This window comes from Hypanus sabinus, chromosome 11, assembly GCF_030144855.1.
Source record: "Hypanus sabinus isolate sHypSab1 chromosome 11, sHypSab1.hap1, whole genome shotgun sequence".
In the NCBI taxonomy this organism is placed as follows: Eukaryota; Metazoa; Chordata; class Chondrichthyes; order Myliobatiformes; family Dasyatidae; genus Hypanus; species Hypanus sabinus.
Window position 1 is genome coordinate 24,360,182 of NC_082716.1, and position 1,153,433 is coordinate 25,513,614.

At 40.5% G+C, this 1,153,433-nt stretch overlaps 1 protein-coding gene and 1 pseudogene across 3 annotated transcripts; both read right to left on the minus strand.

The window, feature by feature from the left end:
• Positions 1-80,000: 80,000 nt before the first annotated feature.
• Positions 80,001-969,454, minus strand: LOC132401544 (dihydropyrimidine dehydrogenase [NADP(+)]-like). 3 transcript variants are annotated; one of them, XM_059983565.1, is made up of 23 exons: positions 969,321-969,454; positions 835,722-835,832; positions 755,344-755,426; positions 626,280-626,367; positions 622,226-622,387; positions 595,875-596,071; positions 575,829-575,910; positions 573,316-573,403; positions 551,217-551,324; positions 545,866-546,035; positions 530,469-530,679; positions 490,980-491,164; positions 471,426-471,641; positions 332,887-333,051; positions 290,853-290,921; positions 280,363-280,446; positions 260,312-260,432; positions 259,889-260,008; positions 230,337-230,479; positions 194,225-194,404; positions 134,213-134,353; positions 128,060-128,200; positions 80,001-81,536 (listed from the first exon to the last, which is right to left on the minus strand). In XM_059983565.1, the coding sequence occupies exons 1-23, from the start codon at positions 969,357-969,359 to the stop codon at positions 81,378-81,380; spliced, it is 3,063 nt and encodes a 1,020-aa protein (XP_059839548.1). In that variant the 5' UTR covers positions 969,360-969,454; the 3' UTR covers positions 80,001-81,377. The 3 variants fall into 3 exon arrangements, with proteins under 3 accessions (XP_059839548.1, XP_059839547.1, XP_059839549.1); XM_059983564.1 differs by having other exon boundaries at positions 134,213-134,356; XM_059983566.1 differs by lacking the exons at positions 80,001-81,536; positions 128,060-128,200; positions 134,213-134,353; ... (7 more) ...; positions 471,426-471,641; positions 490,980-491,164 and adding an exon at positions 519,504-519,630.
• Positions 909,526-925,047, minus strand: LOC132401642 (eukaryotic translation initiation factor 4E transporter-like; annotated as a pseudogene).
• Positions 969,455-1,153,433: the final 183,979 nt, after the last annotated feature.

The window sequence follows — 1,153,433 nt, forward strand, 5'->3', positions numbered from 1 at the left end:
GGTAATCTCCAAGGATGTACTCATACAGACTTGCCACATGCTGCAAAACTGATGCTGCAGTACCATATCTAATTGGGTGGCTTCCCTTTGTTCTGTAGCAGATGCAACAAACCCAGTCATTAAAAGCTGCATGAGGCCGTGTGAAGCAGCATTGAATGCAGGTCCATCGTTTTCACTCTGAATAAGACAGTTGCAGTTTCCATGCAAGCCTCTGTGCAAAGAAGGAGATACATCCTGTATCCCTTTTGTCTCCCACCCTATTCCACTTTCAAATTTCACCTGGGATTGCAGAGACATCTACCAACATAAGCTTAATGATCTTCATCCTCAGGCACCTGCTTCCAGCCCTCATCAGTCATCTGAAGTAGAACTTAACTGCTGCACATATAAATGGACAGCCTCAATCTGAAACACTGACTACCCATTTCCCTCCATAGATGCTACTTGACCCGTTGAGTTTCACCTGCTTTTTGTGTGTTGCTCCCGATTCCGGCATCTCCAGTGTCTCCTGCTGGCCATTTATGCCCAGTGAGACCACATGCTGATCACACATCTAGACAAACCGCTGGAGTATGCAAAGTATGGTTGTGGCAGGATCACGTGTTTTTATATTCCCTTCTTTGCTACCATATTGCTCAATAGACAAAACCAGACCAGAGGGAGTTCTTGTCTATCTGAAAGAAGACAGGTGCAAGGTAAAATAATGGTGTGGGAGGACTGGCAAATCAAAGACATGTCCTTATGTTACCTACAATGTTTAGCTCAGAAGAAATCATGGAATGCAGGCAGCATAGGTGGAACATTAAATGTGAATATCCGATCATCTTCAATCGTTTCTGTGTCAATACACATACTATGGGGGCTGCTGCAGTAACAACACTGAGCCAATGAACACATCTATTACAGTGAGCACTATTTATACAAACCAACTCCTGCTGTTTCAGCAGGCATCCTGTACCTAGGGTGGAGAAACTCTCTGTGGTTGAAAATCGAGGAGTGTGTGTGATAACGTGGGTGAGAATTGATTATTTGCATGTGTTTGCAGGTGTGTTAATGCATCTAAGTATTGAGTAGGAGACAGAAATGACAAATAATATTGTTGCATAATTTTTAGGATTCATTACATGGAAGAATGTAAAATTAATGCTGCAGTTATTGAAAGACATGATTTAATTAGGTCTTCACTGATCTTGACTACTCGTGGAAACTATTAAATATTTGGAGCATTACATCTACAATTCCCATTGTTTATGCCAGGCATTAACTGTAAGAATGACTCCCTCTCACTGGCACCTTATTAATAAGTTAAAACTTTGTGGGACCCTTGCGGAGACTACCTTTCACCTCCTTTCATTCTCATCAGTTCCCTGGGCTGTGATTGAAAGTCAGGGTATTCTGTCAGACTTTCACCAGCACTCTCCAAGCCTTGGACTGATTGCCTCCAATGATTGTAGGAAAAGATCCCACCACCTCTGTCAGATGGTGACATGGCTTCAGTCAGTACCAGATATCTTTTAATTAGTAGATGAAAACCATTTTGCTTATTAAAAAGAGATTCTGTTGAACTTTTCCCTAACTCTTGTGTTCCCAGGTTTTAAACTTGCCCGATTCTATCTTATCAGCACGTTGCCTGCAGATCCACTTCGGCTGCTTGTAAATTAAAGCATCATTCTCCTTCTGTGGATATGAATTATCGAGTGCTATTTATCAATCAGGCATTCCATATATTTTAAATGTTTCCTTTCTATAAGACAATAAAACGTAGGAGAAGAATTAGGCCATTTGACCCATCTTGGCTGCTCCTCCATTTCACCATGGCTGATTTATTATCCCTTTCAACCCCATTTTCCTGTCTTCTCCCCATACCCTTTGACAACCTGAATAATCAAGAACCTGTCAACCTTTGCTTCAAATATACCCACTGATTTGTCCTCCACAACCGTCTGTGACAATGAATTCCACAGATTCACCACCCTTAGACTAAAGAAATTCCTCCTCGTCTCTTTTCAAAACAGATGTCCTTCTATTCTGAGGCTGTGCCCTTTGGTCCTAGATTCCCCCATTACAGGAAACCTCCTCTCCGCATCTACATTCTAATAACTACTGAAAATATATTGTATTGGAAACTTGCAAGAAGGTCTATGCGGAATGAAGTTTCAGCCATTGCAAAATTTGAACTTTATTGTAATGATGCTCCATTAGTTTGTATCAGAAGAAAGAGTGGACCTTATTCTTCTGATGGTGAGCATTTACGAATATACAGTGTTAAATAGAACTAATAATATGGTACTTGCTTCTTCTTTATAGCCAATGTATTTCTGGAAGAGAATGTGCCATCTCATAAAATAGAAATTGCAATTAAAATTAATCAGTTTAATTACATAGAAATCAACCACTTGATTTTTATGGATGAGGCAAGTGGTGATGAAAAGCAGGTTGCAGACCAATGTTATCACTGGCATAATATAATTACAGTCATTTCAATCAGGTTGATGACTTGTAACAACTCCTGAGATGCATCACACAGTTTAACATTGCCAAGAATACCTATATGCAGGTGCTTGGAAGGACGCAACAGGATGTGATTTAGTAGCAGTTCTGGCCCTCTGTTAGTTGAAGGAAAAATACATCTTTAAAAGGCTTTAATTGGACTGTGACCTGCCTGTGACCAATGTGTCTGCTTGCCTCTGACTCCTACACATGTGAATTGAAATATAGAAGTTGAGGTGAGCTAGAGAGCGGATACTGGTGCATTGGGTCTTCTGTTCTTTTACTGAGCTCAATACTGACTGGCTGGTGTAAGATTGTAAAATCGAATGAATGAAAAAAGCCAACTTTAGGTAAGTGTTTTACTTAATTTCTTAAGTGAGTTCTAGGATTTTATAGTAATGCTAGTTAATTTTTTATTAGATAATATGTTATGAAGTATTTAAAACTTTTATACTGTCTTTAGACATATACAAAATAACTTAGAGGCCTTGGATAGCAGTCAGCTGCCACCATGGCAGTCAGAAGTTGGGTTTCAGGGTTTCACACCAGAGGCCTAGACATTACATAGGACGTGCTTCACTTTGTGGGATTGTGGGAAGTTCTCCTACAAGGAAGAATGAGGAATCGGTTTGGCCAGTCTTTCAGGTCCAGATGGGGTTTTGCTAATAAGAAAAACAGTTTCCATCTACTAATTAAAGAACTGATTCTAACACCGTGGAGAAAACGCTTTCTGAGGCCTTGGAGGGACTAGCATCCTACCATGAAGAACACCTACACACAAACCCGACAAAGGCAAAAGTGAGCGCACAAAACTACATCCTGAATAAGCTCACTAACACAAAATGGGGAGCAAGCTCGAAAACATTGCGAACCAATGCTCTTGCTCTTTGCTGTTCCACTGCCGAATACGCCTGCCCTGCATGGGAAAGATCTACTCATGCTAAGAAGATGGATGCCGTGCTGAATGCAAACTGTTGACTTATCACAGGTTGCTTAAAACCAACAAACACCAACAGCCTATATATCCTGGCTGGTATCGCTCCCCCGATATAAGAAGAATGGCAGCCAGCAAGAAAGAACGACTCTGTCAAACATCAGATGAGAGGCACCCTCTGCTTGGTCATACACCTACACCCAGCCGCCTAAAGTCAAGCAAGAGCTTCATGGACAGTGTTGTTCCATTACAATCGACCCCACCTGAAGACTGCGTTATCTTTGAGACCGTCTCACCAGTCTCAAACAACCCCAATGATGGAAACTCCACCGGATGAAGGTCTTCCCCCAGGAGCTAATTGCAAATGGACAACCTGGAAGTGCCTTAGGACTGGTGTAGGTCATTCAAAGGTATCACTTAGAAAAAAAGGGATACACAACCAGCCCGACAACTTGTGAATGTGGAACTGAGCCACAAACTATGCAACATCTCCTGCAATGCCCATCGCTAGAGGAACCCTGTACTGTTGCAGATCTTGCCGAATTCAATGACAAGGTGCAAAAATGTATCCAGTTCTGGCTGGGCCATGTATAGACTGTCCGTGGACACGATAAGAAGAAGATTGGCCACCAAGTTTAGGCAATGGGCCAGTTTGGACATGTTTCGGCCCAATGAATTAAACAGCTAGTACTGTACACCTTCAACTGTTACACCTCTACCTGCTTAGAGTTATAATCAGTGAAATTGATTTCCACACTTCCACAAGCACTTAAGTTGGGAAGGGTGTACCCAGAAAATTAAAAACAAATGCTTTTGGAGAGGCTCATTAAAAATATGATATTGTCATATAGTCCTATGCTTAATGCATTTAATACCTGATGGCAGCTCCTTGGTAAAGCCCCGGATGAAAAAAAACTAGACTTCTTAATTACAGTTCTTGCTCCAAGACCATCTTTGCTCAAATTCTAAGTACTCCTTTGAACAATAAAGCACTGTGTAAGTCTAATCTCCATAGCTATATACAGTATGAGCCCAGGACTTTTGCACCATACAGTATTTTTACATTGCAACATGGTATTTATGACAACCATTATCATTACAAGTGCTAGCTTTACGGAAGATAATATGGTACTCGTACCGAATTTGATCCGAATAACAATCTGCATTCTTTGATTAAAAATTGAAAATGATAGAAGCTGTCAGTAGGCCAGACAGCTTCACGGTTGAAAGAGGGTGCAATCTGAACTGTAAAGGAGTTATTACTTATGGTGAACAGGCAGAAACGGGGAGTTGAGACCCACGTTGGATCTTATTGAATACAGAACAGAGTTGTGAGTCTATGTGGCTCACTCCTGTCCCTATTTCATGAGCTCTTATGATTATATGAAATGTCTTTTTTGAACTTTAGTTGTCCGTAGTCTCACCACAGATGTATCTTTCTAACGCTGATCTTCTATCATTTCAGGTTTCCAGCATCTGTTGCTTTGGTTTCACTGCTGCTAGTCTTCCAAAAATTCTCATTTTGAGGAAGTTCTGCTCTTCTCTCCAATGGGAATTTGGTTTGTCCCTCTTACCTTGTTCACCGCATTTGGCATTTGAGTCTAGTCTCCTGTCACCCTGCCATTTTTGGGGCGGTGGCACAGTAGTGTAGTAATTAATGTAATGCTGTTACATCACCAGCATCACCACCCCAAGTTCAATCTTGGGGTCCCACCACTGTCTATAACGAGCTTGTACATTTTCCCCATGACCATGTAGGTTTCTTCCTAGTGCTCTGGTTTCCTCCCACCTCCTGAAAGTGTACAGGTTAGGAGTAGTGAGTTGCAGTCCAACTATATGGTGTCAGAAGCGTGGGGAGATTTGCTGGCTGTCCAGTACAATCCTCGCTGATTTGATTTGACACAAACAACACATTTCACTGTATGTTTCGATGAACCTGTGACAAGTGAAGTTAAACACTTTTGCATACCTTGTGCTATTTTGTTTCATTTCATGATCTCACGTACATCTTGCTTAAGAGGTTGTTATGTTCACAATCTTCCTCACCTGCTCAGAGTCTACTTTCAGCTTTATTTGAATCCTAACAGGACTATAAAATTCTAATTGATATTTAGAGGTGTGCAAAAAGTGTTGTCCAACTCTGCATCCTTCAATTACTGAACTGGAATAGTGAAGGGTAGCAACGTTTAATTGGTATAAAATCCACACTGATTCATCCTTGGAAACCATCTGCACAAATGGCTATCAAATCCACTGAAACATTGCCATCAACTAGTAAGTCTTAGTTCATTGATATTCATCATTGATTCTGGCGCAGTAATCATAACGGCCAATGTGCGCTTAGTTTTTGTTTGTAGGCTCACTCGTCTGAAACCAAAACTCTGATCTGCGAGATAAAAAAAAATCCCTCAAGTGGGAAACAGAGGAAAAGCTGCTCACAATAACCTGCTGCAATACTTCGAACGCTGCTCTCTGTTTAATTATTAAGCACACACATCAGGAAGCAGTGACTGAAGGCCCTTCTCCTTCCTAGACTACAGCACTGTCAGACAAGAATGTATACCATTATTTATTTATGTGCGAAGATTGCTCTGGTTTACATTTTAAAACAAGTCAAGAGATTTTTTTTTAAAAAAAACACAGAGAAGTATTTGGTGCCACCGGAAAACTGAAGTTCCATGCACAGCAAATGATGTACAGACAACCTTTGCTATTTTGCCAGCTGTCATGTCATCTCTTCTGCACAAACCCAGCAATCGAAGCTGCTTTTCTCGAAATAGATTAAGGCTCCATTGCCTTCTCACTGTCTATGGAACAGCTGGGCTGCTGGCAATTGGCCAGTACCCATTAAGGATTATAAACGAGACCAGCTACGCATTTTAGAGAGCCGAGGTATTGTATACCTGTGCATATTGGTATTAACTTAGCATCCCTTTTAGCTGCACACACAATATTCTGGAGGAACTCAGCAAGTCAGGCACCAGCTATGGTGAGGAATAAACATATGATGTTTCAATCCAAGACCCTTCATCAGGTTCTTAGTCTGAAACGTTGACTGGTGATACCCCTCCATAGATGGTGCCTGACTTGCTGACTTCCTCCAGCATTTTGCATACATTGCTCAAAATTTCCAGCATCTGCAGAATCTCCAGTTTATGACCCCTGTCAGTTGATCTTCATTTAGCTTCTGATGACAAATAAGAAAGCATTTTCAGATTCTCATTGGTGTCTGTTCCACCGCCCTCCTCCCCCAAATATGACCACAAGATCATAAGAAATAGGAGCAAATTAGGCCATTCAGCCCACCAAATCCGCTTTGCCATTCCATCACGGCTGATTGTGGACCAAGAGAAGGAAACCAGAGGTCCATGAGCCAGTAGTCATTGAAGGATCAGAGGTGAAGAGGGTCAGTATCTTTAAATTCCTGAGTATTACTCACTCAGAGGGCTTGTCCTATACGTGTCATATATATATAATTGTGAAGAAAACACAACAGCACCTTTACTTCTTCGGGCGTCTTTGGAAGCTCGGCATGTCATCAAAACTTCAGCAAAATTCTATAGATGTGTGGTGGATAGTGTGCTGATTTGCTGAATTACAGCCTGGTATAGGAGCATCAATGCCTTTGAGCAGAAAATCCTACAAAAAGTACATCATGCTTAAACCCTCCCAATCATTGAGCACATCTACATGAAACGTTGTCTTACAGAAGTATAATCCATTATCAAAGATCCTCACCATCCAGGCTATGCTCTTTCTTTGCTGCTGCCATCAGATAGAAGGTACAAGTACCTCAGGACTCACACCACCAGGTTCAAGAACAGTTATATGCCTCAACCATCAGCCTCTTGACCAAAAGGGGATAACTGCACTCATTTAAGGACTCTGTTATATTGTTATTTCATGCTCATTATTTACTGCTATTTATTTATATCTGCTTTTGCACAGTTTGATTACAGTTCATGATGTTCACAGTTTACAGTTACTGTTCTATAGAAAAATAAAAACGATCTCAGGCTTGTATATGGTGACATGGTGTACTCCAATAATATATTTTTACTTTGACTTTGATTTATATTATCCTGCCTTCTCTCCGTAACCTTTGATGCCCTTATTAATCAAGAACCTATCAAACTCCATGACTTGGACTCCACAACTGTCTGTGGCAATGAATTCCACAGGTTCAGCACCCTCCAGCTAAAGATCCCATAAAGCCATCACAGTGCTTAAAGGTGAAAACAGGTAGTTCTTGAAATGTAGAGTCTTACTTTAAAAATATTAAACCTATTAAATTTAAGGTTATCATCTTGATTCATTTGGCAACACTCTCATCTGAGTCAGAATTAGGGTTCAAGTCCCACGCTAAAAATGGCAGCACCAGTATCGGGGCTGACAGTGCAGTGCTGAGGGAGTGCTGCAATTTTAGTCATCACCCCTTTATATAAGATTTGAACTCTGACCATATCTATTGTCTCCCTTAGCACTAAGAAGCATAGGAATTGATCTGGGGATCCAGACCATTTTTTAATCACTCTGAGTATCACAGGAGCCTATTAGATGATCAGCCTCACATTGCTGTTTGTGGGAGCTTTCTGTACACAAATCAGCTGCTATGCAACGGACATTGACTACACTTGAAAAGGTAATTAATTAATTGCAAAGACACTATGGCAGTGTAAATCTTGAATCTTATGTCATACTTCCTGCACTCCCCAAAGTGAGCCATTACAGTAAATTATTTATTTCTCGCAATTATAAAGATTAGCAAAGTTCATTCTCATTTTTTTTTTGCCAGTAATCCACTTATTGAATGGGCTGCGACAATTAATGAACACAAAGCGTTTATTGTAAATGTTCTGCATAACTGAGCAGTGCATAAATGGTGATGTCATTTCACATTTCACACTCCAGCTGTTTCCTACCACTCTGCACATTCAGGTTGGCACAAAGGTTACGGGCTTAAAAGGCAAAGCTCATCAGATTCAATCCTGTGACCTAACCATCATAATCAAAGGTCACCTAACCGCAGTCACGAGAGCTATAAGCATCATACCGACTTGTTATTTTTTTGACTTTCTAGGAAGACAAATATTCTACCAAATGCAATGAAAGAATGAGTGGCATGGTTAAGATCTAAAACAATAAAATGATTAATTGGGTAATTGGTGAAACTGGGTGCTGGAGATCTCACAATGGGTTTAACCCACCCCCATTCATTGCGTTAAAGGCAGCACATTAAACTGGTGCTGCCTGCTGTTTTAAATGATTGCTACTTGTAGTCAGCGGTCCTTCCCTACTCACTGATACACGAGGCAGCAGGAGGCTGATGGCAGTAGTGGTTACTGTGAATTAAAGGCATCCTGCTCCTCTTAAAGTCCAGGTGCATTCTGGCTGTGAGAAGTAGCAGGAGTCTTTGAATAGTAATCTAGGATGATCTGTGGAAAGCAGAGTAGGTAAGAGAGAGAGTAATGAGGATTATTGAAATTAAACTGAAGGTGTATCTGCAATGCTTAAAGTGACTCTATAGGTAAGTTTTTCAACTTACCTGTAAGTAATTTTTTAACTAGTTAATTAAAAATTAATTTGTTATTTAATTTAATTTTAAAATTTATTTTTTTACTTGTTTAATTTCAACTTATGTATATATTTATACTGTAATTTATAGTATTTTTAATGTATTGCCCTGTACTACTGCTGCAAAACAACAAATCCCATGACATAGCCATGATGAAATAGCAGAGCAGACTCGATGGGCCAAATGGCCTAATTCTGCTCCTATATCTTATGGTCTAATATGTAGTAACATTAAACCTGATTCCATTCAGATCTATACTCAACAGATAGAGGGGAAAAGAAACGAGATGACAATGGTGAGACCTTTGTGCCAACCACTTGGTGTGATTTCACACATCAAGATTCAAGGGTCAACGTAATTTGTCATATGCATTTACACGGAGTAAAATTTGCTTTAGCATGTAAGTTCGACATACAACAATAAAAACATTCAAAACAAAACAATTAATAATTATATAAAAACAAAGTTAGAAGTATGGAATGGAAAAATATGCATAAATTCATAAACACCAGCATGTATTTACAATATAAACAACATAATAAAAAGTGGTTTAATGTGTTTACTATGTAGTGCAGAAACTGGCATAATAGATAGAGGTGATGGGGGTCAACTAGAATGATTGGTCAGGTTTACTGCCTGAGGGAAGAAGCTTGAAAAGTGGTGTGAAGCTTTTGTTTTAGTAGCCCTATAGAGTGTTCCAAAAGGGAGATTTTGGAAAATACAGTTTGCTGTTTGGATAGTGAACAGAGAACACAGAACATGAACAAGCTATTTGGCCCAGCAAGTGTGCATCGACCATGAAGCCAAACTAAGTAATCCCATCTTGATGTGTGTAGTCATATCCCTGTCAAAGTGTCTCTTAAACATTGCTATCACATCTGCTTCCACCACTGCCTCTGGTGGTACATTCTGAAATCCACTAAACTCGATGTGAAATGCTTGCCTCGGTCATCTCCTTTGAACTCCTTCTCTTCCTCCTTAAACTTATGCCATTTATGCCATCAAGTATTTGATGTTTTCGTTTGGGTAAAAAGATTCTGACTGTCTGCACTATCTATGTCTCTCATAATTTAACATATTTGTCTCAGGTTGCCCTTCAGCCTCTGATGCTCCAGAGAAAACAATCCAAATTTGGCAAACTCCTCCATATAGGGAATACAGGAAACATCCTGAGGAACCTCTTCTACACCCCTTCCAAAGCTTCCAAATCTTTCCTATAATATGATGTCCAGAACTGCATGTAAAACTCCAACTATGGTCTAACCAAAGATTTATACAACTGCAACATGATTTGCTAAATTTTATATTTAATGCCCAACTGATAAAGGCAAGCATGAAATATACGTTCTTTATAACCCCTATTGCTTCTTTGTGGGAGATATGGATTTGCATCCTCAGGATCTGTCTATGAATGGCCCTGCTATTTATGAATACTTTCCTCTTGCATTTGACTTCCCAAAATGTAACACCACATATTTGTTTAGAGTAAGCTCCATCTCCCATTTCCCTGTCTAAATTTCCACCTGAGCTACATCCTGTTGCATTCTGTGATAGCCTCGCTCATTATCCACTCCTCCAATTTTCATGTCACCTGTATACTTACTAATTAATTGGTCTACTGACTTTTTCATCCAAATCTTAATAGATATTACAAACAACGGAGCTCCCAGCACTGATCATTGCAAAAAAAAAAATCACCAGTTACAGATCTCCAATCAGAAATTAGTAATACACACAAAATGCTGGAGGCACTCAGCAAGCCAGGTGGCATCTATGGAAAAGAGTAAACAGATGACATTTCGGCTGAAACCCTTCATCAGGATTGGAAAAAAGAGGAAGAGGTACAAGGTGATAGGTGATATGTGAAACCAGGGGGAGCTTCCCCGGGTGACTTAGAGTGCTGGGAAGTTAATTGGTGAAGAAAATAGTGCTGGAGAAGGGGAAATCTGTTAGGAGAGGACAGAAGGCCATGGAAGAAAGGGATGGTGGAGGAGCAACAGAGGGAGGTGATGGGCAAGTAAAGAGATAAGGTGAGAGAGAGAAATGAGAATAGGGAATGGTGAAGGAGATGGGTGGGGGGGGGTGGAATTAGCAGAAATTTGAGAAATTGATGTTCATGGTTGTAGGCTACCAAGACGGAACATAAGATATTGCTCCTCCAATCTGAGTGCGGCCTCATTGTGGCAGTAAGGTAGAATGAGAAGTAGAATTGAAATGGGTGACTGTTGGAAGATCCTACTTTTTTGGCGGATGGAGTGTACGTGCTCCACAAAGCACTCTCCCAATCTACGTTGGATGTCACCAATATATAGCAGGCCACACCTGGAGCACCAAAATCAGTAGGTAATCCCAACAGACTTATTCTGAGTCTGAATGAATGACCCATTCATTTCTATCCTCTGTTTTCTATGACCAAGACAATTTATGATGTTTCCCAAATTGCCATGAATCCCATGAGACATAAACCTCTGGACCAGTCTACCATGAGATTCTTTGTCAAATGCTTTACAGAAATATACTTAACAACATCCATTGCCCTATACACTCACAACTGTATGCCAGATTCTGCTCTACCTCTGTCTACAATTTTGCAGATGTGGGTCATATCTCAAAAATGAGTACAAGAAGTAGATAACTTAGTAATATAGTGTCATAAGAACGACTTTTCCCTCGTTGTGAGCAGAACAAAAGATCTGATCATAAATTTCAGGAAGTAGGCTGGGGTACGTGCTCCTGTTTATAATAGTGGTGCTGTGGTCAAAAGGTTTGAAAGCTTCAAACCTCCTCAGAGTAAACATTATCTATAGCCTGACCTTCTACCATGAAGTGCCATGGCCAAGAAATTTCACCAGCACCTCTACTTCTTCAAGAGGCAAAAGAAGCTTGACATGTCTCCATTAACTCTCACCAATTTGGATGGATGCACTATAGAAAGCATCCTCTTTGGATGTGTCAAAGGTTAAAAGTTCTAAGTAAATTTTATTATCAATACACATAAATGTCACCATATACAACCTTGAGGTTCATTTTCTTATGGACATTCTCATAAATCTTCAAAATAGTAACTATAACAGGAAGCATCAACCAGGGTGCAAAAGGCAACAAATGGTACAAATGCAAAAATAAGTAAATAGCAATAAATAATGAGAACATGATGTGTTGAGATATGGTCCTTAAGAGTAAGATCCAATGATGTAAGGATCACTAGCCTGTAATGTTCTGGATTAAAGCTGTTATCCTCCTTAAATACAATGAAACTGGCTATTCTTAAGTCTTCTTGGACCTTGCCTGTTATTAAGGAGGATACAAAGATCTTTGTCAAGCCTTTGTCTTGCTTTCTTCAGTATTCTTTAAGTTTTTCAAGATGCTCAACTTAATATCAACATTCTCTAGAATATCTACATACCCCTTCCTTATCTCACCATTACCCATTTCCTTCTCCTTAGAGAATATTGATGCAAGATAGTCATTTAGGGCCTCATCTAAATGTTCAAAGTTCAAAGTAAATTTATTTTCAAAGTACATATATGTCACCATATATAACCCTGAGATTCATTTTATTGCAAGCATACTCAATAAAAGGTTGGTTTGCAGGTGCAAATGCAAAAAGAAATAAATAATAATAATAATAATAAATAAGCAATCAATATCGAGAACCTGAGATGAAGAGTCCTTGAGTGTGAATCCATAACTTATGGGAACATTTCTAAAATGGAGTAAGTGAAGTTGAGTGAAGTTATCCCTTTTGGTTCAATAGCCAGATGGTTGAAGGGTAATAACTGTTTCCTGAACCTGGTGGTATGAGTCCTGAAGCTTCTGTGCCTTATTCCTGATGGCAGCAGTGAGAAGAGAGCACGACCAAGATAGTGGGGGTCCCTGATAATGGATGCTGTTTTCCTGTGACAAAACTTCGTATAGATGTTCTCAATGGTGAGGAGGGCTTTACTCGTGATGGAGTGGGTTGTATCCACTACTTTATGTAAGATTTTCCATTCAAGGGCATTGGTATTTCCATAACAGGCTGTGATGCAGCCAGTCAACATACTCTCCATTACACAAATATAGAAGTTTCATGCTGAATCTTTGCAAACTCCAAAGGAAGTAGAGGCAATACCATGCTTTCTTCATAATTGCACTTACATGCTGGGCCCAGGAGAGGTCCTCTGAAATAATAATAGCAAGGAATTTAAAGTTGCTGACCTTCTCCACCTTCAATCCTCCAATGAGGACTGGCTCATGGACCTCTGATTTCCTCCTCCTGAAGTCAGTAATCAGCATTTTGGTCTTGCTGACAATGAGTAAGAGGTTGTTGTTATGTCACCACTCAACCAGATTTTCAATCTGCCTCCTATACGTTGACTCATCACCACCTTTGCTTCAGCTAACAAAGGTGGTGTCATCAGCAAATTTAAAGATGGTGTTGGAGCTGTGCTTAGCAATGCAGTCATAAATGTAAAATGAGTAGAGCAGGGTCTAAGTACACAGCCTTGTGGTGCACCTGTGCTACTGGAGATTGTGGAGGAGATGTTGCTGATCTGAACTGACTGGCATCTGCAAGAAAGGAAATCAAAGATATAATTGCACAATGAGGTACTGAGGCCAAGTTCTATTTCCTCCGGCTTCACATATGAATTCTGACCTTTGCCCTTGAGTGCGCCTACCCATTCTTTAGCAACCCTTCTATGCTTAATGTGTAAAATGCATTGGGATTCTTCTTAATCCTACTCACCAAGGACATTTCATGGCTCCTTTTACCCATCCTAATTCCTGGTTTATGTACATTTCTATTTCCTTTATATTTCTAAAGGGCCTTTCTCGACATCAGCTTTCTAAGCCTTATGCATGTTTCCTTTTCCTTTTTGTCCAAACTGAACAATATCTCCAAGGAAATGCTTTGTCAAGATGAGTGAATAAGTATATCCCACCAAGCAGACCAGCAGTTTCCTTCATTACTCAATCTACCACACTTCCACCACCCAACAATGGATATTGCATTTGATTCACAGGCTTTACCTGACTCCAAAACATTTAGCATCATTTTTGGTTTTATCATATCTCACAAACTGGCACCTCATCAACCATGATGTCTGTATTATGCAGAAATTGTGTAGGATTTTTAAAATTTGTAGCAGAAGGTGACACGTATCTTATTCTGCTGTGGGGACTCAGATGAGGATTATAATGGGCTTGGCTACAAGAGAAGATGATTTGATGGACATAATGAATTGTGTCAAAGCAGGATCTATGTCATGATGCACGGGGGAGTCCAGGACCTAATTGGCCCTGGGGTTCACACAGAGTTTTCAGTCAATATTATGCATCATTGCATATAAGAAACACAGTCTCTTGTTCCTTGCGTGAGAGATCCTATTACAGCAAAATCAGCTTTTATCAAAATCACACTGGTACCCTGGAGGCTCAGGCTTCTGTCACTGTGACTCCAGATATCACTGTTCAAAGGAGCTTCCAGTGTATCACAACAGTCCATTCATCTTTCCTGCTAGAGATGAGTGGGATTGCTGAAGGCCTGCTCTAGGAAGATTGCGGTGCCCCCGGGAGTATAAACTTGCTTTTTCTCAATCTCAAATTGACAGTGTTCCTGTTGTAAACTCTGCCATTCCACCAGTCCTCATTAATGCCTGTCAGTCATTCCAGGAAGAATTACTGTGACAAATGATCAGATGGAAAATTATCTAGTGCTTTCCCAGAATACATGACGAACAAACTCTTCTCAGGCTTCTAGCCGGGTACAGGTGTCGATTTTAACCAAGATTTCAATGGCAAACTTTGCCATCTTCATCAGCGATGATGCCTGGGCATGTCTAGTCCAGTGGTATTTATACCCCTGTCATCCATCCCTCCTGATTGGTTAGTCCTCATCTGCTGAAGAATTTACTTTGATTTACCATAAAAGAATTTTGTTGCCAATCACTATGAGAGACTATGCTCTGTTAGGGAACAGAAATAAAGACACAGTTAACCCTTTTATTACATGATCACAGGGAATTGTTGTCTTACCACCCTGATAATGTCAAGATACAACTTAGATTTATACAGTATATTTTGGGCAATAACCAATAGCTAAACATACTTGGTCAGCAACTTCCAAAGCACTTGTTGAAGCCAATCCTATGGCCATTGCATATGCGAAGTTCTGCTTCTGCTGATTTCTCTGGCTAATCCAAACAGACACACCTCTGTGCTCCTTGATGTGGGTTTCCACCATACATCCTGTCTGACTGAAGTTCGCTGCTCCTCATTCGGAGGGAATCCTGTAAGCACCATGCATTTGCAATGGCCATAGGATTGACTTTGATGACACAAAGCTACAGGGCCACGTCAATAGCTTTAGAAACCACCTGGTGAAGAGTATGTTTGCCAGAGGATCATATGTTGTAGCATGAAGCCAGAGTTTCTAGATGCATCAGTGTTCTGGAATGTCCACCCCACCAATAATGTCATAGCCAGTGGGGAAGCACCTTGTATGAGAATTGGGAAGGGCACAACCACATGCAATACAGTGATTGGTTAACTTTGTACACATGATTGTTGAACAGGAATGCACTGCCAATTAGCCATGCTCCTGTTATTAGCCTATCCCTGTGAAGTTTTAATTATTCAGTCATTCCTTTTTGAAAGTTGCTACTACTTTCATCATCCTTTTAGGCAGTGCACACAAGCCATCGAACAAAAATAAGAATGATTCTCAATTCTCCCTCAGGTATAAACCTGTTTGGTCAGCTTCCCACCACATCGGCCTATGGATACGCTTCCTCTGCTACAAATTTTACCAAGTGAGTGTGAGCAAGGCCTCCGTCAGTCACGGTCAACCATGGATGTTGTGTCCTAGCTGTCTGGATACACATGCCTGGCCAGTACGATATAGGGAGCAAGCTCACCCTCTCCATGTATCTGATGAACCAAATGGATGGCAGAGACTGATACAGTTTGGTACCAGCTGCGTCGTAGGTGTTGTCTGCCAGCATTGAACACAATGTTGGACAGCCTTGGGGCTCCACCTCCAGATTTTTCTCCTGAACCCTTCCCCTTGAGTAGGTATAGCTGCAAGGCAGTGGAGGTTTGAGAGAAGAGCTTTCCTTCTCCTAGATTAGTTGCCAACCACAGCTGACGAGCCCCATTTGCCCAAATTGACTGGTTTTAAGGTGCCTGTAACATGCCTTTGCCCTTTCTCCTGTCAGTCGAAATAGTTCCACTGGGTTTATTAGCTAAGCCACATGTAAAGGCCAGGAGATGAACATGGTTGTCAGAGGCAATTTGACTCGAATGCCATTGGAAGCATTCCTGCACTGTTTGTAAGGAGTATCACACACAAAATGCTGGTGGAGCACAGCAGGCCAGGCAGCATCTATAGGAGAAGCACTGTCGACATTTCGGGCCGAGACCCTTCGTCAGGAGTATGTATGTTTTCCCTGTGACCACACAGTTTTCCTCCAGGTGCTCTGATTTCCTCACACATTCCTCCCACAATTGTTAGGTCAATTGGTCATTGCAAAATTGTCCTGTGATTAAGCTAGGGTTAAAATGGGGGATTTCTGGGCAGTGTGTCTCGAAGGGCTGGAAGAACCTAATCCACACTATATGTCAATAAATAAATTTCAGAGGTCATGAGAGCTTGTCCCCATTAACACCTTTCATCAATAAGACAAAAAAAAAAGAAAATTATACAATAAAAATGCTTAGATATTGGAATCTAAAACTGGAGTTGGTTTATTATTGTCACACGTACTGAGATATAGTGAAAAGCTTGACTTGCATACTGTTCCTACAGATCAAATCACTGCACAGTGCATTAAGGCAGCAGAAGATAAAATAATAACAAAATGCAGAATAAGGTGTAACAGCTACAGAGCAAGTGCACTGCAGGTAAACAATAAAGTGCGAGATCATAGTGAGGTAGATTGGTAGGCCAAGAGCCCACCCTATCAAACAAGAGGTCCATTCAAGAGCCTGATAACAGCAGGATAAAAGCTGTCCTTTAGCCTGCTGGTATCGCAATACATTGACTGTTGAATCTTGATCTTGTTTACTCATTTACAGGACAAGGGTATTGCTATCAAGGCTAGTATTTATTGTCCATTCCTAAATTCCCTTGAGAACATTTTGGTGAGCCACATCCTTTAGCTGCTGCGGACCTTTTACTGAAGGGGCTCCCACACTGCTATTGGGTAGGGAATAGCAGGAGTTGGGCTTAGCTTTGTATTTTGTAGATGAATTTTGTAGCTACAGAGAGGGCATTTAGAGTGTGGATTGAGAGCCAGCCAAGTGACCTTCTTTGTCTTGGTTGATGTAACTAAAATCACTATAGACCTCATGATTATTTGTGTAGGATGTGTTAAGTGAGTCATAATTTTATGGGAAACCTACAATCGGGTTTATTATCAATGACCATTGTCATTGGGTCAAACCTGATGGGCCAAATGGAATAATTATGCTCCTATGAGTTATGGACTAATGAGTCAGCAACATTATAGTTTTGCAGCAGTGGTGCAGTGAAATGATATAAAATTACTATGCCTTATAAAAGGAAATGGAAGAATGAGGCAGTGTTCATGGATTTCATGGACCATTTAGAAATCGATGACAGGGGAAGGAGCTGTTCCTGAGTCATTGAGCATGATTCTTCAGGCTTCTGTACCCCTCCATGAGGTAGCACTGAGAAGAGGGCATGTCCCAGATGGTGTTGTTCCTGTGTGATGGATATTGTTTCTTGAGGCCCTGCCCTGAAGTTGTCCTGAATAGTGAGAAGGATTGTGATTGTGAGGGAGCTAGTTAAGCCTTCACAGCCTCTTGCAATCCTTTGGTTTGGAGCTTCCATTCTCGGCTATGTTGCAACCAGTCAGAATGACTTCCACTATGCATCTCTAGAATCTTGTAAGTGAAGTACAAAATCTCCTCAAACTCTTAAAGAATTAAAGCCGCTGGTGTGCTTTCCTTTTGATGGTATCATTGTTTTGAGACAAGGATGGATCCTCTGAGATATCAATGCCCAGGAAAATGAAGCTGCTCACCATTTTCACCACTGATCCCTCAGTGAGGAATAGTTTGTTTCCTCCCGACTTCCCCTTCCTGAAGTCCACAGTCTACTCCATGGTCTTACCGACTCTGAGTGCAAGGGTGTTGTTGTGACACCTATCAACAGCAATGAAGTCATGGGTGATTTACAGACAGTGTTCAAACTGCACTAAGCCACAAGTCATGACAGTAGACAGAGTAAAGCACTGGCTAACCTTTTGAATACTGTAATGTTCACCTGTCACCTATATGAGCCCTTCTTTCTGTCCTTTCAGTTTCATCCTGCTGTTCTCTTCAACAATATGCTACATGTCACCATGGTTACATTAATTTAAGATAGGCAGATGGATATTTTTGTATTTTAATTCCATATTGGAAATTGAGACCTGTTTTGCATTACTGTGTATCCAATTAAAAATAAAACTAATTTGTTGATTCAATCCAGGTTGAAACTAAATTGCCACTTATATAATAGGACAAAATAAACCAACATTTTGAGAAAGATTGGCAAACAGTAGTTCATGTCTAATCTCTCTTCTCTAGCCTGAATATCAATGCAAATATAATTTCAGACTTCCCTGCAATGATTTGCTGCAACTGAAAGGCTTCAAGGCATGAATCTTTGGAATAAATATTGAAGCTTTTAGATAAATGTTAGCAGCAAATCAAATACAGATATAAGCTTTCTGGAAGAAGATCTTAGAGTATAGATATCATTACAAGAGGAGAGGGGATTTTACCCAGTAAACAAGCTCAATGTGTTATCACAAATTACTCAGGATCAAGCTTCAAGTTGGAATCAAATTGATAAAGACAACAGTGAAAAACCATTTTTCCATCCTTATCTCTGTATGTTCCTTTAATATTTTCTAGCTATTTTGTTTACTTCTATCCAGATGCCTCTGTTTTTCATTCAATAACCCTGCTTGTATTATAAAGAATCTAACAGAAGATAATTGACTAAACACATTAACCCTATGTTTTATATTTTCAGTTTGGTTTCAAATTTCCAACATCTGCAGGGTTTTGTTTTTGGTTAAAAAGAATCAATATTTTAATCTATTTAGTCTTGTATCTGTCTTTTAGTACTCATGGTTGATATTAATATCTCCTGTCACAATTCATCCTGGAAGGATCCTACCCATAAACCATCAAGTTAGTTTCCGCCTGTATGCTGCTATTGTACAGGGCAGCATTTTTTGCTGTTTCTGTAACCATTTTTTTTGACCAGTTAGTGTTGTTAGCCCGGAGCTGAACCCCTGGACCTGGAACATCAGTGGGACACACTTAGTCAAGCCTCTGCCCTTTGGCCTGTTTGGTGTGGGTGACACTACCAAGAGCCAAAGCACAAGACACTGACTCCAGCCAATGTAGATCTCTGGGTCATTGAGGCATGCAAGCCTGAAATCCCTATGACGAGGTTGTGGTCCTCTTGGAGGCCATAACAGAAAGTTTGGCACTGATGGTTTACACCTTCCAGGAGGACCACAACCTTGTCGTAGGGTTTGGAGGGCTGTGTGCCTCAGTGGGCCTATTTTTTAGAGCACCCCCACCACTTTAAAAAATACTCTTGATATTTTAAAGTTATTATCTGAGCTTTCCACTCAAAGAATTTGACCTTATTATGTCTTGATGTCACTGTGATTGTGTAATAAATATTTCTAACATTATATCTAACATTTTCCTTTGTTTCAAATTCTCCCTCCTTTTTTCCCTTCTATTTCAACTTCCACACTATTCAGGTGTGTTCACCTTTTCTCTTTTCACTAAGCTTTCCTCATCCTTCCACACAGCAGAACAGCGACCACAGGACATCTTCAATGTATTGGTGGATTCAATAGGTTTCCTCAACTGTCATGCTGGTAAATCCATTCACCACCTTGTCAAGGTATACTCTCATTTATTATATACACAGAACATCATATTTATGCTTTGGCTCTTGGTAGAGTCACCCATGCCAAACAGATTAAAGGGTAGAGGCCAGACTAAGAGTGGTCCCTCAGTCTACCAGGCTCAGGGCTAACAACCCTGGCTGGTAAAACAAAACTGTTATAGAAACAGCAATGAAGAATCCTTCTACATCTGTGTGTGATGGTGTTCCTGAATCTTCACTTGGGACTTGCAGAAGAAAGAAGAAGAATCAGTTTTATTAGCTCCGGGTGTCATGAAATTTGTTCACTTAGCAGCAGCAGTTTAATGCAATACATAATATAGAAGAAAAAAAAGTTAGAGTAAATAAATAAGTAAATGAAACATGGTATATGTATATTGAATAGATAAATTCACAGGCTCATTGTCCATTTGAGAGTCGGATGGCAGAGTGGAAGAAGCTGTTCCTGAACTGCTGAGTGACAGTAGTGAAAACTGAGAAGTTACTGGCATGATGAAGGAAGTCCTGAGATGGAGGAATTTCATGGCTGCTCTAACCTCCAACGGCGTAATGAGCAGTAGGTGGAACAGCAAAGGAAAGGCCCTTCGGCCCACAGTGTCTGAGCTGACCACAATGTCAGGAAGTTCGCATGTTACTTTACATATTCCATATCCCTCTATGCTCTGTCTGTTCTTGTGCTGTCTAAACATCTCTTAAACATTGCCATCATATCCACCTATCCTGGCAGCATGTTCCATGCTCTGTGTAAAAATAAGTACCTCACAAATCTCCTTTAAAATTTAACCTTAACACTATGCCCTCCAGTGTTTCACATAGACTGACCGTCCACATTTTCTATCCCTCATAGTTTTCAGGAGTCCAGTCAACATGGTAGCATAGCAGTTAGCACTTCACTTTACAGTGCCAACGATCACCAATTGGGATTTAATTCCTAAAACTGTCTGTAAAGAGTTTGTATGTCATCCCTGTGGCCCGTGTGGGTTTCCTCTGGATGCTCTAGTTTCCTCCCACATTCCAAAATTATTATGATTGGGGTTAGTAAGATGTGAGCACGTTGTGTTGGTGCTGGAAACACGGGGACACTTGTGTGCTGCCCCAGCAAATCCTCGGTCATTGATGCAGATGTATCTCACTGTATGTCTCAATGTACATGTGACAAAGAAAGCTAATCTTTTCTAGACTTTCTTCAGGCCGCCCCCTCAGCTCCAGGGAAAATAATCCAAGTATGCCCATTCTCTCCTTATAGCTGAAACATGGCATTCAGGCAACATCCTGGTGAACCTCTTCTACGGTCTCCCAAAATCCTCCATAACCCTTTCTATAGTTTGGCAACAAGTTCGTTATTGTTGGGATAGGTAAATCAGTATGACTAGGATGAGGACAAAATAACCAGTATCAATGAACATCAGTAGAATATAAGAATATATTTCCCGTGAATATAAATTCTGGTTATCACAGGAGAAGCTAGTGAGCTTCAGCCAAATTATAAGCAGCAATGCATGGGTTGAGCAGTTTAAATAGAGGAGGATGTCTCCTTGCCAAAAAATACAAGGCATTAATGATCCAGTTGAAGTTTTTGACAATTCATGCTAACTCACAGTTATCTTACCATTTATCAAGGCGGAATTTAAATTGACAGTCTTCGGGTTGTTAGTTCTGTAACATAACTGTGGCAAGTTGTGACATTGTGACGAAATGTCATGTTTTAGCACCATCTTAAGATGATGATTTTTGCACAGGGGTAGTTAAGAATGAATCCAGGATTACTATGACAGTGTCTAACTGTATTATGGCTTTCATAAAACAAAACTGACCCAAATCTTCATTCCAATCATGTTTCTGCTTTCCCTTTCTCTTATGATGCCTCAGGGAAACTAATCCTATATATCCTATCTTCCTGATAGTTAACGGACCATAAGATGTAGGAGCAGAATTAAGTCGTTTGGCCCATTGAATTTGCTCTGCCATTACATCACGGGTAATCCAATTTGCTCTCAGTCCCAATCTTCCACGTCCTTCCTGTATCCCCTCATGCCCTGACTAATCAAGAATTTATCAATCTCTGCCTTAAAAATACCCAATTACTTGGCCTCTACAGCCACCTGTGGCAATGAATTCCACAGATTCACCACTCACTGGCTAAAGAAATTCCTCTTCATCACTGTTCTAACTGGACGTCTCTCTATTCTGTGGCTGTGTCCTCTGGTCTTAGATTCCCCTGTGGAACACCACTAGTCACCAGCAGCCAACCAGAAAAGGCTCCCATTATTCCCACTCTGTGCCTCCTGCCAATCAGCCAGTTTTATATCCATGCTAGTATCCTTCCTGTAATAGAATGGCACTTAACTTGTTAAGCAGCCTCAGGTGTAGCACTAGTCAAAGGCCTTCGGAAAATCCAGATACACAACATCCACTGATTCTCCTTTGTCTATCCTGCTTGTTATTTCTTCAAAGAATTCCAACAGGTTTGCCAGGCAAGATTTTTCCTTAAGAAACCATGCTGACTCCAAGTACCCCAAAGCCACATCCTTAACAATCAACTCCAACGTCTTCCCAACCACTGAGGTGAGACTCACTGACCTGTAATTTCCTTTCTTCTGTCGCTCTCTCTTTTCTTGAAGAGTGGAATGACATTTACAATATTCCAGTTCTCCAGGACCATGTCAGAATCCATCGATTCCAGAAAGATCATTGCTAATGCTTCCACAATTTCTTCGGCCAACCTGTATCAGAATGCAGGGGTGCAGACCATCTGGTCCAGGTGACTTATCTACCTTCAGACCTTTCAGTTTCTCAAATATCTTCTCCCTAGTAATGGCAACTTCACTCACTTCTGCCCTTTGACACTCTTGAACCTCTGGCATACTGCTAGTCTCTTTTACAGTGAAGACTGATGCAAAATGCTTATCAGTTCATCAGCCATTTCCCTGTCCAACATTTCTATCTCTCCAGTATAATTTCCCAGTTGACCAGTATCTACTTTTGTCTCTCTTTTACTCGTTATATATCTGAAGAAACTTTTGGTGTTCTTTAGCCAACTTACCTTCATATTCCATCTTTTCCTTCTTCAGGACTTCTTTAGTTCTCTTCCCCTGGTTTTTAAAAGCTTCCAAATACTCTAACTCCCCACTAATGTTTTGCTCTATTATATGCTCTCTTTCGCTTTTATGTTGGCTTTGACTTCTCTTGCCAGCCATAGTTGTGTCATATTGTCTTTACATTACCTCTTCTACTTTGGGATGTATCAATCCTATGCCTATGTATATTAGGAAAGAAGGTACTGGAGCCTTAGGCCCCATGCCACCAGTCATTATCATTCAACTGTCAATGTAGTTTTTCATTAATTCCATTGTATTTCTTTGTATCTTCTGTGAATGCTGGCAAGAAAATGAATTTCATAGTATATGGTAATGTATACACTCTTTGATACTAAATTTACTTTGAACTTTATACTTGGACTATGTTACTTAACTCAATTATATTGTTACCAACTCTCAAACTGTGCCAATTAATAAGCTATTTGCTCTCTGTTTATTTTCCCTCTTTGGATGTGAAGAGAAAAGCCTTGTGGCAGAAATGTGCAACCTGTTGTATTAACTTCCCACCTGCCATGTGATAGAAAAGCAGTAAACTGGATGAATTGGTTTAAATTACAACAATATTCGCATCTAATAACATTTTACTTCATATGATTATCGCACAGAACCTGACAAAGTGTAACAAAGCCATATGGCCTACTTTTCTCTTAAGCTCACCAAATTCATCATTTTAAAACTTCTTCCATATTTGCTGTTTGAAGTCAGTATTAAATTTGGCTCATACACCCCTTCAGATGGCACATTCTAGATCTTAATAACTCACTGCATGAAAAACAATCTTCTCATCTCACCTCTTGTTCTCTCACTAACAGCCTTAATTTTGCACCCAGTAATTATTTGGTCATGAAGTTATACAGCAGGGAATCAGACACTTCAACTCTTCAGGTCTGTACCAAATACCAAGCACCCATCTGCACCCATTTTGTTTTATTACTCCAATTCCAATTAACTGCTTCCAGGTTTTACCACTCATCTGTACTTGAGAGGCAATGACCTATGAACCAGCACTTCTTTGAGAGGTGGAATCTAGAGATCACAAGGAGAGAATGAAAACTCCATCACCAGATGAATCCAGATCATTGGAGCTGTGAGACAATCAGTTCTAAAGCTGCGTCAATGTGCTATTACCATTTGAAACATTTTCTTTTTAATTATTCTAACAAAATCCTACATGGTTTTGAACACCACCTCTGCTTAACATTAGCTGCTCTCTCAAAGAATGCCAGTATTTCTAATCTCCCCAGGCAGTAAGCCTTGCTGCTCTGCAATGGTTTTAGTAAATCTTTCCTCCAATTTTTTGATAAATGATTCATAAACTTTGGCATAGTTTTCTGGCAATTTTAACTAAATGCCCTTTGTTTATGAAACTAAAGAATCCTTGTGGCATTCCTAAGCAAGAGCTTGCATTGTTATTCAACACGTTTGAACGTCTTGGAATCTGTTTCATTTGCTTACGGGGCTGGGTGAAATTGTAGAGGTAGGAAGGGGTAAGGCAAAGGAAGAATATGAAAACAAGTATGTAAATTCTAATTGTCAGACTGATTGCCAATGTGGATTCAATGGACTCAGCAGAAGTGAATGAACATGATTGATGCAAGTCAGGATATGTGCATCAAAGGTTTGGATGAACCTGTTTATGGGATTAGCTAGATTGGATGTGAGCCACCCCTCAACAATCAGGTGCTTGAACCAGAGGGGATAGCTTCACTCATCCTGTTACTGGAAAGTTCCCACAACCTGTAGACTCACTTTCAAAGACTTTTCATCTCATGATCTTGATATTTACTGCTTATTTATTCATTATTATTTTTTCTCTTTTGTATTTGCACATTTTATTGTTCTTGCAGATTGGTTGTTTGTCCATCCTGTGTTGGGTGCAGTTGTTCATTGATTCTATTGTGCTTCTTGGATTTACTGTGTATGCCCACAAGAAAACAAAGCTCAGAGCTGTATGTAGTAACATATATGTACAGTACTTCAATAATAAATTTACTTTGAACTTTGGAGCCATAAGCTACTGGAGGAGGGTTTCATTAGGAGGTGAACTGAACTGGTTAGAAGGAAGATGACTCGAGACGGAAGTCATCACCTCTATTGATTACCTTCCAAAATGCACTAATTTCTACCTTTGTGAATAAAAATGTATTTTACCAGTCTGTTCATGGCATCCTTCTTGTTTCCAAGTTTTATAACATGAAAAATTTGAAATGCTATCCCATCTGACCATTTCCAGATAATGATAATATATCATGTAGACAATAGTCCTGATATCAAACGCTGACAGCGCGCCAGCGAGTGTTTGTAAAACAGCATTTAACCAGCACTCTCTGTGGTGTACAGTTCTATTTCTTGTAGCACAATAACTCCCCTTAGTACTACTTATTGACTGATTACTTACCTATGCACATTGATTTGTTGCTCTCTCTCTGCAAAGTGAATATATAAGTTAACTTCACTTCTGAGTGCTTGCCTTTATTTATTTCATATGTAGTTGTACAGGCACAACAGATTGGTGATGAGCATGAACCTGAATGTCAGCTAATATCACTAACTGCACTGGCAGTTATGAGATGACAGAATTTGGAGGGAGAGAGGGAGACAGCGAGAGGAAAAAGGGAACTAGTACAGAGAAAGCAGTCATGTACTCTAGCACAAGGGTACGTGAGAGGCAGTGCACAGTACACAGTAATGGATGCACAACTAGCAAAGCTGAAGTGAAAATAATGTCACGATAGCCTGAGTCAGGAAAGCTAACAAATCTGATTGTACTAATGAGGACTGGGAATCCTATATGGAGATGGTTGATCTTTATTGTAATGCCAGCGACATGGATGAGGAAAAGAATGTCTCCATACTTCTTAGTTTAGAGGGTGCTGAAATGTACGGTCTTTTATGCAACTTAGGAACTCCTGAAAAGCCAGCAAGCAAGATATTTGACAAAATTGTTGAAATTTTACAAAATTAATTGAGCCCAAAGCCTCTACTAATAGCTGAGAGATTTGGAATTCACAGAAGGATCCAGAAGGATGAAAGCATTTCGGAATACATTGCAGAATTGGACTAACTTTCCCAATACTGTGACTGTAGAGAAGGACTTTCTGACACATTACGAGGCAAGCTTATATGTGGCATGCATAGTCAAAGCACTCAAAAGTGGCTACTGTCAGAAAGAGACCTAACATTAAAATGGGCATTGGCCATTGCAATATCAATGGAGACAGCAGCAAAAGATGGACCAGGACTACAGAAAAATAGTTTAGAATGTGAGATGCACAAAATGTCCCTGAATGGTGCAAAAAGTCCAAAATATTATTGATGTGTGGCAAATCCTCCCTTGATGCAAGTGATTGGTTCAAAGAAAATGTTTGCAGACTGTGTCACAGATAAGACCACATAGAGAGAGTGTGCAAGTCTGACTAAAAGCACAACAAAAGAGAAAAATAGTGAAAAGTTTCAAACACAAAACTAAACAGATGCATAAAGTGACTGAATGTGAAACTTAATTAGACAACACAGAATCTGACAAAGGTGAGCTGTCATGCCTAGAAATGCACAGCTTTACTGAGGCAGATCGCAAATCCATATGGATCACAACAGATGCGTCAGGTGTAAATCTGAAAATGGAGCTGGATACAGGGCCAGCTTTGTCTGTTATTTCAAAGACTGATTATAACAAACTGTTCTCCAAGTTACCATTAGAAAGTAACTCGGTGATGCTAAATATCTACAAAGATGAAAAGTGTTTCCTAAAGACAAACTGAAAGTGAATGTGATGTACAAGGGCAAACCACAGCAGTTAGAGATTTATGTGTTGAAAAGTGAAGAAGCGGCATACTTCAGGTGTGAATGGTTGAGAAAAATCCAATCAGACTGGCACACAATCAAAGCTCTCAATGTGTCATCAACAGGCAACTGCAGCCCAAATGGTAGTACTAACCAGAGGTTGTCACAGCAGCTTAATGCTAATGAGATGGTGTTTGAGGAGGGCATTGGTAAACTCAAAGGCATGAATGCCAGAATTGAACTGGATGAAACAGGAATGCCAAGGTTCTATGAACTGCGTCCAATGCCTCATGCACTATGTCCTAAAGTGGATGCTGAACTGCAGAACTTGGAGGCATCTGGCATTCTCTCCAAGGTTTAGTGGAGTAATTGGGACATGTCCATTGCCCTAGTGATCAGGAAAGGGACGGCCGAAGCTCTTTGCACATCCGAGGAGTTTGAAGTGAGCATCAACCTTGTGCTGTGTACTGTGCACTATCCCCTGCTGCAAAAAAGAAGACACTTCTGTGTCTTTGGCAGGTGGGGAGAGGTCTTCAAAGATTGACTTGTCACAAGCCTATCTGCAAATGGAGAATGAGGTGTCAAGCAAGAAGTTCCTCACAATCAGCACTCACAAGGGACTGTTCCAGCATAATCATTTTGTCTTTGGCATCATACCAGCTCCAGCAATTTGGCAACGAGCAATGGACTGGATGCTACAAGATATCCCAGGAACTCCATGTTACTTTGATGACATCATTGTGACTGGCAAGAAGATGAAGAGCACCTCCAGAACCTTGGTAATCTATTTACCAGGCTGAGTGAGTATGGTCTGCACCTGAAGAGAAACAAATGTGACTTTTTCAAGAATGAGATCTCATATGTGGACATGTCATTGACAAGCATGGCTTACGTAAATCACAAGAGAAAACTGAAGCAGTGCTACAGGCATCCAAACTGAAAAATGTATCACAACTCAGGTCATCCTTGAGTTTTGTAAACTTCTACTACAGGTTTCTCCCAAATCTTGCTGTATCTATTAAATACCCTGTTGCAGACAGCAGCAAAGTGGGAATGGTCAGAAAGTTGTGAAAGAGCATTCAAGGAAACAAAGACTAATAACATCATATGAACTGCTCACCCATTATGACTCATTTATATCCATCAGACTGAAGTGCAATGCACCCCCTTATAACATTGTTGCCATTTTGTCACACACTATGAATGATGGAACTGAACAGCCAATTGCATTTCCTTCAAGATCACTGACAAGTGCAGAACACAACTACGCACAGATTGACTGAGAGACCCTTAGTCTACTATGGAAAGTATAGAAGTTCCACCGCTACCTCTAAGGACAAGAAATTACTATAATGACAGACCACCAACCCCTTGTGTCCATTTTCAATCCCAGGAAGGGAATCGCAGTGATAGACAATAGACAATAGATGCAGAAGTAGACCATTCGGCCCTTAAAGCCTGCACCGCCATTTTGAGATCATGGCTATCAATACCCAGTTCCTGCCTTGTCCCCATATCCCTTGATTCCACTATCCATAAGATACCTATCTAGCTCCTTCTTGAAAGCATCCAGAGAATTGGCCTCCACTACGTTCCGAGGCAGTGCATTCCAGACCCCCACAATTCTCTGGGAGAAGAAGTTTTTCCTTAACTCTGTCCTAAATGACCTAGCCCTTTTTCTCAAACCATGCCCTCTGGTACTGGACTCTCCCAGCATCTGGAACATATTTCCTGCCTCTATCTTGTCCAATCCCTTAATAATCTTATATATTTCAATCAGATCCCCTCTCAATCTCCTTAATTCCAGCGTGTACAAGACAAGTCTCTCTAACCTCTCTGCGTAAGACAGTCCAGACATCCCAGGAATTAACCTCGTGAATCTACGCCGCACTTCCTCTACAGCCAGGATGTCCTTTCTTAACCCTGGAGACCAAAACTGTACACAGTACTCCAGGTGTGGTCTCACCAGAGCCCTGTACAAATGCAAAAGGATTTCCTTGCTCTTGTACTCAATTCCCTTTGTAATAAAGGCCAACATTCCATTAGCCTTCTTCACTGCCTGCAGCACTTGCTCATTCACCTTCAGTGACTGATGAACAAGGACTCCTAGATCTCTTTGTATTTCTCCCTTACCTAACTCTACACCGTTCAGATAATAATCTGCCTTCCTGTTCTTATTCTCAAAGTGGATAACCTCACACTTATTCACATTAAGCATCATCTGCCCACTCACCCAGCCTATCCAAGTCACCCTGAATTCTCCTAACATCCTCATCACATGTCACACTGTCACCCAGCTTAGTATCATCAGCAAATTTGCTGATGTTATTTTCAATGCCTTCATCCAAATCGTTGATGTAAATTGTAAACAGCTGTGGTCCCAATACCGAGCCCTGTGGCACCCCACTAGTCACCACCTGCCATTCCGAGAAACACCCATTCACTGCTACCCTTTGCTTTCTATCTGCCAACCAGTTTTCTATCCATGTCAATGTCTTCCCCCCGATGCCCTGAGCTTTGATTTTACCCACCAATCTCCTATGTGGGACCTTATTAACTGATGTCTGCTACCCAGTTGCAACATTGGGCACTTGTCCTACAAGCCCACCCCTACGACATAGAGTTTAATGGTACCAAACAACACAGCAATGCTGATGGCTTGTTATTTCTTCCACTGTTGACAACTGAAGAAGAAAAGTCTTCAATCTGTGACCCAGCTGAAGTGCTCCACACATCATTGGTGGAACAGCTGCCAGTAACAAATTCTGAAATACGAAGAGAGACAAAGACTGGCCTGACATTGTCAAAAGTCTATGTCATCACCATGTAAGGATGGGCAACTCGTGGTAATCCTATATTTCCAGAGTTCTCAGTGAGATGAGACCAATTGTCTGCATACCCTGATTTGTAGATCTAGTGTTGTGGTTCCCTCTACACAGCAGAGTGTTAGAGAATCTGCATGAAAGACACTGGTACAGTCAAGATGAAGAGTCTCACCTGGAGCTATGTGCAGTGGACAGGAATAGATAGACAGATTGAAGACTTAACCAAAAGCTGTTACAAAATGTTTCAAACACAAGGTTCAAAATGTGCCCCCACAGACACCTTTATGTCATGGCAAAGAGTACATATTGACTTTGCTGGGCCATTCATGAACTCCATGTCTCTGATTGCTGTGGATGCTCATTTGAAGTGGCCTGAGGTCATACCAATTAACTCAACCACATCAGAGATTTGGTTGTCAACCACATCAGAGCAGAGGACTATCTTCTGCTCTGAGGACTATCTTCTCCAGAAACAGCTTACAAAAACAAATTACGGGTGATAAAGGACCACAATACACATAAGAAGATTGCAAACAATTCATGAAGAAAAATGGCATAAAACATTGCAAATCAGCTTCTCACCACTCAGCAATGAATGGGTTAGCTGAAAACTTAGTCTAAACTTTCGAGCAGTTCATTAACACCATGGAAAAGGAGGACATTTCTCGTCAGCACAAGGTGGACATCTTACCTTTTGTGTATTGGAATCCTGTTCATGTGACAACATATCAGCACCTGCAATGCTGTTCATGAGCAGGAATCTGAGGTCTTGCATAGACGTCCTGAAACCAGACCTATGGAAGAAGTGCAGAATAAAGAGTTCAGCCAGTTGACAAGTAAATCATCAAGGAGCTTCGAAGTTGGATCTAATGTGTGAGTACTGAGAAGACAAGCGGACACCTGGCAGGATAGCTACAAGAAATGGACCACTGATGGCACTGATCTAAATCTATTGATTATAATATATCTTCTTCTTAAGCCTACCTCACATATTGGAGCATATCCTCTGTCCTGTGTCGATAGAAGTTTGATTGACCCTGTGGCTTCTACTTTCACACATGACTGCATACGTCTTCTAGTTGAAAATCCTTCATCTCCCAGGGCTGAGATCTTTGAGGTACACAGTGGACGCTGGAGATCATACAAGGGGACATCATGTGGACCAGATACTAGATGCCCAGCCAAATAACACACCTGGGTTGTCTGCATCCAACAAGACAGACTCATTGCACTCACTGGACTTACCTCTCAGTGATGATCATGTCACGAACAGAAACGTGACACCTCCAACAGAGAAATTTGTCTTTGACAGGACACCTGCCAAACCTAATGCCAACCCACAGGTCCAGAGGCGCTACCCTGAAAGAAACAGAGCACCACCCAAGAGACTGACTCTTTAGTATAGTGAAGTTAGTTATGGACTGTTATTTGAAAATATATCAAGCAAACACTTTTGATTTGAAAGCATGTTTATTTGAACATAGTCTGCTAAAGGGAAGTTGAATGTTTTGTTACATATATGGTTTTGTAGCGGTGTGCTACACACAACGCTAAAATAATGACACGGAGTTGGTAAACTGCAATTAAAGATGATTTTATTCGAACTTCACAGCCTTGCTTTAAAGCCTCCCTCATCCTGCCCTCCCCGGGCACAGATGCTGTAAGGGACATGTACTCACAAACCCCCCCAGGCTTTTTCCCTTTGTTGGTGAAGCAGACCTGGTGCCCTTTTGGGACTGGCCTTTGTGCCAGCACGCTGGCTATTTGTGAGCCAGTTCGAGTGTGCTAGGAAGTGAGTCGCCACATAACCCTCCCACCCCCCAGAACCGGCGATACACCCCCCAATGTCCACAGTCTGGGCCGGACCCTGTTTGGGAGGTCTGCCTCTGCACCACAGTGCCGGAAACTCGACCAGTTGCGCCAGGTCCACATGGGCCAGTTTGAGTCGGTCCACTGTGAAAACCTCTCTCCCCCCAACGTCCAGCACAAACTTGGACCCATTGTTCTGGAGCACCATAAATGGCCCCTCATAGGGCCGTTGCAGTGGTGGCTGATGCCCGCCCCTTCGTACAAACACAAACTTACAGTTCTGCAGGTCTTTGGGTACACAGGTCGGGTTCTGCCCATGCTGCAAAGTGGGTATGGGGGCCAGGTCACTGAGCCTCTCGCGTAGTCTGCCCAGGACTGCTGTGGGTTCTTCCTCTTGCCCCCTTGGGGCTGGTATGAATTCCCCGGGGATGACCAGAGGTGCACCGTACACCAACTTGGCCAACGAGGCGTGCAGATCATCTTTGGGCGCTGTGCGGATGCTGAGTAGGACCCAGGGAAGCTCGTCCGCCCAGTTGGCTCCTCACAGGCGGGCCATGAGAGCCGACTTTAGGTGACGGCGGAAACGCTCCACTGGTCCGTTCGACTGTGGGTGGTAGGCAGTGGTGTGGTGCAGCTGTGTCCCCAAAAGGCTGGCCATAGCTGACCACAGGCTGGAGGTGAACCGGGCGCCTCTGTCAGAGGTAATGTGGGCCGGTACACCAAAGCGGGACACCCAGGTGGTGATCAGTGCCCGGGCACAAGATTCGGAGGTGGTGTCGGTGAGCGGGATCGCCTCTGGCCATCTTGTGTACCGGTCCAAAATAGTCAGGAGGTGCCGCGCTCCGTGCGACACTGGCAGGGGGCCCACGATATCCACATGAATGTGGTCGAAACGCTGGTGGGTGGGGTGGAACTGCTGCGGCAGAGCTTTGGTGTGCCGCTGCACCTTGGCCGTCTGGCAGTGCATGCACGTTCTGGCCCATGCACTGACCTGCTTGCGGAGTCCATGCCAAACAAACCTGCTGGAGTCCATCCGGATGCTTGTCCAGATGGAGGGATGTGCCAAGTTATGAATGGAGTCGAAAACACGTCGCCACCAAGGTGCTGGGACGACAGTACGGGGCTGGCCAGTGGTGACGTCACAGAGTAGGGTCCTCTCACCTGGGCCTACGGGGAGGTCCTGGAGCTGCAAACTGGAGACTGCGGTTCTGTAACTCGGGATCTCCTCGTCTGCCTGCTGCGCCTCTGCCAGCACCTCAAAGTCTACCCTTTGGGAAAGGGCATGAACGTTAGGGCGAGAGAGCGCGTCCGCCACGACATTGTCCTTACCCGAGACGTGCCAGACATCCGTTGTGTATTCAGAGATGTAGGACAGATGGTGCTGCTGGCAGGACGACCAGGGATCGGACACCTTCGTGAACGCAAAGGTATGCGGTTTGTGGTCCGTGAACGTGGTGAAGGGCCTACCTTCTAAGAAGTACCTGAAATGCCGGATTGCCAGGTATAGCGCCAACAGTTCCCGGTCGAAAGCACTGTATTTGAGCTCGGGTGGCCGCAGGTGTTTGCTGAAAAATGCCAGGGGCTGCCAGCGACCCGCGATGAGTTGCTCCAGCACCCCACCGACTGCTGTGTTAGATGCATCCACTGTGAGGGCGGTAGGGACGTCCATTCTAGGGTGCACTAGCATCGCGACGTTTGCCAAGGCTTCCTTTGTTTGAATGAAAGCGGCGGCGGACTCCTCATCCCAGGTAATGTCCTTGCTCAGACCTGACATCAGGGTGAACAGGGGGCGCATGATTCGGGCAGCTGAAGGGAGGAAGCGGTGGTAGAAATTGACCATACTTACGAATTCCTGAAGGCCTTTGATCGTGGTGGGTCAGGGGAAATGGCGGACCGCATCTACCTTGGTGGGCAGAGGGGATGCCCTGTCTTTAGTAATCCTGTGGCCCAGGAAGTCAATGGTGTTGAGCCCAAACTGACATTTGGCCGGGTTGATTGTTAGACCGTACTCACTCAGTCGGGTATAGAGTTGATGGAGGTGGGACAGATGCTCCTGATGACTGCTGCTGGCTATGAGGATGTCGTCCAAATTGATGAATGCCAAGTCCAGGTCGCTTCCCACCGCGTCCATTAACCGCTGGAACGTCTGTGCGGCATTCTTCAGGCCGAACGGCATGCAGAGGAACTCGAAAAGGCCGAACGGGGTGATGAGAGCCGTTTTGGGGATGTCGTCCGGATGCATCGGGTTTTGATGGTATCCTCGGACGAGATCTACCTTGGAGAAGATCCGTGCGCCGTGCAGGTTCGCTGCAAAGTCCTGAATGTGCGGCACATGGTAGCGGTCCAGTGTGGTAGCCCCGTTCAACCTACGGTAGTCGCCGCACGGTCTCCAGCCTCCTGTCACTTTTGGCACCATGTGCAGGGGGGAGGCCCATGGGCTGTCGGACCGCCGGATGATCCCCAATTCCTCCATCCTCTTGAACTCCTCCTTTGCCAGTCGAAGCTTGTCTGGGGGAAGCCGCTGAGCACGGGCATGGAGGGGTGGTCCCTGGGTCAGGAGGTGGTGCTGTATGTCATGTTGGGACATGGCTGCCGTGAACTGCGGTGCCAGAACCGATGGGAAATCTGCCAGGACCCCGGTGAAGTCGTTGCCGGACAGCGTGATGGAGTCGAGGTGAGGGGCTGGCAACTGGGCTGCACCCAAGGAGAAAGTCTGAAAGGTCTCGACGTGGGCCAGTCTCTTCCTGGGCAGGTGACCAGTAGGTTGTGAGCCCGCAAAAAATCAGCACCCAGAAGCGGTTGGGCTACGGCAGTCAGTGTGAAGTCCCACGTTAACCGGCTGGAGCCAAACTGTAGCTGCACCTGACAGGTGCCATAGGTCCTTACTGTGCTGCCGTTCACGGCCCTCAGGGGGGGACCCGGTGCCCTGTTGCGGGTGTTGTAACTCGTTGGAGGTAAGACACTAATCTCAGCACCGGTGTCGACCAGAAAACGGCATCCTGACCGCTTGTCCCACACATACAGGAGGCTATCCCAATGGCCAGCTGCCGTAGCCATCAGCAGCGGCTGGCCCTGGCGTTTCCCGGGAACTGGCAGGGCGGGCGACAACGGCGGGCTTCTGCGCCCCACCGCTGGTGGTAGAAACACCATTGTTCATTGGTCTCCTCACCCCTGCCTCTGGGGTTAGCGGGCTCTGTGGCCGGGCCTGGTGATCTGTGCGATGGACACCCCACTCACCTTCTTGGCATTCCACAGCAAGTCCGCCTGGGCTGCCACCTTCCGGGGGTCACTGAAGTCCGCGTCGGACAGCAGCAGGCGTATGTCCTCGGGCAGCTGCTCCAGGAATGCCTGCTCAAACATGAGGCAGGGTGTGTGTCCGTCGGCCAGAGACAACATCTCATTCATTAAAGCTGATGCAGGTCTGTCCCCCAAGCCATCCAGGTGCAGAAAACGGGCAGCCCGCTCGTGCCGTGTGAGTCCAAAAGTCCTTATGAGGCTTTGAATTCCGTGTACTTGCCGTCCGCTGGGGGAGACTGTACAAACTCCGCAACCTGGGCCGCTGTGTCCTGGTTGAGAGAGCTCACCATGTAGTAGTAACGTGTGTCCTCTGAGGTTACCTGCCGAACGTGGAATTGGGCTTCTGCTTGCTGGAACCATAGGTGAGGTCGCAGCGCCCAGAAGCTTGGCAGTTTCAATGAAACCGCATGAACAGATGCGGCGTTGGTCATCTCCGGTCCAAAAATCATTTGGACCGTCGGGGTCACCAATTGTAGCGGTGTGCTACACGCAGCACTAAAATAACAACACGGAGTCGATAAACTGCAGTTAAAAAAGATTTTATTCGAACTTCACGGCCTTGCTTTAAAGCCTCCCTCATCCCGCCCTCCCCGGGCGCGGATGCTGTAAGGGACACGTACTCACAAACCCCCCTCCCCCCCAGGCTTTTTCCCTTTGTTGGTGAAGCAGACCTGGCGCCCTTTTGGGACTGGCCTTTGTGCCGGCGCGCTGGCTATTTGTGAGCCGGTTCGAGTGTGCTAGGAAGTGGATCGCCAGAGTTTCATGTTACATTAATCTAAAGAGGGAGGAAGTGTAGTGTGCAGATCTATTTCTTTTAGCACAATGACTCCCCTTAATGCTAATTATTGACTAATAACTTACCCATGTGCTTTGATTTGTTGCTCTCTGCAAAGCGAGTATACAAGTTAACTTCATTTCCGAGCGCGTGCCTTTATTTATTTGATATGTAGTTGTACAGACACAACACTGTCTATTTCCCATCTTTAAACAAATTTCCATTGTAGATTTACATGTCCCCTTGTATCCCACAGAGTTTAAAATTACTGATGTGCCTTAAAACATATTGTATCAAACACTTCAGAAAATCCACACAACCATCATCAACTGCACTACAGTCATTAAATCATTCAGTTAATTCCGCATGGATTTCAGCCAAGTTAGTCAGTTAAGAACTCAGTCAAGCCTTGTGTTCAACAAACCTGCATCAGCTGTCACTTCTTAAGACATTTCTTTATTTGCATTATTTCTGTCCTTTTTGTGAATTGTCAGCAGACATTTGCAATGGAGTCTCAGCCAAAACATAGACTGGCCATTTCCCTCCATAGATGCTACCTGACCTGCTGAATTTTGTGTTTTTCTCCAGATTCCAGCATCTGCTATCTCTCCCGTCTCCAGTGCGCTGAGAGATTATTGTTGGTGATTCCACTTTCTTCAAACTTTCTTCACCCAGCAAGCCATGATGGCAATTACCTGAATCCATTAATTGTAGTATATCTTCTTCTTCAGCCTGTCACCCACATTGGAGTGTGTCCTCTGTCCTGGGCCGATAGAAGGTTAATTGACCCTGAGGCACCTGCTCTCACACACAACTTCATATGCCTTCCAGGCAAAGATCCTTTGTCTCCCAAGGTTGAGGTAACTTCTATTGGCGTTTCTGTAGCTCTGGGTATTTAGGGGATGGAGCTGCAAGCCCCATAGCCAACCCTCCTCCTTTTGCAGCTGGAATTGGGACTGTCCATGGTACAGTTATTGATTATTGAAAATGACTGACTTTTAAATTAGCAAGGACTTGGGAAAACAAAGTTGTCCATTTAGTCTCCTTTAATGAATGCATATAAAAACTCTATGATATATAGACTACTGAGAGTTGAAAACATTCCAAAATTCCTTGAACATGCGTAGATGCTCAGCAATAATAACCTTTTGGCTATTATCCTGTATTTAGTTAAAGATTGCTGTAAGAAGAGTTCAAGATCTTCCTTCCTATTGTTGTAACATTTCTTAATATGTGCTTGTTAAAGGAAGAACTTTAGCAGGAATGTTCAGCTCCAAACTCATAGCAACATCATTTCAGAGATGGTTTACATTTTTGCATAGTTTTGGGGAATTGATAGGCATGGTCACTAATGCTATCGCTAACTTGACACCCACAGCAACTCATTCTTGTGTTGTCATAATGGCAGCCATGACTCACAAAGGGCATTCTTAATTTGAATTTCACACTAGTATTGATCAAGCTCCCTTGTACAATTTTCATGATCTTTCCCCTCCTTTGCCCTTAATGCTAATTTTCCTACTCTGTAACAGTGAAGCATAAACTACAAATTAGAACTTGCAGTTCTAAGACTCCATGTATTAGAAACATTTTTACATTTATGTTGAATTTTCATTGGAAATTTATACACGTAATCCTGTATGTCAGTAGTCTATACATCAGAACACAAAGAGAGCATTCCCTTTTCTTTATAACACAAATATCAGTTGCTCATTATTTATCCTTATTACTGGCTTCCTAAGCAGCACTCTTGTTTCTGTGCACTTTCATATTTTTGTTATAATGGATTGTAGAGTATCCTGTATACATTGCACAAAATAACAAGGCAGTTGGGGCTGAATTCCAGATGTGTGTGATGTCAGTTATTGGTTTTGGGATTTGAATGTGTGCTCATTACTATGCCACTCATGAACATATTGGACCCAAACCATCATGCAGTCTTACGCACATCGGTAATTCACTTCCAGCCATCTGCTCTTCCATGTAACTTTCTGATTACATCTTACCTACGTATATGTGTTTTAGTTTGCTACAAATGCAAACGGGATAATAGATCCCACTTCCCATAAGACGATTAGACCATAAGACACAGGAGCCAAATTAGGCCATTTGGCCCCTCAATTCTGATCATGGCTGATTTACTTTTCCCTCTCAGACGGATTCTCCTGCCTTCTTCCATAACCTTTGACACTCTGACTAATCAAGAACCTATCAACCTCCCTTTTAAATATACCCAGTGACCTGGACTCCACATGTCTTTTAGAGCAGCTTGTGGTTGAGCCTATGAAGGGAAAGGTAATTCTGGATTGGGTGTTGTGCAATGAACTAGATTTGATTAGAGAGCTGAAGGTAAAAGAACTCTTGGGAGACCCTGATCAATATATGATAGAAATCCACCTTGCAGTTTGGGAGGGAGAACATAATGTCAGGTGTATCAGTATTACAGTGGAATAAAGGGACATGAGAGAGAAACTAGTGAAAGTTGATTAAAAGGGGACTCTTGCAGGAATGATTGCCTAACAGCAATGGCTGAAGTTTCTGAGGTAATTGGGAAGGCACAGGATGGATACACCCCAAAGAAGAAAAAGTTTTCTAAAGGGAGGATGAGGCAACCGTGGCTGACACGGGTAGTCAAACAGCATAAAAGCAAAAGAAGTGGGATAGTAAAAATACTGGAAAGTTAGAGGCCAATACAAGGAAATCTGCAGATGCTGGAAATTCAAGCAACACACACAAAATGCTGGTGGAACGCAGCAGGCCAAGCAGCATCTATAAGGAGAAGCACTGTCGACGACCCTTCAGGCTACGACCCTTCATCAGGACTAACTGAAAGAAGAGATAATAAGAGATCTGAAAGTGGCAGGGGGAGGGGGAGATCTGAAATGATAGGGAAAGACAGGAGGAGGAGGGATGAAGCTAAGAGCTGGGAAGTTGATTGGCAAAAGGGACACACAGCTGGAGAAGGGAAAGGATCATGGGATGGGAGACCTAAGGAGAAAGAAAGGGGAGGGGAGCACCAGAGGGAGATGGAGAGCAGGCAAGGAGAGATTGTGAGAGGGACAGAGAGAGAAAAAAGAAAAAAGGGAAAAAAACAATAAACAAACAAACAAACAAATAAATAAATAAATAAATAAATCAGGGATGGGATAAGAAGGGGAGGAGGGGCAATAACAGAACAGAGAAATCAATGCTCATGCCATCAGGTTGGAGGCTACCCAGACGGTATGTACGGTGTTGTTCCTCCAACCTGAGTTTGGCTTCATCTTGACAGTAGAGGAGGCCATGGATAGACATATCAGAATGGGAATGGGACGTGGAATTAAAATGTGTGGCCACTGGGAGATACTGCTTTCTCTGGTGGACAGAGCGTAGGTGTTCAACGACATGGTCTCCCAGTCTGCATCGGGTCTCACCAATATTTAAAGGGCCACACCGGGAGCACTGGACGCAGTACACCACACCAGCCAACTCACAGGTGAAGTGTCGCCTCACCCGGAAAGACTGTCTGGGGTGTAGCACTTATTACACTTACGAGGATAAGTGCCAGGAGGAAGATCTGTGGGAAGGGATCGGGGATCAACTGAAGACAACTCAAAAGCAATAAAGAGTGAAAAAATAAAACAAGAAGGTAAACTAGCCAAATATATCAAAGAGGATACCAGAAGTTTTTTCAGAAATATAAAGAGTAAAAGATAAGTGAGAGTGCATATTGGACCATTGGAGGACAAAAAAAACGGCATACAACCTTAGTATTTTGAGTCAGTCATTGGTATGGAAGACACTGGAAACATGCAAGAAATTGAAGACAGAAGGATTTGTAGTTGTCATTACTAAGGTGCTTGCGAAGCTGAAAAGTCTGAAGGTAGATGTCACATAGAATGGATAGACTACACCTCAGGGTTCTGAAAGAGGTACAGTAGTTAAAGAGATTGTGGAGACATTAATAATGATCTTTCAAGAATCACTAGATTCTGGAATGGTTCTGGAAGAATGGAAAATTGCAAATTTCACCCCACTCTTTAAGGAAGGAGGGAGTCAGAAGAAAGGAAATTATAGACCAGTTAGCCTGACATCAGTGGTTTGGAAGGTGTTGGAGCCATTACGAAGGTTGAGGTTTCTGGGTACTTTCAGGCACATGATAAAGCAAGCCTAAGTCAACATAGTTTCCTTCAGGGGAAATCTTGCCTGCAAGTCTGTTAGAATTCTTCAAGGAAATAACAGGCAGAATTGACAAAGGAGAGTCACTGGATGTTGTTTACCTGGATTGTCAGAAGGACTTTAACAAGGTGTCACAAATGAGGCTGCTTAACAAGATAAGAGCCCATGATATTACAGGAAAGATACTAACATGGGTAGAATATTGGTTAATTGGCAGGAGGCAAAGAGTCGGAATAAAGGGGGTCTACTGTAGTTGGCTGCTGGTGACAAGAGGTGTTCCACAGTGGTTGGTATTGGGACCGCATCTTTTAATATTTCATGACAATGATTTGGATAGTGGAATCGATGGCTTTGTGGCCAGCTTTGCAGATGATACAAAGAAAGATGATGGGGCAGGTAGTGTTGAGGAAGCAAGGAATCTGGAGAAGGACTTGGACAGTTTACAAACATTGGCAAAAAAATGGCAGTTGGAATATAATGTAAGGAAGTATATGGTCATTCACTTTGGTAGAAGGAATAAAGGCATAGACTATTTTCTAACAGGGAGAATATTCAATAATCAGGAGTGTAAAGGGACTTGGGGTGCTAGTGTAGGACTCTCTAAAGGCTAAGTCACTTTTAAGGAAGGCAAATGCACCAATAGCCTTCTTTTCATATGGACTATAATGTGATGTGATACTGAGGCTTTATAAGTAATTGGTCAGACTGCACTTAGAGTATTGTGAACATTTTTGGACCCCTTATCTGAGAAAAGATGTGCTAGCATTGGAGAGGGTCCAGAGGAAGTTCATGCGAATGATTTCAGGAATGAAAGTGTTAATGTATGAGGAGGTAAAGGACTGAAGAAGAAGGAATCTTATAGGAGAGGAGAGTGGACCATTGGAGAAAGGGAAGGAGGGGCACTAGATGGATAGGTGAAGAGAAGAGAAGGGTAAAAGGGCAGCTGGAATGGTGAACACAAAAAGAAAGAATGGGGATGGGTAGAAATGACCAGAACTTAGAGAAGTCAATATTCATGCTATCAGGTTGGAGGCTAGCCAGATGGAAAATGAAATGTTGCTTCACCAACCTGAGTTTGTCCTCACCGCAGCAGTAGAGGGATCCATTGACCAACATATTGAAATGGGAATGGGAATTTGATTTAAAATTGGTGGCAGCCACAAAATTCTGCCTTTCTTGATAGATGGAGCAAAGGTACTCGATGAAATGGTTCCACTCTTCCCCACCCATCCACCTTGCTCCTTACCTGCTTTCCGCTATCACCTGACACCTTGTATTCCTTCCCCTCCCTCCACCTACTTCTTTATTACTCTCCATAGATGTTGACTGACCAACTCGTTTACAAAAAAAATCCTACAAACACCAAAGAAATAATCTAACAATACATGCTACTTCTCTTGCCATTTTCAACAGAAACTCCAACATTCTCCATGTTCTGAAGACCACAGCCAATTGGCTGTCTCTTTCTGTACAATCAAAGATCTCCTGAAAGCCTTTTGCATTGACTACCTCGTGGCCCTCCTGATGTTTGCTCCCTGCTTCATCACCTGTTCTGTGAAATGATGACTGGATTGCACTGAGTGAGACCTACTGCCCCCACATACTGTTCAGGTTCTCTACTGAACTGGTTTGGAACCAGAAGGCCAGAATTCTGAGCTTCACACAACTGAACTGGGTCATATGACAAGGTTAAAGCAAGACCTTCCCACGTAACAGCGGAGGAAACCTTCTGACAGATGGTGAAGCTTTTTAATGCTTTGATATTCACTGATATTCGGAAGCATTTAGACTATTAAAGATGAAATAAAACATCAATTATGTAGTTATAATGTAAAAATGATATAAAGCCATATAAACACACTTTAATATAATTAAAATATTATTGCTAACACAAGAGATTAACACACACCTTTTTTTCTATGTTTTCCTCTACCCAGCTGTAAAGCTCCTTTGAAGTGACTAATACCGTGCAGAATCTATACTCCATCCACCAGAACAAGTGGGATCTCCCAGTGACCACCCATTCCACTTCCCATTCCCATTCCAATATGCCCATCCATGGCCTCCTCTACTGTCGGGATAAGGCCACACTTGGGTTGGAGGAACAACATCTTAGGTAGCCTCCAACGTGATGGCATGAACATTAACGTCTCAAACCTCCAGTAATGCCTCCCCCCCTTCACCATTCCCATCCCCTTGTCCCTCTCTCATGTTATCTCCTTGCCCACCCATTGGCTTCCTCTGGTGTTCTTCCCCCCCCCCCCCTTTTTTTTTCCTTCAGTGGCCTCCATCTCTTTCACCAACCAACTTCCTAGTTCTTTGCTTCATCCGTCTCCCTCCCAGCTTCACTTGTCGCATGGCATTTCTCTACCCCTCCCCCCAACCTTTCAAATCTACTCCTCACCCTTTTTTGTCCAGTCCTGCCAAAGTGTTTCTTTTTTTCCACAGATGCTGTCTGGCCTGCTGAGATTCTCCAGCATTTTGTGTGTGTTGCCAGGATCAGTCAGTACACCTCTCTGCTGTCTCATTGCCCAAGGGATCAATCCTCTCTGTGTGGAGTTTAAATGTTCCTTATGTGTGTGTGTGTGGGATTTCATTGAGTGCTCTAGTGTACTCCTACATCCCAAAGTTTTTTTTAATAGGTTAATTGGCTATTTTAGAATCAAGAAGAGAGAATGGGTGTGTGAGACAGAGACGGGCAGCCTGGGAACATAGCAGTTATTAAAAGGCTAGTACAGCACCAGCCACCCGGCTTCAGTTCTGCTGATGTCTGTAAGAAGTTTATACGTTCCCCCTGAAACTGTGTGAGTTTCCTACCGGCTCATTGGATCATAAGGCCTGTTACTGTACTGTGTCTCTAAATCATGGATTCCCAACCTTTTTTATGCCATGGACCCCAGGTTGGTAAACCTTACCCTAAATGAATAAATAAATATGAAATAAATAAATTGCAGTACTACTGGGAATTAAGGGGAGCTGGAATTGGACAAATGGGATAGTCTCCTGGGAGCTGGCATCGATCCAATAGGCCAAGTAGCCTCCTTCTGGAGAGTTATATGAGTTGGAAAGTGTCAGTACATCATGTCCTACCAAGCAGAAAAATATAATAAAATTAGCAGCTAGTAGATTAATAAATTTGGGATTTATACACTTGGACGTGCACATACTGAAGTTCTGTAACTGCCTGCATTTACTTTGATGAGAATTACGAGCAAGATTGGGTCAACGTGATATACCTGGCTTTGTTGGATGTCCTAGCTGAGTTGTCGAAATTGACAGTTCTTTTATCCTTTCACTGAGCAGCAGTCTTAAAATTCCTTTCCTGCAACAGAGCTGACAAAAACCCTCTCAACGAAACTGAGCTGCAAGTCAACAAGCTGTATTTTTCCTGACTGTGCGCACTGTCTCAGCAAAACCAAAGCACAAGTCAGCAACTGTAGCGCTATTGGTTATGTTCCCTGTCATAGGTTGACTGCCTGTCTTTCTGTACCAGAGCACAGTGTGATGTGAGAAATTGGACTTAATATGAACATATCCCAAATAATAAATGAGGTAGATCTAAAAAGACCAACAAAGCTTTTGCTATTTTTTTACAAAGTCCATGAGATCATAAGACACAAGAAGAATTAGACCCATCGAGTCTGCTCCACCATTCCATCATGGCTGGTCCCGGATCCCACTCAACCCCATACACCTGTCTTCTTGCCATATCCTCTGATGCCCTGACTGATCAAGAAACTATCAACTTCCACCTTAAATATACCCACAGACTAGGCCTTCACCACAGCCTGTAGTAGAGATTCCACAGATTCACCACTCTCTGGCTAAAAGTATTCCTCCTTTCCTCTGTTCTAAAAGGTTGCAACTCAATTTTGAGTCTGTGCCCTCTAGTTCTGCATATCCCCATCATAGGAAAAGTTCTCCCCACATACATCTTATCTTGTCATTTCAACATTCAGTAGGTTTCAATGAGATCCCCCACATTCTTCTAAATTCCAGTGAGTACAGGCCCAAAGCTGCCAAACACGTCTCATATTTTAACCCCTTCATTCCCAGAATCATCCTCGTGAACCTCTTCTGGACTCTCTCCAATGATAACACACCTTTTTGAGATATGCTGCCCAAAACTGTTGACAGTACTCCAAGTGTGGCCTGATTATCCTCTTGCAAAGGCTCAGTATCACCTCCTTGTTTTTATATCCTATTCCCCTTGAAATAAATGCCAACATTACATTTGCCTTCTTTACCACAGACTCAAACTGTAAATTAACCTTCTGGGAGTCTTGCACGAGGACTCCTCTGCACCACTGATGTTTGAACCTTCTCCCCATTTAGCTAATAGTCTACACTATTGTTCCTTTTACCAAAATGCATTGACATACAGTTCCCAACATTGTATTCCATCTGCCACGTTTTTGCCCATTCTCCCGATCGGTCTAAGTCCTGCTGCAATCACATTGCTTTCTCAGTACTACCTGCCCTTCCACCTATCTTTGTATCATCCACAAACTTTGCCACAAAGCCATCAATTCCTTCATCCAAATTGATTAATGGACTCTGCCTAATTTTAAACTTCTTTTATCTACTTGTATCATGGCTAGTATCAATACATATTTAATATTATGTCATGTAGTTAATGGTATGTGGAGTACATTGGCAAGGCCAGCCTTTATTGCCCTTTCCTAATTCCCCAGCAAAGATGGAGCTGTGCTGCTTGCTTGAGCCAAAGTAGTCCACATGGTGAAGGGCCTCCTATAGTACAGTTAGGGGAGAATAGATAGGGGTATACAAAATTATGAGGGGAAGAGAGAGGGTAAATGCAAGCAGGCTTTTCACTGAGGTTGGGTGAGACTAGAACTAGAGATCAAAGCTGAAATATTTAAGGGGAACATGGCGGGGGACTTCTTCACTCCAGAGTGTGCAGAGAGTTTGGAACGAGCTGTCAGCGGAAGTGGTGAATACAGATTCGATTTCAACATTTAAGAGGAGTTTGGATTTGCATACGTTTGGGAGGGTTAGGGAGGTCTATGGTCTGGGTACAGGTCAATGGGACAAGGTAGAATAATAGTTCAGATTAAATGGGCAGAAGGGTCTGTTTTTGTGCTGTGATGCTCCATTACTCTTTGACTCCAAAAGCCCTAAATGGTAAGAGGTGGCCATAAGGTATGAAGGTGTATTTCCATGTAAGGATCATGTACAATCTGGAGGGGAATTAGCAGTTTGTGGAATTTGAATGATAATGTATTTTATCGTTTTTCTATTTTACAAAAGTGAAACACCAATGCCTTTTGATGTAATTACACTATTAAAATATTAATATGCTAGCCATTTCTTTCTGTGTATTTCATTTTAGGAAATAAGCTCTAATGGCATGTTTGGGGAAAGTAGCTGGGAGGAGTTAAAGTCTCTTGATGCAAGGAAGCTATTGTAATATCTGTTGATTTAGTATCTTTGTGAGGCTGTCATTTCAAATTGGCTATGCATCAGCTTCTTTGCACTATCCAGCTGTGTGGCTCCTGTCAACCTATTCCTCAAGAGGCACCGTTACTATTGAGATGTATAAATTGAATTCAACAATAAAATTCATCAAATACAAGGAAATAACAAATTGGGGCAAAGCTTAATTCATCTCAATCTTTAAAGGAATACAGGTGGGTAGATTCTTTTTTAATCAGAATCAGAATGTTTAATATCACTGGCATATGTCATGAAATATGTTGATTTGTGGCAGTAATGCATTGCCATACATAATTAAAAATTAAATTACAATTATATGCATATAAATTAAATAGGTAGTTGAAAAAGAAAGCAAATAAAGAAAAGAAAGTGAGGTAGTGTACAGGTGTTCATTATCCATTCAGAAATCTGATAGTGGTGGGGAAGGAGATGATCCTAATACGTTGAGTGTGTACCTTCAGGCTCCTGTACCTCCTCCTTGATGGTAGCCAATGAGAAGAGGTCATGTCTTGGGAGATTGGTGTCCTTAATGTTGGATGCTGCCTTTTTGAGGCATTGTATTTTGAAGGTGTCATCAATAATGGGGAGGCTACTGCCCATGATGGTGCTAGCTGAGTTTGGAATTTTCCTCTTCTCTTACCAATCCTGTGCAGTGGTCCCTCCATACCAGATAGTGATGCAACCTGTAAGAATGTTCTCCACCATATATCTGTAGAATTTTGAAAGAGTCTTTGGTGGCATACCAAATCTCTTCAAACTCCTAATGAAATATAACTGCTGTTGTACTTTCTTTCTAATTGCATCAATGTGATGAGCCCAGGATAGATCTTCAGAGATATTGACACTCAAGAAATTGAAATTGCTCACCCTTTCCACTGTTGAACCCTTGATGAGCACTGATGAACCCTTAACTCCCCTTCCTGAAGTCCACAAACAATTCTTCAAAATGTACAATCAAACAAAGTCAAAATGAAAAGGGCAAAATAAGGGCCTCACATCAAGAAAGAGACCTGAATGAGGTACTCAAATTTATGAGGGACATTCAAAGTGTAAAGGATGAGAAATAGTTTTAGGCTTTAGAGGAGATCAGACAAAGTACTGTTTTTCACAGAGAATGATTGCAATAAGGAATGCTCTGCCTAAGTGAATAGCTGAAGCAGGTCAAAGAATCAAAGAAATACTTTCTTGCTGAAGCTATGATAGGGCATAAAGTAAGGGAAATACATAAGATCCCAGATTGGAGGTCTGGATGTGGTTACAGAAATAGGGGATGAGATGTGATGAAGGGAGTTAAACACCATGATAAGAATTTTAAGGGCATTGATGAACAGGAAGCTAATGTAGCTCAGTATCTTCAAGGATAATGGTAACATGTGCTTTATAACTTACCATACGGGCAGCAGAGTTTGGACGTACATTAATAGGGTGGAGTCAATAATGTGTGAGGGTTCTTCACCAGGCAATGAGCCAAGGCTAGAGTAAAAGGCACTGATACTACAGAAAAAACAATTGACTTCCTCTTTATAAAGGAGAGGAAGTTATAATTTATAAAACATACCAGAGTTTCAGACTATTGATTTTATAGAGGGCAGCCAATGTTCCCTACTGGATTACTGCCCAGGGAGTGCAGAATAAAGTACATGTCATTTAGTGCTGGCAACTTGCCAAATCTATTGCATGGGTGTTTCCTGTGAAAATACTTTGGGCCTCCAACGATAGGAAATGTATTGCTTTCTCATGAGTGTCAGGAGGTACAGGCACAATGCATGGCACATAATTATAATGAGACTGCAGAATAATATTATTTGTGCTAGAAGTATTGGTATTCATCAAGCTTAATCTTGCTGAGCTCCTTCTCCTTTTCAAAAGATTATGTGACACAAATATCCTAAAACAGGTTAAATCAAAGGAAAGCTTACACTTACTTCTGATCAGAGTGTTCTTCATACCCAATGAGGTCAGGCAGCATCAATGGAGAGGAATAAACAGTCAAAATATCAACAGTTTTTTCCTCTCTATAGATGCTGCCTGACCTGCTGAGTTCCTCCAACATATTGTGTGTGTTGCTCTTGATTTCCAACATCTCCAGAATCTCTTGCGTTTATACCCAATGAAGTACTTTGGGAAATGTGGTATTCAATTTGCATGCAGCAAGATCCTTCCAATAACATTTTATTTATTTATTTAGAACTACCACATGGAATAGGCCCTTCTGGCATTTTGAACCTCACTGCCTAGCAACCCCCAATTTAACCACATGAATTTACAATGACCAATTAACCCACCCACCAGTATACCCTTGAACAGTATGAGGAAACCAGAGCACCCGGAGGAAACCCACATGGTCACAGGGAGAACATAAAGGCTCCTTACGGACAGCGATGGGAAATTAAACTGAGTTGCTGGTACTGTAAAGTGTTGCACTAACCACTATGCTACCGTGCAGTGGTTTGCACAATGTGTGAGATCATCTTAGCCAAAATTATTTTAGCAATTTAATCGAAGGAGGAACACTAGCCAAAGCGTGTGGGAAGAAAGGGTCTGACTGATCTTGAAATAAGTTAAAAGGTCAGCCTAACATTGTAGGCTGAATGGCCTATACTACACTGTACTGTTCGATGTTTTATATTCCGAACCACTCCTGCCCTTCAGCGAAATGGTGCATGACGTCTTTGAACATCCATGGACCATCTGTTTTAATATCTGATCTGAAGGACAACAGTCTTCTCCAGTATTGCGCTGGAACACTCACCTATTGAGAGTGGGATTTGGTCTCAAATCTTTCATACTCGGAAAGGAGAGGAGTAACATCTACCTCAATGAGTGAGGATTAACCAATCAGATGCTGCATTAAGCTGTCATTACCATACAGGTACTACTTGTGGGAACTGGGCCGCTTCTCCTGAAGAGGCTTTTGGCACAGATTGTGATTTTAGGATGGAGTGGATGACTAATATCTGCCATTAAAAAGAAAACCTTGAAGCAATTTGAACAATCTCATAACACCATGAGAAAAAGAAACAGGAGCAGGTCTTTGGAACCTGCTCTGCAGTTCAATAAGATCATGGTTGATCTGTCCCTCGTCCACCCTGCTTGCCAATAATGATATCCATTAATTCTCTCAGTTTCTCAATCATAGCCATGAATGTACTTCAAGTCTGGACACCCAATACAAAGAGGAGATAACTCCAAGGGTGTACATCTCCCCAAAGCCTTATTCATGCATCCATAGGTGATCTTCCTTAACTGTAGATTTTCCAGATGGAACAAATAACATCTGGATATCTACACTGTCAAACTCATTCAGAATGTAATATGCTTCAGTGAGAATACTTTTCATTTATTAACTCCAGTAAGTATATACCAAACTCGTAGGATAAACTCCTCATCTCAGTGAGCTATCAAGTGAATCCATGCTGGATTAACTCCAATGCAAGTCTATCTTTTCTTCAGTCCAAAGACCAAATCTCCACACAGTCATTTTTCACCAAATCTCTCTAACTGTTTGACTTCTTTAGTTCAATATTCCAAACAATATGTAATTCATGAAGCCCTAGCCTAAGGCAAACACATCTCTACAATTAAGGTCACCTAATGCTTGTAATTATTATGAAAAGAAAGTAGTAATAATTGGGCAAAGTACTTTCTGCCTTAATCAATATTATTTGTTTACTTGCCTGATGAACTTTGAATGTGAAAGGTTTGGCCTTTAATTATTGATGTTCTAGTATTAACGAAAGAATCAGAAGATAAAACAATCCCAGGGTTGTATGTGATGACTCGTATGTATTGTGATAATAAATTTTACTTTGAACTTTAATTTTTTTTGCCACAAAGCAGTGCAATCCTGCATGCCTTTAAGCATTTCTTCTGCCATTGTAATATCCAAAGATTGTTTGTCCAATGCTTCGCTATATTTTCTAGTGATGTCACAGGTAGGTAGAGTGGTGAAGAAGTTTCAACATTCCAAGTACAGTTATTATCAAAGTATGTATAATATATACAAGTTTGAGATTCGACTCTTTACAAGTAGCCACAAAACAAAGAAACCCAATAAAGCCCACTTAAAAAAGGAAGACCATCAAACAACCATTGTGCAGAAAAAAAAAACAAATCGTGCAAACAATAAGAGTAAGCAAATAATATTCAGAACAGAAATTCACAATAGTATGTCCACAGCTAACCCAGCATCCTGTTATTTTGGTATGCTGGCTTTCATCAGTGAGTGTGTTGAGTTTAGGAGTAGGGGTGTTATGTTGCAGTTGTACAACATGTTAGTGAGGCTGCGCCTAGAGTATTGTATAGAGTTTCAGCTACTCCATTGTGGGAAGACGTCAGTAAGCTGGTAATGCTGCATAGAAAACTTAAGCGAATGTTGCCAGGATCCAAGGACATGAAGAGAGGTGGGACAGGCCGAGAGTTTATTCCTTAGAGCATGGAAGACTGAGAGGGAAACTTACAAAGGTATACAAAATCCCAAGGAACATAAATAGGGATAGGGAGACAGGTAAAGGAAAGGTTCAGAGGGAAATGTGCCAATTTGGGCCAATGGGTCAAAGCATTGGTGAAATGGGCCAAAGGGTCTGGGTCCAATCAGTATTATTTTACGACTCGATGATGCAGCTGCTGAAATTAAGGGTGGGCTATAAAAGCTTCCTGTTAATGCAGCAAACTCAGAAAGGTTTCTTTAATGCTGACCGGAATTTATTCCTATTTAACACTGTGACTTCAAGGCAGTGATTGTGGGCTAGGGTGGGTGGTGTTTCAGGGGAAATTATGGCAAATTGCAGGGTCAGTTATGGCAAGAGGAAATCAGAAAAGATGATAAAGGACATAGATCAAAAGGATAGCCAGAGACATTCTTTTAGTAGAAATAGCTAATATGAGGGGGCATAATTTTAAGGTGATTGGAGGAAAGTATAGGGGTATGTTGGAGTAAGTTCTTTATACTGAGAGTGGTGAGTGAATGGAATGCCCTGACAGGTGCAATGGTAGAGGCAGATACATTAGGGACATTTAAGAAACTCTTATATAGGCATATGGATCCTAGAAAAATGGACAGCTATGTAGGATGGAAGAATTTGATTAATCTTAGAGTTGGTGAAATGGTTGGCAGAACATTGTGGGCTGTAGGACCTGTACTGTGTCCTATATGGAAGGTTTGGTGAATCACTGGGAGGGAGGCATATTTGCTTGAGGGACTCAAGGAAGTTTCTTTCTTCCCCTGGATTCCATGTAATAACTCCACTAGAATAAACCTCCCCACCACTGTTCACTTTTGAGACACGCCGAAGGGCTGCTAAGTTTCTGTTTTAGACTTTTGGGATATTAACATCCCAATCTCACAGGTTTAACGTTACCTCCATTAAATCTGAATCTCTGTAGATATCTTACTTGTTTAGAGATACAGCACAGTAACAGGCCCTTCTGGCCCAACAAGCCCGTGCCACTAAATTACACCCATGTGACCAAGTAAGACTGGATCGGCTAGGCTTATACTCACTGGAATTTAGAAGATTGAGGGGGGATCTTATTGAAACGTATAAAATTCTAAAGGGATTGGACAGGCTAGATGCAGAAAGATTGTTTCCAATGTTGGGGGAAGTCCAGAACGAGGGGGTCACAGTTTAAGGATAATGGGGAAGCCTTTTAGGACCGAGATGAGGAAAAACTTCTTCACACAGGGAATGGTGAATCTGTGGAATTCTCTGCCACAGGAAACAGTCGAGGCCGGTTCATTGGCTATATTTAAGAGGAAGTTAGATATGGCCCTTGTGGCTAAAGGGATCAAGGGGTATGGAGAGAAAGCAGGTACAGGGTTCTGAGTTGGATGATCAGCCATGATCATACTAAATGGCGGTGCAGGCTCGAAGGGCTGAATGGCCTACTCTTGCACCTATTTTCTATGTTTCTAACCTACTGACCTGATCATCTTTAGAACATGGGAGGAAACCAGAGCACCCCAAGGAAACATACAGGGTCATGGGGTGAACATACAAGTTCCTTTCAGACAGAGGTGGGCATTGAACCCGGGTCACTGGTGCTCTAATGTCGTTATGGTAACTGGTTTGCTACTGTACCATTGCCAAAGCTACTCAGCATTTTTAGCATTGCTTTTTTACATATACTGTCTCCACCACAGCAACAGGTCAACAGGCACGCTTTTGGGAAGAAAACTGAGATAGCTTTAAATAATTTGGGCTCAAAGGGATTGTATCAGTGTGAAGTTGTCGGCAGAAGCTATAATTTGGTGACCCTTCTGAATTATAAACGCAGGGAAATAATTGCTCAATTGCCCTTGAAAATGTCTGCTGGAGCATTGTGTACTCTATGGGTCACACTCAAGGTTTGTCACTGAACAAAAATAAAAGAGAATGGAGGGTATTGATTTAAATAGAGGAGCAGAGAGAAGCCAGGTAACTACAGGCCAGTGAGCCTTATGTCAGTTTTAGGCAAATTAATTGAGAAAATCCTAACAGATTTGTTCATCATGGGCACAACCTTCCCCACCATCAAAGGGTTGAAGCCTCAGAAAGGCATCATCCATCACTATCTCAGACATGCCTTCTTCTCATTACTACCATCAGGGAGGAGCTACGGGAGCCCGTAGAACCACTCTGTACAATTTAGGAACAGCTTCTCCCTCTCCATTATCAGATCTCGGAACAGTCTGCAAACCCATGAACACTACATTATTCCTCCTTTTTAAAAAAAATGTTTATTTATTTTTGTAATTTATAGATTTTAATGTCTTTGCTTTGTACTAGAACCACAAATAATCAAATTTCACATCATAAATCAGATAATAAATCTGATTCTGATTCTGATTTTGATTCTGATTCTAGATAGGATTTATAAACTAATAGAAAGACAGGGGCTGATCAGGGATATTCAGCATGGTGGAAATCCTGATTCACTAACTTTATTGAGTTTTTAGGGGGTAACTAGGAAGATTGATAATGGCATAAGTTTAAGGGGAAAGGAATGATTTTAAAAGGAGTTTGAGGAGAAATGTTTCACACAGAGAGAGCCTGATTATCTGGAACTTGCTTCCAGAGGAGTTGGTGGAACCCTATTAAGAAAAGCTGGACAGGCATTTAAATAATCAAGGCTCTGGCAGATAGAGACAAATAGCTTGAGTGCAGATGAGCAAAAAGGCCAGCTTGCGCATGTTGGGCCAAAGGGCCTGCTTCACTATTGTACAAATCTGACTCTATGAATCTACAATACTCGGCATTTATTCAGACTTTTTGCCCCAGGTCCTTCACTTCTATGTTCTGTAACTCCCCCAGCTCTTTGGGCTCTCCACATAGGTTACTATTCTGATATTCCAGAGGACCAAATTTGTCCCTTGCAATACTTTTGCTCTTAACATATCTGCAGAATCCCTTAGGGTTCTCCTTCACCTTGTCTGCTAGGGAAACCTCATGCCTTCTTTTAGCCCACCTGATTTCTTCCTTAACTGTTCTCTTGCATTTCTAATACTCCTTACGTACCTCAGTAACCAGGGCCTCAATCTCTTGAAAACCAAGGTTCTCTTACATATAATGAATACTGAATTATGTTAACAAAGGATGCTTAATCAAGCAATTTATTTACAATATTACTGAAATATTAAATACACAACATTTACATTCATGGAAAGCCAAAGAGAGGGCATATTTTAGAGCAAAGATTAGTGGGAAGTTAAAGGATTGGGAGGCTTTTAAATACCAACAGAAGGCAATTTAAAAGGTCATTAAGAAGGTAAAGATGGAACACAAAAGTAAGCTAGCCAATAATATTAAAGAGGATACCAAAAGTTTCTTCAGATACATAAAGTGTAAAACAGAGGTGAGAGTGGATATTGGACTGACCACTGGAAACAATGCTGAAGAGTTAGTACTGGAGAGCAAGGAATTGGTGGATGAACTGAATAAGCATTTTGCATCAGTCTTCACTGTGGAAGACACTAGCCGTATGGTGAATGTTCCAGGTGTCAGGGATCATGAAGTCTGTGAAGTTACCATCTCTAGGGAGAAGGTTCCTGGGAAGCTGAAAGGTCTGAAACAGATGGTGTACAACTAGGGGTCTGAAAGAGGTGGCTGAAGATATTGTGGGGGCATTAGTAATAATCTTTCAGGAATCACTAGGTTCTGGAATGGTTCTGGAAAATTGCAAATATCACTCCACTCTTCAAGAAGGGAGAGTGGTAACAGAAGAAAAGAAATCATAGGTCAGTTAGTCTGATGTCAGTGGTTGGAAGGATGTTGGAATCCATTGTTAACGATGATGTTTTGGGGTACTTGGAGGCACATGATAAAAAAGGCCATAGTCAGCATGGTTTCCTCAAAGGAAAATCTTGCCTAACAAATTTGTTGGAATACTACATTTCTATGTTTCTAAGTAACAAGCAAGACAGATAAAGGAGAATTGGTTGATGCTTTGTATTTCGTTCCAAACACGAGGCTGCTTAACAAGCTACCAGCCCATAGTATTTTACAGGGAAGATACTAGCATAGATAGAGCAGTGGCCAACTGACAGGAGATAAAGAGTGGGAATAAAGGGAGCCTTTTCTGGTTGGCTGCCGGTGACTCATGGTGTTCCACAGCTGTTTGTGTTGGGACAGATTCTTTTACATTACATGTCAATGATTTGGCTGATGGAATTGATGGCTTTGTTACAAAGTTTGCAGATGATACAAAGATAGGAGGAGGAGCAGGTATTTTTGAGAAAATAGAGAGGCTATAGGAGAACATGGACAGACTGGGAAAATGGGAAAGAAGTGGCAGATAGAATACAGTATCAGGAAGTGTATGATTAAGCAATTTGGCTGAAGAAATGAGAGAGTTAACTATTTTCTACATGGAGAGAAAATATTGAAAAACTGAGGTGCAAAGGGATTTGGGAGTGTTTGTGCAGGATTCCCTAAAGGTTCATTTGCATACTGAGTCAGTGGTGAAGAAGTCAAATGCAAGGTTAGCACTCATTTCATGAGGACTAGAATATAAAAGCAAGAATGTAATGTTGAGACTTCATAAAGCACTGGTGAGGCCTCACTTGGAGTATTATGAGCAGTTTTGGGCCCCTTATCTTAGGAAGGATGTGCTGAAATTGGAGAGGGTTCAAAGGAGGTTCACAAAAATTGTTCCAGGTTTGAATGACTCGTCATGTGGAGAGCGTTTGATGCCGCTGGGCCTGTATTCCTTGGAATTCGGAAGAATGAGGGGTGAACTCTTTGAAACCTTTCAAAAGGTGAAAGGCCTTGATAGAGTGGATGTAGAGAAGATGTTTCATGTGGTGAGAGGGTCTAAGACCAGACAACACAGCCACAGAATGGAGGGGAGTCCTTTTAGAACAGAGAGGAGGAAGCATTTCTTGAGCAAGAGAGTGATGAATCTGTGGAATTCGTTTCTACAGGCAGCTGTGGAGGCCAAGTCTTTCTGTATATGCAGGACACTTCATTATTTGATCATCCATATGCCTATCTAAGAATTTCTTAAATGCCCCTAACGTATCTCCCTGTACTGCCACCCCTGGTTTTTATTTCTTCCCCATTTTGATGTTTCGTCTGAACCACTTAACCATGCGTTTTATGTATTGGGGTGCTGCTATGATTGACTGAATAGACAGGCACATTCGTTTTCTCCAAACGTTTGTATTAAGCTCTCTCAGCAAGAAATGATGACATTCAGTTAGCTTTCAGAATTACTTACTGCAGTTGCACATTAGCCTCTTGTGAACCCTGCACCTGGACACCCAACTCTTTCGTATCTCAGAACTCTGCAATCTTTCACTATTTAATAACGATTTTTCAACCTTTTCTGCAATTGTGGACAACTTCACATTTTCCTACAATCTACTCTTTACTTACTTACTTAACATATCTACACCTCCTTATTGCTGGAATGAATATTTCACTTGTATCCGGAATGGGAAATTCACAACCAATGAGAAGCAAATAGAGGCATAGAGTCAGAGAAAAATACTGCATAGAAAACATGCCCTTCAGCCCATCTAGTCCATGCTGAACTGCTTATTCCCATTGACCTGCCCCAGGAGCCTACCCCTAGCATCCACGCACCTATCCAAACTTCAGTTAAATGTTGAAATTGAGCTCGCATGCATCACTTGCACTTGCAGCTCTTTTCACCCTCTCATGACCCTCTGAGTGAAGAAGTCTCCCCTTAAACTTCTCACCTGTCACCCTTAACTCATTTCTTCCCCATTTTGATGTTTGGTCTGAACCCTTTGACCATACCTGTATGACTGTAATGTATTGGGTTGCTGCTATGATTGGCTGATTAGATATTTGCATTAACAAGAAAGTGTATAGGTGTACCTAGTAAAATGGCCACTGAGTGTATACTTCAGATTTCTTAATATTTTTCTCTGGTTTAGACAGAACTGGTGTTTGTATAAATGCATTACTTTATACAAGTTGTTCTGCCTCCGAGTCAAGCTTCACAATTCACCAATCTTCATTTCACTTCTATTTTCTCTGTTGTATGACCTAACATTTTTTTAAGGAACATCCCGATGTTTTGAAAAGGTGAAACACTGTTAAGCACTCTGTGGATTGTAACTAAAATATTGCCTTCCCTAGCCTCACTCATTCTCCATCAATAGTGAGTATTGAGTTGACAAGTTCAATCACCCCTGTGATTAATGTGCACGTTGCTCCCTGCACTTTAGTCACTGCCTCTTTGTATGTGGCATGTCAGTGGAAATGTATAGCGGGGAACAATATTAAAATATGAAAGCTACTGAACAGCATTGAATTTAATTTTATCATCTGTCTCCTGATGCCTTTCTTATATATGAGCTTTCCCTGTATTGCAAGAAAATCCAGTTTATAAACCGTGGCAGACTATAAATAGGAAGCTTACTGTAAAGAACTATCCTTCAGGAGCAGAAAGCAAGTGAAAATGTAGCTAAGCCTCTTAACCATAAATGCTGTACTCAGGGGACATGTAGAGACTACAAATATTGGGAAGATTAAGAAGCAAAATGGCAGTGAGTGACTTTGAAAGTCAATGCTTCTGATAGATATTTTAATAAGTATCTGCTATTGGAGCAAATGCTACAGTGCAACTTTTTGTCTCACCATTTTGTCTGGTCACACCGACTCATGTACGTGGTCTGCTCTGAAGTCCTTGAAATGGCCACAGAGGGAGTTCTCACTCTCTCTGCCACCACTATTCGCAAAGCAGCTCAGGCTGAACATGCTGAGCTTCAGTCAGCAATATGAATTGGAACCTACTTTTTAACCACATGGTGTCATTAGAGTCCTTGCATTTTCAGTACAATCGTCATGGAAATATGGAATCCAACGTTACCTGGATTTAAGGAGAAAATTGGGAATGTTTAGAATGCTCCTTAAAAATTCCAGTAGGAGGGGAGTGAAGGATGAAGATTTTCCCTGTTAAGATGCACAGTATGTGTCTAGGAGACCTTGCCTCCAACCTGTGAGATTCCACCCATTCCTTGTTGTGGATTTGGCTGGGGGTGGGCATATAGTTTCTGCACCCCCTCCCCTTTCAGTATTTGGAAGCTACCACTCTGTTTGTGACTCCCTGATCTATGCTTTCATCCCTTGCAATGTGAACAAAACAAAAGAGATGGATGTTGACTTCAGGAGAGCACGGAGCGACCACTCGCTGCTGAACATTGACGGTTTCTCCGTTGAGATCGTTAAGCGCACCAAATTTCTTGGTGTTCACCTGGCGGTGAATCTCACCTGGTCCCTCAATACCAGCTCCATAGCCAAGAAAGCCCAACAGCGTCTCTACTTTCTGCAAAGGCTGAGAAAAGTCCATCTCCTACCCCCCATCCTCACCACATCCTACAGAGGATGTATCGAGAGCATCCTGAGCAGCTGTATCGCTACCTGGTTCGGGAATTGCACCATCTCGGATCGCAAGACCCTGCAGTGGATAGTGAGGTCAGCTGAGAAGACCGTCAGGGTATTTCTTCCCGCTATTACAGACATTTACATCACACACTGCACCCATAAAGCTAACAGCATTGTGAAGGACTCCACACACCCCTCACTCTTCTCCCTTCTGCCATCTGGCAAAAGGTACCGAAGCATTCGGACTCTCATGACCAGACTGTGCAACAGTTTCTTCCCCCAAGCTATCAGACTCTTCAATACTCAGAGTCTAGACTGACATTGTAGCGTCTACTATGCCTATTGTCTTGTTTATTAATCACTGTACTGCTCTGTACTGTTTTGTGCACTTAATGTAGCCCTATGCAGGTCTGTAGTCTAATCCAGTTTTTATGTTGTTTTACGTAGTCTAGTGTAGCCTTGTGCTGTCTCACATAGTCTAGTGTAGTTTTGTGTTGTTTCATGTAGCATGTAGAATATTGTTTCATTTTTACTGTGTACTGTACCAACAGTTTATGGCTGAAATGACAATAAAAGCAACTTGAACTTGAACTTGCATGGACTAGATGGGCCAAGAAGCCTGTTTCTGTGCTATAATGTACTGTGACTCTCTTGCAATGTTCACTTCCCTTTTAATAATCAAAAATAAAAAGAACGGGAGATGTTGATATTTTGAAATAAAAACTGAAAAGACTGTAAATATTCAGCAGGTCAGGCTGCATCTGTGAAAGATGAAAGAGTTAGCATTTCAGGTTGAAGACCATTTCCCTGAAAGTAGGGTCTTTGACCTGAAATATTAATTCTATTTTTTCTACTTGATCTACTGAATATATCCAGTGTTTTCTTTAAATTTCAGATTTACAGGATCTGCAAATCTTTGTCTCTACACAGCATGCTAACCTTTGTAAGCTGCTGTGTATATTCATTTTCACTAATATGGAAGCTGAAATCGATAGAATTAGACATTTGTCCTAAATGGATCCAGTTTTTAGGTTTCCACAGAGACTCGATTTGTGGATCTCAGCATATTTGGTAGAACCTTCAGTGTTCATTTTTAAACATTGCAGGTCTTATTCATTTGGAAGATGCATGTTGTATTATGGTTAATATTGTAATGAGATTAAGATAATACTGCCCTCCAATGGCATCCACTAATAGGCTTTAATAATTAAGCAAATTAAGAGCATTTTATGATCACCAGAAAAGCAGTATTACTGAGAATTTATCCCCGGCCAGTCACATTAAGCAACTATATAGAAAGTTTGTAAATTATTCCATGTTTCTGAAACAAAACTGAATTTTAGAAATATGAAAACTAGGGAGGAACCTCCAAGTATGTTAGTTTTGGAAAATTTGAAAAGGAATGTATAATATGGATTATGGAAAGAAGCATGGAAGGGATTATGAGATTAACACCAAACACTGCTATAACTACACTCTGTGGCCACCTTATTAGGTACAGCTGTACACCAGCTCATTAACGGAAATATCTGATCAACCAATAATGTGGCATAAACTCAATGCATAAAAGCATGCAGTCAAGGTCAAGTTGTTCTTCAAAACAAATATCAGAATGGAGAAAAAATATGATTGACCTAAGTGACTTTGACCATGCAATGATTGTTGGTGCCAGATGGGGTGGGTTGAGTATCTGCAGGTCCCTTGGGATTTTCTTGCACAACAGTTTCTAGAGTTTACAGAAAATGCTGCAAAAAGAAAAAAAAAATCTAGTGGCAGTAGTTCTGTGGGCAAAAAAGCCTTGTTAATCAGGGAGGTCAGAGGTGAATGGCCAGACTAACTCAAGCTGACAGGAAGGCAACAGTAACTCAAACAAACACGTGTTTCAACAATGGTGTGTAGAAGAGCATCACTGAATGCAGAATACATCAAACCTTGAAGTGGATGGGCCCTAGCAGCAGACCATAGACATAGACTCAGTGGCCACTTCATTAGGTACAGGACATACCAAATAAGTGGATGCTGAGTGTATATTGGGGGGGGGGAGAGAGAGAGAGAGAGAGAGAGAGAGAGAGAGAGAGAGAGAGAGAGAGAGAGAGAGAGAGAGAGAGAGAATATATTAAGACAGATTTGTATTTTTAGCAAACCCTTCATGGTCATGTATAAGACATTTCAGAGTATTTTATAGATAGTTAGGAGGAACCACAGTGTCATGGTTAAGTTACGCGTCATTATATTCAGAGTTTAGTTTAATGATCCAGAGACACAAGTTGATATCCCATAACTACAGGTGGGAACTTTAAATTTGGTTAATTATATTATCTGGAACTTTAAAAAACTACTAGTTTCAATATTGGTACTGTAAAAATTTAAAGCCAAACTCTAGGGTGCTGGAAATCCATAAGATGTAAGATGCTGGAAATACTCAGGAGGTAACAGCAGGTAGGAGAACAGAGTTTGATGTTTCTGGTCAGAATTTAAAATAAATTTAGGAATTAAACATAAGACCATGACATAGGAGGAGAATTAGGTCAATAGGCCCATAGAGTCTGCTCCACCATTCAATCATGGCTGATCCTTTTTTCCCCTCCTCAACCTCATTCCCTGGCGATCTCCCAGTAAACTTTGATGCAATGTCCAAACAACAGCTTATCAGTCTCTGCCTTAAATACACCCAATGACCTGGCCGCCACAGCTGCATGTGGTAACAAATTCCACAATGTCCATCACCCTCTGGCTAAAGAAATTTCTCCGCATCTCTAATTTAAATGGATGCCCCCTCTATCCTGAGGCTGTGCCTTCTTGTCCTATACCACCCCCCACCATGGGAACCATCCTTTCCTCATCTACTCTGTCTCGGCTTTTAGGCTTTGCAACGTTCAAAAGGTTATAATGAGATGCCCCCTCATACTTCTAAATTCCAGCAAGTACAGACCCAGAACTGTCAATCATTCCTCATATGATAACCCTTTCATTTCCGGAATCATCCTTGTGAATCTCCGCTGAATCCTGTCCAATGCCAGCCCATCTTTTCTTAGGTGAAGAGCCAAAAACTGACCACTATATTCAAGATGAGGACTCAGCAGTGCCTTATAAAGCCTCAGCTCTTCTATTCTAGACCATTTGAAACGAATGCTAACATTGCATTTGCCTTCCTCACCACAAATCTCAACCTGCAGGTTAGCCTTTAGTGTGTTCTGCACAAGGACTCCCAAGTTCCTTGTTCTTAGATTTTTGGATTTTCTTCCTGTTTATAAAATAGTCTAACCATTTATTTCTACTACCAAAGTGCATGACCATGTGTAACATGCTGTAAGTTTTCACTGCTAAGGCTATTGTAATGGCTTCTATGTAATGTTCCACTGTTAAGGTGATGATTTCTCTGGAGCAGCAATGTTTGGGTTATGGCTGGAGATAATGGGGCTTTGGAATGCAGGGATTAGCCAATGAGGAAATGTTCTTTCTTATGTGTCTAGAAGCCGGGTTTCTTATGGTCTTTTGTCAGGGAGCGATGGAGAGAGAGGATGCAAATGGAGAGAGTCAGAAGACCACCAGACGGCATTGACTGAGGAGCAAGGGTCTGAGGGCTGGCTCAGAGGCCTCAGAGGTCAACGGGAGCGAATGAATGAACAATGAGCTCCAATGATGCGCAATAGACCTTTTCCTTAAAATGGGCCCTTTTACTTTTTATTTTCTTTACTAACCTTCTATCCAGATTAAGATTTATAAAGTTCAATCATTTAATCGCATATTGTGTATGGTTTGATATTTGTAACCAGGCAACACATCACGCAGCATCCACACAAATGAGAATTCTCAGTTTGACGGGGCCAGAAGTTGTTTTCCCCTAGAAGAACACATGCTGGCCGAGCCTAAGGGTTACACATGCATTTTCCAATTATGTATTTCATTTGTCACTTTCTTGCCCATTCTCCTGATCTGTCTAAATTCTTCTGCAACCTACCTATTTCCTCAGCACTACCTGCCCCTCCACCAATCTTCATATCATCTGCAAACTTGGCAACAAGACCGTCTATTCCATTATCCAAATCATTGATATAAATGATGGAATAGATGGCTTTGTTGCTAAGTGCTTCTAAATGATAATACCTCAAAAAATTGATAAAATCTTAAGAGAAACAAGTAACTGTACATTTTCCCTAGGTTGGCTTTTTGAAGTCAATAGATTTCATAAGATCTATTATCAAATAGAAGTATTTTTTGTTAGATAAAACAGTGTTTAGTTATCGTTGTTCTTCATTTACCTTCATGAAGAACTTCAAGAGACATCTGCAAATTTGGCAACAAAGCCTTCTACTCCATCATCTAAATCATTGATATACAGCATAAAAAGAAGCAGCCCCAATGCTGAATCCTGTGGAACACCACTAGTCGCTGTCAGCCAACCAGAAAATATTCCATTTATCCCGAGTCGCTGCCTCTTACCAATCAGCCAATGCTCTAACCATGCTAGTAACTTTCCTGTAAAACCATAGGCTCTTAACTGGGTAAACAGCCTCACGTGGCACCTTGTCAAAGGCCTTCTGAAGTCCAAATATACAATGTCCACTACATTCCCTTCATCTCCTGAAAGAGTTCCAATAGGTTTATCAGGCAAGTTTTTCCCTTAAGGAAACCACGCTGACTTTGTCCCATCTTGTCATGTGTCATCAAGTACTCCGTAACTTCATCATTAACAATTGACTCCAACATCTTCCCAACCACTGAGGACAGGCTAACTGGTCTATAGTTTCCTTTCTGTTGCCTTCCTCCTTTCTTAAAGAGAGGAGTGACATTTGAAATTTTCCAGTCCTCCAGATCCATGTCAGAGTCCAATGATTCTTGAAAAGATCATTACCAATGCCTCCACAATCTCTATCTCTACCTTTTTCAGAGCCCTAAGGTGCAGTTCATCTGGTCTGGGTGACTTACGTACCTTTTGGTCTTTCAGCTTTTTGAGCACCTTCTCCTTTGTAATAGTAGCTGCCCTTCAACACCTGGAACACTGCGAGTGTCTTCCACAGTGAAGACAGATGCAAAATACTCTTCTGCCATCTCCTTGTCCCCATTATTATGTCCCCAGTCTCATTTTCTGGCAGTCCAATATCCATGCTCATCTCTTTTATTTGTTATATTCTTGAGAAGGCTTTTTCTTTCCACTTTGATATTGTTTGCAAGCTTGCTTTCATCTTTCATCCTTTCCCTCTTAATGATTCTTTAAATGGCTTTCTGTAGGTTTTTAAAAGCTTCTCAATCCTCTATTGTCCTGCTAATTTTTGCTTTGTTGTATGTTCTCTCTTTTGTTTTTATATTAGCTTTGACTTTCCTTGTCAGCCATGGTTGTACTACTTTGCCATTTGTGTGTTTCTTTGTTCTTGGAATACATCTATCTTGCACCTTCCTCATTTCTCCCAGAAACCCAAGCCATTGCTGTTCTGCTGTCATCCCTGCCAGCATCTCCCTCCAAGTTACCTTGGCCAACTCCTCTCTCATACCACTGTAATTCCCTTTACTGGATTCAGATATTGCAACATCAGACTCTACTTTCTCCTTAACAGATGTCCAGTTAAACTCAATCATGTTGTGATCATTGCCTCCCCAAGGGTTCCTTTACCTTAAGCTGTAGTCCACATCCCAGCTACTGTTTGGAGACCTATATATAATTGCCATCAGAGTCCTTTTACTCTTGCCGTTTCTTAACTTAACCCCCAAGGATTCAATATTTTTTGATCCTATGTCACATCTTTCTAAAGATTTGATGCCATTTTTTAACAGAAGAGCCACACCACCCCTTCTACCTACCTTCCTATAATACATACCCTTGGACATTCGGCTCCTAACTATAATCGTCCTTCAGCCATTATTCAGTGATGACTTCAAAATCATACCTGACAATTTGTAAAATAGCAAGAAGATCCACCTAATTTCTTATACTCCGTGCATTGAGAAATAACACTTTGAGTACTGTATTTGCTACCCTTTTTGATTCTGCATCCCTAATGCACTGATACTCACCCTGTTGGCTGCAGCTTTATCCTATGATCTGCCTGCCCTTCCTGACAGTCTGACTGCATGCTATTTTGTTTTTCTTTTATCATCTGTCATACCCTGAATCCCTTCACTCCAGTTCCCGCCACCCTGCCAGGTTAGATTTAACATTCCTCGACAGCTCTAACAAACCTATCCACAAGAATTTTGGTCTCCCTCTTGTTGAGGTGCAACATGCCCCTTTTGCACAGGCAATACCTCCCCCAGAAGAGATCCCAATGATCCAAGAAATTGCTGCCCCGCCCTCCTGCACCAGCTTCTCAGCTACACATTTATCTGTTTCCACCCTCATTAGCATGTGACACAGGTAGCGATCCAGAAATTATTATCCTGGAGGTCCTCCTTCTCAGCTTTCTGCCTAGCTCTCTAATTTCTTTCTTCAGGACCTCCTTGCATTTCCTTCCTATGTCATTGGTACCAATGTGTACCAAGTTATCTGTCTGCTCACACTCCTTCTTCAAAGTACTGTGGGCTTGTTCCGATATATCCCTGATGCTGGCACTTAGGAGGCAACATACATAGAAACATAGAAAATAGGTGCAGGAGTAGGCCATTCGGCGCTTCCAGCCTGCACCACCATTCAGTATGATCATGGCTGATCATCCAACTCAGAACCCTGTACCTGCTTTCTCTCCATACCCCCGATCCCTTTAGCCACAAGGGCCATATCTAGCTTTCTCTTAAATATAGCAATGAACCGGCCTCAACTGTTTCCTGCGGCAGAGAATTCCACAGATTTGCCACTCTCCATTCAGGTACCCTGTTCACATCCACAGAATCTCCTGTCTGTTCTTCTGATGACTGTGTGGCCTATCACCACCGCTCCTCTCTTCTCCCTCTTTCCCTTCTGCACCACAGACCCATGCTCATTGCCAGCAGCCTGGTCTCTGTGACATTCCCCTGTGAGGTCATTCCTCACAACAGCATCCAAACCAGTATACTCGTTATTGAGGGGAATGGCCACAGGAGTGCTCTGTGCTAACTGATAATTCTCCTTCCTATCTCTTCTCCTGACAGTCACTCAGTCTCCTGCAACGTTGGGGTGACTACTTCCCTGTAACTCTGATCAATGATCTCCTCGCTCTCCCGAACAAGCCGAAGCTCATCCAGCTGCTGCTCTAGATCCCTAACAGAGTCTTCAAGGAGCTGCAGCTCTATGCACATTATGCAGAGACTCAGGATCTCCCAGGACTCCAACATCCGACATGAAGAACACACAACGGTCATTTAAGCTACACGAAGTATGCCTGACACAGAAAGGAAGAAGGGAAACTTACCCAGAGCGATCGCCTCTTCCGAGCTGCAGCCTGACACTCCCACTCTCACAACTGGCCCACTCCTGCTTGTCCGCTCTGTACTTTTATTTACTCGTCTCTATGCTGCTCCTGCTGACCTGTGAGAAACCTCCTTTCTGTGCGCTACTCCCACCACTGATTGGGCCACCAGAATGGCATGTGTTTAGATGCAGAGAAAAGAGGAGTGGGGTTGGAAATAGGAGGAATTTTTGGAGATGTTGGATATCACGAGCTTGCTTACTGCCTATTACACTGCTGGCATTTAGGGTAGAAATGAAGGTCCTCCATCTCTGGCAGTGTTCAATGCTGAACTGCACTAATTCCCTCTGCCAGCACATGATGCATATCCCTCTATTTCCTGCAAATCGTGTCAGCCAAAAAGCTTCATCAATACTTCTTTTGCATCAGCTTCCAATACCACTCCTGGCGATGCATTCCAGGCACTAACCACTCCGTGAAAATCACTTGCCCGGCACATGCCTTTTAAACTATCCCCCTCTCACCTTAAAGCTCTTCTCTCTACTATTCACCATTTTTATCCTGAGAAAAAGATTCTGACCCGTCTACCCAACCTGTGCCTCATATAAATTTATAAACTTCTATTAGAAGTTTGCCCAATTTCTCCTCTGTCAAGAACCCCGAGCAACCCATCTTACAAATTTGAAAAAAATTGTCCTTCTAACCTCAGATTTCCAGTCTTCAAAAATTGTAAGGATGTACTGCGTATGTTAATCAAAATAGCTTCTTTGTTTGTTAAAAGTAAAACTGCTTCTTTGTTATGCTAACTGGCGAGAGAGTGTTGTCTGGCAGAGCATTCTCAAATCTTCTCAAGGTCTGTTTAGGTTTAGAATTGCTGATAACAGAGAATGTATTCATTTGTTAACCAATGGGGTTGGATGTTATTTTTTTCTTGTGGGTCTGGGAGCAGGGTTTTCGCGGTCTTTTGGGGAGTCGGGGAAGAAGACTCCGAAGAAGGTGGGCATGTGACGCACTGCTCGGTGGTCCCAGGTGCGAGGTCGTGGAGGTCGGAGGAGAGCGAAGGGTGGTCGAACGGTTGGATGGTTGAGCTCCAACGATGTGCACTAAATTGACTAAACTCTGATAAGTTTTGGCGCCTTCTTTTTTTTCCTTCATATATACTGTATCATTAGTACTCAATTAGTTCTAGTAAAATTCTTAAGTTATATTCTATAACTGTATCTGGTGTGAGTTTGATATTGTGCAGTCAATGCTGCATTAACTTGTTTTCCACAGCATCTGCATATACGGGAGGCGGTGTTGGCGAGTGGCTGGAATTTCCCCCTAGACATATACCAGCCTGTCGCATAAACGTTACAAGAATAAAAATGAATAATGGGGTACAGATAAATTGGAACATCTGACAAGCACCTCAGTTACCTGTTGGTACTAAATTCATAGGATTTCTTGTTACGGAGTTATGTAAAATCCTAATTCCCTGCATTGATATTCCTGCGATACTGAAATATTCAGTTCATAATATTTAATCATGGCACCCTGCTGTTTGCAATTGTCTTCTATGATGTCTGCCTCTGGCTATAAAATTGTTAAAAACACCCACAAAAGTTCCAACTGTTTACATTATATGAAACAACACAAATCAGTGTGTGTTTTGGAAGAAGAACACATTTCAGAATTAATGTAACTTTAATAATCATTTAAAATTCTCTTTTTCAGCTTTAATGTCAACTGCATTTTACTGAGATTTTGGTTAATGTAATATTCTGGGCACAGTTTTATTTGGTATTATTTTTCACACGTCTTCTGATTTCTCTCACTGCTTCTGATGTCCACATCCAATTTATGATGACATAATGATAGCATTAATTCAATCATGAATGGTCCCAAGCCTGGCTGTGAAAGGAGAAGTGTTAGGCATGGGGCTAGCAACCCCAACCCACTAATAAAAAGCAAGATCAAGAGCTAATAGAACACCTCATCCCTGAGAGAGGAAGTATCTTGAAAGATGGGCTACAGTGGGAACAATTTGAAAAGACTGGCCCAGGACAGAGGACTCTGGGGGTTTGCTGTCAGTGGCCTGTGCTCCATTAGTGGTGATAGGCTAAGAAGAAGAAGGTGAAAGTATGAAAACTGGAAGTACAGTATAATTATATGGTTCAAAGCAGCTATTCCTTGGAGTGAAGTGGGATAACTTGATTGTAAGACTATGCTGGAAGTGTATATTCATTGAGTTTCGCAAAAGTAGACTCTACTGTTGTTGATAAAAACTCAGATGACAGTGAGGAAGTACAAGGGAATGAGACAGATCAGCTTTGTGAGCAATGTCATGACAACTACTTCACACTCATTGCGAGCCCAAGGAGACCAAGGACTTCAGCAAGGGGAAATCAGGAAAACACACACTAATAACTCATCTTCTTCTACCTTAGGCCATGAACTTATCAATCACCCATCTGTAGACACTTTCTGGAGGTCCAAGACCTGTATGCTCCACAACCGCTGGACTAAGTGTGTAAATGTAGGAGGGGACTACGTTGAAAAATAAATGTGCTAGGTTTTCTAAAATTGACTCCTTCTACCTTAGGCCATGAACTTATCAATTACCCCTCATACCATACCCTTTAAACTCCTAATGAAGTTGTGTCTCTGGCATACCTTCTTCACAATTGCATTAAAATATTGCACCCAGGGCAGATTATTAGAATTGTTGATATCCAGGAACTTAAAACTTCTCATTCTGGGGGGGACTTTGGGGTTCTAACATTTAACTGTCATTCATTCTTTGTGGCACTCCTTTGTTTTTCGTGGATGTTTGCAAGGAAGAAGCATTCCAGGATGTATATTGTATACATTTCTCTGACATTAAATGTACCTTTGAAACCTTTGAAATACATAAGCAATAAATATTGAGAACATGAAGTGAAGAGTCCTTGGAAATGAGTAGGTTGTGGGAAAAGTTCAATGATGGGGTGTGAAGTTCAGTGAAGTTATCCCATCTGATTTAAGAGTTTAATAATTGAGGGGTAATAACTGTTTCTGAATCTAGTGGTGTAGGTCCTGAGACTCCTGTACCTTCTTTCTGATAGCAGCAGCAAGTAGAGAGCATGTCCTAGGTGGGGGGGAGTTACTGATGATGGATGCTGCTTTTCTGTGATAGCGCTCTGGTATAGATGTGCCCAAAGGTGGAGAAGGCTTTACCAATGATGAACTGGGCTGTATCCACTTCTTTCTGTGGGATAGTCCTGTCAAGGGCATTGGTGCTTCCAAACTAGGCTGTATTAAAAAGAGTCAATGTACTCTCCACCATGCATCTATAAAAGTTTGTCAAAGTTTTAGATGTCGTTCCTATTCTTCGCAAACTTCTAAGGAATTAAAGGTGCTGTCATGCTTTCTTCGCTGGGCCTGAGACAAATCCCCTGAAATAATAATGCTGCGCAACTCTCCAGTTCTGATCCTCTGTTGAGGACTGGCTCATGGACCTCTGGTTTCTTCCTCCTGAAGTCAATAATCAGCTCCTTGATCTTGCTGATATTGAGTAAGAGGTTGTTGTTATGGTACCTTGCTAATGTCTAACAGACAAAATCCATTCACTGCCCACTCATCATCTACCTTTTTGGATACCTCTTCAAAAAACTAAAATGTTTGTCAAACACAAAGCACAAAGCCATACTGGGCCATTCTTCCTAATCAGACTCTGTCCATCCACATGCTGGTAGATCCCGTCCATCAGAATCTCCTCCAGTAACCTCCCCACTACTGATGTCAGGATGGCTGGCCTTAGTTCCCTTTTAAAACAATGGAACAACATTAGACACCTTCCAATCTTTGGGAACTTCACCAGTGGCTAACAATGAAGCAAATACCTCTGTGAGAGCCTCCATAATTTCTCCTCTACTCTTCTTCAAACTCTGTTTCCCACAATGCATTACTCTCTGACTATGACTCTAACCTGAATCCTTGTCCCCTGCATCAGCTCCTCGGCAACAAATTCATTTAGCTTACCTTTCCATTCTGACCTTACCAACACATGGCACCTGGAGTAATCAGGAGATCACTACCCTTGCTTCTTAACTTCTCACCATTGTAATCTTCAGGGTGGCCGTGAGGTTCTCTGATCTCCCACATCTTGTAGGAGGAGCATTCCACTACCATATCTGCTAACATTGGATCATGTGCTAAAGATCAACAACAAAATAAAGCTTTATTTGTTTTTACCTTTGTTTCCTCAGTGAAGCATTTTAAGGATCAGATCTCACACCCAACAGCTGGGCCACTTGAGCCCCTACAGCCAAAGCCCCACTGCTACACTAGCCCACTGTCACAATGGCCACTCTACCTGACCTTTCTACTGGCTGATCTTAATTAGCTCATTGTACAATCAACTGTTAATTAACAATCAGCAAATATGTCTCTTTTTAGAGTCCAGCAAAGTGTATTCACCTCTTCCCCCTGAGCATCAGACCTAATTACAGGGACAAGCCCAATTACTGCTGCTTGCCCTTGAAAGAATATTCCCCTCAACAGTATCCACAGAGGTTTGTCTGTTAGTGAGGGGAATGGCCACAGGAAAACCCTTTTAGAGTCCAGCTGGTGAAACTCACAAGCAAGTCCCAAGACCGACCTCTTTTAAACTCCACTGCTCTCACATCCAAGTCCCAAGACATAGAGTCATAGAGACACTGTGCACTACTAGAAAAAGGCCCTCTGGCCCATCTAGTCCGTGTCAAACTATAATTCTGCCTAGTCCCATCAACCTGGATCCAGACCATAGCCCCCTATATTCCTCCCATCCATGTACATATCCAAATTTCTCTTAAATGTTAGCATCAACCCCACATCCACCACATCTACAGGCAGCTCATTCCACACTCTCACCACCCTCTAAGTGAAGGAATTCCCCCTCAGGTTCCCCTTAAACATTTCTCCTTTCACCCTTAGCCCATGACCTCTAGTTGTCATCTCACCCAGCCTCAGAGGGAAAAGCCTGCTTGCACTTACCCTATCTATACCCCTCAGAATTTTGTATGCCTCTACCAAATCTCCCATTACTCTCCTGCACTCTAGGGAAAAAAGTTCCTGGAGTCCTGTAAAGTGAAACTTCGAGCAGTGTAAAATAAAACTTTTGTCACGATTTATTCGGTTGCTTTTAGAGTCTTTGAATGTGCAATTCTTATTCTGTTTTCATAGAGAACATGACCTAACTTATTTTTCATGCATCTTCATCCATCTTGAGTAAAATCAGTTGAAGATACTTTTCCTGTTGTCTATATATTCAGCCAGGATGAAAAGCTTTGTTTGAAATTCAAATGAAACTATGAAAAATGCAAAGGCAGATTGGCAAGTTAGTACACAATAATATCTATATGAAAAAATGTAGATAGGTGGAATAATGCATTCTGCAGCACGCCAACATATGCCAAAGGGCCACCTTTGAAGATTGTGATATAATTGCATACTAAAAAGTATTACATAATCAGAACTGCGAAGCAGCTGCCTGGGATAATGGGTGGTTTGTTCAATTACTAATGTGTTACTGATAAATCATCATCTGAATCAGAATCAGGTGTGAAATTTGTTGTTTTGAAGCAGCAGTACAGTGCAAAGATGTAAATTAATATAAATTAAAAAATCAATAAATAGTACAATAGATGAGGTAGTGTTCTTGGACCATTCAGAAATTTGAATAGAGAAGGAAAGAAGCTGTGGGTTTTCAGGCTTCTGTACTTCCTCCCTAATGGTAGTAATGAGAAGAGGGCATGTCCTGGATGGTGACAGTCCATAATGATGGATGTCACCTTATTGATGTGCCTCTTGAAGCTAGTGGGTTGGGAGCTTAATGTTCATCACAAAGCTGGCAAATCTATGACCTTCTACAACCTCCTGCAGTCCTGTGAAATTGGAGCGTCCATACTACTGGCTGTAATGTAACCTAACAGTACTACTGTGCAATTGGATCCTCTATTTCCTCATTTACAGAGCCCAGCCAGTTCAGATTGGCAAGGACATCTCCTTCACAATCTCCAACAGCACAGGTGTACCACAAGGCTGTGTGCTTACCCCCCTGCTCTGCTCACTCTATACATGACTATTAGGCAAAGCACAGCTCTAATGCCATATTTAAGTTTGCTGATGACACTATTGTTGTTGATGAATCAAGGGTGTTGACAAATCAATGTGTAGGAGAGAGATTTGAAAATTTGGCTGAATTATGCCACAGGAACAACCTTTCACTTGGTGCCAGTAAGACAAAGGTGCTGACTAATGACCTGAAGAGGAGGAAACGGAAGGTCCATGAACCAGTCCTGATTGGGGGAATCAGAGAAGGAGAATGCCATAAACTTTAAATTCCTTGGTGTTATCATTTCAGGATCTGTCCTGAATCCAGCATGGAAGTGCAATTACAAAGGCAGCACCGTAGCATCTCTGCTTCCTTAATAGTTCATGAAGGTTTGGCATGTCATCTTAAACTCTGACAAACTTTGAAAGATGTGTGGTGAAGAGTACATTGACTGGTTGCATCACAGCCAGATCTGGAAACATCAATGCCCTTGAACAGAAAATCCTACAGTATGACCCAGTCCATCACGGATCGAGCACTCCTCAATATTAGACAATAGACAATAGGTGCAGAAGTAGACCATTCGGCCCCTCGAGTCTGCACCGCCATTCTGAGATCATGGCTGATCATTCACTATCAATACCCAGTCCCTGCCTTGTCCCCATATCCCTTGATTCCCCTATCCATCAGCTATCTATCCAGCTCCTTCTTGAAAGCATCCAGAGAATTGGCCTCCACCGTCTTCCAAGGCAGTGCATTCCACACCTCCACAACTCTCTGGGAGAAGAAGCTCTTCCTCAACTCTGTTTTAAATAACTGACCTCTTATTCTCAATCCATGCCCTCTGGTACTGGACTCTCCCAACATCTGGAACATATTTCCTGCCTCAATCCTATCAAATCCTTTAATTATGTTTCAATCAGATCCCCTCTCAATCTCCTCAAATCCAGCGTGTACAAGCCCAATCTCTCCAATCTCTCTGCGAAAGACAGCCCTGCCATTCCAGGAATCAACCTAGTGAATCTACGCTACACTTCCTCAATTGCCAGAATGTCCTTCCTTAAACCTGGAGACCAAAACTGTACACAATATTCCAGGTGTGGTCTCACCAGGGCCCTGTACAAATGCAAAAGAACATCCTTGCTCTTGTACTCAATTCCCCTTGTAACAAATGCAAAAGAACATCCTTGCTCTTGTACTCAATTCCCCTTGTAACAAAGGCCCTCTTCACTGCCTGTTGCACTTGCTCATTCACCTTCATTGACTGGTGAACTAGGACTCCTAGGTCTCTATTATTCAGACAATACTCTGCCCTCTTGTTCCTGCTTCCAAAGTGGATAACCACATTTATTCACATTGAATGACATCTGCCAAGTATCTGCCCACTCACCCAGCCTATCCAAGTCTCCCTGTATTCTCCTAACGTCCTCTTCGCATGTCACACTGCCACCCAGTTTAGTATCGTCAGCAAACTTGCTGATATAGTTTTCAATGCCCTCATGAATATTGAGCCAATCTACATGGCACGCAGTCGTGGGAAATCAGTATCTATAATCAAGGACCTGCATTATCTAAGCCATGCCCTTTTCTCGCTGCTGTCTTCTGAAAGAAGGTACAGGAGCCTCAGGTTCAGGAACAGTTATTACCTCTCAACCGTCAGGCTCTTGAGTCATATCGGATAACTTTATTCACACCATCACTGAACTCTTCCCACCATCTATGGGCTCACTTTTAAGATCTCTTCATCTCATGTTCTTGATATTTATTTCTTATTTCTTCTTCTTATTATTATTATCATTTCTTTTATTCTTTCTTTTTATATTTGCACAGTTTGTCATATTTTGCACCTGAGTTGTTCAACCTTCTTATTGGCTGTAGTCCTTCATTGATTCTATTGTGTTTCTTGTACTTACTGTGATTTCCCAGAAGCAAATGGCAAATGAATCTCAGGGTTGTATATGTACTTTGATAAGAAATTTACTTTGAACATGCATCAGAAAAGGAAATGGTCACCTTTAAGGTGCTCCTCTTAGGAATTTCCACTTCTAGTCCTGAAGAAATAAGTGGAGAAAATTGTGAACTGGAACCCACTCCAAGGAAGAATCCTGGTGATAGGCGAATGGAAAAGCAAGCTGATGTTATGGGGATGCAATAGGGTTTAAATCGATATATATAAATAAGCATCATTTGAAAGTTCACATTACATAATACTGTGTAAATAGAATCAGAGTACAGGATTTAACTAGCAAGAACTTTGTTTTTGGAATTATCCCAAAAAAATGTATTTACGCCAAGAATAATTTGGAACAATGTAGGCAAAAGAACAGCAATTATTTTAAAATCAATTGGTGATGTTATAGTGGGATAAATTAAGAAAGGCAGAGAGTGACCTCCTTCATCCCCAATTATCACTCTGTCTTGAGAATTGAAGACTTTGACACATGTAGCCCATCTTTAAATCAAAACTCACAAGAGCCAGTTCTTAAATCTGTAGTTGCACGAGCATTGAACAGAACATTTGGTAACACTGGCACTTGATGGTCCATGCTGAAATGTTTCATTAACCTTTACAGTCTGATCTCTGAAATCCATTGATGCCGCCATCGCACTTGCAATTTGTTGCAGCATTGATTATCCATGTTAGAACTAGTGAATAAAGAAGCACTTAACGAAAAAGGTAAGTAATTCAAGTGACAGTGTATGTGGTTTGCGATTAATTGGGCAATTTTCGGTGTTCTCCAGGTTTATTTTGAAAATTCAGCAAAGATTTAGAATGTAGGACATAGAATAGGCCATTCGGCCCACAATGTTGTGCCAAACCAGCTAAAAAGCAAACCAACAACATCCAAACACTAACCCCTCCTACCTGTACTACGTCTGTACCCCTCCACCTTGCTTACATCCATGTGCCTATCCAAACATCTTTATAAACCTCTACTGTATTAGCCTCTACCAGGCAGTACATTCCTGGCATCCATCACTCTCCGAGAAAAGTATTTACCTCACATCCCCCTTGAACCTTCCCCCTCTCACTTCCAATGCATGCCTTCTGGTATCAGACATTTACCTAAAAGATGCCTTCTATCAATTCCATTAATCATTAAAGGTGGGCTTCAGTGCTATTCCTTTCAAGATTGAAGGGTATTTTTAATTAGGAAATGTTGCTTATTGTAATAGGTGAGATTACTTCTGTTTAAAAAGTTGGGTGGTGATAAAAGTAGTAACTGATGGTAGGTGACAGATTCTTCAGAAGTGGGCTGCAGTCATGCACTTGTTAGTGCAGTGGTTACGTTGTTGGACTAGGATCTAATATTCTGGGCACTTGACTAAGTGGCACAAATTAGGTAGATGGGGAGGTTAAATTCATACAATTAAATAAATATAGAATTATTTTTTAAAAAGCCTTTTCTATTTTTTAAAAAGCATTACTATTACTATCACTATGGAAATGATAGATTGTCATAAAATTCTGGCTTACTAATGTCCTTTAGGAAGTAATTTGACTATACTTATTGAGTCATAACTATACAGTGAGCAGTTTTGGGCTACTTATCCAAGAAAGGATGTGCTGACACTGGAGAAGCTTCAAAGGAGGTTTATAAAAATGATTCCCAGATTGAGCAGCTTGTCATATGAAGAGCATTTGAAGGCTCTATGCCTGTATTCACCAGAATTTTGAAGAATGAGGGGTGACCTATTGAAACCTATTGAATGTTGAAAGGTCTTGATAGAGTGGATGTGAAGAGGATGTTCCCTATGGTGGGAGAGGACATAGCCTCAGAATAGAGGGGTGTCCTTTTAGAACAGAAATGAGGAGGAATTTCTTTAGCCAGAGAGTGGTGAATCTGTGGAATTTGTTGCCACAGGTGGATAATGAGGTCAAGTATTCATGTTCATTTAAGGCAGAGGTTGACAGATTCTTGATAGGTCATGAAGGGATACGGTGAGAAGGCAGAAGATTAGGGTTGAGAGGGAAAATTAATCAGCCATGATGAAATGGCACAGCAGACCTGATGGGTCAAGTAGCCTAAATCTGGTCTTTTAGCTTGTGGTCTTATTTCAGGGAGTATCAGGATAGACAATAAATGTTGGGGTTACATTTTTAACTATGAATGAATAAAAATATGCCAAATTTTTAAGTTTTTCCATAATACAGTATCTAGCTGATGTTTTCTCCTTATTAAACTTTAAAAGATAAAAAATTGAAGAATTGTGTTTATTTGGTGCCTTATTTTAATCCAAGAAGGTGGAGGGGTCAAACGCTGACTAAATGTTTCAGAATTAGGGAGCTATATCATAGGATAAGATGTCAGATATACTGTATAGGATTAGGTTCTGCAGGAATTTTTGCTGTGGATCTTGACCATCTCTGCTCCAGAGGGCTCTATACATAATGCGGAGATCAATAAGTTTTGGAATTCAGGGGAACAAAGGGATATCAAATTAGCCATGATTTTAAATGGTGAGCACTTCCATAAGGACTTATGGCCTATCCCTCCTCCTGTTTCTTACAGTCAACAAGTCTTTAAATCACTTCTCAAAACATGGCATTTATTTTATTTCTGCAGGTAGTGAGTAATTGAGTAAAGACAGCATACAAACAGGTCCTTTGGCCCAAACGAGATACCCGGCTAAGCTTGTCTGTGCTTGGCCTATACTTCAAGGACCTGTTCAATGTGTTTTTCAAGTGTTGTTATTTTGCCATCCTCGACTACTGGCAGCTCATTCAATATTGCATTTATAGTATATTGGAAAGCAGGCAAATTTGATGGGGTTATTTACATCCTGCAAGAACTTGCAACCATTTAGTCAGAAAGGCCATTTGTGACTGGTGACGTGCCACAGGGATTGGTGTTGTTTGTTGTCCATATTGATGACTTGGATAAAAATGTAGTTGGCTGTCAATGACACCAAAACTTTGGCACATTATCTCAGATTACAACAGGGTCCAGATCAATTGGGAAAGTTTGCCAAGTAACATCAGGTGAAATTTAACTCGGACAACTAAAAAATGTTGTATTTTGGGAAGTTAAACAGGCAGAATTACATATTAAATGACAAGCCACTGGAGAACGCTGTGGCCAGAGAGAATTTGGCTGTGAATACTTAGTTCCACAGGTAGACAGTGTGGTGAAACATGTGTTTGCCAACATTGTCTTCATCAGCCAGGACAATGGGTACCAGAGCTGGGACATCAAGTTAAATCTGTAGAAAACATTGGTGAAACCGCATTTGGAAGTATTGCGTGCGGTTCCAGACTACAAGAAGGATTATATTAAAAGTCAAAGCTGAGTTTATTGTCATGTGTACAAGTATGAAAGTAAGAATGAGACACTGGTTCTGATAGAGCAAAGCTGCTGTACAGAGAGCACATTGTGTTTTGAAGCTGCCAAAGTTCAGCAGATTCAGCAAGAGAATACCAGGTGAGAGAAGCCCAAAAAAATTCTGTTACGGATAACCAAAGTTAGATCAGAGGTGGAGAGTCAGTAACTTTAAATTCCTGGGCGTCAGTATCTCAGAGGACCTGTCCAGGACCCATCATATAAATGTAATTCTGAAGAAAGCGACAGCTCCTCTACTTCCTCAGGAGTTTGTAGAGGTTTGTCATGTCATCAAAAACCTTAGCAAACTATAGATGTGTGGTGGAAAGTGTGTTGGCTGGCTGCATTACAGCCTGGTATGGGAACACAAATGCCTTTGAGTGGAAAATCCTACAGAAGGTAGTGGATTTGGCTCAGTATATCACAGGTAAACCCTCCACCTCCCCCCCCCCCCCAACCATTGAACACATCTACATGAAACATTGCTGTAGAAAAGCAGCATCTATCATCAAATATACTCACCACCCAGACCATGCTCTTTTCTCACTGCTGCCATCAGGTAGAAGGTACAGGAGCTTCAGGACTCAACCCACCAGGTTCAAGAACGGTTATTACCCCTCAACCATCAGGCTCTTGAACTACACTCATCTAAGGATCTGTTATATTGTTATTTCATACTTGCTATTTACTGCTATTTATTTACATCTGCATTTGCAAAGTTTGTTTATAGTTACTGTTCTATTGAGAAATTGAGAGGGAATCTGATTGAAACGTGTAAGATTATTGAGGGATTGGACAAGATAGAGGCAGGAAATATGTTCTAGATGCTGGGAGAGTCCAGTAGCAGAGGGCATGGTTTGAGAATAAGGGGTAGGTCATTTAGGACAGAGTTAAGGAAAAACTTCTTCTCCCAGAGAGTTGTGGGGGTCTGGAATGCACTGCCTCGGAAGGCAGTGGAAGCCAATTCTCTGGATGCTTTGAAGAAGGAGCTAGATAGGTACCTTATGGATAGGGGAATCAAGGGATATGGGGACAAGGCAGGAACCGGGTATTGATAGTAGATGATTAGCCATGATCTCAAAATGGCAGTGCAGGCTCGAAGGGCCGAATGGTCTACTTCTGCACCTATTGTCTATTGTCTATAGATTTGCTAAGTATGCCCGTAGAAAAAGAATCTCAGGGTTGTATGTAGTGACATGTATGTACTCTGATAATAAATTTTACTTTGAACTTTGAAGTCTTCCCGCACCTATGCAGTTTACTGTCAATCTAGCTGATAATTGGAAAAGCTTCAAATAGTGATTCACTATATATTCAGCGGCGAGCAGAGTTGGCAGGGTGGAGGGAAAATTGAAAGCATCTATCTTTCTACACGTAAATGACAAAGGTGCTTTGGACATCTACAATAGCTTTCAAATTGATGAGACAGGCTTTAAATTGGACACATTGATGACAAAATTTGAGGAGTATTTTGTCCCAAGTAAAAACAACGTGTATGAAAGATATAGATTCCTTTCTTTGGACCAAGAACAAAGTGTTAGGTTTCACCAATATTTGGCCGAGTTCCACACACTGAGTAAGTCCTGTGAGTTTGGAGACTTGAGAGACAAACTAGTTAAAAGACAAAATAGTTTGTTCCAGTGAGAAGATCTAATGCTAGAAAAGGCTGTGAATATGTGTAGAGCAGAAGAAAGCACACAAGCACAAGCGAAAGAGCTGCACAGGGCAAGAACAACCGTGCACGTTGTGAAAACAGAGAGGTAGAGCACAAAGAGGGCTTCCAAAGCAACGGCATATCAAAGAGGTAGGATCAAGCAGTAAACGCACCAAATGTGGAGGTACGCACATCCCAAAGAAATATCCTGCTTATGAAAAGTCCTGCAATAATTGTGGGAAGAAAAATTATTTTGCAAAGTGCTGCAAGAGAAAGGTGCAGATGGTTGCTGAGGAAATGGAGGAAGTTTTTGTAGATTCTCTATAGACTGGTAAAACAGAATGAATTGTTCCAGAGACTGTGAATGAGACAGTAATTCCATTCAAGCTTAACACCAGAGCCCAGGAGAATCCGTTGTCTATGGATGATTACAAGATTCACAAAGTTTACCCAGTGAAGTGAAAAGTGACGGGCTGTACTAGAGAGAATGTTCCGGTAAAACAGGGCCCTCTAGTGACTTCCAAGCACAAGGGAAAGCACCTAAAGACAAAATACTGATTGTAGAAAAGCGAGTACAGCCAATATTAGGTCTGAGTGCAGGCAAAAGGCTCAACCTGGTGGAAGGAGTTTGGGTAGTGACTTCACAGACCAAAGGTGACCAGTCAAAACTCAATAAAGAGTATGCAGATGTCTTTGAGGTGCTCAGATGCTTACCTGATGTAACTCATGAAACTCTTAACAGCATCCATGAGAGATCCAGAAAGGTTATTGCAAGAGAAGCACAGCTCCACTTTCCATAGCCATCTGTACCAACTACACCAGCATGAGAGTCAGGATGCTGGTCCTGAACAGAGTGATCATGAAGAAGAAGTCGCCAGTCGTGTCTCCACATCATGCAGCTGAGGTTCAGAATCTGTCTCCCATCAACTTTCATTTAGAGATTGGAAATCAAAAAAGATCTCCATGATCCTCTCTGAAGTTGAAGAGAAAAAAATGAAAAGGAAGATGGGAAGACACACGGACCCAAAGGTCAGGACAACAGTACCATTTCAACACAAACCAGCAGGAAGGGTTGTTATCTATGATACACAGCCAACAGAAGGAACTACGTGAATTGAGACAGACTCAGTTGCAACTTGTGCAAAGTCTCACTGATCACATGAATGTAGTTCAGGGCTCCATTATAAGGCAGTGGATTGAATTATGGCCTCACAACAAGAACAAAAACAGAGATGAACATATAGGATGTTGGCACAAGGATGTGAAAAAAATGGGCATGTCAATCAGAGTACTCAAAAGGACACTCACTGGTATTAACGCAGCAAGCGAATGTAAGACATCTGTGGAAATAGCAATCCAAAAAGAATCATTAAGCTACCATAGAGATGGATTGAGAGTGGCAGAGTGAATAGGGGATAGTATTTGCTCATTACAATTGAAATTAATGTAAATATCTGTATAACAAAGCATTATTGTGTCTTGCAAGTTTATTTTTATGAGGGCATACTATTATGTTTGTTTTCCTTAAAGAGGGGAGATGTGTTATTATGTCTGTTCATAATAAAGAACATCAGTTCCTAGTGTGCAATGCAGACGGTTCACCCAGTACTGGGAGTGATGTTGGTGAACTGGGCACAGCTACACTCTTGGCGGGCTGAAGGTCCTGAATAAAATTTGGTCGAGCTGAAGCCGTTCTGTAAATAAAATTGCTCTAGCATTTTTACCCACACAAGTTTGTCTTTGTTACAGAACAAATATAACTGTTGTCAAAGTTCTGGTAAACTGTATTGATTAAGACTGTAAACACAAGAGATTCGGCAGATGCTGGAAATCCAAAGCGATACACACACAAAATTCTGGAGGAGTTCAGCAAATCGGGTAGCATCTATTGAAATGAATAAACAGTCGACATTCAGGCTGAGACCCTTCTTCAGGGCTAAATAAGGATAAGGTTGTGTCAGTTGGTTCAAGAACCAAATGGTTGAAGGGAAGTAGCTGTTCTTGAACTTGATGGTATGGGACTCCAGGTTTCTATACCTCTTGCCTGATGGTAGTTCTGAGAAGATGCTGAGAAGGTAGAGAAAATATTGATAAGGATGTTACTGGGACTAGAAAGTTTGAGTTGTAAGAAAAGACTGGATAGACTAGGACATTTATCCCTGGAGCATAGAAGGCTGCGGAGTGAGGTATATAAGATCACAAGGGACGTAGTGAGGTGAATAGTCTCAGTCATTAGTCCAGCATGGGGTAGTGTAAAACCAGTGGGATAGAATTAAAGTGAGCCTGGAAAGGTTTAAAGGGGACCCGGGGGGCATTTTTCATACAGCAGATGGTAGGTATGTGGAATGAGCTGCCAAAGTGTTATTGGCAGGTATAATCATGTTTAAAAGATATTTAAACAGGTACAGAGAGGGGAATGGTTCAGAGGGACATTCCTCAAACTCTAGCATATGGGACTAGCTCAGGTATGGAACCCAGTCAACTTGGAAAAATTTCACTGAAGAGCCCATTTCTGATATCTAAATCTAAGGCTTTGGGACATTAATTGCAATTCTTTATTTTGGGGTCTTTAACCTCAGAGCAGATCACTGTTTAATGAAAAGAATGTTCAGAAGGCCACACAGAATTTATTTTACAGACGCTTTATACTATTGTATGACAAAAAAGTTAATACAAATCTGGGTAAGCATTGATTTATTTATTAAACAGATTATTTGTAACTTCCCAGGAAAATCAATTAATACTAAAAAATTAGCATTATAATCTAAATCATTATTCCTTGATTAATGGTTTCAATTCCACAATTCACTTAATCCTGATTTCAATTGCAAAACCAACTTCACATTAATAATTTTTTAAAGAAGCACAATATTATACTATGTTTGACTACATTGCAATGAGATATTTAGAACATTTGTAAAGCTCTGAAGTAGCAATACACAATGTCTCTTACAGTGTGCATCATACAAAAATATGTCGAAGGATATCAGTTAATAAGATACAGAAAATAGTAATGATATTGCAAAGTATCTGTTTTGTGATCTGCGTAAATATTTCACTCAATTTAAATTATTTATATTTATAATTATTAGTCAGCAAAATAACGGAAAGTTAGTGTGATAGGATCAACATTAAAATCAAAGAAACAGAAGTGAACAGCTAAATGAAATAAAAATAATCACACAGTGTACTTTGTAACGGTTGAGGTGTAGATTAATCATAGGTTAAATTACAAAACTACAGAATAATTTGCTTATAAACTTATCCATTATTAAACATTATTTCCATTATACTTACATTTAATGATTTGGAAGCTAAGATATATATCAGATTAAAATAAAACTTCACTTTTCTCACACAGTTTTATCATTCTCTTTTTCCAGTAATTGGTCTCATGATAGCGTTACAAAAATGTGGGATCTGAATCAAATTATGTGAATTAATGACATTGGCAGAAAACAGCCGTTTCTATGGATCTTGGTGAGTTAAATGGCAACTGTAGTTTCCACGAGGGTGCTCAAGGCAGACATTATCAATATAATAGAATATTACTGAAGAAAAATATATCACATTGAGAGGTGAGTGTAGATTTTAGCTATTTAATAGATTGCGGATGTCTCTGTCTTCTACATAAGAATGTTTATTAATGAAATAACTTTCTAATAAACTAATAGTCTACTCATTTCAGCTTTTCTGCTGTCAGTAGACATAAGAAACTGTTAATGTAGTGAAAGCATTCTAATAGCAATTAATAATTCCAATATAAGCTCTGAGCATGTAGATTGTATCCCATTGTCATTGTGTATTATATGGTTGACCTCAATTATATAGCTTTCTGCTTAGTAAAGCGCAATTTTGTTTATAATGTGGACACTTTCCTTCCAATAATTTTAACTCATTGGAAAGCGCAAGTCTACTGAACTAGGTTTAGTAAGATAAAATCAATACTTTAGGAATAACAGTGATCTGTCATGTTATAACACGTGAATGACTAAATCAATACTTATAAGAACATATGGATATTAAGTCATATTTCCTGCTGGACCATGTAAATTCAACAAACTTGTTAGACTGCGAGAGGAATGCCTCTATTAGGTTCATAAGCGGTTAACCGGGGTATCATTTTAATGCAATCAATGATAGGACAGACACTGTAGCAAAGAGTGCAACCTGTGCAGTTTTCATTTACTCGAGGAAGGTGCGTCTTGGGATCGAAGGTTATGGCCTACAGAGAATTAAACAAAAAACAGAGATCAGAAACAAAGACACAGCAAAACATATGACAATCAAATTATGTAAAAAAAGATGCCTTAGAGCTGTATTTAGATGAAACAATGGCAACATCTATTAAATATATAAAGAACATTTATCTAGAATGTGAATTGCTGGTGTATTTTCAATTGTCAGTGATGAACTGTAGATGGATTAAAATGGCATGCATAAGAAACACTGCATACTGGCACACATCACTTTTTCATTTGGATTCTTGATGTATGACCTTGCTCTCATCTTCAAAATTAGCATTCATTCATTAGTTAGTTTTCTGGCTGCCAGCTTCAATCTATGAAATTACTTTCAACCAATTGGGCGCTGAACTATAAATAGAGACAAGCTTGTTTCAAACATCCAACAATGTCACTCACTGGCTAGTCTTAATCTTGCACAAACCTATATTGGGCGACAATTGATGTTAGCTGTGATATTGCTCAGTCTGATTATATTTGAAGAAATTAAAATATTTCTCAGCAATAATAATGTAGAAATTATTAAAGCGTCATTTGTTCTAATGTTTTAAAACTCTTTGGATAATCATGGAGAGATGGAGACAAATTTTTATTTATTTTTGTTTTCTTATTTGGGTCCTTCTGGCCCAGTGAGTCTGTGGCACTCAATTACATTCATATGAAATTAATCTACGTCTTGGAATGTGGGGGGAAACCAGAGCACCCAAATGAAGCCCACAATGTCACAAGGAGAAAGTACAAACTCCTTATAGACAGTGGTGGGAATTGAACCTGTGTCGCTGCCACTGTAATAGCATTATGCTAAACGCCATTCTACTGTGCTGCACCACTATACAACATGTTATAACATTTTAAAACATGCTATATTATAGCATAATATAATGCTGTAGTTGAATCTGTAATGAATTAAGTCTGCAAATTGTTTTCACAGAACATGGGAGATTTCAACTTTAGGCTGATTTGTGCAAATTTAACTTTGTGATAATTATTTTCAATTTACAAATATTGCCCTATATATCAGGGTTACTTAGAGTTGTTCCACTGCTTGATGGTGGAGTTCTTCAGTTCTGGGAAATGAGCATGCAAAACAGATTCCTTTTTCCCTCTCCCCAAACTATTATTCTGCTGAATGTTAGACTTATGAAATCTTCGTTATCCAAGAAGCTCAGAGACCTTGGCCTTCACCATGCCTTGTGCAGCTGGATCCTGAATTTCCTGCTAGATCACCGTCAGGTGGTAAGTGTGGGCTCCCTCACCTCCACCCCTCTGACTCTCAAAACAAGTGCCCCTCAGGGCTGAGTACTAAGTCCCCTCCTTTACTCTCTGTATACCCATGACTGTATTGCCACCCACAGCTCCAATCTGCTAATTAAATTTGCTAATGATGCTACACTGATTGGCCCAATCTCAAATAATAACGAGGTAATCTACACAGAAGAAGTCATCAGTGGTGTCAAGGAAATAACCTCTCACAAAAACAAAGGAGCTGGTTGTGGACTACAGGAGGAATGGAGACAGGCTAGCCCAGGCATGGGCAAACTACGGCCCGGGGGCCATATGTGGCCCGTTAAGCTTTTTAATCCGGCCCGCAGAACTTGATGAAATTATATTAATAAACCTTGTTAACGTTTTTTCCCCACAATTCTGGCGTTTTCCCAATAGATGACGCACTGTATATACATTGACCTTTGTTGAGGTGCAGCGTATTATTCCACATTTGCGCTTTACTCTTTGTTCGGCTCGACCTATTTGTGTGAACAGGCGTTCAGCGTCATGAACATCAACAAAGCCAGCCACAGATCCAAGTTAACTGACCAACACCTCAGATCCATCCTGAGAATCGCCACAACAAAACTAAATCCAGACTTTGATGCGCTGGCTAAAAAGGGAGACCAACAACACTGTTCCCACTGAAATTAAAAATAAGTTTCTTCGTTGTGTTATGTAAAAAATGCATTTGAAAATATTTTTTTCAATAAGCCTTACATCTTACATGTCATTTCTGTTAAGTGATGGACATGAGTAGTGCGCAGGTGCACGTACGTTCTCAAAATAAAATATGCACTCCAGATCAAATAACGCGCTCCACATACTGGCGCGCTCTCACTGTTCTGTCATTGTGCTGGTCGTTGTTGAGTTTTGGCACAGGGGACAATTGAATAAGAAGGAGCAGGACAAGTAGACCTGCATCTCCTACCGTTTTTGAAATAAACACAGAATTTTCAGTGCTTTAAAATAATAACTGTTACTATTAAAAAAAGCTGTATTTTATTCATTTAATTTTCAGTGTTTTAAAAGTTATTTCAATAAATAGCTAAATACCATGGGACTTCAAAGACAGATATTTTGTTGTAATGCATTTGTTCATTTTCAATTGAAATTAAAGCACATGTTTTCTACATATCCCATGATATTTTATTTTCTCTTATGAGGTGTATTACAAAAACAATCCGTCCATCTGCTCCTGGTCCAGCCCCCCTGTCAAATTTTAGAACCCTTTGTGGCCCACAAGTCAAAAAGTTTGCCCACCCCTGGGCTAGCCCCTATTGACATAATTGGGTCTGGAGTTGAGAGAGTGAACAGCTTTAAGTTCCTCATCATACACATCACCGAGGATCTCATGAGATATGTACATACCGGCTGTGTTGTGAAAAAAGCACAACAGCACCTCTTTCACCTCAGATGGTTGAAGAAGTTTGGTATGGGTCCCCAAATCCTAAGGACTTTCTACAGGGGCACAAATGAGAGCATCCTGACTGGCTGCATCACTGCCTGGTATGGGAACTGTACTTCCCTCAATTGCAGGACTCTGCAAAGAGTGGTGCAGACAGCCTAGTGCATCTGAACTTCCAACTATTCAGGACAATTAACAAGACAGGTGTGTAAAAAGGGCCTGAAGGATCACTGGGGACCCGAGTCACCCTAATGACAAACTGTTCCAGCTGCTACCATCCAGGAAATGGTATTGCAGCATAAAAGCCAGGACCAACAGGTTCTGGGACAATTTCTTCCATCAGGCCATCAGACCGATTAATTCACGCTGATACAATTGTATTTCTGAGCTATATTGTCTGTCCTGTTGTATATACTAATTATTATAAATGACTGTAACTTGCATATTGCACATTTAGATGGAGATGCAATGTAAAGATTTTACTCCTCGTGTATGTGAAGGACATAAGTAACAAAGTCAATTCAATTCAGATCAAAATACTTCTGCCTTTCTCATTTCCTTCAGCAAATCATTTTGTGAGTGTGCATTTATAATAAAATGTCATGACTGATTATAAGAGTTAAATGTGATTCCTCCTTGGTATATGCTAAAACAAAATGGAAATACGTGGAAATTTGTTGGATCTGTATTTCCCTCTGGCATTCACCCAGAGAGTGGTGGGTGCGTGGAATACGCTGTCAGCGATGGTGGTAGAGGTGGATACAATAAGGTCTTTTAAGAGACTGTTAGATAGGGATATGGGGCTTAGAAAAATAGAGGGCTATACGCTAGGGAAATTCTAGGCTGTTTCTAGAGTAGGTTAAATGGTCGGCACAACATTATGGGCCAAAGGGCCTGTAATGTGCTGTAGTTTTCTATGTTTCTATGATTATGTAAGGGAAAATGGTGTTAGCTTGGAGAGGGATTGTTTTGAAAAAGTTAAGAGTTCAAGTCTACAGCTTTGAGGGTAGATAATTATGAATATAGGTCCACAATCCCTTATCCAAAGTTCTTGGGGCCAGTTGCATTTCAGAATTCAGAATTTTTCATATTTCAGAATCTCTCTTTATTGGTTCCAGGACCCCTTGCAGATACCAAAAAAACATGTGTGCTCAAGTCCCTTATTTAACCTGTCTCAGTGTGGGTGGACTTTAGGACCCGGCGGAGCTCCAGATGCACATCCTCCCGTATACTTTAAATCATCCCTCGATTACTTATGATACCTAAATAGTTGTTATACTGTATTGTTTAGGGAATAATGACAAGAAAAATATTTTATTTCTAACAAAAACATTCAATAAAACATAAAAATATACAGCTTCAATTGAACTCAATCAATAAGTCACATGGTAAATGACTTATTGGAATAAATGTAGAACGTCACTGTCACTATAAAACTTCAGTAACTCATCTTTCTGTTTCTTTAAATCATATACAGTTGTAGTACCCACACCATATTCTTCAGTAAGATGCCACACAGACACACCACAATCAAGCTTCTGCAATAACTCCACTTTCTGTGTTATTGATAATGATAGATGCTTCCTTCTCTTTTTCTCATTGTTACCCATAGGGGTATCTGCAGCTTTTTTTGACATTTTCACAGTGAAACTAAACACAAAGTCAACAGTGAACACAAAATATCAGTGAGCAGCAAATGCACGTGTAACCAGTACGAGAGCTGAGCAACAGCTGACGTCTAGAGGCCTCAGCTAGTGCTGCCACCTCACACCTGAGTGACGTCAGCTGTTGGTGAAAAAAACTTCGGCTTTCGGAATTTCGGGTAAGGGATTGTGGACCTGTATATGTTTGTTTAGGGAAGGTGAGGTCATGGTGCAGTTGCTGGTGCCAACTGGTGCCTTATACATGACTGAAGATTGTTTAATGTTATTTCCAGTACACAGGTGTAAAGGAAAATGACATAATTGTTACTCTGGACCCATTGCAGCACAAAAAAGCCCAGCAAGTTCAAGAACGCAATAATAAAAAAAACACAGTAAGTATAAATGCATCATATAGTTGGTATACATAGATTGACCGAATGTCCATAAAGAGACATTAGACACAGGAGTGTATGTACATAAAGAGACTCTAACTTTATTATTGAAAAGTACTGAAGTAAGAGTCATTTTTGAGGTTTGAAAGGTACAAAAAGGGGTAATTACTTTGTGCAAAAGGGGAATCTTCTCATAGGCTTGGTCACAACTAGTGCCAGCACTAAGCATTGGAAATGGAAACAAGGACAATAGAGAGAGAAGGCTGTGTGAAAGTTCGATGGATCTGTGATTCCCTCTGGCATTCTACAAATCAGCTCATTTAGCAGATGATAAATATCAGTTTGTTTTCCATACTGCTACTTCATCAACCATTTGTTTTCCTTCTTGTATCGCATCTAACTGTAATAAAGTTAATTCTTGTGGTTTAACACGGGTATAGTAATCCCCTTGTTTGTGAGTAGGTATGCAAATGCAATTTGCTGAATTGGAAAAGAATGCAGAACAAATTTTAAAATAATTTCATACTCTGATGTCAATATTGTATTTGCTGTTGAATCCAACAAATTGAAATCAACATCTGTATTAACCTCCCACCATTTTCAAACACACTTGCCTTCTCTGGCGTGGCGAAGGCTGAGGGGAGATCTGTTAGAGGTTTATAAGATTATGAGCAGTAAGATTTGGTGGATAGTGGGTGCCTGTTTCCCAGGGTTGATATGTCTAATACAAGGGGGCATGCATTGAAGCTGTGGAGGGGTAGGTTCAAAGCAGATGTGAGGGGTAAGTTTTGCACTCAGACTGTTGGATGCCGGGAATGCGCTGCCTAGTATGGTGGTAGAGGCAAATTACATTAGAGGCTTTTAAGAGACATTTAGATTGGCACATGAACGTAAGGAAGATGGACATTGTGTAGGGAGGAGGGATTAGTGCTAGAGTGATTCTGATTTGCTTTTTAGGTAGTTCAGCACAATACTGTGGGCAGAATGGCCTGTTTCTGTGATGCACTGTTATAAGCTCTACTACCGAGCTACACTTCCACTTGCAATCATTCCAACAAAAAGCTCAGCAGGGAACATGTTTAACAGCTGAGTAAGCAAAATATTGTTGGAAAAGCCCAGAAAACATGATTAAAATACTTGGCTGTCAGGTAAGCAACCTTACTGGAAAACAGAATATTAAATTGCCTATATTACAAGGAAATGTTGAGCTAATCAATTTTTGGAGTAGTTCAGATGAAAATCTATGTGGGTTTCACTTTTATCCAAAGGCTACATGAATACAATCCAGCAAAGTTGGAAATACTCAGTAAGTAGCTGTGGAGAGAGTACCAGTGTTAATGTCCAAAATTATTGACCTTCGGATACGCAACCAAAACTCCAAAATATGATTTGCTGTGGCTTTTCCTAAGTGTGAACTGATATAAAGTCACCTCGCACAGCGGCACAGAACTGGCAATGGTGAATTGAGCTTCTTCCTGCCCAGTTTTCTTTTCCATTAAAGTTAATGAAATAGAACATATGGGAGAATACAAAGTGGGCTGCCAGTGCTATGCTATGCGAGACGAGTTTCCATTCTGCTTCTTACATCTGAAAAGATATAACTGAAAACCGCTTTATAACTGAAGATTAAAGCCAAATTTATTTAACCACTAAAAATCATGCAAATTTAGTACCCAGAGTGAATTATAACAAAGACTAACTGTAACAAGCCCCAAGCTGAAGTAAATGTGAAAGATCTACTGGAGTGACACAATAGATGTCAAACTCCATGCCTGCTGCTCCACACTGCTTTGTAGCCCCTATGTTCCTTTGCATGCTTCAATTTTCTACTATTGTCAACTGGCAGGGTATTGACAAATTACTTCATGTGAACTGTTGTCAGCCAACAATAGGGTGTATGCTTTTGAACTCATGAGGTGTCAGTTAGATGACAAAAGCTAGACAAATCCTGAAATATTTGAAACGTGTTGGGTGGGAGGGGGTAGAAATATCAAGATTAACTATTATGTGTGATTGATTTTAAAACTAATCTCTGAAACTAGTTCTTTTGAAATCCTAGCGTGTATGAAATCAGGTCCAGGGGATTTTTAGCTCTTGATCCCAGAAAAATTCTCTAATTTTTTTTAATATTAATTACTTAAGAACTTTAATCTCATTAGACTCTGGCTCCCTACAACTTCCAGTAAAATATTAGTGTTAGCTAGTGTGACAGATACACATACACACACTAAACTTTTAACATGTGTATCATTTTCTTGTTTATCATTATAAAGTTCCAATATTAAAGTTCAAAGTACATTTATTATCAAGGTATGTAAATATTATACACCCTTGGGATTTGTTTCCTAACAGGCAGCCACGAAACAAAGAAACCCAAAATAACCATTAAAAAAGGAAAACTGTCTAACACCCAATGTGCAGAGATGAAAAAGCAAATCAGAATCAGGTTTATTATCACCGGCATGTGACATGAAATTTGTAAACTTAGCAGCAGCAGTTCAATGCAAGACATTATCTAGAGGGGGAGAAAAAACAAAATAAATAAATAATAATAATAATAAATCTATTACAGTATACAGAATAGATTAAAAATAGTGCAAAAAACAGAAATAGTATATATTAAAAAAGTGAGGTAGTGTCCAAGGGTTCAATGTCCATTTAGGAATTGTACGGCAGAGAGGAAGAAGCTGTTCCTGAATCGCTGAGTGTGTGCCTTCAGGCTTCTGTACCTCCTACCTGATGGTAACAGTGAGAAAAGGGCATGCCCTGGGTGCTGGAGGTCCTTAATAATGGACACTGCCTTTCTGAGACATCGGTCCTTGAAGATGTTCTGGGTATTGTGTAGGCTAGTACCCAAGATGGAGCCGACTAAATTTGTAACCCTCTGCAGCTTCTTTCAGTCCTGTGCAGTAGTACCCCCCCCACCCCCATACTAGACAGTGACACAGCCTGTCAGAATACTCTCCACGGTACAACTATAGAAGTTTTTGAGTGTATTTGTTGACATACCAAATCTCTTCAAACTCCTAATTAAGTATAACCGCTGTCTTGCCTTCTTTATAACTGCATTAATATGTTGGGACCAGGTTAGATCCTCAGAGATCTTGACACTCAGAACTTGAAACTGCTCACTCTCTCCACTTCTGATCCCTCTATGAGGATTGGTATGTATTCCTTGTCTTACCCTTCCTGAAGTCCACGATCAGCTCTTTCCTCTTACTGACATTGTGTGCAAGGTTGTTGCTGTGGCACCACTCCACTAGTTGGCATATCTCACTCCTGTATGCCCTCTTGTCTCCACCTGAGATTCTACCAACAATGGTTGTATCGACAGCAAATACAGAGAGTAGAGCAGGGGGCTAGGCACCAGTGTTGATTGTCATTGAGGAGAAGATGTTATCACCATTCCGCACAGATTGTGGTCTTCCGATTAGGGAGTCGAGGATCCAACTGCAGAGGGAGGTACAGAGGCCCAGGTTCTGCAACATCCCAATCAGGTTTGTGGGAATGATGGTCTTATTATAGTCGATGAACAGCATCCTGACGTAGGTGTTTGTATTGTCCGGGTAGTCTAAAGCTGTGTGAAGAGCCATTGAGATTGCATCTGCCATTGACCTATTGTGGCGATAGGCAAATTGCAATGGGTATAGGTCCTTGCTGAGGCAGGTGCTCATTCTAGTTATGACCAACCTCTCAAAGCATTTCATCACTGTAGATGTAAGTGCTAGTAGGTGATAGTCATTAAGGCAGCCCACATTATTCTTCTTAGGCACTGGAGTAATTGTTGCCTTTTTGAAGCAAGTGGGAACTTCCACCCGTAGCAGTGAAAGGTTGAAATTGTCCTTGAATACTCCTGTCAGTTGGTTGGGATAAGTTTTCAGAGCCTTGCCAGGTAATCCGTCAGGGCCTTCTGCCTTGCAAGGTTTCACTCTCTTTAAAAACAGCCTAACATCGGCCTCTGAGACAGAGATCACAGGGTCATCAGGTGCAGCAGGGATTTTAACAGCTGTAGTTGTGTTCTCCCTTTCAAAGCGGGTATAGAAGGCATTGAGTTCATCTGGTAGTGAAGTATCGCTGCTGTTCATGCTATTGGGTTTCGCTTTGTAGGAAGTAATGTCTTGTAAACCCTGTCAGAGTTGTCGTGCATCCAATGTCACCTCCAACCTCATTTGAAATTGTCTCTTAGCCCTTGAAATAGCCCTCCGCAAATCACACCTGGTTTTCTGGTACAGGCCTGGGTCACCAGACTTGAATGCCACAGATCTAGCCTTCAGCAGATGACGTATCTCCTGGTTCATCCATGGATTTTGGTTCGGGAATGTACTGTAAATCATCCACACAGGTTTTAATGATGTCAGTAACAACTGCAGCATACTCATCCAGGTTCGAAGATGAATCCCTGAATACAGTCCAGTCCACCGATTCAAAGCAGTCCTGTAAATGCTCCTGCGCTTCCCTTGTCCAAACCTTCTTGGTCCTCACTGCTGGTGCTGCAGTCTTCAGTCTCTGCCTATACTCAGGGAGTAGAAGTACAGCCAGGTGATCAGACTTCCTGAAGTGAGGGCGTGGAATAGCACGGTAAGCATTCTTGATTATGGTGTAGCAATGGTCCAGTGTGTTGTTTCCTCTAGTATTGCAAGTGATCTGTTGATGGTTACTGCTTAGTGATTTCTCCAGATTGGCCTGGTTAAAATCTCCCAAAATGATGATGAAGACATTAGGATGTGCTGTTTCATGCATGTTGATCTCATTGCTCAGATCATCTAAAGCCTGATTGACATTGGCCTGAGGTGGAATGGATACTGCTACCAAAATGAGCATGGAAAACACTTGTGGTAGGTAAAAATGACGACACCTCACTGCTAAATATTCCAGGTCTGGTACACTGATATATTTGTGCACCAAGAAGGGTTGATCATGAGGCAAACTCCTCCACCTCTGCTTTTGAGGGACTGATACAAACAATAAACGCAAGCAACAGCGTTCTGAACTGGTCCACAAAGAGAGTTGTCCCCAAGCCTTTGGTTCAACGCAGAGCAGATCATCCAGCTGAGCTGGCCTATCCCTCACCTCCAGTTCCGACACCCTGGCCCGGTGCCTACATTGTCATCTAAGTATCAGGTTCAGTTGTTCTGATCCATTCTAGGGCTTGGACCCCGCCACCTCAATTCCGTTTGACCTGGCATTTAAATCGTCATCCAAATATCTGTCCAAAGAGACATGCATTTTTTTTTCTAATTGTCAATTCAAATGCTCTTGCAATTATTTGTTTTCCTTTGATTTTCCCCTAACCTTTATATTTTTGCTCTGCTAACATTTAAAGTTTTTTTTTTGGAAACATATACTATCTGTAACGGTTAGCTTCTCCGATCTTGGCAACTTACTTGCTAATATTTTGTCACTGTGCTGTTGATCACAATCACTATCAATGTCTCCTCGCATTGTGACAAATCATTTGCAAGTAAATTGCCAAGATTGGAGAACTGATCAAACCAAACGTCAACTGCCCAAGCTACAAATGTTCTGAATTATTTCCAGCCATAAGACATAGGAGCAGAATTACCCATTCAGCCCATCGCGTCTGCTCCACCTTTCCATGGCTGATCCCAGATCCCACTCAATCCCATACACCTGCTTTCTCACCATATCCTTTGATGCCCTGACTGATCAGGAAACAATCAACTTCCACTTTAAATATACAGACGGGCTTGGCCTCCATGGTAATCTGTGACAGAGCATTCCACAGACTTACTACTCTCTGGCTAAAAAAATCTTCATTATCCCTTTTCTAAAGGGTTACCCCTTAATTTTGAGGCTGTGTCCTCTAGTTCTGGGTGCCCCCATCATTGGAAACATCCTCTCCTCATCCACCCTATCTAGTCATTTCAACATTCAGTAGGTTTCAATGAGATTTGCACCCCCCACCCCCCCGGTATTCCTCTAAATTTCAATGAGTACAGGCCCAAAGCTGCCAAACACTCCTTATATGTTAACCCCTTTATTGCCAGAATCATCCTTGTGAACCTGCTCTGGACTCTATCCTTAACCTGTCTAGTCATTCCCTAACAAAAAAAAGTATTCTTAGATCTTTAGAAGCACTGGTCTAAAGCCAAGTATCCTGCGGCAAGTTATTCACTTCCAGACACCCAAATAATGTTCCACCATTTACAAGGCACAGTCAAGAATGTGATACACTTGCTCCTTCAAACAGCTTCACCAGGTCAAAGTATCTACTTTGATTGGCTCTCCATGCTTGAAATATCCTTTTTCTCCAACACCAGTCCACAGTGGTTGCATGTGTAATCGCCACAAAGATCATTAAAGCTACTTGCTCCGACCACTGCAACAACACCTCCTGAACCCATGATTTCCGATATCAAGAAGGACAACAGCTTCAGATGCAGGGGAAAACCACCACCTTCAAATTCCCCTCCTAGCTCCACACTGTCCTGACTTGTGATTGGGTCACCATGTCATCATGTAATTCATCGTTGCTGGTTCAATGGTAGTGTAGTGGTGAGCACAGTGCAAATGACACAGGTTCAATTCCTGCTGTTGACTGTAAGGAGTTTCTACATTCTCCCCATGTCCTCATGGGCTTTACTCCAGGTGCTCCAGTTTCCTCCCACATTCCAAAGATGAATTGGTTGGCAGGTTAACTGGGTCATTGTAAATTGTCCTTTGATTAAGCCTGGGTTAAATCAGGGGTTGCTGGGCGGTGAGGCCTGAAGGGCTGGCAGGGTCTACTCCATGTTGTTTCTCAATAAATAAGTAAATAAAAATACTAAAACTCCCCCAAACAGCATAGCGGAGTATTTCTAGCTTTGTTGTATTCAATTAAGTAGCTTAGGATGAAAGTGAAACCCACATATATTTTCATTCCAAATACCTTTTACTAGAAGGTGGCTTAGGTTTAAAAAAGTGACTAACTATCACCTTCTCAAGGATCGTTAGCAATGGGCAATAATTACTGCTTTGCCACTAATGCCCTGTAATTGAAAATGAATGGGAAAAGAGAAAATCAGAGAGTAATTATTACACAAGTGTCAAACACTGAGACATTCTCCAAGCTGACAAGAGTACTGAGAATGATTTGCAGTATCTTTCATAATATTACTCCTTTTTCTGTCCATACTTAATATAATCATAGAATCATAATGCTTAACAGTAAGCCCTCAGGCCAAACAAGTTCATGCCAACAATCAGTCACCAATCCTACCTAATTCTATATTTGTCTTCCCATATTCCCATCCTCCCCTTTGATCCTGCTTTTCATTCTAAACCAGGAGTAACTTACAGTAGGCAATTAAGTAACTGATATGTCTTTTGGATATGAGAGGAACCCGGAACTTGGATAACTGTAGAAGGTTCAGTCCAAGTCAGCATGGATTTATGAAGGGAAGATCATGCTTGACTAATCTTCTGGAGCTTTTTGAGGATGTAAGTATGAAAATGGACAAGGGAGAGCCAGTGGATGTAGTATACCTGGACTTCCAGAAAGCTTTTGATAAAGTCACACATAGGAGATTAGTGGGTAAAATTAGGGCACATGGTATTGGGGGCAGAGTACTGACATGGAATGAAAATTGGCTGGCTGACAGAAACAAAGAGTAGTGATTAACGGGTCCCTTTCGGAATGGCAGGCTGTGACCAGTGGGGTACCACAAGGTTCGGTGCTGGGACCGCAGCTGTTTACAATATACATTAAAGGTTTAGATGAAGGGATTAAAAGTAACATTCGCAAATTTGCTGATGACACAAAGCTGGGTGGCAGTGTGAAATGTCAGGAGGATGTTTTGAGAATGCAGGGTGACTTGGACAGGTTGGGTGAGTGGGCAAATGTATGGCAGATGCAGTTTAATATGGATAAATGTGAGGTTATCCACTTTGGTGGCAAGAACAGGAAGGCAGATTACTATCTAAATGGAGCCAAGTTAGGAAAAGGGGAAGTACAACGAGATCTAGGTGTTCTTGTGCATCAGTCAATGAAAGCAAGCATGCAGGTACAGCAGGCAGTGAAGAAAGTTAATGGCATGCTGGCTTTTAAACAAGAGGAATTAAGTTTAGGTCCTTCTGCAGCTGTACAGCGTAGGTTCACAAGGTTAATTCCCGGAATGGCAGGACTGTCATATGTCGAAAGATTGGAGCGACTGGGCTTGTATACACTGGAATTTAGAAGGATGAGAGGGGATCTGATTGAAACATATAAGATTATTAAGGGAATGGACATGCTGGAGGCAGGAAGCATGTTCCCGCTGATGGGTGAGTCCAGAACTAGAGGCCACAGTTTAAGAATAAGGGGTAGGCCATTTAGAACGGAGATGCGGAAAAACTTTTTCACCCAGAGAGTGGTGGATATGTGGAATGCTGTGCCCCAGAAGGCAGTGGAGGCCAAGTCTCTGGATGCATTCAAGAGAGAGCTAGATAGAGCTCTTATAGATAGCGGGGTCAAGGGATATGGGGAGAGGGCAGGAACGGGGTACTGATTGTGTATGATCAGCCATGATCACAGTGAATGGTGGTGCTGGCTAGAAGGGCCGAATGGCCTACTCCTACACCTACTGTCTATTGTCTATTGGAACAGCTGATGGAATGCCATGTGAAAAACAAGCCAAGGGAGGAAGTTAATAAGCCGGCAGCATCCGTGGAGGGAAATAGACTCTTGATATTTGGGTCAAGACCATTCAACTGGACTTGAAGAGTAGGGAGGAGATGACTAGTATAAAGAGGTCAAGAAAAGGGGAGTGAAAAGAGCTGGGACCATTAGGTAGATCCAGGTGAGGAGTGGTTGATTGGCAGATAGAGTCAGGTGGAGAAGAATCAGGGAGTCTTGGTAGCGCAGAGATTAGTACAATGCTTAACTGTACCAGCCACCAGGGTTCAATTCCCATTGCCACCTGTAAGGAATTTGTATGTCCTCCTCGCATGGGTTTCCTCTGGGTGCTCTGGTTTCCTGTCACAGCCCAAAGACATAGGGTTTGGTAGGTTGAATGGTCATTGTAAATTGTCCCGTGCTTAGGCTGGGATTAAATCAGGGTTTGCTGGGCAGCATGGCTCGAAGGACTGGAGGGGCTTATTCTGCATTGTATCTCAATAAATAAATAGGTACAATAACAAAGAAGAGAAAATCTCCAGGTGCTGGAAATCCAAGCAACACATAGAAATGCTGGAGGAATTCAGCAGGCCAGACAGCATCTACGGATAAGAATACTGTCGACATTTTGGGCTGAGACTCTTCGAAAAAAAAGGTAAGGAGTAGATTTAAAAGGCGGAGGAGGGAGAGAGAAACACAAGGCAATACAAGGAACTGGGAGGCGGAGGGATGAAGTAAAGAGCTGGGAAGTTGATTGGTGAAAGTGATACAGGGCTGGAGATGGGGGAGTCTGATAGGAGAGGACAGAAGTCCATGGAAGAAAGAAAAGAGGGGAGGAGCACCAGAGGGAGGTGATGGGCAGGTAAGGAGATAAGGTGAGAGAGGAAAAGGGGGATGGGGAATGATGAAGCGGGGGGTATTACCAGAAGTTTGGGAAATTGATGATCATGCCGTCAGATTGGAGGCTACCCAGACAGAATACGAGGTGTTGTTCCTCCAACCTGAGTGTGACCTCATCGCCACAGTGGAGGAGGCCATGGATTGACATATTGGAATGATAATGGAAAGTGGAACTAAAATGGGTGACCACTGGGAGATCTGGCTTCTTCCGGCAGATGGAGCGTAGGTGCTCAGCAAAGCAGTCTCCCAATCTATGTTGGGTCTCACCGAGAATAAATACAATAGACAGGATGGTGCAACAGCTGGGATCACAGAGAGAATGTGCAAACTCCACATAGGAGGCATCAGAGGTCAGGATTAATCTTAGGTCATTGAAAATATGAGGCAGCAGCCTTATTAGCTTCACCACTATTTTCTAAGTTCTGTTGATATTATACAAACTCCATGTACTGGAGAGACATGAATCTCAGAGTTGTATATGGTGACATATATGTACTTTAATAATAAATTTACTTTGAACTTTGAACCTGGCAATGCTCAGTTTCGGTTACCCTTCAGTGTAACAATGGTAAATTTTGAAGGAGGGAAACTGGTGCTTTTCTCTCTCTTCTCAATCCAAGAACAGCAAGTATTGTACACCTTCTGCCCAAGAGAAGTCTTTATGACTAGGCCTCCTGACAATGGAGCAAATCCAAAAACTTGTGAGGATGAATCTTTTAATCAGTAAACCTGCCCTTGATTCAAAGTTTCAGTATTACTGTCTCTGATTTCACGTGCTCCTTTTGTGGACTCCCCTGAACACTGTCCTGATGCATTAATGGTTCCACCACCAGCATTTATGACAGAGTTACAGTGATGTTAACAATGATTTTGGAAAATTGGGGCAGCAGAGTTGTGCAATTGGTAGAGCTGCCATCTCACAGTTCCAGAGACCCAGCCTCACCAGTTTTGTCTCCCCCTGATATTCCACTTTCCTTCTGCGTCCCAAAGATTTGCAGATTGATTGGCTATTGTAAATTATCCCTGGTGGAAGAATCTGAAGTAGCAGGAGAATAAAATTAGATTGATGAAATTAGTGTAAATGGGTGCTTGATGGTCCAGATAGACTTGAGAGCAGAGGGTCTGTTTACAGCCAGAATAACCCAGCTACACTTTTCCTTAATGTTGTGCTGAACATGAATTCCTCAGTCATTTACAGAGAATAGAGGGTTTCCAGAATTGTTTTCGAGTGTCAGTTCTTCCTTTATATCCTTCTTTATTTTTAGGGAAGTGGTCATTAAGGAGTTAAAAAGAAATAGCAGCAGAGAAATATAAAAAATAAGACAAGACAAGAAGTAGGATTCACAAAAGAACAGTCGTTAATGGCACTTAGTCATCTTCTACTGATATGCTGAGCACTTTGAGTCTTATTTTTTGCACTTCTGGACACTTCAGGTATGTTGTTCTGGTCTGAAAACAATGTTATTTACTCAGTTAATGCTCTTGGTTTTCCTTTCTCATTCCTTTCTTAAGCCCTCCAAATCCATTCTGCTGCTGTTGAGCTAACTCTGTGATTTACGCTCCTTCACAATTCTACCTGTGCCGGTCTGACTGGGTAAAGGCGTCAGCCTTCTCCATTGTACTGCTTCACTTGAACCAAAACGGTAATGGAAAATCCTGCTTTAATTATCAATAAATAATCTCAAAGGAAATGAAACACTTCATGGAAATTAAACATGCAATGCTCAGTTGACAAAATTAATTCATTCAAATAGCAAACCCTGATTTATTCTGCTCTTACATCTTATGGTCTTATTTTACTTCATTACACTGGATTGTACACAATATATTAATATTTGAAAGATGATATTTGGAAAATCCAATACTTTAGCAAATATGTTGGATTTTCATTTGTTGTTCTTTGATAAACAACAACCTACATTTATAAGGTGCCATTGATGTGTTAGCATAGTGGTTAGCACAACGCCGTACAAAACCAGTGACCCAGGTTCAATTCCCACTGCTGCCCGTAAGCAGTTTGTACATTCTCCTTGTGACGGTGTGGGTTTTCTCCGGGCATCCGGTTACCTCTCACAGTGCAAAGATGTACCGGTTGGTAGGTTAATTGGTCATTACAAACTGTCCCGTGATTAGTCGGGGGTTGCTGGGTGGTGTGGCTCCAACAGGCGGAAGGGCCTATTCCGTGCTGTATTTCAATAAAAAATAAAAAAAACATCCAGGGAAAGTTCAAGAACAGAACAATATCAGCTAGTTGAGTGTTGTCACAGTAACAATCTTACACTCATTGTCAGTAAGACCAAAGAGCTGATTGTGGACTTCAGAAAGGGTAAGGTGAGGGATCACAACAATTCTCACAGAGGGATCAGAAGTGGAGAGTGAGCCATTTCAAGTTTCCGGCTATCAAGATCTCTGAGGACTTTATTTGGTCTCAACATATTGCTGTAGCTATAAAGAAGGCAAGACAGTGACTATATTTCACTAAGAGTTTGAGGAGACTTGGTTTGTCACCTAAAACACTTGAAAGTTTCTACAGAGTACCATGGAGAGCATTCTAACTGGTTGCACCACTGCCTGGTATGGGATGGGGGTGACTGCATAGGATTGTACTAAGCTGCAGACTGTTGTATAATTAGTCAGATCCATCATGGGTACTAGCCTGTGTAATATCCAGAACATCTTAAAGGATCGGCGCCTCAGAAAGGCGGCGTCCATCATTAAGGACCCCCGTCACCCAGCACATCCACTCTTCTCATTGTTACCGTCAGGTAGGAGCTACAGAAGCCTGAAGGCACACACTCAGTGATTCAGGAACAGCTTCTTCCCCTCTGCCATCTGATTTATAAATGGACATTGAACCCATAAACACTACCCTCACTATTTTTTTTTATTATTTCTGTTTTTGCACTAGTTATTTAATTTTACTATTTTATAATTCAGTTTTTTAAATTTCATTATGTATTGCTCTGTACTGCTGCTGCAAAGTTACCAAATTTCAGTACATACGCTGGAGATACTAAACCTGATTCTGATATACTGTATACTGATGAGAAAGGAAACGGCAAGGTTCCAGGGAGGTACGATGGATTAATAGGATTGGTCTTGCAGAGAACTGATGTGAACATAGTGAGTTAAATAACTTGCTCCTGTGCTGTATAGTTCTGGGTCTTGACCTCATAAAGTATCTTGTTATAACCTTACACCTTATCATCCACCTGCACTGCACATTCTCTCTACTGTTACACCCTGGTCATTATCAATACTCTTCAGAGATTGTCTGCTTGGCATCAGTGGTCACATATCCAGGACTTGTGATAAGCACCAACTGCTCACATGGCTTCACTTGACCCTTTTCTGGGAGGCGGGTGTAAGCAGGTGCTACACCTTTCCCAAGAGTGACCTGCAGGCTAGCGGAGGGAAGGAGCACCTCACACCTCCTTTGGTAGAAATGTACCTCCGCCACCATCCGACTGCTAGTAGAGCAGTTAAAACAGCCGACCAGAGGTTACAGATACATCTGAATGGCTCACCAGCTGAAGGAAGTGCTGGAGGTATGGAAATTTGAACACAAGAATGGAGCTCTCATCAGCCAGTGTAGATGAGCAAACATTGGGATGAACTATAAAGGAAGGTTGGTGCATGTCAAGTTCTAATCACAAATTTTCCAATGTCTTGAAGCTTATGAAGGTTAGGAATGTAGAATGGAGGTCACAAATATATCCAATATTTGGATAAATATATATATCAGCTGTAGATTGGGCAGCTCTCTCACAGCTCCAGTGGGTGGGTTCGATCCTGACATCTGGAGCTGTTAGTGTGGAGTCTGTACATTCTTTCTGTCAATGTGTGCATTTTCTCCAGATGTTCTGCTTCTTCACCTCCCCCACCCCCACATCCTAAAGACAAGCTATGGTAAATTGGCCTGTTATATTTGGATGATATGGTTTGTTCAGAAGTGTATGAGTGCTTGGGGAATGGGGTGGCAGGGTGAAGATACACCTCTACCAAAAGAGGTGTAAGGCACTCCTTCCCTCCACTAGCCTGCAGGTCACCGTTGGGCAAGGTGTAGCACCTGCTTACCCCTGTGATCAGTGTCATGTGAAGCCATGGGAGCAGGTGGTGGGTGACTGTATGAACAGATGGTTCTTATCACAAGTCTTGGCTATGTAACCACTGACAGATAATCTCTGAAGAGTACAGATAACTGCTCAAAAGAAGGCAATAGCAAACCACCTCTGTAGAAAAAACTGCCAAGAAAAATCGTGGTCATGGAAAGACCATGATAGCCCATGTCATGTAACATGACACCTAACGAACGAGCTTGGGGAATAAATGAGAACCAGCACTGACTCATTCAGCTGAGTGATCTCTTGCTGTGAAATATGAAACACAAGTGCATTCAAGTAGCCAGTGAGTATGTGGGTGTGTGGGAATGAGGAACGGGGCTTGCTTGGCTGTTTTTGTTTTGATGTTATTGCTCTGTTGTCATTGTTGCTGCTCATTTTGTTCCATGAACATGATGGGCATGCTCTGTTGGTGCCAGAATGTATGATGACACTTGTAGGCTTCCCCATCACATCTTTAGGTTGTGCTGGTTGTTCATGCAAACAACACATTTCACTATATATCTTGGTGTAACCATAACCATATAACAATCACAGCACGGAAACAGGCCATTTCGGCCCTCCTAGTCCGTGCCGAACTCTTAATCTCACCTAGTCCCACCTACCTGCACTCAGCCAATAACCCTCCACTCCTTTCCTGTCTATATACCTATCCAATTTTACCTTAAATGACACAACTGAACTGGCCTCTACTACTTCTACAGGAAGCTCATTCCACTCAAGTATCACTCTCTGAGTAAAGAAATACCCCCTCATGTTTCCCTTAAACTTCTGCCCCCTAACTCTCAAATCTTGGTGTACATGTTATAAATAAACAAATCTGAAGCTGTGAGGCATCAAAGGCCTCAACAACACATCTAGCAACAGAGAAGCTGTAGGTAGAGGTGAACAGGCTGGAGTTCAGCAACAATGAAGGGCCAGAATGATTTCAGTAGCCAGAGCACTGGATAGCAAAGAATAAAGGGAGACACTGAGTGGTAGAGACAAGAAGCAAACAAAATTTGTGCTGTATTGGAATCCAATTGAACCACATGTACTAGATACAGTGAAAAGCTAATATTGCATACAGTTCATATAGATCAATCCATTACACAGTGCGTTAAGGTAGCACAAGGTAAAACAATAAGAGTGCAAAATAAAGTGTAACAGCAACAGAGAAAGTGCAGTGCAGGTAAACAATAAGATGTATGTTCCTAATGAGGCAGACTGTGGTGTCAATTCCATTTTATTGTATTAGGGAACCAATTAATAATATTATAACGGTGGATAGAAGCTGTCCTGAAGCCAGAAATAACAATCAATACTGTATGTTAGTTGCTAACATAATCAATCAGTCATTCTTTATTCTCCCTCTCCTGTTGAGCTGAAGATACAAAAGCATAAACCACCAGAAAGGACGATGTCTATTCCCACTGTTATCAGACTCTTGAATGGACATCTCATACACTGCAACAGGGTTTCTCAAACAGGTTCCATGGATCCCTAGGGTTCTGCAAGAGGTCATGATTAAAATAATTTGAACTTCGCAGGATGTGTCTTGCTAGCACTTGCGTGGTGGCTGTGATCCAGCAGCCCTGTTAACAACCTCGTTGAGTTCTCTCAGTCCAGTATGGCTGTGTGCAGTCGGACCATGTTTATTTGGATAAGCCCATTCTCAGTTTTTGCTGTGAGATAGGGGAGGCTGATGATAATTGGTGAGCACTGTGTTGTACAGAGGGAAGGACAGTAAGCTGATGAGGAGCATATAAAATAATGTTTTAGACTATATTTTAATTCATTTTGCTTTGGCTTATGGTTTTTAGTAACTTTACTATTCAACATTATCAATAAATTTTCATGCTGTAAATAGCATTGATTAAAATAAATTTACAATCTTTAGTTAAATTAAATCTACTGAGCCTACCTTTAAAGAAGTTAAATCCCATTTTGGTTTAAGCCAGTTATTTAAAAGAAATTTATGATGTTAGCCTTATGAGTTTTTAAAATATATGAAAGGGAAAGAAAGAGATTAATTTCAAGAAAGTAGAGCTAAGCTTATCTACCATTTTTTTCAAGAAAGATTGGCTAAAAATTCATTATCTACTCATAAGAACACTGACAATTATTTTTAGACTATTATATCTACAACTTACTGATCATGCTAGCATACCACGAGCTGTAGAAAAAATAATTTTTACACAGGGGTTCCCCGAGACCTGAATATTATTTCAAGGGTTCCTCCAGGGCAAAGAGGTTGAGAAAGGCTGTAGTCTGATATGAACTCTGGATCTCCCAAACTAGCTCATCTGGGTCTCTGAACTTTATTGCTATTCAGCTACAGTGGCTGCTGTACTTGCTCTGCAACTACAACATTATATTCTTCATGTTGTTTTCTTTTCACTACCTCAATGAAATTTCATACGGTGTGATCTGTATGGATAGGACACAAAACAAAACCGTTTGAGTCTTGGCAGATGTGACAATAATAAAGCAAACTCCAATACCAAGTGATGGGCTCAGGTCTGCTGGAGCAGCCCAGCTGGACATGAGCTCCCAAAAGGAAGCAGATGGACAGTTCCATGACAAAATGCTGGAGGAACGGAACTCAGAAGGTCTGATCTGATGAAGGGCCTCAGCCTGAAACATCCTCTCGATTGATGCTGCCTGAACCTGCTGAGTACTTCCAGGATTTTATATATGTTATTCTGGATTTCCAGCATCTTCAGAATCACTTGTGTTTAGAATCTGCATAGTACTTTCCATTTAACTCAGATACCATCTCAAAGAAGAGAGAGAAAGAATGCTAACCAAATAAAGAAAGATGTAGGTTAAATGTCAAAAACTTAGAGATATTATTCTTATAAATCTGAGAAAGATCTTTCGTGGGTACTTCTTGGGTATAGCAAACTGATTGTTAAATCCATATAAATAATTGATGATGCACAACTTCTGTTGCCCCTGCCCAGCACATCTGGCAGTAGACCACAACTGTTCCGGCTATCAACATTTCATTAAATCGTTCCACAAAGTAAAAATAAGCCTCAGTAAATACACCATAAGCAATGAAGCCCAGACTCTCAGGCAAAAATGACTTCTTCAAAGTCTTGTGAAGGGTAAAGGATAAAAGTTATTAACACTTTCATGACTGTAGAGAAATATTATTTTTCAATCCATTAAAGTCACATTGGTAGAATAGAATCAGTAGCCTGTGCTTGCTGGTGTGTAAATGAACCTCTGCCTTTCCCAATCTCATGCTGAAGTGAGCAAACATTGAAAACTCTGTTCCTTGCCTACACTGATGTGGAAACAGGGTCAATGATATATCTGTCACTGCATAATGAACTCATTTTTTTTTCTTTATTTTCCTCCTAGTTTCATTTGATTTTTTAATTCTTTTTTTTTTACTTTTTATTTTTCTTATTTTTCCCTAAAGATTAGCTTTAATAAATATTAGACTTATTTGTTTGCAATTACTTTGAATTACTGAAACATACAATGAAATGTGCCGTTTTGCATCAACGACCAACACAGTCCGAAGATTGGGCTGGGAACAGCCCGTAGTGTCGCCATGCTTGCATCCCACAACTTACTAACCCAAACCCATACATCTTTTGGAATATGAGAGGAAACTACTGCTAAGTTTGTACATTCTCTCAATCAACTGGAGGAAACCGACACGGTAGGTAAAGGGAAGGAAAAGTTGAATGTAATGGAATTTACAAAAGTAAAACCGGATTTATCAATTATCTGAGGAAGTTCCCGTCCCATCTGAGTAAGGTAGATGCACTGCTCAGACAGCTGATCATGAAGGATATGGAATGCTATTGGTTGGATGCTCATGAAGAAATGTTCAAACAAATCAGGAACTCAGCAAATGCAGAGTCTTCACTTTGATTACACTTATGATAAGAAGGGGCTGACATCCTAGCTAGTTGGATCCTAGAGCAATGATCTATGGGTTAGCCAATTAAACACACAAGCTGGACAAATGCCACACAAGCTGAGATGGTGTTACTTGCTCCAATCTTGTACTGGCAAAGTTTAATCAAATAGATGTGGGAGAATGGTATTCTTGAACAGCTTTCACAAGCCACTTGTGATCATTTAACCTGCGTTGCGATTGCAAAAAATGCCTGTGAGGAAACAAATATACAGTGGAAATATTCAGTTCTCTCCTGTCAAAGGTGATCACGAGGCCAACATGTTGAATCCAGCCTTCAATCTGATGGCATGAACATCAATTTCTCGATCTTCTAGCAATTGATACCACTTCCCCCATCTCTCTTTTTCCATTCCCCATTCTAGTTACCATCTCACTCCTTCTCTTCTCTTCATCTTCCCATCACATCCCTCTGCTTTCCCCCTTCCTTCACTTTGTCCCATAGTCCTATTAGAATCATTCTTCTTCAGCCCTTGACCTCTTTCCACATCACCTACCAGCTCCTTTGAGAGACTATTAGATAGGCACATCAATGAAAGAAAAAAAATGGACGGTAGTGTTGGATTGATCTTAGAGTAGATTAGGTTGGTACAATATTGTGGGCCAATATTGTGTTGAATTAAGCTAATCTCAAAGACATGAGCGGTGTCTTAGATTTGTACATCAGTATGGCAAGATGCATTTCCATCTTACACTGTTGATCCAGGAGAATGAGGTTGTCAGTCAAAAAGAGACAATAGAACTTCTGATATCAGTAAATCAATTCCCTGTTTGAGCACTTAAGGCAGACGTTGATGAAGGGATACAGGGAGAAGGCTGAGAATTGGAGCTGATAGGAAATTTGTATCAGCCATAATGAAATGGTGGAGCAGGCTCGATGGGTCAAATGGCCCAATTCTACTCTTATATCTTATGTTCCTATGGTCATTCTAGACCTCTATAGTATTCCAGTCAAGGAACGATGAGAGAATTTTTTTTGGTAGCAACGTGAGAACTCAACTCCCAGTAACAGAAATGCAGTTAAAAGAAAGCACAAAATCTAAGACGACAAAAGTCATGGAGCTGTGGCCTAACAATTCCAACAATCTTGGTTCAATCCTAATCTCATGCTGTTTGTGTGGAGTCTATATGTACACCCTGTGATTGCATATGCTTCTGCTGGGTACTCCAGTTTCCTCCCACTTCGCAAAGACATGGGAGACAAAGATAAAAAAAAGCTAGCTTTATTTGTCACCCATTCATTGAAGTGTCACATCATAGTGAAAAGCATAGTTTGTATCAATGAACAACGCAGTCCGAGATGTGCAGGGGCAGCCACAAATGTTGCCACACTTCCATTGCCAACAGAGCATACCCACAACTTCCTAACTCCAATTCATATGTGTAGGGGGAAAATGGGCTTTGTGTAAATGGGTGAAGACACAATGGCCAAAGGGTGAAAGTTGTACGATTGCATGTCTCAGTGACAGGCTCACTGTTATAATAGAGATACAAAATACCTCCTAGTCTTTAGGCAGAGGCTGGAGCATTCATTGCCACAGATTTCCATGGAGGCCAAGTCATCGGGTATATTTAAAGTGGAGGATGATAGGTTCTTGAATGGTAAGAGCATCAAAAGTTATAGCGAGAAGGCAGCAGAATAGGGTTGAGATAACAAGTAATTCATGATGCAATGGTGGAACAGAACTGATGGGCTGAATGGCCTACTTCTGTTCTTATGCTATTATGGTACTAAGGATTAGAAATATAATGAACGTGAAGTTTGCATCAGATATGGTAGGAGAAAGTGGTGGCTCAATACCTGCTTATCTGAGATTGTATAAATTCAGGAGAGCATTCAATATCAGAAGAGCCAGCGCCAGCTCAGGAAGTCCAACAAAGTGGCTTGTTTATGGAAGCAGATGCAGAGATACTAGACAATGAACTGATAACCCTGCACAGTGAGAAGCCCATAGCTCAACAACAGGCTCACGGAATACCTTAGCAATTGGGACGAAAATCTGGGATTGTTGACTGTGAACACACCAGTAATATGAACAAATCTGTGTGAAGATAAGACAGACTGGAGATATATTATAGGCTACTTTTCTTGATTTTTCATCATTATAGGAGGGAGGGAAGATATTTGGGACGTGTGACATTGGTTACCACTTTAAGAATTGTGCTTTGCAGCATTTTTCAGTGCAGAACTGCCAGTGTCTGTGGAGAAAACTACAGCATAAAGAATTATGTCTTGATACCAAACTTTGATTTAATTAAGTACCCCGCTGTAAGTTTGAATTACTATTTTCCAGTAGCTCAGAGAGAGCGAGAGATAGATAACATTACAGACAGATAAAATTTTTGTGTTAAATGTACTAGCTATCAAGGTTAAAGCTTTTGTAAACAAAAGAAATCTGAACACACTTGTAAAATGGTTTGCTTTAAAAGGGATCATTTTGTAGAGTGTGAAGATTCTTTTGCACTTGATTGAGTGAACAAAAAGAATGCCATTAAGCCAGCTCCATAAATATAACAATACTTTTAAACTGATGCAATTTTTATAGAAATTAGTTGCTTTGGAATCAATACAATTTGTACATCACGATTTATCATGTACCAGACACACTGCTTAGTATATTTCTGAACTAGATTGACTATATCTTCAAACAATAAAATTAATTGGCCATATGTCTTGTGTTAAACCAGCAAATAGAAATGGAGGGGGATAAAAATAATGGAAATGCCCAAGGTCTCAACTTTATACCACAGTTACTATATATTAATAATAAATATGTTGGGGTATTTTTGCCCTTACAAAGATTCTTCTGGTAAATAATTTTTTATTTGGCTTACAGCCAGCTATAAAACTATATCTGGATGTCAAGATGAGTATTTGTAGCTGGTGTGACGTGAGAGAAAATGAAAGAAAACTTGTACCATACATGCAATGGCATTGCTACCAATTGTTTCCCACAATCATACAACAGAAGCACCGAATATGTTTTTAATAGGAAATGTCTTTTTGATAACAAGAGTCTCACTTGTTAGCCAAATGCCAGAATTCTTAATTCTCCAGGTCAAAATGAGTTTTCACTGGCTTTGTGCGTTCATGGTTATTAGACGATGTAAGTATCACAGCTGTTGTATTAGAGTGAAGATCCTTTCACTGGAAACTGCAGATATAGCCAAAATAGATAACCTGTAACAGTTCTATAGATTCAAGGTTGGACCTTCTGAAAATACAGGCTTCAAATCATATGTTAAGATGACATTAATGTGATTTTTATCTGAGATTCCCTCATGCATGAACTTCAATTAAAACTACATAAAGGAGGTTTTTCTCCCCCCTCCCAACTCTAAATTGGGGCAGAGCAATTCTGATGCTTTGGCTTCTATATAGAGTAAAGGGCAGATTTCTGATTCACAAATTCGAACAGGTTAGTATTATTCACTGCTGTCCTGATTTAGAAATACTTGACATTGTTCTGGATCATCTGGTTCCAAGTAATGAGAAACATACTGCCAAGACACTGTGAATTCAGCGATTTCATTAGCAGATTCTTAGCTTGGTGGAAGATGAAACACTTTGTTTTAAATTATTTATTTAACTGCTTGAGAATGTTAATCATAATCACAAGAAAATAAGAAAACACTGAAGGTTCACAATAGCTGTGGCTCATTTTAAAATACCATCACCACAGCCTTGGGCATTCAAACCACAGACCATAGACAGTAGGTGCAGGAGTAGGCCATTTGGCCCTTCTAGCCAGCACCACCATTCACTGTGATCATGGCTGATCATACACAATCAGTACCCCGTTCCTGCCCTCTCCCCATATCCCTTGACCCTGCTATCTATGAACTCTATCTAACTCTCTCTTGAATGCATCCAGAGACTTGGCCTCCACTGCCTTCTGGGGCAGAGCACTCCACATATCCACCACTCTCTGGGTGAAAAAGTTTTTCTGCATCTCTGTTCTAAATGACCTACCCCTTATTCTTAAACTGTGGCCTCTGGTTCTGGACTCACCCATCAGCGGGAACGTGCTTCCTACCTCCAGAGTGTCCAATCCCTTAATAATCTTATATGTTTCAATCAGATCCCCTCGCATCCTTCTAAATTCCAGTGTATACAAGCCCAGTCGCTCCAATCTTTCAACATATGACAGTCCCGCCATTTCGGGAATTAACCTTGTGAACCTACGCTGCACTCCCTCAATAGCAAGAATGTCCTTCCTCAAATTTGGAGACCAAAACTGCAAACAATACTACAGATGAGTTCTTACCAGGGCCCTGTACAGCTGCAGAAGGACCTCTTTACTCCTATACTCAATTCCTCTTGTCATAAAGGCCAGCATGCCATTAGCTTTCTTCACTGTCTGCTGTACCTGCATGCTTGCTTTCATTGACTGATGTACAAGAACACCTAGATCTCGTTGTACTTCCCCTTTTCCTAACTTGGCTCCATTTAGATTGTAATCTGCCTTCCTGTTCTTGCCACCAAAGTGGATAATCTCACATTTATCCACATTAAACTGCATCTGCCATACATTTGCCCACTCACCTAGCCTGTCCAAGTCACCCTGCATTCTCATAACATCCTCCTGACATTTCACACTGCCACCCAGCTTTGTGTCATCGGCAAATTTGTTTATGCTACTTTTAATCCCTTCATCTAAATAATTAATGTATATTGTAAACAGCTGCGGTCCCAGCACCAAACCTTGTGGTACCCCCACTGGTCACAGCCTGCCATTCTGAAAGGGACCCGTTAATCACTACTCTTTGTTTCCTGTCAGCCAGCCAATTTTCAATCCATGTCAGTACTCTGTCCCCAATACCATGTGCCTTAAGTTTGCCCACTAATCTCCTATGTGTGACTTTATCAAAAGCTTTCTGGAAGTCCAGGTACACTACATCCACTGGCTCTCCCTTGTCCATTTTCATAGTTACATCCTCAAAAAACTTCAGAAGATTAGTCAAGCATGATTTTCCCTTCATAAATCCAAATGCTATCCAAATGTGTCGTAATTTCCTCTTTTATAATTGACTTCAGCATCTTTCCCACTACTGACGTCAGACTAACCGGTCTATAATTCCCTGTTTTCTCTCTCCCTCCTTTCTTGAAAAGTGGGACAACATTAGCCACCTTCCAATCTGCAGGAACTGATCCTGAATCTATAGAACATTGGAAAATGATTACCAATGCATCCACAATTTCTAGAGCCACCTCCTTAAGTACCTTGGGATGCAGACCATCAGGTCCCGGCGACTTATCAGCCTTCAGACCCAACAGTCTATCCAACTCAGTTTCTTGCTTAATATAAATTTCATTCAGTTCATCCATTACCCTAGTTCCTTTGGCCACTATTACATCTGGGAGATTGTTTGTGTCTTTGCTAGTGAAGACAGATCCAAAGTACCTGTTCAACTCATCTGCCATTTCCTTGTTCCCCATAATAAATTCACCTGTTTCTGTCTTCAATGGCCCAATTTTGGTCTTAACTATTTTTTTGCTTTTCCAATACCTAAAGAAGCTTTTACTATCCTCCTTTATATTCTTGGCTAGTTTACCTGCGTACCTCATTTTTTCTCTGTGTATTGCCTTTTTAGTTATCTTCTGTTACTCTTTAAAAGCTTCCCAGTCCTCCAGCTTCCTGCTCATCTTTGCTATCTTATACTTCTTCCCTTTTATTTTTATACTGCCCTTTACTTCCGTCATCAGCCACGGCTCACCCTTACTCCCCTTAGGATCTTTTTTCCTCTTTGGAATGAACCAATCCTGCACCTTCTGCATTATTTCCAGATATACATGCCATTGTTGTTCTACTGTCTTCCCTGCTAGGGTATTGTTCCATTGAACTTTGGCAAGCTCCTCCCTCAGAGCTCCACAGGTCCCTTTGTTCAACTGTAATACTGACACTTCTGATTTTCCCTTCTCCTTCTCAAATTGTAGGTTAAAACATATCATATTATGGTCACTACCTCCTAATGGCTCCTTTACCATGAGGTCCCTGATCAATAGACAATAGACAATAGACAATAGGTGCAGAAGTAGACCATTCGGCCCCTCGAGTCTGCACCGCCATTCTGAGATCATGGCTGATCATTCACTATCAATACCCAGTCCCTGCCTTGTCCCCATATCCCTTGATTCCCCTATCCATCAGCTATCTATCCAGCTCCTTCTTGAAAGCATCCAGAGAATTGGCCTCCACCGTCTTCCAAGGCAGTGCATTCCACACCTCCACAACTCTCTGGGAGAAGAAGCTCTTCCTCAACTCTGTTTTAAATAACTGACCTCTTATTCTCAATCCATGCCCTCTGGTACTGGACTCTCCCAACATCTGGAACATATTTCCTGCCTCAATCCTATCAAATCCTTTAATTATCTTAAACATTTCAATCAGATTCCCTCTCAATCTCCTCAATTCCAGCGTGTACAAGCCCAATCTCTCCAATCTCTCTGCATAAGACAGCCCTGCCATCCCAGGAATCAACCTAGTGAATCTACGCTGCACTTCCTCAATTGCCAGAATGTCCTTCCTTAAACCTGGAGACCAAAACTGTACACAATATTCCAGGTGTGGTCTCACCAGGGCCCTGTACAAATGCAAAAGAACATCCTTGCTCTTGTATTCAATTCCCCTTGTAACAAAGGCCAACATTCCATTTGCCCTCTTCACTGCCTGTTGCACTTGCTCATTCACCTTCATTGACTGGTGAACTAGGACTCCTAGGTCTCTTTGCATTTCTCCCTTACCTAACTCGACACCGTTCAGACAATACTCTGCCCTCTTGTTCCAGCTTCCAAAGTGGATAACTTCACATTTATTCACATTGAATGACATCTGCCAAGTATCTGCCCACTCACTCAGCCTATCCAAGTCTCCCTGTATTCTCCTAACGTCCTCTTCGCATGTCACACTGCCACCCAGTTTAGTATCGTCAGCAAACTTGCTGATATAGTTTTCAATGCCCTCATCTAAATCATTGACATAAATCGTAAAGAGCTGTGGTCCCAATACAGAGCCCTCTGGTACCCCACTAGTCACCTCCAGCCCAAGAAATAGTGGATGCATTTGTGATAATTTTTCGAAACTCTTTAAATTTTGGATTAGTTCCTGAGGATTGGAGGGTGGCTAATGTAACCTCATTTTTTAAAAAAAGAGGGAGAGAGAAACTGGGGAATTATAGACCAGTTAGTCTGACATCGGTGGTGGGGAAAATGCTAGAGTCGGTTATCAAAGATGTGATAACAGCACAATTGGAAAGAGGTGAAATCATCGGACAAAGTCAGCATGGATTTATGGAAGGAAAATCATGTCTGACGAATCTTATAGAATTTTTTGAAGATATAACTAGTCGAGTGGATAGGGGAGAGCCAATGGACGTGGTATATTTAGATTTTCAAAAGGCATTTGACAAGGTCCCACACAGGAGATTAGTGTGCAAACTTAAAGCACAAGGTATTGAAGGTATGGTATTGATGTGGATTCACGTTTTTTTCTTTTTACTTCTTTGTTCATTATTGTTCTGGGTTTGAGAGTTTATATATTTTTATTATTACATATCTGAATGTCTATTTAAACTATTAATTATGTACTCTCAAACATTTTGTATTCATGTTTCATTTATGTTTGTTTAAAACTAATAAAAAAATTTAAAAAGAAAGAAGAGAATTGGTTGGCAGACAGGAAGCAAAGAGTGGGAGTAAATGGGACCTTTTCAGAATGGCAGGCAGTGACTAGTGGGGTACCGCAAGGCTCAGTGCTGGGACCCCAGTTGTTTACATTATATATTAATGATTTAGATGAGGGAATTAAATGCAGCATCTCCAAGTTTGCAGTTGACACGAAGCTGGGTGGCGATGTTAGCTGTGAGGAGGATGCTAAGAGGATGCAGGGTGACTTGGATAGGTTAGGTGAGTGGGCAAATTCATGGCAGATGCAATTTAATGTGGATAAATGTGAGGTTATCCACTTTGGTTGTAAGAACAGGAAAACAGATTATTATCTGAATGGTGTCCGATTAGGAAAAGGGGAGGTGCAACGAGACCTGGGTGTCATTGTACACCAGTCATTGAAGGTGGGCATGCAGGTACAGCAGGCAGTGAAAAAGGCAAATGGTATGTTGGTATTCATAGCTAAAGGATTTGAGTACAGGAGCAGGGAGGTTCTACTGCAGTTGTACAAGGCCTTGGTGAGACCACATCTAGAATATTGTGTGCAGTTTTGGTCCCCTAATCTGAGGAAAGACATTCTTGCCATAGCGGGAGTACAAAGAAGGTTCACCAGATTGATTCCTGGGATGGCATATGAAGAAAGACTGGATCGACTAGGCTTATACTCACTAGAATTTAGAAGATTGAGGGGGGACCTTATTGAAACGTATAAAATTCTAAAGGGATTGGCCAGGCTAGATGCAGGAAGATTGTTTCCGATGTTGGGAAGTCCAGAACAAGGGGTCACAGCTTAAAGATAAAGGGGAAGCCTTTTAGGACCGAGATGAGGAAAAACTTCTTCACACAGGGAATGGTGAATCTGTGGAATTTTCTGCCACAGGTAACAGTTGAGGCCGGTTCATTGGCTATATTTAAGAGGAAGTTAGATATGGCCCTTGTGGCTAAAGGGATCAAGGGGTATGGAGAGAAAGCAGGTACAGGGTTCTGAGTTGGATGATCAGCCATGATCATACTGAATGGCGGTGCAGGCTCAAAGGGATGAATGGCATCTCCTGCACCTATTTTCTATGCTTCTATGTGTTTCTAATGTCTCCCCTAAACTTCCCTCCCTTAATTCTGTACATAAGCCCTTTGGTGTTTGCTATTGCTGCCCTTGGAAACAGGTACTGACTATCCACCCGATCTATGCCTCTCACAATCTTGTAGACCTCTATCAAGTCCCCTCTCATTCTTCTACGCTCCAAAGAGAAAAGTCCCAGCTCTGCTAACCTTGCTTCATATGACCTGTTCTCCAAACCAGGCAACATCCTGGTAAATTTCCTCTGCACCCTCTCCATAGACCTAAAGATTTGGATGGCAAAATCTAAACCAAACCACAGAATGTGGTGTGGAAGATATGCAGCGCTGTCAAAGGAGTTACCATTTGAAACAGATATTAATGAGGCACTTCTCCTTTCTCTGATAGGTTTAAAAATCATTTAAGAGGTATTTCAATGTAGTGTGGAGGAATTATAAACACAAGAGATTCTGGAAATCCAGAGTAACACACACAATATGCAGGAGAAACTCAGCAGGTCAGGCAACATCTCAGGGGAGGAATGAAGAGAAGATGTTACAGCTAAGACCCTTCACTAGGATTTCAAGTCATAAGTCCCGATGAAGGGACTTGGCCCAAAATGTTGGCTGACTTTCTCCAGCATGAGGGGTGGAGGAATTGCCCTTTTGTTATGTATTGTAACTCCAAAAGATAAAATTAATTGGAAGAAAAACAAGGGAGCCTGAGAGATGCGTGTAAACTTCATTTTTACTTTAAGTGAGGTGCTCACTTATGACGTGGCGTGAAATGTATGCCATTTACATACTTTGTATATATATAACCCATACTGAATTATGTAATTAAAAAAAGAATGCTTGATCAAACAATATATTTATAATATTACTGAAATATTACTCAAATATTAAATACACATCATGGAATTTACTCTTGTGGGATGTCTTTCCTGACAAAGGGGATCACTGTGCTTGGAGACTTGTGGATGTAAAACAATCTCTGGTTCTGCAGCCTGTGGTGGTTGTAGAAATTGACTCTGGGACTCCCAGAAGTAGTTACGACAGCACCAGACATGACATCCTGAATAGTGCTTGCCAAGATGCCAAGATACTTGATCTGCTAATCTATCTCAGGCCGTCAGACAAAGCTTTGAGCCAATGTTTTAATTTTGGCCATGCTGGATAACCAGCATGTAGCTCCTCCAACACACCAGCTCTCAGTTTGGATGGTACAATGACTCTCAATCCCCAGATAAGGCAATCTCCATCAAGAACAAGTTCCATCATTAGTTGTCCTCTTGAGCTTGATCTTGTAGTCCTGTACTCCAAAAAACAAGAGCCCTTCTCTGCATTTGTGCTGCTGCTGCTATCAGAGGAACACCCGTCTGTAGATTGAAAATGCAAACCAGTGGTTGATGATCAGTCAAGAGGGTAAACCCTCTCCAATAGAAGTATTGGTTGAAATGTTCAACACCTCAAACCAGACTCAATCTGTCAATCTGTATATAATTTGTCTCTACAGCAGAAAGGTAAAGTGATGCAAAGACTATGGGGTGTTCACTTCCATCACTCATAACATTTGACATGACTGCACTTATACCATGAGAGGCATCACAGGCAAGCTTTAGTAGATGATGTGGATCAGAATGTGTGAGTAAACTGTCCGACATCACTATTTCCTTTGTGTTTTGGAAAGCCACCTCACACTGCTTTGTCCATTGCCAGTTCTTCCCAATCTGCAGTAATGAGTTCACGGGGTGGAGCACAGTAGCCCGGTTTGGCAGGAAATTGTTATAGTAACTGACAAATCCTAAAAAGCACCACCACTGTGACATATCTTGGCCTTGGCACATCCACCTTGCCTTGAATGTTCTCAGTGTACTTAACAATCTGTGCATCAGTGGTGTACCCACAGTAAATGATATTTGGTTTGAAGAATTCATGCTCCTCACATTGAGCTCTGAGCTCATAATCTTAGAACCTTTTCAACACTGTCCTGAGATTTTTCCTAGTCATCCTCACTGGCAAAATGAAGTCATCCAGCTAACACTGAGGACCTGGGCAGTCTTGCAGCACCTGGTCCTTTGCTTTCGGCTACAGTGAGGGTGTTAACAGGTTTGATATGGCCCAGATGCGGAGTGAGAGACACTGAAGTAGATCGATAGTTCACAAGCGTTAATGTGAACAGTGTTAAAGGGATAATAAACAATAAACGCTAGGCCAAATAGGCCCATTAACTGGAACTCTCAAATGGGAAACGAAGCCTAAACTGCAGCTCAAAAGAAAACCTAAACATTAAATGAATACCGCCAGTCTTCAACGTTAGTTGACTCAGAAGGCCAATTTCTCAGGGAAGGCCAAAAGCAATCAGGCAGCGAAGCATTGCTGTGCTCTGTCCAAGTCTCGACAAGCACTACGACGACAAGCATGGGGTCATCATCAAATAATAGTTAGCTGACACGTACAAATTCACAAGCACAATTGCCCTATCTACTGCGCTGCCAAATCCCTGGTTGTGACAGAAGGTGCTGATGCTACCCTATAAATTTGCATATTATAGTGATGAAACCCTTTGTGAGTATTTATGGTGAGAAACACTTCTGACTTTTCTTCCATCTCCATCTGTGGATAAGCCACAGTTAAGTCCACTTTGTTGAAGTGTTTCCTTCTGGAAAGGTTTGCAAAGACCTTTCCAGAAATCCTCTATATTGGGCAGAGGATTTACTTTCAGCACTGAGTTGATGGTGACCTTAGAATCTTAAAATAACCAAAGATCTTGATAGGCTCATTTATCTCAGCAGTTGGGACCCCCTGCATTGCTCATCGGCTCCACTCAACCTTAGAAAGAATTCCTTCAGCCTCTGTGTGATCTCATCGGCTACTTTGTCACAGTATAATGAACCAGACAGCCTTTGTAAAACTTAGGTGTGGCATTTTGACAGACAGACATACTTTATTGATCCCGAGGGAAATTGGGTTTTGTTACAGTCGCACCAACCAAGAATAGTGTAGAAATATAGCAATATAAAACCATAAATAATTAAATAATAATAAGTAAATTATGCCGTGGAAATAAGTCCAGGACCAGCCTATTGGCTCAGGGTGTCTGACACTCTGAGGGAGGAGTTGTAAAGTTTGATGGCCACAGGCAGGAATGACTTCCTATGACGCTCAGTGTTATATCTCGGTGGAATGAGTCTCTGGCTGAACGTACTCCTGTGCCTAACCAGTACATTATGGAGTGGATGGGAGACATTGTCCAAGATGGCATGCAACCTGGACAGCATCCTCTTTTCAGACACCACTGTCAGAGAGTCCAGTTTCACCCCCACAAGAGCACTGGCCTTACAAATGAGTTTATTGATTCTGTTGGTGTCTGCTACCTTCAGCCTGCTGCCCCAGCACACATCAGCAAACATGATAGCCCTGGCCACCACAGACTCGTAGAACATCCTCAGCATTTCTCGGCAGATGGTAAAGGACCTCAGTCTCCTCAGGAAATAGAGAAGGCTCTGACCCTTCTTGTAGACAGCCTCAGTGTTGTTTGACCAGTCCAGTTTATTGTCAATTTGTATCCCCAGGTACTTGTAATCGTCCACCATGTCCACACTGACCCGATGGATGGAAACAGGAGTCACTGGTGCCTTAGCCCTCCTCAGGTCCACCACCAGCTCCTAAGTCTTTTCATTTAACACTATCTTACCCTTGATATGTCTGAGTTTTCCAATGCCATCCTTAAACACTGCTGCGGCAATATCTAGTACCTTTCTGAATTTGTTACTAGTTGACTCTATTGCAGGGGATGTGGCATACAAATGATGGATGGGTCTGCAGTCAAGCTGGTATTTGTCTCATCCAATCATGCCCCCACAACACTATACCTCCAGTTTTTACCACATACAATCTCAATGTAGCTTGTTGGTTGTTGTATTTCACTGTTACAAATGTAGTTCTCCCAGGAAACTTTTCTCCAGAATAAGTTCTAAGTTGGATATCTGCAGGCTTCAGCTCAGTACCTTTGAAATGCTGTTCAAATTCATTTTGTGGAATAAATGAAACAGCTAAGCCAATGTCCAATTTCATTTTAATTAATTTGCGTTCACTTCTGGTGAAAGCCATATTGTTTGTCTCTTGTCAGTTTTCACATTGTAAATCTCAAGGCTAATCAGTCCTATGTCACTCTTATCATTATCAGATATTTTATCGGTAGCATGCAGGTTAGTGCTCTTTTTGAAACGGAAATTTACTTTTTATCTTCTTCTCTTCCCAGTGCAGTTCATTTAATTTTGTCTACCCGACATTCACCTTGGATGTGCCCTACATCCAAAAGTTTCACCTTGCAGTCTGCATTGGTCTGTGTATGTGAACCCCGGCTAAAATGGTAAATTAACTTGATTGCCAGGCTGGTTTCTGTTTAGATGTTGCAATTTTGTTCACATTCACTTTCTTTCCTGACTGCAACTCAATTACATCTCTGTCTGCTGTTTCTATTCATACAGTGATTTCAACTGCTCTTTTAAATGTAAGTTGTGCTTCAGTTTGGAGCCATTTTTGAATGCTTTCTTGTAAGTTTCCATAAACGGAACAATCTCGTGGTGCATTACTAATCCCACCACTGAACTGACAATGCTCAGACAACTTCTTCATTTCAGCCACGTATGCTGAAATGGACTCTCCTTCCATTTGATTCCATTTATGAAACCTAAAGCATTATGCAGTCAACAATGGTTTTGGCTCCAAATGTTCCTGCATTACTTTCACCAATGTCAGCACAGCTCATGTTGCCTGGTTTGGTTAGAGCAGTTAAACCTCTAAGAGAACTGCACCTAGCACACTGAGCAACGTTCGCAATCGCTTTCATTGGCTATTTCATTTGCTTCAAGCTGCTGCTTAATTTGCTCTGTATACAGTATCTGTTCAGTAATCAAATATATCTGTCTTTCTGATGCAGACAGCCATTACTACTTTATTTATTTATTATTATTATCATCACTCATGACTCACTGTCCATTCCTGTGCTGTTCCAAAGGAAAAAAAAAACTTGAACGTCTTGCTGCGCTTCAACTGGGGTTCATTTTAAAACCTCCTCATCACCTATGCTACGTTTTCTAACTCCAAAGCATAAAACCAGTTGAAAGAAAAGCAAGGGAGCCTGGGAGAGGGGTGTAAACTTAATTTTTTACTTCAAGTGAGGTGCTTATTCATGCCACTGTGCAGTGATCATGTTTGCCATTCACATGCTTCTTACCCATAAGTAAACAAGAAAGAATGTTTATTCAAAAAATATATTTATAATATTACTCAAATATTTCTGAAATATTAAATATGTAACAGCGACTATCTGGTATTTTGTTCCATGATATAGACAATTAAGCTGCCTGTCTTTATCTCACTGACTTTCCTGGGAGTTTGCTGTGTGCAAATTGGCTGGCATGTTTCTAACGTTGGACAATAGCTACACTGCTATTTATCTGGCCAAAAACACTTCGAATCTTCTGGAAGGAGGTGTCAAAGGAACAATACAAATGCATCCTTTCTTTCTCTCTCTCTTAATAATTCCACCTCCACCAAAATTGCTCTCTTTCATTTCAGGCAGCCTTCTTCAGGCAAGAGCATGAAGCAGCTTGACCTGCTGCTGCCAGTAATGTCAATTATGGTTTAGCTGCAGGTGCAAGTAACCCTTTCTTTGATCTCCATTCCTCCTTGTCATTGAGCACTTGAAGATGAAAGTAAGATTAATCCCTTGGTTTCCAGGACAGTATGATTTCAGGCCTTAGCAGAGACTGATATTCAGCTGATAACATAATGAATTATGCTGCCAAGCTAGTAATTTATTGGATTTTTAACTCACCCCTTTTAACAGTTATTATAGGACTGGTTCATTCCACAGTTAATGTGAATTATTTGCAAACAGGCCTACAATTCGAATTTAATAAAAATTGACTTTAAAAATTACAACCACATAATTCCCAAAAAGATTAAATAAAGAATGTTTGTTGCACCTCCTGTGTGTACAAAATTCAAGAAACTTGCTCTGTTTTTTTAAAAGAAAATATCAAGTTATTTCTATATAATTTCAACAGTGAGGGCCAAGTAACCTATCTCCATTCATGGTTCACACCTCTCTCTCAAATAAGTAATTTTAAATCTTGTCTAGTTATGGGTTTTCAGAACTTTTCTGACCTTACAGATTTCAGTGCTAATCAGTTTCTTACTTTTGATCTTGAACTCAAAGGGAGTCCTAATTCTTTGTCCAACTCTCTTGGAATTAAGTTCTGCTGCAGCAGATTCAGCAGAAGCGCAACTTCATGATCCATATGATCTACTTGTCACCAATTTCAACCAAACGTCTTTACACTCTGCAAATTTCCCTTCCCATTTGCATAAGCTCAAATTAAGTGGTGAGGGACAGAATGTACAGCCTGTTCCTTTAGAACAGAGATGTGGAGAAATTTCTTTAGCCAAAGTTCAAAGTAAATTTTATTATCAGAGTACATATATATCGCCATATACAACCCTGAGATTTAATTTCCCATGGGCATACTCAGCAATTTTCCTGCAGACATACTCAGGGTGGTGATTCTGTGGAATCCATTGCCACAGATGGCTGTGGAGGCCAAGTCTTGGGTATATTTAAAGCAGAGATTGATAGGTTCATGATTAGTAAGAAGGCAGGAAAATGGGGTTGAGAGGGATAGTAAATCAGTTATGATAGAATAGTGGAGCAGTCTTGATGGGCCAAATGGCCCAATTCTGCTCCTAGATCTTGTAGCCTTGTGGATATTAAACCTCTAAGTTCCTCCTGCAGACTGTCACTGCTACCACACAACTTTCCTGTTCAAAAGTATCAGAGTTTGTCCACGTATACTGATACAAAAAAAAGGTTGAATACTGCTTTTACGTACATTGCAGCTTTTGCTTTTTGACTCATTCTAATTAATACACTCAGAGAACATCAACACAAATTATACAATCAGGTCTGATTAAAAACCTTGCTTTTAGCACCAACTATTTTGGTAAATTAAGTTGCAATTCATAAGTATAATTGAAGTCAGCAGCTGCAGTTGATCTGGCTTTATAACAATTCAGAAAGTACATTAGCATTGGTACTAATCTACATTTCCTTCATATGAAATACTATAGAATAAATGCAATCTGGAACTCTCATGAGATAACTACTGTACATAACGAAGTGTTGGGGCCCGTACTTAAAACTAACATGCAGAGAGGTTTAATAATGAATGTTACAGCACTATAGGGCCATTTTTCCACAAAAGACTCAAAGCTGAATTTTAATTGTAATTGGTTAAAGCAAAACATAGTTATTAACTCAAGTATGAAGCCTATGTTTTTCTTTTATTTGTACTCTCCATGCAACTCTTTCTACTACCGTAGTTTGTACTGAAATTAAAAGTTGCTTCTATTTTTTTTTAAAACGTCCTTAAGTCAGACAGATAGCAATATTATGGTAGCTACTTATTGTCAGCTAGACTGTTACTATAGCAACAGAGTCTGATTCTTCTGAAGCGAAGACCACAACGCACACATAAAAATTAAAAACGGGAATTTAAATTATGAAAAGCAGATTGGTTTGAAAGAGAATTAAATTTTTTTGTTTATTATGATTCCTGTGAAAATGTTAAAAAAAATGGCCAAAGATGTGTGTTTCTAGCGTATCCCTGAGAAGAAAATGTCTGTAGAGTTGTGGAGGCTACAGAAAAGAAATGATCAGCAGGGAGAGGTTGAACAGTTGGAATAGGTTGTCAGAACGAGTTCTCACAGTCACATCACTGGAATCACTGAAGCACCACTATGCTGTCTCAGTCTTGCCAGATCTGATTGGAAATATTCCCGGAGGTCACATTATCTCTCACCTTCCTTATCATATAGCACTCTTCATCTCTACTCTAAAACTTCATAATCTAAAAGGTCTAAGAGCTGGGAGAAAATAATAAAAAAACATATCACACAATATCTGTTTACTGGCATACTTGTTTCTCTTCAAAGCACAATAATTCCTGGTGGAAAGAAGACAGTACAAGAGGGTGAGCATCTATGTACTGAAGTGGACATGATTCAATATTGTAACAACAAATCCATAGAAAGCACTAGAAGTTGTTAGCAAAATGATAGATTGACGTAGCTTTGAGTACTGTAGAAGTTACTGCACGAGTCTTCAAGAGCTTTTACAATTGATCCAGGCAGAATTTCAAATCCTACCAAGGCAGCTAGGGATTTGAAATTCAAATACATCTCTATCATAAAACTATGGGATTGTCACAAATATAAAATCAGAATTACCAATGCCTCAGTCTTACTTCAATGTCACTACAAAACAACCAATATAATTGTCTAATCTCAAACAAGAGGAAATCTGCTGATGTTGGAAATCCAAGCAACCCATGCAAAATACTGGAGGAACTCTGCAGGTCAGGCAGCAGCTATGGAAAAGAGTACAGTCGACGTTTCAGGCCAAGACCCTTCATCAGGAGTGGAGAAAAGAGAAGTCAGAGTGAAAAGGCAGAGGGATGGGAGAGGGTAGTAGAGATATCAGGTTGAAGGTGATAGATTAACACAGAGAGGGGGAGGGGTGAGGTAAAGAGCTGGGAAGTTGATTGGTGAAGGAGATACGGGGTTGAAGAAGGGGGAATCTGATGGGAGAGGACAGGAGGACAAGGAAGAAAGGGAAGGGGGAGGAGCACCAGAGGGAGGTGATGGGAAGATAAGGGGATAAGGTAAACAAGGGAAATGGGAATGGTGAAGGTGGGGGGGGGGGGGGGGAGTCATCATGTTCAAGAAATCGATGTTCTCATCATCAGGTTGGAGGCTACTCAGGCGGAATATAAGATGTTGCTCCTCCAACCTGAGTGTGGCGTCATCACGACAGTAGAGGAGGCCATGGACTAACATGTTGGAATAGGAATGGGAAGTAGAATTAAAATAGGTGGCCACTGGGAGACCCCGCTTTTTCTGGTGGCAGAGCATAGGTAATCAGTGAAGTGGCCTCCCAATCACCTTGCCAGGGATAGGGTTCCTTTTGCCCTCACCTACCACCCCACCAACCTTCACATCCAGCACTTAATTCTCCATACCTTCCGCCATCTCCAACGGGATCCCACCACCAAGCACATCTTTCCCTCCCTCCAATTTCTGCTTTCCGCAGGGATCGCTCCCGACCTGACTCCCTTGTCCAATTGTCCCTCCCCACTGAATTCCCTCCTGGCACTTATCAAGAGCTACACCTGTCCCTACACCTTCTCCCTCACTTTCATTCAGGGCCCCAAACAGTCCTTCCAAGTGAGGTGACATATCACCTGTGAGTCTGTTTGGGTCACTAATGTATCTGATGCTCACAGTGTGGTCTCCTGTACATCGGTAAGACACGATGTAGATTGGGAGACTGCTTTGCTGAGCACCTAAGCTCTGTCCATCAGAAAAAGGGGTATCTCAGTGCCCACTCTTTTAATTCTACTTCCCATTCCCATTCCAACATGTCCATCCATGGCCTCATCTATTGCAGCAATGAGGCCACACTCAGTTTGGAGGAGCAACAATGTCTAGGTATCTTCCAACCTGATGGTATGCACATTGATTTCTTGAACTTCCGGTAGTGCCCCGCACCGTCTTTCCTTCACCATTCCCCATTCCCATTTCCCTCTCACACCTTATCTCCTTACCTGCCTATCACTTCCATCTGGTGTTCTTTCCTCTTCCCTATCTTCCATGGCCTTCTGTCTGCTCCTATCAGATCTTCCCTTCTCCAGCCCTGTATTTCTTTCACCAATCAACTTCCCAGCTCTTACTTCATCCCTCCCCTCCCCCTCCCCTGGCTTCACCTGTCACCTGTCTTCCTCCCCTCCCTCCACCTTTTCACTTTGACTTCTCATCTTTTTCCTTCTAGTCCTGTTTAATGGTCTTGGCCCAAAATGTTGACTGCTTACTCTTTTCTATAGATGCTCCTGGCCTGCTGAGTTCCTCCAGCATTTTGCGTGTGCCATAATGTAATTGTCTCTTAACAGTCCGCAGAATTGTCTGAGCAAGTCACTCGGTTCTGGATTCAATTAGGGATGACATTAAAATGACAACAATATTTCAGTCCTATACAGGGATAAATAAAAATAATATAATACCACAGACCATAAGATATAGAAGCAGAATTAGGCCATTTGGCCCATCAAATGTGCTTCACCATTTCATCATGGCTGATGCATTTTCCTTCTCAGCCCTGACCAATAAAGACTTGGCTGAATAGCTGCCTGTGACAATGAATTCCGCAGATTCACCACACCCTGGCTAAAGAAATTCTTCCTCATCTCTGTTCTAAAAGGACATCCTTCTATTTTGAGGCTGTGTCCTCTGGTCCTAGACCGGGGGTCGGCAACTTCAGTGGCTCTTTCAGTGGTAAAGGTTGCTGACCCCTGTCCTAGACCCTTCCACCATAGGAAACATCTTCGCCACATCCACTCTATTAAGGCTTTTCAACATTCAATATGTTTCAATTAGGTCACCCCCTCATTCTTCTGAATTGCAATGAATACTGGCCCAAGGGCATCAAATGCTCTTCATATGACAAGCTGTTCAATAGTGTAATCATTTTTATGAAACTCCTTTGAACCCTCTCCAGTATCAGCTCAACCTTACTAAGATAAGGGGTCCAAAACTGCTCATAATACTCCAAACGAGGCCTCAATATTCTTAACTTTAGAAGATGTACAATTAACAAGCAGGCCTAATTATGCAATTGTATGCCAGAGGTCATTTCTCCACCGGAGCAGGTAGGCCTGAGAAACAATCAACACTGGCTTTCATTTAGTGATTAAGAAGTTGCATCTTACTGAATGGCATCCACAGACAATTTGCCAATGAGGTAAAAGGGACTATAGATCTGCTGTAATGTCAGCAGTAATGTATCACTACCTGATTCCAAAAATACAGCAAACATTTTCAAAGAGATTTATCCCTCTGGTCTCATCTTACAGCAATATTCTTATGCATACAACTTTAAGCCAGATGTGGGCTAAGTGATTTTGAGCCCAACAAAACCACAAATGGCCTCATTCAAGGTAAACAACTTCCAGGAAGCTTAGAACATGGCAAAGGTCACTTAATAACAATGCATACAGCATAATGCTTCTCCTAAGAATGACATCAGGTTGCCTCAGCAACACCCGCACTGAGGTTACGTCAAATACATTTCCAATATTTGGTCCCATGGGGGCTAACTTCCTGAATTAGAATCATGTTCTCTATTAATTGAAAATCACAGAATTGCGGATGCTGGAAATCCGAAATAAAAATATCAAAAAACTTGGAAACCCTCAGCAGGTCAGACAGCATCAGTGAAAAGAGAATTATAGCTAACATTTCAGGTCAAAAACTTCTCACCAGTTCTGGGAAGGAGAGAAAACATGGGCAATTTTCTCATTTTCCTGTTCTATTGAAGGGTTCAACATGAAGTGTTATCTTAATTTTCCTTTCCACAAATGCTGCCTACACTGCCAAGTACTTCCAGTGCTTTCTGTTCTTCTCCTGTTCTCCATCTTATCCAGCTGAAAGCAGAAACATTATGATCCAATTTCACCCTGATAGCAAATCCAACAATTAATTAATTAATCATAATTAATCATAACAGAACTGTAAGTGAGTAGGGAATAATGCACTAAATCTGCTGAAGTATTTTGGAATGTATTCTGATTGAAACAAGTTGGCTGGCTGGCTGTCCATAGCTCCTCAAACTTTTCAGGTGAACTGATACAGAATATAGATTATCGAAATACAGATATTAGAAGAATGAGAGGGGATCTCTTTGAAACTTATCAAATGTTGAAAGTCCTAGGGACAATGGACGTGAACAGGATGTTTCCTGTAGTGAGGGAGTCTAGGACCAGAGGAACAGCCCCAGATCAGGAAGATGTCCCTTTAGAAGAGATGAAAAGGAATGTCTTTAGCCAGAAGGTGGTTCTTCTTATCGTGTCCACAGACAATCTATACATGGCCAGACTGGATACACTTTGCGTCTTGTTTTTTGGCAAGATCTGCAACAGTACAGGGTTCCTCTAGTGATGGACGTTGCAGGAGATGTTGCATAGTTTGTGGCTCAGTTCCACATTCACAAGTTGTCGGGCTGGTTGTATATCCCCATTTGCTTAGTGACACCAGAAGGTGGTGAATCTGTGGAATTCATATAACCATATAACAATTACAGCATGGAAACAGGCCATCTCAGCCCTTCTAGTCCGTGCCGAACGCTTACTCTCACCTAGTCCCACCTACCTGCACTCAGCCCATAACCCTCCATTCCTTTCCTATCCATATACCTAGCCAATTTTACTTTAAATGACAATATTGAACCTGCCTCTACCACTTCTACTGGAAGCTCGTTCCACACTTTAGTCTCTGAGTAAAGAAATTCCCCCTCGTGTTACCCCTTAACTTTTGCACCCCTAACTCTCAACTCATGTCCTTTAGTTTGAATCTCCCCTACTCTCAATGGAAAAAGCCTATCAACGTCAACTCTAACTATCCCCCTCATAATTTTAAATACCTCTATCAAGTCCCCGCTCAACCATCTATGCTCCAAAAAATAAAGACCTAACTTTTCAACCTTTCTCTTTAACTTAGGTGCTGAAACCCAGGTAACATTCTAGTAAATCTCCTCTGTACTCTATTTTGCTGACATCTTTCCTATAATTTGGTGACCAGAACTGTACACAATACTCCAAATTTGGCCTTATATGGTATATGGAGGAATTTAAGGTGGGGGGTTATATGGGAGGCAGGGTTTGAAGGTCAGCACAACATTGTTGGCCGACGGTCCTGTAATGTGCTGTACTATTCTATGTTCTATGTTACCAATACGTTCCCAAAAGCTTTCTTCACCACCCTATCCACATGAGATTCCACCTTCAGGGAACTATGCACCATTATTCCTAGCTCACTCTGTTCTACTGGCCTCAGATAGCTATGGAGGCCAAGTCATTGTTCATATTTTAAGAAAAGGCTGGTAGTTTCTTGATCAGGAAGGACGTCACAGATTACGGGGAGAAGACAGGAGATGGGAGTTGAGAGGGATAATAAGTCAGCCATGTTGGAATGGCAGAGCAGTCTCAATGGGTAAAATAACCTAATGCTGCTCCTATGTCTTATGGTCTAATATACCCTGTATGTGACAGATTCAACAATTTCCTAATTGGATCTAACCTGCTCTGAAACATTGTATCCAAGCAAATAATAATCAAAATAGTAATAGACCCCATTAATAAATTGATCACAATACTCCATTCTTAAAAATAGTAAAAAACAGCTGAGCTGGTACACAATTGGAAAAGTTTCAGGAGATCTGGAGTTAACGTGGAGGCTGTATTACCTTCCATCAACCGTAGGGAAGGAGAGCTTACAGACAAAAATCCACAGAGAGGATATAACTGGAGTGCAACTCTGACCTTCTCTTAGCACTCTGAAGCAGCCCAGTTAAAGGAAAGCCAGTTAATCTACACCATGCAAGAAACCGTAGGGAGGCCACAGTTGTGGCTTGTGCCCTTCTCATCAGGGTTTGGGGTTTAAAATCTTTCTTAACAATAGGTCTTTCCTACCTCTTTGAAGGTCGTGTTTAGAGGTGATGGGCAGTTGTGTCTGTGTGCCGCTCAAAGGAACTGCATGTTAACAAGATGCTTAGTAAGGTGTCGACAATAATATGCCAGCTAAGGGATCCACCTCAGGACAAGGCATAAATGCCTCCCAAAAAAGCTCTTTAATGTTTTCCTTAAGCTACTTAAGGTTGGGAAAAGACCCTTCACCACTCTGCGAAGTGCCAACTTGACCTGTAGAAAAACTGAGTAAACTGAGAGATTAATGTATATGCTGGAATGTGTTTTAAGACAGGGAGAAACTTCCAGAAGAGTCTTTCTCCTTCCCTCTTGCTCAATGCTGCTGCAGTCTATGGGTCTTGAGCACGGCTTAATCGATGTGGTTTGTGGTTTGGACTCTACACCTCACATAATGATGTGTTTCTGGTTGCCCCTTATGTACTGTTTTGTATAACTACACTCGGGGCAGACTAGTGCAGATGGTGAGAGATGCGCTGCTTCCGGGGTGAACTAAATGGGATATTCCCGGACTCTTGTGATGTCTTTATGATTCGGTGGTTTGCATTCTGTGTTTTCTGCTTTTTTTTTGCTGTTTGCACAATTTGTTTATTTTACGTGGGGGGGGGGGGGTCTGATGTTTTTCTTTAAATGGGTTCCATAGTTTTCTTTGTATCGTGGCTGCACATGGAAAGACGCAACTCAAGGTTGTATATTGCATACGTACTTTTATAATAGATATACTCTGAATCATTGAAGAACATAGTTTGAAGTAAGATCAGTTACTTGAGTAGTCGGAGAGCATAGGAGAGTTGTACCATAGAGTCACATAGGAGGGAAACAGACCATTCTTCCCATTAAATCTGTGTCAACCATCAAGCACAGCTCCAAGCAAAATCTATTTTATTCTCTACATATCCCTGTACCTCTCCTATTACATATATTAATTACTGTGGCAAATCCATCAATCTTTATGCCTTTTGGAAGCAGGAAGAAACAACATTATCCCGTGACACTGTACTTCCCAATCTGTAGATCTCTGGAACAAAGGGACTGTGATTTTTCCCATTAAATTATAAACAAGATGCTAAGTAAGTATTCCATAAAGAATCATACTCAGTGGCTACTTTGTCAGGTACACCTGTTTGCTATCGCAAATATCTAACATAGCAGCATCTCAATCCGTAAAGATATGCAAGCACAGTCAAGTGGTTCAGTTGTTGTTCCGACCAAACAGCAGAATAGAGAACAAATGTGATCTACATGACTTTGACTGTGGAATGGTTGTTGGTGCCACACAGGGTGGTTTGAATATCTCAGATCTCCTGGGATTTTCACGCGTAGCAGTCCCTAGAATTTACAGAGAATGGAGCCAAAAAAAACCCCAGAAAATAAAGTGAGCGGCAGTTTTGTGGGTGCAAATGAGGAGAAGGGCGAAATGAGTTCAAGCACGGTGACAGTAACTGAAATAACCATGCATTTCAACAGTGGTGTGCAGAAGAGCATCTCTGATCGCACAACATGTCAAACCTTGAAGTGGGTGGGCTACAGCAGCAGAAGATCACAAGCATGCAAGAGGCACCTAATAAAGTGACCAGTGAATATACATCCATTTTTTTCCATTTTGAATCCATCACTAAATTAGTTCAATGTTGTTCTAAAATAGACACTGAAAGAGTTAGCTCAATGATTCAATCCTTCAATTCTTCCAGTAGAAGTTCTAGATTTAAGAGTTTATATTTTAAATGAGTAATTCACATCCATTTATTCATTTTCAGGATTCCCAATATGAATTGATTTACTGTGGAGTGTATCGCCTTCAGCCTGGTTGGACATGGGAAACAGCAGCCCGCTGAAGATTTGCTTATAACAGATATACACAAGGATTTCAATTTGTACATCTAAATGCCTCATAAATCAGAAGTGATAATACACATTGTGCTCATTACTAATGTCTCCTTACCTGATAACCAGAGTCATTACAAGTCAGGTAGCATTTGCCACAGTTAATGCACATCTCCTCATCAATCAATGCTACCACAGGGTCCTTGTTATTCAGCACTCTATAGGCTCCAATATATGACAGACTTCTGCCAATTACTTCCTAGACAAGAGCATGAAAAATAACCAATATAAATTGGAAAAGCAAAAATGCATAAAAATCTTCAAACAACACGTAAATTTTGATATAGTGATACAATGCAGTTCAATTATCTATGACTTGAAAGACAAGTAATACTTCACTCTTTAAATTATTTAAATAAAAGTACACTTTATTAGATACACCTGCACACCTGCTCATTAATGCAAACGTCTAATCAGCCAAACATGTTGCAGCAACTCAATGCACAAAAACAAGTAGACATGGTCAAGGGATTCAGTTGTTGTTCAGACCAAGCCTATGAAAGAAATGTGATCTAAGTGACGTTGACTGTGGAATGATTGTTGGTGCCAGATGAGGTGATTTGAGTATCTCAGTAACTGCTGATCTCCAGGGATTTTCATGCACACGAGTCTCTAGAATTTACACAGAATGGGGTGAAAAACAAAACAAAAATCCACTGAGCAGCAGTTCTGTGGGTGAAAATGCCTTGTTAATGAGAGAGGTCAGAGGAGAATGGCCAGTCTAGCTCAAGCTGACAGGAAGGCGACAGTAATTCAAATAATCATGTGTTACAACAGTGCTCTGCAGAAAAGCATCTCTGAATGCACAACACATCGAACTTTGAAGTGGATGGGCTACAGCAGCAGCAGGCCACACTGGATCCTACTGCTGTGGCCATTTTATTAGGTAAACTCCTGAACTCAATGAAGTGGTCAATAAGTGTATTTTATCTCTGTTTTTAACAAAGCACAAGCAAATATATCTACAAACAAGAGAAAATCTGCAGATGCTGGAAATCTGAGCACCACATACAAAATGTTGGAGGAACTCAGCAGGCTAGGCAGCATCTGTGGAAAAGAGTACAGTCGATGTTTCAGCCCGAAACACTGACTGTACTCTTTTCCATAGATGCTGCCTGGCCTGCTGAGTTTCTCCAGCACTTTGTGTGTGAAGCAACTATATCTAATCTTGTTTCTTAAGTGTAATTCATTAGGCAGGTCCTTGACTTAATAAAACTTGCCCCAACATCACCTTTCTTCCCCAACCCCCTGCTTCCTAATTCCTTTCAGTTTTTAACCTTAATGCTTTTGTTTTAATCTCAGGCTTATTTTGAAGAGTATCCCATTAGCACACTGAATAATATTCACTCTCCTTCATTATGGAGGACAGTAAGTCAATTTTACACGATTGTCTCCGTATCCTTGGAGGATGCAGGCGTGGCTAATCAGTAGAAGCCCCGAAGGAATCACCAGTGATGGTCATAAATTAGAACCTCTGCTGACAACTGTGAAAGGCCACTTTTAAAAATATCTTCCAGCTATATCTTATCCCTGTTTTATGATGCACATTATGCAGTTGTTAAAAAGATACACAGTCTTGAAAAGAACTTTACAGTGGCCATAAAACTGTATAAAGTTGCAATGCACATTGTTTTGTATTTGTGAATGCTCTCTAAGTGCAGTGATATTTGATCCAAGGCACCTGGATTACAGAGAAGCATCTGCTGTCTATATTAGAGTTGTATCTAACTGACTTGTTCTGACAAATCCATGCTTGAATCGACTATCATTTTAGAGAGCAATTATAACCCTTGGTATATTGACCCTATCTAATAAGATTCAAGATTGTTCAATGTCATTTCCTATGAATGTAAAGGAGAATACATAAGTGTAAAATTGAATGAGATAATTGTCACCCCAGATCTGGTGCAGCATGAAAAATAGAGAAAAGATAAAAAATAAAATAATAATAAATAACACCACAAATACATAAGATAGCTTATATACATAGATTGATTGTATGTCCAGAAAGTAATGCTAGGCTGTACTTAAGGTGACTGACAGGAAATAATAAAGTAGTGGTGGAGTTAGTGAGTGGAGGTGTTGTTCAGCCTTACTGCTTAGGGAAAGTAACTGTTTTTGACTCAACGCACACAAAGTGCTGGAGACACTCACTAGGCCAGGCAGCATCTATGGAAAAGAGGAAATAGTCGACATCTCGGCCCAAAGTGTTGACTGTTTATTTTTTCCACAGATGCTGCCTGGCCTGCTGAGCTCCTCCAGCATTTTGTGTGTGTTGCTTTGATTCCCAGCAAATGTAGATTTTCTCGGGTTTTTGAGTCAGGTAGACTTGACATGGGTGCTGAGTAGATTCCTCCCTGATGAGAGTGGGACAAACAGTGCTCGAGGAGGGATTCTGCCATTTGTGTGATTTGTTCTTTTTTTTTGCATGTTGGGGGTCTTTCTTTGTAGGAATCCATGGTTTTCTTTGTTTTGTCGTCGTCTGTGGGAAGACAAATCCCAGGGTTGTATACTGCTTATGTACTTTGATAATAAATGTACTTTGAACCTTTGAATCTTTTAATCTTTGCCTGGGATCTTTCATGATGTTACTGGTCCTTTTTTGGCACCTTCTTGTATGTATATCCTTGATGGCAGGTAGGCTGGTGCCAGTGACACATTGAGCAGCCTTGCCTACCTGTTGTAGAGCCTTCCAGTCTGCCTCAGTACAGCTTCCATGCCAAACAGTGATGCAGCTTGTCAGGATGTGCTCTACTACAGGTCTAGAGAATGACATGAGTATGGACGTGTAAAGTCCAGCTCTCTTCAGGCTCCTCAGAAAGTAGAGATGTTGGTGAGCTTTCCTGTGGATGTGCTCTGGGACCATGAGAGGTTGCGTGTGATGACTGACTCATTCAATTCACCTGTCCTGTGTCTGGAACAGCAAGACGACAGAACAATGCATCTGACATCCTCTTCTGCTGGATGACAATGTGCACAGTCTAATGTCGTCTGTTACCAGCCCCATCCTCTCTAAACTCATCCTCACCGCCATTTGAACAATTTTTTTTCTATCTATTTGTTCTTGCAGTCTACTGCGATATTCCGCAACTCTTTGTCTTTCAAGGTTGCTGCTTCCTAAACTTGTGTCAATCTTTCTAGTAGTTCTGCTCGGCAACACGATTCCACCCTGCCATAGCACAAAGGCATATGTAACATTGTGGGCCAAAGGGCCTGTACTGTGCTGTCTGTCCTAAGGGCTCAAATGCAACCATGGTAGCATGACAGTTTGTTTTCTCATTGTCCCCATACCTGCTGCATCTTTGCAGGAGAAATCATCTAGAGGCCCTTTGAACTTATTCCAACTTTCATAAGATCTTAGACTTGGCATCAGATTCCTGCAGTTCCTATGACCTTCAGCTTCCTAATCTTCAACATCTGATGATCTAATTTCATCAATTCTAATAATTCATGACTACCCAAGAGAGAAAGTTCTTCCTGACTTTCTAGCTAAATGGCCAACCCTTTACTCCAAGTTCACAAGAGATTAGGTGGAGCTTTTTACTTGCTGAGGCCATGAAATCAGCCACGAGGAATATTATGAAACTGAATCTGTTTTATTCTGAAACTGTGTCCCTCAATTTTTGGTTCTCTCACTAGGGGGAATAACACCCTCTCTGTGTCCACCCTGCCAAGTACACTCAGGACTTCAACTTTCTCAGTGAGTTCACCTCTTTTTCTTCTAAACTGCTGTTGCTGCGTGAGTGTATTCACCGGTGACGTGAGGCAGACTCTATTGAAACAAAATAACACAAATAAACTGACAGCCTTTCGAGTCACAAGAGAGGGAGACGGAGGGAGAACCCCCCCCCCCCCCCCAGAATCCCTCAAACACTGCAATGGGCAAGAACACAACTTCCTTATCTGCTGCAAATAAGGCAACTAGTTTATTCCTAGTGGAAACCAAGCACAACTCCAAATCATCTCTTCATGTATCCCCCTTGATTGATTTCATGGCCTCAGCAAGAAAGAAGCTCCACCTAAACTCTTGAGAACTTGGAATAAAGAAGATAATAGCCAAAATTCCTACTCCAGTTCTCCTGCCAATGCATTTGTAATGCATGTGAGTGTAGGGCAGGGGCTCCCAACTATCTTATGCCCTGGAGCCTTACCATTAACTGAGAGCTAACTGGGGTTGGGAACCCCTGGTGTAGGATAAAGAACAGGGTGAAAAAACGGACTGTTATTGACTGCCAAGCCTGACCCTGTTGATCACCGTCTATCTGCACATTCGAAGAACATCCCCTTCATCTGAACAAACTGATGCAATTGTACACTGCCATTATAGAGAGCATCCTGTCTGGTTTGGTGCAGCATCTTCTCACAATACACAAAAACTACAACAAACCGTCATTGGCTGCAGTCAACCATCACTGCAGAACTTACGACCAGGACAAAGAAGCAGGCAGGAAAAATCACTGCAGACGCTACCCATGCTGCAAACTGCCTTGTCTGAAAGCTCCCTTCAGGAAAGCATTATAGAGCTATTCAAACAAAAACTCCACACCACCTTAAATGTTCCTTTCCCCAGTTAATCTGATTGACCATTCTAGTTAGTTCCCCCCACTTCCCTTTATCTATTACCCCTTTCAATGCACTGCAATGTGACCATGTAAACCACTTTTTATAATGCTGTTTACATTGTAAATACATGCTGATATTTATGCACATTTTATTCCATATCTGCTCTTACAACTTTATTTTTATCTAATTCTTTATTCTTTTTTTTAAAACTTTTTTTATTGCATTTTTAAATGGTTACAAAGTATGAAAAAACAATGTATATAACCCATACCCCCTCCCCTTAACCCCTCCCCCCTAACTGCCCTATAGAAAAAAAAAGAAAGAAAGAAAGAAAGAATGCCTGGTTGTTATAATCCAATATTATTTTTACTAGGTGATATTGAAGGGATAAAACCGAAACTCAAACTAAATAAGTATCAGAAAGAATTTATAAAAATTGCACTGGCAGTAGCCAAAAAAGCTATTGCAGTTACTTGGAAATCGGATACACATTTAAGTATAGATTCTTGGAAGAAAGAAATCTATGGTTGTATTCCATTAGAAAAAATTACTTATAATTTAAGAGATAAATATGAAACATTTTTGAAAATTTGGAGCCCTTATTTACAAAAGACAGGATTAAATATATAGATGCTCTGAAGATGAAACAATTGGTTATTAGGGGAAAGAAATAAATATACATATTAAAGTTATTACGAATTCCATGGAGCATGTGGAGATCTTCCAACTAATTCTTTATTCTGAGAAAGTGATAGATGTTGTTTTTATTGGATGTTGCTCCAACAGCCCACAGAAGATTTTAATACAGTGCATGTAAAAGTAAATAACAAATAAAATTGATCCTGATCCTGATGTTCGACCAAGACACCAGAAGTCTCCCTTAAGAGCAGCCATAAGGCTGTAGAGGTCCGTGCCTACTGGAATACCTTCTTCCCTTCCTGCTTTGGCTGAGCTGAGATGCAAAACCAATTGAGAGTTTCCTCTCTTTTCATGCTGCATTCTTCACTGCAATTTTGTCTGCCCTCCCCGAATCCCACACACTCTCTTCCTCTTCTCAATCCACCAGCTTAGTGCCTGCTCCACCCCAAATTAGTGGGAACACCAGGATTTCGGTAAAGAATGCTGATTGGCATGGGAACATTTTGTGCCTTGTCCTCCTCAATTGTGGAAAAGCTTTGCTTAGTACAACACACACACACAAAATGTGTGGCTTAAGATTTCAAACATCTGCAGAATCTGAGCCACCTAAATTTGTAGCAATATTGGCAATTATACATCTTCAGCCACTTGACTCCATATTCTGATACACTTTGAAACTCACCCACCTGATTCCCCTCTTTTAAAGTCCTTTTTAACATTCATCTTGTGGCTATTCCATTAAACCTCAAATCTTTTTCCCACCTCAGTTTTCTTCTGAATCATTCTGGAGTGCCTTTCTTAATTAGAAGGCCTCTGTTACTTCTGTTGAACTACCTGTCTCAGCAATAACAAAACAATAACAATTATATAGATGGGATGGGAATGAAGGGCTATGGTCCATGTGCTGATCGATGGGACTAAGCAGAATAACAGTTCAGCATGGACTAGGTGGCTGAAGAGCCTATTTCTACGCTGTAGTGCTTGATAACTTTATGACTCTATTCATTACCTGGACCCTTGGAATGGGTTTTTTGATCGCGAATGAGTCTGCACCACTCTCCTGCACCACTTCATTCAATTCTGTCTGCTTGAGCTTTTCTTCAGCTATAATTTTCTTACGCTGTTCCAGGTAAGGGCCAAAGTTGGGCAACTGCTGAAACAAAGCATTTGGAAGAAAAACATAATAGAATTAGAGTATTTTCTATAACTTTCCATGTACATTTTGTCTTGACAAGTGAGTGCATAATATTAAACGTATAGATTAATAGGAATTCTAAAGAACATATTTTAATTTCCTATTGTACATATAAAAGTACCAACATAGTATAAACATAAGAGATTCTGTAAATGCTGGAAATTCAGAAGAACACTCAACAGGTCAGGCAGCATCTATGGAGAGGAATAAACAGTCCATGCTTTTAGTAGAGACCCTTCATTAAGACTAGAAACGAAGGGGGAAGATGCTAGAATAGAAGGTATTATTAAGGTACAATATAAAGGTAGATATGCTAGTGTAAGTTTCATTCCTGGTTAAGGCTGAGCTTGGAACTCTAAATAAACAATTTTTTCCTAAGATGATATTGAACAGATACTACAACTAACTGTGTAATGTAGAGAAATGTAATTGTCTAATATGATGTAGAGATGGACCTCAGATAAATTGATACACAGTTACTAACTCTACCAAACTTAATTCTTTTACATGATTGCAGTGTTCTGCTACTTCTCTTTGCCTTACCCAGTCAAATTTTACAAAACTGTCCATTATTCTTTGAATACACTTCTGATGTGGGAAGCTTCTGAGAAGGCTCTCCATAAACATTTCTTGAGATCTTTAAAATCCTAATGAGATGGTTAAATTTTTATTCATTTTTCTGAATATGGGTATCACCAGCCACACCGATCAATATAAGAACATAAGAAATAGGAGCAGGAGTAGACCATCTGGTCAGTCAAGCCTGTCCTGCCATTCAGTGATATCACAGCTGATCTGAACATGGACTCATCTCCACCTACCAACCTTTTCTCCACAACCCTTAATTCCCCAACTATGCAAAAATCTGATAAATATATTTAAATATCTGCTATGGTGAGCCACTGTTTTAGTGCTGGAGCTGCACTGGTTAAATTTTCTTTATTTATGCAGAGATAAAGCACAGTACAAGGCCCTTCCAGCCCAATGAGCCACACAACCTAGCAACCCTAGCCCAATCACAGGACAATTTACAATGACCAATTAATCTACCAACCAGTTTGCCCTTGGAACATGGGAGAAAACCGGAGCAATCCGGGGCAGCCCATGCACTTACGTACAAACGTTCTACAGAATGCGTCGGAACTGCACTCTGAACTCTGGAATGCCATGAACTGTAACACCATTGCACCAATCACTATGCTATCCTGGTGCCCCTTGTAGGTGTTGCCGCTGAAGAGTCACTTTCAAGGACTCTACAACCCACCTTTACAGTATTGTTTTTTTAAATTTACTTTTTTGTATGTGTAAATGAAGACAGACTGTCTTCTGTAAGGGTTCGTCAGTGTTTGTGTGTAGTTTTTCATTGATTCTATTGTATTTCTTTGTGTTGACTCTATTGTTCTACTGTGAATGCCTGCAAGAAAATGAAACTCATGTGCGTATTTAATAATAAATTGACTTCGAACTTGGAATTTTGAGAGAGAATTCCAGGATTTAGAACCAGCAGAGATGAAAGACTGGTGATATATTTTTAAACCAGGATGATGTGCAGCTTAGAAGATGGGTGATGTACAATGTGTTGCAATCTATGAGGCTCGCCTTTGTCCTCAAGATTCTTGAGAATTGTTGGAACTGCACCCATCCAGATAAATGGAGAGTGTTCCACAGATTTTTAGATAAAATCTACTTCCTTTGCTTGTCAATTCAATAGCACAGAGGCAAAAAGGGCAAAATTCATCTTAGGTCATGAGGAGTTAAATCATCAGATGCTAGTTGGGCTTGCCTCCATAAAAATAGTTCCACTATGATGTGCGTATTGCCAGACCTGTGATCTTGGGCCTGCCTATCTTTCTCTCTTTGCCAGCTATTTTATAACTCTTAATAAACAAACATTATAAGCATAAACAAATATGGTTGCCTGGTTGCTTTCAAAACTCAACACATGCAAACATTCAAATTAAGATAAATAAAATTCTCTCTACTTTAATCTATTAAATAATCAGATTGGTCAAGTTTCTGTAATCTGTATTCTTTGCACTTTTAACATAAAATTCAGACTATAAAAGCCAAATTAGGGGTATGCAACATGCTAGAGATAGATTTAGGATTTTACACACATGCTCCTGTAAACCTGTAACAAAAGCAAAAAAATTTGGAAATCTCAACAGCTGTTGACGCACATGTGCAGAGAGAAACTCTGCTTTGCTCCCCATATACTTTGTCTGTCCTGTTGATCATTTTCAGTGCATTCAGTTTTTATGATTATTAATGCTGCAAGTCTGACTCACTGATTTCTTGGCAGACAGCAGACATGGAAGGCGGAAAAGCTGCATAGCCACGATCTAGTGAGGACCCGGCCTCAAGCTGCGGTGCCGTCTGTTTACAGCCATCCAGGACAGAAGCATCAGAGTTGGTGCGCTCCACCAGAGAGCTGGGGGGCATTGTGGCATGGTGGCTGAGCTGGAGTTGGTGCTGCATCCAAGTGCTCACCCAGCAGAAGACAAGGCATATTGTGTTCTACGGCAACATTCATGGAGTCAGGGTCTTGGAGTATATTTCTATGTGATTGCATTTTATTGATATCTTACATGTGACTGTTGTCTTTTATGCACTACATGTGCCTTGTGCTGTGTATTACTGTTGGGACTGTGTTTTACACCTTGGCCCCAGAGTAACACTTTGTTTGGCTGTATTCATAAGTATTTGTGCATGGTTGAATGACAATTAAACAAATTTGAATGTGGCCAAGCAAAAGTCAGAGACATAAAAGACTGCAGATGCTGGAATCTGAAGCAACATGCAAAGCACTGGAAGAACTCAGTGGCTCAGGCAGTATCTGTGGAGGGAAATGAACAGTTGACATTTCACATTGAGACCAGCCAGGTGAAGGATCTTGACCTGCAGCAGATGACCCACTAAGTTCCTCTAGCACTTAATCTGTTGCTCCAGCCAAGGTCTGAACTATTTGTGCCCAGTGTGGTTGTCAACTTCACCCAAAATGTCACCTAGAATCAAAAATCAACAAATCATTTGAGGTCCAAGACCAGAAACATCCCTTTTTGTAGAGCAATAAGAAGAGTTGTGCATTAGAACACATGTATGCCTAATAGAGGCACATTAAACAGCCTAAGTATAATTGGAATTCAAGAAATGTGTTTATTCTAAAGCCACGCACAGGGCTTTAGCAGAACTTTTATTACTGCCAACAGTTTTTTTTCCCCCCAACAGAGCAATTTTGGTTGCTGCCCACTGAGACAAAAAGGTTTGGGAATTAGAAAATTATGCACATCACACAACTCTTTTTTTCCTCTTGTTGTTCACTTAGAGTGATCAAAGCAGTTTTTGTGACAGATGCACACATTCAGACAGCATAAGTTATTTTAGCCATGCCTTTCCCTTGGGGAACATCACTAATGTATGTGGTCCCAATAGAAGTGCTAAATCCACCCCGTCTGCAGATAATGGGCACTTTCAGTTGCAACCTCTCTCCATCTTCTGAAAGGTATTAGGCTTTAGTTAGAGGCTGACAACATAATGAATCATCTGATGCACCAGAGCAGTCCTGAATTAGGAAAGCTTTTACAATAGTCACAGGACAAAAAAAAACCCTCTCTATTATAATTGATTTGCAATCAGCTCTTAGATAATTGAAATGCTCATAAGTTAAAATATCATACTGTTGCAACATTAAAGAACTATAATATGACTGCCAAGGACAGTACAAGTCAAAGGCTATGATATTAATCATACATTTCAATTTTTCAAAATTATTTGCACACTTAGTTCAAGATGCAAAAAGCTTTTCTTTTCCAGAATGGATACAACTAGTTGTCAGCAAAATTAGGGGATCCGTTTAAAAACTCCTATTCCAACAGAGTACAGAAAAACAGTACAAAACTTCAAAGCATTTTCACTTTCTATCTGTTCACTGTTAGATACCGTTTTTGAATACTAATTACAATAATACTATTAATATAATGACAACAATAAACCTGTGTCTTTTCTATCACTTAAGAACTAACTCTTTAAACAGAGTTATGGAACCAAAAAACCTAGCTATTCAAAATTGTGCTAGACTGTATCATGGTAAGATCACATTTGATGAGCTAAGTGACATTTACTCACACCTGATTTTAATATTCTTAATTACATTAATATTTTTAGCTTTGGGGAGTCAAAGCATATCATAAATAATTATAAATAGTAGCTGCAATAAACCCCCCACCCCCAACAACACACACAGAAGGGTCTCCAAACCCAGGAAGCCCACCTCCGGACCTCTGACCTCCATGCCATGGTCCCAGACACACCAACCTCAGGGCTCCAACCTCTGGACTCACCATCTTCTGGTGTTCAGCGTCATGATTCACTGATCACCGACCTCAGGACCTGCCAAATGATCTTGACCCACTAATTCTGGAACCCCCACTGACCTCAACCCTCATTCTTAGGTGCCCCCGAGGTCTCGAACGTCCATCTCAGCCTGCAACCTCGTAGTCAGAGAATTCAACCTCTGACTTGAATTCTGACCTTCAGTTCCTTCCTCTTACGCTTTGTTTGCCACCCCTGAGTTTTCACTTCCCTCATCCCTGCCCCAAACCTTACCAGACCCCTAACTTCCCCAGTCAGTGCAATATAACAATTCTTTCCACCAGCTCTCATTTGCAATGACATGCATTGCTTGCAGAACTTAATGAAGCTGGAGTCGCGTCATCAATGGCTCCGCTTAGTCATTCAGAGTGGCACACCAGAATCATGTTTAAGATCTTCGAGCCAGACACTGCAAAAATCATTGACGAGATGGATTTCTTACTGAAGTCAAAGATGTACCATGCTGCTTGGCTTTGGACCATATTGCTCCTTACAGCATGGGCCTGGACGCACTATTCTTTGGAAGCTGACACCAATTATGCAGAGGTGATTCAGTGTGGTGCACTGCAACTCGGCACCTCTCCAGTGGAAGAGGGTATAGCATGTATAAAATGGCTCCAGCAACCAGAGGCCACCACCTTCACACAATACTAAAAACAGAATTGTCAGGTTGCTTAATACTGTTGCAATACATGATGCTTCACAAGAGTAACCCTCCAAAGTGACTAGGACTAACAACTTAATTCTCCTAGTTTATCCCTAATTAAAAATCCCTAATTAAAGAAACAGGTAATCCAGTCATTACTGTGCTGCTCTGTATGCTAATTGACTGCTGGAAGACTGTCTGCCCCCAGCCCCTGGGCTAATCTCTTGGCCACTGCCACAGTGTCCGCAGCACCTGTGCAAGGAGCAGCCCCTTGCTCTCAAGGGGGTTGTTCGGCTTCAGCTGGATCTTGAACCTCTGCGCTGGTACCGCCATTAGAGTTTTCCGTCGGTCACCGTCTGTGATACTTACATTCTTTGGGCTAAGAGATTAGCCTGGGGCCCGAGTGCCCTCCCATCAGGCAGAAGATACAACAGCTTGAGAACATGTACCACCAGGCTCAAGGACAACTTCCATCCTGTACTTATAAGACTTTTTTTAAAAGATATCTTTTACAGTAAGGTGAGTTCTTCATCTCTCCCTCTACCTCATTCTACCTCCCTTCTACTTCATTCATCTACCTTTGTTGCACTTCCTTTGTAACTCTAACTCTGTATTCTGCATTCTGGTTATTTTCATTTGTTATAACTTGAAACACTTATGTATGGAATGATCAGTCTGGATTGCATGCAAACCAAAAGATTTTCACTGTATTTGGGTAGATGTGACAATAATAGACTAATTGATGCTGAGATGCATCCAAATATGTGCTGGGACACATCATCAGTGATACAATCCAGGGTCATCGGGTGTTCTGGGCCTTTCAACAACAGACACCCTTACCCAGGTGACCCAACCAGGATTGATCAGGCCCCGGCCTGTACTCCAGCAGTACTGGAGCTACCTGGAGTCTTGCTCAGAAATGCTCTGTGATGGTTCTGATGGCTCATTGCACCCCCATAATGCCAAGGAGAAAGCAAGTTCTACAGAGCCAGCAAAACGTCTACACCCCACCTCTATAGGCTCAGATCTTGCCCTTCACCTTGCCTCTGGCAGTGTTCTACCAGCTCCAGGTACGTGGCCTTATCCTCGATCACCTCATCAATCTGATCTTCCCCAGGCACCGCCAGCTCTACCATCACCACCTGATAATTAGTATTCAAAGACGTGGAAATAGTTTAAATTAAATTAATTTTAAAAGATTTAAATTAAAAATTAATCAATCAATAAAATTGAGAAAAATATAAATTTGAACAATATAAAAATTAATTTTAATAATTACATCAGCTACTTTTTAATAAACTATGGTAATCCTCTTCAAACACAGGAGGCTGCCATTTGTACCAACCTTTAGAAAGTACTTCCTGTTTATAAAGCGCATCAGAATTCTCTAAGGTCATGAAAGGTTTTTCTTTAAAGCTACATACGTAGTGCCAACATTACAGCAAATCAGAGTGCAAGTAACTGGATAATCCCCACCTCATCAAGATTGGTGAGTTGTCTTCTTTATCTTCTTCTAGTTAAGTTTAATGGCGGCTGGCAGACCAACGTAAGGTGCATTACTGCCATCTACTGAGCTGGAGACTGGACCAAACACACAGGAAGTGCACCCACTTTAATCCCCACCCAAAAGAACAACTAAAATAATATCAAAAACTCTAATGCTTTCCTGAAAGTCAAATATGCACATATATATTACAAAGGCAGTGATATTCGAACAAACTTTCCATCTTAAATTGTGTCTCACACAAAGATCTCAACTTAGCAATTAGAAGTTTCCTTTGCACCTAATAGTATCTGCATTCAAACAAAATATGCTGCATCTTTTCTTGACAAGTACCCTCCCTAATAATGCCTGTATCATGCATATTAGTTCTAAACAATGAATTATTCTGCCTATTATGTCCAATATGTAATCGTGTAAGGAAAACTTCGTTCCTGCTGTTATACCCATCTCCCAGTTGAGTTCTCACCATCCTCTGAATTTTACATAAATGCTGTACTTTCTTTTCCTTGGGAAAAGAACTTTGTTGTCACTGTAATCAAATGAACTTTATAATAATGGCTTTCACCTCCTTTTATTCAAAGCCACTGTCCTTGATTTTTAGTGATTGCTCGGCTAGAATATCTGCCATTTCCCAACAAGGACAGGGATCCATAAGAAGCTGAGATATACGCCTTAACCCTGCAGCTTCAACAGATGTTGTCCCGTCTTTAGAAGAATGTCTGGCCTACAATTTAAAGTACCTGTTTTAATAGATGACAAAACCAAATATGATCAGAGCATTGAAGTACATAATCAGGATGTACATTTTCAATTTCCAAGGCTAAAGTGATAGCAACATCTCAGGTGTGAATACTGATACTTTATCTGATAATCTTTTCTTCATAATCACCTGAAACTTTGGTGCATAAACAGAAACTACTGAATAACTTGCCAATGGATCTTTTGAACCAACTGTATAGATATGTAAGAAACCACAATATCTGCCTTGGATGTATTGCTAAACTACTTTTACCACTGATATATAATCAATCTTCATCATGATCTTTTTTTGAAGGCTTAAATCAACCACATGCAAAGGGAAAAAAATACGGAGTGACAGAAAGGGTTTCATTGGGACTATTTTCCATATTAAACAACCCCAAGATTTTGTACCCGTTCATTTCCCATCCACCCAAAACTAAAATCTTATGAATGAAACGCTTCAAACACTAGTAATGTTGCCAATTTTGGATGACCAACTTTCTGTCCTCTTACATTAACCATTAAACCATAACCAACAGTAACATGTAGAGATATAACTCAACCATTTCTACCAGTAATGCCAAAACTGGGGATGATTTAATAGCGCCACAACATCATTTCAATATTGGACCTTGAACTTTACCTGGAGGCGTTAAGCATAAGCAACACATCTATAATCAAAGACAGATCTGATTAAAGTGCAGCAGTAAGTGCAATACTATTAAAGCTCAGGGCGTTCTGGGGTTTGAAGTTCAAATCCAGCACTGTTTAGTAAGGAGTCTCTCTACATCTTTCCTGTGGAATGTATGGGCTACCTCTGGGTCCTCTGGTTTCCTCCTACAGTCCAAAGATGTACCAGATAGGTAATTGGTCATTGTTGTCCCACGAATACAGTGCCTATTAAAAGTATTCACCACCCCCTTGGAAATTTTTTATGTTTTATTGCTTCACAACATTGAATCACAGTGGATTTAATTTGTCTAACCTGAAACTTTGATTGTACTTTTTTCCATAGATGCTGCTGAGCCCTACTGAGCTCCTCCAGTATTTTGTGTATGTTGCTTGGATTTCCAGTATCTGCAGACTTTCTCTTGTTTGTAATTAACGGAGTTGATTTTATACACATAGGTTGTATGTTTGAATCCCTCACTCACTTCAGGTTACTAAAGAAATTATTTTCCTTTTATTTAAGAAGTTGCTATTAATTTTTGTTCCCTTCCATTTTTAGACTTTGTTTATGAAGCAAACTAATTTTTATTTTTGCATTGGGGCATACGGCTGCTATCTACAATGCATTGATTGTTCCTGTGTTTTTTTCCAATAAATAATGCAAGATCTGTTTTGACAAATACTAAATAAATTAAACAGAAAAGCTTATACTGAAAATGTTTCAAAATCTCGAAACACTTGAAGAGTTTGAGTTCTTTCATCCTTTTATTCTGTCAAAGACAGATCCACAGTTATTTGAAGGTTAAATATCCAGGAAGAAGTTAGGAAATATATTAACAGAGTATTTGAATTAAAGACAGTCACAGTATGGGATAATGAAGTCTTTCTCTTCAGCCTCTCATGAGGAAAAACTCTACAAACAACAATGATTAATGGGGCAGTTAATTGGCACTAATTGTTATTAGGTTCAGTTGCTTGGCTACTCCTGGAAATGACTCTACTTTTAATCGTTACCATAGTAATGGAACTTCTGAATGTAGCTTTACTGTTGACTTTGGTAGCCTTGTGCCTGGCAAAGTTGCTTTGTAGGTTTATAATGCAGCCATTCTTGCATGCCATTTTTATTTTGCATTTCTTTGATCTTTATAGCTATCAATTAATGGTATAAATAATCCATGTGAAATACTGTCAGTTCATTGGGGACGAGCAAAGTTAATTTGTTTTGATCATGTAAAGGGTGCAACCGATGCCTTGATTAGGATATACTGAAGAAATTTTATGCCCCTTCTCTACTGCCATGGAGTCGCAGAGAGAAAGAAGGAAACAGACCCTTCAGCCCATTGCTTGGCACTTAGCTTCCATTTATACTAATCCTATATTAATCCCATTTTTGGTTCTCTCCCAATTCCCATTCTCTCTCCCTCTCTCTCTTTCTCCCTCCCTCCATTCCCCCTACCCCTCACTCTCTGTCTGCAGTTTTGAAATAGTTAGAGTTATCATTTGATTGGAAATGGATGAAATGGGTGAATCCAGAAAGTTTGTGTCGGGATTAATAATTTATAATTGGAAATTACATTCAGTATATCCAGCCCAGTGATTAAAAAAAATGTCTTCCTTCTTTCCTCTGTTTGGATCTTTCTGTGAGTTTTCTATTTTTTTTTCTCATTATGACCTGTAGTCTTTCATTTGACTCAGCAGTAATGAATTTCTCATGAGAAGTCTTGTAAAAAGATCCAGTGAAACATTTTAGATGGTTGAGTGATGTCACTGTGATTGTGGACTTTAGGAAGAAGTCTAGAGAACACACACCACTCTTCTTTGAGTATTCAGTGGAGCAAAGAGTGAGCAACTTCAATTTGCTGGGTGCTAACATCTCAGAGGATCTATCCTGGGCTCAATGCCTTGATGCAATTACAATAAAGCATACCAGCAGCTCTACTTCATTAGGATTTTGATGCCATTTGGTATATCATCAAAGACTCATGATCATTTCTGCAAATATACAGTGGAGAGCTTTCTAACTGGTTGCATCACAGTCTGATATGAAGGCTCCAATGCACAGGATCACAAGAGGCTGCAGAGGGCTCTCAACTTAGTCAGCTCTATCATGGGCACAACCCTCACTGTTATCAAGAACATCCACAAGAGGCATTCCTTAGAAACGATCCCCATCATCCTGGATATGCCCTCTTTATATGAGGCTGAATTCCGGTCATCTTCCTACAGGAAAGGTATCAATAAGTTTGAAACATGGCAGGGAAAATTCACAAGGATGTTGCGGGGATTTCATTCTTTGGGCTTTTTTTCTTCTGTTTTGTTGATGTCTATGAAGAGTATGGATTTCAGGCTGTATACTGTATACATTCTTTGATATTAAATTGAACCATTGAACTTGAGGACCTGAGTTATAGGAAAAGGTTGAATATGATAGGACATTATTTCCCAGAGCAAAGGAGCATGAGTGAAGATCTTATAGAGGTATGTAAAATTATGAGGGTTATAGATAGGGTAAATAATACAGGCTTTATCTCCTGAAGCTGGGTGAGATGGGAACTAGGTTTATGGTGCAAGGTGAACTATTTAAGGAGAATATTTGAGGTGGAATTTCTACACTCAGAGTGTGGTGTGCGTGTGGAATGAGCTGCAGGTTCATTTGCAACAGTTGAGATAAATCTGGATAGGTACAGAGAAGTAAGGAATTCGGAGGGCTGTGATCCAAGTGTGGGTAGATGGAACTAGGCAGAAAAATAGGCTAGCATGCAGTAGATGGGCAAAGAACCTGCTTCTGTGCTGTAGCACTCGATGTTTTGTGACCATTGACGAGGAGGCCACTGAGCCTGCAGACTCACACAGTGTTTTAAGAGTAGCTTCGTCCCCTCCACCATAAAATTCATGAATAGTCCGTGAATCCATGAACACTAAATCGTTAGTTTTCTTTTGCATTATTTATTTAGTTTTGTAATTTATGGTAATTTTTATGTCTTGTACTGCACTGCTTCATGAAACAGCAAGTTTCACAATATTTGTCAGTGATAAACCTAATTCTGAATTTGAATTTGATTCTGAGTCTGTCCTCTTCCTCTGCATTCATCCTCCAAGCTGTACATTTCTATTCCCTTTTCTTCCCAAGACTGTCTGTCTCTTAGTCTAGATTGTATCATTGTGAGGTTCAGCCTGTCTCCTGCTTTCAGATGTTAGTACCACAGTGGGCACATAAATTTCAGCCAAGAAACTCAAAATATATTGCTTATGCCAGACTGAAAGCCCCTGAAAAACATTCATTCTTAGATAAGTAGAAGTATGAAAAAAATGTTAAGTCTTCATGATGTGATGTAACATGATTTTACACATCAAAGAATACCACCAACGGGTGAGTAATTTTTCTCTGTTAAATTTTCAGTTTAATCATACTCAGATTGATAAAACTTCAACTGTGCTTCTATAAATGGTCATATTTGTGACACGAGATCAGTCCACCATTCAATTCAATTTCATACTTGTTATGTTGATGCACTTATCTTGTGTGATAAGACCATGTCGCCAAAATCCATTCCATCGCTATAGTTGTTTAACGGGCTGCAGACAGAACATATTTCCTTTCCTGGGAAACCAGACTTGGGCTGTAAAAGTGGCTGTTACAGCTTTGCCCAGACCCCATCAGCAATGTTTATAAAAAGTCAGGGTGTCAGAATAACTCCACCATGGGTGGGCCCAGGCCTAGCTGGGAATGGAGGAGGGTTGGGCATGGGGTTAGCAACCCCATCCCGTAAACACTTATAGCTACAGAGACACCAATAGAAGCTCCACAAATCTCATCCCTGGGAGAAGAAATATCTTTGATGATAGTCTACATCCGAGGACAACATAAAAGTCTGGCCCAGGACAGAGGACTCTGCGACAAACTGCTATCAGTAGCCTATCCCCCCGTAGTGGGGATGGGCATAAGAAGTATGGTATCAAAATCGAAAGGTTCACTGAAATTAACATTACGAGTTTATTAGTTCAAAAATAGCTGAAAAAATTACAGAAAAAGTTGCAGTCCAGCATTACCGATAGCAAAGAAAAAAAAATCAGCAATTTGTGAAAGGAAATGATTTTCAAATGAATTTGTTGCTGTGCAACTTTCTTCTTCATAAGCATAAGAAATTATATATCATTTTCCCCAAAGATTATAAAAGCAATTGCTGAAAGCATGCCTCTGTTATGAAAGGATCGAGTTGGAGCTATTCAGGGCTGGCTTTGAATGACGTGATCTATGATTCTGTCTTACCATTGAAACTGCATGACCAAGGATCGGAACAATTGACTCCCTATAGGTATTAAATTGTTTCCAGATTTCTCAATTCTTATATTATGTTTCTTGTTCTTAAGATGGTGGTGCATTCAAATGCAGCAGCAGCCTCTCGGGGGCCAACCAAATGTGTTTTTGTCTTTTTTAAATGTCTTTTTTATGGTCACAAGGCAATGATGGACATTAAGAACTTCAGGTATTGCCGATCTACCCCATCAGTGAGCTGCTTGTTGGTGGGGGAACAGAACTTGGTGCAGACTATGTTACTGCCTGCTACAGCAAGGCATTGGAGTTGGTATGCAGTCTAACAGTGAGTGATTGTCTTGGATGTTTCTCTTGCAATCGCAAGACCCCATTGGACACTGGTAATGTAAAATGCTGCAAGTCTGTTTCCCTCATATACTGCGGGGTACTGTGTGGCCTTGGTTGTAGTGAGGGCTAGGCCTAAGCCGCGTATTTGCCTGTTGCAGCAGTCAGGATAGGGGACTCCAGAAGTGGTGTAGCGCAGTAATCATGCTGCCCCCTCCCATTAGTGCTGCCCTCCAGTGTTCGACTGGTGGAATGACAAGCTGGATTGTGTGTGTGCATGTGTACGTTCGTCTCTGCACTCCTAAGAACCACTTATCTTGCCAATAACACCCATGCAAGATATGTCACTCACAGAATTGGGATATCTATTTTTTTGTATGACTGTATGTTAATCACTATCTCACATGTACTATAGGTGCCTTGTGCAGTGTATGACCATTGGTACTTGTTTGCACCTTGGAGGAACGCCGATTTGTTTGGCAATATTCATGGGTATTCATGTATGTGTGGTTAAGTGATAATTAAATTTGAATTTGTTTCATTTTACTTTTTTTCATAAATTCTTTCTTAAGCCATTCACCCTCTCTGCCTGTTTAATTATCTTCTGTATTGAGTTGAATTCACCCACATCTCTCTCTCTGCTGTTTGTGCTTTTTGTTCTATCCTTCAGTTTCATGGTTAATGAGACCAACTATAAAGATTAGCTTTATTTGTCACTTGTACATCGAAACATAGAGTGAACTGCACCAGCTGTATCAAACAAGTCAGCGAGCACTGTGTAGAGCAGCTTGGAAGTGTTTCCATGTTTCTAGCGCCAGCACGCATTCCCAAAACTCTCAAACCCAAACCATACACCTTTGGCACGTGGAGGGAAACTGGAGCACCCAGAGGAACATATCAACTCCTTACAGACTGCACCAGAAATCGAACCTTGATCTCATAGCTGGCACTGTCATAATGTTACACTTACCACTCGATGACAGTGCTGCACCCAATCTTTCCATCTGTGGATCGAGTATTCCCAAGGTCCCAATTTTAACACCATAATGTTACATTTCCAGATAATTCTCACATGAGAATTAAAGACCATAACTTTCAAAAAACTTCATTCTCATCTGGAATTGGTCTAGGGATAGTGGCATGTCCTTTGTATGAGATATGGGAACTCTGGTCTCCTTGTTAACTAGATCTGCATGAAGTGTATTGAGTTGCAGCTCCTTAAAGATTGTGTTAAGGAACTGAAGCTGCAGCTTGATGAACTTTGGCTCATACAAGACAATGAGGAGGTGATAGATAGGAACTATAGGGAGGTAGCCATCCCTAAGATGCAAAAAGAAGATAGCTGGGTGACTGTCAGGAGAGGGAAAGGGAATAGGAAGCCAGTGAAGAGTACCCCTTGGCAGTTTGCTTGAAATATAATACCACTTTGGACATTTTTGGTTGGGAGGAAAAGAACTAAAATGGTGAATCTGCAATGACCGGGTCTCTGGCACTGAGTCTGGCTCTGCGACTCAGAATGGGGAAGAGAGGAGTACAGTAGTGATAGGGGATTCCACAGACAGAGGAGCAGACTGAAGGTTCTGTGGATGTGAAGGAGATACTCGGATGTTAGATTGTCTCCCAGATGCCAAGGTCAGGGATGACTTGGATTGGATCCACAGTGCTCTAAGGAGGGAGAATGCACAGCCAGAAGTGGGCGGTACATACTGGTACCAATGATTTAGGTAGGAAAAGAGATGACGTCCTGAAAAGAGATAAAGGGACTTAGGTAGAAAGCTGAAAAGCAGGACCTCAAAGTAGTAATCTGGATTGCTGCCTGTGCCAAGTGCCCATGAGGGTAAGAATAGGATGATTTGGCTGATGAATGTGTGGTTGGGGAATTATTGCAGGGGCCAGGGTTTAGGATTTTTGGATCATTAGGATTTCTCTGGGAAATGTATGACCTATACAACAAGGACTGATTGCACCTGAAATCAAAGGGCATTACTATCCCTGGAGGGAGGTTTGCTGGAGCTTTTGGAAATGGAGTGGAAATGGAGTGATAGAACTGAGAATGTGGCAGTTCGTATACAAGTACATGCAGTGTGTAGTGAGACTGTAGGGATGGGACAAAATTACATTCAGTGGGATGAGGTGAAGTGTAATATGAAAAGGGTGATGAGAAAAGGACTGAAGGTATTCTATTTGAATGCACACAGAATAGGGAATAAGCAGATGATCCTGTAGCACAGTTAGAGATTGGCAGGTATGACGCGCGGGCATCACTGAGTCAAGGCTGAATAACGATCATAGTTAGAAACTTAACATCCAAGGATATTAATTGTATTGAAAGGATTGGCAGGTAGGCAGAGGAGGGTGGGGTGGCTCTGTCAATAAAAAAATAATATCAAATCTTAGAAAGAGTTGACATAGGATCAGAGGATGTAGAATCATTGCAGTTAAGATGCTTCAAGGATGAAAAGAATCTGATGGGAGTTATGTACAGGGCTCCGAACAGTTGCCAGGATGTGGGCTACAAACTACACAGGAGATATATAAGCTATGTAAAAAGGGGGACGTTATGATAGTCATGGGGATTTCAACATGCCGGTAAATTGGGAAAATCAAGTTGGTACTGGATCTCAAGAGACGGAATTTATAGAAAGCCTAGCTGGTGTCTTTTTAGAACAGCTTGTATTTGAGCTCACTATAGAAATTCCTTATTGGATGTTGTGTAATGAACTGTATTTGATTAGGGAGCTTAAGGTAAAGGAACCCTGAGGAGAGGTGAGCATAATATGATAGAATTCCCTAGATTCACCTGCTTCACTACCAGATAAACACAATGCTTTCTATTCCCCACTTTGGAAAGAGAATATAACTACAACTGTGAAGATCCCTGCTGCACCCAGTGACCCTGTGATCTCTGTCTTGAAGACCGATGTTATGCTGTCTTTAAAGAGAGTGAACCCCTGCAAGGCGGAAAACCCTGACAAAATACCTGGTAAGACTGAAAACTTGTGCCAAACATCTGGCGGGAGTATTCAAGGACAATTTCAACCTCTCACTGCTATGGGTGGAAGTTCCCACTTGCTTTAAAAAGGCAACAATTATAAGTGCCAATGTTGCAACCATGTTAGTAACCTTCCTGTAATACCATGGGCTCTTAACTTGGTAAGCAGCCTTATGTGTGGCACGTTGTCAAAGGCTTCTGAAAGTTCAAATACACAACATCCACTACATCCCCTTTATCTGTCCTACTTTTAATCTCCTCAAAGAATTCCAACAGGTTCGTCAGGCAGGGTTTTCCCTGAAGGAAACCATGGTGACTTTGTACTATCTTGTCCTGTGTCACCAAGCACTCCATCACCTCATCCTTAACAATTGACTCCAACATCTTCCCAACCACTGAGGTCAAGCTAAATGATCTATTATTTCATTTATGCTGCCTTCCTCCTTTCTTATAGAGTGGAGTGACATATGCAATCTTCCAGTCCTCTAGCACCATGCCAGAGTCCGAGGATTTTTGAAAGATCATTTCTAATGCCACCACAGTCTCTAACATTACCTCTTTCAGAACCCAAGGGTGCATTTCATCTGGTCTGGGTGACTGATGCACCTTTAGCTCTTCTAGCTTTCTGAGCACCTTCTCTCTTGTAATAGTAACTGCACCTACCTCTCTTCCTTCAAACACTACAACATCAGGCACACTGCTAATGCCTTCATGAAGACTGATGCAAAATACTCATTTAGTTCATCTGCTATCTCCTTGTCGCCTGTTAGTATTTCTCCTGCCTCATTTTCTGGTGGTCCTATGTCCACTCTCATTTCTCTTTTATTTTTAACATACTTGAAAACACCTTTACTATCCACTTTTTAGTTGCTCTCTGTAGGTTTTTAAAAACTTCCCAATTCTCTATCTTTCCACTAATTTTTGCTTATTTGTTTGCCCTTCCTTTTGCTTTTACAATAGCTTTGACGTCCCTTGTCAGCTATGGTTGTACTATTTTAACATTTTTGGAATACATATGTCCTGCACCTTCCTCATTTTTCCCAGAAATGCCCACCATTGCTACTCTGCTGACATCCTTGCCAACAGCTCCTTCTAATTTACTTTGGCCAGCTCCTCTCTCATACCACTGTAATTTCCCTTACTCCACTGAAATACTGCTACATCAGACTTTACTTTCTCCCTATTAAATTTCAAGTTGAAGTCAACCATGTTGTAATCACTGGTTCCTAAGGGTTCTTTTACCTTAAGCTCTCTTAATTGCCTCTGGTTCATTACATAACACCCAATCAGGTACAGCTGATCCCCTAGTAGGCTCAACAACAAGCTGCTCTAAACATCCATCTCCTAGGAATTCATCAGAGTTAACTTTTCTGTTGGAAGAACATCTCCAGCATCTTTCATGATGGAGGACCTCAACGTTGCCCTTCAAGCAATATCAACCTTCGGGTTTGGGTCCTTTGTATCCTTACACTGTGCCTCTTTTTAACAGGTTGCATTGGTAAATAAGCCTTCTTTGACTTCTTATAAGATGAGTAGGCTGACTGTCTAAAAATGATGGGAGCAGGATGCACCTCAGTGCAGTTTAATGATAGGAATATATATCATCTTCTTCAGGTTTTGATCAAATTTAGCAGTGATTTTACTTGGCAGGTAAAAATCACTGAACATCCTCACCATCCAGAACCTACCCTTAATATCTAATGCATGGGGCAGAGGTCAGAGTGTGTTCAGTTTCTTTGGTTCAAATTTTGTGACAGGGAACTATCAAGGCTGGCAAAATGTTTGAAACGAAGAACCTCAATTGTGCAGCTGATTTCTCACATGCAAATACTGAACCTAAAGCATCAATCTTTGAAAGGTACAAAAAAAAGTCTTATTTTTTTATTTTAGACTGTATCCTTGGTTCCAAATGCTTACAACATTCTTCTTCAGCATTTAGTATTCAAAACTCATAGCCTCATAATTATGTTGAAGTAAATGGATAGAAAGAATAACCTGGAAATTATTGTTGCTGTCACAATGAACATCTGTAGTTCCAGTTGGTTAAGCAGCCTGTCCTTTAAGTAACTCCTTAAAACATAATTTGATGCTCCAGCATTTGAACACTTGCCTAATATGTAGTATTGCAGCTCAGAATCAGATTGTTTCTGCTGCTATACCTGGAGATTGTTTTGAGATGGTTAGAGGTACGACATGTTTGCAAAAGACTACAAGAATATTATATTAAATTAGAGAGTTTGTGGCTTTTTGATGCATGCTGCCTATTTACTATTCGATGAAAATAGCTTTTATATTGCTGGTGACACACAATTGGGTTCCCAGATTAATTACTGCTGACTTAATAGATTTTTAACATATTTCTCCCCCAACAATTTAGGTTTGTAGCAGAGGTTTCACTTGGCTTAAATGAAAAGAGCGAGTTACTCTGCAGCTGTAGAACGTTACATACTTTGGGTGCTGATTTACATGCTCCACAAGCGCTGCAATTTTTTTTCTGACATTGGGCACATGTGACCAGTGATGTGCCAAGGTTGGTCCCCTTTTGTCTGCCATATATACCAATGATTTGGATAAGAACGTAGGTGGATCGTGGATGACACTGAAACGGATAGTGCAGTGGGCAGTGAAGGTGATTGTCCAAGATTACAACAGGATCTAGATCAACTGTGAAAATGTGTAAGGGAATGGCAGATGAAATTTGACTCAGAAAAGTGCAAAATGTTGCATTTTTGGAAGTTAAACCAGGGCAGGATTTACATAGTAAATGAAAGGGCCTCAGGGACGTTGTAGAACAGAGAGACCAAAGGGTACATGCTCACAGTTCCCGGAAAGCGTAACATGTGTTGACGAAATGGTAGGAAGAGAACACACTTGCCTTTATCAGTTGGGACATGGAGTACAAGAGTTGGGACATACTATGCAGTTCTGGGTCCACTTTCTAAGAAAGAATGTGCGGACGTTGGAGAAGATTTGAAGGAGGATCACGAAAATGATTCTAGGATTGAAAGGCTTAACATATGAGGAGCATGCGATGGCTCTGGATTTGTCCTTGCTGGAATTTAGAAGAATGAGGGGGGATCTCATTGAAACCCATTGATTGTTGAAGGACTTAGATAGGGTGGATGTGGAGAGAATGTTTTCTATAGTGGGGGAGTCTAGGAACAGAGGGCAGTGCCTCAGAGTAGAGGGACGTCCGTTTAGAATTAGAGATGTGAAGGAAGTTCTTGAGCAAGAGGGAGGTTAATCTACAGAATTTGTTGCCGTAGGCTGTGGAGGCCAGGTCATTGAGTGCATTTAATGTGGAGGCTGATAGATTTTTGATAAGTCAAGGTGTGTAAGGCAGGAGAATGAGGTTGAGGAAGAACTGGATCAGCTCAGATCAAATACCAGAGTGGACTCGAAGGGCCAAAAGGCCTAATTCTGCTCCAATGCCTTGTGGTCTTGTGGTTACAGCTGTACAAGACATTGGTGAGACTGCCTCTGGAATATTCTGATTGCCACACTATAAGGAAGGTGTGATTCAGCCAAAGCAGTGCAGAAAGCAAGCCTGTTGCTGAGATTGTAAGGCTCGAGTTATAAGGAAAGACTGGATAAGTTGTAACTGTTTCTTTGCAGCAAAAGAGGTTGAAGGATGACCTTTTAGAGAGCTATAAAATTATGAAGATGGTAATTATAAAATTGTGGGATGATGCAGATGGAGACATTATTTTTCTTAGGTTAGGGGTGTCCAACACTGGTGTGCAAAGGTGTAAGAGGAGAGGGGAAAATTAAAGGAGTAAGTTTTTTGCAGAGAATATTGGATTTATAGAACAAAGTGCCAGTGAACTTACAGAGACAGGTACAATTACAATGTTTACATGGACTGGAAAATTTTAAAGGGATGTAAGTCCAAAGCAGGCAAATGAGATGAGCTCAGGAAGGCACCTTGGTTGGCATGGATACCACTTAGCCTCTGAGGATAGTCCAAAACACCAGGATGTTTATTTTTCAGAGATATTTGAACCTGTTCCTTTGCTGCAGCACAGAAAGCTGTTTTTAGAGTAAATTTGCAACCTACGTGAGCATGCAGACACTGAAGTCTAAGTGGTGGGGTCTTTACTGCAGAGAGGTTGCATCACAATGCTGAAGATGCAAATTATCTGAGCCATTGTAGCACAATGTTTCAGTACATTTAATAGTTTTTCGTTAGTGTACTCTCCCACTTACTTTTTTTTATTATGTATATTAGTCCCTAGTCCCACAATTGCCACTCCAGCTATAAATTTGCATAATGGGCATTTTTAAAACATTTCCAGAATTGAAATTAAATATTCCAAGCACTTTGCTAATATTAACTAGATTGTGAATAATATTTCAATTAGTTCCTTTTTATATTCCCAACATTTCTAGGTTACAGAATATTACCTATTACCAGCATGTTACCACTGCTTGGAGAGTAGGCTTTGAACTAAAATGACAGAACCACTCGTGGAGAGGGAAAATAGAAAACAGGATGACACAACGTGGGAACAGGCCTCCTGGCCTATGAAGTTTGTGCTGACCATAAAGCCTAATTAAACTAATGCCATCTGCCTGAACATGTTCGACATACCTCCTTCCATTTACCGTTTGTTCAGCTGCCCATCTAAATTTTCTTAAATCGAGCTATGCAGATATGAGTTCAGTGGGGCAGGAACAAGCTGAAACAATGGGTCTACCTGAATGGGTCCTCGACTCTGTTTTATCCCCCCTATTATAGTCCCTTCCTAACTACATCCATAACACTTCACACACTCTGGACCTTCTCAATGATTTCAGGTTCCCTTGCCGCCATCATCTTACTTTTACTATGGATGTCCAGTCCCTATACACCTCCACTCCCCACCAGGAAGGCCTCAAATCTCTCCATTTTTTGCTGGACATCAGACCTAACCAGTTCCCCTCACCACCACTCTCCTCCATCTAGTGGAATATGCCTTCACTCTAGATAATTTCTCCTTTGGCTCCTCCCACTGTCTTCAATCAAAAGATGTGGCCATGGGCAGTTGCATGGGCTCCAGCTATACCTATGTTTGGTGGCTATGTGGAACAGTCTATGTTCTAAGCCTACACTGGTGACCGTCCTGCACTTTTCCTATGCTACATCAGCGACTGCATTCATGCTGTTTCCTGAACCCATGCTGAACTTGTCGACTTCATCCACTTTGCCCTCAAATTTGCCTGGTCCATTTCCGACACCTCCCTCCCCTTTCTCGATCTCACTATCTCTATCTCCAGAGACTGCTTATCCACTGAAGTCTACTATAAACACACGAACTCTCACAGCTACCTGGACTATACCTTGTCCCACCCTGCTACTAGTAACAATGCCATTCCCTTCTCTCAATTCCTCTGTCTCTGCCGCATCTGCATTCAGGATGAGGGTTTTTATTCTAGATTGAAAGAGATGTCTTTCTTTTTCAAAATATGGAGCTGCCCTTCCTCCACCATCAATGTTGCCCTCAACCACATCTCTTCCATTTCACGCATGTCTGCTCTTACCCCATCCTCCCACCACCCTACCAGGGATAGGATTCCTCTTGTCCTCACCCACCACCACATCAGCCTCCTCGTCCAGCACGTAATACTTCAAAACTTCTGCCATCTCTAATGGAATCCCACCAACAAGCACATCTTTCCCTCCCCCACTTTCTGCTTTCCGCAGGGATCGCACCCTATGCAACTCCCTTCTCCATTCATCCCTCCCCAATGATCTCTCTCCTAGCATTTATCCTTGCAAGCAGAACAAGTGCTACACTTGCCCCTACACCTCCTCCCTCACTACCATTCAGGGGCCTAAACAGTTCTTCCAGGTGAGGTGACATTTCACCTGTGAGACTGTTGGGCTCATATACTCTGTGCGGTTCTCCCAGAGTTTGGGTAGCCTCTAACATGGTATCTCGATTTTCTGGTAATGCACCCCCCTTCTCCATTTCCTTTTCCCTTTTCCCTTTCTCATCTTATCTCCTTGGCTACCCATTGCCTCCCTCTTGCGCTCCTCTCCCCTTTTCTTTCTTCCATGGCCTTCTGCATCTTTCACCAATTTACTTCCCAGCTCTTTACTTCATCCCCTCCCCGTTCTGGTTTCACCTATCACCTTGTGTTTCTCTCTCCCCTCCCCCCCAACCTTTAAATCTATACCTCAGCTTTTTTTCTCCAGTCCTGCTGAAGGGTTTCAGACTGAAATGTCAACTGTACTTTTTTCCATAGATGCTGTCTGGCCTGCTGAGTTCCTCCACCTTTCTGTGTGTGTTGCTCTGGTATCAGGTTCATCAGCCTATAATTTCCTGTGTTATTCTTAGATGTTTTATATATAAGACAATAAGCTACAGGAGCAGGATCAGGCCATTTGGCCCATCGAGTCTGTTCTGCCACTTTATCATGGCTGATCTATTTTTCCTCTCAGCCCCAATTTGCTGCCTTCTCCCCATATCCCTTCATGCCCTGACTAATCAAGAATCTGTCAACCTCTGCTTTAAATGTGCCCAATGACTTGGCCTCCACAGCTTGAATTCTACAAATATCTCTGCTAGAGCCCTGCAATTTCTGCACAAGCTTCCCACAGGATCTGTGGATTTATCCAACCTAATTTGCCTTAAAAAAGCAAACACCTCTTCCTCTGTAATCTCTATAGGGCCCATGACGTCACTGCACATTGCTTTACATTTTTAGACTCATGTCCATCTCCCAAGTAAACACAGGTACAAAAAGTCTATTTAAGATCTCCCCCAACTCTTTTGGATCCACACATAGATTACAACTCTGATCTTCCAGGGGCTCTTATAATCTTTTTGTTCTTAATACTGTACTGTTTATCTGTAGAAGCCCTTCTGATTTCCTTCTTAAGTGTTCTATTGCATTTCTTGTACTTGTCAATTACCTTTTTTGTTCCTGCCTGCCTATACCTGCTATGAAACCCAGAAATCCCCAAACCTGTTATCCTTGCTCTTTAATCAGACAGGAACTTAGAAACACTGTACTCTCAAGGTTTCACTTTTGAAAGCCTTCCACTTACCAAATACATCTTTGCCAGAAAACATCCTGTCTCAGTCCTCTCTTGCCTGGTCCTTTCTGATACCATCAAAATTGGCCCATCTCCGATTTAGAAACTCAACCTGAGGGCCAGACCTATCCTTTTCCATAGTTACCTTAAAATTAATGGCATTATTACCACCATAACACCGTAAGACATAGGAGCAGAATTAGGCCATTCAGCCCATCGAGTCTGTTCTGCCATTCCATCATGATTCAACCTCATGCACTTGTCTTCTCGCCGCATCCTTTGGTGCCTTGACCAATTAGGAAATTATCATCTTCCGCCTTAAATACCCATGGACTTGGTCTCCACTGCAGTCTGTGGCAGCGCATTCCACAGATTCCTTACGCTATGGTGAAAAAAATCCCTCCTTACTTCTGTTCTAAAAATTCACCCTTCAATTTTGAGGCTGTGCCTTCTAGTTTTGGATACCCCCACCATAGAATACATCTTCTCCACATCCACCCTATCTAGTCCTTTCAACATTTGGTAGGTATCAATGAGATCTCCCCGCATTCTTCAAAGTTCCAATCAGTACAGGCTCAAAGCTGCCAAACACTCCTCCTATGTTAACCATTTAACTCTGGGAATCATCCTCGTAAACCTCCTCTGGACTCTTTCCTATGACAACACATCCTTTCTGAGATATGGGGCTCAAAACTTTTGACAATACTCCAAGTGTGGCCTCACTAGTGCCTTACAAAGGCTCAGTGTTATCTCCTTGCTTTTATATTCTATCCCACTTGGAATAAATGCCAACATTGCATTTGCCTTCTTTAACACAGACTCAACCTGTAAATTAACCTTCTGGGATCTTGCAAGAGGACCCATAAGTCCCTCTGCACCTGTGATTTTTAATCTTCTCCCCAGTTAGATAATAACCTGCACTATTGTTCCTCTTAATAAAATGTATTTTCATTTCTCAACACTGTATTCCATCTGCCACTTTTTGCCCGTTCTTCCAATTGTCTAAGTCCTGTCGCAATTGCATTGCTTCCTCAGCACTACTTACCCCTCCACCTATCTTAGTATCATCTGCAAACTTTGTCACAGAGCCATCAATTTTATTATGCAAATCATTGACAAACAATGTGAAAAGTAACGGTCCCAATACTGGCCATTGAGGAACACCACTAGTCACTGGCAGCCAACCAGAAAAGGCTCCTTTATTCCCATTCACTGCCTCCTGCCTGTCAGCCATTTCGCTATCCATGCCAGTATCTTTTTTGTATGCCATAGGATTTTATCTTGTTAAGCAGCCTCATGTGTGGCACTTTCTCAAATGCCTTCTGAAAATCCAAGTAAATGACATCCACTGCCTCTCTTTTGTCTACCCTTCTTGTTATTTCCTTGAAGAACTCTAACAGATTTGTCAGGCAAGATTTCCCTTCACAGAATTGCAGGTTGACTCTGGATAAGAATTCGTATGGTGCATCGGCCTTCATCATTCGTGGAATTGAATTTAGGAGCCGAGAGGTTATTTTGCAGATATATATGACCCTGGTCAGACCCCACTTGGACTTCTGTGCTCAGTTCTGGTCGCCTCACTACAGGAAGGATGTGGAAACCATAGAAACGGTGCAGAGGAGATTTACAAGAATGTTGCCTGGATTGGGTAGCATGCCTTATGAGAATAGGTTGAGTGAACCTGGCCTTTTCTCCTTGGAGTGGTGGGAGGATGAGGGGTGACCTAATAGAGGTGTATAAGATGATGAGAGGCATTGATCATGTGGATAGTCAGAGGCTTTTTCCCAGGGCTGAAATGGTTGCCACAAGAGGACACAGGTTTAAGGTTCTGGGGAGTAGGTACAGAGGAGATGGAAGAGGTAAGTTCTTTACTCAGAGAGTGCCGGCAACAGTGGTGGAGGCAGTTACGATAGGGACTTTTAAGAGACTTTTGGATAGGTCTCTTGGATAGGACTTTTAGAGAGCTACGGGTAAGCCTAGCAATTTCTAAGGTAGGGACATGTTCGACACAACATTGTGGGCCAAAGGGCCTGTATTGTGCTGTAGGTTTTCTGTATTTCTATGTAGAAACCATGCCAACTTTGACTTACTCATCATTAGTCTCCTAATCCTCCAAAACTTCATCCTTAGTAATAGACTCCAACACTTTGCCAGCCACTGAGGTCAGACTAACTGGTCCATAATTTCCTTTCTTTTGCCTTTCCCCCTTCTTAAGGAGTGAAGTGACATTTACAATCTTCCAGTCCTCTGGGACCATGCCAGAATCAAGTGAATCTTGAAAAATCATGAATCATTTGTTATCACTTCAGCAATCTCTCTAGACTCTGGGATGTAGTCCATTTGGTCCAGGCAACTTATCATTTTTAAAACCTTTGGCCTAGTACTTTTTCCATTGATAAACTAGATACAAATGTTAGTACAAATGTCTGTCACCTGCCCTGTTTCATTCCCTAATAGGAGATCTAGTATCACAATCTCTCCATCTGGGACTTCCAGGTACTGATGAAGAGAACTTTCCTGAACACATTAGGCAAACTCTTTCTCATCTATCCCTTTCACAGTATTGGAGTCCCAGTCAATACGTGGAAAGTTAAAATCACCTACTATAATAATCTTATGTTTATTGCAACTGTCTGCAATCTCTTTACAAACTTGCTCCTCTAATTCCTATGAACCATTGGGTGGTCTATAACATAATCCCGTTAATGTCGTCATATACTTTTTATTCCTTAGTTCTCCCCATGAAGCTTCACTCGCTGAGCTCCAGTCTGTCCTGACTGAGCACGGCAGTGACATTTTCCCTGACTAGTAATGTCAGCCCTCCTGTTAATCTCCCCCACTCTATGATGTTGAAAACAACAGAAAGCTGGAACATTGAGCCGCCAGTCCTGCCCCTCCTGCAACTAAATATCACTAATGGCTCCAATCTCAATTCTATGTACTGATCCATGCCTCAAGCTTATCTGCCTTTCTTACAATATTCCTTACATTGAAATGTATGCAGTTCAGAACATTAGTTCCACCATGCTTGAACTTTTGATCGCTTACTTTGTATGTAGGCTTAACACATCTTTTTACACAACTATTCCACTATCTGTTCCAGCACTCTGGTTCCAATCCCCCTGCAACTCTTGTCTAAATATCCCCATGCAGGACGAGCAAAACTTCCTGCCTGGATATTACTCCCCCTCTGGTTCAGGTGCAAATTATCCCATCTGTACAGGTTCACCTTCCCTAGAAGAGGGCACACTGATCCAAAGATATGAAGCTCTCCCTCATGCATTGTCCATAGCCATGTGTTAAACTGCATGATCTTCCAATTTTTGGCAAACAAGCACGTGGCATGGGTAGCAATCCTGAGATCACAACCCTGGAGGTCCTGTCCTTAACTTACCACTTAACTCTCTGACCTCATCACCCGTTACCCATGTCCCTCCTATATGGACCATGACCTCCAGCTACTCACCCACCCACTTGAGAATGATACAGACTTGATCCAAGGTGTCCCTGACACTGGCGTCCGGGAGGCCAAGTCAAGTCAAGTCACTTCTATTGTCATTTCGACCATGACTACTGGTACAGTACATAATAAAAACGAGACGACGTTTTTTCAGGACCATGGCGTTACGTGACACAGTACAAAACCTAGACTGAACTACGTAAAAAACAATACAGAAAAAAACTACACTAGACTACAGACCTACCCAGGACTGTGCACAAAAAGTTGCAGGAATTACAATAAATAATAAACAGGACAATAGGGCAAGGTGTCAGTCCAGGCTCTGGACATTGAGGAGTCTGATTGCTTGGGGGAAGAAACTGTTACATAGTCTGGTTGTGAGAGTCCAAATGCTTCGGTGCCTTTTTCCAGATGGCAAGAGGGTGGGGTCCTTCATAATGCTGTTTGCTTTGCAGATGCAGCATGTAGTGTAAAGGTCCGTAATGGCGGGAAGAGAGACCCCGATGATCTTCTCAGCTGACCTCACTATCTGCACAGGATCTTGCGATCCAAGATGGTGCAATTTCCGAACCAGGCTGTGATACAGCTGCTCAGGATACTCTCAGTACAACCCCTGTAGAATGTGATGAGGATGGGGGGGGGGGAGATGGACTTTCCTCAGCCTTCGCAGAAAGTAGAGACGCTGCTGGGCTTTCTTTGCTATGGAGCTGGTGTTGAGGGACCAGGTGAGATTCTCCGCCAGGTGAACACCAAGAGATTTGGTGCTCTTTACGATCTCTACCGAGGAGCTGTTGATGTTCAGTGGGGAGTGGTCACTCCGTGCCCTCCTGAAGTCACCAACCATCTCTTTAGTTTTGTTCACATTCAGAGACAGGTTGTTGGTTCTGCACCAGTCCATTAGCCGCTGCACCTCCTCTCTGTAAGCTGACTCGTCGTTGTTGCTGCTGAGACCCACCACGGTCGTGTCATTCGGCGAACTTGATGACGTGGTTTGAGCTGTGTGTTGCAGCACGATCGTGGGTCAGCAGAGTGAACAGCAGTGGACTGAGCACACAGCCCTGGGGGGCCCCCGTGCTCAGTGTGATGGTGTTGGAGATGCTGCTCCCGATGGCAGCACGCTATCTGGGAATCTTGCCCTTGTCCATAGAACCTCCTTTCTGTTCCCCTGACCAAAAAATCCCCTATCACTGCAGCTCACTCTTCTCCCCCTTCCTTTCTGAGCCACAGAGCCAGAAGCAGTGCCAGAGACCTAACCACAGAGGCTGGGTTAACCGTATCCAAAGCAGCATACGTGTTGTTGAGGGCAGCAGGCACAGGGGTACTCTGCACTGGCTCTCTATTCCTATTTCCCTTCCTGACAGTCACCTTTGTCTTGCACCTTGTGTGTAACTCCCCACTGTATATCTTGTCTATCAGCCCCTCAGCTTCCCAAATGATCCAGAGCTCACCCAATTCCAGCTCTGACTCCTTAGCACGGTCTCTTCTCTTCTTGCAGGTAAAGTCATCAGGGACACTGGTGATCTCGCTGCCTTCCCGCACCCCACTGCACTTGTTGTGGGGATGCCTCACTGCAGCGGGCCCTGGAAGGCTGTTGAAGGTAGAGGGTAAAATGAATGCAGCAAAATACAGGGAAATCCTGATGCAGTCTGCAAGGGAGCTGCAACTTGGAAGATTAATTTTCCAGTAAGACAATGACCCCAAGGATAAAGCCAAAGCTACACTGGTATGGCTTAAAAACAACAAAGTTCATGTCCTGGTGTGGTCCAGACCAGAATCCAATTGAGAATTTGAGGCTGGACTTGAAAAGGGCTGTTCACTCACAATCTCCATGCAATCTGACAGAGCTTGAGCAGCTTTGTGAAGAAAAATTGGGGAAAAATTGCAGTGTCCAGATGGGCAAAGCTGATAGAGACCTATCCACACAGACTCAAGTCTGTAATTGCTGCCAAAGATTTATTTACTAAATCCTGACTTAAAGGGGGAGAATACTGATGCAATCAATTAGTTTGTTTTATATTTGTAATTAATTTAGACAACTTTGTAGAGATCTGTCTTCACTTTTAAGAGTATTTAAAATAATAAGAGTATTTTTCTACTCAAAAAAAGCTACATTAAATCCACTGTGATTCAATGTTGTAAAACAATAAAACATGAAAGCTTCCAATGGTGAATACTTTTTATAGGCACTATACTTTTCCTTCTCACTAGGGTCAAATGTAGCCCACTCTTAAAATCTTTTAGCTTTATCCATATGTATTTCTATACATAGGAAGGGTATTTTTTCTTGGTTAGCTATGTGCAACATTTGCAAGCCTTTATTGCATGAGTATGCTTTAAATATGAGAGTAATAAATAACCTGATGATAAAATAAAAAGGCTCCACGGACGGTGATTTGAAGAAGCACATAGTTCTGGGGCATTTCTTTTCATTGCCCTACTCTCTCTGCTATTTTAGTTTGGCCTCAAAGTGCAAAGTTTTCCAATGGAATTATAAACACAAGAGATTCTACAGATGCTTGAAATCTTGAGCAACACACACAAAATGCTGCAGGAACTCAGGAATAAATAGTCAAAGTTTTGAATTGAGGCCCTTCATTGGGTTTAGAGAGGAAAGGGGTTCTGGGTTTTATTCCTCTTCTTTCTAGTCTTGATGAAGCGTCTTGGCTCAGAACATCGACTATTTATTCCTCTCCAAAGGTGTTGTCTGACTTGTTGAGTTCCTCCAGCATTTTGTGGGTGTTTCCCAATAGAAATATTGGCTGATTCTACAGACTCACATCTAAAATTGCGGCTGTAAGGCTACTGGTTGGATGGATAGATCACTGTGAAGAAGTTCAAAAGTACAAAGTAAATTTAGTATCAAAGTACGTATACTTCATACAACCTTGAGATTTGTCTCCTTACAGGAAGCCACAAAAGAAAGAAACCCAATAGAACTCATTAAAACAAAAGAAGACCATTAAATACCTGCTGTGCAGAAAGAAAAAAAACAAGTTGTGCAAATAAAATAGCATCCAGAACTTCACTTTATATCAAAGTGTACACTATAGAGTAGAGCTAACGTCAGTGATCAGCAGATACTGCAAGCTAACTTTTTGAATTAATTCCTCTTCAATAAGGTAAGAGAAATATGCTAATTCAACAACTTGTCACGTTGGCTATATTGAATTTTCTAGTGGATGACCTGGCATTCAAATAGAAGGGCAACATGAGCCCTTTAGCATGTCATTGCCTAACATGAAATTCCAGGGCTAGATCCAGTTGGGTATACAGCTTCAGATATCATATGATACTTTTTCAGCTGGATGTACAAGATCACAGTTAAAGAGTGAACTTTTTATTTCTTGTGAACTGGAGTCTAGGAACCCTTCAACCAACAATAATGAAACCGATGATCATGTCATTACCATACTGTTGCTTGTGAGAGCTCACTAGATGCAAATTTAATTCTTCATTTCCTACACTGAATAAGCTTCACAAAGTACTTTATTGGCTGTAACTTGACTTTCGATATCTTAAGTACCTAAAAGTTAATATAGGAATGCAAGTTTTTCCTTATTTTAAACATGAGAAAGTCTGCAGATGCTGTAAATCCAAAGCAATACACAAAGTGCTGGAAGGGCTCAGGACAGTCAAAGTTCTGGGCCGCGACTCTTCATCAGGACTGAAAAGGAAGGGGCAAGATGCCAGAATAAAAAGGTGGGGCAGGGAAGGAGGCTAGCTAGAAGGTGAAAGGTGAAGTTGGTTGGGTGGGAAATGTCAAAAGCTGGAGAAAAAGGAATCTGATAGGACAAGAGTGTAAACCATAGGAGTGAGGGAAGGAGGAGTGGATCCAGGAGGAAGTGATAGGTAGATGAGAAGAGGTAAGAGGCCACAGAAGATGAAGCGAGGGGGAGGGAAACATTTTTTGCTGGAAGGAGAAATCGATATTCATGCAGTCAGTTTGGAGGTCACCCAGATAGAATATAAGGTGTTGCTTCTCCACCCTGAGGGTGGCCTTATCATGGCACACGATGGAATGGAGTTACTCAAAGAAGCAGTCCCCAGATTTCTTTACTTTAAATTTGTGTGCTGTTTTATAAGCTCTAATATGAGTGGTTTAATTTGTATTCTGACTTGATGAATCATAATATAAATAAGATTGCTTGTGTTTTTATATAAAAATTCTACAACTAGATGAGTGGTTTAATTTGTATTCTGACTTGATGAATCATAATATAAATACGATTGCTTGTGTTTTTATATAAAAATTCTACAACTAGAATATCTTTTCAAGAGGGAAATATTTTAAGATAACCCTTTTCAGAGTTGTGGTAGCAGCTTGTATCACTTAGCTAAATAGTAAGATAATCTGTTTTCCTTTATGTTGTTCTGTACATGCCATTACATATCCTATATGTAATGGATGTACTTCATTATGTACTTTGATGAAAGGGAAAAAAAATCAGGTATGTACCTTTTTTTTTTGCAAATGATATTTAATATCCCAAAAGTACTGTTCTGGGTTGTTAGGGATTTTTCATTGAAATCAGATACAGTTCTTATCATCCTAGCTAATTTGAAATGCTTCTATGTGCTTACTGATTGGCTTACTGTATTGAGAAACTGCAACCTCACAGGAACATGCAAGAATTACAGGCAAATTACTGACTATTGTGCTTAATAAGAGGGAGCACAATAGAATGTAATTTGATACTAAAATTGAAATATTATTGCACAAGATGGGTCCAGGGCAGAAAATTGCAAGAAGATAATTGAACTTTGGAAACATAATCAAAATATGGCAGTAGCTGCAAAGACAGACAGAATATTAGAGTGGAAAAGTTGGTGCACAAACAATCAGACTAAGAAAGAGGCAGATGGCTTAGAAAGCACAGATAAGATGTCACGTTAGGTCCAGCCATGCTCACCACACTTAGGAGTGAATATAAAAGCAGTGGAAAGAATTTAGATAAGAGGAAATGTGGTTCCATGTTTTGGATCATTGAGCTGTGAAGGGAGCCTAGAAAAGATAGATTGTCTCCCATTGCAGGAAAGTAATGGGCCACATACTCAGCAAGAATCCTTAATGGCACAATTGAAGCTGATTCAGAAAGAGCATGAAACTGGTGGGAAGGTCATTATTATTGTCACACTAGACTAAAAACACAGATAAATTAAAAACTAGATCTTAAAGGAAGTCACCAGTTGAGACATTAAAACGTTACAACAAAGTTAAGTTAGACGTACTTGTAAGCACATTTGTGGAAATAAAAATAGAGCGGGAATGATTTTTAAGTTGTACTCAAAGATGGGACAAAAGGTTAGCTGCTATTCCCATTTTAATCAGTTAACAGAGCAGAGAAAAATGGTCACACTGTGAGGTGGAAGGGGCATTTTGAATAGACCTATTGCCTCTCTCACCTTAACTCCTTACCAGCCCATCACCTCCCTCTGGTGCTCCTTCCCCTTCCTTGAAACCATTCGAATGTTGCAAGGCCTAATCTAGATGTGGAAAGGATGTTTCCCATGGTGGGGGGAGTCTAGGACAAGATGGCAGAGCCTCAGGATTGAGAGACCTCCATTTAAATCAGAAATGCAGAGAAATTTCTTTAGCCAGAGGGAATTGAATTTGTGGAATTTATTACCACGGGCAGCTGTGGAGGACAGGTCATTGGGTATATTCAAGGCAGAGCTTGATAAGTTCTTGATTGGACATGGCATCAAAGGCTGCAGGGAGAAGGCTGGGGAGTGAGGCTGAGGAGGTAATAGATGGAGGAGGTAAAGGGCTAAAGAGGAAGGAATCTAATATGGGAAGACAGGGTAACATGGAAGAAATGGAAGACGGGCAAGCAGAGGGAGGTGATAGCTGGATGAGAAGAAGAGAAGGGGTGAGAGGATAACCTGAATGGGGAATGGAAAAAGTGATAAATGGGAGAGGGCAATAATTACTGGAAGTTAGTGAAATTGATGTTCATGCCATCAAGTTGGTGGCTACTCGGACAGAAAATGAGAAGTAGCTTTGACAGCTGGTAAGCCCTGGATTTACTAGTTGTAAAATTTTGTCTCCTATCTTGAAAACCACAATTGAATAGCAATTGTTCTGTTCTGTGTCACCAAACCTAAACTGCTATGGTCTTGAACTCAACCAAATTTATGAAAATATTGTAAAATAGTGTTGTGATGCAAGATGGTGTCAGCAACCAATGGCGACATTTTGCAGACAGCTTACAAAATTACTAGATACTCGAGTAGATATGCTGTACCTCTCAACTGTGTTCACTGCAGTCTGCAGCTTGTCATTTTCCTTTAAGGGATGTTCTTTTGAACCGACTGAATGATCTGGCACTTTTGTGAGGATCTGGAGGATTTTGTGAACTATAATCTAGAAAGTGCATGTGGCCATCGCTGAGTGTGGGGGCTGCAATGAGGCCTGATGGTGGAAGATGAACCTGTGGTTGGCTCCATTACAATGCGCCAATTAAAGCAATGAGCGAGAATAAAATCACTGAGGATGAGAGTGGAAAATGAACATCTGTTTAGTGGTGTCTGCCTGCATTTGGCCAGTATTCCTCTCTTCTTGCTTCTAATGTCGGGAGGGAGGTGCAGAGCTTTAGGTCCCACACTGCCAATTTCAGGAGCATCTGTTGCCTTGCAGACATTGGGCTCCTGTACGGGCTCCTGGGATCGGCAACTGTGGACTCACTTTTGGAGACTCTGCAGTTCACGTTCCGTTTGTTTTTGCCTGTTTTTTTTGCTGTTTGCACGATTTGATCAAAGCATCAAGCCCCAGGGCAAGGGACAAACCAGTGTTCAGCTCACAAGTCCGCAAGGGTTACTCACTTCAGTACTGAACTGACTCTGTAGCTGTGGACTACAACCGTTGGCACTCACCTCAGCAAAGTACTGGCTCTGTGTCTGTGGACTCATTTTTGGGGACCCTGCAGTTAATCTTTGTGTGTTATTTATTTACGTTTTTATTGCTTGCACCATTTGTTCTTTTTTCACACATTGGGTGTTTGTGGGTTTCCTTAATGGGTTCTGTTGTGTTTCTTTGTTTTGTGGCTGCCTGCAAGAAGATGGATCTCAAGGTTGAATACAGTGTACATACTTTGATAATAAATCTACTCAGAACTTTGATAACCATGAATGATAATTTGCAATCCATCAATATAGCTAAATAGAAAATGCTCTTCACCCACTTGATCTTTTAACTGAGAAGGCTATCAAAGTGATGGTTTTGGAAGAACGCACAAGTTATTTTTTAACTCACATATTTTTTAACATGTCACACTTACGAAACAAGCTGTAACATAAAGTCATGTGCCCATGGAGCAATATCAATTGCATTTGATTGGAAGTTCCAGATATTCTTTTACTTAAGATCATAAATATAAAATATAAAAGGTCCGTTAGGTCACATTTAAAGCTACCTTATCATTCTGATTGGGATAGTTTCCTCTTTTCTAATTTCCATAGTTAAATGCCAGTTGGAAAGAGTATCTGACATCTCAAGATTCACTATTGTTAGAATCAGAACCAGGTTTATTATCACCGGCAGGTGTTGTGAAATTTGTTAACATAGCAGCAGCAGTTCAATGCAATTCATAATATAGAAGAATAAATAAATGAATTAGTAAACCAATTACAGTATATGTACATTCAATAGATTGAAAATTACGCAAAAACATAAATAATAAATATTAAAAAAAGTGAAATAGAGTTCTCAGGTTCAATGTCCATTTAGGAATCAGATGGCAGAGGGGAAGAAGCTGTTCCTGAATCACTGAGTGTGCACCTTCAGGCTTCTGTATCTCCTACCTGATGGTAACAGTGAGAAAAGGGCATGCCCTGGGTGCTGGGCGTCCTTAATAATGAACGCTGCCTTTCTGAAACACCGCTCCCTGAACTTGGGTACTTTGTAGGCTAGTATCCAAGATGGAGCTGACAAAACTCATGACACTCTGCAGCTTCTTTCGGTCCTGTGCGGTAACCCCTCCATGCCAGATAGTGAAGCATCCTGTCAAAATGCTCTCCACGGTACATCTATAGAATTTTTTGAGTGTTTTTGTTGACATGCCAAATCTCTTCGAAATCTATGAAGTATAGCCGCTGACTTGCCTTCTTTATGAGTACATCAATATGTTGGGACCAGGTTAGATCCTCAGAGATCTTGACACCCAGGAGCTTGAAGTCGCTCACTCTCTCCACTTCTGATCCATCTGTGAGGATTGATATGTGTTCCTTCATCTTACCCTTCCTGAAGTCCACAATCACCTCTTTCATCTTACTGATGTTGAATACAAGGTTGTAGCTGCGACACCATTCCACTAGTTGGCATATCTCACTCCTATATGCCCTCTTGTCTCCACCTGAGATTCTACCAACAATGGCTGTATCATCTGCAAATTTATAGATAGTATTTGAGCTATGGCTAACCACATGGTCATGGGAATATTGAGCGTAGAGCAGTGGGCTAAGCACACAACCCTGATATGCATCAGTGTTGATCATCAGCAAGGAGGGGATATGTTATCACCAATCCACACAGATTGTGGTCTTCTGGTTAGGAAGTCGAGGATCCATTTACAGAGGGAGGTACAGAAGCCCAAGTTCTGTATCTTATCAATCAGGATTGTGGGAATGATGGTGTTAAATGCTGAGCTTTAGTTGATGAACAGCATCCTGACATTGGTGTTTGTATTGCCCGGGTGGTCTAAGGCCTTGTGAAGAGCTATTAAGATTGTGTCTGCCGTTGATGTATTGTGCAATTTCATGCAATTTCACCGTTTAATGCAATTTCATTGCACAAGTGTAAAGGAGAATGAAGAATTGTTAGAGCAGATCCAATGCAGCAGAAAGAAAAACTTACAATGAGATAATCAGAATCAGAATCAGGTTTAATATCACAGACATATGTTGTGAAATTTGTGAACTTCCCGGCAGTAGTACAATGCAATAAAAAAATTAAAAACGGAATTACAGTATTTTAAGTTAAAGTAAGTAGTCCAAAAAGAGAAATCAAAAAAAGTAGTGAGGTAGTGTTCCTGGGTTCATTGTCCATTTAGAAATCCAGTAGCAGAGGGAAAGAAGCTGTTCCTGAGTTACTCAGTGTCTGCCTCCAGGCTCTGTACTTCCTTCTTGATGGTAACAATGAGAAGAGAGTATGCCCTAGGTGGTGGCGGTCCTTAATCATGGATGCCACCTTCATGAGGCACTGTCTCTTGAAGATGTCTTGGATACTATGGAGGATAGTACACGCGATGGAGCTGACTAATTTTCCATCTTTCTGCAACTTACTTTGATCTTGTGCAGTAGCCTCCCCCCCCACACACACACACACACCCCATACCAAACAGTATAAGTTTTCGAGTGTTTTAGGTGACAAACCAAATCTCCTTAAACTCCTGACGAAATATAGCCACTGTCTCGCCTTCTTTATAGCTGCATCAATATGTTGGGACCAGGTTAGATCCTCAGAGATCTTGACATCCAGGAAATTGAAACTGCTCAGTCTCTCCACTTCTGATTCCTCTGTGAGGATTGGTTTGTGTTCTCTCGTCTTAGTTTGTCTGAGTGTCCACAATCATCTCTTTGACCTTACTAATAGTGAGTACAAATTTGTTGGTATGACAATTAGCTGGTTTATCTCACTCCTGTACGCCCTCTCATCATGATCTGAGATTCTGCCAACAATGGTTGTATTAACAGTAAATTTATAGATGCCTTTTGAGCTATGCCTAGCCACACAGTCACGGGTGTAGAGAGAGTACATTGGGCTAAGCACACATCCCTGTGGGGTGCCAGTGTTGTTTGTCAGCAAGGTGGAGATGTTATTTCCGATACGCACAGATTGTGGTCTTCTGGTTAGGGAGTTGAGGATCCAGTTGCAGAGAGAGGTACAGAGGCCCAGAATGCAATAATAAGAAACATAATAAATACAAATACATAAGATAGCTCATATACATAGATTGATGGTATGTACATAATGTGGTCTAGGTACAGGAGTGTCTGTACATAAGTTGACCGACAGGAAATGATAAGGTAGTGGTAGTGGGTGTTTACGTTCATCAGCCTTACTGCCTGGGGTAAGTGACTGTTTTTGAGTCTGGTGGCCCTGGTGTAGATGTAAATATAGTCTCCCCCGCAATGGGAGTGGGACAAGCAGTTCACGAGCAGGGTGGGTGCGATTCTGCATGACATTGCTGGCCTTTTCCCGGCGCCTTGCTGTATATATGTCCTTGATGGTGGGTAGGCTGGTGCCAGTGAGGCAACGGGCAGTTTTGACCACCATTGCAGAGCCTTCCTTTCCGCCTCAATGCAGTTTCTGTAGCAGGCAGTGATGCAGCACGTTAGAATGCTCTCTTCTGTGCATCTGTAGAAAGTCTGAGTTATGATGTATATCGACCAGTTTCCTTCAGCCTCCTTAGAAAGTAGGGGCATCGGTAAGTTTTTTCTGACTGTGTAGGAAGTGTTATGGGACTGTGATTTCCCTCTCATTTTTGGGATTGTTTAGTGGAAATGTTTGATAGACTTGCAATAACAATGATAATGTCCCTAATGTCTTGCAACAGCAAGGAAATCATATCCTAAGTATTTACAGTCGTTCAGCCATCCCTTAATGAACTATAGGTTCAATGTAAGCCTTTGAGAAAGAGGAGGGTTTGCCTTTTCATTTTTTAATGAAATATAGTAGTTCATGTTTGTACACTCTCCCCATGACTGCGTTAGTTCACTCTGCGTGTTCTGATTTCCTCCCATAGTCCAAAGATGTACTGGTTGGTAGGCTAATTGGCCATTGTAAATTGTCTCATGATTAGACTAGGGTCACGTTGTGTGTTGCTGGACGGTGCTTCTCAAAGGACCAGAAGGGCCTAGTCTGTGCTGAATGTCAATAAGTAAAAATAAATTAATACATTCTGGAGGTAAATAAAATAATCAGAATCAAAATCAGGTTTTTATTACTGACATATATCATGAAACTTACTGTTTTGTGACAGCAGTATGGTGTAAAACATTAAAATTACCATAAGTTTCGCTGAAAATAAATAAATATATATTATAATATTGCAAATAAATAAAAGGGGAACAGGATTGTAGTCTTTGTGTGTTCATGGACTATTCAGAAATCTGGTGGCAGAGGGGAAAAAGTCATTCCCAAATAGCTGAGCATGCGTCTTCACGCTCTCATACCTCCACTCTATTGGTAGTAATGAGAAGTGGGTATGTCCTGGATGGCGAGGTTCCTTAACGATGGATGCTAACTTCTTAAGGTACAGCTTTTTGAAGATGTCCTCAATGGTGGGCAGTGTCGTGCCAGTGATGAGCTGGCGAGTCTACAACCTCTGCAGCTTCTTTCAATCCTGCGCATTAGTTTCTCCATACCAGGGCATGATACAACCAGTCAGGATGCTTTTCACTGTCTATCTGTAGAAACTTACAAGTCTTTGGTGACATACTGAATCAGCTTAAGTTCCTAATGAAGTATAATGAAGCACGCTTTCTTCATGATGGCATCTATATGTTGGGTTCCAGAGAGATCACCTGAGGTGTTGATATCCAGGAACCTGAAGTTGCTCACCACTTCTACCACTGGCATCTCAATGAGGACTGGTGTATGTTCTCCTGATTTCCCCTTCCTAATTCCTTGATCTTGCTCTGTTGAGTGCAAGAATGTTGTGGCACCACTCAACCAGCCAATCTCTTTCACTTCTGTACACCTGCTCATCGCTATCTGCCACCAACAGCATGTCTTTGCAATTTGCAGATGGCATTTAAGCTGTGCCTAGTCACACAGTTATGAATATAGAGGCAGTATAGCAGTTGGCTAATTGTTCAGCCTTGAGATCACTTGTGTTGATTGTCAGCAAGGAGGAGATGTTATTACTGATCCACAATGACTATGGTGTGAACGTCAACAATCCAGTTGCAGGGTGAGGTACAGAGGCCCAGGTTTTGAAGCTTGTTGATTAGTCGTAAAGGTTCAATGCTGTTGAATGCCAAGCTATAACTGATTATCAGCAGCTTGGCATATGTATCAGTGTGTTTTAAAGCTAAGTGGACAGCCAGTGAGATTGTGTCCACTATAGACCTGTTGTGGCAATCTGCAAATGACAGCAGATCCAGGATCCTGCACAGGCAGGAGTTAATTCTCGCCATGTCTAACTTTCCAAAGCACTCTCATGACTGTAGATGTGAGTGCTAATCTACTTAAATGTAAAATATAGTGCTTGGAAGAAATTTAGATTTTGTTCCAAGCTATGATGCTACTTTTAAACAAAGTGATATGATTCTTTAAAAGATAAATATTTAACCATCAGTGATTGAACGTAATAAAGTGTGGAAATGCCACATGAGAGGCAGCAGCGCTAGAACTGTTATGGAAAGTATTGACCATATTGTAAAGAATGGAAAAGCATGGAACGGTTTATTTTGATAATTAATATTTTTATAGTAAATAAAGTTTACTTCGTTAAAAAATATATTTCACATTTCTGAGTACAAATGTCCTAGATAATTTTTGAAGTGCAGTTACATGATATTTCATGATGAAAATATTGTAATTAATGCTGGAAATGTTCAGCAAGACAAGTGGGGGAGAAGAGAACAGATGTCACCTGACCTGGTGAGTATTGTCCTAGATATTTGATTTTACCTTAGACATCCAACATCTGCAGAAATTTACTTATCAATAGCGCAATTAAGAGATGAAAATATCAGGAAAACCATAGTTTTAGAATGAAAAAAAGCAAATCATGGAATCATCAGCAACTTATAATAAATCTGCACAGATATTATCTTGCATATATCATTTGATAACTGAGCCTAGGACATAGAAATGCTTCCGTGTGAATATGAATCAGTAATTATGAGAACAAAGCATTCAAATAATTTCTTCATATACTTTTCTATATATCACACTCAACCAATGATGTTAGTGTTTGTTAACCATAGTGGGTATTACATATGACTGATTATGGTAGAAATTAATTCAAACTAAAATGATAATGGCATTCCTCTCTCATTTAATTTTGCTACTTATTACATTTTGAACTTATTTTTCTTACATCCCTTTGCCTATGATCATTCCCAAAAAATAAGAAAATGATTTGCAGAAGCTGGAAATCAACAATAAAAACTGCAGATGTTGTATGTACACGACAGTTTCTGCTGTATCTCTGGGAAAAGAAAGAGGTAATGCTTTATGTTGAAACTTTCTTGTCAGAACTGGGAAGGAAAGAAAAATAATTCAGGGAGGCTGAAAGAGAGGTTAACTCTGAAATGGTGAAAGTGGTATAAACTGGAAACGAGGTTATCCTGTCAGTAAGTGAATGGGAGTGAGAACACACACAAAATTCTGGAGGAATTCAGTATGTCAGGCAGCATCTGCAGGGAGAAATAAACTAAATATGTCTTGGGCCGGGGCCCTTTATCAGGACTGGAAAGGAAAAGGGACAGAAGACAGAAAAAGATGGGGGGGGGGGAAGGGAAAGGAGTACAAGCCAGAAGATGATAGGTGAGACAAGGTGAGGGTGAAGGAGGGTGGGGGAGGGTGGATGACATAAGAAGTGGGGGGGGGGGCGGGATAGGTGGAAAAGGTAAACAGCTGAAGAAGAAGAAGAAATCTGATAGGAGAGGACTGTGGATTATGAGAGAAAGGGAAGGAGGAGGAGCACCAGAGGAAGATGCTGGGCAGGTGAGGATAAGGGGTAAAAGGAGAGCTAAAATGAGGAATGGAGAAAGACAGAAGAGAAGGGGGAAGTTAGAGAAATTGATATTCATATATGGAATATGAGGTGTTGCTTCTCCAACCTGTGTGAGGCCTCATTATGGCAGTAAAGGAGGCCATGGATTGACATGTCCAAATGGGAATGGGAAATTTAATCGAAATGGGTGGTCTCTAGTGGATGGAGTGAAGGTGATGAAGAAAATAGTTCCCCAACCTACACTGAGTAGAGTAGAGTAATCTACCCAATCTACACATCTCACCGATGTAGAGCAAGCTGCACTGGGAGCACTGGATACTGCATCAGCCCTCAACAGACTTACATGGATTAGAACAAAACATAGACAAAAGAGGTGCTGCACAATGCAAAACTGAAATTAATGCCCACCAGATCGAGGTGAACAGTCCTCCATTTCCACAGGAAAGGAAATAAAATGGGGAAAATACAAACTGAGCCGCTATCACAGATGGAAGACAAACGGAGACAGAAATCAAGTTACCTGAAGTGGTAGAATTTGTTATTGAGTCTAAAGGGGTCAACATGCCCGGACTGAAGATGATTGCTGTCTCTGAGGCCTGATAAGTCCTCATTTGCAACAGTGCAGAGCCCCCATGGTCACCAGGGTTTCAGCCTATCATGAATGTTCATCCTCCCCCACCCTCCCTGTAGTTCTGACAAAGCGTCTTTGACCTGAAATGTTAATCTCCCCCCCTCCTGTTGAGTGTTTCTAGCATTTTCTGTTTTAATTCATTCCTATTATCAGATTTTTAAAAATATTTTATATGTATATTATGTTGGAAGACATGGTTATATGTAACAAGCTATAAAAGACAGTCAGTCCCCTGAGGGTTACGACTGAAATCTCTCAGATGTGAAGCGATTTAGATGTGATTCACGCTGGGGATATGTAGTATCAGTCGCTATCACTAGTTTCCCTGTTTCCCCTTCTAATAGTTAGTAGAAGATGATAGTAATCTGCATGAAAAAGCTTCGATATAATGCTTGAGAAACAAAGTGTGCATGGTTAATTAGGGAAGACAACAAACTACCAGCTTTAAAATGCCACCCTGACACTGTAATTTATCCATTCAGAATGTATTGTGATATTCCATAATTAAATTTGAAAACCTAAATACATCATTTTGCTCAGCTGTTATTAATTCAACAGGGAGAGCCTGTGTTTCTTTATGTTTGTTTAGCCAACCAGTGCCTCAAAGTGTATCTTAGTAAACAGAATACATAATCCTAAAGTATTAGTACAAAGGATTCCAGGCCTATGGTCAACAAGAAATGTGTTTAAAGATTGCTGTGCAGCTGTAATGCAGGGAAGGAACTCACTTAGCCTCATTAATCCAAGGCTGCCTCAGACCTGTCTCATGTTCTGCATGACAGCGGATTTATGTTGCATAATAATTCATTCTGAGTTCCTTTAGAGGCATGCGAACTGCTGAACTGTGGCTACTTTAATGAGAGCCACTGGTGATGTGCATAATCTGTCAGGCAGGTGGCCGACTTAAGAAGAACAGGCCCCAGCTGGATAAATGCAGAGGGTTGCCACATTTAGAAATCTGTCAAAGTTGCTCCATGAAAGGGCAATATTACAAGTGCTGGAAAATGTACCTGTCAACTAGATGTTTCAGTAATCATTGCACCTGAGGAAGCGAAAACTTAAGCTCTATATGAAAAAAATCCTCTAAAAAATGCAACGAGCACAATTATTGAATTAAAAGCAGAATGCTGAGTAAGACAGACAGGAACTGTGGAGAACGTAACAGATTTGAAGAACCATTGACCTAGACTGAAAATTCAAGTATTTCAATTTTTATGTTAACCCACAAATATTCTGCTTCTGCATAACTGTTGAACATAACTTCCAGCTGCTGTTTACCAGGGATGTTAATGAGGTGGCCGTGATACTACCGGAACTCAAAAAATAAAACCTCAAACTCTTAATCTGGGGGCACTTATTAGACTGTTAATTATCAGAGACTATTATATATAAAAATCAGTTCATTAGAAAACTGATAGTGACAGGAAAGCCTGATAGTTAACGTAATTCTTGTACAAATCTGAAGAACAGGAAATCAGATAACTTGAAACTAGTGATAGGAAATATAACAGAATATTTTCTCAAAGATGTAACAAAATAGTAATTCGAGTCAAAAATAAGATTAAAAATTTATTTGAAAATGTCATGCATGATCAACCCATATGAAGCTTTTGAAGAAATGATTGAAAGCTCAAATTAGATAATGTAATAGAAGCAATGTATTATACCTTGGCCAAAAGTACGAGTTCATGGAGTTGGGAGGTGGGATGGGGAATGGATAGCAAGCTGGCTACAATGCAGAAACAGTGAATGGGGGTTAACTCAGATCTTGAAAGGTGGACTACCTTATCCATAATGAGATACACACAATATACTGGAAGAACTCAACAGGCCAGGCAGCATCAATGGAAAGGAGCAAACAGTCGACATTTCGGGCCGACTGGATCTCCGGGCTGTGGATCTCCAGCATTGGCAGGTTTTCTTCTGTTCTTAATGATATACTGTATGCTGGTTCAGAATTTAGACAAATAATTTGGACTTGGGAATCAGCGGAAGATTTTTAAAATTTCCAGTTGACAATGATGAAGGCATACAATTTCATACAAAGAAAGAATGCTGGCAAACTAATTATTTGTGTGAATTCCCAAAATGACACGAAACATTGTCTGTTTACTCTCTTTCCATAGATGCTGCCTGGAATGATTGTGCAAATTAGTTTTGGTATAGGTCAGTGTGAGGTGCCAATTTCTAACAAACGATAAATAGCTTGTTGACTGAAATGGAATAGTATGGATGAAGAAAGGGAATTTCTAGTCCCTTTCGAGAGCCTGGTGAATTGATGACCCCTGAGTTTGAACCTGGAGTTCTTGGTTCTGTTATCGACTAGCCTGGGGTCAACATTTAAGACTGAAGCCTGAACATAGATTGAAGTCTGGAGGTCAAAAGCTGGAGACCGGAGGCGTGTCCTGTGGTTAGAGGATTTCTGCTTTTGTGGATGGGAGTGAAGGGGCTTGTTTTGCTGTTGCTATTTTTGTTACTTATGTTCTGTGTTGATCTGCCAAGTGACACAGCAGGTTGTCCCCAGTAAGTCGCGACACACATGGATGCCCCCAGCAAATCCTGAGGCTGTGTTGGCTGATGACGCTGAAGATGTACTGCACTGTATGTTTTGATGTAAATGTGATAAATAAATGAATCTGAATCTCATGATCCTGATAGGTGCATCTCTAAAATAGTGCTGCAGATTTTTAAAGTCATTAAAAATTGTGTAATTGTTCATATTCAGAGCAATAGAACTGAAAAGTTATGAGTTCTGACTTATGAAGAATCTTAGTTAGCCCACATATGGAATAATAAATACAGTCATAGTCATAGAGTCAATGAGTCATAGCTTGTCCTTGACAAACTTGCCAGCCTGAGCTTGTCCCACTTGCCTGTGATTTGGCTCATATTCTTCTAAGTCTTTCCTAAACAGTTTTGGTTGGCATATTATAAAAAGATTGTAGAAGCATTGGAAAATATTCAAAAGTACATATTAGAATGATTTTAAAACTGAGCTTATAATCTTCAGAAAATGCTAGAAGGATTTCAAACGTAGAATATTGAGATATTTAAGACTATACACGCTCATCGATTCAAGAACAGCTTCTTCCCCTCTGCGTACCAAATCCTAATTGGACGTTGAAGTCTTGGACACTACCTCACTTTTTTTTAATATATAGCATTTCTGTTTTTTGCACGATTTTTAATCTATTCAATATACGTATACTGTATAAAGTATACTGAATAAGATTTACTTATTTACGTATTATTATTACTTTTCTTCTATATTATGTAGTGCACTGAACTGCTGCTGCTATGTTGACAAATTTCACGTCACATGCCAGTGATAACAAAACTGATTCTGATACAGATTGAAAAGAAGCTGAAGTCCGATGTATCAGTGTAACTATAATCTTTATGAGTATAAGAGGTGGGATGTTATATTACAGCTGTACTGAACATTGGTGAGGTGAAACTTGGAGTGCTGTGTACAGTTCTGGTTCTACACTATGGGAAGAACCTGCTAGTATTATACAGAGCGCAGAAGGAGTTCACCAGGATGTTGCTTAGAATGAAGGCCTGTAGTTATAAGGAGGCATTGATAGGTTGGGTTATTCTCACTGAAACATAGGTTGCTTCAGGGTGACCTTATAAAGTTTGTTAGAAAGATTAGGTTGGGTAAGTAGGTAATCAGAGCATTTATTTTCCTGTGGTGGGGGAGTCTGAAACTATGGGGTGTAGGCTTAAGATGAGATGAGCAAAATTTAAAGGAGGTCTCAGGGGAAAGTTTTCAACACAGAGGGTAGTGGTCATATGGACATGCTGTCAGTGGAACACTTAAAATGTTTAAAAGGCACTTTGATAATTACTTGGATAGAAAAAAGGATATGGACCTAATGTGAGTAGTGTTGATAGATAACATGGCCAGCATGGATGAGATGGGATAAAGGCCCACTTCTGTGCTTTTCAACTCCATATCTCTCTATATTGAAATAACTTCAATAGATATGAAAAAAATATTTTTACATTGGTTAACATTAAAATTGGGGACCATAGCCATGAAATTCATCAATAAGTCTTGGCTGGCACCAGACCAGGAATGGATTCTCAATATTCCTGGATTTCAGTGCTTTAAAAGGGATAGTGAGGGGGGCAAAAGGGAAGGAGGGGTGGCATTACTGGTCAGGGATATTATTACAGCTACAGAAAGGGTGAGTAATGTAGCAGGATCCTCTTTTGAGTCAGTGCAAAAATAAGGTGCAAAAATAACAGGGTTGTTATCATGGGTGACTAACTTCCCTAATCATGATTGGCATCTGATTAGTTCCAATGGTTTAGATGGGGCAGAGTTTGTTAGTGTGTCCAGGACAGATTCCTGTCACAGTATGTTGACAAGCCGACTGGGGGAGTGCCATATTAGATCTAGTATTAGTTAATCAACCAATCAGGTCACAGATCTCTCAGTGGGTGAGCATCTGGGTGACAGTGACCATCGCTCTCTGGCCTTTAGCATTATCATGGAAAAGGATAGAATCAGAGAGGCCAGGAAAAATTTTAATTGGGGAAGGGCAAATTATGAGGCTATAAGGCTAGAACTTGTGGGTGCGAATGGGGATGATGTTTCTTCAGGGAAATGTACTATGAACATGTGGTTGATGTTTAGGGATTTCTTGCAGGATGTTAGGGATAAATTTGTCCCAGTGAGGAAGATAAAGAATGGTAGGGTGAAGGAACTATGGGTGACAAGTGATGTGGAAAATCTAGTCAGGTGGAAGAAGGCAGCATACATGAGGTTGAGGAAGCAAAGATCAGATGGATCAATTGAGGAATATAGGGTAGCAAGAAAGGAGCTTAAGAAGGGGCTGAGGAGAGCAAGAAGGGGGCATGAGAACAGGTTGAGAGCATGAGAACATGAGAATAAGGGGCATTAAGTATTTAAAATTAAGAGGGGGATAGATAGAGTTGATGTGGATAGGCTTTTTCCAGTGAGAGTAGGGGAGATTCAAACAAGAGGACATGAGTTGAGAGTTATGGGGCAAAAATTTAGGGGTATCATGAGGGGGAACTTCTTTACTCAGAGAGTGGTAGCTGTGTGGAACGAGCTTCCAGTAGAAGTGGTAGAGGCAGGTTCGATACTATCATTTTTAAAAAATGGATAGGTATATGGACAGGAAAGGAATGGAGGGTTATGGGCTGAGTGCAGGTCAGTGGGAAGGGCAGGTAGAAGGGCCGAGATGGCCTGGTTCCATGCTGTAATTGTTATATGGTTATATGAGAAGGCCTTGGCGAGTAGGGTAAAGGAAAACCCCAAGGCCTTCTTCAATTATGTGAAGAACAAAAGGATGACAAGAGTGAAGATTGGACCAATTAGAGATAAAGGAGGGAAGATGTGCCTGGATGCCGTGGAAGTGAGCGAGGTCCTCAATGAATACCTCTTTGGTATTCACCAATGAGAGGAAACTTGATGATGGTGAGGACAATATGAGTGAGGTTGATGTTCTGGAGCATGTTGATATTAAGGGAGAGGAGGTGTTGGAATTGTTAAAATACATTAGGACAGATAAGTCACGGGGGCCTGATGGACTATTCCCCAGGCTGCTCCACGAGGCAAGGGAAGAGATTGCTGAGGCTCTGGCTAGGATCTTTATGTCCTCGTGGTCCATGGGAATGGTACCGGAAGATTGGAGGAAGGCAAATGTTGTCCCCCTGTTCAAAAAAGGTAGTAGGGATAGTCCAGGTAATTATAGACCAGTGAACCTTACTCTGTGGGGGGAAAGCTGTTGGAAAAGATTCTTAGAGATAGGATCTATGGGCATTTAGAGAATCATGGTCTGATCAGAGACAGTCAGCATGGCTTTGTGAAGGGCAGATCATGTCTGACAAGCCTGATAGAGTTCTTTGAGGAGGTGACCAGGCATATAGATGAGGGTAGTGCAGTGGATGTGATCTACATGGATTTTAATAAGGCATGGGATCCAAGGATGTTTGGCCAGGTGGATTCAGAATTGGCTTGACTGAAGAACGCAGAGGGTTGTGGTGGAGGGAGTACATTTGGATTGGAGGGTGGTGACTAGTGGTGTCCCATAAGGATCGGTTCTGGGATCTCTACTTTTTGTGATTTTTATTAATGACCTGGATGCGGGGGTAGAAGGGTGGGTTGGCAAATTTGCAGATGCCACAAAGTTTGATGGTGTTGTGGATAGTGTAAAGGATTATTGAAGATTGCAGGGAGACAGTGATAGGATGCAGAAGTGGGCTGCGAAGTGGCAGATGGAGTTCAACCCAGAGAAGTGTGAGGTGGTAAACTTTGGAAGGATAAACTCCAAGGCAGAGTACAAAGTAAATGGCAGGATGCTTGGTAGTGTGGAGGAGCAGAGGGATCTGGGGGTACATTTCCACAGATCCCTGAAAGTTACCTCACAGATAGATGGGATAGTTAAGAAAGCTTATGGGGTGTTAGCTTTCATAAGTCGATGGATAGAGTTTAAGAGTCGCAAGATAATGATGCAGCTCTATAGAACTCTGGTTAGGTCACACTTGGAGTATTGTGTCCAGTTTTGGTCGCCTTACAATAGGAAGGATGTGGAAACATTGGAAATGATATGGAGGAGATTTAGCAGGATATAACCTGGTTTAGAATGTATGCATTATGATCAGAGATTAATGGAGCTAGGGCTTTACTCTTTGGAGAGAAGGAAGATGAGAGGAGACATGATGGAGGTATACAAGATATTAAGGGGAATAGACAGAGTGGACAGCCAGCGCCTCTTCCCCAGGGCACCAATTCTCAATACAAGAGGACGTGGCTTTAAGGTAAGGGGAGGGAAGTTCAAGGAGGTTATTAGAGGAAGGTTTTTTACTCAGAGAGTGGTTGGTGTGTGGAATGCACTGCCTGAGTTAGTGGTGAAGGCAGGTACACTAGTGAAATTTAAGAGACTACTAGACAGGCATATGGAGGAATTTAAGGTGGGGGGTTATATGGGAGGCAGGGTTTAAGGGTCGGCACAACATTGTGGGCTGAAGGGCCTGTACTGTGATGTACTATTCTATGTTCCATGTCCTATGTAAGTCCAGTAAAGAATTCACGAGAAGCCTCTTTGGCCATAGAAAAATAGGATATGAAACACTTCAGTATTGTTTTATATTCTGAAGAAGGTTCTTCAAAAGTTGAATTCTGAAGAAGGGTTTTCAATCGTAATCATTAACTTGTTTTACCTCCCACAGATGCAGATTGACCTGCATTTCCAGTATTTTCTGTTTTTATTATTGATTTCCAGCATCTGCACTTTAAAAAAAATCAATACTGTATTAAGGTACGTCATCCTTCCACTCACATTAACTGTTTGAGGGCAATCAATGCCTCACGTTATTCCTGATTGTAGAAGACAGTATAAGTGAATAGAATTACCAATCATTTTAAGGAAATTACAATCACATGACCCTAGATCTTGAGAATTAAGAAAGAAATTAAGAGAAGCAAAAGCAAGCAGGTGAAATTTTATGAGAGGATGAAAAGTCAAATTGAGCTATGAAAAAAAATGTGTGTAGTTCTCAGCGTATTTTGAAATTCTTAAATGTGCTATGTTGGACTCAAAACACAACAACATAATTCAACACTGCTTGATCAAAAGATGATCAAATTTCTCAAATTTCCGTTCCGGGCTATTTTCTTTTGTAAACGGAAATTTATGAAAAGAAGGCAAGCTTTAGCTATAATGGGTCCTACAGACAATAGCTCACCTTCCCTAACTTACCAGATTCTGAATTGAAATATATTACCCATACTAATTATTTGAAGACTGCTGCTCGCTCTGTAATTGTTTAAATTAACTACCTAAGGAGCAGACACAATGGGCCAAATGGCCTAATTCTTCTCCTAATGGTCTGCTGGTCCTTCCAATAAAGGAAAAAGAGGTAAAGCTGAGTATGTCCAAGAAGTAGAACAAAATTTGATTTTTTATTGGTAATGGGTAATGCTCCTACTGTTACTTTGATGACAAGTCATTTGTAGTTACATTTCAGCTCCACAGACCAACAACAACAAAATTGAAGTTAATATTTGAATTATGCAGACCAATCGTGTGCATTATACGGAATAACATTTGTGTGCATTGAATGTCATGAAAGTATTTTACTCATATGAACCTATTCTCAGTGTTAAAGTGAACCAATATTTATTATGCCAGAAATGCAAGTTTAAAGAAGAACCCCCCGCAAGAAGACTCAAGCAAAGGGATAAAATTACCAGAAATGCACAATAAGTTACTCATTACCTGTAAAAGTGAAACACAGATTGATACTTTACAGAAGTTAGGAACTGTTGGATGAAAATCGTCTACCATTTGTTGAATTTGTCCATTTCATTGGTCACACAAAACAATGTTAACAGAATTACAGTGTAATTATTTATTTAGTGATACTGGGCAGAGTAGGCGCTTCTGGGCCTTCGAGCCGTGCTGCCCCAGCAACCCCTGACAACCCTGATTTAATGCTCACCTAATCATGGGACAATTTACAATGACCATGTACCTATGCGGTACATCCTTAAGCTGTGGGAGGAAATTGGAGCACCCAGGGAAAACCCACGCATTCTATGGGGAGGATGTACAGAGTCTCCTTACAGATTGAGCCAGAATTGAACTCCTTACGTCCACAGCCCAAACTGTAATAGAGTTGTGCTAGTCTCTACACTATCGTGACTAATTGCCGTTGTCAAAAAAGGAATTGAGGCATTGATCGTGTTGCCACAAGAGGACACAGGTTTAAGGTGCTGAGGAGTAGGTACAGAGGAGATGTCAGGGGTAAGTTTTTTACTCAGAGAGCAGTGAGTGCATGGAATGGGCTGCCGGCAACGGTGGTGGAGGCGGATACAAATAGGGTCTTTTAAGAGACTTTTGGATAGGTACATGGAGCTTAGAAAAATAGAGGGCTATAGATAAGCCTAGTAATTTCTAAGGTAGGGACATGTTCGGCACAACTTTGTGGGCCAAAGGGCCTGTATTGTGCTGTAGGTTTTCTATATTTCTATGTTTCAATCTCTAACAAAGCAATTTATAATAAATCCAGGCAGAAGCCTCATAAGAGGAACATTTTGAGAACCACAGGTGTAACATCTGAAGTGAAACCCTTCTTTAAACTTGCTGTGTTTACCCAATATTAATTTCTCTTCTGCAATTAAATACTAAATAAAGGTACTGTATATTGGACCAGTGATACCTTCCATACGGATGGCCTAGACGCAGCAGAATGGAATTCAGTTTTCAGATCAGCTCAGTTGTTTCAATCCTCATGTGCATGACAATGTCTACTTTGGATGGATACATCAGAGTCAAGAAAATGAACACCAAAAATGGACAAGGCATAGGAGGAGACACAAGACACTGCCGATGCTGGAATCTGGACTGTAACCTTGCCTTTTGGATTATATCTCTGGGCTGGTACATTGATAAATAAACATCCTTAATCCCTTCAGAAATGCTCCATGATTAAGTCAGACTGTGGTTGATTTGCCCCCATTTTACTGACCTTACCTTCTTATCCTCTCATACCTTCACTCTGACCTTCAAGAAAATTGTTTTCTTCAGTCTTCACAACATTAGTTAATCCCTCAAAGGTGATGCTGCTAAATTCAACAGTCTAGATTGCTGATCTTGGGCAATACACACAAAATGCTCCAGGAACCTATCAGGTCAGGGAGCATCTATGGAGTGGAATAAAGAGATGACATTTCAAGCTAAAGGACCTCTCTTTTCTCCCCTCCTTTGTAGATTCCTCTATCTTCAGAGACAGATTATCTACTGACATCTTTTACTAGTCTCCGAATTGCTGAATTAGCTATGGGGCGTCTCAACAAGGGAAAAGGGGCAACCAGGAAATAAATGGATTAAGTAAGCTGATGGTGCAACAGACACTTTTTGCTTATCATCCACATAAATTAGTCTGCGAGGGGAAAAGATGCAATTTGAAGGAGAGAAACTAAGCTTGTTTCTATCCTCCCCCTTGTGTGTCCTCTGTGGTTGGTGGGGTGCAGATACGTCTCTATCAAAGGAGGTATAAGGTGCTCTTTTCTTTCTGCAGGTCACCCTTGGGCATGGTGTAGCACTAGCCCCTCATTCAGGATCAGGTGAAGCCATGGGAACAGGAGGTGGAATGTCGTATGAGCAGCTGGTGCATATCACAGGTCTTGGTTGTGCGACTTCAGACGCCAGGCAGGCAAACTCTACAGAGTATTGGTAATGGCTGGGGCCACATGTCTTGTACAGTCACTGTCCAGAATAAGCCAATGGCAAGCTACTTCTGTAGAAAACTTTACCAAGAACAATCATGATCACCTACGTCATACGACATGGCACCTAATGAAGATGACGTGTGTCCCTCTTGCTCTATGCAGATTCTTAGGCAATGTCTCTATTGTATTTTCATTGAAGGATTAGGGAATTTGATCTTCAAGTGTGATTTTGTTCTGTCACCAACTAAATGCATAATTTGAAAAACTAGTGTGCTGTCTAGGCAGATTTTATGAACTCATGCATAGTTTATTGGGTGGCTAAGTATTTTTCTTATGAAAAGGTGATGGGGATATTCAAGGGCAAACCGTGTAATGTGATTACCTCTGATAGCTTATGAATGAATACTGGTAGACAATAGTCAAGCATTCACATCAGCATTATTCTAGGTTCTTTTCTATGTGTTTATACACTTACAGCATTTAATGGGCTACCAGTAGTACCAATTTATTATCAAGAAGTATGGATGTGTCAGTTTATTCTTCCCACAAGCTCAGTGTAATTCATTGCGCTAGGTCCCACTGGAGACTGTTTGCTCCCCGCATTCGCTTCTCATGGGATGTCTGCAATCACATTTTCTTGCCTACCTTCTGCAAGACAGTATGGGCTACAATCAGTGACTGGGCTGCAGTGACAGATACTAAAACCATGCACATACATTGCCCTGTCATCTGTCTCACAGCTCAGGCAGACAGAAACATCTTATACCATCTCTAAATGGTCCTCATATAGGTTTAGAAACAATTGGAAGATATTAAGAGATTTAAATAATTAAGAACTTTTAAAAGGAGATAATTCAAAGTAATTTTGAATCTCATTTAACGTATACAAATTATTGAATAAAAGCTTGTTAAATAAATACTTAACTTTTAGTGAAGGCTGACAAAATCATTGAAATGAGTAGGGCTTCTCTGATTAGTCCAGTCATAGTTGCCATAGAATTAGGTAGCAAATCCAGCATCTGCACATTTTCTTGTGTTTTAGTGTATTTATTTACATACTGAGATACCGCGCAGAATAGGCCGTTCTGGCCCTTCGAGCCATGCCACCCAGCAACCCCGAATTAACCTTGGCCTAATCACAGGATGGTTTACAATGAGCAATTAACCTTCTAACGGGGACATCTTTGGACCATGTGAGGAAACTGGAGCACCCAGAAGACACCCACATGGTCACGGGGAGAACATCCAAACTCCTTACAGGCAGCAGGGGAAATTGAACCTGGCCCCCTACTGGAATACAAATCTGCTTCTTAACTCACGGGTGAATAGGCCATCACAAAATCATGGAACATGATGACACGCACAGTGCAGCTGCCCAGTGCCACTTAACGGGATTGTAGGCTGGACATCAGCATAATTCAGTCCATCATGTATAATAGTTTCACAGATTAAATTATTAAATTGGTTTATTACTGAGATACAGTGGATAATTTGTCTTGTATATCATCCATACAGATCATTTCATTACAACAGTTCACTGAGGTAGTATAAGATAAGAGAGATAGCAGTACAGGAAAGGATAAGGTGCAAAGTCATTTTGAGGTACATTGTGAGGTCCATCTAACAGAAATAGACTTGTAGTAAGACTTCATAACAGTGGGATAGATGCTGTCCTTGAGCCTAGTGGTGCATGCTCTATATATGTGTGGGTATGAATTTATACATAGAATACCTCATAAAACTTGCATATGATAGTGCCTTCTTGGTAATCACATAATGAAAATAAAGCCAACATGACAAACATGCCTCCATTTAGTATCTGAAGTTGTCATGGGAAAACGACAGGCAAAGTTTGTTTCTGATATTAGAGCACTCAGAAAGGTGTTGTGCTCTAAACGGAGACAAGTTTATTGAGGCAATACTGAATATCAGGGCAGAAGCCGGAAGTGTATCAGTGTGTGCAGGGATGGGAATAAACATTTGACGTTTGTGGAAGGAGCCGGAGGTTTGGGTGAGGGTACAGAAGAGATTTACCAGGGTGTTGCCTGGATCAGCGAGTATTAGTTATAAGAGGTTGTACAAACTCGAACTGTTTTGTTTGGAGTGTCAGAGGCTGAGGGGACGATGCAACAGAAGAATATAAAATCATATACTTATAGACTATGAGGCTGCAGGACATAGAAGAAGAAACAGGCCATTTGGCTCATCGAATCTGCTCCAGCATGCCATCATGGCTGATTTATTAGCCCTCTATTTATTATTTAGCCTTATTTATTTATTAGCCCTCTTAATCTCATTGTCCAGGCTTCTCCCCATAACCTTTAATACCCTTACTAATCAAGAACCCATGAACAGACAGACAGACGTACTTTATTGATCCCGAGGGAAATTGGGTTTCGTTACAGTCGCACCAACCAAGAATAGTGTAGAAATATAGCAAAATAAAACCAGAAATAATTAAATAATAATAAGTAAATTATGCCAAGTGGAAATAAGTCCAGGACCAGCCTACTGGCTCAAAGTGTCTGACACTCTGAGGGAGGAGCTGTAAAGTTTGATGGCCACAGGCAGGAATGACTTCTTATGACACTCAGTGTTGCACCTCGGTGGAATGAGTCTCTGGCTGAATGTACTCCTGTGCCTAACCAGTACATTATGGAGTGGATGGGAGACATTGTCCAAGATGGCATGCAACTTGGACAGTATCCTCTTTTCAGACACCACCATCAGAGAGTCCAGTTCCACCCCCACAACATCACTGGCCTTGCGAATGAGTTTGTTTATTCTGTTGGTATCTGCTACCCTCAGCCTGCTGCCCCAGCACACAACAGCAAACATGATAGCACTGGCCACCACAGACTCGTAGAATATCCTCAGCATCGTCTGGCAGATGTTAAAGGACCTCAATCTCCTCGGGAAATAGAGATGGCTCTGACCCTTCCTGTAGACAGCCTCAGTGTTCTTTGACCAGTCCAGTTTATTGTCAATTCATATCCCCAGGTACTTGTAATCGTCCACCATGTCCACATTGACCCTTTGGATGGAAACAGGGGTCACCGGTGCCTTAGACCTCCTCAGGTCCACCACCAGCTCCTAAGTCTTTTTCACTCCGCTATAGAGTAGATTTTCAGAGCTTTTTTCCAAGGATGGGAATATCAAATATGAGAAGGCATTAAGGCAAGGGGCAAAACGTTTAAAGGAGATTTATGAGGTAAGTATTTCACACAGTGGTAGAGATCGGCACGTGCTGATGGAGAAGCGGTGGAAGCCAATATATGAGTAATTTTTAATAAGTGTTTAGACACATGAACAGGTAGAGAATAGAGGGGTATAGGCCATGTGCAAAGCAGATGTTCAGTTTAAATTGGCATCATAGTCAGCACAGACATTATGGGCCAAAGGACCTACTCTGTTCTGTACTGAATCTGAATCAGATGCAGATTTAATATCACTGGCATTAGTCATGAAATGTGTTCTTCTGCGGCGGCAGTACAGTGCAATACACTAAAATACTGTAAGTTACAACAAGAAATATACATATTAAAAAAATAAGTTAAATAACTAGTGCAAAAAGAGAGCAAATAAAGTGAGGTACAGTACTTAGTGCAAAAAAAAACTGTCCAATCAGAAATCTGACGGCGGAAGGGAAGAAGCTGTTCATAAACTATTCAGCTCATAAACACTTTATGGAAATTCTGTAATTAAAATCAAGGCTACTCAACACAAGAGCCAAGAAATTCTTTCACATGGTGCAGTGTTTTGGATTCAGGTACTTGTAGAAAGACTTCAAGATTCTGGGTCTTCTGTGCATATTTTTTGCTCTTGTAGGAAGGTGCCTGGATGTGCACAGTGGATACCCACACACATGCTTGAAACATATGCATGCCTTTGGCACCCACACCCCAACTTAGCTTCAAAGGTGTCAGGGTCTACTAGTCTGAACTGTCAAGGTCTCTCCATGTACAGCAGTCAAATCTGCATGCCTTACTCTGGTAAACAATGGTGACTGTGGTTCTTGTCACCACAGTAAAAGAACGACGGGGTTGTATTCAAGAGAGTACAGAGGAGATTCATTAGCAGGTTAACTAGAATGGAGGACTAGATTGGATGGACAAGACATCTTCCTTGGAGAAATGGAAGTTGAGGGGTACCTGATACAAATATATAAGATTGTAAGAGGGATTGATAAGGTAAATAGTCAATATCTTTCTTCCTGTGGCAGCTGTATCAAAAACAAGACTTCATAGTTTTAAAGTGAGAGGAAGGAGATTTAAAAGGTGTTTGAGATTAAAACTCAAGAATGTATGAGGAGTCTTTGATGTCTCTGTGTTTGTACTTGCTGCAGTTTAGTGGGGATATCAATGAAACTTATAAAACATTGAAAGGCCTAGATAGAGTGGACATGGAGAGAATGTTTCCTACAGTGGGGGAGACTAGAGCCAGAGGACACAGCCTTGAAATAGAAGGATATTCCTCTAGAACAGAGGTGAGAAGGAATTTCTTTAGTGAGAGGCTGGTGAGTCTGTGGAATTCATTGCCACAAACTGCTGTAGAGGCCAAGTCATTGGGTGCATTTAAAGCAGAGGTTGCCAGGTTCTTTATAAGTCGGGGCTTCATGGTTACAGGAAGAAGACAGCAGAATGGGGATTAGACGGAACATAAGTCAGCCTTTATGGAATAGTGGAACAGACTCAATAGGCCAAATGGTCCAACTCTGCTTCTATGTCTTATGGGCTCATATCTAGAAACATGCTGCCAGAAGGAACATAGAAAACCTACAGCACAATACAGGTCCTTTGGCCCACAAAGTTGTGCTGAACATGTCCCTACCTTAGAAATTACTAGGCTTACCCATAGCCCTCTTTTTTACTAAGCTCCATGCACCTTTCTAAAAGTCTCTTAAAAGAGCCTATCGTATCCGCCTCTACCACCATTGCCGGCAGCCCATTCCACGCACTCACCACTCTCTCTTATCCCTGACACCTCCTCTGTACCTACTCCCCAGCACATTAAACCTGTGTCCTCTTGTGGTAACCATTTCAGCCCTGGGAAAAAGCCTCTGACTATCCACACAATCAATGCGTCTCATCATCTTCCGTCGCTCCAATGAGAAAAGGCCAGGTTCACTCAACCTATTCTCATAAGGCATGCTCCCCAATCCAGGCAACATCCTTGTAAATCTCCTCTACACCCTTTCTATGGCTTCCACATCCTTCCTGTAGTGAGGCGACCAGAACTGAGCACAGTACTCCAAGTGGGGTCTGACCAGGGTCCTATATAGAAGTAATGGAACCAGACACAATGACTATATTTAAAAGGCACTTAGATAAACACTTAAATGCAGGTAAATGGACTAGATTAGATCGACAAAAAGGTAGGCATAGATATAGTACAGTGGGCGGAAGGGCCCATCCTGTGCTGCTGGACTCTATGACTTGTTTTTAGGTGGATTAGCAAATTGTGAGAAGAGCAGAAAGAACCTGATAGGTTCTAGGTGTAAATAGGCTAAGCAAGGGGGCAAAAAAAATTGCCAAGTAGGCTATAACATAGGAGATTATCCACTTTGGATTCAAGAATGAAACTGCATTTTACTACTTAAAGGATTGAAAGTTTAACATTTTGCAGCACGAAGGTGCTAGTACAAGAAAAAAAGTGGTTAGAGTACAACTTCAGAAGGTAATTAGGAATGAATGTTCACAGTATGTCAGCTTTTACTGCAAGCAATATAAAAATAAAATTGTATACGAGTGTTCATTTTTTTTTGAGGAATGATATATTTACATTGGAGGCAGTGCAGAAAATGTTCATCAATTGGTTCTTGGACTGAAGGAGGTAGTGAAGAAAGACTGAAGAAATTGCACTGAAACTTAATTGAATATAGAGGAATGAGAGTAACTGTACTGAAATATAGAAGGTTCTAAAGATGTCAAGCAGTGAATACTGTTTAATACTGAGAGGAACTATCTCCTAATAAGGAACCTTAGAACTAGGCAGGGAGGCGTAGTTTCAGAATAAGTGGGTGCCTGTTTCAGGTGGAGGCGAGGATGAATTTCATCACTCAGAGGGTAATGAATATTTGAAATTTTCTTGGACCCTTTGGGAGCTGTGTAGTTGGAGATATTGAATATATTGACAAGCAACTTACAGAATAGCAGAGAGAGTAGGGAAGTGGTGTTGAGATAAGGATTGAACTACCTTGATCTCCTGAATGATGGACGGGCACAATGGGCTGATTGGCCTTCTTGAGCTCCTTTGTCTTACTTGCTTCTAAAGGACTTTTAAATGACTATGTCTTTGTGTGGGTGAAAGGGAGGAGTGGGGCTTGTCTGGCTGTGGTAATTTTATTGTTAGTTGTGTTCTGTGCTGTTCTGCAAAGCATTATAGTCATGCTATATTGATGCCAGAATGAGTGGAGACACTTGCAAGCTGACTGTAGCACACACTTTGGTGTGCAGGTTGCTAATACAAATGATGCATTTCACTGTATGTTTCAATGTACATGTGCTAAATGAAATTGAATCCTGACCTTGAATCTCGAATCTTCTACTTTACCATCCCTAAACCAACAAATGTTGCAGGTCAACTTGCTACATCCCATCATCAAAGCTGAAGCCAATCACGAACCATTGCCCAGCAGATTATGACTACCCCTTGCTTCCCTAATGTCCTGGCCTGACCCAGCTCTTCCTCCCCAACCAACAGCACCTTCTCTATTCTACTGCAACCTGGCTCTTCAGCATCATCCTCCTCCTCCGCCTAGGTTCAGTGACCAGCCAGATTTCTTCCGTTGGTCGCACAATGGTAGAGACATTGGTAGAAAAATCTACACCAAGGATTGTGCAAGATTGTTTTTAATGCGCATGCATGTTTAGAATATTGCTGAAAATTCAGATTTAGATTTATTTTTCACATCTACATCAAACGTACAGAGAAAAGGATTGTTTCCATTAACAACCAGCAGACTTAGGGATCCAGGCGTTGTCCCACTGTGCAAAACAAGCTTAAAGCTCTTTATAAGAGACAACACAGAGTCAAGACCGATAACCTTTGATCTTGATGCCATATTCTATGAAGATTATGGATAATAGTTGCATGTGGTCTGTTTAAAAGTTGTAAATTACCATTTTCCACTGAAGTTCCTGGGTTTGTAAACTATAAAACATGCTTGGTTCTGTGTGAAAACCGCATTTATTAACATTTTACAACAGATTTCTTGCTCCACAATTACTACAACGTAATCTCTGTGGGCTGTACTTTGAAATCACTCATTTAAGGCTCTGCCAACAAAATCCAGTATACTTCTCCAGTTGTGTACAGACAGAATGTTCCCTCCGCACTCATCCGTTGGCTGAAGCCATTTGTTGAAACATTCAATTGTGATGTTTCAAGCAAGTGCCAGAAGAATCATTCCGAGGCATTAATTGCATGAAATCTCTGGAGTAACATTAGTGAGTTACTCACAAAAGGTTTCTGGAAGAATTAGACAAGACAGGCCAATGACTACACATTCATGCTCACACTCTTCATCTGTGCAACATCTGCAACAAATGGCCATCTTTAGTATTATAATAAAAGTAGCTAGTGAAATGAGCAAATGCAATTACCGGAAATAATTCAGTTGCAATTTTCTTTCTGTTTATAGGTAAACCTTCCATTACTGAGAAAGTCACCCACTTTATTGTGTTTTCATGCCTGGTCAGTTTCAGAGACTGCTTTGTATACTTTTAAATTAGGCAAAATGATGATCAAATCATGTCTGTATTTGTAATAACTTTCATAAAATATAAATAAATATAAATAATGAAAATAATTAATTATGAATGAGTGGAAATATGACAGAAGTTTGAAAGGCTGAATTTGTAAAATTGTTGTATTTTATGGCAAGGTTTCTCTTGGCATCACTAAAATGGCATAAATTTGATTCCCAGGCTTGGAGTGTGGCTGCTGGAAATCCGAAGCTGGGCTAAGATTGAGCTACACTAAAGACCACTGAATCTGTATTCCAATTATCGAATTATAGACCATTTGAATATGTTTTCATTAAACCTATCATGGAGATGAATGCAGTCCAATTACCCTTAAAGACAAATGCAATATCCTCAGCACAGCTTAATGGGTTTTGTCACAGAATCATTTAATTCTTCATGCCAGGGCTAGCTTCATACTACCACTGCCAACTCTGAGGCTGTCGTGTTTTATGGCACATAATTGGCAACCTAGAAGTAATTAGGTTCAATCCCATCACAGCAAGCTGAGGGGCAAAATTCAACACATGTGGTCACTTTCTAGGTTTGCTCTTCCAGCTCAAATCATCTTAAGTACCAAAGATCTTACCAGTACTATGAGCAATATTTTGCAATAATTACATTTCCATATGAATATTCTTTTTCCATTCTATTAACAGAGTTTGTTTTAAATGGATGGAATGCCCTGTAAGATAGGAAGTTAACTTACTACACTTAGGTAACCCACACAAAAAAAAAATGCTGGAGGAGCTCGGCAGGTCTAACAGCATTGATAAGATGAATAAACAGATGATATTTCAGACCATGACCCTTCATCAGGACTGGAAAGGAAAGGGGAAGGAGCCAAAAGAGGACGCTGGCAGGAGGGGAAGGAATACATGCCGGCAGGTGATAGATGAAGCCAGGAAAGGAGTAAGGTAGGTGGGTGATATGAAGTGAGAAGCTGGGAGATGATATGCAGAAAAGACAAGGGGCTGAAGAAGGAATCTGATAGGAGAGGCGAGTGGACCATGAGAGAAAGGAAGGAAGAAGAGCATCAGAAGGAGGTGATAGGCAGATGAGGTGAAGAGAGGGGAACTTTCTACTTTTTCATTTCCAAGCATTCATGATATTTTATTTAAGACTCCATTGACAAGCATTTTTGGCCGACATGTTAAATTACTTTCTGCTTATTCACAAACCTGTTAATGTGTCAAAAACCATATTGAATAGAATTGAAAATTAGTAAGTTAGTATTCTTTGTAATTGTTTAAGACAATAAACATTGAAGAAACCAAATATGAAGGCTTAAATTATACTATGAAACTATGAGCATGGAAATCTAATAATGAGGGGAATTTTAATGAAACCCACATGCAACTTCAGTTCACATATGTGTGGATGTGAACTATCTGGGAGGTTAGAACACGACCACCATCTTGATCATGGCAGTTGTGGTGACTCCCATTACAATAAATTTCCAATCTACCACAGATCTATCTACGGAAATATGATGATGATTTGCAGTATATAGAAGCAAAGGGAGAGATGAAAGAAGTTAAGAATTCATACCTTTCCAAATATACCAGAGATTTTAGCGACCGGCTTTCCTTTCTGATGAGTCATTGTTGGAGGACTCTGCCCATCCCACTTTTGTAGTTCCTCAATGCTTTTCAAATACAGCAGTGCTTTCAATCCTGTGCAATAGTCATCAATTAAGGTATAGTCCTGGTTCTGAACTGCACTGCATACCTGTAATCACAGAGGTTATTTTAGTTTAACAACATACTGGAAGCTTTTTGTCTGCAAAATACATTAATAAAAAATCATTTAACTGTTTGGCAAAAGATCTTTAATAAAGGTACAGGATGCAGAACCAATTCCTTGCTTGGATTAAAAGATCCTGCAGATCTCATGAAATGATTGCCTCTTCAAATGTGTTCAGTGCATCTATTATACTCTAAATGCAGCTTTATGGAATGATGTTCTGACTTGCTTTAAATGCAATCATTATCATCATACAACTCACTGCAATAAACTGGGGTGTCATAGAAACGCAGGAAAAAATAGAAGATTGGATTAAAAGAAACTGCACTGTCCATTTAACCTATTCAAAAACGTAATAGCTTTGATTTACACTCACTTAACTAATTCTTTCTTAATCTTTCGATATTATCTGCCCACATTAACTCCCTAGGCACCCGCAGTGTGAAATAGTTATATTACAATGTTCATACATCTTTCTTCCCATAAATATGAGCCAAATTCTCCTTGCTAGGAGAATTTGATCAAACCTTGAGTAAGCTATTCTTTTTAACATTTGTTATTATTTGAACCATCTCTCCCTTGAGTCTCCTCTCCAAAATAAACAATCTCAGGCTTTTCAAACCTGTTTTGAAGCCAATCTACAGAAAATAGCATTATTTGCAATGCTCTGCATTGCCTGTAGAGCCAGAATATATTCACTCTATAAAAGTGACCAGCACTTCATGTAGTTCTTAAGGTGCAACTGTATCAATGCTTATTTGGCTCATTATAATCTGCTGGGATTTGCTTGGCAACACACCCCAAACCTTTTCTTACTTCTGATTTAGAATATGCTATTGATTCTTTTGGACCAGCCGTATCCTTCATGTACTTATTTTAAACCTTTGAGTCATTTGGTTTGTACTCCCATTGTTTATTTTTCTTTCTTAGTCTCTTTGTCCATATTATATGCTTTTTCCATTTGATCCCGTCTAGATACCCTCTATCTTGGTGTGTTTCTCTTTTATTCTTTGACTTCCTGTTTACTTTTCCCAAAATTGATGCAATCTGCAAATGTACTAGATGTCTACCCAATTTTTCAGCTCCAAATTTTTATGCATCGTGCATACAACATTTTGTTAACTTGCTTTATTAATGCTTAGCCATTCACATCTGCTTCTACTTTCTCCAACTTTGCTCATGCTCAACCCGCTGTCTGGATTTCCTGCCCTGTGCAATTATTGTTTGAATGGCTCAGCCTCGCTGGGTGCTGGGCATCATGGTCCATTGGCAACAGAATTTGTCAATATGTTTTCCATATTTTTCTAATTTACTTTCAAAAATTGATTATGCATTAGCTCATTTCCAAACATCTGGTATTTACATTTCTAATATTTCCTAAAGATAGAGTTCGAAGTTCAGAAGTTCAAAGTAAATTTATTGTGAAAGTACATATATGTCACCATACACAACCCTGAGATACATTTTCTTCCAGGCATACCCAATAGATCTATAATAGGTTAATAACCATAGTAGAGTCAATGAAAGACTGGGCATTAAACTAGTGTGCAAAAGACAACAAATTGTGCAAATACAAAAAGAAAAAAAGTCATAATAAATAAATAAGCAACAAATATCAAGGACATGAGATGAAGATGAAGAATTCTTGGAAGTGAGTCCATAGGTTGTGGGAACATTTCAGTGATGGGGTAAGTGAAGTTATTCCCTCTGTTTCAAGAGCCTGATGGTTGAGGGGTAATAACTGATCCTGAAACTGGTGGTGAACGTCCTGGGGTTCCTGTATCTTCTCCCTGATGGCAGCAGCGAGGACAGAGTTTGGCCTGGATGGTGGGGATGTCTGATGATGCATATTGCTTTCTGCATCAGTACTCCTTGTAGATGTGCTCAAAAGTGTGGAGGGCTTTATCCATGATGGACTGGGTCATATCCACTATTTCTTGTAGACTTTTCTGTATAAGGTGTTTCCATATCAGGCTGTGATGCAAGTCTCCACCACACACTTGTAGAAGTTTGTCACAGGCTCAGGGGTAAGCAAATTCCCTGATCACTTTTACACTATCAAGGGATGAAACCAAGGGACTTTTTTTCTTACCTTGCTTTATGCAAAATTGCTATTTCTTATGGATGCATTTTCTTTTCTATTCTGTACTCTTTTTTGAGACATGCAGTTTCGGTAGTATAAGAGTTGCCATGAACATAGCAGAGAATTAATTTTGTTCATTTCCAACCATTGGTCACTTTTGTTATTACATCTCCTGGAATGAACAATTCCTTTTTTATTCACATGGACTTGACATTGTGCTTAATATTTTCTACTTTGTATCTGCAAAGTCACCACTGATACTTTCTTAGTAACTGCAGATGTGCCATTTTAATTTCTATGAGTTTGCCTATCTCAACTTAGTAGTTCAACAAGGTGACCATGTGCACCACATTCTAGTTGCACCCATGGAGCCCTCAGCCTTTATATCACAACTTGAAGTCAACTAAATTTGACGTCAGTCATTATACTGCATGATGTGTATGGAGTTTGGAAAGATATAGGTACAAGTTTATTGGAGTTAAAGTGCTGAATATTCTTTTCGTAAAGAATCCAGGAAAGATGATTCAAATCCCATGCTAGATATTAGAATTGAGGAATTAGGGAATTCTTTAAGAACAGTATGTGCAAAAGCAAAATATTCAGTGAGACACAAGAAAGACTGGATGTTGTTAATCTAGAGCAACACACAAAATAATGGAGGAACTCAGTGGTAGGGCAGCATCCATGGAGAAAAATGGACAGTCAAACTTTTGGTCCAAGACCTTTTATCAGAATTCTTCAGAAATATTCTCAGTGATATAACTTTGGGAATCTCTCTCCTGAAACATTCATTTCCAGGATTTTCTTGATGCAAATAGAGCTTCCATTTCTTGAGACCTAGTGAACATAATACATAACCTAAGGATGAGTAACCAATACTCAAAGTGATAGATGATGTATATTGTTACATGCACTGTGGTACACTATGAAATGTACCTCAGACTTTTCTGTCTCATCAACATACTCAGGTAACCACGTCACAAACATTGTTGCCACAATATCACACAGGGGATATAGGGAGAAGGCAGGAACAGGGTACTGATTGTGAATGATCAGCCATGATCACATTGAATGGCCATGCTGGCTCGAAGGGCCGAAGGGCCTACTCCTGCACCTATTGTCTATTGTCTATTGCCCACTGGAGATCAGAATTAATTGTATCACAGGCTTAGAAATTTGTGCCTAGTTTCATCATGACCCTAAATAAACCAAACTGATATTTTGTATCCTGTATTCATTACTGTTTGTACAGTGCTAACTGTATCCAATGCGCAACTATTTAGAAGAAATGTTCTCATTCAAATAGAAATAAATGTAATTACAGTACAGCACAGAACATTTAAGGGAGGATAAGTAATTTTCTGAAACAAATTTAAAAATGCACCTTGTAAAGAATGGATTGAATAAAAACGGAAAATTCCAGGCCTCCAGGCGCGGTACCAAACTCCCCAACTTTAGTTAGATCACTCTTCCCTTCTGCTTCTTTCTTGCTGAACTAATAAGTTGAATCACAGGCAAACTCATGGAAATGAAAATGGCACATCTGCTTCAGAAGTGGCTATTTCAGGATGCTATCATTTGGCAGATTTTGTTTATTCTATTCATATGGTCTGGCCTGTTCCGCAGTCTCACCATTAACAGCAAACTGTGTGGACAAAGAAGTATAATGTGCTTCTTATTGCCACAATTAAGCTACTTGGACTCAGCCTGACAGAAATATTCCCTATACCCTCCTCCATCTTCTCTCCTAAAAACATATAAGAGATTCATAGGCACACGGATGGAAGGAAAATGGTGGGTGATGTGAGAGAGAAGGATGAGGTTGATACTACAAGCAATAATAATGCATAATTAAGTGTTACAGCTACAGAGAAGGTGAACTGCAGGTGAAGAATAAGCTACAAAATCATAATGAGGTAGGTTGTGAGGTCAAGAGAACAGCTTATCGTACTCGTTCATTCATTATGTGTCTTGTCATATGATGTGGGCAGTTACGGTCCCACGACCATGATTGTTCATGACAATTTTTTTTTACAGAAGTGGTTTGCCTTTGCCATCCTCTGGGCAGTGTCTTTACAAGATGGGTGACCACAGCCATGATCAATACTATGCTAGATGCTTCACTAAGGTAGTGAGAGGAATGGACAGTGTCCATAGAGGGGAGGCTGGTTTCCACTTTATCCTTCAACTTTGGAACTAAATGGCAGAGTTTTGTGTAACTGTGGATTATAACAAGCCCCAGCTTCAAATTTCCTCGGATAAATAGCAAATGGAAAGCTCCTCACTAGATTTTATGTCCATCAATGTGATCAAGGATATTTTTTCCCCTGCTTCTGTATGTCCCTGTCTGTAAGAAAGAAACTTTTAAGATGGTGTAAAGCCTTTGTTTTAATAGCCAGAATGGAGTTTTTGGAAAAGATCATTTGCTGGGTAGGCAGTGTCCACAATTATTTTTCCTACCTACTTCTTTGTCCTGGTCACATACAGTACAAGTGAAATAGACATAAAAAATTAATAATGTCCTCATTCAAATAAGTGGGGTCACTTATTCTCTGACAGATTTAATTTGGCACAAAATCCACAGTATATTTCCCTGCTAAATGTGGGGCAAACTCAGAAAGCTTCTGACCCACTACGGATGTCCATGAGATATGAAGTGATGATACACAACCAGCAAATCGCTGGCACCTGATGAAGGGTCGTGTCCTGAGATGTCAACTGTTTATTCATTTCTATTGGTGGCACCTGCTGAGTTCCTTTAGCATTTTGTGTGTGTTAATTACTGGCAGAGTTTGGAAAGTAAGTTTGGGACGTCTATGTTCACACAGGAGCACCAAACCTTTAATTTATTTCATCCCGAGATACAGTATGAAACAGGCCACACAGCCCTCAGCAACCCACCTTAGCCTAATCAGGGGACAATCTAAAATGACCAATTAACTTATCAACCAGCAGGCCTTTGGACTGTGGAGGAAACCAGCACACCAAGAGGAAACCCCCGTGCTCATGGGAAAGACGTGCAAACTCCTTATAGACAGTGCCAGGATTGAACTCTGAACTCTGACACCCTGAGGTGTAATAGCATCAGACGAAATCCCATCTTGATAAATGCTCGCAGACCCCAATGGAAGAGCCAGCAAAAGCCAGCAAAATCGGAGCCATTATGGACAAAGGTATTCCTCTTGTACTCAAATGTGTGATACATTTGACATGGAAGAACAGAAGCAGGAGCAGCAGTCACATGCTGTTTTGACATTCTGATGTCTCTGATTACATTTCGGCATTAATTAAATCAAACACTCTTCATCAAAAATTGATTTATTTGCATCTTTAGCCTGTTGTTTGCATCTAAGAGCACTGCATATATGTGGAAAGCAAAAATAGTTTGCATTGTGTATGCTTTTCATCCCCTAGATCACAGAGCTGAAGTAAAAATGGAAAATGCTGAAGATGCTCAACAGGTCAGGCCACATCTGTGGGACGAGAAGCAGAGTGAATGTTTCAGATCAAAATCCCTTCCATAGAAAGGGGAAGGAGATGAAAGAATCTCGTCAAGCAGCAGGGAGGGTGGAGGAAGTGAGGCTGTCTCCGACAATGTAAGAAGGGGGCAACTCAGGGTTTGATGTGGGAATGGGAGCAGTTTGAGTGTGAGGACATTAACAAAAGTACATGGAAACAAGAATGTGAGAGTTGTGAAATGCAAAGCAGGAAGCCATGTTGGCCCTCTGCTAGATGGAAATAAGAACAATAGTTTAAAAAAAACAAAGAGGCAGAGCCAATAACTCAAATGGACAACTGATGTGGGTCCACAAATCAAATTATATTGAAGACACAGGATGTACTGTGGATGCTGGAAAGCTAGGGCAATACACACAATGTGCTGGAGGAGCTCAGTAGGACAGGTAGTACCAAACAATGGGAATCAATGAAAGGCTGAGACTCTTCATCAAGATTGGAAAGGAAGGGGGAAGAAGTCAGTAGTCAGAAATAAGCAAATTATATTAAAATTCATGATTGAATTCAGAATGCTACAGTTATTCAAAACATTGGTTGGCAGCATTTGGACTATTGTGTGCAGTTGCAGTCATCATACTAAAGGAAAGATGATAATATGCTAGGATGATGCAGAAACGATGCACAAACATTTTGTGTGGATTGGAGGACGTGGGTTCTCAATAAGTATGTTGGCCAGAAAGAATGACAGTCTACAAATCAGTGAATTCAAATGAATCAAAGACAGTGGAAGCAGACAGACTAATTGTCTTTGTTCTTGCCGCATGTTTGGGGATGAAGGCTGCCATTTTGTGAAGAAACTTTTTGTCAACTTGACATGCTGGGCTTGATCAATGTTTTAAAGAAGACACAATGATACTTCAGGTAATCTGTTGGACTGGAGATAATTTCCACATAAGAAGTTATTTATGAGATGTTCTTTGGTTGGCTATAATATGCAGTTTGTGAATGTTGGGGTTGGTGTCTGCCTGGAGTGATTCAAGCTCATTGCTGATTGAGAACAAACAGCCATAAATTATCCACTGTCACTTGATGAGAAGAGGGCAATAAATGGATGCTGGATTGGAGCAGAGCCGAAAACAAGGTGCTGAAGGACAGACACATGGCCTGTGGCCAATGACACTGGAATACAATATTTGAATTGATAAGGAATGAATATCAGAGTGGATGCTTTGTGTGTGCTGGTAGCAGTAACTTCGAAGAATAACCATTGCAGATATAAGCGTGAACAACCGTGTGAAAGACGTAGTGAGTGAATCGGGGCAACGAGGAACACCTGGCCAATGTAAACTCCTTTGCCCAGGTAACAACTTTACTATTCTTTGACTATTCAGGAGAGTCAGGGATACTTAACAGGAGTGCACACAAGGTATATAGTGTATGAATTCATGTACTAGTTAGATTAAACAATAAAAGTATTTGTCAGTAAATATATATCTCTCTGTGCTTCACTAATCATCATTATAAAAATTATTTTCTTTTACAACAAGTAGGATCTGGATCTTGAGCAAAGGACTCTGAGAGGTGACATGATGGAAGTATCGGAGGCATAGAAAGGGTAGGTATCAAAGTCTTTCCCATGTTAGGGCTGTTAAAAACTAAAACATATGGTGTGAGGGAGGAGATTTAAAATGAGCCAGAGGGGTTTATTTTTCAACACAATGAGTAACTGAAAAGATCATCAGATATAGGAGCAGAATTAAGCCACGGGGCCTATCCAATCATTTCTGCCATTTAATCATGGCTGATCCAATTTTCCTCTCAGCCCCATGCTCCTGGTTCTCCCTATATCCCTTCATGCCCTAACCAATCAACCTGTGCTTTAAATATACATAATGATTTGGCCTCCACAGCTGCATGTGGCAAGGAATTCTACAGATTCAACACTCTCTGGCTAAAGAAATTCATCTTTATTTCTGTTCTAAAATGACTCCCCTCTATTCTGAGGCTGTCCTTTGGTCTTAGACTCTCCCACTATAGGAAATATCCTCTCCACATCTACTCTATCAAGGCCTTTCACCATTCAATAGGTTTCAATGAGGTCACCCTCATTTTTTAAAATTCTAGTGAATACAGGCCAAAAGCCATCAAATGCTCTTCATTTGACAAGCCATTCAATTCTGGAATCATTTCTGCGAAACTCTTTTGAGAGCTCTGCAGTTACAGCACATTCTTTTGAAGATAATGAGCCCAAATCTACTCATAATACTCCAAGTGAGGCATCTCCAGTGCTTTATAAAGTTCCAACATTACATCCTGTCTTTTATATTGTAGTTCTCTTGAAATTAATGGTAACATTGTATTTGGATTCCTCACCAGACTCAAACTGAAAATTAACCTTTAGGGAATCCTGCACATGTACTCCCTAGACCCCTTGTGTCTCAGATTTTTGTAATTTCTTTCTATTTAGAGAATGGTCAACCCTTTAATTTCTTCTACCAAAGTGTGTGACCATACACTTTGCAACACTGCATTCCACCTGCCACTTCTTTGCCCATTCTCCTAATCTGTCTAAATCCTTCTGTAGCCTTTCTACTTCCTCAAAACTACCTACCCCTCCACCTATCTTCATTTCATCTGCAAACTTTGCAATAAAGCCATCAATTCTGCCATCCAAATCATTGACATATAATGTAAAAAGAATCGGTCCCAACACAGACCCCTGTGGAACACCACTAGTCATTGGCAGCCAGTCAGAAAAGACTTTCTTTATTCCTGCTCTTTGCCTCCTGCCAATCCGCCACTGCTTTATCCATGCTAGAATCTTTCCTGTAATACCATGGGCTTGTAGCTTGTTAACTAGCCTCATGTGTAGCACTTTGTTAAAGGCCTTCCAAAAATCCAAGTACACAACATCAGCCAACTCTACTTTGTCTATCCTGCTTATTACTTCTTCAAAGAATTCCAACAGATTTGTTGGCAAGTTTTCCCCTTGAGGAAACCATGCCAACTACTGCCTATTTTATCATGTGCCTCCAAGTACCTTGAGACCTCATCCTTAATAATTGACTTCAACATCTTCCCAACCACTGAGGTCAGACTAACTGGCCTAGTTTCCTTTTTCCTGACTCTCTCCTTTCTTGAACAGTGGAGTGACATATGCAATTTTCCAGTCTTTCTGAACTATTGCAGAATTTAGTGAATCTTGAAAGATCATTACTAATGTTTCCACAATATCTTCAGCCACCTTTTTCAGAACTCTGGAGTGTACACAATCTGGTCCCAGTGACTTATATAACTTCAGCCCTTTCAGTTTCCCAAGTACGCTCTCTCCAGTTATGGTAACTTCACACACGTCATGATCCCAGATATCTGGATCTTCCACCATACTGCTAGTGTCTTCCACAGTAAAGACTGGTGCAAAATACTTGTTCAGTTCATCCACTATTTCATTGTCCCTCATTACTCTCTCCAGCTGCATTTTCTAGTGGTCTGATATCCACTCTCACTTCTCTTTTACACTTTATGTATCTGAAGAAACCTTTTGTATCCTCTTTTCTATTATTGGCTAGCTTACTTTCATATTCCATCTTTTCCTTCTTAATTACTTTTTTAGTTGCCTTCTGTTGATCTTTAAAGGTTCCCAATCCTCTCACTTCCCACTAATTTTTGCTGTATTATATATTCTCTCTTTGGCTTTTAAATTGGCTTTGATTTCTCTTGATAGCTACAGTTATGTCACCTTTCCTTTAGAATACTTCTTCCTCTTTGGGATGTATATATCCTGTGCCTTCCAAATTGCTTCCATAGATTCCAGCCTTTGCTGCTCTGCCATCATCCCTGTCAGTGTTCTTTTCTGGCCAGCTCCTCTTTCATGCCTCTGTAATTCCCTTTCACTCCATTGTAATTCTGATACATCTGACTTTAGCTTCTCCTTCTCAAATTTCAGGATGAATCCAATCATACTATGATCACTTTTACGTTAAGCTCTGTAAATCAATTCTGGTTCATTGCACAGCACCTAATCCAGAATAGCTGATGCTGTATTGGGCTCAACCACAAGCTGCTCCTAAAAGCCATCCTGTAGGCGCTCTAGAAATTTCCCCTACTGTAATCCAGCACCAACCTGATTTTCCCAATTTACCTGCATATTGAAGTCCTCCATGACTATTGTAACATCACCCTTTTGGTATGCATCTTTTAACTCCCAAGGCTATTTTTAGGCCACATCCGTACTACTATTTGGGGTTCTATATAGAACCCTATAAGGGTCTTTTTACCCTTGCAATTCCTTAGCTCTATCTACAATGATTCAACACCTTACAACCCTATGTCACCTCTTTCTAATGATTTGATATAAATTTTTACCAACAGAGCAATGCCACCCCCTCGACTTTCCTGCCTATCCTTTCGATACAATGTAAATCTTTGGACATTAAGCTACCAGCTATCATCTTTCAGCCATGATTCTGTGATGCCTCATGCCTCCTAATCTGCAACTGTGCTGCAAATTCATCTACCTTATTCAGTATAAAGTCGGCCCTCCTTATCCGCGGATTTTGCACGCACGGATTCAACCAACCACTGATTGGGAAAACCCGGAAGTTCTCTCTCCAGCACTCGTTGTTTGAGCATGTACAGACTATTTTTTCTTGTCATTATTCCCTAAACAATACAGTATAACAACTATTTACATAGCATTTACATTGTATTAGGTAGTATAAGTAATCTGAAATGACTTAAATGTACAGGCAGTCCCCGGGTTATGAATGAGTTCCATTCCTGAGTCTGTCTTTAAGTCAGATTTGAAGTCGGAAAAGGTACATCCGGTATTATTTAGTGTCAGTTAGTCAAACATTTTTCTTAGTATATAGTACATATTTTACCTTCCTATGCATATAAAACACTTAAGAAACATTCGTATTTCAATAATTAAACCACTGTGTTGCTTAGTAATAATTGTAGCTTTCATCGGGGCAGGGCCTTTCACATGCTCCATTAAAATTGTTCCGATCGTTGACCGACTGTAGCCTAACGCTTTTCCAATGACCGACGGTGTTTCACCTCTTTCCGATCACTTTATTACTTCCACTTTATTTTCAATTGTGATCGTGATTATTTTTGTGAACAGAAACACTGCGGATTCAGAGCTGCGACGCCAGGTCATAACGTCCACCGCACTGAGACAGGTTAAATAATGACTGGGGTTCCGCTGGGTCCTAAAGGCCACCGCACTGAGACAGGTTAAATAAGGCACTTGAGCATCCACGTTTTTTGGTATCCGCGGGGGGTCTTGGAACCAATTCCCCGCGGATAAGGAGGGCCGACTGTACTGCACACTTCCAGATACAACACCTTCAGTCCTGTATTCACTATTTTCAACTTTGTCCATATTTTACATTACAACTTGCCCTATTGACTGCAATTTTGCCCTCTGTTTGTAAACCAGCTACCTCATCTTCAGCACTATTATCAGCCTTATGTACAATTCTTCTTGCATTGAAATATATGCAGCACAGGGCACCGGTTGTACCATGCTCAACCTTTTGATCCTAATTCTGTCTGAAGTTTTATCAAAATCTGCCTACACAACCTCTACACTAATTGTTCTGGCACTCTGGTTCCCATCCCTCTGGAAATCTAGTTTAAACAGCACCATGCAGCATTAACAAACTTTCCCAATAGAATATTAGTCCCTTCCAATTCAGCTGCAAAGCATCTCTTCTGTACAGGACCCACCTTCCCGAGAAGAGAGCCCAATGATCCAAAAATCTTATGGCCTCCTTCCTACACCAACTCCTTAGCCATGTGGAAACTATATAATCTTCCTATTCCTGGCTTCACTAGCACATGGCACTAGTATCAATCCTGAGATAACAACCCAGGAGGCTCTGCCCTTTAAATTAGCACCTAACTCCTTGAACTCCCCATGTAGAACCTCATCACTCATCCTATACATGTCATTGGTACCTACATGGACAATTACTTCTGCCTGTTCACCTCCCATTTAAGATTGCTGAAGACTCGATCTGAGATAATCTGGACCCTGGCACCCAGGAGGCAACACACCATCCGGAAATCTTTTTCTCACCCACAGAACCTCCTGTCTATTCCCCTAACTAACAAATCCCCTTTCGCCACAGCATGCCTCTTCTCCCCTCTTCCCTTCTGAGTAACAGAGGCCAGAGTGCCAGAGATCAGACCACTGTGACATTTTCTGTTAGGTCATCCACCCTGATATTATCCAAAGTGATATATTTGTTGTTGAGGGGGATGGCCACAGGGTACTCTGCATTGGCTCCTTAACCTCTGTCCCCTTCCTGGCTGTCACCCAGTTTCCTATGTTTTGCACCTTGGGTGTAACTACCTCTCTATATGTCCTATCTATCACCCCTTCAGAAAGGCATGATATCCGAAATGAGGTGATGAAAATGAGAACAGTAACAGCACTTCCAGAGTCACAAAGTCATAGAAAAGTTCAGCAGAGAAACAGGTCAATTGGCCCATCTAGTCTGTGCTGAACCCTTTAAACTTACTACCAGGACCATTGCTCTCTACACCCATGTATCTATCAAAACTTCTCTTAAATGTTGAAATGAAGCTTGTTTGGCCAAAATCATGACAAATTCACTTGCGCTGGCAGCTCATTCCACGCTCTAATGACCCTCTGACTGAAGAAGTTTTCCTTCATGTTCCCCTTAAACCTTTTGACATTCACCGTTAACCCATGACCTATAATTGTTGTCACAAACAACCTCAGTGGGAAAAAGCCTACTTGAACTTACTTTATCTAAATCCCTCATAATTTTGTACAGCTCTATCAAATCTCCTCCCAATCTTTTATGTTCCAAAGGTTAAAGCCTTAACCTAATCAATCTTTCTTTATAACACGGATTCTCTAATCCCAGCAACATCCTTGTAAATTTTCTCTGTAATCTTTCAACCTTATTTACATCTTTCCCATAAGTGGGTGACTAAATCTGCACACAGTACTCCAAATTAGCCCTCACCAATGTCTCATACAACTTCAACATAATATTCCATCCCCTGTCCTCAATACTTTGATTTATGAAGGCTAATGAGACAAAAGCACTCTTTCCAACCCTATCTGCCTGTGATGCCATTTCCAATGAATTATGGACCTGTATTCCTAGATCTTTTCGTTCTCTTGCGCTCCTCAGTGCCCTACCCTGGTTCTGTAAGGCCTAACCCGGTTGATCCTACCAGAGTGCAAGATTTCACACTTATCTGCATTAAATTCCATCTGTCATTTCTTAGCTTGTTTTTCCAGCTCGTGTAGATTCTACTGAAAGCTACAATAGTTTTCTTCATTATCCACTACACCTCCAACCTTGCTGTCATCTGCAAATTTACTGATTCAGTTAACCACATGATCACCCAGATCACTGATACAGTTGGCAAACAACAATGGACCCAGCACCAATCCCTGCACAATCCTTGTCACAAGCCTCCTGTCAGAGAGTCAACTATCTACTACCACTCTCTAGCTTCTCTCACAAAGGCAATATCTAATCCATTTTAGTGCCCTATCTTGAAAGTCGAGCAACTGAACCTTCTGGACCAACCTCCCATGCGGGACCTTTGCAAATGCTTTGCTGAAGGCCATGTACATAACAGCCACAGCATTGTCTTCCTCAACTTTCTTTGAAATGTCCTCAAAAGACATCTATCCAAAATGTCAAAGGTAGTTTAACAACATTTACTGAGCATGATCTAAAGGGATTAGGAGCTACTGTAAGCAAGTGGCAATAGAATGAATAAGACTGAGGACTGGCATTGATGCAATGTGCTGAAAGGCCTGTTTCTATACGGTACATCTCCATGACTCTAAGGCTGCCACAGGCCCAGACAAGGAACAGAACAAGGTGCTGTTCCACATGCTTGCAGTAGAACTTATTATAACAGTCTAGGAGACAGCAGACTGATAGGAGAGTTAAAAATGATAATTTTAAACTTTATCCTTTAAAAATAAACGTATGTATTGAAGTGGTCTGTGGCTAGTACAATTATTGGATTTGATGGGCTGAATAGTCTCTTTCTGAGCTGTTACAGTCCTGTGCATTGTTTCCCACTGGAAGTATCATGTGTGTCATTATTCTATATTATATTTACAACATAGAACTGTACAGCACAGTACATGCCATTCTATGTATGATGCTGTGCTGAATTTTTACCATATTCTGAAAGCAATCTAACACTCCCCTTCTACATAGCCATCCATTTGCCTAGCTAAGAGTTTCTCAAATTCCACTAATGTATCTGCCTCAACCACCACCCCAGCAGGGTGTTCAATGTCCCCATCATTCTCCATTGAAAGAGCTTACCTTTGACATCTCACTAAATTTCTGGGGAAACAATTTGTTAGAAATATACACTCAGTGGCCACTTTATTAGGTAAACATGCAGACCAGCCAGTTAATGCAAATATCTAATCAGCCAATCATATGTCGGCAACCCAATGCATAAAAGCATGCAGACATGGTCAAGAGGTTCAGTTGGTGTTCAGACCAAACATCAGAATGGGGAGGAGGTGACTTTGAATGTGGAATGATGGTTGGTGCCAGATGGGGTGGTTTGAGCATCTCAAAAATTGCCAATTTCCAGGGATTTTCAGGCACAACACTTCCTAGAATTTACAGAGAATGGTGTGAAAATTTTTAAAAAAACTTCTAGTGAGCATTAGTTCTGTGAGTGAAAACACCTTTTTAATGCGAGAAGCCAGAGGAGATGGCCAGACTGGTTCAAGCTGACAGGAAGGTGACAGCAACTCAAATAACCACACGTTACAACAGTGGTATGCAGAAGAGCATCTCTGAATGCACAACATGTCAAACCTTGAAGTGGATGGGCTACAGCAGCAGTAGACCATGGACATACACAGAATGTCTAATAATTAGGTATAGGAGGTACCTTTTAAAGTGGCCATTGCTCGTTTGCCAAACAAAGAGGCCACTGAGTGCATTTTAAAGTCTGTGCTTTGCCAGCTAGTGGAGTGGTGCCACAGCAACAACTTGGCACTCAACGTCAGGAAGATGAAAGACCTGATTGTGGACTTCAGGAAGGGTAACACGAAGGAACACATACCAATCCTCATAGAGGGATCAGAGGTGGAGAGAGTGAGCAGCTTCAAGTTCCTGGGTGTCAAGATCTCTGAGGATCTAACCTGGTCCCAACATATTGATATAGTTATAAAGAAGGCAAGACAGTGGCTATACTTTATTAGGAGTTTGAAGCGATTTAGCATGTCAAAAAATACACTCAAAAACTTCTATAGTTGTACCGTAGAAAGCATTCTGACAGGCTGCATCACTGTCTGGTATGGGGGGGGGGGGGGGGGCGCGGTTACTACTGCACAGGACTGAAAGAAGCTGCAGAAGGTTGTAAATTGAGTCAGCTCCATTTTGGGCACTAGCCAACAAAGTACCCAGGACATCTTTAGGAAGTGGTGTCTCAGAAAGGCAGCGTCCATTATTAAGGACCTCTGGTACCTAGGGCATGCCCTTTTCTCGTTGTTACCATCAGGCAGGAGGTACAGAAGCCTGAAGACACACATTCAGTGATTCAGGAACAGCCTCTGCCATCTGATTCCTAAACGGACACTGAACCTTTGGACATTCTTATTAATATACAGTATTTCTGTTTTTGCTTGTTTTTTTAATCTATTCAATATATGTAATTGATTTACTTGTCTATTTATTATCATCATGTTTTAGTTTATTTATTATTATTATTTTTCTCTCTGCTTAGATTATGTACTGCATTGAACTGCTGCTGCTAAGTTAACAGATTTCACGTCACATGCCGGTGATAATAAACCTGATTCTGATTCTGATCCATGGTGAGGAATCGTTTCTAAGATATAAGCATGATTTTACAGAAAGAGAATCTTATCTAGAATAATAAAAAAGAGAATGCAACCTGATTGTGTAAGTATAGTATTTAGATTCTTCAAGGAAATCAGAATCTGCAAAATACCGGCACAGAGGCGTTTACCACGATGCCTAACAACACAACACTTTTTTTACAATAGTGTTGCTGAAGGGGAGTTTTATTTGCAGTATTTGTTTTGTGATCATCAAATATTGTGCTAATTACTTATATGCAAACCTCGTGGATCTCCTATATCCAGTCTATCTGAATTGTACATCGGATAACGTTGAAACACTCTTGCATATTGTTAACTAAACACTAGATGGCTCCCAGATGAGGTAAATGCACTCAAAGCTCTGTCTTGCACAGCTTTTGTTAAACTTTGATGGAATATTTATCAGTTTAGAAATAACAGTAGCTAATTATTGCCACATTCACTGAGGTATTTATTTGCATGCAAGAGCTCCCTGCACTCACCAAACACTACAAAGAATCAATTACAATAAGTCACAGAGAAGGATATTCATAATCAAGCCTGTACTGATCTTAATTTTCCAACAATACGCAGTCAGCTTTCTGATATCAGTGCTCAAGGCATCTTACTCATGAGCTTGGAAAATTGGTCTTTGCTTTGCTTCAGAACGACCCTGATTGCCCCCCAGGCCAGTTTACAGTCTCTTCCCACCCAGGCCATGAGACTATTCTACTCCCTGCCATCACCCAGGACTCATCGTGTATTAAAAGCCAGAGAACAGTGAACCTGTGGAATTTGTTGTCACAAGCGGCTGTGGAGGCCAAATCATTGGGTATATTTAAGGCAGAGGTTGATGGATTCTTGATTAGTCAAGGCATGAAGAGATATGGGGAGAAAATGGGGCTGAGAGGGAAATGGATCAGCCATGATGAAATTGCAGAGCAGACACGAAGGGCCAAATGGCCTAACTCTGCTCTAATAAGTAAATATCTAATGGTCTTATGGTCTTATATAGTTTACTTTAAGACCTCTGTTTGAAATGCATCTTACTCTAAATATCAATCTTCTGGAATATATGTTATTACTTGTTAATTTATTAGTGGTAATATTACTTAATGTGTTTTGTGTGAGTTATATGTACTGTGTTGTGGTCTTTGGTCCAACAGAAAGTTGGCTTATTTTAGCAGTATATATTCAAAATAAACGAAGTTTAAATTAGTAAACTGGTATATTATTGTGACAAGTACCAAGATACCGTGAAAGACTTGTCTGGCAAACCATTGTTAAAGATCAATTCATGAAACAGTTGATTGAGGTAGTACAATAGCAATAGAATGAGAACAATTATAATACAAATAATGAGTGTATCCTCAGAGAGCAGTTTGCAACGAATCACCACACTCTGGCCCCATCGTCAATCGGATCTGGGAATCATTGAGAAACTGCTGAAAGCACAAATGGCTTTGTGGCTGAGCGCAAAGGAATGGTTTGAAGAATGAAAAGTCTGACGCCAATGTAACAAAGCTGAGAACGAGTATGGTTTCAATGTTGACAGGCAGGGTGGATTTTCAGAAGGTAGTGCGGATCTTTTACCACCACATCATGCAGATTTATTCCGCGCCAGATTCGCAGCTTCAAAAGTTGGCTTCATTAAAAAGTTTGTCTTAGATGCAGATAGGGGGCATGCGAGCAAATAGGTTCAAATCCTTGACGCAGAAAAAGATGTCCAATCCTTGATGACACGAGAGTGATGGGGATGTTTGGAAGTGTGAGAGGGTGTATCCTCAAACACAGAGTGTTTTGGCTGGGGGTGAATAGTATACATGGTGAACTAATGGGGATAGGATAGCTGGAGGGCTGTGTGTGTGTGTCTATTGCTCTGAATGCTACATCACTGGCTGTTCAGGAAAGGTATTTACATTCTCCTGAAAGTGAATCCCACCAACATCCAGATACAAATAAGGTTTAAACTGAGACCATCATCGTATCAAGTTTCTTAAGTGCGATGATAATTCACCTCTGTAAATTCCAGAAGAATATATTTTGAATGAAAAGTGCACTGGGCTTTCAGACTCTTAAAAATTGATCATGTTGGCAACCTCAAGCTATCCATTTCCTGTGAGTTAAAACCCAGCCTCACCTCTCACTTCTTCCTGTCATAGCAGCAGCCCAGTACATATTTTACATGTAAATAGCTTTGACCAGCAAACATTAATCTTGCAAGGTGTGCCCTGAAACAGCAATGCCTCCAGAATCTCTATTATAATTGATTCCTACAGTAAAGGAACATAACCCTGGGCTCTTGGGGACTGCAAGTTGTGTATAGCCCATTGGTTATACTGTTAAGTGTGATTTCATGTCATATGAGGACAGGTTGAGCGAACTAGGGCTCTGTGGAGCAAAGGAGGATGTGAGGTGACTTGATAGTGGTGTCCAAGATGACAAGGCACAGATTGAGTGCAGAGTCAGACACTTTCTCCCAGGAAGGAGATGGCTAATATGAGGGTGCATAGTTTTAAGGAGATTGGAAGAAAGCATAGGGGGAACGTTAGAGACAAGTTTTTAAAGTTTTTATACAGAGGACGGAGGAGGCAGGTATTTTAAGAGTATTTAAGAAACTCTTCAGTAGGTACGAGGATGATAGAAACATGGGGGGTTATGTAGGAAGGAAGGGTTAGGTTGATCTCAGAGTAGGTTAAATGGTTGCCACAGCATCATGGGATGAAGGGCCTGTACTATGCTCTAATGTTCCATCTTCTATGTTCTTAACAGGCAATCAATAATTGGGGAAAAGAGATAGGAAGAAGACCGTCCGATCTGAAACAAATGCTGCAGAAGGCTGTTTACAGGGGTTTAGCTGGGAAATATGCGAGTGGGACAGTGGGGAGGAATGGGCAGTGGCAAATTAACTTCACAGTTCCCAGCCTGAATAGATGTCAGCCCCAGTGAGCTGGGAGGGCTTTTAGAAGCAGCCACAAGACCTAACAGTATTCCTGCAGTTAATTCAGCAAGTGAGGACAGTTCTGTGGGTTGAACTCAGCCTTGGGCTGCTAATTCTTTTCTCCCAGGATTAATCTAAAATCATTATCCAACTACATTGTGGCTTGATGGGACAACAAGCCCGAGATTGCAAGAAACTGCAGAGAGTTGTACACACAACTAAGCACATCATGGAAACCCGCGTGAATACTCCAAGTATGGTCTTAACAATGCTTTATAAAGCCTCAGCATTGCTTTTATATTCTAGTTCTCTGGAAATGAGTGCCATCATCCCTCTCTTATAAGACTAGTGAATGGACTTGTATGATGACTCCAGACCTCACCATCTACCTTGTTATGGCCTCACACCTTATTGTTTACCTGCACTACACTTCATCTGTAATGTACTAATCTGTACTCTGTATGAATGTCTTACATTCTACTACCTTAATGCATCTATTTACCTTTTTAAGTAGGTAAATTGGTATATTATTGTCACATGCTTTGACACACACTGAAAACTTGTCTTGCATACCATCCATACTGATCGATTCATACAACAGCTCACTGAGATAGTACAAGGGAAATTAGCTTTAGAATGAGAACAATTATAATTGAGGCAATGAGTAGATTTGCAGAGAGCAGTTTGCAATGAATCATCACGCTCTGGTCCCACCGTCAATTGGATTTGAGAATCGTTGCGAAATTGCTGAGAACACGAATGACTTTGTGGCTGAGATCAAACTAATGGTTTGAAGAATAAAAAGTCTGATGCAAATCAAAATCAGAATCAGGTTTAATATCACCAGCATATGTCCTGCAATTTGTTAACTTTGTGGCAGCAGTAAAATGAAATACATAGTAATATCAAAAAATAAATGTTTAAGTAAATTAATTACAGTAAGTATATTGATGTATATTAAATATTTAAATTAAAAACAGTGCAAAAAGAGTAAAATAATAAAAGTGAGCTAGTGTTCATGGGTTCAATCTCCATTTAGGAATCGAATGGTAGAGGATAAGAAACTGTTCCTGAATCATTGAGTGTATTCTTTCAGGCTTCTGTACTTCCTTCTTGACGGTAGCAATGAGAAGAGGGCATGTCCTGGGTGATGGCGGTCCTTAATAATGGACACTGCCTTCCTGAGGCATCGTTCCTTGAAGAGATACCCAAGATGAAGCTGACTAATTTTCTGTAGTTTCTTGCAGTGCCCCCAACCCCATTTCAAACAGTGACGCAGCCTGTCAGAATGTTCTCCACGGTACATCTGTAGAAGCCTTAGTGTGTCTTAGGTGACAAACCAAATCTCCTCAAACTCCTAATAAAATATAGCTGCTGTTTTGCCTTCTTTATAGCTGCATCAATATGTATTTAACCTCATTACACAGTGACCAATACAGCACACAAACCAAGTTTTTCACTGTACCTTGGTACATTTGACGATATTAGACCAATTTACCGTTGGACCGTTCCTAGCAGAATTTGGCTGATGATGAAGAGATTTGATGTGGTTAATGATGGAGGTGTGAAGGGGTTGGTTTTGCTCAAGTGGCCAAGGCAAACACTCCTGATTCTGCTGCTCTAAAACATAGGGCTGTGGGGTTTCTCTGTGAGTAGGCTGTGCCCAGAATCGAACCTCAAGTTCAGTTAAATCAATATCTTCCTGCTTCATTGTTATAGAGAGATACATATAAAAATATCAGTTTACTTTCCTGAAGCATGTTGGCTGCTGAACCCTTGTCCTCATCTCAGTGTCACTTTAAAGGCAGTGGATTGAATATGGCATTCTCAATATACAGTAAACTCCCTAGGACAAAACCCCCACACACTCCAAACCTTACAAGCCCCTAAACACTGATTTTGAAGTATTTGGGCCCAAGTCCATTATCAGTGCGCAAGGTCAAACTCTCAGTGGCCACTGTATTAGGGACCTTCTTAGCTAATAAAGTGGCCTCAGAGTATATGTACATGGTCTTCTGCTGCTGTAGCCCATCCACTTCCAGGGTCAATGTGCTGTGCTTTCAGAGATGCTCTTCTGCACTCCATTTCCTGTAAACTCTAGACACTGTTGTACATGAAAATCCCAGGAGATTACAATTTCTGAGATACTCAAACCACCCTGTCTGGCACCAATTATTCCACAGTCAAAGTCGCTTAGATTACATTTCTTCCCCATTCTGGTGTTTGGTCTGAATGACATCTGAATGGCTTGACCATGTCCTTTTAGGCACTGAACTGCTGCCACATGATTGGCTCATTAGGTATTTGCATTAACGAGCAGGTGCAGAAGTGTACCTAATAAAGTGGCCACTGGGTGTAGGTTTGCCAACTGGATGCTTCACACGACAAGTATCTTCCTGTCATTAGCTTCATTTCATTCACACACAGTTACATTCAGACATATTTTAACAATATCTTGGCAAGCTACCTCAGCTGGATGGGATCTCTCCTGACACCTTTGTAGGACCACCTGCCTTTCCTACCTCTCCGTAACGCAGGTGCGGGTTTCACAAGGAAGGTAGCACATCATGGCGTGGTGCATCAAATGCACGGCGTGGCGCAGGCAGCGGGATGGATCCAGTGCCTGGGGACATTCAGACTCAGAGCTTGAAATTGGAGCAACAGATGAAACACAAGGAAGCAAAAGCAAATGGAGGTGGCAGCTGGGAACAGTAACAGGCCTGTGCATTCGTTAGTCATCTGACTCTGCGATTCGGTCTACCCTCAGAAAGGAACACCGGATGAGTAAAACCATAACTTCTCAGAATTTAATAAGCACCCTAGAGTTTTGTGAGCTCTGTGTGTTTGCAGCAATGTGCAGCAAATGATTCAAATATTACACACCTTGGAGCAACTTCTATAGCATCTGTATGAGCTACGGTGCTGTATAGACATGACGGGCTTTTAAAAAACAGTACTTATTGTGGAATTGTGGAAATTAGCCATGCAGCAATATGATAGCTGCTGGATAACACTTACTCTATAAATTACATGGTCAGAGAGAGAAAAAATTGGTCAGGACAATACCTGCTTTCATTCATGGAATGGCTTACAGCACCTGAGAGGGAAGATAGCCTCTAAGTTTTATATCCTACCAGTTCTATGGGAGTACTGCACTGGTGAAAGAGGCTGTATTTCCTGTTCAAATTTCTGGAATGGGACTTTAAGCCACCACTTCCTGGCTTTCGGGCAGGAATGTGACCCACTGAGGCATGGGTGACCACACATTGCTCCCACAAGTACAGCAGCCATTGATTCTGTGAAGCCTAAACAAACGCTTCACAGGTTTAATGTGCTTAGTTTTGTTTTTGTGGGCTGACACAACACATGCAACAAAAGAATGGAAGGTTTTGCTGTTCAATAGAACGAATTTAACAGGAAAAGCTTGTTTGATCTCCTGCACACTATTTATGACATCCCGTGCTATTGCAAATGGTGTCATCCTATAAAACCCTGTAATTGTACATCCAGCTGATGCAACCTATCCCTCAGGAACATAATGTTCCAGCTGTCATTTGCTTAATGTGTCTTTCAACTGTATATAGCCTGATCCTGTATATGCTCCCTGTGGTGAGCTGGGAGTATTGTGTTTCATTAATGCAATGGTAATCTTTGGATTCACTTCTGCCAAAGGCTTCTGCACCTCAGCAAGGATCAGAGGAGACGCATCAACAATGCCTTCCTTAGAAAAGCAGAGTTGCCAAAGGCAGGCATTGTCTTAGAGGCCCAGGCGAGTGTACTTATAGTGTCACACATTTATTTAGTACAGCAGCAGGCTCTTCGGCCCATCACATCTGAACTAGACACCCCCTGTTAAAGCATGTCCAAAAATAATAATGCCAACATTATAATTCTCTGCGCCGTGGTTTTTTTAAATTGGAGACTGCAGAGATATTTAACTCAGGAATTAAAAATTGCAGGGGGCATTTGCAGGGTAAACTCGTTCAATATTACTTTATTGGCATTGGCATGCACACACAGGGTATAAATGACATGAAAAATAGCATTTTGCAATAGTATACAAACAGCACAAACATAAATTAACATAAATTTAAATTACCATATATTATATATAATTTATGCTAGCAAAAATAAGCAATATAGTGTCACTCGTGCAAGTTGAGAGGGACAAAAATATATAGTCCAAGGTAGAGTTAGGATTAACAGAAAACAGAGAGGTCACAAACCAGGGACCATGGATTTAATTGGTAGTGGACTGGAGAAAAACTACTTCAGTTAATGGGTTGTGATGGGGAGGGAGAGGTATCGTTGGAACTCATTGTCTGAGGTTGAAGCCTGCACCCCACCCCACCCCCATATTTGAAAGGAATCTTGTTCAATACTTAACTTGTTGGGACTGAGAGCTGAGGAGACCCAGGCAACTGTGGCTGCTGGAATGACCTGGGAGGCTAGATTAATGTTTTGTTGATTTTTGTCTAGCATAGATAAAATGGGCAGATTAGCCTCCATCTGTAATTTCTAGGACTCTATGAGAAGATGCAACTGAGGCCTTGCTTGCCTACGTTAAAATAAAAACTTCTTCAACTTGTGGAACATGATTGGTACCCCCAAATGACTTCTAAAGCAAATTAAATCTTACCACCAATGGTGAAAATTCTGGTTCAGTGAATACACACTCATTTTCCATCATGCCAGCAACACCAGGAGGCAGAGTGTGTCAAGAAAAAAAACACGAGGTCCAACATGAAGCCTAATTAGCATCATTTTCAACGCTTCAGTCAGTTTAGTGCTGGTTAGTGGTGCAGCTAATAAATTCAATCAATGACACAAACTGCAGATTCGATGGATGGGCATCTCTGTTCAGTGTTACCACTGTTCTGACCCCCAACCTTTCTTACTAGCAGCAGGGTCTGGCAACTTTTACCGGAGGAAGTTAGAGCTTTTGTTTTACATGTTTAGCTTATGTTCCTGTATTGACGGTAAGTGGAAGGGATCTGGGTTGAAGAATGTGATGGGACTGGGAGCACATTTCCGTCCAAATAGTCTGCGAGTATGTAGGTACTTCAGGATACTCTTAAGGGATAATAGGCCTTGTGTGAAAAGTCCCTAATCATGACTGAAGTATCTGATTCTGGTCATTGTGGAAGTCTTGTGAATTTTATGTCCAGATATAAACATATAAGAATGATATTACCTAAAATTCCAGTCTTTCCATAATTTTAGGACTTTTTTTTTAGCCAAAATAATACATTTCATCTTCTAAAAACAATATTTTTTTAAATTTGCATTGACATAAAATGTGGAATAGGCCCTTTCAGCCCTTTGAGCCATGCTCCTCAGTAACCCCCAATTTAATCCCAGCCTAATCACGGAACAATTTATAATGAGCAATTAACCTACGGACTGGTACATCTTTGGACTGTGGGAGGAAACCGGAGCACCTGGAGGAAACCCACGTGCTCACTCATATGAACTCCTTACAAGCAGCTATGGGAATTGAACCCTGGTCTCCGGAACTGTAAAGCGCAATGCTAACTACTGAGCTACCGTGCTGCTGACACATCCCTCCCAGTTACCAATTTTGCTTGCTATAATAAATATTATTCCACATCTTGGTGTATGCATTTGTAATTACACATTTTCTTTATACAAAAATACTTTGAACCCACATTTCTAAATATCATACACAAAATGCTGGAGGAACTCAGCAGGCCAGGCAGCATCTATGGAAAAAGTACCGCTGAAGGGTCTTGGCCCGAAATGTTAACTGTACATTTTTCCATAGATGCTGCTTGGCCTGCTGAGTTCCTCCAACATTTTGTGTGTGTTGCTTATTGCCAGCATCTGCAGGTTTTCTCTTTTTTCTAAATATCATGCCTATTGTACTCAAATACAGTTTACTATAGGCATTGGACACAATAAAAGCTTTCAGAGAGAACATTCATAATTTACAAATGCTTTTCATCTGGTTGTATTTAATATAGATTATTAAATGTTGTTCATTCAATGAATATGTTTTTTTTCATTGGTTAGATTCCATTATTTTGTATTTTCTCTCTTTTTGAGCAGATCTGACAATAACATTATCTTCTTATTTTTGTGTAATAAATTGGTTAAGCAATCTATGTTGACCTTAGCAGGTAAGACTGCATGCGCTCAAATTGCTGAAGCACAGAAACATCAAAGGTGGGCTTCCTCACAACACATTTAGTACTAATGTAACTGGATATCAAAATGAATCAAAGTGAGAATTTCTTAGTAGTTTTCTGGCAATCCTAACATCAGTCCCTTTCATCTGTTCTACAACTGTGGCACTGCATTAATTGGAACTCCTTTTAAGGCGTTCACTGCTTTTACATGCTTGAATCTCAAAGGAATTTTTTACTGTTATAAAATTCAAGCATTTATCGAAATAGTAACTTGCTTGTCCTACAATTGATTAGGGTGTATTTAGTTTCCTAAAATAGGAAGGCTTTGGTTGGTTGGAAGTTAAAAAATTTGGAAGTTCCACTTACCATACCTTCGCCTAATTCATCGTTTCCAAATTTAAAGGTCATAAAACATGCAGCAAATCTGTCACTAGGGGATGGATCAACTGGAGGTTATTTCTGGAGACCATATTTCTCCATTTTAAGCTGATTTCTGTTTTTTGCTTCAGTGCGCTGATTTCTTTGGCCAAGGGGAACATGGAAAATGTGGGTAAGAGACAAGAGACCAACAGATCATGAAGTGGGAATATATTTCATCCTGCCAGACAAAGTACTCCATAACCTCCACTTACTGTTTTTTATTTATATTTGCATTTGCACAATTTGTCGTTCATTGATCCTGTTTACAGTTACTCTTCTCTAGATTTGCTAAGTATGGCCATGGGAAAAGGAACCTCAGGGTTTAATGTCGTGACATGTATGTACTCTGACAATAAATTTTACTTTGAACTTCTACATTACTCTGCAATGCAGTCTCTCAACCCTCCCAGTTTCCATGTAAGCCCAATTTGGCATTAACCTGTGCAAGGATTGTTCTTTAGAATACTCGGTGAAACAAGTTGAAACAAGTTCAAACAAGTTCCAGTGTTAACAGGCATAGTCAAGTTGGCAGCTACTGGCAGTTCCATAGGGTACCAGGGAATCTCAGGAAAAGAAAGGCATACAAGTTCTATGTGACAACTTCAAACTGTGGCTCAGCTGGGTGATATATAAAACACGCATTTTAATTATGACTTTGACTATCTATTCTACACTGCTGTGCTTGTAGATAAGTAGAATTTGACCACTTTATTCACCAGATCCTTAAAAAAATCAACTCTTGAAAACAGATGCAAGAAATATAACAAAAGGATCAGGTGTTACAAGTGGAAGCATTCAGCATGAAATAAAGTTGTTAGCATGCTGGCCCTTTCATTACTGTGCTTGGAGGGTGTTTATGTGATGCAATAAGTTGCACAGTCATTGAGTTGTACACAGAGCTAAAGACTTCAGCCCAATACATCCATGCCGACCTTTCTGTCCATCTATACTAACCCCATTTGCCCAGAATAGGGCCTTTGGTGTCTTGCCTATATAAATACCTCTTGAGTGTCCTGAATGAATCTGATTCCACCAGTAGGTCCCCAATCACAGTCTGTGTAGATAACTTTCCCCTCAAATACCCTTCAAAACTCCTTCCTTTCATCTTAACCCTAAACTCTCCTGTTTTCAATACCCCCTACCATGAGATAAAATTTCTGAGCAACACTCTTTCTCATATGACTTTCTAAACTTTTCTCAGTTCACCCCTCAGCTTCCTTCATTCCAGGGTAAGCAATCACAGGCCGTATTGTTTTGCAACTCCAATACATAAAACTAATTCCAAAAGGCAAACAAGAGAGCCAAGAGATGCGAGTCTTAGTTGGTGTTTTACTTTAAGCAACGTGTGCACATACCATCCAGTCAGGATGATGCCTGCGTACAATGCTCCTTTAGTTGACATCTTCTGGATAGATCATGAAATCATATATTTTACTTCTTTTATGTTTGTTTTGGTCTAGAATGTGATTCTGGAACTGTTGAAGCCTGTCATTTGCAATTCAGAGATTGTTTGGGTGTTTCAGCACTCTGCTGTCCCCAAGAGGATTCTGGGAGGCAGAGGCAGCATGCACGAGCCTCGTGGCAAGAAGGCTGCAAGCCGATGTTTAACTCCATTTTGCTGATTAAGGCTTCCATTGTTCACCAATTAAAGTGATGAGAGAGATTGAAACATTGAGGTGAATGCAGAAGGGGAGTACCGGTTGCCTGCCTGTGGATCTCTGCTACCAGAGAGGGAAGACTGCCTTTTGATCGCTGGTAAGAATGCTCTGCTGCCAGACAGGGGAGACTGTCTTTTGATCGCTGGTGGGGTCGCTCTGCTTCAGCAGCGGGAAAGGCTTGCCGCTGTGCCCCAAGAATGTTACCCAAGTTTTCTGCATTTTGGATATGGACTTGGACTTTAGACCTTTATCAGTCTTATAGCTTTTTTTATATTCTGTGTACTTCGTCCAATCTTTCTTGCTTTTTTTATGTGCATGGGAGGGGAATTGGGGAGGGGGGAGGGTCGATGTGCCTGTTCCATTTTTGTTCATTTTTTTGTGCGTGGGGGGGAGGGATTTGAGGGGTTGATGATTGTGCTGCTGTTCTTTTCTTTCTTGGTTTTGTGACTATCTGGAGAAAAAGGATTTCAGAGCTGTATACTTTGATAATAAATGAACCTTTCAATCACGTGGCAGCATCATAACATATGCAATTCATGTGTCCTTACATATAACCTGCAATGCATTATGTAAACAACAAAGAATGATTAATCAAACAATCATCATCATTATGTGCTGTGTTATATAATGAGGGGGATAATGGCTTTCCATCTGTCTTTGATCTGGGAAGTTCTAATAATCTCTTCAAAACTTTTGCTTGTCCATCCCTTTGATGTAACTCAAGAATGTCACATACAGTCAACTGTGACTTTGTCTTCCATTGATTTTTCTCAACAATTATTGGTGGCATCCGTCGGTCTCGAGAGACCATGGATCTGCGCCTGGAATTTCCAGGGAGCAGGCCTGGGCAGGGTTGTATGGGAGACCGGCAGTTGCCCAAGCTGCAGGCCTTCCCCTCTTCATGCCACCGATGTCCAAGGGAAGGGCACTAGGACCCATGTAGCTTGGCACCGATGACATCGCAGAGCAATGTGGTGTTAAGTGCCTTGCTCAAGGACACAAACACGCTGCCTCAGCTGAGGCTCGAACCAGTGACCTTCAGGTTACTAGTCTGATGCCTTGCCCACTAGGCCACGCGCCAACACTATATATATATCCCAACAATATATTTATATTACTCAAATATTAAATATACAACACAGCCTAATCAACCCCACCCATATCTAAAGTCTTCCAGTCCTCTGTCTATCCTGGACAACCACTGCACAACCACATCCTTCCTGTTGGGAGTACAAGGACTCCCAACCTGGGGTCCATGGACCCCTTGCTTAATGGTAGTGGTCCATGACAAGAGAAACTGCTATAACATTGCTAAAGCATTACAACTGGAACTGTATATGATAATCTAAGCATGGTCTAACTGGAGTTTTGCAAAGTTGAAATGTAACATTCCCATTTGAAGCTCCTGGCCTAAACGTGTGGTTTCTGTGCACTGACCTATGAAAGCAAATATATCACATGTCTTCTTCACTTCCCTAGTTACGTGTGTGGCCACTTCCAGGGGCCCGAAAGGGTTTTGACGGACACTGCTTTAAAACCCTTATACTTATGCAAATCACTGCTTTGAAACTATTGCTTTGAACGTGTCTGACCTTTGGTAGGAAAATAAGTGAAGAGTTGTTTCTAAAATTTTAGTTTCATGAATATTAATGAATTAATTAATTTACACAAATTGTTTTTAAATGAAGATTTTTAAAAAATTTTAAATGTTTTTTTAAAGTGTTTTTAAATGTCTCTGATGATGAGAACCATTTAGAAACACTGAAAAGGTTACTGGCTTCATGAACTGCCGGAAGGTTGCTAGGGCAGTCTGTGTGTGGCGGAATACTATCTGTTGCAATTAGCCTGGTTGTGGTTCCTGAAAGTTGTTATAGCTGGAATTGCGGGGTTGCAGGTGGGTGGTGGTGCTGAGGATAAACTCCTGCTACCTAGTAAATGCCAATGCCGTGTGTCTCAAACAGCCTTTGACAACCAAGTCCAGCTCCTGACCTTCACGTGTGGCTCAGCTACTAAGCCTGGCAGAACCATTTCTACTGACTGGAGAAGGTGCAAAGGCAGGTTATTGGCGCCTTAAAACCAGCTGCTTCAGGCAGATAAGGCTCGCCAAACGTGGTTAGCAGCTCATCCAGGAGAAGGAAATCTCTCAAATCTCCAGTGCTTTACGGCTGTACCCACTCATAGGGAAGGCTTCGGAAGTAAATTGTGAGACAAAATACACAGCTAGTGTCCCTAAGGCAGTCCTACATTGAGTTCAATGCCGACTGACAACTCCTGGGACACCGCTGGTGGCAAAATATATCGGTCTCTGGCATTCCTTTGAGATCAGGAGAGGCTAAGCCTGCTGTATGGGCAACAGCTTGCTCTCTATATCGTACTGTTCTGGCTTGCTTATCATGTAAACAGCTGGACTGAAACATTCATGGTCGACCCCCACCAAAGGAGGGCCTCAGCCAGGTTGAGGCCATGGTCATAGAGGAAAGATACTAGCATAGACAAAGCAGTGGCTGATTGGCAGCAGGCAAGAGTGGAAATAAAGGGTGCCTTTTCTGGTTGGCTGCCCATGACTAGTGGTGTTCCATAGGAGTCCGTGTTGGGACTGACTCTGATTACATTATATGCCAATGATTTGCATGATAAAATTGATGTCTTTGATGCCAAGTTCGCAGGTGATATGAAGTGGAAGGGCAGGTCGTTCTGAGGAAGTAGAGGTTAGAAAAGAACTTAGTTTAAGAGGTGGAATACAGTGTTGGGAAGTGTATGGTCATGCACTTTGGTGGAAGAAATAAAAGGGTTGACTATTTTCTAAATGGAGAGAAATTTAAAAAAATCTGAGATGCAAGGGGACTTGAGAGTCCTTGTGCAGGATACCTGAAGGTTAATTTGCAGATTGAGTCTGAGATGAGGAAGGCAAAGGCGATGTTAGCACTCATTTCGAGAGAACTGGAATAAAAAAAAACAAGGATGTAATATTGAGGCTTTATAAGGCAGTGGTGAGGCCTCACTTGGAGGATTGGGAGCAGTTTTGGGCCTCTTTTCTGAGAAGGATGTGTTGTTCAAAGGAGGTTCACGGAAATGATTCCAGGATTGAATGGCTTGTCACATGAAGAACATTTGATGGCTCGAGGCCTGTATTCACTGGCATGCAGAAGAATGACGGGGTTATCTAATTGAAACCTTTTGAATGGTGAAAGTCCTTAATAGAATGGATGTGAAGAGAGAGTAGGACCTGAAAACACAGCCTTAGTAGGATACCCATAGAAGGGCATCCTTTTAGAATGGAATTTCTTTAGCCAGTGAGTGCTGAATCTATGAAATTCATTGCCACAGGCAGTTGTGGAGGCCAAGTCTTTATGTATATTTATTCAGAGATTTTTTTTTAGATTCTTGATTGCTCAGGGCACAAAGGGATACAGGGAGAAGGTAGAAGATTGGGGCTGGGAGGGAAATGGTTCAGCTGTGATGAAATGGCAGAACTGACTCAAAGGGCCAAATGGCTGAATTCTGCTGTTGTATCTTATTGTCTTATGGTTGCTACTCATGAATGAATGATTTAATGAATGGTTGCAGCAGGAGGACTGCCAGTGCATTAGGAGCTGCATACCCAAAAAAGACAAATGCAACAGTAGGCACCTGGAGAAAGGCAAGGCCATTGAGTGGTCAAATACCGCAAAGGGCCAAAACTCCAAGTTGTTTTTTTAGATTCGTATCACATGTCCCATCCTGAGTCACATCTCCATAAATATTACAGCCAATGAAATAGCTTTAAAAATATTTTCTGCACAAATAATTGCAGTCATAATAATATTTTAAACAAATTGTGCATCAATAATTTTCAATTTCTTGCCTATTTAATTTTGACTGCTTTGCATTTTATATTTTATTTAGAAAAGAATACATGAAAAATTTTGGTAATATTAAAATGTTAGATATTATACCTAGAGATACAGATTGGAACAGGCCCTTCGGCCCCACTAAGATATGTTGCCCAGTAGCCCATCAATTTAACCCGAAACTAATCAAAGGATAACTTACAATGAACAATGAACCTACTAACTGCTACGTCTTTGGACTGTGGGGAGAAAGGAACAGCGCACCCGGGAGAAACCCACGTGCACATGGGAAGAACGTACAAACTTTCCTACAGACGAAACCGGAATTGAACTCCAAACTGAGCGCCTACAGCTGTGATAGCAGCATGCTAACTGCTATGCTAGTATGTTAATTGTGACCTTAAATAAAACAAGTAGGTTAATATCTTAGGAGAAATATCAAAATCAACAAACAGCTTTTTGTCTTATTAGCTCACTACACAGTGCAGTAAATATCCCAATAGTGTATTCTACTCTAAAACACGCCTGCAAGACATCTTCTTCTTTGATGTTGCAATTTTAATTGAAATATGATAAACAAAATGAAACAACCAATGATCATGTTCTCAGCTATTAAGGCAACAAACTGATAATCTCCAAGGGAAAAATAAAAGGGCATTTTGAAAATTTGTAGAGTGGAAAGATGGGATAAACACAGAGAAGCATTAAAGAGAGATGACGAGAGAAGTTAGTGGAGGAGAATAAGAAAGATAAGATGTTAGTTTGTATTTTATAGTCAGTGTACAGCACGAGCTTCAATGCTATGAGATAAAGTAAAGTTTGATTAAAACATTTGTTAATCAACAAGTGTTATTTTTAATCCATGGTTCAATCGTGGGAAATTCAAAGCAAGTACCTAACATGCATATAAAAATCAACAGTGCACCATTTTTAAAAGCCATGTCTCTTTTCTTTAAAAGCCAGCTCCTGAAAATTAATGCAATGTCTATGCATCACAGACATTGTCTGGAAATGGGAACAATCACTAGGATAAACATGCAAATAAGAAACCATCTGAAAGAAAATGGATATGCTGGACCCTCCAGCAATGATAAGGTTGTGCTCCCTTTCAGTAACCCAGTTGCAAGTGCTAATCCTCCAGTCAAAGGCTGCTTCAGTAGTTGCAGCCTACAGCATTTGTGGGTTTCATCTCTGCATGCCCTTTGTCACCACTGTGTATATCCAGCATAAAAAATGTTGTTGTTTGCTGTATAATTTTTGACTTCAGGTCTTTGCTTTTCCAAGTCAACTACTGATCCAATCAAAAAGAGTAGGTTTGTGTAAACAGGACGCAGAAACAAAATAAACTGTGGAACACTGCCTCTGGACTTGGCTTTTCTGAGAAAGATTTTGTTTTCTGATACTGCTTGAAACACACAGCACTCCCAACTTACCACCTTAAGAAAGCATGTTTTAGCTGTGCTTCTCAGCTGTTCACTCCTCCTCGAAGCATCCAAACCACGTAGCAAGAATTTATAACAGATCGCATTATCAATCATCAGCATGCATTTAAACAGAACACCTTGTGAGGGAAGCAACCTGAGTTAGTATTTATTGTCTGTACTTCCAGTCTAGACTGCACACCAAACTCCACATCTAGGGCATAATCAAGGACTCAGCACTACCAGGAAAACAAAGTGAAAGAAAATCTAAACATACGCAAAAGAATATTATTCAAATGAATGAAAAATTAGTTCAGTTATTTAAAAATAAATGTGAACATTAATTTTATTGTTTATTCCATTGACGTATGCTGATGTGTAGCATTCAAAGTCCTGTATTCCTGCCAATGGAGTGGCGAGATTTTGGTTATAGATCACTCCATGGTTTCAATTAATGGCACACCTTTACAACACCACATTTTTTCTGATGATAATTGGAATAATGTCAATTATGTCTTCACCTGGTTAATTTTTTTTGTCATGTCTTTAGAATACTCACTTTTGTAAGTCTTACAAAAGCTTTGGACTTTTTATTTAGACTTGTGTTGAGTTCTTCATGCTCACCACCTGCATAATTCCTACAGTTATACTTCCTTTATGTAGCTGTGTAGGTCTAATTGAGTTTGAAGTCTTCACTGCTGCAGCTCTTGTTATGGTCTGGTCCAGAGCTCGCATTCCGGGTCTCGATCCAGTCCGTGGACTCCAGACTCCGGGTCTTGTAGCCGTCCCTCCTTTCGCCCTTGAGCCCAGTTAGTCACACCTGTGGATTTTGTGGCTTGCTGGGGCTCAAGGAGGCGACCCTGATGCCCATCGGCTGGCGGTGTATATAGGGGGCTCTGGGATTGTTAAAGATGAGTTCTTTGAGTAAGTCTGGCAGTCGCCCTGGACCTAGTTCCCTTCCTATCCCTTGCTTCTGTCGGGCAAGCCTGGCTGGACTGCTGTTGCCTGGTGGGGGTCTCTGCCCCTACCTATCCCTGGCTGCTGATGGGTTGTGCCCTGCAACCTACCCAGGTGCCCCTTGACCTGCTCAGGCCCCCGTGTTCCTGCCTGGGAGGTCCGGGCCCTGCCTAGGAGTTATACGGCCTGCCCAGAGGTCTCTGCCCCTACCTATCCCTCGCTGCTGACGGGTTGTGCCCTGCGACCTGTTCAGGCCTGTTTTCCTGCCTGGGAGGTCCGGGCCCTGCCCAGGAGTTATGCAGCCCGCCTAGTGAACTCTGGGATCCTGCCTTGCCTGAACTCTAAGACTTTCCTGGAACCCCAGGATCACCTTGAACGTCACATCCCTCACGCACACCACGGTCAACACATCTTGTCTATCGTTTAGTTGTTCCCGTCCTGCCCCTAGTACTTCAGTGCCTGTGTCCTGCACTTGGGTCTGGCCTCCTGTCCCCTATGACAGCTCTCTCACCTGGCAATGATTAGGTTTTAGATGTTGGGTCCTGAGACATTGCTTTCACTCCATATATAACCATATAACAATTACAGCATGAAACAGGCCATCTCGGCCCTTCTAGTCCGTGCCAAACACATGCTCTCACCTAGTCCCACCGACCTGCACTCAGCCCATAACCCTCCATTCCTTTTCTGCCCTGAAATACTGTAAGAACCTCCAAAATGTCTTTGATGATCAGACAGTCAAGATTTATTTAGATAATGCACAAAAAGTAATGCCAAACAAAGTAGAAAGTAATAAATGAATAAAGTAAAATAAAAAGGTGAAATCACTTTCCTTTTCCATCAAGGTTGATGACCCTATTCGTATAAAGTCTTGTTGCCTATGCCAGGTAATGTTGGCATAAAGACGTGAGGCCAAGTGTGAATTGCCCCTCCAGCCCCTCAGCTCAAGATGTCTGTGTTTCAGCACTGGAATCAATGTGGAGTCCAGTAGCAGAGTAACTTCCTACTTTGTCTGACTTTTGAAACGTACAATGGTGTAATATGCTGACAAGTTGTCCCAGAAATGGTTTAAGTTCAAGGTTTTAAAATTTAACCAAAATGAATTTCATTCATTCTCCAAGAGAACCACAACATTTGTCCTGGTTTGGGGGCACGTGTGCCTCAATGACCTGGAGAGCTGCATTGGCTGGAGTCAGGGCTTTATGCTTTAGCTCTTGGTAGGGACAGAATAAGAGTGGTCCACCAGTCCTCCAGGTTCAGGGGTTCAGCTCTGGACCAACAACCTTGAATGGTCAAACAAAATTGCTATGGAAACTACAATGAAGAATCCTTCCACATCTGAGTGCAATGGTATTCCTGAATCTCAACCAGGAACTTGCATGACTGACGGTAGTGAAAACCGAGAAGCTCCTGGCATGATGAAGGAAGTTCTGAACACCGCCAGAGATGGAAGACCTTCATTGGTGCCCTAGCTGCCAGCAGCATAACAGGCAATGTTTCAAACTTTATTCATGATAAAAGTACTTACAAGAATAAACTGTGCAATGTCTTTTTGTTCCTACATTCATAGAAAATGTGTTAAGTAGTGTTCAATTATATTTCTTATAACCAATTACTCCATTGCCACTCATGTGTCATAGGCACACATGTATACTCCAGATATTATTGTCATGAAAATTAGCTTTTTACAGCAGCAGCACAATATATTACAAACACAATAAGCATAAAGTTATCCACTGAACTAGTGTCCACAGATAGGCATGTTTCAAAGCACTGGCATGAAAAGTTGAAACTATATATTAAATCTGAAACATGGAAAAATAATTGTGCATTTCATAAATGTTGAAAAAATTATTAGAACATTGCATAATTACGGACCTGGAAGGCCATTGAGGTTCCATTGTGTCATCTATCTAGTGTCATGTGGAGAAGTCTATCTCCACCGAAATAGTTAGAACAAAGCAACATAGATAGATTTTGATCAGGACAATCTTACCTATAAGGGCTCTCTGACGCAGCCACTCATTCAATCAGTCTAAATCTACTGTCCTTTTCACACAGCTTTGTTAAATCTTTTCCAACAAATACAACTCAGTTTTGCATTTTAACTACAACCCTGTTTCCATTTCTCTTTCAGGTGGTGCATCTGAGATCACACTAACTCGCTGTGTAACATCAGAGTTTCCTCACATTACCATTCATCGGGCAGGTGGGGCAGCTCATCTGGGTCCTCCAGGCACCTGGGTTCAGCTCAGGGCTAATAGCCTTGACCGGTTGCGGCTATACCCACTCATGGGGAAGGCTATACCCACTCATGGGAGTAAATCCTAAGGAAAAATCCAGAACTGGAGTCCCTAAGACAGTCCTACATTGAGTTCAACTCTGACTGGCCATACGTGTAATGCCGCTGGTGGTTAACTGTATCAGTCTTTGCCAATCCTTTGGATTCTTCAGCTGCATGGAGACAGGGAGCCTGCTGCAGGGGCAACAGCTTGTTCTCCATATCATAGTGCCCTAGCTTGCATATCACAGCCGGGGGGCAACATCCATGTCGACCCCAACCAACAGAGGGCCTCAAGTATTACCTTTGCCAATTGACCCTGTGTTCTTAAGTTATTTTTTTGTCTTTCACACAAGCAATTGGTACCTTTTACATATGATGTGTAAGTACTTAATGGCAAACTTAACTCTCCATCTGTCATGGTGCCTCTGATATCACACAGTTGCTTATTAATTTCCTTTGAAGACCATTGTTCCCATCAAACCAGCCTCCATATATGTAAACCTTATACCTGCTTTTATATTTGTACCTCAGGAACAATGAGCCCAGAGACTCAAATTTATTTAGTATAAAGAGATTCAAAGCAGAAAATCTGCAACAGAAGTATAATACTTTTGTATATAAAGGGTTAAGTAGTTATGAACAATAAATAGCCACATGCAATCTTTTTAATCCTGTTCTGCTTCCAGTCTCCCAAAAGACATAATTTAATAGTATTGTACTATTCACTGTGGTTACAGAGACACCTCCTGCAATAGTATTAAGATTTAAAAAGCTGACAATGGTCCTTGCAGATTGTTTGAATGTATAGCAGTAATCACAGAGATCTGCACAACTCTACTGGTTAAATAAAATTTACCTGCAACAGAGAAGCACCACAATGTAGAAACTGTAGTCCTGCCTCAGCTGAATCGATCCCTCCAGCCGCTAGAATTGGAAACCCTGGTATTGCCTGGCCGATGCTAGATACTGCTTTTAAAGCTACTGGCCTCACTGCAGTCCCTAGAAAGTAAGACCGTAGATTATTAACATGGACCGTGTGGTAGAACAGTCATGTTTTGATTTTCAATGCAATGCTGCTCCATTAAATTTAAAATGATATACTTAAAGATATTCACAGAAAATGTATGGATTCATTCAGGAAAGGATGAAATGAAAGTGCATATGTCTCCAAAACAAATCTTTGGTTTACAAATGTAGCAAATCCTTTATGCATTTTGCATGACATTTTGAAGGGTCTTGAAATTCGTATAAAGGATGAAAATAAATTGAAAGTTGCAATCATAATACTCAAAGAAATACTCCCACTTCACTTAATAAAAAATGCATGTCAAAATGTAAGTTGCTATTTGAGTACAATAGTACAATATAGACTTTAGAATTCTGCTTCTTACAGGTAATTACTGAATGGAATTTCAAATTTCATAGCATCTTGAAAAATGTGATGATAATTTAACTCAAAAGAAAGGTGTAGAATGCTACATAGAGCTTGGCGAACAAATAACATTAAAAAAATGTCAAAATTCATCTGCATCAGTAATATGCTTCTCAGAATTAATTAATATAATCTGATTATACAGGACAATTGTTCTGTTAATTTTTACACTAGCTATTTTTTCAGTTGTGTTATAATGTTATCTTATTAACTACTGCAATGCAGAAGTGTTTTTGTCTTCGCTGATCGATCGATGTCCAATATGAGAACAGCCTAATAGTGTAAAAGCTTCTCCGTAAAGTGGATGTGTATTTTGCCAAACCTACTTCTTGAAGCAAATGAAAGCCCAACAGAGACATGAAAACCTGCAGATGCTGGAAATCCAAGGAGCACACACAAAATGCTGGAGGAACTCAGCAGGCCAGAGAGCAACTATGGAAAAGAGTAAACAGTTGGTGTTTCGGGCTGAGACCCCTCCCTGTCCTTGATGCTGTCATTCTTTAACATAAGCTCAGATCATCCAGTAACCTTAATATTTCTGAGCACTGGTTCTGCTCCACCACCGTAACATCACTAGAAGTGCAGGTGAAATACCGGTTCCAGCACACCTCTGGAAAAGTGACAGCCGCAGGCTGAAAACAGCTTTGGGAAAATCAACAGGTCAGGCAGCATCTATGGAAAAGAACAAGCAGTCAACATTTCAGGCCAAGACACTTCTTCAGGACTGAGAAGGAAGGGGGAAGATGCCAGATCAAAAAGGTCGGGGGAGAGGAAAGAGGCTAACCTGATGGCAATTGAGACCTGTCATAAATTGGCAGACCACTTTATCGAGCCCCTCCACACTATCCACCACAAGCAGAACTTCACACTGGCCAAACATTTTAATTCCGGTTCCCATTCCCATTCCGACATGTCGGTCTCCTCCTGTGCCAAGATGATGCCAATCTCAGTGTGGAGGAGCAACACCTTATATTCTGACTGGGTACACTCCAACCCGATGGCATGAATATCTATTTCTCCTTCCAGCAAACCAATTGTCCCCCTTCCTCCATTCCTCATTCTGACATTTTGTTTATTCTCAACTGCCTATCATCTCCCTCTGGGTCTCCTCCTCCTTCCCCTTCTCCTATGGTCCACTCTCTTCTCCTATCAGATTCTTTTTTCTCTAGCCCTTGACCTTTCCCACAATCTTGGCTTCACCCATCACCTTCAAGCCAGCTTCCTTCCCCTCTCCCCATTTTTTTATTCTGGCATCTTCCCCCTTTCTTTTCAGTCATAAGAAGGGTTTCGGCCCAGAACATCGACTGTTTATTCCTTTCCATAGATGCTAACCAACCTGCTGAGTTCCTCCAATGTTTTGCATGTCCTGCTTTGGATTTCCAACATCTGCAGACTTTAAATCAGTCTTACTACCTCATATAAACATATTTAATCACCTTATATTTCTCAAGTATCTCAAACTGTAACATAGAAACAGAGATTTTTGAAGCATATAAACAGTGTAAATTTATAATGTATATTCTAGCCTATTTTTGGATCTTGGTATGTTCAATATTTGCAAACAACATGCCTGTAAATTGTAATGCTAAACATCTAAATGGTAGTGAAAGGAGATGGTCTTCTTTCCTCCAAATTATTACGTTTGGCAACTCCAGGAACTAATCAGAAAAAAACACCTCTGAGCCAGGGATAACTCATCTCTACTCTTAGTTTTGTCTTTACTTTTAATGAGACGTGCGCATATGAAGAGGTGATGTAATGACATGTGACATTCACGCACTTTGTACATACAACTCATAATGACTTATATAAACAAAAAACAATGCTTAATCAAACAATATATCTACATTATTCAAATATTACTTAAATATTAAATACACAACACTTCCCTGCTTAGCTATTATCTCCAACTCAACATAGGAAGCATCTCAACTATTTACACAGTATATTACTTAATACAACAACTGTACAGGCATTCATGGCATAGTAAATTTTAAATAGTCCCATTCAGGGCCTTAGATTTAATCACTGTGGTGGATTTCTTAAACTTGTGGGATAACATTTTTCCTGACAAGGTGGGGAAGGGGAGTCATTGCTTGACATGTGAGACTTGTGGTGATGAAACAATCTCAGGTTCTGCGGCCTCTTCTGTGGTGGTTGTAGGAGTTGACTTTGGGACTGTAGAAGATGGTTCTGACAGCTCTGAACGTCGTTCTTCTCCAACAGTTGACTCTGCTCTCCTCAAGTGATTGATGTGTCATCTCCAGATGACATCAGATGCAATCTGCACCATGTAGGAGAGTGGTGCAGTTCTGTCCTTAATCTTTCTGAGTACCCACTTTGATCAGCTCTGTAGTCCCTTGCTACGACTGCTTGTCCAGAAGTGAAACAACAAACCTCCTTGTTTGAGGAGCTCTAAATTTGTCTCGGCTGTTTGCCTTGCCTATTCCTTCTGAGGTTGTTTTTGAGGAGATCCAAGCGTCAGCGCAAGGGACAACCCAGGAACAGCATAGCTGGTGAGTTGTTGACGGTGGAGTGTGCTGCATTATGATATAAAAGGAGGAAACTGGCGAGCTCCTGATTCAGTGTTAGTGTAATGCGTTCTGCTGTCATTGCTTGTAGTGCATTCTTTAGATCTGGGCAAACCTTTCTACCAAGCCATTTGTAGCTGTGTGGTACAGTGCAGATGTAATATGCCTTATTCCGTTCATTTTCAGGAATGACTGAAATTGTTCTGCAACAAACTGTGGTCCATTGTCACTGACTAAGCATTCTGGAGCTCCATCCTTGAGAAGAGTCTTCTCAACAGATCAGCAGTGTGCAAGGCTGTATGGAGGCTATTGAAACACTTCAGGCCACTTTGTAGCTGCATCCACTATTCTACCAAGAACTTTGTTCCCACGAGTAGTCCAGAATAATCCACATGATGCCAGGGCAGTGAAGGGATGGAGAGTTGCTGCCCCTGGCATCCTTTTAACTATCCCAGGCCACCAGATAAAACGTTGAGCCAACATTTACATCTTGATCACGCCTAGATGACCAGCATGTAGCTCCTCCAGCACCTTAACTCTCTGCTTGGATGATACTAAACTCCTCAATCCCCACATATGCAATTTGGCACTGGTAAAAATAGGGGAGCTGGAGATTCTGCTCCACATTCCAGCCATTTTAGGTGGCCATGTAGACCTGAGACATTATGGGGTCTTTTCTGGTTTCTCTTTGGATCACCTTTGATGTAATAGGGAGAATTTTGATTTGCATTACAGAGAATACATCAAAAGGAGTGTCCTTTTTTTGTAAATTTCTCAGGTATTTCCTTTTCCAAGGGTAAACTGTACAAACCATCAGGTAGAAACAAGCTGGATGAACTCAGCAGGTCGGGCAGCATCCGTTGAAATGAGCAGCCAACGTTTCAGGCTGAGACCCTTCGTCGGGACTTTGTGTTCACAAACCATCAGCACTTCCATGATTAGTTATACTCTTGAATTCAATCTTGTAATTGTGTACTTCAAGAAACAGAGCCCATCTCTGCATTCATACTGCTGCTGTTCGTGGAACACTCTTCTGTGGATTGAAAATGGACACCAGAGGTTGATGACCAGTAATGAGGGTAAACTCTCTCCCATACATGTATTGGTTGAAACATTTTACACCTCAAACCAGACTCAAGGCCCCTCTGTCAGTCTGTGCATAATTTTTCTCTGCAGCTGTAAGGGAACATGAAGCAAAGGCTGTGGGGCATTCCCTTCTGTCACTCACGTGACATGACTGCACCTCTACTGTAAAGCGAGATGTCACAGGCAAGCTTCACTGGATGATGAGAATCATAATATGTAAGTACAGTGTCTGACGTCACCACTTCCTGTACCTTTTGGAAAGCCACCTCACATTGCTTTGTCCATTGCCACTTCTCTTGATCTGTGGTTGAAAATTAGTTGGTATATTTTTTTCCACTGGAATAGAATTGCTTTAATTGAATAATTCCTTTGCTCCCATCAGTTTCCATGAGTCCCTCTGTGTGCTGCATATACAACACCACACCCACTATAGACAATAGGTCAATACTCAGATATTACAGCATGTCACCCTAACTGGAAATGTTGCAGGAGAAACAATGAGAACGCTTAGAGGAGGATGAATTATTTATGTGAAATTTATTTCTGTTGCTAACATCCTGAGATGTTGGTCAATAGAGACTGTTGGCGAGGCGGAAGCAACTGGACTGTATCCACGTCATGGCTCAGCTTCTGTATCTTCTTGTCCTTTTCCCTAGCTCACATTCAGCAAATCATTTACTGGGAGTTTTCGCCCTACTGTTCCCTCCAGTGGAAAGGCAAGGCTGGGGTGAGATGAGCTCTCCTGGCAACCCAACACACAAGCACTTGCCCTTTTGCTTTCAAGCCTGAATTCAGAGACATCGATCCCACTGATTTTAGAAAATACATCAGAATACAGCATTAAGTAGAAAAGTCACACCTCATGCAGTGTTCCTGTGGGGCACTGTCTGGAATATTAGTTCACATTAGTGGGAACTCTCAAGCAGCTGTATTTCAATTGTAACATCCCTGCAGCATCACTATTTAAGAAAGGGAGGTTGGCAGATACCTGGAAAAGGCCCTAATCGGGGCTGTTATCTCCTTCCAAGTTGAAGCTGAACAGCTTGGCAACACCTCTCTCACATACTAAATCAGCCCTGCCCCTTACTTGCTCCACTCCCACAGCTTCCTGACAAACATACCTGCTGTCATCTCTCATCCTTTACGCCAGGCTCAAGTGACTGGACCCATGGTCCAGTCTCTAGGCTCACCTGCTGAAGGCCAAGCCCTGGTCTGTCACAGCAGAAATCAAGAACAAGGCCCTGGTCTGCAGGACGAGCCTTTATGGGCTTTTGACTGCTTTTCCTCCCCTTCACTCATACCCAACTTATGTAAGATCTAAGCCTAGATTCACGGCATTTTCATTGGGCCCCTTTCCAACTTGTAAAGCGTACAAACAGTAAGGACTAGAGCCTTGGTCCTGAAATCTGCTGTGGCAGGCTTTGGACCTGAGACAATGGATGATGCACTGTGCAACAGCCCTTTAGCAGTCATCAAAGATCAAAGCAAATTTCTTATCCAGTGCTTTTCAAGAACGTGATAAAATGAGAAGAGGAAAAAAGCTATCACTACATGGGGAAATGCTGACATATGGGGTGCAATGCCACTTCTAATGAAATGCTGTAACTGATTGTCTTCCTCTGTAATTAATAACTCACTGGTAATATTGTTGTATTGCTTACTTTGACACATACAGCTACTGACTAGTGTGCAAAATCTGTTTTTGTTAACAGTGATAATAGCTGTCAATATTCTGCTTAGGCATTCCTCAGAATTGAAGTTGTTTGAGGTGATGGGTTCCTTCCAGGCGATCTCGATGGATGCGATTAAATATTCCTGTTCCCGCCTGATACAGCTGAGAATCACAACTGCTTCCATGGTCTGTACAGTTAATAAAGATGTCTTAACCCATCTTAGAACAATCGATCGCTGCTTAAAACTGACGGAAACAATGTTGATTGTGACCATGCTTCTCGTTGGACTCCTCAGAGGAAACGTGGCTGCTGATCAGGGATGCAGGTGCCTTTCAGAAAATGGGATTTTTGACTCCCAGTACCGATGATCTTGTTTGGCAAATGTACAGTCTCTAGTAAATAGAATCAAAGATCTGAGCTAGGGTGGTGTATCAGAGGGATATTGGGACTGCCCGTGTTTTATGGAATCCAGGTTAACCCCTTCCATACCACAGTGATTCAGATTGACGGGTTTGCTACATACCATCAGGATAAAACTTCCGAGTTTCTCAGATGCAGAGGTGGAGGTGTCTGCCTCATGATCAACTCCTCTTGGTGCACAAATGTATTCATGCTGTCCCAATTCTGCTCACCAGATCTGAGATATCTTGCAATTATGTGCTGTCTATTTTACCTGCCGCGGGAGATTTCAGCAAACATTTTGGTAGCGGTGTACATTCCACCTCAGGCCAAAGTCATACAGGCTCTGGATGAACTGAACAATAGGATCAACATGCACAGATCAACACACCCTGAAGCCTCCACCGTCATTTTGGGGGATTTTAACCAGATCAGCTTGAAAAAGTCACTGAATAATTATCATCAACAAATCACTTATCCCAAAGGAAACAATACACTTTTACATCACCATCAAGAATGCCTGAGACTGAAGACTGCAGCACCAGTAGTGAGGACTGGTGACCCAGATCGGTACAAGAAAACCAGGTACCGTATGACTCAAAGCGGGCTATTTCAAAAGCGAAGAAACAATTCCAAAACAAGGCTGCAGGTGATATTCAGGCACACGTCAACTCTAGCAGGGTTTGCAGGACATTACTTGCTACAAAGCAAAACCCAATAGCATGAATGGCAACGATGCTTCACTACCAGATGTGTTCAATGCATTCTACGCCTGCTTTGAAAGGGAGAATATATGTATGTAGTAGGCCTCCGTTAGTCTCGATAGACCATGGATTTGCGCCTTGGAAAGTTTCCAGGGCGCAAGCCTGGGCAGGGCTGTATGGAAGACTGGCAGTCACCCAAGCTGCAAGTCTACCCTCTCTATGCCACCAATGTTGTCCAAGGGAAGGGGATTAGGACCCATACAGCTTTGCACCAATGTCGTCACAGAGCAATGTTTGGTTAAGTGCCTTGCTCAAGGACACACACGCAGCCTCAGCCAAGGCTCAAACTAGTGACCAGATCACTAGATGAACTTGGCCACGTGCCAACACAAAAGGGAGAATATAACTTCAACTATGAAGATCCCTGCTGCACCCAGTGACTCTGTGACCACTGTCTCGGAGGCTGATGTTCGGCTGAATTTCAGGAGGGTGAACCCAATGGACTACCTAGTAAGGCTCTAAAAACTTGTGCCAACCAACTGGCCAGAGCATTCAAGAGTATTTTCAACCTTTCACTCCTAAGGTCGGAAGTTCCCACCAGTTTCAGAAAGGTGACAATTTTGTGCTTAAGAAGAGTACTGTGAGCTGCCTTAATGAGTATCATCCACTGGCACTCACATCTACGGTGACAAAATGTTTTGAGAGTTTGGCCGTGGTTAGAACGTACTCCTGCCTCAGCAGCACCTGGACCACTGCAGTCTGACAATCACCACAATAGGTCTTTGGCAGATGCAATCTCAGTGGCTCTTTGCACGTCCTTAGATCACCTGGACAATATTAACACCTAGGTCAGGATGCTGTTTGTTAAATATAACTCTGTTTAACACCATCATATCCACAGTCCTGATAGATAACCTATAGGACCTGGGCGTCTGTACCTCCCTCTGTAGTTGTATCCTCAACTTCCTAACTGGAAGATCACAATCTGTGGGCACTGGTAATAATATCTCTTCTTCACTGGTGATCAACACCCGAGAACCTCAGGGGTGTGTGCTTAGCCCACTGCTCTACTCCCTCTATACCCATGACTGTGTGGCTAGGCACAACTCAAATGCTATCTATAAGTTTGTTGATGATACAACCATTGTTGGCAGAATCTCAGATGGAGATGAAACGGCATACAGGAGCAGGATATACCAGCTACTTGAGTGGCATTGCAGCAACAACCTTGCACTCAATGTTGATAAGATAAAAGATATGATTGTGGACTCCAGGAAGGGCAAGGCAAGGGAACACAAACCAATCCTCATAGAGGGAGCAGAAGTGGAGCATGTGAACAGTTTCAAGTTCCTGCGTGTCAAGATCTCTGAGGATCTAACCTGGTCCCAACATATTGGTGCAGTTATAAAGAAGGCCAGAAGGCCAGAGAGCAGCTATGTTTCATTATGAGTTTGATGAGATTTGGTTTGTCATCGAAAACTTCTTTAGGTGTACCATGAAGAGCATTCTGGCAGTCTGCATCACTGTCTGGTATTGGTGGAGTGGGGGCGGGGGTGGGTTGCTACTGCACGGGACCAAAAGAAGCTACAGAAAGTTGTAAGATTAGTCAGCTCCATCTTGGGTACTAGCCTCTGTAGTATTCAAGTTATCTTCAAGGAGTGGTGCTTCAGAAAGATGGCATCCATTTTTAAGGACCCCCGTCACCCAGGACATGCCTTCTTCTCATTGTTATCATCAGAAAGAAGGGATAGAAGCCTGAACACCCACACTCAGTGATTCAGGAACAGCATCTTCCCCGATTTCTAAATGGACATTGAACCTATGAACACTACATTAGCTCACTTTTTAAAAATGCATTATTTCTGCTTTGCACCATTTTAATTTATTTAATATTCACAAAACACACACACACATATATTTACTGCAATTGATTTACTTATTTTTTTTATATTATTATGTATGATGTTGCAATGCTGCTGCTAAGTTAACCAATTTCACGACACATGCCGGTGATAATAAACCTGATTCCATCACTTATGCAGAGTTCCTGTGTGCTACGAACTCAAGGATCTCAATACCAACTCAGAACCCTACATCTCCAGATTCCCAGGAGTGCAACTGATATGCCTAGTGCCTGACGTGCACATTTTCACTGCATCCAAGTCTGAATGCAAACTGCAACATTGATTGAACACTGAAAAAGGCAGGAGCACAGGGGTACAGCTAGTGGAGCTGTAGTCTCACAGCTCCAACAACCTGGTTCGGTCCTGGCCTCCAGTGCAGTCTCTGTGGATTTTCTCCACAACCATGTTGATTCCTGATAGTTGTTCCGGTTTTATCCTGCATCCCGATAAGGTGCAGATTTGCAGGTTACTCATCCACTGTGAACTTCTCCTGGTGGGTAGGTGAGTGGCAGACTTGTCGGATGTGGGGAAATGAGTTGGAGTGGGATTAGTGCAAAATTGGTTGCCTGATGGTTGACATATACTCAGACGGCAGCACAGTAGCGTAACACTATCATGGTGCCAGCTATAAGATGGGGGCTCGATCCTCCTCACTCTCCGTAAGCAGTTTGCTCATTCTCACTGTGAGTGCGATGGTTTCTTCTGGGTGCTCTGATTTCCTTTCATATTCTAAAAGGCGTACAGTCAGGGTTAATGAGTTATGGACGTGCTACGTTGACACGGGAAATACGGCGACACTTGCAGGCTGCGCCTGTCGACTCGATTTTACGCAAACAACACATGTTTCGATGCACGTGTGACAAATAAAGCCCATTTTTAAAGGGCCAGTCCCTGTGCTGTATTCCTCCATGATTATAACAGGTTAGGCAGCACAGAGATGTCCATTTTTGTCAATGATATCATGACCAGTATCATTTTACAATTTTCAACTGAGTTGCAACCTCATCACTGCGGTTTGTAGTATGTACTGTACCTCCAAGGTGTATTCTGCAAACTCACCTTGACTGGTCATGCCGCATCTCAGATGGCATGGGACCTGGTTGATGCAGATGGCATGGAACCTGGGGGCCTCCACACACTGTTTCCCATGCCCTGCATTTTCCCTTGCCTCCATTTTGTCATTAATGTAAGCTGTGACTGCTACGGTAAACACTTCCTTTAAAATCTGATATGTTTCTCTCAGATTAGTTTGGCACAGGCATGATAGCTGGCAGCCTCTTCCCTTGAGACTTGCACAGGTCCTAGATTGGCATGATTCACGATGTAAACCCCATCAACTTCTGCATCCCTTTACCAGTCAACAATTCAGTATCTCCTTACAGGATGTGGAAACCATAGAAAGGCTGCAGAGGAGTTTTACGAGGATGTTGCCTGGATTGGGGAGCATGCCTTATGAGAATAGGTTGAATGAACTCAGTCTTCTCTCCTTGGAGTGAAGGAGGATGAGAGGTGACCTGATAGAGGTGTATAAGATGATGAGAGGCATTGATCGTGTGGATAATCAGAGGCTTTTTCCCAGGGCTGAAATGGTTGCCATATGAGGACACAAGTTTAAGGTGCTGGGGAGTAGGTACAGAGGAGATGTCAGGGGTAAGTATCTTACTCAGAGGGTGGTGAGTGCATAAAATGGGCTGCTGGCAACTGTGGTGGAGGCGGATACGATAGGGTCTTTTAAGAGATCTTTTTAAGAGGTCTTTTTAGATAGGTACATGAAGCTTAGTAAAATAGAGGGTTATAGGTAAGCCTAGTAATTTCTGAGATAGGGACATGTTTGGCATAACTTTATGGGCCCAAGGGCCTGTATTGTGCTGTAGGTTTTCTATGTTTCTATTTCTAATTTTGCTTCAACTAAGCTCTGAATATTGTACATTTAGCTAGGCAGCAAGCAGAAATTTCCTCCAGTCTGTAGTCAACCTCACCATCAAGGGAAAATAAAAATTAACGTGGATTGATGCATAGATCAGCCTTCTAATTTATCTCCTTTTACTCCATGGCAGAAGGGTAAACTGGTTGAGGTATTAACTCTAGAAATCAAGTCAAGAACCTCTCATAACCCCTGCGAGCAGCTAAAATCAAATGTTCATTATGACAGGATTTTAATCTTGGTTGAAATAACTCGATTGCTATTCTGCTGTCAAAAAATCTCTTTAAGATGACAGAGCAGACAAAGCAGTGCTGAGAAACTAATGATGGGGCAATGGAATGACCTGCTTCAAGGAGCACCAAAGAGATTAAAATCTGTGCATTCTGCAGGACGGATTCCAATCTGGTGATTCTACAGGCAACCAATAGATGGCTTCAAAGAGCTGCATTTAAACCAACACTGGAGAGAAACTGTCTTCTAACACCTTACCTTTGTAGAAAGTCTTTCATATTTATCGTCAACGTCTCTGAAGGTTTTTAAAAAAATCTTTATTATAAGATACAGCACAGTAACAGAACCTTCCAGCCCGACAAGCTTATGATTGCCGATTATACCTGTGACCAATTAACCTCCTAACCAGTACCTCTTACGAATGCGGGAAGAAAACGGAGCACCTGGAAGAAACTCGCATGGTCACAGGAAGAAAGTGCAAACTCCTTGTAGAAAGAGGCGGAATTGATCCCAGGTTGCTAACTGCTACACTACCGTGTTTTGTATAAATCTCTCAATTGCTGGGAATGCTAGAAGGTGAACATTCAGTCTATTACAACACTAGTTCATCCTCACACTTTTCTGGTGTTAAGTCTGTTCTCTTTAATGGTTCTAGTAGAGTCAGATACAATGTTGCCTTAAATGTGAACACTCTGCACACTTGTCTAGGCATCTTTCCAATAATCAATGTTAAGGTTTAGTTTTTGTTTTGAGAGATTGCTTTTATTTTAACTAATCATTTAACCTGCCTTGCTAGTGTCACTTTCTCCCTATAACCAGGATAAGCCTTAACAATTTCAGGTGCGGGCAGATTAAAACAAAAGCAATCTCCTTTAAGTGTTTAATGAAGAAACATTTGGGCTAGGATCTTTGGGCTATCTTGTTGCGGTGTAGGCTGACTTAATTGTGAGAACATTATGGTCTGAGTCAGAATCAGGTTTAATACCACTGGCAAATGTCGTGTAATTTCTTAACAGCAGCAGCAGTTCCATGCAATACCAGATAATACAGAAAAAAATAACTACAGTAAATATATATATATGTTTGTTAAATAGTTACATTAAAAATAGTGCAAAAACAGAAATAATAAAAAAGTGAGGTAGTGTTCATGGGTTCAATGTCCATTCAGAAATTGGATGGCCGAGGGGAAGAAGCTGTTCCTGAATCACTGAGTGTGTGCCTTCAGGCTTCTGTACTTCCTTCCTGATGGTAATGGTGAGAAAAGGGCATGACTTGGGAGATGGGGGTCCTTAATGTTGGATGCCATATATCTAGAAACATAGAAAACCTACAGCACAATACAGGCCCTTCGGTCCACAAAACTCTGCTGAACATGTCCTTACCTTAGAAATTACCTAGGGTTACCCATAGCCCTCCATTTTTCTAAGCTCTATGTACCTATCCAGTAGTCTCTTAAAAGACCCTATCGTATCCGCCTCCACCACCGTTGCCGGCAGCCCATCCCATGCACTCACCACTCTCTGTATAAAAAACTTACCGACATCTCCTCTGTACCTACTTCCAAGCACCTGAGGCATCACTCCTTGAAGATGTCTATGTGGCCATTGCATTTAAATATTGTTAATTATCTATATATGAGGCAAAATAATTTTCATTGTTCTAGCTGCCACGATCGAGTGATGTGAGACATTTCTAAGCTTATCGCTCTCACCATCTTTAGTCAGTCACCTCACGGTTGTGGAGGAGTGGTGAGGAGCCTGTTTCAGAAAGGCTGGCCCAAATGGGTGTGGTCACTAGCACAGTTTGTATCAATGCTAACTCTGAAGGAGGGAAGAGGGGAATAAATCTAGAAGGATGAATGGCATTAGAAAACCCATATAACAACAGCACGTCTAGTAGAACAGATGCAACAGATAAAAAATGATGGAGGGACCCAGCAGGCCAGGCAGCATCTATGGGAAGGAGTAAACAGTTGACATTTCGGGCCGAGACCCTTCATCAGGACTCACTCCATCCAGGTTCCACCTTGACTCTGGTACCGTCTGCATGAGTTTACACATTCTCTCCAGATCATGTGGGTTCCCTGCTCCAGCCCAAAGATATGCAGGTTGGTAGGTAGATGGGTCTCTGTAAATTGTCCTTCGTGTTTAGATATCATATATGGTAAAATCGTGGGGGAGATTAAAAATGAAATTAATGTAGAGTTGCTGTAAATGGATGGCTAATAGTCGGCATTAACTTGGAAGGCTGAAAGCCTTCTTTTATGCTCTCTCTGACTCTCATGGAAATATAACCAGAATAACCATGCCATCTTGACATGGTGCCTCGGTGTCTATTCTAATCAAAAGCAAGTCTCTTCTGAACAATTCCTAAAGGTTCCTTGAATGATTATCAGTTGCTGCCAACTGTAGAGTGTCACCCGGAAAGGCAGGCAGAGTGTGTAAAACAATGGTCGGGGGTGAAAACATTAATGAGAAATGATCAACGGTGCTTGTAAAGCAATGAAGGAAAATTATCTCAACTTTAATTTTGCACGCCGTGAATCACATCGCTACACTGTTCCTTGAAGAAACAAGTCAAATAATTAAATCCAAACCCTTGTCCTACACTCCTGTAGCCAGCCTTCAAATAATATACTGAGAGTCCAACCAAATGACAAGTAAGTGGAGAGGGCAATAAAAAGTCAAATGAAAGGCACTTATTCTTGTGCTGTGTAGTGTGTGAATGGTGGCTGCTTTAGTTGGTTCACTGAATGCTCTTGGTGCATGTGCGTTGCTTCAGATGTGTGACACTTAACTTACCACTCTTTCTATGTGATTCCCTAGTGAGAGGAGTGAGTATATTGGCTGCCTGCAGGACTTAAATGGCGGTCTGCTGGGAATCCTCTGGCTGTGCTCTGTGTGCGATTTAGCTACAACCAGGTCTCTGCTGACTGATTGCTCCTGCTGCTTTTGAGAGCCCTTCTCTCTGGCCTGACGTGCCAGATGTTTTTCCGGCTGAAAGGGCAACAGTTTCTTAATCTGTGTGTCAGGTGAATCTTTACAACTCCAAGGCTGTGAAGCGGTTTCAGCGTACTACAAAATGTGCAGTCCTATAGCAATTCTACTGTCTTCGAAGAAATTTCAGGTGCCTGATCACTCAGCTGCAACACTCTGCTGATAAAAGGGATTAATTTTATTCCTTTAATAGGTGACACAAAGTGGGAGAGAAAGCTTGTATTTTAATCTGGAGGTAGCAAAATTAATAACTAGTGGAACTTTTACAGTAAAAAAAATCATAATGCCTCAGTGTAGCATAATGGTATAAAAAATTAAGAACGCTTAAAAAAGCTGCTAGGACATCCAGTGATCTTCCCTGATAGTCACGGGCAATGCTGACGTTCAAGATTCAAGATTTTCATTCATTCTACATGAATATGAAGGAGAATAAAATGATTGTTACTCCTGATCCAATGCAGCATAATAAAAACACAGTATGATTTAAAAAAAAAACAAACCACAAAAAATATCAATATAAAACACAGCGTACAATGAAAGGGGTTGGGTCTTCCGTTGGAGTGACAGAGGCTGTGAAGGAAAAAAATCGGGTCTTAGAAATGGCTTTCTCGCCATAAAGGGATTTGCACAGGGGCCTATAAAATTGCAAACTGAGGCCTTACTGGACAGAAACCAGAGCACATGAACAAACACAGCGTTACAAGGAATTAGAACCAGTTACATTATATTTTGATGCTTGACAGGAAAGCATGAGTGATTATTAGAGTAGCAGGTCGCATGGAATAGGATGGGGATTGTTAACTTGCAAGAAGGAGCCCTCACAATCGACAGTAAATGGAGTTGAAAGCTTAAATCAGTATCAAATAAAGCACCAAAGTTAGTGTTTGATTTGATCATGTGGTTCAATCTGAGGGGAACTAGTAAGTGCTTCCGATCCATCGCTAGGGAAAAGACGTGACACAGAAGGTAAGAGCTTTCTCAATATTAAGTGGGAGAATTTTCCTCAGACAAAGAGCTGGACAGAGGATGTGAGGATTTAAATTTAAAGTTGAATATATTATCGTATGCACAGGTGCAACGAGAAACTTAATTTTCAGTAGTGTCACAGGTACATAGTATCATATAGGCAACATTAACATGAAAAATATAAATGGAACATAAATTATGCACAATATTTTACAAGAACACACAAATAGAACTAAAATGTCCATTTTAGTGCAAAATATTCACAGTATTCATAGGCATAATTATGACCCAGAGTCTACTACTGCCATAGTCATTGAGTGCTTTCAGGAAGTACCTTCATAGATACTGAAGTGAACGTTATTTGTTATCTAGCAAATAAAAGTGGCGAAACGAAACTGACCAAACAGCTACAAGAGGCCAGTTCAAGATTCAAGATTGTTTAACATCATTTTCAGTACACAAGTGCAAAGGGGAATGAAATAATTGTTACTCTGGATCCAATGCAACAGGAAAAAAATACAATTACTTAAAGAATGCAATAATAAAAAACACAATAAATATAAATACATAAGATAGCTTATATACGTAGATTGATAGTATGCACATAAGGTGATGCTTGGCGAAGGAGTGTCTGTACATAAGGTGACTGACAGAAAATAATAAAGTAGTGGTGGTAGGGATGTTAAGGGGTGTATTATGGGGTGGAGAAGTTGATCAGTTTTACTGCTTGGGGGAAGTAACTGCTTTTGTCTGGTGATCTTAGTGTGGATGATATAACACCTCCCTCTGCAACTGGATCCTACACTTCCTGACTGGGAGACCTCAGTCAGTCCGGATCGGGAGCAGCATCTCCAACACCATCACGTTGAGCATGGGTTCCCCCAGGGCTGTGTGCTCAGTCCACTGCTGTTCACTCTGCTGACCCACAACTGTGCTGCAACACACAGCTCGAACCACGTCATCAAGTTCGCCGATGACAAGACCGTGGTGGGTCTCATCAGCAACAACGACGAGTTAGCTTACAGAGAGGAGGTGCAAAGGCTAGTGACTGGTGCAGAACCAACAACCTGTCTCTGAATGTGAACAAAACAAAAGAGATGGTTGTTGACTTCAGGAGGCATGGAGCGACCACTCCCCACTGAACATCAACAGCTCCTCGGTAGAGATCGTTAAGAGCACCAAATTTCTTGGTGTTCACCTGGCGGAGAATCTCACCTGGTCCCTCAACACCAGCTCCATAGCAAAGAAAGCCCAGCAGCGTCTCTACTTTCTGCGAAGGCTGAGGAAAGTCCATCTCCCACCCCCCTCCATCCTCATCACATTCTACAGGGGTTGTACTGAGAGTATCCTGAGCAGCTGTATCACAGGTTCGGAAATTGCACCATCTTGGATCGCAAGATCCTGTGCAGATAGTGAGGTCAGCTGAGAAGATCATCGGGGTCTCTCTTCCCGCCATTACGGACCTTTACACTACATGCTGCATCTGCAAATCAAACAGCATTATGAAGGACCCCACCCTCTTGCCATCTGGAAAAAGGCACCGAAGCATTTGGGCTCTCATGACCAGAATATGTAACAGTTTCTTCCCCCAAGCTATCAGACTCCTCAATACCCAGAGCCTGGACTAACATCTTGCCCTATTGTCCTGTTTATTATTTATTGTAATGCCTGCACTGTTTTTGTGCACTTTGCGCAGTCCTGTGTAGGTCTGTAGTCTAGTGTAGCTTTCTGTGTTGTTTTTTTTACATAGTTCAGTCTAGTTTTTGTACTGTGTCACGTAACACCATGGTCCTGAAAAACATTGTCTCATTTTTACTATGTACTGTACCAGCAGTTATGGTTGAAATGACAATAAAAGTGACTTGACTTGACTTGATTGGAGTGGGACAAACAGTCCATGAACAGGGGTGAGGGGGGTGGAATCCTTTCTGGTACTGCTGGCCTTTTCCAGATACCTTTTTGTACACAGTATGTCCTTGATGGAAGGTAGGCTGGTGCCGGAGATGCACTGGGCAGTTTAGACTACCAGCTGTGGGACCTTCCTGTCCACTGCACTGCAGTTCCAGTACCACACCGTGTGTGTAGCAGTGGTGTAGCACTGTGCATCTGTAAAAAGTCATGATTATTGATGTACATAGTCAAGCCCCCTTCAGCTTCCTCAGAGCTTTCTTGATTGTGTAGAATGTGTTTTGGGACTATTGGAGGTTGTGTAGGGTGTGCACTCCCAGGAGTTTGAAACTGCTTGCTACTGATGTTCAAATTTCAAAGTTCATTTCTTATCAAAATATGTATGCATTATACAACCTTGGGATTCATCTTCTTACAGACAGTCACAAAACAATAAAACCCAAAAGAACCCATTAAGACAAAAGACCAATATACACCCAATATTCAGAGAGAAAAAAAATCATATAAAAAATAAAAGTAAGCAAATAGCAGCTAGAATGAAAGTGAGTCCTCAGATACGAAACCCAGAGCAGGTCTTTTGCCTCAGGCTCAGTGCATGCACAGTGGAGTAAATTTTGCCGTGCCCGCAGACCCACCACCTTGACCTCAGTGCAGTGCAGAGCAGAGTAGATGTTGTGGAGTGGCAAGCAGAGCCTTCCCAACCCTCACCTCCGGTTCCACCACCCTGCCTTTTCAAATCTTCTGGCCCAGCGTTTAAATTGTCCAAACATTGGGTTGTTCCTTGCACTAAGAGCCAGGCCCTGTAACATCAATACGCTCTGGTGAGGACCCGGCCCATAACCAACCCTTCCAACTCAGTCTAATGCAGGCATGGGCAAACTACGGCCCGCGGGCCATATGCGGCCCGTTAAGCTTTTTAATCCGGCCCGCAGAACTTGATGAAATTATATTAATAAACCTTGTTAACGTTTTTTCCCCACAATTCTGGCATTTTCCCAATAGATGACACACTCTATATACATTTGTGGCGACCCATTTCCTGGCACATCCAAACCGGCTCACAATTAGCCAGCGTTCCAGCTAAGGGAGATAGCCTGCGGGGATTTGCGAGTACAGAGCTTTGGAGCCTCTGCGCCACAGGGGGCAGGTTGAGGGAGGCTTAAAAGTGAGGCTGGGGATTTCGAATAAAGTTTTTTTCTTCGACTGCAGTTACCGACTCCGTGTCGTAATTTTAGCGCTGCATGTAGCACACCGCTACACATTGACCTTTGTTGAGGTGTAGTGTATTACTCCACATTTGCGCTTTACTCTTTGTTCGGCTCGACCTATTTGTGTGAACAGGCGTTCAGCGTCATGAACATCAACAAAGCCAGCCACAGATCCAAGTTAACTGACCAACACCTCAGATCCATCCTGAGAATCGCCACAACAAAACTAAATCCAGACTTTGATGCTCTGGCTAAAAAGGGAGACCAACAACACTGTTCCCACTGAAATTAAAAATAAGTTTCTTCATTGTGTTATGTAAAAAATGCATTTGAAAATATTTTTTTCAATAAGCCTTACATGTTACATGTCATTTCTGTTAAGTGATGGACATGAGTAGTGCGCAGGTGCACGTACGTTCTCAAAATAAAAAATGCGCTCCAGATCAAATAACGCGCTCTGCATACTGGCACGCTGTCACTGTTCTGTCTTTGTGCTGGTTGTTGTTGAGTTTTGGCACAGGGGACAATTGAATAAGAAGGAGCAGGACAAGTAGACCTGCATCTCCTACCGTTTTTGAAATAAAGACAGCCAGGAGGAGAGTGATGATGATAATATCTTGAAGGATAACAGAATTTTCAGTGCTGTAAAATAATAACTGTTACTATTAAAAAAAGCTGTATTTTATTCATTTAATTTTCAGTGTTTTAAAAGTCATTTCAATAAATAGCTAAATACCATGGGACTTCAAAGACAGATATTTTGTTGTAATGCATTTGTTCATTTTCAATTGAAATTAAAGCACATGTTTTCTACATATCCCATGATATTTTATTTTCTCTTATGAAGTGTATTACCAAAACACTCCGTCCATCTGCTCCTGGTCCGGCCCCGCTGTCAAATTTTAGAACCCTTTGTGGCCCACAAGTCAAAAAGTTTGCCCACCCCTGGTCTAATGCTTACATCGGTCAAACCTCGCTCTCCATTTAGGTTGACGAGCCTCAAATCTGCCTCTCCTCTGCTCCACTCACCCGAATTTGCCTTAACTTTGTCTCGCACCCGCGTGCTTCGAACCGTAACATTGTCTCTGCTTCCATTCTGGTGCTGGATTACATTGACTTAACTTGACGTAAAATATGCACGTTTTTAATTGTCCATGCAACTCATGACTCTTAAACTCACATTTTGCTAATCTTTATTATACTAATCAGTTTTTGAATGTTAAGATTCTTCACATCAGCAGCACACACGAGTAATTAGAGTGTTAGCAGTTTCAATTGATGGTAAGCTCCTTTTGATCAGGCCTATTTGTTTGTTTCCCCAATGTATCAAAGATGGTACTAAGTACCTGACTATTTAAAAGGAAGGGTATCAAAGCCTCCTAAGATTAAACAGATCAGGTGGAAGTTTCGGAAGAAGGTGAAGTGCTGCATGGCAAGGTTTGCGTAACACTACTACCACCCCAGCGACCCCGGTTCAATTCTGCTGCAGTCTGTAAAGAGTCTGAGGCTCTCCCACATCTCCAGGTGCTCCGGTTTCCTCCCACATTTTAAAGTCATGCGGCTTGGTAGGTTTAATTGGTCTTGTGGGCATAATTGGGTGGTGTGGGCTTATGGGCCAGAGTGTCTGGTGCTATGCTGCGTCTCGAAATGAAAAAAAATATAAAGAAGTAAAGTGAGAGTTCACAGCTTCCTCAAAAAAGGAACAGATGGGTGTTTTTTTAACCCTGAACAGTGAAAGCTGAGGTATGAGTTAATAAATTTGTAGGGCTATCGAAATTTTGGTTGGGTCTACCTGGAGATGATTCCACATGTGGAGTTAATTCAAAATTAGGATTCATGAATAGAAGATGGTCATCCATAAATCCAATGGTGAATCGGGATAAGTTACTCCTCTTGGTGGCTAAATGTGGAATTCACTGTAGAGGTCACGTGCTGAGTGTCTAATCACTCATTCGTTCCTCAGGGAAGTTCTGAGACAAGAGCCAATGACCGCCCTAGCAGGGTGTCACGTGCTGAGAGTGTGGAAGTTTCCAGGCATATGGTCTGGGTCGTAGCAGAAAGCAGGAGAAGCAGCCACTACTCCTGTGGGCTGTGGATGCAGCTTCTACTCAGAGTGGGAATGGCTTCCGGCTGGCTAGCTGAGTTCAATGTGTGAAATGAGACAAGGAAGTCTCACATCTCAGTTCAGACTACTCCCTCCCTGCACATTTTGGTAGGTCAAATATGATGGCAGAATATAGCATTAATGGCAAGACTCTTGGCAGTGTGGAGGATCAGAGGGACCTTGGGGTCCATTGGATGCTCAAAACTGCTACACAGCTTGACTCGGTGGTTAAGAAGGCATATGGTGCATTGGCCTTCATTAATCATGGGATTGAGTTTAAGAGCGGAGAGGAATGTTGCAGCTATATAGGATCCTGGTCAGACCCCACCTGGAGTACTGTGCTCAGTTCTGTACGCCTCACTATAGGAAGGATGTGGATACCATAGAAAGGGTGCAGAGGAGATTTACAAGTGTATTGCCTGCATTGGGGAGCATGCCTTATGAGAATAGGTTGAGTGAACTCGGTCTTTTCTCCTTGGTGTGACAGAGGATGAGAAGTGAACTAACAGAGGTGTACAAGATAATAAGAGGTATTGATCGTGTGGATAGTCAAAGGCTTTTTCCCAGGGCTGAAATGGCTAGCATGAGAGGTCACAGTTTTAAGGTGCTTGGAAGTAGGTACAGAGGAGATGTCTGGGGTAAGTTTTTTATGCAGAGAGTGGAGAGTGCATGGAATGGGCTGCCAGTGGCAGCGGTGAAGGTGGAAACGATAGGGACTTTTACGAGACTCCTGGATGGATACATGGAGCTTAGAAAATTAGATGGCTATGGGTAAATCATAGGACATGTTCGGCACAGTTTTGTGGGCTGAAGGGCCTGTCTATATTTTCTATGTTTCTACATGGAGTGGTAGAGGAATCCACAGTACACTAATTATCAATGTATGAATGCGGTATATGATGTAAGATCCATCTTTCTTCAAGATGAATTCGGGACTGTATACTGCATACACACTTTGATAATAATCTACATAAGTCCATAATGGAGAAAATGGGTGAGATGGAGTAAACTGAACATGTGAGGCAGAAATATCACAGGCTAATCAGAGCAAATAACATATTTCTTCACAGTGTAATCTTGGTAATTACTGTGAATGAAAATGGTAAATCTTGGTCTTGGAGCATCTATCAAGTTGCATCACTGCATTTCACAGAAACTGCACTGCAGCAGCCAGGAAGGCTTGAAACAGGTGGTAAAACTGCCCAACACATCACCGGCACCAGTTAATCCACCATAAAGGACATATATACAGAGAGATGCTTGGCAAAAGGCCAGTAATATCATGAAGGATCCCACCCAACCTGCTCATGGTCTGTTTCTCCCACTCCCGTCAGGCAGAAGGCTACTCAGCATCCATATTAGGACCACCAGACTCAAAAACGGTTACTTTCCCCAAGCAGTGAGGCTAATCAACACCTCCATCCAGTAACCAACCCCTCCACATCCCCACACTGCTACTTTATCATTATGTACAGACGCTCCTGTGCCTAGTGTCGTTTAATGTACAACATGTAATCAGTGTATATAAGCTATCTTTTGTATTTATATGTATTGTGCTTTTTATTAATTTTGTTTTTTTTTATCTTAGAGGATTTTTATATGCTGTATTGGATTTGTAGTGGGAGAGTCTGGGGTATCCAGGGAGGGTTGCACCTCTTTGAGGCTTTGATGGCTTTGCAACTAAGTTTGCAGACAATATGAAGATGAGTAGAGGGGCAGGTAGTGTTGAGGAAGCAGGGAGCATGCTGACGGACTTAGACAGATTAGGAGAATGGGTAAAGAAGTGGCAGATGGAATATAGTGCAGGGAAGTTTATGGTCATGCACGTTGGTAGTAAAAAATAGAAGAATAGACTATTTTCTAAATGGAGAGAAAATTCAAAAATCAGAGATGCAAAGGCACTTGTGAGATCTTGTACAGGATTCCTTAAAGGTTAACTTGCAGGTCGAGTTGAGGCAAACACAATTTTAGCATTCTCTTCCAGACGACGAGAATATAAGAGCAAGGATGTGATGCTGAGGTTTCATAAGGCATTGGTCAGATCACACTTGGAGTATTATGAGCAGTTCTGAGCCTCTTATCTAAAAAATGATGTGCTGGTATTGGGGAGGTTCCAGAGGTGGCTCACAAGAATGATATGGGAATGAAAGGGTTAATGTATGAAGAGCATTTGATGGCCCTAGGCCTCTTCTCACAGGAGTTTAGAAGAGTAAGCGGGCAATCTCATTGAAAACTATCAGATATTAAAAGGCCTAGATAGAGTGGGTGTGGAGAGGATCTTTCCTATTGTGGATGAGTCTAAGACCAGAGAGAACAGCATCAGAATAGAGGGATGTCCATTGAAAACAGAGATGAGGAGGAATTTCTTCAGCCAGAAGGTGGTGAATCTGTGGAAATTATTGCCATGGATGGCTGTGGAGGCCACGTTTAAAATGGATGATGATAGGTTCTTGATACATCATGGCTTCAAAGGAGAAGGCAGAAGAATGGGGTTGAAGGGATAATAAGTCAGCCATGATGGAATGGTGCAGCAGACTCAAAGGACTGAATGGCCTAATTCCGCTCCTATGTCTTATGGTCTCTGATGAAAGGGCTGTTGTGTCCATTCTGGGGCAGCTCACTCACAATTGGTCCCCACTGGACACTCAGCTCTCACTTGTGGCTCTAAATAGCTGTTTGCATGCGACAGGGCCCCCACTCTGGTTTGCCACGATGACAGGGAGGGCAGCCAAAGGGGCCTCATATCCTGGTGACATAGGGACATGCCTTTCCTAGCATGCAAAGTCAATTCCGGCGGAACAGACAGATCAGAACAGAATAGCAAAATCGAATGGCCAAGGAGGTGGTTCTGCAACACTTTCTGGAGAGTGAAGGGCATGAAGGGGCACCGAAGAAATCATGGTCATCCACTGCTATCAAGGAAGACCCCAGTTGTGACAACTATTCATACCACTGGATCCAGACATCTGTGGTCAAGAGAGTGGAGCTGCTCCAATAAAAAAGGCTTTACCACTTTAAAACTCTCCCGCACGAGTTTCTTGTCGTCATTGGATATGATCGACAGCCAACAATCGGATCACAGTAACAATTGATTCATGCCCTTTTACACTTCTTTACTGGAAATGACACTAAGCATTGTTGAAATCTTGAATCTTGGAGTGCCCCAGAGTCACTGACTGTTTTAGAACCGGGTCTATTCTATGTGAGATGTTCTCACATAGGGTTGTTTCTTTTCCCCATAGTATCCTTGAGCTATAGAGGAAAAGTCACTGGCTAGAATTGCTGCTTTAAATAACAATCCAATATGTGTAGTTATTCACTTTATTAATGGAGAAGTTTTGGCAATTGTAATGAGATTCACATGTAAAGGTTTTGTTCATTAGTTCTTTCTTGATTGAGATGATTATTGGTTAGCATTTACTCGGTGTGGAAGTTACTCTGTTTAAATCAGCCTCAGCCTGACTGTTGTCTAGTTATGTCATTTGCTGAAGAGTTACAATTTGAATTTAACATTTATGCAACCATCAGCATACCACTCCGTTTCTAACATCATGACCTCCTCCGTTGATATCCTCAGATTAGGAAGATTGACCTCCTAAGAATACCCATCACCCAGGACATGATCTCTTCTCATTACTACCATCAGTGAGGAGGTATAGATGTTTGCAGACACACCCTTAGCATTTTAGAAACGACTTCTTCCCCTCTGCCATTAGATTTCTGAATGCACAATGAACCACTCCAGGAACACTACCTCATTATTTTCCTCTCCTTTACCACTTCTTATTTAATATACTGTATATCTCATTGTAATTCTTAATATTTTTATGTATTGCACCGTGCTGCTGCGGCAAAACAAGAAATTTCATAACATATATAAGCAATAACAAACCTGATTCTTCTTCTTCTTCTTCTTCTTCTGATTCTCCACGATGTAGCAATTTTCTTTTGAGTGAGACATGACATTAGTTTTACTTGGGCACCATGATGTCACACTCATCCAAAATATCATGATATCATGACAGTCATTCTCACCTTGTTTCTGAAATTCAACTGTTTAGATCAGATTGGACCAACACTTTAAAATCTGTAAGTACTTAATCTTGCTAAAACTCGAAAAGGACACAAGGTTATTGGTGAGTAAATCCAATACCTCACATATGGAAACCTGTTCTGGGAGCTTATTTACAGCTTCGATGCCATACCCCTAATGCAGCATACTGAAACAGGAGGAAGAATTTCTCCTTTGGAAAATAACACTGGTGACAAGTGAGTAAAGCTCTATCTTCTCTGAAATACAATAAGTAACTTTTGCATTATTGCGGGGAAATGGTACTTCCAATCTTTACAGTCATAAAGGAAATATAAAACAAAGATTAATAGCTGTATTGTCTAATTATAAAACTACATCTTGAAATTCTAGTCTCATATGACATTCATTGTAAAATTCCCCATGGTGATCAAATGTACTGGTCTCTCGTGGGCTGTTTGGACACCAAGACTAGACTGAAATTTAAATAGTGGTGATGTATCCTTCTTCCTGGCTATACAGAATTGTGGCAGTATCGCAGTTTCATTTGGAAGGGATGACTGTTAAAGACATTCTGATCAAAATAATCTACAGTCAAGTTGCAACAACTGGCTTGTAGTCTCATCTTTAGCTTAACTATTTAGAATGGTCTTCATCCTAATCTTCTCACAACAAGCAGATTTACATGGCTTTAATATGTATCCATGTTTCATTCTTTCATGTAAATTTCTTTCTTGGCTCCCTTGAATGAAATGGGTCCAGTTGATGGATAGTATCTTCAATTCTAAAAAACCTAAATTGTTGGTTCTCAGCTGTAAGTATCTGTGTGTTAATTAATGGGTGTAATAAGAAGCAGATGTGTCTCTTATTATACCCATGGGATCAGAAGTGGGAAGAGTGAGCAGTTTTAAGTTCCTGGGCGTCAATATCTCTGAGGATTTAACCTGAACCCAACATATTGACGCAGCTACAAAGAAAGTTTGGCAGTAGCTATATTTCATTAGGAGTTTGAGGAGATTTGATGTGTCACCAAATCACTTGCAAATTTCTACAGATGTACCTTGCAGAGCATTCTAACTGGCTGCACCACTGTCTGGTGTTGGGTTGGGAAAAGCTACTGCACAGGATCGAAATTAACTGCAGAGAGTTGTAAACTCAGTCAGCTCCATCATGGGCGTGAGTTTCCATAGTATCCAGGACATCTTCAAGGACCGATCTCTCAAAAAGGAGGCATCCATCATCAAGGACCCCACCACCCAGGTCATGTCTTGTTCTCATTGCTACCATCAGGCAGGAGGTACAGAAGTGCAAAGGCACACACTCAACGATTCAGGGACAGCTTCTTCCCCCTCTACTGTCTGTTTTCAGAATGGACGTTGAACCCATGAACACTACCTCTCTAATTTTTTTATTTCTATTTTTGCACTACTCATCTAATTTAACTAAATAACATATATAAACACTTACTGTGTCACATTTTTTCTATTCTTATATTTTGCATTGTATTGCTGCTAAAAGGTCAAAATATTTCACAACATACAATATACTGGTGATATTAAACCTGATTCTGATTCTGACCATATCTAGTCAATTGCATCACAATTGAGTATGTATTCTTCAACACCAGCTTTCGAACATTTTTTTCAGACATTCAATAAAAAGCCTATATTTTAAATTCTCAGTCATTAACTGTAGGTCCACTTATCATCTAAGCCTCCAAACACTTTCCCTAATCTCCTTCCTCATTCCTGAACAATGTACGGATTGTGATCTTCACAGCTAAAGCTGAAGACTTCATAAAGGCTTGATAATAATACCCTAAGGCAAACCAGGCTAAAGGAATCAGCTGTTTCCACTTTATTTCTTCTTCAAAAAAACTGAATGTGCAATGCAAAAGGTCACCTGTAATTTTTCTTCAACAGGAAATAAAAGTGATAAAGACTGAAAATCATTTTGTCTATGAAATTAATCCACACACATTCTCTGCCAAAGGTGTTGATAAATCCTTAATATAGACAGACATTGTTACCGAACCATATTGTCCTTCGTACCAAACTCAAAGGAAAATTACACTTGGGTTTCAATTTAATGCTGTAAGATAACCACTTCATGCTTGGGTTGTAACAGGAATTTAAAGGCATTAAGTCGGCTCGTTCTATTTTGCTTGCTAGAGCATGGTCATCAATGGACCGCATCACGTGAGCTCGCGTTTCTGCTCTGCACTAGTCTCCTGCTGCCCTGCAGGTCTGGCTGACCCTGGGGATTTGCTGCTGCAGCCATCTTGTGGTCCACAAGTGGTGTCTAGGCTTCAGATGGTGGAATCGCAGGTTCCGCCTTCTGAGTGTCCCGAAGGCTCTTTCGAGTGCTTCTGCATTCAGGTGCCACTTTATTAGGTACACCTGCTTGTTATTACAAGTATTCAGTTAAGCAATCACTCAGTGCATAAAAACATGCATACATGATCAAGAGGTTCAGTTGTTATTCAGACCAAACATCAGAATGGGGAAGAAATGTGATCTAAGTGACTTTGACCTTAGAATGATTGTTGGTGCTAGATGGGGTGATTAGAGTATCTCAGAAACTGCTTTTTCATGTGCAACAGATGCTAGGGTTTACAGGAAATGGTGAAAAACAAAAGTCATCTCTCAAAAGTCTATTCTCTGAGTAAAAATGTCTTGTTAATGAGAGGGGTCAGACTGGTTCAAGCTGATAGGAAGGTGACAGTAACTCAAAGAGCTACACAATGCAACAGTGGTGTGCAGAAGAGCATCTCTGAATGCACAACACATGGAACCTTGAAGTGGATGGGCTACAGGACCAGAACATCCACACATCCACTCAGTGGCCACTTTATTAGCTACAGGAGGTACCTAATAAAGTGGCTAGTGAATGTATACAACTCTGAGAATTACAGAATTATTGAAACAGTTGAAATAGATCTTAAAATATGGAAAACAACATTAAAGATATTTGGCTGCTGTAAATTAATTAAAAGCGCTAATATTGATTAAGATTAAAAAAACCAAACCACTCACTTTTTCCATCCAGATCAATGACTCCTTTCAGATGAATGAATCCACATCTTCCTTATGAATCCAACAGTGTGCAGATCAAATGCAATGGCATCTGATCTCCAGTCTGTTCTGTACCTCCCCGCTGCAAATTGCAGGCTTGGAGGTCAGGGCATACTGACCTGTGTGCAGCAGCTTGCCAGTAGTCGGTCTTTCAGCTGGATATTTAACTTCCAATGTGCATGATACAAATTTACCAAAGCTAACTTTAATACCAGCTGAACTAATTCTCAAAGACTAGATTTTTAAAAAAGAGTTTAAATTTTTTCTATTCCACTAACTCTGGTTGTTTATTTTCCCGTTCTGTAAACACCATACAATTCAAATATAACTCTTTTTAAAACCGTCAGCAGTTCTTAGATGTGCTTTGAATTTAAACGCTACAAAGAACAGTTAGCAGATAGAGATAGTAAAGAATTACATTCTAGTCACACCCACTTTTCCTAATTTTCCTTTCTCTGTTTTGTCTCCTTTCCTGTTCCCTGAGGACTGGAGTGATTGATAGCCTAATCCAATCATTGTATTACACCAGCCTCAGTTGGAATGTTTCCTTATCATTAACAGTTACCCTATGGTTAAATTCACAGCTCACTGCTTGATGCAGCCCCTGAGATTTAAAGGTCTGGCCTTTAGAAAATATTTAAAATAAAATTGAAAACTTGACAATACCAAGATCTTCATACTTTCCTATGTCATTTAAAAAAAATTAATTTGATGTAAAGTACACAGGTCCTATGTAAGTCCATAATGCGACCAGCTATGTTAACAGCTCACTGAAACTTAAGAAACAACTAGCTGGGATAGTAAAATAAATATATTTGACTTGGTTTATGTGTTGACTAAGAGTAATATTTATTCTAAAAGAGGAAAGCAGACAATATGGCTCCAATGCACTGATTTAAATCACTGCTCGTCTGAAGCAGTCAGAGAGAGCAGAGGTGCCCTGAATGCAGCTTAAGCTCCCAAAGACAAAAAATATGCATCTCTTAAACTTCCATTCTGTAAAAATGTCAACCTGTGGTTGTGTGGTACTTCAAAACATGCACTTGGCATTTTATGCTGTCTACTCTACCTTCATCTGTAAACATGAGCATTTAACATTTGTGTAGGGCAAGTAACTACAAACTTGTTATCTATTATCATCCTTTTATCCTCATTATCTACTTTCAGTTATTGGGCTGCGGAGGTGGGCAAGCAATAAACTTTGTCAAATAACTAAATTAACCTTTTCACAATTTAATTTCCGTTAGCTAATTTTACAATAAGAGCCAATACTTCGTTTCTAATACCAGTCCAAGAAGGAGGGTGATCAATATGGTTTGGTTCAGTTTCTGCATGACTTAATCTGAAATGCAACTTGACAACCTCCTATCAAGAACAAAAATTCGATCATTGGAAGATACTCAAGGCAGACAAATGAGAAAGAGGAGATGCAAAATGAATTCATGAGCTATGAATCTGAAATAAATAGGCACTCTTTTAAAAATAACGAAATGACTACTAACTTACAGCTTTGACAAGTTGACTGTTCTAAGAAGTTGGAAAACACTTTGAAGTACTTTCTCATTCAGAAGTAGTTTTCTATCAAAATTATTTTGTCTATTTAAAAAAACTCTAGGTATTCCCACATTTGAATTTACCCAAATGAACAGACTTTATTCCTTTATCTAAATATAAATGATTAAAAAAGTGCACTAGAAGCAATTACAATTTGGTGTAAAGTGTTCACATTAAAATTGCAAAGCAGTGCAGACTGCATTAGAACATAGAACATAGAATAGTACAGTACATTACAGGCCCTTCGGCCCACAATGTTGTGCCAACCCTCAAACCCTGCCTCCCCTATAATCCTCCACCTTAAATTCCTCCATATACCTGTCTAGTAGTCTCTTAAACTTCACTATTGATATGAATAAGTTGAAGTTCGTGGTTTCTATTCAAAAATGAGTGTTAACTAAATCTTGAAAAGAGAAACTGTGCTAATATAAGTTACTACAAAGGGCTTCAAGGTACTTCTTTCATTTATCCATTAACTTCTCCCCACCCACTTTACTGAAGCATTGTGCCAATAAAAGAAATTGCTATTGGAAGTGTTTGCAGACTTGTCCATCTGTCAATATGATTAGTTATGTTGACCAGCAGAAAGCGAGGTGCCTTGAAAGGGAATTGATATTAGAAGTTGTCACCGTTTTGTCTATAGTCTCAGAGGAAACACTGCACAGTGGTGAAGGCAATGCTTACCAGACAGGCCGCCATATGTGGTTCGCTTGTCTCTACCAACGGCAGGCACAGGTGTGCCATCTGCAAGTAGCCCTATCAGCCCAGAGACTGTGTTGATTGCTGTAATACCATCTGCACCACCTGTGAGAAAATACAACAGTTATTTAAATTCCAATCCACAGAAAAATATCTTTTGATTTTGATTTCAATGTAATAGCTAGAGAATAGTTGGCATGAGTCATTTCAAAGTTAGTGACACAGGGACTATTATCAAACAAAAGGGATGTGTTTTTAATTGATGTACGTAAGCTATTTGAAAATTAATGTAACAGGAAGGACAATCAAAATCAATTATTTAAAGAAGTAATTCTCAAGAACTAAAGAGTTATTCTCAAGTAGAATTTTAATCTTTTTTATATTCAGTTCCCACTGCCATTTTCTTACCTTCCTGAGCTGCCATCGCTATGTTTACAATGTCGGCGACGTTCGGGGTCAGCTTGGCAAAGAACGGTATCTTAACAGCTTGCCGTACCCAGCGGCAGATGTTTTGCACCAGCTTTGGATCCTGTTCAAATGGGTCAGTTACAGAACTAGATGAGAAACTAATCTGATAAAGCTGTGCAGAGAGACAGGCAGAGCTTCATGCTGCCAGTCTGACTGCACTGTGTGTGACATTGAAGGGACTGCAACCCTCTCATTACTTGATCCTCAGATCACAGCAATAAACAGCAGAGCAGTAATAATATCATCTAACACAATTGCATTTTTCTTGTCTACTAAATAAGCCAAATGAATCAGCCTCCATTATAGCATAATAGCATTACTTGACTAATACTGATCGAGAAAGGTGATTACAATGAATTATCCATTAAGGTATTGAAACTACTGTTATTAATAAATTCCCTTTCTTACGAATAAAGAAAACTTAATTGCTGATACTAAATCATTTTTTTCCACTTTCTCATTACTGCTCCCCTGCTTTTTTGAAAGATTAGTTTCACTTTTTTTTTAACAATTCATTACCCTTTAAACATTCACTCAAGTTAGATTAATTACACATAGAGTGTGGCCAGTCTGTGCCGCTGTGGGTTGGAGGTGATTGGCAGTTAAGTAGGTTTCTGGGTGGCTGGAGCAATGCTCAGTCAAAATTGCCTCTGTTGTCTTTTAGCAGTGTGATGATAGAGGCATTGTGGTTAATTTATTAGACTCGTGATCCACAGTCTGGACTAAAATTTCAGATATGTGAGAGGTAACATAAACACAAGGGATTCTGCTGGAAATTCAGAGTAACATAAAATATCGAAGGAACTCAGCAGGCCAGGCAGCAGCTATGGAGAGGAATGAACAGTTGACATTTTGGGCAGAACTGGAGAGGTAGTGGCATGCAAGTAGAGCCACTGCCTTCAGCTACAGAAAAGTAGGTTCAGTTGTGGCCTTGGGTGCTGGCTGTGCTGGCCCATTCTCTCTAAGACCATGTGGGTTTCCTCCATTTCCTCCTGTTTCTTCCCACTTCCCAAAGCCATGTGGGTCATTAAGTTAATTGGCCACTAGCATGTAGGGGAGCGGCAGAATCTGGGGGAGCTGATCAGAGTGTGGGGGGAAATATAAAAATGGGTTTAATGTACGATTAGTGTAAAGATGAGCAATGAAAGATTAGCTTTATTTGTCACACTTACATTGAAACATACAAAGAAATGCATTGATGCTTAATATCACCAAAACCAAGGAGATGATCTTAGACGGTCTCAGCCTGAGCACACACCCCTCAGCATCAGCGGCTCCACAGTGGAGAGAGTGGAAAACATCAAGTTCCTTGGGGTGCAGATCTCGGACAATCTCACCTGGTCCAGGAACACCACTGGGATTGTGTAATGAGCCCAGCAGAGTTTGCACTTTCTGAGGAAGCTTAAACAAGCATCACTCCCCACTAACATCTTAACTACATTCTACAGAGGCGTGGTTGAAAGGGTGCTGACCTTTTGCATCACAACCTGGTCCTCCAGCTGCAGTGCTGCCGACAAAAAAGCCTTGCAGAGGGTGGTTATGGGAGCAGAGAAGGTTATTGGGGTCTCCCTACCTTCTGTTGTTATGTCCATAGCCCCCTCCTTTGTGAGAATTGCCAGATCACTGTTGGGTTGGGTCAAGGACCCCAGGAAATGAGAGAGGGATGTGCAGAATGTCTCGTTTCCCCAGCGATGTAAAGCTACGGGACATGGCCATTGTCTCTTGGAGACCAATTTGTGGATTGAGATACTATGCTACGTGAACGCCCTCAGGCAAAGTGGGCTGGTTGAGGGAGAGACTGCATCACCCCCAACCTGATTGACATCTACGACCCTGCGAGTCAGGATAAAAGAGGGTCTGCAGGAACAGCCCCTCAGACGCACCAGAAGAAACGTTAAGCGACCACGTAACAGCAGGAAGTCATCTGAAGGAGGCCATGTGCGTTCAGTTCCGTTGCTGGGACTGGTGGCTGGAACCACGGAAAACGGCTTTTAGCTAACAACGGGGAAACCCACTCCCCTGACTCAACGGATTGGCATCATAAAAGACCTGGGCAAGTTTTAAACCTCCACTCTCTTAAACCCAAAACGCTGCAGCGTGAACGAACTAACAGTGACTGTTATCTTTCCATCGGACAATACATTATCCCCTAGACAACGATAGAGCTATTTCTTATTGATTATTATTATACCCGCGCTTTAGATTTAGTATTGACGACATATATTATCTGTATGTTTGCACTAATCTTATTTTTGTGCCCCTTTATCAATAAATACTTTTAAAAATAGTACCATCAGACTTCAACGGACCTCTCTATCTTTGCTGGTAAGTGACCTAGTTACGGGGTTTCATAACACTGTCCAAGACCTCTTTCAGGGTCGATGCCTCCAGAAGACAAGGTACATCTTTAAAGATCCCTCACACCCTCTCCATGAACTGTTTGTTCTTCTGCCATCAGGCAAACATTACAGGAGCATCAGAACAAAAACCACAAGGTTACTAAACAGCTTCCTCCCACAGGCAGTCAGACTGCTAAATAGCTGCTAGACCTGACTCTGCTTTGGACACTTTTAACTTGCACTGGACACTTATAACTTGTTTTTAACTGACATGTGGCTGTTGTGTTTTACTATTTATTGTGTTTTACTATGTTTATTATTTAGTGTTGCGTTTGTTACGTTATGATTGCACTGCTCCTGGGAAACGCTGTCTCATTCTGCCCTGCAGAGCTGATGTACAGTTAGAATGACAATAAAGTTTTTGAATCTTGAATCTTGAATCGTTTGCATCAAATCAAATCAGTGAGGATTGGGTCAGGCAGCCATGCTTCCAGAGCCAACATAGTATGCCCACAACTTTTAACACTAATTCGTACATCTTTGGAACGTGAGAGGAAACGGGAATACCTGGAGGAAACCCATGTAGTCCCAGGGAGAATATTGCCTTACAGACAATAGTGGGAGTTGAACCCCGATTCTACAGTTGCCACTGTAAAGCACTGTGCTTACCTCTCTGCTATTCTGCCATCTCTAGTTAAGTAAATGGGTTATTGAAGGTCAGTGTGGAGTCAGTGGGCTGAATGGCCTGCTTCCTTACTACACTCTATGACAGCTGGGGAGCTGAAATTTGGTTGATTTAACCTATCTGCTGTATAAGTGCCAGTGACAATGACCACAAAATTGATGGATCGGCATGAAAATTTGCTCGTGTCACTGCTGTCTTCAGTCTAGGCAGTCTGCTGCCTTTATCTGGCTTGATCTGTGCGAGACTCTTGACTGCCCACTGAAATAACTAATGATGTCAATCATTCAATACAAGAGAAATATCATGCGATAGCTTGAGTACAAGCCAGCAATGTTCTCAACCATAAATGAGTAACATAAAACACAGGTAGCCCATGACTCAATTGATTGACGATACGGCTTGAGCAGCTAAATGATCGGTGGTTCCAATACACATCATGAAATAGTCATCAGGAGCAGAGATGTGCAAACTGATTTCTCAACCAGTTAGGCTCTACAAACACAGAACAAAATGACTCTGAACTTGAGGTCCTATGAAGGGTCACAACTGAAACAGGGTAGGACTTTTACCAATGGTGCCGGAGTAAGATTGCCATACTGAGCAGCAGGACTCTGAAACAACTCCCTCATTGAGACTGAGTGGCTCTGATACTGGCTAAACTGTTGAGGTGGGTGCAGAAGGCTCACAATTGGGAGAGTGCAGGTTTATTTTTTTGTACTTATAGATACAGCTTGGTAGCAAGCCCGTCCAGTCGAAAGAGCCCACGTCACCCAATTACACCCATGTGACCAATCAACCTGCTAACCTGTACGTCTTTGAAATGCAGAAAGAACCGGAGCAGCCAAAGGAATCTCACATGGTCGCGGTGAGAATGTAGAAGCTCTGTACAGACAGCAGCAGGAATTGAACCTGGGTGGTTGGCACTATAATAACACAAAGCCAACCACTAACCCCAGTGCTAACTGCCGCCCCACAATAATGTTTAATGGAAAATGCGAGCAGTTTTCAGTTTCCCACTGAGGTTTTTTGAACGCATCTCAAAACCAAGACTTCTTCCACCAAAAAGGATAAGGGCAGCAGGTATAACAGGAGGTGCGGGTGCCAGCTTCAGCAATCTACATTCAGCCTGACTTGGGTGCTGTCCAAATGAAGTCTGCATGTTCTCCCCAATGGACTCATGGGTTTCTCTGGGTGTTCCTGTTTCCTCCCACATCCTAAACATGCACAGCTTTGTAGATGATGGTCGCAGTCAATTAACCTCACTATTGATAGGTGATGGGGGATCAGGGTAGAGTTGATTGGCACATGAGAGAGAAAGAGTTATAGGGCAGGGAAGGTGACTGATGGTTCTGCTCAGAGAGCGATCATTGAATCAAAGGGCCACTGCCTCCTATATATTAGAATATTAGAAAGGTGGATGGGAACAGGTTTCCCTCCAAGCTATGAACAAATGTGCATTGGATATATCATATATTACTGTCCTTCATCAGTACATCTAAATGCTGAAGCACCCCACCGGCTTCACTGTGGAAATATCTCATCAGAAGGCTTTAATGATTTTAGGTGACAGCTCACAATTGAATTCTTGAGGGCAAGTAAGTACTGGCCTTATAAACAAGTAGTCAAAAGAAAACTGCAGAATGAAATCTGGAACAAGTATTAGGTCCTTGATTTGCAGAAAGAATAAACTTTGGTCCTGTGTTAGATTGGTGCCCTTGACGATCATATCACGTCATGACCAATATGGCTTACTGCACAATGCACGTGCATATTTGATGCAATGAACCATATTGGGTCATTTCACAGAACACTGCACAATTAACCTTCCAATGAAGATGTTTGCTGTTCACTTGTGAGATAAACTGCCCTCATCCCCAAGGCAGGAATTTTGTTCCTTTCAAAGTTACTGAGATTTTTAATAAACTTATGATTAATACACCAGGAACAGAGTAGTTCAAATTTCACAACATACAGTATGTCAGTTATAATAAAGCGTTATTCTCTTTCTAAGGCTGCAAAGCCTATTGAGTGTGCTCTGCTCTTAGACAGTAGCTGACATGTAGCTTGATTCCATTAATCTGCCTTAGGCTATTTCTCAAAGCTATCACCAATAAAAACCTATCAATCTCAGTTTTGAAAATTTAAATTTTCCAGCAACCCCGATCCTATCTATGAAAACTTGCTTTCTTAGCAACACGCACAAATGCTGGAGGAACTCAGCAAGTCAGGCAGCATCTTTGGAAATGAATTAACAGTGAAAGCTGCACAAGGTTGTAAAGTTACTCAGCTCTGTCATGGGCACTAATCTCCTTAGTATCCAGGACATCATCAAGGAGCGGTGCCTCAAAAAAGTAGTGTTCAACATTAAGGAGCCCCATCAACCAGAACATGCCTTGTTTTCATTGCTACCATCAGAAAGGAGGTACAGAAACCTGAAGAGGCACACACTCAATTATTCAGGAACAGCTGCTTCCCCTCTGGCATCCAATTTCTGAATGGACTTTGAATCTATATCATTACCTTTTTCATTTCCTTTTTTAGCACTACTTACTTAATTTAACTATCATATATACGTAAGGTAATTCAATTTTTTTTCTCCATTATTATGTATTGCATTGTAATGCTGCCACAAAGATAACAAATTTCATGACATTTGCTGGTGATATTAAACCTGATTTTGATTCTGAATTTCCCTCATCCTTTCCAGGCCTGATGAAGGGTCTCAGCTCAAAACGTCAAGTATTAATTCAATTCCAAAGACGCTGCCCGGCCTCCTGAGTTCCTCCAACATTTTGGGTGTGTTAATTTGGATTTCCAGCATCTGCAAACCTTCTCCTGATCATGACTTGCTTCCTTATTTGATTTGTAAAGAGCCTGGCTCTGACTTTAACATTATGCTTTCTTAAACTAGATCCACCCTCCAGAGGGAATAATTTCTTTGTATATAAACTTTTTAATCACTTAAACATTCTAAACATCTCAACATATTACCCTTATAAACATCAGGGGAAAACATGACGAGTTTATTCATCCTTTACTTCTAGTGTAGCTTTGTATGCCTTATCCTTTTCAAGGTGAGTGCATCTTTCCATGCATCCAGTGCCTAAGATTAAATTAGTCTCTCAAGTAATGTTTGATACATGCTGCATTGTAACCTCTTCTGATAAAGATCAACACAATTTTCGCCCTTGCGATTGCTTTGTGTAGCCAAGAGATAACTTTTAGAGATTGGAATACATGGACATTAATCCTCTTGGTTTTCTGTGGCTGATATTCAAATTTGACTTTCCTAGATCTAAAGTGTACAGTATAATCTCACTTTCTCACATTGAGCATCACCGGCTATTTTTGTCCTACTCTTATCCTTCTCTAGGTCTCCCTTTATCCAGATGCATGACAGACCTTAAAAAGCATAAGACAAAGGAACAGAATTAGGCCATTTGGCTCATCAAGTCTGCTCCACCATTACATCATGGCTGATTTATCATCCCTCTCAACCCCATTCTCCTGCCTTCTCCCTGTAAACTTTGACACCTTGACTAATGAAGAACCTGTCAGTCTCACCTTTAAATATACCCTTTGACATCTATATGTGGCAATGAATTCCATAGATTCACCACCCTCTGGCTAAAAAAATCTTCCTCATCTCTGTTCTAAAGGATTCTGAGGCAGTGCCCTTTGGTCCCAGTCTCATCCACTATAGAAAACAACCTTTCCACGTTAACTCTTACTAGACCTTTTGTAGCATAGTGCTTTGCAGTGGCAGTAATCTGGTTCAGTTCCCACTACTGTCTGGAAGGAGTTTGTATGCTATTCCCTTGACTGTTGGATGTGGAAGCTATGGAGAAGGTGCCGAGATTTATCAGGATGTTGCCTGGTTTGGAGAACAAGTCATATGTAGCAAGGTTAGCAGAGCTGGGCCTTTCCCTTTGGAGCGTAGAAGAGTGAAAGGTGAATTGATAGAGGTCTACAAGATTATGAGAGGCATAGATAGGGTGGATAGTCAGTACCTGTTTCCCAGGGCACCAACAGCAAACACCAGAGGGCATACGTACAAAATTAAGGGAGGGAAGCTTAGGGGAGACATCGGGGTTAAGTATTTTACACAGAGGGTTGTGAGTGCCTGGAATGACTTGCCAGGGATGGTGGTGGAGGCTAAAACATTAGGGGTATTTAAGAGCCTCTTGGACAGGCACATGGATGAAAGAAAAATGGAGGGTTATGTGGTAGTGTGGGTTTAGTACTTTTTTTTAAGGATTATATGGGTCGGCACAACATGGAGGGTTGAAGGGCCTGAACTGTGCTGTAGTGTTCTATGGTTCTATGGACTGCGTGGGTTTTCTCTGGGTGCTCTGGTTTCCTACCACATTCCAAAGATATACAGGTTAGTAGTGTAAAGGGGGTTTCTTCTTTTTTCTTTGTTACTGTTGGGAAAGAGTTTCTTTGTTTTGTTAAAAGCAGGAATGTTTCTTTGTTGCGAGAGAGTGCTGGAAGCTCCAAGCGGGGGTCCGAGGCCGGGAGGTACTCCGAGGAGGGGGGATGAAGCTAGATGTGCTTGGTTGACCACTCGGAGGGTCCTGAGCTGTGAGTCGAGGAGTTTGGAGGGTCCTGAGCTGCGAGTCGAGGAGTTCGGAGGGGATCGAATGGTGGCCAGAAGACTTCAGAAATTGAGCTCCAACGGCTGTGCACGAAGTGGTTTGGACTTTGATAAGTTTGGCGCCTTTTCTTTATTTTTCTCTTCATACTGTATCATTATTAATCACTTAGTTATAGTAACCTTTATAAATTGTACTCATTTAATCGCATATGGTTTACTGTCTGTTTTTGGGCGAGGCGGGGACATCACACAACATCCACACCAGCTGATTACCCAGTTTGGCGGGGCCGAAGGCTGCTCCCCCTAGACGAGAACGAGTGTGAGCGAGCCTGAGGTGACCCAGGGGGTTACAGTAGGTTAATTGGTGGCATGGGTGTAATTGGCTCGTTGGCTTAGAAGGGCCTGTTACCAAGCTGTATCTCTAAATTAAATAAGTAAATAGGTCTCATTGTAACATCTTCTTTCTTACTGTCTCCTGTTGAATGGCATCTGACAAAAGGGCTACACATTTCAGTAATGTTTTAACTCAGATATTAAAAGGACAAGTGAAGCTCCCGGTATAGATCCCCTGGATAGCATCATGCATGCCAGCAGATGGACAGTTACCACTTCTGTTTGTGCTCGCTTTATCACAGGAGCAATCACTGTTCCTTCTAGGCTGAGCGGGTGTGCAGCCATGCAATTACTGGAATGCTCCTGTGCATATAGCCTTTGCTGATACACAGATGGAAGTTTCTTTTATATAATATTAAAATGAAATGCTAGGCAGTTTTCAGGCTGTATAAAAATGTATGGCTCAGACTATGTGGATAGGTCTCTACCAGCTTTGCACATCTGATCGCAGCAATTTTCCCCCATTCTTCTTTACAAAAGTGCTCAAGCTCTGTTAAGTTGCATGGAGATTGTGAGTGGACAGCCATTTTCAAGTCCAGCCACAAATTCTCAATTGGATTGAGGTCTGGACTCTAATTTGATCACTCCATAAGAGCATAAGATATAGGAGCAGAAGTAGGCCATTTGGCCCATCGAGTCTGCTCCACCATTCGGTCGTGGGCTGATCCAATTCTTCCAGTCTTCTTCACTCCCCTGTCTTCTTCCCATACCCTTTGAAGCCCTGGCTAATTGAGAACCTATCTATCTCTGCCTTAAATGCACCCATTGACTTGGCCTCCACAGCCACTTGTGGCAACAAATTCCACAGATTTACCACCCTCTGACTAAAGTAATTTCTCCGCATCTCAATTCTAAAAGGACATCCTTCAATCCTGCCTTCTTGTCCTAGAATCCCCTACCATGGGAAATAACTTTGCCATATCTAATCTGGACTCCAGGACATTAACTTTGTTGCTTTTAAGCCATTCCTGTGTAGCTTTGGCTTTATGCTTGGGGTCATTGACTAGCTGGAAAACAAATATTCTCCCAAGTTGTAGTTGTCTTGCAGGCTGCATCGTTTTCCTCTAGAATTCCCCTGTATTTTTCTGCATTCATTTTACCCTCTACAAGCCTTACAGGGCCTGTTGCAGTGAAGCATCCCCCCAGCATGATGCAATCACCACCATACTTATGGTAGGGATGGAACGTTTTTGATGATGTGTGGTGTTTGTCTTATGCCAAACATAGCATCTAGTCTGATGGCCAAAAAGCTCAATTTTGGTTTCATTAGGCCATAGAATCTTCTTCCAGCTGATTTCAGAGTATCCCACATTTCTTCTGGCAAACTCTAGCCAAGATTTCATGTGAGGCTTTTTCAACAGTAGCTTTCTCTTTGCCACTCTCCCATAAAACTACAGCTGGTAAAACACCCTGGCAACAGTTGCTGTGTGTGCAATCTCTCTCATCTCTGCCACTGAAGCTTATAACTCTCCCAGAGCTGTCAAAGGTCTCTTGGTGGCCTCCCTCTCTAGTTCCCTTCTTGCACAGTCACTCAGATTTTGAAGACGGCCTGCTCTAGGCAGATTTACAGCTGTGCCATATTCTTTGTATTTTTTAATGATTGATTGAATTAACTGTACTCTAAAGGATATTCAGTGACCTGGAGATGTTCTTGTATCCATCTAATGAAGCAACTGTTCCATATTAGCTACCTTGTACACTTTGGAAACTTCACCAGTGGCTAACAATGGAGAAAATATCTCCACAAGGCACACTGCAATTTCCTCTCTAGCCTCCCACAATGTTCAAGGCTGCACTGAGTCAAGTATCTTACAAATGACCACTTACAGATGAATTGTTGCTTGAATTAGAGACCCAATAAATCTATCCAGTCTCAATCTACATTTGTTATAGATTTTCTCACCAGCCCTTTGAACCTCCCAGTGGAATAGTCCCAAAATTATGCCTGGTGTATTGATCTTGGCTGAAAACATGAAAGATTTTAATCCCAGCAGTTTCTACCCTAGTGGCCACATTATGTCACACCTCCTGAACCTAATAATGTGGCCACTGAAGGTGTGTTTGAGGTCCTTTGCTACTGTAGCCCACCCAATTCAAGGGTCAATGTGTTGTGCGTTCAGAGATGCTCTTTTGCCCACCACTGTTACAACACGTGGTTACTGCCGTCTTCCTGTCAGCCATTCTCCTCTAACCTCTCTTATTAACAAGGGATTTTCATCCACAGAACTGCCACTCACTGGATGTCCTTTTGTTTTTCACACCATTCTTTGTAAACTTTTGAGACTATTGCATGTGAAAATCCCAGGAGATCAGTAGTTTCTGAGATACTCAAACCATGTCTAAATGGTTTTATGTACTGAACTGCTGCCACGATTGGCTGATTAGATTAGATACTTGTACCTAATACAATGGCCACTGTGTATATAAATATTGTTAGGTCAGACAAACAATAAAAACATTAAAAAAATCTTGCTGCCCTGCATTATAAATTTTGCAATAGTATTCCCTGAATTTATACAGGCAGTAGTGAACATGTAGATGAGTTTGCTCATGTATTAAAAAGCATACCTTTACTCGCGAGCACACTTTATAATAATAGTTAAAGCAAATATTTTAATTCCCATTAGATTTGGATCAGAAAATGTAACATTGTTTTCTAAATGATGCAGAACTATTTTATCCATCCTGAACCATATTCCCTTCCCCCATCCTGCTGTTAGCTTTTATTCAAAGTGGCATGACTTCAGTTTGTCAACGTACATGAGCAGAATGCAAATTGAAACCATTTTATCTAACAACACTTCAAGGCATTATTGAACCATATGCATGATGCTACCCAATGTGTACAAGATGAAACTGCAGCATTCATTTTGAACAATGTATTTCCAAAAGTACCAGAAGTGAATTGGACTGTCTTTTGCATAAGGATTAGGAATGAAAGGGGTTAGTTCAATTATATATAAGAGATATAAACACATTGTATGCTCGTGTAAAAATATGCATTAGTTTGGACGTATATTGATTTATGATGTACTTACAACCTTTGAAGGAGTTATTCCTTGTACATGCAATAAAATAGCTTGAAGTTTCAAAGATACTATGTCAAATCAACTCATGAGGAGTTCAGTAGTTAAATGATTGCTTTATGTTGAATACAGTGGGTAATAATAACAAAAGATTCATTTTGTAAGAGGTAAAATATGGTCGTTTCATTTTCTTTTTATTAAGAAGTGCACAATGCCCTCAATTAGAATAATTATTCTGCATGTATTTTTAAAATAATTTTATCAGTTCTGGATTAAGTAAAATATATCCATCTATGAAAACAACCATAATTACTAAACTAGGATGAATAAGTGTTACTTTAAATATAGATTAATTCAGATGAAATGGTATTGTTTTGAACATTTTGGCAACTAGTTTTCAAAGTATGTAATTTTTCTAAATCCTTTCTTAGCTATAACATTGTCTGATATAATGCTAGTAATTTATTAATTGCATAATCTAACAATTGCAGTAGTGAATGGTACCAGAATAACACTTCTGTCCAAATGTATTTATGCATTTGAAATTACTCTTTGTGGAAGACATATTCCAATTTGCCATTTTGAATTAAATTTTAATTTGTGCATCGTACACTTCCATTATTCTAAAGATGTATATTCTTAGGGAAAATCTGACTACATATATATTAAAATGTAGATTACGGAGATCCATATGAAATTACAATTTCACACATAATGGTTATAAATGAAGCACACAGAGGATCAGTCATACAAAATTATAATGAACCAAACAGCTGGTACTGAAAGATGCTTCCAAAAGCTGGTTTACTAATATATTAGCTGTTTGACAGAACTTAAACCCAAAGACAATTCTTCTTACAATTTTCCATCACTAAACCATCCAGTAGTTTTTTTTTAATTGAGCTGATCTGGCTGTCGTCAATTAAGTCAGTAATTAGGAACTGTCAAGAGGCACCAAGGATTTTACCATATTTATATATTATAATAATATTTACAATTAGATAGGGTCTTTCATGTTGAAACATCTTAAAGCTGCTTTGCACAATGTACTGCTTCTCTATTAAAGTGCACCGATCACTGCTGTGCTGACAAATCAAACTAGGAACAGTCTACAAGCACAACAGGATGTTTTTAAATGCTCCTCAATCAAATGCACATACTGCATGAATAATATAATCTCACCAAAGATATTAGATCTCTGCTGCCATTATAAATATTAATTAACCCTTAGAACTCCATGGAGAACATTACTCACTTAGCTTGTACTTGATAAGGAAATCTCTGCTGAATTACTATCTCGCCAATAGCATCTGGAAGCTGGCTCACTTCCAGTGGAAAATTTGGTTTATAAAGAGCTGCTCTAAACTAAATGGTGCGGTGGGATATTCCCTTTGTTGACCTTTTCCCAACTTTACTTGCAAACTATTGCCCTACCTGCAACAATTTTTACCCCTACAAAGACTTTAGAACATGCTGCTTACCTATTTTTCTGATTGGAAAGATATTTACCATACCATAATAAGATTTCCTGGCAGTTTGCTGTTACAAAAATACTAATACGTTCTTCTTAATCTGTCTACAACCTTTATCTTGGATGGCCATGAGGCCAGGATACATCGAAATAGAAGCAGGTCCTTCAGCCCACCAAGACTGCTCTACCACTCAAAATCATGGCTAATCCAACTTTCACCGTGTCTTCTTTCCTATCTTCTCCCCAATACCCTTTGATTCCTTATTTGTTTAAAAACATATTTATCTCAGGTTTTAACTATGAGCTTACACTGCCTTCGTCTCCAGGAATTCCAAGAACTTGCAACCCATTGAGAAGAAAATTTCTCATCCTCTAATTCTTAATTGAACTGTTTATTCCAAAACAATGTCCCCTGGATCTGGCCTATCTCATGAGGCAAAGTATCTTCCCAGAACTTAATCTATTAACAACCACCCACATTCCTAGAAACTTTCTTGTTTCAATAAGATTTTCTCTTAGGTCTTTTAAGCTCAAGCGAATCCATACTCAGCCTCTTCAAACTTTCCTCATAAAGCAGTTCTTCCATACAGTCTGATTGTTCTAATAAACTTCTCTAAACAGCCTCCAATGATAATACATAATGGGACCACAACCATGCTTAGCACTCTGGATGTGGTCTCAATAGCGACTTATGCAATATAGAAAGACTTCTTGACTATATTAGTCCAACTCCTGTGATATAAAACCCAACATTCCATTGGACATCCTGATTACCAGCTGTAGCATTGTGCTAGCTCTGTGTTAAAATAGGAGGACCTTCACATCCATTTGAACTGCATTACTTTTTGAATTTTTCCCTTTTAAAATAATAGTCTGCTTCATTGTTCATTCTTTCAAAGCTACCTCTTCTGTCATCTTTCCTGTGACACCACATTTGAATGTTTCCTTTGAGGTTTCCTACTATATCATTGTGACAAAAGTCCGAGCACACTCTTCTTCCTCTGCTCAGATTGCAGTCCACAAACCATCAGTACCAGGAGATCTCTTAGCGTTTAGTTCCATTAGTTGTTCAGTACTAATGCTCAGATGACATTGAATGTCTCCATGTGTGCATTATGAGATGTTCAGAGTGCTTTATGCCATAAACCCTGATGCAAAATACTTCATAAACTGCTGCATCTCATCTCCCATAAGTATTTCCTCAGCCTACTTGATGAAAGGACTTATATTCACTTTGACACTTCTCTTCCTGTTCATATTCTTAAAGACCTTTCCATCAGTTTTGATGTTTATTCTGATTTACACTCCAGATATTTTCATTACTTATTCTTTCTTTTATTCTTATTGCATATTTAGGGCAGTGGGGATACCAGACATGAGAGTGGAATGCTCCTCTTGTGGGTTGTGGGAAGGCAGGGGGACCTCCAGTGTCCCTGATTACTACACCAATAGGAAGTGCATCCAGCTGCAGCTTGATTCAGAACTTGTTAAGGAATTGGAGCAAGAACTAGATAAACTCTGGATCTTTCAGGAGGCTGAGGGTTTGACAGACAGAACATACAGGGAGGTAGTAATACTCAAGGTGTGAGACACAGGCAACTGGGTAACTGTCAGGAGGAGAAAGCGGATAGGTAGCCCTTGTAGAGTACCCCAGTGGCCATGTCCCTCAAAAACATTAATGTATACCACAGCAGTCAGGTATCTGGCACTGAGTCTGTCACATAGGCTCAGAAAGGAATGGGGGTGGGGGGGAACGGAAAAGAGGCTAATTGTGGTGATGGGGGTTCAGTAGTTAGGGGAACTGAAAGGAGATTCTGTGAATGAGAACGAGATTCTTTTATAGTTTGTTGCCTCCCAGGTGCCAGGGTCAGAACATCTTGGATTGAGTCCACGGTAATCGTAATTGGGAGGGTGAGCAGAAAGAGGTTGTGGTCCACATCATTACCACGTGTAGGAGTGTCGAGATTCTGCAAACTGAGTGCAGAGAGTTAGGTGCTAAATTAACGGATAGGACCTCCAGGGTTTTGCCACATGCTCATTAGCCTGAAATAGGAAGATCACACAATTAACACATGGCTAAAGAGATAGGGCCGATGTGGGGAGGGCAGGGCTTCAGATATTTGGATCATTGGGCACTCTTCTAAGGGAAGATGGGACTTGTTTAGAAGGAATGGTTTACATCAGAACTGGAGGGAACTAATATTCTAGCAAGCACGCGGAAATCTGCAGATGCTGGAAATTCAAAGAACACACACAAAATGCTGGTGGAACACAGCAGGCCAGGCAGCATCTATAGGGAGAAGCACTGTCGACGTTTTGCGCCGAAACCCTTCGTCAGGACTAACTGAAAGGAGAGATACTAAGTTAGTCCTGACGAAGGGTCTCGGCCCGAAACGTCGACAGTGCTTCTCCCTATAGATGCTGCCTGGCCTGCTGTGTTCCACCAGCATTTTGTGTGTGTTGCTTTAATATTCTAGCAGGAATGTTTGCTAGTGCAGCATAGTGGGTACTTAAACTAGAGTTGCAGTGGGATGCGGACTAGAGCATTAGAATAGATAGTGGAATGGCTGTGGAGTGAAATGTTGTTAAGCCTACATAGAAAGTCAGGAATCAAAAAGTCGAGCTTGGTGGGACTAATGTTCTGAGTACAATATATTTCAATCCAAGGAGTATTGTAGGAAAGGTGGATGAGCTAAGGACATAGATCAGCATGTGGAATTATGACATTGTAGCTGTTACTGAGACTTAATTGCAAGAAGGTCAGGTCTGACAGCATGATGTTCTGGGGTCCAGTTGTTTTACATGTGACAGTCGGGAAAGATGAAGAGGGAGGGGTGGCATTACGAGTCAGAGTCTTGGGCAGTGCCCAGACTGGAGAGCTTGTCTACTGAGAAATAAGAAGGTATGACCACATTAATGGGACTATATTATAGACCACCCTACAGTCCGCGGGATTTAGAGGGGCAAAATGTAAAGAGACAACAGACTGTTGCAAGAAACACAAGGTTGTTATAGTAGGTGAATTTAACTTTCCACATACTGACTGTTACTCCCATACTTTGAAAGGGCTGGATGGGAAAGAGTTTGTCAAAAGTGTTCAATCAGAACATACAAGTCTGAAGGCCAACTCAAGAGAGTGTGGTGCTATTAGGGAATGAGACAGGGCAGGTGACAGACGTTTGTCTAAGGGAACACTAAGCATCTAGTGATCATAATGCCAATAATTTCAAGGTAGTTATGGAAAAGGATATCTGATCCTTAAGTTGAACCTCCCTTGAGGTTCTAAATTGGAGAAAGGCCAATTTTGATGATATCAGAAAGGATCTGGCAAGTGTGGATTGGGACAGCTATGGTCCGGGTGCAGGTCAATGGGACTAGGCAGATTAATGGTTCAGCATGGACTAGTGGGCTGAAGGGTCTGTTTCTGTGCTGTAGTATTCTATGACTCTAGGACTCCATCTCCTCCTTCTTGATTTGTTTGTTTTTCTTGCTGGAATTTGAATTTATTCTAATTTTTGGGCTCTTTACTATCTCTTGCCCCTTACATAATTTCTACCATGTTGTGCCTTACAGTACAATATACAAAGAAGCTTAATGTCCTGGTAAATCCCATTCTAACTGATCCCTTTGGAAACCTATGGAGCTAGCCTCAAAGTCCTTTTTCTCAGTTACATGAGAACACATGGATGTTTGTGAAGAAAAAGAATTTCAGGATGTATATTGTATATATTTCTCTGACATTAAATGTACCTATTAAACCTATGGAACACTATCTAAAAACATTAAGTTACTGTGATACCCACATCATTGTGAAAACCACTGCTCTTGATTTATCCACCAACTGTAACATATTTCATTAATTTTCTTAAATTTAGTATTGATCCTAAAATCTCTGATCTCTTGTGCTTTGAATATCTCCACCAATGGCAGCCATACCTTCAGTGGCCTGGCCTTTAATTTCCTGAATTACTTTTACCTCTTTATCTTCCACTCCTTTTCTAAGTATATAGGTGCAAGTTGTTATCGTGACTTGGGTAGGAGTCCAGCCGGGAACAGAGGGATTAAACATCCACTTGATGAACCAGTTGTAATGATGGTATAGGAAGTGAGTATCTGTCCAGTTTTGGAGGCATCTGTCCAATAATTTGCTCTTGCATGAAAGTTCCCCTCAATGAATTTTGAGATGGTCATTAGATATAGATATTGGTCACATTGCTGCTCTGAGGCAGATGCTGATGAATAGTAATGGGTTTGCACTTCAGTTACATATGCCAGCATTTTACAATCATTCAGTATTTTCATCAGTGAATATAATAATTACAAGTAACCTGATGGCAAACGGCCAATGTCCTTGACTCCAAGCATTTCCAATTGTAGAGAGGAAGGTGGTATGCAATCTGCCCGAGGTGTCAAGCACATCTCAAAGTGATTATTCAACATAACACCACTGATAGTCAATAACTTGTTGGGAAACGATGATGAAAGAGAAGTATTCTTAAACGGTTCCCTTCCTGAAGTGTCCTATCATAATCACCTTTGCACAGGCCCTCAGGATCTCCACAATGTACAATTCAACAGTTCTTGATTACATTTCTGCTGATGTTTAGACCCTGGTTATCAGTGATGTTGCAAGTTGTGCCAAAGTGACTCAGATGAACTATCATCAGCTTTGTTCAGTTAGGTTAGTTTTTTTTCTGAATCAGAGCATAGAAATTCTGATTTGTGCCATCACTGGCCAGCTGAACCCACTGTAATGATTTAGGTTCAGTGGGCTCTATGAGAGTTCTGCCTGAAGACCATTGATCCTTAGCTAATGAGGCCTGGACTCAAAACAAACACTGTGTTGTCCAAAGCATTGGATAGTCAGTGGCACACTCTGGCAAGCACAATGCCAAGTCAACCCCAGTACTCCTCGGAGCCAGCAACAGTGAGCGCGCTTAACGTATGGAAAATTATACATGAAGCACTAAAGGTAGCTATTTGTCAGATTTGCAAAAGACATTTAAAGATTCAGTAAAAAAGAATCCAAATGTCATGATTCAACATTATAATTCAAGAGAACTCAGCAAAGATGTTAATGAAATTGATGAATATAGAGTTGAACTATTGGGGAAAAAATGATGGGATGGGATGATGAACAGAGGAGTGGAAATAACCAGTTACTACTTTCAGATTACTGGTACATTTGTTATTCAACTAAATGCATCCAGGTAAGGTTGAAAACTGTAATAAATGGGCATAATTATTATAAACACTGCAATTATACTAAATACTTGTCTGCAAATTCAACACTGGTGACAAAGGTGGTTTCCAGTTGGAAAATTGACATAATTTACAAAATTAAATATTATACCTTCACCAATCTTCACACATGCTTTTTTTTTCTGAATTCTGAGAAATGGAACGTGGTTTAACATGACAGATGCTTGCACATCTATATTTTACTGAATCCTCAATGGTGTTCGGACCACATTATAATAACGAAGGAGATAGAAAATTGCTGGTAAAACTTAGAAAAGTTTTCCCTTGCATTAGAAAAACACAAAATCACTCCTTGATTCATGGGCTTATTTAGGCCTGAATTAATGTTAGGATGAGCTTACTTAGGAACTATCTGGAGCACATTCATTAGTCAATGGCATGCATTAGTGCCATTGTGCACAGTAGCTATAGACATGAGCTAAAGTTCAGGGGAAGTGGCAGTCCTGGTTTACAGGAGGTTGTGATAATCCTCTTTGTCCCAGCTGAGTGGCCAACTCGAATTGCGTATTTAGAACAATTCAGAGAATTGTTGAGGATTCCTCTCCTCCAATATAGTGCAGTAATGCTGAGCAGGATGGAAACAGACTGTTCAATCGAATATCTCCATGCCAACCTAGATTCATTCCAAGCTAGTTCCATTTGCCTACATTTGGGTCATATACATCTGAAGTTTTTTCTATCCATGTCTACATCTTCTTTTAAACATTGGACAGTACTATGCAAAAGTCTTAGGCAGTCTAGATTTTTAATGCAGTTTTAGATGATAATGCCTCCACAGAGCTCTGAAATCAACATCATCGGGGCTGCCTGGGATTACTTGGAGAGAAGGAGCAAGTGAGACAGCCAAAGGCTGCAGAAGAACTGTGGCAAATTCTCCAAGATGCTTGGAATAAACTACCAGCTGATTTTTGTATAAAACCACACAACAGTGTTCTTGAAATAATTAACGCCATTTTAAAGGCAAAGAGTAGTCCCACCAAATATTGCTTAGATTTCTTTTTACTGTTTAGAATCATAAAAAAGTACAGTACAGAAACACGCCCTTCAGCCCACCTAGTCCATACTGAACCATTTAAACTGCTTACTCTCATCAAACTTCACCAGGACCATAGTCATCCATGTACCTATCCAAACTTCTCTTAAATATTGAAATCAAGCTTGACGTGCACCACTCACACTGGTAACTTGTTCTGCACTCTCATAAGCCTCTCGGTGAAGAAGTTTTATACTCATATTCCCCTTAAACTTTTCACCTTTTACCTTTCACCTCAACCCATGACCTCTAGTTGCAGTCTCACCCAACCTCAGTGGAAAGAGCCTGCTTATATTTACCCTAACTATACCCCTCATAATTTTGAATACCACTATCAAACCTCCCTTCAATCTCTTTATAGTATTTTTTTTATTTTTAAGGAACTTTTCATTTCATTATTTTGAAAGCATCGTTGCCTTTCAGCTTTTATTTAAATGGGCCCAAGACTTTTGCACAGTGAAGATTTAGTGTGCCAAAATCCTTCTCCACACCATCTATCCATATTGCTGCTCACAGGGAACTATGTACTTGTTTGGTATCTCAGATCTACAATACTTTCCAGGGCCCTATCAGTTACTGTGTATGTCCTGTCCTGGTGTAACTGACCAGAATGCAACACTTTGCTTTTATCCATTATAAATTCCATTTGCCATCCCTTGGCCCATTTCCCCAGTTCATCTAGATCCTGTTATACTCTTTTACAGGGTGGCATGGTAGTGTAGTGGTTAGCACAATGCTTTACAGTACCAGTGACTTAGATTATGGTAATTCTCCCCATGACCCCCGTGTGGGTTTCCTCCAGGTGCTCCGGTTTTTTCCCACAGTCCAAAGACCTACCAGTTAGAAGGTTATTCTAACTGGGCATTATTGGGCATTATACATAGTCCCATGATTAGGCTAGGATTAAATTGGGGGATTGCGGGCAGTGTGGCTTGAGGGGCAGGAAAGGCCTACTCTGCGTTACATCTCAACAAATTATTAAAAATAACCTTCTTCATACATCAGTTGGCCATAAAGGATGCAGTCAGAGGTGCTGTCTCATCACACCACTAGAGGTGCAGCAGCAAAACTTGTAATACTGTGTTTGGTTTCAGGCCACATTCAAGAAACCACACTGCTATTCTAGCAAGGGTTTGCAGTCCAGTCGAGAAAGGTTTTAATGAATAAGCAAGGTTAATATTTTACCTGTCCACAGGCTAGGCCCATTCCTCTTTCTCCCATGCCATGTGGGCAAGACAAGTTTAATTCTAAAGCATCTGCACCGGAATCCTAGGAAGAAAGAAAAGTTTAAGTTTGCTGGAAAATTAAAATCTCAAACACAAAATATTCTACATATTCTGAAAATATTCTGACAAAGTGCTGGAGGAACTTAGCAGGTCAGGGAGATCTATAAACAGGAATAACCATTCAATATTTCAGGCCAAGACCCTTCATCAGGACTGGAAAGGAAGGGAGAAGTCAGAATAAGAGAGTGGGATGAGGGGAAGGAGTACGAGTTGGCAGATGATAGGTAAGGCCAGTTGAGAGAGGATGGGGGATGAACTAAGAAGCTAGGAGGTGATAGTTGGAAGAGGTAAAGGGCTGATAAAGAAGTCTGATAGGAGTGGGTCATGGGAGGACGAGAGGGAGGAAGGGCACCAGAGGGAGGTGATGAGCAACTGAGGAGAAGAGAAGGAGTAATGTTTAGTGTTTAAGATTAAGAAAATAAAACAAATAACTTCTTGGTACCAAATTTGATTGTCATATTTCTTAGAAAATAGATAAATTAAAAGTAGATCATATTTAAAAATTAGTCGACAATGTTATTTTTTTTGAATAATACCAGAAATTGCAATGATCCTAAAATGGCTTAGGAAGCTTTCAATAATAAATATTACACTTTTGAAATCCAATGACTTTGTTTAACAATCTGCTTTCATGTACAAAGATGAATGAGTTAATTTCCAAAATAATGTTTATTGAAGTAATGGAGAAGGCTGTTCCTCACACACTGTTTGGATCATGGCATAAATGGGAAATAATCTAGCAGAGGCTACAAAGTTCACTAGCTGAAATTTGAGGGAACATTTGCAGGAAGTCACAGCATTTTGTGTTTTGTTGCCCTTTGATGTTGAAGGGACTTAGTTTTCCCTAGATATTGCAAGCAAATACAGCGTTGGCACAGGGAAGGTACAGTTGTATTGAAATGGAAATGGTACAGGTGCGAAATTGGGTCTATCTGATGGTGAGAGAGCCAGCATGATGGGATAACTTACTTGGCCAATTGCTTTCAGACTTCTCCACCACACAGAAGGTAGAAGCAATAAAAGGCCATTCTGCCCCATGTGATTTCTCCACCACTCCATAGGATCTTTTACCTCAGTGTTACTTTCTTGTACTAAGCTTGGACTCTTTGACTTGGTAACATTTAAAACCCTACAATCTCCAATCATCTCCTACCTCATCTGTGTACCTAGCAAGAGGTCCAGCATTTACTTTCATCATCTCTCATTACAGCCTTCGATTCTTCCCTGGTTATACTATTGCCCTAATACACTCAATAAAATACTTTGAGATTTTCCATAATCTTATCCATCTGTGATAATTCTTGACCCTTCTATGTCCTTGCAATTTCTTTTTTAGGTAAGTGCCCTCCCTCAGACTTTCTATACTTATGTAGCTACATATTTTCTATACTTGTGAAAGGCCTTACAGGTTTTTGTATCTTTCATATGCCACTCTATGTCCCTCACTCTTGATATCCATTCACATCTGATATTCCTTGGACTTGCTGTCCTTACGTTTTACCTTCTCAGGTACATGTTAGCCCAGAACCCTGATTATTTCACTTTTGAACGATTCCTACTCATCAGATGTAGAGCTCTCTGCAACTAATTGTCTTCATGTGGGGAGATCAGATCTCACCAGGGCCCTGTACAGATGGAATAAGAAGTCTCCATGCTAAAACTTGAATTCTGCTCCAATAAAGACCAATGTATCAGCTGAATTTCCAATCACTTAGTCTCCACTATTACAAACGTTCCTTTTGATCATTGTATTTATCTCCCTGTTCCACAATCTAAAATATATTTAAATATCTGACTGTTCCCCATTTTGATGAAAGGTTATCAATTTGCAGCTTTAACCCCGCTTCTCTTTAAACAGATGCAGCTTGACCTGCTGAAAATTGTAAAATTCGTCAGCTCATCTTGGGTACGCCTCCATAGTATCCAAGACATCTTCAGAGTGGTGCCTCAGAAAAGCCAACGTCCATTATTAAGGATTCCCATCACCCAGGACATGCCCTCTTCTCATTGCTACCATTAGGAAGGAGGTACAGAAGCCTGAAGGCACACACAGAGAGATTCAGGAATAGCTTCTTCCACTCTGCCATATGATTCCTAACTGGACATTGAGCCCATGAACACAACCCCACTTTTTAATATATATTATTTGTTTTTGTACTATTAACTGTTCAATATACATATATATACTTACTGTAATTGATTTACTTATTTCTTTATTCATTTTTCTACATTGTCGTGTATTGCATTGTACTGCTGCTGTTAAGTTAACAAATTTCATGACACATTTCATTAAGAAGGATGATGTGCTGAAGCTTTTGGAAAGCATCAAGTTGCATAAGTCAGTGGGACCTGACGTGATGTACCCCAGGCTACTATGGGAGGTGAGTGAGGATATTGCTGAGCCTCTGCCAATGATCTTTCCATTATCAATGGGGACAGGAGATTTTCTGGAGGATTGGAAGGATGCAGATGTTGTTCCTTATTCAAGAAAGTGAGCAAAGATAGCCCAGGAAATTATAGACCAATGCATCTTACTTCAGTGTTTGGTAAGTTGATGGAGAAGACCCTGAAAAGCAGGATTTATGAACATTTGTTGAGGTATAATATGATTAGGGATAGTCAGCACAGCTTTGTCAAGGGCAGGTTGTGCTTTACGAGCCTGATTGAATTTTTTGAGGATGTGACAATAAACATTGATGAAGGTAGAGCAGTAGATGTAGTGTATATGGATTTTAACAAGGCATTTGATAAGGTACCCCATGACTTATTGAGAAAGTAAGGAGGCACGGGATCCAAGGGGACATTGCTTTGTGGATCCAGAATTGGCTTGCATGCAGAAGGTAAATGTGTTTGTAGAATGGTCATAGTCTTCATGGAGTTTGGTGACCAGTGGTGTGCCTCAGGGATCTGTTCTTGGATCCTTTCTCTTCGTGATTTTTAAGAATGATCTGGATGACGAAGTGGAGGGATGGGTTAGTAAATTTGCTGATGACACAAAGGTTGGGGATGTTGTGGATAGTGTGGAGGGCTGTCAGAGATTACTGCGGGACATTGATAGGATGCAAATCTGGGCTGAGAAGTGGCAGATAGAGTTCAAGCCAGTTAAGTGTGAGGTGGTTCAATTTGGTAGGTTAAATATGATGACAGAATATAGTATTAATGGTAAGACTCTTGGCAGTGTGGACGATCAGAGGGATCTTGGGGTCCGAGTCCATAGGACACTCAAAGCAGCTGCACAGGTTGACTCTGTGTTTATGAAGGCGTATGGTGTATTGACCTTCATCAACCATGGGATTGAGTTTAAGAACCGAGCAGTAATGCTGCAGCTATATACGACCCTGGTCAGACCCCACTTGGACTACTGTGCTCAGTTCTGGTCACCTCACTACAGGAAGGATGTAGAAACTATAGAAAGGGTGGAGAGGAGATTTACAAGGATTTTGCCTGGATTGGGGAGTATGTCTTATGAGAACAGGTTGAGTGAATTCGACCTTTTCTCCTTGGAGTGATGGAGGATGAGAAGTGACCTGATGGAGGTGTATAAAATGATGAGAGGCATTGATCATGTGGATAGTCAGAGGCTTTTTCCCAGGGCTGAAATGGCTAATACTAGAAGGCTAATACTAGTTTTAAGGTGCTTGGAAGTAGGTACAGAGTAGATGTCAGGCGTAAGTTTTTTAATGCAGAGAGTGGAGAGTGCGTGGAATGTGCTGCCGGCAACAGTGGTGGAGGTGGAAACGACAGGGTCTTTTAAGAGACTCCTGGACAGGTATATGGAGCTTAGAAAAATAGAGGGTATGGGTAACCCTAGGTAATTCCTAAAGTAAATATTTGGCATAGCATTGTGGGCCGAAGTACCTGTATTGTGCTGTAGGTTTTCTGTTTCTATATTTCTATGCCAGTGATGATAAAACTTGATTCTGATTCAGAATGTTTCCTGACATTGCTATGTTTATTTCTCTTAAACTTCTTTCCTCCACAGAGAAAAATCTCAGCCTCTCTGTCTAAGCAAAACTGAATCACTTCTGCAGAAATTCTATAGCCCGGTGACTAGATCAGGACTCAATACTTCTTGTGCGGCCTATTAGTTTTATAAGAATTTGTTTGTAGGGGATCAATTACCACAGTCTTAGGAGTGAGAGCTCCTCACATCAATGCCATTGTTAACCATTTCATTGATAGTGTGTTATATCCTGTGATGGACGGCACTGTAGTGCATACAGGCCTACCCATCACAGGAAAAGCCCCCTCCACCATTGAGCACATCTACAAGGAACACTGCCGCAAGAAAGCAGCATCCATCGTCAAGGACACCCACCTTCCCACTGCTGCCATTGGGTAGAAGGTACAGGAAGCTTAAGTCACATACCACCAGGTTCAGGAACAGTTATTACCCTTCAACCATTAGGCTCCTAAACCAGCATGGATATCTTCGCTCATCTCATCACTGAAGTGACGGCTGAGCACAACCTATGGGCTCACTGTCAATGACTGAAACAACTCCTGTTCTCAGTAATATTTATTTATTTATTTATTTATTGTATTTGCACAGCTTGTGTTTAGCCCATTGGTTGCTTGTTAGTGTTTGTGCGTAGATTTTCACTGATTCTATTGTATTTCTTTCTTCTACTGTGAATGCCTGCAAGAAAACATATCTCAGGATAGCGTGGTGACTTATCAGTATTATTGAGGAGATGATGATGGACTTATAACACTGATTGATGTACAGCATACTCTTTGGGCATTTTCCTGATATTCATGGTAGAGCACTAACCAATGTTGCAAGGGGCATAATTATGATAGATTGATATTGCATGTGAAAAACAGGCACTTGCAAATTAAGTTCTACACCAATATGTTGGAACTCTTAATTCTGAACTAAAGCATTAAACGTATCTTATTCCTTCAAAAACCTGCTCCTGTCAGTTATGATTCCACTCGATCCATTGCTGAAGTGAAAAAATAATAATAAGCACTGTGAATCAAATCGACAGGAAAGGAAGAAGCTCCTTGATAAAGCCATTCATCATTGTTGGCATTTAAACAGTGAAGCTTGAGTTAAGCCAGAATTCAGTGGCAGATTTCATGGTCAATCAGGCCAAAATCGGTTTAAAATGAATCTGGAGCTTAATATCAGAAAACCAATTACTAATAGCATTTAATTTAATTTCCCTTCAATAAGCTCTCTTAACCTGGGATTTTGTAGTAAAGACTGCAGTGTTCACACAAAAAAAAAAGACTAGCAATTTCAGGAACATCACTATGAGTATATACAGTCTGTGTTACAAGGAAATGCAGTTGTCAATAGCTGTAACTACAGAGAGATAAAGTTGATATTGTAGGATACTGAAATGCTACGAGCCTACATGCATTATGCTTCAAAGCAGGTGTGAGGTGTTAGGAACTGAAAGCGACGGTGAGGATATAAATCTTTCCAAGTCTAACTCAGTGAAGGTTTAGATTTACTTTTAATGGCCTCATCTGGAAGTCATGCAGACTGACTGGCTCGATCACTCATCAGATGAGGAACGTTCTTGACAAAGACAAATGTAGAGCTGGGCGAGTCAGGGGAGAAAGGGGGGCATTGTAAAGCTGTGAAGCTATGGTTGAGGACTGGTCTGTGATTTGGGCAAAGGGTGACACAGTTAGGGTGATCACAGAGCAGAAGTGTTGGGTTGTGAGGTGATAGTGCAGAGACACAGTGGATGGAGATATGAAGGTGGAAGGTACAGGATTTATACTAAATTTAGTTAGACCTGAAGGAAATAGTTCTCTGTCCAATAATACAACCTTAAAATGAAGGCTCACATCTTTCTTAATGACTGCTTAATGCTCAACTACTTTTGGGAGTTAAAATTACCCCTCATATTTCAGACTCAGTTGAAGCTCTTTATAAGACTTTTACCGTCATGAGTAATGTGGTAACAAGAAACAAAATATAGGAAATCAATCACTAACTCTGTCTCGCTAATGTGATCAAATGCACATCACAGGAGGACAATGAAATTCACTTTAGTTTTATTCCACTTCTATTATAAATGAAATCTTTTTGGCTGACTTCCCTTAATTTCTCCCTCCAGTTTAAAACTGAGCAATTTTTTTGGAAAGGCATATCAGACTGGTTATGTGAGGTGGGATGGAGCAAGGGCTTGCTGTTGTGAAATTCTTTTAACTTATAAGGCCTAAGACTTTGTGTCCAATTCAGCAATCCTGTACAGGGAAGTGGTGAAATGGAGATGCCAGGATGGCATGGAAGTTGGGCTGCTACCCCTCAAGTCCACAGTCTCAGGTTCGAACCCAGCCTTCAGTGTTCCCTGTGTCAACTATGCATCTTCTTTCTCTGATTGTTCAGGTTTCCTCCAGGTGCTCTTGATTCCTTCCTCATTTCAAACACACTGGTGGTGAACTGGAGTTTGTAAACCGTCATGAGGTGCAAACTAATGGCAAAGTGAATCAAGGGGAAGTTAATATAGACAGGAGAGAGAATGTGTTGGAGAAAAATAGGCAAATAGGAGAGGGGGAATGGGATTATACTCTGGACATTGGCTTGGACACATGGACCAAATAGCTTCCATTTACATCCTTATGCGTTTGATTTAAGACGTCAATCAGAGGAGGTGAATTTGTGACATCCCCCCCCCCCACCCCCGGATCTGATCAGAACCTGGAGAACAGAGCTTGTATTCAGGTGTGTGAGGTTCAAGATTAGGATCATAGTCAGTTCCAGCTCTGATGTTCGTAGTCCAAGGTATACTCACAGTGAGGTCTGTGCTTGTTGGCTAAAGGCTAACGCTTTGCAGGTTTCTTTCAGATATACCTAGAACAAGCCTCAGATTCATCAGCAGGAAGTTTCTGCAAGAGTTGTCTGCACTGTGCGGGGTATTTATATTCAAATGTAGTATGTGTGGGACATCACTGGATGCCACCTGGATCATCCACCTAACTCACTGTGAACCTTGAAACAATTCCTCAAAAAGTAAGCTTAAATGTTTATCTCATAAAGCCTGTAAATATTGTACCAAATGCTAGGTGTATAAACCTAACTCCCTTTTAAGGGGAGTGGAGGAAATTTCAGGGGAGATGTCAAAGGTAGGGATTTTTACTCAGAGAATGCTACGTGCCTGGAACACACTGCTGCTTATGGTGGTAGAGGCTGATACAATGCAGTTAATTTAGAGACTCTTGGATAGGCACATGGATGAAAGAAAAACGGAGGGTCATGGGACATGTAGGAGGGAAGGGTTAAATTGATTTTGGAGTGGCTTAAAAGGTTGGCACATCATGGGCCAAAGGACCTGTACTGTGCTGTACTATTCTCTGTTCTATGTTCTACATTCCAAAAACATTCTCCTCAATCCAGACATATGATCTCACTAATCTCATCTCAGTCAGTGAAAAAAAATCTCTTTTATTCTTTGCCACACCCATATGCACCCTATTTCCTTCTGCAAAGTCCCATAGAATAAGCTTCTACCCCAAGAAAACCTGTCTCACTCTTCTATTTTAGCTGCCACATATGTGCACGTGCCTTTCTCTATATTTGTATTCATTAAAACTCCTACTCTCATCCTGAAGCAGCAGAGAGTTGGGAAGATGGGGTGGTATCATTCCCCCTAGTAAATTTTCCCATAATCCCTGCCCTAATTCCGAACAATACAGGTTTACAAGTTTATTACGCGTGCCCTGTCAGATCTGTTTGGATCACATCGGGTCCCCTTTGATGTTGCTATAAAATTGTCTGAATATTCACATAAATGATTTAACTGCAACAGTAATCCAGCATAACTGGGCAGATAGGAATTGGAATTGGTATATTATTGTCACAGGTACTGATGTACAGTGAAGTGCTTGTCTGGCATACTGTTCATACAGATAAAATCATTACACAGTATATTGAGGTAGTACAAGCTAAAACAAGAACAAAATGTAGAATAAAGTGTAACAGCTACAGAGAAAGTGCAGTCCAGGTAATCAAAAAAGTGCAAGAACACAACAATAGTCAATAGTCTATTTTACCATACTAGTGTCATGGTGTGTGCTGACGATGTCAGAACCTGGATGCTGAGGATAGACAGAGTCCAATGTAGCAACGGTGATCAGTGTAAACCAGGAACAAACCTCGGACACCCTGAAAGGTTCTGAGAAATCTGGAGGGCCATGGGAAATCTGGGTGACCTTGAGAACCTCGACAACCTTAAGGACTGGAAGTCTTCGAACGGGAGGAAGCCTTGAGGCTTGGCAAAAGCTTTGAACGTAGACTTGAGAAGCTTGGAATGTGGACTTGGAACGTGAGACTTGAGAAGCTCGGTACGTAGACAAGGAAAGTTCAGAGCGTGGATGCAAAACATGGATTTGAAAAACTCAGAATGTAGCCTAGAGACAGTCCGAACATTGACTCAGAATGTGGGCTTTAGAAACTCAGAATGGAGACTACGAACTCTCTGAATGTAAACTCAGAACATGGACTTAAGAATAGATGACATTCTCACATAAAGCCAGCCAATGACAAAACGCTGCTGTTAAATTTTCCAGAGGTCCGTTATTGGCAGACTCTTTCTGATATGATGCCAGACCTCAGGTGCAGAGCATAGACAAACTCCAATGTAGAAACTCCAATGAAAGTGACCAGAGTTTATTCATAATAATTCAAACAGAACATCAGTGGCTTGGCCAAATGACACCGTGAGACATAACATTCTCAAAACTAGGACCCTGAAATTAGCGCTGATTGGGGCTCCGCTTAAATAATACAAGTAACAGGGAATTCCTGAGCCTAACAAAATAAACTTAACAAGTTTAAACAGAAAGCTCCAGGTGTCCATATTACAAAGAGCGAGAAAAACACAAGCAAATCTAAATGATTAAAGACACTCGCTAAACAACAATTAACCAATTCAGTTGCATTAAAAACCTCAGAGCCCAATGCTCTTCAGCTCCCCACACAGGCCTGGAGGCTTGTTACAAATAGTTTTATAACATTACGATAGAAGCTGTCCTTGAGCTGAGTGTTAAATAATTTCAGGCTTCCGCCTAATGGGAGAGGAGAGAAGGGAGAACATCAGGCGTTTTGATTATGATTATGCTGGTTGCTTTATCGAGGTAGTAAGAAATATAGATAGTGTTGACAGAGGGAGGCTGTTCTCCCTGACATGCTGAACTGTGTTGCAACCATCTGCAGTTTCATGGACGGAGCAATTGCCCTACCACTCCATGATGTATCCAGATAGGATGCTGTATCTATAAAAATTGGTAATGGTCAACAGGAACATGCCAAATTACTTCAGCCTCCTGAGGAAGTCAAAGCATTGGTGAGCTTTCTTGTCTATGGTTGCACTAAGTTAGGCTGTTGGTGATGTTCATTCTTAGGATGTTGAACCATCCAAATTTCAGCACCATTAATGTAGACAGGAGCATGCAAACTGCCTCCTTCCCGAAGTCAATGACAACTTCTTTTGTTTTGTAGATATTCCGTGAAATGTTATCATGACATCATATAATTAACCTCTCTGTCTTCCATTTATCCAAAGGCATGGGTTCAAATCCCTTGATGGGAATTTTAATTCGGTTAATTAAATCAATCTGGCCTTAAAGGCTGGTTTCAATACCAGTGACCACGTTTTATCAACTTGTCATAAAGTCTCAATGGTTTATTAATGTCCTTTAGGGAAGGAAATCAGGAAATGACTTCAGGGCAGAATGAGGTCATTCAGCTGGTTGAGTCTGTACTGGTTCTATGCAGGAATGTATTTATAAATCTGCCATCAATATCTTGTCTGGTCTATGTATGACGTCTTCCTTAACTCTTCAATTTTATTCATCTCTGAGATACCCAAGAACAAAATTTAAAAACCAGTTGAATTGCTAATTCATTATCAATACAAAGTTGGATCACTTAAATTAATTTCACCGTAAGAGTGGAATTGAAATTTGTTGCAATTTAAAATATTTGTTAAGGAAATTAAGCCAAATTTCTTTACCTAATGTCAATATTTGTAAATTTAGTCACACACCAGTGTGGCTGACTCGATTAAACGACCGGCTCACTTTTTCCAAGTTACTGTAAAAAATGTTATACAGGTTCTGTGCCTTTCAAGAAAAAGACCTGCTACATTTAAAGTCAACTGTGGTGAGTAAATGCCATTCTTGCCAATACTATCCACATGCTGACACTGAATTAATTGCCTGTCCCATCCTACCAATCAGCAACAGTTTAAATCAAAACTCCCTTTATTCGATGAAGCATTTTTAAAAAACTGAAAATGCATCTTACAGCAAAACTTCGAACATGTTGTCACTCTATCTACATTTAATATAATGTCCCTAAACAAAACACAAGGCAAAACTTAACATTTAAAATCAGTTCTAGTGTCACAAAGGCAAACAATCTACCTCTGCCATTTTTGCAAGCTCTGTCCAATCATTCTTGTTGTAAGTGCACATAAGGCTGGCAATGATGATCTGTTAGGAGATAAATGATACAGCAGTTTTAAGAATATTATTCAAGAAAAAGGTTACTTTATAACAGAATTATTACATATCTATTAGATCTTTACAGGATGCTTTTAATGAATAAATGAATATTTTAGTATGAAGCAATATTAAATGTTTTTAATGCAAAATAATATCTCACAAATAACATTACTATGGTCACATTAAAAACAAAATTATGCATTGTGCTGACATACAGTCTGAAATTTGATCTATTGTTGCCCAGGGCACATGTATGAACAAAATTATATTATGTACAAACACATCTCTTGCCACAAATGCAAGATGTTTCTATAATGCAAGCTCTTTTACAAAACAAAGCTACAGATCTTATTGCATTTCCTCTTGCTGTGGTTAACAGGCCAATTCTTTGCTCATAAGATCATGCTTTTCTAATATTGGGAAAAGGGAAGTGATCAACTTTGGTGCCCACCACTGTTATCACCTCTTTCCCTTGCAGCTCTTAGAAAATGAATCATAAAGCTTATGCCACCTTTGGCCATTGAGTTGAATCCTGGACCTCATTTTTGTGTTGTCAATAAAACTATTTCCTCCTCCTGCAGGTTTGGCCATTTCCCCCTCATTAACTCACCTGCAGCTGGAAGTTTCATCCATGCCTTTCCTTACTTCAAAATCTGATCATTCTACACAACAAAAACCTATGGTCACCCAAACTGCTGCCTATGTCCCAAAGTGTATCGAACCTCATTTACCCAGCACTGTGATCTGGTTGTTACCTACACCATCTTTCAGTTAAGCAGCACCTCAGATTTAAATTCCTTCTTATTATTTTGAAATCCTTTCAATATCTTCCATTCCCTTAACCTTTCAAAATGTTCATGTGTCTCCAAACCTGGCATCATTGAATCTGATTTCTCCACTATAAATGGTTGTATCTTTTGCTGTAAAGATCCCGAGCACTGGAAATTCTTCTCCAGTGTCCTTGCTTGTGAGGCATCAGTTGGTCAGGGTCAACTATGGATTTTGCACTTTGGCTGTCTGGAAATCTAGGCCAGGGCAGTACAATATGGAGAGCAAACTGTTGCCCATGTAGTATGCTCCCCCTCTCCATGTATCTGATGAACCCAAAGGAACTTAGAGACTGATAAAGTTTGACAGCAGCAGCATCGCAGGAGTTGCCAGTCAGTGTTGAACTAAACATAGATCAACTGTCTTAGGGACTGCTCCAGACTTTTCCTGCAAGATTTTACTCCTGAAGCCTTCCCCATGAGTGGGTATAGCCGTAAGGCAGTGGGGGTTTGAAAACGGAGTTTTCATTCTCCTAGATGAGCTGCCAACCACAGATGATGAACCTCATCTGCCCTTATTCATGAAAGTTCTAAAACAAAATATTGAATATTGAACAGCTGAAATAAAAATAAGAAATACTCATCAGCTGAAGCAACAAGCGTGGAGAGAGAAATAGAATTAATATTTCATGGATATCAACCTTCAACTGAAACTAGTCAATAAGTCAGGTATGAAAAAGAGTAGGTAGAAGGGAAAACCACATTACCTATCCTCTTTTAAATATTTAATTTTTTGACCAAACTTTTGTTTATCTTCCCTTTGTATTGCCTTATGTGACTTCATTTTTGTATCTTGTTTGGGTTGGTATTGTAGTTAAAAGCACACAAATTAAATACTGTTTTGAAGAAGTAAGATATTCACTTCAATAATATATGGCTGACAGTTAAACAGGTGTATGAAATTTATATTATTGCCACCTACAGTTAAAGAACCATAATTACTTTACAGGATCTCTTCATGTAGAAAGTAGCACATAACTAATTAAAAGCAGTATATATACTTTTGACACTAAGATAAATGCTATCTCTAAAACTTCTAGTATACACAGTTAAATTATTAAGTGTGCAATCCTGGCTGATCTATTATTTACTATTGTGTGAGAAGAAAAGTTCCCTTCATTATCATACAATTACAATTTATAGAAATGCTAATTTACTTCAGTACTTTATCTGATAATTACATTTGCCTGAGGTTTTATTTCAGCTTTTTTTTAATGGAAGTGTAAAGAAGAGGGTATGCAAAGTAGTTTCTATGGGTACACCAGTCATAGATCTTCAAGGGTAGTTCTGTTGGATGAATATCCACAGAATTGGTCACCTAGCATTAAAAGGTGACATGTGGAAAGACTATGGCCTGAGAGCTAGAACTGTTTTATTTGTAGATGGTGTCTGGTTTTCCACAGAGAAATCTAGGGATAGACCCATGGAGATCTTACCACTGGTGACCCAAGGCATGAACAAATCAGGGAGGAAAGTTCAAGGAGCTTTTTGAGCTTAAGCAGTTTATTAGGGTGAACTAGGAGTCAGCATAAGTTGTTTTTTTCTGCACTTAAGTGCAATTTTCATCTACACATGTGATTTACTATTCCTGTATATTCTGAAAATCACTCCACAGAACAACTGTCTTCTGCCAAACCATCCAAGGAAACTGCGTGATAATTCTGAATCGGAAGATGACCACATCCCTGTCCTGATGGTAAAATGGCTGCTCCCTCCTACCCTGAGGGCTATGTCTCGGTGAGCATAGCAGCCTAACTCAAAGGACATGTGCAAGTGCAAATTGGGCTCTATTTGACACACAGGAACTTAATTACCAACGTAAGGTTGTGCTGGGTCAGGAATGCATCATTTGCAGACTAAACAGTATCTCCTGTGGCAGTCCATCTAAAGATAAGCTCAACAAACAAACTTACAGTTTTTCCTGTGTAGTTGATAACTTAGAAATATTAGGAATGGACATTCAGTCCCCAGAGCAAGTTCCATAACTCAATATGATCTTATCTACTCTGCAGTCTAATTCCATATACCAAACTTTTTTCCCATATCTCCAATTCCTTTCAGTGACAAAAACTACCAATCTCAGATTTAAAGTTAAGAATTGTCACTTAGAGAAACAAATTGCTATATTTTGCTAATTTCCTTATTTCAGTCCTGAACATCTTAAATTTTAGACGATGTCACCGAATCCTACATCAGTAACCAGTGGTTGTAATTTCTTTATATCTGCCCTTTAACTTCCCTCAATCTTCCCTTAAATATCATCAAACATTAACTTCTAAATTACAGGTGACGAGACTATGGTGTCTATAGCATCATCTGGTAATTTAAACTTTAGACGTCCAGATCTCATTCTAGTTCAATTTTACTCCTCTTAGTACTAATATATCACGAAAAAGGTGCGGTGTTCAAAACCGTACACACAATGTGAGTACTACTGATGATAATTGCAGTGCTCTGGGATTAGTTATGTTTGGCAGAGGTTAGAAATGGGCATTCTTAGTATTGATCTTTAATACACAAAATGCAGAGGATACTGACTATTTGGGACACATTGGGACAAAATGTATAAAAAAAAGACTGACTACCATTTAACTGAGGAACAAGCTATGTATTTAAATAAAATACAGAACACATTAGACCAACCAATAATACTACAGTACTACAAAACTGTGTATTCGTTCCTAATAGTTATCAATAGAGGAATTCATCTTGTGTGCTGCTGTGTTCTTTTGATTGACTGTAAATGAATCAATTCAGCAGGCACCTAGTGTAGATAATGGACAGCCTTCATACAATACTTCTTCTTCCTCCTCTTAAGCCCCCCCCCCCCCCCACCAACAGGGCATAGGCCACTGACAGCAATTTACCAGAATAATCTGACCTGGGCCCCAAATTGTCCCAATATGTGGCCCAGGTCAGATTATTCTTCAAAGAGAGCGAGTATCTTCAAAGATACTTCCTCTCCCAGGGATGAGGTCTTTGGAGCTTCTGCAGCAGTGGATTGTTACGGGATGGGGTTTCCAATTGCCAGCACATCCAACCCTCCTCCTTTCGCAGCTGGACTGAGGACCCTCCGTGGCAGAGTTAGAATATTGTAGTGACCACAACAATTAGACTTCCCCAAAGTATTTTCTTATTCCCAGAGGTGCATTGGCCCTATATCATTCCTCAGTGTCCCCTGCCATTAGGCTGCAGTGTGGAAGGTGCAAGTTAAGCAGAGCTAAACTGAATGCCCCCTCTTTTGATATTCAATTCAGTTAAGCTCCTATCTTGGTCTATATCTTCTATCCTTAACAAACATTACAGTCTACAGTATGGCTAAATATAAAACATTAAATCACAATCCCTATTACTTGCCTCAGTGGTATTCATTTGTAAGGATTTCTGATTCTATCTCTTAGTTAGAATACAACGAAAAAGCAAGCTCAAGCGCAAAACTATCGTTGATGCTTTTGTAGATCTTTATGTATTTGTTAACTGAAAATAGAGAGAGTACAGAGGAGATTTACTAGAATGTTACCTGGGTTTCAGCACCTAAGTTACAGAGAAAGGTTGAACAAGTTAGGTCTTTATTCTTTGGAGCGTAGAAGGTTGAGGAGAGACTTGATAGAGGTATTTAAAATTATGAGGGGGATAGATAGAGTTGACGTGGATAGGCTTTTCCAGTGAGAGTAGTGGAGATTCAAATAAAAGGACATGAGTTGAGAATTAAGGGGCAAAAGTTTAGGGGTAACACGAGGGGGAACTTCTTTACTCAGAGAGTGGTAGCGGTGTGGAACGAGCTTCCAGTAGAAGTGGTAGAGGCAGGTTCAATTTTGTCATTAAAAAAAAAAAATTGGATAGGTATATGGACAGGAAAAGGATGGAGGGTTATGGGCTGAGTGCAGGTAAGTGGGACTAGGTGAGAGTAAGTATTCAGCACGGACTAGAAGGGCCAAGATGGCCTGTTTCCATGCTATAATTGTTATATGTGACATGGTTATATCTTTGATGTGTTAAAGATCAAACATACATCTCCTCCAGGCATTCCAAAATCCAATGAAGCATTTCTTAAAGGTGGTCGCGATTGGAATATGTACAAGTAATGCAGTGAATAATTTGTGCTCAAAGTGCTCCCATAGTCAGCAGAGCATTTTTTTAAGGGATGCTGGTTGAAAGTTAAGTAGAGTCATTAGAGCAGTACAGCGCAGAAACAGGCCCTTCAGCCCATCTAGTCCATGCCAAACTGCCAATCTCTCTAGTCCAATTGACACGCACCTGGATCATAGTCTTCCATACCCCTCCCATCCACATACTCACCAAACTTCTCTTAAATGTTATAATCAAATCTGTATACACCACTTCTATTGGAGATCATTCCACACTCCACCCAGTGAGTGAAGAATTTTCCCATTTCCTGTTAAATATTTCACCTTTCACCCTTAACCTACAACCTCTAGTTTTAGTCTTACCCAACATCAATGGAAAAAGCCCATTTGCATTTACCTTGTCTATGTATAGTCTCATATGTTCCAGGGAATAAAATCCTAATCTCTTCAACCTTTCCCGATAACTCCTGTCCTCAAATCCTGACAAAATGCTTATAAAGTTTCACTGTACTCTTTCAGTGTTTTTGATATTATTTCTGTAGGTAGGTATGAGAACTGCGCACAATACTGCAAATTTTCCCTTACCAATGTCTTCTACAACTTCAACATAACATCTCAACTCCCAATCTATCAAATGTGGATAGGTGTTTTTTTGCTGTCCATTGGCGAGGGCAGCAACAGACTTGGATCAATATCCCTTCCTCAGCTGAGTGTAACTGAGAATGCAGCATTCCCTTGGTGCTGTGCCAAGCTGGAACATAGGTACTCCAGCCCCTGAAGCAGAACTTGAAGACACATATCAGTGGCACAGAGGTTAGATCATAGAGCCATTGCTATAACTTAGTTTAAAGCCATTATTTTGCCTTCAATTCCTCATTCCAGAAATAAACTCCGAGACTCTGTAAAGCATTGTTATGGTAAATGTGCCCTTAGGATATATTTCCATGTATTATAATAGTACAGCACAATGATGAATGTGGAAATTAGTCTTTAGTCAATAGCACCAAGCTGTTCAATTCAGAGGTATAATGGTGGTGATACTTCTATGGAACCAGAAATCACGAAGAATTCCCATCCTACTGCGAAGAATGTGCTAATCTACTCTTCTGACTTCAATTGTTTTTTTATGGTGACAGAAACCCTATGCTCACATCCCAGCGACCAAAAATTAATTGCATTCATTCTCTTCAAATCAATGTGCCAGTAAGTTCACACTTCTATGGGGATTTTGGGTATTGCACTAAATTACACACTGTATTCACTTCATATTGAACTATGTCACCATATCAGAGGCAGAATGTTCTGTACTCTAAAATGATTACTGTACTTGAATTTGACATGGTAAATCTAACAAGTCTATTCTCAGCAACTTCCCAGAATCTAGTTATACTTTTCCTAAATTGAAAACAGTGATCATAAATGAGAACTATATATTGATCTTTGCATCATCAATGGGGACGGGAGAGGTTCTGGAGGATTGGAGGGTTGCAGATGTTGATCCCTTATTCAAGAAAGGGAGTAGAGATAGCCCAGGAATTTATAGACCGGTGAGTCTTACTTCAGTGGTTGATAAGTTGATGGAAAAGATCCTGAGAGGCAGGATTTATGAACATTTGGAGAGGTATAATATGATTAGGATTAGTCAGCATGTCAAAGGCAGGTCGTGCCTTACAATCCTGATTGCATTTTTTGAGGATGTGACTAAACACATTGATGAAGGTGGAGTAGTAGATGTAGTGAATATGGATTTTAGCAAGGCATTTGATAAGGTACCCCATGACTTATTGAGAAAGTAAGGAGGCACGGGATCCAAGGGGACATTGCTTTGTGGATCCAGAATTGGCTTGCATGCAGAAGGTAAATGTGTTTGTAGAATGGTCATAGTCTTCATGGAGTTCAGTGACCAGTGGGGTGCCTCAGGGATCTGTTCTTGGATCGTTTCTCTTCGTGATTTTTAAGAATGATCTGGATGACGAAGTGGAGGGATGGGTTAGTAAATTTGCTGATGACACAAAGGTTGGGGATGTTGTGGATAGTGTGGAGGGCTGTCAGAGATTACTGCGGGACATTGATAGAATGCAAAACTGGGCTGTGGCGTATAGAGTTCAACCCAGATAAGTGTGAGGTGTTTTATTTTGGTACATCAAATATGGTGGCAGAATATAGTATGAACAGTAAGACTCTTGGCAATATGGAGGATCAGAGGGATTTTGGGGTCCGAGTCCATAGGACACTCAAAGCTGCTACGCAGGTTGGCTCTGTGGTGAAGAAGGCATACGGTGCATTGGCCTTCATCAACTGTGGGACTGAGTTTAAGAGCTGAGAGGTAATGTTGCAGCTATATAGGGCCCTGGTCAGACCCCACTTGGAGTACTGTGCTCAGTTCTGGTCACCTCACTACAGGAAGGATGTGGATACCATGGAAAGGGTGCTGAGGAGATTTACAAAGATACTGCTAGGATTAGAGAGCATGCCTTATGAGAATAGGTTGAGTGAACTCGGCCTTTTCTCCTTGGAGTGACGGACCATGAGAGGTGTACAAGATAATGAGAGGGATTGATTGTTTGGATAGTCAGAGGCTTTTTCCCACAGTTTTAAGGTCTTTGGAAGTGGGTACAGAGGAGATGTTAGGGGTAAGTTTTTTTACGCAGAGAGTGTGGAGGTGGATACTGTTACGTACCCCGTAACTGGGTCACTTACCAGCAAAGATAGAGAGGTCCGTTGAAGTCTGATGGTACTATTTTGAACAGTATTTATTGATAAAAATACACAAAAATAATATCAATGCAATCATACAGATAATATACGTCATCAATACTAAATCTAAAAGCGTGGGTATAATAAGAATCAAGAAGAAGTAGCTCTATAGTTGTCTAGGGGATAATGTATTGTTCGATGGAAATATAAAAGTCACTTTAGTTCGTTCAAGCTGTAGGATGCAGCCTTTTTGGTTGGAGAGAAAGACAGATGTTTAACTTGCCCATTCCTTTTATGATGTCACTCTTTTGAGACGTTGGGAGTTGGTTTCCCCATTGTTAGCTAAAAGCTGTTTTTCCGTGGTAAGGGCACCAGTTCCGGGGCAAATGGAACCGAACGCACGTGGCCTCCCCACCGGCTTCCGCTATTGCGGGATCGCTAGCGTTTCTTCTGGTGCATCTGAGGGGCTGTTCCCACAGACCCTCTTTTATCCTGACTCACAGGGTCTCAGATGTCAATTAGGTTGGGGGTGATGCAATCCCTCCCTCAACCAGCCCACTTTGCCTGAGGGCTTCCACGTAGCACAGTATTGCAATACACAAGTTCGTCTTCAAGAGACAATGGCCGTTTCCCGTAGCTTTATATCGCCAGGGGAAACAAGACATTCCGCACATCTCTCTCTCATTTCCTGGGTCTCCTGACCCAAATCAATAGTGATCTTGCAATTCTCACAAAGGAGGGGGCTACCCCGCACCCTTCGGCCCCTCAGAGCTGTGGTACATTCATAACAATACGATAGGGTCTTTTAAGAGACTCCTGGATAGGTACAAGGAGTTTAGAAAAATAGAGGGCACTAGGTAATTTCTAAAGTAAGTACATATTCAGCATAGCATTGTGGGCCAAAGAGCCTGTATTGTGCTGCAGGTTTTCTACCTTTTTATGTTTCTATGTATATGATGGTTTAATGTTCTTTAGTTCATAAGAAGCAAAAGTGATAGAGGAGCAAGTTCAAATAGTCATAATATTGGATTAGCATATGAATGCAGATACAAATCTTCAAGGATTATCATCTAAGAGGAAGTGGATGGGTGGGTTAGGAGCATTTGGAGAAACATAGGTTACGTCCACACTAGAGCGGATAATTTTGAAAACGCCTGTTTTGCGTAAAAACGACAGGCGTCCACACAAAGTGTTTTTGAAAATACCTCTGTCCACATTAAAACAGGTATTTGCGTGAATCTCCTACTGGGCATGTGCAAGACACATCTACAGAAACAAGCGACATGTTTGGTGTCGAATCTCGGTGTGAAAGTGTACATTTGTGCAGTTACAGACTAGAAAAACTTAAAGAAATTGCCAAACAATGGACAGCTGTTGGCTCTAATGAAGGAGGACTTCAAACTAAAAAAAAACAAATACTGGAGCGTATGGAGGCAACTGACAGGGAGTTCATGGACAGTATGACCCGACTGACGACGGACATTGAAAAACTAACCAACTCTGTTGCATTAATAAAGCACCTTGTTAAATGTATAAAACATGTCTGCATCAGTGTTATCTTGCATTTCCATACAATGTTACATTAGGCTGTTACACATCTATTGTCAGAGAAGTACTTGCATAATTAGGTAAACTACCTTCATACAAGCAAGGACAGAAAACAGGGCAAAGTGAGTATATCAGTAAGAAATCGGTCAAAGTATTTGGTGAGTACATTCCTAACTCTTCTGGCTTCAGTACCGTTGCCGTCTGTTCTGAAATTGTTAGGTTGTGTGGGGGTTGCATTCAAGAAAACAATGAAATGTCACGCTGCTGCCACCATCTGTTCTGGCACGTCATGTAAGCGTTTTTAAAAAGCTCTGGTTACCCCGTCCACACTAATCTGCCCAATCGGCGTTTTCAAATTTACACACTCTGGAGGGCATTTTATTAGGGATAAATTTATTAGTCTGATTAGGGATAGTCAGAATGGCTTTCTGAGGTATAGGCCATATCTCACATAGAATCGAAGAGGAGGGACATTATGCTTTTGGTTAATAGAGCAGAGGTATTTGACAAAGTGATCCCCCGATTTTCGATGAGGAGGCTGCATCAGGAACACCAGATACAATCCCAACAGATTCACAAGTGAAGTGTTGTCCAACCTGGAAGGACTGTTTGTGTCATAATGTTGGGAACGGACTCAAATGTAAGACACAGATACCGAACTGCCAGGAACAGGACTAGGCGTGAGAAGGAAGCAAGGAAAGTGGGGAAGAAAGGATGCTGGACATGACACAGGCCCTAGACGAGACAAGGATTCCGGGCCTGGGCTAGGACTTGACAAGGATAGCAGAACCAAGGCATGGAACTGGGAACTAGGAGCCTGGGCTTGGACTCTGAGCCAGAGACTGGAGAAGGACCCAGAACCTGGGTCTTGACTTGGGCTCGGGCTCCAGAACTAGGCAAGGAGATGCAACAGGACTGGACGTGAGACTTCTGGACAAGACAAGGGAACCCCAGCACAGGACGAGGGAACCCCAGCACCGGCTTGGGCAAGGTACTCCTGGGCTGGGCGAAGCACATGGACAAGATGAGAAAATAAAGCCGTGGCTCAGATGGGACAAGGTGCTAGGATGTGGCTAGGACCGGACGAGACCCCAAAACCTTGACTTGGTTGTAGCAGAGACAGGAACGCAGAGCCTTGGTCAAGGAAGAGACAGGAACATGGAACACAGAGCCGAGACCCCCCCCCCCTTGGGTACAGGACGTAGGGCCGGGACTCATTACACAGAACATAGAGCCGGGACCCCTCCTTGGGGACAGGATGTAGGGCCGGGACTCATTACACAGAACGCAGAGCCGGGACCCCTCCTTTGGTACAGGACGTAGGGCTGGGAGTCATTACACAAAACACAGAGCCAGGACCCCTCCTTGGGGACAGGACGTAGGGCCGGGACTCATTACACAGAATGCAGAATATGACGAGACGGTTCCCAACACAAGATAGTGGCAGACAGCCGGACTTACCTAGCGAAGGCGTGGAAACAGACAATTCCCAACACTAGGTAGCGGCAAATGGACTGACCTACCAAGCGAAGGCAAGGACACAAAGATGGTACCCAACACTAGGTAGCGGCAGACAGCCAGACCTACCTAGCGAAGGCATGGACACAGAGAGATTTCAAAACAATGAAAGACAGTTCCTTAATTTGTTACGGTGGTTGAACTTGACAGCAGAGAAGGTGAAGCAAGGCGAGGCAAGGCTCCAGGCGGAAGGTGAAGGGATACAGACAGGGGGTTTGGACAGGAACAATCCAGCAGCCAGAGGCTGAATCCTGACGTTATTTATGAAGGCAGCCTAAACGAGAATCAGCTGCCTCAACAGAAACTGGGGAAATCTGGGAAACCTGGAATAAGGAACATGGACCGGACCATGAACCGGAATGCGGATTTCATGGACCGGACCATGACAGTTTGGGGCTCTGAATGAAGGTGAATGGGTAGGCGTAGCACTTTGGCTGTTTGCAGGATTAAGTGCCAGGAGGGAGATTAGTGGGGAGGGATGAATGGACAAGGGAGTCATGGAAGAAGTGATCCCTACAGAAGGCGGAGAGTGGAGAGGAGAGGTAGGTAAAAACGTATTTTGTGGTAGGATCCCTTTGAAGATGGCGAAAATTGCAGAATAGAATGTGGTGGGGTAGGTGTTGACAAGAGGAACTCTATGTCTGTTAAGGAAGTGGGAAGATGTGGAGAGTGCAGATGTCCAGGAAGTGGAGGAGATGCAGATGAAGGCAGATCAGTGATAGAGGAAATGAAACCCCTTTCTTTGAAGAAGGAGGACATCACTGAAGTCCTAGAAAGTAAGGCCTCATCCTGTCAACAGATGTGGTGGAAATGAAGGAACTAATAAAGGGAATGTCATTTTTACAGGAGACAGTATGGGAAGAGGTATAGTCAAGATAGCATGGGAATCAGTAGGTTTATAAAAGATGTGATAGACAGTTTGTCTCCAGAGATGGAGGCAGAGAGATTGAGAAAGGGGTGGGAAGTGTCAGAAATGGACTGAGCGAATTTAAGGGCAGGGTGGAAGTTGAAGAGAAAGTTGTTGAAATTGACATTGTCAGCACGGTGCATGAAGCAGCACCAATGTTGTCAGCAATGTAGCAAATGAAGATTTGGGGAGCATTACCAGGGAAGGCTGGGAACATAGTCTATTCTACGTAGCCAACAAAAAGGATGACATAGCTGGGGCCCATGCAGGTAGCTATGTCTACACCTTAAGTCTGGAGAAATTGTTGAGGGCGAGGATCAGACCTGCCAGATGGAGGAGGCTGGCTGTGGAGGTGAACCGGTTGATTCTTTTGTTGGGAAAGAAGTAGAGTGTTTTAAAATATTCTTGATGGGGGATAGAAGTGTGAAGTGACTTTGGAAGGTCAAATATGAAGGCAAAATACAGTGTTAATGGCTTGATTCTTAGCATTGTTGTGGATCTGAGGAATCTTGGTGTCCACATCCATTGTTGTCATGCGAGTTGATAGGGTGGTTAAAAAGGAAAATGGTGTGTTGGCCTTCCTTAGTCAGGGGATCAAGTTCAAGAGCTGTGAGGTAATTTTGCAGCTCAATAAAATTCTGGTTAGACCACACTTGGAATATTGAGTTCAGTTCTGGTCAATTTATTTTAGGAAGGATGTGAAAGTTTCAGAGAGGCGGCAAAGAAGATTTACCAGGATACTGCCTAGATTAGAGAGCGTGTCTTATGAGGATAGATTGAGTGAGCTGGGGCTTTTTGCTTCGGACTGAAAGAGGATGAGTGGTGACTTGATAGAGGTATACAAAGTGATCATAGGCATTGATCCAGTGAGCAGCCAGAGATACTTTTCCCAGGGTGGAAATGGCTAATATGAGGGGGCATAATTTTAAGGTGATTGGAGTAAAGTATAGGAGGGATGTCAGAGGTAGTTTTTTAACACAAAGACTCAAAGGTGCTAGAGCAGTATGGGGTACATTAGCGGTGTAACCTTTAAATCAGCACAAGGGAAAAAGAAAAAGTGGAGGTCTATGTGGGAGGGAACAGTTAGATTGACCTTAGAGTAGGCTAAAAGACTGGCACAACATTGTAGGCTGAAATGCTTGTATTGTGCTGTACTGTTCTACGTTCTATATTCTAAGATAACACTGGTCTGAAATTTCCCCCCACTCCTGCAAATTGACTATGCAATCCAAAAGTAAATATACCAGACAAAGCTGCAAATGTATCAGAACAATTTTGTTTTGGTGATGCTCCTCACTTGTTCACTTCCCAAGCATTGCAAATAAGTCTTTGTAGATTAGGGGTAAAATATCACATGTTTACAAGAAAACTATCTCCTTCTCACCCTTTAGAAAGTATTGGAGTGCATCTGAAATAAGAATGGTGTAGTTTTTCAGGCTCCCTCACCTGAAACTCACTGAGGACTGACTTGCTGCTGCAACTTCAGTTTGTGGATTATTCCAGAGAACTGTTTAGTAGGTGCTGGGAATTCCACTTCAGTAGAAATTGAGATAGACAGTCTGCCTGAGCAAAATTCAAAGTTCGTAGTTCAAAGACATACCGGTTGGTTGTTTAATTGGTCATTGTAAATTGTCCTGTGATTAGAGTCGGACTAAATCAGGGGGTTGCTGGGGAGCATGGCTCAAAGGAACAGAAGGACCTATTCTGCATTGTTTCTCAATAAATAAATTTATTATCAAATTACCTACATGTCACTATATACTGCTCCGAGATTCATTTGCTTGCAGGCTTTCACAAATACACAAAGAAATACCATAGAATCATTGAAAAACTACACAGAAACAAAAACTGACAAGCAATCAATGTGCAAAAACAAAATCAAAACAAACAAATAAATAATGCCGAGAACATGAGTTGTAAAGTCCTTGAAAGTGAGTCCATACATTGTGTTCAGTGATCAGTTCAGAGCTGAGGTGAGTGAAATTACCCACGCTGGTTCTGGAGACTGATGGCTGAAGGGTAATCACTGTTCCTCATCCAAGTGGTGTGGGACCTATGGCTCCTGTTCCTTATTACCGATGGTGATTGCAAGAAGAGGGCATGAACAAGAGATTCTGCAAATGCTGGAAATCCAAGCAACACACACAAAATGCTGGAGGAACTCAGCAGGCCAGGCAGCATCTATGGAAAAAAGTATAGTTGACGTTTCGGGCTGAAACCCTTCGGCAGGACTGGAGAGAAAAAATAAAAGCTGGGGAGTAGATTTAAAAGGTGGGGGGAGGGGAGAGAGAAACATCAGGTGATCGGTGAAACCTGGAGGGGGAGGGATGAAATAAAGCGCTGGGAAGTTGATTGGTGAGATGAGGTGAGAGGGGGAAAAAGGGATGGGAAATGGAGAAGAAAGGGGAAGGGTTGGGGAGCATTATCACAAGTTTGAGAAACCAATGTTTGTGCCATCAGGTTGGAGGCTACCCAAATGGAATACAAGGCATTGTTCCCCCAACCTAAGTATGGCTTCATCCCGACAGTAGAGGAGGCCTCGGATGGACATACAGGAATGGGAATGGGAAGTGGAATTAAAATGGGGGGTCATTGGGAGATAGATCTCAGTTGTTCTGGTGGACCGAGCGTAGATGCTCAGTGAAGTGGTCTCCCAATCAAGAAGAGAGCACGGTCTGGATGGTGGGGGTTCTTGATGTGGATGCTGCTCCTTGTAGATGAACTCAATGGTGGGGAGGGCTTTTCCTGTGATAGACTGGGCGGTGTCTGCCACTGTTTGTTAGCTTTTCCATTCCTGGACATAGGTGTTTCCATACCAGTCAGGATACATCCCACTGTGCACCTATACAAGCTTGTCAAAGTTTGTTAGGGGGAATACTTATAAATTGAATTCAATGTTCATAAGCCATACCCTGCACATTCTGGAGAGGAAGTTCATCTCCATTGAATTTGTATTGATAGCAGACTGTGATGATGCGGTCTACCGTTTGATTAAATTTATTCACTTCAGAGACTTGCTTTTTAACTTTTCAGTCTGACAGTCATAACTTTGAATACTAAACATATTGCTGTGAAGTTCATTTAGCACTTAACTATGGCAGTGCTTTATTGATCTTGTTGAAACTCAGGATAGAATGTTGTCATTAGAAATCAATATAAGTCATGTCTCTGCTAGCTCACCTAAGTGCTGATTAAATATTGCTGGCAGTGATGATCACAACAGTGTTAATACAGGAAATTCATTGTGGCTTTAATTTTACAAGAAGCTCTGATAATTAATTCCACTGCCTCACCCAGTGGGGTTAACAGCAGAGGTCACAGGAACTTTTTGTTTATTTGAAACTAGACAACGGGGTGACCCACTGGGGCACCCTCTGAGAGAAGGGTAGTGCAGCCTGATGTGACCAGAATGAACATTAAATTTTCCTGAATGCTATTGGTATCGCTTTGCTTTGGAAATTGAAGAAGAAAAACCAGTTTATTGAAGAAAGACGCGTAGCAAGGCAAATATAGCTCCTCCTCGTTTAACGAAGGACACTTCGGATGGCAACATTTCTGGTTGTTCTGCCACCCTTGTTCCTCTTGTTGTCATTCCAGAGACGTGCAGTCCTTTCATGCGCCAACTCTTCTGCTGTTTATTCTTTGTCTCTGATCTTGGCGACGTGCATTTCTCAGCTCCTTTGTCTCTTCCGCTCTCCTCCTCCTGTGCCTGTTGTTGTCATTCTGGAGATGTGCATACCTCTCCTCCTCTGTCTCTTCTCTCATCTTTTTAGTCCTGACTCTTTGATCCTGGAGTCGTCTGGCCCTGGCCTCATCTGATTCTTGTTCTCTCCCTCTACTTGCCGCTTTCCGACGACATTTGGCATCATCTTTGACCATAATGTCCCTCTTCTCTTTCTACGTGGCATAATTAGGCTGACAATTTTTTTTTACCCTAATGCTGGATAGAAGATATGAAACACTAATACCAAAGGAAGCTGATTATTCTTGATGATGTGGTTGGTGTTCTCCTAAATGGACGTGATATAGTCAGTGCTGCCCTCTGACTACAGCAAAGGGTTTTATGGGTGTCTCGAAGTACGTCATTATGGGTTACGGGATGTTATGTCATGCCTACATTTAGAGAAGATCCGATGTTCAGTTTTTGAATCTAGTCAAGACTTTGTTACATTGCGGGGACCATTTTTGAGTTATTTTCAAAACCTTTGATTTGTTGTAAAAGTACAGATGGTGGCTAATAATATATTTTATTATATTTATTATATTTTATATATTGAATTATATTTCATTATATAGGGTTATTTTCCCTTTTTACGTGCTTTTTCTATATTATTATATATTCTATATTATATTATATTTTATTATGTAGGGTTTATTCCTCTTTCTTCTTCCTTTTCCTAACAGCTCTGACTTTGGTAGCGGGTTTAGATTTTTTTCTATATAACAATATTATTATATTTCAATATTATGATTTAATTTAATTTTTATGGATACAGGGTTTTGTGATTGTAACTGTATTTTTAAAACAATGTATTTGGTACTTTTTTTAACATAATATACACCTTCTTGTACTCTGTATTCCTTTATGCAGAAACTAATAAAAATATTGAAAGAGAAGTACGTTATTATAATAAGATTTAATGATCCCTTATTGATGGATGGCAGTTGGATCTGTCCCAATCCCGCACATGCTGATGGTGATACATGACCGCTCGAAATAGAGCTGCCCTGCGCTTTTGCTCTGGTTGGTGTCGCTGCTGAGGCTGGCTGTGCACATGCCTCTTGGTGCCATGTCCCAATTTCCACGATGGCGGTTCAGCTCTCAGGTGAAAACAGGGCAGTTGATTTTGGTGAATGAACAATTTTATATGAATATTTAATCTGAACTTTGCCTGCATTTTGTAAGTTAGCGCATTTTAAGTTGATTTAGCCAAAATCAGCGCCGCTGTAACGCACCGTTTGCGCTAATTGGAGGTCACAAACAGACTGACGGAGCATGAGAGTTTTAGTAGTATCTAGATAGGATCTAGTGTTTTCCAGAATATATACAAATAAACTCTTTCCAGGCTTTCAGCTGGGTGGAAGCCCGAGAGAATTTATTTGTCGTATATTTGTCTGAGGACGTATATTATTCGTCCTATTCGTCAGGAAGGCACTAGATCCTTTTTCACTTACTTCTACAGGGAGGAAGTTCACCGCAATATTCGTCACTTTGAATCATTGCGTTAAGAGAAGACAAAGATTCTTTGTTCTTTAGCCTTCCTTCTGAGATGCCGGGACAAGTTTCTATTCATTTAATTATTCATTTTTTTTATTGAGATACAGTGCAGAATAGGCCCTTCTGGTCTTTCGAACTGTGCTGCCTGGAAACCCCTGATTTAACCCTGTCCTAATTATGGAACAATTTACAATGACTGGTATGATTTTGGACTGTGGGAGGAAACCAGACCACCTGGAGGAATCCTACGCGGTCATGGGGAGAACTTACAAACTCCTTACAGGCAGCAGAGGGTAATTGAACCTGGGTCACCTGCACCATAAAGTCACTGCACTACCATCCCGCCCTTTGGTGTGGTAGAAGGAATAGTGTGAGTCCCACTTGGAAACTCCGCATCCTTACCTCCAAATAAAAACTTTTTGTTGGAATAGCATGAAATTATAGTCCTCAAGGCAGAAATCATTTAATTCCTCTGTTCAAACAGCCATGGAAAAATCGAGTGATTCATGATAAAGGAAATGTGATGGGAGTCAAAAGAAATTGACATTAACCTATTAGATTTCATAGTTCATATAAATAACACAGGTAGGTTGAGAGACTGGGTTCTGTGATTGACATAGGTCAAAGAAGTATTGTTTGTGGTCCAATTTCAGTTTCAAAGCAATATATTACTCGAGGTGAGGGAAGGTTATTTCTGCCTAGAAAGCTTTGCTGTGAGGATTTAACAAAGTACACATACTACCATTATTTTCCACAAAACCATTGGATAATGTCACTCTATCAATTACTTCTTTGTAGGAAGGATTTTCTGAAAACATCAAAGCAAAACCATACTGGTGTGTTTTTAATAGGTTTTAAGAATGTAAGTGTGAAAGCACTCATCTTTGACAGCGATAAGCAAATCCTGCTGCATTAATTATTAGATGCAGAAATTAAACCTTCCACTATTGTAGATTTGCCACGTACACTGACATTGTGCATAAACAAAGGTTGTCCCAATTCTTACTGAAATTCTTCACAGTTTGTTAAATGTCAAGGTTTATTTCTGTATGGAAGAGAAGATAACCACCAACAGTTGCAAACAACTCAAGGGAATGGTGTATTGTTGGACGGGAACTTCATAAATATTTGAAGTTTTAGGAACCTCAGAAGTGGAGGTAACGCATCAATGATCCAGATTGAAAACCTATGCAAAAAAAAAATCTTGGAAAATGCTAACAACTCATTTTCAAAAATTCATGACTATGCCCAAGAGAGGGAAAATTATTGAGCTGGGAAGAACCTATTGTATACTGCTTCTGTCATTATCTGTACATAGTGCAAAATACACATTTCAGAATGTGCAAATGTTTTGGCTCTCAGTTTTAATTTAAATACATTCAGTAAAAAATAGTTGAAGGTCCAAATTTCTGAAATTAAAAAAAAATCTCTTCCCCTATTCTGAATTTTCAAGTAAAGTAAAACTAATTTAGTTAAAAGAGGAATGTGTGTTCCATATCCTTTGAAGCACATACCTTGGAATCGGCAGTCATGGCCTAGATCAGGCATCCTCAACCTGTGGTCCATGGACCTCTTGTTTAATGGTACTGGTCCATGCAGTAAAAAAGGTTGGAGACCCTTAGTTGAGATTAAATAGTATTTAAATTACTAGACTCATTACCAGACACATGAAATATTAATCTAGAAATATGAGTTTGAATCCTAACAAATCAGCTGGGGCACTTATAAACCTTAAGATAGTAACAAAATTAGGACATTTCAGCCATAAGATCATACCTTAAAACATGGGAGCAGTATTAGGCCATTTGGCCCATCGAGTCTGCTGCACCATTCAATCATTGCTGATCCTTTTTCCTCCACTCAGCCCCACTCCCAGCCTTCTCCCCATAACTGCTCATGCTATGGCCAGTCAAGAACCTGTCAATTTCTGTCTTAAAAACACCCAATGACCTGGCCTCCATAGCTGCCTGTGGTAACAAATTCCACAGATTCACTACCCTCTGGCCAAATACATGTCTCTGCATTTTGTTTTAAATGGACACCCTTCTATCCTGAGGCTGTGCCCTCTTGTTCTAGACTCCTCCTGTGGTGATATCACATGCCACGTGTAAGAATGTGATTGGACGGAGCTATGAGCATGCACAGAACTAACAGAATGATCTAGAAGCATGGCAGTGTTAAAAGTGGTTGCTGTTTGCTGTTAAGTAAAAGTTCTAGTTTTAATTCTTTCGGAATATGGTTTGTTCTTAGTAACCCACGCTAAGTACAAAGAACACAACATGTTATCAGAAGTTGGTCTGGAAGATTAGTTCGTTTCGCTAACACGGGAGAAGCAAAGATAATTGAAAAAAAAGCACAAACTTTTTTGTTGCTTGCTAACAGATTAAAGAATGGAAGTTTTGCAATTCCCATCGACACTTCAGCTGACTGGAAACATTGCTGAAAACTGGAAAAGATTTAAACAGCGTTTTGAAATTTATTTATCGGTGATTGGAGCAGAAAATAAAACGGAAAAATCGAAAGCTGCCATTCTACTGCACATGATTGGGGATGACACAGTTGAGGTATATAACCATTTTACTTTTGAGAATGGAGATAATTTGAATCTAAAAGCAATAATCGACAAGTTTGAAGCATTTTGTATACTGAAGCGCAATGTGACGTATGAACGGTACAAATTCTTTACATGCAAGCAGAAAGCTGGTCAAATGATTGATCAATTTGTTACAGAATTGAGAAACCACAGTAAAACATGCGAGTTTGCAGAGCTGACAGACTCTGTCATTAAGAACAGAATTGCTTGGTGCATTCTGGATAACGCTCTGAGAGAAAGACTCTTAAGAGAACCAGATGTGAATTTGGAAAAAAATCATGTCTGCAAGCTTCAGAGACCGTGATGTCGCAGGCTACAGGGCTTTTTTATGGAGAATGGTGGTGTAGACGCTTTAATATGCAAACATATTAGAAAGATAATGAAGCAACAACAAGAGCAACAGAGAGCATGACGTCATCTGAAAGAAAAAAAACTTTGTGATAGCTCTGGGCAGCAACATCAGCCAAAAAAGTGTCTAGCGTATGGTAAAATGTGCAACGACTGTGGTAAAAATAATAATTTTTCACATTATTGCAGAAGTAGAAAGGAAATAAAACATGTAAATGCCATGCTTGAAAATGAACGTGAAGAGTTTTATATTGATGTGCTTTGTGAAAATAAACAAAGTAAGAATGACTGGACTATGCCACTACAAGTGAACCAATACATTATTCTATTTAAATTGGATACTGGAGCACAAGTAAATGTCCTTGCAGAATTTGAGTTCAATGCATTAAAGCCAAGACCAAAGTTACATCAGACAAATATAACAGTGACTGGGTATTCAGGTGCAGACATTCCAGTTAAAGGAACATGAGTGACAAATGTATCACACAAAAATATGGTGCACATGCTTTCATTTGTAGTCATGCCTAAGAATGTACAATCAATATTGGGTTTATCTGCCTGTGAGAAACTGAATGTGGTGAAAAGAGTCTTAGTCCTGGATAGTGACGCAGAGTCAGAATACAGAATACAATGATGAAAGAGCAAGAGAGAACAGAATTTGATTCCAACGTGGCAAAAGTAAAAGGAGTCATAAAGAAAAATCCCAGACCCATCCTTTTGTTACCAGCATCTGAAAAAGCATTGACACATAAACCAAACTTGCCGTACAGTACAATACAGGTTTCCCCCGCAACCTGAAGGTAGAGCGTTCCTATGAAACCGTTTGTAAGCCGAAATGTCATAAAGCAAAGAAGCAATTACCATTAATTTATATGGGAAAAATTTTTGAACGTTCCCAGACCCAAAATAATAACCTACCAAATCTTACCAAATAACACATAAAACCTGTATTAATACAAACATATAGTAAAAGCAGGAATGATATGATGAATATACAGCCTAAAAAAAGTAGAAATATTGTATGTAAGGTGTAGTTTCACTTAACAGAATCGGGAAGAAAGCAAGTGAAAATGGATTTGGAGAAATAAGATCGGCACGTACACACATATGCACACAACTGCCCGCACAAGGCTTCACAGAGTCTTTCTCTGGGTAAACACACGTATAAAGAGAGTGTCTTTTTTTTGTAAAAGTGAAAATCCTCTTTGGTCAGCAAAAACAGGTACTACTGTAGGTCTTTCATAACAGCGAGCTGTCGTAAAGTGAACATTCGAAAAACAGGGGCCACCTGTACTGATCTGAAGCCAAAGAGTGACAAGAATTAGGATCCAATTGAAGAAGTGAAAGCACAAGTGAAGGAATTGAAATGTTTTATTGAAATGATGAAGTCTCAGCATAAAAATAGATTAGTTAATGAATGAATTGTGATTTCTTCTCAAAGACCTCAGGAAAGAGCCAACTTCAGAGTTTCCATTAACTGATGCAGACCAGACAAAACATGAAAATAACAATGAAACATAAGAACTGTGTGAACCACTTAGAAGATCTACTCAGGTTCGTAAACCCCCCCCCCCCGAGAGACTGATAGCGACGTGTTAAATTATGCATTTGTTTTGATTAATGTTGCTAATTGTTTTTCTTTTTAAGGAAAGGAAGATGTGATAATACCACATATCAAATGTAAGAACGTGATTGGACGAAGCTATGAGCATGTGCAGAACTGACAGAATGATCTAGGAGCATGGCGGTGTTAAACGTAGTTGCTGTTTGCTGTTAAATAGAAGTTCTTGTTTTAATTCTTGCAGAAGATGGTTTGCTCTTAGTAACCCATGGTACGTACAATGAACACAATAGCTCCAACATGGGAAACATACTTTCCACATCTACTTTGTCTAGGCCCTTCAACATTCAAAAGGTTTCAATGAGTACAGAATTCCAGTGAGTACAAGCCCAGCGCAATCAAACGTTCCTCATATGATAATCCATTCATTCCTGGAATCATCTTTGTATCCCTCCACTGAACCCCTTCCAATGTGAGCACATCTTTTCTTAGGTAAGGAGCACAAAAATGTTCACAATGTTCAAGTTGACGCCTCACCAGTGCCTTATAAAACTTCAGCATCCCATCCCTGCTCTTATCTTCCAGACCTCTTGAAATGAATACTAACATTGCATTTGCCTTCCCAGCACTTACTTAACCTTCAAGTTAAACTTTAGGGTGTTCTACAGAAAGACTCCTAAGTCCCTTTGCATATCAGATTTTTGGAATTTCTCCCCATTTAGAAAATAGTTTGCACATTTATTTCTTCCACCAAAATGCATGACCATGCATTTTCCAACATTGTAGTACATTTGCTACTTTCTTGCCCATTCTCCTAATTTGTCTAAGCCCTTCTGCAGCCTCCCCGTTTCTTTTACACTACCTGCCCCTCTACCAATCTTCATATCTTTTGCAAAACTGGCACCAAATCCATCTATCCCAATATCTAAATTGTTGATGTACAGTGAAAAAAGTAGTGGCCCCAACACTAACCCCTCCAGAACACTACCAATCACTGGCAGCCAACCAGAAAAGGATCCTTTTATTCTCACTCACTGCCTCTTACCAATCAGTCAATGCTCTAACTGTGCTGGTATCTTTCCTTTAATATCATAGGCTCTTAATTTGATAAGCAGCCTCATGTGTGGCACTTTATCAAGGCCTTCAAAAAATCCAAATATACAACATCCACTGCACCCCCTTTATGTATTCCACTTTTAATCTCCTCAAATAAATCCGACAGGTTCATTAGGTAAGATTTCCCCTTAAGGAAACCATGCTGACTTTGTCCTATCTTGTACTGTGTTACCAAGTACTCTATAAACTGATCCTTAATAGTTGACTCCAACATCTTCTGAACCACCGAGGTCAGGCTAACTGGTCTAGAATTTCCCTTCTGCTGCTTCCATCCTTTCTTAAAGAGCGGAGTGACATTTGCAATATTCCAGACTCAAGGAACCATGTTAGAATCCAATGATTCTTGAAAGATCATTACTAATGCTTCCACAATCTCTACCGCTACTTCTTTCAGTTCATCTTTTCTGGGAGACTTATGCACCTTTAGGCCTTTCAGGTTGCTGAGCACTTTCTCCCTTGAAATAGTAACTGCACTCACGTCTCTTCCCACCTGGCACACTATTAGTGTCTTTCACAGTGAAGACTGATGCAAAATACTCATTTAGTTCATGCTTGTCACCTGTTATTATTTCTCCAGCCTCATTTTCTAGTGGTTTTTATATCCACTCTCATCTATCTTTTCCTTTTTATATACTTGAAAAAGCTTTTTCTATCCATTTTGAAACCACACACACAAAATGCTGGTGGAACACAGCAGCATAATGATGCTGCCTGGCCTGCTGTGTTCCATCAGCATTTTGTGTTGTTTGAATTTCCATCATCTGCAGATTTCCTCGTGTTTGCTCTATCCACTTTGATATTGTTTGCTAGCTTGCTTTCATATTTCATCTTTCCTGTCCTAATGATTCTTTTGGTTGCTTTCTGTAAGGTTTTAAAAGTTTTAATGTTTTTGGAACACATCTATCCTGCACCTTCCTTATTTTTTCCAGAAACTCAAGCCATTGCTGCTCTGTTGTCATCCCTGCCAGCATCTCCTTCCAATTTAATTTGGCCAACTGCTCTCTCATACCACTGTAATTTCCTTTACTCCACTGAAATACAGCTACTCCTTTACTTTCTCCCTATCAGATTTCAGATTGAACTCAGTCATATTGTGCTTACTGCCTCCTAAGCGTTCCTTTACCTTAAGTTCCCTGATCACCACTGGTTCACTACATAACACCCAGCCCAGTATAGCTGATCCCCTAGAATGCTCAATAGCAAGCTGCTTGAAAAAGCCATCTCATAGGCATTCAACAAATTCACTCTGTTGAGATCCATTAACTGCCTAATTTTCCAAATCTACCTGCTTTTTAATATCTCCCATGACTATCATAATATTGCCCTTTTGACACGACTTTTCTATTTCCTGTTGTAATCTGTAGTCCACATCCCAGCATCTGTTTGAAGGCCTGTATATAACTGCCATCAGAGTCCTTTTACCCTTGCAGTTTCTTAAATCAACCCACAAGGATTCAATATCTTCCGATCCTATGTCACATCTTTCTAATGATCCATGCATAGATTCTGCTCCAACATTCCATCATGGCTGATTTATTATCCCTCTCAACCCCATTCTCCTGCTTTCTCCCCATAACCTTTGATACCCTTACTAATTAAGTAGCCATTAACCTCTGCTTTAAACATACTGAATGACTTGGCCTCCACAGCCACCTGTGGCAATGAATTCCCCAGATTCAGCACAGCCTTGTTAAAGGAATTCCTCCTCATCTCTGTTCTAAAGGGATGTCCTTCCATTCTGAGGCTGTGCCTTCTGATCCTAGACTCCTCCACTTTAGGAAACATACTCTCTACATCCTTTTAATATTCGATTGGTTTTATACTCAAACTTCAATGAAAAGTTAGTCTGGGCAATGATGACTGGAATTTTAAAAGAAATATCAGATTCACATATCTCACTGAGAGATGGAAATTTGGTTAGTAGTCTGGTTTACATATGATCCCTCGACCAACATCAAAGGTTGCTACTGAAATGGTTTACCGATTTCAAAACTGATTTGACATAGATCCAGCAGCTCTCAAAATAAAAAAGACCAGCAGATAAAGAACTGAATGAGGCTTAACAGAATCAGGCATTCAAAATCCTTTTCTTAGCTTATGAGATGAAACATACTTCCATCTTCAGGGTCAGAACAAGACCAAGCTGCTGTATTTATGAAGATGCAAGTGTCAAAATAGATGGAAATCAGTAAGGCTAATAGTAGCTTAAAATTGAGAACACAAGGGTATAACGAAATATCCAGTAAATACAGGTTATATTCAACGGGTCAGGTAAAATCTGTCAAAGAAACATTATTGACATTTCACATCAATGCCCTTCCATCAGAAGTGACACAGGTGTGCCTGATCTACAGAATGCTTCTATTATTCCTTGTTTTTTATTTCAGGTTTGCATCATCTGCAGATTTTTGACTTTCAATACTTTACAAGTCAGCATGGTGCACAAGGCCACGTCTACTCTGTAGAAAAGACAAATCGGGTTATTGCTTATGCCATCTATTGCAGTAATGCTCGAGGCTGGGATACTAGCATTAATCTAAGTGGCTACATATGTCGATGGTTCCGGACCTAATCGTCAGAGAATACATAAATTATGAAAACATTTTTTATGTTTCATTGAATTGGTGCGCTTAATTATTCACCCTCATCCTAAACATATCACTGCTCAAGCTTCTCCAGTTCTGAAGTGTTTTTCACAGAGGTCGATCTAAGCCTCTTCAATTCTTTAGCTCCTTCAGTTGAGCAGTGGGCATTTCCATCGCCCTATTAGTTCCTTAAATTTCCTCTGCATCACTGCTCATCATTGAGTCTTGCAGAAATGAAATGTGCTAACTTTGGCAGTTAATATGTACTCTGAGTAATTTTTTTATAGGTAGCTTGGTAACAGGCCCTTCTGGCCCAATGAACACGCACTGCACAATTACACCCAAGTGACCATTTAACTTACTAACCTGTACACTTTTGGAACATGGATGGAAATCCATGCGGCCACAGGGAGAACGTACAAACTCCTTACAGAAAGCAGTAGGAACTGAACCCAGATACTGGTGCTCCAAAGCTTTATGTTAACCACTGCACTACCATACCGCCTCTTTTTAAGTCACAATTTTCAAAATACTTTGGTTGTAAAGCTGTACATTCACCAAAAATCTTCATAAATATTGATTTCCTCCTAACATTCTAATTCAGAATTACTGTGCAAATTGCAGCAATAATCTCAAAAGACTACAAAAGGCACTGGGCATGCATGTTGATAAAATTCTCATTTAACCATCACTGTGAAAACAAACAGCCTATTAAACATGGTTGTGCATTAAAGGACTAAAGAGCAGCTTTCAAAAAGCCTAAGGAACGTGCACTTTCCTGCATTAAAAAAATAAGAAAATGCATTTAAAGTTTTCTATGCTGTGTATGTTCATGTGTGTCTGAACTAGACAAAGGGAACAAAGAAATGCATGCGATTTCAGATTATGCCGTTGGGCACCATTTTATGTTTGCATTGCCCATGTCAAAACCAGTAAAACAATAACATGGAATATGTTACTCCAACTCACCCTTCTGCTCTCAACCTTGCTCCCACTCAAACTTACTCAGCCTCCCCCCCTCACCTACCAGCAACTCCTTTCCATAGAATGGAAAATACTGTTATTGAGAGAGTTAACAGCTGTAAATTCTGTTATGTCTCTGAAAAGCATAGGAATTATCTTGTTATCAATTTAATAACAGAAGCATGAAGTAAGTGATGCCATCCACCGACACCAGTAGCGCTGGGTCTCTTTGGGAATTCTCTTGTGCAGCAACTGTCAATCTAGGTAGATATGAACATATTAAACATTAAGGACAATGTACAAGGCCCATAAATCTATTCTTTCTGTGCCACTGGAATAGTAGATTCCATGAAACGATAAAGACAATCAATGCGGAATGGCTGACAGCCATGACCTATAAGGCTTCCTATTATAAGATTTTCTTTTTATGAATAATTTTGAAAAGTATTAATCCCTGACCTTCAATTCTGTGTGGCTTGCATTTAAATAAAGGTTGAGAATCTTTTTGTGTGAACTTCCAAAGATAATATAGATTAAATAGAAGAAATGCGTGTGATTACTGCAAATTACCACTTTTAAATCTGCAGTGTGTCACAAAAAAAATGTGTTTAACAAAACCTAGATTGTTGGTTAGATCAATTTTAATAAACTGAAGATAAGCTATGAGTACTTCAAACATTAACCGGTCAGTGAAGGTGACAGAGTTTCTGATCTAATTAGATTTGCTATGCCAAAGATGCAAATAGTCGTCATCGTCTCATTCTTCCTCCTCATCAACATCAAATCCCAGCCATATAATTTTATTCCAACATCACATTAAGCGATCTGGGAAATAAGTCACATTGTCAACAATATCCATTGCTCAGAGGCTTTTGGTGATTTTGCATTGGAACACATCAGCTAACAAAACTTTTATTTGCATTAACACCAATCAGTTTTCGCCATCAATAGAAGATGTGTCCTCATATGTATTGTTAGCATTTATTACAGCAGAATAATTCTATAAATCACTGCAAGTTCAATGTGAGATGAAAATAATGAACTACATTACAAAATATAGTGTTTTTTTTAATAAACACTTCTCAGTTGTCTGTAAAACAGAAGCATGTACTGACAAACAGAAACGGACTAATATAGTCACTCCTGTGGTGAAATTATGTTGAGAATTGTGAGTAGCTTAGTTGAAAACAATTAGGCAAGTGATCATGCATAATATTGCATAGCAAGAAAAAAGTCAAAATTCAAATTATCGTTGTTGTTAAAAAGCAGTATTTTATTGGTATCATTACAGAAGAAGTTGCATCAGCGATGATGAAGGGAAAGAAATAAAGCAAGTGGCTTGTAAGGAAAATTAATGAAACTATACACATGTGTAGAGACTGAAGCTGCTGCTCTAAATGCACTCCAGGGACAGAACAGGAGACTGAATGTCATGTTTTTGTTTGATGTATTTAAACCAGTCTGCTACCAAAAGTGGCTAATAGGAATGTCTGTTTGAAAACAGGAAACTTTTCAGTTTTATTTTAAACAGACATTACATTTGACGGTTGTGTACCCAAACACTTTCATCAGGAAGGGTAAGGAAATTAACAGCTGAATTGTTTTTGATTTTAGGCTTTGGAGATTCTTTCATTGACTGAGGAATTAAAAACTTCATTTGCAACCAAATGCAGAGTCCCTTTGGTCTTTATAGTCATAACTTTTTAGCACCTTTAATAAAATAAATCAAATCTACTGGCAGAAATCACTTCTAACAAAAAGGACAATTATAGGTATGAAGTGATTTACATTTCTGAACATGATATCTGCTAATAATCTTTCAGAGGAAATCAAGTACCAGGTTGGATTACACTGGGTGAGGCTTGAAGAGAAGGCAACAACACCATTGTTTTATTAGATTATGGCGAGGTGTTATATGAAGAAAATTTTGATCTCGTAGCAAGCAGACACAAAGAACTAAAAAAGGAAGATATTCATAAATTCAGAAGAAAATTCAATATTTTTAACCTAGTAAGTAATAGATATTATTACTACAAAATACCTGCATTTACGGGGAAGCTAAATAAATGTGGGGGAGAAAGAATCGGTAGGTCATGTGAAGTATCATTGGAAAAAGGGCACGAGGGCAGCACGATGGCATAGTTATTAGCACAATGCTTTGCAGTACCAGTGACCTGGGTTCAGTTCTCTCCATTGCCTGCAAGGAGTTTGTGCGTTCTCCAAGTGACTGTGTGGGTTTGCTCTAGGTGTTCCAGCTTGCTCCCGTGGTTCAAAGGTGTAGCAGTTAGTAGGGTAACTGGTCATTGTAAATTGCCCTTTGATTAGGATAGGCTTAAATCAGGGGTTGCCGGGCAGTACAGCTCGAGGGGCTGAAAGGGCCGGCTCTGTGCTGTATTTTAATAAATAAATTAAAGGTGGAGCACGTAGTTAGGTATAAATGTTGACATCAGCTGGACATAATAGCTTCCTGAATGGTTGACCTTCTGCGTAACTCTGCATTAAAAATTCATCTTTTCAGTTATTACATTTGCTGGAATATTAAACTTACAAAACTCTCACCAGCTATCAGTGGGTCAATGAGTCATTGGGTACCAGGTTAAACTCATCAACCTCTCAGTAATTCTAGTTGGAAAAACTCCTACTGTAGGAACATAGGAAGTACAGTATTTTCAGGACTCCATTATGAAACAGAAGTAGAGACTCACTTTTTGAGCTAGAAATAATCTTGTTGAGCCACATACAAGAGGCAGTTCTTTTCTTGGTAAATATGTAGTTATTGCCTTAATTGTACAAACAGGGCACAAAAGTCAACTGCTCTGCCTCATTTAGTAAAAGTGTGAAAGATTTTCTAATAGCCAGAGAGATGAACCCACAACACAGAGATGTGAGTTCAAATGTAGAGTTTAAATTCATTAAAGAAAAAAAACAATGCTAACCACAAGACTGTCCGTTTTTTGTGAAGGCCCAGTTGGTTCATAAATGAACATTAGGGAAGGAAATCTATTGTTTTTAACTAGTCTGGTCCAGAAATGAATCCAGACAAATCAATGTGATGGACTGTTAAACACCCTCTAAAATGGCTTAGTACACCACTTAGTGTTGTCTTTCCGACTGCAGCATTGATGCCTTGGTACACAATGTTCCTGCCTGCAAATCACAAAGGAGATTGCTCCCTGTACAGAAAGATAGGGGCTCCAGATTAGTGCTTGTTTTCTTTCCTTCCTCCTTCCTCTTCCAGCGGTCTGCTCTGCTATGTGTGCCTCTCCTCATTTCCCCAACCATACAGTATTCTACAAGTACACTTGCTGCAGCTGGGAGGAACGGGCTCACCTCTAAACTTTAAAATCAGGACAAATCTTTCAGCGCACACCACACCCTTTCCTATTCCCCTGCATTATCATTGTGTGCCGTGTCATATAACTACAACCATTATCAACACTCTTCAGAGATTGTCTGCCTGGCATCAGTGGTCACATAACCAGGACTTGTGATATGCATCAGTTACTCATACGACCATCCACCACTTGATCCCATGGTCATAACCCTGATCGGGGGGGCTGAGCAGGTGTTACACTTTGCCCAAGGGTAACTGCAGGCTAACATAGGAAAAGAGTGCCTTACACATCTTTTGGTAGAGACATATCTCTACCCTACCGGCCACTATTGAAAAAACACTTGCAAAATGATGACGCAAGAGTCTGCAGAAGCTGGAGGAACTTAGAATCTAGATGAAGGGTCTCCACCCAAAATAAGTGTCCATTTCCCTCCATAGATCCTGCCTGAACCACTATTTCCTCCACAGCTTTGAAAGTTGTTGCAGAATTCCATGAAAAGTTGACTCTGAATTCCTCTCCGTAGATGCTGCCGGACCTGTTGAGTACCTCCAGCATTTTGTGTGTTTCGGACACTTTGCATAACTTATTTACGTTGCTGTTTCCTTAAGCTCCCACTACCTACTAAATGCTTCTAACGGCGTCCACCTCAAATGGCCTCTGACAACCATGTCCAGCTCCTGTCCTTCATGCGGGGCTTCGCTACTCAGCTCAGCAGAACCACTTTTATTAACAGTAGAAGGGGCAAAGGTGCAAAGGATTACTAGTGCCTTAAAACCAGTCGCTTCCAGCAGATGTGGCTTGAGAGCCGCGGTTGGCAGCTCATCTAGGAGAAGGGAAACTCTGATCTCAAACCTCCACCGCTCATGGGGAAGGCTTCAGGAGTAAATCCTGATGGAAAACACAGAGCTACAGATCCTGAGGCAGTCCTACATTGAGTTCAACGACGACAGGCGTATCAGTCTCTTCTGTTCCTTTGGGTTCATCGGATGTGTGGAGAGAGGGAGCTTGCTATGTGGGCAACAGCTTGCTCTCCAAATTGTACTGCCCTGGCTTGTGTATCTAAACAGTGAGGATACAATGCCTATGGTCAACCCTGATCAGTGGAGACACAGGAGCAGAATTAGGCCATTCAGTCCATTGAGTCTGTTCTGCTCTTCCATCATGCCTGATCTCGGATCCCACTCAACCCCATACACCTTCCTTCTCACCATATCCTTTTATACCCTGACCAATCAGGAAACGATCAAATTTCACCTTATTAGGCCCATGGAATTGCCACTGCAGTCTGTGGCAAAGCATTCCACAGATTCACTACTATCTGGCTAAAAGGTCTATCTGTTCTAAAAGGTCATCCCTCAGTTCTGAGGCTGTACCCTCTAGTTCTGGACACCCCCTTTATTGGACACATTGTCTCCACATCCATCTTATCTTGTCCTTTCAACATTTGGTTGGTTTCAATTAGGTCCCCTGAATTATTCTAAATTCCAATGAGTACAGACCCAAAGCTGCCAAACGTTTCTCATATGTTAACCCCATTCATTCCCAGAATCATCCTCGTAAACCTCCGCTGGACTCTCTCCAATGAAAACACACCCTTTCTGAGATATGGAGCCCAAAACTGTTGTCAAATCTTCAAGTGCAGCCTAACTAGCTTCTTATAAAACCCCAGCATTATCTCCTTGCTTATATTCCCCTTGAAATAAATCCTGACTTTGCATTTGCCCTTTTTACCACAGACTCAATCTGTATATTAACCTTCTAGGAGTCTTGCATGAAGACTCCTAAGTCCCTTTGTACCTCTAATGTTTGAATTGTCTCCCCCATTTACATAATATTTTGCACTATTGTTCCTTTTACCAAAATGCATTACTGTATCATATATTTCTCAACACTGTATTCCATCTAACACACACAAAATGCTGGTGGAACGCAGCAGGCCAGGCAGCATCTATAAGGAGAAGCATTGTCGACTTTGTGGGCTGAGACCCTTCATCAGGATTAACTGAAAGGAAAGATAGTAAAGATAGTAAGTAAAGTAGGAGGGGGAGGGAAAATGCAAAATGATAGGAGAAGACCAGAGGGGGTGGGGTGAAGCTGAGAGCCAGAAAGGTGATTGGCAAAAGGGATACAGAGCTGGAGAAGGGAAAGGATCATGGGACAGGAGGCCTAGGGAGAAAGAAAGGGGGAGGGGAGCACCAGAGGGAGATGGAGAACAGGCAGAGTGATGGGCAGAAAGAGAGAAAAAAAAGGAGTGGGGGGGGAAAACTAAATATATCAGGGATGGGGTAAGAAGGGGAGGAGGGGCATTAACGGAAGTTAGAGAAGTCAATGTTCATGCCATCAGGTTGGAGGCTACCCAGCCGGTATATATGGTGTTGTTCCTCCAACCTGAGTGTGTCTTCATCTTGACAGCAGAGGAGGCCATGGATAGACATATCAGAATGGGAATGGGACGCCACTTTTCTGCCACTTCTTCCAATTTGTCAGAGACCTGCAGCAATCACCTGCCCCGCAAGAATATTGGTCTCCCTCGGATTTAAGTGCAACTGGTTCTTTTTGTATAGGTCACACTTGCCCCAGAGGAGGTCCCAATTATCCAGAAATCTGGATCCTTGCCTCCTGCTCCAATTCCTCAGCCATGTATTTATCTATCACCTCATTCTTTTCCTATCCTCACTGTCACGTGGCACAGGTAGCAATCCCGGGATAACTGCCCTTGAGGTCCTGCTTCTCATCGTCCTTCCTAACTCCCTATATTCTGTTTTCAGAACCTCCTCGCTTACGTTGTTGGTAGCAATTTGTACCACAACTTCTGGCTGCTCACCCTCCATTTTCATGACTGTGGACACAATCAGAAACACCGCGGACCCGGGCACCCGGGAGGCAACTACCATCCTTTGTTTTCTCGCATTCACTGAATAGCCTTTCTATTCCCTTAACTATAGAGTTCCCTATTACTCCCCCCATCCCCTTCTGTTCCCTACCCTTCTGAGACACAGGGCCAGGCTCTGTACCAGAGGCCGCTGTTGCTTACCCCAGGTAGGTCATCTAAAATGGAGTACTCACTGTTGAAGGGGACAGCTGCTGGTGTGCTCTCCACTATCTGGCTTTCTCTCTTCCCTCTCCTGACTTAATACCTTTACACTATTCTATTGCACTCTGCTGCTGCTGCTGCAAAACAACAAATCTCACGACACACGTCAGTGATAATAAACCTGATTCTGTGTTCCTGATTTACGCAGAACAGTTTAAAATTAGTGTAATCACTTAATAGCCTCTGCCTGGTGATTCTACAGCCTCCTCTGCTCCATGGAAACAAACTCACTCTCTTCAGACTCTCTTTAGCCATCATGCTCCAATGTTGGCAGCAATAGTTTACCACCCACTCCCGAACAATCACATCCCTCTGTTTCTGTGGTGAGCAGAAGTGCTTATTGTACTCCAGAGGGGCCTAACTGATGTTTTATAAAGCTGTAACAATGACAACCCAGCTCTCATTGTCTATATCATGGCCACTGAAGGCAATCATCCTATTTATTACCACCTTATCTATTTGCTCTGCCACTTACAGTGTCTATGGAGCCCTGGGCCCTTCTATTCATCAACACTCCTTAAAGCCCAATCATTTAGTGTGTGTGTCCTACTTTTCTTTGCACCTCAAGGTGCATCACTTCGCAGTCCAAAAATTGGGGAATGGAAACAGGGTTGAGAGAACAAAAAAGTGAAACAAAGCCTATTTTTATTTTGTCTTCAGAAAATCAATTCTGAGGATTTTTTTCCCAGTATTGATTGTTTTCTCTGAGCAGACCCCACACTCTGAAAATGTAATTTTTCATGCTCTGGATTTGTCTGTAATTATCACTTATTTCACCATTGAAAACTCACTTACTCCTGGATGGGAAACATCAATCCTCACCTTCTCACTTACTAATAGGCACAATTCCAAGGTTCACATTGGTGAGATTATATCAGTCCAAAATTAGAGTAATAAGATCAAAATTATGTATGCTTCAAATTTTCATTGAAGTATATCATCTTGGCATGGTACTAATTTAGGGGCAGTTATCAGTCTGAGGATCAAATGCCTTCCAAGAGCATGAATTGGCAAGTGCACGTCTGATGCAGTTTCCAGGCAGACTGCTCATGGCAAGTGCAATTGGGAAACTCTTGCAGAAGGAAAAATAAGCAAGAGTGGCAGGTTCACTGCGAGAGGAATACTTATCAGCTTGAGAGGAGTGAAGGAGCAACTATTTCTGGCACTCATTGCATTTGATTGCCAGCCTGAGAATGGGGAAGGATTTGAAATGGAAGAGAATGGTTAAAAAAAAAAATCACACAAGCTTCTGTTTGTCTTCAGCTTCCATTCCCTTACAGGGAGCACTCTCCATTTCAGTCGAAAGTGAACACTCCACTCTGTTCACTGTCAGAACAAGACAACAGGGAATACAACACACCACTGCCACTGGTGTCATACCAACACTGCGCTTGTTACTTTCCAATACTTTGATGAGTTCTGATGAGGTGTTGTTTTTTGTGATGAGATAGTTTCATGGTGGTTGGTGCTGGAGATGGGGGGGGGGAGAGGGTAAGAGAGGGGAGTTGAAGAAATGAGTTGCTATGAGAGTTTTCACTGACTTGCACCTTTAAAAACCCATGATTTATCTTTCCATAAGATATTAAGATATCAGAACAGAATCAAGCCATTTAGTCCTTCGAGTCTGCTCCATCATTTCATAATGGCTGATTCAATTTTCCTTTCAGCCCCAATCTTCTCCCTTCCCCCCGTATCCATTCATGTCTCGACCAATCAAAAATCTATCAATCTCAGCCTGAAATATACAGAAAGACTTGGCCTCCACAGCTGCTTGTAACAAAGAATTCCTGATTCACCCCTCTCTGGCTAAAGAAATTCCTCCTCATCTCCATTCTAAAAGGACGCCCCTCTATTCTGAGGCTGTGTTCTCTGGTCTTAGACTCTCCCAGCAGAGGAAACATCATCTCCACATCCACTCTGTCAAGGCCTTTCACCATTTGATAGGTTTCAAAGAGATCACCCCTCATTCTTCTGAATTCTAGTGAATACGGGCCCTGAGCCATCAACCGCTCTTCATATGACAAGCCATTAAATCCTGTAATCATTTTCCTGAACTTACTTTGAAGTCTCTCCAGTTTCAGCACATCCTTTCTAAGAAAAGGTGCTCAAAACTACTCAAAATACTCCGAGTGAGAAGTCACCAGTGCTTTTTAAAGTCTCAACATTACATCCTTGTTTTTATATTCTAGTCCTCTTGAAATGAATGCTAACATCACATTTGCCTTCCTCACCACAGATTCAACCTGCAAATTAACCTTGAGGGAATCCTTCACAAGAACTCTGAAGTCCCCTTGCACCTCAGTTTTTTTTTGTATTTTCTCTCTATTTAGAAAATAATCAACCCTTTTATCTCTTCCACCAAAGTGCATGACCATACACTTCCCAACACTGTATTCCATCTACCTCTTCTTTGATCATTCTCCTAATCTAAGTCCTACTATAGCCTCTCTACTTCCACAAAACTACCTGCCCCTTCACCAATCTTCATGTCTTCTCCAAACTTTGCAACAAAGCCATCAATTTCATTATCCAAATCATTGACATATAACACAAAAAGAATCGGTCCCATCACAGATCCCTGAGAAACACAACTGACTGAATGGTTAATCATTATGAATAGACGTTTGGGTTTCACTCTTGTGCCTTTTGATCACAAAGACATGTCTCTCTTCTGTTGTATAACATCACAGGAAATTCCTCAAATCTAATAAGACCTCCAACAAGAGAGTTGAATGAACAGTTGTCATGAGCAGGTCAGGGTCACAGATACAAAGTGATGGCCAAAGCTGTAGGTAGGCAGTGAGGAAACATTTTTCTCACACTTAATGGCTATGATATACAGCTCATCATGTAGGGAAGGGAAGCATGGTAGTGTTGTGGTTAGCATAATGCTATTATAGCACCAGCAAACACTGACTGGGATCAAATGCAGCAGCTGCATGCAAGAATTTTGCACGTTCTCCCCATGACTTTTCTTCCAGGTTTTTTCCAGGTGCTTCAGTTTCCTCCCATACTCCAAACATGTACGGTTAAGATTAGTAAGTTGTTGGCACTGGAAATGTGGCAGCACTTGAGGGTTGCCCAGCACTACTTTCTTAATTTGATTTGACACTAACGATGCATCGCCATGTTTTGGTGTACAGTGCTGTATAAAAGTATTAGGCACAAATATATAGCTAGGCCTGAGACAGTTGCAAAGTACTGCAGTAATTTTAAGTATTACACTGTACTGCTGCAAAAACCCCCCACACATTTCATGAACGACATGACTGATGATAAAACTGATTGCGATTTGGGTCTCTAGTGTGGACTTAGAGTGGGAAGGGGGCAGGGAGAGGGGAATCGTGTTTGAGAAATGGGGAAGGGAGTGGGGAGGGAGCAGGAGGCAGTAAAGAGACATTCTGGAATAATCAAAAAACAAATGTTTGGAATCAAATGACCTTGACTGGTGTCTCAGGGTTGGGAGCATCTGCACATAAGCCACCATCAACCCCAACAATCCTGTTCTACACCCCTCCCATGATATTCATCCTCATGATTTGCAACATCTTTTGCAAAGAAATGGAGGGATGGGTTAGTAAATTTGCTGATGACACAAAGGTTGGGGGTGTTCTGGATAGTGTGGAGGGCTGTCAGCATTTACAACAGGACATTGATAGGATGCAAAACTGGGCTGAGAAGTGGCAGATGGAGTTCAAACCAGATAAGTGTGAGGTGGTTCATTTTTGTAGGTCAAATACGATGACAGGATATAGTATTAATGGTCAGACTCTTGGCAGTGTGGAGGATCAGAGGGAACTTGGGGTCCGAGTCCATAGGATGCTCAAAGCTGTTCTGCAGGTTGACTCTGTGATTGAGAAATTGTGGGATTGAGTTTAGGAGCTAAGAGGTTATGTTGCAGCCACATAGAACCCTGGTCAATCCCCACTTGGAGTACTGTGCTCAGTTCTGGTCGCCTCACTATAGGAAGGATGTGGAAACCATAGAAAGGGTGCAGAGGAGATTGTTGCCTTGATTGGTGAACATGCCTTATGAGAATAGGTTGAGTGAACTCGGCCTTTTTTCTGTGGAGAGACAGAGGATGAGAGGAGACCTGATAAGAGGTGTACAAGATGATAAGGGGCATTGATCATGTAGATAGCCAGAGGCTTTTTTCCAGGGCTAAAATGGCTAGCACCAGAGGGCACAGTTTTAAGGTGCTTGGAAGCAGGTACAGAGGAGAAGTCAGGTGTAAGTTTTTTACGCAGAGAGTGGTGAGTGCGTGGAATGGGCTGCTGGTGACAGTGGTGGAGGCGGATATGATAGGGTCTTTTAAGAGACTCCTAGACAGGTACCTGGAGCTCAGAAAAATAGAGGGCTATGGGTAACCCTAGGTAATTTCTAAGGTAAGGACATGTTCACACAGCTGTGTGGGCCAAAGGGCCTGTATTGTGCTGTAGGTTTTCTATGTTTCTAAACTTTCCCTATAACTCAGGGCCTCAGGTCCCAGCAACATCTTTGCAAATTTTCTCTGCACTGTTTGTCTTAATTACATTCTTCCTGTAGGTAGGTGACCAAATCTGGACACGATACTCCAAATCAGATCTCACCTAGATAAACATCCCAACTTCTGTACTCAATTCATTGATTTATGATGACTGATGTGCTAAAAACTTTCTTACAACCCTATCTACCTATGATGCCACTTTCAAAGAATTATGAATTTTTATTACCAGATCCCTTTGTTCTATCACGTTCCTCAGTGCCCTATAAGATCTGCCTTTGATATTCTAAATCCCATTGACTGTTGGGTGGTTTATAATATAACCCCATGAATGTGTTGATACTTATTCCTCAGTTCTACTCATAAAACCTCACTAGACAGGCTGTCCAGTCTGTCCTGATGAAGCACTGCTGTGACTTTTTAAATCTTCTATCTCATTGCCTGTAAGAAACAACTTCAAGACTAGCTTTGGATATGCATAGTAGAAAAGAAGTAGTCGGGTTTCAGGGACCATGTGGCGGAATGAGGCAGACAGTCCAATCCATGTCATTTTCCTGCCCATTATTTGTTATATAGGAAGGGCAACAGTAACATTTATAAATGAGTAATGTGAGATTGTTCTGTGATGGCAGCACGTTCAGTATCAATGGAGAAACAGATTCAGGGACGTGCACTGTGAGCACCTAAGTAACATTTTGGTATGTCTAAAGCTGATTCAGTAAAACAGCTAAACTGAACCTGCTTTAGACAGATAGAAAGATTAGTGGGTATGAAGCTGTTATGCAAATAATGTTAGACTCAACAGAAAAGGCAGCTTTGATTGTTTCTGTACTGCATCTGCTGTTGTAAAACAACTCCTTAACTGGACTGCCTGCAAAACTTTACAATTCATATTTAATTTCTTTATTACTACCAGCAAAATGGCTCTGCTATTGATTATTCACCGGTCTTATGAGTATACAAATACTGAAACGCTCCGTAGTCTGAGATAACAAACGACATGCAGCTGGTAATGCAAGCTGGCTGGTGATGCTTCAAGCAGGCGGCATCCTTTCAAGGTCCCCCCCCACCACCCCCCCACTGCCCAGGACCTGTCCTCTTCTCATTGCTACCACAGTTACAGGAGCTTGAAAGCACACAGTTAACATCTTAGGAACAGCTTCTTCCTCTCTAGCATCAGATTTCTCAATCATCCAAGAGCTCATGAACACTACCTCTGTGCTTGGAGCAAACAGTTTTTTTTTTAATAGCATCAAATGTATATATTTGTGTTCAAAAAGCAGTGATTTTTGTCACTGACAGTTGGCAAGAACTAAGCAGTAAGACAATTCAGAACTGTTTTCCTCACTGCAGTTTTTAGTCTTCAGGCTTGGAGAATCCAGGAGTGAAAATGAAACCATTTCACTAATTCAACAAGTTATTTACTATGAAGAATTTGAAGGTATCGACAATGTGTCTGCAATCATCTTGTTCACTTACAGTCCATCAAAAGAACAAAGCAGCTGACACTGTATGAATTCCTCTGTCAATAACAATTAGGAACTAATACACAATTTTACAGTACTGTAGTAATGTTCTACTTTGCTCTGTATTTCATTCAAATACACAATTTATTATTCAATTAAACGGTAGCTTGTCTTTTTTTATACCTTGTAAACTATTTCCGTGAAACTTCAATTAACTGGGGCAGCTGTTTATTTGGGCCAAAATGTACTGATGTTCATGTGTCCCAATTAACCAAACTCCACTGTATTTCTTTTTGCAACTTACAGTATAATTTCACTTTACTGTTGACACAACACTGCAGGTTTCACAATGGATGTCAGTGATAGTTGGTCCTGATTCTGTTACATTGCTCCAGAAAGCAAGAGACCTTAAATGATGGTGCAATGAAATCCCAAACACTCCAATGAAGGCTTGCCTCGGAACAGGAGAAATCGGAAAACCGTCAACCTACTAGTAATCACCTGCTAGTCACAGACATAGAGCATACAACAATATAGCAAAATACAAGCATCTTTGGTCCACAATGCTGTCCCAACCTTCTAACATTCCTCTCACATAGCCCTCTATTTCTTTCATCCATGCTCCAATCTAAGAGTCTCTAAATTCTCCCCTGGCAGAGAAAAGCACTGTATTTTAAAGTTGTCCATTAGATCTTAGTTTGGGGGACTTTCCCAGTCTGTAATGTCCTTTCTTGGTTATTCTTGGGATTCTTCTATGGCCCCTATATATTCTGAGGCTTGTGAAGGAATCCAGTGCAAGTGTCTTTGACAGGTTCTTTGGACAAACACTATTCTGAGCTGGTTATAAATTGGGACAAGTTGAAAAAAGCTCCAATTTAGCTACATCTCTTGAGTCAATTCTTTTTTGCACAATTCTTCAAACAGGCCAGGCAACATCTATAGGGAGAAGCGCTGACGGCGACAGCACTCTTCCCTATAGATGCTGCCTGGTTTGCTGTGTTCCACCAGCATTTTGTGTTTGAAGAATTGTGCGCAGCTCCTGGTAGGATGGACCTGACAAAGGGTCTCGGCCCGAAACGTCAACAGCGCTTCTCCCTATAGATGCTGCCTGGCATGCTGTGTTCCACCAGCATTTTGTGTAAGTTGTTTGAATTTCCAGCATCTGCAGATTTCCTCATGTTTACAATTCTTCAAATGCGACCTCACCAATAACTTACATAATTTCCAAAAATTCAACAGATTTCAGTGAGATTCCCCTCTTTCTTCTAAGCTCCAGTGAATATAGGCCTTGAGCATCAAACTTTCTTCATATATTAACTCTTTTATACCTGAGATTTTTGTCATGAACTTCCTCTGGAGCTTTTCTAATGCCAGCACACCCTACCATAGCCAAGATGCACGAACAGCTCATATTACCAGTTTGACACCAGATCAACTGAAGCTGAGAGGGAGCAGCTATGTCCCCTGAGACACTCACCAAGTTTTGTAAATGTACCACAGAAAGCACCCAATCTGGATGCATCATGACTTCATATGGCAACTGCTCTGTCCAAGACTGCAAGAAACTAGAGAGAGTTATGTACACAGCTCAACACATCGCAGAAAACAGCCTCCCCTCCATGGACTCCACCTGCAAATCTCACTGCCTCAGAGAAGCAACAACAGTTGTCAAAGATCCCACTGAGCCTGAACATTCTCCTTTCTGCACCCTTCCCTCATACAGAAGGTAAAACAAAAACACATGAAAGCGTGCACCACCAAGCTCAAAGACAGTTACTATCACATTATTAAGTAATAAGCCTAATTCCTGGTACAATAAGATGGACTCTTCACATCACAGTCTATCTCATTATGGCCTTGCACTAATTGCCTGCCTGCACTGCACTTTCTTTGTAACTGTAATACTTAATTCTACATTCTGTTATTGTTTTCCCATCTACTACCTCAGTGCACTGTTGTGATGAAATGACATGCAAAACAAAGCTTTTCACAGTACCTCAATATAAGTGACAATCATAAATCAATTTACCAATACAAACTGCACTATTCTGCTACCACACCTTCATTTTTTCACCTAGTTAATTCAAATACAAACTTCTCAGAATAAATGGCTACCAGACGCTGCTGGTTATAATCCTGGTAGACCTACTTTTGCATATTCTTCTCAGCAGGCTAGATTTGCAGCTCCATTGATTGAAATCCTATGTTAAAACATACACTCACTGGCCACTTTGTTAGGTACAACTGCAAGGCCAAGATAGAGTGGATATTAAGAGGATGGTTCCAATAGTGAAGTAGTCTAGGACCAGAGGACACAGCTTCAGAAAACAAGGATGTCCCTTTAGGACACAGATGAGGAGGAATTTCTTTAGCTAGAGGGTGGCAATCGGGGGAATTCTGTGGAGGCCAATTCATTGGATATATTTGAAGAGGAGGTTGATAGGTTTTTGATTAGTAAGGGTGTCAAAGGTTACAGGGAGAAGGCAGGAGAATGCGGTTGAGAGGGATAAAAAAACCCAGCCATGATGGAATGGTGGAACATATGTGATGGGCTGAAAGGCTTAATTCTGCTCTTATGTCTCATAGTCTTAAAGTCCAATCCTGACTGTTGAGGTGAAGTTTCTATGACTCCTCCCACATCCCAAACCGCATACTGGTAGGTTCATTGGCCATTGTATATTGCCTTTAGCATGTGGATTTTTAGTAGAATTTGAGGAGGTTAGCAGCAACATTGGGGGAATATATTGGTTTAAGTTGCGATTAGAAAGAAATTTGGTGATGTCAGCATAGATCTGGTGGGCTAAGTTTTTGTGCTGCTTCTCTCTATGACTCTTATTTAAAAACCAATGAACTGTTTCATTGTTTTGCTTTCATTTTGACTGAGCAGTAACCTCCATGAGTAAGTAATAAATCATAAAGTTTTCATTCTCTATTTGTAGGCAGTTACTAAACTGCCTGTCATAAATTATATTAATTGCTTTATTAAATATTATGGCTGTATTCTGAAAATCAGGAGACCTTGAACGCGTTTCTCACTCCCTACTTCATAGTGCAAGTACACAAAGCACCGAGAGAACCAAAGATTATCTAGATGTGAAGAACTTTAAGATTATTTCTGCATTGAAAGTCAAGATGATAATTTGTAAATTATGTGGCATGATACAGTAGCAGAGGGGGAAGCACAGCAGTGCAGGGGGTGGAATGGTAGTGCAGTGATTAGTGTACCGCTTTGCAGTACCAGCAGTTAAGACTGGGGCACAATTCCCACTGCTGTCTATAATAAAATTTTATGTTTTCCCCGTGATCATGTGGGTTTTCTCGTACAGTCCAAAGATGCAAAGGTTAAGACTAGTAAGTAGGGGAATGCTATAGCGATGATGGAAGTATGGCAACACTTGTGGGATTCCCCCAAGTGCATCCTCTAGCTCTGTTGGCTGTTGACACAAAATGAGAGATTTCACTGTACACAGTGCTTCAATGTTTTGATGAATGTGTAACAAATAAAGCTAATCCTTATTCTGCCCTTTCTGTAACAAAATAGAACTTTAGTTCCGTAAATGTAAGAACAACTTGACAAGGCAAATTCGAAATGGTTATGGTACTCACATTATTTGGAAAATCAGCCTTTAATTCTGTGATGCTCTTGCACCAGTATGCACATGTTTTCTCACTGATGAGTTCTATGTTTAGGAAAGAACTCTGTCCAGGGCCATAGATTGGGCCAGAAGTCATTCCACGTATAATTCTTGGAGAAACATTGGTCACAATATCCTGTTAAATAAAAATGTACAGGTCAGTAAGATATCCATGCCAAGTAAGGTATGACTTTTTGTGTCCCTCATTTTCTCTTGGCTTGCTCCAGGTTCCCTTGATTTAAGATGTGTTTAATTTCTAACTTCCTTGTTCAAATGGATGGCCACTTTACCCAAGACGTCAAGTCTGCGCTCTCTCCATATGCTGACTATCTCAAGCATTTATTTTTATCTCAGTTTTCCGACATCTGCAGGAAACTTCACGCACTGCCACACAAGTCTCGAGAGTGGGACTTGAGCCTAATAACCTCTGACTGAAAGAGGCAAGAGCACTACCAGCTGACAATGCAATGGAAATTGTCCACGCTCAGAAGCCTCTGGCTCTTCCTAAGGGAGCTGGTATATTCACCTTAGTGCTATAGGTGCGTAACACTAGACATTGAACTTCAGCCTAATTTGTGCCTGTTCACAACAACTTTATAGTGGACATCAGCCTAATTTGTGCCTGTTCACAACAACTTTATAGTGGACATCTACCAGAATGGCTATGAATAAATATCATATGGTGCCACAGCTAGATCAAGTAAAATTTAAAAAAACTATTTAATCTATTATGCTGTATTTAATTTAATTATTAATAAAATCTCACAACTGCCAGATATAATAGAAGTATGATTTTAGATTTGTAAACTCTAGTAAAATAAACACCCTGTAATGCATTTAAACCTTTAAGTTTATATTTAGACAGTCTTTACATTGAAAATTAATTTCCTTACAAAGATTTTTTTTTCCAAATTTCAGCTCTTCCAAAGATTGCACATGTTGTAACTAGGTTTCATTTAATACGATATTGCTATTATGCAGAAAGTTATAAAGTGTACAATAAAATCATGAAGAAAAGTTCAAACATTCACAATTACTTAAAGGAGCTGCAGGCATTCAGAGATGAAAATGATGTTGAACCTGTTTTCGATGCATAAACCAAAACGTAATTACACGTCTCCCGGTATGCTAATGCTGTGCACATAGTTCACAGGTTGGACACTGTAATGCTCACCTCAACATTGTTATTTGACAGTTAAAGGACCAAATAGCAAATAAAATTACGACTTCAGGTTTAAATTGGCCTCAACATTAACCTTAATTGGTAAACCATAGCACAAAGATAATTTGGTAGTAAGATTGATGAAAATCTTGAGAATTAAAATATTATGAAGAGGATTGGTTAACATATTTAAGGTTAGCATTGGGATCGTAATGAAATGCTCACAAGCCTCTGTTACGTACCCCGTAACTGGGTTAACGGACCAGCAGAAATGGAAGGATACGTTGGAGTCTGGTGGTACTGTAACTAAAGGTGTTTATTAGTAAACTAAGCAATGCAGTATCAAAAATTTAAATATACATATAAAACAGGTTAGCAATAATAAAGACAGAAGTGTTGGAATAATAATCAATAATAAGAAACAAGCTCTATCAAGGTCTAGGGGTAAATGAATTGTCATAGAAGAATATAAAGTTCAGTTCAGTTCGTTCATGCTGAGGTAGTTGGTTGTTGTGTTGCAATTGTTGGAGAGAGAGAGAGAGAGAGAGAGAGAGAGAGCGCAAGAGATTTGGCAGTTGCAGCAGGCAAACCGTCTGTTGTCTTCTTGTTCCGTTGTACCGTTGTGGTCATTCAGTTATGACCCCTCTGTTCTCAGCTAGACCATTCTTCCAAGGTGAGCTCGTCAACTCCGGCGTGAGTGGACACACACCACCGGCCCTGCTGTCACACTGTGAGCTTTGTGACCGATCTCCTGATTCGGTCCTCTAAGCCCCCAACTTCCTGTGGGTGCACATCACTCGGTCAGTGTCCACTGGTGTGTCTGAGGGGTGTCTCTCCAGACCCATCTTTTATCCCCACTGACGGGGTATCAGCCATCCATCAACTCCACATGTCTATGTCCATCAAACTAGGCCACCCCTGCTGTCTCCTCAGGAATGTTAACGAGCAAAGAAGGGTCCTTGCAGCAAAAGGTAAATAATCAGTGAAGAGCCAAAGTACATAAATCAACTCTCTCTCTACCTCTCTACCTCTGTTCATCTCTCTCTCTCATTAGCAGCATAGTTCTCGGGGGAGGGGGTTAACTCTGGACCCCATTTTCCATCAGGTCTGTCCAGCACTCATAACACCTCTTATACTTGCAAAGATATAAAAAATACATCTTGTGCATCAAAATTACATCACTGGTATTCCCCAGATTATTTGGGAGAACTGCAGAATGGATCGGATGAATTTGCCAGTAGTTGTGGAGTATTGACATCTTCTCCTGAGTGGGAACAAGCCAGTTCCATGTGCCTTCTTTCTTCGCCCCACATTCCAGCCTGAGCCACAACAATTGGAAGCTGGAACAAGCCAAGCAGAACTGGGAATGTTAGGCAGACATCCTTGCTCGTTCACTGAGGAAGTGAAGCTGCATGACTGCTGTTCCTGTCACACCTGCAGCTGTTTCTGTGACATCCTCCTGCACATTGTTTAAGCTCATTTCCAACTTCCAAACAGTTCAGGTTGTGACCATTTCTCAGGTACAGAACCCACAAAATTCTGAAGGAGCTCTGCAGGTCAGGTAGCATCTATGGAGAGGAATAAACAGTCAATATTTCAGGCTGAGGCCCTTCATCAGACCTGACGTAGAATCTCAGCCCAAAAAAGTTAATTGTTTATTTCACTCCATAGATGCTGACTGACTTGCTGAGTTCATCCAGAATCTTGCTTGTATTGCTTAAGATTTCCAGCATCTCCATAATCTCTAGTGCTTATAACCTGAGGACTGCCCGTATGCTCAATGTGTGACCACCATCATTCTATGTCATAAGTTATTTGTACTTTGAAATCCTTATTTTGAACATTCGCTTCAAGGTTATTAAGATAGTTAACAGATACCAAACAAAATTTTGCAGTCAGCTGATAAAGAGTGAGGCTTACTGTTCAACTCTCTGTCAATTTGCCAACAATGTTCTTGCTGAGCAAGAGAATGCAGACTTTCACTTATCCAGTATTTGATGAAGCACAATGCTCTACTGCAGTCTGCGAGCAAGTTGAAAGAAAACGTGGTTCTTCAGCAAACTAGACAGAAGAATCATTACTGCAAAGGAGAATGTGAATCAGGGAGCGTAAGTTAAATGTAAATCATATCCAGGCAATTGAATAAAACCGTTTTAAGAGTCAAGTCGTACATTGCAGAAATAGGTCCTCAGTCCCTTCATATCCATTCCACCTTCTGTGTGAAAAAAAATCTACCCCAGATTCCCTCTAAATCTCCTACATCTCACCTTAAACATATGTCTTCTTTCTTAGACCACGGGAAAAAGATTTTTACCACCCCCAAACCTAATGCCCTTGTACAGCAGCTCCCACCTCCCCCCCACCAACTATCTTACTTTCCTCCAGGGAAAAAAAAATCATAGCTTTTCACACATTTTCTCTTTATAATCATAATGTACCAATCCGGGAATAGCCTGGTGAATCTCCTCGGTACCCACTCCAGCACAATCACACTTTTCCTCCTGCATGATGACTAGAACGGTACACAGTACTCCAGGTATAGCATAACTAACGCTCTATAGAGCTGTAACATAATCTCCCAGCTCTTACGTTCTATGTCAGGGCCACTGAAGGCATGCATTCTTCCATACCCAATCCATTTGTGCTGTTACTTTCAAAGGTCTATGGACTTCTACCTCTCGGTCTCTCTGTTCATCAACACTCACTAGAGCCCTACCATTTACTGTGTACATGCTGCCCTTCTTTGATTCCTCAAATTGCATCACATTGTATTCAAAAGATTAGGAAATAAACATGGCATGGAGAGAAAAAAGTAAGTCAAAACTTGTTTGAGTTTTTCTTTAGAAAATCAATTTTGGGGATCTTTTCCCCCGCATTGATTTTCTTCCTGAGCAAAGAAGGCTCCACACTCAGAAAGTTAATTTTCACAGTCTGTATTTGCTAGTAATTAATATTTATTGAGCATTTACTTCTGGGTGGAGTGCTTCTGGTGCTCCCCTTTGGAATGAGTGTGTGTGTAGGCCTCCGTTAGTCACGATAGACCACGGATTTGCGCCTTGGAAAGTTTCCAGGGTGCAAGCCTAGGCAAGGTTTTTTTTTATGGAAGACTGGCAGTCACCCAAGCTGCCAGTCTCCCCTCTCTACGCCACCAATGTTGTGCAAGGGAAGGGCATTAGGACCCATACAGCTTGGCACCTGTGTCGTCACAGAGCAATGTGTGGTTAAGTGCCTTGCTCAAGGATACACACGCAGCCTCAGCCAAGGCTCAAACTAGTGACCTTCAGATCACTAGACGAATGCCTTAGCCACTTGGCCACGCGCCAATGAGTAATCGGAATCAGAAGCTGGTGGCATATGTCGTGATCTTTTTGTTCTGAGGCTACAGTATATTGCAATATATAATAATAAAAACTGTAAATTTCAATAAGTATATATCAAAAAATAATGGGTAGTGCAAAAAGAGAAGTTAAGAATACTGAGGTAGTGTTCATGGGTTGATTGTCCATTCAGAAATCTGATGGTGGAGGGCAAGAATTTGTGCCTGAAATGTTAAATACGTGCCTTTAGGTTCCCGTGTCTCCTCCTTGATGCTAGCGTTGAGAAGAGGGCATGACCTGGGTGATCTGGATCCTTAATGATGGATGCTGCCTTTCTGAGGCATTGTCTTTTGAAGGTGCCTTGATGATGGCGAGACTGGTGCCCATGATGGAGGTGGAAGAATTTACAATGTTCTGCAACTTTTTCTCATCTTGTGCAGTGGCTCCTCCATACCAGATGGTGGTGCAACCAGCTGGAGTTCCCTCCACAGTACATCTGTTAAAGCTTCATGTTGTCTTGCACATATTCTGTTTGTGAGGAAATGTAACCCTGTATGCAGTGAAGGATCAGGGTATAGCTGAGAACTTCATTTCTATGCTTTAATTGAACATGGACATTCTCAACAACAGACATAAAATGCTAGACCAACTCAAAAGGCCTGCTGAGTTGCTCTAGCATTTTGTGTGTATAGTTCGGATTTTCAGCATCTGCAGAGTTTCTTGTTTGTGGATGCGCATTCTCAAACTTGTGACCATATTTTTGCATTATACCAGAGCTGGAATTCATTTAAAAAAAATTATTTTAAAAAAGGTGGCTTCAAGATAACATCAGCAAACAGAATGGTGTCATCCTTCAGACAGTTCATGAAACTAATTCTTTAACTTCTTCTTCAAGTATGACTCTCCTTCAAACTGCATGTGATTAGAATCTGTGATTTACATTTTGATGGTGTTTTAGTGCTGATTGAATGACCTGGCGTTGTGCTGTCTCTAAGAGAGTTTGGTGAGGTTTGGAGTGGAGGGTGCGGTCTGGTAGTCCGGAAGCCTGCAGACAGGACATGTACGCATGATTGACTCCATTGCTCTCTCCAATTGAGGTGTTGAGCAAGGTTGAAGTCAATGAAAATGAAGGATGGGTGGGTGTTCAGCATGGTCCTCCTCTCCCTCTTGCCAGCTGCTGTCGGAGGAAAGTGCAGGATCCACACTACAAGGATTGACTGGCAAGGCTTGTGGCTGTGGATTTGTTTCGGGAGACTTTGAGGTTTATGGTACAATTGGCTCTGGATACTGGTCACTTATTTTTTTGCTGTTTTTGAGCAGCTTGATTGGGGCAATCAATGCGGTCTTGGGCACAGAACAGAAAGCACAGAACATTGAGGCTCAGGAACAGGCCATTCAGCCCACAATGTTGTGCCAACCAGCTAAAAAGCAAATCAAAAATATCCAGACACTAATCTTTCCTACCTACACAATGTCCCTCCATCTTCCTCGTATCCATGTGCCAAATCTTAAAAGCCTCTAATGTATATGCCTCTACCACCATACCATGCAATTCATTCCAAGCATACCCGATTCTCTGAGTAAAAAACTTACACCTCACATTCCCCTTGAACCTACACCCTCTCACCTTCAATACAGGTCCTCTGGTATTAGACATTTCAGTCCTGGGAAACAGATTCTCCCTGTTTACTCTGTCTAAACCTCTCATAATCTTATAAACCTCTATCAGATCTCTCGGCCTCTGGTGCTCCAGCGAAAACAGCCCAAATTTATCCAGCCTCTCATGATAGCACACGCCCTCTAAACCAGGCAGTATCCTGATAAACCTCTTCTGCACCCTCCTCAAAGCCTCAACATCCTTCCTATAGTGGGGCGACCAGAACTATACGCAGTACTCCAGATGTGGCCTAACCAGAGTTTTATGAGTTTGCAACATAACCTCTTGACTTTTGAACTCAATGCCTCTGGGTGTCAAGCGGTATGGGTGAAGGCAGGGGAGTAGGGCTGACTGGAAGAATTGGATCAGCTCATGATTGAATGGCAGAACAGACTCAATAGGCCGAATGACCTACTTCTGCTCCTATATCTTATGGACTAATAAAAGCAAGCAGTCCATAAGCCTTCTTAACCACCTTATCAACCCCTATAGCCACTTTTAAGGAACTATGAACTTGTATCCCAAGATCTCTCTGCTTAGCATTAGCAACACTGTTAAGGATCTTCCTTTTAACAGAGTACTGTATCCTTGCCTCTTCCCTACCAAGGTGCAACACCTCATATTTATCTGTGTTTAACTCCATCTGCCATTTCTCAGCCCATATCTTCAACTGATCTATATCATGCTATATTCTTTGCCAGTCTTCCACACTATCCACAACTCCACCAATCTTGCTATCCCACAAATTTACTAACCCACCCATCTACGTTTTCATCCAGATCATGACAAGCAGCAGAAGTCTCAGCACAGATCCTTGCAGAATGCCTCTAATTACAGACCTCCAGCTTAAATAAGTCTCATCACCCACTACCCTCTGTGTTCTACACACAAGCCAGTTCTGAATTCAAACAGACAATTCATCACAGATCCCATGCAGCTTAATCTTCTGGATTAGCCTCCCATGAGGGACTTCACTAAAATCCATGTAGATAACACCCACTGCCCTACCCTCATCAATCTCTCTCTTCAACTTGTCAAAAAACTCAGTCAAGTTGGTAAGACATGACTTGCCTCACACAAAGCCATGCTGACTCCCTTAATTAGGCCATGGGTTTCTCCAGCAATTTCGCTATAACTGGCCTGTGACTCACCAATCTACAGTTACCAGGGTTTTCCTTTGTTCCCTTCTTAAATGGAGGTACAACATCAGCCACCCGCCAATCCTCTGGGACCTTATCTGCGCCTAGAGAGGACACAAAGATACTGGTCAAGGCCCCAATAATCTCGTCCTTTGCCTTCTTCAATAACCTGGGGTAAATCCCATCGAGCCTTGGGGACTTATCCAGCTTAATACTCATTAGGAAGCACAACATTTATTCCTCTTTGACCCCTAAATGCCCTAACACATTTAAACACTCAGCACTGATCTCCAGGTCCCCCATATAATTTTCCTTGGTCATTACTGAAGCAAAGTACTCATTAAGTACCTCACTCACATTCTCCGCATCCAACCAAACGTTCTCTGTGGCCTGCAGTTAGCTAGTATTGAACTAAACTGAATTCTCCTGGACTCTGGGTTTGATGTTGATATTTAATACATTGTTTGCCTGGTTTTTGCAGCTTGTGCAATTTGCTCATTTCTTGCATTGGGTGTTTGATGTTTTTCTCTGAATGAGTTCCATCGTGTTTCATAAGAACATAAGACTATAAGAAATAGGAGCAAGAGTAGGCTATCTGGTGCATCAAGCCTGCTTCGCCATTCACTAAGATCATGGCTGATCTGACCATGGATTCACCTCCACTTACCTGCATTTCCCCCAGAACCCTTAATCCCCCTACTATGCAAAAATTTATCCAACCATGACTTAAATATACTTACTGAGGTAGCCTCCACTGCTTCATTGGGCAGAGAATTCCACTGATTCTCCACTCTTAGGAATCAAGGAGGAGGTAATGTTGGGCTTCCTAATGAGCATTAAGGTGGATAAGTCCACAGGGCCTGACGGGATTTACCCCAAGTTATTTAAGGAGAAAAAGGACAAGATTAATGGGGCCTTGACCAGTATCTTTGCGTCCTCCTCATCTTCATCCTAAATTTACTCCCTCTCATCCTACTCTCACTTACCAGTGGAAACACCTTTCCTGCCTCTTTCTTAACTATCCATTTCATAATTTTATATGTTTCTATAAGATCTCTTCTCATTGTTCTGAATTCCAGCAAGTACAGTCCCAGATGGCTCAATCTCTCCTCATAGTCTAACCCCCTCATCTCTGGAATCCACCTAGTGAACCTCCTCTGCACTGCCTCCAAAAACAATGTATCGTTCTTTAATTAAGGAGACCAGAACGGCACACAGTATTCCATATGTGGCCTCACCAGTACCCTGTATAGTTACAGCATAACCTCCCTGCTCTTAAAATTAATCCCTCTAGCAATGAAGGCTAATATTTCATTTGCCTTCTTGATAGCCTCTGCACCTGCAAACCAACCTTTTGTGATTCATGCACAAGCACTCCCAGGTCCTTCTGCACAGTCCTTCTTTGTCCCATGGCTGCTTTGCAGATGAATCTTAGAGTTCTATTCTGTATACATATTTTGACAATAAGTGTATTTTGAACCTTCGAATTTTTAACAGTTAAAATCATGGCATTTATTTTGAGCTTTATCAATTGAATTTTAAGGACCTCACAACATCATGGCTTGGGAGCAATACATTCTGGACTGGGTTTGACTGTTGAGTGGGATCCAGAATGCTCAAGAAGAAATCATCTTGTCCAGAGCATTACTGTTATTGTTATTTTGGATGCCAATGTTTCTTCAAGGCCTAACTCACTGTACAGTGGAGAACCATGTGCTGTAAGGATGCCACTTTCTCCAGAGGCCTCTCTTGATTCTCCACCCTCCACAAACAAAAATAAACTTAGGTTTCACATGCACGGTAATTAATAATAGAAATACATTTCCATCTCAGTTCCTGAACATGAAATCCACATTTAGTGATGTTTACCGACAGATCTAAATCCTGCTAAGCCTGATTACAACAATGGATGCTGTTTGCTTCCTGATCGTTTGACTGCAACACTTAGTGGGTTAAAGTCATGTTGCGTAATATTTTGGACAATATGTTTCAATTTTCATATGAAAACATTCATTAAAATGGACAATATAGGAAATAAAAACAAAATGTTAAAGAGATACTCAACAAGTCAAGCAGCATTCATGGAGAGAAAAACAAACAATACTTTTAGTTAATTATCCTACATCAGAAAGATCAAAACTCAGTTAGAGTCATAGTACACTACACCACTGAAACAGGCCATTCTGTCCATCTAGCCCATGCCAAGCTATTATTCTGCCTCGTCCAACGGATCTATAGCTGGACCATATAACTCTATATTAACCCCCGTTCGTAAACCATATACCTATCCAACTTTCTCCAAAGAAATGAGAGTGAGGATGAAAATCAACAACAAGTACAAAGCAGTGGAAGAGTTCTGATACATCCTTTCTTTGTACAACACCACGATGTTCCTTTACACTGAATTAATCGGTAGCAGAAAATGATAATTAGATGTGGAACTGTGGAAAAAATCCTGAGGATGGTTGAGGTTATCAATCATTTTGAAAACCTGCTTGGAAATAATTTTAAGGTCATAATTTTTTTTAGCAATGAACAACCTAACCCTTAATTGACTGTGTGCTGGTTTTTTTCTCAATTCAGGCACTTGCTTTGCTACACAGGCACTCCTTTTATGCTGCACCCCACAATGCCAGCCTAGTACATCACAAAGAAACAATACGCCAAAAATCTCAAATAAAACCAGAAATATCTGCAAAAAAAGGAGGAAGAAAGAGTATAAACCTGGAGACCCAAATCCCATGCTTCCAGCTGCTGAATCTTTCAGCTTCTTTTCCATTTTGTCTCCCTTGCACTATCCCTCCTGGTTGTATCATCTGAGGCCTCCTCTTGCCGAGTGTACTGTCAATTACTGTTGTTAATTTTATTCTGGGCCTGCTATTCAATGAATTCTTATAGAGATAATGGTGTCCAGAGAGATATTTATATCAGGGAATGAGTGGAAAAAGGATGATCAGATGCATTGATGCACTGTTGCTAAGGATACCACTTTAATCCAAGGAATTTATCTTGCTAATGAACTCACTATCAATGTCCTTGTAAAGAACAGTCTTCGGATTACTAATACCACATCTGGTTGAGATCTATATTTCTTAGCTAAATTTTATAAAGCACAGTATGTAACCATGATGCAAGGCTTGCTTGGGAGCACTCTGCTGTGATAGATGTCAGGGAAATGAAACCTTGCCTTTTGTACTCCTGTAGTTGCCTCAATGAGCACCATCATAAGTACATGGGAATCACTGTACAATGTTTCACTAGTGTTCAGCTGTGGAAATGAACTTGTTAACCATGAAATAGATTCCTGTCTTTCCAGAATAGACTGGATAACCTCCTGATGAATTCACTGCGGCAATTCTGACCAAATTTTACACTTGAACACTACATTAACTGTAATGGTTACAGACCAGTTAAACCATAAGATATCGGAGCAGAATTAGGCCATTTGGCTGATCCAATTTTCCTCTCATCTCCAATCTCCTGCCTTCTCCCCGTTAACTAATCAAGAATCTATCAACCTCGGCCTTAAATATACATCTGCAGCTGCATATGGGAAAGAATTCCACCAATTCACTACCAGAGGGCATGTATTGAAATTCCTCCTCATCTCTGTTCTAAAAGAACGCCCCTCTATGCTGAAGCTCTGTCTTCTGGTCTTAGACACTCCCACCATGGGAAACATCTGGCCTTTCACCATTTAGGTCAATTAGGTCGCCCCCATTATTTCAAATTCTAGTGAATACAGGCCCAGAGCCATCAAAAGCTTTTCATATGATAAACTATTCAATCTTGGAATCATTTTCATGAGCCTCCTTTGAACCCTCTCCAGTTTCAGCACATCCTTTCTAAGATAAAGGACTAAAAACTGTTCACCATACTGCTAGTGTTATAGACAGTGAAGACTGATGCAAAATACTTATTCAGTTTGTCTGCCATTTCCTTATCCCCCAATAATTACTCTCCAGCATTGTTTTCCAGGAATCCGATATCCACTTTTGCCTCTTTGTTACTCTTTATGCATCTGAAGAAACTTTTGATATCCTGTTTAGCATTATTGGCTAGCGTACCTTTGTATCCCATCTTTTCCTTCTTTAATGACTTCCATAGTTGCATTCTGGTGGTTTTTAAAAGCTTCCCAATCCTCTAAGTTCCTACTAATTTTTGTTCTCTTATATACCCTCTCTTGGGCTTTTATGTTGGCTTTGACTTCTCTTCTTAATTACAGTTGTATCACCTTACCTTTAGAATACTTCTTCCTCTTTGAGATGTATATATCCTGTGCCATCCTGATTGCTTCAAGAAACTCCAGCCATTGTTGCTTTGCTGTCATCCCTACCACTGTTCTTTTCCAATCAGTTCTAGCCAACTCTTCTCTCATGCCTCTGTAATTTCTTTTAATCCACTGTAATACTGATGCATCCGACTTTAGCTTCTTCTCAAACATCTGGATGGATTTGATTACATTATGATCACCTCCCCTAACAGTTCTTTTACCTTAAGCACTCTAATCAATTCTGGTTCATTGCACAATACCCACTACAGAATAGCTGATCCCCTAGTGGCCTCAACCACAAGCTGCTCTCAAAAGCCATCTTGGAATCTAGCAACAATCATGATTTTCCAAAACTACCTTCATATTGAAGTCCTCCATGGCTATTGTAACATTGCTCTTTTGGCATGCATTTTCTACCTCCCATTGTAATTTGTAGGCCCCATTCTTACTACTGTTTTGGGGTCTGTATACAACTCCCATCAGGGCTATTTTACCCTTGCAGTTCCTTAGCCCTATCCACAATGATTCAACACCTTCCGATCCTATGTCGCCTCTTTCTAATGAGTTGATTTCATCTTTTACCAACAGAGCAACACCACCCTCTTTGCCTCCCTGTCTGTCCTTTTTATACAATGTGACATCAAGATCCCAGCTATAATCTTCTTTCAGCCATGATTCAGTGGTGCCCACATCACACATGTCAATTTGCAACTGTGCTGCAAGTTGATCTACCTTATTCTGTATACTGTGTACGTTCAAATATAACACCTTCAGTCCTGTATTCACCTTTTCGATTTTGTCTACCCTTTACGTTGCAACTCATCCTGTTGACTGCAATATTGTCCTACCAACAGCCCCTCCTGACTACATATTGCCTCTGACTAGTTACCTCATCTTTAGCACTATTCTCCACTTTTCTTACATTACTTCTTGCATTGAAATATACACATCCCAGGACACTAGTAACACAATACTCAATCTGTTGATTCCTGACTTTGAGATCTTACCAGCTTCTGCCTCCACAACCTCTGTGTCACTCTGCTTCTCACCTCCTGCAACTCCAGCTTAAACCCCACTGTGCAGAATTAACAAACATTCCCTCTAGGATATTAGTCCCCCTCCAATTCAGATGCAAACTAGTTCAACAATTAGAGACTGCAATTCCTTTTTGCCTCAGTTATAAGAACAGGCATAGAGTTGCAATCAAGCACAGAATTTGGCCCATAACATCCACATGGGACATTACAACATGCTATTTCCCATTTCCAGTACCTGATTTTATTTGGGATTCTATGCTAGCTATGAATATGGCCGTCAGCATAATATTATTGTAACACCATCTGTAAGATCGGGGTTCAAATGCCGCCACTGTTTGTTTGTAAGGAGTTCGTACATTCTCCTAGTGATGCCATGATTTCCTCCAGGTGCTCTGGCTCCCTTCCAGATTCCAAAGAGGTTTAATTAGGGTTAGTGAGATGTGGGTCTGCTATGCGTGTGCTGGAAGTTGGCAATGCTTGTGGGCAGCTCAGAGCAATCCTCACTGATTTGACATATTTTTCATGTGCACGTGACCAATACAAATGATCTGTATCTTTGTTTTCTTGCTGGTGCAGTGGAGACCTATTAGAAGTTTATAAAAGAAGCATAAATAAAGGCCTTTGCCTCTGGTTGAAATCCGTTTGAAACTTCAACATGTTTATTATTTGAAGGCATGTAATGGGAATGGGAAGGACTTTTTTCACACAGAGGCTGGTAAGTGCCTGGAATGAGCTGCAAGAGGTGGTAATAGAGGCAGATACAACAGAGGTGATTCAGAGGATCTTAGCTTGGCACCTGAACCTGTAGAGAATGGAGCGATAAGGACCACATGCAGACAGAAGAGATTAGACGTCATTGGCTTTAATAGTTCAGCACAACCTCATGGACTGAAGGGACTGTTCCTGTGCTCTACTGTTCTACATTCTATGCTCCTTGTCTTCCTTAAAAAAGGGGATCTTCTCACTCTTACTTATTGCCCAGCAGCATCTCTACTTTCTGCTGAGGAAAGTCCATCTCCCACCCCCATCCTCATCACATTCTACAGGGGTTGTATTGAGAGCATCCTGAGCAGCTGCATCACTGCCTGGTTCGGAAATTGTACCATCTCGGATTGCAAGACCCTGCAGCGGATAGTGAGGTCAGCTGAGAAGATCATCGGGGTCTCTCTTCCCGCCATCACGGACATTTACACTACACACTGCATCTGCAAAGGAAACAGCATTAAGAAGGACTCCATGCACCCCTCATACAATCTCTTCTCCCTCCTGCCATCTGGGAAAAGGCTCCAAAGCATTCAGGCCCTCATGACCAGACTATGTAACAGTTTCTTCCCCCAAGCTATCAGACTCTTCAATACCCAAAGCCTGGACTGACACCTTGCCCTATTGTTCTGTTTATTATTTATTGTAATGCCTGCACTGTTTTTGTGCACTTTATGCAATCCAGTGTAGGTCGGTGTGTAGTCTAGTGTAGCTTTCTCTGTGTTGTTTTATTACGTAGTTCAGTCTAGTTTTTGTACTGTGTCATGCAACACCATGGTCCTGAAAAACATTGTCTCATTTTTACTATGTACTGTACCAGCAGTTATGATCAAAATGATAATAAAAGTGACTTGACTTGACTTGAAAAGCATTCAGTTGTTTTCATGATGCTGCAAGGATTCCGTGATTAAGAATAGCTAGTGATTCTTGTGCACACTTTAACAAACATTGACAAATTATTTAGCTGGATGTTTGTGTTACCGGAAGTAGCTGAAGGTACTACTTCTTACCCAGTCCCTCATAATATTTAATGAACAATTGGGCTTATTATGGACTTGGTAGGAGGGAGGGCTTTGGAGCTGGAGAGAGTAAGCATATTGATCAACAAGGAAAGATTGAATTCCCATTGGAAAGACTTTGCTGCTTTACAAGACTGCCAACCAACTAGAGTATCTACTTCTAGTACCTTGAAGCACAGTTCTATGCCTGTTCACCCTATCAATGCAAACAAATATAGCAAGATCCTGACTACATAGGTTGATTCAAGTAATGTACAATATTCAGGCCACTGAAAGTGCCAGATGAGCAGTTTGGTAAACAGCTCTGGGCTGGTAAATGGGTTTGGTCATGAAGAGCTCTACACAATTTTTTTTTGTCTATTGGATGTATATATCAATCGCAAGACAGTAGTGCAGAGCACTGCCTTGACATTTGATGCCCTTGGATAATTCTCATCTTTCTGCCATCTGGGGGTTAATTGACTATAAAACAAAGGAAGACAGGAGAGTTGGTGGTGTTGTGGATAGTGTAAGAGGTTAGAATAGGTCATTGATAGATTGCCGAGCTAGACTGAGAAGAGGCAGGTGGACTTCAATCTGGAAAAGAGTGAAGTGATACACTTTGGAAGGTTGGACTTGAAAGAAGACTATATGGCTAATGGTAAAATCCTTAGCTGTGTGGAGGAACAGATGGATTTTAGGGCTTATGTCCATAGATCTCACAAAGTTGCTGCACAAGTTGATAGAGTGGTTAAGAAGGCATGTGTTGTGTTGCCCTTGATTAGCCAAGGGATTCAATTCAAGACCTGTGAGTTAATGTTGCAGTTCTATAAAACTCTGGTAAGACCACACTTGGAGTATTATATTCAGCTCTGATCACCTCATTATAGGAAGGATGTGGAAATTTTAGACAGGATGCAGAAGAGATTTACCAGGATGCTGTCTAGATTAGAGAGTATGTCTTATGAGGAAAGGCTGAGTGAGCTAAGGCTTTCCTCTTTGGGGCAGAGGATGAGAGGAGTCTTGACTGGTGTGTTTCAGATGATAAATTGCAATAATATTGTTGAGAGTCTGCAACTTTTTCCTATGCTGCTATTGGCTGATGTGAGAGGCATAATTCTAAGGGGTTTAAAGAAAAGTATAGGGGGGATGGCAGAGATTGTTTTTTTACACAGAGATTGGTAGGTACATGAAATGTGCTGCTGGGAGCAGTGGTAGAGATATTAAATATTAGAGATATTTTAGAGATTTTAGACTGGCACATGGATGAAAGAAAAATGGTGGACTATGCAATAGGAAACCATTAGATCAGAGTATGCTAAAATATTGGCACAACATCATGGGCCTATACTAGAAGGGCCTGTACTATGCTGTACTGTTCTGTTCTATGAAATGACATCCAAAGCAAATAGGTTCCCTTAAAAACATCAACTGTCAAAAGTATTGCTATGACAACATCATACTCCTTCCTCCCTTACCCAAGTAGCACTTGGTTTTTGGACCCATTGCCATAATCTTCAAAAAATAATTCTCAATGTTCATAGGATTTCCAATTTTATATTTGTGCATATCCGAAAATAAATGTGAAAGGAAAAACAAGGCCCAAAGATCAGACTCAAAAATGCTTAAATGAACTTACAGACAATAACATTCAAGAGGAATGCAGTGAATTTGAATTCATGTTCTCACTAATACTGCATTGATTTTTAAAGAAGCATTTAGAGTATATGAGCTACCAGCATGTAATTATACTGCTGAATCAGCAAAGACAGACTCTGGTAAACTACAAATCAATTGCATGTTGGCTAATTAAGGAAATGCAAAAGGAAGACTTTAGACTATGAGAGATGTCATATTTTGTTTTTAAATATTTAATATTAGCAAACAAGTGCAAAGCCAAGTTATTGTGAGAACTATCAATCAGCGACTTGCAGTTGTTATTAAACCATACTTTGGAGCACAAATTTGACAAATACACTAAACACTGGGAATTGTGTGGTAAATGCCCAACTGGGTCTTCAGGAATGAAAAGGGCTGGTTCAGGCCAGACCAGGCCTACTGTCTGAAGTCACATCCCATAGTTCCTATGTGCTAAACCTATGTTCTGGGTAAAGACGTCGCCACTTACTGGTTTGAGTGACAACTCACTGCTGGCAGAGGAAACAAAGAAAATAACTAAATACTTTGTTATTTACACTTCTCTGGTAAGTGCTCACTGCAAACAGTGGCCCATGGCTTTCCTGTCAATGTTATGTAAACGCCTGTACAAACTGACATTTTTGTGGCGTGGCTGGAGTCTTCCTGGGACAGGTCTTTTGCAGCATATCAGGCCTGGAGTTGCTGGAGTGGGGTTGGAAATAATTCGATGTGGCGGAGCCAAAGCAAGGCAAGGAAAGATCCGAAGGCTGCTCAAATTAAGAACCGAGCTGAATTGGTACAGGCCTTATTGAGGTGACAGAGCCCAAGCCCAAGGGCGAGGAACGACCTGAGGATTGAATGATTTAAGTGCCGGGCCAGATTGAAATGGTCGGGGTCAGAGGTGAGAGACGGGCCGGTTTGGCTCGCTGCTCCGTGGGGTTTGCTCAACTCAATGCTGGACTGAGGCATTCTGAATCGGGTTCTGTGACTTCAGAATCAGCACAATTGTTAATTTTCTCTCTGCACGTCAGGTGTTTGACAGTCTTTTTTTGTTTTTAATGCGTGTCTTTGTTTCATGGCTGTCTGTAAGGAGATGAATCTCAAGGTTGTACAAAGTATACAAACTCAGATAATAAATGTACTTCAAAATTTGAACTATGCTCGCATCATTTCCTTAGGTTAAACATACTGGTCTATTTTACCGGCACTCTTCATTCCCAAGGTCCAAAATGTAAATGGATCATTCATAGTTGAGGGCAGCAGTCTTGTCCTCAACAGCAGGCAAAGCAGAGTATGTGGCTCTAACAGCTGTGAAAGCTTTTTAATTTAAGAAAAATACTCTGATATTCAGAGATATTTATGACAAATGTGAAATTATATTAGAATTATTAAATAATAACATAAATAAAAAGGTAGAATTATACAAAAACAGAATAATTTAATTTTTTTAAAGATGTTAAGTATATCTTGATTTGTCACATGTACATCAAAACAGACATTAAATGCATCATTCGTGTCAATGATCCAAACTGTTTGAGGACGTGCTAGGGGCAGCCTGCGAGTGTCGTCATGCTTCTGATGCCCATATAGTATGCCCACAAGTTACTGACCCTAACACATACGCCGTTAGAATGTGGGAGGAAATTGGAGCACCAGGAGGAAATCCACATGGTCACGGGGAGAAATACAGGGGAATAAAACTGCGATTGCTGACCGCTAGTGCTGTAAAGCATTGTGCGAACTGTACACCAATGCGCATTGCCTCCTTAAAAAGAAACGTGCACAGGGTTCGATTGCGGGAACCTTAACAAGACCAAGTGCTGTGTTGGACTGCGTGTGTATTACAGCCCAGCTAGGCGGACTGATTTCAACAAACCATAGCGCATGCATCTAAGCCTAGCACCAGGACTAGCCTGAATGAACCGAGACCAGGCGCCAGCTATCTGCTGATAATGATAAAACACAATTATAATTATATTGAGGCAAAAGGTTACACGTCTGAACATGTGCATTTTCAGTAACAAAAACAATCCGGCCTGGAGTCTGGAAATATACTGAAAAACTATGAGTGGTTATGCTTTCAATTTTTCCTAAAATATACTTTGTTCATGAAACTGAAATGATGCATCCCTGTATAGTCAAAAAGCTGCATTTCACACAGTGGATTGCAGATCAATTAGGTTAATACTACACATGGTACTCCAGAGTGCCTAGGTCCACTTATTGAGTTATTGCTTGACATTTAACATTTTCTGATACACACAGCCAAAGAATTTTATATTGCTTCTTGACCTTTGGTATGCACTGCTGGGAGAGCTCTGAACTGTGGCTTATTCCCATAAGCCTTCACAGTGGCTACAGCAAATTTTGCATGTGGTGCTGAATTGTGCAATGGAGAGCTCCTTGTATTGGAAGGCCAGTAAATCTTGGGCAGATCTGTGCAGCATTTTCATTATGTTGATGGGATTTCAGCAGCATTTCCTGCTGCCTCACAATGCTGCTCTGGGAACGTACATTATAAAGTGATGTGTGATGAACCATAATAAGAGAAAGTGTCTAGACTTTCTTTGAAAAACAACATTCCAGAAAGAGACAGGGAATGGACTCTTCCCTGCTGCAGCAACTTCAGGGGCAGGTGCTCAATGGGTGTGCATTTACTAAACCTTACTTTGGGTTCATCTGTATGTCCCAAAACTGCCAAGTAACATTGACAATTTCTATAGGAAAGGATATTTTTTTTTTCCTGAACAGATTGCCAAAATGCAATCTTGAAGAATTATGCACAGAGCATTGTGATTGGCTTGTGGTTGATGGTAGTGGGCCGCATCTCAAATGAGTTAGAGCACAGGAAGGAGATAGGGGGCTTAGTGATATGGTGTCATTACAATAGTATTTCCCTCAATGCCAACAAGAGAGCTGCTCATGAAAAGGGTGGCAGTGCATGTGCTCCTGCCTAATTCGGCAGTGTTGAGTTGAGAGCTTCAAGTTCCTAGGTCTGTCCTGCTCCAACCACGATTATGGCATGACGAAGAAAACTCATCAACAACTGTACTTCCTCAGAAGGCTAAAGAAATTTGACAAGTCCCCAATGTCTCTTACCAGTTTTTAATCGATGCACTAAAAAGACATTGTGTCTGGAAGCGTTATGGCATGGTATGGCAATTGCTCTACTTGGACCCACTAGAAACTGAAGATAGTTGTGGGCACAGTGCAGCACCTCAGAGGAAACAGCCTTTAGTCTATGGACTCTGTCCATATTTCTTGCTGCCGCAGTAAAAAAGCCAGTATAATCAAATATCCCCCCCACCCTGAAAGTTCTCTCTTTTCTCCTGTCCCAAATGGCAGAAGATACAAAAGCCTGAAAGCACATAGCACCATGCTCAAGGACAGCTTCTATTAAACTGCTAGTAGACTCTTGAATTCTTGCTACAATCATGCACTTTATTCTTTACCCTCACGACAGTTTTGCAGTCATTTTTACATATTATTCTGCATTTTTAAAAAAAACCTATAATAACTTGATCTGTATGAACAGAATGCAAGACAAGCTTTTCACTGTATAATAGTAAACCAATACCAATATTATCGAAGAGGAAATGCAGTGTGGTTCAATAAAATGAAAATTCATTGAAATACCCATTTTTTGTAAGACCAGGAACAGATGAAACCTCATCCATTGATACTATTGTTTACTTTGAATACATACAGGACATCCTCAATGTGTGATGCCTCAAAAAGATGACATCCATCATTAAAGCCCCCATCACCCAGGTCATGCCTTGTTCACATTGCTACCATCAGGAAGAAGGTACAGAAGGCATACACTGAATGTTTCAGGAACAGCTTCTTCCCCTTTGCCATCTGATTTCTGAATGGACATTGAACCCATGAACACAACCTCACTTGTTTATTTCTATTTTTGCTCTATTTATAAATTTATATATATAGCCAGCTGGTGGCGTAGTGGTATCAGCGCCGGACTTCGAAGCGAAGGCTCCTGAGTTCAAATCCAGTTGGCTCCAAAACCCTGGAGAGGGATGGGCTCTGCCAGGTTTCAGATGCCCAAGACATGCCGTATGATGAGTAATCACCAAAAAGATCGGTGGAAAAAGCTTGTCACGATGGTGCCCCGACAACTCCACCAGGAGTTATGGGCGTGCACATGCACACACACACACACACACATATATATTACTAATACTTTAAATAATACATACATGAAATATTAAATATATATTTATTGTAAATCACAATTTTTACTGCTATTGTGTATTGTATAGTACTGCTACCGCAAACACCACAAATTCCACAAAGTATGCTGGTGATATTAAAACTGATTCTCATTCTGATTCTTGATGCATGAAGGCAGCTAGAAGAACAATGATGGAATTGGATAGATTTCTTCAGAAATTGTCCCACCCCTACCTGGATAATACACACACAATGCTGGAGGGACTGAGCAGGCCAGGCAGCAAGATCATGATGCTGCCTGCACTGCTGAGTTCCTCCAGCGTTTTGTGTGTATTACTTTGATTTCCAGCATCTGCAGGTTTTCTCTTGTTTGTGATTCCTTTACCTGGATAATTGTACTTGTGACATTGTGGACCGTTTTATCCATCACATAAACTGGAAGATGGCTCAAGTAATAATTGTTATGGGCCATACACAGCAACACTGAAGACCTGGCAATTTTTATCAGATTGTTATCTGCAAACCAGACACACCACTCGACCTGTAGTTTTATTACATGGACATGTTATGTTATTGCAGTGCCATGTTGATATATATTGTTTTGGAAAACACTGTTGGTACTTTGTCTTTAAGTACAACGCAATAATTCTGTGTATGTCTAGAATCTTGGGGGCAGCAATAAAGAAAACACTATACTCAGCAGCCAGAATATATATTAATCACAAATACAAGTGCTAATAGAGTCAGAATTTACAACTTTGTTACACTGGGCATGTTTGACAGAAAAAATACTGTATCTACGTATGGTAAGTAGAAAGTGGCATAGTTGGAAATGTGTCTCCCAATCATCTTTACCATTTGGAAATGGCTTCATTGACATAAAGAAATTTTCCAAAATGTTGTTCCTGAATTGGCTTTTTAACACTACAGTAAGACTGAAGGGACGATAATGGGGATGGAGAAGCTGTCCAGTGAGGATACTGCTGTTGATGTCACTGACTAGAAAAGGCTTGAGAGACAACTGGACAGAGATTTTATGTTTTCACATACTGAAGCTTGCTACTAATTAGATTATACAAGGAGTCATTTATTAAAATACTTAATCAATGTTGCTTGTTAACTTTTGCTTAAAAAAAACATTGCTTCCAATCAACTGCATTAACCCAGTGTTTCTTTTCTGATGAGACAAACCTGAACCGAACTCTTTTACTATTTACCAATTAACCATAATTTACATATTTTAATTAAGAATCAAGCAATATAAAACAATTAGGGTAATCAGTGTGCTAACTGGATTGCATAACATTTAGACAGTTTTCCAGGGAGATAGGAAAAAAACCTTAATTAGTGCTAATTAGTACTGATTTGCATATGTTTGATAAAGCATATAGTTGCCATAATATAGGATTATTTATCTTTGTATCTGCCATTTTATAGGATGAAATAATTTTCACACTCGATTTGCATGTTAAGTGGCTTAAAGAATGTGTTGAAGCCACATTAATTTATTTGCAAACCCTCATATTTACAAGTCAAATTTTATCAACAAAAGAAAAACAGACCCATAGATAAACACAGTGACTGAAAAGTAGTCTGAAATCTATTAAAAGTTCATTAACTTTCATCTATTTTCAAAACATCACATGATCTGTAGACACGAAACCTTACATAAAATTATTTTTTAACATGAATATAAAATCATTTAGCTGCCAATACCATTGTAATATTTTCCTGTAAATTATAGTCTATCCTCAGACAACTTGCATCACCATATTCATTACTGACCTAATTTATCTCATACAAAATATCAGGCTTTCTAAGATATGTTTAGAAGTATTCATAACAGAGAGCCACTCTGAGTATCCATTAGAACCATAACTTTGAACAACTGAAATGGCAAAATAACCTTTGCAATATGCAAATGGTGGAAATGTCATTTCAACCAAAGAAAATTTATAGAAAAGAATGATATGCATTTTCTGATAATGAAAATAATGAAGTATTTGAATTGTAATTTGAATTATCTGACATGTGTTAAATAGTAATTAATGCTTCCCGTGATTTTTTCTAAATCTCACTTCGACCTCTTGCAGCAGCAGAACATATTTGCACATAGGTTTATAGACTTGTACAGCACAGAAACAGGGGCTACAGCCCATTATGCCCTTGCTGATATATTTTCCAACCATATTAATTCTATTTACCCACTGTAGGTCCTTTTATGCCACCACATCTGTTCAAGTGCTTACTTAAATATAATGACTGTGTCTGATTCCATAATGCCTTCTCGAACAGACTTTGAAATATAAGTACTTTCTGCAGAAAGAAAACTTTTCCTCCTAGACTCCTTTAAAATTCCTTCCTCTCACCATAAAGCAATGCCCTCCTGTTTTTGATATCCTTACCAAAGGGGGAAAAAAATCTGACTATCTTCTCTATGTCTCATAATTATATACACCTCTATCATTTTGTAGACCTTTTAAAAATAGTAATAATGTTTAAATCTGTGAATATTACACTGAAGGACTGATTTGTGAAGGTTACTCTGGAAAAATTTGGATAACAGCATATTCTGTGGAGGAGTAGGGAACCTCTAACAGCAACTTTTGTACTTCCATTGTTTGCATTCCTGAATCTGCAGTCCCAGAGTGAAATAATAGTAGGCAGAGGTAGGTTCCACTGAATTCAGTTTATGATGATTTGATATGAAACTTTAACTTACTAGGCAAACAGTATTTAATTATACTTACTTACAAAGAAACAGAGTATGTTTTCACTGATGCTCAAACAGTTCAATCGAGTTAAAAACAAACCACGGTTATCAAAGAAAACTATTATTAATCTTTCAGTGGATTATATCATACAATGAAACCAATATGAATTATGAACAGCTGTAAAATCCTGCAGACTATAACATATTCTGTTTAATGTGCAAGAAACAATGAGATATTTATAAACTTGTTGCCTGGAGTGTGCATTTAGTTTGTATTTTTTTACAATTCTGTTAGCTAAGGATTGGCTAAAACATTGCAGCACTTTGCAGAACTTCAACCACAAATCCGATCCGGATCAAATTGATTTTCTATGATCCACTGCCCAACTTTTGACTGTTTGAGCCGGATTGTGACCGCACACAAGCTCACCCCCTACACCATCCCCACCCCAGATCTAGCTGATCACCATTGCAGGTTTGATGAACAGCACCAGGTACATGTCTTTGAGAAGTTCCTTAGTATTGACTACATTCGCAAAACATGTACAAAGCATCCGACTGCAATGTACTAAAATAACTAAGGTGGGCATTTTGAAAGACTTTTTAAATTTAATTTCAATTACGTAAATCTGGTTACATACACTTGGTTACTGATTAAAATGCTTATGTTTTAGGCCATAAGACTATCTGATACAGGAGCAGAATTAGGCCATTTGGCCCATTGAGTCTGCTCTGCCATTTCATCAAGGCTGATCCAATTTTCCTTTCAGCTGATCTCCTGCCTTCCTCCTAGATCCCTTCATGCCCTGCCCAATCAAGAATCTATCAACCTCTGCCTTCATTATACATAAAGACTTGACTTTCACAGCTGCTTGTGGCAAAGAATTCCACAGACTTGCCACTCTCTGGCTAAAGAAATTCCCCCTAATCGCCATTCTAAAATGACACCCCTCTATTCTGAGGCTGTGACTAAGACTCTTGCACCATAGTAAACATCCTCTCCACACCCACTCTATCACCATTCAATAGGCCTCATGAAGTCACCCCTTATATTCTGTGATATGCCTGATTTAAGATAGGAAACTGCACCAGGATATCATTCTTAAATATACAAAGGAATATTTTAAAATCATTAGGAAGCATTTAAAAAATCTAAAGCACTACCCTATTTCCCTGAATCACAGTAATCACTACGTTGTCATACCACTTCAAGGATTTTACAGTATCAACGTATAATTCATATGAAGTGAAATGCTGGAGGTACTTCAGGAGAAAACTGTGAATATAAATTTATTTTAGAAACCTTTCCCATACAGATTAGAATCAGAATCAGGTTTAATATCACTGATATATATCAAGAAATTTGTTATCTTGTGGCGGCAATACATGAAACTAATTTACAATAAGTAATATACATATATAAAAATTCAAATAAATAAGTAGTGCTAAAAGAGAGCAAAACGAGTGTACATGGATTGGTTCATTGTCCATTTGGAGGAGAAGAAGCTGTTCCTGTGCAAGTTGAGTGCATGTCTTCAGGTTCCTGTACCTCTGCTTTGATGGTAGTACAGTAATAAGAAGAGGGCATGTCCTGGTGAGGAGAGCCCTTAATGATGGATGCCGCTCTTTCGAGCCATCAACTACAATCACTGATTGCAGGGCAAAGTAGATACTGTCAGACCCTTGGAACAGTACGCTGACATAGTGATTTACTTAGAGGGTGAGCATTCAGAGGTCAGAACTGTTTACAGCATACATGAGTTGAAATCCCATTAGCAGAGCTGGGAATAAAAATTCAAGTAATTAACTAGGCCAGGAATTATATCTACCATGAACCTATAGAATGGTTGCTTAATAACATCTCTGATTCACTAATGTTCTTCAAGAAGGGAAATCTGCCAGTCCTACTCCTCTAATGTCATGACTTCAAAGTACTCAAAATGCTTGATGATTACCTACACAATTTACAATACACAGTAAATAATATTCACCTGTGCCATCTATATCCAATGATGATCAAACAAAAATGTTAAGTTTTTGAATAACTTAAGACATAGAAACCAAATTAGGCAATTCAATCAATCAAATCTGTTCTTCCATTACATCATGGCTGATTTATTATCCCTCTCAAAACCATTCTCCTGCTTTCTTTCCATAACCATTGACATTCTCACTGATCATGAACCTATCAATCTCCACTTTAAATATACCCTTTGCTTGGCCTCCACAACCATCTGAGGCAATGAATTCCACAGATTCACCACCCTTTGGCAAAAACAAAAATTCTCCTCTTCTCTGCTCTAAAGGGATGGACCTCTATTTGAGTATGTGGTTTCTGGTCCTAGACTCCCCCACTATGGGAAACATCCTCTCTATGTCCACTCTATCTAAGCCTTTGAATATTCGGTAGGTTTAAATAAGGTGCCACACCTACCCCCCATCATTCTTCTAAACTCTAGTACAGACCCAGAGCTAGCGAGGGTTCCTTCACATTAATGCTTTAAGTCCTAGAATCATTCTTATGAACTTCCTCTGTTCTCTCTCCAATGCCTGCACAACTTTTCTTAGTTAAAGACCCAAAACTACACACAATATTCCAAGTGTGGTCTGACTAATAAAGTCTCAGCATTACATCCTTCCTTTTATATTCCAGTCCTTTCAAAATGAATGTTAATATTGCATTTTCCTTCCTAATCACCAACTCAACCTGAAAATTAACATTAAGAGAATTCTGCACAAGGACTCCCAAAAATCTTTGCACCTGTTTTCTGAATATACTCCCCATTTAGAAAACAGTCTACACCATTATTCCTTTTACCAAAGTGAATGACCATACATTTCCCTACACTGTGTGCCAACTACCACTTCATTGCCAATTCTTCTAATATGAGTCCACTGCAGATCCCTGCTTTCTCAACACTGCCTGCCCTCTACCTATCTTTGTATCATCTGCAAACTTGACCACAAACATTGACATATAACGTAAAAAGTAGTCCCAACACCAAAGCCTGTGGAACACTACTTGTCACTAACAGGCAACCAGAAAAGTCTTCCTTTATTCCTACTCTTTGCTGCTTGCCAGTCAACCGATCTTCTATCTAGTATCTTTCCTGTAATACCATGGACACTTACCTTGTAAATCAGCCTTGTGTGTGGCACTTTGTCAAAGGCTTTCTGAAAATCTAAGTAAACAACATTCACTGACTCTCCTTTGTCTATCCTACTGTTTGGTCAAATAATTCTAGCAGATTTTTCAGGCAATATTTCTCTTTAAGGAAACCATGTTGACTTTGGACTATTTTATCAAGTGCTTCCGAGTACCCAGAAATCTCATCTTGATATTGGACTCCAACATCTTCACAAACCACTGAAGTCAGGCTAACTGGCCTATAATTTTGAGTCCTTTGCCTCCCTCCCTTCTTGAAGAGCAGAGTAACATTTGCAGTTTTCCATTCCTCCAAACCATTCCAGAATCTAGTGTTTCTTGAAAAATCACTACTAATATCCCTTCAGCTATCTATTTCAGAATGTTAAGGTATGGTCCTTCAGGTCCAGATGGCTCATCTACCTTCAGACCTTCCAGTTTCCCAACTATCTTCTCCTTTGCAATAGCACCTACGCTCACTTCTGTCCCCTCACACGCTCAAATTTCTGGCATACTGGTGGTGTCTTCCACAGTGAAGGATGATACAAAATAATTCTTGCATTTGTCCATCATATTTGCAGAATTCTTAATATATGTGTTAATTTTTTAAAATATATTTTGAAGAAACAACCGCTAGTACATTGAGAGGCAACTCAAATGACAGTATGAATTCAGGAAGAAATATACTAGACAAAGTGAGCTGCCGGTACTGGTCTATCCATGATTATCCATTTACAGTCAGAAACATGATGGAGCAGAACAAAGTAACTACATACTTAATACATCAGCTAGAGCTATTTCTTAATTTCAAATTATTTCTCATCCCATCCTCCCATCACCACAACAGGGACTGTGTTCCCCTTGTCTTCACCTACCACCCCACCAGCCTCCGGATCAAGCATATTATCCTCTGCAACTTCCGCCACCTTCAACAGGACCCCACCACTAAGCACATCTTTCCCTTTCTACCCCCCTCTGCTTTTTGTAAGGATCGTTCCCTTCGCAACCGCCTGGTCCACACATCCCTCCCCACAGATCTCCCACAAGGTACTTATCCCTGCAAGCGTAAGTGCTACACCTGTCCCTACACCTCCTCTCTTAACACCATTCAGGGCCCCAAACAGTCCTTCCAGGTGAGGCAACACTTCACTTGTGAGTCTATTGCATCCGGTGCTCCTGGTGCAGCCTCCTTTACATCGGCGAGACCCGACGCAGATTGGGAGACCGCTTCGTCGAGCACCTCCGCTCCGGCCACCACAACAGACAGGATCTCCCGGTTGCCACCCACTTCAACTCTGCTTCACATTCCCATTCAGATATGTCCATACATGGCCTCCTCTACTGCCATGCTGAGGCCAAACTCAGGTTGGAGGAGCAACACCTCATATACCGTCTGGGTACTCTCCAGCCCCTTGGTATGAACATCGAATTCTCCAACTTCTGGTAATTCCCTCCCTCTCCCTTCCCCCATCTCACATTCACTCTGCTTCCTCTTCTAGCTGCCTATCACCTCTCTCATGATTCTGCCTTCTTCTACTACCCATAGTGCTTTCCCCTTACATTCCTTCTTCACCTGCCTTTCCCCTCCCTGCTTCCCCTCCTCCCACTTTCTTTATAGAGCCCCTGCCCCTTCCTTCTTCAGTCCTGACGAAGGGTCTCAGCCCGAAACGTTGACTGCTTCTTTCAACAGATGCTGCCCGACCTGCTGAGTTCATCCAGCTTGTTTGTACGTGTTCTGAGTTCCAAAACTAGCAAGTTTAGTACCTAATTGATCACTTAATTATCAGTAGAAGTAATGTCCATTGTCTGGAAGTTTCAGATTTCATATTCACTTGTGGATTTACTCCTAGCCCACTATTAACTAGCCCATATGCAGCAGAAGGTTGTACTGGTCAGTGAAGGGACAGCAATCATTTTAACGTGGATCATGCCTCTCGAGTGTATGCTATATTGACCTGTTGCTTCTTTTAATCCACACCCTATAGATAATCGAGCATCTGAATGCCCAACAACAGGAGCAGAATTGGGCCATTCAGCACATCATGGTTGATTATTCATCCTTCTCAACACCACTGTCCTGCCTTTTCCCTGTAAATTGACACCCTTATTAATTAAGGCCCTATCAACCCTCACTTTAAATATACCCAATAACTTCGGAGAATGCTTTGTCAAATAGCAGAATAGCATTCAGGCTCTCACGACCAGACTGTGTAACAGTTTCTTCCCCCAAGCCATCGGACTCCTCAATACTCAGACTCTAGACTGACATCTACATCATTTATTGTTATATTGTAATTTGTCCTCTACTATGCCTATTGTCTTGTTTATTAATTATTGTACAGCCCTGCACTGTTTTGTGCAATTAATGTAGTCCTGTGCAGGTCTGTAGTTTAGTGTAGTTTTTATGTTGTTTTACGTAGTCTAGTGTAGCCTTGTGCTGTCTCACATAGTCTAGTGTAGTTTTGTGTTGTTTCATGTAGAATCAGGGTCCTGGAAGAACGTTGTTTCCTTCTTACTGTGTACTGTACCAGCAGTCTATGGTCGAAATTACAATAAACTTCACTTGATTTGACTTGACTTGATATAAATCCAGGTCCCAAATGGGAAGCAGCTTAAAATCCACTGTGGCTGCCAGATATTACTAAGACTTCAAAAATACAAGAGTGAAAAGTGGTGGGATCTATGAGGATGATATTTGGCTGCTCCTTTCAGTACTATTTCTGGGCCAGCAAGATCAGTGATCTTTACATATAACTCACCACCAGATCCTTCAAGGAGACCTCTACCATCCTGATCACAGGGTTCTTGCCCACCTCCCCACTCAAACCTTTTTCTATCAACCTCGGTTTTATGCCTTTCCCCTTCCTCTGCTTTTGACTCTCTCAGACTTCCTGGTGCCGGGAAGAAACCAAAGCATTGGAAATTGTACTTACAACTACTGTTATTAGTTTACCTCTCACTCAGTTCTCAGTGTCCATTTTTATGGGCTCTTTGTAAATAAAAAACATTCATGAGATCCTTCTGTCAAAATTGGCAGGACCTCTGTGTCCCCAGTCCTACCAGTTCTTCTTCCATTTGTGCCCTTGCCTTTACAATTATGGGATGATAGCAGAATCAGAATCAGGTTTACTATCACCGACACACTGTATGCTGTGAAATTTGTTAACTTTGCAGCAGCAGCACAATGCAATACATAATATACAGAAAAACTGTATTATACTAAATAGTTAAATTAAGTAAGTTGTGCAAAAAAAGAAATAAAGAAGTAGTGAGGTTGTGTTCATGGGTTCAATGTCCATTCAGAAATCGGTTGGCAGCGGGGGTGAAGAAGCTGCTCCTGAAATGTTGAATGTGTGCGTTTGGGCTCCTTCTTGATGGCAGCAATGAAAACAAGACATGACCTCCATGACAGGAATCCTTAATGAGGGATGCTGTTTTACTGAGGCATCACTCCTTGAATGTGTCCTGGATACCATGGAGGCTAGTGCCCATGATGGAGATAACTAAGTTTACAACTCTTCGCAGCTTATTCCGAACCGGTGCAGTAGTCCTCACTCCCAGTTAGAATGCTGTCTATTGTACATCTGCAGAAATTTCTGTGTGTCTTTGGTGATATACAGTACCAAATTTCCTCAAACTGCCTATGAAATACAGCTGCTGTTGTGCCTTCTTTCTAGCTGTACTGATATATTGGGTCCAGGGTAGATCCTCAGAGATATTGACACCCAGAAACTTGAAATTGTTCGCTCTTTCCACTTCTGATCTCTCCATGAGGAATGGTGTGTGCTTCCTTGACATACCTTTCTGAAGTCCACAATCAGAACCTTGCTTCTTTGCAATCTCAGAGCACCACCATTGGAAGACTAGCGTGTGATAAGACTTCTTTCCCTTTTTGACCTTTCATTCTTATAAATTGTACTTCATGGCTGATCTCGTCGCAATTTTCTTCACTCTAAGCTATACATGACTTGGATTTTGGTACCCTCACGTTGTAAAGTCTGTAGATCAACATCGCTCACTATATAAATTGACAGGGAATCAATTGGTCGAGGCCAGGTAAAAAACACTTTCAAAAGGAAGCCAACAAGAGAGGCCATGAAATCGGTTTTCAGAAACACAGCTCCCAATCTAAAACAGTAATGGTAAAAAGTTGTCAGACTTGATTCATGCAGATATAACAGTGTGTCAACCACAACTGCCTCTGGAAAATTCATTTCAAATCAGAGCTACCCAACAGCAAAACACATTTTGGAATCACTTGTGTGCTGTTAAATTAAATTTCTACTGCTTTTTTTTTGTATCTTTATTCACTGTTGTTTATCTGACTGTGTCCAAGAGAGTTCGTGGTGTGCAGGCAATGTGAACATTCCAATATGAATGAACAAAACGCATTCGTTCAACTCAAACTCTGATTTTTCTTTCTCCTGCTAGGTGACATTATGGCTTCCACATGACAAAAGCCTTGTCAATATGACAGGTATTAGAAACGGAGAACTTTGCAGACAAAACTCCAGCAAGTATTCTAGATGCTGGCTGGTGCTTTTAATGCCTTGACTTTACCAAAACAGGCATTAAAAAAGATAGTCCCACAGCAGTCCAGGAAACGCAAACGACAGAAATGGACAAAGCACTGAAATGAAAATCCTCGTATTTCTGGTAACGTTGCTAGCATTTGTGTACAAGGAACGCAGCATGGGGACAGGCCCTTTTGTCACACATGTTGCACCAGTCTGATTAGCCTTGTAATTAAATGCTTAACTAAAATGGTCCTTCCTGCCTATACAATATTCACGTCCCTCCCTTCCATTCTCTGCAAATGTATGTGGCTAACGAAGAACCTTTTAATGCCTTGATCATATTTGCCTCCAATGCATTCCAGGCACCCACCATTCTCCATGTAGAAACCTTGCCCCATGCCTTAATCCCTCACCTTAAATGCATTCCCTCTAACTTTAGACATTTCATAGAACATTATAGCACAGTACAGGCCTTTTGGTACATGATGCTGTGCTGACTTTTAAACCGATTCTGATATCAATATAACCCTTCCCCTCCTACATAGCCCTCCATTTCTCTATCATCTATGTGCCTATCTAAGAGCTTCATAAACACCACTAATGTATCAGGCTCTACCCTGGCAGAGTGTTCCGTGCACTCCAGCCTTTGTGTGAAAAAAAACTTACCTCTGAGATTTTGACTTTGGAAATAAAGATACTGGCTGTCTACTCTGTCTACTCAGCTCTTAATCTCATCAACTTCTATCAGGTTTCCAGTCACCCTCTGCTGTTCCAGAGAATACAACCTAAGATTGTCCAACCTCTCCTTATCACACATACTCACTAATTCAAGCAGCCTTCTGGTCAATCCCTTCTGCACCCTCTCCAGAACATACATATCCTTCCCATAATGGGGCAATTGAAATTTAAATGAAATACTCAGCTGCCTAACCAGATTTATAAAGCCGCAATGTGACTTCATAACTCTTAAACTAATGCCTCAATAATAAAGGCAAACATGTTATCACTTGCATTATCAACTGCTACCTTTAGACCCAAGACATAGGAGGTGTACGTGGTTATAACATGAATCTCAAAAACTTCTGAAAGAGTCAGTAAATACTGAACCACATTGATGGATGGCAAAGCCCTGAGTCAACTACTGGGAAACTGGGGATCTGCTCATGCAAAGTTTCATCACATTGGCTGAGCCCTTCTTTGGATATACACAGAGTGGCCACATTATTAGGTACAACTGCTCGTTAATGTAGATATCGAATCAGCCAATCACGTGGCACCAACTAAACGCATAAACTCTTAAAGAAACGGTCAAGCGATTAAATTGTTGTTTAAATCAAACATCCGAAAGGAGAAGAAATGTGATCTAAGTGACTTTGACTATAGAATGTTCGTTGGTGTCAGATGGGGTGCTTGTGTATCTGAGAAACTGCTCATCTCCTGGGATTTTCATGCACAAGTCTTTAGAATTTACAAAGAATGGTGCAGAAAACAAAAGAACTCTACTAAGTGGCAGTTCTGTGGGTGAAAAATGCCTGGTTAATGAGAGAGATCTGTGGAAAATGGCTAGACTGACAAAAAGCTCACAAAAAGGTGAACATAACTCAATTAACCACCCATTACAATAGTGGTGTGCTGAAGAGTATCTCTGAATGCATAACACATGCAACTCTGAAGTGGAAACAATGGAAAGCCATGAATTTCGCTGGTCTGGGAGGTACCAAATAAAGTGGCCACTGACTGTAATGCTGACAGGGAAATGTGGGGTCAGACTAAATGAACTGAATCTGCAACAAGTTCTTTAAGACTAACAATTCACAATATAAATGCCTTGGTTCACTAATATCTTTCAGAGGAAGGAGTCAGTCATTCATATCTTATGGCCTGCACGTAACTCCAGACCCACCAGGGTAGTTGACTTTTAACTGTCCCCTCAATTAACCTTGCAAACCTCCTACTTCAAACACACTTTGAATAAATAAAAAGTGCCAGATTTCCACAATATTGACACAGTGTGAAGGGATAAAAACCCATTGCAGAGACTGGAATTTGCAGCAAGGTAAAGGTTAGGCAATGTCTAGGTAAGGATAGTTTACTGATAATGTGCAGTCAACCCCAGGCAAGAAAAGTCTTTGAAAATCATAGCTTGCCGCAGCAGGGGACTGGAGCTATTTGGTATACTGAGAGAAGATGAGAATATTACAAACACAAGAAAGTCTGTAGATGTTGGAAATTCAAAGCAACATATACAAAATGCTGGAGGAACTCAGCAGGTCAGGCAGGATCTATGCAAAAGAGTAAATAGTCGATGTTTCAGGCTGAGTCCCTTCAGAAGAGTCTTGGCCTGAAACATCAGCTGTTCACTTTTTTTCCATAGATGCTGCCTGAACTGCTGAGTTCCTCCAGCATTTTGAGTGCATTGCTTGAGATAAGGATGTAATCAGGGGATATAAGGCACATATTAATATTGCTTTAATCGCTGAAATAGAGTCGAACATCAGCTTGCGCCTCCCACAGCCTCCTCACACGAGGCTCGCTGCTTCCCGGAATCCTCTCAAAGCACTGGATCACCCAAAAGATCTCCAAACTGCAAATGACAGGTTCCAACAGTTCCAGAATCGCATTCAAGACAAAAAACAGACGTAAGAGATAAAAAAAGTGAAATAAATAGTTTTGTGGCTTATCCAGAAGATGTCGACCGTGGGAGCGTTGACCAATTGACCAGAGTCAATTAGTCAATTCTACATAAAATATTTTGTACATATTTCAGAACAATTTGGTTACATGGGCCATGCTGTCCTCTTTGTGCACAAGTAAACAAAATGTGATTGAGGAATAAGTGCAAGTTTTCAAAGTCCAATTGATCTGCAACAACATGAAGCATTACATTCTGGGTGACGCTCTAGTGTGGACAGTTACCTGAATGAGTGCTATATGTCAGTGAAATTGTCACTTTATGTATGAGTCATTAAAACCTCTCGGACAAAGTTGTAAAAGATCTCAAGGCACCAATTTGAAAAGGAGGAAGGAAGTTATTATCATTGGCCAGAATCTCTCTCATCCATCAATACTAACGCCAACAGGAGAAAATCTGCAGATGCTGAAAATCTGAGCAACACTTGCACACACAAAATGCTGGAGAAACTCAGCAGGCCAGGCAGTATCTGGGAAAAGAGTATAGCCGAAACCCTTCAGCAATTTTAGGAACAGCTTCATCCTCTCCGCCATCAGATCTCTGAACGGTCCATGAACCCATGAACACTATATTACTATTTTGCTCTCTTTTTGTACTATTTGTTCATTTTTTACACATTATAATTGTCATATATAGTTATTATCGCTGGCCAGAATGTCTCTCTCATCCATCAATACTAACACTCTGGTTTATCTGGTTATAGTCATTGTGTTTGTGAGAGATTGCAATGTGCAAGTTGACGGCCACCTTTTTTAAGATACAAAATATTTTAGAATGGCCAAAAAGTGCTGCCAGAAAACAATTAGGTTGCACAACAAAATGTTAGTGATAATAAACATGAATCTGAAAGGTTGAGCTGCATGACAGACTATTCTCCACATGGTACTGCTGAGACTTGCACACAGTTTGCGCCTCCACATTTAAGGAAGGTTACATTTGCTACAAAGGTAATGCAGAAGACATTCATCAGGTTTGTTTCTGCAATGAAGTTGTTGTAATGAGAATAGGTAGAGCAAGATGAGCCTATACTCATTGGAATTTAGAAAAGTTATCTTAAAAGTATTTGAGAGAGACTTACAGGATGGATGCTATAAAGATCATTTATATCCTGAGGGAGTAGAATTGGACAAACTAGCTTTCATTGAGAAAGCTAGAGTACTGCAGATGGGCTGAATGGTTTGTCTTTTTTATGCTGTTACATATTGTAGTTCTATAACATCAATCATCTTTCACATCACCAGTGAAAGTGACATTCATCAAACTCCAAGCAGACAAGCCATGCACATTGTTCAGCCAACCATGGGCTAAATAATTCCTCAATTCAATAGGACTTTAGCTTAAATCATAATAAATAGGCTCATGTTTGTTTTCTTTATGTACTTTCATACATGACAATTTTCTGCTGAAAGAGTTGACTCTTTACTGAAATAAAATTCTATCTGTGAAGCCCTTCGCCAATATTTCTGTGCAAGAAAAACTATTAGACCATAAGCATGAGCATTAAAAAAAAAAATTGGCTCTGGCATGTGGATTGCTGGTAGGTCAACATTTATTGTCTTTTCCAAATTGTCCCTCAATTGAGCTGTCTGGGACATTCCAGGCACTAGTTAACAGTAAAGCACACTGCAGAGGGTCTGGTGTCATAGCCAGAAAGTATCTTTTCTCCTTGGGTATCAATTGGGTTTTACAACAAATGTACACACCATAATTGATATAAGATTTATATTCCAAATTAATACAAATGCCTGATTTTATATCTACTGTGAAAGGATTGAAAGACATGTCTCCAGACCAATAATCCAGATCTTTGGACAATCGTGGAATTATCAAACAAGTGTACAACAGACTTATGAAAATGCGATCAGGACTCGAGTGAGTGAGTAATGGAGAGAGATTAATCAGGTTGGGTCTTCATTCCTTGAAGCACAAAAGAATGAGCAGAGATCATATAGAGGTTTTTAAAACCAGGAGTAGCATAGATAAGATCAATCTGCACTATTTTATTTATGGGACTGTGGAATTAAGATCTAGAGGGCGTAGGTATAAGATGTGAGGGGAGAGATTTAATACGAATCTGAGGGGCAGTTATTTCCCCCAGAGGGCGATCAGCATATGGAATGAGATACCAGAGGAAGTTACTGAGGCAGGATCAGTATATTGATCCTTATCATTATGTGCCATGTTGTGTGTTGAGGCCAATCATGGTCTCATGAACATGATTCTTCTTGGCAAGTTTTTCTACAGTAGTGATTTGCCATTGTCTTCTCCTGGGCAGTGTCTTTACCAGACGGGTGACTCCGGCCATTATCAATGCTCTTCAGAGGTTGTCTGCCTGGCATCAATGATTGCATAATCAGGATTTATGACATACACCAGCTGCTCATACACCATCCTCTACCTGTTCCCATGGCTTTACATGACCCTGATCGGGGGGTGAGAATTCGAAGCAGGTACTACACTTTGCCCAAAGGTGACCTACAAACTAGCAGAGGGAAGGAGTGCCTTATAGTTCAGTTCCTTTGTCAGAGACATATCTCCACAGTAGTAGTCATTACAGTACATTAACAACAGTTAAAATAAACTTAGATAGGAAATAGTTGGAAAGATTATGCACCAAATTCAGGCAAATGGAACTCACTTAGATGGGAATCCTGGCTGGTGTGAACCAGTATGCCAAGGGACCTGTTTCAATGCTGTATAACTCCATGCCTGTTCTGGTTTCTTGTGGTGTGATCTGTTCAGTATCATTACCTGCTCTTTTCCCCCTAGCTCTGTGAATTACTTTCATTAAGCACCAATTCCCTTTGAAAAAAAAACTTTGTTTCCACACTTACTGCAGGCAAGTTACCCAACAATTTGGCCAACATACGCATGAGTGAGTTCTGAAAAGTGACTTTGCCTAAGACCCCGTAACACCTGAACTCTTGCAGTCCTCACACGTACGCTTGCTGCAGGTTGTAATTAGCCTCCAGAAACCTGGCCATCTTTTCCATCGTTAGCCCAGCAGCTCCAAGACTTATAGTAATGAATCTACCGTTAGCCCAGTCGCAGACCACTGAATCATATCCTTGGTGTCTTTCTTATTCAATTGTTGACTGCATGGAGTTGCTTTATTTAGCAAATAGTAAACAGGGTTACTGGGCCATACTGGATAAGACAGTTGTGGTGAACTACGTATACCTGTCTGAACACGCCCCCTACTGACTGCTCCTGTGGCTCCTCCCACAACAGTGAAGCTACATTTAGTGGCCACTTTATTAGGTACAAGTACCGTGGTTACTGAGTGCATTTCTGTATGTTTGTGGTCTTTTGCTGCTGTAGCCTATCCACTTGAAGGTTTGACATGTTGTGCATTCAGAGAAGCTATTCGGCATGCCACTGTTGTAACGTGTGGCTATTTGGCCTTCCTGCCAGCCCCAACCAGTCTGGCCATTCTCCTCTGATCTCTCTCATTAACAAGGCATTTTCACCCACAGAACTGCTGCTCACTCGATATATTATGCTTTCTGTGCCATTCTATTTAAACTCTAGAGTCTTGTGTACATGAAATTCCTAGGACATCAGCAGTTTCTGAGATACTTGACCCACCCTGTCTGGCACCAACAAGCGTTCCATGGTCAAAGTCACTTAGATCAAATTTCTTCCCCATTCTGATGTTTGGTCTGAACAGCAGCTGAACCTCTTGACCTTGTCTGTATGCTTTTATGCATCAAGTTGCTACCATATGATTGGCTGATTATATGGAGTATTTGCATTAATGAGCAGGTATGGAGGTGTACCTAATAAAGTAGTTACAAAGTGTATATCACATGCTTAGTAATGCCCCATGAGTAACTGAATGCCAAAGAAAAAATATTTTCCTCTTCTAGCTTCTGTAACAATTATTGACTCTTCCTCCAGGCTCATCATGCATCCGCTGAGGACATTTTGCTGAAGCAGGAAAGGTTTCATCTGTTTATGTTCAGGTGCTATGTATCAAATCAGCTGTGTGGGTCAGTTACTCAGGCATCACCAACATCTCATTTATCAACACCACTTCTAAACTAGGCAGAAAGTTTACAAGAAGGGGGTTTGAATGGCAGATGCTCTTAGGTAAGATATTAATCTAAACACTTCACTTGCCAACTACATGTGTGATCATTTTAATGAAAGACATCTCATTTTGCACAGATGACAGAAAGTGTCACAGACAATTGAATTTATGTTGTGCTTTTAACATGGTAAAACATCCAGAGGCACTTCATACAGGCACAAGGCACACTCAATGTAAAGCAACAAAAAAGCAAAGATTCTGAGAACTTACCAGAAGCTGAGTCAAAGAGGTCAGTTTGCAGGAGAGTGTTAAAAGAGAAGTGAAAAAGCTTTTGGAGGAAATTGCAGCCGTTATAATGTGGATGGTGTGAAAGAGGATGCAGGAAGTGAAGTGGGGAAGAGAGGGGATTGGAGAGGGGTTGTATGTAGGAGGGTGAAGGAAGCTACAAGGATGGTTAGGAACAAATTCATAAAGAGATTTCAAAGAACTTCAATTTTTCACTAAAAATTGGGAACAAATGAAAATGGAGTATGTTTGTACAAGATCCAGGTGAGGAAGTTTTGGTCAACACAGTTTAATAAATGTTCATGGCAGGTAACAGGCTGCAAGAACATTGAAGTAAATAAGTGTGTAAATAAACTTTGAAGTAAACTCTGAAGCAAATAAAACAAAGACTCGAGCAGCACTTTTAGTAGTATTATAAGCTATGTAGGTTTGGATGGCTTTGTTAGGGAAAGACAATATTACAGCAGTGGGAGAGAATGTCAGAGATGGAATTACAAATTAGAAAGATATGAGGTTATACAATTCTGTGTATGTAAAAGTCAAGCATAATATTTGTTAAGTGCTGAGAGATTGGATAATGCTAATGTTCAAAGTTTGTACACAAGGAATTGAGTCTGGATTATAAGAATATTTGAATACAAGAGTATGGAGGTCTTTTGCAGTTTTTCCAAGGCCTTGGTGAGACTGCACCAGGAATGTTTATTAAAATAGCAATGTATACAAAATATTTACAAGAGTAAGAACAATTCAAAATCCAATTTTCTGTTTAGGTTCCAAATCTCAAATGAAAACCAAATTACTTTTTAGTCAGAATCAGTGAGATTCATTTGAATAACCTTTATCACTCCAATTTTTCTAACTAATTAAATATAGTGTTATTTCCTATTTAAAGGTTTACAGACTAACATTTGCCTTTGTATTTATCCCTAGTTAGTTAGAATACTATTTGAATTCCTATTTTTGAGTATTATGGTTAACTTCAGTTTCAGTTCAGGTCAGCATGTCCACAAATTCAAATTCAACACCCATAAAAACAAGCTTAACTTCTTTCATGACAAATCTCAAAGTAAATCACATACAACCTATTAAAGTAAATCACATACAACATATTAAAGTCTGCAATATAATCAGTTCTTCTAGAAATCAAATTCAGATGATTCAAATGAGAGATAAACATACATCCAACTATATTAAATCCTCTACGTCTTGTAACATTTCGTTCCTGTGCTGGTTCTTCGAACTTGAGTAGCTAGGCATCCTGTTTCTTGGCTTGTTGGATGAAATAGTGGATCATCCGCAGAAAGTCTATTCACAATATTAACACAATAAAAAAAAACTGACCAAATCCCTTGGTATGATTTAACGCAACTAATTCCAGGTTACATGGTAGAGATCCTGATATAGTCTCCTATATAGTCGTAGCTTCAATAAATCTTTTATTGATATCATCCCTCCTTCAGGGAGTAGAGTAGAACTACTCACTACTAATTCCACTTTTAATAGTTTATATCTTTTGCTAGTTTCAATAGTTTGCTGCATCTCTGTAACTTGTCCATGCCTGCATCAGCCACGCGTCGTTCTTGCATTGCTATTTTTTCAAGTTCTCTTTTTTTGTAAATTGAGTAATCTTGCTTTCATCCCTCCACAGGTGGAGTTTTCTAACATTACATCTTGGGGTTTAATTAACTTGGGTTACAGTTACAAGTTGCAACTTGCTGGCACTCTTTCAGGCATCTTGAAAGTAAGTAATAGCTTACTGTAAGCTATCTGATAAAGTTCATATAAATCCTTCCTACCTCTGCCCCTTGCAAAAATTCCCTGATTAAATTCTGTTCTCATTCCCTGACTATATCTGAAACCCTTTATTGGAATCCAGTGTGTAGTTACCTCCTGCTTATTCGATATTCAATTTATAACCACCTACAACTCCCCACCTTCTGTCCCTGAGAATCTCTCTATTAGATTTACCTGTAATGCACCCCTGATTGTCTTAGTCTACATACAAATATCACAAACTCTTGATTAAATGCCTGTCTGTTAATCACTCCTGGCCATCAGTATACAATATATAACCCCACATCTTTCAATTTGATTCCAGTTTGTTTCTAACTTCTGCATATCTGTCATTCTGCACCTACACTGCCCAACTCCCTAGCAGATTTCATTATTTGGTGTTATATTATCTGTGTCACAATGTCTGGATATTAGGTCAGGAAGCCCTTTTCTGGACATGATACTGTGGACTTGGCTAGCCTTTAGTAACTGTGTTGATTTTCCACAGCAAGTGGACATTGAAAATTGATATATCATTTACTATGACCTTTCAATATCAGAGACAACAGCAATATTTCATCAATCATTCATGGGGAGCAAGTCAGACAATTTTGCTAATACTTCATTAATTATGAAAAAATAATTTTTAATTATAAAAGTGTTAAAATTTTAAAATTAACATTTTAAAATTAATGTTTTAAATTTATTAAAATTAAATTTACTTTGGAAAAAATGTTAGCAACACAAACAAATGCTGGAAGAACTCATCAGTCCAGGCAGCATCTATGGAAAAGGGTACAGTTGACACTTGAATTTGACGGTAAGACTCTTGGCAGTGTGGAGGCTCTGAGAGATCTTGGGGTCCGTGTCCATAGGACACTCAAAGCTGCTACGCTGGTTGACAGTGTTGTTAAGAAGGAGTATGGTGTGTTGGCATTCATCAACCATAGGACTGAGTTTGAGAGTCATGAGGTAATGTTACATCTATATAAGACTTTGGTCAGACTCCACTTGGAGTACTGTGTTCAGTCCCGATCACCTCACGACAGGAAGGATGTGGATACTATAGAGAGAGAGCAGAGGAGATTTACAAGAATGTTGCCTGGATTGGAGGGCAGACCTTATAAAAATAGGTTGAGTGAACTTGTCCTTTTCTCCTTGGAGTGACGGAGGATGAGAGGTGACCTGATAGAGGTGTGTAATATGATGAAGGGCATTGATCATGTGGATAGTCAGAGTCATTTTCCCAGGGCTGAAATGGCTAACACGAGGGGGCGTAGTTTTAAAGTGCTTGGAAATAAGCACCGAGGGGCTGTCAGGGGTACATTTCTCACACAGAGAATGGTGGGTATGTGGAATGCACTGCCAGTGGTGGTGGTGGAAGTGGATACAATAAGGTCTTTTAAGATCCTCTTATATAGGTACATGGAGCTTAGAAAAATAGAGGGCTATGCGCTAGGAAAATTCTGGGCAGTTTCTAGAGTAGGTTATATGGTTGGCACAACATTGTGGGCTGAAGGGCCTGTAATGTGCTGTAGATTTCTATGTTCTATGTTCTATTTCGGGCCGATACCCTTCATCCAGACATGATGAAGGGTCTCGACCTGAAACATTGACTGTACTCATTTTCATAGATGCTGCCTGGTGTGCTGAGTTCCTCCAGCATTTTGTGCATATCGCTGGGATTTCCAGCATATGCAGATTCTTTTCCTGCTTGTGATTGGAAAAAATGTTAGATAGCATAATTAAGCCACTGTCCTAAGCAAAACCTCCACATTATTTGCAAGTGCATCAAAAATGCTGGTTAAAAAAAAATGTTGGCTTTTTTGTATTTTGTGTTCATTTATTTATTTTTTACGCATCATTTCCAGAAGAGTAAATTTTACTCTATACCTCAGATTTGCAAATTCCGTAGGGGTGAATTTCCACAAACCAAGAAGCCATAATGAGAGGTTCGTCTATAATGTCTAAATTTTGGTCTCTTTCCCTGAGAACGCATGTGCATGCCATAGGAACACAAGAAAGACAAACTCAAGAAGCACAAGATGGCAAGCCAGTCCTAAAGCTAGGTGCTATTCATTCCTCATCTCCTCTCACATGCTGGTTCCATTTGGCCCTTAATTCCCTGACTTTTCAAAAAAAAAAATCTGCCTTCTTGTTGAATACTTCCAGTAGTTCAGCCTCACTAGGAGAAAATTCCAAAGATGCATCATTTACTTTGTGTAAAAATATCTATGAAACTCAGTTTTAAATGGTGACCCTATCTTGTGACCCTGTCGCCTCAGCCAACTCTCTCTCACTCATAGAAACATCAACACTACCATATCGTCTTATGCTTCACTAAGATCACCCTCACTTTTCTCATTTCCAAATCAAAATGCAGTCTAATTGATAGGACGTGGATAACCCTCTCATTCCAACCATTCTTCTACAGTACTCCCAATTTAGTATATTTTCTTATACATAAATATATCAAAATCAGTTAAATATTATTTCATTCTCTTATAAAATATAAAGGGGGAATAATGTTTGACTCTGATAGAAATGGCAGATTTGATGCATGGACAGTAAGACAGTGTTGAGACTGTGTTCTCTAGAGTTTAGAAGAATGCGTAAAGAACTTATCAAAACATATACATATCTTAAAGGATCAACACACACAAACTGCTGGAATAACTCAGCATGTCAGGCCGCATCTATGGAAATATATAAACAGTCAAGTGTTTGTTTTGGGCTGAGACTGTTCTTCAGAACTGGAAATGAAGGGGGAAGATACCAGAATAAAAAGGTGGGGCGGGGGTAGGAAGGAGAATTAGCTAGAAGGTGACAGGAGGAGCTAGGTGGGTGGGAAAGGTAAAAGACTGGAGAAGAAATCTGACTGGAGAGGAGAGTGTACTATGGGAGAAATGGTAGAAGGATGGACACCGTGGGAGGTGATAGGCTGGTGAGGAGAAGAGGTAAGAGGCCAGAGTGGGAAATAGAAGAAGAGGGAATGGAGAAGGAAAAAATTACCGGAAAGAAAAACTGATGTTCATGCCCTCAGTTTGGAAGCTACCTACACAGAATATGAGGTGTTACTTCTCTATCTTGAGAGTGGCCTCACTGTACCAAAAGAGGAGGCTGATGGGTTGACATGTTGGAACAGAAATGGGACTTGGAATTAAAATGGTTGACCACTGGGAAATTGTACTTTTGGTGAATGGAATGGAGGTGCTCGATAAAGTGATCCCCCAACTTACGTTGGGTCTCAACAATGTAGAGGAGACTGCATTGGGAACAGTGGATATAAAAGAGAGCTCCAACAGATTTTCAAGTGAAGTGTTTCCTCACTTGGAAGGACTGAATGGAGTGAATGGGCAGGTGTGTCATTTCTGTTGCTTGCATGGATATGTGTCAGGAGATAGATTAGTGGGAAGGGACAAATGGATAAGGGATCCATGGAGGGAGCAATCCCTGTGGAAAGCGGAGAGCGGGGAGTGGGTAAAAGTATATTTGGTGGCAGGATCCCATTGAACATGGCGGGAGTGATGGAGAATGATGTAATAGGTCCAGAGGCTCATGGGTGCTAGCTGAAGATAAGAAGAACTCTATTGCTGTTAAGGTGTCGTGAAGATGGTGTTGAGTGCAGGCGTTCAGGAAATGGAGGACATGTGGGTAAGGGCAGCACCAAGAGAAAAGGAAAAGAAATACTGTTCTTTGAAAAAGGAGGACATTTCTGATGTCCTGGAAAGGAAAACCTCATCCTGGGAACTGATGAGGCAGAGAGAATGGAACTGAGAAAAGGGAACATCATTTTAGAGGACACCATAGGGGAGAAGAAGTATAGCCAAGATAGCCAATAGGAATCGATAGGTTCATAAAAGGTGTGGGTAAACAGTTTGTCTCCAGAGAGGGAGACAAAGAGATTGAGAAAGGGGAGAAGTGGGTCAAAAATGGACTGAGTGAGTTTAAAGGCAGGGCAGAAGATGGAGACAAAGCTGATGAAATTGATGAGCTCAGATGGGCGTATGAAGCAGCTAAACAGCATCAATGTTGTTTTAAAGGCCTTGACAGACCAAAAGGAAGATGTCTCCCCTGGCCGAGGAATACAGGACCTGAGTGGACAGTTTAAAAGTAGTGGCCTGTTTCGGACTAATCTGAGCAGAAATTTCTTCCAGCAGTGGATGGTGCACCAGCAAGCTGCAGATGTTGATTCAAAACCAAAAATCGACAGATTCCTTCACAATATTGGAATCAAGGGATTGTGCTGGAAAATGGCATTGAGGTAGATCTTCCATGTTCTTTATGATACAAAACAAGTGTGAATGTTAGGATGATCCAACCCTGTTGCAACTTAATTTTTCAGTTGCAGGCAAGGTAGAGATGAGAGACTGCTACATTACGTAATTTAAGGCAAGTAGACTTGGGAACTGAAATGTTACAGAAACATTGGGTAGGTTGGGGTAGGGGATTAGTGTGTTTAAGTAGTATCAACTAGGTAGAAGTAGGGGAAAACAGTATTGGGGTTAAGTCAGGTGTCATCAGCAGACAGTGGTGAAGAAGGAGCTTGTTGAGGGAGGGATGCTTGAGTAGACTTTGAGTTGAGATTCCCATAGATGTTATAATGCAAGGCTATGACGACTCTTTCAATTGGAATTTGTTGCATTGTCCACCAATTAGCTTTAACTTTCTGATACTTGTGTCAGAAGACAATAATGCAATATGGACAGTCAATCATTTTGGAATACTAGTGTAGGCAATGTGGGAGACACTTCACTGTGTTATACTGTATGAGGATTTGAAAGTATTTTTCATCTTACTTGTAGGGCTTGTACCAACAAAATCATAACTACCTTTAGAAATTTTGACATGGCATAGATGGCTGAATAGCCTGTTTCTCTGCTGCAGTTCTCTATGACTTATTGTGGTGTGACATACTTTGTTTCTTCCCATCAACAGTACTTCTGCAGATATTTAAAAAACTTAATATGATTAAGAATAATTAAAGGCTCCACTGGGTTTATTGCAAACTATTAAGTAGCTTTTCTGAATTAAAATTTAATTCTCAGTTAGAAGCACATTATGATGCTTTACTGTTATTGTGGCTTTCTCATGCGTTTACAAGAATTAGATCCTGATGAAACAGCATAAGGTAACAGATATGAGTTGAGGTTGAGCAGGAGTGGGTTTGTGGAGGCCAGGAGGAAATATGTGTCCCATCAGCCATTTAATGGTTGTTGGAATCTCTGGATGCACTGCAAAAAAAAGAGTTCCACCAAGACTTTCGCAAAGTTTCAATAACTAATACGGTGGGGAAGCCCTGAAACTCGCAGTTGGTATCACTGGAAGCACTATCAGTAGTAATAAAATATCTGTCTGAATGGAAAAGTACTTTCATAAATGGTAAATACCATCATCTTCAACTGTAACTTAACAATAAAGAAAATTCTAACAGCCTTTTTATAACTTACACCATTTGTTTTCCCTGGCTAGCATCTCTTACACCCTTCCTGGATCTGACCAATCATTTCTGGTGAACAGTGTGCCTAGGGTCAGCTGCAGTCCAGTGGACCAATGCGTACGATGTCAGTGTATATATTAAACATTGGGGAAAGTCAGTACTCAGTATAGTATCGAGCATTTCAATTACACTGTGAATAGAGTCAGAATGAAATGCAAAGAGGAACAACGTGTGATAGAAAGTTAATGTTAAATTAAGTTTTTTTTCTATTCATTTTAATATCCTTTTGTTTCCTTTTCAATTCCCAATTTCAACTTGGAAAATAATCAACCTGCTTAAAACTAAATACAAAAATGTAAAATGATTGCCTTTTAATTACCATGAGCAAATCATTTAGTGATGTTAATTCTTACTGATAACTTAATAAATTGATGAAACTTCTCTTGAAATTTCATATATTTCATTTTGACAATTACACAGGTGTAAAGATGTGTGGTAGCAATGATATATTGGTTGCCTTTTTTAACTTGCAGATGTTTAATACCACATACTGTATATACCTTGATGTAAATACTTTATTTCTGCCATTTATCTCATATTTATCATAGGTAAGCTGTTACAAAATCTGAATTACAAATTTGACCTATTGTGTGAGTGTTCATTATGTTTTCAGCTCAGAAATGCTGCAGGTTCAAGTGGATTTTTATACAATAACATGGTCTCTATTCTGCCCAATAAAAGTTATCAGCCTTGACCTCTTTACAGCAATCCTAGCTGCCTTGTATGATACGTTTCCAATTCTCACATCGGGTACCTTGCAGCTTTTTGGTGTGAAATTGCCAATTTCATGTCATTTAGTGCTTTGGGCTTATGCCAATTGGAAGCTAGAACACATACTGTCCGAACACATTTCAGACCACGATTATTACAGCCAGCAGGGACAGGTAATGTCATTCTCATCTAGATTCAAGCATAAATCACAAAAATACAGAGCTTCTGTCTAATCAGTCATTTCAATTTATTTACTGTACAGTCTGGACAATTATTCCTGTTAAATTAAATAGACTTAGCTTAGTGAATCCTGAAGGCAGATGAACAATAAGAAGGGAACATTTTAATAGCAACGTGCATTTATACTTGTGTGGTATTGTTGGTACCATCAATATGACCCTGAGGGATCATGACAGAGTGGATATAGAGAGAATGTTTTCTCCTGTGGGAGAATCTGGAGCCCAAGGGTCAGTGCTTAAAAATAAAGTGTCACAAATTTAAAGCAGAGATGTTTTCTCCCAGAGGGTCACAATTCTTTGGAACTCTCTTCCTCAAAGAACAGTAGAAACAGAATCTTTGAAAATGTTTAAGACAGAGGCATATTGATTTTTGAAATGCTAGAAAGTGAAGGGCTGACAAAAAGGCCAGACTGAGGTTACGGTCAAATCAACCAGGATGTTATCAAATGGCACAGCAGGCTTGAGGGAATGAATGGCCTATTCTTGCTCTTAATTCCTCTGTTTGTCTGGTGCCTTTAATGTAGCTGATGTCTCAAGGTGACATGGGCAATTATAAAACAAAATTGGAAAACTAACCACATATTGCGTTGTCAGTTCAAAAAGATAAATTTTAAAGATTATCTTAAAGATGAGAAGAGAAATGGATATGTTTGTAAAAAAATTATATTCTAGAATGGAAAGGGCGCTGAGATCTCTGAACATGGAGAGATAAGATAACTGGCCATGAGAAATCTGTAAACAAAGATGAAATTTTTATAATCAAGGCACTTCCAGATCAAGAACATGATCAGTAAACAGAAAGGGTATCAGGAGACAGAGCAGTACATTCTGGAGATTGAGGTCAGTTTATGGAAAGCCACCCAGCAGAGAATTAGTTGTCAGAGCAAAAGCAGAGATGAGAGGTTCAGTGGCAGATGAAATGAGGAAAGAAGAGAGTTGGACAATGCAGCCCAGGTGGAAATAGGTCATCTTCATTGGGTCATTATCTTATGGATCTGTGCTAGTCATCTGCACAAACTATACTAATTCCTTAATGGTACACTTTCAATTTTGCTAATAATACAGATCTGAGTAGCATTCTCTCATCTAATACAGATACAAGTATTGATATACAAGACACAGATAGCAAGTCCAAGTGACTTCCTTCCTGTGATCTCCACATGTTAGGTGGGAACATTATGTATGCAGAGGTTCTCATGTTTTACCAAAGAGACTTCAGTGCAAGGCTTAGGTTAGTTAGCAGACAGTATAATATGGCAGAACCTGAGTCTGTTCATTTTAGTACACTGAATGGAACAAACAATATTGCTGGATGTGAAGAAACAGATGTATATGCATTCCAAAGTATCTTGGTAGCCTTGTAAACAAATTACAAAATTCAGATACAGCGAGCAAATAAAGAGATAAATAGGAAATGATGTAACACACACAAAATGCTGGTGGAACGCAGCAGGCCGGGCAGCATCTATAGGGTCTTGGCCTGAAACATCTACTGTACTTCTTCCTATAGATGCTGCCTGGCCTGCTGCGTTCCACCAGTATTTTGTGTGTGTTGCTTGAATTTCCAACATCTGCGGATTTCCTCGTGTTTGGGGAATGGTGTATTCTATTTTAAAATGAAGGAACAATTATAGAAGAGGGAAGTCTCGCTAATACTGTACAGGAAGTCTGTGAGATTGGAGGTGGTGCACTCACCAAATTCCTGTTCAATATTAGGGATATATGCAGAAGATGTTTTATTAGAATATGTGAGATGTGGAGGGGAGGTCAACAAACAAAAAGCAGAAATTGGATTGTTTAAATAAGTGCCAAAGTGAATGCTCCAAGACTTTTCTCTAACTTGATAGTATAGACAAGAGTAATACTGTATCATATATTAAATATTTTACCCCTAGGATTCAGCTAAATTCTCTTGTGAATCATTAGATTACAAGAAGGGAAGAGGATGAAAGGTGACTTGATAGACATGTACAAGATGATAAAAGGATTAATTTGAGTGAATAGCCAGAGACTTTTTCCCAGGGTGGAAGGCACACCACTCAATGATTCTGGAACAGCTTCTTCTCTTCTGCTGTCCGATTCCTGAATGGACATTTAACCCATGAAAGCTACTTCACTATATACTTACAGTAATACACTGTTTTTCCTTTATTATTATGTATTATGCTCTGTAAAGTCAACAAATTTCACAACAAGTGCCAGTGATTTTAAATCTGATTCTGAATACCAGGGGCAGAATTTTAAGGTGATGGGTGGAAAGTTTAGGAGGGATGTCAGAGGTAAGTCCTTTACACAGATGGTGGGGAGTGCATGGAATGCTCTGCCAGGCGTTCAGGAAGTTACCTCAGGGGCATTTCAGAAACTCTTAGACTGGCACATGGATGGTAGAAAAAAAATGGAAGGTAGGAGGGAAGGGTTAAATTTATCTTAGAGTAGGTTAAAAGGTCGTCATAACTCTGGGCTGAAGGGTGAGTACTGTGCTGCAATATTCTATGTTCTAACAAGACTTGAATTGCTAAATCCTGCATGCAATTATTTGCCTCTAGAATACCAAGCTTGTGAATGGCCTGAGTCAGGCAACTGGTGAAACCATCTCCATGGAATGGAATGATTTGTGGAGAATGCAAACAATGATACTGTTCCTCCCATTAATTAACTAAACAAAGTTTATCAATACTTATTTGGAGGACTTTCAATTCAAATGCAGGTTCCCAGCCTTTTTCATGCCATAGACCAAAACTATTAAGCATGGACCACAGGTTGGAAACCCTTAGGTAGATGATGATTTTACTGGGTTGAGTTGCATAAAATTGGAAGCAAGCATAATCAATCCTACCAAGCCAGACAGCTAAGGTGAGATTACACAGAAGGACATCATAATCAAGTTGGCAAAGACTGGGGACATTGGAAAATATGAGGTTTAACTTTTAGTGGTCATTATTGAACATAATGTGATTTGTGACTTTGATGGGGGCTATTTCAGGGCTGTGAAGTGGGTGGAAACACAGTTGCACAAATTCAGAAGGTACTGTGGGAGATTTGGGAGTAATTTGCCAAAGATGAAATGTTCAGGGACATTGGACAGGAAGCAGACGATAAAGGTGGAAAAAGGGATCTTAACATTAAGAGAACGATCACAGCATGTACATTAAAATTGTGATCTTGGTCATCAAGAAAAATGTTCTAATGATGATATCTTTCTAACTAAACAAGTGAAGGAAACTGAGAAAATAATTCACGTAGAAAAATTGTCCGAAATGATATTTCACATTGTATAAACATCACTTCAAATAATTGATCTAGCAGTATTATAACAGTTGACAATTGGTAATCAAAAGGTGAAATGAACATATTGTTTTTAAAATATCCAATTTTATACGTCTCGACACCAAATCTTACAGAACTCTATTATATTCTGCAACAATTTCCACTCCTGCCAGGTTTTTATTAATACAAAGCATCAAGTCTTACAGTGATGAAATCAGGTTGAATATACTCAATCAAATGTCTTGTGAACCACCTAGTTACTCAATAAATAGGAATTTGTTTTTCACAGTTTGGACTGAGAGGACAATAAATAATTTGATTAAAAAATCATATAAAAAGCTCTTCAGATTGACTGATACTTCTTTTGACATGAGGGGAAGTATTGTTCTGCATTTGCATAATGTTAATTTACTTTTTGCTTAACCAAAACAGATAAGATAGTTGGTAACAAGAGTGGTTATGTCACAACATAACGTTAAGCTCATTCTGAAAGTATCTTTTTGCTCATTGTAAAACATCACAACAAGCTGGAGAGTGAATAGTGATAACACCAGCATTTTGAGTTCCATAAAGCTGTAAGATTATTTGTTGCCAGCAGTAAATCTCTATGTCATATAATTATAGTAAATTAGAGAGAACCAGGCATTAATTATTATAAATAGATGCAACAGAAAAAAATCAGAGCTCTACTGATAGTACACATCAACATGCATTAGCACTTCAAGTGTCGTGTGCAGAGTTAAAATGTTAAATACAATGCTGATAAAAAAACTTGAAGTATTTTTATTGCAACAATTATCCTGGGGTTATAACTTTAAACATAGGTATATGCAGTTTGGTCTTGCAACCTCCTATGAATAAGTTTGACAAAATTATCAACATATAAGCCTCATTAGCGGTACCCTACTAGCAGATGCTAACTATCAATTATTTAAGATAATCCAATAGCCAGCCAGAACTCATTCTCTTCAGCAACCTGACTCAAATCTTGTGATAATGCCTCATTCTCAAATATTTTCACTTAAAATATTGGCTAGTGTATTCTGAGTTTCAAGATTCAAGGTTGTTTAATGGCATTACCTCGACACAAGTGTAAAGGAGAACAAAATAACTGTAACTCCCGATCTGATGCAGCACCCAAAAAAACACAATAAATCACAATAAATATAACTTAACATAGTTGATATACATAGATTGATTGTACGTCCATAAAGTGATGCTAGGCTATACATAAGGTAATTTAGAGGAAAGAATAAAGTAGTGGTGGAGATAGTAGGTGGAGGTGTTCATCAACCTTACTGCTTGGGGAAAGGAACTGTTTCTGAGTCAAGAAATTTCACCAATGCCTACAATTATCCTAGATTTTGTTAGTCCTGACGAAGGGTCTCGGCCCGAAACATCAACAGTGCTTCTTCCTATAGATGCTGCCTGGCCTGCTGTGTTCCACCAGCACTTTGTGTGTGTTGTTTGAATTTCCAGCATCTGCAGATTTCCTCATGTTTTGTTTTGAATTATGACTTTCCTAAACTTGCTTAACTCACTATTAAAATGGATCTAAATTATATCTATAATTAGTTCCTTATATGTTAAAAAAAACTAAATTATTTATTCATTCTTTAAAGTTATCTTATGTCCTATAGACTGATAACAGCACTAAAGACATAGGCAGCATGTTAAAATGGAAAAAAAGAAACATGAGTGATAAAAAATTTTTAAGGCTTTTCTTTTTAGAATGCCATCACCTCCTAGGCCATGCAGCAGCAACGCTAGGACAACCAATCTCCAAAACATTTGAATTGAATTGACTTTATTTCTTACATCCTTCACATACATGAGGAGTAAAAATCTTTAAGTTACGTCTCCATCTAAATGTGCAATCATAGTAATTTATAATAAATAGAACAGTCAATGTAATATAGAGTACATTCAAATCAGCATGAGTTCATCAGCCTGATGGCCTGGTGGAAGAAGCTGTCCTGGAGCCTGTTGGTCTTGGCTTTTATGCTGTGGTACTGTTTCCCGGATGGCAGCAGCTAGAATAGATTGTGGTTGGGATGACTGGTGTCCCCAAAGATCCTACAGGCCCTTTTTAGACACCTGTCCTTGTAAATGTCCTGAATCTCGGGAAGTTCACAACTACGGATGCGCTGGGCTGTCCGCACCACTCTCTGCAGAGTCCTGTGATTAAGGGAGGTACAGTTCCCATACCAGGCAGTGCCGCAGCCAGTCAGGATGCTCTCAATTGTGCCCCTGTAGAAAGTTCTTAGGACTTGGGGCCCATACCAAACTTCCTCAATCATCTGAGGTGAAAGAGGCGCTGTTATCTCTTTTTCACCACACAGCTAGGGTGTACAGACCACGTGAGCTCCTCAGTTCCAATGATGTCAATGGGGTTAGCCCATCTCCATTCCTCCTCTAATCCACAACCAGCTTCTTTGTTTTTGTGATATTGAGGGAGACGTTATTTTCTTGACATTTTGTTTCCCAAAGCCACCTGACTGACCAAATGCCACCACCACTACATAAACATCACCTAGCATCACTTTATATACCTACAATCACTCTATGTATCTGACAGTTACTTGTATATTGTGTTTTATAGCATTGCTTTTATATTTACATTTATTGCTTTTTTATTCTGTTCCTTATTCTTATTGTGCTTTTATGCTGCATCAGATCCAGGGACAATCATTTTGTTCTCCTTTCCACTTGTGTACTTAAAAATGACCAAAAAAAAATCTTGAATTTTGAATCTTCCTTCCCATACATTCATAAATGTATATACATACAGCACCCTCATGTGGCCACACTCCCTTTTTAACTATGAGGCTAAAGAAAAGCACAATTAATTGATTTGATGTTTGCACGTACAGTACATAGGACAGAAAGAAGAGTGTAACTTTGAAAGTAATCTATAGAGTTAGGAATAGTTGTATGCTCTTTTTTATTGGGGAAAAATGCTAGCTTTGGTCACAAATTAATACCATGAACCAACCAAATAAGTTTTAATAAATACCCATTGTGATTAAGAGCATCACTTGATTAATGTACACAGGAAAAATGATATGTAGAGACTAAAGAATGTACAGTAAGTAATAATATGGAGAGACTCAATATGAAACAAAAACCTTTCTGATTAGGATTTGTGAAGACTGTAAAGATTGAGGAGATCTACACTTATATTCTTATCCTAATCCAAATAATAACTCTGATTTTCAGTTGGCTCATAGAGTCATATATTTACAGAAGAGTACACCATCAGCCCAACTTATTATGCTGCCTAGCCCCTTTGATTATAGCCCTCCTACCCTTCTCACCCATGTACCTAACCAAATTTCACTTAAATGGTGAAATAAAACCTGCATCCACCACTGCGCTGACAGCCTGTTCCACACTCTTACCACCTTCTGGGTGAAGAAGTTTTCCTTTATATTCCCCTTAAACATTCCACCTTTCATCTTTAACCAAAGATGACTAGTTCAGGTCTTACCAAACCTTAGTGGAAAAAGCCTACTTGCATTTACCGTTTCTATACCCCTCCTGACCTGACCTATTCACGCTGACTGGTTCAACCTTTCCCTATAACTCAGGTCATCAAGTCCTGGCAACATCCCCTGTAAATTTTCTCTGCATTCTCTCAATCTTAATAACATCTTTTTTCCTGTAGGTAGGTGACCAAGGCTGGACACAACATGCCACATTAGGTCTCACCACCAACTTCAACATAACATCTCAACTCCTGTACATAATACATTGACTGATGAAGGTCAATGTGCCAAAACCTTTCTTTACAACCCTATCACAGTGTCACAGTGTGACTTTTGCAAAGGTTGTGGGACTACTGACATGATTTTTGCTGCGCGATAACTTCAGGAGGAGTGTCAGGAGCAGAATCACGAACTCTACACAACCTTTACTGACCTCTTGAAAGCCTTCGACACTGTCTGCTGACAAAGCCTGTAGAGGGTCATGTCAAAGTTCGCTGCCCCGCCAAATTCATTCAGATGGTATGCCAATTCCATGATGGCATGATGGCCAGTGTGCTGGACGGCAGAGAATCCTCTGAGGCATTCCCAGTCACCAATGGTGTCAAACAGGGCTGTGTGCTCGCACCCACACTGTTCAGCATGATGTTTACTGCCATGCTGAATGATGCCTTCCAGGACAGTGATGCTGGGAGCAGCCTCAAGTACAGAGTGGATGGGAAGCTCTTCAACTTGAGGAGACTTCAAGCGATTACGAAAGGGTAGGAGACTGTTCTGAGAGACTTTCTTTTTGCCGATGACTGCGCCCTGGACACTGGCTCAGAGCCAGAGATGCATGATGCAGAAATTCTCCAAGGCTTGTGACAACTTTGGTCTCACCATGAACATCAAAAAGACCGAAGTCATGCACCAGCCTGCTCCTCGTGCACCGTACACAGAACCAAAGATCACAATCAGAAGATAGAAACTACCGACCGTGGACCAGTTTACTTACCTTGGTAACACCCTCTCCCGAGCAGTGACTGTTGATACAGAAGTTACCTGCACAATAACAAAGGCAAGTTCTGCTTTCGGAAGACTGCGCTCCACTGTATGGGAACGTTGAGGCATCAGCCCAGCAACACAACTGAAGGTCTACAGAGCCGGGCTACTCACTACCCTCCTGTATGCCTGTGAAACGTGGACTGTGTATCCAAGGCATGCAAGACAGCTCAACCATTTCCACATGACTTGTCTTTACAGAATATTCGGCATCAGATGGCAAGACCGAGTACCAGACACTGATGTTCCTCCAGAGCAAGTCTACCATCAGTTCACACACTGCTGATGAGAGCACAGACCCAGTGGGCAGATCATGTCATCCGCATGCTAGACGAGCGCATACCCAAGGAGCTCCTTTATGGGGAACTTTCTGCTTGCATGGCGGGCAGAAGAAAAAGGCACACTAAAGGCCTCCCTGAAGTCGCTTGACATGGACACGACCACCTGGGAAACGCTGGCTCAAAACTGCCCTACCTGGCGCGGCCTCATCCACAAGGGCTGTCAAGCTCACGAAGCAAGGCGCACTGCTGAAGCACAACATAAGCATGGGCTGCGCAAGTCCAGAGCCACCAGTGCAACAGCTGCAGTGCCTACACATGCCTGAATTGGCCTGACCAGTCATCTTTGGACACACAGCATCCAGTCTCAAAGTGACTAATGGTGTCGAGGTCTTCATCGATGGACGAATCAATCTAGCTCTGATGTCACTTTCAAAGAATTATGGACCTGCATTTCCAGATCCGACCGCACTCCTCAGTGCCTTACCACTCACCATCTAAGTCCTACCACGGTTGGTTCTCCCAAAGTACAACTCCTTACACTCGTCTGCAATAAATTTCATATTTCTCTGAGCATAATTAGTACAGAACAACTCATTACGGTGGAGATATTGCATGAGGTTTTTATTGGCTACAACTGTTGTAATTTTTGTCCTGACTGGCAGGAATGATCATACAGACCTTTGTCTATACTGATTGACTCCCATGGATAGTTATTTCCTATTTAAGGGAGAATAAGTGGCTGAAAGAGATGGAGATTCAAGATTCAACATTGTTTTAATGTCATCTCCAGTACACAAATGCAACATAGAATGAATAGTTCTTACTCTGAATCTGATGTACCACAAAAAGACACAATAAGGTATGGAATACAATAAATATAAATAGTTTATATAAATAGATTAATTGCATGTTCATTAAGTGATGCAAGGCTCTGGAGTATTTGTACGTAAGGTAACTGACAGGAAATGATATGGTAGTGATGGTTGGGGTTGTGGAGGACTGGCTTAGTGAGTGTTGTGTTGATCAAATTTACCGCTTGAGGAAAGCAACTGCTTTTGTCTGGTCGTACTAGTGAGGATATTCCCGATGGGACTGGGACAAACAGTCCATGAGCTAGGTGGATGTGATCCTTCATGATGTCACTGGCTCCTTTCTGTACATATATCCATAATGGCAGGTAGGCTGGTGCCAGTGATGCATCGGGCAGTTTTGATGGTCCATTGTAGAGCCTTCCTGGTCGCCGCAGAGCAGTTTCTGTGCCAGGCAGTGATGCAGCTTGTCGGGATACTCTCCGTTGCACATCTGGAGAATGACCTGAGTATAGATGTGCATAGTCCATCTCCCTTCAGCCTCCTCAGAAAGTTGAAGCATCAGTGAGCTTCCCTGATGGTGCAAAATGTGTGTTCGGGACTATGAGATGTGCATTCTCAGGAGGTTGAAACTGCTCACGGTGCCTGCTGCTGTGCCAAAGAGGGGTGTGGGTGGTGGAAGTATTCCTGAAGTCTTATTGATAGAGGAAGAGGTTACGTGTCTCCACCTCCTCTCTGTAGGCCTTCTCACTGTTGTTGGTGATGACAGCTACCACTGTCGTGCAACGCAATAATGGGATTACTCAGATGCTTGGCTGTGTACAACAATGGTCCCAGCACACAACCTGGGGGACACCTGGGTTGAGGATGATGGGGAGGGAGTAGCAGTTTTGCATCCTAACCATCTGAGGTCTCTTGGTTAGGAATTCCAACACCCAGTTGCACAGTGGGGTATTTAGACCGAGGCATAGAAGTTTGTTCACCAGGGTCATGAAGAAGGAAGAATAGCTAAGTCTTTGCATCAGCTTTGAATCCAGTACAACTGTTCAACGGTTATTCCAGGAAAAATGTTTTGAAGCGGATAATTAACTTTCCTGACCAATTCTCATTGAGCAAGCTGTACTGTTAAGGGTTGTGAAGGGTTTAATCAATATGTGACACCTGATCTTAGCGGACTTTGTTGATTAAGATATTCAAAGACATCACATCTTCACTGACTATCTTACTCAACAAGGGTGACAACTGGACTTGATTTCAGAATAAATTAAACATACAAAATTATACAGCTTAGTTTCCAAAGTGTTTGATACCTAATTCATGTTCAGGAAAGAAGACCACCATATTGAGACCTGATGTGGAAATGTTCAATAGTTTTTAGCTGCTTATATCTGCACCAACACAAGCTATCCTTATTACAGACTCTGAGAAGGTCCAACAACCATTTCGATTTGAAATGTTCCCTGCAGTATTAAATTTATTTCACTTGGCTGGAATCCAAGAAGTGGGATGGACCTATCATATAGCTTGGCAGAAAATACCATGTTTGTTTTTACAGGTACATTATTACAATTACACTTGAATATACTTAATTGGCAACGTAGCACTTTGCAACATCATAAGATAATAGAAGAATGCTAATTATTTACTCTTCTCAAGAAATCAATGGCTAATTGGCTGATGACTAAGCAGGCAAATATTATTGATATTCAGTCTTTAGCCTATTTGGAAATGAAATATCGTTATAATAGGTGGACAGCAAAATAGTTGGACATTATTAAAAAACTATAGACAAGCCGCAATGATCTAAATGATTTGTTGTTTGTTGCAATTAACATCCTAAGTTACTAGTAATAGGATAGTGCAATTTGTGTTAATTAACTAATGATTTCAATATTGTTTGACTTCAAGGTAGAGTGATCTATGTAATGGGTGATGACTATTGGATTGAAAACTAGCTTTCTTAAAGTACTTGTATTTATGTTGTAAAGAAATTCAAAAAAAAATTAATAGTTTTTAAATTAGCTATTATCTTATTGGCCATTTGAAGCAATGGAATTAAGACACAGGCAGTCAATTTACTAACTCTATCTAAACACAATACCAAATAGAGGCAATCATTTGTGTCAGAGCAAGCATCTAAATAAATGGGTTAGCAGAGAAAGGAATCTGCCAGGGATAGAGGTCACATAATGCTGCACAGACAAAGATAAATAAGTTATATGCAGCAAAATGTGAATACAATGGATTTTAGGTGGTTTCACAACACATTGAAAATTCAACCAGACGTTTCTTGGCTGCCCAAGAGCATCAAATTACATCATTTTCTGTGCTACTCACATGTTGGAGTGCTGTGAGGTTAGCTTTGGCACAATCATGGACACTCTCAAGACCGCAAAGTCTTCAAGGCACAGCACTGCACTCAGAGCTCACTGGGCCCAAAGTAAGCTTTTACTCTGTTTCCCCATTGTCTTTTGGAACCAACTCACAAACCTTCCTTTCACTTGAAGTAACAATTTCTGATCCTTCAAAATTCCCCTGTACATTGTATTAAAACGATTGCTACTGTTGATAAACCTCTGCCTGTTACACTATTTCTTCCTCATTCCTGCCTTAATCGGACCTTAGAAATGTCAAATATCTCTTTCAGAACTTAGTGATGACACAGTTTAGGGGTGCACTAAGATTTCAAGGCCTTTGACTTTTTGAATTGAACTGTGGCTAATCTTAAACTTATGTTAAATACACTCCTGCAGGTCTGCAGTTGAAAAGGGCACAGGCTGGAAACAGATCTATAACATAGTGCAATTTTATCCGTAATCCCTTCGACATTGCTCCTCCCTTCAATTCTCTTTGAAAGCAATAACAATATTTTATTTGTTCACTTGCATATAATGTGGATATCACCGGCAATACTTTTTTATCCACAAGGAATAGTGAGGTATTTACTGGAAAGCTTCTGGTAAGGGTACACCCACACTGATACTAGTTGGAGAAAACCAAGTTGCAGACCCATTAATGAAGAACTGGCAGTTTATTTTTAATCAGGAACAGCAGGCAGCCTGGGGATGCAGTACCTGCCACCATTTGTCTTTTTTGATGACACTATTCCTGGTCAGATAGCCTACTTCTGCTCCCATTTCTTATGTTCAATCATTTGTCAAAATCATCATGAAGCCTATACACAGTAGTCTAGCAGTTAGCACAACCTTTTATAGTGCCAGCGATCACAGACTGGGGTTTTATTCCTGCTACTGGCCATAAAAGGTTTACATGTTCTCCCCGAGACTGTGTGAGTTTCCTCTGGGTGCTCCTGTTTCTTCTGACATTCCATAGACGTATGGCTAGGATTAGCGTTAGTATTAGTGAGCTGTTGGTACCAGAAGCATGCCGAAACTTGTGAGCTACCTCCAGCACAGTCTTTGGACTGTGACAACTAATTATACTGTATGTTTCGATATATTTGACAAATAAAACTAACCTTTATCTTCCTCACAACTTATGTTTCCATCTTTTTACACTGGACAACAAAGATTTTGCTTCTTGAGTACTTTCGAGTGTATCTTATGGATTTGGGGCTGGTGATCATGAAAATCACCACAAAATTTCCCTATCAGGCACTTTAAATCACCTATTTAAAAAATAATTCAATTCATTATTTAAGTCCGAAGAACTGATGCCAAGATTAAAGAAGGCATTTTTTATTGGTCCACAAATCAGACAGGTCATTGATGACAGGCAATTCGAAGAACTTCTAGAACATAGAAAATTGCATGAAAGATATTCAAGGATGTTGTTGTAAATTTTCTTGGCAACTACAGAGCACCAAACTATGTGCAGCTGGCTGACAACATACTTCAAGCATACAAAACCATTAAGTGCAACATGTCACAAAAGATTCATTTTTTTGTATTCCCATTTAGACTTCCCTGCAAATCTTGGCACTGTCAGTAATGAGCATGGTGAAAGGTTTTATCAGGACATTGTGGTTATGGAGAAAAGGTGTCTGGGCAACTGGAATCCATCAATGCTGGCTGATCATTGTTGGCCATTTAAGTGAGTAGCTTTAGACAATGAGTATAAATGCAAATCGTCAACAAAACAATTTTAGCTTAGTTGAACAATTGCAAAGCATTAGCACCGTTATGCAATTAAACACATTGTATTCAACAAAATTCAATCTCTTGTTTCTCCAATTCCTATGTGATACACATAGTCTGAAGTTATATTTGAGTTCAGCTTCAAGCAGTCTATCTAAATGAAAAAAAATTCTGAGGAAGCCACACTTCCAGTGCTATCAGTACACTTAGAACTTTTACAAATTGTTGCCGCATCCAAGTAATTGATAATCATGATTCGTGAATAGCTAGAATCCAAACATTAATTTCAGAATTAAGCTGCTCATCAGCCTAGCTGTAAGTGCTGTCTATGTTTACAGTATATGGGCATTGAGTTCTTTACATTGACGAACCGTAAATAGTTTTCCACATTGTTTAATAATCAACAGATTTCCATGCTTTTGTCATTCTGAAACAGCAAAAGATGGTTGAGCTCAGGAAACCACCAGCAGTACAGAGGTAGCAGGATAGGAAAAGTACATGATGACAATGTAAGACTATAAGATGTAAGAGCAGAATTAGGCCACCTGACCCATTGAGTCTGCTCCACCATTCCATCATGGCTGATTTATTATTCCTCTCAACCCCATTCTCCTGCTTTTTTACGGTAACTTTTGACATCCTGACTAATTGAGAACCTATCATTCTCCGCTTCACCAACTTCTGGCTAAAGAATTTTTTCATCATTTCAACTAAGGTGTCCATCCCTCAATTCTAAGGCTGTGCCCCGTGGCCCTAGACTTCCCCACTAAAGGAAACGTCCTCTCTACATCCACTCTATATAGGCCTTTCAATATTCGATAAGTTTCAATGTGATCTTCCCTTATTCATCTGAACTCCAGCGAGTACAGGTCCAGAGCCATCAAACACACCTCATATGTTAACCCTTTTTTTCTGGGATCATTCTCATGAACCTCCTCTGAACCATCTCCAATGGCAACACATTCTTTCATGGATATGGGGCCTCAAATTGAATTTTCTCCTCATTTAGAAAATCATCCATCCCTATATTCCTTCTGCAAAAGTGCATGACCATACATTTCCCTACACTATATTCCTTCTGCCACTTCTTTGCCCATTCCTCAAATCTGTTTAAGTCTTTCTGCAAAAACGTTGCTTCTTCAACATTACCGGTCCTCCACCTATCTTTGTATCATCCACAGACTTGGCCAAAAAGCCATCAATTCTTTCACTCAAATCACTGACATATAACATGAAAATAAAAGGTCCCAGTACAGGCATGGCAGCCAACCAGAAAAGGCTCCCTTTATTCCTATCTTTTGGCTCTTGCCAGTCAGCCAGTCTTCTACCCATCCTAGTATCTTTCTTGTTATACCATGGGCTCCTATCTTGTTAAGCAGCCTCATGTACAGCACCATGTCAAAAAGCCTTCTAAAAATCCAAATAAGCAACATCCACTGACTCCTCTTTGTTTATCCTGCCTGTTTTTTCCTCAAAGAATTCCAGAAGATTTGTCAGGCAATATTTCCCCTTTAGACTTTGTCCTATTTTATCCTATGCCTCCAAGTTCCCCAAAACCTCATCCTTAAGAAACGTGTCCAACATTTTTTCAACCACTGAAGGCAAGCTAACTGGCCTATAATTTCCTTTCAACTGCCTGCATCCCTCCTTTCTAAAAGAGTGGAGTGACATTTGCAATTTTCCAGTCATCAACAACTATCCCAGAATCTTGTGATTCTTGAAAAATTATTACTAATGTCTCCACAATCTCTTCAGTTCCCTCTTTCAGAATACTAGGGTGTCATCCATCTGGTCCAGTTGACTTATCTATCTTCAGACTTTTCAGCTTCCCAAGCATCTTCTTCTTAGCAACGGAAATGACACTCACTTCTGCCCCTACCCCTGACACACTCTCGTTTCTTATTCAGTTCATCTGCCATTTCGTTATCCCTCATTATTACCTCTGTAGCGTCATTTCCCAGTGGTCCAATATCTACTCTCATCTTTCTTTTACTCGTTGTATATCTGTGAAAACTTTTTGTATACTTTTATATTACTGGCTAGCATAATTTCATATTTCATCTTTTCTTTCCTTTTGCCTTTATCATTGCCTTCTCTTGGTTTTTAAAAGCTTCCCAATCCTCTTCTTCCCCACTAATTTTTGATATAATATGTCCTCTCTTTATGCTGTCTTTGACATCCCTCATCACCCATGGTTGTCTCATCCTCCCTTTAGAATACTTCTTCAGATTTGGGACGTATATTTCCTGCAACTTCTGAATTTCTGTCAGAAACACCAACATTGCTGTTCTGCCATCATCCCTGCTAGTATCCTCTTCTAATCAACCTTGGCCAGCTCCTCCCTCGTGCCTCTGTAATTCCCTCTGCTCCACTATAATACTGATACATACAATTTTAGCTACTCCTTCTCAAATTGCAGGGTGAATTCTATCATATTATGATCATTGCATCCTAAGGATCCCTTTACCTTAAGCTTAATCAAATCTGGGTCATTACATAACACACAACCCAGAACTGTCATTGCCCTGGTAGATTCAGCCACAAGCTGCTCTAAAAAGCCATTTAGTAGGCATTCTTCTAATTCCCTCTCTTGAGATCCAGCGCCAACCTGATTTTTCCAATCTACCTGCATGTTGAAATCCTCCATGATTATGGCTACATTGACTTTTTACATGCCTTTTCTATTTCCCATTGTAATTTGTATCTCACATCCTGACTACTGTTTAGAGGCCTGTATATAATTCACATCAGGTTATTTTGACTCTTGCTATTTTTTAACTCTACCCACAAGGATTCTACATTTTCCAGTCCTATGTCACCTCTTTCTAAGGATTTGCTTTCATTTTTTCTACCAAAGTCAAAGTATATTTATTATCAACGTATGTATACTTTATACCGTTTTTGAGATTTGTCTTCTTACAGGCAGTTACAAAACAAAGAAATCCAAAAGAATTCATTAAAAGACTGTCAAACACCAAATGTGCAGAGAAAAAATAAAAAAATTGTGCAGACAATAAAAAGTAATTCTTTCCTCATAGTTTCACTACACGCAGCATCATGTTGTAAACCAAATGTCCCATTCTCAGCCCTTTCTGTTCCTATCCCCTCCTGTCAAATTAGTCTAAACCCTTCTTAACAGCTCGACCTAACCTACACACAAGGATATTGGTCCCCTTGGGATACAGGTGTAACCCACCCTATTTGTAAAGGTCATACTTTCCCCAGAAGGTATCCCAATGATCCAGAAATCTGAAACCCTGCTCCCCGCACCAATTCTGCAGCCATGCATTCATCTGCCAAATCATCCCGTTCTTACCCTCTCTAGTGCATGGCACAGGCAACAATCATTACTACCCTGGAGGTCCTGGGTTTCAGTGTTCTGCTTAAATCTTTATATTCTGCATTCAGGATCTCGTCCCATTTCCTACCTCTGTTGTTGGTACCTGTAATGTGGAGAGCAGGTTTAGGATCCAATAAGCTAAACAGAAGAGACAGATTTAAAATGGGTACATTAACTATTTATTTGAAAATTAACAGTTAATGTACCTATTAAACTGGTGTGTTTAAAGGGCACTAAGTCAGGCACCTAGCTAAACAAGTGTTCGTATAAACTATCCAAACCCACAATATTGGACATTCAGTTACCCTTTAATTGAATCTCCCTAAATTATAAAACCAAAGGATTAAGGATTCTACAAATGGATATTTAATTAAACAAACGCAGGGGCCCATCTATGTCTTCAGTGCTCTTTTGCAATGGTCCTTCAGCACTGGTCTTGACTTCAGCCTGAAGCAGACCCCGTGGATGGCAGGAAAGAGGGCAATCCTTTAGCACGTGCTACTCTCACACCCACGTGGTGCCCAGAATCGGAAATAGGTGCCACGACGCGCAAGCCACCCAACGGGAAAGAGTGGCTGCAACTTTTAAACTGGCCACTCATTGACCGACATGGCAGAGGCAGCATTTGATCGGTGAATGAGCCACATTCCCTCACAACAGAACCAATACGTATTCCAATTTCCTGCTGCTCACCCTCCCCTTTTAGAATGCCCTGGACATGATCCAAGACATCCCTGACCTTGGCACCTGGGAGGCAACCTACCATCTAGGTGGGTCTCTTTTTCGTTCGCAGAATCTGCTTTCTGCTCCACTAATGATGGAATCCCCTATCACTACCGCACTCTTCTTCTTCCTCCCGCCCACCTTCCCTTCTGAGCCACAGATCCTGATTCAGTGTCAGAGACCCAGTCGTTCCACTTGACCCTGGTAGGTCACCCCCCCCCCCCCCCCCACAACAGTTTCCAAAGCAGTATACTTTTTACTGAGGGAATCGGCCACAAAGGTATTTTGCACTGGCTGCCTATTTCTTCTTTCTCTCCTGACAGTTACTGCCTCCTGTAACTTAGGGGTGCCTACCTTCCTGTACCTCCTATCTATCACCTCCTCTGTTTCCCATAGGAGCTGAAAGACATCAAGGTGCAGCTCCAGTTCCTTCAGGAGCTGGAGCTCAAAGCACTTTGTGCACATGTAGTTATCCCACATCTCACACAGAAGAGAATTACCCCTGGAGCTATTCTCCACACACTAGCTATGTACTAATAGAGGGGGAAAAAACTTACTAGAAACCTTATCACTTACTTACCTGGAACCTCCGCCTGCGCTTGCTCAAGCCTGTTGAGCCAAAGCTGCACCACTCTAACACTATCCCACTCCAACAATGGCTGCTCTGCTTACACCTCCTTTCTTTTTATCAGCCCTGTGCTGATTGCAGCATGCTGAAAAAGAGCACTTAAAACTTGTGCTGCATCAACAACGAATGACCTCTCATACTGATTGCAGTCTACTGAGAAACATCTGAGTACTTTTTAAACCATGAACTGGGGATGGTAAGAAGTCAATGATTAAATAACTGCAGCCTTAATTGGATGTTAGAACATTGAACAGTATAGTATGGTTCAGGCCCTCCTGCCATGGTGCTGTCCTGACAATCTAACCCTTCTTCCTTACATTACCCTCCATTTCATTATACCTGCAACATTGAGTTGTTGGGTTTTAGTTGTCTTGATTTCTGCCTTAGCAGACATTGATATGATCGCTATTATAGTGTAGATAGCATCATGGGAGTAAAACACTTCGAGGATTTTGGTTTTCTTTCTTCATTATCACTCATCAGTGATGGTTATCACTGCAGGGCCAGATTTACTGGCTTTCCATCGTTGAGACTGCCTAAAATTTATGCTTGTGGGGAACTTCTTCAGAACTATAATGGCACCACAAATATTATTAATGAACAAGTGCCGAGAATGAGGAAATATAGTGACAGATGCACTCAGTTCACTGTCAGCCTGTCAAGACCTTTCCTTATTGTAGGAGGTAGCTTTAATAGGTTGAGCACATGGTGTACACTTCAAGCATTATGTGAAGTATAGATTGCAATGTAAATTTAGAGTTTTGGAAAAATAGCTCTTTACAAGGTGAGAAACCATTGTGGGATCAAGTGTTGAGACCCCATTGCAACATGTGTAAACCCTGAGATTCCCTATTGGCAGAGCAAGTGCCTATCCCCTGTAGGTTTCTAGTTAGTGATAGTGTGGAAGGGTGAGGCTGCTGTGAGGTAAAGGAATGGGTGATAGTTGTTCTCTTTAAATCAGAAGGGGCATGGTGAGGCTTCCTAATGATGAAGACAGTAGTTATCCACCTTTATTGTGGCACAATGACAAATTAATACTCCAAGTCCCTGCAGCAAGAACTTCATTGAATTAAAATTAAAATTTTAATTGTGTTCTGATGATTCAAACGTTTTAATTTTAATAAGCTTAAAGTAGTTAATATTATTAGTTTTGGAATGGCAGATTTTTATAAACATTTTAAGTTTTTGACAGCTGTGACAGCTGGTAAGATGGAGATTGTGACTTGGCCAGCTGTCAAAGAATTCCAAAGGTAGTGGTTGCTATTTACTTATAGAGTATCTTCTCATTTTGAGATACAGCCTGGTAACTGGCTATACCAATTGCACCCATGTGATCGATTAATCAACTAACTTGTACGTCGTTGGAATGTGGGATGAAAACGGAGCACCTGGAGGAAACCCATTTGGTCGCAGGGAGAACATACAAACTCCTTACAGATAGTAACACGAGTGAATCTGCAGATGCTGGAAATAAATAAATAAATACACAAAATGCTGGCAGAACTCAGCAGGCCAGACGGCATCTCCTGATGAAGGGTTTCGGCCCGAAACGTCATCACTACCTCCTCCCATAGATACTGTCTGGCCTGCTGAGTTCTGCCAGCATTTTGTGTTTTTATTCCTTACAGACAGTGCTGGTTTGCACTCTGCAAGCCTTACTGGTCAACTTAGACTCCAGTTTACAAGCCATGTTTATGCTGGAAGATCCACTTCAGCAACGTTTGGTCCTGGAGGATGGGGAGAGGAGATTCCAGGTAGCATGCTCTTCTGGGGGAATTCCGGTACATGGAAACAGGCAAGAGGCTCAAAACAATCCTGAAAACATGGTTGATGCAACACTCACCACGCTCACTTGTAGCAGGATGGAAACAAAGGAAATAAAATATAAGGTATACTACCAAATACGCACAATTCACGTCTGAGTTGGTCAAGTTACACTTCATGTTGAAATGTAAATGATGAAGGGTCTTGTCCCAAAACATTGACTTTTCCATAAACTTTTCCATAACTCTTTTCCATAGATACTGTCTAGCTTGCAGAATTCCTCCAGTATCTGGTGTGTATTGCTTGGATTTCCAGCATCTGCAGGTTTTTTCTTGTTTGCGATTACACTTCAAGTACTGGATCCAGTTTTAATCACTGAATAACAAGAGACTGCCATTATGGTTTGTAACTCTAAAATATTAAACTAATTCAAAGGAAAACAGAGATGGAGAGTTGGGAGATAAGACATGTACTTTTTTTTACTTAAAGTGAGGCGTGCTCATATCACATGGTGGCATCATGACGTATGCAACGCATATTTTTACGTATAACCAAAATTAAGGAAAATAAACAAAGAATGCTTAATCAAACAATATATTTACAAGATTGCTCAAATATGACAGAAATATTAAATACAAAACAGGGAATTGCAAAGAAGCCGGTATATTGAACCAAAGCACTGGTCTGTACACTCTGTGGTAATTTAATTAGGCACACCTGTATACCTGCTTATTAATGCAAATATCAATCAGCCAATCATGTGGCAGCAACTCAATGAATAAAAGCATGTGGTCATGGTCCAGAAATTCAGTTTTGTTCAGACCAACCATCAGAATGGGGAAGAACTGTGATCTAAGAGTCTTTGACCATGGGAATGATTGTTGGTGCCAGATGGGGCAGATTGAGAATCTCAGAAACTGCTGATCTTTTGTAATTTTTACACACAACAGTCTCTAGAGTTTACAGGGAGTGGTGTGGTATGAAAAATGACAAGCATCCGGTGAGCAGCAGTTCTATGAGTAAAAGTGCTTTGTTAATGATAGATCACGGAGAATGGCCAGACTGGATCAGGCTGAGAAGAAGGTGACCATAACTCAAAATAACATGCATTGCAACTATGGTATTCAGAAGAACACACAGCAGCTCTACCCCTGAGCTGGATGAGCTACAGCAGCAGACTACCACACTTGGGTTGCAAAGTGTACCTAACAAAGTGGCCACTCAATGTATAGAAAGCTTAGTCCCTTCAGGCTTGAAAATGATTAGAAAAAAAGAGAAACCTTTGAGACATGACATTGAATTCCACTGCAGCCCAGTGGAATTTAAATTCCAGTAATTAACTCTGGAATGACAAACTAGGAATTGCAGTGATGAATTGCCATTAGAAATAAAATCTAGTTGGTTCACTGATGTCAGTTTTGGTTGGAAGTCTAATGTCCTTAACCAGTGTGAGTCTGTGACCCCGTCCAACCAACACTGACTCTTGACTGCCTCCTTGATTTATTTTCTTAAAGTAGCGTTTCCCCACCTTTTTCGTGCCATGGATCAATACCATTAAGCAAAGGGTCTGTGGACCCCAGGTTGGAAACCCCTGCCTTAAAGGATAGACAATAAATACTGGTGCTACCAGAGACAGCTATACTCTGTGAATGAACAAATAAGTGCAAAACAAAATTATCTTTTAAGTTAATCCATAGTCGTACAATAAAGACACGCTAGCAAAGGGCAAATTCTTTAATGTTGTCAAAAACATTTCACGTAGGAATTCGGTACCTGGAATGGTAGATCAAAAATCTGTTATCTTTGGGAGTATTGGTTTCTATTAAGGGAAGGACTGTGTTCTCCATTTTCTGTCATATTGTGATTTCTACCATATGATAACTATGTTAATAGCACTTTAATGCCGTGCTTTCCACAATTGGACAATCAGCTCTCCAGCAGCATCGGAGCTTTCGAGCTCCCCTGGCCCTACCACACCAGACAGCTTGTCTGACATGTAGCTTAATGCTCAGAGCAGAAATTTCTTTGCACTGAAGAGTAGGAGGAGTAAATCTTCTGTCCATTTCACAAGCACCAGTTCCTGGCCATTGATTCCAACTCTCTGTCAGCCAAAGGCTAAACCAGACTGTTTGCAAGCTGAGTGTCATATTTGTTCCCAAGTTGAGTTATCATTGTTGTCGCTGAGACTACCTACTCACATCTTTGTTAGCTGTTGATTTACTCCCCCATCACTATAATCACACACTGCTATGTCCAATCTCCCTCTTCTCAGACATTGACCATAAGACCTTCCACAGTCTTGCATACTCATTGACGAAACCTTCAGCTATGCCTTGTTATCCCTCTGTTAACTGATTCCAGCCAGACTCTGTCATTGTGCTCACTGTAAATCCACACCAGTCAAAGCTTTACTTCCCTCTATAGATGCCACATGACCTGCAGAGTTCCTCATGCATTTTGTGTATTGCATCTGCATTCCTTGTGTTTTCCTTGGGTGTATTTAATGTGTAAGTTACACACACAAAATGCTGGTGGAATGCAGCAGGCCAGGCAGCACCTATAGGGAGAACTGTTGTCGACGTTTTGGGCCGAGACCCTTTGTCAGGACTCAGGACCTCAGGACGGGTCCTGACAAAGGGTCTCGGCCTGAAACATTGACAGCGCTTCTCCCTATAGATACTGCCTGGCCTGCTGCGTTCCACCAGCATTTTGTGTGTGTTGCTTGAATTTCCAGCATCTGCAGATTTCCTTGTGCTTGCCTGTTAATGTGTAAGTTGATAGGTTCTAGATTAGAAAGGGCATAAAAGGTTCTGGTGAGATGGGAGGAGAATGGGGTTGGAAGGGAAACTAAATCAGCCATAATCAAATGGTAGAGCAGCCTTGATGATCAAAATGCTCCAATGTCTTATAGTCTTACGGTTCCCAGTGAAAGCTATTTGCCCACATTCTAACTGACATTCACGTCATGGCCACACACTCTGATTTACATGGACACTCATTAAAGCAGTGCCTTGATTTTAAAATTCTCACCCTTGTTTTCAAATACTTCCATTGCCATTAGCCATAGCACCTTAGTTTCTTCCGTTCGTACAAGTCTTGAGGGTTATTTTTACTGTTCCAGTTCTGACCTTCTAATCAACACATAATTAATTAATTAATTGATTGATTGATTATTCACAGCCATGCTTTTAGCTGCCTTGAGCTCTGAGATTTTTCCCTAAAATTTTGTGCCTCTTTACATTTCCTCTGTTCATTAAAATGCTCCTTACAACATACCTATTTGACTAGACCAGAACAACACACACAAAATGCTCAGCAGGTCAGGCAGCATCTATGGAAAGGAAAAAATAGTCAATGATTCAGGCCAAGACTCTTCATCAGAGCTGGCAAGGAAGGGAGATGAAGCAAGACTAAGAAGGTGGGGGACGGGAAGGAGTACAAGCTGGCAGAAGATACGTGAAACCAGGTGAGGGGAAAGCTGGGTGGACAGGTGGGGGAGGGTGGGAATGAAGAAAGAAGCTAAGAGATGATTAGTGGAAGACATAAAGGGCTGAAGAAGAAAAAATATGATAGGAGAGGAGAGTGGACTATGTCTTTGAACAAATATGTACATTGAGCTTGGGTCGTAAATTTTGTTTGATGATGCTCCTGTGGAATTCTGTGCAACGTGTTCCTACCTTTCAACCTCTACACTGGTCACATGAACTTTCAATGTTCTTTTTTTTTAACATGAATGTAATAATCAAAAAGTTTTGAGTGAATGTACAAGCAAGATAGATTCAGATTTTCACATAAAGAACATTCAACTCTCTAAGATTGTTCTCAAATGTAATATTCTAACATTACAATGTTTCTGTTTTGACAAACTGAAATCTCATTATACTTTGTTACTGTTGGTGTGCTGAATTTGGTGATGGTGTACAGAGAATCATGAAAGGACATATTTGTTATATTGATCATTGGCTCCAAACCCACAGTCCAGCTATTGATCAAAATACGATATAACTCAATCACTATTACCTAGATAGCAAATGGCTCAAGATAGCATGGTTTTATGGGGTATCTGGGATATACAAGAATTTCTTTATATCAAATTACTTTTTGAAATCTCCTCCCAACAGTCTGACAAAATTCATTTGAAATACTGCTTCAATATTCAAAAAAATCAATAATTTAAACCACAGGTTGAAATTTTTTACTGCGTACACTACAGACTCTTATTTTTTTTTCCCAAAATGAAAATGCTAATGACACCAAGGGGAAAAGCCAAAGCCTGAAGACATGCTTCATGTTGAGTACTAAGCGGCTGGCAATTGAGTTTTTAATCTCACTCTTAATCATGTGTGACAAGATATTTCCTACAAACCTGCAGACATAATATCAATGATTCTAAGGAAAACTCTAATTAAAAGTCTTGAAGTAATCCAAAAGAAGAATGGCAGCTAGAATTAAGAATGGATAATTTCTAAATTATCACTACACTGACATTTAACTTTTATTGAAAAGTGAAGACCTTCAATTGAGAATGTAGTTCAGTTATGTTCACAGGGGCCTTCTTCAACTGGTAGAAAATCAAATCTTAAGTAAAAATCACATGAAAGAAGCAATTATTTTTAGTTCCCTTTTATAGCTATCACAATGCTAATACTTACTTATAACCAGCTGCACAACTAACATTATTTGTAATTTTTTCATCTGCTTGGGTCTAGAAATTGTACATAATCATTTAACTATACATTTTAAAATATATTTTGATGACAGTAATATTGTAAATATGTTTATCAATGAATTCTTGGGCAAATATTTCATTTTTATTTCTGTTCCAATTTTGGCATGAAATCAAAAACTTTGACAAACTTCTATAGATGTGTAGTGGAGAGTATATCGACTGGCTGCATCACAGCTTGGTATGGAAACACCAATGTCCTTGAATGGAAAATCCTACAAAAAGCCCAGTCCATTATGGGTAAAGCCTTCCTAATGATTGAGCACATCTACACGGAGCGCTGTCGTAGGAAAGCAGCATCCACCATCAGGAACCCTGCACTCTCTTCTCACTGCTGCTATCAGGAAGAAAATACAGGAGCCTCAGGACTCACACCACCAGATTCAGGAACAGCTACTAACCCTCACATCAGGTTCCTCAATCAGTGAGGATCACTTCAATCAATATCACTTGCTCCATCACTGAACTGCTCCCATACCCTATGGACTCACTTTCAAGGACCCTTCATCTCATGTACTCGATATTTATTGCTAACTTATTTATTATTATTGCATTTCATTGGCTTTGTATCTGTACTCAGTCCAATGACAATAAAGTTGAATCTAATCTAATCTAATTATTGTTACTTCTTCCATTTTGTATTTGCATAGTTTGTCACCTTTTGCACACTGGTTTCCCACCATCTTGGTGCAGAGTTTCTTTGATTCTGTTCTGGTTATTGGATTAATTGAGTATGCCCATAAGAAAACGAATCTCAGTGATGTATATATAGAGACATTTATGTACTTTGATAATAAATTTACTTTGAACTTTGGAATTGACTGTTGTTGATGCCAATTGCCTTTAATAAATCTTTACTTTTTTGTATTGTTCAATGATTTATTAAGTATATTTAATGTATACTTTCTCTTCCAACCTTCACCGAACACCTATACCTCATTCCTGGTAACTGCATTACTTTTCAAGATGCATTGTTATTGCTTAACTGCTTCATCTTCAATACTCATTTAGAGCAGTTAAACAGATTCAAACGTACCTGATGTTCAGTGGAGCTTATATTACCGTAACAAGGAGAGATTAAGTAACTCCACTCAGACAAATCTAAAGATGATCCTCATAATACCAGGAGGTTAAGGATAACTGTACGTTCCTATATAACAAAAATATGTGTCTTCTTTGCTGGGACGGTTTTGCAACAGGCTAAAAGAATCTTATTCTCTCCTTTTGAGAAGCTCACAGTTTCGCAATAAATGAGAACGAGATGGTAGTGTAACAGTTAGTGCAAAGCCTTAAAGTACCAGTGATCCCCAATTGTTGTTCTGTATCCAGCACTGGATGAATGGAGTTTGTACGTTCTTCCTGTGACCTCATGGGCTTCCTCCAGGTGCTCTGGCTTCCAAAGAAGTACAGGTTAAGGTTAGTAAGCTGTCGGCATGATATGCTGGCACCAGAAACTCGTGGTTTGCCCTCGGCACATTCATGATGCAAACGGAGCATGAATGCATGTTGGGTTGGGACTACAACTAGAGGTCATGGGTTCAGTGTGAAAGCTGAAAAGTTTAAGGGGAACATGAGGAGAAACCTCTTCACTCTGAGGGTTGTGAGAGAGTGAAATGCACTGCCAGCACAAATGGTGCATGTGAGCTTAATTTCAGTGCTTCAGAGAAGTTTGGATAGGTACATGGATGATAGGGTATGGAGAGTTCTGGTCCCAATGCAGGTTGATGGGAGTAGACAGTTTAAATGGTTCAGCATGGACTAAATGGGCTAAAGGGCCTGCTTCTGTGCTGTGATTTTCTATGACTCTATGACATATCTCAAGGTGTATTTTGATGTACATGTCTCAAATTAAGTTAATTTTAAAATTTTTCTTTCCTTTCTGCAGTTTCTCCCCTACTAACATTACTAACTTACTACCTTGTGGTCAATTGCACTCATTGTATGATCACTGCATTGCTAAGGTATTTTAAAACCTGGAGATGGTTTATATTTATCTGTGAGCCACACCCACTCTGATTCAAATTGCAATTCAGCACAGAATGCAGTTTTGGTTTTTACCCCACCCCTTACAACTAGAACATCCAGTAGACTGTCTTGATAAAGCAGAGCAGTTACTGGGCGCTGTTCCTCGGATACCAGCCTTAGTTTAGTGGTAGATCTCATCTCTGAATAAGTATACATGTTGATAGATCAGTGAATTACAAAGGCGAGGTTGGCATTGTCAAAATGATGAGCCTATCAGAGGCTTCACAGATGATAGATAATATCTTTGAGGGGGTTTTCCCTCTACTTTTATCTATAAACTGTTACGCCTGTGCCCAACTCTGAGGGGCTGAAGGGTTCCAAAGTAGCCCCTTCCTTTTTGAGAATCGCAAGATCACTATTACATCAGGTCAGGAGACCCAGGAAATGAGAGAGAGACGTTTGGAATGTCCTGGCCCCTCAGCGATACAAAGCGACGGGAAACGGCCATTGTCTCTTGGAGACAGAATTGTGTATTGAGTACTGTACTTCGTGGAAGCCCTCAGGCAACATGGGCTGGTTGGGGGATGGCATCTTCCCCAACCTGATTGACATCTGAGACCCTGTGAGTAAGGATAAAAGAGGATCTGGGGAACAACCCCTTTAGACGCACCAGGAGAAATGCTAGAAGTCCAGTGACAGCGTTTAATAGCGACAGCTAGTGGAGGGCCCACGTGTGTCCTTTCCCGTTGCCCTGGGATTGAAGCCCTACCATGGAAGGCGGCGTAGCTAAGGAAGAGATCACCACCTGCGACATTTCGAAGGATCGACATCATAAAAAGGGAAAACGGGCAAGTTCTAAAAACATCGTCTCTCTCTCCAACCAAAAGCTGCAGCCTGAATGAACTAAAGTGACTTATATATTCCATCAGACAATACATTATCCCCAGACAATGATAGAGCATATTTCTTATTGATTATTATTATACCCACGCTTTTAGATTTAGTATTGACGACGTATATTATCTGTATGTTTGCAATGATATTATTTTTGTGTATTTTTATTAATAAATACTGTTAAAAATAGTGCCATCAGATTTCAACGGACCTCTCTATCTTTGCTGGTAAGTGACCCAGTTACGGGGTACATAACAAAACTAACAACACTGAACAGATCAACACACACAACATGCTGGAGCAGTCAACGTTTCAGGCCGGGAACCTTCTCCAGGACCCGATGAAGGTTCTCAGATTGAAATGTCGATGACTTATTCTTTTCCATAGATTCTGCCTGACCTGCTGAGTTCCTCCAGCACTTTCAGTGTGTTGCTTTGGACTTCCAGCATCTGCATATTTTCTTGTCTTTATAACACAAAACAGATCATCTTTCTGTCACTGATAACCATATGAAGTTACTGCATAAAATTGGCTGCTGAGATGCTAATTACAATTCTACCAATTTGTATCAATATAATAATAAATTTACTTGGAACTTTTGAACACTTACCTACACTTCAAAAGAATTTCAGGATTTGCTGGGATCATGCTAAGCTACTGTGAGGTCTTCCTTCATTCTAACTTAGGCAAGATTCATCTTCTTCGGCTCTTAAGAGAAACTTTACATCAGGAGGTTACATTTCAGCTTGTACAAATAATAAATCAGTGAAGCAGTCTGGATAGCCCAGGGAGCCAGCCTTGGCCACAGGCAGTGAAGTTCACCATCACAGAAACATAGAAACATAAAAAACATACAAAGCTGTGCCAAACATGTCCCTATCTCAGAACTAGCTAGGCTTTACCCATAGCCCTCAATTCTTCTAAGCTCCATGTAGCCATCCAGGAGTCTCTTAAAAGACCCTATCATCCTGGATTTGGTCAACTCAGGCTCCTGTCAGAATCCTTTGGAAACTACTTGCAATTTCAAAATATAGTGTTACGTACCCCGTAACTGGGTGTCTGATCAGCAGAGAAAGAACCCGTTGGAGTCTGGTGGTACCAAACTAAAGGTGTTTATTAGTAAACTACACAATACAATATCAAAAATGCAAATATACATATAAAACAAGTTAGCAGTAATAAACCTAAAAGTGTAGGAATAATAATAATCAATAATAAGCTCTATCGATGTCTAGGGGTAAATGAATTGTCATAGGAAATTATAGATATCAGTTCATAAATGCTGAAGTGGTTATGGTTGTTGTATTGAAATTGTTGCAGAGAGAGACCGAGCGAGATGGACTTCTGTGGTGGACTCATCACTCTGGCATGAGTGGACACACACACAAGTCCCCACCGGCCCTGCTGTAACGCTGTGAGCTTTACTGACCAATCTCCCGGTTCGGTCTCCGAAGCCCCCACCTTTCTATGGGTTCCCAACATTCTGTCAGTGTCCACTAGTGCGTCTGAAGGGTGTCTCGCCAGACCTGTCTTTTTAACCCCACTCACGGGGTCTCAGCTATCCATCAACTCTGATTGACCGTGCCCATCAAATCAGGCCACTCCTGTTATCTCCTGAGGAATGTTAACGAGCAATGTAACATCCTTATAGTGGAAGGTAAACAGTCCAGGAAGAGTCAAAATACAGTAAATCAACAGTCTCTCTCCCCCTCTTATCTGTAGCAAATGTTCTTGCCTGGGCTTTATCTCTCTCTCTCTCTCTCTCTCTCTCTCTCTCTCTCTCTCTCTCAATAGCAGCATAACAATAGCAATAGTTCGTAGTTCTCAGGAGGGGGCGGGGAATGGTTAACTCTGCACCCCATTGTCCATCAGGTCTGTTCATCACTCATGTACAATGTCCTGGGTATGTTACTCAAAATGGCCTCTTTGGTTTGTTACAAGTAGGAATGTTTCTTTGTCGGATAAGTGTTTCTCTAGCCGTTGTTTCACTTTAGAATGGCTGATATGGTAATTGTATTCATTTGTTAATCAATGGGGAATGTCATTGTGTCTTGTGATGCTGGGAACTTGGGGGAGGGGTTTTCGCGGGTTTTTTTGGGGAGAGGCCGAGGAAGACACTGAAGAAGGTGGACATGTGCTGGACTGCTCATAAGACCACCGGGGTGGTCCCAGGTGCGACGGCCAGATGGGTCGATTGGTTCGTTGATTGAGCTCCAACGAGTGCACTAAACAGACTGAACTTTGATAAGTGGCACCTTTTGTTTTTTTTCCTTGTGTATATATATTGTATTGCTTACTACTCTTTTTTAATTTTAGTAAACTCTTTAAAGTGTATTTCATAACGGTATTTGTTGTGGATTTGATACTGTTGACGGGCTCGAGGCGTAAACTCGATTCTCACAGCACCTGCGTGTACGGGAGGTGGGGTTGGTGTGTGGCTGGATCTCCTTTTCCCCTAGACATATACCAGCCTGTTGGGTAAGGGTTACACTCATAACACCCCCAATCTTCTGGAGATTTTCACCAGGGTGAAAATTAACTAATAAAACATATTACTGAATTACAGAAGTTAACAAAATACAGAAGTGGTCTTAACTACAAGAGTAATACAGATACACTTTCAAATTAACATCTAGATAAACAAGCAGCAATTACATTGTCACTCTCCTTTATATATTGTATTTTAATATCGAATTCCTGTAACTACAGACTCCAACTTAATAACCTCCTATTTTTATTTTTCATGTTAACCAAGAATACCAAAGGGTTGTGTACAAAGGGTTGTGATCAGTATAAACAGTTAATGGTCTCTGTGCTGCACAAATGTAGACCTCAAAATGCTGAATTGCCAAGATAAGTGCCAACAACTCTTTCTCCACAGTGGAGTAATTTCTCTGATGCACATTGAACTTTCGAGAGAAATACGCCACTGGGTGTTCCACTCCATCCCCTGCTTTCTGCAATAGGACTGCCCCTGCAGTCTCATCACTTGCATCAGTCACCAGGGAGAAAGGTTTCAAGAGATCAGGTGCTTTTAACACAGGGTGGTGGCACAATATGGTTTTCAACTTCTCAAAAGCTTCCTGACAAGGACTGCTCCACTCAAACTTTTCTTCCTTCTGTAGGAGCTTTGTAAGTGGGAGGGCAATATCCGCAAAGTTCTTACAAAATTTTTGATAGTACCCCACCATGCCCAAAAACCTTCTCAATGCCCTCTTATTTGTTGGGACAGGAACCTCGGAAATAGCATGTACTTTGGCCTGCACAAGAGCCAATTGCCTCTGTCCTACCACATACCCCAGGTACATGATCGTGGCATGGCAAAACTCATTCTTTGCGAGGTTCACTTTGAGGTGGGCTGCAGACATTCATTTAAACAGTTTCTCTCCAGCTTCAATGTGCTCATCTCAAGTGTCACTCCAAACTACTACATCGTCAATGTAAACCTTTGTGTTTGTTAACCCTTTAATCACAGCGTCAATCATTCTCTGAAATGTCCCTGAAGCGTTTTTCATTCCAAATGGCAATACACTGTAGTCATAAAACCCTGATGGTGTGACAAAGGCTGAAATTTCTCGAGCCCTGTCAGACAAAGGAACACACCAGTATCCCTTTAGCAGGTCAATTTTAGTGATGTATCTCGCTTTACCCACTTTATCAATACAGTTATCCACCCTGGGAATAGGGTAAGCATCTGTTTGTGTGATGGCATTCACCCTTCTGTAATCTGTACAGAACCTTATACTACTGTCCGGCTTCGGTACAACCATGCATGGAGATGCCCATGCAGAGGAAGATTCACGAATAATACCAGCAGCTAGCATATGCTCAATTTCTTTTTCCACTAGCTTGCTCTTTTCCAAATTCATCCGATAAGGGGATTGTTTAATCGGCTGGGCTGAGGTAACAATAACATCATGCTCTGTTACTTGGCACCTCCTAGGAACATCTGGGCATAAATCTGCATGCCGGTTAATCAGCTGTGACTGACTTTATCAGCAAAGTTGGCCAAAATAACAGAGTTCTCTAGTCTGGTGGGTACTATGCTTATCTTTTCAAAACGCTCAGGCCCCTCCTTATCAATCCTTTCTGCCTCATCAGTCTTCGCGACAGCACCGACCACCGTGGGGGTCGCGTCATGATAACCTTTGAGCATGTTAACATGTATCAACTGGCTTGGCTTTCGTCTATCAAGTGTTTCAATCACATAATTCAGAGAGTCTATTTTCTTAATCACTTTGTACGGCCCTTGAAACCTCGCCTGTAGGGGGTTGGTAACTACAGGGAACAGGACCAAAACCTTATCGCCCACTTGAAATTCTTGCTCTAGGGCTCGTTTTTGGAGTCTTTAAGATTTTGCTTCGCAAACTCGCAAGCTTTATGGAGCCTTTCATGGAACCTCAAAACATAGTCAATCACATTGACTTGCACATTCGGACTAGACCATTTTTCTTTGACTAAGGTTAAAGGTCCTCTGGGCCTGTGACCAAAAATGAGCTTGAATGGACTGAACCCCAGAGATTCCTGAACCGTGTCCCTCACTGCAAATAACAGAAGTGGTAATGCATCATCCCAGTCATGAGTGTTTTCCTTACAGTAAGTTTTAATCATAGTCTTTAAAGTTGCGTGGAATCTTTCCAATACTCGTTGAGATTCTGGGTGGTATGCAGAGGCTAGAATTTGTTTAACTCCCATCCATGCCAACATTTGCTGAAATGCACGGGACGTGAAGGCACTCCCCTGATCTGACTGTAACTCTCTAGGTAACCCTACTGTGGTGAAAAATTTAATGAGGGCCTTTACCACCGCAGGAGTCCTAATGTTCCCCAGGGGCACAGCCTCTGGGAATCAAGTAGCAGCACACATCATGGTCATGACATACTGCCACCCGCTCGCAGTTCTAGGCAAAGGACGCACAAAATCCACGATGATTTGGGAAAAAGGATCCCCAAAGGCGGGTATCGGTCCGAGAGGTGCCTTAGGGAGAACCTGATTTGGCTTTCCTACCACCTGACAAGTATGGCACGTTTTACATTAGTCAACTATATCCTTCCTCATATTTGGCCAATAAAAATCTTTCATAACCCTATCTACTGTCTTCTTTACTCCCAGTGTCCACCTAGAGGTTCATTGTGAGCCAAGTTCAAAATTTCATCCCAATTATCCTTTGGAACTACCATCTGGTGTACCACCAGCCAGTCCTCATTGACTGGCACCATGGTCGGCCTCCACTTCCTCATTAACACTACCTCCTTCAGATAGTATCCCCCTGGTTCCTTATCAATCTCTATTTCAGAAAGAGCTGATTCTTTTAATGCCACAAGCTCCTCATCACAACTCTGTTCCTTTATAAAATCCCTTCTTGCTAATGGTAGATCTACCTCCTCTCCTTTACTCTCCTTAACCCCACTATCCTTTTCCTTCTCCTCTGGTAACCCCTTTTCATACAAGGTCAGCAAAAATGTCTCCGCTAAATCAACCCTGGACTCATTTAAACTGTCTCCTTTCTCAGCCGCCTTTCTAGACATGCTGCAAGTGATTGCGCATGCGGGATAAATCTTGGAATCTATGGGTGGGTCCTCAGCACTTACAGGCTAACTTATTAATTTCACTGCTGAATACATGTCACCACCTGCCAGATCGTTACCAAGTAGGACGTCCACGCCGTCCATTGGTAGTTTCGACCGCACCCCTATTTCGACTGGTCCAGATACCAGGTCACATTTCAGAAACATCCTGTGCAAAGGTACAGCCTCGGTCCCTTTTCCGATACCTCTTAACACAACCTCCCCAGTCTCAGTCTCAGGACCAAAGTCTAACACCTTCCTTAGAATCAGTGACTGATCAGCCCCAGTATCTCTCCAGATCCACACTGGAACTGGGGTTTCTCCTCCCTTCACAGACACCGTCCCTTCCGAGATAAACTTCTCACGCCCCTCTTGTGCTCTATCTACCTTTGCCTTCCCCATCAATCTGTTGACCGTCTCAATGCAACCAGTCGGGACTGCCGTTTTCCCTTTTCCTGTCTCCTTCTTCGGAGCAAAGCACTTAGATGCTATATGACCAGCTTTCCCACAATTATAACATGTAAAGTTGGGAACCTTCCTGCCAGCCTGTTTTCCCTCCTCACCTTTTCCATCAGCTCCCGGCTTATTCTCTGCCTTAGCTGGTGGGCTTTCTCTACCATCCCTACTGCCTTTCTGGTAGCTCTTATTTAGGGAAAACTTTGTTTTGTGGGTTAAGGCATACTCGTCTGCTAATTTGGCAGTCGCAGACAGAGTCACTGTCTCCTTCTCATCCAAGTACATCTTCATCCTCTCAGGGATACAACCTTTAAGCTGCTCCATCAGTATTAACTGTAATAGTTTATCATAATCTCCAACGACCCCTTTTGAGGCGCACCAACACTCACAATACATTTGCATCTCACGGGCAAACTCTAAATACATGTGGTTCCATGGCTTTCTCAAGTTCCAGAACGTCTGCCGGTATGCCTCTGGCACCAACTCGTAACTCCTCAATACAGCCCTTTTTACTTAGACTCATCCATAGACAATGCCGAATATACTTGTTGAGCCTTCCCCCTAAGTACGCTCTGTAACAGAACAGTCCATTTCCCCTTAGGACAGTTCTGATTCACAGCCACTTTCTCAAAATGAAGGAAAAACTTATCAACATCCATCTCCTCAAATGGAGGTACTAACTAGATCTCCTGACCAATCTTGAACCCCTCATTTGGGTTTGCAACCCGGTCTCTTCCCTGCGATGCCTTTAACCTCTCCATTTCCAGTGCAAACTGCCTCACTTTCTCTCTGTCCTCCCTTTGCCTATCAGCTTCTTCTCTCTGCCTTGCAGCTTCTATTTCCTTTATCTGGAGTATTTGGAGCTCATGCTCCCTTTCCTCCTTCTCCGCAACCAACCTTAATCTTTCTATCTGTATCTGAAGCTCACCCTCGACTGGTTTTTTCTCAGGGAACAGGTCCATACATCCGACGTGAACACTTGGATACGTAATGCACAGCTATTGCTCTCCATATATCCAACTTGATCATCGAGGATTTCACCGCCGAGAGATTTAATCGTTTTGTAACACTCACCAATTCCGCCTTCTTGGCATTCTCTAATGCCCTGAAGTCGGGTCTTTTAAAAATTTGTCAATTTCCATCTCTTCTGGATACCCATCTGGATATCCACACAACCAGATCAGATAAGGGACTTTTATCCCGATTCACTGGCCCCCCAATTTGGTATTCAAGTCCCGGATGAGCCCCCAATTTGTCACATACCCCGTAACTGGGCATCTGGTCAGCAGAGAAAGAAGAATCTGTTGGAATCTGGTGGTACTAAACTAAAGGTGTTTATTAATAAACTATACAATACAATATCAAAAATGCAAATATACATACAAAACAAGTTAGCAGTAATAAACTTAAAAGTGTAGGAATAATAATAATCAATAATAAACAAGCTCTATCGATGTCTAGGGGTAAAAGAATTGTCATAGGAAAGTATAGAGATCAGTTCATAAATGCTGAGGTGGTTATGGTTGTTGTATTGAAATTGTTGCAGAGAGAGAGCGAGCGAGATGTACCAGCAACAGCTGCGGCAGGCAAACCTTTTGTGGCTTTCTGAATTCGTCGTATCTTTGTGGTCATTCAGTTATGGCCTCTCTGTTCTTCAGCTAGACCGTTCTTCTGTGGTGGACTTATCACTCTGGCATGAGTGGACACACACACAAGTCCCCACCGGCCCTGCTGTAACACTGTGAGCTTTACTGACCGATCTCCTGGTTTGGTCTCCGAAGCCCCCACCTTTCTGTGGGTTCCCAACACTCAGTCAGTGTCTACTGGTGCATCTGAAGGACGTCTGTCCAGACCTGTCTTTTTAACCCCACTCACGGGGTCTCAGCTATCCAACAACTCTGAATGACCCTGTTCATCAAATCAGGCCACTCCTGCTATCTCCTGAGGAATGTGAATGAGCAAAGTAAAATCCTTGTAGTGGAAGGTAAATAATCCAGGAAGAGTGAAAATACAGTAAATCAACAGTCTCTCTCCCCCTCTTATCTGTAGCAAATGTTCTTGCCTGGGCTTTATCTGTCTCTCTCAATAGCAGCATAACAACAGCAATAGTTCGTAGTTCTCAGGAGGGGGGGGGGAAATGGTTAACTCTGCACCCCATTGTCCATCAGGTCTGTTCATCACTCATAACAATAGAAACACAGAAAACCTACAGCACAATACAGGCCCTTCAGCTCACGATGCTGTTCCGAACATCCGAACATATCCTTATCTTAGAAATGACCTACGGTTACCCATAGCCCTCTATTTTTCTAAGCTCCATGTACCTATCCAGGAGTCTCTTAAAAGACCCTATTGCATCCGCCTCCACCACCGTCGCTGGCAGTTCATTCCAAGCACTCACCACTCTGCGTAAAAAAAAACTTACCCCTGACATCTCCTCTGTACCTACTTCCTTAAAATATAGATGCACTGGATGAATACACACAAAATGCTGGAGGATACCATGGATACCAATCACTGCAGTCCATTTCCGATCAATGCCAAAACATTGGCGAGTAAGTCAGGGTATTCTCACAAGCAGTCATCTCTCTATCAGCACCCAAGCACTGTGTGTTTGTTATCAAGAAATGTGGCACGTCTATGGCACATGCTACTTCACAGGAAATTAATTCATTGCTTTCCCAGGGAGATATTCCGACAATTACTTCTTCACGAATGGCAGTTGGGAATAACAAGGGGTGTAATGTTGCTTGAGAAGTGTCTCATTTTCAAAAACCTTCTGCCTTGATGAATAGCCCTGTACAAAAGAACCTTTTAAAGAATGCCTTTCCTTCTCCATGCATAGATCCTTCTCAATCAACCCGAATAAACTGAGCCTTATGCTGAATAGCCTGTATTGATTGCCCATCAAAATACCCGGTGTCTGAAACTGTCAATTCACACTTTTGCCCAGTCTAGCTATTCTGATGTATTCATATATTAGGTATGCAGGAGAGCCATAAACAGGATTTCAAAATTGTTCCATGCGTTCATAAATTAGATCGACATAATTTATGGTTATGTAGAGGGTTGTAGACATAGTCAGCACCATCATTGTCCCAACCTTCCCCACCACTGAGGATAACTTCAAAAGGCTATGCCTCAAGAAGGTAGTATCCTTTGTTAAGGACCTTCACTATCTGCACATGACCTCTTATCATTACTATCATCAGGGAGGAGATATAGGAGCCTGAGGACACACTCTTAACGTTTTAAGACCAGCATTCCCCCTTTGCCATTAGATTTCTGAATGGTCCATGAATCTATAAACACTACTTTGCTTTTTCTCTTTCGCGCTGCTTGTCATTTAAAGGTCTAAAGGTTAGCTTTATTGGTCACTTGTAAAAGGCAATAAAGGAAAGATACTGGCATGGATAGAGAAGTGGCAGGAGACAGTGAATGGGAATAAAGGGGGCGTTTTCTGGTTAGCTGCCAGTGAGTAGTGATGCTCCTCAGGGGTCAGTTTTGGGACCACTGCTTTTCACACTGTTTATCAGTGGTTGAGATAATGGAATTGATGGCTTGGTGGCAAAGTTTGCGGATGATACAAAGTTAGGTGGAGGAATGGGTAGTGCTGAGGAAGCAATCCAATTGCAGCAGGACTTAGGCAAATTGGAAGAATTGGCAAAAAAAAGTGGCAGATGGACCAGTGTTGGGAAATGTGTGATAAAGCATTTTGGCAAAAGGAACAATAGTGCCGACTATTAGCTAAATGGGGAGAAGGTTCAAACATCAGAGGTGCAGAGGAACTTAGGAGTCCTTGTGCATCACTCCTAGAGTGTTAATCTATAGGTTGATTCTGTGCTAAAGAAGGCAAATGCAATGTTGGCATTTATTTCAAGGGGAATAAAATATTAAAGAAAAGGAGATAATGCTGAGCTTTTATAAGACACTAGTCAGGCCGCACTTTAAGTACTGTCAACAGTTTTGGGCCCCATATCTCAGAAAGGACATTTTGTCAATGGAGAGAGTCCTGAGGATGCTCACGAGGATTATTCTGGGAATGAAGGGGTTAACTTATGAGGAACATTTGGTAGCTTTGAGCCTGCACTCACTGGAATTTAGAAGAATGCACGGGGACCTCTTTGAAACCTACCAAATGTTGAAAAGACTAGATAAAGTGGATGTGAAGAGAATGTTTCTTTCCTGTGGTGGAGATATCTAGAACTGGAAGTATCCAGAACTAGGGGGCACAGCCTCAAAGTAAAGGTTGATCCTTTAGAACAGAGGGAAGGCGAAATTTCTTTTAGCCGGAGAGTAGTAAATCTTTGGAATGCTCTGTCACAGACCATTGTGGGGGCCAAGACCATGGGTATATTTAAAGCCAAAATGACAGTTTCCTGTTTGGTCAGGGCATTAAAAGTGATGGCGAGAATGCAGGTGTACGGAGTTGAATGGGATCTGGGAACAGTCATGGTGGAGAACACTCGATGGGCTGAATGGCCTAATTCTGCTTCTATGTCTTATGGCTGTGTTGACCAGGAAATGTGGTAGCATACAAGCACAACAAAGTAACTAAAGCCTAATTTATTATCAGCAAGCAGAAAGCACAAATAAGTTACAACAATTTCCACATATGTGTCAGTGCTTATACTCCACTTGATTGTTGCTGGCTTCAAGGGAACCTCCAAATTTCAACTCATAAAACCACCCTGGGTCTGCTCTAGGCACCGATCGGTCGCAATTCCTCGGTCTAGGTGAAATCCCAAGAACTGAGCAAAAGGTGCCCCAATAAATAGGAGTTAAATCCATAAGCACAGTGAGCCGCACAGAGACAGACAAACTCTTTGGTCTTTTGTTCCCATGCCACGAGCTCAGCACAATTTCTGTAGAAGGTCCCCAAGCATTGAGAGGTGTGCAAAGATGGATAAACTCCATGGTCCTTTGTTTTCATGCCACTGATGCCTTGAGGCCAAGAAAGAATCCAGTCGCTATCAGCAAACATCTAGCAAACCTACAGTGCTTAACTTGTACAGACACCTTAAATGCTGCAGGCTCACAGAGTTAAGGTGTCACTTGGTATTGTTCAGACTTTCATCTAACATTTTTATAAAATTTACTACACCATAACACGCTTGTACATTGTAACATCCAGTGAAATGCATCATTTCAGTCTGCTGAAGATGTGCTGGGTGCAGTCGGTAATTGTCATGTGCTTCCAGCACAGACATAGCGTGCCCTCAACTTACCAACCTTTACTAACCTGTACGTCTTTGGAATGCAGGAGGGAACTGGAGCACCCAGAGGAAGCCTGCGTAGTTACAGGGAGAATGACGGGAATTGGACCCCATCCGCTGGCGCTGTAAAGTGCTGCCTTAGCCTCTACACTACCCTGCCGCCCACTATCTAACCATCTACAGTTCAAAGTAATTTTTAATATCAACGTACACATATGTCACCATATACAACCCCAAGTTTCCTTTTCTTGTGAGCACACTCATTAAATCTACAAAACAATAAACATAACAGAATCAATGAAGACTGCCCAACTGCGTAAATACGAAAGGAAGAAATAATAATAATTGTAATAAATATCACAATCATGTGATAAAGATGTGTCTATTGGCTCTGGGAACATTTCAATGATTGGGCAAGTGAAAATGAGTGAAGTTACCCCCTTTGGTTCAAGAGCCTGGTGGTTGAGGGGCAGTAACCATTCCTAAACCTGATGGTGTGAGTCTTAAGGCTCTTGTACCTTCTTCCTGATGGCAGCAGAAAAAGGGAACATGTCCTCGTTGGTGGGGGTCCCTGATGATGGACGCTGTTTTCCTGTGACAACATTACATATAGTCGTGTTCAATGGTTTGGAGGGCTTTACCCATGATGGACTGGGGCATATCCATCCCTTTTTGTAGGGCATTGATATTTCTACCAGGCTGTGATGCAGCCAGTCAATATACTCTCCACCACACTTCTGTAGAAGTTTGTCAAAGTTTTAGATGTTATGCCGAATCTCTGCAAGGTCCCAAGGAAGTAGAGGTGCTGCCAAGCCTTCTTTGTGATTGCACTTAGGTGCTGAGCCCAGGAAAGGTCCTCCAACATCAGTGCATTGAGGAATTTAAGGTTGATAATCCGCTGATTTCAGTTTCACTCTCCTGATTCCATCCTAATACAGTATATTTCCTCATGGACCTCTGGTTTCCTTTTGCAGTCAATAGTCAGTTTCTTGGTCTAGTAGACATCTATCTATCTAGAGTAAAACATAAAATGCTGGAGGAACTCAGGTCAGGCAACATCTATCGACAGGAATAACAGTTGAGGTTTCAGTTGAGAACCTTCTTCATGATATCTATTTATGTATTCATCTTTATATTGTGACATAATAATTTTTACCCACGAATACAATGAACTGCTAAGTGAGGCTTTGGGCCTACTCCAGGGTTCGGACTTGAGGACTCAATTTTGGTTCGGAATGTTGTTCGCTTCATTTTGTGGTTTTTTTTCTGTGTCTTGGACTCTGAGTGTTGGTATTATTTTTTTCTTTAATTGGGTTCTTTTGGGATTCTTGGTTTGTGTTTACCTGTGAGCAAGCAAATCTCAAGGTTGCACAATTTATACATTCTTTGATATTAAATGTACTTCAATCATTTTTATGTACAGTGAACACAAAACAACTAATTTTGTGTTGAAAGCGTGCAATACTAAACCTGATTCTGATTAAATTGTCAGGGATGGATACAATGGTTAAGTCAGTACATAATTAAAAATTATCTTTCTGAACCCAGTACCTTTATTCTTTTGTGCTTGTTCTCACAATACTGTTATGTACAGTGGCTATTGGTGGAATAAAGAGTTGTTCATTTCCTCTGCCTGGAGTTCCTCTCTATAATCCAGAGAAAATATGCTGTATTAGGATGGAATCAGGAGAGTGAAACTGAAATTCTTAACAAGGGTTAATACTGCAGAGGAAGACACAGTAACTCCAAAGCAAAATCACCTTCTAACAAGGAAGGATAATGTGAAACTAAGTATTAATAGGAAAATGGGATTGATACAATGATGTCCAGAATTCAGAGGCTTCAGAGAGTATTTGATCATTGAGTGTCTTTGTTAAACTGTTCAGTCAATGCACCTAAAAGTGGTAAAAAGATTGTCCATATTAACACATGTTGAAGTGGCCAGAAAGGCAATAAACAGCAGTTGAAACTGACTAAATCTCCATATTATGAACAATGCAGACCCTAATTTTGCAATGAAATGGGAATGTTACACCCATGTGACCAATTAGCCCACCTACCTGTATATCTTTGGAATGTGGGAGGAAACTGAAGCACCCAGAGGAAACATAGAAGATCACAAACTTCTCACAGGCAGTGGTGAGAATTAAACCTAGGATGCTGATGCTATAAGAGTGTAATACTAACCACAATGCTACCAGGCTGCCTAACCATTAACCTCTTCTGCAATCACTTCCATTGACTTTCAATGGATCTAAGTGCATGTTTCTGACACTCAACTACTTGGAGTTATGAAGATTGCAATCATCCTCGCTGTAATCAGCTAACTCCATGATCGCTTACTGATGTGAAGCAAGCTTCCTTCTGAAAGACTTCTGCTCAGATGGGGAAATGGCATTTGGGGATGTGGGAAGTGGCTGGTGGTCTGGAGAATTAAAGATGGGCTGCCATTTAATGCTGCAGGCTTTTTTGAAGAGCACTTTATTCTTGATTTCTTGAACAAGTAAATTGCTTCCAGAAATACCAGGCTGAATTCCAAACCCACAATCTGGCTATCCATACTCAGGTTTAAAAATCTCTTTCATGACATTAAATGTTAAAAGTATAAAAGGAACCTATCATACCATGTTAGCAAGGACCACCGACCTCTAATACTTCAAACCAAGCAAACCAAGAACAGTACAATGAATAAAATCGAGAAATGGAACACAGAGAAGTACATTTTCAAGAAATGTCAAATATTGCAGAGAAAATTGTAGAGATTGTAGAAGATCAATGCAAGTACTTCCTAGCAGGGTTATCATATGAATTTAAATTATATTCTATTACCTCAATTTAATTATTGTAATTTACTTTGGAAAAGAGCCAGCCAGTCTATTAAAATCATTACCTTGATTGCATAACCAAGTTGAAAAAAGAGGTACATCATTGTCTTGTTACTAAAAAAATTAGCTTGAAAGGCACATTTTGATTTTTAGTTGAGAATTTGAATTTACAACCACCTTCTTACTTTGGTGATCATGTTTTAATGAAGCTTATGTACTTGTAATCTTACATATGTTAAATACTCCCATATTAAATGAGATTAAAGGTTTTAAAAGTATGAAGAAATTAGGAGCCTGTCATTCACCTCATGCTTGTAATAACGTGAAGTTGTGAAGCTAGGATTTTCCAAAACAGTCCTTTTATCTACATTGTTAATTTATTTATTCAGAGAATTTGATGATTTCTATCACATATCCTCATTGCTACTTAGACATTATTTGAATCCTCATGAACTTAACCCTAAAAATTATTTTTCCTCTAACATTTATAAAATTCCTTGTTCATCTTTGTGATTAACTCTGCTTTAATAGTTATTTATGACAATGTATTTTATAATTCAATGAGTATGAATGGAAAATTTCTTCTCAGCAGTTTCTGTGTGTATAAGCATTTTTCACTATTAACTCAAGATCTTCATGTATATAATGAATCTAATCTTGCTCTTTTTTCTGTTTTTAATTAGTAGATGTAAAATTGATGATTCATCTGATGCCAGTAAAGTGCAAATGAAACCATTAGATTGGTAGTGCCTTACTGGTTCTTTAATATTCTCCAGGACAGGAAATGTAAATTCCTCTTCTGATCTTACATAAAAGTTGAGTCCCACACCAAATAGCTTGACTCTTAAATGAAATGGTCTGGCAACCCATTTCATTGAAGTAAATTGCTAGTTAAAAGAAAAGTTAAACTAAGGATACCAGAGAGCTCTGACAAAGGCATCACTTCAATCAAAAAATACATCCAGTTAACCGTCTGCCCACATCTCGAAAACCAGCATAACTTTTGGGAAGGGAATTCCAGTCTACTGATCAGAAATAGTTATTGAACAATGGGCTGATAATGGATCAACATTCTAACCTTAATATGGCTTTGAAGCCATGCTGGATGTTAAACACTGATCAATTTGATGGTAGTAACAGAATGTTTTTTTTGCTTGTTGACATGCATCAGCAGCATTCATATCTATTGCCCAGCTTCAGTCATCTTTGAAAAGCGGCTGTTAAACCTAAAGTTTGTGTGACAAAAGTTCACCTACACCAATTGTTTGCTGCACCAAGCTACAACAAAGGGAGGCAATATTTAATCAAAAAGGATGACACATGACTGACATGGACAAATTAAAAGCAACAACGATAATCCTGTGTTGACTTATTCTTCTGAATATAGATTAAAGATGTAAGTCAACAAATTCACTTAAATTCCAAATACCAAAGGGCACATCTTCCATGTCGATATTCAAAACTCATCCCAACATATATATTAAAAACTATTATTATTTCCGTCCATTGCCTGCATTTGTTATGCAAGTTATCTGAGCTTTATTATCAATTGTGCTCCTGCTCTCAACCATGCAGAGAATTTCTGTGAAGTCAGGAGATCAATAAAGTCGGGATTTACTGAACATATTTCAAAAAGTTATCATATGTTTCCTGCGGTATCAAATCTCCCTCACAGCTCTGTTGTACTTGTACAGGCATCAGAATGTATTGAGAAGAGGAGGAAGTTAGCTGTTAGGATAGGAAACAGTAAAGTTCAGGTGAAGAAAGCTGGGGAAACTAAACCTTGGCAATATGATTTTCATAGAACATAGAACACTACAGCACAATACAGGCCCTTTAGTCCACAATGTAGTGTCAACCTTTTAACATATTCTAAAACCAATCCTTCTCTGCGACATAACCCTCTATTTTTCTATCATCCGTGCCTATCTAAAACTTTGTTAAATGCCCCAATGTACTTGTCTCAACCACCAACAGTGATAGTGCATTCCATCTACTCATCACTCACTGTGTGAAGAAATTACCTGTCACATACTCTCTACACTTTCTTCCATTCACCTTCGAGTTATGACCCTTGTATTAGCCATTTCTGCTCTGGGAGAAAAAAAAAACTCTGGCTTTCCATTCTTTTGATGCCTCTTATCATCTTATACACCTCTATCATGTCACCTTTCATCATCCTTCAGTCGAAAAAAACCCCTAACTTGCTTAATCTATTTTCACAAGACATGGGCTCTAATTTAGGCAGCGTACAGGTAAATCTCCTCTCCACCCTCTTGAAAGATTCAGCTATAATGAGCTGACCAGAATAGTCCAGCTATGATCTAACCAGGATTTTATGGAGCTGCAACTTAAACCTCATGGCTCTTGAATACGATCCTCTGACTAATGAAGCCCAACACACCATAGTCTTCTTAACCATGCTATCATCTTGTGTGGCAACTTTGAAGGATCTATGGATAACGAAGTGAGTAATTTTGCTCAGGCAGTAGTCATATATATTTTGGTATCCAAAAACGTTTCCATTCAGTATTCTTACTGCAGCGCAATGACAGGAGAGCCACCGCTTCACAACACCAGAGGCCTGAATGCAATCCTAACTCCAATACTGTCTGTTTGGAATTCTGCAGTCCCCCCTAAGTTTCTCTGGGTGCTCTGCTTTCCTTCCACACCCCAAATACATATGGATTGATAAGTTATTTGGCAACTGTGAATTGTCCCTAATGTGGTGGGATTAATGTAGGATTAATGTAAATAGATGATTGATGGTCAGAGAAGACTTGGTTGGCTGAAGGACCTCTTTCTGTGCTGTATCTCTCCATGACTCTATGTATGTTGTTATTGTGATTATGTTCTTTTCTAACCACCCTTTTAAAAGTAATTATCATTGGAATTTGCACATCGATCAGTGATACACCTCAGAAAATGGACCTAGATTCAAAGTACATTTATTACCAAAGTATGTATAAATTATACATTCTTGAGCTTTGTCTGCTTACAGGCAGCCATAAAGCAAGAAACCTGAATGAGCCCAATTAAAAGAAAGACGAACACCCAATGCGTAGAGAAAGAGAAAAAAACACACACAGATCATGTAAACAATAAAAGCGAGCACCAGCATTCCAAATCAAATTGAGTCCATAGATCCAAATCCCCAGAGATACTGGAGCAGCCCCAAAACCACTGTCTCAGTTCATCATATTGGCAGGGAAAAACACTGCGAAGCTTGCAGACAGGAAGCACAGTAGCACGGGCAGTCTCATAGCCCTAGCACCGCGGAGAGAGGAGTATCCTGGAAGAGCGAGAAAAGAGGCCGGAACGTCGCCTCTAGTCCCAACATCCTGCCTTTCTAGTGTATCTGGGCCAGTGTTTAAATTACCCAAGCACCAGACAGCAGCTATAGTGAAATCAGCCTGTGTTAAACTTTTTGACCAACTATAAGAAAATAAGATATAGACAGGAGAAGTCATTCAGTTCTTCATACCTGTTTCAATATTCAGTATGATCTTAGCTGATATTTTGCATTAGAGACACTTTCCTACACAAACTTTATTGAAGCAACACACACAAAATGCTGGTGGAAGACAGCCGGCTAGGCAGCATCTATAAGGAGAAGCGCTGTTGACGTGTCAGGCTGAGACCCTTCGTCAGGACTGAAACGTCGACAGTGCTTCTCCTTATAGATGCTGCCTGGCCTGCTATGTTCCACCAGCATTTTGTGTGTGTTGTTTGAATTTCCAGCATCTGTCGATTTCCTCGTGTTTGCTCAAATTTTATTGAAGTTCTCTTGTAGCAAAAGTAAGCATCTTTACACGATGATGAAGATGTTTGACAAACTGACATTGAGTATCAGAGTTGGGACTTCATATAACAGGTGTACAAGATGTTAGTGAGATTGTGTGCAGTGCAGGTGGCCCAATAACATGAAAGATGTCCTTAAGCTGGATAGGGTTTATATAATATTTACAAAGGTAGGGCTTGAATTATTAGGAAACACTGCTCTTTTCTCCTCAGGAGCGAAGTAGGCTGAGGAATACCATATAGAGTTTTATAAAATCGTGAGGGGCATGGTTAATGGCTTCAGTCTTTTTCCTCATGATAGGGAAATCTAAAACTAGACGGCATAGGCTTAAGGAGAGAGTGGAAAGAATTAAAAGGACCTAAGGGGCAATTTTTTCTTGCAGTAATGGGTGAGTATATGGAACAAGTTGGTCCTGGTACCAGCAGGAAGAATTACAATATCCAAATGTCATTGCGAAGGTTTAGGGAGATATTAGCCAAACCCAGGTAAAGGAAACTAGCTAAGGAAGGCAATTTGGTCAGCATGGGCAAGATGGGCTGAAAGGCCTCTTTCTGTGATATATAACTATTAGGTTCTAATTAAACTCAACAATTAGAATATTTGGGAGAAAAATCAGTGGCCAAGATCCATACTAAACACAACAAATATATTTCTATTTCAAGTTCTGCTTTACTAAAAAGGCAATACAGTAAAAAAATAGTTTTATATAGATAAAATTTATGTTATTTTGTTCTTCATTTTACATCTAACTTTCTAAAAACTGTAATCTAAAAGGGGGCAAATAATACTTTCAGTTCACAGATGACAAATAGTTTCCGCGAATAATAAACTGTAGATAATTTAAGAACATCATTCAATCTGTTAAAATAGCATCCACTAGAATTAGAAATTTATTGAACCACTTAAATAAATGGGCCTTGGGAAATATGTTGCATTATTTTTCAAATCCATGAGAGAGTTTCCCAACAATATTAATTCCACAAAATTTTTTTCTCCTCGGTTCTTGAGCTTAACAATCAAACTTATTCTTCAAAGTTTGGGTCAAGCTTAATGTCCTGAACAGCATGTCCAATATTTGTACCATAAAATTCCAGACTGCATCTAATTCTAAGATAAAATTTTAATTTGTAGTTAGATGCACTCTTTTGCATTCATTATTTGGTTGTCTGTCAACTGAGTTTCAATTATCAATAGTAAAGCTATATGAAGTAACTATCAAAAAGTGTTCTGATAACAATGTGCACCTCACTCACTATCTGACTGTCAATGTGGTTTAAATTAGTTCGACACTGAAATTATTCCATGAACTATGGACTCACTTTGAAGGACTCTACAAATCAAGTTCTTAATATTTATTCCTTATTTCTTTATTTTTATTATTTTGTTTTTCTTCTTTTTTGTATTTGCACAGTCTGTTGTCCTTTACACATTGGTTGTTTGTCGATACTTACGTGCAGTTTTTAAATTGATTTTATTGTGCTGTTCTTTGTATTTACAGTGAGTGCTCACAAGAAACTGAAATAAATCTCGGGGTGGTATATGGTGACAAGTGCAGTATATTCTTTGATGAAAAATTTACTTTGAACTTTGAAATAGGTGCTGGTGTTGGGCTTTTTCAGTGATGCCGTTTACATGGTTCTGCATTTTAGGTTAAGATATATCTCAGCACACACAATATGTGAGGCATTTGATGTGAAATAATATAAATAATAGTGTACTAAAGTAGCTTTGTTAAAGACAATTTCACAATTGTAAGTTTAATAGTTTGAAACTCGTAAATAATTACTGCACAGTGAGGAACTCTTACAGGACTCAGTCTCAAGCACGCAGGTTAAAAATTCTGTCTAATGGTACATATGCTTTAGATTTTGCAGGACAGATTTGAGCTCTAATTATGTGCTAATGGGAGTTGGCACATCCAAATAATGGGAAATTGTACCACAACCTTCCATGAGCATATGTGAGCTGGTGAGTACACAGTGATAGCTATTGACACTCAATATCCATGGGACTGTGGAATATTTAAACATGAAAATGCACTTTGGAAATTTCATGGTGGCGATTGGAGGATCAGTTCATAATAAGCTGAAGAATGCCTAATCAAGTAAATGAATGATCAAGGATACTCCCCAACATCAAGAATATCTTTGAAACGTGCTGCCTCAAAAAGGCAGCACCAACATTAAGGACCCCCATCACCCAGGACATGTTCTCTTCTCTCCACTGTCATCAGACACAGGAGCCTGAAGATACACTCTCAACATTTTAGAAATAACAAATCACAAACGCGAGAACATCCGCAGATGCTGTAAATCCGAAGTGACACACACAAAAAGCTGGTGGAACTCAGCAGGTCAGGCAGCATTTATGGAAATGAATAAACAGTCAATGATTTGGGCCAAGACCCTTCTTCAGATTCTTCAGCTCTGGGCAAAAGATTTCTGAATGGACAATAAACCAACCCATGCACACTACCTCACTATTTCAGCTCTCTCTTTGCACTACTTACTTTATTTATATATATATATTCAATTAATGTTATCCAGTCTCATCCATTTATGGTTTGTTCCGGTAGCCAGATGGTTCCGGTTCCCAACCATTCGTGCATACCTTGTTACTCTAGCCAACGTCCCAGCTGGCACAACTCTTCTTGTTCTTGTCACTCTCATCTGGGGGTTCTTGTGGACAGAAGATCAAGATAAGAGCCATTGACACATTCGTCTCATCAGTCAACAGATACCCAGCCACAATAGTGTGCTGGCCATTGAACGAACTGGAAGCCCCTGACATTAAGACCTAGAAACTACTAACAATACATGGAGGGTTCCATCCAAAGTCCAACGTCAAATGACTGTACACCCACTGGAAAAAAAGAGGATGGAGACTTGGAAGTGTCAAGGCCGCTGTCCTGGAAGAAATGCGAAACATACATGAATATGTCAGGAAGATGGCCCCCAAGGATGATCTGCTAGCAGAGTACCTCAGACAGCTATGGAAATGGAAGTGGTTGAAGCAGAATCAGAAGACCAGCATCCATGGCAGGACAGGCCATTGTACGGGATGTGTCATCGCCAGATATCAGAGGTGGCTGACAAAAGAAAGTCTTACAAAAGGCTGGAAATGGCAGGGCTGAGGGAAAGCACAGAGTCACTGCTCATGGCTGCATAAGAACAGGTTCTGAGCACAAGAGTAGCAGAAGGAGGGGTCACACCAGACAAGAGTCAAGATGCAGAATGTGCAAGGAATTTGCTGAGACCATCCCACACATAGTAGCAGGGTGCAAGATGCAGGCAGGAATAGCGTACACTGAACAGCACAACCATGTTGCAGGAATTGTGTATAGGAACATCTGCGCTGAGTAAGGACTGGACACTCCCAAGTCCAAATGGGATACACTTGAGAAAGTAGTGGATAATGACTGAGCTAAGATCCTGTGGGACTTCCAAATACAGACTGATAAGCAGGTACGTGCCAACCAGCCATACATAGTAATACTGAACAAGGAACAGAAGGAAGCAATAGTCATAGATGTGGCAATCCTGAATGACAGTAACATCAGGAAGAAAGAATATGCAAAGCAGGAGAAATACCAGGGCTTGAAAGAGCAGATAGAAAGGATGTGGAACATTAAAGCCAGAGTAATCCTGGTGATGATAGGAGCACTTGAAGCTGTGACACCAGGACTGGGAGAGTGGCTCCAACAAATCCCGGGACAGCATCCGAGATCTTGTTCCAGGAGAGTGCACTACTAGGAATGACAAGGACACTGCACCGAGCCCTCAAGCTCCCAAGCTCCCAGGCTCTGTTAGAGGACCTGAGATTGGCGGAAAATTACACACAGGCACCACCCATAAGGGGTGAGGAAAAAATATGTAGTATAGTGACGATTTTTCATACGACTGGACCAAGAGTTTTGAGGTTGGGGGAGTGGAACTGCCAAGTGCAATAGCCTTTTCACTATAAAACTCCTCCTGCACAGTTTATGTCATCATTGGAAACAAAGGACAACCACACACATAAATATATCTTCTTATTGTATTTCATAGTTTTTCATGTGTTGCACTGTACCGCTGCAGCAGAACAATAAATTTCACAACACGCAGTATGCCAGTATCTTAAGCCTAATTCTGCTTCAGATTCTGATAAGGTCTTCATCTGATATAATATTAGTGTTCCTACAATCAAGAAATAAATGTAAAAGGTCATCAGTCTCCAAAATTGGAGGAAGCCTTTATTCTATTAAATCACTGGGATCCCAATGTTTCCTCTGTGTATCTTACTTCAGTGTTATAGCATGGTGTCTACTCCCACTTCCAATCCACCACATCAAGGAAAAGCAAAACTCAAGCTTTCCCACTACTTAAAGAAAAGGCTGATGTTTGAACTATGGCTTTAAGAGCTCCTGATACAGCAAGAGTGTATCCTTTAAAGTTCAAAGTTGTCTTCAGTTGTGCCGAGATGAGGCACCCTCAAGGTGAAGGAGCAACACCTTATATTCTGTCTGGGTAACCTCCAACTTGACAGCATGAATATTGATTTCTCCTTCTGGTTATTAAAATAAATCCTCTCTGTCCCCTCTTCTTGTATTCCCCCCTCTGGCCTCTTAATTCTTCTCACCAAACTATCACCTACCCGAGTCGCCTCCTCCTTCCCTTTCTCCTATGGTCCAGTCTCCTCTCCGATCAGATTCCTCCCTCTTCAGCCTTTCACCTTTTCCACCCACCTGGCTTTGGCTATCACCTTTTAGCTATCCTCCTCCTACCCACACCTTTTTATTCAGGCTTCTTCCCCCTTCCTTTTCAGTCCTGAAGAAGCATCTCGACCCGAAGAGTTGACTGCTTTCATTGACGCTGCCTGGCCTACTGAGTTCCTCCAGCATTTTGTGTGTGTTGCAAAATACCATGTGTTGTTTCAGTTCACCTACCTACAGGAAAGATATCAACAAAAAGAGAAATTTTACAAAGCCATTGCTGTGCCTTGAACCAGAGTTACAGGAAAAAGATGAAAAGGTTCAGACTTTATTCACTGAAGTACAGCAGATCTAACTAAGGTATGCAAATTATGAAGTGTATAGATAGGGTGAATACGTGCAGGCATTTTCCCCTCAGCCTAGGTGAGACTAGAAGTAGAGATCATAGGTTGAGGGCAAAAGGTGAAATATTTAAGAGGAATCCAAAGTAAAACTTCTTCATTTGGAGAGTGACTTGAGTGCAGAATGAAATGCCAGCAGAAGTGTCTGATGTGGGTACAATTGTAATATTTAGGAGAAATTTGGATAGTTACATAGCTGGGAGGGATTTGGAGGGATATGGTCTGAATGCAGGGAGATGAGACTAAGCAGAAATCAGGTCAGCATGGACAAGATGAGCTGAAGAGGCTGCTTTGATGCTCTAGTACTCTGACTCTATGATTATGCAAGAAAGTGGTGCAAGTACCCAGTAAATTTTAGTCTGCCTTTCTAAGTGCAATGGAATTTTTGTGTCCTTATCTTTCATCAAGGATATGGAAGGGTAATGCATTTTTATGACTGAACAATGCATGGCAATACGTCGAAGCAAAATTACATAGCATATTGAAATTAACTGCATTACCAATATGGTGATCATGCATGACTGGGGAAAATATGGTGTTTCTTTATCTAATGAATAAAAAGATGTTGCGTTTTTCTTCAAAGCATTAATATTGTTCTTAAAATCTGAAAAAAAAAGACTTGTCTTATGCCATTTTCAGCCACAGGGAGATGCTTTATTCTGGTACCATGCATCACAGCGTACATATGCACTCAGTGGCCACTTTATTTTGTATACTTGTACACCTGCTTGTTAATGCAAATACTTAATCAGCCAATGACATGGCAGCAACTCAGTACATAAAAGCATGCAAACAAGAGCACGACATTCAGTCGTTCAGACCAAACATCAGAATGGGGAAGAAATATGTTCTATGTGACTGTGGAATGATTGTTGGTGCCAGACGTGGTGGCTTGAGTGTATGAAGATCTCCTGGGATTATCATGCACAACAGTATGTAGAGTTTACAGAGGATGGTGTGAAAAACAAAAAAAAGACTGCGAGCAGCCATTCTGTGGGAAAGCTGCTGAGGGAGAGGTCAGATCGGTTCAAGTGACTAAAGTCAACAATAAGAAGAGCATCTCTGAATGCACAACACCTTGAAACCTGAAGTGGACAGCAGACTGTGAAGTTGCACTCGGTGGCCACTTTATTAGGTACAGCAGGTAAGTATTAAAGTGGCCACTGCATGTATATTTGTTAAAGTTATTACCTTGCAAAAGATGCAATTATGTATTTCCTAAAAGTAAATATTTGATTTTTAAATATTTACCATCTTGTGCGTGTAAATTTATAAAATACTTCCTATGATTAAAAACATAGAAACTTTACTCTGACAACAACAGCAAGCAAGTTTTGATTATTTTCAAATTTATTATTGAAATCTTTTCAGAAAACCTCACTGCGAATTACAATTTTACCCTAATTTTCAAGCCCAAAAAAGAAAAGCTAGCATTACTTTTCAATTAATGGGCATGCTTACAGAATTATAAGCTATGTATGTGAACTTACTAATGGTGCCTTTTGGCTTCCTGATTCACAGCCATGCATTCCATTAAAATGGCTATTCAGTAATGGAATGGTACAGCTGTCTGATTTTGAGGAAAAATTTCTTGTCGCTCAAGAACACAGATTAGTTTCCCATATCCAAAATAAGCTCAACTGCACATGACAACTCTTTGTTTGAACTACATCCTGATTCTGTCAAAAAAAACGCCTCAATGTTAACTCGAGCTATGTTTTCTGCCAGTCTTTTCTTGTGTGCCAATTACATAAGGCACTTCTCAGGCATTAGACAGAAATTCCACAAGGCTGGTGTGCTAGCATACCCTAATTAACCATCAGCTTAATTAGACAATTTACTGTGTAATTAGCAGGCAATTAGTCAGCACCTCTCAGTTCTTATTGACTGCTGTGACAGCCATGCACATTCCAACACTAAACAGTCAAATTGTGTTGCTTGCAGACCAGAACATTTCTGTGACATGTCATAATGTTTCACCCTTATTGGAGTTTACAACACAGCAATGTGTTCTGCTGATTTTCTTTACTCGGATTCAGTTCTTTCAGGGATGATGCATCACAAGGATGCTTGGCTGCATGAGCCAAAAAACGTAAATTGAAAATAAAAAGAGTAGTGAAACTAAGGTGCAAGCCAAAACATCGGGAGGATCGGATCTTACAACAAGGCTCTGCTGAACAAAGATGATGATAAAATGAAAGGAGGACTCTGTGGGGAATATACTAAAAAGATACATTCTGCTCTGCTGTTACAGAAGAAGCTCTAAATCTCCCACATATAACAACAAGTAACATGATTAAGGACCACTCCCAAATTCAGCCAGTCTCTCTCCTGCTGGGTAGAAGATACAAATGCTTAGCAGTACAAACACTGGCAGGGATGACGGCAGAGCAGCAATGGCTGGAATTTCTGGAAGCAGTTTGGAAGGACAGGATATATACATCCCAAAGTCAAAGAAGTATTATAAAGGAAAGATGACAAGATCATGGTGAACAAGAGAGGTCAAAGCCAACATAAAAGCCAAGGAGAGGGTATATAATTGAATAACAATTAGTGTAAAGTTAGATGATTGGGAAGCTTTTTAAAACCAACAGAACACAACTAAAAAATGTCAGGTGAATCAGGTTGGTCAAGGAAGTCTTGAGGAGGACTTCATTGAACACATCCCTGTTTGCTTTCTTGAGCAGCATGTTAGTGAACCGACAAGGGAAAATGCTATCTTAGATCTAGTCCTGTGCAATGAGACAGGTAAGATTAATGATCTTGTAGTCAGGGATCTTCTTGGAAAGAGTGATCACAGTATGATTGAATTTTGCATTCGGATGGAGATAGTTAGATCTAAAACTAGTGTATTATGCTTGAACAAGGGAGACTACAACAGTATGAAGGAGGTATTGGCTAATGTGGATTGGGAACACAGGCTATTTGGTAGGACTGTCGAGGAACAGTGGAATACTTTCAAAGAGATTTTTCACAGTGCTCAACAAAAGTATATTCCAGTCAAAAGTAAGGACAGTAAGTGTGAGGTGAGCCAGCCTTGGATAATTAAGGAAATAAGAGATAGTATCAAATTAAAAGCTCATGTACAAAGTCGCAAAGAGTAGTGGGAGACTGGAGGATTGGGAAATCTTTAAAAGGCAACAAAGAACAACTAAACAAGAAATAAGGAAAGGGAAGATAGAGTATGAAAGTAAGTTAGCACAAAATATAATAATAACACAGTATAAGTTTTTATAAATATATAAAGTGGAAGAGTGTGGCTAAAGTCAACTTAGGTCCCTTGGAAGACGATAAGGGGAAATTGATATTGGGTGACAAGGAAATGGCGGAGGCATTGAACGACTATTTTGTGTCAGTTTTCACGGTGGAGGACATATCTAATATGCCAAAAAATGATGTTGTGGATGAAATGGGAGGTGAGGACCTCAATAAAATCACTGTCACTAAAGAGATAGTGATGAGCAAACTTGAGGGCCTGAAGGTAGATAAGTCCCCTGGTCCTGATAGGATGTATCCCAGGGTACTAAGTCAATTGGTGGAGGTTATAGTAAATGTGTTGGTAATCATTTACCAAAGTTCTCTAGTCCCTGAGCAGGTCCTGGTGGATTGGAATACAACAAACGTCACGCCGCTTTTTAAAAAAGGGTGTAGGCAAAAGACGGGCAACTATAGGCTGGTTAACTTAACATCTGTAGTCGGGAAAATGCTTGAAGCTGTCATTAAGGAAGAAATAGCGAAACATTTAGAAAGGAGTGGTTCCATTAGACAGATGCAGCATGGATTCAGAAAGGGCAGGTCCTGTTTGACAAACTTACTGGAGTTCTTTGAGGACATAATGAGTGCAGTGGATAGAGGGGAACAGGTGAATATTGTATACTTGGATTTCCAGAAGGCGTTCGATTAGGTGCCGCACAAGAGACTTCTACATAAGATACGGATGCATGGAGTCGGAGGAAGTGTATCAGCATGGATAGTGGATTGGCTAACTAATGGAAGGCAGAGAGTTGGTATAAATGGGTGTTTCTCCGATTGACACTCTGTGGTGAGTGGGATGCCACCGGGGTTGGTGCTGGGCTCGCTGCTGTTTACCATTTACATGGATGATTTGGAAGAGGGGACTGAGTGTAGCGTAGCAAAATTTGTTGATGACACTAAACTGAGTGGAAAAGCAAATTGTACAGAGGATGTGGAGAGTCTGCAGAGGGATATAGATAGGTTAAGTGATTGGGCCAAGGTCTGGCAGATGGAATACAACATTGGTAAATGCAAGATCATCCACTTTGGAAGGAATAATAGAAGAGCAATTATTTAAATGGTATACTGCAGCATGCTGTTGTGCAGAGGGACTTGGGAGTACTTGTGCATGAATCGCAAAAAGTTGGCTTGCAGGTATAACAGGTTATTAAGAAGGTAAATGGAATGTTGGCCTTCATTGCTAGAGAGATTGAATTCAAGAGCAGGGAGGTTATGCTGCAACTATACAGGGTACTGGTGAGGCCGCACCTGGAGAACTGTGTGCAGTTCTGGTCTCCATACTTGGCTTTGGAGACAGTGCAGAGGAGGTTCACCAGGTTGATTCCAGAGATGAAGGGGTTAACCTATGAGGAGAGATTGAGTTGCCTGGGACTATACTCTTCAGAATTCAGAAGAATGAGAGGGGATCTTATAGAAACATACACAATTTTGAAAGGTAGAAGTAGGAAAGTTGTTTCTAGGTGAGACTAGAACTAGGGGGCATTGCCTCAAGATTCAGGGGAGAAAATTTAGGACAGAGATGAGGAGAAACAGTTTTTCCCAGAGAGTGGTGATTCTGTGAAATTCTCTGCCCAGGGAAGCAGTTGAGGCTTCTTCACTAAATATATTTAAGATAAAGTTAGATAGATTTTTACACAGCAGGGAAGTTAAGGGTTATGGGGGAAAGGCAGGTAGATGAAGCTGAGTTTATGGACAGATCAGCTATGATCTTATTGAATGGTGGGGCAGCCTCAATAGGACACTCCTGCTCCCATTTCTTATGTTCTTATGTCATTAAGAAGATAAAGATGGAATACAAAAGAAAGCTAGACAATTAATATTAAAGATGATAGCAAAAGTTTCTTCCAATGGATAGAATGTTAAAGAGAGGCAACAGTGGATATTGCACAACTGGAAAACTATGCTGGAGAGGTAGTAATGGGGGGCTACGAAGTATCGGATGAACTGAATAAGTTTTGTGCATCAGCCTTGACTGTGGAAGTCACTAGAAGTATAGTGGAACTTCCAGGTGTCAGGAGGCATGAAGTGTGTGAAATTACTAGAGACAAAATTGTTGGAAAACTGAAAGGTAAAGTAAATAAGTCACTTGGACCAGATGGTGTACACCCCAGGGTTCTAAAGAATATGGCTGAAGAGATCATGGAAGCATTAGTAATGATCTTTCAAGAATCACTAGATCTTAGAATGGTTCCGGAAGACTGGAACATTGCAAATGTCACTCCACTATTCAAGAGGGGAAAATGGCAAGAGAAAGGAAATTATAGGCCTGTTAGTCTGGCCTCAGTGGTTGGGAAGACGATGGAGCCAATTATTAAGGATGTGGTTTCGGGATACTTGGAGGCACATGATAAAATAGGCCGTAGTCAGCATGGTTTCCTCAAGGGAAAATGTTGCCTCACAATTCTGTTGGAATTCTTTAAAGAAACAAGCAGGATAGGCAAAGGAAAATTGGTTGATGTTGTGTACTTGGATTTTCAGAAGGCTTTTGAAACACAAAGCTGCTTAATAAACTCCAAGACCATGGTATTACAGGGAAGATCCTACCATAGATAAAGCCGTGGATGATTGGCAGGAGCCAAAGTGAGCCTTTTCTGTGTTGGGACTGATTCTTTTTACAAACATAATAGGTCAATGATTTGAAAGATGGATTTCATGGCTTTGTTGCAAAGTTTGCAGATGATATGGAGATAGGTGGGGGGCATGTAGGTTTGAGGAAGTAGAGAGGCTACAGAAGGACTAAGACAGATTAGGATAATGGGCAAAGAAATGGCAGATGCGATATAGTGTTGGGAATTGTGTGGTCATGCATTTTGATGGAAGAAATCAAAGGGTTGACTATTTTCGAAATGGAAAGAAAATACAAAAAAAAACTTGGGGTGCTAAGGGACTTGGGAATCCTTGTACAGAATTCCATAAAGGTTAATTTGTAGTTTGAGTCTGTGGTGAGAAAGGCAAATGCAATGTTAGTACTCATTTTAAGGGGACTAGAATATAAAAGCAATGATGTAATATTGAGACTTTATAAAGCACTGGAAAAGGCCTCACTTGGAGTATTGTGAGCAGGTTTGGCCCCTTAACTTAGACAGGATGTGCTGAAACTGGAGAGGATTATGAAGAGTTTTTGATGGCCTGTAATTATCGGGATTCAGAAGAATGAGGGGTGACCTCATTGAAACCTATCGAATGGTAAAAGGCCTTGATAGAGTGGATGTGGAAAAAATGTTTCCTATGGTGGGAGAGTCTCAGACCAGAGGACAAAGCATCAGAATAGAGAAGAGTCCTTTCAACCTTTTTAGAATGAACATGAGGAAGAATTTCTTTTGTCAGAGTGGTGCATCTGTGGAATTCATTGCCATAGCAGCTGCGAAGTCCAAGTCTTTATGTATATTTAAGGCAGAGGGTGATAGATTCTTGATTTGTCAGGGCATGAAGGGATACAGAAGACAGGAGACTGGGGTTGAGAGGAAAATTGGATCAGTCATGATAAAATGGTGGAGCAGATCCAATGGACCAAATGGCCTAATTCTGCTCCTATATCTTATGGTCAAACCACCAGATTCAAGGACAGCCTCTATGCATTGCTATCAGATTCCTGATACATTTAAGAAACATTTAATACACTTAAGTAAAAGATTGGGTAAGTACATGGGTGGGAGGGACATGGAGGGCAATTGTCCAGGTGCACGTAGATGGTATTAGGTAGTGTAAATATTCAGCATGTACTAGATAAGTTGAAGAGACGACTTCTGTTCTACGCTGCTATATGGCAATGACTATGACTATAAAAGTATTATGCCTTTCAGGCCAATAAGTTGAATTTCAACTGTGATGGTCATATAAAAATTAATTTATTTGAATTCTTTAACTGTCCCACTGCAGACTACTTCTCACAGGGCAGTCAACAGTGGGACCTACTGCTTGATCAGAACTGTGAGTCAGGGCTGGGTGCGGGCAGAAAACCAGATCATGGATATTCTGGTCCTTCCCTTGTTATTCTAAAGTTATATTGTTGATACTCTTGCCTAGATAACCTATATACTACTCTCCATAAACACTGCCTGATCTACCAGCATTTCTAGCAATCCCTTCTGTTACAGATTTATCAGCAACCACTGTGTCCTGCATTTTACTGTTACAGCATCCTCTTCCCTCATTCCCTAAGAGCCCCCATTTAACCATGAATGGTACAGCTTCAAAAGTATCTACTAAGAGTAGCACATTGACACTCTGTCTCCATCCCATCACAGACGTTCCCTGTTCTCTTCCCCCATCTCTGCACCTTCAAAATACAATTCTTTTCCTCACTTTTCTATTTATGAAGTGCATCGACTGAACTCGTTTATCCTCCTGAATATTCTCTTTGACTTTGTTTTCTATTTAAAATGTATATAAAATGATTATAGAATTAAGGATGGTTTTAAATATTATGTAAGTTATGATATATTTAGTCTAGGTAATAATTTGATAATAGATGCATTTCCAATGCTTGCTCTTTCCAATATGGGTTTCTAATCAAGTTAATATATTTTAAAATGGCATAATAGCTCTACTAATTTCAAAGCCTTTAGAAATATGAACCATCTAGTGCTTTGCTCCCTTTTTGAATGTTTATATTCATTTCAGGATTTTTTTTCTCATTGTAGCAAAGATATCGATATTGGATTGTCAGGTGAATGCAATTTTCCTGTGAAATCCAAATTAGTTGAAGGAAGCAAGAAAAATCCAACAACCCAGAAACTGTAGTTAAATTTTTTTCACACACTTCAGTCAGTTTACTTAATAACTGACAGTTAGAAATTCTAGACATAAACATATGCAATCCTACGCTGCTTCTGTAGGATCGATACTGCCATACACCTCCCCCCTCTCCGTGTTGGGTGATTCAAGTTCTTGATCTTGCTGGAGGCAATCTGCATAATGTTGACAGACACCCACACCATCTTGTGTTCACCTACTGTGTGGGAACAGGGAAGAGGAATGGAGCACTGGATAGCTGCTTGCCTGGCAGAAGAGTTAAAAAAAAACTGGCTGCTAATCAGCTCTTCTTCTCTGGAAGGTCACTGTTGCTGGGATTATTTATCTTCTGAATGCAAGAGCTGTGAACTTGACCTGGAACATGTTACATGTACAAGTTACCTGAAGGCTAGAAATATAGGCTAAGGGATAGAAAGAGATTTCTGGGATGTGCAGAATACTCTTGTCATCAGAGACGCATCCAAGGGGAGTGGGATTAGGGTTTGATGACTAATGGTCAAAGTGACTTTAGTGTGGACAAGGAATTAAGATGCCTGCCAAGGTGCTGCAGCTAAAGAGCAAAGGCACATCACGCTGGATGCCTCCACTGGGATGTAAGAAAGACATTAGTCTGACAGCTTTATGATTCAGGTCATTATAAAAGTCATTTTTTGAAGGAAGGACTTGGGTTTATATCAACACTACAACATCTAAGCAAGGGGTCCCCAACCTGGGGCCCAGGAGCTCCTTGCTTAATAGTATTGGTCCATGCCATGAAAAATGGTTAGGGTCACTTGATCGAGACCTATATTGCTTTTTAAATTACACTCATTGCAATCTGAAGCATGTAGTTTTCCTTTAAGTATGTTAAATTCCTTTATGAAACTCAGATTTCAGTCTTCTGAAGGACTCAGTGGACTTAACTCTCAAGCAGGTATGACAGCTTTAAGCGTACATACATAATTACCACGGCTGGAAGCGAGGCAGGAAGGGCTGGGGAACTCCAAACCAGGCTGAAAAACAGAGGAATAAGAACCCCTTCACCCAGCATCTTATTAGCAAATGTGCAGATGCTAGAAAACAAAATTGAGGACCTGAGGGCAAGATTGCTATATCAGAAGGAAATGAGAGATTGTTGTGTTATATATAACACAATCAAGACATGGCTTACTCCCAGCTTGCCAGATATGGTGATCAATCCTGAAGGCTTCTCAATTCTGAACCAAACTGCTGATTAGAAAAAGGCAAAAGGTACAGGTGTGTGTTTCATGATAAACTCTCAGTGGTGGTTTTGTTGAACTTGTGTTCCCTGGACCTTGAACACCTAATGGTTAAATGCCATCCATTCTATTTACCTAGGGAGTTCTCCTCCATTATCCTGACCAAAGTTTACATAAAACCAGTGGCCAATTAAAATCTGAGATACTGCATGATGTATACTCTGCACGAGAAACAGTCCATCCCAATGCATTTCAAATCAAAGTCAGAAACTTCCTCCAGGCCAGTTTGTAAAAATCCCTGCCCAACTATCATTAGCATATAACCTATATTACCAAATGTACTAGACCACTTTACTAGACCACAAGTAAAGGAATGCTTACCATTCCATGTCCAGACTGCATTTCAGGAAATCTGATCACTTGCCTCTCCTTCTGCTTGCATACAAGCAGATGCTAAAGAGCAAAACTCCAGAGATCAGGACAACAAAGAGGTAGTTGTAGGAAGCAGTGGAGCAGCTTTCAGGATTGTTTCAAGTTAGTGGACTGGGCCATATTGAATGTTTCATCTGTGGATCTGAATGATTACACCATGGTTGCATTAAAACAGTTGTAGACAAGTGTGCCCCCACAAAATCATTCAGTATTCCCCAAGAAGCAGCTCAGGATGAACCACGAGATCCACAATCTGCTGAGGGCCAGGTCAGAAGCATTCAAGTCTGGTGACAAGAAAGTTACAAGTGGTCCAAGTACGATCTTTGGAAAGCCATCCCTTGGGCAAACTTGCAGTTCTGGACTAAGCTTGAAAAAATGAAGCATGCTCGACAGTTGTGGCAGGGCTTGTATGTTATCACCTCTTACAGAGTAAAATTAAGCAACATGGGCAACAGCAGGGCTTCACTTCCAGATGAACTCAATGCCTTCTGTGCTTGCTTTAACCATCAAAACATGGAGGAATCATCTCAAAATCTCACAGCCCATGATGAGCTTGTGATCTCAGTCTCTGAGGCTGACGAGAGCAGGCTTCAGGAGGGTGAACCCATGAAAAGCACGCAGCCCAGATGGGGAACCTGGCCAAGTAATAAATACCTGTGCTGATCAGCCAGCTGCAGTGTTCACTGAGATCTTTAACCTCTCACTTTGGTAGACTGAGGGGCCCACCTACCTCAAACAGACTTCACTTATACCGGTGCCTAAGAAGAATATGGTAACCTGCCTCAATGATGACAAAGTGTTCTGAGAGGTTGGTGATGCAACATAACAAATGCTGCCTGAGAAGCGACTTGCATTTGCTCCTATTTGCCTACTAGAGCTGCAGACCTCCACCAGATTCCATCTCAATGGCTTTTCACTGAACCTTGAAACATCTGGACAACAAAGCTGCATACATCAGGATACTCTTTATCAACTACAACTCAACATTCAATACTATCAACTAATCAATAAACTTCAAGACCTTAGCCTCAATAACTCCTTGTGCAATGGGATCCTTGATTTCCTCACTTGTAGACCCCAGTCAGTTTGGAGTGGCAACAATATTTCCCCCATAATCTCCATCAACACAGGTGCACCACAAGGCTGTGTGCTTATCTCCTTGGTCTACTCAGTTCACACTTATGACTGTGTGGCTAAGCACAACTCCAGTGCCATATTGAAGTTTGCTGATAACGCCAATGTCATAGGCCAAATCAATGGTGGTGATGAATTAGCATATAGAAGGGAGATTGAAAATCTAGCTGCGTGGTGCCACAGCAACATCCTCTTACTTAATGCCAACAAGACCAAGGAGTTGATTATTGACTTTAGGAGGAGAAAGTCAATGAGCCAGTCCTCATCGGGGATCAGAGGTGGAGCGATCCCTCGATGTTATCATTTTGGAGGACCTTCCCTGAGCCCGACTTGTAAGTGCAGTTACAAAGAAAGCATAGCAGTGCCTCTAAAGAGTTTGTGAAGATTTGGCATGACCTCTAAAAATATGCCAAAACTTCTATAGATGTGCAGTGGAGAGTATATTGACTGGCTGTCTCATATCCTGGTTTGGAAAAACCAATGCCCTTGATCATAGAATCCTACAAAAAAGTAGTGGAAATGGTGCAGTTCTTCACAGGTAAAGCCCTCCCCAACATTAGGCAAATCTACATAAAGCACTGTCATCCATCATCAGGGACCCCTACCACCTGTGTCATGCTCTCTGTTCGCTGTTGTTATCAGGACGAAGATACAGGAGCCTGTGAACTTACAGCACCAGGTTCAAGAGCAGTTGTTACTCCTCAACCATCAGGCTCTTGAACCAAAAGGGATAACTTCACTCAACTTCTCTTGCCCTATCACTGAAATGTTCCCACAACCTATGGCTCACTTTAAAGGCCTCTTCATCTCATGTTCTTCATGCCTATTGATTATTTAATTATTTATTATTATTTCTTTAATTTTGCATTTGCACTGCTTGTTGTCTTTTGCACACTGGTTAAACACTCAAATTGGTGCAACCCTTCATCGATTCTTCTCTGGATTTATTGTGTAGAAAATCATAGAGTCATAGAGAAGTACAACACAGAAGCAGGCCCTTCAGCCCATCTAGTCCATGCTGAAACCATTTAAACTGCCATCGACCTGCACCAGGGCAATAGCCCTCCATATTTTCTCACTACTCCTATACCTATCCAAATTTCTCTACCAGAAAGTAAATCTCAGAGTTGTATATGATGACATATGTAAATGTCTTTTGATAATAAACTTACTTTGAACTTTTTAATGTTGTCTGCCATTCAATTTGCAACAAGCAGAGCACAATCACAGCACCAGCAGTAACCATGAAGTGCTCCATTTTGTAAGAGAAGGCTCAGGGCAAGTTTGGCAATTACTACAGACAGCCAAGAAGGATGGATTCAAAAACCTCATTGAGCTAACACTTTTGTTCCACCCTCAAGATAGGGCTCCAAAAGGCTGTAAAGAGATGATTTCTTGCTTTGACGAATGGGAGCAGTCGGTGGTTTTCTTTGGGACAAGGTGTCCTGTGGGCACCCCTTCAGAAGCAATGAGACCTCATTGCCTACAGAATAGGGCAATCTGGAGCAGGAAAATAGCACATCAGTTGGTCAGGAAACACACTTCCAGATCATAGACACAATGGACTCTGCTGATGCTAGGAATCTTGAGCATCAGACTCAAAATGCTGCAAGAAGACAGCAAGCCAGGCAGCATCTATGGAGGGGAATAAACTATTGATGTTTCCGGCTGACACTCTTAATCAGGACTCATTGACTTGCTGAGTTTTGTGTGTGTTGTTCCAAGTCATAGTCAGCTTTCCAATTTCTCTGTAATTAATCACTATTGTTGCTCCCTCAGCTCTGAGAGCTGCATATTACTAGGTCAAGTGAATAAGTAGCTCATATGAAAATATAAATCTACAATATCTTGTGAAATGCTGTGACATACAGTAATCATATGCATGGTATAATAAAACGTCACTCAAAATATATCTGCACACCTTGATTCCAGAAAAAGATCAACCTAAAAATACACAGCTGAACAGATAAAACAAATACAGTAGATGCTTCACAATTTCAAACTCGTCAATTAGAAAGACGTGACGGTGACCGGAAGCCCTGAGCAGTAAGATATTCCTCTCTCCTTCTCTCTGTGCAGTATATAATGCCTTTAGTGTCCATTGTAATACTTACTTACTGCCCGTTATGCCACAGGCATTTAGAGCTGCAGTGAAGGTCCTCCATCTCTGTCTGCTCCTGGCCATTCAGATGCAGAAGTATTCCTCATTGCTGTTTCCGTAACAATCTTGCTTTACCAATCAGGGTTGTCAGCCATTGTCTGAACCCCTGAACCTGGAGGACTGGTGGACCACTCCTAGTCCGGCCTCTAACCTATGACCTGTTTTGCACAAGTGACCCTACCAAGAGCCAAAGTGTAAAGCCCTGACTTTAGCCAAAATCGTTCTCCACGTCATCAAGGCATGCAAGCCTCCAAAATACGATAGGCCTGTGGTCCTCTTGGATGTCTGTTCTTTACTGGATTAAAATATTTCCATACAAGCTAGTGCTCCTTCATTGTAGGATCATCAACATTATCATGTTTCTGTCCAGATCAACATTATTATAACTTGACCCACATTCATTCTGGTACAATGTAAAGTTCCGGTTGGCAATACTGCTTTTCATCACCCTAGGTTACATTTATTTAAGCTCATTAATAAGACTATGTGCGGGTGCCAACAGACAAAATCCACTTTTCTCTCCATTCCTTTCAAAGAAATGTCAGAATTAACTTTGTTAAAATGACAGAAATGTACACACTCCACAGGTATTGTGCATAAGTTTAATACAATGGCATATCAATGCGTAATGATGGCTATAGGTGCAAGATGCCTAATCAGGACATGTAACTGGAGGAATTGTTAGTTCCTGATTGAAGTCCCAGCCGGAAACATCAACTGTTTATTCCCCTTCATAGTTGTTGCATGACATGATGAGTTCCTCAGCATTTTGTGTATGTTGCTTTTAATTCCCGTAAGACCATAAGACATAGGAACAAAATTGGGCCATTCAGCCCATTGAATCAGGTCTACCATTCCATCATGACTGATTTATTGTCTCTCAACCCCATCTCCTGCCTTCTTCCCATAACCTTTGACACCCTGACTAATCAAGAACCTATCAACCTCCACTCTGAATATACCCAATGACTTGGTCTCCACAGATATATGCGGCAATCAATTCCACAGATTCACCTCCCTCTGTGCTCATCTATTCTGTAACGTATGTACTGTACATAAGAGAGAATTTTGGTAAGGACTAGCAAAAATGTTCAGGGGAAGAACTTAACTGAATAAATACAATGATGTAACTTCAAGTGTGCGTGCAGTCTGTAATAACGAGGCTTCGGATAAGTCCAATAATATGGAAATGTCATTAGAAAGGCCTCAAACTAGTTCAGTAGTCAGAGGAAGCAGATATTAAATTAAGCAGGTACAACATGTATTCTGCTGTACCCAAGAAGGGAAAAATTTACAAAAAGTAGTGAATACAGCCCAGTCCATCACAAGAGACACCCTTCCCACTAATGAGCACAACTACAATGAAGGCTGCCACAGTAAAGCAGCATCTTTCAAGGAGCCTCACCTTCCGGGCCATGTTCTTATCTCACTGCTGCCACTGGGGGTGACGTGCAGGAGTGTTAGCTTCTGCACCACTAGGTTCAGGAACCATCAGGGTCAACAGCCTATGGATTCACTTTCAAGGACTCTACAACTCATGTTTTCAGTATTGTTTATTAGTTTATTTTTATTCTCTCAGCTCAGCCGCTAAAACCTAATGTATGGGCAATAGCCAAGCATGCTCATTTCTCAATTGCTAGGAACTTTCAGACTATTCTAGTGGCACTTAGTATTACAGCTTTCTGCAGATTTACAGAGATACACTTTTGTTGTGTAGCCCTAATTGTTTAATGCCTTTGGGATGATACCAGTTGTAGATGTTACTGTCGGAACAATGTACACCCTGTTCAGATTCCAAAGTTCTTCAATTTCCCTTTTTAATTCAGTGTATTTCTGGTATTCTTCACTTACTGGTTTCTGTAAGTTGTGTGTGTTTGGAATGGCTATATCTATTAAGTAAGTTGTTCTTTCTTGTTTATCTTGTATTATGTCATTATTGATTGTCCTATCTCTAATAATACATTGGTCATAATCTAATTTGTGGGATTCTGACTCAAAACCAGATTAGTCTTGTATTTATAGTAAGGTATGACTTTTTTATGAGGTTGTACTTTAAATATTATTATTATTATTATCATGATTTTTTATTTGCATAGCTTGTCTTTTTTCACATTGATTGTTTGGCAGTCTTTGTAATTCAATTTCTTTGTTCTATTGTGAATGCTTGCATGAACATGGATCTCAGGGTAGCATATGGTGACATATACGTACCTCGATAATAAAGTTACTTTGAACTTCAAACAACAATTTCAGAATCAGAATCAGGATCAGGTTTAATCCAATGATAATAAATACAATAAATTGCAATTAAATATATATTTAGAAAAATAAATTAATAGTGCATAAAGAGAGGAAAAAATACTGAGGCAGTGTTCATGGATTCATTGCCTACTCAGAAATATGATGGCCGAGTAGAAGAAGCTGTTGCTGAAACATTGAATGTGTGTCTTCAGGCTCTGTACCTTCTTGATGGTAGCAATGAGAAGAGTGCATATCCTATGTGATGGTGGTCTAGGATGATGGATGGCACCATTTTGAGGCATCGCCTTTTGAAGTTGTTCAGGGTGCTGGGGAGGCTAGTGCCGATGATGGAGCTGGCTGAGTTTTCCACTTTTTGCAGCTTTTTCCAATCCTGTGCAGTAGCCCCACCTTACAAGATGGGGATGCAACCATTAGAATGCTCTCCATGGTATGTCTGTAGAAATTTGCCAGTGCTTTTGGTGACAAGCTAATTCTTCTCAAACTCCTAATGAAATATAGGTTCTGTCACACCTTCTGTGTAACTGCATCAATATATTGGACTTAGGATAAATCCTTTGAGATGTTGACACCCAGGAACTTGAAACTGCTCCCCCTTTCCACTGCTGAACCCTCAACTTCCCCTTCCTGAAATGTACCATCAATTCCTTGGTCTTACTGACATTGCGTGCAAGGTTATTGCGGCAACATCACTCAACAAACTCACCTATCTTGCTCTAGTGCACTTCCTCATCACCATCTGAAATTCTGCCTACAATAGTTGTATCATTGGCAAACTTATAGATGCCATTTGAGCTAAGCCTCGCTACATAATCAAGCGGGTAGAGAGAGTAGAGCAGCTGGCTAAGCATGCGTCCTTGAGGTGTGTCAGAACTGATTGTCAGTGAGAAAGAGAAGTTAATTTTGATCTGCACAAGGTGTAGTCTCCCAGTGAGCATTTTGTTGTGCATGGTATCACCAGTATTTAAACTGGCTATGTTGGATGTGTGAGCCTTCTGATTTACGCATAAATGGCATGGTACTCCATATATAACCATATAACAATCACAGCACGGAAACAGGCCATCTCGGCCCTCCTAGTCCATGGCGAACTCTTAATCTCACCTAGTCCCACCTACCCGCACTCAGCCCATAACCCTCCACTCCTTTCCTGTCCATATACCTATCCAATTTTACCTTAAATGACACAACTGAACTGGCCTCTACTACTTCTACAGGAAGCTCATTCCACACAGCTATCACTCTCTGAGTAAAGAAATACCCCCTCATGTTTCCCTTAAACTTCTGCTCCCTAACTCTCAAATCATGTCCTCTCGTTTGAATCTCCCCTACTCTCAATGGAAACAGCCTATTCACGTCAACTCAATCTATCCCTCTCAAAATTTTAAATACCTCGATCAAATCCCCCCTCAACCTTCTATGCTCCAATGAATAGAGACCTAACTTGTTCAATTTTTCTCTGTAACTTAAGTGCTGAAACCCAGGTAACATCCTAGTAAATCGTCTCTGCACTCTCTCTAATTTATTGATATCTTTCCTATAATTCGGTGACCAGAACTGTACACAATATTCTAAATTTGGTCTTACCAATGCCTTGTACAATTTCAACATTACATCCCAACTTCTGTATTCAATGCTCTGATTCATAAAGGCCAGCGTTCCAAAAGCCTTCTTCACCACCCTATCTACATGAGACTCCACCTTCAGGGAACTATGCACTGTTATTCCTAGATCTCTCTGTTCCACTGCATTCCTCAATGCCCTACCATTTACCCTGTATGTTCTATTTGGATTATTCCTGCCAAAATCTTCTCAGCATTAAACTCCATCTGCCAACATTCAGCCCATTCTTCTAACCGGCATAAATCTCCCTGCAAGCTTTGAAAACCAAGCTCATTATCCACAACACCTCCTACCTTAGTATCATTGGCATACTTACTAATCCAATTTACCACCCCATCATCCAGATCATTTATGTATATTACAAACAACATTGGGCCCAAAACAGATCCCTGAGGCACCCCGCTAGTCACCGGCCTCCATCCCGATAAACAATTATCCACCACTACTCTCTGGCATCTCCCATCTAGCCACTGTTGAATCCATTTTATTACTCCAGCATTAATACCTAATGACTGAACCTTCTTAACTAACCTTCCATGTGGAACTTTGTCAAAGGCTTTGCTGATGTCCATATAGACTACATCCACTGCCTTACCCTCGTCAACATTCCTCGTAAATTCTTCAAAAAATTCGATAAGGTTTGTCAAAACCCTCCTGATGAAGGGTTTCGGCCCGAAATGTCGTCACTACCTCTTCCCATAGATTCTGTGTGGCCTGCTGAGTTCTGCCAGCACTTTGTGTTTTTATGAAAATCATTTGAGTTTACTTAAGACAAATCTTGTGGAGAGAATAGAAAAGAAGCATTTGAGACAGAAACAAAATAATAATTGAAGTCATGAAGAGAAATATATTAACAATATGAAAGAAAGTGTGTGTTAATAGCACCCAATATTCAGAAAAGGGATTCTGGAGTGATGGTTGAAGTCTGCACAACATTCTTGTGTAAAAACTGAAATACAATCAGAACTCTATACACATAAATCACTTAATTCCTTTGGGAGTTATACAATCAAGATTGCATTCCAAGAGTTGATCCAGTGGACTGTGGAGAGTTCTACTCAATTGCATCAAGAAGTGACACCTTCCTCATGTGAAGTGGACACAATGTCCATTAAGTAGGTCAAGAAGATTCAGAGAACTTTTTAAGAGATTAAGTCTCTAAATAGGGTAAATAGATGAATAATGATTTATTTTCAATAGTTGAAAAAGGATTTCATTTTCTACAAAGAAGAACATGTATATTTGTAGCTCAATGAGAGAAAGTGTCTTTTCACCACTCATTATATTCCTGGCATTAACTTCCATTAGAGAAAGAATAAACTTGTGCAATGAAGGGTCCAGATATCTTGGTCCCCTATCCCCCAATCTCAGGGTTGGGCATTAAGGTGACGAGGGCTCAGCCAGCCCCCATAATGCTGAGGCCTCGCCCTCCAAGAATACCCTTCAGTTCCTGGCACGAAGGATGGGGCTGGCATCACATTTCCATTCACAGGGAAACCAAGTGACATGAAATAACACTAAACTATAGATTAAATAAATAAATTACTAAAATAATGTGAAATGAAATTATCTTCCTTTCCTCAAACTCTAGGCTGAGCATCCAGGTATCTTGTGACATCAGAATAGCAGATTGCACATTGGAATGCTGGGAATCCCCCGATTATACGTTTTGCCTTTGGATTCACATGGATATCCAGAAATGGAGAATGACAGCTCATCCTGACGTACTTACTACAGCTTACTTAAGTCCAGTTTGTACTAACCTGGGAGAGCTAGATGCCACAGTTCCTTTGGAATCATCAATTGCAGTCGGCTCAGGAAACCCAAGAATTCGGCTGCTATGTAGGATACCACATAAATATAACTGCAGCATTAAATCATTAAAGCTGAAAGCTGGGATGACTGACTTATCCTGCAGGATTCAGGTTATAGGCATGTGGCACGGTATCTGAGCTGAACCTAAACAAATGCCTGTGATAATAAACAATGACTGAAAGTCTAGACACTCTATCCTTGTGATACAATGCCTTATATAAAACAGGCTATAATACTCACTCAGTGCTGCTCTGTTAAACATTCACCCTTCTTTCATTTAACCATGGTTAGGGTCTTGAATTCATCTTTCGTATTTATTCTACGCCATTGCCATACTTGCATTCTTAGTGACTGCACTTTAGCAGACATTCAGCAGTCCATATTTTCAGAAGGCTAACTTCCATGGACATATTTTGGCGAAGATGCAAGCCTCCGAATATAAATCAAAATTGAGCAATTCTCCTCAATTTTTAGGTATCAGCAGTTAGTTTTTTTGTTGAATATGAGGAAGATTTGGCCGAAGGTATCTTTAACATTTAAATCCTGGGCATTCAGTTGAAATAATATTGTTTCTGAGATCTAAACCAATTAATATAGCAATGGTCAAATTACTGGTACAAAGCAATTCCTTCAGTTTTTTTTTTGCTATTTGACAGCCTGCTTAGTATATCCCCAAGAAGCCCTTTCACAACTCATACACCTTTTACATAGAGCACAAATAATGAAAGTTTAATAACATTTCTGTTTATTGAGATACCAGCTGGCATTTCAATGCAAGATGTCCATGTATAATCAGTAACAGTATATTAGGCTCTCCACCCATTCAGTCTCTCTTATACAAATGTCACAAATTTATCAAAAAGAACTGAGAAACATGTACTAAATTCTGAAAAAAGCAAAGTTCACGCGAACATATTTGAGCCAGAAATGACTGCTGCATTCAGCTGTCAATCTACTTACACGACTAGGGAGTAACCATGTCTGTAGGATAGGATAATAAAATTTCAAGCAGATGTTCAGTCAGAGCTTTGATTCTCATTTAAGTCCCCTGGTAAGCATTTCATTTTTTCTTTGCATGCAAGCAAGGCAAATCACACTTCATCAAAAGCATATTCTGAAATGTTACTAATTCATATTGTAGTACGTAGATGAAGAAACAAGCTTTGTCATATAAAAATGATCAAAATTTAAATGCCAAAGCATTATGGCTTGCAGATGCTTGATGTTCTCAATTTGCCCAACATTAGACAGAAACCAGAGGACTGCAGATAATTTCAACCAGCTTCTTAGCTAGTTTGTGGTCATGCTTGGCATCTAGACTGATAGTCTATGTCATATTACGTTGTTAAATTGGAATTTAATATACTTTCAGCTAAGTATTCAAAGAACTATACAGTAACAATTGCCAGATTCTATCGAACATGGCTACAGAAAAAGTACGAGCTGGGCATAATTTGCTTGAACTTACTTCCCATTTCAGATTAATATGAAGAAAGTCTTTCAGCCTATTTAATTTTAACATCCACAAGAACTAATCATAATATTTCACCATGGCAGCATCAAACTACACTCAATGACTTCTTTTTAAGGTACATCTGTACATTAATGCAAGTATCTAATCAGCCAATCATGTGACAGCAATTCAATACATAAAGGCACACAGACATGGTCAAGAGGTTCAGTTGTTGTTCAGTCCAAACTTCAGAGTGGCTAATAAATACGATCTAAGTGACTGACTGTAGAATGATTGCCGGTGATATTTGAGTTGTTTGAGTATCTCAGAAATTGTTGATCCGCTGGGATTTTCACACACAGTAGCCTCTAGAGTTTAACAGAATGGTGTGAAAGCAAAAAAAAAAGACATCCAGTGAGCAGCTGTTGTGTGTGTGAAAGTACTTTCTTAATGAGACAGGTCAGAGGAGAATGGCCAGACAGAAAGATGCCAATAAGCACGCATTACAACAGTGGTGTGCAGAACAGCATATGTGACAGAACAATACGTTGAAACTTGAAGTGGATGGACTACAGCAGCAGAAGGCCACAAACATACACTCAGTGGCCACTTTATGAGGTACAGACGGTCCCTAATAAAGTGGCCGCTAACTTTAGCTCTCACATTAATATAGTATGCCCCATTCAGAATACGGAGTGTTACTGATAATTAATTACAGATTTGCCTTCAAACCATCAAATTCTTTTCCATTGACGATCCCTCAGGATCGAGACTGATTTACTTTCATCCGGATTTTGTGTGTTTTTAGGTGGATAATGAAGATAACGTGTGAACTACAGACTCCTCCTCAAATAGTGTGGGAGGCTGCTGGCAGGTTGGGTGGATGAGTGATCTATGGGAGGTCTTCCCCTTCTGCGACGTATACAGGGTTTGTGTGTGCTCTGGAAGCATGGCCTGCAGGTTACAAGCCATCGCAGATGTTCATTCTTCACTTTGAATAGCAATAGTACTGAGATTCCCAGGAGTCAGTGGGAAGTTGATTTTCTTTAAAGAGGCTTTCAGCATATCTCTTAATCTCTTTGTCAGTCCGCTTGGTATTCTCTTCCCATGACAGAGCCTGGACTAAAGTTTGTTCTTCAGGAATCTGTTACCAGGCATGTCAATGATAATAGCCTACCCAATGTACTGACTGAGTTTAACTATAGGACCTGTATGGGAATCTTTGACCTGGGAGAGGACAGTGATGTTGTCCACTAAAGAATCTGGAAGTTTTATGGGGCCAGTGGTGGTGGTATTTTCCCAGTCATTTAAGCGTGCATCTGCACACATCCACTTTGCACGTGTTTAACTTGCTACTTTGTAGTATCTGCAGAATATCTTTATTACATGCAAGTCCACTAAAGCTGAACAAAGATACGGTGAGCACAAAGAAATGTTAGAATTGCAACACTTAAATAATAATCAGCTTTTAGAGCTTGTGTTCTTTTAGAACTGGTGCTTATCACTGTGTACTGATTTCAACCAAGGCAACACACACAAAATGCTGGAGGAACTCAGCAGGCTAAGTAACGTCTATGGAAAACAGTCGATGTTTCGGGCCGAAACTCACCATCTGCAGACTTTCTCATGTAACAGATATCAGTTATGCATTATGATAACTGGTCTGGTGGTATTAGCAACAAATAATCTGCTGGAAGAACCTAGTAGGTACAGGAGGGTCACAACCCAAAGCGTCAACAATTATTTTCCTCTTACAGATGCTACTTGACCTGTTGAGTTCCTCTTGTATATTGTTGATTTCACACTTCAATGTCTGCACTCCTGTACGTATCTATTGTCACGTTACTGTTTTATTACTGTTAAATTTGTGGGGTTGGGAGAGGGGTTTTGAAAAATAATTGTACATTGAATAGTTTCATGCCTGCGTGTTCACAAATATATAGAATATTGCATTATAACCCTTTACTTGTTAAGCCTTGGTGGAAGGTAATTTAATATTAAGATGAACTTTTTAAATTAATATTGAACAAGAAAGTAACTTGGCAATAGGAAATATTACGAATATTTGAAAATTACAATAAAAAAAACTGCATTTGAAATATCTAAGCAACATAGCAGAAACTGAGCAGGCCAGGTATCTATGGAAAAGAGGACAGTCGACGTTTCAGACCGAGACGCTTCATCAAGACTGGAGAAAAAAAGTTGAGGAGAGGAGAGGATAGAAGGCCGTGGAAGAAAGAAAAGGGGGAGGTGCAACAGAGGGAGGAAATGGGCAAGTAAGGAGATAAGGAGAGAGAGAGGGAAATGGGATTGGGGAATGATGAAGTTTGGGGGGGGGGGGGTAATCACTGAAATTCAAGAAATTGATGATAATGGCATCAGGTTGCTGCTCCAGTCTGAGTGTGGCCTCATCGTGACAGTAGAGGGGACCATGAACTGACATGTTGGAATAGAAATGGGAGGGGGGAATTAAAATGCTGGATTACAGAGGATTCCGCTTTTTCTGTTGCACGGAGCATGGGTACTCAGTGAAGCGGTCTCCCAATCTATGTCGGGTCTCACCAATATATGGGGGCCACACTGGGAGTACCAGGTACAGTAGATGACTCCAGTAGACTCGCAGGTGAAGTTTCGCAAAACCTGGAAGGACTATTTGAGGCCCTGAATTGTATTGACAGAGGAGGTGTAGGGACAGGTGTAGCATTTGTTCCGGTTGCAAGGATAAGTGCCAGGAGGGATATCAGTGGGGAGGGACAAATGGACAAGGGAGTCACATAGGGAGTGATCCCTGAGGAATGTAGGAAGTGGGAGGGAGTGAAAGATGTGCTTGGTGGTGGGATCTCGTTGGGGATGGTGGAAGTTACAAAGAATTATGTGCTAGGCACGGAAGTTTGGGCTATAGGTGAGGACAAGAGGAACCTATCTTTGGTGGGATAACGGGATGATGGGGTGACGGGGTGAGGGCAGACGTGCGTGAAATGGAAGAGATGTGATTGAGGGCAATGTTGATGGCGGAGGAAGGGAAACCCCTTTCTTTGAAGAAGGAGGACATCTCCTAAGGTCTGGAATGAAAAGCATCCATGTATTTATCTATTTAAAATAACCTATAGTCTCACATTCAAGGACTCAACAACGCATGTTCTCAGAAGTACTTACTTATTTAACTATTTACTTATTTTTTTTAATCTGCATAGGTTGCTTTCCTTTGCACATTTATGATTTGTCAGTCTTTGTTGTATATATTTTCATTGAATCTATTATATTACTTAGTTATACCGTGAATGCCTGCAAAATGAATCTGGTTAGTATATGGTGACATATAAGTAGACCATAAGTCACAGGAGCAAAATTAGGCCATTTGGCCCATTGAGTCTGCTCCACCAATCATGCTGATTTTTTTTCTCTCTCCATAGTCCTACTCCCCAGCCTTCTCCCCGTAACCTTCAATGCTGTGCCCAATCAAGAACCTAACAATCTCTGCTTAAATACACCCAACGACCTAGCCTCCACAGCTCCCTGTGGTAACAAATTCCACAAATTCACAAATCTCTGGCTGAAGAAATTTCTCTGCATTTCTGTTTTAAATGGACATCCCTCTATCATGAGGTTTGCCCATTTGTCCTAGACCCCTCACCATGACAAACATCCTTCGCACATCTACTCTGTCTAGACCTTTCAACATTCGAAAGGTTTCAGTAAGATATCCGCTCATTCTTCTAAATTCCAGTGAGTACAGGCCCAGAGCCATCAAACATTCCTCATACGTTAACCTTTTCATACCGGAGTCATCCTTGTGAATCTCCTCTGAACCCTCTCCAATGCCAGCACATCTTTTCTTAGATAAGGAGCTCAAAACTGTTCACGATACTCAAGCTGAGCACTCACCAGTGCTTTTTAAAGCCTCAGCATCACATACCTGCTCTTATATTCTGGACGTCTTGAAATGAATGCTAACATTGCATTGGCCTTCCTCACTACTGACTCAACCTGCAAGTTAACCTTCAGGGTGCTCTGCACCAGAAGACTCCCAAGACCCTTTGCATCTCAGATTTTTGGATTTTCACCCCATGTAGAAAATAGTCTGCATATTTATTTCTACTACCAAAGTGCATGACCATGCATTATCCAACATTGTATTTCATTTGCCAATCTCTAGCCCATTCTCCTAATCTAAGTTCTTCTGCAGCCTACTTGTTTCCCCAACACTACCAGCCCCTCCACCAATCTTTGTAGTATCTACAAACTTGGCTCAAAGCCATCTATTCCGTCATCTAAATCATTGACATACAGAATAAAAAGAAGTGGTCCCAACACCAACCCCTGAAAACACCACTAGTCACTGGCAGCCAACCAGAAAAGGATCCTTTCATTTTCCCCTCGCTGCCTCCTACCAATCAGCCAATGCTCCTCCCATGTTAGTAACTTTGCTGTAATACCATGGGCACTTAACTTGACAAGCAGCTTCATGTGTGAAACCTTGCAAAAGGCCGCCTCATAGAATTCCAATAGGTTAATCAGGCAAGATTTTCCCTTAAGGAAACCATGCTGAATTTGTTCTATCTTGTCCTGTGTCACCATGTACTCCATCACCTCATCCTTAACAACTGACTCCAACATCTTTCCAACCACTGAGCTCAGGCTAACTCAATAATTTCCTTTCTGCTGCCTCCCTCCTTTCTTAAAGAATGGAGTGACATTTTCAATTTTCCAGTTCTCCAGTACCATGCCAGGGTCCAGTGATTCTTGAAAGATCATTACTCATGACTCCACAATCTCTATCGCTACCTCTTTCAGAACCCTAGGGTGCAGTTCATCTGGTCTGTGTGACTTTTATGCCTTCTGGTCTTTCAGCTTTTTCAGCACCTTCTCCCATGTAATAGTAACTGCATTCACTTCTCTTTGCCGACTCCCTTCAACACCTGGCACACTGCTAGAGGCTTCCACTGTGAAAACTGATGCAAAATACTCATTTATTTCATCTGCCACCTCCTTGTCCTCCATTACTATTTCTCCGGCCTCATTTTCTTGTGGTTCTATATCCACTCACATCACTCTTTTATTTTTTATACACTTAAAAGATTTTTCTATCCACCTTGATATTGTTTGCCAGCTTGCTTTCATATTTCATCTTTTCCTTCCTAATGAATTTTCTAGTTGCTTTCTGTAGGTTTTTAAAAGCTTCCCAAATCTCTATGTTCCTGCTATTCTTTTTGCTTTGTTATTTGTCCTCTCTCTGGCTTTTACATCAGTCTTGACTTCACTTGTCAGCCATGATTATAATATTTTGTCATTTGAGTATTTCTTTGTTTTTGGCATATATCTATCATGCACCTTTGTCATTTTTCCCAGAAACTCAAGCTACTGCTGCTCTGTTGTCATCCCTGCCAGCATCTCCTTCCAATTTACTTTGGCCAACTCCGCTCTCATACCACTGTCATTTCCTTTATACCACTGGAATACTGTTATGTCAGGTTTACTTTCGCCCTATCAAATTTCAAGTTAACTCAATCATACTGGCTCCTCAGGGTTCCTTTACCTTAAGCTCCCTAATTGCCTCTGGTTCATTACATAACTCCCAATCCAGTATAGCTGCTCCCCTACTTAGGCTCCAGAGCAAAGGCTCCATAAACTGCTCTAAAGCCATCTTGTAGGCATTCAACAAATTCACTCTCTTGAGATCCATTACCAACCTGATTTTCCCAATCTGCCTGTATATTAAAATCTCCCATGACTATCATAACATTGTCCTTATGACATGCTTTTTCTATTTCTCATTCTAATGTGTAGTCCACATCCCAGCTTATGTTTGGGGGCCTGTATATAACTGCCATCAGGATCCTGTTACCCTTGCAGTTACCCTCAGTTTACCTTTTATCCCTCTGATACAATGTGTAACCTTGAACATTCAGCTCCCAACAATAACCATCCTTCAGCCATGATTCAGTGATGGCCACAAAATCATACCCGGCAATCTGTAAAAGTGCAACAAGATCATCCACTTTATTTATTATACTCCATGCATTGAGATATAACACTCTGAGTACTCTATTTGCTACCCTTTTTGATTGCATCCCTAATGCACTGATACTCACCCTGCTGGCTGCAATTTTCTCCTATCATCTGCCAGCCTTTCTTGGCAGTCTGACTGAATGCTATCTTTGCTTTATTAACATCCATTCCACCCTGATTCATTTTATTCCAGTTCCCATCACTCTGCCAGATTAGTTTAAACCCTCCCCAACAGCTCTAACAAACTTACCCAAATATTGGTCTCTCTCAGGTTCAGGTGCAACATGTCCCTTTTGTATAGGTCATACCTCTCCAGAAGTGATCCCAGTGATCCAAGTACTTTGATAATAAATTTACTTTCAGCTTTGAGTTTTTGAACTTCAATTTTTAGAAATGCTGACTTAACAACATCCTTCAGGAGAGTGAACCCATGGAAAACATTGGTCCAGACCCGTACTTGGCCAAGTACCTAAAACCTGTGTTGATCAGCTGGGTGGATATGTTCACTGATATCTTTAACCTCTCTCTTCTGCAGTCTGAGACACCCATTTGATTCAAGCAGGCTTCAATTATACCAGAGCTGATGAAGAATTGGTTAACCTGTCTTAACTGGTTATTGTCCAGTAGCACAGTGAAGAAGTGCTTTAAGAGGTTGTTGATAAAAGGCTTCAATTCTGCGAAGCAACTTGGATCCACTCCAATTTGCCTACCTTCGCAACAGGCCAACAGCAGAAATCATTTCAATGGCTCTTTGCTCAACTCTGGAACATCTGAACAGCGAGGATGCATCCATCCAGACGATCTTCATCAAATACAGCTTGCCAGCCATTCAATACTATCACCCCTAAAAATCCAACCAATAAGATTCAAGACCTTGGCCTCAATATTACTTTCTGAAACTGGATCCTCAATTTCCTCAGTTGCACACCCCCATTAGGATTGACAACAGTATCTCCTCTACAATCTCCACCAGCGGAAGTGCACCAGAAGGCTGTTTGCTTAGCCACTGCTCTATTTGCTTTATACTTTTGACTGTGAGGCTAAGCACAGCTCCAAAGCCATACTCAGGTTTACTGATGACACTGCTGTTGGCTGAATCAACTATGATGTAGTACCATTGACACATCGACTTTTTACAAAATCTCTTCACCAACTCACAATATTTAGTTAATACTCCCCAAACTCACCACCTCAGCCCATATAATAACATATAAGGAGTGTACTAGGAGAACTATGGAAACCCCAGCACATATAATTGCCCTTTCAAGGTGCATATAATCATGATTTGGAAATGTTTTATCATCAATTATCATTACTGGGCCCATGTTCTTAAATATCACACAAAAACATTGTGTGTATTCATACAGCACAAACTCATTAGCTCAAAAAACTGTTTACCATTTTCTTCTCATGGTTAATGTGCAATGACACCTTGTCACTGCTCCGAATTCTAGTCCCTATCCAGTACCATCATGGTTCTTCTCAGCAATTAGCTGCTGCTAAACCAAACTGTTTTGGGTTTTACTGCCATAGTTAACCCTAATCTCATATCTTCACGAACTCTTGAATCACTATTGTCATCTTTGTCACATCATCTCCACTGCTTCAATTCATCGGCCAATGAAATAATCACCCACATCTTTGGTACTTCATAATCCCAATGCCTGTTTACCCAGCAGTCTTGTGTACTCTTCCAGCTGCCTTGGAAAAGCAGACGGCATAATCAAAGAACCTTACTATCCCAGTCGTTCCTTCTTCTACCATGTTCCATCAGCCAGAAAATACAGAAGGTTGAAAACACACACCACCAGTCTCAAGGATGGATTCTAACTCATTGTTCGAAGACCTCATGTACAATAAAGGTGAACTCTTGATCTCTCATTCTACCTCAACACGTCTCTTGGACCTTATTTGTCTACCTGCACTGTACTTCCTCTGTTACACCATCTTCTGCATTCTGTTCTTTGTCTTTATACATCCTTGATGAACTTATATTTGGAATGAGCTGTCTGAAGGCATGTGTTTCAATATGTCTCAGTACATGTGACAAGACTGAACCAATTACCAAACAGTAAACAAGCTGTAATACAATGACTTCTAACTAAAGAGGCTTTCAAATTCTTGTTTTTAATTTTTTTCCAAGGCCTTCAAATCATCAGACATAATTAGAATATCTGCTTTTGCAATTTTGGCCTCTTGAGCATCACAAGTTTTATTGATCCACCAAGGATTTAAACTTAAAAAAAATCCCTTATGTATCTCTGTGGCTACCTTTAATTTTTAAGACATAATTTATTACTTCACCGTCTATATAGCTTGGTTTGATGGAACGGAGATTAGATATTCAATTTGCTGTAAATCTGGTAGGGGAAGTTAGGAAGCGTGCCAGGAACAGATATAATGATGCTCAAAGGGACAAATAATGAAGGAAGGGAGTGCAGAACTCCCAGGATCCCAATGATTGTGCACCTCCTTACACTATATTCCATCTGCCACTTCTTTGCCTATTCTCCTAATCTGTCTAAATCCCTCTGCAGACTCTGCTTCCTCAACACTCCATCTATCTTTGAATCATCTGCAAACTTGGCCTCAATGCCATCAAAAGTGGCATGGTAGTGTAGCGGTTAGCACAATGCTTTACAACACATGCGATCTGGGTTCAATTCCCGCTGCTGCCTGTAAGGAGTTTATATGTTCTCCCCATGACCACGTGTGTTTCTGCCAGGTGCTCTGGTTACCTCCCACATTCCAAAGATGTACTGGTTAGTCACTTAATTGGTCATTGTAAATTGTCCCATGATTAGGCCAGGATTAAATTGAGAGATTGTTGGGTGACGCAGCTCAAAGGGCCAGAAGGGCCTACACTGTACTGTATCTCAAAAAAAATAAGTAAAAAGCATTGACATATAACATGAGAAGAAGCAGTCCCAACACTGACCCCTGCAGCACACCATTATTCACTGGCAACCAACCACAAAGGGCCCCCTTTTATCTTGCTCTTTGCCTGCTATCAGTCAGCCAGCCTTCCATCCATGCTAGTATCTTTCTTGTAATTGTAATTGTCTCTTACCTTGCTAAGTAACCTCATGTGCTGCACCTTGTCAAAGCCCTTCTGAAAATTCAAATAACGAACATCCACTGACTCTCCTTTGTCTATCCTACCTGTGATTTCCTCAAAGATTCCAACAGATTTGTCAGGCAAGATTTCCCCTTTAGAAATACATGCTGATTCTCACCTAATTTAACATGTGCCTCCAAGTATCCTGAAATTTCATCTTTAGTAATAGACTTCAACATCTTTCCAACCACTGAAGTCAGGACAACTGGCCTATAACTTATTTCCTTCTGCCTCCTTCTATCTGTAAAGAGTGGAGTGACATTGGCAATTTTCCATTCCTCAGGAAACATTCCAAAATCTGGTGTTTATTTAAACATCACTACGAACACCTCTTTAGATACCCCTGAGATATGGTCCATTTGGTCTTATCACAGTGTGACAAGACTTTTCAGCTTCCCAAGGACCTTCTCTTTAGTAATTGTAACAACACTCACTTCTGTCCCTGACACTGTCATATTTTTGGCAATCTGCTAATGACTTCCATAGTGAAGACTGGCGCAAAATGTTCATTATGTTCATCTGACATCCTTGTACCCTGTCCCTACTTTTCTATCATCATTTTCCAGTGGTCTGATAGCCACTCTCATCTCTTTTACTCTTTATATAGCTGAAAAAATACTCTTTTTGTATGCTTTCATATTCTTGGCTAGCTTACTTCCATGTTTCATGTTTTCTCTCTCTATGACTTTTTTAGTTGACTTCAGTTAACTTTTAAAAGTTTCCCAATTCTTAGCATTCACACTAATTTCTGCAATATTATATGCCCTCTCTTTTGCTTTTATGAGTAATATCTGATTTTTTGGAAAAAAATGTGTGGCAACAGAAGTAATACAATTGGCGAGGAATGCTGACAGCCATACACCAATGGGAACATTGATTGGCCAGGCACAGTAGAAATTATTACCTCCACTTGGAATGATGGCTACTGAATTCTCCAGGGTCAGCTTTTAACAGGTAGAGTTCCCTGGACTGTATATATCTATGGGATTACCAGGTCTGGTACAATTGGATTTAACACAAGTTATTTCTCAAAGTGTGGTGACAAGGTGCCCACAGAGCATTACAGCATATTACCCTATTCCACTACAAAATGCTGTGTCTCACAATCTCCTTTTATTTGTCTATATTGTTCCACCTTCGAGATCACAAAATCTACATAAAATCAACTGGGATGTCAAAGGACACGATTATAAGTAAAAATAACACCAACAATCAAAAACTGACAAATTTTTCCAGGAATACTTAAAATTTTCAGCTTCTTTAAATAGAAGAGGCTTCATTGTCCAATGTAAACAATTAAAAATCAGAGGACATACTGATGGGTTTCCATGGGATCATACTGCAGAGGGGGAAATTGGCACAATGTCCTTCCGCTAAATCTGTGAAAGAGCAAATCCAATTGGCCCTCCCTCCTCCCTCCCACCACCCCCTACTATTTGGCCTTTCTCATTCAATCTACAGCTAGCTCCTTTTCTTTCTACATTAGATTCTCCTTTGTAAATCATTATTGAATGTCCAACATCCTTGGAAACTTCATTCTGTTTTAAAAACACATTCCAGATGAATAGAGGTTGGAATGAAAATAGGAAACCTAACAACGGAATGAGTGGTCTAAAACTTCAGTGTGGCATTAGACCAGTTACTACACAAATACTGTATGTGCTTTGCTGGTAAGAAGCAGCATTTGAAGGGTGGAATTCAGATGCACTATGGAAACAGACCCTGAGGTTATTCAGTATGCTCTGCTGCGACACAGGGGAGCAGGTACGTTTCTTCAAGGGCTGAGCTTCCTTACATTTCGCTATAAGCTCCCTAGGTGGTCTACCAAAGGCTTTGTTCAGCTTCAGCAAGAGGGATTTCAACTAAACAATTTTGCAATAATCCAAGTCATTCTGCTTGCTGCGATTAGTCCTCCCTCGTACAATCCAGACACAGTGATTTTTCAGTTCCTCGACATCCCTTTCAGCTCCCATCTCAGAGAAATTTAATCTCATCCATGGTGTACGTGCCTCCTATTTTCACTTCCTGGACATTGTACTCTGAATGCTACTTGTCAGTGCAGGGTGCAAACTGTAGCAAATTTACCTTGAAATACTTGGCTGTGCCCTTGGAATGTAAAGCCACCCTTAGCCTAATGTTGTACATGAATATAATTACTTTGTACTGAGACTGAGACACAACATCAAGGTTGCAAAAAGTAACGACTATGATTGATGCAGGCCCAGCACTGGTTACAAACCTGAAGTTACTTTTGATCCTGACTACATACAGTGGGCCCTCCATATCCCCGGGTTCCTCAGTTTCAAATTCAACCAACAGCGGATCGGGAAAACCTGGAAGTTTGGCATTGTTTGCCTCGTGTCTCGTTCGTTCACTACTTGTGTTGTGAGCAGGAGGAAGGAGTTTAAGGCTTGTAAGGGATGGCTGGCTAGCTATGTAAAGCGCAAAAGCCTCAAGAAATTAATGATCACGGGAGAATCGGGATCGGCTGATGCCGAGGCGGCATCAGCATTCCCAGAAGAGCTATGATGGTTGTCTCTGTACTGAACATGTACGGACTTTTTTTCTTGTCATTATTCCCTAAAAATACAGCATACAACTATTTACATAGCATTTACATTGTATTAGGTTATCGTAAATAATCTAGAGATGATTTAAAGTATACGGGAGAATGTGCACAGGTTATTTGCAAATACTATGCCATTTCATATAAGAGACTTGAGCATCCACGTGTTTTGGTATCTGCAGGGTGTCCCGGAACTAATTCCCAGTGGACAAGGAGGGCTGACTGTATTCACATCATAACCAGGAGCCTGCATAAGAAATTCCATTAACTCCTTTCCTGATCAGTAGTTATCCACAGGTTATCTTTTTTCTACACATCTCCTCTCTTAATATAAAATAATTTCGGTTGATTTCAAGTTGATTTCCAGTTCAAGTTCATTGTCATTCAACCGTATGCATGTACGTCACCAAACGAAACAACATTCCTCCCGACCAAGTTGCACAACACAGTACATATAACTCAGACACTGCAAACAAAGTAATATTACTACAAGTAATTTAACAAATAATAAAATATATTCCAGAAGATTGACATTTAGCAAAAGGAGCATTTACAAGTTTAAAAGTAAAAGTCTAACAATACTGGCGCTTCAGACGTGATGAGACCTGGGTGCTGGCAGGAGTTCAGTGCTCTTGCTGCCTGTGGGAAGATGCAGTTTCCCATCCTAACAGTTCTTGTTCTAATGCAATGGTACCTCCTACCCGATGGTAGGAAGTCAAAGAGATTATGGGTCAGCTGGGAGGAATCTTTGACAATCCTAAGGGCCCTGTGTATGTAGAATTCCTGATAAATATCTTGGATGGGTGGAAGAGAGACCCTGACGATCCTCCCAGCAGTCATCACAATCCTTTATACTCATCCACTTCTTAAGCTCCGCTAATTAATTGTCCTAAATCCTTTTGAAAAATGGCATTTTCCATTACTTAATTGGCTGAAAGAAAGATAGCCGGGTTTCCAGCTGGTAAATTTTAGCATTGCGCCTGCCCTAAATGAGGCAGAAGCAATTGGGATTGGCTCCCTTCCAGAACAATAAACAGACAGTCACTGTGAGAGCCAGCCAGGTGAACTGGTAGACAAGACAATCTGCAGTAGACGGAATAAAAAGGATAACCTTCACAAATTCAGAACAAGTAAAGGGCAATATATTCATCAACACTAGAAAGTTTTCAAAGCAAGATTTAAGAGATATACTTTAAATTTCCTTTTCATTGTTTTTTTTATATTGACAAGGCAATCTTCTGAAATGGTAGCAGAAAGTGGAATTCAGGTTTAAAATTTGAATACTTTAGTAAGTCAAAGCCCTAAATATCTCAAAACCAATGATTTTGCCATAGTAATGGGGTTATGACTGACTGCAAGGGGCAAGAATTGACACCCATATTGGTAAATTTGCACCTCCAATGCATTTGTCCCTTCAACATAAGTCCAGCTGAAAGGTCTCAGCCTGAAATTTTAGTTGTTTATTCCTCTCTATAAAAGCTGCCAGGACTGCTGAGCTCCCCCAGCATTTTCTGTGTGTTGCTCTGGAGTTTATCCCCTTGATGTCCTCTAACATCAAATATTCCAGGAGATGTTAATGCCTCACTCATTTCAAATGCTGCCTTCATCTCATTTCTGGACTTTGCCTCTTCAGTCTGTTTTTGATTCAAAGCTGTGACATGAGCAGGAGCTGGCCAAAACCCAAATCAATCATCGATGATCAGGTTGTTGGAGAAGTAGAGTCATGTGCAAGCACAGTCCATAAAACCATCTGCCACTTTGGTGATGATTGTGATGTGTCTAGATCGGTCAATGAATTAGCTACATTAGTTATGAACTGGACATACCTGGACAGTTTTCCACACTTCAATACACAAGAGACTGAACATGCTGGAATATGGAGCAACACTAAATCTGCTCATAGAGATCAGCAGATCAAACAGAAACGGTGGGAGGAAATGTGTTCACTGTTCTATCGAGCAGCGTGGGCATATTATGTTGGCACCAGAATGTGCGGAAACACTTGCGGGCTGCCCTCAGCAAATCGTTAGATTGTGTTGATTGTTGACACAAATGATGCCATTTCACTGTATGCTTCAATGAACATGTGGTAAATAAATGAATCTGAATGTTTTGGGCCTGAAAAATGCGAAGTTTTGGCCAGAAAATCAGCCAAACATGGATAATTTTTTCTTAATACCAATGCTGTTCAACCTGCCAGAGTTCTTCCAGCAGATTGTGTTTTGCTCAATTTTCTACACTGTCATATTGATGTGCGCACTGTGACTGTATTGGAAGAGTTTGGTTAGATATGCCACTCGTTCTTCTGCCTCATAGCTGGGGAATAACCTGTGATACACCCAGTGCTCAAATTTATTTCTTGATATTATACCTCTATGAATTGAATTATCTGAAGACTGGCTTCTGTGTTGACCATCAACATCCATTTACTCTAATCCTACATGAATCCCCTGTTTTAACTTATCCACATTCTTAACAGTTCCCACCGGATTCTACCGCTCATCTATGCACTAGGGGTAAATTACGGCAGCCAATTAACTAATAAGCCACCACATCTTTGGGATGTGGGAGAAAACTAAGGCACCCTGCGGAAACCTAGGTGGTCACACCAAAAATTTGTAAATTCCATGTGGATAGTGACTGAAGTTGGAATTGAATTGTACTCTCTGACAGTGTGAAGAAGTGGCTCTGCTAGCTGCATCTGTGTGCTTCCTTTAGCCTTTGACTGAACAAGGTAGGCAATGCTTTCACCAATTACTTAGCCCTCGGATGCTGGGGTGGGGCTATCCTTGCAGTTTGTGGACCAACATTCATGGCCTAATATTTATTTATTTTATAAGATACAGTGCGGAATAGGCCCTTTGAGCTGTGGCACCCAGCAATCCCCGATTTAATCCTGGCCTAACTACAGGACAGTTTACAATGACCAATTAATTAACCTTCCAACTGGTGCTTCTTTGGACAATGGGAGACAACCGGAGCATCTGGAGGAAACCCACACGGTCACGGGGAAAACGCACAAATTCCTTGTAGGCAGTGACAGGAATTGAACCAGGGTCACCGGTACTCTAAAGCATTGTGCTCACCACTATGTTACCATGTGGCAGGACTGTGGAGCTTTGACCTGTGGCTTGTGAGAGTGCATAGCTCTATCTTTCTGGTACTATATTTTTGCCGTTTAGTAAGGTTGTCACTTTGTGTTGTAATTTGACCTGGCATGCTCTTCTATACCAGGGTTGATAAATTGGGCTTGATGGTAAGGGTGGAATGAGCCTTGAATAGGGCCATGAGGTTTCAGATTGTGTTGGTACACATTTCACCTCCTGCTGTTGTTCCACTTTGCTTCATGGGTGCACAGTTTTGAACTCTCCTATATCTACATATCTCCAGTCAAATGTCCCCTATATCTATTCCATCACAAACATAGAGGCAAATCTATGGTGTGAAGACAGAACTTAGTCTCCGTGTGGACCAGTATGGTGACCACTATTACCATGAGATCATGGACTGATACATCTGTTACAGGATGACTGCCGAGGATGGGGTCAAGTAGGTTTAACCCTTAGATTATTTCACATGCTGTCTGCCTCAGACTTTGCCTGGCTGTTATGTCCTTTGGGACTTGAGCTGCTAATTCTGTGACAGTGCTTCTTAGTCATTCTTGCTTATGGGTACATCATTCCCTCACTTGAAGTACATTCTGTGCCCATGTTACTTTCAGTATTTTGGGGACAGGGCATTCTGTGGGGGTTGGGGATGGAAGATGCAAATAGTAGGTAAGGGACGGCTGGGATTAGAAGTTGGAAAGACATTTGGATGGGCAGTCTAAAGGAAATGGAGATGGATTGTCAAAAGGAACTGGGATAATGGTTGTCAGAGAAAACTAGCTTCTAGAAGCAGAGCTAAGGGTTGATGCTGGGGAGTTAAGAGGGTTTCAAAGGTAAATTGGTGTCCAATGGTTGTAAGAACATATTGATATGTGAAAGGCTGGAGTCAACCTTCCAATGAATTACTAGATTGGGTAGATGGAGGGGATTCTCCATTCAAAGGATTGGATGTATATGGGGGGATTGCTGGGGTTAGCTGGATTATCTATAGAGGGAGCTTGGCAGTCACAGCAATGTGGACAATTGCAGGGCAGCCTGAGGAAGAGCCATCATGATGGATAAAGTATCTTACTCCAGTGAAACTCACCTGATGCTCCACAGGCTCCATAAATTTGCTCCTCAAATATCAACCATTGACCTGAAGATGCTGCTTCTCCATCTATCACTTGTAAAACACCAAAATTTACCAGGGTTAATCTGGATGCTTTTGCTTCATTGCCTCCAGTAATTAGATGTCTATTTTATTTCTTGGTGACCAGAAACAGATGTAATATGCAGTTTAAAATGTAAAGAACAGATGTGGTCTGACCAGAGTATTATAAGGGTTGATCATTAGTTCCTCCCTCATATACATTAGCCTGCATGACATTTAGCTACAGCATTTTATGACATTAGATTTCAATTGCTTTTATTACGTCTACAGATATATTTAGTCCAACTCATTCTTTAATTCCTATGCTAGCCATCCTAAATTCTGTCTGGCTTGGCATCATCTGGTTTGGAGTCCTGATAAAGGGTCTCAGCCCAAAATGTCAATGGTTTACTCTTCTCCAGAGATGCTGCCTGATCTGCTGAGTTACTTCAGCATTTTGTGTGTGTTGCTTAGATGCCCAGCATTAGCAGAATCTTGTGTTTGTGGTACCTCTGCACTTTTGATTTGGTTGTATGAACAGAAATTATCAATACAAGTTTGAACCACTACTGAAATCTGAGGCATACCCTGCAGCACTGAAACATTGGGCATGGGTCATTCAGTTTTCAAGCATTTCATTCTAACTTTCAGGTCATTTGTTCCTACTATGTACATTCAATCTATTTACCCATAACTTAACTAGCTTCAAGAGGGCTGGGACATTAATCTGTTGGAGTTAAATTGAAATATTTGAATAAACCTAGAATCCCACCTGGTGTTATCCCTCAGTGAATGGAATCTACTGTCCTCACCAAGTATGGCCTTACGTGACTCCAGACCCACTGATGTGATTGGCTCTCATCTGTCCCCTCAGGTCAGGGACAATTAATGATGAGCAGTAATTGATAGCAATGTCCAGATTTAATGTACAAATGACATTAAACTTGTTGATAAACCACCGAACAGGAACTGATTGACCCCAGCCTCGAAAGATTTAACTTTTGGGACAAAAAGTCTACGCTTCCACTCCTTTATGAGTGTCACATAGAGCCGTTGACTCACAGCTCTTACGACCCTGGTTCATTATTGACCGCCAGAGTTGTCTATGTGGAGTTTGCTCTATTTCTTGTGACTGCATGAGTTTGCCAAAGTCCCCTACTTTCCTCCTAAAATATAAAGTGTTAATTATCTACTGTTAGTTCTTCTTAATATGTAGGTGAGTGATAACATCAGGGAGAGGTTGATGGATATATGGGATGAGCAAAATAGGATTAAAGTATGTTTAGTGCAAATGGGAGTTCTGTGGTCAGCATGGAGTCAATGGGTTGAAGGATCTCTTTCCAAGCTGTATTACTCCGTGACACTGTCTGTGCACGAAACACTTCTTGATTTCTCTTCAAAGCAGATTTCTCTTCAATATTTTAATTTTAAAATATTGCTCTTTTGTTTTTCATTCTTCCTAAGCGGAGTTAATTTCTCTGTACTTAACCCTCTAAATACTTCTAAGAGTTTGGAACTTGTGTGAAATATGTCAGACTGCAATGGACACTGTTTCAACTTTGCCAAGGTGAAATTACATTGAAGTATCTATACAAGTAAATCCAAATAAGCCTGAACATAAAACCAATCATGAATCAGCGTAATCAAGTACTGTGAAGAAGGATTGCCAGGAAATGAGCTATTCTTCATCTGTTAAACTAATTGAACTATGGTGGAGCAGGGCACATCAAATGACTGATTTAATACTCTTGGTCTTACTTTTAAATTGGCGTCACTCGGTTGGCCACTGCTGTCTACAATTAACTAATTACTGCAGCAGGGGCAAACACACCTGTGTGGCTTCAATTAACTGCTGCTGGTCACAGGCCATACGTATCAAGGTCAAATCAACTGAATGAACTTAAAATAATTTAAACCTAACCTAAAGTGATTGTTGAAGTAGGAGCATTAACAGACCCAGACCAGGCTTTCATCCACAGCTGGTTAGGTTATTAATAGTTATGTGTCGTACAGGACCAGGATTTGGGTACAATACGATAAACACATATATTCAATACCAATGAGCAGACAATTGCCATCCAGGAAGAACTCCAGATGAACATGTTGGATCAGCAAGTAGTTATGTTGTTTTTCTTGTATTTTATTTGTAGTTTAACTTGGCTATGCTTGTATAATCACTTATATGTATGTGATTGTTCAGTGAATTTTCCAGCACTTACAGCATTGTTGCTTTTGTATTTTTCTCAAGGTTTCTTAGTTTTCTTCAGCAGATGTCACACCACGTGAATCTGGCTATTTTATAAGTTATGTGTTATCATTGGAATTTCATTATCTCTAGTCTTTGAGTCTGAGATGACCATGACTGCTTTCTCCTTTATCATCTTTTTGTTCTCTTGGCTCTTTTTTAATTGCTCTTTTTTCTTGTAACACTTAATAAAATGGTTGTAAGCAATACATTTTATATCTCTTTCTTGACTTCCACAGAACCTTTGGCTCTCAAGTGCATCATGACCCAACAACGGGTGTATGCTGAAATATCCCTCTGAAGGTGTTGCCAGAAGTGGACAGTCAAGTTCCTTCAGTAGTTTGCCTTTTGATGCAGATTACGATATCTGTGTCTCCACTTGCCATTCTGACACAAAGGCAATGACCATAGTCAGTTTATGAACACAGACTGCTTTGACAAAAGTAAGTTGTTGAATAAGTATACCAGATTACTGAATATTCCTGCACAGAGTGGTTAGGGGCACCACTCTATAATTGAACCTAATTGCCGCTCTTTATTTAGCTCTCATATATAGAGAAACTGTAGCTTTATGGCCATGACGTGCCAGAGTCAAGGATAGAAAAGGGATATTTATGCAAGTGACTCAATTCCAGGTATCAGCATATATCTGGAGTGTTCTGCCCATGGGAGCCACTCTTGGCTCGCTAGATTTGTGATCTTTCGAAACTGTTTCCTGTGACCTTTGCCACATCTTCCAGTTTTCCGCTTACTGCTCTCTGGCTATATTCCTACTCAAGAGTTCATCTACTTTTCCTGTAGTTCATAGGAGCAGGAAGAACAGGCACAGGCAACTGCCCGCGTTGTAAAGTTCAGCTACGACTGTTAATGCACAGAACTATTTGTAGTGCCTAAACTTTGCAATATGAGCAGATGCTTCTTCCTGCCAGAAGACTTTCCTGGCAATTTGTTCCTAGAAGCACCTGGCTACAGCCATGGAGTATCTCCACACGAAAAATCAGCCCCTTGTGCATAGCATTCTATGCCTGTTTGACCAAATCATCCTGAAGGTCGTAGAGTACTCCCTCAGTCTCTCTCAACACTTCTGCATCTACTCACTGAGTAACAATATTTCACTATTGCTGGAAGAGTGGTGTTTTTATCTAGGTATGTCTTCTGAAGGGTTGAAAATAAAGATTGCAGCTGCTGAGCTAACTGCTGACAGCCATGAAAGCTTGCAACAGACCGATAGAGAAATCCTCTTAGATACTAAATTTCTAGGAATTGTGTTTAAAGTTGATTTGAAATGACCTATTTTTTTTTTAAGATTTCCTATTGCTTGTCTTTTAGTAAATAAACATACAGGATATGCATAATAGAGTATCTCAGTTAGAACTCGGCTGAAAAGCTGGTGCAGGGAGCAAGGATTCATGTTCTTAGACCTCTTTTGGTGTAGAAACAACCTTTATAAAAGGAATGGATTGCAACTGAACCAGAGGGGACCAACATTCTTGCAGGGAAATATGCTATTACTATATGAGAAGGTTTAAACTAGATTGGCAGATGTGTGGGACTCTAAACAGGAGCAAGTTATGGAATAAATAGTAGCTAACAAGAACAGTTCTAGTCATCAGGATAGACAGGGACACAGTAAAGGCAGGGAACGTAATACCCAACAAAGGAACATTTTGAGACTTTATAAAGTACTGGTGAGTATTGTGAGTCATAGGTGGAGTATTGTAAGCAGTTCTGGGCCCCTTATCTTAGAAGGATGTGCTGAAAGGAGGTTTATGAAAATGAATCCATGATCAATGGCTTGTCATATGAACAGTGATGAATAGCTCTGACCTGTATTCGCTAGAATTCACAAGAATGAGGGGTGACCTCACTGAAACCTATCGAATGGTGAAAGGCTTTGATAAAGCGGACATGGAGAGGATGTCTGCTATGATGGGAAAGTCTAAGACCAGATCACACAGCCTCAGAATAGAGGGTGTCCTTTTAGAACGGAGATGAGAAGAAATTTCTTTAACTAGAGTTTGGTGAATCTGTGGAATTTTTGCTACAGGAAGTGTGGTGGCCAAGTCTTTATGTATATTTAAGGCAGAAGTTGATAGATTCTTGATTGGGCAGGGCATGAAGGGATACAGGAAGAAGACAGGAGATGAAGCGTGAGATAAAAATTGGATCATCCATGATGAAATGGCAGAGCAGACTTGGTGGGCCTAATGGCCTAATTCTGCTCCTATATCTTATGGTTTTATTGATTTCAATATACAGTAGAAGGTTTAACAGGTAAGGAAGACAAAATTAAAGCATGAATTGGCTCTGAGGACTGCAGTGTTATAGGAATAATGAAAACATGGCTGATGGTACGGAATAACTGGCAGCTCAATATTTCAGGAGACAGATCATGAGGAGGAGGAGGTGCAGCCCTTTTGATAAGGGAGGACATAATAACAGTACTTAGGGGTGACCTTCTTCAGGGATCATCCAGTGAGGCCATATGGGTGAACATAAGAGATAATGCAGATGATAGAAATCCGAGTAACACACAGAAATTTCTGGAGAAACTCAGCAGGTCAGGCTGAGTTCCTCTCCTCTATGGAAAAGAATAAATGTTTTGGGTGTAGACCCTTCATTAGAAATGTGGATAGAATTTAGAAACAAGAAGGAGAGGGTCACTCTAGTGGGGTTGTATTATAGGCACAATAGTCAGTAGGAACTTAACAAGTTTATAGAGAAATTGCTCATAGTTGTCAGAATAATAGGGTGGTATTAGTGAGACATTTTAAAATCCCTATTATTGACTAGGCCATCCAGAGTGTTAACGGATCGGACAGAGTGGAATTGGTGAAATATGTCCAGGAAAATTTCCTGTATACAGGTGGCCCTGCTCAAGGGTGCAATGAGGGATTCCTCTAAGGAATGAGATCGTTCCTATAGCTAAAGTAGAGTCCAGGTGCACTTTGGCTCAAGTAACAATAATTTTTGGTAGTGATGTAGAAGGTTGGACAGATCCGCAGGTGAGGGTCCTAAACTGGAGCAGGGCTAATGCATCCAGTTGTGATAGTCTCTACTGTGCAAAGATGTCCGTCAAAGTTGTTGGTGACATGCTAAATCTATGAGAAGTAGAAGTGCTGTCACGACTTCTCTATGAGGACACTTATGTGCTGGTCTCAGGTCAGGTCTTCTGAGATGTTAATGCCAAGGGATTTAAAGCTATTGACCCTCTCCATCTTCGCTCCCCTCATGGGATTCGTTAGAGCTGAGACCAGTTAAACCCTAACTCAACGTAAATATGCACTTAAACTGTGAATTATTATTTCAATTCTGAAAAAGAACATGGAAAGTTTTTATTGAAATTCAAGCTGGTAACATCATTCATCTTCACATGATATAAACGGGAAATTCCATTTTGAAATACCAGTCCTATCATAAATGGTAACACTGGACAACAAAGATTTTGCTTCCTGAATACCTTTAGCTGTATCTTATGAATTTTAGGCTACTGATCATGAAAATTACCATGAAATTTCCCGATCATGCACCATTTTTTAAATAAACTTATGTTTATTATTTCAATTCATAATTCAAGTCAATTAAAATGTTGCCTACAATGTAAGCAGGAAAGTTTCCTATCTTATCCAGGTATATTTGGGCATGCTTAGGTGGTATGGCTGCTGCATGGCAGGACAGGTTTTATTAATAATTATTGGGTTCAGCACTGCAAGGATTTGCTATTTGAGACAAATGCTTCCCAGAATAACTGATGCCAAGATTAAGGAAAGCATTTTTGTCGGTCCATAAATCAAACAGGGCATCAATGACAAACAATTTGAAGAATTTCTAGTGGGACCGGAGAAAATCACACGGAAGGCATTCAAGGAAGTTGCTGAAATTTTTCTCAGCATCTACAGAGCACCAAACTACATGCAGCTGGTTGAAAGCATGCTTCAAGCATATAAAACCATGAAATGCAACGTGTCGCTAAAGATTCATTTTCTGCATTCTCATTTAGACTTCTTCCATGCAAATCTTGGTCCTGTTGGTGAAGAACATGGTGAAAGTTTTCACCAGGACATTGTGATCATGGAGAAAAGACACCAGGGCAACTGGAATCCATCAAAGCTGGCGAATTATTGTCAGACACTTAAGTGAGAAGCCTCAGACACTGAGTACAAATGAAAATCATTAACAAAATATTTTTAACTTAGTTGAACTATTGCACAGCATCAGCACCATTATGCAATTAAACACATTATATTCAATAAAAGTTAATTTGTTGTTTCTCCAAATTCCTACGTGATACAAGTAATCTGAAATTATATTTGTGTTCATCTTCAAGCAGTCTATCATAAACAAAAAAAAAATTCTGAGTAAGCAACACTTCTGAAAAAATATGTTGTCCAGTGTAATAAAGTGCCTATTGTCCCAGAGTGTTGAATATTTGTTACTACTGCATGAGCAAATTACAAGCTGCTCATTTATTTTTTTATGTGTTCTTACCTTATCTAGAGAAAATGTTTTAGTCAGCGCAAAGGCCCAGCCTGCCTCAAATGCTCTTCGAATCATTGCAGAGTTAGTTGTTGGAGCGGCACTGGCTAAGCCAAAAGGATTCATGAACTTCAACCCAACTAGTTCAACGCTAATGTCCACGAGGTCAATAGGGGTGTAGAAAAGAGGTAGTTCTGGCTCTCCAGTCACCAGGCAACCATGTAATGACTGTAAATCAAAAATCAAAATAATCAAGATTAAATTACAAAGAGCATATTATTAAACAGCTTCACAAAATCTGTCCTTGAATTATGTTAAACAATTGTTTACAATACAATTCCTTACCATCTCCAAAAAAACATAAACAGATAACAGCAGTCTAGACTAAATAATACATGTTTTTTTTTTACTCTTGAAAGAGAGCTGACATTTATGCAAATTGTCTTTTTTCAACTAGCCAAAGATATGTTATAATATGTCTTCACAGGTGCGGTATTCCATTTATGTTTGGCAATTTCCAATTTATATTCTCTAGACTGGATGTAACCGCATCAACTTGTGTTATGCTAACATTTAAATATTCATTAATCCATCATCTAATGCACAGACCTAAGCGACACTGGCAGTTCCAATTTCAAACTACTCAAACAACCAAAGCAAGAGCATTACTCTATCAATGTACCAGACATACACTTACAGTACTGTTAATATATGTGTTTAAAGTTGTGAAATTTATCAACAGTTTGTTTCAATTACAAACAATCTAAAACAGAAGAAGCTGATATCTCTACATGCAAGTCCAAAGACAGATGAATTGTTTAATCTATCCAGAATTGAGCTGATCAAATATTGCAGATTGTTAGGCTCCTGTTAATTATGAAGGACTCAGTTAAAAATTTGTCAGAAATGCTGAACAAAATATTAAAGTAATTTCATGTCCCCATCCAGTACTGTGCAAGCCCCCTCTCCATGTTCGTCTATTCCTTTTAATAATACAAATATCTCATATTTGTATATTTAACATAAATATCTCATCAGATTGTCAAGTGGCAGCAATCCAATGCAAAAAAAAAAATACACTCAAGGCCAAGAAGTTCAGTTGTTGTTCAGTCCACATTTCAGAATGGGGAAGAAACATGATCTAACTGACTTTCCAGATGGGTTAGTTGAGTATATCAGAAACATGCTGATCTCCTGGCACAACAGTGTCTGGAATTTAGAGGATGGTGTGAAAAGCAAAATCAAATGAGCAACAGTTCTGTATGCCCTTTATGAAAAATCTAACGTCCCTACTAAATATTTATCCCTTAGTATTTCCATGAAATGAGACCATAAGATACAAGGGCAGAATTAGGCCATTTAGCGCATCAAGTCCACTCCGCCATTTTCATCATGGCTGATCTATTTCCCTCTCACCCCAATCTCCTGTCTGATTCCCTGACTAATCAAAAATCTATCAATGCCTTGGCCTCCACAGCAGCCCGTGGTAATGAATTCCACAGATTCACTACTCTCTGGATAAAGAAATTCCTCCTCATCTCCATTCTAAATGGACACCCTTCTATTCTGAGGCTGTGTCCCCTGGTCTTAGACTCCCGCACCAGAGGAAACATATGACATAATTGTCATCTGAAAAAAATCAAAGGCAAAAGCACTGTATTTCTTCAGGTAAGGCTGCTTCATTTGTTTTTAATTCAATTGCTTAGGTTTAGCACACTGGGCTTGCTACACATTTCCTCTGACTTATAGAGTTGTTTCTGTTGCTGTTCCCCATGATTGTCCAATTGTAATTATACAGCTGCCTATTGTTATGCTGCTGCCTGGTGATTTTGCAATGACAACCACTCACATCCTCCCACCCAGACCATCCAATTCCCGCACTTCACCCCACCCACACACAGTGCTGTTGTTCCAATTACAGCCACCTCAGCGAAGCCAATTGGCATTGCCACTTCTCTGCATGGCCGCCAATCAACCTCTCAAAAGCTCTGAATTTAATTTTCCCAAGTGAATCCCCAATCTTTATAATCCCCCAGAGAAGCATCTCTCTTTAATTAATTAATTTCCCCAGAGAAAACCCATCTTCAATTAGTTTCCCCAGGATAACTTCTTGTCATTAATTAATTTGTTGACTGAAGCTTGGATCTTTATTTAATTACATACCTAATATGTAAACACCATTTCAATTCATTAACCCCACTACTCTAGATATTTTGAACATCCTCCCTGGGATAGGGATGACCTGACTTACGGAAATCCAACTTTATGCAAATTGTCCAGTACATTTTAAAACATCTTTCAAGATTTTACTATTAACAAAATATTTAATAGTCCTCATTCATGTTTCTATAGTACATATATTCCATTAGTTTAATTACAAATAGTGTTAGGGTGATTATTCAATGAAAAGAAAGAATTATAGCAAGTGCACATAGAACAATAACATACGTGGTGCTGCAGAGAACAGACATCTCTGACTTATGGAAAAATCAGCTCAAGGACATCTCTCAGGAATGGAACTTTTACGTGACCTGGGTGGGGACTGCTGGTATTTTTTGGTGTAATACCACTTTCTATTTATGAACTGCAAATATTCACTTCAGATTTTTTTTTTACTTTTCCATTTCTATTTTCTTTGATGCCGTGGTACTTCTCCAGCTCTCTCCATGTCCTGTCCTTTCCTTATCTTCCGTCCTGGCAGTCTTTTCTCCTCTTCTACATTCTATTTATTCAAGATTCCTGCATTTGCTCCATGATTACCTGAGTTCTAGAGTCTGTATTTATTTCAGCTTTCTGGCATTGCTCTGACATTCTCTGCTGATCTCTCTAATGTTGCTCTAATGCTGTCTAGAGGCCTTTCTTTACTCTTCATCCTTTAGCCACCTCTCTGTTATATATATTTCTCCACTGACATTTTAGCACCAATACATCACAGCAAATTTGTAATACATGTAAATGCATATGGCAAATAAAGCTGACCCTTCATCTTTGAATCTTGAAATAATATAGAATTGTTTCACTGTATATCCACACAACCCACATCCCTCTCCACAATCCCCATCTTGCCCTCCCTGCACATTCAATGTTTTAGGAACAGCTTCTTCTCCTTTGCCATCAGAGTTTTGAATGGTCCGTGATCCCATAAAAACTGCTTTTTTTACTTGCCTTTTGCACTATTTATTTTGTAACTTATAGTTATTATTATGTCTTGTGCTGTACTGCAGCCATAAAACAGCAAATTTCATGACATATGTCAGTGATAATAAACCTAATTCTGATTCTGCCTGCATATTTTCCTGTTGCCATATTCCAGGCCACTACCTTTATATTATACTTTTCCTTAAACTGCTTTGCCCTGAAGTCTACACAGTTTTTGACCCTTGTCTTCATTGATCCATAAAGTCAAAACTATAAAATTTAATTGATAGAGAGGCAAGGCCAAAAGGTAGACAGGGAGGGCAAAAAGAAGATATATTGATAAAGCAACTTTTAAACTTAAGCCACAAGGATAAAAAATATGGTAACCTGGGAAACATTCTATAGGCAAAAGGAAAGGGAAAGACAGAGATAAAAATGTCATGAGAAATGCTCAATATTTCCACATACGAATTTCAAGTTGGAGTCTGAGTCACATGACCCAGAGGCTGCTGCATGCTGTCCAAGATTCCAGTCTAAGCTACTCATTTCAAATGCATTTGGCCCACATCCTTCAAACCTTTTCTAGCCAATTACCTTTTGAAGGTTGTTAATGTACTTGCCTCAACCACTTCGTCTGGCAGTGCATTCCCTATACTGACCACTCTCAGGGTGTAAAAAAGTACCCCTTAGTTTCCTATGAAATCTCTCCTCTCTTACCTTAAACCGATGCCTGCCAGTTTTTTCTTTATAGTAAATTATATTAGTAATATAATAAAAATATTAATAGTAATAAAAGTAAATTAATAATGCAATAATCATGATAGAAATGCAAAATGCAAAAAAATTGCAGATACAATTAATATGAAATAACAATAGAAAATACAGATGGAGAGACTCAGTAAGTCAGGCAGAATCTGTGAACAGAGAAGCAAAAGATATTTCAGTTCAATGACCTTTCAACATAACAAATTCTGAAAGAAAATGGGGAAATTGAAGCATTCGTTAGACACAGAAGATTGGGAAAATTGTTATTTGTCGAGAAGAGGAGAAAATGAATGGAGAGAAGGGGCGCCATGATCAGAGGTTACTTTCCAGTCATTGAAGTGTTACCTTCGTCCTCCACACACACTGCCTGACCTGCTGAGTAATTTCAGCATCTGCTCTTTCTATTTGAACTTCTAACCTTACTTCACCATATATACACTTGACGTATCTTTCAATTGACAGCCACATACACACACATCAGCCCTGCTATACCAGTGAGTCCGGGTCAATGAGAGTGATATTGGGATGAATCGGAAATGGTATGAACCAGGGAGTCCATTTCCTTTAATTATTACATTGATGTATCCAATGAGGTGAAACATATTGGCCCCCAGATCAGTAAAAATTGGTGTAGAAGAACGGCCAATTTGAAGAACTAAAGATATATATTTTTTAAAAAGACACATAAGTGCTGAAAGCTGACTAGGAGAGTTCTGGAGGAATTGTGAAGTATGCAATGCAAGAGGTTTTATTCTATCCATTACTGAATCCCAAGGTGATTCACTAGACCAATAACACAACCTCCCTTTTCAAAGCACAGTATGAGAGCCCAGGAGAAAGTTGCTAGTGGATTAGAATTCCTGGAAGACAGAAATAGATAAAGGAGTTTTAGGAATCTATAAATTTTAAGTGAGAACAGAAAGAATATTGAAGTTAATGAAACTTACAACATGGGAGGGAAGTACAACTGGAGATCGAGACTCTCACATGCAGTTAGCACAAGCAATTAATGTCAGAATTATCCTTCAGTGCAGTAATCAATGGATTGTATGGCTTGTAACGAATATAAGGAAGGCAAAGACTCTGCAGGCAAAGGGTGGAACTATTAGGGCAGGTGTTTTTCATGACTGTCTTACTAGCAATAAGCTGAGAGATCTGTCTAATTGTTAAAGTAAGTTTATATTTAGTAAAGGGAAATATGCCAGAAAAGCAATTAGTAGGAATGCATTCTCACATGAAAAGGTGTTCAACAAAATTTCTGAACGTCACTCTAAATCCCATAAAGCAAAGACTGCATTAAGAGGGACTAAATATTTTAAAGAGCCTGGTCAGATTCTGACTTGTGGCCAAAAGAATAATTACTGATTATTTCTCAACAGGGATAGAGAAAAGAGAATTAGAATTAGTATAGATAAAGTGGTGAAAAAGGCACATGAAATGCTTTTCTTCATTGGCCACAACAGGGAGTACCTGAGTGGGGACATCATATTTCCCTTGCACAGGCTAGGACGAAGGGCTTGGTTCCCTGCTGTATTACTCTGTGACTATTTCCAGCTTCTGCAACACTTCACTATTTTCTCTTCACAGGTAGTAAGCAATGGTGTGGTTAGGGAGAAAGCTACAGACTGTCGTTGGGCTGCTCCTAGGGATCGCAGAGGTGTTGGTGGCCTGATCAACTCCCTTAATGTCCTCTTCACTTGCAACAGCCATTTATTCTGTTCACTATCCAGAGAACAGTGGCATAATTTCTAATCTCTAATCTCCAATCTCCTGCACTCAGATTGACATACTCAGCATATTGCTCTCTCCAATTTCAAAAAAAAAAGAAACAACAATGCTGGAAATACAAAATAAAAATAGGGTGAACTGGAACAAATGTTTCCAATATATGGTAATCAACAAAAACCCTCTTTTTTCTTGATCTCTCACACACACCACTCCCACCCGCATACTTGCAATATTTTCTAGTCTTCTTACTCTGTTGCCACTCACATTGATCCCTAATCTCCCAATCCTCCACAGCAGATCTGAAGTCAGATATCCCATGTCTCCCTGTTTCTCTCTCTCCTCTTTCACTCTTAATTCTATCTTCTCATTCCTATTACTTCTTAAAATTCAATCTACTTTGACAACTGCATTGAAATTAAAAACTTCCTGTGTTCAACCATAACTACATCACTATATATTGCATGCGCTCTCAGAAGTTTAGGGCACAAGCATTAACATTTCCCAGTGTCCCAAAATATAAGCAAGGTAATTATTTCAAAATTTAACTTTATGTGGGGAAATTTTATTCTGAAAATCTTCAGCAACTTATTTTCACCCATCCTTTTCCTTGCATTCTTTCTCTTTTTTATCTCAGACCAGTACGACTCAGCCTCTCTTTCTCTATTGGGTTTATAGAACCCAATAGAGAGAAAAAAAACTAGCTATCAGATTTCTTGCCCTCTCTTTCATTAATAACATAGCCTATCCTGAAAAAGGAAGTGTCAGTATGAACTTCACCTCAGTAAAAAGTTTGACATTTGTGAATTTTTGAAAAAAAAAACTTCTGAGCAGAAACTATTAGAAACCAAAGAAGAAATATATCTTGTTAAGCTGATTGACAGAACGGTTGAATTCTGGGAAATGAGGTTATCCGTGCAAGCTGAGACTGCAATCCAAATTCAGCTCACAGCATTTCAGCTCAAGGGAAAAATATCAACTCTCGATCCATCTGCCAAGATACTGGACTCCCACAATTCTATTAAAACAGTTTCCTTCTTCCTTCTAACTCAGCAACTGTTAAAAAAATTGGACATTTCTCAATGTTATTTAATTTCTTTTCGCAATGGATTGACCTTTGTATCTGCTAAATCCTTCATTAAAGTTTTAATGTGACACCCTTGGCATTTCTAAAGGTTTGTTTGTTGTCTGATTCAGTACAGTATTTTCAATTACATGCTTATTACATTCAAGAGAATGCATTGAAACTTGCGCTTTCACTTTACTGTGAAACTCCCGCCCTTGCTTCTACTAAAACTAGTGAGGGAGGAGAAATGTAAAGTAACATTTTAGTATAGAATTGCACATATGTTCATAGCAATTAAGGAATGGAATATCTAAAACTGGCAGCTATAACGAATGCATAGTTCTAGACTGCTATGCAACAACACCTCACAAAGAATGGTGACTCTTTGGAATGGGCTGTCCAGGCAGATGAGCGAGGCTCATAATGTCATTAAATTCAAAATGGTTTTAAACTAGATTTTGTCAGCAGATTAGATGCACCATATAACTAGTGAATTCTGAGTAGTGTTTTATGCTCTATCCTTGTAGATTTTTCCAGTCTTGCATGGGCAACATTCTCGTAAAGGAATCTTACACTATCAGATAGTACTGAAGATACAGTGGCAAAGATGCATGAAATAATTAATATAATTTCACAATTACTTAACTTGACATGACTATAATATTGTTACAGTCTGTTGCATTAGAGTGTAAAATTATTATTTTTCTAGTAATTTAACTTTTACTATGTTTGCTCGTATCTTTATATATATGCAATTGCTCAGTGAATTGTTTAGTAATTGTAGTATAGCTGATAGTGCATTTTCTAGTTGCTTCTTAGTTTACTGTCACTTTAATCCGGCTATTTCATAGGTAATTTGTTAGCACAGCGGCATTGTTATCTTTCTAGTCTGAGTTAGCTTTTACTAAAGATCAGCCACGATTTTGTTGTTCTTTGTCCTTTTTCTTTGTTCATTTTTTTTTTGCTCTTATAACACCTAATAAATGCCCATAAACAATAAATTTTGTACCTCATTCTTGACTTCTGAAGCACCTTTGGATCACAAAATTACTCAAATCCAGCAACTTGCACAGGTGCTACCTCATCTACTGATTATTTCACACATTTTTTATTTCTATTTTTTATTTTTGGGAGCTGAAGTTTTCTGCTCCCTTTTTCACTTACATTTTGTATTCTGGTACTCAAACAATCCAAGGGCAAGTTCAGGAAAACAAATTAAATGCTTAATAGTATTTACATAAACAAATGATATTCCTCTTTCCATCCTCACCTAAATAATTATGGGGAATTCAGTTATCAGGAAGCAGTTCATTTGAACGGAATAAACATTTTTCAATTTACTGAAAAGTGCTTTAAAGACTTTTCAGTGATTCCTATCCTCTATCATTTTCCATTACTGAGAAAGCAAAATGATCTGTAATCTCTCGCTGCCACTCTGAACAAGAGATCATTTACTCCGGAAATAAATTCTTAGCTTCCCTTCTAATAGATAAAGGTAGTCTTAATTTAATAATTAATGGGCAAATAAACTCAATTATGCTTAAGATGGCACAGCCTATTTTCCAAGCATGCAAAAAATGCTGAAGAAAACCTAAACAGGATTTCAAAAATTAGACGAGAAAATCTACATTTGCAGGGAATCCAAGCAAAACACACAAAATGCTGGTGGAACTCAGCAAGCCAGGCAGCATCTATGGAAAAAAGTAAATCTGAAGAGTCCTGGCCTAAAATGTCGACTTTACTCTTTTCCATAGATGCTGCCTGGCCTTCTGTGCATTTTGTGTGTGTTGCTTTTAAAATTTAGACAAAAGTTGTCTTTAATATATTAGTAAACCTGAAATAAGTAGACTACTTCATTAGTAGAACAAGTCATGCATATTTGGATGCATGCATTAGATTTGTAGCAAATATCCTAAGTGCCATTTTTGGTACTTCCTGCGAAATTCCTGAGGAAGTTTTAAAAAGCAAGGTATAATAACCAAAATTTAACTTTTCTTTTTTCTTGTGGAAACTATAGACAGGGTGCACAGGAGATTTCAAGGATGTTGCCTGGATTGGGGAGCATGCTTTACCAGAACAGGTTGAGTGAACCTGACCTTTTCTCCTTGGAACAATGAAGGATTGGAGACGACCTGATAGAGGTGTATAGGATGATGAGAAGCATTGATCATGTGGATAGTCTGAGGCATTTTCCAGGGCTGGAATGGCTAACACGAGTGGGCACAGTTTTAAGGTACTTGGGGATGTACAGAGGGGATGTCAAGGGTAGGTTTTTTTTACGCAGAGAGTGACGAGTGTGTGGAATGGACTGCTGGCGACTGTGGTGGAGCTGAATACAATAGGGTCTTTTAAGAGACTCCTGGACAGGTACATGGAGCTTAGAAAAATAGAGGGCTATGGGTAACCCATGGTAATTTCTAAAGTAAGTACATGTTTGGGACAGCATTGTGGGCCGAAGGGCCTGTATTGTGCTGTAGGTTTTCTAAGTTTCTGAATAGGGAGCTATGCATCCCATCAAATCTATGACAGTTTACAGAGCAATCCTAATATACCCATTCCTTGTCTTCTCTACACAAGAGATTCTGCAGATGCTGGAAATCCAGATTAACACACACAAAATGCTGAAGAAACTAAGCAGGTCAGGCAGCATCTATGAAGTTGACATTTTGGGCCATAACTGTTCATTATGTCCTAATTAAGAGTCTCGGCTCAAAACATCGACTCCTTATTCCTTTCCATTGATGCTGCCTAACCTGCTGATTTCCTCCAGCATTTTGTATGTGTTAATCTGTCAGCTATTCTCTCTGACATACCCGTTAATTCTATACCCACCTACACTAAGGGCAATTTGCTGTACCCAATTAACCTACCAACCAGCACATCTTTTGGATGTAGGATGAAACCAGAACATGCAGGAGGAACCCATATGGTCTCTGGAAGAACATGCAACCCACACAGGTACCAGGAAAGATCAGGACTGCTGGAGCTGTGAGATGGCAGCTCTCTGCTGTATTACTATGCCAGCTTTAGCATAACGACCACCAGGATCTGTTCACTAGGCTAAAAATTCAAGAGAAAGGAACTAGCATTCATCTGTACAGGGAGAGGGAACCAAGTGATTGTGATAATTTGTGTATGTTTCACAAGTCTTAAGAGAGCAGGGAGGTGGCATGGGACACTAGTACCATCTGGAGCTTCAGACACACTGAAGACTGATGTGCATGATTATGAGAGCAGAACAAATAGTAATGGAATCAAAGACTTTTCCAACAGCCATCAAGTCTGAGAGCGCAGAGCAAAAGAGAACAATTGTCATTGTCAGCAAAGAAAAAAGAACTCCAGTATAAGATAATTAAAAAGGTAAAAAACTAGATTATGCCCTTCAAAAAGGTTCAGAAGGTTGTCATAGCCGGGGGTGGTAGTGGGGATAAGCTGCCATTACTTATAAAGTGATCAGATGGCTTCTGTCTCTAACAGCCTCTGACAACCAAGTTTAACTCTTGGCCTTCACATGTGGCTTAGCTACTAGGCCCGGTGGAACTGTTTCTACTGACAAGAGATGGGGCAAAGGCAGACAACTGGTGCCTCAAAACCAGTTGCTTCAAGCAGGAGGGGCTCATCAGCCTTGGATGGCAGCCCGCCTAGCAGAAGGAAAACCCTGATTTTAAACCTTCGTTGCCTTACAACCATACCCACCTACGGGAAAGGCTTCGGGAGTAAACCCCGAGGAAGAAATCCGGAGCTGGGGTGCCTAAGGCAGTTTGATGTCACTCTGGCAGCCTATGCAACGACACTGGTGCCAAGCTGTATCGGCGCTTGCCCTTCCCTTGGACTACATCAGTGACGTGGAAAGGGGGAACGCGCTGCGTGGGCAACAGCTGATTCTTCATACCTTCCTGCCCAGGCTTGTGTCCTAGAGAGGACACAGTCCACTAGAGGCTCAAACCGTGATCCCCTGGGATTGACAGCTGCCTACTATTACTCAAAAAGAGTCATTGTAGGCAGCCGTGTTCTGATCTTGTCTGTGTTCTCTTGATTTTCCCATAATTCTTGAATCTCTAGTAGTCCAAACATGTGTCTACCTCTATCTTGAATATAGGCCATGATTCTGCCTTCACAGGTCTCTATGGCAGAGAAATCCAAAGGATTTATGGCCTCCTAAAAGAAGAAGTTCTTCCTCATGTCCGTACTCTAAAACTCTCATTCCAGACAGCTTCTATGAGGGAAACCACTTCCCAGCCAAGAACATTCAGAATCTTACACAATTCAATGGGAATAATGGGTGGAGGCAGCAAACCAAAGGCTATGATAGTCTGAGCAAAGGATAGTAAAGATGCCTATTAATGCCTCCAAAGAAGAAAAAAATATCTTATCTGCAGTTTCTACAAAAGTTGTTTCAGTCAGTTGAAATAAATCTTCAGAAACCGTAGGTGTTTAGGTTGCTTCTCAAGCATCCCCTTTTTTCACTTTTCAGTTCTCATGGATATTGTATCCCATGTGTCCAAGGTCACTTGCACCCCATCTTTTCTCAGAATTAACAGTCATTAAACTTGCTATTAAATTTATGATTGAATTCCATGTACTTCTATTTCCCTCTGTAACTTTCTAACTTCTAGCAAACTGTCTCACAAAAGTCTAAAGATTACACACTTGAAGTCCTCAATTGATCCCAAACCTGTTGTTTTGAATGGAACAACTTCCAGATTTTTGCTTCACTATAATAAAGTTGCATATGGTAAAATATGGTTCTGAAAGGCAATATGCTTCTAAATCTCCTCTGAGAAGATGAGAATACTGTGGGTAGGCTAGCACTTGAGAATTAGGTATTTCATAGCATAGGAAAGCTCAGAGAAGAGATTATTTAAAATTACAGATATATATGGCCCCCCAAAGCAAGCACTTGGCTCAAACAAGCTTTTAAGATCTAACTGAGCCTCTCCATATTTCCCTTTTCAAATTAACCAGCATTGTTCAGTGTTCCCTTCCCCCTCCTTTACTAATCCAGCCTCTAAAATGCATCCATGTCATTTGTTTCACTCATTCCCTGTGGGAGTGAGAGGCACATTCCCACCATTATAAAGAGGTAACAAAGTATCTCCTGAATTCTCCATTCAATTTATTGGTAACTGTCTTGTACTACTGGCCTCTCGAAATGCTCTTTATCAACACATTACATAATCTGGAAGACCTCTATTAGGTCACCCCACCGCCTGAAATTCTCAAGAGAAATGAGATCCGTATATCCTTTCTTGACATCTCTACCCCTATAATTCTCCTTTAATCCTTGTAGATGTTTTTCTGCACTTGTTTCAGTCCTTCCATCGTCTTTACACACCAACCTCAGTATTTGACTCTTATGGTGCAGAGAATGGTTTTAAGATTCTGTATATAAATTATCACTTTTCCAGGGAGCTGTTTATTCATAACAGCAAGATACCAAGTTAACTCCTCTCCTTTAACACAGTAAAGGGCTATTTAATTTTAGAGAACAAACGCTGTGCGATTGCCTATTTTTAAGCACTGCCATATTTAAAACATACAATTGACATCATCTCCTTCCCTGGTGGCAAAAAAAGAGAAAATCTAGAGTATTTTCCAAGCATGGGCACACACAACAGATTGTTCCTCCTTCGATTCAAGTGAACCTGCAGGATAAAACTCTACAAAATGTTGGAACCTTCTCCCAGGCCTAGGCACTGCACCCTGCTACCTTTCTTGGCTGATTGTTTCTGAGGCGCCAGCTGGAGATCTTTTTGATTGATGAGACACGCTGTGAGGTTATCTGCAAAACATGGCTCCACCGGTTACAACGCTCTCCAATGCCCAACCCTACAGAGCTGGCTGTGTGTCAGTCCATGGCAACACAACTGAGCAGAGAGCCTTCATTCAGTAACAACATGAGCGCTTGTAGTTGGATAGCAAGCTCAAATCAGAACTTGGCCAGATTTGTATCTTTGTACCCTTAGGCTAATGGAATACACTGTAGTGCCAGTTCAGCTGAGGTCAGGCATCAGCTCATACTGTTAGGTCAATATTTTCCATCTAAAAAAATGCTTGTGAATTTATATTATGATCACAACAAACTGAAATGCATCTTAAAAACAAAAGTGATAATTTCTTTCTTTCACTGTTTCCAAAGCTTTTTTGGCTATCTACCAGTTTCCATATAAGAGGCTGGCAGGTGCCTTTCTGTTAAGATCCTGGTATTATGTTTAAAATGAGGGAAATCCTTGTAGTTAGTGACTAAATTCCACCTGCCGCCTTTCCTCAGAGCACAACTAAACAAGTGAATATGGGCATTAATCCAATCATTTTAGACTAGATCCAAACTTTGACTGAATACCAGTAATTACATACTGTAACAATGAATGGCTTAGAGTATTTAAGACCATAAGATATAGGAACAGAATTAGGTAATTTGGCCCATCAAATCTGCTCTTCTAATTCATCTTGGTTGATCCATATTTCCTCTCAGCCTCAATCTCCTGCCTTCTCCTCATATCCCTTCATTCCTGACCAATCAAGAATCTAAACCTTTTTAGTTTGTCCCAATATATTAACTGAAGCTTTATTCAACAAGATGTCTTAAAGTTCATATACTGCACTTGTAATCATCCATCATTAGCATCAAATTGGAAATACTGTTTCTAGTATATTGCAGAGCGAACACCAAAGGGGGCCATGTTTTGGATGTGATCCTACATGATGGGCAGAGCAGCATGGTAGTGTAGCAGTTAGCGCAGTTCTTTACGGTGCCAGCTGTAAGATCGAGGTTTTATTCCTGACTCCATCATCAGTTGTCACCCCCTCAACTGTCTTGCATCTGAATTTGAATTCCGCAGAAGTCCCTCCAAGTCCGGTTTCCATAACCCCTTAAAACAATTGTACTGTGAAGAGAGTCCTTGATGAGGATGGCTTGGACCTAAATGCTGGAGTATCTGAAGCAAGGATTGAGACACAGTGTCAAAGTGAACCGAGAACTGAGCGTAAAACAAACACAAAGAAGAAATTACTAGTAGGCTTACCATTGAGCAACAAACCCCAGTTCAAATGTTCCTTAAATACACAATTCCTGGCACCCAAAACACAATTACCGATTAGTGGGACTACCCTGAACCCTTAAAGGGGCTGCACCAGATATCCATACTCAAGGGAGCTAGAACATCTAAATCCCAGAAGCAGGCACAGTCGGGAGTGTCTTGTAACATCATCATTACTGCTCTGTCACAACTTGTCCTTTGCTTTTCTCCCATTCCAAGACATCGAAGTGGCAGCACTTAAAAAAAAAACAAGGTTCTTCGAGCTTGCCATCTGAATAGGAAGATGCAGTATTCTGATATACTTTAAATATTTTCTTGAGCAGTGACTGAGATCATATGATATTGTTTTCCATGTTTACCTCAGGGTCAGCTTCAAGGAAGTTCAAATTAGAAGAGGCTTGCAGATTTAGACAGTGGTAATGTTTTGATTTGGCATTTTACACTTAAACAATGTAAAATATTGTAGTACACATAATACACGAGTACCTATGAAGGTAAAGATAAAATCTATATATGAAACACACATAAATAACAAAATAAAGTGCATTAATATTAAATATTATAAGGTATGAATAGATTAACCGGTAATACTTCGAATATGATGCGACATATAAAGTACTCAACAGTACAATGCTGTTGAAGAGGGAATTCCATGATTTACACTCAGTGACAGTAAAGGACTGGTCATATCTTTTCATGCCAGCTGGTGCTGCAGTGGCATCCACACCGGACTTCAAGGTGAGTGGTTCCAGCTTTGAATCTGGTCAGCCCCCTGCACACTCTCCATCCATGCTGGGTTGAGCATTGAACGAGCAACTTGGCTTCAGAGAAAAAAAGTCAGATAAAAACACTAGAAAAAGGCAAGGTTGCTGCCTGATGCTGCATAAGGCGCAGAAAGGAACAACAACAACATGTATTTCCACGTTAGCTTCAGATATTAGGCTTGCAGCTACACATCTGTATATTTTTTATCCTAAAGGCCTTTTACAAAAATCCGTGCCAGGGGCCAAGATTTCACTAACAGGACTGCCCATACCACCTTCTGGCCTCTCCTTCCCTTCCTGCTCATCTTTCTCCTTTGGCTCAAAGTCCAAATGTCTTAATTGCCTAGAACTGTGCAAAGTACAGGATATCAAAACCATCTAGGGGCTTGTCTCAGATCAGCATAGGCAGCCGAAGTGTACATCCTTCATGCTGGTGACTTGCTTAAAACAACATCGAGAACTTAAGCAGCATTCATCGTATAGTCATGTGCCTCACTTCTGACTATTTCATAGAGGTGTCATCAAAATCAAGATCAGGATTCAAGTTATTCATTATGTTTACATCAAAGCAAACAGTGAAATGCATCATTTACATTCTCAACCAACATACCTGAGGGTACTCTGATGGCAGCCTGGAAGTGTCACCACACATTCTGGTGCCAACATGGCATGCCCAAAATGCTTGTCTGATCAACTATCTACTTTAAGAATAAAGATGGGCTGACTGCTACCTGCTTACTTTGCTCCCCTGTGTGAGGAATTAATTGCAGCTGCACGCCAGTTGATAGAATGGAAGGAATATTTTGGGAGATTTATCCATACCCTCTGAGTGGCATTACAGCAGGCGAAGTTCACATAACTGCCAGCATTAGCAAAGAATCTGACATTGGTTTGTTGCATTTATATGCTGCTCACTATGGGAGCCTGCAAATGCCTTCAGTAAAACCCTGGAAGGACACCGGTCACAGTGGCAATGACTTTGACAACTGCTGGTAAAGTGCAGAAACTAGTGTAGGTTGCACCCTTATTTCCCTAAGGACCTCCAGTGTATTCCTTCTTACTTGCCTATCAGTTCCTAATTTAATTCCTTTTGCCTCTTTACCCATACAAAGGGTAATACAATGTTGTCAATTAAGCTACCAGGACATCTTTGGGTGGGATGGATATTCACTATCCAGGGTCGAGGGGCATTTTTTGCCAAGCTCAGCTTTCTAATGCTGCAGCTGACACTTCTACATAAGAATGTAAGAACGAAAGAAATAGGAGCAGTAGTCGACCATTTGGTTTGTCGAGCCTGCTCTGCCATTCAATAAGATTATGGCTGATCTGGCCATGGACTCATCTCCACCTACCTGCCTTTTCCCCATTATGCTTCATTCCCCTAAAGATTCTTCTAGAGGAAAAAGGGTTGCTTTTGAGTAAGTTAAACTTTCAACCAATATTCTTTGTTCAGCTTCTTGTTGTAAACAGGAGCCAATTTTCAATTCTTAACGTAAATGGCAAGCAAATATCAGTCTGAAGTTAAAAGGACAGTTTGCCAAACAAAAGGCACTGCCTACAGAGCACTGTTTACTAGCTCACAGCATGCGGCCGACCGCTCAAGAGATGTAGTGTAAGACAATGGGTTATGTTAATTGCCCTCTATCAAACCAGACAACACTAACTAAGTTATTTAGCACGATGAAATTTGCAGACCAGACTGATACTATTACTTAGCACATCAAATAGTTGATATATCAGGTGGTGGCATCCGTTAGTCTCGCAAGACCATGGATCTGTGCCTGGAGGGTTTTCAGGGCACAGGCTTGGGCAGGGTTGTATGGAAGACCAGCAGTTGCCCTTGCAGCAAGTCTGCCCTCTCCACACCACCGATGCTATCCAAGGGAAGGGCAAGGGCCAATATACCTTGACACCAGTGAAGTCGCAGGAGTTGCCAGAGCAAGGTTGAAGGCAACGTTAGACTGCCTTAGGACTCCAGCTCCGGATTTGTCCTCAGGGTTTACTCCTTTCCCATGACTGGGTTTGGCCACAAGTCAGCGGAGGTTTGAAATCAGAGTTCCTCTCTTAGATGGACTGCCTTCCCAGGCTGACAAGCTCCATCTACCTGAATTGATATATCAATAGCTGGGGGATTTGTGTACTCAGAGGGCTGGCCTTTACTGCATTAATACTGGGCATTTGGGATTCTTTCTGCAGAAACTTATAGACTAAAATGTGAAAAAGTATCTGAAAAAGATCACATGCATTTGGTCACCAAGTAGCAATATACAGTATAAACAAACGTAAGAGAGAATTCAGGCTTCTTAGGAATGGTTAAGGGACAAAAAGAAAAATGGACTCCATCCCTCTGCCTTCAATTCCTACGACTGATTCATCTGCAATTCATAGGCATGTCTTTTTAAGTTATTGGAATTGTACCTGTGTTTTAGAAATTTTTTGGAATATGAGATAGACATTTTCTGTATCTTTATCTAAATTTAAACATGTATCACTAAGAATAAATAAACTGTGTTAGACTACGGTGTGAGTAGGAATGATCTCCTCCTTGATATGAAGAGGGGAAATCCACTGCTCAATAGTGAGCATTGGCAGCTATACCTACTGTGGAGGGTAAACAGGGAAGTGATCTAGCCTTTGAAGAGTAGGTGGCTACAGTATAACCTCTTTTTAATGAATATACCCATAGCTATCTATATTGGATAGAATGTAAGATCTTTGTTTGAGTTCAGAACTTTGCAGACAGCAAACCCAATCCCATTGCATATGATAGGCAAGAAAACTGGAACACTTAATGGTTATGATATGAGAAGCTGCACAAGCAAACTCACGTGGACATCCTCTCACACACAGAAATACATGTAAATGCTCATTATTTACTGGAAAATTTCCCAATCATGCCTTCAGCCATCTCAAGCAACACTGTCATTTGATGTTACTTCCACTAGGAAATTCCCAGGGGATGTCAAAAAACCATAACCCATAAGCCAAGTCATCAAAACCCCTGATACACCATGTTGAATGTTGCATAGAAACACAAGTAAATAAGAACAATAAGACCCTCCACACTGCCTGACTCTTCAATATGATCATGACTGATCTGGTCTAGGCCTCATATCTTCTTCCTTGCAAGTATCCCATAGCTATCAATTCTCTGCTCATTCAAAGAAATTCCTCTTTAAATACCTTCAGTATTTAAAGCTTCCAACTTGCCTCTTACAAGGAGACTGGGTCATGAAACATGAAGCCCAACGTACAAGCATAAATTTGAAAGGTACTTGACTGGAAATGACTTCCCAGTTCATAGTAAAATTTGCTATCAAAGTGCATATACTGTGTTACCATATACTACTTTGAGATTCAGCCATTTACAGATATAAATAGAAATACAATAGAATTTTATGAAAAACTACACATGTTTAAACAAAGACTGATAAACAGAACTGTGCAAATAACATTAATACTGAGACCATAAGTTACAAAGTGTCCTTGAAATTAAGCCTGAGTGTCACAGAATCAAGTCGTAATAGTGGTGACTGGTTATCTCATGCCTGTTCAGAAGGCTGAGAGTCTAAACTGTTCCTGAACCTGAACCCAGTGCTACTGTACCTCCTACCTAATGGTATAGCAAGAAGAGGGCATGAACTGGATGGCGGAGGTCTTTGATGAAGGATGCTGCTTTCTCTTGACTGTGCTCAATGGTGAGCAGCTACTTGCTCATGATGCACTGGATGTAGTCACCTCTTTCTGTAACTTACTCACACTCAAATCTTTGCACTGACTCACACTAAAATTCCCCCATAGTTTTGGAGTTTTATCAGTTCCAAAGATTATATACAACAAATCATCTGAATAGCTTGTAATCGGGGTACACCTATCACTTGCTCATAATCAGCCTAGCACCCATTCACTTCATTCTCTACATCAGAAGGTATTGACTTATTGAAACTCAAGATTTAAGATGGTTCATTATCATTCTTCAGTACACGAGTGTAAAGGAGAGCAAAATGACTGTTACTCTGGATCTGACGCAGCACAAAAAACTCTTTAGAGAAGTTTCTGGGCAAAATGTAATGAGAAAATAATTTAGAAATGGTCAATTAAGTGGAAAACAAGAAAGGAAATGGGGAAAAGACACCTCTGACTAGTATAGCAGAAGCAAGTTAAAAAAAAGGATTGAAAAAGGAAGCCATTTGTAACTGCATAAGGAGAGTAATCTAGAAAGGAAGAAGGCCTATAGAGATGGAGCCTCTAACTCTGTCTCTGCTGATATTACTGTGAGAATGTTCTCTAATTCAGGTAAGCATGTACAAAGAATAATCTTCCGGTAACATGGAGGCACAATGATCACAGCGGTTTCAACGGGGCCGACCAAAGGTGTTATTCTCTTTTTAAATGTATTTTTGTACGATCACAGAACCCTGGTGGATGTTAAGAATTGGAAGTACTGCAGGTCTATCCCATCAGCAATTTGCTCGTGGGCAGAGGAACTGAAGATCGTGCTGCTGCCTGCTCAGAGAGGCATCACAGGAGTCAATGCACAAAGGCAGTGTGCAGTCTAATGGCAAGTGATCATCTTAGCCAACTTTTTTTGTTCTTAAAAGACCCTGCTGGACATTGTTAATGTGCAATGGTGCAAGTCCGATTCACTGATTTATTAGCAGATGGCAGGGGAGCACCTTGGCCCTGAACTAAGGCTGTTTTGTTTGGCGGTATTTATAGGTGTTCAGGTATGGTTGTATGACAATTAAACTTGAACAAAAGATCAATGAGTGTGTCATAGTACAGAAACTAAATCAGTTTAGCAAATAACACCTTATTCTATCAGTAGCATGGGCTCATTCACTTGAACATTTCAATTTTGGCCTACAATGCTGTTTTATGTTTCACATGGCTGAAGTGTCGCAAAAACAAATGTACTTTAGCACATTTAATAAAAATAACTGTGCATGAGAGAGCGGCATCCAATCCCAAGTAAAGGATAATGTACTACGTTGACAGAATCCATGCAATGAATAACAAATCCTATAATAAATGATGTCTAGCGTGTGTCCAGTCAAATCCTACTCACCTGTAAATATTTGTGAATGTGCCATGACGCCTGCTTTCCATCATTCACAGACTCTACAGTGGTGTTAGCCAAACCCATGACATCTCCACCTGCAAAGACCCAGGGCTCACTTGTCTGCATGGTCTCTGCATCAACATCTAAGTAGCCCCATCTGTTAAGCTTGATATTTGCCATGGCTGCTTTCACTGTAATAATGGAAATTAGAAAGAAGCTTAGTGATCTCGAAATTCATGCTCAACACAGATCAAAACCAGAATTACTTGTCTTTTTAGTATAAAGGCTTAACCTGATGTGTGAAATTATTAGCGAGGCTGACGACAAGTATTCAACTTTGTAAAAATATAGTCAAGAAAAAAATCCATTCCACAGCAGAGTGCCAAATGAATATAAAATAACTTCCTCAAGCTGGCAGAACCACAGTTCAATTTAATAAAAAATGCGTTGCTTGAGTGGAACATCACCAATAAGCTATTTCAAAAAATATCTGATAACATTAGAATTCAAATTGTAGCCTTTGAATATTATCATTCGAATTTTACTTAAGGGTATAATTTTGCCTTTCTGATGAAGGACAAACATTCCTCTCTCTCTCTCTAGACTGGACGGTAATCTCTATTGCCTTCCACTCAATCACAGGTCACCCTAATCCACCTTGCTTACACCATGAATCTTACTTAATTTTTTCCACTGCCTGTTTTTAATCCAATATTCCTTGGGCAGGACAATTATAAAACCTGATATAAAATGGCATGCAGAACGATGTTTTTAAGTCTGTTCCAGGGAGTGGGTAGCACCCGAACGGCAGCATTCATTTTGTTTTCACTCTTGTTCAGATGTCATATGAAAGGCACAAGGTAATATCACATTGTATTTGTGCAAATTTTTAAACCTAGAATGAAAATTGGCTCATTGATGTAGAGTTGCATAAATGGGTCTTTTATCAGGTTGGAAGGATCTAACTCATGGAGTGCCCATGAGATCCGTTCTTGCCCCTCAGTTATTTACAATTTCATATGATGACTTGGAGAAAAGGGCAGATGTAAAGTATTCAGTCTTGTCAGTGACATGAAAGTAGTTGAGAGGGCATGGTACTAAGGGGATATTGAGACTATTCCACTAGATGTAGAACGTTTGAGACAATGGGCAAGAAAAAACTTGTCAAAAGTTATTTAATGTGGGAGAGTGTGAAGTTATACACTTCACTAAGAGGAATCTAAAGTCAGACTATTATCTAAACGGAGAAAGATTGCAATTGAATGAAGTACAGAAAGAGTTAGGTGTACTTGTGCACAAATTACAACATATTACTAGTGGTTAGGATGGCAAATGGCATATTGGCCTTTATTGAAAGAGGGTTGCATTTGAGAAAGAGGAAATATTGTTAAAAATGTGCAGAGTAGTGGTGAGGCCTTACTTTCTGTGCTGTGCACAATTTTAGTCCCTTTATTTAAGAAAGGATAGACTGGCATTGGTGAAATTCCAGACAGCATTCAGTAGTCTCATTTCTGGGATAAGAAGGATGTCTTCTCACAGATGGATAAAAAATTATACAGTATCTATATTCTTTGGAGTTCATAAATAAAAAGGTGTGATCAAGATCCTTAGGGGACATGACTAAGTAGATGTCGAGATGTTTCAATTAGTAGGAAAATCTCATAAGATACAGTTACAACATTTGGGAGGTTAAAATTGAGTTCTATAGAAACTTCTTACAGGAAGAAGAAATAAATTATTGAAAGATTAAAAAATTGAAGAAATGACACAGAAGAAGAGTTGATGGTTGGTGCAGATTGGCCTTAATCATACTATATCGTGGGATAGGCTCGCTGGATCAAGTAGTCTATTTTTTCCATTCTTTTATATTGCTATTTTCTCAAGCAAACCACTTCTAAAACAAATCATTGTTTTCTCATCAAATCTCATGGTGGTATATAGTACTTATGCCTCTGGTCATTTCATGCCAATCAGGGTTTAATTGTAGACTGGTGGACTATAGGTAAGTCAACATGGAAATGACCATGTAACTATATATGTAGAGGCATCAAAAGACTCACTAAGATAGTGGGTAGGTGAAACTTTTTCTGTTTTGGTTCTCTCTGTTCTAAGATTGTCTATACATTTGTATAATATTTATGCACATTTTTATTCAATGAGAGAAAAAACAAATGGGAGATATTAGTACTCAGCCAGTCAAATTTTATTGTGCTGAGCGGAATGTAAAGTTAAAATTTGAGATCTATCAGAACTTAAACATCTGGATTAGACAAAGCATCATCAACTTAGAATGTTAACCACATATTACATAGAAAGAGTCTGGCAGACAGCATGTTTTTTATTTCAGATTTCTAATGTCTTTGGAGTTTTGTGAAATGATCTTATTGTCTAAATAAATGATATTTTACTAAAAATACATCAAGGAGCTAGTTGAGTACAACAATACATAAGGGTAATTCTAGTTCCATTATCCAAATACGTTTGTGGGGATTGTTAGCGCAGGACTTTGATCTTAGCTTTCCAGTCAAGGATCAATACCAATATATATGAACTGCAGAAATTCACTGGCAATAGTTACAGATGATTAACACTACAATAGTTAGTTTACATAAGATATGGTTCACTGCACTATTTCCAACAATAGGGCCTGGGAGAATAAAAAGCAGATTGTGTGTCCAAAGCATCATCATAGTAAAATATGAGATAGTAAAAGCATGTTTGACAAGAAAATAGCAAATGTAATGTGATGACAGCAACTGGATATAGTGAAAATGTAAGAATTCAAGGCTAAAGTGTAGTTTAGTACCAGGCTTAGTTTTAAATCAACTACAAATCTAAACTGAATCCAAAAATTGCTGGAATTGCTCAATGGATCATGCAGAATCTATAGAGAGTGAGAAAGAGATGGTTTTAATGTTTAAAGTCAATGATCTTTTGCTAAACTCCTGCTGAGTGTTTTCAGGATTTTTTGTTTATATTGCACATTTCCAGCAACCGTGTTGCTTTGCCTTTTATCTTTGATCTAACTTTGCGTCATTTAACCCAAGGTACCTCATAAATAATTGACAATGGATTCTGTTCTTAATTTAAAATTACATTGCATGTGGTAAGAAAAATAAACATTGTTAATCAATAAATTCATAACTGCATTATGTGGAATCAAACTTTTTCATTAAGATGCCAAGTAAAAATCATATTAGTCCACAATTTCTGTCTCTTGTTTCAATTTTACAACAATAGATGATGAAACAATGCATCTTTATAGGGTAATCCAGACCTGCAGTCGAAATGGAGTAATTGATAACATAAACAGCTGCCAAATTTAACTACCACTGTCTCATTCCTTTATTGTGTCTGTTGCCATCATGGCACAGTTCTCTTCTAAAAGAGCACATTCTCTAAATGAATTCAGGATATTAAATGTGTGGAATTATAAAACATTATCAATCATAGTGTCAATCAATCAATTTGCTGTAATTTAATTGATGCCCCTTAATATCAGACACATAGTCAAGATAACCTTTTAAATTGTTTAAAAATCTTAAAATGGTACTTTACTAACATTTATGGTTTAGTCATGATAATGGATGTTGATTGAATATAAATCATTAAAATATTAATTGACAATTTTATTTTGAATTCTGTATTTGCAGAGAATCAGTGGCCTTTTTATAAGTAATAGCAAGGATGAATGGGATTTTGTTCTCATATAAACAATTAAACAGCATTAAACATGAATAAATTAAGATCAAGTTCAAGTTTATTGTCATTCAGCTATATTGATTAATTGATTGATTGAGATACAGTGCAGAACAGGCCCTTCTGGTCCTATGAGCCACGCTGTCCAGCAATCCCCCAATTTAACCCTAGCCTAATCACGAGACTATTCACAATGATCAATTATCCTACCAACAGGTACATCTTCGGACTGTGAGAGGAAACAGGAGCACCAGGAGGAAACCCACCTTGTCACAGGGATAATATATAAACTCTTTTTATATGTACTGTACTGTTGTGTGAACTACTATGCTACCATGCCATATGCATGTATACCACCAAACAAAATAATGTCCTTCCAGACCAAGGCACACAATACAGCACATATAACTCACACACAACACACAAATATTACCACAAATAAATTAACAAATAATAAAATATATTCCAAGTATTTACCATACCGGTATCATAGAGGTTAAAAAACCTAATTTTCCAAATGCTCAAGTGCAATCAAATAATGATGAAAAAGCTACAGGAATTTAAATTCAATAAATGAAGGCATAAATCTATTGTAAAAAGGTTACAGTAAATGTACAGAAGCCTTTGGCTAGATAACAACTGCTGTGCTATGTACGTTTTTAAGTTCTCCATTACAGTAAGAACATGAGGTCTGTAGAGACCTTACAGTATAGATTCATTAAAATATCAGAAAATGGTTCTAGGAGACGTTTCAGATAGTGGATGTTTCCACGGTAACAGAGAAGGCTAAGTGGAGACTTAATGGTGATTTTTCAAATGACGAAGGTTTCCGATGGACTGAAAGGGGAAGACTATTTCCTTTGGTGCTCATCTATTATATACTGTCATTAAGAGGCACACAATACAGTTCAGAAGAATTTTCTTAAAAGGGCTTTTAAAGCATGAAGTGCTTCATTGTAAGAGATAGAAAGCATTGAATCATTTAAGGAGAACATGGTTAAAAAATACCGAGTAAGAGAAAGATAAAGAATACCGCATGACGCGACATGTTTAGATTGCTCCAGCAAAGAATGGGCAAAACCTTAGATGGACGAATTACTTCCCTCTGTTGTGTTATGTCAAATGGATGCATAGCATAGTGAGGGGAGCTGAAATGTGCATAGCATGCTTTCATCTTTCTGGCATCTATGACAAGCACATTTTCCAGTGTCAAGCATTTCCCAAACTAAAACTCAATGTTATTTGCTTTAGTGCATACTTGCTGACTGCCCATTACGCTGCTGGCATTGAGGGCAGCAATGAAGGCCCTCCCATCACTGAAGGTGTTCGCGGCTTCCTTCATCATGTCAGTAGCTTCCTCGGTTTTCATTACTGTCAGTCATGCAAGACCTGAGTGCAGACTCAGGAATACCTTCACTCGCAGATGGAGAAGGATTCTTCATTGCTGCTTCTGTAACAGCTTTGTTTAAGCTGTAAAGATTGTTAGCCCTGAGCTGAACCACCAAACCTGGAAGACTTGTGGACCACTCATAGTATATTCTCTACCCTTTGACCTCTTTGGCATGGGTGACCCTTCTGAGCACCAAAGCATAATGCTTCTGCTTCAGTCAATATACGTAGCTTTCTGGATCATTGAGCCATACAAGTCTCCAAACCATAGCAAGGTCCTGGTCCTCTTGAAGGTTTTTGATGCATGAACATTCTTTTTCTTATTCTTTACAAGGTTACTAAAACATTATCATTATTTAACTATTTGCTTATGTAATGCCTGGCTCATATCTTTACTGTCATGTTGTATGTATTTCACTTTGGCAGTTCTGTAAGAGTAGTCTGTTCTGTTTTCCTGCTTGTTTGGGTTATTGTTGAAGATGAGAGATGAGGAGAAATGTGCGCCATCCAATTAGGACGGTCGGATTAAGGGGAGGTTTCTCTGGTGAGAGACACTAAGGTTGGGCTTGGAGCTTTTGTTTGAGAGGAGATGAAAAGAGAAGAGGCTGGGAAGAACCGGTCAGAGCATACTATCTGGTGGGAGACTCATTTATTCAAAATGGATTGCGAGCAACTTTCAGAAGGTGGTGTGTGCTTTCACATTGACCGAGGGCCCAGAGTGTGAGTGACCGTAAAGTTCAAGATGAGCGCCAACTTCTGCACAGTTGACTGTTTAATGAGAATGGGCCCATTTCTTTTGTTTTTCTTTACTAACCCTTTAGCTAAGATTCATAAATATAATTCCTTCAATCATATGCAGCGTACTGTCTGTTATTTTGTGGCATTAGTTTCTAACAGGGTAGCAAATCATACAGCATCCACACAAACCGGGGTTTAGGGTGGGATCGAGCGTGCCTCAATCCAACGAGTTTGGCCGGGCCAAAGGTTGTCTTCCCTAGACCTACGTAGCCAAGGAAACCGGGGTGTTTCACTTAATACTGCAACACTAAAATAATGTATCTGCATAGTAATGTATAGCTTTTACAAGTACCTCTTAAATCCAGTCCTTTAGGATTAAAGAACAACCTGAAATAAATCACTATTCCAGAGACAGAACAGCCTACAAAAAGTATAGGACCCAGTCCATCATGGGTACAGCTCTCCCCACTACTGCGTACATCTACAAGGAGGGCTGTTGGAGGAAAGCAGCATCCATTATCAAGGGCTACCACCATCCAGGCCAATCTTTCTTCTCACTGCTGCCATTCAGGAGGTACAGGAGCCTCAGGATGCACAACATCAGGTTCCAGAACAATTCTCTTCCCTCGTCCATCAGGCTCTTGAACCAAAGGGAATAACTTCACTCAGCTTGACTAACCCCAACACTGAACATGGACTTACTTTCAAGAACTCTACAATTCATGTTCTCAATATTTATTGTTCACTTATTTATTATTATTAGTTTGATTTTCTTTTACTTTTTTTTGTAGTTGCACAGTTTGTTGTCTTTTGCAACTGGTTGTTTGTCCCTAGATATTGAGTGTGGTTTTTCATTGATGCTACAGCTTCTTTGTAGCTACTGCAAATGCCTGCATGAAAATGTATATGCTTTGATAATAAATTTTCTTTGAACTGTGAATGGGAGTTAATTAACAGTAAATGCAGAAACATGTAAAAACATGTAAAAGAAAACACGTAAGCAAGAAAATCCAGCTGCAGAGGACATTGGAGTTCAGGAATAAACTGACTGAACTGACTAGTGGGGGGGGGGGCGGTGTGGAGAGCAGAAAGTGATACTAGGGTTCTGACTGGCTGCATTTTGGTTCAGAGATGGACGACATTGTGAACTGGGATAAAGTCAGAGGGCCGGTCAGATCAGACAGTGTGGTGGAAGATTTATAGACAATAGGTGCAGGAGTAGGCCATTTGGCCCTTTGAGCCAGCACCACCATTCAATGTGATCATGGCTGATCATCCACAATCAGTACCCCGTTCCTGCCTTCTCCCCATAACCCTTGACTTCGCTATCTTTAAGAGCTCTATCTAACTCTTCCTTGAAAGAATTCAGAGAATTGGTCTCCACTGCCTTCTGAGGCAGAGCATTCCACAGATCCAGAACTCTCTGGGTGAAAAAGTGTTTGTTGGTATGCTGTTAACCAGTGGGGTCAATGAGTAAAGTCATGGAAGCAGTTTGCTGAAGGAAACACTTTTGCTCTTAAATAGTCCTCAACCAGTGCTGGAAGGGTATTTATCTTCTGCATTTGTCCCTCCTGACCAAAGATGCCGAGCCTAATTAGAACACTTAAGCATCCAGCCCACTCTGTGGTGTGAGCTAACTGATCAGTCTCCAATCACACTCTGTAAATGAACACAGTATGAACAGGAGGTGTCAGATTTCCTGTTTTAAATTTAAGAGTAAGATTATTAGTATCTAAATATCTAGACGTACTATACATATTAAGTAGGAACAGCTAATATAACCATTTTATTTTTGTGCAAAACATGTTGTATAGAAATAAAGTGAGGAACAAATGATCTTGGAATTTATTTAGTCAGATAAATACATGATCAACATTTTCAGCACATAGGCCTGAAACACTTCATCCAGTGGGGCATAATATCTTTAACATGGCTTGAATAGATTTTTTCTAAGATAATCAAATGGTTCACAGTTGGTCAGATAGTTAGTATTTCATGAGTTCATAATGTAATCCACTACAAACTTTGTTCAGATTGAAAAAGGATCTTGTGCTTTCCTGGCATTTCTGATGAATAAACTCTCCTCAGGCTTCCAGCTGGGTACAGGTATCGTCTATAACCGATGTTTCAATGATAAACTCTGAGGGCTGAGTCTGCTATCGAAACGTTCGTTATAATTGATACCTGTACCTGGCTGAAGGCTTGAGAAGAGTTGATTCGTTTGCTCAAATTATCGACAAAGTTATTTCAAGAAAACATAACTTCCGTTGCACTTCTCACAAGATTAATATTTTTGTACACCAGAAATAAGGAAATCCTACCATAAAAGATACTTTAACCAATGTTTAGTCCAAAATGCTGCTCTGCTTATTAGCTTGCTTAATTAACGATTTCACACCCAACTCTAAACACGTAAGCACATGATCTAGCTCTGTAGCTCAGAACAGGACTGAGAAATAAGTGTACTGCTATTGATGACAACTTTCAGGTATGAAACTCAAAGAGGTGGCCGCTATTTATCTCCCAACCTGCATCACACGGAATATTTGCCCACTGTTGCTCTATGACTAAGTTACCTTCTGCAATTCTAACATAAAGACTGAAAATTCAAAAGTACTTCATTAGGTGCAGAACTCTAGGAATGTACATTATCTTTCAGTATCTTTATACACCTTACTGACGTGATTACTTAGTCATTTGTAGTGAATATGAAATGACATTAACTACCTCAGGGGTTGCATTAGAGGTGCTAAAGATATAGGCCTGGATATTGCAGTCAGAGATGAAGAGTTGGCATTCCCTTCCTAGTATCCAAGGCATCTTCAGGGAGTGGTGCTTTAGCAAGGTGGCGTCCGTTACTACGGATCCCCACCACACAGTACATGTCCTCTTCACACTGTCACCTTTGGGAAGGAGATACATAAGCCTGAAGGCACACACATAGCAATTCAGGAACAGCTTTTTCCCCTCTGCCATCTGATATCTAAATGGACACTGAACCTACAAACACGACCTCACTACTTTTTGATTTCCATTATTTTTGCACTGCTTATTTTAACTTAATTATTTAATAGACATATGTATACTTAATGTAACTCAGTTTTTTTCTGTCTATTTATTTATCACATATTGCATTGTAATGCTGCAATATAGTTAACAAATTTCACAACATATGCCGGTGATATTGAAACTGATCAACACAAACAAAATGCTGGAGGAACTCAGCAGGCCAGGCAGCATCTACAGAAAAGACCGTAGTTGACATTTCAGGCTGAGACCCTTCAGCAGAACTGACTCTGATTCTGATTCCCTCTGACCTCAAAGAACATTTTGCTTAAAGAACTAGTCATCACTGTAACTAGGAGTGCAACACTCCTGTTAATAGTATATGTCAATCCTCATTCAGCTCTGGGTACCCGTTGATAGCTGAACAACTGCTCACTTTCAGCATAAAGAGGCAAACTAGGAAGCAAAGAACTGAGTTTTTAACAGCATGTAGCAGAGCAAAAAATAAAGAGTAAAATTTCATAGTGACACATTTAAAAAACAGTAACCTTCTTTGAAATAATTGTCTGAATGAACGACAACTCACACAAACATAAATTATTTCAGGGATTGAGAGGTGGCGAATCAATAATTAAGGCTGGTATGGCATTATGCAGCCACATATGTTGCGAAAAATCTTAATATTCCTGAGATAGTTTTTTCCTCTCTTGATAGTAAGAATGATTGATCTCACTGACTCCTTAAGATTAAACTAGCGAAGGGTTCAAGCAGCAAACCTTGTGGAGGAGTGGCAACTCACAGACAATAACTTCTATTTACTTTTCCTTGTTTCACTGTGCATGTGTGTACTCCAGAAGCTGCTGTCAGTTTCACTCCATAATGACTGCCGATGCTGACAGTCTCATCATCACTACAACCTCAAAATCTGTGACGCTGTAACTACAGACACATAAGTGAGAAACGGTGTCTGCTCCAAACAAAAAGACGGACATGCGACTGGAATAATGTCATCACAAGGAAGGAGAGCCTGAGATCAGCAGGAGACCAGCAGCAGAAAAGGAAGAAAAAAGGTGCACAATGAAATAAAGTTTGATGATTTATGCCTAGCACAAGAAAATATAGAACAATAGGACATTGGCCATTATTACAGAATAATATCTAATTCCAAACATGGTTCAGGGATCAATATACACCCAGTAGCTACTTAATTAGGTATAAAGTACTTGTATATTTGCCTGTTAATGCAAATATCTAATTAGCCAATCATATGGCAGCAACTCAAAGCATTAAGTCATGTAATATGGTCAAAGAGGTTCAGTTGTTGTTCAGACCAAACATCAGAATGGGGAAGAAATGTGATTTAAGTGACTTTGACTGGGGAATAATTGTTGGTGCCAGATGGGGTGGCTTGAGTGTCTCAAAAATTGCTGATCTCCTGGGATACACATCAGTCTCTAGAGCTTACAGAGAATAGTGAGAAAAACAAAACAAAACAAATCCAGTCAGGGCAGTTCTGTGGGCAAATACACTTTGTTAATGAAAGAAGTCAGAAGAAAATAGCCAGGCTTGGTCAAGCTGACAGGAAGGTAACAGTAACTCAAATAGCCACATGTTACGACAGTGGTGTGCAGAAGAGCATCTCTGAATGCTTAATATGCCAAATATTAAAGCGGATGGGCTACAACAGCAGAAAAGCACAAACATACACTCAGAGGCCACATTATTAGGTACCTCCACTGAGTATAGAACTTATTTTTCTATGGATATCAATATAGCTAAATCTTTAAAATGTGTAAAAATGATTAACCTACGCTCTCAGCACAGTTTCAAGAGAGCTCACGAGGGGGCTCTCGACAGTCAACCATATGATTTTTTTTCTGTCTTACAGTGTTTGGAACAAATGAAGTAACACGAGTGCCAGTGTTTAATTTGTCAGATCTTGCCTCTGGCTCTTAATTTTGTAAGCTCCATGTGAACTTCCATATTTCAGATTTATTATGTTTTTAGCTTGGTCTCAAATGTCACCTGGCCAACTTGCAACACACGTGACAAAGGCCTTGCAAAACCATTTCAGTTAAATTATTCCTTTGTTGCTTTTTAATGCATTAGCTCTGGCGTACTGGAAACAAAGGACTTTAGCAATGGAATTCAGAATAAATGAATAAAAATATCAAAAAGCAAATTCTAAGTATTCTTGATAATCATTTCCTGGTTAATTGCTTTGACTGTAATCCCCAAGGACAATTCTTATTTTTTCCCCCCATCATTATTTTGTTCAGATGTTTCAAACAGCAAAACACACAACGACAATTACAATACATTTATTTTTAATTAGTATGTGACTTTTTTTTCTGAATGCAGCTTTATATTGTAATCCGACATGTAATTATTTTAACAATGCCTCGTGGAGCTATGCGCTGAATTAAGTATCAGCATTAATAAAGTTAATAATATTTGGTACAGTTGATCTTATTTATTTTGTTAAACCTCTCTTACATCTGCTCTCTCATATTTTCTTTCCTCCACAACCTCCACACAGTATTCATGTGTGTAATTTTCACAGATTATGGAAAGCAGACAAGTGTTGTCCTTGCAATGTCAGATATTTCAAGAAATCCCAGGGCATAAATGTAACTGGCTGCCACCGACTATTTGTCTGAAATGGGGTGAAGTGAACAGATATTCATGAGGGCACTACAAACAAACAGTGAACATCCACCTGAAGTATACACTGCAAGTGGATCATGGCATTGATCCCCACTTAATTTTGAGTCGACAATGGCACTGTTATTTTACAGATTAATACTTTTGCTAATATTTAGCCTTCTGTGAATATGACACACTTAGTAATTGGAAGAAAATTAGTCTGTACTCTTTAAAGAGATCATCCATGTTACCAGTTGGATGATAGCCAATTTCATCAGAATGTTTCTCTCATTCTGGAAATAATTGCTAAAGTTCTTTCAAGCTATTTGCAGTCAGTGACATGGCCATCACAGAAGAGATCTCGGGATTTTAAAACTCCTGCACAACCCAGTTGAGTGCAGGTGTGTTTATCTGTTAATAGATGCTCATCTTACAATGCAGTGTGAGTGGGTGAACGAGTGGGGGTCATGCAAGGATAGACCAGCTGCTGGATAGGGAAGGAAAGGGAAAACTGTCTCTCTAGAGGAGCAAATTTCAACCTGGCATGCACAAGAATGAATTCTTTTACCTCATCCTCAGTGAGAAGCAATGCCAAAGCTTCAATGAGGATTATCTTCATTGAAATGTTCCACTTGAAGAAGGAACTACTGCAACCTCAGAACAGGCTGAAGATCCCTTGTCAGTTGGTGCAAAGCCGAATGCAGCAATGAGCTTGTACATATCTGCCTCCTACTGGAGTGCAGCTGGAGATATTTTAAGATCCTGAAGATCTCTTTGTTGATCCATATAAGGAAAGTCACAGAGACTTATGTTCTCTGTCTCTTGTCACAAACAGAAATCAGAGGAAAGTGACTGTGCTTTTACTGCAGGCATATCTGAGCTCAGGGCACTGATATGGACTTGCAGATCACAATTCTACAACGTCCTTGTGTCTGAAGCAAAAGAATGCCGATGGAATCACAGAACAGAATCATACAATTGTTACTCCATCCAGCCCACCTACACCAGAAAAAAGAAAGTACTTCTGACTTTGCAATTCTTCTTTGTTATTCCTCGTAGGCAGCAGTTCCCAACCTTGTGTCCATGGATCCCTTCATCAATGGTATTGGTCTAGAGCATAAAGAAGGCTGCTCTGGAGTATTAGTATAGACCTTTGTAGTTGCTTCTGGACTGTGCTAGAGCCTAGCGTTTCTTTAAAGGTGGAAATGCTATTTGCCAACCATGACATTAATTGAAAAATGCACAATATATCTGAGCTTCAAGAAGATCATTATTATTGAAATCTAATCACTCAACAACTAGATGTTTTGTGACTACAGTATTGCCAGCAAAAATCACAGATCAATCCTGGCATGCTGCCTGTTATCACAATACCAATATAAAGATGTCCATCTTAGCTTCGGCTTGTCATTAAGATGGATGTGGAGAACATGTTTCCAATAGTGGGGAAGGCTAGGACAGAGGGCACAGCCTCAGAATACATAAGCATCCCTTTAGACAAGAATGGTTGACTGTCTGGTGTGACATGCAAAAAAAAAAAATCTCTTTAGAACAGAAAGGACGTTCATGTAGTTGAGAAATCTGTGGAATTCATTGTCATAGATGGGCATGGAGGCCACGTTATTGGGAATATTTAAAGCAGAGGGTGATAGGTTCTTGTTTAGTAAGGACTCCAAAGTTTATGGGGAGGAGGCAGGAGAATAAGGCTGAGAGGGATAATAAATCAGCTATGATGGAACAGCAGAGTGACTTGTTGACTGAATGACCTAATACTTCTCCTATGTCTAATGGTCTTGGGAAACCAAACCTGTTCTCTTGGGATACAAGAACAGTTATCTGATGAGTCAATTGCACTTGAAGCAAGCCAAGTGATCTAGCTTTCTCTCTTGGATCCATATTACCATAATCCAATAAATTATGGTGGAACAATATTTCTTCTGCTTGCACTATCCTGGAAACTGTGGCACTTCTTGAAGAGTGGGTTAAGAGTTTGGTCATTTTCTCAACTTACAACTGGTCACAAGAATATTAAAGAAATACAGGGACAGCTGTAGGCCACCTTTCAATATAATCATGGCTCATTTATTCTGGCCTCAACTACTCTTTTGTGCCAGTTCCCCATTAGCCATCTTCATCTTCTGTACGGGAAAATTGCAAGTCTCTGAACTCAATATCAAATATAATAATTTTAGAATACTTGCTTTCACTGCTTGTTTCAGAGCTGGCCAGTCTGGCTGTCATTCATCCATCTGTCATACTGATCCACTAGCACAACCTAACCTGGTGGCCATTTCCAGCAGCTTTGAATTTCACCAGCTTTCAGATACTCCTTTGTTTGTAAATGTTATCTCCTTCTAACTATTGCCATTAAGGTATTAACTGCTTGCCACTGTGTACAGTTTATCACCAAATCAACGTTAACCTCATCCTATCAGATTATCCCTTTGTACTGTCCATCCTTCTCCCCATCCTCTTTGCAACTGAAAAACTAAACTTGCTTTCTCACTTGCATAGTTCTGAGGAAGGATCTTTGACTTGAAAGGTTAACTCTGTCTTTCTACTGGCTATCTGTCCTCTACTCTTTCAGCTCAGATAAAGGATCTTGACTGAGATGTTGACTGTCCACTTCCCTCCACAGACGCTCGCTAACCTTTCAAGTTTCTCCATAATTTTCATGCACAACTTCTGTTCAACTCTGCCTGTAGCCCACAAATAAAGACACAAGAGGCTGCAGGTGCTGGAATCTGGAGCAGAAACCAAGTTGTTGGAAGAGTCAGAAGATCAGGCAGCATTTGTAGGGAGAGATGCACAAACAAAGGAGGTCTTCTCCCTTGTATTAGAGTAAGGGAGATAGCCAGTGAAAGAAGTGAGAAGGAGTGGGCCAGTGTAACCCACAAATACCTAGCTTCTCACTTAGACTGCATAGAGTGACATGATTATGACTGCTGGTTGTGACTGCAAAAACAAGTGCTCCTGCGCTGGCACCATAAGAGTTTTCCTTTATTTTCTTCACTGCCTAGCCAAACTGCTGAAACACAAAATATTACAACGAGCAGAGGGGAAAATTAAGAGGGGTATGCTTACACCTATAATCATGGAGCTATAGAGAAGTACAGCACAAAAACAGGCCTTTTGGCCCACCTAGTTCATGCTGAGCCATTTAAACTACCTACTCTCATTGACTTGCACTGGGATCATAGTCCTCTATATCCCTATTATCCATGTGTTTATCCAAACTTCTCTGAAACATTGAAATAAAACTCACAAGCACCACTTGCCCTGGCAGCTTGTTTCACACTCTCACAACCCCCTATGTGTAGAAGTTTCCTCTCATGTTCTCACCTTACACCCTTAACCCATGACTTCTAGTTGTACTCTCACCCAACATCAGTGAAAAAAAGCTGGCATGCATTTACCCTATATAAACATCTCAAAATTTTGTATACCTCTTTCAAATCTCCTCTCAATCTTCTACACTCCAAGGAATGAAGTCCGAACCTTTTCAGTCCTTCCATACAGCTCAGGCCCTCCAGATCTGGCAATGTCCTTGTAAATTTTCTCTGTAGTCTTTCATCCTTATTTTAACTTTTCTGCAGGTAGGTGGCCAATATTACACAAATCCAAATTAGGCATCAAATAACATCCCATCTCCTGTACTTAATGCTTTGATTTATGAAGGCCAGTGTGTCAAAAGCTTTCTTTACGACCCTACCAACCTGAGACGCAATTTTCAATGAATTAAGGATGTATATTCCCAGATCCATTTCTTCTACAGCACTTCTCAGTGCCCTACTGAAGTGCAACACTACACAGTTATGAGTATTAAACTCCATCTGCCATTTTTCAGCCCACTTTCCCAGCTGGTATAGATCCTACTGCAAGCTTCAATAGTCTTTCTTGCTGTCCATTGCACCCTTGGTCTTGGTGTCATCACGAATTTGCTAGCCCAGTTAACCACCTTATCATCCACCTTATCCATTGATATAGATGTCAAGCACCAATCCTTGCGGCACTCCACTAGTCACAGGTGTCCAGTCAGAGAGACAATCATCTACTACAACTCTCTGGCTTCTTGCACAAAGGAAATGTCTAATCCAATTTACTACCTCATCTTGAATGTCAAGCAAATGATCCTTCTTGACCAACTTCTCATGTGGGACCTTGTCAAATGCCTTACTGGAGTCCGTATTGACAACATCCACTGCCTTGCCTTCATCAACTTTCCTGCTAATTTCCACAAAAAACACTATAAGACTGGTAACACATGACCTACTACACATGAAACCATGCTGACTACCCTTAATCAGTCCATGTCTATCCAAATACTCATATATCCAGTCTCTCAGAATGCCTTCCAATAACTTTCCCTCTACTGATGTCAAGGTCACTGGCCTATAATTTCCTGGTTTAGTTTTAGAGCATTTCTTAAAGAGTGAAGCAACACTGTCTATTCTCCAAACCTGTGACTAAGGATGATTTAAACATCTCTGCAATGGCCCCAGCAATTTCTGCACTTGCCTTCCATAGGATCTGAAGAAACACCTTGTCAGGCCCGGGGATTTATCCACCCTAATTAGCCTCAAGGCAAGAAATACCTCCTCCTCTATAAGCTGTACAGGGTCCATGAAGTCAATGCCATTTTGCCTCACTTCTAAAGACTCTGTGTTCATCTCCTGAGTAAATACCGATGCAAAAAAATGCATTTAAGATCTCCTAAATCTCTTTTGGCTCCATGCACGGATTACCATTCAGAACTCTGAGAAGTCCAATTTTGTCCCTTGCAATCTGCTTGTTCTTAACATATCTGTACAATCCTTTAGAATTATCTTATCTGCTAAGGCAACCCCATGCTTTCTTAAATGTTCTCTTGCATTTATTATACTCCATAAGCACCTCATTTGCACCTATCGACATTACCTGCAATAGCCCTCCTTTTGTTTCTTAACCAGTGCCTCAATATCTCTTAAAAATCAAGGTTTCCTACATCTGTTATCTTTTCCTTTTATTCTGACAGGCACATACAAGATTTGTACTCTTAGAAATTCACTTTAGAAGGCCTCCCACTTACCAAATATACCTTTCCCAGAAAATAAGCTGTTCCAATCCACACTTGCCAGATCCTTTCTAATACCATCAAATTTGGCCTTTCTCCAATTTAGAATTTCATCCCATGGACCAGACCTATCTTTTTGCATATTTACTTTGAAACCAATGGTCTTATGACCTCAAGATGCAAAGTGTTCACCTACACAAAAGTGTTACATGCCCTGTCTCATTCATAGAAACATAGAAAATAGGTGCAGGAGTAGGCTATTTGACCCTTTGAGCCTGCACTGCCATTCAGTATGATCATGGCTGATCAATCATCCAACTCAGAACCCTGTACCTGCTTTCTCTCCATACTCCCGATCCCTTTAGCCACAAGGGCCATATCTAACTTCCTCTTAAATATAGCCAATGAACCGGCCTCAACTGTTTCCTATGGCAGAAAATTCCACAGATTCACCACTCTCTGTGTGAAGAAGTTTTTCCTCATCTCGGTCCTAAAAGGCTTCCCCTTTATCTTTAAGCTGTGACCCCTCGTTCTGGACTTCCCCAACATCGGAAACAATCTTCCTGCATTTAGCCTGTCCAATCCATTTAGAATTTTATATGTTTCAATAAGATCCCCCCTCAATCTTCTAAATTCCAGTGAGTATAAGCCTAGTTGATCCAGTCTTTCTTCATATGAAAGTCCTAGCATACCAGGAATCAATCTGTTGAACCTTCTCCGTACTCCCTCTATGGCAAGAATGTCTTTCCTCAGATTAGGGGACCAAAACTGCACACAATATTCTAGGTGCAGTCTCACCAAGGCCTTGTACAACTGCAGTAGAACCTCCCAGCTCCTGTATTCAAATCCTTTTGCTATGAATGCCAACATACCATTTGCCTTTTTCACCGCCTGCTGTACCTGCATGCCCACCTTCAATGACTGGTGTACAATGACACCCAGGTCTTGTTGCATCTCCCCTTTTCCTAATCGGCCACCGTTCAGATAATAATCTGTTTTCCTGTTCTTGCAACCAAAGTGGATAGCCTCACATTTATCCACATTAAATTGCATCTGCCATGAATTTGCCCACTCACCTAACCTATCCAAGCATCCTCTTAGCATCCTCCTCACAGCTAAAACCGCAGCCCAGCGCCGTGTCATCCGCAAACTTGGAGATGCTGCATTTAATTCCCTCATCTAAATCATTAATATATCTTGTAAACAACTGGGGTCCCAGCACTGAGCCTTGTGGTACCCCACTAGTCACTGCCTGCCGTTCTGAAAAGGTCCCGTTTACTCCTACTCTTTGCTTCCTGTCTGCCAACCAATTCTCTATCCACATCAATACCATACCCCCAATACCATATGCTTTAAATTTGCACACTAATCTCCTTTGTGGGACCTTGTCAAAAGCCTTTTGAAAATCTAAATATACCACATCCACTGGCTCTCCCCTATCCACTCTACTAGTTACATCTTCAAAAACGTCTATAAGATTCATCAGACATGATTTTCCTTTCACAAATCAATGCTGACTTTGTCCATGAATTTCACCTCTTTCCAAATGCTCTGTTATCACATCTTTGATAAACGACTCTAGCATTTTCCCCACCACCGATGTCAGACTAACCGGTCTATAATTCCCCGGTTTCTCTCTCCCTCCTTTTTTAAAAAGTGAGGTTACATTAGCTACCCTCCAATCCTCAGGAACAAATCAAGAATCTAAGGAGTTTTGAAAAATTATCACTAATGCATCCACTATTTCTTGGGCTATTTCCTTAAGCCCTCTGGGATGCAGACCATATGGCCCTGGGGATTTATCTGCCTTTAATCCCTTCAATTTACCGAACACCACTTCCCTACTAACATGTATTTTCCTCAGTTCCTCCATCTCACTAGACAGTCGGTCCCTTACTATTTCTGGAAGATTATTTATGTCCTCATTAGTGAAGACAGAACCAAAGTAGTTATTCAATTGGTCTGCCATGTCTTTGTTCCCTATGATCAATTCACCTGTTTCTGACTGTAAAGGACCTACATTTGTCTTGAACAATCTTTTTCTTTTCATGTATCTATAAAAGCTTTTACAGTCAGTTTTTATGTTCCCTGCCAGCTTTCTCTCATAATTTTTTTTCCCTTTCCTAATTAAGCCCTTTGTCGTCCTCTGCTGGTCTCTGAATTTCTCCCAGTCCTCAGGTGTGCTGCTTTTTTTTTGCTAATTTATATGTTTCTTCTTTGGACTTGATACTATCCCTAATTTCTCTTGACAGCCATGGCTGCACTACCTTCCCTGGTTTATTCTTTTGCCAAACTGGAAATTGTTGTAGTTCATTGATGCGATCTTTAAATGCTTGCCATTGCATATCCACCATCAACCCTTGAAGTATCATTTGCCAATCTATCTTAGCTAATTCACGTCTCATACCTTCAAAGTTATTCTTTTTTAAGTTCAGAATCTTTGTTTCTGAATTAACTATGTCACTCTCCATCTTAATGAAGAATTCCACCATATTATGGTCACTCTTACCCAAGGGGCCTCGCATGACAAGATTGCTAACTAACCCTTCCTCATTGCTCAATACCCAATCTAGAATGGCCTGCTCTCTAGTTGGTTCCTCGACATGTTGGTTCAGAAAACCATCCCGCATACATTCCAAGAAATCCTCTTCCTCAGCACCCTTACCAATTTGGTTCACCCAATCTATATGTAGATTGAAGTCACCCATTATAACTACTGTTCCTTTATTGCACACATTTCTAATTTCCTGTTTAATGCCATCCCCAACCTCACTACTACTGTTAGGTGGCCTGTACACAACTCCCACCAGCATTTTCTGCCCCTTAGTGTTATGCAGCTCTACCCATATCGATTCCACATCCTCCAAGCTAATGTCCTTCCTTTCTATTACGTTAACCTCCTCTCTAACCAGCAATGCTACCCCACCTCCTTTTCTTTCCTGTCTATCCCTCCTGAATATTGAATATCCCTGGATGTTGAGTTCCCATCCTTGGTTACCCTGGAGCCATGTCTCTGTGATCCCAACTATATCATATTCATTAATAACTATCTGCACATTCAATTCATCCACCTTGTTACGAATGCTCCTCGCATTGACACACAAAACCTTCAGGCTTCTTTTTTCAACACTCTTAGCCCTTAGACAATTATGTTGAAAAGTGGCTCTTTTTGCTTTTTGCCCTGGATTTGCCTGCCTGCCACTTTTACTTTTCACTTTATTACTTTTTGCTTCTACCCTCATTTTACACCCCCTCTGTCTCTCTGCACTTGTTCCCATCCAACTGCCACATGAGTTTAAAGCCTCCTGAACAGCAGAAGCAAATGTTCCCCCTAGGACCTTGGTTCCAGTCCAGCCCAGGTGCAGACCGTCCTGTTTATCCCGGTCCCACCTCCCCCAGAACTGGTTCCAATGCCCCAGAAATTTGAATCCCTCCCCTTTGCACCATTTTTCAAGCCACGTATTCATCTGAAATATCCTCCTATTTCTACTCTGACTAGCACATAGCACTGGTAGTAATCCAGAGATTATTACCTTTGTGGTCCTACTTTTTAGTTTATCTCCTAACTCCCTAAATTCACCTTGTAGGACCTCATCCCATTTTTTACCTGTATCGTTGGTACCTATGTGCACCACAACCACTGGCTGTTCACCCTCCCATTCCAGAATGTCCTGCAGCCGCTCAGAGACATCCTTGACCCTTGCACCAGGGAGGCAACATACCATCCTGGAGTCTTGTTTGCAGCTGCAGAAACACCTATCTATTCCCCTTACAACCGAATCCCCTATCACTATAGCTCTCCCACTCCTTTTCCTTCCCTCCTATGCCGCAGAGCCACCCATGGTGCAATGAACTTGGCTGCTGCTGCCTTCCCCTGATGAGACATCTCCCCCAACAGTATATAGCAGTATATAGGAGGGAGATGACCTCAGGGGACTCCTGCACTACCTGCCTACTGCTACGCTGTCTAGTGGCCACCCCTTCCCTTTCTGCCTGTGTAGCCTTTACCTCCGGTGTGTCCAACTCACTGAACGTGCTATTCACGACTTTCTCAGCATCGCGGATGCTCCAGTATGAATCCAATCGCGGCTCCAGGCGCTCAATGCAGTCTGCCAGAATCTGCAGCTGGAAACACTTCCTACACACATAGTCGTCAGGGACACTGGAAGTATCCCTAATTTCCCACATGCTGCAGGATGAACAAACCACGGGGCCGATCTCAGCTGCCATGACCTACCCAATACTTGCCTCAACTTTTGAAACTTTCTCCTTTGAAAGAAACTTACCCGGCCTTGCCTCACTTGGAGTGAAGCTCATCCTGAGCCTCTTCTCGTCGAAGCCTCTCATGTCAAAGCCTCAAATCTCCACTCCTTCACTGCTCCTTCACTGGCCCATCCACTCACTGGCTGCTTTCCCTAATAGCAGATCAAGTATCACACACTCTCTCGTTGGAACTTCTATGTACTGATTAAGAAAACTTTTCTGAACACATTTGACAAACTCTATCTCATCTAGTCCTTCTAAAGTATGGGAGTGTGAGTCAATATGTGGAAACTTAAAATCACCTACTATAACAACCTAAGTTTCTTGCAACAATCTGTGATCCCTATACAAATTTCTTCCTCTGAATCCCTCAGATCATTGGGTGGTCTGTAATAAGGTTATACCTTTCTTATTGCTGAGTTCCACATGTCAATAAAAATGTAGATTGATGGGAAAAAGAGATGTGCAAATAATCATGGAATGTACATATATAGTCACCTTCAATGGTTCTATCCACTTCTGACCTTCTTGATGACAGCCAGCATTCTCTCCTCCAGGGAGTTAGGATATGCAGGCACATTCATCCCTCTAGTTATCTGTTGCTACCCTTGTTTGTGTGCTAATTAGTCCTGCAAGAGTTCCAAGTTCAACATAAATTCATTATCGATGCACATATATCACCATCATCTGAAATTCATTTTCTTGCATGCATTCACAGTAAATACAAAGAAACACAAGCAAGTCAATGAAAGTATGCATACAGCAAAGATGAACAAGTGACCAATATGTGAAAAACAACAAACTGTGCAAAAACAAAAAAGAAAAAAAGATTAATAATAAATAAGTAAGCAATAAATATTGGAAGCAAATCCATAGTTTGTGAGATCTGTGTTGGGATGAGTGAAGTTGAATGATGTAATTCTCTCTAGATCAAGAGTCTGATGTGTGAAGGGTAATAACTGTTTCTGAACCTGGTTGTGTGGGTCCTGAGGCTCCTGTACCTCCTTTCTGATGGTAGCCCCAGCGAGAAGACAGCATGGCCTGGATGATGGTTGTCCTTGATGATAGATTCTGCTTTCCTGTGACAAGTTTAACTTGACATGTCAAATCTTCACAAACTTCCAAGAGAGAAGGACGTTAGTCAGTGAGTGCCACGTTAAGAAGATATGGCCATCATGGGTGTACAAACATGAAGAGTGGATGCTAAGTGGCCACGTCAATCAATACACATGTATATCTGCTTGTTAAATGTGGCAGCAACTCAATGCATAAAAGCATGCAGACATGGTCAAGAGGTTCAGATGTTGTTCAGACCAAATATCAAAATGGGGAAGAAATGTGATCAAAGTGACTTTGACCGTAGAATAGTTCTTGGTGCCAGATCTCAGAAACCACTGGTCTCCTGGGATTTTCACACACAAAAGTCTTTAACCTACAGAAAATGGTGCAGAAACCAAAAAAAAAACAATTAGTGAGCAACAGTTCAGTAGGTTAAAATGTTTTCTTAGTGAAAGAAGTCAGAAGAAAATAGATTGGTTCAAGCTGACAGGAAGGTGACAGTAACTCATATAAACTCATTAGAAAAGCAATGTGCAGAGGAGCATCTCTTGATGCACCACATTTCGAACCTTGAATTGGATGGGCTACAGCAACAGAAGGTCAATGGGCTGAGTTTTCTGGGAGAATACAATATTGAACAGTGTCTGAAATATGATACAATATTTGAATATGCATTCACTGACCACAATCATTTGTGAAAGGTCATTTAACACCACATGTTTTTGTACCTTAGGGCTTGACTTTTGGCATAGAATGCTTTGGCTTTTTGCTCCTGGTGTGTCTGGGTGTGCGTCTGAGGAACATCTGGCTCGATGAGGAATCATCAACTGCCCTCCTCTAATAGCTCCGTCACCAAGGCCTGTAGTACAAAGACCTTGCAGCTCACCCTGTCCCATACTCTGCCATTATCTACCGCATCTCAAGTCATTTTCATTAGAATCCTCACCACAGGAACTGTAACAATTTAAAAACATGCCTTGCACTTTTGCACATTTTTTAAGAAATCTAAAGCACCTTTAACTGGCCACTCACATTTCAGTCCCCCTGCTAATTTGTCTAGCCAACAACAGCATAATTGGTGTTCACCAAATGCTACAATCATACAAATGAGTAGGCTGCATGATCTTGATACGCTGCCTGCATTATAGTTTACAGGAGATAGTTCTTTTTGAATTTTCAAGATTCAAGATGGCTTATTGTCATTCTTCATATACTAGTGGAAAGGAGAATGAAATGATTGAAACTCTGATGCAGCATAAAAAATATAATAACATAAGAACACAATAAATATACATGCAATGTTATAAAACTCAATGTACAATTAACTATTAAGTGTGGCCATATAAACACAAGATCAGCTTATATACATACCAGGGGTGATTGATAGGTTTGTGGCCTAAGGTAGAAGGAGTCGATTTTAGAACACCTAGCACATTTATTTTTCAACATAGTCCCCTCCTACATTTACAGATTTAGTCCAGTGGTCATGGCGCATGCGGATCTTGGACCTCCAGAAAGTGTCCACAGAAGGGGTGATTGATAAGTTTGTGGCCTAAAGTAGAAGGGGATGAGTTATACAGCTCTCGTTACATGCACATGCAGTTCAACTCTGAGTGATTATGCATAAAGTTTGAAGTTAATAACTCATCTCCTTCTACCTTAGGCCACAAACTTATCAATCACCCCTGCTGTGGACACTTTCTGGAGGTCCAAGATCCGCATGCGCCATGACCACTGGACTAAATCTGTAAATGTAGGAGGGGGCTATGTTGAAAAATAAATGTGCTAGGTGTTCTAAAATCGACTCCTTCTACCCAAGGCCACGAACTTATCAATCACACCCTGTTAACTGGTTGTATGTATATAGAGTGATACTAGGTGTAGATATTTCTGAACATTAGGTGACCCTGACAGGAAATGATTTGTTGACAAAGAGACTCTTAGCAAGAGGAACTCTTCTAGGTAGCTGCAGGGCTTAAGAAACCTGGGATGGTGGGGTAGGTTAATTGGTAGAGTTGTTGATCAGCCTGACAGATTGGGGGAAGTAACTGTTTTGAGTCTAGTGGCCCTGACATGGATGCTATGTAGCCTCTTCCTAGATGGGAGTGGGACAAACAGTCCATATGGATCATGACTTTGCTGGCCTTTTCCCTCTGTGTACTGCAATTCCTCACTCTCTTTGGTTCTTTCTCCCAAATGATTTGACAATGCACTGTATGAAGGATTATATTGGTAATGTTTTAGAAATGGAAGGAGGAAGTTACATATGAGAATGGGAATCGAAGAAAAGGAACACAGTTCTTGCACTACTTCTTTGCAACTGGCATCAACTCCTTGCAGAATGGGTCACCAAAATATAAGGCCTGTTTCTCATCTCATCGCTCTATACTCCTTGATTTTAATATAAAATAGGAATTCTTCTTTCTAAGTGAATGGAGAACTTAGGAGATACTGTACAAACATTATGAACTTGGCTATGAATAGTCATATTAGATGTAGGAGAGGGCCATTCAGCCCCTTGAACATGTTTCAGTTTCCAACAAGCTCAGCTCCTCATTTCAGTCTAGAATTTACTGGAATCTAGTTTAGATTTACTAGAATGTTACCTGGGTTTCAGTACCTAAGTAAGGTTGAACAAGTTAGGTCTTTATTCTTTGGAGCGTAAAAGGTTGAGAGGGGACTTGATAGATGTATTTAAAATTATGGGGGGGATAGATAGAGTTGATGTGGATAGGCTTTTTCCATTGAGAGTAGGGGATATTCAAACAAGAGGACATGAGTTGAGAGTTAAGGGGCAAAAGTTTAAGAGTAACATGAGGGGGAATATCTTTACTCAGAGAGTGGTAGCTGTGTGGAACGAGCTTCCAGTAGAAGTGGTAGAGGCAGGTTCGGTATTGTCATTTAAAGTAAAATTGGATAGGTATATGGACAGGAAAGGAATGGAGGGTTATGGGCTGAGTGCGGGTCAGTGGGACTAGGTGAGAGTAAGCGTTCGGCACGGACTAGAAGGGCCGAGATGGCCTGTTTCCGTGCTGTAATTGTTATATGGTTATATGGTTATAGAATTAGATTGGAACAATTTACTCAAGATTCAAGTTCTAAGATTGTTTATTATGATTCTTCAGTGCACGTGTGTAAAGAGTGTCACTCCAGATCTAATGCAGCATAAAAAAACACAATAAGCATAAAGAACTCAATAAAAAATATCCCTTTGCAAGTCTGCAACAAAAGCCTTACAATGAGGCCACTTCTAAAGATAGTTTAGGGGAATGGGCAAAGAAGTGGCAAATGAAATACAATGTTGGAAAGTGTATGATCGTACACTTTGGTTGAAGAAATAAATGGGCAGACTATTATTTAGATAGGGAGGGAATTCAAAATGCAGAGAATCAAAGGGACTTGGGAGTCCTTGTGCAAGATACCCTAAAGGTTAACCTCCAGGTTGAGTCAGTTGTGAAGAAGGCGAATGCAATGTTGGTATTCATTTCTAGAGGTATACAATATAAGCGCAGGGATGTGATGTTTAGGCTCTGTAAGGCACTCGTGAGACCACACTTGAAGTATTGTGTGCAGTTTTGGGCTCCTTATTTTAGAAAGGATATACAGAGATTGGAGAGGGTTCAGAGAAGATTCACGAGAATGATTCCAGGAATGAAAGGGTTACTGTATGAGGAACATCTGGCAGCTCTTGTGCTGTATTCCCTGGAATTCAGGAGAATGAGGGAAGATCTCATAGAAACATTTTGAATGTTAAAAGACCTGAACAGATTAGATATGGCAAAGTAATTTCCCATGGTAGGGGATTCTAGGACAAGAAGGCATGACTTCAGGATTGAAGGACGTCCTTTTGGAAATGAGATGTGGAGAGATTACTTTAGTCAGAGGGTGGTAAATTTGTGGAATTTGTTGCCACAAGCGGCTGTGGAGGCCAAGTCATTGGGCGCATTTAAGGCAGAGATAGATAGGTTCTCGATTAGCCAGGGCAACAGAGTGTATGGGGTGAAGACAGGGGAGTGGGAATGATTCGAAGAATTGGATCAACCCATGACTGAATGGTGGAGCAGACTTGATGGGCCGAATGGTTTACTTCTGCTCCTATATCTTATTTGTGAGAGTAAGCGTTCGGCACTAACTAGAAGGGCCAAGATGGCCTGTTTCCGTGCTGTAATTGTTATATGGTTATGGTCTTATGGTCTTATTATATACTACTTTGGCCTAAAAGGCTAACATGGTTAAGGAACTGATGGGAAAAAAAGATTGAAACACAACAGGGGTTATTTATTTAGTTCAAATAAGTTGTACTGAAATGTCCCTACACATAAAAAATGTATAACCTTCTACAGCCTATCAACAGAAGTTGGAAAATTCATAAGAAATATGTAAACTGCTATTTGCCACATGAGTAGAACAAGGATAGTTTTACTGATAAAAGTCAAGTATATAGCTTTAACTCGTGAAAGGTACATATTAAAACCCCCTCCCTTCAGATTTTATACTGTACATTACTCTGAAAAAGGTATCCTAGATAATCAACATTCACCACTTTAAAAGTCACTTTCTCCAACACTGTGCATTAAGGTTGGGGTGCTGTGGATAGTCTGGAGAGCTGTCAGAGGTTACAGCGGGACATTGATAGGATTCACAACTGGGCTGAGAAGTGTCAGATGGAGTTCAACCCAAATAAGTCTGAAGTGGTTCATTTTGGTTGGTCAAATTTGAAGTCAGAATATAGTATTAATGGCAAGACTCTTGGCAGTGTGGAGGATCAGAGGAATCTTGGGGTCCGTGTCCATAGGACGCTCAAAGCTGCTGCATAGGTTGACACTGTTGTTAAGAAGGCATACAGTGTATTGGCCTTCATCAATCATGGGATTGAGTTTAAGAGCCGAGAGGTCATGTTGCAGCTATATAGGATCCTGGTCAGACCCCATTTGGAGTACTGTGCTATGTTCTGCTTGCCTCACTGCAGGAAGGATGTGGAAACCATAGAAAGGCAGAGGAGATTTACAAGGATATTGCCTGGATTGGGGAGCATTTCTTATGAGAATAGGTTGAATGAACTTGGTGTATTCCCCTTGGAACAACAGAAGATGAGAGGTGACCTGATAGAGGTGTAAAAGATGAATAGAGGCATTGATAGTGTGGATAGTCAGAGGCTCTTTCCCAGGGCTGAAATGGCTAACATGAGAAGGCACGGTTTTAAGGTGCTTGAAAGTAGGTACAGAGGAGATGTCAGGGATAAGTTTTTTTTTAATGCAGAGAGTGGTGAGTGCATGGAATGGGCTGCCAGTGCCTTTTAAGAGACTCTTGGATAGGTACATGGAGCTTAGAAATATGGAGGGTGATGTGGCAGGGAAATTCAAGGCAGATCCTAGAATAGGTTACATGACTGGCACAACATTGTGGGCCGAAGGGCCTGTAATCTGCTGTAGATTTCTATTTTCTATGTTGTAAGTATGAAGTATCTAGAAAATACATCAGAGTTAATTTATAAATCCTCGTTGACAAGTCCTCTCCAAGTTACTACTTGTGCCATCAAGAAGGATAAGAATATTAAGATTGTGGGAATTTCAGTATCAGCAGATTCCCCCTCAAATATCACATCTTCTTGGTTTGGAAATATATCACTGGTAGCGTTCTTCACAGTAGGAGGTAGAGTGGTAGTTGAGGATTGTTACTCAGATTGGTATGCCACAGGGATTAGTGTTGGGTCCATTTATGGTATATTAATTATTTGGGTGCAAACGTTGGCGTATGTTTGCAGATGACACTGTGGGGGCACTGCAACATCTACTCAGCTTTGTGCTGAACTGAGGGTGAGACTGTGGCCTGCTCCAGGCTTTGTGTCTATGGACTTAATTTTGTTCCGAATGCTATTCACTTACATTCATTGTTTGCATGATCTGTTTATTTTTCTCTCTGCACATTGGGTGTTTAACACTCGTTTTTATGAGTTCTTTTGGGGGTTTCTTTGTTTTATGGCTGCCTGTAAGGAGACGAATCTCAATATACAACGTATACATGCTTTGACCATAATGTACTGTGAACTTTGAAACCAAAACTGGTGGTGTGGTGGATGACAAAGAGGCTGGTCTGAGGTTACAATGGGATCCATCTGTGATGGTTGATAAAGGGATAGCAGAGTAATTTAACTCAGAAAGTGTGCTTTAGGAAGTTAAATCAGGGTAAATCCTATACATTGAATGGCAGGGCCCTGAATTAGGGGTATAAATGCATAACTCCCTGAAAGTGACAACATAGTTTGGTGAAGAAGACATTAATTATTGGCCTTACAGTCAGATACGAATAAAAAGAATCACTTTCTCATTTCATTATATATTAAATAATGTTCTTTTATTTGCATTATGTTCTCCTTCAGCATTTTAAATATCTATCTCCCTTTATCATTTTTTCTCTAATAAAACATTCCGTTCTGAAAGTACCTCTGGAATTATCCTCATTGTTCTTTGAATGCTCTCCAGCATATAAATGTCCTTTTGAAAGCAGAATAATAAAATTGCACAGTGTTCCAAATATGGTTTGACTAATAATCTACTCAAGGTCTGAGTAACTTGAGTAGTCACTTTTATTGAATGGTCTGTATTCACAGGCATATCACTTTGCTTCTCCACTCTTATTAATGAGAAACCTTTCATTATGTTCAAGTTTATTGTGTCCTTTGGCAATGGGTCATTTCTTAAGTCAAGCAACTTAATTTCTGCATCTCTCCTTGAAGTACTACCAATCTTTCTCACACGTATCATTTTTCCACACCGCAAAATGCTGGATCAAAATTTTACAATGCTGAAATAAAGAATATATTTATTATTTTCTGATCTCATTTCTACTCACTGCGTTGCCACTTAGGTTTTTCCATTTATCAAGAAACATTTATTTTGGAACCACCATGTTATTATTAGAGAAAAAGAGAGCCACTTAACATACCTCTATATACAACAACATTTAACAAGCAAGGGTCTGGTTCTCTTTGGTGTCTATTGAAGCATTTAGCAAATAAACCAAATTGAGTAATTGTCAAATTATGAAACCAAACAATTATTTCTTTTCAAAATTACTAAATATCCTTTCTTCCTGAAGTTTTTTTTTAATTTGGAGCTGCAGCACAGTAACAGGGCCTTCCGACTGAACAAGCCCACACCTTCCAATTACACCCATGTGACCAATTAACCTGGATGCTTTTGGAATGTGAGAGGAAACCAGGGCACCTGCAGGAAATCCAGGTGGTCACGGGGAGAACATGAACTCTCCTTACAGACATTGGTGAGAATTGCATATGGTTCCCTGATGTTGTAATAACATTATGCTAACTGCTACATTACCATGCTGCCCAGGAGTAAAGTACCCAGTACTTTTGACACTGCAAAATGTTAAGCAGGAAAAATTATGTTCTGATCCCTGTGAGGCTGGTATTCAATACCGAAGGTTGGAATGTTAACCTCAGATTTCTGAACCAGAATCCATTCATGAAGGGCAAAGCCCCACCAATGCCATTAGCAACCATGATCAACAGAAGAGCCAAGAAGCAGCATCAAGCCAAGAGACCTGACATAACTGCAGAATTAAATAAGAACCTAAACAAGAAAAATACTTCCATGGGAGGCAAACTAATTACTAAATTGTAATACAATATTTACAAACAGAAGAAGGTTAGCCCTTTAAAAATGAATGGAATAAATGTCATATTATTATATAAGTAGTGAAAGTGGGATCAGGTAACCACAAATATTTGTTCTAAAAATCATAACTGAGGAAGTGCTGAAATCAGAATCAGAAGAGGACGAGAGAAATAGCATAAGTACCAGTTGCAGAAAGGGAATTGATAACTTTGCATATCAATGCTGCATGTGTGATGCAAAGCATGATCAAGTAGGTTTATCAGGAATATGTACACATATCTCATGTAATCGGAAATTCCAGAATGGGCCACCTTATTGAAACTGCTCTCCAGCAAATCGGTGGTTGGTGTATTTCATCTAAAACCTTTAAATACCTTAATTATTGTTTACAGCACATGATACTTTGATTCCTGGGTGCCATTGGACATCGGGACCAGTACCAGCCAACATCAAATATCCAAAATCATACTTTAGTGAAAAATCTACATGTAATGTAATTCCAAAACAAACACCCCAAACTTCCAGATCAGAGGGCATAGAGAAATACTGAAAAGAACTGACAGTATTCTATTTTGCTCAAGGATCTGATATTGTTTAGAAGTTCCTTTGTCCTTTCTATTGGAATTGGAATAGTTAGTTACTTATTTACTTATTGAGGTGCAATGTGGAATTCTGGCTCTCCTGGCCCTTCAAGCTGCCCCCCCCAGCAAACCTCCGATTTAATCCTAGCCTACCATGGGACAATGTACAATGAGTAATTAACCTACAAACCAGCACATCTTTGGACTGGGGGAGGAAATTAATATTACTTGCTCTCTTGACTTCTGCACTCTCTCAGGAGCATTATTACAAGTTTAGGGCATTGACTTACAGATAGTCTCTTAACTACAGTAACTTTGGTATTCTGATAAGCAATTGGAGTATCCATCATTTAAATACTGCATATCCAACATCTAGTTATCTAAAAGTGTAACCCACAAGTGTAACAACAGTACCCTCTTGTGATCTGAACTGGATATTCATGTCTTTCATTCACGTGTGTCTCTCATCCTTTCAAAGCAGACCAAGAGAAGATGAGGTAAGACTCAGCTAGGTGATGATTATTGAATCCATTTGTTCACTGCTAATGGACACATGTTGTAAGTCAGTATCAGATACATTTTCCTCAATAATAACAAAGATAATTTGAACAGTACAAAATAACAAACACCTGCTTCCCCACATCAGCAGGGTGTCTTGTTTAAGTAAAATAACTCCATACTCTTTTGCATTTAAAATGTTTGATTGTGACTTTCAGCTTTCTGTTTTATAATCCTGTGTTAAACCTCACTTTTAATGCCCATCAGTCAGGAAAATAGGAACCAAGGAAGAGGAGTGAGCCGTTCTGTCTCTTGGGCCCCTCTGAGAATAAGTTTTGTATCTTTGAGTACAAACTCAGAATCACAATTGAGTTTAGTATCAATGGCATATACCAGTACCTTAAAATTTGTTACCTTAGTGGCACCAGTGCAATGCAATACATGATAATAAAGAATGAAAATTATAAGTAAGTAAATCAATTACAGTAAGTATATGTACTTATATTAAATAGTTAAATTAAAATAGAGCAAGGACAGAAATAATGGAAACAAAAGTGAGATAACGTTCATGGGTTCAATGTCCATTTAGGTATCAGAAGGCAAAGGGGAAGAAGGTTTTTATATTGCTGACAAACATCATGAAATTTGTTGACTTTGCAGCAGCAGTATAATGCAATAAGTAACAATAAAGAAAAACATCAATCACAGTATATATATATAAAATGGTTAAATAAAATAAGTAGTGAAAAAATAGAAATAAAAAATTAGTCAGGTAGTAGTTCATGGGTTCAATGTGCATTTATAAATGGATGGCAGAGGGGAAGAAGCTGTCCCTTTCTGATGGTAGCAATGAGAACAAGGCCTGCCCTGGGTGATAAAGGTCCTTATTGATGGACACTGTCTTTTTCAGACATCACTCCTTGAAGATGTCTTGGATATTACAAAGACTATGCTCATGAAGGATAATCAAATTCAGTTCTAACATTTTAAATCTAACTTCAACAGCTCTTTACTAAAGAATTCCAGATTTCTATTATTCTCTGCATGAAAAGTTGCTTCCTGATGACGTCCCTGAATGAGGCAGTGATAATTTTGTCAATAATGTCTCCTTATAGTCTCACCACAGAAAATGACTTCCCTAAATGTCCTCTGCTCAGTTCTTTTATTTATTGGGAGATGGGCTAGATATTGTAGAACCTAATTAAGAGCTTGTCTAAGGCAGGTCATGAGACTATTAAGTATCCTAGGTAATAGTGTAGTGCAGACTGTTGGTCATGTAGAGGTCGAGGAATCCGTAAGTTTATCAAAACAGGAAACAGAAAGATCAGAAAGGTGTCTGATGGCTGAAGGCTGAAGTAGGTATCCTGAATCCAGAAGTCCTTGTCCTTTTATAAGAATTGAGATTCCTGCTCCCTTGAAAGCAAGATTTCATTTAAATGGTGGTTAAATATATAGCTCAGTTTCAGTGCCATAGATAACTACATCATAGAAACAGGTCCTTCATTCCATCTAGTCTGTGCCAAAACATTTAAGCTAGAAATATAGAAAACCTACACGCAACACAGGCCCTTTGGTCCACAAAGTTGTGCCAAAAATTTCCCTATCTTAGAAATTACTAGGCTTACCTATAGCCCTCTATTTTCCTAAGCTCCATGTACCTATCCAAAAGTCTCTTAAAAGACCCTATCATATCCACCTCCCCCACCATTCCCGGTAGCATTCCACGCACTCACCACTCTCTGAGTAAAAAAACTTCCCCTGACATCTCCTCTGTACCTACTCCCCAGCACCTTAAACTTGTGTCCCCTTTTGGCAATCATTTCAGCCCGAGGAAAAAGCCTCTGACTATCCACACGATCAATGCCTCTCATCATCTTATACACCTCTATCAGGTCACCTCTCATCCTCCGTCACTCCAAGGAGAAAAGGCCGAGTTCACTCAACCTGTTTTCATAAGGCATGCTCCACAATCCAGGCAACATCCTTGTAAATCTCCTCTGCACTCTTTCTATGGTTTCCACATCCTTCCTGTAGTGAGGCAACCAGAACTGAGCACAGTATTCCAAGTGGGGTCTGGTCAGGGTCCTATATAGCTGCAATATTACCTCTCGGCTCTTAAACTCAAACCCATGATTGATGAAGGCCAATGCACCATATGCCTTCTTAACCAGAGAGTCAACCTGTGCAACTGCTTTGAGCCTCCTATCGACTCGGACCCCAAGATCACTCTGGTCCTCCACACTGCCAAGATTCTTACCTTTAATACTATATTCTGCCTAGTTCCATTGACCTGCAGCCAGACCATAGTCTCCATAACACTCTCATCCATTTACCAATCCAAAGCTCTCTTAAACATTGAAATTGAAATCACATCACTTGAGCTGGCCGCTGACGGCCTGAAGATAAGGTCTTAGCTTTCCATTCTATCTCAAAATCTTATGAATCTCTATTAAGTGGTCTATAAAAACATCTTAAAATCATAGTGAATAATTAGAAGTAATAATATAAAGCAAAATTAGAAAACAACTTGGAGATACAAGAGGCTCAAGCAACAGAAAATTAGCAGATGCCGGAAATCCAAGTATCAGACACAAAATTATACTTGGAGGAACGCAGCAGGTCAGACAGCATCTATGGGAAAAAGTACGGTCAATGTTTTGGGCTGGGTAGCGTCTGTGGAAAAGAGTACAGTCGTTGTTTCAGGCTGGGCAGCATCTATGGAAAAGAGTACAGTCGTTGTTTCAGGCTGGGCAGCATCTATGGAATAGAGTACAGTTGACATTTTTGGCCAGGCAGCATCAATGGAAAAGAGCACAGTTGACGTTTTGGGCCAGGTAGCATCTATGCAAAAGAGTACAGTTGATTTTTCGGGCCGAGACTCCTGACTGCTGAAGGGTCTTGGCCTGAAATGTCGACTGTACTCTTTTCCATAGATGCTGTCCAGCCTGAAACGACGACTGTACTCTTTCCCATAGCTGCTGCCTGACCTGCTGAGTTCCTCCAGCATTGTGTGTGTGTTGCTTGGAGATACAAGAGACTATCAGTTTTTGGAATCTGAAACAAAAAAGGATCATCTGTAAAGGGATATTCAATGTTTCAGCTCAAGATCCAGCACCAGGCTCTGCAGATGCTGCTAATTTGCTAAAAAAAACACTTGATGTTTTACAGTGTCAAATTACATGCACACACTAGACAATCTGTACGCAGAGCTGAGAGACCAGATCTGAAATGCAAATAAGGACCAGTTCTAACATGGGATCTTTCGCTTAAAATGTTGTTTCTTTTCCTATAGATGCAGCTTGACTTGATGAGTATTTCAAGTGTTTTTCATTTTTTGTTTCAGATGCAGCCAGGCTGGACGCATTTGATGGTGTTTCTGTAGAAAGTTGTAGGGGCAGGGAGCCTTGACTGACTTGCATAGAGTTAAGCTGTAGATCAGATAAGGGCACAATAGTTGGAGACAAGGTAGCCAACAGATGCCTATGGAAGTGTCAGCAAAAGGCAAGCATGTTCTGTCTGATTGTATTAATAATGCTAGAGGTCTGTCTTCCTTTGCAGCCAATGTAAAGTGGCTGGAATGAACTAGACATCTTCAAGATCAACTGCGCAATGTCGCCTATTTCCAGTAATCAGAACACAGAACAGTACAGCACAGTATAGGCTCTTCAGCCCACAATGTTGTGCAGACATTTTAACCAACACCACTATCAATCTAACCCTTCTCTCCTCTGCAGCCCTCCATTTTTCTTTCATCTATGTGCCAAAGAGCCTCATTGTTCAAACTCCATTCCCAGGAAGCAGTGTACATGGAAGTACAGTTAAAATTTCTTTTTAGTGAACCCAGCTGTTCACCAGAGTTTGGGAATAGGCTGATTTCCCTCCTTTGAAAGTCTGAGGTGACATTCATATTGCCAAGGAGGAGGTACTCACACCCTTGGAGCGCATAAGATGAATAAGTCTCCAGGATCTGGCAGAGTACATCCTTAGACTTCTTGGGAGGCTAGGGAGGAAATAATACAGACCTTTGCAGAGAAATTTGCTTCTTAGTTGGTCAGTTGTGAAGTTCCTGAAGACTGGAAGGGAAGTAAGGGATAAACCAGAGAACCATAGGCTAGTCCTGAACTTCTGGTATCAGCAGCAGAAAAGTTACTGGGGAAGGTTCTGAGGGACAGGATCTACCAGTATTGGGATAGACAGAGGTGATTAGGAGAATTCGGCATAGCTTTGCTCATGAAAGGTGTGTTTGACAAGCATTTTAAAGTTTTGATGAAGAGGTAACCAAAAAGATAGATGTAGATGTTGTTGATTTGGAGAGTAGAAAGGCCATTGTCAAAAGTTCTCATTGGCGGCTGGTCTATACAGTTAGATCCCATGATGTCCAGGGAGTGCCAGTTAGGTACATTCAAATTGACATGGAGATAGGAAACTGAGGATGGTGGTTGAAGGTTGCATTTTTATCAGAATGGAAGCTGGTGACTTGTGGTGTGCCTCAGGTATTGGTGTGGAGATGCCTGTTATTCATATAAATTATTTGGATCTGAATACACAAAGCTTGATCAGTAACTTTGTGGATGACACTAAGTATTGTTGATAGTAGATTGATTCTAGATTACAAAGGGATCTTGAACATTTAGGGAAGTGGGCTGAGGGAAGAAAAATAGATTTCAATACAGGTATGTGTCAGGTAAGTGTTAAGTTAAACCAGCATAAATCTTAAACTATTAACGGTAGGGATTAGGGAATGTATTGGATTAGAATTTCCTTGGACTACCAGTAAATAATTCATTGATAGTGACAATTTTTCACCTGTGTAAGTCTTTAGTATCAATGAGGTCTTCCTTAATGGTATCTTAGGAAACAGTCTGTTGTAGACAGCCTTTGAAATTATAAAAAGTTGACCCTGTGTCCAGTTCCATTTACAGTTTTACACCAGACACATCTATTGTGATCCATACAATGTAACTATCTGCTTCAGTTATACTATGCAATTCTAGGCATGACAGTTCACCCCTGTCAGACTCTATGCAGTCCAATTCTGTTTTACATTCAGTAACTTTATGCATTTGCTTAGTTTTGTGTTTTTTTTTAACTTTTTTTTATTAAGTTTTCAGATGATTACAGAAAGAAAAAAAAATACCCTTCCCCCCCCCTCCCCCCAACATCCCTATAGAGAAAAGAAAGAAAGAAAGAGTGCCTGGATATTGGAAGATCCCCACATGCTCCACGGAGTTCGTAATAACTTTAGTATATATATTTATTTCTCTCCCCAAATAACCAATTATTTTATCTTCAGAGCACCTATATATTTAATCCTGTCTTTTGTAAATAAGGGCGCCAAATTTTCAAAAATGTTTCGTATTTATCTCTTAAATTATAAGTAATTTTTTCAAATGAAATACAGCTGGAAATTTCATTCTTCCAACGATCTATACTTAAATATGCATCCGATTTCCAAGTAACTGCAATAGCCTTTTTGGCTACTGCCAGTGCAATTTTTATAAATTCTTTCTGATATTTATTCAATTTGGGTTTCGATTTTATCCCTTCAATTTCGCCTAATAAAAATAATATTGGATTATGTGGAAGTTTTGTGTTTGAGACTTTTCACTCCTTGCACATTCTCTGTATGTGACCTTGTCTGTCACACTTCCTGCAGACATTTTTTTGAACCAACGGTCATTTGCATCTTGAAAGGATTTGCCACATCGATAACATCTTTGGCTTCTTGCACCCTTCAGGGATTTTTTGTGCTCTTCACATTCTAACCTCCTTTTCTGCAGTTCTGCTGCATCCTTTGCTGCAGTCTCTAATGATGTTGCAATGGTCAATGCCTGTTCTAAGGTTAGTTCTCCTTCTGCCACCAGCCTCGTCTGAGTGCTTTGGCTACACATGCCACATACAAGCCCGTTTCTTAATGCATCAGAAAGTCCATCTCTAAAGTCACAGTACTAGGAAAGTTCTGCAGTTCTGTGATGTATTCAGAAATGCTTTCATCTTTTGACTGGTTCCTTTTGCAAAATCTAAATCTCTCAGCTATGCCAGTAGATTAGTTATCAATTGATTTTGTAAAATTGTAAACATTTTGTTGAATGTCTTGCTGGCTGGCTTTTCAGGGGTTACTAGATTGCTTAAGAGACTGCATGTTCTTGAGCCCATTAGGCTAAGAAGAGCAGGGGCTTTATTTTGCTCCTCCATGTTGTTGCATTACAATATAGTTCAACCCTCTCAATATGCAACTCCCAGCTGTCATCAACGCTATCAAATTTGATAACTTTCCCGACTGAAGCCATCGCCTCGTTATTTTCACTTTAAATACCACGCGGAATCCTCCGTTACTCATGTGTTTGTTGGTGTCTGTGACGGCCTTCCCTGTACTAATCAACTCTCACTGTTCCGTCCTGTAATCATGCCGTAACTGTCAGTGTAGTTCATGACATTTTCTGACATTCCAGTTGATACTCATTACCAATTTGTTGTGTCTGTGCAGAACTACGTATACATTAAATAAAAGCACAGACAGGGAGATGGGTTTAACATTGCAGCAAGCGAGAGACTGAACAATGTGGATGGGTAGACAACATATCAATGCATCATGCTAAGGGAGGGGTGTCATTGCTCTAAAAGAAATAGATCCATACAATAGTTGAGGCTGGTAAAGTAATATCTGTTATAAAGCATTTTGATAGCTATATGAACAGGCAAGATTTAGGAGCTGAATGCAGAAAATTGGGGCTAGCTGGGTGGGCCCCTTAGTCAGCATGGACTTGTTGAGCCAAAGTGCTTGTATCCATGTTGCATTGCTCCATGGTGGCTCTAAGATTCACTTCCTTTGCATTCTACTGGTGCAGGCATTCGTGCACTGATGTCAGGAGTAATGCGCCAACAGCAGAAATTAAATATTCAAATGAGATAGCCTGGTACAATCATTTATGTACAGCTATGTACAATGCTTAAGGTGTAGTAGTCCCTGTGTTGTAACTAAAGTATAGCCACCACGGTACAATGACTGCATGGCAATCAATCTCATGCATTTAGTAGCTTTCTTCTTTGATCTTAATCTGTCTACTGAGGATTCATTACAACAGACAATAGAGAGGTTTTGGGGCTCAGTGGATGAAACAGGCAATAGCAAATGAAGGGGAAAAAATACTTGGGCTTCAATTCCACCAGCTACACAAGACACTTTGAAGTAACAATTATCTGTGTGTGGTATTCTGATAACATTTAAAGCAGATAAAAATATTAACATTCTTATCAATACAAACTGCCATAACTAATTATGCATCCACGTAATGTGTGTTCAGTTTGCACTTGTTTAAACAGCAGAGATGCTCATTAGCTTTAGTATATCTGTAATGCTTCAATAAATAGTTTAATGGCTGTAATGTTTAACCAGTTTCTGAAGTCTCTGTAATTCTAGCTTTATCAGCTCATTACTGTTTTTTTTTTGACAGTGTACAGATGATTTGGATGCAATTTGATTCCTTTTATCATCTTAAACTCCCAAGATGTCATGATTTACTTCTATGATTAGGGACTACTGAAAAATAAATGGCATAAGCTCAACAATAGAGGGTTAATAGTCATTCTTTAAGAGCCATCATTGTACGTACTTTTACATATCATGATTTTTGGCACAGTTGTTCAATTTAGATTGTTATTACACTTAAGTATGACATTATCATGGATTTTTTTTATTGCCAGTCATCCAATCAGCGATTGGACACATTTTTTTAAAATCAACGTAACATCACCCATTAGACGAAGCCTGGCAAATAAAGATAGAAGAGCTACAGTAAAACAAGATTGCGAACAGCAGTTCACGTGGGAATGTTGCTTGATCATTCAGAAGGTCATTAGGGAAAACTCAAAAACCAATGCTAAGCACTTTCTCATTAATTCCTCCACACTACACGTTAGAACTCATTTTTGTAAGTTATAAATTTGATTCTAAAGGTTTTACTAATTTTTACTTATCTTAATCTATGGTGAAAGGAACAGTATAAAAGGACCTGTTTGTTCAAATGAAGGGCTTCCACAATTAGTTCAACTGAGATCATTTGACCCGCCACTGCAATGTAATATTGCAAGAAATTTGGACTATTTTTCTACAAGTGGAAAGAAATGAACAGCGTGAGAGACTGTATTGGTGCCTGCACAGCTGAGAACTCAAAAATTGCATGATGTTAATGACAGCTGTGTGTTTTCTGTGAGGTTATAAAAATCTGCAGTTGCTGCTTAAGTTTCACTAATCAATTAAAAAGCATAATCACTTAAGAAAATTCTGCTTTACCAAAAACAAAATAGACAATAAAACAATGCTCGGCAGATAGCTCATTAACAGAGTAGTTCTGAGGCTACTCTCAGTTTCACAGTTTCATCACATTCTTTCATTAGCTGAATAATTCTGCATCTCAAATTACTTTGAGGCTATTGTAGAAATCCTGAACTTGGAGGCATTTATCAATAATAATTACTTAGTACTCAGTTCCCAATCAGTACAACAAAAACATGGTAGAATTAAGAATTTCACCTAAAAATATATTGGGGTTATTAGATTTAAGAATTAGGAGATGGTTTGCCTCATGTAAGTTGATATCTAACTTAAGTGTATTGATGAAAGTTCATTGGCCTGAAATATTAATTCTTGTTTTTCTCTCTCTCCAAAATGCTATTTAACCTACTGAGCAATTCCAGCGATTTAAGTTTTAGTTTGGTCCTGGTTAAGTTGTTTTCAATAAATAAATTCAAAGATGGGAATCGAGGTAGTTATGAAGAATCTACAATGAGAATGACAAGGAGAGTTATATTGCTGTCAGTCACTCAAACCAACAGAGAAAACAAAAATACTTCACAATTAATTTTCAAATATTTCTAAACTTGTAACGTAATTTTAGATAAACTACAGTGGTTCATAATTGCTTACCTGAAGGATTGGAGAGGATGGAGCCAAAAGCACTGATGACAACACTTGCTTTTAAGCGAATAACTTGTTCCTCATCTTCAACCCAATCGCCAGCATCATTTTGCTCTGTATGAACAAACTCAATTGCAAAAATGCGCTGACCTTTCAGAATAATTCTTCTTGGAGACATGTAAGGCAAAAACTCGCATTTCTCATGCTTTGCTAGTTCCACCTAATAGGTAAACACAGGAGAGTAAAACAACACTAATAAGCACTGGGCAACGATGACCTTCATTATAATATTAGTGAGAGATGCATTATAAATTCTGAATGTTGATGCATTTACAGAAATGTCTCCATCTGACCATCAATCCTAACGTTGTATCTGATTTTCTGAACCATAAGGAGCAGAATTAAGCCATGCAGCCCATTAAGTCTGCTCTGCCTTTCTATCACAACTGATTTACTGCCCTTCTCAACCCCACTTTTCTGCCTTCTATCCATAACCTTCGACACCCTTACTAATCAAGAACCCATCAACCTCAGATTTAAATATACCCTCTGACTTGCCCTCCACAGCCATCTGTGTCAATAAATTCTGCAGATTTACCACCCTCTAGCTAAAGAAATTCCTCCTTGTCTCTGTTCTAAAGGGATGTCCTTGTATTCTGAGGCTACACCCTGTGATCCAAGATTCCCCCACTAGAGGAAACATCCTCTTCATAGCCTCTTCATTCTTCTTCATTCTTCATCCTCTTCATTCTTCTTTTTTTTTTTAAACTGATTGCGGCAAAGAGGCTAGACTGCGCAGGCACGTGACTAGCGCACCAAAGGTTTAAAAAGACCGCCATATACAGCAGCCATCATCATAGCGGCCATCATCGGAGTGGACTGAGGCAGAGTGGGTCGGCTTTGGCTCAATCAGCTTCGACGAGAACAGGCAGAGGCGAGGTTTGAACGGGGCACAACTGCGCAAGCGCGTGAAAGTCGGCCCGTGAGGCAGCGGGAGAATTTAAAAAGCGAGCAGAGGCTGAGGACGAGCTTCACTCCAGGTGAGGTAAGGCCGGGTAAGCTCCTTCAATTAATCTAATTAGATTAGCAGTAGGTAATGGAGGCAGCAGTTAGGGCAGTTGAGTGCTCCGTTTGCAGTATCTGGGAAGTCAGGGCGAGGACCGTCCCTGATGACTACACCTGCAAAAGGTGCATCCAGCTGCAGCTCCTGACAAACCATGTTAGGGAACTGGAGCTGGAGCTGGATGAACTTCGGATCATTCGGGAGGCAGAGGCCGAAATAGACAGGAGGTAGTCAACCCTAGGAGTCAGGAGACAGGTAGTTAGGTGACTGTCAGGAGAGGGAAGGGGAATAGACAGAGAGAGCAGAGCACTCCTGTGGCCGTTCCCATCAACAATATGTATACAGTTTTGGATACTGTTGGTGGGGACGACCTACCAGGGACAAGATGCAGTGGTTGTGTCTCTGGCACCGAGACTGGACCCTCAGCTCAGAAGGGAAGGAGGGAAAAGAGGAGAGCAGTAGTAATAGGGGATTCAATAGGGGGACAGATAGGAGGTTCTGTGGAAGAGATCAAGAATCTTGGATGGTCTGTTGCCTCCCTGGTGCCAGGGTCCGAGATATCTTGGATTGAGTTCTCAGTATTCTCAAGAGGGAGGGTGAGCAGCCAGATGTCGTGGTCCATGTAGGGACCAATGACGTGGGTAGGAAGAGTGAGGAGGTCCTGAAAGGTGGTTTAGGGAGCTAGGTGCCAAGTTAAAGGACAGGACCTTCAGGATAGCAATCTCAGGATTGCTACCAGTGCCACGTGCAGGTGGGTTTAGAAGTAATAAGATAGTACAGATCAACACGTGGCTGAAGACATGGTGCAGGATGGGGGGCTTCAGATTTATAGATAATTGGGCAGCTTTCCAGGGAAGGCAGGTCCTGTTCCCGTGGGACGGTTTACATCTGAACTGGAGGGGGACAAATATTCTTGCAGGTAGGTTTGCTAGAGAGGCTCCAGTGGATTTAAACTAGGTATGAGGGGGGAGGGGAACCAGAGTGCAAGAACAGAACAGATGTATGAGAGAAGGAAAAAAAAGACAGTAAAGTTCTTTATACTGTTAGAGATAAACAGAAAGGAAGAGATGGAGAATTTCTTAAATGCATTTATTTTAATGCTAGGAGCATTGTAAGAAAGGTGGATGAGCTTAGAGCATGGATTGATACCTGGAAATATGATGTTGTAGCTATTAGTGAAACATGGTTGCAGGAGGGATGTGATTGGCAACTAAATATTCCTGGATTTCGTTGCTTCAGGTGTGATAGAATCGGAGGGACAAGAGGGGAGGTGTTGCATTGCTTGTCAGAGAAAATATTACAGCAGTGCTCTAGGGAGGCTATTTGGGTGGAATTGAGGAATGGGAAAGGTGTAGTAACACTTACAGGGGTGTATTATAGACCACCTAATGGGGAGTGAGAATTGGAGGAGCAAGTTTGCAAGGAGATAGCAGATATTTGTAGCAAGCACAGGGTTGTGATTGTGGGAGATTTTAATTTTCCACACATAGACTGGGAAGCCCATACTGTAAAAGGGATGGATGGTTTGGAGTTTGTAAAATGTGTGCAGGATAGTTTTTTTACTTAGAGGTACCAACTTGAGAAGGGGCAGTGTTGGATCTTCTTTTAGGGAATGAAATAGGTCAGGTGACGGATACATGTGTTGGGGAGCACTTCGGGTCCAGTGATCACAAATGCTATTAGTTTCAATATAATTATGGAGAAGGATAGGACTGGGCCCAGGATTGAGATTTTTGATTGGAGAAAGGCTAACTTTGAGGCGATGCAAAAGGATGTAGAAGGAGTGGATTGGGACAATTTGTTTTAATGGAAGGATGTAATAGAGAAATGGCAGTCATTTAAAGGTGAAATTTTGTGGGTACAGAATCTTTATGTTCCTGTTAGGTTGAAAGGAAAGGTTAAAAGTTTGAGAGAGCCATGGTTTTCAAGGGATATTGGAAACTTGGTTAGGAAAAAGAGAGATATCTACAATAAATATAGGCAGCATGGAGTAAATGAGGTGCTCGAGGAATATAAAGAATATAAGAAGAACGTTAAGAAAGATATTAGAAAAGCTAAAAGAAGATACGAGGTTGCTTTGGCAAGTAAGGTGAAAATAAATCCAAAGGGTTTCTACAGTTATATTAATAGCAAAAAGGTATTGAGGAATAAAATTAGTCCCTTAGGGAATCAGAGTGGACAGCTGTGTGTGGAGCCGAAAGAGATGGGGGAGATTTTGAACAATTTCTTTTCTTCGGTATTCACTAAGAAGAAGGATATTGAATTGTGTAAGGTAAGGGAAACAAGTAGAGAAGTTATGGAAACTATGATGATTAAAGAGGAGGGAGTACTGGTGCTTTTAAGGACTATAAAAGTGGATAAATCTCCAGGTCCTGACAAGATATTCCCTAGGACCTTGAGAGAAGTTAGTGTGGAAAAGCAGGGGCTCTGACAGAAATATTTCAAATGTCATTGGAAACAGGGATGGTGCAGGAGGATTGGCATATTGCTTACATGGTTCCATTGTTTAACAATGGTTCTAAGAGTAAACCTAGCAATTATAGGCCTGTCAGTTTGACGTCCATGGTGGGTAAATTAATGGAAAGTATTCTTAGAGATAGCATACATAATTATCTGGATAGATAGGGTCTGATTAGGAACAGTCAACAAGGATTTGTGCATGGAAGGTCATGTTTGACAAATCTTATTGAATTTTTTGAAGAAGTTACTAGGAAAGTTGATGAGGGTAAAGCAGTGGATGTTGTCTATATGGACTTCAGTAAGGCCTTTGACAAGGTTCCACACGGAAGGTTAGTTAGGAAGGTTCAATTGTTAGGTATTAATATTGAAGTAGTAAAATGGGTTCAACAGTGGCTGGATGGGAGATGCCAGAGAGTAGTGGTGGATAACTGTTCGTCAGGTTGGAGTCCGGTGACTAGAGGTGTGCCTCAGGGATCTGTACTGGGTCCAATGGTGTTCGTCATATACAGTAATGATCTGGATGATGGGGTGGTAAATTGGATTAGTAAGTATGCAGATGATACTAAGGTAGGTGACGTTGTGGATAATGAAGTAGGTTTTCAAAGTTTGCAGAGAGATTTAGGCCAGTTAGAAGAGCGGGCTGAGCGATGGCAGATGGAGTTTAATGCTGATAAGTGTGAGGTGCTCTATTTTGGTAGGAATTAACCAAATAGGACATACATGGTAAATGGTAGGGCATTGAAGAATGCAGTAGAACAGAGTGATCTAGGAATAATGGTGCAGAGTGGAATCTGAAGGTGGAATCTCATGTGGATAGGGTGGTGAAGAAAGCTTTTGGTATACTAGCCTTTATAAATCAGAGCATTGAGTATAGGAGTTGGGATGTAATGTTAAAATTGTACAAGGCATTGGTAAGGCTGAATTTGGAGTATTGTGTATAGATCTGGTCACCGAATTATAGGACAGATGTCAACAAAATAGGGAGAGTACAGAGAAGATTTACTAGAATGTTACCTGGGTTTCAGCACCTAAGTTACAGGAAAAGATTGAACAAGTTAGGCCTTTATTCTTTGGAGCGTAGAATGCTGAGGAGGGGACTTGATAGAGGTATTTAAAATTATGAGGGGGATAGATAGAGTTGATAGGCTTTTTCCATTGAGAGTCGGGGAGATTCAAACAAGAGTACATGAGTTGGGAGTTAAGGGGCAAAAGTTTAAGGGTAACATGAGGGGGAATTTCTTTACTCAGAGAGTGGTAGCTGTGTGGAATGAGCTTCCAGCAGAAGTTGTTAGAGGCAGGTTCGGTATTGTAATTTAAAGTAAAATTGGATAGGTATATGGATAGGAAAGGAATGGAAGGTTATGGGTTGAGTGCGGGTCAGTGGGATTAGGTGAGCGTAAGCGTTTGGCATGGACTGGAAGGGCCGAGATGGCCTGTTGTCATGCTGTAATTGTTATATGGTTATATAGCCACATGATCTAGGCCTTTCAATGGTAACATAGGCTATTTACAGAAAATATTCTTACAAGTAATAAAATGCCAACATGATTGCAACTCATCATGAAAAACTTCCAAGTTCCCCCTCTAGTGTTTGCAAATGTCACTCCATCCGAAACCCACTCCCTTTAAAGCAAACAGGCGATTGCTAAACAAGATAAACAAATGTTCACTAAACGTGATTTTGTTAGATAGCAGATTGTATTTTCAAACTGCACATTCTTTTACTTCTGCTTATGCTTAGGGGGTTTGCTTAAAATTATATTTATTCTCCCTCAACGTGAATATGATCTTTTTCACTGAGAAAACAATCAGTAGTTACCTTCACACGATTTACTTGCACTGTTACTGTCAAGATAAAATATCCAACAGCACATTCCAACATCATATCTTGGATATTTTCATGAATCCTTGAGACCCAAAGTTTGTGGTAGGCCTTTGTGGTGAAATTTAATGGCGCTGAAGACCAACTTGCTCTGGCTCTGAAACCTGCCATGGAGACCTTGGCAATAATGGTTCCCATTGTTGGTTATTATGACTTCTGGAAGTATGGGAAACCAACCAAAACTGGTATACTGAAGCTGTAACGTTCCCAAAGGTCAATGCCAACTCTTATTGCCAAGGCTAACTAATCAGGCCACCTATTAGAGACCAAGAGGTTCTGCAGATTCTGGAAATCCAGTGCAATACACACAAAATACTGGAGGAACTCAGCAGACGAGGCAGCAGTAATAGTGAGGAATAATTAGTCCATGTTTTCATGAAGACTGGAAAGGAAGGGGAAGAAACCAGAACAAGAAGGTGGACAGAGGGGACTTCTATAGATGTGTAGTGGAGAGTATACTGAATGGTTGCATCACAGCCTGTTATGGAAACATCAATGTCCTTGAATGGAAAATCCCACAAAAAGTAGTGGATACCATCACAGGTAAAACTCTCCCCACCACTGAGCACATCTACATAAAGCATTCTCTATTGTATCTAGTGTCCCGATGTGGACTCCTCTATATTGGTAAGACCCATCATAAATTGGGGAACCACTTTGTCGAGCACCTTTGCTCCATCTGCCAAAAATGGAACTTCCCAATGACCAAAATTTTAATTCTGATTCCCATTCCCGTTCTGACATGTTGGTCCATGAGATCACTCTGAGGATGGAGATGCAAAACCTTATATTTTGTCTGGGTAGCCTCCAACCAGATGGTATGAAAATCAGTTTCGGCTTCCTGTAAAAAAAAATCTCTCACCCTAGCTTCTATTCTCCACTCCAGCCTCTTAGCTCTTCACATCTATCACAACCCCCTGGTGCCACTCCTCTTCCTCTTTGCCTAATGGTCCACTCTCTTCTCATATCAGATTCTTTCCTACCCACCTGGCTTCACCTATCACCTTCTAGCTATCCTCATTACCCTCCCGCCACCTTATATTCTGGTGTCCTACCCCTACCTTTCCCACTGTGAAGAAGGCTCTTGACCCAAAACACTGACTGCTTATGCATTTCCATGGATGCTGCCTGACCTGCTGAGTTCCTCCAGCATTTTATGTGTGTTGACTTGGGTTTCATTGTATTGTCAAGGGGCTAATTTTATTTGAAGTAACATTCAACAATAGGATTAGGAAGACAGACACAAATTGCAAAACTTTGGTGAATGCCTACTACATTAAAACATAAAGTTTAATATTGCTAACCAGTTGCTGAAGAAATTGTATCTCATTTTGCCTCTGATCAGTTCTTCATTGGTTTTGTTGAATGAATGTTTATACATTAAAAGTCACTCATCCTTAAGAGCAATAATTATTGAATTATGTTCATATAAGTGCTGATTTAACAAAATATACACCACATTAGATTCTATTTAGTTCACATTCCCATTCAAATTGCTATCAAACAAGATGGTTAACAGAACTAGACACCTTTAAGAGGTTATCAAATTAATCCAATGAATTCTAATCCGACTGTAATAATTAAAGAAATCTTTACAAATGCTATGTAGTCTGGCATGGATGTTCCAAATGAGAAACACATTACAATGAACTATAAATAGTCAGTGCCAGTTATTATATATTTCTTTTTCAAAGCAGAAAATATTGGTTACATCATAAAACTAATTTATCATTAGTAGTCAAGATGACCTACAAGAACAGTATAAATTTTAAAGGTCAGTTTACCATCAAACCTTAATCTGACTATTCAATTTCTTGACAGTGCAGATTTACAGTTATTAACAAAATCTTGCTTATCCTCTCATTTTAAATCAATTACTTCCAATGTATTGAGAAATTCTGTGGCTCTCTTTAAGCAGAATCATGTTTATTATCACAGATATAAGCCATTAGATTTGTTGTTCAGAGCATCAGTACTGTGCATAAATGTGTACATTAACAAACCAATTTATTTCCCAGGAATCTGTCAAAAGTGTGGCATAGCTAACCATGTAATAGTGTGGAGGGCTGTCAGAAGTTACAGCGGGACATTGATAGGATGCAAAACTGGGCTGAGAAGTGGCAGATGGAGTTCAACCCAGATAAGTGTGAGGTGCAAACATGAGGAAATCTGCAGATGCTGGAAATTCAAGCAACACACACAAAATGCTGGTGAAACACAGCAGGCCAGGCAGCATCTATAGGAAGAAGCACAGTCAACGTTTTGGGCCGAGACCCTTCATCAGGACTAACTGAAAGAAAAAATAGTAAGAGATTCGAAAGTAGGAGGGGGAGGGGGATATGCGAAATGATAGGAGAAGACCGGAGGGGGAGGAGTGAAGCTAAGAGCCGGAAAGGTGATTGGCTAAAGGGATACAGAGCTGGAGAAGGGAAAGGATCATGGGACAGGAGGCCTAGGGAGAAAGAAAGGGGGAGGGGAGCACCAGTGGGAGATGGAGAAAAGGCAAGGAGTGATTGTGAGAGGGGGCAGAGAGAGAAAGAAAGAAGGGGGGGAAATACATACATACATACATAAATAAATAAATAAGGGATGGGGTAAGAAGGGGAGGAGGGGCACTAATGGAAGTTAGAGAAATCAATGTTCATGCCATCAGGTTGGAGGTTGCCCAGACGGAATATAAGGTGTTGTTCCTCCAACCTGAGTGTAGCTTCATCTTGACAGTAGAGGAGGCCATGGATAGACATATCAGGATGGGAATAGGACGTGGAATTAAAATGTGTGGACACTGGGAGATCCTGCTTTCTCTGGCAGGCAGTGCATAGGAGTTCAGCAAAATGGTCTCCCAGTCTGCGTCAGGTCCCACCAATATATAAAAGGCCGCACCGGGAGCACCCGATGCAGTATACCACACCAGCCGACTCACAGGTGAAGTGTCGCCTCACCTAGAAGGACTGTCTGCGGCCCTGATTGGTGATGAGAGAGGAAGTGTAAGGGTCCCCAAATGGTGGTGAGGGAGAAAGTGTAAGGGCATCCGCCCGCCACCCCACTCGGGATAGGGCTCCCCTTGTCCTCACCTACCACCCCACCAGCCTCTGGGTCCAACGCATAATTCTCTGTAACTTCCGCCATCTCCAACGGGATCTCACTACCAAGCACATCTTTCCATCCCCCCCCCCCTTTCTGCTTTCCGCAGGGATCGCACCCTATGCGACTCCCTTGTCCACTCATCCCCCCATCCCTTCCCACCGATCTCTCTCCTGGCAGTTATCCTTGTAAACGAAACAAGTGCTACACCTGCCCTTACACTTCCTCCCTCACCACCATTCAGGGCCCCAGACAGTCCTTCCAGGTGAGGCAACTCTTCACCTGTGAGTAGGCTGGTGTGGTATACTGCGTCCAGTGCTCCCGGTGCAGCCTTTAATATATTGGTGAGACCCAACGCAGACTGGGAGACTGTTTCACTGAACACATACGCTCTGTCCACCAGAGAAAGCAGGATCTCCCAGTGGCCTCATATTTTAATTCCATGTTCCATTCCCACTCTGATGCATCTATCCATGGTCTCCTCTACTGTCAAGATGAAGCCACACTCAGGGTTGGAGAAACAATACCTTATATTCCATCTGGGTAGCCTCCAACCTGATGGCATGAAAATTGATTTCTCTAACTTTCGTTAATGCCCCTCCACCGCTTCTTGCCCCATCCCTTATTTATTTATTTATTTATCCCCCCCCCCCCTTCTATTCTTTCTCTCTCTGCCCCTCTCACAATCACTCCTTGCCTTTTCTCCATCTCCCTCTGGTGCTCTCCTTCCCCTTTCTTTCTCCTGCGGCCTCCCATCCCATGATCCCTTCCCTTCTCCAGCTCTGTATCCCTTTTGCCAATCACCTTTCCAGCCCTTAACTTCACCCCACCCCCTCCTGTCTTCTTCTATCATTTTGGATTACCCCCTCCCACTCCTACTTTAAAATCTCTTACTATCTTTTCTTTCAATTAGGCCTGACGAAGGGTCTCGGCCCGAAATGTCAACTGTACTTCTTCCTATAGATGCTGCCCGGCCTGCTGCGTTCCACCAGTATTTTGTGTATGTTGGTAAGTGTGAGGTGGATCATTTTGGTAGGTCAAATATGATGGCAGAAAATAGTATTAATGATACGACTCTTGGCAGTGTGGAGGATCAGAGGGTTCTTGGGGTCCGAGTCCATAGGACGCTCAAAGCAGTTGCACAGGTTGACTCTCTGGTTAAGAAGGCATAGAGTGCATTGGCCTTCATTAATCATGGAATTGAGTTTAAGAGCTGAGAGGTAATGTTGCAGCTATATAGGACCCTGGTCAGACCCCACTTGGAGTACTGTGCTCAGTTCTGGTCACCTCACTACAGGAAGGATGTGGAAACCATAGAAAGGGTGCAGAGGAGATTTACAAAGATGTTGCCTGGATTGGGCAGCATGCCTTATGAAAACAGGTTGAGTGAACCTGGCCTTTTCTCCTTGGAGCGTCAGAGGATGAGAGGTGACCTGATAGAGGTGTATAAGATGATGAGAGGCATTAATCGTGTGGAAACTCAGAGGCTTTTTCGCAGGGCTGAAATGGTTGTCACAAGTGGACACAGGTTAAAGGTGCTGGGGAGTAAGTACAGAGGAAGTGTCAGGAGGATGTTTTTTAATTAGAGAATGGTGAGTGCATGGAATGGGCTGCCAGCAACGGTGGTGGAGGTGGATACGACAGGGTCTTTTAAGAGAATTTTGGATAGGTACATGGAGCTTAGAAAAATAGAGGGCTATGGGTAACCCTCGTAAATTCTAAAGTAGGGATGTGTTTGGCACAACTTTGTGGGCCGAAGGGCCTGTATTGTGCTGTAGATTTTCTATGTTTCTATGTAATTTATAAGTAGGCCCCATCTGAATTGCGCCATTATTACATACTTCTTCCTGTGCTGTTTTAGATAAAAGAGCGCATCTTAAGAGAGCAATTAATTCATAATTCAGAAATATTTTATCCTTCTGTTGGTCTCACTGCCTGTTAATGAACTATTAAAAGTGTAATGACACCCTACTGTAGAAATTGTCAAGGCAAATCGGGTACAGTGTTGACAACATCATAACTTGGTGAAATCATTGATTTTTCAAGGTAGCTAACATCTTGACTACCTAACAATAATTAACTTAGCACCAAAATTTCAACTCATCTATTTTGTGAGGAGGGAGATTATAGATAGTGTTAATACCATCAGAGAAAATAGTCCATATAACTAATGAACTATTAATCAGACTCTACTTAAAGTCTTGACCCTTTAATTTTGATGCTATTGTACTTATACTAGAAGAAGTTCAAAGAACAATATTCAAAATGCAGGTCATACAGCATCTATGGAAAAGAGTAAACAGTCGACATTTCTGGCCGAGACCCTCCATCAGACTGAAATGGAAGTGGGGAGATTAATTAAGTGGTGGGGGGAGGGGAAAGAGGCTGGCAGGAAGGCGATTGGTGAAGCCAGGTGATGGGAAAGGTCAAGGGCTGGACAAGAAAGAATCGGATAGGAGAGGAGAGTGCATTATAGGAGAAAGTGAAGGAGGAGGGAACCTGGGGGAAAAATAGGCAAGTGAGAATAAGTTAGAGGTAAGAGTGAGGATGGAGAAGGGGGTGGAATTCATGCAATCAGGTTGGAGGGTACCCAGAGGGAATATAAGGTATTACTCCTCCACATTAAGGGTGCACTCATCTTTGCACAAGAGGAGGCCATGGATCGACATGTTAGAACTGGAAAGGAAATCTAAATTAAAATGTCTGGCCTCCGGAAAGTCTGGCTTGTGGCAGATGGTGCAGAGGTGCTCGGTGAAGCGGCCCACCAATTTACAGTGGGTCTCACCAATGTCGAGGCGGCCGCATCGGGATCAAATAGACAGCTCCAGCAGATTCACGTGTGAAGTGTTGCCTCACCTGGAAGAACTGTTTGGCGCTCTGAATGGAGGTGAGGGAGGAGGTGTATGGGTAGGTGTTGGTGTATTCGTTTGCAGGGATAAGTTCCTGGAGGGAGATTAGAAGGATCGGACAAACGGACAAAGGAAACGTGGAGGAAAGCGGATGGGTAGATAAAGATATGTTTAGTGGTAGGGTCCCTTCAGAGATGGTGAGAGCTGCAGAGGATAATATGTTGGATGCAGAGGCTGATGGGGTAGTACATAAGTACAAGAGGGACTCCATCACTATTACAAAGCAGGGAAAATGGGGTGAGCACAGGTGTATGAGAAATGGAGGAGATACGGGTAAGAGCAGTATCAAGAGTAGAGGAACGGAAACCTTGATCTTTAAAGGAGGAGAACATCTCTGATGTCCTGGAATGGAAAGCCACATCCTGAGGAACAGATGTGGTGGAGGCAAAGAATCTGAGAAAAGGGAATAGAATGTTTACAGGAATTCGAGAGTGGGCAGATATAGTCAAGATAATCATGGGAATCAGTAATTTTATAAGAGATATTGGTTGACACTTTGTCTCCAGAGATGGAGATAGAGATATCAAGAAAGCGAGGGAAGTGTCAGAGATGGCCCAAGTGAATTTAAGGGCAGGGAGGAAGTTAGAGGCAAAATTAATTAAATTGACGAGCTCAGTATGGGTACACGAAGCAGTACTAATTCAGTTGTCAATGTAGCAGAGGAAGAGTTGGGAAGTATAACCAGGGAGGCCTCAAACATCGACTGTCCTACATAGCCAACGAAGATTTAGGCAAATCTTGGGCCTAAGTAAGTGTCCATGACTATCCCTCAGGTTTGCAGAAAGTGGGAGGAGCCAAAGGAAGATTTCTTCAGGGTGCGGACCAGTTCTGCCAGGCAGAGGAGGGTGGAGGGGGAGGGGGATTGGTTGGTTCTTCTGTCAAGGAATAAGCAGACGACCTCGAGGCCTTTATGATGGGGGATAGTAGGGGCTGAACATCCATGGTGAAACTGAGGCAGTCAGGGCCAAGGGAATTGAAAGTTACAGAAAAGATCGCGGGCACAAGAAATATCGTGGATGTAGGTGGGAGGGAGCTGAACCAAGGAGAAAGATTAGAATTGAGATACAAGGACATGAATTCAGTGAGGTAGGAGCAAACAGAGACAATAGGCCTACCCGGACAGTCCAGTTTGTTGATCTTGGAGCGGAGGTAGAACATTTCACAACATCAGATGTGTCCTCTTTCTTTAAGGAACAGGGTTTCTCTCCCTTTGCTATTGATGCTGCCCTTACCCATATCTCCTCCATTTCCTGTATGTCTGTGCTTACACCATCTTCCCTGCTTGTAATAGTGATAAGAGTCACTTTTATCCTTACCAACCACCCCATCAGCCTCTGAATCCAACAAAATATACTCTACAACTTCTGCCATCTCCAAAAGGACCCTACCCCTAAACAAATCTTCACCTCACAATCAGGTTTATCTGTGCCTGCTCATGCTGTTTCTATGCCTGATGCGAGAACCTACACACTGGATAGAAGCTTCCTTCACTGTGCTATCAGAATTTGGAAAAGCCTTCCAGATGCTGTGGCTGGAAACATCTGTGACAATGGGGTCCAAGCGTTCAGGAGTCGAGTGCACAAACACCGATCGTCTCTGGGAGGGAAGTCACGTGCTTCTTCATAAGCTATTATGAAGGGGACCAAGATAGCAATGCTTGGTTGTCCGCAGGTAGGGTTAATACCTGACTTTCAAGAGCACTTGTGAGTTATGTTCTGGCTGGACTTAGTCCTTAAACTGCTGGAGAACAGTGCGGAAAGATCGGGTGCTGTTTTCTCCTGGTAGGGATTAGTTTTTAGTTCCAAGTGCTCCTTTCACATTTTGTCACCCTGTAACCTTCTCCTTCAAACTTTCTGAATAATGGACATGTGTATAAATGTCTCTCTCCAGCAGACTTTACCATGATCATCATGACTCCAGTATTTCTACTATATTTTAATGTTTTTTAATTGTACATATGATATATTTATGTTCTATCACTGAGCAGCAATGAACCATCTGATTAGCCTATCAGAGTTCTCTTTGCAGACTAGTTGACTTGATCAGCATTTCTAATCTGGTTATTGTTCATGATTGCACTTAATAAAAAAAAACCTCCTCCCCCCTCAGCTTTCCACACAGATTGCTCCCTCCACACTTCTCTAATCTATTCACTCCCCCTCCACTAATCTCCCATCAGGCACTTATCCTTGCATGCACCCTAAGTGCTACACTTGCCCATACACCTCCTCTCTCACTTCCATCTTGAGTCCCAGGTAGTCCTTCCAGGTGAGGCAACACTTCACCTGTGAATCTGCTGGGGTTGTATTTTATGTCTGGTGGTCCCAATGTGGCTTCCTTTACATTGGTGATACTCGTCATAAATTGGGAGGCTGCTCCGTTGAACATCTTCGCACCACCTGCACAAGCAGGACTTCCTGGTGGCCAAACATTTTAATTCCCATTCCCATTCCCAATCCGGCATGTCAATCCATTGCCTCCTCTTGTGCCAAGATGAGGTCCACCTCAGGATGGAGGAGCAACAACTTATATCCCATCTGGGTACCCTCCAACCTGATGGTATGAATATTGATCACTCCTTCCAGTAAATAAAATCCACCCACCCCCTCCTTTATTCCCCAGTCTAACCTTTTAATTCTCACTGTCTATTACATTCCCCAGTCCCCTCTTCCTTCTCTTTCTCCAATGGTCCATTCTCCTCTCCTATGCGATTCTTTCTTCCCCAGCTCTTGACCTTTGCATACACCTGGCGTATCCATCACCTTCCAGCTAGCTTCTTTCCTCTCCCAACACCACTTCATTTGGGCAACTTCCCCTTCCCTGTCAGTTCTGAAGAAGGGTCTCAACCTGGAACATCAAATGTTCACTGTTTTCCATAGCTGCTGCCTGGCCTCTGAGTAGCTCAAGCATTTTCTATGTGTTGCTTTGGATTTCCAGCATCTGTAGCTTTTCCTGCGTTTGTAACAAACCATGTTTAGGTTTAAAATAAATGAACTATTAAGTCAAGGAAAGGGAGCAAAATAATTTCAGACCAAAGAAATTGAAGGTAAAGGAAATCACAGATTTTATGACGATGAAGCATCAGCAGTTCTAACTGATGCACCATCAATAACTCTCTCTGAGACGTAAAGGCGAGATATCGGCTTTATTGACTGGAAGAAGGAACAAGCAGTGAGTGACCACCATACTACATCCTGGAGACTGAGAGGCCGGGCTCAGACCTCAATCGCCTTTATCCAGGGGTCTGTGGGAGGAGCCACAGGAGCAGTCAGCAGGGGGCGTGTCCAGACAGGTATATGTAGTTCACCACACTAACACAACAGATCTGTCTGATTAAAAGGGAATATATGGTAGCTAATGAGTCTTTGGATAACATATCCTGGAGCTCTACAATGGGAGCACACCACTTTATTGCACAGCTGACTTTATAGAAGTTGCTTCACAACTCAATGGAGAAAACTGGAACACAGTAATTCATATCCTAACAGAAAGATGGAAACAATAGTGGAAGGTTGATGCACTGACTGTGGGCAAGTATATTGTACAGAACAAACAGCTCAGGACGCACTACAATACAATAGCAATTACTCGATTAGAACAGGATTCAATCTTGCTGCAGTAAAATAAACTTCCTCAGTTTCTAATGATCAATTCTTGCTATAATTTAGTGACTTCCAAGACAAATTTAAGAATGCTGTTCTTGTATTTACTATAAATTGTATGACTCAAAAACATACTAATTAAGACAAAGTGCTATTAACTTGATACAAAAAAGACAACTTTATTAGAGATATTTCCTGTGATTTCTAATGGAAACTGAGAAAGGATCAAAAATATTATCTCTGGAATAGAGTTGTTAGGCAAATAACAACTAAGTTGTCTTATGATGATCTTGAGATATTAAGTAACAGGGCACACAACTTAATAAAGAAAATGCTTGCGATCCATGCTCCATCTGGTGAGCCTGATTGTATTAAATCCTGAGTGTTAAAGCTTGTTGAATTTTACCTCCTCTGGGACAGCCCTGATATTGGTAAATCCTTTTCTAAAAACCACAAACACACGGCGAGCTCCACAGCGTAGTGCAGACGTTGCACAGTCGAAGGCAGTGTCTCCAGCACCAAGTACGACGACTGAGCCTTGCATTGATGGCAGACCAGGCTGACAGGCGCACATTCCTGAGAGAAAACAAAATGGCTTTCTTTCAGAATGCCAGAAATTGAAGTAATTTCAAGCATCACACATTTTTAATGATTCAAAGTGGCATTTTAAACATGAGCAAACTGTGCACACATAGGATGAAGTATTAGTGCAATCATTAACGTATACACAGTGTACGTCTGCTGGAATTATTCAGAGCAAGCAGGTTAAGATATCACTCAGTGTATAATCACAAACAAGAAAAATCTGAAGATGCTGGAAATCCAAGCAACACACACAAAATGCTGGAGGAACTCAGCAGGCCAGGCAGCATCTAGGAAAAGAGTATAGCCAACATTTCAGGCCAAAACCCTTTGGCAGGGCTGGAGTATAATGTTAATTGGACCAGAGGACTGGTGTATAATGTTAATTTTACAACATACCTTTCTCAGAGCTCCAGATGATGCCCCCTATCACCTTGCATTATTATGTTTGTGCTCAGCAGCAAAAAGGTATAACTTAAAGATATCATCAGCTTCTTCCAGATCAATTTCTATCTGACTCCTAATGGGACTTACTATGATTGCAGAGGTCTTCGGAGCTTTATGAAGCACTTTAAGGATTTTGGAGCATGTGGGGGTTCTGTGTTACAAAATCTGAAAGAATCTGAGGACACTGCATAAACTGGCTGCATTAGCAAGTATTCTGTAGGAATACCGCCTGCAGAAGGGATTGGGAAATGAACACAGGCAGCATGGGAAGTATTTGAATGCAGGGGGTATAGAAGGGGGATCAGGTTTGTCGGAAAGAGCCCATACGCAGTGTAGGTGTCTAGGAAACAACTCTAAACCTCAGCAAGCAACAACGTTCAAGACACTTGAGCTACAAGGCACTTTGAATAAAATCTGCCAGCTGAAGCAGGGATTCCTCTGTAAATGGCTATCAAGATGACCATGATAGTAACCCTCTACACATTTGTCTCCTTCTAGTCTGGGAGTATCACCTTCGAAATCCAGGTAATATTGTACCGGATTTCCAGCATCTGTGTTTATAAGTTGTTGAGATCCCCAAGCCAAATTGCATTTTATTCTTCCTTACTGAAAGAGATATGTGGCTTTATTATGATTGTAAGCACTTTCATACCGGATTGGATTCACACCTATTACTTCACAGGCCAAACATGTCAACCATGGCTTATACACGAACTAAAGGAAGCATTCCATTCTCTCAACAATCAGCTCATGTATTATCAAGGGCTGCAAATTATAAAGGTCAGTTGCTGGTATCTGGGTTGCAAGTATGATATCTTAGTTCTGCATCAGTCGAAAGCTGAGTTGCATACATACAAACCACAAAGTCGTAGCAGGAAAAGAAGTGGCATCTACCAATGCCTTGGAACATAGCTCTGGTGTACACCCCTGCACATCTGGCAGGCACATGGTAGACAATCTCACCATTATGCAGGGACACACACTGTGAGCACAAAGAACGGATTTTAAAAGATTAGCTTTATTTCTCACATGTACGTTGAAAGGCGGAATTTACGTCAACGACCAATGCAGTCCAAGAATGTGCTGGGGCAGGCCACAAGCAGTGCCATCCTTCCACTGCCAACATAGCATGCCCACAACGTACAACCCGTACATCTTTGCAATATCAGTGCGGGGAGATTGGAGCAATCGAAAAAAAAACACCAGTCATGGCGAGAACGTACAAACGTTTTAATGACAGCGGCAGGGATTGAATGCTTGTCATTGCTGGTGTTAAGATTATGCTAACCACTACGCTAACATGCAACCAAATATGGTGGAAGGGTAAACATAGGTCAAGGGAGAGAAAAGGATGAGGTCACCTTGTCCAGATTACATAGGGAACACTCATCTAAATGTTCTGCCTGTAAGCACAAACCACTTCTGCTTTCATCAGTAGTCCTACAAGTTATCCCCCTAATATTACTGACTACCATAGCATCAACTTGATATAAAACCAAAAGTCAAACCAACCACAATCAACACTCCAAATAAACTCTACATAAAAGCATTCTTGTTAGTTTTTGCATCATGTTCTTCACGCTTGTGCTCGCTGACCAGATATCTTTTCTGTCCGACTGTTCTTTTGCAGCCAAACCAGTGTCTACAGTGTCAAGGACTGGGTGGTGAGGGGAGGGGGATGTTGCCGATAATCAGTTGAATTTGGAGGATAATCTTAAACAGTTCAGCAGCAGAGGAATGGAACACTACAGGATGATCTCCAGTGGTCTAGGCTCATTGTCTCTCAGGCGACAGGCAGTGGGAGGAAGAAAACTTCTTAAAAGAACGCAGCACATCAATGCTGCACATTACAGAGCTACTTACCTGGGCTGGAACCTGTCTTGTGACCTGCTGGTGGACAGATGGCTGGAGTGTTTTGTGACCCTCCAACCCACTTCACGTCCAATGGCAAATCTGAACTTGCAGGGCAGCAAGCTGATCCTGCAAGCCAACAACTTGAGGGTTGGCACCAGCACTGAAACATCAAGTGTCTGTTGCCTGTGGCACAGCTGAACATCATACTTAGATCTACCATGAATTAATGCAAGTGGCCACCATTTCAGTGCTAGAGGTTCTCTGTTCAAAGTTTTCCGCAAACACCTGCACTATTCCCTAAATTACATGGTTATATGTAGTTCAGTATTGGTGTTAGTGTTATCACTGGTGAGGCTTTAGTGAAGAGATTTTCAACACACTATGCCTTTATTCACTGAAGCTCAGAAGATATCTAAACTTACATACAACATTCTGAGGAGACTTGATACAGTACATTGTGTAGGGATGTTTCCAGAAATAGAGGGTCTTCTTTCATCCCAAAGCATTAACCAATGAGAAAAGAAGGAATTTCTTCTTCAGAATGCTCATTATTCTTAGAGTGCTCTACTGTGAAACCTGAATCATTCAATATACAGTCTAAACACAAGAGGTTCTGCAGATGCTGTAAATCCAGAGTAACACACACAAAATGCTGGAGGAACTCATAAGGTCAGGCAGCTTCTACGGAGAATATCAGGCATCTATGGTGCTGATGAAGTTCTCAGCCTGCTCGTCAACTCTTAATTCCTCTCCATGGATACTATCTGACCCACTGAGTTATTCCTGCATTTTGTGTATGCCATTTTGTGTATTGCTGAGATGGGCATTTTTTTTTGGTCTGTAGTAGAGTCAACTGATATGAGGAAAGGTGGGAGGTGGAGTGAAGCTGAGATCATGATCAGATCAGCCGTGGGTTCAATGAGTAGCTGATGAGGCTTGAAGGACCCTCCAGCCTACTATCCCTATTTGGTGCTCAGCTCCCTGACCTGGTTACAACTTATCCATCAGAAGATGACATTCACAAGGGCAGGGCTAGAGGTTAGCTAGGGTTAGAGGAGAGGGGAAAGTTATAGCTACACAATTGTGCACTTGCACCTTTGCAGTCAGTGGAGTTTTCAGGATAATGAGAAGAGAAGATGTTATAACAATGTCAACCTCGGATTATTCAACCCTGTCATTGTCAATGTTTGTGAGGGTCACATAATCACATGATGTGATTGCTATGCTTGATATAAGCATGTATTGTGAGATGTGAGTGTGAGCTAAGTATACAAGGATAAGGTGAAGCACACAAGTCCAATTAGATCACTATTATTGTAGCTGAGACAAATAGGGCACTGCTAGTATTGAGTGGATAGAATATGGCAATTGATTCACTGTGACCATGAACATATGCAAGAAGTCATTGAATCTACCGTGACACTGCAACAGATCCCTAAGTCTTAAGTGACTCGGCAATTCCAATATAGTCTGAGCATATGTCTGGAGGTCCTCCCAGGAAAACAGAGGGCTTTGTCACTATTTCCCCCCCATTTTCACTAAGTCAGAATTTGAAAACTTGGAGATTGCTTCTTCTAAGTGGTGTAATTCTTCACCATGTTCCAAGTCGAATTCACTCCTGGATGACACAAAATGACCTGATACAAGGGAGCACATAGTCCTTTAAAAAATCCAGGCTAGCTTTAAGCAACATAAATCTGGTTTCCCTTACTAGCTAGCTCTTCATGGTATCAGTCCACAGCCAATGAACAGCACGCTAAGACTTTGATGCTCAGAAAAATCACAAGCAGATTGCATAAAGTTGCTGTGCAGTCTGCATTGCAATCAAGGGGTGTGGATTACATGCCTTTGCAGCATTCCTCACTGGATCTTACAGGCTATTCAATTTAGTCCCCAAACTATTCATGCCTGCCATCACAAAGACACAGGAAGATACTTAAGTAAATTGTAAAGCTGTAGATTTTATAATATAGAGATGAACCATATTAGTATCAAATTATTCTGTTTCAATGCAGGGCATTTTTATTCCTTTTAAAATGTATTCATATACATAATTTCACACCCAGCACCCTCAGAAAAGAGGCCTATTATTTTATCTTCTATGGATGACTGCAGGCTACATTGAATTGCAGATTTCAGCAGAAGATATCACATACATTACACTGAAGCAATCAAAAGACTCAATATCTAAATAAATCAGAAAAAGAAACTATTCGTCTTTGATCTTAATGCCTTTTTATTTTGCATCATGCATTTAGTTACTTTACTTTTTGAGGACAATGTCCTTAGGCCACTATACTGATTTTCTTGTCCTTGTTTTGTTAGAGAATGTACATATTTCGCCAGATGTTGAAATAGACTGGCACCGAGGAATAAAGAACTTGATTATTTTAGATTATAAGATCTCTACAAAAATTCCAAAAGTTGTCGATGTGCAAATTCCAAAATTCAAAGTAAATTTATTATCGAAGTATGTATACAGTATGTCACCATATCCTACCCTGATATTGATTTATTTGCAGGCATTCACAGTAGACCAAATAAATGCAACAGAGTCAATGAATAACTACACACAGACAACGTCTGACAAACAATCCAGGTCTGCAGTCCTGTTAGAAAACTATAAATTGAAAGATACATTTACATTATACATGATAAAGGAACTTCGCTGACAGTTCTTTCACAAAATAAAAGTTCTAACATTTTATAAGCAAGTGTGTGTAATTTTATCTAGCAATAACAATGTATTATTTAATTTATGGGCATGGCATTTTATGTTTGCTTAATCATGTTAGAAAATTAATGATAAAGAGACCAAAAAAAATCTAACTTTAGCACTTAATTCTAAAATTAAAATTAAACCGTAAGTTCTACCTGTTTTGCTGGCTTTTGCAACGAGGGGCAGGAATTCCTTCGATGTGTAGAAGCCATGTTCCACTGTTAAGCCTTCAAAGATGAGATCTCCATTTGGCTCTGGTAAACCTATTGAAATGTAGATTGCTTCATTAAATGATAATGCACAAAGTATGAGTTCTCTGCAGTTCTTTGCATCTTTAAAACAAATAGGATACTTTCATAATCTTTTTTACTGCCTACAGATGTAGACTGATAATTTGCAAAAAGTATTTCTCTAATAAATTGGCTGTCTGAAAGGACTTCTATACTTGTTAAATTCACTGGATTCCAGTTAATCAGGCAATTGGTTAATCAGGACAGCCAATTATTTGGGAAAACTATTAAAGAAAAAGCACTAATCAAGAAAATAGCCGGAATTCCCTTTGTTTACTTGAGATGTCATGCCATTTAAGTGGGACAGGAAACTGTTGCCAAACAGTATCAAACTAGTATCAGCTGTGTGCACATGTGGCCATTAGATACTACACAGAGTTTAGAAAAAACAGTTTTTAAATAGTGTCTGTTGCATGTGTTTGTGTTCTTCAATCAGTGATTTTTGTCACCGATAGTTGATGAGAAATAAGCAGTAAGACAATTCAGAACTGTTTTGCTCACTGCGACTTCAAGCATTTAGGCTTGGAGATGCCAGAAACACCCAGGAGTGAAAATGGAATGATTTCACTTCTTCAACAAGTTAAGGCTATAAAGAATTTGAAAGTATCAACAATAATATTGACTGTTACAATGAAAATGAAGATTTGGAGGATGCAATCATCAAAAGCATTGTATGCAGTCAATCCATTATCTTCACCAGGTGTCTACACTGATTTTGTTCACTTACAGTCAATCAAAATAGCAAGGCAGTGTACACTGAATGAATTCCTTCATTGACAACTATTAGGAAAAAATTCACAAGTTTTATAGTACTGTACTATATTGGTAGTGTTCTAATTCATTATGTATTTTGTTATGTATTTCATTTAAATACATAATTCTGTACACTGCTAAATAGTAGTCTTGCTTACACCTTTTTATCTATATTCATGAAACTTCAGCTAAATGGTGCAGCTGCTTAATTGTATCAAAATGCACTGGCTGCGATGTGTCCAAATTAACCAGAATCCACTCTATATTGCAGTCAAAACCAAAATGCAGAAATATATAAGATAGATGTTCCCTTTGAACCTCAGCTTTTCTCTGAAATTATAACATAATAAAACACCATTTGTATTGGTTCAGAAATTGTCATCATTTCCTTTCATGAATTTTGTACAAATAGACCTATCTGAAATTGGCTAAAACATTATAGAATGTGTTTTAAAAAAAGTTATAATTAATTTATCAAGGTTGTCAAGCACCTCCGTATCTTCTACCATTTAGAACCTGTGATGCATGAGCGTCGTTTGCACATTTCCTTCCTGTCTGGTAAATCAATGCACCGCAGTATGTATTTAAATATTTATACTGCCAAGTAAGTCCAACATCCTGAACCAACTTTTGAAAGGCACAAATCCAGAAGGAAACACATATCATCTCACACTATTTAGTTTTCTTTTTTATTTAAGGATACACCACGGTAACAGGCTCTTCTAGCCCAATGAGCCTGAGAAGCTCAATCACAACCATGTTAACGATTAACCTACTAACCCGAACATCTCTGAAATGTGGGAAGAATATAGAGCACCCAGAGGAAACCCATGAGGTCAGGGAGAGAATGTCCAAACTCTTTACGGACAGCAGCAGAACTGAACCCAAGTCACCTACAACACTAACTGCTGAGCTTATCCAAGTCAGATCAATGTTTCACACCAGAGTTACATCAAGTCATATAAATATATTCGCATCATGCTTAGCATAATTTAACTTGCTATGTTTATGCATTTACAAAAAGCATTTTACTCCTGAATTCACATGAAAAGTGATGCATGCTTAATGAGTGCCTTACTGGTAATCACTTTTGTTTGGCTAATGTGGACTTGCAGGCACCGTGATGAACAAAGACAAATTGAGGTGGAATGCTTATTTCATTAAATGACAATGGAACTCTGAACTTACAGATATCATTTACAATTAGAGAAGAATCTAATAACTCACTAGAAATGTAAATCCCTTACCTATACAGCAAAATTCACACACTTACGTTACCATTTTCTGATTTGTCTGTTTGAATGAAATTACACTTGCGCATTATATACACTCAAAAAGTTATAATGATAAAGTGGTGTTTGTTAATCACCAGTGTCACTTACGATCTTCAGCAGCTGGCGAGTATTAGTTGGAGGTACCACCCCACATTAATTATGTACAAATATCATGCACATGACAGAAACTGAGCTGGCAAGAAAAATTCAGTTCAGAATAAGCTTCCCGACAGCAAGTTCCTAACAGTCACATAACAAAGTGCTGTGCTTGTAGTTCAGTGCTACAGCCCTAAATCCTGCTCACTGAAGGTATGGACAGGAAGAGTGGGGCCTTTCATTTGAATAGTGCAGGGTATGGGCAAACTCAGGATAATGGGCATTTTCTTTGCATTCAGTTTGCTCTAACGCAAACTGTTTATATCTGTTTTAGGTGTTTTTAAGTGATTTTATTTCTTCTAATATTTGGAGAAGAGAATAAAGTTTTAAAATGCTCACATTGTTTAATTGATTTCCAATAGCTTATTAAAATCAAAGCCGCCTCTGAAATACAGAAGCATTCACGCCCAGCAAAGCCTGGAGTGTAGCTTTGACAGTTCGCCAGCCGTTTTACCTTTTTCATGGGCGTTGCTTGTTCAGGGCCACCCATGTGATGACTCAGCAACGTGCATTGGCCTTGCTGTTTAAGACCGGCTTGCAAACTCCTAGCATGTCAACATCAGGGGAGCTGTGGAAGGGAGGCTTTGTGTGAGTGTCAACAGTGAATGAGAATGGTTCCAGCAGCTCAATGTACACTCAGTGGCGACTTTCTTAGGTACACCTTTACCACTGCTAGTTCATGGAATTCATGTGGCAGTAAATGCATAAAAGCACACAGACATGGTCACGAGGTTCAGTTCTTGTTCAGACCAAACATCAAAATGGGGAAGAAATGTGATTGAAATGACTTTGACCATGGAATAACCGTTGCCACCAGTTATCTCAGAAACTGCTGATCCTGGATTTGAGTATCTCAGAAACTGTTGAACTCCTGGGATTTTCACACACAACAGTCTCTACAGTTTACAGAAAATGGTTTAAAAATGAAATAAGTATCCAGTGAGTGGCGGCTCTGCGAGAGAAAAGGACATGTTCGGCACAGCTTTGTGGGCCAAAGTATTGTGCTGTAGGTTTTCTATGTTCTATGTTCCATGTTCTGAAAAAGCCTTGTTAATGAGAGAGGTCAGGACAATGGCCAGAATGGTTCAAGCTGACAGGAAGGAGACAATAACTCAGATAACAACACCTTAATAGACAATAGACAATAGGTGCAGGAGTAGGCCCTTCGGCCCTTTGAGCCAGCACCGTCATTCAATGTGATCATGGCTGATCATCCACAATCAGTACCCCATTCCTGCCTTCTCCCCATATCCCTTGACCCCGCTATCTTTAAGAGCTCTAACTAACTAAAATAGTAGTGTGCAGAAGAGCATCTCCGAATGCACAACACATCATACCTTGAAGTGGATGGGTTATAGTAGCAGAAGACCACAAACTTCCAAACAGTGCCTCTTTATTAGGTATGGCCTGTACTTCCACGTCTTCAACATCATTGATCTTTCATAAATCAACCAGTCATGATTCATATTGCTTTATGAAGGATCATAACACTGCAGATTGACTATGGTATTTGCTTATTCATGGTGTGAAGTACTCTGTGACATTATAATGTTACTTTATGTAACATAAACCTCTCTCTCATGCCTGGCACATAATACTGCTATATTTAACAAAGTACAAGCTGCACAGTGTGCAAAACTATTGGGCCATATATCTTAAAATATTATTATCATTTGAAAAGTCAATGATGTTGATTAAAAGTACTTCTAAAAGAACAACATAAGCACAATGTATTCTGCAGACACAGATCAACATACAAAATGCTGGAGGAACTCAGCAGGTCAGGCAGCATCTATGGAGAGAAATAAACAGTTGACATTCCGCACCAAAAACCATGGCTTTTATATGAATAACTTCATCGCCTTGCTTGGGATATGAATTCCAAGAGGATTATCATAACTGTTCCACTGTTTCAGAGGTGATAATGGACAACAGGGATAACAAGGCAATTTCTTCTGTTTTGCATTAATTTAACTGCTACATTTAAAACAGTTCTCGGGCCAAGTTTGCCGACGATTGTAATGTTGAGTACCTGGCTTCTAATTCACCATCAAAGGTGATAAAATTATTGTGATAATTCCAAACCACACTAAAGATCAAATGCTAGTAATTGTTAGGATAGTAGCAGTAAACCTTATGTCAACAGCTATACATCAGATGGTACCATTAAAGAAAGCGCACACTTAACTTCAGCCATACAATATGTAATTAAATCTTGCCAGCTGCACAGATCAGCCAGTAAAAAAACGACATGGGAAATTGGAAACGTGATCTACCAAAGCATCTCCAGTAATTGATTTGATCAAGCACAAACATGCACTTTGCATTGAATAGTTTATTCGGAGCACTGATGCATATTCTTCTCTGTGTCCTCTGGTAATCAAATGCCCCCTCTAGACTAGGTACGTAACAAAAACAAAGACATATGTTTTCATAGACCTACCAGCCACTGACAGCGACAGCGTGACTACCAGGATTAATATTTATACAGTGCTTTTCACATATTGAAGCACACTAGGATACATTATAAGAGGAACACACTACGATGATCTAAAAGTGGAGAAAGCACATGAAAGTATCCTCAAAGGGGAAATCAGTCAAGTCTGGCAAGGGACTAAGTAAACCAGAGAGGTTTGGAAAGAAATAGCTGCAGGATGTACCAGCTGGGAATGGAAGAAGCGAGGAGATGAGTAGTAAGAATTTCAAACGATTGGTCAGATGAGACCTTGGAGGAAAATAAGGGCACATATATTGAAGTTATGATACAGACTATGTTGAACTGGAAAATTTATGAATCAGACCAGAGACACAATACGCTGACTCTTTATTCGTTTCCATATATGCTGCCTGACCTGCTGAGTTTCTCCAGCATTTTGTGTGCTTTATGAATCAGATCTACTGTTCACTTTTAAACAGGCACTTGGAGAGGTAAGGTTTAAAGCAGGGGTTCATAACCTGGGATCGACAGACCCCTTACTTAATGCTATTGGTCCATGGCATAAAAAGATTGGGAACCTTTGGTTTAAAGGGATACAGGCCAGATCTGGAGAAATGTGACTAACTTAGTTGGGTATCATGGCTGATATGGACTGGATGGGCTGAGGGGCCTGTTTCTGCTGTAAGCCTGTTACCTGGGCCTGAGTTTTACTCTATCTGGCTCTAAGGTCATTGATGAAACCAAGGCAACATGCTTCAGGTACAAGCAGCGTGCTGCTTTGGCAGAAAAGATTTGATATCTGGTGATACCCCACACCCAGGCTCAATGGCTGCCAAGAGTTATTACTCAAGTTTAATGTTTGGGAATGTCAGCTTCATCCAATTCCTTCTAAAAAATAAACGTATCAGGAAAAATTAAACTTTTTAAGAAGCTGATTAAAACTTACACTTAACAAACATTCAAATGAAGTTCATTAAATCAGATAATCAGCTTTATTTATCTTCCACCTGGCAACGTATTTCTTCCCTTGGTTTCACCATTACCTGAGGCAGGACTTAGGTAGACTTCCTACTCCAAGAGTTGGGAGATATCCTGCGGGATGCCGCGATGAGCCCACCAGTGCAGCACAGGTGCCCTGTAGCCTATCCTCGGCTAAGTTGGAGGTAGTGTATGCTATAAACACAGGAGATTCTGCAGATCCCGGAAATCCAGGGTGACAAACAGAAAATACTGAAGCGACTCAGCAAGTGAGGCAGCTTCTATGGACAGGAATAAACTGTCAACATTTTGGGCTGAGATCCTTCATCAGGACCGGAAAGGGAGTGGGAAGAAACCAGGACAAGAAGCTGAGGGGGGAGGGGAAAGATTACAAAAGGATGGGCAGGTAATATGTGAAGGCAGGTGAGGAGAAGGAGGGTTGGTGGGGAAGGGACCGTAAGAGAGAAACTAGGTGGCGATAGATGGAAAATGTAAAGGGCTGAAGATAAAGGAATCTGACAGGAGAGGAGAGGGGACCACGGGGAAATGAAAAGGAAGAAGGGTACGTGAGGAAGGTAATGGGCAAGTGAGAAGAAGAGAAGGGGTAAGAAGGGAGCTAGAATGCTGAATGGAAAAACAGAGGAGGGGGAGGGGTAAATTCTGGCTGGTATGCATGGATCTCGGTGGAATCTTGGCTCCAATGCAGATGTGTAATCTGAGATGATGAAGTGGTCAATAAGGGATTCAGCCCAGAGGTGAATTAAAGCAAGAAGTGAAGTTTCAGAGCTGGGAGGAGGGATTCCTAACAACATAGTGCAGGATGCAAGCTATAAATGCATTGGAGATGAATATTTGAGGATACTTAAGAAAATGCAGATGATGGAATGTCCAGCAACGTGGAAAATACTGGTGGAATTCAGTAGGTCAGGTAGTATCTATGGAGGAAAATACTCAGTTGTTGTTTTGGGCCACAACCCTTCATCAGGACTGTTAAACATTGAGGATAAGTGCCTTTCAGAGCAGTCTGAGAAGGTCTGAGTTAGTCCTGAAGTGAAGGCCACGAGTTTGGAGGTGAATGAGTTTGGATGTCAGCAAGTCTAGAGATTGAAGCTCAAGATTGGTGCATTTGGAGGTCAGAGGCTCAATGACTAGAAGTCCTAAGTCCTTGGTCTGGAGGTGGCCTGCCCTCGGGTTGGAGGCCTATCTATGTGTATGCGTGGCGGGGGTGGGGGTGAGAAAGGGGGGTTGCTTTGCTGTAGTTGTTTGCTGTAAGTTGACTGTGTGTTGTTCTGCTGAACACTGCAGTCATGCTATGTTGGCATCAGAATTTGTGGCACATTTAAGAGCTGCCCCCAGCACATCCTCAGACTGTGCTGATCAGTAACGCAAATGATGCATTTCACAATATGTATCAATGTACATGTGATTAATAAATACATCTAAATCTAAAGTATCTGGGGCGGGGGCAGATAGAAACTAATTGGGTTGGTTGAATTTTATTGGAGGTTTAAAACTTTATATCTAAAATTCAAACCACACTCATGAGGCCAAGTCTGGGCTCTGTAGAATCCAATCAAGCAGAACTGAATCTCCATATCCCTGTGTCAATTACCTACTGCAGTACAGTAAAGCTCAGGGCCATGGTACATGTTGCTGATGTGGGGAATAAAACAAAATGGCTCTGGCTCCATGGTATTGATGTCTAAGGGATTCCAGGGAGAAAACTGCAGCAACCCTTTCAAAGGGGAAGATAAAGTTATTTTGGAGGAAGGTTTGGTGGGTAAGAAATGGGCTGTGGGCAGGTATGAGGAAACTGTAGCTGATAAGAGGAATGGTGGTCTGACAGTAATTGGTTCCTTCAGAATCTTGGACAGTTCGGTGGTCAGTTGCTCATAAGGAATATATTCCACGGTAGTGCAGTGGTTAGCGCGATGCTATTACAGATTTGGGCGCCGGAGTTCAGAGTTCAATTCTGATTTCAACTGTAATGAATCTCCCCGTGGATTGCAGAGGTTTTTTCCGCGTCATCTGGTTTCCTTCCACAGTCCAAAGACGTACTGGTTATGCACTAATCTTGAGCTTCAACCTCTAGATTTGCTGACATCTAAACTCATTGACCTCCAAACTTGTCGACCTCTTGGCTTTCACTTCAGGACTAACTCAGACCTTCTCAGACTGCTCTGAAAGACACTTATCCTCAATGTTTAATGTCATTGGACATTGTAAAATGTCCTGTGATTAGGCTGGTGTTAAATTGGGGGGTTACTGGGTGCCACAGCTCAAAAGACCAAAAGGGTCTATTCTGTGCTGCATCTCTAAAAGCAGATAGATAGATTAATAAATAACATACATTTAGGGAATAAGGGTGATGGGAATTGCCAAGTGAAATGATATACTGGAATTGTTTTAAGCATTCAAAGAGATGAGAAAAGGGACATAGGAGCTGATATCTTCTTAAGACAAAGAATGCTTACAGATAATTATTGTAAATTTTTCATATGAGGAGTAGTTGGTATGAGAAGTTTGCTACCACAGACAGTGGATGAGGAAGGAATATTTGAGAGGCATGGAGACAATGAGTAAGGCATGGAGGGATACTGAATTACTGCAGACAAGTGGGCTTGGTATAGATAGTTGGTATGGATGAGAAGGACTAAAGGGCCTGTTTCCATACATCATTTCATGGTAATGATCATCAGCTTACTCTGCTTAAGTCTCCTGCAATTCAGTGTGAGGTGTGATAAAGGGACAATGCTCATGACAGGGTTTGAGTTTTGTAATGGGATTAGTCACAATGACGAACTGTCATTTAACTAGAAGAACTAATAACTCATCCAAGGCTTGACGTCGATGAAGAAATTAGACCATTTAAAAGCAGTAACAGAATCAAGAATGGTAGTTCTTCCTTTTCTTTATTAATACTACCCACTGAAAATGGATTGAACTAATAAAAATAACTAACAATAAATCTGGAAAAGAAAAGGCGAAAAGAATTAAACTACATTGTATTTCTAGGCAATATGTTCTTTTTACTGAAATCTTCACAAGTTGAAATTTTACAATGCAAAAATACTCCTGACAAATCTAAAACTGGTAAGCATAAACAGATTTTAATTATAAAGCAAGAGTACAATCTATTTATGTACTTAATAAGTCCACCATTAAACCTCAACCCACTGCAGATCTCTGTGAAACGTTCTATGAAACAATTCCTTTGCATTGTTTCCCCTTCATTTATAAATCTCTTCATTACTACCCTAACATACATCATGCTCTGTGTTGTACATTCAATATTTCTAACTGCAACTAATTAATGTCTCACACCAGCTCATTTAACCTAACTCTATAGATGCTTCTTCTAAATGACAACAATTTATCTATCCATGGTAATTATGAGACCATCTACTTTATTCTCTGATGTGTTGCCTTTCATTCATTTACCACCAGCACCCCCACACCACCATGTTTTAAATCATCTTTAGTGTCCCTTGCAGTCTCTCACCATACTTAAGGCAAACAACAAAATATGTTTTATTCTCAAACAACAACTGCCCAATTCTTTCAAATAAATAGGAAAAACATCTCCAAATTGAATGATGAAAAGGACAATGCCACAGTGGTATATATATATATGACTTCTTTTTTTGCCACTGCTATTATTATCGTTGCCAGTATCAAATACTCACTTGTTTAGGAGCATTCTTCCCATAAATAGGACTTGGGCAATTTCTATAAAACATCACTTTGACATTTTGCTGAGAACACACATTGATATTAAAATGGCCATACGATTTAATTATCTTATTACTGTAAAAATTCACATAATACCAAACTAAATTGCTGAGAGTTTCAGACATTGGTCTGCAATGCACGTTCCAGGCTAAAACCTATTATTAATGCATTTTTTCCTGCAGTTCTTTGAGCTAGGATGGTAATAAAAAGCCCTTTCCTGCAGCAGTTACTTGACCTGTGATAAACTAACCTATTGCAACTTCATTCATTATTTCTAAGTGATGGGTTAGCCCTATTCACATATGCATAGAGCCCTCTTCCCAGGTGTTGGAATAACTTGCCCTATATGCCTTGCGGTCACTCAACTGTGCCCTCTAAAACTGTGCAATAGTGTAGATCATGACACCACCTCCCAGAAATCTCTAACTTTCACAATCAATAATATTTGTAACCTGTAAGTGCACAGTTGAGTGGAACACAAGCCATGCCCTATCCTCGTTAACCAGATTGAGCTCTGATACTACAACATATTCCCCAGTGTCTCGTATGATCAATTTTAATTTCCTGACCAGGAATAAAACAACACATGCAGTCAGTCCTGGGCTCACTTCTAAAGGGCGTTATAGATTTCTATGTCTGCAGTGCGAATAGAAAGATTAATTCATTCAACTCTTCAAGGAAAGAATACATTTAAACTATTATTCTTTCTCGTTATCCTCAATGCATTTTAGTCTACCTTTATTGATAGTGCAAGTTATAAAATTAAACTTTATTTGGCAACTCACAACATTTTTTTGTTAAAGCATCATTGTGATTGAAACATAAGAGATGAAATTCTGTGTTCTTTAATCAATTTTACATTACAGGGTAATCAATTCAAATAGTTTCTGTCCGAGTATATAAAAAAAAGGGACTGGTTGTTTGACTGGTTGTGAAACATCTCGGTTACAAGCAGGATTTAATTAAGGTGCTCTCTTTTGTTTCAATTTGCCTACTGAGCATTTTGTAGAACAAATACATTTCTGTTTTCCAAAGGCAACTATAAATTCTGCCAGTGAAGTAAACATTTTTCCTTTAATAGCTTCCTGGAATAAACTGAAAAATTCTAACATGCATATATTTATAAATTATAGATATGTCTGGAAACAGAAATAAAGAGAGCCTGTATACAACTAATCAGATCCCACAATACAATTTGATACAACTTAGCAGAACAGCTGGCTGTGCATTTCTCTCTACATGAAGGCGGATTTTATAACAAAACACCAATCATCAATCATTACCTCATTACTGAAGTGTCATCTGGACTTAGTCTAAATATATTTTGGCTTGCTGCCACTCTAAAATGTTCAATAAAACATCCTTAAGGCTCTCCATGAGATTAGCTAACGTTACCCACATACAATGTATGATTAAGGAACCTTAACGTTGTCATAGTTTAATAGCTAGAGCTATTTAAGTGAGGTTAGCATTTTTTTCAGTATTGCTTAGTTTATCTCATGCATTATATTTAAGCTTTATTTTCAATCTTATACTGTTGAAAAGGAACAAATCGGGAGGGAAGATATTTTCTAACCAACAAATATCAACGGTGCCAATTCTTAAAACTAAAGCTTGAATGTTTATGAATTAAAAATTGTATAATTGACTCATAAACTAATAAATCTAATGCAATTTCTGTAATATGTTCTGTCAGAAAAAACCATCACAATAAATTGGAAGTTTTTTAGCAAGGTAGATGCTGGGCAGAGTGTTGCATAGTAAGGCTAACAACACTCAGTGATGTTATCTGGCAAATCAAAAGCAACTCCCAAAGCCACACAAATGGATGTAATTGAGGAAATATGTTAATTTATGTTTCCTGGTTTACATTTTGCATATATCTAAAAGGATCTGCACTGTTGTATTGGTTAAAGTGCCACAGCATTGCTTCGCTCTGCGGACACAAGCCAACTACCTCCTTGCAAAGATTTTACGCTGGAAACAATCTCCTGAAATGTAACATTTCGCTTAAATGCTGCAAATTCAATGGCAGGTACTAGCGTAATGATTAGCCTGTTCTTCATCTCCAAGAAAAAAATACATGTAAATGATCATATTATTTTGACATAAAGTAGTAACTTTTTCTGACTCATAACAATGATCTACTCAGTACATATGATCAAATAATTCATTTATATTTATTTATTGAAATATAGTATGGAATAGGTCCTTCTGGGCCTTTGAGCCCCATTGAGCTGTGCCACCGGGCAGTCCCTGATTTAACCGTAGCCTAATCATGGAACAATTGACAATGACCAATTAACCAACCAACCGGTACATCTGTGGACTGTGGGTGGAACCCAGAGCACTCGGAGAAAACCCACGCGTTCACGGGGAGACCGTACAAACTCCTTACAGGCAGCGGTGGGAATTGAACCCTGTTCGTTGGTGCTGTAAAGCATTGTGCAGATGCTGTGATACTGGCTGTCCCATCATGTTTAGGTGATTGGATATGGCAACAATGAGGTAAGGAATACCTGAATTGGGAGTCTGCCATATTCAAGCATGCTCCAATACTTATTTAGATCACGTTGTTCTCCTCGTTGGCTCGGCCTCACTCTCTTGCCTGCACCCTATAATCCCGATTTAGCAATGGCCCTAAAATCCATCTCAATCTTGAAATTTTTGTGGCTATCTGGACAAAAGAATATCAAAGACTTACAGCCCCCTGACTGAAAAATACCCTCCCAGCTCACCTTTAATTGACATCCTTTCTGCCCCACAGTTCTAAAGGAAGATCCTCTCCACACCCACCTGCCCAGGTTCCTCAGAATCTGATAAGGGTGATGCAGCATTAAAGCCACGTCCTCTCAGCACCAGTGACCCTGGCTCAGTCCTGACCTCATGCATTGACTGTGTGGAGCTAGCTGCAAGTTTTCTTTGTGACCGGGTGATTTCCGGTGGGTGCTTTGGTTTCTTCCCACATCGCAAATATACGATGATGGACACTTTCAATTGTCCCCTGTGTGTAGCTGAATGGCACAGTTATAGAATCATGGAGTACTATGGCAGAGAAGGCCCTTCAGCCCATCTAGTCTATGCCAAACCTGCATCTTCCCCATACATGTAATTATCCAAACTTCTCTTAATCACTGAAATTAAATTCTCATCCGGCACTCATTCCACAATTTCACCACCCTCTGAGTGAAGAGGTTCTCCCTCACGTTCCCCAAAATATTTCACTTTTCACTTTAGTTCTAAACTCACCTAACCTCAGTAGAAATAGGCTGCTTGCATTTACTCTCATACCCATCATAATTTTGTATAACCACTGTCAAATTTCCCCTCATTCTCCTACACTCCAGGGAATAAAATCCTAATCTATTCAACCTTTCCCTATAGCTCTAGTCCTCAAGTCTCGGCACTCTTCCAATCTTACTCACATCTTTCCTGTAGAAAGGTGACCAAGTTAGGCCTCATCAATGTCTTATACAACTCCAAGACACAGTCAGATGAATATAGGAAAAGTTGACTGGCAAGGGCAGAGAATACAAAATCAACTAGGTATAACAGGGTCCGAATGATAGGTCTCAGTCTGAAACGTCGACTGTTTATCCATTTCCACAGATGCCACCTGACCTGCTGAGTTCCTCCAGAATTGTGTGTGATTTTACAGCACCTGCAGAATCTCGTGTGTTCAGTATAACAGGGTGGTTGGTGCTCAGCACAGACTCAATGGGCTAAAGGGCTTGTTTCCCGCTATATCTCTCCAATGATACTAACATTATTCTCTCAAACTCCAGAGAGCTGATGCCACGCCTGCTTGACCCTCATTCAAAAAATAACTCCTGCAGCTTGGTACTCAAGAACATACTATTGGATTCACATCCTAGAATAAAGACAGCAAATTCCAGAAATGCAGACATGGCATTGGTTAATAAGCCATTTGATTACCTGATTAGACACAAGAGATGAGTGAGGATAAGGAGGGAGGGAAAGGGAGAGAGGGAGAGAGAGCAAGGGGTAGAAGGGAAGGGGAGAATGGGAAGGGGAGAGAGGGAAAGAAGGGAGAGAAGGGGCGAGGGAATGGGATAAAGAGAGAGGATGTGAGGGAGAGGGAGCAAGGGGTAGAAGAGGAAGGAGGGAGGAGGAGGGAGGGAGGTGAGGGAGAGAGAAGAGAGAGAGAAGGATAGGGAGGGGAGCAGGTGAAGGGGAGAGAGGGTGGAAGGGAGTGAAAGTGAGAGGAGATGACGGAGAGGAAGAGAGGGAGAAGAAGTGGAGGGAGAAGGGAGCAGGGGAGGAGGAGAAGGGTGGGAGAAGGGGAAGGGGAGATGGAGAGAGGGAGGGAAGCAGGGGAGGAGAAGTGGAGGGGAAGGTAGAGGGAGTGGAAATGTGAGAGGGAAGGGAGGAAAGAGAGAGGGAGTGAGAAAGAGAGAGAGAGAGAAAAAAAGGTGATGCTTAATTAATATGGCAGCTGGAAAACCACATTAGAAATGGCTAATTCTAAAACTAACAGGAAAAGTGAGTTATATTAAATTGTTGCATTAGATATTAAGTTCTTCACAAACTGAAATTTGGTTGAACAAATTCCATCATGACAAGTTGTAAGTTGTTTCATTAAATGTTAATTAGCAGGCTATCAGACCTTGACCATGTAAAACTCCAAATCTCCTTCAGAGAAGCAAAGGTACAACTTCAGCCCCATGTTTGCTTTTAGAGCTGGCAAAGAATCAATAAATACGCTACTATTTATATTCTAATATACAAATACCATAAATATTGTCAGGCCATGAGATTAATTACAATATAGTACATTTCCCTCGACGTATAGCTTAAGTAAAATAGGCCCAGTGGCCACAACATCTGCTATGATCCACTAAGAGGAAAATGTATATCCTGGCCGTTTCAGAGATTTACCAACAGATACCAGCATTAAAAATAAACACAAATTAGTAATCTTAGAACAATGTGCTGGCTAACTTCAAATACTTAAGTAAATTTGGAAGTAACAATACTTACATCTGCCTTTACAAAGTTTCAAAAATATATTATTGTATTTAGCAGAAAAGATAAACTACTAGAAATTATAGGTGCTATTTTCACCTATGTGAATCCACTTTAAATATATTATGCAACATTTACCGAGTTGCCTTCTTGTTAACTTGTCTAACAAAATTGGTGGGACCATGGTTAGAAATAAAAGTTAGGAAGCCACTATGTAACTGAATACATTTCATGACCTCTGCTGCTGAATTACTAATGAAGCAGCTTTATTGTTGAAATGTAGAAATTGCATTTGTGTACTAGATTCCTTAAACCACAATATGATAATGACAAGATAATTGGCTACAAATCCTAATGTCTGGGACAATGGATTTTTTTAAATGTGGTCTACAATACACTTGAAGTTAAAATATAATTACTAAGTTCAATTGTGACTTCCAAATATGGAGAAGCAAACAAAAAGGTGGGGAACTACCACTGCCCAGTTTATCATGCAGGGTTTGAGATTGCGGTGAAACAGTTCATTCTTTCCCTTAGACTAACACCAGAGCACTGAAGGCATTTCATCATCATATTCCACATTCATTGAAAGATACCTCCTGAGATATGGGGAACAGACCTCATTTTCCAGGATGTCACCGTGGACCATTCTTGTGTTAAGGCACTGCTGCATTACAGAGTAAGAGTGGTGGGGAACCTGTGATCTGCAGCTGCTAATGCAAGATCTTTTCTCATATATGCTTCAATGGAGAAGTCAACTACGTCCTGGAACTTGCACTCTGAATGTGCACATATGCACGCCTCAGCCATAAGACATGCCTCTGCATCTGAAGCTGGATTCACATTGGTTTAGTTGTGGGACTTGAATCATCTGACTTAAAGGTTATCATGAAATGGCAGAGCCATGACTGATGCTTGAGTAAGCCAGTTAATGGCTGCATTTGCACTTACAAGTTTATTTTTTTATATACTGGCAATTAGTTTTCTATCAATTAGTTTGATATTAATTATAGTGAGGATGGTTAAAATTGGTTAATAATTCAATAATAAAATCCAAAAAAAAAACAACACAAGCAAGATACTCATCCAGAACTCCAAGGCCTTATTTCAATCCCATTGCACATAGTGCTAATAGCTAGAGTCCTCTAATATTAGTCGCAGTTTACATTTTCCGTGCCATTTTCATCTGCCTTTATCCAATTTGATGTGCATGTGCTTCGTTCTTCTTCTTTCAAAGGTATCCTAAACACTTACTGACAGGACCTACCAACAAGTACCCTCCCAAAAACACCCTGTCCGCAACCTCCCCTCCCACCACACACAGTCGCACACATACCTCTCACTTACGAACACAAACTTTTCCCCCACTCCTTCGCCTCCTAAAATCCACTTCTGGTGTCTGTGCACTTATTGTGCAATCCCCAACAATATTTCATCATGCTTCATTATTTCAATGCAAGCTAACTTTGTGTAAAGTGCGAAAACAATTATGCCGCAGTAAACATTTCTAATATTGAAATTAATGCTGGTCAATGGTCTCTCATTTTAATAGAAAAAGCTTTTAAGTAGTCTTATTATACATAAACAATATTAACAAAAGTACAGCTTTAGGCAAAATTTACATCAAGAAGTGCATTCTCTGTCCAAATGATACTCGTGCTATAAAAAGCCACCTGGGTTCCTTTTAATATCTTCCCATATCAAAGGGATGAAACTGCCAGTCGAATTATGGCTTAAATCAAAATACTGAGCAACCTTACTGTCAATGTCTAACAAGAAATTCTGACTTGCAAAGAGAAGAAGGGCACTGCTTCTGATCAGGAAACTATACAAAACACTGTTCTATAAGTTTATTCAAAATAAAACAGAATACCCCAAAAGAAAAATCAAATCTGAAGCTCCATGCAATCATTTCATAGCATTGTACATCATGTACCAAAAAAGCATCATCATCTGTTGCTATGCAACTGGCGTGCTATTATTTGTATCTATGTAAATACATGCAAATTTGTGAGCCTGCACATTGAGACATTTGTGCATTAGGGCATGGAGTGAAGAATATCAATTCTACAGATTTCTAATAGCTGTTACATTTAAAAAAGAACACATTGCTGGCAGTGATGAAATGATAAATTCACCTGCTGGAGTCTGAATTTAAAATGTTTGTTTTCCTGCAATGTCTTCATAATTATTTGGGAGAAAATATATATATATATATTTTTGCATTCTGTCCACACTCTTGTTTGGTTCAGAATGCTTGTGCTTGCCAGAGAACGACCTTGCCAAGCTGTTGTCATTCCACACCATGAGCCTCCAGAAGATCCTCCACTTTTTTTTTAGCCATGAAGGATCTCCAACCATGCCCTACTCCTTCAGTGTCAGCAAGAAGACATGGCCACAATCATCATGAGGAAATGCTGGAGGTGGATTGGGCACATGACAAGAAAATGAGGCAACTCCATCATCAAGGCGGCACTCCAATGGACCCCTGGTGGCGGAGGAAAATGTGAAAGACCAGAGACAATTTGGTGCTGTACCACAGAGGCAGAAATGAGGACGCTGGAGCACAATAGAGAAGATGGTCTAGGACAGAAAGAGATGGAAGACCTTCATTGCTGCCTTAAACACCATAACAGGCAGTAACTAATTAACGATTTGGAAGGAAGTTGGTAGCAAAACAAATTATTATAATATTTTACTAACTAACAAAAATATTCTTTCATATGAGCTCTAACTGATGAATTGGAGAAAAGTACTTAATCATTTGAAGTCACCTGATATTCCAATTGGAAAGTAACATTGTTTGATTTCAAACATGTGATGGTATTTACTGCCTATTTGATCTCCTTGTTGCAAATTTTTAAATATCTCATTGTTAGTGCCAAGTAGACTCTTCTATTTACTGAACAAGAGGATTGTCAATTTAGCAGCTAGACAAGCAGATGCAGATTATATAACTTCCAATTTAACAATTCTTTTTTTCAATACAGTCTCATGAATAAAGAAAGATGAGGGCATTAATGAAATTACAATTCCTGGTTTTATTTTTATAAAATGGACAGAACTTCTATACTATGGTGCTTTGATGTTAACCTTTTGGACTGGGTGTACAATATTCAACTCATGTCAAGAAGGAATTCCTCTTTATTTTTTTAAAAATATATTTTATTGCTACATCCAATTACAACATAAAAATCAAAAGGTCAAGATTTCTTTCATTTACCGCAGCTTTTTTTGCTGCTATGCAAAGGAATTTAATCAAAAAACATGATCGCTTCTCATAAAACAGCAAATGCTTCTTCTGTGTGTGTGATGCGTTTACTAACAGGTGTTTCTGGATATGTGCAGTGGCATCAAGAGGCATTCAATACACGTTTTGACAGCACTTGCTTGAAATTAATTTGCGTGTTTGTGTGGGCCACGGTCAGCGTGATTCATTCATGCAGCAGCAGCTCTTTACACAGCAGGCACCCCAGGTCCTAGGCACCTTAAAGAGGACCACCCAGATGAGATCTATGGACTCTGGTGCATGGAATCTCCTGTGGGCACATGCCCATTGAGGTTTCTTCACACCCCTTTTTTTTTCTTCCTTGCTGGGGTTCTTATGTTATGTCCCAAGATCACCCCAGCAAACCATTTCCACCCCTTCCTAGTCAGTTATTTACAATTCTGACTCCTATCTTTGGCACAGTGATCCCCAAGGTCCTATCCCAATGTATAGTTCAGGCCTCTCTATAAACCACCCAATCTTCTGTGCTAGCTCTGTACTGAGGAACAAAAGAAAGGAAAGCCTCATTGTGTGTTGAATCATTTCAAGTTCAATAATATGGAATTGAATATTGCTGTGTGAGTTCCACTTTGAAATAATATATTGGCCCAGATCTCTGATTTAGCACACCTAATTAATTGTCAAACTAGGCAAAGTGATATGCAAATTGAAATCCTTTTCTCAGTTCCTTGAATTGCAAGAAATTAACTTTACAATACACACAAAATGCTGGAAGAAATCAAGTTGTGTCTACCAAGAGAAACAAATAGTCACCATTTTGGACCAAGACGCCATAAGAACTAATGATGGGTCTCAGCCCAAAACATTGACTTGATGTTAAATGATGCAAAATTATGTTAATCCAAATTTCCAGCATTTGGAGTCAAAACAAACTTATATCACTTTTTCAGTAAGCTCCAGAGATGCCAAGAAAATGAGTACAAGCTCCAGGAGAATAACTGTGATAGGGCAGGAATATGGAGTGGAAGAAGACGAATAGCATTGATCTTGATTGATCTTGTATAATGGCAGGGCTGGTGAGAATGGCTGTGTGGGCTATTCCTTCTCCTATTTGTTTAGCTCTGATTCACTCCTGATATATGGTACCTAACCTGGGGTCCAGTGATCCCTTGCTTAATGGTGTTGATCCATGGCATAAAACGTGGTGGGAGCCACTGGCTTAGATGCTAATAAAACAATACACAATATGCAGCTCTGCTCCTCTGCGGAGTTTTTTTTGTTCCAGACACTTGTTATCAACATTGTCACTGAATATTATTTTTCTGGTTTGCATGATAGATGCCAATAATTCAATCATGTTGATTTTAATAAAATGCCATGGGAAGATGCACTGGCTGCATTTTTTTTTAAAACTACATATATTATCTGTGTCTGACAAACCTTTCAGCAGATTTGTGATCCCATTTGTCACATGTTCCATTTCATTTAGTTAATTCAAACAAAGGTGCTTAAATCTCTAATTTAGAGGAAAGAAGCAATACCTATGGAATAATAAATCATTTCTTGCAAATCCTTCCTGCAGCATTGAGGCTACTACTCATTAATCAAGTAATGCATCAATGCCATAACATTTCTTCTGCTCAGAAGACAGACACTTCATTTTGATTCTAAACTTTTATTTAGTAGATGCTTCCTGACCCAACCACTTGTGCAGAATTAAAGAGCGACAAGTTTTCATTACGAATCATGTATCTGTTTTCTTGAACTGCATAATGCTTAATTAATTCCTGTAATATTACAAGCAGCTACTGCACAGTACTCTAAACTATATCAATTGTTGAAGTAATTCATATTTTTCAACATGTGCCTTCGGCATGCAATAAATTAAAAATTATTTTTAATATTTCAACAATGACTGGCTTTAAATTTGTAAGAGATGTTAGATGGAGTATCTTCAAAACATTGAAATGTTTTGCAGAAGTTCATTCTGATGGGTTTTGACTGGTTTGAAATCTTATTTTTTCTATATTTGATATTTTGCTAAATTAAATTGACTCACACTGATGCTTTTCCTCCAAGCAGACCACAGCCTTACTGTAGGGTTTGGAGGCTTGGAGAGCTATGTTCGCTGGAGTCAGGGCTTTATGCTTTGACTCTTGGTAGAGTCACCCATGCCAAACAGGTCAAAGGGTAGAGGCCAGTCTAAGAGTGGTCCACCAGTCCTCCAGGTTCAGGGGTTCAGCTCAGGGCTAACAACCCTGACTGGTAAAACAAAACTGCTATGGAAACAGCAATGGGGAATCGTTCTACATCTGAGTGTGACAGTACCCCTGAGTCTCCACCTGGGACTTGCATGACCAACAGTAGTATAAACTGAGCTACAGACACAATGAAGGAAGCCCTGAACACAGCCAGAGATGGAGGATCTTCATTGCTGCCCCAAAAGCCAGCAGCGAAAAGGTCAGTAGGTAGGAAGGTACAGTGATGTTTTTTAAATATTCTAGAATAAATGCCAAAGCTTTTAGATTTTTCTGTTATAATATCATTAATAAATTATGGACGAATTGAGCTCCTGAAAATTTCAGGAGAAATCAGCACCTGTAAAATCATGTTAAGTCTTGGTTGTGTGGAAGACAGTATGGGATTTAAAGAGGCCATTCAGCCCACTGGATCTGACTCCCACTGAAACAATCCCACCACACTCCCCATCTCTCCTGCATCTTTTTTTTTTAAACACACATGCCCATCCACTCCTCCTTAGTTCCTTTGCCACTTACCTACATTAAGGATAATTCATGACTCATTACTGTTTATTTATGTAGGATTTTGGATATTAGGTGAAGCCAGAACAGCTGGATAAAACACATATGCATTGAATGTACAGACTGTACACCTGCAAAATACAAGGATCATAGTGAACCTAGAACTCAAGAGCAATGAGTCAACACTATTGACTAATGTGTCCCTCTGATACCTATTTGGATTATATAAGCATTTATTTATTCAGTACTGCTGAAAACCCAAGGATGAGGTACTGCTGAAGGTCTTTACAAGTTCCTCTTACTACATTTGGGATTCCACTGCCTGCACTATTCAGAGATTTAAGCATTGATACTTACAACTGAAATGGCAGAGCAAACTTAATGGGCTGAGTTGCTTAATTCTGCTCCTATGCCTTATGGTCATAAATGGCATTCTCAAATGGATCTTTAAATGGATTTTCTGCATCTATATTTACTCAGGAGATGGACTGATTAACAGTTAGGCATGGATTAGATGGGCTGAAGGGCCTTTCACTGTGGTATAGCGTATTAGTATTCAAGTATGCAGAAGATTGCTGTTTCTATCATGCACTGGTTCCTCGACACTAGCTGGACAGCTTACAGTTGCACTGGGAAGCACAAGTTGCTGCAAGAAAATTGACTTGAGTTTTTCTGTAACATCTGTTGTTTCTGAAACTGCAAAACACTATCGAAGGTGTATGACAATTACTCAATTATTTTAGAATTTTTAAAAATAGTATTAAGAAGATTCATAACAGTATTTTAACACTGTGACTTTCTAGAGTATTAAATGGAATCAAATTATTCTTTTTGTTGCTTCATTATCTAACTTTAGATATTTATTCTTACAGAAACATCTGCATTGGTAAAAATCAGCTTAACTTGTGTTAAAAATTTTACAACTGAAAACTTATTTATTTATTGAGATACAGTATGAAATAAGCCTTTCCAGCCCTTCAAGTGATGCTACCTAGCAACCCCTAATTTAACCCTAGCCTAATCACAGAACAATTTTAAATGGGCATTTAACCTAGTCTTTGGAGTATGAGAGGAAACCAGAACACTCAGAGGAAACCCACGTGGCCAGGGGAGAATGTACAAACTCCTTACAAGCAGCGGTGTTGAAAGAAAATGACAGAAAAATCATTATTTGAGAACTAATATTGTCATAAGACATGCTGAGTTCAATATTTTTCACCCTATTGAAACAATCATATTATTTGATAACATGATAAAGCTTTTCAAAAAAAAAATCATTCTGAATGTCATGGAAATCTGCTCATTAGCTTCTTCATTGCTGAAATTATGTCACAATAACAGACATAGCTTGCTTATGATGGTGAAAGGTCAATGTACAACATGTCAGTCATTAAACCATAAGCCCCAGCATGATTAGACCTGAAGTCAAGTTTTAGTTGTGTAAAACTATCTGACATACATGAGATATTTTCCTGGTAACACCTGAGTCTTAAATTTCATTTGGTTTTCTTGTTGAACAAACATTCATGATAAGCTTTAAGAAGTCTACTCTCAATTCAAAATAACAAACTTATAACCAGCCAAAGAGTTGCACACCTGGACAGCAAAATCTACTGCAAGTGAGGGTAAACAGTAACAGTAAAGCTCATGCACATACCTATACCAATGAAGACTGCCTTGTAACCATCTTCCTTTAAGGATTCCAGAGTCATACCATCAATCCCCAGACCTTTACCATGGACAATCTAACAAAAGAACAAACAAATACTGATCATATGTTTTACTGTGCATGCATGCCTGCTTTAAAATTGAAACCATGCTTCACTTTTATAATTTTATTATTTTATATCTGTGCTTTAGTTTTACACAAGTGATAGATTAATAGAGAAAGAAACAGTGCCTTTAGCCCACTCCATCAGCCCTGACCATCAAGCACCTTTTGATAATAATCCTATATTACTCCCATTTTTTCAAGTTCCCCTTTTCCTCTTAACTTCCCCCAGGTTCTACCACTTGACTGCACACTTGGATCAGTTCATCTACCAACCAATGCAGTTTGGGATGTGGGAAGAAACTGAAGCATTGGGAGGAAACCCACATGGTCTATCCTTATTTAAAACACTTTGTTTGAATAATAATGTTCAAAATCTCAAATGCAAAGGTTTAATATACTTTTTTTCATATCGAAGCATGTTCAGAGATTGCTATCTTCAAGGCTTAAAGCACTTAATCTGAAAATGAATTGAAGGTTATATGGTTGATTTAATCCAATAGTTTTCTGGTCATCAAAAATGTGTTCCCCATGTGAAAGACATGCTTAATGGGTTTAATGTTGGCCCATGGCCTCCTCTTGTGCCAAGAGGAAGCCACACTCAGGGTGGAGGAGCAGCACCTTACATTCCATCAGCTTTCTCTTCAATCTGATAGCAATGAATATCAATTTCTCCATCCAGTTAAAAAACAATTCACCCCCTCCTTCCTTTATGCCCCACTCTGGCTTTTTTGCCTCTTCTTACCTGTCTATTACTTCCTCCTGGGCCCCCTCCTCCTTCTCTTTCTCCTAGAGTCCACTCTCCTCTCCTATCAGATTTCTTTTCCCACCCACTTGGCTTCTCCTATGACCTTTTAGCTAGCCTCCTTCCCAATCGCCAAACCTTTTTATTCTGGCATATTCCCCCCAACTCAAAGGATCAGCCATGATTGAAAGCAGGGGCAGACTAATTCTGCACCTCTGTCTTATGGTCCCCCATTTCAGTCCTGAAGAAGGGTCTTGGCCCAAAATGTCGACTGCTTGTTCATTTCCATGAATGCTACCTCACCTGCTGAGTTCCTCCAGCAGTTTGTGAGTGTTGCTTTGGATTTCCAGCATCTGCAGATTTTCTTGTGTTTATGCTTAATGGGTGATGTGGGATGAGCCAACATGTTCTGTTTATTGGTTCCCCATTGTAATATTCCACTGCATAAGGTCCAAAGCATGTCAGAGATCTTTAGAATCAGAACCAAATTTATTATCACTGATATATGATGTGAAGTTTGATGCTTTATGATGTAAAAATTACTACAAATTACAAGAACAAATAAAGTTGTCAAAATAAAAGAATAAGGGAATAGTTAGAGTTCATGGGATCACATACTATTCAGAAATCTGACGGCATGGGGGAAGAAGCATTAAACTATTGAGTGTAGGTCTCCGGGCTCTTCTATTTCTTCCCTGATGGTAATAACAAGAAGAAGGCATTACTCAGAAAGGGAGTGTCCTTAATTAGTGATGCCATCACTTTGAGACACCACCTCTTGAAAATGTGCTTGATGGTAGGAAGGGTATGCTCATATAAACTGGCTGCATAGAGGCCTGTCCTTCAACTGTCCTGCCACTCCAGATCCAGCAAAGGTAGTTGGAGTGGTCAAGGGTCATACAGAAGAGTTGCCCAGCCATGACAGCGAAGTTGGGAGCTTCATTTTGGAACTGGAAGAGGGAGTGGGGTGGTTGAAGGGGAAATTTAAGATCTCTGGAGTCGGGACATTGCTGGGGAAAAAGCAGAGAAAAGTGGGACTGTGGTCATAACTAACCAGAGAGCTGGGGATGCCAAGGTCAATGACAGTGGTGAACAGTGGTTTCTGGCTTTGCTCTGGTGTGTTTGTGAAGAGGGTTTTAAGTGAGTATTAAGTATATAATGTAAATACTGCCTTTGGCGACAACACATTGGAGCTAGTCACGTAGCTCCATTTTTACACTTTATGTGTAGAATCAGGATAAGGAAGAAAAGATAACATTTTAAAGGGCAGGACCATTTGTAGGTCCTGTCCTTTAAAATTTTATCATTTCTTTCACAGTCTAATTCTATATGCAAAGTGTAAAATCCAGTTCAAAACAAACCATGGTTAAAGCAAAATGCTAAATCTACCCAACATAGTAAGAAACTGTTCCACTCAAAAAATTAATTGCATGTGTGCAAGACACGACAGAAATATTGATTGCCCTTTTTCAGACTGGTTGCATTCAAAATATAGACAGACAAATGCTCAGAACTAAATCAGGTATCCTACCCAATTGAAACAATTGGCGACATTTAATTGTGCTTTATTAATGTGTGTGACATTTTGCTGTTAATCATCAGTAAACTTCAAGCCATTCTTCATTTTATTTTTTGCATGCACTTTGGTGGTTACCTTCACTCCAAGGTCTTTCATCAGCTTGATTTCAAACTTGACAACATCATAAGGCAATCTGAACTGAGGAATCTCAGATGTACTACAAAAAAGGAAAAGATATTTCATGATTCTCTAATTGCCACTAAAGCATCTTTTAATGCAAATCAATAATTCTCATTTGCTGTTATTTTACAGTTTGAATAGATTTATGGATAGGAGACAGAACAAAAAACAAAATATGGGTCAACAACCTTCTCTGGTGCTGTAGCAATGCTATGATAATATGTTATAAAGAATGACCATAATTTCTCTACTTTATTTAAGCTTTCAAATGTAAAAACAGCAAATTTAATCTGAATCTATATCTTAAAGCATCATCTTCATAAGATATTTATCAATTATGTTAAAAGTACATAATGTACTTTAAGTGTATACCTTATGATATAATCTTAATTTGCTTTAAGCTGATAAAAATCATTAATCTGTCCTTCTAAAAAGCAGGTTGGATGACGTATTTGACAATTTTTTGATCCCTGAATGATATTATTTGTCAAGTAAGTTGCTGCATTGGACACAATAGTATACTCCTCTATTTCATAAAACTAGTTAACCAATCATTGAATTTTGCAAAAGAATATCATTTGGTTTCGTGCATTTGTGCCACCTATGTTTACTACTTTGCGTTTTCCTTCATGGCTCTGGAATTTTTAACTTCTCAAGCTCAAATCTTTTTAATGTTATCATTTAATCTTTTTCCACCATTTTTTTCAAACAGACCATTTCAGATCTTAGTGTTGAAAACCTTCTCATCTGGTTCTTTTGCAATTATCTTTATTCTGCATTTCCTAATTAACACTTCCAGGTAAGTTAAAGTCATCTGTGGAATAATACTCAAATATAGTGTTCTTTGGCATCAACAACAAATCATCTCTCAAGACTATCAATGTGATTGTTTTTACTTCACTCACACTTTGCTGGTGCAAGTGGGAGGGGGAGCGTCGATGCTTCTGCTGCTCCTTGTGCTTGGGAGGGGGAGGGTTGATACTTTTGTGTGGGACGTGGGTGGGGCTTTGGGTTTCTGAAATTTCTGTCATTCATACTGTGTGTTTTTCTGCTTTATTGATAACTGTGAAGAGTAAGAATTTCAGGCCGTATACTGTATGCATTCTCTGATATTAAACTGAAGCATTGAACCATTGAACTTGATAATGCACAATTATTAATTTTGATTGTGTATAACATTACTACAATACAGCTTGATATTTGTAACTTTTTAATACTGTATATATATTAAACCATGCTTTGTGATTGTATTACTAAATAGTTGATATTTTAAACACATTTAATGAAGCCATTAATTTGATTAATTTGTTCACTGTAAGTACAGTATCACATTATGATCAGTCCAAAACTAATTTTATATGTTTACAATTAATCAACTTCATTATATTGGATTTCAACCTATTTGTAAACTACTAATTGGAAGCCTTTGATATACGAAATTAATTAGATAAGTGCACTGTTGTATGATATAGAACAACAGCTGCTTTCTTTATACAACACTGGACATGCTCAGAACCACATGCTGAGGGAATGGACACTTGGAACAGAAAATATACTAACAGCAACAGTAGCTTTACTTTCTGCCTCTCAAAGAAACCATTGGAAACTCCCAGCCTTTAAATCAATTTGTTACAAAGTCTATTGGATATATACACTCTTTGGCCAGTTTATTAGTACTTTCTGTGCCTAATCAAGTGGTTACCAAGTGTACGTTCATGGTCTTCTGCTGCTGACACCCATCTACTTTAAGGTCCAGCACGCTGTCCACTTGGACCTGCTCTTCTGCTCACCACTGTTGTAACTTGTGGTCCTGTGAGTTATTGTCACCTTCCTGACAGCTTGAAGCAGCCTGGCCAATCTCCTCTGATCTCTCTCATTAACAAGGCATTTTTCCTCCACAAAACTGCCAATCACTGGATCTTTTTGTTTGTTTGTTTCACTGTAAACTCTAAAAGCTGTTGGCCATGAAAATCCCAGGAGATCAAAGGTTCAAAAATGGGTTCATTTCATTATCAAAGTATGCACACAGAATGCAATTCCGAGATTCATTTTCTCCAAATAGCCATGTAATACAGAAAAAAAATGACAGTCATTGAAAGAAAAGACATCACCCCCTCCACCACATGGAAGAGATGAAGAAACAAAACTCTGAAACCACCCCCCAAACCCCTCCCTTGCATAAAAACTAACAGACCAACAGATCACCCGCCCAGGCACGACAGCTAAATCATCAAACCCCTAACCCCCAAGGCCCTCCCATACAAAATAATACTCAGTGACAATAACATCAAACCCCCAACCCCTCACTTACCCAAAAAAGTAGCACATCGCCCACCCACCGATCAACAACAAGAAAGAAAATGCAGAAAAACTGAAGGGGACCAATGTAAACTACAGTCCACACCAATAAAAACATGTCTCGGGATTTCAAAAGCGTCCTCTGCTAGCATCTGGGCGAGCGACAGCTCCAACTCGGTCCTTCCGTGGGGCCTTCATCTGCCGAGACGCAGCCCCCACCCCCCCCCCCCCCCCAAACTCTGGTCTGACACAGCCTCCCGTGAAGGTCAGCAGTTTCTGAGATACTCCAACTATCATTCCACAGTCAAAGTGACTAGAATAACAATTCTTCACATTCTGATGTTTGGTGTGAGCTTGACTATGCTTGCATACTTCTGTGCATTGAGTCGCTGCCACATGATTGGCTGATTATGTATTAGCATTCTTCTTCTTCTTCGGCTGTCCATCAATTTCGATGTTGACTGTGCTGGAAGTCTAGTCTCTGCAGGCACGTTTATGGGCCACAAGACCAGCACTGTCCCCCACATCGGTTGCATTTGTGATTTGACTGGTCTAGCACCAAATGTCTGCGTTCATGACCTTTCTTCTGCCTTTTCTCCTGAATAGCTGGGAATGACTTCTTGACAATGCAGTGCCAACTTGTTATTTGCATTAACAAGCAGGTGTATAGGTGAGCTTAATAAAGTGTACACTGGGTGTAGGCTTCTCCTCACGCTATGCTTTATATTATTGCTTTCCAAATGTGAGGGTAGTGGAGGGTGCATCAATTGAGATATTTCATCTTCTTTTTCAAATTCAAGGTTGCCCATTCTGGATTTGCCGGCAGCAGACGATGTTTCAAGTGCATGATATTTTGTGAAACATCTAGTGCTGTGATCAGGAAACCTTTGATGTCAGTAACTTGAAATGTTGGATGTCATATAGAGTTGCTTGCTAGCTTCAGAATTAGATTTAATATCACTGGCATAAGTCATGAAATTTGTTATATATATCTTATATAGTCATGGAGCACTTCTGAATTCCATGTCATTGTTCTCATCAGACTTCATGCTGTATCTATATTGTCAATGCTGATAATCAATCCTGTCGGTATCCCTGAAGATATTTTGCAGACAAAGCAGACTGCATGTACTCCTCTCAATAAATTCAACATTGCTTTGTTAATCACCAAAAAAATTACAACGACACAGCCTCCTGTACTTACTTTCACCATGAACAGACCAGTTTTTCTTTATTATTCATACAAATTTCTCTAGAGCAGGGGTTCTCAAACTGGGGTCCATTGACCATTTAGTTAATGGTAGGGATCCATGGCATACATAAGGTTAGGTACCCCTGATTTAGATTCCCACTGGCTCAAGGCCAGTGAGGTGACTTTACGATGAGTGAAACCAAAGGAAATTGGAAACTTCCTAGTCATCGATTTTAAACAGCTTTCAATTCTTTATTCTCTCTACTTGAGGAACACCAATAATGCAGATACAATTAACATTTGAGATAGCAACCTATGCTGCAGAATACAGATGTTTTTTAATTACAGGGAATCTACTATACCCATCAATAGTGACGAGCAAATAATCACAAGAGCATATATCTGAGAAGTCAGCACTAAGTTTGATCTATGACCTTTAGGGTGATTTACATTTTATTGGTTGATTTTGTGTTAATCAACTAATCCATTCAGGGGATCGTAACTTCTTCCCTTTACAATTTTTAGATTTCATGATCCTTTGACAGGCTTTCTGAATAATACCCATAATGCATTTCATTCATGACTGCAGGATGACAGTGATTACCTCATAGCATGACAGATGAGGTGGGTTCAATTATAAGTTTGTTGTACATCTTCAGTAGCATGGGAGACATTATTGAAGTTACTATTTTCAAAGTTCAAAGTGCATTTATTATCAAAGTATGGATTCTGTATACAAGCCTGAGATTCATAAAGCCACAAATCAGTTTGTGATGTGTCACTATATGCAGGGATAGATTTTAGCTTTGTGTTCAATGTCATTGTTATGGGCACTGCATTCACACTCACATAACTGCGAATGTTGCTTTGTAGCCTTTTCTTCATGGCTAGTGATGCAGTTGTCGGCACCACCAATACGATAATAAGACCATAAGATATAGAAGCAGAAGTCTGCTCTGCCATTCAATCATGGGCTGATCCAATTCTTCCAGTCATCCCCATTCCTCTGCCTTCATGCCAAACCCTTTGATACCCAGCTAATCAAGAACCTATCCATCTCTGCCTTAAATAACACCCAATGGCTTGGCCTCCAGAACCGCTCGCAGCAACAAATTCCACAGATTTACCATCGTCTAACTACAGTAATTTCTCCACATCTCAGTTCTAAATGGACATCCTTCAATCCTGAAGTCTTGCCCTCTTCTCCTAGAATCCCCTACCATGGGAAATAACTTTGCCATATCTAACCTGTTCAGGCTTTTTAACATTCAGAATATGTCAATGAGATCCCCCCTCATTCACCTGAACTCCAGGGAATACAGCCCAAGAGCTCCCAGACGTTCCTCAAACAGTAACCCTCTCATTTCTGGAATCATTCTCGTGAATCTTCTCTGAACCCTCTCCAATGTCAAATGCCAATGTGAAGAACTGACAAGTGTTGAAAATCAGTGGAATGAAATGCCACAAAACTTTCATCTATTTGAAAGTCACTTGCAATGAAAATATATTTCCAGAACTATCAAAGGCATGGTATTGCTATAAGAAAGCATTACAGTATATCTTCACTGAGCGAATCAAGTGACAGTGAGGATTGTGGAACCTTTCTTTCAAACATCAGCAAATACAAGTTTATCAGCTGTACTTTAATTTACAAGCTGTGTTCACTTACAGTATTGTTCTAGATTAATCCTCCAGTCAGTGCAAAGACTAAAAGTCAGTGTCATCAGAGAAATTGTTAATCTCTGCATTAGTTCCAACACTTCCTACGCACCAGGTTTGCTGAATGACCCATTGGTGAAGTAACATGACTAACATTGTTTCCCCTTAATAATCTGCATTGCTGGGCTGCTTCCTTCACCATATTTTGTGTTGTGCAGGTATTTATTGTCTGTTTATGGCTTTAATTTAAATGCCTTACTCTGGACTTTGTTTATTTACTCTTCCAATCTTATCATCTTATATTACCCTGTGGTCTTTTTATCTCAATTGCTCTGTACTCTCAATGATCTTACTAATGGAAGTAGCACAAACAGACTGATGCCCCATTCAAAGGATTCCCTTCAAAACTGCACCATTCAACAGTCCACGCTTTCAACTCTCACTCAAAAGCAGAAAAATCACATTTTGCATCACAGTGTCCCCAACACTGCAATAGTAATCAAGGAGTTTGCCTTCTGCCTTGTGAAATGGAGCACTATTGCACAATTGATAAAATGGCATTAATATCCAATAATTTTTCATTACCACAGTATAACATTGACATTTCTTTGGATATCATTTATTATTTCAAATTCTGTCACTGCTTATTCAAAACTGCAAAGCCATTTATTAAACACAAGTGATGCTGCAGATGCTAGAAATCCAGAGTAACACACACACACACACAAAATGCTGCAGGAACTCAGCAGGTCAATCAGAATCTACAGAGAGATATAAACAATCGGCATCTCAGGCCAAGACCCTTCATCAAACTTCTGTGCGTGTTATCCCAGACGAACAAATCTGGGTGGTTCAGAATGCATGTCAAATGACACGAGTTAAGCATCTTAATGTCACCCAAAAACAATATTCGTTTTTTGGATATTAAATGCTATTGTTTATTTAAGTATATATTTTTGACACTGATATAAATTAATTTGATTCTGCGTTAAGATTCACTGCCACCTCAGCTATTACTGGTAATTGTCTGCAGGGTGGCTCATATACATAGACAGCAAGAAAGGGTTTTGTGCACACAGCATTAATGATCAATAGTGAAAGTACGTTCATACATACAAAATACTCAAAATGACAAATGCTCACCTTCATTATGAAAGTAAACTGACTGCTAAGTCCTTGATATTGTCGGTTAACTAGACAAGTTACCTTTTGTGTGATTGTCGGACAAATGTGTCCTGTTCTTATTAAAACGCTTGCTCTGAACTACACACGACCTTAGAAAGAGCAGAGAACATAAAGCCGTACAGCACTAGATTGGCCTTTTGGCCCACAATGTTGTGCTGATGCTTTAGCCTACTTCAAGATCAATCTAACCCTACCCTCCCACACAGCCCTCTGTTTTTCTTTCATCCATATGCTGATATAAGAGTCCCTTGAATATCATAGACACATAAAAACATAGAAAACCTACAGCACATTACAGGCTCTTTGGCCCATAAAGTTGTGCGGAACATGTCCCTACCTTAGAAATTACAAGTCTTTTCCTTAGCCCTCTATTTTTCTGAGCTCTATGTACCTATCCAAATGTCTCTTAAAAGACTTTATCATATCCACCTCTACCACCACTGCCGGCAGCCCATTCCATTCTGTTACCCATCACTCTCTGAGTAAAAAACTTACCCCTGACATCTCCTCTGTACCTACTCCCCAGCATCTTAAACCTGTGTCCTCTTGTGGCAGCCATTTCAGCCCTGGGAAAAAGCCTCTGACTGTCAACATGATCAATGCCTCTTAATGTATTAGTTTCAATCACCACCCCTGTCAGCAATTTCCATATGCACACCATTCTCAGAGTGAAAAAAGAAACCCATCTGCACAATATCCTGCAGTAGGAGGGAGAACAACCAGAGGACGTGGTACATATTGGTACCAATAACATAGGTAGGAAAAGGGAAGAGGTCCTGAAAAAGGACTACAGGGAGATAAGGAGGAGGTTGAGAAGCAGGACTGCAAAGGTAGTAATCTCGGGATTACTACTGAGTCTCTGTGGGTGAAGGTTAGGAACAGGCAGAGGTGAATAACCTTACTGGGTGTGTTTTATAGGCCGCCCAATAGTAACAGGGATATTGAGGTGCAGGTCCTGGAAAGGTGTAATAATAACAGCGTTGGTGTGATGGGAGATTTTAATTTCCCAAATATCAATTGGCATCTCCCTAGAGCAAGAGGTTTAGATGGGGTGGAGTTTGTTAGATGTGTTCAGGAAGGTTTCTTGACATAATATGTAGATAAGCCTACAAGACGAGAGACTGTACTTGATTTGGTATTCAGGTGTCAGACTTCTCAGTGGGAGAGCATTTTGGAGATAGTGATCAAAATTTTAACTCTTTTACAATAGCATTGGAGAGAGATAGGAACAGACAAGTTAGAAAAGTGTTTAATTGGAGTACAGGAAATTATGAGGCTACCAGGCAAGAAATTGGAAGCTGAAATTGGAAAAAGATGTTCTCAGGGATAAGTATGGAAGAAATGTGGCAAATGTTCAGGGGATAGTTGTGCGGAGTTCTGCATTGGTACGTTCCAATGAGACAGAGAAGTTATGGTAGGGTACAGGAACCGTGGTGTACAAAGGCTGTAATAAATCTAGTCAAGAAGAAAAGAAAAGCTTACAAAATGTTTAGAGAGCTAGGTGATATTAGAGATCTAGAAGATTATAAGGCTAACAGGAGGGAGCTTAAAAAGGAAATTAGGAGGGCTAGAAGGGGCCATGTGAAGGCCTTGGCAGGCTGGATTAAGGAAAACCCCAAGGCATTCTACAAGTATGTGAAAAGCAAGAGCATAAGACGTGAAAGAATAGGACCAATCAAGTGTGACAGTGGGAAAGAGTGAATGGAACTGGAGGAAATAGCAGAGGTACTTAATTAATACTTTACTTCAGTATTCACTATGGAAAAGGATCTTGGTGATTGTAGGGCTGTCTTGCAGCAGACTGAAAAGCTTGAACATGTAAATATTAAAAAAGAGGATGTGCTGGTTCTTTTGGAAAGCATCAAGTTGGATAAGTCACTGGGACCAGATGAGATGTACTCCAGGCTACTGTGGGATACGAGGAAGGAGATTGCTGAGCCTCTGGTGAAGATCTTTGAATCATCAATGGGGATGGGAGAGGTTCTAGAGGATTGGAGGGTTGCAGATATTGTTCCTTTATTCAAGAAAGGGAGTAGAGATAGCCCAGGAAATTATAGACCAGTGAGTCTTACTTCAGTGGTTGGTAAGTTGATGGAGAAGATCCTGAGAGGCAGGATTTATGAACATTTGAAGAGGTATAATATAATTAGGAACAGTCAGCCTGACTGAATTTTTTTGAGGAAGTGAGTAAATACATTGAAGGTAGAGTAGTAGATGTAGTGTATATGGATTTCAGCAAGGCATTTGATAAGGTACCCCATGCAAGGCTTATTGAGAAAATAAGGAGGCAGGGGATCCAAGGGGATATTGCTTTGTGGATCCAGAACTGGCTTGCCCACAGAAGGCAAAGAGTGGTGTAGACAGGTCATATTCTGCATGGAGGTCGGTGACCAGTAGCATACATCAGGGATTTGTTCTGGGACCCTTACTCTTCTTGATTTTTATAAATGACCTGGATGAGGAAGTGGAGGGATGGGTTAGTAAGTTTGCTGATGACACAAAGGTTGGAGTTGTTATGGATTGTGTGGAGGTCTGTCAGATGCGGGACATTGAAAAGATGCAAAACTGAGCTGAGAAGAGGCGGATGGAGTTCAACCCAGAAAAGTGTGAAGTAGTTCATTTTGGTAGTTCAAATATAATGGCAGAATATAGTATGAATGCTAAGACTCTTGTTAGTGTGGGAGACCAGAGTGAACTTGCGGTCTGAGTCCATAAGACACTCAAAACAGCTGCGCAGATTGACTCTGTGGTTAAGAAGGCGTACAGTGCATTGGCCTTCATCAATCATTGAATTGAGTTTAAGAGCTGAGAGGTAATGTTGCAGCTATATAGGACCCTGGTCAGAACACACTTGGAGTACTGTGCTCAGATCTGGTCGCCTCACTACAGGAAGGATGTGGAAACCATAGAAAGGGTGCAGAGGAGATTTACAAGGATGTTGCCTGGATTGGGGAGCATGCCTTATGAAAACAGGTTGAGTGAACTCTGCCTTTTCTCCTTGGAGTGATGGAGGATGAGAGGTGACCTGATAGAGGTGTATAAGATGACGAGAGGCATTGATCGTGTGGATAGTCAAAGGCTTTTTCCCAGGACTGAAATGGTTGCCACAAGAGGACACAGGTTTAAGGTGCTGGGGAGTAGGTACAGAGGAAATGTCATGGGTAAGCTTTTTACTCAGAGAGCGGTGAGTGTGTGGAATGGGCTGCCGGCAATGGTGGTGAAGGCGGATACGACAGGGTCTTTTAAGAGAGTTTTGGATAGGCACATGGAGCTTAGAAAAATAGAGGGCTATGGGTAGGCCTAGTAATTTCTAAGATAGGGACATGTTCGGCACAAGTTTGAGGGCCAAAGGGCCTGTATTGTGCTGTAGATTTTTGATGTTTCTATGTTTTCTATGTTTTCTCTAACATCAGATCTATTCTTTCTTCCCAATACTATAAAATTATGCCCCTTTGTATTAGCCATTTCTGCCCTGTGAAAAAGTCTCTGCTCTCCACTTAATCAATGTCTCTTATCATCTTGTACACCTCTATCAAGACATCTCTCATTCTCCTTCTCTCCAAAGAGAAAAGCCTTTGCTTGCTCAATCTATCCTCATGAGGAGAATCTGTGGAATACATTGGTGCAAATGACTGTTGAGGCCAAGACATTGAGTACATCTAAAGCAGAGGATTTTGATTAGTCAGGGTGTCAAAGGCTATGGGGATTAGGCCAGGAAAATAAATCAGCCATAATCGAAATTTGGAGCACACTCGATGGGCTGAATGGCCTAAATCTGTTCCTGTGTCTTATGCATTTCTGCCACTTCACAGCACAATGCCACTGGTCAGCACCACAGCATGCCTGCAGGAATTGCAGCCAAGTTTGAGGCTTTTACTGGCTTGTGCCAATCTGTGGGCATGAGCAAGTTCTGTGTTCCTGGCGACCTTGCAGCAGATGGCAAAGCTTGGCATTCTCCTCTCCGCTGATTCAGATTCTGAGAAAGGCAAGTTACCGCAGTCAGTCCCAGCTGGGTATGCAGAGGCTGCAGAACTGGCTCATGGCAGCTTGGTAGGTGGGACCAAAAGGGCGAAGTGGGCTCCTGATCACCTTGGCACGCCTTCTTTCATGCAATATCATGTAAAACATGACATGCTGTGATTGTGATGCCACTAAAGAGCTTCCAGCATAAAGGTGAAACAGGTATTAACATCTAATTACAATGTCACTTAGGGCCTGTAGGCACAGCTGGCATCAAGATGAAAATCCTTTGTCAACAACATATGCCAAGTGAGCTTTGCTACTTCTCTTTGCGGATGTTGGGGCGTAGGGGTGGGCAGGAGACACCTGACCTTTCTGGCTTCTTTCCATTTGCCACCCCACCCTCTCCTCCACCTCTCCCCCTCCCCCAAACATATTGCTGTAACAGATTCCTGATGCCAATAGAGGATGCAATGGCATACAAACACAAATACATATCTACATCTGGCACAAAAGCTCATGAAAGTCTATGTGCCAGCTGGAAGCAAACATAACAACAAGAATTGCATACATACTTAAAGCAATTGCTTTTCCAATCCTCTTATCAGTGCACATCCATCCCTGTTGTCTCTCACTTCAGATTAAAATATTGCTTCCAGAAGGCCCCAGCCAAAAGATGGGTCAGGGGAATTTGACACCTTTTTTTCTTTCTCTTTTGCATTCAGACATCAGAACTGATGTAACCACTCTACAGAGTATTAACTGAATATCCAACTGGCAGGCCAGAATTCTGTCAAGTTCCTCACCCCTCCATCATCTCATGCCTAATGGATGTCAAACTGATTGCAGGACAGAAACTGAACTGGAGGGGCAGAGGTATAAAGTGAGAGAGGTAAGACTTAAAATGATTCCTGAGGGACAACTTTCCACGAGGTGAATATATAAGACTATAAGATACAGGAGCAGAATTGGGCCAACTGGCCCATCGAGTCTGCTCTGCCATTTTATCGTGGCGGATCCATTTCCCCTCTCGGCCTCAATCTCCGGCCTTCTCCCTGCATCTTTTCATGCTATGAACAACCAAGAATCTCTCAAACTCTGCCTTAAATATACCTAGTGACTTAGCCTCCACAGCTGCCTGTGGCAACGAATTCCACAAATTCACCACTCTCTAGCTAAAGAAATCCTTCCTCATCTCCGTTCTAAATGGAGTTCTAAACGCTCTATTCTGAGGCTGTGGCCCGATCTCAGATTCTCTAGTCTTAGACTCTAGATGTAGCAAGCTACCAGAGGAAGAGGTGAAGGTGAGTGCAGTAATGGCATTTAAAAGATACTTGGACTATATATATATGGATAGGAAAGATATAAGCAAATGGAATATGTCAGTTAGGCAACATGGTTGCCATGAATGAGTTGGGCCATCAAGCCTGTTTCTGTGCTCCAAAACACTTTGACTCTGTCTGCCGGAATCCCTTAGCATCATTGCAGTGAAATTCATGATTTGACATTGGATGGTCTCCGATTAGCAATAGTGCAGATCGGGAACCAAAGCCCCAGCAAATGGGGGCTGGGAGGAGGATCAGTTTCTCTCCTCTGTGATTCCTGGCTCCAAGAAGTTTTAAATATGTCCAAGGAAGCGACCTGACCCGAAATATTGACAATCAAATTCCCTTCACAGATGATGCTCAAGCAATTAATTTTCTCTTTCAGTTTTGTTTATTTTTCGCTCCAACTTCACATTCTGTTGCACAATATACAGGGAAGTTCCTTTGATGTAGCAACATGAAGAAGCAATCAGGCCCCTTCCAAACTTAAAAAAGAGACTAAGGTGCCAGAGGATGGTTACTCTTTGCACATGGATCCAATCAGATCTTCTCATTACATCTGTTTTGATGGTCCTACTCTTTTAAATGGGTGGCACAGTGGAGATACATCTGTACTGACAGAGGTGTAAGGCACTTCTCCTCTCTGCTAACCTGCAGCTCACCCCTTGGCAAGGTGTAAGCACCTGTTTAGCCCCGCCCCACCCGATCAGGGTCACGTGAAGCCACGGCAGCAGGTGGTGGACTGTCGTATGAGCAGCTGATGAATAACACAAGTTCTGGTTATGTGATCCCTTGACACCAGCAGACAATCTCTGAAGAGCATTGATAACGGCTGGGGTCACCCATCTTGGAAAGACACTGCCCAGGAGAAGGCAATGGCATACCACTTCTGTCGGAAAATTTGCCAAGAACAATGATCGTCATGGAAAGAACAGTCACCCAACACCATACGACACAGCATATGACAAATGAACAAATTCATTTAAATCTCATTTCTGCCTCTCAAACCGCATTGTTTTCTTTTTACCACTATGTACTTACATATGGCATGATTTTAGAGTCATAATCATAGAGCAGGAAAAGAGGATCTTCAGCACAACTGGTGTATGTCAACCTGCTACTCAGTTGTCCATGTTTAGCACATAACCACCCACACACCCCAGCCCTTCCTCTCTATGTAACTATCCAAAAGCCTCTTAAACGACCACTTCCTCTGACAGTTCATTCAAGTACTCATGACTCACATTCCTGGAAAGCACACTAACAAAATCTCTTTCACTGAACATCCGTACGTAATAATGAGCAAATTTGAAATTATACATTTCACTCCTAAACTGGATGGACTTAAAAGGAGCATGCTGCATGAGACTTTTGATTGTACACTGAGGTGCAACTACACAGGGAAATCCCAGCAGGTATTTGTGGTTTCCCTCTTATCTTTCTGCAATATTACTGACCATGACTGTCATACTGGTTCCTTTCCCACTCTTCTCATCCCCAAACCACATACTATGGACTTATCTGTCCACCACTGACTGCTTCTAAAGGGTCAGGAAGAGCTCACCAGAAATACGATGATGAGGCAAGAGGCCTAGTTATGGACAAGCCTTTAGCCTAAAACTCAGTCTGCCAGCCACTGACAGTCCATATATTTATTTCTTTTGCCACAGAAGCTCCCCAACTAGTTTTCTCCTCCAGCATTTTCTCCAACAGTTGCATTAATTTGCTTTAGTAATATTGTTTATGTCACTTCGACTTCCCCTCCAGAAACTTCTTGTTTTTAGACAAACCACTGTTCTCTCCAAGGAGGTTTTGTTTGTTCTTTTTACCACACTTACTTCTGTAGTTTTCAGTCTTTGTTGCCAATGCTTCCTCCCCTCATCTCTGCACCTTCAAACTTCTCATGAAAGTACATTAAGCACTAACTTTGTTCCTCTCTACATTTGTTACTCAATTGGTCAATATTTTCAGCTTTTTCTAATTTTATTTCAGATTTCCAACACCTGCAATATCTTGCTATATGTTTAATTATTAGACATACAGCACTATAGTAGTTCCTTCTGGCTCATGGCCCATACCAACCAATTACACCCACGTGACCAATTAACCTACTAACCCATACATCTTTGAAATGTGGGAGGAAAGTGGAGCACCCAGAGGAAACCCACATGGACAAAATACAATCTACTTGTACACGGTAGTGGGAATGGAACTCTGCTGGCTGGTGCTGTAACAGCAGTATGCTAACCACTACACTACCTTGCCTTTCAGAAGGCCTTTGACAAGGAAGATGAACCAGGAGGTACGTCACCTACTGCATACTAGATCAGCAGCATTCAAGTCTGGCAACTCAGGCCTGTACTGGAAAACCAAGTATGATTTGCAGAGGACTATTTCAAGAGCGAGAAGACAATTTCAAATAAGGTTGGAGGTGACATCGTATGTACAACAACTCTGGCAGGGTTTGCAAGACATTACTTCCCACAAAGTGAGACCCAATAGCATGAATGGCAGCGATGCTTCACTACCAAATGAACGCAACAGTTTCTATGCCCTCCTTGAAAGGGAGAACATAGCTACAGCTGTGACGATCCCTGCTGCACCTGATGACCCTGTGATCTCTTTCTCAGAGGCCGATGTTAGAGTGTCTTTAAAGTGAGTGAACCCTCGCAAGACGGAAGGTCCAGATGGAGTACCTGGTAAGGCTCTGAAAACCTGGGCCGACCAACTAGCAGGAATATTCAAGGACATTTCACTGCTAAGGGCGGAAGTTCCCACTTACTTCAAAAAGGCAAAAATTATACCAGTACCTAAGAAGAATAATGTGAGCTGCCTTAATGACTATCGCCCAGTAGCACTCACATCTACAGTGATGAAATGCTTTGGGAGGTTGGTCATGACTAGACTAAACTCCTGTCTCAGCAAGGACCTGGACCCATTGCAATTTGCCTCTTGCCACAATAGGCCAACAGCAGACACAATCTCAATGGCTCTTCACATGGCTTTAGACCACCTGGACAACACAAACATCTATGTCAGGATGCTGTTCATCGACTATAGCTCAGCATTTAATACCATCATTCACACAATCCTGATTGAGAAGTTACAGAATCTGGGTCTCTGTACCTCCCTCTGCAATTGGATCCTCAATTCCCTAACTGGAAAACTACAATCAGTGCAGATTGTTGATAACATCACCTCCTCACTGATGATCAACACTGGTGCACCTCAGGGGTGTGTGCTTAGCCCACTGCTCTACTCTCTATATACACGACTGTGCGGCTAGGCATAGCTTAAATTCCAGCTATAAATCTGCTGATGATACAACCATTGTTGGTAGAATCTCAGGTGGTGACAAGAGGGCATACAGGAGTGAGATATGCCAACTAGTGGAGTGGTGCCACAGCAACAACCTGGCACTCAATGTCAGAAAGACGAAAGAGTTGATTGTTGACTTCAGGGAGAGCAAGACGAAGGAACACATACCAATCCTCACCGAGGGATCAGATGTGGAGAGAGTGAGAAGTTTCAAGTTCCTGGGTGTCAAGATCTCTGAGTCCCAACAAATCAATGCAGTTATGAAGAAGGTAAAGCAGCAACTGTATTTCATTAGGAGTTTGAAGAGATTTGGCATGTCAACAAATACACTCAAAAACTTCTATAGATGTACCATGGAGAGCATTCTGACAGGCTGCACCACTGTCTGGTATTGGGGGGGGGGGTGGGGGCTACTACACAGGACCGAACAAAGCTTCAGAGGATTGTATATTTAATCCGCACCATCTTGGGTACTATCCAACTAAGTACCCAGGACATCTACAAGGAGCGATGTCTCAGTAAAGCAGTGTCCATAACTAAGGACCTCCAGCACCCAGGACATGCCCTTTTCTCACTGTTACCATCAGGTAGGAGGTACAGAAGCCTGAAGGCACACACTCAGCGATTCAGGAACAGCTTCTTCCCCTCGGCCATCCAATTCCTAAATCGACATAATGAACATTGAACCCTTAGACACTAAACCACTTTTTAAATATATTATTTGTGTTTTGCATGATTTTTAATCAATTCAATATACAAATACTGTAAATGATGTACTTATTTAGTTGTTTGTATATTTATTATTATTTTATTTTGCTTTTTTCTTCTTTTTATGCATTACATTGAACTGTTGCTGCTATGTTAACAAATTTCACAACACATGCCAGTGATAATAAAAAAAAGGTGCCATATATGAGGCTGCTTACCAAGTTAAGAGCCTGTGGTATTACAAGTGAATTACTAGCATGTCTACAGCTGACTGGAGGAAGGCAGGATCCTTGTCTGGTTGCCGGCCAGTGACTAGTGGTTTCCACAGGGCTCGATGTTGGGACCACTTCTTTTTATGCTGTATGTAAATGATATAGATGACGAAATAGATGGCTTTGTTGCCAGATTTGAAGATGATACGAAGATTGGTGGAAGGGCAGACAGTGTTGAGGAAACACATCGGATGCAGAAGGACTTAGACAGATTAGGAGAACGGGCAAGAAAGTAGCAAATGAATTATAATGTTGGAAGTGCATGGTCATGCACTTTGGTAGTAGAAATAAATGTGCGGAATATTTTCTAAACGGGGAGAAAATCCAAACATCTGAGGTACAAAGGGACTTGGGAACACCCTGAAGGTTAACTTGCAGGTTGAGTCAGGGGTGAGGAATGCAAATGCAATATTAGCATTCATTTCAAAAAGTCCAGAATACAAGAGCAGCAATGTGATGCTGGTGAGACCACAACTTGAGTATTGTGTACAGTTTTGGGCTCCTCATCTTAGAGGAGATGTGCTGGCATTGGAGTGGGTCCAGAGGAGGTTCCCAAGGATGATGCCAGGAATGAAAGGTCTATCATATGAGGAACATTTGATGGCTCTGGGTCTGTACTCGCTGGAATTTAGAAGGATGAGGAGCATCTCATTGAAACCTTTCGAATGTTGACAGGCCTAGTGATGGTAGATGTGGAAAGGGTATTTCCCATGGTAGGAGAGTCTAGTACAAGAGGGAACAGGCTCAGGATAGAGGGGCAACCATTCAAAACAGAGATGCAGAATGACTCCTGATGAAGGGTTTCGGCCTGAAACATCGTCACTACCTCCTCCCATAGATGCTGTCTGGCCTGCTGAGTTCTGCCAGTATTTTGTGTTTTTATTTATTTCCAGCATCTGCAGATTCATTTGTGATGCAAAGAAATTTCTTTAGCCAGAGGGTGGTGTATTTGTTGCCACAGGCAGCTGTGGAGGCCAGGTCGTCGGTTCTATTTAAGGCGGAGATTGATAGGTTCTTGATTGGACAAGGCATCAAGGTTACGGGGAGAAGGCCGGGAAATGGGGTTGAGGAGGAGGAAAAAGGGATCAGTCATGATTGAATGGCACAGCAGACTCGATAGGCCAAATGGGCTAATTGTGCTCCTATGTCTTATGGTCTTATTGTCTATGCCACCCCAGATTGAGTCTATAATCCTCTAATCCTCTCCTATCAATACACCTGTCAAATTAAATCAGTAAAGTTACCTCCTTTCAAAATCTTTTTAGATTAACCGAACATTTAAGGATTCACTTTATCCGTTTCAAACAAGACTTATTTGATTTTTCATTTAGTTTAACACAACAACAGACAAATTTAAAGGACACTGAACACAAGATACATATATTTTTAATCAGAGTATCTTTAATAACTTAACTTCTGCAAATGACTTGGAGGAGCTTCAGTCATTTAAAATTTACCGATAGATCTCCAACGTATTTGGCATGGCTTTATCACAAAGCAGAATGGCTTTTGCAGAATACCAATGAGACCCAGGTGAAGCACTCTACATTGAAAAGTATATGACATTATTGAATCTGCTATCATTACCGTTCTGCTTCAAGCTTCTTATCTTTCCACATTTTTGTGATAGGAAAGGGTGTGGAAGTGTTTCACTAGGATGCTGCCTGCAGTAGAGAGTGCGAGGGGTAAAAAGAGCTTGTACAAACTTGCGTTATATTTTCTGGAGCACTGGAAGCTGAGGAGAGGGCTGATAGAGGTTTATAAGATTATGAGAGGCATAGTTGGGTTAGGCAGACAGAATCTTTCCCCGGAGTGAAATGTCAAGTACTAGAGAACATGCATCTAAGGTAAAGGAGGTTCACAGGGCAAGTTTCTTTACCCTGAGAGTGGTAAGTTCCTGCCACAGGGTAGCGATGGAAGCAGATACGGTAGTGGTGCTTAAGAAGCTGTTGGATAGACGCATGAATATATAGGCAATAGAGGGATACGGACCATATAGAGGCAAAAAAGACTTAGCTTCATTTGGCATCATGTTCCGTACAGGCATTGTGGGCTGAAGTGTTCCTGTTCTGTACTATTCTCTGCTCTATGATTTCATTAAATAAACAGATATTAATAAACACTGCTAAAAAGGCAAATGTCATTGTAGAAGAAAATTGACTAAACCTACAAGCAAAGGGTCAGTTCTTTCACACTCTCTTACTGATGAAAACTAATCTTCAGTGAATGATATGTCTCAGGTGTCAAGGTGGATTAATAAATGGAGGCTGTTTTGATTCTGCTTTGAGTCCCAGATGAGACATGAGCATTTTAAATGTAAAACTAAAATCCCGACTTATTTCCTAGCAACATTGCAAAACTTTTTCTCTGTGTCTGTTTTAGCAGGTAGGTCACTCATTTCACAATATTAAGAACATAACAATGGGAGACGTAGAGCCCAACGCATGTACTGAAGCTCGTATGCACAGATTTCTTTATCTTTTCTGCCATCTGTGCATTGCAGCTGGCAAGTTTGGGTCTCAGACTGGAGGCTGCTATATAACTACAGTCTTAAGTGACTGGGGAAAAAAAACATGTGCATCTGTTCTTTTCAATCTTCCAAAACGTCACTGGCACTGGTAGAATGGATGACAATGCTGTCTATGCAGAGCTTTTATTTCTCCAAATATACTCTACTGCACAATGTAAATTTCATGTCAAAAGACAAGCAAAAAAATCTGAATTTAATATATTATTCTCCTAACAGCTATTTCTAGGAGTTTTTAAAATAAAAATGGATTACCAAAATTTGGCTTAAAGTACTTGTTTATTATATAGAAGGCCTGGTACAACTTGTGGATATGAACACATTCTAAACAAATACTACTCATATAGCAACACAAGGAAATCTGCAGATGCTGGGAATTCAAGCAACACACGCAAAATGCTGGTGGAACACAACAGGCCAGGCAGCATCTATAGGGAGAAGCACTGTCAAAGTTTTGGGCCGAGACCCTTTGTCAGGACTAACTGAAAGGAATGATATTAAGAGATTTGAAAGTGGGGGGGGGGAGGGGAAAATTCAAAATGATAGGAGAAGACTGGAGGGGGTGGGATGAAGCTGAGAGCTGGCAAAGGTGATCAGCAAAAGGGATACAGAGCTGGAAAAGGGAAAGGATCATGAAACGGGAGGCCTAGGGAGAAAGAAAAGGGGAGGGGAGCACCAGAGGAGATGGAGAATGGGCAAAGAGTGATGGGCAGAGAGAGAGAAAAAAAGGGGGGGGGAAGAACTAAATATATCAAGGATAGGGTAAGAAGGGGAGGAGGGGCATTAACGGAAGTTAGAGAAATCAATGTTCATGCCATCAGGTTGGAGGCTATCCAGCTGGTATATAAGGTGTTGTTCCTCCAACCTGAGTGTGGCTTCATCTTGACATTGGTCAGTTCTCTTATGTCTTTCTAATAACAGTATGATACATTTCAAAGTCAAAGAAAATCAGGCTTGATTGCACTCAATGGCCATTTCATCTCCTGTACCTAAAGAAGTGTTCACTGAATATATGTTTATGGGTTTCTGTTGCTGGAGCTCATCCACTTCATGGTACACTGTTTGGTGCATTCAGAGATGATCTTCTGCACACCACTGTTGTAACATGTGGTCATCTAAGCTACTGTCACTTTCCTCTCAGCTTGAACCAGTCTGACCAGTCTCATCAGACCTCCCTCATTAACAAGGTGTTTTCGTCCAAAGAATTGCCGCTCACTGCATGTTATTTTTGTTTCCCACAGTATTCTCTGCAGGCTGTAGAGAATGTTGTGCATGACAATCCCAGGAGGTCAGCAGTTTCTAAGATACTGAAATCACCCCGTCTGGTACCAGCAACCATTCCACGATCAAAGTCTCTTAGTTCACAGTTCTTCCCCGTTACCCATGATTAGCTGATTAGATATTTACATTAATGTGCATGAGTACCTAATAAAGTGGCCAGTAAGTGTAGCAGAAAGTGGTATCAAGAGGAGGACCATGTCAGGAATGCGTTAAGTGTGCAGCTTTGGATTCCATTTCTACTTAATCATCGTTACAGAAGTAAAGTGCAAAATCTACCTCAAGCCTCCAACGTACTCCTCCTTTTCAAATATTGTGATGTCTGAATAGCCCAATCGAGCCAAAAATGAAGCACAGCTGATGCTGGCAGGCCCGCCTCCAATCAGTGCGATCTTAGCATGGAAACTCTTAGGTAGTTCTCCAGGCAGTGGAAGTGATGGATTCCGAACCTGAGGCACTTTCATCTCTTTGAACACCTGAAGTATAAATGAGAGTGCATTCAGAATCTTATTACTTTCAGTTCACCAAACAAAAAGTAAGAATTTCGAACTACCCAGCTGGATTAAAATCAGAATCTGCCTTCATTCTTTTCTGAGGTGCTAAACTGTTGTTATGTCTAGCAATCACCATTCAGCTGCCGGGCAAGAATGTGTGGAAAGGACCAAAGAGACATTCGTAACAGGGTTAGGATGATTTACACCCAAAGGTGTGCAGCGCAAACCGATCTGATGGGGCATGCTTTATTTTGGGCAGCCATTGAAATCAACAACAGAAAAGAAAACATCCATAGAAGTACACACCCCTGATAGTAATACTGAAGTCATAGTGCAGGAGGAAATTGCTCAGAGAGATGTTTTATATACTGAGAAGACAGGGACTAAAAACCTGCTCGGTCCCTATCAGAAGTGTAGCTGAAAATGTCTGGCATGATGTTGGTTAGGAGCAACATAACAAGATTCAAAAGTAAAAGATAAAGATAAGAATTAGCGTTATTTGTCACATGTACATTGAAACATACATTGAAATGCAACAACTGGCACAGTCTGTGTTTGGCAACTCATAAACTTCGCATGCTTACGACTTTCTAAGATGTCTACGTCTTTGGAATGTGACTGGAGGCTGGATCTCCTGGAGGAGCACCATGCAGTCTTGGGGAGATACAAACTCCAGAAAGCGGCAGGAACTGAACCCCAGTCATGGACCACTGGCATGTAAAGCATTGCACTAAATGCTACACTATCACACTGCCCTTTCAAGAAGAATGAAATGCGGCATGCCCTTTGCTTAATTTCAAAGTTCAAATGAAGTACATGTCACCATATACAACCCTGAGATACATTGTCTTGGGGAAATTCTCAATAAATCCATTACAGAATAATAACCATAATACAATCAATGAAAGACCACACCAACATCAGTATGCAACCAGTGTGTAAGAAACAATAAACTGAACAAATACAAAAGAAATATTAATAATAAGTATCAGGAACATGAGATGAAGATTCCTTGAAAGTGATTCCATAGGTTCCAGGAACAGTTCAGTGATGAGGCAAGTGAGGTTCAAGAAAGTTATTGTCACTGCTTGAAGAGCCTGATGGCTCAGGGCTAATAACTGTTCCTGAACCTGGTAGCATGAGTCCTGAGGGTCCCACACCTTCTTCCTGATGGAGCAGTGAGGAAATAACATGACTTGGGTGCTGGGGGTCTTTGATGCTGCCTTCCTGCCTTCAATGTGCTCAATGGTGGGAAGGGCTTTTCCTGTAGTGGACTGGGCAATGCCCACTACTTCTTGTAGAATTTCCTGTTCAAGAGCATCAATGATTCCACACTAAGTCCTGATGCAACCAGTCAATATATTCTCCACCACACATCCAAAGAAATCTGTCAAACTTTTAGATATTAGGCCAAACCTTTGCAGACATCTAAGGAAGTAGAGGTGCTGCTGTGCTTTCTTTGCAATTTCACCTACGTGTTGGGTCCAGGACAATTCCTTTGAAATGATAACATGAAGAATTTAAAGTTGCAGATACTCTTCACATCTGATCCCTCAATGAAGTCTGGCTAATGCACCTCTGGTTTTCTCCTCCTCAAGTCAATAATCAGCTCCTTCTCTTGCTGACATTGACTGAGAGGTTGTTGTTGTAGCACCACTCATCTAAATTCTCCCTCCTGTATGCTGATTCATCACCACCTTTTATTCGGCCAACAATAGTGTCGTCGTCAGCAAACTTAAATGTGGCGTTGGAGCTGTGCTTAGCTTCACTTTCATAATGTCAAAGTGAGCTTAAAAACTAGAAACCAAAGAGCTTCAGCCTGACATTTGGGACCAATAAGCCAGGTGGTACCACTAGGTTACAGGCTGACACCTGGTATGAGTGAACTACAATAACATAACTGTGGGCTACAGTCTGACACCAGTGGACTACAGTCTGATGCTCGTGAACTACTATGTGACATTTATCCCTAGCAGTGAGCTGCAGTCTGACACCTGGGCTGGTGTATCTCTTCAGGGCATTGTTGGGGGTGTTGGGGATCCACTCCTCACTACTGCCCCACAAGCCTCAGACAAAGACAACCAATGGGATGCTGACATGCAGATGTTGAAGTGGAGGCTCTTGAGAGCGAGAGATGGCAAGGAACGGGGAGGAGTCCACTTCCAGAGTCTCAGAGAAGCTTGTGTGCTGCTCTGGGGCCAGCCATAACCTCCACTCTGGACATCATGCACTCTTATTTGCAAGAATTCATGGACAACATGCTTGCTTCTAAGATTAAGCCAAGGACACATGCTGGTACGGTGAACAGTCAATGGCTCATTAAATCAGCAGTGGTACCTCTGATCACTCATGCTGACAAGTGCAAAATGTTACATTCTAGTAAAAGATAAAAGGCGCTAGAAAGAAGAAGAAACAATTCAAATTGCAGCACCCGTTGCTGCAATCTGTGGGTATTAGTGCAAGTTCGTTGAAAGCGGCAGGACAGCTTTAGAAGCTGTTTAAAACAGCATATGGCATCCTGGAGTTTATAAACAGAGGTTCAAATACAAGACCAAAGTTGTCATAGTATACTCTGTAAAATCAGCCGCAACTGTGTCCTCCAGACACTACATTTTCAAAAACATGTAAAAATTTTCCTGACACCAAATAACTGTGTTCTACAGGGTGTGAAGAGTGTACAAAATGGAATTGGTAAAATAATTTCAGGGACAAGGATCTTCATCTGCGAGAATAAACAGGAGAAGGTGCACTGGTTCTAAGATTAAACCAAACATGCCGGTTAAAAGATCAGCTAAACACCATGAGCCAAATGGCCAGGACTGTGCTGTAATTTTCTCTGTTCTACGTTCAGTGGGGGCCTTTATCTGGTATTTTCTGTACCTAATAAAGTGCCCACTAAGTGTATGTTCAAAAGTTCATTTGTTATCAAGGTATACAACTTGAAATTCTCTTCTCAGTGTAACCATGAAACCAAGAAAGGGAAGGAAGGCAGCATAATCATCAACCCCCCCCCCCATTCCCCCCCAAGCAAAAAAATGAACAAAACAGAATAGGCACATTGACCCCCAAACTTCCCACCCTGTGCAGAAAGAAAAGAAAGATCGAGTGAAAAACACAGAAAAACACTGTAAAACTGAAAAAAATTCCACAGTCCAAGCCCATATCCAAAATGCAGAAAAGGCTGGGCTCGGCGGCAGACCTTTCCCTCTCTGTAGCCAAACATCAACTTGCAGTCTGCCCACCATGAGGTTCATGCACGCTGCCAATCAGCTTGAACCAGTCTGGCTATTCTCTTCTGACTTCTCTCAATTAATAAGGTATTTTCACCTATGGAACTGCTGCTTACTGGCAATTTTTACTGGGTTTTTTTCGCAGCCTTCTCTGTAAACTGTAGAGTCTGCTGTGCATGAAAATCCTAGGAGATCAGCAGTTTATGAGATAATCAAACCACTCGATTTGGCACAAACAGTCATTTCACAGTCAAAGTCTCTTAGCTCACTTTTTTCCCCCAAGCTGATGTTTCGTCTGAACAACAACTGAACCTTTTGACCATGCCTGCATGCTTTTATTCATTGGCCTGCTGCCAAATGTCTGATTAGATATTTGGTGTTCAGTTGTACCTAATAAAGTGACTATTGAGTGTGTAGTCTCTTTGGAACAGAGGTGGTCCAGAGGGAGTTTCTTGAAATTCATGAAGTGTTTGGAGAAGGCACACAGAGAGGGAGAGCACATGGACAGAAATTTTCCATTGACAGAAGAGATTGGCAAAAGAGCCGAAGTGCCTCAAGGACGTGGCTGGGGTCTAGAATGCACTGCCATGGTATTAACAGAAGTAGAATCAACTAAGGCACTCAAAGGGGAACTGGATAGTATATGGAATGAATGAATTTACCAGCAGAGGGTAAAAGTGTGGTGGAGATGGTGGGATATCTGAGTGGCTGCTGAGGCAATTGCTCTTACATGGGCCAATAGGGTTGGCCTCTATGCTGTAACCTTTCTACAATTCCATAATAAATAGCAAAAATTGTCTGGCCCTTCCAGCCTCCAATATTCACTAACATCATTGAACATAGAGAAGTACCACACAGTACAGGTCCTTTGGCCCACAATGTTGTGAGGATCTTTTAACCTACACCAAGATCAATTTAACCCTTTTCCTGCCACATCTATTTTCTGCTTATCCAATTTCCCATCTAAGAGTTTCTTATATGTCCTCACCACTGCCAGCATAAAGCATAAGAGGTACTCAACCTATTATGTGAAACTTATTGCTTTGTACCAGAACTACAGTCCAAGGAAGAACATAAAAGTCTATAAATTACAAAAGTAAATAATGTAGAAGCAAGGAATAATGAGGCAGTGTTCATGGTTTCAAAGACTCTTCAGGCAAAGAGAAAAAAACATTTTCCTCAATTGTTGAGTGTAGATCTTCAGGTTCCTGTACATCCTCCCTAATAGAAATAATGTGAAAAGGGCATGTCCTGGATGGTGAGGGCCTGAAAGATGGAAGCCACATTCTTGAGGCAGTACCTACTGAAGATGATGGGGAGTCTGGTGTCCATGGCGGATCTGGCAGAGCCTCTTTCGATGCTGTGCATTGGAGTCTCCATGCCATGCAATGACGCAGATAATCAGAATGGTACATCTGTAGAGTTTTGCTCAAGTCTGGGGTCATCAAATTCGTAATGAATTATAGCCACTTCTTCATGGTAGCTTCAATGTGATGGGCCCGGGATGAGCTCTTTAGCACAGGTTCATGCCATTGAAGTTACCCTTCTAATGACAATTCTCCTGTGACTGAAGCAATTCCGTTAACTATGCACCACAGCTATAATTCCCTGAGAGCTCTTTCAATTATGTCCAGCGGGCAGGTATAAGACTGCTCATGCCAGGCAGCAGTTCTCCGTGCCTCATCAAATAACATGAAGACTTATCATGGAAGGGTCTGCAGCCACAGATCGGAGACAACCAGGACACCACAGTCCACAGAATTTGTCTGACTTATAGAGACCTTCCAGCCCCATTTAGAGCCATACCGACTATAATACAGGATTTCCATCAGATCCATTCCCCTTTTCTTTCCCTCTTGTAATTCATCCTCTCCCACATGCCCACCAACATCCCTGTGGTACTTTCTTGTCACCAACACCAGGTTAGCAGTGATAACCAGCCCAGCTGATTTTTGCATGTGGACGAAAGCATAACACTCAGGTGAAATGCAAATGGTCATGGCAAAAGTGCAAACCCCACACAGCCAGCACCGGAAGTTAGGAACAAACCTGTATCACTCGGCTGTGAGGCAGCAGATTTGACTGCTGTACTGCCCTCCTAGCATGCCATGGCTGTGAACATGTAAAGCCCTTGGGCGCTGAATTTCGGAGCAGAATGTTACGCTTTTCAACTTTTGTATTGTTTTCCATTATTGGATTTGTTTTGATGCCATTGCCGCATAGCCTCAGTGACTTGGGTTCACTCCGAACTTCCAGTGTTGTTTGTGTGGAGTTTGCAAGTTCTACCTTTCGGATTTCTGCCAGTGGTTCTGGTTTTTAACCACATCCCAAAAACATGCTGGTAAGTTATTGTAAGAAAGTTATAAGAGAGGTAGGGAGGAGTTTGTGGATATAGAACAGAAAATGGGCTATAGGAAGGTAAAGTGGGAAAGCTACTGATGAATAGGACTTGAGTCAGCACAGAGTGAAGGGCAGGATGGCATTTTGTTATGAAATAAGGGAATATAAAAAATCTTGGTACTGTTGGAGGAACAGCTTCAGAGGTGTTTTCGTATTGACTTATCACCAAACCTATTGATTTCTTCTAAATTTTAAATATCAGAAGTCAAAATGCTTTGAATTACATTGAGGAACATAAAGGACATTCTGAATTCCCCTAAAATCCAGTTTTAGAGGAAGTAGCACCAAGCGGTCTTCCAACTGCAAATTTAAAATTTCTACTTTCTCTTGCTTGAAACCAGAATCATTGAAAATCAGAAACAGTGACAGCTGCCAAAAAAGGCTCAGTTGATAAATTGATAAATTGGTTTATTATTGTCACATGCACAAAGGCAAATGACTAACAGCTATTGTATTTGGCACACTCCTAGTTACTTTTATAAAATAGAACATCAGCACCCTTTCTTCAGAGGTTAAACAGTGAAAAGATATTTGTTAGTCTGAGTGACTCATCACGTAAAGCATTGGCCCCTTTCCAAAAATATTCAACATTAGAATTCTCTTTCTGTGAACTTCACAGTTGAAAGAACACTGGAAGTAAAATACAGAAATTGCCAATAAACACAGCAAAAGCATAATAATTTTCATTGAAAATTAGTTTATATAGAACTTGATAGCTTATTTTAGGTTTTATCTTGTATCTTATTATCTGGCCAAGCACTAAAGAAGTATGTGAACTGACTGGCTGGAGTATTTAGACATATCCATACTGTCGTTAGTGTGATCTGAGGTCCCCACCTGTGTCAGAAAGGCATTTATTGTACCGATACCCAAGAAGAGCATTGTGACCTGCCTCACCGTCCAACAGCACTTACATCAACCATAATTAAGAGCTTCGCAAGGTTGCTTATGTCACAGATCAAATCCTTCCTCAAAGATGATCTGAATCCGCTTTAGTTTGCCTACTGCCACAATAGTCCTGCCTTGCACCCATCACCTACTTGTAAACCTGCTGGCTCATCCTCAGCTCTATCATACTGGTTTCCAACCCCTGTTGGCAGTGGTTTCAACTAATACGGCAGGGGGATGGGAACTAGTATGGTAGAGCTGAGGAGCAGCCAGCAGGTTTACAATTAGATGATGGGTGTAATATGAATGTAAGGAGGAACAAGCCAATGACCGGGTGAAAATGCAGACAGTGCAGAGCTAAATTGTACGACAGAGGCAAATTTTAAAAGAGTGAAGAATGCAGGACTGAAGGTGCTGTTTTCAAATGCACGTAGTATTCAGAAAAAGGTGGTTCATCTCAAGGTACAATTAGAAATTGGTTGGTACGATACATCACTGAGTCCTAACTGAAAGAAAGTCATAGTTGGGAGTTAAATAGCAAAGGATATATGTTGTATCGAAAGGACAGGCAAGAAGGTATAGGCAACGGTGTGGCTCTGTTGGTAAGAGATGGAATTACATAATTAGAAAGAGGTGACAGAGGATCAGAGAAAGTTGAATCTTTGTGGTTGGAGTTAAGAAATTGCAAGGGAAAAAAAAAGTATAGGAATCATATATAGGACACTAAATAATAGACAAGATATAGGGTTGAGATTGCAAAGGGAGCCGGAAAAAGCATGTAATAAGGGTAATGAAGGGACTTCAATATACAAGGGGATTGGGAAAAACAGGTTGCCGTCAGATCACAAGAGAGGGAATTTGCTGAATGCCTAAGAGATGGCTTCTTAGAGCAGCTTGTGCTTGAACCTACACAGGGAAAAGCTATCTTAGATTGGGTGTTGTGTAATAACCCAGTTATTATTAGGAAATTTAATGTACAGGAACACTTAGGAGGCAGTGATCATAATATGATTGAACTTACACAGCAATTTGAGAGTAGGAAACATAATTCGCATGTATTAATAATGAGGGAGGAGTTCATCAAGCTGTACTGGAGGAGGTTATGGGCGGGGATGATAACAGAGTAGAGATGGCTGAAGTTTCTGGGAATAGTTCACAAGGTTCAGGATAGATATGTCCCACAGAGGAAGAAGTTCTCAAATGGCAGGGCTAGGCAACCGTGGCTGACAAAGGCAGCTAAGGACTGCATAAAAGGCAACACCATAAGATGTAGGAGCAGAATCAGACTATTCAGCCCATCGAATCTGCTCTGCCATTACATCATGGCTGATTCCAAATCCCATACACCTGCTTTCCCACCATATCCCTTGATGCCCTGATCGATCAGGAAATGATCAACTTCCGCCTTAAATATACACATGGAATTGGCCTCCACCGCAGTCTGAGGCAGAGCATTCCACAGATTTACTAATCTCTGGCTAAAAAGGTCCTCTTTACCTCTGTTCTAAAGGGTCATCCCTCAATTTTGAGGCTGTGTCCTCTAGTTCCGGGTACCCCCACCGTAGGAAAAATTCTCTCTGCATCCACCTTATCTGGTCTTTTCAACATTCAGTGGGCTTCAATGAGATCTCCCCAAATTCTTCTAAATTCCAGTGAGTACAGGCCCAAAGCTGCCAAATGCTCCTCATATGTTAACCCCTTCATTCTGGGAATCATCCTCCTGAACATCCTCTGGACTCTCTCCAAGGACAGCACATCCTTTCTGAGACATGGGCCCAAAACTGTTGACAATATTCCAGGTGCAGCCTGACCAGTGCCTTATAAAGCCTCAGCATTATCTCTTTGCTTGTTATATTCTATTCCCCCTTGAAATAAATGCCAACATTGCATTTGCTTTCTTTACCCCAGACTCAACATGTAAATTAACTTTCTGGGAGTCCTGCAGGAGGACTCCAAATTCCCAATGCACCTCTAATGTTTGAATTTTCTCCCCATTTAGATAATAGTCTGCAGTTTTGTTCCTTTTACCAAAATGCTTTTTCATAAAATTCCCAACAATGTATTCCATCTGCCACTTCTTTGCCCATTCCTCCAATTTGTCTAAGTCCTGCTGGAATTGCATTGCTTCTCAGCACTACCTACCCCCAACTATTTTTGTATCATCTGCAAAGTTTGCCACAAAGCCAACAATTCCATTATCTGAATCACTGACAATGTGAAAAGCAGCAGTCCCAATACTGACCCCTGAGGAACACCACTGGCAGCCAACCAGAAAAAGCCCCTTTATTCCCACCCGCTGCCTCCTGCCTGTCAGCCATCCCGCTATCCATACCAGTATCTTTCCTATAACACCATAGGATTTTATCTTGTTAAGCAGCCTCATGTGTGGCACCTTATCAAATGTCTTCTGAAAATCCAAGTAAATGACATCTCCTGCCTTTCCTTTCTCCATCTTGTTTTTAGTTCCTCGCAAGATTTCCTTTACAGAAACCTTGCCGACTTCGCCCAAGGGAAGGGCAGATAAGGTAACAAAAGTGAGTGGGAAAATAATGCCAGTGAGGTAGTAACAGGGGACAAAGAAATGACAGATGAACTTACTGGGTACTTTGCATCAGTCTTCATTGTGGAAGACACTAGCAGTGTGCCAGAGGTCCATAAATGTCAGGAAACAGGAGTGAGTGTCATTGCTATTACAAAGGAAAACTCATAGGGCTTAAGATAGATAAGTCACCTGGGCCTGATGGATTACATCATGGTGTTTGAGAGAGGTTGCTGAAGAGATAACAAATGCATTGGTCAGGATCTTCCAAGAATCACTTAATTCTGGCATGGTCCCTGATGACTGGAAGATTGCATGTCTCTTCACTCTTTAAGAAGGGAGGAAGGCAAAAGCAAGGAAATTATAGGCCTTTTCAAATCTCTTACTATCTTTCCTTTCAGTTAGTCCTGATGAAGAGTCTCTGCCTGAAACATCAACAGTGTTTCTCCCTATAGATGCTGCCTGGCCTGCTGCGTTCCACCAACATTTTGTATGTGCTGCTTGAAATTATAGGCCAGTTAGCCTAACCTCAGTGGTTGAGAAAGTGATGGAGTCTATTATTAAGGATAAGATTTCAAGGTACTTGCAGACTAATGATAAAACAAGTCAGCATGACTCAGACAAATTGGAAGAATGGGCCAAAAAGTGACAGATGGAATACAGTGTTGGGAAATGCATGACAATGCACTTTGGTGAAAGGAACAATAGTGCAGAATATTATCTAAATAGGGAGAAGGTTCAAACATCAGACATGCAGAGGGACTTAGGAGACCTTGTGAAGGACTCCCAGAAGGTTAACTTAGAGATTGTGGTTGCGGTAAAGAAGGCAAATGCAATGTTAGCATTTATTTCAGGGAGAGTATAATATAAGAGCAAGGAGATAATGCTGAGCCTTTGTAAGACACTAGTCAGGCTGCACTTGAACTATTGTCAACAGTTTTGGACCCCGTATCTCAGAAAGGATGTGTTGTCATTGGAGAGAGTCCAGAGGAGGTTCACGAGGATGATTGCTGGAGTGAAGGAGCTTACATATGAGGAGTGTTTGGCAGCTTTGGGCCTGTACTCACTGGAATTTAGAGAAGTGTGAGGGGGACTCATTGAAACCTACCAAATGTTTAAAGGACTAGATAGGGTTGGTGTGGAATGTTGAAAAGACTTGATAGGGTTTCTTATGGTGAGGGTATCCAGAACTAGAGGGCGCAGCCTCAAAATTTAGGGGCAACCCTTAAAACAGACATAAAGAAGAATTTTTTTTATCCAGGGAATGGTGAATCTGTGGAATGCTCTGCCACAGACTGCAGTGGAGGCCAAGTCTGTGGGTATACTTATGGCAGAAGTTGATCTTTTCCTCATTGGGCAGGACATAAAATGATATGGTGAGAAGGCAGGTGTATGGGACTGAGTGGGATCCGGAAGACCATAAGACCATAAGACAAAGGAGCAGAAGTTGGCCATTTGGCCCATCGAGTCTGCTCCACCATTTCATCATGAGCTGATTATGATTTCATCATGAGGAATCAGCCATGCTGGAATTGCAGAGCAGACTCAATGGGCTGAATGGCCTAATTCTGCCCTTATGTCTCATGTTCTTATGGTATAATTATTTTGTGTATTATATCTGAATTAACTTACATCACTTTGTAGAGATCTGTTTTCACTTTGACATGAAAGTCAAATGGCAGTTGATGGCAGTTGATCGCTGGCAGTTGATGGCAGTTGATCACTGGCAGTTGATGGCAGTTGAAGGTCAAATGGCAGTTGATCACTGCCATTAAAAGCCAAATTACATCCACTGTGAATCAATAAAACATGAAAACTTCCAATTGGGGTAAATACATTTTTTAGAGACTGTACATCAGGGACTTCTAAGAGATGTTTATATAGGTACACAAATGAGTAAAATGGAAGGATATGAACATTGTGTTGGCAGAAAAAATTAGTTTAGTTGCCCATTTGATTACTAAATTAATTAGTTCAGCACAACTTTGTGCTACCGCTAATCATTTGCAATTGCCATAGTATTGACTTCAACGGCAAAAAACCCTTATGCCATGCCAATGGTGTTTGAGACCGCCGGTTGAAGGAAGCCATTGAAATAAAACCAGAGGAAAAGAAATTTAACAAAGACAAAGGTCTTGCTTTAAATAAGAACTGGAATTTGATTGTAAATAAGGTTGGACATTGCAAACCTGATTGGATGAGGACTAACCAATCAGGAAGGATAGACTACAAGAATATAAATACCACCAGACTAGACTTGCATAGGCATCATCCCTGATGAAGGTGACAGAGTTCATTTGTTTGACAGAACCCAAGAAGAGTTTATTGATCATATATACACCGGAAAAGGTTAATAAGTGTTCATAAGTTGTGGGCATGCTATGCTGGTGCCAGAAGCATGGTGACACTTGCAGCTCTTCCCAGCTCAATCCTCAGACTGCGTTGGTCATTGACCCAAATGGCACATTTCACTGTATGTTTTAATGTACATATGACAAATAAAGTTAATCTTTACCGTCATGTTTCATTGCAGAAACAAATAATCGTATACGATGCCGTTTGCACAGCATGAGAGTAACACAACATTTTATCAGATAATTTGCATCAAATACTCTTTTCATAAGAGGAGCAAGGCAATTTATTGATCTTAGATAGAGGGTTAATTAGGACTAATGAGCTATAAATTCATACACCACACAAACTGTCATTTTGACCCATCACATCCATGCCAACTTTATTGCTCACCTACTCTCATCCCATTTGCCCAAATTTAGACTGATTCCTTCTCCACCTACTTAAGTGATGAAGTGCCACTTAAACAGAATGGTGGTATCTGATTGAACCAACTCCACCAGTTTCTGTGTAAAAAAAAAATTACCTTGCAGATTGTCTTGAAAAATCCTTCTTCAAAACATAAATCCATGCCCTCTTGTTTATGAAACCCACACCATGGGGAAAAATTGTTACTACCTACTCTTACTTTCTTTATACTATGAATCTAGGCACAGCTTAAATGCCATCTATAAACTTATCAATGACACAACTATCGCTCTCTGAAAATCAGATAGTGACGAGAAGGCATACAGGAGCTAGACGGATCATTTGGTTGAGTGGTGTCACTGCAATATCCTTTCACTCAACGTCAGTAAGACCAAGGGATTGATTGTGGAGTTCAGGAAGGGAAAATTGAGGTAACAATCACCAGTCCTCATCGAGGAGTCAGCAATGGAGCAGATGAGCAGTTTCAAGTTCTTGGGTGTCAAAATCATTGAAGATCTATCATGGGCCCAACATATTGATGCAATTAAAAAGAAAGCACAATAACAGCAGTACTTCATTGGGAGTTTGAGGAGACTTGGCATAACACCAAAGACACTCGCATATTTCTACAGATGTACTGTGGAAAGTTTTCTAACTGGCTGCATCACCATCTGGTATGGGGGGGGGGGGCACTGAAGAAGATTGGAAAAAGATTCATAAAATTGCAAACTCAGCCAGCTCCATCATGGGCATTAGCCTCGCCATCAACAATAAAGGTAATGCCTCAAAAAAGTGGCATCCATCATCAAGGACCTCCATCATCCAGCACATGCCCTCTTCTCGTTGTTACCATCAAGGAGTAGGTACGGGAGCCTGAAAACATACATTCAACATTTCAGGAACAGTTGTTTCCCACCACCACCAGATTTGTGAATGGACAATGAACCCATGTACGCTATCTCACAATTATTTTTTTCCTCACTTTTTGCACAATTTTTTGAATTACATATATACTTATTGCAATATACTGTTGCTGCAAAACAACATATTTCATGACATATGCCAGTGATATTAAAACTGATTTCTGATACTGCTAATATCAAGTCACATCTCAACTTCCTTCATTCCAGAAAACACAGGCCCAGCCTTTGCAATTTTTCCTGAATAAACTTGCATCCATCAACCTGTGCAAATTCAGGTGAATCTCCTTTGCACTCTCCTCCATGTAACCACATTCGGCCTACACTGTGGTGAGCAGAACTACATATAATACTTTGGGGTGTAGCCTTACCAGTGTTTTGTAAATTTGCAACACAAACCCTTATATTCTATGCCTTGGCTCTTTAAAGCATTTATACACCACTGTATGCTTTCTTCACCATCCTAACTCCCTTTGTTGCCATTTTCAGGGTTCAATGGACTTAAAACTCCATGTCCCTCTGATCATTAACAAGGTTCCTGAAAACTGGTGATTATATGAATTTGGATTGCTGCCTGATATTGAGTAGGTTGCCAGTCTTCCTAATGTTTCCCTAAATTCAAGCAGAATATATGCTCAGTGGCCACATTACTAGGCATCTCCTATTCCTAATAAAGAGGCTACTGAGTGTCTATTTGTGGTCTTCTGAGGCTGCTGCTCATCCACTTCAAATTTTGACATGTTGTTCATCAGAGGTGCTCTTCTACACACTGCTGTTGAAATGCATGGTCATTAAGTTAGTGTCATTTTCCATCAGCTTGAACCAGTCTGGCCATTCTCCTCTGGTCTTCTCTTACTAAAAAAGAAAATTTCACTCATTGAACTGCCGCTCACTGGATTTTATTTATTTTTTGTTTTTGCACCATTCTGTGTAAATACTAGACTGTTGTGTGTGAAAGTGCCCGGAGACCAGCAGTTTCTGAGACACTCAAGCTACCCCATGTGACACCAACAATCATTCCAGTCAAAGTCACTCAGATTCATTTCTACCTCATTCTGATGTTTGGTCTGAAAAAGAACTGAACTTCTTGACCATGTCTGCATACTTTTATGCACTGAGCTGCTACCATGTTATTGGCAGATTGGATATTTTCTTGACCATGAGAATTTACTCACTGGAATTTAGAAGATTGAGGGGGTATCTACACACTGGGATTTAGAAGATTAGAAGATTGAGGGGGGATCTTATTGAAACGTATAAAATTCTAAAGGGATTGGACAGGCTAGATGCAGGAAGATTGTTTCCAATGTTGGGGAGGTCCGGAACGAGGGGTCACAGTTTAAGGATAAGGCCTTTAAGGCCTTTTAGGACCGAGATGAGGAAGAACTTCTTCACGCAGAGAGTGATGAATCTGTGGAATTCTCTGCCACAGGAAGCAGTTGAGGCCAGTTCATTGGCTATATTTAAGAGGAAGTTAGATATGGCCCTTGTGGCTAAAGGGATCAGGGGGCATAGAGAGAAAGCAGGTACAGGGTTCTGAGTTGGATGATCAGCCATGATCATACTGAATGGCGGTGCAGGCTTGAAGGGCCGAATGGCCTACTCCTGCACCTATTTTCTATTTTTCTATGTCTGCATACTTTTATGCACTGAGCTACTAGCATGTTATTGGCTGATTGGATATTTTCATTTAGAAACAGGTATACATAAAGTGGCTACTGAGTGTGCAAGCATCATTCAAAAGAAAAACAAGCATAAATTATTCACTAGCTTTATAAGAAAGAGCTCAATTATAACAAAAGAAATTAAGTCCACTTTCAGTGCAACTTAATCAAAATGGTCATGATTTGGCCAGTCAGATATTTGCATTAGTGAGCAGGTGTGCAGGGGTACCTAATAAAGTGGCCAGTGAGTGTATATTTTAGGATTTCTGCCTGTCCTTAGGTAGGCTGCCACTCTCAAAAGAAAGCATTCCAGTCTCACTAATTATTTCCCAAATTCAAGCATACATTTAGTGCTACACATATGGGTATATATGATGATGGTGAGTTGGTTCCTTCAGGTTATTATCGCTGGGGATGGGAGTGGGGATGAGCTCCTGCTACCTATTAAATGCTTGCAACAGTGTGAGTCTCAAATAGCCTCTGACAATCAAGTCCATCTCCTGGCCAATATTAAGCCTTAGCAGCTTAGCTACTAAGCCTCGCAGAACTGTTTCTACTAACAGAAGAAAGGGCAAAGGCAGGTTACTGGCACCTTAAATTCAGTCGCTTAGGGCAGATGGGCCTCATCAGCTGTGGTTGGCAGCTCAACTCAGAGAAGGAAAACTCTGATCTCAAACCTCCACTGCCTTGCAGCTAAATCTATTCATAGAAAGGCTTTGGAAGTAAATCCTAAGGAAAAGTCCAGAGCTGGAGTCCCTAAAGCAATCCAATGTTGAGTTCAACACTGACTGGCACTCCTGCCACACCACTGGTGCCAAATTGCATCAGTCTCTGCAATTCCTTCTGATTCATCAGCTGCATGGAGAAGTTGGGTGGGGCACTGCTACATGGGCAACATCTTGCTCTCCATATCATACTGTCCTAGGTTGCATATCACATAAACAGCTAGAATGTAATATTGATGGTTGACCGTGACCAGCAGAAGGCCTAAAAGTTGTGAGTGGCTCCACAGTTCACTATGAGGATGCCATACAATTTTGTGCCAATAGTTATAAAAATTTCTGCCAGTCTACCTGTTATGTCGGACCCTTTTTCTCCAATTAGTAAAGCAGCAAAGCAGTAAGATGCATAAACTCTTCTCAGACTTACAGCAGCGGGGTCCAAGTATTTATTTTAACCAACATTTTGATGACAAACTCTGCCATTTTCATCAGGGATGATGCCTAGGCCTGTCTAATCCAGTGGTATATGTATTTAACTTCCGTTGTCCATTCCTTAACCAAGTAGGTTCACCCTGTTCCGCCTTGTTTAAAATCATATTCCAGTTCTTACTTAGAGCAAAACCTTTGTTTTTGTTGAATTTTTTATTCTCTACTCTTATTCAATGGCTTCCTTCACCAGGCAGTCCCAAAAACCACTAGCAGGCCAAGTTGATTTGTGCCGTTAAAGTCAATCCTGTGGTCCTTGCATATGCAATGTTCTGCTACCGCCGATTTCTCTGGGTGACCCATACGGATACACCTCCTATGCTCCTTAATGTTTGGTTCAGTGCACCCCAGGCTCAAGAGGCTTGGACACAGTGACACATGTAGATGGCAACCTTCTTACAATAGAGTCACGAAAAGGAACAACTAGCAACCCTAGTATAAAGAAACAAATCTAATTACTTGAAACAAGAAGTGAAATCGGGATGCCTTATTCCTAAATTTTAAATGAAATGCAGTCCTTAACACAAGTGACTGAAGTTGTACCTTGTCCAGATAGTTGTTCTCTAAACACTAATCATTTTGCTGTTGGATTTATCACAACTGTGACACCTATTATAAGCCTAATCTTCTTTCTTTATGTAAGTCTATATTTCTAATACTGAATCTGACATTTATCAGGCAGGTGGATTGACTGTACAAAAGGCACCACAATCATCACTACTTTACCGGTATTAGGTGACAGACGCTCACTGTCAAAAGCACCATGACTGCAATAACAGCACCTTACAGTTGTCATTAATACTATCACTGCTTTTGGTGTAAGGTACTCCATCACATGTAATGTCAGCATGTCCTGCAGAAAGCTATCTTTTTTTGTCAGCCATCAATAACACAAGTATAACCAATAATAAACTGGATGAATATATTCAATCCTGCCAGCAACTACTGCAAAATTCATGCGTGGTGCTTTTATTGAGACCGTACTATATTATGAACTTCGTTTAAATGTGCACAGCTTTCCAAACAGCAGAAATTCTGCTGTTATTGCAGAAAGTATTAAAAAAAAATGGACACAAACTAATCAGGTCTTTTCCTAGCATTTGCTTTGTAAAGTGTTACTGTCAACGTTTATATATTGCATATGGTGATTATTACAATATCAATGCATAATAGTTATAACCTATTCGACCCTCTGCTGCCTCTAAATTGTCAGGCAGCTTGCCCAACACCCAGTAGCGGACGATCAGAAATTGCCTCCAGCTAAATACTGGGAAACCCAAAGCCATTGGTCAGCTTTATAATAACTGCTAAGTGACAATTCTGTAACCAACCACCAGCAAGACCGGCTGGAACATGCCTGACCTCTTGCAAAGCCCCAAGCTCACCACTGAGTTCAATGACACTTCCTAAATGTATTGATTCGAGAGGGTAGATTCACTTTGTGTCTCTGACATGGTTCCATTCTTTAGAATGCAGTCGTTGCTCTTCATTGAAAAGTTAAGGTTAGCATTTTTTTGAAAGTTTATTTACTGTACTTAATAGGTTATTTATGTTATAAAGCCCATTCTCTCTTTCCCCTCTCCCATCCAGCAAAGATACAAAAGCCTGAAAGCATATGTAATCAGGTTCAAGGACAGCTTCTCCCCTGCTGTTATAATGGTTCTCTACTATAATAAAATGGACTCTTGACCTCATAATATGTATGTCATTATGATCTTGCACCATATGGTCGACCTGCACTGTATCTTCTCCACACAGTTCATCGTTACACTTTATTCTGCATTCTGTTTTTGTTTTACTTTGTACTACCTCGATGCACTGTGTAATGAATTGACCTGCACGAACAGGAGGCAAGACGAGTTTTTTCACTGTACTTCAATACATGGTCTAATAATAAACCAATTCCAACTCAAATTTCAATTAAACATACATATTTAAAGTGATTTGAATTCATTCATTGCTTTTATGTTTAATGTTTTAATCATCAGCATCTTTTTAGATTATTCAAACAACTTCACCAACTTTTAATATTGCTGGAGGGTCAGGACCACAGGATGCTAACACAGAACACCTGACGGCCATTCTCAACCCACTCCACCTCACAACGCAGCTGGGAAATAAGGCCTCCAGGTTACTGTGCTTGAAAATGTTGGTGAGCCCTTGAGATTTGGATGTAGGTCAGGTCAGCCCCATGACTTAATTTTCAGCCAAGGTCTGAAGGGCTGCATATCCTAACACTGTTACTAAATCTTATGGTAAGTCAGTAACCCCTTGCACTGACCCTGCCCACAGTCTGAGACTGAGCTGAGCTTGGAAGTTCAATACCTTCTTAACGCACTTGAATCCGAAGAGATATGACCTCATGTCCAAATGAACAGCTCCCGCCAGCAGTGTAACATTGCTATTTTCTGTATCTCTGCTGCTGGCACTCTCATTCGGGCCAAACCTTTGTGGTTATCTTCTAGTGCAGCCCAGGCAGGCAACCTTATTCTACATTTGTAAAGACATCTAAAACATCTGTACCTCTGTCCTAACTGGGCCGCAGTGCATTCTTACTGACCAACCGTGACCATCAATTAAGCATTTTTATATCACATCCTTCATTTTCAGTCCCTCTACCTTGTTTTAAATCCTTGTCTTCTCCTTCCCTATCACTGGTATCTCCTCCAGTGCTTCAACCTTCTGATGTGTACGCACCTCATTTTAATGACCAAGTCATTAATAGCCAGGCCTTTAATTTTAAGGGCATGGGTTGTTGAATTAACAATCTTTAAACAGTTTATTTTAATTGAAGAAAGCACCCATTAAAGTTGAGCAATAAACTTCGATGAATACGATATACACCTATCAGTCGTGGTATCAGCAGTTTCCATCTTGTCTAAACCAAGATCATCAGTGATGTCAATATACCGGCAATATCAACCACACAAACTTGAGAAAAGGAGCAGCATTTTGTGATTATTGGATACATACACAATTACTTCTTGGCAGGTGAAGCCAGAGCATGTTAACAGCCGTTTAACAATAGAATCATTAGAATGATTTCCCAACATGTGACTTAACACAACCTTTTACTGTTTTACTCACTACATTTCATTCACACTATTTTCTTCTATGGCCTTATAAAGGGGAACACATTTCTGTTGATAGGGTGCTGACTGAATACAGCTCAAGCTGACTGAAAGGGAGACCTCAAGGGTGGGGCACAAGTGATCTGAAGATGTGATTGCTGAGAGGGCCTGAAAGGGAGGAGACCTAGTGGACTGTGTAAGGTGAACCAGGAATAAGACGAACAGCGCAGAGGGGGCAACAGTAATGATCCAGAGGACGAAGAAGGGAGAGCAGGGTGATTGGAAGTGGAGCAGGCAATGTGAGAAGGTGCTGTCTGGCAACTCAGCACAGCAGAGAGGGGGAAGAATGAGCAGGTTAGGAAGGCAAAGTACAGAAATGCATCAGGCACAAAGAAGCGCAGAGATGGCAGGATGACCCTGAGTGGATCTGGCAGATTGGCTGTGCACCTGACTAGGTGTTGCTCAAGAGGACATGAAAGTGTGAAGGCAAGGTGAAGCTCAATTAGACCTTAAAGGGAGACCATAGGGTGCACCAAGTGTGAAGGCAGAATAACCCTCAGGCAGACGAGAAGGACATATCAGGGAGCTGCTCGAGCAAACATGGAGGCAAGACAGACCCCAGAAGGACCAGGTAGGGTGAGGGCACGATAGAGCAGAAAGATTAGAGTGACTGGAAGTGAACCAGAAAATAACACGTGCGCAGGTCCTGCAGAGTACAGCAGAAACAATGGGGATAAACAGGATTAATATTGATAGCATTGCCTTGTGGGCAATAGAGCCTGTTTCAGTGTTGCATAACACACTGCCTCTTCCTCCTCCTTTATTTTCAGGTCTTCTGCTTCTTCAATAGGTCAGTGAGGAAAACAATCACTGCATGTCATTTACCTCATAATCTATCAAGAAAATGTGCCAGAATCTATGTGCAGGCTTTCCTGGAAAAGGGTAGATCATTTCCCAAAGGCAATGCATCATCACTACAAACCAGTCTATAAATCAATGGGTTGCCAAAGTGGGTGATATCGCCTCCTGGGTGGATGTTTCTAAGGGGGCAATAGAGATAAAGGGGGCAGTGGAGATGGGTGCTCAGTCGCAAGAGGGCAAATAAAGGGTTATGGGCTTAATTTAAAAAATGAATTACTTACCTTAAACATTTGATCCTCAGAACCTCATAATTGATTACAATGATCAGATAATCACCTCATTTCTTGCTAACATATCATTCTCTTAGACTTTGCTTGAAGCAAGTTATAGCAGTTGAAAAGCAATGTCACACTTCTGTGTTTGGCATCTCATGAGGAATCTGTACTGAAGAAATCGTGTTTTTTCTGGGTCCAGACAATGTGTTATTGCTATTCAGTACTGTAGTACTGTTTTAGCTAGTATGAGTCCCATACTTTAATTATGCTGTGATACAATTCCTGTGAATTAGGGTATGGTGCTCAATGGGGTAAAGCTCAGAATATGCCCTTCTTGACTGAATTTCTCTAGCCCATAGCCCAAATGAGATATTGCTGCCTCACACTACATACAATGCCTTGTAAAAATATTCAGCCCCCAACCCTTTGTTCACATAAATGAGTATTACACTCAAGAATTTGAGTCAATTTAACTAAGGATTTTTATTTGTGAATCACTTGCATCCTTTTCACAGTGGAGCCCAAAATTCAGAGAAAATTGTAAAGCATGACAAACTAAAAATTCCAAAACTGAAATGTTAGCAGTTCAGAAGAATTCATCCCCTTTCCTTAGTACTTAGTTGAACTTTTTTACAACCAGTAATCTTTTTGGATAAGTCTCCAGTAGCTTTCCACAAAGTGATGGAGCAAGATTTGCCCATTTCTCCTTGCAAAATTGCTCAAGCTGTGCTAGGTTAGTTGGAGAGCAGCAAGGAACAGGAATCTTGAAGTCCTGCTAGAGATGTTCAATTGGGTTAAGGACAGAAATCTGACTGGCCACTCAAGGACATCAGTTTTCTTCATTTGAAGCCACTTTTGGGTCATTGTCCTGCTGAAAGACTAAGCTTTCTGGCAGAGGTTAACAGGTTTTGATCCAGGATCTCTCTATATTCAGCAACATTCATTTCCCATCAATCCTGCTCAGATTTTCAGTTCCTGCTACTGCTATCATCCCCATAGAATGAAGCTATCTCCACCATACTTTACAGTAGGGATGGTGTTACCTGGCTGGTCATTTACGCCACACATACTGCTTAGTGTTGAGTCCAAAAGGTACACTTTGTTCTTACTGCCAACCACAAGACCTTCTTCCACATCTTCACAGTATCTTCTCAGTGATGCTTTGTAAAGTCTACACAAGCAAGGATATGCTTTTTGTTTTAGTCGGTTTCTTCCTTGCCATTCTTCCATAAATAACCCTTTCTGTGCAAGGCCTGGGAGATTGGGGAGCTGTGAGCTTCTTCTCCAGTTGCAGCCACTGACTTCTACAGCACACTCACAGTGACTGTTGGAATCACAATAGCCTTTCTTACATGTGCTATTCTTCTCCAGTGACTAGGTTTAGAGGGGTGGCCTGACCTAGACACTGTGGCTATAGTGTAATATATTTTCCACTTTTTCATGATGATCTACTCTGAGCTCCAAGGTATGTTCAATGCCTTTGAAATGGTCCTGTACCCTTTGTCAGATTTGTGTTTCTCCATTATCAATTTCTTGACTTGAATGCTCTTTTGTCTTCATTTTGGTTTGCTCTGTTGAAAATCTTTTATACTATTGCACTTTCCAGAAAGAGGGGGTATTTATTCTTATGGATTCATTGAAAACTTGTGATAGTTCAACTTTCTATGTAAACAAATTGGGTGAGGTAATATAGATTGTATTGCGCCTAAGGAAAGTTAGCGTCATAATTATAAAGGGAATAAATACTTTTTCAGCCTCGATTTTGATTTTCAATTTTTACTAAATTGTTCACAAGTTTTGGACATCCTCTTTAGATCTGATATGATGCATAATGTTTTTTGTAGATTAGCTCAAAAATCCTACATCAATAAATTTTAAATTTAGAAAATGAGACAGTAAAATGTGAAAATAGTTATGGAGGCTGAATACTTTTTCAGGGTACTGTACCTTCAGGCAGAGAGTCAGGTGCTGCCTGAGCAATCTTTCCTCTTTAGGGATCACAGCGCTTGAGATTGAATTTAAACAATATGTGATTGACTGTGGTTGCTAATCCATAATGAAAATGGCAGTAGCAGACCAAACGAAAAAGGAGTATTGTGGAGAATCTGAAATTGGATTTATACCAGCACCAGGCAAACAACTGCAGCTAATGTGTCTGCTGTGTGACAAATGGGGCAGAGAAACCGCCCAGGCTCCTTGAAAGTTTGAAGAGCATACACGCTGCTAACTGAAACAAGAATTTGGTTAATTTTCAGTCACTTCATGAAAAATTTCAGAAGTGGAACACACTTCAAAATATGTTCAAACACTTCACAACAAAACAGCCATGGTTTGCGTGCTTCATACAACATTTCATTGCTCATTACTAAATCTGAAAGCCCCATACAATTGGGGAAGAACTGACTCTGTTAGTAGCATGGTTATGAATAAGTCAACAGACCAAATAATTAAAATGATTCCATTCAGCAACAACTCTGTTCAAAGATGAATAAATGAAATGTCTGAGAATGTGGAAAGCACATTGTGCAACATACTTCTGATAATAGAATTTTTTCTGCAGTGGATGAGTTAACTTTGCTAGGCTTCTTTTTTTTTGCTTCTTGGTTATGTTTTCTTCATAAAAGATGGAAATGTGGTTTAAGAGTTGTAATGAAAGCGGACTAGAAACAGATACAGAGTCATTATTTCGGGTTGTTGAGAAATTTGTCAAAGAAAAGGTCATTCCATTCAGCAACATTCTTGTTTGTGCAACAGATGTGACACCATGAATGACAGGACACCACTATAGGGTTATTAATTGTCCCCACATTTCTGCTCAAGTTAACTCTATTTCAGTGCAACCTTGGCAGCCACTATCTTCTCCAATTTACAATCTTCTCTGAATTAGAAGAGAAAGAAAGAATACCATATGGTGATTTCCAAGTATTTTGTGCACACCTGTGTGAGCTGCAGAAAGAGATGGCACAGAGAGTTCAGGATCTTCTCTCAATGCAATTCCAGATTTGGTAATAAATCCATTCATGAGCACTTGTAATGAGGAATTATCAGGAAGATGGAGGAAGAACTGATCTTGCTACAAATTGATTTTGAGCTTCAAACAATCATATTAAGACTTCTAGTTGCAGAAAGAAATCTTTGAACACTATCCTGCACTGTGGAAAAAGGTAGAGATACCCTATTGTCTTTCCAACATCAAACATAATGGAGCACGGTTTCAGTGCGGTCACCTAACTTCTTTCAAAAGAATGAAACAGACTACAAATCTCTGAACATGTGGATCTGAGTGTCCTTCTAAATGACGTTCAGCCTGATTTTGAGAAGCTGTTATCACTACACCAAGCCCATCCATCTCATTGAAGGGTGAAAAAGCAACCAAGTAGTGAATAATTGGACTACTAATGAATACTCTAAAATTGTTGAAGAAGATTGTTTTTACTGTAATTAAGTAACAAAATAATTTTATTTAAATTTAAATAGATTTCAATAATTGCAATTATTTGTCACTGCTTTGAAATTGCAGTTCCTATTTTCTTTCACTGTACATTGTTAATCAAAATTCTTCATTATGTAATGGCCAGAAAGGTAGAGGGAGGGGCTGCAGACAAGGTCTCAGGGCCAACGGGGAGTAACCCAAAAGGATTGGGAAGAACTGTTAATAATAAAAATGTTCCAATAAAGCAACTGACATAACTTGTGTTGTGTCAGAAATGCTTCACTTACCGTGTGAACTGTTTAGGAAAGCTATGAAACAAGTATGGGTGAACACTGTCTACAATGCAATCTTTTAATAAATACTACCGTGCTTCTTCACATTTCAATGCTATACCAATAAGACCAATGTAAGAAAATCTTCTCACAAAATACTCTCAGAGGCTCTGGCAGAGATTGCTCAAGCTATTAGTGTGCCAGCAACCCAGGTTCAATTCTGCCATTGACTGCAAGGAATTTGAATGTTCTCCCTGTTTCTGCATGGGTTTCCTGTGAGTGCTCCAGTTTCCTCCCACATCCCAAAGATGTACAGGTTAACAGGTTAATTAGTTACATGGGTGTAACTGGAAGGCATAGGATCATTGAGTGGGAAGGGCCTGTCACCTCGCTGTATCGCTTAACAAGTAAATGTCTTATTTGTTCATATTTTCTTAGTGACCTTAGAGTATGAGTGAGATTGCTTTAAGATCAAGATTACATCCACAAAACGCTTGGTTGACACTGCAGTGCACCTACCTTGTTATTGGGCCTCATATTCAACATCCACAAGACAAAGGTCCTCTGCTGACTTAGCCAGTTTGCACAATACTATACACCAGCGTAGTATATAGTCAACTAAGGAAAAAGGTACCTGAAGATCAAATCTCAGACATGACAGAAAACTTGTGGTCTACCAGGCTGCAGAGATCCATGTCCTCCTAGATGTCTCTGGAATAACCTACAGCCAGCATGTCAAGGAACTGGAAAGACACCACCAATATCTTCTTTGCAAAATCCACAAATTCACAATGGAATGCTGGGAATACTAATAATTCCCAGGCCATCCTCCCCAGTACTGTGACCTTGAAAACACTCAGTTGTGTTGGGCAGGCCGAGTCATTCACGTGCCCAGCATACGGCTCCTGAAGCAAGTCAAGTTGAGCTTATTCTCAAGTGCCTAAGGTATGGGGAGGGAACATGCTTACAGCAGGTATGTAGATACAGACAGCACAGAGAACACAAATCATGCATAAATTACACAAGACTGAGACGTAAGAGAAAAATAAGCTGCTGCGATACAAGAACTTAAGAGGCAGAGGAGGCAAGTCCACAGTAGTGCAAGGGTGGTTTGTTGTGTTCCATTGTTGAGGTAGGGTTAGGATTCTGCAGGTCAGTTCTAAAACCTGATAGCTGTGGGAAAGAACAGGCTATTTCATCATTCATCACAGCAAGAAAATGCCAGCTAGACAAAGGAAAGGGGTCATGGATGTGTTCAAAGCCTCCTTGAAGAAATGGAATATAGTCACTGAATTAGAGTAATAGAGTTGTACAAAACAGATGCAGGTCCTTTGGGATACCATGGGCAAGCCTTCCTTTCATCCCCTCTACACTCATCCCATTTGTCCACTGTATCCTTCTTTGACTTCTGGGAATTCCAGCCCAAACAGGAGAAGGAGCTTTCAAAATGGTATCAAAGACCTCATGCCCATGAACTGAGAACACGTAGAACAAAAGGCAGAAGGAATGCATCTCTTCGCAATGAATCCACCCCACCAGACATCTCCTGCCTTATATTCTTCTCAATGGCCTTAGCAGTGGCCTCTGAACCCACAGAATGGAGTGGAAAAAGTTATCCTTGACCACTAATGTCTGCCTAAGAAGAGTAAAAGATCTTCCTAGAGGGAAGTGTTTCACTGTTGGAAAACATTTTTCCTTCAGAGGAAACTTTAAGTCTGTCTTTTCAGTTCAAAGATCCCATGACATAATTTCAGTGATGAAACAGATGGTTATTCTCACCACAAACATTTACCTTTCATACAAAATACCACAATAGAATATCAGGGGTTAATATATAACGTTTGCTGTAAAGATGACGCCATCGAGCGCGTGTTCAGAGCCATCTACCAGCTTGCTGCTTCTCTAGGGAGTAGTCTGTGTGTGATGGTCTTCCTTTCCCTCTCCCTCTTACTCTCTCCCCCTTGCTCACTGCTTCCGAGGAAAGGCTCCTGTGTTGGAATGACCTCCCTCACCCCTGATGCTTCTGGAGGATGGTACTGAAATTCTGGGTTTATAGTCTGTGGACTGGACTGTGGTTCGATTGGACTCATTCAATTTTGTGCTTTAATACTCTATGTTATCATCCATTCTTCTTGTTGCTTTTTGCACATGGGGGCTGATGTTCTTGTTCCCTTTCATGCAATTTGCTTTTATGGCACGTTGGGGGGTGGAATTGATACTTTTCTTGGTACAGGTTCCAAGGTTTTCTCTGTTTTCTGGCTGCCTGGAGCAGAAGAAATCAGGATTGTATATTGCATACATACTTTGATAATAAATGTACTTTGAACTTTGTTTATGAGGTAAATTTGGATGCTGCATTTGCTAAGAAATAGCAATGACAACATTTTGACAGGAATAGATTGACAATAAAATATTTTGGCACATCAAATAATGCACATTAAAGACAAAATAAATGCAAGAGCTTTATTACTAGATGAAAGAACTAGTGATATAATGAATAATTCTTTAAAAAAGTAAATTCTTAAGTAATAACAATATAAATATATAATGATTCCTGTTTATAAAGCTCTTCATTGAATATTGATATTTGTTATGCTCTAGCAGTTTCTACATACCTCTGTAGCAAACTGTTGCAAGCCACCTATGTTAATAGGTCCTTCTTCAGTTGCATGTAAATTGCATCCTCCCACGCAGAGGTCTGATGTTGGACATACCATCCCACAAGTTAGACCAAGAGGATTGTCCGACAGAATGGCTTTGGCGGCACCATAGTAATTCTGTCAACCAATTAAAAAAAGACTCAGAAATAGTGCACAACATATTAAGAGTTCCTTATTTCACACTAACTAAATCTTATTAGCGTGCTGTTTATTAACAGTGAAGAGATTTCAAAGCAGAAAAATCAATGCTATAAAGCAACAAAAACTAATTCAGGTGACCGTGCAGAAGGATATTCAAGAACAGAAGTTAGACTATAGGAAAGGATTCCGAATGTGCTCAAATTTATAGGAGAGAGATGATGGGCTAGTTAGGAGATCAAGGGAATGAATAATCTACTTTTACTGCAATGAATTATGAGGGGTACAAATAGGGTAAATGAAGTAGGCTTTTTCCACTAAGGCTGTGAGGGTCTGCAACCTGAGGTCATAGGCTAAGAGTGAAAGGTGAAATGTTTAAAGGGAACATGAGGGGAAACTTCTTCACCCAAAGGGTTGTGAGAGTGTGGAATGAGATGTCAGCAGAAATGGGGCATGCAAGCTCAATTTCAATGTTTAGGAGAAGTTTATATAGGTAGATGGATAGTAGGGTAGGGGTATGGACAGCTATGGTCCCGGTCCAGGTCGATGGGAGTAGGCAGTTTAAATGGTTTGGTATGGAACAAGTGGGCCGAAGGGCCTGTTTCTGTACAGTACTGTTCTATGACTATGACTCTTCAAAAGCCCTGATGAGTTAGCAACAGATGGAGTGAGACAGGGGCAGCGATGAGTAATAATACAACATATCTTGGTGATAAAGTGGATGTGGTGTGTAAAGCTAATCTCATATTCAGATAATAAGGCAGCAAACAGTCTGGGTCAACTGCCAACAGCAGTCAAGGAAAATGGTGAAGCTTGAGACCAAGGGGTGGGTTCTGTGTTGGGGTTTGGAATCAACAAGTTTGGTCCTCTCAGTATTTAATTACTTTGTCTTATCCAGCACCAGATATCAGGCAAGCAGCCTGGTGTTATCGAGAGTATAAGAGAGGTTGTTCAACGAAGTTGGCTGTACTGCTGCACTCACTGAATCCGATCAGTTAAGACATTTGAGCTGCTGAAGAAAGAGAGATGAAACGAGATGGTCGTCTTTATGGAACTGCTCCCACTTCTCTTGATTGATTGGAGTTCAGCCTCCCACACTTTCAAAAGTATGTTGAATGCTGGCTGCACTGTGGTGAACACTAAAATCGTGGGTTTCCGTCAAGCCCCTCAACCATCAGGCTCCATAGAGATAATTTCACTTGCTCCATCTCTGACTGTTCCCACAACCTATGGACTCGCTATCAAGAACTCTTCATCTCGTGTTCTCAATATTTATCACTTACTTACTTCTTCCTATTAGTATTACTTTTTTTCTTTCATTTTGTATTTGTACAGTTTGCTGCCTTTTGCACATCGGTTGCCTGCCCTCTTGGCATGGTCTTTCATTGACTCTGTTATGGTTATTGACTTTATTGAGTATGCATGCAAGAACGTGAATCTCAGGGTTGTACGAAAATGGTGACATATGTGTACTTTCATATACATTTACTTTGGACATTGATGTCAGAGTGAGGAACTCACAACTGCTGTGTCATTGTCAGTAGGAGGTACCAAGCAATCTTGCTGGGGTAGCCACAAGATGGATAAAAGTCTGCCATGGTGGTGAGGGAAAACACAGGAAGGGGTAATTGGTAAACTCGTGTGCATAGGTACTTTCATTTCAAATCACTTGCCCCAATTGAGTACCATGCTGTGTGGGATGGCACAAGAAAGGAGGCAGATCATGCAGCATGGGGCTCAAATGCTATATGAATTCATGGGCTGCAAACAGAGAAGCAAGAGCCAGCGATGAAATCTCCATTACCCTGAACACTGAAAACTGAGGCAGGAAGAACGATATGTGGATAAGTGCAGAAACAGGCCGTTTGGCCAGACTGGACCATGCTGAACAAGATGCACTAATCCCACTTCCCAGTGTTCGGCCTTTCCAAACCCTTCTAATCAATGTACTGTAGCTGTCCAGCTGTCTTTTCAAAATTGGTATTACACCTACTTTAACCACTTCCTCGGGTTACTGATTCCACAAAGATACCACCCTTTGCGTAAAAAATCTGCCCCTCAACTTCCTAGCAAATCTTTCCTCTCTCACATTAAACCCATGACCACTACTTCTAATACCTCAATGCTGAGAAAAAGACTTGAGTACATTCACTCCATCTATGCCTCTCATGATTTTATATACATTTCAGTCTCCTACTCCCTAAGGAATAAAGCACTAGCCTGTCTAACCTCTCTCTATAACTCAGTGCCTTAGGTACTGGCAACATCTTTGCAAATCTTTTTTGTACTCCCTCCAGTTTAACAACATCTCTCTTATAGCAAGGCAACAAAAATCAAATACAATATTCCAAGTGCAACCTCCCCAGTATCCTACACAACCTCACCGTTACCTCCAAATTTTTATACTCAATATATCCCAACTTATGAAGGTCAGCATTCCTAAAGCCTTCTTCACCACCATTTCTACCTGTGATTCCACTTGCAGGGAACAGCCACTTCGACTCCATGGTCCCTTTGTCCTACAACACTCCCCAGGTCCTGCCATAAACTGAGGAAGTCCTACCTGGATTTGATTTTCAATGATGTTATGCCTCATACTTATCCGAATTAAACTCCACTTGCCATTTCTCAGCCTACTTAACTCAGCTCATCAAGATGCTTCTGTAATTTTTGATAACCTTCTTCATCTATACCACGTACATTAGTGTGATCTGTAGATTTACTCACCATACATTGTACATTTTTATCCAATTCATTGATATAGATGACAAACAATGATAATCTCAGAACCTGGTGCTGCAACACACACCTCGTCTATATCATGGATGTTTTAATTGAAATGTTATTGATAATCACTGCATTCTTTGTTTTTTAAAGGCGTCCAAACAAGATAAGTTTCACCTAAATGCTCCAACTTAGGCCATTAATAATGGAAATGAGCACTGCATCATCTCTGATATCATTTGATGCATGACTGATGCTATGAATGCATCAGTCGTGCTAAGACTGCTTGGAGCAATAATTCGATGTGTTCAGTTTCACTCAGAAATGGTCTTACCTATAGCATAACTTGCGGAAATATGCATTAGTCTGCAACTAGTACACAAAACACATGCAAATCATGTAAAAGACACAAAATGCTGGAGAAACTCATCAGATCAGGCAGCATCTATGAAGAGGAATAAAGAGCCAATAATTTGGGCCAAGACCCTTTATCAGGACTCCTGATGACTGATCATCACATTCTGATGAAGGGTCTCAGCCAGAAACATCAGCTCTTTATTCCTATCTATAAATGCTGTGTATATATTTTATAAGTGTTACTCCGGATTTCCGGTATCTTCAGAATCAGTTATGCTTATGATATGCAAGTGGATTAGTTCTAATCTCGTGTTTTATTGTTGCTTCTATTGATTAAGATACCAGTTATTTTGAAAGAATTTGCTCTGATTTAAATTAGAACAAACTGAATTAAAGAAAATACATATATTAGATTGTTATCCCTAGTGGATTCCTGTGTGTTTTGTTTTATCAGCTTGCGCTTTTGAACAAATAAATAGTACATTCAACATTTCTGATGTAAATGAAGGATCATTTCTGGTTAGATTTTCAACCAGAAGCAAATTCCTTAATGCCACAAAGCTCACAGGTCAATGGGAGCTGCGCACATCTTGAAAAAAATTTTCAATCCTCAACAGAACAGAAATAAAATGGATGTGTTTGACCTGAGGTTTACCACCCCATTACTAATCCCATGGCACCCAAAAGTCAACCTCTTGAACTGGTTAGGTTCTTGCGGCTTGCTTCAGGAATTTAATTTTGGTAAGCTTTACTTCACATCATTTATCCTTAAATGCCAGTCATTTCCTACCTTGTTTGCAATGCTGGTGATAAATGACTTTATGTCCAGATTAGTTGGACAGCTCTTCTGACAAGGAGCATCAGCACACTTCAGGCATCTGGAAGGCAAAGCAATCTGGTCAAGAAACATCAATTACAAAAAATTGTTTGAGTCCAGCTGAGATAAAAAATGACTCCTCCCACCAAATGAACAAGACCAAGAAGTAAATTCACATTTCTGTGAAGCATGAAAAAATCCCAACAGACAGCAAATTTCACCTTGGCCTAAAACCAGCTACATCTGTATCCATAACATGTAGCAACAAGAAAACAGCTCCTAGGAGCAAATCAAGAGAATATTCTTTCAATCTTGTATGTGTAAAACTGAAACACATTATCAAAAACAATTCCAATAATTAATGTGACCAATATATCAGATCAAAGCATGTAGAATAATTTGATTTCATTATACTTGTGTAATAAAGCATTTAAAAATCAAATGTAAAAGCCCAGAATATTTTGATAAGTCATGGGCAATAATTTGACAAATATTATGGCTTTGTTTACAACAAAAACCACCTTTTTGCAAATTATACTCAAATACTGAGGAACCAGTGAAATGTAGCTGGATAGCAACATAAGCAATAATGGCTCTAAACTTATGACCCTAACCATCAAGCACCCATTTACATTAATATAAAACTGAACCAATTTGCCAATGACACAATGATTTATGGAAGAATCTCAGATGGTGATGAGGTGTACAAGAGTGAAATAGTATGGATGGTTGAGTGGTATCACAACATTAACAGTTCATTCAAGTCAGTAAAACCAATGAACTGACTGTGGACTTCAGGCTGGGGAAGTCGAGTGAACACACACCAGTTCGCATTGAGAGGTCAGCAATTGAAAGGGTGAGCAGTTTCAAGTTCCTGGGTGTCAACATCTCTGAAGTTCTGTCCTGAGACCAATATAATGATGCAGTTATGCAGGAGGCTCTTCCCGATGCTATACTTCATCAGGGTTTTGAGGAGATTTGGTATGTCAACAAAGACATGAGCAAATTTCTACAGATGGCTGTAGAGAGCATTCTGACAGGTTACATCACTATGAGCTATGGAGGAACCAATGCACAGGATTGGATAAAGCTGCAGAGGCTTACAAACTCAGCCAGCTCTATCATGGCCACTAGCCCCCCCAGCTACAAGAACAGATTATCTCAAGAAGATGTCATCCATCATACAGGATCTCCATTAACCAGGACATGCTCTCTTCTCATTACTACCATCAGAGAGGAGGTAAATGAACCTGAAGTGACACCCTCAACGTTTCTTCACCTTCACTCTCAGATTACTTAACAAAGAATAAACCAACCCATGAACACTTCCTCACTATTTTTGCTCACTGTTACACTATTTATTATACATATACAGTGGCATGCAAAAGTTTAGGCACCCCTGGTCAAAATTTCTGTTACTGTGAATAGTTAAGTGAGTAGAAGATGAACTGATCTCCAAAAGTCAAAAAGTTAAAGATGAAACATTCTTTTCAACATTTTATGCAATTATTATTATGTTTGTTTTGTACAATTTTAGACTGGAAAAAAAGGAAAGGAGCACCATGAAAAAGATTGGGCACCACAAGAAATTTGAGTTCTCAGATAATATTTACCAAGGTCTCAGACCTTAATTAGCTTGTTAGGGCTATGGCTTGTTCACAGTCATCATTAGGAAAGGTCAGGTGATGCAAATTTCAAAGCTTTATAAATACCCTGACTCCTCAAACCTTGTCCCAACAATCAGCAGCCATGGGCTCCTTGAAGCAGCTGCCTAGTACTCTGAAAATTAAAATAAATGATGCCCACAAAGCAGGAGAAGGCTAAAAGAAGATAGTAAAGCATTTTTAGGTAGCTGTTTCCTCAGTTTGTAATGTAATTAAGAAATAGAAGTTAACAGGAATGGTGGCGGTCAAGTTGAGGTCTGGAAGACCAAGAAAACTTTGTGAGCGAACTGCTCATAGGATTACTAGAAAGGAAAATCAAACCCCCGTTTGACTGCAAAAGACCTTCAGGAAGATTTAGCAGACTCTGGGATGGTGGTGCACTGTTCTACTGTGCAGCGACACCTGCACAAATATGACCTTCGTGGAAGAGTCATCAGAAGAAAACCTTTCCTGCATTCTAACCACAAAATTCAACATCAGAAGTTTGCAAAGGAACATCTAAAGAAGCCTGATGCATTTAGGAAACAAGTCCTGTGGACTGATGAAGTTAAAATAGAAGTTTTTGGCTGCAATGAGCAAAGGTACTGTATGTTTAGAGAAAAAAGAGTGCAGAATTTCATGAAAAGAACACCTCTCCAATTGTTAAGCATGGGGGGGTGGATCGATCATGCTTTGGGCTTGTGTTGCAGCCAGTGGCATGGGGAACATTTCACTGGTAGAGGGAAGAATGAATTCAATTAAATACCAGCAAATTCTGGAAGCAAACATCACTACTACTACATCGCCTAGGGGGCCCGGCGTCGGGCAAAGGCAAAAGGCAAACATCACACTGTTTGTAAAAAAAAAGCTGAAGATGAAAAGAGGATGGTTTCTACACCAGGATAATGATCCTAAGCACACCTCAAAATCCACAATGGACTACCTCAAGAGGTGCAAGCTGAAGGTTTTGCCATGGCCCTCACAGTCCTCCGACCTAAACATCATCAAAAATCTGTGGATAGACCTCAAAAGAGCAGTGCATTCAAGCCGGCCCAAGGATCTCACAGAACTAGAAGCCTTTTGCAAGGAAGAATGGGCAAAATTGCTCCAAACAAGAATTGAAAGAATCTTAGCTGGCTGCAGAAAGCGTTTACAAGCTGTGATACTTGCCAAAGGGGGTATTGCTAAGTACTGACAACGCAGGGTGCGCAAACTTTTGCTTCGGGCCCTTTTCCTATTTTGTCATTTTGAAACTGTAGAAGATAGAAATAAAAAAGTAATCTTGCTTAAAATATTAAAGAAATGTGTCGTCCTTACCTATATGCCTTTTGGAAATCAGGTCATCTTTTACTTGCTTAGCTATTCACAGTAACAGAAATTTTTGTATATACACAGTACTGTAAAAAGTCACACACACACACACACACACACACACACATATATATAGCCTAAGAAATTTGCACAGTACTATAGTTATTTTATGTATTGCACAGTATTGCAAAACAAATGTCATGGTATATGTGAGTGATGATAAACCTGATTCTGATATGGGTCTATATTATGGATTGAAAGTAGGAAGGGGGCAGGGACAGGGGAATCATAGTTGGAAAAAGGGGGAAAGGAGAGGGATGCACCAGAACGACATTCTGAAATGATCAATAACCCAAGTGTTTAAATCAAATAACCTTGCCTGGTGTTTCAGGGCAGGACGTTTCTGCACCCGCTTTATCTCCACACCCCTAGCACCCATTCTCTGCCACCTGTCTCACACCCCTCTCGCAGTACTCCACCCTCATCATTTCCAATATCCTTTGCTCCCACTGGATTTACAAACGAGCTGTCCACTTCGTGTTGACAAATACAGTACTGTGCAAAAGTCTTAGACACCCTAGCTGTATATATGTGCCTAAGACTTTTGGACTGTATGTATATACAATATAATGTGTAATGTTCAGTATTTTTATGTATTGCACTGTATGCTGCCAGAAAACAATAAATTTCATGACACGTTAGTGACTCGTAGCCTGATACTGATTCCTTAATTTGTTCACCATCTCATCAACTTCCTCCAGATTCATCCTTAAAAAGGGAAACTCATGTGTGTGCCAAGCAACACATTATTTTTGGGATGCAGGATGTAACTGGAGCTTCCATGAACTCTATCACCGGCTGAACATGCAAACTCCGTACAGGGAGCATTGAAGATCAGGATTGAACCCAGGTTGCTGGTGTTGTGAAACAGCAGCTCCTGTGGATATTACACTATGCCACCAATTAGGTGCAGAATATTTTTCCTGAGGTCTTGAAAATTTTACATCCAAATCTGATTACAGTTAGGCATTGTACCAATGCACTTAAGCTACCAACCACCTAATCTTTGTCAATCTCCACCAAAATATGACATTATAATCAACTTGTATGACTGGCTTCCTGTAAACTTTCAGGGAACCATTTCCTGGTTTGGTAAGTTAATGATTCAAGGTTCAAGTTCTAGTTCTTCCAATACACATTTAAAATTTACTCAGACTGGCCACATAAAATATTGATTATGCTTTCAGATCTAATCATGTTATTTTGACTTGGTTTAAATCATTGAATCATAGAACTGTCACAGTACAGTTTATGAGAGTTTCTATTCAATTGCATTTTTACACTCTTTCTCCCTGCTCCTTCAAATTTGTATCCCTCAGAGCAGTTCAATTCTCTTTCTAGAGTCCTGATTGACTCTTCTTTCCCCAACTCTCCTGAGAGTGAATTTCATATCACTAAAATTCTCTCTGTATAAACTATTTTCTTTTCATGTCCACTGTATCCATTTCTTTTGAATGGTGTCTGGTCCTTCTCCTATCATAGAACGTAAAACAGCACAGTTCAGAAACATGCCCTTTAGCCGAAAGTAAGATATAGATATAGGAACAGAATTAGGGCATTTGCCCCATCTGCTCTGCCCTGCCATTTCATCATGGCTGATCCGATTTTCCTCTCAGCCCCAATCTCCTGCCTTCCCTCCTTAACTCTTCATGCCCTGTATAATCAAGAATCTATTAAGCTCTGCCTTAAATATACCCAAACACTTGGCCTCCATAGCCACTTTTGGCAATTAATTCCACAGATTCACCACTCTGGCTAAAAACAACTGTGTCATACATAATTCTGAATTAAACTAAATGCCTGCTGCCTGTACATAATCTGTAAGCATCTATTTCCTGCATATTTATGTGTCTATCTAACAATAACAACTGTTCATTCTGCTTCCACCACTACTATTCCAGGTCTGTGTAGAAATGAATGGGAAGTGTTTCCTACTTTTTAAGCACATCGAAATCTGTTATGATATTGTACACTTTGATCAATCTCCTCTCATCCTTCTGTGCGCAAAGGTAAACAATCTTCAGATCTTCTTGCCTACTTTTGTTCATTCATTCAGCTCTGGAATCATTCCATTCATTTGTCCAGCCCCTCTCTAGGACATCCATATCTTTTTAATGGTGGCACAACCAGTGACTCATTGAGCTTAAATCTAATTTCTCTGCTTTTGTGCATAGGCACTCATCTCTGTATAACAGTTTATGAGTTTGTCTCATAAAATCAAATCATGAATAGTTGGTCTGCATATTCAGCCAGCAAATTGTAAATGGCATGAGGATTACAAAAGTATGTTCGTGGACACATAGACGCTTGGAAGCATGTTTAGTGAATATGTATGGAAGCTGATCCAGGTGAATTTCAACGAGAAATAAGTGAATGATCTGATTCAGAAAATCCTGTCATTACACCATGCCATCCAAAGTGAAACGAATGCATTTCCAGCATTTTCTGGAAACTTCAGGAACCCTTTTATGCCGAGTAAAGAACATTTGCTAGATATTTTTGTCAATAGGGCTTTGTCGACACTTTTCACTGCTTTGGTAAAAGCCATCGTAATCAAAGACCCAACAACCCTGGACAAGCTCTCTCCCTCCCCCCACCTCCTGTCAGGCATAAGATACAAAAGCCTGAAAGTATGTCTCACCAGGCATAAGGACAGCTTCGACCCTGCTGTTACAAATCCATTGAATGGTCCCCTAGGCTCCTGACCTCACAGTCTACCTTGTTATGCCCTTCCATCTTATTATCTATCTGCACAGCACTTTCTTTGTAATGGTAACACTTTATTCTGCTTTCTATTTTTGCTTTTCCTTATACTATCTCAATGCAATGATGTGATAAAACAATTTGTATGCACGACATTCAAAACAAAATTTTTCACTGAATCTCAGAACGTGACAATAAACCAATTTACCGAAGATTAAATCAAGAAATTTTGAATCAGTGCTTAATATACAGTACATTCTCCACCAAAAATGCATTATTACAGAAAAGCTTTAAACAGTATTTTGAATTTTTATTATATTTTAGGATTTTGTTTTTCCCAGAAAACTGGAGTTGCTTGCTGTAAGAAAAAAACAAATTCTGAAACAACAGGTTGCCAGATTTCTGGGAATGAAACCTCGTTTTAAGGCAGAGGTTGCCCTTCACTTGTCATGCTCCATGACAGAGATTTCTTTATTCCTCCTTCCATTTTCCACATAAGCTAAAAAAAAGTGAATTAAAATTATTTATTCTTATAATTGCAACTCACCCTTCTAAACTTACAATGCATCCCCATTGAATTATAGCCTGCCTCTGCAGTTTTATATTATAATGACTATTCTATATACGTAGAAAGATACACATTATCTAACTGAACTGAGCAAAAAGATTGACAGTTTGGCAACTTCCTCTGATGGGTAGAATTAAAAGCAGGGGAACATTAACTTAAAATTCAATCTAGGTTATTTAGGAGTGAAGTTGGGGAACAGTTTCCCCAAATGATAGAGTGGAACTCTAGAACTTTCATTAAGGAATTCAGAAATTGAAATTTTCAAGAAAGATATCATTACAAGGCATTGGGTGATACAGACTATGGGCAGATAAATGGAATTAAATGTTAAACCACCCATGAACCAACTCAAAGGCAGGAGACGCTTGAGGTTAGTGAGTTTCTTCTGTTCATTGCACATTACTATAATGTGCTGCAGAGATATAACAAGGTCCTGCAGAATTCAAACACCCAGCAGCTATCAACATATGAATTCAGAACACTATTCATTCAACCATAAGAGAGATTTTTGCCCACACTATTTTCCATAATAGCACTGATTTATTCACTGGTAGTAACACACACTTGTGCAGAAATTCATCTCCCCTTAGTAGCATGAAATGTGGGACAATGCACTCGAACTGCAAGATCATTCCACTGAATTTCTAGGCAAATATTCCTCAAGATGATATGCATACTAATTTCAATAATGACATATTAAACAAGTTCAAATTTAGTCTGCTGGTATGAATGTGGCATTTATGCCTAATAAATATTCAGACTTTGAAGCACGACTAGTTAATTGGATTTTCTTTCTCAGTAGCACAATTGGTGTTTGTAATTAATATGTTAGAATTTTGTGCACTGCTATTAATATTTCCCAAACAAAATGAGCGCCTGAGTGAAATGTCACTCTGTGTAGAGGGGTCAGGATCTTCTGTTCTCTAGGAGAAAAGAACAGTGATGATGAGGGGATCATTTGCTGCAAAGGAGCAAATATTATTGGACAGAGACAGCGGGTTTTATCAAGGGGAAAATCGGTGATACAACTCCCCTGAATTGTTTGCTAAAATGGCAGCGAGCTTATTGCATAAATTGATGGGCTATTTATACTAGTTCATCACGAGCCAAGAAAAAAACAGCCTCCCATCCTCAACGAGTTATGCTTGGCAGAACATTCTAACTCAGGAAGAGCATTTTTTAAATGGAAGAGTCTCTGCTGACCTGATTTAATTCCATCTATAATTTTATCTGATTGTGAACCTTTTTGATACCAAGCTCCAAGATGCCCAGTTACCTGCACATTCGCAGCTGTGTAAAACAAAGACAAGGGAGAAAGTCTAACATAAGACAAAGAAGCAGAATTTGGTCCTTCGAGCCTGCTCCTCAACGATGTGTGTTCTGACAAAGTACGATTTTACTGTATTCACTTCGCGGTTCATATGACTTTGCAGTCAACCATATTCATGTCAAATAATTGTGTAAAAGTCATGATGGTAACATGTTTACATACACTTCACTCAAGACCAAAGCATAATTATATAAACTACCAAAAACCTTTGTCTAAATACTTTGTTTGAATTGGTCAATGGTGATTCTCAATGCCATCATCAAAACATCAACCCTCTGCAAGGTGCAAGATGATTACTGCCTTCGCAATTTCTGTGAGTTCTGAGGTGGTGGAGGAGACCAATAAGTGTACTGGTATTGCCATTAGCTAACCATTATCACATGTACTGAGATAAGATAAAATTAGCTTTATTTGCTACTTATACATCGAACCATACAATGGAATCTGATGCTTGTGGCAACAGTGCAAGGACCGTGCTGGGGATAGCCCACACATGTCACTGTGCTTCTGGTGGCAGCGTAGCATGCCCACAACTTACTAACCCTAAGCTGTATGTCACTGGAATGTGGAAGGAAAGCGGAGCACAAAGAAGAAACCCCAGCAGTCATGAGGAAAACATACAAAGGAATGTAGAGGGACCATCTGATCCCTGGCACTGTAAAGCATTGCAGTAGCCATTAAGCTACCCCACTGCTCTTGTGAAAAGCTTTTCTTTTGTGTTGCATCCAGACAGTTTACGCCACACGTAATCACAACAAGGAAATAAAAAGAAAGAGCTCCAGAGAAAGTGCACTGCAAGTGGAAATATGAAGTGCAAGGGCCACAAGAATGTAGATTGGGAGATCAGGAGATCAAGATTCCATTCTTTAGCAGATGAGGGGTCAGTTCAAGGGCAAAGAAGAGAAAGCCTGCAGATGCCAGAAATCAGCCCTGATGAAGGGTCTCAGCCTGAAATGTTGACTGTACTCTTTCCATAGACGCTGCCTGGCCTGCTGAGTCCCTCCAGCATTCAATCCAAGAGCATGATAATAGCAAGGCAAAGCTGCCTTTGAGTCTGGCAGTTCTACCAGAGGCTTCAAAGTGGCACAGATCCAGGAAACTGTGATTGATCCTGAGCACACGTGCAGTTTACAAGGATTAGTACATATAAGACTGTGTAAGTGTCTGCTGCATGAGCCAGTTGACTCCCACGTCCAAACGAGGTGAACTGCATATCACCCCTTGGTTTAGGAAAGTGCCACCACACAATAAAAAACAAAGGGAAGTGAGTAGAGACAGTAAACTGAGCACTTTATTCTCTGAACTCACTTTCCTTCTCTGTGCTTTCATATAGCTGCGCAGCAAACTTTAGAGAGAACAAGTGCACAGGAGATTGCTCTGGTCAAAAAGGTTTTATGGGGTGAGTGGATGGCAGGTAAAGAAGATGGCGTGGATTTTTACTTGACAAAGAGTGCCAGGGGTTTCAAGTACACTTTAGATGCTCTTCTGTTTTGAGTGGCCGCAAGGAATAGATTTGCAGAAGCTGGTGAGAATCTCACATTTTAGCCCAGGATTCATTCAGAAGATCTTTGAATTATTTTCTCTGGCCACCCGGTAAGCCAATCCTTTGCCATGATCAAGCTCAGAGTAGAGTGACTTCCTGAAGCTTTTTGAACATCTGATGTTGGGCATGCAGACATTGTAGTTCATCTACTGGAATCAGCTGAGGGCAATTTGAAGATGGGAGACGATGCTGATACTGCGTCACTTAAACCCGCCACTGGAATTGGAGGATTTTGCAAAGAAAATATAATCAACTTGTGAACCGTAAGAATGCTCCCATTTACAAATGGAGTTTTCAAGGGAATAGACCCCCAAGTTAAAAGAAAACACTCATTTCTTATTTTATTAATATTGCTTAGGGGTTAGGGTATCCAAGGAGGGCTAGCATCTCTGGTGAATGGATTTGTAATGTCCATGCTGGGGCAGCTTACCCATCTTTGGTCCCCACCAGACACTCAGCGCTCACCTGCGGCTCAAAGTAGCTGTTCGCATGTGATAGCAGTGACACCCTGGTACACTGCTTCGATAGGCAGGCTAAACCAGATGAAGCCAGTTGGCAGACTTCACACTCCAGTGAGATAGAGATATGTCTGTCTAGTGGTTGGGTGGAAGAGATCAACAGTGAGATCCAATAGCTTTTCCCCTTTAATAAACTATCTTGCTTACAGGTTTCCTGTCATCATAGATGGACAACCAACTGCACTGATGTATAAACCATACCAATCTGCAAAAAGCTTCAGAATTTAATACAAACCCCATTTCCAGAAAAGTTGGGATATTTTCCAAAATGCAATAAAAACAAAAAATTGTGATATGTTGATTCACGTGAACCTTTATTTAACTGACAAAAGTACAAAGAAAAGATTTTCAATAGTTTTACTGACCAACTTAATTGTATTTTGTAAATATACACAAATTTAGAATTTGATGGCAGCAACACACTCAACAAAAGTTGGGACAGAGGCATGTTTACCATTGTGTTACATCATCTTTCCTTTTAATAACACTTTTTAACCATTTTGGAACTGAGGATACTAATTGTAGTAGATTTGCAATTGGAAATTTTGTCCATTCTTGCTTGATATAAGACTTCAGCTGCTCAACAGTCCGTGGTCTCCGTTGTCTGATTCTCCTCTTCATGATGCGCCATACATTTTCAATAGGAGATAGATCTGGACTGGCAGCAGGCCAGTCAAGCACATACACTCTGTGTCTACAAAGCCACGCTGTTGTAGGCCGTGCAGAATGTGGTCCGGCATTGTCCTGCTGAAATAAGCATGGATGTCCCGGGAAGGGACGTCGCCTTGATGGCAACATATGTCTCTCTAAAATCCTAATATACGCCTCAGAGTCAATGGTACCTTCACATACATGCAACTCACCCATGCCATGGGCACTGATGCACCCACATACCATCACAGATGCTGGCTTTTGCACCTTTCGCTGATAACAATCAGGATGGTTGTTTTCATCTTTGGCACGGAGAACTCGACGCCTGTTTTTTCCGAAAACTAGCTGAAATGTGGACTCATCTGACCACAGCACACGGTTCTGCAGTCTTTCAGTCCATCTGAGATGAGCTCAGGCCCAGAGAGCTCGCCGGCGTTTCTGCATAGAGTTGATGTATGGCTTCCTTCTTGCGTAATACGGTTTCAAGCTGCATTTCTGGATGCAGCAACGGACTGTTAAGTGACAATGGTTTTCCGAACTACTCCTGAGCCCAGGTGGCTATAATTGTCACAGTAGCATGACAGTTTCTTAGGCAGTGCTGCCTGAGGGCTTGAAGTTCACGCGCATTCAACAGTGGTTTCCGACCTTGCCCTTTACGCACTGAGATGTCTCTGAATTCTCTGAATCTTTTCACAATATTATGTACTGTAGATGTTGAAAGACCTAAATTCTCTGCAATCTTGCATTGGGAAATGTTCCTTTTGAACTGACTAACAATTCTCACACAAATTTTGTCACAAAGGGATGAGCCATGACCCATCCTTGCTTGCAAAGACTGAGCCTTTGATGGACAGTACTTTTATGCCCAGTCATGATACCTCACCTGCTACCAATTAGCCTGCCTAATGTGGAGTCTTCCAAACCGGTGTTACTTGAATATTCTGTGCACTTTTCAATCTTATTTTAACTCTGTCCCAACTTTTGTTGAGTGTGTTGCAGCCATCAAATTCTAAATTTGTATATATTTACAAAATACAATTAGGTTGGTCAGCAGAACTATAGAAGATCTTTTCTTTGTACTTTTGTCAGTTAAATAAGGGTTCACGTGAATTACCATATCACAGATTTTTGTTTTTATTGCATTTTGGAAAATATCCCAAATTTTCTGGAAATGGGGTTTGTACATGTCACAACATACGTTAAACATAGAACCTAGAACAGTACAGCACAGGACAGGCCATTCAGCCCACAATGATGTGCTGAATCCGCTAAAAAGCAAATCAGGAACACCCAAACACTAATCCCTCCAACCTACACAACATCAATATCCTTCCAACTTTCTTACATCCATGTACCTATCCAAACATCTCTTAAAAGCCTCTAATGTATTTGTCTCTATCATAACAGGCAGTGCATTCCAGCAATCTATGACTCTCTGAGTAAAATAATTATCCCTCACAACCCCCTTGAACCTACCCCCTCTCACCTTCAATGTACTCCCTCTGGCATTAGATGCTCCATCCATCCACACTATCTCTGACTCTCATAATCTTGCAATTGCCGGCAGTTGGTAAGAGTGGGCTCCATCACATCCAACCCTCTGACTCTCAGGGCTGCGTACTGAGTCCCCTCCTTTACTCCCTGTATACCCATGACTGTGTCGCCACCCACAGCTCTAATCTGCCAATTAAATTTGCTGATGGCACTATATTGATTGGCCTTATCTCAAACAATAATGAGGTGGCCTACAGTGAAGAAGTCATCTCTCTGACACAGTGGAGTCAAGAAAACAACCTCTCCCACAATGTCGCAAAAACAAAGGACCTGGTTGTGGATCACAGGAGGAATGGAGACGGGCTAACCCCTATTGACATCAATGGATCTAGGGTTGAGAGGCTAAGTAGCTTTAAGCTCCTTGGCATCCACATCACTGAGGACCTCACGTTGTCTATACACACCAGCTGTGTAGTGAAAAAAGGTGCAACAGTGCCCCTTCCACCTCAGACAGCTGAGAAAGTTTGGTATGGGCCCTAAAATCCTAAGAAATTTCTACAGGGGTATAATTTTGAGCATCCTGACTGGCTGCATCACTGCCTGGTAAGGGAACTGTACCTCCCTTAATCACAGGAATCTGCAGAGAGTGGTGCAGGCAGCCCAGTGCATCTGTAGTTGTGAACTTCCGATGATTCAGGACATTTACAAGGACAGGTATGTAAAAAGGGCCCACAGGATCATTGGAAACCCCATTCACCCCAACCACAATCTATTCCAGCTGCTACCATCCAGGAAACAGCATAAAAGCCAGGACCAACAGGCTCCGGGACAGCTTCTTCCACCAGGCCATTAGACTAACTCACATTGATTTGAGTGTATTCTATGTTACATTGACAGTTTGATTTATTATTAATTATTTTAAATTACTATAATTGCACATTTAGATGGAAATGTAACGTAAAGATTTTTACTCCTCATTTATGTGAAGGAAGGGTCTAAGAAATAAAGTCAATTCAATTCAATTAAACTTCTATCAGATCTCCCCTCAGCTTCCGATACTCCAAGTTTAACCTCACTTGTTCTCTGTAAAACAAATTAACTTTTTCCACCAATGATACTTCTCAAGACAAAGTAAATGGGAATATAGAAGATAAATATTCTAGTAAGTTTTCAGTTGCTCCAGGATATTGCCACTATTCTGCAACAATTCAAAACTAATTCAAACAAGTTCATAGCTTCCTAAAGTGGCTACGCAGCTTGATGGGTAGTTAAGAAGGCATATGGCATGCTTGTCTTTTATTAGTTGAGGCATTGAGTTCAAAAGTCAAGAAGTTATGTTGCAGCTTTATAAAACTCTAGTTAGGCTGATTCTGGATATTGCATACAGTTCTGGTTGCCCCATTGTAGGAGGACGTTGAGGCTCATTGAGGGTGCATTGAAGGCTTTCCAGGATGCTGGCTTGATTAAAGAGCATGCTCTACAACAAAAGGCTGGACAAACTTGGGTTGTTTTTTGCTGGAGCAGTGGAGGCTGAGGGCAGATCTGATAGAGGTTTATAAGATTATAGGAGATATAGATAGACCAGACAGACAAAATCTTTTTCCAAGCATTAAAATGAGTACCAATGAGTATGCATTTAAGTGAGAGGGGGTAATTTGAAAGGGGATGTGAAGGGGAAGTTTTTTTTTTACACACAGATTGATGGGTGCCTGGAATGGGCTGTCTGGGGTGGTGTAAGAGCCAGAAACATTTTAAGAGATGTTTAGATAGGAATGTGAGTGTGAGGAAAAGATTAGGATATGGACATTGTGTAGGCAGAACAGATTAGTTTAATTAGCCACTAGATTACTAATTTAATTGCTTCGGCACGACATTGCGGCACAAAGGGCCTGCTCCTGTACTATTCTGTGTTCTATTTTTGGTTGCAAAGACTAAGCATTTGGAGTCCTGTGTTCACCTTGATTTATGGAGAAAAAGAAATGTTATTAAGTGTTTGCATTCGTTTCTTGGATGACCCTGAAGGCAAGGGCAGATTTACTTTTTATGATAATTATTCTCAGAGAGTAAAATAATCATGATGGACTTTAATCTACATGTGACTGGGCAAACCAAATTATCATTCCATGCTCTATGACTCTACGACCAGAAACTGTATGGAGGAAAGTGTATAAGAGATAGCCTGCCAGATCACTATGTTGAAGAACCAACAAAGGAACAGACTATTTTAGATCAAGTGTTGTGCAATAAGAGAGTGCCAATAGATGATTTGGTAGCTAAGGCTCCTTCAGCGAATAACTATCATATTATTGTAGAATTATTATCTACAGACTATTAATGATTCAGTTAAGTCTGAAACCAGCATGTTAAACCCGAATATGAAAGAATGAGGTGCAGGTTGCTGTTGTAAATAGGGAAACAACAGGAAAAGCCATGAAAGGAAAAAAGGCTCGATCAAAGAATTAGCACATAGTATATAAGTTATATATATGACCTTAAGGCAAAATAAAAACAAGAAAAATAGTCTGATGTGGCTGTCGGAAGAAGTTAAAAAATAGTATTAGATCAAAGGGAAAGGTTTATAATGTTGCCAGGAACAGGCAAAGCCTGAGGATTGAGAAAATTTTCTGAATTCAGCAAGGGAGAACCAGGACATTAAAAAGGAAATGGAATGCCAGAATAACAGGCCAGCAAGAAATATAAGCACAAATTAGAAAGCGTTCCACTGATATACAAACGGGAAAGGAATATTTGAAACTAATCTGTTTCCCTTCTGACTGAGTCAGAAATCGATGACTAAGTGACAGGAGAGTGCTTAAACAATATTTTGCGTCCCTGTGGTGAACTACATGTGCCTGTCTGGACATGCCCCTGCTGACTGCTCCTGTGGCTCCTCCCACAGACCCCTGTATAAAGGCGATCTGAGGCCTATGCTCTCTCTCAGTCTCCAGGACGTAGTATGATGGTCACTCACTCCTGGTTCCTTCTTCCAGTCAATAAAAGCCGATATCTTGCCTTACGTCTCAGAGTGAGTTATTGATAGTGCATCAGTCCCTTTAGAACAGAGACGAGGAGGAATTTCCTTAGTAAGTACTGGGCCAGATTGAAAAGATCGTGTCGGAACTGGAGGCAAGGGACGGGCCAGCACTGCTCGCTGATCCAAGAGGTTTAATTGTCTTTGCGCTGAACTTCAGTTTGCTGCTCCACAAGATTTACTCATCTCTGCGCTGAACTGAGTCCGGGGCCTGCAACTAACAGGCTTCTGAATCTGCCTGGCTGAGGACTTACTTTCGTGGACTTTAGTTCTGAATGCTTACTATCATTGCTTGCACAATTTGCTTCTTTTTCTTTGCGTATTGGGTGCTCGGCAGGCTTCTTATGTTTTAATAGATTCTCTTGGGTTTCTTTGTTTTCTGGCTCCCTGTAAGGAGACAAATCTAAAGGTTGTATAAAATATACATACTTTGATAATAAATGTACTTTGAACTTCAAACTTTTGGTAAATCCTTGGAATTCAATGCCACTGACAGCTATGAAGGCCAAGCCATTGGGTATATTTAGAGTGGAGGTTGACAGAATCTTGATTACTGAAGGTGTCAAAGGTTACAGGAAGAAGACAAGAAGATGAAGGATAATAAATCAGTCATGAGGGAATGGTGGATCAGACTTGATAGGCCAAATGGTCTAATTTTATTCCTATGTGTTATGGTCTTTGATGTTCTATTTTGCGTATGTTTTCAGAGAAGAAACTACAAAACATTTGTTGGAAGTAAGGCTACACCCACAAAATGCTGGAGGAACTCAGCAGGCCAGACAGCATCTATGGAAAAGAGTACAGTCGAAATCTCAGCCCAAAATGTCGACTGTACTCTTTTCCATAGATGCTGCCTGGCCTGCTCAGTTTCTCCAGCACTTCATGTGTGTTGGCTTGGATTTCCAGCATCTGCCAATTTTCTCTTGTTTGTTTTTGGAAGTAGGGTATAGTTTAAAGTAAGTCAAGGACTCAGAGAATCAAATATCATTAAAAAGCTGGTAATGGAAGTTTTAATGGAGCTAAATCTCCAACTTTTCATGAACTCCATCTCAAAAAAATTGAAGATGAATTAGTTCTTCCCTACTAATTTGAGAACAGATCAGGAAAAATTAAATGTAACCCTATTATTTAAGAGGAAGAGGAAAATCAGAGAACTAAACCCCATTTATCCCAACATCAATAACTGTGAAAATGATGGCAGCAGCAGAATTAAGCAGAGTCAACATGAATTTATGAATCGGAAATCATGTTTGACAAATCTGTTAGAGCATTTTAAGAATGTAACAAGCAAAGTAGACAAAGGCAGACCTGTTGACATAGTATATTTCATAAGATATCACACAATTCAGTGCACTCCTAAAGAAAACTGGAGCACATGGCAGTAGGGTAATAAATTGTTCTTCTGTGATTGGTTAACAGACACAACAAAGAGTAGGAATAAATAGGCTTTTCTTTGGATTAAAAAAAGATGTGATTGGTAGTCTGCTAGGGGTGGTCAGTGATCTGTAAAAGCCACAGCTGATCAGTAACATAGCCAAAATTGCTGCTGATACAGAAATGTGCAGCAGTGGGCAATGTGGGCTGAAAGGACGAAGCAGATGCAAAGAGGCCTCAGCAAGATATAAAAATGCTGAATGAGGATTCAAGGAGGTAACAGATGAAACAAAATTGTGAAAACATTTTCATCCCTCAGAAACTGGTTGAAAAGCTGAGCCTACTGGGCCTGAACACATCCCTCTGCAATTGGATCCTAGACTTCCTGACTGGGAGACCTCAGTCAGTCCGGATCAGGAGCAGCATCTCCAACACCATCACACTGAGCACAGGGGCCCACCAGGGCTGTGTGCTCAGTCCACTGCTGTTCACTCTACTGACCCACGATTGTGCTGCAACACACAGCTCGAACCATATCATCAAGTTCGCCGATGACACAACCGTGGTGGGTCTCATCAGCAAGAACGACAAGTCAGCTTACAGAAAGGAGGTGCAGCGGCTAATGGACTGGTGCAGAGCCAACAACCTGTCTCTTAATGTGAACAAAACAAAAGAGATGGTTGTTGACTTCAGGAGGGCACGGAGCGACCACTCCCCACTGAACATCAATGGCTCCTCAGTAGTGATCATAAACAGCACCAAATTTCTTGGTGTTCACCTGACGGAGAAGCTCACCTGGTCCCTCAACACCAACTCCATAGCAAAGAAAGCCCAGCAGCGTCTCTACTTTTTGAGAAGGCTGAGGAATGTCCATCTCCCACCCCCCTTCCTCATCACATTCTACAGGGGCTGTATTGAGAGCATCCTGAGTGATGCACCATCAATAACTCTCTCTGAGACGTAAAGACAAGATATCGGCTTTTATTGACTGGAAGAAGGAACAAGCAGTGGTTGACCACCATACTACATCCTGGAGACTGAGAGGCCAGCTCGGACCTCAATCGCCTTTATACCGGGGTCTGTGGGAGGAGCCACAGGAGCAGACAGCAGGGGGGGGGGGGTGTCCAGACAGGTATATGTAGTTCACCACATTGAGCAGCTGCATCACTGCCTGGTTCAGAAATTGCACCATCTTGGATCGCAAGACCCTGCAGCGGATAGTGAGGTCAGCTCAGAAGATCATCGGGGTCTCTCTTCCTGCCATCATGGACATTTACACCACACGCTGCATCCGCAAAGGAAACAGCATTATGAAGGACCCCGTGCACCCCTCATACAATCCCTTCTCCCTCCTGCCATCTGGGAAAAGGCTCTGAAGCATTCGGGCCCTCACAACCAGACTATTTAACATTCTTCCCCCAAGCTATCAGACTCCTCAATACCCGAAGCCTGGACTGAGACCTTGCCCTACTGTCCTGTTTATTATTTATTGTAAATGCCTGCACGGTTTTTGTGCACTTTATGCAGTCCTGTGTAGGTCTGTAGTCTAGTGTAGCTTTCTCTGTTATGTTTTTTTTTATTATATTACGTAGTTCAGTCTAGTTTTTGTACTGTGTCATGTAACACCATGGTCCTGAAAAACATTGTCTCATTTTTACTATGCAATGTACCAGCAGTTATGGTCGAAATGACAATAAAAGACTTGACTTGACTTGAAAATGTGAGGGCTTCCATTTATTTACTTCAGTAAAACAAATAGATGTGGCATTTATGTAAAATGGTGGGAGGTCTAAGCGATATTAGTTCATGCATGAAAAACTTTGTTAATATTCAGGTATAAGAAGCAATGACAGAGATAAAGATGCATTCAAGGACACCTTCTATCCCACTGTTATAAGGAAAAGTGAATTGTCCTTTTTTTACTAAGGTGGTCACTGCACCACAAAAACTACCTTCCCATGGCCTTGCACCATCTGCCTGCCCGCACACCGCTTTCTCTGTCACTGAAACATATTATTTTGCATTCTGTTGTCGCTTTTCATTCGTGCCTCCTCAATGTACTGACGTGACGAAATGTTCTGTATAGATGATGCACTAAAAAAATACAGTTTTCACTATAACTGAGAATATATGACAATAATAACCTAAGTTAATGATTTACTGTACTTTTCAAAGTGGCCTTATTAGTCATCTCTGACCCCACAGAAGTGAAAACAAGTCAGCATCTATTTTGAACATCAGCCGAAGCATGCGACGGTAGCGTAGCGGTAAGAACCACGCTACCACAGTTCGGGGCATTACGGATTCTGGAGTTCAACTCCGGCGCTGCTTTCTGAGGAACACATTCAAAATGATGGAGGAACTCAGCAGGCCAGGTAGCATCTGTGGAAAAGAGTAAACAGTTGGCGTTTCGGGCTGGGACACTTCATCAGGATTGGAAAAAAAGATGAAAAGTTAGAGCAAGAAGTTGGAAGCAGGGGAAGAAGAAGTAGAAGGTGATAGGTGAAACAGGGTGAAAGGAAGGGATGAAGTAAAACCTAGGAAACTGATAGATGAAAGAGATAAAGAGAGGGTAGATGACTGGAAGGAAGAGAAGGGGTTGATGGCTTTTGGAACTTCCATTTTACACTCTCCCCCGTTCCCTTCCTCTCCTCTCCTATTAGATTCCTCCTTCTCCAGTTCTTTGTCTCCTTCACCTATCAGCTTCCCCCTCTCCCAGTTTCACCTATCACGTACCACCTTGTACTTCTTCCTCCCCTCCCTCCACCTTCTTGCTCTAACTTCCCATCTTTTTCCCAGTCCTGATGAAGGGTCTCGGCCCAAAACACTAACTGTTGATTCGTTGCCATAGATGCTGCCTGGCCTGCTGAGATCCTCCAGCATTTTGTGGGAGGCTCTGTATGTCCTCCCCGGGGAATGTGTGGGCTTTCTGCAGGTGCTCTGTTTTCCTCCCACAAGCCAAAGCCTTATTGAGCAGGTTCACTGGTCAATGTCAGTTTCCCCATGTCTGAGTTAATTGGGGTTGCTAGAGTGGCATGCCTCGAAGGGCTGGAAAGGGAAAGGAAAGGAAGAAGCAAAGAAAGAAGGAAGGAAGAAACAAAAAGACAGTGAGAGAAAGAAAAAGAGAAAGGAGCTCATTTATTTCTTGAGAGCTGTCAGTCTAGAGCAGTGGTTCCCAACCTTTTTTTGGCCATGCCCCACCTAATCACCTCTAAAATCCTGATGCCCCCTGTGGTGATATATAATTCTTATTATTCAAAAAGTGAACTCCTATTCACCTGGAGGAAGCCTAAAAGACCATTAACTTGGTTTAAACAAGCTTCCAAAGAACATGGCATTCATGAAAGAGAAAAATAAAAGAACCAAAGGACTGTTAAAGTTCTGAGGAAATTACTAAGAAATTGTAAAAAAAAGAACATTAAGTGATATTAAAATAATAATAATAATAATAATAAATAAATAAAACAATGCCGATTCGTTTCTACAGCATACAAAGACAGATACACCGTTTAAAAGAGATGACGCAATGTACACACCTTCACACCACCAAGAACCGAAAGCTACTGCAAAAAGCAGCATTGGCACAACCTCGTACGAGTTTCTTACGCATTTGGACTTGTTCATTCATTCCTTCCTACATCAGTTAATTCATTAATTTAATTATGAATGGTTGTAATGATGGTGATATACTATATACAGTACATACGCAATTACACATGTACATACACACAAGTATTTTTATGTATGCATACTGTATATACACATATGTATTAACTCGCACACACACTCATACTCACACAGACTTACTAGAAAAAATTCACTGTTAATAACCCATTCTTGAATTGCCCCCCTTAAAAATCAAATTACCTCCCTGTGGGGCGTGCGGTGGGAACCACTGGTCTAGATAGTCCAGAGAAAACAAGAGAATTCCTGAGTTCAAATACACTGATTACTAAAACCTGTGCCACAGCTTAACAATGCCATAATAAAAGCAAACCAAGAACAAGAGTTTATTTTTAGAGGGACAGCGTTAAAAAGTAGGGAGATATAATTTAAAACATGTCTGGAACCGTGACTCGACCAAGCTTGGAATATTCTGGTCACCATACTTAGATGAGGAGATAGAGGCACTTGAGGATACTAAGGATGTAGAAAGCTACAATTAGAATTGCTGTCCCACAGAATCCAGATCCATTCCTAAGCTTGGGCACTATCAGTGTGAAGATTTCACATTCCTGTGACCACATGAGGTTCCGCCAACATTCCAAAGTCATCAGTCAGTAGATTAATTGGCCACTGTAAATTTCTTGTTGCTTTTGATAAACACTGAAATCTGGAGACATTGGATTGTAATGTGAAACAATAAAATGCAATTAGTGTAGGGTAGGAATAAATAGCTGGTTGATGGTCAGCATGGTCTCGAAGGGCCAAAGAGCCTGTTTCCATGTTGTAACACCCTATAAGATTTATAAGAGTGGTTCAAGTAATGTGAGGGTATACCCATCTGTAGCAGATGAACAGTCTGGGCCTCTTCTTGAGCAAAGAAGTTCAAAGTTTAAAGTAAATTTATGATCAAAGTGCATATTTGTCACTGTATGCAACCCTGAGATGTACTTTCAAAGGTTCAATGGTTCATTCATTATCAAAGTATGCAACTCTGAAATTCTTCTCCAGATAGCCACGAAACAAAGAAAGGAAAGAACAGCAACAAGATCATCAATCCCCAAACACCCCCTCCCTGCACAAAAAAAATGAACGAAAACAGAATAGGCACATTGGCCCCTCCAAAGCCCCCTCTCCTGCAGTCTCCCCTCTCTGACATCAGAGCAATCCCTCCAGTGATGAAAAGGCAGGCAGCCAGCGCTCACCTTTCATATTCACCTCAATGGTTCAATCTCCCACATAGCTTTAATTGGCGCACAATGGAAGCTTTAATCAATGAAATGGAGTCTAACATCAGCTTGCACCGTCTTGCAGCCTTCTTGCCACAAGGTTCATGTATGCTGCTTTTACCTCCCAGAATCCCCTTGGAAACTTCCGAACGCTGATGTAAAAGACATAAAAGAAGCGAAATATATGGTTCCATGGTCAATCCAGGAAATGTTGACCGTGGGAGCATTGTACGCAGGCGCCATGATCACCTTTCTTATGGGTATACTCAATAAATCTTTAGTTAAATAATAACCATAGTAGAATCAATGAAAGGCCACACCAACTTGGGTGTTCAGCCAATGAGGAAACGGCAACAAACTGTGCAAATACAAAAAGAAAGAAATAATAGTTATCAATAAATATGCAACAAATATCAAGAACATGAGATGAAGAGTCCGTGGGAACTTTTCAATGATGGAGCAAATGAAGTTGAGTGAAATTATCCCCTTTGGATCAAGCGCCTGAAGGTTGAGGGGTAATAACTGTTCCTGAACCTGGCGGCGATGGTCTTGAAGCTCCTGTGCCTTCTTCTGATGGCAGCAGCGAGAAGAGAGCAAGACCTGGGCTGTAGGGGACCCTAATGATGGATGCTGTTTTCCTGCAACAACACTTTTGATAGATATGCTCAACTGCGGGGAGGGCTTTACCTGTGATGTACTGGGACGTATTCACTAATTTTTGTAGAAATTTCCATTCAAGGGGATTGGTACTTCTATAACGGGCTGTGATGGAGCCAGTCAATATACTCTCCACCACACAGCTACAGAAGATTGGCGAAGTTTTAAGTGTCATGCAGAATCTTCACAAACTCAGAAGGAGTAGAGGCGCTAACGTGCTTTCTTCATAATTGTACTTGCTTGCTGGACCCAGGACAAGTGCTCCAAAATAATAACACTGAGGAATTTGAAGTTGTTGACCCTCTCCACCTCTGATCCTCTGATAAGGACTGGTTTATGGGCCTCTTGGTTCCTCCTCCTGAAGTCAATCATCAGCTCCTTTGTCTTTCTGACGTTGAGTAAGACCTTGTTGTTACGGCACCACTCAGCCAGATTTTCAATCTCCCTCCTGCATGCTGATTCGTCACCACCTTTAATTCGGCCTACGACTGTGGTGTCATCAGCAATCTTGAATATGGCATTGATGCTATGCTCAGCCACACAGTTAGGCGGTTAAAGCGAGTAGAGCAGGGGGCTAAGCACGCAGCCTTGTGGTGCTCCTGTACTGATGACGAAAGGCGTGAGGTGACAAAATAAAGGTCCAAAAGCTTCTTGCATGCCAAGAAGATGATTGCCACTTCAATTTTTGAAATTCAAAAACTTCATCAGGAATTGTTGAGCTATTAATGGATATATTTGAGGGATGAGAAAAAAGCAGAATGAGAAAAATAGAAGGAAAATCAATTGTATAATGAATGATAAAATACTCTGGTTTCTATATTTACTGTATATCCTATGCAGTACTATACAATGTATTTACTTCGATTTTACCAAGTGCTAAATGTTTGATCCTGAGACCTGGTTTGTTCTTTGTACTGTCTTAATAACCTAGTGGACAACTTTTAATTAAAAGGCAACACGAGTGAATCTGCAGATGCTAGAAATAAATAAAAACACAAAATGCTGGCAGAACTCAGCAGGCCAAACAGCATCAATGGGAGGAGGTAGTGACAACGTTTCTGGCCGAAACCTTTCATCAGCACCCTCCTGATGAAGGGTTTCGGCCCGAAACGTCGTCACTACCTCTTCCCATAGATGCTGTTTGGTCTGCTGAGTTCTGCCAGCATTTTGTGTTTTTATTAACTTTTAATTAAACATGTTTTTTGTTGTTCTTTAGGATTCCTTCATTCTTCTACCTAATCAAACACCTATCACAAAGCATTGGGTTCAGATTTTTAAAAATAAAAATATGAAAATATTTTTTCAAGTATTTAGTAGTCCTATCTAGTACTCAAAGTCTCTGAATACAAGCAGAAATGGATGAAGAAACTGCAATGCTAAAGAAATTAAACCGCCAGTTAGAGTTTTATTGGTATGAATGAAATGCATGTCAATCTAGTGCCTTGATACAAGAGTCAATGTTTCAGGTCAATGTCTTTCGACAGATTTTTCATCTGATGGAAGTCACTGAACTGAAAGATTCACTGAATTTCTCTCTCCACAGATGATGTCTGACCTTCTGAGTGTTTCCACCATTTTCTGTTCTGATTTCTGGTTTCCAGCATCTTACAGTGCTTTGCATTTCGATTGCTGAATGGCTTATATATTTCATGTGCTCTTACTCATTTATCCTAATGGTTCAATTTAATTCACCGCTCCTACAAGTCCTTGAATTATTTGTGTTTATTAATATTTATTAGATATAAATCTTCAATTTGGCTTTTAGCTTACACGTTTATCTACTGGGCAATCTTTAAAGCAGCGACAAAGCCAATTTTGACTAACGTGAATTTATCCAAAAGGAAATGAAACTGCCAGTATAACTTTCATTGGTATGGTTTCAAATGCATGTCAATGTCGTGCCTTGATACAAATTATATTGTTTCAGAGCACCATGCCAGACTTGAAAGCAAGGGGTTTTCCAGTTACTCAGGAAGGAAAACAGAGAAATACATTGAATTTTGAATGGTATCCAAAAGCCTATAGTGAGCTACAACACTGGGTACAATTTAATAGCAGGGAATGGTAAATAAGATTGTTAAATAAGAGTTGAACAGAGTTTTTTTTGGCGTATCCATTTTTCCATGATAAATTGTAAGCTACTGCGGTTTGTATACACCAGATGGTAAAGTGTGACATCTGTGCAGCTCGAGAGTTTACTTTTAGGTAAGCCAGACTTAAGGGCTGCCCCTCTAGAGAAAATGCATTCCCTAGAAACCTCATTATAGGTTGTTTCCATTACTATTCAAACAATAGAAGACTATCCTTAAAGAGGAGTAAAGTTTACATAGAACAGTACAGCAGAGTACAGACTCTTCAGCCCACAATGTCGTGCTGACCTTTTAACCTCCTCAAGATCTATCTAACCTTCCTTCCCACATATAGGCCTCAAGTTTTCCTTTCATCCATATGCCTATCTAATTGTCTCTGAAACATCCTTAATGTTTCTGACTCTAACACCATCCCCAGCAGTATGTTCAATGCACTCTGTGTAAAAATACATTTGACATACCTGCTGAACTTTCTTTCCTCCAATCACCTCAGTACAGTATGCTCCATTGTACTAGCTATTGCCACCCTGAGAAAAAGAGACTGGCTGTGCAACCTATCTGTGCCTTTTATCACAGTGTGCACCTACATCATTCATTCTCCTTGGCTCCAGGAAGAAAATCCTTAGCTTGGTCCACCTTTCGAAGTTCACTGTCCAAATTAAATTTATTATCAAAAGCACATGTATGTTCCCATATACTACTCTGATACTCATTTTCATCCAAGCAATTACAGGAAATGCAATAGAATTTATGAAAAAACCTATAAATGAACAGACAAAGGCTGACAAAAAAAAGATCAATGTGGAAAAGAAGACAAATTGTCACAATTAAAAAATTACTGAAAACGTGTGTTGTGAAGAATCTTTGAAAGCGAAGTTGGGAATGTCCTCCTAAGAAATATTCTCCAATCCAAACAGCATCCTAGTAAATCTCTTGTACATCCCTTCTGAGGCTTCCATGCCCTTCCTACAATGAGTGATCAGAACTGACCACAATACTCCAAGCGTGGTCCAACCAGCGTTTTTATAAAATTTACCTATCCTAATGATTTTTAAAAGTTCCAGCACATCCTCTATATTAACCATGACATTTCTTCAGCATATTAGTTTATTCTATGCTGTCCTCACATTCCTCAAGGTCGATCTATCTGGTAAATATTGAAGCAAGGTACTTAGCCCAGTCCCTGTAATGTCCACAACGTCATAGTTCCATGTACTAATCGATGTCTAAGTTAATCACCCTTTTTTCCTGATACCCCTTGCATTAAACACATTTCAACCCTTCTGTCCACTGCCTATCCTCCCTCATACAGTCTCCATAGATTGCATCTACCTTTTTCACCAACTGCTGCATCACTTGACTTGTCACTCTATACACAGGGAAATACTTTTATTGTTATATTATTCGGTGAAACGTATTTTATCTATAGCACATAATTTCTTTCACCAAACAAGATCACATTTATTTTCAAAACACAGGAAAGTTTCTAACCCATGCAGAAACCATTTATCACATGGCAGTTATGTCCCTTATCAACAGGATTTTTCAGTAACACAACGGAAAAGAACTTCTTTCCTATAACTTAGAAAACACAGATAAAGCATATCTTAAAGCTGTGTGTATAAACGTGCAGACAAGAAGACCCAAAAGAATCTAAAAAAGTCTTGCACGCAAGATGCTGATGTCCAAATCAATAAAATGACTTCCTTTGGTTCACCGAATGAAATGTAACTCACAGGCCCACTGGTTCAGATCCTAATGCAAAAATGGAATCAACTTGAGTTGACCTACAAATTAAGCAAAACAGAAAACATCTACAGAAGTTATTTTTTACCACTCAAATATAGCAATGTGTGGTTAAGATATAATTCAGGAAATTAGAGGTGCACGAGATGAGAATAATACAGATGAAATCAAAAATGAAAAGAAAAACATGTATTTATCCATCCAAAGGTCAGGTCCCTGAGCCTCTGAGTCCACTGGAGGTTGGAGGCCACAAAATAGCCTGTCCTAGGGTCGAGGGACTGTCTGTGCAAGTAGGTGGGTGTGTCAAGATTGCTAAATGTCATTTGTCATACACAAGTGTAAAGGAGAACAGAATAATTGTTACTTCTGATCCAAAGTAGCACAAAAAAACACAATAAGATAAAAAATATATATAAATACGTGATAGGTAATACAGATTGATTGTACATCATAAAGTGACTCCATGCACGGCAGTGTCTTTACATAAGGTGACTGACAAAAAAAAATTATTAAGTAGTGGTAAGGTGGAAGGTGTTGAGGGGTGGGTTACTGGGCGGAGGTGTTAATCAGCCTTACTGCTTGGGAAAAGTAATTGTTTTTGAGTCTGTTGGCCTTGCTATGGATGCTATGTAGCCCCCTCCCTAATGGGAGTGGGACGAACAGTTCATGAGCAAGATGGGTGGGATTAATCATAATGCTACTGGCACTTTTCCAGCAACAATCTGTATATATGCCTTGATGGCAATGATGCGTTGGGTAGTTTTGACTATCTGTTGTAGAGCCTTCCTGTCTGCCATAGTGCAGTTTCCATACCATGCAGTGATTCAGCATGTTCGGATGTTTTCTACCATGTATGTGTAGAATAAAATGAGGTTAGACGTGCACAGTGGTGAGACGAAGGAAAGGGGTGTGATTTGCTGCTGTTGTTCTGCTGAATATTGTGGGCATGCTATGTTGACACCAGAATGAGTGGCTAACAATTGTGGGCTGCCTCTAGTACATGTTAGGATGTGTAGGTTGTCAAAATGCAAATTTTGCATTTCACTGTTTGTTTCAATATACAAATTAATCTAAATCTGAATTAATCTGGAACACTAACATACATATATAATAGGTAAATCTAATGTACAGAAATAAATAGGATGTTGAATTATTAGAATGTAAACAGGATGCTTTATTGGATCAATAGGTTGAAGATCCAACTTGGAGTAACATGTTCATTTCTGGTCAATACACTACAGGAAGGCTGTGGATACTATAGAAAGGGTGTAGAGGAGATTTACAAGCATGTTGCTTGGATTGGAGAGCATGCCTTATGAGATTGGGTTGAGTTAACTTGGCCTTCTCTTCTTGCAGCGACAGAGGATGAAAGGTGACCTGATAGAGGTGAATAAGATGATGAGAGGCATTGATTGAGTTACCAAGATGGCGGCACGATGCAGCTTGCAGCGGCCACTCCAGAGCTGATTATCTGTTATTTGTGAAGTGGGGTGCCGTGCGCAACCATAATCGGTTGAAAAACGGATGTGGGAGCACGGAGGAACATCTGAAAATCTCCAGGAAGACCTTCTTCATTGCTGCTGTTGCTTTGAGGTTCGGGTCTCTGCTGGGAAGAACAGCAGTCTTCAGGGTCACGTTGCCGATGGCCGTTGGTGGGGCCATCTTAATACGCTCAGCACAGTGTGTGCTGCGTCTGCGAGTCTGAGTCGGGCAGTGCCGTGGAAGTCCATAGCGGGGGTATTCCCTTCTGCTGCTGGTGTGAGATGACGAGTCTATTGGAACCCTGAGGACCTGTGGAAACTGTGTGGTGGTTTCTTTCGAACTTACAGTCTTTTAACATCTTTGGAGTATTTTTACTGTGCCCATGGTCTGTTTTTTTTAATCAATTATGCTATTGCTTGCACTGTTATAACTATATGTTGTAACTGTGAGCAGGTCTTGTGCAGGTCTTGTAGCTTTAGTTTTTGGTCTTGTTTGTCTAGTGGGATTGGAGCTCCTTTCTGGGGAATGTGCTAAAATGGTAGAGTGATATTAATACGTAGCAGCCTCTCCAGACTCTGGATTGGGGATTGCCAAATGTTATGTGGATTTTCTGGTGTAGTCTGTTTTGTCATGTGTTTTTGTGATAACATTCTGGAGGAATGTTGTCTCATTTTTTAACTGCATTGCATTTGTGGTTTCTAAATGACAATAAACTGAATCTGAATCTGAATCGGATTGTGTGGATAGCCAGAGGCTTTCTCCCAGGGTTGAAATGGCTAACATGAAGGGACATAGTTTTCAGGTGCTTGGAAATAGGTACAAGGGGATGTCAGAGGTAAGTTTTTCCACACACTGGTGGGAGTGTGGAATGCACTGCCAGCGACAGTGGTAGAGGTGGATACTATAGGGTCTTTTAAGAGACTCTTAGATAGGTACATGGAGCTTAGAAAAATAGAGAAATAGAGGGCTATGCGGTAGGGAAATTCTAGACAGTTTCTAGAGTAGGTTACATGGTTGATACAACATTGTGGGTCAAACGACCTGTAAGGCTCTGTAGATTTCTATGATTTTATGATGACTGTAGTTTCAAGAGGATTTTGGGAAAAAGCAAGTATTATATGATAGAATTTGGACATTGAATTTAAAATTCTGGTCAAACCTAAGCAAAGAAAACTACGAAAGTATGACTGGGGAGTTGTTGATTTGGTGAAAACATTGAAAAGTACAATAGTAGACAAGAAGCGGATATGATTTAAATAAATAATGAAAAAAAAGACCTTTAAGACACAAACCCAAAAGGAAGGCAATCTATCTGTGGTTGACAAGAGAAATTAAATATAGTAACAAGTCAAAGGATGAGTTTTAGAAATTTGTCAGATTCAGCAGTAGAGTTAAGGATTGGAAGATTTTAGAAGTCAGCTAAGAAGAATTAAGAAATTGATAAAGAAAGATAGGCTATGAGATTAGAAGGATGGGAAAACATAAAAAAGTAAGACCTATATGAAAAAAAACAAAAACTGAACGTGGGATAATGTGCTTTTCCTCATGTGAGAAGTTATTATGGGAAACGGGAAATAGCAAAAGAGTTAAACAACTTATTGGTACCAGTCTTCATGGAGGAAGACAAGTAAAAAGGACCAAATATATTACAGGACAAAGATCTATCAGAATGAGATACCTAAGGAGATAAGTATTAGCCAAGAAATAGGACTAGAAACATTTGTGAGCATAAAATGTGATAAATCACAAGGACCAGATGATCTACGTCCCAGAATTTTGAAAGGGTTGTCCTTAAGACAATGGATGTGTTGGTTATCATTTAACAGGGTTCTGTAGATTGTGGACTTATTCCTGTGAATTGGAGAGTAGCAAATGGACAGAGAGAAAATAGAAATAGTGATTTATTAGTTAAACTTTGATGGTAGGGAATTGCTGAATCCTTTAAGGCAGAGAGTAAAATAAAGCACTTTGAAAAGATTAATACTATCGAGGAAGGTCAGCACAGATGATTTCAGTAATGCACTGGAGCCCACTGAGAAGGCAGCCACTACAATAGGTAAGAGTGAACTTCTGGATGTGGTGCATTTGGATTTTCAGAAGATTTTTGATAGAGGATGGCCAATGCAATTACAACACAGAATTGGGTTAATATACTGACATAGATTGCAGTTTTCCTTTTTCAAAGTGGGAATAAACATATTTTCATATTGTTTGTACATGACCAGTGAGATACAACAGGGACTGGTGTTGGGGCCCAGCTATTCAAGATCCATAGCAATAACTTGATTTAGGGGGAATTAGGGATTGTACTCATGAGTCTGCTGATATAATACATTAATTGGAATTACCAGCATGAAGAAGGATCTAAAAAACTTCAAGGGGATAGAGATAAACAACGGAGTGAATAAGGACATGGCGAAGAGAAAATAACATGACAAAATGTCAATTTGTTTATCTTATGTACGAATTGATAAATGTACCAATTTATCATAAGTTACTGAAGGTCGCCATGCAAGTGATAGAAGCAATTAATAAGCTAATTTTTATGTTAGCCTTTACTTCATAAGGTTTGAATATAGAGCTAGGTAAGCCTCATTGCAATTGTGCAGAGCCCTGCTGACACCACATGTGCACCACTGAGTACATTTTGGTTTCCTTATGCGAGAAATATATTGCCAATAAAAGCAACAAAAAAATCACTGGACCTGGCCCAAGAATGGTGGTTTTCATTAGGAAGGGAGATTAAGTAAAATTTGAATTGTACTTCCTTGGCTTTAGAAGGATGAAAGGAGATCTAATTAAATAACGCAAAAAATTCTTCAAGATCGTAAATCAGACGTAAGCATTATGTTTCTCCTCAATGAGGAATCTAGGACCAAGAATGTGGGCACAGTTTCAGAACAAGGGGTAAACTATTTCGGACCGAATTGAGGAGATTTATTTTTTCATCTAGAAGAGAGCAAACCTCTGGAATAGAAACTGTGTTCCTTCAAAACAGAAATGGAAGGATTTCCAAAAAATGGAAAATCAAGATATATCAGAATAATGGCACTGAGTTGAAGATAAGCCATGGACTACATGAGTGACAGAGACGTCTTCAAGAACCAGGTAGCTTAATCATGCTCCTGCTTTTCAATTCCTTATGTTTGCATGTTCAAAGTACAAATTTCTCCTTTGGCTCGTCTCACTTCCTCCAAACTCAAGGGGTAGCCATGGGCACTTGCATGGGCCCCAACTATGCCTGCTTCTTTGATGGCTATGTGTAACAGTCCATGTTCCAAGCCTTCCCTGGTAATGCTTCCCAACTCTTTCTGCACTACATTGACAACTGCATTGGTGCTGCTTCACATGATCAGGCTGAGCTCATCAATTTCATCAACTTTGACCCCACCTTCCACACTGTCCTTAAATTCATTTTGTACATTTCTGACACCTCTCTTCCTTTTCTCAATCTCCCTGTCTCCATTTCTGGAGACAATATTTCTACTGACATCTTTTATAAACCTACTAATTCCCATGGCTATCTTGACATCCTGTCTTCCCCCCCCTATCTCCTGTAAAAATATTATTCCCTTTTCTCAGTTCCTTCTTCTCTGCCACATCTGTTCCCAGGACAAGGCTTTCCTTTCCAGGTCATCAGAGATAAAGTTTTTCTTCAACGAATGGGGTTAACTCTCCTCCACCATTACTGCTGCCCTCACCCACATCCCCTCCATTTCCTGGACATCCACACTCACCCCTTCTTCCTGCCACCTTAACAGGCTAGAGTTCCTCTTGTCCTCACCTACCAACCCATGAGCCTTCACATCCAACAGATCATTCTCTGCTACCCTTGCCATCTTCAACGGGGATTCTACCGCCAAATGCATCTTTGCTGCCCCCCACCCACTCTCTGCTTTCCAAAGGGTTGGCTCCCTCTGTGGTTCATTGTCCATTTTCCCTCCCCACTAATCCTCCTCCTGGCATGAATCCTTGCAAGCGAGAGAAATGCTGCACCTCCTTCATCACCTTCATTCAGCCCCCTAACAGTAATTCCAGGTGAGCCAATGCTTCACTTGTAAATCTGTTGGGGTTGTCTATATATCTAGTGCTGCTGATATTACATTGATGAGACCCAACGTAAATTGGGGTACCGCTTTATCTAACATCTCCACTCTATCCGCTAAAAACAGAATTTCCAGTTCCCATTCTCATTCCAACATGTCAGCCCATGGCCTCCTTTTCTGTAATGGTGAGGTCACTCTCGGGGTAGAAGTGCAACATCTCATATTCCACCTAGGTAGCCTCCAGACTGATGGCATGAACATTGATTTCTCCTTCTGGTAATTTTCTTTTGCTCTCACCTTCCCTCTTCTTCTATTCCACACATTGGTCTCTTACCTCTTCTTCTTACCTGCCTATCACCTCTCCCTAATACCCCTCTTTCTTCCTTTTTCACCCAAGATCTACTCTCTTCTCCTATCAGATTCCTTCTTCTCCAACCCTTTCCCTTTCCCACCCACCTTACCCATTGTCTTTTAGCTTGCCCTCCTCCCCCTCCCCCTCATCTCTTCATTCTGGCATCTTCTCCCTTTTTTTCCCAGTGCTGATGAAGGGTCTCAGCTTGAAATATTGACTGTTTATTCATTACCATAGATGCTGCCTGACTTGCTGAGTTCTTCCAGCAATCTGCGTATGACGTTCAGAGTAAGTTGTCTTCCAGAAGGCAGCTAACATAATCAAGCATCCGTCCTACCCTGCTCCTTTTCTCTTTTCCCTCTCCAATCAGTCAGAGGCCTGACAGAATAAACTACAGGCCCATTGTTATCAGTCTCTTGAATGGACATCTAATACACTAAAAGGTAAAATTTTGATCTCCCAATCTATCTGATGGAGGCCTTTATGATTTAATTGTTTCCCTGCAACACTACATTCTGCATTCTGTTTCTATTTTAATTATGCTATGTGATCTGTCTGTATCTCAGTACAGACTAAGAAATAACATTAAAAAGTTCGCTTTTTCCCTTTACCCCTCCCAGCTTTTCATGGAATCGCTCTGGGACAGCACTAGATTATCATGGATCTCCAACTTCAGAATAGAAATTTGTGACTTCATCGTGTTTATTCCATAAACTAGAAAATCCCTTTGAACAAAATAAAATTGTTTTCATATTTTCTGAATTTTTTTTTAAATCCTGCAGGTTGCAATATGCAGAAGTAACACAAGAGAGGAATAAACTCTCAATTTACGGATGTAAAGGGTCTATAAAATTGATCACTTCTAAATAGCATGGGGAAAGCAAAGATGGATTATAACAGGTTTTGCACAGAAAAAGCGGATATTGATTTCAAAACGCAACAAACACCATGGAGGAAAAGCTGGGATACAGTTTAGATGTGGACAATATAAATACTCTTTGCCACTTTTTGGAAATTATTGAAGCTGGAATGGGTATAAACATTTCAAATTGTTCTTGAGTGGCATTATTATTGTGTGCTCTGTGCTCAAGCTAAGATCCAATCACAGATTCAAAAATTAGTTGTGATTGAAGTAATGTGATCATTTGCTTTCCTCAGATTTTAATGAAACAGAATCAATATACTTCTTTAGTTTATATCAGAGGAAGAGAATGAGAGACCAGAACCTAAGAAAGCCAGAAAAAGATAGTCTCTGGGGCTGCATTTGAGCTGTGCACTGGGCCATCAATCAAAATCTGCCAGAAAACCCTGGCTCTACCCTGCTTATCTCCTGGGGCTGTTGGTTCCAAGACCTTTGGGACCAGAGTAATGGTCTGGTAATTGTCCCACTGAGAACTATAGGTGCTAGGCAATTGATTGTTACAGCAGCCTCTTCAACACATATTTCTCTGTCATCATCAGACAGGTAACTGGTTGTATTCAGAAGTTAATGTGGTTAATCAATGCCTCCCATTTCCAAGAGGTAGGTTTGAAATGCCCTTTAGTCATTTTAAAAGCCTTTGTTTTTTTAAGTACTTTACATGATAGGTTACAGCATCACTATTTTACATTCAGCAGCCACTTTATTAGGTACATCTGTACACCTGCTCGCTAATGCAAATGTCTAATCAATCATGTGGCAGCAACTCAATGCATAAACCAATGCAGACATAGTCAAAGTGTTCAGTTATTGTTCAGGCCAAACATCAAAATGGAGAAGAAATATGATCTAAATTACTTTGACAGTGGAATAATTGTTGGCGCTTGACAGGACGGTTTGAGTATCTCAGAAACTGATGACCTCTTGGGATTTTCACGTACAACAATCTCCAGAGTTTGTACAGGCCAGTGCAAAACAAAAAAAAACATTCAGCGAGCAGCTAATCTGTGGGCAAAAAAGTCTTGTTAATGAGAGAGGTCAGAGGAAAATGGCTAAATTTTATTAGGTCAAGAGAGTACCTAATGAAGTGGCTATTAAGTGTATGTTATATTTTAACAAATCTATAATATGTGATTGATCTATAATATGATGTATTTTTATAAATGAATCAGGCAAACTGAAGCATCCATTGGAGATTTGAGAAAAACAATTAACTTTTCAAAATATTTTAAAAGTACAAGATAGAATATACAAATTCTAAAAATATGACTTAAGATTTTTTATCCTGATGTAGGGTCTCAGCTCAAAACGTTTATTCTTTTCCATAGATGCTGCCTGACCTGCTGAGTTCCTCCTACATCTTATGTGTGTTTCATAGGATTTCTTTGCTGGTCAAGATAAAACTGGTTGGTCCAACATGAAATATTGTAAGTGTTCCAACGTATTATTCTTCTTTAGTATAGTTGAAACAATATCTATAAACTGACTTTGTGACTCATAAGCGTTTTAGGAGGGGGAATTTATCCTAAAGATATCTTCACTGAATTTGTGTTGAGCACAGGAGATGATGGCATGGGCACCATTCAATCTGTCTTTTTATTTACTCATTTATGGGATGTGGGTATCATCAGCTAAGCCAGTATTTATTGCCCTTCCCTAGTTGTCCTTGAGAAGGTGGTGCTAAGCTGCCTTCTTGAACTGCTGCAGTGTCTGAGGTGTAGGTACACAAACAATGCTGTTAGGGAGGGAATTCCATGATTTAAGTCCAGCAACAATGAAGAAATGGTGATATGTTTCCAAGTCAGGATGGTGAGTGACTTGGAGGGGGATCTCCAAGTGGTGGTGTTCCCAGGTGTCTGTTGTTCTCATCTTTCTAAGTTGTATTGGTCATGGGTCTGGAAGATGCCTCCTTAGGAATGTTGGTGTGTTATTGCAACAGACCTTATAGATAGTAGACGCTGCTGCAACTGTTCATTGATGGTGGAGGGATTGGATGCTTGTGGAAGGGATACCAATCAAGTGGACTGCCTTGTACTGGATGGTGTCAAGCTTCTTGAGGGTTGATGGAGCTGCACTCATCCAGGCTAGTGGCGAGTATTCCATTACATTCCTGACCTGAGCCCTGCTGATGGTGGACAGGCTTATCATATTTACAGATGGAGAAAGGGTTTGATTAACTCTAATCTATTAAGTGACTATTTCATCCCAGTTCAAATTTGGATCCTTTCTCAATCCACCCAAGTCCTCACAAGTCTAGGATTAGGTCTGTGCAATCAACAATTGAGGTCACTGATCATTTTATTTTGCTGCTTTACTCTCTATTATGCCTCTGACCTTGGCTTCTTCCGCTATTCCAAAGTGCAAAGCATTCGCATTACCAAACATTAGGTAGAAATAATCACATGGTTTCCATGCAAATATTGAAATGCACCTGGTATACTGACGTCATTATTGCTCTTTAGAAAAGTATTTTACCACTTCTAGGTTATTACCCCTCTTTGTAAAACAAATATAAGGAGGAGCAATCCTCATATCTCCTTGCTTTACCTTTCAATAGGATTCTGAATTTCAAGTCCATTTCACTGAACAATTGGTGTAAGCCTTGATTTTTATTTTTTGTGCTGTTACGTACCCCATAACTGGGTTTACAGACCAGCAGAGATAGAAGTATCCGTTGGAGTCTGGCGGTACCAAAAACTAAAGATGTTTATTGGTAAACTACACAATACAGTATCAGAAATGCAAATATACATATAAAACAAGTTGGCAGTAATAAACTTAAAAGTGTAGGAACAATAATAAGCATTAATAAACAAGCTCTATTGATGTCTAGGGGTAAATGAATTGTCATAGAAAAGTATAAAGTTCAGTTCATGCGTGCTGAGGTAGTTACGGTTGTTGTGTTGTAATCGTTGGGGAGAGAGAGAGAGCGAGAGATTAGGCAGCTGCAGCAGGCAAACCTTCTGTGGCTTTCTTAATCCGTCGTGTTGTTGTGGCCATTCAGTTATGACCCCTCTGTTCTTCAGCTAGACTGTTCTTCTGTGGTGGACTTGTCACTCTGGCATGAGTGGACACACACACAAGCCTCCACCGGCCCCGCTGTCACACTTTATTGACCGATCTCCTGATTCAGTTTCCGAAGCCCCCACCTCTCTTGTGGGTCCACAACACTCAGTCAGTGTCCACTGGTGTGTCTGAAGGGTGTCTCTCCAGACCTGTCTTTTATTCCTACTAACGTCTCAGCTATCCATCAACTCTGAATAACTGTGTCCATCAAATCAGGCCACTCCTGCTGTCTCCTGAGGAATGTTGATGAGCAAAGTAAAGTCCTTGTAGTGAAAGGTAAATAATCCAGGAAGAGTCAAAATACAATAAATCAACAGTCACTCTCTCTCCCTCTTATCTGTAGCAGATGTTCTTGCCTGGGCTTCATCTCTCTCGCTCAGTAGCAGCATAACAACAGCAATAGTTCGTAGTTCTCTGGGGTGGGGGGAATGGTTAACTTTGCACCCCATTTTCCATCAGGTCTGTTCATCACTCATAACAGTGCAAGCTCTTTTATGTTGCTGGCTGCGCAGACAAACAGCAAAATCATAGCCAGAAATTTATTTATTGCATGCAGTAACTCTCAACTAATGGAGCAAATAATACAGTCAGCTCTTAAAGATATACGCACGCTTATTTAAACTACAATTCCATTGTCTGCAAAAGACTGCTGATCTCAATCTTGAAGTTAGGCAATAACGGAACATCCACACTCTTTGGACTGGAGAGCTCAAGTTATCCACTAAATCCTCAGAATTATTTTTCTCCGCCCCACTGCAAATGGTATTCCACTTCTCTCAAGTATATCCCTATTTTCCAAGAAGCAGATTTATGAGTCAGAATCTGCATAAACTAAATACAATTTAAGGCATAAATTATTTGGATTCAATTTATGTAATAGATTGCTATATACAGGAATGAACTTTGATTAATTTAAAGAAAAAAATAAAAGCTTGTCAAAAATATCTTCAATGGTGCTATTCAATGGTGTATACAGTTTGATGGGGTTTGACGAGGTTAGGAGAGTGTTTTTTCCCCCCTGTTTTTACTCTGTTTGATGTGTATTTTTTCATTTTATCTGCACAATCAAGATTTCAGTATTCTGAAATTTGAAATCAAAAACCAGTATCAAAAGTCTGTTTAACTTTTTAGAATCTTCTTAATGTCAGAATCAGAAGAACCAGAATCAGGTTTAATATCACTGGCATATGTCCTGAAATTTTGTTAACAGCAGCAGTAGAATGCAATACATGATAAATATAGAAAAATAAACCAATCAATTCCAGTAAAAAATATATAAAATAGTTAAATTAAAAATAGTGTAAAAACAGTAAAATAAGTAAGTGTTCATGGGTTCATATTGAAATCGATAGCAGAGGGCAAGAGGCTGTAATATTTTGCAGAATTAAAGAATAGTTAAGGTACAGGTGGTAATATTTACAACAAAATATTTTCATGCCTTGCTTTCGAAGCAGAGTAAATAATTTATCACTCAACTACTCATATTTACAAAAGCCATGACACTTCATTTAGTGCACAGCTTTCTTGCCAAGACTGTACAAAGTACTTAACAATAAATCATGTATATTTAATCAATATAAAACAATATATATATTTTGTGCGACACTTCATTTTTAACATAGCAATCTTTCGGGACCAAATATTTTACTCAAAGTACTTACTAAAAAATGGGGAAATAGTGAAGCAAATACTCCCCCAGCATAATGGCTCATCTTTAACAAAAGGACTAAATAAATGAATATAAAATCCCAAATTGGATTTAGTCACACTTCTAAAATATAGATTAAGAAAATAAATTGAATCTAAATTAAAAGAAGCATTTGCCAAATTAGCAAATAAACTATTTAAAAATAATTATTCTCAGTGCATGATTTAGTCTGCAAACTTTTCTTAATATATCTTCCTTCAGTCTTAAATTGTGTTGATGAAACACGAATAAAACATAACAAAGTAGTTTTATTCTACCAACCATTCAGTTCAATGAAAATGCTATGACATGGTTGAAATAATTTTAGAAAAAGAATATACAATATATTACAGCTTCAACAATTGAGACATTTTACATGAAACAGCGCAAAGGCAGCATTCATGGCACATAATGAAACAAGCAATGACCGTGCATTATTTTAAGTGACATGCTGCATGAATATTGAATAGTGAGTGGGCTTCCCTTTGTGGTTCTCTGTAAAAGATCCCTTTTTAATGAGCAATCAAACCATTGCAGTATATTTCTGAAAAAAAAAACACTTCATTTGGGATTTGGTAACTGACAACTAGATATGCATATATATCTGTTACTATGCTAATGAAATAGTTGATGTGTTCTTATTTTACTCCAGTCAATTAATCCAATCATTCAAAGTCCACCTGAAATTCTCTGCATGAACATAATTGGCAACAAGTCTTGAAAAGGGGACAGAAGCAATTAATTTACAATTTACAATTAGGTGAAAAGTAATAGGTTGCAGTAAGTATATCACTTAAAATTTCTAATCAGGAGGATTAATTAAAACTGTAATACCCTTTTAACTTTTACATTATGTTAAAGGAGTATCGCAATGAAAAGGTATTTTGCACTGACACAGATCACAAATAAATAGTTATATCATTTGTGCTGGCTGTGATTCTGACGAAAGTAACCCAGGACTCTTAATCTTGCAAAATTGTTTGCCATATAAGTAATTTCAATAAAGATAACAGGCTATAAGTTCGTCCTTGGTTGTCAGCATTAAACGCATAAAAGCATCTCCTATACATAGTATATTACTTATTCAAAGTTCAAAGTAAATTTATTATCAAAGTGTGTATACATTACCATAACTACCTTGAGATTCATTTTTTTTTGCAAGCCCTTTCAGGGAAAAATGAAACAGAATAATAGTTCATCAAAATCTATACATAAACAAAGACTGAAAAAACAACTAATATGCAAAGGAAGACCAATTGTGTAAATAACAAAAAATAATACTGAGAATGAATCTTTGATAGTGATTCTGTAGGTTGCACAGGGTAGTGATTGAAGTTATCCGAGCAGGTTCTGAATGTGATGGCTGTAGGGTAGTAACTAATGTTCTCTCTAATTTGTAATGGCCAGTGTGCACAAAAATCTTGTACTGTGCAATTTTTTTGTCCAGTGACAACATGCGTGTGCTGAATTTTTAAGTGTAAGTAAACCTGAAGATCTTCTAAGATTAATAAACTACCAAGTCCAATTTGTTGTTCATTGTTTAAAATAAATAAAACAATATACATCAATGAATCTTATTTCTCATATACTATACAACAGCATGTAATAATATCAATCTTTTCATATACCATTAAACATGTTTGAAATGGTCAAATAAAACTTATAAAATTACAAAGCTAGTTGACAAATTATCCAGATATGTGTTTTGTTTGGAAATCACTGCATACAGCACAGATTTTGTAGATTAATCACATAAGCATAAGTTGTGTGCTCATGCTTGCACAGACCTTAGAGGGGACATTGGTAGTAAGTATTCCTGAACTTGCTGATATGGGGCCTCCAGCTTCTGTAGTTCCTATAGAATGTATGTCGGCAGTGAAAAGAAGACATGGCCTGGATGGTGGTGGTCTCTGATGATGGATGCTGCCACAATGTATTGGCGCTCCATGTAAATGTACTCAATGGTGGGGAGAGCTTTGTTGGTAATGCACTGAGTCCACCACTCTTTCTAGTCTTTTCCAGTCTTGGGCTTTGGCATTTCCATACGAGGCCATGATGCAACCAGTCAGGTACTTGCCACTGTGCGCTGCAGAGGTTTGTCAAAGTATTTGGTGACAAACCTCTAAGAAAATATAGGCGCCTTCGTGCTTTCTTTGTGATAACACTTAGGTGCTGGTCTGAGGACAGAACCTCTGATACATTAGCACCAACGAATTTAAAGCTACAGACTCTCGCCTCCACTGCCCTCATGAGAATTGGCTTGTTGACCTCTACCATCTTCCTCCAGTCGATTATCAATGCTTTGGCTTTGCTGACAACCGGTGAGAGGTTGTTGCTGTGGCACCACTCAACCAGATTTTCAGTCTCTCTCCTAAATGCCAGTTTGTCACCGCCTTGATTTACCTTGATAAAAAACCTTAGATTAAATGAAGAAAAATTATGAGCTGAAGAACAAGGTGGGTGTTTTAACAATTAAGTGAGCAATAAGGGAATGACAGATGTGCTTAACGACTACTCTGCATTGATATTTATTGCAGAGGCAGGAGGTAATGTTCAAGACATCCTGGGAAAGTTAATATTTATGGGATGACCTGACCAAAATTAATATTATCAAAGTAACAGTAATGAAGAAAATAAAAAACACTCAAGAGTGACAGATCCTCAGAACCAAGTTGATGCTGCACCTGGAATTCAAGGGATTAATAACACTGCAGATCTTCCAATTATAATCTCAGCTGTCTGAATTTTATTTTTATTTAAGAAATTATAACCAAGAAATTCTATTCCTGCTTTTAATTTGTGCAATTTCAAAAATTGCTGCTTATTTTCCATCGTGTTGCCCGTTCCCTCACGTAACTGATGAGTTGTGTCACTTCCAGGGTGTACTGCTGCACAACAAACAGTCAGGGTCAGCAAGACCAAAAAATTGATTCTGGACTTCAGGAAGAGGAAGTCAGAAAAACAAAAGCCATTCCTCATTGAGGGGTCGTTGATGGAAAACATAAACAGCTTCAAGCTCACGATAGCCAACATCTTAGAGGATCTATGCTGAAACTATCACTTTCATCTAATCACAAAGAAGGCATGCCAGCAGTTCTGCTTTATTAAAAGTTTGGAGGAGATTTTGCATGTCACCAAAGATGCTTGAAAATCTCTAGAGTTGTAACATGGAGTTCATTCGGACTGGTTGCATGGTGTGGAGCCTCCAATGCCACAGGACTGCAAGAGCCTGCAGAGGATTATAGATCAGGCAGCTCCATCATGGGCACAACACTCAACACCTTCAAGAGGCGGTGCCTCAAACAACATCTATCATTAAAGTCCCACGCCATCCAGGACTTGCGCTCTCCACATTACTATAATTGGGGAGGAGGTACAGAAGCCTAAATAGCACCCTAAACGTTTTAAGAACAGCTTCTTCCCTCTGCCATCAGATTTCTAAATGATGCGTAAACACCACCTCATTATTCACCTTTTTCACTATATATTTATTTTGTAGCTTTTATGACTTACACTATACTTCTGCCACAAGGTAACAAATTTCATGACATGTCGGTCCTCCCACAATCTAAAGACGTACCGGGTAGGTTAATTGTTCACTGTAAATTATTCCAAGATTAGGTTAGGGTTAATTGAGTTTGTTCAGGGTTACTGGTGCAGTGTGGCTTAAAGGACTGGACGGGCCTATTCTGCCACTGTATCGTTAAATAAACAAACCTGATTCTGATATGGGTCTACTTTAAAAACCTGGAGACATACATCTAATTTTGTGACTTAGCTCTCAGGGGACAACTTCGAAATTTTTCATCTGGTTAGCCAGCTAGCATATGTTTCTGACGTTCTGTAAACCTAAAACTGCAGATACTTGAAATCTGAAATCTAAACAGAAAATGAGGAAAGCACTCAGCAGGTCAGGCAGCATCTGTGAAAAGGGAAGGGGAATTAACATTTCAGGCAGGAGACTCTTCATCATAAATGAGAAAGACAGAAAGCAAAGGTACACAATTTGTTCTGAAGAGCCGTTAAGTTCTGGTTAGATTGCATGTGAAATATTAACAGCTCAGCTTGGAAAGATGCATGAACATCTAACATTCGACTGCAAAGCAGGTTTACACAAAACTGGGCTTGAAGGTGAAAAGTTGGATTGACCAAAGATTCAAGATGGTAAAGAAATTATTTGAGAAGCCAGGAAGAAAATACTTCTGTTATCCAGAGTACCTGCAACATGATAGCATAGGATTGAAAGAAAAACATCCTGACTTTTCCGGACTGAAAACAGAACAAATCTTCCACCAAAGAAGGTGGTTTAAATTGCATCTGTTCTGCCAATTAGATCTGATTCTAGATCAATCACTAATTTTAATACTGTCTGGTATATTTTTGTCATTTAGAAGTATTAGAAAATATTGTACAAAAGTGTCTATCTGGAGTTTGGTTCCATGGTAGATGGCAGAAAAGAAGTTGTGGGTAAAGTGTGTCTACTCTTCCTGCTATGTTTAAAAATGCATTTAGGAAAGAGACTTCAGAACTCAAAATGTTCCATGTAATCATGATAGATTAAATATCATCAATACAATTTTCTAATACTGTAAAGATATTCTACAGTTACTTTTTCTTTTTTAAGAGGTCCAAAAATAAGATAGAGGGTTTCAAGGTGTCACAGTCACTAGACTAAAAACCCAGAAACCTGAACAAATAATCAGAGTCCAAATTCCATCATAGCAGCTAAGGAATTTAAATTCAATTAGTAGTTTAGAATTTGGTGGAAAAAAATTGGTGAAGCTTTCATTGTGTGCTGTGTCTGCGAGGTTGAGTCGGGCGGCGCCGTGGAAGTCCATAGCGGGGGTATTCCCTTCTGCTGCCTGCATGGGATGGCGAGTTTGTCGGGATCCTGGGGACTTGTGGAAACAGTGTGGTGATTTCTTTTGAACTTATAGTCCCTTAACATCTTTGGACTATTTTTACTGTGCCCATGGTCTTTTTTTTTTTATCAATTATGCTATTGTTTGCACTGTTGTAACTATGTGGTTTTGTGCAGTTCTTGTAGCTTTAGTTTTTGGTCATTTGTCTGGTGGATTTGGGGAACGCGCTAAGACAGTAACGCGATATTAATACGCAGCAGCCTCTGTGGACTCTGGATTGGGGATTGCCAAACGTTATGTGGATTTTCTGGTGTAGTCTGTTTTGTCATGTGCTTTTGTGATATCATTCTGGAGGAACATTGTCTCATTTTTTAACTGCATTGCATTTGTGGTTTCTAAATGACAATAAACTGAATCTGAATCTGAAAATAAGTAACTGTTCATCAGTTACCACAGTGGCGAAAACTGCTAGACTGTCATCAAGCTTTAACCTGATTTAGCAATGCCTTTCAGTGCAGGAATCATAATTCAGATTATCCTACAACTGACTCCAGATTTAGCCCATCTGTTTGACTCTTAAATGCCCTATGAAGGAACCTAGCAAATCTCCCATTGTATCACAATTAGACAGAATGGATAAACCCAGAAAGCAGCTGAATGCCGAGAATTTGGAATGACGAACTTGTTTTAAGGCCAGTTGACCTTGCAGAACCTTCCTCATATGAATTATGAGAGCTATCCCACTGTCCTTACAGGCCAAAGTGGAAAAAGTTGGCCATTATCTCACTCATAGAATGATACCACCTACACAATGTGCCAGGGTCCATCATAATCATTGGGTACACCTTGTCCCATCTATAGTAGCAGCACATCCATATGAGACAGTAACATCACCATCATCTTCACCATTGATTTCAGATACCATAAAATCTCAAGGTATCAGATCAAATGGCAGATCATAGGACACCACTGCCTGATTACCAGTACTTCCTAAGCTAATGAACTGGCTCTTTTTTTTGAACAACATGGAAGGAGAAATGTAAGAAGCATGTGAACAGAATGGGAGACTTTAGTGGTTATGAATGAGAGTGGCTAGACAGCACCAATTCACACTGAGCTGGCTGAGTCCTACATGTCATAGCGACCAGAATGGGTCTGTGGCAGGTAGTGAGTGAGCCAACACAAGAGATCGACTTTCTTCATATTGTTCTCACCAGTTTTCTTGTGGCAGATACTTCTGCCATGACAGAACAGGTAGAAATAAAACCAACGCATACTCATCGTGAAGACATAGTTCCGTCGTCACATCAAGGATACTTTGCTACCCTGTGACAGCAGATCTGCTAAATAGGGGGATGGATCCAGAACAGGTCTGGTTGATCAGTTCTGCAGTCTTACCCAATCTGGCTGATTCATATCTCCAGACCCATCAGACCCTTAAAGGCCTTCTGAGCTGACCGAGTAAGGGTATCATCAATAGCCTCCCCTGGTCCAACCATGTCGATCTCATAACAAAGAAAGCTCACCAATGCCTCTACTGCCTCAGGAAGCTAAAGAAGTCTGGCACGTCCTTGTCAACCCTTACCAATTATTTTTTCAATGCACCATAGAAAGCATCCTATCTGGATGTAAAGTGGTTTGGTAAGGCAACAGCTCGGCACTTGACCACAAGAAGAGTTGTGGACGCGGCTCAGCACATCATAGACATGAGAATCCCTTCCATGGATCCTGCCTGTACTTCTTGCTAATCCAGTAAAGCAAATCCCACCACGAAAGCTGTTCTAAATCCAAGGAAATACTGAAATTTGTCATTACAGTTTTTTTTTTCCTTGATATCACTAACCCTAAAACGACTGAAGCTCTGGTAGAAACTTCAGTGTTCATTGATGTCCTTCATGGAAAGAAATCGGCCATCCTTATCCTGGCCAATAGGTGACTGCAGACACAGCAATGTGGGTGGGTCTTAACTGCTTCCACGGTCAAGTCATTTTGTTGTCATTTCGACCATAACTACTGGTACAGTACATAGTAAAAATGAGACAACGTTTTTCAGGACCATGGTGTTACATGACACAGTACAAAAACTAGACTGAACTACATAAAAAACAACAGAGAGTAAAAAAACAATTACGCTAGACTACAGGCCTACCCAGGACTGCATAAATTGCACAAAACAGTGCAGGCATTACAATAAATAATAAACAGGACAATAGGGCAAGGTGTCAGTCCAGGCTCTGGGTATTGAGGAGTCTGATAGCTTGGGGGGAAGAAACTGTTACATAGTCTGGTCGTGAGAGCCCAAATGCTTCAGTGCCTTTTCCAAGATGGCAAGCGGGAGAAGAGTGTGTATGAGGGGTGCGTGGGGTTCTTAATAATGCTGTACAGGGGCAATGAGGGAAGGACAGAAAATGCTGGTGCTACCAGTGACATTACAGCCTCTGAATTAATAAATAGAAAAAAAGGTTGAGGATGGTCAGTTAATCTGCCATGCAGGCTTCACAAATAAGATTTTGCAGTTATACTGTAGGTAAGGCCAAAGGTGAATGTTGGTTGACCACTATAGCAGTAATAATATGGCTATAGTATTCTAGCAGGGGTGGCATGGTAGCTTAGTGGTTGCCACAAATCTTTACAGCACAGGCGACCCAGATTCAATTCGCTGCCTCTAAAACGTTTGTACATTCTTTCCGTAACTGTGGGTTTCCTCCCAGTGCTCTGGTTTCCTCCCAGAATCCAAAGATGTACCGGTTGGTAGGTTAATTGGCCATTGTAAATCAGGCTCAGGTTAAATCGAGAGTTGTTGGGCGGCATGGCTCAAAGGTTTGAAAGGCCCTATTTTGCGCTATATCTCAATATATAAATAATGCAGCTGATGTTTATGATGTAGCATGTTTTCACATCCCCTTGCAACAGATAAACTATTTGGCCTATTAAGCCTCTCCAGGCACTTCGACCAATTCCACCTTCCTTAAGAAGATCCTTAATTCCTTGAATATAGAAAACAAAAATTTGCAGTAACCATCATGTGCTCATCATCTCCTATCATCTGATTCTCCTTATATCCAGCTATGCTAGGGGATATTGAATCTGGCCACTTGGCCTACCATCAGAACATCTTTGGGGTGTAGGAGGAAACCAGCTCACCCACGAGAAACTCACCTGGTCAAAGGAAAGTCACAAACTCCACAAAGACGGCACCCGAGGCCAGGATTGAACCCAGGTCACTGGAGCTGAGGGGCAGCAGTCCTTCTCGTTACCATGTCAACAAGAAATTTAAATTACACTCACCACTGGGACTCAGTGAGGCACAGCATCCAGTAATCGTCAAATAAAAACTTGATCTTCATGGATCCCCACAAGGTTAGTACGACTCCAACAAGCACACATGAATTTCTGGTCTGTGCAGCATTACTCGTGTACCTGACTGAGTCATTCATGATGTGTGCTTTTTACTCCCCACTAACACCACTTATACCTTGAGCTGGTTATTAAGTATTATTTTGACTGGTAATGACGAGTCCTCCAAATAAAATATCCAGGAACCGTTTGTGGGTTAACACTGTCAGATTAAATAAAGCTTTACAATGGGGCTCATATGTGAGAAGGAGTAACAGAGTGTACTGCAATCTGATTGGTGTTTGACATTGTGTTCATGAATCATTTATTCCTGAGTAGCAGTAAGAGGCTGCAATAACTTTGTTGATCTTTTTAATAAAAATCAGTGCAGTTACAAATAAAGAACAAAACAGTTATCATAAATATTACTATTATAAAAGGAAGTGCATAAGTAAACGTATAACTTCAGACTTATTTCCAGTATTTTATCAATAGGTCATTCATTCTATTGTACTACAGTAGTTCCACTCAAGACTTAACCACTTAGTCCTTTTCCCCATACACTTTACAAAGTAATTACACAAACTAGCATTGCATCAATTTTACATGGCATACTGTTCCTGTCCTCTGAAAACAGTACATCCTCTGACTTTCCATGAGTAATGCCACAAGAGAATTTCTATAAAAATAGGCCAACAGTGTGACCCCATTTGGCTAATTTACCTTTTAACCATATGCAAAGACAAAATATGGCCACATGCTTGCTGCATTGTAGTGTGATTGCTGCCATTGACAGAAGTAAATTAAATTTAAAAAATCTCCCGCACTGGCAAGTGCAGTCAATCACTGCAATTGTTTTGACTAGGCAACACAGCCTTTTAAAATTACATTTTGTCCGGTAGCCCCTTAGCAACACTGGACAAATGGGACGTATTTGTCATTTGTGTCTTATTACAATACAGCTCATCGTTCCAATAGCTCTCTACCTTATTTGCTGCTTTCAAGTCCGTTCAAAGTCAGGAAGAATGAGAAGAGGAAATTTTCTCTCAGCGTAAAGCAGGAAGCACTGGCGCAGCATTTATAGCTGTAATGCGAGCGTAACTGTCAGTGCTCGTCATCGTTATAGTGCAAAGCTGACAGCAACTTCTGGTGTCTGGCTGCGTGCAGTTAAACACTGGCAGAAAGACCATTTTCCTCCAAAGGCTGCTCTGTTGCAGGTTTTGTTGATGCAAAGATAGACTGGGGAAGGCCGGCAAGATGCCTGATTGCCACAGTCGCCCACCTCGGAGAACACTCTTTTCCTGCAGTATGCTCCCTTCCCCAGCGAACCAGCAATCAGAGACCCCGGAGATGGCAAAGCCCATCTTACTCCCCAGAACACCTTTAATTGCCAGTGATTCCCTGCCCCAGGTTCACTGGCTGCCAAAGCTGTTGCTAAAATTAAATGTCTCTGAATATCTTCAAAATTCAAAACCACCCAGCACTATTGAAAAATAAGGTACCATTGTATAAAATAACTTAGGACACCAAAGGTGGTGAGAGTGTGGAATGAGCTATGAGAAATGGTGGATGCGGGTTCGATTTCAACACTAAAGTGAAGTTTGGATAGGTACATGGATGGGAAGGGTATGGAGGGCTACGGCCCAAATGCACATCAATGGGTCTTGGCAGAGTAATTTGTTTGGTATGGGATAGATAGGCCGAAGGCCCTGTTCTACACTCTGGTGTTCTATGGCTTTATGACTAAAACTCTACTTCAGCATAATAGGCAACAACTCAATATAATGAAATAAAATTTGGAATTAACTTGTCCTTGCCAATTCTCTTTTCTTTTGCTTTCCCCCATTGAATTCAACAGTCAGTAAGAATTGCACCTGGACTTTCCTCGCAAATGCTCCGCTAACGGACTCTCCAATCCAACTGATGGGAAATCTAGGAAACTCTGACTTTATAGAGGTGCACCATTTAGCTGGACAATAAGCATGTGTTCATAAGTCCCAAATAAGTGCCATTTTAAAGGATGGAAGATACAAATGGATCTGTTTGCTTTTCAGCAGAAGATACCCTCCAAAGAACTGCTGCAAACTTTCAAATTTATTCCCACAACTCTTAGGCACTGGGTCAAAATCCTGGAATTCTCTATTTATCTGCACTATAGAAATACCTCTGCTACGTGCAATCAAATAATCAAAAAGGTTCATCACCATCTTCCCATGGGCAATAATATTTAATACTAATGTATTTATTTATTTATTTAGAGATACAGCCCGGGACAGGCCTTCCAGCCCAATGTGTCTCACTGCCCAGCAACCCACCCATTTGATACTAGAAAAAAACTGTAAAAATTCTTTGAGGAAGTAACCAGCAGGGTGGACAAAGGAGAGGCAGAGGATGTCATTTACTTAGATTTTCAGAAGGCACCTGATAAAGCACCTCACGAGGCTGCTTAACAAGATGAAACCCGATGGCGTTGCAGGAAAGATACTGGCATGGATAGAGGAATGGCTGACAGGCAGGAGGCAGTGAGTGGGAATAAAAGGGGCCTTTTCTGGTTGGCTGCTGGTGACTACTGGTGTTCCTCAGGGGTCAGTACTGGAACTGCTACTTTTTACATTGTTTATCAATAATTTAGAAAGTGGAATTGATGGCTTTGTGGCAAAGTTTGCGGATGATATGAAGATGGGTAGAGGGGTAGGTAGTGCTGAGGAAGCAATGTGTTTGCAACAGGACTTAGACAAATTGGAAGAATGGGCAAAAAAGCGGGTGATGGAATAGTGTTGGGAAATGCATGACAATGCATTTTGGTAAAAGAAACAGAAGTGCAGACTATTATCTAAATGGGGAGAAGGTTCAAACATCAGAGGTGCGGAGGGACTTAGGAGTCCTCTTGCAAGACTCCCTGAAGGTTAATTTACAGGTTGAGTCTGTGGTAAAGAAGGTAAATGCACTGTTGCCATTTATTTTAAAGGGGCATAGGATATAAATACAAGGAGATAATGCCAGGGCTTCATAATCAGGCCACACTTAGAGTATCGTGAACAGTTTTGGCTCCCTTATCTCAGAAAGGATTTGTTGTCACTGGAGAGAGTCCAAAGGAGGTTCACAAGAATGATTCCAATAATGAAGGGGTTAACATATGAGGAGCATTTAGCAGCTTTGGGCCTGTACTCACTGGAATTTAGAAGACTGCGGAAGAATCTCATTCAAACTTACCAAAATTTGAAAGGACTAGATAGGGTGGATGCGAAGAAGATGGTCCCTCTGGTAGGCTATCCAAAACTAGAGGGCACAGCCTTAAAATAAAGGGGGTGACCTTTTAGATCAGAAGCAAGAAGGAGTTTTTTTAGTCAAAGAGTGGTGAATTTTTGGAAAGCTCTGCCACAGACTACAGTGGAGGCCAAGTCTGTGGGTATATTTAAAGTAGAAGTTAATAGATTCCTGATTGGTCAGGGTATCAAGGTATGAGGTGAGAGAGATGGTATATGGGATTGAATGGGATCCGGGATCAGCCATGATGAAACGGCAGAGTGGATTGGATGGGCTGAATGGCCTAATTCTGTTTCTATGTCTTATGGTCTTATGGCCTAATGGTTCCTCCCACAGCCATAATGGCTTTGGAATATAGGAGGAAATTCGAGCACCCGGAAGAAACCCTTGCGGTCATGTGGAGAATGTAAAAACTCCTTACAGATGGCCCCAATCTGTAACAGCATCACGCTAATCGCTATACTACGTTGGCATCCTATCCCCCTGGCTAAACCCAATCTCATAAACACATTTATAAATGCTGAAAACTGAATTTGCTCGTTGAAATTGCTCACAGTCCACACATGCAAGTCCACTTAGCTTTTGGGAAAATTATTTGGCAACTCAATGGCAACCATTGTTCATTTACTACTGCCTGCAAATTCAGGGCCAAACCCCCTCCAATGTTAACACAAGTATGCATTTTCTTCACACAAGAATGGACAACATTTTAACTAACTTGCAATAAACTGGGACAGTGCTGTTTATCCTCTTATATATGCAGATACCATGGGGCTCACAGTTAGTTGGGGTCAAATATGGATATTGCATCCTAACTGCCTAAGTGATACACAAGACAGTACGCAAGCCAGGGCTGTATAATATGGAGAGCAAGCTGTTGCCTATGCAGCAGGACTCCCCTCTCTGTGCACCTGATGAATCTAATGGAACAGCGGAGCCTGTTACATTCTGGCACCAGTGGCATGGCAGGGGTTTCCAGCCAGTGTTGTACTCAACTTAGGACTGCCTAAGTGATTGTAGCTCCGGATTTATCCTTGTGATTTACCCCTGAAGCCTTCCTCATAAGTGGGTACAGCTGCAAGGCAGCAGAGGTTTGAGATCAGGGTTTTCCTTCTCCGAGATGAGCTCCTTCTCTTGTCATTAGAAATGGTTCCACCGCCTTAGTAGCTAAGCCACACACGACGGTCAGGAGTTGGGCTTGGTTGTTTGAGACTATTTGAGATTCACACCATTTGGAGCATTTAATAGGTAGTGGGAGCATTTCAGCACTACTCTCCCAGCTATGTCATTCTTATCTTAAGGAACCAGGCCTACACAATGTACATAAATTCTGAAATGATGTATTAAGTTAATAATTTGGAACAAATTTACATTTTAAATAATCATTAAAAAATAAATAAAATGACAAATACATGAATAAACCTGAAGTGCAATTGCTAATATTAATAAGAATTAAAGTTTTAAAAATATACTATAACAAATTTAATAATTTTAAATGTCAATAGTTAAATCAATTTTTTTTCATTCTCTTTAAAAGAAATCTGCCTGTTGTTTTGGTCTAGCTGAGTTTCTATTTAATAAACTCTACCTTCTCAGTGAGTTTTCTAAGTGGATCATAGCTATAATTATTCTTAATACTGTTTAGAACATGGCATTTTAGGCGTTTTGTCTTTAATCAGTCAGAGAAGTTACCACTGTGTGAATGACATCTTTGTCAGAATTAAACAAAAGCAAACTTCTGGCTAGAATGGGCAGAGAGAATAGTACCAACAGTCACCAGATCTTCGGCTAAAAAGATTAAAGAGTTCTGCACAAACTACCACAGAGGGTAAGGCCTGCAACCTTTAAAAAATCTTAAATGGAGACATCTGGTGGAATACTACTGTTCATGTGACTTCTGGGTTAGGTTCTCCAGGGACTTGTGACAGCTGTGAATGTTGTCATGGTGACAAATTCTTCCAGCAGTTTGAATTGCACACAGGTCATTGTTGTTTGCCTTTGACTCCAGACTCAGTTAGCAGGAGGGCATGCACTGTAGGGAAGACAGTAGTCGGGAAAGAAGTAAGAGTCAGGAAGTGTAATGTCTTACTTCAGGCAGTACATGAACGAGTACTCAGTATATTCTGCACAGGTAGCCTAAATCCCCTGGTAACCCGACATCTTGCTTTGTTTTAAGAAATAAAGACCAACATTTTATGCTCACCACATGAGTTCTTCTATGATACATTTTGAATATTCCGTTGCAAATGTATTGCATTTTTGGTAGTTCTCTAGGCTGCAATACTGGATGAAAAGTCGTAATAAATCATTGCTGTGGTATTGGCCCTGGCAAATCAAATTGCTGGAAATTTAAATACACTTTTAACAAAAGCAATGAGCTGATGAAGCTTTGGTATTTCACTTCACAAAAATAAGCACTGTGATGGAAGAGGGTGCTTTTCTCTCAGCATTGTTAGACGGCTTCGATGGCGCGACATAGATCGAGGTTAAGTTGAAGCAGAGATAGAATAACTGGATTGAAGTGCACAGATGTTACACGTATCCATTTTAAAATCATATATTTTGTACTAATTTATATTGCGTCATTATAATTCTCATAATTCAAAACCAGGCAGTTTTGTGTTAATATGATTTGCTCACTATAACGAGCTAGCTGCTTTTATACAGACAGATACAACCCTAACTTTCTCAGAATGCTTGAAGTCTGCAGTACAAGTGTTGAGGATAAACACTTTCAAAGCAAGGTCACCGTTCCCATTATTACAATGAAGTTTATAATTTCAGTCTGGTTCTAGAACAACTCCTTCTTTCAAGCAACTGGCAAAGTGGTTTGAGTGACTCACACCCCTCCAGCGCCATTCTGTGATGGTTTAAGTGGCTGTGACAATCATAGTAATAATAATTAATCAAACTTAATCTTGCCATTAATTAACAGCGGCACAGAGTTATGATAATTAGCTGTTCAATTCTTTTGGCAAGAACCTCTGTGGAGCAGCACGAGTCCTAGCAAATTATGCAATGGCATATGTGTTCCTCATTTCCTTACCACACAGAAGGAAGTCAATTCAGTTCATTCATTTCCCTACCAGCACACAGTGCAAACCCCTTTTCTCCTAATTTTCTCTGTACCATTTTCTCCCCACATTCCCATCGTCTCCCCATCCCAACCACACGCCTGCACACGAGGGACAACGTGCAGCGGCCAATTAACTTGGCACCTGCATGCCTTTGGGATACGGGAAGATACTGGAGCACCGGGAGGAACCACATGGAGTCACAGGGAAAAGGTGCAAACTCAACAGAGAGAGCACCAGATATCGAGTCACTGGAACTACGAGGTGGTGTCACCACCAGCTGCAGAACTGTGCTGGCCTTATGTATGGCACAAGTCAGATGCTTCTAATGTTCCTGGAATTTCTGCACAATAGCAAGTTCAAAGTTCAAAGTAAATTTATTATCAAAGTACATACGAAACCATATACCAGCCTGAGATACATTTTCTTTCAGAAATTCACAGTAGACCAATAAAACAATGGAATCAATGTACAAACCCCATTTCCAGAAAAGTTGAGATATTATCCAAAATGCAGTAAGAACAAAAATCTGTGATATGTTGATTCACGTGAACCTTTATTTAACTGACAAAAGTACAAAGAAAAGATTTTCAATAGTTTTACTGACCAACTTAATTGTATTTTGTAAATATACACAAATTTAGAATTTGATGGCAAAAACACACTCAACAAAAGTTGGGACAGAGGCATGTTTACCATTGTGTTACATCACCTTTCCTTTTAATAACACTTTTTAATCATTTTGGGACTGAGGATACTAATTGTAGTAGATTTTCAATTGGAAATTTTGTCCATTCTTGCTTGATATAAGACTTCAGCTGCTCAACAGTCCGTGGTCTCCGTTGTCTGATTCTCCTCTTCATGATGCACCATACATTTTCAATAGAAGATAGACCTGGACTGGCAGCAGGCCAGTCAAGCACACGCACTCTGTGTCTACAAAGCCACGCTGTTGTAGGCTGTGCAGAATGTGGTCCGGCATTGTCCTGCTGAAATAAGCATGGACGTCCCGGGAAGGGACGTCGCCTTGATGGCAACATATGTCTCTCTAAAATCCTAATATACACCTCAGAGTCAATGGTACCTTCACATACATGCAACTCACCCATGCCGTGCGCACTGATGCACCCACATATCATCACAGATGCTGGCTTTGCCACCTTTCGCTGATAACAATCAGGATGGTCGTTTTCATCTTTGGCACGGAGAACCTGACGCCCATTTTTTTCCAAAAACTAGCTGAAATGTGGACTCACCTGACCACAGCACACGGTTCCACAGTCTTTCAGTCCATCTGAGATGAGCTCCGGCCCAGAGAACCTGCCGGCGTTTCTGCATTGAGTTGATATATGGCTTCCTCCTTGCATAATACAGTTTCAAGTTGCATTTCTGGATGTAGAGATGGACTGTGTTAAGTGACAATGGTTTTCTGAAGTGCTCCCGAGCCCGTGTGGCTATAATTGTCACAGTAGCATGATTTCTTAGGCAGTGCCACCTGAGGGCTCGAAGATCACGCACATTCAACAGCAGTTTCTGACCTTGCCCTTTACGCACTGAGATGTCTCTGAATTCTCGGAATCTTTTCACAATATTATGTACTGTAGATGTTGAAAGACCTAAATTCTCTGCAATCTTGTGTTGGGAAATGTTCCTTTTGAACTAACAATACTCTCACAGATTTTGGCACAAAGGGATGAGCCACGACCCATCCTTGCTTGCAAGGACTGAGCCTTTGATGGATGCTACTTTTATACCCAGTTATGTTACCTCACTTGCTACCAATTAGCCTGCTTAATGTGGTCTTTCAAACCAGCGTTACTTGAATATTCTGCGCACTTTTCAATCTTATTTTAACTCTGTCCCAACTTTTGTTGAGTGTGTTGCAGCCATCAAATTCTAAATTCGTGTATACTTACAAAGTACAATTAAGTTGGTCAGTAAAACTCTTGAAAATCTTTTCTTTGTACTTTTGTCAGTTAAATAAGGGTTCATGTGAATTAACATAGCTCAGATTTTTGTTTTTATTGCATTTTGGAAAACATCCCAACTTTTTTGGAAATGGGGTTTGTAAAATTACACACTAACACTGAACAACCAATGCACAATTGAATACAAACATACAAAAAAAAATCAAATAATGGATAGACGGATGAGTGAATGAACAAATACAGACAAATAATTGAAATTAAGAACATGAGTTGTAGCGTCCATGACAGTGAGTCCACAGGTTATGGAATTAGTTCAGTGTCAATGTGAGTGAGGTTCTCCACGCTGCTTCAGGAGACTGAAGGTTTAAGGTTATTACCGGTACATGGTCCTGGTGGTCTGTGACCTACAGCTCCTGTACCTCCTTCCCAATGTCAGCAATGACAAGGAAGTATGTCTTCAGCAGTACAGGTCCTCGATAATAGATGCTGTTTCTTTGTGGCAGCGCTCCTTGTAGATGGCGGGGAGGGTTTTCCGCAGTGGACTAGCAATGAAGTACAGCAGCAGCGGCCCAATTTCCATGAGAGAAAATGTCACTTCAAAAGGCCATTTCACCATCTACACTACCAGCATAAAGTGACATTTGTCAAAGGATCTTCAATCCTAAGGCAGTATGAGAAGCACTTACTGACTCGCAGCACAGTTACATTTGCAGACAAAGTTGAAAGTTTCGTGCTCAGGCAGCTGATTAATGCTGATAGAGGGACATCTTCCCAAAGGAAGCCAGCGTAGCAGATCCAATGACGTTATTATGTTGGATACTTCCTTGAAAGCATATCAATGACAACGTGGCAAAACGTGAAAAAAGACGTGTCAGGGTGATCAAGAGCCAAGATGCCCTGAATACTCACACCTGCCAAAATACCACCAACCACTTCTGCAGTCTGTGGCATGCCCATTGAGTAAAAACAGCAGGGAGCTCTGTTTTAGGCTACGGATGATTAGTAAGACAGATGCACAGCTGAACCTTCATCTGCAAGGTCACCTGTAAGTAGAATATAAAAAGGGACAAAATTGCTGTCACCACTGTCTTAAAATCTGGGTCTACTTACCTTGCGAGTATGTTATAATAGTTTCACACAGTGGGGCAGAGGACAATATGTCTTACATCCATCTTTTACAGCACAATCTCTCTGCATCAGCAACCATTAAGAACAGATGTTAAGTGCCAAGCTCCTTTGTTACCCTGTTAGAGTGTTAGGTTTAATTTTTGTTTAGTCTAAACCACTTTTGTTCTTAAACATATCTACTTCAGAACAGTCTGGTGAAGGTTTGAGGTTCTGAGGAAGTCGTGTCTATTGTGACACTTCCCAGTAAGTTGTCTGTGGCACTTTAAACCTCAGCTGCATAATATTCTTCCCAGCGAATAGTTTGTGCATTATATCTCTCCACTGATACGCCTTAAGCAATCCTAACATACTGGCATATGAGTTGCAGCCCCACCTACCACTTCCTGATGCACTCAGTGGCTTTCCTGCTCAACTCAACCTTCCCAGAGCTCTGACAGAGGAAAAGCAAGTAATGCGCTCTTTGTATCTCTGATCTCTTAGACCTTAAGACATAGGAACAGAATTAGGCTATTTGGTCCATTGAGTTTCCTCTACCATTCCATCATGGCTGATTTATTATCCCTCCCAATCCCATTCTCCAGCCTTCTCCCATTTGACACCCCTACTAACCAAGAACATATCAACCTCCGCTTTAATTATACCCAATGACTTGCCTTCCAGAGTTGACAGTGGAAATGTTATTACACACAGTCACCACTATCTGGCTGAAGAAATTCCTCCCCATATCTGCTCTAAGGGGGCATCCTTCTATTCTGAGGCTGTGCCTTCTTGTCCTAGACTCTCTCACCATTGTAGAGGTTCCCAACCTGGTAACACTCCATGGCATAAAAAAACATTGGGGACCCCTGCAGTACAGGAAGCATCCACTCCATGCCCACTCTATTTCAGTCTTTCAATATTCAATAGTTTTTAATGAAATTCCACCCTCCATCACATTTTTCTCAACTGCAGTGAGTACAGGGTCAGAGCTGTCAAATGCTCCTCATCTATTAACTCTTTAATTCCTGGGATAATTCTCATAAACTTCTTCCAGACTCTTTTCAATGCCAGTACATAAGGGACCCACAAATGCTCACCAATGCCTTATAAAGCCTCAGCATCTCTTCTGAACAGTACCCTTGCCACCCATGACTGTTGGGATTGCCATGCCTATCTAATAAGGGAAGACCAAACCACCACATGGAATATTATGATTATAATTTGATCTAATTTTCAGAAAGAAAAGAATACATTTGCTATAGAGGGAATACAGGAAGCTTTAACAGCTTCGAATTTTGAGGAAAGATGGTAGACTAGACCTACTTTTTCTCTAAAGTTACAAAGAACGAGAGAAGATCGCAATGAAATCTACAGAATTCTTACAGTACTTGATGCATTGAGGATAGTTCCTCTGGCTGAGGTGTCTAAAACCAGGGATCATAGTGTCAGGACAAGAAAGCTATTTAGGAATGAGGTGAGAGGAAATTTCTTCATGAAGAGGGTGGGGAACATTGGAACTCTCGACCCTAGAGTGCCGTGGAAGTTCAGACATTGAATTCATTCAAAACAAAAACTGTTAGATTTCTGGAGATTAAGGGAATCAAGGGATATGAAGATAGAAGCTTGAGGTAGGACCCAGCTTTAAATGGCATTCGCTCAGTGGTCACTTTGTTAGGTCCAGAACAAATTCAATATAGTTTTCTGCTACCATAGCCCATGTATTTGAAGGATTGATGTGTTGTACATTCAGAGATGCTCTTCTGCATACCACTGTTGCAACGGCTGGTTGTTTGTGTTACAGTCGCCTTCTTGTCAGCTTGAACTAGTCTGGTCATTCTCCCTCGACTTTTCTCATCAACAATGTGTCCTTGCCCACAGAGCTGCTGCTCATTGAATGTTTTTTGGGTTTTTTTGCACTATTTTCTATAAACTCTGGAGATTGTTGTGCCCAAAAACCCCAGGAGGTCAGCAGCTTCTGAGATAATCGAACCACCCCGGCTGGCACCAGCTATCGCTCCATGGTCAAAATCACTTAGATCACATTTTTCCCTATTCTAATGTTGATCTGACCAACAAATGAATTTCTTGAACACGTCTGCAAACTTTTATGAATTGAGTTGCTGCTATATGAATGGGTGATTAAATATTTGCATTAATACCAGGTATACAGGCTTAGCTAATGAAGTAGCCACTGAGTGTAGACCCAAGAGCAAAGTTTAAACTCTTATGGATATGGGCAGCACGTTGATGTAGTAGTTAGCACAACACTTTACAGTACCAATGACCCAGGTTCAATTCCTGTCACTGCCTGTAAGGAGTTTGTATGATCTCCCCATGATTGTGTGGGTTTCATTGTAAATTGTCCTATGATTAGGCTAGGCTTAAATTGAGGATTGCTGGCCAGCGTGTCTCGAAGAGCCGGTCCATCCTACACTATGCTGTATCTCAATAAATCAATAAATAAAAGAGCAGTGCTGCTGAAATTTTTGCCAACTCGAAGGAATGTGAGGACAGAAGAGAAAGAAGGTTTATTTCCTCATTTAAAGCGCATCCAATTGGGTTCTGAAATTTTTCAATGTCTGTTTAAGACTCGTTGATTGTTGTAACAATACTCTTTGAGATGTTCAAGTATTGCAAATTCCCACAGTAATCTAATTTTACTCATTTTTGACAAGTCAATTTCACTCATTTTAACTACTAATTTGTAGCGTTCACTAGCATGCAACAACGTTGTGTAAGATTCAATGTCTCATGCTCCTACTTACCTTTGTGATTGGCGTGATACTCTCGTCAACAAAATGCTTGGTCTGAAATGCTGGATGGCAAAATGCTTTTTCAATTGTGCAGAAGAGAAGTGAAAAACATTGCAATTCCCAGCACTTTGTCAAAATCAAAGTACTCCATTATTAAATATACATGTTGTAGACATTACAGCTTCATTCAGCTAGTCATCGAACCAGGCATTATTAGCAGGGTTCAGTACTTATGCATATTTAATCTGAATAGTAAGATGTTGCTTTTTATAGAATACACGTGACATTGTTGTAATAAATAAATAATTGTAAAATTGGTTTTTAACTGAGAAGAAAGAACTTTAAGTTAGATCTTCAGAAGGACAAACTGCTATATCGAATGAGGAACAGGAACCTCAAGTTCCACACCACCAGGTTCACGAATAATTACCACCCTTCAACCTTACGGCTCCTGACCCAGCATGGGTAACTTCAGTCATTTCAATGCTGAACTGATTCCACAGCCTATGGACTCATTGCAAGGACTCTGCACCTCATATTCTTAATATAATATTACTCATTATTTATTTATTTATTTATTTATTGTTATCACTTGTTTTGGTCTTGTATTTGCAAAGTTCTCTGTTTTTGTACATTGGTTGTCTGTCATTGTGTGCAATTTTCACTGACTCTATTGTGCTTCCTTGTACCTACTGAATCTGTACCTGTACCATCTCTCCTACCAGCACTCCTTCTCTGCCACGTGTATCACACACCTCCTGTGGCACACCACACTCAACATTCCGAACATCCTTTGCTTCCACCAGATTTGCAAACTTGCTCTCCACTCCACATTGAGAAGTACAATGCTGTGCAAAAGTCTCAGCCACTCTAGCTATATACACTTCATGTGCCCAAGACTGTAGCACAATACTGCACTACTTTGATAATAAATTTACTTTCAACTTTCAACTGTATAAAGTACCGGCTTATTAATTAGGCAGCAAATCTTTTCTGTAATTTCTTCAATCAGATTGGAATTATTCTCCTATCATTAGGGGCATCCCCAAACCTGTCAGAATGTTGGAAGTTACCATTACTTAAGTTTGAGGGAAGGAAAAACTGCCCTCACTTTGACAAGACCTATTGCGTATTTAATATTTCAGTAATACTTGAGTAAGATTGCAAATATATTGTTTGATTAAGGATTATTGTTAATTTAAGTAATTCATTTTGGGTTACATGTAAAATACGTGAATTGTATATATTATGATGCTATTCATGATAAGTGATGTTACATATACACATCACTTAAAGTAAAAAACAAAGTTAGATATGTTATTCCAGATTTGTTTGTTTCTGTTTCAATTAGTTTTATGTTTTGGAGTTACAAAACATAATAGTGGTGATGAGGAAGTTTTAAACAAGCCTGGGATGACTACCTACCCGTTGAAGCGTAGCGTGACGTTCCAGTAAAAAAGAGTGCAGCAAGAAACAGCCAAGGATGCAAAAATGGCTGGCTTCATCAGAAAATTTGATGTATTGATTACAAACAACTTAGTATTGTAAACTGATCAAATTAAGCAGTATTTTGAAGCAAATGAAATAGCCAATGAGAAACAAGTATCACTTTTGCTGAGTGCATTGGTAGCTTGCATAGGAGTTTGGCTGCTCCGGCCAAACCAGCTGAGATAAGCTTTGCTGATATTGTGAAAGAAATGCAGGAACATTTAGAACCAAATCCATTGTTAATTGCAGGACGCTTTAGGTTTCGTAAGCGGAATCAAAGAGAAGAGGAGTCCATTTCAGCATACATGGCTGAATTGAAGAAGTTGTCTGAGCATTTAGTGATGAGAGGTCATTTAGTTTGTGGAATCCTACAAGAAAGCATTCAAAGACAGCTCTAACTGAAACACAACTTACATTGAGAAGAGCAGTTGAAATTGCTATATCAGTGGAAACATTAGACAAATACACAAGTGAATTGCAATCAGGAATAAAAGTGAGTATGGACAAAAATACAACATCTATACAGGAACCAGCCTGACTGAACAAATTATGTTACCACTGTGGCAGCAGCTCACATTCACCAGACCAATGCAGGCTTAAAGATGAAATTTGCAGAAAACACAACAAAGTAGGATACGCAGTACTGTGTAAAAATCTTGGGCATATACAGTATATATAACTAAAGTGCCTCTGACTTTGGAACAGTATTTGTCAATGTGCAGCAGAGAGTGAGTTTGTAAATTTGGTGGGAGTTAAGGATGTTGGGAATGGCAAGGGTGGAGCAGTGTGACAGGGGCTGGGACAGATGGCAGTAAAGGAGTGCCAGGGGTGGTGGGTGGCAAGGGTGCAGACACACCGAGCCCTGAGACAGAGGCAAGGTCACTTCATTCCAAACAAATGGTTTACTGATCTTTAGAGAATAATTCTTTGGTGCTTTCCAGTTCCTCCAATCTTCCTTTCCCTTTTACCTACCATGACTTTCCCTCTCCCTGCCCCCTTCCCACAGTCAGTCCACAACAGAGGCCTATATTTGAATCTGGTTTATCATCATTCACACATCATGAAATGAGTTTTGTTTGCAGCAGCAGTACAGAATAATACATAAAATTACCACAGTACAGTGCAAAGGTCTTAGGCAGCCAAGCTATATATATGTATACCAAGAGCATGTTGGTCAGACAAAAATGAATGGACTGCACAGGGAAGAGAAAAAGATAAAAAGCCAAGTTACAGATTCTGAAAGAGCACTAATCTGCATGCTGTTGATAAAAAAAAACTGATAATGATAATAGTGTCACAGGACTGTGTAACCTTGAAATTTACACTGTGTAAACTAATAATGGTCAATCAATATGGCTTACACTAGAAGCAAATGGCACATTAATTAAAATGGAACTGGACACTTGCTCATCCTTTTCAGCCATTGCACAAAATGAGCTTGAATGGCATTTCAAAGATACTGAACTGAAGCCTGCAGATCTCCAACTAAGAAAAGATAACTCCTGTGGGAATGATAGTTGTAACAGTGAAATACAACTAACATGTGGTAAAAACAGGAGGGTCAGTATTGTGGGGATGTGAGTGGATGAGACAACTACAACTTGATAGGAGATCACATCTCCTCAAAAGAATCAACTGAAAGCGAATTAAGAAATGTACTATATGACGCCACAATTGTCTCCAAGCTGTATACCATGAACTACTGCCCAAGAAGGGGTTAACAGGTGCTGGTGTCAACTTCTGTGCCTTTGGTTGGAAAACATATTGGACCAAGGAAAGACCATGCTGCTCAGAGGAATTGTGAAATAGATGAAAGCAGTTGTCCAACTACAATAGTTTTTTTTTGTCGGCAAGTATCTGATATGTTCTGACATGTTAATCAGGCAGTATTTGCAAAATTTAGCTTGGTTATAAGCTGGAAGATAGTTCAAGGAGCTTCAGTAAAGTTAGAAGCATTCAGTCTTTATGAGTGTAAAGAAGCAGAATCTCCTCCGAGTGCATTGAGTTAATTGCGTGAACTTAAAGTGGGAGACAAAAAGCTGCTGATTTACTGTAACAAACAAGACAAAATCTACAGATGCTGGAAATCCAAGCAACGCACACAAAATACAGCAGGAGCTCAGCAGGCCAGGCAGCATCCATGGAAAAGAGTAAACAGTCGATGTTTTGGGCCAAGACTGTAAGTCCGTGAAGACAAATAGCAAAGCACAGCTGGATGAATGGAAGGCCGTCACTGGAGATATGAAAACAGAGAATTCGGCAGATGATGTCGTGGATAAGGAAACCAAAATGGGAGAGCAGATCATAAAGGGAGCAATAGAAGAATGAATAAGTGAATACTCTAGTGAACTAAATGGACCTTTCAAGGATCAAGATGCACATCCTAGGAAAAAGAGAAAGAAGGAGAGGGATGACAAGTACAATGGAAATGGAAGAGGATAAACAAGACCCAATTTCTTGAGAAATTAGCAAATTCAGGGATACTTACAAGAAATTTGTAGAAGAAAAAGAAAGACAAGTTGAAAATGACAGAATAGATAAAGAGAGAAAGATGGTGAGACCAGGAGGGAAGCAAGTATCCAGCAAGAAAAGCTTAGAAAAAGAGGCAAAAGGTGTCCAGAGGTGTCAGAACCAGTTCCTGCAGTCCCGCGGTTGGCTCCTACAATCACTAGAAACTGAGAATGTTTTCACAGCCACAAGCCTCACCTGCCAAACAGAGTGACCTCCCTTGTCATAGAAAAACATTATCCCACAAGAGCAAAAAACGCTCTATAGCAATTAAATATTTAGGCCTGAATGGAACAATTTAAAATTTTCTATGCTGTGGATGTCTACAGCACATAGCAGTTGTATTATACAGGATACTGTATAAACAGAGAATTTACCCCCCTCCGGGAAGATTTCATGTTTTATTGCTTTACAACATTGAATCACAGTGGATTTAATTTGGTGTTTTTTAATACTGATCAACAATCAACAGAAATAGACTCCTTTGCGTCAAAGTGAAAACAGATCTCTACAAAGAGATCTAAATTAACTACAAATATAAAGCACAAAATAATTGATTGCATAAGTATTCACCCCCTTTAATATGACACACTGAGTCATCACTGGTGCAGCCAATTGGTTTCAGAAATCACATAATTAGTTAAATGAAGATCTGTTTTTGGAGACCTGTGTGCAGTCAAGGTGCTTCAATTGATTGTAGTAAAAATACATCCTTATCTGGAAGGTGCAACTGCTGGAGAGTCGGTATCCTGGCTAAAACTACACCATGAAGACAAAAGAACATTCCAAGCAACTTTGTGAAAAAGGTTATTGAAAAACACAAAACAGGAGACGGATACAAGAAAATTTCTAAGTCACTGGATATCCTTTGTGTACAGTTATGTCAATCATCAAGAAGTGGAAAGAATATAGCACAGCTGTAAATCTGCCTGGAGCAGGCTCTCAAAAACTGAGTGACCGTGCAAGAAGGGGACGAGTGAGAGAGGTCACCAAGAGACCTATGACAACTCTAGAGGAGTTACAAGCTTCAGTGGCTGAAATGGGAGAGATTGCACAAACAACTGTTGGCTGTGTGCTTTGCCAAGTGGCAAAGAGAAAGCCACTGTTAAAAAAAAACACATGAAATCTCAGCTAGTGTTTGGGAAACTCTGAAGTCAGCTGGAAGAAGTTTCTATGGTCTGATGAAAGCAAAATTGTGTTGCTCCATCCCTACCATGAAGCACGGTGGTGACTGCATCTTGTTGTGGGGATGCTTCACTGCAGCAGGTCCTGGAAGGTTTGTGAAGGTAGAGAGTAAAATGAATGCACCAAAATACAGAAAAATCCTGGAGGAAAACCAGGCGCTGTCTGCAAGAGAACTGCAACTTGGGAGAAGATTTCTTTTCCAGGAAGACAATGACCCCAAGCATAAAGCCAAAACTGCACAGGAATGGCTTAAAAAAACAACAAAGTTAATGCCCTGGAATGGCCAAGTCAGAGTCCAGACCTCAATCCAAATGAGAATTAGCGGATGGATAAGGGTTCTTCACTTCACCCATGCAATCTGACAAAGCTTGAGCAGTTTTGTAAAGAATGGGGAAAATTGAAGTGTTCAAATGTGCAAAGCTGAGAGAGACCTATCCACACAGACTCAAGGCTGTAATTGCTGACAAAGGTGCATCTACTAAATACTGACATGAAGGGGTGAGTAGTTACAAAATCAATTATTTTGTGTTTAATAATTGTAATAACTTTAGACCAATTTGTAGAAATTTGTTTTCCCTTTGACACGAAAGAGTCTTCTCTGAAAATCAGCATCAAAAGAGCCAATTTTAATGCACTGTGATTCAGTGTTATAAAACAATAAAACATGAAAACTTCTAAGAGGGTGAATACTTTTTGTAGGTACTGCATAGAACAAGCGAACTGCATATGTCATGACACTACCAAGTGATACTTGCACACATCGCTTAAAGTAAAAAAACTAAGTTATTTACATTATTTAGGACTCACCTGTTTTATTTCAACTAGATTTATGTTTTGGAGTTACAAAACAGCATGAGTGACTAAGGTGTGAGGAAAGTCTGTTGTGCAAAAACTGGGCAAAAATGTCTGCTGAAATCGTTAAAAAATTCATTTCAATTATGATGATATAATCAGATCTCAAAAGGAAAAAATCAGGCCCTTTTCTGCTATTTTGAATCCAATTTCTTATCTTCATATTTAAAAAAGTGTGAGAGAAGTGTAATTAGCAGAACAGATGATACCACCCTTCCAATAATTTTACCTCTTTCTGTGATATCACAGGAATGGAATAGAACAAGGAACACCCACCCTCAGAATTGGGGATTTGAAAGAAATGTAAATGAAAGTCGGCTTCGAATCCATGAGTTCTCTGTCAACTTCACCCCCAGCACCCACATTGCCAGGTTCAGGTGTAGCCATCGGACTCCTGGATCAGTATCACTTGCCTCAGCACTGAAGGAACTCTGCACCTATGGCCCAAAGCCATCAGGCCCCTGCTTGACCCACTTCACTCGCCTCCGTATATTGTACACAACCTTTGATGATAAACTTACTTTAAAATTGAAGCTACATGCAAAATGGGCTTGGGCTACTAAAGCCCAGAAAATTCAGCACTGAAATTTTCTGTCTTATCTGCTTTCATAATCTATTCCCATAATAAGTACATTCCAAATAGTTTTTCAGAAGTTTAAAACCAGCCACCAAAAGAAGAAAAATAGCTGTCCAAATCATTTATTAAGTGGCTATCCCTCCTCCCAACATGTGTAAATTCTGTAACTTCAGTAAATCCAATGTCCTCAAAAGGCTGCCTTGAAAACTCATTCTCATGGATTCAGAAGGCCAATATACAAATTTCCTCAGACTTAAATATCAGAACTCAGCCATTTGAACGAATTGATCCTCTGTCATGTGGCTCTCCAATTTCTCTTCATCCAGCTCTATCGCTGTAATCTTCCTGCCTTTCTACTTAATACGTTCACGTAGTTTCCACTTAAACGCTACTCTGATCAATTATAGTTCTTAGTTGTAGCAGGCCTATGTCCCAACCACTCTTTCAGTTTCTCACAGATTTCCTCCAGGATTTCTGAGCGACAGAGTGCTGAATTTCAGACTCCCCCACAATTGAACGAGACTCAAACGAGACTCCAGCATGGTATGTTGCCTCCCTGGTGCAAGGGTCAAGGATGCCTCTGAGCGACTGCAAGACATTCTGGAATGGGAGGGTGAACAGCCAGTGGCCGTGGTGCACATAGGTACCAACGATATAGGTAAAAAACAGGATGAGGTCCTACAAGGTGAATTTAGGGAGTTAGGATATAAACTAAAAAGTAGGACCACAAAGGTAATAATCTCTGGATTACTACCAGTGCCACGTGCTAGTCAGAGTAGAAATAGGAGGATATTTCTCATGAATATGTGGCTTGCAAAATGGTGCAAGGGGGAGGGATTCAAATTTCTGGGGCATTGGAACCAGTTCTGGGGGAGGTGGGACCATTATAAACAGGACGGTCTGCACCTGGGCTGGACTGGAACCAATGTCCTAGGGAGAGCATTTGCTACTGCTGTTCAAGAGGCTTTAAACTAATGTGGCAGGGGGATGGGAACAAGTGCAGAGAGACAGAGGGCTGTAAAATGAGTGTAGAAGCAAAAAGTAGTAAGGTGAAAAGTAAAAGTGGCAGGCAGGCAAATCCAGGGCAAAAAGCAAAAAGAGCCACTTTTCAACATAATTGTATAAGGGCTAAGAGTGTTGAAAAAACAAGCCTGAAGGCTTTGTGTGTCAATGCGAGGAGCATTTGTAACAAGGTGGATGAATTGAATGTGCAGATAGATATTAATGAATATGATATAGTTGGGATCACAGAGACATGGCTCCAGGGTGACCAAGGATGGGAGCTCAACATCCAGGGATATTCAATATTCAGGAGGGATAGACAGGAAAGAAAAGGAGGTGGGGTAGCATTGCTGGTTAGAGAGGAAATTAACGCAATAGAAAGGATGGACATTAGCCTGGAGGATGTGGATTCGCTATGGGTAGAGCTGCATAACACTAAGGGGCAGAAAACGCTGGTGGGAGTTGTGTACAGGCCACCTAACAGTAGTAGTGAGGATGGGGATGGAATTAAACAGGAAATTAGAAATGCGTGCAATAAAGGAACAGTAGTTATAATGGGTGACTTCAATCTACATATAGATTGGGTGAACCAAATTGGTAAGAGTGCTGAGGAAGAGGATTTCTTGGAATGTATGCGGGATGGTTTTCTGAACCAACATGTCGAGGAACCAACTAGAGAGCAGGCCATTCTAGATTGGGTATTGAGCAATGAGGAAGGGTTAGTTAGCAATCTTGTCGTGCGAGGCCCCTTGGGTAACAGTGACCATAATATGGTGGAATTCTTCATTAAGATGGAGAGTGACAGAGTTATTTCAGAAACAAAAGTTCTGAACTTAAAAAAGGGTAACTTTGAAGGTATGAGACGTGAATTAGCTAAGATAGACTGGCAAATGATACTTCAAGGATTGACGGTGGATATGCAATGGCAAGCATTTAAAGATCGCATGGATGAACTACAACAATTGCTTATCCCAGTTTGGCAAAAGAATAAACCAGGGAAGGTAGGGCACCCATGGCTGACAAGGGAAATTAGGGACAGTATCAAGTTCAAAGAAGAAACATATAAATTAGCAAAAAAAAGCGGCACACCTGAGGACTGGGAGAAATTCAGAGACCAGCAGAGGAGGACAAAGGGTTTAATTAGGAAAGGGAAAAAAGATTATGAGAGAAAGCTGGCAGGGAACATAAAAACAGACTGTAAAAGCTTTTATAAATACCTGAAAAGAAAAAGATTGGTCAAGACAAATGTAGGTCCCTTACAGTCAGAAACAGGTGAATTGATCATAGGGAGCAAAGACATGGCAGACCAATTGAATAACTACTTTGGTTCTGTCTTCACTAAGGAGGACATTAATAATCTTCCGGAAATAGTAAGGGACCGAGGGTCTAGTGAGATGGAGGAACTGAGGGAAATACATGTTAGTAGGGAAGTGGTGTTAGGTAAATTGAAGGGATTAAAGGCAGATAAATCCCCAGGGCCAGATGGTCTGCATCCCAGAGTGCTTAAGGAAGTAGCCCAAGAAATAATGGATGCATTAGTGATAATTTTTCAAAACTCCTTAGATTCTGGATTAGTTCCTGAGGATTGGAGGGTAGCTAATGTAACCTCACTTTTTAAAAAAGGAGGGAGAGAGAAACCGGGGAATTATAGACAGGTTAGTCTGACATCGATGGTGGGGAAAATGCTAGAGTCGGTTATCAAAGATGTGATAACAGCACATTTGGAAAGAGGTGAAATTATCGAACAAAGTCAGCATGGATTTGTGAAAGGAAAATCATGTCTGACGAATCTTATAGAATTTTTTGAAGATGTAACTAGTAGAGTGGATAGGGGAGATCCAGTGGGTGTGGTATATTTAGATTTTCAAAAGGCTTTTGACAAGGTCCCACACAGGAGATTAGTGTGCAAACTTAAAGCACACGGTATTGGGGGTATGGTATTGATGTGGATTGAGAATTAGTTGGCAGACAGGAAGCAAAGAGTGGGAGTAAACAGGACCTTTTCAGAATGGCAGGCAGTGACTAGTAGGGTACCGCAAGGCTCATTGCTGGGACCCCAGTTGTTTACAATATATATTAGTGATTTAGATGAGGGAATTAAATGCAGCATCTCCAAGTTTGCGGATGACACAAAGCTGGGCGGCGGTGTTAGCTGTGAGGAGGATACTAAGAGGATGCAGGGTGACTTGGATAGGTTAGGTGAGTGGGCAAATTCATGGCATATGCGATTTAATGTGGATAAATGTGAGGTTATCCACTTTGGTTGCAAGAACAGGAAAACAGATTATTATCTGAATGGTGGCCAATTAGGAAAAGGGGAGATGCAACGAGACCTGGGTGTCATTGCACACCAGTCTTTGAAGGTGGGCATGCCGGTACAGCAGGTGGTGAAAAAGGCAAATGGTATGTTGGCATTCATAGCAAATGGATTTGAGTACAGGAGCAGGGAGGTTCTACTGCAGTTGTTCAAGGCCTTGGTGAGAGTATTGTGTGCAGTATTGTGTGCAGTTTTGGTCCCCTAATCTGAGGAAAGACATTCTTGCCATAGAGGGAGTACAGAGAAGGTTCACCAGATTGATTCCTGGGATTGCAGGACTTTCATATGAAGAAAGACTGGATCGACTAGGCTTATACTCACTGGAATTTAGAAGATTGAGGGGGGATCTTATTGAAACGTATAAAATTCTAAAGGGATTCGACAGGCTAGATGCAGGAAGATTGTTTCCGATGTTGGGGAAGTCCAGAACGAGGGGTCACAGTTTAAGAATAAAGGGGAAGCCTTTTAGCACCGAGATGAGGAAAAACTTCTTCACACAGAGAGTGGTGAATCTGTGGAATTCTCTGCCATAGGAAACAGTTGAGGCCGGTTCATTGGCTATATTTAAGAGGAAGTTAGATATGGCCCTTGTGGCTAAAGGGATCAGCGGGTATGGAGAGAAAGCAGGAACAGGGTTCTGAGTTGGATGATCAGCCATGATCATACTGAATGGTGGTGCAGGCTCGAAGGGCCGAGTGGTCTACTTCTGCACCTATTTTCTATGCTTCTATGTTTCTATGAAGACATGAGAAGAGATTTGTAAAAGGAACAAAACAGCAGCACCATTAAACAGATCGAAAGCACAGAAGTCGCAACGTCACGGACCTGTGCTTCAATGCTTATATCCTGGGCAGTATATTAAGAAATACCTTGTGGATCTTTCCCATGATGATACAGCTGATAATAGCTTAGATTCAAGGGCATGATCTCAATCTGCACCAGAATATGGCACTATGTTATCATGGAGTCAAGAAAACAGCCTCTTTTATGTACTAAAATATTCATTGAATGTTTCAATACTCAAAATATGTAACCGGTCTTGGTTAAACTTGTATTTTGTAGCATCATCATAAGACACGGACAATAGCAGCACTTCAGTAAAAGTCTTTACCAATTTGTTTTACCTTTATTATTGTACAGGTTCACAAATAAACAGCTGTTGAAAATGTCAAATGTTAATGAGGCAGGGCAATACTATAGTAAATTGCAGCCATTTTTCCGCTGCTGTGATTACCTTGGTACAGACAAGTACCTATAATAATAATCCCATCTTGCAATTCTCTAACCACTCTGCAGACTAAAGTGCATCAGCCCGCCATTAATCCCACTTATCACACTGACAGCTAGGTAATTACACTAGTGCTGCACCTAGGTAGTCCTGGTAAAATATCAGCTGCTGTTAAGGAATGCATGACGGGTAGGTTTTAAGCCCTTGTGGTTGATGATCATCAAGTGACGTTACTACTGACCTATTTTTTTAATGTGGTAATAAATTATCCCCTGACTAAAGTGTTGTGCAGATTCTAATGTGCAATTATAGAATAATAAAGGTGTACCATTATTTAGTATTTCATGAAATGCACACATGTGAAAGAGGTAAAAAAACATCATTCATCAGGATGCAATTAAATGTTTCAAAAGCAAGGAGATTTCCTAATGCAACTCTTTCTGAATAATTTTCATCACATAAGCAATGGATTTCTAAATCAACACACACAAAATGCTGGAGGAACTCTGCAGGTCAGGCAGCATCTATGAAGATGAATAAGCAGCTGATGTTTCAGGCCGAGACCCTTCTTCAGGACTGGAAAGAAAGAGGGAAATTTACCAGAATAAAAAGGTGAGGGGAGGGGAAGGAGGATAGCTGGAAGGATAGAAGAATAGGATTGATTTCTACTTTGGTGTCCAAGTTGCAAGATGGATTTTAAGAACTTTCTAGCATTGAGGAATATACATATCTGCAATGAAGAAAAATGAGCCCAATGATGCAGCATTTCTTCCCAAATCATCAACATGTTTTTCCCCTCTTATGGATGCTGCTTGACTTGTTGAGTTCCTCCAGCAGATTGTCTGTTGCTCCAGATTTTGGCAGATGCAGTCGCTTGTGTCTCCACCAGTGAGTAAGTTATTGGTAATAAGTATTACGTAATCTACGTTTTATTTTTACAAAGAACTCAAGAGCTAACTTTAATGATTTTACTTACCTGTAAGTGGTAAATATTTGTCAATTGTTTACTTTCCAAGCGCAATCTTGGGATTAAGTATGTCATCTGCTAAAAGCATTCTTCAGCCATATTGGGTGAGGTTATGCATGCTATACCCACCATGCGACAGCAACCTGCATCATGCAGAGCCTCGCAATTTAAAATCAGGACCGCATTTAGAAACAGATTATTAGCAGCAGATCTACAAGACTATATTTCCTCTATACATCAGTGTTACCATAATCGGCAGTTGACTGTCCTTCAAGTATGCTGCTAATTTGCAGAAACTCGCAATCTCTGAAATTATAAAACAGTATCTGCTTTTCCAGAAGGCACAACGTACCATGTAAAAATATTATGTGGGCAGATACCTCATTGAAGAACCATTCACCCAAGTGTAAACTATAAAAAAGCTCATTTTTTTCTGAACTTATTTGCTAGTAACATTTATTGATGAAGAAATTTAATGTGGTCCATCAACTTGTATAAAGATTTGAAACAGAACAACATCCACAGTGACAAGAAAAGAGCAGAAAAATGGGACTGATGGCATTGCTCCCTAAGGTCTGGCACAGCCTCGGTAGATGGAAATGCTTCCTTCCATAACAATTCTGTGGTTCTCAGTATTTGACACCTCCATTTATATTGAAGTACTGGTTTTGTCAGTCGCTTTGGAGGAGTTAGCAGCAAAGCAGGAAAATGCATCCCAAGTTCTGTGGTGTTAGAGGTGAACCACTTTAGGTAAAATGTACATGCAATTGCCTGGACCTAACATCAAGGTAGATGCGCATCATTATGTGCTTATTATTCTTGGAGACTGGTTTGGCCCAGGAACTGACAGGGATCAGACACTGCAACACTATCTTTCTTATGTAGTGGAGAGTGTACTGACTGGCTGCATCACGGCCCGGTATGGAAACACCAATGTCTTTGAACAGAGACCTACAACAGGTAGTGGATTTGGCCCAGAGCATCACGGGTAAAACCTCCCAACCATTGAGCACATCTACATGATATGCTATCGTAGGAAAATAGGATTCATTATCAGAGATCACCACCACCCAGGCCATGCTCTTTTCTCACTGCTGCCACCAGGTAAAAGTTACAAGACCACCAGGTCTCGCACCACCAGGTTCAAGAACAGTTATTACCCCCCAACCATCAGGCTCTTGAATAAAAGAGGACAACTACACTCACTTGCCTATCCATTGAGATATTCCCATAATCAATTATCTGACTTTAAGAACTCTATCTTGTCAGTGCTTCAGCTCTAGTGGTGTTAAATCCAGGTTGGAATCTCCTGCTGTTGCTGCTCACCCCTCTAAACCAGTTAAGTAAAAACTCAGCAATGAGTTTACAATGTTGCAGGCAAAATTAGATACACATGTAAGCCATAAAGCTGAAGCACTGAGTAAATTCCTGGTTAATCTTTTTCTTTAACTTTTCTTTCCTTATTCCTCAGACCCTTAATGACCTTAGACAATATCCACATTATTCCTTGCAAGTATCCTCTGCCCCTTTTACAACAATGTCAGTTGTGTGAATTTAATACAGAGATGTGAATCAAATAACTCAAGTAAGTTTTAGCATTTTCCTTTAATTGCTATTTAAATATTTCATGAAGAAAAAAAATCAATATCAGTGATGTGCATTGGATTTGTTTACCCCAAGGAGCAATTTAGGGACCATGGCCAATAGTTTGTATTCAGTCCATTAATGTTAAAGCACAAAATTACTGCAACTTAAATGCAATATTAGTACTTGTACACAGCAGTGTTAGACACAAAGTGTCAAAAGCCTTGAGTAAGCAGTTCAGGTTTAAAATGGCTTCACAAAGTTCTATGTGGGAATTTTTGACTTTAATCATTTCAAGCGTCTTAATTCACACCTAAGCAATTTGGGCAGAAATAAGCTTTTGTCTTTGTCTTTATATGAAACAATGATTGACAATTTTGTAATATCAGATGAAAGTATATATTGGAGTTCGTGTTTTTAATTACAAATAAAACTGTAGGTAGGTTATGATGTTGTCTCATTCAGTGAGCCCATTTATCTTTTGGGTCAATATTGCGTGATCTTATGAAATGTCAACAAAAGATTGTACAACAATTGGTCCAGGTCATGATAATCTATGATGGTATATAGAACAATACGTATCAATAACATTTTAGGTGCTACATGTTTATTTTAATATTGTCACCAACTAAACTATTGTGCAATTTTTCTTCTAAATCAACAGCATTTTGAACAAAGTGCAATCTTTGTTTATTAAATCTATTCTATTTCTTTGTCCTACTGTGAATGCCATAAGAAAATGAACCTCATGGTGATATATGGTGACATATATGTACTTCGATAATGAGATAACTTTAAACTTGGAACTTTGAAATGCTCTAATTGAACATGGAAATTATTCCGTTAACATACTGGGATTCATAATGTATCAATAACTATTATGCAATTTCAGATCATAATTATACATAGGTGGTACATAAAACTTCTAAATGAAATATAAAATAACATCTCTGTCATTTTTCACCAGCTCTAGCATTGCATGCACAATATGTCCAATAGATCTATGGCCTAATTCCATTGTTCTGCACTGCTCTTCCCACACCCCACGATTTTAAATCTCAGAAGTTTAAAAGTTTAAATAATGCAAGAGCAATTTTTTTCAGAAGAAAACATACTCATACTTTAAAGTAATTTAATGTGCCTAAGTTTATTGCGCGTATATATTTTTACATCTTTAATCTTTACTTTAGTTCAGTTTTTTTCTGTGTAATTAACTGGCAAAATTAGATATTTTTAGGTTCTTAAAATAACATAAGCAAGTGGTTCAACATTCAGTTTCTGTAACAAATTGCCACTAAACTTATAATGACACCTTCCCATTCAAAACCACCCACACTTACAATAATCTGGATCCACCTATGACTCTTGCCCAACTAATTTAATCAGTGATTAGTCCTACATATGATTTATTAATGAATGTTTCAGGAATTGCAGTCTTAAGTTAAATTGGATGACTGATATTAATAAAATATATTGTCAATAAAGATTTTACTGATGTGTTAAAAGAGAGGGATTTTTAAAATGACATTTCTGTTTTTTTCTGTTATAGGTAGTATAAAACAAAAAATATATAATCATGGCCTAATTATATATAACATTGAGATAATTAGTAAAACAAAGTCAAACCCTGCACCATCAATCTCATCTAACCACCCATCCTGGGACTTGTCACATGACAGATCCTTGCCTCCCTGTTTTGGGACAATATCTGGCCAGGGAAATGAGGTCTGGGTTACTGTTGGTCAGCCCTCCAAGAGACCACAAATCTAGAAGCAGTCTGCACATCCCAACAGCTCCCAGCTCAGAAATATAAATACCTTTTTCTTTTAGTTTTTGACTTCAGGCTGGAGGAAGCAAATGCTTAAGGTGAGCCTGATATTCTCCTCTGCTGCTGGATGGCTTTGTGATGAGCAGTTGTGAAATTAAAAATTAGCCATGGTCGTTGACAATGGAAGTGTCGAGTCAAGACCCTTCATCTGGACCTTTTATCGTTTCCCTTTGCTTTTAAAGAAGAGCAGCTGAAAATATTTGGGCGAATACAGCCTGGATGCCCGGCTTTTTTAGATATTGTATACAGGACATTAGCCTCAAAGAGATTACACTGGATTACAGTTCGCATGCTTTTAATGGCTAAAGTGTTGCTCCCATTAGGGAGGTTCACTGGAAATAAGATGGAGCAGGAATGCAATAACCTGGAATGCAGTAATCAATACAATATCTATGTGCCAGTGTTGAAGATCCAGTTCTAGAAGTTCTATCCATGCTGGAAATAAGGCCTTCTTTATCAAACAACCATCAGAAATTTATTTTGTTGGAAACTGTAACAGTCTTGAATTTTAAACAATGTACAAAATGTATTAGGTTGGAACAGAATGTGTAAAATGTGTACATTCATGACTGACATGCAATATAAAAAATATGCATTTGCAAACATTTTGTGGTCAGCATACTGTATATTCTTCAAATTATTCATTTAATACTCTTTCACCCACCCCAATATTATGTTTTGTAAATTCAAAAAACATTAAACTAATCCAAAGAAGATAGGAGTCTGAAATATAAGTGAGGCATGCACACAATCACATGATAGCATGAAGGCATATGCAATTAACGTATTTTTACATCCAACCTGTAATGAATTATTTAAACATACAAGAATGCATAATTAACATATATACAAGATTACTAAAATATTACTGAAATATTAAATACACAACACTCAACTGCACTGTGGAATAAAGAGATGTTTAGTTTGCATTGCAGCATTCATGATTATTTTTAATATGTTGGATCATTTCACTGGTGTTAAACTAAGATGAGCAACAGCTCCTTAACCCACTGACACTGATCCCTATGCAACCATCCAGTCAACATCTCTTTGAACCTGTCTGCTTTGTTAAAGGTTATTATTAGATTTATCCGGAGAATTTATTTCATCCAAAAATGTACTCTGGGGGAAGGGGGAAAAAAAACATTTCCACATATACTGGTCTGAAAGTAATCATGTGAAATGATTGACTTGATGCAGTAAAATAAATTATCATTACTTTCCACTCTCAATAACACCTTAAGCTCTTCTTCCATCTGCCGACCTCAGAGTTGTGGTCTAACCACACCGTACCAACAATGGTCTGGGAGGTTTCTGTCTTCAGGCTCACTACGTTACTTATCACAACCACAGTCTTCTTTCAAATATAAGACAGCTGTTACATGGTGCTTGATATCCTTTGATCCCTGAAGACCTCAGAGACATGATGCTCAAAAGCCTTCCAAGCACAGAATAATCTGGTTATAACGTTCACATTTTCATTTATTGCTCTTTAAATGATAGCTTTCTGACTCTACACAATACATTATTTACAGTTTGCCCAACGTTGCCTTAACTACATCTGGCACTTTTATCTCTATACAAGATAGAAATTATATTTAATCAATATCAAAAGATTAAGACACATTCCAAGACTTCATGGGGGAAAAAAGATTTTCTAAAACATACAAAAAACTTCTTAAAAAATTGTGTTTCATGCTAAAAAATTAACACACAGAGCAAGCAGTCCAAATAATTTGCAACTTTAAATGATTGTACTATTGTGCTAATTCCTGACAGCTTCGACCTCTCAGATTAATTACTTCAATCTCATAAAGCTTCTATTATAATTATGCTTAATGCCAAAAAGGAAACTTACTTTGTAGCATGGATAAAGCCGGAAGGTGCTCTAGATATTTACAAGTGTGCATCGCACATTTAGTTGAGGAATGAGGCAGAAAACCTGGAAGCCAAGGCTTCAATTTTACTTCAGAGTCTGTGCACTTCTGTTCAATGATTAGAAGTCAATTGTTTTGGTAAGTTGTGCTTTGAGCCTAGCAGAAGATAACTGGCATATGGCAGGGGATTTGTTCGCTCTGATGTTTAGATAGGTACATGCACAGGGAAGTTTAGAGAGATGTGGGCTAAATACAGTTAAATGAGAATAGCTTATATCAACTTTGTGGACAGCATGAAAGAGTTGTGCCGAAGAGCCTGTTTCAATGTAGTCTACTTCTCTGACACCTGCCTCAGGAGACAGGGCTCAAATGCAAGGAGAAGCAATTGAGGGGAGAAACATAACTGTCTCCAAGTCTTCCCTTGACTAAAGAAAGTTCCTATGAGTGCTATCTCCTGCTCCAAAAGCCTGTTCCCTTCCTGCCACAACTAAAGGGTTAATAGATGCTTGGAAATTTGGTCACTCACCACTAACTGAGAGACTATTGCTTTGTTAAAATGTGCCAAATTGCCTCCTGCAAAAAGAATGGCTGCCTCTCACTTGCCCCAATTTACTAACCCTGTAAGTCAGTGGATCTCTTTGTCAAGAGATCGTTGACATTTTTATCTATTCTGAACCATCCCTCTAACCAAGCCACCATCCACTGTACTGCGATGGATTAAAACGTCCATAGCGGCTAGCATAATACTTTATATCATCAGCAATCGGGGTTCAGTTCCAGCCACTGTTTATAGGAAGTCTGCACGTTCTCCCCATGACCATGCTCCAGTTCCTGCTAACATTCCAAAGATGTACAGATTAATAAATTGTAGGCATGCTACGTTGGAACCAGAAACATGGTGTTACTTATGGGCAGCTCCAGCACACTATCATAATGTGACGATCATTGGTGCAAAGAACACATTTCACTATAAGTTTTGATGTACATGCGACAAATAAAGCTAATTTTATCAGATCATTTTGAGTCACACGTTTAAAGAATATCATGGACCACTGAAGAAGCTGAAGATATTTAAACAACCCCCACCTCTCAGTGATTTTGAGACCTAATACCACACTGTTAATTTCTGGTCTGTTATTTCAAAACGAACTGAAACGCACTGATCTGTGAATTCTTCCAAGCATAAAAATATCTGCTAAAATAGGCCTCATTCTCAGGCAAAGGAGAATGATTTTTCTGAGCACAGGACAAGCAGACTCTCATGTACTGTATGTAAACAGATCTTTAACACAATCCTGCACTGTAATTTGGGAGATCTGTGCCTAAGTGTATTTTTTATGCACAATGTTCCTTCACTCTTCAAACATCAGGCTCCTGAACCAGCAAGGAACTGATTCCACAACTGATGGACTCACTTTCAAGGACTCTACAACTCATGTTCTTTGTACCAATTAATTAACATTTTGTATTTGCAGTTTACATTCCTTTTGCATGTTGGTTGATTGTCAGTCTTTCTTTGTGTGTAGCTTTTTTTTTCCTTTTTCAATCTTTTTATTAATATCAACATGATAAGCAGAGTCCTGAGCTTTGGCTAAATGGGCTTTGGCGTAAGGGGACTTCAGTAAGCTTGTGTGATTGCTCGCTGAGGGGAAGAAGGTAAGGTCGCTAGGTGCTTTTTAGACTTATTCTATTAATTCAGTTCAGGTATGGGGGAGACAGTCAGAGCAGTGGTGTGCTCCGTATGCAGTATGTGGGAAGTCAGGGTCAACACAGTTGTCCCTGATGACCACACCTGCAAAAGGTGTGTCCAGCTGCAGCTCCTATCAGACCGAGTTAGGGAGTTGGAGCAGGAGCTGGATGAACTACGGATCATTCGGGAGGTGGAGGCAGAGATAGATAGGAGTTATCAGGAGGTAGTCACACCAAAAAACCAAGAAGTAGGCAGATGGGTGATGGTCCAGAGAGGCAGGGGGAGCAGGCAGAGAGAGCAGAGCACCCCTGCGGCCATTCCCATTAACAATAAGTATACCGTACTGGATACTGTTGATGGGGATGACCTACCAGGAATGAGTTGTAGTGGTCCTGCCTCTGGCACAGAGGTTGAACCCTCAACTAGAAAGGGGAGGAGGGAAGAGAAGAGAGCGATAGTTTTAGGGGACTCTATAAGGGGGGCAGATAGGAGATTTTGTGGGGCAGATCGGGAGTCTCAGATGGTATGTTGCCTCCCTGGTGCCAGGGTCCGGGACATCTCAGATCGGGTGCAGGCTATTCTTGAGAGTGAGGGCATGAACCCAGATGTAGTGGTCCACGTAGGGACCAATAATGTAGGTAAGGTGAGTGAGGGGGTCCTGCTTAGAGAGTTCAGGGAGTTAGGAGTGAAGCTGAAAGGCAGGACCTCCAGGGTGACAATCTCGGGATTGCTACCTGAGCCACGTGCGAGTGAGGCGAAGAATAGAATGATTATGCACATTAATACGAGGCTGAGAGCATGGTGCAGGAAGGAAGGGTTCAGGTTTTTGGATAATTGGTCTTTGTTCCAGGGACATTGGGATCTGTTTCGAAGGGATGGTCTACATCTGAACCGGAGGGGTACTAACATTCTTGCAGGAGTATTTGCCAGTGCTGCTCGGGGGGGTTTAAACTAGATGTGCAGAGGGCAGGGATCCAGATCCAGAGGGTTGGTCAGAAGGTGCATGGGGTTAAATGTGTACAAGGTTTGGGTGATCTTGAGATGGTCATCAAAATTCAGGGTGCAATTTGCCCGATGGAAGTTCAAGGAGCTGGGCTACGTACAGTAGACAGTGTTTTAAGCAAAGAGAGGAGGAATGGGCTAAGAATTCTGTACTTGAATGCGCGTAGTGTCAGAAATAAGACAGATGAGCTTGAAGCTCAGATGAAAATGGGGAACTACGATATTGTTGGGATAACGGAGACATGGCTGCAAGGGGATCAGGCCTGGGAATTGAGTGTACCAGGGTATACGTGCTATCGTAGAGACAGAAATATGGGAAGAGGGGGTGGGGTGGCCCTGTTGGTGAGGAATGAGATTCAGTCCTTAGCAAGAGGTGACTTGGGAACAGGGGAAGTAGAGTCTGTGTGGATTGAGCTGAGGAACAGTAAGGGTAAAAAGACCCTAATGGGTGTTGTGTACAGGCCCCCAAACAGTAGCGTGGATATTGGGTTCAAGTTGATTAGGGAGTTAACATTGGCATGTGCTAAAGGTAATGCAGTCGTTATGAGAGATTTCAACATGCAGGTGGACTGGGAGAATCAGGTAGGTGCTGGACCCCAGGATAGGGAGTTTGTGGTGTCTAAGGGATGTATTTTCGGAACAGCTTGTGCTTGAGCCAACCAGGAACGAGGCTATTTTGGACTTGGTGATATGTAATGAACAGGAATTGATAAGTGATCTTGAAGTAAAGGAGCCATTAGGAAGTAGTGATCATAACATGATAAGTTTTTATCTACAATTTGAGAGGGATGGGGCAGATTAGAGGTGTCAGTGTTGCAATTAAATAAAGGAGACTACGGAGCCATGAGGGATGAGCTGGCCAAAGTTAAATGGGCGGATGCCCTGGCAGGAAAGACAGTGGATCAGCAGTGGCAGATATTCTTGGGCATAATACAAAAGATGCAAATGCAGTTCATTCCAATGAGAAGGAAGGATTCAAAGAGGGGGAAGGGGCCACAGTGGTTGACAAAGGAATTCAGAGATTGTATAGCATTAAAGAAAAAGAAGTATGACAGGGCTAAGATGAGTGGGAATACAGATGATTGGGAAAGTTTTAAGGAACAGCAGATCTTAACTAAAAAAGCAATACGGAGAGAAAAAATCAGGTATGAGCTCAGTCTAGCCAGGAATATAAAAGGGGATACCAAAAGCTTTTTTAGCTATGTGAAGAGAAAGAAGATAGTTAAGAACAATGTTGACCCCTTGAAGAATGAATTGGGAGAAATTGTTATGGGAAACAGGGAAATGGCAACAGAATTTAATGCATACTTCAGATCTGTCTTCACCAGGGAGGACACAAGCAATCTCCCAGATGTATGGATGGGCCAGGGTCATAAGATATCAGAGGAATTGAGACAGATTGACATTAGGAAAGAAACTGTGATGAGTAGACTGGTAGGACTGAAGGTTAATAAATCCCCGGGTCCAGATGGTCTGCATCCGAGGGTTCTAAAAGAGGTGGCTCAGGAAATTGCGGATGCATTGGTAATCATTTTCCAATGTTCCTTAGATTCAGGATCAGTTCCTGAAGATTGGAGAATGGCTAATGTTGTCCAACTTTTCAAGAAGGGAGGGAAGGAGAAAACGGAGAACTATCACCCTGTTAGCCTAACGTCAGTCGTGGGGAAGATGCTTGAGTCCATTATTAAGGACGAAATAGTGGCACATCTAGATGGCAGAAATAGGATTAGGCTGAGCCAGCATGGATTTACCAAGGGCAAATCATGCTTGACTAATCTGTTGGAGTTTTTTGAGGGTGTAACAAGGATGTTACATGAGGGTAAGCCAGTAGATGTTGTGTACCTAGATTTTCAGAAGGCATTCAATAAGGTGCCACATAGGAGATTGGTGAGTAAAATCAGAGCTCATGGCATTGGGGGCAGGGTTTCAACATGGATAGGAAACTGGTTGGCAGATAGAAAGCAAAGGGTAGCAGTGAATGGGTGTTTCTCAGACTGGCTGGAGGTGACTAGTGGGGTACCACAGGGCTCTGTATTGGGACCACAGCTCTTTACGATTTATGTCAATGATTTAGATGAGGGCATTGCTGACGATACTAAACTGGGTGGCAGTGTGACATGCGAAGAGGACGTTAGGAGAATACAGGGAGACTTGGATAGGCTGAGTGAGTGGGCAGATACTTGGCAGATGTCATTCAATGTGAATAAATGTGAAGTTATCCACTTTGGAAGCAGGAACAAGAGGGCAGAGTATTGTCTGAACGGTGTCGAGTTAGGTAAGGGAGAAATGCAAAGAGACCTAGGAGTCCTAGTTCACCAGTCAATGAAGGTGAATGAGCAAGTGCAACAGGCAGTGAAGAGGGCAAATGGAATGTTGGCCTTTGTTACAAGGGGAATTGAATACAAGAGCAAGGATGTTCTTTTGCATTTGTACAGGGCCCTGGTGAGACCACACCTGGAATATTGTATACAGTTTTGGTCTCCAGGTTTAAGGAAGGACATTCTGGCAATTGAGGAAGTGCAGCGTAGATTCACTAGGTTGATTCCTGGGATGGCAGGGCTGTCTTACGCAGAGAGATTGGAGAGATTGGGCTTGTACACGCTGGAATTGAGGAGATTGAGAGGGGATCTGATTGAAATGTTTAAGATAATTAAAGGATTTGATAGGATTGAGGCAGGAAATATGTTCCAGATGTTGTGAGAGTCCAGTACCAGAGGGCATGGATTGAGAATAAGAGGTCAGTTATTTAAAACAGAGTTGAGGAAGAGCTTCTTCTCCCAGAGAGTTGTGGAGGTGTGGAATGCACTACCTCGGAAGACAGTGGAGGCCTATTCTCTGGATGCTTTCAAGAAGGAGCTAGATAGATATCTGATGGATAGGGGAATCAAGGGATATGGGGACAAGGCAGGGACTGGGTATTGATAGTGAATGATCAGCCATGATCTCAGAATGGTGGTGCAGACTCGAGGGGCCGAATGGTCTACTTCTGCACCTATTGTCTATTGTCTATTGATAAGATTAGTACATAGATAATGGGATTACAAACTTACAAAATTAAAATGAACATAAAAGGATAAGTACATTATAGTTGTCTTCCCAAATCATGAATGATACAAATATCATATAAACGAGACAAAAAAACTAAGTAATTCATGTTGAAAAAAAACAGAAAAGAGAAAAAGAAAAAAAATATTAATACCCTAAGAAAAACTAAACTATTAAGAAAAAAAGGAAGGAGAAAAAAATAAAATAAATAAGTAAATAAATAAATAGACGGACTGTTTATAGTATCTATTAAGAAAATTACAAAATCATCAGTGTCCCCAACTCCGATCCTCTCAACATATGTATATATAATCAAAACCGGAAAAACAAATAGGATTGGAACAGGGTCAAATTACATCATGTGAAAATATTGAATAAATGGCCTCCAAATCTTTTCAAATTTAATAGAAGGGTTGTAGCTTTTTAGTGACTCTATCGTACTTCTTTGTCTATTGTGAATGCCTGCAGGAAAATGAATCTCAGGGCAGTACATGCTGACATATACATATTTTGACAATATACTTGATTTAAGTTTGAACTTCAAAGCAACGATGATTAACAGAAACTATTGCTGGAAGTAGTCGCGGATGTGGGTGCATAACGGTAATATTAAGACGGATATGGGACTTCTCCAGTAATCCAGTGGACATTTATGCTGGGTCTGGGTGAACATTCAAGGAGAGACTCTAAGCAGTTATCACCACTCACACCCACCCTGTTGTGTTTTCCATGTGGAAAAATCTCTGCGCCAGTGGTTAGCAGCATGTTTGGCAAATACATCATTTTTTATCAATAGTTTGCCAGAAGTTAAATCTCCACCTGCAGAATGTTGGCGTTCTGGTGCATTGCACTGTGCAGGGAATCCGGACTCAGCAAATACTGCATACTCATTTTGCTGCTCCACTATTCTCACTGATTACCACAATACATTAACAATTTAAACTTTGTCGAAAGTATTCCCGATACTGCCAGCAGGTTTCTTTCTCACATTCATCCTCCCAACTTTCTTTGCATAACCATTTCTTCACATTGGATATCACCCATTATACTCCTGCACTTTCTTTTCCACATTTCATATGTCTTGGCCAAATTTTAAAAAAATCTTACTTCAACTACCACTGCACTTGAAAATACAAAATATTGTTGAATCCATTCCCACTTTGAATGTGATTTTACTACAGGCATTTATGATCAAATTTTATTACATATTCTCAAATTAAAATCAGAGTTCATGTAAGAAGTTCAATATTGAAAGGTTACCAGTGCATATTAATTCCTCCACTCAGAGGTGAATCCAGTATTTCCTGTTTATAGAACATAATTGCTTCCAAAATGATTACAGATTTCTTTACTCTACCAAGAAATCTTTCCCACAAGTTGATTTGTCTTTACATTAATAAAAGTTTCTTGAAGGTATTCTCAGTATTTTTCATAGATAGAGTTCATGGTGATCATAGAGTTAAACAGCATGGAAGCAAGTCATTTGGCCTGAGTGATCCATGCTGACTAAGGTGCTCCATTAAAGCTAGTCCCATTTGCCAGCTTTTGGTTGATTACATTCTAAACCTTTCCAATCCGTGTACCTGGATGTCTTTTAAATATTACGATTGTACCTGCATCAACCAATTCTTCTGACAGCTCATTCCACATATATACAAAGGAAAGTTGACTTCCAAATTCCTATCAAATCGTTCCCCTCTCATTTTAAATCCATGCCCACTAGCTCTTCATTTCCTAACCCTGGGATCTTATACACATCTATAACATCATCTCTCAGCCTCCTATGCTCTGAAGAATAAAGAACTAACCTCCAATCTCTCCTAAAGTCAAAATCTTTCCCTAAATCAGTCCTGGCAACATCGTTGTGAATCTTCCTTGCTCATTTATGGGAAGTGCATATTACAGGCATGACTACAATTTATTGTCTCTTCCCAGATCACTTGATAAGGTGATGGTAAGCTATCTTCTTGAAGTACTGCAGTCCAATTACTGAAGGTACTCCAGCAATGTTATTGGGTATAAGTCCCAGAATTTTGACCAAGTAGTACTGAGAGAGCAGTAAAATATTAATATGCCAAGATGAGGTGTGACCCTCACAAGGGATGTTAAAATGATACAAGGCACAGGTAGAGTGGACAGCCAAATATTTTTTCACAGGGTAGAAATGGCTAATACAAGGAAGCATAACATTAAAGACACTTGTAAATTTCTACAGATGTACCATGGAGAGCATTCTAAATGGCTGCATCACTATCTGGTATGGTGGGGGGGGGGGGAATACTATACAGGATTGAAATGATCTGCAGAGAGTTGTAAATTTAGCAAGCTCCATCGTGAGCACCAGCTTTGTAGTTTCCTGGACAGCTGCCAAGAGAGATGCCTCAAAAAGGCAGCGTCCATCATTAAGAACCCCGATCACCTAGGTCATGTCTTCTTCTCCTCATTGCTGCTAACAGGAAGGAGATACAGAAACATGTAGGCACACTCTCAACATTTCAGGAACAGCTTCTTTCCCTCTGCCAGCTGATTTCTGAATTGGTATTGAACCCATGGCCATTACCTCACTACTTTTTTATTTAGCTAATTAATATGTAATACCTTCTGTTTTATTCTACTATTCTGTATTGCCGCAAAGACAACACATTTCACAACATATGACGGTGATATTAAACCTGATTTTGATTCTGATACTATACCTTGGAGACTCCCAAGTGCTCATCCAGATGCTTTTTACCTCTGTGAGAATATCTGGCTCCTCCACCTTCTCTGACAGTATAACCAATATTCTTCTTCAGATTCTCTCAAAATAGCTTATATCTCATCTTAAATCTACATTATGTCCACTGGTCTTAGTTGCTTCCATTCTGGTGAACATATCCCATAAACCCTCTCAATATCCTATGTACCTACACTTCCATCTTTGAACTTGTATATGAAGATCACTTCATTCTTCAACATTCTTCAGGGGCTGCCAGACCTTTTCTTATTGGACCCCCTCAAAATGCACCATCTTACAGTTGTCATTGCTTACTAACTTACTCACTAATCAATATCATTCTGTAAACTCTGACAACATTCCTCACTATCAACAGCATCATCTATTAACATGTTAGCTGTAAACTTAGCAATCAAACCTCCAACGTTCACACCACCAACCCATTGTTAAACGCTTCAAAATCTGGGTCCTTTATAAACATAACTCAAGATGACAATTGCCAGAAATTAATAGCATTAGCTAAACAACAACTTTTGTTGCTTAAGTAAATATCTTTGATGTGCTTTATATTTAATTTCAAGTTATTGTAGCAACTTATTGCTGATCATGTAGTTTTTTCCTGCATTTAATTATCAACTTGTATTACAAGAGCATAACACTATCTATTAAAATACCATCATTTATCCTGCCATGCAGACTTTGAAACAATTTCATTTATAAAACGGTGAGTCATTTAAGTAATAGTCTTTCTTTGAATTTTGTATCATGGAATGATTTAAGCTAGCCCGAATACAGCGTGGAATCTAAGCTTTAGGCATGATGACCTCAGAAAGCTCCTGAGTAATGATATTATGATTCAGAGGCTAAGATTTATTGTTTTCAATATAATACATGAAAATACAGTATGCAGATCCTGATGAGTCAATTACAGCTCCTAGCCTTCCCTGTGTGGAGCTGCTACCTCAACCAAAGCTAGAAAACTGCAAACTGTGTCTGTTTCAAACCTATCCTTGATGTAATTAAATTCTGCTTGAACGAGGATATTCCAGGCAATCAATGCTTTGTTTGCATTGCTCACAAGGAAAAGTTTAACTCATTTTCTTAATATCGACATTAAAAACTGAGATGACCAAAAGAATCGTAATTTAACTAATCTTCCCACAATTCAAAATATTTAGTCTCCTTCTACTCGCATTTCCTTACTTGCTCCAATCTAAAAGGCATTTCCAAATGTTATTACTGTGGTGATTGTGAATTTTTCTCAATCAGTTGATGGTTATCAAGCCCAACTTTTCACTTTATTCATCTGGAAGAAGTGAAGCTCAAATAATTTAAATATTATCTGGACTGATGATAAGATTTATTCAACACATAGTGATTTATGAAATTGCATTAAAACTCACACTATTAATAACATTATGTGACCATTTTTAAAGTCCAAAACCTACAAAGTTGCCCTTTTCATACTGGTTCCAAATCAGAAACTAAGTAAATTTATCTATCATCTTATGGAAATGAATAGAACTGTCAATGAGACATTTCTTCAGGACTGAGAAGGGGAAGATGCCAGAATAAAAAGGTGGGTGGAGGAGAAGGAGATTAGCTGGAAGGTGATAGGTGAAGCCAGATGGGTGGGAAAGGTCAGGGGCTGGAGAAGAAGGAATCTGATAGGAGAGTGGACAATAGGTGAAAGGGAAGGAGGAGGGGACCAAGGGTGGAGTAATAGGAATGTGAGAGGAGGTAAAAGGTCAAAATAGGGAACAGAGGAAGGAGGGGGGGATTTATTTATCCCTGCAAGTGACCTAATTGCTACACCACCCATACACATCCTCCCGCATCTCAATTCAGAGCCCCAGGCAGTCCTTCCAGGTGAGGCAACACTTCAACCTGTGAACCTGCTGGGGTTGTCAATTGCATCTGGTGCTCCTGATGCGGCCTCCTCTTCATTGGTGAGACCCGTCATAAATTGGGTGACTGCTTCTTTGAGCAGCACTGCACCACCCGCCACAAACGCGACTTCCTAGTGGCCAAGCATTTTAATTCTGATTCCCATTCTCATTCTGACTTGTTAGTCCATGGCCTCTTTTTGTGCCAAGATGAGGTCCCCCTCAGGATGGTAGAGCAACACCTTATATTCCACCTGGGTGGTCTCCAAAGTGACGGCACGGACATCAATTTCTTCTTCCGGTAAAATAAATATGCCCCCACCCCTCTCTTCGTCTAATCCCCGTTCTGGCTTTTTACCTCTTCGCACCTGTCTATCACTCTCCTCTAGGTCTGTTCATTTCCATAGATAATGCCCGACCTGCTGAATTCCTCCTGCATTTTGTGTGTGTTGCTTTGGATTTCCAGCATCTGGAGACTTTCCTGTGTTTAAATTTATTTATGTGGCAAATGAATTTATCTAAGTTGAAATAGCAAGGATTATTAGCAACATACTTTGTTAATGTATTTATTTTGCTATAAGACCTTCCAAATTCACTTGAACTAGAGCGTTCTATGCTTCTGCTATTTGACAAGATTTCACATTTTGGACAAATCCCGTATTTCTGACCATTTCCATTTTTTTTCTGAATGTGCCCTAGCTTCAGATTTGACAGCAGAACCAATTTAAAATTATAAGCGGATGGAGCCTGTTCCCAAAACAGAAACATAATTAATTAAATTAAAATTAAAAGTAAATGCACAGTATATATCATTTGTTTTCTGCTTTACAAACATCAAGAGTAGCATTAACATCCATAGCAGCTGAGACCACGCTATGCTTTTAGTTTTGAACATTAAGTCGTGGTAAATGGCTACCTGTCACAGCTTTCTTTCACCCTCTCTTCCTCGTCTTTAAATAGTAAGGTTGCATTTTGTTTCCTGCCAATATATAGAACTATTCACGAAACAGCTGAAATTTGGAAATGACTGCAGCCAATATCTCCATAGCGACTTCCTTTGAAACCTTAGGATACAGGTAATCAGTTGCTTGAATCTAATCTGCTTCCAATGCAAGAGGATCAAGGATTCGCCATATACATTTACATGTGTTAGGAACTGGCTGTGGTGTGTTGGAGAGGGTGTAACATGCAACAAAAATCATCAACATTCAACAATTATAAAGAATAAAGAAGTATGGCATATAAAAATTAGAAATAGAGAGATTGAATAAAATGTGCATAACTACAATAATGTGGCCTCTACATCTATTAGTGGCAATGAATTCCATAGATTCACTACCACCTGGCTAAAAAAACTTTCCTCTCATCTCTGTTCTAAAGGGATACCCCTTTATTCTGAGGCTGTGCCCTCTGGCCCTAGCGTCACCCACAACAGAAAATATCCTCTCCACATTCACTCTATCTAGGCCTTTCAATATTCAATAGGTTCCAATGAGATCCTTCCCTTATTCTTCGAAACATCCGCAAGTCCAGGCTCAGAGCTATCCAACACTCCTCATCCATTAACACTTTCATTCCCAGAATTATTCTTGTGAACCTCCATTAGACTCTCACCAATGCCAATACAAAACTGCTCACAATGCTCCAAGTGTGGTCTGACCAATGCCTTATAAAGCATCAGCATTATTTCCTGCTTCTCTCTTCTAGTCCTCTCAAAATGAATGCTGACATCCCATTTGTCTTCCTTACCACCAGCTCAAACTGCAAGTTAAACCTCAGAAAATCCTGCAAGGACTCCCAACTGCCTTTGCAGCCCTGCTTTCTGAATTTTCTCCCCACTTAGAAAAAAGGCTACCTTTATTCTTCTACCAAAGTGCATTCCATACACTTCTAAACACTAAATTCCATCTGCCGCTTCTTTGCCTATTCTCCTAATTCTACCTAAGTCCTTCCACAAATTCCCTCATTCAAAGTTACCTGCCCCTTCACCTATCCATATCATCCACAAACTTAGCCATAAAGCCATCAATTCTGTAATCCAAATCGTTGTCATATAACGTGAAAAGAAGCGACCCTTGTGGCACACTACTAGTCACCGGTAGCCAAACAGAAAAGACCCCTTTATTCCTACTCTTTGCTTCCTGTCAGTCAGCCACTGCTTTATCCATGCTATAATCTTCCTTCTAATACCATGGGCTTGTAGCTTGTTAAGTAGCTTCATGTGTGACACCTTGTCAAAGGTCTTTAGAAAATTCAAGTAAACATCCACTGCCTATCCTGTTTTTTGCTGACTTTGGCTGATTTTACCATGTGCCCTCAAGTACCCCAAAACCTCATCCTTAATAATGGAGTCCAACATCTTCCCTACAACTAAAGAGGCTAAATGGTCTATAATTTCCTTTCTTTCGCCTGGTGCCCTTCTTAAGAGTGAGTGACATTTCAACTTCCCACACCTCCATAACCATTCCATAATCTAGTGATTCTTGAAAGATCATGACTATTGCCTTCTCAATCTCTTCAGCTATCCCTTTCAGAACCCTGGGGTGCAGTCCATCTAGTCCAAGTGACTTACCTACCTTCAGACCTTTCAGCCTCTCAAGCACCTTCTTCTTAGTAATAGCAACTACACTCACTTCCGCCTCATTACAATTTCAAATTTCTGGCAAAATACTAGTGTCTTCCACATTGAAGACTGACACAAAATGCAAAGTACATCTGCCATTCTTATGTCCCCCATTACTACCTCTCCAATATCATTTTCCAACATTATCCACTCTCATCTCTGTTTTATTGTTTATTGGAGAAAAAAAACTTTGGTGTCCTCTTTTGTATTATTAGTTAGCTCACCTTTACATTTCATCTTCTCCTTATGGCTTTTTTAGTTAGCTTCTGTTGGTTTTTAAAAAGCTTCCCAATCCTCTAACTTCTATATTATATGCCCTCTCTTTTTATGTTATGCTGTTTTTGACTTCCCTTCTCACCCACAATTGCTTCATCCTTCCTTTAGAATACTTCTTCATTTTTGGGATTCTTATTTATCCCCGGAATGTCCAGCCATTGCTCTTCTGCCATCATCCTTGAGAGTGTCCTTTCCAATCAACGTTGGCCAGCTACTCTCTCATGCCTCTCTAATTCCCTTTTATTCCACTGTAATTCTGTTACATCTGATCTTAGCTTCTCCCTCTCAAACTGCAGGGTGAATTAGGTAGCAATGGCGGATGAGAAGATTCTTTCTCTGAAAATCTTTCAAATACTGATTGCTTATTGATGATAAATTATTTCAATTTCTCGTTCAGTGCAAACTTGTAGTTTTCCACCAGACGTATTCCGTGTAATAGACACAAAATGCTGGAGGAACTCAGCTGGTCAGACAGCATCTATGAAAATGAATAAACAGGCTGAGACCCTTCATGAGCACTGGAAAGGAAGGGGGAAGATGCCAGAAAAAAATGGGAGGAGGTGAATGAAGAGAAGCTAGAAAATGATAGGTGAAGCCAGGTGAGTTGGAAAGGAAAAGGGTTGGAGAAAAAGGGAGCTGATAGGAGAGGAGAGTGGATCATGGAAGAAAAGGAAGAAAGAAGGGCACCGACAGGAGGTGGTAGTCAAGCAAAGAGAAGAGGCAAGAGGCCAAAGCCAAAGCGGAGGATAGAAGAGGAGGGAAAGGAGGGGGGGAAGAAAAAAAGAGAAAAACATTACCAGAATGAGAAGTCAATGTTCATGCCATCAGGTGGGAGGATACCTGGACAGAACGTGAGAGTAGGAACATTGTGGCAGAAGAGGATCATCGTGGGGTAGGTATTATGGTTGGTCACCGAGAAAGGCTTCTTGATAGGAAACCGATAGACTTAGGGACTGGACATCCATGGTGAAAATGTGGAAGTCAGGACCAGGGAATCAGGAGTTGTTGAGTACATCAAGAGCCTATAAAGTGTGTTGAAGAGCTTGAGAGCATTTCTATGTCTTGAATGGAAGTATTCTATGTCTTTTGTGAAGACAGACACAAAACACACTGGATTTTGGTTAATTGCGCTATTGGTTAATCAGGGTAGCTGCTAATTTGGGACAACTCTTAAAGAACAAAACCTAATCGAGAAACTTACCAGGATTTTCTTCATTTATTTGGGACACTATGTCACTTAATCAGGGCAAAAAACTTATGAACAGTTTCTAGTCAAGTGTCAGTAACGTGCACTTGCTTGGTGATTAGACACTACACTTTACTTCGAGTGAACATATTGTAAATAGAGCATGTGCTTGTGATCAAAAAGCAGAACTTTTTTCACTGACAGTTGACGAGAAAAAAAGCAGTAAGACAATTCCTAACTGTTTTGCTCACAGCAGTTTCAAGCATCCAGAAACAGCTGAGTCTGAAAATGAAATGATTCCTCTAACTTCAACATGTTAGAAACGACAAAGGATTTGAAGGTATTGACAATCATCTTGAATGTTACAAAGAAAATAAAGAATTGGAGGATGCAATCATTGACACTATTATATGAAGACAATTAATTATCTGTGGTAGGTGTCTGCACTGATTGTGTTCACTTACAGTCAAAAGAAGGCGATGAGGAATTCCTCCATCAATAAGTATTAGGAACTAATACACAGTTTTATAATACTGCAGTAGTATTGGTCATGTTTTAATGTGTTCTGTATTTCTTTTAAATACATAATTTGCTACTCAGTTTGTTTTTTATATAACTTTTAACTATTCCAATAAATTTTCAGTTAGGCCAAAATGTACTGGTCTTAATGTGTCCCAATTAACCGGAATGCATTGTACTTCTCTGATTTCTCAGCTATTACATGATTTCTCTGAAAGGAAACCTCATTAATTTTAGTGTTTTATTTTCCTCATTACACATGAATAGATATCTTTATACTCTGGTGTGGAGTCTCTCCAAACTACTCCAGTATTCTGTTTTCCTTTTGCTTACTAATGCTTTCACATCCATTGCTGAAGTCTAAAATTCTCAAATCATCATCTTTATCATTTTTTTGCCAATGTTGGAAGTCTCTTCCTTTGACTTGCCATTATCTTGATTAGCTCTAGCTGGACCACTTTCCGTGTTGTTTTTATGCTTAAATAGATATATATTGCTTGCTCAATGAATATCAACCAATGCTCATTTACTGTAATACCTTTTCATTTAGTTTTTAATCTACCATAACCAACTCATGCCTCCAGCTTTCTTATTTGCTTTGTTCAAATCAAGCGCACTGACAATGACTTTTGTTTAATCAGAAACCATGTTATATAAAATATCATATGATGGACACTGTGTTCTTATGTTTATTAATTTACCTTTTCTCCACACAATACTGCATTTAAATAGCCCTGTTCCTTCACTGGTTCTCAAAATACTTGTGCGGAAAACCACCTTACATAACTTTTCTGAATTCATGCTTGATATGCTCACTCTAAATGTAGATTATAATTCCTCATGATTACAACGTTATCTTTGTTATATGCACTTCTAGTTCCAGATTTATTTCTGCAACCTTTATTACCACTACTGTTTAGTGGCTTGGTGCTACAACAACACCCCACAAAAATTGCTGTAATTTGGTGCTTTTTGGCTTCACCAAAACTGGATCTATTTCCTGATTTTCTGGAGTGAGATCCTTTTTCACTACTATCCTCATTGTTTTCATGAATATCAGGGCTATTGTTTCAATTCTGCTTATTTTTCACATATTCCAGAATATTAATCCCATCTGTAGTCATTTTACAATCACATCTCTGTACTGCTTATTACACTGTATTTCTATTAGTGTTAATAATTCATACATATTGTCATTAATATATGTGTATTCTGATAAAGAGAGATCATTTTAGCATTTTTTCCCATTTTCATTACTCTGTCCTGCTTAGAGAGATATACTTGTATGCTTTATGCACTGCCCCTTCTTAAAAGTCTTGTGTTGCCATTAGCTACTATAACCCTTAGGTTCGGCCAACAGCATTGGTCTAAGGGAAGACGGTCTCTGGCCCCACTAAAGTTGTGAAATTGTGTTTATGTAGATGCTGCATGATGTTTTCCCATTACAAATCAGTACCACAAAATAACAAATAGTACACCATATGCAATTAAACGAATGAGCTTTATAATTCTTAATTTGACTATAAAATTAGTAAAGAAAACAAAAAGAAAAAGGGTCCATGTTAATGAAAAAGTCTAATGCGCGCGTTGGAGCTCACGGTTTTCCTTTCTGGTTCATTCTCCATCAATTTCCCCTGGGTGTCATCGACTCCAACCCCATTCCAAGTCCACTCCATCTTGTGGACTACAACCTCTCTATTCTGGCATCTTCTCTCTCCATCTTCTACCAAACAAAAGCCCGCGAATGACTTGCTCTCAGGCACACAAGAAAGAAAAACACTTCCCTCATTGGACACCGTATATTCCAAAGATACCATTATCGCTAGTCATAACCAAAACACTGCTGCTACAGAGAAACCATTACATTAGCAGTGAAACCTTTCCCAAGGTGCTCCACTACAGGTTGCCAATGCACATATTCACCATATTGCTTCTTTTCCATCACCAGAATCTTTTGTCACTGAATTTAGCTGCAAGCCTTAACTACAGGCATAGTTATTCAATTTCATTCATGATTGGTTCTAGCATGAATCAAATGAAGTTTCTCCCAATGGATCAACTGCTTTATCTCTAATAATGATGACAGTGTCCCACAAATGGAAACCCACTTATTCTTCACAATTTTCTAGTCATGAATTCAGTTCCCTGATCTGATTTAACCTATGTGAATTTGTTTGTGATTTAGGTCATAATCCAGAGCTAATTCTGCTTTTTAAGTTAAGCCTTAGCTGCTCAGAAGAAACTTATTATTTATCATATCTATGTCACCGCCTAGTCCAGAAATGTAGATATCTCCCCAGGGCTAAAAGGAAATATCTTTACCCTCTAGTCCTGAAAAGACATCCACGAGTCTGATACTAGGCAACCAACAGCGTTTTCAGATATTGCAATTACAGCTACAGAAAACAAGTGAGCACCTTCTCCCTCGACTGGTCACTCGCATTCCCTCTCACCAGTCACCTACCTTCCACTCTCCTGGGTCTCATCAATCACCTGCGATCTTCTACCTTTCCCCTCCCCCACCTGCTTATTCTGGCCATCAGGTAGAGAATTGAGAGAAGAAGGGTTGAGAGAGGAAAGAGGGCAATGGGGATGGGATGTGCAGAGCAGCGGGAAGATGAGGTCATTCTATTCTGCCCCCCTTCCTTTCCAGCTTTGATGAAGGGTCTCAGCCCGAAAATTCAACTGTTCACTCCCCTCCATAAATGCTGTCTGACTTGCTGAATTCCTCAGGCATCTTGTTTGCATTGCTTAAGAATCCAAGCATCTGCAGAGTCTGGGTTAATGAGTGAGAGCATCCGCAGGGGTAAACACCATTTAGTTTTCACTACCTCACCTTGAGTTAGCGGAGTTCCGTCTCAAACACTCAAAATGGCAAGTGGAATTGTGAGGAATATGGAGGGTATCAAAGCAGGTAATTCACAGGACTATTACTCAAGGGCCGTCCCAATGGATCCGCTCCCGTTGTCCCCAGCAATACAAAGGCTACACAGCCATGCGTAAGTGGATGCATGCACGGTAACAAAACAACGAGCCCAGTGCAACAAATGCACCTGACAATAAATGCATGCACATGAATACATCAGAGTTAGGACTTGTCATGAGTTGAAGGCTTTCTGAATCACTAGCCACTCATTAGTTGGCTCAATAATCGCTCAACATTCCTTGGTAAAGCATCATTTATGAATAGCACAAGAACCACAGGGGTTTAGCATTAAAAAAAACATAGTGAAGGTCTATACCACAAGCACTCAGTAAATTAAGTTGTCACTTTTAATATACCTACTGGTCCATCATGTTACTTGCAGAAGAGGGATACTTTTCAAAAGTGCAGTTCTTAGCCAAAAATAAACAGCTAGAGCAACTAACATTTTTTGTGTTATAAATATCTAATAAAAGGTTATGTTACCAAGAACAGAATACAAAGAGGGACTGTGCAATAATATGCATCGATATTCTCACTGGCTGTGTTGCCTTTCATCTGTTGCTGGTTCTCTTCCAGAATTTCCTCGAAAACCATTAAAAATGAGCATCTCTGGAGATCAGCGTAAGTTCCCTCTTTTGCCTTCCAAACATCCAGCGCATTGAACTCACCCTCCACTGTTTGTTCAGCGATGGTCCCCTTAGATGTAAGACTCTAAACCACTTCTACCATCGCAGACTACCCATTTTTAAGGAGCCAGTTCTTTTATTTCTCTTTCCCTTAAAAAAAAAGGTGCCTTGCATACTGGAGGCATGAATAATAATGTGAATGCTGAGTCAAGATTACAATCAAATCAGTGATAATTTTATTAAGTGGTACAGCATGCTTGACAGGATGAATGACGTATTCCTCCTCCTAATCTGTATGTTCCTATATAATACCAAGAACTGCAGAGGAACAGAGGGATCTAGAAGTCAACTTCTGAAATCCCTGAAGGGTAGTAGAAAAAGTAGATGAGGGATTCCTAAAGGCTTTAAGATGTCCAGTTAAGATATACAGTACAATTTCCTGAGATACAATCCAGATTCTTTTGAACAAAATCAGTGACTGAGAAAAAGGTCAGAGCAGGAACAGGGTGAAGAATTATGATGATAAGTGATGGTCAGCTTTGCTCTATCACTCGCTGTCTATACATAAACTCCTATGTTAGAACATACATTACAATGTCGAGCCTTGAAGATTCAGTTAGAATGCATGCATGTGACTGTATATGCATGCTTTGCATGTGTGTGTGTGTGTGATTGTGCTTATAAGTGGTCCACAGAAGCAACTAGATGTGGACTTGGAGTTTCAGACATGCTAGTGAAAGAGGCTAGCAGCTAGAGAATTGAGAGAGAAGGAGTGTGTGGTGGGGGGGGAATTAGGTCATGTACCAGTGGAAATAAAATGGTGGATTATTATATTATAGAGAGCTGTGCAGTTGAGTACATGATTCTAAAAATAGCAGTTAGATGTAAAAAGTAAATAAAGCAAATGACATTTTGGACAGGGATTGGAGTTTATGAATTGGGTGGTTTAATTATGGTTGCATAGGAGATTGGTAATGCCACATTTGGAAGATTATGCAACACACATAAAATGCTAGAGGAACACAGCAGGCCAGGCAGCATCTATGGAAAAGAGTACAATGAACGTTTTGGGCCTAGATCTTTCAGCAGGACTTGGAATACTATGATCCTCTTACGTTAAAAAAAAATGCATATATTGACATTAATGGTAGTTTGAAGGAGATTCACCCAGGGCAATTCCTGTGGTGAGAAAGTTGTCATATTAAGAGAGGCCAGACAGATAGCTTTTATACTTCACTGTGGTGGAACCAAGTCATAGAAACATAGAAAACTTATTGCACAATACAAGCCCTTCATCCTCACCCCAAGACTTGCTGTGAAGAAGGAGACTCAGAAGGCAAACTGAAAACTTTAATTTATTGGCTAAGGCGTGGAAGCAGCTACAATAATGGGTACCATTCTGAGCATCACAACACAGGGATGACACAACAGCACAAAAGTGAATGCTGATGCAGCAGATGTTGACAGTACTGAAGAAATATTGTTACAAGAAGTAACAGACAGTACTCTAGAGCAGTCACAATCTCACAGGCTCCCTATTCGACTTTGGAGCACCTACACAACAACAAAATATTTTACAACTTAGCATTCAACACTATCAACTCCTCGGTAACTTCCAGCAAACTTCAAAACCTGAGCCTCTGTAGCTCTTTAGCTACTAAATCCTTGATTTCTTCATTGGGAGACTACAGTCAGTATGATTGCAAATAATATCTCCCCATTGCTGACCATTAACACAGGTGCATCTCAAGAATGCGTGTGGAGCCCACTGCTCAACTCTCTCTGCATGCATCTGTGTGGCTAGGCACAGTTCAAGCTCCATGTATAAATTTACTGATGACACTACTCTGGTTGGCAGAACCTCAGATGATGATAAGTAATGTTGTGAAAACAACCTTGCCCTCAATGTCAGCAAGACCAAGGAATTAATTGTGGTCTTCAGCAAGGGAATTTGGCTGACCTACAACCAGTCTTCACTGGGGGGGTTAGCAGTGGAAAGGGTGAGCAGCTTCAAGTTCCTGGGTGGCAACTTCTTGGAGGACCTATCCAGGGGCAACACCATCTTCAAGAAGAGGTGCCTCAAGAAGGTGGCATACATTATTAAAATCTCCCACCATCCAGGACATGCCCCGTTAACGTTACTATCATGAAGACTGAAGACTAATACGTAGTGCTTTAAGCACAGCTTCTTCCCCTCCACCATCATCGTCCATGAACCCATGATCACCATGTCTTATTCATCTTTTGCACCATTTATTTATTTTTGTAACTTATTTAGATGTATTACACTGGGCTGTTGTAAAACATTAGATTTAATGGCATATATCAATGATTCTGATTCAGATTATATTATTGTTTTTCTTCATTTTAGAAAAATAGAGAATATTTAACTAATGTCAGCTCTGACCTTTGAAAGTATATAAAATCATGATAGGAAATACCTATTTACAATAAAGAGATGTCAATAACTGTGGGAAGAGATTAAAATTCTGACAAAGGATTGTTGACCTGCTGAAGTTTTAACTCTCTTTCCCTTTCCATAGAAGCTGCCTGATCTACAGAGCGTTTTCAACATACTGTTTTTAATAATAGAGAGAAGTTAACTAATAGAGAGGGGAGTCAAGAGGTGAGTGACAGAATGTAGAATGTACCAACTGAAAGGATGGTAAAGGCTGAAATTATTGCCATTTTTATCACAAATCTGGAGTGGGTCCATTCTGAGGAAGCTTTGGCTTTGCACATTGGGTCAGCGACAGGAGAACACACCCTGCACATTCTGTCCTTAGGCAGATGGAACATCGTACATATTTTTCTCTAGGTAATTAATGATGCAATATATATACACACAAACTCATTTTTATAATGTATGGTTTCAGGAAGGAGGGCTTCAGAATTGTGGATCATTGTGCACTCTTCCAGGCTAGGTAGGATCTATACAAACAAGATGGTCAGCACCTGAAATAGAAGGGAATTTATATCCTTGCTGGGAGATTTGGGAGGATTTAAACTCAGGTGGCAGGAGCATAGCACAGGGCAACAGGTGGTAGGGATGAGGGCAAGAGAAATAGAATGGCAAGTAAGACTGAAAAGAAAGATATCAAAGTGGGTAGGGGCTAATAAAATACTGTGGGCTAAAATGCATTTATTTCAATGTTGGAAGTACTATGGGTTTGGAGGATGAACAGAGCCTGGATCAGTACAGTGAATTGTGATGTTTTTACCATTACAGAGAGCTGGTTGCATGATAGACAAGACTGGCAGCTCAACATTGCTAGGCTTTGTTGTCAGAGTGGAGAAGTAGCTGAGGGGTTGCACTACTGATAATTGAGAATGTCACAGTAGTGCTCAGGGAGGATACGCTGAAGGGCTCAACTGTGCAGATAATCTGAGCGGAGATCCAAAATAAGAAAGGCTTAATTATGCTATTGGGATTACACTGTAGATCTCCAATAGCCACTAAGAGGTGGAGGAACAGATAATGTAGTCAGATTATGAAAAGATGCAGAAATGATTGGATTGTCATTGCAGGGAGCTTTAACTTCCCCAGTCTCGACTGGAACTTTCTTAATGCAAGTGGTTTAGACGTGACAGGATTTCTTCCACACGTCCAAGAGGGGTTCTTGAAACAGTATGTGGAGAGTCCAACTAAAGGAGAAAAGTTTTGGGAAATGAGTTAGGTGGCAGACCTGTTACTGGGTGAACATTTTGGGAATAGTGATCATAACTCATAATGTTTTATAATATTTATGAATAAAGATACATATAAACATGGTAAAAGATAATGTGATGAGTAAATATGAGTAAAATCAGATTTTGTGAGAAGGTACTAAGCTGGAGGAGGAAAAATTTTGACAGGATAAATCAAGACCTAAGGGGTATAGATTAGGGTCAGCTGCTGTCAGACAAGCCTGCATCTGATAAGCAGGAGTGTTCAAAGACCAGTTGATCAGAGTTCAGGATCGGTATGTTCCAGTAAGAACTAAGGACAAAGATGGAAAGGTTAGGGAACTTTGGGTGACCCAGGAATCCTAAATTTAATCAGGAAGGGAAAGGAAGCATAGATAAGGTTTAGGAAGCTAAAATCAAGCAGGGCGCTTGCAGAATATAAAGAAAGCAGGAAGTGCTCAAGCAGGTAATTAGAAAAGCAGAAGGAGCCGTGGATGTACTTGGTGAGCAGAATCAAGGAGAATCTAAATGGTGTAGATTAGGAGAAACTGCTGTCAAAGAAGGCATTTTATGTTTACATTAAGAACAGGATAACTAAGGATAAAGGAGACTATGTGCGCTTGGAGTTGGAGTAAGTAGCTGAGTTACTAAATGAATACTTTGTATTGGTATTTACTGAGGAGAAGGAATTAGAGGATAGTGAGTGCAGAGTGGGGGATGCTAATGTGCTGAGACATTTTGAGCTTAAAGAGGAGGTTGTGCTGGGTCCACTGAAAAGCATTAAGGAGAGTAAGTCGCAGGGCCAGAAGACATACATTCAGTGGCCACTTTATTAGGTATCCCCTGTTAATTTACTGACTGAATGTTAGTAGCTTCTGCTGCCGTAGCCCTTGCATTTCAAGGTTTGGCATAATGTGTGTTCAGAGATGCTCTTCTGCAAACAGCACACTGGATTTTTTTTTGTTTTTCACATCATTCTTTGTAAGTTCTATAGACTGTTGTGTGTAAAAATCCCAGGAGGTCAGCAGTTTGCGAGATACTCAAGCTAATCCATCTGGCACCAACAATCACTTCTCAGTCAAAGTCACTTAGAACACATTTCTTTGCCACTCAAATGTTTAGTCTGAAAAACAATTGAATCCTGTCTGCATGCTTTTACTCATTGAGTTGCTGCACACGATTGGCTGATCAGATATTTGCCCTAACAAGTGTACGTTACTGAACAGGTGTACAGATGTATCTAAAAAAGTCATCCCTGAGTGTATATCGCAGCATTTTTAAAGAGGCGAGAGAGGGGATTGCTGGAGCTTTGACAAAGATCTTTATGAACTCTCCAGCAATAGGCAAGATCCCAGAGGTTTGGAGGGTAGCAAAGGCTGCAGCTTTGTTCAAGATGGGAAATAGAAATAATCCAGGTCATTTTAGACAAGTGAGCCTCTCATCAGTGGTCTGGTTGCTATTGGAGAGGATGCAGAGAGATAGGATCTACATTTGCAAACATATGGCATGCTTAGGGACAGTCAATATGGCTTTGTGGAGGGAAGATCATGCCTTACAAACCTGATTGAGTTTTTTGAAGATCTGATGAAAAAGCTAGATGAGGTAAAATGGTGAAAGTTATGTAAATAACTTTTAGTAAGCCATTTGATACATCCTCATGATAGGTTGATTCAGAAGATGCAATGGGTCCAGGTGAATTCAAGGTTTAGATTCAAAACCAGCTGGCCCATATCAGACAGAAAGAGTGTTAGTACTGGAAAACTGTGATTCTGGCTGGAGGTCTGTGACCAGTGATGTTCTGCAAACATGGGAAATTGGAGTTGTTTGTTATAAATACCGGGTAAAAATTTACGTGGTTGAATTCGCAAGTAGTCTGCAGGTGACATCAAGATTGGTGGATTGGTGGAGTTATGGACAGTATAAGGATTATCAAAAGATAAAGCAAGATATACAGCGGATCATGGGTAGTGAAATTGGCAGATGAAGTTTAATCTGGGAAAGTGTGATTTGCTGCATTTTTGAGAGGTCAAATAAAAGGAGAAAGTATACAGTTAATATTAAGACCCTTAATAGTTCTGACATATACAGAGATCCTGGGGATCAGGTCCCTAAATTACTAAAAATGGCTACACAAGTAAATATGGTGGTAAAGAAGGCATGTGGCAAGTTCGACTTCATTGGTAAAGGTGTTGAGTGTAACAGTGAGGAAGTCATGATCCAGCTAGGAAAACATCAGCTAGATTGCACAGGAAATATTGTGTGCATTTCTGGTCATCCCATTATAGGAAGGATGTGGAGACTGAAGAAGGTGCAGAAGAGATTTACCAGGATGCTACCAGGATTAGAGGGCATGTGCTATAAGGAAAAGTTGGACAATCTTAGGTTGTTCTCCCTGAAGTGTTGGAAGCTGAAGAGAGACTTGATGAAGGTTTTTAAAATTGAGAGGTCTATCTAGACAGTTAGAATCTTTTCCCCAGAGTAGAAATGTCAAGGTTAGAGGAGGGGAAGTTTAAAGGTAATATTTTCTTCACAGAGGTAGTTGAAGAGCCAATTAGATAGACAAATAAATATAAAGAGATTGGAAGGATATGGATGATATTCAGGAGGAGGACATTTATTATAAATTAGCATCAAGATCAGCACCATATCATAGAACAAATGGCCTGTTGAGTGCTGTATTCATCTAAAATAATCTACTTAGGCATCCTCAAACATATATGTGGTTGAAACTTAGTTATTTTTAATTAAATCCAACAGTATCAGAAGCTGCAACATAAATTTTCTGCCAAGTGATTTTTGTGGAGAGAAGCATTTCAAATCCGACCCAGATGGGTTCAAATGGCACTCTTATTTTGGTGTTAAAATCATACTGTGAACTGTGCAATATCAGTAATGAATATGTTAAAGCACTTGCATAAAATTCTTGCCATTTCTATTTTATCAAAGGCACGAGCCTCTTCAAAATTATGATGCTTTTTAAAACAACTGATAAAGGAAATTCTTATTTATGTATTTGTGATGACCTGCCGATAGTCTAGAGAAATACAAAGGGGTACCAATGTTTGGAATTCTCAGTTCTATAATTATTAGCCTAATTGCTAATTTTCTAGTTGGGCAATGTTGCTTAATATGTTACTAACTCATAGTGCTAATAGTTTTACAAACCAGTATTTAATTCTCTAATCAGTATTAATACAATACAAATAATACCTCACATTTTAGTCCATGTATCCTCTTGTGAGACAAAAATATTCATAGTATCTCCCTGTATGCATATAATTCTATAGAATAGTCAGACTTGAAAAATGGTAAGTACTTTTACAAAAATAAAGGTCCAAAACCTGCCTATACATGTCACTCTATCATTGATTTCAGGACATAAAAAACCACTTATATACCCACTGAAATGAACTCACTACTACTAATTGACAAACATAGCAACTACTTTATGCACAGCAAATATAGACATGATCACATCAAGCATTCCTGCCAATATTAGTTGTCAGGGGAAAGTCAGAGAAGAGGATTGTATGTTAAACATCTTACCTTTCTTTCAAATAATTGTGACAACAGATTATTTTACACACACCTAAGTTGTCTGAAATTGCCTCTATTTAATAAACTTTAGCTAAAGGAAGTCTACTCTAATAATGCATAAGATTCTACCTGCCATAAGATAGAAAAGGATATGAGGCTCTGGAGAAGGGACAAAGAAGACATATAAAAATGACACCAAAAATATGAGGGGATGAATGGCTGACTCAACAGAAGTCTTTAAAATAAAGAGCAACACAAACAAAATGCTGGAGGAACTCAGCAGGCCAGGCAGCATCTAAGGAAAGGAATAACGAATCGGGGTTTCGGGCCAAGACACTTAGTAAAGTGTTTTTATTGCGTGCAGAGGTAATGTTTCTAATTCTAACTAAAAGCATATCTAATGAGGATTCAAAGGAAACTACATTGCCTAAGGACTGGTGACAATGTGGAACTCACCACATGGATGAATTGTGTAGATATATTTAAGGACATATATAGGAGGCATAAAGAAACTAAATATACTGACAGGTATAGGTGAGAAAAGAAAATAAGAGGCATTAGCAGCATGCCTCAGAATGCACTGCCTCAGAAGAAGGTGGAGGCCAATTCTCTGGATGCTTTCAAGAAGGAGCTGGATAGATATCTGATGGATAGGGGAATCAAGGGATATGGGGACAAGGCAGGGACTGGGTATTGATAGTGAATGATCAGCCATGATCTCAGAATGGCGGTGCAGACTCGAGGGGCCGAATGGTCTACTTCTGCACCTATTGTCTATTGTCTATTGTCTATATGCACTGGTATGGACCAATTGGATTTAGCAGCTTGCTGTGGTGCCAAATATCCTTCCATTGAACGCAAAAGCCAGGAAGCTGAGTTTAAAACAATCACAACTTGAACTCGTAACTTTCAAAGCCAAATGATCTATCAAAGAAGCTAATACAGCATCTGGAACGTCAGTTGGCTACATACAAACTAGTGTATTTCTGTCCTCAGCTGACTTTTGCACACATTCTACGGATGAGTAAGTAAAAAAAAACTGGATCTTTCACTGAATTTGAATCCATGTTTTATACACAGACTGTAACTGGAATTGTTAATCTTGTAATTCTTCTCAGAACCACAATTCTTATTGGTATCTCTCCTTATTTTAGGAACTCTCTCCTCTAATACCTGCAAAGTAAGAATGCCAGCAGTTGATTGCACACTGAAATTTAATCGAAATCTAATCCAATAGCAAGAAAGAAAATAATTGACATAGTCTCAATTCTAGTATTTAAACAAATAGCCACACAGAAGGGTTGTGTTTTACAGTACAAGTACCAAGCATTGCTTATGGCTTGTGAATTCCTCTGAGATTTCTACTGACAGAGAAGAGCTGACAGACTACTCAGCACTGATCAATTATTGTAAAGAAAATTACAAAAAAGCATGATAGAGGTTTTTGCTTTTTTCTTCAAAAATCACCCTTTAATCAAGTTTCCCCACAGTTGCAGGTACAATATAGGGAGAAACGCATTCCTAGCGCAAACCTGCTTCCTCCAGGTGGTCTCGCAACATGCTAAAACTCGCACGCAACTGTGAAGTCTGATGCTTTATTACCATAGAATTGGCACTGAGACAGCAAAAAGCAATATGTTGCACTAACACTAAAAGTACAGTAAAACAGGATCAAAATAATTCAGTTGTCACAATAATAATGGCCGCACAAAAAGATGGGTTTTTAATAGCAATAATAGAAATTAATCAAATATTTCTGAAAACCCAAATAGCTTTGGATTGTACTCTGTCTCTCAGAGGAAACACTTAGATTAAGGATAGGGTTTTAAAATGGTTTTTTTTTGGTTTTAAATGAATGTGTGCTTACATTAAGGGCACTTGAAAAGAATAGTGCAGATGTGACCAGGAATAGAAATGGCTTACACTTTCTTAGAGAAACTGTTCATCTTATTCAAAATACTTTTCATGTATATTGCTTTATATGAAAGATGAAGATTTTTCATAACATGCTTTATTTCCTACAGATGTGAATGAAGAACATGAATTTTGTTGTAGTCAGACACGTTATGGCTATATTCATCATGTATAAAACACAGCATGAATGGGAAACATAAGCTTATATTTACAAACCAACCAAACCACTTTTCTATTGAAAAAATGATTCATGGTAGGTGGAAAGAAAAGGGAAAATATATAAACTAATATTTTTCATATTTCTGTAAATGGGGTCATTTTGGTTGTGGGGTGCTTGTGCCTATAATTGTGCCAATGACATCCATCAATCACAAATCGTCCCTTGCTGCATGCTCTTTTCCAACATTTCTCTAGTCGAGTCAATTGATCTGCATGAAAAGAGCGTGAATATGCAAGATCGGCTTGTCAAAATGGAGACATGCTGCAGCATTCATTAGTGGGTCTTTGCTGCTGAAGCAACACATTGTTGACCTATTCTGGAGGCCAGTGCTGCCAGAATGCAATCACAGTCACCTATTTCTGTTCAGTAAGGCTAAATATTGACTGCAGCCACTGAGGAAACATTATCTGTTTCAAGTACTCTACGTTGAAAGCATGTTTTGCAAAAGTACTCACTGCATGCTCATTTACTGTCAACTTCAATATATGCAATAATGAATTAAATGTTTTAATAACCCACTTTCCATTTAAAAATAGGAGTATAATAGTGGTATTCCATTCTTTTGTTGAATTTCAAGCAAGCCAATACTTATTTCTTCAATGACAAATGAAGTAAGCATAAATTACCAGAGTTATACAATCAGAGAAATTTACTTTGGCCATTCCTATTCTGCCTTTAACAACCACTCCAAGATCTGCAGGCACAAGGATGGTGCAAGTCCACTCTTATCTCTCCAAAAGGAAATTTTATGAGCAATCTTACATATTCTTTCAAAAATTGGGTTTATTATTGACCAACATATTGCTATTTTTGCTAGTGTTGCTATTATAAATCGCCAGGGACTGGGGAACGCCTTGAATTTGTGTAAAGATGGACTGGGAATCTCGAAGCAAATGAATTCTGTCCCTTGAACGATTCTGCAATTGTGTGAACAAGGTATGCAAACACAATTTGCTCCGATTTTTGTTTCACATCCTGCAGCCTTTAACATACTTCTGCAGTTGGAATTTTATCTCACTCAGTACATAGTTTTGAGGGTAGCACTAGCTGGGAAATTAGGTTGCTGCTCTTCAGTATGGGCTGTGAGCTTGTGCACGTCACTTCCACAATGTGATGTTAATCACAATGCAACACTCGTTTACAGCATTAAAAGTAGAAACTGGAGCTTGTAGTTCCTGGTCAGGACAAAGTTGGATCACTCCAATAAATCAATTCTTTTTTAGATTAGATTAGATTCAACGTTATTGTCATTGTGCCGAGTACAGATACAAAGCCAATGAAATGCAATTAGCATCTAACCAGAAATGCAAAGAATAGTGTTATTTACAAAATAACTGTGAATAAAAAGTAAGTGCTACAGCACACAAATATAAAAGTACTGAGACAGTACAATGTGGATGCAATACTGCTTAGCGCTGTGATGTGAGGTTCAGCAGGGTCACAGCCTCAGGGAAGAAGCTCTTCCTGTGCCTGCTGGTGCGGGAGCGGAGGCTCCTGAAGCACCTACCAGATGGGAGGAGAGTAAAAAGTCCATGGTTATGGTGAGATGCATCCTTGATAATGCTTTTTGTCCTGCCCAGGCAGCGTTTATGATAGATGTTCTCAATGGTGGGCAATAGGGTGCCGATAATCTGCTGGGCAGTCTTCACCACATGCTGGAGTGCTTTGCAGTCTGATACAGGACTTACTGCACTTAGATGCAGTTTCAATATTTTTGTCACATTTTGTGATGACACAGAGGGAAGTCACTCAGTCTTTTGTGTCTATACCAGTGCCCAATACAATCTATTCAATCCCACTCTCCTACTTACTTTTCTGTAAACATTCCTCACACATGTGCCTGACAATTTCCCAGTCAATCCCTACCGATTTCCCTATCATTCAAGTGTACCAGGGATAAGATCAATCAGCCAAATAACCTAACACCCAGATCTTTAGGATTTGGGAGAAAAGCGGGGGTCAGGACTGAACCCTTGTCACTGGATTGGTAAGGTTACAGCCCCCTGCTGTGCCACTGAAGTATTCTACACAAAGCTGGAGTCTGATGCAGAGCACTCTGGAGGCTGGCAGGTGACTCTGAACCCTGCTCCAATCAACCACAGTGACTTTGGATGACATTTACTGCCATTCCCATGATTAAAAGGTTCCTCCAATGGCCCTAAAAGCACACCTACTGACACTGAATCCATCAGGTACAATCGTTATGTTTCATTTCATTGCTGCCAAGAAAAGCAGATAGAGGCAGACAAGTAAGAAGAAGGATGAAAATCACATCGAACGCAGAGTAAAAGCGATAGAGAAAGGATGAAATTAGCAGTGGAAATAAAAGCACAAGAGAGTGTGCAACAGAAAGTAGATTAGAGCTATGGACAGGAGACATATTGGCGATATATTGTGTGTGAGAAAAAGAAGATCACAACTCAGAGGAAAATAAAGAGAAAAATGTAAAAGAGCAGATGCTCTGAAATGGATGTGGGAGGAGAGAGAACACAGTGAAGCAGTGCAGCAGTGCAGCACCATCCAAGGTGGTATCTTCTGGATCAGAAGTTAAACCAATATCACTTTCACTGGATGGAAGAGATCACATGACACTATTTCAAAGAAAAACAGAGATGCTATCACTGATGACCTGGCTGATATTTATGCCTAAACTAACACCAAAGAACTAATTATTTGTTCATTGTTATATCAACTTTTGGGAAGTTGCTAGGCACAAACAGACTGCTGTGATTTCTTTTATATATATTGCAGAAGTTAATGCACTGCAAAAACGTTGAACTAGATACAAAATCCTCAGAAATACTTTGAAAAGGAGTTGAAAAAGTGATAAATGTAAGATTGTTTTTGTCTAGCTACTAAGTGAAAATAGGTAAACTGGAAAGAAACTGAAAGTCACAGGTGGTACTAAGAAGAAGGAAAATGATAGAAGGAAAGGCTGTAGCAGTGAAAAAGGTTACCTTGAACTGAATGAACTGTGAAAACCAGATGGCTCGACCGTTGAAGTATTCCATTCTTGGGTTACAGCAGGAGTGAAGTACATTGCAAGTAAGTGTATAATAGAAGAAATTTCTTATAATATAATTGGTTAAATAAAATGAAACTAGATGGACAAAAGATGGTAATCAGCTAGATGTCCCAGTGCAGGTTTTGAGATTATTTAGCAGACAAACACACCAGTGCATTGAGAAGGAAAGAAATTTCAAAGTGTGTTAAAGAAATTGAAAAACAAAACCTGCAGATAGAGAAGTACATAAATATAAGGAAGGGGAGGGAGAAATATAAAAGCGATAAGCTCAATTGGTGAAAGACATTTGATTTTATATTTCTCCTGCATGTGGCACAAGGCATTACCAACAAAATTTTAACAAATTTGTACATTTAAAAATGGCAGTATTAGCAAAACTTAAACCTTCTGTTACTCTGATTATGGTTTTATGAGACAGGCAAATTAAGTTTTCCTCTAGTAACACAAAAATTTTAGGTTGGATAAAATAAATTATCTAAGACAAATATTATAATTCCTGCTGTGTTTTTCTTATTAGATCAAACAGAAAGCTGCATTATGGTTTTTTGCTGATTGGTACATCACTGCAAGACTGCAGGGACCACAGATAATTCCAATTATAGTAAAAAATTGCTGTCTTTAATCAACCGATTCATGTCAACTTTGCCACTGCAGTGCAAGTCAAATTGCAAATACTAACCATAATATTATTCCTGAATCAACTGAAATAATTCCATTATATTAAAAAAATTACTTTTTGCTACTTGGTTGTTAAATAAATATAAAAAAGGATGTAATTTTTGTTGTTATTTTTGTGATTACATATTTTATGCTTTTTATATTTGCACAATAAAAAGCAATAGGGTTTATTGTACATAAGATACACCCAACAGATACATGAAATTCATGAATCTGATTGAAATGACCAGACTCTGTTCATATTTATTAGCATTCAGAAACAAATGCAATGCGTACATAATGCAATATAATATTAGATCAGAGTAAGTACACATAAATGTACATGTTCAACTTAGCTACATTTCTGAGATTCAAATTCCTTGCTGCTGTAGCAAAGAGCACAAATCCACGAGGCATAATTTTAGAATAGCATTGAGCATTATTTGGAAATACTGCTTATATCCAACATTTGCTGCTTATTTATTTATTGGGGTACAGCCGGCCCTTCAAGCCAAGATGCCCAGCAATCCCCTGATTTAATCTGACACTAATCACAGGACAATTCACAATGACTAGTTAATTGACCAATCGGTACATCTTTGGACTGTGGGAGGAAACTGGAGCACCAGGAGAAACCCATACGGTCACTGGGAGAACGTATAAACCCCTAATACACAGTGACAGGAATTGAACCCAGGTTGTCTGTAATATAAAGCATTGAGCTGACCTCTGCAGCCCTAATGGTCTTTACATATTTGTCACAAAATTATTATTGGTACTGGGTATTAGGGAGAATTACTTTTTACAAGCAAGCTTCTTAGTATGACTGTTTGCACAGGGAAATATAATTTCTATTCAGTGAATTTAAATGTTCAGGAATTCAGAGCAAACTATAAGTTCTCTGTAACAGCTAATTTTGTCATAGAAGGTTTAAGAAGAAGAACTAGCATAGATGCAAGGGGCCAAGTACCTTCTTTTTTGCTTTAATAATGTATGCAAAGGGAATGGACTGCTCATACACATTCAAACATGCTCAACAATACACAAAAATTGCTGGAGCAACTCAGCAGGTCAAGCAACATCTATGGAGGGGAATAAACAGTCGACTTTTTGGGCTAAGACGTGTGCTCAAATCAGTAAGTACCTTTCGGAACACATAACTGATGAAAAAATTAAAGCTGTCTGGTTCAGTAACCATCTCACAGCTAGGGCAAGAGGAAGAGCACACACTCGCAAAATCTTTCTCCCCCATGTGGCCGTGTAGTTTGGTGTTAGGCCTTGATGGCTTTGTAAGTTGGTCTTGCTTGGAGCCAGTGCACCAAAATTGTGCAGCAACATTGTAAAAATACTATTCTGCTGGGGCCACGTAGCTCATGGTCCTGTGCATTGGTGAGGAAGAAATCACTTCAGAGTACATAAGCTCTTTTCAACGATTTGCAGTGATGAAATTTGGTACTGGCGATGCACATAATAATTCAGTGCACTAGGAAGTTACAACCTAACTTCTTCACTACTGTATACACAGAAAATCTCTTGAGTACTTTATCTAAAAACACAGATTAGTGCCATGCTAGTCTATACTACAGGGTCAAGGAGTGCTTGGCAATTGGCATCTTGCTCAGATCAACCTTCCACAATGTTTACACCCAGAGCAGCAACAACTGTTGCAGAGAAATAGGATTGAGTGCAGCTTGGATCTCTGTAGCCAGAGGGTGGTGAATTTGTGGAATTCCTTGCCAGATTGCTGTGGTAGCCAAGTAAATGGCCATATTTAAAGAGGGGCTTGATACGTAATGACACCAAAGGTTATGGGGAGAAGGCAGGAGAGGGAAAATAAATCTGCCAATACCAAATGGCAGAGCAGACTTGATAGACCAAATGGCCTACCTCTGCTCCTCTGTCTATGGTCTTACTTCACTGCAGGTTCTAGATGTGTCCCTCCACCTCACTGTTGCATAATAAGAAGTAAACTGAATAATTTAGTATACTGCATCTGGAAGCCTGGCCTATCGATTTAAGGAAATTAATTTGAATTACACCAGCATGAGAATTAGTAATTAATTAAATTAAAAGAAAGGTTTGGACCAATTATGATGACAATGAAACTAACAGATTGTTCTAAGAAATCATTCACTTGCAGGTAGGAAATTGCCTATGATTACTTACTCTGGTTTATACAGGACTCCAGAATCACTAATAGAGCTACATCTTCACTTCAGCAGCAACTCGGGTTATCATAGCTCATATTTTCTTACAACATAAGAAAAGTTGGAGAGCAGGGAAAGTTCAGGCATTAAAGGTGGAGAGGTCATCGATGGAGCGGTCTGAGTCAGGGTAATAGGGCTTGGCTCATTAGGGTGGAGATGAGGCATAATCAGAGACAGTGGGATGACTTAAAGCAGAAAGCAACAAATACTGGACTGAAAGTGTAATTATTTGAATGCACACAGCAAAAGAAATAAAATGGATGATCTTGAAATTCAGCTACAGATTGGCAAGTATGATATTGTGGCCATCTCTGAAACTTGGCTAAAGGATGGCTGCCATTGGGAACTGAACATCCAAGTAGATACAGTGTATCGAAAAGATAGGTTAGTAGGCAGAGGGGTGGTGTGGCCCTGTGTGTATGAAATAATATTAAATAATTAAAAAGGGATGACATAGAATCGGAAAGTGTAGCATCTCTATGGGTATTAAGAAATCACAAGGGTAAAAGGACCTTAATGGCAATTGTATACAGGCCTCCAAACAGCAGCTGGGATGTGGATTACAAATTACAGCAAGAGATAGAAAAGGCTTGTCAGAAGGGCAATGTCATGATAATTGTGGGGGTTTTTAACATGAAAGAGGATTGGGAAAACCTGGCCAATACTGGACCTTCAGCGAGAGAATTTGTAGAATGTCTGAGGGCTGGCTTTTTAGAACAGCTTGTTGAGTCCACTAGGGGATCGGCTGTACTGGATTGAAAGTTCTGAAATGATCTGGAGGTGATAAGACAGCTTAAGTTTAAGGAATCCTTAGGGAATAGTGATCACAGTACGATCGAGTTCACTTTGAAATTTGAAAAGGAAAAACTAAATTCCAATGTATCAGCATTTCAGTGAAATAAAGGAAATTGGAATGGCATGAGAGGGGAACTGGCCAAAGTTAACTGGAAAGGGACACTGTCAGGAAGGACAACAGAGCAGCAACGGCTGGAGTTTCTGCAAAAAAAAAATGACAGAAGTGCAAGACAGATATTTTCCAAATAAGAAAACTTTTTTGAATGGAAGAAGGACACTACCAAGTGAAATCAGAGCCAAAGAAAAGCAAAAAAGAGGGCATACAAGAAAGCCAAAACCAATGGGAAGATAAAGGATTGGGAAGCTTTTAAAAACTTGCAGAAGGAAAGTAAGAAGGTAATCAGGAATGAAAAGATGAATTATGAATTGAAGCTAGTGACTAATATCAAAGAAGATATTAAAAGCTTGTTTTTAAGTATATAAAGGGTAAAAGAGAGTTGAGGGTAGATACAGGACCAATGAAAATGACACTGGATATATTGTAATGAGAGATGCAGAGATGGCAGAGGAACTGAACACATATTTTGCATCAGTCTTCACAGTGGAAGACATCTGCAGTATACTGGACATTCAAGAGTGTCAGGGAAGTGAAGTAGGTGCAGTGAAATTTTCGACTGAGAAGGTGCTCAGAAAGCTTAATGGTCTGAGGGTGGATAAATCTCCTGGACCTGATGGAATGTACCCTCAAGTTCTGAAGGAAGTAACTGGAGAGAGTGCAGAGGCATTAACGATGATCTTTCAAGAATTGATAGGTTCTGACATTGTACCAGATGACTAGAAAATTGCAAAAGTTACTCCGCTATTTAAGAAGGGTGGGAGGCAACAGAAAGGAAACTATAGACCTGTTCGCCTGACATCAGTGGTTGGGAAATTATTGGAACCGATTGTTCAGGATGAGATTATGGAATATCCAGAGGCACATGACAAACCAAAGCCAGCATGGTTTCATGAAGGGAAAATCCTGCCTGACTAACCTACGGCAATTTTTTGAGGCAATTACAAGCAGGGTAGACAAAGAAGATGCAATAGATGTGATGTACTAGGATTTTCAGAAGGCCTTTGACAAGGTGCCGCACATAAGGTTGCTTAGCAAAATGAGAGCCCATGGAATTACAGGGAAGTTACTAGCATGGGTGGAGCACTGGCTGATTGGCAGAAAACAGTGAGTGGGAATAAAGGAATCCTATTCCGGCTGGCTGCTGGTTACCAGTGGAGTTCTACAGGGGTCAGTGTTGGGACCACTGCTTTTTAGAATGTATGTCAATGAATTGAACAATGGGATTAATGGGTTTGTGGCTAAATTTGCCAATGATACAGAGATAGGTGGAGGAGCCAGTAGTGTTGAGGAAACAGAGAGCCTGCAAAGAGACTTACATAGTTTGAATGGGCAAAGAAGTGGCAAGTGAAATACAATTTTGGAAAGGGTATGGTCATGCACTTTAGTGGAAGAAATAAACAGGCAGGCTATAATTTAGATGGGAAGAGAATTCAAAATGCAGAGAGGTAAAGGGACATGGGAGTCCTTGTGCAGGATATCCTAAAGGTCAATCTTCAGGTTGAATCAGTGGTGCAGAAGGCGAATGCAATGTTGGCATTCATTTCTAGAGGTATAGAATATAAGAGCAGGGATGTGATGTTGAGGCTCTATAAGGGACTTGTGAGACCACACTTGGAGTATTGTGTACAGTTCTCTATTCTTTAGCCTCCTGAGGAAATAGACATTTTGACATGTCCTCATCGACCCTTACCACATTTATCGAAGCAACATAGAAAACATCCTATCTAGATACATCATGGCAATCGCTCTGTTTGTGACCACAAGAAACTGCAGAGTTGTGGATACAGATCAGCACATCATGGAAACAAGCATTCCCTCCCTGGACTCTGTCTGCACTTCTGGCTGCGTCAGTAAAACAACCAGCATAATCAAAGATCCTACCCACACTCTTCTCCCCGCTCCCATCTGATGGAATTTACAAAAGCTTGAAAACATGAAGCACCAGGCTTCTACCCCACAGTTATAGAACTATTGAATGGTTCCCCAGTATAATAAGACTCTCAACTTCACTCTCAAACTTATTATAATCTTCTAATTTATTGTCCACTAAACACTTCAGCAGTTAGCTGTTAATCTTTATTCTGCATATTGTTATTGTCTTACCTTCTACTACAGCAATGCACTATATAACAAATTGATCTGTATAAACAGCATGCAAGACAAGCTTTTCACTGTACAGCAGTAAATGCGACAATAATGAACCATTCCTAGCTGAGCTGAGTTGTTCTCCGATCTTGGCAATCCATTTGCAAATGTTTATCTCCATGCAAGGAGACATCATCAGTGCCCCCTTCACTTATGATGTGTGCTCCGGATGCTTCACTTTTATGTACATATCAATCAGTTGATTGGTCGTCATTACAGAAACTGAATTGTGATGTAGGGAGGAGATCTCACCGCTGATTAGTTACATGGTGAACCCTATGAGTTGTCTGGAATTTGTCCACATTGGCTTATAAAGGCGAACAAAGTCTACATGTCAGTTTATAGAACTGTTTGTGGAAAACCATGCTTCTAGGAATTCTCTTGCTTTCACCATGCCTTACACTGATGCCCAGACCAATTTCTGCCACTCATGATCTTTATGGGTAGAGTCAAGAGAGAGTTGGCCATTCTGCTCTACAGCCAGTTGATGTTCATAGATCCCTGTGGATAGTTTTTTTCCTAGTTTGGCTGATGTAATACTAGATTGGATTTTGTAGACCTCATTGGTCTCGTCCAATAGCCCAGTTTTTGGAAACAATTCTATAAACAGACACGTAGACCTTGCTCCCACTTATAAGCCAAATGAGGGCAAAATTCCAGACAGAGTTTGCCATGCAACCAATCAGCAATGAGACACCCTCTCTACATCACAACTGAGTTTCTGTAATGACAACCAATCAACTGATTGATAAGTATATAAAGGCCAAGAATTTGGAAGACACACCACAAATGAACAGGGCACTGAGATGGTGTCTCCTTGCACGGTGACAAAACATTTGCAAATGGACTGCCAAGGTCAGAGAACAACTCAGTCCAACTATCAACAACTTGAGCTATGCATTTTCCAAGTTATTTCAAAACATTTCTAATTCTAATTCCACACACCTCTGTGACTATCCCCCTGGATAAGGTCAATTTTCTAGGGAACTTCTGCTTTGAAAGCTGGAGGCAAGTTTTCTAGGTCAAATAAACACTTAGGTAGGGTATTGGCATGTGAAAACTTCCCTGCTCATCCACCTCTTAGTTCACTTCCTACGGCCAGAGTAGAACAGCCAGAATTACTCTCATCTTTGAGAGAAGCTATTACTTCCTTCAATATCTCAAAGATGCTTCAGGCAATGCTAACAAGTCTTAGTGATTTTTGCAGAAACAAGCAACACGAAGTTGTTTCCCAAATAATTCAATAAATTAGACCCACATTGACATTTTCATACTTTGACATTTCTGATTAGAGTCGCAAATTTGAGAAAAGAAATGGATTCATTCCAGAAGGACCCTGCAGATCCATGCTGAGGCCTGTCCTGCCAAATAAATAAGCATTTGAATATTGAAGATAACATAAGAACACAAGAATCATAGTTGTCAGGAATCATAGTTATAAGAATATAGGTAATAATAAGAGTATGCATTTTTAACTGGGCCGCTCAGAGTGTTATGGGACTGGACCAGAGGGAATTTATGAACTACTGTATATCCAGGAAAGTCTTCTGAGTCAATATATAGAGGGCCCTGCATAAGGGTGCAATACTAAACAAAAATCTTAAATATTTGATTGTTATCCCTCATTATTCTAAACTTCTAGGAATACAGACCCACAATAATTGGTCTCTCCCAGTAGAACAGCCTTCTCATCCCTGGAATGAGTCTGGTGAATTTCCTCTGAACTACCTCCAATAGCAGTGTTGCAGGTGAGGCCACACCAATAGCTTACAGATTTGCCAGGAGACCTCGCTATTTTTAAACTCCAACCTCTTTGAAATGAAAGCCATGGTGTGATCTGCCTGCTTAACGACTTGCCTAATCTGCCTGGTAGCTTTTTTGTTTTTCAAGTATCTGAATACCCAGAACCCCCTGGACTTCACTTACTTGCAGGAAGATTACATTTTTGCACTGCAGTTATCCACTTACACTGAAAGAAACAACACTAAGAGATGAAACATGTCACAAAGTAAAACCTGTCCCCTGTACATTCCACCTGATGGAAGCTACAAGTTCTGCATTAACATTTTCCGAAAGAACAAGTGTACTTTCAGAGTAACATGGCAGTCCTTGTGGCATGTAACATGCCATTCTCTAAGTAAGTTCACATTCGATAAACCAACACCTGAAGAGTAGTCACTGCTGCTCTTCCACTGGGAAAGGAAATAATATCTTTGGCCATTCTATGACTCGGTCTTACACCTGTGTCTGTATAGTAGAAGTAGTTGAAAGCCAACAAAGTAGGAGCATTGTCCAGGTTGTATCAACTTATTGCCACTCTTTCATTCTATTACCAAGACAGGTATTAATTCAGCCAGATAATTTGCAAATCTTTCATGTCTGATTTTTCTCAAAAAGCCTCGTTTAGATCAATTTACTATAACAAATAGTGTTTTAAAATTCATTAATCTCCTGATTGCTCTGTTTAGTTGCATCCACCTTGCATCAGGAAGCCTGTTCTTCAAGCTCATGTGGCATTCCTGAATAATCATCTCAGGACAGGCTTTAGGCTCTGACTCACCTTTCACTTGCTTAGTATTTTAATATTTTTATTAAAATAAATAGTTTTCAGGTGCAGCCTCTAAATGCACAAAAGGAAATTTCTCAGTCACAAAGAATCCTTCCTTTGAAAGAGTTTACAGTATATTAAATTTTCATGCCTATCATTGAATCAGAAGGCTGATTGTTAGTTTTCTGCCACTAAATATACACAACAAAAACTGGTGAAGCAAGATCCTTCGCCCTTCATCCAAGCAATGAAATGATCAAGCACTCTTTAATCCAACTCTGGTTTTGATTAACAGTTTTTTGACATGAAAAGCTCTATTTCTCTTTCCAACATTAAGTGAAACTGAAATTTTTAAAAAATCACAAAATGCTGGTAACACTCAGCAGTTCTGGTTTATTATTGTCACATGTACCACGATTCAGTGAAAAACTTGCAAAATCATTTACATCTTGGTACATGCAAAAATATTAAAATAATTCCAATACTAATATCACCAATGTTACCAGACCTGTTAGTGTTTCTAAAAATTTCTGTGTTTTTCTTTCAGCTTTTCTTCATGTTTTTGAAATATCATTTTGAAAAAAAACACGTATCTTGTTTAATCTTTATTCCCAAAGTAACATTTTAACAATTAGAACAGAAAAATCTTGCATAGATAAAACTTTCTAAATAGAAAAAATAATAAATTCCCAGTCATGAGCATAGAATTCACTATGTGCTCATACATATTCTCTGAAGTTCATTCCACAGTAGAAGCCAAGTGTATTGAACATACACTTTGTGGCCAAGTTATTTGGTTAATCTGAACTCCTGCTTGCTGCTGCAAATATCTAATCAGTCAATCATGCAACAGAAACTCAAAATGTAAAAGCATACAGACATGGACAAGAGGCTCAGTTGTAGTTCAGACCGAACTGCTGATCTAGGATTTTCATGTTTAGCAGTATCTAGAGCAGGGCTTTTAATGCCATGGACTCCTACTGTTAATTGAGGGGTTTGAGGACCCCAGGTTGGGAACACCTGCTCTGGAGTTTGCAGAAAATGACTGGTTCAAAAAACAAAAATAATCCTGAAGCAGCAATTCTGCAGGTGAAAACACCTTGTTTTTGAGAGAGGTCAGGGAGAATTGCCGGTCTGTTTCAAGTCGGCAGGAAGCCGACAGTAACTCAGATAATCACACATTAAACCAGTGATGTGCAGCGGAGTATCTCTGAATGTAGAGCACATCAAATCTTGAAGTTGATAGGTTACAGCAGCTGAAGACCATGAATATGCACTCAGTGGCCACTGTATTACTTACAGGGGATACCTAATAAAATGGCAAATGAGGGTATGTGATTATTGAGTGCCCAGATGTTTAAACTACATTGGGAAATGTTTTACTGACTCCAGTAGTGTCCAGAAAAAAAAACTGAATATGGTGGTTATCATTCTTCTTTGCAGAAGAGGAAATAAGATACTTTTTCCATTGCATCATAGTGAAAATTATATTACACAATTGAATCTGCAGGCAAATATAACTTTGTAACACGCTGTTCTTATGATTTTTAACAACTTTGGAATCATGGAAGTATGCAGCGTGGCCAATGCTAGAAAATATTTTCTTCCAAAAGGTAATTTATTTATAATCTAAACACGAGAAAGTCTGCGAATGCTGGAAATCCAAAGCAATTCACACAAAATGCTAGAAGAATTCAGCAAACCAGTCAGCATCTATGGGAAAGAACAAACAGTCAATGTTCTGGGCCAAATCTTTCCCCAGGACTGGAGAAGGCTCTAGGCCCAAAATGTCAACTGTTTATTCTTTTCCATAGATGCTTTCTAACCTGCTGAGTTCCTCCAGCATTTTGTCTGCATTGTTATTACTAAGCTATATTATTTCCTTTAATGGTACAATAAAAGTCCTTGAAACTTCATCAGAACAGATAGACTTAGTAAGGCATTTCACAAAGTAGATTTAGCCAACTATATTAGTGAGTTTAGATTTGCATATCGATTGGATCAGGTAAGCTTGGTAGAATTCCTTTCCTGAAGATGACAATTAAATTAATTCAGCATTGTTCCTAAAATAAGTTTTTTTTTATTTTTACTCGATTACAAGATAGGAGTACTTTTATCTTTATAGTTGACTGTTTCTTGGATATTTCTCAATCAGATTGTAATTGATAACAGATGCAAAGTTGCCAGATGGAGCAATCTTCAGATATTTACTGAACGATATTAAACTGCTGTATTAAATGCCTTTGCCATATTGTTTCTAACAGCTGACATACACAGATGTCTTCTCCTGTCCCTCACTAAACTTTTGCTGCATCTCCCACTATGACTTCTGTACCCCCATTCACCAGTTAGTGTGTTTCCCTAGATTGTGGAATACACACACAAAATACTGAAGGAACTCAGCAGCTCAGGCAGCATCTATGGAAAAGAATAAACAGTAAATGTTTCAGGCCCAGATCCTTTTACTTCTTCTCACTTGCCTATTACTTCTCCCTAGGGCCCCTTCTCCTTCCCTTCCTCCTATGGTCAACACTCCTCTCCTATCAGATTCCTTCTTCTCCAGCCGTTGACTTTTCCCACCCGTCTGGCTTCACCTGTCACCTTCCATCTAGCCTCTTTCCCCTGCCCCACCCTTTTTATTCTGGCATCTTTTCGCATTTTTCTCAGTCCTGAAGAAGGTGTCTCAGTCCAAAATGACAAATATTTACTCCTTTCCATGGGTGCTGCCTGACCTGCTGAGTTCCTCCAGCATTTTTTATGTGCTATTCTGAATTGCCAGCATCTGCAAAATCTCTTGTGTTTCCGGAAGACACTCTATGAAGAAAGAGACCTTAGGCATGGATTTAAGTAAATTGGTTTGCTTTGTATGTGCACAGTGGGAAAGCAGAAGATTCACAGAACATAGAATCAGGAAAAAATTAATCTGTTCCTTAATCTTTCCTTACTTAGGCAGAGTCAATGCAATGATTAACACACTTATAAATGAGACATACTGCAGCCAGTGAGGTACTACTGAAGAATAGTCACCGCTGTAATACAGGGAATGACAGCAACCAAATAGACTCAAGCAAGGGTCCAGAAATAAAAGAACAAACAGCCTCTCTGAGTAATGTTGGATGCATGATAAGTATTGACCACGGAACTGGAGGAACTCCACTGCTCCTCTACAACCAGCTGTATAGGATCGTTATACCCATCTGAAGGAAAAGACACGTCTCCAGCTTGACGTCTCATTCTTGAGACGACACCCCTGAGAGCACAGCATTGAACCTAGATTATGCACTTGGGTCTTTGGAGTGGGACTCAGTCGCACTGCTACTGGAGTCAAATGCTATACTAAGAAATGGTTAATGCTGATCGAAATTATTGATTAGGAATAGGATAAATGATAGACACTGGAAATTCTAATTTGACAAGTTTTGGAAAAAAAGTCCCTTTTAAACAAGATCATAGGAAGAAAGCAGTCAAAGTCTTAAATTAAACTTGCCTGAAGTTTCATAAGAACTTGAGGAAAGAGCCCAGTCAGAAACATAAAGAGGAGTTGCAAATTGTTCACAATTACAGAAGGCCCCCAGTTATTTTCAGGGGGTACAATCATTCAAAATTCAGTACGTTGAGGAAACTTGAGGGCATTTAAGGTTCAGTAAATGTTTAACATCCTCAGTAGAAATATCGAAGTCGTCATGAGCTCTCACAGTGGTAAGAATTACAAGAAACACATCGATCATTTTATCTTCTTCTACTTCCGACGCATAATCCATTTTAATGATTTAAACTATAGCACTGAAAAGTTCAGCAATGCGAAGTACTCCCTTATGGAAAGAACACAACCGCCTTTCATCACTCACTTAACAAAGACAAGCTCAGTATACAGCTCATTCCCATGAAGAAAATAAAAAAAAATCACTCCATTAAGTAAATCTCCTTCATTTGCATAGAAATCAGAGTTTTAATGAAGCTCACACATAAATGTGTATAAATTCACTTCAGACTTCCCAATACAGCTTGTTGAAAATCTGGATCCATGTTTAACTTTCTAGCATGTTCCTTTTTCATGCAGGCATAAACGATTCCTCAAATTATTATTTTCTTAAACATATTGCTATCTTCTGACTTGAGGATTGAGTCTCAAACTGGGATCATTATTTCACTTCTAATTCACAATTGCATCTCCCTCATACTGCACCATGTTAAAAGATTGTGTTCCATGGTTGATAAGTTAAGCGATTCTAAAACATATGTTCAACCCTGTTAGCAACTGGGTGGTTCTATCATTGCAGAGAACTTTTATCAGCAGGTGTTGACAATATCCCAAAGGTTTGACCCTCTCTACTTCTGTAGAAGTTATTATTTGTGAAAGAAGCGATTGAATGATCAGAACAATTTATACTTTGGTGAAACAAATAGAGGCACTAATGATTACGTATTCCACATAATAGAATTGTAACTCTCATGAGAAGGAAGATGTAATATCTTATGGCTAATCAATTAGTCATATTAGAAAAGCATTAACAATAAGGCAATATTTTGATATTTTGGAATATTGTCATATGTTACAGTTCATAGGACTAGATGTTTCAATCCCTTTGATAAGCAGATCCTAACTCGGGTCATAGCATAGAGATCTTGAGGCGGGGCTTGATGGGTGGCAGATGCTTCCCATGGGTCATTAGGTGCGCACCCCCTTCTTAGTCCACTACATCTCCAGAGGGTTCAACATTGCAACCCAGTGTCCCAGGTGCACCCACTTCACACCTGGCCACCCATGGGTGATCTTAGGGCCCAGCTGCAATTACTCCTCTTCATCCATAGCCAGTGGCTGCTTCACTCGGCTACCTCCAAGAGTTCTTTTATAGCTTGCTGCTGGCCCTGGCCTCGGACTCCTAATCCCTTCAGCAATCTGACCGTGGAAGTAACCACAAATCCTCTGCAGCCAACCTCTACTGGGAAACTCGGCACCTTACATCCACGCTGCTTAGAATCTGTGGCCAGCTCAGAGTATCTTACATGTTTCCATTCATACGCCTCACAGACTGCATCTTCCTTGAGCTCTTAGATTACTACAGTCTTCAGGCCAAATCTGTTCTGAGGGGCGTAGTGACTATATCCGGGGGAAATATTACCATTTTGTCAAGGTCAACTGCCATGTTGCAGTCACAAGCAAGCTCCAGTATGCCTGACATCAACCATGTCACTGAGGGTGGCACTGTCTCTCCTTGAGTATGTTGGAAGGTTTAGTTCGGTTGGTCACAACCAAAAATTTAATAATTTGGAAGGAGTCAAAGGGAGTGCAAAACATGCACTCATGTGGAGAGAAGCTCACTTTTTGGTCTCAATTCTTAGCTCATTGCGTGTTTGTGTAAATTTGGTCTAAATCAAGTTTCATCAATTGAAGATGCTAAGTTATTTTAATCTCTTGCTTTTGATATTATTTCCTACCCATTTTGACTGGAATGAATCACTGAAAACTGTGTAAACCTGATATGGTATATAAAACAAATCAATTTGGTTTCTTAAGACATTATTGTATCATATTCTGCAATTTTTTGATATTGCACCTTTTTTCTGTACAAGTAACATCTAGCAAATTAAAGATACGAGTAACAGCTACAACGTGCACTTAGGCTACGTCGACACTACATGGGATAAATCCATAATCGAAGCCTTTTCTCTTCATTTTTACCCTCCGTCCACACTAAAACGGTATATTCGTCCCCCGAAAACGGAGATTTTCAGAAACGCTCTCCAGAGTGTGTAATTTTGAAAACTCCGCTTGGACAGAGCATTGTGGATGGGGTAACCGGAGAAATCTAAAAACACTGTCATGACCTGCAGGAACAGATGGTGGCAGCAGCTCGGAATGTCATTGTTTTCATGAACGCAATAGAACAATGCTGCAGCGGAAATGGAAATAGTAAACCGCTTCTTCTTTGATTGCTTTCTGTAGATGTGTCCTGTGCATGCTCAGGATGAGGAGATTCGCCCAAATATCTGTTTCAATGTGGACAGACATATTTTTTTAAAACGCCTAGTGTGGACGCCTATAGTTTTTACATGAAACTGGCGTTTTCAAAATTATCCAGTCTAGTGTGGACATAGCCTTAAGGAATATTGGAAGCCTAACTTTAAGTGTATTTAATAGTTGATAAGAGGAGCATATTTAATAAGAAGGAAAATAACTCCATCATGGATAACTTAAATTTAAATTGTAAAATACAGATAAGTAGAAGTTACAGAATTTTAAAGTAAACAGTAAAGAGAGGAATTAGTTAATTTATATTTTTTGCACAGACTTCAAAGAATTTGAGCACCCTAAAACTAAATGTAGAACAAGAAAGAACTGAAGATCATTTGAAACAAAAATGTATAGGATATGCTCATAAAATTGCCATGAGAATGGATTTAACAAAAATATAAAACAGAAAATAGGATTTCAATTTTGTTGATAATCTAATCAGGTTATTAGGTGTCTGAATCTCCATTGAAACAAGATCAGATACTAGTCCATCTGAGTCATCACCACTCCCCGCTGTTAGCAATGAATATATGAAGAAGAAGAAGAAGAAGAGCAGACATGTGGGACTGTATAACATCAGCTTCTGCTCCAGCTTACTATCTGTCTTCACATAACCCCGATACCTTAGAAATGAATATATTCAATGACTCCACTCCCATGCCTCTCTTGGAGAGGGAATTTTAAAGTTTTAGAAGAGCATGACAGAAGAAACTCCTCCTTATTTCCTTCCTAGATGGGTGACCGCTCCTTATTTTGCAAATGTACCCAAGACCCAGATATCCTCAATGGGTAAATATCTTCTTGGCATCTGCTACTACAAAACATTATATGCTTCAACTAGGTCACCATTAATTCTTCTAATCACTAATGACTAAAAGCCGTCATAAAACAATCCCTTCATCTCAAGAATCAGCCAAGTTAACCTCCTTTATATCTTCTCTGAATATCCCCAGTGCAAGTATCCTCCTCCTTAAACAAGTATATGCAGTACTCCAAATACAGCCTTAACAGTGCAAGACATTTTTTTTTACTTTTATACTCCACCCGTTGTAATACAGGGAATTAATTATGCTCTAAATGTAGTTTCAATGTCCTAATATGTTTAAATACATTCCCATCTTTACAAAAAGTTACTATAGAGACAATAAAATAACTAACATAAGGAAATGGAGATCCTGTTTCTTGACGTTCCCATTTCACCCCTCTTGCCCTTTTTAATTAGTTTATTGGTGAGTTTGCTTCCAGTTTGTATTACTGTACATTGGAAATCAAACCTTTCTTGATTTTAAATCTTGATGAAATTGTTGCATGTTACCATCAGTTTATGTTTAATAACTTTATTAGTGGATCCACAACATTTTGAAGAACATTGGACATTGGTATTTAAAAAAAGAAACCAAAATAGAAAATAAGGTAGGTGTATGGAGGTATATGGTCCAGGTGCAGGTCAGTGGGACTAGCAGAAAAATGCTTCGGCATAGCCATAAAGGGCCAAAAGGCCTGTTTCTGTGCTTTAACGTTCTATGTTTCTATTACTGATTGTTCAAGAGTAATCCAATGCAGTTTCCTATCAGAACCTTTTTCCAAGCTGTTGAATCCCCCTCCCAACACCCCCCCCCCCGAACTATTTAATTTAAAGCTCTATCCACTGCGCTAGTTATACAGTTTGCCAGGACCTTGATCCCAGCATGGTTCAAGTGAAGCTCATCCCACGAGAACAATTCCTTCCTTCCCCTACACCGGTGTCAATGTACATGAAGTCAAACAACTTCTCCCAAACTTTGAGCCACACATTTAACTCTCTGATCTTACTACCATTCAGCTACAACACATCACCTGATCTTTCATCCCTACTTTATTAACTTAGTTGTAATTTAGCATTATTTAACATTTAGGTAATAAAAAAACACGGTAGATATCAGGCAGCTTATAAACCAGATTCATTTTGTGCGACGGTGTGTGAAATTTATCCCCACTTCTGCTTCACCAGTGTATTTCCAACCTTTTTTTGCCATGGACCCCTTACCATTAACCAAGGAGTCCATGGGCCCCAAGCTTTGGAACCCCTGTTCTGGACTATTTGTGATGAGAAAGGTTGAACAAGTTAGGTCTCTATTCATTGGAGCGTAGAAGGTTGAGGGGGGATTTGATCGAGGTATTTAAAATTTTGAGAGGGATAGATAGAGTTGACGTGAATAGGCTGTTTCCATTGAGAGTAGGGGAGATTCAAACTAGAGGACATGATTTGAGAGTTAGGGGGCAGAAGTTTAAGGGAAACACGAGGGGGTATTTCTTTACTCAGAGAGTGATAGCTGTGTGGAATGAGCTTCCTGTAGAAGTAGTAGAGGCCAGTTCAGTTGTGTCATTTAAGGTAAAATTGGATAGGTATATGGACAGGAAAGGAGTGGAGGGTTATGGGCTGAGTGCGGGTAAGTGGGACTAGGTGAGATTAAGAGTTCGGCACGGACTAGGAGGGCCGAGATGGCCTGTTTCCGTGCTGTGATTGTTATATGGTTATATGGTTATAAAAATAAGGATAAGGTAAAAGGGAAGGAGAGTGCAGGAGTGGTTAATAAAGTCTCCAAAATAAAGAATAAGATGGAAAGTTTAGAAATGTGTAATAATTAAACTTCAGGCAACATGGAGACAAATTGAGAATAAGGTGGTGAATACAGGACTGAAGGTGTTATATTTGAATGCAAGCAGCATATGAATTAAGGTAAATTAGTAGTTAGAAATTGGCAAGTGTGACGGCATCAATGAGTTGGAGCTGAAAGAAGATCACCATTGGGAGCTTAACATCCAAGGATACACATTGTATTGAAAGAACAGGCAGGTAGGCAGAGAGCTCGGGTGGCTCTGTTGGTAAAAAATTAAATCCAATCCTTCGAAAGAGGTGACACAGGACAGGAAGATGTAGAATCCTTGTGGGTAGAATTAAGGAACTCTAAGGGTAAAAAGACAACCACAAGAAAATCTGCAGATGCTGGAAATCCAAAGCAACACACACAAAATGCTGGAGGCACTCAGCAGGCCAGACAGTATCTAAGGACAAGAGTAAACAGTCCAAATTGGGTCAGAAATGTTGACCGTTTATTCTTTTCCAAGGGTAAAAGATACTGATGAGAGTTACAGACAGGCCACTGAATTGTAGCCAGGTTCTGGGGTACAAACTACAACAGGAGATAGAAAAGGTATGTAAAAAATGCAATGTTATGATAGTCATGGGGATCGATTGTAGATTGTAGAGTGGGAATTAGTAGCAAGTCTTTGAGACGCTCTTTAGAGCTGCTTGTTGTTGAGCCCACTGGATTAGGTGTTGTGTAATGAACAAGATTTGATTAGGGAGCTTATGATAATGTAAGCCTTAGGAGGGAATGATCATAACATCATAAAATTCACCTTGCAGTTTGAGAGGGAGATGTTAAAATTGGATGTATCAATATTACAGTGGAGTAAAGGCAACTATAGAGGCAGGAGGAAGGAGCTGACCAAAGCTGTAAGGGGACACTAGCAGAACATCAATGGCTGGAGTTTCTGGGAGCAATTTGGAAGTGCAAGATAGATACATCCCAAAGGAGAAGTAGCCTAAAGGGAGGATGAGGCAACTATGGCTGACAAGGGGAGTCAAAGGCAGCATAACAAAGACAGCATGCTGTACAGTGGGCATATAGCACTGGGAAGTTTGATCATTGGGAAGCTTTCAAAAACAAACAGAAGACAACTAAAAAAGCAATAAAGAGAGAAAAGGTGAAATATAAAGAAAAGCCAGCCAATAATATAAGGGGATATAAAATGTTTCTCAGTTACATAAAGATAACAGGATGTGAATAGATATTGGACTACTGGAAAATGACTCTGCTGAGGTAGCAAAAGGGAACAAAGAATTACAGATGAATTTAATAAGAACTTTGTATTGGATCTACACTGTGTAAGACACCAGCAATATACCAAAAATTCAAGAGTGTCGGGAGCATAAGTGTGTGTAGTTGCCATTAATAAGGAAAAGCTGCTTGGGAAGCTGAAAGGTCTGAAAGTAAGTAAGTCACCTGGAACAGATGGACCACACCCCAGGGTTCTGAAAGAGGTAGCTGAAGGGATTGTAGAGGCTGTAATTGTGAACATTGAAGAACCACTAGATTGTATAATGGTTCCAAAGGACTGGAGAATTGCAAATGTCACTCCACTCTTTAAGAAGGGAGGGAGACAAAGGACAGGAAATTATAGGTGCTAGCTTAACATCAGTGGTTGAGAAAGTGTTGAAGTCCATTATTAAGGACAAACATGAGGAAATCTGCAGATGCTGATAATTCAAGCAACACACACAAAATGCTGGTGGAACGCAGCAGGCCAGGCAGCATCTATAGGGAGAAGCGCTGTCCACGTTTCGGGCTGAGACCCTTTGTCAGGTCTAACTGAAAAGATATGCTTACTATCTTTCCTTTCAGTTTGTCCTGATGAAGGGTTTTGGCCCGAAACGTCGACAGCGCTTCTCCCGATAGATGCTGCCTGGCCTGCTGCGTTCCACCAGCATTTTGTGTGTGTTGCTTCCATTATTAAGGATGAGGTTTTGGGGGTACTTTTCGCACATGATAAAATAGACCAAAGTCAGCATGATTTCCTTAAAGGATAGTTTGTCTGACACATCTGTTTGAATTATTTGGGAAAATAACAGACAGGATAGACAAAGAAGAGTCTGTGGATGTTCTTTACTTGGAATTCCAGGCGACTTTTGAAAAGATGGGGTGGTGGGGTGGAGATACGTCTCTACCAAAGGAGGCATCAGGTGCTTTGTCCCACTGCTAAACTGCAGGTCATCCTTGGGCAAGGTGAAGCACCTTGATCAGTGTCATGTGAAGCCATGACAGGGGGTGGTCATATGAGCAACTGGTCTATATTACATGTCCGGTTATGTGAGCCCTGATGCCAGGCAGACAATCTTGTGTAAAAAAATTTGCCTACAAGAACACGATCACCTACATCATACTACATGGCACATAATGATGACGACGATTTGAAAAGATGCCGCACAAGGTTGCTAAATAATATTAGAGCCCATGATATTACAGGAAATATACTAACATTGATAGAAAATTGTCTGACTGGCAGGAGACAAAGAGTGGGAATAAAGCAGGTCTTGTCGCAAACAAAAGAAAATCTGCAGATGCTGGAAATCCAAGCAACACATACAAAATGCCGGAGGGACTCAGCAGGCCAGGAAGCTTCCATGGAAAAGAGTACAGTTAACATTTCAGACCAAGACCTTTCCTCAGGGTCTTTGCTGTTTAGATGTGAATGGTGTTCTGCAGGGATAGGTGTCGGTTCTACTGCTTTTCACATTACAGTGGATTCCAATTAAATACAGCTACCTGTTAATCAGGGCAGCTGATTTGAGACAATTCTTAAAGAACAAAAAAGAATCAAGAAAATAGCTCAAGTTCCCTTTGTTCTTTTGGGACACTATGCCACTTAATTGGGACAGGAAACTGTTGCCAAATAGTTTCTAACTTGCATCAGTCGCGAGCACTTGCCTGGCCATTAGACACTACATCTTGCTTAGAGCAAACAGTTTTTAAATAGCGTGTGTTTCTGTTCAAAGAGCAGTGATTTTTGTTACTGATAGTGGCTGATAATTAAGCAGTAAGAGAATTATGAACTGTTTTGCTCACTGGGATTTCGGGCTTGGAGATGGCAGAAGTGGCCGGGAGAGGAAATGAAATAGTTTCATTACTTCAACAAGTTAGGAAATATGAATAATTTGAAGGTATCCACAATCATCTTGAATGTTACAATGAAAATGAAGACCTGGAATATGCAGTCGTCAAAAGCATTGTATGAAGGCAGTCTGTTATCTGCATTAGGTGTCTGCGAGAATTTTGTTCATTAATAGTCAATCAAACAACACGGCAGCACACATTGGATGAACTCTGTTGATAACTATTAGGAACTAATACAGTTTTATAGTAATTTAGTAGCATTGGTAGTGTTTTAATTTGTTCTGTATTTCATTTAAATACATAATTTGTTTCTCAGTTAAATGGTAGCTGGTCATTTAAATATCTTTTAAACATTTTCCAAGAAACATCGGCTAATTCGGCCAAAACAAAATTGCTCCTGATGTGTCCCAATTAACCAAAGTCCACTGTATATAGTAATGACCTGAATAACGGAACTGTTGGCTTTGTGGCAATGTTTGCAAAGCTGCAAAGACAGATGGAGGGGCAAGGAGTGTTAAGGAAGCAGAGAGTCTGCAAAAGGATTTAGGCATATTCGGAGAACGGGTCAAGAAGTGGCAAATGGAAAATCAGCATAGGGAAGTGTATGGTCATGTACTTTGAAAGAAGGAATAAGGACATAGTCTATATTCTAAATGGAAAACGAGTTCAGAAGTTGGTGGTGTAAAGGGACTTGGGTGTCCAAGTGTAGGATTCCCTAAAGGTTAACTTGCAAGTTGCATCAGTGGTAAGGAAGGCAAGTGCAATATTGGCATTCATTTTGAGAGGACTAGAAAATAAAAGCAAGGATGGAATGCTGTGGCTTTATTCAGCATTGGTCAGTCCTCACTGGGAAATATTGTGAGCAGGTTTGGGCCCTATATCCAAGGAAGGATTTGCTGGTACTGGAGAGGGTCCAGAGAAGTTTAAGAAGAATGATCCCAGGAATGAAAGTCTTAACGTATCAGAATGAAAGGGTTAATTGCTCTTGGTCTGTATTGCTGAAGTTTAGAGATTGAGGGCTTTTCTTACTAAAGCCTACCAAAAATTGAAAGTCCTATATAGAGTGGACATGAGCAAGTCATTTCCAATAGCAGGGGAGTCTAGGACCAGAGGGTATAGCCTCACAGTAGAACAATGTTCCTTCAGAATAGATGTGAGGGGGAATTTCTTTAGACAAAGTATGGTGTATCTGTGGAATTCATTGCCACACGTGGCTGTGGAGGCCAGGACACTCAGTATATTTTAAATGGAGGTTGATAGGTACTTGATTCGTAAGGTATCAAAGTTTATGGGGAGAAGGCAGGAGAGTAGGGTTGAAAAAGAAAATAAATCAGTTTTTATGATTGAATGGTGGAGAAGGTTCAATGGCCTGAATGGCCTAACTCTGCTCCTATGTCATATGATCTTATAGATATAAGAGAGGATGGCTATTAGAGATATCATCAATTTGTCTAATTCTATTCTCACTCTCAGGTGATGGGAGTGTCAGACTCAAATTTACTGCTTTTAATGGGGCATCATTATTAACTATTATAGAATTAAATTTAAAAGATGAACTAAATCTTACATTATAATTAATGATACAATTAATTATGCTAGCAACCAAAGGTAATTTCAATGTTATGAAATTTCACGTCTCTACTGAGCTGAGTTAACCTCCACTCTTACATATACAATAACATTAATGCAAATTAAATCGATCTAAAGAATAATAAAGAAAATTAGCAGAATGTGATTTAGACAATAGACAATAGGTGCAGAATTAGACCATTCGGCCCCTCGAGTCTGCACCGCCATTCTGAGATCATGGCTGATCATTCGCTATCAATACCCAGTCCCTGCCTTGTCCCCATATCCCTTGATTCCCCTATCGATCAGATATCTATCTAATAGACATTTCTGACAGATAGGGCCAAATCTCACAGTGCCCAAAGTAGTGTTGTGTGGTTTCTGCTATCCTACATTCATCTGAACCAGATCAAAGGGACTAGGCCTCCATATCTTCAAGATGTCGGTGAGGTGAAGTAGATCTCAGATCCTTGATTCTCAAATGATGGGCAGCAATTTAAAATGGATGAAAACTGGAGCTGGGTTATCTCCAACATGACACTGGAAACTGAATGTGGTGTCCAACCACAGAACTGAGTTTCGGGATTGACAGCAGACTAGAACTGCCAATCCCCTTCAGCAAGATCTGCCCACCGTATCAAGTCAAGTGACATTACATATCTTATGATTACACTGCACCTCACCAATTATGTTACAAACACAATTTCTAAGAATTAACGTTGTTAGCATTGACTGAGAATGAGGTGTCCCATCAACTCCTAACTGGCATTAAAATTTAATCAAAGTGTACAAGAATCACTGAAACTCTACACGAGCAGACTGCTCTTTGTCAGCGTTATGTTACATTGTTTAAGAAGGTATTTTCCACAAACCAATACCCACACTTCAGCAAAGTTGGGAAAAGAAATGGACATAGAAGATTGCAAATCAATCTAAATGGGAACTTATCATCACTTTTACTAAATCAACTGAATGAGCTATAGCTCACCTATCACTTTAGTGTTTTAGCTACACTACCACGTCTTTAATAAAAATGGTATCTCATAGTTTAAATGCAAATAATCCACTTTTTATGAAATTTAAGATTCAGAGAATGGAATTGATAAAATTTGCTACAAATTTACTTTCGACTGGAATATTTCTAGACACAAAGTACTCCCAGGGGTGAAGAAAATGTCATAATACCAATCAGCAGTTGAGCTAAAATGATTGAGCTCCTCTTAAGTGGTTGAAGACCTACAGAAAAAAAAAAGCTTTTTTTTTGCTTCTGGTAGCAGGGAGCTGAAGTGAAAACATTATTTAAATTCTGAGTGCACACACAAGCTGAACTAGCTGCATCCTTGCAACCTAAGCACAGCCTCAAGGGAAGATGCTCTACTGACAAATTAATACCTTAGAGAAAAGATCAGAATGGTGGCAATGAACTCATTTGTTCCTCACAATAATAAAGAATGGCTTTTTTCATTACCACGGCGGTGATTGTTGCCATGGTGACTTGGACTTACCTCATTGCTTCACGAAGTGCTCCTCGCTCACTGAGAGTGGTGTGTTTGATGTCATCAAAATTATTCTCTAGCTTCTCATAGCTCTGGAATAAACCAAAAGGTAAAGACATTTCTCATATAAGCATTCACTTTTATCCTCATATATTAAAACGCATTTCTTTTCAAGCAACATATCCTATGGAGTGACTCCGATGCATAATCAAAATTGACATTATAAACCTGCCAAAAGTCAATCTTATTCACAATGTGGTTGTCATGGAAATCTTATCACTAACTCCCCATGTATGAGAGGGATACACACAAGAAGCGAAGCATGTATATCTGATTATAAATACTCCATTCTAATGCATATCTTAATATTTTATGCTTGAAACTATATATGTTTCCCATTTAAATAGTTTGTTTTCCCTAAGGCAGTTTTTCTAAGGGTGGAAAACTAGCTGCTTCTGAATAACTCTGTGTGAGATGTAAATATCCCTGGGACAAGATAAATCACAGGACTCTAACAAATAAAGTAATATAAAACATACACACAACAGCAGCGATCATACTCTTAAGTTGTTTTGAACCTCAGCTTTAAAGAGAGTTGTCTTTAACCAGCCGGGTGTTTTTAGAATCCCAAGCATATTTTGATTTAATTTTCTTTAAATGGAGTTTTAGAAACGAAATAGGAAAAAGTAGGAACAGAAGAAAATAAGGAAAGCAGAACAGAAATGATAGAACATTTTTTGGGCCCAATGTTGTTTGTAATATACATAAATGATCTGGATGATGGGGTGGTAAATTGGATTAGTAAGTATGCCGATGATACTAAGGTAGGAGGTGTTGTGGATAATGAGGTGGATTTTCAAAGCTTACAGGGAGATTTATGCCGGTTAGAAGAATGGGCTGAACGTTGGCAGATGGAGTTTAATGCTGAGAAGTGTGAGGTTCTACATTTTGGCAGGAATAATCCAAATAGAACATACAGAGTAAATGGTAGGGCATTGAGGAATGCAGAGGAACAGAGAGATCTTGGAATAACTGTGCATAGTTCCCTGAAAGTGGAGTCTCATGTAGATAGGGTGGTGAAGAGGGCTTTTGGAACGCTGGCCTTTATAAATCAAAGCATTGAGTACAGAAGTTGGGATGTAATGCTAAAGTTGTACAAGGCATTGGTAAGGCCAAATTTGGAATATTGTGTGCAGTTCTGGTCACCGAATTATAGGAAAGATATCAATAAATTAGAGAGAGTGCAGAGACGATTTACTAGGATGTTACCTGGGTTTCAGCAATTAAGTTATAGAGAAAGGTTGAACAAGTTAGGTCTCTATTCATTGGAGCGTAGAAGGTTGAGGGGGGATTTGATCGAGGTATTCAAAATTTTGAGAGGGATAGATAGAGTTGACGTGAACAGGCTGTTTCCATTGAGAGTAGGGGAGATTCAAATTAGAGGACATGATTTGAGAGTTAGGGGGCAGAAGTTTAAGGGAAACACGAGGGGGTATTTCTTTACTCAAAGAGTGATAGCTGTGTGGAATGAGCTTCCTGTAGAAGTAGTAGAGGCCAGTTCAGTTGTGTCATTTAAGGTAAAACTGGATAGGTATATGGACAGGAAAGAAGTGGAGGGTTATGGGCTGAGTGCGGGTAGGTGGGACTAGGTGAGATTAAGGGTTCGGCACGGACTAGGAGGGCCAAGATGGCCTGTTTCCGTGCTGTGATTGTTATATGGTGTTATATGGTGTTATAACGGGAATTTGCAGCAATAAATTAAAAAAGGAAGGTTATTGAACAGAGGAAATAAAGGAGAACAAGGAAGAGCATTTAACAGACATATTCCAAACCAGAACATAAATTACAATGAAGTGCTATTAGATTATAGGAAGGAATACAGCAAATTCATAATAATTTGGATATCATTCAGATTCATTGCACATAATCAAACCCACTCATTCTCCTTTTCTTCTTTTATTACCTCCTGAACAACACTGGATGAATTGTTATAGTTATTTATATATTACTGAATCATCACTTCCCATAAATTGCACCTAACGATTTTGATAACCTCCGTATCATTATATCTGTAGAAGGAGAATCTTATTCGTATCCACTTTACACTGACCTCAACATAAACTTTCAGTTGTTCAAGAAACCATTTAGAAAAGAGAATGCAGAGAAAAGTTACAAGGATTTTGCTAAGAGCTAGGACCCAAGTTAAAGGAAAAGGATATGACTTTTATTCCCTAGAGCGTAGGAGAATGAGGTTCAAAATTACAAGGGGCATAAATAGGGTAAATGCAAGCAGACTTTTTCCACTGAGGTTGGGTGAGATGAGAACTAGAGGTCATGGGTTAAAGGTGAAAAGTGAAATGTTTAAGGGGAACATGACGGGGGATAGCTTTACTCGGAGCGTGCTAATAGCATGGAACGAGCTGCCAGAGGAGATGGTGGATGTGTGTTTGATTTCAACATTTAGGAGAAATTTGAATAGTTACATTGATGGGAGGCATATGGAGGGCTATGGCCTGGGTGCAGGTCAATGGGACTAGCCAGAATAATATTTGAACATAGAACATAGAATAGTACTGCACATTACAGGCTCTTCGGCCCACAATGCTGTGCCGACCCTCAAATCCTGCCTCCCATATAACTCGCCACCTTAAATTCCTCCATATACCTGTCTAGTAGTCTCTTAAACTTCACTAGTGTATCTGCCTCCACCACTGACTCAGGCAGTGCATTCCACGCACCAACCACTCTCCGAGTGAAAAATCTTCCTCTAGTATCTCCCTTGAACTTCCCTTCCCTTACCTTAAAGCCACGTCCTCTTTTACTGAGCAGTGGTACCCTGGGGAAGAGGTGCTGGCTGTCCACTCTGTCTATTAATATCTTGTACACCTCTATCATGTCTCCTCTCATCCTCCTTCTCTCCAAAGAGTAAAGCCCTAGCTCCCTTAATCTCTGATCATAATCCATACTCTGTAAACCAGGCAGCATCCTGGTAAATTTCCTCTGTACCCTTTCCAATGCTTCCACATCCTTTCTATAGTGAGGTGACCAGAACCGGACACAGTACTCCAAGTGTGGCCTAACTAGAGTTTTATAGAGCTGCATCATTACATTGCATCTCTTAAACTCTATCCCTTGACTTATGAAAGCTAACACCCCATAAGCTTTCTTAATTACCCTATCTAACTGTGAGGCAACTTCCAGGGATCTGGGGACATGTACCCCCAGATCCCTCTGCTCCTCCACACTACCAATTATCCTGCCATTTACTTTGCCTTGGAGTTTGTCCTTCCAAGGTGTACTTCCTCACACTTCACTGGGTTGAATTCCAACTGCCACTTTTCAGCCCACTTCTGCATCCTATCAATGTCTCTCTGCAATCTTCGACAATCCTCATTTGACATGGATTAGATGGACCAAAAGGCGTTTCTGTGCTGTATTGTTGAATGACTCTAAGACCCTAAAAGCATTTGCAGATTTACCCTTTATTATTTACAAGAGATCAAAGTAATTAATGGTTTTTCTTCACTGCCTAAAGGAACAAACTGGAGTTGCTGGAGACCTAAGATATATTGTCAGTGGTGAGCTACCATGTCTGCTGTTGGACCTATAGAAAATATTAGTTTTTATGTTTTTACAACATAATTTTAAAGCATAAGAGATTCTGTAGCAGCTTGAAATCTTGAGCAACATGCACAAAATGCTGGAGGAACTCAGCAGGTAAGTCAGCATCTATGGAGAGGAATAAACATTCCTGATGAAGAGTCTTGGCCTGAAACACTGATTGTTTATTCCTCTCCATAGATGCTGCCTGACCTGCTGAGTTTCTCCAGCATTTTGTGTATATCCATCAAAGATGTTTTACTGTTAAGTGAAATCTAGATCTGAAATGTTGAGGCCCTGCATGATTGCAGATTCTTATGCTGCAAAATGCCTTTATATGCCAGAACTAGCTGTGCTGCATTGTATTAAATATTGCAAACATATTAGATGAGACTCTGAACAATTCCAAGCAACACTTTAACTCTTTGTGAACTCGCTGCATGTGGGATGTTTGTACAAATTAAACACTGTAGATTTGTTAAATGCTTGCTAATAGTGTCTGGATTCCTTTTGGCCTTAGGCACTACTGACATGAGAACAAAAGACCAGCGAAGTTTTCTGTCTCTGCGTGTCTCCCAATGCTTGTGGATTGAACCCCTACTTATTGAGGTACCTTTCACTCAGTTCTTCAAACTTCACCTGGACTGAGGAATTGTGATCATCAGTGTCTCAGATGGACCCAGGGTGATTTCACGAGTTGGAATTAGGTGCTCCCCCAACAACAGCAATAATCAACTTGCCTGATGACAGCAACAATCAAGTGGAGACTACAAATCAAATCTGAAATCTTTGTAGCTCATGACGTAGTGTTTAGTGTGGTTCATTTGTGCTTTCCGCTTTAATGCTAACAAATTAGGCTTAAGTTACTTTGTTGTGTTTGCATGCTTGCTACCACATTTCCTGGACACTCAAGTTGGTTTGGATCTTTTGGGTCTGATCAACCCACACCCCCCCAACCACGCCCAAAATTTAAAAAAATGTTGACCACCAGTGTTGCCAGATATCAAAGCTGTCAATGACTGTGAATGCTTCTGAACCATTCAGATGTCTTCATTTGAAAGTAGAGGCTGCTGAGGTTGAACTGAACGGGGGGTATTCTATATGATTTTTCTGGCGAATCAACAAGAGCATGAACATAGGAAATAATCACCTCTGATATGTAAAATTGTTTGGTTTTTAATAATTATGATTTTAGAAACATTTAAACATTTTAAAAACACTAACAAATATTTAAAACTATTATAGTAAACACAATCAATTTAAAACGTGTATATTATCTGTACTTATCCTTCTCCATTGCAAAAATGGCTGTGGAACTCAGTAAGATTGTGTACTACCTTTGAACTTCAAATAGAATCAGGAAGCGATTGAGAAGCCCAGCCATTAAACTCATCACTTCTGCGCTGAGCAAATTAATCTGAATTGTGCTGCTCACAATTTCCACCACATTCAGGACAAGTGGCTTTAGATTCAGGCCCACAAACCACCAGGGGTGACAGACCGTGAAACTGAACACGATACTTGCTGGGAAAATGTTGTGGCAGAGAAGAAGAGCTGGATGTTAAAGCAAGGGCCCGCCAGTGTCCAGAATCATCCAAGGACTGGTAACAGTGATTGTTTGTGATAAATCATCAAAGCTTGAGCATGATGCTGCTGGAATTCCTCAAGGAACCATGCCCAGAGCAACCATTGTAGTTACTTCATTCTTCTGATACAAAACCAGGAGTGGAATTAAGAGAAGGATATAGCTTGGGAGAAAAAAAAACACTCCTTATTGAACAATATTATGGAACCACGTTCTCCAGCAGCAGTCTTTAAAGAATCCAAAAACAAGCTTCTCAAGAGCTTTCATATTCCAGGATAAATAAAACAAGTTTTCATTACACTGAAGATGGAACACAACAGCACATAAGCAGATACTTAATTAGCCACGAAAATTAACTTATACGAGAACTGCCTTGTGATAGGCTGTGGATGGTGAATGCATCAGTCTATGGGGAGATGATTCCAGGTATTGGAACAGGGAAGTCACTTTCGCACAGGGTCAAGAAATTCTACGTTAAGTTTAACAGGACTGTGAAACAGAATCTGGTTAGACAGCCTGATGTTAAAATATCACTCAGTTAAGGGGTAAAAATCTTAATATCCATTAAAAGACCATGCTAGATACCAGACAAACATAATGATTTAAATGTTAACTAGGGTAAGATGACAGTAGGGCCAGCGTGAAAACGTAGAAAACCTAGATGACAAGTTCTTTTATCCAAAGCATTAATAAAGTGACCAGTTACTGATCAGAATTTGTCTGCTATGTGGCAAAGGTAAATAACACTATTAGACTCCAGAGAGTGCATACAATTGTTTAATAAAATCTTTTGGATGAGGGGCTTCCATAATGTGGATGGAATGGAGAATCTGAGACTAGTAGCGAGTAGAGATACTCAGTGCTTTGGCTTAGTAGGGGAAAAAAAAGACATGTCCTTTTGTTGGAAAGATCATAAACCAAGTAAATGAATTTAAAACACGCAGGCCTCCTGCAGCGAGCATGATTGGAGGATAATCTGAAACTCATGGCCTAATGCTTCAGATCACATAGAAACAGCAAACACAGCCCATCAAGGATGTTCTGATTACTCCATGTTCCTGTCTAATATTTAATTCCCATGCAGTTCCAAAACCTTGCAACCTCTGCCTCAATGATACTTAATGTCTCCGCACTCATGGCTCTCTGGGGTTGAGCGTGGTGGGCACAGAACAGTTATCACTTTCAAAAGGAAAATGGAAAGATACTAGAGAGAAAGAAAATATGCAGTATGATGAAGAAGGAACCTGTTGTGTTTCTCTTCATAAAGACGAACAGTACAGGTAAAACCTAACGCATTTTTATTTGGGACACTCCAACCAAGACCACCACATGCACCCAGCGCACTAATGTGTCATCCGGTACTGAGCCTGAACTGCACACTAGGAATTGAAGTTGTTATAAATCAGAGCATTGAGTATAGGAGTTGGGATGTAATGTTAAAATTGTACAAGGCATTGGTGAGGCCGAATTTGGAGTACTGTGTACAGTTCTGGTCACCGAATTATAGGAAATATATCAACAAATTAGAGAGAGTACAGAGAAGATTTACTAGAATGTTACCTGGGTTTCAGCACCTAAGTTACAAGGAAAGGTTGAACAAATTAGGTCTTTATTCTTTGGAGCGTAGAAGGTTGAGGGGGGACTTGATAGAGGTATTTAAAATAATGAGGGGGATCGATCGAGTTGATGTGGATAGGCTTCTTCCATTGAGAGTAGGGGAGATTCAAACAAGAGGACATGATTTGAGAGTTAGGGGGCAAAAGTTTAAGGCTAACACGACAGGGAATCTCTTTACTAAGAGAGTAGTAGCTGTGTGGAACGAGCCTCTAGTAGAAGTGGTAGAGGCAGGTTTGGTATTGTCATTTAAAGTAAAATTGGATAGGTATATGGATAGAAAAGGAATGGAGGGTTATGGGCTGAGTGGGGGGTCAGTGGGACTAGGTGAGAGTAAGCGTCCTCACGGACTAGAAGGGCCGAAATGGCCCGTTTCCATGCTGTAATTGTTATATGGTTATATTACATACACACATATGGCACAAACCAGGGAACAGGATGCTTTATAGTGTTCTTGCAGGAATGTTAACTTCTAAGTGTAGAAGTTTATTTGGACGTGCAACCAAAATTTATCATCCATTACGTTTAGATTCCAAATTCAATATTTTCTGACAGAGATCCCTTGCCCAATTCCCTTACCCTCTACCTTACAGGGGAAAAAAATTGTTTCTGTCGCGTTCGGTATATTTCCTTCTACAATGGTTCATGTGCTTTTATCGAAGTTATCAGCTTCATCTTGTGTTTCAGTAGCACAATTGGTAGCTCCCCAATAGAAAAGAAACAATCTTATAGATTTTCTTTTCCTTGTAAAGAATAATCACCCACAGCTTTGTTTTATCCCACCATTATTTCAAGTTTTATCTCCTTTACACTCACATTCTTTAGGGAATACTTTAAAACCAAAGCCAATCTGCCTGTACCAGTGGAAGCTAAAGAAACCTTAGCACTCAAAATGGCCATTTAAACAAATGAGAGAACAATGCATTTAGAAATATTCGGGATTTATATTTAAAAGCAATAAATGATCAGTGTTTGGAATCTGCTCCCTGATGTGCAAGTGGGAACAAATTAAATAGGAAGCTGCTAAGTGTAATTAGACAAAAGAAAATTTTAAGGAGAAAATAATCGTGTGAACATTGGAGAAGTGCCAGCCAATCTGACAAACTAGTTCTGAAAAGAGCCTGAGTCAATTTGATGGACGAATAGCCTTTTTCAAAGCTGTCCTTTTTATAATTTTATTGATTGTAGTACCTTGATCAGAAACAAAATAAAGGCAGTAAGGTAACTAAACACAGTCCACATGGATTTTAGAAAAGCCTTTAATCAGGACCTCACGACAGACTGGCCAAAACTAAAAACTCAAGGGATTCAAGGGAGAGTGGCAATTGAAATAAAAACTGGAAAATCAAAGGATTACAGCTGCTGGGTGTTTTTGAAGGTTATTATCTGCAGGATAATAATCCACATGATTCAGTACATGGGTCCTTTTTTGACATATGTATGATTGACATAGATTTTACATAAGGATTGTTATAAAGGTTATCAGGTGATACAAACATTGACCAGGAGTTTGACTGTAAAAAGGAAAACATTAGATTGTCGGAAGACATGGCTGGTTGGAATTGGAATTAGTTTATTATTTTTACATACATCGAGGTACAGTGAAAAGCTTGTCTTTCATACTACTGGCCAGCTCCATCATGAACACTAGCTTACCCATCCATCAAGGACAGATTCAAAAGGAGATTCATCAAAAAAGTGGCATCCTTCATTAAGGACCCCCACCATCCAGGACACGCCTGCTTCTCATTATTATCAGAGAGTAAGTACAGGAGCCTAAAGACACAAACACACAAGATTTTAGGAACAACTTCTTCCCCTCTGCCCTTAGATTTCTGAATGGTCAATTGTTCAATGAATCCATGCACACACACACTAGAGACAGAGAGACAGGAAAAGAGAACATAGAACATAGAAAACCTACAGCACAATACAGGGCCTTCAACCCACAATGCTGTGCCAAACATGTACTTACTTTAGAAATTACCTAGGCTTACCCATAGCCCTCTATTTTTCTAAACTCAGAAGACCCTATTGTATCCACCTCCACCACCATTGCCAGCAGCCCATTCCACTCACTCACCACTCTCTATGTAAAAAACTTAACTCTGACACCTCCTCTGTAATTACTTCCAAGCACCTTAAAACTGGGCCCTCTTGTGTTAGTCATAAAGAGAGATACAGTAGACAGCACTGTATTTCTGCCACATTACAACAAATGTCAGTGATAATAAAGCTGATTCTGATTTTGCTCATATAGCTCAAACCATTACATTATCCATTAAAGTAGTACAAGGTAAATCAATAACAATACAGAATAAAATGTAACAGCCACAGAGGAAGTGCAATGCACATAGGCAATTTGGTGCAAGATCATGAGATAACTTGAGGTCGAGAGTACATCTTATACGGATGGAGATAAAAGAGCAATGGAATATAATCTTTTTGGGAAATACAGCAAGACAAGAAAATATGCAATAAATAGAAGCTTACTAAGAGATGTGGAGGAACAAAGGAAATTCAGGGTGTATGTGCAGAGATTTTTAAAGATAGGTAAAAAAGCAACTGTTAAGCCTTATTGACTGGGCAGAGAATGGAGTATTCTTATTAGAAATGCAACTTCGCTTCTTAGGCAGACCTTGAAAATTGACAATAACTTGCTTAATTCCAGTTCTGGGGAATCTGAGGTGGCTGATATACCCAGTGTGAGACGCACAACACCTGCTACAGATGGGGCAGGAATTGCTCGAAGAGGCAGGTGACAGAGCTGTTCAAAAGATCAGCATCTCTTCTGCAGCTTTTTCTCCTGTTAAAAAGACTTGAGACATTTGGTGCCTTCCCAAATGTTCCTTCTCCATTTTGAGTGCTATCAAGGATAAGCACAGATCAATGAGAATGCAGCATCTTGTTTCAGGGGAGGCTGTGAGAATATTGTTGAAATCATATCTATGTTGTCTAGGAAATCTTTTGATTTGAGAGCCTGGAGCAGCTCCTTTAGAGTTTGAGTGTCAGTCGTGAAGATAATGTAGCCTACCTAATGCAGCTGGTTGAGTACAATCCGTGCCTCAATGCTGTAAATGCTGGTGTGGGTGTGGACAATTCTATTGATTTGCTTACCCTGACACTGGATTTCAATGATATTGCAGAGGAAGCATTGAAAACAACTGCCCAGGGCTTCGAGGTGCCTGCTGAATGTAGTCCACATCTCTGAAGTATACAGGAAGGCAAGGGCTGCTACTACCTGCTAGACCAAGCACATGCTGGAGTTGAAGTCTTCATCTTCTAATACACGTTTTCCTCTGGAGATAAAAGGCTTTGCCAATGCCATCTCTTTATGGATGCCTTGCTGAATTACAACTTGAAAGTGATTTTTTTAAAAAAATAATTTGAAATTTCCATAACCTCTTAATAAGGCTTGATGGCATTGTAAAGCAAGGCTAAGGTGCTAGAGTTACCGCACTCTAAGTCCATTAGCTCACACGCTTCACTGAATGAGTCACTGATGGCTTTGAATTTGCTATTGCAAAGTTTACATAAGTAAGCATCAACTGCACAATGCATTTAAAATAATTTTGGTTCTGCAGCAGAGATGAAAGTCATCCCTGTAACTTAGTTCCAATTTAGTGGGAAATTATTTGGAGGAGAGGTGCAATATTGTTTTCTTCATTCACTGGGCATCGCAAGCTAAGCCAGCATTTATCACCCAACCCTAGTTGCCCCTGAGAAGGTGGTGATGAGGTGCTTTCTTGAAAGTCTTCAGGCCGTGAGTTGTAGGTAAACCCACAGTGCTGTTAGCGAGGGAATTCCATGATTTTGACCCAGTGACAATGAAGGAATGGTGATATGTTTCCAAGTCGGGATGGTGAGTGACTAGGAGGGGGATTTCCAAGTGGCGGTGTTCCCAAGTATCTATTGTTCTCGTCCCTCTAGATGAAAGTGATCATGGGTCTGGAAGGAGCTGCCTTGGGAATTTTGGTGTTGTTGCAAGTGCAACTGTTCATCAATGGCAGAGGAATTGGATGCTTATGGAAGGGGTACCAATCAAATGAGTTGCATTGTACTGGATGGTGTCAAGCTTCCTGAGTGTTGATGGGTTACTTGGCACTCATCCAGGTGAGTGGCGAATATTCCATTACAGTCTTGACCTGAGCTTTGCCCTGGACAGGATTTGGGAAGTCAGGATGTGAGTTGCATGCTGCAGGATTCCTAGCCTTTGACCTGCTCTGATAGTCACAATGTTTATATGGTGAGACAAATTCAGTTTCCTATCAAAGGTAACCCCCAGGATGTTGATAGTATGGGATTCAGTGATGGTCATACCACTGAACATCAAGGACAATGATTAAAGCTTCTCATGTTGAAGATGGGCATTGCTTGGCACTTGTGTGGCTCGAATGTTACACATCACTTGTCAGCCAAGCTAAGATGTTTTCCAGGTCCTGCTGCATTTGAACTGCTCCACTATCTGAGGAGTCACGAATGGTGTAGACCATTGTGCAATCATTGGGATAAGGAAGACCAAAGATGGATTGAAGCAATGTCTTTTCAGACTGAGTCAGTGGTAAGGAAGGCAAATACAATCTTAGCATTCATTTTGAGGTCTAGGATATAGGAGCAAGGATGCAATACTGAGGCTTTACGAGGCATTGTACAGACTTGGAGTATTATGAGCAGTTTTAGGCCCCTTATCCAAGAACAGATGAGCCAGCATTAGAGAAATGTTCATGTATGAGGGTGTTCGAAATCTCTGGAGATTAGAAGAATTGGGATGAAATCTCATTGAAACCTATCGAATATACTAAGGCCTAGATCGAGTGGATGTGGAGAGGATGGGTAGGTTAGTTCACCAGAGGGCACAGCCTTAGAATAGAAGGACCTCTATTTAGAACAGAGATGAGGAGGAACTTCTTTAGCCGGATGATGTTGAATCTATGGAATTCATTGCCACAGAGGGCTGTAGAGACCTTGTCATTAAGTATATTTAAAGCAGAGTTTGATGGCTTCTTGTTTAGTCAGGGCATCACAGGTTAAGGGGAGAAAACTGGACAATGGGGTTGAGAGGGATAATCAATCAGCCATGAAGGAATGCAAGATTAGACTTGATGGTCCAAATGGCCTAGTTCTGCTCCTATGTCTTGTGGACTTATGGACATTGCTTGAGTCCAGTCTGCACTGGGCTTTCATACGATTGTGAAGTAGACATAGAAAGAAAACAATTTTTAGAGGCTGCCACATTTAAAATAAGGGCATATATAGTGGTTGAAGTTTTCTTCTTACTAGGACTTCAAAAGTGAGGAAGATCACATGCAGAACGCTTGTTGCTAGATAGATAGAATTCACACCACTCTTTGGCCACTAGGAGGAGGTGGTTACCAAAAATCATAGAGATGACTTTTCCCTTGGCCAGCAGCAGAACAAACCCTCTGTACTGGCTATAATTGGATTTTCTTTCTTGAAAATAGCAATGATTATAGCATCTTTGTGGTCCTCTGATACAAGCTGCTCTTTATTAATTTGGAAATGAGGTCATGAACATGTGCCCGCATTTCTCTTCCTCCAAGTTTCAGAACTTCAGCCATCTGCTCCAGAGGCATTGTTATTTTTCAGCTGGCCTTGAGCTATGGGTGGCCTCAAGACTGCGCTAGAGAATATACTGTGGGATGGGAGTTAATTTTCTTTGTCTCAAAGACACAGTCTGGTTCAGGAGGCTTTTGAAGGACTCGTTCCAACTGATGTGAACATCTCTCTGCCTGAGTTTGCCTCCACTCTTGGTTCTTAGTAGGTTTAGCCTTGAACTGTACTGCCACAGAGGACACAGACTGCATAAGTGAATCCATAAATTTTCAAAACTGACAGATAGCTACTGCATTCTTCTAACCCTCATGCATTCTTCAGGTCATAGGTTTCTTATCAAATGCCAATTTCAGGAGGCACTAGATTTTCTTTTTTGTCCCCTGTGAAATGAGGGGATTTGAAATGAGTCAAACATTTGTTTGACTGTATATGGAAGGACTTGGCCCTGGAATTTCTGTCGTGGAGTAGGCTCAGAGATTTACGCGATCTTGCCAGGATTCAAAAAATGTAGCTATGAGTAAAGATTAAATTAGTTGGGAGATGCTTACCATTACTTTCTAAAAAGTTTGTGTAGATTCAGTACGTCACTAATAACTGAGAAACTTCCGTAGATGTCCAGTGGAGAGCACTGTCATTTGTTGTATCATGGCTTGGTATGGAAATACCAATGCTCAGGAATGGTAAAGGCTACAGAGGGAAGTATATACAGCCCTGTCCATCATAGGCAAAGCCCTCCAAAGCCCCTCTCTCCCCATCAATTGAGTACATGAAGTGATGCCACAAGAAAATGTCTCCTATCATCCAAGATACTACCATCCAGGACATGCCCTGTTCTCACTACTACCATCAGGCAGGAGGTACAGAATCCTTAGTTCCAACACCACGAGGTTCAGGAACAGTTATTACCCTGCTATCATCAGACTCCTGAACCAGTGTGGATAACTTCAAACATCACTCCTCTGAACTAATTCTATGACCTATAGACTCCCTTTCAATGACTCCATGACTCAATGACTCCACAATTTTTACTTTACACAGTCTTTGTTTATGTATAGTTGTCATAAAATTCTATTTGTTTTTTTTTACATATACAGTGACATATACGTACTTTACAAATACATTTCCTTTGAACTTTGAAACAAGACATTGAGAACTCATATTTGTAAACTATGGACGATAAAATAACAAAGGCAATACTTTTAACAAGAGATCAAACTCCATGTACAATACACTTAAATTATTTGGTGAAAGAATCTGATGGCGATAAAGCCAAAAGATATTCAGCCAGTGGGATTGAAGTGATGTGGATTTCTTGACATGAAAGTTGATGGTGGCAGAAAACCTCATCACATTAGAAGTGCTATTAGATAGGTTAGATTCCCTTTGGCTTGCATGCACATGAAAGACCGAAAGGCTTTCATCGGTTGTTACGCCTGCAGCCCCCTCCTGTTTGAGAATCGCAGGATCGCTATTGATTTGGGTCAGGAGACCCAGGAAATGAGAGAGAGAGACGTTCGGAATGTCTTGTCCCCCCCCCCCCCCGGTGATATAAAGCTACGGGAAACGGCCATTGTCTCTTGAAGACGAACTTGTGTATTACAATACTGTGCTACGTGGAAGCCCTCAGGCAAAGTGGGCTGGTGGAGGGAGGGATTGCATCACCCCAACCTGATGACATCTGCGACCCTGTGAGTCAGGATAAAAGAGGGTCTGTGGGAACAGCCCCTCAGACGCACCAGAAGAAACGCTAGTGATCCCGTAATAGCGGAAGCCGGTGGGAGAAGGCCATGTGCGTTCGGTTCCATTTGCCCCGGAACTGGTGGCTTTTACCACAGAAGAACGGCTCTTAGCTAACAACGGGGAAACCAACTCCCAACGACTCTTGAAGGATTGACATCATTAAAGGACTGGGCAAGTTTTAACCCGTCTTCCTCTCAAACCAAAATGCTGCAGCTTGAACGAACTAACAGTGACTTTTATATTTCCATCGGACAATACATTATCCCCTAGAAAACGATAGAGCTATTTCTTATTGATTATTATTATACCCGCGCTTTTAGATTTAGTATTGACAACGTATATTATCTGTATGTTTGCATTGATATTATTTTGTGTATTTTTATCAATAAATAGTACCATCAGACTTCAACGGACCTCTCCATCTTTGCCGGTAAGTGACCCAGTTACGGGGTTCGTAACACTGTGTTGTAAATTTTCTACAATTGGAAAAAGATAGCCACAAATCAGAAAATAGCAGATAGGAATTCAATGCAGTGCATTTGGAGTGGCTGAAAATGCAAACTGAAGTTCCACACCAAAATACAGAAAGACAAACCGTTTGTGGCAGGCAAATAAATGGCATACAAAATTCAATGTAGCAAGTGTGAGGTGGCTAATTTTGGAAGGAGGCTATTTATTTGCTAGAAGACAGAAAGCTAAGTGAGGCAGAGGAGTGAAGCTTTTTGGGAATACAGATCAATAAACAGTTGAATATTGAACCATGTTGATTCAGGCAGAATTACTCTATTCTGTCTTTTGCACATATCCCCTTGGGATCCCGGGCTTATAAATAGATACATAGAAAGCAAAGTCAAATCTCCAAATACCTCTGAACAAAATCGCTGAAGTCTGCACCAGTTCAGCCATGAATATTATGTCCAGATTTCAGCACGACACTTCCAGAAGTTTGAGAAATCTTTAGAACAGGAGTTCACAACCTGAGATCGATGGAGCATGAAGGGGTCCATGGTATAAAAGGTTTGGGAACCCCTGCTTTGGAAAGTGTACAATAAAGATTCAGAGAGGCTGCAGAAAAGATTTTAAAAGATGATTTCAGACATGAGGGATTTCAATTATGTGGGTGCAATGGAGAAGTTAAGATTGTTTTTCATTTTGCAGAACAGATTGCGTGCTCTTAGAAAGAGTCAGTATGAGCTTGCTGGACTAGATTCTCCAGACTCTCAGAGACATGTCATTAATCATGAAGTTCTAGATTTCTCAATCTCAGAGTCTCTGGCATTTTCCTTTCCTTTGAAATACATTTTGTCTAAATTATTAGATGATACACTTAGAATACCTTCTCTGAATTTGGTTCCAGCATTACAAATGTTTTATAAATCCAAACACTTGTTACAATAAAAATGATCAAGTACATGCATAAAATACATGAGAAATTATTTCTCTCAATGACTTTCGGATGACATGTTTACCTTTTATAAACAGTTAAAAGCAGGGCTCATGGGGGAAATGACAAATCTATACACAACGTACAAGTTTTGTGACTGCAGAATTCTAACATCATTTTGCATATGCAAAATTACTCACTGTGACATTGTGTAAACTAAGCAACTGTGGATACCACAAAATCTGTAAGCATAATGTGGAAATCAAAGGAAGTAAAATCATGGAAATATTGCTTTTGGCATGTGTTTTGCATTTCTTCCTACTGTTCTTATTTTAGACTTTATGGCAGATTCCACTTTCAATATCTGTAATACATGGCACAGAAAATGACTGTTAAACGCAACAGGTGTGTGCCAGTGTTTATAAGCTTCTTCATATCTTGCTTAACCTAACTCTATCCCCCTTTCACAATGTGATTATCCTCTTGTCTAGCTGTTCTTTAAAAGCTCACAACAAGCATTCCAGGTGGTGGCAAATTCAGCTTTCTCACCAATTTTACAGCAAAGATGTTCCTCCTGAAAATTTCTTTGGGTTTATTTGTGATACTTGATTATAGATCTCCATCCCACCACCACTCATTGGTGATATAGAAGTACTTTCTACATATCTATCCTTGCTACTGGACAGGACCGAAAGAAGCTGCAGAGGGTTGTAACTTCAGTCGGCTCCATCTTGGGTCCCTCCTACAAAGTACCCAGGGCACCTTCAAGGAGCACTGTCTCAGTCTAGTTTTTGTACTGTGTCATGTAGCACCATGGTCCTGAAAAACGTTGTCTTGTAGCGATGTACTACATACAGAGCTAGAGACGACACGCAGTTGTTGAGACTAGTTTTGAGACTAGTTTATTCAAACTTGGCAATTAATCCCTAGCGCCCGCCCTCTCTGGGCGGAAATGACGTCAGAGGTGCATTACCAAAGTCTCTCCCCGCGCGCGATAGCTATTTGTGAGCCAGTTCACCTGCGCTGAAAGTGGGTCGCCACAGTCTCATTTTTACTATGTACTGTACCAGCAGTTATGGTCGAAGTGACAATAAAAGTGACTTTACTTGATTTGACTTGAGAAAGACAGCATCCAAGGACCTCCAGCACCCAGGACATGCCCTTTTCTCTTTGTTACCATTTGGTAGGAGGTACAGAAGCCTGAAGGCACACATTCAGCGATTCAGGAACAGTTTATTCCCCTCTGCCTTCCGATTCCTAAACAGATATTGAACTCGTGAACACTACCTCACTTTTTTAATATATATTATTTCTGTTTTTGCACGAGTTTTAATTTATTCAATATACATATACTGTAATTGATTTACTTATTTCACTTCTATATCACGTATTGCACTGAACTGCTGCAGCCAGATTAACAAATTTCACGATGGTAATAAACCTGATTCTGATTTATAAGTTTAAAAGGCTCAAAAGTCACTCTGTAGCTTTCACTTCTCATCTTGCTGTTTTGTGCTGTGTTATATTCTGTGGACGATCACCATGACCATGATTGTTCTTGGTAAAATTTTCCATGGAAGTGAAGTGGTTTCCCATCGCCGCCTTCTGGGCATTGTCCTTACAAGACGGATGACACAAGCCAGTATCAACACTCTTCAGAGATTATCTGCCTGGCATCAGTGGTCACATAACCAGGACTTGTGATATGCACCGGCTACTCATATGATCATTCACTACCTGCTCCCATGGTTTCACATCAGAATCAGAACCAGGTTTAACATCACCGGCATGTGACGTGAAATTTGTTAACTTAGCCGCAGCAGTACAATGCAATACAAGATAAAATAATAAAAACATTTCTAGAATTACATTATACGTACATTGAATAGATTAAAAATTGTGCAAAAAAAACAGAAATACAATGTATTTAAAAAGTGAGGTAGTGTCTAAGGGTTCAATGTCCATTCAGGAATCAGATAGCAGAGGGGAAGAAGTTGTTCTTGAATCGCAGATTTTGTGCCTTCAGGCTTCTGTACCTTCTGTTTGATGGTAGCAATGAGAAAGGAACATGCCATGGGTGCTGGAGGTCCTTAATAATGGACGCTGCCTTTCTGAGACACCACTCCTTGAAGGTGTCCTGGGTTCTTTGTAGGCTAGAGCCCAAGATAGAGCTGACTAGATTTACAATTCTCTGCAGCTCCTTTCAGTCCAGTGCAGTAGCCTTCCCCCATACCAGACAGGGATGCAACCTGTCAAGACTGCTCTCCACAGGACATCTACAGAAATTTTTGAGTGTTTTTCTTGACATACCAAATCTCTTCAAACTCCTAATAAAGTACAGTCACAGTCTTGCCTTCTTTATAGTTGCATCGATATGTTGGGACCAGGTTAGGTCCTTACAGATCTTGACAACCAGGAACTTGAAGCTGCTCACTCTCTCCACTTCTGCTCCCTCTGTAAGAATTGGTATGTGTTCCTTTGTCCTACCCTTCCAGAAGTCCACAATCAGCTATTTCATCTTACTGACGTTGAGTGCAAGGTTGTTGCTGTGACACCACTCCACTAGTTGGTATATCTCGCTCCTGTATGCTGTCTCATCTCCATCTGAGATTCTACCACCAATGTTTGTATCATCAGCAATCTTATAGATGGTATTTGAGCTATGATGAGCAATATAGTCATGGGTACATACAGAGTAGAGCAGTGGGCTAAGCATACACCCCTGAGGTGCACCAGGGTTGATTGTTAGCGAGGAGGAGATATTTTCACCAATGCACACAAATTGTGGTGTTCCTGTTTGGAAGTCGAGGATCCAATAGCAGAGGGAGGTACAGAGGCCCAGGTTCTGTAATTTATCAATCAGTATTGTAGGAATGATGGTGTTAAATGCTGAGTAATAATCAATGAACAACATCCTGATGAAGGTGATTGGGTTGTCTATGTGGTCTAAAGTCGTGTGAAGAGCCATTGAGATTGTATCTACTGTTAACCTATTGTGATGATAGGCAAATTGCAATGACTCCAGGTCCTTAGAAACATAGAAAACCTGGAAAACAATACAGATCCTTTGGCACACAAAACTGTGACGAACATGTCCCTACCTTAAAAATTACCCAGGGCTACCCATAGCCCTCTGTTTTTCTATGCTTCATGTACCTGTCCAGGAGTCTCTTTAAAGATCCTTTTGTACCCACCTCCACCACTGTCGCTGGCACTCACCACGCACTCACCACTCTCTGTGTAAAAAACTTACCCCTGACATCTCCTCTGTATCTACTTCAAAGCACCTTAAAGCTGTGCCCTCTCTTGCTAGCCACTTCAGCCCTGGGTAAAAGCATCTGACTATTCACATGATCAATGCCTTTCTATCAGGTCACCTCTCATATTCCATCGCTCCAAGGAAAAAAGGCCAAGTTCACTCAACCTATTCTCATAAGGCATGCTCCCCAATCCAGGCAACATCCTTGTAGATCTCCTCTGCACCCTTTCTATGGTTTCCACATCCTTCCTGTAGTAAGAGGACCAGAACGATGCACAGTACTCCAAGTGGGGTCCTATATAGCTGCAACATTACCTCTTGACTCCTAAATTCAATCTCATGATTGATGAAAGCCAATGCACCGTATATCTTCTTAACCACAGAGTTAACCTGTGCAGCAGTTTTGAGTGTCCTATGGACTCGGACCCCAAGATCCCTCTGTTCCTCCACACTGCGAAGAGTTTTACCATTAATACTATATTCTGCTATCACTTCTGACCTACTAAGATGAACCACCTCACACATATTTGGGTTGAACTTCATCTGCCACTTCTCAGCCCAGTTTTTTGCATCCTATCAATGTCTCGCTGTAACCACTGACAGCCCTCCACACTATCCACAACAGTCCCAATTTCATTCTAGTCATGACCAACCTCTCAAAGCCTTTCATCACTGTAGATGCAAGTGCTACTGGGCGATAGTCATGACCCCAATCATGGGGCTAAGCAGTTGCTACACCTTGCCCAACTATGACCTGTAGGCTAGTGGAGGCTTACGTCTCCTTTGGTAGAGATGTACCTTGACCACCCCACCATTCTTTGATACTTACCTCCCCTTCAATTCCTGCATTATTCTTACAAATTAATTTATTGACTTTCACCAAGTGGTTCTATTTCATTTCTATTCTATGTATAAGTCTTATAGAGTAGTTCCAATTACAATGTTCTTCAATGTATCCTAACCAGCTTCTCTGCACAAGAATGTTTTTAATAATATTCCCAGTGTAACAAGCAGAGGATGATAATTACTTTTGCTACTAGCTACATCTTAAGGTTTTGGAGTTGCTTCAGTTCTCAATAAAACATGGAACATCACAACACAAGGGACTGCTACAGACACAGGAATTCAGCAGAAACCTAAATTTCTCCTTAAAACACAGTAATAGGTTTCTGAATAAATCTTTGTTTCTGCACTTATGCTTTCTCAGTTACTGAGGTTTTCAAGCATGTTTTAATTTTAGATTTCCATCATCTGTATGTTTTTTTTTTCATTTTTTAATGCCAGTATATTATTTACATAATTAATATGCAGTGTTTCTACTCTATGATCTATCTAACTCTTTCCTCCCACATAGCCCTCCATTTGACTATTTAAGATTTTTAAAAAATGTTCCTGAAGTATCTGATTTTACTACCACGACTGGCAGGGCATTCCACAAAACAACCACTCTCTCAGAAAAAAGACTTACCCCTCTGACATCGCCCTTCTACATCCTACAAACACCTTTCAGCTATCAGTATCATATGAGAGCTATCAGCTATCAGCATCATTGTTGTATGACATAGGTGATCATGGTCTCATGGCCTTGATTATTCTTGGCAATTTTTTCCTGCAGAACTGATTTGCCATTCCCTTCTTCTGGGAAGTACCAGACATTATCAATACTCTTCAGAGATTGTTAGCCTGCCATCAGTGGCAGCATAACCAGCACTTGTGATATGCACCAAGTAGTCTCCACCACTTGTTCCCATGGCTTCACATGACCCTGATTGGGGGACTAAGCAGGCGTTATACCTTTCCCAAGGGTGACCTGCAGGCTGTTGGAGGGAAGGAGCACCTTACCCCTCCTTTGGTAGAGTCGTGGCTCCACCCCACCACCTCAAAGCCATGCCCCCTTATATTAGTCATTTTCATCTTGAGAAACAGTCTCTGACTCTCCACTCATCTATGCCTCTTATCATCTTGTACACTCTATTAATCTCCTTTAATCCTCTTTCACTCGAAAAAGAAAAGCCCTAGCTCTCTTGACCTATCCTCGAAAGACATGTTCTCTAAATCTAGGAAGTATCCTGTTAAATCTCCTCTACTCTATTCTCCCCATATATTAAGTTGACCAGAAATGAGCATAATACATCAACTGTTGGCCAACTAGAATTTTATAGAGCTGGAACATTACCGTGTGGCTCTTGAACTCAATTCCCTGACTAATGAAAGCCAATGCACCATTTGCCTTTTTAACCACCCTATCAACTTGCATGGAAACTTTGAAGGTTTTATGGACATGGAATCCATGACTGCTCTATTCCTTCACACTGTTAATTCTGTATACTGTCTTCAAGATTGACCAGGCAATGTAAATCACATCACACTTTTCTAGAATGAACTCTATCTACTACTTCTCAGCCCAGGTCTGCATTCTACCAATGTCTCATTGGAACCTACTAAAACATTTTACACTATCCATTGCACCACTGATCTTCATGTCATCTGAAAACTTTCTAACTACTTCTACTTCTTCATCCAAGTTATTTATAAAAATCACAAACAGCAGAGGCCCCAGAGCAAATCTCTGACCTGGTCACCTACCTTCAGGCAGAATATACTCTTACTTACTATCACCCTCTACCTCCTGTGGGCAAGCAAATTCTGTATGTATGTAGCCAGGTTCCCCTGGATCTTCTCTTATAAATTTCTTATAAATTTAGTATCTGTGCTGGTCTGAATTATAAAAACACAATACAGATAATGTAATGTGATCTCAGCACTTTAAATATTCTTGGAAATATCACCAGAACATTCTGATTGAGTAACATTTGATGACACTCATAAATATTTTGAATAACAGAGAATTGATCTTAGGTTTATAATAGGAAACAATTTGAATCTTACATCATAGAAAGAAGCCATTCAGCCGAACCTGCATTTGCTGAATTTCTGTTAATTTGCACCCAACGATGCATTGCCTTCAGCACCACTGTTAGTTTCCAAAGTAACAAAACCTCAAGATGATTATCTAATTTCTGATTTTGTAATTTCTACATTTATCTCTTTCATTAGTCTAGAGTGAAAATCATCAGGCCTGAAGATTTATCAAAGCTAATCTTATTTTTTATTTTTTAATTCATTCTGCACTAATGTTAAAATGCATATTGAATTCTGTAATTTTAACACCTTGATTTTTTTTCAACTTTCCTCCAAACCTGGAGGGTTAATGGTGTGAATGGTGCAGAAGTTTGTCATAGATTACATTGGGATATTGATAGGATGCAGAGTTGAGCTGAAAAGTGTCAGATGGAGATCAATTCAGAAAAGTGCTAAGAGTCTTCGGAAGGTCAAACCTGAAGGTAGAATACAAGGTTAAGGGCAGGATTCTTATCAGTATGGAGGTACAGATGGATCTTGGGGTCTCTGTATATAGATCTCTCAAAGCTGATAAGGACGTTAAGAAGACATATGGCATATAGTCCTTAATTAGTCGGGGATTGAGTTTAAGAGCCATGAGGCAATGTTGTAGCTCTATAAAACACTGGTTAGCCCACACTTACTTCAGTTCGGGTCAAGATGTGGAAGCTTTAAAGAGGGAGCAGAGGAGATTTACCAGGATGCTGCCTGTATTGGAGAACATGTCTTACAGAATAAGATGAGCAAACTAGGGCTTTTCTCTTTGGAGCGATCGAGGATGAGAGGTAAAGTAATAGAGGTGTATAAGATGATAACAGGCATAGTTTGAGAGTCCAGCCAGAGACCTCTTCCCAGAGTGGAAATGGCTAATATAAAGGGGCACACCTTTCAGAGAAAGTAGACGGATGTGAAAGATAGCTTTGTTTTACAAAATAGAGTGTTAAGTGCATTGATTCCAGTAATGTAATGAAATGATTATTATATGAGGAACATTTGAAAGCTCTAGGTCTGTACTCCCTGGAATTTAGAAGGATCTTATTGAAACCTTTTGAGTGTTGAAAGGCCTTAACAGAGTAGACATGGAAAGGGTGTTTCCCATGGTGGGGGAGTCTAGGACAAGAGGGCACCGCCTCAGGATAGAACAGAGATGTGGAGACATATTTTTAGCCAGAGGGTGGTGAACTTGTGGAATTTATTATACACGCAGATGTGGAGGCCAGGTCATTGGGTGTAATTAAAGCAAAGCTTGATAGGACACGGCATCAAAGGTTCAGGGGAGAAGGCCAGGGAGTGGAGCTGAGGAGGGAAAAAAAAGGATCAGCCATGATTGAATGGCGGACCAGACTTGATGGGTCAAATAGCCTAATTCTACTCCTATGTCTTTTGGTCCACACTGCCAGGGGTAGTGATAGAGGAAAATGCATTAGGGACTTTTAAAAGACTCTCAGAGAGCCACAGAGATGAAAGGAAAATCGAGGACTATGTGCGAGGGAACAGTTAGATTGATCTTGGAATAGGTTAAAAATTTAGCACAACATCATGGGCTGAAGGGCGTGTAACCTGCTACTTCAGTAGACTATTTCTCATTCTTATTGTCTCACCTGAAAAATGTGTTTTCTTCTGTATTTTAGTTGGTCTCTTCTCTCTCTCTTTTTCTCCCACTATCTGTATTTCCCAATTTTTGTTTTGATTTCTTTGTGAAATTAATGTGCAAGTTATATCTCTGAGTATGACGTGTGGCTAAACTAGAAATTCAGTTCCCTGGTGCATGGTCATCTGATGCAGGAGCTGATAAGAAATGGACAACTGACCGCAGGTCTGTGACCAGTAGTTTTAAATCCATCGAACACAATGTGAAGTCATACACAGGCCGTAAAGTGTGAGTCATCCTGACATCGAGCTGCTGGATGCAAAGCAATGACATCAATCACCATGCAAATCATGCACAGTTTCTAACTAGCATCAGTCACATGCACTTGTGTGGCCGTTAGATACCACACCATGCACAGAACAGTTTCTAAATAGCATCAGTTGCAAGCATTTGTATTCAAAACGCAGCGATTTTTGTCACTGAATAGTTGAGAAGAAATAAGCAGTAAGACAATTCAGAACTGCTTAGCTTGCTGCAGTTTCAAGCATTCAGCTTCGAAATGCCAGAAACGATGGAAGTGAAGCTGAAATAATTTCACTACTTTGACAAATTAGAAAATACAAAGAATTTGAAGGTATCAACAATCATCTTGTATGTTGCAATGAAAATGAAGATTTGGAAGATGCAATCATGAAAAGCATTGTATGGAGGCAGCCCATTATCTGCTCTAAGTGTCCACATTGATATTGTTCATTTCCAGTCAATAAAAAACACAGCAGTGTATACTGGATGAATTCCTCCATCAATAACTATTAGGAACTGGTACAGTTTTATAGTACTGCACTAGTATTAGTAGTGTTATAATCTGTTCTGTATCTCATTTAAGTACTTAAGATATTACTCAGTTAAAATTATTAAGTCTTTTTTATCTTTTCAACTATTTTCATTACATTTTGGCTAATTGTAGCGGCCACTTAATTGGGCCAAAATATACTGGTCTCAATGTATCCCATTTTAACCGGAATTCACTCCATGAGAATGCTTGGACTGAGTTTTTAAAGGAGATCTACGAGCCACTTTCAAGCCATTTGCCATTGATATCAGCCAAGGGATCCTGACTTGTCGGGCTTGACAACCCTGCAATCGATGTTCGCTAGTTTATCTTTGATGGTTTAGTCAATCATGGAGGAGTGCCAGGTGGGGGGAGCCAACTGAACAAATGCCTCTATGAGTGCATATCTCTTCCTGTACGTGTCTCATTAATAATTGGAGACAAGGATTCCTTCTAGCTCAAGTTTATTGTCATTCAACCATACACCTGTATACAGCGAAACAAGCTATGTATCATCCACTGGGACCAAGCTGCAAAACACAGTACACCTACTCACACATATTGTTATGTTAGGATCCAACACACAATATTAAATATTAGCACAATCTCTAAGTGGCATGGCCTGACAATTGACAGGTAGACATAAAACGTGAGGTGCAAGTTTATGTAAAACAGCATAACATTACTGATATTATCATAAATGCAGTAGTATAACTACGTGAAACAGAAGCAATAAAAGATTAAAAGTGACCAGTGCTAGATGACAGTGTGTCTGTGAGTTGGGGAGTGGGGGGGGGGGGGTGGTGCAGGGTGTCCATACAGGGTGTACATGTGTACTGTGTGGCAGCTGGGTGTTAAAAAGTCACAAGTCTGGGAGGAAGAAGCTGTTACCTAGCCTGGCAGTTCAGACTATCTTCACTTCACTGTTGGGAGAAGAACATTTAAAAAACATTTGCAGATGGAGTTTAATGCTGATAAGTGTAAGGGGCTACATTTTGGTAGGACTAATCAAAATGGGACATACATGGTAAGTGGTAGGGCATTGAGGAATGCAGTAGAACAGAGTGATCTAGGAATAATGGTGCATAGTTCTCTGAAGGTGGAATCTCATGTGGATAGGGTGGTGAAGAAAGCTTTTGGTATGCTGGCCTTTATAAATCAGAGCATTGAATATAGGAGTTGGGATGTAATGTTAAAATTGTACAAGGCATTGGTGAGGCCAAATTTGGAGTATTGTGTGCAGTTCTGGTCACTGAATTATAGGAAAGATGTCAACAAAATAGAGAGAGTACAGAGGAGATTAAGTAGAATGTTACCTGGGTTTCAGCAGCTAAGTTACAGGGGAAGGCTGAACAAGTTAGGTCTTTATTCTTTGGAGCGTAGAAGGTTGAGGGTGGACTTGATAGAGGTACTTAAAATTATGAGGGGAATAGAGTTGACGTGGATAGGCTTTTTCCATTGAGAGTAGGGGAGATTGAAACAAGAGGACATGAGTTGAGAGTTAAGGGGCTAAAGCTTAGTGGTAACACAAGGGGGAACTTCTTTACTCAGAGAGTGGTAGTTGTGTGGAACGAGCTTCCAGTAGAAGTGGTAGAGGCAGGTTCGATTTTTGTAATTTAAAAAAAAATTGGATAGGTATACGGACAGGAAAGGAATGGAGGGTTATGGGCTGAGTGCAGGTTGGTGGGACTAGGTGAGAGTAAGCGCTCGGCACGGACTAGGAGGGCCGAGATGGCCTGTTTCCATGCTGTAATTGTTATATGGTTATAAACCCTTGAAAGAGCGGGCAATTATGGTTTTCAACAGTTTTCTCATTTTGCATAACCATGCTGAAAGTCCAAAACTTCTTACATTTATGCCTATCACTCCTGTACATCATGTGGATAAGCAAATTGCTTCTTCCCTATAATTAACTGATGCATGTCCCCTGCACAGTGTCATTTATGGCACATTTCTATATGCAGTTTAATTTCTAGGCCAGTGAACAACAAAGAAAATAATTCAATCTGATTGTTAAAGAACCTCAAATCTCCTTTTACTGTTATTGTTATTCTTTTACTTTATTCCAGCTCAATGCACTGTGTAATGATCTGATCTGTATAAACAGTACGCAAGACAAATTTTTTATTGTATCTCGGTACATGTGGCAATAATACTAACACCAATTACACTGTGATTTAAAAAAAAAGAGGAACTCTCCACCAATAATTCCAATGGCAGCATTTGAAGTAAGCTATCTTTTTCCTGATTTATCTTTGAGGATGTGTTTGACACTGACAAGGTCTGCATTTATTGCCCATTCCTGATTTCCCTTGGGAAAGTGTTAAGCTACCTCCTGGAGAAGGTACTCCCACAGTGCAGTCAAAGTGCTCCAGTATTTCGACTTGTGATGATGAAGGAGCAGCAGTTCAGGTCAGGATTGTGTGCACCTTCATTTGTTACAACTCTTTTCTACCTGCTGACCTAGTCTATCATGGAGGGAGAAGTCATGGGCCGGTGAGACACCCAAGCATCTTGTAGAAAAACAAACAGAAAATGCTGGAGAAACTCAGAAATCCGGGCAGCATCCATGGAGCGGAATGAACACTTTATGTTTCAAATTGACACCCTTCATCAGGACTGGAAAGGAAGGAGGAAGAAGCCAGGATAAGAAGGTGGGGGAAGGGAAGGAGTACAAACTGGCAGGTGATTGGTGAAGCCCATCTGCTGGGTGAGTTGGGGGGGGGAGAGGGTGAGGAAGTGAGAAGCTGGGAAGTGATGGGTGGAAGAGGTAAAGGGCTAAAGAAGAAAGGCATCTATTAGGAGAGGAGAGTGGATCATGGGAGAAATGGGAGAGAGAGAGGGAAGTGATAGGTGAGGAAAAGAGAAGGAGTATGAGGAGAGCCAGAATGAGGATTAGAAAAGCCACTGGAGGCTACCCAGATGGAATACGTTGTTCCTCCATCCAGAGACTAGCATGCAACTTGATTTACAGACTTCACTTGTAATTGAGCTCTGGCCAGTGACCAATCCAGGCATACGATCGTTGAGAGGTAGGGTTTTGGGGTTGCAGACCAGTGGTCCCCAAACACTGGGTAGCGGACCAGTACTGGGCTGTAAAGCGTGTGCCACCGGGTCGCGAGGAAATGGTATGATTTGGCGATATGAAACGATATGAGTCAGCTGCACCTTTCCTCATTCCCTGTCACCCCCACTGTTGAACTTGAACACACGCGAGGTTATTAACCATGCAGGGTCATCAGTTCATCATTAACCTACAACTACTCGATGAGTAAAAAACAAACATCACTTGAGAGTTTCTTTGGAAGAGGTGGTAGGCCACATAAAAGGCCTAACGATGATGAAAAAAGCAGTGAGAGCTGATGTCGAGACTGCAAAAAAAAGAAAGCTTCCTTCAACAGAATATATGATTAGTCGTACATAAAATATGGCTTTAAAGCGACCGGTGACTCGCACGCTCCAAGCCCCCTGTGTGTGATATGTGGAGACAAGCTATCTAATGAGGCAATGGAGCCCTCAAAACTGCTTCAGCACCTTGAGTCCAAGCACCCTGCACTTAACGACAAACCTGTTGAATATTTTGAGCAGAAAAAGCGTGAGCAAGCGGGACAGAAGCAAGTGCTGAGAGCCACCACCTCCACAAATTCTGCTGCTCTGAGACTGTCGTACGTAGTGGCTAGCTGTTTTGCTAAGGCTAAGAAGCCTTCCACTGTTGGTGAAGAATTGATTCTGCCTGCTGCCGAGGACATGTGCTGTGAACTGTTTGGAGAACCTGCAGCTAACAAGATGGCACAGGTTTCTCTTTCAGCTACCACAGTTTCAAGGAGAATCGACGACATAGCAGAGGACATCGAAGCACAGCTGTTGGAACGGCTTAATGAGTCACCATGGTAGGCTATCTAGTTTGATGAGTCTACTGATGTCGACAACAAGACAATACTGCTGGTTTATGTGCGACATAGAGTTCAAGACAATATGCATGAGGATATGTTGTGTGTAGTGCTGCTGCCAACTAACATAACTGGGGCAGAACTATTCAAGTCTTTGAATGACTACATGTCAGGCAAAATGGACTGATCATTCTGTGTTGGAATATGCACAGACAGGGCTGCAGCTATGACTGGACGGCTGTCTAGTTTCACTACCCAAGACAAAGAGATTGCTCCTGAATGCCGGTCAACACACTGTGTCATACGCAGGGAAATGCTGGCTAGCCAAAAAATGTCAGCTGATCTTAACAACATATTGACTGACGTTGTTGAAGTTATCAATCACATCAAAGCAAAAGGCCTTATCTCACGTTTGTCTAAGCAGCTTTGTGAGGAAATGGATGCAGAGCACAAATGCCTTCTCTTTCACATTGAAGTCAGCTGGCTATCAAGGGGGAGAGCCCTGGCCAGGGTTTTTGAGTTAGAGAGGCGCTACAGAGATTTCTTTCAGGGAAAAAGTCACCACTGGCAGCACACTTCAGTGACAAGAAGTGGATAGCAAAACTCGCTTATCTGTGTGACATCTTCAACCTGCTCAGTGAACTCAATTTGTCACTTCAGGGGAGAATGACAACTGTCTTCAAGTTGGCAGATAAGGTGTCTGCTTTCAAAGCCAAACTGGAACTGTGAGGAAGGCGAGTGGACAGGGGCATATTTGACACATTCCCAACATTAGCTGGGATAATGGGAGAGAATGAGGCTGCACTATCCTTCTCACAGTTGATGCGCGATCACCTATCTTCGTTCTCGAAAGAATTCGAGCGTTACTTCCCAACTGCAAATGACTCAAGATGTGCAAAGGAATGGGTCCGTGACCCACTTGTGAATGTCCCCGGTGAATCATCCATGTCAGCACAGGAAGAAGATCAACTCCTCGAGCTTGCAAATGACGGTGGGCTGAAAAGTATGTTTGACGTAACATCTCTGCCAGCATTCTGGATCAAAATCAAGGCTGAATATCCTGAGTTAGCCACGAAAGCAATGAAAACGCTGCTTCCATTTCCAACATCATATCTCTGTGAAGCGGGGTTTTCTGTAATAAATGCAACAAAAACTAAACTGCAGAACAGACTAGACATAAGGAACCCCCTTCGAGTATCACTGTCTCCCATCACCCCTCGATGGGACCGTATTGTTGCAGGGAAACAATCCCAGGGCTCCCACTGATTCAGCGATATTGGTGTGTTACAATGATTTTATATGTTCATATGAGGAAATTATGCATTTTATGTTTAATATCCAAACAACGTTACTTAAAATGTTATGAGGCCATTGATTTATAAGTGACTTATAATTGACTTATCACTATATTCATGTGAGGAAAATATGCGCTGTGTGTTTAATATTAAATTCGCTAGATAAACCCTTTTAGAAACTAAGTTGAGTGCATTAACCACTTATAAGTGACTTATAGTTGACTTATCACCTATATCCTGGTCGTGATTAACACCCCGCCAACCATCCGCCAGTCAGCAAGAATATTGTCAATATTAAACCAGTCCACGGTGCAAAAAAGGTTGGTGACCCCTGATCTAGAAAACCAGAATGTTAATCCATGAGTGGAGCCAAATTGGATGGGGGAGATCGTAAATGAATTCTTTGCATCTGTATTTACTCAGGAGGTGGATATACAGTCTATAGAAGTGAGAAAAAGCAGCATCAACTTCATGGACTCTGTGCAGATTACAGAGAAGAAGATGTTTACTACACTGAGGCGAATCAGGGTGGATAAATCCCCAGAGCCCAAGTAAGTGTTCCCTTGGACCCTACAGGAGGCAAGTGCGGAAATTGCCAGAGCCCCAGCAGAGATATCTGTAACATCCTTAGCGACGGGGGAGGTACAACAGAACTGAAGGATAACCAATGTCATTCCACTGTTTAAAAATGGCTCTATACATAATTATCGGCCCCTGAATCTGACATCAGTTATCGGAAGGTATTCTAAGGAAGCGGATATATGATATTTGGATGGTCATGGACTGATTAAGGATGGCTTTGGGCGTAGTAGGTCATGTCTGTGGAATTCCTTGCCACAGGCAGCTGTGGAGGCCAGCCTGTATGTATATTTAAGGCAGAGGTTGATAGATTCCTGATTGTTCAGGGCATGATGGGATATGGGGCAAAGGCAGGAGACTGGAGCGGAAAGGAAAAACTGGAACAGCCATAATGAAATGGTGCAGCAGGCTCAATGGACCAAATGGCCTAATTCTAACCATTCTTATAGAGTTTTTAAGGAAGTTACCAAGAAAGTGGATGTTGACTGCACGGACTTTTGGAAAGCACTTTGACAAAATCCTGCATGGGAGTCTGGTCAAGAAGGTTCAGTCACTCGGAATTCAGGACGAAGTAGTAAATTGGATCAAACATTGGCTTTGTGGGAGAAGCCACAGTGTGGTAGCAGGGTGTTGCCCCTCTAACTGGAGGCCTGCGACTAACGGAGTTCTACTTGGATCGGTGCTGGGTCCTTTGTCGTTTGTCATCTATATCAATGATCTGGATGATAAAGTGGTGAACTGGATCAGCAAATTTACAGATGGCACCAAAATTGGGGGTGTAGTGGTCAATGAATAAGGCTATTATGGTTTAGAGTGATCTGCACCAGTTGGAAAATGGGCTGAAAAATTGGCAGACGGCATGTAATGCAGTCAAGTGTAAGGTTTTGCACTTTGGTAGGACCAACAAGGATAGATCTGGCACAGTGAACAGCAGGGCACTGAGGAGTGTGATAGAACAAAGGGATCTGGGAATACAGGTTCATAATTCATTGGATGTGGCATCACAGGTAGATAGGGTTGCAAAGAACGCTTTTGATGCGTTGGTTTCATAAATCAATGCATTGAGTACAGGAGATGGGATGTCATGCTGACATTGTAGAAGACCTAATTTGGAGTACTGTGTGCAGTTTTGGTCACCTAAGTACAGGAAAGGTGTAAATAAGGTTGAAAAAGTACAGAGGTACAGAGAAAATTTGTACTGGATGTTGCTGGGTCTGGAGAACTTGACCTATAAGGAAAGATTGAATAGGTTAGGACTTTATTCCTTAAAATGTAGGGGAGATTTGATAGATATGTACAAAATTATGAGGAGCATAGATAGGATAAAGCAAGTAGGCTTTTTTCACTGAGGCTGGGTGGGACAACAACTAGTAATCATGTGTTAAGGGTGAAAGGTGAAAAGTTTAAGGGGAACATGAGAGGTAACTTTTTCACTCAGAGGGTTGTGAGAGTGTGGAATGAGCTGCCACACCAGTAGCACACGCAAGCTCGATTTCAACATTTAAAAGAAGATTGGATAGGTACATGAATAGTTTGGGTATGGAGGGCTATAGTTGCAGTGCAGGTCCATAGGATTAGGCATTTTAAATGGTTTTGGCATGGACTAGATGGGCCAAAGGACCTGTGTGTGTGCTCTACTTCTCTGTGAATCTATGGCTTCATCAGCGCACGAGCTAACAAGTGCAGATGTTGGAAGAAATGAATGTACAGTATAAACTGGTTCATAAGATGCAAACAATATTTTGTCCTGAATGGCATCAAATTTCTTGACATTTCTTGCAAGTAACTGCAAGGTATTTCATCACCTTGCAGACAGGCTTTCATCTGTCAGGCTCTGGGGTGGCAGGAGATGAATCGTTCATTGCAGAATACTCAGCCTAAAGCCATGGTATTTTTGTGCAATGTGTAGTTACACGCCTGATCAACAACATTGTTGTTGAGGACTCGACAATGATAATACTATTGAATATGAAGGGTAATATTTGGAGCCTTCCTTGTGGGAGATGCTTTTTGCCTGGAAACATCATGATGCAAATGTTACTTGTAAACTTCCTGCTCGTGCATGATCATTGTTCCCTTCATTCCCATTGACCAACATTACCAAGGCTCTTTGATGCCACACACTACTTTCAAAAGCTGCCTTGATATAAAGGGCTATTTGATGGGACCATCAATGACGTCTTCCAGCTGTTTACAGACAAGGCAAGGGCTCTTCATCTGTAAGTGGAATTGATCTTTGCCACTTCTAAAGATTTGTTTTATTTGTCACACATACAACAAAACACAGAAACATACAGTGAAATGCATCTTTCTGCATCAATGTCCAACAGAGTGCAGGAATTGTGCTGAGGCAGCATGCAAGTGTCATTATGCTACCAGCGCCAACACAGCATGCCCACAACTCACTAACCCTAAATGTACATCTTTGGAATGTGAGAAGAAACCAGAAAACCTGTAGGAAACCCATGAAGTCATGGAGAGAACCTGCAAACTCCTCACAGACAGCAGTGGGAATCGAACTCAATAGATGATCTCTGGCACTGTAAAGTTATATTACCATGACACTTGACTTTATAATGGATGGAGGTCATAAAAGCTGAAGATCATTGGGCCTAGGACAATTGATGTCCTGATTTCCTGAGACTGAGCAGATTGACCTCTAACAAACACAAAGGACCTTGGTGTGAGATTTGAATGAAGGACTGATTTCCTCTTTATTCCATTTGACTTCAGCATTACTATGGCTTCTTGTTAACTCATACATTCAAAGGTTGCTTTGATAGGAAGGACAGTTACTCTCATTCTGTTTGTGGGACTCAGATTTTTGGTCCATAAAGAATATGGTGAGCAATACTGTACCTACCACTTGATGGGACCATTGATGACAACTTTCAACTGTCTACAGATGACAGGGAATACACTGAATGAGTAATAATTAGCTGGATTCAACTTGTAGAGCTCTTTTTGTGAACAGGATTTACTTGGACAATTTACCAAATTGTTGAGTGGATTCCAACTGAGCCACTGTACTATTACAGCTTAGCTCGAGGCACACACCATAGCTGATGGTTCACAAGAACTCTGTAAGCCACAGGCCCGCTTTGTTCTTGTATGGCTCTTTGACTATATAATTAAGTATTCAGAAATAAGGCCAGAATACTATCTGGTTCCATTGCCTTTTGCTGGATCCATTGTCAGAAATAGGGCCAATCTATTGCTACTGAAATGAAAATTTGCTTCCTCTGATAATAGTCAAGTTGTTACTTTCTTTAATTGGGAATGTATCTCCCCTCACCCAATTAACCTGCCACTCACCTTGCAATACCTGTCCTGACAAGTTACCATTTAATTCTGAGGAGAAACAAGAGAGTGAACACGTATCTGAATGATACTGTACTGCATTTTCTTACAGTTTATCTGGGAGTTTCACACTTACTTTTGGTGCTTTTCATAAAAGATAAGAAAAATATGTCTCAGATCAATAGATAGCATAGCCTCCAGCCATAACACATCAAAGCTCTGTCTGGAAACCAATTAAACATTGCAAACAGATGAAATGGTGCATCTCACTCAGTTTAAGCTACTGGAAAGATTTTGGGACAATAATTCTGTCTGAAAAATATGCATTTCCTTACAGCTCATAGCACTTGGAAAAAGTGAAAAAAGGAACTATTGCCTTTGAGCTGGATAGCATTCTAATGATTCAAAATAAATAATGCAAAGGACTTTATTTATTATTCTTTAATTGATTGCACGTCAATGTTTCACGTATACATTCATTTGCGTATCTGAGTATTTGTCAATCCAAAACTTAATCTAACATCAAGCAATGCTCCCAGAGCCATAGTCATTGATAAGTACAACTAAGAAACAGACTCTTTGGCCCATCTAGTCTGTGCTTAGCTATTTAAACCGCCTAGTCCAATAGACCTGCACTGGGACCATAACAGACCCTTACCATCTATATACCAATCCAAACTTCACTTAAACATTGAAATCAAGCTCACAAGCACTACACTCTTGCGACCTCTGATGGAAGAAGTTTTCTCCTCATGCTCCCCTTAAACTTTTCACTTTTCACCCTTATTCCATGACTGCTGGTTGTAGCCTCACTCAACCTCAATGGAAAAAAAATCTGCTTGCATTTATGCTATCAACAGTAGAACTCTCATAATTTTGTATACCTCTATTAAATATCCTCTCCATCTTCCAGATTCTAAGGAATAAAGTCCTAATCTATTCAATCTTTCATTATAGCTCAGGTCCTCCCGACCTAGCAACATCCTTGTAAATGTTCTCTGTACTCTATCAAACTTATTTACAGTGCTTATAAAAAGTATTCACCACCATCTCTCCTCCCCCCACTCATCCTGGTAAGTTTTCATTTTTTTTATTGTTTTACAACATTGAATCAGTGGATTAAATTTGGGTTTTTTTTTGAGACTGATCAACAGAAAATGACTCTTTTGTGTCAAAATGAAAACAGATCTCTACAAAATGATCTAAATTAATTACAAATATAAAACACAAAATAATTGATTGCATATGTATTCACACCCTTCAGTCAGTATTTAGTAAATGCAAATTTGACAGCAATTGCAGCCTTGAGTCTGTGTGGATAGGTCTCTATCAGGTTTGCACATCTGGACTCTGCAATTTTTTTTTCCATTCTTCTTTACAAAACAGCTCAAGCTTTGTCAGATTGCATGGGGACCGTGAGTGAACAGCCCTTTTCAAGTCCAGCCACAAATTCTCAATTGGATTAAGGTTTGGACTCTGACCTGGACATTCTAGTACATTCTAGTATATTAACTTTGTTGTTCTTAAGCCATTCCTGTGTAACTTTGGCTTTGTGCTTGATGTCATTGTCATGCTGGAAAACAAGGCTTCTCCCAAGTTGCAGTCCTCTTGCAGACATCAGGTGTTCCTCCAGGATTTCCCTGTATTTAGCTGAATTCATTTTACCCTCTACCTTCAGAAGCCTTCCAGGGCCTGCTGCAGTGAAGCATCCCCACAGCATGATGCAGCCACCACCGTGCTTCATGGTAGAGATGGTGTGTTTTTGATGATATGCGGTGTTTGGCTTATGACAACAAGGTGTTTAGTCTGATGGTCAAAAGGCTCAATTTTGGTTTCATCAGAACATAATTTCTTCCAGCTGACTTCAGAATCTCCAACATGTCTTGTAGCAAACTCTAGCTGAGATTTCATGGGAGTTTTTTTTTTAAAACAGAGGCTTTCTCTTTGCCACTCGCCCATAAAGCTGTAACTGGTAAAGCACCCAGGCAACAGTTGTTATATGTGCAGTCTCTCCCACCTCAGCCACTGAAGCTTGTAACTCCTCCAGAGTTGTCATAGGTCTCTTGGTGACCTCCCCCACTAGTCTCCTTCTTGCACAGTCACTCAGTTTTTGAGGATGGCCTTTTCTAGGCAGGTTTACAGCTGTGCCATATTCTTTCCATTTCTTGATTGACTTAACTGTACTCCAAAGGATATTCAGTGACCTGGAAACTTTCCATTATCCATCTCCTGACTTGTGCTTTCCAAAGACCGTTTTATGGAGTTGCTTGGAATGTTCTTTTGGCTTCATGGTGTAGTTTTTGCCAGGAAACTAACTCACCAGCAGTTGGACCTTCCAAATACAGGTGTTATTTTTTTTTACTACAATCAATTGAAACACCTTGATTGCACACAGGTGATCTCTATTTAACTAATTATGTAACTTCTAAAACCAATTGGCTGCACTAGTGTCATATTAAAAGGACAAAATACTTAAGCAATTAATTATTTTGTATTTTATATTTCTAATTAATTTAGATCTCTTTGTAGAAATCTGTTTTCACTTTGACACAAAAGTACTGTTTTCTGTTGATCAGTCTCAAAAAAAGCCAAGTTAAAACCACCAACTCAATATTGTAAAACAATAAAAAATGAAAACTTCTGAGGGGTGAGAGAGATAAATACTTTTTATAGGCACTGTACATCATTTTTGTAGGTAGGTCACCAAAACTGCACACAATATTCCAAATTGCACTACACCATAATACAACGTCCCATCTCCTGTACTCAATATGTTTATTTATGGCCAACATGCTAAAAGCTTTATTTATAGCCCTACCTTCCTGTGACACCACATTTTTACAAATTCTGGACCCTGCATTCCCAGACTCCCTTTATTCTACCACACTCCTCTGTGCCCTACCAATCCCTGTGTATGACCTACCCTAGTTGGTTTGACCAATGTGTAATGCCTCACACTTGTCAGCATTAAATTCCATCTGCTATTTTCAGCCAGTCTTTCCCTGCAGATGCAGATCCTGCTGCAAACTCTTGATAGCCTTCCTCACTGTCTACTACACTGCCAATTTTGGTGTCATCTGCCAATTTGCTGATTCAGTTACCACATTATCATCCAGATCATTGATATAGATGGCAAACAACAATAGACCCAACACTGATCCCTGCAGCACTCCACTAGTCACAGGCCTCCAGTCAGAGAGGCAAGTATCTACTACCACTCACTGGCTTGTCCCACAAAACCATGAATAATTCATTTAACTATCTCATCGTCAATGCCAAGTGTTAACCTTCTTGACCAACCTCCCATGCAGGTTCCTGTCGAATGCCATGTTAAAGTCCATGTAGGCAACATCAACTACCTTGACCTCATCCACTTTCTTGGTAACCTCCTCAAAAAATTCTAAGATTGGTTAGACGTGACCCAGCATGCATGAAGACATGCTGACTATCCTTAATCAGTCCATGTCTATCCAAATACTTTTATATCCAGTACCTTAGAAACCCAATACTGGTATCAAGCATACTAGCCCGTAATTTCCTGGTTTAGATCCTTTATTAAACAACAGAATTACATTGGCCATCATCCATTACTCTGGTACCCTCCTGTCAATGAAGATGATTTCAACATCTCTGCTTGGGCCCCAGCAATTTCTGAACTTGCCTCCTGTAGGGTCCGAGGGAACACCATTTCCAGCTCTGGGAATTTATCTACCCTGATTTGCCTCAAGACAGCATGCATCTCCTCCTCTGTAATCTGTACAGGGTCCATGAATTTGATGCCACTTCTATAGACTCTTTGTCAAGTAATTAGTACTTGACAATTGTGTAGGGTGTTGGAAGAAGGAGGCCATGATGTGTAAAGTTAAAGGGAATAAGGGGTAATATTTATATATACTGTATAAATAAATAAAATATAGAGTGGATGCGGGTTAATTGATACACACTGGGACCAGTACATTGTGGACTAATTAATTGGCTGCCTTAGTTAGTCAAAATTTCATGGAAATAATTAAAAGGGTATTAAATAAAAAACAATTTGCCATATTACTGAGAAACAAATTATGCATTTAAATTAAATACAGAAGAAATTATAACACTAAACTACCTATACTAGTACAGTACTATAAAACTGCACCAGTTCCTAATAGTTATCGATCAAGGAATTCATCCAGTGTTCACTGCTGTGTTCTTTTGATTGACTGTAAATGAACAAAATCAGTAGAGACACCTAGTACAGATAATGGACTGCCTTCATACAATGATTTCAGCAACTGCATTGTTCAAATCTTCATTTATGTTGTAACATAGAAGATGATTATGATATCTGCAAATTTTTTGTACTTCCTAACTAGTTGAAGTCATGAAATCGTTTCATTTTCATTTCTGGCACTTCAAAGCCTGAATGCTTTCTGAATTGTCTTACTGATTATTTCTGGCTACTCTCAGTGACTAAAATCATCGCATTTTGAACACAAGTACATGCAACTGACGCAATTTAAAAACTACTGTAAGAGCACTATAGTGTCTCACGGCCACAGTAAAAACTGTTCAGTAGCGTCCTGTCCCAATTAATCAGCATAGTGTCCTAAATTAACAAAGGGAATCCCAGCTATATTCTTCAGAGCAAACACGAGGAAATCTGCAGATGCTGGATATTCAAACAAAATGCTGGTAGAACACAGCAGGCCAGGCAGCATCTATAGGGAGAAGCGCTGTCAACGTTTCGGGCCGAGACCCTTCGTCAGGACCCTTCATTAGTTCATTCTTCATTAGTTTTTGTTCTCTAAGAGTTGTCCCAAATAAGCAGCTGACCTGGTAAACTGATGGCCAAATTAACTGGAAGCTATTGTGTGCATGCGTGCGTATATGTGTGGTGTGTGTGTGTTTACACATATATGCTGTATATTGTTCAAATATTAGGTTGCTTTATACACACACACATGCACACATACTGTACAAATATATGTCCTTGAAGAGCTGCATGTAACTGGATTGTATGCCTGAACACCATGCGTTTTGGATGCGTGAGTCTGTGTGAATGAGAGATTGTAATGTGGCTGCCATTTATACACTTGCGTGTGTCACAGGGTTGGTGTCTATGTGTGTATACAATGACTGTGTGCTGTGTGAGTCTGCCAAACTTATAAGGCAGTGTTTGCAATATTGGCTACTTTTAAAAGTGTGCCTGATTACAACAGCAATTCCAATATGCACAATCTAATTGTGCATTTGCAGATAAACAAAATTAACTTTGAAATAGGTTTATTCAGTTTCATTACTGAGGCGTGTGCACTTAGGAAAATATTACCATTAAATTTCTCAAATCCTTTAGTGCACATCGCAATTCTGATTTTTCAGGCCAATCAATCGCTCTAAATTAACTCCTTTCAGTCTTTACTGCAAAATCTTCTCAACATCAGGAAGGCCATCTAAACTTTTAATTTCCTTTAACTTAGCTTAATCACTTCCAGCCACATGGCTTCCATTTAGGTATCTGGATACCAGGAAGATTTTTCAACCCTTAATAAATATGTTGACAGCAGGATCTCATATGAGGTTAAGTGGCATTGCAATAATAACCTTGGCATTCAACACCAGGGAGACCAAGATTTTGATTGTGGACTTCAGGAAGGGGAAGTTGAGGGAGAACACAACAGTTCTTATCAAGGGGTCAGCAGTGGACAGGCGAGCAGTTCAAAGCTCCTGGGTCTCAATATCTCTGAAGATCTATCATGGGCCCAACATATTGGTGCAATTATGAAAAGGGCACTTCAGTGACTGTATTTCATTGGGAATTTGAGGAGATTGGGTATCTCACAAAAGACTCAAGCAAATTCCTACAGATATACATTGGAGAGCATTCTAACCGATTGTATCACTCTCCAGTATAGAGGGGCTACTGCACAGGATTTGAAAAAATTGCAGAGAGTTGTAAACTCAGCCAGCTCCATCAGGACAACTAGTTTCCACAAACATTGAGGATTTCCTCAAAAGCTGATGCTTTAAGAAGGAGATTACATCATTAAGGACACCTACCATGCATGACATGCCCTAGGAACAGATGAGGTCGTAGATAAACACATAGCTGAAGAACTGGAGCAGGGGACAGGGATTCAAATTTCTGGATATTTGAGACCTCTTCTGGGGTAGGTGGGACCTGTACAAAAGGGACAGGTTGCACTTGAATCTGAGAGGGACCAATATTCTTGTGGGCAAGTTTACTAGAGCTGTTGAGAGTAGTTTAAACTAATATGGCAGGGGGATTGGAACTGGTATGATAGAGCTGAGGATGAGCCAGCAGGTTTACAAGTAGATGATGAGTTTACCATGAATATAAGGAAGGACAAGCCAAATGATTGGGTGCAAATGCAGATAGAGCAAAGAATTAAATTGTACCATAGAGATGAAATTCAAAAGGGCAAAGAATGCAGAACTGAGGTGCTATATTTAAATGTGCATAGCATTTGGAATAAGGTGGATGAACTTGTGGTTCAGTTGGAGATTAGTCGGTACAACGTTGTGGGAAAGGCTATCTTAGGTTGGGTGTTGTGTAATAATCCAGATCTTAGTAGGGAGCTTAATGTAAAGGAACCCTTAGGAGACAGTTACCTTAATATGATTGAATTCATATTGCAGTTAGAGAGGGAGAAGCATAGGTCACATATATCAGTATAGCAATGGAAGAAAGGGAATTACAGAGGAATGAGAGAGGAGCTTGCCCTGGTGGACTGGATGAGGATACTGGTGGGGATGACGGCAGAGATGGCTGAAGTTTCTGGGAATAGTGCATAAGGCACATGATAGATATGTCCCACAGAAGAATTTGTTCTCAAATGGCAGGGATAGGCAACTGTGGCTGACAAGAGAAGTTAGGACTGCTTGAAACCAAAGAAAGGGCATATAATGTAGCAAAAAAAAAAATGGGAAGTTGGATGATTGTAAAGCTTTTAAAATTCAACAAAAGATAACTAAAAAATCTGTAGGAGAGAAGTGGAAAATTATGCCAGTGAGGTAGTAATGGGGGACAAAGAAATAGCAGATGAATTTGCATTATCTTCACCGTGGAAGATACCATTAGTGTGCCAGAGGTCCGTGAGTGTTAGGGAGCAGGAGTGAGCGCCATTGCTATTACAAAGGAACAAGTTCCTGGCAGACTCAAAGGTTGTATGGTGGATAAGGCACCTGAACCATATGGACTACATCCCTGAGTGCTAAGAAAGGTTGCTGCTGAGATAATGGTCGTGATCTTTCAAGAATCATTTGGTTCTGGCATGGTCGCAGAGGACTACAAGATTGCGAATGTCACACCACTCTTTAAGTAGAGTGGAAGGCAAAAGCAAGGAAATTATAGGCCAATTAACCTAATCTCAGTGGTTGGGAAAGTGCTGGAGTCTATTATTTAAGGATGAGGTTTCAGGGTATTTGGAGACTAATGATAAAATAAGTTGAACACAGCATGGTTTTTGAAAAGGGAAACCTTGCCTGACAAATCTGTTAGATCCTTTGAGGAAGTAACAAGCAGGGTGGACAAAGGAGAGGCAGTTCATGCCATTTACTTGGGTTTTCAGAAGGCATATGATAAGGTGCCACACAAGGCTGCTTAACAAAATAACTTCCTATGGTGTTACAGGAAAGATACTGGCATGGATAGAGGAATGGCTGACAGGCAGGAGTCAGTGAGTGGGAATAAAAGGGACCTTTTCTGACTGGCGGCCAGTGAATGGTAGTGTTCCTAAGGGATTAGTACTGGGACCGCTACTTTTCACATTGTTCGTCAATGATTTATATAGTGAAATTGATGGCTTTGCAGCAAAGTTTTCAGATGATACAAAGCTAGATGGAGGGGTTGGTATTGCTGAAGAAGCAATGTAATTGCAGCAGGACCTAGCAACATTTGAAAAAATGGGCAAAAAAGAGGCAGATGGAACACAATTTTGGGAAATGTATGATAATGGATTTTGGTAAAAGGAACAATAGTGTGGATTATGATCTAAATGAAGAGAATGTTCAAATATCAGAGGTGCAGAGGGACTTGGGAGTCTTCATACAAATCCCCCAGAGGTTAATTTACAGGCTGAATGTGTTGTAAAGAATGCAAATACAATGTTGCATTTATTTTAAGGTGAATAGAATATAAAAGCAAGGAGATAACACTGAGCCTTTATAAGACACTAGTCAGGCTGCATTTGGAGTATTGTCAACAGTTTTGAACCCCATATCTCAGAAAGGATGTGTTGTCCAGAGAAAGTTCACAAGGATGATTCTGGGAATGAAAGGATTAACACATGAAGAGGATTTGGCAGCTTTGGGCCTGTACTCACTGGAATTTAGAAGAATGCAGGACGGTGGGGGTGGATCACATTGAAACCTACCAAACGTTGAAAGGATTAGATACGGTGGATGTAGAAAGGATGCTTCCTATGGTGGGGGTATCCAGAACCAGAGGGCAGAGCCTCAAAATTGAGCAGCGTCCTTTTAGAACAGAGGTAAGGAGGAACTTCTGTAGCCACAGAGAGAGAATCTGTGGAATGCTCTGCCACAGACTGCAGTGGAGGCCAAGTCCATGTGTATATTTATGGCTGAAGCTGATAGTTTCCTGATTGGCCAGGACATCAAAGGATATGGCAAGAAGGCAGTTGTATGGGATTGACTGGGATCCAGAATCAGTCATGATGAAATAGTGTAGCAGACTCTAGGGGATGAATGATTTAATTCTGCTCCTATGTCTAATGATTGTTTATGGTCTTCTCAATACGACCATCAGAGCACAATTGCAAGAGCCTGAAGACACACATCAACATTTTAAGAACAGCTTCTTCCCCTCTCCCATCAGATTTCTGAACAATGAACACATGAACATAATCTCACTATTTTTGTTCTGTTTTTGCATTAATTTAATAATCCACACAGGACCAAGAAGAGATGATTACGTTGAAGGAAAACTTAGGGAATAGGTGTAAGGAGTGGCAGTGGGAAAGGCGGTGAAGCAAATTTAATTAACTGTAGCACAGGGCAGCCAAGGTTCAAAGTCAGGTCCAGAGTAAGCATCCTCAATTAGAGAAAGGCCAGCTTCACTGAACAGTCACACAGCAGGAGGACTGAACAAACCAGCCTCGGCGTAGTGTGAAATACTTACCGTGTGGATAGTGAGGGTGCAAGCAAAATAGCCCACACAATAAAAAGTCCATCAACACTGGAGGCTTCGGAGTCTCAGACTGCAAATAGGGTAGATAAGGCAAAACATGGGGAAGGTTTGCATTGGTCTTAACAATTAATGGGGAAGGGACAATGCAATATTATAGTTGAAGGGGAATTTTAGATAAACATACATAAAGCTTTTTGTAAATAGTGTAAATCACTAACTGGAAATAAAATAGATCAAAGCCTAATTAGAGTCACAGGGGAGGGAAAGGCTAGTGTTATTTTTTCAGCCTGTGGCTACCTGGTGTCAGATGACACATGCACAGCTATAGTGAAACCTTTGTTTTGGAAAGGAGAAATTAAGTTCAAAGTTCAAAATCCAGTCACCATATACAATCCTGAGATTAATTTTCTTGCAGGCATACTTAATAAATCAACATCAAATATCACCAGAGTATGTTACAAAACTTGTTAACTTTGTGGCAGCAGTATAATGCAATACATGATAATCTAGGGAGAAGCTATGAATTACACTAAGTATCTATCAAATAGTTAAATTCAGTAAGTAGAAAGACCGGAATAAAAACATAGTGGGGTAGTGCTGATGGATTCAATGTCTATTCAGAAATGTTTATGAAGGCTTATGTACCTCTGTCCTGATGGTAAATGAGAAGAGCACATGCCCTGGGTGGTGGAAGTCCTTAATGACAGACACCACCTTTTTGAGGCACAGCTGCTTGTAGGTGTCTTGGATACTATGGAGGCTCATGCCCATGATGGAGCTGACTAACTTTACAACGCTCTGCAGCTTACTTTGATCCGGTGCAGTAGCACTCCTCATACCAGACGGTGAAGCAGCCGGTGAGAGGGCTCTCCGCAGTGCATCTGTGGAAGTTTACCGAGCCTTACCAGGAACTCCATTGGGACCCGCCGCATTGTGAGCGTTCGCCTCCCCCCCCCCCCACCCCCGAAGGACAGCCTGATGTCAGCCTCCGAGATCGAAGTCACAGGGTCAACAGGTGCTACAGAGACCCTTCAAGCTGTAGTTTTATTCCCTCTGTCAATGTGAGCATAAAAGGCATTGAGCTGGTCTGGGAGTGAAGCATCACTGCCATTCATGATGCTGGGTTTCACTTTGTGGGAAGTAACAGCCTACAAACCCTGTCAGAGTTGATGTGCATCCGATGTCGTCTTTAAACTCACTCGGAATTGTCTCTTACTTTTGAAATAGCCCTCTGCAAGTCTTACCTAGCTTTGTTACACAGACCTGGGTCATCAGAATTAAATGCCACAGATCTAGCCCTCAGCAGTCTACAAACTTCCTGGTTTATCTACAGCTTTTGATTTGTGTATATACAGCACGTTCTCGTAGGCACACACTCATCCACAAAGGTTTTAGAGAAGTCAGTTACAGTTATGGTGTACTCATTCAGACTCAAAGATGAACCCCTGAATACTGTCCAGTCCACTGATTCAAGTGACTCCATTATCCTTACCTTATTTATCTTTACTACTGGTGCTGCAGTCTTCAGTCCCTGCCTATACTCAGGGAGTACAGTTAGGTGATAAGACTTTCCAAAGTGCGGGGGTGGGATAGCATAGTACGCACTCTCAATGGCATTATAACAGTGGTCTAGTCAGTCGTTTCCTCTGGTACCATAAGTGATTTGTTATTAATAATCATTCAGAAAATTATTCAAGCTGCCCTTGCTAAACTTCCCCAAAATGATGGGGAAGGCATCAGGACAAACAGTTTCATGTTTAGAGCGTGTTTGACATTGGCCTGAGATGAAATGTACATTGCTACCAAAATCCATTGAACACTAACCATACCAGGATCAATGGAAGACCGCACCAACTTGGCGTTCAACCAGTTTGCAAAAGACAACAAACTGCAAATACCAAGCGGTATGGCAATCTATGCACTGAACCAAATGAGATGGAGGAAGATCTTAAGTATATCATATGCATCTGTATTTACTCAGGAGATAGACACAGAGTCTTTAGATGTGCAGCAAAACAGCAGTGAGGTCATGGACAGAGTTTACAGAGCAAGAGGTATTTGCTGTCTTGAGGCAAACTCCCAGGGCTCAACAAGATGTTCCTTCAGACCCTACGAGAGGCAAGTACAGAAATTGCAGGGGCCCCAGCAGAGAAACTGAAATCATCCTTAGTGAAAGGTGAGGGTTCAGAGTACTGGAGGATAGTTAATGTTTTCCACTGTTTAAGAAAGGCTCTAAAATTAAACCTTGAAAGTTTAGGCCAGTGAGCCTGACATCAGTAGAGGGAAAGTTATTGGAAGGTGTGGTGATATCACATGTAATGACGTGCAAGAACGTGATTGGAGGGAGTTCTGCGCATGCACAGAAATGACAGAATGACCTGGAACATGGCTTGGTAAAAACGTGGTCTGGTTTTGTTGCTGTAAATAAAAGTTCATATTCTTCCAGAATATGAATCTTTATTGTTAACCCACGGTATGTATATATATAAAGAACAGAACATGGTGTCAGAAGTTGGTCTGGAATAATAATACATTTCCTAAAATGGGAGAGTCAAAGATAATCGAAGAAAAAAGATTTCAAACTGTTTCAGTGCCTGCTGACAGTTTTACAAATGGAAGGTTTGCTACCTTCACTGACACTTCAGCTGACTGGAAATGTAGCTGAGAACCGGAGAAAATTTAAGCAATGTTTTGAAATTTATTTATCAGGGATCAATGTTGATGAGAAACCAAAGAAGACACAAGCTGCGCTTCTACTCCACATTATAGGTGACAACGCAATTGAGGTATATAATCAGTTTATTTTTGAAGATGGAGATAATTTAAACTTAACATCGATAATGGACCAATTCGAAGCATTTTGAATACCAAAGTGCAATTTGACATATGAAAGGCATAAATTTTTTTACACGTGTGCAGAGAGCTTTTGAAACAATTGATCAATATGCTACTGAGTTAAGACACCAGAGTAAAACATACAATTTGCAGAACTTACAGACTCTCTCATTAAAGACAGAATTGTTTATGGCATTCGGGATCATGGTCTGAGAGAAAGACCGTAAAGAGAACAAGATTTAGACTTGGAAAAAGCTTTGATGTTTTGCAAAGCTTTGGAAACAGTAATGTCACAGGCTAAAGAACTTTTCACTGAGAGCTGATACGTATATGCTGTGCAAAAGCGCGAACGTATTAGAATAAATAATAATACGACAACAAAACTGACAGCGAGCAAGACGTCATCTGAGAGAAAAAGCTATGTGATCACTTTGGGCGGCAGCACCGACAAAAATAATGTCCAGTGTATGGGAAAATGTGCAACGATTACAGTAAGAGTAATCATTTTTCATGCTGTTGCAGAAGTAGAAAGAAAATAAAACAAGTAAATGCAGTGCTTGAAAATGAACTTGAGGAATTTTATATAGCAGTGCTTTGAGAAAACAAAGTAAGAATGACGGGACTATTCCATTGCAAGTGAACGAAAACAATATTCTTTTTAAACTGGATGCTGGAGCACAAGTAAATATTCTTGCAGAATCTGAGTTTAATGCACTAAAGCCAAGACTGAAGTCACATAAGACAAACATGAAAGTGACTGGGTATTCAACTGCAGACACTCCAGTTAAAGGAACATGTGTGGCGAAAGTATCACACAGAAATATTGTGCACACATTTTCATTTGTGGTAGTGCCAAAGAATGTACAGTCAATACTGGGTTTATCTGCCTGTGAGAGACTGTATTTGCTGATAAGAGTATTAGTCTGGACCGAGACACAGAGTCAGAATACAGTGACAAGAATCAGGACCCAATTGAAGAAATGAAAGCACAAGTGGAGGAATTGATTAGTTTTATTGAAATGTTGAAGTCTCAGCATAAAAAAGAGATTACACAGTCAATGAATGAATTAGATGAAAAGAAGATTTGTACTTCATTACAAATAGAAGTGGAAGGAATTAAGAAAGCTACAGTAGTTGAAGAAGTACAACCCAGATCATACATGGTACAAACAGAAGAAGGAGCAGTGTTAAGAAGAAATCGCAAAGATCTTAAGAAAGAGCCAACTTCAGAGTTTCAGTTAACTGATGCAGACCGGACAAAACATGGAAATAACAATGAAACACAAGAACTGTGTGAACCACTTAGAAGGTCTACTCGTGTTCATAAACCCCCAGAGAGACCGATAGAGACATGTTAAATTATGCATTTGTTCTGGTTAATGGTGCTAATTGTTTTTCTTTTTAAGGAAATGAAGATGTGGTGATATCACATGTAATGACGTGCAAGAACATGATTGGAGAGAGTTCGGAGCATGCGCAGAAATGACAGAATGATCTGGAAAATGGTTTGGTTTTATTGCTGTACATAAAAGTTCTAATTCTTCCAGAATATGATTCTTGTTAATCCACGGTATGTATAAATATAAAGAACTCAACAGAAGGTATTCCAAGGGACCGGATATATGAGTATTTGGATAGACAGGGACTGATTAGGGCTAATCAGCAAAGCTTTGTACGTGGTAGGTCATGTCTAATGTTATAGAATTTTTCAAGGAATTTACCAGGAAAGTTGATGAAGGCAAGGCAGTCAATGTGGTCTACATGAACTTTAGTAAGGCACTGACAAGGTCCCACAGGGGAAGTTACTCAGGAAGGTTCTGTAGCTCAGCATTCAAGATAAGGTAGTAAATTGGATTAGACGTTGGCATTGGCGGGAAAGCCAGAGAGTGGTAGTAGGCGGTTGCCTCTCCAACTGGAGGCCAATGAGTAGCGAAGTGCCACAGGGATCGGTGCTGGGTCCATTGTTGTTTGTCATCTATATCAATGATTTGGATAATAATATGGTAAACTGGATCAGCAAATTTGCAGCTGTCGCCAACTTTGCGGATATAGTGGGTAACGAGGAAAACTATCAGAGTTTGCAGTGGGGTGTGGACCAGCCGGGATAATGAGCTAAAAAACGGCAGATGGAATTTAACGCAGACAAGTGTGAGGTGTTGCACTTTGGTATGACCAACCAGGATGGGTCTTACACAATAAATGGCAGAGCGCTGAGGAATGTGGTAGCTGAAAGGGATCTGGGAATACAGGTCCAGAATTCATTGAAAGTGGCAACACAGGTAGATAGGGTCACAAAGAAAGCTTTTGGCACATAGCCTTTCCTAAGTCAAAATACTGAGTGCAGGAGATAGGACGTTATGTTGAAGTTGTACAAGATATTGATGAGGCCTAATTTGGAGTACAGTGTGCAGTTTTTACCTCCAGGACAGATGTAAGTAAGGTTGAAAGAGTACAGAGAAAAGTTACAATGATGTTGCCAGGACAGAAGGACCTGAGTAATAAGGAACTCTTGAATAGGTTAGGAATGTAGAAGATTGAGGGAAGATTTGATAGAATTATGAGGGGTATAGATAGGGTAAATACAAGCAGGCTTTTTCCACTGAGGTTGAATGGGTCAACAACCAGAGGTCATGAGTTAAGGATAAAAGGTGAACTGTTTAAGGTGAACACAAGGGAAAACTTTTTTACTTAGAGGGACATGGTTGTGTGGAACGAGCTTCCAGCACAAGTGGTGCATGTGAGCTTGATTTCAATATCTCAGATAAGTTTGGATAGGTACATAGATATTAAGGTGGTGGACTGGGTTCATGTCAATAGATAAGGCAGCTTAAATGATTTGTCATAGACTAGATGGGCCAAAGGGCTTGTTCCTGTGCTGTACTTTACTATGACTCTTCAGCTCTAAAAAGAAAGAAATAATAATAATAATAAATATTTAAGCAATAAATATCGAGAACATGAGATGAACAGTCCTTGAAAGTGAATTCACTGGTTGTGGGAACATTTCAATGATGGGATAAGTTAAGTTATCCCCATTGGTTCAAGAGCCTGATGGTTCAAGGGTAGTAACTAGGAGAGAGCATGTCCTAGGTGGTGGGCATTCCTAATGATGGACGCTGCTTTCCTGCAAAGGAATTTCATGTAGATGTAGTGGGGAGTGCTTTACTGGTACTGGACTGTGCTATATACACTGCTTTCTGGAGCATTTTCTGTTCAAAGCTATTGGTGTTTCCATACTAGGCAGTGATCAGTCAATATTCTCTCTACTGGAAGAAGGTCAACATTTTAAGATGTCATGCCAAATCTTCACAAACTCCCAAGGAAGTAGTGGCACTACCATGTATTTTTCATAATTACAGTTATGTGCTGAGCCTACAACAACTCCTCCAAAATATAACACCAAGGAACTAACTTAAAGCTGCTGACCCTCTCTACCTCTGATCCTCTGATGAAGACTGACTCATGGACCTCTTCTTCCTCTCCTGAAGTCAATAATGAGCTCTTTGGTCTTGCTGACATTGACTATGAGGTTGTTGTTAAAGCACCACTCAGCCAGATTTTCTATCTCCCTCCTATATGCTGATTCATCGCCTCCTTTGATGCGGTCTACGACAGTGGTGTTGTCTGCAAACTTGAATATGACGACAGAGGTGTTGTCAGCAAACAGGAAAAAGCCAGACAGCTACACCTCAGTGGTGGGAAAATTAGCAGAAAAATGTGTGATGGACAGTGCTAATTACCATTTAGAAAGGCACATTAGTCAAAATCAGTTGGCAGAGATTTGTTAAAGGTCAAATTTGATTGCATTTTTTGAGGGCATGGTGAGGTCAATGAGGATAGAGAATTTCTTCCCTGTCTACATGAATTTTAGCTAGATCCCATATAGCAAATTGTATTCCCATTGACAGAAAAATAGCAAGTTGAATCTGAAGTTGTCTTAGTCGAAGGAAATGAAAGGTTGTACTCGATAGTACAGCTGTGTTCAATGATGTTCGACAGGGCTGAATGACAATATCTGTACATCCAATGATTTAGGCATCCATTTGGAGCATGATTAAGCAGTTCACTGACAAAACAAATACTGTTCATGTAATTGAGATCAAGATACAGAAGGTTTGGCTGTCCAAAGATTCCCACGGACTGGGCAGTTAGGTAGAAAAGTGATGCATGCAATCCAATGCAGAGAAGAGGTGATGCATTGAGAGACATTGAGATAATACAAGTAGATTGGCAAGAATCAGGACATATTCTACAAATGGTAGGACACTCAAAGGATAGAAGGGGAATGGAATTTAGGCCTGCAAACTTCCAAGTACCGTAAGAAAGATAGGCTTGGTGATTTAGAGCTCATGCCGCTTTGAAGAATGTTCAGTAAAGTGGAATGTCAACTCCCCATCTTCCTTACATGCTGCCCAACCTGCTGAGTACTAGTAAGACCTTAATCTCAGATTCCTAGCATCGAGTAATTTGTGTTTGAATAACTAATTGGGCCACAATAAGAGCACTGCGAACAGTACTAGTCACTACACAAGAAAAAAGTAATTAATTATACTAGGAATGATTCACAGGAGATTACAAAATATTTCTCTCCAATTCATTTTCAGGATGAGGTTGTTAGTTATAAACCCAAACTTTGTTGCTTTTTTCCCTAATCATTCTTGAAAAGGTTATGATGGTTTGACTTCTCAAACCACTGTGGGTGGTGGATGAACCTACACTGAATTTTTGTAGACGGCAGGATACACCCCCAAACTTTGAAATGACTGGATTATTTTCACTTAAAAATACTGGCTAAGATCAGTCTGATTTCATAGGATAGAGGCGACTAAGGAATTATTTAATCATTTAGAATGTGTTATCTTATACAGTATGCATTGTGTAGATAAGTAGGACCTATATCTTTTAGCAGAGCTTTAATGTAATTGGCACATGATAAGGAAAAAAGATGGACAGAGCTGAAAAACTGCTTGGAGAAGTAACAGAGGCAGAAGCTCTCACTGCATTAAAATAGTTCCTGTACATGCACCAGATTACTGATCAAATTGGATTAAGTCAGATTTCTTGCTCCAGAGCCACTGAAAGAGTGGTCTGAATTGCCAACTTTGTACTGTAAATTTCTTCAATTATGTGAAAATCCACTTTGAGAATGCAAAATGCATTTCCACATGGATTCATTTACTTTCAAACATGTGGGGACAATGACCTTACAATTATGGGAAAATATATTTTTCCTTAAGAAGCGCACACGGTGTATACAGATCGCCACAATTCTGAAGGGAAAATATTTGATTTTAGTCCCCATACTACATAAATTTTATATGACTTTCAGAACTGCATTATATTTATTTTGGTAGACAATCAGCCAGTCGTGTTTGTTTACAGAAACAGCAGTCTAAGACAAATACTTCCATAATTTTTCATACGGTGAATTGCCAGAGGCACTCTAATGTCTGTTCTGATTTTCACCTCAAAGCAACACTGAGTTCAGCTGCTTCACTTCAGTAAATTGCAATCACCTAGTTCAGAATCAATGTACACATGTCTCTCATAAATGAAAATCAAAACCTTTGTAATGTCCTTTGGGTTTCAAACAACCATTACCTCACTGCCAGATGGACTAACACAATCTAATGAGGATGTCTGCATCACCCATTGGGCTTGAAGTACAGACAAGGATCTATTCAGAAGGATCAATATGCCATTCAATTCCGGGATTCAATGTCAAAACGTACAACAGTTTTGCTAGAGTTAAAGCACAATTCTTCCACAACTTTGAGGAATATTTTACACTTCATAGTGTAAATATACTTATTAGAATGGATGTTTTTCCAAAAGCTTTGATCAGTTCCTCTTGTATCCTACACAGATGACAGTGAATTAAGCTTTGTTTGCTTCAGGCACTGTTCAAATCCAGCATTATCACACCTCATCAAAAAAGGAAGACACCCTTAGTCTCTAGAACTCTCACCTTTATTTCTCTTTAAAGTTCTTGAGAGCACTGTCCCTCTCCTGGGACTGTGCCTATCTCCCCTGGCATTTCATGTTTGTATCATTCATTCCACAAACTTTCCTGCCAATTTTCATCACACATTACTGTGGCAGACATAGCACAAATGTGTATTTGTATTGTTAAACAGACTGGTTCTGATAGTTTTTCCTCAATTTCTTCGCATTTAAGTATACATGAAAGGTACAGAAATGATATGTTATACTCTTACACTAAAGCAGCTGAGATGAACAAGCAGGATTAACAACTCTGTGGCGAGATAGAAAATTCTGCTCTTTGTTATTGATATAATATAATTGATCACACAGTTTATTTGATTGACTATATTTAAATCAACTTTCTAGTGCTAATTTAAATTGACTATGTAAATTTGGAAACTTTTGACCTTGATGCAGATGAATTTCACTGCATGACAACCAGTTATTCTGTTGGGAATTGACAGTTGTCAGCCATTTGTGGATTTTTTCGTCTTCAGTCTCCATTAATATTTGGTCAAGTGCAGAAGTCCGAGATGGGTTAGAGGTTAGCTTTATATCTCACCAATGAACACAATGCTAAAGTTGCATCCACGATTAAGAAATGGGTCAATGCACTTCATACCTGGCCTCAAGTTATACACAGAAGATACTTCATTAGGTACTTCCTGTACCTAATAAAGAAGCTAGAGAGTGCATGTTTGTGGTTTTCTGCTACTGTAACCCATCAACTTCAAAGTTTGATGTGTTCTGCATTTAGAGCTGCTCTTCTGCACACCACTGCTGTAACACGTTTATCTGAGTTACTGGCACTTACCTGTCAGCATGAACCAGTCTGACCATTCTCCTCTAATAAGACATTTTGTCCACAGAACTATTACTCACTGGAATTATTTTTTTGTTTAATCGCACCATTCTCTGCAAACTCTACAAACTATTGTGCATGAAAATCCTAGGGTATCAGCAGCTTCTGAGCTACACAGGCCACGCACATCTGCCATCTACAGTCAAAGTTACTTAGATCACATTTCTTCCCCATTCAGGTGTTTGCTCTGAACAAAACTAAACCATTTGACTATGTCTGCATTGAGTTGCTGCCACATGATTGACTGATTAGATTTTTGCATTAAGGAGTTGTCCGAATGTACTTAATAAAGTGACCACTGACTGTACATTCCGCTGATAGAGGCATTTTTAAACTACTCAAAAGCCTTTGACAGTACTGAACTATAAAAGCCATCTGGTTATTGCAGGATTGAATTTCAGGATATGACTTCCATGGCCCAGTCACCTCACAGAACTCACTCTGCCTCATGGGTGTAAGAGGGTTAGTTGATCTGGAATAGGTCAGTGTGGGCAGGCATCCATACATATCAAGTATGGACACCAGGCCAGGTCCAGACAATATAGCAAAGGCAACCGCAGGTCCATCAAGTGTGGAAAGCTTTTCAAAAAGTTCCAACACATATTGGATATCTCACACCAGTTTATCATGAATCAGGATATAGAACATGGACAATACAGCACATGAACAATCCCTTCAGTCCACACAGTCCGTCTACGCTGACCATAATGGCAATTTAAACTAGTCCTATTTTCTGTGCACGGTTTGTATCAAAGTTCAAGTAAATTTATTATCAAAGTACATACAAGTCACTATACACAACTCTGAGATTCATTTTCTTGCAGGCATCTGAGTAAAAGTCATTGTTATGTTCATTGTTATATGTACAAGAACATGTATGGTCAGATGCAATGAAAAACTCAGAGACACATAGCTTTAAATAAACAGCATTCACAAGAAAAAAATATAACTAAACATAACTTATTACACAATTTATACAAGAAACATCATAATTAGAACAAAAAGAATTTCAAAGTCAATTTTAATGCAAAGTGATCAAAGAATTGTCCTATTTCCTTTTTGTTTTGTGTCTGTCAAAATGACTCTTAAACTTGTTATTATATCTGCTTCTACCACCTCAATGGCCATCTATTCCAGCACATATCACTCCCTGAGTAAAAATACTTGCCTTGTACATCTACTTTAAACTTCCTCTGTCTCCCTTAAAGCTAATGTATACCCTGTAGTATTTACATAGAAACATAGAAAATAGGTGCAGGAGTAGGCCATTCAGTATGATCATGGCTGATCATCCAACTCAGAACCCTGTACCTGCTTTCTCTCCATACCCCCTGATCCCTTTAGCCACAAGGGCCATATCTAACTCCCTCTTAAATATAGCCAATGAACCGGCCTCAACTGTTCCCTGTGGCAGAGAATTCCACAGATTCACCACTCTCTGTGTGAAGAAGCTTTTCCTCATCTCGGTCCTAAAAGGCTTCCCCTTTATCCTTAAACTGTGACCCCTCATTCTGGACTTCCCCAACATCGGAAACAATCTTCCTGCATCTAGCCTGTCCAATCCCTTTAGAATTTTATACGTTTCAATAAGATCCCCCCATCAATCTTCTAAATTCCAGTGAGTATAAGCCTAGTCGATCCAGTCTTTCTTCATATGAAAGTCCTGCCATTCCAGGAATCAATCTGGTGAACCTTCTCTGTACTCCCTCTATGGCAAGAATGTCTTTCCTCAGATTAGGGGACCAATTTGACATTTCTATTTTGGCAAAAGATTCTGACTCTCCATCTATACATCCCATAATTTTATATAAGTAGATAAAGTCACCCCCCCACCCCCAACCTCCAACATGCCAGAGAAAACACTACACATTTATCCAAAGTCTTCTTATATTTAATACTCTCCATTCCAAACTACAGCCTGGTGAATCTTTTCAGCATCCTCACCAAAGCCTTCACATCATTTCTGCAATGCAGCAACTGCAACAGCACGCAATTCTCCAATTGTGGCCTAATCAAAGTTTTATATAGATGCCACATGACTTCCTAACTTATAAACTCAATGCCCCAACAAATGAAAGCAGATATTCCATATGACTTTCTTTAAAACTATTATACTGCTGCAACCCAAGATCCCCCAGTACTTCTATGCCCTTAAGGGTCCTGTATAATTTCCTTTTACATATGACCTCCCAAAATGCAACAACTTACATTTGTCTCGATTAAATCCACCTGCCATTTCTCTGTCAAATTTCCAATCTTCTTCTCAATTCACAATTCTACCAATTTTCATAATTTTCATAATTTACAACATGAAGAACAAATTGAACAATACAAGAAAAGGAAAAAAGTTAATGAAATGATGTGGTGCTACTTCTGCAGTCGAGTCAGTCATTTTAAACAGTATAAATTGCTATGTTAATTATCCTTCCGAGATTAAGGAGAAATTTTGACCTCGTGAAGTGTTTAACATTTTTTGACTCTTCGATTAAGTTAGTTGGGCATAACGACAATGAATATTTCATCTAGCTAATTGAAAATAGCAGTATTAATCATTTGATGTGGCAAATAATGTGCCAAGTTATTCTCAATTTATAAAATGAAATCTTTACTTAATACTTAACCAGGCTCTGAACACCATTGCTGCAAGATTAAAGGAATGGTGGGGCACCAATTCAGGAAAAAATCATTGTTGAACCAATCAAATTAATTCTGAATGGCGAACTTTTCATTGAACAACAGATTGTAGTTTGGCTAACCCCAGGGTTTATTATTGCTGCTCTGTGAAGCATCTTAAGATATTTAACTGCAGTAGAAACACCACCTCAAAGAAAACTACTGTTGATAATTCAGATTCAGTTTATTGTCATTAGAAACCACAAATGCAATGCAGTTAAAAAATGAGACAACATTCCTCCAGAATGTTATCACAAAAACACATGACAAAACAGACTACACCAGAAAATCCACATAACATTTGGCAATCCCCAATCCAGAGTCTGGAGAGGCTGCTGCGTATTAATATCACTCTACCATTTTAGCACATTCCCCAGAAAGGAGCTCCAATCCCACTAGACAAACAAGACCAAAAACTAAAGCTACAAGACCTGCTCACAGTTACAACATATAGTTATAACAGTGCAAGCAATAGCATAATTGATAAAAAAAAACAGACCATGGGCACAGTAAAAATACTCCAAAGATGTTAAAAGACTGTAAGTTCGAAAGAAACCACCACACAGTTTCCACAGGTCCTCAGGGTTCCAATAGACTCGTCATCTCACACCTGCAGCAGAAGGGAATACCCCCGCTATGGACTTCCACGGCACTGCCCGACTCAGACTCGCAGGCGCAGCACACACTGTGCTGAGCGTATTAAGATGGCCCCACCAACGGCCATCGGCAACGTGACCCTGAAGACTGCTGTTCTTCCCAGCAGAGACCCGAACCTCAAAGCAACAGCAGCAATGAAGAAGGTCTTCCTGGAGATTTTCAGATGTTCCTCCATGCTCCCACATCCGTTTTTCAACCGATTATGGTTGCGCACGGCACCCCACTTCACAAATAACAGATAATCAGCTCTGGAGTGGCCGCTGCAAGCTGTGATGCGCCGCCATCTTGGATGATAATGATAGGATACTTAAGCAGTTACAATTTTACTGTAACGGCACATGTATGTGGTAAGGGAAATCTTTATTACCCATTCCAAATCTTGAACTTGTTTGGTGATTCCAGAGGGTAACTAAAATTTCTGAATAAATATCATCAGCTTGATTTCTTCTCTCTCCACAGATGCTGTGGACAAGCAGAGCAGACAAAAAAAAGCCAGTGGATGTCATTTACTTGGATTTTCAGAAGGCATTTGATAAAGTGCCACACATGAGGCTGCTGAACATGATAAAATCCCATGTCATTACAGAAAAGATATTGGCATGGACAGAGGAGCAGCTGACCGGAAGGAGGCAGCAAGTGTGAATAAAGGGGGCCTTTTCTGGTTGGCTGCCAGTGACTAGTGGTGTTCTTCAAGGGGTCCGTACTGGGAATGATACCTTTCACGTTGTTTGTCAATGATTTACCTAATGGAATTGGTAGCTTTTGCAGATGATATGAAGATAGGTGGAGGGGTAGATAGCGCTGAGGAAGCACTGTGATTGCATATTGGAAGAAAGGGCAAACAGCGGCAGATGAAATATAGTGTTGGGAAATGTATGATAATGCATTTTGATAAAAGGAACAGAAATGCATACAATTATCTAAATGGGGAGAAGCTACAAATGTCAGAGGTAGAGAGGGTCTTAGGAGTCCTCGTGCAAGACTCCTAGATGGTTAATTTTTACAGGTTGAGTCTGTGGTAAGGAAGGCAAATGCAAAGTTGGCATTTATTTCAAGGGAAATAGAATAAAAAAGCAAGGAAATAATGCTGAGTTTTTATAAGGCACTAGTCAGGCTGCAATTGGAGTACTGCCAACCATTTTGGGCCCTATATCCCAGAAAAGATGTGTTGTCATTGGCAACTTTGGGCCTGTACTCACTGGAATTTAGAAGATGCTGGAAAACTCATAGAAAATTTGTGAATATTGAAACAAAAAGGTACGGTGGAGGTGGAGAGGATCTTTCCTATGGTGGGGGTGTCCAGAACTATAGGATACAGCCTCTAAATTGAGGGGAACCCTCTAGAACAGAGGTAAGGAGGAATTTTTTTTAGCCAGGGAGTAGTAAATCTGTAGAATGCTCTTCCACAACACATGTGGAGGCAAAGACCATGGGTATATTTAAAACAAAAATTGATAAGTTTCCTGATTGTTCAGAGCATTTAAGGTTATGGTGGGAAGGCAGGTGTATGGTGTCAAGTGGGATTTGGGATCAGCCATGATGGAATGGTTGAGCAGACTCAATGGGCTGAATGGCCACATTCTGCTCCGATGTCTTATGGTGAATGATTTGCATAATTTACTTTATTTTGTTTCAGATTTCCAACACTATTTTGTACTTTTTCCATACTTTGTAAGAATAGAATGGATGCTTCAAAATAAATACTTCAATGGTATAAACTCACCTGGGATATCCTGAGATGGTGAAAAGAGTTGTTTAAAGAAAAGCATTTTTTAACCTTTTTTTATGTAAGTAATATAAATAACATATTCTATGTATAGCTATATTTGACAATCCACTTACTTTCATGTGCCATCTCTTTGTGGTATATGCTTGAATTGCTTGCTATTTTAAAATGCTGGGTCATGTTTGGCGTACATATGCAGAATGCAAAGTAGCAAAAATAAAATCAGTTACAAACCACACTAGTCAATTTGCCTCTTCATTTGCTTGACAAGTTTTCATTACTACTGGTCTCGGTGGAAATATCAAAGAAAAAGTAGGTTAATTCCAAAAATGAATCAAGTTTCTGTATGACAAATTTGTTTCATGAATAGCTTCCCAGAGATTCCGGTTACAAATTGCAACAGTCTATACAGTTTTGAAATCTACTTTGTACATTCCATCAAGAATAGAGCATAACAAGTTATTCGCCCAGACCACATAAGATCCTGTTAATCATGCATGCAAAATTGGATTTTATTTCCATCACATGACTTGAAAAATCTTTAACCTCATTCTAAATATCATGGACATCTAGTGAATTTTTCCTCTGAATATGTAGGCATGATAGAGAGTACAGAAGAATTGAACAACACAACACTGTGTAGATGTACATACTCAAAAAGAAAGGAAGTATTATATACATAATTTTGATGCAAATATTTTAGTTATAGTATAAAATTATCAAACTGCTCTAGCAAAGGAAGAGGTAAATTGGCTCATCAAGAACATAACCAGATCTTCTGATGGTTTTCTTGTCAGTGAAGTTTTCCCACTCTTCCCTAACAACACCGAAATTTGTTTATATTTAATTACTTATCCAATTCTGTTCTGCATATCTTCAGGCAGTACGTTTAGCATACATGGGACACTAATGCAAGTTTTAAAATTTAGACAAGAAGGCAATACCATCCCAGTAGCCTGGAAACTTATTTGAGTCTGAACTGAACAAGATAGAAGGAACAATCATGGTATCAGAACAGACAAGGTACTCAATCCATTACTCCAGTCCTCAATGTCAAGCATCAGGCCTCAATGACATGGCATCAGTGAACTGGTTGGACATCCATGGTGATTTGCCAGCTGAGTGGATTGTGATAAGCAAAGCACGAAGTTCAAAAGACAACTGGGGCTGTGCACTAATGAAATACCATTCCACCTATGTTTCAAAAAAGTTTTCAGAAATGTTCATGTTAACTCTTTATTTGGCAAGACCAATATGGTATGAGTTCAGAATCTGCAGTTCTGAGATGTATACTATAACATCAGACACCTGCATTAATCATGTGTACCTATCCCTTTAGCAATTTTCCATAGTAATTCATTGTTTTCAATTTATATATAGTCATACTCTTAGCTGGGCTGAAATCAGCTGTCTGTTTGTTGGTATAGATTCAAACTGTAACTACTTTGAGAAATAAGGCTTTCTAATAATTTACCTACCAGTTATTCTCCAAGATTTAGAAAGTGAAACATATAACCTTACTAATCAGTATTTTACCTGTTCATAGGGATATGGTCGTCAAAGCTCGTGTTCACACAATCATTTATGGAACAATTAGTTAAATTTAGGTGCACTTGAAGGTGCTCTATGGGGTGTGTTCAAACAAGATACCGGGTGAGATAAAGAGTTGTTGGATTAAACAGCAAAACTTTGGATAAGGAGGTAGATGCCATAGAGCAACTGAAAGCATGAAAAAAGCTGTAAGCTGTAATGCAATTTCTAAAATTAGAAATTTGACATTGACTGACTGAAAGCAATATAGTTCAACAAGCATGGGAGTTAGGGATGGATTAAATGGTCTGAGATATTTTACTTGTAGGTTTTTGAAAGTTCAGAGTGAAGAGGTATCAATCTTTGATCAATCACTTTTTTTCCCCTTACGAAATGCAGGCTGGAGCTCTGCTCACTGCCATCTGAAAGATTTTTTGTGTAAAGGATGTAACTTGAGGCAACATTGTAAAATTCTCTCTCTTCTCACTGCTGAAGGGGGTACAGGAGCCTTAGCTCACATTCAACCAGGTGCAGGAACAGTTATTAACCTTCAAAGATCAGGCTCCTGAACTACAGTAGAAAACTTGACACGCCTCAACTCTGAACAGATTTCACAACCTGTGAACTCACTTTCAAGAACTCTACAACACATGTTCTCAGTATTATGTATATGCAAACTATGTTTCCTTTTGCATATTTATTGTTTGTCAGTCTTTGTTTTTGCATGGATTTTCAATGATTCTATTGCACTTCTCTGTTCTACTGAGAATGCTTGCAAAAAAAGCGGCAGTGGAGCGGAGTAATGATGGCGCTAAATGGCAACTCCTTTGCTTGCACCTTCGGAAACAGCTCTAATTTCCATCTTTAATATTTTTATTTTCCCCTTTCATGGTTCACTTGAAGACCCTGACCTGGAGTTGTACGCTGACTACGGTTCTTTGAGGGAATGGGACCTGCTCTTGGGGCTTCACAACCGGCTGTTGTTCAGCATGCCGGTGGCTCAGCCTAAGAGTCTGGCTCGGATTTGGAAGCCTGAGATCCTCAGGGCTCGGTGGATCGAGGGTCTGTGTCACAGCAGGAGACCCGTGTGTCGTTGGGGGAGTCGGAATATCTGCAGTTGTGCGCCCAGTTTTTTTGGGGACAGAGCTCGAAAAAAGTGACATAACTTTTAACATCATAAACCAGTGCGTTGTTTGTTATGTCTCCCCGCTCACTGGGAAAACGGAGACACCTACTTCTCCCTTATTAGGGAAAGAGAGAGCCTGTGGTATGTCGTATACAAGGTGAAACACAAAGTCTTTGGGGTAACTGCAAGGCTGTGTCTCTGCTATTGCTTTGCTCACGCCTGAGTGCTCGGTGGCAAGTGCCGATGTTTTTTTTTTGCCGGTGAGGGAGGGGGGATTGTTGCTTGCTGCTGCTTACACACGGGAGGGAGGGAAGTTGGGGGGGGGAGGACTTTGGGGTTCTAACATTTAACCGTCGCTCATTCTTTGGGGCACTCCTCTGTTTTCATGCGTGGTTGTGAAGAAAAAGCCTTTCTGGATGTGTACATTTCTCTGACATTAAATTGGACCTTTGAACCTTTGACAATGAATCTTCAGAATCAGAATCACGTTTAATATCACTAGCATATGTCATGAAATTTGTTGTTTTGCAGCAGCAGTGCATTGCAATATACAATACTAAAAATTAAAATTACAATATATATAATAAATTAAATACATAATGCAAAAAGGAGAAAAAAGATAGCATATATTGACATAAATGTACTTTGATAATAAACTTACACTGAACCTTTGCAACTTTTACCATCTAGAAACTTGTCATTTAGCTCATCATAACTTACAGTATATTCCACCTATCCCCAAACCATTTATTTTTCAGTTGTTCATTGCACTTCCATTTAAGGTAGAACTGATTACCTCTTCCAAGTATCTGGTAAAAAATGACACCAATATCTTTTCCCTTTTTCTATTTAGTAAACAGGTGTAATTTCCAACCTTTTAAAGAGACTTACCAACCCCTGTAAACACCTCTTTGCTATATACCTTACAGAAATTAAAATATTTTGAAATCCTCACATCAGATTCCTTATTACCTTCATTGCGCTGATGGAAACTGCCCAGTTTCCTTGAGCTCTCCTTACATGGAAACTTAATCTGAATGAAATAATTTATCTATTTGCAATGATCTTAATGTACATCCCAGAGTAGGCCTTAAAATGAAATCCCCCGGTTGTTTTTTTAAAAGTAGTATTACAACAAAATATCTCATTATAGCTTCAAAAAAATTCTATTGCCCCTTATCAATTTAGGAATGTATATGGGTGTTCTGAGCTGCTAAACTGCAAATGTAGAAGTACAACCCTATATTAAATTTATCTTTATACACAGTGGATATATTTAAATAGTGTCATGAGGTCCAATAAATGTCTTTAAGCATTCACAAAGCTAGTTCGTCACCATATTGAAATTAGAAAGGTTAATTGAGCCTTTACTCTTTTGCATTAGAAAATGAGTGGTGATCTCATTGAAGCATACAATATCCTTGGTTTGAAACAGCAGATGCAGCAAAGAGATATCCTTTGATGGGACATCTAGAAACAAGGGTCAGAGTCTCAAATTCATCTATTCAGGACTGATTCAAAATTCAGCGGAAGCAGTTTTATAGCAATATGCAACCTTACACCCATGAGCGAAACAATTCATCCTATTTATTTCATTATTCAGAAGGAACGCTAATAGCTTCGTTGACTGAATTGGTTTTCAAGATGGTAAAAAGTTCATAGTAGAAATGGGGCAGTAAGAGGCTGACAGAGTCAGTAAAGTTTGGAAGCACATAGGCTACTTTTCATAACCAAAGGTATAATCATGAACATAATAAAGAGGAAAAGTAGTATTTTATTTCTTTGAACTTGCAGACTGACTGAAATGATGTAGACTGGCTAGAGGGATCCCAGACTTGAATATTCCTATGAAACTGAGTGCAGCTCACGAAACCTAATGAGTATAAATGAGCCCTCCACATTTTTAATAGTCCTCATTAAAGCTACATAAAAATGCATAACTAATGAATAAAACAAATGTTTTATTCATTAGTCATGCATTATATACACCCAACAATGAAGAACCATAAGACATAGGATTTGCTCCACTCATGAATACCTTTCTAACTCATTACTTTATTATTTGTGGAATTAATCTGATATATCAAAGCTCTCAATTAAATTTTATCTATTACATCATTGGTAAGTAAATGATTTACACACAATCCACAATAAGCACATTCACTCTGCACCATGGCGATAATGAATTGGATGTTATATAAAGGACGGCATCTTCAATTTTGTTCTGCTTTGAATTTACATCTATATGTGGCTACTTGGCCTGCTCAAGATGAACAGAACTGTTACCTTTGGATTCTTCATGAATCTTATACTGTATTTTTAATAAAAAATTATGTTGAATATATCACAATTTTTCTCAGGAATTTTACAAACAAAATTGTTTGAAAACTATAATTCTTTTCCCTATCAATGCAATTAAATGCATATGTGTGATAGCTCTTCAGAGGAACGCAGATGAAAAATAACACTATTTTCTCATAAAGAAATAGCAATAGTTCCAATGATTTAATTGCTGCTGCTGTTTCAAAGGATTACAGTAGCCAGAGGCTCAAAACCTTCAATGCATTCCCTAGTTGGATTCTTTTTTTAAATCACCAAAATGTTTTTTTTTGCAAAACTGACTTAAAATTAATTAAAAAGAAGCTATTTACATTGTATTCTGAAATACAGCTCATCATTCAAACTGTACCAGGAGTTTCACAGCTCAGCTTTTTAACATCAAGTGGAATAACATTTTGGGCCTTCTTTCTGATCACAGTTTTATGTGTTAAGAAGCTGTAGGAACAGCAATAATTAATTAATAAGCAGGCTTCTGGTATCCTAACATTCATTAGGAGTTCTATTAATGGCATTTCTGTCTGCCTATACCTTCAATTTACAATTACATTTCAACCTTAAGTTTTACTCAATTCAGTGGTGAACTCCTTTTAATTATACGATCACACTAATGTTTCATGCAGCACCACCTCCTCAGCAATTATTTTATGAAATTTCACATCAAAAAGCATTTCCTATCTTTCTTTTAACAAGACAAAGCCGTGTCCAGATTTAAAATGGACACTGCCAATGTAAACATGTCACACCATAATTGTGCCCTCTCTTAAGTGGAAGTGCTGTAAGAAGCTATAATTACAGCATTTACATGAGCAATTCCTTTATAAATGCAGATTAGGGAATTTACACTGGTAATACGAAACTCAGGGCTGAATTAATGATTCTGAAATAAGCAGAGAATTACATTTGTGCATGCTGGTACAATCATCTGACTTTCCAGCTCCACCACCTCAAGACTGGATGTGGGCTTGATTCTTTATGTAGAGCCCCCTGAGAAAAAGACTTAAACCACAAGACCTAGGAGCATAATTAGGCAGATTTGACCCATCGAGTCTGCTCCGCCATTTCATCATGGCTAACCTATTTTGCTTCTTAGCCACAATCTTCCACCTTCGACCTGTATCCCTTCATGGCCTGACTAATCAAGAATCTGTCAACCTCAGTCTTAAGCATAGCCAATTAATTGGGTATGTTTCTAAATACCCAACTAGGACTTCTAGATTACCTCAAAAGTGAGGCAATACTTCATCTGCAAATCTGCTAGGGTCGGCTATTGCATCCTGTGCTTCCAATGCAGCCTCCTTTACATTGGTGTAACCCATCGCAAATTGGGGGACTGCTTCGTCAAACTCTATCTGCCAGAAGCAGAGTTACCCCAATGGCTAAACATTTTAATTCTAATTCCCATTCCCATATATCGATCCATGGCCTCCAGTCATACCAAGATGCCTATTCACTTTCCCCTTAGTACCTTCTTCCTTCCCTTTCTCCTACATCCATCTTCCTCTCCTATCAGATTACTTTTTCTCCAGCCCTTAACCTTTCCCACCCACTTTACTTCACCTATCACCTTCCAGTTATCCTTCTTCCCCTCCCCACACCTTTTTATTCTGGCATCTTGTCCCTTCTTTCTCAATTTTGATGAAGGTTCTCAAACCAAAACGTCAACTACTTACTCATTTCTATAGTCGCTGCCTGACCTGCTGAGTTCCTCCAGCATTTTGTGTGTGTTGCTTTGGATTTCCAGCATCTACAGACTTGCTTCTATCCTCTAACAAATTGTTCGTTAGACCAGAACAACAGCTTAAAGAGGGTAGTCAACAGCTTACTGACTGCAGTAGCTAATACAATAGTACATGAAAGTCCATTTCAGGAGGTTGGTATCAGCTATGCAAGCAACACCTGTGATATGATGGCAGAAGATGGCCAACTGTAGTATTAATGGTAAGACTCTTGGCAGTGTGGAGAATCAGAGGGATCTTGGGGTCCAAGTCCATAGGACGCTCAAAGCAGCTGCACAGGTTGACTCTGTGTTTAAGAAGGCATACTGTGTACTGCCGTCATCAATCGTGGAATTGAATTTAGGTGCCAAGAGGTAATGTTGCAGCTATATAGAACCCTGGTCAGACAATAATATCGTCCATGGATGCATCCATGCCCTCAATGTGCTCGTATAGCATGTAAGTGGTTTTATGGTACACTTCAAGAGCTGATGCAATTCCAAATGGAAGCCGAAGAAAACAGTATCAGGCAGAAGGAGTGTTAAAGGTACACAACTTTGAACTCGGTTCATCTAGTTTAAGTTGCCAGAATCCAGAGGATGCATCTAATTTACTAAAGTACTTTGCATTAGCAAACTGTGACATAAGTTCTTCACAAGTAGGCAATTTGAAATGCTCTCTCTTTTAATGGCTCGATTCAAGGCTCTTAGACCTAAGCAAATCCTCAAGTTTTCCATTTTTCTTATCAACAATAACAAGCGAATTGACCCATTCAGTCGGCCCATCAATTTTTCGTATGCCTCCTAACCGTTCCATTCTGTCAAGCTCTGTTTTGAGTTGACCATGTAATGCAAAAGGTACTTTTCTACATGGATGTACTACAGGTGGCACTGTGTTGTCAACTTTAATCGTGTGCTCTCCTGGAAGACAACCAAGCCCTTTGAACAAGTCCTCATACTCTTTTATCAAGTCACTGTATTCTGACTCCGTGTCACTATCCAGGACTAAGATTCTTTTCACCAAATACAGTCTCTCACAGGCAGACAGACCCAGTATTGACTGTACATTTTTTGGCACTACCACAAATGAAAGTATGTGCTCAATATTTTTTGTGTGATACTTTTGCTACACATGTTCCTTTAACTGGAATGTCTGCACCTGAATACCCAGTCACTTTTATATTTGTCTGATGTAACTTTGGTCTTGGCTTTAATGCATTAAACTCAGACTCTGCAGGAACATTTACTTGTGTTCTAGTATCCAACTTAAACAGAATAATGTTTTGGTTCGCTTGCAGAGGCACAGTTCAGTCATTCTTACTTCGTTTGTAGACAGGACAGACAGGAAAGAGAAGGAGGTGGGGTAGCATTGCTGGTTAAAGAGGAGATTAATGCAATAAAAAGGAAGGACATTAGCCTGGAGAATGTGGAATCGATATGTGTAGAGCTGCATAACACCAAGGGGCAGAAAACGCTGGTGGGAGTTGTGTACAAGCCACCTAACAGTAGTAGTGAGGTTGAGGATGGCATTAAACAGGAAATTAGAAATGCATGCAATAAAGGAACCGTAGTTATAATGGGTGACTTCAATCTACATATAGATTGGGTGAACCAAATTGGTAAGGGTGCTGAGGAAGAGGATTTCTTGGAACATATGCGGGCTGATTTTCTGAACCAACATGTTGAGGAACCAACTAGAGAGCAGGCCTTTCTAGATTGGGTATTGAGCAATGAGGAAGGGTGAGTTAGCAATCTTGTCTTGCGAGGCCCCTTGGGTAAGAGTGACCATAATATGGTGGAATTCTTCATTAAGATGGAGAGTGACATAGTTAATTCAGAAACAAAGGTTCTGAACTTAAAGAAAGGTAACTTTGAAGGTATGAGATGTGAATTAGCTAAGATAGACTGGCAAATGATACTTAAAGGGTTGACGGAGGATATGCAAGGGGAATCATTGAAAGATCGCATGGATGAACTACAACAAATGTTCATTCCAGTTTGGCAAAAGAATAAACCAGGGAAGGTAGTGCACCCATGGCTGACAAGGGAAATTGGGGATAGTATCAAGTCCAAAGAAGAAACATATAAATTAGCAAAAAAAAGCGGCACACCTGAGGACTGGGAGAAATTCAGAGACCAGCAGAGGAGGACAAAGGGCTTAATTAGGAAAGAGAAAAAAGATTATGAGAGAAAGCTGGCAGGGAACATAAAAACTGACTGTAAAAGCTTTTATAGATACGTTAAAAGAAAAAGATTGGTCAAGATAGGTCCTTTACAGTCAGAAACACATGAATTGATCATAGGGAACAAAGACATGGCTGACCAATCGAATAACTACTTTGTTTCTGTCTTCCAGAAATAGTAAGGGACCGAGGGTCTAGTGAGATGATGGAACTGAGGGAAGTACATGTTGGTAGGGAAGTGGTGTTAGGTAAATTGAAGGGATTAAAGGCAGATAAATCCCCAGGGCCAGATGGTCTGCAACCCAGAGTGCTTAAGGAAGTAGCCCAAGAAATAATGGATGCATGAGTGATAATATTTCAAAACTCCTTAGATTCTGGATTAGTTCCTGAGGATTGGAGGGTGGCTAATGTAACCCCACATTTTAAAAAGGAGGGAGAGAGAAACTGGGGAATTATAGACCGGTTAGTCTGACATCGGTTGTGGGGAAAATGCTAGAGTCAGTTATCAAAGATGTGATAACAGCCCATTTGGAAAGAGGTGAAATCATCGGACAAAGTCAGCATGGATTTGTGAAAGGAAAATCATGTCTGATGAATCTTACAGAATTTTTTGAAGATGTAACTAGTAGAGTGGATAGGGGAGAGCCAGTGGATGTGGTATATTTAGATTTTCAAAAGGCTTTTGACAAGGTCACACAAAGGAGATTAGTGTGCAAACTTAAAGCATATGGTATTGGGGGTACGGTATTGATGTGGATAGAGAATTGGTTGGCAGACAGGAAGCAAAGAGTGGGAGTAAACAGGACCTTTTCAGAATGGCAGGCAGTGACTAGTGGGGTACCGCAAAGCTCAGTGCTGCGACCGTTTACAATATATATTAATGATTTAGACGAGGGAATTAAATGCAGCATCTCCAAGTTTGCAGATGACACGAGCTGGGCGGCGGTGTTAGCTGTGAGGAGGATGCTAAGAGGATGCAGGGTGACTTGGATAGGTTAGGTGAGTGGGCAAATTCATGGCAGATGCAATTTAATGTGGATAAATGTGAGGTTATCCACTTTGGTCGCAAGAACAGGAAAACAGATTATTATCTGAACGGTGGCCGATTAGGAAAAGGGGAGATGCAATGAGACCTGGGTGTCATTGTACACCAGTCATTGAAGGTGGGCATGCAGGTACAGCAGGCGGTGAAAAAGGCAAATGGTATGTTGGCATCCATAGCAAAAGGATTTGAGTACAGGAGCAGGGAGGTTCTACTGCCGTTGTTCAAGGCCTTGGTGAGACCGCACCTAGAATATTGTGTGCAGTTTTGGTCCCCTAATCTGAGGAAAGACATTCTTGCCATAGAGGGAGTACAGAGAAGGTTCACCAGATTGATTCCTGGGATGGCAGGACTTTCATATGAAGAAAGACTGGATCGACTAGGCTTATACTCACTGGAATTTAGAAGATTGAGGGGGGATCTTATTGAAACGTATAAAATTCTAAAGGGATTAGACAGGCTAGATGCAGGAAGATTGTTTCCAATGTTGGGGAAGTCCAGAATGAGGGGTCACAGTTTAAGGATAAAGGGGAAGCCTGTTTGGACTGAGGTGAGGAAAAACTTCTTCACACAGAGAGTGGTGAATCTGTGGAAATCTCTGCCACGGGAAACTGTTGAGGCTGGTTCATTGACTATAGTTAAGAGGTAGATATGGCCCTTGTGTCTAAAGGGATCAGGGGTATGGAGAGAAAGCAGGTATAGGGTTTTGAGTTGGATGATCAGCCATGATCATACTGAATGGCGGTGCAGGCTCAAAGGGCCGAATGGCCTACTCCTGCACCTATTTTCTATGTTTCTAAAACAGAGTTCTGAGAAGAGACCTCACATATCCTGAGCGGGCCCTGTTGATTTCAGCAGGCTTCTTAGCTAAATCTTCATGCATTATTCACAGTGATTACCGTGTGTTTCTATATCTATAACACAGGACATCAAGTTGTTGGAAGAACTTTACAGCAGTGTAAGTGTGAAGCATCTCAGAGAGGAGTACGGTGCTAGAGCAACCACCACCTATGAATGAGGAAACAGAAGGACAAAATGTTAAAGTTCTATGCTAAAAGTAATGAACAGATGTTAATGAAAAATAGAAAACCACAGTATAAGTGAGAAATGAAGATCTTGATCATGTATTGAAAGAGTGGATTCATCAGTGTCAGAGTGAACAAGCTGCTTAACCACATGCTGATAATGAAACAAGCAAAGGTCTATCACAATTAACTGAAAAATGAAGGTAATTGGAATATTCAGCAGCCTGGCTGGAGAAATTTAAGAAAAGGCATGGTATTTCATTTTTAAGGAGGCTTCTGATCATGGAACAGCAGAGAAACCGAAGGGCGAAAGCAGCATGCATTCATAAAAGAACAAGAAATCATGCCGGTTTAAATCAATTAAATCACAATGATATACCCTCTATCTCAAGCTTTTCAGATCTGACATAGTTGCAGCGTGTGGTGCTGCATTTATCTTCTTCAGTAAAGTGAAGATCATTCTGCTTTTTTTTTGGTAATTACAAAACACATTATTTTTGCATGAATTCTGAATTTCATTTACACCTAAAATCCTACGATAGAGTGTAGCATGACCAGCATTATTGTTACATGAAAGTTAAAATGCTGACTTTTTTCACAGTTCTCAGTACATTTACCAGTAATTAATTTCAAACTTTTGTTTTTATACCTTACATAAAACTTAAAAAAGTAAAATACAAATACATTGTACTGTAACCAAAGCATGGCATCATAGATGGATACTGAAAGCCTGCCATTGTTGTTGTTCAACGGCTGATTCAGATATTCTCCAGATGCTGGTGTGCTGCTTTTGTTACCCTGCACACATTATATTTTCACTATATTAATGGTACGTAATAACTTTTATTGTTAAGTGCACATAGCATGTGCAATGACCAAGTGTAAGACAAAGACAGCTTTCCGTTAGCACATAAATTCAGAGTTGCGGATGATGGTGATGCCAGTAACAGCCTCTGACTGTCCACCTGGCTGGCTGAAGCAGTGATAGCTTACCTTTCTGATGGTTCACTGTACACCTTGTTGTTTCATGCACAAAATTATTAAAAATATTGTATAAAACCAGCTTCAACGTATACGTATTCACTGCACATATAGCGTAAATGGATTCTATGCTTAGACTTGGGGCCCATCCCCAAGCTATATCACTATATAAAGGAAAAAAAATCCAAAAAAAAATCTGAAATCCAAAACACAAGTATTTTGGATAAGGGGCGCTCAACCTATACATGTAAAAAAATTGTAACAATACTAGTTTTCTAAGATTAAATAATTTTTGATGACCTCTGTATTACTCAAGTTGACAGACATCAGGTGGCGGAAAACAAAGCCTTGTAAATATTACATTTCAACACTTTCTTCTGAGTCCGACCAACTGGGTTGTACACAACTGAATCTCATTTAATTGTACCAGAGGAGTTCCAAGTTTGCCAGCAGAAGATATGCCTCTGAAGTCCATATAAAAATTCTGTGCAGCTAAATATTGCCAATCCTTCCACTAGCTGATTCTAAGTGCAAATGGCATTCTGGTTCAGATGACTTTAAATACAGAAGCAACATATACTAGGCCTCCAGGTAGCTCATGTGAATCCTGCTTAGTATACTGTGATCTGTTTCTGTCTGTGCTATTTTAATGCTGTCAAGAATCCATTTAAAACAAATCAGGTTAACGACGGAGTTATAATAGCATAGACTGAAATTTATCATCAACATGTTAACCAGTGCATTAAATGTAGTACTGTGCAGAATTTAAAGCTATCGACTTTCAAATTTCAATTCCAGTTTAAATGAATAAGATATGCTACATCATCAAATCAGCTTCTCCTGTTCTCAGCTTGACTGCCACATAAAATACATGGTGGCGCAATGTTCATTTGGGTAAGGCAGAAGTAAAAGAGTAAGAAATCTATCAAGGTCACTTCTGTCCTGCAAAGCAACGCTCTGCAGTTTGCAGTCCGCAGCAAGTAAACAGCACAGCGACTCATTAAGTTTATACCCACCCAGAGACTTCTTACAGGGCTGTGCACTTGGAAAGCTCCACTAGCAAACTTCCATCAGGGATCAGTCACAAAACAAACAATGGTGCATTTTCTTAACAATCACATTAATTAATAACCCGCACCAAGCTGCAGAGAGCGTGAACCAAAAATTGGAAATTTGGAATAGTTAATTCAATTAAGTGTGGCACAAAAAAATCAACTTAAAGGATCGGAGATCTTTTTTCCCCGAAGGTAGAAAAACTCAGAGACTTTTCGCAGGGTGGAAATGGCTAATGCAAGGTGCATAATTTCAAGGTGATTAGAGAAGAGTATAGGGGATATCTGAGGTTAAGTTCTTTACACAGAGAGTGGTGGGTATGTGGAATGTCCTGACAGGGGTAGTGGTAGAGGCAGATATATTAGGAGCATTCAAGAAACTCTTCAGCATATGAATGATAGAAAACTGGTGGGCTATCCAGGAGGGAAGGATAAGATTGGTCTCAGAGTAGGTTAAAAGATCGGCACAACATCATGGGCTGAGGTGTTTGTATTGTGCTGTAATTTTCTATAAAAGTGTAAAGATGAGAAGAGGTGTAAAGATGAGAAGAGAGAGGGAAGCACAAGAAAAGTTAATAATATTACAAAGCTATGTATCTTTTATTTTAAATTTCCAATAATAATCAACTTCTGAAAAATCTAAGACTCCACACTTACAAATTATCTCTCGATGAAGAAAAAGGTTCTCAGCTCCCCTCATTGCTTTACAGCAAATGATTTAACTCCATGGCTCTTGCAGTCAACTTCTCAGCCAACGGAAATAGGCCCTTCCTTCTCACTTTTCTTATTTCATTTTCTTCTCAGTCACCTTTGCTCCAAAGATAAAACCCCTACCGAATCAAACTCTCACATAATTTTGTAATTGGCAATGTTTCTGTGCATCTCCCCTAGATCCCATCACATATTACCACTCTGAAGTGAGATAACTGGAACAGTACACTGTACTCAAGCAATTAGTCTCTTATCGCCCCATGTTTATGCTCTGGCGCACGAACACAAACTCATTTGTCTCTCTATCTCTTAATCTACCTGCCTTGCCCCACTTTAGGTATCTCAGGACATTCATCCAAAATTCCTATTTTTTAATCTTTCTGATGTACTCAATTTCCTATGTATTCTTCAGCCTACTTTGCCCTGAGTAAGTGCTTTCTAAGTTCAAAGATCAAATTAAATTTACTAGCAGAGTCCATATTGTACTACCCTGAGGTTCGTTTCATCGCAAGCTTTCGCAACAGAACAAAGGAATACAGTAAAATCAATGGCAAGCTGCACACAAGCAAAGAGCAACAAACAGCCAATGTGCAAAGGAAGACAAACTGTGCAAATCAAAGAAAAACAAAAGAGGCAGGGAGGGAGGGAGGAAACGAGGAAGCAGAGTACGTAAGCTGTTCATGTTGGTTCAGGAGCCTGATGGCAGAAAGGTAGTAACTGCTCCTGAACCTTGTTGTATCTGGACATTCACTCCAAAATTCACATTTTCTGATTATACTCAATTTTCTGTATAATCTTCTGCCTATTTTACCAACAACATATTATCACACTCTTCACTGGAATAACTAACATTTGACACTTTTATGTCCACTGGTGTTTTCCTGCAGCTTGAAACTTGTTTCCTTACTTCTGATCACATTCCAGTCTTGATATCTTAAGCAAACTTCTCAATCACATCTCCTAAATATAAAGCAACACACACAAAATGCTGGAGGAACTCAGCAGGTTAGGCAGCATCTATGAAAGAGAATAACCAGTTGACGTTTTAGACTGAGACCCTTCTTCAGGACTGAAATAAAAATCTTGGTTATTAGATTCTGCTATGTTACAATTATCCTTCTCTGTTTTAGTATCACCTTTGCAGAAGATACGCTGAATAGCAACTTGCTAATTTCTGCACTTATTTCTTAATATCATGGGCACCAATACACTTGCTTTTACATTTGCTTTAAATTAGGTGAATCAAGTTAGTAAACATTAATATTTAATATGCATTGCCGGATAACACACTTTGGGAAAGATGTCAAGGTGCAGAGGAGATTCAATCTATGTCGCAGGGTACACAAAGTTTCAGTTATGAGGAGATACTGAACATGCCGGGGACCTGACAGACTTAGACAACATTACAAGAAGTTTACATTGGATAGAGAGTAGGGTTTTTTTTTAACCTATGGTAGATATTCTTAGGAGGAATAATGAGATTTAGAGGGGATTTCAGGAAGAATTCTTGCATCCAGAGGATGGGTGAAATCTAGACTATGAGTTCTGAGAATCAGAGACATGCACACTATTTATCAAGCATCTGGATGAGCACTTGAATTGCCAAGTCATTGTAGGATATGGACCGACTGCTTTCAAACAAGATTTGTATAGAGAGATACAGTGCTGCGTAATAGTCTTAGGCACCCTAGATTATTTTACGTGGTTTCAGACGGTATGGTCTGCACAGAGCCCTGATCGCAACATCAGCAAGATTGCCTGGGATTATCTGGAGAGACAGAAGCTAGCAACATAGCCAAAGCCTGCAAAAGAACTGCGGACATTTCTCCAAGAAGCGTGGAACAACCTACCTGCTGACTTTCTTGTAAAACTGCATGGCAGAGTTGATGCAGTTTTAAAGGGAAAGGGTGCTCACACCAAATATTGATTTGATTTATTTTTGTTTACTGTTTACTACTCTTTATAATTTCTCTTATATTTAGAAACCTCATTTCATTATTTTGAAAGCATCTGCACTTTACAAAGTTTTTAAAGATGTGCCTAAGACTTTGGTGCAGTATTATACTTGATGGTTGGGGCTGACATGGTGGATTAAAGGCCTTGATGATTTTATGACTCTAGGAAAACAACAGTCTGGAAATTCACCTGTATATAGGCATTGAAAACCATTTCCAGTTTGGATTATGCTACCAGAATCAGAATCAGAGTTAGAGTTACTATCACTGATATATGTTGGAAAATTTGTTGCTTCATGGCAGCAGTGCAATATATAAAATATACTATAAACCTATAATCTACAATATAGGCTCCATGGTCGCTGAATATATGTCTGTGGTCATCTGCTGCTGTAGCCCATTCACTTCAAGATTCAATATATTCTGTGTTTAGAGATGCTCACCACTGTTGTAACCTGTGATTATTTGAGTTACTGTGACCTTCCTGTCAGCTTGAACCAGTTTGATCATTCTCCTCTGACCTCTCTCGTTAACAAGGTAATTTCACCCACAGAACTGCCACTCACTGGACCTTTATTGTTTCTTTTGCACTATTCTCTGTAAACTCTAGAGAATGTTGTCTGCGAGGACTCAGGAAGTGAGCAGTATTTGTGACAGACTGTTTGGAATCAAGATCCACAGCCAAAATCACTTAGGTCACCTTTCTTCCTCATTCTGATGTTTGGTCTGAACAACAACTAGACCTTCTGACCATGTCTGCAGGAGACATGAATTGATCGGAGACCAAAAAGGAGTCTGTGAAAAAAGGCAATAAATGACTATTTCTCTTTAGTTTTATCAAGGATAATCAATGGCAGAATTAAACAGAAATGACTGATATGAACTAGGTTAAAGCAACCCCTGTTTAAATAAATCAATAAAGATTTTTTGATGAGGTAAATTCAATTGACGTGTGGTATTGTCAAAAGATAGCCAATAATGTACTGTTAAAAAAAAACTAGACATGAAAAGTAAAGTAGATTATTAAAAGCACCATTTGAGTATGGACAGAGAACTGGTAAAATGGAAGAAGCTCTAAAATCCGCCTGAGGGTCTCAGCTCGAAACCTCAACTGTACTCTTTTCCATAGTTGCTGCCTGGACTGATGAGTTGCTCCAGCATTTTGTGTGTGTTGCTTGGATTTCCAACGTCTGCATATTTTCTTTTGTTTGTGGAAGCACTAAAGTGTTGTTTCTTGGAATAATTTGATGTGCAGTGCAGTTCCCCATGTAAAACATACAAAACGAACTCAATAAATCAGGCAACATCTATGGAGAAGAATAAACAGTCAACATTTTGAGCGGAGACTGTCCATCAGAACTTGGTGAATTATCAATCAGACAACACACATAAAATAAGGAAGGAACTCAACAGGTCAGGCAGCATCTAGGAGGGGAATCAACACTCGACATTTTGGGTAGAGACCTTCATCAGACGGATCTGGCCAAATCATTGACTTTTAAATCCCCTCCGTAGAGGCTGCCTGGCCTGCTGAGTTCCTCCAGCATGTCATGTGTGTTGCTCAAGAATTCCAATATTTGCAAAAACTCGTGTCTATAATTCACAGATCCCTAAAGGTCAGTTCTATAATTATTCCTATTATTTATATTATTGGCCTTGCATGTAAAGCCTGCAATTTCCAAACATGCAGATAATAGAAAGTTCAGAACATGGAGCTGGATCCCAGGAGAGGGAATTTTTAGAATGCCTATGAGATGGCTTTTTAGAGCAGCTCATGGTTGAGTTTGGGCTTTGTGCAATGAACCATAATTGATTTGAGAGCTTAAGGTAAAGAAACCCTTGGGGGTAGTGATCGTAAAATGATCAAATTAACCCTGAAACTTGGGAAGTAGCAGCCAGATGTATCCGTATTACAGAGGAGTAAAGGGAATTACAGAGGCATGAGAGACAAGTTGGTCAAAAACAATGATAGGGATGATGGCAGAGCAGCAATGGCTAGAGTTTCTGGGAGCAATTCGGAAGGCAGATGATACATACATCCCAAAGAGAAGAAAAGTATTCTATAGGCCGGATGACAAAACCGTGGCTGAGAGGAGAAGTCAAAGCAAACATAAAAGCCATAGAGAGAGCATAGACCAAAAATTAGTGGGAAGTTAGAGATTTGGGAAGCTTTTAAAAACCAAATGAAGGCAATTAAAAATTTAACAAAGAATAAAAAGATGTAGCTAAGCTAACCAATATTATTAAAGAGTACAGTATATCAAAAGTTTCTTCAGATACCTGAAGTGTAAAAGAGAGGTGAGAGTAGATATTAGGCTACTGGAAAATGATGCTGGAGAGGTAGCAATGGGGGACAGGGAAATGGTGAATGAACTGAATAAGTATTTTCCATCAGTCTTCACTATAGAAAACACTAGCAATATGCCACAAGTTTGAGTGATCACAGGGCAGAAATGTGTGAATTTGCATGACTAGGAAGAAGGTTCTTGAAAAACTGAATGGTTGGAAGGCAGATAAATCACCTGGAACAGATAGTGTACCTTCCTGTGTTCTGAATGAGATGGCTGAAGAGATTGTGCAGGCATTAGTAATGAGCTTTCAAGCATCAGTAGACTCTGTCATGGTTCCAGAGGATTGGAAGATTGTACGTCACTCTGCTCTTCATGAAAGAGAGAGACAGAAGAAAGGAAATTATAGAGCAGTTAATCTGACCTCAGTGGTTGTAAAGATACCGAGAGTTGATTGTTAAGGATGCTGTTTCAGGTTACTTGGAGACATAGGATAAAATAGGCCACAGTCAGCATGGTTCTCTTAAGGGAAAACCTTGCCTGAGGAATCTGTTGGAATTCTTTGAAGAAATAACAAGCAGGATAGACAAAGGAGAATCAATGGATTTTGTGCGTTTGAATGTTCAGAAGGCCTTTGACAAAGTGATACTAGCATGGATAGAGCATTGACTGATTGGAAAGAAGAAAAGAGTGGGAATAAAGAGAGCCTTTACTGGTTGGCTGCCGGTGACCAGTGGTGTTCCACTGGAGTCTGTCACGGTACTGCTTCTTTTTACATTATAAGTCAATGATCTGAATGACGTAATTGATAACCTTGTGGCCTAGTTTGCAGATGACATGAAGGTAGATGGAGGGGCATGCCATTTTGAGGAATAGAGCAGCTAAAGGAAAACTTACACATTTTAACAGAATGGACAAGGACGTGACATAGTGTTAGGAAGTGTATGTTCATGCAGTTTGGTATAAGAAATAAAAGGCATAGACTATTTTCTAAATGAAGAGAAAATTCAAAAATTTAAGGTCCAAAGCAAGTTGCAAGTCCTCGTGCAGGATTTCCAGGACTACAGACTGAGTCAGTGATGAGGATGGCAAATGCGAACCTGGCATTCATTTCAAGAGTACTAAAATGTAAAAGCAAAGATGTAATTTTGAGGCTTTATAAAGCACTGGTGAGGCCTCACTTCGATTACTGTGAGCTGTTTTTGGCTCTTTATCCAAGAAGGGATGTGCTGACACTGCAAAGGGCTCAAAGGAGGTTCATGAAAATAATTCCAGAATTGAAAGACTTGTCCTAGATGAAGAGCATTTGATTGCTCTGGACCTCTATTCACTGGAATTCAGAAAAAAATAAGGGTAATTATATTAAAACCTATTGAGTGTTGAAAGAGCTCAATAGAGTGGATGTAGAGATGAAGTTTCCTATGGTGAGGGAGTTTAAGACCAAAGGATGGTTTCAGAGTCCAAGGTTGTCACTTTGGAACGGAGATGAGGAGGAATTTCTTTAGCTAGAGTGACAAATTCATAGCATTTGTTACCAAAGCTGGCTATAGAGGCTAAGCCATTCAATATACTTAAGGCAGAGGTTGATAGATTTTTGATTGGTCAGGGCATGAACAGATATGGAGAGAAGGCAGGAGATTGGGGTTCAGAGGAAAAACAGATCAGCCATGATAAAATGGTAGAGAAGATTCGATGGGTAAAATGGCCTAATTCTGCTCTGTGTCTCATGGACCTGGTCTTAAATACAAGTTTTATTTGTATTTTTTGTTGGAGATACAGAAAGCAGTTAAACAAGCCCATACTTGTAGGATCATGGACTTTATATATGGGGCACTGTATTCAAGTGCATTAATTTCTTGATGAATCTTTACAAAACAGAGCCTTAGACATAGATGTTGAATCATGTTCAGTACAGGATTGAATTAGGTATGGTGCAGCTCGGAAACAGCTGCTACCTTACCTGTGCAAGGGTGCCACAAAATTAGCCGTTAGTTGATGGCCTGGAAGAAGTTACATGGAAAGATCAAAGAGTCTGGGGTTGCTTGCCTGGGAATATAAAGCTTGTGAGGGATTCCAAATAGGTTATTTAAAATCATGAAGGATTTAGATGTAGTAGACAAAGAGAATTTGTTCATATTGGTGGAATAATGAAGAAATAGAGGAAACAACATGATGAGAATTGATAAAGGAAAGTAATAGTGACATGAGTCAAAAGATTTTTGCGTAAAAGAAATTTCTCCACATTTCTGTTTTAAATGGATGCCCTCTTTCCTGAGGCTGTGCTTTCTTGTCCTAGACTCCCCCACCACGGGGAACATCATTTCCACATCTACTCTGTCTAAGTCTTTCAACTTTCGAAAGGTTTCATTGAGATACAACCCCCCCCACCACCTTCTAAATTCCAGTGAATACAGACACAGAGCCCAATGTTCCTCATATGATAACCCTTTCATTTCTGGAATTATCCTTGTGAACCTCCTCTGAACCCTCTCCAAGGCTGGCAAATCTTTTCTCAGATAAGGAGCCAAAACTGCTCACAATATTCAAGGTGAGGCCTCAACAATATTTATACTGCCTCAGCATCACATCCCTGCTCTTATATTCTAGACCTCTTGAAATGAATGGTAACATTGCACTTACCTACCTCACCACTAACTCCACCTGCAAGTTAATCTTTAGGATGTTCTGCACAAAAGGACTCCCAAGACCCTTTGCATCTCAGGTTTTTGGATTTACTTCCTGTTTAGAAAATATTTGCACATTTCTTCTACCAAAGTGCATGAACATGTATTTTCCAACACTGAATTTCATTTGCCACTTTTTTGCCCCTTCTCTTAAGTCCTTCTGTAGCCTTACTATTTCCTCAACATTACCTACCCCTCCACCAGTCTTCATAACACCTGAAAACTTGGCAACAAAGCCGACTATTCCATCATCTAAATCATTGATATACAGCATAAAAGGAAGCTGTCCCAACACCATTAGTAACTGGCAGCCAACCAGAAAATAATCCTTTTATACCCTCTTGCTGCCTTCTACCAATCAGCCAATGGTTTAACCATGCTAGTAACTTTCTTGTAATACCATTGCTTTTAACTTGGTAAGCAGCTTCGTGCATGGCATCTTGTCAAAAGTCTTCTGAAAATCCAAATATAGGAAATCCACTGCATCCCCTTTATCTATCCTACTTCTAAACTTATCAAAGAATTCTAACAGTTTCATCAGGCAAGATTTTCCCTGAAGGAAATGATGCGGACTTTGTACTATTTTGTCCTGCGTCACCAAGTACTCCATAACCCCTATCCTCAACATTTTTCCAACCACTGAGGTCAGGCTAACCGGTCTCTATAATTTCCTGCCTGCTGCCTCACTCTTTTCTTAAAGAGTGGACTGACATTGGCAATTTTCCAGTCCGTCAGAACCATGCCTGAGTCCAATGATACTTGAAAGATCATTACTAATGCCTCCACAATCTCTTCCGCTATGTCTTTCAAAAACCTAGGATGCAAAATTTCAAAAATCTGGTTTGGGTGATTTATACACCTGTAGGTCTTCCAGCTTTTTGAGCACTTTCTCCCTTGTAATGGTAACTGCACTTACTTCTCTTCCCTCACGCCCTTCAACATCTAGTTCACTGCTAGTGTCTTCCACAATGAAGATGCAAAATACTCATTTATTTCATCTACCATCTCCTTGTCCCCGTTATTATTTCTCTGGCCTCATTTTCTAGCTGTCCATTATCCACTCTCATCTCTCTTTTATTTTTTTTTATATACCTGAAAAAGATTTTTCTATCCACCTTGATTTTGTTTGCTAGCTTGGTTTCATATTTTATCTTTTCCCTTCTAATGATTCTTTTAATTGTTTTCTGTAGCTTTTTAAAAGCTTCCCAATCCTCTATCTTCCTGCAAATTTTTGTTTTGCTGCATGTCCTCCCTTTTACTTTTACATTAGGTTTGAAGCATAAGGGAGAGATGAACAGTTGAGAAGAGAAGTTGAGAGAGAGTAATCAGAATGGGAAACAGAAAAGAGAGAGAAAACAGAAGAGAGGGTAATTACCAGAAGTTAAAGAAATCTTGTTTATGCAATCAGGCTAGAAATTGCCCAGAAAACATACGAAGTGATGTTCCTCCAATCTGAGAATGGCTTCATTGTGGCAGTAAAGAAGGCCTGGACATACATGTCAGAATGGGGAATTGGAATTGGAATTGAAATGGATAGTGCTGAGGGATCCTGCATTTTGCAACGGAGATAACAAAGGTGTTTGACAAAACAGTGCTCCTGTCTGCACTGGCTCTCAACAACGTTCCCTCAAAGTTGTGCGCGTGTGTCCATGCACTCATCTTTTCCTACTAGTGCACGGAGGAATTTAAACTATTTACAAAAGTTTCTCACCCTCTACCTCATGTTAAGTATATTTCGCAATCGTACACAAACACATTTCCTTTTCAAGTTTCTGATGTGGATAGTGTTGATAAAATGGAGTTTGCGATGATTTGCCTGCAGATTTTAGAACTGGTTATTTCTACTATTTTTACTGAAGAGATTATTCAGTATGCACATGTTGTCACTGGGCAAAACATTGCACAGCACAAGACTTTTGCACCTATACTGGTCATTACAAATCAGAGAGAACATTACCGTAGATGTGGCTGCACTCGGGCAACAAATCAATAGATTTCTTTGACAGACTTACAGGTGAAACATTGCCTCACCTGTGAGGACTCTTGGGTTGCTGAGTGATGGTGGGAAAGGGGATTCAGGGGGAAATGCAGCATTAGTCATCCTCACAGGGAAAAATGGCAGAAGAGAAGTCAATGGGGAGGGATGATTGGACAAGGGAGTCATGTAGACAGTGATCCCCATGGAGGGATAGGGTAGGGAAAGATATCCTCACTGATAGGATCCCGTTAGACATGGGGGAAGTTACAGAGAATGATGTGCTGGATATGACTTCTTCATCCCTTTACCTCTACTACCTATCACCTTCCAGCTTCTTACTTCAGTACCCTCCCCCCACCCTGTTCTCAACTATCATCTGCCAGCTTGTACACCTCCACCCTTCATCTTGTTCTAACTTCACCCACATCTCCCCCATTCATTTCTTGTCCTGATGAAGGATCTCGGCCTGAGACATTGACTGTTTATTCCCCTCCACAGATACTGCCTGACTTGCTGAGCCCCATCAGCATTTTGTGTGTGTTGCTCAAGACATCCAGCAGCTGCAGAATCTAAGACAGCGGAGTGGAACTAGTTGGAGTTGTTCTGAAAGTCAGCACAAGTTGTGTGTGATAAGTTTTCTGTGATCCTGCACCATATACATACATTGCCTTTGGCACAGCAATACATACACTCTATAATTTAGTATGTCAGTCATAATGCCGACTGATTAACCCCAGGAAGAAATGCTTACAGAGCAGTTTTTTGCAATGTTCCTTTTCCAGTGAGCTTTGTCTGTCTTGGTTTTTGCTGTCGATCGAAGGGAGGCACATGTCTTCACCCGTGGATTTAGCATTAGTAGATTCTATCGAAAAAAAAAACAAGAACATTGAGGTAGCACCCTGTTTTTCAGACAGTTAAACTAACAGTATAAATTAACTCTATTCCTCCAGGATGCTTGTGACTCAAATTCAAAGCCATTGATGTGTTTAGTGGATGGAAGAGAAGTCGAGCTCATCAGAGAAACAGCTATGATCATGTTGGAATGGTAGGTCAGGCTTGACGGGACACATCGTTCTCCTGATACTATCCATCATCCAGGCCATGCTCCCATTTTGCTTCTACCACTGGGAAGGAGGCACAGGAGCCTTGGTCACTTACCAACAGGTTCAAGAAAACCTTTTACCTTACAACCATCAGGCTCTTGAACCACTGTGGATAACTTCACTCACCTCAATGCTAAACTGATTCCAAAATCAGTAGAGTCACTTTCAAGGACTCTATAACTTACGTAATCAGTATCAATTTTTAAAAATAATTTGCTCAAGTTGTCTTACTTTGCAATTAGTTGCTTGTCAGTCTTAGTTGCTGACAATTTTCTATAAATTCCATTTTATTTCTTTACTTACCTGTAAACTCCTGCAAGAAAAAGAATCTCAAGGTAGTTTACAGTATACTGACATATTATATATATAATGCTAGCGTGTGGCCAAGTGGCTAAGGCGTAGGTCTAGTGATCTGAAGGTTGCTAGTTCGTTGTTGTGTCCTTGAGCTAGCACACATTGCTCTGCGATGACACTGGTGCCAAGCTGTATCAGCCCTTGCCCTTCTCTTGGACAACATCAGTGGTATGGAGAGGGGAGACCTGCAGCATGGACAGCTGCTGATCTCCCATACAACCCTGCCCAGGACTGCGCCCTGTAAACTTTCCAAGGTACAAATCCATGGTCTCTCGACACTAACTGATATATGTGTGTGTGTGTGTGTACATTGATAATAAATTTGCTTCAAACTTTGAATATTTTCCTGTGTTCTTTTGCTCTTACTTTTTTGTGTCCTTGCATTCTTACTTTCCTTTTGTTATACAAAGCACAAGGTAAGTAGTCATTCAATTCTCTGGCACCACTGCTCAAACCAAGGAGAATTGAAATTTCAGTCAGAGCTCCGTGATTTCAAGTTCACTTTTGTCTTTTAATAGTCTGGGATTAAAAGTTTATTGTCTTATTTTTCAGTCACAGTAAAAATGACCTCAGGTGATGCAGCAGCCCTGTGGCGTGTAAAGTTTGTATGTGCTCCCTACAGCTCTGTGCATTTCCTCCCACATCCCACTAATGGGCTGGCGGGTAGGTTAAATAGTCATTGTAAATTGCCTCCAGTGAGCAAGCACCAGAATCTAGGGCACAGTTGTGTGATGAGGTGGTTAAGAGAATCTAGGGATAATAACCTACAGGGAAAATTATTATGATTTTTCCATGATCCAGCATAGATGGAACAGGGAGAAATAGCTTATATGAAAATATGGAAATACATGAAACATGGACATTTCCCAAGGGAATCCACAAGCCAATATTCATGCAACAACAAATTTGGTGCACTCCAGAAAGTGTTTTGGATGATCTTAGGCTTATGGAGAATAGAGGATGGTGGCTGGGAGGGCATCCAGGAGAACACAGAGCCAAATGAAGCAATCCATTTTCTTATTCACTCATTCAATGTCCTTATGTTAAGATTGGTTGTATTAAGTATTTAGATTTTGTTAAGGTAAGTAATATAGCAAAAAGTGCATGTAAGAATAAATCAGAAGAATAAACAAAATTTTGTGAATGTGTTGGTGGCCACATTTTTACAAGGAAGAAAAATGAAAAAAATCAAGCTATTTGTATAGATCAATATCCACAGTGTCAGGTTTGGCTCAATAGTGACAGTCTTGCTTCCAAGTGAGAAACTTGTGTCCAAGATGAGGGGCTGTGATACTGGAAATTAAATTGAAGTCTCATCTGGCCCCCTCAGTTGGACATAAAAGATTCCATGGTACTGTTCATAAAAAAGCTCTTTCAGTGTCTGTACAGAACTAATCCTTCAAACCAATATGAATAAAACACATGATCTGGTCATGCACCTCCTTGTTGGAAAATTACTATGCATAAGTTTTTTATATAATTCTGCAGTTATAACAGTGGTTACATGTCCAAAACCTCTTCAGTGGTTGTTAAACACATTGATATAAAGAGATATATAAATGAAACTCTCTTTTCCAAAGGAGTCCCCAGGAATCCGGGACAAGGTTCAGCAGGGAAGGTTAGTTAGGAAGGTTCAATCATTAGGTATTAATATTGAAGTAGTAAAATGGATGCAACAGTGGCTGGATGGGAGATACCAGAGAGTAATGGTGGATAACTGTTTGCCAGGTTGGAGGCCACTGACTAGTGGTGTGCCTCAGGGATCTGTACTGGGTCCACTGTTGTTTGTTATATACATTAATGATCTGGATGATGGGATGATAAATTGGATTAGTAAGTATGCAAATGATACAAAGGTAGGTGGCACTGTGGATAATGAAGCAGTTTTTCAAAGCTTGCAGAGAGATTTAGGCCAGTTAGAAGAGTGGGCTGAACAATGGCAGATGGAGTTTAATGCTGATAAGTGTGAGGTGCTACATTTTGGTAGGAATAATCCAAATAGGACATACATGGTAAATGGTAGGGCATTGAAGAATGCAGTAGAACAAAGTGATCTAGGAATAATAGTGCATAGTTCCCTGAAGGTGGAATCTCATGTGGATAGGGTGGTGAAGAAAGCTTTTGGTATGGTGGCCTTTATAAATCAGAGCATCGAGTTGGGATGTAACGTTAAAATTGTACAAGGCATTGGTAAAGCTGAATTTGGAGTATTGTGTACAGTTCTGGTCAACGAATTATAGGAAAGATGTCAACAAAATAAAGAGAGTACAGAGAAGATTTACTAGAATGTTACCTGGCTTTCAGCACCTAAGTTACAGGGAAAGATTGAACAAGTTAGGTCTTTATTCATTGGAGCGTAGAAGGTTGAGGGGGGACTTGATAGAGTTATTTAAAATTATGAGGGGGATAGGTAGAATTGATGTGGATAGGCTTTTTCCATTGTGAGTAGGGGCGATTTAAACAAGAGGACATGAGTTGAGACTTAGGGGGCAAAAGTTTAAGGGTAACACAAAGGGGAACTTCTTTACTTAGAGAGTGGTAGCTGTATGGAACGAGCTTCCAGTAGAAGTGGTACAGGCAGGTTCGGTATTGTCATTTAAAGTAAAATTGGATAGGTATATGGACAGGAAAGGAATGGAGGGTTATGGGCTGAGTGCGGATCAGTGGGACTAGGTGAGAGTAAGTGATCGGCACAGACTAGAAGGGCCAAGATGGCCTGTTTCCGTGCTGTAATTGGTATATGGTTACATGGTTATATAATGGAAGCAGTAGGAGATCAACTCCCAGAACTTCAGAATGTGAATTTACTTCAAAAACACAATCAGGAATAAACAGCTTGTGAATAGACAATCGAGCAGTATGACACAGTACAAGCCCTTCAGCCCACAATGCTGTGCCAAGCTTTTAACCTACAAGATCAATCAAATCCTTCCATCCGAGCCCTCCATTCTCTGTTCACCCATATACCTATCTTAGAATCTCCTAAGTGTCCCTAATGTTCTACCACCACCCCCAGCAATGCATTCCAATGCAATACCACTCCCTGTGTAAAAGAAACTATCCCTGACATTCCCCTATACATTCCTCCAATCATCTTAAAGTTATGCCCTCTTCCATTATAGAGACAAATTTTGCAGATGCTGGAAATCCAGAACAAAACACAATAATTACTGGAGGGACTCAGCAGGCCAGGCAGTATCCCTGGATATTTGAAATTAACTGGTTTCCATCCTTTGTAGTGGCTTGCGAACAATTCAACTATGGCAATCCAGTGGGCTCCTTCCTTCACTACACGCTAAAGACCGGTTTAATACAACAGCCCACCATCAGCATCAGGAAAGAAGTAATATCAGCCTCAAAGTTGCCCATTCCAGAACATAAATAGACATTGACAAGTGGGATGTACAAGTAGCAACATAACTATCTGTTTGGGATCCAAAGTTATTAACTGCAATAACAGCATATCAAACAACATTCTGCAACAGCAAGTTTGCATCTCCAAACCATTGATAGAAAATGATGTGTTTTTGATTTCCTGTAGGCTCTAGACTTACAAAATAGAAATAGCATTCTGTTCTTTCTGACTGTTGTAATAGCTGTAGGATTGTTATTTTTCTTGTAGTTTAATATTCCCATGCTTGCTTACGTTACATCATTACTTATATATATATATGTAATTGTTCAGTGAAATTTCAGTAATTTTGTATAGCTGATTCTATGCTTATAGAAGTTACACTGAAGCCTGTGTCACACCAATGACTGAGCATGACATGCCTATAGGTTACCTCTTATCACCGAAATATGCTGTAACACTCCAGTGAGCTAGATTTAGAATCAGATGCCAATGATTTTTTTTTTTATTTTCATTGTTTTCCTTAACCTCCTTTCTCCTCTTACAGTTGAATGAGTGGGTAACTGTTATTTTATGTTAATATGAACACCCAATAAAATGCCTATAATTACAAGATTTATGCCTCATTCTTGACTTCCCTATCACTTCTGTATCACCTCTGGATCAATGCCACCAAATCCAAATGCCTTTGCTGCTGTTCAACAAGATCCTGGTTGATATTTTATCTTATTGGCACTTCCCCACACAAACCCTTTAAAATATCCAAAAATTTATCAGTCTTTGTTTTGAGTGCACTCAGTGAGACTTCTGCATTCTCTCTGCTTGGGGGCATGCACCGCCCTCAAGGGGAATGAATTCAAAAGACTCATCATGCTCTGGGTGAAGAAATTTCTCTTCATCTCTGTCCTGAATAGCCAAAACATTTTTTTTGATATGTGCTTGTTCTGGACAGCACAGGAAATGGAAGTGTCCTTCTTCCATCTACCCTATCAAGCCCTGAGGGAATTTTGTACCTCACCTCGCATTATTCTGAACTCTGAAGGACATTAGCCCAGTTTGTTTAATGTCCCTGTCTTGGGCAAACACTGTTTCTCAGAAATCAATCCAGTGAACCTTCATACGGATGGTAATTTTAATCTAATATACCAGGTGGGAAACTGATGGGATCTGTATTAGCCATCTACTTTACAGTCTGCCAATTCTAATTTCCACAGTAGTCAATGCAAAGCAAAATTAAATGGGGTACAAAGCAAGCAGTGAATCAGATGCCATCAGTTTCCCATCAGGCAAGTTAGATTAAATTTGACCCCACACTGACATAGGAATTGCACTATCACTATAATTCTCTTCCAGGAAATGAATGTCAAAAGAGTTTCAGTCAAGAATTTTGACTAGCATCTGTGGATATCCTAATTCAAGTGACAAATAACATATGGCTCATTTACTAAAGTGATTGATTAACATACAGTTACTGGAGCCAAGAGTTAGGGGTGCAAGGAAAACAAGGATTCTGAATTGCACCACGGGACACCAATGTATAAATATTTAACATGATATTCTGAAACTGCTTTGCTATTTTATTGAAATGAAGTTCAAATGTTGTATTAACTAACAATGTACATTTTATTTGAGCTCACTGTTTCTACTAGTTTCAAAAGAACAACTATTTTGAATAAATTCCCCTCTCTAAAAATAAATTGTCTCAGTTCTAAAATGGCTAAAATTTTAAAACATGAAGTTCACTGATAGAGTATCTAATTTTCATGAAAAATAATAATTCATGTTTACAGATTTATATATTCAGTTTGACTCTTGTTCAAAAAACTGGTGGCTATAGTCCCAATTTTAAACATACTGAAATTAGGAAATAATTACACTAATATTAACTAATTTAATATATAATCAAAACAGACTTTTATTTTTAATTCAAAGTCCTCAAAAATGCTTTTACAAAAACAACCAACTAAAGAGGTCAAAAGGAATATTTATTTTAATCTTGTTTAAAAGAATGCTATTATGTATTATTGTTTATCCTATTTATCCTATTACTCTTACTGCCTGAGAATTTCCTTGTCACTGTAAAAATATTTAAGCAATTACTTTTAGGGGAAGTCTTCATTGTTGACAAATATCTGTTCTTCAAATAGACAGAAACACAGTACAAACTGAAGTTTAGCTGACATACAAGTTGATACACTAGCAAAAAATTATTAGAATCTTAATTTTAACAAAATATATAACACACGAGATCACAGAGCCTTGACATCATAACATTGTAGATAAGAAGATTAATATAATAAGTAAAATTATTTCAAAGCTGAAGATGGGATTTGAGAAAAGCACCAAGCATTCCAAAAGCTTACTGCTTGGTGTTCTGCCAGCTACTCATTGATATTAAATGTTTTAACTTATTTGAAACAACTTTAAGAAACAACTTAAAATTTTGGGACTACCAATATCAAGGTGACCATATGACCATATGATAGAGGAGCATAATTAGGCCATTTGACCCATCCAGTCTGCTCTGCCACATTAGCATGGCCGATCAATTTCCTTCTCAGTCCCAAACTCCAGCCTACTTCCAGTAACCCTTCATGCCCTGACTCATCAAGAAATTTACCAACCTCAGCTTTAAATATACCCAATGACTTACACTCCACAGCTGCCTATGGCAATGAATTTCACAGATTCACAATTCACTGGCTAAAGAAATTCCTCCTCATCAAATGTTCTTCATATGATAAGCCTTTCGATCCCAATAGCATGTTCATGAACCACCTTTGAATCCTCTCCAATGTCAACATATCTTTTCATAGATAAGGGGCCCAAAACTATTCACAATACTCCAAACAAGGCCTCACCAGTGCTTTATAAAGCCTCAACATTACATCCTTGCTTTTATATTCTAGTCCTCGGGAAATGAATGCTAATATTGCATTTACCATTCCCACCACTAACTCAACCTATAAATTAACTTTTTGGGAATCCTACACAAGGACGCCCCTTTGCACTACAGATTTTTGAATTTTTTCGCCATTTAGAAAATGGTCTACACTTTTATTTCTTCTACCAAGTGCATGACCATACACTTCCCAACAGAGCATTACTTCCACCTCATCGCTGCCTAGTCTCCTAATCTGTCTAAATCCCTTTACTGCCCCTTTGCTTTCTCAACACCACCTTCCCCTCCACCTATCTTCATACCATCCACAAACTTGGCCAAAAAGCCATCAATTCCACCATCCAAATCATTGACGTATAACACAAAACGAAGCAATCCCAAAACAGATCCCTATGGAACACCACTAGTCACCAGAAGTGAAGCAGAAAAGGTTCCCTTTATTCCCGCTCCTTGCCTCCTGCCAATCAGCCAATGCTCTGTCCATGCTAGCACCTTTCTTGTAATTCCATGGGCTCTTATATTGTTAAGCAGCTTCATGTGTGGCACTTTGTCAAAGGACTTCTGAAATTCCAAGTACACAACATCCATTGATTCTCCTTTCTGTCATACATGTTATTTCTTCAAAGAATTCCAACAGATTTGTCAGACAAGATTTTCCCTTAATGAAATTCTGCTGACTTCAGCCTATTTTATCATGTGCCTCCGAGTACCCCGAATTACCCAATCTACCTGCATATTGAAATCACCCGTGACTATTAAAACATTGTCCTTTTGACACACATTAGGAGAAGACAGGAGGTGCAGCTAAGAGCTGGAAAGTTGATTGGCCCCTCCTCCCCAATCTTCTATCATTTCGTGTCTCCCCTCCCCCTCCCACTTTCAAATCTCTTACTATCTTTTCTTTCAGTTAGTCCTGACAAAGGATCTCAACCCGTAATGTCGACTGTACTTCTCCCTATAGATGCTGCCTGGCCTGCTGCGTTCCACCAGCATTTTGTGTGTGTTGCTTATATTTATATTTATTGTGTTTTTTTTTTGTTTTTGTTATTGTGTTCTTTATGCTTAGTGTTTTTTATATGCTGCACTGGATCCAGGGTAACAATCATTTCATTCTCCCTTACACTCTTATATGGAAGAATGACATTAAGCAATCTTGAGTCTTGAATAAGTGAAAGCATGAAAAACACAGCTTCTTTTCAGTTTCTTTTTAACATAATGAGAAAATCCTACTGAACTGCAAGATTCTCCGAAATGTGGAAAGTTGTGAATTCAAATGTATTATGGAGTGAAAAATACAGATTGCATCAGCATTGATGTCGCCTGTTTAAAAAATAAAGTGGCTTTAAAATCTGAATAGGTATAAAAGAAATTATTATAATTTGGTATGCAAGTTAAACTGTCAAATATATTTTATGCTCTTTAAATATTAAGATTCATAATTTTTACGAAAAAATGAAATAAATGCCAACTACAGAAAAAATGCAGCTGGGTACAGCATAAATTATCCCATAAAATCTATCCTATAGCAGTTTTATTCAGAACATGATTCAGGAAATAATTACATAATTTTATTGGAAAGAATTGTCTTGGTGGGATCAAGAGCACAATGCTGAGATTTTGATTAAATGAATTACTTGAATGCAAGTACCATTATAAGCCATGTGACAGATTCACTCAAACTGCAAAGGCTTGCTGTAACTATAAGGAAGCTAGAATATTAAAAGGAACATAATTCCACATTAAAGATTTGCTCACCTATAAAAATGAACTACTGTATGAGCTACAAGAGGCATGGGAGAGGAGTACGCCAGTAAGTTCAATCATCCACTGAATAAGATCACAGAGAGAGTGATAAAATACTACAGCACAGAAACAGGCCCTTCAGACTATCTATTCCATGCTGAACTATAAACCTGCCTCGCCCTGTTGACCAGCACCCAAATCAGGGTCCTCCAAACCACACCTATATAAGCACTTGTCCAAATTCTTCTTAAATGTTGAAATCACAACTGATTTATCTGCTAGCCACTCATTTTCACAGTCTCACCACACTGGGAGTGAAGACAACCCCCCCCCCCCCCCACACACACACACACACAATGCTTCCCTTTAAAAAGTTCAAATCTCCCTTCATTCACCTATGCTCTGGGAAACAAAATCCAAACATTTAAAACTTTCCCCTATAACTCAAGCCCTCAAGTCCTGGCAACATCCTTGCAAATTTTCTCTGCACTCTTTCAATCTTATTGATATCTTTCCTGTAGGTAGATGCCTAGAACTGCACCCATTATAAAATTTCAACATAACAGTCCAACTGCTATACTCAATACTTAAGTTATGAAGGACAATGTGCCAAAAACTCTCTTTACAAGCAAACCACTAGCCACAGGCCTCTAATCAAAGGGTATCCCTGTGGCAGTTCCCCTCAATTATACCTGTAACTGAGGGGAGTAGCTGCAGGGGAACTCTCCACTGGCTGCCTAGCCCCTTTCCCCTTCCTGACAGTTCCCAGTTACCTCTGTCCTGAACCCTGGGTGTAATTATCTCCCTGTATTGCCTGTCAATCAACTCCTCAGCCTCCTAAATGATCTGGAGTTAATTTAGTTTCTGCTCCAGTTCCTTAACATGGTCTGTTAGAAGCTGCAGCTAGATGCACTTCCTGCAGGTGTAGTCATCAGGGTCACTAGAGGTCTCCCTGCCTTTGCACATCCCGCAAAAAGAGCCTTCAGGTACTGTGCCTGGCATCCCCACTGCTCAAAATGTACAATATGACAGAAAGATAAATAAAATGAAAAGCAGTTCTCCACCTCTCTGAACCAAAGCTTGAACACTTCATTCTAACACTGGCCCGTTCACACAATTGCCACTCCACTTAATTCTTACTTCCTTTTATTGGACCTTGCCAAGTACCTAACTGCAGTATACACACTGAACATCTCCTGTGATGTGTGGTGACTGTCTCGACTGCCCAGCTCGCGTATTTTGAAATCTCTCTCCTGCTACATACACTCCAATGTCCTTAAGTGATATGTGGCCTGCAGAATGTCTTGACTGCTCTCTCTCACTTCTTGAAATCTCTCTCTTGCTACACACACTACAGTGTCTCCAAGACTTCAATATTTCAACCTGTATCTTTGGTTCATTAACCCAACTTGAAGATGAATCTTTTAAAAGCTAGTTATAATCTATCAGCTATACCTCCTCCCATCCTAAACAACCACTACTTCTATCATCAGTGTACCATTATTGCAATGATGGCCATCAACGTACTTCATTGTCATTACTCATCAAACTTACTTTGGCCATCTCATTCCCAAGTAATGAAGGGATTGACTTTGTCTGCTGAGGAGGAGGAGAACTCTTTGCTGATGACACAAATGTTGGGGCTGCTGTGGATAGTCTGGAGCATTGTCAGAGGTTACAGCTGGACATTGACAGATTACAGAACTGGGTTGAGAAGTGGCAGATGGATTTCAACCTAGGTAAGTGTGAAGAGGTTCATTTTGGTAGGTCCAATTTGAAGATAGAATATAATATAAATGGTAAGACTCTTGGCAGTGGGGAGAATCTGAGAGATCTTGGGGTCTATGTCAATAGGACACTCAAAGCTGCTGCGCAGGTTAACAGTGTTGTTAAGAAGGCATATGGTGTGTTGGCATTCATCACCCATGGGATTGAGTTCAAGAGCTGTGAGGTATTGCTAAAGCTACATACGACCTTGATCAGACCCGACTTGGAGTACTGTGTTCAGTTCTGGTCCCCTCACTACAGGAAGGAGGTGGATACTATAGGGAGAATACAGAGGAGATTTACAAGGATGTTGCCTCGATTGGAAGGTGTACCTTATGAGAATAGGTTGAGTGCACTTTGCCTTTTCTCCTTGGAGCGACAGAGGATGAGAGGTGACCTGATAGAGTTGTATAAGGTGATGAGGGGCACTGATCGTGTGGATAACCAGAGGCTTTTTCCTGGGGCTGAAATGGCTAACATGAGGGAACATTGTTTTAAGGTGCTTAGAAATAGGTACCAAGCGGATGTCAGTGGTAAGTTTTTTCTTATGCAGAGTGGTGGGTACGTGGAATACACTGCCAGAAGTGGTGGTGGAAGCGGATACAATAGGGTATTTTACGAGCCTCTTAGAGAGGTACATGGAGCTATGCACTAGGGAAATTCCAGGCGGTCTCTAGAGTAGGTTACATGGTCAGCACAACATTGTGGGCTGAAGGGCCTGTAATGTGCTGTAAATTTCTATGCTCTATGAATGTGCTTCTAGGTTGCATCTTATAGCCTTGAGGTTTCAAGAGAACTGTGGAATTAAGTCAAGTCAGACACCGTATAATTTCAATCAACCATTTCTCTGTTATTGTGACCTCAGCTGGCGAGAGATCCAAGATCTACAGCAGGCATGAATCACCCTCTTGCCGACCGGATCCCTGTCCTAGGTACTCTATCTTACATACAAGATGCCATCCCTTTTATACAGGTATTTTGCAGAACTTCTAACAGTTACAACAGCTTTTCAGTTACTTCCCCATAAGCAATCAGCACAGCAAAGCGTCCACATTTGTCCATATGTTAGCCTCACATGCGGATCTAGGTGCAAAGCCTGCTCCGACAGTTTCGACCACAAGTTAATTATAAAGCAGGAACTATCTTAAACAAAAAGGGAACAGTACAGTCTGCCATACTTCACATATGTGACAAACTAAAATTTGCCATTTTAGCAGAACAGCTAACAACCTTTTAGCCTTAAAAGGGGACAATAATGCACCAAAAAATCCTTTAGCTGTAAAAGGGAATAAGACAGTACCTCCATTACATTATCAAGGATCCCTCCTCTTTCATCTCAGAGCTCACACATAGTGTCAGCGGGTGTCCAAATGCAGCAAGGTCTTGGCACCATTCAGACTTGGAATGACAAGTATCCAGTTAACATTGCACCACCCTACTGCCTAGTAGCAATGAACCTCCATCAAGTGGAAGTCTCACTAAGTCTTCTCATTACTCCTCAACATTCAAAAGCATTCCCATTGCATATTGCTCTTTCTCCCACTTCAGCATTTAAGGGTTTGATGACACAGATGACAAAATGCTCTAGATCAGGCAGTTAATGACTGTGTCTATGAATGTACATCCTGAAGCTCTGTATGCTGCTGCAGGGAATTCCACTCCTGATTTGCAAAGTATTCCAGCATTTTCGAGTTATAGCTACACTCCCATTCCAATTCTGATGAGTTAGTCCATGGGCTCTTCCATTGCCATGATGAGGTCACTCTCAGGTGGGTGAACAACACCCCATATTCCATCTGGGTAGTCTGCAAACTGATGGTATGAACACTAGATTTTTTCCAATTTCTCGTCATTTCTTCCCCTTCCTTCTTTTTTAGAATCCTGGCTCCCTTCTTACCACTTCTCCTCTCCTCATCGGTGCCCCTCCGCCTTCTCTTTCTCCCATGCTCCACTCTCCTCTCCTATCAGCTTTCTTCTTCAGCCTTTTACCTTTTCCACCTATCAACATCCCAGCTTCTCTCTTCATTCCCCCCTCCCCCATCCACCTACCTCCCCCCTCACCTGACTTCAAGTCACCTTCCATCTGGTATGCCTTCCCCTTCACCTTCGTATCTTCCCTTCCTTTCCAGTCCTGATGAAGGGTCTCAGTCCAAAATATAAACTCTGCATTCCTCTCCATTGAAGCTGCCTGACCTGCTAAGTTCATCCAGCATTTTGTGTGCATTCCCTTGGATTCCCAGCCTCTGCAGAAACTTCTATACAGCTACAATGGCACTGAACAATTTATATTTAATTGGCATAAATTAATGCTTTGTAATACCAAGTCAGCCTGAAAAATCCAACACTGTCTACCTCATTACATCTCAACAACAGTTGCTTTCCAAATAGTGAAAAACTACAAACTTTACCACCTGAAATAACAAAGGCTGCTGCTGTTATTTCAGTTCCTTTAAGATAGATTCCAATTTACACATCTTTGCTTCCCAATATTATTTCACTTTCCAATATAATTACTCATCTATTGTATCGAGCCTACATCCAGCACTAAAACCTTGGAATTCTGGAACTTGGGAGAAGAAGTTTGCCTCTAGCTATCCTAACTGGTAAATAAGGATGATTAGTAAATGCTTACTTTCCACCAATACCATATGCACACTGATAACCACTGATGGGATGACAAATCCCTAAAGCAACACAATTCCTACATTGCAATCCCTCTGTTACTGATCTTTATCAAGTTCCAATTGACATGAACCTTAAAAGCAAGAACCAAAAAAATTAACAAACTAAATATCGTTAAGCAACAAAGACAAAAATCACACAATAACTAGTCTGACATTTCTACCCAGGAGAAAAGTGGGTAAATTGTACCCTAAGATTCCTCTCCAACAGCTTTCCTACTGCTGATGAAAGGTTAACCGGCCTATAATTTCAGGGATTTTTGAACAACAGAAAAACACTGACTCTCACCAGTCCTCTGGGGCCTTGTCTGCTGTTAGTGAGGATACAAAGATTTCTGACAAGGTCCCAGCAATCTTCTCTCTTGCCTCTTTTAATAGCCTATGATGTATTCCATCAGACTCTGGGTACTTAGTCAGCTTTATTCTCTTTTTAAAAAAAGCATTATTTCCTTCTTGTTCTTCAAATGCCCCAGCACATTAACCTTCACTAAATTCAACATCTTTCTCCTTGGTGAATATCAACTCAATGTACTCACCTGGTACTTCATACATGTTCTTGGACTCCAAGCACAAAATATCTCCTTTATTCTTCAGATGTACATTGTCATTCAGCTCTTTCGAGCAATCAAATCCACAGTATTCTGTCACTATTTTCTCTGGTCACATCCCGCTTCTTCAGTTTCATTTGGTCCTTAGCGGATTCATCAGTCTTCAAGACTCAAAGGTGTCTACCATTAACTGCGATTTTGTAATCAGCACATTGCCAGGTCTGTACTATCATCTTTCTTTTCAATGTTCCCAGGCTGCAAAATAACTTCCAGCAGATTGAGTGCTCATCTCCCCATTAATAAATGTAGGAAATGCTGCAAATTAGTGTTGGTGAAGTTCAGCTTATTCTTGGAATTTCACCTGTCTTCTTGTCTATTAATAGGGAAACATTGTGACTAGTGCAAGAATCCTTGTAACGGGACTCGTTCATGCATATTGAAAATCATGCACATGCAACACCAGGACACACTTGCAAGATTCCCCCATGCAGCGCCCAATTCCTGAGTCAATGTAACACTTCATTTTACCTTATATTACAAGTTAAAAACACAAAACTGCATCCATAAACATCACCCAAAATGCGCCATATTAAAAGGACACTTTGCAATGAGTATATCTTGGACTTCCCTGGAGATATATCATCAGTTGGTGATCTAAGAGCAGAAAGGAAACTACTTTGAAAGAATGTGACAATGAAGAAGCTAGCACTGTGATTTTACCTCCAAAATAACTAGGTCAGAAGGAATTCTAACCCAGTTAACATTGTCATTTCCTTTTGAATTGAGCAAAATATTTTAAAAAAATGAATCCGCACTGTATCAAACTTCAAACATTTTCCATTACATCTAGAATTAAAAACTCAAGGCCCAAAAAGCAATGGAACACAAAAATGATTATTAAGAACACTATGCCTAATAGGTTCCTGGTGGTCACATGCCAGCTATTATAAACTTCAGTGGTCACCAATGCCCACAGCCTTTGCCAAGATATTGGGGGAGCTAGATGGTTGGGAAATGTGTTCAAGACTAGTGAACTGGCTGTTATGTAGTGAAGCATCATTCGTAATCAGACTGGAAGAGATGTACCTCCCCTCTTTGTGGAATGTAGGTGTGGAGAAAGCTGAAAGGTTCTGTGTTACGGTTCATCTTGAGCAGCTGCGTGATGGAAGACTCTCCAAATCTATGGGCACTCCCCAGAGATACACACAGAGACTGACATCAATTGCCACTGGCAGGTCGCCAACTCGGCGAAAATCACTCTTTGGCTTGCCCAAAACCTTCTGGTCTGCCAGCACATCGAGATGCCCGTGGAGGAATGCCACCAACCGGCACACTTCAAGTTGATGGAGTACGTGCTGAGGGACACACCAATGCTGGGTGCTGCTACCACAAGGGTTCAGTGAGGAGAGACCACAGTGTAGGGCTTTTTCTGCTACTTGGGTAGGAGAGGACACATTGAGGGAGGAAGCCCCCCCCCCCCCAATTATTGCAATAGTATAACATCCCCAGCCACCACAGGAGTGGCAACAGTGCTATTGATTGATGTGTAGGAACGTAGTACTAAAAGCATTGTATTAGAATGTAAAGAATGAAAAGGTAATGCAGTATTTATTTTGAATTTTTTATTATGAATGAAGTTTATTTTATTTTTTAAAATTTCTACTATTTCAAGTAACATGCTCTGCCTTTGTACCTTTCCCACTGACAGAGGTCCACGATCACACTCTTACCTATTTTGTTTCTCCCTTGGTTCACTTTTCCTTTACCCACCCCCATCTAGTTCTTTCTGTCCTTCATCCCTCTCTTTTCTGGTTCCACCTATCACCCACCAGCCTGTCTTTACACTCCCCTTCCTCTCTCCCACTCAGCTCAGTCTGCTTGAAGACTGCTTTTCTTCTTGGGTTTCTATCCATCAGTCACCAGCTCCATCTGAGCACTCCTTACTCCCTACTCTAACTGGCTATCATCTACCAACCTCTGTCTCACCCCTCCCACTGACTTTGTTATATTGGCTACCGTCCCTCTCAGTCCTGATACAGACAATGGCAGCCAGAAATGTCGACCACCAATTTTTCTCTGCAGAAGCCACTCGACCCACGGCGTTCCTCCATTAGTTTATTTTTTTTTAGCTCCAGGTTCTATCTTCTCCATAAACTGGGTCAAAGAGATCTGAGACTCCATTATGACTTTAGAAGAATCACAAACATTGTAGGACTCATTCAGATGGGCGGGGAGGTGGGGAAGTGGTGGAGGTCAAGATCAATGAGGTTAGGGTCATTGGTCGCTTGGGTTAAAAAAAAGGTAATGATGAAATTAAATTTTGTCCCAATCAGAATCTTAAGTATTGAAAAATAGTTCTCCCAGTGTACCCAATGATGGCTGATACCAAGACTGTTTGGTCTAGTTTCTCATACAATTGTCTAAAAGGAATGTATCTTCATTAGTGATACAGTGTGATGTTCTTGTTTAATGCTACTATGAATCCATCTACTTGCAAAGAGTAAGCTACTATTGCCACATTTCTCTTTATAGGAAGTAATCCTGTGATTTTGAAATAAACTGCTACACACTCTAATTTCTCCACAAGATAAATGCTCCCAAGTTAATAAATGAATATTTTTCATTATGATAATTATTGGCCCACTGTTAATTGAAATGGTGCTAAAGTTAATGCAACCAATTATCAAAATTTTGATATTTGGTACATAGTGATTTTGCGGTGTTCAGTTTTTGCAAATTGCAAGCTGTTCAACACAATAAGCTCTAAGAAGCAATGGTGTTTTTACAAATATAATCAAAAGCTGAACATTGCAATATAAATAGGCACTAGCATGGCAATTTCTAGAAATTCAGTTTTGCATCCTTCTTCTCCCTTTATGCTTGTATTGAAATGAAAAACTCATCAATTCTTCGCTCGTTCTCCTGCGCTCCAGACTTTGTTTCAGGTGTTCCGCATCATGACAGAATCATATCCCTGCTGATCAACTTCTTTGCCCTGACACACAGGCACTTCACTGTGGCACTCATTTTTTTCTGGGCCGAGACCAACTACTGCTCACACATTTGGATTGTGAAGAGTTGCTCGTCATGTGGAGGTACATTGTGTGAAGGCACTCTCTGCTTGGAAGTAAAAGCTTCCAACCTTCTTCATAGATTAGTGAAAAGAGAAAAAGTAATTGGTGCAGAATATTCAGAAGGTGTGCCAAGGGTTTTGAGTGAAACAAATTTGAGGAAGTCTCGACTCAGCATGGATCCATGAAGAAAATTATCCATGCTCTGCAGGAAAACTGGCTGGATAGCATAATGTGTAAACTATATCTTAAAACTATACATTTAACAAAGCCATAGAGTAGTTGTACTTATATGAGCTCCAAAACATACCACAATATCCATGAAATACATGCTAGAAATTGTCAATTACGCACAACCTGTGATACTCACTATATATCCTGCATGGAATACAGATTTTTCACACAGTGTGATTCTGTTCCTATGAAAATGTGAACTGCAATTGAAAACTGGGGACATACTGCAAGCAGTGAGAAGTCTGACACTTTCCTTCAGAGTTCTATATGTGTATGGTACAATAACACATGGTGGGATCAATGGTTGCAATTGATGTATACAGTGACATAACATGCATATGGTTGAATGACAATAAACTTGAATTTGGTGTTTAAAGGCATGCCATGTATGCCTATATGTCCCATTTATAATTTGCATTGATCCATATGCTAGGGCTTGAATGTCAATCAGGGGTTCTGTTGATAACAACCTTTAATACAAATGAGAAGCCGTCTTCAAAACACAAACCTGTTGGTATGTAACCTACAAGCAGAAATCCAACAGACCACCATTGTCTGTTTGATTACAGGTTATCAGTTCACAGAGGGAGATCAATTAACAGATATACTTAGGAAACTGTCAAGACAATATCTTCCACTGACACATGAAGAGATTTTATGAAACCACGTAACATCTATTGATAAGCTAAAGGCATGGAAACAACTCACTGGGCTTTCTGGTTTTGCACTACTGCAGAGGTGAACAATAAAGTAATGTTTATGGTAATCAGTTTGCATTGAAACTTCAAGGATGCGATCAGAGAAAGGATTAAGTAGCCATCTGTGTTGTGTCAGTTAATATTCTGGGTGATTGTAAATCCATATGTCCACCTCTCAATTGTATGTTAAAAGAATACATTTTGAGTGCCATGGGTTTTGGAAACATCCAGGGGCATTTGAGTATTAAAAAGCTGCCTTGTCAGTTAAGAGTTATTCCCATTCTAAATATGCAGTTCTTCAGAGCTACATGTCTATAACCATGAATCTTTGTAGAATGCATATTTAGAGTAAATACCCTACCTATAGCTATCAAAACACTCTTTGTATACCTAGCAATATCTTTGTGGTTACAGATGATAAAAACTTGACATAATTCAAGATATTTTTGAGATACTTCCAAAAGGAGTTTGCTCTAGAAAACCTGCTGGCTGTGCATGGTTTCCATCTGACTTACTCAACCTCAATACAGAAGTATGGTCTATGCCATGCGTGGCCCACTCATATAGAAGCAGACAGCTTCAGATTTACTTAAGGGGAACCTGCCCTCTCCAATATTGGGAATGCAAAAAAGAGAGAACTTGTTAACAAATGTACTTCCGCAACTTCCCTAGTTTGGTGTGACCCTTATCATCACTCTTAACCTTTATTCCTACCTGTTCTTCCCCCCGCCCACCCCGCCCAATAAATCTGACAATCCACCTCAATGGTACCCCTTATTAAACAATCTATCACCTTGTCTGCTGACCACAACAAAATACACCCAACTATTGATTATAACCCCAGTACCCTTACAATCCTCCCCCAAAACCCTTATAGCAACACACACGCACCACAAAAGCACTAAAAAACTGTGTAAGTGAAGTTCATGTAATAGAATGTAGGTATGTAGCACAATTATTGAATTGAATTGACTATTACTTACATCCGTCATATACATGAGTAAAAATCTTTACGTTACATCTCCATCCAAATCTACAATGTGCAATTTATTGTAATTTGAAATACATGGTATGTCCAATAGGACAGTCAACATAACATAGAAATATAGGTGTATCAGCATGAATTATTCAGTCTGATGGCCTGGTGGAAGAAGCTGTCCCAGAGCCTGTTGGTCCTGGCTTTTATGCTGCAATATCATTTCCTGGATAGTAGCAGCTGTAACAGTTTGTGGTTGGGGTGATTCGGGTCTCCAATGATCCATCGGGACCTTTTTACACACCTGTCTTTGTAAATGCCTGAACAGTAGGAAGTTCACAAGTGCAGATGCAAAGGTCTGTCTGCACCACTTTCTTCAGAATCCCGTGATTGAGGAAAGTACAGTTTCCATACCAGGCAGTGATGTGGCCAGTCAGGATGCACTCAATTGTGCCCCTGTAGAAAGTTCTTAAGAATTTGGGGGAAACAGACCAAACTTCTTCAACCATCTGAGGTGAAAGAGACGCTGTTGTGCTTTTTTGTTAATCATGCAGCAGATATGTACAGACCACATGTGATCTTTGCTGATGTACAGAATACTTAGATTCTGGATTAGTTCCTGAGGATAGGAGGGTGGCTAATGTAACCCCACTTTTTAAAAAAGGAAGGAGAGAAAAAACAGGGAATTATAGACCAGTGAGTCTAACATTGGTGGTGGGGAAAATGCTAGAGTCGTTTATCAAAGATGTGGTAACAGCACGTTTGGAAAGAGGTGAAATCATCGGACAAAGTCAGCATGGATTTGTGAAAGGAAAATCGTGTCTGACAAATCTTATAGAATTTTTTGAAGATGTAACTAGTAGAGTGGATAAGGGAGATCCAGTGGATGTAGTATATTTAGATTTTCAAAAGGCTTTTGACAAGGTCGCACAAAGGAGATTAGTGTGTAAACTTAAAGCACACGGTATTGGGGGTACGGTATTGATGTGGATAGAGAATTGTTTGGCAGGCAGGAAGCAAAGAGTGGGAGTAAACAGGACCTTTTCAGAATGGCAGGCAGTGACTAGTGGGGTACCGCAAGGCTCTGTGCTGGGACCCCAGTTGTTTACAAGATATATTAATGATTTAGACGAGGGAATTAAATGCAGCATCTCCAAGTTTGTGGATGACACGAAGCTCAGCGGTGGTGTTAGCTGTGAGGAGGATGCTAAGAGGATGCAGGGTGACTTGAATAGGTTAGGTGAGTGGGCAAATTCATGGCAGATACAATTTAATGTGGATAAGTGTGAGGTTATCCACTTTGGTTGCAAGAACAGGAAAACAGATTATTATCTGAATGGTAGTCAATTAGGAAAAGGGGAGGTGCAACGAGACCTGGGTGTCATTGTACACCAGTCATTGAAGGTGGGCATGCAGGTACAGCAGGTGGTGAAAAAGGCAAATGGTATGCTGGCATTCATAGCAAAAGGATTTGAGTACAGGAGCAGGGAGGTTCTACTGCAGTTGTACAAGACCTTGGTGAGACCACACCTAGAATATTGTGTGCAGTTTTGATCCCCAAATCTGAGGAAAGACATTCTTGCCATAGAGGGAGTACGCAGAAGGTTCACCAGATTGATTCCTGGGATGACAGGACTTTCATATGAAGAAAGACTAGATCGACTAGGCTTATACTCACTGGAATTTAGAAGATTGGGGGGGGGGATCTTATTGAAACGTATAAAATTCTAAAGGGATTGGACAGGCTAGATGCAGGAAGATTGGTTCCGATGTTGGGGAAGTCCAGAATAAGGGGTCACAGTTTAAGGAGAATGAGGAAGCCTTTTAGGACCGAGATGAGGAAAAACTTCTTCACACAGAGAGTGGTGAATCTGTGGAAATCTCTGCCACAGGAAACTGTTGAGGCCGGTTCATTGGCTATATTTAAGAGGAAGTTAGATATGGCACTTGTGGCTAAAGGGATCAGGGGGTATGGAGAGAAAGCAGGTACAGGGTTCTGAGTTGGATGATCAGCCATGATCATACTGAATGGCGGTGCAGGCTCAAAGGGCCGAATGGCCTACTCCTGCACCTATTTTCTATGTTTCTATGTGCATGCCAAGGAACTTAAAGTTGTTCACCATTAACATCACAAACTTTTAGCCACAGTTCACAAGTGTCCTTGAGCTCAGTTGGGAAAATATTTAATGCATCAACATCCATTAACATCCTGGGAAGAGAATCCCAAAGATTTATTGCCTTCTGAGTGGCAGAATTTCTCATCACTGTCCTGATGTGCATTACCTTATAAGATATAAGACCATAAGATATAGGGGCAGAATTAGCCATCTGGCCCATTGCATCTTCTCTATCACTTCATCATGGCTGATCCAATTTCCCTCTCAGCCCCAATCTCCTACCTTCTCTTCACCCCACCCCGTATCCCTTTATGCCCTGACAAATCAATAATCCATGTACCTCTTCATTAAATATAAAAACCTGACCTGCGCTGCTGCCTGTGGCAAAGAATTCCACAGATTCATCACTCCCTGGCTAAAGAAATTCCTTCTCAGCTCATTTCTAAAAGGACACCCCTCTATTCTGAGGCTGTGCCCTCTCTTTCACCATAGGAAACATCCTCTCCACAACCACTCTATCAAACCCTTTTCACCATTTTGATAGGTTTCAATGAGGCTATCCTTCAATCTTCTGAATTCTAGGGAATACAGGCCCACAGCCATCAGACACTCTTCATATGACAAGCTTTCAATCCTAGAATCATTTTTGTGAACCTCCTTCGCACCACCTCCAGTTTTAGCACATCCTTTCCAAGATAAGGGGCCCAAACCTGCTCACAATACTCGAAGTGAGGCCTCCCCAGTGCTTTATAAAGTCTCAATATTACATCCTTGCTTTTATATTCCAGTCCTCTTGAAATGAAAGCTGATATTTCATTTGCCTTCCTCACCATAAACTGAACTTGCAAATTAACTTTTTGGGAATCCTACCAAGACCCTTTGAGGCCCCATTTGCCACCTAGGCACAAAGGGTTCAGACGACAATGACCAGCTCCCTTTGCATCTCAGATGTTTTTATTTTCTCTTCATTTAAAAAATAGTCAACCTTTTCATTTCTTTTATAAGAGTGCATGACCACACACTTCCCGATACTGTATTCCATCTGCCTTTTTGCCCATTCACCTTGTCTATGTCCTTCTGTAGCCTCTCTACTTCCTCAAACTATCTGCTCCACCACCTATCTTCATATTGTCTGCAAACTGAGCAACAAAACCATCAATTCTATCATCCAAATCATTGACATATAACGGAAAAAAAAAAATCAGTCCCAACACCATTAGTCACCCGCAGCCAAGCAGAAAAAGCCCCTTTATTCCCACTCCTTGCCTATCAGCCACTGCTTTACCCATGCTAGAATCCTTCCTGTAATACCATAGGCTTGTAGCTTGTTAAGCAGCCTCATGTATGGTAACTTGTCCAAGGCAAAGTTGAGTCAATCATTTAATATGATCCTTGTACCTGAAGACTTGGGAGTCAATAAAATATATTCTGGAATACATTTTAATAGCTGTAAAATTTGTTGTAATATTACTTTCTGTGTCATGTATAAGCTATTATGATCTGTGATGTGCACTTTTGTCCAGAGTAACATTGTTTCACTTGGCAGTTACACAAGTATACAGTTGAATTACAATAAACTTGAACTTGAATTTAACCTTCATTCTATCATTTGCTCTGTCTTTACTTTGGATATAGCTAACAGAATTTAAGCACTAATGTTCTGCATTGCAGAAAGGACAGCAGAAAGTTTAAGAGGTTAATTGATGGCAAGACTTGATCCACAGTGTGTAGGTTAGCTGTGGGACTCGAAGGGAATATGGGGAGAGTAAAAGAGGGGGATCAGTGAATGATTAGTGTAAAAGAGTGGTTGATGATCAGCACTGACTCCTAGGCTAAAGGAACTGTTTCCATGCAGTATGAGTAATTTAAGCTATTAATTTCCAATATAGCTAAAGATAAACCATCAAATTAGTAATCTGTATGGTGGGAGCGAAGATACATTAGTAATGATGTGGAATTTCAAAAGTATTTGATAAATTACCAAACATGAAAGAAGAGCAGATGACCAAGAAACCTGGAGTATGAATCTGTCTAGAAAAGCTGAATCAAACTGTAGAAACAGCAAGTTGTTAAAATTGATTGCCGGATTTCACAGGGCTTTCTTAAGGAACACTTCTGTCTACTGCGTACATCAATGATTTACTTGAGGTTATAAAAAGTGAAGTATTGGATCAGAGTTTACACACAGACAGATGGGATAATGAGCATTAATTTAAAAAATCTCTATAACATCATTTATAAAAGAATGGGGGAATAGGATGAGTTTACCGGGACTTCAGAAAAAAAAATTCCAAAGTGAGCTATTTGGGCTAAGTGGCATGTTTGTGCTTTGTAAGGAAAAGAAAGGCATCTTAAAGGAATAATGGCAAATTGAGTAAGACAGAGGAGGGGGTAAGCTAGTGACTGTTTAGAAAGATTAAACGGTGTGCATGTAAAAGGAAGCAATCAAGACTGTTTTGGCAGATGGGACAGGTAATCATTTTTGATACCAACAGGCTCGAACATATTAATATTCATTTTTAAATTGCATGTCATTTTTCTCCCCACTCTGAACTCCAATATTCCTTGCTTGCCAAATGAATAATTATCAGGAGACAAATTTACTGAACATGATGCATATGTCTGATCAAAATACTTAATGATAAATTGTGTAAAGCAGCCCAGAGAGGACTGAGTTTTCTAAGAATTAGTACATTCTGGAAATACTTCTCTGGACAGTATGTTTTTTACTTAAAAATTAGATTATGGCAGCACCCATTCAAGTACGAAAATGTTGAGGTAATAGGATAGCAGACAAAATAGTGGTAGTGAATAAAATAATATCAATAAGACTTATTGAGAAATAATTAACCATAATTGATAAAGAGTACAGGGAAAATTTACAAGGATGTGGCCAGAACTAGATGGCCTAAGTTATAGAGAAAGGTTGAATAGGTTAGGACTTTATTCGCTAGAGCACAGGAGAATGAGAATTGGAGAGAGGTATACAAAATTATAAGAGGTATAAACAGGGTAAATGGAAATAGGCTTTCACACTGAAGTTCGGTGAGACTAGAACTAAAGGGAGAAAGGTGAAGTGGTTTATGGGAACATGAGGGCAAACTTCTTCACTCAGAGGGTGGTGGGAGTGTGGAATGAGCTTCTAGCAGTAGTGGTGGATGTGGGCTCAATTTCAACATTTGAGATAAATTTTAATAGATACATGAATGGGAGGGCTATGGTCCAGGCACAGGTCAATGAGACTAGCAGATTAGTAGTTTGGCATTATGTAGATGGGCTGAAGGGCCTGTTTCTGTGCTGTAGTGTTTTATGACTCTGTGAACTATATTAATGACAATCCATTACACATTTAAGGCAATTATTGCTAAGCTTTTGTCTCTTCATTACCATCATCTATCAGCCTCCTTTAAACTCTTCTCTGAAGGTTTAATTGTTATAACTTTCTGGCTAGTTATCCATTTTTATATCTCTTAACAAATAAGCAACATTTTCATATTTGCAAGGTACATTGTAAATTCAACTTGCTATTATGGTCTTGTGCAAATAAAGTAAAACAGAGTGCTGAATCAATAAACCAGCCACACAAATTCCTTTGTCACAGTTGAACAGTTTAAATTCAATTAATTAAAACAAAACTACCGGATGGGTCATAAAAGCTCAAGTATTTCACTAGCATCAGTAATTTGGAGAAGGAAACCTATCATTCTCAACCTTACTGAGTAATACGATGATACTGAAATCCCCCTTTGAAATGTCCAGTTATGTCAAACTACTGGGAAAAATAAGAATGATACTTTATCTAGTCACTAGAGAAGACAAAAGCTCACACAGTCCAGTTCATCCTGCAAACTCATCCTAATTAATACCTGGGGATTCTCAAAATTCTGAGAGCTGTGACAAGGACAAGTCAAGCAATAGCCCAACACAAGTGTAATCACTTAAACTGGATCCAAAACTTCTGCCTTAGTGCTTGTCCATGTTCCCTCCCATTCAAAAGACAGATTCGCTGGTGTTAATTTGGTAATGAATGGTGTAGGGAGTCTATAATATCTCATGCCTCAACATCCAGCATCTCTTACCCCCACTAATTACCACCTTATCCCAGCTAATGGATCAATGAACCTCCATCTTGATGCAATGAGGGAGCAGTAACATAAAATTTACATTTTGAAGGGGACATCAGTGTTCAACATCAACAGTGGTTCATTCACTGTCACAGATAATAAAATAAGATGTACACTGTAGAAGCAAAATTAGGCCATTTGGCCCATTGAGTTAACTCTCCCATTCCAACATGGCAGATTTATTTTCCTTTTCAAACACAATCTCCTGGCTTTTCCTCAGAACTAATCAAGAATCTATCAACCTTTGCTCTAAATATATCCAATGACTTGGCTGCCACAGCCATCTGTGGCAACAAATAACACAGATTCACCACACTCTGTCCAAATAAATTCCACCTCATTCCTGAGAGGATGCCCTTCCATTCTGAGGCTGTGCCCTCTGTTCCTAGACTCTTCTGCTATTGAAAACATCTTCTCCACATCTACTCTATCCAGATTTTTAAATGCATCTATCCCTACAAGCATTAACTGAAATCTTAAAGAGCTTATACAAGCAAAGACTTAACTTTCATCAGATAGTGTAGTATAAAATCTCATAGTACAAAATTGGATAAATTCAGGATAGATTAGTAAGTGATAACTGGGTAGTCAAGGGGAAAATGAGAAATAGGGAGCATCCCACTGCAATCATATCATGTGGACCAGCATAACATTAAGATCAAAAGAATGCAGGAAGGTGCAGGATATGAGACCTCTCAAGACCTGTCTACCATCTTTGTAAGATTTTTTCCTCATGTCAGTATATTCACACAATCCCCATATTGTCTGATCTGTTTAGTGTTCAGAAAAAATATCAGTATCAGCATGAACAGATAAAACAAGCACAAGGGTTCAAGTCCATCTGGGCAACTCCTTAGAAACTGCAGAGTTCCAGTGACCAGATTCAATTCTGACTGTTGGTGTTCTCTGTGTGAAGGTTCCATATGTTCCCAGTTAATATGAGACACAAGACATTGGAGCAAAATTTGGCCATTTGGTCCATTGAGTCTGCTCCACCATTCAATCATGGCAGATCCTTCTCCCCCCTCTTCAGCCCAAATCCCCAGCCCTCTCCCCATAACCTGTGAAGCCATGTCTAATCAAGAAACTATCAAGCTCTGCCTTAAATACACCCAATGATCTGGCTTCCACAGATACCTGTGGGAATAAATTTCTCAAATTCATCATCTTTTAGCTAAAGAAATTTCTCCACATCTCTGTTTTAAATGGTCGCCCTTCTATCCTGAGGCTGTGCTCTTTTGTCTAGACACTCCCACCATGGGAAACCTCCTTCCTACATCTACTCTGTCTAGGCCTTTCAAAGTTCAAAAGGTTTTGATGAGATCTCCCCTCATCCTTCTAAATTCCAGTGAGTACAGACCCAGAGCTATCAAACATTCCTTGTATGATAACCCTTTTATTCCTGGAATCATCCTTGTGAACCCGATCTGAACCCTCTCTAATGCCAGCACATCTTTTCTTAGATGAGGAGCCCAAAACTGTTCACAATACTCAAGGTAATACCTCATCAGTGCCTTATAAAGCCTCAGCATCACATCCCTGCTCTTGTGTTCTGGACCTCCTGAAATGAATGCTATCATGGCATTTGCCTTCCTCACCACTGATTCTACCTGCAAGTTAACCTTTAGTTTGTTCAGCGCAAGGACTTCCAGGTCCCTTTTCATCGCAGATTTTTGACTTTCTCCCCATTTAGAAAATAGTCTGCACATTTATTTCTACTATGAATGTGCATGACCATGCATTTGCCAATATTTTATTTCATTGGTTACCTTCTTACCCATTCGCCTGATGTGTCTAAGTCCATCTGCAGCCTACCTGTTTCCTCCACCAATCTTCATATCATCGGCAAACTTGGCAACAAAGCCATTGATAAACAAAAAATCCGACCCCTGTCGAACACCACTAGTCACTGGCAGCCAACCAAAAAAGGATTCTTTTATTCCCACTTGCTCCCTCCTACCAGTCAGTCAATATTCTAAACATGCTAGCTGATTTCCTGTAATGCCATGGGCTCTTAACTTTGTAAGCAACCTCATGAGTGGCACCTTGTCAAATGCCTTCTGAAAGTCCAAATACACAACATCCACTGCATCCCCTTTAGCTATCCTACTTGCAATCTCCTCAAGAAATTCCAACAGGTTTGTCAGGCAATTTTTTTTTCCCTTAAGGAAACCATGCTGACTTTGTCCTATCTTGTCCTCTGTCACAAAGTACTCTATAACCTCATTCTTAACAATTGACTCCAATATCTCCCAACCACTGAGGTCAGGATGACTGATCTATCATTTCGTTTCTGCTGCCTTCCTTCTTTTGCAATATTTGTGATTTTCCAGTCCTCTGGCGCCATGCCAGAGTCCAATGATTTTTGAAAGATTATACTAATGCCTTCACAATCTCTACTGCTACCTCTTTCAGAACCCTTAGCTACAATTCATATGGTCTTGGTGACTTATACAGCTGTAGGTCTTAATTGTTGTTGTTGTTGTTGTTCCTTTTCATGCCTTGTGCCCCATTGGGCGGCATTTTTGCCACTTCTGTAGCACTTGACTGCTTTCTTTAATGAGATCAAGTTGCTAGCTCAAAGCTCAACCCAATGGAGATGAAATGCATGCAAGGAGCTGACAGGATTCGAATTCATGACTGTTCACCTCGAAGTCCAGTGTTGATGCCACTACACCGCAGGGTCTTGATTAGCAAAGGTGTAAAAGGTTACAAAAAGACTGCACGAGAATGGGTTTGAAAAGGTTTTGTGTTCTCTCACCTATAACTATCGATAAGACCAGAAGCCAGACAATAGAATAAACTGGAATTCAGAATAACTTTCTATTTGGTAAAAATACACCAACCTCAAAACTCAATACAAACTCACACTCGCTGGTATAACTGTTTAAATAGTTTACCCATGAACAATTTAGTCCCTGATTGAGACAATGATCAGTAAAATTCACCCTGGGATTTGTTCCAACTGACCACTAGGGTGCTGATTATTCTGACTTGCCAGAACAAAAAGGATAATAGAACAGCCACGATTGAATGGTGGTAGAGACTCAATGGGCTGGATCGCTTATTGCTGCTCTTATGTCTTACACTGCTTGTTCGGCTGATTGATTAACGCAAGTTATCCCTGTTACAGTTCATGGTAGGAGGATTGTGGAGTGCATTAAAGGGCATGTGAGAAAAGTTATAGGAAAATATGGGACATGGAATTGTTTCAAGGGCTGCAAGGATTAAAAGGCCAAATGGATCTATTTCCAAGCCCTAAGGAGAAAAAAGGATTGTAAGCCTTGAATTTTCCCAACAAATGAGCATGCATACTCTCCCAAAAAAACCAATAATCTGCTGTATAGAGAGTATTCTCCTCATTTCAGTCCAAAAGGTCCAACTCCTTTCCTGAGATTGTACCCAATAGTTCTTGAGGAAACATTCTCAAGACATTGTTATTGTGGTATCACTCAACTAAGGGTTCTCTCTCACTGACAGTAAAGCAGTTTACAAGTGCTCTGTCTCACGAAGGATAAAGCGTAAAGAAGCTCTCTTCAAGGGAGCGGGCCAGATTCGAACTTGGGACCTTTCACCCCGAAGTCCAGCGCTGATGCCACTATGCCACCAACCGGCTTTATGATGGTGTTGAGACTAGCAGTTGATTTGGGTTTAAGTGAGGGAGAGTTGCACAGTGTCAGCCTCACTCTCTCTTCCCAATTCCCATCTGGATCCAGTGGCAAGACAAGAGTTGAGATGGCTTGAGATGGGACTAGGCACAATGGATGAACAGGACACCTTCTGTGTCTTGACGTGCTCTACGTGTTCCCTGATACTTGCAGAGACCGCCTTCTTGACCGTTGGACCTTCCACTGGTCTCATCTGCTCAGTCTGCCAGACTCTGTCTTCACATGCTGGGATAGACAACCAAATCCCTATCTCACCAAGGGTTTGAGATTCATCCGCTACCCTCACCTGATTTAGCCGGCTTGTCGAAGCCGTTGCCCAGGGCATGGCCACTGTCACATGCAAACAGCTATGGGGAGCCACAGATGAGAGCTGAGTGCCAGGTAGGAACCAAAAGTGGACAAAGCACCTGAAAAGGACGTGATATGTTCCCCTACCAGAGGTGCTATCCCTCCCAGACACCCCACACCCCCAACTACACCAACCTAAAGGAATCAGAAGTCGCTAGCACAACCTTAGCATAGTTTAACAACACTGTGACCACTTCAATCACTTTGGACTAAAATAGATTATTTTTTCATTCTAATTCAATTCTTCCTTGTACGAATGTGCATAATGTACGTTTAATGTACAATATGCTTTTCTTCTGAATGCTGCCTCTATGATAGCATGTACTTCTGATACTACTGCAAGGCAGTATTTCATTACAACTCTGTATACATGCGCCAATACATATGACAAAAAACTTGCTTTTGACATTGACTTTGTAATATTGTGCCTCATTTTTTTCTAAATTCCTGTAAGCCAGGCTTCCTCAGTATCTCACTGTAAGCCAACCCAACCTCCCAGGACTGGCAAATTTACACTCTCCTTGCCTTGAAGAAATTGTACAGAGGCCTTGAAGATTTCTCCAAAGAGATTTAAGAGATTTCCCCAAAGCCCTGGCCAATCTCAGTAAGACCTTCTTAATTTTGTACTCCAAAACCTTGCAGTAGATTTACCTTTTGCCTTTCTAAGTACTTGATAATCTTCATGTTTACTATCTGTGCATCAGAAACTAGCACAGGGAGGGTCCTTTTTCCATTAATATTTTCTAATTTCCCAACACTAACAAGTATTCTACTTCTTTCATTCTTTTTATTAAAGTGGAGCACCTTCTCTAAAAGCATTGCATATGTTTGAGACAGCAAATTGCCCACCTTTCCAAGGGCAATGAGCAATCGACAATAAATGGTGGCTTTCCCAAGCCCTTCCACAAAAAGTGAGCAATAGAATAGTACAGCATCGGAATAGGCCCAATGTTCTGCTGAACCCATTAAATTGGAAATCAATGGCCAACTAAATTAATCCCTACACAATGTCCATATCCTTCCATTTCTCTCCCATTCATGGGACTGTCTGAACGTTTCAAATGTATCTGCTTTTAGCACCACCCCAGGCAGCACATTCCAGGCACCCAATACTCCTTGTAAAAAACAACTTGCCCCTCATATCTCCTTTGAAATGACCCCCTTTCACCTTAAGTGCATGTCCCCTGATACTGGACATTTCAACCCTGGAAAAATATACCATCTGCTTACTCTGTCTTCCATGTCTCCCATAATCTTATAAACACCCCTTAGATATGAACACACTACTCCAGATTCAGTGTAATTAGAGTTTTATAAAGCTGCAACTTAAGTTCCCAATGTTTGAACTCCATGCCTCAATTAATACAGACAAGCACACCATATGCCTTTCTTAACCACTCCATCAACCTGTGTAGCCACTTTCAGGAAACTACGAACATAAACCCCAAAATCCTTCTGCTCATCAATACTGTTAACAGTACTGTCTTCAACAGCATACTGACTCTTTACATTTGACCTACCAACGTTTCCTATTCGCCTGGATTAAACTCCATCTACTATTTCTCCTCCTGTATCAGCAACTGATCTATATCCTGCTATACTCTCTGCACAACACCAGCAATCCCTATCATCTGCAAATGTACTAACCAACCCATCTACATTTTCATCCATTTAATCACAAACAGCAGCTGTCTCAGTTCAGATTCCTTCAGGATACCACTAATCACAGAACTCCAGGTGTAATAAGTCCCTTCGACCACTACCCTCTGTCTTCTATGCCATGGGCAAGCTAGCTCTGATAAAAAACCCAGCCAATTCACCATGGATCCCATGCAACTTAACCTCCTGGATAAGCTTCCCATGACGGACCTTGTCAAACGTCTTTCTGAAATCATGTAGACAACATCTACAGATCTACCTTCAACAATCACACTCATAATTTTGTCAAAAACTCAATCAAGTTAGTAATACATTTGTCCTACACAGAGCTATGCTGTCACTTCCTAATTACACCATAGTTTTCCAAAAGCTCACAAGTCCTATCTCTAAGAACTCTTTCCAGTAACTTCATAACCACTGACATAAGACTCACAAATTATAGCTTCCAGCATTATCCCTGGTTCCCTTCTTGAATTATGGAACAGCAGGAGCTACTTTGTTAGTCCTCATCAAGACCCCAGCATTCTCTTCTCTTGCCTTTCTTAATAACCTGTGGTATATCCCATCAGGCCCTGGGGATTTTTCCACATTATTGCTCTTTAAGAGACCCAACTCTCCCTCCTCCTTTACCTTGAAATGCCCTAGCAGATTAATAAGTTTTACAATAACCTCCCTATTCTCCACGCACTTCTCATACACTCATTAAGAACCTCACCCAAATCCTCCACATCGCAGCAAATATTTCCTCCTTTATCCTTGATTGGTCTAACACTCTCCTTCTTGCTCCTGCTGTATGCATAGAATGCCTTGGGATTCTCTTTAATCTTACTTGTCAAAGATGTTTATTGGCCCCTCTTGGTTTTCCTAATTCTCTCTAGTTCTTTTCAAGCTTCTTTATAATCCTCAAAGGTTCTGTTTGATTCTAGCTTCCTAAGCTTTACGTACTTCTCCTTTTTCTTCTTGACTAAATGCATCACCTCTCTCGACATCCTAGGTTCTCTTACCTTGCCATCCTTATCCTTTCTTCTGATTAAAACATATCTCTCCTATATTCTGAGCAGTTGGTCTTTAAGAACCCTCTACATGTCAGATGCGGCCTTGCCCAAAAGCACTTTTTCACAATTAACTTTCCCTAGTTCCTGACTGAAGTTCTTGTAATTACCAAGTCCCAATTTTATAACTTTCTGCAAGGTCCATACCTAATTCTTATCTACAACTATCTTAGAAGGAACTGCAGTCACTGCTCCCTATCTGCTCTTCTACTGAGAGGTCGATCACCTGGCCAGAATTATTGCCCAACACCAGGTCCAGTACACGCCTCTCCTTGTGTTGGATATCTACGTACAGAAATAAAATACACCCCTGAAAGTACTCAACAAATTCTCCACCAACTAAACCTCTTGCACTAAAAAATCCACAATTTATATTAGGGTACTTGAAGCCCCCAAGACAACAACCCTATTGCTTTTACACCTTTCTTTAATCTGCTTCCATATCTGTTCCTCAAAGTTCTGATGGCAATTGGTGGCGGGGTAAGGGCGGTCTGTATTATAATCCTATCAGTGATTGCAGCCTTCCTATTTTTGAGTTTTACCCATATAGACTCAGTGGATGAACCTTCCATTATGTTTCTTCTGAGTGCAGCTGTGATATTGTGCCTAATTAATAGCACAATTTCCCCCTCCCCTCTTTTAACCACCCTCTCCATCTTTTCTAAAACATCAAAACCCTAGGGCATTAAGCACCCATTCCCGTCCTCCTTTCAAATGAGTTTCTGTAATGACCACAACATCACAGTTCACTGTAGTGATCCATGCTCTAAGTTTATCACCCTTATCCATAATATAGTACTTTTTAGCATTAAAATACAAACACTTGAAATTGTCCATCACGTTAAATCTGTTACCTTACTCCTGCCTGTTTTTACTGATCCTGGCATTTATCCTTCTCTCCATCCCTCCATTTTCTGACCTGGTGATCAGTTTGCCATCCTCTTACCAAACTAGCTTACATCTTCTTCAATAGCACTAGCAGTACAGCAGGTCAGATACTAGTTCCCTTCCAGTTCAGGTATACCTGACCCTATTCTATAGTTCACCACTGCCTCGGTAGACGTTCCAGTGATCCAAGAAATTAAAAATAATCCATGATCAGAGGAGTTAAAAATAATAGTCCTGTTCAGCTCTGATCATTATTTGAATCTATCCTGAATTAACCATGAAAATTCTCTTTCTAGCCTCTTTAAATTAACAAAATACAATAACAGACTCTTAGATAGGCATGTGAAGATGCAGAATATGAAGGAATATGGACTGTGTGCAGGAAAAGTAGGTGTTACTAACTTAGCTTGACACAATATTATAGGCTAAAAGACCTGTTCTTGTGTTGAACTGTTCTATGTTATATATTCGATAACCGGGCAGGTTGCCTCATGAGGCTAGCTTTGCAACCACCAGAGATTAAAAGGATGATAAGGGATTTATTTGAAAAATGCAATAACCTGAGGGGTATTGCCAGTGTATTAAGTGAAAGTGCTCGCTCTATAATAAAACAAAAGCAGCAATGCTTTGGACACGAGCACTCTCAGTCAACATTGTTCCTATCTTCACACTGTGATGATTGAGGCAATGACCAAAGAACGCAATGATGGCATTGCCTGTTGATCAGGTATAAACCTTCCCAAAAAGGACTCAGTTGGCTTTGTGGTCTGGACTTTCTCCTTCCTGACATCAGCTGCAATCCGACACTTGCTCCGGGGACTATGATGGCCAGTACTGATATCAACTGGTTGTATAGCCAATCAAATGGAAAAACTCTGACAGATACCAAAACCAAGGACAAAATTTCAACCTGCATTTTAAACTAAAATATGCATGAATTAATTTAAAGATACTTTACAATAAACATTCTTTTACTTCAAAACTATTTAATTTTAGAAATAAATATTCAAAGCAAATTGCAGTTGAAACACGGAAGATTTTGCGCGGCCCTGGGGGATTGATCAGGAGTAATTAGGGGTTTGCAGACTGCAGCATACTGTGACACTGCCAATCCTGCTTTCACATACACCATGTAAACTGATGTCACTGTGTCTGCCAGTGGTGGATGGGCATAGCAAGAGGACTCCACTGAAAACTTAGTAATGCTCCATTTGTAAACACTTAAAATAACGTGCAAGTTCATCAGATGATTCTTTTGTTGTTTTTATTATAGCATGTGGCTATTTCTGTACTTAAATACACATTGGCATGTCGCAAAAGTTGCTGCTAAATTTCCTCCAGTCTAAAGGTGAGCAGTGACAGCCCCACTATTATTCACATCAAGTGCCAGTGCATTATCTTTCACGTTAAAAACACACTACACCACTATTCTCAATAGCTTGTAATTGACAAAAGGATTTGTTAAATGCACCAATGTGATAATCCTTCTCTATTATCAATCTACATTAGATCTTAAGGTTAAAGATTTGAAATATTATGGTCTGGAAACATTTGGAATGCAACTTCAAATGATGTTTAATCATTTAAAATAATTATAATATCATTCAGTGACACATTCAAACATTCAAGTTATCTGAATTACAATTAGGTGTGTGTGTATTGTGTATATATATAATGCTATTTCTGGATACAGTTGATAGTTACCAATCCTCCAAATATACGTTCTGAAATAGTCATTAAAAGACCAGTCAGAAACACAACTGTTAAAAGGATTTTCTGTCCATTGGGCATATGTGACTTTTATCAGGCCTTTCTGCTGACACATGTAATATTGTCCTGTTTCAAACTGAGGTCAAGTAGAAAAAGTGCAATTGCCTTTAGAGATTTTTTTCTCTTATAAATCATCACATTACTACTGTGTAAATAGAGGGGAGCAAGAGAATGGAGACAATTACCAGGAGAAGTGCCAGCAGAACATCACCAGCTTCATGTCCCAATGGAGTTTTGGGGGAGGCATTGACTGCAAGAGTAACAATGATACACATGCATCTTTATGAATCATAATCTCACATTCAGAGTGAGTTTCTTCACACTCTACTGCTTTGCCCTAACAAAGTTCACCAATAACCAGCAAAAAAGCCCAGGTAACAGATAATAATCCTTCACATCCTCATTTACAGGTTCACCTATTCTGATCATAGCACTCAGTGAATGACTCCCTGATCTAATCCAGTCCATCTTTCTCCAGCCAGTCCACTTTCACAGTACTATGCTTCAAGACTGCTGGTAGCATTATCAAGGATCCCTTTTCTCTCTTCAGTCTTCTGGGAGAAGATACAAGAACTTGAAAGCCCAGACATGCACAATCAAGAAGAACTCCCCCCTCCAACCTCTGCAGTCGATCTTCAAAAGCAACCACATCTTTTACATCCACTACTCAGTGGTGCTGCCACATATTATTCTGTTGTCACTTGGTGCACTCCTTTCGACTACATTACTGTCCTCGCCCTGCTCTGCTGTTTTACCTTCAGCATTCTATTGGAAATGCAAGAGGTTCCACAGATGCTGAAATCCAGAGTAACACACTCAGACACAAAATGCTGGAGGAACCCCAGCATCTATGGAAGAGAGTAAAGAGTCGACGTCCCAGCCCTCATCAAGACCAGCTCTTTATCCCTTTCTATAGATGCTGCCTGACCTGCTAAATTCCTCAGGCATTTTCAGAGTGCTACTCATTGTGTTTATTATTATGAGGTACACTGTTTACTCTATGGGCTTCATGCCAACCTGGAATTTCATTGCACCCTGGTGCATATAGCTATAAACTAATCTTAGCTGACTGTTTTTCCCTCGACTCTACTCTATTCCTGTCCATTTTCACTGCAGGCCTCCTTCACCCTCAACATTCTGGTACTACAATGCAAACACTAGCATTGCTTCCTGTACCCACACAGAGCTTGAAAAATACATTACTTATGCTGCCAATTTCCACTCTGTCCTCTTTTAATGAAGAGCCCTAGATCGTAAATGTTATCTCTGTTATAGCTTGCACAGATGTTGCCTCACCAGCTGAGTCATTCCAATGTTTTTGTGTTTTAATTTTAGTCATAATTATGTGCAGGTCTGGTCATCTACCTACAGGAACGATATTAATAAGATATGAAGACTACAGAGAAAATTAACAGGGATGTTGCCAGAACTTGAGGATCAGTGTAATAGGGAACAGTTGAATAGGTGAGGACTTTACTCCCTGGAGCGCTGGAGAATGAGGGGAGATTTGATATAGGTATATAAAGTTATGAGAGGTATAGTTAGGCCAAATGAAAGCAGGCTTTTTTCCCCACTGCGGTTGGGTGAGATTAGAACTAGAGGCAATAGGTTAAGGGTGAAAGATGAAATGCTTCAGGGGGAATTCTTCACTTAGAGGATGGTGAGGGTGTTGGCTGAGCTGCCAGTGAGAGTGGTGAATGCGGTTTCTATTTCAACATTTAAAAGAAACTTGGGTTTGTACATGGATGGGAGGGGTCTGGAGGGCAATGGTCCAGGTGCAAATTAATGGGACTAGGCAGAATAATACTTTGGCATAGACTAGATGGGACAAAAGGCCTGTTTCTGTGCTGTAGTGGTCTCTGAATCTACAATGTGCAATGCTGGTGTGTAGATGCAATGAGGAGTATGCCTTTAAGCACCACATCCTTATCAGATTGGCACGCTGCCCAGTGCTGAAGGCTGCATTCAATGTGAACCTCGTCCTGTTGGGAACCGTGATTCCACTTTATTGCATTTTTGTGGTTGTAAACAACCCTTACATCTTTTTTTACTGCATTTTTAGGCAATTTCACAAATCCTTCACAGGAAATCCAGCCAGACACTGGCATAATATGCATAGCATCTTTAACCCATTTAAAAAAGGATGAAATTCAATTTTCAAGCACTCAATGATGGATCTCAAATGACAAATTTCAAGCAATTTTCTATAAGGTGGAAAAGATTTAAATGGTTTAACTTTAATTTGAAATGGCAGATGAGTGCACATAGGGATTCATACAATCAATATATGTATTTGCCACAAGAATTAGGCTGAAACATACCCATATTTTTTAAAATATACCAGAGGAAGCTGATGCCAGATAGAAAGGGTCAGTAAAGCACCAAATGAAATGCAATAATAGTACTGCAAAGCCCCACTTGAAAATTTAATAGAGCTCAGGATCCGCTGGTAGACATATTTAATCAACCACAAAATGTCACCTGAACAACAGGGTGCCCAAGGAGAAAGAATCAGAGAAATAAACAGAGCATTAAGTGCAAAGTGAAACAGTGGCAATGACAGAAAGTAGTCCTGATTTTTCTAATCCTTGCAAAAGTTGCAAAGAGCAGCAGCCTACTCATAAAGAGGAAACAGCTCTTAGTACTTTATTCCTTCAAGGTACTGAGCCAAAGAGGAGTATTGCACTGTAGACGAGATCATTGTATACACAATAATAGAAGGATTACCCAGACAAAGTATTTCTATTTTCCCTTTCAGGGTTCTTTTGAAGACCCTGACCTGGAGTTACATGCTGACTTCGGTTCTTGCAGGAGTGGGACCCGTTCTCAGGGTCTCATAACTGGCCGTTATTCAATATACCAAGGAGGACACAGCCTAGAAGACTAGCGTGCCTTCAGGGTTCCCGGATTTTGGATTTCGTGGCTCTGTGGGGGGGGGGGGGGGGTGCAGACTCGAGGTCAGTGCCACTGCTGAAAACTGGTGTGTTGTGTGAGAGAGGAGATTGAAAGCAGCAAGATGGCTACTGGCTGTGTGCCCAGAGACCCGAATTCTTTGGGCACACAGCTCAGACAAAGTGACGCAGTAGCCTTTTAACATCGTAAATCAGCGAATTGTTTGTTACGTCTCCCTTTGTGCTGTGAAACGGGGACATCTTTTTTCTCCCTTATAAGGGAAAAGAGAGGCCTGTGGTATGTTGAATTACCAGGTGAATGATTAATCTTTGGGGTACTGCAAGTTTGTGTCTTTATTGATGCTTTGCTGCACACATTGAGGGCTCATTGGGGGGTGGGGGGGAGTGCCGATGCTGGTGGGGGAAGGGGGAAGAGGTTATTTCTGTGCTGCTTCTTATTCATGGGTGGTGGGAGCTGGGGGGGGGGTCTTTGGTGTTCATTCCTTCTTAGGGGGACTCTCTGTTTTCATGGATGTTTGTGAAGAAAAAGAATTTCAGGATGTATACTGCATACATTTCTCTGACATTAAATGTACAATTGAAACAATAAACTGGCTAATGTTGAGCAACAAGAACATTTCTTTGAGCAGTCTGGGCCAGGAAAGGACATGTACAGGATACTTGTGATCTGCTTTTGTCTTTCAAATCAAAAACAAACACATTTGTTCATGTACATCAAACAAGTAAAGATAAAAAAAAATTAGATTAGCTTTATTTGTCATTTGTACATCGAAATGTACTGTACAGTGAAATGCGTCGTTTGCATCGCATCAAATCAGCGAGGATTGTGCTGAGCAGCCTCACACGTTATGTCAGCCTGTCAATCTTCAGGCTCTGCCACTCAGAGACTTGTGCTAATATTATTTTGTAGCTGTTTGTAAGTAACTATATTGTGTGTAACCATATGTATTCTGTTTTGTACCTTGGTCCCACAGGAATGATGTTTCATTTAGCTGTATACATGTGTATGGATGAATGACAATAAGCTTGAACTTGAAGTGTCTCTATGCTTCCAGTGCCAACACAGCATGCCCCCAACTCAGTAGCCCTAACCGTACAGTCTTTGGAATGTGGGAGGAAACCAGAGCACCTTCATGGAGAGACAGTACAAGGTCCGGACAGACAGCGAGGAGAATCGAAACCCAATTTTACAGATGGCACTATAAAGCATTGCGCTAACTATTTTGCAACTTTGCTCTCCATACCCAAGCCAGCTCTCAACAACAGGAGTGATTGAGAAAGGGAGAAAATTGTTAAGGTTAAAATCTGGCGACCTAATCGTATCAAATCAGTGATGTGTGGATGGGCATGTGAGAGAGAACAGGTAACAAGGGAAATAATTGGGGCAATTTCAATGACCAGATTACTTTGAGAGCCAGCATAGACTCTGTCAACTGGTTTCTTTCATTTACATTAGGAAATCCAATCCTGACTGAACCTTAAAGATTTAACACACTTTTAGAGCTGACTCCACTAAATTGGATGCACACCCAACTGAGCAAAGCTTTGAGAAATATGGAATTATGCAGGCAAGTGGGATTACGTAAAGCAACCATAATAATCAAAGACTTCAACCACCTTGGATGTCATTCTTCACTCCTTTCTCATCAGAAGATACAAAAGCCTGAGAGTACAAACCACCAGGCTCAAGGACAGCTGATGTAATAAGACTATCAATGGTTCCTTAGTACAATAAAATGGTTTCTTGACCTTATAACATACGTTGTTATGACCCTGAACTTTAATTTCTATTGCACTGCACTTACTCTGTAGCTCTTGCATTCTGTTCTGAATTGTTATTATTTTCAATAGACAATAGACAATAGGTGCAGAAGTAGACCATTCGGCCCTTCGAGCCTGCACCGCCATTTTGAGATCATGACTGATCATCTACTATCAATACCCGGTTCCTGCCTTGTCCCCATATCCCTTGATTCCCCTATCCATAAGATACCTATCTAGCTCCTTCTTGAAAGCATCCAGAGAATTGGCCTCCAATTCCCCTTGCACTACCTCAATGCATTATGTAATGATCTGTTCTGTATGAATAGTATGCTAGAAAAGATTTTCACTGTGCTTGGCAATAATAAACCAAAGCCTAAATCCAAATATATACAGGTCTGTTTCTATGCTGTGCAATTTAAAAAAGGAACTCATCATTGGCCCTTCATTCAAATAGCCAATCTGGAGACCTGGGAGACAGATTCAGTTCAAACAATAATAATCTGTGAGGAAACTGTCCTCATCCAACACAGCTGTGATTGGTTTTGAAGAAGTAGAGCCAAAAATGATGGTTGCAACATTGAGGATTTTACCTCAATTTGCTTTGATTCTTCACATTACTCCTCCTTTGGTCAATCCCACAACAGAACCTACTTATATTAAAAGCCTTCAGGAAGCTCTGTAAGTTATCTGCATCAGAGGCAATTATCTCAGGAATGAATGATCAATACCATTTTATTTTCTTATAAATCTGCACCAATATGGACAGCCAAAATGGGAATAATGTCACCAGTGTAACTAACAAATTTCAAAGCAACATCCATCCAGAGAAGACACAAGAGACTGCAGATCTGGAATCTGGAGCAACGAACTATCTACTACAGGAACTCAATGGGTTGAGCAGCACCTGTGGGAGGGAAGGAACTGTCGACATATCAGGTCAAAACATTACATTAGTACCCTCAGAGAAGGCACTCAATAGGGTCTCTTCCTATGTTGAGGAAATATACAAATTTGGAATACAATATATGAAATCTGAGGTCATTAACATAATGAAAAACACTAGTTCTAACAAGTATCTTAAAGAAATCACTAAATACTTCCATCAATATGGAAAATCCATTTTTACTATCCACACAGCCATTGTCCCACTAATCCAGTAGTCTTTAGCTTTGTTAATAAGTCTATGATTTGGTACCTAATCAAATGTAATGTTAAATAATGTGTTTAGATAATATCAACGGCATTGTTACTTCATCAAAGAATTCAATTAAGTTAGCTAAACAAAGAAGAAAGCATTTCTTAGCCTATTCTTTACCAGATACCACTTACTTTTGTTCAAGATTGTCTCCAAAGTTTGCCAAAACAACATAAAGCTGATTAGCCTGTAGCTGTTAATTAATCTTGATCCACTTTATTGAACAAAAGTATAACACTTCCAAACTGCTAATCCTTTGCTATCACAAGGAAAATGGAAAATGAAGGCCAGGTGCATTATTGCCCAAAGTCATCTAGACTGCATTCCATCTGGATTGTGTAGCAACACTTAGAATCATGAAGAATGTCTCGTTTTTCAACAAAATTAATTCAATTTCAGTGCAAACTCTTTGTCTTCTCTTACCCCAGCAATGTACTCTTCCATAATAAAGGAAGAAACAAATTGCTCATCTGATGCCTCAACTATGGTGTCTCACCCCAAAAGGAGGTTTTCTTCCATTATGTCTCGTATTTTCTTACATCACTGAGGGAAGCCATACAACTCAACAAGACAATGCCAGCTCGCAAAGCGATCTCATCAATGATATTCAACCAATATTTTCCCTGTAATCTATTTTCTCTCATGTACTCACTTACACACATCTCCCAATATTCACTTACCGCTCACCTACAGTAGGAGCAATTTACACTGACAAATTAACAGATCAAAACATCTTTGAGGCATTAGTTTGGGGTGGGGGGGGGCAGCACCTTGAGAAAAGCAGTAAGGTTAGAGGGAAAATAAACAAACTCCACACAGTCAGTTTTCATTCAGGTTAAAAAAAAGTTCAAAAAAAACTTTTTATTGTCTGAGTACGTATAAATTGCACAGCCTTGAGATTTAGTTGTATATTTGTCTGCTTACAGGCAGCCACAAAACAAGAAACCCAAAAGAACGCAATTTGAAAAAAAAAACAGAGAGAGAATAAAAACACTAATCAAATCATGCACAAAATAAAGCAAGCATCAGCATTCAGAAGGACATTGAATCCTTACACCCGAAGACAGGAGCAGACATAATAGGCCCACAGTCTCAGTCTCCGTCCATCACACAGAGGCAAGTCACCGAAAAGCACACAGACGCTAAGCCCCGTGCGCGACACAGCCACAACATCAGCGCCGAGGAGTGCTGAGTAAAACATCGCAGAGCAGAATTGGCTTATCCCTTGCTTCTGCTCCAGACACCCTGCCTTTTCGGTCCATCTGGCCTAACGTTAAAATTGTACAAGCACCAGGTCATCCCCTGAACCTGGGACTGGGCCGCACCACAACAGTATGTTCTGGGGCGGATCCAGCCCGTGCTTGATCTTTCCAAATTGGCGTGGTACTTGGATGGATGAAACCTCGCACCTGGTGCAGATGGATGGGCTCTGAGACAGCTCAGAATCAGCTTTTCTCCACTTCACTTGCTCTAACAATATCTCCAGTTCCAACACCGACTCTGATTCCATTTTCTTCTAGAACGTGCCTCGACCTTACTCCAGCTTTGTCTCACACCCTCATGCCTTGACCCTCGGAGCAGCGTTGCCTTCATTTGTCTCTTCAACATTTATGGTGATCATTTACCACAATTTTCCATATAAAAAAGTGTTATTAACAGAGTATTTAATCAAATTTCTTGCTTTAAGTACCAGCAGTAATCTGCTGCCCACGTTCAGTAGTGCTACTTTAAAATTGGGTCACTGGAGTCATGAGAGAGGAGGACTAACTGCTGCAATCTGCTACTCCATTTATGTCCCATTGGCAGCTCCAATCTCCATTTTATTATTTATACATTTTTTTAAAAAACTGGGTTTCCTGGGCTAAGGGGTTTGATGTTCTTGCAGTTGTTTCTCCAAGTGGGTGATCTATAATCTTTTATGCAAGGGAGGGATTGAGGTTTTGAGGTTTGCAAGTTTTCGTTTATGTGGGGGGTGTAACAAGGGAGGGATTGATGTCTTCCTTTCAACTACTTCTATGGTTCTCTGTATTTCACTGTTATCTGGAGAAGACAATTTTTAGAGCTGTAACCTGCATAGATACTTTGATAATAAAATTAACCAATGAACCTTTAGGAACAGCCTCTTCCCAGCTGCCATCCAATTTCTGAATGGACATTAAATCCTCACTGCTGTTTTTTTTATTAAAAAGAGAAAATGCATGACCATAAGATACAGGAGCAGATGTAGGCTATTTGGCCCATCAAGTCTGCTCGGCCATTCAATCATGGGCTGATTCAATTCTTCCAGTTATCCCCACTCCCCTACCTTCACTCCATACACTTTGATGCCCTGGCTAATCAAGAACCTATCTATCTCTGCATTAAATACACCCAATGACTTGGCCTCCACAGCGTTCATGGCAACAAATTCCACAGATTTACCACCCTCTGACTAAAGTAATTTCTCCGCATCTCTGTTCTAAATGGACATCCTTCAATCCTGAAGTTGTGCCCTCTTGATCTAGAATCCCCTACCAAAGGAAATAACTTTGCCATATCTAATCCATTCAGGTCTTTTAACATTTAAAATATTTCTATAAGATCTCACCCCCCCCACCATTCTCCTGAATTCCAGGGAATACAGCCCAACAGCTGCCAGACGTTCCTCATACGGTAACCCTTTCATTCCTGGAGTCATTCTCCTGAATCTTCTCTGAACCCTCTCCAATGTCAGTATATCCTTTCTAAAATAAGGAGCCCAAAGCCACACACAATACCTCAAGTGTGGTCTCACGAGTGCCTTATAGAGCCCCATCATGGCTCTGACTTCACTTGTCAGTCATGGTAGTGTACTTCTTCCCTTTGAAAAATTTTTCTTATTTGGAATATATCTGTCTTGCACTTCCCTCATTTTTCGTAGAAACTCAGCCATTGCTGCTCGACTGTTCTTTCTGCTAGTGTCCCTTTCCAGTCAACTTTGGCCAGTTCCCCTCTCATGCCATTGTAATTTCCTTTATTCCACTGAAATACCGATACAATGGATTTTATTTTTTCCCTCTCAAATTTCAATGTGAACTTGATCATATTGTGATCACTGTTCCCTAAGTGTTCCTCAACCTTAAGCTCTCCTATCACCTCCAGATCTTTGCACAACACACAACCCTGCAGAGCCAATCCCCTAGTGGGCTCAACTTAAGCTGTTCTAAGAAGCCATCTCTTAGACATTCTACAAATTCTCTCTCAATGTCCAGTACTGACCTGGTTTTCCCAATTCACTTTCATGTTAAAATCCCTAATGATTATCATGACATTGCCTTTCTGACATGCTTTTTCTATCTCCTCTGCAATTTATAATCCACATTTGGCTGCCGTTTAGAGGTTTGTTTACAGCTGCCATTAGGGATCTTTTACCCTTGCCATTTCTTAACTCAACCCATAGAGACACTACATCTTCCATTTCTAATGATTTAATATTATTTCATATACACAGGGCTACACCACCTCCTCTGCCTACTAACCTATTTTTCCGATACACCGTATATCCTTGGACATTCAGCTCTCAATGGCAGCCATCCTTTAGCCAAGTTTCAGAGACGGCCACTATGTCAATATTTGCCAATCTGTAGCTAAATTTCAAGATCGTCTATTTTATCCCTTATGCTGAGTGCATTCAAATATTACACTTTCAGTCCAGTATTTGTTGCTTTTTTTTTACCTGCACCATGCCTCTACTGCCCTGTAACCCATGCCACTGGCTTTGATGAAGCCTCATTTCTTGCCTGTCCTTTCTATCATCTCTGTTGCACGCTATCTTTGATTTATTTCTATTTTCCCCTTCCTCTCACTCTGGTTCCCATGCCCTGCCAGAGTGCATGGAGAGGAGTCTGGATCTAGAGGTGTCCGTAACTGCAGTATCTTGCAGTCAGGACAACCCAGTGAACTGCGGGTCAGTGGGACTAACATAACTGGTGTAAAGTTACCAGCAGGAATTCAGAGAAACAGGATCTATTTAGAAAGGCAAGGACTGTTCATGGATTTGTGCATAAGCAGTCATGTTTCATGAATTTAATTGTGTATATTGACAAGGTGACCAAGAAAATTAATGACAAACATGCAGTGAACAGTGTCTGCAGGGGACTTAACTAAGGCCTTTGACAAGTTCTGCATAGTAGACTGCTCTAGTCCAATACTGAACTCAACCAAGAATCTAATGATGGGTTGGGAGCTTTTTAGAATTCCCCAGCACTTCTGGGGAATCCGCATGTTCTATGAGCCCACTCAAATTATACAGTTGCAAGGTAAGAATGAAGTATATCTTATTTATTTATTTATTTGTGTTTTGTATTTTATAATATATAGCATTTTGAGTTATATAAAGAACAGTTGCTTATCTGGAACAAAGGACTCAGTGAAAATTTGAACAAGTTAAAATTATGAGACATTGGCAACAGAGTAGAGACAAGTAGAGATTAAAAACAGAGCAGAAAAGTTTCCTTTAGCAGAGACAACAATGATTAAGAAGCATAAATTTAAAGTAATTGGTCAAAGGGGAACTGAGGTAATTTGTTCTAAGTCAATGTGTTATGTGGGTCTGAAAATCACTGCATGAAAGATTGATGGAGCAGAAGCCTTTACCTCAGAACATTTCAATAACCACAGCCTGTAACGTTGTAGACTAAGAGCTGGGAAATGAGGTAGACCTAAAATCCATTTCTGGACACCCTGGGTAGGATATGTCAAAAAGTCTCACTCTTTGGGGTAAGTTTTTGTGTCTTCTGTAGTTTTTTTTTGCCTTTGCAGCTATATTTCTCATCTAGTACCAAAATTATCTCCCATGACCTGAGATTCCAACTTATCTGGACCAAATCCTGTATCAACTGACGGGATTGTTCTCTGACACCTGGGTATTTTCACATTTGATTTTATTTTTTCTGGTCCTTTTTTTTATATAGTTGTTACATCTGCTGGTAGAATTTCTAATACAATATTATAAACTTTTAAAAAGAGTAAGCTAGAATCGATTGGTTTTAATTTTTCCTATGTGATACACTGTCAATAAGGTGCTTGCTGCTTTTCTCAGGGTAACACTTCAGAAGTACATTTACGAGATCGACAACCTGCTGTATCAGCATCTTTTTCTCTATGATCAGTAACTCAAATCCATGCTATTTTTTTCCCTTTCAATAACATGGCCTGCACCAGAAGATAATTAACTATATAAACTGAACATTTTTTTGATGGCTGTCGATTCTCCCCATCCTTTTCTCCCCCATCAAAAAGAGGCACTTGTCCTTTCTTAAGTTTGATCACATTAAATCTCTGACTGTATTGTATGAGACACTCAGTCAAGGCTTTCAGATTGTACATTTGTGGCTGGGGCAGATTCAGTTGATACAGTCACCGGGGAATGTTTGCTGTATCCTATTAGAATAAAAACAATACAATAAATCTTGCAGAGAAAATCTCAAATCTAACTATTAAAATTGTATTACAAAGCAATTTACTCCTCTCATACAGTAAAATACATTGCTCCAGATACTGATAAAAAAGTAAATACATGGAACACAGTGAAAGGACGGTCTTACAAAACTAGTTAAAGAACTGGTCTAAATTTACTAAACTACATAATGGGAATTTTCTTTGATTTCTTGCTGTTGTCTTCAGCTCAAGGTATGTGAAATCCATTCCACTGATCAAAGCAATGAATTTCATCACAAGCAGATGAAAACCCATTTGATTTATCAAAAGGAATGAATTTAAAGTGATTACATGAATGTTTAAGGTGTTATCTGTGGTGAAATTACAGGACCATGTGTGAAATACACATGAAATTAGTTGCCAGAAAAGTGGATCAGCTGCAACTGCAACAAGAACATCAAACCATCCCCCTCACACACACACAAAAAAAAGCAAACGGCAGCAGAGAACCAAACCTAAACCCCACCCCCACACAAAAAAAACTAACAAATCACGCAAACAGCAACAATAAAGAACAGATGAAAACACAGAATATAAAAACATAAAACTGAAGTTGTCCAATTTGAACTACAGTCCACAGCCCAATGCATAAATCACAGAATATTGGTAACATCCTCCGACAGCATCGAGGGAGAGAGATACCACAGAGGCCTGTCCTCGGGGGCAGGAAGGGAGAGATTTATCAGACATATCTCCAGCATTGAGCGAGAGGCAGGTAATCGGCACTGAACACTTGCACACCTTCTGCATTCACCTCGATATTTCAATCTTCCTCAACGCCTTAATTGACAAGAAGTGGAGTTGATCATGGGTTCCAAGCTTCTTTGCCTTGAGGTCACTCACCTTCCGGGATGTTCTTAGAGACAGCAAAGCACTAGATCAATCAAACTTCAAACTGTAAATCACAGACTCTGATAGTATCAGAAACACATTTAAATTAAAGAAGAAGATGTAGAGAAGTGAAATAAAAACAGAGTTTTGTGGACTATCTGGAAGATGTTGCCTGAGGAAATGGTATTCGCTGGTGACAAATCTAAACAGAGACACAAAAGGCTGCAATTGCTGGAATCTGAAGCAATATATGAGCTGCTGGAGGAACTCAGCAGGTCAGGCAACACTTGCGAAGGAAAATACAGAGGCAATACTTCAAGTTGTGGCTCTTTAGCTGGGCTATAAGAGTAGAAGGGAGTTAGCCAGTATAAAGAGGTGAGGGGTAGGGGTTGGACAAGAACAATAAATCAACAGGTGATTTCAGGTGAGTAGGGATTGATTGACAGATGGAGTCAGGTGGAGGAGGGAAGTTGAGGATAGTGACAAAGCTGCAGGTGATAAGTGGAGACAATAAGCACATTTGGAGTTTAAGAGAGGAGTGAAGAAATCAAGTCAGTTGGTTTGACATTAACAATTGGAAACAAAATGGCCAAGAAAAGGTAGACGTCCAAAAGGTGGGAGGTACAAGTCCATAGATCCCTCAAATGTGCCACAGAATTTAACTGGGTGGTTAGGAGTGCATTGGGTACGTTGACCTTCATAGTCAGGGAACTTTTAATATCACGAGGAACAGGTGCCATCTTGGACACTGGGATTTGCCACAGAAGCTGGTCTCACAACACCGATTTCACTTGTGGGCCTATTAGGACTCAACTGTTCACCCAAGGGGAAAGGTTTCCTCTCTTCAATGATCATGTCACTGCAGATGGTGAGAGGAATCTTCCGATACTGAATGCATGTTTCTGGGTAACACAAACAAAGCATATGTACAGGGTGTCCAAATTTCCAACATTTTTCACGCTGCCTTCAGTGATGCTTCCTGGAGTTAACAAAATGCTGTTAATGATCGGGAAATGTGGTTTCATTGCATTCATCATTTTGGAAGCATATTCATGTACATGCCCAACGCAGAGGGAAATTTCATTGTAATCTGCTGCACGGTACATAACCTGACCAATAAGAGGGAATAGGCAGGATCTGGCAAAGAGCAGCTAGAAGACCTGGGCCTGACGAATGGAAGGCACAGAACAGGAACAACATGAAGTAGGAGAAAGAGGGGAAACATCATCAGCTCCATATCCCAGCAGAGCAGGAAGACATTAGAAACCCCAATGAAGTGCTGAAGCCGACCAAATTGTCCTTTCTACACCCTAATCCTTAATGCTAATGTAATTTGCTGCAAAACACCTGAGAGAGTCCAGGTGATAGACAATAATTCAGATGTTCTTCTTGTCAGGTCTAGTTATGGCTGAGCTGATTATGACACAACAATGAATGGAATCCTGATTTAGGCAGTCAAGTGGTATGCTCCTTGTGATATCCATTTCCATAATGCTCAAGTGAGTGGAAATTCATCCGCCTGGAGGAGCCATTTCTTGTCAGACTCTTCCCATGCCTTACCATCCAAAATCATTCCACTCCTTTGTACCTCATGGATCAAGACTTCCTTATCTATCTGAATGAAACTGGCAGTTATCTCCTCTTTTTTTAACCTCTTTTCCATCTCAACCATTAGGTCAGAGTCAAGAAGTCATACAACACAAAACCAGGCCCTCCAGCCCACTCAATCCCTACTGACCATTAAGTACCCAACCATACTAATCTGGTTTACCAGAACTTTACACATGGTTTTCCATGTGTTGGCGGATGGAGCTCTCATCTAGATTCCTCTTAGGAGGCTGTACTTCAAGAAGGTGGCATCTATCAAAAAGGGCCCTTCCCATCCAGGACATGCCCTCTCCTCATTACTACTATCAGGGAGCAGGCACAGGACCCTGAAGATACACACTCAATGTTTTAAGAACAGCTTCTTCCCCTCTGCCATCAGAATTCCAAACATCTATGAACTCCTGAATAGTACCTCACTAACTTCTGCCATTTTTATCTTTATCTTTCTTATTGCCACTTATAGTAATTATTTTATGTACTGCACTGTACTGCAGCCACCAATCAATAAATTTCACAACATATATCAGTGTTAATAAACCTGACAACACACACAAAATGCTGTGTTCCACCAGCATTTTGTCTGTGTTGTTTGTATTTCCAGCATCTACAGATTTCCTCGTGTTTGATAATAAACCTGATTCTGATTCTGAGAATCTCTGCCTCCACTGCCCTCTCAGGCAGTGCATTCAAAATCGCAACCATTATCTGGGTGAAAATAAACATACTAAACCTCTTACTCTTAACTTAAACCTATGCCCTCTTGTTATATATGCCCCTGTTACAGGATAATATATAATACTTATCTAACCTATCTATCCCCCTCAATTTTGTTGACCTTTATCAGCTCTCCCCTCAGCTATCTCCACTCCAATGAAAAAAAAAACAACTATCCAGTTTATCCTCATGACAAAGATAATCCATCCCAAATAATTGTCAGGTGAATCTCCCTGGACCTTCTCCAGTGTTTTGCTGCCTTTGAAATAAAAAGCAAAATTAACGCAGTAAATAAACCAAGAGCTACAAATGCTAAAAATCCAGAAAAAAACAGGGCATGCTGAGCAACACACACAAATTGCTGGAGGAGCTCAGCAGGAACTCATAGGCAGCATCTACGGAAAAGAGTACATTCAAAGTTTTGACTGGGTACACTGGAACCATTCATCAGATCAGGTAGTATTCAACAGAAAAGACAAGAGAATTGACAAAAGACCTTCAACTTGAAATGTTTTAACTATTAGAATCATCTGATAAAGGTCATCAACCTGAATCTGTCTCTCCTTCCATGGATGCTGCCTGAACTGCCAAGTGTTTCCAGCAGGTCATGTACATATAATATCAGTATTCCATCTTCCAATCTTGTCAATGCCAGATAAAAAGGAGCAACCTCGGATACAGTTTAATGAAAGAATGAAATCCATTTTCTAAGGAATTTGAAGAGTAATTTCTTTAGCCAGAGGGTGTTGAATCTGTGTAATTCATTGCCATAGTCAGCTGTGGAAGCCAAGTCGTTGGGTGTATTTAAAGCAGAAGTTGATAGGTTCTGGATTAGTCAGTGTGCTGAAGGTTATGTGGAGAATGCAGGAAAATGATAATAAATCAGCCATGATAGAATGGCAGAGGAAACTCGCTGGGCTGAATGTTCTAATTCTGTTCCTATGTCCAATGAATGTGGTCTTATGGTGATAAGAGAGAATGCCATGGGGACTGTACCCTTTCTAGATTGTTAATCACATGATTCACATCTAATTGAGGAATTCATAGATTCTATTTCACTGCATGATTCTGAGTGCAAACCACACAAACACTATTTCAGAAGTCCTTCTGGCTGACTTCACCATTCTTAGCAATGGATTAAACTGTGCTGGAGGATGAAATGCAATGAGAGATTAATGAATGGATGAAGTCCAATTGTTAACAGTACTCTTCTTTGTTTAAAATGTCCATTTAATACATTCCAGTGGGAGAAAATATTAATGTCTTCTCAAAATGCCTGCTGTGCCACTACCTGAGCCCAGCAAAAGGAGGTGATGCCAGAGCCACCCTCAGGTACAAAATGTTGCCTCCAGTTGGCCAGGTTTCCCAAGATGCATTACATTACCATGAAGTCTCCATTCTCACGGAGTGTATATAATCTGGACTGATGAATGCAACAGAACCGCACCTTCTGGAAACCAACAACATCCTCCTCTAACATGCTTGTAGTCGTTTGGCTCTTACTGTAATGCCACGCAGTTGGCGTGATCAGAGTTCACGGGTGTGAGGAGCCAGGGAAGTAAGGAGACTTCTTGTCAATTGGAAAAGCACAAAGTACAACACAAAACTCTATATAGAGGATGTGAAGAACACCTGAATTATAACATTCGCCTTTGGAATTGGTCTGCTGCGAATTAACAGCCTAGGGTCTACAAATCAATTTCCGAATTAAAAGATGGTGTGATAAATGTTTCATTTTAATTAGAGTTTTGAAAATGAATTCCCCATGATCAAATAGATGGCATTCAGTGAGGGTGATAATTCCAAAGTGGTTTTTGAATTTAGATCAGAATGGTTCACTAATTTAAATTGTCGCCAGCTGTATCAATGTGAATTCCTGGCAAGGCCATAAGAAGTCTATTTTTTGTTTCCATTATAAATTTTACACAGCACATTGGCAAAATCAACAGTGAAGTGTGTGAAAATGCCTAATCCCTAAAATCACTCGGTCATACGTGCAAAAATATTTGATATCATAAAGCGTATTTAAACATCCGTATTTCAATGCTCCCTGAAACTGTTTGATTTCTTGTGTTATCTGATGAATCATCAGATGGAGGACTCTCTGCAAACTCTTTGCTAAGGGAGCTCATGCAATGTGATATGCCAACACCATAGGAGGTGGAAGCAGCTGAACACTTCTTGACAATAAAGCAGGATGATTTTCAAGTCTAAGGATGCAATTCTTCACAACAGCCAAGAAATTGACTGAATACAAGCATTTTCTGGATTTATCTGGCATTTTTTTTAAAAAAAATTTACTTTACTTCACATTTTATTTGATTATCATTCTGTTCAGCGGTGAGTCCTGGTCCAAGGTCATATCCACGTTTCCATTGCAGGAAAGCTGAGTGCTTGTCTGCTCTACTGAAAGGGACAGCATGCAGGTTGCAGGAAAGTGCTGTTGAACCCTTAAGATAAATTACAGTTACATATAATGCCCAAAATTGTAACAGAAGGTTATGTGGAGGTGTAAACTGTGAGTAGAATTTCTCTTGATCTCCACAGGAGCAAGAGAGAGCATGCCATCTGCTTGATTGCCACACTTGCTCTGCTCTAGTCTTTCAAAGGGTACAAGAGTGAATATTTTTCTGTCTTATTGCCCTATCCTAACAAATAGTTTTTTTTTGCAGTTTTTTTATGAATGTAAAATACCTTCCAAAAACACGGTTTTCAATCTGTATCACTCATTTCAACTCTGAATCTCACTTCCAACATTTTTCAACATTAGGAATTCTGCTTGTTCATTTTGCTTATCTGAATGAATTCTGCTCAGATCTGCAATAGGCAGCTTTCCTAAACCAATGCTAACATTACCTGTCGCTGGTTATTACTTCCCCAGATGAATTGTGGATGATAAGATATACAACTCTGTTGGCTATCTGCTTAATCCCAAAATATATACATGCCTGGCTCTGGATTCTTAAGCATTTTTTTAAAGTTCCATTTTTACACTTGATCTCTGTAGGAGCAGGAGAAAGCACACATCTTGCCATGCTTGCTCTTTAACTCACAATGTTAGAAAAGAGAATTTTATTGAGGGAAAATAATTCTGGAGTGCAAGAAAATTAAAGGTAAGTAGTTAGTGAGGAAGCTTCTAATCAAAGTGAAAGAAGAAAGTGCAAAAGCTGGCTTGTTGCTCAATGCTACAAAAACCAAGATTATGTCAACCATAATCTTTTAATTTATTAACACCGAGGTAATAAGTGAAAGGAAGTGAAAGCAGTGACATATTTTGTCTTCCTTGGTTTAAAGATTTCTATAGATGATAACTGCAGCCACGAAATTAAACAGCGCTTACTTCTGGGGAGGTCAGCAATGGCAAATTTAGATAAAATACCAAAGAGCAGAGACATAACATTGTCTACGAAGATCTGTATAGTCAAATCTCCAGTTGTGGTGTACGGCTGTGAGAGCTGGACTATCATCAGTAAGACTGAATACAAAAGAATCAACACCTTTGAACTTGGATGCTGGAGGAAAGCGTTAAGAGTTCATTGGACAACAAGAAGATCCAGCAGGTTAACACTTGAAGAAATACAGCAACACTGCTCACTGGGAGGCTTGATTATGAGACAAAGCTCAAATATTTTGGCCACATCATGGGAAGACAGGACTCCTTGGAGAGGACTCTCATGTTAGGTAAAACAGAAGGTAAAAGAAGGAGAGGCTACGATAGATAGATAATATTACTCAGATGACGCGTATGACCTTGGGCGATCTTAGGGAGGCAGTTTCCAACAAGAAGGCTTGGTGAGCAGGAGTCCATGACATCACAAACAGTCGGACTCAACTTAATGACTGAACAACAACAACCATTAGTCTGAGTCCAAATTCACAAGCAAATGGGCTAAATGAAGTTCAGAGCCCACAGTATATAAATCCACAGGAAGTTTATAACCTATTTAGTTGTCCATATTTCAGTGAGAAGTAATGTAGTGTGCACAATGCTACATTTACCAGAAATTCTTTCTTAGTGATGAAGACATACTAGTTAAATATCAAGTCACAATTCAAAATTAACAGTAATTAGTAAAGCAGATGGAACCCTGGGATTCTTAAAACATGGGAGCATGGTATATATAAAAAAAATAGATAACTTGTTTTAAACCTTTATGGAAGATTAGTCTGGCTGGAACTGTTGAAGTAGGCCCAATTTCCCCCATTTTGGGAAGAATGAAATGGTCTTACTAGAGTGAAAGCAGAAAAGACTGACCAGAATCATTTTTCTAGCGGAAGATGTTAGTGATAAGGTTATAATAGTGATGCTAGGGAACACAGAAAATTAACAGAGGTCTGCAAGATCATGACTGCTTTAGACAGAAGCAGAAGCACCAAATGTAAGTGATGCACCATCAATAACTCACACTGAGACGTAAGGTGAGATATCGGCTTTTATTGACTGGAAGAAGGAACCAGGAGTGAGTGTCCATCACACTATGTCCTGGAGACTGAGGCCGAGCGTCAGGCCTCAGATCGCCTTTATACGGGGGCCTGTGGGAGGAGCCACAGGAGCAGTCAGCAGGGGGCGTGTCCAGACAGGCACACAGTTCACCACAGTAAGAAATGGGGCTTGATTCCTGTCGCTGTGTAAGGAGTTTTTGTGTTCTCCTTTTGACCATGTGGGGTTTGCTCTTGGTGCTCTGGTATTCTGCCCCCCCCCCACACACATTTCAAAGACGTATGGGTTTAGGGATAGTAAATTGTGGGCATCCTATGTACCCGGACATGTTGCAACACTTGTGGATGCTCAGCACAACTCTTGCTGATTTAATTGGATGCAGAGTATTTCACTGTACGTTCAAACACAGAGGTCACCAACCATGTTTGCACCGCCAACCGGTTTAATATTGACAATATTTTCTGGTGGACCGGCTGACGGGGTTGGGGGGAAGGGGGTGGTGTTAATCATGACCAGAATATAGGTGATAAGTCAACTATAAGTTACTTGTACACTCAATTTCATTTCTAAAAGGATTTATCGAACGAATTTATATTAAACACACAGCACATATTTTTGTCACTTAAATGTAGTGATAAGTCAATTATAACGCTCTTACAAGTCAATAGCGTCATATTTTAAGAAACATTTTAAGTAGCGCTTAGACATTAAACACACAGCACATTATTTTCCTCGTATGAACATATAAAGTCTTTGCAACACACTAGTGAGAGGACAAGAAGAGCGCCGGAGGCCCCTGTGCCAGGGCCGCGGTGGTCGCAGTCTGGAGAGAGCGAGGAGGAGTACAACAGGGCACCCACCCCCCCCCGCCGTAGGTAGGTAGGATCTATCGGCCGACAAAGGTTTCACTCAAGGGATTACTTTCAGTAGATCGCTGCGAGGTAGTTGCCCTGCTACTTAGGAAACCCTGAGCCTGAATTAGGTCGTCTGCTAATATTCTAGCACTGGGTTCCCCACGAACATTCGGTGTGCTAAACAGGTTTAGAGGCGGCGCCCATCTGTCCGCGCTCCAGGCCAGTAGCAACGCCACTTCTCGCCGGCTGCGCAAGGCGGCCGATTACCCGAGGCCAACCAGTGATCCCTGGTGCTAGGGTATCACTGCGTTTAGGCAACTGATGACCTCATTGCATTCAAGTTCAACAGTGGGCGTGACAGGGAATGAGGAAAGATGCAGCTGACTCATATCATTTCATATCGCCAAATCATATCGTTTCTTCACAGAACATGCTTTGTGACCCGGTACTGGTCCATGGCCTGGTGGTTGGGGACCACTGTTCTAACATACATGTGACATATGAAGTTAATCTTTCTTTGAAATTTGAATTTGAATGATACGAAAGAGAATATTGGATAAAAAAAAACTGAAGACTGGAACTCATGGTCTGCTACCTACTGCTAGTCTGGTTCCTGTCAGGAAGGTTTCCTCTTTAACTGTCCAGTGCTCCTTTCGGTTCAAGCAACACATTCCCCATCAAGTAAACTGTTATCAGATTCCATCTGCACTTACACATCACAATCAGAATCAAGTTTAATATCACCGGCATAAGTCATGAAATTTGTTGTTAGACGGCAGCAGTACATTACAATACACAATAATGAAAACTGTAAATTATGGTAAGTATATACACTTCAAAAAGTTAAGTTAAATAAATGGTGCAATAAAGAGGAAAAAAAGAAAAAGTAGTGAGGTAGTGTCCATGGGTTTAATATCCATTCAGAAATCTGATGGAAGAGGGGAAGGAACTATTCCTGAATCATTGAGTGTATGCCTTCAGGCTCCTATATCTCCTTCTTGATGGTAGCAATGAGAAGAGGACATGTCCTGGGTGATGGGGGTCCTTTGTTCTGAGGCATCGATCCTTGAATACATCCTCAATGCTGGGGAGGCTAGAGACTGCTAGAGGCTAGAAGTGGCTTCCCTTCCTCCACCATCAACTCTGCTCTCAAACACACCTCTCCCATTTCACGCACATCTGCTCTCACCACATTCTCCCGCCACCCCACTCGGAATAGGGTTCCCCTTGTCCTCACCTACCACCCCACCAGCCTCCGGGTCCAACATATAATTCTCCGTAACTTCCGCCACCTCCAACGGGATCCCACTACCAAGCACATCTTTCCCTCCCCCCCTTTCTGCTTTCCACAGGGATCGCTCCCTACACGACTCCCTTGTCCACTCGTCCCACCCGTCCCTTTCCCACCAATCTCCCTCCTGGCACTTATCCTTGTAAGCGGACCAAGTACTACACCTGCCCTTACACTTCCTCCCTCACCACCATTCAGGGCCCCAGACAGTCCTTCCAGGTGAGGCAACACTTCACCTGTGAGTCAGCTGGTGTGGTATACTGCGTCCGGTGCTCCCTGTGTGGCCTTTTATATATTGGTGAGACCCAACGCAGACTGGGAGACCATTTCACTGAACAGCTGCATTCTGTCTGCCAGAGAAAGCAGGATCTCCCAGTGGCCACACATTTTAATTCCACGTCCCATTCCCATTCTGATATGTCTATCCATTGCCTCCTTTAATGTGAAAATGAATCCAAACTCAGGTTGGAGGAACAATACCTTATATACCCTCTGGGTATCCTCCAACCTGATGGCACAAACATTGATTTCTCTAACATCTGTTAATGCCCTCCTCCCCTTCTTACCCCATTCGTTATTATTCCCCTTCCCTTTTTTCTCTCCTTTCTTTTTCTCTCTCTGCCCCTCTCACAATCACTCCTTGCCTGCTCTGCATCTCCCTCTGGCACTCCCCTCCCCCTTTCTTTCTTCCTAGGCCTCCCATCCCTTGATCCTCTCCCTTCTCCAGCTGTGTGTCCCTTTTGCCAATCAACTTTCCAGCTCTTAGCTTTATCCCTCCACTTCCTGTCTTCTCCTATCATTTTGGATTTCCCCCTCTCCCTCCCACTTTCAAATCTCTTACTATCTTTTCTTTCAGTTAGTCCTGATGAAGGGTCTTGGTCTGAATTGTCGACAGTGCTTCTTCCTACAGATGCTGCCTGGCCTGCTGTGTTCCACCAGCATTTTGTGAGAATTAGCTGAGATTGCAATCTTGGTCAACATCAACATCAAAGTTGGGCCAAAGGGCCTACTTCTCTGCTCTATGACTCTATGACAACATTTCTATTGATTCAACCAAAATATCAGATCTGACCTAAAAGAGGCCCACCACCTGCCACAGTATTCAAGTACATGCCTACAGTGGCACGGCAGTATATCAGTTAATGAATGAATGAATGATCTTTATTGTCATTATACATAGATACAATGAAACTCGGTTTGGCTTCCTCTCAGGCAATTAAAAAAAGCAGTAGATAAAAACAAGACAGTAATATAAAAGCAGTATTAAATAGATTAGTAGCAGAATATAAGTTGCAGCAGCACCAGAATATCACAGTAATGCACAAAGTGCCGTTAGTGCAAGTATTTGAGTCCTTGTGTGTGCATGTGTGTGCCCACAGTTTCAGTCATTGTTTTGTGGGAGTGGTGTGACAGAGGCCACAGCTCTAGGGTAGAAGCTGTTCCTCAGGCTATTTGTTCTGGCTTTTAGTGTCCTGAACCTTTTGCTGGACGGCAGTGGGTCAAACAGGGAGAGGCCGGGGTGTGTGGTGTCTCTGGATACGCTGATTGCTTTCCTCCTGAGTCTGCTGGACTAGATGGTGTCCAGTCCTGGGAGCTCCATCCTGACAAATCTCTTTACAGCACCAGCAACCACTGACTGGGGTTCAATTGCTGGAGGTACAGGAGTCAGAAGACGCATACTCAATGTTTTCAGGACAGTTTCTTCCCCTCTGCCTTTTGAATGGGCAATGAACCAACCCATGAAAACCAGCTCACTATTTTTGCTCTCTTATTGCACTATATTTTTTTCTTATTGTAATTTTAGTGTGCATTACACTGCAAAACTAAAGAGAAATTTATAACCTTTGTCTTGATATTTAACCTGATTCTGATTCCTGCTGTTGTCTGTAAGGAGTTTGTACATTCTCCCTGTGACAGCATGGTGCTCCAGTTTTCTCCCGTATTCCAAAGACAAACATTTAGAGTTGGTGACTTGTGGCGTTGCTATGTTTGTGCTGGACGCGTCGCAACTCTTGTGGGCTGCCCAGCACAATCCTCACTGGTTTGATTTGACCAAAATGACAAATTTCACTGCATGTTTCCACATGCATATAACAATAAAGGAAATATTTTTCTTTATGGCAGAACTCTGATCAAAAAGATGACATCAAAGTACTGTCCTTAACGCCCACCTTACATATGCAACACTCTTCAGCATTTATTTTTCCACCTCATTATCCACTTTAAACCATGTGGACTGTTCCTGATCCTTTTAGCTTATATCCTCTCGCATTTGGGGTGGCGGGGTAGAGATACTCCTCTACCAAAGGAGGCGCAAGGTGCACCTTCCCTCAGCTAGCCTGCAAGTCATCCTTAGGCAAGGTGTGGCACCTGCTTGCCCACCCAGATCAGGGTCACATGAAGCCATGGGAGCCGGTAGTGGACGGTCCTGCGAACAACTTGTGCATTTCACAAGTCCTGGTTACGCAACCGCTGACGCCAGGCAGACAATCTCAGCGGAGCATCAGTAATGGCTAGGTTCACCCATCTTATAAAAACACTGCCCAGAAGAAGGTAAACAACTTCTGTAAAAAAAATTTAACAAGAAGAATCATTGCCGTGGAAAGACCATGACCGCCTGCATCACACGACACATCACAAAACAAACAAACCTTTCTCGTCATTGCGAAGTTTACAAATTTCAAGAATTACAGGACTGTATAATATATCCTACCTTGTAACAATTCTACCAGTGGGCTATCTTGCATAAATATGGTGCAGCCAATTGGAATTATTTATTTAGAAATACAGCACAGGACTGGCACTTCAGGCTCACAAGCTCCACCACCCAGCAACCCTAGCCTAATCACAGGTCAATTTACAATGACTAATTAACCTACTAACTGGTATGCCTTTGGCCGTAAGAGGAAACCCATGCAGTCATGGAGAGAACGTAAAAACTCTTTACAGACGGTGGAAGAAGTGAAATGTGATCTCCAAGGCCCCATACTGTAATAGCACCATACCCACCACAATGCTACTGGGTGCCAAATCATAACTATGTTCACAAGCCACTGTAAGTAAAGGGACACATCCAAGGAACACTGCTCAATCAAAATCTGGGCCACTGTCGATAGAAAATGACCCTAATGTAAGATACATAATATATAAACATATATGAAATAGAGGGACAAATATAACAAGGTTAAGGATTGTTTCAGTGTGAAAATGAAAAACAAATGAACCATAATTTGTGTTGCTCTTGTGTAGCAGAGATAAAAATCACCTTGTAGGAGTAAAGAAAGAAGAGTTTAACTCTGCATGTGGTTCATGTAATATTCAACTAGGAATTTTTCATACTGACATCTGATGATAAAAAAGCAGAGAAGTTAATTGTACAGAGCAAAGGTTTCTCAAAAGCAAAGAGGGGGGGGGGGGACTGTACCATTGCAGCATTACTCTTCACAAGAATAAAAGGATTAATTCAAGTACAAGAATGAAATGGTATTTGTGTAATATAAATATACATACTCTTCTCAGATGTAACAATAAATTGGATTGAATTTCCAAGCAGCTTATACAGAATTCGTTATTTGAGAACACTCAGAATTTACATTTAACATATAGTGGCATCCATGGTAGCAAAGAGGTCCTAAGTTTATAAATGTCCATAATCAAATTTGTCCATAAGTTAGAGGGACAGAAAGACAGAGAGACAAATGTATTTGTTTCTAGCAACTTCAGTGGAAGTGAATTTCAGAAACAGACTTCCATGTACTAGCTCATACATAATGGATGAACTTCCAAACCAATGCCTTTGATAGGTTTGCAACATGCTCCTAAAGCATGAGCAGCAGCTTTCTTTAGCCTTAGCTGAAGCTCAGTTATTACACACTTATTTGCATATCAGAACATTCACACTTCCAGTCCTTACACACAAAGATCCAGCCTTCGTGCTATACTAAGTGCGCTGTTGAAAGATCAGCATTTCAGATAGATACTCCTCTTGAAAATGATACTTTACCCAGGCAGAGCAAACAAATTCTCACCAATGTTTTGGTTTATCCCTCACCCAACTTCATCAAAATCAGGTTGCCTCAGGGGCTCCCACCTTTTTTATGCCACGGACCCTGACCATTAATTGAGGTTGGGAACCTCCAGATTATCTAGACATCACAATGCTCATTGCTATAAAGCACTGCTGAATGTCCAAATGGAGCAGTGAATTTTTGTCCAAGACCTCCAAGCACAAAGTTCTATCCCCCTTGAGGCTCAAGGGAGCATACTTTACAGTGCAAGCTGTTTCTATTGTGCAAGGCCTTTCCTATGCTGATTCTGCCACTGGACAGATGAACTTGGCAGCATGGACTTAGAGTCACGTGGATGGGTACAGAGAGCAAATGCGGATATCAAGAGGTTTAAGGACTTTGGAAAAACTAGTGGAATGAATCTGTGTGACAAGTCAAAGCATCATACAGGATAATGAAACACTATTGGCTTGGGAATGCAATGTGTGGGAAGTGGTAAATTGTGATGATGAAATGAAGCATAGTCAGGGCCTTGGACTGGAAGAAAGGAAATTGAGAGTCTCCAGCCTTCTGAATAAAGAAGCCCTTTCCCTCCTTCTCCTACAATGCTTTTAATTCATTCAGGAGAAAAGTACATCCTATTACTAAAGGAATATGCAGTTTTTTTTTATTTCCTTTGATAATAACAATGACGTTGGATAGAAAGGGAACCAACACATACACGTACAATTGAAGGACAATAGCTGGACAGGAACAGAAAATGTAAAGACTTTCACAGTGAAGGGTCATAAATTACATCAGGAAAGCCAAATGAAATGGAAGTTCAACTTAATTATGATGAATGATTTTGTGCAGAGGCATCAAAAAAATTTTCTATTGTATATAATGCATTATACTTGGCTTATTCCATTCATTGTAGGAACTGCTATGGAAATTTGAAAGTACTTTCATTAGAAGGAAATTACTGTCATATGGATTGCTTGCAAAGAAAAGCAGAGTTGTGTTTCAGAGGAAGCTGGAGAAGTAAAGTGAAGTAGCGGAAGAGTAAAACAAGTTTGGTGTGAAGGTGTGAACCAGATTAGTTAGTCCAATGAGGCGAGAGCAAACAGAGGGATTAAATCCATAATCCTTCTTCTGCAATAGATTAAAAGCTTGGCATAACATTGTGGGCCAAAAAACCTGTACTGTGTTGTAATATTCTACGTGTGGGGGGGTGAACAATGTTAATCGTAAAAAGAAAAAAATTATAGAAACATGCATACATGTTCACTTCATGAGATGGTGGACGCTTACAAGTATTTCTCTAAACATCAGCATTGCAATTCCTGCCACGTCCTCATACGTTGGTGCCAGAATGTGTGGCGATGCTTGCAGCTCCCCCTCAAGCTGTGTAGGTTTTTAGCACAAATGATGCATTTCACTATATGTTTCACTGTACACGTGATAAACCTGAATCCTGAATAAAACTAAATGACTTATTTCTCCTCTGTACATTCAATATTGGCTTTCTAAACTTCTTCTGAAAGGTGAAATGTGATTTCTTGCTCGTCTCCAGACCACAAAATGATTCGTACATACTTCCTTCTCTTCTTCCAAAGAATTGCAAAGGGTCACTTTATCAAAGCAACAATATACAGTATTTGGTTTAGAAAAGAATTAATTCTAATATAACTCATTGAGAGGCACCTTGACGTGATCAGGATGCTCAGACTTGCCCTCAGTAGAATTGCTGCTCCACAGTTCTAGCGACCTGGTCTCAGTCCTGACCTATAGAATGCTGCCTTCATGGGGTTTGCACATTCTCCTTGTGATCATATGGGCTTCTACTGTATACTCGAGTTCTCTTCTACGTTCCTAGGGGCACACAACCTACAGGCTAATTAGCTACTGTAAATTGCAACTGGTTTAAAGTTCGAAGTACATTTTATAGCCCTGAAATGAAGAACCCCAATAGAACCAATTAAAAATGAAAGACCATCAAACACCCAGTGTGCAAAGAGAGAAAGAAAAACCGAAATTCACAATGCAGTGAATCCAGACATCCACTAGTGGCAGACCACAGCCCCAGTCTTCCGAAGATTTGAGCAAATCCTTTGGAGCCGCGAGCTGAACTGATCCAACAGCGAGTGGTATCAATTAGGAGTTGATGGATGGAATAAAATCGGATCACCTTCATTGGTTGCTTGTTGGTCGGTGTGAACATCATAGGTCAAAAACCCTGTCCGCTGCTGTGTTTGCTAACTACAATTCAATTTACATATTTTACTCGGAGTTGACACCCAGCAATTACTGAATCATAGTGGTCATTGTGAATCTGCAGGCTTGTTGGTGAATTCTGTTTCAGTGACCTGTCTCATCTCACCTATATCTGCCGGGCTCAAAGAGAGAAAAGCTGGCTAGCGAAGAGTGCTTCGTGAGCTTCATGAAAATAGCCTGTCAGTCACCAATGAGGACCATGAAAACACAGGAAGCAGAAAGGATGATTTAGCATGACAACACAAAGCAAGATAGGTTTTTATTCAACATTGCTACACCACCATTAAGAAGGCCTACCATGCTATTCCATGCCCTCAATTCAGGAAGTCTGATCACCTGGCTGTACTTCTACTCCCTGAGGATAGGCAGAGATTGAGGACTTCAGCACCAGCAGTGAGGACCAAGAAGGTTTGGACAAAGGAAGCACAGAAGTGCCTACAGGACTGCTTTGAATCGGTGGATGGGACTGTATTCAGGAATTCATCTTTGAATCTGGATGAGTATGCTGCAGTTGTTACGGACTTCATTAAAACCTGTGTGGATGAGTGTGTGACTACAAAGACTTACTGTACGTTCCCAAACCAAAAGCCGTGGATGAACCAGGAGATATGTCGTCTGCTGAAGGCTAGATCTGTGGCATTCAAGTCTGGCAACCCAGGCCTGTACCAGAAAGCCAGGTATGATTAGCATAGGGCTATTTCAAGGGTGAAGAGGTTGGAGGCTATATCAGCTGTATGGCAACTCTGGCAGGGTCTGCAGTACATTACTTCCTACAAAGCGTAATCCAAAAGTAGGAATGGCAGTGATGCTTCACTACCAGATGAACTCAACACCTTCTATGCACACCTTGAAAGGGAGAATACAACCACAGCTGTGAAGATCCCTGCTGCACTTGATGACAATATGATCTCCGTCTCAGAGGCTGAACTTAGACAGTCTTTATAGACAGTGAACCCTTGCAAGGCAGAAGGTCCCGATGGAGTATCTGGTAAGATTCTGAAAACCTGTGCCAACCAATTGGCAGGAGTATTCAAGGACATTTTCAACCTCTCACTGCTATGGGCAGAATTTTCCACTTGCTTCAAAAAGGCAACAATCATACCAGTACCTAAGAAGAATAATGTGGGCTGCCTTAATGACTATTGCCTGGTAGCACTTAGATCGACAGTCATGAAATGCTTTGAGAGGATGGCACACCTCAGGGGTGTCACTGCTCTACTCTCTATATACATATTACTGTGTGGTGAGGCATAGCTCAAATACCATCTATAAATTTGCTGACGATACAATCATTGTTGGTAGAACCTCAAATCTCAGGTTGTGATGACAGGACATACAGAAGCGAGATATGCCAACTAGTGGAATGGTGCCACAGAAACAATCAGGGCATGCCCTTTTCTCACTGTTCCCAACAGAGAGGAGGTACAGAAGCCTGAAGGCACACACTCAGCGATTCAGGAAAAACCTCTTCCCCTCATTCCTAAATGAACAATGAAGCTTTGGACACCAACTCACTTTTCTAAAAAAAAATATACAGTAGCTCTGTTTCTGCATGTTTTTTTAATCTATTCAATATATGTAATCAATTTACATGTTAATTTATTATTATGTTTTGCTTCATTTTATTTATTTTTTCCTCTCTGCTAGATTATGTACTGCATTGAACTGCTGCTGCCAAGTTAAAATTTCACGTCACTTGCTGGTGATAATAAACCTGATTTTGATTCTGAAAAAACATGCTCCGAGCTATATCCAAACTGATGAAGGCATTTTGGTCTGAAACGTTGACTGTTTATTCCCTTCCATAGATCCTGCCTGACCAGTTGAGTTCTTGAAGTATTTTACATGTGTTGCTCATGATTTCCAACATCTGCAGAATCTCTTGCATCTATATTCAAACAATTAAAGTTTGGGGGTAAGTGGAATGAGCAAAGCTTTGTTGTTCTGTGAATAAAGAATAATTGTTTAAGACCATCACAGATACATTTTTGTGTTTTATTATTGGTGATACTGTACAATCATATAAGGTATAACAGCAAATAATTAATTTCCCTGTGGACATTAAGATACCACAAAATGTGCACAGATTTGTCAACCCAAAATAATGCAGTTCATTCTTCGAAGGAGTTGCTGAGCAACAAATAACATTGTCCTGAGCAAATACAGGGGCCGAACTTGCATCAGGCACAAAGGGCAACTCCTCTAGGAAATGCCTTGACAAATTTCTGGCATGATATCAAACGGCCCAGAAGTGTTTCCCAATGGAAATTTTCAATTACAAAACCCTGAAAAGAGTGAAGCAATTGAATTTCTATGCAGCTTCTTTAAACAAAAACTTTAAACTTGTTTGTCTGTTTTGTGTATCAATGTTTTACTGAGCTATTGATTCATGGAACAGATTATCAGTTTGGCATCTCTGAGCAGAAGAGGGCTAATGTTTTCCGTCTTTTCAAGGCAGTAAAACCGTGTTTCACATTGAAGTAATTGGCCAGACTACAAAATAGCATGAGATTAATAAGGATATTCATTGCATTATGGCATTCTGAATAATCGTATCTCCGTTTTCAGACTGCATTGCATCATTACTTTCCTTCTCTTCCAATTCTGAAATTGCACTTCTCCTTTTCTTTCCATTAGTATCTTTTGATATAGGTATATCCAATGCTTTCCCTTTTTGAAGCATGTCTCTAAGTGTCTGCCCCATCAGAATACTCCACTCACACACCTGTCTGCCAGAACTGCAGCATACTGACACTACCCACTGGTAGCCTGAGGCTTAATATGCCATTGCCCAGATTATGAAAGAAACTTCTGAGTCTTAATTTTGCTTGATGTTTCTTTTGAGGACTAAGTGGGCTCAATTTGATATTCTCTGAAGAACACAGATCAGACATACATTAGGGGATAATTTGAATGACAAGAGTCATAGTTCATATCCTCTTTAAGCTTCATTTACTTTCTCATTGCCCGCTTCTTCTTTGAACTTGTCTTTGTCATCTTTTGTTTTTACATTCTGACACCAAAATGTAATCTTCTTTCATGGCTGAGTTCAAACCACTTTTGCCTACAACTTGTTGTTACTGTAGCTTCTCCGTTTCCTTTCGCAACTATGCATCCTCCTCTCTATCCTGTCAAAACTTACCATCCTAAGTGCAATAAATATCATAGAGTAAAAGCACAGACCCAGGCTCTTTGACCCAACTAATCCACACAGACAAAGAATTCTATCAGAGCTCGTCCCATGTGCCTATGCTTGACCCACATCTCCCTTTGAAGCATGCCACGTGTTTGTGCCACTCATTGTGAATTTGCTGCCTACAAAATAGCTCACCGTGAACTGTCTATCCACTCCTACGTTGCTGTTCCTTTCATTTCCATCTCAGTTTCAACATATGCTGTACTCTTAGATTCCAGGCCAATCCAGGGCTTTCTCTATTTATGTATACGGGGTGTCTGTGGCCTATCACCATGTTTGCCATAATTTGTCTGAATGCCATGCAGACTCGGTATATATGGCCATAAAAAACTAATAGTAAATGCCTGTGTTACGCTTAAAGATTTTTTGAGGTTAACCAGCATCATCATGTGTGAAAGACAAACAATACTCTTACAAGCATTTCCCAAGTTGGTGCAGTCTTTCACTGATTCTATTATAGTAATTATTCTATTATGGATTTATGATGTATGCCCACAGGAAAATGAATCTTAGGGTTGTAGATGGTGAAATATATGTTCTTGGATATAGGAGGAGGAGCTTAGAGAGTCAATGGCACCGAACAGTGACTCTTTTGTTTGCATCTTCCGAAACAGCACTATTTCTATCTTTAATATCTCTATCGTTCCCTTTCAGGGTTCTTTTGAAGAGCCTGGTGTTACACACTGACTGGGACCAGCTCTCAGGGTCTCACGACTGGCCGTTGTTCCAATGTACCAAGGGTGTGGCCTAAGAGCTTCGCTCGCCTACGGAGGTCCGAGGTTTCGTGGCTCTGGAGATGTGCGGATTGAAGGTCGGTGTCTGGGCAGGAGATTGGTGTGTCATCGTGGGAGTGGTTAGATTTACAGCCTTGTGCCCAGACACCTGAGATTCTTTGAGCACAGAATTTGGAAAAAGCGACGCAATGGAGTTTTAACATCATAAACCAGCAAGTTATTTGTTATCTTTGTCCTCTCGCTGTGAAACGGAGACACCTCTGTCTCCCTTGTTAGAGAGAGTGTGTGTCTGGGGTATGTTGAATACCGGGTGAATAAGTAGTCTTGGGCTACTGCAAGCCTGTGACTTTGCTATATACTTAAGAGCTCGGCAGTGAGAGCCGATGCTTTTTTTTTTGCTGGTGGAGGGAGGGGGGGATCGTAGCTTGCTACCGCATACGTGCAGAAGGGAGGAGATCTGGGGGGGACTTTGCAGTTCTAACGTTTGACTGTCATTCATTCCTTGGAGGCACTCCTCTGTTTTTTGTGGATAGTTGCGAAGAAAAAGCATTTCAGGATGTATACATCTCTCTGACATTAAATGTAACTTCGAACTTACTTTGAACTTTGACGGTCTTCTCTGCTGCTATTTATTTTGCGATACAAACAGTAACAGGCCATTCCGGCTCTATTTGCCTGAGCTGCCCAAACACTACCATATAACAAATTAACGGCAAAGGATGGTAGGGTACAGGAACCAAGGCGTACAAAGGCTGTAGAAAATCCAGTCAAGAAGAAAAGCTTAGAAAGTTTCAAAAAACAAGGTAATGATAGAGATCTAGAAAATTGTTACGCTAAGAGGAGGGAGCTCAAGAATGGAATTAGGAGAGCCAGAAGGTGCTATGAGAAGGCCTTGTTGAGCAGGATTAAGGAAACCAGAGGAGATAGCAGAGGTACTTAATGAACAGTTTGCTTCAGTATTCACTACAGAAAAGAAACTTGGCGATTGTAGCGATGACTTACTGAAATGCTTGAGCATACAGACATTAAGAAAGGGGATGTGCTGGAGCTTTTGGAAAGCATCAAGTTGGATAAGTAGCTGGCCCAGATGAGATATACCCCAGGCTACTGCGGGAGGCGAGGGAGCAGATTGCTGATCCTCTGGCAATGATCTTTGCATCATCAATGGAGATGGAAGAGGTTCTGGAGGATTGGAGGGTTGCAGATATTGTTCCCTTATTCAAGCAAAGGAGTAGAGATAGCCCACAAAATTATAGTTAGTGAGTTCTAACTTAATGGTTGGTAAGTCAATGGAGAAGATCCTGAGAGGCAGGGTTTATGAACATCTGGATATTATAACATAATATTAGGAATAGTCAGCATGGCTTTGTCAAAGGCAGGTCATGCCTTTTGAGTCTGATTAAATTCTTTGAGGATGTGACTACACACATTGATGAAGGTACAGCTGTAAATATAGCGTATATGGATTTCAGCAAGGCTTTTGATAAGGCTTTAGTGCAAAGCATCTCAACTTATAGTGCCCATAAACACTGTGCTACTTGGAATGGGGATTAAAATTTTCGATGTCCACCATGGCATCCAATGAAGCAACCCATGAACACCACTTCACTATTTTTGTTCTCTTTTTGCACTACTTACTTTTATATATATAAATATAATTTAATATAATTTTTATATATAGTGGATTCTGGTTAATTGGGCCATTGATTAATCAGGGCAGCTGCTTATTTAGGACTGCTCTTAAAGAACAAAATCGAATCCAGAAAATAGCCAGGATTTCCTTCATTTGGAACACTATGCCACTTAATTGGGACAGGAGACTTTTGCCAAACAGTTTCTAACTAGCATCAGTCACATGCACTTGTGGAAGATGAGTGTGCTTGTGTTCAAAGAGCAGTGTTCTTTGTCATTAATCATTGGCAAGAAATAAGCAGAAAGATCAATCAGAACTGTTTGACTCACTGCAGCGGAGAGTGAAAATGAAGCAACTTCACTTCTTCAGCAAGCTAGGCCAAAATATACTAGTCCCAATGTGTCCCATTTGACTGTAATCCACTGTATATATCATAATTTATAGTATTTATTTAGGTGTTTCACTGTACTGCTACTGCAAGACAAAATATTTCATGACACGTCTATGTCCATTCATCCCTTCCCGCTATTCTCCCTCCTGTCACATATCTTAGCAAAAAAAACCAGACATCATCCGGCTCAACTTCAAAATCCCTCACTCCTTTTCCAATATTACCCCTTTTGAACAGACTGCTCTCCACTCTCTCCGCACCAATCCCAACCTTACCATTAAACACACAAAGTGTGGACTTTTACCTTGCTTAACTCTGGGGAACTCCCCTCCACTGCCATCACACTCATAGTTCCCATACCCCACACTACTCGTTTCTACCTTCTACCCAAGATCAACAAACGTGACTGTCCAGGTAGGCCCACTTCTGTCCCATTAAACTCGTGTCCATACACCTCAACTTCATTCTATCCCCTTTGGCTCAGTTCCATTTCTCAACTCTATCCATGAAACTTCACATGCTCTCAATCTCCTCAAGCAACTTTCAAGTTCCTGCCTTTGACCACCTCATTTTCACCATGGATTTCCAGTCGCTATACACTTCTAACCCCCATCAAGAAGGCATTAATTCTTTCCACTTCTTTCTCAACAAAAGACCCAACCAGTACCCCTCCACCACCACCTTTCTCTATAAGGCAGATCTGATCCTCACCCTCAACAATTTCTCCTTCGGCTCCTCCCAGTTTCTCCTTACTCAAGAGGTAGCCATGGGGACCCACATAGGCCTCAGCTATGCCATCCTTTTTGTTGGCCACGTTGAACAGTCCATGTTCCAAGTCTTCCCTTGTAATGCAGCTAAACTTTTCCTGTGCTACGTATTGACACTGCTTCATGCACCCATGCTGAGCTCATCAATTTCATCAACTTTACCTTCTTCTCCACCCCATCTTTAAATTTCATTTGGTCCATTTCTAACACTTCCCTGCCCTTTATCAATCTCTGTCTCCATCTCTGGAGATGCAGTCCACTGTAATCTTTTATAAACCTATTGATTCCCATGCCAATCTTCAGTATACCTCTTCCCATTCGGTCTCTTGTAAAAATGCTATTCATTTTGTCAGTTCCTTCGTCTCTGGCACATTTGTTCTCCTGGCACTTATCCCTGGAAGCGACAGAGATGTTACCCTACCCATTTACCACAAGATAAAGGAGCAGAACTGCAGCAATTGGCCCATCGAGTCTGCTCCACCTTTTCATCACAGCTGATCCAATCTTCCTTTCAGCCCCAATCTCCTGCCTTCTTCTCGTATCCCTTCACGCCTTGACCAGTCAAGGGAGAATTTGTCTCCTTCCTTAGCTCCATTCAGGGCCCCAAATACTCCTTACAGGTTAGGGAACACTTCATCTGTAAATCTGCTAGAGTCATCTATTGTATCCGGTGCTCCTGATGTGGATTCCTCTATATTGGTGAGACCCGACGTAAATTGGAGGACCGCTTTGTTGAGCACCACTATTCCAACCACTAAAAGCAGAATATATTCCATTGGCCAACCATTTAAATTCCTGATCCCATTCCTGTTCCAACATGTCTGCTCATGGCCCCCTCTTTTGCCATGATGAGATCACTCTCAGGGTGGAGGAGCAACATCTCGTATTCCTTCCAGGTAGCCTCCAACCTGATGGAATGCGATTTCTCCTTCCGGTAAAGTATTTTTCCCTCCCCCCTTCCCTCTTCTATTCCCCACACTGTCCTCTTCTCCTCACCTATCTATCACCTCCCACCCCCCCCTCCCCACCCATGGTGTCACTCCTTCTACCCTTTCTCCCATGGTCCACTCTCCTAACAGCTTCCTTCGTCTCCAGTTCTTTAACTTTCCCACACACCTGTCTTCACCTATTACCTGCCCCCCCTCATCATTTTATTCTGGCATCTTCCCCCTTCCTTCCCAATCCTTAAGAAGTATCTTGGTTAAAAACGTTGACTATTTATTCATTTCCATAGATGCTGCCTCACCTGCTGTGTTCCTCCAGCATTTTGTGAGTGCATTGCACTGGATTTCCAGCAGCTACAAAATCTCTTGTGTTTATATTTTATGACATACGTCAATGATATTAAGCCTGATTCTGATAATAATTCTTACTCCTGTATGAGCTCTGGCACCACTGGGCTCACCTCTGTCCTGCTTCTCCACCTCTACTGCCCTCAAACTTGCCTTCAAGAACAACTCCACACATTCTGATTCTACTGATTCTGTCTGATCTGCTTCATGCATTCACTTTTTGCCATGCCTACCATGTAGGTTTCAACCCAGAGAGCATAGTTCTCTAGCTTCACTACAATACATCGATTCTCCTGTTCTTATGAGTAAAAACATGTAAAACCAATTGCCAGGGTGGCAACTGAATCTTGAGGTTCTCTGGCTTTGCCACAAGTAAAAGCATACAAAAGGGATAGAGGTACAATACCATCTCATACAACACCATATCAAAGGCTAAATTGCATGACGCACACTTTTCTTAAAATTCCTTTGGAATCTGCAGGGGGAGAAATAAGAGGAAAATGTGCTTTTATACTGAAATAGAAGGATATGGAAACTATTGTGGAGAGAAACGCAGGGGAGTTCAAGATCAACTGTGCTCTTGTTTTGGTAATGCAGATTTGCTTTTCAACACTCTAGTCCAACACCCTGGTCCTCAGACACCAATGCAAGGACTGGAGTTACAACACAAATGCAACAGAGCGGAATTCATGTTGGAAGTTAAAATGGCGCTGACTTCATTATTGCTGTACTAGATAATTAAATACTCAAGTTGAGAGATACAAGCATTAAAGAAGCACTATCATAAAATAATTCCCCAGATATCAATAAACTATCATAATTATTGTTGGAAAAATATACATATTAAATTTTTTGTTATTAATTGAGGCATGGTGTCTTAGAACATGAACTTTTTATTTAAAATAAAAAATGAACACATATATTTTGTGACACCACACCACCAAAAAGCACCCAACTAGCAGATTTTAATAAATGTTCCAGCCACTAATTTGCACAGTGCCCACAACTCTGTGACACGCACTGCTCATGTTCAAATGTGCTTGCCAAATTTACTCTTAAGACTGAAGTATTACATTAGCTTCAGTAAAATGAATAATTAGAGGAGTTCTGTTGAAAAAAAAATGACCAACCATGCTCTATAAATGTTAACACAGCATCATGATGCCAAACCACCTGGCTTATATGTAGCGAGTTGCCATTTCAGAGATGGCATTCATTTGCTAAATTGAAACAGATCTGAATTTAAACTTCCTCTACCCAACAAAGGTCACCCTTAAACATGTGCTGCGGCTTCACAATACTCCCACGCTTGATGGGACAGGGTGAAGTAGAGGCAGATGTTCAAGCTGCTCTTCAGCGTGACTGTGGGTGGTAATAACTGGAGTGTAAAATTGAACTTGTAGTTCCAGTGATGCTTGTTGAGCAAAGCTAGAAGCCAATGCCACGACAAGTCGGTAGTCTTCACGTTGAAGGCCTTCTCCAAAGATCAGAATTTCCTGTTCTTTCTTCAATGATGAAGCAATTATTCTGAACAACATTCCAAGTGTTCTAGCAATACTGTAAAGATGACCAATTCTGTTGATTTCTAACATTCTGATGCCAGTCTTTGATTGAGAAGATGTATGCTTGGAAACCCATTCACTTAGGACCAAGGTGTTCATTTTCTTTTTGCACTGTTATCTACATCCACTTTCAACAGCTTAATGGGAAAGGAAAAAGATTTTTGAATTGAAGGATCCAAAGCTGAAAAACTTTAGCCATAAATATTAACTAATGACATATATTTTTTGACAGCCAGATGTCTACCCAACATCTCAGCTATTTTTTTGTTTGTTTCTGAACACATCCCTGAGAAGCACCTGGGGCTATTTTCCCATGTTCAAGTCAGTTACAAATGCTAGGTATTGCAGTCCCTAAAAATACACCAAATATTTTTTATCTCTCTGTTCTATGCCTCAATTTATAAACCTCAAATTCCATTGTTTATTTTTATAGTTTTATGAACCTGGATACACTAAGGAATTAATATGTTAGTATCTGTCTTTTGTTGTTATGCCTTTTCCATCAATGTCTTCCTTCTGAATTTACATGTCCATTCTTTGTTGCATCAAAATTTCTATCTCTCAAATTTTAAGTGGAGAGCTGCAAGTAGCCTTTCTGTCCAGTCCATCACACTTTCAGAATGTAGTTGTTCACACAGTCGCCTCCGTTCATCGGATCATTTGTTGTTGCATTACTGTAAAAGCTGATGAGATTGTCTACCAGCACTTTTAATAAGCATATTGGACTGCACTCCGAAATTCATCTCGATCCACTGGTGGCCAGTGGGAGAATGGCCATGGCAATTCTAGTGTTATTCCACCTCTTGTTTGTCCAAACAGCAGCCAGCCATTTAAAGGCATTATCCATTAAACATAACCAATTACCATGACTGCAAAGTGGATTTTAAGATACAAGTTCTGATCAATATTCACCATTCTCAAAACAAGCAACAAATTCCAACAGTAAGCCAGAGGACACCTATAGAAAATGATCCAACCTGTTCTTTAGATCCCTACATCTACCAGTTTATATTTGGGTGCCCCATTCCTTGACTAATTAAAAAAGTTTCACATTAAATAAACCACACAAACAGCATGCTAAGAGAATGAAATAGAGAAAGGAGTACACTGAAACAATGTCTTTTTATGGTCTTGCAATGTTCTATGTCATAATACAGCCAATGAAGTTCGGCTTCAATGTATCATAGTAGTATTCACATGTTGAGCTTTTGCTCTTGATTATCATCCAATATGGGGAACGCAGTAATTCCTGCATGACAGCACTTGGCGATGTTAAACTGCCTTAGAAGTGGACTGATAACAGAAGTGGAGTGACAGCCTTCAATTTTTTTATTCAACTTTCTCAAGTGACCTATGTTTGAACTTGCACCCTTTCTGATGCTGGGGTGAATGTGCTGCTAATCACACCAAAGCTGCACTTTATGATAAATGGAAAGACAATAGTTGAGCTGCATCAGTGTGGTCAAACCAGAGTGGATGACACTTGGAATCACAGACTCTGAGCGACACTGAGGTGATTTTCTATCCAACCTGAAAGTCAACATTGAAAGGCAAGTCCGCGGTTCTACAAACCTGCTAGCCCGACTGTGCTCAATCCGGCTCATTCCTCGCACTCAGCTCCTCCTCAGTCCCAATGGGTTATTGCCCTTGCACTGGCATTTTTAAATATTCTTAAAACCTAAGATAATCCAAGACATGCAAAAGCATTCAAAATAGATAAACAATTTAAAAGATTAAAATACTATTTATTTAGAAGTAAGCGTAAGTGATAAAACTAAAATGCCAAAATCAAAGACAATGAAATAAACTCATTATCTACACTCACTTTTTCAATCCAAGTCTGCATTCTTATGAAATAAATGGGGTGACAATATTTACATCTGGCATGACCGTCATGTTTGTGCTACTGAAAAGCCAGGAGGCCGTAAGTAACACACAGGAGGTGGAGAAGTGTGGAACTAAGGTGCTGGTGTTTATTTCACCTGCAAGTCATCTACCCAGAATATGCTCTCTCATCATGTTCAGCAAGTAACACACAGGGGATCTTGAAAACAACCCAAAAGAGTCAAAATATACATGAACACACAATATAGCCCTCGCTCCTTATTTTAAAGGTTTTCGCCTTTCCCATACACAGATAAGTTGCAGAACTATTAACATTTAAGGGAGTAATCATCAAATTCATCCAACAACAAAAAAAACATTTTTTTCTCAATTAGGGGAAGAGTGTAGACAGCTGTCGAGAGAAGGCTCCCAAGTTCAAATCCAGCCGGCCCCCTTGCACGCTTTCCATCCGTGCTGGGTTGAGTGTCAAGCTAGCAACTCAGCCTTGTAAAAATAAGAAAGCCTGCTAAAAAAAAAAGAAAAAAAAACGTTGTCACGATGGCGTCCCAATGACTCCACTCGGAGTCAAAGGATTTCTTCTTTCTTCTTCATGCTGATGGTCAATCATTGAACCAGAGATTCAATCTGTCTGGAAGCCGCCTGTTTCTATAAGGGTATCAATAACCTGGGGATGACACCAAAGTCATTTTACCTCCTGGTGGTGTATGTATAGATTTTGGCTTGGGTACTGCATTGTCAGTATGGGGCACCTCAGGAAGCACAGGTGATGGAGGACAAATTGCCTTGCTGATTAAGGTCTGGCCTGTGATGATTGTGATGCCAAGCACATCACTTAGAATATCTTGAGATGAAGTCTGCATTTTAAAGGGCAGAACAATTTCAGGAGATTTTGCCTTCTTACCGCTAAATAGCATATTGAAAGCGGTCACCTCTGTGTCTTTTTTTTGTATTTGTTGAAGGCCAGGTGATGAAGATAGAGTCTGGCCCAGATGTTCCATCAAGAATGGGGTTGGCAAGCTTCTACTAAGATTTTATTTCTAGATCTTACAGTTCTGCTGTACTGTGTTCAGTTCTGGTCACTCGCAGCAGGAAGGATGTGGCTACTACAGAGAGAGTGCAGAGGAGATTTACAAGGATGTTACTTGGATTGGAGAGCGTGCCTTATGAGAATGGGTTGAGTGAACTTGGCCCTTTCTCATTGGAGTGATGGGGGATGAAAGGTGACCTGATGGAGATATATAAGATGATGAGACATATTGATCCTGTGGATAGCCAGAGGGTTCTTCCCAGGGCTGAAATGCTAACATGAGGGGGCATAGTTTTAAGGTGCTTAGAAACAGGTACAAGGGGTACATTAGAGGCAAGTTTTTCCACACAGAGAGTGGTGGGTGCATGGAAAGCACTGCCAGTGACAGTGGTAGAGGTGGATCCAATAGGATCTTTTAAGAGACACTTAAGTACTTGGAGCTTAGAAAAATAGAGGGCTATATGGTAGGGAAATTCCAGGTAGCTTCTAGAGCAGGTTACACGGTCGGCACAACATTGTGGTCTCAAGGGCCTGTAATGTGTTATCGATTTCTATATTTCTGCCTCTTTCAAAGACAAAACCATGGCAGTCTGTGAACTTTCCTTTAAGTTCTCCTTGTTGGCAGTGACATTGGACAGCATTTTTCTAAAATATCAGTATTTTTATTAATCTCCTTATTATCTTCTCATGATGGAATAAGAGCAAAGTAATTTCCAAGCTGTGAAGAAGTAGGGATCCTTTGCTCCAGACCAGCAAGTCTCTCAGTTCTTCCTGTGGAATAGACCACAGTCTATTGGAGTAACTAACTGAACCAGCTGGATGACTGTAATCCTCCACCAAGCACCTCTTCAATCATCAGTGCTAGTCCAGGTACACTTTTCTCCATGTTGAAAAACTCATTGAAGGCAAAGTCCTCCAATGAGTGTTCAGGCAGGACTGCTTCTTGAGGAACTTCTTGGTCAGCTTCTGATGCAGAAGCAGTAGGCATCTCTGCTTGGGCATCACCATTGCATTCTACACCTTCTTTAAGGGCTTCTGATAATTTTCTCCACCTCCTTTCCCAACTTGGATTCTCCAACAGCGCTTCATCAACAAAGCTTGTCAGCTTTATTGTTTCTGATTGACTAGTGGAGCCAGCAGAAAACCTTTCTGGTTCCTCTTCACCTCCGCTCTCCAAAAATGTGTTTTGCCATTACCAACTTTCCCCTAGGGTCCTTTTCCTTGTGGTCTCATTCTCTTCCTCTTCCAGCATTTCTTGTCACACAAATCTTTGTCTCTGCCAGCCTGATCAAAACTTCTTGTTGCCATTATGCGCCCACATCCAGTTCTCCATTAACAACCCAACCCACAAATATCTTCATTCTCGTTATTTTCCAATGAGCTCCAGATCATTGAATATTGGCGGTATTGGTCACATAATAGCTTATGCAAAGCTTTGGCTTTGAGGACTGAGTACAACATCAAGATCCTTTTTTTCCTTTATTCTCTCTTGTGGATCTGCATTTCTTCATTTGAGAACTGTTCTCTGAAAATCTGAAGCACAGTTGTTCTAGCAGCTTTTCCTTGGAATTCGTTACAGCCACACCAACCAAGAATAGTGAAGAAATATAGCAATATAAAACCATAAGTAATTAAATAAGTTAATTATGCCAAGTGGAAATAAGTCCAGGACCAGCCTATTGGCTCAGGGTGTCTGACACTCTGAGGGAGGAGTTGTAAAGTTTGATGGCCACAGGCAGGAATGACTTCCTATGACGCTCAGTGTTACATCTCAGTGGAATGAGTCTCTGGCTGAATGTACTCCTGAGCCTAACCAGTACATTATGGAGTGGATGGGAGACATTGTCCAAGATGGCATGCAACTTGGACAGCATCCTCCTTTCAGACACCACTGTCAGAGAGTCCAGTTCCACCCCCACATCATCACTGGCCTTACGAATGAGTTTGTTGATTCTGTTGGTGTCTGCTGCCCTCAGCCTGCTGCCCCAGCACACAACAGCAAACATGATAGCACTGGCCACCACAACCTCGTAGAACATCCTCAGCATCATACAGTAGAAGTTTATTTCTCTGTTGATTAATCTCCACAGTAAAAAGCACTACTCCCCTTATTGGAACAACTTCACCAGAGTTTAAAATCAACCTTGCCCCTTCTTGGGCGAGATGCTGCTAGTTCTCCTCATAACCTGTTTCTGACACCTGTGTCCACCTGCATCCTCATTGTGGCCCCATCCAACCACAGGGTCACACAATAGTCGTCATTGTGTCCTGAAACAGATTAAATATGTGAAGCTTCTTCTACCACAGAGTGAGAGACATTGAGTCCATCCTCCGTATACTCCATCTTGTTAACATGTTTCTTTTTGCTTTTCCAGAAGTCATATTTTTACTACTTTGTTTTCGGTTAGAGAACTTTTTTACTTTTACAGGCACATTCAAAATGTCCCTTTTTGCCACAGCTTAAGTATACTAGCATTTTGCTGAATGCCCAGTTGTGCCACAATATTTCAATAGATGTCCTACTCTTAGAAGCAGTAATTTTATGAACTTGAGAGGATGTGCTTAATAGCTGTGCTTCTTTAGCTGCCATCTCCATAAATGTACTAGCCTCAAATGCATTATTGTTAGTTTGTCTTCTGTAAGCATTTCTGAATTGCCTCACTATGCAGACCAAATATGTGTCTATATTGCAATGTGTCATTCAGTGGCTGCCCAAAATCAGTGTTCAGTCAATTGCTTCGGCACTGCCATAAACTCAAAGAAAATCACCTCCCTCTTGATTCCTTTTATAAAATCCAGACCTCTCAGCAATAATCAAATGTTTAAGTGAATAGTGGTTCTTTAAAACTTTAACTATGTCTTCATTAGGCTTATCACCAGGCTTAGCAGGTTGCATTAGATTGCTTAATAAATTAAATGTTTTGCACCCATCAGTCAGAAAAGATGAAACATGACTATCATCTGAAATTTCATTTGCTGGTGCAAAATGTTCAAATCTGTCAGTATATGAACTCCATTGTTCTGTTGTTTTGTCATACTTCCGAGCATTACTGCTGTTCTCAAACACAAAGCTGAGAGGCCAGGTGTGAAAGATATCCTCCAGGTATGCGGATCAACAGGCCTGGAGTTCAAGGCCTAGTGTTCCAGGTCTCGTCCTCAGCAAAAATGGAGGGCAAAGGCTGGAGTTCAGATCCTTTTCAACGGTATTGGCAAGTCCTTGGGGTCAATACTCAAGATCGAAGCCTGAAAGTCAATTAGAAGCCAAATTAAAAGCCACGCCTTCAGTTCACTGGGGATATCAAAGGCCCAATGTCTGCAAATCCAAGTCCACAGGCTGAAAGCCAAAGATGGCTTGTCCTGGTGTTGGAAGAGGGTGTGAGGTTGAGGGAGGAGTGAGGCTTGTATTACTATTGTTTTGTTTTTTGTTGTGTTCTATTTTGTGTCCTTTGCTGGATTGCTGAGCCTTGTGGGTATGTCATTTAGGTGCCAGATTGTGTGGCAGCACTAGTGGGCTGTCCCCAGCACATCCAAGGATGTGCTGGCTGTTAAATGGCGCACTTATCTGCGTATTTTGATGTACATAAGGAATAAATTGGAATCTGAAAGGTAACTGGACCCTCAAAACAATACAACTGATTGTCAGTCTTGCTTGAACGCCAAGTCCAGTGATGGAGCAGGAGAATGGATACTTCAATATGACCTCTGGTTTGTTACTAAAATGTGCACTGCAACGTGCAAGCACAGAAGTCAGGTGCAATCTGACACTGGCACAGCAACTAGCTCACCATTCACTACAGAATTGCCAGCTAGCGTGCAATAAAATTAGTTCTACGTGAATGAACTAAACTGGGAAGGAACACTGCAGGCCATGAATACATGTAGGATCCACACTAAACATGCCTGTTAACAAGAAAATAGCTGTCATTTCTTGGAGTCCATACTAACCCATCCACAATCCATGGATAATAGCCCAACACCCACATCACTTCAAATGCAATGTTTATATAAGTCACGGCTGACACTTTTCATTACAAAATATAACAAACAGGTTTACAGAGAGATAATCATTCCCAGAAACAAGCAACAGACATTGAACCCTTCTGCAAATATTGCTTCAAAGCTCTTGTGTTCAAACAACAGAGTTCTTTTGAAATGGTTCATGTCAAAACAGGCAGTTATGTTCCACTGAAAGTTATTATAAAGAAAGCAGAACAATAAAGAAAATTTAACTGGAAGTAGGCACACAACAGATATGTTGACTTCAGAGTTCAATGTTCAAAGTAAATTAATATTCAAAGTACATAAATACCATCATATAAAATGCCAGGATTAATTTCATATCAGGCATAATCAATAATTACCATAATAGAATCAATGAAAGACTGCATAAACCTGAGCATTCAAAGAGGGTGCACAGGATAACGAACTGTGCCAATACAAAAAGAAAAAAATAATAATAAAAAACAAGCAGTAAGTGTTCAGAACCTGAGATATAGAGTCCTTGAAAGTGAGTCGATAGGTTGTAGGAACATTTTAATTTTGTGCAAGTGAAGTTGATTGAAGTTATCCCTTCTCTTTCAAGAGCCTGATGATTGAGGGATAATGATTGTTCCTGAACCTTGTGGTGTGAGTCCCGAGGCTCTGGCACCTTCTTCCTATTGGGAGCAGAGAGAAAAGTGTGCCCTGTTGGAGGGGGTCCCTGACGATGGATGCTGCTTTCCCATACAACAGTTTGTGTGGATGTGTTCAATGGTGGAGAGGGCTTCACCTGTGATGGACTGGGTCATATCCACTAATTTTTGTAGGATTTTCCTTTCAAGAGCATTGGTGTTTCCATACCAGGCTGTGTGAAGCCAGTCAATACATTATGCACTACACATCTATAGAATACTCTTTATTATATAATACACTATATAGACTTTAGAACATACTGTATAAGACTTTATAGTGCTTTATAGAATTTTGTTTCTCAACAGCTTTGTCAAAGGGCTACAACAAAAAGTATCCAGCATTTACATGTTACAAGCTCGCAAATCTCCACTGATCCTATTGCAAAATACGTTTTCACAAATCAAATGTTCTCTACATTACAGTGGTCCCAATTATACCACAATATTGCTTAGCTGTCTTTGATCGATGTCAAAATGTTTCTAGCAGTGCAGTATATTCAGTTATTACCACCAGAGCTAAGCATTTGGGAATACATTCAATGAAATTGCCTTAATAGGTGGTTTTCCAATAAATCCCAATGGCTATGCATGAAGTGCAAGTTAATGTCACAGCATGCCTTTTGAGGAAATTATTTTGAACATTGTTTTTAAATTATGTTCTTTGGAGAAAATAAAGTCACTAGCCAACAGATAATCATAAATAAGGCACAAACATAACTTGATGCTGGTCACAAATGCTCATGCCAATCCAAAATACACTTATGCTTTTGGAAGTCAGAAGATATTTGCAGTATTGGGCCCCCTATCCATGGACAAGCTGAAATTGGAGATGGTTCAGAGGAGGTTCACGAGAATGATTCCAGGAATGTAACTGTTAACATGTGAGGAGTATTTGATGGCTTTGGGCCTGTACTCATTGGAGTTTTGAAGAATGAAGGGGAACTCAGTAAAACCTATCAAATATTGATTGTCTAGATAGAGCGGATTTGAAAAGGATGTTTCCTGTAGTGGGAGAATCCAAGACCACAGGTGCATCACCAGATACAAGTAGGACCCTTTGGTCCTCTCTGAGATGAGGAAGAATTTCTTTACCCCGAAGGTAGTGAATCATTGGCACAGATGGCTGTGGAGGCCAAATATTTAGGTATATTTAAAGTGGATGTTGAGAGGTCCTTGATTAGGGTGTCATGGGGAGAAGTCAGGAGAACGGGCTTGAGAGGGATAATAAATAAGCACTGATGGAATGGCAGAACAGACTTGATGGGCTGAATGGCCTATTTCCCTTTCAAAGTTTTATGGTCCTATAAAGTTGCACACAAAAGTGATGTAGGTTCAGGTACAGGCAGCAAACTGGGTGATAGGTTAGGAAACAATAAGAACCAGTTTGATGCGGAGAGGTATAATGCAATGCACAGGGCTCACGTATCAGAGCAGCTGCTGATTACTATTTCGAAAAAATAACCAATTCAAACTCAATTCAATATGATTTAGTTTCCTTCACAGAAAGGACCATGTATTACAAAATAAACTGAACTAATAAATGTGTGCGCCAATCAATTGGAAATAATGTTAAAATAGCCTGGAAGGTCATAAAAGAATTACACTCAGTGGACACTTTATTAGAGACAGGAGCTACCTAATAAAGTGACCACTGAGTATATGTTCACAGTTTTCTGCTGTTCTAGCCCATCCACTTCAAGGTACCACGTGTTAAGCATTCGGAGATCCTCTTCAGCCACTGTTATAACTTACGGTTATTTGAGTTACTGTCACCTTCTCATCAGCTTGAAACAGTCTAGCCATTCACTCCTAATCTTTCTCACTAACAAGGCATTTTTGCTCCGCAGAACCATGGTTCTCAGGAAACCAGCAGTGTCTGCGATATTCAAACCACTTTATCTGGCACCAAAATCACTCCATGTTCCAAGTCATTTAGATCCCATTTCTCCTCCATTCTGAACAACTGAACCTCCTGATCATGTTTGTATGCTTTTACGCTTTGAATTGCTGCCACATGATTGACTGTTTGTATTAACAAGCTGTATCTAATACAGTGGCCACTAAGTGTATATACATCTACAGAAAGATATTGAAACAGCCGAGGACAATTCTGAAAGAATCAAAGTTAAACTTGTTCAAATACTGTAATTAATAGAACCAGGATAATAATAAATGCCCAAATCAAAGTATGCAATCCAGAAGAATTAGTAATTAAGCTAAATAAAAATATAGTTATGAGAAATTTTTTTTGGTTTTAAATTCGGCAAATATACAGCAAATACAGAAAAAAATACAGCAAATATTTAAATGTCATAAGGTGGTACAGAGAATAGGAAGAAGACAGCTTTCTGGTTTTAAGTGTAGTAGTTCAAATCAAATATTGAAAGCTTTCAGCTCTAGTAAGGAACATCCAAGAGATGTCAGTAACTTTAAATTCCTGTGTATTATCATATCAGAGGATCTGTCCTGGGACCAGCGCTAAATGTCCTTTCAAGGAAAATACAGCAAGTTTCTACTTTCTCAAAAGTTTGTCAGTTTTAAATGACATGCTGAATCTGTGCAAACTTGGATAGAGGCACAGTGGAGAATATCCTGATGGTTTGCATCTTGGTATGGTATGGAAACAAGTATGGAAAAGCCTACAAAAAGTAGTGGACACAGACCCCTTTGTCACAGGAGAAGACCTCCCCAACACTGAGCAGATCTACAAAGGGTGCTGCCATGAGAAACTAGCATCTATCATCAAGGACACCACCATCCAGGTCATGCTCTCTTCTCAATGTTACTATTAGTAAGGAGCTGCAGGAGATTTACTGTAGATTCCACACCACCAGGTTCAGAAACAGTTATTACCTTTCAACTATCAGGCTCCTGAACCAGCATGGATATCTTCACTCACCACAACACTGAAAATAATTACTGAACACAAACCATGGATTCACTTTCAAGTCCCCACAACTCAGACTCAATTTATTTCTTCTTCTTCTTATTATTATTATTACTACTACTACTTGTTTCTTTTTGTATTTTCACAATTTATCAAACACTTTGTGCAGTTTTTCCATTGATTCTATTGTACTTCTTTGTTTTGCTGTGAATGCCTGCAAGGAAATGAATCTCACGGTAGTACCTGGTGACATATTTGTATTTTGATGTAAAATTTACTTTGAACTATGAAGAAATAACTTTATGAACATGCACATGATAGCAAGTAGAACAGTAAGAATTATTTCAAAACATCAACATAAAACTAAACAGTGCTCTCCTTGCTGTGAACGATGTTAACAGATGACAGGTGAAGTTCATAATCATGCCTTTGTGGTGCTAATGCATTGAAGAGCCCGGATACCAACAATGCTAACTTAAATTCACCTATAAAACTTGTGTATGTGGTCCATTCACTCTTCCAAGTGAAATCCTTCATGAGTAATATGCCACCTGTATTGACAAAGCATTAGAGGACCTTGATTGTGCAAGATCCAGTCGAAGAAGTCCAACCCTGGGAACTGGCTGCTGACAGATGCCCTTGAAGATAAAATAAAACACACTTGGCTTCTTGTCTTCCTTGAGTCCCCCATTATCATGTTTTGGCCTGACTTTTACCCCAAACAAAAACTCTAATCATACTATCCTCGGGGCCTCTCCACCACTATTTTCCCCAATCCCCAGTTGCACAACCTATCTAACCAGTCCAAAGCTTAATATGATTGTTTGTTAGCCTGCCATTAAAATCTTCTGCACTTTTTCAAACACATTATTTGTATAGCAATCCTCTTCTTTGTTCCTCATTTTCCCCGATGTAAAGTTTAAACCCATAGAAACATTATCTTGATAGGTTAGATCCAGGGTGTTTTTTTTTACCCAGGTTAGGATGTCTAAATCTAAGGGTTGCAGTCTCTAAATAAGAGGTCAACCATCAGGGATGATCAGGAGAAATTATTTCACCACATGGGTGATTAATTTTCTACTCAAGAGGTCTATGGAAGCTCAGTTAAGAACATAGAACAGAATTCTACAGCACAGTAGAGCCCTTCAGCCCAGGATGTTGAGCAGATCTTTTAGCTCTAAGATCGAAATAATGCTTCACTCCTACACAACCCGCCATTTTTCAATCATCCATGGGCCTATCTAAAATTTCTTAAATGTCTCTAATGTGTCCGTCACCAACACCATCCTCCACATGGTATTCCATGCACTCACCACTTGTTGTGCATAAACAAAAATTACCCCTGACATCACCCCTATATATACTTTCCTCCAATCACCTTAGAATTATGCCTTCTGGTATTATACTTTTCTGCCCTGGGATAAAGTCTTATACCTCTTATGATCCTGTACACTCTTATCAAGTCACCTCTCGTCTTCCTTCACTCCAGAGTGAAAGTCCCTAGTTTATTCAATCTATCCTCTTAATCCAGCTATTATCTGATGAGTTTAATAAAGAGACTGGTATATATTTAAATACTGGCAAAATCAGGAGATAAATTGATGCACCATCAATAACTCTCTCTGAAATGTGAGGCAAGATATTGGCTTTTATTGACTGGAAGAAAGAACAAGCAGTAATTGACCACCATACTACATCCTGGAGACTGAGGGCCAGGCTCAGGCCTCAATCGCCTTTAAACCGGGGTCTGTGGGAGGAGCCACAGGAGCAGTCAGCAGGGGGCGTGTCCAGACAGGTACATGTAGTTCACTACATAAATGACTAATGCAGGAAAGTGATATGGTGGCAAAAGATCATCCACAATCTGAATGAATGACAAGAACAGGCAAAAGAAATGCCCAACTCTTGCTACTTCTTGCGTTCACCTTTCTAGTCTGCACTGAATTCCACAGAACCATTATCCTCCCACTCCTGCTTAAATCCTATTAAATCTGTCCTTGACTTTTTCTCTACCCAACCCCTCCAGCCTTAAAACTACATCAACCACCCCATCCTCAAAACCCCTTCTCCTTTAACTCTGATCAAAAACATGCACAGTCTCCCTCTCTTTTTTATTTATGAAGGTATTTTTAGTTGTCCAGACGTCATTTTAAAATTCCTCCCATATCCCTCTACCACTTCTGTTGTTGCTCCTCTCTGCATCTCGTGCCGCAATGGGCAGCAACCCTGCTGTTTCTTTAGCATTTACCTGGCTTTGACGAGGCCAAGTTGTGAGCTTAATGCTCGACTCAGCACGGAGGGTGTGCAAGGAGCCAGGATTCGAACCCAGGACTACTTACACCGAAATCGAATGCTGATGCCACATCACCGGCTGGCCTCTACCGCTGTTAGACTCTGCATTACTCTTCCTTTGTACAGCAGTCCCCGTTTATGTTACCCTCTGGATATCCTCCTTTGCAACTGAATATTCATTTTGCCTCATTGCTTCTATGAAGTACGTTTGGCATAGTATTCTAAAACACACAATAATAAATAAATTGTTGTACCTATGTTTCCTGTGACATTCAGTTAGGTTCTCTAAAAGGGTAATGCGTTACCCCACATGGAAAAGTTATTGTTTTACTCCAATGACATATCTCATCCACTTTCACTCCGGACATACATATCCAAACCCAAAGCAGTAAACACCCAGGCAAAGCTATTGAACCCAGTTCCACAAACATAGTCTGTTTCCTTCCTTCCGTCTCCATTCTGGTTTCAGTGAGCAAGTTAAACTGGTTAGGCCACAGTGATAAGATTAGCTGCTTGTTAATTAGCACAAAGACATTGACTATCCCTTTGATTAAAAGTCGGAAAGTAGTGGACTTAAATTCCCATAAATTTAAAGTGAAGGAAAGACTCTTGTGAACTCTGAGATAGCAAAAATGAACAGAGATAATGGGCCATGCCAGCCTTTGTATGGGAGGATACTAGCAAGTGCAGTAACTAGAACAGGGTACTTTTAAGGGGAACAGAAGGCTAAAAAAAAAAGGTGCATTAGTAGGCAATTAGACCCTCCATCAAACTTCAGCATCAGAATGGATGATCCAATCCACATTATCCTACATCTGGAACTCAACTCATCTTACCTTGAAGCCTTTTTGCATCTTCCTCCGAACTCGAGTCCACCCATCTGCAAACAGACTACAATTGGCTCCCTCACCCGACTCACTGATTCATACATCGAACTACTGGATCCTAAGCACCGCTCCCTGTAGTATTCCTCTCATTACCTCCTGCACTGTCAAAAGACCAGTTTATTCCTATTCTTTGTTTCCCGCCTGTCAGCCAGTTTTCATATCATTATATTACTCCCAACCCCTTGTGGCTTTTAGAGTTCAAATCCCACTCTAGAGGATCAAATACAGAAACAAAGAACGATGCTCCAGCAGCACACTGAAAGTATGCAGTATTCTCAAGGATGCCATCTGGCAGATGTGACGTGAGAACATTACTGTGTGCCTTTCAATTGCATGTAAAAGATTCAGCAATTCAATTTAACAGCAGGAGAGTTACTTCTGGCATTCTAGACAATATTTGTTCCTTTATTAACATCAATAAGAAAATATTATCTGCCTTTTACTACTTGGTTCCTCATGGGAGCTTGTAATGTGCAAATTCTGTGTGCAATGTGGTCCTCCATTCAGATTTTGACCACACTGTTGCAAATATTTTTCTCTTGGGATCAGGGACGACTTGTTTCCACTTTGAATCATCAAGTTTAAGGAGGCCAAGGGGAGCAAAATGGGAATGACAGAATTTTCCCAAGTTAGCAAGGTTGGGTGAACCTTTTGACACTTAGACAGGGCTTCTCTGTGAAGCTGATGCATGGCCTTTAAGTTCTCAATATGATTCCAACTGTTCCTTCTCCACTTGGAGAGGTCACAGGCTGGAGGGTCAGAGGCACTGGGGAATTTACTTACTCAAGGTGGCGTTGTTACTGAAGCAGTGGGTTAATCACTATGCAGTGCCAGTAAGTGGAAGATTGGGATTAAATTCCCGCCACTATCTGTAAGGAGTTTTTACGTTCGCCCTGTGACCACATGGATTTCCTTTGGGCTCCCCAGTTTCCTCTCACGTTCCAAAAGGGCACACAGTTAGGGTTAGTATGTTGTGGGCATACTATATTTGTGCCAGAAGCAAGATGACCCTTGTGGGCTGCCCCAGCGTATCCCCTAACCATGTTGGTTTTTGATGCAAGATTATGCATTTCACTGTATGTTTCGAGATACATATGACAAAATAAAACTAATTTTGCAAAATCTTTTAACTTTCAGAATTCATCTGAAAATCTCTCTATGTTTCTCTCTGTTTGCCTGGTAACTTTCAATGGCACAGCCCAGAATTGAATATCCGATGTTGGGCATTCAATCAACATGACCTGCTCAACATAGCTGATTGAGAGAAACTAAGACCTCATTGCTGGGGATGTTAGTGTAGGAGATGATGCGTACATTGATTCACTTATTCTTCCATTGGGTTGGGAGGGTTTTTCAAAGAATGTATAATTAACATTTTCCAGTGCCTTCCAATGCCTGCCATATGTGGTTTTGATCTCAAAACCAAATTGAGGGCAGAGACCAATGGAGCCCTGTGGATTACAAGATTTGTGTTTTCAGAGACTGACCTTCAAATACCCTTTAGCTCAATCCGCTGAAGACTCTGAAGGCATATTAAAGGAAATGCTGGATTTCAGTATTGACATCTACCTTTCCCAAGAGATGACTCCTAATATATGGGGAAATGGTCCACATTTTCTTGGGTTTTGGTGTGAAGCCTACCAACTTTTAATCGAAGCATCCATAAGGAAGTCGCCATCTGAATACATTCCACCTTGGTATGGCAACTGGTCTGCACGGGACTTGCAAGAAACTGCAGAGAGGGATGGACACTGCTCATGGAAACAGGCCTGCCCTCTGTGAACTCTGCCTATACTTCTCCATGCCTCAGTAATGCAGCCTGCATAATCAAAGTTCCAAACCACCGTGAACATTTTATCTATTCCCATCTCCCATCGGGTAGAAGAACCAAAAAGCACTTGAATGAATGCATGCTTGAAATAAATGAAATTATTTTATTTCAGTCAGTACAAACATGAGCATCATTTACAACAATGATTTCATAGGACAAAATTACAACAAGAAAACATGGATATTCTTTAAAACAGACCAAAAGGGTGTAGGCTGAAGCTACAGCTCATTACACCTACCCCTCTTACTTATACAACATATTTGGCCACAATCATCACATCAAAAACAAAAAATTTCATAATATTTTTAAAAACACAAAATCCAATTCCAATTACCATTTACTTACATTACTCCCATTCATTTTAAATCATGTATTTTATATCTGTTCATTAAATAGTTTTTAAACCTGTTAAGTGTGGTGCATGTTTTTAAATTCTTACTACAACTGTTCCATAGATTCACCCCTGACTGAAATACAATGATTTTTTACATTTGTTCTTATCCTTTGTTTTTAAATATACATGTTCCTCTCAAATCATGTTGACTCTCTCTCACTTTAAACAACCTTCCGATACTTTGTGGTAACCGTCCATTTTTTACTTTATACATAATTTATATTATTTTAAAATCTACAAAATCTCTGAATTTTAAAGTGTTTAGTGTAAGTGTAAAGTGCTTACCACCAGGTTCTACCCCACTGTATAAGACTATTAAGTAGTTCTCCAGTACGAAGATGGACTCTCAGCCTATAGTATCTCATTGTGATCTTGTACCTTATCGTTTACCTGCACAGCACTTTCTCTATAGCTATTTTAATTAATTCTGCTTTGTTGTTGCATTACCTCGTTTAGCCATGATGCACAAGGTAATGATCTGCTAAGGCAATCTTTTCACTGTATCTGGTTACGTGACGCTAATAAACTAATACCGTTATAGGCTGAGGGCAATGAGATGTAGCAGAGGTAAGCTAGTAGACAACCTTGCTCTTGCACTCTCCTATATACTTTTAAAGGAGTTTGTATGAATCCAAGTATCACCTGCATGCTGCAGCAGGCAGGTCCTCTGAGCATTTGGTGATCTTGGTTCTTTCTGTCGTCGAGTATCGTCTCTGTAGTTTGAATGGTTTGCCTAAGTTCTGAAGATTAGCTGTAGGAAATTTGAGGTGAGCTGCAGCATAGTAGTAAGGAAGGAAGATTGAGAAATGATTGGAGCAATGATGCAACTTCTTTGACACTGATCTTTATTGAAAATGGTGTCGCTATGTGACAAAAGACTAAGGTTGTTGCATCAGATCTATTACCTTTCATCAAATATCTTGTTCAGTTGTATTCTTACCTTAGCAGTTGGACAATAATGAACTAAGGCCGGACAGCCTGGAAAAGAAAATTTTGTTTTTGTATACTTATCACTGAGATACGCATCTCTTATGGGAAATTCAGAGTAGTGTGTGGACTGGAACTCAGGTAATCGGGTACCATTTTGAGTTGCACTCAATGCATAATCTGGAGAAATTTGAAGGAAAAGAAGCAAAATAACTGTTCCAAAATGGCTTATTAAGAGAATATATCCATCTAGGTTTATATAGTTCGTTCATTGTTATTCAACCATATTTCATGCATACCATTTGAGGAAACATTTCTCCAGGACAAGTTGCACAACACAGTACATGTAACTCACATACTACACATAAAGTAATATAAACATAAATAATTTAACAAATAATAAAATATTTGTTAAGCCACAGTACGTGTGGCTTATGTCAATACCTATTAGGATGGACTACAGAATAATTGGGAGCACAGTTACCCAGATACTTTTTTTCAGTGCATTAGATTTGCAGATGGGTGATAAAGGATGGTGCTTAAACTTACACTGCATGTGGCTGTCATAATTCACAAACATGAGAACAAGCTTAAATAAAAGCAATTATCACATGGCCAAACCTCCATGGCACAGAACTTAATAGCTTCACTAAACAAGGTGATCTTGGACTTACTGAGTCCTAAATGAAGACAACTAGACCATCAGCAGGTGACACTGGAACGAACAGTGCCCCACCAGTGGAGAGACATTTCACTGGGAATAAAAGCCACGATAGCTAAAAGTGTGAACAACTCTAATTAGTAACTCTTAAACACTATTAAATGATAGGTTTTCAAGATACGTTGAAGTCATGTTAGTTGAGCGATTAGAATATTAATTCTAAGTTTTCATTTTCACTTGATTGTGCTGAAAAACTCTAATTTCTCAGTTTTCTTTTTTAATTAATCAAATCACCAACTGTTTCTGACTACATGGCTAAGCTAAATGTGCCAATTATCAATTAACAGTCAAGCTTATGCTTGGCTGGTCAAAATATTGTTGCAGCTGATAGTGGGCTTTCTGTATACAAGCAGATTATAATTTTCACCATGAGGAATCTATCTGCCAACTGCAAGAACACATGCTGTTAGAGTAGGCAGATGAATGACATTTTAGTCTATACGTACCTCAGGTGAGAATCATGAAGAGGTTTATCGGCTGTGCTCGGGATCTCAGAGGCTCACATTGTTTCACAGATCCCACTATCTATCCAGCAGTTACCTTCTCTGCCCAACTCATCTGTGATGTGACTGGCATATTATTATTACAAACCTGCTCACAACTGCCTCCAGCTACATCAATCGCACAAGCTGCCATGATTGATCACCAGGCAACTTGCCAAACCTACCACTGGTTAAGTGTCAAAATTGCTGAAATCCCGCCAATTCACTGCAAGCCTCCAAACTACATGCTATCATATAATTTTACCCCATCTGAATTCAAAGATCTGCTACTAGGCAGGAAGATCATTTGAGAGCAACTGTTTTCTTGTAAAATCCAGACTTCGTTTTGGCACAACCCAAGCAATTTCTGTTCAACTTGCAGTTTCTAATCCCTTAAAAACATATCAAAAAACATAAAAATTCAAATTTCAATCACGGATTTTGTTCTATTTCTCAGGTTCTGACAAAATAATGCTTTTGAGGTTAAAAAAAAAGTTGTCTACCACTGTGGTGACGCAATTTACTGCATTTTTACTTGAAATGACCAGATTGTGAAGTTGTTCCTACTTGCTAAAACCTTGATTCCAAAAAAATTAGTAAGATGATCCATTTTCAGATAAACAAGAAGCAAGATTGAAGAGTCTCACATTACTTAATGTGCAAAGGCACAAGTGACCTGTCTACTTGGTTCAGGATAAATGTATTCCCCTGTACTGTACAGCTGAAAATGGACATAAACTAACATGTTTTAGAAATGAAAACAAAAATCAAACCACGCTTTATTATGGTAAATTTAAATTCCCTATACAAACATTTTTATTCATCTACAGTGGCTTAAAGTACCTGAGGTTTCAAAGGATTATAGCCCTCAGCAAATTCTTATGACACAGAAAAGGCCATTCAGCCTTTTGAGTTCATAGCAGATTCCAAAGGAACAATCCAATTAGGCCCAGTCTCCCTCTCTTCACTTTCCTTTGACCTGCACAGAATAACGTCATGACAAATAAACAGACACAAAATCTCCAAAGTAGTACTGGAATTAGACCCATTAATACAACCTTCACAAGTTGCATTTTGATATTTGTCACTAAAAATAGTCCATAAATAAAACTCCTGACGCTGACAATATCTATTCAGATTGAGAATGGACAGACTTGCTGCAATTGAGGCACTGAATATATATGAGAATTCAATTAATCTGTCAGGTATCTTAGCCATTGTATCATATTGGATGATAGATTGCACAACATATTTCCACCCCTTGCATGATGATAGCATCCATGCAGGCTGAGAGTGGAGGAGATTAAGCACCACTCCAGGAACGTTAGAAAACATGCCACAGGATAATTACGAGTGAGTGTGTGATTCTGCCCATAATTCTTCATCAATCCACAAGCATCCTCAAGTCCCCAACTAAAGTTTCAAATTATTTCTCATGAAGTGGAGGTAATTTCATCTCCATTGACCTTATTGATCTAAAATAAACTTTAATATAAACTTTGAACCTTTTTAAAAGGAACATGAAGTTTTAAAATGAGAAAAAATAATTATACCTACATGGACGATGCATACTTTTGCACAAGGTAGCAAAATACTTCACAGGAGTGTGAGCAAGCTAGAAGTTATTTGGGAGGTTTGTCAGATTTAAGATCAGTGCAAGGTGAAGGAAGTAGAAAGCAAAAAAGGGAGACTGATGGATAGGAAGTTACTGTGCAAGAGTCTTAGGTACAGTACATGTATAGCTGGGTTGCTAAGACATTTGCACAGTACTGCACATTGTGTCTTCTCAGTCACCAAATAATACATAATAATTAAAGCTAAGTACTCTTACTTCTGGTTCCTGATAACAGCCTATTTTAAACAATTACAGTACTGTACAAAAGGTACCCTAGCTGTATATGTGCCCAAGAGTTTTGCACAGTACTGTCCCAAGAGAAGTGAGCATAGGCATTTTTCAGAGCAAATATCTTTGGGCATTGTAAACACAGAAGAATATAATTTCTGTGATAATGATGTCAAGACGATGGAGTGAATCTGAAAACAAATGCAGCAATTTTAAGATCAAGGCACTGTTTAACCATGAGCCAAGAATGGCCTGCAAGAACAGGAACAATCGGCAAGTGGGATCTGGTGCAAGTTAGAACGTGGCCAGAAGAGTTTCAAATAACATTAAGCATTCTAGAACAATGTTGAGTAGCAAGACATGCATTGAAATCATCGGAGGTAGCAATGCAATGGAACAAAGTTTCAACAGCAGGCAAGCTGGGACAAGAGCTTAAGGACTCCAAAACATTTGAAGTTCCATAAATACTGAGCTATAACAGCAGTTAGCAGAATATATTTACAGCACCAGCTGTAAAATCAGGGTTTGGATCCTGCCGCAGTCTGTAAGGAGTTAGTACATTCTCCCTGTGATCCCATGGGTTTCCTCCACTTGCTCCGATTTCCTCCCACATTCTAAAGACGTACAGTCAGAGTTAGTGAGTTGTGAGCATACTGCTGGTACTGAAAGCATGACGACACTTGAGGGGATGCTCAGCACAATCAATAATATCTTGCTTTGACACAAATGAAGCATTTCACTGTATTCACATGTGATAAATAAAGATAATATTTGATCCTCCTCCTCTTCAGGACCAAGTTTTATTTTCAGTATTTGTTCCACCATTTTACACTGTCAGGCTTTTATTGGGTCCATCCTCAAAAAGAAGTGAGGAGGGAAAAAAATAAAAAAGGTGTGTTGCAAACATACACTCACCCACACTTTATATGTTTTTTGAGAGTACACACCCAACTGAAAGCATCTTAAAACAAAACTCTTCAACGTGGAGCTGCAACATTACACCTCATTTGCTTTGCAACAGATTAGTGGAACATTGAATGCATACTTATATTGACCTTATAACAACCTCTTAATCTCACCCACATGATGAAGCAGGAACAAAAGGTGAAAGGCAGTTAATTTCTACAGGGAAGTGGAGAATTAAATTCATGCATTCTTTTCAACTTTGGAGGCAATGCATATGACTGATTACAGTCACTTAAATTTGTCAGAGTCATGGATTAATACAGGTCCTGCCTGCCAACCAGTTCATTCTCTGTACTAGTCTCAGTTGTCCGAGTTCTGTCGATACCCTTCCATGCCCCTTCTGCCACCTGCCCGCATACACCTACTTTAATGCCTGTTAAATGTTGAAATTATACCTGCCTCGGCCAGTTCCTCCGGCAGCTCAATCCAAGAATTCACTATCCTCTGTGTAAGGAACTTACCTCTCAAGTTTCTTTTAAATCTCTCTCCTCTTACCTTGTATCTATAAACTCTAATTTTATACTCCCTAACCCTCGGCACAAGAGTATGACCATCCACTTTGATCCATACCCCTCATGATTTTATGAACTTTTTTCATTGTTTATTATCATGCACTCTAAGGAATACAGACCCAGCCAATCTCTTCCAAAAACTCAGGCCCTCTAATCCAGGCAACGTCATTATAAATCTTTGTTGCACACTCTACAGCTTGATAATGTCTTTCCTAAAACAGGGTAAACAAAACTGTATACAATACTCCAAGTTTGATCACACCAATGACTTGTATAACTGCAACATAATGTTCTTACTCTTAAATTTGTTGCTCTAACTAATGATGGCCAGGCTCTGCATTGTCCATGGTGACATCTATGTACTTTGATAATAGATTTACTTTGAACTTTGCTAAATTGCTTCTTCACCACCCTGTCTACTTATGCAGACACTTTTAGTGAACTGTACACTTGTATTTACAGGTCTCTCTGTTCCACAACACCTGTCAGTGCCATGCCATTCACTGTATAGATCCTACCCTGGTTTGACTGTCCAAAATGCATCATCCAATACTTAAGCAAATAGAAATACATTTGCCATTCCTTAGCTCATCTGCCAGCTAATCAAGATCTCTTTGAAATTACACGCACTCTATTTCACAAACAAGACCCTACAGTGACCTTTGGTAAGATGCCAGCATACTTGGTAACAGCAGGCAAACAAATGGTATAAACGTTTGTCTTAAATATTTATCTTGTGATCACAAGACCCCATTGGAAATTGGTGATACAAAATATTGCAAGTCCAGTTCACTGGAGAAAACAACAGTGTGGGAGCTGCATAGCGTGATGCGCAGACCAGGGTACCAGGACACAGCGTCACCTGCTACAGCCACCCGGGGAGGAGGCACCAGAGGCAGTGTGGGAGAGAACAGAGACGCAGCAGCCACAATGGAATCAGTGGTTAACTGGGGGCTGGCCCCTGCAGACCAGCTCTCCCATTTGTGCTGCTCTCTAGTGTTCGCTCCCTGGAAGGCAAGCTGGGTAGACCTCACCTGTGGATGACTCAGAGTGAGATGAGGAATTGCTATATGTTTGTGCATGCAGAAGCGGGGCTCCAGGTCAAAATCCCTTCCTCCATCAGTCTTCAGACCACATCAGTCAGAGACTTGTGCTTATATTATTCTTGACTATATGTGCTATTGCAGCTATATGCTTTGTACTATGTGTGACTAAGTGTACTGAGATTTGCACCTTGGTCCCCAAGGATCAAGGTTTCATTTAGCTGTATACATGTGTGGCTAAATGATAATTAAACTTGAATTTGAACTAATTTAACATCATCAGCAAACCTGACAATTGTGTATGGACATTCAAATCCAAATGATGGACATAAATTTTGTCAAACAGACCTGGAGTTAGAGAGCAAAGCAACAAAAAAGCAACATTATAAAGCAAGGTGGTAGGTTAAGTGGAGAGGAGAGGATTAGGAAACTAGGATGAATGTAGTAGAAAGAAGGAGGAAAAGACACAAGAGGGAAAGGTATTGAATGAAGGGAGGAAAGAGTAAAGCCAAGCAGTATTTGAAGACAGTGATGAGGAGGCATACAGCAGTGAAGCAGATCAAATGAATGAATGGTACTGTAGCAACAACCTTGCCAAGACCAAGTTAATTAATCATTGAGACAAAGGAATTGACTGTGAACTTCAGAAAGGGAATTCAGAAGAACACATACCTATCCTCAAAGGGTCAGCAGTGGAAAGGGTGAGCAGAATCAAGTTCCTAGGCATCAAAGAATCAATACTCAGCCCAACATATGGATGCAATCATGAAGAAGGCACCACAGTGGCTATTAGGATTTTAAGCAGCTCTGGTAAGTCACCAAAGACTCCAGGATATTTCTACAGATATACTTTGTGGAGAGCATTCTGACTGGACCCACCACTGTCTGGTTTGGAGGCTCCAACACACAGGATCTGAAAAAGCATCAGAGGGCTATTAACTCAGCCAGAACCATTTTGACACTAGCATCCCCGCCATTAAAGACATCTTTGAAAGGCAGTGCTTCAAGGAAGTGTCATCCATCATTATGGAGTTACACTATCTAGAACAAGCTCTCTTCTCATTTCTACCATCAGGGACGAAGTACAGAAGACTGAAGACTCATTCTTAATGTTTTAGAACAGCTTTCTCCCCCTCAACTTGAAACCCGAATGATCTGTGAATCCATGAATACGACCTCTCTATTCTGCCCCTTTGGAATATTAATTTATCTTTGTATTTCTTATTGTAACCTATAGTAATTTTGTATGCTTTGTCCTGTATTGCCACTGCAGAAAAAAAATTTCCTGATATATGTCAATGATAATTATGTTGCTTTTGATTCTTCTGAGAAAGGAAAATTCAGACCAGCAGAAGGTAACCACACAATAGATTAGATGGCCACTGATGAAGAAGAGTTGTATTACTATAAAACATTGATGTATAGCTCATGTGGTTCCATTGTTTAAAAAGGGTTCTAGAAGTAAGCCTAGCAATTATAGACCTGTCAGTTTGACATCAGTGGTGGGTAAATTAATGGAAGGTATTCTTAGAGATAGTATTAATAATTATCTGGATAGACAGATAATTAGGAGTAGCCAGCATGGATTTGTGCGTGGAAGGTCATGTTTGACAAACCTTATTGAATTTTTTGAAGAAGTTACGAGGAATGTTGACGAGGGTAAGGCAGTGGATGTAGTCTATATGGACTTCAGCAAAGCCTTTGACAAAGTTCCACATGGAAGGTTAGTTAAGAAGGTTCAGTCGTTAGGTATTAATGCTGGAGTAATAAAATGGATTCAACAGTGGCCAGATGGGAGTTGCCAGAGAGTAGTGGTGGATAATTGTTTATCGGGATGGAGGCCGGTGACTAGCGGGGTGCCTCAGGGATCTGTTTTGGGCCCAATGTTGTTTGTAATATACATAAATGATCTGGATGATGGGGTGGTAAATTGGATCAGTAAGTATGCTGATGATACTAAGGTAGGAGGTGTTGTGGATAATGAGCTTGGTTTTCAAAGCTTGCAGGGAGATTTATGCCGGTTAGAAGAATGGGCTGAAAGTTGGCAGATGGAGTTTAATGCTGAGAAGTGTGAGGTTCTACATTTTGGCAGGAATAATCCAAATAGAACATACAGGGTAAATGGTAGGGCACTGAGGAATGCAGTGGAACAGAGAGATCTAGGAATAACAGTGCATAGTTCCCTGAAGGTGGAGTCTCATGTAGATAGGGTGGTGAAGAAGGCTTTTGGAACACTGGCCTTTATAAATCAGAGCATGGAGGACAGAAGTTGGGATGTAATGTTGAAATTGTACAAGGCATTTGTAAGGCCAAATTTAGAATATTGTGTACAGTTCTGGTCACCGAATTATAGGAAAGATATCAATAAATTAGAGAGAGTGCAGAGATGATTTACTAGGATGTTACCTGGGTTTCAGCACTTAAGTTACAGAGAAAGGTTGAACAAGTTAGGTCTCTATTCATTGGAGCGTAGAAGGTTGAGGGGGGAATTTGATCGAGGTATTTAAAATTTTGAGAGGGATAGATAGAGTTGACGTGAATAGGCTGTTTCCATTGAGAGTAGGGGAGATTCAAATGAGAGGACATGATTTGAGAGTTAGGGGGCAAAAGTTTAAGGGAAATACAACGGGGTATTTCTTTACTCAGAGAGTGATAGCTGTGTGGAATGAGCTTCCTGTAGAAGTAGTAGAGGCCAGTTCAGTTGTGTCATTTAAGGTAAAATTGGATAGGTATATGGACAGGAAAGGAGTGGAGGGTTATGGGCTGAGTGCGGGTAGGTGGGACTAGGTGAGATTAAGAGTTCGGCACGGACTAGGAGGGCCGAGATGGCCTGTTTCCGTGCTGTGATTGTTATATGGTTATATGCATTGTCTGCAGAAAATAACCATTAATATGCACGTGTTTTCGCTCAACAAATTAAACAGCATGTGTGGAAGGTAATGTTTAGTTGATGAACTTTCATTAGAGTTCTAACAAAATGCTAATGACTTGAAACATTAATTCTGAGATGCTGTCTGACCTGCAAAGAGCATTTCTGTTCATGCTCCAGTATCTCAGGTATTTTACTTTGATATTTTCAGTAAGAACAGAAATAAGACTATTGTAACACAAGATTTGTGTGTGATACTTGAGTTTATGTGGAGTCTCTGAAGAAAACTAGATCCAACCCAAGCATAATCAATTGTTCATTTGACTTTGACAAGATTTTGGTGTAGCAAGGTATCTAGCAGGATCAGTTTTGGCCTGATTCAACCTCATACATTTTGATTTTGACAATGCTTCCATGGCAAGTTTTTGCAAAGAGTAAACTGGTCATTGCACAATGAAGGAAATAAGGCAAGTGACGATATTCTAATCATGTTGAAGGATGCGTCATTACAAGTGGAACATTGATGAGTAAAAGCAAATTTAGAGACGGGGAGTTAAATTTCCAGTCATTAAATACATGGCTAAGAGAAAGAAGAGGTAAAAATAAAGTTCTATGGTGTTGCTTTTGGAAGCCACTGGGTCAGATCTCATTGGGACTGAACTTATACTTGGTTTCAACCCAATACTTGTCCCTTTGCCGAAGATTTTCAGCTGCAATTCTCTCAGCAGCATCAAGGCATCACCACCATGGTCAAACAGCCATATAGCAACCTGGCCTCAGGACATGCACAGATCACTCTGATGCTTGGTTCTGCTTTCCAATACCTCCAAAATGACTGATGTTTGGCATCAGTTGAAAAACATACAATTAAAATGAGTAAAATGCATTTTGGAAAAAAAATTAAAAATCACAAATATCTTGAAATTGACTCTGTTGTTAACTACAGTGAAATAAACAAAGCAGAACTACTTTATTTAACTCAACGTTTTAATGAAGGGTAGTCAAATGAATGAGGCCATGGTTGATTCCCCCCATTAATGGCTAACATAAAGCCTAGCAGGCAGGTGTGAAAAATACCCAACCCCTCGGCTGAACAGCAGACCTACAGGTTCTGCATCAATTAGGAAGGCAAATAGGACTTTCATCTTTATTATTGAAAGATATGAGAAAATTTGGTCCCAGGAGCAGATAAAGAAATCAAGAGCTTGTGAATCTGACTTCTCCTGTATCCATGATTTCTGTGTTATAGAATACAGAGGGAAAAGTAGAAAAGAAGCAACACATTTTTCATGTGGGTAACAACCCTGGGCTAGCATACTAACAACTTTTTCTACAAATGGTAGGCTTATGACCAGTGGCCAATCCGGACATCAGAAGCTTTGAGAGGAAAGGACTTCAATCAGGTCCACTGCCCAAGGATAAATAGCAGCAACAGTTCATCACTGCAAAAAAAGCTTTAACCAGCACCTAACTGGCACTTGGGATTGATAAGCAAGAGCAAATTAAAGGAAGACGTGGTCAAGCACAACAGCCATCCTCCGGGTGGATGGCGTCAGTGGTGATCTTGAAGCTTTAGCTCTTCGAGGCTCTAGTCAGAAAAAGCAAAGAAAAGCTCAAGTTTTTTCCTTCTCTTCTTTATTTCTTCTCAGCTAGGACAGTAGGGATGACAAGCAGGACAGTAAAATGCTCCTCTTGCAGAATGTGGGGAAGGCAGGGTACCTGACGATTTCAGCTGCGAGAAATGCATCCAGCTGCAGCTTCTAACAAACCAGGTTAAGGAGTGGAGCTGGAACTGAACGAAATCCGGATCATTTAGAAGGTTGAGGGGGTGATAGATAGGACATATAGAAGGGCAGTTGCACTCAAAGTATAGGACACAGGAAACTGGGTGGCAGTCAGGAAGAGGAAGGGGGTTAAAGAGCCAGTGCAGAGAACCCCTGTGACCATCCCCCTCAACAACAGGCATATCACTTTGGATGGTGTCTGGGGGGAGGGGGTAAATGACCAAACAGAGGAAAGTCACAGTGTCAGGTCTTTGGCACCGAGTCTGGCTCTGTGGCTCAGAACAGAAAAAGGGAGAAGAGACATGCTGTGGAGATAGGGGATTCATTAGTCAGGGGAATGGACAGGTGGTTCTTTGGTTGAGAATGAGATTCCCAGATGGAAAGTTGCCTCCTGGGTGCCAAATGTATTGCTCAACATTCTTAACCCAGAGGTTGAGGTCTACATAGGTACCAATGACGTGGGTACGATGAGTCATGAGGTTCTGCATAGGGATTTCAGGGAGTTAGGTGCTAAGTTGAAGGGCAGGACTTCCAAGGTTGTGATCTCAGGATTGCTACCTGAGCCACATGCCAGTGAGGCTAGAACTATCTAAATGTATCTATTTTAATGCTGGGAGCATTGTAAGAAAGGTGGATAAGCTTAAAGCGTGGACTGATACCTGGAATTATGATGTTGTAGCTATTAGTGAAACATGGTTGCAGGAAGGGTGTGATTGGCAACTAAATATTCCTGGATTTAGTTGCTTCAGGTGTGATAGAGTAGGAGGGGCCAGAGGAGGAGGTGTTGCATTGCTTGTCCGAGAAAATCTTATGGCAGTGCTTTGGAAGGATAGATTAGAGAGCTCCTCTAGGGAAACCATTTGGGTGGAATTGAAGAATGGGAAAGGTGCAGTAACACTGATAGGAGTGTATTATAGGCCACCTAATGGGGCGCGTGAGTTGGAAGAGCAAATGTGTAAGGAGATAGCAGATATTTGTAGTAAACACAAGGTGGTGATTGTGGGAGATTTTAATTTTCCACACGTAGACTGGGAAGCTCATTCTGTAAAAGGGCTGGATGGTTTAGAGTTTGTGAAATGTGTGCAGGATAGTTTTTTGCAACAATACATAGAAGTACCGACTAGATATGGGGCAGTGTTGGATCTCCTGCTAGGGAATGCAATAGGTCAGCTGACAGATGTATGTGTTGGGGAGCACTTCGGGTCCAGTAATCACAATAGCATTAGCTTCAATATAATTATGGAGAAGGGCAGGACTGGACCTAGAGTTCAGATTTTTGATTGGAGAAAGGATAACTTTGAGGGGATGCGAAGGGATTTAGAGAGAGTGGATTGGGTCAAGTTGTTTTATGGGAAGGATGTAATAGAGAAATGGAGGTCATTTAAGGGTGAAATTATGAGGGTACAGAATCTTTATGTTCCTGTTAGGGTGAAAGGAAAGGTTAAAGGTTTGAGAGCACCATGGTTTTCAAGGGATATTAGAAATTTGGTTCAGAAAAAGAGGGATGTCTACAATAGATATAGGCAGCATGGAGTAAAGGAATTGCTTGAGGAATATAAAGAATGTAAAAGGAATCTTAAGAAAGAGATTAGAAAAGCTAAAAGAAGATACAAGGTTGGTTTGGCAAATAAGGTGAAAGTAAATCCGAAAGGTTTCTACAGTTATATTAAAAGCAAGAGGATAGTGAGGGATAAAATTGGCCCCTTAGAGAATCAGAGTGGTCAGCTATGTGTGGAACCGAAGGAGATGGGAGAGATTTTGAATGATTTCTTCTCTTCGGTATTCACTAAGGAGAAGGATATTGAATTGTCTAAGGTGTGGGAAACAAGTAAGGAAGTTATGGAACCTATGACAATTAAAGAGGTGGAGATACTGGCGCTTTTAAGAAATTTAAAAGTGGATAAATCTCCAGGTCCTGACAGGATATTCCCCAGGACCTTGAGGGAAGTTTGTGTAGAAATAGCAGGAGCTCTGACGGAGATCTTTAATATGTCATTAGAAATGGGGATTGTGCCGGAGGATTGGCGTATTGCTCATGTGGTTCCATTGTTTAAAAAGGGTTCTAGAAGGAAGCCTAGCAATTATAGACCTGTCAGTTTGACATCAGTGGTGGGTAAATTAATGGAAAGTATTCTTAGAGATAGTATTTAACTGGATAGACGGGATCTGATTAGGAGTAGCCAGCATGGATTTGTGTGTGGAAGGTCATGTTTGACAAACCTTATTGAATTTTTTGAAGAAGTTACGAGGAATGTTGACGAGGGTAAGGCAGTGGATGTAGTCTATATGGACTTCAGCAAAGCCTTTGACAAAGTTCCACATGGAAGGTTAGTTAAGAAGGTTCAGTCATTAGGTATTAATGCTGGAGTAATAAAAAGGATTCAACAGTGGCTAGATGGGAGATGCCAGAGAGTAGTGGTGGATAATTGTTTATCGGGATGGAGGCCGGTGACTAGCGGGGTGCCTCAGGGATCTGTTTTGGGCCCAATGTTGTTTGTAATATACATAAATGATCTGGATGATGGGGTGGTAAATTGGATTAGTAAGTATGCCGATGATACTAAGGTAGGAGGTGTTGTGGATAATGAGGTGGATTTTCAAAGCTTGCAGGGAGATTTATGCCAGTTAGAAGAATGGGCTGAACGTTGGCAGATGGAGTTTAATGCTGAGAAGTGTGAGGTTCTACATTTTGGCAGGAATAATCCAAATAGAACATACAGTGTAAATGGTAGGGCATTGAGGAATGCAGAGGAACAGAGAGATCTAGGAATAACTGTGCATAGTTCCCTGAAAGTGGAGTCTCATGTAGATAGGGTGGTGAAGAGGGCTTTTGGAACGCTGGCCTTTATAAATCAAAGCATTGAGTACAGAAGTTGGGATGTAATGCTAAAGTTGTACAAGGCATTGGTAAGGCCAAATTTGGAATATTGTGTGCAGTTCTGGTCACCGAATTATAGGAAAGATATCAATAAATTAGAGAGAGTGCAGAGACGATTTACTAGGGTTTCAGCAATTAAGTTACAGAGAAAGGTTGAACAAGTTAGGTCTCTATTCATTGGAGCGTAGAAGGTTGAGGGGGGATTTGATCGAGGTATTTAAAATTTTGAGAGGGATAGATAGAGTTGACGTGAACAGGCTGTTTCCATTGAGAGTAGGGGAGATTCAAATTAGAGGACATGATTTGAGAGTTAGGGGGCAGAAGTTTAAGGGAAACACGAGGGGGTATTTCTTTACTCAAAGAGTGATAGCTGTGTGGAATGAGCTTCCTGTTTAAGTAGTAGAGGCCAGTTCAGTTGTGTCATTTAAGGTAAAATTGGATAGGTATATGGACAGGAAAGGAGTGGAGGGTTATGGGCTGAGTGCGGGTAGATGGGACTAGGTGAGATTAAGGGTTCAGCACGGACTAGGAGGGCCAAGATGGCCTGTTTCCGTGCTGTGATTGTTATATGGTTATAAAACTAAGAAGATTATACAGTTTAATACATGGCTGTGGAGTTGGTGTAGGAGGGAGGGTATAAGATATTTGGATCATTCGGCTGGGCTCTCTTCTCGGGATGTTGGGACCTGTACAGAAGGGATAATATGTGCCTGATCTGGAGGGGGTCTAATATCCTAGAGGAAAAGTTTGTTAATGCTGCATGGTGGGGTTTAAAATAGAGTTGCAGGGGGATGGTAACCAGTTTGCCAGAACAGTTAGTGGAGAGGTTGTGGTGGCAGATGTTGGCAAGACTTCAGACAAAAATAGGAATCAAAAACTTGAGCATGGTGTAACTAGTGTCCTGAGCTGCGTATATTTCAATACAAGTATGGTAGGAAAGGCAAATAATAGTGCTGAAGATGTGGTAGCTGGTTTACAAACAGAGGCAATGTGTAGTGAGGAGAGGTTTTTGATAGGGTAAAATTGCAATGTAAAAAGCAGACAAAATTAAAAAGGGTGAATACAGGACTGAAGGTGTTATACTTGTTATACACAGTACCTGGAATAAGGTGGATGAACTTGCAGCATGGGTGCAGATTGGTAAGTATGATGTTGTAGGCATCACTGAATCATGGCTGCAAGAAGATTATAGCTGGGAGCTTAATGTCATGGATACACATTGTATCAAAAGGACAGGCAGCAAGGCAGAAGGGTTGTCGTTGAACAATTGGTAAAAAAAACAAAATCAAATCATTACAAAGAGGTAACATAGGGTCGGAAGGTATTGACTCATTGTAGACAGAGCTAAGTAACTACAAGTGTTAAAAGACCCTGATCGGAGTTGGAAGACACCCAAAGAACAGTAAGGATGTGGCCTACAAATTACAAAGGGCAATGCCAAAAGGGCAATGTTACAATCGTCTTACAGGACTTCAATATGCAGATAGATTGGGAAAGTCACATTGATGCTGGATTACAAGAGGGGAAATCTCTAGAGTGCCTACAAGATGGCTTGTTAGAGCAGCTCATGGCTGAGCCCACTAGAGGATCAGCTATTCTGGATTGGGTGTTCTGTAATGAACCAGAATTGATTGGAGAGCTTAAGGTAAAAGAACCTTTAGGGGTAAGTAATCATAATATGATCACATTTACCCTGAAATTTGAGAAGGTGAGTCTAAAGTCAGATGTATCAGTACTATTGTGGAGTAAAGGGAATTACAGAGGCATGACAGATGAGTTGGCCAGAATTGATTGGAAAAAGAACAGGTATTATGGCAGAACAGCAATGGGCTGGAATTTCAGGAAGCAATACGGAAGGCACAGGACATATACATTCCAAAGAAGAAGTAACACTGAGCATCAGAGGAAGTCATTCCTACCCATGGCCATCAAACTTTACAACTCCTCCCTCGGAGTGTCAGACACCCTGAGCCAACAGGCTGGTACTGGACTTATTTCCACTTGGCATGATTAACTTATCATTATTTAATTATTTATGGTTTTATATTGCTACATTTCTTCACTATTCTTGGTTGGTGCGGCTGTAACGAAACCCAATTTACTTCAGGATCAATAAAGTATGTCTGTCTGTATGTAGTATTCTATAGAAAAGATGACATGACTGTGGCTAATAAGTTAAAGAGAGGGGAAAGAATAGAGCAAAAAATAGTGGGACGTTAGTGGATTGGGAAGCTTCTAAAAACCAACAAAAGGCAACTAAGAAAGTCATTAAGAAGGTAAAGATAGAATACGAAAGCAAGCCAGCCAATACTATTATAGAAGATGCCAAAAGTTTCTTCAGATACATAAAGTATAATAGAGAGATGAGAGTGGATATTGGACCACAGGAAAATTATGCTGGAGAGTTACTAATACAGAACAAGAAAATAGCAGATGAACTGAATAAGCTTTCTGTATCAGGGTTCATGGTGGAAGACACTAACAGTATGGTAGAAGTTTCAGTTGTCATGGGATAATAAGTGTGTGAAGTTGCAATAACTAGAGAGAAGGTTCTTGCAAAACTGAAAGGTTTGAAAATAGATAAGTCACCTGGACCATCTGGAAGCGGTAGCTGAGGAGATCGTGGAGACATTATTAATGATCTTTCCAGTATCACCAAATTCTGGAACAGTGCCGGAAGACTGGAAATGTGCAAATATCACTCCACTCTTCAATAAGAGAGAAGAAAAGAAATTATAGGCCAGTTAGTCTGACCTCAGTGGTTGGGAAGATATTGGAGTCGATGATATCTCAAGGTACTTGGAAACACATGATAAAATAGGTCATAGCCAGCATGGTTTCCCCCATGACTCTTGTCTGACTAATCTGTTGGAATTATTTGAAGTAACAAGCATAATAGGCAAAGGAGAATCCATGATATTGAGTATTAGGATTTTCAGAAGGCCTTTGACAAGGTGCCACACATGAGGCTACTTAACAAGAGCCTACGGTATTACAATAAAGATTCTACCATGAATAAAGCAGTGGCTGAGTGGCAGGAGGCAAAGAGTGGGAATAAAGGGAGCCTTTTCTGACTGGCTGCCGGCAACTATGCATGTTCCATAGGGGTCTGTGTTGGGACCAATTCTTTTTACATGGTGTGTCAAAGATTTGGATGTTGGAATTGATGGGTTTGTTGCAAAGTTTGCAGACGATATGAAGCTAGGTAGCAGGACAGATAGTTTTGAGGAAGTAGAGAGCCTGCAGAGGGAGTCAGACTGATTAGGAGAATGGGCAACAAAATGGCAGATGGAATACAGTGTGGGGAAGTGTATGGACATGAACTTTGATAGAAGAAATGAAAGGGTTGACTATTTTCTAAATGGAGAGAAAATACAAAAAAAACTTTCATGCAAATGGACCTGGGAGTCCACGTACAGGATTCCCTAAAGGTTAATTTGCTGTTCAACCCTGTGGTGAGGAAAGCAAATGCAATAATAATCTTCATTTCAAGAGGACAAAGATATAATGTTGGGACTTTATAAAGCATGTGTGAGGCCGCACTTGGTGTATTATGCGCAATTTCGGGCCCCTTATCTTAGAAAGGTTGTGCTGAAAACAGGGAGGGTTCAAAGGAGGTTCAAGAAATTGATTCCAGGATTGAATAGCTTGAAACATGAAGAGCATTTGATGGCTCTCGGCTTGTATTCACTAGAATTCAGAAGATGAGGGGTGACCTCATTGAAAAAAGGACTTCAGATAGAGTGGATGTGGAGAGGATATTTCCCATGGTGGGAGAGTCTAAGACCAAAGGATACAGCCTCAGAATAGAGGGGCATCCTTTTAGAATGGAAAATGAGGATGAATTTCTTTAGCCAGAGAATGTTGAATCTGTCGAATTCTTTGCCACAAGCAGCTGTGGACGTCAAGGCTTTATGCATATTTAAGGCAGGGGTTGATAGATTCAGGACATGAATGGGTACAGGGAGAAGACAGAAGATTGGGGCTGATAGGAAAATTGGATCAGCCATGATGAAATGGCAGAGCAGACTTGAAGGGCCAAATGGCCTGTTTCTGCTCCTATATCTTATGTTTTTATTGAGTTTGAATACAAATATCCATTACCAATGGTTTTCTATCATGTTTTCTCATTGCCTTTTATAGTTGATACCCTCAATCACATACCATTCATTCTTCAAATCTAAATATAGATGGGGAAATTATTTCAGTTCGCCCTGTGAAATTTCCTGCTTGAAGTAATAAGAAAGAAACAGCTGAGCCAATGCTGAATCTAACCAATCAAGTACTACCATTTGGAAAAGAACCTGAAGAGTACTTTTAGAAAGGGGCTATTTTTGATGGTTAAGCGAATAAGGCAGGAGTGAACAGAGCACGTAATTCAGTTGAGGTGCCAAACCTACTATGAGAGACTTCAGGATGACATGAACAAGAGCTGACAACGTAAATCGAGTTATACTGATTAGGTAATACCATCGCTGTGCTTTAAAACAGTGTTCTACAGTAACTCAAAGGTAGACCATTCAATAAAGTAATCATAATTTTTGAACAAATGTCCTCTACCAGCGATACGCTTGTTCACCTCATCAAGTATATTCCTCAATATACACCAACAGCACAGTAATTCACAGTTACATAGAAGTTATTTGCTTGTGAGCACTTGGAAGAATCAGAATCAACACATATTGATCTTTTTTTCCCCCAGTTTAGGTAGCAGAGAAACTACTCAATAAATTCTAACAAGCAACCTGGTCTGGAATTGGCTGAGCAGGTAAACCTTGTACTGCTCTTGGAGTGCATTTCATTTGCTGTCCACAGAATGCTACACTCCAAATTCCCTGAAGCCATTCACAGCCACTTAATTATTTATTAAGTTATGTAGATATTCATCGATTTCTACAACACAGAAGTAGTCCCTTCAGCCCACCTGGTACATCCTGAACTATTACACAGCCTAGTCCCATTGACCTGGACACAGACCATTGCCCTTTTACCCCTCTCATCCATGTACTTATTCAAACACCTTTTAAATGTTGACATTGAACTTCTGCTGGCAGGGTGTCCACATTCTCACCACCCTCTGAGTGAAGATGATCCTTCTCATGTTCCCTTTAAACATTTCACCTTTCGCTCTTAGCCTATGAAACTCAAGTTCTAGACTTACCCAACTTCAGTGGAAAAAGCCTACTCGCATTTACCCTATCTATACACATCATAATTTTTATACCACTAGCAAATCTCCCCTTATTTTCTAACACTCCAGGGGATAAAGTCCTAACCTATTCAACCTTTCCCTATAACTCAGGTCTTCAAGTCCCCAAAACATCACTGTAAATTTTCTCTTTCAATCTTATTGATATCTTTCCTGTAGGTAGGTTGCACCATGAATGGAAACTTCTGTCCATTTTCCACAAGCTCTGCTTTGGGTGGATGATTTAAAGTGACAGGATTAAGTGAATGAACATCCATGATAAATGATGGTTTGTGCAAGAAGGCATGACACCACATTATCTAACCCAATTGTTGCAGATGAAGCACTGCGCTTTTGGGACTTAGATTTTATCAGCTCTGAACCAGTGTGTATCTGGAAATAGCCAACTGGTAAAATGGCTTTAAATGAACTGGAATTTCATGAGATGTTGCTCAATACTCAATGATTGTGGACTTCATTATCTCAGGGGTTTTACCATACCATATAGGAGCAGAATTTTGCCCCTATATACATCTTACTCAATAAATGGCAATCTGAGCAACATGTAATTAAGTACATTTAGCCCAAATACTGTAACTGCAATGTTGACTATTAATTTTTAACTTTGATGCTGAGGGTCACAATTTCAAAGGCTAGAGTTATATGTGGAGCTGAGATGAACATAGGTTAAACATTTCGTTAAAATAGAAACAAAGATTTTGTAGCAAGCCCCGTGTAGCATAAGAGGCATGGTAGCATAATAGTTAGCATATCTCTATTATACAGCCTGTGACCTGGGTTCAATTCCACCATTGTCTTTAAGCAGTTTGTACATTTTCCCCATGTGCACATAGGTTGCGCCCACATTTCAAAGACATATGGGATTATAGGATAATTGGTCACATGGATGCAATTGGACCTGAAGTGCCTATTAAAATACTATATATCTAAATAACAATAGATAAAATTGAAGGAATAGGACTAATTAAGTAATTTAATTCAGGTGGTGTTCACTCACCAATAGTACTGGTGAAACCTAAAGCCAGGCAATAGAACAAAGCCAGACCTGAAAAACTTCTTTATTCAGTAAAGCCAAACCACACTACAAACCTCATACTCAAAACTCAACTGTACATCTCTAAGCATGACTAAAGAATATTCAAGACATTGATTGGAACAAAGATCCATTGGTGAAAGTCTGCCAGGGATTGGTTGTCTGCTGACGAACAAACCAGAAGACCACAATATATAGAAACCGAATTAGGCCATTTGGCCCATCGAGTCTGTTCCACCATGTCACCATCACTAATCCAATTTTCCTCTCAGTCCCAATCTCCTGTCTTCTATCTGCATGCCTTTATGCCCTGACCAATCAAAACTACCAACCTCTGCCTTAAACATACATAAAGACTTGGCCTGTGCAGCTGCCTGTAAAAAAGAATTCCACAGATTCACTACTCATTCTAAAAGGACACCCCTCTATTCTGAGGCTATGACCTCTGGTCTTAGACTCTCCCACCACAGGAAACATTTTCTCCACATTCACTGTATCAAAGCCTTTCACCATTCATTGAGTTTCAATAAGGTCACCTTCATTCTTCTGAATTCTGGGGATTACAGGCCCAAAGCCATCAAATGCTCTTCATTTGACAAGCCTTTCAATCCTGAAATCGTTTTCACGAAACTCCGGTTTCAGCACATCCTTTCTAAGGGGCTTAAAACTGCTCACAATACTTCAAGTGAGGCATCACCAATGCTTTATGAAGTCTCAACATTACATCTTTGCTTTTGTATTCTTCTCCTCTTGAAATGAATGCTAACATCACATTTGCATTCCTCACCACAGATTCAACCTGCAAATTAGCCTTTCAGGAATCCTGCACAAGGACTCCCAAGTTCCTAGGTGCCTCCATTTTTGTTTTCCTCTCCATTTAGAAAATAGTCAACCCTTTTATTTCTTCTAGCAAAGTGCATACCCATACACTTCCCAACACTGCATTCCATCTGCCATTCTCCTAATCTAAGTCCTTCTGCAGCCTCTCTACTTCCTCAAAGGTACTGTCTCCGAGACCTCATCCTTAACAATCGAATCTAACATCTTCCCAGCCACTGAGGTCCCTGAGTACACTCAAGAACAAGCTGCTCTAAAAATCCATCTCACTGGCATTCAATAAATTCCTTCTCTTACGATCTGACATCAACGTGATTTTCCCAATCCCTTGCATATTGAAGTCCCCCATTACAATTGTGTCATTACCCTTATACATGCCTTTTCCAGCTTCTTTTGCAATGTAAACCCAACATCTTGGCTACTATTTGGAAGCTTATATATAATTCCCATAATAGCTTTTTCACCCTTGCAGTTTCTATCTCCACCCACAATAATTCGACATTCTCTGACCCTATGTCACCTCTTTCTAAAGATGTAATTCCATCTCTTACCAACAGGATCACATCACTGCCTATCCTTCCTGCCTGGCCTTTTGATACAAAGTATATCCTTTGATGTTAAGCTCCCAATCATGGCCACCTTTGAACCATGACTCAGTGATGCTCACAATGTCATATGACCAATCTCTAATTGCGCCATGAGTTAGTCCACCTTATTGTGAAGGCTACACACATTTAAAAACAACACCTTCAGTCCTGCGTTCTTCACCCTTTTGAATTTTGCCTCTGTGGTACAATCTAACTCTTGACTCTGTGCATTTGTACCCAATCACTGGCTTGACCTTTCTTACATTCATGTTGCATCCATCATCTACTTGTAATCCTGCTGGCTCATCCTTATCTCTACCATACTGCTTTCTATCCCCTGCCATATTAATTTAAACCACTCCCAACAGCTCTAGTAAAGCTGACCACAAGAATATTAATCTGCCTCAGATTCAAGTGCAATCCTCACTTTTGTACAAGTCCCACTTGCCCCAGAAGAGGTCCCAATTATCCAGAAATTTGAATCCCTGCCCCCTGCTCCAATTCTTCAGCCACACATTTATCTGCCACCTCATTCTATCCCTATCCTCACTGTCATGTGGCACAGGCAGCAATCCCAAAATTTCTACCCTTGAGGTCTTGCTTCTCAGCTTCCTTCCTAACTTCCTGTATTGTGTTTTCTGGACCTCCTCTCTTTTTCTACCTATGTTGTTGGTACCAATATGTACCATGACTTCTGGCTGCTCACCCTCCCTTTTCAGAATATCACAGATGCATACAGAATCATCTCAGACCCTGGCACCTGGGAGGCAAACTACCATCCGAGTTTCCTTTTTGTGTCCACAGAATTAACTCTCTGTCCCCCTAACTACAGCGTCCCCTATTACTGACACCATCCTCTTCAGTTCCCTACCCTTCTGAGCCACAGGACTAGACTCAGTGCCAGAGACAGGGCTGCTGTTGCTTAGCCAAGTAGGACATCACCCCTCCACCCCCACCGCAACAGTACTCAAACTGGAATACTTATTGTTCAGAGGGATGAACACTGGGGTGGCCTTCACTATCTGACATTCTCCTTCTCCTCTCCTGAGAGTCACCCATTTATCTGTCTCCTGTAGCCTTGGGGTGACTACCTCCCTGTAGCTCTTCTATCACTGCTTCACTTTCCATAACAAGCCAAAGTTCATCAAGCTGCAGTTCCAGCCCCTGACACAGTCTCTAAGGCGGGGATCGGCAACCCGCGGCTCTTTCATCTCTGTGCTGCGGCTCCCTGTGGCTTTGGAAAATAAATGGTCAATATTTAATTAAAATGTATTTTATGTTAGTTTGTTAGTTTTTGAAATGTAATTCTAAATTTGAAGATTATGGTGATCTTGTACAATCTAAATAAAATGTTGTGGCGACCCATTTCCTGGCACATCCGAACCGGCTCACAATTAGCCAGCGTTCAGTCTAAGGGAGATAGCCTATGGGGGTTTGTGAGTACGTGTCTTTTGGAGCATCTGCGCTCATGGGGGGTGGGTTGAGGAAGGCTTAAAAGCAAGGCTGTTTAGTTCGAATAAAGTCATCTTTGACTGCAGTTTACTGACTGCGTGTAGCACACCGCTACAACATGTTTTTATCGCTGGCTGTCCAGAGGAGAGGTGCTGAAACGCTTTGTCGCGTGTCTGGAAGAAGTGAAAACTTTCCTGGGCAGCAAAGGGCTCACCTTTCCTGAGCTGGAAGAGCCAAAGTAGCTGGAACAAAGTACACTTCATGGTAGACATGACAGCGCACCTGAACACGCTGAACACAGCTCTTCAGGGGAAAGGACGTACAGCCCTACACATGTTGGAGGATGTTTTGGCATTCGAGCGCAAGTTGACAGTGCTTGCCAGAGATTTACAGAAAGGCACATTGTCTCACTTCCCCAATTTGAGAGAGTTCAAACAAGGTCACGACATGATAAATTCGAAGTCTTTACATTCTGCAATCATCGCAATGCAAACATCATTTGGGAAACACTTCTGTGAGTTCAGAGGAAAAAAAACACATTATCCTTCCCGGTCACTCCCCTAAGCATCAATCCATCCCTACTGAATACGACTGCATTGGCAGGTGTGATTCAACCTGATCTTGAGATGGAACTGGCCAACATAGCCGACAAAGACATATGGGTGTCCAAGTTTAGACGCTTGACAGCAGACCTTGAAGATGTTGCCCGTCAGAAGGTCGTTCTTGCTCAGAAACACAAATGGAGTGATATTGAAAACCTCCTCAAACCGGACAAACTTGTGTTCGAAACATGGAATGCTATCCCTGACACTTACGTAAACATTAAAAAGTATGTGCTTGGAGTCCTGTCGATCTTTGGATCCACATATGTATGTGAGCAGGTGTTCTCCAACATGAACTTTATTAAAAACAAACATCGCGCACGCCTCACAGATGACAGCTTGCGATCCTGTGTAAAGATGAAGGTGACGTCATACTGCCCTAATGTGCAGACACTGTGCGCTGAGGTCCAGGAGCAGAAATCCCATTAACCAAGTATGATAAATATTTTAATTGCCTATTATTTTATGTATATTCATATTTTTTCATTGTTCAGTGAAAGAGTCCTTTTATTTTTCAGGTTGACAGCTGGCTGACCTTATTTTTGGTTTGCTGCTGGCGGAAAATTTAAGTTTGGCGTTTTTCATAAATACAAGAAGGACTCAAATAGACATTGAGTATTTTACTTAAAAGTAACCTTCAACCCAACGTCTTTTTTTCGGAGTTCAAAATGTTTTTGTTGCATGCAGAAATGTAATTTCATTTTCATAAATTTCATCGATTTCATAAATGCAACACATTATAGTTTGTTTATACATAGCATAAAGGCAAAAAAAGTGTTGTATGCAGTGTTATTTCATTTTAAATGTCAAACGGGTTTTGTGGCTCCCAGTGTTTGCTTTTCTGTGGGAAACGGGTCCAAATGGCTCTTTCAGTGGTAAACGTTGCTGACCCCTGCTCTAAGGAGCTGCATCCCGAAGCACCTGGTTCAGTTGTGGCCATCAGGGAGGCTGGAAGTCTCCTGGAAATCACACATCAGATACCCAGAGCAGAACACTGGTTCTGTGGACATATGTCCTATTCTCTCAAGATTTAAATAATAAATAAGGAATGAACTTACCTTGTCTCCGCCTGTTCTTGCTGAAGCCTTATTGAACCAAAGCCATACTACACTGCCTCAGACTACTCTGATCACGACCACTCCCATGATGACTGCTCACTAGGTAGTACCTCTCTTTTATAGAGACTGGGTTTTTAAAGCTCTTTGCCAGACTTGCGCGGTAACACTTCTGTGCATCTGGGCCGTGCTCCAATCAATGATTGTTATGCTTCCAGTGCCAGTATAATGAGAATGTATAAGATGTTGACAGCCATTGATCATGTGGATAGTCAGAGCCTTTTCCCCAGGGCTGAAATGACTAGCATGAGAGGGCATAGTTCTAAGGTGCTTGGAAGTAGGTGCCGAGAAGATGTCAAGTGTAAGTTCTTACTCAGAGAGTGGTGAGTGCATGGAATGGGCTGCCAGCGGCGGCAGTGGAGGCGGAAATGAAAGGGTCTTTTAAGAGTCTCCTGAATGGCTACATGGAGCTTAGAAAAACAGAGGGCTATGGATAAAGCCTAGGTAGTTCTAAGGTAGGGATATGTTCAGCACAGCTTTGTGGCCCAAAGGGCCTATATTGTGCTGTATGTTTTCTATGTTGCTATGTTTCTATGTTAATATAACATGCCCACAACTTATTAACTTTAAGCCGCATGTCTTTTGAATGTGGGATGAAACCAGAGCACCTGAAGGAAACCCAGACAGTTACAGGAAGAACATTCAAACTCCTTACAGACAGTGGTGGGAATTGAAACCTAATCAGTGAGCATCGGTGCTGCAAAACTTTGAGATCACCACCGCACTACCATGCTGTCCCATGTCTCACTTGTTCTAGGGAGAACGTAGAACAAGTTTTCTGCCCCCAAGTCACATAAACATGATTCCAAGTACTTATTGTATGACAAGAGACAATGGTTGGTGCACTCCTGTTGCTGAGAAAGAGTCCGGTGTACTAGCATGGATCAGGTGCAGAAGCATGCTCTCCAATTCTACAATAGACATCTTTTCACTGGGTAGTCATCCCTTGCTTTATCTACTTTAGGATCAATGAAAAATATCTCCAAGCAAAAATGTACATCACATGTATATTTGGGGGTGCAGGATGGAGATAAGTCTCTACCAAAAGAGATGCAAACCACTTCTTCCCCATGCTAATGTGCAGGTCATCCTTGGGCAAGGTGCACACCTGCCTAGCCCACTGATCAGGGTCATGTAAAGTCATGGAAGCAGATCCTTGATGGTCATATGAGCAGCTGGTACACATCACAAGTTCCGGGTACATGACCACAGACACCAGGCAGAAAATCCCAGAAGAGGACCGATAATGGCTGGGGTCACTGATCTTATAAAAACTCTGCCCATAAGGCAACAATGGCAAACCACTTCTGATGAAAAATTTGCCAAGAACAACCATGGTCACTGAAAGACCATGATCACCCCAAGTCATATGACTCGGCACAGAACAAATGAACGAACATCACATGGATAGCAGGAAAAAGAATTTGGAATTTAAAACCAAAACTATAGCAACTTCTCCCAATAAAAACAGGGCAATGTCTCCACACCAAATAAAACAATAGTTTATGCAGATTGTCTACAAATTCCATGTTCAAAATAAATCAATTAGAACAGCAACATCAACAGGCTTGACTGACAGGGGAATTACCCACACAATTTCTCTCCATCTGGGAACAAATTTATTTTTAGGCATACAGTGCCTACAGTTTCTCCAGCAAGTTGTTGGTAATACATTCAGTGCAACTGTGCCACTGTTTTCTGGAGTAGTTGCCTTGATCTTAAATATTTCCATGCTATTGGATGAAAAATTCTCACAGCAAACCCTGCTTGCCACGGTGATAAACAGCCAGCTAGTGCGGATTTGCAGTCTCAGCAGAGCCAGGGAATGGAAACAAGAGAAGGGAACTAATGCCACATTCACGATTTGCGATCAATATGTCATTTTGTGCAATCACCCATGCTCTGCAATGTATATCCTAAAGTTAATTTCATATTATTTCAAAAAGAAAATATCCACTGAAGCATAAACAAAAATGAAATAATCTTTTTTTTCTTTATAAATTAAGAATGATGAAAAGTGCTGAAGTATTTTGAATTCCCCCCCCCCCCCCAATTTCTGAACAACTGACAAAGAATAATCACTACTTGAATTCGGCAAGATCAGAATAGTCACCCTTTGACTTCAATTTGCTTCTTTAAGCTGAACTTCCCAGAACAAGACAGCTGAGAAAAGCAGACTACCACCCAAGCACACATCTGCTATGCAGATGGAGACACGTTTTCATTTGTATTATTGATTTCAATTTTCGCATTTTGGATCTGACTTAGAGTTTGATGAGCTGTGGCCAATTTGGATTAAATTGAACAAGCTAATCACTATCTATGATGGCAATTATTCTGAGGGTAAATAATAATTACCTTTTCGTTATTAATGAACAAGAAACTGCATTAGCAAACTACCTCACAGCAATCAACACAGATGGGTAAATGTAACTGAATATCACTCAGTTTTGAACAGAGGCAGATAATCTGATGGCAATAATTGACATTGTTGTACAATAGTTGATTTTTGGTATTGCCCCTTCTGTCAGTGTGCCCCCTGACAATGGACAGTCGTATTTAAGTATATTGAAAATGACACAGTTATTAATAGTATATTGGATGTGAAATGATGATTCAGCATTACTATAATCTACATAATGCTAGACTGACATTTTGTGGTCCACAAGAGCTATAGTGAATGATTTCGCTCTTGACCTTTCTCTGCTGAGGTCTATTTTAAGATCCATTTTGTAGATTCACCTTAAAGGCACCCGACTCTTTGAAATTTCTACAGAGGCTGCAATGTTATATTCCTCTTCTTCATCATCACCTCCAAAACAAATGGCCTCTGTCTTAATTAAAGAGCAAAGAAATTGACCTGAATAATTCACAGCAACACCCCCAACCTGCATGACTCCTGAGTCAAGCCATCCTGATTTGGAATAATATCATGGAACACTTTACTTAATGGATCACCTTAATCTTACAGAAGCAGGAAATGGCCTTCTACGCACCTTGTAAATGAAGAGATCTCTCGTTGTTCATATCCCACAGTTGCAATAAAACAACCAAGCATTGGTTGTTTTTCCTGCTGAAAAACATTATTTTTGCCACTGCAAAATACGGTCAAAATCAAAACTGCAGCCAAATATTGCACTAGAATTCACTTCAGGAGGACAAGAATACAAAAGCAAAGATGGAATGCTAAGCTTTTAAGGCACTTGTCAACTGCACTTGGAATACCGTGTGCAGTTTTGAGCTCATTTCTAAGAAAAGATGTGCCAGCATTGGAAAGATTCCAGAGAAGCTTCACAAAAAATATCCTGAGAACGTAAGGGTTAACATTTTAGGAGCAGCTGGTGGCCCTGGGCTTGTACTCACTGGAGTTTAGAAGAGTGAGAGGGATTTCATCCAATCCTATTAAGTATTGAAAGGTCTAGACCGTAGAGTGTATGTTTCCTATAGTGGGGCAGTTGACCAGAGTGCACAGCCTCAGAATACAAAGACATCCCTTTTAGAACAGAGATTAAAAGGAATTTCTTTAGACAGAGGGTAGTGAATCTGTGAAATTCATTGCCACACTCAGCTATGGAAGCCAAGTAATTGGGTATATTTAAAGTGGGGATTGACATGTTCTTGATTAGTAAAGGTATCAAAAGGTTACAGGAAAAAGGCAGGAGAATGAGGGATAATTAGTCAGCCGTGATGGAGTGGTGAAAAAGACTTAATAGGCCAAATGGCTGAATTCTCCTCTATGTCTAATGATATTGGAGCTGTGGTGCTCAAAAGGTTTACTTCCTTTGGTAAAACTCAACTTTCAAAGTCAGCTTCATACAGATGCACCAAGCAAGTCAAAAGCTTCCATTTCATCACCTTCTCCAAACACAGTGCCAGTAGTTCGGCACCCAGTAACTATGAAACTTGACCCAATCCAATTCTTGTCCCCCTTTTCCTAATAGCACACACACACAAGCACTGGCAGTAGATAATGATCAATCCTTTCAAGCAATTAAAGTCCAACTATTTCAGTGCTAAGAGAAGAAAACCAATCAAATCTTTGAAAGTTCCCATACCTTCACACATATTTTCAGCAGGCTGCTTTGTTTTAAGTGCATGATTAAATGAAGCCAGTCAAGCTGCTAATTGGATTTTATTTCTTAGTCCTGAATGCACTTATAGGTACATTTCATTAAGAAGGAAGGACAATTTTGGCAAGGTAAGGGAAACTTGGATGATGAGAGAGGCAGTAAGTTTAGTCAAGAAGCAGGAAGAATAGTAAGCAACACACAAAAAATGTTGGAGGAACTCAGCAGGCCAGGCAGCATCTATGGAAAAGAGTAAACAGCCAACGTGAAGGGTCTCAGCCCGAATTTGAACATCTACAGGGTAATCAACAGGTCAAAATCAGAATCCAATGACTCAATTTTGTACAAGAAGGAGGTGGTGGTGGATCTCTTAAAGACTATTAAGATGGTTAAGTCCCCGGGAGTGGATATGATATTCCACAGATTATTGAGAGGCACAGATATCTGGGCTATTGATCAAGATTTTAGTGCCCTCTCTAGCCACAGACAAAGTCCTAGAGGACTAGCAAATAGCAGAATAGGAATAATCCTGGAAATAGTAGATTGATGAATTTCATGTCAATGGTAGAGAAGTTGCTGGAGACCATTTAACAGATAGGATTTATGAACATTTGGAATTTCATGGCTATTTATTGACCATCAGCATGCCTTTGTACTGGGCAAGTCATGTTTTACTGATTTGATTGAGCTTTTAAAGAAGATACAATGATGAAGGTGGAGCTGTGGATATTCTCTGCATGGATTTTAGGTGTTTGACAATGTCCCACAAGCGACTCTCATCCAGAAGATTAAGATGCATGGGATCCATAGTGAATTGGCTATCCGGATTCAAAATAGGCTTGTCCACAGAAAACAGAGTGGTGGGGGCGGGGGTTCCACTTATTCAGGAAGACTGTAAATATCAGTGCTCTGCAGGAGTCCATTTTAGGACCTTAGCTGTTTGTGATATATATGACATGAATGAAAATGTAGATAGGCAGGATAGTAAGTCTGCAGAAGATACAAAGATTGTTAATGATGTGGATAGCGTAGGAGATCGCCAAATGATACACTAGGCTATACAGTAGATCAGTTGCAGTATTGCAGAAAAATTGCAGATGGAGTTTAGTCCAATGAACATGAGGTGTTGCACTTTGAGAGAGCAAGTATAAATGAATGGTACACTGTTAATGGCTAGACTCTGAACACTATTAATATGCAGAGAGATCTTGGGGTCCAAGTCGATAGCATCCTGAGGAGAGATCTTACAGGATGTTTATAAGATTATGAGAAGCAGAGAGTAGACAGCCAGAATCTTTCTCCCTAAGTTGAAATGTCTAATATTAAAGGGCATGCATTTAAGATGGAATAAGTATGGGGCAAGTTTTCTTTTACAGACAGAGTGCTTTGTGCCCCCATCTTTTGTAAAAGCTTCCAAAATATTTCACATTAATCTAAGGTTCAATTATAAAACTGATTTCTACCTTTAAAAACACTGGCTTGTGACTAATTCAGCAAGCAAGAGCACAAAGTTCTGCAAACCACATGTATTATTTCTAGCCCCTATGATCAATTTGAAATCCTGCAGAAATACCACCCAGAGGTAAAAAAGGCACATATCTGAACAGGGACATTCTTCATTAAGCAAGACTTAAGTATGTAAATTTGGTGCCTGTAGACTTTTTGATGCAACTGCTTAATAAGGCAAGTAACAGAGATAAATCTACCAGCAAAATACGCTGTTGAGATAACTGTCAACCAACAGTATTGACACATTCAGTGTATCAGAGGTCATAACATTTGAAAAACTCAGTTCTTAAAGGCACTCTCACATAGACAAATTCCATAATGAACCAGCTTCAATTCATTCACTTCCATAAAATTAATAAGAAAGCTTCTTAGATACATGAAAATATTCAATTGAATTGGTGACATAATCAGAACACAAATTTACTCATCTGCATTCTGTCTTTTCATACTGTAGCTGTGCTCAGGATCACTACAGTGTTTATTCTGGGTACTTCTGACTGAAGTGGATCACCTTATCAGATAGGCTTCATCCACAAATGATTTTATATTATAGACTGCAATTGTCACCATAGCATAGCTCCACACTATGTTCAGCTATAAATATAGAGCATTATATACTCAGTGACCACTGTACTAGGTACACCTGCTTATTAATGCAAATATCTAATCAGCCAATCATATGGCAACAACTCAACACAGAAAAGTCTGTGGACATAGTCAAGAGGTTCATATCAAACATCAAAATGGGGAAGAATTGAGATTTAAGAGACTTTGACCATGGAGTGATTGTTGATGTCAGACAAGGAGGTTTGAGCATCTCAGAAAATGTTGTCTATGAAAATCCCAGTAATCTCTAAAGTTTAAAGAGAATGGTGCAAAAAAAGGGAAAAAAAATCCAGTGAGCAGCAGTTCTGTGGGCAAAAATGCTTTGTTAATGAGAGAGATGAGAGGAGAATGGCCAGACTGGTCAAACTGACAAAAGGCAAGGGTAACTCAAATATCCATGCACTACAACAGTGGTGGGCAGAAGAGCATCTCTGAACACACAAGACATTGAACCTTGAAATGGTTATGCTACAGCAGCAGAAGACCACATAGAGTTCCATTCCTGTACTTAAAGTGGCCACTGAGCATATATTGTATTTGATACACAGATTAACCAAATGTGTTGTTCTTTTAACTCCATCTCTCTATCTCTACCTTCACTCTTTCTCATATCCTTACTTCCACTTTAACTTCTTGTCAACACTGATTTCTGCATTCCGCTTCTATCTTGCAGAGTCACCTCCTCTGACTTCTCGCTGGACAATATAGGTAATGCAATTCCTCCACAACTGTTGTCAGTCCTGACATATTCAGCCTGCATTGCATTAGGCTGACATGGTGAAATAATACTGGTTTTGACATCTCTCATTGGATCTTCAGAACTTTTGATCTGCCTTCAACTCACAGTAGGTCTCCATCCAACTCAATTTTTGCTTGATTCAGATTATTCTCATAACAAATGCCCTGAAGATGCTGAAACTCTAGCAGTCTCATGTTTTGCAGCAGTACTCTGTGCACCAGAATCAATTGGAAATTTCCTTATATAATACCTTACGCAGAAGTATCTTAAGGTTCATGCAATGGTGGTATAGGTGTTATCCTGAAACACTGGTGAGCTAGCTCTCTCCGTGCCATTTACAGGGATTATGAGGACTTCCAGGGAATCATTTGGCATCAAGGATTGTGAGTACCCACCCCCCTCCCCAATGTTCTGAAATACTAGATCATTTTCCAAAATTTACTGGTGGCTTAATTGGACTGTCCTTCACTTTGGGACATGCCACAGGGTCTAATCTTCTAGCTTGTTACTATGCTTTGCAGGTTTCTTTTTCAACCTATATGCCTTCTGCAAATACTTCAGCAGCAGAATCCTAATGTCTGAGTAACTTGCCAACAAGTTTATCGCGATAAAGGCGAGTTGCACTGAGGTAAGCAATTGTTCAACTCTTGCTGAAGGTATGTACCTGGAGAGCTAGAGTACAAATCTATCATTTTCAAAGAATTCTCTTCATCCTCTTGTAACATGACTTAAAGTGCAAATTTGTACCAAAACCCCCACTGACACATACAATGTTTTAGGAACAGCTTCTTCCCCTCCACCATCAGATATGTGAATGGACAATGAATGAACCATGAAAACTACCTATTTTTGGTCTACTTATTTAATTTACTTTTTAATATATTTCTTATTGTAGTTTATAGCTGTTTATATATTGTATTGTACGACTGCTGCAAAAGAACAAATTTCACAATATGTTAGAGATATTAAACCTGAATCTGACTACAGTTCACTGCCATTAACAGCAGTCCTTCACTCCTTTCTCCTTCTGATGTTCCAAGAAGACCATTCTCAAGTACTTCAATTCATCCAATGACTGCATTTAAAACAAACTTCCTTTTCCATGGCAACTTCCCATGCAGCCACAGCAAAAGCAACACCTGCCTTTCACTACAAAATAAGTAGCGCCCACACTCATGCAAATAACATCATGAGGGCAATTTACTTCAATTCTCTACTTAATGCCTTAGCTTCTTAAATAATTACAAAGAACAGGCGAATCATCCCTCTAAAGAGGCTAGAATTTGCACCTGCATAAGCAGCTGGTAAACAGAAACAATTATAGAACATTACAGCACAATACAAGCCCTTCAGCCCACAAAGTTGTGCCAACCTAAAAAAGCACCTCCATGTTCAATCCTTGAGTCCGGATGAAGGTTATTGGCCCAAAAAGTCAACTGTTTTTTCCTCTCCATAGATACTGCCTGACCTGCTGCATTTTGTGTTACTCCATGATCAATATAATCCTTCCCTTCTACACTGCCAATAACCCTCATTTTTTTAAAAATCCATTGCCCATCTAAGAGTTGCTTAAATGTCCCTATTGTATCAGCCTCTACCACGAAACTCAGCAATGCCTTCCAGGTATCTACCATTCTCTGTGCTAACAAGTCTACCTTTGACATTTCCTCTAAACTTCCCTCCACTCATGTTGAACAGATGTCCTCTCGCATTGCCCATTGCTGACCTGGGAAAAGTTGGTGACTCTCCACTATACCTGCATCACTATCAACTAATTTTAAACACCTCAATCAAGTTACTCCTTATCCTCCTTCACACCAAGGAGAAAAGCACTAGCTTGCACAACCTTTCATTATAAGACCTGTTCCCTAATCCAGGCAGCATCCTGGTAAATATCCTTTGCACTCACTATGCAAATTCCACATCCTTGCTATAGTGAGATAACCAGAGCAGAACTCAATATTCCGTGTGCTCCAACCAGAGTTTTATGGAGTTGCAACATTACCTTGCATGTCTTGAATTCAGTCTCCTTACTAATAAAGATGAATACACCATATGCCTTCTTAACTCCTTGTCAAATTCTGTGGCAACTTTGAAGGATCTATGGATTCCTACCCTTAGATCACTCTGTTCTTCTTCACTGCTAAAAAAAAAATCCCACCATTAACCATGTACTCCTGCTTCAGGTTAGGCTTTCTGAAATTTATCTCTTCACACTTAACTGGCTCAAACTTCATCTACAACTTTTTCTACCCAGCTCTGGATGACAAAGTTCTACTATCTATAATATCACCAGTCTTTGTAGCATCTGTAAACTTACTAACCCATTCTTCTACTTCCTCATTCAAGGCAGTTATAACATCATAGAGTAAGGGTCCCAGAACAGATCTCCATGGGTCACCACCCCAGGCAGAATACGCACTATCAGCAACCACCTTGTACCTCTGTAAGCAAGCCAATTCCAAATCTAGGTGCCAACATTTCCATGGATGAGTTTACCATGGGGAACTTTGTTAAACACCTTACTGAAATCCATATACCTCACATCCGTCAATTTGTTTTGCTACCACCTCAAAAATCTCTATCAACCTTGTGAAACATGACCTGCCCTTCACAACATCAGGCTATCTCTAAAAGGACAATGCTACTCCAAATGCTCATAAATGCTGTCCCTAAAAACCCTCTCCATTAGTTTGTCTACCATTCATGTAAAGCCCACTATAACTCCCAAGGTTAACCCCAATACATTTCCTTAACAACTGAGCAATAGTTGCCATCCTCTAATCCTGTGGTATTACTCCTGCATCCAGGAAAAAAAATCAAGATAATCCTCAATGTCCCAGCAATATCTTCCCTCGCTTCCTGTAGAAACTTGGGGTACATTGTTGATGAATAGCTTGTCATTTGGCAGGGAGTAGAGTTAAATACGCAAGATTAGAAAAATTGCATTGCTTTATTACCTATATATAATGTTACTAATTGCCCTTTAACAAAAATTGTAATTACCTTGCTGAATATCTTATCCCTGTGGTTAAGATGTAATTAATCTATTTTTTAAAAGAAATGATTGAGTTGCAAAATCAGTAATCAGGAAGGGACACACAGATGGTGCAGGTCATGCCATACTTGTAGGAAGAATGTGATTAAAGTTAGTCTCTTAACAATATGGGACTAAAGTGGCAAGGCTAGAAATTAGTCACTTTGACATTCAATATTTCTAACCTGCTCTTATGACTGTGATTTTGCCCTAAGTAACCTCTTTTAAAAATTATTGAATTCATTTTTTTAAATGCCTTCAAGTATGCGTTTATGTTAATGGAAACGACCTGGAGCATCAGCAGCACAAGTATTCCATCAGTGATACCTACCGCTAGCTGCAAAGTAGACCCACAGCTAATAAAGTACAGCTATCTGTTCCTGTGAACCTAGGGCCTTTAATGCATGGCTGAACAAAATGGAGATATTGCCATAACATTCTAAACTTGAAAACTTGGAAGCTACAGATAATCCTTAACTGCATGGAGCACTGGAAAAGTCATGTTCCAAATAACTGAGCAAGCGACACTCCCTAGCTGGCTGATTCAGAGCAGAATGTAGCTTTTCAGTCTGACAGGGTACTGAAATCTGAAAATCAAGATTTTCAAAGCTTGATTTTTTTCCCTTTTGCACAAAGAAAGGAAGAAGCCAAAATTTCACATGCCAGTTCAAAACTCATCATGTGAAGTGGGGATTTAATCTCTCTTGCTGCTTTAAAGTAAAAGAAAGTGAGGGGCACCATCTTAATCACACTGTATGCTTGATGCACCTCGTTCCAAGAGATGTTTTAGTTGCTGGCTCAATAATGTGAGATTCAGTGATGGACTGCACAAAGAAAATGATTGTTCTTGCTAAGGATCATAGAGAGCATCAGTGGGAGTTGGGTGTGGGGACTAAAAGGATCAGGAGTGGGGAACCCTTTTCAAGACCTCGGGAAAAACCATAATCAGGTCTGTAGGGATGGGAGGGATTAAGCTTGCAGCAGGCATTACCAAAGGTCCTGGGATCATGGCATTCACGGCGGACATTAGAGCTGGATGATCTGCCAAGTGGAGATGTTCTAAAAGCTAAATGGAATGTGGGAATGCAGTAGAGGGGGCAGAGGGTGAGGCATTCACACCCTTAAAACTCATTGAGTTGGGGTCCCAAAGGAATGGTAAGTAGAAATTGCAGTTATTATAGCAAGGTTCCAGTCACCACTATGAATATCACACTAGCTGAGTGATCAGTTCTCATCAAAGGTCCTTCCTGTGTACCCCTTCACCTATACCTCAATAAGTTCTGGGTCAGCCATAATGTGGAGCTCTCCTTCCATTGTCTCTGCCTTTGTGCCTATTTCTTAGGCAAGGTGTCCTCATCCCCTAATCCCTCACCCCCAGATAATCCCTTCTCATGTTACCAACACTCCCCTCCTGCTTGGACATCTCTTTCAGGCTTTTCATCCCCCCCCCCTTCACATCATCTCTAATTGTCACCATGACATCAATGGCCTTGACTTCTGCACTCTCTTAGCCTACTCCAACCACAACCCCTCCAAACACCTAGCTCTTACTTTGCACAAATAACAACCTCATGACCAACTGTAGATAAGGATAGTGCTGTTTTAGTCTGGTGAACTAACTTCTAGCTTGCAGACAGCTCTTGGATATTTCATCTTACCAACCCCCAATGACCTCACCAACAAACACCAGGTAACCATCTCGTACATTCAAATTAGACTAGGAGATCTCACTTGCATAGCCACTGGCCCAATAGTGTCTTACGCCCACATTTCCAATTCTATTTCTTACCTCAGACCCACAAACATGAATGTTATGTACCCCTAGGGTTCATATTTTCTGTGGACTATCACTTTAAAATGTCAGGAGAATGAGACTGGCTTTTGGACACTGTTTGAGCTGTTACAGAGAGAGGGACGATGGTGTTTAGATGGTGTTTAAACCAACTCTAAAACTTGTTTTGAATATACAAAGACACAGCCCTCTTGTGAGTTCTTAGAGAAAGAGCCAGCAACGAGCAGCTTGTGGGTCGCCATGGTGACCGAGGGCAGCACTGGTGTTCAGCACGGTGAGATAAATAGAAGGTCAGCTGATAGACCTACAGTCACATGGTTTTGGACACTGAATGGGCTTTGTTGTGCGCACAGAAAAGGTGGGTTTTTGGAGGATCGATCAGGTAGATTGATCAGTGGCTCTCCCAGTGTGAAAGCGTGTGACCAACCCTTGCCTGGTTGATAATTCCACCACGGATGAACGGTCCCCTTTGTTGTGGTCACAGTCGGTGACTTCTAAAGAATTTTGGAGGACAACGGGAAGATCAATGGCACCTGAAGAACTAAACATCTCACTCTCTCTCTCCATCACTACTCAACTCATACCACGAACTGAACTGAACTTCACTCATCATCGTAAGACTGTATCCATTTACCCCTGGGCTTGAAGAAGCTTGGTTTACCTATTTCCATATATATATGTAACCCCCTGGGTCGCCTCAGGCTCGCTCAGCTCGTTCTCGTCTAGGGGGAGCAGCCTTCGGCCCCGCCAAACTGGGTAATCAGCTGGTGTGGATACTGTGTGATGTCCCCGCCTCGCCCAAAACCAGACAGTACACCATATGCGATTAAATGAGTACAATTTATAAAGGTTACTATAACTAAGTGATTAATAACGATACAGTATATATGAAGAGAAAATTAAAGAAAAGGCGCCAAACTTATCAAAGTCCAAACCACTTCGTGCACAACCGTTGGAGCTCAATTTCTGAAGTCTTCTGGCCACCATTCGATCCCCTCCGAACTCCTCGACTCGCAGCTCAGGACCCTCCGAACTCCTCGACTCTCCAAACAGCTCAGGACCCTCCGAGTGGTCAACCAAGCACATCTAGCTTCATCCCCCCCCCTCCTCGGAGAATCTCCCGGCCTCGGACCCCCCTTTGGGGTCCGATCCTCGCCCAGCTTAGAGCATTGCGTCCTCTCTCTCGACCCCCTCGCGCCGATCTGCCCAAAAGCCCGTCAACAAAAGCTTACAGACTCAGAAGAAAGAACATTAATCCCCATTTGGTTTACAAAGGAATACCATTCTCGTTATCAGTAAATTAGCATTCCTGCTAGTTAACAAAAAAGAAGAAACCCTCTTTACATATATATATATAAATCAATGCTAACCTGTTTGATATATCTGCATTTATATTACTGTATTGCGTAGTTACTAATAAATAGCATTAGTTTATAGCAATACCAGACGCCACGGTTTTTTCTATTTCTGCTGGTTCTTTAACCTGTCAAAGGGTACGTGATAAAATTGGGGGGTCATCCAGGATATGAACATAATGGTTGTGGGGGGCTTGTTTGAGTTGATTGGGGACAAGCCCTTTTGATTTGGTTGTGTGGAAAAACAGCAGAATTTGAGGTTGAGGATTTTCTGGCAATGCCAGACCCTGCGGGCTTAACAAAGCTAAAAAGGGTGAGTTGTGGGAAGTTGTTAATGCATTAAAACTTAGGGAGGCAAAAAAGGGTATGACAAAGGTGGAACTCTGAAGGATAATAGTCGAGCATTATATTTCTATGAAGCAATTTAGTGAGGAGGAGTTAAAAACATTTCCTTTAGGGAAAGAGGAGCTCCAGTTGCAAATGGAACAAATGAAGCTAGATAGATTAGAGAGAAGAGGCAGAAAAACAGAGACAGTTTGAAAGGGAGAAATTTATATACTTTAATCACTGGTACACCTTGGGAGGGGTAACTGAGGGTTTGGACAGCTTGAAAGAGCTGGTCTTGATTGAAGACTTTTAAGATGTGCGGTCCTGATGATGTAAGGGTATACCTAGATGAAAAGGATGCCACTACCTTTCAGGAGTCTGCTAGGCTAGCAGACAAGGTTGTTTTAACCCATGAGGTTGAGTTTACTCTTGATGAGAGTTTCCTAGAGCGTAGCTAGGAGGATCAGGGTAACCTGGAATTTGAAACTGGGACTGGTATTGAAAGCCAAGAAGAGGCAGCTGTCCCAATTACCTGTGTTCAGGTTGTTGAAGCACCTGTGAATTTCCAGGGTGTTGAACTTTGTGTTGAAACTCAGTTAAGGTCTGAGGAGTCTGACTTGGTTGAAAAGGAATGCAGTTTTTTGTGTCAGATGGACTTGGTTCAGTGAATAAAGGGTTAAACTTGGTGCCAGTGGAATTTGAGGATTCTCAGTCACTTGTGTTAGTTGGTGTTGAGATGAAAACGGGTGAGGTAAATGTTATTGAAAATATTGAGAAAAGTGTTGTTTCTGGACTTTTGAATAAGGTAAATTTAAAGTCTGAATTGGTTTCAGGACCTTGCTGAAGGGACAGTGTTTTGGTAACAAGGTGCCTGCCAGTCTGTTACCGTTTGTTTCGGAATTTAGGAATAAACAACGTGGGCTAGTTTACCAAGTTTGTGGTGTGGAGAGGCAAAACTTGAAGTGTTGCTTTGACCAAGAAGGACCATCTGCAGGTGTTATTATGGAAACTAACAGAATAAAAGGTCTTGAAGATAAAATTAATGACTTGCTTGAAATTAATGAGTTGTTTGGATGTTCAGCAAATGGGCTTAGTTTGGAAAACTTTGGTGATAAGCTAGCACTTGTGCAGGAATTCTATGAAAGCCTTATCCAAGCTGGTAAGCACGCTGATCATGTGATGGTTATGTGTTCCGTGGTGAAGTGGACAAGGGACAATGGGTGATCAAACTCCATTTTCAATACAATAGGATCTGGTTTTGCAGGAATTTGACTTTTTTTTGGTAACAAAGCATGTGAAAGTTAAAGACAATATCATGGTAGATTGACTGTTTGAATGTTAAGTTTAAAAGTGAAATAGAGATTAATATTTATATTTGCTTCTGTAATGTGCTACATGATAATCCCTTACGTATTGCTTTATATTCTGTAATGTAGTTAAAAAATTTTGCTATTTGATCAAAATTTTGCTTTGGGGGGAGGTGTTATGTACACCTAGGGTTCATATTTTCTGTTGACCATCACTTTGATGTATCATGTGACACCGGGTAAATGTCTTGTTTTTCTGCCTGCTCTGTCCCAAGATGAAGAAACTTATCTCTTCTTACATCAACTCCATTCTGTCTCACCTTGTCCAGACTTTCACCTACCTATAGGACACCTCGCATGCCCTTCACCATTTGGAGAACTTCCAATTCCCTGGCCGACAATGCCTTATCTTCACTGTGGATGTCCAGTCTTTATACAACTCCATTCTTCATTAGGAAGATCCAAAACCCCTTTCTACAAATATCCAAGCAGGTCTTCTCTAGCAACACTCATCTTCCAGGTTGAACCAGTTTTGAGTTTCAACAACTTCTATTTTGACTCCTATCACTTTCGACATATTAACATTGCAGCAATGGGCAGCCATGCGATCCTTGGTTATGCCTATCTTTTTGTTGGCTAAACCTTCTCCAGTACCTCTCTCCAACTCTTTCTCCATTACACTGATGACTGCATTGGTGTTGCTTCTGGCACCCATGCAGAACTTGACTAATTTATCACCTTCACCACAAACTTTCACTTTGCTCTCAATTTCACATGAATCACTGTTGATACCTCTTTCCCATTTCTAGATCTCATTATCTCAATCTCAAGAGACAAACTGTCCACTAATATTTACTATAAACAGAAGGATTGCCACAGCTACTTAGACTATACTTCTTCCTTGAAAGGATGTCAGTCTTCTGTTCCTGTTTCTCTGTGCCCAATTCACCTGCTCTCAAGACAAGGCTTTCTGCTCCAGGACATCTCAAATTCCTTCCTTTTTCAGAAGCATACCTTCCTTACAGCTGTAGTCGATGGAGCCTTATTTTGCATCTCTTGTTTCTCATTTTTCTGCTATCATCCCACCTCCTCCCACACAGAACACAGACAGGGGAATGAGAAGGGATTGCATTGAAAACTATTAAATCTTAAGAGATCTACACATTAATAGGGGTGTCTAGGACCAGAGAGCAAATCCTGAGAATACAATAACCTGCCTTTAGAATGTGGTGGTGAATAAATTTCTATAGCAAGAAGGTGATGAAATTGTACAACTCATTGCCACAAATGACTGTGGAGGCCAGGTCACTGGGTATATTTGAAGCAGAGGTTGACAAGTTCTTTATTAGTAAGGGTGTCAAACATTATGGGAAGTATGCAGGAGAATGAGATTAAGAGGGATAATAAATCAGCCATGATCAAATGGCAGAGCAGAGTTGGTGGGTTAGATGAGCTAATTCTGATCACAGGGTCATACTGACTTGTCTACCCTTGACCTCTCTACTGCCAGAAAGAGGCCCAACACAAACGGGAGGAGCAACACTTCAGATTTTTCAGTTTTAGGTTAACACCCCATTCTTATTTTCCCTCTTCATCCCCCTTTCTTCCCCTCCTAACTTTCTGATTCTCTGGTATTCCCATTGTGTCCCCCTTTCCATTCTCACCCCTAATCCATTCAATCGTTTGTGTTCCCTTCCCTCTCCAAGCTCCAATCACACACAAGTTTCCACAACTCCCCACTTCCCCCATTTTGTTCCAACTGATGTTGGTATGGAAGCTATAGGGCATCAGACTGAAAGATCCTACAGAGGATAGTAAAACTGCTCAGAGGGTCTCTAGAATCTTCCTTCCCCCCACCCCCATTTGTGACATTTACCAGGAATGCTGTACATGAAAAGTCCAAAGCATTTTTGAGGATCCCAATCACCTATTCCACAATCTCTTTGACCCACCAGCATCAGGAAGGTGGCACAGGATCGTCCCGACAAGGATTGTCAGACTGGGTAACAGTTCCTTCCCCCAGGCAATCAGACTGACAAATACTTTGCTTCCACCAAGGTCTCATAACTCTTTACAGTACTGTTTACCTGTGCTGTGCACTTCACATGCATTTTGCGTTATATTTTACTTGCTTATTTGGAGTAATAATTTGTTTTATGTGCTGTGTGTGATATCTGTATTGTAGGTGTACCATGGTCCGTAGGATCATTGTTTTGTTTGGTTGTATATATGTACAATGAGGGGACAACAGACTTTAACATAAACTTGTTTAGCTCTCCCTTCTCTAATGGTTCCCATTTTCACCCCCGTATCTGTATCCAGTTTATCTCCTGTCATCTTCACATTACTTCCATCCACCTTGCTCTATTTATTTTGCCTTTTCCTCTCTTTCTCTGCCTGTCTCCATCTCTCATTAAGCTGCCAACTTCAACCCTGCTGATCACACCTACTTGGCTATAATGTGGGCAGCACTGCTGCATAGCGGTTAATGTAATTGCTTTCCAGCACCAGTGATCAGGTCTTGATTACCACCGCTGTTTCTAAGGAGTTAGTGCATTTTCCTTTTGACTGTGTGTTTCTTTCCACATTCCAAAGATGTACCATAAGGTTAGGGTTATTGAGTTGTAGGCATGCTATGTTGGCACCAGAAGTGTGCTAACACTTGTGGGCTGCCCCCAGTACAATTGTTTGACTGTATTGCTCACTGGGGCAGAACAATGCATTTCACCGTATGTTTTAATATTTCGATGTTCATGTGACAAATCAAGCCAATGATTATCTCAACCCCCCCCCCACCACTTCTCAGTCCACCAATAGCCTTGCAATCCCTCACTGCCACTCCCTTTCTCTTCTCTCTTCTGACCCACTCATCTCACCACCCTCAGCCCTGATCCAGGGTTTCGACCCAAAACGTTGACAGTGTCTTTTCTCTTACCCATGCTACTTGATCCACTGAGTTCTTGCAACGGGTTAAATGTAGATCCAAGTTCTAGCATCTCCAGTTTCTTGTATTCTCATGCCAGAAAGTTCATAAACTACCTTTCTGTAGGTTGAACACAACCTGGGAATAGTCATTCTTATGTTTCAGACAGACATACTTTATTGATCCTGAGGGAAATTGGGTTTTGTTACAGTCCCACCAACCAAGAATAGTGTAGAAATATAGCAAAATAAAACCATAAATAATTAAATAATAAGTAAATTATGCCAAGTGGAAGTAAGTCCAGGACCAGCCTATTGGCTCAGGGTGTCTGACACTCTGAGGGAGGAGTTGTAAAGTTTGATGGCCACAGGCAGGAATGACTTCCTATGATGCTCAGTGTTGCATCTCGGTGGAATGAGTCTCTGGCTGAATGAACTCCTGAGCCTAACCAGTACATTATGCAGTGGATTGGAGACATTGTCCAAGATGGCATGCAACTTGGATAGCATCCTCTTTTCAGACAACACTGTCAGAGAGTCCAACATCACTGGCCTTACGAATGAGTTTGTTGATTCTGTTGGTGTCTGCTACCCTCAGCCTGCTGCCCCAGCACACAACAGCAAACACAATAGCACTGGCCACCACAGACTCGTAGAGCATCCTCTGCATCATCTGGCAGATGTTAAAGGACCTCAGTCTGCTCAGGAAGTAGAGATGGCTCTGACCCTTCTTGTAGACAGCATCAGTGCTCTTGACCAGTCTGGTTTATTGTCAATTCATATCCCCAGGTATTTGTAATCCTCCACCAGGTCCACACTGACCCCTTGGATGGAAACAGGGTTCATTCAACCACAATGCATTTTTGATCATGTAGTGTTGAAATTAAATGAAACAGCGGCACATAATCAAATGTATAGGTGTGTAAGGACTTGAGCAGAATAGAAAGTGCTGTAGAACTGTGATACATTCTCTCTAGTTATATTTAGCCTGGTCAACCCAATGCTGAAATGCCAACTATTGTCTGATTTGCAATTATAAGTTTAGTATGAATCAGAAGGCAGTGAAATATTCTGCAAATGCTGGAAATCTAAAGCAAACTGAAATTTAAAAAAATAAATGAAGCTAATGGCGAGAGATCAAAGATCGTGGCAAAACTTGCAAACAATAGCTTTGGAAATTATAAAAATGGATATCAGACAAGCAGTCTATAGTACAAAAGCATTGGAAGGGAGTGGGAAGGCAGTAAGGAGGTATGGTAGGGGATACAGTGGAAATTGTTAAAGAGACATGGAGCCTGACATAAACTTTCGTTTGGTGTCATTAATGGGTGGCAGGTACCTGAGAGGTAGGAAGGACAAGAATGGAAGACACCAGAGGCAGCAGGCAAATACTGTATTGTCACGTTCCAATGTTATCAACAGTCACTTACCACAAAACACAATCTGTATTAAGATATGTACTATCTTTTACATAGTAAAACATCCCAAGTACTTCCTGAGATTGTTGCAAGAAAGGTTTAACAGCATGAAGATTTTAGCGCCGATGGCCAGAAGCTTGATCAAACAGAGAGATTTTTAGAGGCATAGTAAAGAACGTGGCGAGCTGGGTGGAGAGAGTCAGGGATTCCAGAACCTGGGAGTATTAACAACTGAAACTATATTTGCCAATCACAGTGAATGCAAAAGCCTGCAAAAAGTAGTGGATACAGCCCAGTCCATCAGAGGCATAGCACTCTCCACCATTGAGCACATCTGAAGGGAGCATTGCCACAAGAAAGCAACATCTACCATCAAGGACCCCCACATCCAGGCCATGCTCTTTTATCACTGCTGCCATTGGGACAGAGATACAAAGGCCACACCATCAGGTTCAGGTACAGTCATTACACATCAGAAAGTTCTTACACTTCAACATCAGGCTCCTGAAACTGCATGAATAATCCAACTCTGAACTAATTTCACAACCTAATTTCTCTTTCAAGGACTCCATAACTGATTTTCTCAGTACTACGTATTACTAATATTATTTTGTCTTTGTACAGTCAGTCTAATGTTTGTCAGGCTGTGTGTAGCTTTTCATTGATTTTATCATATTTATTTGTTCTTCTGTAAATGGCTGCAACTAAATTAATCTCAGGGTGGTGATTGTGACATAGAGGTACTTAGCTTATAAATTTACTTTAAACTTTGATTAAACACCTGATTATTCAAAGTGTCAGAATTGAAGGAGCACTAATAACTTGGAGAGCTGCCATTCTGGAGGGTATTATAAAGATAGCAGAGGGGAGGATTATTGAGGGGCTTGAGAGCAAAGTGTGAAAATTTGAAAATCAAGATGCTGCTTAACAGATGATTAATGAAAGTTGATAAAGTGAATGAGGTTTGGTGCAAATTCAGTCATGGATAGCAGAATTTTAAATTATTTTAAACTTTTTGAATGGGATGGCAGAGCCATTGGAAGAGGAAGGGCATGAATGAGGTCTTCCACAGCAGATGAGCTCAGGGAGGGGTTGATTCAGCTAACATTACTGAGGTGAAGACATGTACTCTTCAGAGAGGAGGGAAGAGACAAAGAGAGCATCCTGTTTGGTCTCTCTTTGTGCTAAGTAGACCTATCCACCTTCTCTGTGGGCGGGCTTTACAGTCAACCCCTCTCTCTCTTTCATTGCCCATCAGTTCAGTTTGGAAATGAACTGAACTGGCAGCAACATGGCAGAGTGTTCCAAAAAAAGAAATTTATAAAATCTACTTCACACCAGACTACACTAAAGTGTACCCCTACCTAACATAATGACAGTGTTCTCACTGAACTGTTTAGAACAGTGACTTTTCTATTACCCATAGTGGGTTAAATGATTGCAAAAGACATGTTGAGGTGAGTTTAACAGGTGTCATTAGCATAGCTAATGTTATTTAAACTAGCTGGCTAGCTGCTAAGGAGTTACTCTATGCTCAAACTCTATGTAGACTTGCTTAAAGTTATAATAGAATCAAAAAAGGACTCCATGATAAGTACATCTTTAAATGTCACATTTTATGCATAAGACAATATAATAAGGATACACCTTATGCTTTTATTTCTTTTAGGAACCACAACATATTAGGGAAGCTTAGCGCACAGAAGGCTGCTCAAGTACTTCACAGTTCTTTTCAGCAGAAAACCAAAGTCTGACAGAGAAGGTCACTAGAGCTGAGGTGTGCTTTACATCTTTCATTGTTGAACATAACCTGCCAGTCCAGGTATGTGAGCGCACAGGTGGACTACTCAGGAAAATGTTTCCTTATTCAGAAATAGCAAAAAACTATGCCCGCTCATCAACCAAGACAGCAGCTATTATGAACATGGTGCTGGAACCTGATGTGTGTGTGTAAATAATTTCAATATGTGATCAAATAAATTGTGTTCTTTGATAATCAAAAGTCCTGTATACATACACCCTTGGAGGTCAACACGTGGAGGGGGGGGAAATGAGATTTTGCAGGGTGGGATGTCTGTGTTCCACACTTGCAGCCTGGCTTGCTGAGCTCCTCCAGCAATTTGTGTATGTTGCCTGTTAACACCTATAGTTTGATTAAGCATCTCCGGGAAATAGAATGGAGACTGTAGCAAGAAAGTATGTGGTATGGACAAGTGAATCAGTTTTAGACTCAACAATACCTAAACGAAAGAAATTTCTTATTCACAGCCGGATATCAGTTTGACAGAGGTCATCGAAGACACACATCCAGGAAACTATTGTCGGCTATTAGGGCTGGGGGGGGGGGGGGGTGGAGGAGAAGGACGGGGTTGTGAATTAACAAGGCTACAAGACAAAAAAGACAGAGGAGGATGAAGAGATTACTTTTCTCAGTCATACAAGGAAGCCATTCTGCGACTTGATGTTGGTCAGACAGCATTAATGGAGGAAAATAATGGATTTTTAGTGCACAGGAAGCAGGAGAACCATGTTGAATCCATAGAGTAAGAAATTGCAAGAAACTCGCCCCCCTCCAAAAAAAAAGTTTTGTCACGGGTAAAGAAGTCTTGTACCCTTACCTCGATATCGGGCGGGTCAAAGCTCAACATTCGCGACATGGTGGAGAAGGTATTCTGATCCTGAGTGGTATCTTTGAAGACTTTCCCTTCTCTGTCGCAGGAGTAGCGAGTAGGGTGCGTATCGAGTGCGCAGCAATCACGGGAATTTCTCAGGCACTATTTAACCTAGGACGCATTCCGCGCCAAGAGCCGGGGGCGGGGTTGTCAAACGGTACCGCAACTCCATGGATTCAATCCCCCAGAGTTTGCGGAATCAAATTTGTACTTGGATTTATTATTGTAAGACTGAGGAGGTCAAAATCAAACTTTTATCATGCAGAAGTTAGTTTAATAACCGATGCAACCGCAGTGAATAGTTAATTTATTGTCATTACGTGCCTTGTAGAATGACATTAGCGAGCATGGTCTTGACCATAACAGTTCTTGGCATTTTTTTTCTACAGAAGTGGTTTGTCATTGCCTTCTTCTGAGCAATGTCTTTTACAAGACGTGGGGCCGCAGCCATTGTCAATATTCTTCAAAGTTTGCCTGGCGTCAGTGGTCGCATAACCAGGACTATGGCGTGCATCAGATGCTGGCAGGACCATCCAGCACCTGCTCCCACGGCTCTACGTGACAATGATCGGGGGTGGGGTGCGAGCTGAGCAGGGTGCTGATCCTTGCCCAAGGATGACTTGCTTGGTAGAAACATTTCCCAATCTCCTCAGCAGAGTGGTTAATGTAGATCAGGGGTTCCCAACGAGGGTGCACCAGCCGTTTGCTTAATGGTATTGGTCCATGGCATAAGCAAAAAGTTTGGAAGCCCCTGACATACATGTTTAAAGCAAAGTACGGCAGATGCTTGAAGATATGATAGAAAATGGGAAATGCACAAAAGCTGCCTGTCCTGTGGAGTATTCCCAGGTTTGTAAATTGCAGAAGGAGAACACTACTTACCCATCAGACTAGTCAGCCACTTCCTGTCGCGTATGTGGAGGAGCCCGCAGCTTCCACATTGATCGAACAGTCACCTCAGAACCCATCAAAGCAAAATGAACTCACTGGAGGAATTCCAGGAGTCAGGCATTATCTGCAGATGTTGAGGAGAACCTGCAAGAGGACACCAAACTGAAATACACGTAACTCATTCTCTGTTTTTGTAAAAGGAACCCATATGAGTAATGTGTTTAGTTCTGATTACCTCACTACGGGAAGGATGTGGATGCTATAGAGAGAGTACAGAGGAGATTTACAAGGATGTTGCCTGGATTGGAGAGTGTGACTTATGAGAAGTAGGTTGAGTGAATTTGGCCTTTTCTCCTTGGAGCGATGGAGGATGAGAGGTGACCTGATATCGGTGTATAAGATGATGAGAGGTGTTGATCATGTGCATAGTCAGAGGCTTTTTCTCAGGGCAGAAATGGCCAACAGAAGGGGGCATAGTTTTAAGGTGTTTGGAAGTAGGTACAAGGGGGATGTCAGAGGTAAGTATTTTTACACAGATAATGGTGGGTGTGTAGAATGCACTGCCAGTGAAGGTAGTAGAGGTGGATACAATAGGGTCTTTTAACAGACTGTTAGGTAGGTACATGAAGCTTAGAAAAATAGAGGGCTTTACAACAGGGTAATTCTAGGCAGTTTCTAGAGTAGGTTACATGGTCATCACAACATTGTGGGCAGAAGGTCCTGTAATGTCCTGTGGGTTTCTATGTTCTATGTTCTACGATGACAATATTTCAAAGGGAGCAGTGGTATGTGGTAGAAAAGCATGTTAAAATTTTTTCCCAGTTGATCTGGAAGGAGAAAGAACATTTCAAAATGACCTCTGGTATCTCAGTCATCTTGAAAATGTTGTTGGATGCATAAAACCAGGTGAGTATTATATAGTGGGATCATCAAAACTATTTTCACATGGATATTCTGGGATTAAAAGCAATGTTGTAGGCTAGAAAATGAATTTTTCTGAGCATTCACTGGATTAATTGTGAATAGAATTCTGCAAGAAGCAGTTGTAGGGTAGTTGCTGTCCACAGTATAGAGGCATAGCTACAAAGGCAAAGGCTAATGAGCGATGTTCCAGAAGTAAGAAAAATAGAAGGGTCTCAAAGCAGCAGCTATGGAATTACTTCAAGTTAGTGTACTGGCCATGTTCAAGGTCTCATCAGAGGATCTTTATCAATATGCCACGGTTGCCATTGATTTTATAAAGTTTGTCATGGATGGGTGTGTCCCCAAGAAATCATTTAGAGTCTTCCCTAACCAGAAGCCTTCAATGAACCAGGAGGTCCACAGTCTGCTGAGAGCCAGATCAATGGCATCCAGGTCTGGTGACCAAATAGAGTATAAGAGATCCATGTATGACCTCGGGAAGCATCTCACATGCAAATTGGACCAAATCGGAATCACAGAAGGATGCCCGTTAGCTATGGCAGGGCTTGAATGCCGTCAACTCCTACAAACAAAGACAAGAAACGTGTGGCAACTCCCACAAAATGCTGGAGGAACTCAGCAGGCCAGCAGCATCTATGGAAAGGAGTATATTCAATGTTTCAGTACAAGACCCTTTATCTCAGCCTGAAGCGTCGACTGTACTCTTTTCCGTAGATACTACCTGGGCTGCTGAGTTCCTCCAGCATTTTGTGTGTGTTGCTTGGATTTCCAGCATCTGCAGATTTCCTCTTGTTTGTGGTTGAACAACATATGTGACAACAAGGTTTCACTCCCGGAGGAGCTCAATGCATTTTATACTGACTTTGACCAACAAAACATGGAGGTACCTTCATGAACTCTCACTGCCCCCAACAACACCATGACTTCAATCTCTGAGGTTGACATCTTCAGGAGGGTGAACTCACAGAAACCATCTGGCCCAGACAGGGTACCTGGTTGAGTGCTGAAGATCTGTGCTGATAAATTGGCTGTTGTGTTCACCAGTTTCTTTAACCTCTCACCTTGGCCGCCTGAGATGCTCATTTTTTTCAAGCAGGCTTTAGTTATACCAGTACACAAAAGGAACTTGGTAACCTGCCTCAATGACTATCATTCAGTAGGATTTACTTCCACAGTGATGAAGTGTTTTGGGAAGTTGGTGATGAAGTGCATTGGGAAGTTGGTGATGAAACAAGTCAACTTCTGAAGAAGCGACTTGGATCTACTTCATTTTACTTATCGTCATAGCAGGTTAACAGAAAATGCAATTTCATTGGATCTTCACTCAACCTTGGAACATCTGCACAGAGAAAATGCATGCATTGTTGACTATAGCTCTCTATTTAATACCATCATCCCCTAAAACTAATCAAGAAGCTCCAAGACTTAGGACTCAATACCTCATTGTGCAACTGGATTTTCGATTTGCTCACTTGCAGACCCTAGTCAATTCAGATTGGCAACAAACCCACAGTCACCATCAGCACAGATGTACTACAAGGCTGCTTGCTTAGTCCCTGCTCTACTCACCTTATACTATCGACTGTGAGGCTAAACACAGCTCCAGTACTATAATTAATTTTGCTAAAGACACTACTATCATTGGTCAAATCAAAGTAGTAATGAATTGGCATATAGGAAGGAGATTGAAAATCTGATTTGTGGTGCCACAACAACAACCTCTCACTCAATGTCAGCAGGATGAAGGGGCTGATTATTGACTACAGCAGGGGTGAACCAGAGGTCCCTGAGCCAGTCCTCATTGGAGATCAGAGGGGGAGTGGATAAGCAACTTTAAATACCTCAATGTTAGGGTCTCACAGGATCTATCCAACACCAATGCATCATTACAAAGAAAGCATGGCAGTGCCTTCACTTTTTTAGAAGGTTGCAAAGACTTGACATGTAATCTAAAACTTCAACAAGTGTCTATAGATGTGCGATGGAGCATGACTGAGTGGTTGGATCATGGCATATGAAAACATCAATGCCCTTGAATGAAAAAGCCTACAAAAAATTGTGGATACTGTGCAGTCCATCACGGGTAAAGGCCTCTCCACCACTGAGCACATCTACACAGAATGGTGTTGAAGTCGAGCAGCATCCATCATAAAAGAACCCACCATCCAGGCATGCTCTCTCTTCACTGCTACCTTCAGGAAGGAGGTACAGGAATCACAGGATCCACGTCACCAGGTTCTGGAACAGTCATTACCTTTCAATTAACAAGCTTTTGAACCAGTCAGGATAACTTCACTCACTGCAACACCGAACTGTTACCACAACCTATGGACTCATGTTCAAGGGCTCTTCATCTCATGATACTTATTGTTTGTTTATTTATTATTATTGCTTTTTTTTTCTTTTTATATTTGCACAGTTTGTTGTCTTTTCCATATGGGTTTTTTGTCCATCTTGCTGTGTGTAGTTTTTCATTGATTCGATGCTGTGTCTTTGTATCTACCATGAAAGCCTGCAAGAAAAGGAATCTCAGGGTTGTATATATGTGACATATATGTACTTTGATAATAAACTTACTTTGAACTTTGAAATTAACTGGATCAAAGCACTGGAAATTTCAGAAAATTTGCAGGTTTTGAAAATATTTGTTCAATTATAAGGTCCTTAGATTTAAAAAAGAAAATAGAACTATGGGGTTGGAAGACTCACCTGATGAATGTTTTTGTTGTTGGCAATGCAACTACATATAGTACATATGGGTAGAGCCAATGAGAAATGTGTACACCATGCAGGGTTGTGAACTTAAAGGACAAACCATGAACAAGATCTCCTTGTTGTAGTTCAAGTTCAGGTCATTTTGCAAAAGCAGTCTGATAGACTGTCAAGGTGATCAAACACAAACAAAAATACATTTTATAAATTAGACCTTGGACAGGGACCCTTAAAATTACTCTAAGGATGATAAATATTTCCTAAAAAATTCAAAATTGATTGAAACCATTTTTGTTTCTTATAAGAACATCACAGCTTTGACGTACTTAAATTGAGTTCTTTGCAACAATGGCAGTATTAGATTTGATCCATCCGGATAATGTTTTTGAGTTGAGTAGGAGGGGAACTAGTGATATAATGACCATTAAAATAGACTAGAACTATGTCAGATATCAGGATTCTTTATGTTTAACAAGGAAATCAAACATTAACTAGCACACTGGACTTTATATAAGGAGATATTGTTGCATACGTTGGCAAAATAAAACTATTTTTCACATGGCACATGATATTCATATGGTTGGAATCAGGTAGTCTTAAACATTCTGTACCCTGCAGATAATGTGAGAAGCATATCCAAGCTTGGCTTTGATTCATAATTTGTTAGAAAACATCATTATGAACTATGTTCTGAGTTGACTTTCATTGACTTTGTGATACACCCCAGAATGTTTGTTGTGATATGCTGCTACAAACTGTTCCAGCTGCTACCATCCAGGAAACGGTACCACAGCATTATAGCCAGGACCAACAGGCTCCAGGACAACTTCTTCCACCAGACCATCAGACTGCTTAATTCATGCTGACGCAACTGCATGTCTATGTTACATTGACTGTCCTGTTGTACGTAATGCATACTATTTATTATAAATTACTATAATTGTACATTGCACATTTAGACGGAGACATAACGTAAAGCTTTTAACTCATGTATATAAAGAATGTAAGTAATAAAGTCAATTCAATTCAATTCATCTTTTGAAATGATTGATTTCTTTCTTAATATCTCATTACATGCAGAGTGTTGAGTCTCTTGTAAACTCCCCAGCTGTGCTGGCATATAAAAACGATTGTGAAATTTAAAATACTGCTGAACATTCTGCACAACACCTACTACTTCCAGTATTCTTGCTGAATTTATCATTTAATCTATAAGGAAAGCTCCACTATTTGATCATGGCATTTATTTTCCCTCTCAACCCCATTTTCCTGCCTTCTCCCTGTAAAATGTAATGACCGGCACAGCTTTGTTTGCCAAAGGGCCTGTATTGTGCTGTAGATTTTCTATGTTTCTATGACCTTACTACTCAAGAACCTATTAACCTTCTTTTTAAATATACCCAATGACTTGGTCATATGTGGCAATAAATTCTGCAGATTCGCCACCCACCAACTTAAGAAATTCCTCCTCATCTCTGTGCTAAATTCTGAGGCTCTGCCCTCTGATCTTAGACTCTCCCAGTATTGGAAACATCCTCTCTGCATCCACTCTTTCAACACCCGGTAGGTTTCAATGAGATCCACCCTCATTCTCCTATACTCCAGCAAGTACAGGCCCAGAGCCATCAATAGTCCTCTTATGTTATCCCTTTCATTCCCAGGATTATTCATGTGAATTGCCTCTGAGCCCTCTCTAATGCCAGCACTTTTTTTTTTAAGTATTGGGTCCAAAACTGCTCAAAATACTCCAAATTAGTCCAACCAATGCCTTATAAAGTCTTAGCATTAGATCCTTGCTTTTGTGTTCTAGTCCTTTCGAAACAAATGCTAACATTGCATTTGCTTTCCTTACCACCTGCAAGTTACTTTTAGCGAATCCTGCATGAGGACTCTCAGGTCTCATTTTTGAATTTTCTCCAGTTAAGCAAGACTTCAGACTTAAAAATCTAACATGTAGTTTCTGTGTCCATCATCAACAATCATCCCTCTCCCAAACCTCCAGGATCTAGATTAAGAACTTGCAGTGGAGTTGCACCAATGTCAAAATTCCAGAATGATCTTTCACAGTAATGACAGCCAATAAAGCCACACCCCAGCTCTGCTGGTTGTTAAACCTTTCAGGGTACTTAAATGGATCTGAGTTCATGTTCACTAACAATAGTTTCTAAAAAGTAATAAAATATTTGAAATAATCTAAATATAGTTCGGACATATTTAAATGACTTAAATGTTCAAAACAATATTTAAAATGCTATACACTAAATATATTTCAAATACATTTCAATGATTTAAAAGATAAAACTATGAATTATTTGGAAAGGAATTTACCTTTCCCTCACTTTACCTCTCTGCAGCAACCCGCTTCCCCACCCCCATTCAAACCAACAAACAAGTACTAAGCCTAACTTAACCGTGATCTGTGAGCTGATTTCTCCAAGTTGGCAATCATCAGCACGATCTTCTGTACTGCTGGTTTTTGTTTTCAAATCACTTCATTATGAACTCTTACCCAGCTCTTAATCTACTCAGATCTTGCTTTGTCAGTATAATCTATGATTGCCGAATCAACAAACCATTGCAAAATTGATTGTATAATTTCAAATACCATGGGTGTTTGTTCTAGATTAACTCCCTGAAGCACTGATTCTCCATTGTCATTTATAATTCCCCTACTGCACTAATGCCTCTAAAAATAATATATTTCACTTGATAATGCTCTTATCAATTGGATAAGAGCATTATGCACTATATGCTCCCTTTAAACACTTACAAAGTTTTATACCAATACAACATAGAAACATTTAAGCCTCATTTCACATTTACACAGAGAACAATGTCATACAACTCATTCTTCCGTGATCTACATCATCCTTCCCAGCAATAAACACCGTTTTGAGTATCTTGAAATCCATTAGTATTGACAATTCATTATAATGGTGCACAGTATTTAGCCTTGCCAATTGCATCTTTGTGAACCCATCAGCCAATGGAATAGAAGACATACCAAATATGAGTCAAGGAAATCACCAAGTGAGATTACCCAATAATAATATAGAGGAACTCTAGAAATTTCAATGGAACAACAGTAAGTGAGCAAAATCTCATCACTGACTCTGTGAACTTGACAGCGCTGACATCAACTTCTCTAACTTCCAGTAACTATCGCTTGTTTCCTTACTCTCTCCTTTGTCTTCCTTCATTTTTGTGGCTTCCTCACCCTTCCTCTTCCCCTCTCCACACTTATGACCTGCCTATCACTTCCTTCTGGCTCTCCACCTCCTTACTGTTTTTCCACAGTACTCTCCTATCACATTCTTTCTTCTTCAGCCTTCTGTTTCTTCCACCTGTCACTTCCTAGCTTCCTACATCATCCCCTCTGATCCCCTTCTCCCACCAAACCACCTTCCCCATCTCAACTAGATTCATCTATATACCTGTCAGCTTGTGCCCCCTAATCCATCTACCTTTTTATTCTGACATGTCCTCTTCCTTTTCTAATCTTGATGAAGGGACTCAGTCTGAAATGTTGACTGTTCTTTTTCCTCCATAGACTCTGACTGGTCTGCAGAGTTCCTCCAACATTTTGTGTGTGTTGCTCAAGTTTACTAGCATTGGCACAATCTTTTGTGACGTAGACTCTGTGAAGCCTGTACTAAAATGAGTCAGTAAAAACAATATGAACCGTCCCAAATTGGAAGTAGACCCCAAATAAGTTACAGTCATGTTGCAAAAATCAAAGTTAAGCCATGCCCTCACTCAACTTTTCTGGGGCATAGGTAGGTATTCATATGGCCAGAACAAATATATAATTTGTTCCAAAATCTGTATGTCATTACATAAATTACAATGATTGCCTACAAATTAAATTGGAAAGTAATTTTAAGGTGTGAATCTAAGGAAAATGACTGTAATTAGAAGTGTCTTCCCAAAAGATCGCATTGGCAGAGACATTCAATCTTGGCATGGACATTTTATGCTTTGATGATAAGGTCCCTATTTAAGAAAATTGATTCTTAAACAGCATTAAAAGAGTGGAAACCATGAACACAACACATCTACATTTTTTACATTAACTGATCCCGCAAAGATCTGGCAGATTTTAATTTCTTCTCATCTTATGAGGAAAATTTGAGTAAACTTGGGCTTTGCTCTTTGGAGTGAGGGAGAATGAGGGACAACTTGATAGAAGTGTGTAAGATAACATGAGGAATAGATAGAGTTGGAGAACAGCTAGCATATTTTTTTTGGGACAATACCAGAGGATATCTATTTAAGGTGAGTGGAGGGAAGTTTAGGTGAGATGTCAAAAGCAGGGTTCTTTTACACAGAGAATGGTTGGTGTGAGGAATACACTGACAGGGACAGTTGCAGGGGTTGGTACAGTAGGGACATTTAAGAGAATTAGACAGGCATATGGTTGTAAGAAAAAATGAAGAGTTATGAGCAGTATAGGGGGGATGGGATAGATTGAGAGTGGCAATAAAAGTGAAATGCAGGCCAGGCTGCACCTATGGGAAACAGTAAGCAGTCGATATTTCAGGCTGACTGTTTAGTTTTTTTCCATAGACACTGCCTGGCCTGCTGAGTTCCTCCAGCATTTTGTGTGTGTTGCTTTGAATTCCAGCATCTGCAGATTTTCTCGTTAAAGACTGAGAGTGGATGAGGTTTATGCGGTATAAGTCTCTGCCATATTGTGTACTGTTCCCTGTTCTATGTTTTATGTAATACAGACTGAAGCAAGCAGTAAAGTGCTTCCTTATTCTCAGGAGAACTGCAGTACCAAGTATTAAAACATTGGTGATCATCTGATATTGTTCACAGGTTGTCAACACATCAAAACTGATGAGGGCTTCTGTGTGCATCATTATCAAAATAAAGAATACTACCATCAGAATATGAATTAATATATGTTAGGAAGGGCTACTGTCAGGAAATGGTGCACAGCAAATCATTTTAAAAAGGCCAATAATTAAAAAACAGGATCTGGAATATAAATAATCCAATTTATGAATTGATTTTAATACTTTGGTTCAGCTTGTCATTCATTGCAAATGGTAACATTAACATCACATTTACTGATAAAGGATCCTTTTAGTCATTAAAACTATTGCTATCTTAAATAGGTCCAAGTGCACTGTAGAATTGAATTGATGAAGGAAAGTATTAAAATGACCAATGTAACCCTCGCACTGAGGTTCGTACACCAACTTGGCTCCTTAGCTAGCTCTGCTAACAGCCACGTGGCTCAATGATATAAAGGCCACCTTTAATAAACAAGATATGTCTAGGTTCAGTATAATTTGGGATTCAACCAAACAGGGACATCATAATGTTCTGATTAAAGGAACCTCAATTTGAATGAATGATGTGTAAATACTGCCCATACTCAGTATTCGGTAGCCCAGAAATGACATTATATGCCAGCATCACATTATAAAGACAGTATATTTACCAATTTTCAACTTTTTCAAACAGTTAACAGAGAAAAACAAGTAAAAGGGCCATTACAGTTAAACCAGCCTAAATGTGCACATAAATATTGGAGCTGATTCTATTGAGAAATATACCTGACATAATCATTATATATACCTGAAATATAATCACTATGTACTAGCTATTTACTATACTATGTAATCACTATGTATTCACTTCTAGGTACTGAATATTACTATGTATTATTTTACTAGACATATTTTGCTATGTATTGTTTTAACTAGATACTTTGTACTCTCTTTGCTGCATACTGTGGCACTTACAGAACACCTGTTTAGCTAGCAGCACTATTAGCTGAAATGTACCCCATGTATTACACTCAGCCTTTGTTTAGTACAAGATAACGGTGGCGGACAGGATGGTACGAGCAGGAAATGTAATGTGAGGGAGGTTGTCTGGAAAAATAACCTTGGCCAGGAATAAGGCCCCAATGCGAACGGGTGAAAAATAATGGTGGCACACCGAGAGCTCGGCAAGAGCGATTGATTAGTTAATGAATAGATGATATGCAATTAAAAATTGATTGGGTATGCTGATGAAACCGAAATGTAACTGAGATAAGAAATTACTATAAAGAATGCTGTACACTGGAGCTCGGTGGGCTTTCGGTGACAAGTTCATTGATTGCCTCAGCCTTTGTTTGCAAATAAAGGTTTAAATTTCTCGAAGAATTGTCTGCGTCTCCTGGTCATTTCAAGTAACCACGACAAAATTGGAGTCACGAACAGGATCGGAAAGAGACCCGCGAAAAAGATTCAATAGGTTGGGGCTGCTTCCCGGTCCCTCGGGAGCCCTCACAGAGCTAACAGAATTACGGGTGCACCCAGAAAAAAGGTAAGCACTTTTTGTGACAATTTGGATTAAAATTCTCTTGGTTTTGGGGGTCTCGGGGACTCAGAAGTGTGTAGCAACTGCCGAAGGGTCTCTCCGATCCAAAGAATGTGGCAGAATTGGGGGTTTGACAGGAGGCTCAGAGGATTGATCGAGAACACTGCATTGGGGTTAAGTACGAATAAGGTAATAAGAAGTTGAGTAAAGAAAATTCCACGTGGTGTTGGTAAGTCCCTGCGGATACCGCTTCGTGCAAAGCGAAGGGCTGAATGGACAGGGAGAGTGAAGAGAAAGTTCTGAGAGTACTGCCCTAGGTTGAGGGCTACTCGGACAGAATGGAATAGAAGGCAAGAAGAATTTGATAAATTGCTTGAAATCTGGTAGAATAAACTGTAGGGCTAGGCGTGGAGATAGGATGGGTGGGGTATTTGAACTGTGAGATTTTTTAAAAGAAATAATACCTAAGAGAAGGAGAAAATAACATGGCGGAAGAAAAAGGAACAGCAGTAGACATACTGTGCAAGAAATTCCCGGTAAGTAGAGGTGAGATTATTGCAATTTCAGAGAAATGGGAAAAAAGAACCAAGAACCTGCACACGAAATGGCCAAAAGAAGGGACATTCGATGTAAGCTTGTGTGAAGAGATGGAAACACTAATTAAAAATCATAAACCAAACGATAAGTCCAAAAAAAGGGAGGAAAGGAGAGAGCAGGAGATGGAAGTATAGACACTTTTTAGGATGAAGGAGAGAGATTGAGAAAGACAGGCAGGATATTGATAATAAACAAAAAGACAAAAGGGAACAGGAAAAACAGTCGGGTGGGGGAGAGGAAAAACATAACAGAAACCCGGCTTCAGCTCCATACCCAGATCTGAAAGAAGTAGAAAGACCCCCTCCCTATTATGAGCAGGGAACACCCAAGCAATGCCCCATGATATCAGGAACAGTAAGCCTGCAGGGGGAAGTAGAGGTCTGGGACCCTGAGGAGGAAAGAAGGAAATATGAGAGGGTGAGAGAGGTGCTGAGGAACGAGATAGAGGGAGAAAAGATAAGGATGGAACAGGAAAGAAGGGAGATGGAAAGGGAAGTGGAAAGGCTACAGCAGCTGAGAGAGAAGAGGGATTATGAGGAATATCAGTTATACTGTAGAGACAGACAGACTAGAAGAGAACAGGAATCATCAGACGGCAAGAACAGAGTGAGTTGAGAGGAAGTTGGAGGAAGGTAGGAGACGAGAGTTTGGAGGAAGTATGAGAGAGGATGGAGAGGCAGATATTGGAGATGGAAGAGGGGACTAGGGGAGAGAAAGAGCAAGGAAGAAGGTATACCCCAGGAAGGTATGAGTGGCAGCCAGTAGTAATAGGGCCAGCAATAGATGAAGAACCAAGTGAGGAAGGAAGCTTGATTACATGGAACGGGGAGAAGGAAATGCTGCCATTGCTGGTAAAAGGATCAGGACAAGTACAGTATATTCCTTGGGGATCCCAGGACCTGGAAGGGCTGAAAAATACTCTGCCTAGTCTGCACGAGGGGGCGAGAAAGTGGATTAGAGCCTTCGAGGAGGAAACAATGGGACGATTGTTGGCTATGGGAGATTTGAAGGCACTGCTGATAAGGTTGAAGGGAACTTCCAAGCTAAAAAAACTGATGGAAATGGCTGCAGGTATTGTGCTGATAAGTTGTGCATTTATTCTGTGCTGTTTTCTTCCATGTCTCAAGACTTTGATAGTGTGTGCAACAGCAAAACAATTCCCGATGCTCCTAGAAATTGTTGAATCTGACCCCGGACAAGGAGAAAAACCGATGATGTACTGTTACAGTCTGCGCAGTGCATCAAGCGGACTGGAGGGTGTTAATGATGTGGACACTAGTCTGTAAAGGTGTCTGAGTCTTTTTTCCTGTCTCAGCTACGGAGGGACAGGTTTTTGGCTCAGCAGCCTAGGGTAATAGAGAGAGATCATTTTGAGCTCCGAGTACGGAAATTGTAGTTGACCCAAATTTGGGATTAAAATGCTGGACTTTATTTTGGCTTTGGTGCACGGCTCTGAGTGTTCTCTTTCTGTGTGAGACCCTGTCGGTCTCAAAGGGGGGATTATATTGAGAAATATGCCTGACATAATCATTATATATACCTGAAATATAATCACTATGTACTAGCTATTTACTATACTATGTAATCACTTCTAGGTACTGAATATTACTATGTATTATTTTACTAGACACATTTTGCTATGTATTGTTTTAACTAGATACTTTGTACTCTCTTTGCTGCATACTGTGGCACTTACAGAACACCTGTTTAGCTAGCAGCACTATTAGCTGAAATATACCCCATGTATTACACTCAGCCTTTGTTTAGTAAGAGATAACGGTGGCGGACAGGATGGTACGAGCAGGAAATGTAATGTGAGGGAGGTTGTCTGGAAAAATAACCTTGGCCAGGAATAAGGCCCCAATGCGAACGGGTGAAAAATAACGGTGGTGCACCGAGAGCTCGGCAAGAGCGATTGATTAGTTAATGAATAGATGATATGCAATTAAAAATTGATTGGGTATGCTGATGAAACCAAAATGTAACTGAGTTAAGAAATTACTATAAAGAATGCTGTACACCGGAGCTCGGTGGGCTTTCGGTGACAAGTTCATTGATTGCCTCAGCCTTTGTTTGCAGATAAAGCTTTAATTTTCTTGAGGAATTTTCTGTGTCTCCGGGTCATTTCAAGTAACCACGACAATTCCTGTAGTCACTGGGTGTGTCACTTAATTCACAGCACTGAATTCTCATCACCGACCACAGGTAGAACTTCCCTTTTTGGAATCCTCTGTCTCACAAAGCAAAAGGTTCTCCTCTTTGAATGGGATCCTCCGGGCATCTTCCCTGGAGCTCTTCTCTCAGCTCCTCCTGCCAAATGGCCCCAAAACTAGGCCACTGTCATTCAGAAAACTCTCCCTGCCCAGTTCTTGAGAATGCTCCCTGCCATCCTACTCCTGATTGGCTGACACAACATTCGATGTTGGACAACATGGCTCATTATCTTCAGCCAAAGCCAAAACACTCTTACCAACAGGGCACACTGCTTTTACAGAAAACTGCTAAAATAAAAACACCTCACAGCTTAGCAGTCAACATTTTAAGCAGGTCATTACACAATTTGAAATTCGGATATTATATCAACAAAATTTCAGTTGACAAACATGTGCCCAGAATAGATAGAGTGGAATTCGTTTCCGGCTTATGACCTTAAGATATTGAGAATTTAGTTCAAAGGATTTCTCAAAAGATGAGCATTTAATAGATTGCTCAGGGATATTGAATAGGAAGTGTTTATATTGTTCAAAAAAGGATCATATTCTATAAAAATGGATTTGCAAATTGTATACAGCTTTTTCTGAAACATGTCACACAGAAACAAATCTTTAAGGTTTGTGATGGAAATTGTCTGGATGTGAACACAAGAAGTAGCTATTGATGTTAGCCTAATAAGAATAATTTGCAGTTGGATCAGGATGTCTTTGCTTCAGAAAAACAAAGGACAGCTCTTAACCATGATCATTGTTATTATACTGTAATAAGTAATGACAAAATGCATCTGTTTGCATGAAATTAGGTTCTCTATTAGGCACAGAGATGCTCTCAACAACTGGACTGTTTTCCAGAGAATTTGTTACTTAAGAAAAACATATTTTGTGGGATTAAAATAGTTCACGATTTATAGATCTCCAAGCATCAGTTCCAACAAGCTTTCATCAATTCTGTGATTAACAGGAAAAAAATAGATTTATAATGTTTGACTCATAATAATCCTCTAAAATTTTCTCCACTCACCTTAAATTATATTAGATTAAAGAAGAATGAATTCAGCATCTTTAACAATGGAAGAGATCACCAGCTCCCTAGTTAAAGGACATCAAAGATGTTTTCATCTCTGTGATCTCTGTCCTGAAGTTTCCCGGATGACACTAACAGCCAACTGTTCGACATGTTGTATGGACATTTCTTAATGTAAGCACCAGCAAATTCAATATTTTAGCTTCAATGCACATCTGGATTCGCTGACTGGGCTCTGCCAGTGATTTTCCAACTCTGTTCCACTGCTGGACTTTGCAAGATTTAGCAATGAAGTGCCAACTTACTGGAATCCCCTCACTCCAGTTTTTTTTATATTGAGTACACATTGGATTCAACTAGATTATATTGACACAGGATATCTGGGCAAAAACATGATAGGATAAGATACATTAATTGAAATAATTTCTGTTTGCTGTAATTTGTTTTCCATTTTTTAAATTGCTTTAAATATTTTATATAATTTCAATTAAAACTGCTTTCACCCTTTTTAATAGCTGTTATACAGGAACGAGCAAGTCCTGAGCTGGACAATCATTGTAGAGTACTCTAGCAGAATGCCAGAAATGCAAAAGTGTCAGAGTCAAAAGTGAATATTATTCCTAATACCAAGGAGAAGGTGCTTGGGAACATGAAAAGTCTGAAGGTATGTAAGTAAGTCACCTGGACCTGGTGGACTACATCCCAGGGTTCTAAATGAGGTAGCTGAAGAGAATGTGGAGACCATTACTAATGATCTTTCAAAAATCACTAGATTCTGGAAAGGTTCTGGAGGACTGGAAAATTGCAAATGTCACTTAGCTTGACTTCAGCTTGGAAGATGTTGGAGTCTATTATTAAGGCTGAGGTTTCAGGATACTTGGAGGCACATGACAATATAGGGCAAAGTAGGCATGGTTTTATTAAGGGGAAATCTTGCCTGACAAATCTGCAGGAATTTTTTAAGGAAATAATAAGCAGCATAGATAAAGTACAGTCAGCGGATGTTGTTTATTTGAATTTTCAGAAGCCCTTTGACAAGGTGATGCACATGAGGTTACTTAACAAGATAAAGAGCCCATGGTATTGCAGAAAACATGCTGGCATGGATAGAAGATTGACTGACTGGCTGGAGACAAAGAGTGGGAATAAAGAGGATCAATTTTGGTTGGCAGCTGGTGAGGTGCCACAGGGATTGGTGTTGGCACTACTTCTTTACATGTTATATGTCAATAATTTCAATGAAGGAATTAATGGCTTTTTGGCCAAGTTTGCAGACAATACAAAGATAGGCGGAGGGGCAGGTCATATTGACGAAACAGGGACTCTGCAGAAGGACTTAGAATGATTAGAATAGGGAAAACATGTGGCTGATGGAATACAGTGGTCATGCACCTTGACAGAAGGAATAAAGACATGGACTATTTTCTAACTGGGGAGAAAATTAAAAAAAAAGAAGTGCAAAGGGACGTGGGAATCTTCATGCAGGATTCCATAAAGATGTGCTGGCTTTGGAGATCAGCTACTGATTACATGCTACTTACTTTATATTTATGACTTTGAGGTAAGGACAGCTCCATTGTCATATTTAAGTTTGCTACAACACCACTGTCATTGACTGAATCAAGAAAAGTTTCAAATCAGCATGTAGGAAAAAGATTGAAACTCTCGCTGAGTGATGCCACAAGGAGCAAGGAGATGATTATTCTCTTCAGGGAGAGAAAACCAGAGGTTCATGACCAATCCTCATCAGGGTATCAGAGGTGGAGAGGGTCAGCAAGTATACATCCCTTGGTGCCATTATTTCAGTGGTTCTGTCCTGGATCCAGCACGTAAGTGGCATTATGAAGAAACATGGCAAAGCCTCTACATTCTTAGAAGTTTACAAAGATTTGGAATGTCATCTAAAACCTTGACAATCTTTTATAGATGTGTGGTAGAGTGCATATTGACTAGCTGCATCATGGCCTGTTATGGAAACACTAATGCACTTGAATGGAAAATTATATAGAAAGTAGTAGTCCAGTCACAGGTAAAGTCCTCACCACAACTGAGCACATCTACACTGTGTGCCATCACTGCAAAGCAGCATTCATCATTAAGTTTCCCCACCATCCAGGCCATGATCTCTTCTCACTACTGTCCTTAGGAACAAGGTACAGGAGTCCCCGGACGCATACTACCAGGTTCAAGAATAGTTTTCACACCTCAGTCATTAGGCTCTTGAACCAGAGGGGATAACTTCGCTCAACTTCACTTGCAGCACTAAACTGTTCCCATTGTAATGGGCTCACTTTCAAGGACTCTTCATCTCATGGTCTTGATATTTATTGCTTAAATATTTATTATTATTACTATTTCTTTATTGTCCCTTTATATTTGTATTTGCAGTTTGTTGTTTTCTTGCATAATGGTTGTTGTCTGTCCTGTTGGGTGTGGTCTTTTTTGATGTGATTCTGCTTTTAGTGTACTATGATTTTTGTATGTAAAAGGAATCTCAGTGTTGTATACCGCAAAGAAGAGAAAAATCAGCAGATGCTGGAAATCCAAGCAACACACACACACACACACACACACACACACAAATGACAACTACACTTTTTTCCATAGATGCTGCCTGGCCTTCAGTGTTCCTCCAGCATGTTGTGTGTGTTGTCAAGATTGTGTCTGGTGAAATTCTCCATATCTAGTATGATAATAAATTTACTTTGCACTTTGAACTTTGAACATTTATTGGAATGGAAAGCTCCCGAGGGAGGTAAGAAATTTCTCATTATCCTCAATCCAAAATCAGGCACTGGCACGACTTTCCACTGATTTTAGGATACACTGTAAAGTAATTAGCCAGCAGAAATTAAGTATGACTAATAATTGGTAGCTGTTGAACCAGATTATGCTATATGCTTTGAGCTTGCTGTAAACCTTCACCGTCCCCATCAGTACCAGCAGTATGATTCTTAGGGCTGTACATGGGACAAATCCAGTATCAGATCTTGTTTCCATGGCATCCTGTGAAGCAGAGTAGTCTTTGAGCAGCAGGTGATAAATCTGAGGCCCTTCCCCAGATAATCTTCATGGACCTGCTTACAACTTGAGCTCTCAACCACCCTTTCAACTCTTTCTAAAAAAGAGTTTAAGTAATTATAATACTTAAGAATCAAAATATATTGCAGTTATTGGAAAACTACTGACAGACATTAAAATCTAATAATTAAAATAAAGAAAGAAAACACAGACACAAGAGGTTCTACTGATGTTTGAAATCTTGAGCAACAGGCTAAAATGGTGGAGGAATTCAGCAAGTCAGGCCGCATCTAAGAAGGGGAATAAACGGTCGATGTTTCAGGATGAGACCGCGTGTAGTGCTCAAGAGAAAGTGGAATCTATTTGCTGCACTTACCTTTTTCACATGGTGGGAAGCCTGTATTGAATTGGACCATGCTATCTACATCGACCATGGTGGAATTGAAGGATTGGGCATGCAGCAGATCCTCATTTCGCTGCACAGTGGCAGAGTGGAGGGGGTTGGCTGGGATGGTGGGCTGGATGCAGAGGTCATCTACACTAAGCAGCACACATCGAATTTTCAATGTGGACGAAGAGTTCCAATCAATGAAGTGGTCATCACCAGCAATTCTCTGGTGAGGGTGTGAAAGCTTCAGAGAGAGTGCAGAGGATGCTGCCTAGATTGAAGAGCATGTCTTCTGAGGAAATGAGGATGAAAGGTGACTTGATGGCAGTGTACAAGATGATAAAGAGAATAGATCAAATGAATAGGCAGTGTCTTTTTCCTAGGGTGAAAATGGCTAATATGAAGGTGCATAATTTAAGGTGATTGGAGCAAAATATAGGGTGATGTCAGAGGTAAGTTTATATACAGTGAGAGTGGTGGGTGTGGGTAACAGCCTTCCAGGGGTGGTGGTAGAGGCAAATACATTAGGGGAATTTAACAAGTTTTCCGATAGGCACATGGATGATATAAAAATAGAGGGCTATACAGGAAGAAAGGATTAGATTGAGCTTAGAGTAAGTTAAAAAGTCAGCACAACTTTGTGGGCCAGGGGGCTTGCACTGTACTGTATTATTCTGATTTATGTTCCGTATAAATTGTCAGCAACACCACGAGGACCACAACGTTGTTGTGGTTTGGAAGCTTGTGTGCCTCAGTGACTTAGGGAGCAATGTTGAAGAGTCAAGGCATTATCATTTGGTTCTTGGTGGGGTCAAAGGGGAGGGGTCAGGCTAGGAGTGGTCCACTGGTCCTCAGTTCAGGGGTTCAACTCAGGGCTAACAACAACCCTGACTGGTAAAACAAACCTGTTACAGAAACAGCAATGAAGACACCCTCTACATCTAAGTGGCCAAGGACAGACAGAAACAGAGGACCTTCATTGCTGCCCTAAACACCAGCGGTGTAAAATGTTCAGTAAAACAAAACAACTGCCAACAACATTTGGTGGACAGAACTGAAGATACCTGAATTAATGGCAAGCAGCAAACTGTTTTTCCACCATTTTAGAGGAAGTATAACTAGGAGAAACTTCTCAGCTGCATTTCAAAATTGTGGGGCCCTATAATGTATCTTGCATATTTAATTAACCTCTCTCTGTTAGCAAGACATGTACCATCAGTCTCTTTAATGATCTGCATGAGTATTCAGTTATATTTTGGCTACATGTAGGTCAACTGAGGGTCTCCAGCCCACTTCAATATTTTCAATGAAATTTTTAATTTCACATCCATTAAAAAGCCATTAAGCAGCTCTCCAGGATTAGCTGGATGTTTTTTCCTTCATTATGATGGCCAATTCAATGTAGTTTCTTCTACCACTTGAAGTGAACAATACAGCAAATTCCATGCTTTTATATGTGATCAAATGTTTGGTCCAGTTTTTCTGAAATGAGTACTTTGAGAAAAGTAGCTGGATGAATAAATTACAACAATATTTAAGGCAGCAAAAATAAGCATATAAACAAGTTGCTGTTTTTATAATTGGCTTCAATTTTTCTGGAAAATATCATCCATACCATTAAACATATTCAGTTAGTTTCCTGTTGGAGGTTTTTGTGGTGAGGACAGGTTTTAATTTTCTTTCATTTTGTACATTGTCCATGGATGTTGCTCATGGTATTTCAGATGAAGCAGCATAATTAAGTAAACTTCCTTAAATCATGTTTTATTAATAGTCATACATAAGAAAGCATGGTAAATGTGGTTATATAAAAGGTCTTTGGCTTGATAAGTAACACACAAACAAAATGCTGGAAAAACTCAGCAGGCCAGGCAGCATCTATGGAAAAGAGTAAACGGTCGACATTTTGGGCCGAGACTCTTTTCCGTGGATGCTGCCTGGCTTGCTGAGTTCATCCAGTATTTTGTGTTTGTTGCTTGGATTTCCAGTATCTGTAGATTTTCTCTTGCTTGTGATTGGCCTGATGAGGTGGTGAAGAAGGTATATCATGTGCTGGTTTTCATTCGTTGGAGGACTGAGTTCAAAAGCTGGAAAGGTAATGCTGTAGTTCTATAACACCTTGTTTAGATCGTGCAGATTATTGTGTTCAGTTTTGGCTACCTCATTATAGGAAGATGTCGTTTGGGAGCTTGCTTCAATGAGCTCCTTTCCACCGAAAAAGCTGAATTTCCTGGTGGCCACTCATTTCAATTTTACATCCCACTGCCATTCTGATGTGTTAGTCCATGGCTTCCTCCATTGCCCAGATGAAACCACACTCAGGTTGGAGCAGCCTGGGTAGCCTCCAACTTAATGACATGAACACTGATTTTTGAACATCTGGTAACTGCCTGCACGCTCCACTATTCCCCTTCTTGTTTACCTTTTTACCTTCTTACCTGCCCTTGACCTCCCCTCTAGTGCTTCTCCTCCTTCCCTTTCTTCCATGGTCTTCTGACCTCTCCTATCAGATTCCCCTTTCTCTCCAGCCCTTTATCTCTTTCGCCAATCAATTTCCCAACTCTTTACTTCATCCCCCCCGGTTTCACCTATCACACCTGCCATCTTGTATTACTTCCTCCCCTCCCCCCATTTCTTACTCTGACTTCTTCTCCCTTCCTTTCTACTCCTGGTGAAGGGTCCTGGCCCAAAACATCAGCTATTTATTCCCATCCATAGATGCTGCCTGACCCACTGGGCTCCCCCAGTATGTTGTGTATATTGCTCATAGGCTGCGGATGCTTTAGAGATGATGCAAAGGAGTTTTACCTGGATTAGAGAGCATATCTTATGAGAAAAGGTTGAGCGAACTAGGGATTTTCTCTTGGGAGCTAAGTAGGATAAGAGGTGACTTGATGGAGGTGTACAAGATAAGGGGGATAAATAGAGTGGATAGCCAGTGCCTTTTTCCGCAAGGTAGAAAGAACAATACAAAAGGGCATTGGGAGGAAAGTATAGGGGGGATATCAGAGGTATGATTTTTTACACAGAGTGTAAGGGTGCGTGGAATGCATTGCCAAGGGTGATGGCAGAGGAAAATACATTAGGGACATTTAAGAGACTCATTTGATAGACATTTGATCATTTGATAGACACATGGATGAAATAAAACCGAAGGGCTATGTGGGAGCTTGACCTTGGAGTGGGATAAAAGATCATCATAACAGTGAGGGCCGAAGGGCCTGTAGTGTACTGTACTGTTTTTTGTTCCACGTTCTAAAAAAAGGAAAAGTGAAGCTCTTGTTTTCAAAACAATTGGTGCTTACTCCAGAAACTTATTTCTTCGAGCTGTGCTAACTTTGTAAGAGGATAATTCATAAGTGGATAATTAAAGAAATCTTTGTGAATATAATGTTCGTCATGATATGGAATATAATGAGCAAATGCCCACCTGTGCAAAGGTAAATGAAAGATAATTCATGGCAGCCCAGTAGAGACAGCAACAAATCAGCAATAGCAACAAAGGTGTGCTGAATAATAAACAGGTTGCCACTTTGCTGTTCTGCTGCGAAATTACTCTAAAATAAATTGTCTGGTCTCATTTAGAAAATCCTCCAAGACGTAATTCACTTTAGATTTCCAGTGGAGGGCTGAAGGCATCATCTGATTTTAATGACAATTCATTGCAGAGTCGAAGTACAAATTAACTTTCTCCCTCCATCATACAGCACTTTACATTTTTGCTGTAACTGCATGTTTAACAATAATTAGCTATTGTCAGAAACTTTGTTACATAAATCTATCAGATAACCAGAAATCATTTAACATACAAACATAAACAAATTATAAAAGGCACGGACTTAACAGTTTATGCTTCTGATAATTTAAACTTTGTTACATACCAGCAGCAATAGATCACAAATTGAGTCAGGTTTTAATGTTAAAACCATTATATTTATTAGTATCTACTCAAGAATATAGAAAATTAAATCAAATAAAAAGAAGTTAACAGTGTTATGCATGTGTGGCTCCCAAACTAACAAGCTTAGGAACTGTTCTTAAAGTCTAGAGATGACAAACTAGAAAGGTCTCGTAACCCATGAAATAAATGAGGGAAGAATCTTATAAATCCACGTTATTATGTAGAGAGGAGGATGACGAAGAATTCCACAGGTTCCCCACTGGGAAAACGAAGTAACAGTCGCCGAAGATCCTATTCGTCAAGTCATTCTGAAATCCACGTAGAAATATCCCAAAGGTGACAGTCACAGAATATCCCTTCGCACAAGTGGTTACCACATAGCACACCCAAATCCAGGTAAGGGTTAACAATGGTGGTCGCCACAAGATACTCCAACAAAATCCACGTATGGATCATATGAAGTGTCAGTCACACATCCAATATGCACTGTGTGCCATTGATCAACCCAATCCTTGGGCATGGGAAATTGAATTGAATTGAATGATCTTTGTTGTCATTATACATAGGTACAATGAAACTCAGTTTGGCTTCCTCTCAGGCAATCAAACAAAGCGATAGATAAAAACAAGACAGTAATAGAAAAACAGTATGAAATAGATTAGTAGCAGAAACTAAGCTGCAGCAGCACCAGAATGTCACAGTAGTGCACAAAGTGCCATTAGTGCAAGTATTTGAATCCTTGTGTGTGCTCACAGTTTCAGTCATTGTTTTGTGGGAGTGGTGTGATGGAAGCCACAGCTCTGGGTTATAAGCTGTTCCTCAGTCTATTTGTTCTGGCTTTCAGTGTCCTGAACCTTTTGCTGGACAGCAGTGGGTCAAACAGGGAGTGGCCGGGGTGTGTGGTGTCTCTGGATACGCTGATTGCTTTCCTCCTGAGTCTGCTGGAATAGATGGTGTCCAGTCCTGGGAGCTCCATCCTGACTTAAAGTATCTTTACCCACTTTACCCATTGTCACAGCAAACTACTACCAGCAGCTTGCGGTCCAAAGCTTCCACTCTCTCTCTTTCTCTTTCTCCTTCCACTGAAAGTCCAAGCGGTCTGTTGCAACTTGTTATACTAATGTCATAGTCCTGCCTCGTCCAGGCATTTTAAAGTGACACTCACTGTAAACGAAACCGTGGTCACGTAACAACTTTTTTTTGTAAAGGATAAGATATTCTCGAACTGATAACGTAAATATGGACACCAGAAATTACAGAAATGGCTCCTACAGCTCTTACATTTCAAAAAGGATCTATAGCCACTAAGTAATACCATTGAAAAATAAAGAAATAATGTGCATTTCAATAGCATTCCCAACCTCAGGACATTGAAAACACTTTGTAACACATTTAGAACTTAGAATTGAATTGACTTTATTTCTTAAATCCTTCACATACATGAGGAGTAAAAATCTTTATGTTACGTCTCCATCTAAATGTGCCATATGCAATCATAGTAATTTATAATAACTTATAATAAATAGTCAATGTGATATAGAGTACACTCAAATAAGCGTTATTTTATCAGTCTGTTGGCCTGGTGGAAGAAGCTGTCCCAAAGCCTACTGGTCCTGGCTTTTACAGCTGGAATAGATTGTGGTTGGGATGAATTAGGGCCCCAATAATCCTACAGGCCCTTTTTACACACATGTCCTTGTAAATGTCCTGAATCATGGAAAGTTCACAACTACAGATGTGCTGGGCTGTCTGTACCATTCTGCAGAATCCTTTGATTAGGCAGGTACAGTTTCCATACCAGGCAGTGATGCAGCCAGCCATGATGCTCTCAGTTGTGCCCCTGTAGAATGTCCTTAAGATTTGGGGGCCCATACCAAACTTCTTCAACTGTCTGTGGTGAAAGAGGTGCTGTTGTGCCTTTTTCACCACACAGCTGGTGAGTACAGACTACGTGAAATCCTGAGTGATGTGGTTGCCGAAGAACTTAAAGCTGTTCACCCTCTCAACCCCAGATTCATTGATGTCAATAGGGGTTAGCCTGTCTTCATTCTTCCTGTAAACCACAATCAGCTCCTTTGTTTTATGACATTAAGGGAGAGGTTGTTTTCTTGATATCACTGTGCCAGAGAGATGACTTCTTCTCTGTAGGCCACCTCATTATTGTTTGAGATTAGGCCAATCAATGTAATGTTGTCAGCAAATTTAATTAGCTCCTCAGTCAACTTGCTAATCTCAAACCTTCACAAAAGATAAAATGAGAATAAGAAAATAAATATTTAGTTTACTGATGTTTCTCCCAAAGTATGTGTGGCGAATGGCCAAGTGGTCGTGAGTTCGAGCCCCAGCCAAGGCTGCGTGTTGTGTCCTTGAGCAAGGTACTTAACCACACATTGCTCCAGTCCACCCAGCTGAAAATGGGTACCAGCAAAATGCTGGGGGTTAACCTCGCGATAGACTGGCGTCCTATCTGGTTGGGGGGGTGGGGGGGAAGCCTCGTACTCTCAGTCGCTTCACGCCATGGAAACCGGCCTGATGAGCCTATAAGGCTCGGTACAGACTTTAACTTTATCCCAAAGGATGCAACTCTGATGTTGCAGTACTTGCTGAGTTCTGTTCTCCCCATGTGATCACATAGATTTCCCCTGGTTTCCCCAGTCACTCTGCAGGCGCATGATAAGGGTTAGTGAATTGTGGGCATGCTATGCTGACACCAGAAGTGTGCTAACACTTGCGACTGCCCAGCACAATCCTTGCTGATTTGATTTTACGCGAACGATGCATTTCACTGCAGAGTTCAATTTATTTGTGACATTAAGCTAATCTTACTTTCCAGTATTCCACTGGCCTTCCAGGCATAAGACTTTGAATTGACACATGTAAAATGTTCTGGCTTACAGATGTGGAAGGTCTTCCCACAGCCCTGAGAAACAGCTGAAGGATTCACCTTCTATTTCCACTATACTGTACAGTCATTTTGTAAAAGTAGCTTAATCTTTTAAAATAACAAATAATATTTTAAAAGCATTTCTAGGAATCTTAAAGTAAATGGGTAATACTTCTGGCCTACATAATTATTTATGTTAATCCATAGAAAGTGATTATAATGTACAGAAAAATCTTTGTTCAAGATCAGTGGAGGTTTTGACCTTCTCTGAACAAAGGTCCAATATATCCACTTAGTGTTCAGGTAACATCACCTTTGGCTACACGTTAGATATTAAAGTCACTTTGTATATCAAATGTGAATTTTCTAGAGCCGCCAATTGAATCCAGTAAGTAGATGAATCCACTAAATCAATATCAGTATTCAGCTGTAGCCTGTCAACTTAAGAGAATAGGCGAGGGCACTAATGGCTCTCACCTTCCAAAGAAAGTCTTTATCTGGCTCTTTGTTCAACTTGCTGAATTAAAGTTCTAATGTGCTATTATGTCTGATTGTGGACTATTTTAAAATAAAACAAAACTGTCTGATCCAGCCGATTTATGTCTAGGTTAACAAAAATTATGAGCTTTTTGCAGGTATTTTTGATTGTTCAAATTGAATGTGAGAAAGTGAACTAAATTACATCAGATTCAGTAAATGCTTTTAGCTCAGTTAATAATAAGCAATATATTTGGTATTTTACTGTGTGACATCTCTGCTGAATTGGATGACAATTCACAGGCAGTATGTGGTGAGAAACGTATTAGATATTTATTAAAAAGTTTAAAACAAATTTCTGCAAGTGAAAGAGCTTGCATTTCTGTGCTTAAGTGAAAGGCTATAAAATGGACCCAAAGAGCAAAAAATTGTAATTATGGAAATTAATGTCATATTTTCTCTCAACTAATGAGTGCCAGCTGGTATCAAATTGCAGTGTCACCTTATACACTGACAATTATGATGCAGTGAACACTAGAAGCTAGCTATTATGATATAGTACTCTGCTTATTCCATTGGTACTCAAACAAGTACATCTCAAGAATCATAGGAAATGACGTTAGTTTAACTTTACATTTTTCAGGAATGGAATATAATTTTTTTGCAGAAGGTTTTGTATCAGAACAGCCAAATTCACTTCCTTTTCCAATGTTGTTCAGCTAAACCTGAAATTGAATAGCAAAGTACAGGCAAACTTGACTTTTTGTACAACTCTATGTAAAACTATTACTTCTCTCAAATACTAGTCATATTGGAGTCATAAGACCATGAGATTCAGAGCAGAACAAAGAACATAGAAATTTGCGGCACATTACAGGCCCTTCAAACCACAATGTTGTGCTGACCATGTAACCCACTCCAGACTGCCTAGAATTTCTGTAGCGCATAGCCCTCTATTTCTCTAAGCTCCATGTACCTATCTAAGAGTCTCTTATAAGACCCTATTGTATCCACTTCCGCCACTGCCGCCAGCAGTGCATTCCAAGCGTCTACCACTCTCTGTGTGAAAAACTTACCCATGACAACCCCTCAGTACCTGTTTCCAAGCACTTTAAAATATGTTCCTTCATGTTAACCATTTCAGCACTGGAAAAAAACCTCTGGCTATTCACACAATCAATGCCCGTCATTAGCTTACACATCTCTATCAGTTGACCTCTTATCTTCCTTCACTCCAAGGAGAAAAGGCCAAGTACATTCAACCTATTCTCATAAGGTACACCCTCAATCCAGGCAACATCCTTGTAAATCTCCTCTGCACTCTCTCTATAGTATCCACATCCTTCCTGTAGTGAGGTGACCAGTACTGAACACAATACGACAAGTGGGGTCTGACCAAGGTCTTACATAGTTGTAACGTTAGCTCATGGCTCTTGAACTCAATCCTACGGTTGACGACTGCCAACACACACCTTCTTAACAACACTGTCAACCTGTGGAGCAGCTTCGAGTGCCCGATCGACATGGATCCCAAGATCTCTCAGTTCCTCCACGCTGCCAAGAGTCTTAACATTTATGTTATATTCTGTCTTTAAATTGGACCTAGCAAAATGAACCACTTCACACTTCTCTGGGTTGAAGTCTGTCTGCCACTTCTCAGCCCAGTTCTGCATCCTATCGATGCTCCACTGTAAACTTTGACAAACTTGCAGCCTATCCACAACACCCCTAACTTTTCTGTAATCAGCAAACTTGCATCCTCACAATTGCCAAGGTCTTTTTCCCAGGTGAATACTGAAATGAAGTATTCATTAAGTACCTCCACTACCTCCTCCAACTCCATGCACACTTTTCAACTATCGTACCTGATTGGTCCTATTCCCACATGGCTCATCCCCTTGCTCTTCACACACTTGTAGAATGCCTTGGGGTTTTTCTTAATCCTGCTCACCAAGGCATTCTCATGGCCCCTTCTGGATCTCCTAATTTCATTCTTAAGCTCCTTCCTAACAACCTTGTAATTTTCTAGAGCTCTAACAGTACCCAGTTTCTTGAACCTTTGGTAAGTTTTTATTTTCTTCTTAACTAGATTTTTTACGTGCTTTGTACACCATGGTTCGTTAACTCTACCATCCTTTCCCTGCCTCAATAGAACATACCTATGCAGAACTCCAGGTAAATGTTCCCTGAACATTTGCCACATCTTTGCCACGCGTTTCCCTGAGAACATCTAGTCCCAATTTATGCTCCTAACTTCCTGCCTAGTAACATCATATTCCCCCATACCCAAATTAAATGTTTTCCCAAATTGTCTGCTCCTATCCCTCTCCAGCGCTATGGTGAAGGAGACAGAGTTGTGGTCACTCCCTCCAAAATGCTCTCCCACCAAGAGAACTGACAATTGACCAGGTTCATTTCTCAATACCAGATCGAGTACAGCCTTATCTGCATATTGTGTCAGGAAACCTTCCTGAACACACCTAACAAACTCTATCCCATCTAAGCCCCTTGCGCTAAGGAGATGCCAATCAATATTAGGAAAGTTAAAATCTCCCCTCACGGCAACCCTATTATTATAACATGCCAGAATCTGCCTCCCTATCTGCTCCTCGATATCCCTGCTACTATGAGGGGGTCTATAAAAAACACCCAATAGAGTAATGGCCCCTTTCCTGTTTCTGATTTCCCCCCACAGAGACTCAGTAGACAATCCCTCCATGACTTCCTCCTTTCCCGCAGCCCTGTCACTATCCCTAATTATCAATGCCACACCCCCACCTCTTTTGCCTTCCTCTCCGTTTTTTTTTGGAAACATCTAAAGCCTGGCACACTCAGCAGCCATTCCTGCTCCTGAGACATCCAAGTCTCTGTAATGGCCACAACATCATAGTTCCATGTATTGCCCACACCCTAAGCTTATCTGTCTTGTTTATGATGCTAATTAGGAAGCAGTATACTAAGCAGAATTAGGTCATTTGGCCCATTGAGTCTGCTGTGCTATTTCATCATGTCTGATCCATTTAAAATTAAATACATAATATAGAAAGTAGGAAAAACTTCCTTCTGATATCATTAGAATCACTGCCATAAATTTACTTACAATGCAAAATTAAATATAGCATTTTGTATAAAATTGAATATTGTAATGCTAGTCCTCAGGTTACAAAAGCAGAAGTTTTTGGGCCATAGGCTAGGTATTCTGTCCTTTGAGTCTGCACTCCATTACAATATGGCTGACTTTTGCTCACATCTCTGCTTTCTTGCACAATATTTATGATTAATAGAATCCAAAATTCTCTTAATCTCAATCTTAAAAATATTCTGTAACTGAGAACCTATGAATATTGTCAGAATCAATGAATATAGATTCTCATAGATTAATAAGGGTGAAGCTATTTCCTCTCATGTCGGTTCCAAATAGTCATCGCTTTACCTAGTCTATGTCCCATAAACAAGCCTTCTCCAAGCTGGTGAACCAGATTCAGAGGGTCTAGGCTCAATCAATAAAAACTGCTCTCCATTAGTCAACTACTTCATACCAGAATTAATAAAGTAAACTTCGATGAGCTGCATCTAGGTTCGATGTATTGTTCTAAACAATTGTTGTCGTCACCAAGAGGTGCCATGACAACAACCACTCACAATGCATCTAACCTAGAGGCAGCTCATCAAAGTTGATTATTGATGGCAGGAGCAGGAAGCTGGAGGTCCATGAGCCAGTCCTCATCAGGGAATCAGAGGTGGAGAGGATCAATGATGAAGCTGGCTGAGTTTACAACTGTTTACAGTGTTTTTTTCCAACACTGTGTAGTGGTCCCTCAATTCCAGATGATGAGGCAACTTGTTAGAATGTTCCCCATGGTACACCTGTAAAAATTAGTGCATCTTTCATGACAAATCAAGTTTCCTCAAAGTCCTAGTGAAATATTGCTGCTGTCCTAACTTTTTGGTAATTGCATCACCATGCTACCCAGGGCAGATCTGCAAAGATGTTGATATCCAGGAACTTGAATCTGCACACTCTTTACATTGTTGATCCCTCAATGAGGATTGGTGTGTGCTCCCTTGACTTCCTCTTCCTGACATCAATTAATTCCTTGGTCTGTTTACATTTAGTGCAAGCTTGGTGCTATGACAAAGCTTAGGACACTACAACATCGACAACTCTGTACCCTTCATCTTTCAATAAAAGTCTACATACTATTTGCCTCCCAGCTGTCTGATGATTATGAATGGTAGAATCTAGAGAATGCTGAATAATTATTATCAACAATTCAGGAACAGTTGTTTGCCCTCTACCATCCAATGTCTGAATGGACATGGAACCCAACAACACACCTCACTACTTTTATATTTCTTTTTGTTGTACTACATATTATTTAAAGATTTAATAGATATATTCATACTGTAATTCATAGTTTTTTTTCTCTATCATTATATACTGCTGCTGTAAATTTAACAAATTTCATGACATATGCTGGTGATATTAAAACTGATTCTGATATTCTACAGCTTTTCTAAAGAAACACCTTGAATACAGATTATCAGAAATAATGTTTTATGCCTTTATTTCCATATTTTTGTATTTTGTTTACTCTAACTTTCTTTTTTTCAGTCATTTGGTGAAGAGTTATGATAATTTATGGCAGAAATAAAAGATCTGTTTAAAACATTAACCATTTCTTTATTGTTCAGTTTTACATTTTCTGTCTAATGTTTAATTCTACTAAGTTATGGGTAGTGTCACAATCTGTTTTTATATTTCATGCTAATTTGCTCTTTTTCTACTCTCTGTCAGGAGTTCTACTCTGCAGATTTGCAGCCATTATGAGCAATATTTCAAGCCTCATCTAATAGTGATTGTAGTGATGACTTGCAGCAGACTGAAAAGCTTGAGCATGTAGATATTTCGAAAGAGAATGTGGTGGAGCTTTTGGAAAGCATCAAGTTGGATAAGTCATCGGGACTGGATGAAATGTACCCCAGGCTACTGTGGGAGGCGAGGGAGGAGATTGCTGAGCCTCTGGCAATGATCTTTGCATCATCAATGGGAATGGGAGAGGTTCTAGAGGATTGGAGGGCTGCAGATGGTGTTCCTTTATTCAAGAAAGGGAGTAGAGATAGTCCAGGAAATTATACACCAGTGAGTCTTACCTCAGTGGTTGGTAAGTTGATGGAGAAGATACTGAGAGGCAGAATTTATGAACATCTGGAGAGGTATAATATAATTAGGAGTAGTCAGCATGGCTTTGTCAAGAGCAGGTCGTGCCTTACAAGCCTGATCGAATTTTTTGAGGATGTGACTAACACTGTTATGAATGTACCACAGCTCTGAGGGGCCGAAGGAGCGGGAGCAGCCCCCTCCTTCCGGAGAATCGCAAGATCGCTATTAATTCAGGTCTCGGAAGTGAGAGACAATGCAACGGTTTTGGCCATTGTTCTTAGAGGCACCTGTGTGACGTGCATGTCCCTGCTACGTGATAGCTACCATGGATATGGACACCCTCGGGCAATGTGGAGGTGGGGATTGCATTATCCTACTTTGATGGACATCTACAACTCTGCAAGTCAAGATAAAAGGGGACTGCAGGAGGCAGTACCCCCAGCGACGCACCCAAAGGACACCCTCGCCCAGTGCTCCTGTGGCTGGAAGCCACTCAACGCCACGTGCGCTCCTGGGGTGCGGGTGGCTGATAATACCGAGAAGGACTTCGAACTAACAACGGGGAAACAACGCTCCCCTGATTTAACGGAGTGGCTTCATAAAGACCCGGGTAAGCTTTTCCGTTTTTTCACCGATCCCTCTAAAACACGTGAAACCCAGCGATTTCCCGAAAGGCTAAAGTCTGCAGACTTCTGAGTGACTTTTATATTTCCAACGGACAATATATTATTCCCTAGACAACAGTAGAGCTCACTTCTTAATGATGAACATTACTATACCCCCGCTTTAGATTGAGTATTGATGACGTGCATTATCTGAATGTTTGGATTAACCTTACTTTTGTGCCCCTTTATAAATAAAAACGTTTGAAAATAGTGACATCAGACTTCAACGGACCTCTCTATCTTTGCTGGTAAGTGACCCAGTTACGGGATACGTAAGAACTTGGGTTTCTCGTCTCGGGATTTGACACCAAATTGGGAGGCCAGTGAATCGGGCTTGTAAGTCCAAAACTTGAATCTGGTTATGCGGGTAGCCAGACGGGAAACCAGCAAGATGGACGTGGGTGAATTTATGAAAAACCCGACTGTGGGGGCGCTAGAGGCGGCCATCAAATCAGACTTGTTAAATTTAGCGAAGGGGTTGAACCTCGCAGAAGTGAGGTCGTCCATGAAAAAGCGGGAGGTGCGAAGGGCCATAACTCAGTATTACATTGGGAAGAATGTGTTTGAAGATGAGGTATTGGAAGATATCCCTGAAAGGTACCATCAAGTGGGATGGTTCAGTTAGAGGTAGAGAAATTAAGGTTGGAACGTGAAATCAAGTTAAAAGAGCTGGAAGCGGCTGAGAGAGAGAGAGAAAGGATTGAGAGAGAGAGAGAAAGGGAGAGGCAAAGACAGCATGAAATTTCACCTAAAGGAGCTAGAAGCAGTTGAGAAAGCGAAGGAACGGGCCGAGAAAAAGAAAGAGAGGCAACATGACCGGGAAATTGAGAAAATGAAAAAACGAGCAAAGAGATCAAGGGTTAGACCAAGCAGAGCGGTTTAATGTTAGTAGGGAGTTGAGATTGGTGCCCCCGTTCGAGGAGACAGATGTCGATAGTTATTTCTTGCTTTTTGAAAAGGTGGCAGTAAATCAAAAGTGGCCAAAAGAGCAGTGGGTGGCATTGTTACAAAGTGTGTTAAAGGGGAAGGCCCAACGAGCATATGTGGCGTTGTCTCTGGAGGAGGGAGAAGCAGAGAATTATGATGAGGTAAAGGAGGCCATTCTCCGGACTTACGAATTGGTCCCTGAGGCCTATAGACAAAAGTTTAGAAATTTAAGGAAAGGGTGGAATCAAACATGAGAAGCCCATGAGAAGGGGGTGCTCTTGGACCGTTGGTGCACTTCGGAAAGGGTGGACGAGGATTATGGGCATCTCAGGGAGTTACTTTTGATTGAGGAATTTAAAAGTTGTGTTCCGGAGGAGATCCGGATGTATTTGAATGAGAAGCCGAATAAGTCCATGTCAGAATTTGCTAGGTTTGCAGACGAATATGTCCTAACCCACAAGACAAAGACTTCCTCGAATAAAGGTCCCCAGAGAGACCGTGGGAACGATCGAGAAAGTCCGACGAGGGAGGCAGAGGTCCCACCGGGAGCTAGCGGTAAGGTTGAGGGGGAAAGGCAAGACGGCCAGAGGGTTCCGGGTTTGACCTGTTTTAATTGTGGAAAGGAGGGGCACATTGCATCTCGATGCTTTGCTCCGAGAAAGGAGGTAGGAAAAGGGAAAGCCGCAGTCCCTATCGGGTGTGCCGTGGTAATCAGTAAATTGACCAGAGAGCCAAGGGTAGACAGAGTACGAGAAGACTCTGAGAGTTGTCTGTCACACGGAACCATGTCTGTGACTGAGGGAGACACACCAGTTCCCGTACAAATCTGGAGGGACACGGGAGTTGAACTGTCTCTGATTAGCAGTAAGGTACTAGAATTTGGTCGGAAAACGGGCATGGTAAAGGTGGAAGGAATAAATAAAAGGTTAGAAATGGTGTCCTTATATAAGGTCATTCTGGATTGTGAGTTGGTGTATGGATCAGTTGAAATAGGGGTGCCATCAGAATTCCTGAGAGCTGACGTGGACATCCTGCTGGGGAACGACTTAGCAGGGGGTAAGGTTTGGTCAGCCATGCTGCCGACCTGGCGACCGGCGAGTGTGGTGGCCCCGCCCCTAGCGCCCAAGGACCATCTTGCCGGTGCGGTCACTCGCAGCATGTCGAGAGAGACAGCTGAGAACGAGAGCAGTTTAAATCTGGCCAGTTTTGATTTGGCCGAGACGTCTTTGTTGACCCTGTGCCACGAGGGTTTAGAGGGTGGTAAGACGAAGAGTAGTAAAGTGAAAGGGGGTAAGAGAGAGGAGATAGATCTGCCCTTAGCGAAGAGAAAGGTCCTAAAGGTAGGAAATAAAGATGAGAAACAGATAAAGCTGTTAAAAGGTCCCGAGTTGGACATGGATGATCTGTCTGGTTTGGCAGAATTGTTTGAAGAACTTGAGAGTTCTAAAGGTGTTCCCGATAATGAGGTGAGGGCAGTCTTAGATGGAAAGGGTACCCTTGCCTCGAAGGAGTCTGCTGAAAAGGCTGAGGAGGCTGTTTCAGCTCGCAGGGTTGGGCCTTCCCCGGGTGGGAGCTGGCCCAGAGAGTAACTGGGAGGATCAGGGGAAGTTAGAATTTGAAAAAGGTACGGGTGTTGAAAGCCTGGAAGAGGCAAATGTCCCGTTTGAGTGTGTCCGAGATGGGGATGCACGTGGTGCTGAACCTGGTAACGGAGCTCAGAAGAAGTCTGAGGTATCTGATTCAGTGGAACAGGGCAGCCGTCCTTGTGGGTCAGATAGACTTGGTTCAGTGGAAAAAGGGTTAACCTTGGTAACCGGGGGAAGTGTGAGTTCCCCGGTGTTTGTACTCGAAGGTGGATTCAAAGTTAATGCAGAGTTTGAGAATGGGGGGATGAGGATTGTTATTGAAGGAAACGGAAAGTCTGTAGATTCCAAATCGAAGGAAGAAATCTTAAACCTGGCAGATCGCTCACAGAGTGAGCCGGGGGGGGGGGGGGGGTGGGGGGAGGATAGCGGGGGCCCCCCACTCTATTGTTATGCCAGGATGGAGTGTGAAGAGGCCGCCTTTGACATGCTACTTGAGTGAAGAGTTCGAATCAAACACCAATAGCCTGAAGGGGACTGATAAAAGGGCCAGCCACCTGGGTGAAATCAAAGAATTGGGTGGAAATGGTCTAAGTTTGGGGCATGGTGTTGTAAAAATAACCCCGCTGAACGAGGCTGGCGGGAGTTCACCACTAAAAATTACTCGTTCCCCGGGGGGGGGCTCGCCGAAAAAGAGACGACGGTTAATGGGGATGCCATTGTTAAACAGCCAAACAGGTTGAACGGGTTTGCGCCAAAGCCTGTGAATAATAAAGACAGCCCCTTTGGAGACCTGCCGGTTACGTAAAACGACTGAAACAATCAGTGTTCGCATAAACTTTTGTAAATGCACCTAAGCTAAGGGCATCTCTCCTTGGTTTTGTTGCGAAAAAAAATAATAAATAGGTGGTTATTGAATTGAAGAATGATGCTACAAGACTTTAGTACGGTACGTGATGTTAAGATATTAAAGAAAGGGACACTGTAATCGTTAACTATTTAGATACTGACTTGAATGTATAACGGTAGTATTCTGTGAAGAGAAAAAGCTTGGGTATTGTGTTAGATTAAAAATCCTGTAAGACACTGTACAACTCTGTTTTTAACCGCTGGTAAAAAACGCTGTTTTTAGAGGGGAGGTGTTATGAAGGTACCACAGCTCTGAGGGGCCGAAGGAGTGGGATCAGCCTCCTCCTTCCGGAGAATCGCGTTCGCTATTAATTCGGGTCTCGGAAGTGAGAGACAATGCAACGGTTTTGGCCATTGTTCTTAGAGGCACCTGTGTGATGTGCATGTCCCTGCTAAGTGACAGCTACCATGGATATGGACACCCTCGGGCAATGTGGGGGTGGGGATTGCATCACCCTACTTTGATGGACATCTACAACTCTGCAAGTCAAGATAAAAGCGGACTGCAGGAGGCAGTACCCCCAGCGACGCACCCGAAGGACACCCTCGCTCAGTGCTCCCGTAATAGCTGGAAGCCACTCAACGCCACGTGCGCTCCTAACTCCTTTGCCTGGGGAGCGGGTGGCTAATAATACCGAGAAGAACTTCAAATTAACAATGGGGAAACAACGCTCCCCTTATTTAACGGAGTGGCTTCATAAAGACCCGGGCAAGTTTTTCCATTTTTTCACCGATCCCTCTAAAATACGTGAAACCCTGCGATTCCCCAAAAGGCTAAAGTCTGCAGACTTCTGAGTGACTTTTATGTTTCCAACGGACAATATATTATCCCCTAGACAACAGTCGAGATTACTTCTTAATGATGAACATTACTATACCCTTCGCTTTAGATTGAGTATTGATGACGTGCATTATCTGAATGTTTGGATTAACCTTACTTTTGTGCCCCTTTATAAATAAAAACGTTTGAAAATAGTGACATCAGACTTCAACAGACCTCTCTATCTTTGCTGGTAAGTTATCCAGTTACGGGATACGTAACAACACACATTGATGAAGGTAGAGCAGTAGATGTAAAGTATATGGATTTTAGCAAGGCATTTGATAAGGTACCCCATGCAAGGTTTATTGAGAAAGTAAGGAGGCATGGGATCCAAGGGGATATTGCTTTGTGGATCCAGAACAGGCTTGGCCACAAAAGGCAAAGAGTGGTTGTAGACGGGTCATATTCTGCATGGAGGTCTGTCACCAGTGGAATCCCTCAGGGATCTGTTCTGAGACCCTTACTCTTTGCGATTTTTATAAATGACCAGGATGAGGAAGTGGAGGGATTGGTTAGTACGTTTGCTGATGACACAAAGGTTGGGGATGTTGTGGATAGTGTGGAGGGCTGTCAGAGGTTACAGCGGGACATTGATAGGATGCAAAACTGGGCTGAGAAGTAGCAGATGAAGTTCAACCCAGATAAGTGTGAAGTGGTTCATTTTGGTAGGTCAAATATGATGGCAGAACATAGTATTAATGGTAATACTCTTGGCAGTGTGGAGCATCAGAGGGATCCTGGGGTCCGAGTCCATAGGATGCTCAAAGCAGCTGTGCAGGTTGACTCTATGGTTAAGAAGGCATATGGTGTATTGGCCATCATCAATCGTGGAATTGAATTTAGGAGCTGAGAGGTAGTGTTGCAACTATATAGGACCCTGGTCAGACCCCACTTGGAGTACTGTGCTCAGTTCTGGTCATCTCGCTACAGGAAGGATGTGGAATCCATAGAAAGGGTGCAGAGCAGATTCACAAGGATGTTGCCTGGATTGGGGAGCATGCCTTATGAAAATAGATTGAGTGAACTTGGCCTCTTCTCCTTGGAGCGACGGAGGATGAGAGGTGACCTGATAGAGGTGTACAAGGTGATGAGAAGCATTGATCGTGTGGATAGTCAGAGGCTTTTTCCCAGGGCCGAAATGGTTGCCACAAGAGGACACAGGTTTAAGGTGCTGGGGAGTTGGTCCAGAGGAGATGTCAGGGGTAAGTTTTTTACTCAGAGAGTGGTGCGTGCGTGGAACGGGCTGCCGGCAATGGTGGTGGAGGCGGATACAATAGGGTCTTTTAAGAGGCTTTTAGATAGATACATGGAGCTTAGTAAAATAGAGGGCTATGGGTAAGCCTAGTAATTTCTAAGGTAGGGACATGTTCGGCACAACTTTGTGGGCCGAAGGGCCTGTATTGTGCTGTAGGTTTTCTACATTTCTATGGTTTCATTTTATACTGAACTTCCTGTCACTTCTTAGCTGCAGATGGGTCACTTTTTTCATTGAGCTGCTTCCCAATAGAGGTCATAAGAAATCGGAGCAGGAGTCAGCCATCTGACCTGTCGACCCTGTTCAGCCATTCAATGAGAACATGGCTGATCTGGTCATGGACTCATCTCCACCTACCTGCCTTTTCCCCATAACCCTTAATTCCGTTACTATGCAAAATTCTATCCAACCTTGTCTTTAATATATTTACTGAGGTAGCCTCTACAGTTTCATTGGGCAGAGAATTCCACAGATTCACTACTCTCTGGGAAAAGCAGTTGCTCTTCATCTCCATCCTAAATCTACTGCTCTGAATCTTGAGGCTACGTCCCCTAGTTCTAGTCTCATGTACCAGTGGAAACAACTTCCCTGCCTCTATTTTGTCTATCCTTTTCATAATTTTATATGTTTCTGTAAGATCCCTGAGAGTTCATAAGCATTAACAATTGTTAAATATTTCATTAACTATATGATTTGCTGTCTGTGCTGTTTATTTTTCACCCAATTTGTCCACTTTAGTCTTATACAAAGTTCATTGTCTTTATTTACAGTTGCAGATTAGAAATTTATTTGAGGTAGCAGTACAAAATGGGTGGCCGTCGACTGTTCACTCTTTTCCATAGATGCTACCTGACCCGCTGAGTTCCTCCAGCATTTTGCGTTTTTCCGGTGCTCTCAATGCACCCTCCTCGACATTGGCGAGACCCATCAAAAATTGGGGTACTGCTTTGTCGAGCACCTCCGCACCGTCCGCCACAGGCTGAACTTCCTAGAGACCAACTATTTTAATTCCTATTCCCACATGTCAATCAGGGTGGAGGAGCAGCACCTTATCTTCCACTTGGTACCCTCCATCCTGATGGTATGAATATCGATTTCTCCTTCACTGAGCAAAATTTCCCAACTCCCCTTCCTCTATTCCTCACTCTGACCTTCTACTTCTTCTCATCTGCCTAATAATTCCCCTCTGGGTCCCATCCTCCAACCCTTTCTCCTGTTATTCACTCTCCTATAAGATTCTTTTTTCTCCAACCCTTGAAACTTCCCACCCATCTGTCTTTACCTGTCACCTTCCAGCTAGCCTCTTCCCTTTTCCCCCTCCCCTCCCCACCTTTTTTATCCAGGCATCTGCCCCCTTCCCTCTCAAAAGAATGGGTCTTGGCTTGAAATTTTGACTGTTTACTCTTTTTCATGGATGCTGTCTGGCCTGCTGAGTTCCTCCAGCATCTCGTGTATGTTGTAATGGATTGGTCTTCTGTTTTGTATAGTTAATTGAAAGCAATTCATTTCATTAGCTTGCAATAAAAGGCTGATCCAATATCCTCATGCATTCCCATGCCTGGGACCAGTTTATGAGACTAAGACCTTTCTTCAACTTTAAACATTCTATTCACAAACTCCGTGTAAATGTTATTATAATTTGACTGATTTTCCATGCTAAGATTACCAATTAATAATTTTATTAGACAAAAAAACTAACACAGAACTAAAATATTTAAAAAATATTGGTTTCAGCAAATCTGAAATTGAAGATTACTATATAATATAGTTACAAAGCTTTGAGGTGAAGAAATAAAAGTTTTAGGCTCTTTAGCATGATCATAAGCCACAGTGGTGACAATACTTTGTGGCGTTAGTACTTTATCACAGCCTGAAAGGATGATAAAGACAGATCCCCCTCATGACACTTAAACAGTACTTGGATGTATACCTGAAGAACTGTGTCCTACTGGGATATGGACCAAGAAATGGAAGGCACAAACAGGCTTGGTATCTCTTTGTCAACCAAAACAGACAACAAGTTAACCAACTCTCAACTGCTTCTTTCTGTGCCATGAGTTTTCTTCATTCCAATCTATAATATGATGTTCAGAGTAACACAAACCCAAAATGCTAGAGGAACTCAGTGTTGTTCTGGAATTGCATCACCTGCAGAATCCTTTGTGTTTATAATATTATAATACTGGAATAGTAACTCAAAAAACCAATCAAATAATTTGGAAGCAATAAATTCAAACATAAGAAACAGGGAAATTAATTTTAGTCATTTAATGATTCTTAAAGAACATGCTGCTACCAGTAAGGCTGACAATGATCAAAATAGTATTGCTATAAAAATCCAATTCACAAATGCCCTTAGAGAAAGAAATCTTCCAATCTTACCCGGATTACCTATACCTGACTTCAAACATACAGCAATTTGGTTGACTCTTATTTATCCACTGAAATAACTTAGCATATCAATTTGTTCAGGGACAATTAGAGGTGGACAGTAGCTGCTTGCCAAGCTAACAGCGTGTATATCCCATGATTAGGAAAAACACACCACTACTACAAAGAGTTGCACTGGAATGATCCTTAATAACACCTGTTAATTATCATGAACAGATGGAATTGAGCTGTGGGATTCATTTCTTTCCTCTAGATTTGATGTTATATTAATATTTGTTATGAAGTGAGGGCAAAGTCTCATAAGACGGGAATGGAGGCAGCACAGAAAACTGCCAGAGGATGAATTATGGCTCTGAGAAAGCAGAAACAGACCTACCATTTAGACTATCTAGTTACAGCCAGGGTGAATGAAGCAAAGATGCCAAAATGACACCGAGGTTTGCACATAGCAACTTGGGTGCACTTTTTCACACCTTGAGCTGAAGGGAAACCTCATGCTCTCTCACCTTGCCTTGCACTATGCTTCGTAAAATTGATACAAGTGTTTCCCTCCTGTATTGAAACACGTGGGATAACAACAGTGAGAGCTGAAAATTGGTGGTGTATTGTAAAAAGAAACAACAACTTTTTTCATGAGAAATATGCTTGAATACCATGAGAATTCTGATAGCAGGGATTACAAAGGCGCAGCACCTTAAACCCAGAAAACCTAACTCTTTCCACCTGCTGGAGTTTGGAAGGAAATCTTAGCATAGAACTTAAGGACAAGGTAACATAAAGGTGACAGGTGACGTTCTGCACATTCCTTCAACCTGTTAGGGTGCTGGAGCAGGGATCTAATCGCAGATCCAGTACTGTGCACACAGTGTTATTAATTGAGTAACAAATCCAGAGGGGCAAACAAAGTCAGCATTAAAGTTCAGGCAGAGTTCAAAACATCCAGAGAAATCCAAAAACCAAAATCAGGAAACAGGCAGAGTTGATATTCAGACAGATAGAGTACAGACCTGAGGTGCAAACAAAGTTGGTGTCAAAGTTCAGGCAGAGATCAAAACATCCAGAGATCAGGAAATAGGCAGAGTCAACAGACAGACAACAGATACAAATGCTGGAAAGGTTCAGTAAAATTCACTGGCATAATCTGGCAACAAACAGTTGAAAACACAAGACTGAAATGCACTGAACAATGAACAGAGAGGCAGATGATAGGTGGAGCACAATGAGACACAAGTGGCAGCAGTAGAGGTAATAATGAGAAGCAGATGAGAGATGGAGTACTCAGTAATACAGGGGCCAGAGTGGAGCAGGAGCGGGGTCAGGAGCACATGGCTATACAAAACCACAGACTGACAGCTAGGGGGAAACCCACGAAAAGACGGAGTTCAGCTGACACTCCTGTAATGTTGATATTGCCTGATGATGGTCTTCTTGGTGAAGTGAAGATTCCTGACCTATCACATTATTGTGACAAGTTAGCCTTTATGTCTGTCACGCCATGACTACCTAGCTGAGTTTATTGCATAATTATACAAACATTGGGGCAGACCAATCTTACAAAAAAAGTCATTTAAAAGTGCAATATTAACAATAAATTAGCACTAGCAATTGAAGTTTCTAAGAAAGGATCTAGTGATTTCCTGGAGTATATGACAAATAAATTCTTCTCGGACTTCCAGCCGGGTACAGGGATCCGGTACTCTGCCATCCAGAGTACATGGTACTCTGCCATCTTCATCACGGATGATGCCTAGGCATGTCTAGTTAGCCGGTATATATACTCCCATTGTTCAACCCTCCTGACTGGTTCATCATCTAATCAGTTTTCTGCTGTCCTATCTTACTTATAATCAAATATTTTGAATATTTCTGCTACAACCTCAGTGACCAATGACGAAACCCTATTCAGAAGCAGTACAGGCACTTTCAGCACAGTAGTGTAGTGCTCAGCACAACTCTTTACAGTACCAGTGACAGGAGTTCATTTCCCACTGCTGCAATAAGGAGTTTGTACATTCTCCCTGTGACCCTCTGGGTTTCCTCCAGGAACGCTAGTTTCCTCCCACGGTCCAAAGATGATGCCCTCCTCCCATAGATGCTGTCTGACCTGCTGAGTTCTGCCAGCATTTTGTGTTTTTATTTCTTTCCAGCATCTGCAGATTCACCCGTGCTGGCTGGTAGGTTGTAGACTGGCCAGGATTAAATCAGAGAATTGCTGGGTGGCATAATTTATGGAAGGGCCTATTTTGCACAGTAGCTCAATAAATAAATAAACAAACGATGCCACCACATTCTGGACTCTTGGATTGAACATGTTTAATCTGGTATAATTATCTCTTTGCAGTAAATAATTATGATGTGATGATTAAATAGTTATGTCACTGGACAATGGAGAAAAGTTTACAGATCTACTTAAATATAAATGGTATTGCAATCCATTAAAATGTAAATGCAGCACATATAAACAAATGCTGTATAGAGAATGCATCATTTATCTGTACAAAGTAAGCAGCAATAACTCTTTCTATTGATTGTATGAGTGCCACAAATAATTCCAAGAGTCCTATCTAAGTGGAAACTCTGTTTACTTGTGCTAGCCTTGTCTGAGTACCTTGCACAAAACACCTGTTTACTTGCAACCACTTTCAGCACTATCCAATTTTAAAAGATGTACCTCATAATTATTAGCTCAGATATATTAAATTCTGTGTCTAGGGTACGGTGATCTTGACAACCAATATCAAGGGAAGTTTGCAAACTCAAGCCTATCACAAAATACTTAACCTACTTAACAAACCCCAGGAAGGTAACTTTCCTTTTCTATCCCTTTTAAGTTGTTGTAGTTACAATATTCCAGATACTGAGTTGGGGAAACATTATTTGTCAGTTTCCACTACAAAGTGATGTCTAATTACACTTACTTTCTCAGAGTAATATGGATAAGCATATTGGTTTCTTTCTGAATGCAATAGGATTCAAGATCTCTGTGCCCCTCAGCAGGGAATAATCTCCATCAGTTAACACCATGAGAAGAAAATTGGCAGAAGTACATCTCCAACAATGCTGGAAACATGAAATAAATCAGGAAGCATCTGATGTCAGAGAGAAAAAAAAACAGAATTAATGTTTCAGATCCAAGACCCTTCATCAGTTCTCAAACTTCTATCAACACAAAATCTGGAAATTGTTTAGAAATTGTATTACAGATCACAACCACTTGAGATTGCAGAGTGTAGAGAATTTGGAACCAGCAAACAGAAGACTGGAAAAACATAGATAACTGAAGTGCTAATATTGGAGACTTTTTGGATTGAGTCTTATGGGTAATCTGGCCTATTGATCTACATAATGAGAAGATGCCAAGAAAATTTGGCATTGATTGTGTGGATAATCAGAGGCTTTTTCCCAGGGTTGAAATGGCTAGCATGAGAGGTCATAGTTTTAAGGTGCTTGGAAGTAGGTTAAGAGGAGATGTCAGGGGTAAGTTTTTTACACAGAGGTGGTGGTGAGTATGTGGAATGGGCTGCCGGTGGCGGTGGTGGAGGCAGAAATGATAGGGTCTTTCAAGAGACTCCTGGATGGCCACATGGAGCTTAGAAAGATAGAGGGCTATGGGTAAGCCTAGGTAGTTCTAAGGTAAGGATATGTTCGGCACAGCTTTGTGGGCCGAAGGGCCTGTGTTGTGCTGTAGGTTTCCTATGTTCTATGTTCTAATTTCTTGGCATGAGAAACTTTGATTTTGACAGAAGGTTTAATTAGTCTTGAAAAACAAAACCTATGGGACTAGGGTCAGACAATGTCAGTGCTTCAAGGAATGGTGTGTATATATCTCTAGAGCAGGGGTTCCCAAACTGAGGTCCATGGACCCCTTGGTTAATGGTGGTAGGGGTCCATGATATAAAAAAAAGGTTGGGTATCCCTGTTCTGCAGAGATGAAAGAATAAAATTTAGGACAGTGCAATCAGCAATTGCGAACAGAGTAAACGTAGCCTACAATCATTATGTTTTAGGTTGGTATCCACCGTCTCAATTCCAACAGAGATTTATAATTGATTCAAAAGACTGCAGATACTAGAATCTGGAGCACCACACACAGCGCTGGAGGAACATTGGGTCAGGTTGCATTTCTGAAAAGAAATGGCCAATTGTCATCTGAAGTTGAGATCCTTTATATGGTCCAAAAATTAGAGGAGAGATAGCCAATACGAAAAGTTGGAGGGAAGTGGTGGAGCAAGAGCTGGCAGGTGGTAAGTGAGAGGAGGGAGTGATAAGCAGATGGAGGAGGGGAGATTGGGGAATAGTGCCAGAAGCTAAAAGGTGGAAGTGACAAAGGGCTAAAAATGATACTGGGACTTGGAATTGTTCAGCATACACATTCAAATACAAAAGCAAACTTTTAATATGAGTTGTAATAAAAAAATTAAAACGTATTGGAAAACAGTTAAACACAAATGTGCACTGTGTTAATTGCTCAATAGTTTGGAGAGGACTGGATGATAATGAGAACATGTTTCCATAAGACCATAAGACATAGGAACATTAGGCCATTTGGCCCATTGACTCTGCTCCGCCATTCAATCATAACTGATCCATTTTATTTCCCTCCCCAGCACCACTTCCTGGTTAAAGGTTCCCTGTAACCTTTGATGCATGTCCAATCAAGAACTTACCAATCTCCGTCTTAAATACACCCAATGACCTGGCCTCCACAGGTGGTGTGGTAACAAATTCCACAAATTCACCTCCCTCTAGCAAAAGATATTTATCTGCATCTCTGTTTTAAATGGACACCCCTCTATCCTGAGGCTGTGCCCTCTTGTCCTAGGCTCCCCCACCATGGGAAACAGCATTTCCATGTCTACTCTTTCCAGGCCTTTCAACATTCAAAGGGTTTCACTGAGATACCTCCCACCCTCATCCTTCTAAATTCCAGTGAGTACAGGTCCAAAGCCATCAAACATTCTTCATAATAACCCTTTCATTCTTGGAATCACCCTTGCAAACCTTTACTGAATCATCTCCACTGCCAGCACAGCCTTTCTTAGATAGGGATCCCGAAACTGTTCACAGTTCTCAAGGTGAAGCCTCACGGGTGCCTTATGAAGCCTCAGCATCATATCTCTGATCATATATTCTAGACCTCTTGAAATGAATGCTACTATTGCAATTAAAAACTTAAACACGAGAAAATCTGCAGATGCTTGAAATTCAAGCAACACATACAAAATACTGGTGGTACGCAGCAGGCCAGACATTTGCCTTCCTCCCCACCAACTCAACCTGCAAGTTAACCTTTTGGTTGTTCTGCACAAGGACTCCCAAGTCCCTTTGCATCTCAGATTTTTGGATTTTCTCCTCATTTAGAAAACAGTCTGCACATTTATTTCTTCTACCAAAGTGCATGATCATGCATTTTCCAACTATGTATTTCACTTCCCACTTTCTTGCCCACATCTTTGATTTTTTTCACCATCCATCCTATCCTGAGTCCCTTCTCTCTAGTTCCCACCCCTCTGCCAAATTAGTTTAAATGCTCCCCAAAAGCTCTAACAAGCTTGCTGTGAGAAATTTGGTCCCCCTCAGGTTCATGTGCAACCTGTCTCTTTTGTACAGGTTATAGCTCCCTCAGAAGAGATCCCAATGATCCAGGAACCTGAAGCCCTGCCCCTTGCACCAGCTTCTCAGCCACACACTTACATGTCAAATTATTCTGTTTCTACCCACTGCTACATGGCACAGGTAGAAATCCAGTAATTTCTACCCGGGAGGTCCTGCTTCTCAGCTTTCTGCCTTGCTCTCTCAATTCTCTCTTCAGAACCTCATTGCTGTTCCTTCCTATGTCACTGTTACCAATATGTACAAGAAATCTGGCTGCTCTCCCTCCCTCTCCAAGAGGCTGTGGATGTGATTTGAGATGTCCCTGACATCAAACCATTGTCTTGGATAAAATCAAATATATTGCAGAATATAAAGATAAAAGGTGAAATTACTATTGGTTATTGCAAGCTATAGAAAATTTCCAAGCAGTAGAACAAGAACTGAAGATTCACTTGGATGATGCATTGCACAGAAAGGAATGAAAAGCCAAGGAGACTAATTAGCAAAATTGATAAACACATGGACTAACAGTGAAATGGGCAACTCTGTCCAAAATTCAAGGAACATAAAACCTTAGTTTGTTACTGTGCATGGAAAATGAGAACACAGATTAGAGATTTATAGAACTGAAAAATCCTCTGAATGTTTTCTTCAGGGGCAAAAAAATACAGTTATTATGATCAGAACATCAGCCAGCAAGACATTTGGTCACACACATTTTATTGTTTGAAGAACAACTATAAACAGTACTTGAATCTATTGGAGAACAGATCGCCAGGATAAGAAGTAGAATTAGCACTGCCTGAAGTAGGGAAACAATTCTTTTTTTTCAGAGTTAAACTGGATTATAGAATACTGTTCATTAAAATTTGCCATACAAAACCACACTAAAGAATCTCAACAGATTTTTGAAGAGTCTGTCAAGATGATCAACACAGATGCTTTTCATAATGATCCAAAAAACTAAGGCAATGCCTGTGTCGAGGCTGAAAGGAAAGAAGTTGCAGCAACAGCATCAAGCCAAACATGGTATTGGGGTCAAATATTGACCCAATTCTCCTGCTTTCAGAAGTAACAGGAATTCATTTAATATACAAGGTGGACAAAGAAATGGATCTGGCAACATTGTTCCACGTCACAGAACAACTCAAACACGACAAAGGTTAAACAAATGAATGAAAATCATAAGACAAATCACAATTCTAAAAACTCAATGTGACAATTTCTTTAAGGTATCTGATTATTTAATATCAACGCTGTCTTCGAAACATCTTAGATATCAGCTGGGAAGATAAAAGAACCAATGTCAGTGTGCTAAATGAGGCAAAAACTACAAGCATTGAAGCCTATGTCATCAAGAACCAACTAAGATGGAGCAGTCTTGTTGTTCGGATGAAAGACGAATGTCTGCCAAAACAAATCTTCTACTCCCAGCTTAAAGAAGGCAAACATAAACGAGGTGGACAACAGAAGAGATTCAAAGATGTTTTAAAAGCCAACATGAGGAAACATCGACATCAACAATTGGGAAACCAATGCCAAGGACAGGAAACTCTGGCAAACCATTATCTGAGAAGGAACAGCAACTTCCAAAGCCAACAGATGTGCAGAATGTGCAGAAAAGAGAAGAAAATGGAAACAGAGTCAGCAACAACCAAAACCCAATCTGCCATCTGAAACTACCTGTCCTGAATGCAGAAGAACTTCCAAAACCAAGATTGGACTCATAAGCCACTTTAGAACCCATAAATAGATCAACGGAATGAAGACCATCATCCTCGACCTTGAGGGATGGCCACAACTACGGAATATAATCTTGAGTTCACATATTCCAGCTATCTCTTCTTTTTTGAGCAGACTACGTGTTCATAGATAAACTACATCTCCATTTATAATTGATATCTACAGGAGATAGCTTATCTAATGTGCCTGATCATGAAAATTCTGTATGGTACAGAGCATAGCATTTATCACCGTTAAACCAGACATTTTGAATACCAAAAAAATAAAGCACAAAAGCAGTAAGATACCAGAGAGACAAAGACTGCCCTAAAGGATACAATGACAGTTGTAGCCGAATGAATGTTTCACCGTCAACCCGTCACCAATTTTTGTAGGTGACTGTTGGGCAAACAGCTGAGATGAAAGTGGAGATTGTTGGGTTAGTTAGAGAGTTAGGATATGAAATCACAGAGTCAGACTCATAAGGAATAGGATGATGTGAAATGGTCACTGTTTTGTTTCACGTTCCAAAGTAGTTGCTTTCCAATGATATTGTGCCAGAATCAACCTGGTCTAATTTCCAGTCAACACGGTCTTCCTGAAATCCCCACAGTTCATTAAGTAAACAAAAAAAAAATTCTGGAAGTAGATTTCCTCCTTGCTGCTTGCATAATTCACTTTTCTATGGTGTTTTCATCATGGAAAATTAAAAGGATTTTTTTTTCCTTTCCCATGCATTCATTATGTCTCAGGAAGATGCAGGCAATTGAATTAATATATTTCATTCCATTGTGTGCTGTTGCATCATTAGTTGGAATAATTTAGTACTCAGTGTGAATTTTGATTCTGTTTTGTAATTACATTTATTATTATTGACTTATATAAAGTGGAATTTGTTGATTTGCAACAACAATACAGTGAAAAGACATAAAATTACTATAAATTACAAAAATCCATAAATTGTGCAAAAATAGGAATAATGAGGTAGTGTTGATGAGTTCACGGACTATTCAGAAAAAGAAGCTGATTCTGAATCGCTGAGTGTAGGTCTTCAGACTCTAAGGGGAGTGGAGACATTTAACTCCTCAGAGCAGCTGGGAAGGTAGCAATTCTCAAACCTGCCACCAAACTGCACATACTGTAGTTGCCTTGGGTGTGTATCAGAAGGCTGTGCCTGGAGGTGGGCAATTGTCATCAAATATTAATGAAGTTTATCTGAAGACTTTTTTTAACAGGGATTTAAAATTAATGTCTCCCACTGGGGTTTCTTGGGCTTGCCAGTCTCTGCAATGAAAATGAGGCAAGGAAAAGCAGCAGTTCGTATGGCTGCTTAAACTTCTGCTGCAGATAATAGCTCAGTATCTGCAGTCATGCCGGCTGGTAGTGTATTCGCATCAGCATCGGACTTCGAATCAGGTGATCCTGTGTTCGAATCTGGCTGGCTCCTTGCACACTTTCCATCCATGCTGGGTTGAGTATCAAGCTAGCAACTTGGCCTTGTAAAAAGCAGATAAATGTGAAAGAAACAGCAAGGTTGACTCCCAATATACCACAATGTGTAAGAGGAACAACAATTTTCAGTCATGTTCTCAGCTGCCTCTGCCATACAAGCAGTCTTGAAATAATGCATATGTAATTTATCAGTGTCAGGATTGGGTGAGGCGGTGGTCAAGATAGCTTATCTTTAATGATGGCATGTGGATGCATGAGAGAAGAGAACAGTGAGCAGCAGACGTGAGAACAACAAGGGCTTAGACTGAAGAACATGCTCCTAAAGAAATATTGTCAAGACATAGATTTACCTTTCTGAATATATTTGCACATCATGCATTTACAGACCCAGCTGGACATATAACAATCTCGAATGTCTTGGCAGTGTGCAGTATTCTGCACAATGCTCCACATTAGAGATGGAATACAAGCTAAGCATTCATAAATCATTTCTTGAAGAGGACATGGCTGAAGATGAGGAGAATGAAGACCAATTTGAATACAAAATCAATTTCTGGACCAGCCAAATGCTTCACTGCTTAGGATGCCAGGAGTAACCTGAAAGTTTTGAAGGTTCATTCAGTTAGTCTGAATAAAAATTAAAACTGAAATTATCTGTCAACCTCTCCTGTACTGTTCTCACCATCCCTCACTTACTCTGTACAAAACAGACAATCAATCAAGCAATCACCCATTGCATATACCCCCAAGGAGTTCCATCATGCATACACATCCATCAGGAAGCAACTGAAAGGATAAGCTGGCACTTGGGACACAATAACGGGTAAAATGTGAAAGAGTTGCCAATCATTAAATTTAATGTACCACAATAGACAAAAGGAAACAGAGTAATTTAGCATTTTGTCAAACATGCCTCTGGATACACCAGGTGAATTGTAATTGCTTTCTTTTACATTTGCTATTGTTTCTACATGCTGTATCCCGTGCTTCACCAGTGTTGGAGGCAGGCTACTTAGCCTCCTGCCTGACAGCTGGAATTCCTTCCTGCTTCATTTCTGTTTGGGCACTTATAAATGTGGGAAGCATTGGTGGATGTGGACAGAAGGTGAAAAGTGGTCACACTCTGATTGAAGTTCTTTTATGCCTGCTCCCTTTCATCTACAAGCTACTCCTAAAAGAGAGACATATCAGCACCAGTGCTCTGCAGAGAGGCAGGGTCATACAGCTCAGTGACTCAGTGTAAGGCTGTTTGTGAGGCTACATATTAATCTCTAGGTCATGCCTTGGTTCTTGTCCCTTATTTATCCAGCTAGCAAATAGCATTACCATTAACTGCAGTAATGAAAATAACCTGATAGTCACAAGTTAAGCATTCAATTCTTTGCAAAAATACAAGTAACCACTGTTCTCATCCAATGATAGATTATCAATGACAATACACATGACAATACCAGCTGAAGTTTTAAAGTCAAGCAGAGTTAAACAGGGGAAAATAGTTGGACTGAGACCAGACGCGGATTGGAGGCCAGAAGAGCAAAACCCCTTTACTTGAGATTGATAGATTATAGTAAACTGACACTGAAGTGCATTACCCCTAGTCCCTACAGATTTATGCTATGAACCAAAGCCTTTATTTACTCATGAAAATTTTGAGTGGGCAATCCACAAATAAACCAATAAACATATTGAACGTTCTGATGAGTGAATAGGACTTGTGCAACCTTGGGGCTATGAGGTCTTACTTGTATGGGTAAAACTTTTTGGCCAATAAATAATAAAGCAAGCAGTTTCTCCTTTGTTCTCAAAGCAAATTTCATATTCTGGTTGGCCTCATGCCCATTACAATCTCTGGGTAGCCTCCATCCTACTGAAGCCTACTGGAACATGTGGGAAGTTTCAAACCTACTGGAATCTCTGGAAAGCCTCCAACCTACTGGAATGTTTATGCAGCCTCCAGCCTCAATCTATTGGAATGTCCAAGTGTCCTCAAACCTGATGGAATGAATGTTGATTTATCTAATTTCTGGTAACATTCTCCTCTCCCGAACCTTTCATTCCACTCTACTCTCTGGCTGTCTTACCTCTCCCTTACCTCTTCTCTTCTCCTCATCTGACTAATATCTATCTTTGCTGCCCCTCTGTCCACTTCTTTTATGGGCCACTCTCCTCTTCTAACAAATTCCTTCTTCTTCAGCCCTTTACCTTTCTCATCAATCACCTACCACCTTATTTCCCCCCTCTCCTGGCCACCTGGCATCACATCACCTTCCAGTTTGTACTACTTCCTCTCCCTCTACTTTCTTATTCTGGTCTTCCTCCTTCCTTGTCGGTCCTGAGGAAGCGTTTTGGCCATAAACGTCGACTGTTTTTGTCCTTTTCATAGATGCTGCCTGGCCCATTGAGTTCCTCCAGCACTTTGTGTGTGTTTCACATTCCCTCAACTTTCCTCATAACACTTCAGCTTTCTTTCCCTTTTCCTACCAGGCATCTATGCCAGCCGTTTGCTACAAACTTTAAATGTTACAAAATCATCAATCGGATCTAGAAGACTGAGTACTAACTCAAATGTTACAATAGAGGATACTTCAATAACATTTCCGGTGTGCAGACAGTTCAAGGAAATTATGCATTCAGAGCAGAAATGCTTTAACTTTGGAAAATAAAATCTTCCAAACTTTAAGACTTCCTAACACCTGCTTCTGTTGTTTAACCAACTTAACTCTATATTAACATCAAATACCACCTGCAAGCAGATGACTCCTGAATATTTGTACTTCTGAATTCTTATTAGGATAAACTCAGGTACAGAACCTATAGTTTACAGGAGCTTTGTGAATGCTATTGCTCTCCTGAAAATCAAAACCACAAGAGTTCTGTCATCTCTCTTTCTCTCTCCCTATCAATCAATCTATCTATCTATCCCTCCTTCCCACAACCCCCATCACCTACTTCTGCACCCCAACCCTTCCTTGGGTACTATTGCCACAGCTTGTATATCCACAGAACCTCTCAATGCTTTGTGATGCTAATTACTTTCTGGAGTTCTTTACCACAAATTGTCTCTTCCTGTACACTATTCCGTATATCTGCCCAATCCCATTTACGTAGGTAGAGTTGCCACCCTTATTTTGCTGGTCCTGCTGTATCTCTACTGCAAGGTGTTGTGCGTCAAGCCCAGTCATCATCGTCGTGGCTATCCCTCGAGGTCGAGGATGATGGTCTTTGTTCTGGTGATCTATTCATGGATTCTCAAGTGGCTTATGAGTCCAATCTTGGCTTTGAAAGTTCTTCCACATTGAGCAGAGGTGGTTCCAGACGGCAGATCGGGCTTTGGTTGTTGCTGCCTGTCCTTCCATCATCTCCTCTTTTCTTCTAATTCTGCACATCTGTTGGCTTCGGAAGTTGCTGTTCCTTTTCAGATGATGGCTTGCCAGAGTTTCCTGTCCTTGGCATCGGTTTCCCAATTGTTGATGTCGATGTTACATTTCCTCATGTTGGCTTTTAAGACATCTTTGAATCTCTTCTGTTGTCCACCTCATTTATGTTTGCCTTCTTTAAGCTGGGAGTAGAAGATTTGTTTTGACAGACATTTGTCTTTCATTGGAACAACATGACCGCTCCATCTTAATTGGTTCTTGATGACGTAGGCGTCAATGCTTGTTGTTTTTGCTTTATTTAGCACATTGACATTGGTTCTTTTATCTTCCTGGCTGATATTTAAGATGTTTCGAAGACAGTGTTGATGGAACTTTTCAAGTGCCTTCAGGTGTTGTCTGTATGTTTTCCAGGTTTCCCTCATTGAGTTCCAATACACAGATGACAACAATGTTGCAGCTCTTTCAGAAAACCACCTACAACAGATTCTGACTGCCTTCAATCATGCACACACAAAACTTGGACTTACCATCAATTCCAAGAAGATGCAGATCATCTACTAACTGTCACCAACTGAGACAAATTGGATTGAACCATCAATTCAATTCGACAAAAAAAACCCTGGAAGATGTGGAACATTTTCTGTATCTTGGAAGTTACCTCTCTTCCAATGTCAACCTTAATGATGAGATCCAACATTATCTTAAATGGGCTGGAACAGCTTTTGGGCGTCTCCGAAAAAGAGTCTTTCATGATTGCGACATCTGAACAGACATCAAAATGTTAGTGTAGAAAGCAGTGGTAATCCCAATGCTCCTGTATGCATCAGAAACCTGGACAACATACAAGCCCAATACAGATTAAAAGAAAGACTTGGTAAGCACATGGAGCACTTGCACATCAAAAACTAACCCAGATCATCCATGACTCAGGGTTCACAGCCATATTCCTGTTATGAGTGATGAACAGACCTGATGGACAATGGGGTGCAGAGTTAACCATCCCCCCCCCCAAGAACTACTAACTATTGTTGTTGTTATGCTGCTATTGAGAGAGAGAGAGAGAGAGAGAGAGAGAGAGAGAGAGAGAGAGAGAGAGAGATAAAGCCCAGGCAAGAACATTTGTTACAGATAAGAGGGGGAGAGAGACTGTTGATTTATTGTATTATGACTCTTCCTGGATTTGTTGATTTACTGTATTATGACTCTTCCTGGATTATTTACCTTCTACTACAAGGACTTTACTTAGCTCGTTAACATTCCTCAGGAGATAGCAGGAGTGGCCTGATTTGATGGGCACAGTCAATCAGAGTTTATGGATAGCTGAGACCCCGTGAGTGGGGATAGAACACAGGTCTGGAGAGACACCATTCAAACACACCAGTGGACACTGACTGAATGTTGGGAACCCACAGAAAGGTGGGGGCTTTGGAGACTGAACCAGGAAATTGGTCAGTAAAGCACACAGTGTTACAGCAGGGCTGGTGGAAACTTGTGTGTGTGTCCACTCAAGCCAGAGTGACGAGTTCACCACAGAAAAATGGTCTAGCTGAAGAACAGAGGGGTCATAACTGAATGACCACAACAATGCGATGGATTAGGAAAGCAACTGAAGGTTTGGCCGTTGTAGCTCTTACATCTCGCTTGCTCTCTCTCTCTCTCTCTCTCTCTCTCTCTCTCTCTCTCTCTCTCTCTCTCTCTCTCTCTCTCTCTCTCCAACGATTTCAATACAACAACCATAACTACTTCAGCATTTATGAACTGAACTCTATACTTTCCTATGACAATTCATTTACCCCTAGACATTGATAGAGCTTGTTTATTATTGATTATTATTATTCCTACACTTTTAGGTATATTACTGCTAACTTGCTTTATATGTATATTTTCATTTTTGATATTGTATTGTGTAGTTTACTAATAAACACCTTTAATTTGGTACCACCAGACTCCAACGGATTCTTCTTTCTCTGTTGGTCAGACACCCAGTTACGGGATATGTAACAAATTGGGGGCGCATCCGGGATTTAATTACGAAGTTGGGGGGGCAGTGAATCGGGATAAAAGTTCCTTATTTGATCTGGTTCTGTGAATAACCAGACAGGAAACCAGCAGAGATGGAAATTGACAATTTTTTTAAAAAGTCCCGACTTCGGGGGCATTAGAGAATGCCAAGAAGGCGGAATTGGTGAGCGTTGCAAAACGATTAAATCTCTCAGCGGTGAAATTGTCGATGAGCAAGGTGGATATACAGAGAACAATAGCTGCGCATTATGTATCCAAGGGTGTGTTCACATCGGATGTATTGAACCTGTTCCCTGAGAAAAAACCAATCGAGGGTGAGCTTCAGATACAGATAGAAAGATTAAGGTTGGTTGTGGAGAAGAAGGAAAGGGAGCATGAGCTCCAGATAAAGGAGATAGAAGCTGCAAGGCAGAGAAAAGAAGCTGATAGGCAGAGGGAAGAAGCTGATAGGCAGAGGGAGGACAGAGAGAAAGAGAGGCAGTTTGCGCTGGAAATGGAGAGGTTAAAGGCATCACAGGGAAGAGACTGGGCAGCAAACCCAAATGAGGGGTTCAAGATTGGTCAGGAGATCCAGTTGGTACCTCCATTCGAGGAGATGGATGTCGGTAAGTTCTTCCTTCATTTTGAGAAAGTGGCTGTGAATCAGAACTGGCCTAAGGGGAAATGGACTGTTCTGTTACAGAGCGTACTTAGGGAGAAGGCTCAATAAGTGTATTTGGCATTGTCTATGGATGAGCCTAAGTGAAAAGGGCTGTATTGAGGAGTTACGAGTTGGTGCCAGAGGTATACCGGCAGAAGTTCCGGAACTTGAGAAAGCCATAGAACCACACGTATTTAGAGTGAGATGCAAATGTATTGTGAGCATTGGTGCACCTCAAAAGGGGTCGTTGGAGATTATGATAAACTGTTACAGTTAATACTGATGGAGTAATTTAAAAGTTGTGTCCCTGTGAGTATGAAGACATACTTGGATGCGAAGGAGACAGTGACTCTGTCTGTGACTGCCAAATTAGCAGACAAGTATGCCTTAACTCACAAAACAAAGTATTTCCTAAATAAGAGCTACCAGAAAGGCAGTAGGGATGGCAGAGAAAGCCCACCAGCTAAGGCAGAGAATAAGCCGGGAGCTAGTGGAAAAGGTGAGGAGGAGGGAAAACAGGCTGGCAGGAAGGTTCCCAACTTTACATGTTATAATTGTGGGAAAGCTGGTCATACAGCATCTAAGTGCTTTGCTCCGAAGAAGGAGACAGGAAAAGGGAAAACGGCAATCCCGACTGGTTGCATTGAGTCAGTCAACAGATTGATGAGGAAGGCAAAGGTAGATAGAGCACAAGAGGGGCGTGAGAAGTTTATCTCGGAAGGGACGGTGTCTGTGAAGGAAGGAGAAACCCCAGTTCCAGTGCGGATCTGGAGAGATACTGGGGCTGATCAGTCATTGATTCTAAGGAAGGTGTTAGACTTCGGTCCTGAGACTGAGACTGGGGAGGTTGTGTTAAGAGGTATCGGGAAAGGGACAGAGGCTGTACCTTTGCACAGGATGTTTCTGAAATATGACCTGGTATCTGGACGAAATAGGGGTGCAGTCGAAACTACCGATGGACGGCGTGGACGTCCTACTTGGTAACAATCTGGCAGGTGGTGACGTGTAGTCAGCAGTGCAGCTAACAAGTAAGCCTGTAAGTGCTGAGGACCTGCCCATAGATTCCAAGATTTATCCGGCATGCGCAATCACTCACAGCTTGTCTGGAAAGGTGGCTGAGAAAGGAGACAGTTTAAATGAGTCCAGGGTTGATTTAGCGGGGACATTTTTGCTGACCTTGTATGAAAAGGGGTTACCGGATGAGAAGGAAAAGAATAGTGGAGCTAAGGGAGACAAAGCAGATTTAGTGTTGTCAAGGAACGGAATTTTAAACCTGGCTCACAAGATACCCCTAGGTGGACACTTAGGAGTGAGGAAGGAGGTTATGGAGGCACAGAGTAAAGATGAGAAACAGATGAGGCAGTTAGAAGGTCCAGGGTTGGACACGGATGATCTGTCTGGTTTGACAAAGCTGTTTTCAGTTGAGGAATTTAAGAGTGTTCCCGATGACGTAAGGGTAGTCCTAGATGAAAAGGATGCTGCTACCTTGAGGGAGTCTGCTGGGTTAGCAGACGAAGTTGTCTTAACCCGCAAGGTTGAGTTCACTCTGAAGGGGAGTTGCCCAGAGAGTATCTGGGAGGATCAGGGGAACTTAGAATTTGAAAAGGGGACTGGTATTGAAAGCCTAGAAGAGGCAGATGTCCCATTTGCCTGTGTTCAGGATGTGAAGTCACAGGATGCTGAACCTAGTGTTGAAGCTCAGGAAAAGTCTGAGGTATCCGATTTAGTGGAAAAGGAATGCAATCCTTTTGGGTCAGATAGACTTGGTTCAGTGAAGAAAGGGTTAACCGTGGCACTGGGAAGAAGTGAGAATTCTCAGTCACTTGTGTTAAAAGTTAGTAATGAGATGAAAGCTAGTGAGTTGGATATTATTGAAGGGAAAGGGAAAAGTATTGTTCCTATAAACTTTTGAATAAAGAAAATTTAAAGTCGAGTTTGGTGTCAGAACTGTTGACAAAAGTGAAGGGACCGTTAACTAAACAGTGGCTTGTTAACAAGGTGCCTGTGAGTCAATTACAGTTTGTTTTGGAATTTAAGGATAAACAACTTGGTGATGTTGTTCAAGGATGTGATTTGGAGAGGCAGAACTTAAAGTGTTGTTTTGACCAAGAGGGATCACCTGCAGATGTTAAACAAGAAACTTACAGAATTAAAGATCCTGAAGATAAAATTAATGACCTGCTTAAAATTAATGAGTAGTGTGGAAGTTCAGCAAATGGGCTTAGTTTGGAAAACATTGGTGATAAGATAGCTCCTGTGAAAGGAGTCTGTGAAGGCCTATTCCACACTGGTGAGCATGCTAACCACGTGAGAGTTAAGTGGAAAAGGGACAAAGGTTGACCAAATGCCACTTTGAATAACAGGATCTGGTTTTACGGGAATTTGATTTTTTTTTTAATAAAGCATGTGAATAATAAAGACAACATCATGGAAGATTGAATGTTAAGTTTAAAAGTAAAATAGAGATTAGTATTTGCACAAACTTCTGTAATGTACCACAGTATAATCACACATGTTCACACTTTGTAATATACACCTAAGCTAAGAACACAATCCCTGGGTATTTTTGGCTAACATGAAAAATAAAATAGGAAGTTATTAAGTTGGAGTCTGTTGTTACAGGAATTCGATATTAAAATACAACATGTAAAGGGGAGTGAGAATGGAATTGCTGACTGTTTATCCAGATGTTAATTTGAAAGTGTACTTGTACTATTCTTGTAGTTAAGACCACTTCTGTATTTAGTTAAATTCTGTAATATGCTTTATTAGTTAACTTTCACTCTGATGAAAATTTCCAGAAGGATGGGGGTATTATGAGTGATGAACAGAGCTGATGGACAATGGGGTGCAGAGTTAACTGTTCCCCCCCCTCCGAGAACTACAAACTATTGCTGTAATTAAGCTGCTATTGAGAGAGAGAGATAAAGCCCAGGCAAGAACATTTGCTACAGATAAGAGGAAGAGAGAGACTGTTGATTTACTGTATTATGACTCTTCCTGGATTATTTACCTTCTACTGCAAGGACTTTACTTAGCTCATTAACATTCCTCAGGAGACAGCAGGAGTGGCCTGATTTGATGGACACGGTCATTCAGAGTTGATGGATAGCTGAGACCCCATGAGTGGGGATAAAAGACAGGTCAGGCGAGACACCCTTCAGACACACCAGTGGACACTGACTGAGGGTTGGGAACCCACAGAAAGGTGGGGACTTCGGAGACCGAACCAGGAGATCGGTCAGTAAAGCTCACAAGGTTACAGCAGGGCCGGTGGGGACTTGTGTGTGTGTCCACTCATGCCAGAGTGATGAGTCTACCACTTGAAGAATGGTCTAGCTGAAGAACAGAGGGGTCATAACTGAATGACCACAACGATATGATGGATTAAGAAAGCAACGGAAGGTTTGGCTGCTGTAGCTCTTACATCTCGCTCGCTCTCTCTCTCTCCCCCCGATTTCAATACAACAGCCATAACTACTTCAGCATTTATGAACTGAACTCTATACTTTCCTATGACAATTAATTTACCCTTAGACATTGATAGAGCTTGTTTATTATTGATTATTATTATTCCTACACTTTTAGGTTTATTACTGCTAACTTGTTTTATATGTATATTTGCATTTTTGATATTGTATTGTGTAGTTTACTAATAAACACCTTTAGTTTGATACCACCAGACTCCAACGGATTCTTCTTTCTGGTCAGACACCCAGTTATGGGGTACGTAACATTCCCAAGCTGGAACCAATACAATTCCAAGGTAAATTACAAAAAAAAAACTCAATAAAAGAAAATTGGAACAATGAAACAGAATCACTCCACAACATCATCTGGTGGCTAGATTGCACATCTGAACAGGTAAACGTCAGAAGTATCAACGCAGAAATGTGACCTTAAAAATCAAAAAAAAACAGGAAGTAAATACTGATAGACAAGAACAATGCACAAGCATAACAAGTTAATTTTGTTAGTACATACTTTATAGATATTAAGATTTCATTTCCAAGTGAAAGTTTTGATCTGTTGGGACGTCAAAGGCAAATACAGACTCCCAAAAATTCAAGAGAAAGACATTGTTGTAAAGAATAAACATGTAGGCAATGCAACTCAGTAGAAAATCCTAGTATATAATTTATGTTAAGTTTCCTAAGTGACTATGGATGCAGTGTTTTTAACACCTACAGACAGGAATATGCAAGCAGTAATCAGTTTAATGCAAATTTATAAATGCTTTAATACATTTGCTTTACAATCGTTAGTTGAAACAAAATATTCTAGTCAGAAAACTTGAGCTAAATGTATTCATTTAGTTTCTAATTCTGGTTGTTAACTTTGTAATCATTGGTTTGACATTTTAATTAAAGGAAACCTAGAGCATAAGATATTTCCATGAACATTTCAAATCCCGTGGTGTATATAGTTCATAATACAAATGAGAACTGCAACTCAGAACAGAGGCAGTATTTACCTTCGGTAATAAATAGCAAAGGCACTTGTACGCATGCAGTCAATCTCGTGGTAATGTATTATTGATGCACTGAAAGTCACATTATGTTGACATTTTAAAGTACTGTATCTCTGATAGATGTACAGAATGTGTCTATTATTTTAACACAGCTTTATTGACTCATTCGTCTGCTGATTTCCTTTTATACATCTTTATAAGATGAAAGTTTGAGGCATACAGGTCACTAAATTTTGGAAATGTTCAGCAACTGTTTGCATGCAGGCATGTATACAATTCAAAACCTATACTTATCAGACATCTAGTTTTATTAAACCATCTGAGTTAGTGCTAAATAGGTTTTGTCCTTTAAGGTTTATCTCCCATAAAATTTAGATGAATTTCCTGCTCCAGCATTTGCATTGGCTGACAACGGTGCAGTTTCAGGATGGGCAACTTTATAAAATAAAAGCAAGGTACTTAAAGAGGATGCAAATCTGAAATAATCAGACAATTCAGCTCAGAATAGGCTTAACATCACCGGCATATATCCTGAAATGTGTAAAATTAGTGTAGCGGTACAAGGCAATATATGATAATATAGAAAAAAGATCAATTACAGTATACATATACATAACATTTAAATTAAATAAGTAGGGCAAAAACAAAAATAAAAAGTAGTGATGTAGTTTTCATGGGTTCAATGTCCATTCAGGAATCAGATGGCAGAGGGGAAGAAGCTGTTCCTGAATCGCTGAGTGTGAGGCTTCTGTACCTTCTTCTTGATGGTAACAATGAGAAGAGGAGATATAATGTTGAGATTTTATAAAGCACTGCTGAGGCCTCACTTGGAGTATTGCGAGCAGGATTTGGCCCCATTACCTTAGAAAGGATGTGCTGAAACTGGAGAGGGTTCAAAGGAGGTTCAAGAAAATGTTTCCAGGATTGAATGGCTTGTCATATGAAAAGTGTTTGATGGCTTTGGTCCTGTATTCACTAGAATTCAGAAGAATGAGGGGTGACCTCATTGAAACCTTTTGAATGGTGAAAAGGCATTGATGAAGTGGATGTGGAGAGGATGTTTCCTATGATGGGAGACCCTAAGACCAGAGGACATAGCATCAAAGTACAGGGGTGTCCTTTTAGAGCAGAGATGAGGAGGAATTTCTTTGGCCATAGAGTGGTGACTCTATGGAATTCTTTGACACAGGCAGCAAGTCTTGATGTATGTTTGAGGCAGAGGTTGATAGATTCTTGATTGGTCAGGGCATGAAGGGATACGGGGAGAAGGCAGGACATTGGGATAGAGAGGAAAATTGGATCAGCCATAATGAAATGGCAGAGTCGACTCAATGGGCCAAATGACCTAATTCTGCTCCAATATCTTCTAGGTCTTATTTTCTGGGTGGTGGTGGTCCTTAATGATGGATGCCGCCTTTTTGAGGCAACATTCCTTGAAGATATCTTGGATAATACAGAGCCCAGTGCCCATGATGAAGCCGACTAATTTTACAGCTCACTGCAGCTTACTTTGATCCTGTGCAGTAGTCCTCTGCTCCCATACGAGATGGTGATGCTGCCATTTAGAATGCGCTCCATGGATCTGGAAATTCTCAGGTCAATAAGCATCTCTGAGGGGACAAAATAGCTGATATTTCAGGATGGATGGAAGACTATGAACTTGAAACAGTTGAGCTGGATTGTATTGTTGGAAAAGAGAGAGAGAGAGATACCGCTTCTTCCAATGATTCTGAGTGAGGCACAGAGAGATCTGTATTTACTGACAATTATCTTTATTGTTCAAACTAACAAGTACGTTGATTCATACACTAAATACCTTGTGCGCATACCTGCTAAGTATCCCTGACTCTCCTGGATAGTCAAAGAATAGCAAAGGTATTACCCAGGCGGAGGAAGTTATGCTGGCCAGGTGTTCCTTGTTCCTCGTGGTCCTGATTCACTCTCCACGTGCTTCACACAGGGTTCTTCTCTCTTGTACCTGCGATGGTCATTCTTCGAAGTTACCGCCACAAGCCCCCACAAAGCATCCACTTTTATATCCATTCCTTATCAATTCAAATGTTGCATTCCCGTGTCATTGGCCGCAGGTCATGTGTCTGGCCTTTAACACCTGGTCATTGACTCTGGTCCAAGCCAGCATTAATCTTCCCATCAAGGGACAGTTGCTGACTCATGGCTCTTTGTTCTCAATCAGCAATGAGCTTGAATCACCTCAGGCATTCACAATCCTGCATGTTATAGCCAACCAAAGAACACCTCACAAACAACTCCTTATTTGGAAATGACCTCCAGTCCAGCAGATTACCTGATGTGTCTTTGTGTCTTCTTTAAAACACTAATCAAGCCCAGCATATCAAGCTCACAAAATGAAGAATAGAGTGACTTCACAAAATGGCAGCCTCCATCCCCCAAGCACACAGCAAGAACAAAGACTGCTTCCACTGTCCTTGATTCATTTGAATTCACTGATTTGAAGATTGTCATTCTTTCTGGCCAACAGTATCCACACCTCACTCTCACTTCCCTCAAAATCCTGTGTTTACTCTCACCCAAAATGTTGGGGTTGGTACTTAATGCCCAGAAGGTTGTGAGTGGGCCTCAAAATGAAGTCTGTTCCAACAACACTGATGACCACCAGCAACAAGAGCAAGTGACTGCATGACCTTCTGGACAAATTGCAAATTGCATGCTGCTCCTTTTGTTTGTGCCTGCTTTGAAAACATTATGCCAGATTGTAAAATGATCCAATAAGGCAGGAGTGCGTCTGTGGGAAATCAATCATCATTTTATTTTCTGCTAATTGTACAAGTTTGCTGCTATTACATGAAGAGACCAGAAATCAAAGCAGGGCATCAAGACAATGCCTGTTACATTTTGAAAGGGCTGATGTCTCAATCTACTTGTTATGACTTTCTTATGCAGTTGAAGCTGTCAACCATAAATGTAATGAAAAACTGCACGAGTAATGTTAGCTGTGCTGTGAATACCAAATGGAAAAATTGCATGTGTGCCCCATCTCTCAGCTTCTCTGTACCATGTTACCTCTAATTTGTAATGACCAGTGTGCACAACAATCTTGTGCTGTGCAATTTTTTGCCCAGTGACCACAAAGTCTGCACACTGAATTCTTAAGTGGAAGTAAACCTGACGCTATTCTAAGGATGATAAATTACCAAGTCAAGTTTGTTGTTCACTGTTTAAAAAAAAATAAAATAATACACATCAATGTGTCTTATTACTCATATACAGTTTCTACTGTTTCACTATACCTTGAACTAACTATTCCTTTGCGCTTCGTGCTCTTTGCATCTTTGGGATTCGACATTGTGCATCAATAATTCCTTCAATAAAAAACAGTATAAGTAAGCCTGTTCTAAATTCTGCAGACAGATCATCGCAAACTCCACATTATCATTGCTGTCCACATCAGAAACTGCAAAAGGAAATGTGATCACGTATAATATACTTAACATGCCAACTAGTAAGAGTGTGACAACCTTTTGCACACTGTTTAAATTCCTTTGTGCACTAGTCGTAAAAGATGTGTGCGTGCGCACCTTTGATCATTGAAACCACTTTGGAATAGTGAATTTGGATTTCTAACAAGCATCTGATAAGGTATCACATAGAAAGTTATTGCACATGGTAGAAACACATTGGGTTGGGTAATATATTGACATAGATAAGAGATTAGTTAACTAACAAAAAGCAGACTTGGTATAAATTGATTAGCAATCAGTAATGAATGAGGTGAAACATGGACCAGTGCTTGGGTTTCAACAAATGGAATCGATATTAATGCCTTGCTTGAATGGACCAAATGCATCTTGCTAAATTTACTGCAAGGACAGATGGATTTACAAACATAGAGGAGGATACTAAGATGCTGTAAAGGGACATAGGTAGAACAAGTGAGTGGGCAAGAAGTTGGCAAATGGAGTAGGGAAATGAAGTGAACAGTGCAGCAGTTAGTGATGCTACGCTTAACTCCAGGGAACTTGGGTGTTTTTTAAATCTCATTATAATGGTGTGGGTTTCCACTGGGTGTTCTGATTTCCTCCCACACCTCAAAAACATGCTGGTGGGTTAATTGGCCAGTGTAACTTATCCCTTAGTGTAGTTGAGTGGGCAGGGAACAGGGAATAAGTTGCACGGTTCCAGCAACAACATCTCCACCCAGTATATCCACCACTACTATTTCTCACCAGTTACTTTTCATACAGTCTTGTGTCACCTTATGGATGTACAATCACTCTATGTATAGACACTATCTTATGTAATTATATATATAGAGTTTTTATATTATTATTATTGTGTTTTTCATCTTTGATGTAGTTTTATTTGTGCTGCACCGGATCTGGAGCGACAATTAATTTGCTCTCCTTACACTTGTGTACAGGAAATGGCATTAAACAATTTTGAATCTTGAACAGGGAAATAAGAGGGGGAATAAAACTGATTGTATTGCCCTGCTGGGAGACAGCATGGATCTGATTGGCTGTAGGGCCTTTCTTCTGAGCCATAATAAGAAAATAATTCATTAAATGTGAGATTATCCGCTTTGGACTAAAAGACCAAAGAAGCAAAAGTATTAATTAAATGGAATAAGATCACAAAATGCTGCAGCATAGAGTGATCTGTGAATCTGAGTATATGAAGCACAGAAATTGAAAATACAAGTGCAGTAATTATTTAGGAAGGCTAATGAAATGTTAGACTTAATATCAAGAATTATGGAGTATAACAATATGGAATTTTTAATGATACAGGACACACTTGGATTTTGGGTAGTTTTGGCATATATATTCATGAAAGGGTATCCTTACACTAGAGGTAGTGCAGAGAATGTTCTCTACTTTAGATTAAGATTCATTTATCACCTGCTCATTGAAACATACAGTGAATTGTATCATTTGCATTAACATGCAACACAACATAAGCCTGTGCTGGGGGCAGCCCGCCAGAGTGTTGGTACATATTCACTGCACACATTGTGGGCACGCTGGAATCCATATAGGACTGGGGATTGGCACCTCCCATCGATACTGCCCTTCAGTGTTTGCTCAGTGGTGCCCTCGAGTGTTCACTCAATGGAAGACAAGCTGGACTCGCACAACATCACTATGCTACCCAGGGACTTGGAATACATTTTTATTGTGGCTGTATGCTTTTCTGCTATCATTAAATAATAAGCAACAAACTGGCCTTGGTAGTTTATTACCCTCATAATAAATTTGGGCTTACTTCCATTTAAAAATCTGGTACACACACATTGTTGCCATTGGGCAAAAAATTGCACAGCACAAGATTTTTGTGCACACTGGTCATTGGAAATTAAAGGGAGCATTGCTTGGTTTCTCTGTTTCAATTGTATTTGTTAAAATCCTCAAAGGTTTCATAAAACTATATGAAATCTGGTTGACATAATTTTCTAAATTCCCTGCTGTGACCTCTACAACAATGGCTTCATGCAATTTTCCAACGATAAATGTCCTGTTAACCAGCTTTCGCTTTCAATCTCTTTACTTTTTTGAATTGTTGTTGTCATATCTGTAGTTTTCCATTTCCCTGGGAGTTTTCCAGAATCCAGGGAACCTTAGTTGATATCAACCAATTCACTTACAACTAGCCATTTCCTTAAGATCACAGAATGCAAGACATCAAGTCCAGTGGATGTGTTAGGCATTCCTCCAATGAGCTTGCTGAGGACATTTTTTGAGTGATAGAGAATGTTTTCAATGTTGCCTTCCCGATAATCTTACAATTATCTGCTGGGATGCTTGTAGTATCTTGTGGTGCGAAGACTGACCAAAATAATTATATAGTATCTATGTTGTTTCTCTATTTTCCATTTTTAATTCCCTATATCCATCCTCTCAGAAACCAGCATTTACTTTTGTTACTCTTTGCATCTCTATGTACCTGTAGATGCTCTTACTGCCTGCTTTCATGCAATACTTTATGTACTTCAATAGTGGAGAAACAAAATTGGACAGACTTATTTCTGCAATTTTGAAAGATGGAGCTTTTGTCATCAATTGTTACATAATTGATGAAATCTCTGACTATTCAATCAATCTATGCTTCTAATGATCTAGAGTTGTCCAAGAGGATAAAAGGAATAGACTGAGTGGAGAGCCAAAGACCTTTCCCCAGGGTAGAAATATCTAATACCAGGGTGCATAATTTGTAGATGTCTGGAGGAAAGACTGGGGTGTTCTCAGAGTTACTTTTTTTATATATACAGAGAGTGTGTGGAATGCCTTGCCAAGGGTGGTGGTGGAGGAAGATATATTAGGGCCATTTATTCTTAATTCTTAAATAGGCACATCAATGATAGATAAATGGAGGGCTATACTGAAGGGAAGGATTAGATTGATATTAGAGTAGGTTAAGAGATTGGCACAACATCATGGGCCAAAGGCCTTATACTGTGCTGTGGTGTTCTATATTCACCATTTCTATTATCTTTTGTAACTCCACAACATAAAATTAATTGAAATAAATCACAAATCAAGCAAATAACACGTGTACTCTCGTTTTGTTTTTACTTTTAGTGGGGCACATACTTGTGATATGATGACATAGTGACATATGCCATTCATATATTTTACATATAATCTCCAATGACATATGTAAACAATAGAGAATGCTTAATCAAATAATATATTTACATTATTAATCAAATATTAAACCCATTACACTCCTCCCTGCTTAACTATAAACTCCAACTCAATATAGAATACATCTCAACTTCTATACATATACTCAGTATACTATATAATACAACTACTATTTAGACAGCCACATCATAGTACATTTTAAATTGCCCTATTCACATCCAATGATTTAATGGTTGTGGAGAATGTCATACTCTTGTAGGAAAATGTCTTCCCTGAGAAGGTGGGATCACTGTTTAGCAGGTGAGATTCGTGGCTATGAAACACTTTCTATGAAACACCCCAGAAAGTGGCGGTTTTAAGAGTTGACTCTGGGATGTTTTTGGGTTTAGGACATGTACACTTGACAATTGATTTTGGCTACCAGTCTTCACATCTGAAAATGTATTGTGCATTTAATTTGGCGTGCAGCTTTCCTGAAAACTGCGAATCCCAGTCCAGACAAGGCTGAATAAAATTCATTTGGATGTCTATGGTATGGATACAAATCAGGACGTGTGAAGGTTGTGTGTAGCTTCAAAGAAAGCATTGTCCATGCATTGTAAATATGGAGTTGTCCTTTGATGTCTGGCACTTAAAATATGAGGCACCATGTTGGGCCAGCAGACCTTTTGACTGAAAGCGTCCCCATATGTTGTGTGCTTTAATTTGTTTTGTTGAATAAAAAAGCTGCTTTGTACCTACCAGTAATTTTCTCCAGTGACTTCATTCATGCAACAACGGGGACTACAGGAAGTGGTTCCAACAGCTCTAGACACCTTTCATCTCTAATAATTGGTTCTGCTCTCCTCAACTGATCGATGTGTCATCTCCTCTGTACAGGAGAGTGGTCTGGTTCTGTCCTTAATCTTTCCTTGCCAGGAATGTTTGTCTAGGAGTGAATCATTGAACCTCCTTGTTTGAGGAGACCTGAATTTGTCTCAGCTGTTTCTCCTGCATGCTGCCTCTGAGATTAGGTTTGAGCAGTTGAAAGCGTGAGGGCAAGGGATAACCCAGGACAAAATAATTGGTGAGATGTTGGCTGTAAAATGTCCTGCAATGCAATATGCTGCTTGTGATATAGAGTCAATGCAGTGTGTTCTGTTGACATTGCTTGCATTGTGTTATTCAGACTCTGGATAAACTTGCTGCCAAGCCATTTGTAGCTGGGTGGGACAGTGCAGATGTAATACATATTCTATTCATTTTCAGGAATGACTGGAACTGTTTCACAACAAACTGTGGTCCATTGTCACTGACTAAGTGTTCTGGAACAACAGAAGAGGCTTCTCAACATGTCAACAATGTGTGAGGAGGCTTTTGGGAACTCTTCTGGCTACTTTGTAGCTCAATCCACTACTACCAAGAAATTTGTGCCAAAGAATAGTCTGACAAAATCCACATGAATCCTCTGCCAGAGCAATGCAGGCACTGCTCCTGCCATCTTCTGCATATGTTGGCATCTCAAACAGTGCATGGCAAACGTCTTGATCTATTAATTCATTCCAGGCCACCAAATGAAGCTTTGAGATAACACTTTCATTTTGACCACGCTTAGATGACTGGCGTGCAGCTCCTACATCACTTTAGTTCTCAGCTTGGATGGTATAACGACTCTCAATCCCAAAGCAACCCTCATCAAGGGCAAGTTCATCCCAGTGCTGGTAAAAATGGGGGAACTGGAGTTTCTGCTGCACATTCCCTCCATTTTGGGTTGCTGTTTGGACCAGAGACAGTATGGGGTCTTTTCTGGTTTCCCTTTGGATCACCTCTGGTGTAATAGGGAGACTTCTGATTTGCATTAGGGACAATACATCAAGAGGAGTGACCTCTTTTGTAAAAAAGTTATTTCCTTTTCCAAGGGTGAATGGGACAATCCATCAGCACTTCCATGTTTAGTCGTCCTTGTGAATTTCATTTGGTAAATGTGTTCACTAAGAAAGAAAGCCCACGTCTGCATTTGTGCTGTTGCTGTTAGTGAAACACCCATCTGTGGGTTGAAAATGGGCACTAGTGGTTGATGACCAGTAATTAGGGTAAACGCTCCCTATACGAGTAACTGCTGAAACACTTTACACCTCAAGCAGACTCAAGGCATCTCTATACTTTTACATATAACCCATAATGAATTATGTAAATAACAAAGAATACAATATATTTACAGTATTACTCAAATATTACTGAAATATTAAACACACAACAATGTCCAGCATCCGGACTTTACTTCAGTTTAAAAGAGATGTAACTGAACTTCTTCCTTCCTGTTAATGCTACATCAAAGTTCAAAGTTCAAAGTAAATTCATTATCGAAGCATGTGTATGTCACCATATACAACACTGAGATTCATTTTCTTTTGGGCATACTCAATAAATCTAATAACCATAATAAAATCAATGGAAGGCCATGCCAACTAGATATACATCCAGTGTGTAAAAGACAATAAATTGTGCAAATATAATAAATAAATAATAGCAAGAAATTTCGAGAACATGAGATTAAAAGGTTCAAAGTTTGAAAGGTTAATTTTTTATCAAAGTATACAACTCTGAAATTCTTCTTCTCCAGATAGCCACGAAACCAAGAAAGAAAGGAATGGCAGCATGATCAGCAACCCCCAAATCCCCCTCCCCTATACATAAGAAAATGAGAAAAATTGTCAAAAAACACAGAATATTTAAAAGAACAAGACTGAGAAAAGTCTCTAGTCCAGGTCCACATCAAAAATGCAGAAAACCTGTTTAACATTCTCTGGGTACAGGGGCAGGCCTTTCCTTTGCAGTAGTGAGCCACCCCATCGGTGATCAAAAGGCTGTTGCCCCTGTCCAGTAGCAGAGTGAACCCACCAGCGATCAAAGGGCAGACTTCCTTCTCTGGCAGCACAGCGATCACACCTACAATCAAAAAGCAGGCAGCCAGCCCTCACCTTCTGCATTTGCCTTATATCTTCAATCTCCCTTGTCACTTTAATCAGCGAACAATGGAAGCTATAATTGGTGAAGTGGATTCAAACATTGGCTCTTGTCCCATGGCCGTTCTATAGCCTCTTGCCACAAGGTTTGCACATGCTGCCTCTGCCTCCCAGAGCCTTCTCAGAGACTCCAGAGTTCTGAAACAACCAAATGATCTCCAAACAGTAAATCACATGTTCCAACAGTTCCAGAATCACGTTAAAGATGAAAAGGCATGAAATATATGCTTTTATGATCTGTCAAGAAGATGCAGACTGAAGGAGTGTTGCATGCAGGCACCATCTTGACCAGGACCCAAAAGTCCTTGAAAGTAAGTCCATAGGTTGTGGGAAAAGTTCAGTGATTGGGCAAGTGAAATTGAGTGAAGTTATCACTTTTGGTTCAAGACCCTGATGTTTGAGGGGTAGTAACTGTTCCTGAACTTGGTGGTGTGGGGCCTGAAGCATCTATACCTCCTTCCTGATGTCAGAAGTGAGAAGAGAGAATGGCCGAGGTAGTGGAGGTCCTTGGTGATGGATGCTGCTTCCCAGCAGCAGTGCTCTGTGTAGATGTGCTTAGTGATGAGGAGGGCTTTACCCCTAATAGTCTGGCTGTATCCAATACTACTTGTAAGATGTTCTGTACATGGAATTTAATGCTTAACATTTTTGGAGGTCCAGGTAAAATGTAAAGTTTTTATTAAGTTGTTATCTGGACTTAACCCACATTCAATCATTTATTGGCTTGGTAGGAGGATGATAGCCAACTACTCTCTAGGCAAAAATTAGACAGGGACAAGGCAAATGGCAGTACATAACACTCAGTCAGGGTGGGACAGTGACTCAGTTAATATAGCTGTTACTGCACAACTCCAGTGACTAGAATTTCATCCCTCACTTCACTGTTTGCCATGGGAAGTTTCCTCATTCTCCCTTAGATGACATGGGTTTCCTCCTGGAGCACCTGTGTCCTTACACATCACCAAAATGTCGGATAGGTTGATACCCAACATGCACTGTGTAACTTGCAGGCTGCCCAGCTCAATCCCCACTGTTTTGATTTGTAATGACTCATTTCATGGTATGTTCTTAATGTTTTGATCCGCACGTGATAAATAATCTATATTTGGTTGCTGTAAATTGCCCCCAGTATGTACATGAGTGTTAGTATCTGGGTGTGGGGAAGGGGGTAGTTGATGGGATTTGGGCTGGATTAGTCCATGGTGTGTATGTGGCTGCTGAAGGATCTGCTCTGATGCCGAAACTCTCAGTCATTCTATGGCTTTCTAAATTAGAGGAGGTGAAAAAAAAATCATGACTTCGTAGTCTGTGTGGCAAAAAAAAATCATCTTCAAAAAAATGTTGGAAGTACTCAGCAAGCCAAAGAGCATAAGTGGGAAGTGAAATACAGTAACGTTTAAGGTCATTCGCCCTTTATCACAACTGGAAAAGTGACATAGAATCATGTTTCAAGTTGCAGCAAGGGGAGGGCTAGAGAGAAAAGTGGGAATGTCCATAAGTGAATACAAGCCAAAGATATCTCAAAACAATTTTCTTAATAACTGGCAATTAGAGGGATTCAAAAGATTTATAGTAATGTAGGATTTACAGCATAAGTAGATATAAATGGTTATGGTATTCTCATATTATGAAATAGTATCTTAATCTTGGAAAGTTGAATTCAATTCTTTTCAACCTGATTTTCTGTTAAAATATAAACAAATTAAATGTGGCTGATAATCACAGATGGAGAACAGAATGAATATATTTATTTGGTTAATCAAGCTGTAAATCCCTGCAAACCTATTTAAATAGTACAGTATATGTAATGATTTAACTGTGGTCAAATGTAAAGATTTGTTTATTTCGTGCTACCAGTGCAGTATTTCAAAAAAAATTGTCAATTTAAAACATTTGATGGAAAGGGCTAGGGAAGATATGAAGGCTTCATTCATCAAGTTTGATTTTTTTTGAGTTACCATAGCAGGAGAAGGGGAAAAAAAGATCCAAACTGGAACAGGTTTAAAAGGACAAGTCTTCTGTAATTATAATTGCAGAAAAGCCTAAAGGTCACTTACTTCAATTCAGCACAGAATGAAAATCTCCCTATAATGACAAATAACCTTTCAACTTTCTCACCATCATTTGCAAAGTAAAGTTATCAAAATGTTAAATATTTTGATGGTTTAACTTCACAGAGGACTTTAATAATGAGCCCCTTAGGCCTCTGTTGAAAGTTAAAATACTTTTTATATTCAACTGTAAAGCTCTTCTTTTTCATGAATTCTTGCCTAATCTTCTGGAAGTTTTCTGTGAAATCATGTATGAATGTGATACAACCTGTACATTTTAATTCAATTAGGTCATATATGCATGGAGGCATTGATGTAATGATAAACATACAGCATTCCAAGGTTTTTAACAAGTGTATAGGATACAATTGGAACAAATATTTATGATTGAATTGGATATTATTATTAGAATTAATAAAACACCTGTTAAAAATTTCAATATTAAATATCTGAAACATCTTGAATTACTCAAGGAAATAGGAAGTAATGCATCTGGGCTGTTCATTATTAACTTCCTTTAAAAAGAACAAAGGACAAAGTGAAGTATTAATAAGAAACAAAACATAGCAGAGTCTGGAAACCTGAAATATAAAATCAAAGGAGCTGGACATGTTTGGCAGGACAAGCAGCTCATTGAGAAACTTGGTACTTAGATTAGATTTTTTAACCTTCAAAACTCCACAGTGAGGTCAATAAGTTTAGATTATAGCTGGCAGAAGGCAATCATTGGTTATGCCCAGTTACATCTTCTTTGAGCCCATCTCTTGTTTCCACCACAGTGTGAGTATCACTATAGTCATCTCACACCATCATCCTTTTTGTTACTTGACCTCTCCAGCCTTCAACTCTATCACAATCTTTCCTTTTGGTTTTCCCCTCTTCTTCATTTTCTCCTTCCTTTTCTTTGTTCAGACTTCAGAATTTCTGAAGGAAAGTGATCAACCAGAACATGGACCCTGCTCTTTCTGCAAATATTACCTGATCTGTTGTGTACTTCCAACAAATTTGTTCTTGGGATTACTGGATAAGTGAATTAACATTAATTTAGAGAAGATATTGTAAAACATTGTGCATTGAATTACAAAAAGAACATTTAATATTGCAAATATCTCTTGGAGATATTTCCTTAAAATTATGATGTTTAAGGATGGCTGCCGATGATGGATGTTGAATTCAATTTTCAGAAATACATATATAAAGAATATGTGTGTATAGCTGTATAAAGAATGAGAAGTTTATTCATACCATCTCAAGCTTCTGTAAGAATGATGTGTTCAGAAAGACTGTTGGAAGTTGGATCATTCTATGATCTTTGAATCTTTCAGTTGCAGTTTCTACTTAGATTTTACTTTTGATGCCATTAGACAATTGAAGAAGTGGCAGAATGCATTACTGGTAATTGTGTATACCAAGGTCAGTTATTAACAGGACACGTTTGGATGAGTTCTATTGAGATCTTGAGTTACCTGTGGCATTTTATTGATCCTTTTGCAATTGTGATGATGTGAAAAAAAATCATAAGTAGTAGCAGATTTCATTCAAATTTCGTTCTGGATTTCATTCAAAATGCACAAAGTTTTCTGTGAACTAAAATTTTAGAAATCATTTCACCTGCAAAATTGAAAGCAAATTCACTTAATGATATGTTACTTCCTTCTGTATTTCTGTTCCACTTTCTTATTTCACACAGCTTCAGTTATGCTCTGACAAAGGCTCAAATTTTAGGTTTCACGATATTCATTACTCTTTATTCTTGCCTATTTTTCATAAAAGTACACCAGCTGCCACCATGTGGTGGTGTGAATTCATATAATCAGAGTGGAACATGGAGAAATGTTTAACAGCATAAAGGTATTCATGCCTGACAGTTACTCATTTTCTGGTCTCCGCTTAAAAGAAAGCTCAAATTATGGCTTGCGTGCTAGATGCAGTTTATTTTTTACACCATGGACACACGTTCAATGAAGACAAAACAGCTGAGTTTCTACTTGCACTGTGAAAGCTGGATTTCTGAATTTGTACTACGTGGCTGCTTGCACTCATTGGGGAATTGCAAACATGTTGCCTTTCATCAGCACACCAGCAATCTTGTGATGTGCTGCTGGATGAGAATCTCTACTAGAAATGCAAACGGGGACAATGGCTCCTTTTTGCCTTAATTGCTGGTATATTCATTTTTGATTCCTTAAAATTGATAGCTGGAAAAGGCTGCTCTCAAGCTGTTGATTCATTGATGAGCAAGGTATAAATATGAACAGTGAGATTGATTAGAATCCATCGTTTGCTACATATATATATATATATTAATTGGACTATTGACTTGACCTTTATATATTGTTTCACATAAGTCATGCGCAAAGACAAAAAGATTTAAATTTTCTTGATCCACTCTGCATAGGCCCTGAAACTGTTTAATGTAACTCTGTACAATTGCTTGAAAAGTTCAAGATGGATCATTATGGCCACGAATCTAAAACAGACATTCTTACACAAAGCGCATAAAAATGAGATACATTTTGATTGTGTTGGTACCTATTCACCTATGTAATCCATCTCTGCTTGTGGAATGTTCAGAATTGGAATAGAAACTCCTCTTAATTAATATTGGGAAGACAAGCCATACTTACTATTCTATACTACTTAGCCCATTTACCTGCTACTGGCTTCATCCTGTCTTGGGAATCATCTGAGGCAGAATAGACTGCAAACTAATTTCATATTTAATTCTGGAGTGATTTAACCACTTAACTGAGGCATTACGAAGTCCGCCAAATCAATGATTGCCTAAGACCACCCCACCACACCTCATCGTCCACTAAAACCTTTATCCAGTTCTTTCTCATCTCTAGCCATGACTATTCCAACACTATCTTGTCAAGTAGTTTACCTTCTACACTGAATAAACTTAGTACCATGTATCCTGCTGACCATACTTAACCTTTTTAAGTCCCAAAGTTGAATGACTCAGAAGAGCTCACAGTAAAGTCAGCCCTGATTTAAAAAATTTATTTCAAATTCTTTAATTATCTAGTTTCCTCTTTATCATTCTAAACTCCAGAATCTTCTAATAAGTGCAAGAGACTCTACAGAAGCAAGGAATCCAGAAGAATACACACAAGCTGCTGGAGCACTTCAGTAGGTTAAGAAATAGTGGAGTTGGGACCATTCATGAGGCTACAGTCCTCTGATGCCTGTGTCCTCCAATTCCAAACTTGGGACTTTTTTTTAAATTTTAAAGCTGTTTCATTACAACAGAATTTCTTATTTATTATATATTCCACAAGCTGCCATCAATTTAATAATAACTTTTGTTCATTTTTATTGCTTTCATATTAGACATTGAGACATGTTTAGGAATTCTGTTGGAATTGCTACCTTTATTGAGCAATAATCAAGAAATACTACCTGGACTAAAAGGGACCAGAATATACCTTGAATAATATTAATTATGATTTATTGAAAATACAGTATTGAAGCCCCTGTAAGTTTATCAATGCCAGATTAAAATGGTCCTCATCTATTCATTTCGCCTACTGGCAGTGACAGCTCCCCAAACAATTCAGGTGTGGTAGAGTATCATTTGGTGCCCAATGCAATGGCATGGTTGCATACATATCAATGGTAGTGCATTGGCATGAACTAAGCTTCATGCTGATTGCGACTCAAAAGTGGAGCCACTGAGAATGTGAGCTCAATTGAAATTGAATGTGACATGGTTAGTGGTTAGTACAACTTTCCAGTGTCTGCTGTAAGATAGGGGTTCGATTCCTACCATTGTCTGTAAGGGGTTTGTACATTGAAAAAGGATCTAGTGCTTTCCTGGCATATATGACAAATAAATGCTTCTTTGGCTTCCAGCCGGATACAGGTATCGCTCTTAACCAACATTTTGATGACAAACCCTTCATTTGGTATATATACACCCATTATCTGACCTTCTGATTGGTTAGTCCTCATCTAATCAGGTTTCCGCTGTCCCACCTTGTTTGCAATTGAATTCAAATTCCGACTTAGACTGAGACTTTGGCTAATACTTGTGCCTGGCTGGAAGCCCGAGAAGTGTTTATTCAGTTTAGACAGTCTCCCAGTGGTTTCCTCCAGGTGATCCAGTTTCCTTCCATATTCCAAAGATGTATAATTAGAGTTAATGAATTGTGAGCATGCTATGTTGGTGCTGGAAGCATGGTGACACTTGCCAACACAATCTTCGGTGACTTGATTTGACGAAAATGACACATTTCACCATATATTTCGAATTATATGTGGTAAATAAAGCTTATCTTTATTTTTACTATGTAATAAAAGAACTGAACCTGGCTTCATTCTCTTTGTAGTACATTATAGTTGATTATTTGCTGGCAATTAACCTCACCATATATTCTGCTATGTAACTTATACTGTGGAAATTTTCGATTAACAGAAAACAAATACTTTAATTGGGCTACAGGAAATGATATGGTATTCATATGAAACATAAACACAAGAATATTCTTGATGGGTTAAAAGGTCTGCATGCTTGTAGTAAATGATTGAAAATAATTTATAGTCAGAGAGTAGAAGATATTTTGTTCCGGATAAAGCATCATGTTTATTTAATAATATTAAAATACTTGATTATATAGTTTACTCAGTCTTTTATTTCAAAAATATAGAGACAGAATTGGTACCATTCTTTATTTATTTTGATGTATTCATTATGTGCATTTTAATACTCGTTGTTGCCTGCATTGCATGTTAATGTTCAGACTACTATTTGTGTGTTACCTAACAATAAAAATCAGATTGATAACTCCTGTGTACAGCCACCATGTATGACATAGGAATAACAACTCCACAATTCACTGCCAATATCCATCAATATTTTATATATTAACTTTAAAATAACAAAGAGTGGGAGGATCTACAAAATAAAGAAAAGATCAATAATATTGGTTCATTTTTGTTACCATGATCCCATTTAAGTACATTGTGTATATATACACAGTTATATAAAATACTGTAGCTTTATGTTGAATACTATATGACTTCACTAAAGTACTTATTGTCATCACAAGTTGGAAAGAGCATTTGTTCTGTATCAGGAAACAACATCAGCACAGTTAATATCAAACTGTCAGTTACAGTTTACATAAATTGCATATTTGGTGCTAAGAGATTTTGTATGGACTGTAGATAATTTTGGCAGGAGTTCAGATATTTACTATTTAAACTTACTTTTTATTTGTTTAATGTTTAACATTTTTGACATGATAGTTCCCATTCGTGTTATACAATTTTGACCTTCAAAGCTTTAATGACTGAACCACTCAGAATTGCAAATATGTATGTCTGGCTTTCATTTATCTTCCAGTAATATGATGAGGTGGAAATAGCTCAAGTATAATTGTAGCTTATAATAATGTCCACTTAATTCAATAACTTAACTATACCCATCAATCAGCTACTAAACTGTACATGACAATTATTTCTATTCTTGATGTAAGGTAGCACTTAATTTTGAGATAGCCCATTATCAAACAGCATTATTATTACCCTTTTGTCTTGAAATATTTTACTATGCACTGTGTATGTTGATATCTTTTGTATAATTTGACAAGTATAGTATCTATCAAAAAAGTGAATGCCATTTTTGTTAATATAGTAAACTATATGCCTTGGTATCTAAAGTAATCAGTTGCGATATGCATGATAAAAAATAGCACAAACATAACAATAGATATTAGGAAACTGTTGTGCTCTTCCATTAATATTAGCATTATAAACTTCTACACAAAATTATGATTACAGTTTATTATGTTGAATTGAATTGTCTTTATTTCTTATATCCTTCACATACATGAGAAGCAAAAATCTACATTACGTCTCTGTCTAAATGTACAATGTGTACAATCATAGTAATTTATAATAATTTGTAATAAATAGAACAGTCAATGTAATACAGAGCACACTCAAATCAGTGTGAGTTCATCAGTCTGATGGCCTGGTGGAAGAAGTGGTCCTGGAGCCTGTTGGTCCTGGTTTTTATGCTGTGGCTCTGTTTCTTGGATGATAGCAGCTGGATTTGACATTGGCTTCACAGGAAAAGCTGAAGAGTAGTGGGAGATGGTTGCTTCTCTGACTGGAGTTCTGTGACTAGTGGAGTGCTGCAGGAATTGACGTTGGGTCCATTGTTGTTTCTCATCTATATCAATGATCTGGATGATAGACACCACACTATTACAGCTTAGGATGTTCTGAATTTTGGAGTTCAAATCCAGTGCCATTCTCTAAGGAGTCTCTATATACCCTCCCTGTGGAATGCATCAGTTTTCTTCAGGTCTTCTGGTTTTCTCCCACAGTCCGAAGACTTACCAAGTAGGTTAATTGGTCATTGTAAATTGTTCCATGCTTAGATTAGAGATAATCTGGTTTGTCAGGAGTTCCTGGTACGGCGTGGCTCAGAAGGCCCAAAGGACCTGTTCCATACCGTATCCCTAAATAAATAAAAATAATAAATAATGTGGTAAATTGGATAAGCAAATTTGTAGATAACAGCGAGATTGGGAATGTAGTGGACAGCAAGGAAGACTATCAAAAAATGCAGTAGGATCTGAGTAGCTGGAAAATGACTTAAAAATAGCAGATGAGGTTTAATGCAGACAAGTGTAAGGTATTGACTTTGGGAGGACAAACCAGGGTAGGACATACACAATGAATGGTAGGGCACTGAGGAATGTGGTAGAACAGAAGGATCTGGGAAGACTGATCGATAAATCCTCGAAAATGGTGTCACAGATCGATAGGGTCATAAAGAGAGCCTTTTGTACGTTGGCCTTCATAGATCAAAGTAATGAATACAGGAGCTATGATGTGATATTGAAGCTACACAGGTTTAAGAAATAGGTGCCGCCAAATTTGGAGTATTGTGTGCTGTTCCGGACACCTGCCTACAGGAAAGATATTAATAAGAATGAATAAGTACAGAGAAAAATTATAAGGATGTTGCTAGGACCTGGGGGCCTGAGTTATAGTGAGTGGTTGAAGAGTTTAGAACTTTATTCCCTGAGAGCGTAGGAGAATGAAGGGAGATTTGATAGAGGCATCCAAAATTACGTATGTTACAGACAGGGTTAATGCAAGTGGGTTTCTTCTGCTGAGATTGGGTGACATTGGTACTAGAGGTCATAGCTTAAGGGTGAAAGGTGAAATATTTAATGGGAACCTAAGGGCGAATTTTTCACTCAGCGAGTTGTGTGAGTGTGAAATGAGCTGCCAATGGAAACAGAGAATGCTGGTTCAATATCAACATTTAAGAGAAGTCTAGATAAATACGTACATTGGAGGGAATGGAGGCCTACGTTCCAGGTGCGGGTCGATGGGACTTGGCAGTATAACAGTTTGGCACAGACTAGATGAGCCAAAAGGCCTGTTTCTGTGCTTAATGACTCTGTGATTCCATAAATACGTTACTGGCAGTGCTAATGCAGCTCATATTGTTAAATCATGTTATCTGTTGATTCTATAAATATCCTCAATAGTTTCAAAACTTAGTTTTAAAAATGGCTTTGTAAACTGTTAGTGTTAAAGTGCAACATGTAAGTTAAAATCACTGGGTCTTTTAGTCTTTTAGTCAGCAGTTCAGAACTGAAATCTCTATAAATAGAATATGAAGGAAAATAGGCTAAAAATTCTTCAACATAAGGAAACAAGTGTTAGAGCAAAAGTGAAGTGTTAATGAGATTGTGTAGAGAATTAAAAATCTTTGTTCATGGATTCCCCACAATAATAGTCAATCACATACATGGCCCAAAACATCTAATATGATACAATAAGCTCTACACACCACAGGAATAATAATAATAATGTCATTCCCCAGTTAGGTTACTGCTGTGGAAGTAGTGGAGGAGGACTGGAGTGGAGGTGTTGGGAGCATTTGGTGATTGGGCATCAGATTTGTCAGACATTCAATCAGAAGGTGTTTAGGGTGCTGCACATCTGAGAGAGAGGTGGGTGTAAGGACTTCAGAGGTGTATTCAGGCAAAATTCTATTGTGTGGTGGTAGAGCCTCTGTATATGCCTCAGTACAGGGTAATAGTGGGGCTGTGGCTGCACTTACACTTGGCTGGTGCTGTTGATTGTGTGACCAGTTTGAGAATCCTCTTGAAGGATTCCCAAAAGGTTAACTTGCAGGTTGAGTCAATGGTAAGGAAGGCAAATGCATTGTTAGCATTCATTTTGAGAGGACTAGAACAAAGAAGCAAAGATTTAATATTGTGGCTTTATAAGGCCGTACTTGGAGTACTGTGAGCAGATTTGAGCCCCTTATCTTAGAAAAGATCTGCTGGCATTGGAGAGAGTCCAGAGGAGGTTCACCAGAATGAGTCTGAGAACAAATAGGTTAAAGCATGTGGACCCTCTGATGACTCTAGACCTGTATGTGCTGGAGTTTAGAAGAATGAGGGAGGATCTCATTGAAACCTATCGAATATTGAAAAGCATACGCAACACACACACACACACATGCTGGAGGAAAACAGCAGACCAGGTGGTATCTATGGAAGTGAGTAAACAGTTGATGTTTCGGGCCAAGACCCCTCATCAGGACCAGAAAGGAAGGGGGAAGATGCCAGAATAAGAAGGTGAGAGGAGGGAAAGCTAGAATGTGATAAGTGAAGCCAGGTGGGTGGGGGAGTTTGGGAATGAAGTAAGAAGCTGATTCAGAATCTTGATCCTCAATCCTAACTGTCCAGATAGCCCCATTGTCAATTCCTGCCTCTGACCCACTGAACTCGTGTCCTCATACCTTGACCTATCCAATTCCCCCGATTCAGGGTCTTCCCACCAAATCTGCAATACTTCTCACGCTCCTGATCTCCTCATTAACTTTCAATTCCCTGGCCCTGACTGCCTCATTTTCACCATGAATGTCCAGTCATTATACACTTAGACAATAGACAACAGGCGCAGAAGTAGACCATTCGGCCCTTCGAGACTGCATTGCCATTCTGAGATCATGGCTGATCATCAATACCCAGTTCCTGCCTTGTCCCCATATCCCTTGATTCCCCTATCCACAAGATACCTATCTAGCTCCTTCTTGAAAGCATCCAGAGAATTGGCCTCCACTGCCTTCTGAGACAGTGCATTCCAGACCCCCACAACACTCTGGGAGAAGAAGTTTTTCCTTAACTCTGTCCTAAATGACCTACCCCTTATTCTCAAACCATGCCCTCTGGTACTGGACTCTCCCAGCACCTGGAACATATTTCCTGCCTTTATCTTGTCCAATCCCTTAATAATCTTATAAATTGCAATCAGATCCCCTTTCAATCTCCTTAATTCCAGCGTGTACAAGCCCAGTCTCTCTAACCTCTCTGCATAAGACAGTCCAGACATCCCAGGAATTAATCTTGTGAATCTATGCTGCACTTCCTCTATAGCCAGGATGTCCTTCCTTAACCCTGGAGACCAAAACTGTACACAATACTCCAGATGTGGTCTCACCAGGGCCCTGTACAAATGCAAAAGGATTTCCTTGCTCTTGTACTCAATTCTCTTTGTAATAAAGGCCAACATTCCGTTAGTCTTCTTCACTGCATGCTGCACTTGCTCATTCACCTTCAGTGACTGATGAACAAGGACTCCTAGATCTCTTTGTATTTCTCCCTTAATCTGCCTTCCTGTTCTTACTCCCAAAGTGGATAACCTCACACTTATTCACATTAAACATCATTTGTCAAGTATCTGCCCACTCACTCAGTCTATCCAAGTCACCCTGAATTCTCCTAACATCTTCATCACATGTCACACTGCCACCCAGCTTGGTATCATCAGCAAACTTGATGATGTTATTCTCAATGCCTTCATCTAAATCATTGATGTAAATTGTAAACAGCTGTGGTCCCAATACTGAGCCCTGTGGCACCCCACTAGTCACCACTGCCATTCTGAGAAACACCCATTCATCGTTACCCTTTGCTTTCTATCTGCCAACCAGTTTTCTATCCATGTCAATATCTTCCCCCCAATGCCATGAGCTCTGATTTTATCCACCAATCTCCTATGTGGGACCTTATCAAATGCCTTCTGAAAATCGAGGTACACTACATCCACTGGATCTCCCTTGTCTAACTTCCTGGTTACATCCTCGAAAAACTCCAATAGATTAGTCAAGCATGATTTGCCCTTGGTAAACCTATGCTGGCTCAGCCCAATCCTATCACTGCTATCCAGATATGCTACTATTTCATCTTTAATAATGAACTCTGGCATCTTCCCCACCACTGATGTCAGGCTGACAGGACGATAGTTCTCTGTTTTCTCCTTCCCTCCTTTCTTAAAAAGTGGGATAACATTAGCCCTTCTCCAATCCTCAGGAACTGATCCTGAATCTAAGGAACATTGGAAAATGATTACCAATGCATCCGCAAATTCCGGGGCCTCCTCCTTTAGTACCCTAGGATGCAGACCATCTGGACCTGGGGATTTGTCAGCCTTCAGTCCCATCAGTCTACTCATCACCGTCTCCTTCCTAATGTCAATCTGTTTCATTTCCTCTGTTGCCCTATGTCCTTGGCCCATCCATACATCTGGGAGATTGCTTGTGTCTTCCCTAGTGAAGACAGATCTAAAGTACTTATTAAATTCTTCTGCCATTTCTCTGTTTCCCATAACAATTTCACCCAATTCATTTTTCAAGGGCCCAACATTGTTCTTAACTATCTTCTTTCTCTTCACATACCTAAAAAAGCTTTTGCTATCCTCCTTTATATTCCTGGTTAGATTGCTTTTGTACCTCATTTTTTCTCCCCGTATTGACTTTTTAATTAAGTTTTGTTGTTCCTTAATAATTTCCCAATCATCTGTCCTCCCACTCACCTTAGCTCTGTCATATTTCACTTTTTTTAATGCTATGCAATCTCTGACTTCCTTTGTCAACCACTGTGGCCCCTTTCCACCCTTTGAATCCTTCCTTCTCCGGCGCATGAACTGATTTTGCACCTTGTGCATTATTCCCAAGAATACCTGCCATTGCTGTTCCACTGTCTTTTCTACTAGGATATCCGTCCTTTTAACTTTGGCCAGCTCCTCCCTCATGGCTCCATAGTTCCCCCTGTTCAACTGCAACACTGACACCTCCGAGCTGCCCTTATCCTTCTCAAATTGCAGATAATGACTTATCATACTATGATCACTACCTCCTAATGGTTCCTTTACTTCAAGATCGCTTATCAAATCCTGTTCATTACACAAGACTAAATCCAGAATAGCCTTGTCCCTGGTCGGCTCTTGTACAAGCTGTTCCAAGAATGCATCCCATAGGCACTCTACAAACTCCCTATCCTGGGGTCCAGCACCAACCAGATTCTCCCAGTTCACCTGCATGTTGAAATCCCCCATAACTACTGCAACATTACCTTTGCCACATGCCCATGTTAACTCCCTATTCAACTTGCACCCAATATCCATGCTACTGTTTGGTGGCCTGTAGACAACACCCATTTGGGTCCTTTTGCCCTTACTGTTCCTCAGTTCTATCCAGACAGACTCTACTTCTCCTGATCCTATGTCACCCCTTGCAAAGGACTGAATCTCAGTCCTCACCAACAGGGCCACCCCACCCCTTCTGTCCACATTTCTGTCCCTACGATTGCATGTATACCCTTGTACATTCATTTCCCAGGTCTGATCTCCCTGCAGGCATGTCTCCGTTATCCCAACAACATCATAGTTACCCATTCGCACCTGAGCTTCAAGCTCATCCGCCTTATTTCTGACACTTTGTCATATGGGGGATGACACGCTAGAGATAAAGAATTTTTAGCCCATTTCTCCTCTCTCTGTTTAAATCGCTGCCTATTGTGCTTAACCCAGCTCCCTGAACTCCCTTCGGGCTCTACGCCCCTTGAATTTTGTTGTCCTTTCTAAATTTACTTATTCTTTCAGCACATTAAACTCCATGTTCCGTTAGACCATCCCTCTGTACATGTGTCCTCCTTATCACTTGTTCTGCCTCACCTTTCTCTACTACTTAATATTCCAGAACCGTGTAGTCCCCACCTGTCCTTTATTCTTCATCTTGCTATCCTCTCTCACATTCTGGATCCCTGCCCCCTGCAAATTTAGTTTAAACCCCCCCCCCCCCGAGAAGCACTAGCAAACTTTCCTGCAGGAATATTAGTACCGCTCCAGTTCAGGAGTAAACCGTCTCGTCAGAACAGATCCCACCTTCCCTGGAACAAAGCCCAATTATCTAAAAACCTGAAGCCCTCCCTCCAGCACCATCCTCTCAGCCACGTATTAATCTGTATAATCCTTCTATTCCTTGCCTCACTTGCACGTGGCACAGGTAGCAATCCTGAGATTGTTACCCTGGAGGTCCTGCCCTTCAGCTTCGCACCTAACTCCCTGAACTCACTAAGCAGGACCCCCTCACTCATCCTACCCACGTATTTGGTCCCTACATGGACCACAACATCTGGGTTCTTGCCCTCCCTCTCGAGAATAACCTGCACCTGATCTGAGATGTCCTGGACCCTGGCACCAGGGAGGCAACATACCATCCGAGTCACCCGATCTTCCCTACAAAATCTCCTATCCGCCCCCCTGACTATAGAATCCCCTATCACCACTGCTCTCTTCTCTTCCCTCCTCCCCTTCCTAGTCGAGGGTCCAACCTCAGTGCCAGAGACAGGACCACTGCAATTTATTCCTGGTAGGTCATCCCCACCAACAGTATCCAAAACGGTATACTTATTGTTGATGGGAATGGCCACAGGGGTGCTCTGCTCTCTCTGTCTGCTCCCCCGCCTCTCTTGACTGTCACCCATTTGCCTACCTCCTGACTTTTCGGTGTGACTACCTCCCAATAACTCTTACCTATCTCTGCCTCTGCCTCCCGAATGATCCGTAGTTCATCCAGCTCCTGCTCCAATTCCCTAATTCGGTCTGATAGGAGCTGCAGCTGGATGCACCTTTTGCAGGTGTGGTCATCAGGGACAACTGTGTTGACCCTGACTTCCCACATACTGCATACGGAGCACACCACTGCTCTGACTGTCTCCCCCATACCTGATCCCAGAGTCAGAATAAATGAAAAAAAAAGTACCTACTGACCTTACCTTTTTACCTCAGTAAGCACGTACTCAGACTCACTGATTTCCCCCATCAAGACAGATTCCTTCTTCTCCAGCCCTTTGCCTTTTCCACCAATCCCCTCTCAGCTTCTCACTTCATCCCCCACTCTCCCACCCTTTGTCTTTACCTATCACCTTCCAACGTGCTCTTGCCCCTTCCCCCACCTTCTTACTTTGGTATCCTCCCCCCTTACTTTCCTGTCTTGATGAAGGGTCTCGGCCGAATCATCAACTGTTTATTCATTTCCATAGATGCTGCCTGACGTGCTGAGTATCTCTAGCATTTTGTGTGTGTGGCTTTGGATTTCCAGCATCTGCAGAATTTATCATATTTACTCAATGGCCTAGATAGAGTGGCTGTGGAGAGGAAGTTTCCTACAGTGGGGAGTCTCAGATTAGAGGGACGTCCCTTCAGAACTGAAATGACAAGGACTTTGTTTAGCCAGAGGGAGGTGAATCTGCGAACTTCACTGTCACCGATGGCTGTGGAGGCCAAGTCATTGGGTATATTTAAAGTGGAGGTTGGTATGTTTTTGATTAATAAGGGCACCAAAGGTTATGGGATAAGGCAGGAGAATGTGGATGAGAGGGATAATAAATCAGCCATGATGGAATAGTGAGCAGACTAGATGGGCTGAATGGCCTAATTCTCTTCCTACAGTTTATCTTATGGTCTTAATCGGTGTGAAGTGAGGTAGAAGGGCTAGAGAAGATTGCATATCCATAATCAGTTTATCCAAGTATAAGTGGGGAGTGAGTTGTTGGGTACTGGATATGGGATTAGGTGGGGTCTGACAAATGATTTGGGCAATATCTATGGGTTGTGGGGAAGATTCAGAAAAATATTGATCAGCTGGTGTAATGCAAATGCTGCAGAGTTTGGCAACTGTGAATAGAAACTTTCATAGTCTGAAGATATACTGGCTTGGTTAATTGATCGTTGTAAACTGTCCTGTGATTAAGTTAGGGTTATTCAGCTTTGGCGTGGTTGCTGGGGCGGCATGGATTGAAGAGCTGGTAGGGCCTGCTCCAAGCTGTATTGCAATCAATCAGTCAATCAATCAATCAATCAATAAATAAATAAATATATATATATAAATATTGGTGTCAGGAATAGGGTGTGGGGTGAACTGTGTGCAGGGATAAGCTCCAAGGTTGGCGTGATGCTGCTACAGGTCAGAGTGTTCCAGAGTTTGGAATTCAATTCTAGCACTGTTCTGTAAGGAGTCTCTATACATCCTCCATGTTGAATGCGTGGCTTTCCTTGAGTGCTCCAGTTTCCTCTCCAAAGGTGTACTGGGTGGATTAATTGGTCATTGTAAATTGTCTCGTGATTAAGTTAGGGTTTATCCAGGTTGTGGGGGTTGCTGGGGTGGTGTAGGTTGAAGGTCTGGAAAGTCTACTCTGCACTGTATTGCTCATTAAAACAAACAAACAAATAAATAAATAATTGTCATAATGCTGTGGAGTTACACGGTGACACAGCATGGAAATAAACCCTTCAGCCCACTGAGTTCATGCGAACCATCAAATCACACTAACCCGGTATCAATCCCACTTTTTTCTCTCTCCACTTTCTCATCAACATTGACTACCCCACTAAGTTTTACCACTTACCTACATTCTAGAGCAACTTACAGTGGCCAAGTAGTCCGCCAATCTTCACACAAGTTTGAAATGTGGGAGGAAACCCAGGAGGTCACAAACAGAGCATACAAGCTCCAGAGATGGCACCTGAGGTCAGGATTGAACCCAGATCTCTGGCACTGTGAGGCAGTGTCTCTACTAGCTGCACTACATTTGTGCCCATGGATGGATAGGTAGGGTCAACGGATGTTAAGTATATGAGTAGGGTTAGTTACACTGGAAGATAACGGAGATTGTAGGAGTGACCAATACTTGAAAGGGATCCCAGCGCCAAGCTGACAGAAACTCCCAACACCCAAGCCAATTCCTTTTAGCTATTCTGTTAACAGGCGTGGACCATTTCAGTTAAGGTCAGTTAAGTCAGTTTGCTTTGTGTGAGCAATGCATGCGTTTCCAGGCCCTATTTATAAATAAGATCAAAGTAAGCCTTGCATCTGTCTGGTAACCTTGGTGCATATAAATTTGGTCCAATTAGTGGAGATGCTGTACTCAAAAGATCCACTGACATCTCCTGATAGTACCTTAGGCAATATTCACTCAGATGGCACATAAAAACTACTATGTGAGACAATTTCATACCTTATTTTTATAAACCTCAAGTAAGGGAGGTAGGCATTTGATTACATTATGACAATTTAATAACAGTTGAACATGTATCTCAAGATGTCCCAGTGCATCTTTTACACAATTAATTACCTTCAGAGTGAACCTGCTGTTCTTGAACAGGGAGAAAGCTTTAGAGCTCCCTGAGCAGAAGGTAGTGGATTTGGAACGTTTAGTGGACAGGTGGTAGAAACAGATTGCTGCATAGATCAAGCATTTGGAGAAAAAAGCCTACAGTGATCTTTCTGAAAATAGTGCTGTTGATAGCAGCCTCATCACAGAATTATAGAATAGTTTCAGAATGGGAAAAGGCAATTGACCCCATCAAGTCTGTATTAGCTCTTCATATTCAACGTTCAAAGTAAACTTATTAACTAAGTACATATATAACACCATTTACAACCCTAAGATTCATTTTCTTGTGGGCATATACAATAGTGTGCAAAAGACAATAAACAATGCAAATACAAAGAGAATTAATAATAATCTACTAATAATAAAATAAGCAATAAATATCGAGAATGTGGGATGACGGCTCCTTGAAAGTGAGGTCATTGGCTGTGGGAACAATTCATTGATGGGATAAGTGAAATTGAGTGAAGTTGTCCCCTTTAACTCAAGAGCCTGATGGTTGAGGGGTAGTAAATGTCCCTGAATGTGCTGGTGTGAGTCCTGAGTCTCCTGTACCTTCTTCTTGACAGCAGCAAAGAGAAGCGAGCATGACCTATCTAGGTGGCAGGGGACCCTGATGATGGATGCTGCTTTCCTGCATCAACGCTCTGTATAGATGTGCTCAATAGATGGGAAGGCTTTACCCATAACAACTCAGCTAGACCTTCACCTTCTTTTCCCAGCCCACAAAATTCTTTCAGATGATTGTATAGTTCCCTTTTGAACCCAATGACTAACTCTGCCTTCTTGATATTATGTTGTCTACTTCTACTACCCCTGGAATTGCATCCTAGAGCATTTCTGATTGTTCCATCAGAACTGTGAAGCACATATAGAAATGGGCGATCAACACTTTTCTTATTGTGCTCCCAGAATTACTCTTAGCTCCTAGTTAAATAAGGTCTGTATTGTGTATTTAATATTTTGGTAGTATGTGATAAATATTGTAAATATATTGTATGAGTAAGCATTCTTGTTTTGTTTTAACAATTATTACCACTCACTACTCACTCTTAATGAACCCATGAATTTTTCCATTTTCTGACATTTTTAAAATACTCAATTGTGCTTTTCCTCCAAAAGACACGTGCTGCACCTTTTTTTAACTCTACTAAATCTATAAGTGCTGTGATTCTTTCTTATTTGCCTTGTATGGTTGCTTATGATAAAGACCAATGAATAACTATGGTTTATGATAGAAAGCAATGTAATAACTGCATTTAAATATTTTTTTCAGCTGTTGCTTTCTCTTCAGTGTTGATGGCGGTGGAATTGAGAGATTATACTGTTTGCTGTGTCATTGGGGCTTGCCATGTTAGGGGAAGGTGCTGCCAATTACAACAATAATTGTGGTGAAATATTTACACTCAATACCTACTTTATTAGGTACATCTGTCCACCTGCTCATTAATATCAAATCAGCTAAGCATATGGCGGCATTGCATATAAACATGCAGACATGGTCAAGTCAAGAGGTTCAGTTATCATTCAGACCAAATGTCAGAATGGGGAAGAAATGAGATCTAAGGGACCTTGACCATGGACTGATTGTTGGTGTTGAACATGGCAGTTTGAGTATCTCAGAAAATGCTGATCTCTTGGGACTTTCACACACAAAATCTCTAGAGTTTACAGAGAATGGCACCTGAAACAAAAAAAAAAACATCCAGTGTACAGCAGTTCTGAGGGCAAAAATGCTCTGTTAATGAGAATGGCTAGACTTGTTCAAGCTGACAGGAAGGAAACAGTAAACTCTAATAATCAGGTGTTACAACATTGGTGTGCAGAAGAGCATCTGAGAATGCACAACATGTGGAACCTTGAAGTGGATGGGTTCAGCAGCAGAAGACCACAAACATAAACTCAGTGACCACATTATAACCATATAACATATAACAATCACAGCACGGAAACAGGCCATCTCGGCCCTCCTAGTCCGTGCCGAACCCTTAATCTCACCTAGTCCCACCTACCCGCACTCAGCCCATAACCCTCCACTCCTTTCCTGTCCATATACCTATCCAATTTTACCTTAAATGACACAACTGAACTGGCCTCTACTACTTCTACAGGAAGCTCATTCTACACAGCTATCACTCTCTGAGTGAAGAAATACCCCCTCGCGTTTCCCTTAAACTTCTGCCCCCTAACTTTCAAATCATGTCCTCTCGTTTGAATCTCCCCTACTCTCAATGGAAACAGCCTATTCACGTCAACTCTATCTATCTCTCTCAAAATTTTAAATACCTCGATCACATCACCCCCTCAACCTTCTACGCTCCAATGAATAGAGACCTAACTTGTTCAACCTTTCTCTGTAACTTAAATGCTGAAACCCAGGTAACATCCTAGTAAATCATCTCTGCACTCTCTCTAATTTATTGATATCTTTCCTATAATTCGGTGACCAGAACTGCACACAATATTCCAAATTTGGCCTTACCAATGCCTTGTACAATTTTAACATTACATCCCAACTTCTGTACTCAATGCTTTGATTTATAAAGGCCAGCGTTCCAAAAGCCTTCTTCACCACCCTATCTACATGAGACTCCACCTTCAGGGAACTATGCAATGTTATTCCTAAATCTCTCTGTTCCTCTGCATTCCTCAATGCCCTACCATTTACCCTGTATGTTCTATTTGGATTATTCCTGCCAAAATGTAGAACCTCACACTTCTCAGCATTAAACTCCATCTGCCAACGTTCAGCCCATTCTTCTAACCGGCATAAATCTCCCTGCAAGCTTTGAAAACCCACCTCATTATCCACAACACCTCCTACCTTAGTATCATCTGCATACTTACTAATCCAATTTACCACCCCATCATCCAGATCATTTATGTATATTACAAACAACATTGGGCCCAAAACAGATCCCTGAGGCACCCCGCTAGTCACCGGCCTCCATCCCGATAAACAATTATCCACCACTACTCTCTGGCATCTCCCATCTAGCCACTGTTGAATCCATTTTATTACTCCAGCATTAATACATAACAACTGAACCTTCTTAACTAACCTTCCATGTGGAACTTTGTCAATGGCTTTGCTGAAGTCCATATAGACTACATCCACTGCCTTACCCTCATCAACATTCCTCGTAACTTCTTCAAAAAATTCAATAAGTTTTGTCAAACATGACCTTCCACACACAAATCCATGCTGGCTACTCCTAATCAGATCCTGTCTATCCAGATAATTATTAATACTATCTCTAAGAATACTTTCCATTAATTTACCCACCACTGATGTCAAACTGACAGGTCTATAATTGCTAGGCTTACTTCTAGAACCCTTTTTAAACAATGGAACCACATGAGCAATACGCCAATCCTCCGGCACAATCCCTGTTTCTAATGACATCTTAAAGATCTCCGTCAGAGCTCCTGCTATCTCTACACATACTTCCCTCAAGGTCCTGGGGAATATCCTGTCAGGACCCAGAGATTTATCCACTTTTAAATTTTTTAAAAGCGCCAGTACTTCCACCTCTTTAATTGTCATAGGTTCCATAACTTCCTTACTTGTTTCCCACACCTTAGACAATTCAATATCCTTCTCCTTAGTGAATACCGAAGAGAAGAAATCGTTCAAAATCTCTCCCATCTCCCTCGGCTCCACACATAGCTGACCACTCTGATTCTCTAAGGGGCCAATTTTATCCCTCACTATCCTCTTGCTTTAATATAACTGTAGAAATCTTTCAGACTTACTTTCACCTTATTTGCCAAACCAACCTTGTATCTTCTTTTAGCTTTTCTAATCTCTTTCTTAAGATTCCTTTTACATTCTTTATATTCCTCGAGCAATTCCTTTACTCCATGCTGCCTATATCTATTGTAGACATCCCTCTTTTTCTGAACCAATTTTCTAATATCCCTTGAAAACCATGGTGCTTTCAAACCTTTAACCTTTCCTTTCAACCTAACAGGAACATAAAGATTCTGTACCCTCATAATTTCACCCTTAAATGACCTCCATTTCTCTATTACATCCTTCCCATAAAACAACTTGATCCAATCCACTCTCTCTAAATCCCTTCGCATCTCTTCAAAGTTAGCCTTTCTCCAATCAAAAATCTCAACTCTAGGTCCTGTCCTGTCCTTCTCCATAATTATATTGAAGCTAATGCTATTGTGATCACTGGACCTGAAGTGCTCCCCAACAAATACATCTGTCAGCTGACCTATCGCATTCCCTAACAGGAGATCCAACACTGCCCCATCTCTAGTCGGTACTTCTATGTATTGTTGCAAAAAACTATCCTGCAGACATTTCACAAACCATCCAGCCCTTTTACAGAATGAGCTTCCCAGTCTACGTGTGGAAAATTAAAATCTCCCACAATCACCACCTTGTGTTTACTACAAATATCTGCTATCTCCTTACACATTTGCTCTTCCAACTCACGCTCCCCATTAGGTGGCCTATAATGCTCTCCTATCAGTGTTACTGCACCTTTCCCATTCTTCAATTCCACCCAAATAGCCTCCCTAGAGGAGCTCTCTTATCTATCCTTCCAAAGCACCGCCATAAGATTTTCTCGGACAAGCAATGCAACACCTCCTCCTCTGGCCCCTCCTACTCTATCACACCTGAAGCAACTAAATCCAGGAATATTTAGTTGCCAATCACACCCTTCCTGCAACCATGTTTCACTAATAGCTACAACATCATAATTCCAGGTATCAATCCACGCTTTAAGCTCATCCACCTTTCTTACAATGCTCCTAGCATTAAAATAGATACATTTAAGATACTCTCCACCTCCTCCTCTCTTTTCATCCCTAACAATGCATTCAAATTTATTATCATTTTCTTTCTTCTCCCCTACATCTTCGGGCTGAGCGCATCCCTTCTCCATCACCTGCCTTTCCTCCCTCACACACTGTCTATTTACTTGCTCTACTGGTGAACTAACCTCCCCTCCCATAGTTTCCTCAAATTGATTCCCACCCCCCCCCCCATCTTACTAGTTTCAAGTCTGCTCTGTAGCCCTAGCAAACCTCCCCGCTAGGATATTGGTCCCCCCAGGATTCAAGTGTAACCCGTCCTTCTTAAACAGGTCACGCCTGCCCCAGAAGAGGCCCCAATGATCCAGAAACTTGAATCCCTGCCCCCTGCACCAATCCCACAGCCATGCATTCATCCTCCACCTAATTCCATTTCTACTCTCACTGTTGCGTGGCACAGGCAGTAATCCCGAGATTACTACCTTTGCGGTCCTTCTTCTTAACTGCCTTCCTAACTCCCTATACTCACGTTTCAGGACCTCTTCCCTTTTCCTACCTATGTCATTGGTACCTACATGTACCACGACCTCTGGCTCCTCACCCTCCCACTTCAGGATATCTTGGATGCAATCAGAAATGTCCCGAACCCTGGCACCAGGGAGGCAAATTACCATCTGGGACTCCTGATCACCTCCACAGAAATGCCTGTCTGAACCCCTGACTATCGAGTCCCCTATTACTATGGTCCTCTTTCTTCTATCCCTACCCTTCTGAGCTACAGGCCGTCCTCTGTGCCGGAGGCCCGGCCACTGTCACTTCCACCAGGTAGGCTGTCCCCCCCAACAGTACTCAAACATGAGTACTTATTGTCAAGGGGTACAGCCGCTGGGGTACTCTCTAGTACCTGCCTCTTCCCCTTCCTGACTGTGACCCACCTATCTGCCTCCCGTGGCCCTGGAGTGACCACCTGCCTGTAACTCCTCTCAATCAACTCCTCACTCTCCCTGACCAGGCGAAGGTCATCGAGCTGCAGCTCCAATTCCCTAACTCGGTCCCTCAGGAGCTGCAGTTCGGCGCACCTGGCGCAGATGTGGACGTCCGGGAGGCTCGGAGACTCCAGGACCTCCCACATCGGACACCGAGAACAACAAGCTGCCCTCACACTCATACTTCCCAAATAACTGAAAATAACAAGAACTAAAAGATAAGCCTACTGTGCCCTCTTCCGCCTAAGCCCCCGGAGCCCAAGCCCTACACTCTGCTCCCGGCGCACTCCGCTGCCCGCAAACGAAGCTGCCCGCCTTCCCAGGCCTCCTTCACGCGCCTGCGCAGTCCCGCCTCTCAGAACTCCGATCTGAGACGCAATTGGACAATTCGAAAATGGCCGCCGCCGCACTTCCTCTCAAAGCCTCGCTGTCCTCTTCCAAAAGAGGTATTAGGTAAAGGAAGTTTTAATACCATGGAAAATTAAACACCACACATTTATTATCTTTACTTATCTATCATTTAATAGAATGTGGGTGTTATAGTCAAGACCAGCACTTATAGAAGATCTTAAGTTGTCTGCAAGAAAGCGATGGTAAGCCACCTTCTTGAACAGCACTCTGTGTGCACTAAACGGTTGCAAATTAGTTCTAATTCTGTTGCTAAGTGGTTATAGATATCAATAAAGGAAGTGAAATGGCATATGACCTTTGACATTGCAGGCCTGAAATGAACGGCTACAACGTCTCTATAGTACATCTGTAGAAAGCATGAAAGCATTGAAATGTGTTTGGGGAAAGATTATAATTCAAACACAACAGGTATATTAAAGAGAACACTGTGTTGGGGCATAATTGAAGTATTTAAGATGATTAATGCATTTGTGAACAGGTAGGCTGAAACTGTTTCCTCTTATAGAGGAGCCCTGAGCAATGGAGTAAACTTTTAAATTAGAACAATGTCTTTCAGCGGCGATATGCCAAACCATGTCTTCATACAAATGTTAGTGGAAACTTGAACATCTCCTGCTAAATGCCATTGGGATTAGCTCAGTCGTCAGAAGTTTCATAAGTGAAATTGATAAATTTTGTTTAACAAGACTTGTATGGCTAATGGAAACAGAGCAGATTAATGCACTTAAGGTGCAGGTCAGCCTTAAATTAATTAATAGAATTCAAAACAAGTGTGAGGGACAGAATGTTCTTAAATAAATAAATGGCTATCATACAGACTTTATTTTCGAGCCTCTTCGAAACGATTTCCTGTTCAAATAGCAGAACATTAGTAAGAGGTCATTTTTACATTGGATCATGGGAACTGTGTGTGATTGGTGTGGTTGGTACTTTTTGCCGAAGCCTCACGTGTACTGAAACTGTTTGCCTGGCTTTCCAGGTTTGGAGTCATATATCAGGTCATGTGAGTGTGAGAGATTTCCTTCCCTAATGGGTAGTGGTGAACCTGACACATTTATGCAATCACCCCATGGGTTCCTTGGTCATAAGCCTTTTAATCCAGTTTGATGAACTGCTTGTATTTTAGTTCCTCTGCTGAAGTGGTGAGATTTGTAATTTGGCTTTGGACTGCTGGTCCAGTAACATAACCACCAGGCTGCCATACTTGTGACAGGAAACAATCCTCATCATTCCAAATTCCCGCCCCAATGATTTCATACATTCCAATAAAAGGTTCTGTCTGTTATCTGCAGCCAAACAATCTTGTTTGTAGTGCCAAGGGTCTATGCAATATGGATTCTCTCATATCTAACACCGTGAACACTACAATAACTTAGCGGTTAGCATGGCGCTTGTACAGCTCGGCTCATCGGAATTCAGTTCCAGTGCCGTCTGTAAAGAGTCTACACGCTTTCCCCTGTGACCACAGGAGTTTCCACTAGGTGCTCTGCTTTCCTCCCACCATCAAAAACCATACTGGTTAGTAAGTTAATTGGTCATTGTAAATTGTGGTGTGATTAGGCTAGGGTTAAATAGGTGGGCTGCTGGATGCAGCAGTTCATTGAGCCAGAAGAGCCCATTCCACGCTGTATCTCTAAATAAATAACTAAATAAGAAGTATTTGCCAAAAGCACTTGAGATGATCATGACTGCTTCTTGGCATTAGGAGACCAGGACTTTCATTTTAGTGCTGATATCACTCTTGAAAGCTATTCCTTCTGATTATGTAGACCATAATAGCAACAACCTTGGCAGGTGATTCAGTTGCCTGTTGAATGGTGCAGTCATGTCACCTTTCAAAACATATTTGGTGTCTTCTTACAGAGAGACAGGTAAAATATTAAAGAATGTATTGTACACAGAACTGCTCACTTATTGGTGGCTGTGAGCCTGCAGAAGCATTTTAAATTAAAGATACAAATCACCTCCATATTACATCAGATGAATTCATATTTGATCTCATCCATCCTCATCATCTCTTACTCCTCCAGCATGTTAACCCTACAGATTTATTTAAATAACACAGCCCCTAGGCTTCGAAGGCCTTAGTTCTGTGACTGGAGTACAAAGCATTGTAAGCAGAAAGTACTAATATAGTGATGAATCATGGGGCTTGTCCTCAGCACTACCCTGACAATCTTTGTTTCACTTAGTGTAAATGGTTCTGATATTACAATCTATTTAAAAAGACTTCAAATCAAATTAAATGATTAAAATTGTAAAACAATATATAAAATAATACACATCAAAATTATTAACTGACAGTTAATTATTTAAGACATACACTCAGTGGCCACTTAATTAAGTACATAAGAACATAAGAAATAGGAGCAAGAGTAGGACATCTGGTCCAATGAGCCTGCTCCGCCATTCAATAAGATCTTGGCTGATTTGGCCATGGACTCATCTCCACCTACCTGCCTTTTCCCCATAACCCTTAATTCCCCTAGTATGCAAATAGCTTTATACCTGCTTGCTAATGCAAATATCTAATAATCAAAATATTAATGCAAATATCTAATCAGCCAATCATTTGGCAGCTACTCGACACAGAAAAAACATGAAGACATGGCAAGAGATTCAGTTGCTGATCAGATCATACCTCAGAAACTCAGAAAATCTCCTGGGATTTTCATGCACAACAGTCTCTAGAGTTTCAGAGAATGATGCAAAAAGCAAAAAAAAAAAATCCAGCAAGTGCTAGTTCTGTGGGTGAAAATGCCTTGTTAATGAGAGCAGTCAGAGGAGAATAGCCAGATAGGTTCAAGCTGACTGCAAGGCAACAGTAACTCAAATAATCACACAGTGGTGTGCAGAAGAGCTTTTCTGAAAGCACAGCACACCTTGAAGTGGGTGGGCTACAACAGCAGAAAACCATGAACACAAGTCCAGTGATCACTTTATTAGGTACATGAGGTGTGTATTAAAATGGCTGCTGAGTGTAAGTATGTGATGAAATAACATAAAATAAAAGCTCTCCTCTTTTAATGAAGGTTAACAACCCCCCATTGAAATAACTGAGGTCACTGGTATGGTCAGGTGTAAGGGGTATTTCGTTCTCCAGCTCAGCTTGTTCAGTATTTGCCTGTGATACTGAATCATGTGAGGGCTCATTAGGCTGTGTAACTGAACTCCTTCACGTTCCGCAATTCCACTCTATGGTGCATAGACACAGAAGTCCAGAACACACTAATGCAGGTGAAGACACTAACTGGTGATTCTGTATACAACTGCTTGCTAACCATCAGCACAGCTTGATCCATTTACTGTATGTTGTCACCCATGGGCTCACCTGACAATGATAAACATATTGCTATCTTTACTCCCTCCCTGGGAAAATATTGGCTTGTAGCCACTGCAAAAGAAGAGCAATGAAGAAGTTTGAAGATTGATCAGTCAGCTATAAGCACTCTTCATTCTAAACTGGATTTGTAATTTCAGTTCGAATCCAGATTCCCAGAGACATGGACCTTGAAATGGAACAAGCACTCTGCTGCAGTGTTGAGGGAATGATGCACAGTTGAAGAAGCTACCTTTTGGACAAAATGTTAAATTAATGTCTCTGCAAGCTCATATTTTTAGCTTCATTGACTACAGGTTAGCACTCAACACTACCATCCCTATTAAAAATTATCACTAAAATTCAGGACCTGGGTCTTGGTACCTCTCAGTGGAACTGGATCCTTGATTTCCTCACTGGCAGACCCTAGTCAGAAAGTATTGACAACATCTCGTTCACACTCAGCATCAGCTAGATTGCACCAAAGGACTGCATGCTTAGCCCCCTGCTCGACTCAGTTTATACTTATGATTGTGTGACTAAGTACAGCTCCAATGCTGTATTTAGATTTGCTGACAACACCACTGTTATTGGCCAAATGTTGGCCAAATGGTGGGTGACAATTTGGCATACGGGAGGTAGATCGAAAATCTGGTTGATTGGTGCTACAACAACAAACTCTCAATTTCAGCAAAATCAAATAGCTGACTATTGACTGGCTCTCTTTGACTTAGTACTGTTAGGAAAGAGACACAGAAGCATCAGGACTAGGAATGCCAGCCTAAGTAACAGCTTTCTCCCTCAGGCTGAGAGACTAATGAATCACAGAGGTCTTCTCACTAGGACAGAGAGCTATTTACTGTTTACTGCTTACCTGTGCTGCATACTACTACATACAATTTGAATTTTATTGACTTTTCTATAGTATAATATTTTGGTTTATGTGCTCTGTGTGATATCTGTTGTGTGGGTGATCCAGAGGAATGTTGTTTTGTTCTATGTACAGTCAGATGACAATAAACTTTAACATGAAGTTAAAATTGAGGTTCTGGAACTGTTATCACCCTATCACCAGCATGACTAATCTCACTCACCTCAACTGATTTTCCAAACTACAGTTTAACTGACATTTTACAACTCGTGTTCTCTAGAGTATAATTTTTATCTTGCACAGTTTGTCTTCTTTTGTGTATTTGTTGTTTGGAATCTTTGTCTCCTTATATATAATTTTTCATAAAATGCTATAGTATTTATTTATTCATGTAAATGCCTGTAAGAAAATGAATCTCAGGTTAGTATATGGAAATATACCATTGTAATAGACCTCCACTCCTGATTACCGTACTGGCAAATGCAGTATCTCTGGAAAATGAAATTGAAAACCTCATAACAGAGTTGTACCGGAGAGATATCCGAATGTGCTGTGTACTTTGCTTCATGGAAACACGGCTCACCGGCACCATTTCCAATGCAGAGCCGCAGCCTGATGGCTTCACCATTCCCATTAATGACAGGTCTGTTGAGTCCTTTAAAGGTAGAAGAGGTAGTGTATGCTTTATCATTAACTCATTGCGATTCACAGATGTGGTGGATCTGTCTCATTCCTGCTCACCCAACCTGGAACAGCTATTGGTTAAATGTCATCTTTTTTATATGCTGAAAGAGGTTTTCACCATCACCTTCTTGAAAGAGGTTTTTTTGGCCTCCAAGACAGAGATCACAGATACACTGGATACTGTAGGTATCCTCATAGCTGTAGTTGTATTCTCTCTTTCGAAGTGTGCATAAAAAGCATTGAACTCATCTGTGAGCAAAGCATCTCTACCATTCATGATGTTAAGTTTCGCTTTATAGGAGATAATTCCCTGCAAAGCCTGCCAGGCTTGATGTGCACCTGATTCCACCTCTAACCTCAATTAGAATTGTTATTTTGCTCTTGAGATAACCCTCCATAAGTCATACCCGGCCTTCCTGTATAGTCCAGGATCACAAGTCTTGAATGCCACAGACCTAGCCTTTAGCAGACTACAATTCCTTGGTTCATCCTTGGCTTTTAATTTGGGTAATTATGGTATATTCTTAGGCAAACACTCATCAACACAGGTTTTAATGAAGTCAGTGAAAACTGTGGTAAACTGATTCAGACTCAAAAATGAAAAATACCTTGCACTCGAGAAATTGATTATGGACTTCAGGAACAGGAAATCATAGCAGTCCTCATCAAGAGATCAGCAGTGGAAAGGGTGAACAGTTTCATGCCCTTGGGCATGATCATCTCTGAAGATCTATTATTGACCCAACATATTGATGTAATTACAAAGAAGACATGACATTGGCTGCATTTCAATAGGAGTTTGAGGACACTTGATATGTCACCAAAGACATTTGCAATTTTTTTTAGATGTACCACAGAGAGCATTTCTACTGGTTACATCACCATCTGGCATGGAGAGGCCACTGCACGGGATCAGAAAAGCTGCAGAAAGATCCCATCTAGCTCCATCATGGGTACCGCTCTACACAGGATCAAGGACATCTGCAAAAATTCAGCATCGGTCATTGAGGATCCCCATCATCCAGGATGTGACTTCTTCTCATTACTACCATCAACGAGGAGGTATAGGAGCCTGAGGACAAACACGATAATCTCAAATGATAATGAGGTGGCATACAGGGAAGAAATCATCTCTCTGACACAGTGGTGTCAAGAAAATAACCTCTCCCTCAATGTCGCAAAAATAAAGGAGCTGGTTGTGGATTACAGAAGGAATGGAAACAGGCTAACCCCTATTGACACCAATGGATCTGGGGTTGAGAGGATAAACAGCTTTAAGTTCCTCAGCATCCACATCACCGAATAATATCAGAAGTTTGCTGATGATGGGTAGCAGTGTGACATGTAGTGAGGATGTTAGGAGAATTCAGGGTGACTTGGATAGGCTGGGTGAGTGGGCAGATACTTGGCAGATGACGTTTAATGTGAATAAGTGTGCGGTTATCCACTTTGGGAATAAGAACAGGAAGGTAGATTATTATCTGAACAGTGTAAGGTTAGGTAAGGGAGAAATACAAAGAGATCCTGGAGTCCTTGTTCATCAGTAACTGAAGGTGAATGAGCAAATGCAGCGGGCAGTGAAGAAGGCTAATGAAATGTTGGCCTTTATTACAAAGGGAATTGAGTACAAGAGCAAGTAAATCCTCTTGCATTTGTACAGGGCCCTGGTGAGACCACATCTGGAGTATTGTGTACAGTTTTGGTCTCCAGGGTTAAGGAAGGACATCCTGGCTATAGAGGAAGTGCAGCGTAGATTCACAAGATTAATTCCTGGGATGTCTGGACTGTCTTACGCAGAGAGGTTAGAGAGACTGGGCTTGTACACGCTGGAATTAAGGAGATTGAGAGGGGATCTGATTGAAACATATAAGATTATTAAGGGATTGGACAAGATAGAGGCAGGAAATATGTTCCAGATGCTGGGAGAGTCCAGTACCTAAGGGCATGGTTTGAGAATAAGGGGTAGGTCATTTAGGACAGAGTTAAGGAAAAAACTTCTTCTCCCGGAGAGTTGTGGGGGTCTGGAACGCACTGCCTTGGAAGGCAGTGGAGGCCAATTCTCTGGATGCTTTCAAGAAGGAGCTAGATAGGTATCTTATGGATAGGGGAATCAAGGGATTTGGGGACAAGGCAGGAACCGGGTATTGATAGTAGATGATCAGCCATGATCTCAAAATGGTGGTGCAGGCTCAAAGGGCCGAATGGTCTACTTCTGCATCTATTATCTATTGTCTATTGACTTCACATGGTCTGTACACATCAGCTGTGTGGTGAAAAAGGCACAACAGTGCCTCTTTCACTTCAGATAGTTGAGGAAGTTTGGTATGGGCTCCCAAATCCTAAGAACTTTCTACAGGAGCACAACTGAGAGCATCCTGAATGGCTGCATCACTGCCTGGTATGGGAACTGTACTTCGCTTAATTGCTGGGGCAATAGTGGGGCAGACAGCCCAGCGCAATCACAGTTGTGAACCTCCCATGATTCAGGACATTTACAAAGACAGGTGAGAAAAAAGGGTCTGTAGGATCATTGGGAAGCCATCCGCAATCTATTCCAGCTGCTACAATCCGGAAAGCGGTACCGCAGCATAAAAGCCAGGACCAACAGGTTCCAGGACAGCTTCTTCCACCGGCCATCAGACAGATTAACTCATGCTGATTTGAGTGTATTTCAATGTTACATTGACTGTCCTATTTATTATAAATTACTATGATTGCACATTGCACATTTAGACGGAGACGTGACATAAAGATTTTTACTCCACATGTTTGTGAAGGATGTAAGAAATAAAGTCAATTCAATTCAATTCTTCCCCACTGCCATCAATTTTCTGAATGGACAATGAGCCCAGGAACATTACTTGACTATGTTCCACCTCTATTTTTTACACTACTTACTTTATTAATTAATGAATCGCAGTTCTTATTATAATTCATATTTTTTCTTATTATTATATATTGCAAAGTACTGCTGCTGCAAAACAACACATTTCATGACATATGCATGTGATATTAAACTTGCTTCTGATATATATTTTATATATATATACAGTGGTTGGTGGTTGGCATCTGTCTATCTCAGATGACAATGGGTGAAGATGATCATTATCACAAGCCTGAGCAGAAGGTATAAAGATCCTGAGATGTCCAGTCGTCAAGATCCCCCTCTCAGCCTCACCAGTGTGGTCCAAAGGAAAGCTTATGAAGCAATACGTTTGGCACCAGCTTGGCTGCAGGAACTGCTGGAAGGATGTTCAGTGATGACCAACTGCCTTGGGGTTCCACTCTGGATTTCTTGCTTGGGTTTACTCCCTTAGCCTTCGTCTCTCCTGGGGCTGCCCACAGGGCAGTGTGTCTATTTACCCAGAGCTGGCGAGATGGTTCATAAGCACCAGGGTGTGTCCACACAGTGGTAGGTCTGCATGCTATGTGTGCAGGGGCCAAACCTCCACCCTGTCCTCTGTAGTTTAGCCTGAGTGTGAAAGGAGTTCAGTTTCTGTGAGTCGACAGCACATATGTGGCTCTGATTTTGAATAACAGAGGAGTTACTCGTCGTGCAAAATATAAATAAATAATGTGAAAGAAGAAGAGTGAGGTAGTATTCACGGGGTCATTGAAGGTTCAGAAATCTGACGGCATGGGAAAAAAGCTGTACCTAATTATTGACTGTAGGTCTGCAGGCTTCTGTACCTCCCCCACCCCCCAATGATAGTAATATTGCAACATCTGCAATATCCAAACTTCAACGACTTCATTGACTGTAAATCACTTTTGATTGCAAGAGATCATAAAAGATATATAAATGCAAAGTCTTGTTTGAAGTTGTGGACAACAGAACCTAGGACTATGGAGGGGAGGTGGTGTGGGGAGCAGATGAAAGCAATATGAAATTACAACAGAAAATTTGTTTAAGTTGTGAAATGCTATCATCAATTGTGTTGACTGTCTGTCCTCACAGAGAATGTTACAATATCCTCACACTTAGTGGCTATTTCTGCAAGTGGGGAAAGTCATTGTTTGTGCAGATAAACAAACTCGTCTGCGCTTCACATCGATATTATGATCCAGGCAATCTTGCGGAGAACTGGTTGCAGTACCATAATCTCCAGCTGCTGCCACTTTATCACATTTCACGTCAGCTTCACTGTACGAGCATCAGCACAGAAGCACACAGCCAGGAGTAAGTAGTTAAGGAGAGGGATCATTGACTGATGCAGGAGCATTAAGTAGAGGGACAGGTGGGTAGTTTTCCTTTGGAGGAATGAGAAGCTACCATCCCTTTAAAATGCTGGATCTCAGGCCTCAGAGGCCCAGTCGTAAAGTGCAGTGATGAGAGAGTCTCATGAAGTTCAATTTAAAGTTTAATTGTCATTTAACCATACATGAAATCCCCTGAATGCAACAAAATGAAACAGCATTACTCAGAGACAACGAACAAAACAGTTCCAACAGACACATACATCACAAAGTGCGTATGTTACAGACAGTATAGTTATGTTAGCTGTAAACATATAGTCACACAAAACAATACTATAGTCCAAGTCCTTAAGTGTCATGTCTTGTAGATTGATAGTCCATGCAATGTTGTCAGTAAGAACAAACGTGCAGCAGCCCGATCATCATGTCATGTGCTAGTGCAGCTGCAGACAAATGCAATCTAGCATTCACTGGGGGGCTGAACCATGGGAGGGGCCAGCCTCTAATCCGACCTGGTCTCCAGCACACTCACCGCACCTCTGCTCTGCCACACTGCCTCCAGCATCTCTCATCTACTCAGCTGCAACAGGCGACCCGGCGGAATGTGGGCCTGGTCTGCGCAACAGCCGAGGCCATCCAGCTGCCCTGCCATCAGTCTTTCCAATCAACCGGTGAACCAGTCTTGCCATATTCTACATTGCAACATCTAACAGGGTCTTGCGATCAGAAGACCAACATCCAAAACAACCACTCGCTCCAGTCGTTAGATGCCACTTTGGCACACCAACTCCGACACCTTCCCCTGGCAGGCTGCATCACGGCATGCAACAAGTCCAGCTCCTCTGCTACCGAGCAACTCGCTGGTGGGGCAGACCTGCTGTACTTGATGTTCTTAGTATCCAACAGTGTCTTGTGATTACAAAAATGACGTAAAGTAAGAACGATTACACATTTGGTTGGATCCACAGTGGCCACTGAGATCACATGTGGCAGCATCTTACCAAAAGCTCCTCTTGAACTTGATAATATTGACAGAGAGCAACAATATTATCACGTTCAAATTTAATTGCCAGTCATTAGCATAAGTCACACATAGCACAAGTCACATTCAATAATGATAGCAGCAAACATATAAACACACAAAAATATAATAGTAATATAGCCAAGTCCCTGAGCGTCATGTCCTGCAGACTGATGGTGTGGGGGATGTTGACGGAAAGAGCAAACCCGCATTATGTAGAAGAGGTGGAGATAGTTTCTGAGTACATGGTCAGATTATGGGAATGCACTCAGGTATCTCCTGTGCCTAATAAAGTGGCCAATAAGTGTATGTCCATGGTCTTTACATGGCTAATATTTACATTATTGAGCAGATGTATGGGTGTATCTAGTAAGGTGACCACATTGACCTGAACTTCATTGACTTTAGAACCATAGCTAAGCCTGGTCTTGCTGGGATTCCTTAACGCTACACTGAGCAACCTACATTCAGATGCTGGAGAAGGTCGTACATGGCATAGGATTGCAGTCAGAGATGCTCAAGATGATTTTTGTTCTTTTTTCAGCTTTTGAATCAGAGAAGAACATTTGTTTTGAGAGGTGAATTCACTTATTTTTCATATACTGTATTTCTGTTTTTGCACTTTTTAAAATATATTCAATATACGTAATTGATTTACTTGTTTATTTATCATTATTATTATTTTCATTTTATTTATTTTTTTCTCTCTGCTAGATTATGTATTGCATTGAACTGCTGCTGCTAAGTTAACAAATTTCACGACACACGCCGATAATGATAAACCTGATTCTGATGAACTGTTGCATAAGACTGTAGGTTTAAGAGAACACATATGGGTGATGCAACTTTGTTATATAGATAACGCTTATAGTCATGTAGTCATAGACTGTGTCTAATCTAGCCTGTGAGAAACTATTATTTTACCTAATCCCATTAATCTGCACCCAGATTTTAGTTCTCCATACCCCTCCTGTTCATGTACCTATCCAAATTTCCCTTAAATTTTGAGATTGAATTCAGATCCACCATTTCCACTGGCAGCTCATTTGCACAGCGCGTCACCCTGTGAATGAAGATATTCTACCTCAGGTTTTCCTTAAGTGTTTCCCCTTTCACACTTAACCTATGACCTCTAGTTTTAGTCTCACTGAACCTCAGTGTAATTACCCTATTTATACCCCTCATTATTTTGTATATCTCTATCAAATCTCCCCTCATTCACCTATGCTCCAGACAAAAAAGTCCTATCCAAGGAAAAAAAAACCCCAAAGCACCTTTAATTGAAAGCTTTGGGATAGCAATGATTCCATTGTAAGTTCCTTTGAGGGAACTTCTTCGCTCAGCAGATGGTGAGAGTGTGGGTAGGATCATGTATGAGAGGGGTGTGGACCATTAGCGTCCAGTTGCGGGTCAATGGGTCTAGGTAGATTAATGGTTTGACACAAACTAGATGGGCCAAAGGGCCTGTTTCTGTGCTGTAGTGTTCTCTGAATTTATGATTAATTTCTCCTCCAGCTGTTAACTGTCCTTTCCTTCATCTTGTGCGCCATCATCATAATGTTGGCTTGGAGGCCTCGCCATCCTCTCATAATTCTCGGTTTCATCTTTTAGTAGTGGAAAACCTACATTCAATGTCATATTATTTGAAATGCCAATGTTGAGACCTTGGCCAGCATACATTTCAGGCCATCCCCCCCCCCCCCCTCCACCTCCAATTTATTCAGGCATCTGAAAGAGATCTTTGAATCCACAACATTTCCTACAATGGCATCTGCCTTCAGGCATCTTTCACTTTTTCTAAAGTAAGTTTTACAGGAGTCATCCAGCCATGGCTGCAGGCAATAACCCGGTATGCCAATCAATCGTAGCTTTGAGTTATGATAGATTACTGCCCAAGAGCTTCAAGGCAACTTCCTCATTCTTGGCATTGATGTGCAACATAAAATGATTGACATCACACATTAGCTGAACATTAACAAGATTAAAGACTATTTTTCCTAAATCAAATAAGTTGTAATAAAGTAGTGCACTCCAGCAATTCCCACTATGGGAACTCACTGTTCTTCAGATTAGTGTAGTTTTCTTTCATTTTCTCTTTGACTAAGTCAAACAAAGATTCTTCAGCCTTTGTGAACACAGCACTAAAGATTTATGGCTGCCCCGACGAATGGTTGGCTGATGAATGTGGCAGAAGAAGCACCTGGAAGGAGGAGTCTAGGCTACTTCAGAAAGAAATGCTGCTATATCTCCATCACCTCAGGTGCTGGGGATGTAGGAAGTGCATCTTTCTTAGAAAATAATGAAAGGAATAGTTCAGTTAAAGCTATATCAAGATCTCCATCAGAACGGGTATGCGCAGATGAGAAGGAAACATCAGTTATGAAGCTTGGATTTGAGTGAATACATTAGAGTTCAACAATTAACCTTCATTATACAGACTCCAAATTTGGACGTGAGGAAGGCATTCCAGACCCTGATGACCAGGAATAGCCTCCCCACTAGGGTTTGGATATGTACAAAACATGGAGAACTACTCATTGGGCTAGGTAAGCAACTGATATGGCCCATGGTCCCAGAATCATATATTTAAGTTTATATCACAAACACCTCTATCAACATCTGGCGGATCTGACCCAGAAGAGTTGGAAGCATGTGGAATCAGCAGGGATTGGAGCTGGGAATCTTTGACATTGTACTCCACAACTTAATCAGTAACTCTGAGTTGAAAGTTAGGGAGTGGTGTCTCAGAAAGGCAGCATCCATTATTAAGGATTTCCAGCACCCTTTTCTCACCATTACCATCAGGTAGGAGGTACAGAAGCCTGAAGGCACACACGCAGTGATTCAGGAACAGCTTCTTCCCCTCTGCCATCTGATTACTAAATGAACATTGAATCATTGGACACTACCTCACATTTTTTTAATATATGTATTTCTGTTTTTGCACTTCTTAAAAAAAGTCTATTCAACATATGTAATTGATGTACTTGTTTATTTATTATTGTTATTTTTATTTTATTTTTTATTATTATTATTTTTCTCTGCTAGATTATGTATTGCATTGAACTACTGCTTCTAAGTTAACAAATTTCACATCACTTGGCAGTGATAATAAAGCTGATTCTGGTTCATGTTCTTATGCATTTATTTATATATTTTTATTGTAACTTATGGTAACTTTTATGTATTGTACTCCATTGCAAAACAATAAATTTCATGACATATATCAGTGATAATAAACCTGATTCTGATGAGGGGGATTCAGGTGAATTGGAACATAGCCACCTTCACTTTCCCTACAGGTTGCATCCCAGCCTGACGTAGAAGCATCCTTCATTGTTACTTGGTCTAAATCCTACAACTCTTGATCTGAACCAAGTAGAAGTACCTTCAGCAAAAAGACTCCAGTGGTTTAAGATGGCAGTCTTCTAAAGGACATCATGTGATAGGCAATAAATGTTGGGCATCTTTGTTTCACCTGGATCTTAAAAATAAAAAACAACAAAACAATATAGTGGAAGCCTTCAAGATGGCAACAGTGAACAATGCAACTCTTTGCAACGTCTTGCAGAGTGTTCACAAAACTACTACTTCTTTCAAATATGATTCTACTGCTAAGCTGCGTATGGTTGAAACTTGTGACTTTATTTCTGATGGTGTGCCTTTGGGTCAATTGAGCAATCTGATGCTTTGCCGTCTCCAAGGGAGTTCGGTGAGACTGTGAGCAGAGCGTACGGCCTGGCGGCCTGGAAGCTTGCAGATGGGGTGCAAGCCCATGATTGGCTCCATTGCTTCTCTCTGACTGAGACGTCGAGCAAGACTGAAGTCAATGACGGTGAGAGCAGAGGACGGGCATGTGTTTGGTGCCGTCTGACTGTGGTTAACCAGTTTTTCTCTCCCTCTTGCAGGATTCTTGGGATCCACGTTGCAAAGAATGATCAGGGAGGCTTGTGGCTATGTACTTGTTTTAGAGGGAGAACTTTGAGGTTCATGATGCATGTGTTACTGGACTCTGGTTACTCTTAGTTTTGCTGTTTTTAAGTAGTTTGATCAGGGCACACGGTGATGACTGGTTTGCTTCGGTGACGACTGGCTCTGTGGCTTGCAGTTGGCTAATGGCACTGAACTGAACTAAACTGAATACTCCCAGACTCCCGGTATGATGTTGATATCCAATGTGTTGATCACCCATTTTTTTGCCGTTTGCATAACTTCTTCTTTCTTTGGTCATTGTTTGTTTGATATTTTCTTGAACATGTTCCATGTTGTTTCTTTCATTCATGGCTGCCTGTGAGATGATGAATCTCAGAGTTCTATTCTGTATACATGCTTTGATCATAGATGTACTTTGAATCTTTGAACATGATGATATGTGGATTTTATCTTGATCACCTGATATCTCATGGTAATATCTCCATCACAGATTAAAAATTACATTCTTTACCATCTACTCTAAACCATCAATTTGATAAATGAACACTCCCTCATATTTAACATTACTTAGAAAAGGTACTGAGGCAACAAGATCATAGAACATGCTCTGGGCAATGGATTTCAAACTTCATTACCCAGTGTTGCATGGAAACACCACCACTGGATGCATTAGCCAAGTCCAGAAGGACAAAACCATGACACGAAATCAGAAAAACAGAATGAAGAGAAAATTAAACTTCCTTAGTGTTCTGGCATTTACAGTTTTATTCTTAATTTTCTTTTACTAACCTTAGATATTAAGTCTGAATCACTTTCAACCCTTGTTCTTACCTTACTGAGAGGTACCACCATTTCTGTATGCATTTTAATTGAGTTGAAGTGTTCAAGTCCTGGTTTAAAATTTGATTCACCTCCATTAAACACGAAATTAGAAATACTAGAAGAACTCACCAGTCAAGCAGCATCTGTGCAAAGAGAAAACCTGACCTGAACTATCAACTTGTTTCTTTCTCCGTTAACCTGTTTGACTGACTGAGTTCTTCCAGTCTTTACACTTTAGTTTCAGATCCCGCATCTACAGATTTATTTGTTTTTTTCTTCTGACACAGTGTGAGTTTGAAACAGAAATAATTGTTTGCAGAAACTTCGACATGTGATTTTAAAGATGGGATGAAGTAATGTCCTAATGTTAGGATGAGATGGAAAAGATGGAGATAGGAAAGCAGTCTGAACAGTCATTGAAGTTTCCACTGATAAAAAGCTTCTAACAAAACATGCAAAATGGAAACCAGAACCACAGTCATTTAAAATGATACAAGTTATTCAAACCTTATAGATTTGTAATGTTATGTCCAACGTCCGGTATTAGATATCCAGGGATTCTTGGACTATGCACTTGCTTCAGGTCTGCAGCTACAACAGAGTAACTTTTTATTTTATTATTGATTTATTTTATTTGGAGATACATCGTTGTAACAAATCCTTCCTGGACAATGAGCCTGCAGCACTTAATTACACGCATATGAGCATTTGCCCTACTAACCTGTATGTCTTTGGAATGTTGCAGCAAAACCAGAGCACCCAGAAGAAAGCCACGCAGTTACTGGGAAAATGTACATACTCCTTACAGGTAGCGATGGGAATTGAACCTTTGTTGCTGGAGCTGGAACAGCAGTATGTTAACCGCTACACTTCTGTGTCACCTTCATTTTTCTCACAGTAGAGTTATTTTTAAATTTCTTTTCCTATTATTTAGAGTAGACCAACTGATGCCTAAATGAATCGACTCGATTGAGATGAGACATGGCAAAAAATATTAATTTAAAATTAAATTATATTTCAATATGATATAATCTGCTTCATTTACCTCCCAATTAGATGTATGCTACAAATATTTATCTGTCATAGAGTGTTATTTGTGGTTTCAATTAGGGGTTTGTGGTTTTTAATTGTGAATCGATAGGTGGTAGTATATGGGAGCAGACATAAATCATTAACAAGACCATAAGATATAGCAGTAGAATTAGGCCAATCAACCCATTGATTCTGCTCTGTATGGAAGTAGAGTATGGAAGATTTCTTACTATTTACTGTGCCTTGTATAATACGTGGCAACTGCAGTACTTACTCTCTTGCAAACGTGGAAATGTAATTAGTTATTTTTTTAAGATACAATATATATTGTTTTAGAAAAATTGATTTTTTCCAACTATTTTTCCTCCAGGGGGAAAAAATCCTAAGCCAAATTAATACTTGAAAAATCTATTTTAATTTATATGTGCTGATCTGGTTTGTTTAGTAAATTAAAATGAAAGCATACTTTATTTAATTCATTTGCATTGGTTAAAGTCATGTTTTTGTTCCCACTTAATCTGCTTTTACAAATATGTTGTCCTTGCTCCATCAACGTTCTACCAATTAGTATGCTAATTGAATGGTATAGGCACTATTTTCTGAAAATGTCACTCCTTAGTTTTCTAACGAAATTTATTTCGATGAGGATGAACAAAGGATTATGCATCACTTTTAGCAATGAAAGGCAGATATGATCGGGACATTTAAGAGCCTATTAAATAGGCACATGGATGAAAGCAAAATGGAAGGTTATGAGGGTAGGAAGGGTTAGAGTGATCTCAAAGTTGATTAAAAATTTGGCACAACATCCTGGGCCAAAGGGCCTGTACTGTGTGCATTGTTCTATGTTCTATAATGCAAATGGAGATGAATTCAGATCAGTGAAGAGTAACAAACTAAGTTCTGAGTTGTAAAACAGATGGGGAGGGGTATATTAGTGAAGAGTTTCTATAGTTAGGCTAAGGATACTGACTTGAAGGACTGCCTCATACTAAGTTGGAAAGTTGTCTTACTCATTTAGTTTGTGCCCCACATAAGCCAATAAACTTTGATTTGGTTGTTTATTTAGAGAAATATCACGGCAACAGGCCCTCCTGACCCAGTGGGTCTGTACTGCCCTATTAAACTCATGTGACCAATTAACCTTCTATCCGAATACAACATCATGGGCTGAAGGGCTTGTACTGTGTGGTAATGTTCCATATTTTGTGTTCTCTTCCATGAATAACAAAGTAGTCTTTCATTTTATAGAAATATGATGCAAAGCAATATGGTGCAGAATGATTATTTTTTTCTTGTGCTGTTGTATATATCTGTGGTAAGCTGTCATACAGATGAACTTGCCAAGTAATTTGAAAAACATATTAAGAGTTTGGTTTCCCCATCTGACTGCTTGATGATTAGCATATACACACATATCAATTAAAAGTCCACACAAATATATTAGGAGAAATATCATAGAAGTTTTCCTTTTCAAGTTTGTGCAAAGTAGCTACTGTGGGCTGGTTTCACATTTCATGGAGACTTTGTTGGGGCTTAATTTGGAGTATTGAATGGAGTTCTGGTCACATACCTGCAGGAAGGAAATCAATAAGATTGAAAGATTGCAAAGAAAATTTACAATGATGTTGCTGGGACTTGAGGACCTGAGTTATTGGAAAAGACTGACTAGGTTTAGGACCTTATTCCATGGAACACAGGAGAGTGAACAGAGATTTGACAGAGGTATACAAAATGATGATAGGTATACAAAATGATGATGGGTATAGACAAGGTAAATGCAAGCAGACTTTGACTGAGGTTCGTGAGAATACTACTACAGTTCATTGGTTAAAGGTGAAAGGTGAAATGTTTAAGCAGAACATGAGGGAAGACTTCTTCACTCAGAGGGTGGTAAGAGCATGGAGTGAGCTTCCAGCGATTGTGGTGGATGTGGGTTCAATTTCAGTACTTAAGAGGAATGTGGATAAGAACATGGATGGGAGGGGTATGAGGAGCAATGGTCCGGATGCAGATTGATGGACAGAATAATAGCACTGGATTTGAAATATCCAGAGAAGGTACTGATGTTAGATTAAGCAGGAACTCTCCATGGCTTGCTGGATTTGTTTGATATTCCTGTTTTTTACCTGCATCTTGTTATCTGCACCAGCATCCCTAACTCAATCTCCGTGCCGGTGTCCTGCACTTGGGTTCTCCTCAGTCACTCGGTGCAACATCTAGTCTGTACTGAACTATTATTCTGCCCATCAATCTGCACGGACAGGAGGTTTGTGGGCAAAAAAACGATTCCCAGATGGTAAGTTGCCTCCCAGGTGTCAGTATCTGGAACATCTCCGATGGAGTCCTTGCCATTCTTAAGTGGGAAGTTGAACAGCCAGAGGTTGTGGTCTATGTAGGTACCAAAGACTTGGGTAAGATGAGTGGTGAGGTTCTGCACAGGGAGTTCAGGGTGTTAGGTGCTAAGTTAAAGGGCAGGATGTCCAGGATTGTGATCTCAGGATTGTTACCTGTGCCACATGCTGGGGAGGCCAGAAACAGAAAGTTCATAGAGTTTAACCTGTGGCTAAGGAGTTGCTGTAGGAGGGAGGGCATAAGCTTTTTGGATCATTGAGCTCCCTTCCAATGAAGGTGGGACCTGTACAGAAGAGACAGTTTGCACCTGAGTTGGATGGGGACTAAAATCCTAGAGGGAAAGTTTGTTAATGTAGCACAGTGGGGTTTAAACTAGAGTTGCAGGGGAATGGGAACCAGAGTGCCAGAACAGTTAGTGGTGAGGTTGTGGAGGCAAATATTGGTAAAACCTCAGTCAAAGTCAGAAATCAAAACAGTGAGCATGACCCAACTAGTGCCCTGGGCTGTGTATACTTTGATGCAAGAAATATTGTAGGAAGGTTAGAGGAGCTCAGGGTACAGGCTAACAGGGAATTATAATACTGTACCTATTAGTAAGACTTGGATACAGGAGGGGCAGAACTGGCAGCTCAGTATTCAGGGGCTCAGTTGCTTTGATGCAACAGAGCAGTAAGGATTAAAGGAGGATGTTTCTAGTCAGGGAAAGTGTCACAACAGTGCGCTGTCAGGACAAACTCAAGAACTCAACTAGTGAGGCATTTTTGGAGGAACTGAGAAGTAAGAACCATATGACCACATTAATGGGGCTATGTTACAGACCATCCAACAGTTTGCATCGTTTAGAGGAACAAACTTGTAAAGAGATCACAGACTGTTGCAAGAACAATGAGGTTGTTATAGCAAGCAATTTTAATGTTCCACATTTTGACTGGGAATCTCATACTGTAAAAGAACTAGATGGGATAGAGTTTGTCAAATGTGTTCAGGAAAGTTTCCTTCATCAGTATATGGAAGTCCCAACAAGATAATGTGTGATACTGGATCTGCTATTAGGGAATGAGACAGGGCAGTTGACAGAAATTTGTGTGGAGGAACACTTTGCATCCAGTGACCACAATGTTATTAGTTTCAAATATGCAAAAAAAGAAAGGTCTAGTCTACAGGTTGAGATTCTAAATTGGAAGAAGGCCAATTTTGATGGTATCCAAAATGACCTGCCAACTGTGGATTAGGACAGGGTTGTTTTCTGGCAAAGGGATTCAAAATCAAAAGTTTGAGAGTACAGAGTTAGTGCCTGTCAGAATGCAAGGTAAAGACAGCAAGTGTAGGGAACCTTAGTTTTCGAGAGATATTGAGGCCCTGGTTAAGTAGGAACAAATGAGGTGTTTATGGAGTATAAAAAATGCAAGAGAACACCTAAGAAATAAATCAGGAAGACTAAAAGAAGGCATGAAGTTGCTCCAGCAGACAAGGTGAAGAGGAATCCTAAGGGATTCTTCAAGTATGTTAAGAGCAAAAGGTTTGCAAGGGATGATATTTGTCCTTTTGGAACACCAAAAAGCTAATCCACAAGTGAAGCCAAAAGAGACTGAGGAGATCATAAATAAATTCCTTGCATCTGTATTTACTTAGGAGGAAGAAACACAGTCTATGGAAGTGAGGCAAAGCGCCATCAGCTTCATGGACCCTGTGCAGATTACAGAGGAGGAGGTGTTTGCTACCATGAGGCAGTGGATAAATCTCTAGGGCCTGACAAGATATTCCATTGGACCCTAAGTGCATAAATACCCAGGGCCCGAGCAGAAGTATTTAAATATTTAAATCATTCATAGTGAGAGGAGAGGTACTATAGGATTGGAGGATAGCTCTTTAAAAAAAGGATCTAAACAGAAACCAGGAAATTATATGTCCATGAGTCTGACATCAGTTGTGGGGAAGTTATTGGAAGGTATTCTAAGGGACAGGATATATAAGTATTTGGATAGACATGATTATCGATTAACGATAGTCAGCATGGCTTTGTGCATGTTAGATCATAATTAACCAATCTTATAAAGTTTTTCAAGGAAGTTACCAGGAAAATGGATGGCAAGGAAGTGGATGTTGTCAACATGGACTTTAGCAAGGCATTTGACAAGGTCTCACACTGGAGGCAGGTCAAGAAGATTCAGTCACTCAGCATTCAGGAAGAGGTAGTAGATTGAAATAGACTGAATTGAATTGAATTCCATTTGGTTTATGGGAGAAGCCAGAGAGTGGTAGCAGATGGTTGCCTCTCTGACTGGAAGCCTGTGACTAGTAGTGTGCCACAGGGATCAGTGCTGGGTTTATTGTTTATTGTTGTTTGTCATCTATGTCAATGATCTGGATGATAATGTGGTTAACTGGAACAGCACATTTGTGGAGGACACCAAAATTTGGGGTGTAGTGGACCGTGAGGAAGGCTATCATGGCTTGCAGAGGGATCTGCATCAGCTGGAAAAATGGGTTGAAGAATAGAGATAGAATTTAACGCAGACAAGTGTGAGGTTTTGCACTTCGGTAGGACCAGCCAGGGTAGATTTTTCACAGTGAAAGGTGTGAAACACTAAGAAGTGCGGTAGAACAAAATTTTGAGTACTTTTTGAAGTTTTGGTCACCTATGTACAGGAAATGTGTAAATAATGTTGAAAGAGTACAAAAAAAATTTGTAAGGATGTTGCCAGGTCTGGAGGACCTGAGTTATAAGGAAAGATTGAATAGATCAGGACTTTATTCCTTAGAATGTAGAAGGTTGAGAGGAGATTTAATAGAGCTATACAAAATTATAAGGTGTATAAACGGAGTAAATACAAGCAGACTTTTACCACTGAAGTTGGGTGGGACTGCAACCACAAGGCATGGTTTAAGGGTAAAAGGTGAGAAGTTTAAGGAGAACATGAGGGGAAACTTCTTCACTCAGATGGTTGTGAGAGTGTGCAATGAGCTGCCAGCACAAACAATGCATGTGAGCTCAATACCAATGTTTAAGAGAAGTTTGGATATTTACTTGGATGGTAGGGGAATGGAGGGCTTTGGTCCTGGTGTAAGTCAATGGGAGTAAGCAGTTTAAATGGTTTCAGCATGAAATAGATGGGGATAAGGGTCTGTTTCTGTGCAATACTTCTCTATGAAAAAAAAACTCTGTGAAAGGCAATAGAGAATGGAGGGATTTATAGGCATATAAATTAGAATAGATTACAGGGAGAGAATGAAATTAATTGGATTGCTTGAGTGGAAGTCTAGACAATGGGACAATGTCTCCTTCTATGTTTTAGGTGAAAATTAGAGAAATAATCAGAGAATTGAGATGTGCAATTAAAAGAGGGGAAATGTTGCAATTGAATACAGTACATAGTTAAAATGGTGCCAAGGTGCAGCCTTTGTTAAGATTGCAGCTCGGGCATAGTTGTTTTACCAATTCATAGAGATGCTTTTGGGGACTAAGAAGGGAGATAGGGGTCAGATTAGGTTTTGGGACAGTGATGTGAGAGAATTAGAGGTCAGAATAAGGTTTAGGGACAGAGTTATGGAGGGGTTAGGAGTGAGGCATCCACTCTGTTTTTTGAAGGGCAGCAGCATAGACAGTTGAGGAAGGACAGCTTGTGTTGAGACCTTTGTTCTTCTCTGATAGGTATGCAATTTGGACATGGGACAAAGGACATCTGGAGTCTACACCTCTGCTTCACACTTGAAGGCCAGCGACTGAACGTGTAACGAATGTCATCCGTGGATGTTGGGATGTCCATGATTGGTGGGTCCTGGGAGATCAGATAGGTCTGAGAAAGCAAAACACTTGAGGAAGCACAAGGGCTGATCAGGCAGCAATCCTGGAGCGTGAGCCTGGCGTTAAGGTCCCATCATCGGCTAGCCCGGGAGTTGATACCAAAGAATAGAGAGAGAGAGTGTGTGTGTGTGTGTGTGTGTGTGTGTGTGTGTGTGTGTGTGTGTGTGTGTGTGTGTGTGTGTGTGTGTGTGTGTGTGTGTGTGTGTGTGTGTGTGTGTGTGTGTGTGTGTGTGTGTGTGTGTGTGTGTGTGTGTGTGTGTGTGTGGTTGGGAGGGAGGGAGGGAGGAAAGGGGCTTGTTTTACTGTTGTTTTGTTCTGTGTTGTTCCGCTGAGCACTCGGCCATGCAACTTCAGTGCCAGAATGTGTGGTGACACTTGCGGGCTGCCCCCAGCACATCCTCATGCGTGTTGATTGTTAACACAAACAAAGCGTCTCATGTGCATGTAATAAATAAATCTGAAGCACAATTTGAGATCCAGCAAGAAGAGAGTAGTTGGTAAACATGAAGGAGGAGACAAAGCTACAATTAGGGGGCTTAAATGGAGCTGTGATTGGAAAGAGATGTCAATGCCAAGTTTGGGATTGGGGAGAAAATCCATGATTGGAAAACAGGCAAAAAACTAGAATAGAAGAGTGGAGTCTGCAATCTTGTAGTTTTGATTAACCTACGGAAAATTCACACAGCAACAATGAATCCTAAATATTCACAAAATAAGAGCATGGTTTTAATATGTTAATGAAGTTTGCCACCATTGGACAGCAGATCTGCTCAAAAAGGGTCATGGATGGATGTTGGAGGCCATATTGGGATGTATGAATGAGGCATGAGGAAGGATATTAAAGATCTTTAAAGATTAGCTTTATTTGTCAAATGTACATTTTGAGTCTTCCCCAACCAGTAGCCCTGGATAAACCATGAGATCCACAATCTTCTGAGGGTCATATCAGAGACATTCAAGTCTGGTGACCAGAAAAGTTAGAAGAGGTCTAGGTACAATCTCCAGTAAGCCATCTCACAGGCTGAGTGGCATTTCCAGACTAAACTTGAATCAACGAAGGATGCTTGAATACTCTTACCTCTTATAAAGTTAAATCAAGTGTCATATGCAACAACAGGGCTTTGCTTCCAGATGAGCTCAATGCCTCCTATGCTCACTTTGACCATCAAAACATGGAGGAACCATGAATCATGAACTCCCATAGCCCTAATGATCCTGTGATTTCAGTCTTTGAGGATGACATGCGACCGGCTTTCAGGAGGGTGAACCCACCAAAAGCATTCAGCCCAGACAGGTTACTTCGCAAAGTACTAAAAATCAGTGCTGATCCACTGCCTGGAGTGTTCACTAAGATCTTTAACCTTTTGCTTTGGCAGTCTAAGGTACGCACCAGCTTCAAGCAGGCTTCAATTAAACTGGTGCCTAAGAAGAACATGGTAACCTGCCTCAAAAACTAGGATCCAGTAGCATTTACATCCACTGTGATGAAGTGTTTTGAGAGGTTGGTGATGAAAGATATCAACTCTTGCCTGAGAAGCAACTTGGATCTGCTTCAATTTGCTTACCTGAGCAACAGGTCGAGAGCAGGTACCATCTCACTGGCTCTTCGCTCAATCCTAAAATATCTGGACAGCAAAGATGCATACAATGGGAAGCTCTTTATCAACTGCAGCTCAGAATTCAATATCATCATACCCTCAAAAGTAATCAATAAGCTTTGAGACCTTGGCTGAATATCTCCTTGATCAATTGGATCCTCGATTTTGTCACCCGTAGACTCTGGTAAGTTTGGATTGGCAACAACATCTCCTCTAAGATCTCGATCAGCACAGGTGCACTACAAGGCTGTGCTTCGCCCCCACCCCCCACCCCTTCCCGACCCCACTCCACTCTACTTGATTTACACATATGACTGACTGGCTAAGCTAAGCACAGCTTTAAAGCCATATTCCAGTTTGATGAGGACAGCACTCTACTGGGCTGAATCAAATGTGGTGACAAATCAGCATATAGGAGGGAGATTAAAAATCCAGTTGTGTGGTGCCATAACAACAATTTACTCAATGTCAGCAAGACCAAGGAGCTGATTATTGACTTGAGGAGCAGGAAACCAGAGGTCCACGTGTCAGTCCTCATCAGAGGAACAGGGGTGGAAAGGGTGAGAAACTTTAAGTTGTGGAGGACCTGTCCTGGGCCCACCATGTAGTTGCAATTATAAAGAAAGCACAGCAGTGCCTCTATTTCCTTGGGAGTTTGCAAAAATTTAGCATGACATCTAAAACTATAGATGTGTAGTAGAGAGTATATTGACACTACATATCTGCCTGGTATGGAAAGGCCAATGCCCTTGAAAAGAAATCATCACCTGTAGAGCCCTCCCCACCACTGAGTACATCTGCACAAAATGTTGTCTCGGGGAAGCAGCATCCATCATCAGGGACCCCACCACCTAGGTCATGTTCTCTTCTCACTACTGCTATCAGGAACAAGTACAGGAGCCTTAGAACTCACACCACCAGGTTCAGGAACATTTATTACCCCTCAACCACCGGGCTCTTGAAACAAAGGGGATAACTTCACTTGCCCCATCATTGAAGTGTTCCTACAACCCATGGATTACTCTCATGGATTCTTCATCTTATGTTTTCAATATATATTGCTTATTTATGTATTAATATTATTTCTTTCTGTTTTGAGCAGTTTGTTTTCTTTTGCACACTGGTTAACTGCTCAAGTTGCTGTGGTCCTTCATTGATTCTATTATGCTTATTATTCTATGAAGGATTTATTGAGTATACAGGCAAAAGAAAGGAACCTCAGGGTTGTACGTGGTGACCTATATATACTTTGATAATAAATGTACTTTGAACTCTGAACATACAGTGAAATGCAACATCTGTGTGAAATCAGATCAGGGAGGAATGTGCTAGGCAGCCCTCAGTTGTCACTACACCTCTTTTATTTTTTTCTTATTTCTAAATTTTAAAAAAGAGTGCCTGTTGAAGAGCGTACTGAGGTGCGTGCTGGAGTGCAGGTACAGACGCAATCTCTGCTTTCCTACTGACCAAATGCCACCTGCTGAGATGCACAGAGTTAATGTAAAGGTAATTGTTCCCGCTATTAGCTTTCCTCCTTAAGATTATGTAACACTAATCAGCCTTTTTCACAGAAAACATTAGTAGTGTAGTATGAGTGAGTAGCTGCATAGGAAATCATCCTTATTCAGGGTGCAATTTTCTGTCAGCTCCTACATCTGTGTACTTGGCTGAAATGAACTCATTTTGTTACCTCCTGATTGATATCAGGGAAGTGAAAGGATGCTGGCCTGTGTGATTCCAACAGTGTTGCTTCCATTTAGACTAGTAGCAGACGTCATCTGAGTGGCTCCCCACGGAGAGGAGCGATCTGCAGCGGAGAGCCTCTATGATGTGGTAAAACACTCCAATTAGTGTTATTTTTGTACTGATCTTCACAACAGCCAGGAGATCACTTCTTATAGCAACTATTACCTTGATTTTTTTTTAACTATTGCAATACTTAAATGATTATGCATCATTGCCAGTTAAGAAAAAAAACTTTATTTCTGAATACGTTTAAGAGGTGGGAATGAGGAAGAAATCAGGGTGGTGATATATTCATTCTTGGGTCATTCAAGTGTTATAATCTAGCTGTCTAGAATTTTCAATTCACCTATTAATATCGAGTAATAGAGTTGTTTGACATAGAAACAGAGCTCGTGGCCCTTCATGTCCATATGCAGATCATTGTGTCTATGATAATCCTGATTGATTGCATTAATTTTGCATCTGGCCAAGTCCTGTCAAGTACCTGTCCTGATGTCTTTTGGGTGTTGTCACCGTTCCTGGCTCCATCACCTCCTATGGCAGGTCATTAAATTTGACCTTTGTTAAGATTACAGGTATGATTTGCACACAGACTTCAGAAAGAGCATGCCCTTCCTAGTGGTGGAACAAGTTAAAGCTATTCACACCTTCTATTGTTCTGTTCTCTGTTGGTATCAGTCCTGGCTGGCGGGCCATACCAAACTGTATGAGCCAGGCAGCAGATGCTTTACTCAGCCGGCACATCACCAAGTGAATTTTGTGACAAAAGGAGAATTGAAGTTGGATTTCTTATCACTAGGATTTGTCCCTGGAAAATCCCATAAAAGCCTTAAACAAATATAATGTAATCACAGCAATGCTATTGGAATCCATTCTGTTCCAAACTGGAGGTGTTGTATGCAGTGTTTTATGGTATTTGCTAATGCTTTTGGCTAATTTCACAAACATTTTTGTTTAGTCACAGTACAACCATTCCTCTAGATGTTAATAATATAGGGTTGGTATAACATTCTGTCATATTCCACAATGCAAGAGTTTATTGGTTTCAGTAATTTCATAGAACACTACAGCACACAAACAATCCCTTCATCCCATTCAGTTATTGAACAAGCTGTTATTCTGCCTGGTCCCATCAACCTGCACCTGGACCTTAGCCCTCCATATGCTTCCCATCCATGTACATAACCAAATTTCTCTTAAATGTTGAAATCAAATCCGCATCCACCACTTATGGTGGCAGATCGTTCTCCACCCTCTAAATGAAGAAGTGCCCCCTCATGTCACTCTTAAATATTTCACCTTTCACCCTTAACCCATGACCTCTGCTTCAATTCTCAGTGGAGAATACGTGAAGATTTGGAAACCAAGGAAGTAGTAAACAAAAAGAGGAAGCAATAATTAACTGAGATGAAAGTCGACTGAAAAGCAGTGTCTTATGCACTAACTATGCTGCAAGATTTTAACACTTGTTACATATAATCATGAGACAGATATTGATTTTTTAACATAATATAATGCAGCTAATTGCATGTTAATTTGAATTAATGTATGATTACATAATTTTCTGGCAGTCTGCCATAAATTATTATTCAATGAACTAACATTAATTGTATCACAGTGCTTATGTATTTTGTCATTTAAATATATAAATATGGAAATTTTCCGAGGACTACAGCTGAAGAAACTGTTTGCTGTCGGTATGTTGTAGAAATTAATGTAAGATAAATGTCTGTACCACCTGGGATCTCAGTGAATATCATTGCATAACGAATTCAAAGCTGTTGGTCTAAATGTCTGTGCACTGTAAATGGTTTACTATCAATAGAAAGTGCTAAAAAGCAAATCAAACTGAAATTTGTGACTCAGAATGGAACTTTTCATATAATAAAATCAACTAATGAAAAATAAGTGAACTATTTTGAGCACACATAATTTTTATTATAGTACATTCTCATTGGTTACTTTAGTGATATCTTATAAACACTAATAATTATCTATTTTTCTAAAGGTAGGGGATAATTTTAACGTGATTGGAGGAAAGTATAGGGAGGATGTCAGACATAACTTTGTTTTTACACACAGAGAGTGGCGATAGAGTCAGACCCATTAGAGACATCTTCTTAGATAGACAAATGAATCATTGAAATTTGAGGGCTATGTGGGAGTGAAGGATACTGTTCTTAGAGTAGGTTAAAAGGTCAGTTCAACATCATGGGCCAAAGGGCTTGTACTGTACTGAAATGTTCTATGTTCTACTTATGTATTTGCTTTAAAGTAGAAAATCATACCATGTCACTTAAAAGATGACAATAAGAGCTTTTGAGCTTCCAAGATTTGTTGCAGCTACACCACTCCAGCAAGTGAAGAGCTTCCTAATGAGGATTTTACTTCATTTGCAATCAAGTGGCTTTGAGTCAGAAGGCGAACTACTCACAACAGACTTACTGCTCTAGTAGCTATGGCATGTGTATAACCATTGCGGTTGCATCTCCAAACAATGGTTCTCTAAATATGTTGGCGATGAGAGATTGTATTGTAAAACAGATATTCAGTATCTAAAGCAACACACACAAAATGCTGGAGGAACTCAGCAGACCAGGCAGTAACTCGGGAAAAGAGTAAACAGTCAACGCTTCAGGCTGAGACCCTTCATTAGGACTGAACAGGAAGGGGAGAAGTCAGACAAAGAAGGTGGGGGGGGGGGAAGAGAGAAAGAGGAACAAGGTGATATGTGATAGGTGAGACCGGGAAAAGGCGAGAGGGTGGAATAAAGAGCTGGGTTCTTTGATTGGTGGAAGAGATACAGGGCTAGAGAAAGGGGGAATCTGATAGGAGAGGATCAAAGACAATAGAAGGAGGAGGAGCACCTGAGGAAGGTGGTAGGTAGAGCTGAGATAAGCTGAGAAAGGAATGGGGAATAGTGAAGGGGGGGCAATTACCAGGTTTGAGAAATCAATGTTCATGTCATCAGGTTGAAGGCTACCCATATGGAAGATAAGGTGTTGCTCCTCCAGCCTCAGTGTGGCCTCCCTGTGGCAATAGAGGAAGCCATGGATTGACGTCCAAATGAGAATGGGAAGTAATATTCAAATAGCTGGCTATAGGGAGATCCTGCTTTTTGTAGAAGATGGAGCATAGGTACTTGCCAAAGTGACCTCCCAATCTACATCAGATCTCACCAACATACAAGTGTTCACACTAGGAGTGCCAGATATGGTCGATGACACCAACAGACTCACAGGTGAAGTGTTGTCTTACCTGGAAGGACTGCTTAAGGCCCTGAGTGGTCGTAAGTGAGGAGGTCTAGGGGGAGGTGTGGCACTTGTTCTGCCTGCAAGGATAAGTGCCGGGGGGAGAGTAGTATGGAGGGACAAGTGGACAAGTGGGGGAGAGGGAAAGATGTGCTTGGTGGTGGGATCCCATTGGAGATGATAAAACTTATGGAGAATTATGGTGCTTGACGTGGAGTTTAATGGGGCAGTAGGTGAGGACAAGAGGCACCCTATCATTGGTTTGGTGGTGGGAGGATGGGGTAAGAGCAGACGAGGATAAAATCTAAGAGATGCGGTGAGGGCAGCAATGATGGTGGAGGAAGTGAAGCCTGTGAGGGGCATCCGGTGCTCCTGATGGGACCTTCTGTACATTGGTGAAACCTAACATAGATCGGGAGACCCCTTTGCTGAGTACCTACGGTCTATCTGCCAGAAAAAGTGGGATCTCTCCATAGACTCCCATTTCAATTCTACTTCCCATTCCCATTCTAACATGCCAGTCCAAAGCCTCCTCCTCTGCCACATTGAGGTGACACTCAGGTTGGAGGAATGTCACTTTATATTCCGTCTGGGTAGCTTCCAACCTGATGGCACGATTAGTCGATTTCTTGAACTTCTGGTAATTGCGCCCCCACCCCTTCACTATTCCCTTTTCCAGTTTCCCTCTTCTTTCTAGTCTGGATGAAGGGTCTCAGCAAGAAAAATCAACTACTTACTCTTTTCCATAGATGCTGCCTGCCCTGCTGACTTTCTATAACATTTTGTGTGTGTGGCTTTGGATTTCCAGCATCCACAGATCTTCTCAGCTTTGAGATATTGAATGTCTATCTTACTTATAAGTAGATATCTAGATGTTGCAGACTACAAATTGTAAGACATAAGACCTTGAAGCCATTCGGCCCATTGAGTTGCTCTGCGATTTTATCTCGGCTGAGCCAGTTTCCTCTCAACCCCGTTCTCCACCTTTCTTCCCATAACTATTGAAACCCTGAAGTATCAGGAATCTATCAACCTGCACCTTAAATAAACTCAATAACCCGGCCTCCCAAGCTGCCTGTGGTAATAAATCCCACAGATTCACCACCCTCTGGCTTCAGAAATTTCTGCTCATCTCTGTTCTAAATGGATGTCCCTCTATACTGAGGTTCTGCCCTCTGGCTGTGGACTCCCTTACTATAGGAGAGATCCTCTACACGTCCACTCTATCAAAGCATTTCAACGTTTGATGGATTTCAGTGAAATTCTTCTAAATTCCAGTGAGTAAAGGCCCAGAGCCTTCAAATGCTCCTTGCATGATTAAATCTTTCAACCCTGGAATCATTTTTTGTGAACCTCCTTTGAACTATTCCCAATACCAGCAAATATTTTCTTCGATTTGTGGCCCAAAACTGATCACAATACTCCACATGAGGATTCACCATGCCTTTGAAAGCCCCAACATTACATTCTTGTTTTTACAGTATATTCTATTCCTCTTGAAACAAATGGTAACATTGTATTTGCCTTCCTCACCTCAAGCTCAACCTGCAAGATAATCTTTAGGGAATCCTGCATGAGGACGTCCAAGTCCCTTTGCACCTCAGATTTTTGAATTTTCTCCGTTTAGAAAATAGCCTATGCTTTTATTTTTTTCTACTAAAGTTCAAGACCATACACTTCCTGACACCATATTCTATTTGCCACTTCTTTGCCCATTCTCCCAATCTGTCCAAGTCCTTCTGCAGACTCCCTGCTTCCTCAACACTACCTTACCTCCAGCTATCTTTGTATCATCTGCAAACTTGACCAAAAAGGCATCAATTCAATCATCTAAATAATTGACAAATAATGTTAAAAAAATAGTTCCCAACTCCGACCCCTGCGGAATACCACTAACCACTGGCAGCTAATCAGAAAAATCTCCTTTTATCCCCACTCTTTGCCTCCTGCCAATCAGCCAATGCTCTATCCACCTTTCCTCTAATGCCATGGGCTCTTATCTTACTAAGCCGCCCCATGCACAGCACCTTGTCAAAGGGCTTTTCAAAATCCAAGTACTCAACATTCACCAATTCTCCTTTATCTATCATGCTTTCTATTTCCTCAAAGAATTCCTACAGATTTGTCAGGCAAGATTTTTCCTTAAGAAAACCATGCTGACTTTTGCCCATTTTATCATTTTCCCCTATGTACATAGAAACCTCTTCCTTAACAATCGACTCCAACATCTTCCCAACTACTGAGATCAGGCCTATAATTTCTTTTCTTCTGCCTTACTGCTTTCTTGAAAAGTGGAGTGACATTTGCAGTTTTCCAGTCCTCCAGAACTAAGCCAGAATATGTGGTTCTTGAGAGGTCATTAATAATGCCTCCACAATCTCTTCAGCTACCTCTTTCAGAACTCTTGTGTGTAGTCCATCTGGCCCAGGTGAATTATTTTCCTTCAGACCTTTCAGCTCCCTAATCATCTTCTCACTAGTAATAGCAACTACACTCAGATCTGACCCCTGACACTCTCGAACATGCAGCATACTGTTAGTGTCTTCCACAACAGAGACTGTTGCAAAATTATTCAGTTCATTCACCCTTGTTCCTAATTACTACCTCTCCAGAATCATTTTCCAGTGGTACGACATCTACTCTCACCTCATTTACACTTTAAATAACTGAAAACACTTTTTGTATATTATTGGCTAGCTTAGCTTCACTTAATTTTTTCGTTCCTTATGACTTTTTTTAATTGTTTTCTGATGGTTTTTAATACCTTCCCAATCCTCGAACTTCCCAATAATTTTTGCTCCATTATATGCCTTCTCTTTTGCTTTTATGGTGGCTTTGATATCTCTTGTGTCATGCTAACTTTGGAATACTTCTTCTTTGGGATGTATCTATCCTGCACTTTCTGAATTGCTCCCAGGAACTCCAGCCACTGCTGCTCCTCCATCATCCCATTGCCACCTTCCAATTAACTTTGCCAGCTCCACTCTCACCTCTCTGTAATCCCCTTTACTCTACTGTAATACTGATAAATTTGACTTTAGCTTCTCCTCAAATTGCAGAATGGATTTTATAATATTATGATCATTGTCTCCTAAGGGTTGCTTTACCTTCAGCTCCCCAATCAAATCCAGTTCATTATAAAACACCCAGTCCAGAATAGCCCTAGTGAACTGACCCATAAACTGCTCTAAAAAGCCATGTCATAGACATTCTACAAATTCTCTCTCTTGGGATCGAAAATCAGCACAAACCTGATTTTCCCAATCTATGTGCATATTGAAATTGCCCATGACTCTCGTAACATTGTCATTTTGACATGCATTTTCTGTCTTCCATTATAATTTGTATCCCACATCCTGGCTACTGTTTGGAAGCCTGTATATTACTCTCATCAGGATCTTTTCACCCTTGCAGTTCCTTAACTCTATTCCCAACAATTCTACTTCTTCTGACCCTATGTTACCTCTTTGTAAGGATATGATTTCATTTTTTACAAGGTGAGCCAACCCATCCCCTCTATCTGCTAACTTTTGATACAGTATGTATCTCTGAATGTTAAGCTCCCAACTCTGCTCTTCTTTCAGCCATGACTCAGTGATCCCTACAACATCATTCCTGCCAACCTCTTACTGTGCAACAAGATCATCAACGTCATTCTGTATACTGCATGCATTCAAATATAACACCTTTGATCCTGTGTTCATCACCTTTTTCGATTTGGTCCCTGTTATATTGCAACTCATTCTACTGACTGCAGTTTTGCCCTATTATCTGCCAGTCCTTCCTGACAGTCTCACTACATGCTGCCTCTGTTTATATACCAACTGCCCTATCCTCAGCCCTATCACTCAGTTTCCCATCCCACTACTCAATCAGTTTAAGACCTCCTCAAGAGTTCTAACAAACCTGCCTGCAAGGATATTTGTTCCCCTCAGGTTCAGGTGTCACCATTCTTTTTGTACAGGTCATGCCTTACCCAGAATAGATCCCAATGATCCCGAAATCTGAAATGCTATCCCTTGCCAATTCCTCAGCTATGCTTTCTTCTGCCAAGTCATTCTATTCCTACCCTTACTGCTGTCTGGCTCAGGCAGCAACACAGAGTTTACTACTTTGGAGGTCCTGCTTTTCAGCTTTCTACCCAGCTCCCTAAATTTTCTCTTCAGGACCTCCTCTCTTTTCTTACACATGTCATTGGTAGCAATAAATACCAAGACTTCTGGCTGTTCAGCCTTCCCCTTTAGAATACCATGGACCTGATCTGAGGTATCCCTGACCCTGGCACTTGGGAGACAACATGCTATCCGGGTGTCTCTATCTGTCCACAGAATCCCGTGTCTACTCTATGGAACCCACTATCACTACCGCTCTCCTCTTCTCCCCCCTTCCCTTCTGATCCACAGAGTCAGACTTAATGTCAGAGAGCCAGTCGCTGCGGCTTCCCTGGAAAGTGGCCCAGTATCCAAAGCAGGGGAACAGCCACAGGGATACTCTGCATTGGCTGCCTATTCCATTTCCCTCCCCTGATTCCTGCAGCTTAGGGTGACTTCACCCATTCTTCGGTTTCCTATATAAGCAAAGGTCATCGAATTGCAGCTTCAGATCCTTAACATGTTCTCTGAGGAGCTGCAGCTCTGTGCATCTGATGCAGTTGTGGTTATCTGGGAGGCTGGAGGTCTCCCAGAATTCTCACATCTCACACAAGGCACACAATACAGCCCCCGGAGCCATTCTCATTGTTCTGACTATGTACTAACAGATGAAGAACGGAGATAATGGTTGATAATAGATCTGAGATAACAGCTAAAGCTTTTCTCTTTGGAGTAAACAAGGATAAGAGATGGCTTGCTAGAGGTTTACAAAATGATACGAGGCATCAACTGAGTGGACAATCAAGAGACTTTTCTGACGGGTGAAAATAGCTAATACGAGGGGCTTTGATTGGAAGAAAGAATGGGGGGCGGCTGTGGTAATTTTTTTTAACAGTGAGACTGGTGGGTGCATGGAACATGCTGCCAAGGAAAGTGGCAGATCCATTAGGAGCATGCAAGGGACTCTTAAATAGGCGCATGGATGATAGAAAAACAAAGGGCTATGTGGGAGGGAAAGGTTAGAGTGATCTCAGAGTTGGTTAAAAATTTGGCACAACATTATGGGACAAAGGGCCTGTACTGTGCTGTATTGTTCTATGTTCTATAATGTAAATGAAGCTGAATACAGATCAGTGGAGAGTAACAAACTGAGTTCTGAGTTATAAAGCAAGTGGTGGAAAGGTGTTGGGGGGGGGATATTAGTCAGGAGTTTCTACAGTTAGGCTTAGGATACTGCCATGAAGAGCTGCCTAATACTAAGTTTGAGTGCTGTCTTGCTCATTTAGTTTGTGCCCCACGTAAGCAAACACATTTTTATGTAGTTAGTTATTCAGAAGTAAGGCACAGTAACAGGCCCTTCCAACGAGCCCATGTGGCCAATGAACTTATTAACCGAACACCCAGAGCAAATCCACATGGTCACAGGGAGAAAGTTCAATCTCTTTACAGGCAGTAATGGGAATTGAATCTGGCTCGCTGGCATTGTAATAGTGTTGTGCTAACTGCTATGCTCTTGTGCCACCCCCAGCATGAAAGTATCTTTCCATTGTCTCACATGAAGTGAGCTCATGGCAGAAAGCACATATTCAGCAAAAATTAGCATCCTAGATTCACACAGAGAATGGATGTCAGCAGATGAAAACTCTCATGGTTTGTTTTCCAGTCTGTGCCATACCTATTCTGGTCATTTATAATGCCAGCACGGATGAAAAACGTATCAAAGAGCTTGAAGAACAAAATGAAGCACCTTATTTCCAACAACTAAGACACAACATAAGGAAGAAATAAAAGTTTATTTTTCACTCTTAGAATAGATAGGGTGTCACTGGGAAAGTTTGATTGCCTTTTTTGATCTATACTGAGATGGCGATTATCTTTTCTGAACAACCATTGCCATGTAATGGTATTCCCACAGCATTCTTTAGTGAACAGCTTTATTTATAACTTTATAGCAAAGATTGTGCCTTCGTTGAAGCAGCTAGAAATTGCTGGCCAACGACACTTTCCTGAGGAACTCTTTCAAAGTATTTTTTGGGTGAAATGATTGATCTCCAAACTATAATTTCCTTCCTTAATGCTGGTTATGGCTCCAGCTACTGGAGATTTTTTCCTCTTTACACCACTAACTTACCAAAGATATACAGTGGTATACTTGTTCAATTGGTGCCTTATGACAAATGGGTTCACTGTCGCCTCAGCTCAAAAATGCAGCTGGTTTGTTCTTGTTTGGAGTAAAGTAGTATTGAGATCTGTAACTGAGATAACCTTAGAAAACCCACTCATAGCAATTTGTAATGATGAAGCCAAAACACACAAAAGATGTATCAGTAGTTCAGGCAGCATCTATAGAAAAGAGTAAACAGTCAATGTTTCGGGCCAAGATCCTTCTTCAGAACTTAAAGAAAGGTCTTGGCCTGAAATGTTGACCATTTTCTTTGTAGGTTTTCACAAATAAAATGAAGTCAGGCATTTTATGTTTAATGAAGCCCGTAACACATTTTATTGAACTCCACAAAAACGCACTGAAAATCTTTATGTAACAACATCATCATGTCAGAGCAGCATCATCAAGTGAAACCTCAACTCAATGTCTGTGGGCGTGAATACCGTACATTTCTCCCAATTAGACTAACCTTCACGAGAGCCCCAAAAATTCATTAAAACCAGCATTGTGAGCCTGTCTGGAGCACAGACAAGCTGCCTGGTTTGGGTCTTGTGTTCAGTTTGGAGGAACTGCAGGTGCCTCTGACTCATGCAGAGGTGCGTTGATATGCTCACTGTCATGTTGTGATGTCAGTGGCATGGTGGCAGAATCCTTCAAAACTTGGTGGGCCAGTTTAAGGCAATCAACCAAAATACACTCAGGTGCATCCCTCTTATCTATAAAAGTCTTTTCTCCCCATTGCAGAACACTAAGGGGGGGGGGCCTAAAGGGATGTTGGTGTATGTCATGATAGATGAAGGCAAACGAAGCATAATGCAGGTAAACAAGAACCTGAGAGTGCTGTACGCCATGGTGGGAGGTAGGAATAGGTGAAAAGGAATTGAACTTACTGAGGAGAGTGGAATGCTGTTGAGAGACTGATCAGGTTGTTGTGGCGTCAGGAATGAAATCTCCAGGCACTAGCAATGGCTGCCCAAATACCAACTCAGCCACAGTTGACTGAAGGTTCTCTTTTGGAGCATTTCTGAGCCCCAGCAGGACCCACGGGAGCCGATCATGCCAAGACTCATTGGTCAGGGAAGCTCTCAGAGCAGCGTTTAAAGAGTGGTTAAAAATGCTCACATAGGCCATTGGACTGCAGGTGATATGCTGTGGTGATGTAGCTTAACACTGAGATTCTGGGCCATCACAGCCCATAGGTCTGAAATGACCTGAGGAAATATCTGATTGGGTGCCAAACAGAGCAACCCAGGTGCTGATGAATGCCAGAGCCACATCTGCAGCTGTCATCGATGCTAGAGGGATGACCCTTGGCCACCTGGTTGTACAGTCCACCTTTGTAAGGAGGTGTGTGAAACTGTAGGAGGGGAGAAAGAACCAACAAGGTCCACATTGACATGGTCAAACCATTGCTCAGGGACCTCGAAAGCTGCCAATGGTGCCTGAACGTGAAGGATAATGTTTGCCCGCAGGCACTCCACACACTCCTGAGGCTGTACCAAACAAACTGCAGTGCGACCAGTTTCTGTGAGGCCTTCCACCCCAGATGCGAGATGCCATGTGTGGAGTCAAAAACGATCTGTCTGCAGTTTGTGGGCACGATGGGGCCAGGGCAACTGGTTGACACATTGCACATGAGAGAAACCCCGATTTCCCTGAACTTAATCACAGCCAACTGCAGGCCCATGATTGCTATTCAGTAAGACAGGACCTCTTGGTTTGCTGCAATGCCAGCATAGTCAACTGGTCAGCCTCAATGACCAGCTGTGAGAGGCAATCAGCCATGCATTATTTTAGCTGGTGTATCCATTGTGAACTCCGATACGTAGGCCAGGTGGCATTGCTGCCATGCAGACCAAGGGCCTGTTATTTTGGCCATTGCATGCATGAGGGGTTTGTGGTCAACTGGCGCTGTGAAATGGAGGCCTTCTAGAAGAAAACAAAACTAGCAGGCAGCCAGATAGAAACCCAGAAGCTCAAGGTCAATGTGCTATAATTCCTTTTGGGGGAACAGAGCCAGAGGCTGAAGAAGGTGTGGCTGCCACACGTCTCCAACCAGTTGTTCATGCACAGCACCCACAGCATAGTCTGAGGCATCAGTAGTAATGGCTATGGGTGCATTGGGGAGCAGGTGTGCCAGGAGGGTTGTATTAGGAAGAGCTTGTTCTATATCATAAAATGCCCTGGTCACATCCACTGTCCTGTCAAGCACTTGATTACGGGTATTGCCTATAAGTGCACTATACATGGGGAGCACAAGTTCAGCAGATTGCGGAATGAGGTGGTGATAAAATTCACTGTGACTAAAAGTCCTGTAGTTTTTTTGGTAGTGCAGGGCAGTTGGAAATCCATAATACCGGCTATCTTTGATGGGAGGGATTTCGCATCTTCTGTGGAGACTTGATGGCCAAGGAAAGTCAATTGTTGACAATCAAACTGGCAGTTAGCAGGGCATTTAATCAACCCGTATTGGCTTAAATGCTTGAAACGTGTGCAGAGATGAGAGATGTGTGTTCAGATTTGGACACATTGGCCACAAGTATGCCATCCAAGAAAACAAAAAGAAAATCTAAATATTTTAATGCAGAGTCCATCAGCTGTTGGAAAGTCTGTGCAGCATTTTTCAGTCCAAATGGCAAGCACAGAAATTCAAAAAGGCCAAACAGGGTGATCACAGCTGATTTGGGGATGTCCTCTGAGCACACAGGCACTCCATGCTAGCCCCTAACTAGGGGAGGTGGCCTCATTAAAGCATTAGTAATCACCACATGGGCAGCAACCAGCATCTGACATGGAGGGGTAAAGCCCAGGGGCTATTTGACCGGCATACAATTCCGAGTCTTTCCATGTTGGCAAATCAGCCTTCTCGGTTGCCAACTTTTCTGGGCCCAGTCCATGCATGCGGGCATGGACTGGTGGGCCAGTTGTGGGAATGTGGTGCTCGACTCCCATGTTTTGCGACTGTTATGGAGAATTTGGGCCTGGTGATGCCTGGGAATCTGCCCAGCAGTTACGTAAACCCACAAGCAGTGGTGCATACACTTGACACAGTCATTGTGGGGAACATTGTGGGGAGTAGCATAAGGACCTAAAATCCTTGATATCCAGAGGGCAGCAGTTCTTAAGATCAACCAGCAGTCCATGGGCACAACAGGAAGTCCACACTGAGAAGAAGTCAAGCCACTTTAGCCAGGAGGAAGTCCCCATTGAAGCAGAACATCACCCGTAAGTCCTGAAAGGGTGCCTGTAATGTACAATAGATGACTCTGGTAGCTAGAACTCATGGTGTTCATAGACCTCTGATGTCTCCATGTGCTGGCACTGTCAAAGATGCAAGGTGGTCAGCACTTCCTAGTGTTCCTCCCAAAGCATGCATGGTAAAAACACAGACCTAGCATTGTCAGTTTCACAGCTGCATGAGTCCTTCATTTGGGGGCTATGCTGACCAGGCTTACAGGTAGAGAAAGGAGGAAGAATGATGCACCACTGCCTAGATGAGTGTAGACTATCAGCCATTCTAGCAAGCTTCCTGCAGTTCATCACGGGTGCATTAGCAAGGGCTTTGCAAACTTGATCAGACATTTGCTGCAGAGGAGTTCTTTAAGAATAAAACAACAATCGTATTTTCCCAGGAGAGATAGCAGATAGTCCATTAGCTTTGGAGGCCAAACGTCGCTGAAACTGGATAAGGACAGTAACTGTTTGACGCCGATAGTCCTGAAGTTTGTGAAGTTGAGTGTTCAGCAATCGGTATTTAGCGTGTTCAGGTGGTTGCTCAAGCAAACTCACCACTCGTGCAGCAATGGAACTGCTGAACAATGCTACCACATTGTAGAATTTGCTGTCATCAGCGGAGATCTCTCACAGAGCAAACTGGGCCTCAGCTTGTACGAACCAAGCGACAGTATTTTGCTCCCAAAACGCCGACAGTTTCAAAGCTGCTACATGGGCCAACATGTTCAATCAACTTAGAGCGTCAGGGTCACCAATATAGGTATTTGCAAATAAAACAAATTGAGGCATTTTAAGTTTAATGAAACCCGCAATACATTTTATTGAACTCCAAAACCTAAACACAAAAGTACGCTAAAAATCTTTATGTAACAATGTTATCACGTCAGACCAGGTTCTTAAAGCGAAACTCCAACTCAACGCCAGTGGTTGTGAAATATGTATGATTTCTCCCAATTATCTTACTCTACAACTCTTTCCAGTAAATGCTGCCTGACCTGTTGAGTTTCTTTGGCATTTTTTGTGTCCATTGCTATAATGACTTTGTAGTCTTGTCTGAAGATAACTTAAACCACTCTTACGAAAATACAATAGATTCTTTAGATGCTGGAAATCCACATCAATATATAAAATGCAAGATAAACTTGGCAGGTTAGTCAGCATCAATTGAGGGGAATAACCAATCAATATTTCAAGCCTGAACAAGGGTCTCGGCCTGAAACGTTGACTGTTTATTCCCTTCCCCAGATACTGCTTAATCTGATGAGTTTCTCCAGCATTTTGTTTGTTGCTCAGAGATAAATCTATGGACATGGACTAGAGAATATTTTCACTTTCTTGGATAGATACAAGCACTTTAGGTACACAGACAGCTCGTAAAAGACTATATCTGGAATGTGTAGTCACATGGCCTGTGTGAAATGAATTTATCTGTATTTTGGCTGCAAATGCATTATCCCTGTTTTTGCACTCACATGTTGGCTTTTGTCATTATTCTGAATGCTCTCTTTTTCTTGTTTGTTATTTTAAAAATATTCTCACTACCATCCAGAATTGCATTCAGAAGGGATAAGCTCCGATACTTAGCTGCATGGTTTTTAACTCTAATTATAGCATGCACACTGGTCTAAATTTTAGCATGCAAAGTTTAGATGCATCTTGGCCTGCTTTCCATTGACTGATATATTCACTCAGGTATGTCTGAATAGGATATAATTTCCACTGACCATGATAATTGTCTTCAATCAATAATTTTTAAAACCATAAAGCATTTATTTGGAAGAGAACAGAAATATTTGTTCATTTTAATTAAATATTAGAATTATAATTTGGTTCACAATTTACTGTAAGAGAAAGCATTTAGATGGGAAATTATTTGGAACATATTTTTATAGCTTTTGTTATAGCCTAATGAATTAATTCAATGAATAAATAATTTGTAGAAACCAGGTTTAATCCCTGGTGCATACTGAGGTTGTATGAGTGTTTTAATAATTGGACCTATGCTTCTAAGTGAACGTAAGTCTATCCAGGGTTCCTGTTGCTGATTGTGATGTAGCAACCAGTGTCAGAAATAAAAAAGAAATGAATGGCTTGAATAAGATTAGCTTGACTGTGATGACCCATCAGGTTAAAGCTTGCTATTACTGACTGTAATGACAAATTCAACAAGCTCCTGGAGATTCATCAGAAACAGTGGATTTATGCTCCACAGCACATCAATTCTTGCTGAAGAGATAAGAGAAAATTGACCAATTGTGATACTAATATCTTTTTATAAATAAGTAAAGGACTGAAAATTGTTTATCAAATGGATGTATATTTTTAATGGATCATTCAGCTCCATTCTTTATGGACAGTTCGTTTTGGATTGCCATTTTTCTTGCAGAAGATTTGAATCTGTGCCATAACAGGTTGATTGTGAATTCAACATTTTCAGTGAAGCAAATCCAGTTCTAAAAATCTCTGGAATCCAGTACAAAGCTGGCTGGCTATTTCTTTTGTTAGATGTTTATAAGCAACATGGCTTCACTGGCAGAATATTGAATTTTCAGCTTCGAGTCTTGACTCTGTTCTAAGTTATGAATATACTAATTCTTGAATGCCAATGTGAGCATTGACATTGTAGAGTGTTGTCAGAAATGTCAAAACTTGCTCTTCACTTCATGGTTTTCCAATGAGGAAATTAGACTTATTCTAAGGCATATTTATTGACAACACTCAGCAAGTAATTAGAGATAGGGTAGGATTTATGACTCACAGTAAGCTATCTCCGGTTCAGCAAACAAAGCCAACTTACACAGAAATAGACTCTACTTACAATTTAGACAAAGTAGAATCAGAAAGAAACAGAATATGGAATATAGACCAGTAGAGCTCTGGAACAGGCATTTCGGCCCACAATTATATGCCAAATCAGTTAAATTAGTAATTCAATCACCAACTAAACTAATCTCTTCTGCCTACGCAATGTCCATATCCTTCCATTTTCCTCACATTAATTTGCCTACCTTAGTGTCTCTAAAAATTCTTTAATCTGTCTCTAACACCATTCCAGGAACCCATCACTCTCTAAATAAAAAAACCTGCTCTTCACATATCCTTTGAAATGATTTCTTTTCACCTGAAATGCATGGCTTCTGATATTTGATATTCAACTATGGGAAAAAGATACAATCTGTTGACTCTGTCTATGTCTGTCATAATCTCATAAACCTCTAACAGATCTCTCCTCAGCCTCTGTCTCTCCAGAGAGTACAATCCAGCCTCTTGTTATAGCACATGCCCTCTAATCCAAGTAGCATCCTGGTAAACCTCTTCTGCACCATCTCCAAAGCTACAACATAACTTCCTGACTTTTGAACTCAGCGTCTTGAAAATAAAGATGGGTATGCCATATACCTCCTTAGCCATCCTATCAATCTGTGCAGCCACTTTTAGGGAGCTATGAAATTGAATCTCAAGATCCCTTTGCTCATCAACTTTAACAGTGTACTGTCTCTTTATATTTGACATACCAAAGTGGCTGGGTTAAACTCCATCTGCCATTTGTCTGCCCATATCTGCCACTGAATCGTATGTCGCTGTTTTCTTTGCAAGTCAGCCTTGCTAACTGCAACACCATCAACTTTTGTATAATTTGCAAATTTAATAATCTACCCATCTATATTTTCATTTGGGTCATTTATATGCATCACAAACAACAGAGGTCCCAATACAGATCCTTGCAGAATATCAGTAATCACAGACCTCTGGCTAGAATAAGTCCCTTTGACCACCAAAGGGACAAGCCAATTCACCATATATCCCATACATCTTAATCTTCTGCATGAGCCTCCTTTGAGGGGCTTTGTCAAAAGCCTTAATAAAATCCATGTAAGCAACATCCACAGCTCTAACTTCAACAATCACCCTCGTAACCTTGTCAAAAAACTCAATCAAGTTAGTAAAAAATGACTGGCCCCACACAAAGCCATGCAGACTCTTCCTGTTTAGGTCATGATTTTCCAAATGTTCACAAATCCTATCCCTAAGAATTCTCTCCATTAATTTCCCTGCCACTGACATGAGACTCATGAATCTAGTTTCCAGGATTATCTTTTGTACCCATCTTGAATAATGGAACAACGTTAGCTACTCATCTATCCTCTGGGACCTTGCCTGTGGCTAGAGAGAACGCAAAGATATTTATCAAGGCTCCAGCAATCTTTTCCCTTGCCTCTCCCAATTATCTGGGGCATATCCCATTAGTCCCTAGGCATTTATCAACCTTAATGCTCTTCAAAAGACCCAATATTACTGGCTCCCTTACCTCAAAATACCTGAGCATATTAATATACTCAGCACTGATCTCCCTATCCTCTACATCTTCTTTGATAAATACTGTTATAAAATACTCAGTAAGGACTTCAGCCGCATTCCCCACATGCAAGCAAATGTTCCCCCTTGATCTTTGAATGGCATTACCCTCTTCTGAGTTATTCTCTTGCTCCTGATATATGTATCAAATGCCTTGGGATTCTCTTTCATCCCACTTACCAAGGAATTTTCATGGCCCCTCCTAGCTCTCCTAATTCCTTTAGAACATAGAAAGCCTAGAGCACAATATAGGCCCTTCAGCCCACAAAGCTGTGCTGAACATATCCCTACCTTAGAAATTACCTAGTGTTATGCATAGCCCTCTATTTTTCTAAGCTCCACGAACGTATCCTGGAGTTTCTTAAAAGACCGTATCATATCTGCCTCCACCACTGTCACCGGCAGCCCATTCCACACACTCACCACTCTCTGCATAAGAAAACTTACCCCTGAAATTTCCTCTGTACCTACTTCCAGGCACCTTAAAACTGTGCCCACTCATGTTAGCCATTTCAGCCCTGGGAAAAAGCCTCTGATTATTCACACAAGCAATGGCTCTCATCATCTTTTACACTTCTATCAGGTCATCTCTCATCCTCTGTTTCTCCAAGGAGAAAAAGCCAAGTTCACTCCACCAATTCTTGAGTTCTTTTCCAGCTTCTTTATAATCCTCAAGGGCTCTTTTTGGTTCTAGCTTCCTAAGTTTTAAATATGTTTATCTTTTCTTCTTGACTAAATTTATCACCTCTCTGGACATCCAAAGTTCTCTTACCTTGTCATTGTTGTCCTTCCTTCACATTGGAATATACCTGTCCTGTACTGTGTGCATCTGGTCTTTAAACACTCTCCACATGTGGACTTGCTCAAAAGCAGCTATTCCCAATTAACCCTCCCTAGTTGCTTTTGTAATTTGCCCTCCTCCAATTTAGTACTCTGCTGCAAGATTCATAATTATACGTACTTTTCTATGGCTGTCTGAAAACTTAAGGATTTCTAGTTACTGTTCCCTAACTGCTTACCCACTGAGTAGCTGGTCACCTGGCCAGGCTCATTATAAAAACACAATGTCCATTACAGCCCTTCTTCTTGTTGGACTATCTATGTATTGATTTAACAAACCCTCCTGGATGCAATAAATTCTGCCCCATTAAATCCTCTTACACTCTAAAAGTCCCACGTCTCAATAAAATTCCAAAACATCTAGCAAGTTAGAAGCAGTCATAAAATAATTGAATACAATTATAAATCTGAATCTGTTTCCAAGATTGATTGATGGGGGAATTATCCAATCATTGTCACTCTGGGTAACTACAGGGTCCTAAGTAGGCTTTATGTCTCCTTCCGGGATAATAGCAACAGGAGTATGATACTGAATTAGAATTGAGACTACAGATGTTGGAAATTTGTATCAACAAGAAACCCTTAAGGTGGAACTCAGCAAAAAACCCTTAAGGTGGAACTCAGCAGTTCAGGCAGCACTTATGGATTAGAATGAACAATCGACATTTCAGGCCAAGACTCTTCATCGAGATCCTTCATTAGGATGCTGCCTGACCCATTGCATTCCTCCAATGATATTGATATTGGTTGATATTGAATTACGTGAACAATCTTCCATTCTTGTACCATTAGCAACTATTAACCATCTAGTCCATAATATCTTTTACTTTAACTATTTTTGAGCATGAAGTAAATAAACTATTTGTTATTCCAGGAAGGAATAATGCGTTGGGTGAGTCCTTCTGGTACTAGAAAGATGCTTATCTTAATTTGCAGGGGAGACATTTAGGTTCTTCAAATTTTGAGTTGCCATCGCTTCATGTTGGATGCGAAACAATTTATATTCATACTTAAATACAAACAAATACAATTAACTGATACAAGATGAAACTGCACAAATTCATACCTGAAGGAATGAAATGCATGTTCGCACACTAGACTAAATTGCTTTTGCCTCCAGTATAAGATTTGCTTACTGCATATATAAGGTGAATCAAACATTAAAATGCATTGTGCCATTACTTACAATAAATAAACAACATTGTCCAACGTGTAAACCTGGAACTCAACACCTCCCCATGCAACTGAATGCTTGACTTCCTGAGCAATAGACAGCAGTCAGTAAAGATAGGCAGCAACACCTCCACCACTATTATACACAACATTGATAACCTGTTCTGGTCTAACCATATTGATACCATTGACAAGAAACCTCTCCAGAACCTCTATTTCCTCAACAGACTAAAGAAATTTTACATGTCTCCTTTGACCCTCATCAATTTTTTTTGATGGACCATAGAAAGCATCCTTTCTAGATACTCACGAGGAAATCTGCAGATGCTGGAAATTCAAACAACACACACAAAATGCTGGTGGAACACAGCAGGACAGGCAGCATCTATAGGGAGAAGCATTGTCGACATTTTGGGCCGAGACCCTTCGTCAGGACTAACCGAAAGGAAAGACGTTCAAATCTCTTACTATCTTTCCTTTCGGTTAGTCCTGACGAAGGGTCTCAGTCCAAAACGTCGACAGTGCTTCTGCCTATAGATGCTGCCTGGCCTGCTGTGTTCCACCAGCATTTTATGTGTTGTTTTCTAGATACTCCATGTCTTGGTTTGGCAACTGCTTTGCCCATGACTGCAATAATCTACACAGCTAAGGACACAGGTCATCACGTCATGGAAATTAGTCTTCCTTGACTTTTTATGGAATACTTTCTGTCATTACACTGTTCCCTTTTCACACACTTTGAGGAAGGGTATGAATTTATCACTGCCTCATCTTACATTGATCGAGATTTTGTGGGAGTGATGGTAGAATAACCACCATGATACTTGAAAATGTTAATTAACTTGGTATTTGTGTACTTGTGCATTTGAACAGGGAAATACAGAAATTGACTGCAAGTTTGAGGAGCATATTCTATGTGAAATTCTAGCAATGAACAAAAAGCTAAACTGATTGTCCACTATTTATAAAAAGAACTTACTTGAAGTTCTTTTGCACTAGTCCAAAGATGCATAAGAAATGCTTCCACATTGGTATTAATGGAACAGAATGATGCAATGGATTTCAAAAGACAATAAAAGACTTACAAATATTTTTCAGTTGATAGCATTAATGAAATTAGCATCATTAATAAGCTTTACAAACTTCGAAAGACATTTTAAAATATTTCCAAGACCTATACTTTTCAAGAAATACTCTTTCATTGTGAGATAATTTAACTTCTTAAAAAAGTTACAGTGTGTTTTGGAATTTTAGTCATTGAGTTGCACAACACAGAAGCAAACCTTTCATCCCAACTCTTTCATGCCGATCAAGATGTCCGCCCATATCCCTCTCAATCCATGGCCTTTTAAAAGTTAGTGAAGTATTGTTATTTAGTTTTTAAAATTCTACAACATCGTCTGCTGCTTGTGAATATTTCTTAGTGATTTATGATGCCTCAGATAATTAAAAACATTCATTATTTTAAAAAGAATCAGAAGCAGAGTCAGTTTATTATCATGTTCTGAAATTTCTTGTTTTGCAACAGTAATACTGCACAAGACATAAAAATTACTATAAGTTACACAAATAAACAAATTGTGCAAATGACAAATTAAAAAATAGTGCTCATGGTTCATGATCCATTTAGAAATCTGAAACTGGAGGGGAAAAAGCTGTTCTTAAAATGTTGATAATGGAGCTTCTGGCTCTTGTTTCTAATGGTAATAACACAAAGAGAACATGTCCCAGATGATGAGGGTCTTTAGTAATGGATGGCACCTTCATGAGGCATTGCCCTTTAAAGATATAAAGATATTTGATATAGTGGGAATGATTGTGACCATGATGGAATTGCCAGGACTCTAGAACACTTGGTAGCCACTTGTATTTCTGTGCATTGGAGCTTCCATATCAGGTTGTGATGCAACCAGTTAGGATACTCCACTTTACATCTGTAGACATTTTCAAGAGTCTTTAGTGACACACCAAGCCTTCTCAAGTTCCTAATGAAGTAGATCCATTGGTGTGCAGTAATATGTTGGGTCCAGGATAAAGGCTCTGTAAGGCTGACGCCCAGAAACTTAAAGCTGCTCACCTTTTTTACACTGACTCCTCAATAAGGTCTGGTGTGTGTTCTCCCAACTTCCCCGTTCTGAAGTCCACAAAGAATTCTCTAGTCTTGCTGACATCGAGTGTGATGTTGTTATTGTGACACCACTCAACAAGCCAAACTATCTCATTGCAGTATGTCCCTTCATCACCATCTGAGATTCCACCAACAACAGCTGGGCCATCAGTGAACTTATAGGTGGTATTTGAACTGTACCTAGACACACAGTTCTAAGTGTAGAGAAAGTAGAGGTGAACTAACCATGGTTCCTTAAGTGTGCCTGCATGATTGTCAGTGAGGAGGAGATGTTATTATCAATCCACACTGACTATGGTCTCCCAACAAGGAAGTTGAAAATCCAGTTGCCGCAAAGAGGTACAGAGACCCAAATTTCGAAAGTTGCTGATTAGTAGTGAGAATGTTAGTGTCGAACATCAAGCTATAATTGATAAATAGCAACCTGACATATGTTTTGTGGTTCTCCCAGGTGCTCCAAATCTGAGTGGAGAGTCAGTCAGATTATGTTTGCTGTAGATCTGTTATGGTAGTAGGCAATTTGTAGTGGGTATTTGTTTGGGCAGGAGTTAATTCTTGCAATGACTATTCTCTCAAGGCAATTTAGCAGACTGTCTGTGTCTGTATGTGCATGAGATTTGTGGCCAAGTTTGAGTGTGACTCAGTTTGTTGTCATCTATCATTCACTTTTCCTGAGGTATGGTTAGTTATGGATACTCTGCATGATACGTCCTGTATCTTGTAGAAGAGAATAATTTACGAATCTTACCATGCAGGAACCTCCTAATTACTAAAACCTGTGATAGTGGTATTAGGAACAACAGCTAAGACATTGTCATGATTCTTCATAAAATAATGGTTCAGTCTGGAGTTTTGTATTCCGTTCTCGGCACAGTGCTTGCAGATACATCAAAGCCCTTACTGAGGATACAGTAGAGAATAACCCGAGTGATTCTGAAGATGAGGGCATTTAATTTTATTAATGGACTGGAGAAACTAGAGTTATTCTCCTTGGAACAGAAGAGGATGAGATATGTAGGAATTCAACAAAAGGGAGGACTTTTGACAGAGAAGATGGAAAAACTTATTCCATAAGTATACGGGTCATTTACAGAGGATATAGAATGAATGAGATGGGTACATAAACAGAAAATGACATGAAGTGCCAGAATATAGCATTAATGGTAAGACTCTTGGCAGTGTGGAGGATCAGATGGATTTTGGGGTCTGAGTCCATAGAATGCTCAAAGCAGCTGCGCAGGTTGACTTTGTGGCTAGGAAGGTTTACAGTGCATTGGCCTTCATTAATCATGGGATTCTTAAGAACCGAGAGGTAATGTTGCAGCTCTATTGGATCCTGGTCAGACCCCACTTGGAGTACTGTGCTCAATTCTGGTTGTCTCACTACAGGAAGGACATGAAGACCGTAGAAAGGGTGCAGAGGAGATCTACAAGGATGTTGCCTGGATTGGGGAACATGCCTTATGAGAATAGGTTGAGTGAACTTGGCCTATTCTCCTTGGAGCGACGGAGGATGAGAGGTGACCTGATAGAGGTGTACAAGATAATGAGAGGCATTGATCATTTGAATAGTCACAGGCTTTTCCCCAGGGCTGAAGTGGCTAGCACGTGAGGGCATAGTTTTAAGATGCTTGAAAGTAGGTACAGAGGAGATGTCAGGGGTAAGTTTTTTATACAGAGAGTGGTGAGTGCGTGGAATGGGCTGCCGGCAACAGTGGTGGAGGTGGAAACGACAGGGTCTTTTAAGAGTCTCCTGGATAGGTACATGGAGCTTAGAAAAATTGAGGACTATGAGTAGAGTGTAGGTAGTTCTAAGGTAGGGATATGTTCAGCACAGCTTTGTGGGCTGAAGGGCTTGTATTGTGCTGTAGGTTTTCTATGTTTCTAAGTAAAATATTTTAAGGCAGCTAGTCATGAGGGGATGGAGTACTGGGATCCTAATGAACACAGATCATAGAACATGTTGACTATCCCTAATCAGACTATGCTTTTCCAAATGCTTGTAAATCCTGTCTCTATGGATCCTCTCCAATAGTTTGTCTACCACTGATGTAAGGCTCATAGTCTATAATTCCAGGATTATCCCTATTACCTTCTTCAAACAAATGAATAACTTTTTCTATCCTCCAGTCTTCTGGTACTGTGGCTAGTGAAGAAGCAAAGATCATTGCCAAAGGCACATAAGTTTCTTCCCTTCACAGCTGTTGTAACCTGGGGTACGTTTCGGCCGATCCCAGTGACTTATCCATTCTAATGTTTTTCAAAAATTCCAGCATATCTTCTTTCTTAAAGTCGATATGTTCTATGATGACCATTTTGTTCATCAATGTCCCTCTCACTGGTGCACAAATTGATAGCAAAGTACATCAATCAGGGCTTCCCTTGCATCCTCTGAGTTCAGGCAAGTTTCTTCTTTTACCCCTGATTGCTCCTACTCTCAATCTAGACAACCTCCTGTTCTTCATGGAGGTATAGACCGCCTTGAGTTTTTTCTTAATCCTACTGGCCAAAGCATTCTCATGTCCCTTTCTAGCTCTTTAATTCCAATCTTAAACTCACTCCTGGCTAATTTATAACTCTCAATAGTCCTGTCTGATTCTAGCTTCCTAGTTGCAGGCATGCTATGTTACCACCAGAAGTGTGGCAACTCTTGTGGGCTGCCCAGCCCATTCCCGCTGATTTGATTTGGTGCAAACAATGCATTTCATTGTACGTTTTGATGCACATGTGACAACTAATGCTAATCTTTATCTTTTCTGCTTCCTTCCTTGAAGGCAGATTCAAATGAGGCAATTAAAAGCCAAACAAATAAGTAAAAGAATGAAAGGAATGAGTGTGTAGGGCTGGGGGAGGTAATGGGTATGGTGGACTACCCTAATAGTTCATGCATGCAGATGGCACTGACATAATGGGCTGAATGGCCTTGTTTAGTTCTGTGATTTTGTGGTGCTCTCTGAGGTTGCAAATTAAGGACTGCCCAAGGTCAGTTATGAGTAGTGTCAGTTTACCAGTCTCAGCAAAGGCCAGACTTCAGTTGCTTGGGGGATTATTCATCGTATAGATTCACAGTCATACTGCTTAGGAACAGGCTCTTTGGCCCACTGAGTTTATGCTGACCCATTTTCATTTATCCTAATTGTGAGCCCAATTATCACTTGCCTCACTACTTCCCGATATACCAGAGCAGTAGGGCAATAACTGTGGACATTAACTTGACAAACTCTGGCAATAATAGAGTCTATAGATGTTGCAATCTGGTGCAAAAGAAAACTGTTGGAGGAAATCAGTGGGTCAAGCAGTATCTGTGAGTTTGGGGGTGGAATCAGAAACATAGAAAACCTACAACAGTAGGCCCTTTGGCATGCCAAACATGTACTTACTTTAGAAATTACCTAGGGTTACCCATAGCCCTCTATTTTTCTAAGCTCCATGTGCCTATCCAGGAGTCTCTTAAAAGACTATCATATCTGCCTCCACCACCATCGCCGGCCGCCCATTGCACACACTCAACAATCTCTGCATAAATAACTTACCCCTGACATCTCATGGGTACCTACTTCCAAACACCTTAAAACTGTGTCCTCTCCTGTAAGCCATTTCAGCCCTGGGAAAAAAGCCTCTGACAATCCACACGACAATGCCTCTCATCATTTTATACATCTCTATCAGGTCACCTCTTATTCTCCATCACTCCAAGGAGAACTGGCCAAGTTCACTCAACCTATTCTCATAAGGCATACTTCCCAATCCAGGCAACATCCATGTAAATCTCCTCTGCACTCTTTTTATAGTGTTATATAGTTTTATATATATATATACTCTTTTTTATAGTTTCTTCTCTGAAATGAGGTGACCAGAACTGAGCAGAGTACTCCAAGTAGAGTCTGACCAGGATCCTATGTAGCTGTAATGTTACCTCTTGGCTCTTAAACTCATTCCCACGATTGATGAAGGCCAATACACCATATGACTTCTTAACCACAGAGTCACCCTGCGCAGCAGCTTTGAGTGTCCTATGGACTCAGACCGCAAGATCACTCTGATCCTCCATATTGCCAGGAGTCTTACCATTAATACTATATTCTGTCATCATATTTGACCTACCAAAATGAACCACCTCACACTTATATTGGTTGAACTCCATCTGCCACTTCTCAGCCCAGTTTTGCCTTCTTTTGAAGTCCAGCTGTAACCTCTGACAGCCCTCCACATTATCCACGACAGCCCCAACCTTTGTGTCATCAGCAAATTTACTAACCCATCCCTCCACTTCCTCATCCAGGTCATTTATAAAAATCGCAAAGAGTAAGGGTTGCAGAACAGATCCCTGAGGTACACCACTGGTCACTGACCTCCATGCAGAAAATGACCCGTCTATAACAACTCTTTGCTTTCTGTGGGCAGGCGAATTTTGGATCCACAAAGTAAGGTCCCCATGGATTCCATGATTCCTTACTTTCTTGCATGGGGTACCTTATCAAATACCTTGCTGAAATACAGATACACTACATCAACTGTTTTACCTTCATCAATATGTTTAGTCACATCCTCAAAAAATTCAGTCAGGCTCGTAAGGTGTGACCTGCCTTTGACAAAGCTATACTGACTATTTCTAATCATATTATGCCTCTCCAATTGTTCATAAATCCTGACTCTCAGTATCTTTTCCATCAACTTACCAACCACTGAAGTAAGACTGACTGGTCTATAATTTCCTGGGCTATCCCTACTCCCTTTCTTGAATAATGGAACAACATTTGCAACCCTGCAATTCACCGGAATCTCTCCTGTCCCCATTGATGGTGCAAAGATCATTGTCAGAGGCTCAGCAATACACTCCCTCACCTCCCACAGTGGCCTGGGATGCATCTCATCCAGTTCGGGAGATTTTTCCAACTTGATGCTTTCTATAAGCTTCAGCCTATCCTCCTTCTTGATGTCTATATGCTCAAGCTTTTCAACCTGCTCTAAGTCAGCCCTGCAATCACCAAAATCCTTTTCTGTAGTGAATACTGAAGCGAAGTATTCTTTAAGTATACTTTCATTAAGTGTCTGCTATCTCCTCCCATTCCATACACACTTTTCCACTGTCACACTTGATTGGTCCTATTCTCTCACATCTTATCTTCTTGCTCTTCACATACTTGTAGAAAATGCCTTGGGGTTTTCCTTAATCTTGCTCCCCAAGGCCTTCTCATGGCCCCTTCTGGCTCCCCTAGTTTTATTCTTAAACTCCTTCCTGCTAGCCTTATAATCTTCTAGATCTCTATCATTATCTAGTTTTTTGCATCTATCGTAAGCTTTTCTTTTCTTCTTGACTAGTTTTACAAAAGCCTTTGTACACTACGGTTCCTGTACCCTGTCATCCTTTCCCTGTCTCATTTTAATGTCCCTATGCAGGATGCCACACAATTATCCCCTGAACATTTGCCACATTTCTGCTGTACATTTCCCTGAGAACATCTGTCCCAATTTATGCTTCCAAGTTCCTGCCTGATAGCTTCACACTTCCCTTATTCCAATTAAGCACCTTCTTAACTTGTCTTTCCCATTCCTTTCCAATGCTATGGTAAAGGAGATAGAATTGTGATCACTTTCTCCAAAATGCTCTCCCACTGAGAGACCTGACACCTAACCAGGTTCATTTCCCAATACCAGATCAAGTACAGCCTCTCCTCTTGTAGGCTTATGATTGGTATACCATACAAATGGTTGATATTTCAAGCTGAGATCCTGCAATGGGACTGATAGTGGACAGGGAAGACAGCTGGTATAAAGAGGAGAGTGCCCATCTTCCCTCTCCGCTCTTAGTCTTGATGCAGGGATTAAACCTGAAGCATTACAATTCCATTCTCCTGACAAATGCTGCTCAAATTGCTGAGCTTCTCTATCAGTTTGGCATTTTTTTTTGCACATTGTTCAAAAATGAACGTAAACTGGAACAACTATGTATGTGGTCACAGGAAGAATATGCATATTTCCCAAAGATAGAAACCAAATTTGAAATTGAAATTGTTGAAACTATGAAAAGCAAGTCTTCTAGTTGCAATGGTATGATGCCTGTTGCCAGTCCACTGGCTGATTGGACTGAAACATTTACTTTGTCTTCTTTTCTACAGACGCTGCCTGGCTTGCTGAATCATTCTGACAGAGCTTCCAATTTTATTTCTGAAAGCCCATCTATTGGATTACTGGTGTTCCATTCTTGTCATTCTCTCTGCTGCATAACAGTCTTTATATAAATGTTTATGTAGTATTTTACAACATTAAAATGATATCACAAGTTAAATTAAGGAAAATCTGCAGATGTTGGAAATCCAAGCAACACACACAAAATGCTGAAATAAGTCACCTTGGGTCTTAACCTGAAATGTACACTATACTCTTCCACAGATGCTGCCTGGCCTGCTAAGTTCTTCCAGCATTTTGTGTATGTTGCTTGAATTATCTGTATATTGGGTGCAATTTTCTAGTTATCATGAAAAAAAACAGCAATTCCTCTATGTGTTGTTATATAATACATGTTGCAATTTGCTTTATCACTTTTTTTATTATGAAATCTCACCGTCTTTCAAAAAGAGTTGATGAGTAAAACACTTTGACATGATAAGATATTAATATACTAACTGAAGACTGTTGGGAAGTTATACTAATATATTAACTGAAGGCTATTGGGAAATGTAGTTTAATATACTAACTGAAGATTTAAAAACTAAAGACCAAAAATTTAAAATACTAAATAGCTGAAGACCATTGGAAAGTACAGGTATATTTTCAGGCACATTACGCTAACTCAATTTGGTACTTACTGGCTCAGTCTCCCCAACCCTTTTTTGAAATCTGGTTTGTTAGATCTGGCAGCAACCCTGTGCCCATGATGCTGTGCTGACATTTTAACCTACTTCAAGATAAATCTAATGCTTCCCTCCCACAATGTCCTCCACTTTTAACTCATCTATGTGCCTGTCTGAGTCTCTTAAATGTCCATAATGTATCTGCCTTTAATGTTATCTCTGGCGCTCACTGTGTAAAAAAAAACTACCTCTAGTATCCTCTATACTTTCCTTCAATCACCTTAAATTATACCCTCTCATATTAGCTATTTGCACCCTGGGAAAAAGGAGTGACTTCTGTCCCTGCCCATCCTAAAGGGTCTTGACTCAAAACATCAAGAATTTACTTCCTTCCATAGATGCTGCCTGACCTTGATCTCTTCAGCATTTTGTGCACGTTGCTCAAGATTTCCAGCATCTGCAGAATCTCTTGTGTCTTCTCAGGTTCAGATGAGTAGTGCTAACCATGTTGGCTGAATCATTGCAGACTTCATCACTGGCAGCAGTAACTCTGGCAAGTGTGCTCAAAAGCCTAAGCCTTGGAACTTTCCCTGGAGCTTTGACTCCTGGCAAAGCCCATTCTGCAGTTCTGCTGGCTGTAAATCTGTCAATACCATATATTGTATTTAATCCCTAGTATTTTGAGACACATTTAAGTTTAGAATTGTTGTAAATATTTTTTAAAATTTATTGAAAGGCAAAAAAAGCATCCCTAAAAGGAGCTGACACACATAATTAGAGTGTTACACTAAATTGGAGCAAATTAAAGATAAGTAACTTACCTTTCTGCTAGAGGTGTATAAAATCATTAAGAGAATGTTCAACATACGGTAGATGGGCAGAAACGATTCCCATTGGTGATGGTCAAAAGCACTGAAGATAACATGAGAAACATATATTTACACAGCATTTGGTTAGGGCCTGGGGCAAGGGGTTGGGATAACTTTGATTACTTTTCCTTAGGCTGCGTAGAAACTGGATGGGTTACATCCCCCATGCTGTAATCTTCCGCAGCTGTAGTTGCTTTCAATGCTCGACCCACAGCCCAACAAGCTGATTTGCAATGAACAGGATATGGGATCTTTATCAGATCTAACCTGTTCTAGATGATTCATCTTCTTCAGGAAATCTAGAACCAGAGCTGTTTTCTCAGGATAATGGATTGTTCATTCCAGACTGAAATGAGGAGGAGTGTACTGTATTACAGCACTTTAAATCTTGCGATTTTCTACCCAAAGGAATTGTGGAAGTTGAAGTTTAGTTAAATCAGATTTGTGGCAATATAACAGGAGAATGGAACCATTTTGTCAAACCATTGCTGATCCCAAAGTTGACCTTGACTCTGCTTTGCTACTTAATCCCTTAGGTAGAAACTATTGTCCTACTTCCAGTTTGCTGGATAACGGAAAATAACTCCACATTTACTATCTCTGCATTATTGCTTCAATAAGTCAAGTAAGAACTCTAGAGAATATGCGTAAATCTGGAGACTCACAGTGTTCTGAGAATTACACATGCATCAGCAATTGAGCAAAAGGCTTTTTAAACAACTAAATGCTGTTCCATTCAGCATCCTTAGCTTTTGCTAATGAGATCCATTACATCTAAATGCTTCTGTTAATAAAGATAAAACAAAATTATCATTCATTATTGGACCAGATTTTCTTGACAAATGCCAGGAGTGTGCACCCACTGAAGGCCAAGCTTCCTGACTGACATTTTAATGGCAATTTCTGGACTACATTCCAATGTTCTATGCCTCATGGAACTCAGAAATTATATGCCAGCTTCCTGCAGTTTTCTTAGTTCACAGAAACTAAATCAGGTTAGCCTATGGGTTAGTTACACTCTTTTGACTATTATATTAACTTAAACTGATTTAATGTTTGCTTTTAATGATTATACATTGTATGGCGTGAACAACGTTTGTGTTTTAATATTACTGAATGTCAGACAAGCACTCCCAATTCTTTCACAGTCAGTATGACTCAGGTTTGATTTAAGTCAGTTACCATGGAAATTCTGTGGCCAGGAAATGCCACTTATGGTCAAATAGCCTTCTGCTGTCCACATTGGACCCGGTGTTGCTGGGATTGATTCTGCATGAAGATCTGCTCCAGATAAATGCAGGTTGGAAGCAGCAAGAGTTAGTTGCTCACTGCTACCAGGATGTTCAATGGTAATGTTTTATAATTAGTGCATTGGATCTTGCATGATGAAATCCCAAGGAAAAATGCATTTCCTCATCTTTGCTTTTGTCACAGCATTGATATTCTGAGGGATAAGCTACAGTTCAAATAGGCATTTTCTACATTAAATTTGTATCCTTGGCATGTCACAACTGGAAGACAGTCTGAAATTTGAAAGGATCCATGTAATCTACATTACAGTTTCAGTGCATTACATTACAGTTCTATTGGGAATAATGGCCAGTTGCTTGATATCAGATCCACTCTTAATGACATCATAATACATTGATATATTAACATCTCAGTAATGGAAGACTGACTTATGATATATGTCACAACAGCCCCAAATCAAAGAGCAAAATAGAGAGAACATGTTGTCCATTTCAGTGTCCCTAAAACTAAAATTTCACAAACTACAGTATATTTTGATCACAGCATACAAATAGTAAATTAATTTCATGTTAATTATTTTATATTTATATATTATTTAATGTAGGATCTCCTTAAGAGTAAATATAAACACTTCAGGTGCAATAGCTTGTTTTGCAGACAAAACACACTGTTTAGGATACTCCTTTGATGATGACAATCTCTGAAAAACCTAGAACTTAAAAAAAATGAAGATATTAAAATCAGTAACAACTATTACTGTCACCGTGCAACATTGTTGCAAATTCAGTTCATCAGTTCCCCTAAAATAAACAGGAGGTAGTTTCAGGTGAAGATCTTGATGTTTCTACATATTAGAGCCACTTCCATAATTCACTTTTAATCAGGAAATTCTGGAAGTATCTCATAAATCTGACAAATAACTTCTTGATTTCTTACATTGTTCTGGAAATGGTCACTCAATCCCTGTTACTATTAGCCTGGCTTTCATCCGTATATCATTGAAATCGAACCCAGAACTGGCGGATGTAGGTTTGATTTGGAGAGGTATATGAATCGGATGGTTATGGTGGGCTATGGTTGGTGCAAGTTGATGGGGATAGACAGAATAATATTTCAACATGGTCTGTATGGGCTGAGGGGCATGTTTCTGTGCTGCATTGTTCAATGACTGTATCTTAATAAGCTGGGTAAGGAATAGTATAAAATATTTATAATACATTGTGATTTCAATTACAATGGAAATAAAAAGCTAACTCATGGCTATACGAGACCCAAATTAAGCACTTTAGTTGAGCCTTAAATTTACCTCATTCAACTGGTTGTAATTTCATGTCAAATTAATGTTACCATACCATTGGAAACATTGTCATTTCCCTCATCAGTCATTCTTAAGACATTGGTGAGACTGTGCCAAATACTTGAACACAAAGGTCCTTGACATAAGAAAAGATATGTTCAACTGAAACAGGATGTTCCTGAAATAGCCAAGTTGATGAATGCATCAATACGTATTGATTGTGTTTACTTTTACTAATAAACTCATGAGGTTCTCCAAGCAGATTTTACTATTGGCACCACCACTTGTTGTTCATACAGCAATAGAAGAAACCAGCAGAAATATTATTGTTAATTCCCCTTTTTGAATTATTTAATATAATAGCTTTATAAAACTCCCCTTCAACATTTATGTCTACTCTAGTCAATAACCATCTGCCTAACAATGCTGTCAAATAATTAACTTTAGAACAATAATTTGGTTAAATAAATTGAAGATCAATTAGTTGAAGAAAATTCCAGTAAAGAAGGCAGAAATATTATGGTGAAAGGAGAACTTGAAACTTCTATAACTTGATGATCATGTTAGCACAATAAAATAAGCCCCATAACTATTAAGAAAGATCACAGACTTTTAGAGATAAAACACTTAACAATGGCACTCATGTCAGGACGAACTGAAACACTGAAGCCTTTGTTCAAGAAACTTAGCAAGAAAACTATAAACTAATAATTGTTTATGTTATGTATTTCATCCTTTTTCTAATACAATTCAGATGCATGGACCTTGAAGAAGTCAGTTGTTACCTTTCTTAAATAGATTTGTAAAGTTGATAGCTGACACCAGGATCACTGAATGCACAAGTAATGGACACCACCACAAGAGCTCTTACCATTCTAATCTGACTTGCATAAACATGCTCTTTTCAAATTACTAATTACATAACATAAATGTAAAAGTACACTTTGTTGGATTTGGCTGTAGAATTGTTATTTTCTTGTAATTTAACTTTCTATAACTTTCTGTATTTTTATATAATCTCCTATATGCATGTAATAGTTCAGTAATTTTTTCAGTGTTTATAGTTGCCTCTGTATTTTTCTGAAAACCTCTTGGTTTCAGTGGTAGGTGCCACATTACTTGAGCCATTAATGGAATTTCTGTTATCAGTAGTCAGGTATAAGAAGATCACACTAATTTGAGTCTTCCTCTTTCCTTGTTCCACCCTTTTCTGTTCTCCTTTGTCTCTTACCATATCTTTCCTTTCATCTTTGCTCTTGTAACACTTCATAAAATGATTACAAGAAACAAGTTTTCTGCCCCATTCTTCAGAAGAACTTTTGGATCACAAAACAATCACCATCCAAACAGCATCCTTTAGCTGTTTTGTCACAGTAATGTTAAAAACAGGTTTTCATCATTTTCCATAGTTATTTTTCATTTTGCCAACTATACATCTTTTTGAGCAATATATTCTGGATACTCTTTCTACTCCAACACTGTTTTCCTTTACTTTTGTATTCTCTGCCCTCATCTGAACATGACCCTCATACATTAGAAATGTACACACGTTGAATCATAGGCACTTTGGTGCAAAAACCATCAACAAAACAGGGCCGAATATAAATGGAAAGTCAACATTGATAAAGGTATCTTGGAAATAACATAGAAGAAACTAGATTCTAAGAAATCAGACCCTTAAAACCTTTCTGGAATATTAAGTATGAGATATAGGGCCTAATATTTTGGAATACTCATTAGAGATGAACCCTGAAAACAAATCTGGTGTGCTGGATATAGTTTTGTTCCATGGCCAGAAGCAAGATCATGAAACCTGTGAGTGCCACTGCAGAAGATAATAAGGCAGACATAAAGGAACTGAGCAAATGAACAAAAGCCTGGAAGGCTTCACAAGTGTGATGAAATAGTTTCAACTGTGTTGGAAAGAGATATATGAAATGTGAAAGAAACTAACAGAAACAGATCCAATAGGGAATTTTCAAAAAAAAACATACATTGGGATTATAATCTAAGAAGCTACCCTTAGGTTACAGGAGAGTTACTGGGAGTGGAATAGATTTAGGAACGTAGAAAGATTATAACTTTTGGAAGAATATTTTTTTCTTCACTCTTTGACATGTTTATGGACGTCATCTTACAAACTTATGGCTCTACAAATACAGAATCTAAATATATTCAGCTGCTCTTTTCAGCAGCAAAAAAAAACCTTAGTGTTACAGTGGTTTATTTTGAATGCTACTTGCATTATCATGCCTTATGCTCATATGGAGGAATTGTCAGGTAGATGTCGCGTAAAAAGTTTTAACTGTTAGAGGTCGTTTTCTTGAACTTCAGTAAATCGACAGGATAGATTTATCACTCATTTAGTTATAGAGCACAGTAACAGTCTCTTCTGACCCAATGAGACCATGCTGTCCAATTACACCCATATGACCATTAACCCACTAACCCATCTTTGGAAGGTAGGAGGAAACTGGATCACCTGATATAAACCCACTCAATCCTGAGAAAAATGTACAAACTCCTTATATACAATGGTAGAACTGAACCTTGGTTGCTGGTGTTGTAAAATAATTACTTTAAGTACTATGCTAACCATGTTCTATAACATTTATCACAGCACTGCATAGACTCAAAGAGTAAATTCATTTTGCTGAGATAAAACTCCTTCTTTATTTCTTTACACTTTATATAACAAATGTCTAATTACCAAAGCAAAATGGCATTTTATCATTGTCAGACATGATGAGAGCATTGAAACTGCAGTGTGTATTATACTCAGCTTCAAAATATGTGAACATTCTGATGTTGGGAAAATTGTTTGTAAATCAAATTTTAAAAAGACCATACTAATGGCTTCAAAGAAGGTCATCTAGCTAAGTGACAAAATAAAAACTGATAAACTAAAAATGCTTGAAATACTCAGCCGACCAATCAGCATCTAGGAAGAGAGGAGAAAGAGTTAATTTTTTTTGGCTAATAACCTTTCATCAATCTAGATAATCTCATCAGACAATCAGTTGTCTTATCATTTTATTTCTGTGACCTTCTACTTAGCAAAAATGTTAAACTTCTGGAAAAGTTGTGCTTGCCAAGTTCAAACAACATTGCAATAGGTTAAGTTTTTTGATGAAGATATCCAAATAATATGCCACGATTTTGGAGGATGTATTTCAAGGAATGCTATTTTTGTCTTGAATGTCTGAATATGCATACATACTAAATACGTATAATGCAGCAAGCATGTTAAAGCTGTAAGAATAATCATTTTACATTCTATAAATATCTTGTTGATCCTTTCAAAATACTCCTATCCATTCAAAGATGCAAATAATTCAACATATCATAAATACTCATTTGCAACCTCTAGAAAACTTCTATCTTTAAAAGAACCATCATAGAATCAAACCATTTTCTTTCAAGATACTATTTTTAACATTTTGATTAAAATCTCCAGCTGTTCACAGATTTTAAAAAAAACTGTGTTAGTTTATGTACTTCCAGAAATAGTGTCCTAATTGGAAAAAAAAGGGAATATTATGCTGCTCAAGATAAGGCTTTCCTGGAATCCCATACTCTTTAGGTATGTGTGATTTTTTAAAATTTTTTTAACTCTTCTGAAGTGAATAATTTTCACTGATCTATAGGTTCTGACTCACCAGTATCTTAATGCTAGGCGTGGTATAAAGTGGAACACCTGCTAAAAAGTGTTCATCACTATTTTAACTTCAAAGTACACCCATCTTAATATTAATGTACATATGGGAATTAAGCACCAACATGAAAGAGTATTGTATCAATTAATAGTTCCAATGTGTGTTTTTTCCAAAAAGAACTAAACAGCTACATGATTAATTACAAAATCATACTATTGTTGTGAAATAAGAAATAATAATCAATAATTTGGGCAGAAAATTGGATTGAAATTAAGCAATTTACAAAAACTTGATGCTGACTTATGAAGTTATATTGATTCCTTTATTGTAGGAAGTTATTCCCAAATTATTACAACTGTTGTACTTAATTACCTTAATTAATTAATTGTCTTACATGAATTACCTCACTATACATTTTAACTGAAACCTGCATTTTCCTACCGGTCACAAAAATATATACATTGGTATCAGGTAAATGCAAAGTCATAATAATCTGACTGCATCAATGAAAATGTCTGAGTCATCCAATGACAGCATTTCATACTACAGGGGATAGTAACCATTAAAATTAAAGAATTATTTTACTTTCCCTTGTGTTTTTTCCCTACCTATAACATGATAAACATTGTTTGCTTCAAACTCAAAAGGAAAATCATGGCATCGGTCTATCAGTACTATAGAATCACATTAGAGCACTACCTCCTTAGTAACTAGCATTTGGATGAGAAATAGGCTCCATCTGATGCTCTTCAATTTTAATCTGTTCTGCTCTTTTAAATTTATATATGATGATGTCAAGCAAATATGTTATGCATATCTCAGGTATTTCAATATTGTTGCTTCAAGAAGGAATTACATTGATATTGCAAAATTTCATTTGCTGCTTATAATCTTCAATAAAGATGAAAAGTATAAAAGCAATAAACAACATTTTGAGTCGTATCTTTGAGTGCCACGATTATTATGTTATAATCTAATTTAGATTAGTTACCTGGAATGTAATCGTCATGTTTGATTTAATTAAGACTGTATTGGGAATGTTGAAAATCGTGTTTTATGGAAACAGTGATATCAACGCAATGAACGTAAATTATAAAATAGGGCAGGCCTTTGGTTTACTCTGATCTACTGAACAATATAGTACCGAAATCCATTGAAATTTGCAGTCCTATATACAATATATAAATGATGTCAAGTCGAAATAAGAGTAAGGAAATTCCTAACTCACTGTCTCTTTTGAACAAACGGCAAATTATATCATAATTTGTATCCTGCTGAAATTCTATGGCAGCCTTCAAAGGGCAATGCTTTCGCTATCATCCTCTTTCTTCAGCAGTGCATTCTTTACAATTATCGTTGTCGTCATTTTGTGGAGGCAGCGGTGACATTTGTTCTGACATTGAAATAAAAGCACTGTCACTTCAGAAAAGCGCGTTCCTAATGTAAAATTCGAAGCTCAGTAAAACGTTCATTTATCGTTACTTCTATCCGCCAATGTCGAGATACTTGAAGTTAGTTATAACAATTCAGTCATCGCAATTTTAAACAGAAATGTGTTGGCGGAGGCCACCTGCGGTTGTCCGTGCTTATTTATTCATCATTCCCTATTTTGGTAGTCCATTACTTTTAAATCGGATTCTTGGGATTCACTGACCACCACTATGTTTGTGTATTCTGCGAGATTAGACTGAATGTATAAAGAAGAGCGATATTTTTTCATTTAACTCTCGCCATGGTGCAATGTTAGGATCATAGATCAACAGGGTCATGGTCATTAAGGAAATTTGACGTGGGATAATACTAGTAAACGATATATTTGTGGGCAGGCCAATCTTGCGCTTTATTTGTTTCTGTCAGCATTGTCATGGTCAAGGATAATGTATTTCACGATTTTCAAGTTACAATGGAACTGTGCGTGAGATCAGTTCCCCAAATAATTGCATAGAGAGAGAGAGAGAGAGAGAGAGAGAGAGAGAGAGCGAGAGAGAGAGAGAGAGGGAGAAAGAGTGTGTGTGTGTGTGTGAGAGAGAGAGAGAGAGAGAAAGAGAGAATAATTGCTAATATCGCTAATTCAAACGAGCAATTTCTTTATGTTCCAAAATTATAATCGTAATTTACTTTCGAAGCTTGTCTGTGCTCATCTGGGGAAAATATATGTCCCAATATTCCAAACTTTTGTATTGCACAGTCTACGAAAAGTTAAATTACGTTTTCTAAAACTTATTTTCTTTGTTAATTTTTAATGCCAATATCCTATAGTGCTTTACAAATGTATATTATGCCTATTGAAATAAATTGGAGGCAATGCTCCCACCTATGTCGCTTAGTAAATTATTGGTCAGGGCAGGAGCTTGGTTAAGTGGGGTTGATAAATCACCATGTTACACATTGGAGTTTAGGGGCACTGGGTAAGCATCACATTTTAACAAAACTCATGTAATTATTGAAAACAAATATATGATGCGACCTTTCACCTCGGTATGTGTGGTTATTTCCGAAATATATCTTGCGAAAAAATAAGTTTGTGTAACTTATTTCCCGTTTGGATTAGCGAACGAGACGTCCATTGTCGTTTTTGAAAGCCATTTTGCAATGACTGGTATCAATTTACTTAGAATTATTAAGATACTTTTTTATATCAAGTATCCAGTAAATCCAAATTTCATTCATTGAAATAATAGCTTGATTTAGTGTCACTGTTTCAACATCCGAGTGCCCCAGATTGAAATGCATTGCACGATCAATAGTAGGTATTAGCGGGACATTATTTTAATTAGTTAAGCACTTTTAGGTATTATAGACTTGTAATTAATACTATTTTGTGCATTCAAAACAAAACACCATAAGGCGATTGCATGTGAATATCAATTGTTTCCACTCACAACTGTTGCCAGGCCTATCCCCGATGTAAGCTGCTCAAGGTTCAGATTTAGATGTGAAGAAGGTGTAGTTTCGCTCTGCTTCCGCGGTGCTTATGTTACTTTTGGGCGTGGCACACAGCAAAGTATGTACCACCAGGAAAAAACATGTACCACTAATTAATCATAGGCTATGTCCTACTTTTAACATCTCTATTGAAAACGTATTTGGCGCAACATTTTTTCCACATAATTAAATGTAGCAAGAGGGTGTCATTCTGATACGCATTGCCTAGAAAATATTTATAGCTTAAAAAACGCCATCATCAAAAAGCACCGAACCGATCTGTACAAAGCAAGGACATGGAAAACTAGAAGATTCGAACCAGTTAGTTTGAAAACAACCTGTCACGGTGCCATGCAATCTCCTGTGCATTCTGTAGTTATCAGCACTACGCCAACTTAATCTCCCTTTAATAAAATATGAGCAGTGATTAGCTACGAGTTTCTGGTGTATACATGGTAAAATATATGGGGGATTATTGTATTCTTATTACACGGCGAAGGAACGAAATTGCCCTTTCTGGTTGATGAGCTCTCATTATGGAGAAATAAAAGTATTACATCAATTACTTCCGAGCTATTATCGGAAGCCATTTTGCTCTCAGAAGCGGCCCACTTGATTCGCCACCTACAACACACTCACGATCTGGCCAGAATATAAAAGGGGGGGGGGGGAAGTAACTCGGCAAAACATGTACCGCAGTGCTACTACGTACCATGCCATATTGATAAACCTGGCAGTATTGTGAATAAAGCTACGAGGTTTCTTTGAGTGGAATATACAGGAAGCGATGGCAAACTGCGGTGTATATGTGAACCTCTTAACAATCCCATTTATTAACCTTAGCATGGCGAAAGTGGAGATGGAAGGGGTTCCCGGGCGATGGGGAGCAAATTAGCTGAGCAGGCACATGGGAAGGAGTGGCTAGGGCCGGCTCAGAGACGGTGCAACCATGTAATCTCTTTAGGATATGTATTAGATTGCTGTCGTTTTGCCCACTGATAATGGAACTACACGAACATCTTGTCAAGAAGTGGCTTTAATTGAGTGATACGCCCGAAATCCAGTTTGGAAAATAGTTCCTCGTGGCCGTTTAAAAGAAACAGATGAAACAGATGCTTAGTTTAAGTAAAGCTTAGAGTATGAACCTGCATTAATTCCACAAATATTTCAAATTGAAGAAAACACATTGCCACGTTAATGTAAATTTACTTTTAAAATCACTCAGAAGCTGAGAAAACAGCAACTAGCTGTTGCTAGTGTCAATCTGTATTCTGAAGTTTTATTTCTTCATGATACAGAACTACAGGACATGCCTAAGAGTGACTACTTGGTCCCAATATTCACACATTGCATGTCTGATTGGTTCCGTAGCAACGCCTCAATAGCAAATTGATATTACAACCACATGAAACATACATCCCATAGAAATAAATCTATTGAACATGAACATAAAAGAAAGCACAGTTCTTTCAAGACACGGTGGTAACGCTACACTAACGCTCTGCGTCAGTCATTCCTATTCGTTCCCCAACCTAAATGCACTAAAAAAAAATCGAACCGGGATAAGTATTTGAAAGTTGATTTCTTCCCCTATTCATTTAGCTGGTGTCGCATGGTCGCACTTACAATTGGTATCCTTAGCAAATGACACAAAGCGTTGGAGTTGGTTCCTTCTCCAACAGATCGCTCCAAAGGTTAGGAGGCGGGGTCCTATTGTTGATATGCAATGCAAATATCTTAAATAATAGAAACGCGACTCGAATAAAAGCACAGGCGCGCGTCTCGTGCTCACGTTACCATTTCTTATGAAGAGCTGTTGTCGACCATCAGAAACCCTCAATTTCTTTATGTAAAACTGTGCATTTGGTTTTAGTCCATTGAAGTGCCGTAGAGTGTACTCTCCTCGACTACGCGTATTCTTAAGCAATAACAACGTAATCCGTATTATACACCCAAGAATACCCGTCACCGAAGAGAGTCTGAATAAATCTAGCAACATCTAGCCAATCCAAAAAAAAAATCCACACCTATCATCAACAAAGACGGGTTCCAAAGAATGAGTAGTCGTCCCCTCTAGGCGAGTTCCCAGCAATGCCACTCTGCAAAGGGAAATGAATAAAATGCATTTTGAAGTACATCGTTTTGTGCGTATTTTGTGACCATTTGATTTCTGTTTCCAAAAGTACACCGTTTGAAATTACAAGCCTCTCAGAAAGGACAGATCCTAAAACGTAACGCTCAGGAAGCCAACTCACCTGCCCAAAGCAGCAGAGCATTTTACGGAATGTCGTGCAGCATTCTTCCATTCTCCACATTTCATTCTGAACTGTTAACATTCCCTTGATCGTTTAATCGGAATACGCCCAGAAGTTAAGTTCCTGGGAAGGGTGTGGGGATATGGAAGTTCAAAGGAAGGAAAACATTAATTAATTCGTTTGTTATGAACGCCTTCATCCAGTTATGCATTTCTTTTTAAATAATTTAGGCATAGGAGGAACAACAGTGAGTGGGAGAGAATGTGTGTGAGAGGAAAGCTAAGTATTAAAGGCTGATGACGGAATTTCAATGTGAAATATTCAAAGATAATCTTTACTTAGCAACTGTGGGAAAAATAACGATCCAACAGTCATTTGTAAAAAAAAATGTATCTAACAGAGCGGTTGTCCACATCGATAGATAAGGGCAGAGAGAGCACGATGAACTGAGGCGAAGATACCATTGCAGGCCTTCACATATAATCCCTTAACTACATTCCCATAAAGGCAAGGAAGAAAAGACTACAATTCTGCTTTAATGTAATTCCTCAGATGTTGTTTGTTGAATGGTGATCCGTGCATTCAGAGCTTCGTATTTCCTTTTTCTCCCCAATGAAAGGGTTGGAGCCCAGGAAAAAGACAGCCAGAAGATGTTTTCCCCCTGTGTGGTTACTTCATTCTTCAAGTATTGTAATAAGACTGCTTATGTGTTTTTACTGAATACTACCCAGTATCCTGAAATCTCCATGGCGGATGAGATTGACAAAAAAAAAATCAACAGTAAGGGGCTTATGTTGAATGCCGAATTTCATAATCGGCTAGAGGCAGCTGCCTCTGGAACACTGCGAATACTGGTGTGTTCTTGGTTGAAATTCCAAACAATTGATTTGAAAAATGTTTTATCCTAAGTATTGTTGTTCATAGTTTCCAAAATCAGTACAGTTTTCCCCTCTCTAAATGCGAGGCGAGACCTTCAACTCCGCCAACGTGCTGTTACCTTGGTTGCGCCCATTACACCAGTCATAGCACTCTCGGCTTAATATTCATAATAACAATTATATCAGTGCATTAAATAAAAAGAATCAATTTATTGCGCAGGTTTCCCTGATATGAAGATATCTGTACAATTCCTTTCTTATGCCAGATGATCATAGGAAAGAGACCAGCAGCATCTACCACGGCTCGTAGTAATACGACAATCAAATTATGAAATGCGCATGTACTCGACTATCCAAGATACCAGCTACCGAAAAAAAAAATATTTAAAAGCTTTCATCTAAATTGCAATGGCTAGTCAATATATTCAACAAAGTACAGACAAATCTTACCCTGGAAGAGTCAATGGTTTCAGCACTACGGACAGCTCAATCCTAAGAGACGCACGCAGGAGCGACACTGATGCTCAGCGCAACAAAAGCTCTTGTGAATCGAATCTGAACCAGGCGAACTACTTAGTAGCTCCATTTCCTATGAGACCGATGCCTCTGGGTGCATATTCATACCCCACCCCCTCCCCCAGGCTATGGTATTCCTAAAAATGACTGTGCAGGGCACTGTCAACCAGAGCACACAAACCCTGTGTTACATCGTGCGAACACTGAAATATCTCCCAGCATCAGCCAAGACACATCATATGCTAAATACCTTTGTTCATTGATTCCCACGTTGCATCTAGTCAAAATAGCATTGCAATTACCCTTCAATAATTCGATTAGCCATTACGAGTAGATTTTTATTCACATTTCATTCGAAGTGAACGTACCCACAGCATAATCCTGCTGCATTTCACTCATTCTCGCGACATATTCGTGCATACTGAGCAGCCTTTTGTCAGGTCCTCTTGTTTTGCAATGATCCACAGCGGTTCGGGATTGTGGCTCCCATTTAACAGGACCCTTTGCAGAGAAAAAAATAACGTAGACTATGTTACTTAATCGGTAAACAAAAAAAAACAGAACACAGTAATTTAAATCAGTCCAGATAATTTGCGCCTTCACACACTTGACAACAGATGAAAATAGATGACTGGCGGAAAATCTCAGAGCAACGCTGAACAGCGGCGGTTTAAAAAAAATAACGGAAGATGAAACTCCGTGTTGCTATTGACACCACTGTTTTTAACTCCCCCCTCTGAAGACACCGCTTACCTTTTTTTCAATGGAGGTTCAAAGGCACTCTCCTGCGGGGTCGAGACGCGGTATCGATGTGTTTCTCTACCTCTGGTATCGAGGTTGCTTTCTGTGAGGGGGAGGGGTGTGGAGAATGGGGGTGGACGATGCGGGGGCTGACTACAGCTCTGAGCCTCGGGTAAAAGGTTCTTCCCGGAGCCCCCACCCAACCCACCCCCCCCCCCGCCACCCTTTCAGCAATTTTTTAATGCAACACTGTTCCGCTCTGGGGTCTACGCGGCACCAGAGATGTTTGCAAAAATATCTAATCAAAGTGAAACAATTACGACCAGTTGTCGCCTGCCACAACGAATGAGTGTAACTCGATACCAAAAAAAACATTAGTTGGGTAGCAGATCCGCACAGGGTTTATTTGCCAGATAAAGTGATTAGATCTAGGCACCATTTAACATAATACGTGGATCCCAAACATGCTAATGGTGGATTAATTGAGGAAGATCTGACGCGACTACTTCATAGTCTCTTATTCATGAGTTCCCAGTAGGAGACGTTTAATACCTTTGGGACGCTGTTCATATATATACTGTGTGCAGTGAAAGGCAGCTAGTGACTTAAAGATCAGGATTCCAGTTATATCCAAGCGCTGACACATGGCAGCTGAAGTTTAACAAATAAAAAGAGATATTTTATCATCATAATAAGGAGCGAGTGATCTCTTAAAAAGTTAGTGTTGTATCTAATCCTCTTATCATACCGAGTCTATTTCAAATATCTGATCAAAAAAAAGAGGCGATTTTTTTTGTTCTTTCTTGAGAAGGGACATACGAATCAATAATTGGGCCCCAAAGAATAGACTTCTAACAAACCACTCGCTAGATAATTTCACTGGGGTTGACGCCGCAGATTTTGCATCTCAGTTGTGCAATGGGAAGAGTTTCTGACTTTTGGGGCTTTGAAGAAGGGGATCTCGGACTTCCGAGCAATGAGCTGGCAATTGATAATTTCGATTGATTTTGCGTGCCATCATATTTGAATGGAAAAGTGATAGATGTTTGCGATGCCGGTGCTTTCAAGGTAAAATTTACCACCAATTATTTGATTCTATTTCATGTATGTTAATGTATATGTCTTGCTCCAATTTGAAAATACAATTCACATTACAATCAAGATGGCGGTTTACCTGTTTGCCAAAAGAAACCCTTCAACTAGCCTTGAAGTTTCAATTTACCGGTTATGTGCGCCATTTGCCAAACTTCAGACTGGATGTATTATTAATTTGTTGCTTTGCTAAACTCACAATTACAAATTCTGGAACAAACCCTTAAACTGTTCTGAGTGGACACAAAAACACAATGGATGCATGCAAAATTGTTTGAATTCTTTAGAACAGTGATTTGACAGCAGGTACCAGAAGCATTAAGCAGGTAGAGCAGTTTGGCGGAGGTATCTATCCCCAACTAATACTGCGGTATTTGTTCACGTCTGTTTCACGACACTTAAATTCACCCAGACAGCAACTCATTATCAACATTACACCGACTCCGTCTGGTTGAGGATGTGGATCGGTAAAACATTTTTTTTTTTAAAAAAAACCTTCGCTTTCTAGTGGGATTGTTGAAAATTCAAGGAAGGAAAAATAGGACTTAGGTGTCCTGCTCTCAACCCCCGGCCCGTAGCGCACCACCCCCACCCCGCCTTTCATAACCAACACCCCACCACCTTCTGTACATCCACGACAGTTAAGTAATCCTTCTGAGACTGTAAGCGGTTACAGTCTCTTCACGGGCCCCCTGACAATTCAACTTCCATTTGAGCCCCAGAAGAGCGCTCTGCCCATTGCCACCTGCTATGCTCCGCTTTTCACATCTAGCCGACGCTTCAGAAACTCATCGTCTGAGGCGGTCATTTATACATATTGCAGGTTGAGCGGAAATCCGCAATTTTTATTGCAATTGTCGCAGTTAGCAATACAGCAAAGGGCACATTTAGTAATTTAATTGAGCTCCGGATCTTCAGTTCTAATGGGCAACATATTAACAAAATCTTCCTGCTTCAGCCCTTTATTAGATGTGAACCAACAGGCTGCTTTATTCCTGCCAGGCGCCACGAACGTCAAACTGCTGCCCCCTGCAGGCCAGGTTTATATCTTTTCACCGTTTTTCGCTTGACCGAGTTTAACAATTGCATTGAAAATTCTGAACCGCGAATGCGTTCAGTATATTTATGTCAACCCTCCACCAACTTAACATATTGTTTCCTTTACTTGGGAAGATGACATGTTTTGAAGTCGATTTATTATTCTGACAAACACGGGATGTAATGGTGACAATATCAAAACAGTGTTGCGCTGGGAATCTGGAAATTCTGAAAATTCTCAGCTGGCCAGGTAGTCTGGAGAGAGGAAGGGAGGTAACACTTCGGGTCACTTTTTTTTTAATCAGCAATGTTTCTCTCCCCACAGAGGCTGTATGTCTTGTTGAATATTTGTAATGGGGTTAGAAATCCCACCATTCCTTGTAAAATGTTGAAAACTATGTGAATTTATTTGGATTAAACTTATGGCAAAAATAAACTGATTAAAATATGAATATAATTATAGGCTCCTAGTAATGTTATAAGCAATATTCACAGTTTGAATTTTATTCAGACAATCGAATTAATTTCTGTTAACATTTACGGCATTATTTGGAATTGAATGAGCGTTGATTTATGCTATTGAATCTGCTGTTATAGTGTTCATTTAGACTAGAATCCAGCACCCCAAAAGCACTTGATTAATTGTCCTCTAGTTTAAGCGATATGGGCAAGTGTTCTTACACAAGCTTTGGTGATATCGTCTAATTTATACTTCGCAACGCGCTTTGCCAACTCTACAGTTTCCAACTAAATTGGCGTCATCCTTCCCTCCGCTATCGGTCATTAGGTTCCGATATCGATCCAAGAAATAGTAAGATTTTCTTGATTAGACGTTAAAGGTGGACTAGTTTGTTCGGGTCCATTCCAATTACCACGAACACAATAGCAATCTGTATAAGCCTTTTGGGAGAACTTACACTCTTTTGAAGGCGAACAACAATTAGATCATCAAAATATTAGTTAGTTTATAAATTATTCAATCTTTCTCTCGAATCTTCTTGCCTTGTTTCTACTGAATCCCACCTTCCAAGTATGAATAGTCTGAACAGCACATGCAAAGAGTGGGTGAACAAAGCTCTTTGCAGGCAAGTATATATGATATGGAATGATCAAAGACTAACTGCTGCATTAAACTGTATCTGGATTATTTTAGATTAAGATGATCGACAAAACGCAAATTGCAGTATGTAGAACAACCAAAAAACACCAACAATATTCCACGTTCCTTTCGTATGTGTATAGAAGTAATCTTCTGCTGAACACACCTTTATTAGATATTAAAAATAATATATTAACACAGAAGCTTTAATATCCATTGTAGTTACAAGGAACAATATTATTTAACCATTAACATAACCTAAGCACAAATATTGGATGTATATCTGACAGTAACGTTTAATAAAATAAGCTGTTGTATTTTATGATCTGATTTTGGATTCCGCTGTCGAATTGGAACGGGGCTATTTAAGGATAAAATTCTGAAGTGGCCAAACCAGGATGTTTTCATCAGATGGATCGCGGGCGCCACCTGCCGCTTAAACACAACACTGAAAACAATCGGAACTCCTGACAGTGCATCAGCCACATTGATTTCCTCTCAATCCTGAAAGACTGCAGCAAAAAAAAACATTTTTTTATTTCTTACTCTGATTTAGGATGACATATTAGCACATCATTACGTGAGTAAAATGAAACTATTTTAATGTACATGTTAACTATGAAGTTAATTCGCTAGACAGCAGAGAAGGTGAAATCACTCATTACAAAACACTACTTAGTCGATGAGTTGTTACTTCTAAGCTAATTAAGTGATTCAGTTGTACAAATGATGGCTATATTAACAAAGGAAGTCTTCACGCCGTCACCGTTTCAATAATTTTATTTAAAACTTTCAGCCAAGGTATTATGTATCGGACAGAACAGCCATTCTCACACACAATACAGCCCATCACTCAGAGTCAATAATTTTTAAAGCTATTCTGGCTCAGAAGAACATATTAGTTTACAAATTTAATTCAAGACGTTATTCTAAAAATCTAACTGGTTTTCAGTTATAATCGTGAAAGACAAGAATCAGAATTCTGTCTAATGTGTGTCGAAGAATAATAACTTTTCTTAGCACGTTCTGCATTTCATACACATACAGGGCTGCAAAATAAAATCACACGTTACGGGATTAATAGGCGCTCATTAATAGATACTCAATAGGAGGTATACGACAACATTTCAGGCAATGGCCAGTTTAAATTCAGTAGAAGAGCCTTACCACTGGAAAGTCATCCTGAAGATGCGTTCATCTTTCTGTAGTGCGCTTCCTTGAGACTGATGTTGTGGCAAAAAGATTCAGAAATTTTTCGTTTACAATCAAAACAAGTTAAAATGATAAACAGTCTTTTTGTATCCATTTTTATGTGCGGGTTGTCTTAAGTTTGAGCCTGCAGAATAAAAGCAAAACTATAATTGAAATAGATCACAAAGAGTAGAAAGTCTTCCCAGTAGAGCCGCTAACCGTTTTGAAGTCTCCTCTTTCTTGACAATTTACCACAAGAGCAAATACGTTTGTATTTTAAGATTTTGGATTTTCGCTGCGAGCAAACAACGCTTGTTACTTTATTCTGAAATGTCTATTTTATTCCACACTCCAGCATACAACAGCGTTCATCCAGAGTTGTTTATCGCCTGATGCTGTGATTGACAGGTCAGGCTAAGGCAGCACTTACTCACTTCGAGGCCTGGTTTGCAAAGGGAAGGGGGACTTCCTGCTTTCTCTATTGAAAGGTGTCAATCATTATTACCAATAAATATTACACAAAATACCCCTCTGGGCTGTTTCGAGCATTGTATATATTCACTAGTGCTAAATCTGTTTAAAGGCAGCAGCAGGCGTGTCAACAGCACTACATTTCAATGTGGTAATGCGAGTTGAAGACATGCCGAGAGGGGAAAAAATACTCGGGAAGCAAACAGATAGAAAACATTACTTAGAAGAATTTGAGGTGGACGATGAGGGTGGCGAAGAGAAGTTAGGTGGAATGGCCTGTGAATTAGGGCTTTGTGTAGACAAACGAGGATTATTCACCGGATTTTCAAAAGCATGGGGAATGCACAAAACTCCCGTCCAGGGAGATCATTCAACTTCCTGCTTCGCGCTGTCGCTATGAAGGGACATTTTTACACACGCCTTACAGTAATCCAGCAATCCCCGAGAGGAACACTGACTGACAATTTTGATCAGAGATACAGATCGCTCAATTAGACACAGCGAACAAAATTACCCATTAGTACCCAGTTTTATTTTTTTTTAAATGCCGTGTATGACAATGTATTTCACAAACTACATGTGATACTAATACTGTTGAGTATGTCTTCATTCATGCAAAATATATACTCACTGGACATTAAAATGACGTTTATAATCACTCCCCAGAATCCGTTTCTGTTGTTACCTTCCGTTTATTCTGCAGCTAATCCTGAAAGTTTGTTTACTTGAAGACCGTAGCCGAGCGAAAATATTCTACTTAAGCATTCGTGTTTGAAAGAATGTGGCCGCAAGATCCAGTCGTGTTTGTTTAACAGGATCTATTTCTCAGCCAGCATTAATAGTTTTACAGAATGTCTCTCTGCTTTTTGAATATCTCCTGACTGGCAACAGAAGACGAAATCGTTTTACTAATATTTACAACGATCTGGGATATAATGACTTACAGAAAATATAACTTTCTATCTTGTGTCCATTTAGCTTTCATTGTGCATTCATCAGTTTAGAATTTCAGAAGTCGGTGCTAATGATTGTACCATAAATCAATTTACATTCATGACTTGCTTTACATTGTGGAGCAGTGGGATCGATGAAACACAGGTCAACGCACTCGGTGTGTTCAATGGGTGTGTGCGCATTTGCTATGCGATGCCGGCAAACAGAAATCTTTTAAAACCATGCCAAAGCTGCCTTGCATTTTCGCAATCTAGTTCTTAACTACGTTTGACCCTGCTGTAAGCTTAACCCCGTAAGCAAACCACAGCCATCACCAAAACCTAACCCCTGCCTCCCGAGTCCACAGTCCGCCTGGTACGAAGCGCCCGTTTTATTTTACGGAGGGAGGGTGCATTAAAACGATCATTTGACATACAGCATAGGAAATAGCCACCCCCCGTGAAAAGAAAACATTGCAGTTGGATGAAGCGCGCTCCCAATCAATAAAATCAATAGTTTCCGAAACTTACGCGAGCTAAAGAGATAAGGTCACGGATGCTTTGAACCGGTGGCCGCCAAATCCTTAATTAGGGCGCACATCTTACTCACTGCTTACAAGGTCCTGATTGGGAACACAAATGAAATCTGTTACACGCTCAGCAACAAATAATTTAAGGCGCTCATATGTTACGTCCACTTTGTCAATATTTGATCATCAGTCTCGCATTCTACGGGAAATATTGATTCCAAGCACTAACTGTGGCTGCTTGGACATCAGCTATGCTCCTTTGTACAAACCCTGTTACAGTCGGCTGGTGTTTAACTTCCCTCCATCTCAGCATGCTCACTGAAAGCGGGCTAATTCAGCGCAGCCATTCTCGCAGACCCCCACAATAATGGGCGCTGTTCGTTTTCGCGAGTATGATGACCAGGGTCTGATCGGTAAGTCAAAATACTACGTGCAAGAGAGAGATTCAGAAATCCAAATCGAGTCGGCGGATCTGGCCATTAAATCGTTCCACGACCACTCTTCAGCCATCCAAACTCCTCTGGCATAAAAATGGTGCTTCAATTATTCAGTGAATCTGTCCTTTCTCTGTTCAACATAATCACTCTTTTCTTTGTAAGCTTTGCTTTTGTAGTTTAATATTGTTTTAAATAAAAGCAATATTTTGAAAATAGTCAGTAGGTCAGGTAGCATGTATAGAGAAAGAAACAGATTTAACCCTTTCGGTCAACAGTCAGGCCTGCTGAGTATTTCTGGCATTTCCTATTTCAATCCAGATGCCCAGCATCTGCAATGTTTTATTTTAGGGTAGATATTTCTGTACAGGACCACTTTTGGCCACTTTTGCATAAATTAACAATTAGCCAAATCAATGGAAATATACTTAAATATTTATTTCACTGGGAATTATGGTACAAAAATTATGGAAGAAGATGTCAGCTAATTTTGAAGACACTTTATGTTACAGGTGAATCTAGTTGCACTATTTTTTGAAAGGTTATCACATATACTCTAAATATAATTTAGCTGAAACTATATTTTCTAAATTGAGTCCACAACAGTTGGAGGAACCACTTTTAATTGATCTCAGAGGGGACTTTGGTTGGTCAAAATTTACAGGATGTACTTGCAGGACAATATCACACCCTACGTTAAATTCAAAGTTCAAAGTAAATTTATTATCAAAGTACATATATGTCATGATATACAAACTTGAGATTCATTTCCTTCCAGGCATACTCCATAAATTCAGACTAGAATAATAACCATAATAGAATCAATGAAAGATCACACCAATTTGGACGTTCAACCAATGTTCAAAAGACAACAAACAATACAATTACAAAAAGAAAGAAATAATGATAATAAATAAGCATTATACAGTATATAGGAAGAACATGAAATGTACTTCCTTGAAAGTGAATCCATGGATTATGAGAACATTACAATGATGGAGCAAGTGAAGTTGAGTGGAGTTATCTCCTTGGTGCAAGATTTTGATGGTTGAGGGGTAATAGTTGTTCCTGAAGCTACCGTACGTTCTTCCTGTCTTCCTGAAGTGTTGAGAAGAGAGTATTCCCTGGGTCGTGGGGATCTCTGATGATGGGTGCTACTTTCCAGCAGCAATGCTCCGTGTTGATGTGCTCAGTGGTGAGAAGGGCTTTACTCATGATGGACAGGGCTGCATCCATTGCTTTATTGTAGGATTTTCCATTCAAGGGCATTTGTGTTTTCATACCTGGCTCAGATGCAACCAGTCAGTATATTCTCCACTACACATCTATAGAAATTCTGTCAAAGTTTAAGATGACATGCCAAATCTTCACAAACTCCTAAGGTAGTAGGAGCTGTGCTTTTATTGTAATCGCACTTATGTGCTGGGCCCATGACAGGTCCTTCAAAATAATAACATAGAGAAATTTAAAGTTGCTGAGCCTCTCCAGCTCTGATTCTCTGTTGAGGTCTGGCTCATGGACCTCTGGTTTCCTCCTCCTGAAGTCAATAATCAGCTGCTTAGTCTTACTGACATTGAGTAAGAGGTTGTTCTTATGGAGCCTCTCAGCCAGATTTTCAATCTTGCTCCTGTATGCTGATTCATCACAACCTTTGATTTGGCTTATGCCAGTGATAATAAGACCATAAGATACAGCGCCTATAAAAGTATTCATCACCCCCCTCCCCCAGAGGTTTTCATGTTTTATTGTTTTACATTGAATCACAGCGGATTTTATTTGGCTTTTTGTGACACTGATCAACAGAAAACATCAACAATTTAATACCAAATGAAAACAGATCTCTACAAAGTGATCTAAATTAATTACAAATATAAAACACAAAATAATTGATTGATTGTATAAGTATTCACCCCCTTTAATATGACACACCAAATCATCACTGGTGCGGCAAAATGATTTTAGTAGTCACATAATTAGTTAAATTGATATCACCATGTACCGTCAAGGTTTTTACAAGCGAAACTACAAGTGAAACTACACCTATATCTGGTGAATCAGCATCCTGGCAAAAATAACACCATGAAGACAAACGAGCACTCCAAGCAAAAAGGTTATTGAAAAGCACAAGTCAGGAGTTAGATACAAGAAAATTTCCAAGTCACTGAATGTCTCTTGGTGTACAGTTAAATCAATCATCAAATAATGGAAAAAATATGGTGCAGCTGTACATCTGCCTAGAGCAGGCTGCCCTCAAAAACTGAATGACCTTGCAAGAAGGGGCTGGTGAGGGAGGCCACCAAGAGACCTATGACAACTCTGGAGGAGTTACAAGCTTTAGTGGCTGAGATGGGGGAGACTTCACATACAACAACTGTTGCCTGGGTGTTTCACAAGTTGCAGCTTTATGGGGGAATGACAAAGAAAATACACTGTTGAAAAAAACAACTCACATGAAATCTTGGCTAGACTTTGTCAGAAGACATGTGGGAGACTCTGAAGTCTGCTGGAAGAAGGTTCTATGGTCTGATGAAACCAAAATGGAGCTTTTTGGCCATCAGACTAAAGGCTATGTTTGGCATAAGCCGAGCACTGCACATCATCAAAAACAGACCATCCCTACCATGAAGCATGGTGGTGGCTGCATCATGCTGTGGGAATGTTTCACTACAGCAGGCACTGGAAGACATGCAAAGGTAGAGGGTAAAATGAGTGCAGCCAAAATATAGGGAAATCCTGGAGGATAACCTGATGCAGTTTGCAAGAGAACTGTGACTTTGGAGAAGGTTTGTTTTCCAGCAAGACAATGACCCTAAGCACAAAGCCAGAGTTACAAAGGAATGGCTTAAAAACAGTAAAGTTAATGTCTTGGAATGGCCAAGTCTGATTCTCAGACCCCACCTGGAGTACTGTGCTCATTTCTGGTCACCTCACTACAGAAAGGATGTGGAAATCATAGAAAAGGTGCAGAGGAGATGTTCAAGGATGTTGCCTGGATTTGGGAGCATGCCTTATGAGAATAGGTTGAGTGAACTCAGCCTTTTCTCCTTGGTGTGATGGAGGATGAGATATGACCTGATAGAGGTATACAAGATAATTAGTGGCATTGATCACATGGATAGTCAGAGGCTTTTCCCCAGGGCTGAAATGGCTAGCACGAGAGGACATGGTTTTAAGGTGCTAGGAAGAAGGTACAGGGGAGATGTCAGGGGTGCATTTTTTTATGCAGAGAGTGGTGAGTGCGTGGAATGGGCTGCCAGCAGTGGTGGTGGAAGCGGTAATGATAGTGTCTTTTAAGAGACTCCTGGATAGGTATATAGAGCTTAGAAAAATAGAGGGCTATGGGTAAGCCTAGGTAGTTCTAAGATAAGGACATCTTCAGCACAGCTTTGTGGGCCAAATGGTCTGTATTGTGCTGTAGGTTTTGTGTTTTATTTTTGTAATTAATTTAGATCACTTTGTGGAGATCTGTTTTCACCTTGACATGAAAGAGTCATTTTCTACTGATCAGTGTTAAAAAAAATGATAAATTAAATCCACTGTGATTCAATGTCCTAAGAATTGAAAACTTCCGGGGATGGAAGGGGTGAATACTTTTTGTAGGCACTCTATAGGAGCACAGTTAGTCCATTTGGCCCATAGAATTTGCTCCACCATTTCAACATGGCTGATCTGTTTTTCCTCTCAGCCTCAGTCTGCTGCCTTTCCCCCATATCTCTTCAAGCCCTGACCAATCAAGAATCTAATAAAACCATAATGTCATTAGGAAATTTGAATATGGCATTGGAGCTGTGCTTAGCCACATAGTCATAGTAAGTAGAGCAGGGGGCTAAACACACAGCTTTGTAGTGAACCTGTGCTGATGGAGATTATAGAGGAGATATTTTTGCCAATTCAAACTGACTGGAATCTGCAAAAGTGAAGAAATCCAGGATCCAATTGCACAAGGAGGTAGTGAGGTCAAGGTCTTGAAGCTTATTGATTAGTTTTGATGGGATGACAGCACTGAATTCTGAGTTATAGTTGATAAAATGCATCTTGATGTATGCATCTTTCCAGGGTTGAGTGAAGAGCCAATGAGGTGGTATCTGCTGTGGACCTGTTGCTCTGGTAGGCAAATTGGAGAGGATCCAAGCTGCTTCTACGTTAATAGAGTTAATATGTTACTTCACTAACCTCTAAAAACACTACATCACTGTGGATGTAACTGCTACTGGATGGTAGTCATTGAGGCAGGTTACCATGTTCTTCTTAGGCACAAGTATAACTGAAGACTGCTTGAAGGAAGTGAGTACCTCAGACTGCTGAAGTGAGAGGGTAAAGATCTCAGTCAGTTGATTAGCACAGGTCTTTAGTAGTTGGCCAGATTTCCTCCATGGGCCAGATGCTTTTTGTGGGTTCACCCCCATGAAAGTGAGACTGTCTTTAAATTAACTTAAAGATTCAAAGCACACGTAATCAGTCAAAGAATGTATAAGTTATACGCCGTGAAATTAGTTTGCTTACAGGCAGCCACAAAGCAAGAAACCTAAACAACCAAATTTTAAAAAGTGAAGACCAAAACCCACAGTGCAAAGAACGAGAGAGAAAAAACCACAAATACTGCAAACATTAGGAGCAAGGCAGCAGCATTCGGAAACAGACTGAGAATCAGATCTGCTCCTGGAGCAGCTGGTGTAGGCCTAAACCTTAGTCTCAGCTCATCACAACAGCAGGGCAAAAGCACAGAGCATCCTCAGCACCATGGAGAAAGGAATGAACATTCACGAGAGAGTGAGCAAATCAGTCTGACCTTTTCCTCCGCTCCTGATACTTGGACTTCCAGACTATCTGTGCTGGTGTTTAAGTTGTCCATGCATTGAGTAGTGCCTTACTCTAGGACCTGGGCACTGGTGCCACCATACACCGCCCAGCCCAAAGCTCTTTTTGATCTTACCAAATCAATTCAGCAATTGAAGCAGTCCAGCCTCACTCCTGGGTTAGGCAGATGGGCATCAAATTTCTTCCACATTGACGCCACTCCAGGTTACTTACTCCAGTTCTGGTAGCGATATGAATTACGTCTGTGACCCTGTTTCGAGCACAGTGCCCGTCACAATGCCTCAGCACATCACCTCCACCGGCCTGCTCCCTGTCTGCAGTGATAGTTCACTCCACAACTTGCTTCAGAAAAAATATTGTAATGTTTTTAGTGGAATCTCTTGCCTTTCGATCTACCAGTAAGCTATCTTGTGCCTATGATAGCAGCTTCTTAAACCAAAACTGGAACTCAACATTTCATAATTGCTAACACTTTTAAACAAGATGCAGATCATAACTGAAGCAGGGAGCATGAGTGAAACAAAATTCCATGAGGAAAATGGCAACATAAATGATGTCCAAGTACTGAAAAAGGTCTTAATTAAAATCCCTGAAATATACAATAATTAGAGCTCAACTTTTGCTGCTAGCTTGTACTTTGCAATTGCTCCCATCAGCTACCAAGCAACATCTGTTTAAATAAAGCCTGTTCCCTTTGGGAAGAACTTTGCAGCTTGAAAAATCAAAACTACTGGCTGATGAGTACTGGATGGTTAGTACTTTGGGCAATGCCTCTGTATAAAGAAACACGGAATACTGCCAATCACCTCAAGATTGATGTAGCTTGGTTCGTAACAATGAACTATTAATTCATAAGGTCAATCTGCTAAACCCTCACTTTTGGAACAACTGGATTATGATGTTGAAAATAAATCTTCTCAGTGATCTCAGGATGGGATCCATTGCCTCTCCCCTCATCTTTAACTTGGAAATGATTTTGAATTTCCTTTATTGCACTGTAAAGAAAGAGACATATAGAGATTTGGATGCAGAGTATATAACACATAAACTTCAATTTTAGATTTCCAAAAAAGGCAACATTTGAAGAAAATCAGCAGCTGGCCAGTTCTAACACTTAAAATTAATAAAGAACAACTTTTGGAAATAAAGATAAATTTCATTCTAGTCACAAATTGTTGCAGCTCAGAGATTCTCAACTTCTTCTAAGATTCTACTTTTCTTTCAACTAATTTATCGCCTGAACCCGAAAGGCTTAACAGATAACCTATTAATGAGAAAGTTGTAGGTCACTACACGTATATTACTAGATCAATACACAAAAGTAAAACTATTGATTATAACTTTTGCTCATTCAACTAAAGATGCTCTTTCAGTTATTCCCTTGTAAATTTTCATTGCCTTGACAACCAGTAGCCAACCGTGGGCAACCTTTTTTTGAACTAGTGAAAATCAAGTAAACTATTATTTAACTCTCTACAAAGCATTTTGCTAGCCCAAAGAATAAAAGGTCAGATAACAAAATAGATTTAACAAAACAGAATTTCTTATACTTTTCTAATTAAGGTGACAATTATCAAAGATGGTAATTATTTACCATTGTAACACAATTTCAGTTAAATGAATACTTTCTGCTTTTGAACTGCCAGGTTAGAGGATGTACACTCAGTTTTCACTTATTAGGTACTTCCTTTACCTAAGAAAGTGGTCACTGTGTATATGTTCATGGTCTTCTGCTGCTCTAAGGTTCAAAGTGTTGTTCCTTTAGAGAGGCTCTTCTGCACACCACTATTGTAATGCATGGTTATTGAATTATTATCGCCTTTCTGTCAACTTGAACCGGGCTGACCATTCTCCTCTGACCTCTCTCATTTACAAGGCATTTTGTTTGCCCACAGATATGCTTGTCACTATATATATTTTTTTGTATTTTCACACCATTCCAGGAGATCAGCAGATTCTGAGATACTCAAGACATCTTCCATGGTCAAAATCACGGAGATCACATTTCTTCTACATTCTGATGCTTGGTCTGAACAAAAAATGAACCTCTTGACCTGGTCTGCATGCTTTAATGCAATGAGTTACTGCTACATGTTTGAATAATTAGATATTTACATTAACAAGCAGATGTAGATAACAAGGTGTAGTTAATAAAATAGCCACTGAGTGTACTTGTATTTAGGGAACAGAAATTAAAGCATTTTAGAAAATTGTATCAATGCAATTTCACATTACTATCTCATTATAAATGACAGTAGACAATTTAATTGCAACCAATTTGAGTAGGCATATAAAAAATGATATTAAGATATATGTTCTGCTGAAATCTTCTCAAGCAATGTCTGAGACAGCTGCAGAGTTAATTTGTTCAAATAGCCAAATGTATCATTTTTACTAGCATGTCTCATACACAGTTACATAACACCAGTCGAAAATATGATTTGCTTAAATAAAGACCAGAAATTACCAGGGATCTCATGACACTATGTGTTATTCATCTGCTAAAGCTCATTTATTAGCTGCGTCGGTTTAACATTCCAGGTGTAATCCTGTCCTCTGTTGCTGTCTGTGTGGAGTTTGCAATGTTCTCCCTGTGACCTTGTGCATTTCTCCTGCATTCCAAGGACAAGCGGGTTGGCAGTCAATTGCCCCTTATGCGTTACTGAGTAATGGTGTCTGAGTCAAGCTGATGGCAGACATAAGAGATTGCAGATGCTGAAATATGGACCAAAACAAAAACTGCTGGAGGAACTCAGGGAACATTAGTAGAGGGAAAGTGGAAGTCAATATTTTGGGTTGAGTGTCTTCTTCTGGGCTGACTGATGGGAACATGGGAGAATTAAAAAAGGATTAAGGGAAGATGAAAATAATTTGATACTTGGCTATAAGACTCAGTGGGCTAAAAGGGCTGTGTCTGTGCTGTGGTTCATGGCCCCGTAACACCATGGTCTGTGAAGTATAATTAGTAATTATTATTGAACGATACTTATAAATGCTTCTTTGGCAAAAAGGTGTTCTTAATGTCAGAATATGGTTAAAGTATATTATAAAGTTGTCCGCTTTCAAAGTTTTGAAACATTGAATCAAAACAGCAATGAAGAAAGTTCATTAGATCAAGAATTCTACATAGAACATAGAACATTAACTAGTGGGGGGGGGGAGGATTCTACAGAGCAAATAATTAACAAGACAATGGAAAAGGTAATGGATGTAGGTAAAAGTGGAGGAATAAAAAGACAGAGTGTGTCAGGAGGGGAAAGAATGTACGGAGATAAGCGTAAAGTTGTACAAAAGGAAAAGGTAGGAAGTAAGTGTCAAACATATTTGAAAGTCCTTTATTTGAATGCACGTAGTATTAGGAATAAAATTGATGAGTTGATGGTACAAATAATTACGTATGGTTATGATATTGTGGCAATTACGGAAACATGGCTGCAGGGTGACCAGGACCGGGAATTAAACATACAAGGGTATTCGACAATTAGGAGAGACAGGCAAGAAGGAAAAGGAGGTGGGGTGGCTATGTTAATAAAGCAAGAAATCACTGCAATAAAGCAAAATGATATTGGCTCAAAGGATCAGGATAACGAAACAATTTGGGTAGAAATAAGAAATAGTAAAGGGAAAAAAGCACTGGTGGGAGTAGTCTATAGGCCTCTAAACAGCTGTAACTCAGTTGGTTGGAGCATAAATCAGGAAATAGTTGCGGCTTGTAATAAGGGAACTGCTATAATTATGGGGGATTTTAACTTTCATATTGACTGGACTAATCAAGTTGGACATGGCAGCCTTGAAGAAGAGTTTATTGAGTGTATTTGGGATGGGTTCTTTGAACAATACGTTACTGAGCCGGCAAGGGGGCAAGCAGTCTTAGATCTGGTCCTGTGTAATGAGACAGGACTAATAAAAAATGTCCTAGTAAAGGATCCCCTTGGAATGAGTAACCATAACATGGTCAAATTCCATATTCAATTAGAGGATGAGAGGGTTGGATCTCAAACAAGCGTACTGAGCTTAAATAAAGGAGACTATGATGGTATGAGAGTGGAATTGCTTAAGATGGATTGGGAAAATAGATTAAAGTGTAGATTGGTACTTGATTTAAGAAGTTATTTTACAACTATCAAGAAAAATATATTCCACTGAAGCAAAAAGGGTGTAAAAGAAAAAATAGTTATCCGTGGCTAAGTAAAGAAATAAAGCAAAGTATACGATTAAAAAGAAAGTTATATAAGGTAGCTAAATCTAGTGGGAAGATTGAAGATCAAGAAGCTTTTAAAGATCAGCAGCAAATAACAAAAAGATTGATTAAGAAGGGGAAGATAGATTATGAAAGTAAATTGGTGAAAAACATAAAAGCAGATAATAAGAGTTTTTATAGTTAAATAAAAAGAAAAAGGGTGGCTAAAGTAATTGTTGGTCCCCTAGAAGATAAGACCGGGAAATTAATGGTAGGGGACATGGAGATGGCAGAAACGCCGAACAAATATTTTGTATCGGTTTTTACAGTAGAGGACACTCAAAATATCCCAACACTGGATAAACAGGGGGCTCTAGGTGGAGAGAAGCTAACTACGATTTAAATCACCAAGGAAATGGTACTTGATAAATTAATGGGACTGAAGGTAGATAAATCCCCTGGACCGGATGGCTTGCATCCTAGGGTCTTAAGGGAAGTGGCGGTTGGGATTGTGGATGCATTAGTGATAATTTTTCAAAACTCGCTGGACTCGGCAATGGTCCCGGCAGATTGGAAAAATGCTAATGTAACTCCTTTATTTAAAAAGGGCAATAGACAGAAGGCTGGGAATTATAGGCCAGTTAGCCTAACATCTGTGGTTGGCAAAATGTTGGAATTGATAATTAAGGAAACAGTAACAGGATAAACATAGCTTAATAGGACAAAGTCAGCATGGCTTTACAAAAGGGAAGTCATGTTTGACAAATTTGTTGGAGTTCTTTGAGGACATAACATATAGGGTAGATAAAGGAGAACCAGTGGATGTGGTGTATTTGGACTTCCAAAAGGCATTTGACAAAGATTATTACTTAAAGTAAAAAATCATGGGATCGGGGATAATATTCTGGCATGGGTGGAGGATTGGCTTTCTAACAGAAAACAGAGAGTTGGGATAAATGGTTTATTCTCAGACTGGCAGTTGGTGACTAGTGGTGTTCCACAGGGGCTGGTGTTGGGACCCCAACTCTTTACAATCTATATTAATGATTTGGAGAAAGGGACTAAGTGCAACGTATCGAAGTTTGCTGATGACACAAAGATGGGAGGGAGAGTAATGAGTGCGGAGGACATTGAAACCCTGCAGGGGGACATAGATAGGCTGAGTGATTGGGCAGACATTTGGCAGATGAAATATAATACTGACAAGTGTGAGGTCTTGCAATTTGGCAGGAAAAATAATAGAGCAAGTTATTATCTAAATGGAGAGAAACTGGAAAGTGCTTCTGTGCGAAGGGATCTGGGGGTCCTGGTGCAGGAAACACAAAAAGTTAGTATGCAAGTGCAGCAGGTGGTCAAGAAGGCCAATGGAATGCTGGCTTTTATTGCTAGGGAGATGGAGTATAAGAACAGGGAGGTCTTACTGCAGTTGTACCGGGTATTGGTGAGACCACACCTGGAGTACTGTGTGCAGTTCTGGTGTCCATATTTATGAAAGGACATACTGGCTCTCGAGGCAGTGCAGAGAAGGTTCACTAGGTTAATTCCGGGGATGGGTGGGTTGATGTATGATGAGAGGTTGAGTAGATTGGCACTCTACTCATTGGAGTTCCGAAGAATGAGAGGCGATCTTATTGAAACATATAAGATTGTGAAGGGGCTTGATTGGGTGGATGCGGGGAGAATGTTCCCAATGTTGGGCAAAATTAGGACTGGGGGCATAATCTTAAAATAAGGGGATGCCATTCCAGGACTGAGATGAGGAGAAATTTCTTCACTCAGAGGGTAGTGGGGCTGTGGAATTTACTGCCCCAGAGAGCTGTGGAAGCTACTACACTCAATAAATTCAAAATGGAAATAGACATTTTCCTGGATAAAAATGGCATTAGGGGATACGGTGAGCGAGCAGGTAAGTGGACATGAGGCTAGGTTTAGATCAGCCATGTGATCTCCTGGACCAGTTTTCGATAGCCTGGATGGGTTGAAGAGGAATTTTCCAGACTTTTTTCTCCTCAATTGGCAAATCGTTTTTTTTTCCCCGGGTGATCACATGGGTTTGGGTGGGATGAATAATAAAATAAAATGGGTGGCATGGTGACCTGTTGGTTGGCACTGTTGCCTTGTGGGATTCAGTGAAAACTAGAGTTAAGATTGGATCAGCCATGATCTTGTTGAATGGCGGAGCAGGCTTGAGGGGCCGATTGGTCTACTCCTGCTCCTATATCTTATGTTATGTAACATGACAGCACAGTACAGGCCCTTCAGTCCGTGATCTTATGCCAATCTTTTAACCTACTCTGAGATTTGCCACTCCCTTCCTATATAGCCCTCCATTTTGCTGTCACCCTTGTGCCTATCTACGGGTCTCGTAAATGTCCCTAATGTAGCTGCCTCTATCACCACCCTTCGTCAGCACCTTCCATGCATTCATCATGTTTTGTGTAAAAAATATTCCTCTGACATCCCTCCTGTAGTTTCTTCCAATTATCTTAAAATTACACCCACTCATATTAGCCATTTCTACCCTGGAAAAAAAGTCTCTGCTATCCCTGGATCTGTTCCTCTTATCATCTTTTATTCTTTTATCATCCTCCTTTACTCCAAAAAGAAAAGCCCTAGCTTGCTCATTCTCTCATCATAAAATATTCTTTTAATCCAGACAGCATCCTGGTAAATCTTCTTTGCAACCACTCTGAAGTTTCCACATCCAACATAATTATATATATATACTGTTACGTACTCGTGACACATGACAGTGGTACCCTTGTCACATGACTGGGATTGAAGCTATACTGGTCTTGAGGTGATGGTCTTGTGATGGTGGAGTGACGTCATTTTCCCGCCAGTAGAGATCATGTGACAGGTTTTTTTTTCAGGTTATAAAAGGAAGACCCCACCCTATGAGGAGGGGCAGTTCGTGGCTGGATTTGCCAAGTTGACTTCATGCCACTGCGTGATTTAATGTGATGACGCAGTTTAGTTGAAGGATGAAGTTTTTATCTAATGCCTAAAGTTTAAAAGGTCATTGCCAGCAGGTTCTTTACAATTCTGCTAGTTCGAGAATCAGTGGAGAGTGAAGATCGGAGTTCAGGAGTTAAAGATCGAGGAGAGTCGATTTCTACGGGGAAACAGGTTTGGCTTTTGTTTGATCCTTATTCGGAAGGATTTCGTTGACTATTCTCGCGTTAATCCCTGGGATTACCAGAAAGGATTGAGGATAGTGAGGAAGGAAAGGACAGTGCCTTTAAGCCATTCCATTTGGTAATATTCTTTGGGGGAAGTTCGACGCCAGGGATTGAAGCAAAGTGACGTGAAAGAGAATTTAAATCGTCTTATAAAGTCTCTCCTTTTAAATGAACTGTGAGCATATCGAACTTTTGGCAATACCACTTTAAAGAACTGTTTTTGCAATATCGCTTTAAGAACTGTTTGAGCTGCCGCACAGCAGCTGATTTCTGGTTACGTTAGTGTTTGTTTACTTTTGGGGGGTTTGTTTTCTGTGTTTAATAAACGTGTTGTTTGTTATAGAAAACCCTTGCCGAACTCATATATTTATTGTTGCCTGAATACGTAACAATACACAAACCTATATATATTATTTTTCTGTCACATTGGTCTTTAAAAAAAAAGATAAAAATCCTTGAATGTGAAATGGGGCAAAATGTTTGAACTTGCTGGAAATAATATAAAAACCATAGATCACTGCAGCACGTACAGACCCTTCAGCCCTCCATGTTGTGCCGACCCGTATAATCCTTAAAAAAAAGTACTAAACCCACACTACCCCATAACCCTCCATTTTTCTTTCATCCATGTGCTTGTCCAAGAGGCTCTTAAATACCCCTAATGTTTTAGCTTCCATCACCATCCCTGGCAAGTCACTCCAGGCATTCACAACCCTCTGTGTAAAAAATTTACTCCTGATATCTCCCCTAAACTTCTCTCCCTTAATTTTGTACATGTGCCCTCTGGTGTTTGCTGATGGTGCCCTGGGAAACAAGTACTGACTATCCACCCTATCTATGCCTCTCATAGTCTTATTGACCTCTATCAAGTCCTCTCTCATTCTTCTATGCTCCAAAGAGAGAAGTCCCAGCTCTGCTAACCTTGCTTCATATGACGTTCTCCAAACCAGGCAACATCCGGGTAAATCTCCTCTGCACCCTCCCCATAGCTTCCACATCCTAAATAAAATGTTAAAAATTTTGTTTGTAGCTCCATTTCACTGTATGTTTCAATATACATGTAATAATTACATATGAATCTGAAAAGAATAACTCCTTCAGGTTTCAGAATCAGCAACAACACCTTTCATGGCACAATAAATTACATCTTTACAACATTCTGCAGGGTCTTGGCCCGGAACATCAACTGTTTACTCTTTTCTATAGATGCTGCCTGGCCTGCTGCATCTTCCTCCAGCATTTTGTGTGTTTTTCTTGGACTTCCTGCATCTTCAGGTTTTCTCTTGTTTGTCTTTACAACAACAGTTAATTTTAGAACTTTTATGTGCAAACGGGGGAATGATATGTACAAGAGTTAGTGCTTCTGTATTATTCATTTATTGAATTGTTCTCTCTTTCATTGAAGAATTTATTACTTGCTCTTCCTTGATAGCCTTTCCTCAGACCTGAATCACATATTCTTTGTGATTTTAGAAATGATTGATTCTTATCTCATATTCCTTAAAGGGAAACCAATCAGTTGCATGATTACAGTTGTGATACCAAAGATGGCATGCTTGATCCAGCATGGTGGATAAAATGAATGATGGACAAAGATTTTATATAGGTTTAAAAATAATAGATTATTCACATGATTTTTTTAGAACCACTGAATTGCAGCATCAAATTGGCTTCTGTGATCAGAGTCAAAATGATTCAGTCGCTGTTGCCTTGAGGAAAGTGATGAGCAAACACCCAGCATTCTTTGTGCTGCAAGCTTCACCGTTTCTGATGTTGGTTGCTGTCAGTCATCACTTCAAAGGGATCCTTCAATGAATGCTGGCTGAGTAGCCAGTCGTGTTCTCACAAGCAACAAGCCAGGTAGGGAATAAAAATAACTATTAGCTAATATTCTTGACATTTAAAGGATTACCAAATAAAAAATAGCACTTGCACATGTAAAAGTTAGAGGCAGATACATCACAAGTCCTGATAATACCTAAGACCTTAAGACATAAGACCGTAATTAGGCTACACAGGTCATTGTGTCTGCTTTACCATTCTATCATGGCTGATTTATTACCCTTCTCAAATCCAGTCTCCTGCCTTGACTGATAAATTTTGATGCCCTAATTAATCAAGTAATTATCATCCTTTGCTTTAAATATACACAATGACTTGGCCTCCACAGCTGTCCATGGCAATGAATCCAAACCCTCTGGCTACAGAAATTCCTCTTCTTCTCTGATCTAAATGTTTGTCCTTCTATTCTGAGGTTATACCTTCTGGTTCTATTCTCACCTACTATAGGATTCAGCCTCTTCACATCCACTCTATCTGTATTTGGTAGGTTTCAAAGAGATCACCCTGTCATTCTTCCAAAATCCTGTGAGCGCAGGTCCAGAGACATCGAATGCTCCTCATATATTTACCACTTAATTCTTGGAATCATTCTTATGAACAATTTCTGGATCCTCTCCAATGCCAGCACATCTTTTCCAAGAGAAAGGGTCCAAAACTGCTCACATGCAGTCAGGTCAATGCCTTATAAGGCCTCAGCATCCCATCCTTGCTCTTATATTCTAGTCCTCTTGAAATGAATTCTACCTTTGCAGTTGTCTTCCTTACCATGGACTCAACCTGCAAAGTAACACTTAGGGAATCCTCCACAAGGAATCCCAAATCCTTCTGCACCTCTGATTTTTGAATTTTCTCCCTGTTTAGAAAATAGTCTCCACCTTTATCCCTTCTACCAAATTGCATGATCATGCAATTCCCTGCACTATATTCCATCTGCCAATTCTTTGCTCATTCTCTCAATCTGTCTAAGTCTTACATGCCCCTCAATCTATTTTTGTATCATCTGCAAACTTGGCCACAATGTCATCAATTCCGTCATCCAGATTGATGGCATATAATGTGAAAATAACAACTCCCTGTGGGAAACCACTAGTCACTGGCACACAATCAAAATAGTCCCCTTATATTCCTAATCTTTGTCTCCTGCCAGTCAGCCAATCTTCTATCCATGCTATTATATTTCCAGTAATAATACCACGGGCTCTTAACTTGTTTAGCAACCTTATGTGTGGCACCTTATCAAAGGCCTTCTGAAAATCCAAATAAATAACATCCACTGATTCTCCTTTGGCCATCCTGACTGTTATTTCCTCAAAAAATTCCAACAGGCTTGTCAGGCAAACCATGCTGACACTGGTTTACTTTATCGTGTGCCTCAAAAATCCCAAAACTTCATCCTTAATAATAGACTCCAACATTTTCTCAACCACTGAAGTCAGGCCAACTGGCCTATAATTTCTTTTCTTCTACCTCCCTCTCTTCTTGATGAGTGGAGTGACATTTGCAATTTTCCAGTCCTCCGGAACCATTCCAGAATCTGATGATTCTTGAGACATCATGACTAAAGCCTCCACAATCTCTTCATCCACGTCTTCCAGAACTTTGTGGTGTAGTCCATCTGGTCCAGGTAATTTATCTACATCCAGACATTTCAGGTTCCTAAACACCTTTTCCTTAGTAATAGTAACTTCACCCACACCTGCCCCTGATGCTCTTGAATTTCTGGCATACTGTCTTCCACAGTGAAGACTGATGCAAAATACTTATTAAGTTTGTCTGTCATTTCTTTGTCTCCTATTATTATCTCTCAAGACTCAACTTCTAACAGTCCAATATCCACTCTCACTGCTCTTCTACTCTTTATTTATCTAAAAAAAATGATTTCTCTTTCTTCTTTCATAATCCTCTTTCATATCATTGGCTACCTTACCTTCATATTTCATCTTTTCTCTCCTTGTGGCTTTTTAGTTGCCTTCTGTTTTTTTTTAAAAGCTACCCAATCCTATAGTTTCCTGCTAATTTCTGCTATATTATATACCCTCTGTCAGCCATAGTTGCCTCATCTTCTCTATAGATGCTTCTTCATCTTTGAGATGTATCTGTCCCGCACGTTTGGAATTGCCTCCAGACATTCTAGCCATTGTATTCAGCTGCTGACCCTGCAAGTATCCCCTTTCAATCAGCTTTGGCTTGCTCCTCTCTCATACCTCTGTACTTCCCTTTACTCTACTGTAATACTGATACATATGACATTATTTTCTCCCTCTCAAACTGTGGAGTGAACTCTATCAAATCATATCTTTCCTAAGAGTTCCTTTACCTTAAGCTCCCTAATCAAATCTAGTTCATTATTCAACATCCAGTATGAGTGTGCTCAACCACAAGTTGCTCCAAAAAGTCATCTTGTAGGCATTCTACAAATTCCTTCACGTGGATCCAGAACCAATCTGATTTTGCCAATCTACCTGCATATTGAAATCACCAATGTGTGTGATAACATTGGCTGATTACACTCCTTTTCTCTCTCCCATTGTAATTTATATCCCACATCCTGGCTATTGTTCAGTAGCCAGTGTATAGTCTGTCTATAGCTCCAATTTGGGTGTTTTTACCCTTGCGGTTTCTTAACTTCACCCACAAGGACTCTACCTCTTCCGATCCAAGATCAGATGAGGTAGAATCCTTGTGGGGAGAGTTAAGAAATCTATTTTAAGGATTTGAATAAAACCATTTTTAAGGTTTTGTTTTCATTTTACACCAACAGTGACACCCCGGCCCCTCTGCCTACATGCCTGTCCTTTCGATACCAGGTGAATCCTTGGGTGTTTATCACCCAACTATGACGCTCTTTCAGCAAAGACTCAGTGATGCCCACAACATCATATTTGCAAATCTCTAACTCTGCTACAAATTCTCTATAATGTGCACATTTAAATATATTATTTCCAGTCCTGTGTTCATCACCCTTTTCAATTTAACTCTTCCCATGGACAGTAATTTTGCCCTGTTATTTGCCTGTCCGTCATCACAGTCTCACTAAACGCTGTATCTACTTCTGTACCAATTGCTCCATCCTCAGCTCTATAACTTTAGTTCTCATCTCCCTGCCAAATTAGTTTAAACCCTACCAAACACCTGCAACGTTATTGGTCCACTCAGGTTCAGTGAAACCCATACTTGTTGTACAGGTCATACCATCCCTAAAAGAGATTCCAGTGATCCAGTTATCTGAAACCCTGCCCCCTGCACCAGTTCCTCAGCCACCCATTCATTTGTACTATGGTCCTGTTTCTGCCCTGAATATCACATATCTCTGGGAGCAAACCTTATCCTTCAGCCTTTCCCCTAACCCTCTATACTCACTGTGCAGGACCTCCTTCCATTTTCTACTTATGTCATTGGTGCCAATGTGCACCACAACATCTCCCTCTTGAGAATCTTCTGCAGCCACTCTGAGACATAGTGAACCCTAGCACACATCATACTGGCTTTTCTTTCAGAGCCACAGAATCTGCTGTCTGCCCCCCCACCTCCCCATCACTATCACTCTGCCTGACTTTACACTTCCTTGCTGAGCTTCAGAGCCAATCGTAGTGCCATCAGCCTGACTGCTGCTGCTATACTCTGATAGGTCATCTCCACCCCCCTGCCCCTCAGCAATAATGAAAGGGGTACACAAGGGCTACAGGGGAACCCTGTACTGACTGCTTGCTGTCCTTTGTTCTCCTGGTACTCGCCCATTTCGTATCACCC

What these genes read in the sequence shown, in the direction of transcription:
- LOC132401544 (XM_059983564.1), bottom strand. Translation starts at nt 969,359, where the DNA reads ATGTCGCGAATGTTGAGCTTTGACCCGCCCGATATCGAG. An exon ending in ACATTGCAAAAAACTGCTCT is followed by an intron (nt 755,427 to 835,721) that starts GTAAGCATTTCT and finishes GGTTTATTCCAG; the next exon opens with AGCTATGAGAAGCTAGAGAA. An exon ending in CACATATGGCGGCCTGTCTG is followed by an intron (nt 230,480 to 259,888) that starts GTAAGCATTGCC and finishes CTTACTTTCTAG; the next exon opens with GGACTGCAGTGAGGCCAGTA.